Raw genomic sequence first — 1,153,433 nt, 5'->3', positions numbered from 1 at the left:
GTAGCTGTTATTTCAAGAGCTCTCAATATTACGTTGTATTTAAAGCTTTTTCTACTTGTACAAAAGTAGTTCTCCTGCTGATCTATCCTTTTAAATAAAGCAGATGCAGGTGCATTCGTATCATGAGTTGGATACACTAATGTACAAAGATGTGTTTGTCTACTTCACACACTCATTTTTCTAGGGCTTTTAATTTATATAGAGTGCTATATATCAATAAATCAATTTTAATATTCATCCAACAGTTTTTTTCCTTCAAATATAATTTTCTGTTTTCACCTTTAACTTCTTAAGGGCATGTACTATTGTGGATGTTTTGCAGTTTTAAATATGGTGCCTCATGAGCCAAGTGGGCACCATAGCCACAGAGTGGGTACTGTTTTATACAGTAAGGTCCTGCGGCAGCACCCATACTTAGGTCTAAAATGCTTCCCAAACCAACATTCCATGTAGGGATCTTTAAACAGATTGCCTGGGGACTTAAACTTACCTTGCTGTATCCAGCGGATTTTTCATCATGGACCTGGGGCTTCAAGCCTATTCCTGACACTTGCGTTATATGATAAGAACCACTGGGTTGGGGGCGAGACTGTAAGTCACCAGGGGACTGTTAGTCAGTGAGAATTGTACTATCAACTAAAGCAGATCTACTGTGTGTCATCTGCGGCCCCTGATGGATAAGAAGTTGTCTACAGCTCTAAAACAGCCATATACAGACCTGAGTCAGGGAACAATTGCTGTCAGCTCATAGAGCAAAAAGTGTCTATTGTTGGTTAAAGTCATGGCTCACAGAATCCACCAGCCAGGATTCATTCACATCCAGGTATCGGACCCCTAGGACTTCATAGAACTCAGCCCCCCTAACCATATTAGGAGAGGCAGATAATTGTATGTTATCTGGAGAAAGGCACCATGTACCACCATATTGTACTGGGCATCCTTCATCCCAAGTCTGGATATAGACAATACAGTGAAAACTACAGCCCCTATTGGGAAGCTGTGTTATAGCTTTGTGAAAGCTTAACTGTTTTACAAGTTTTCATACAGTAAAGTTTCAATTTGGTTCAACTGCACTACTGCCTCCTGAATTTTTCCTGCACTTACCATCAGGGCCCTTCCGAATACTATCACATGGCTCAAGATAAGAGAGGACCCCTCTCCAACTAGAAGTGCCTGAAGGGATTACCACCGCCATCAGGTACCACGCAAGCCCCCCTCATCAGTGTCTTGCCTAGGAGGTGGGCTGTAGGAGTTTGGTAGAATATCCTTGGCCTACCTGTGACATCTCCACCATTACTACTTCTTCCATCCTCCTGTTCCCTCTATTGGGTTGTGGCACTCTCACAGGTAAATCACAGTACATATTGTTAATACACATAGGTAATAGTTTCCTAATTACCTCCTCCCTAAAAGTAACTGTCCCCACATAGGTGATAGTGTCCTATTTGAAGATAACAGTTCGCCACACCCCACTTCAAATGACATCAAATACAGTCAAGGCCACACAATTATGTCGAATTTCATATTTTTTTTTTTTTCCTGCAAAGCAGTGATGTGGTGCACCTCTTCTATTGTCCTGCTGGCTACCCTGTCACTTGTGCTATCATATTGCAAGTGATCCCATAGAGCGAGAGACAGAATGGCCAGAAGGATATTAATAGGTGCACAGCGACACAGGGCACCACATCATCGCTTTGCAGTAAAAATAGCAAAAGTAATTGAATAATATGAAATTCCTTACACCTGGATAGAGCAGTGTGGCGAAGTGGCCTATGAGGCTCCCTGATTTAGGGGCCCAGTTGCAAGGATGTCTGCTGTGCCTCCTTTAGCTGTTTGTTCTGTCTTTGGCTGGAAGGTCCAGAACACTCCCCAGCTATAGAGTGCTGAGGAACTTCTAGTCGAAAACAGAACAAAGTGATGTCATGTAACATGGCATACTAGCCCCAAACACATAATATGGACCCATTTTTTTGCCCCATACAGTAAATGATCCCTCAAATAGTAACATGTTAGGCATCTACGTATTGGATTGTTGCAATAGGTAGTGACCACCACTCACCACGCTACTGTCCACGCCATCCACCATTTCCACCATCAGGATGCTCTGTACCAGACACTGAAGAATGTTATAATGTAACATCCTGGCATTCTATAACATTGTGATGTAATGTGAAATACCACATATAGGTAGAGGTCAGCCTGGGAAGGTGCGTGGAGTAAATTATTGGTCACAACCTATTGCAATAATCCAATATGTAGCGGGCAATTCAAAACAAAAAAAATCTGCCCCAGTTCATGGTATGAGGTGCCACCTTAAGTTGCGCCATTGAAGGTACAGCCATGGACCACAAAACACAAGGCCATGGCCTGAATTTGGCCCCCAGGCCTTGTATTTGACACCTGTGTTATAGATTATATGTATACACTAGCTTCTGCCTGCGACTTCGGATTGTTGGTGTTGATGATCCGCTTATGTTCAGCAAATTTCGATGGTTTGCCTGCTCCGACGTTTTGGCAGCTCTTAAACTGTCCTGCTGCTGAACTTGTTCTTCACACCATGCATGTGATTGTTCGGGCATCTCAGCAGCTCACTGAGACACCATATAATGAGCTTGTTGTTGGTGTTGATGATCCACCTGCTCTGGCGTTTTACCAGCTGTCAAGCTGGCCTGTCGCTGAATGCGTTCCTCACGCTGTGCCTGTGATTGTTGCGGTATCTCATCAGCTCGCTGGGATGCCATATAATGAGCGTGTTGTTGGCATTGATGATCTGCATGCTCTGGCGTTTTGGCAGCTCTCACGCTGGCCTGCCGCTGAACTTGCTCCTTGCACTGTACCTGTGCTTGTTCTGGCATCTCAGCACCTCGCTGGAATGTCATATAATGAGCGTGTTGTTGATGTTGATGATCCACCTGCTGCGGCGTTTCGTCAGCTGTCAAGCTGGCCTGCTGGTGAACTCATTCCTCGAGCTTTGTCCGTGATTGTTCCGGTATCTCAGCAGCTTGCTGGGACACCATATAATGAGTGTGTTGTTTGCGTTGATAATCCCCCTCAGCTCCACTTGAGGAGAACTCTGTGACTTCTGACTACCTTCATAGCTCTCATTGTTTGTGACAAATTAGATTTTTTTTTTTTCCAGGCATGTTGAAAACTGGCAAACTGCCAATTTGGATTAAAGGTGTTTGCCCGTGTCAGTCTGGCAGCAGTGCCTGAAGCAGATCAGATAATATGCAAATGCATGAACACACACCACTGAGATTTAGCGTGTGTTTACATCTAGAGATAACAGGCTTGGCTTTCTCAGAAGATGAGATCAGAGCAGTGTAATATAGTATATGAACATAAATTCATAAAAGTCGTGAAGCCATGCCATTTACATATGTGTTAATCGAGGTTACAATCTGTGTGCCGAATTTAATTCAAATCCATTCAGCCATTTTTGCGTGATTATGTGTTTGGATGTTTGTTACTCAAACTTTCACCTGGATAATATTAGTAGGATTTATCTTCCTTACTTGTGTGATGTATGCACAATTGTATCTAGATTTTTGTTTTGTCATCGTTGTGAGAGAAGGCCCCAAGTCGAACATTTTCACCATGGTGTATGAGATTTATGTTTTCTAACAATTATGAGAGGTAAAGCATATTGTTATGCAGTAAAATTTTATATTTAAGACATATACTGCTTAAATGAAATGTGCAGTGAACAAATTATTGTTTTGCTCTCATTACCTTTTTATTTTAAATACAAAGATCCAATAAAAAGGTTATTTTTTTTAAAACTCCATTAGATTTTATATATGAGACATGCAGCATAAACCAAGGTCACAATCTTAGAATTCCATTCTGTAATAAAAGTGGTTTTAAAGCACATTTACCTGTTGTATTTCTACAGAACTGTAATCTATATGAATGTGTTAGAAAATTATAAGACATTGGGTATCAGATGTGACAAATATTTATTGTTCACATTTGATGAAGAATCCATTTTAAATATCCAACACCATTATTAAAAAGGAAGTTTTTCCCCTGAACTACTGAACAAATAAGAAGAAAGGAAGTCATGGGGATATATATTTTTTTATCTTCATATGGATCTGTCATCATTGCTGCCGTACCACTTACTGGATTCCACTGCGTTACACCAACTGATGGCATGTGCTTGATAGAGCATACCTAGCCGCCATTATTTCTCTAGGAAAGCTATCCCTAATATAAATTGCCATGTGTCGGAGAACGTGGGCCTTTCCTTCAATAAGTTTGTCTGGGGACAGGTGCAAAATGTGTAATTACAATAATTTTCTGGGAGAAATTTCATTTTCAGGGAAAATGTCAGGGGTGCCAACACTTATGGCCATGATTGTATGTGACTAGAGGATCATTGTAATAAGAATATACTGTCCAAAACAGAGAACACCTTTAGCTACAACAATAACCTAAGCTATTGTAGCTGTATGGTGTAAAGTCTTTACTTTAATACATGAAAAAAGCAAGTACCTGAATAAAAAGAAGAATCAAAGTTTTCTCATTGTGATTAGTTGCTAGCTATAAATATCTTTGCAATACAATATTAAAATATACATTTCAGTTTACTATGCAGCATCTGTTACACCCCATATAATGAAACTCCTCTAAGTGATTACCATATTTTAATTGCAAGATGTGACTAAATAAAATTGTGCTTTTAAAGCTTTCACTTCTTAACAGACAAGTCTACAGATGTTTCATGTGACGTTCTGAGTAGAGTGAAGACAGTTGACATGGCCAGTAACGTTTCAACATCAACAGATCTCTTCATGCATTCTCAGCATGCAAGCACAATGAAGATTCTTCCTCTATGGAGTACAGAATTTATGGAAATGTCAAAGGTAGACAACACTTTACAATGACTTCTACACACAAAATCTGAATGAATAATGGATTGTCTTACTAAATGTCACAATGTCTGTTTACAATCCTTTAAGTTTACATTGTACAGTTTATATGTTACATGACTTTGTACTGTACATACATGCATTTATCATGTACTATTCCTGTATTATGGGCTAGGCTGCAGTCACAATTCTGCTGGCTGGTGCTGGAAAGTTGACAAGACTGACAACACAGTCATAAAAGCTTATCTAAAATAGTTTATGCAATGAAAGTTTTTTCTACCTCCTATGTATGTCAATTCAAAACTTTAAAGTGGCGCACAACGGTAGGTATATGTATGCTTTGGGACTGGAATGTTTTTAGGTGTAATATGTAATGGCCTATGACTACAACCCCTGGCAAAATGATGGAATCACCAGTCCCTGAGGATGTTCCTTCAGTTATTTAATTGTGTAGAAAAAAAGTAGATCACCGCCATGGAAAAAAACTAAAGTTATTTCATATGGCAACTTTCTGGCTTTAAGAAACACTAAAAGAAATCCAGAAAAATAATTGTGGTAGCCAGTAACAGATTTTTAGAACACGCACAGGGAATAAATTATGGAATCACTGAATTCTGAGGAAAAAATCATGGAATCACGAAAAACAAAATAACACTCCAACACTTCACTAGTACTTTGTTGCACCACCTCTGGCTTTAATAACTGCTTGCAGTCTCTGAGGCATTGACTTCATGAGTGATAAACAGAACTCTTCATCAATCTGGCTCCAGCCATTGCTGTTGCCAGATCAGCTTTGCAGGTTGGAACCTTGTCAGGGACCATTTTCTTTAACTTCCACCACAGATTTTCAATTGGATTGAGATCCGGACTGTGTGCAGGCCATGACATTGACGTTATGTGTCTTTCTTCAAGGAATGTTTTCAGTTTTTGCTCTGTGCAAGATGCATTATCATTTTGAAAAATGATTCCATCATCCCAGCGCCGCACCTCCCATGAGGCGACCTGAAGCGAGCGCTTCAGGCGGCGCTATGTCAGGACCCCAGGGAGGGAGGCATTTTTGACTACCTAAGCCAGTCCAGGACAAGCTGTCCTGGACTGGCTTAGCACCGAGCGGTGGTTTGGGGAGGCCACTGGAGCAGCGCTGCTCCAGCAGCCTCCCCTCACACTCAGGCAGAGAGCAGGTCCACTTCGTGCCTGCGAACGGCGCTAAGCCCTGCCCCCTTTGCTCAGCGATGCCCCTTCGCTCTGCCCCCTCCTCCGGGGGGGGGGGGGGGGCGGCTTTCTGTAGTTCGCCTCGGGCGGCGAAAGGGGTAGGTTCACCCCTGCATCATCCCCAAACATCCTTTCGATAGATGGAATAAGAAAAGTGTCCAAAATTTCCATGTAAACCTGTGCATTTATTGAAGATTTAATGACAGCCACCTCCCCAGTGCCTTTACCTGACATGCAGCCTCATATCATCAATGACTGTGGAAAGTTGCATGTTTTCTTCAGACAGTTGTCTGCATAAATCTCATTGAAAGGACACCAAACAAAAGTTCCAGCATCATCACCTTGCCCAATGCAGATTCCAGATTCATCACTGAATATGACTTTCATCCACAGTCCACGATTGCCTTTCTTTAGCCCATTGTAACCTTGTTTATTTCTGTTTAGGTGTTAGTGATGGTTTTCTTTTAGATTTTCTGTATGTAAATCCCATCTTTGAAGAGTCCTGTTTATCACTCATGAAGTCAATGCCTCAGAGACTGCAAGCAGTTATAAAAGTCAGAGATGGTGCAACAAAGTACTAGTGATGTGTTGGAGTGTTATTTTGTTTGTTTTTCATGATTCCATAATTTTTTCCTCAGATTCAGCAATTCCATAATTTATTCCCTGTGATCGTTCTAAAAATCTAACTGTTACTGGCTACCACAATTAGTTTTCTGGATTTTTTTTTCCATGGCTGTGATCTGCTTTTTTTCTACAAAATTAAACTGAAGGAAAATCCTCAGGGACTGGCGATTCCACAATTTTTGCCAGAGGTTTTATAGTCATTTCTATTCTTAATAATAACAGTGAATATAAAAGATTGTAGAGGAATGTATAAAGCAAAATTGGAAGTGTCCACGCATTTCGGAGTCTTTAAAATGGATGGTGCTAGAAGACAAATCTGATTCAAGTTGAGGGACTTGATCCTAAACCTCAAAGACAAGGAAACAAGCTCTAAATGACCATTTTTAGCGGCTGCATTCCTGGCTTTACTCTTAGGTTCTTAGAAAAGGCAGGGCCACTAAGTTCAGCTTTCATTGTTAACCTACACTGAAAAAATTCAACATACTTTTCACTATGAGTGGTTGCCATAGCGACAAGGTCATTTTTTTTTTCTATCTGAGGCAGTAAATTAAGTTGCATAAGGCCTGTTACATTTATGACTGGCTCATGTATTGTTACAAAAAATAGTTAAATTGACCCGCCGTGTTAGCAGTCTGGATTGCTTTGCAGTCACGATAATATGGATCTTCAGGTCATTTTGCATTATGACATATTTTTTGTTTCCCTACCCATATTAATAAAAGTGCATTTCTTTCTGCCTTGGAACATTCAATTTATTCTTTATAAACTTTTTTGCTAAGTTTTTCTGATGGGGAAATAATAAAAAAAAATCCTGCAATTTTATTTTTTCCTTTTTTTAAATTCACCACAAAGTGTTTACTATATTGTACCTTTAGATTATAGGCCAGTGCAATTATTGTGCATGTTTTTTTTTTTTTATCTAATAAAAAAAATTATATATTATTATACATAATATATATATATATATATATATACTTTTTTTTTCTGTGACATTCACTTTGCCTTGAAAACTAAATTGTAACTTTTTTCAGAAGTTAATTATTATTATTATTATTATTATTATTATTATTATTATTATTATTATTATTATTATTATTTTCATTATCTTCCTTTAACCAATTCAGTACTGGGCCAACTTCTGGTTCAGGGCCAGACATATTTTAGGGTTTTTCATATGTGCAGTTTTGAGGACTATAACATTTTTATCATTTTGGGCTATCCAACTAATTTTCAGTGACACATAAGACTTTATTTTTGTGCTTTTTTTTATTTTTGCATGTTTTTTCAATTTTTTTACATATACACAAAATATAATATAAAAGAAAATATAAACAAAAGAGGGAAAATTTGTCTGCTTTCCGATTCATTTTTTAAAAAATTTAATAGCCCAAAGGGCTACTAGAAAACTTTTTAAAATTGTTTTTCCTCTTCATTACAGTAATTTTTATTTTGTACTGTGTTATTGGGGTTGGGTCTAGAACCCATCATAAGGGCATGTTGTTAGCATATTATTTTATGTATTTTTTTTTTATTATTTTACTTTAATTTTTATCTTTAACTTTTGTAGTTCTTTCTTTATGTACTTTTTACATTGTGTCCCCATTGTGTCATAATAGACCTTTGGGGACATCTGATGACTATTTTTTGGTGGGGGACTGATTTCCCCTCTAACTGGGGCTGGTACATTTAGCCCCAGTTGCAGGACAAAAACAGTCTCTTGCACATTACTACAAAGCTGATCTGGGTCCTGTAGTTCCCAAAAGCTCTAACAGCCTCTGATCTCTGCAGATCATGTAATCGCTGGGGTCAGTGGGGAGCCGCATCATGGTTGCTCCTGTAACTGTGTATACAGTGTTCATTAAGTAATAAGCCTTCCCTGCATTCTCTACTAGATTACCACCTGTAGTTACAACCACCTCCCCATTTCTGCAGCGACACCAGAGAGCCACTCTCCAGACGTAAAAACCCAATGGGCAGTCCGGACGTGGTTAATAATTATTATTTTTTTTTTTTTTTTTTGGGGGGGGGGGGGTTGTTAAGTGCTAAGGGAAACCCCTTTCTGACCAGTGTTGGGTGAATTGGTTTATTTGTTTAAACTTGGCCTTTTTTCTGCACGTGTTTGGCTGTGGATTGGAATAGACAAATCTGTGATCTATTGCATGGGGAATTATTCTACTAATATTATAAGTGTGAAAGTTTGTGTGTTTGGATGTTTGGATGTTTGTGAGTTTGGATGTTTGTTCCTCAATCACGCTAAAACGCCTGGACGGATTTGCATGCAATTTTCCTCAAACATAGTTTTCCCTTAGGATTGAGTCACAGGCTACTTTTGGTGCCACTAAACAACATGGCTTCCTAGCAGGAGACTCACAAAAGCAGGACTCCTAGCCCCAGCTATAGACTCACACACACTGCCTGGCATTTCCTGCCTCAACCTGCCTGCACACTCCTTACTGTCACCTCAGGAGTAGCCCTCACTCTACTCACTCACATTTTACATATAGCTTTCCACTATATAACACATCACATTGTCTGTATCACGACATACACAATACAACACCTCACATTGTCTGACACAATACAAAACATCACATTGTCTGTATCACGACATACACAATACAACACATCACATTGTCTGTATCACTAGATACACAATATAAGACATCACATTTGCTAGCCCACCAAACTTTTTAAAGCACTTTTACAGTTTCACACGTCTGTGTCCGCCCAATTCTCAAATCACCGCAGACGAAGTCGCGGGTAAACGCTAGTCTAAGTGTCTAGTATTCGTTGATGGACACTTTTCTTCTTTATGTGATGCGTGTCTGTGACACCGTGACCTTGCCTTTACATTGTTTTTAGTCTTTGGATTTTTAATTGAGTAGTTTTGTGCATATTAATAAACTTGTTATACTTTTAATATTAAAAAAACTTTGTGTTGTATTTATTATTTTTTGATTTATGAGCTATTCCTTATAATAGGGGTAGTTTTATTTGCCTAGGTTATTGGATTTATAGATTTAATAAGGCCTGTGATTGGGCCTCAGTGGTGATCCCAGGCACATGACATCAGAGAATAGTGGTAGATGCCAGTTCTGGTCCTCTTCTATGACATGAAGCAATTGAAGGAGGAAGACATAGATCGCTAATCACAAAGGCCAGATGAGGGAAGGAGTATAATTTATTTTTTTTACACCTCCTTTGGGTCTGAAAAGAGCCTAGTGTATAATAATTTCATGTGTGGTTCTTTCCATCTCTTTGTCCAAACACCAGCCGAAACAAATCTACAGAGATTCGCCCATCCTTATTCATAACCTGGTGGGTTGTTAACTTTATGTCTAGTCTAGTGTAGGCCTTTTATATGTTTTACATTGATATCTATTAAACATTGAGTATCAACGGACTGTATCCACCGTTGCTATTCACTATAGTCAGCTTGAAATAACAAAGAAAGAGAGTCTACAGAGTGGAAACTGGTGTAAAATGTCATCTACAAATTTTATAACAAGCAGATATAGCGTTATCTCTGACATATGTATATAGCTTATTACTAAGGGTCAGTCACCTGAAATGACAGGTATGCTGCTTCTGTCACGTAGAACTGGCACTCTGTGACTCTTAAATTATTATTTCTGACTGTGCCGTTTCATTACTTACTTTTAATTAGACTTGCGGTTTCACTTTTCTCCTCTGTTTTATTGTATAGGATCCTGTACTATCAAGGTGTTGCCTTAGTTCAATGAAGGGGTGCAGTGAAGAAGAGTTTTCTGCTGTGCTTTTTATGCCGGTGTTTTTTTGTGTTGAAACCACACTGAAAAAGATCTGATAAAAAAACACACATTTTCAGCCAAACTTGATTCAAGCAGCTAAGGAAAAACAAGGTATACAGTGCTGTGAAAAAAGTATTTGCCCCCTTACAGATTTCTTTTATTTTTGCCATATTTAATTTTTTCAGATCATCAAATAAATTTCAATATCAGACAAAGATAACCTCAGTAAATAAAAAAAAAAAAAAAAGTTTTTCAAACCAACCTGTCCCTATGCGAAAAAAGTAATTTCCCCCTGAACCTAATAAGTGGCTGTGGCACCCTTGGTGGTTACAACTGCTTATCAAGCACTTGCGATAACTAGCAATGAGTCTTTCAAGTCTGTGGGGAGGAAATTTCGCCCTTTGTTCTTGGAACACTTATTTTAATTCAGCCACATTGGAGGGTTTTCGAGCCTGAATGGTCTGGTTAAGGTCAGGCCACAGCATCTCAATTGAATATAAGTCCGGACTTTGGCTAGGGCACTCTAAAAACTTTTTGCTTTTTTCAGCCAGAATCGGCAGGACATTCTCCTTTTCCGGTAGAGGGCGAAAGCCATGGTTTCCTCAGATACAGCAAGTCATCCAGATCCTGAAGCAGCAAAGCAGTCTCAGATCATCACACTACTACTGACACGTTTGACGGTATGATGTTGTTTTTCTGAAATGCTGTTAGTTTTATGCCAGATTTAGTGGTGCACACACCTTCCAAAAAGTTCCACTTAAGACTTGTCAGTCCATGGAATATCTTCCCAAAGTCATGGGAATTATCAAGATGTTTTATTAGCAAATGTGAGATTAGCCTTTGTGTTCTTTTTAGTCAGAGGTGATTTTCACCTTAGATCTCTCCCATTAATACCATTTTTGACCAGTCTCTTTAACTGATCAATCATCAACACTGACCTTAACTGAGTCAAGTGAGGCCTACAGGGCTTTAGATACTGTTCTGGGTTCTTTTGTGACTTCCTGGATGAATCACACATGCACTTATGATAGCCCGGCCACTTTTAGGAATGTTCACCACTGTTCTATGCTTTCTCCATTTGAGATAACAGCTCTCACTATGGTTTTGTAACCTTTTCTAGACTTAGGGTAAGAGCACACAGTTTTTTGGATCGGAACCTGAGGCGTAAACTGCCTCAGGTTCTGATCCAAAAGCCGGGTTGCTGTGACTGAAAGCCGGAGCACTGTACTGGTATCCAGCCATGCACTCTGCGCCGCATTAGGAACAATTGAATGGGCCTAGTCCGGAGGATGGAGTTTCTTCAGGAATCACAAGGCGACTCGGCCTGAAGAATGAACACCTTGCTGCTTTTTTCCGGGAGCCGGAAGAAACAGCTCCCAGAGACAGCTCCTGAGTGGCTCCCATTGATTTCAATGGGAGCCGTCTTTTTGGTCAAGATTTTGAGGCGATTACTGCCTCAAAACCCTGACCAAAAAACCCTGTGTGAACTTACCCTTAGATGTCAGTGACTTGTTTCATAACTGTTCTTGAATTTCTATAGATCCGGGCGATGTCTTGCTTTTAAGATCTTTTAGCTTACTTCAGACTCTGTTTGGGCTAAGGCCCCATGTTGCGGAAAAAGATACTTAAATTAATTACCCTTCTAACTGTTCTTCCTTCTCTCACTTTCTCTTTTGCTCTCCATTTTTTTCCCATTGTCTCCATCTTGTGTCTGTCTGTAGTCTGATTACCTTATTACAGTTCTATTATTGGTTGATTGCTTTGTATACTTAATTTTATCATGTAATGCTTCCTCTTTTCTCTGTTATTGTGAAAAATTTCTTCAATAAATATTACAGTTAAAAAAAAATGCCCTCCCCTAAATTTCACTAGCCATATCCTCCAGATTACTGGTAGACAAGAAAGGTCCCACATTGTGGAAAAGCTGCTTTTTTGGCTACAGATTTTGTTCCTTTTATTGAGCCAAATCCAGGAGTGACTTCAAAAGAAATGGGATATATATAGGAAGCTCTCATACTTCTCTCTTTGGTCCAATACACTCTTGGCTTTTTTTAAAAAATTTTTTTATTTTTTAACTACTGTAGTTATTAGGGGCTTCAGCGAATCTAATGACTATTGGAATTCATTACAATGTTAATGCATTGCAAAATACCAGCATAAAGCAGCCTGTTATACAAATAAATACCAGACCAACCTGGGAGCTTTCATTAGGCTCAAAATGAGATACAGGATTGGCAATCCTACCCTAAATTGGCAGTACCCATGAGCCACTTGGAAAATGTCACCTCTGACTGAGGAACTGGGGGCCTTAATGCCTGCAATATGAGTTGGCCCTGATCATGGAAATTAGCACTGGGTCTTTGCTGTATAATACAGCAAAGATTAGACTTCCACCATACTATTACGTCAACAGGAGTAAGGTTGGGGCCCCACATGGTGTAAACACTGGGGTTTGGCTGCCGCAATTTTTCCCACAACGCTTTTTGCTGAGGCTCATTATGTGGGGCCTTAGCCTTAAAATTGCTTCTTCTATTTGCTCTTTACTGTTATCTTTCTGACATTTAAATTAGTTTGAATCTGAAACATTTAAGTGTGACAAATATGCAAAATCATATATACAGTATGAAAGAAGGTGACCCTCCTAAATCTGGATGTGTATTTCCAGTATCCTATGCAAAGCTATCTTTGACAATTAAGGCTAAGGTCCCACTAGGCGGAAATGCAGAAAAAAAAAACGCAGTGTATAAAACTGCAGAGAAAACGCTGCGTTTTCTGTAGCGTTTTTCATCGCGTTTTTCAGTTTAGTGCTGCGGAAATTCATATGAGTTTTCTGTTGAGTTTTTATTGCGTTTTTGCTCGAGTTTCTCATGTGCAATAAAGGTAATTGAAAGGCTGTGTTGAAATTCCTAAGAAATTATGGTCCTTTGCTATTTAGGCCCATGCCCACTTTGCGGACGAATATCGCAGCGCGGACATGCTGCGATTTCCAAAACCATTGTGGTTCTAAAAATCACAATATGTCTATTATATATGTATGGGAACGTCGGCGGCTTTCCCATAGATACAATTGTAGAATTGTAACAGAGTCCGCGGAGGAAAACTCAGTGAACTTTCTGTTCAAAGCGCTGCGGGAAGAACCTCAATGCGTTCACGTCGCGGTTGTTCCTGCAGTGCTTAAGCTCGGTGATTCCAGCAGATGGGGCCTTAGCCTTAACCAAACAAAACTGAGTTTTTGTGTGCGGATTTTGATGCTTTTCCGCAGAGTTTCCACAACACATTTATCATGCTGCGTTTTTGCTGTGGTTTTCACACACTCCATAGAAATCTATGGAGGGAAATACTCAGCGTTTCTGCAACTATAATTGACATGCGGTGTTTTACAAAAATGTGAACATTTTTGAAAAATGCAGCTTTTCCGCAGCGTTTTTTTTCCACAATGTGGGGCTAGGATTAGACAAAATTGCATTCACTATTCTGGTAATGTAACTGCAGCGTTTTTTCCGCTGCGTTTCCGCAATGCCCCAAAACACTGCGCTTCTGCCCAGTGGGGCCTTTTCCTAAAGCATTAAAATATACTGGTACAACAAACCTTATACTTATAAGTAACAAAAACTACTGGGAAAATGTCACCTGCCTTTTCACTAGATTCTATATAAATACTTATGTAAAGCGAAACACATACACATTAGGTAACCTTGTGTCTGGTCTACACACTTATATACCCATCTGGTAAGTAAAAATAAAAAAAGGGCTTTTTGTCAAAATTAGCTGCAGGATGAGTGTATATACTAGTGGTGTATATACACTCATCAAGCAGTGTACTTCTGAGAATGTTCCCTGCCTGAGTAACATAAACTAATCCCTCTCTAGCCCTCAGCATGTCTTTCCCTAACTCCAAGCCGCAAATGACACAAACATGGCTGCCACTATTCTAATAAATCCGAGGTCACCTGATTTAGCCAGCCAATGACTTTCCCTATTTTTTTTTCGATGTCTACGTTTTCCTGCATCCTGTCCCACCTCCCCTGCACAGTTATTGGTACAAAAAAAGCGTCAGGGGGGGTGGGAAGGGATACGAATTTTTACTGTGTTTACCGCGTGGTATTCGATCGAAATCGAATGTCGAATACCTTAATATTCGATTGAATACCTACTCGATCAAACGGTATTCGCTCATCTCTAGTTATTAGTAATGCCACCACCCTATTAACCCCTTAAGTCAACGTCAGAACAAGGACACAAAGGATATACTTACTATCCAATAAATAAATAAATTAAAATAAACTAAGAGCAAAAGAAAATAACATAAAAAGGATATAAAACAATAACTATATGTGTTCTTATCCATAAAAATCTTATCCAAATACCTTGATATTATAAAAATACACGTAATGCAGTCACATACCTTCTTCTAGAGGTTATACCCCTTTGATAGTCCATACCAAACAGGGAGATATTTTCAATAAATAATAGGTTATGAGGATACTGTTATTACTCTATCTGTACCAAATGTAAACATGAATGACATGAAACCGTGCCGGAAATAAACTCAGTCATGTGATGTTACTCACGGGATTAAAGCAAAACTGACAAATTCAAAAAAGCTGACTGTTCATCTGTCTATTTGCATGGATACGATGCTTCTACCAAACCTGGTCATATGTTATTGCTCATGTGACTGGTCATGTGATATTACTCACATGACTAAAGTAAAGCCTGCAAGTTCAAATAAACCAGCAATTTATGTACCTGCTCTCATAGGCACTATCTTTGCACCGAATTTGGTCAAGTGACTAAAATATTGTTCACATAACTAGCATAATGCTGGCAAGTTTAAATAAACTAACAAGTTTATCCACACTCATCCCCCCACACTCCTTTTTTGGCTCCGCACATGGTGTATATAGCTCCCTTTTTCTGGCATTCTACATGGCATATGACCCCCTTTTTCTGACCTGCCACACAGTATACAACAACACCCCTATACAACAATATAGCAACAACACAGTATACAACAATATAGCAACGCCCCTTTTTTTTTTCCCTCCCACATGGTATATGATCCCCTTTTTTAGCCAACCACATGGTATATGACCCCCTTTTTGTGACCCCCAAACATGGTATATGACACCCTTTTCTTTCCTCCCACAGTATATGATCCCTCTATTTACAGTTAGGGCCAGAAATATTTGGACAGTGACACAAGTTTTGTTCTTTTAGCTGTTTACTAAAACATGTTCAGAAATACAATTGAAGAGCTCAACGGAAAAATGGCCTAAGTCCAAAAATCAATATTGTGAGAAACTAAATTTAAAGTTTTAGCCTAAAGCAAACGGGCATTATTGTGGAATATATCTATCCAATGTAATCAGCTAATGAACACCGTTAATCCTAATCATAAATTGTATTATTTATTAAAAAAATTGCAGCTTCATGTATAAATATTATTTATTTAATATTATTAATTACTACTTTTATTAAACGATGAAGAATAATAATTACCTGCCTCCCTTTTCGGCGCTAAATATGTGCAAAAGTCGATTTAGAGCCTTTTAAACAATAAGACAAAGTTTTTACACTAATATAAACAACAGACCGGAAGTCACGATTTCAATGAAAAAATGACCAACGAGAGTGAAGTAAGTTTGTATTGGACTTAGGCCATTATTCCATTGAATGTAAATTCTTCTGCATTGAAATATATGGACTTAGGTCATTAATCCTAGGTACCTTGTAAACCCAATGCATAGAACGAGGTACAAAGAAGCTTTCTAGGTAATAATTTGAAATATGACAAAATGTGGACTTAGGCCATTTTTCCGTTGAGCTCTTCAATTATATATATAATATGGGCTGAAAGTGCACACTCCCAGCTGCAATTTGAGAGTTTCCACATCCAAATCAGAGAAAGGGTTTAGGAATCATAGCTCTGTAATGCATAGCCTCCTCTTTTTCAAGGGACCAAAAGTAATTGGACAATGGACTCTAAGGGCTGCAATTAACTCTGAAGGCTTCTCCCTCGTAAACCTGTAATCAATGAAGTAGTTAAAAGGTCTGGGGTTGATTCCAGGTGTGTGGTTTTGCATTTGGAAGCTGTTACTGTGACCAGACAACATGCGGTCAAAGGAACTCTCAATTGAGGTGAAGCAGAACATCCTGAGGCTGAAAAAAAAAGGAAAAAACCATCAGAGATAGCAGACATGCTTGGAGTAGCAAAATCAACAGTCGGGTACATTCTAAGAAAAAAGGAATTGACTGGTGAGCTTGAACTCAAAAAGGCATGGGCGTCCATGGATGACAACAGTGGAGGATGATCGCCGCATACTTTCTTTGGTCAAGAAGAACCCGTTCACAACATCAACTGAAGTCCAGAACACTCTCAGTGAAGTAGGTGTATCTGTCTCTAAGTCAACAGTAAAGAGAAGACTCCATGAAAGTAAATACAAAGGGTTCACATCTAGATGCAAACCATTCATAGACAGGCCAGAGTTAAATTTGCTGAAAAACACCTCAAGAAGCCAGCTCAGTTCTGGAAAAGTATCCTATGGACAGATGAGACAAAGATCAACCTGTACCAGAATGATGGGAAGAAAAAAAGTTTGAAGAAGAAAGGGAACGGCATATGATCCAAGGCACACCACATCCTCTGTAAAACATGGTGGAGGCAACGTGATGGCATGGGCATGCATGGCTTTCAATGGCACTGGGTCACTTGTGTTTATTGATGATATAACAGCAGACAAGAGTAGCCGGATGAATTCTGAAGTGTACCGGGATATACTTTCAGCCAAATGCTGCCAAGTTGATCGGACGGCGCTTCATAGTACAGATGGACAATGACCCCAAGCATACAGCCAAAGCTACCCAGGAGTTCATGAGTGCAAAAAAGTGGAACATTCTGCAATGGGCAAGTCAATCACCAGATCTTAACCCAATTGAGCATGCATTTCACTTGCTCAAATCCAGACTTAAGGCGGAAAGACCCACAAACAAGCAAGACCTGAAGGCTGCGGCTGTAAAGGCCTGGCAAAGCATTAAGAAGGAGGAAACCCAGCGTTTGGTGATATCCATGGGTTCCAGACTTAAGACAGTGATTGCCTCCAAAGGATTCGCAACAAAATATTGAAAATAAAAATATTTTGTTTGGGTTATGTTTATTTGTCCAATTACTTTTGAGCTCCTAAAATGTGGAGTGTTTGTAAAGAAATGTGTACAATTCCTACATTTTCTATCAGATATTTTTGTTCAACCCTTCAAATTAAACGTTACAATCTGCACTTGAATTCTGTTGTAGAGGTTTCATTTCAAAACCAATGTGGTGGCATGCAGAGCCCAACTCGCGAAAATTGTGTCACTGTCCAAACATTTCTGGCCCTGACTGTATGGCCTCCTACAGTATATGACCCCTTTCCTATGCCACCCACACAGTGTATGACCCTAGTCTTCTGCCCTTTCAAAATATATGACCCCTTTTTTAACCCCCACAATATTTGACCCCTTTTTATGGCCCCCACACAATATATGATCCCCCTTTTTTATCACTCCCCACACAGCATATGATCCTCCCATTTATGGCCCTCACACAGTTTATGACCCCCTTTTATACACACCCCACCACCACTGTTTAGAACCCACTTTTTCACCCCACCTCTACCCAGAGTAACGGCCGATAATATTTACTCACCTGTTCATGCTCCTGACCCCTCCAGGATGAGCTATAGCTGATGCCGAAGAATACTGAGGCACTGTATGTAGCATCCTGACGTTCTTCAATGTTGTGACTTAACTGTTGTGCCATTTAACAATTGGCAGTGGAGGCAGTCAGAACAGGAGCATGGACAGGTGAGTAAAAATTATCAGCCACTTCTTATTATATTAACATAATAAGTAGCAGCTGATTAAAAAAAAATAATTCTGCACCCCCCAGTTTATTCCTTGAGGAGCCTGGTATCCCCATGGCAAAATGCACATAGAGCATAGAGCCATAAAGGATCATGTGCACATAGTACTGCCCTTGTAACAGGGGGTGACCCAGGGGCAGTGACATTAAGGTTGTACAGGATTGTTCCTGTTGCACTTTTGGCTTATGTCAATTGCTACTGGTTAGTGTGCTGTTTTTTTTTTATGTGAGTGAGCTGTATATTTTAGATCACTGGCCTCTTTGTAATTACAGCATCAATAGTATTTGTTACTCATACTCTGCCACCTCTGCAGTATGTTTTACAGTATATGGGCGGTGGGATTAATGTGGATTCCAGTGGCTGAACTATTGGCTGACCATACAGTGCTGTTCGTGATTGTCAACAGCCCCTTAACCCAGCGGTGTTAGGGGGCATTCACACGATGTAACGCGGCACTGATTCTTGCACGATAACTTGCAAAAGAAGCAGCGCTGCAAAACAAAATCCCATTGATTTCAATGGGTTCTGTTTAACACGCGTAACACATTGAAATCAATGGGTTAAAAAGCCTCCCATTGATTTCAATGTGTTACGCGCGTTAAATGGAACCCATTGAACTCAATTGGATTCTGTTTTGCAGTGCTGATTCTTATGCGAGTTATCATGCAAGAATCAGTGCCACGTTACATCGTGTGATTGCTCCCTAAGGGGTTGTTCACACGGAGAAAAATGGCTCGGCTTTTGGCGCGATTACACGCGGGATTGCTGCCAGAATCCGAGCGATTAAAAAGCCTCCTTTATAGAACTCTATTGAGAGGCTTTTTAACCGCACGGATTCTGGTGACAATCCTGCACGGAATTCATGCGGACATTGCGTGACATCCGCATGGAGTCACATCAGAATTCGAGCCATTTTGCCCGGTATGAATGCTCCCTTAGGCATTTTAGTTATGGAGGAAGGAGTGCATTGGTCACTTTAGGTATCACACCTGTGTTCTGAGGGCTTCCTGTACCTATCTGCCCTCAGCTTTAGTATTAGTAGTGAGCTGCTATAGAGCACTTTTTATCTTGAATATAATAAAGGTTATGTTTTATGTTGCTTTTTCCCAGGGACTTCTACTGTGACGTCAATGAGCTGTATATTTTTTAGCAGCTTGGGATTATGCTCCTTTTTTTGTGCTTTCGTTCTGTTTATACATTTGTAGAATTATCAAAGGTTATTCAAGGTTATTAAAAGTTACATTCTAGGTCTTTTTGCTTTTTTGTTGATACCCATTTGCGCAGTTCGCCACCATACACATGATGGTGTACATTGCTGTTTTGTTATCTGATTCCCTTTAGGTTTCACATTAAACTTTATTAAAACTGTATTTAGGCCAAATGTTCTATAATGTAGCTTTACAGAAAAAATGAAAATAGTATAAGCTAAATTTAGAAGAAATATCCAAATTTAGATGGAAAGAAATGAAGAAAAGATTAGTATAACGTGTATAGTTAACCTCACATCTGTGGTTTTATCCTTATTTTTATTATGCAGTGTAATAATATGTGTTTGCACGACGGAGACAAATCATGTGTGACGCCCAAATGCTTCCTTTACTATTCAAAGTGAGGAGGTAGTTGAAAGCCTTAAATTGAGGACATATATCATTGTGAATGTCTGGGCATGACTCAGGAAGGTATCCAGGCAACAATTTATATTCAATAGCTGACACTTTCACTCACTAAATATTGCTTTCAGTCTGTATCATGATGCTTACTATGTACCACACAATTTTTCCTCTTAAGCTTAGTAATGTCAACTACTGCTCAGGTTGCAAATTTTTCACAAAATTAATTATTTGCAATTCTGTAAAATATATCAGTAATTATCCTTTAATGTCACATTAATTATTCATTTTTGTCTTAAAAGTAGCATTTAAATCATTGTTATTAGAAGCTATCATTTCCATTTTACTCTTCTGTATGTTTTACCTATAGCCTTAGACTGTATATGTACTAAAGTGTCTACTCCAGACACAACTGCATGGTCTGAAGACATGTTTTGTTATTGTTATTGTTATTATTATTATTATTATTTATTTATATAGTACCATTAATTCCATGGTGCTTTACATTTGGGGGTCACATAAAGTACACAAAATATACAGGTAGATATAAAACTAACAATGACCGACTGGCACAATGGGGTAGAGGGTCCTGCCCGCAAAGGCTTACAATCTATATTATTATCATTATTATTATATTATTATTATTATTTGTATTATAGACAAGGTATGAAGTCCAGGAATTCTGTGTATAAAATTCTTAGAACGTTTTTGGTAAAGTATGAAAGAAGGTATTTTTTTTTTTTATTTTGACCTAGCATTATAGGTCAAAATAAGCATTATAAGTTTTAGTCTATAAAAAAAAATAATTTCATTGTATGAAATACCTGGATTTTCTAATTTGCCTGTATTATAGGATTGTAATATGTACTACACTCCTCAAAAAAATAAACGGAACACTTAAGCAATACAACATAACTCCAAGCAACACTGATTGACAATCAATTTCACATGCTGTTGTGCAAATGGAATAGACAACAGATGGAAATTATTGGCAATCATCGAGACACACTCAATAAAGGATGGGTTCTGCAGGTCGGGACCACAGACTACATCTCAGTACCAATGCTTTCTGGTTGTTGTTTTGCAAACTTTTGAACGTTGGTTCTGCTTTCACACTCATGGTAGCAGGAGACGGACTCTATAACCCACACAAGTGACTCAGGTAGTGCAGCTCATCCAGGATGGCATATCAATGCAAGCTGTGGCAAGAAGGTTTGCTGTGTCTGTCAACGTAGTGTCCAGAGGCTGGAGGCGCTACCAGGAGACAGGCCAGTATACCAGGAGATGTGTGGGGGCCATAGTAGGGCAACAACCCAGCAGCAGGACCGCTACCTCTGCCTTTGTGCAAGGAGGAACAGGAGAAGCACTGCCATAGCCCTGCAAAATGACCTCCAGCAGGCCACAAATGTGCATGTGTCTGCAAAAACGGTTAGAAACTGACTCAATGAGGATGATATGAGGGCCTGATGTTCACAGATGTGAGTTGTGCTCACAGCTCAACACCAAACAGGATGCTTGACATTTGCCACAAAAGACCAAGGTTGGCAACTTCACCACTGGCGCCCTGTGCTCGTCACAGATGAAAGCACGTTTCCACTGAGCACATGTGAAAGATGTGACAGAGTCTGGAGATGCTGTGGAGAGCGATCTGCTGCCTACAACACCCTTTGACATGACCGATTTGGCAGTGGGTCAGTAATGGTGTGGGATGGCATTTCTTTGGAGTTCTGCACAGCACTCCATGTGCACGCCAGAGGTAGCCTGACTGCCATTAGGTACCGAGATGAGATCCTCAGACCCCTTTTGAGACCATATGCTGGTGCAGTTGGCCCTGGGTTCCTCCTAATGCAGGACAATGCCAGACCTCATATGGCTGGAGTGTGTCAGCAGTTCCTGCAAGATGAAGGCACTGAAGCTTTGGACTGGCCTGCCCACATAAAGTTTCCACAAAACAGACCTTAACCCTAAGGTAAGGAAGAACAGTGGGCAGTGTCCATAATTGGCATAGATAGTATCCTTAATTGGCATAAATAGGGTTCTATCACTTACACTATCCATGTAAATTAGGAATACTATTCCTAGCAATAAAGGACAAAATCCATGTCAATTAAGGACACTAGTCATGATGCACCAGTGCCCTTAGTTGGGTTCTTGTGACACAGCGGCCAGGCACTTTTCAATTACGTTAGATTATAACTTTTTGTTATTGGAAAAATCCCTTTAAGGTCCCACATTGTAGAAATGCAGCAGGAAAAAAATTATGCATTTTACAGTACCAGCAAAGTGAAAGAGATTTTATTTAATCTCATCCACACATTGTAGAAAAAAATGATGTGGGAAAAGCTTCAAGTTAAAAAATGTGTGCATTTTGAAAACTACTTCGTATTAATTTTAGCTGCAAAATCATAATAATTTCCACATATATTTAATATATATCTAGGGGAAGAAAAAATGCAGCGAAAAATGGATGAAAAACTTTTGAAAAAAAAAATCTGTTTTCACTGCTTATTTTTCTTCAGTGTTTTTTAGCTGGTTTTCACTAAGTTGGGCCTAATACTTTACATCTAAATACTCTGTGCATCACACTATAAAACACAATTCTAATATGCATAATGGCTCACATGTACATAAGAGAATATAGATGGAAAATCAGCCTTTGTCTGGTGCAGTCCCCAAGACCCATAAGCTTCTGTATTTTCTATATTTTTATCTGGCAGTAGCAGGTGGTGTACTTTAATGAATAATCATAGATAGGGGGAGTGGTTGGCTATAACAACAAACCAGATTACTACTTTTCAGAGGGACCTTAGAAAGAATTAGATTGGTAGCTATAAGCAACAGCCTCATTTTTCTTTTATACCCCTTTAAATAAATCATCCGCATTGCAACTTATCCTATATTAAAGTTTTAAGTCATAAATCTTGAAAAGGGGCAGCAACTACGAGCTGATGTTCCTGATGTAAGAAGAATGTTGTGAAGAATTCTTCAAAACTAAAACCAAATGCAGTGGAAGCTTAAAGTCACTTTAACTGAGACATTTTCAAGTTATGTTTCAAAAGTATATAGGACTTGGCTTGAAGCATGGACTGGTCTCCTGGGCACCCTGGGAAAAAATCCAGTGAACACACATACAGGCTGAGACTTTATACCTGTGTAGTACTAAATAGAGTAAGTTTATTGGGGAAAACTGTACAATTGAAAGGAGGATAAAGTACCCTTTAGAGCCACCTCTAGCCTGGATATCAGATGAGATTAGTTGGATATGGCAGCACACATGTAACATAGTATTCTGCAGAGCATTTTCCACTGATTTTGCATCAGGGCCTATAGATCCTGAACACTTGTAAGTCACTGAAACTTGTGTACCAGCTGGTCCCATAAATTCTCAAGTGGCAATAAATGTGGTGACTGTAGATAAAAGTCACAAAAGTGCTATACAAAACAGTTTTTTTTTTTTAAAGCATATACAGTCATGGCCAAAAGTTTTGAGAATGACACAATCTTATATTTTCACATGATCTGCTGCCCTTTTAAAGTGTCCAGTGGTGTCATTCTTACTTAATCATGACAGATTGATCTCCAGCCCTGTCCTCATCAACACCCACACCTGTGTTAATGGAGCAATCACTGAAACAATGTTAGCTGGTACTTTTAAGGCAGGGCTGCAATGATGTTGAAATGTGTTTTGGGGGATAAAGTTCATTTTCTAGGCAAATATTGACTTTGCAAGTAATTGCTGTTAAGCTGATCACTCTTTATAACATTCTGGAGTATATGAAAATTGCCATTAGAAAAACTGAAGCAGTAGACTTTGTAAAAATTAATATTTGTATCATTCTCAAAACTTTGTAGGTAATATTCAGCATCTCACATCACAATGCCATATCATATGGTAAACATCTGTACAATATTTGAAATGCAGATCAATAAGTAGTACATGCAACGTATCAGCCAATCCATGACCTTCATCTAGCTTGATTTGTCTGAATACTTTCCGTACCCACTGTAGAGATGATGAGGTCCTCCTTGCTGTTGTTGTTCAGACCCAATCACAGGTTTCAGCATTGATCCCAAAGGAAGTAACAGGCCTCAGAAGAAACCCCCAAATACAATGATAGGTTGTATGATAAGTTGATAATGATAAGTTCTGCTTGAAACAAAACAGAAGACCAAACCTTATGAATCGTCATCAAAACAAATCTCATGAAGTTTGCCAATCTAATCATCAATCTGCTTAAACAATCCAAATAGATCTAATAATTATACACTATAAACAAAGCTCAATCAAACCTATTGATACATTAGACAGAATCAATTGATGTCAATGACTATAAAATACTAAAAGACATGGCAACAAGCAAATAATCATAAGTATTCTATGATTAGATAATGGAAAGTTACTGAAAACACCTATTGAAATCACAGATGCTCAACTTTGAGAAATAGATCGCAAGGTTGCTGAAGACTTCCATCCAATATGCTACTGGTCAAGTTTTTTTTTTAATAGACTATTACCTGTAGGAATAATGCCAATACTTAATGGGCCCTGTTTATTTAGCGATCCCTGTTTGTTGTCACAGTTGCTTTGCTTTCTGCCCTCCAGGAAGCCTTGTATGTATGACGTGAGATGCTTGGGGGCCCTTGGAGGACAGAGCGGGAAGCGGAGCTGGCCATCAACAGGAGCATGGATCAGTAAGTGGACCCACAGCAAGAGTATTTATTGGGGTCTCTTCATAGCCAATAGTATAATGATCGGTGGCCCAGGCAACATGAGCTCACATTAATAAAAAGTGTTACCTCTCCTGGGTTCTGGTACAACTCCATGCTGTCTTCTGGCCTGTGTAGTGACATCACAGACATCACATGGGTCAGGTCGGAGTTATATTTGAGTGTAGGAGGAGTGAGTACCACTGGTTTTATGTTTGTCACCTCCCCTGAGCCTCCGATTATTAAACTGTAGGGTCTGCAAAGACCCCAGAGTATAATAAAAGTTCATGGGTCATGTACCCCCAATATTGGGTTTTCAATATTTACCAAGAACACTGTAGGAGCCATGATGGTGTCAGGATTCTGTATCTGGCTGCTACACCTTTAACGTTACCATGGCCAATATGAGAAGCTTTTGCAGTTTCAGAGGTTTTTTGACTTGGTCCAGTTAGCAGCTGAGCAGACCTATATAAGACTTCACCCTCCAGAGACAAGGGCTAATTTAATTGCTATTTGGTTCTCCATTTTGTCTGGGAATTCCAGATTGCTTACCGACCTTTGGCTTGCTCCCTGGATTTCCTGTTTGCCTCCTGATTCTGCTTTGACATTGTCAGTTGGATTTGTGACCCTTGGCTTGTTTCCTGGATACTACTCTCATCTCCTGATTTTGTATATTATGTTCTCTCCTGGTTTTGACTTGTGCTTGTACAGCTTCTCTTGTCTCCATGTTACTGTGGAAGTTTTAGTGAATTTTGTGTTGGTTTCTGCAGTGCAATTCTTATTGATACATGTTTCCCTTTGGTGACAATTCAGATTTACAGATTCAGCACAAGTCCATCTAGCCTTGTGACAAGCTCTTATGAAGGAGTCTTGGGGTCTTTCTTGGATCTCAGAGTTTGCTAGTTTAAAATAGCTACTACTGCTCATAGTTATCAGCAAATCTCCTGCTATTGCTTTTATTGTGGCCTTGCATCTTATCTTAACAGATGGGACATAATACTGTGTGGAGGAGCTGCTATATGACATTATACTGTGTGCAGGGGCCATTATGGGACATTATACTGTGTGTAGGGGCTATTAAGGGCCATTATAATGTGTGGATGGATTGCTATGGGACATCATGCTGTGTGTTGGGGCTGCTAAGGGACATTATACTGTGTGGAAGAGCCATTATGTGACACTATACTGTCTGGAGGTCACTATGTGACATTACTATGTGTGTAAATAGGGTGCTATAATGTGCTGGGGACAGGAAAAGGTGGTGCTATGCCGTGTGGAGCCCTAGTGAAGTTTTCTATGGGGCCCAGTCTTTGCTAGTTACGCCCCTATCAACGGAGATTACTTCTGACACCAGATGCCCCACCAATCACACTGGCTGCACCAAATGGGGTGCAGTACCCCACCCTGGGCCTATTGAAGGATGCAAAGAGCCAGAGTAGATTAAGTTGGTAAAAGGTCCTCTTTAAGCAATTTATCAATATTGTTATGAATGTCAACACCCTTCTTATTCTGTACTATATGTCTGTTAAATACATCTGAGTTCTACCCAGGTGGAGTGGATCAAGAATCCACATAACAGGAACTTATGTCACTGTCAGGAAGGCTGAGTTCAGAAGGAGCAGCTTCTCTTGTACATCAATTGGAAATTTAAATTACTGTATATGTTCATGATCAGAAAATATGTAGGTTGGAGTGGAAGAATGTATTACCCTTTTAACAAGCACATTCACAATTCACAAGGATTCTTATTAAAGTCTGCATTCAACACTAGTAAATCCAGTTTCCTATTAAACAAATTCTCCTTCAGGAGATATAGCACAATTAAAGGTGCTCAATAATTTACAGGATGGGCCTGAACACAGTGATCATAAATAAAGTCCAGGAAATTTCTTGCTAGAGCAATGCTTTTGTCCAAGTAGAAATATTATGGGTGTTCTTGAAAATATTCACCCTTATTTTACTTCTAAAGATATTCGTGGCATGAGTAGTGATTCAGGGATGTAAATCCTTTTTATTCTCATTGCATTGGCATTGACTACTTTCGTACGCAGTCTTTAAGAGATTATCCAGGTATCTATTTGCACTGCAGGAAAGAATTTTTTTTTCAGTGGTCAACTGTATAGGAAAGTGCAAAAATCTCTTCTTTACAGTACAAGAACCATAATGCACATAGCCGTGACTGGCAGATATCAGAATTACATTTTTTTCAAAACATTGAATATTTATTGCATTTTGAAAAAAAAAAAAAAACAGGAACAATACTACAATTCCATGTTATTGTACATATTAGAGTACAGTGAGTCAATAGCTTGCATCAGGGATACACATAAATAATTCAATGCACGTGTATTAACCCATTAAAGGGGCTCTGTCATTGGGAAAAGTCATTTTTAGATAAGCACATCCTTGCATAGCCTTTAGAAAGGCTATTTCACACATACCTTTAGTATGTAAATTGCCTCAGCAGATTTTGAATAAGTCCATTTTTATTCATATGCTAATGAGCTTAGACCGTGCACCGGAAGTGTCTGTGTGCACTGTCTGCTCTATGTGTGTGTGTAGCAGAGGCTGCTGTGCTGATGACTCGTCTCTGCTTTGCATACACATAGAGCAGACAGTGCACACAGGCACTTCCAATGCATTTACATTTGGCAGGTTTCTGATCAACCATGGACCCATTTAGTATATGGCTGGATGTTCTGGTACATACAGTAAATGGACACTCCAAACCTGGCCTTATAACTGAAATACATGACCATCAGTGACAAGACAATTTATTTACAGGTCTCAGAATACAATGATTTGTTATGTAATAGGTAATTTACCTTTTCTCCCAAGTATCAAAGTAGTAGTCTGACTGAGAACATAAAGGGTGAAAATTACTCTTTGACTTATTCTTTACATTCAGAAAAAGACTCACATGCATTTGAGAAAAAGTTACTGTAAAAAAGCAATGTTGAAAACTGAATGTTCACAAACATACAGACATATATTATACAATGACGTAACACTACTAAGCAAGAGTACACATTTTCTAGAAATTATACATGCCAGTACCCACTTCAGGGTAACCTCAATTTAGTGGACCCCTACTCTACTGTACAGCAAGATCTCAAGAACATACATTTGCAAATGCGCCAACAACAGACTGAAGGCTAGGAGGTGAATACCCTTAGGCTTGATTCACACAACTGAGTTTCACTCATCTGCACCAGATTTACCAGCCTGAATATCATGCCAGGAGAGGGACTCCTAGCATTATAGTTATCTATGCTGCTAGGAGTCCCTGCCTCCCAATGATATACTATTCTGTAGTGATTATAAGGTCAAATCTAGCCTTATGCAGTCCCTTGCTATTCATCACCTGGTTGGAGTGCTGGTACCAAGGCAAAAAAAACCCCCAAAACATACAGATGGGGAAAAGATTGTACAAATTCATCAAAAATGTAGAAAAAAACATCTTCATGTTATACAATGACCTAATGCTGCTAAGCAAAAATCAAGCAAAAAAAAAAAAAAAAGACTATGACACTTACTATGGGTAGATGTGTGCTATGCTGTGGTGATTGTGGCCCAGAGCCAAAGGGAAACAGAGATACTGCTGGACTGCTGTGTTACTTTGTTTGCTATGCTGTGCCCAGTAGAGTACAGACCTACTAAACAGAGAAACACAAAGATATACTAAGAACCTCAAGCTCTTATTTTAAATTTTGTTTAGCAGTGTTAGATTATTGTATTACATGTGGATATGTAGTCCATGTCTTTTTTTTAATGTTGATATTATGAACTACAGCTAGTTTAGATATGTAGTCTAATAGTAAGTAGTTTTACAGAACAAAGAAAGGTAAGATAAAGATAAGGAAAGATACAGTGTAGTAATAACATTGTTACAAGAGCATAACATGTTTTATTAAGAGACCACATGTACTCATGTAATGTAATAAGTATCTCAACAGAAATTGTTTTTATGTGCCTGCTATTTTCCCTGGAGTTGCAGCGTGTTTTGCTCCAATTATTTAGGCATACTAGCAGTTTACAGAATTTATATTACATTAAACGTACAAACAAGAAATATATATATGTTGCTGGAGCTTAAAGAGTTAAATGTGAAAACAGAAATTATAACAATATTTCTACATACCGAATATCATTTCAAAGTCTGCTAAATGACAACTAACCTATATTGTCCCACAAAAGATTTTCTATATGGAATAATTTCACAGCAGGTCTTCAGAATGAAAAATACAATATGGTATAGGTTTATATTAACAGGGAAAGAAGCAATCTTATGGTTATTTCTACATTACAGTAAGACCCTCTTTAAATTGATTTGTGGAATTAATTATTTTACCCCATTGTTTCTTTTCTCATGAATCAAAGACGTAAATAGGTAACCTAGGAGACAAATATCTTTGTGTGCTAAATAGTCAGTGCAGGGCTTACATGCACATTGACACTACAAAGCACTATACCTAACACACAGTATCTCTCTGCATAGTGTGTACCTTACATAGTTATAAATAAACTATTGGCTTTTAAATGCTGATCATATGTTGGTTATACAACACAAAACTAAAGCACATATTTTATTTGTAAAGAAAACCTGCTTTGTGAAATATTATACAGATCCTTCATATAAAAGTGTTGCCTAGGATTTTTAAAGAATTTAACTTGAAAATGAAAAGGGTTATGTGGGGAATCGCTCAGGTAGATGCTTGTAGCAATGCAGGAAACAGGGACACAGTCACTGGATTGCACACAAGTTCAGGCTTTATTCACATGTAATGCATACACTGCTTTTGCAAAGCCACAGAACAAAACAAAATCCTTCTCGGCTGAGAAAACTAACTTAAACGTAAGGACACTTTTCTCTGACTATACAGGAGACTGGCTACCACCTTGGCAACAACAACGGGTGGCACAGTACCTGCTTTGGAGGTCCAGTCTGGACAGTTCAACTCTGTCAGTGTGGTGCCATACTGCTAGTCTTCACACTCAGACTGTTATTAGGACCTGATTAGTCAGCTGACCTCCCTGGTGTGAATCTTTACCAAACACCGTTTACCTGCCTGGCTGGGACTTACCTGGCTTCCCAGACCACACCTGCCTGGCTGGGACATGCCTGTCTTCCCAGACCACACCCTTCATTCTCTCACATACCCCCCACCCCAGTTCTGACCTCTTGGGACGAACTCCAGACACCAAACAATAAGCCCGGGACAAGGTATCTGCATTGCCTTGCAGTTTCCTGGCTCTGCGCTCCACTGTGAACTTAAAATTCTGAAGTGAAAAGAACCATCTAGTCACCCTGGCATTCTTGTCCTTGGTCTTGCTCATCCAAGTGAGGGGTGAGTGGTCGGTCACTAGGCAGAACTGCATCCCTAGCAAATAGTACCTCAGGGACTCTAATGCCCATTTTATGGTCAGGCACTCTTTCTCCACTATGCTGTAGTTCTGGCGTGAGTTACCTGCTCAGGTAGGTGACCGGATGTTCTTCTCCATTCACCTCTTGAGACAGGACAGCTCCCAGCCCTACATCTGATGCGTCCATCTGGACCACAAACTCCATCCCAAAGTTGGGCGTAATGAGGACAGTAGATCCACAAAGGGCCACCTTTAGCGCCTGATAAGCACTTTCAGCCTAGTCATTCCACTGCACCATAACGGACTTCTTACCATTTAGAAGGTCCGTCAGAGGAGCAGATACCGTGGCAAAGTTGGGTATAAACCACCTGATATACCCAACTATGCCCAGGAATGACCTAACTTGTTTGGTGCTCAGAGATCGAGGCTATTCCCGGATAGCATCGACCGTGTTGACCTGGGGTTTGATTATACCATGAACGATCACATACCCCAAATAGCATGTCTCCTCCATCCCCAAAGCACCCTTTTTGGGGTTGGAAGTCAGGCCGGCTGCTCTCAAAGAATCCACTACCACTTGTACCTTGGACAAATGACTCTCCCAGTCATTGCTGAAAATGCTGATGACATCCAGATAGGCTGAGGCGTATTTTCTATGAGGTTTCAACACTATGTCCATTAACCGTTGGAATGTAGCTGGGGCCCCATGGAGCCCGAACGGTAACACGACATAGTGAAAAAGTCCCTCAGGGGTGATAAAGGCAGTCTTTTCTTTGGCACTATCTGTCAGGGGTACCTGCCAATATCCCTTAGTGAGATCAAGCGTAGAGAAGTACCAGGCCCCTCCCAGCCTCTCAATAAGTTCGTCTACCCGAGGCATGGGGTAGGCGTCAAACTTAGACACCTCGTTTAGTTTCCTGTAGTCATTGCAGAAACGCAATGTCCCTTCTCGGCTGAGAAAACTAACTTAAACATAACAACACTTTTCCCTGACTATACAGGAGACTGGCTACCAGTCTCCCACCTTGGCAACAACAATGGGTGGCACAGTGCCTGCTTTGGAGGTCTGGTCTGGACAGTTCAACTCTGTCAGTGTGGTGCCACACTGCTAGTCTTCACACTCAGACTGTTATTAGGGCCTGATTATTCAGGTGACCTCCCTGGTGTGAATCTTTACCAAACACCCTTTAGCTGCCTGGCTGGGACTTACCTGTCTTCCCAGACCACACCCTTCACTCTCTCACAGCTAAAATGAGAAAGATAAAGGAAATAAAAACACAAACTAACCATTCATATCTTCTATATCATCTCTTCAATGCTACAGCAACACTGCTATCTGCTCAATGGTCTGCAAGAATGACATGCCATAAGTGGGCATGTGACAACTGCAGCCAATGTCACTGCAGGCCAGAAAGTACGGACCAGTGAAGAGCTTTCAAGCAGGGGATGGAGAAGTGAAGAGAGATTTGTTTTCTTATTTTATCCCACTTCCTTTGCATAGCCAATTTCTTATAAATCCTGGCAAACACCTATAATTCTACATCAGTGATTTTTCGTTTTTCGATTTTGCTTTTTTTCACTCCCCATGTTCCAAAAGCTCTATATTTTATATTTTTCCACTCACAGAGTTGTACGAGAGGTGAAAATTTTGTTGAGGATTTTGTTTTTACACCTTCACTGTGCAGCCAAAAATGTCATGTTAGCTTCATTCAGTGAGTTGTTATGATTAGAGCAATACCCAATTCATATTTAGTGTTTGTTTTAACATATTAACCACTTCAGCACCAGGCCAATTTGTGGTCCAGGACCATATACATTTTTGTGTTTTTTTTTGTATCTGTGGTTTTGAGGGCTGTAACATTTTTATCATTTGTATTATTCAACTAATTTCTGTTCCTCTTTTTGGTGACACATAGGATTTTATTTTTATGTTTATATTTTTGCAAGTTTTATTTTTTTTTATATTGGAAAATATAAAGAAAAGATGATGGAAAACATGTCTGTTTTTTACTTTTTTTTAAATTTAATAGCACAAGGTGCTACTAAAAAACTTTTAAAAATCATTTTTCTTCTCCGTTATGGTAATTTTTATTTTGTATGGTGTCATCGGGGGTGGTCTAAGACCTTTAATAAGAGCACTTTATTGCCATATTATTTTATTTATTTATTTAATTTTTATTTATTTTTATTTTTTTTACCTTTCTATTATTTTTTTTCCCCTTTGTGTGCCCACAAGGTCATAATAGACTTTGGGGACATCTGATCACAGTTTTTTTTTGTTTGTTTGTTTGTTTTTATTTGGGGGGGTTATTTTCCCTGTAACTTGGGCTGGTACATTTAGTCCCAGTTGCAGGAGGAATACAACCTACTGCTTGTTTTATAGAGCTGATCTGGGTCCTGTAGGAGCCAGCATCTCTAACACACACTGATCTCGGTGGAGTGAAACAGCCTTCTGATTCACATTGTGCTAACAGAAATTGCTCTCCTGCCAACCCCTCCCTTCACCTTCTTCCCCTAGGTCTCCAATGTCAGCAGGAAGGCTAGTTATAGATAACCAAAGTAGTTTACAGCCATCTACTAAACTAAACTACTGGATAATTTACACATGGACTAGGGGGTCCATAAAATAAACCATGTTGAATATAAAACCATATAAAACGTAATTTTGTGTTGAAAAACTATATAAATGTGTAGCCCCTGTAATCAGAATAAAATCAAATTGTATGTTTATGTGCAATAGTATGTATAAAAACAATTTTAGGAAAAAGAAGCAAAATTTACATCCATTTTTTTTTTAATACTTTATACTATTTTTCTATTTCTAGCAAAAAATGTTGAACTTATTTAACAAATAACGCTACTTATTTCAAACTTTGTGTCCTAAAAAAAAGGTAAAAATAGTTGAGACATGCAAAGCCATGTGTGGCTTTCTCATGTGTAAAGCTGTGTAAAGCAATTCATACAAAAGTGCTAAATTTGGATTAAGTATTGGGGCATCAATTACCCTTGGTCCTGAAAGGGTTAAAGGGGTTTTTAACATCTCAGGGTTTCACTTGTTTTCCTGTCTCCTCTCCTTTCCACTTCCTGGTTTCAGTGACATGTTGGCAGACAGGGTTTTGTACCACAACTCTTTACCATTCAGGATGCATCACAGCACTCACTACAGTACTAGTATCTATGGATGACTAACTGGATATGGAAATAATTACATATGCACCTCTATACACTGATCTGTCCTCTCTGCCCATACACATCACTCAGGAGTCCTGAGTTATATTATACTACAACAGCTGTCTATGGAACAATACAACTATATAATTTATGTGCATATGTGTTATCTATCGCCTGATTAACCAAAGATCTTGGAGAAACTCATCAGTAGTATTTATGTGGGATTAGGTATTAAATGTGAGTGATACACTCTTATTAGAGATGAGCGAACAGTGAAATATTTGAGATTCGATATTCGTTTGGAGTAGAGCGTCAATATTCAACTACTCGATCGAATATCGAATCCCATTATAGTCTATGGGAAAAATTGCTCATTTCAGGGGAAACCACTATTCGACTAAAGGAGAGTCACCAAGTCCACGAATAGCAGGAGGAGAGTGTTTAGGAGGAGCGCTGTGCAGTTAAAGCGCACGGACCCCATTATAGTCTATGGGGTCCATGCGCTTTAACTGCACAGCGCTTGCAGTTGCGCTGATAAAAAGTCAGCTGCCTCGTAACAGCAAGCTGCCAGCTCTCCTGACTAGCAAAGACAAGCCTGCGGCAAATCAACGCTGACTCTGTAGCAGGCTTGTCCTTGCTAGTCAGGAGAGCTGGCAGCTTGCTGTTACGAGTGAGCTTACTGTTTCTCATAGGAATGAATTGACCAGCGTTGATTGGCCAGTGAGGAGGCGGAGTCTAAGGTCGGACCACAGCAGTCTCCATTGTGGTCCGACCTTAGACTTCGCCTCCTCACAGACAAGCCTCTGGCAGAACCAGCGTTGATTGGCTGAATGCTGTACACTGGTCAATTGCTGGTAATGCTGGTCAATTCATTCCTATGAGAAACAGTAAGCTCACTCGTAACAGCAAGCTGCCAGCTCTCCCAACTAGCAAGGACGAGCCTGCTGCAGAACGAGCATTGATTTGCCAAATGCTATACACTGTATAGCATTCGGCCAATCAACGCTAGCTCTGAATCGAATATTTACTGGGAATAGCTAGTAGTATTCGATTGAGTATTCGCTCATCTCTAACTCTTATGTGTTGATAGTGTGCCTTATATTCTGGGGGCTTCAGACAGTATCCCATACTGCCCGAAAGGCTATTGCTCTCTCTATGTAGCACTGTGTATTTGGTTGCTCTGTCTGCACTAAGTGCAATGTATGTTTTATGGCATATCATTAAAGGTTATGTTTTATATTGTTTTTTTTACTCAATGTTTGCTCTTATCTGTAACAGGGTTTAACCTGTGTGATTTACAAATTGGGTCAGCATTTTGCTCCTGAGACTAAACTGCACATTGTTATCTGTGGATTTCCATATAGAGCTAACAGACATCCTGATCAATCACTGTTCTAGCCTTTATCACTTTAAAGAGCTGACAGTCCGCTCCATTTGCCATCAATCACAAGTAAGAGAGGACATGAGGAGAACAGGTATTACCTTAAGCAGTTCAGCCACTGCATCTAAATATCAGAAGTGGTGTGAAACCTAGGCAACTACAGTGACTTGCAAAAGTATTTATACCCCTTGAACTTTGTCACATTTTGTCACCTGACAATTACAAACTTAAATGTATTTTATTGAGGCGATAGACCAATACAAAGTTTCAGATAACTGTGAAGTGGAAGGAAAATGATACAAGGTTTTCAAAATTTTAATCAAATAAAAATCTGAAAAGTGTGATGTGCAAAAGTATTCAGCCCTCTATACTCTGGTACACATACATAAAATCCAGTGCAATCAATTGCCTTCAGAAGTCACTTCATTAGTTAATAGAGTCCAGCAGTTTGTAATATAGTAATTTGTAATAAATTGCCCATAAGTATATGTAGTATTACATGAGAATGTAAATATTGTTCTAGTTTGCAAAGTCTGATTATAGGTAATTACTGGGACATTTTGGACTCCTATAAGCCTGCTCAGACTGAGCAGAGCTAGCTGTACACGCAAGCACTTCCCATTCACTTCAATGGGAGCGCTCGTAGTGAAAAAAGCAGCTCATTCATTTCAATGAGGAGCGCTCGTATGCCAGCTCCCATTGAAATGAATGGGAACTGCTTTATACGCGCTGATTCTGAACGTGTTTTAACGTTCAGAATCAGGCAGCGTATCAGTAGTGTGAACTTACCCTTACTCTGACACCTTATCATTGGAGAAATTGGCTTGTCTGTTAAAGAAGACCTTTCGTTGTTTGGGGCACAGGCAGTTCTATATACTGATGGAAAGCCAACAGTGCACTGAGTTCAGCGCACTGTCGGCTTTCCCGATGTGTGCCCCAGGTAAAGAGCTATCGGTCCTGGTACTGTAGCTCTTTACAGTCAGGAACAGACTGTCAGGAATGCCCTTCTCTACAGCAGCGCCTATCGTGCTGTACAGTGTGAGCGGGGAGGAACGCCCCCTCCTCTCCTGATAACACTCGTCTATGGATGAGAACTGTGAGCAGAGGGAGGGGGGAGTTCCTCCCCACTCACACTGTGCAGCGCGATAGGTGCTGCTGTGGAGAAGGGCGTTCCTGACACACTGTCAGGAACGCCTTTCTGACTGTAAAGAGCTACTGTACCGGTACCCATAGCTCTTTACCCTGGGCACAATTCGGGAAAGCCGACAATGCGCTCAATTCAGCGCACTTTTGGCTTTCCAGCCATATATAGAACTGCCTGTTCCCAAATCCATGAAAGGTCCTCTTTAAGTGGAGAGCTGGAACAATGCTTATAACTGTACTTTAAGGGGAAAATGGCATCTGTCTTTGGATTCCAAATATTATTGCGCAATATTTAAGGTGCACCCCAACAAGGGACTTAAAGGACTTGTTTCACCTATTTAACCCCTTTCTTGCCGTAGGAATTTTTTGTTTTTCGTTTATTTGTGGGACAAATTGTTCTTCATCATGCTACCATTTATTAGTCTGTACAATGTACTGGGAAGTTGGAGAAAAAATTCAGAGTGGGGTCGATTTGAAGAAAAAGTTAGTTTGTGCGACCTTCTAATGGACTTTGTATTTATGGCGTTCACTCTGCAGCCAACATAACATGTCATCTGTGTTCTATGTTTGAGTATGATTCCGGGATACCAAATTTATATGGTTTTACTTACATTTTAACCCCTTAAAAAAATCTAAAACTGCAAAAATATTTTTTTTTTCTAACAGTTGCCATATTCTGACACCTGTAACTTTTTATATTTATGTGTATAGGGATGTATTAGATATCTGTTTTTGCAAGACCATGTGTACTTTTTAGTTATACCATTTTGGGTAACATCTATTGCCTTGGTCACTTTTTATTAAAATTGTCATCACAGGTGAAACAGTAAAAAAATGACAGTTTTGCATTTTTGATTTTTTTTTTTACCCGCTACAGTCGTAGTTTATCGTACTTGAAAAATATTTTTATAGATTTGTAGACCGGGCATTTTCAGACACAGGGATACCTAACGTGTATGCGTTTTACTGTGTTTGAGTACTTTTATGTGTTCTAGGGAAAGGAGGGGGGGTGATTTGAATGTTTTATTTATTTATTTATTTATTTATTTATTTAATTTTCTTTGTATTTATTAGATCCCCTAGAAGTCTTCAACTCTAGGGAATCTGATCACTTATGCAATGCATTAGAATGCTAATGCATTGCAATGGATTGCAAATTACTGAGGCTTCTATTGCGGGTTGCAGAGAGCAGCACACAATAGAAGAAATTACAGATATATCTGGGAGCCTTAACAAGTCCCCAGAGCTCGCCCTAGGTTCCTATGATCCCTGGTAAAATGGCGGCGCCTGGGCTGCACCGGCAAAATGGCGCCATGGTCAGCTTTGATCGAGATAAGAGGGGGTTCACACTCATAATCAGTACTGCAGATGTTAGGAAGGGGTTAAGTAACTGTGGGAACTATGGGTATAGCATTGGTTTGCTGTAATACTCTGTTCTATATTACTTTGTATGTCTTCTCTGTTTATAGCTTGTTGTATATTTTTCCAGGTCTCTCTTCATTGCTTTGCTTAGTAAATGTTGTCCTCAAAGATCTGTCTCTTAATGTATAAAGCTGGTAGAGACATACCCCGAAAGACTTGCAGCTGTAATTGCAGTAAAAGGTGGCTCTACAAAGTATTGTTATAGAGGAGCTGAATACATTTGCAAGTCACACTTTTCAGATTTTTATTTGATCAAAATTGTGAAAACCATGTATTTATTTTCATTCCACTTCACAATTATCTGCTACTATTAGAGATGAGCGAACACTAAAATGTTCGAGGTTCGAAATTCGATTCGAACAGCCGCTCAATGTTCGTGTGTTCGAACGGGTTTCGAACCCCATTATAGTCTATGGGGAACAGATACTCGTTAAGGGGGAAACCCAAATCCGTGTCTGGAGGGTCACCAAGTCCACTATGACACCCCAGGAAATGATGCCAACACCTCTGGAATGACACTGGGACAGCAGGGGAAGCATGCCTGGGGGCATCTAACACACCAAAGACCCTCTATTACCCCAACATCACTGCCTAACAACTACACACTTTCCACATTCAAAAAAACCTCTATCAAAGTGGGAAAATACCTGGAAACCTTCTTTACTCCCCAAATGGATGGACACAAACCCCAATTTAAGCTCAACAAACAGTAACAACCACCCCTTTAAATCACGTTCCCCATGACAACCACAAATGGAATAGGCAATGGGAATTCCAAAAGCCCTCACCCTTAACTGTCATTTTGAGTGTGTGTGTGTGTGTGTGTGTGTGTGTGTGTGTGTGTGTGTGATGTGGTAAGACCTTCCAAAATTCACTTTTCTAGCCCTTAACATGAGCCCTTCCAAACAAAGTTACATGACCTTAAGCTGAGCTACCAGCAGAGATTGAGGCCCTTGGCATGAGTAGAGCCTTGCACCAGCAGTGTTTTTGGCACTTAGGGTGAGTTGAGCCTTGTACCAGCGTGTGTCCCTTAACATCAGGCGGGCCCTAAGTTCTGCGCTTTGCACAAAAGTTCCACATTAACTAGGCTGAATGGTACAAAGATTAGTAGGCCCGAGAACCAGGAACAGGTCTTGCAATGGCTGTCGGATAACGCTTAAAGCACATTGTCCACCAGCCAGTCAGCCTCTACCTCCTCTTACCCAACAGTCTTGTCCTCCTTCCACCCAAAATTCCCAATCTTCTCAGAACAATAACCCCAACTGTCCCTGCTCCCCAGAGCTGTTCTCCCTTCCTTTGACTGTACCGCAACCTGCCCCTCCATTTCGCGATTCCACGGACCTAACAGACGAGTATCTGTGTCCAGATGCTCAAACACTAGAGTCTCCTCCATTCCATCTCCGGTCGATTTGGTGGCGGATGACCAGCAACCCACCCTCATCGACGACGATGAGACGCAGTTGCTGTCAGGGCAGCCAGTTGACATGCGCATTGTGCAGGAGGAGGAGGCGAGACAGGAGTTGGAAGAGGAGGTGGTGGACGACGAGGACACCGACCCCACCTGGACAAGGCAGATGTCAAGCTGGGAAAGTAGTGTGGATGTTGAGGCAGGTGCAGCACCAAAAAGGGTAGCTAGAGGCAGAGACATGTCCAGAGGCAGAGGTCAGCTGCTTTGCCGAAGCCAGGCCAGACCCGGAATGTCCGAAGATGTTCCCTTTTGTACCCAGCCCAGAAAAACTCCCCCATCGAGGGCACGTTTCTTGAAGGTGTAGAGTTTTTTCAAGGAATGCGCCGAGGACAGATATAGTGTCGTCTACACAATTTGCCTCTCGAAATCGAGTAGGGGCCCTGAGAAGAGCAACCTGTCCACCACTTCAATGCACCGTCATTTGGAATCCAAGCAATGGAATCAGTGGCAGGCAGCAACGGCAGGACAAACGTCGCCCGCCGTTCATGCCACTGCCTCTGCTCACAGTGCTGGCGATGCACTCCAGAGGACGAGCCAGGACATCACTTCATCTGCCTCCGCCACTTTGTTGACTTCTCCCTCATCCTCCCCTGTTTCTGTCTTATCTCCTTCTCCTGCACCATCAAAGGCACCATCAGGCGCTTCTTTACAACAACCCACCATCTCTCAGACATTGGAGCGCCGGCAGAAATACACCGCTAACCACCCACCCACGCAAGCCTAGAACGCCAACATCGCTAAACTGCTGGCCCAGGAGAGGTTGGCGTTCCGGCTTGTTGAAACTCCCGCCTTCCCGGACCTGATGGCAACTGTGGCACCTCACTATGCCGTCCCTAGCCGTCTCAACTTCTCCCGGTGTGGCGTCCCCGCCTTGCACCAGCACGTGTCACTCAACATCAGGTGGGCCCTTAGTTCCGCGCTTTGCTGCAAGGTCCACTTGACCACCGACACTTGGACAAGCGCCTGTGGTCAGGGATGCTGCAGTGCTTATCTTTAATGACAGGCAGGGTGAATGTGGTGGAGTCTGTTCCTCGGGTGCAAACTGGGGTGGCCTATCTCCTCTCCCAAGCCAAAATTCATGGCAGGAGTAGACTGAAACCCTACGACGCTGCAACCTCCACCACAGCTACTAGCGGCAAACGCTAAAACACTGGTGTGGGGAGACGTCAGCAGGCGGTGCTGAAGCTCATCAGCTTGGGGGACAGACAGCACAGTGCCTCCGAGGTCAGGGATGCCATCCTGGCTGAGATGGCATTTTTTTTTCCCTGCTACACCTGGGGCCTGGCATTTTTACGCCTGTGATAATGGCTGGAACCTGGTAGCGGCTCTGGAGCTTGCCAGCCTCCAACACGTTCCATGTTTGGCCCACGTCTAACCTAGTGGTGCAAAGTTTTTTAAAAACATACCCAAATGTACCGAAGCTACTGTTGAAAATGCGGCGCTTGTGCGCCCACTTTTGCAAGTGCACAGGAGTCGCTGCTAGCCTAAAAACACTCTAGCAAGGCCTACATCTGTCCAAACACAGGCTGTTGTCCGTCATTCACACACGCTGAAACCCTACAATACCATATCTTGAGCAGGGTGTGTGAGCTGCACAGACCTTTGATGGAGTTCCATCTACAAAACCCAAGGGTTCCTCAAAGTCAGCAACCAAAGTTTCTGCACCATGAGTTTCCAGGGGTGGCAGAGTTATGGCTAGGGGAAGAGGCATGGATAGGGATGATGTCTAGGGGCAAAAGCAGTGTGGATGTGGAGGCAAGCTAAGCAGGAAAAACTGGGGGTACAAGCTAAGGCATGGACTGGGGTGATGTCTAGGGGCAAAAGCAGTGTGGATGTGGAGGCAAGCTAAGCAGGAAAAACTGGGGATACAAGCTAAGGCATGGACTGGGGTGATGTCTAGGGGCAAAAGCAGTGTGGATGTGGAGGCAAGCTAAGCAGGAAAAACTGGGGGTACAAGCTAAGGCATGGACTGGGGTGATGTCTAGGGGCAAAAGCAGTGTGGATGTGGAGGCAAGCTAAGCAGGAAAAACTGGGGGTACAAGCTAAGGCATGGACTGGGGTGATGTCTAGGGGCAAAAGCAGTGTGGATGTGGAGGCAAGCTAAGCAGGAAAAACTGGGGGTACAAGCTAAGGCATGGACTGGGGTGATGTCTAGGGGCAAAAGCAGTGTGGATGTGGAGGCAAGCTAAGCAGGAAAAACTGGGGGTACAAGCTAAGGCATGGACTGGGGTGATGTCTAGGGGCAAAAGCAGTGTGGATGTGGAGGCAAGCTAAGCAGGAAAAACTGGGGGTACAAGCTAAGGCATGGACTGGGGTGATGTCTAGGGGCAAAAGCAGTGTGGATGTGGAGGCAAGCTAAGCAGGAAAAACTGGGGGTACAAGCTAAGGCATGGACTGGGGTGATGTCTAGGGGCAAAAGCAGTGTGGATGTGGAGGCAAGCTAAGCAGGAAAAACTGGGGGTACAAGCTAAGGCATGGACTGGGGTGATGTCTAGGGGCAAAAGCAGTGTGGATGTGGAGGCAAGCTAAGCAGGAAAAACTGGGGGTACAAGCTAAGGCATGGACTGGGGTGATGTCTAGGGGCAAAAGCAGTGTGGATGTGGAGGCAAGCTAAGCAGGAAAAACTGGGGGTACAAGCTAAGGCATGGACTGGGGTGATGTCTAGGGGCAAAAGCAGTGTGGATGTGGAGGCAAGCAAAGCAGGGAAAATGGTGGCTAGAGGCAAAGGGATGTCCATAGGCAGCAAGGGCAAAGATGCAAAACTCTCCCGTTTCAAGAATTTTCCTGACTTGTTTCCCCACAAAACATTCCTGGGAGGAGGGCTGAAACACCACCCTCCTCCTCCTCCGCTGTTAGATTTACCCCAGCTACGAGCTGAAAACGCTGCAACACTGGTGTGGGGAGACGTCAGCAGGCTGGGCTGAAGCTCATCAGCTTGGGAGACGGACAGCACACTGCCTCTGAGGTCAGGGATGCCATCCTGGATGAGATGGCAATTTGTTTATCCCCGCTGCCCCTGGGGCCAGGTTTTTTAGCTTGTTGGAGGGCTCTGGAGCTTGCCAGCCTCCAACACGTTCCATGCCTGGCCCACATGTTCAATGTAGTGGTGCAATGATTTTTAAAAACATACCCCAAATTAGCTGAGCTAAGGGTGAAAGTGCGGCACTTGGACACCCACTTTCCCAAGTCTACAGTACCTGGAGCTAGCCGCAATACACTCCAGCAAGGCCTACATCTGCCTGAAGCACCTACTGTTGTGCGAGGTCACCACACGCTCTAACCCTAGATACCGTATGTTCAGCAGGGTGTGTGAGCAGCAGAGACCTTTGATGGAGTACCAGCTACAAAACCCAAGGGTTCCTCAGAGTCAGCTCCCTCACTTTCTGCACCATGAGTTTCCATGGGTGGCAGACTTATGGCTAGAGGCACAGGCATGGATAGGGGTGATGTGTAGGGGCAAAAGCAGTGTGGATGTGGAGGCAAGCTAAGCAGCAAAAACTGGGGGTACAAGCAGCCGGTGACATCATCACTGACAAGCACAGCTGTCTGTCAGCTGACAGGCTGACTTTCACCAAAATGAACAGACAATGGATAGACTCATCATATACATGTCAGTTACATGACAAATTTAGTGCAATTTGCAAGTCCAAGATGGTTTGGAGATCTGCGGAGAGGAATCTCACCACCTCTTGCGGGTGCCATCATTTGGAAGGCAAGCCCTGGGCTGGGGTGAGAGCAAGCGCAGGATAATCGTCGTTTGGCCTGGCGGCCACTGCCTCTTCCACTGTTGACAGGGCTGGCGCTGCAGTCCAGACCAGGAGCCAGGACACCTCCACATCTGCCTCTGACACTTTGGGGAGTTCACCCTTATCCTCACCTTTTCCTGCCATTTCTCCTTTTGCCCGCGCCATCATGCGCCTCTTCCCAGCAACTCCCCATCTCCCAAGCCTTTCATTTCATGCTAAAGTACAGCGCAACCCACCCACATGCCCAAGGCTTCAACGGCCTCATCTCAAGAAATCTGGCCCAGGAGATGTTGGAATCCCGGCTGGGGGACACTCTGCCCTTTTTGGGCAGAGTGTCTACTGCGCCACCGCACTGTGCCGTCCACACCAGCACTTTCCCCCAAACATGAGGCGGTCCCTAAATTCAGCGCTTAGCCCTAAAGTTCCATGTGACCAGTTACGAATGGACAAGTGCATGCGGACAGGGACGCTACCTTTCAATTTGGGCACAGTGGTTGAATGTAGTTGAGGCGTGGACCGGGTCGCAAAATGTGGTGGCCTGACTTGTCTCCCCACACAACATTCCTGGGAGGAGGGCTGAAACACCACCCTCCTCCGCTGTTAAATTGACCCCAGCTACGAGCTGGAAACGCTGCAACACTGGTGTGGGGAGACGTCAGCGGGCCGTGCTGAAGCTCATCAGCTTGGGGGCCAGACAGCACACTGCCTACAAAGTGAGTCATGCCATCCTCGATGAGACGGCAATGTGGTTTTTGCCACTGCACCTGGGCCCAGGCATGTTGTCATGTGTGATAATGGCCGTAACCTGGGATTGGCTCTGTAGCTTGGCAGCCTGCAACATATTCCATGCCTGGGCCACGTTTTTAACTCATTGCTGCTAATCTTTTGAAAAAGGTACCCCAATGTTCCTGAGCTACTGGTGAAAGTGTGGCGCTTGTGCGGATAGTTTTTAAAGTGTATAGTTGCCGCTGCTAGCCTCTATGCACTCCTACAACGCCTGTACCTGCTGGAACAACGGCTGTTGTGCGACGTCTCCACACTGCTGGCACTAAACATATCATGTGTTGAGCAGAGTGTGTGAGCAGCACAGACCTTTGATGTAGTTCCAACTCCAAAACCCTCGGGTTCGTCAAAGTCAACTCCCTCAGTTGCTCAACCATGAGTGGCCATGGGTGGCAGACTTATGTGAAATCCCATCCCATCCATTGCACTGGACACGAAACATTAGCATGCGCTCAGCACAACTTCGGATATGGCAGATGCGTTAAGCAGGGTGCAGGGTACAACACAGACCAGGCCCGAGCACCAGGAACAGGTGTTAGAAATACTGCAGCATCTGCCATTTCCTTCCAATTTTGGGGTTTTGGACCCGCCACCGACTTGTCTGGACCTAAGTGGGGATCATGAGACACAGTTGCCATCAAGGCAAGCTGTGGTCATGTGCGGTTTGCAGTAAGGGGGCAGTGCGCAATTGGAAGAGGAGTTGGTGGATGACGAGGCCACCGACCCCACATGGACAGGGGTGATGTCTAGGGGCTAAAGCAGTGTAGATGTAGAGGGAAGCTAAATCAACAAAAAACCTGGGTAGAAGCAAAGGCATAAACTGGGGTGATGTTTAGGGGTGAAAGCAGAGTAGATGTGGAGGGAAGCTAAGCAGCAAAAACAGTGGGTAGAAGCAAAGGCATGCAAAACTCTACCCTGTTGGAAGACTTATTCCTAGGTCTGGAACACGTTAATGGCCCCCCTGGACAAATTACTGCCACTCAGGGGCCTAGTGTCACCAGGAGGGACAAGTATAGGCGCATGTTGTGGGAATACCTGGCCGACACCAGCTCTGTCCTCTCCGATCCCTCTGTGCTCTACAGCCTAAACTTATTTTCTCATCTTTTTTTCTGAACTGCACATCTCTTGCCTGCTTCCTTTGGGATCTTAGAAATGGTGGTCCACTTCCACAGATGGTAACTTCAATAGACAGTGTAACGGGAGTAGCTGAGGGATCGCTGTCTTAACCACTTTTTGGCACAAAATTAACTTCCAAAGCCAAATATGGTGCAAGTATATGATGCAAGGACACCTACACACCTATCTCTGACACATTGGGGAGTTCACCCTCATGCGCCCTTTTGGCCTGCACCATCATGCGCCTCTTCCCAGCCACTCCACATTTCCCAAGCTTTTCATTGCAGGCAGAAGTACAATACAACCCACCCCCATGCCCAAGCCTGTAACAGCCTCATCGATAAACTGCTGGCCCTGGAGATGTTGGTGTTTGTTTATGCTTCTGGAGACCCAGGCCTTCCGTCAGCAGATGGCAGCTGGGGCACCTCCCTATGCTGGGCCTAGCCGTTACTACTTCTCTTGGTGTGCTGTCTCTGCCTTGCGCCTGCATGTGTCCCATAACATCAGTCGGGCCCAGAGCTCTGCGCTTTGCTGCAAGGTCCACTTGACCACCGACACATGGACAAGCGCCTGTGGTCAGGGATGCTGCAGTGCTTATCTTTAATGACAGGCAGGGTGAATGTGGTGGAGTCTGTTCCCCGGGTGCAAACTGGGGTGGCCTATCTCCTCTCCCAGGCCATGGCAGGAGTAGACTGAAACCCTACGAAGCTGCAACCTCCACCCCAGCTACTAGCGGAAAACACTGTAACACTGGCATGGGGAGATGTCAGTAGGCCGTGCTGAAACTGATCAGCTTGGGGGACAGACAGCACAGTGCCTCCGAGGTCAGGGATGCCATCCTGGCTGAGATGGCATTTTTTTTTCCCTGCTACACCTGGGGCCTGGCATTTTTGCGCCTGTGATAATGGCTGGAACCTGGTAGCAGATCTGGAGCTTGCCAGACTCAAACACGGTCCACGCATGGCCCACGTTTTCCAACTTGTTGGTGCCATGTTTCTTTGAAACCTACACCATTGTGCCTGATATACAGGTCAAAGTGGGGCCATTTTCGTAAGTGAGAACTAGCCTCTGCTAGGCAGAAAACATTCAGAGCACACTCCTCTCATCTTCGCACCGTTGGCTGGCGGAGGAAGACGAGGGGGTTGGAGTGGCATCTGATGTCCCTATCCCACACGAGGCTAGAGGGTGCACTTCAGTGCATCCCATTGCTTCACCACAAATGGTGTGAAGGGGAGTGGAAAATGGAGGAAATGGAGAGTGACCCTTACAGTTGGGGCCAGCAAAGGCATGCCAAGTAACACACTGGCACACATGGCTGACTTCATCTTGGGTTGCTTTTCAACACATATTTCACATCATGAAGAACAAATAATACTGGATTTTTTCAAGCCTCGAACCCCGGTCTAGGTCTAATGTCTGTTCCTTTCTTATATTAGGGGAGAGGGAAAAAAAATTACTTCAGTGATACGTTTAGCGTACATAGACTGACTATTAATGTGTATCCCACTTAGTGTTGTTAGGGTTACACACCGTCACAACCTGGCTAAAGCTTCTATAGCTGTTAATAAAGTCAACATAACTTTACGGTATCCAAAAAGACAGCTGGTACCGACAGAGAGCAAGACAAATGTCACCCAAAGCTGTGAGCTCTGAACACCCACAGTGACTTTGGCGTCATCATCATTATAAGGGAGTGGGTGGTAATAAATAACTTGGCAGTGCCTAAAACCCAAAAAGCTTATACAACTATATTTACATTAAGATACACAAATGAAACTTTTCAGTAGCATGTCATGAGACAAGCTGATAAGCTCTTCCTTTGTACAGTGCTATTTGAAAGTTAAACGCTGCCTTTATTTTAATTCTGGAGAAGGTGCAGACATTAGATTTAGAACATGTTGTCTTCATTGTCCAAATCCTCTATATAGGTAACGCGTTTTTCGGGCCGAGCTGTCTGGGAACGAGCTGGTGCAGCACTGACAACCTGGGTGAATATGGCAAGAGCCTGAGATGTAGGGTGAATGAATCCCCAAATTATTTGTGGAATTCCCAGTGAGACAATGGCACTGTATACCAGTATTAAAAATTGTGGGTGCACATAACCCCCATATATTCTTTGAATTCCCAGTCAGACAATGGCACTGTATAGCAGTATTAAAAATTGTGGGTGCACGTAACCCCCATATATTCTTTGAATTCCCAGTCAGACAATGGCACTGTATACCAGTATTAAAAATTGTGGGTGCACGTAACCCCCATATATTCTTTGAATTCCCAGTCAGACAATGGCACTGTATACCAGTATTAAAAATTGTGGGTGCACATAACCCCCATATATTCTTTGAATTCCCAGTCAGACAATGGCACTGTATACCAGTATTAAAAATTGTGGGTGCACGTAACCCCCATATATTCTTTGAATTCCCAGTCAGACAATGGCACTGTATACCAGTATTAAAAATTGTGGGTGCACATAACCCCCATATATTCTTTGAATTCCCAGTCAGACAATGGCACTATATACCAGTATTAAAAATTGTGGGTGCACATAACCCCCATATATTCTTTGAATTCCCAGTCAGACAATGGCACTGTATACCAGTATTAAAAATTGTGGGTGCACGTAACCCCCATATATTCTTTGAATTCCCAGTCAGACAATGGCACTGTATACCAGTAGTAAAAATTGTGGGTGCACATAACCCCCATATATTCTTTGAATTCCCAGTCAGACAATGGCACTGTATACCAGTATTAAAAATTGTGGGTGCACATAACCCCCATATATTCTTTGAATTCCCAGTCAGACAATGGCACTGTATACCAGTATTAAAAATTGTGGGTGCACATAACCCCCATATATTCTTTGAATTCCCAGTGAGACAAAGGAACTGTATAGCAGTATTAAAAATTGTGGGTGCACGTAACCCCCATATATTCTTTGAATTCCCAGTCAGACAATGGCACTGTATACCAGTATTAAAAATTGTGGGTGCACATAACCCCCATATATTCTTTGAATTCCCAGTGAGACAAAGGAACTGTATAGCAGTATTAAAAATTGTGGGTGCACGTAACCCCCATATATTCTTTGAATTCCCAGTCAGACAATGGCACTGTATACCAGTATTAAAAATTGTGGGTGCACGTAACCCCCATATATTCTTTGAATTCCCAGTCAGACAATGGCACTATATACCAGTATTAAAAATTGTGGGTGCACATAACCCCCATATATTCTTTGAATTCCCAGTCAGACAATGGCACTGTATAGCAGTATTAAAAATTGTGGGTGCACATAACCCCCATATATTCTTTGAATTCCCAGTGAGACAATGGCACTGTATACCAGTAGCAAAAATTGTGGGTGTATATAGCCCCAATTCTATTGCTAGGGGACTTGCAGGGTATTTCTGGGGTGAAGGTGGGGGGGCACACCGTTGGAACGGGGATTTGGGGTGTATATATGGGGTATACGGGAATACACTGTCAGTGTGTTCCATTCAGGATCCTGGGAAAGCTGGGTTGCGGCGATTGAGCCCGTCAGTGCCACGTTACACTGACAAGCTTCTCCCTGGAATTGAAGTTATATGTAAGCCCAATATATTCTTTGAATTCCCAGTGAGACAATGGCACTATATGGCAGTAGCAAAAATAGTGGGTGTATATAGCCCCAATTCTATTGCTAGGGGACTTGCAGGGTATTTCTGGGGTGAAGGTGGGGGGGCACACCGTTGGAACGGGTATCGGGGGTATATATCGGGTACACGGGAATACACTGACAGTGTATTCCATTCAGGATCCTGGGAAAGCTGGGTTGCGGCGATTGAGCCCGTCAGTGCCACGTTACACTGACAAGCTTCTCCCTGGAATTTAGCTCTTATAAGAGCTGTTGGTTGTCTTCTCCTTCCTATCCTAGCCTGTCCCTGCCTACCCAGAATCTAAGCCCTAGCTAGCTGGACGGAAACCTCCGTCCTCGGTGAATTGCAAGCTCAGAATGACGCGAAGCTGGGCGGCGCTGTTCTTTTAAATTAGAGGTCACATGTTTTCGGCAGCCAATGGGTTTTGCCTACTTTTTTCAACGTCACCGGTGTCGTAGTTCCTGTCCCACCTACCCTGCGCTGTTATTGGAGCAAAAAAGGCGCCAGGGAAGGTGGGAGGGGAATCGAGTAATGGCGCACTTTACCACGCGGTGTTCGATTCGATTCGAACATGCCGAACAGCCTAATATCCGATCGAACATGAGTTCGATAGAACACTGTTCGCTCATCTCTAGCTACTATGTGTTGGTCTATCACTTAAAATTTCAAATAAAATACATTTAAGATTGTGGTTTTAAGGTGACAAAATGTGAAAAAGTGTGTCTATCTATCTATCTATCTATCATCTATCTATCTATTTCACTTTGTGCATCTTTAGACGTTTAATCGTCATTACTAACACTTTGCTTTATTGTTGCGGTTTTGTTTTGCATTTAATTTTTTTTCTGCACTTTTCTTTGTTAGATAATTATTGCACTCTGTTGCGCTGCGCACTGGCACTTTATATTCACTTTATCTCTTAACCTGGTCATTTGCATGTATGTCCTACGTGGAAAATTAGCTCAGTAGCAGCAGTAGAGCGGACCCAAACAGTCAGAGATAGGGGCACAGAGTCTGGTGAAAACAGACTGTGTTTTTATTATGTCATTTTTTTGTCTTTGTCTTATTCCATTACATATTGCACTTTTTTGGCACAGTAAAGAAAGTCCACTCCAGCAAGTGTAGTGCAACTGGCCGCAACCAGTTTTAGGGCCCATTCACACGGAGTAACGTGGCGCGTGACCTGGCACGTACACGCCGTGTGAGATTTTGCGGGCTGTATATGATCCCATTGATTTCAATGGGAGTGTGGATCGTAAACGCTGCGTTATTATGCGTCCGTGATTTTGGGAGTCTCCTCTTCACCTCTCCTGTACTCAGCGTCCTATCTGGCCTGCTTCCGCCATGTGACTGAGGCCACACTGAGGCCTGTGATTAGACTCCAGAAGTCACATGGGGTGCGGTGGTGTAATGACATCAGTTCGCCCCACGTGACCAATGAGGTCACGCCGGAGACAGTAGGACAAACTGAGGATGCCCAGGGGCTACTTTGAAGCATATAATACTGGGTAGGGGACACTGTGGGAAGCATATTTTAATGTGTGGGACCATTGTTGAACATATAATTCTATGTGGAGACACTGTGGAGCATGTTATTCTATGTGGGGCCCCGTAACAATCACTATCAAGAATTTGCTGTATGGAGGGAGTAGGGGACCCTGGACAAAGGTTTGCACTGGAGTGTACAAGACTTTAGTTATACCACTATATCCAAGTGAGTCCATATTGGTGCTTTCAATAATATATTGGGATGTATTGGACATTGTTTGTTACTTACACTACTGTTTACATTATGCTGCACTTTAGTTGCAGATTTGCACATTGTGCTTGTACCATTGATATTGTAGTTTGTATAAGGTATTGGTTTTACTTAGTCCTCATTTCCCTATATATTGAACATACATTTCTTCATATTGCCTCCTACTTTGAGTTATTATTGTGATATTTCACTGGTTCCCCTTTTTCCCAATTTTAAAAAATATAAAAAAATCAATTAAAAAAATAACCACTAAATTGAAACTTGCCATGAAGACCATTTACTCTCAGACCCTCTACTCCCTACTCCCTGTACTTAAAGAGGACCTTTCATCAGATTGGGCACAGGCAGTTCTATATACTGTTGGAAAGCTGACAGTGCGCTGAATTCAGCGCACTGTCGGCTTTCCCAATCTGTGCCCCGGGTAAAGCGCTATCGGTCCCGATACCGTAGCGGTTTACAGTCAGAAGGGCATTTCTGACAGTCAGTCAGGTACGTCCTTCACAGCAGCGCCTATCCCCCTCCCTCTGCTCACACAGCTCGTCCATAGACAAGTATTATCACGAGAGGGAGTGTTCCTCCCCGCTCCACAGTACAGCGCGATAGGCGCTGCTGGGAAGAAGGGCGTCCCTGGCTAACTGTCAGAAACGCCCTTCTGACTGTAAAGTGCACTGTCAGCTTTCCAGCAGTATATAGAACTGCCTGTGCCCAATCTTATGAAAGGTCCTCTTTATGATTGAACTTTATACTGAGGTCTTTTCAGGATACAGTAACAATAGATGGAAAAAGTCTTTATAAATGTAATGCAATCACCATGGAAGATAAAATGGTCTGGATTTGTAGACTAGAAGGTGAAATTCAGCATACTAAAATTAGTCTGCAAAGCTGAAATAAAGGAGAACATTTGCCTAATAAGTACAATTCAGTTTAACCTAATTACTGAGTCTAAAATGAACCGCACACATTATATAAAACATCAAATAAGACCAAATACACCTGTCATTACAGTCCAGCATCTCACTATTAGAGTCAGTTCACTGAAAATACACAATAGCAGCTTATTTATTGCTGCCAGTTTACATAAAATAGTTTAGTTATAAGAACTTTCCCATAGCATTTCTAAAGAAAGCCATTTTACTGTGCTAATATGATAGTCTTTCAGTTTGTTTTGCAGATATCAATGATTTTTGAGGTACACTGAATAATACAATGAATAGGATGCATATCAGAAAAAGAGTTTTATTCAAAAATGGCTTAGCAGAAAAGAAGAAGAAAGGTAGGACTACAATAGCCTTTCTAATGTCTATTCCCACATATGCTTAGTGTAAAATGCGCTCATCCAATGATAGATTCACTCTAAATGCTCCTCTGCTAGGATTCTCTCCCCCAGCATAGCAGATCCTTTCCATTCAGGTGAAAGCTATCTTTGGAAAACAGCTTGTACCTCAATGAAAAGTCAGCCCAGTGCTCTAGGAACACAAATCCTTCTTTCGTGCACCAAAAACTTGAGCCATGCATTTAAGTTCCTAAGCTACTGCTGCCTTTCCTGTGTTGCCAATGGCACATACAGTATTCCTTGGGGGTCCTTCCCTTTAGCTTGGAGACTAGTTCTCCAAAATTATTATAATGGAGCCATCACCTACCATTTGTTCTGTCAATGGTACCAATATGGACCACAACAGCTAGGTCCTGCCCAGCCCCTCCTAGCAATTTGTCCATCCATTCCACCACATGCTGAATCCTGGCACCAGTGAGATGTCAAACCATTTGGTTGAGGTGGTCTTGTTGACAAATTATTCTATACACTCACCGGCCACTTTATTAGGTACACCATGCTAGTAACGGGTTGGACCCCCTTTTGCCTTCAGAACTGCCTCAATTCTTCGTGGCATAGATTCAACAAGGTGCTGGAAGCATTCCTCAGAGATTTTGGTCCATATTGACATGATGGCATCACACAGTTGCCGCAGATTTGTCGGCTGCACATCCATGATGCGAATCTCCTGTTCCACCACATCCCAAAGATGCTCTATTGGATTGAGATCTGGTGACTGTGGAGGCCATTGGAGTACAGTGAACTCATTGTCATGTTCAAGAAACCAGTCTGAGATGATTCCAGCTTTATGACATGGCACATTATCCTGCTGAAAGTAGCCATCAGATGTTGGGTACATTGTGGTCATAAAGGGATGGACATGGTCAGCAACAATACTCAGGTAGGCTTTGGCGTTGCAATGATGCATCAGACCAGGCAACGTTTTTCCAATCTTCAATTGTCCAATTTCGATGAGCTTGTGCAAATTGTAGCCTCAGTTTCCTGTTCTTAGCTGAAAGGAGTGGCACCCGGTGTGGTCTTCTGCTGCTGTAGCCCATCTGCCTCAAAGTTCGACGTACTGTGCATTCAGAGATGCTCTTCTGGCTACCTTGGTTGTAACGGGTGGCTATTTGAGTCACTGTTGCCTTTCTATCAGCTCGAACCAGTCTGGCCATTCTCCTCTGACCTCTGGCATCAACAACGCATTTCCGCCCACAGAACTGCCGCTCACTGGATGTTTTTTCTTTTTCGGACCATTCTCTGTAAACCCTAGAGATGGTTGTGCGTGAAAATCCCAGTAGATCAGCAGTTTCTGAAATACTCAGACCAGCCCTTCTGGCACCAACAACCATGCCACGTTCAAAGGCACTCAAATCACCTTTCTTCCCCATACTGATGCTCGGTTTGAACTGCAGGAGATTGTCTTGACCATGTCTACATGCCTAAATGCACTGAGTTGCCGCAATGTGATTGGCTGATTAGAAATTAAGTGTTAACGAGCAGTTGGACAGGTGTACCTAATAAAGTGGCCGGTGAGTGTACATCTTCTGCATTATAGAGTTCCCTATAACCACTAACTGCCTTGGCCTACCATCCCTATTGTTCTATTGACTACTAGCTTTGCTGTCCTCCCAGCTGTTAGGAAGAGCTGCCATTACTGACATTGAGATCCTCACCTCATCACCCAACTTGGCAAGTTTGTTTGCTAGAACTGAAACACAGTTGACTGAACTGAATTCACAGAGAGAAAAGGCCCTAGTCTAGTCCTGGTTTTAAATTGTGCACACAAAAATGAAACTTGCTAGACTCAATGTGCAGGTTCAGAAATAGGGTTGAGCGATCGTGTTCAGAAAAGATCAGATTTCGATCAGCGATCGAGAAAATTTCACGATCGCGATCGAAATTCCGAACACGATTCTTTTAGGTGGAATCGAGATTGGCACTATTTCCCACAATACTTTGCTTAGCCTTCGCACTGAGTATACGCTCCGCTCATTCTGAGTGGAGTGTATACTCAGTGTGAAGGCTCCGCTGCAGTTCCATAGGAATGAATGGAAGCAGCCGGCACACAGCCTTAATCCCCTGCACGCCGGCTGCCTCCATCTCCTAATGGGAGACTAAACTAACATCTCTAGTAGCTACTTACCTCCAGAGATGGCTGCTGCGGTGCCCGGTGTTCTCCTTCTTCTTCGCCTCGCTGCCGCTCCACGATGCTGTTCTCGCCTCGCTGCCGCCGCCTCCCAGATTAGTGTTTAAAGAGCTAGGAAGGCAGGGCTTGTGGCCTAGGAAAGTGTGGGCGGGTACTGGGAGGGGAGACGTCACGTCTCCCCTCCCAGTACCCGCCCACACTCTCCTAACCCTCCCACACTCTCCTAATCTGGGAGGCAGGGGGCAGCAAGGTGAGAAGAGTAGCATGGAGTGGCAGCGAGGCGAAGAAGAAGGGGAACACCGGGCACCAGAGCAGCCATCTCTGCAGGTAAGTGGACACCAGGGGGGACTAAGTAGCCAGAGGATTCTACTACTTAGTGATTCATTACACAGCATGGATTCTAACAAAGCGTTCAATTGTTAGATTCCATGCTGTATAATGAATAGGATTGCTTTTAAAATCCGATCTCCGATTAATAAAAAAATCCCATTGACTTGCATTGGGATCGAGATCGGGTTCGAATGAAAAATGATCGGAAATCAGATTTTAAAATCGATCCTGAAAAGTCAAGATCGGCTCAACTCTACTCAGAAATAGTCCACCATATTAAACACAAAACCAACTCTGCGTTTATACTTCACTTAGTGAGCAGCCACTCAGTGAAGCTGTTCCTATACTTCAAGTCATGTGGAAGGTCCTACTCAGTGATTGACAGCTATCTATGAGTGCACAGTCATAAAGGGAAGACTGTCCAACACTAAATAGAGCTGTCTATGATAGAGTATATAATAAATATATCTTAAATAGAAAGGGCAGTTACAAAATAATATACTGCACTACAGAAAACATTATATATTACACCAGATGTCAATGCTTATAATATATAGGTTGCTATTTCATACAGCAATGATGGTATTTCAGTTTGTAATCCATTCGTAATTGAGTTTGTCCTTCTTCTATTGTACTTTACAGTATGTCATTGTTTTCACTCTATTGGACTTTTGAGGGTCACTTCAAAATCATTTAATTTTTCCACTACATTAATCCCATCATTTCAGGTGTAGTAATAAATCTTACAATGATATTCTAATAACACTATAGTTGTTTGATTGTCTCATTTTCACTATCCCTGTCATAAGATCAAACTGTAAAAGTTAGAAATGTTAAAAATTACAATTTACAATTACATTACATGCTACAATATAAAGTAATTCACAGTTATCTCATATATAGAGCCTTAATGACTTTATATATGTAATCAATCAATTTATTGAACTTGATGTTTCCATCTCTATTATGTGTTTAAGGAGAACTGCAATTTACCAAAAGGATAAAAAGTATGTGGTTTGGCTGATGGTTATATAGTATGGTAGGAATATACATATAGTATGTCCTTCAAGTTTAACAAGGGGATGGAAGAGAACATAGATGTGGGTAAACTTTAGAATCTTGTTTCCAAGTACTACTCTAAAGGAAGGTATGAACCAACCTGGCATAAAAAGCTCTATATATTTTATATATAAAGTACACACATTTATATCTATCTGTCTATCTATCTATCTATCTATCTATCTATCTATCTATCTATCTATCTATCTATCTATCTTACATATTATTAAAATAATAATATAATGTAATAATATAATGGTATAATAAAATCTCTCCTAATTCCAAATGTTGATCAGACCGGATCAACATTATAAAATTAGAATTCTATACATATCTATAAGCACTGATTTTTATTTTTTTTTGGTCTTGAATATTGTCTTCTTTTGAAGTCACCGCCTGATATGACTATTCTACAGATTCACATCTCTTAAAATAATGTAGCTTTGTGTTTGTCAAGGTGGACATTGTTATTGATAACCCAACAAAACACATGTAATCTTCAGGTTGTCTACTTTCAAGAAATATGTAGGGTTTGGGGGTTCACTTGCTTTCCATGATGTGTAATCTCTACATTTTATAAGCTCATACTTTTTTAACTTTTCCAACTTCAAAGTAGATTTTTGTTCCTTCCAGTTCTGGTGATTTTACAAAGATATGTGCATGTAGATGTAGGCCTTAGTGATATGAATTAACTTTGCACTTGTTGAACTCCTATTTTAAGGAGGTTTGGTGCATTTAACCTTTTGTTCGATTTCCATATTTTAACAGCTAATATAAATTTATTTGCTTTTTTTTTTTTTTTTTTTTTTTAATAAAACATCTACTTTAAACCAAAATTTCATGAAGGTGCCTGTCCATATACAATACCAAGTGACACTTTGACAATGTTGCATGTGTCTATTCTCAGAAAATATATAGCTTTGGGAATTGATATATTTTTTTTAATGTTGCAACTTATTTGATTTATTTGTTAAAACTGTGAAAATTGTCCTGGCTACCAGAGGTGAAAAATATCTCAAAGCTCCTGGCAGCAAAAAGGTTAAAGAAATGATCACTAATCAGTTAAAAGGAGACGTTTCTTTTCTTTTTCTGACAAGTCACAGTTAGGTCTATAGGGACAATAGTTCAGTCTCAATAGTTTTTTTGTACACAAACAGTTTAACTTGAGTCAGACCCATATTAACTTGACAGTGCCAATGAATCTGTGTTACTGTCACAACTAAACATAGTTTAGCTTCAGCTTGCAACACAACATAAAACGCTCAGCATATTTATTTTACTCAGTAGGACAATCAATCTATACAGTAGAAACCTACAGTAGCTCTATATCCTCTTAATAGACACCTTCAACCATTCCTGGTCCATGAACTCTATAACAGAACTGAACTCTTCAGACAACACAGTAGGCTTCAAGCCAGACAACTTTTTGTTAAGAAGTATATAAGTTGTAGCCTACCCTCCTATGAGTATAACATGATGGAAAAGTTCTCTCCAGTTTTCAGTTCAGCAACCCTCCTACAGCTATGAAACCCACTTTGTCCTCTAGCTCATTGATATACCTGTAATGGACAAGATTTAACCCCTTTCCGACATCCGCCATAATATTACGGAGGATTCCGGGTGTTTAACTATGGCAGCCGCCCGGGAGTCGGGCGGCCGCCATAGCTGCCGGGTGTTTACTGTTTTACACAGTAGACACCCAGCGCTGATGCCCCCAGTTGGTGCCCGCACCAATCGGAGGCATTAACCCCTCCGGCGCCTCGGTCAAAGCTGACCAAGATGCCATTTTCCCGGCGGCTCATGGGTGACACCATTTTGCCGGTGATCACTGGCACCTGGTGCATGCTCCAGGGCAGATGTCTTGTTTCCATGACAGCTGGCAGCCTTGTACAGGCTCCCCGGCCAGTCTGCAGTGCTTTTTTTTTTTTTTGCAGGCTGCTCTATGCAGCCTGAAAAAGAAATGATTTTTTGCAATGCATTGCAATGCATTAGCATTCTAATGCATTGCATTAGTGATCATATCCCCTGGGGTTCAAGACCCCTAGGGGGTCTAATAAATGCGAAAAAAAAAAAGTAAAAAAAAATTAAAAAATTAAAAAAGTATTAAAAATTCAAATCACCCCCTTTCCCTAGAACATATATAAAAGTAGTTAAATACTGTGAAACACATACATGTTAGGTATCCCTGTGTCCAAAAACGCTCGCTCTACAAATCTTTAAAAATATTTTTCCTATACAGTAAACACCGTAGCAGGAAAAAAGTCAAAAGTGCCAAACCGCCATTTTTTCACTGTTTTGCCTCTGATAAAAATTTGAATAAAAAAATGATCAAAGCGATACCAATTCCCCAAAATGGTATAACTAAAAAGTACACCCGGCCCTGCAAAAAAAGACACTAGTGTTGGCGGTACAAATTTGATTAGTTTTTGCCTTTCTTGCTATTAACATGTATAACTTACATATAGAACATCCATGTTTTTTTTTTTTTTTTTTTAAAGAGTGTTTTTAAAAAACAAAACAAAAAAACACTGAAATTTAGATGTGGCTTTTATATCTCTTTTTTGGGACTAACATAAATTATTATTGAACAAAATGATATTTATGAACCAATTTTCTATCAGCAGTTCAAGAACATAAAGCCAGTAAATTCTAAATCTATAAATTTAATGTGTAAGTATACTTTTATTTTGCATATTTTGGTCATGATTGCTTGGTGTGCCCAGGTCACTGCTAAGGTTCAATCACAGGCCTCGGTGCTGAACCTGGGCTGATGACGTCACCAGGAGAGAGCCGGACGCTATAAGGAGGCCCAATGGAGGTAACGAAAGGTGAGTATAATTTTTTTTTCACTTTTGTCACCTTCCCTGGGCCCTATACTATGAAGTATTAAAAGACCCCAAAGTATAATAATGTCACTTTCACATAACTTCAGCTGTGTTTTTCTTGAGTTTATAAATCCTGGATGAAATAAATAAATAAATATGTGGGGATACCTAATATGCTTGTTTTAATTATTTATTTTTACATGTGTTGTAGGGAAAAGAGAAGTGATTTGAATTTTTAGTTCTTTATTTTTAGAGCCCCTAGGGGCCTCATCATTAGTCCAGAGTACTTCAATGCTAATGCTGCCAATGCAGCCTGTAATAGAACTGTACTACCAGCTGTGTTGGCAATGTATCACCACCTCCTGATCTTATCACGTTGAATGGCAATCTTATACAAAATGGTAGTAAAATTGTGTCTCAATCAAGTTTGATCGAGGTATTTGTAGGGTTAAGATCATTGGAGGCACTGATTTCTGGTATTGCCTCTGGATCTCCACTCTACTACAGTAAAGATCAGGTGGATGCCATGTGTAAAGATCGACATCTGCCGTAATAGTAGAGGAGATGTAGGAAAAGTGTTAAAATAAAGGGAAGCATTACATAAAAGTTTAGCTTCTGTTTTAGCCTAAATTATAACTTATTTGTAGATAGGTAATTTAGCACATGGTATATTGCCACAGATTTACAACTAGAAATGTGCCAGAATTTTGGTACAATTTACACCAAAAGCTGTCAAACACGTCTTAGACCCCATTTATGAATGGTTTTTGACAGTATCTGTTTTCTGTGGAACAATTGCATGGATGGATGCATCTTAATGATAAAGAGCTCTAGCTTTATGTGAGAAACCTTACAGAAAAAAATGTGCTAAAATTTTGGTAGTTTTTTGTCAGAAACTAAGCCAACTCATACATTCTCCAGATATATCATCCGAATCAGTCCACATGTTATAAATCTTGCACATTTTGAAACTGCCTAGTCTATTTGCACTGTTTAATTATCTACCCATTATATTTATACATAATTAATGTATACAGAAGCATTCTGAGACACAAAAGCCTCCCACATATGAGACACATTATAGGGATAAGATAAGTTTTATTTAATTTCCCCTGAAAACAAAGAAGTACTTTGAATAGGAGCAGTTAGCCACCCTTATCTCATGACTTTCAAGTCCTGAATGGGCAACAGAGGTTACATTCTGATATATGGTTGGTTTCTACTGTGCTTAGAGATATCAAGAAAATTGATTTGTGGCCACTCAAGTTTTTCCTGTACAGTAGCCAGTGGCAGAAGGAATCTATAGATGTAGTTTAGCATTATCTATACCCTATCACTGTTTGATGCCTCCCAGGGAAAAGCACAGAAAATACCAGAGATTCTGTATTAATCAAACAGAAGAATAATGGAGAACATTATAGACAAACACTGAAAATTATGGTGTGAATAAAGCACTTAGGGTGACATAGAAGAAGTACTGTTAGCTGCAGCAGCAGGTCTTTGTATGTGTCTTTGTTTCTTACATTACTTATCCCCCCTCCTTTCCCCTCTCCATATACTTTTTGGGTAGTTGTGGTATGATTCCTTTGTTAGGTGACAGTCTACATTAGGCGGTTAAGACAGATTCAGAAGTGATTTCGGGAAAAGTTATGAATTTAACAGTGAGGAGCAGGAAAAGAGCTTGATGAGTGAAGAAAGAGGCATGTTTCCCTGATACAAGATATATTACAAAGTTTCTTTTAGTCTTTACGTATTTTGTCAAATAGTTAATGACCATTTAAATTATATAGCAAAATCACTGGAAAATCATTTAATACTTGCAGACATTGTATTATTGTCTGAAGATTGAGTCACTTTGATGTTTTTCTTCATTTTATGTCTTCCAGAATCAAGCCCTTCTTTGAAGCAACTTATGTAAGGCTTTTTCACTGATAGTATATGATGTTTTAAAGGATTTTGGGATCTATAATGATTTAGGGATTTGTGATGATCACACTGTCTTGTTCTTTTTATCAATGGGAAGATGCAATTATCAAATTAATAGCATTATCTCATCAAAATATGAAACACATTTGGTATTAAATAGTAAAAATGTCATTGTCTATTTTTCAGTTGACAATGCTATTATTGATATTTGTATTTTTACCTTCATGTGTTGTTGTTTTGCATAACTATGGCATAGCAATCAAAACGTAATGAGCCTTTTATCTAGGAGAACATCTGCTGGAATATTTCCTTCAATGCAACTTATTTGGTTCTTAAAACCAGTTTACAAAGGCTTTCAATATTACAAAGACTTGTGCAAGTACGGTAGAGAAAGAAACAAAACCATGCAGAAACAAATGAACTCAAGTTAGTTATCTAATAATTTTCTGAAGAGAAAGACGCTTGAACGGTGCTAATTTATCATAATTTAAGTAAAATGGCCTTTTTTTTTCCCAAAAATATTATATAAGACACAATATGTCAAATAATTATTTTCTCAGAATTGTTTAATGTGAATGGTATAATAGACATAATAAATCTAATTTGTGTACACAGAACATAAATAGTACATTTAACCATCCAAATAATTGAATAAGAATAAGAAACAGATGATAGCAAATGTGCAGTGTTGGAAATCACACTTTCTGTTACGTGTTTGGCTTAAAGCTAAGGCCCCATGTAGTGAGACTAACCTAAAAAATGCTTCAGAAAAAACACAGCATTTTTTCTTTCCCTATTGAATCTGTAGGGAAAATGCTAAAATTAAAATACTGCTTTTATCAGAAACTCACACGGTTTTGAAAACTCTGATTTTTCGCAGTTTTTTTCTTCTGCAATGTGAGGAGAGGTCAATGAAATTTCATTCACTTTTCTGATACTGCAAAAGACAATATTTTTTTCTGCGGCATTTCCATTGCAGCCAAAAATGCTGCGTTTCTGCAATACAGGGCCTTAACCAGTGCCGCACTAGGAATGGCGGGGCCCCATGGTGAACTTTTGACATGGGGCCCTCCCTGACCAATACCAAAGACCTCGACCGGCCGACCAACCCCCCCCCCCCCGCATTCCTGCGCGCTCCATTATTCCCCATAGTGGCCCCTGCACACAGTATTATGCCCCATAGTGGCCTTTGCACACGGTATTATGCCCCATAGTGGCCCCGGCACACAGTATTATGCCCCATAGTGGCCCCTGCACACAGTATTATGCCCCATAGTGGCCCCTGAACATACTATTATGTCCCATAGTGGCACCTACACACAGTATTATGCCCCAAAATGAACACCCATGAACAATTATTATACTCTGGGGTCTTTTCAGACCCCAGAGTATAATAATCGAAGACCAAGGGGGGATACAAACATAAAAAACACTGTCACTTACCTATTCCCTGCTCCGCTGCAGTCCTCGGTGGTGTCTGCCATCTTCAATGACGACAGGACGTCACATGACCTGGGACAAAGGTCCCAGTCAAGTGACGTCAGGGACGTCACACAACTAGGCCCAATGCCTGTATGGAATGCGGAGAGGCCCTGTGGCAGCTGCTGCTCCTGCTACCCTGGTAGATACGCCTTAACCTAAATATGCATCTAGCAAAAATAGAATCAGTCAAGAGTGACTACTAACAGTATTATGCACCCAAAGAATCAGATAATACTCAGAGGTTCCTCATTATATCCACATTAGGTTTTTCTCAGCAGTCAAAATTAAGTCCAACCAAAAAACAATATAAAGAGAAGAAACTGCGGAACTCGCCAGAATGTAAAATCTCTTGTTTACTCCACAACTTTTTATGATGCAGTATACTTTCCCTCCCTGAAAGTTTTAAAGTGATGGAATAAACTATTGATTTTACATTTTGGTGAATGCTGCAGTTTCTTCTCTTTACATCTAAGTAACCTACAAAATGCAGTTTAAAAATGCTGTACAAAAAAAAGCAATGAAAACACAGATTTTTCTGTTTTTTTTTTTCATTTTTCCCCCCTATTAAATCAAAAGTGAAAACACTCGCAATTCTGCAATTCTAAAATTAACATGCTGCATTTTTTAAAAACAGACACATTTTTGAAAATGTAGCACTTTTTTTGCTATGTGTACATGAGTTATATTAAATCTCATTCACTTTGATGAATTTGCCCTACTGTGTTTTACAGTAGTAACAATCTCTGTATGCCAGAAAACTAGGCACTTTATTGGGCCAAATCTCAAGCTCCATTCTGAGCTTCACCCACCCCATTGAGTTAATATGGGCATAGGGGAGGGCTATGGTGTCTGCACCTTGGTGCAACAGGTTTCCTATAACTCACGCCAATCTTCTAGTGTGAATCACAATTGAAATATATACCAGTTTCTATATGGCATAGAGTTCCTCTGGCACTGGAACCGCAGACAGGATTTATAAAGAGGCCAACTCATAAATTTCTCGGTCCCTGTGCCAGTTGGCCATTTATTAATTGGAAAAAGATTTGTGGAACACAGCCCAACTTATATCAATGGAGATATAAGGTCTTGCTCCAGTGCTTGGATCCCTACCCTTCAGTGAAGGGTGGTAAAAATACAACAAGAAGTAGTAAGGAAAGTTGTTTCTGAAATGCGTGAGCCTAGTTATGCTTTACCTTAACCCTTAGCGTTTTGTATTTTTGTTTCACCATGGATTTAATAAAAGTTGAGTTTTAATTAATTGAGATACTCCTAGGCCATTTATTATGTCTGGTATACAATTTGCCAGTCATAATTATGTTTCTTTTCTGCTGAAATTTCACAACAGCCAAAAACGCTGGGTTTCTTCAGTGGAGTGCCCTACCCTGAGGCTAAAGCCCCACAATGCAGAAAATAATCTTTTTGTTGCGTTTTTTTGAGCCAAGTCAGAAGCAGATTTAACAAAAGGAAGAAGTATAAATTTGTTCATTGTATTTCCTATTTCTTTACAAGCCACTTTTGACTTCAGCTCACAAAAAACAGCAAAATCTGCAAAAAAAAAAAAACTTTTCCACAATGTGGAGCCTTAGCCTGAGGCCCGTGCCCCTACAGAAAGGCCCGTGGGCAGAAAGGCTTCAGTCTAGCAAACCCCATCCACACTTTGTGCAAAAATATACGCGATGGACACGCTGAAAATTCCAAATCCATTGCAGTTTTGGAGATTGTAGCATCACAATTATACTGTGATTTTTCCTGCAGCGCTTTTTTGTTATGGATTGCTAGATGGGGCCTTAGCCTAAAATAGTTTTCTTATCTGCTTGATGATCAGCTGTCAGTGCTGGTAGCCAAAATAAAAATCCTGGCAATCCACTGTTATTCCAGGAAGAAGCTGCTGCTTGAGAAATGATTCAGATCTCCACTTTGGCAAAAAGAGAAGATTCCAGCAAGGGAACAATCCCCCCTTTCCCTTTATGATGTTGATATGTTCTAATAGGGGATTGAAGACGGGTTGTCTGTTCCCATTAGCCACATGACTTCAAACATAAAACACCAAGCTGAAATAATATTTTCTAAAGATTGTTTCTAAACATTGAAACCATTGCTCCTCATTACCTGTGCAATTATTTTTGGAAAATAGGCCACATACAGGATTACATATTGAAAGATTGACTTGATTCTGACTGACAGTTATCTGACTTTTTCAGTATACTATATGTTTTAATAGGATATAAAGAGATACCTATTTTTGCTATGTTCCTCGGTGTCCATATACTGTAAATACATAAATCCCAATGATCATGGCAGTGATTTTACATAGCATATGGGAAGTTAACCGAAATAGACATTAATTTAGCATAATTAGGGATAATTAGATTGGTTTATGTACTGTACATTTATGTCTGGGTTGCTCATTTTTCCAAGCCATTACTATTAATAATTTTACAGAACGTGAAATAGTTATTGCTTGTGTAAATCAATAATTTCCGAGGTAGTCATTTGCATATTATACACGCTGTCTGTTTATATAGTAATGAGTTTCATCTCCCACCAAAGATTCTTTGGCATCTTCTTCACTTATTAACAATAGGTTTTCTTCTCCAAATGGACATATGTGAGATACGAGAATATGGTATTAAGTTCTGCCGCAATACTCTTCCATAATTATATTTACTTCTTGATGTGGAAGTGTGTGCAACTAATTTCCTAAACCGCTTATCATCATGTGGGCAAATACCGGTGATGAAAAACGTTATTTTCCTTTTCATAGCATGTTGCATTATCTCTCTGTTTCAGGCTGTTATCCAATTCCCCTTACTGCTGGGTGCCAGTAGAACCTGTATGGTGAAAATAAAGATAGAAAGTGCTTGGAGAGAATACAGGTTTTACTTGAAGAATGAAACAACATTTAAGATGATAAGATTGCCAATTTTAAGAAGGAATGTGGTAAAAAATATCTTGTTTTCATCATCCAAAACACTAATAAAATATAAGGAATTTGGGAAATAGTTGTGAGATACCTGTAAATCCTCAGCGGCTGGATTAAGATATATACCAAGTAATACCAAGCTAAAATCCTTGCTTTAACTCACTCTTCATAGGATTCTTCCATAATATGATATATATCACAATATAGTTGAACTTTCTCTAGCACGTCAACACCTTTACAAAGGTTTGATATAACTGCCCCTACCTACAGTATGCCCCTTTTTTTCTTTCTTCCCTGCTTTATCTACTTTATACTTTTATTTCTTATTATATGTGATATAATAAGTAATGAGTATACATGTACAATGTATGTACTGTTATAAATAAAAAGCTCCTCTACCATGTGACTTTTGTGCTTTTTTTTTAACTGATTTAATTTACTGCAATTTAATCTGGTAGAATATGAAGGAGTAACTGTCCCAATGGAGTACCCCCCAAAGTAGTGGTCACTTATAAATATTATTAAAATAAGGCTTCATTTGGAGCTTTTCTCAACAATTTTGTAATGGCCTCCTCAGTTGTCTCCTCGTGTAGTATAATTGCCCCCTCAGAGCTCCCAAATGAAATATACTGACCTTCACATGTAAATTAAAGGCCCCCACATGTAATAAAATGGCTTCCACAGTGCTCCCACACATAATAGTCCCCATACTTAGTGATATTTAAGGAGTGGGTGGATTAAGGGAACCACAGGCCTAAGTCTGTTAAGAAAGTGAGTCCCACCAACCCCCCAGGTCATGTCAATGATCCCTGGGACTGAATAATGTCCCATAGCAACCTAAAATATAATATAATGTCCCATAGCGGCCCTCCATACAGTATAATATATCATAGTGGCGCCTCCCATAAAGTGTAACGCCCCATAGTGATTTAGGGGTTTTAGAGGTGATTAAGGGGACCCAAATGCTGATATGCAAAAAAAACCATCATTTTCCAGTGGCAACCCCTATAATAATGCCTTTGTTCTACTAACAAAAAAGTAATAAGCCCCATTTTCCCACACACAATTCAAATAAGCACCTTTGTACCGCCTAATAGATTTAAACAGTTATCAGTTATTATAGCACCTCCTTATAAATAGTCCCTGCTATTAATTAGTAATAATATTACACCTTTATAAGTAATAGTGCCTTTATAAATGATAAATAGTGCCCTATATCAGTAATATCCCCCCTTATCTGTAATAGTCCCCCCTGATCAGTAACAGTCACCCTGTAATAATAATACTGATACCTTATCAATAGTTCCCTCTTATTAATAATAGCCCTCTCAGAAATAATAGTTACCCTTATAAATAATAGTCCTCATAATCAATAATAGCCCCCTCCATAAATAAGCCCACTTAACAATTATACCCCCTTTATAAGTCCTATATCCCCTCTTATAAATAATAGCTTCCCCTTGTAATAGATGCCTTATATCAGTGGTTCTTAACCTTGTTTGAGGTTCCAAACCCACCAGTTTCATATGCACATTCACAAAAACCTTTTTTAGTGATAAATCAAATATGATTTTTTTCCAAATTCAAGACACAGGAATATGTTTTTTACTGGTACACAAAATGAACCGTGCATATCGCCTAGATTTCGATCGAACCCTGTTTAAGAACCACTGCCTTATATACTGTATAATAATTTCCCCTTTGTATAGTCCTCTTATAAATAGTTCCTCCTTTATAAATAATAGCCCATCTTATAAATAATAGCTCCCCCTTATAATAGATAACTTATATATAATAGTGTCTCATCTATAGGCCTCTTATAAATAGTTCCCCCCTTATAAATAATAGCCCATCTTATAAACAATAGTTCCCGCTTATAATACCCCCCATATTTAACAGATTCCCAATGATATATAGTAACCCACCGTTATATACAACAGTTCTTACTTTATAAATAAGAGCCCCTTATATATAAAAGTTCTCCCATTATAAACCGTCGGACTGAAGGGCCTTAGACCTACCAGTGGAACTTGTTCTTGGGCCCCAACAGCTTTCTGCTAATATTCTACACCATGGCTCCTTCACTGAAGTCTTACATATGTGCTGACTATCTGGTGTTACTGAGTAAGTTCCCAGTATAGTCAGCCCCTATAATAGTACTGTGGAGGCTCCAATAACTTTTTGGCGAGTTTATGCACAGTACTGTATAGAGAATGACATGGTCATGGAGCTCTACATGTATGCACAATTTCTTTCATAGGGAATCATTTTAGTCATGTGAGTCATGAAGAAATTTTACTTCTGATTTCAGTCAACGCTGTGTCACTGTGGAGTCCTAGCCTAAGGGCCCGAAGATACAGTAACTAAACCCTGTCAGGGTCCGAAGATACAGTAACTAAACCTTGTCAGGGCCCAAAGATACAGTAACTAAACCCTGTCAGGGTCCAAAGATACAGTAACTAATCCCTGTCAGGGCCTGAAGATACAGAAACTAAACCCTGTCAGGGCTGGAAGATACAGTAACTAAACCCTGTTAGGGCTGGAAGATACAGTAATTAAACCCTGTCAGGGCTGGAAGATACAGTAACTAAACCCTGTCAGGGCCCAAAGATACAGTAACTAAACCCTGTCAGGGCCCAAAGATACAGTAAGTAAACCCTGCCATGGCTGGAAGATACAATAAGTAAACCCTGTCAGGGCCCAAAGATACAGTAACTAAACCCTGTCAGGGCCCGAGAATGCAGTAATTAAACCCTGTCATGGCTGGAAGATTCAGTAACTAAACCCTGTCAGAGCCTGAAGATACAGTAACTAAACCCTGTCATGGCTGGAAGATACAGTAACTAAACCCTGTCATGGCTGGAAGATACAGAAACTAATCCTTGTCAGGGCCCAAAGATACAGTAACTAAACCCTGTCAGGGTCCAAAGATACAGTGACTAAACCCTGTCAGGGCCCGAAGATACAGTAACTAAACCCTGTCAGGGCCCAAAGATACAGAAACTAAACCCTGTCAGGGTCTGAAGATACAGTAACTAAACCCTGTCAGGGCCCAATGATACAGTAACTAAACCCTGTCAGGGCCCGAAGATACAGTAACCTAACCCTGTTTTTCTCTTTCACATTAATATTTCATATTCCAAAATGAAATGACGAGGTTTATTCTGTGACTTGATGTAACCTTTGCTTCATCCAAAACATACTCAAGCACATTTACAAAAAATAAGTTCTTACATCACGGAAAATAAAATGTTTAAGTGATATGGATCGGCTGCCATCCATAACCATAACTGCCACAACTACACTCATCTCACAAAGGAACTTATTATTTGCTTTCCTCCATCTCCTTTGCTTAGAAGCTGTGTAAGACAGACACAATGTCCTGACAGTGCAAAGCGTAATTAAAGTCTCTTGCTTTGACAGTAGGTTACCATAAATGTTTCTGAATCAAGGTGAGAAGAGACGCCTACTTCACAGATGAAAATGGAAAAGTCAGGAAATTCAGCTTCTCATTTTCCTCTCATAAAAGTGAATAATGCTTGGTGTCAAGAGCCAAAGGCAGCCAGATCATTTTCTTCCAGCTCTCTGACAGAGGCACTTCATATATTCAACTCAGATATTCATGTATAATTTGGGGTTATTTGTTTAAAGTGAGCATCGGTAATCCATCTCAATCACATTGTTAATCTAGTAATGAGAAACTTAGTTAATCAAGCTTACATAACGAGGCGAGAGAAATGGAAGCAGTCATGTACCTTTGTCATATTAATGAACATTATTATACATGGAGGCCTTGCCAGAAATGCACACATTAAAAAATAAATAAATGAAATAAAGTGAATCCGGCAATTCTAATTGTCAGGAGAAAAGCAGTCTGATATAAAATATCTAAGATGAAACTAACGGTGGCGTTTAAAGTACCTCTGCCATTCATAGTGCTTTGCAGAATATATTATGGAATTGCTTATACAGCAGTTCCTCAATATAAAGTTATTAGCTGTTGCTCCTGTCAGCCGCTGTAGGTATCTACAATAGAGCAGGACAGCCGTAAAAATGACAAACGCCTCGTGTTCCCCACTCTCCGTAAAAAGGCTGTAAACATTGTTTTAGTGATATTGCATAGGATTTGTAAAAATGAGTGGAACAAAATGAGCATTAAAACAGGAAAACTTCTCCCAAGGCTTGGAGCTGTGTCCATACTTGTCCTTTGCTCTAAACATACTGCTATTGTATAGAATGCAAAACTGGTCATACTCATAAGGTAAGGGTTGAATAAACAATTATTTGGCTAACAACTAGCTTTCCCATAAGTGTGACTTGCCATTGAGATGAGATTGTGCAGCTTTATGTGAAATGCCCTTATTCATTAGTAGATTAAAGAAGCACTCCTGCATTTTTGGCATATAATGCTAACTTAGTGTGACATCTACACTGTCCTATTCTGGTCTATCATAGGATAACTAGAATAGAAAAACAGACAGCAATGAATCTCAGAGATGCCGGACAGAAAAGGATCCCATTGACTATAATCCATCGGGTGTTCGTTGGGTGTTTATATATATATATATATATATATATATATATATATATATATATATATATTTTATTTTTTTTTACTGAAACCTGGACGAAAAATTTGGAATTGCAGGACTTTTTCGCCAGTTGTTTTTGACATACTGTCAGGACATGGAGTCGCCGCGGTCTCCTTGCTGAGACGTATTAAGAGTTCTGTTGGTTGCGCTTAGGTGATTAAGGGTTAATCTTTACTTACTCTCAGTGCCCTATGTCTTTAGCCATCACAGGTGTTTTTGGTGTGTTTTTCTCTGCTGCTATTTAAACCCCACCCAGGCATGGATCCTTGCCAGCCATTCACTTTGTGTTTCCTGGTCTTCAGCTCTGTCAGATATCCTGTCTGTTCTTTGCCTTAGTTATAGTATACCCGGCTTGTTATTGACTTTTCTTTGTCTCCTGATTTTGTACTTTATTCTGATCTCCTGGCTTGACCTCTTGCTCATCCGACCTCGCCTCCTCTAGTGTGTTTTCGCTGGGACTGGTTGTCCTCCCTGGTTCCATGCTATATAGTCTTTTGTTTTGCATTGCATTTTACACTGTGCTTTCTGCTTAGGTGTGACCCCCGTACTCCAGCCCCTAGCACTTTCAGGGCTTCCTCTTCCTTCACCCTAGCCACCTGGACAGAAGCGTAGGAGTCGTGGCAGGCGCACTTCAGTTAGGAAGTGCATTGGTCTGCCTCATCTCAGATATTACAGCATAGTTATAGCCGCAGGGCCTACAACCCCTATTGTCATTAGTTGCACAGTGTTGCATCCCAGCTGTGTCATCTCGCACCGCCTGACCCTAACTCCAATCCTTACACATACACTTTTATTTTAGACATGTGATCTCATTTATGACCACCAGTCCATACCTTGCTTTCCTATGTAAACCAGAAGGCAGTCTCCACTGTACCCCATATATTAAATCCCGCACATGGCAACACTCACACATCCCTTCTCTCCAACATGCATCAGTCTATCCTATGAGGAGCTGCTTTACACTGCCTCTTGTTTGTAAGAGCTATGGAAAGTCTATTACCGGGCAGAGGAAAGCGTTGTGATGCAGAATCTCATAGGATACACTGGAGACTCCCTAGGCTCACACTGTTCTCCAATGTTACTTGCTTATAGTTATTAGAGATGAGGGCAGTGGGAAGCAGCGTTTCTTAGAATTTACTGGAGATACTGTAGTATGAGTCAGAGGCAGCAATTCCTTGTCAATGCGCTTCATCATTTGTTGCCCATAGATAGGACTCCTAGCGAGAACAGAGTCATGAGATCTGACCCCCTCTGCCTCTGAAAAATGTAGTCTGAAAGTCAGCACATGACTATACTAAGAGAACTATATCAGAGGAGAAGAAGGAGCCAAGATGGTAGAATGCCCACATATGATACATCATCTCAAACAGGCATGCACAAAGTATTCAAGAAACCTTTACATTCAACTGTACTTAAAGAATATTTTATGCTGCATGTCAAGCCATGTTTAAAGAGACAGAAGACAGTGAATGGGGCAAAATCATCATTGCATCTATGCCAGAAAACTAATGTAAAGGGATGATATTGATTCTTGTGCCAAACGTGCGCTTCAAACATAGATCTGAAGCAGAATACTAGGGACTTATGAGCTCTTTCAGTCTGTAGTATCATGCAGAAATACTTTCATAAAGGATTATATCGCCATTCTGACACGGACTTCTAAAGTAAATACAACAGCCTCATCAGTTCTAAGATTTAGTATTGTGAAATCTGGTGACAGATCCTCTTTTAACTGTCGATTTATATTGGATAAGTGTCAGTCAAACAGGTTGATCATTGTTTTCCCTGAATCTTGCCATCAGGCCACTACTAGGTTAGTCTTGTCACATTACATAATTGGCTGATCCCACTGAAATTGGCAGGTTTACCTAACTTTAATCCTGCTGTATACAGACTTGAAACTTTTACGTGACAGCTTCAAGTGCAGCACATCTTTGTGTAACCTTTTCACTCTGTATATCTTTCAGTTGCATGTAAAAATATGGAAAGCAGCTATTCAACGAAACGTGTGTGTATGCCGGCCAAGAGGTTTTCATGAAAGTCTTTTTCTATTGATGAATCTGTAAATAAGTAGTGGCAAATCTGAGATTTTCTTCTGCACTGTATGTCATTATAGAAACACTTATGTGCCTAAAAGGAAGAATACGGATACATTAGGGAATCTCTATTTATAAACACCTTCATATAGCCTGTAAAATGGCTCCAAGGTAGAGGACTATTAAAAATACTTGATGTGATTACTGAGCCCTGTTGGTGTAACAGTAAAGGTTGTGTTCCCTAGGGGTATAATGAAAGACAATATTGTGAGTTATAATTATCATGACATTCCCACAATGATGATGATACTTTTTAAATTAGTATATATCCATGTCATATAAAAACACTATGAATTCTGTCATATTATAGCAAAAATGATATGACATAGATGACTTTATAACTTATTAGCTAACACATGTCTAACTAGTCACTTGGTTCAATCTCAGATCACTGTGATTCATACTAATCAACCATTCTGAGCTGCTACTTCTACACCACAAAGGAGTTAATAAGCTAATTAGAAAGTTGGACTCCAACTAAAATTAAATCTATTGCTCAATAGATATTTCTTACTGATAAAAAAAATTCTGTATTTTGGAGAACAGCATATGTTAGAAGTCATTTTTAATTGAAGTCCAGATCATTATATTTTTTTTTTACTCTTTTCAACATGTGTCACTCCAAACAAAGCTCACAACTTTAGCAAAGCTCCTGTAATACTTATCATACAGTCATTTAGGGAATCCACTAAACTTCCATTTCTTATATATTATTGAAAAGAATTCAATATGAAACGTGATACCAAAACTTTACATAGTGTAAAAGATGTACAATTGTGTAACTCTAACCTAAATAAAAAAACCTTTGGAGGTTCTAACATGCCCCCATTGCCCTTGATCCTCATTTTCATATGTATTCAAGTGCATCTATTGAGCTATCTAAAGGTATGATGGTGCTTAGTATAATGTGCCCTACAATACAATGTGGTTGGTTTAAAGGGATTCTATCATCAGATTTCCCTTTTTAAGCTAAGCACTTGTCAGAATAGACTTAAGAAAGGCTATTCTTCTCTTATCTTTATTATTCTGATACGCTATAAGGCAATTGCAATAGGAGCAGCAATTCCCCAGTAGTTGCTGGAAACCCTGGGAAGGGGCACAAGAGACAGTGAGTTCTAAGCTGAAGCCCCCCACTGTCCCTTCCTGCTTGCTTAGTTCTATCCTATGTAATAGGCGGCAACTTGGAGATGGCGTCAGGGTACGGACCCTCTTCCACTCAATCATCATGGTGGCAGAATATTTTTTATCGGCTGTATGATGATACAGAATAAAAGTTAAGTTTTATACAAACAACCATTGTGGAGTGCCTCGTGCTGGGAAAACTTGAACTTTGGCTTTTCCTTACCTCCAGAGATGGCTGCTCTGCTGCTGTTCACCTCGCTGCCGGTCCAGCTGCAGTCTTCTTCGCCTCGCGGCCCCCTGCCTGCCAGGTTAGGAGAGTGTGGGCGGGTTAGGAGAGTGTGGGCGGGTACAGGGTGGGGAGACGTCACGTCTCCCCTCCCAGTACCCGCCCACACTCTCCTAACCCGCCCACACTCTCCTAACCTGGCAGGGAGGGGGCCGCGAGGCGAAGAAGACTGGCAGCGAGGACAAGAAGAAGGAGGAGCAGCCATCTCTAGAGGTAAGTGGACACCAGGGGGGACTAAGTAGCCAGAGGATTAAAAAAAATCCTCTTGCTACTTAGTGATTCACTACACAGCATGGATTCTAACAATTCTTAGATTCCATGCTGTATAGTGAATAGGATTGCTTTTAAAATCCGATCTCTGATTAATAAAAAAAATCCCATTGACTTGCATTGGGATTGGAATTGGGATCGAGATCGGGTTCAAATGAAAAATGATCGGAAATCGGATTTTAAAATCGATCCTGAAAAGTCAGGATCGGCTGAACCCTAGAAGCAAGTTATCAAACTGCACACACCTCCTGCGCTGCAGCATGCGAGAAGAGGGTGGCGCAGAGAACAGAACAGGCAGAGATGTTACATACGCATTGCTGTTCCTAAGAAATATCTTCTTTCTTCCTTATGTATATGAGTCTTCTCGCAGCACTTGGGGCATCCCCAGCGCTCAAACAGCACTGGAGGCATCTACAATGCTGCTTGAAAACTCTCTAGTGACGCCTCTGTCTTCTTCACTGCCTCTGTCTTCTTCACTGCCTCCACCTCTTCTCTCACGCTCTTCTCTTCGTACAAAAGCGCCGACTGCGCATGTATTTTGGCCATTGTATGTGGCATTAGACATAATGTATCACATAAGGCCTTCTTCACACTACCATTTTTCATGTGTCAAAATTCCTTGAAAAACCTATGTGAAAACGGATTGTCCTCCAAGAGACACTTAAAACAATATTATAATGTTTATCATTGTGCAGTATATTTACTTTGATTGCTTCTTGATGAATGAGATCCTATTTTTGCCTTTTTGGAGCCTTGCACTAAAACAAGACAATAGCATTGAGAGTCTACTGAAATATTCTCTTCAAGCATTAAAAAACTTTCAGACATCAGAAAAGCTATTGAAAGGACAATTGCAACATCAAATGTGCTGCAAATGTCAATGACTGCAACACAATATAATAAACATGGCTTAGCAGTCTCAAAAGCATTCAGAAAAAAATGGTTCTCCTGGGATAGCCTTGTCTGCAAAGACACAAAGAAATCATTGCAGGACAAAGACGTGACAGTCATGTGGCAGTTAAGGGTAGAGTAAGAGCTTCTGACTTGAATGCTAAGTAGAGATGAGCGAACAGTGTTCTATCGAACACATGTTCGATCGGATATCAGGGTGTTCGCTATGTTCGAATCGAATCGAACACCGCGTGGTAAAGTGCGCCAAAATTCGATTCCCCTCCCACCTTCCCTGGCGCCTTTTTTGCACCAATAACAGCGCAGGGGAGGTGGGACAGGAACTACGACACCGGGGGCATTGAAAAAAATTGGAAAAAGTCATTGGCTGCCGAAATCAGGTGACCTCCATTTTAGACGAATAGTGGATTTCAAATCCGGGTCATATGAGAATGTGAACTTTGTGACTATGAGACAGGGATAGCTGTACAGGCAGGGATAGCTAGGGATAACCTTTATTTAGGGGGGAATGTTATTAAAAATAACTTTTTGGGGCTCTATCGGGTGTGTAATTGTGATTTTTGTGAGATAAACTTTTTCCCATAGGGATGCATTGGCCAGCGCTGATTGGCCGAATTCCGTACTCTGGCCAATCAGTGCTGGCCAATGCATTCTATTAGCTTGATGAAGCAGAGTGTGCACAAGGGTTCAAGCGCACCCTCGGCTCTGATGTAGCAGAGCCGAGGCTGCACAAGGGTTCAAGCGCACCCTCGGCTCTGATGTAGGAGAGCCGAGGGTGCACTTGAACCCTTGTGCACCCTCAGCTCTGCTACATCAGAGCCGAGGGTGCGCTTGAACCCTTGTGCACACTCTGCTTCATCAAGCTAATAGAATGCATTGGCCAGCGCTGATTGGCCAATGTATTCTATTAGCCTGATGAAGTAGAGCTGAATGTGTGTGCTAAGCACACACATTCAGCTCTACTTCATCGGGCTAATAGAATGCATTGGCCAGCGCTGATTGGCCAGAGTACGGAACTCGACCAATCAGCGCTGGATCTGCTGGAGGAGCTCCGTACTCTGGCCAATCAGCACTGGCTAATGCATTGTATTGGCGTGATGAAGCAGTGCTGAATGTGTGTGCTTAGCACACACATTCAGCTCTACTTCATCGGGCTAATAGAATGCATTGGCCAGCGCTGATTGGCCAGAGTACGGAATTCGGCCAATCAGCGCTGGCTCTGCTGGAGGAGGCGGAGTCTAAGATTGCTCCACACCAGTCTCCATTCAGGTCCGACCTTAGACTCCGCCTCCTCCAGCAGAGCCAGCGCTGATTGGCCGAATTCCGTACTCTGGCCAATCAGCACTGGCTAATGCATTGTATTGGCGTGATGAAGCAGTGCTGAATGTGTGTGCTTAGCACACACATTCAGCTCTACTTCATCGGGCTAATAGAATGCATTGGCCAGCGCTGATTGGCCAGAGTACGGAATTCGGCCAATCAGCGCTGGCTCTGCCGGAGGAGGCGGAGTCTAAGGTCGGACCTGAATGGAGACTGGTGTGGAGCGATCTTAGACTCCGCCTCCTCCAGCAGAGCCAGCGCTGATTGGTCGAGTTCCGTACTCTGGCCAATCAGCACTGGCCAATGCATTTCTATGGGGAAAAGTTAGCTTGCGAAAATCGCAAACTGACAGGGATTTCCATGAAATAAAGTGACTTTTATGCCCCCAGACATGCTTCCCCTGCTGTCCCAGTGTCATTCCAGGGTGTTGGTATCATTTCCTGGGGTGTCATAGTGGACTTGGTGACCCTCCAGACACGAATTTGGGTTTCCCCCTTAACGAGTTTATGTTCCCCATAGACTATAATGGGGTTCGAAACCCATTCGAACACTCGAACAGTGAGCGGCTGTTCGAATCGAATTTCGAACCTCGAACATTTTAGTGTTCGCTCATCTCTAATGCTAAGTAGTATGTATATTGTAAATCAATAAGTATAAGTTTGACTTATAAATCTACTTCTACTGTACATGGTTTTATTTTTAGTAATAAGGACTGTTGTCCTGGGCAGGAATAGGAGACAATAAGATGCTTGCAAACAAAGATTTTCTAAACAAAACCATTCAGACTATTCTGAGAACAACATTTACATGATATTACTCCATGGAATAACCGGTGCATATACTATAGGAATTCGGGACCTCCAATAATCACCAGTATGAGAAGTCATACAGTCCTATGAAAAAGTTTGGGCACCCCTATTAATCTTAATCATTTTTTGTTCTAAATATTTTGGTGTTTGCAACAGCCATTTCAGTTTGATATATCTAATAACTGATGGACACAGTAATATTTCAGGATTGAAATGAGGTTTATTGTACTAACAGAAAATGTGCAATATGCATTAAACCAAAATTTGACCGGTGCAAAAGTATGGGCACCTCAACAGAAAAGTGACATTAATATTTAGTAGATCCTCCTTTTGCAAAGATAACAGCCTCTAGTCGCTTCCTGTAGCTTTTAATCAGTTCCTGGATCCTGGATAAAGGTATTTTGGACAAACAATTCAAGTTCAGTTAAGTTAGATGCCAATTTTTTTTTATTCTTCCACTTAAAGGGCTGTATTTAAAGCTTTTGTTTGGTTGGTCCAATTGTATCTCATGGCATTACCATTTTAATCATGCATATAATGTACTGGAAGTTGTAAAAAAGAATAAGAATGGGGTGAAATTAGAAAAAAACTGCATTTACACAATTTACTTACGTTCTTCACTGTCTAGCCAATATAAAATGCCATATTCTGTGCATCAATACAATAACTGTGATACTAAATCCATTTGCAGTTTTTATTATGCATATTTTTGTGTGGAGGAAGTTATATTTACTATTTGTACCATTTTGAAGATTAATGCTTTCATCACTTTTTATTCAATTTTTTTGCGAGGGGGGATGACACAATTTAAAAAAAACGCCTGTTTGGCAATTTTAACCATTTCACTGTAAGGAATAAATAATTTTATTTGTTTATAATGCCAGCATTTTTGTTTTATGTTTGACTTTCTTATATTTTTTATTTATTTTTAGTTCTGATCTAGATAATGGGGGTGTTTTGAAATTGAATTTAAAATAAAAAAAAATGTAAACTTTTTTATTAACTTTAAAAAAGTTAACATATCTGAACCATAGGTTGTGCGATCACCAGCACAACATACTGAAATACAACTGTATTGCAATATATTGTAAGTTGTATTTACTTCTATTATTGGCTGTCTATAGCAGATCCACTATTTTTTGTCACTGCCACCAATGTAAACTGCTTGTTATTACTGTACTGGGACATAATTGTGTCCCAGTACAGGGATAATTGAATATATTGAATAGATTTAGATTTTTTTTTCTTTTCCCTTTCATTCACTTAATTATGTTCACTGACAAAAATAAACTAACACTTCTCTTTTAGAAAATATTCTTAGAGTGGGTTCACACTACTATTATTTAACCCATTCCCAGCATCCACTGTAACAGTATTATTAGTGGTAGAAGTCTCACTAATTCAAAAGATAGGTGATACTTTGTGATGACTATAAGGTGTTTATTTATACATTTTTATGCAGGGTACGGTACAGAAATACATTAAACAAACATTTTAAGGTTTGGCATGTGCTATTTGTTCACTACAAGGCATGTACAGATGGGAACACACTTTTTTAAAACCTAAAAAAGAAAAGCTTTTCTTCTAAATGAAAGTGCTTAACATCAACACTGCTGTATGGTGTAATGAGCTAGGGAATATAGGGTATAATGTATAATGTTATTCATAGATGCACACACATATATAGTATTCATATATATATATATATATATATATATATATATATATATATATATATATATATATATATATACACACACATACATCTTTTTCAGCAAAAAAGCTTAAATGGAGGCAGAGAAATAAATAAGAGAAAGAGATAAAATACACTGTGTCCCATTTAATGTAATAGAGTTAAGCATTATGAGAAAACATCATCCTGTAATGTATCATGGTGTAACAGCATATATTTTGAGGATGGCGGCACTTTAGTAAAACAATTTATTGTAGGACAGAGCCGCAAGAACAAGGAAAGGATGTAATGCCTTTCCTTTACTCCCTGTGTTTTTCAATTTTAAATCTTATTTTTTGGCTTGCTTAACCAACCGATAGATTACTGTTTCCTTGAAGCAGTGGGTGTGATAGGGATAATTAATCTCTTGCTCTGTGCCTTGACTTTCAGTCAGCCTGAAAAGATGCATATTGTCACTCATTCTCAGACCTGCAGATGAAGTCATCCAATCACAACTACATATTGGACAAGTATATAATACACTCTATAGTATACGTTCAGGGAAATGTCCTCTGTACTCTTAGTAACCAAGTTATAGAATAAAAATGTTATAATCATTATTGCAGATGGGCTATTTTTTTTTAAGGAAATATGCCACCAGAAAATGACTTATTTTTTTAAACCTATTTTTTTTTAAACTTAAAGAGATGTATATTACTACAAATATTACACATGACGTTTTGTTACCTAAAAAAGACAATCCATCAGTTGCCTTGTGCAGTAATCTGATCATGGAAATTCTCAATCATTGCTAAAATTCTTGCTAGAGTGGAGTATAAATTATTCGACTAACAATATATTTTACAACAAAGTACAAAAAATGTTGTGGACTACCCCTTCACAAGTGGCAAATAGGTCCTTACAATATGGTAAGATGTTAGGAAAATGTAGTTCAGACATGGCTGTTATTAAATTCAGGACAATCATTTACAGTTTACACAACCAGACTGTTATTTGTTTGAGATAAACAAGACTACACAACTGAGCTACTATCAGCTATTGAGCTGATCCTGTCACTCTAGTCACAATGGAGCTTCTCCAGAACAAACAATTTGATTACTGTTAGGCTAAGGCCCTATATAGTGAACCACAGCTGAAAAATGCTACGGGAAATGCGTCACGTTTTTCCACGCAGTGCTTTGTACAGAAAGTCTGCTGTGCTTTCCTCTGATGACTTTCTGCTTCAATTATAGCTATAAGATAAGATAATCCTTTAATAGTCCGACCATCGGGGAAATTCAGTGTGTTACAGCAGCATGATAATACAATAATAATACAAGAATACAACATACAAAAAAGCTCAAATAAAAAGATAAAGGGAAAGAAATTCAGGATCTTTCCGTTCTCGTTATGGAGTGATTTAGCATGGTGTTGACTGTACAACCTAACTGCATTAGGGAGGAAAGACTTCCGATTGTGCTTCTTCTCACACTTAGGGTGAAGCAGTACTGTCCAGTGCTGTCATGGTCTCATGCATTGGATGGGAGTTATTCTCCAGCATGGAGCTCACCATGGACAGTATCCTTCTGTCACCCCCTGGACAGAACTGGCCCTTCTAACCAGCTTGTCAAGTCTATTTCTATCCTTCCCTGGTTGGTATACTACTCCCCCAGCAGGCCACTCCGAAGAAGATTGCTGAAGCCACTACAGAGTTGAAGAAGGCCCTAAGAAGAGCCTCATGGACTCCAAAGTCCTCAGCCTCCTGAGCAAGTAGAGCCTGCCAGCGTTCCCATAGGTATAATTGACATGCTGAGTTTTCCGAAAATGTGATGCTTTGGAAATTGCAACATTTCAGTTGCAAGTATTTTTCTGCAATTTCGGCTTTGCATGAGAAGGTACAGAAATCTACTCCAGTTGGCTCTTATAGAAATAATCCAGACTACTTAAAATATTCTATAGACTTCACAACCACATTGCTGTTAATGAAAGCAATATGGGATGGTGGTAGCGGATTATAAAACAGAAAGTAGTACATAATAAAAGCATCTGCTTTACAGGGGACAGCCTGCACACAGCTATTCTGATGTGACAACTAGAGATGAGCGAGTAGTATTCGATCGAGTAGGTATTCGATCGAATACTACAGTATTCGAAATACTCGTACTCAATCGAGTACCACTCGCTATTCGAATGGAAAAATTTGATGCAGAATCAGCGTTGATTGAAAGAATGCTATACAGTTGGCCAATCAACGCTGGTTCCTCTCCTACCTTTAGAAGTCTTCTCCGCAAAGCATCCCCGCAGCGTCTTTCGGCTCTGAATTCCCTCTGCCAGGCATCGTACTGGGCAGAGCCGACTGCGCATGCCCGCGCTACAAGAAAATGGCCGCTTTGACTGTAAGTGGCCATTTTCTTGTAGTGCGGGCATGCACAGTCGGCTCTGCCCAGGCCCGATGCCTGGCAAAGTGAATTCAGATCCGGGAGATGCCGCCGGGAACCTGCACGGAGAAGACTTCTCTGAGAATCCAGCCCGACTCTCACTCGTGGACTTGGTAAGTTCAATTTGATCGAATGTTGCCTACCCCTGAAATGAGCATTTTTCCCTCATACAGTATAATAGGATTCGATATTCGATTCGAGTAGTCGAATATTGAGGGGCTACTCGAAACAAATATCGAATATCGAGTATTTAACTACTCACTCATCCCTAGTGACAACCTATTAATATTAATTAATGGAAAGCTGAAAGACTAATTAAATTAGATTACATTTTTGTATTATTACCTATTTGTTAAAAATACTGCACTTTAAAAGTAAACCTTCACTTTAGCTTGTTCTGATGGAGCCAGTGTGAAAAAAGAAATTATATGTGATACAAATATCAATGTAATATGAAGAGTCATTTTTCTGAATTCATTTTCATTAAATTAACTTTTTTTTTTATTTCTACCCTACTTCTGTTTTTATATGAATTTCATTACTATATATGTTGAGGGAAACACATTTTCTTTTAATGTTCCAGTATTTAATTTGAAAATCAGATGAATGTCTCTGTTTTGGAGAAATTTATTTCTATAAGGTCAGCTGTGATCCTTTGAACCTCTTGAAAATGTCTCTGATGTTTTATATTCTTTGAAGTCCCGTACATCAGCTGGATTATTTTAGTCCTAATCTAGTATCTGCTCATTATTCAGTAACCAAGTAGACTACAGTTTAAGTAAAGTAGCATTGTATACTAGATAATGGATAAAGTAATTTTTTCGCATATTTCTGCAACCATAATGAACAACATAGTATTGATCTCTCAAAACCCGCCACAGGCTAAAAGCTCACATTGCAGAAACACAGCATTTTTTGTTGCAGATTTTGCTGTAATTTTTTTTTTCGCTTGAAAGGAAGCACTTAAACCTTTCCATTCTGTTAAATACATTTTTGACCTTGTCTCAAGAAATCGCAGCAAAATCTGCAAAAAAAAATTAAAATGCTGCATTTCCGCAATATGGGACCTGAGCCATAGAATATATAATTCTTTTGTTAAAGGGGTATTCCCACCTCACATACTCATTAGTCTTCACTGCTGTAAAATCTTCTTTCTTCCTGGTTTCTTGCATCATTTGGTGGGCAGGGTTTCACATGCAACCTGCTGTTTAGCTCCGCCCCCAAATTTGTGTATAGCTCCGCCCACCCATATTGGACTATGAAGTACAGGCAGCAGCAACTCCATTCTGTGTTACATACAGAGACTGCCTGTCTCTGCCATAATTAACATAATTGAATTAGCTAGCCTGATAACTGGGAGAACAGAAGAAATGAAAGCAGCTCCTCTCCTCTATCTGATAGCAGGAAGCTAGGTCACGTGGTGTAGACACAGGAATAGCTAGAAACACAGGCTCGCTCCCGTGCACTTAGCCCCTCCTCCCTCCCCCCTGAGAGCAGCAGCTACATCACTTGACTCATGAGCAGCTAAGTCAGGGCTGTGGCCACAAAGAATTGAATAAAGTAAGATAGTGGACAAACAAAGCAGTTTTGCTGAAGCATTGTATTTAGGAAAAGTCTTACATTCACATTAACAAGCAGTATAGATAGGATCCTTGTGATGGGACAACCCCTTTAACCTCTTCCCAACCAACCCACGCAAATTAACGGGCTACAAAGCTGATCCTTGATCCTGCAGCCTATTAAGGGCTGTCATAAAACTTCACATTGCCATCCTCTTCTGCACTGCATCTCTCAGAACTGACTGCTGCTAGCAATCTAAGTACTGAGACAAGACATCTGTACTTGATGGTGTAACTTTGTGTGTCCTCCCTCTCTGTCAGATTGTTCTGCAGGTGCAGATAGATAGAAAGCTGCTGTAGCCTGTTTGTCATAAAGACATAAAAGCAAATAATACTCCTTATTACCATCCATGTAAGTGTAGGAAGGCATACTTAGTTTGTTCACTTTGTTAACCCGTTAGGATTTTTACAAAAATTAAATTAAACTTTCTAAATAGTGTTTTTAATCCTTGCACAGTGCGTAATTTTTTAAATAGGGTGATTTGTGTTTCTGATGTTTAGGCTCCCAAATCCACTTTAGGCCCCCATGTGTGATGTGCTGCGATACAATGCATTACATTACATTGCACTGGGGATCAGAGATCCCAGGTTCAAGTTTCCCTGTGGGACAGGTAAAAACTAAAAAAAATAAAATAAAATTCACATTTAATAAACACATAACATAAACAAAAAAAAATTAAAAAGCATGGTAAGAATACATATAAGTCCGCACTATCCTACAATAGCATCATTTATCCCATACGGTGAAGGCCGTAAAAAATTATACACCGCAATACGCAAATTACCAAATTTTGGTCAACTCGCTTCCCCCAAAAAACTGCAATTAAAAGTGATCAAAAAGTGATACACACCAAACATTTATAGCAACTACTTACTTATCTCCATCAGCAAAACAGTAAAAAAAAAGATAAAGGTGACCCCTGGACAATAATTTTCAAAAAAAGTAACATTTTATTTGTAAAAGCGGTAAAACATCATAAAGACAATATGGTATACCCATAATCCTAATGATTCGATGGACAAAGTTGCCATGTCATTTTTAATGCTGAGTGAATGCCATGGAAACAAAATGCAAAAAGTAATGATAGAATTGTGTTTTTTCATAAGGATCCCCCCAAAACATTAATAAGATCTCATCAAAACAGTATATGCACCTCAAAATGAAAATACAACTTGTCATGCAAAGAATAAGCTATAAGCTCACATACAGTGGCATGCAAAAATTTGGACACAATGTTCACAATGACTGTTAAGTGAACATTTCATATTTTACATTTTCTTGGGGCCAGTTCGTAGCGAACAATATGTGTCCATAGCTGAGCATTAGGGGGAATGAGGGGATAAGGGGGGGGGGGGGATGGATAGAGGGGTGAGGGAGTGCAATGGAAAAGAATGAATGAATAGTTGACCAGGTATGACTACATGTCCATGGCTGGTAGGTAAGGTATAGACTCACATGTCCAATGAAATGGGGAATTCTGAGGTCTCAAAACATTAACGAAACCAGGACTCAATCTTCGTCTTGTAAGCACTGTTTGCCTGTTGATCTCTTAGATTTCGGAGACTTGTCAACGGCTTTCTTCACGCTGGTTAGGTCCAGCAGCTCTGGAAGCGATGCGATATCCTCAGGAACAGACAGCCATGAAGATATAGGGATTGGAGGTATGTCCAGGACAGTCCAGACTGCGTCCAGATCATCGGTGTATGAACAGTTATTCTCCTTCCTTGCTTCAGAATTGCCAGACCGAACGGAAAGAGCCAGGCATAAGGAATGCCTTTCTCTTTGAGGGTTTCTAGAATAGGACGTAGAGCTCTCCATTTGGCAAGTGTGGAGGGAGTGACGTCCTGGAAAATTTGTAGTTCGTAGAGGAGAGGACGCTTGTCTCTTGCAGCGGTAAGTATGGCTGTGGTGTCTACTATGGTTAGCAGACCACAAATGATATCCTCCTTCCTTGCTTCAGAATTGCCAGACCGAACGGAAAGAGCCAGGCATAAGGAATGCCTTTTTCTTTGAGGGTTTCTAGAATAGGACGTAGAGCTCTCCATTTGGCAAGTGTGGAGGGAGTGACGTCCTGGAAAATTTGTAGTTCGTAGAGGAGAGGACGCTTGTCTCTTGCAGCGGTAAGTATGGCTGTGGTGTCTACTATGGTTAGCAGACCACAAATTATATCTCTGGGTGGATCAGTTTCTTTGGGCTTGGGGCATACTGCCCTGTGGATCCTCTTGATGTGAACTGCAGTGGCCCTGTCCTGGCCTGGTCCAGGAGGGAGGAGAAAATGGCCACATCTCTCAAGGCCTCTGGTGCATAGGACTCTGGTAGGGCCTTAATTCGCAGGTTGCATCTCCGGTTTCAATTTTCTAGGTCTTCGATGAGATCATAGGTTTTGTTGAGATGATTGTGGTGCAGTGTGAGGAATTGAGCCAATGAGGCGGCATGCTTCGTGATTGTAGAGGAGGATGTTTCCAACCATTCCACTCTCCTGTCCATTCTTCGCATATCGGCTCTCATTTTGCTAATCTCAGCCAGGACAAGTGCTATGGCTTGTGCCAGGACCTTTTTCAGGAAAGCCCTGGAGATGGGAATCACAGATGAATCCATTTTCTCCAGGCTTGCGGTGCTTTCAGCATCTTAATCATCCACCATTTCTTCCACTCTTGGATCAGCCAGCGCCATCTTGAGCGCCACTGTCGGCGACTGCTGTGATTTCTTGTGGAAGAATTTGTGGACCTCCGCAGGTGGTTGTTTGCTGGACGGGGTACTAGGAGGGTCCCCAGACCTATCTCTCCCATTTCTGCCCTTTTTAGCAGGGTAGCTAGCGTGATGACCAGAATTTTGGCTCTGGTGTGGACAGAGCTGCAGGCTCAGCAATCCATCCAAGATGACGGTTAGGCTCCATTTTACATTTTCTAAATAACAAAAAATGAAAATGGTCTGATGCAAAAGTTTGGACATCCTGCATGGATAGTGCCTAGTAGCACCCCGTCTGGCAAGTATAAAAACTTTTAAACTCTCTTTGTAGCCAGCCAAGAGTCTTTCAATTCTTGTTTGAGAGATTTTCATCCATTCTTCCTTGTGAAATTCTTGGATTGTCTTGCATTTACTGCCCTTTTGAGGTCTTTACATTTATCTTACATTTACTGCTTTTGAGGCCTCCCAAAAATGGCCGCCGGCCATTTTTGGGAGGCCACTCTTGCTCTTGTAGTTCAATACAGGAGCGTACTGTGCAGGCGTCAAAAGTTGGACCAATAGAAGAAGACAGAAGAGGGGGGGGTTGCAGCTAAAGATGGAGGCATCGCTGGAGAGAGCTCTTGGGCAGCAGTGGGGATGTCCCCATCGCCGTTTGAGTGCTGGGGCCCGCCCTCATTGCTGCTGAGAACTCATTTGCATAAAACCGGTATTTCTAAGGAACAGGACCGCGGAGTCCACGTCTAAAGGTAAGAGATGAATAGCCTTTCTTAAGGCTATTCCGATGTGGTAATTAGAAAAAAATTTGATTTATTGGTAGGATCCCTTTAAATTTCATTTGCCAAGTCTTTGCCCAAGCTTCCCCTTGATCCTACTATCCTCCTCGTCTGCAAATATGGACACCCTGCTTTGTAGACCCTCTACTAGGTCATTAATAAAGATATTAAACAGGAGAGAACCCAATACTGCCCCCTGTGGAACCCCACTGGTAACTGTGATATACAAGAAGATTAACTGTCTTTATTTTTGTAGATGACACCAAGCTATGTAGTACAGTGCAGTCTAAGGAAGATGTACACAGGTTACAAGCAGACTTGGACAGATTGAGAGTTTGGGCATTTGACAAATAAGATTCAATGTAGATAAATGTAAAGTTAACATATGTCCTAGGAGGAGAAAGCTGGTAGAGGTACTTTGTTGGTGCGGCTCCAATTGAAATATGTAGGTCAGTTTTGGGCACAGATGCATAGAAAGGATGTCCTAGATTTGGAAAAGGTTCAATGAAGGACCACAAAATTGATAAGGGGCATGAGGGACCTCAGCTGTAATTTGAAGATAAAGGCGTTAAATTTGTTTAGTCTGGAGAAGAGGACTTTAAGGGGAGATATGATAAACCTGTATAGATATATAAAAGGCCCATACAAGAAATTTGGCGAAAGTTGGTCCATGTAAAAGCCCCTAAAAAGAAAAGGGGACATTCTCTCCATTTGGAGAAAAAAAAAGTTTTTTTCTCTAGAAGTGACAAGGCTTCTTCATTGCAAGGACTGTGAATATGTAGAATAGCCTACCCCAGGAGCTGGTGACGGCAGTAACAGTTTCCTTCTTCCAAAAAGGCTTAGATACCTTTATAAAGCAAAACAAGATTGATGGTTATGGATATGTATATATCTTTTTCCTTTTTCCTATATGCCTTTTTCCATCTCCCGGATGAACTTGATGGACAAAGGTCTTTTTTTTCAGCTATACTAACATTTGTAACTATGGCTGACTCATTTTGTGCAAAAACTGCTGCTATGTATTACAGATGTAGTGACAGTTGAAATTTCCAACTTTCCGATATTTCACTTCTTTCACATTGATAGAAAAAAATAAAAAAAAAGGTTAGTTAAAATTAGTAGATAGAAGAAGAAATAGAAATCATTACTGTCATTCTGTGCCATTTTTCTTTGGCACCCTGGTGATTTATAATCACATACTGTATTATCCTCACCTTAAAGCCATAGCGAGTGAACAACAGGGTTGATGCTAATATTACATAAATGCCTGCTTCCCATTTTCAGCTAGCTGATTTGTAATCATAAGTGCTCTGACTCCTCTTGATTAAAAATGGTAACCTTTAATAAATCACATAGGAGATTCGAGACATGAGGACAACTTTTGACCGCTCCTTTGATACTTTATTGTAACATGGTAAAATAATGATAAGGTTCAAAACGGAACATATTCCAGGCTTTATTATTTAGCTAAATGAATAAACAGAGGAACATAATATGACTTGATTAAGCAGATACATCAGACATTCAAGAGCATTTCATTCAATATGGAGACATTTGTCTTTGCTGTTGTTTTATAAATGCCCATTTATCAAACCATCTTACCCAAATGAGCAGCTGGTATAACGTTTGTTGGCAAGCTGAAGTTTATTATGTAAACTAATTAAAGCCATTTCCTTATTTGAGATGCAAAAGTATTGGCAATAACAGGTTCAATGAGTTTTCGTGTTCAAGATTTTGGTAAAAAAAGATATAAAGTATTTCAATATGACAACACAGTACGTCTTCATGCACTCCCTATACACATGGAAATATCAGTACAGTAGGATTCTGTCATGCATTTGCTTTCTGTGAAATTAGCACTAGTCTGGTCATATTTCTATAAAACAGAGAATTTATTTCCTAGTGACTATATAGTAATAACATATTCTGCATTGCGTGGCATTGATTATCGCTGCTTCATAATAATGCTTACAGTCAAACATACACATCAATAATGACAATTGCATAATCAAATTAATCTAATTATCCGTAAGCTTTCAAAGTATGCCATAAAAGTATCTAGAGGAAATCATAGGTTGAGCATTCAAACATCATGCAGATGCTATTTGTCACATTTGAACCCATTGCTGCAAGGCACAACACAGATCGGGCCAGTGATGGGATTCTTCATATAATACTGTTGAATTTGTCAACACCATATAACTGTTAAATGAGAAAAAAACCTCTGGCATTTATTAAAAAATCATGTAGAAACTCTGTTCCTGAACTTTATCACCCTCATTCATTATTATTGACTAATGTGCTTCCTTGTATCTTTCCCCGTAAGAGATATTCTTATTTTATTACCTAATTATAATACCACACAAAGCAATGATTATAGCCAAAGTAGCACTTATAAAATAGTAACTACAATCCAATAAAACATTACAATGCAGGAAAATGTAACTATACTTTAAAGTAGTTTGAACTTTGATTGGAAGTAAGTAAACAAAAATGTATTTAATGGCTTATTCATCTGTTAGAAACTTGCTACAAATGTTTGTTCTTTTCAAAGAGGACCTTTCATCATCTCCACCTATTCATCTTCTTAGTATGTGTAAATAGGCACAGTTAGAATTTTTTCTCTAATCCCCACCATTCCAGAGGAACAAAAGCTGGTAGTTTTGGTGCCTGATGTGCTATTTAAGGGATCCTATCTTTCAACCCCTTTTTTTTTTTCTAATTAACACATCGGAATAGCCTTAAGAAAGACTATTCTTCTCCTACCTTTCATTGTCTTCTCCACGCCGCCATTTTCTTCAAAATTCATTTTTTGTCAGTATGTCCAGTGCTGTCTCCATCTTTGTCTGGAACAAGGTCTTCACCGCGTCTTCTTCCGGCGGTTTCTTCTAACTTCTAGGCCTCGGGCCTAGGGAAAAGCCGACTGCGCATGCTCGTGGCCACAAGAAAAATGGCCACTTACACAGTAAGTAAGTGGCCATTTTCTTGTGTGGTGGTGAAGACCTTGTTCCAGACGAAGATGGAGGTGGTGCTGGAGAGTTCTCTCGCAGCATTGGGGACTCCCCAAGTGCTTTTTGAGCACTGGGGCCCGCCACCAGTGCTGCGAGAGAACTCATTTAAATACCGACAAGAAACTGATTTTCAAGCAAACGGCGGTGCGGAGAAGACAACGAAAGGTAGGAGAAGAATAGCCTTTCTTAAGGCTATTCCGACATGTTAGTTAGAAAAAAAAAGGTTTGAAAGATAGAATCCCTTTAAGCTCTGTACTGTTAGAAGGGCGATGTCAGGCATGGGGAGTGATTCCGAGCTCCAATCAGATACAGTCAGTATCAGAGCTCAGAATCCTCCACCTTGTCTGTTACTGCCTCACACCGCCCTTATGACAGTACAAAGTCTCAATAGCAAATCAGGCACTAAAATTAACAGCATTGATTGATTTGGAATGGTGAGAGCTAGAGAAAAAGATCATACTCTGCTGGAAAAAGTGGAGCAGCAGCTATTAATTCACGTAAAGAGTTGGACTTGTTTGAGGGGGTAAAATGACCTGTTTAAAATCCACTAAAATTATTAATAAAATTAAGCAGTAACTCTCTTCTAATTAGTGCAGACACTATCTATACAAATGACTTTTTCTCTTCATATTAACCCTTATGTGACGCAGACATTTTTTAATTTTTGGGTTTTCATTTTTTACTCGCTGCATTCCAAAATCCATGACTTTCTCATTTTTTACACTTATTCATATGAGGGCTTGATTTTTATGTGACAAGTTGTACTTCAAAATGGTACCATTTATTATTCTGTGCAATGTACTGGGAAGCGGGAAAATTCTGAATGAGGTGGAATTAAAAAATGCAGTACTGCCATTTAAAAAAAAATAGAAGTAAAAATTCTATGTTCACTGTATTCTTTGGGTCAGTATGATTATGGTGATACCACATGTATACAGTTTTTTATGTTTTAATAACTTAACAAAAATTTTAACTTTTGAAGAAAAAAAATTCTTTGAATCACCATATTCTGACCCCTGTAACTTTTTAATATTTCAGTGTATGAGCTGTGTAAGGTGTCTTTTTTTGCAGGACAATATGTAGTTTTTCTTGAGGAATGCATGGTATTTTGATCACTTTTTATTCCCTTTTTTTAGGAAGGCAAATTGGCAAAATAATTTAAACTCAGCCATTTTATTTCTTTTTCCTGGTATGGCATTTACCAAATGGGACAAATATTTTATATTTTGAAAGTGAAACTAACCACTCAGATGTCTTGGTCGCATTTGAGTATGACATCTTTTTTTTGTTTGTTTGGTTTTTTTTTTAAGGTAGATTGTGAGCCCCATATAGGAATCACAATATACAATTTTTTTGCTATCAATATGCCTTTGTAGAATGGGAGGAAATCCATACACGCATGGGGAGAACATACAAACTCCTTGCAGATGTTGCAGCTGGCAGGATTCGAACCCTGGATTCCAGTGCTGTAAGGCTACAGTGCTAACCACTGAGCCACTGTGTTGCCCCACATTTGAGTATGACATCTGAGTTAAATGCCCAAGATGAGAATCATCTCTAATAACAAGCAATGTTGCCAGACCTCTGCTCTATGAAACGCCCCAGACCCAACAGATTTTATGTCCACTTTGTTTTGCCATATTTAGTCACGTGCAACAGGATGTACATGCACATCCTGGTGCACAAGGGGGTTGTCTACTTTTAGACCAATACTGTGAGATAAATATTATTTTTTGTATAATGAAGAGTTACACAATTTTTCAATGTATTTTTTGTAGCAATTCTTCATGGTTTTCTAGATTTCTACTTGCTATTATGTATTCTGTTTACTCCTAGTGGATTAACCACATGAGGACCGCCGTACGTAAATTTACGGCCTCATGTGCTGGTACCTAAAGACCGGACTATTGCTGAAATACGTCCGGCCTTTAGGTACCTTTCTGGCGGGGGGAGGGGTGCGGGGGGGGACAGGGGTTAGGTGTTACTAACACCTAACCCCTTCCTCCATAACGTCCAGTCGGAACTGAGTCCGACTGGAAGTTTTAACCCTTTCGATCGCGCCGTGAAACATCACGGCGCGATCGAAAGGCATCCGCCGACAATTAAATCAGATCGGCACCCCCCGCGGCGAGATCGGAGGGTGCCGATAGCAGTAAAAGGTAGTCTGGGGTCTGGCCAGTGACCCCAGACTGCCCGAAGCCCCCACATACCTGGTGATCCTGCCAGGACCTTCTGATGTCAGGCTGTGCGTCTACACAGCCTGACATCCTGCTACGGAATGCCATGTGGGACACCTGCAGGCTGTGTCTCACATGGCATTCTATATCAGCAAAGTATTGCTGATTGAAGTGTCCTAAATGGACACATGAAAAAGTAAAAAAAAATGTAAAAAAAATAAAATGAAGTGTATGAAAAAAATTTATAAAGTTATAAAGCCCAAAAATCCCTTTTTCTCAATAGAAAATGAATTATATAAAAAAAGAACTCAAAAGTAATAAAAACAATGCATATTTGGTATTGTCGCGTCCGTAACAATCTGTACAATAAAACTGAAATAATATTTAATGTACACGGCGAACGCCGGAAAAAAAAAACGGAAAAAACTCGCCGGAAGTAATGATTTTTCGCCATCTCACCATACAAAATATGCTATAAAAAGTGATCAAAAAGTCATATGCATCCGACAACAGTACCAATAAAAAGCGCAGGTTGTCCCGCAAAAAATAAGCCCTCAACCAACTCTGTCAACCGAAAAATAAAAATGTTACGCCTCTTAGAAGATGCGATGCAAAAAACATTGATTTATGTCCCCAAATGTGTTTTTCCTCTGCAGAACTAGTAACACATAAAAAAATACTATAAATGAGGTATCGCCGTAACCGTACCGACCCGCAGAATAAAGGGAACATGTTACTTATACTGTACGCTGCATGGCGCAAAATTAAAAAAGTAAAACTCAATGCCAGGATTGATTTTTTTTTTTTAAATCCAGCAAAAAAGGGTTAATAAAATGTATTCAATAAGATGTAGACACCCAAAAATGGTGTCATTACGAAATGCATCTCATCCCGCAAAGAATAAGCCCTTATATGGCCACGTCACCAGAAACATAAAGAAAATATAGCATCTCACAATGTGAAGACAAAAACCCTCAAAAATCGCCAAATTATTAGAACACAACTGGGTGCGTCATGTAGGGAATATATAAGCTGTGTGAGCGGATATCAGGGGACACCCCAGATTTACAGCTTATGAGGGAACAGACACCAGAAGTGACCCCTAAAGTGACCCCCAGAGTGACTCCCCCAATCATAGGAGCTACGGGGACATAGTAGGGAATTTGGTGTTTGCAATGTCCTCCGCACAGCTTATATATTCCCTCTTCGCCATCCGCTGTGCAGTCACGTCCGGGATACTAATACTCACTACACCCCCTGATAAATTCTTTGAGGGGTGCAGTTTTCAAAATGGGGTCACTCCTGGTACCCCATGGAATCCACTTTTCTGGTACCTTACAGGCTCTACAAACATGACATGGCGTCCAGATACCAAACATCTGAATCTGTGCTCCAAAAGCCGCATAGCGCTCCTTCCCTTCTGCACCCTGCTGTACGTCCAAACTGCAGTTTATGACACATGTATGACACATGTATGACACTGGTGTACCCCCGGATAACGGACATAATGTCATATGTGGTTATAAACTGATACTAGGGCACAGCCGGACACAGAAGGGAAGAAGGGTCATTTGGTTTTTGGAGCACAGACGGTTTGGTTTTTGGATGCCATGACACTTTTGTAGAGCTGAAACGCCAGTAATTTGGAATCCCCTGATAAATTACCTTATTTTGGAAACTACACCCCTGAAGGATTTATCCAGGGGTACAGACAGCATTTTTAACCCCCAAGTGTTGCTATAACTTTATATATATAACTATAACTGTAGTGGATTGTGAGAGGTGAAAATGACCATTTTTCCAGGAATACGTCCTTTCAGTGCGTAATATGTTGTGCCCACCTTGTATCAGAGATGAACGCTCTAAAAGCTGTTGTGCCTGGGATACCCGTTTAACAGTTTTTGGAGTGTCTCTGCTGACATAAGTCGGGCACAACATGTTGCACACTGAAATGGCAAATCTGTAAAATTTTCATTTTTAACTTCTCTATCAGTTGCGATTTCATTTCTGGAAACTAAATAAATGCAACACTCAAGGGTTAAAAATTCTCGCTACACCACTTGATAAATCCCATCAGTGGGGTAGTGTCCAAAATAGGGTGACATGTCTGCGGATTCCACTTTATTGGCAATTCAGGGGCTTTGCAAAAGTGGCATGGTGTGCTCCAAAAACCAATATAGCGCTCCTTTCCTTCTGTCCCCGGCTGTGCCCAAACAGCCATTTCTACCCACATATGGCATTAAGTACGTTATCCGGGGTACACCAGTGTCATACATGTGGGCATACACTGCTATTTGGGTACCCAGCAGGGTGCAGATGTGAAGGAGCAATATGTGCTTTTGGAGTGAAGATTTAGATTCTTCGTTTTTGGACACCACGTCACATTTGCAGAGACCCTAAAATTGCCCCTACAAAATGGGGTCACTTCTTGGTGAATTCCAGTTTACTGGAACCTCCAGGGCTCTGCAAAAACATCATGGCGCCCAGAGGGTCCCTCTAAATCTGTACCCCAAAAGCTAAAACGCACAGTGGTCCTTCCCTTCTGAGCCCTGCTGTGTGCCCAAGCAGCAGTTTACACCCACATATATAATTTTTTGACCCCCGGGATGGCCCACTTAATAGTTTTAGGAGTGCAGGTCTCTGACAACACAAAGTGGGTGCAACGTATTGGGCACCGAAATGGCATATTTTTAAAAATTTCAATTTTCATTTTGTACATTAATTTTTGGGAAGCATTTTAGGCTCAAAATGATAATACCCCTTGATACATTCCTTGACAGGTGTAGTTTCTAAAATGGGGTCACTTTTGAGGGGTTTCCATTGTATTGATACTTTAGGGGCTCTGCAAATGCGACATGGCACCTCAAAACTATTCCAGCAATATATGCCCTCCAAAATCCAAATAGCGCTCTTTCCATTCTGAGCCCCAGCATGTACCCATACAGCAGATTTTGGCCACATATGGGGTATTGCCGTGTTCAGAAGAAATTGTGTAACAAACTGTGGGGGGCTTTTAATTCTTAAACTATTTGCAAAATTAAAACTATGGCGCTAAATGGACGATTTATTGGGAAAAAAAGTAATTTTTCATTTTCACGTCCCAATGTTAATAAAATCTGTGAAACACCTGTGAGGCCAAAATACTCACTCTACCCCTAGACAAATTCTATGAGGGGTGTAGTTTCCAAAATGGGGTCACTTATAGGGGGTTTCCACTGTATTGGTACTTTAGGGGCTCTGCAAATGCGACATGGGACCTGAAAAATATTCCAGCAAAATCTGCCCTCCAAAAGCCAAATAGCCCTCTTTCCATTCTGAGCCCCGCCATGTTCCCATACAGCAGATTATGACCACATATGGGGCATTTCTGTGTTCAGCAGAATTTGTGTAACGAACTTTAGGGAGCTTTTTCTCCTTTATCCTCTTGTGAAAATTAAAAATTTGGGGCTAAATTGACAGTTTGTTGGAAAAAAAGTAATTTTTCATTTTCATGGCCCAATGTTAATAAAATCTGTGAAACAGCTGTAGGGTCAAAATGCTCACTCTACCCTTTAATATGTTCTGTGGGGGGTATAGTTTCCCAAATGGGGTCACTTTTAGGGGGTTTCCACTGTATTGGTACTCTAGGGGCTCTGCTAATGCGACATGGCACCTAAAATTATTCCAGCAAAATCTGCCATCCAAAAGCCAAATAGCGCTCCTTCCATTCTGAGCCCCGCCATGTTCCCATACAGCAGATTATAGCCACATATGGGGTATTGCCGTGTTCAGGAGAAATTGTTTAACAAACTGTGGGGGGCTTTTACTCCTTTATCCCCTTGTGAAAATGAAAACTTTGGAGATAAAGTGACATTTTAGTAATTTTTCATTTACACATCCCAATGTTAGTAAAATCTGTGAAACAACTGTAGGGTCTAAATGCTGACTATACCTCTTGATGAATTCTGTGAGGGGTGTGGATTCTAAAATGGGGTCACTTTTGGGGGGTTTCCATTGTTTTGGTACTCTAGGGTCTCTGCAAATAAGGCATGGCGCTGAAAATTATTCCAGCAAAATCTGCTGTTCAAACACCCAGTGTCGCTCCTTCCCTTCCATGCACTGCCGTGTGCCCAAAAATCAGTTTACACCCACATGTGGGGTATTTCTGTGCACGGGAGAAATTGCACAATAAACTGTCAGATGCATTTTCTCCTTCAACCCTTTGTGAATGTGTTAATTTTGGGTCTAAATGAATGTATTAGTGAAAAAAAATGAAATGTCTAAATTTCACTGCCATATTATTTTTATTCTTATGAAATGCTTAAAGGGTTAACAAACATCCCAAATGCTGTTTTGAATAATTTGAGGGGTGCAGTTTTGAAAATGGGGTAATTTATGGGGGTTTCTATTATACAGGCCTTTATAATTACTTTCAGAACTGAAGTGGTCCCTAAAAAATTGGTTTGGAGAATTTTCTTGTAAATCTGGAAAATTGCTGTTACACTTGTAAGCCTTGTGACGTCCAAAATAAATTAAAAGACAATCAAAATATGATGCCAATATAAAGCAGAGATATGGGAGATAATATTTATTCATGTATTTGGATGGTATGACTATCTGCCTGAAAAGCAGATAATTTCACATTTTGAAAATTGCAATTTTTTTCAAATTTCCATCAAATTTCCTAGTTTTTTTATAAATAAATGCAAAAATATTGATTAGTGTTTACCACTAACATGAAGTATAATGTGTTACAAGAAAACAATCTCAAATTCATTTGTGTAAGTTAAAGCGTCTCAAAGTTATTGCCATTTAAAGTGACACATGTCAGTTTTGAAAAAAGAGGCCTGGTCTTTAACATACTTTTGGGCCTGGTCCTTAACCGGTTAAATCTATCCATGGTCATGTGATAAACTTCTGATGCCAGTGATTGGCTTCAATGATCACATTGGGAGTCTGGGAGAAATCACCAGAGTAATGGCGCTGTGAAAAAGCTAAAAGTCCAATTAAATCTATCAATAATTAATTTTGCGTAGTTTATTTTCACAACTTCTTTTTATTCATTAAAGCAAGAGTGGCATGTTTCGTGTTATTTTGCTAGAGTAGACAGATTTGTCTGCCATATGGGAAAGACATGTTTGATTTCTTCATATCCCTTGGCCAAATTCAGAGGTTGTTGCTTTAAATGATTATTTTTTTCTAAAATAAGATGACCCAATTATATGGTGATGCTTAAAATTCAGCTAAAATATAGACACTGCCTGTGTTCATTAATTTATGATTCATTAAAATTTCCAGTGAAAGTTTTTATACAAGATTATATTTCTTTGGACCCACTGACAACCATCTACTTGATTCTGTTGACTCTTCTCATTAAAAAGAAACAACCTATCATATAACCTCAAATAATCATGATCTTGAGACTCTAGAGATTAATGAGCCCTGTATCTAAATATTATGTCCCTAAGACACGCTGTGCGTTGACAAAAGGCCAACACATTGAAGCGATTGCTAAGGCTTTTCATACAGAGATAAAAATTCCAAACAGCTCTGAATTCTTTATAAAATGACTTAAATATAATAAAATTGACAGATAAATGTATTTGCACACAAAAGATGAATAGTTCCTGGTGGGGTTAGCATGGAATAATGAGTGGCATATATAACTATGAATTATTTTCTAATGATCTTTAATAAACTGCAAAGAATGTGACACAGGTTTGTCTACTGAGAATTATAAAGTGACACATTATATTAATGACTAGAGATGAGCGAACAGTGTTCTATCGAACTCATGTTCGATCGGATATTAGGCTGTTCGGCATGTTCGAATCGAATCGAACACCGCGTGGTAAAGTGCGCCATTACTCGATTCCCCTCCCACCTTCCCTGGTGCCTTTTTTGCTCCAATAACAGCGCAGGGTAGGTGGGACAGGAACTACGACACCGGTGACGTTGAAAAAAGTAGGCAAAACCCATTGGCTGCCGAAAACATGTGACCTCTAATTTAAAAGAACAGCGCCGCCCAGGTTCGCGTCATTCTGAGCTTGCAATTCACCGAGGACGGAGGTTTCCGTCCAGCTAGCTAGGGCTTAGATTCTGGGTAGGCAGGGACAGGCTAGGATAGGAAGGAGAAGACAACCACAACAGCTCTTGTAAGAGCTAAATTCCAGGGAGAAGCTTGTCAGTGTAACGTGGCACTGACGGGCTCAATCGCCGCAACCCAGCTTTCCCAGGATCCTGAATGGAATACACTGTCAGTGTATTCCCGTATACCCGATATATACCCCCGATACCCGTTCCAACGGTGTGCCCCCCCACCTTCACCCCAGAAGTACCCTGCAAGTCCCCTAGCAATAGAATTGGGGCTATATACACCCACTATTTTTGCTACTGCCATATAGTGCCATTGTCTCACTGGGAATTCAAAGAATATATTGGGCTTACATATAACTTCAATTCCAGGGAGAAGCTTGTCAGTGTAACGTGGCACTGACGGGCTCAATCGCCGCAACCCAGCTTTCCCAGGATCCTGAATGGAACACACTGACAGTGTATTCCCGTATACCCCATATATACACCCCAAATCACCGTTCCAACGGTGTGCCCCCCCACCTTCACCTCAGAAATACCCTGCAAGTCCCCTAGCAATAGAATTGGGGCTATATACACCCACAATTCTTGCTACTGGTATATAGTGCCATTGTCTGACTGGGAATTCAAAGAATATATTGGGGTTACGTGCACCCACAATTTTTACTACTGGTATACAGTGCCAGTTTCTGACTGGGAATTCAAAGAATATATTGGGGTTACAAATACCCTCATTTCTTGCTACTGCCATATAGTGCCAGTTTCTGACTGGTAATTCAAAGAATATATTGGGGTTACGTGCACCCACAATTTTTACTACTGGTATACAGTGCCATTGTCTGACTGGGAATTCAAAGAATATATTGGGGTTATAAATACCCTCATTTCTTGCTACTGGTATATAGTGCCATTGTCTGACTGGGAATTCAAAGAATATATTGGGGTTACCTGCACCCACAATTTTTACTACTGGTATACAGTGCCATTGTCTGACTGGGAATTCAAAGAATATATTGGGGTTACGTGCACCCACAATTTTTACTACTGGTATATAGTGCCATTGTCTGACTGGGAATTCAAAGAATATATTGGGGTTACGTGCACCAACAATTTTTGCTACTGGTATATAGTGCCAATTTCTAACTGGGAATTCAAAATGCGCAAGGCTCCCGGAAAGGGACGTGGACGAGGCCGTGGGCGAGGTCGGGGGAATGGTTCTGGGGAGCAAGGTAGCAGTGAAGCCACAGGGCGTCCCGTGCCTACTCCTGTGGGGCAGCAAGCATTGCGCCACTCCACAGTGCCAGGGTTGCTTGCCACATTAACTAAACTGCAGGGTACAAACCTTAGTAGGCCCGAGAACCAGGAACAGGTCTTGCAATGGCTGTCAGAGAACGCTTACAGCACATTGTCCAGCAGCCAGTCAGACTCTGCCTCCTCTCCTCCTATTACCCAACAGTCTTGTCCTCCTTCCTCCCAAAATTCCCAAGCTTCACAGAACAATAACCCCAACTGTCCCTGCTCCCCAGAGCTGTTCTCCGCTCCTTTCATTGTCCCTCAACCTGCCTCTCCACGTCACAATTCCACGAACCTAACAGAGGAGCATCTGTGTCCAGATGCTCAAACACTAGAGTCTCCTCCATCTCCGTTCGATTTGGTGGTGGATGACCAGCAACCCACCCTCATCGACGATGATGTGACGCAGTTGCCGTCAGGGCATCCAGTTGACCGGCGCATTGTGCGGGAGGAGGAGATGAGACAGGAGTTGGAAGAGGAAGTGGTGGATGATGAGGACACTGACCCGACCTGGACAGGGGGGATGTCAAGCGGGGAAAGTAGTGTGGATGTTGAGGCAAGTGCAGCACCAAAAAGGGTAGCTAGAGGCAGAGGCAGAGGTCAGCAGCTTAGGCGAAGCCAGGCCACACCCAGAATCTCCCAAGATGTTCCAGTTCGTACCCAGCCCCGAAAAACTCCCACCTCGAGGGCACGTTTCTCGAAGGTGTGGAGTTTTTTCAAGGAATGCGCCGAGGACAGATATAGTGTTGTCTGCACAATTTGCCTCTCGAAATTGATTAGGGGCTCTGAGAAGAGCAACCTGTCCACCACTTCAATGCGCCGTCATTTGGAATCCAAGCACTGGAATCAGTGGCAGGCAGCAACGGCAGGACAAAGGCCGCCTGCCGTTCACGCCACTGCCACTGCCTCTGCCACTGCCTCTGCCTCTGCCACTGCCACTGCTGACTGTGCTGGCGATGCACTCCAGAGGACGAGCCAGGACACCACTTCATCTGCCTCCGCCACTTTGTTGACTTCTCCCTCATCCTCCCCTGTTCCTGTCTTATCTTCTTCTCCTGCGCCATCAAAGGCACCATCAGGCGCTTCTTTACAACAACCCACCATCTCTCAGACATTGGAGCGGCGGCAGAAATACACTGCTAACCACCCACATGCGCAAGCCTTGAACGCCAACATCGCTAAACTGCTGGCCCAGGAGATGTTGGCGTTCCGGCTTGTTGAAACTCCCGCCTTCCTGGACCTGATGGCAACTGCGGCACCTCGCTATGCCGTCCCTAGCCGTCACTACTTCTCCCGGTGTGCCGTCCCCGCCTTGCACCAGCACGTGTCACTCAACATCAGGCGGGCCCTTAGTTCTGCGCTTTGCACAAAGGTCCACTTGACCACCGACGCGTGGACAAGTGCATGCGGACAGGGACGCTACATTTCACTGACGGCACACTGGGTGAATGTAGTTGAGGCTGGGACTGCTTCCCAAACTGGCCCGGTGTACCTCGTCTCCCCGCCTAACATTCCTGGCAGGGACACGAGAAGAACACCCCCCTCCTCCTCCTCCTCTACCGCCTCCTCCTCCGCCACCGCCTCCTCCTCCGCCACCGCCTCCTCCTCCGCTGTTAGATTGACCCCAGCTACGAGTTGGAAACGTTGCAGCACTGGCGTTGGTAGACGTCAGCAGGCTGTGCTGAAGCTGATCAGCTTGGGGGACAGACAGCACACTGCCTCCGAGGTGAGGGATGCCCTCCTCGATGAGACGGCAATATGGTTTGAGCCGCTGCACCTGGGCCCAGGCATGGTCGTTTGTGATAACGGCCGGAACCTGGTAGCAGCTCTGGAGCTTGCCGGACTCCAACATGTTCCATGCCTGGCCCACGTCTTCAACCTAGTGGTGCAACGTTTCCTAAAGAGCTACCCCAATGTTCCAGAGCTACTGGTGAAAGTGCGGCGCATGTGCGCCCACTTTCGCAAGTCGACAGTAGCCGCTGCTAGCTTAAAATCTCTCCAGCAACGCCTGCATGTGCCACAACACCGGCTTTTGTGCGACGTCCCCACACGCTGGAACTCAACGTTTCAGATGTTGAATAGAGTGGTTGAGCAGCAGAGACCTTTGATGGAATACCAGCTACAAAACCCTAGGGTGCCACAAAGTCAGCTGCCTCAGTTTCTCATCCATGAGTGGCCATGGATGAGAGACCTTTGTGACATCCTACGGGTGTTTGAGGAGTCCACAAGGAGGGTGAGCTCTGAGGATGCGATGGTGAGCCTTACAATCCCGCTCTTGTGTGTTCTGAGAGAATCCCTGATTGACATCAGGGATAACTCAGATCACAAAGAGGAGTTAGGGATAGCATCCGATCCGTCACAGCTGGAGAGTAGGTCCACACATCTGTCCGCTTCACTGCGTTTAATGGAGGAGGAGGAGGAGGAGGAAGAAGAGTTGTCCGATGATGTGATGGTGATACAGGAGGCTTCCGGGCAACTTCGAATCGTCCCATTGTTGCAGCGCGGATGGGTAGACATGGAGGATGAGGAGGAAATGGAGATTGAACTTTCCGGTGGGGCCAGAGGAGTCATGCCAACTAACACTGTGGCAGACATGGCTGAGTTCATGTTGGGGTGCTTTACAACCGACAAGCGTATTGTCAAAATCATGGAGGACAACCAGTACTGGATCTTTGCTATCCTTGACCCCCGGTATAAAAACAACATCTCGTCTTTTATTCCGGTAGAGGGGAGGGCCAATCGCATCAATGCTTGCCACAGGCAATTGGTGCAGAATATGATGGAGATGTTTCCAGCATGTGACGTTGGCGGCAGGGAGGGCAGTTCCTCCAGTAGGCAACCAAGTTCTCACCGGTCCACACAAACGAGGGGCACACTGTCTAAGGTCTGGGACACCTTGATGGCACCCCCTCGCCAAAGTGCCGCCACGGAGGGTCCTAGTGTCACCAGGCGTGAGAAGTATAGGCGCATGTTGCGGGAATACCTTTCCGACCACAGCCCTGTCCTCTCCGACCCCTCTGCGCCCTACACGTATTGGGTGTCGAAGTTGGACCTGTGGCTTGAACTTGCCCTATATGCCTTGGAGGTGCTGTCCTGTCCTGCCGCCAGCGTCCTATCTGAGAGGGTGTTCAGTGCAGCTGGTGGCATCATCACTGACAAGCGCACCCGTCTGTCAGCTGAGAGTGCCGACCGGCTCACTTTGATAAAAATGAACCACCACTGGATAGAGCCTTCATTTTTGGGCCCACCTGTGTAAAGCACCCCAACATGAAACTCCATGTCTGTACTCAACCTCTCCAATTCCTCCGCATCCTCATACTCATCCACCATAAGCGTTGCACAATTCTGCTAATACTAGGCTCCCTCCACCCTGATTTCCCCCAACTCTGCTGGTTAGAGGCTCCCTCCACCCTGCTTTCCCACAACTCTGCTGGTTAGAGGCTCCCTCCACCCTGATTTCCACCAACTCTGCTGGTTAGAGGCTCCCTCCACCATGAATTGGTCCAAACTGGGCTGTTTAGCGGCTCCCTCCACCATGAATTGGTCCAAACTGGGGTTTTTAGAGGCTCCCTCCACCATGAATTGGTCCAAACTGGGCTGTTTAGAGGCTCCCTCCACCATGAATTGGTCCAAACTGGGGTTTTTAGAGGCTCCCTCCACCATGAATTGGTCCAAACTGGGCTGGTTAGAGGCTCCCTCCACCATGAATTTGCCCAAACTGGCCTGTTTAGAGGCTCCCTCCACCATGAATTTGCCCAAACTGGCCTGTTTAGAGGCTCCCTCCACCATGAATTGGTCCAAACTGGGGTTTTTAGAGGCTCCCTCCATCATGAATTGGTCCAAACTGGGGTTTTTAGAGGCTCCCTGCACCATGAATTGGTCCAAACTGGGGTTTTTAGAGGCTCCCTCCACCATGAATTGGTCCAAACTGGGGTTTTTAGAGGCTCCCTCCACCATGAATTTGCCCAAACTGGGCTGTTTAGAGGCTCCCTCCACCATGAATTTGCCCAAACTGAGCTGTTTAGAGGCTCCCTCCACCATGAATTGGTCCAAACTGGGGTTTTTAGAGGCTCCCTCCACCATGAATTGGTCCAAACTGGGGGTTTTTAGAGGCTCCCTCCACCATAAATTTGCCCAAACTGGGCTGTTTAGAGGATCCCTCCACCATGAATTGGTCCAAACTGGGGTTTTTAGAGGCTCCCTCCACCATGAATTGGTCCAAACTGGGCTGGTTAGAGGCTCCCTCCACCATGAATTTGCCCAAACTGGCCTGTTTAGAGGCTCCCTCCACCATGAATTGGTCCAAACTGGGGTTTTTAGAGGCTCTCTCCACCATGAATTGGTCCAAACTGGGCTGTTTAGAGGCTCCCTCCATCATGAATTGGTCCAAACTGGGGTTTTTAGAGGCTCCCTCCACCATGAATTGGTCCAAACTGGGGTTTTTAGAGGCTCCCTCCACCATGAATTGGTCCAAACTGGGCTGTTTAGAGGCTCCCTCCACCATGAATTGGTCCAAACTGGGGTTTTTAGAGGCTCCCTCCACCATGAATTGGTCCAAACTGGACTGTTTAGAGGCTCCCTCCACCATGAATTGGTCCAAACTGGGGTTTTTAGAGGCTCCCTCCACCATGAATTGGTCCAAACTGGGGTTTTTAGAGGCTCCCTCCACCATGAATTTGCCCAAACTGGGCTGTTTAGAGGCTCCCTCCACCATGAATTTGCCCAAACTGGGCTGTTTAGAGGCTCCCTCCACCATGAATTGGTCCAAACTGGGGTTTTTAGAGGCTCCCTCCACCATGAATTGGTCCAAACTGGGGGTTTTTAGAGGCTCCCTCCACCATGAATTTGCCCAAACTGGGCTGTTTAGAGGCTCCCTCCACCATGAATTGGTCCAAACTGGGGTTTTTAGAGGCTCCCTCCACCATGAATTGGTCCAAACTGGGGGTTTTTAGAGGCTCCCTCCACCATGAATTTGCCCAAACTGGGCTGTTTAGAGGCTCCCTCCACCATGAATTGGTCCAAACTGGGGTTTTTAGAGGCTCCCTCCACCATGAATTGGTCCAAACTGGGGTTTTTAGAGGCTCCCTCCACCATGAATTGGTCCAAACTGGGGGTTTTAGAGGCTCCCTCCACCATGAATTTGCCCAAACTGAGCTGTTTAGAGGCTCCCTCCACCATGAATTGGTCCAAACTGGGGTTTTTAGAGGCTCCCTCCACCATGAATTGGTCCAAACTGGGGGTTTTTAGAGGCTCCCTCCACCATGAATTTGCCCAAACTGGGCTGTTTAGAGGCTCCCTCCACCATGAATTGGTCCAAACTGGGGTTTTTAGAGGCTCCCTCCACCATGAATTGGTCCAAACTGGGGGGTTTTAGAGGCTCCCTCCACCATGAATTTGCCCAAACTGGGCTGTTTAGAGGCTCCCTCCATCATGAATTGGTCCAAACTGGGGTTTTTAGAGGCTCCCTCCACCATGAATTGGTCCAAACTGGGGTTTTTAGAGGCTCCCTCCACCATGAATTGGTCCAAACTGGGCTGTTTAGAGGCTCCCTCCACCATGAATTGGTCCAAACTGGGGTTTTTAGAGGCTCCCTCCACCATGAATTGGTCCAAACTGGGCTGTTTAGAGGCTCCCTCCACCATGAATTGGTCCAAACTGGGGGTTTTAGAGGCTCCCTCCACCATGAATTGGTCCAAACTGGGGTTTTTAGAGGCTCCCTCCACCATGAATTGGTCCAAACTGGGGTTTTTAGAGGCTCCCTCCACCATGAATTTGCCCAAACTCTGCTGGTTAGAGGCTCAATCCACCCTGATTTTCAAAACAAATGTTGGTGCCAACCTCAACTTACTACAAGGGCCAAATTCACTGCTGGTGACAAGCTCTCCTCACTGCAAGTGCCAAATACACATGTTTCAAGGTGTTTTCCTACTGTCAGAGAGGTGGTATTGAGTGTGTAAAGTGTGTAGTTGTTAGGCTGTGATGTTGGGGTAATAGAGGGTCTTTGGTGTGTTAGATGCCCCCAGACATGCTTCCCCTGCTGTCCCAGTGTCATTCCAGAGGTGTTGGCATCATTTCCTGGGGTGTCATAGTGGACTTGGTGACCCTCCAGACACGGATTTGGGTTTCCCCCTTAACGAGTATCTGTTCCCCATAGACTATAATGGGGTTTGAAACCCGTTCGAACACACGAACATTGAGCGGCTGTTCGAATCGAATTTCGAACCTCGAACATTTTAGTGTTCGCTCATCTCTATTAATGACATTTTGGATTTAAAGGCAACTCATAAATGTTGATACCTGGTTCTCGTGGCATCACACATTTCCACTGAATGACATTTCAGTTAGTCAAAAGCCTAGTTTTCTATGTTGTTAAACAAGAATGATCTTTTCCCCTCTAGCTGCAGTATTGTAAGCTATAGAAAATGACCAATAAAGTGCTTCTGTATAGCCTGAGGATTGTGTGGTTATGTACAACATCTCATCCTTGGTGGAAATAGTTGATATTTTTTGTACTGCACTGAAATTGCATTTTCATTCTTCTGTCTTCTCTTATCTATTAACTATCACCGTCCAGTGAAGTAGTGCATGCTAAAATGTTCTGAATTATGGAACATAATAAAGTATAAACTCACAGAAGAATAAAGTTAATAAGCACTATAGAGAGCCTGGAAGAACACTGGTACATCATGATTGGCTTAAAACAGAAATCCAAGAGAATTTATCATAGTAATGACCAACAGCATAGTGCCTTAGAAAGAAAATATCTGTCTTGTAATATTAAAAGGCAACTGGAATGATATGTACTAGATAAAATATACATTTAAGAAAAAAAGACATTGATGTTTAACTATTGCTTCTGATGCTTTCTTCAACCCTAACCTAAAAGGGATCACAAATAAAATATACAGCTTGATATCAATAGCAAGAATGTTCCTACAATAGGTAGAATTCTGCTCAGAAACACTTCATCATATATGAGGCTTTTTATGAGGAATTCAGAGGACATAAGGACATAATTGGATTAGTTTTGTTTTTTTGACAACTATAATCTTTGAAATGCAAACAGATTATGTATCACTAGCCCCATTCTAGCAATGAAAAATGAAATAAATTATTTTTACATATATATATATATATATATATATATATATATATATATATATATATATATATATATATTAGAGAGCTTTGCTTTCTCTTCTTAGGAACTGACATCATGTCAGTTGGCACATAGCGATTCTACAGTTCAGTCCTATTCAAATGACACAGTGCTGCCTTATGATGTGTCATGCCCCGCATGACTGATAAGACCCCATCACAGGCCTTATCGGTAACATCCACCCCTAGGGAGCATGAAATCATTCAGAAAGCTAGAAAAGGATGCTGAGGGAGTTTGCCCAGGAGAGTGGGAGTATAACAGTATATTATTAGAGATGAGCAAACAGTGTTCTATCGAACACATGTTCGTTCGGATATCAGGCTGTTCGAGATGTTCGATTCCATACGGACACCACGTGGCAAACTCCAAAAAAATTTGATTCCCCTCCCACCTTCCCTGGCACTTTTTTTGCACCAATAACAGTGCAGGGGAGGTGGGACAGGAACTACGACAACGGGGGCATTGAAAAAAATCGGAAAAAGTCATTGGCTGCCAAAATCAGGTGACCCCCATTTTAGACGAATAGTGGATTTCAAATCCGGGTCATAGGAGACTGTGAACTTTGTGACTATGAGACAGGGATAGATGTACAGGCAGGGATAGCTAGGGATAACCTTTATTTATGTGGGAATGTTATTAAAAATAACATTTTGGGGCTCTATCGGGTGTATAATTGTGTTTTTTGTGAGATAAACTTTTTTCCCATAGGAATGTATTGAGCAGCGTTGATTGGCTGAATGAGATACAGAAGACGTGCAGAGACTCAGCAGTGTTGAGCCAGTTCTGCTCAACTACACCGTGTGCCGGTCAGCTCTGCTATGCGAGCTCGGCACACACTCAGCTCTGCATCACCGCTGGCATTGGCCAGCGTTTATTGGCCAGTATACAGAATCAGTATACAGAATCAGCAGAGCTGAGTGTGTGCCGAGCTCGCACAGCAGAGCCGACCGGCACACGGTGTAGTTGAGCAGAACTGGCTCAACACTGCTGAGTCTCTGCACAGCAGAGGTGAGTGTGTGCACTTGCTCATTTCGGCTGCATCACCGCATACCCATAGGAATGCATTGGCCAGCGTTGATTGGCCAGTCTCCAGCTAATCAGCGCTGACTCTGCCGGAGGAGGCGGAGTCTAAGGTCGGACCTGAATGGAGACTGGTGTGGAGCGATCTTAGACTCCGCCTCCTCAGGCAGAGCCAGCGCTGATTGGCCAAATTCTGAAGACTGGCCAATCAATGCTGGCCAATGCATTCCTATGGGTATGCGGTGATGCAGCAGAGCTGAGCGAGTGCACACACGCACCTCTGCTGTGCATAGACTCAGCAGTGTTGAGCCAGTTCTGCTCAACTACACCGTGTGCCGGTCGCCTCTGCTGTGCGAGCTCGGCACACACTCAGCTCTTCATCACCGCTGGCATTGGCCAGCGTTGATTGGCCGGTATACAGAATCAGTATACAGAATCAGCAGAGCTGAGTGTGTGCCGAGCTCGCACAGCAGAGCCGACCGGCACACGGTGTAGTTGAGCAGAACTTGCTCGACACTGCTGAGTCTCTGCACAGCAGAGGTGAGTGTGTGCACTCGCTCATTTCAGCTACATCACCGCATACCCATAGGAATGCATTGGCCAGCGTTGATTAGCCAGTCTTCAGACTTCGGCCAATCAACGCTGACTCTGCCAGAGGAGGCGGAGTCTAAGGTCGGACCTGAATGGAGACTGGTGTGGAGTAATCTTAGACTCCGCCTCTTCCGGCAGAGCCAACGCTGATTGGCCGAATTCTGAAGACTGGCCAATCAACTCTGGCCAATGCATTCCTGAGGGAAAAAGTTAGCTTGCGAAAATCGCAAGCTGACAGGGATTTCCATGTAATAAAGTGACTTATATGCCCCCAGACATGCTTCCCCTGCTGTCCCAGTGTCATTCCAGGGTGTTGGTATCATTTCCTGGGGTGTCATAGTGGACTTGGTGACCCTCCTGAGACGGATTTGGGTTTCCCCCTTAACGAGTATATGTTCCCCATAGACTATAATGGGGTTTGAAACCCGTTCGAACAGTCGAATAGTGAGCGGCTGTTCGAATCGGATTTCGAACTTCGAACATTTGGGTGTTCGCTCATCTCTATATATTATGTTGCATCATCTCCTCTGGGCTTCCACTTACTATACTCTGGGATCTGAATAGAGTTTTTACTATTATTATGTAAGCACTGTACTTTTATAATAATGTTTAAACCTTTAATAGGTCTGGTCTTTGTATACTCAAATGATTCCTTGTGCTTTCTTTCAGAGTTTTAACCCCTTGACTGTAGAAGAAAAGTATATCCATGCATTGGATATTTATTTGCCTAGAAGGCAGCTAGCAGAGGGTTGTATATTTGGGAAGAGGGTCAGTGGGGTAAGTAACAAAGACTGGGCCCCCAGGAAACTTTTGACTTGATGTCCCCCGAAGGCATGGAGCCCCCTTTTCTGGCTCCCACACAGTATAACACCCCATTTAGAAACACTATAAAGTCCCACAGCAGCCCCTCCACACAGTATAATGACTCACCATGGTCACTGCATGCGCAATTTTATGCCCCACAGTCGTCCATGCACACACACACTTTATGCACCATAGTAGCCTCTGCACACACAGTATTATGTCCCATTGTGGCCCCTGCACACAGTATTATCCCCATAGTGGCCTCTGCACACAGTATAGTGGCCCCTGCGCACAGTATTATGCCCTATAGTGGCCCTTTATACACAGTATTATGCCCCATTGAGGGGAAAATTTCAAATCCTTATCAAATTAAGACTGATTATCACTGATTTTCTAAAACAAAATAAGATTAGTCTTATTTGTTAACAAATAGGAACACACAAATACGCACATGCACACACAGCATACAAGCTATAGTGTGTCTTTCCACAGACTTCCAATATACACCAATTTTTATACCTTACTGGTCAAATGATTTTGACTTTTCACAATATGCGGAAAAATTTGCTGACATCATATGGCATATATCAAACAGGAGACAGACCAAACTTAGAGAAAAATAGAGCAACTTATTCATTCGCTATCTTATCTTTTTATAACTATGTGTTCAATATATATAAGTCACACAACTAAGTCTACAGACATGAGGGGACTTTTCCAACCTCTGTAAGATTGATTAATTATTGTCTCATTCTAATCCATAATATCAATCACTACTAACACTTATATGATATAATGTAAAACTAAACATTCCCAACACCCATAGTGGCCCCAGCACACTATTATGCCCCATAGTGGCCCCAGCACACTATTATGCCCCATAGTGGCCCCAGCACACTATTATGCCCCATAGTGGCCCCAGCACACTATTATGCCCCATAGTGGCCCCAGCACACTATTATGCCCCATAGTAGCCTGAGCACATTATTATGCCCATAGTGGATCCTGTGCATAATATTATGCCCCATAATGGATCGACCATGAACAATTATTATACTTTGAGGTCTTTCAGACCCCAGAGTATAATGATCGGAGATCTAGGGGAGGATACAAAAAATGCTGTTACTTACCTCTTCCTGGCTCTGGCGCACTCCTCACTTTCAGCCCTTATCGATGTTGGACGAGATGTGACATGAGCTAGGCCGGTGTCACAAAGCATAATGACGCTGGCCTGGCAGGAGAGTGGATCAGTAAGTGAATAGGGCCCATTACTTGCTGGGGTTACTCCAGCAGGTAACGGTGTATTAATAAAAACAAAACTTGAGGACTGATGTTTCGGGGTTTGTGGCAGCCGCTACTGTTACTACCCTGGTGTTTATGCCACTGAAGAGGGTTTAATCTGCAGGGACTGATTTATGCTCAAACTGTATTCTGAGTGAACAGTGAGTGCAGAACTGAGTAAGTAAAAATACAGATGTGCCTATCCTTGAATTATTATAGCTCAGAATTGGGTAGTGGCTCCAATTTATCATGAAAACAGTTAAATGACAAAAGTGACATGCTAGCAAAATACTGGCAAGGGTGCAATTAACAAAAAAACTGACTAGCCACACAATTTTGATACAATATCATGAATCAGTGTTGTATCAAAACTCTATCTTGCAATGCCTATGTATGAACATCTTCTGCTAAAACGACAGGTAAAGGAGGACACATCTGTAGATTAATCTCTTACTTTCACACATACATCACACGCTGTGAAGGTGCGTACTTGACACAGCCTGTAATATTAAGATAATGAGTAGCCAGACAACAAGCCTTAACAACACAGATAGTCAAAGGTTTTAATGATTAAACTCAGCTATTGAAATATTGATTTTAACAGCGAAGTAACTATATGACCCAGAAATGAAAGCATGAACCATTTTTAAGGGAAGAAATGAATAGCTCAAATTCTTAATTTTTAGTCTATTTAAAAAATATGTATTATAGTTATTATCCTACATAATGTAGTATTAACAATTGCGGTTTGAGAATGTTAAATTCATAGTTTATTGCAAACATCTTTACCTTCTATCTCAGGGTTGACTAACATAACATCTAGTAGTCTAAAGAGACAGTATAAAAGACAAAGTATTAGTAAAACCACAAAAGCTTTCAAGGTACAATGTAAGAAGATATCTATCTTAATGCAGTAGAAATTTGAATAGCTAAAATGGTCACACATTATATAGTATCTGATAAATTCAGCACAACTGAAGATATGGTGGAATTACTTGTAATTTTAATATGAAAAGTACTTAAAATGGAATAAGCTGAGACCAAAAAGGTGGTTGTTTGAGATATTGCTCATATAACAAATAGTTTGCTGATGTCATGAATGTGTTAATGAATGATCGAAAAGCCACAAAACTGTGCTGCTATTAAAATGGTAGTAAGAAACAAGATATACAGGCCATCCACATAGACCAGGAGACACTTGGGGGGGACCACCGACTTAGAAACCTTTGTAGAGCAATGTAAGAAGCAAAGAGGTGAAAACATAATGTATAGCATTAAAACTTTGTTTCCCTGTCGTCCCTACCAGCGGCACAATGTGGGGTATTTCGTGCCCCTGTGTGCTGGTAGGACAGGCGGAATTTTAATTAGCCATGTATTAATTTCACATGGCTTGTTCCCTTTAAGAGGGCACAGATACCTCCCCCCTGTGCGTTTTTTTCTGTCCTGTGTAAAGGATCGGACAGGTGGGGAGGACTCTGTGTCCTCCTAAAGAGAAAGAGTAAGAAGAAGTTTCAGGTACTTACCTGCTCAGACCTGTTCAGGTGTCTTCAATGATGCACTCTGCCCCTTTGGACTTCTGTCGGTCCTGCAAAGAGAATAGGTAAGATTAAAGTTACCTATTTTGCCCACCTCCCTCACGCAATCCTACCTCCTGTTCCCCGGCATCCAGTCCTGCTGGGCTTCGGAGCCGCGCGCAGCCAGCCGGCGTGTTCGCGCGGCTCCATGAGGGGAACTTCCGGTTTTCGCGGAACCTTTCCTCTGTGTAGGAGGGTTCCGGCCGGTCGTTTAGAAGTGTAACACCGGCAACTTCCGGTTTTCGGCATTCGCCGCTCCGGGACCACGCGAACAGCAGCGTTGGACACTGGAGGTCCTCAGGAGATTAAGGTACGTGCCAATGTAGTTGGCTCAAAGGGGGAGCGTGACTTGAAGGGCTAGGAGTGTTATGAAGGGCAAAGGAACGGAGCTTTTGACTAAGGCCACGCCCCTTCCGGATATGGGGCTGTAAAAAAGGGGGCAGGTTGCATCCCTCATTGCCTGCTAGTCTAATCCCTAGCTGGTTTCTCCGCTGTGGCTTGTGGTTACCGCTTCAATCTGCATTTATTCTACTGCAAACTCTGCTGAAGGTTGGTAAGTGGCCTGCAGAAGCTGGGTGAGTCTCCTCATATGGTTCCTTGAATGTACTCCTCTGATGTTTCATATTCCATGCTTAGGTATCGCTGAAAGCTAGCTTCTATTTGTCATGTCTTCCTCTTCTACCCCTCCCGGGGATCAAGTAAGACGGAAGAAGTCTTCTAAAAGGAGACACCTGGCTTGCATTGATTGTGACGTTCCACTACCTGATGGTAGGTGCGGTTTTTTCGTCTGCTAATTCTCCCAATGGTGGGAGTATCCTGAATGTCATTGTTTTGCCTTTAGGCTATGACTGGTCACGCTGCCAGCAATGCAGGGGACCTCTGCGGGAGGAACCCGTTACCAGTGATATGGTAGCATGGGTCAAGGAGTACATGGTGAGTACGGTTGCCGCAAAGAGGGGAAGGGTCCCCTCCGGCTTCTAAGTATCCTTGTGTTTTTTGCAGGATGATTCTTTAAAGGATATCCGTACTTCACTGGCTCAGCTCACCAAGAAGCAGCGCGTGGAAAGGCGTTCTGCTTCACTGCCCTCCCTGGAGCGCCTCCAGGTGGAGGAGGTGTCCATATCATCGGACGATCAGTCCTCCTGTACCAGCAGACCAATTTTCCATCGGGAAAAGACTAATAAACTGCTGAAGGCCATCCGGTCGTGGGACCAGGTTGGCGAGGGGGAAGCCTCTGCGTCCACCTCTGGGAAGCGGAGGGTTTTCCAAGTGGACGCCTCCATGGCCAGCCTAATGGAACAAGAATGGAAGCAGCCGGAGAAGGCTTACGTCACCACCAGAGCTTTCAAAGCAGTGTATCCGATTGATCCCTCCCAGCTGGATCGCTGGGGTCCGCCACCCAAGGTGGATTTAGCCATCTCTAAGCTTTCCCGTCGCACTGTCGTGCCCATCGATGACGGGTCAAATCTTCAGGATTTGCTTGATAGAAGAGTGGATTCAACGCTCAAGAAGGCGTATTCGTCTGCTTCAGCCCAGGTGACGGTGGGCATCGCCTCAACGGAAGTAGCTGATAAGCTTCAAGCCCGGCTGGACCGCCTGGAACGGGATATCGACTCCGGGGTTAACAGGGACGACATCCTGGCATCCATGGGGGAGATCCGTCTCGCTACGGATTTCCTGAGAGAATCGGCAAGACAGCAGGTGAAGCTGGCTTCCAAGGCCATGGCCCTCAATACCGCCGCCAGGAGGCCCTTGTGGCTCAAACCTTGGCGGGCTGATGTCGCCTCCAAGTTTTCTTTGTGTTCCCTCCCCTTTCAACCTGGGAAGGTTTTCGGCCAAGGGCTGGACGATCTGATGGAGGGATTGGCTGATGGTAGAGGGAGATCACTACCACAAGCAACCAGAGAAAGAAGGCCTCCCCCTTCTAGGGGTCGAGGCTCCACGTCTCAATACAGGCCTCAACAAGGAAGCCAGAGACGCCCCAGATACCGTCCGAAAGGGGCGGGTCGCGGGATCCCCAAGGAGGACCCTAAGAAGAAGGGGTTTTGAGGAGACGCCGCTCTCTGTGACCAGCTCTCCCGTAGGAGGGCGCCTTTCGAATTTCCTTGTGGCATGGCATCTTCACATTCTGGACCCATGGGTCTTTCAAGTTGTTCAGCGAGGATACGCAATAGAGTTCTCCCATCCTCCGGTGGATCGTTTCATCACTACGCGGGTCTTACCAGCCCTACAACAAGACTGCCTGGAGGCTTCCGTCGCAGAATATCTCTTAAAGGGGGCCCTGGAAAGGGTCCCTCCTCCCGAAGTGGGTCAAGGAGTTTATTCACCCGTGTTCTTGGTTCCAAAGTCCACAGGAGGGTGGCGGATGATTATAGATCTTCGGTTCCTCAACCTCTTCATAAAGAAAAAACCTTTCAGGATGGAGTCCATAGACTCAGTAACCAATTTCCTATTGCGCAACGAGGTCATGGTCACCCTGGACCTGAAGGATGCCTACTTACATATCCCCATCTTCCCGCCACACAGGAAATATCTACGTATAGCCGTTCTTATGGCTGGTCACAGAGAGCACCTACAGTTCACTGCTCTGCCATTCGGCATATCGTCAGCTCCGTATGTATTCACCAAGATGGTCGCACCAGTTGCCGCCGCTCTCAGACTTCAAGGCCTCTTCGTGGTTCCCTACCTCGACGACTGGCTTATAAAAGCTCAGTCTACTTCAATTCTCCATCACCACCTCCAGATAGCCATCGCCTTCCTCCAGGAGTTAGGTTGGCTGATCAATTGGGAGACGTCAGAAATAGTGCCATCCACCCGGAAGAAATTCCTAGGGTTTGTTCTGGATTCCCAGATCATGCAGATTTTCCTATCTCGTCCAAGGCGAGCAAAAATAGAAGCTTCGGTTCGGGGCCTCCTCAGGTCCCGATGGATCACCATTCGCACCGCCATGCGGGTCCTAGGCCTGATGTCTTCTTCAGCCAAGGCGGTCCCTTGGGCTTTATGGCACTTGCGTCCCCTTCAGATGGAAGTGTTGAGAGCCTGGAACGGATCTCCACGGGGACTGCACAGGAAGATCTGCCTTTCTCCCGGTACCCGTCTTTCCCTCAGATGGTGGAGACACCTGAAAGACGGAAGGTCCTCGGTTCAACCTCGTTGGACCCTGTTGACAACAGATGCGTCCCATTCGGGATGGGGAGCCCACCTGGACGGCAGGACTGTCCAGGGTCTGTGGAGGAATCCAGAGGTAGGAACCTCCAACCTGAAGGAGCTAAAAGCAGTGTATCTGGCGCTGAAGTACTTCGCCCCCTTTCTCGAAGGGAAGGCAGTCAAGGTCCGGTCAGACAATATGACGACGGTAATATACTTGAGCAAACAGGGCGGCACCAGGGTTCCAGCCCTACTGAGAGAGGCGAACTTGATCTTCATGTGGGCAGAGAAGAATCTGACCCACCTATCCGCTGTTCACATCAAGGGCTCCCTGAACATAGTAGCGGATCAGTTGAGTCGGGGTATCCCTGTATCAGGAGAATGGTCTCTCAATCAAGACATATTCCATCAGATTGTCCAAACATGGGGCCTTCCGGATGTCGACCTCATGGCAACCCGACTCAACGCCAAGGTGGAAACCTTCTGCTCTCTGTACCAGGAGGACAATGCCTTGGCAGTGGATGCCCTGTCCATCCCATGGAGGTTCAGGCTGATATACATTTTCCCTCCAGTTTCCATCATACCCAAGGTATTGATGAAAATCAGACAGGACCAAGTCTCGGGAATTGCCATAATCCCGTTCTGGCCGAAAAGGACTTGGTTTGCCCAGCTCATGTGGATGAGTCAAGGCAGGTATTGGAGGCTTCCCCCCCTCCCAGATCTGGTGACACAAGGAGAGCTGAGACACCACGATCTGAGGAGATTCAATCTGACAGCCTGGAGGTTGACCAGTCCCTATTAAGGAATAGAGGACTGTCTCAAGGCGTCCTAAGGACTTTAGCCAGCGCCAGAGCCACCTCGACCAATAAGAATTACCGTAGGATCGGTAATATTTTCCAGGCCTGGTGCACGGAACACGAAGTGGACTCCTCCGATCCCCCTGTGAGGGCGATCCTGGATTTCCTGCAGGACGGCCTAGACAGAGGGCTTGCAGCTTCTACCCTGAAGGTACATGTAGCCGCTTTGTCCGCCTATCTGGGGAGGCGGTTGTCTCAGGATCCTTTAGTGAGCACCTTTATCAAAGGGGCAACTAGGCTGAGACCAGCAGTTTCTGCTCCTGTCCACCAATGGGACCTCAGCAAGGTCCTAACGGCACTTTGTGTTGCTCCATTCGAACCTCTGGAGGAGGTGGATCTAAAGTGGCTGACCTATAAGGTATCTTTTCTCCTCGCTATCACCTCGGCAAAAAGAGTAGGGGAGCTTCAAGCACTCTCATCGGAAGCTCCTTACATTGCCTTCTTTGAAGACCGTGTTCAGTTGAGATTTCTGCCAGGATTCAGGCCGAAAGTTTCTTCTAGGGCGAATGTGAGTCAGCTCATTTGCTTGCCAACCTTTTTTCCCGTGCCCACTTCCCCTGAGGAGGAGAAGTGGCATACCCTAGATTTAGTCCGGAACCTGCAGATTTACCTTCAGCGCACACGCGCTTTCAGGAGATCTGAGAACTTGTTAATAAATTATGTAGGGGGCCATAAAGGCCGCAAGGCTTCTAAGGTCACCATCTCTCGCTGGGTGAAGGAAGCAATCAAGTTGGCGTTTGTGAGTCAGAACTTACCTCCGCCGACCGTCCTAAGGGCCCATTCGACGCGGGCAGTATCGACCTCTTGGGCAGAGGTCAAGGCTCTCACCTTGGACCAGATTTGTGCAGCAGCATCCTGGTCTTCAGAATTGACCTTTGTGAAGCACTACCGACTTGATCGGTATGGCTCAGAAGCTACTGCCTTCGGGCGTACTGTATTACATTCTGCTTGTGTTTAATCTCCCACCCTTATGGGGATTACTTGCTATTTCCCCACATTGTGCCGCTGGTAGGGACGACAGGGAACAAAGGATTATGTAGATAATCTTGTTTCCCTTAGTCCTAACAGCGGCACAAGGATTCCCCCCCTATTGTTGTTTATTTTGGAATGTATGTATTATTACTTGTTATTTACGCACAGGGGGGAGGTATCTGTGCCCTCTTAAAGGGAACAAGCCATGTGAAATTAATACATGGCTAATTAAAATTCCGCCTGTCCTACCAGCACACAGGGGCACGAAATACCCCACATTGTGCCGCTGTTAGGACTAAGGGAAACAAGATTATCTACATAATCCTTTGTTCAAAACTCATGAATCAAAATGAATCATACATTCAATGGCTTTAATTAGTTTAATTACAAAATTATAATACTTTATGTGCGATGTAATGCAAAAACTTTCACAACTTATATTTGCGTGCTTATGCTTATGGTACATGTTTACTTAAGAAAATCTGAATGTTCTGGTTTTTTTTGTAATGTTCTCTACAGACTCCAGTCAAACAATGTACCTGAATTTGGATTTCTCTCAATACGATAGCAGGGTAATAGCGGGCTTTAAACACTTGAATTTAGGGTTACTTGGAAAAAAGTGATACCAAGTCAGGTTTAGGCTGGTTACAGACAACCAGGGCCGTGTTCATTGTCCTACCAATGTAATGTACTTCATGGATAGCACACTGACCCATTCATTTCAATGGGCCCATATACACGGCCGTGAAGTGCACGGTTCCATGTTTTTTTATGCATTTTTTTTACATGATGCAGACTGATACATTTTTTTGTCGCTTTTTTTGATGCCATTTTTTTACTTCAGCAAACTGCATAGACCTGGAAACTTCAGTTTAAAAAAAGGCTAGTGCTTATTTACAAAAACAGCATTAAAATTACATAAAAAACTATATATGTATAACGTTTTCAATTACTTCCATTTAAAATAATTGGAGGCATTTTTTTAGGCAGATTTTGAGGCAGAGTCTACCTCAAAATCCTTCTGCAAAGAACTTAGTGTGAACACACACTTAAGGTTATTAAAACACACTTAAAAAAAATCACAGGAAAGATTTCTAAGAGACCACTACTGAAAGATTTCTTGGAGACATTAAAAACCACGTTAAAAATCTGCATAGCATTGATTTCAGTGCTGTTGATAGCTCATTTCTTTTTTTTCTTTTTTTTCCCTTTAGCTGGAAATGAATGGGATGCGTTTTTTGAGGTAGATTCCTCCTCAAAATCCTCTTGCAAAAAACTCTGTGTGAACTCACACTTAAGAGTATTAGAAGACGTTTGAAAAAAAAACACAGGAAACATTTCTTGGAGACCATTATTGGGTTGGTGCAGGTTAACTTTAGGTGCAAATTCTAAGATATCCTCCCTTTTGTAAGTCTACATCCCCACAAGAAGAGGTAGACAAACTGGATACAAAATCAGCTTCATATTTGGGAGCAGAAGTCATAATCAAAAGAAATATCCAAGGGGAAGCAAATAAGCCAAGTCAAAAAACAGAAATGCACAAATAATGTGAAGAGACTTAATACAAGTAACAATTAACTATACAATATATTAATGAAACACTTCTTCTTTAAGGTTCAGAGAGTGTGACCTCACACTGTTTTTAAGCCTCCATATTAAGGCTGGAGCTGCAGCATCCCAGAGTGCCACTGCTTTTATTGTTTTTTATTTCCTGTGCCTCTGGTACTGTTATGTATATGTATTGTGTATTTCCTATATGTATTATATTATTTTGCAGCTTACCCTTTGTATATTCCGTTTCCCAGTTTGTCCTACTGTTTGTTCACACTTGGTACAACCCTGGCTAGCCCATCACCTTTCGGTAGCATGTAGGTCCCTCTTGTCGGTGTCTGGCTTAATAGGTGTGCTCTGGGAGATTGGTTGAGGGTACTTAGCCTATCCGATGACATAGTTATCGCCACTAGTACTCCCATCCTTTGGTTCCCTCCATCTGGAGCGTGGAAGGGCTACAACATTCCTTTAACAGAAAGATGTGTGATCATAAGTCACATATTCAATGTGATACCACAACTCTAAACAGACTGTGGCCCACTAGGTAAAAAAAGGACCTCTGCAGCTCTTGATGGCCATGGCTAACGTATTCCTCAGGGTGCTCAGGGTGACAGCGCCTATCAAATGAGCTAAATTATTGGGGTTTTGATTCTCGTTGATATGTTCTCTTTAAAGTGGCCAGCAAAATTTAAAGACAATTCGAAAAATGCTTTGAAGGTTAAATCTGCAAATGGTCTTGATTAAAATAGCCTGCCATTTTGTGTCTACAGGTCCTATGCAGGCATATGTGTTTCTATGGTTACAAACTACTAAAATACATGTGTGGTCTGCTCTTGCAGTCAAATTGCTTTCCATCTGTCCAATATGTCTTGCCAGCCTTTAAAATTGATGTGAACAAGAATCTGGGAATAAATAACAGGGAAAATGTTCACAGAATCTTTCTACACAGGTTTTTTTTTTTTTTTTTTAAATGTAGATTGTGAGCCCCACATAGAGCTCACAATGTAAATTTTTGCTATCAGTATGTCTTTTTTGGAATATGGGATGGAAATCCATGCAAGCATGGGGAGAACATACAAACTCCTTGCAGATGTTTTTTTGCCCTTGGCAGGATTTGAACACCAGGACTCCAGCACTGCAAGGCTTCAGTGCTAACCACTGAGCCACCGTATTATTATTATTATTATTATTATTATTATTATTATTATTATTATGTAGGTCCCTCTTGTCGGTGTCTGGCTTAATAGGTGTGCTCTGGGAGATTGGTTGAGGGTACTTAGCCTATCCGATGACATAGTTATCACCACCACTACTCCCATCCTTTGGGTCACAAAAGTGAAGTTTATGATGAATGTAAGCAATTTTTAATTTGTTTTAGACATAAGCAATTGGAATATAACATTTAAAAGCTGGGAACAAAATTTGTGTTGCATAGTGTAATTAATAGAGATGAGCGAACACTAAAATGTTCGAGGTTCGAAATTCGATTCGAACAGCCGCTCACTGTTCGAGTGTTCGAACGGGTTTCGAACCCCATTATAATCTATGGGGAACATATACTCGTTAAGGGGGAAACCCAAATCCGTGTCTGGAGGGTCACCAAGTCCACTATGACACCCCAGGAAATGATACCAACACCCTGGAATGACACTGGGACAGCAGGGGAAGCATGTCTGGGGGCATAAAAGTCACTTTATTTCATGGAAATCCCTGTCAGCTTGCGATTTTCGCAAGCTAACTTTTCCCCATAGAAATGCATTGGCCAGCGCTGATTGGCCAGAGTACGGAATTCGACCAATCAGCGCTGGCTCTGCTGGAGGAGGCGGAGTCTAAGATCGCTCCACACCAGTCTCCATTCAGGTCCGACCTTAGACTCCGCCTCCTCCGGCAGAGCCAGCGCTGATTGGCCGAAGGCTGGCCAATGCATTCCTATGCGAATGCAGAGACTTAGCAGTGCTGAGCCAGTTCTGCTCAACTACACATCTGATGCACACTCGGCTCTACTACATCTGATGTAGCATCTGATGTAGCAGAGCCGAGGGTGCACTAGAACCCCTGTGCAAACTCAGCTCACGCTAATAGAATGCATTGGCCAGCGCTGATTGGCCAATGCATTCTATTAGCCCGATGAAATAGAGCTGAATGTGTGTGCTAAGCACACACATTCAGCTCTACTTCATCAGGCTAATAGAATGCATTGGCCAGCGCTGATTGGCCAGAGTACGGAATTCGACCAATCAGCGCTGGCTCTGCTGGAGGAGGCGGAGTCTAAGATCGCTCCACACCAGTCTCCATTCAGGTCCGACCTTAGACTCCGCCTCCTCCGGCAGAGCCAGCGCTGATTGGCCGAAGGCTGGCCAATGCATTCCTATACGAATGCAGAGACTTAGCAGTGCTGAGCCAGTTCTGCTCAACTACACATCTGATGCACACTCGGCTCTACTACATCTGATGTAGCATCTGATGTAGCATCTGATGTAGCAGAGCCGAGGGTGCACTAGAACCCCTGTGCAAACTCAGCTCACGCTAATAGAATGCATTGGCCAGCGCTGATTGGCCAATGTATTCTATTAGCCCGATGAAGTAGAGCTGAATGTGTGTGCTTAGCTCTACTTTCAGCTCTACTTCATCGGGCTAATAGAATGCATTGGGCAATCAGCGCTGGCCAATGCATTCTATTAGTGTGAGCTGAGTTTGCACAGGGGTTCTAGTGCACCCTCGGCTCTGCTACATCAGATGCTACATCAGATGCTACATCAGATGTAGTAGAGCCGAGTGTGCATCAGATGTGTAGTTGAGCAGAACTGGCTCAGCACTGTAAAGTCTCTGCATTCGCATAGGAATGCATTGGCCAGCCTTCGGCCAATCAGCACTGGCACTGCCGGAGGAGGCAGAGTCTAAGGTCGGACCTGAATGGAGACTGGTGTGGAGCGATCTTAGACTCCGCCTCCTCCAGCAGAGCCAGCGCTGATTGGTCGAATTCCGTACTCTGGCCAATCAGCGCTGGCCAATGCATTCCTATTGGAAAAAGTTTATGTCACAAAAATCACAATTACACACCCGATAGAGCCCCAAAAAGTTATTTTTAATAACATTCCTACCTAAATAAAGGTTATCCCTAGCTATCCCTGCCTGTACAGCTATCCCTGTCTCTTAGTCACAAAGTTCACATTCTCATATGACCCGGATTTGAAATCCACTATTAGTCTAAAATGGAAGTCACCTGATTTCGGCAGCGAATGACTTTTTCCGATTTTTTTCGATGCCTCCGGTGTCGTAGTTCCTGTCCCACCTCCCCTGCGCTGTTATTGGTGCAAAAAAAGCGCCAGGGAAGGTGGGAGGGGAATCGAATTTTTTTGGAGTTTGCCACGTGATGTTCGATTCGAATCGAACACATCGAACAGCCTGATATCCGATCGAACATGTGTTCGATAGAACACTGTTCGCTCATCTCTAGTAATTAAACCTTTATTAGGTCTGGTCCTTGCATGCTCTAAAGATTCTTTCTTGGTGCGTTTTAACCGTTTGACCACTGTGCATGCATTGGACACTTACTGGCCTAGAAGTCAGTTAGCAAAGGGTCGTGTTTTTGGGGTGAGTGTATTCTGTGGGGTGTGATTTATGCTGAAACTGCAATCTGAGTGAACAGTGAGTGCAAGACTGAGTAAGTGAAATACTTAACTTACTGTATCTTGAGTTTAGGTAATGGCTCCAATTCATCATGAAACCAATTGAATAATGTATTGTGACATACTACCAAAACTCTGACAAAGATGCAATACATAAAGAACGTTCCATCAATAAAAACAACTAATCAAATGACAGAAGGTTCCGAAAGTTCCCAAGTTTGTTGAATTCTTCAAAACTGTTTAGTGGAATTAGTAGGAAAAATTACCGTATTTTCCGGACTATAAGGCGCACATAAAAACCTACGATTTCCTCAGAAATCGTAAGTGCGGCTTATAGTCCGGTGCGCCTTATATATGGATGGAAGCGGCGGCAAAGTCTGCGTGCCGCTTCCATACATACATAAAAGGCACCGTAAGGGTGCATTCACACTACGGAACGCCGGCGTGTATCACAGCCGTACACGCCGGCGTTACAGCAGGGCTGCCGGACACTTCCTATTCATTTCTATGGGAGCAGGCATGCGAGCGCTCCCCATAGAAATGAATGGACAGACACTTCCCATTCATTTCTATGGGAGCCGGCATGCGAGCGCTCCCCATAGAAATGAATGGAAAAAAGCAGTCCATTCATTTCTATGGGGAGTGCTCGCATGCCGGCTCCCATAGAAAGGAATGGGAAGTGTCCGGCAGCCCTGCTGTCACGCCGGCGTGAAACAGAACCCTGAAACAGAACGTGAAACTTACCGAGCGGTGCAGGGCGGGCGGGCATTCAGGCCTCCTCTTCCTCCGATGTCCTGACCACTTCCTCCGGCGCTCGCGAACTGATAATGGCCTGGGCGCATGCGCAATATCATAATGCTTCTACTACGGCTACTGCGCATGCGCCCAGGCCATTATCAGTTAGCGAGCGCCGGAGGAGGAGGACGGAACATCGGAGGAAGAGGAGGCCTGAATGCCCGCCCACCCTGCACCGCTCGGAAAGTTTCACATTCTGTTTCAGGGTTTTATTTTAAAACGGGGGGGGGGGGGGGTAGTTTAATATAACTTTTACGGTTGGGCTCTATCAGCATGATTTTGCTGATAGAGCCCCTCCTCGCCTGCCAAGCGCTTCCAATAGAAGCGGCTGGCACGCGGGGGGTTAAGCGGCCGCTGGCAAAGTCTGCCTGCCGCCGCTTTCAATAACATATAATGCGCACCGGACTGCGCCTTATAGTCCGGTGCGCCTTATATATGAACCGAGACGGACTATAAGGCGCTCATGGGCAATGCGCCTTATAGTCCAGTGCACCTTATAGTCCGTAAAATACGGTAACTGTGTAAACCCTTTAGCTGATATTTAGGACACCCATAGTCTTGTCTTTTATGGTGTAAACACCTTTTGTGAAATTTAAGAACAGTTGTTTCTTTTACATTTGTTAGAATTTTATTGTTTCCTCAAGTGTTTGATTTTCCAGCAAACACCACCTAAACTGTAAAGTCTGACAATTCTATTTTTATGTACGATGCTGAAACAAGATAATTGTCTCTGCAAACAGGATACATCTTCTTGCTTTCTTGCATTATCTTGTTACATTAAAAAATGTATAAAAAAGCATTTAGCTAATTCTAGCAGCTATTGAATTTTTTATGGTACTAAAAGATAGCATTTAAACTCATCCATGCCAATGTAACTAGTCCTAAGAATGTATCACTGCGTATTCTGGACATGTATAAACAAAAAAAAAACCATCAGTGCATTACTGGGAGACAAGACTAAAGGGATTGTTTTGTTCCAGCAATAAGTAAAATGCGTGGTTAGATTGTGTGGAATTACAACTGAGACAAGTATTACATAACATATTTAAAAAGTCCAAACTACTTCACAGTTCAGGGATTGAAGGTTGATATTAAGCAAGCTTTATTGCAAGAGTTTTACTTTATTGAAATACACAAGGTCATTGAAAAATGTCATACAGCGTTGCTTTTTTGTTAAGTCTCACTTAACAGAAGTTTTCACTTGTACCATAACAATATAAGGCTTACATAATATGCAATGATATAAATATATTTTTATTTGCTACTGTAGGATAAATGTTAAGGAAGCATCAAGGGTGTAGAAATAAGGGTTGTAGGTGCAGTGGTTACACACAACAATGTAACCAACATGTCCTTTACCACATAAGGAAACACGAGAAGTATAAATGGTACAAGATAGGGGAGGGGATAATATTATAGATTTTACGTTGGGCCTCTAGAAGCTTAAAGGGGTTTCATCATCTCCCTCTCAGTTTGCCTGCTATCTCTTCTTTTCACTTTCTATATTGTTCAACAAGCTGATGGGTGGACTTTGTTCGATTGACAGGATACAATGAAATATCTCAGTAGCTATAGACACTGCCTTTTACATTAGAGATTTTTTAATATGATTACTGTAAATATTTAATAATGCAAATTAATGTATACATGATTCCATAACTGACAATAGGCTTACAGTAAACGTAATATTAATTTTGTGTTTTCATAAGAGATAACAGACCATATCCAAACCTTTATCAGCAAACTGCAACGAGCTGACATGATTGCCTGGACAAAAGAGCAGGAGACAAGATCTCTGTAAGAAAATATAATCCAGAGATCTCAGCCAGCGCCGCACCTCCCATGAGGCGACCTGAAGCGAGCGCTTCAGGCGGCGCTATGCCAGGGCACCAGGGAGGGCGGCATTTTTTCTTACCTAAGCCAGTCCAGGACAAGCTGTCCTGGACTGGCTTAGCACCGAGCAGTGGTTTGGGGAGGCCACTGAAGCAGCACTGCTCCAGCAGCCTCCCCTCATGCTCAGGCAGAGAGCAGGTCATCTCCGTGCCTGCTCTCTGCCTGCGAATGGCGCTAAGCCCCGCCCCATTCATTCGGTCACGCCTCCTTTGCTCGGCCACGCCCCTTCACTCGGGGGGGGGGGGGGCTTTCTGTAGTTCGCCTCGGGCGGCGAAAGGGGTAGGTTCACCCCTGATCTCAGCCCCCTCCCCTCCAGAGAGCAGTGAGTCACCTCATCTGTCCTGAGATCAGATAACAAGCTGGGTTCCTTGACAACATTGTGTAAACAATGGGAGGAATAATCTCATATAGCAAGCAAAAAAATCAATATTTGTAAAACAACGTATTTAGGGAAACTCTTGAATTTACATAAGATAGGAGTTTAGGTAGGATCCTTGAGATGGGGATATTCCTTTAAAGAGGGCCTTTCATGGGTTGGTGCACAGGCAGTTTTATATACTGCTGGAAAGCCGACAGTGCACTGAATTCAGCACACTGTTGGCTTTCCTGATCTGTGCCCCAGGTAAAGAGCTATCGGTGCCGGTACCGTAACTCTTTACAGTCAGAAGGGCGTTTCTGACAGTCAGTCAGGAACATCCTTATCCACAGCAGCGCCTGTTGCGCTGTACAGTATGAGCGGGAAGGAACGTCCCCTCCTGATAATACTCGTCTGTGAGCAGAGGGAGGGGGCATTCCTCCCCGCTCACACTGTACAGCGCAATAGGCGTTGCTGTGGAGGACGACGTTCCTGACAAACTGTGAGGAACACCCCTCTGACTTTAAAGAGCTATGGTACTGGCACTGTTAGCTCTTTACCCGGGGCACATATCAGGAAAACCGACAGTGCGCTGAATTCAGTACACTGTCGGCTTTCCAGCAGTATATAGAACTGCCTGTGCACCAACTCATGAAAGGTCCTCTTTAAGTTGCATCTACAGAAGGTAACCAAGAAATTTCTTTTCAGAAGGATAAATACTAAAGAACAACAACATATTTTCATGAAAAGATTCAATACATATGTTTCTCTTTCTTCTTAGCATCTCTTTTGAAGAAAATGTTATTGTGGAATGTATGAGTCACAGGAGCTTACCTATGTCTGAGTATCAAGGCTGGTGCTTCAGAGAGGACTTTCAAATGTAAGGTCACATGACAGGCGAATTGACTGTCAACATGTGAATAGTGCCACTCCAGACACTCATTAATGCATGGAAGCTTGTGCTTAACCGTCAGCATAGGAAATTTACTTCAACTTTATCACATAACTTTACATTATTGATACCCTACTTGAAGTTACTAAATGGAAACTAGTGATTATAGAAAACTACTGTGACCTTTATAGTGATGCCAGTTCTTACAAACCTCCTCAAGTAACGCCCCTGACTGGAAGTGCAAGGATAGAATTGGTAGGCAGGGAGTGCACGCTAATGTGTAATAGAGATGAGCGAATATGCTCAATCGAATACCTCGGCCGCATAGCTGCTGGTGCAAAAACACTTCCGGGGCTTCAAATTTTTACTGCCACTCCCACCTTCCTTGCCACCAGAAGCTATGCGGCCGAGGTATTTGATCGAGCATATTCGCTCATCTCTAATGTTTAAGCAACAGCAATAGTCACAGCAAACTTCTTACTATAATACATATAAAGGTTGTAAGCTGAAGTGTTATGCAATCTCAGGAAGTAGCAGGTGTAGCAAAGATGTGCAAATACTCATATCTGCAAGCCCTAGATCTAATCTGCAGAAAAAAACAAACAAAAGCCCAGAAAAACCAAACTGAAAGAACTTTTTTTAGTGTTTTGAAATCTCAAAATTCAGATCAAGCGGTGAGGAATGATTATTCAATGACTCTTGTTTATCGATCTGCTAGTTATCTCCTCTTGTCACAAACTGAGTGGGACAGAATCCTTGACTTGAGAGACCTTGACTTATTTATGTGGTACATGACTGTGTGCCTAAGACAAGGTGTCAGCACTATAAGATATCCCATGTCCGGATGGTTGGGAGAACATTGATGGACTGTTAAAGAGGATTTGTCACCAAGTAGAAAATGCAAAATAAAATATACCATTAGATTCCAGCTTTTCTCCTGATCAGTTGGGTGTTTTTCTTTTTACAAACCATCCACCCATTCAAAAGATATGGCCTCTGGAAGATTATATGTAAACTAGTTCTGATTCTCCAAGTTCCTACCTATTTAGAGAATGAGCTAGTATTCATATAATCTTCCAGGGGCTGTATATTTTGAACAGAAGGACAGATTTTAAAAAGAACACATAAACACTAAACTGATCAGGGGCACATTTAGAATCAAGTGATGTATGATATTTATCATTTTCTGCTTGGTGACACATCCACTTTAAGATAGAAAAGGTGCACAGAAGGTGAACTTCTACATGGACAGATCGTCTGACTGTCTGATTGACCTTACACCTCCATTCTCAAAGGCTATCCTATTCTATTGCACAGCAAAATGGCATTGAAAGCTGAAATGGAGTTAAATTCTCTTCAGCTGAGTCCCACTTTTGTCTCAGATGCAATGATAGCCAGAGATTGGTCTGGAGGTTAGGTGCGCAACATCATGAAGAGGCTTTCACAAGAAAACTTTAAAGTAATCCTACATGGTGTTGGGTAGTATATTGTATGGTAGAGATCCTTCTAGTTTTCATTACACTAACAGCTCAGCTTTGCATTGAATTGGTTTTGGAATCAGTAGTACAGCCATTTCTCTAAAGTGCCCCAGGAGCCACTTTTCAAAAGGACAATACCAGGTTGCATATTGCTCTTGCTAATGTAGTAGCTTATTAAGTGTGCTACCATGGCATGCAGCATCCCAGACGTGTCTCCCATCAAGCACATCTGATGCCAGTAGTAAGTCTTAATTTGTGAGCCCAAGTGCATTCACCATAGCAGAGCATTCCTCAAGTGACCATTAATAACCTCATTAATAGCATGCCAAGATATGTAAATGTGTACATTTCTCATAGTGATCCTACTTGATACTGAACAAATCAAGATGTTCTAAATATTTTGTTTCCTTTTTTCATTATTTGTATATCATTAACATGTGAGTCGAATCTGTGATTTCAAGAATTTCAAGAATTCTTGATGTCACAATTTCAATGTCGAGAAGTTTCAAAACTGCAGACATAGACAGCACTGACTAATAACTGATGGAATAAATAGAAATATAAAAAAACAAAAAACTTGATAGTCTTCAGTAGTGACATTGAGGGTCCCTTCACACGGCGTAAGCTCTCGGCTCATTTCAAGCCGTACACGCGAGCGCTTCTAAACACTTCCCATTCACTTCAATGGGAGCGCTTGTAAAGCCCTCTTTACGAGCGCTCCCATTGAAGTGAATGGGAAGTGTTTAGAAGCGCTCACGTGTACGGCTCGGAATGAGCCGAGCGCTTACGCCGTGTGAAGGGGCGATTACTGAAGTTGCAGTACAAGGTTTTGGACAAATGAGTAGAGATGAGCAAGTAGTATTCGATCGAGTAGGTATTCGATAGAATACTACGGTATTCGAAATATTCATACTTGATCGAATACTACTAACTATTCGCAGTAAATATTCGATTCAGAACCAGCGTTGATTGGCCGAATGCTAAACAGTGTATAGCATTTGGCAAATCAACGCTGGTTCTGCAGCAGGCTCGTCCTTGCTAGTCGGGAGAGCTGGCAGCTTGCTGTTACGAGGGAGCTGACTTTTTCTCATAGGAATGCATTGACCAGCGTTGATTGGCCAGTGTACAGCATTCGGCCAATCAACGCTGGTTCTGCCAGAGGCTCGTCTGTGAGGAGTCAAAGTCTAAGATCGGACCACAGCCTGCTGCAGAACCAGCGTTGATTTGCCGCAGGCTCATCTTTGCTAGTCAGGAGAGCTGGCAGCTTGCGGTTACGAGGGAGCTTACTTTTTATCAGCGCAACTGCAAGCGCTGTGCAGTTAAAGAGCATGGACCCCATAGACTATAATGGTGTCCATACGCTTTAACTGCACAGCGCTCCTCCTAAACACTTTCCCTCTGCTATTCGTGGACTTGGTGACTCTCCTTTAGTCGAATAGTGGTTTCTTCTGAAACTAGCATATTTTCCCATAGACTATAATGGGATTCTATAGAATGCCTAAAACTAGCTGGCAATGTGTGAAATGATTCATCATTTCACAAATTGCCTAGGCATTCTATACAATGCCGAACGAGAAGCCAGCAAAGTATGAAATGCTAGGCGGCGAGCTACCTTTGTTCGTTCTCGCTTCACTTCTAGCATATGAAGCCACTACTGCCGCTTCTGCGCATGCATGTACGATACAGACGATGGTTTCTCCCTCTCTCTCTCTCTCTGCCTCAGGCGCTTACATGTCTCTCACTCTCGTGCGCGGACTTTGCTTTGTGAAACCTGATGGTCTTCTTTGCTCTGTCGTTGCCCGAGATGTTTTAGTTTGGTCGGTTTTGTTCGTAAAGGAGGGAGGAGCAAGCTGGAGGGTCGGAAAAGGACATGAAACAATGATTTGATGAGGAACTGTCCAAAATTCGAGGGAATGCTGTGAAAAAAAGTATTTGCTTAAGCAAATTATTTACCAGAAGTTAAAACAATGATGTCCCAAAAGCCAAAATGGCTACTAAGAAGGGACCCAGGGATTATTGGTTGCTGATTTTCTATGTTGTGATGATTGTAGGAAACAAAAGTCAACTCATTTATACTGTTAAAGAAGGCGTCAGTAACTACTATCCAGTATTACGTCACAGACTGTTTTTTCACTACATTTCACCCCACTTCACGGAGCAGCTCATTTGTGGGCTTTTTCATACTTTGCCTAAATAGGCAATAGGCAAAGTACGGAATGATTCTCTCATTTCATACATTGACTAAAAACGCCAGGGATTCTATAGAATGCCTGCATTTCATACAATGCCTGTAACATATACAATGTTGTTGGCAGAGAATCATTTGGTATATGCTGGGAAAAGTAAGTTTTGGGAATCATGATCTTTTCATCCTTTTTTCTTTTCTCTGGTGAAATAAGTTGCTGCCTGGGGGGGTCTGGCCACTGTTCAATCTACTCCATACATTGAAAGGATATACATGGTGTTATGTCCGTACCCATTCAAACTTCTGCTGCAGTTTGTTTATTTAGAGAAGGAGTGGTCACCAAGTTGTCCATGTCATTAAAACAGTTGTGGCAAGTAGGTAGGGACAGGGGCTGGGGTCGAGTGTAGGGCTCACAGTTTCTGTCTTCTCCTTCCTCGCTGGTTTCAGCAGCAGTACTGGGGAATCACTCAACTAGCAATTCCTTAACACATAGTTGGCCAAACAAGCTAGCATGTTTATGGTGCTTGTGCTTATCTCATTAGACTTTATTGAACACTTTTAAACTTGTAATGAGTAGTCAAAAGTACAATACTGTGGCATTGGGACCTTAGTTTTTGTTTTTTTTTTAATGTAGATTGTGAGCCCCATACAGGGATCACAATGTACATTTTTTTTCCTATCTGGATGTCTTTGTAGAATGGGAGGAAATCCACGTAAACACGGTGAGAACATACAAACTTCTTGCAGATGTGGTTCCTGGCGGGATTTGAACCCAGAACGCCAGCGCTACACTGCTAACCACTGAGCCACCATGTTGCCCTGAAACCTTAGCTATTTGAGAGAGGCAAGTAAACACTAAAAGAGGGTATGAATTATTTTCAAGTGGTAACTTGTCACTGAGAGTTTTCATGGACCTCAACTAGTATGGCATGACATTTGTGAACAGGAGATAGTAGTTGTACAGTACTTTTGCTGATTCAAGATTACTATCTACAGGATGTGTGGTTTTTTAAAATGCCACCTGTCTCTATGATATTCCATACTCAGAGTCATGATCTGCTGATAACATTACTCTTTAGACTTTGCCTGGGTACTGTAGAATGAGACAAGTACTGGCACTATTTATTGAGCTGAGGAGATCTTTGCAAGTTTTGAATATGCAAGATAAGATAAGATAAGATAAGATAAGATAAGATAAGATAATCCTTTAATAGTCCCATAATGGGGAAATTTCAGTGATACAGTTTCATAGATGGTACAGCAGTATATAACAAGAGAGAAAACACATACAAGCTAATGGCAGATAGAGAAATACTAGGAATCATAGCAACTAAAAAGAAAGAAACACAGACACACTGCAGGATCATTTAGTTCTCTGTGCAGAGTGATGTTGATAATACAGCTCAACCGTGGTTGGAGGACACGAGGAGGGGGCCACAGCATGTAGATATAACAGGCAGACACATTTTTCCAGAGGTGGGGGACATAGGCAGCTATCATGATACATGTGGTAGTTCTTTGGTAGGTAGTGAGATCTCATGCGCACAGTTGATAGTTCGATATCTTGCATCAGCGCTATTGTCCATTAACCACAAAAAATGCCCCAAATGTCCTTCATCACAAGCCCTCCTCCTTTCTTCTTACCACTGTGTTCTACTACCCAAAGAAGTCTGAAGCCATCCAAGTAGACAGGATGCTGCTCTTTTGCCAAGCTTCCATAAACTCATGGGGTAGGTGGGTGATGGTAGGTCCCCAGGTTGTAACAGAGTCCCACGTGTCCACAGTAATAGAAAGAAATACCAGTCAGCTGTAGATATCTTCACACATCAGCAATAGATGACAAAAATCATCTCCTTGAAGAAGAAGTCCACACTTCCATGCAGGTTTCTCCTCCATGCCGCATGGTGACTATGCTATTTTCAAAAAGTGACATTTTGTTTGTAAAAGCAGTAAAACATAATAAAAGCAATATAAATATACCCCTGCTGGACAAGTTTAGATGTCATTTCTATTGCAGAGTGAACACAGTAAAAACAAATGCAAAAAATTGTGAAAGATTTTTTTTCACACAGACACCCCCAAAACATAATAAAAGTTACAAAACATAATATATGTATCCCAAAGTGGAGCAATTCCACACATTGCTTAGTAATCTTCTCAGTTGCCCGCTTTTATTGATATGCTAATTAACCAGCACAGAGCATTGGAAGTTCACTGAGTACTGTGTGCTGTGTGTCCTGCTCTCACTTCCTCCCTGTTTACACATAACACAAAGTGCTCAGTGAACTTCCAGTGCTCCGTGCTGGTTAATTGGCATATCAATAAAAGTGAGCTAATTCAAAAACAGCTGAGAGGATTACTAAACAAAATGAATCTTTAACCAAAAATAGTAGGTCCGCACTCCTCGGGTTCCATAAAATATAACTTTTAATAAGCCATTAAAAACTCACACAACATAGAACACTTTGTGAAAAAAGTAGGAAAAAGACACATAGTGCTTAAAACCGCCGACGCGTTTCGAAGCTTTACAGCTCCTTAGTCATGGCATTATTAAACATTTTCGTATGCCCTTATATGCGTAACATAGCAGCTGTATAATCAGTGAAGTAGACACACCCATAATACCAGTCACTTTCGCTTCCAACCATTTTCTTAAATTATTAAAACAATCCATTTCTAGATAGATCTATATGTTACATTCACATTCTATTTTGCCTTTTTTCATTTACTTACATCATTCCTATGTTCCCATCCTTTATTTACTTTGATAAGCAGGCTCCTATACCTCAATCGTTCGTCTCTCCGTCCCACGTGACGCTTTACAACCTATCCTATTGCATCTCCATATCCAGCCCCTTGGAGCCTTGCTAACCTGCTATTCTCCGGTCACGTGGTTGGTTTTGACCAATCACCGTACATTTCAAACTGTTCGCTTTACTGTGGAACATATGAAGGCATGAAATTGTTGTATACATAATAACTTTGCTATGTTGTTAGACTATGTGTGATACTACATCACTAATAAGGGAATCAGATTGAATTAGTTTACTATCTAGACACAATTCATCATATATGATATATTGAACTAATAAATGTAACTAAGATCAGTTCTTATATTGAGTCCTGACGGTATTCTACAGTTAAACTTGAGAATATAAAAAGCTAATATCAGAGGGGGCAACCATAAAGAAAGGTTGTTGAAAAGGGAAGCTTTTTATATTCTCAAGTTTAACTGTAGAATACCGTCAGGACTCAATATAAGAACTGATCTTAGTTACATTTATTAGTTCAATATATCATATATGATGAATTGTGTCTAGATAGTAAACTAATTCAATCTGATTCCCTTATTAGTGATGTAGTATCACACATAGTCTAACAACATAGCAAAGTTATTATGTATACAACAATTTCATGCCTTCATATGTTCCACAGTAAAGCGAACAGTTTGAAATGTACGGTGATTGGTCAAAACTAACCACGTGACCGGAGAATAGCAGGTTAGCAAGGCTCCAAGGGGCTGGATATGGAGATGCAATAGGATAGGTTGTAAAGCGTCACGTGGGACGGAGAGACGAACGATTGAGGTATAGGAGCCTGCTTATCAAAGTAAATAAAGGATGGGAACATAGGAATGATGTAAGTAAATGAAAAAAGGCAAAATAGAATGTGAATGTAACATATAGATCTATCTAGAAATGGATTGTTTTAATAATTTAAGAAAATGGTTGGAAGCGAAAGTGACTGGTATTATGGGTGTGTCTACTTCACTGATTATACAGCTGCTATGTTACGCATATAAGGGCATACGAAAATGTTTAATAATGCCATGACTAAGGAGCTGTAAAGCTTCGAAACGCGTCGGCGGTTTTAAGCACTATGTGTCTTTTTCCTACTTTTTTCACAAAGTGTTCTATGTTGTGTGAGTTTTTAATGGCTTATTAAAAGTTATATTTTATGGAACCCGAGGAGTGCGGACCTACTATTTTTGGTTAAAGATTCAGCTGTGGAGTTGCCTTATTCAGTCCGGAGGTTAAAGGCCGTGCACCCGGAGGGTTATCTTGGAGCATACTTATATGGTGAGATCGAGACTTTCTTCTTTTCTTTCACATCTGTGAAATATATTGGACTGTGTTAGTCTGGATTCACCGATTGTATTAGCTCTGTATAATGGAGTTTAATGGTGATAAACGTAACAGAAAAATAGCAGCAGTATTTGGTCAGGAGGTAGAAGAGAATATGGAACCAGATTTAGCAATCAAAGATTGCATTCGCAAAAAAGAAAAGCTGTTGATTCAGGAACTTAAAATCTTCTGGGACCATACTACCTTAAATCAATACATCCAAAAAGAGATGGTGCCGCGGGGCTTGCGAATCAGGAAATTCCCGACGTTTGTGTATGATGACACATTCATGGAAAAGTGGAACCATATACTCACTAATTGTTCCCTAAAATTAATGGAGCTTATAGTGAGTTTTGAACAAAAGAAAATTATTAAAATACAGGAAGAACTTATTTCATTACAAGACAAGATTGAGAAGGCTAATCTGAATATGACACTGAAAAATATGGATGAAAAAAATCACAGTAAATATAGAGAATTTGGAGAAAAAAATAATGGAAAACAAAAAGAAGAAATTTCAAAGGGATATCGAGGACTATAAAAATGATAAAGTATATCCTAAAGTTTCAATGTCTACTATGTCTGCCTCATTTTTTACCTCCTCACCATATCCCAAGTCAATACTGAAGAAACAGGGGCGAATGGGTGCACGGCGAAATCGACAATATAATGTGTCATTCAATTCAACCAGAGATACAACTGAAACCTCATACGCTACGAACTCTAGACACACATTGGAATTTTCTTCAGATTCTACAGAAAATCATGGGAGTAATGTACATATATCCAAGGAGAAACCTTTTTTAAAGAAAAGGAAGAGGAGAGGAGGAAAACGCAATAGAACCGGAAAGAAGGAATACTTACAAAACAAGATCAAAACGCTGAGGGACACGGAAACAACATTTAATGAATCAAAGGATAGCTTTGAAATAAAAGAGAGAACAGAAAATGAATATAATGTATCCATAGAGTCATCAGTGGTTAATATGTCAGGATTACCTCTGTCTATTGGGGAAATGCAATTATTGGAAAAGGGATCAAATTTTTCACCTGATAGTAAATTTGATCTCATGCAAACCATCATGGATGTTAATAAATTTGTACGGGCAGTTACGGTTAGGAAACACTTTTTTGATGAGAACCAAGAGGGTGAAAATAGAATTAAAGAAAGTAAGACTATAGTAACTGAAAATATGACATCTATGCCATTAGACAGTACTGTTGTTGAACACATAGTTACAAACGAGCTAATAAACAGAATATATGAGGAAGATAATACATCAAAAGTAGAGGACCACATTCCTGTTGAAAGAAATAATCCAAAATTCTACCCCATAAAATCGAGGGCAAATAGCTTTGCTCTGTTTCAAAGTAAAATGGAAGATGATCTAAAAAAACTAGATATTAATACCAATAACTATAGGAGTTCCAACTTAACATATAAAGAGAGAACAGCTCTTAAAAATCTTAAACAGAACAAAGATTTAATAATCAAAAAATCGGACAAAGGTGGAAAGACAGTTGTTTTAAAGAAAAGTGATTATCTGGAAAGCTGTTATACTATTCTAGGAGATACTAAAACCTATAAAGAGTTGACCTACAATCCCACAAAGGAGTTTGGGAAGGTCCTACAGGAGTTGATTGATAAGGGAATATCCCTTGGAATATTTAGTGAAATAGAGGGAGAATTTTTGCAAAATAAGACACCTACTATGGCTGTCTTTTATGGGCTCCCAAAGCTTCACAAAAATATATTGCCTTTACCGCTTCGTCCGATTATTTCCAGCAATAATTCTCTCAATGAGAGAATGGGAGCATGGCTGGATAGTATACTCCAACCCTTGGTGGCAAGGATGGCTGGTTATATCAAAGACAGCCGAGAAGTATTAAAATGCTTTGAAGAATTTAAATGGAATGAGAACTATAGCTGGTTAACGTGCGATATAAGTTCTCTCTACCCAAGCATACCACATCCAGATGCATTGAACTCGCTAGCTTTCCACCTATATAAATATAGTAGGTTTGTAGCTCCAGTCTGTGAATACATCATTACTGTCACTTCTTACCTCCTTCGTCATAATTTTTTCCTCTTCAACAATAAATACTATCTACAAATATGCGGAGCGCCCATGGGCGCCCCGTTCTCGCCATCTTTGGCAAATTTATTTTTGTCTCATTGGGAGGAGAGATATGTGTTGGTTGAGAGTAACCCTTTCGTCTCCTCTCGTCTCTGGTATGGGCGCTACATTGATGACCTACTCATTGTGTGGGTCGGAAATGTAGCGCCCATACCAGAGTTCATTCAGTATTTGAACCAGAATGAACATGGTCTGAAATTCACGTTCTCATACAATACAATAGAAATAGATTTTTTGGATATCACCCTTAGAGGGTCCGTTTCTGAGGGGAAAGTCACTACAGCTCTATTCAGAAAACCCAGTGCTGGGAATGGAATTTTGAGAGCTGATAGTTGCCACCCACTGCACACAATTAAAGGTGTGCCAGTGGGTGAGTTAATCCGGACCAAAAGAGCCTATAGTGAAGTTGAGGAGTACGAAAATAAAAAAGAAGAAACTTTAAAAAGACTTAGGGAGCGTAAATATCCAGAATGGACGATTAAAAGAGCTGAGGAAAAGGTTAGGGATAGGGAGAGAAAAGAACTAATTAGGGGTACGAGAAAGGAAAATAAAGTTATAAAAGAAAAAAAGCTAGTATTTAGTACAGCCTATAGTCCCCAATTTAAGAAAATCAAGAATATAGTGGAGAGAAATTTGCCGATTTTGGAGTTAGATCCAATAACAAACAAAATATTAGAAGATGGAATACAGTTTACAACAAGGAAGTGTAAAACATTAGGACAATCTTTATCCCCAAGTTGTTATACTGAAATAGAGGAAAAATCAAAGTCAGCAGGTGGTAATGTTAAATGTGGGTCCCCAAAATGTAAGACGTGTGCGAAAATGTGGGTCACTAAAAAGTCTAAAAGCAATGCGTCTGACTTTGGTGGAATAATACATGATAGGATCGACTGTAACACCATGTCGGTCATATATTGTATTACTTGTGTGGAATGCAAGTTGGACTATGTTGGGTGCACGGGGAGGAGATTAGGCATTAGGATTCTAGAACACATGCGAGATTGTGAAAAGGGAGAAACAGAATTCATGTCGGGAGCTTCAAAACACTTCTCCAATATGCATCAAGGAAGAATTCACACCATGCGTTTTTATGGTTTGGAAATTGTAAGAGATAATATCAGAGGGGGCAACCATAAAGAAAGGTTGTTGAAAAGGGAAGCTTTTTATATTCTCAAGTTTAACTGTAGAATACCGTCAGGACTCAATATAAGAACTGATGTTAGTTACATTTATTAGTTCAATATATCATATATGATGAATTGTGTCTAGATAGTAAACTAATTCAATCTGATTCCCTTATTAGTGATGTAGTATCACACATAGTCTAACAACATAGCAAAGTTATTATTAGAGATGAGCGAACAGTGTTCTATCGAACACATGTTCGATCGGATATCAGGGTGTTCGCCATGTTCGAATCGAATCGAACACCACGTGGTAAAGTGCGCCAAAATTCGATTCCCCTCCCACCTTCCCTGGCGCCTTTTTTGCACCAATAACAGCGCAGGGTAGGTGGGACAGGAACTACGACACCGGGGGCATTGAAAAAAATTGGAAAAAGTCATTGGCTGCCGAAATCAGGTGACCTCCATTTTAGACGAATAGTGGATTTCAAATCCGGGTCATATGAGAATGTGAACTTTGTGACTATGAGACAGGGATAGCTGTACAGGCAGGGATAGCTAGGGATAACCTTTATTTAGGGGGGAATGTTATTAAAAATAACTTTTTGGGGCTCTATCGGGTGTGTAATTGTGATTTTTGTGAGATAAACTTTTTCCCATAGGGATGCATTGGCCAGCGCTGATTGGCCGAATTCCGTACTCTGGCCAATCAGCGCTGGCCAATGCATTCTATTAGCTTGATGAAGCAGAGTGTGCACAAGGGTTCAAGCGCACCCTCGGCTCTGATGTAGCAGAGCCGAGGCTGCACAAGGGTTCAAGCGCACCCTCGGCTCTGATGTAGGAGAGCCGAGGGTGCACTTGAACCCTTGTGCACCCTCAGCTCTGCTACATCAGAGCCGAGGGTGCGCTTGAACCCTTGTGCACACTCTGCTTCATCAAGCTAATAGAATGCATTGGCCAGCGCTGATTGGCCAGAGTACGGAACTCGACCAATCAGCGCTGGCTCTGCTGGAGGAGGCGGAGTCTAAGATCGCTCCACACCAGTCTCCATTCAGGTCCGACCTTAGACTCCGCCTCCTCCGGCAGAGCCAGCGCTGATTGGCCGAAGGCTGGCCAATGCATTCCTATGCGAATGCAGAGACTTAGCAGTGCTGAGTCAGTTTTGCTCAACTACACATCTGATGCACACTCGGCACTGCTACATCAGATGTAGCAATCTGATGTAGCAGAGCCGAGGGTGCACTAGAACCCCTGTGCAAACTCAGTTCACGCTAATAGAATGCATTGGCCAGCGCTGATTGGCCAATGCATTCTATTAGCCCGATGAAGTAGAGCTGAATGTGTGTGCTAAGCACACACATTCAGCACTGCTTCATCACGCCAATACAATGCATTAGCCAGTGCTGATTGGCCAGAGTACGGAATTCGGCCAATCAGCGCTGGCTCTGCTGGAGGAGGCGGAGTCTAAGGTCGGACCTGAATGGAGACTGGTGTGGAGCGATCTTAGACTCCGCCTCCTCCAGCAGAGCCAGCGCTGATTGGTCGAGTTCCGTACTCTGGCCAATCAGCGCTGGCCAATGCATTCTATTAGCCCGATGAAGTAGAGCTGAATGTGTGTGCTTAGCACACACATTCAGCTCTACTTCATCAGGCTAATAGAATACATTGGCCAATCAGCGCTGGCCAATGCATTCTATTAGCTTGATGAAGCAGAGTGTGCACAAGGGTTCAAGCGCACCCTCGGCTCTGATGTAGCAGAGCTGAGGGTGCACAAGGGTTCAAGTGCACCCTCGGCTCTCCTACATCAGAGCCGAGGGTGCGCTTGAACCCTTGTGCAGCCTCGGCTCTGCTACATCAGAGCCGAGGGTGCGCTTGAACCCTTGTGCACACTCTGCTTCATCAAGCTAATAGAATGCATTGGCCAGCACTGATTGGCCAGAGTACGGAATTCGGCCAATCAGCGCTGGCCAATGCATTCTATTAGCCCGATGAAGTAGAGCTGAATGTGTGTGCTAAGCACACACATTCAGCACTGCTTCATCACGCCAATACAATGCATTAGCCAGTGCTGATTGGCCAGAGTACGGAATTCGGCCAATCAGCGCTGGCTCTGCTGGAGGAGGCGGAGTCTAAGATCGCTCCACACCAGTCTCCATTCAGGTCCGACCTTAGACTCCGCCTCCTCCAGCAGAGCCAGCGCTGATTGGCCGAATTCCGTACTCTGGCCAATCAGCACTGGCTAATGCATTGTATTGGCTTGATGAAGCAGTGCTGAATGTGTGTGCTTAGCACACACATTCAGCTCTACTTCATCGGGCTAATAGAATGCATTGGCCAGCGCTGATTGGCCGAATTCCGTACTCTGGCCAATCAGCACTGGCTAATGCATTGTATTGGCTTGATGAAGCAGTGCTGAATGTGTGTGCTTAGCACACACATTCAGCTCTACTTCATCGGGCTAATAGAATGCATTGGCCAATCAGCGCTGGCCAATGCATTCTATTAGCGTGAACTGAGTTTGCACAGGGGTTCTAGTGCACCCTCGGCTCTGCTACATCAGATTGCTACATCTGATGTAGCAGTGCCGAGTGTGCATCAGATGTGTAGTTGAGCAAAACTGACTCAGCACTGCTAAGTCTGCATTCGCATAGGAATGCATTGGCCAGCCTTCGGCCAATCAGCGCTGGCTCTGCCGGAGGAGGCGGAGTCTAAGGTCGGACCTGAATGGAGACTGGTGTGGAGCGATCTTAGACTCCGCCTCCTCCAGCAGAGCCAGCGCTGATTGGCCGAATTCCGTACTCTGGCCAATCAGCACTGGCTAATGCATTGTATTGGCTTGATGAAGCAGTGCTGAATGTGTGTGCTTAGCACACACATTCAGCTCTACTTCATCGGGCTAATAGAATGCATTGGCCAATCAGCGCTGGCCAATGCATTCTATTAGCGTGAACTGAGTTTGCACAGGGGTTCTAGTGCACCCTCGGCTCTGCTACATCAGATTGCTACATCTGATGTAGCAGTGCCGAGTGTGCATCAGATGTGTAGTTGAGCAAAACTGACTCAGCACTGCTAAGTCTGCATTCGCATAGGAATGCATTGGCCAGCCTTCGGCCAATCAGCGCTGGCTCTGCCGGAGGAGGCGGAGTCTAAGGTCGGACCTGAATGGAGACTGGTGTGGAGCTATCTTAGACTCCGCCTCCTCCAGCAGAGCCAGCGCTGATTGGTCGAGTTCCGTACTCTGGCCAATCAGCACTGGCCAATGCATTTCTATGGGGAAAAGTTAGCTTGCGAAAATCGCAAACTGACAGGGATTTCCATGAAATAAAGTGACTTTTATGCCCCCAGACATGCTTCCCCTGCTGTCCCAGTGTCATTCCAGGGTGTTGGTATCATTTCCTGGGGTGTCATAGTGGACTTGGTGACCCTCCAGACACGAATTTGGGTTTCCCCCTTAACGAGTTTATGTTCCCCATAGACTATAATGGGGTTCGAAACCCATTCGAACACTCGAACAGTGAGCGGCTGTTCGAATCGAATTTCGAACCTCGAACATTTTAGTGTTCGCTCATCTCTAGTTATTATGTATACAACAATTTCATGCCTTCATATGTTCCACAGTAAAGCGAACAGTTTGAAATGTACGGTGATTGGTCAAAACCAACCACGTGACCGGAGAATAGCAGGTTAGCAAGGCTCCAAGGGGCTGGATATGGAGATGCAATAGGATAGGTTGTAAAGCGTCACGTGGGACGGAGAGACGAACGATTGAGGTATAGGAGCCTGCTTATCAAAGTAAATAAAGGATGGGAACATAGGAATGATGTAAGTAAATGAAAAAAGGCAAAATAGAATGTGAATGTAACATATAGATCTATCTAGAAATGGATTGTTTTAATAATTTAAGAAAATGGTTGGAAGCGAAAGTGACTGGTATTATGGGTGTGTCTACTTCACTGATTATACAGCTGCTATGTTACGCATATAAGGGCATACGAAAATGTTTAATAATGCCATGACTAAGGAGCTGTAAAGCTTCGAAACGCGTCGGCGGTTTTAAGCACTATGTGTCTTTTTCCTACTTTTTTCACAAAGTGTTCTATGTTGTGTGAGTTTTTAATGGCTTATTAAAAGTTATATTTTATGGAACCCGAGGAGTGCGGACCTACTATTTTTGGTTAAAGATTCAGCTGTGGAGTTGCCTTATTCAGTCCGGAGGTTAAAGGCCGTGCACCCGGAGGGTTATCTTGGAGCCTACTTATATGGTGAGATCGAGACTTTCTTCTTTTCTTTCGCATCTGTGAAACAAAATGAATGTCTGGAATAGCCTTTCTAAAGACTATGCAAATATATGCTTAGTTAAAAATTACTAGAGCCAATGATAGAATCCCTTTAAGGACTGTTACTACTGTTATTACTGTATTATTATATCATGCTCCATTAAAGCAGTTAACCCTGCAACAAGTTGGAAGAATGTTTCTCTAAACTATTCAGTATACGACTGCACACTTAACCCAGTAAAAGCCTATTTCTCAGCACACAAAGAGCAACCATATAAGAAATAAATAACAAATTACAATTTTCCTACAAACATATATATCAACCTGTTCAGCTCTCTCTGCTCTATATAAATAAGAATATTCAAATATAATGATATATAAAGAAATAAATCAGCCGCACTTAGTACAAGATGAAACTAGCCACGTTTCAATTTTTAGAAAACAGAAACAGAAATGCAACATTCAGTGTTATGGGGCTTGATAAATATGATATTTGCGCTGTACTCCATTGTTTCACAGGAATTATACAGGAAAACTGAAACAATTGCATTGATAAATCTCTTCATTTATTTTTTATGTAATATAATTTCATACTCAATATCTCAAAGCATGTTTATGCTTTGTTTATTAGTATCAAACCAGGTGGGTAGCAGTGAAACAAGGAGCACAGACATCTTTAGTATCGCTCCTAATGTATTTCTCTTCGGTAGAAACCATAAATAATCTGATAATAGTGATAATACTATAACTAATTTGAGCTCATCTAAAGTACTGCATTATCTTGTTTTGTCCATGTCTCTGTAACATATTTTCCTTGTTTTCTCTGCCCATGAAAGAGAAATAACGTAACTTTGCTTCAGAAATGAAGTGATTCATTTTACAGATTTTGCACACAATAATAGAAAGAACTAAAGCCCCTGCAGCATTGCATACAAGCAAGAAGGGTACAACAATCATTTTTGTCTTGTTGTAAGGCAATAAATCATAAACTTCAAACTGTTACAAAGATTGATCTGTTTCTGCCAACCAGCAACATAAAACGGCAGAAATTAAAATGAAAGGCTACATAAAAAAATCATCAACACATATTAACAGCAAAACTGTAACACTTGTATTGGATAACATTTGGAAAAATGATTTGAATCACTGAGGAATCCCTGAGACAAATGATAGAAATTGTAATGCGACTAAGTAAAATTTATTTCAATTGGCTAATTGATTATCTTATTAAATGTGGTTTTTTTCCTGTTACAAGTTCCATATGGAATTGAATGAGAAAAAGCACAATAGATTAATAAGTATTTAAAAGAATTAAGACAAATATACTGGAAAACTGGTAATACATAAAATCTAGATATAATTTACATTATGGAACAATATGGCCACAAGGATGTATTTTCGCAAATGAACAATACCATGGACAATACCATTATTTGAGTTTTATAGTTGTCTGAAATTTTTGGCCTCTATAAAATCTGGATGGCTACCAACTTACTGTTAATTATCTGGATGAAAATATCTACTACAAAAACATTTATAGAAAGTAGATACAGTTCACACATGTATATACTAATTTAATAAGTCCAGGTATAATAGGTACAATACCTGTATAATCGAGGCATTGGTGAGACAGTGAGTTCCCCTTTATACTGCAGCACATCTAAAATAGACAATCCCTCCATCTTGTCTATTCACATTATGAATAAAAGTCACTCTAGGAAAAGCTTAAACAGGAGAACTTATCAGATTTAGAACATGATCTTACACATTACACCTGGATCTTGACATTTCGCACACCTTGGTGAGTTACGCTGGGTTCACACCAGCATTCGGCGCTCCGTACTAGGTTTCCGTCTTCTGCCAGCAGAAGACGGAAACCTGTCATGCCAAGTCTGGCCATGAGCGATGGTGAGCGTTTTGAGCTCTCCACGGTGAAACCGTTTTTTTTTAAAACCGGACACAAAGTACTGCATGTCCGACTCTGTGTCCGGTTAAAAAAAAAAAACGGTTTCGCTGCAAAGAGCATAAAACGCTCACTGGCGCTCACAGCTGGACACTTTTCCAACCCATTCCAATAAATGGGTTTTAAAAATGACTGCAGGTTTCTGTCTCCTGCCCTGTTTTGTGTAGGAAACGGAAATGTGTAGAACGGAGTCCTGGGTGCATATATGAACGAGCCCTTATATTGAATTCCTATAGACTTTATAGACATGTCCAAGACCTTAACAAGTATAGACATGGTGACTGCTGGATAGTGTAGCTGTCATTTGGTCACAATCTCTTGGGGTGTATAGTATTTTGTAGTCATTTGGTCACAATCTTTTTATAGTATTCAAAACCCATAAGTAATAGAGATGAGCGAGTACAGTTCGGATCAGCCTATCCGAACAGCACGCTCCATAGAAATGAATGGATGCACCTGGTACTTCCGCTTTGACGGCGGCCGGCCGCTTAACCCCTCGCGTGCCGGCTACGTCCATTCATTTCTGCTATGTCAGTCCAGGTAGCTGCAACGGGGCTAAGGAATAGCAGTAGGGAATCTCGCCCTGCACTACTCCCACTAGCTATCCCGGTCCCTGCCTCACGGGTGTGGGTCAGCTGTACTCAGGCTAAGCCTGACCCCGACAGCTCCTCTCTCACTGATACCGTAGGCCTAGAGGGAAGTGGGAGAAGGAATGCCCTATAAGATCTCTAGGGACTGGAGACTAAAGGGGGTCACCCCTAACGAACAAGTGAAGCTGCTACTGACAGGGACTGACAAGGGTGTGCGCTGACTAACAACACAAGCAGCACACAGGAAAAATGTGGGAAAGGATTCCCCCAAACCAATATGGGAAGGAACCTTACACTAGGAAACAAACACAGGGAAACTGAGTAGAAATCAAAGGATAAGGCAATTCACTCACACAGTCAATTATACACAGAGGGAGGATTGGTGAACACAGAAGGGAAAACACAAACACCAACTCGTTCACCCAAACCTCCCAAAAACCAACCACGGAACTTCCTCTATCCAAGATAACCACCTACTCCTCCTGCTAAGGCCTAGCTCTGTAAAAGCGACACTCAGCACAGAACCATGGGAGGCATGGGTTTAAATACAGAGTAGAGACCACTCCTCCCAGGTGCAAATGGGAGGACAGACTAATCAACCAGGAAATAAAGCTGCCTACCAGCAGTGCGCGCGTGCAAGTCAGAAGGTGTGCACCAATACCCACGACAGGACAACCCCGCAGCGCCAGGATGCCACCCCAGACACTGTGCAGCCAAAAACTCCCCAGGTAAGAAAAATAGAAAGTAATGAACCTAAATACTCCTAACAGGATCCTCCCCTCAAGGAGAAGACTCCGGATTCTCTAGGAGCATCCTTCTTCGGGAACTCCTTGTGGAATTTCTCCACGAGTCTGGGGGCTGACATATCCGACTCCAGGACCCAAGAATTATCCTCAGGACCGTATCCCTTCCACGCCACCAGATACCGTAGCTTCCCCCGAACATATTTGCTATCCAGAACTCGGGATATCTCATACTCCCCGGACTCAGAAACTGGTGGAACCTTAACTGGAGACGTTCCCTTCTTGGCCTTCTTTAACAAGGAGACATGGAACACCCGGTTTATCTTCCACCTTTTAGGTAGTTGCAGCTGCGCTGCCACTTCATTTACCATCTTGATGATCTTAAAAGGACCCACAAACCTGGGACCCAGCTTCTTGCTAGGAACCTTCAACCTGATATTCTTGGTGGACAACCAAACCATCTCACCAGGGAAGAACTGCAACTCTCCTCTCTTCCGATCCACCTGGACCTTAGCCTGGTGCGACGCCTGCACCAGATTCTCTCGGATACGGGACCATACCCCTTGCAGCTTTTTTTAGAAAATAGCTCCTCCTCCGGAACTGGGGAAGAAATGGAAGAAAATACTCCGAAAACAGGATGTCTACCACCGGAGCAAAAAAAAGGTGTGGTACCTGTGGCATTGGAATCATGGTTGTTTAGGGAAAATTCTGACAGGGGGAGAAAGGCAGCCCAATTATTCTGGTTCTCTCAAACAAAACACCTCAAAAACTGTTCCACATCCTGATTCTTCCTCTCTGTTTGTCCGTTAGACTCTGGGTGAAACCCGGAGGAAAACGACAGTGTAACTCCAAACCTGCTGCAAAAAGCCCGCCAGAATTTAGCCACAAATTGCGGTCCCCTGTCCGAAACGATCTCCTCAGAAAGACCATGCAACCTTACAATTTCTTTAATAAACGCCTCTGATAGTGTCTTGGCACATGGCAGCCTTGAAAACGGGATCAAATGGCACATTTTCGTGAAGCGGTCAACGACTACCCAAATGACCGTGAAACCCTTAGACACCGGAAGGCCCGTGATGAAATCCATAGACAGATGAGTCCAAGGTGCCTTAGGAGGTTCCAATGGATGTAGAAGACCGTGGGGACGGGTATGCGACGCCTTGGCTCTTGCACAGACCGAACAATTTTGAACAAACTGCAAGACATCCTTACTCCACCCTGGCCACCAAAAATTCCTAGACACCAATCTCATGGTCTCTGAAACCCCCGGGTGACCAGCAAGAACCGACTCGTGACACTCCCTCAGGAGACTTTGTCGGAGAGTAGTTGGGACAAAAAGCTTGTTTCTAGGTATCTTGGAAGGTGCAGCGTGTTGCGCTTCGATCAAGGCCTTCTCCAATTTCACGCCCAATACTGCTACCACCACTCCATCCCCAAGAATAGTGGCAGGCGCCTCTCGTTCCTCCTCAGTCGACATATACCGGGATAAAGCATCAGCCTTAACATTCTTTGAACCCGGCACATAAGTCACGGTAAAATGGAACCGCGCAAAAAATAGAGCCCATCTGGCCTGCCGTGCATTTAATCTCTTCGCCGACCCAAGATAAACCAAATTCTTGTGGTCAGTAAATACCTGGACTGGCCTTCTGGCCCCCTCCAGGAAATGACGCCAATGTTCGAACGCTAGTTTTATTGCCAGTAGAGATGAGCGAACAGTGTTCTATCGAACTCATGTTCGATCGGATATTAGGCTGTTCGGCATGTTCGAATCGAATCGAACACCGCGTGGTAAAGTGCGCCATTACTCGATTCCCCTCCCACCTTCCCTGGTGCCTTTTTTGCTCCAATAACAGCGCAGGGTAGGTGGGACAGGAACTACGACACCGGTGACGTTGAAAAAAGTAGGCAAAACCCATTGGCTGCCGAAAACATGTGACCTCTAATTTAAAAGAACAGCGACGCCCAGCTTCGCGTCATTCTGAGCTTGCAATTCACCGAGGACGGAGGTTTCCGTCCAGCTAGCTAGGGCTTAGATTCTGGGTAGGCAGGGACAGGCTAGGATAGGAAGGAGAAGACAACCAACAGCTCTTATAAGAGCTAAATTCCAGGGAGAAGCTTGTCAGTGTAACGTGGCACTGACGGGCTCAAACGCCGCAACCCAGCTTTCCCAGGATCCTGAATGGAATACACTGTCAGTGTATTCCCGTATACCCGATATATACCCCGATACCCGTTCCAACGGTGTGCCCCCCCACCTTCACCCCAGAAATACCCTGCAAGTCCCCTAGCAATAGAATTGGGGCTATATACACCCACAATTTTTACTACTGGTATACAGTGCCATTGTCTGACTGGGAATTCAAAGAATATATTGGGAATACAAATACCCTCATTTCTTGCTACTGCCATATAGTGCCAGTGTCTGACTGGGAATTCAAAGAATATATTGGGGTTACGTGCACCCACAATTTTTACTACTGGTATACAGTGCCATTGTCTGACTGGGAATTCAAAGAATATATTGGGAATACAAATACCCTCATTTCTTGCTACTGCCATATAGTGCCAGTGTCTGACTGGGAATTCAAAGAATATATTGGGGTTACGTGCACCCACAATTTTTACTACTGGTATACAGTGCCATTGTCTGACTGGGAATTCAAAGAATATATTGGGGTTATAAATACCCTCATTTCTTGCTACTGCCATATAGTGCCAGTTTCTGACTGGTAATTCAAAGAATATATTGGGGTTACGTGCACCCACAATTTTTACTACTGGTATACAGTGCCATTGTCTGACTGGGAATTCAAAGAATATATTGGGGTTATAAATACCCTCATTTCTTGCTACTGCCATATAGTGCCAGTTTCTGACTGGTAATTCAAAGAATATATTGGGGTTACGTGCACCCACAATTTTTACTACTGGTATACAGTGCCATTGTCTGACTGGGAATTCAAAGAATATATTGGGGTTATAAATACCCTCATTTCTTGCTACTGCCATATAGTGCCATTGTCTGACTGGGAATTCAAAGAATATATTGGGGTTACGTGCACCCACAATTTTTACTACTGGTATACAGTGCCATTGTCTGACTGGGAATTCAAAGAGTATATTGGGAATACAAATACCCTCATTTCTTGCTACTGCCATATAGTGCCAGTGTCTGACTGGTAATTCAAAGAATATATTGGGGTTACGTGCACCCACAATTTTTACTACTGGTATACAGTGCCATTGTCTGACTGGGAATTCAAAGAGTATATTGGGAATACAAATACCCTCATTTCTTGCTACTGCCATATAGTGCCAGTTTCTGACTGGTAATTCAAAGAATATATTGGGGTTACGTGCACCCACAATTTTTACTACTGGTATACAGTGCCATTGTCTGACTGGGAATTCAAAGAATATATTGGGGTTATAAATACCCTCATTTCTTGCTACTGCCATATAGTGCCAGTTTCTGACTGGTAATTCAAAGAATATATTGGGGTTACGTGCACCCACAATTTTTACTACTGGTATACAGTGCCATTGTCTGACTGGGAATTCAAAGAATATATTGGGGTTACGTGCACCCACAATTTTTACTACTGGTATACAGTGCCATTGTCTGACTGGGAATTCAAAGAGTATATTGGGAATACAAATACCCTCATTTCTTGCTACTGCCATATAGTGCCAGTTTCTGACTGGTAATTCAAAGAATATATTGGGGTTACGTGCACCCACAATTTTTACTACTGGTATACAGTGCCATTGTCTGACTGGGAATTCAAAGAGTATATTGGGAATACAAATACCCTCATTTCTTGCTACTGCCATATAGTGCCAGTTTCTGACTGGGAATTCAAAGAATATATTGGGGTTACGTGCACCCACAATTTTTACTACTGGTATACAGTGCCATTGTCTGACTGGGAATTCAAAGAGTATATTGGGAATACAAATACCCTCATTTCTTGCTACTGCCATATAGTGCCAGTTTCTGACTGGGAATTCAAAGAATATATTGGGGTTACGTGCACCCACAATTTTTACTACTGGTATACAGTGCCATTGTCTGACTGGGAATTCAAAGAGTATATTGGGAATACAAATACCCTCATTTCTTGCTACTGCCATATAGTGCCAGTTTCTGACTGGGAATTCAAAGAATATATTGGGGTTACGTGCACCCACAATTTTTACTACTGGTATACAGTGCCATTGTCTGACTGGGAATTCAAAGAATATATTGGGGTTACGTGCACCCACAATTTTTACTACTGGTATACAGTGCCATTGTCTGACTGGGAATTCAAAGAGTATATTGGGAATACAAATACCCTCATTTCTTGCTACTGCCATATAGTGCCAGTGTCTGACTGGTAATTCAAAGAATATATTGGGGTTACGTGCACCCACAATTTTTACTACTGGTATACAGTGCCATTGTCTGACTGGGAATTCAAAGAATATATTGGGGTTATAAATACCCTCATTTCTTGCTACTGCCATATAGTGCCATTGTCTGACTGGGAATTCAAAGAATATATTGGGGTTACGTGCACCCACAATTTTTACTACTGGTATACAGTGCCATTGTCTGACTGGGAATTCAAAGAGTATATTGGGAATACAAATACCCTCATTTCTTGCTACTGCCATATAGTGCCAGTGTCTGACTGGGAATTCAAAGAATATATTGGGGTTACGTGCACCCACAATTTTTACTACTGGTATACAGTGCCATTGTCTGACTGGGAATTCAAAGAGTATATTGGGAATACAAATACCCTCATTTCTTGCTACTGCCATATAGTGCCAGTTTCTGACTGGTAATTCAAAGAATATATTGGGGTTACGTGCACCCACAATTTTTACTACTGGTATACAGTGCCATTGTCTGACTGGGAATTCAAAGAATATATTGGGGTTATAAATACCCTCATTTCTTGCTACTGCCATATAGTGCCAGTTTCTGACTGGTAATTCAAAGAATATATTGGGGTTACGTGCACCCACAATTTTTACTACTGGTATACAGTGCCATTGTCTGACTGGGAATTCAAAGAGTATATTGGGAATACAAATACCCTCATTTCTTGCTACTGCCATATAGTGCCAGTTTCTGACTGGGAATTCAAAGAATATATTGGGGTTACGTGCACCCACAATTTTTACTACTGGTATACAGTGCCATTGTCTGACTGGGAATTCAAAGAGTATATTGGGAATACAAATACCCTCATTTCTTGCTACTGCCATATAGTGCCAGTTTCTGACTGGGAATTCAAAGAATATATTGGGGTTACGTGCACCCACAATTTTTACTACTGGTATACAGTGCCATTGTCTGACTGGGAATTCAAAGAATATATTGGGGTTACGTGCACCCACAATTTTTACTACTGGTATACAGTGCCATTGTCTGACTGGGAATTCAAAGAGTATATTGGGAATACAAATACCCTCATTTCTTGCTACTGCCATATAGTGCCAGTGTCTGACTGGTAATTCAAAGAATATATTGGGGTTACGTGCACCCACAATTTTTACTACTGGTATACAGTGCCATTGTCTGACTGGGAATTCAAAGAATATATTGGGGTTATAAATACCCTCATTTCTTGCTACTGCCATATAGTGCCAGTTTCTGACTGGTAATTCAAAGAATATATTGGGGTTACGTGCACCCACAATTTTTACTACTGGTATACAGTGCCATTGTCTGACTGGGAATTCAAAGAATATATTGGGGTTATAAATACCCTCATTTCTTGCTACTGCCATATAGTGCCAGTTTCTGACTGGTAATTCAAAGAATATATTGGGGTTACGTGCACCCACAATTTTTACTACTGGTATACAGTGCCATTGTCTGACTGGGAATTCAAAGAGTATATTGGGAATACAAATACCCTCATTTCTTGCTACTGCCATATAGTGCCAGTTTCTGACTGGGAATTCAAAGAATATTTTGGGGTTACGTGCACCCACAATTTTTACTACTGGTATACAGTGCCATTGTCTGACTGGGAATTCAAAGAGTATATTGGGAATACAAATACCCTCATTTCTTGCTACTGCCATATAGTGCCAGTTTCTGACTGGTAATTCAAAGAATATATTGGGGTTACGTGCACCCACAATTTTTACTACTGGTATACAGTGCCATTGTCTGACTGGGAATTCAAAGAATATATTGGGGTTATAAATACCCTCATTTCTTGCTACTGCCATATAGTGCCAGTTTCTGACTGGTAATTCAAAGAATATATTGGGGTTACGTGCACCCACAATTTTTACTACTGGTATACAGTGCCATTGTCTGACTGGGAATTCAAAGAATATATTGGGGTTACGTGCACCCACAATTTTTACTACTGGTATACAGTGCCATTGTCTGACTGGGAATTCAAAGAGTATATTGGGAATACAAATACCCTCATTTCTTGCTACTGCCATATAGTGCCAGTTTCTGACTGGGAATTCAAAGAATATATTGGGGTTACGTGCACCCACAATTTTTACTACTGGTATACAGTGCCATTGTCTGACTGGGAATTCAAAGAATATATTGGGGTTACGTGCACCCACAATTTTTACTACTGGTATACAGTGCCATTGTCTGACTGGGAATTCAAAGAGTATATTGGGAATACAAATACCCTCATTTCTTGCTACTGCCATATAGTGCCAGTGTCTGACTGGTAATTCAAAGAATATATTGGGGTTACGTGCACCCACAATTTTTACTACTGGTATACAGTGCCATTGTCTGACTGGGAATTCAAAGAATATATTGGGGTTATAAATACCCTCATTTCTTGCTACTGCCATATAGTGCCAGTTTCTGACTGGTAATTCAAAGAATATATTGGGGTTACGTGCACCCACAATTTTTACTACTGGTATACAGTGCCATTGTCTGACTGGGAATTCAAAGAATATATTGGGGTTATAAATACCCTCATTTCTTGCTACTGCCATATAGTGCCAGTTTCTGACTGGTAATTCAAAGAATATATTGGGGTTACGTGCACCCACAATTTTTACTACTGGTATACAGTGCCATTGTCTGACTGGGAATTCAAAGAATATATTGGGGTTACGTGCACCCACAATTTTTACTACTGGTATACAGTGCCATTGTCTGACTGGGAATTCAAAGAATATATTGGGGTTATAAATACCCTCATTTCTTGCTACTGCCATATAGTGCCAGTTTCTGACTGGTAATTCAAAGAATATATTGGGGTTACGTGCACCCACAATTTTTACTACTGGTATACAGTGCCATTGTCTGACTGGGAATTCAAAGAGTATATTGGGAATACAAATACCCTCATTTCTTGCTACTGCCATATAGTGCCAGTTTCTGACTGGGAATTCAAAGAATATATTGGGGTTACGTGCACCCACAATTTTTACTACTGGTATACAGTACCATTGTCTGACTGGGAATTCAAAGAGTATATTGGGAATACAAATACCCTCATTTCTTGCTACTGCCATATAGTGCCAGTTTCTGACTGGGAATTCAAAGAATATATTGGGGTTACGTGCACCCACAATTTTTACTACTGGTATACAGTGCCATTGTCTGACTGGGAATTCAAAGAGTATATTGGGAATACAAATACCCTCATTTCTTGCTACTGCCATATAGTGCCAGTTTCTGACTGGGAATTCAAAGAATATATTGGGGTTACGTGCACCCACAATTTTTACTACTGGTATACAGTGCCATTGTCTGACTGGGAATTCAAAGAATATATTGGGGTTACGTGCACCCACAATTTTTACTACTGGTATACAGTGCCATTGTCTGACTGGGAATTCAAAGAGTATATTAGGAATACAAATACCCTCATTTCTTGCTACTGCCATATAGTGCCAGTGTCTGACTGGTAATTCAAAGAATATATTGGGGTTACGTGCACCCACAATTTTTACTACTGGTATACAGTGCCATTGTCTGACTGGGAATTCAAAGAATATATTGGGGTTATAAATACCCTCATTTCTTGCTACTGCCATATAGTGCCAGTTTCTGACTGGTAATTCAAAGAATATATTGGGGTTACGTGCACCCACAATTTTTACTACTGGTATACAGTGCCATTGTCTGACTGGGAATTCAAAGAGTATATTGGGAATACAAATACCCTCATTTCTTGCTACTGCCATATAGTGCCAGTTTCTGACTGGGAATTCAAAGAATATATTGGGGTTACGTGCACCCACAATTTTTACTACTGGTATACAGTGCCATTGTCTAACTGGGAATTCAAAGAATATATTGGGGTTACGTGCACCCACAATTTTTACTACTGGTATACAGTGCCATTGTCTGACTGGGAATTCAAAGAGTATATTAGGAATACAAATACCCTCATTTCTTGCTACTGCCATATAGTGCCAGTGTCTGACTGGTAATTCAAAGAATATATTGGGGTTACGTGCACCCACAATTTTTACTACTGGTATACAGTGCCATTGTCTGACTGGGAATTCAAAGAATATATTGGGGTTATAAATACCCTCATTTCTTGCTACTGCCATATAGTGCCAGTTTCTGACTGGTAATTCAAAGAATATATTGGGGTTACGTGCACCCACAATTTTTACTACTGGTATACAGTGCCATTGTCTGACTGGGAATTCAAAGAATATATTGGGGTTATAAATACCCTCATTTCTTGCTACTGCCATATAGTGCCAGTTTCTGACTGGTAATTCAAAGAATATATTGGGGTTACGTGCACCCACAATTTTTACTACTGGTATACAGTGCCATTGTCTGACTGGGAATTCAAAGAATATATTGGGGTTACGTGCACCCACAATTTTTACTACTGGTATACAGTGCCATTGTCTGACTGGGAATTCAAAGAATATATTGGGGTTATAAATACCCTCATTTCTTGCTACTGCCATATAGTGCCAGTTTCTGACTGGTAATTCAAAGAATATATTGGGGTTACGTGCACCCACAATTTTTACTACTGGTATACAGTGCCATTGTCTGACTGGGAATTCAAAGAGTATATTGGGAATACAAATACCCTCATTTCTTGCTACTGCCATATAGTGCCAGTTTCTGACTGGAAATTCAAAGAATATATTGGGGTTACGTGCACCCACAATTTTTACTACTGGTATACAGTGCCATTGTCTGACTGGGAATTCAAAGAGTATATTGGGAATACAAATACCCTCATTTCTTGCTACTGCCATATAGTGCCAGTTTCTGACTGGGAATTCAAAGAATATATTGGGGTTACGTGCACCCACAATTTTAACTACTGGTATACAGTGCCATTGTCTGACTGGGAATTCAAAGAGTATATTGGGAATACAAATACCCTCATTTCTTGCTACTGCCATATAGTGCCAGTGTCTGACTGGGAATTCAAAGAATATATTGGGGTTACGTGCACCCACAATTTTTACTACTGGTATACAGTGCCAATTTCTAACTAGGAATTCAAAATGCGCAAGGCTCCCGGAAAGGGACGTGGACGAGGCCGTGGGCGAGGTCGGGGGAATGGTTCTGGGGAGCAAGGTAGCAGTGAAGCCACAGGGCGTCCCGTGCCTACTCCTGTGGGGCAGCAAGCATTGCGCCACTCCACAGTGCCAGGGTTGCTTGCCACATTAACTAAACTGCAGGGTACAAACCTTAGTAGGCCCGAGAACCAGGAACAGGTCTTGCAATGGCTGTCAGAGAACGCTTACAGCACATTGTCCAGCAGCCAGTCAGACTCTGCCTCCTCTCCTCCTATTACCCAACAGTCTTGTCTTCCTTCCTCCCAAAATTCCGAAGCTTTACAGAACAATAACCCAAACTGTCCCTGCTCCCCAGAGCTGTTCTCCGCTCCTTTCATTGTCCCTCAACCTGCCTCTCCACGTCACGATTCCACGAACCTAACAGAGGAGCATCTGTGTCCAGATGCTCAAACACTAGAGTCTCCTCCATCTCCGTTCGATTTGGTGGTGGATGACCAGCAACCCACCCTCATCGACGATGATGTGACGCAGTTGCCGTCAGGGCATCCAGTTGACCGGCGCATTGTGCGGGAGGAGGAGATGAGACAGGAGTTGGAAGAGGAAGTGGTGGATGATGAGGACACTGACCCGACCTGGACAGGGGGGATGTCAAGCGGGGAAAGTAGTGTGGATGTTGAGGCAGGTGCAGCACCAAAAAGGGTAGCTAGAGGCAGAGGCAGAGGTCAGCAGCTTAGGCGAAGCCAGGCCACACCCGGAATCTCCCAAGATGTTCCAGTTCGTACCCAGCCCCGAAAAACTCCCACCTCGAGGGCACGTTTCTCGAAGGTGTGGAGTTTTTTCAAGGAATGCGCCGAGGACAGATATAGTGTTGTCTGCACAATTTGCCTCTCGAAATTGATTAGGGGCTCTGAGAAGAGCAACCTGTCCACCACTTCAATGCGCCGTCATTTGGAATCCAAGCACTGGAATCAGTGGCAGGCAGCAACGGCAGGACAAAGGCCGCCTGCCGTTCACGCCACTGCCACTGCCTCTGCCACTGCCTCTGCCACTGCCACTGCTGACTGTGCTGGCGATGCACTCCAGAGGACGAGCCAGGACACCACTTCATCTGCCTCCGCCACTTTGTTGACTTCTACCTCATCCTCCCCTGGTCCTGTCTTATCTCCTTCTCCTGCACCATCAAAGGCACCATCAGGCGTTTCTTTACAACAACCCACCATCTCTCAGACATTGGAGCGGCGGCAGAAATACACTGCTAACCACCCACACGCGCAAGCCTTGAACGCCAACATCGCTAAACTGCTGGCCCAGGAGATGTTGGCGTTCCGGCTTGTTGAAACTCCCGCCTTCCTGGACCTGATGGCAACTGCGGCACCTCGCTATGCCGTCCCTAGCCGTCACTACTTCTCCCGGTGTGCCGTCCCCGCCTTGCACCAGCACGTGTCACTCAACATCAGGCGGGCCCTTAGTTCCGCGCTTTGCACAAAGGTCCACTTGACCACCGACGCGTGGACAAGTGCATGCGGACAGGGACGCTACATTTCACTGACGGCACACTGGGTGAATGTAGTTGAGGCTGGGACTGCTTCCCAAACTGGCCCGGTGTACCTCGTCTCCCCGCCTAACATTCCTGGCAGGGACACGAGAAGAACACCCCCCTCCTCCTCCTCCTCTACCGCCTCCTCCTCCGCCACCGCCTCCTCCTCCGCCACCGCCTCCTCCTCCGCTGTTAGATTGACCCCAGCTACGAGTTGGAAACGTTGCAGCACTGGCATTGGTAGACGTCAGCAGGCTGTGCTGAAGCTGATCAGCTTGGGGGACAGACAGCACACTGCCTCCGAGGTGAGGGATGCCCTCCTCGATGAGACGGCAATATGGTTTGAGCCGCTGCACCTGGGCCCAGGCATGGTCGTTTGTGATAACGGCCGGAACCTGGTAGCAGCTCTGGAGCTTGCCGGACTCCAACATGTTCCATGCCTGGCCCACGTCTTCAACCTAGTGGTGCAACGTTTCCTAAAGAGCTACCCCAATGTTCCAGAGCTACTGGTGAAAGTGCGGCGCATGTGCGCCCACTTTCGCAAGTCGACAGTAGCCGCTGCTAGCTTAAAATCTCTCCAGCAACGCCTGCATGTGCCACAACACCGGCTTTTGTGCGACGTCCCCACACGCTGGAATTCAACGTTTCAGATGTTGAATAGAGTGGTTGAGCAGCAGAGACCTTTGATGGAATACCAGCTACAAAACCCTAGGGTGCCACAAAGTCAGCTGCCTCAGTTTCACATCCATGAGTGGCCATGGATGAGAGACCTTTGTGACATCCTACGGGTCTTTGAGGAGTCCACAAGGAGGGTGAGCTCTGAGGATGCGATGGTGAGCCTTACAATCCCGCTCTTGTGTGTTCTGAGAGAATCCCTGATTGACATCAGGGATAACTCAGATCACACAGAGGAGTTAGGGATAGCATCCGATCCGTCACAGCTGGAGAGTAGGTCCACACATCTGTCCGCTTCACTGCGTTTAATGGAGGAGGAGGAGGAGGAGGAGGAGGAAGAAGAGTTGTCCGATGATGTGATGGTGATACAGGAGGCTTCCGGGCAACTTCGAATCGTCCCATTGTTGCAGCGCGGATGGGTAGACATGGAGGATGAGGAGGAAATGGAGATTGAACTTTCCGGTGGGGCCAGAGGAGTCATGCCAACTAACACTGTGGCAGACATGGCTGAGTTCATGTTGGGGTGCTTTACAACCGACAAGCGTATTGTCAAAATCATGGAGGACAACCAGTACTGGATCTTTGCTATCCTTGACCCCCGGTATAAAAACAACATCTCGTCTTTTATTCCGGTAGAGGGGAGGGCCAATCGCATCAATGCTTGCCACAGGCAATTGGTGCAGAATATGATGGAGATGTTTCCAGCATGTGACGTTGGCGGCAGGGAGGGCAGTTCCTCCAGTAGGCAACCAAGTTCTCACCGGTCCACACAAACGAGGGGCACACTGTCTAAGGTCTGGGACACCTTGATGGCACCCCCTCGCCAAAGTGCCGCCACGGAGGGTCCTAGTGTCACCAGGTGTGAGAAGTATAGGCGCATGTTGCGGGAATACCTTTCCGACCACAGCCCTGTCCTCTCCGACCCCTCTGCGCCCTACACGTATTGGGTGTCGAAGTTGGACCTGTGGCTTGAACTTGCCCTATATGCCTTGGAGGTGCTGTCCTGTCCTGCCGCCAGCGTCCTATCTGAGAGGGTGTTCAGTGCAGCCGGTGGCATCATCACTGACAAGCGCACCCGTCTGTCAGCTGAGAGTGCCGACCGGCTCACTTTGATAAAAATGAACCACCACTGGGTAGAGCCGTCATTTTTGTGCCCACCTGTGTAAAGCACCCCAACATGAAACTCCATGTCTGTACTCAACCTCTCCAATTCCTCCGCATCCTCATACTCATCCACCATAAGCGTTGCACAATTCTGCTAATACTAGGCTCCCTCCACCCTGATTTCCCCCAACTCTGCTGGTTAGAGGCTCCCTCCACCCTGATTTCCACCAACTCTGCTGGTTAGAGGCTCCCTCCACCATGAATTTGCCCAAACTGGGCTGTTTAGAGGCTCCCTCCACCATGAATTTGCCCAAACTGGGCTGTTTAGAGGCTCCCTCCACCATGAATTGGTCCAAACTGGGTTTTTTAGAGGCTCCCTCCACCATGAATTGGTCCAAACTGGGCTGGTTAGAGGCTCCCTCCACCATGAATTTGCCCAAACTGGGCTGTTTAGAGTCTCCCTCCACCATGAATTGGTCCAAACTGGGCTGGTTAGAGGCTCCCTCCACCATTAATTGGTCCAAACTGGGCTGGTTAGAGGCTCCCTCCACCATGAATTGGTCCAAACTGGGCTGGTTAGAGGCTCCCTCCACCATGAATTTGCCCAAACTGGGCTGTTTAGAGGCTCCCTCCACCATTAATTGGTCCAAACTGGGCTGGTTAGAGGCTCCCTCCACCATGAATTTGCCCAAACTGGGCTGTTTAGAGGCTCCCTCCACCATGAATTGGTCCAAACTGGGTTTTTTAGAGGCTCCCTCCACCATGAATTGGTCCAAACTGGGCTGGTTAGAGGCTCCCCCCACCATGAATTTCCCAAAACTTGGCTGTTTAGAGGCTCCCTCCACCATGAATTGGTCCAAACTGGGCTGGTTAGAGGCTCCCTCCACCATGAATTTCCCAAAACTTGGCTGTTTAGAGGCTCCCTCCACCATGAATTGGTCCAAACTGGGCTGGTTAGAGGCTCCCTCCACCATTAATTGGTCCAAACTGGGCTGGTTAGAGGCTCCCTCCACCATGAATTGGTCCAAACTGGGCTGGTTAGAGGCTCCCTCCACCATGAATTTGCCCAAACTGGGCTGTTTAGAGGCTCCCTCCACCATTAATTGGTCCAAACTGGGCTGGTTAGAGGCTCCCTCCACCATGAATTTGCCCAAACTGGGCTGTTTAGAGGCTCCCTCCACCATGAATTGGTCCAAACTGGGTTTTTTAGAGGCTCCCTCCACCATTAATTGGTCCAAACTGGGCTGGTTAGAGGCTCCCTCCACCATGAATTGGTCCAAACTGGGCTGGTTAGAGGCTCCCTCCACCATGAATTTGCCCAAACTGGGCTGTTTAGAGGCTCCCTCCACCATTAATTGGTCCAAACTGGGCTGGTTAGAGGCTCCCTCCACCATGAATTTGCCCAAACTGGGCTGTTTAGAGGCTCCCTCCACCATGAATTGGTCCAAACTGGGTTTTTTAGAGGCTCCCTCCACCATGAATTGGTCCAAACTGGGCTGGTTAGAGGCTCCCTCCACCATGAATTTCCCAAAACTTGGCTGTTTAGAGGCTCCCTCCACCATGAATTGGTCCAAACTGGGCTGGTTAGAGGCTCCCTCCACCATGAATTTCCCAAAACTTGGCTGTTTAGAGGCTCCCTCCACCATGAATTGGTCCAAACTGGGCTGGTTAGAGGCTCCCTCCACCATTAATTGGTCCAAACTGGGCTGGTTAGAGGCTCCCTCCACCATGAATTGGTCCAAACTGGGTTTTTTAGAGGCTCCCTCCACCATGAATTTGCCCAAACTGGGCTGTTTAGAGGCTCCCTCCACCATGAATTGGTCCAAACTGGGCTGGTTAGAGGCTCCCTCCACCATTAATTGGTCCAAACTGGGCTGGTTAGAGGCTCCCTCCACCATTAATTGGTCCAAACTGGGCTGGTTAGAGGCTCCCTCCACCATGAATTTGCCCAAACTGGGCTGGTTAGAGGCTCCCTCCACCATGAATTGGTCCAAACTGGGTTTTTTAGAGGCTCCCTCCACCATGAATTTGCCCAAACTGGGCTGGTTAGAGGCTCCCTCCACCATGAATTGGTCCAAACTGGGGTTTTTAGAGGCTCCCTCCACCATGAATTTGCCCAAACTGGGGTGTTTAGAGGCTCCCTCCACCATGAATTTGCCCAAACTCTGCTGGTTAGAGGCTCAATCCACCCTGATTTTCAAAACAAATGTTGGTGCCAACCTCAACTTACTACAAGGGCCAAATTCACTGCTGGTGACAAGCTCTCCTCACTGCAAGTGCCAAATACACGTTTCAAGGTGTTTTCCTACTGTCAGAGAGGTGGTATTGAGTGTGTAAAGTGTGTAGTTGTTAGGCTGTGATGTTGGGGTAATAGAGGGTCTTTGGTGTGTTAGATGCCCCCAGACATGCTTCCCCTGCTGTCCCAGTGTCATTCCAGAGGTGTTGGCATCATTTCCTGGGGTGTCATAGTGGACTTGGTGACCCTCCAGACACGGATTTGGGTTTCCCCCTTAACGAGTATCTGTTCCCCATAGACTATAATGGGGTTCGAAACCCGTTCGAACACACGAACATTGAGCGGCTGTTCGAATCGAATTTCGAACCTCGAACATTTTAGTGTTCGCTCATCTCTAATTGCCAGTAGTTCCCTATCTCCGATGTCATAATTCCGTTCAGAGGCAGAGAATTTCTTAGAAAAGAAGGCACAGGGATGCGTACCCTCCTCGAACTCCTGAGAAAGTACTGCTCCCACCCCCACCGAGGAGGCATCCACCTCCACTCAGAAGGCCAACCTCTCATCCGGCTGTCTCAAAATGGGAGCGGACGAGAATCGCTTCTTCAGTTCTTCAAACGCAGCTAGCGCCTCTGGCGACCACTTAGCACAGTCAGCCCCCTTCTTAGTCAAGTCCGAGATAGGTTTCACAACCTCAGAAAATCCCTTGATAAACTGGCGATAATAGTTGGAGAACCCCAAGAACCGTTGGACCGCCTTTAGGTTCTCGGGTCGCGGCCACTCCAAGACTGCCCTGACCTTCTCAGGGTCCATCTCGAATCCCTTGTCCGATAGGATATAGCCAAGGAAACATAATTTATTGACCGCGAACACACATTTCTCCAGCTTAGCACTTAATTGGTTAACCCTCAGGAGATCTAAAACCTCTCTCACTCTCTCCCAATGAGTCTCCAAATCCGGGGTGTAAATGAGTATATTGTCCAGATAGACCACAACCCCCCTCCCTATGACGGCACTTAGTACATCATTAATAAAATTCTGAAAAAACGCAGGCGCATTGGTTAGACCGAAAGGCATCACAAGATTCTCAAAGTGTCCTAGGGGTGTGTTAAACGCTGTTTTCCACTCATCCCCCTTCTTGATTCTCAGCAAGTTATACGCCCCACGTAAATCTATTTTACTAAACCAGCAGGCTCCCGTAATCTGGCTGAATAGATCCAAGATCAACGGAATGGGATAGGGATTCCGCACCGTGATTTTGTTAATCTCCCTAAAATCCAAACAAGGGCGCAACCCTCCATCTTTCTTCTTTACAAAGAAAAACCCCACTGCTACTGGGGACTTAGATGGGTGAATATGCCCCACCTCTAGACTCCCCTCAATATACTCTTTGAGCGCCTCCCTCTCTGGAATAGTGAGATTGTACAACCGTGTCTTGGGTAGCACTGCATTTGGTATAAATTTAATCGAGCAATCATAGGTGCGATGTGGTGGTAATGTCTTGGCTGCCCTTTCCTCAAAGACCTCCCTGAACTCACATATTTCTTGAGGCAAATTGTCTATAGACAAAGACATAACGGATATGGGCAGACATCGACCATTACACCCCTGCCCCCAAGAAACTACTGACTCGGTCTCCCAGTTGATAATAGGGTTATGCTGCTTCAGCCAGGGCCACCCCAACACTACTTGTGCTGGTAACTTAGACAACAAGAACAAGTCAATCTCTTCCCTGTGGCCACCCACAATAAACTCCAGACCCTCCACCTGTTTGGAGATGACAGCTTGCTGTAGAGGGGTCTTATCAATAGCCCACACCGGTATCTGAGACTTCAAGACCAAAGGACTCACCCTTAATTGCTCACAAAACTCTGAGTCAATAAGGTTGACTGCCGAACCACAATCAACCAAAATCCGGCACTTCTGCCCATTTACCCATCCTTTAAGGGTCAACCCGGCAGTCTGAGTACAGGAAATATGCACACCTCCCTCCTTTGTAGGTTTTCTCCCTTTACCCTCAATAGACCTGGGGTTATTACTCTCCTTGGCGAACCATTCTCTGGAGGGGCATACCCTTGCTACATGTCCCATCCCTCCACACACAAAACAGCGTACTGTGCGGGACCCTTCACTCTTGGGTCTAGCACTTCGCACAGTGGCCCCAATCTGCATGGGTTGGTCCCCCGGGTCCTCTCTAAAAACAGAGAATTGAGGAGGGCTAAGCCCCCCAGGACTCTTGTCTCCCGGAGGTGCCGTCCAACTCTAATTGCCAGCTGCATGGCCTCATCTAGATCTCCCAGAACAGGGTGAGAAACTAGATGGTCTTTAACCTGGTCCGAGAGCCCTGTCTCAAACTGACTAAGTAGAGCGGGGTCATTCCAGTGTACTTCTGCTGCCCACCTACGAAACTCTGTGCAATATTTCTCTATAGCGTGATCCCCTTGCACCACACGTCGTAGGTTATACTCAGCCGTGCGTACCCTGTCTGGGTCGTCATACAGTAACCCCATTGTGGAGAAAAACGCCTCTACAGTTAGTAAGCAAGCTGAGTCGGCTGGTAACGAATGTGCCCAGATGAGGGGATCATCTCTCAATAAAGTAATAATAATCCCAACTCTCTGTACCTCAGAACCGGAGGAAAACGGCCGTAGCCGGAAATACAAAAGACAGTCCTTTTGAAATCGGAAAAAATCTGACCTCTTACCTCGGAAGGGTTCAGGTAAGCTGACTTTTGGCTCCAGAGGCCGACCCACAGGGGCGCTACTCACCTGCCTCTGTATGCCCTCCACCTGAGAGGCTGTGTGTTGAGCCAACTGCTGTAACTGAGATACGCCAGAAGCTTGGATGGCATCCATTCGTAGCTTGATCCCCTCCATCTCAGTGGAAATCTGCTGCACCGCCTGGTACAACTGTTTCAGGTCCGTCATAATGCAAACGAACCTTTTTTTTTTTTTTTTTTACCGGCTGAGTGTACTGTTATGTCAGTCCAGGTAGCTGCAACGGGGCTAAGGAATAGCAGTAGGGAATCTCGCCCTGCACTACTCCGACTAGCTATCCCGGTCCCTGCCTCATGGGTGTGGGTCGGCTGTACTCAGGCTAAGCCTGACCCCGACAGCTCCTCTCTCACTGATACCGTAGGCCTAGAGGGAAGTGGGAGAAGGAATGCCCTATAAGATCTCTAGGGACTGGAGACTAAAGGGGGTCACCCCTAACGAACAAATGAAGCTGCTACTGACAGGGACTGACAAGGGTGTGCGCTGACTAACAACACAAGCAGCACACAGGAAAAATGTGGGAAAGGATTCCCCCAAACCAATATGGGAAGGAACCTTACACTAGGAAACAAACACAGGGAAACTGAGTAGAAATCAAAGGATAAGGCAATTCACTCACACAGTCAATTATACACAGAGGGAGGATTGGTGAACACAGAAGGGAAAACACAAACACCAACTCGTTCACCCAAACCTCCCAAAAACCAACCACGGAACTTCCTCTATCCCAGAACACCACCTACTCCTCCTGCTAAGGCCTAGCTCTGTAAAAGCGACACTCAGCACAGAACCATGGGAGGCATGGGTTTAAATACAGAGTAGAGACCACTCCTCCCAGGTGCAAATGGGAGGACAGACTAATCAACCAGGAAATAAAGCTGCCTACCAGCAGTGCGCGCGTGCAAGTCAGAAGGTGTGCACCAATACCCACGACAGGACAACCCCGCAGCGCCAGGATGCCACCCCAGACACTGTGCAGCCAAAAACTCCCCAGGTAAGAAAAATAGAAAGTAATGAACCTAAATACTCCTAACAATTTCTATGCGAGCGTGCTGTTCGGATCGGCTGATCCGCTCATCTCTAATAAGTAATAGGGGTGTTCACATTACCGTTGGTGACCGTCAGCAGTGTCTGTAGCTATTGTTCGTTACATGATTTTAGCAATGGACACTATCTTAACTGTCAGAAATCCATTAAAATTTCCATTCAATTCAATGGGATTTTATCTTGTGTTCGTTTGTGTCTGTTTACACCCAAGTCCGTTTTTTTCCAGATAAAAAAATCCAACTTGCAGGACTTTTCTGTCCATTAGAAAAAAAACGGACAGCAAGTGTCCGTTATTTTTTTTAACATTGAAGTCTATGGGCAACGGACTTATAATGGGATAGCCATCAGTTACTGTCCATTTGTGTCTGTTATGATAGGTGTCCGTTTTTTTTTTAAACGGACACATTCATAATGGAATCCAACGGTAGTGTGAACCCTTCCATAGGATGGACAAACTCAGCAAACTGCTCCATATAACTATTTGAGTTGATGGAGGTATCAAGTATCCAATCTTTGACCTTTCTTATATATGTGGCCCAAAATAATGGCGAATATCCATATTACTATGTAATTGTAAGGGAATTGCTAGTTGTGCAATTCCCTAGTGCTGCTGATGAAACCAAGAAGAAAGGAAGACAGAGACAATGTTTTCTAAACTTGACTCAGACTCTGTCACTACTGCTTGCTTGTGTTTAGACGTTTTTAGCCTAAGTGGCAAATAATAAAAGTTATATATTTTAGTGAAATACATTAGTCTTTAGACCAGTCAGCCAGGCTGTGACAATACTGAAATACTGGTTGTACTATACCCCTGTGAAGAAACTGCTTGCCACACTGTCGTAATTACAGAGGCAACTTGGAAACAGTCCCTTCTCTGAAATAATTGTCACACAGAACAAGACAGGACAAAAAAACACAAAAGCGAGGTCAGCAAGCCAAGGGTCAAAACCAAAGCAGTACAAAATCATAATCCAAAAGAGTAGTCACAAGGGAAGGAAAAAGAAAGAGGTTAGTAATACAATAGGAGCAGAAAGAAGAGCTTAGCAGGGAAAAAGTCACAATAGCCAGCAAACCTATGTGGGCTGACGACCTGTATATAGGAAGTCCAGGACTTGCCCCAGACTAGATTGGTAGACAGGCCATCAATCATACAGGCAAGTCTAATATTAACTATTTGATAAACAGAGGGAAACAAAGTGCAGGAGATGGGTGTGGTGGAAATTCAGTTACAGAGGGGAAGAAATAGAGCAGTGTTCACACAGAGCAAAAGAAAACTACGCAAAGAATCAAACTGAACACGCCTCCTGCGTCGCAGTGTATGAGCAGAGAGTAGCACAGAGACCTGAACAGGCAAAGACTTTACAGTAATATCCCATTAAAAATTGGAACACTATTCTAGGACTTCTGCCCCCAAACAAAATTTTGATAGTGATAAATTGGGTTAAAAATCCCACTGTTAGAGAATATCTATGGTGTTTTTCTGTTTTACTGTTTTTTAAAAACATTTAATCACTGTATGAATTAAAACTCCACAACTTTCTAATACATTTTGAGAGAGATTTAGCAAGCTGAATGTGCTAAAATGTTAGCTTAATTTGTGCCAAAAAAATGTACAGTGTATGACAAATTACTAATTTGCTAATCTTAAAGTGAAAATGAGCATTTCTATTTCGGGTAGGTTCATATAAAAGATTTCACACAAATTTTTGTATGTACCCCTTTCCAAAATGCTGTGCTCTATATAAATTTTATATTTTATGTGCTTTTTCTTCATCTTATCAGACTAGGGGTTTAAGGTGAAAGGGGAGTGGTTTAAGGGAAAGTGACATAGGTTAAGATGAGACAACTTACACCAAACATTCACAATATCTGTAGCACAAAATTGTGTTGCAAATGTAAGCCAAGTGTATCTTCCAAATGTTTCAGTCAGCATCACACATCATTATAAACCTGGCATATCTTTAGACTGCCTGGCATGATTTTGTTTTGTCTGAATTTTAGACAGGATTAGTAAATCTGTCCCTTTCTATTTAAATCCCTTTCATTTTTTTTTAAGATATTTGTTTTTTGTCAGTGAACAAGAACATTTACATTCCTAGGCAGAAAAAACATGCATACCTAGCCCTGCTCTCATCGGAGAAGTGGATATAATTGTATCCAGACTAACAATGCCGAATACATCAGCAGCAGCTGCACAAATCTCTCTGGTAGTTTTCTACAATGTATCAGTCTGTTGTCCAGGCTGTTTAGCTCACAGAGCAATTCAATTACAGAAAACTAATATCTTGAAAATGGTGAGGAAATGAAACACATGGTGTATTAGAAAGTTGTAGAACTTCTCATTTACACAGTGATCACATTTTTTTTTAAATTCCAAGATGAAGAAAATGACGAAGTAGTTACTATCAGTCAGGTAAGTCTGTTTTTCACATTAGATAGTTTTCAGTTATGATTTACTGTAAAGACCCATCTAAGAAGGTCCTTATCAAAGAACTAAATCAAAATTCTACATACAATTCTATGTATTCCCAATACACTCGGTCTGTGCAATTGCTGGATTTCCTGGCCTGAACAATATATACAGATTTTAGTAATTTATGATGCTAGAAGTCCCTGCCTTCTAGTGACATACTGTAGTGAATACAGTATGGGGCAATATAGCGCTAGGAGGCAGGATAGCTATGATGCTAGGAGTTTCTCAGTCAGCATACTTTTCAGGCTGGGATATCCAGCACTTAGACTTAGTCTCATGGGTGAAACTCAGTTGTATGAACCTAGCCTTAGTGAAATAAAAACACACAAAAACAACAGAAAGAAAGTGATATATATATATATATATATATATATATATATATATATATATATATATATATATATATCCATATGATCTCCTTTTAACCCCTTTCCCGCCAATGGCACTTTTTGACTTCCTGACCAAGCTCGATTTTTCATAACTGACATGTCACTTTATGTGGCAATAACTTTGGAACGCTTTAACTTACCAAAGTGATTTTAAGATTGTTTTTTCGTAACACATTGTACTTCATGTTACTAGTAAATTTTGGTTGATATGTTTTGTGCTTAATTAGGAAAAAATAGGAAATTTGGTGGAAATTTTGAAAAATACGCATTTTATAAAGTTTGAAATGATGTACATTGCATACAGATAGTCAGACCGCCAAAATTATATCTTAAATCTCATGTCCCAGATCTCTGCTTTATGTCGGCATCAAACTTTAGGTGCCCTTTTAATTTTTACGGACATTATAAGGTTTACAAGTGAAACAACAATATTCAAAATTTTCAAGAAATTTCCAAAACCCATTTTTTAAGGGACTAATCCAGTTATGAAGGGGTTTTGAAAGACCCTTGTATTAGAAACCTCCATAAATCACCCCATTTTCAAAACGGCACCCCTTAAATAAGCCAAAACAACATATACCTAGTAATTTAACCCTATAAGTGCTGAACAGGAATTAATACAAAATGGAGGTGAAATTTTCAAATTTGATTTTATTTTACTAATATTTTCGTTTAGCCCTCGAATTTGCACATTCACAAGGGGTTAAAGGAGAAAACGCATCCCACAATTTGTTATACAAGTTCTCCCGACTACCATAGTACCCCACTTGTGGGTGTAAACTAATATATGGACACACAGCGAGACGCAGAAGGGAATGTGCGCCAAGGAGCTTTTAGAGGGCAGATCTGGCTGTGATCAGTTTCAGGAACCATGTCGCATTTACAAAGCCCTTGAGGTGTCAAAACAGTGGAAACCTCTAGAAAGTGACCCCATTTTGAAAACCGCACCCCCTCAAAGAATTTATCAAGTGATGTAATAAGCATTAGTAACCCCGAAGTGAATGTGCAAGCTGTGCGGAGTAAATTGGGTACACCAAATCCTATTTTATTTTTCCACTAGCTCCTATGACACGGACGGGGAAGAGGGGCATTCTGGGGGATCAGCGCTGGTATATTCTCTCTCATAAGCTCTAAATATGGGGTGTCCCCTGAAAACGCTCGCACAGCTTATACATTTCCTTCTAGTTGCAGCCACTTATGTCCTAATGATTTGGCGACTTTTAGGGTTTTTGTCTTCATATTGTACAAGCTAGATTTTTATTTTTATCTTCTGGCAATGTGGCCATATGAGGGCTTGGTGTTTGCGGTATTACATGTACTTCTCAATGCCACCATTTTGGGGCCTGTAACTTATTGACTACATTTTATTAACTCTTTCTGGGTGGGATGTAAAAGTAAACATCAATTCTGGCATTGCTTTTTAGCATTTATTTTTTTTCCCGCGTAGCGTACAGCATAAGTAACATGTTACCTTTATTCTGCGGGTCGGTACGGTTACGGCGATACCTCATTATTTTTTAATTCGTTGCTATTTATGCAGAATAAAATTCAATTTAGGGGAAAAAATCAATTATTTTTGCATTGCCATCTTCTGAAAGGCATAACGTTTTTATTTTTCACTAGACAGAGCTGGTTGAGGGCTTATTTTTTGCGGGAAGACCTCTTCTTTTTATTGGTATTTTGGTTTTCATCTGACCATTTGATTACTTTTTATTGAACATTTTGTAAGGGAAAGGTGGTGAATAATCATTATTTTGTGCGGTTTTCTACGTTTTTTTTTTACGCCGTTCGCCGTTCGGGTTAAATAATGTTTTAATTTTATTGTTCAGGTATTTACGGACGTGGCGATACCAAATATGTAATGTTTTTTTCTTTTTTTCTTTATTTTACATAATAAAACATTTTATAAGGGGAAAAAGGGATTTTTGGGGCTTTATTTATTTCTAATTTATTTTAAACCTATTTAAACTTTTTTATTTTTACTTTTTTCTAACTTTTTTTTTCTGTCCCCATGGGGGATTGAAGCAGTGATCTGCTGATCACCGCTTCACTACATATACGCTGCAATACACTTGTTACACGTGTATTGCAGTGTAGAGGAAGCTGTCAGCCTGTGTGGACGTACAGGCTGACAGCTTCCTTTACGGCAGGATCAACCAGGTGCGTGAAGGGGGTAAGTGATGGGGCAGACCCGGGGTCACTGATCAGACCCCGGGCTGCCCCCTACGAACACCGGCACCCCCCGAAACCGGCGCAGGGGGTGCCGATCGCCACCATTTTCAAATGAAACCCCGGATATCAGGGGTTAACACCCGCGATCGGACCCGGTTCCGACCGCGGGTGTTACGGGGCATTGTCAGCCGTAACAAACGGCTGTCACCCGCAGCGCATGGTGCGCACACAGGTTCTGTGTGCACACCATGCAGCCGCAGTAATAGTACAGCGGTTTGCGGGAAGCCCTTCCCAGCAGCACCGTACTATTACGGTGCATGTCGGGAAGGGGTTAATTCTAAAGTCTAAGTCTTTAGGGGCTCAGAGAAAGCTGTAAGTCATCTTGTAACAGACTAGAATGGACATATCATACTGTCTCTTCTTAGAAGAAGGACATGTATGAGTATGACTTATAAGGTGCTCGCCAGCATGTCTAATGCAGTAAAATTAAAAAGGACCTTTCACCATCTGGGGAACTTGTGGTTTAATACACCGCTAGAAAGCTGACAATGCACTGAATTCAGCGCACTATCATCTTACCTGTTCTGTGCTCCCAATGAAGAGCTATCGGTTCTGGTACTGTAGCTCTTCATTGCCAGAAGGACGTTTCTGACTGTCAGTCAGGAACACCCTTCATCACAGCAGCATCTATAGTGCTGTACTGTGAGAGTGGTCGTTGCTTACCACCCAGCAATGACGCTGAACAGTGAGGAGCACCGTTCCTCACCGCTCTCGCAATACAGCACTATAGGCGCTACTGTGAGGAAGGACATTCCTGACTGACTGTTAGAAATGCCCTTCTGACAGTGAAGAGCTATGGTACCAGCATCGATAGCTCTTCACTGGGGGCACAGAATGGGAAAGCTTTCGGCTGTCAGCTTTCTAGCAGTGTATTAAACTGCATGTGCCCCAGATGGTGAAAGGTCCTCTTTAAACTTTTGTATGACAACTAAGAGAAGTCATGTCTGCAGTTGCATTACTAAGCAGCTATACAACTCTTAGGCTACATTCACACAGCCCTGTTAATTCTTGACTGTGTTTTGTCATGGCACCACTGTGAGCACCACTTTTTTCACAGACCAATTGACTTTCAAAGGGAAAGTTGGGTCTATGAAGATAGAGTTGTATTTCTTATCCATCAAAAAGTAAAGCATGCCTTACTGCACTCTGTAAAGCACAAAAACTCAAAGCTAACAACATTAGTGTTTTGTAGCATATAACTTTACTCATTGTATATATATATATATATATATATATATATATATATATATCCTATTAATATTATAAATGTGAAAGTTTGTGGGTTTGTGAGTTTGTGTGTGTTTGGATGTTCGGATGTTTGTTCCTCAATCACGGAAAAACCGCTCCACCGATTTGGCTGAAATTTTCCACAAACATAGTTAATACACCCGATTGCGCAATAGGCTACTTTTTGTCACAATAGCGCACATACGTTTGTGCCAGGACCCCCACAAAACCCAAACTCACACCACCATCTCTGCAATCTCACACACTTTGGACCATAGCAAGCCACAAAATTCATATTGCCCTCTACAGCTTAGCCCCTAACCCCACACAATCGCATATACATATACTTTACCACTTTGCCCCTCACCTTAACGATACTCCAGGAGGCTCTCTTTAACGCTCCGGAGCAGCCATGTTTGCCGACCCCCACCGCTCTGACAATCCGCGACACCGCCCACCCATGTCAATACCCCTAGGCGGTCTAATAAATGCAAAAAAAAAAAAAGTTTAAAAAAAGTAAAAAAATATATAAAAAAATAAATTAAAAGGATTAAAAATTCAAATCACCCCCCTTTCCCTAGAACACATATAAAAGTAGTTAAAAACTGTGAAACACATACATGTTAGGTATCCCCACGTCGGAAATCGCCCGCTCTACAAAGCTATACAAATATTTTTCCTGTTCGGTAAACGCCGTAGCGGGAAAAATGGTCAAAAGTGCCAAACCGCCATTTTTTCACTGTTTTGATTCTGATAAAAATTTGAATAAAAAGTGATCAAAGCAATAACATTTCACGAAAATGGTAGAACTACAAAGTACACCCGGTCCCACAAAAAAAGACGCCCTATACATCCCCGTACACGCACGTATAAAAAAGTTGCGGTGGGGCCACACGGTGGCTCAGTGGTTAGCACTGCAGCCTTGCAGCGCTGGAGTCCTGGTGTTCAAATCCCGCCAAGGGCAAAAAACCATCTGCAAGGAGTTTGTATATTCTCCCCGTGTTTGCATGGATTTCCATCCCATATTCCAAAAAGACATACTGATAGGGAAAATGTACATTGTGAGCCCTATATGGGCTTACAATCTACATATAAAAAAAAAAAAAAGTTACAGCTGTCGGAATTTGGTGACTTTTCAAAAAATAATTTTTTTCAACAGTTTTGGATTTTTTTTAAGGGGTCAAAATGTAAATAAAACCATATAAATTTGGTATCCCCGGAATCGTAATGAAACACAGAATACAGGGGACATGTCATTTTGGTTGCACAGTGAACGCCGTAAAACCAAAGCCCGTAAGAAAGTCGCAGAAATGCATTTTTTCTTCAAATCCACCCCATTCTGAATTTTTTCCCTGCTTCCCAGTACATTATATAGAATAAATAATGGAGGCATCATGAAGAAAAATTTGTCCCAGGAAAAATTAAGACCTCATATGACTCTGGGAGTGGAGAAATAAAAAAGTTATGGGGTTTAGAAAGAGGAAAGTCAAAAACGAAAATCAAAAAATGCCATCGGCGGGAAAGGGTTAACTTCAAATACTTCTGTCCCAAAGTCACTATGTAAAGTTTCTCACAACACCGTATATATAGCAGCTCAAATACAAAGTAACTGCAACACAAAAGTCTCACGTATTCTCAGAATTATAGCAAAAACAAGATACAAACTTATATTTCATATCCCATACCTTATACAAACTACGAAAACCTTACCCACGTCTGTATATACCCACTTCTACAATCACCGCAGACGAAGTCGCGGGTACCAGCTAGTATATATATATATATATATATATATATATATATATATAATCTAGTAAAGTTATACTTTATCTGGCTCTGTAAGGCTGCATTCACACGGAGTAAACGCTGGCGTTTTTTGTGTGTTTTTTGCACATAGCGCCGCGTTTACGCCGCGTAGCGTCGCGTTAACGCCGCGTTAACGCCGCGCTATTTAGCGGTGGCGTTGCCCGGCGTTAACGCGGCGTATACGCGGCGTTAACGCGACGCTACGCGGCGTAAACGCGGCGCTATGTGCAAAAAACACACAAAAAACGCCAGCGTTTACTCCGTGTGAATGCAGCCTAACAGTTAACAAGGGTTTCATTCCTGACTGCACCGCTTGCTCTGCCAGGACCTTAGTATTATTCATGGGGGCTTACTAGGATAAGTGTGATACAGCTATGGAAGGTTCTGTGAGCAGAAACATCCACTTATTGTATCCATGGCTATAGAAATGTAACATTAACCTTCAGAATTGGCACCTACTTGATTTTCTACAATAAAATATTATATTCAAACATTATTATATTCATGAGTGCAGTGGAATTCTATTCTGTATAATCAGCTTGTCTATATAACATCATAAGATAACATAATGGGGTAATATTATTATCACATTCAAAAACATCCAAGAGAGAACATTCATCACTCTCGACAAAGACCAGGCAGAATCCCCTACTCATTATAAAAGCCTTCACATGTGTAACTTACATTAGAACAATGCTCCAGTAGGAAGAAATGTCATTTTTTTTTCCAAATGAAAGGATGTCAGATCCAATGGTATTTTATGAGAAGATAGGGTTGGATAGGATGGCTGTGTGAATGGAGCTCACTGTTTTATATGGGAAGAATATGCAAATCTGTCTCCCAAGATGTAAACAGGGAGACAGTGCCTCTGTTATGCTGCCCTCTATTGGGAAGCACCCTTAACATCATGCCCGACTTTCCCAGAAGTCTTTACTGCATAATGCGGGGTTATAACCAAATCAATTTCTCAGCTACGGACGGCACAGTTTCTGTCTCTTTGGACTTCATCAGTGCAGCCTAGAGAGAATTGATTTGGTAGAAGTGAGAGGCTGAGAGACCAAATTATGGGGATAACGTCCATCCTTAGGGAGAGACCACCTTTTCAGGTGTGTGGAGACTTATACAGCCATAGTTGCTCCACTGCAAGGGAACATGGGAAAAATATGCAAATCTGTCTCCCAAGACTGTTTTATAGTCTGTGTTGATGCAGTGATGTCATTTCTGTACATTAGCGATATAGTTAACTGTTGCACAATGGAAAAACATTAGACCTTAGTCCTTCGACCTCAAAGCATCCATGCAATAAGCATACAATCGTCTGAGTCTACAATGTACAAATAGCCATAAATCCCATCCACATCCTATACCAGCATCTGGGCAGTATACATACATAAAATGTTTCGAGAAGGCAAAGGAAGTATGGATTACCATAAACCTTGCTTTTCTCTATGCTGCCTGTATACTGGTGAAGGATTGATGAATATATGATAATGCTGTGACTCTAATTTCTATGTGATCTTGTGATCTAGCATTTGTACACTGAGGACACAGTAGAAGCGACTGAGTGCACAGCATACTGTATGGACACTTTGAAATCAAAGGATTAAGGTTTGTGACTCATTCCATGTCATGTATTATGCAACTATTAACCTTTATATGAATAAATGAAAGGAAAAAGGATGTGAAAATCTTTACTTTAAAGATACGAGGACTGTTTATGGTTTAATGTGAGAAGTGGTGGAAACTATGGCCATACTGTTTATGTATACCTATATGTCCGCAATATAATCTATGTCTCTTTTTATTTAATTAGATTTTAATGTGTCCTTGTGTGTGAGTGGGAGGTCTGCCATTTTTTTTCATATATAGTGCTGTAAAAATACGGAATTGTGCAACAAAAACTCCACGGCTTCTGCTTATACATTCTCTTTCTGCTCACGCACAGCGAAAAACATTATCTGTGTATGTTTCTAATGAACTTGGTTAAGTTCCCAAATGTGTTCATCCCTTCATTTATTCTGTGAAAATGAGCAGGCATCACTGCTTGTAAATAGGAGCCAGCTCAGGATATCAGGACTGAACACAACCCACTGCTGCCTGGTTATGTTACAGGAATCTTAAAGCCCAGTTGTTGAGGAAATTCATCAAACATTACTCTGAAATTTCAGTAAATGGTGCTTGACATCAGTAAAAGTACTCCTTTTCTGAAGCATCAATACAAAACGATCTTCTGAAGAATAATTCAACAGTTTCAATTTTATAGTTCTAGAATTTGAGTCTCTTGTGACTTTTTATGTTGTATTGCTCACAAGGAATTTTACACTTGAGTAACCAGCACAGTAACAGTGTTTTAGTGTGTACTAAAATTTATCTGAGAAAAAGAAGGGTGAAGAATATAGTACTTTTTCCAGGTTGGATAGAAAACTCAGAGGAAATAATTCATATTTGAAGTTCTCTAAAAATACCTTCTTTTCTGTCTGCAGCTTGTGTTTAATAGGGCACAGCTCTATTGGGTAAAATGAATTCCAAGACCTTTCCAAGACCTTGAAATGTAAAATACGAATAAAAGAAAAAGAATGGGTGGATATGTTCGTTTCCAAAAACATTCATAATTAAAAGCCATCACTTTAAAAGGTCATATTAAAATATATATTTAATGCAGATTACATTTAGACTAAATATTAATGCACATAGACGTTATGTAAAATGTTAAATGAGTTTTATGAAACATTTAGGCCCTATCCTGAGGAATAGCTGCCATTTTTGGACCTGGGACCCTCAGCAATAAACTACGAAAAGGATTATGCTGGCAGTGCTATGCCTGGTATTGCAACTTAGTCCTATTAGTTTAAATGTAGGCCAAACTTGTACTGCAACAATATATCTATCAGGCCATCCATGGCACCTTGCAGATGAAACATTCATTTTTTTTGCATTTTATGCCAATAAGAATCTAAAATTTAATGCACAAAAATAATTTCAAGACATTGCGTATGTTTTATGGTAAATCAGTCCTTTGTGTACAATTGTGTCCTCTGTTACCTGTTTTGGTTTTTTTTTTCCTTTTTTTTTTAAAAAAAAAATGTAGATTGTGAGCCCCACACAGAGCTCATAATGTACATTTTTCCCTATCAGTATGTCTTTGGAATATGGGATGGAAATCCATGCAAACACGTTGAGAACATACAAACTACTTGCAGATGGTTTTTTTGCCCTTGGCAGGATTTGAACACCAGGACTCCAGCGCTGCAAGGCTGCCGTGTGGCCCCCTGTTTGTTTGTTTTTGACACTGTATGTCCAGATTTGTGTATCTCAAGTTTTGCAGTCATGTAAAAATAATTTGATTCAGTTATAAATTATAGTAAAGTGATAAACTATTTATTTTATTTCTGTCTGTGCGGCCACCCAGTGGTTGTACCAGCTTGTCATGACTTTTTCTTGAAAATATGGTATCCTTAATACAAATGGAGATCAATTAAGGGTGGGCACATCTGCAGCTTTCCTAATAATAGAGCAAAAAAGCATCTTGTATAAATTAAGGTGTTCTCATAACCAATACATTTCAATAGTTAAGCTCTTTCAAATTATTTAAACTGGTTGTTAGATCAGAAACCTGCACATGAAATATTACTGTGAGCCGTATTGTACAAAGCTGTGTGACTACACTTCAGGAACATCTAAGCTAGCAATTTTTACATTTTTAATTAAACTAAGGCTTTCTTTTATGCCTGTAGGGAAACAACTTCTGAGGTGAGTTGATAAGATTTTTCACATTGTTTTTATGTGCAATGCATGAATTTGCAACATTTGCAATATCAGAGAGTTTGACCCCCATCAATCTGACATTGAGGGTTCGGACATGTGCATTCCAGAAAATCCCTTCAACAAGATGATTTTGGAAAATGACACATACATAACAGACTATGCTAACATGTGTATTGCCATTTACATCTTTTCAGGTACTAGAGCTTAGTTTTGTACAAATGTGTTCTGGATTATTGAACTTTTTTGTTAAGTTTCAACGTATAAGTGAAGCCGGTACAGAGCTACTGAGCATGCGCAGTACACTCATGTAGCGACCATAGAAAAATGGCCGACAAGACATGAGTATGTCTTGTCGGCCATTATACTATGGCCACTACACGAGTGAATGCAGTCTCACCAGAAGAAGATGCAGGAGGACGCGTGCGGCTGTAGAAAAAGGGCATCGCTGGAGAGTCTTCAGGCAGAACAGGGAACACCCCCAGTGCTGTTTGAGCACAAGAGGACCACCCCCTGTTCCTTTTGGAGACTCATTTGCATACAGAGAAAACCAGGAATATGACCAAAATGCTGGTGCAGAGAAGAATTCTAAAGGTAGGAGAAGAATAGCCTTTCTTAAAGCTATTCCAAAGTGTTAGTACTGAAAAAATGGATTATAATAATAGAATCCCTTTAAAACAGATCTCTGCAAAATTTTGGTTTGCAAAACGACAAGAACCATTCTTAAAACGATTTAAATTACATAATCATAAAATACTATAAAATATATTACATATATTAAATAAAATATTTTTCTTATTCAAGGAACAAGTAATATTGTAAAGTACTGGAAAAGAATAACAAATCAACAATTTATGCTAACTTTTACTATTACTTTTATATCCTCACTGCTATTTCGAGGCCAATAAGTGCTATGTTTCCAACTTATATTTGATTAAATTTCACTTGTTTTTTTCATATACATTTAAGTATATTTAATCATAGTAGATGAAAGGACCATTGATTATATGATACTTTTTCTCCAATCAGTTATAAAAATAGTAGAAATTGTGCTAAGCTACTATATGGTCACCAGAGTGCTTTTAACACATAATTTGTTATTAAGTGTAATCGCTCTATCTGTAGTGCCAAGACATAGGCAGAAAGATTAACTATTTGGTCAGATTTGACCTCTACAATAATTCACACAGAATCAATGGAAGCTTGAAAACAGCTCTGAGCAAAGGCGGTCCTAGGTCCTTTGCAAAAATGGGATTGTATGTTAAAGTATCATTTGACACAACACCAATTATAATATAAGTTAGCAAAATAAGGATGACTAAAATATGCATTTATTAATAGAAATGTGCATGAAATACTTATATGGTTATACAAGTTTTCAGTTTTCTGTAAGCATCATACTCTATTGTGCATGTCTTCCTGATATTAAACTGGGCTTCATGCCATAGCCACAAATCAAGGCCATATTCTCACAGAAAAGATTAAAAACTAGAAAATACCAAGAATTACATTTAGGAGAATGGCTAGTGATGTATTTTATGTGAATTTACTAAAATTGATAGAAAGCTTAAAGGGGTATTACTATCTCCCAATTTCAGCAGCTTTTGCCTGTCTTTGCTGTCTCTTCTTCTCACTTCCTGTGTTCTTCCACAAACTGGGGAGAGGTGACTTTAATTGTTTGAACAGGACACTGTGCATTATGGCAATATAGACTTTTCCTTTACCATGAGACATTATTTATTATGATTAATATAAATCTAATAATATGTACAGGAAATGTACATTACATTACACAGGTTTGTATATAACATTTACCATACTTCTAGAGAACAGACTCAAAGTTATCTTTCCATTTACATAGAGAGATAACAGACACCCCTGGAGTCTTTATCAGCAAACTGCAATTAGCTGAAATGATTGTCCTGCAGGCAGAGTTGTAGATAACAGAGAGTAGTGAACAGTGGCATAAGCAGAAATGGCGGGGCCCCATGACGAACTTTTGACATGGGACCCCCCAACCGACTGACATCCCCCCGCACGATTATGCTCCATAGTAGCCCCTGTACACAGTATTATGCCCCATAATGGCCCCTGTAAACACATTATGATGCCCCGTAGTAATCCCTGAACACACAGTATTATGACCTATTGTGGACACCCATAAACATTTATTGTACTCTTGGGTCTCTCTTTTCAGACCCCAGAGTATAATAATCGGAGACCCCTGTTACTTAACTATCCCTGGCTACGCTGCACTGATGTTGGCCATCTTCAATAACGTACGGGACATCACATGACCCGGGCCAGCATCAAGACGCATATGGATGCAGGACCCGGTCATGTGACATCAGGGACATCACACTAGTAGGCTCAAAGCCTGCACGGAGAGGTAAGTAAGTGGGGTCCATAATGGCCCATTAAAAAAAATGCAGCGATAGCGGCTGTCACCATTCCCCTTAATGTCCCAGGCCTTTGGCAGCCACTACCACTGCTGCCCTGGTAGTTACGCCACTGGCAGTGACTCATGTTATGCATTCTGCTTATCACATAGGCTGTGCTCCACGTAAACTATGTGTAAACAATGGGAGGAATAATGTCACATAACAGGAAAACAAAGCAATTGAAAAAGCTATGTATTTAGGAAAACGCTTGAATTTCCATAAGCTAGAAGTATAGATAGCGTTCTTGTGATGAAATAGCCCTTTATGACTGGAGCCTCACTCCTTGAAAACACTGTTTTACATTACATGCAATGTGTAATTTTGGTAATTCTGGCTAATCCCATCCACACATTGCAGAAAGAAATCTGCAGGGGAAAAGCTGAGTTTTCAAAACATGTTGTGTTTTGGCAAATCGCAGCATGTCAGTTACACTGTCACGACCTGAATACTTGTTTAATATTTGTGTGTGTTTCTGGTGGGGATTTGATCCGGTGTTTTGTGGTCTTCTGGTGGTTTCCTTGCTGTTGAGCCATCTGTGTATAGAGTTTCAGCCTACAGAATATACCTGAGGTTCTTTGGATTGAGACTCAGGTGTTGGTCATTACCATCATCCTATCGGACGGTTCTGGGGTTTATATAAGGAAGAGGGCTGGCTCCACTAGTTGCCGTTTTTTTTGTTACCAACAAGAATTCGTGGCTCAGGGAGGAGGATTCTTTGTGGAATCTATAGCTGACTTAGAAGTGGTGTGAGTGTTGCCTTGTGTGTGAGTCTGATTTTCCCCTCAACACTTCTACTCTGCCCTGTCCTTCAGTTCTGGTTGTCTGTCACTGTACAAAAGTCCACAGCTCAATGCATCTTATCTCATTGTACTCAGTTGGGTTCTGTGTGCCCGAAAAAAACTTCCTCCGGTTAAGGTCATGATACAGACAGAATCACAAAAAAACTTTTTCAGCACAACAAAACCGATGTCTTATCTCCTTATTTTCTTTAAAAAATAACTTTTATTTTCAAATGTTAAAACATCCAAAATGCCTTTGATATAGCACCAGACACAAAACAAAAATGAGTGGTAAACACAGACACAGAAAAAAACTTATGACATATGTGTGTACGGCATTAGGAGCTAGCCTACGCGTTTCGGGACGCCTGTCCCTTACTCATGGCGATATCGCAATAGAAAAGCTGCATTTTCAGAAACACATACATTTTAGAAAAGAGCAACATGTTAATTTTTGCTTGGGAATAGCAAACATGTTCTCTATATACTTAATAGGAAAAAGAAAAACACAGCAAATGCTGAATGAAAAATGATGCGGAAAAAAATAGAACTTGCCTTTACATTTCCATATAACACACTGTGTCAGGCTGACAATTCCCAGGTTGGGGTTCCTTCGGTTGCGAGTGTGACTATCACTCTGTCTATGTGTACAATAATATAGATTTTTGAAAGCCAGGAGCAGAAATATTCTGCCTAACATCTCTTATATGATTAAAAGTTAATGCAAATGATTACAGATGCCAGAAAATTATAATATTTTGTCTGCCAAATGAAAAATTAACATATAATTAATTATTAATTCCAAGAACTTTTTTCAGTGGGAAAAATATGTGCAAACTTAAATAAAATCCCCATGAAATGCTACGTTGAAAGCTGTTGTCAAGGGGCAGTGCACAACTGAAGTCTAGCCACTAGCATTAGTGATATAGTGTGAGCCAAGCTGTTACTCTTTCAGCTATGTCTAACTGATTTGCTAGCATGCACAAATCCAGGATTTTAGGTGAAGTTTCTTACTATGGCAATAAGCACTTTGAAACTAGGTCACCAATACAGTTCCGCTCTGTTGGTAACATGCTGCACATAATGCAACCTTAAAGAACATGTTCAAACCATACTAGAACAAATGACATACAGAAACACAGAATATAGGATTTTTTTTTTACACTCCATTACAGCTCATTGAATCTGTGTCATAGTATCTGAAATGGTTTTCTGTAGCTATCTTTTACTTACATTTGCCATTTTCTGTTATAAGATACATGACCCTCTTCTCTATAAATTATTGACACTGCTAGCATGTCCAGTTAATGTGCCTCATTTTACTCTAGCTTGGAGATGGTTTTCTTTTGTGCTTGCACTAGAACTAGAACTGTAGTCTTAAAGCTGTAGCTTTTAATTGTTTTAAAAGAACATGATATCACATTTCGTTTTCTTCAGCCTTTTTTCATTGTGTTATTGTTGCGTTTTTCTCTACAGCTTTTCTTCCCTTATTAGGCTTAAAGCCCCTTGTGGTAAAAGCTGCTCTTTTTTGCCAATTTTGCTGCAGTTTTGTGAGCCAAACCCAGGAGTGTCTACCAAAGAAATGGAGTCAGGTTGCAGCTCGTTCCTCTGTTGTAGCATCTTGCCGGCTGTCACCCTTTCCCTGCTTAGCAGGGGTTAATTCCTTTGCAGTTGGTGGGCGTGGTCGGTCTTTTGACTGACGGTGGTGTCAGCCAATGAGCGCCCGGCTAAGGCAGCTGGACTGGCTGATTGGGACTGCCCTTCCTCCATTTAAAGAGGCAGGTTTGGCAGCCTGCTGCCCTAGCCTCATTTCTAATACACAATGATGTGGATGCAGTACTGGTTTCACAACTAGTGGTGTGTTAGCTGCAAGTGTGTCTTGTTTGTTTAAATCTACAGCAACTCTGTTTGTGTGGTGCCTTCTATGTTTGTGGAAGTGGGTCTCCCTTCCCCAATTTATCCTTATCCCCATCACTGCATGTGCACCTGGCTAATAAAGCTTAGCAAGTAGCTGCTGTTAGGTTCTGCTCAGTGTAGGAACTGAGGGCACACTGACTTAGGTTGTTTCAGTCTGATATTAGCCTGTTAGCTAGACTCTTATTACTCTAGCGGCTGCTCTGTGCTTCAGAGGCCACCTCTGTGATGTTAACAGAGAAGCACCCAGATGGTTGTGTAGCCTGGCAGTGACGCCAACTGTCGGGTCAAGCTTACACCAGGGTATCTCTGCAGGTTATTGTTTATTTATTTATTTTTTTAGTTAACCTGCTGATCATAACAGCTGGTCCATCTAATGGGCACATGGGGACACAGGGATTTTTGGAAAGGCATTTAATTTTTTATTCTTTCCTGCGTTTTTGAAAATCTGCAGAGTTTTCTTCAGAAGACTTTCATGTCCTATTATACCCAGATTTTCCATAGATATAATATACATGCTAGTTTTCAGCTTTTTTGAACAATGTGTGGATTTGATTATTCACAATCCCATCCACTTAGCAGGTAATGTAATGCAGTGTTTTTTTTCCATGACCTTTCCGCCATGGCCAAAATGTTGCATTTTCACTGCGTGGGACCCAGTCTGAATATTACAATGTTTTATGGGTGGCCCATCTCTAAAGCTTTAAATTATTCTTATTAGAGATGAGCGAACAGTAAAATGTTCGAGGTTCAATATTCTTTTCGAGTAGCCCCTCAATATTCGACTACTCGAATCGAATATTGAACCCTATTATAGTCTATTGGGGGAAAATGCTCGTTTCAGGGGTAGGCAACGTTAGATCAAATTATACTTACCAAGTCTATGAGTGAGGGTCGGGCTGGATCCTCCGAGCAGTCTTCTCCTTGCAGCGTCCCCGCGGCGTTTTCTGGCTCTTCATTCACTCTGCCAGGCATCGGGCCTGGGCAGACCCGACTGCGCATGCCCGCACTACAAGCGGACATGCGCAGTCGGCTCTGCCCAGGCCCGATGCCTGGCAGAGTGAATTAAGAGCTGGAAGACGCCGCGGGGACGCTGCAAGGAGAAGACTTCTAAAGGTAGGAGAAGAACCAGCGTTGATTGGCCGACTGTATAGCATTCGGCCAATCAATGCTGGTTCTGCATTGAACTTTTACATTCGATCGAGTACGAGTATTTCGAATACCGTAGTATTCGATCAAATACCTACTCGATCGAGTACTACTCGCTCATTTCTAATTCTTATTAATTGCGAATCCTGTACCTGGACACCATCATCCATGGTTCATATACTGTATTATAATATTACAATGGGTATGTAAGCATGTATAGCAGGCAAGATGAACACAATATTGTATATCAGGCTCTATGTTTTCATTCAATCTGTTAACCTTTTATATTCAGAATAGTGCAAATTCTTATGTCCACAATGATCAAATCACAGAACTACATAAGCCAAAATACATGTACAGAAAAATATTCCTTTGGGTGCTGAGATCTCTGCAGCTTTTATTCAAAGTCACAACTAACTCCACTGTTGGAGGTATGATAAATTCTAGATAAATAAGTCATGAGATTCTTGTATGAAATGATATTTGCCATCTGAAATAAAGCAACTAAAATGCCAAAGTGCATATTAAGTATAATTTAAGCAATTTAGCCTTAACACCGAGGTCCAAATTATTATGCAAATTATATTGTCTTACATTTTGGTTGATTCAAACAACAGTCAGTATAATGTTCAGATCTTGAAATGTTAACGTGTAGAGATGAGCGAGTAGTACTCAATCGAGTAGGTATTCGATCGAATACTACGGTATTCGAAATACTCGTACTCGATCGAGTACCACTCGCTGTTCGAATGTAAAAGTTCGATGCAGAAGCAGCATTGATTGGCCGAATGCTATACAGTCGGCCAATCAACGCTGGTTCTTCTCCTACCTTTAGAAGTCTTCTCCGTGCAGCTTCCCTGCGGTGTCTTTCGGCTCTGAATTCACTCTGCCAGGCATCGAGCCTGGGCAGAGCCAACTGCGCATGTCCGCTTGTAGCGTGGGCATGCGCAGTCGGGTCTGCCCAGGCCCGATGCCTGGCAGAGTGAATGAAGAGCCGGAAGATGCCGCGGGGACGCTGCAAGGAAAAGACTGCTCGGAGGATCCAGCCCGACCCTCACTCGTGGACTTGGTAAGTATAATTTGATCGAACGTTGCCTACCCCTGAAACGAGCATTTTCCCCCCATAGACTATAATAGGGTTCGATATTCGATTCGAGTAGTTGAATATTGAGGGGCTACTTGAAACGAATATCGAACCTTGAACATTTTATTGTTCGCTCATCTCTATTAACGTGTAAGTCCAATTTTTGCTGGACAACAAACCTTCCAATTTTTTCACAAATTCAAAAATCAAAATCCACTGTTCCAAAATATTATGCACAACAGAGTTTCTAAACACTTTATAGGTTGTAAAGAACTGAAAATGGTCATTTGTTGAATCTGCGGAGTTAAGGGGTCAAACTTACTTAAATCAAATGCTATTTCAATCAAAAACATCTTAGTTACATGTTAACATAGGACCCTTTCTTTAATAGCACCTTTACAATTATTGTATCCATTGAACATTTGATTTTTTTGGATGCTTTCTGCTTGAATTTCTTTGCAGGATGTCAGAATAGCCTCCCAGAGCTACTGTTTTGATGTGAACAGCCCCCCACCTTCATAGATATTTTGCTTGAGAATACTCCAAGGGTTCTCAATTGGGTTGAAGTCAGGAGAAGGTAGTGGCTACATCATGAGTTTCTCTCCTTTTATGCCCATAGCAGCCAATGACTCAGAGGTATTGTTTGCTGTATGAGATGGTGCATTGCCATGCATTATGGAAGGCACTGTTCTTTTTGTACCATGGAAAAAAGTGGTTAGTCAGAAACTCTATATATTTTGCAGAGGTCATTTTCACACCTTCAGGGACAATAGTGGGACCTATCATCTCTCTTCCCATGATTCTGGAAAAGAACATGACTCTCCCATCTCATTGCTGATGTTGCAGCCTTGTTGGAACATCGTGTCCATCCACCAACCATCCACTACTCCATCCCTCTGGACCATTCAGGGTTGCATGCCACTCATCAGTAAACAAGACTTTTAAAATTTATGAATGCATGTGCCCACTGCAACCCTGTCTGTTTGTGAGCACTGTTTAGGGGTAGCTGATTAGTAGGTTTAATGCACAATTATAAGCCTCTAGAACAGGGGTGCCCAATACGTCGATCGCGATCTACTGGTAGATCGCAAAGGACGTATGGGTCGATTGCGGGATGCAGGGATCTCCGGTGTCTGTCTGTTCACAGTGCAGGCTGAAAGTCATCTCCGGACACTGGCAGGTGGGGCTGCTGCAGCCCCAGCCTGCCAGTGTCCAGAGATAACTCTCAGCCTGCGCTGCGAACAGACAGACACCGGGGATCCCTGGGCGGCCACAGAACGCCGCTGTCTCCTGCTCCCACGATCCGCCCAGCCCCGCCCACATGCCAGGCCCTGTCCACAGACACGCCCGCCCACAAGCTGCCCGGTACCGCCCACAGGCCCGCCCCGGACCCGCCCTAGTAGATCTTTTGCCTTGGTCAGCTAATAAACTAGCTCACACGCTGAAAAAGTGTGAGCACCCCTGCTCTAGAGGATCCTACACCTTAAGATTTGTGGGACTCCAGAAGCACCAGCAGCTATTTGGCAGTTGCTCTCCAAATCCAATGAATTTGTCTTAACCTTCCTCATTATGCCTTTATCTGCACAACCATCAGCCACAAATCCCTTCACAGTACAATGATTACACCTACGTTTTTGGTATAATTTGAATGTTTTCATATTTTGTCCAAAACGTCCCATTATTTTACACTTTTCAGCAGCAGAGATCCTTTTTCTTTCCCATATTGCTTGAAAACGATGGACTGCTTAATAATGTGGAACATGCTTCTTAAGTAGGTTTACTTTAATTGGACTAACTGGGCAAACTAATTCTCACAGGTGTTTAAGATTGATCTCAATAATCAAAAAAACCCTGAGACACAATACACCATTCATGGGTTTAATTGAAAAAGAAAAGAAAAAAAAATCTTTATAATGCTTAAATCTGATTTGCACAATGCATTGTGATGTATATGATTTCAGCATTAATAATGTCAATGAGATACTATTAACAATATACAGTATTTGGTCATATAATTAATATTTACATCTGTGTATAAAAAGCCAAGCTTTTGGGTCTAATAGTACATTTTACTATAGGACAAAAGCAGTTTATGAGTACATGTATATTTCTGTACATGTTTGTATAGGTAATAAATATTATAAGTTAAAATACTAATTATAATAATTATTTTTAAAATCTGTGCCTATGCTGAAACGGGGAGCGGAACTGAAAAAATGGCCTGTTCTGCGCCTAAATAAATAAAACTGCTGGAATTAATGGTGTTAAGGTCAAGATGCGGTGCAAAAGGCTGTTTCCTTCTCCTCACAGCTCTCTATGACCTGTTGGAGCAATGTGGTTCTAACACCTGAACTTGTGTCATTCAGTCATTGGCTGAAGGGGTGATTTGTCTCTGTGTTGGGCTGCAACAGGAAGTAGACACCGGTGAGGGACCAGAAAAATGCAGGAAAGAGAGTTGTTGGGAATTGGTGAGTTCAATAAGACCTGCTATTTTTTATTTTTTGCACACCATTTTGAGTAAGGTTAACAACAGTTTGTCTTGCCTGGACAACCCCCTTTAAACCATTTAAAGGTTATCTCTCACAGTAATGCCTCATAGCAAACAAACCTACAAATACTGAACTGAGTGACTGATTTATATTGTGGATGAAGAAAAAAATAAAAGGCTTTTGGCAATCTTTAGGCTGTATATAACTCTAACCCAAAGACATTTTATAAAATCTTTTAGGGCTTATTTAAGATTTGCTTGAACTTATGTTCAATCATCTTGAATAAGCCCCTTAGAGCAAACAGCTATAGCTTATTCAATAGCTCTTTCCTTGAACACTATTATGCCAGTAATACAAGAGATTACACGTTTTACAAAAATACCACTATCTTGAATATATTCATTCTTTTCATGTGTCTATTTTTCTATGAAAAAAATATGTCCTTTCTAACACTGAGCCTTTCTAACACCGAAGAAACCTGGAAATAATAGTGAATATTTGCTTTATGTTAAACCTTTCCAAGTTCAAAACACCCTAAGAACACAACTTGTAACAATTCTACTTAAGTCAAGATGAATGTCCCCTTCCAGATTCCAATCACATCTGTCCTTAGTTATAGTGATTTTCAACATAAAACCCTTTTTGTGATGTCTACACACATATCATTTTTAAGACCTAGAAATAAAGATTTGGAAAACTGCCAGTCACTTGAATTGTGGGTATATCAATTCTAAGAATATCTTTTATAGCTATCACCGTTCGCCTGTCTCTCAGATCTACTATCCTTCTCTAGTGTTTCCACACGCTCTCTTAGTAATAAAAAATAGATTACTGTGTTTTGTCTATTTTTCATGTATTTGATTTTCCAAAATACAACCTGAAGTATGCAGAAACAAATGTAATGCGCTCATGTCTCTGACAAAGCATAAACAAACAAACAAATAAGAACATATTGCCAGCTCCCATTCATTACCAAGTTCAACTCTCTAGACATGCAATAAAGTATGTGCCTAAGGACAAAACTTCTGCAATCTTCAAAACTTTATTATTATCATATTTTTTATATTTTTCTCATCCATTGTATTTTTTTCACACATAGTATAAGCCATATATAATGTTAATTATGAGATTATATTGTTACTCATTTTTATGTGATGAATTTGCCAAAAAGCCATTTCAGAGAGGAAATAACATTTATACCGATTCTACCAGTTTATTGTGAAGCTTCACTAGATATATGTGCTGCTTCATAAACACACATTGTACATTAGGAGTTTGTATGTTTGTGATGAATTGGGATATCATTTTTGACTGTTTTAGGTTAAGCCATTTAAAATTGAACTGTCCACTTCTACAAATATAAAAAGTTGTGAAAAGGGTCTTATTTTATACAGAAATACCAATGTTCTTGCTCTTGTACAATGATTGCAATTACATCCTATTCAAGTAAATAGGACACCGATATGGACAAATAAGTTTCATGGCAAAATTGTAGATCCGTCCTTCTAATTTCAAACAACCTCTACAACCTCTATAACCTCAATACACATTAGATAGAGCTGTATACTGAAATTAGATATAACTGAACAGTGGTCTACCTAATTTTCCATAAACCACAATATTCAAATATGAGGACATTGAAAGTGATGCTTAACCAAAACGATGTTTTTAGAGCTAAATGTAGCTGATGACAAGTATGACTCCTGATCCAGAAGGAGTGGACAGAACAAAATAGCATGATGAGTGTGGGGAAGTTAGCACGGTAGCAACGGTGGTGTGGACCCAACCAGTGAGAGACAGGGACACAAAACTGTAGAAAACAGGTTTATTTACAAAAAAGCACCAAAATAAATAAACCTTCATGTCAGGCACAAAAATGTCTAAAATAAAATACAGCCTTAACTTCAGGCAAAACAGTATGAAACAAAATCCTGCTCGTCTGAGCGCTAACTACAGTAAATACTAACTGTATGGGTGGCTTACTACCAGCCACACGAATCAACCAAAAAAAACCCCACAATACCATCTTAGCAGACTCACAGTGTCAGGACAGACCCAGGCACTTCTTCTTGCTCCCAGGATCTGCCCTGAATTGCAGGCTCTGCAGCTTTTTATGATCCAGTAACAAGCCCAGGACCCACACCTGGAGCTGAGGCCTACTCAAGATGTTCCCTGGACCACACATAAGTCAGAAATCTGGAGGATATATACTATGATTCCAGAACTCTGCCTGTCACTTTCTCGCACTTTCTATCCTAGGAATGTAGGCATTTCATGGAGAAACTTTCTGCATGTACCACATCATATAATTTTCTAAATGGTATAGTACATTATCTCAAACTGTATTACTAATGCTCAAGAATGATAAAGGGATTAATGCTGATATGACTTAATGTCTATTCAACAAAATCTGACTCTGAAGAAAGTATAGAGATCATGGTTATTCATAATACTGGTTCAATGCCACTTACTATAACTATTAATAAAAATAACAAATTCTGACAAAACATTTTTTGGCTGCAGTATTCCTTTTGCTTTTACGAGTGCAGTGCAGCTTTTTTTTACTAGGTCTGTTTTCTAAATTGTTGCTGAGTGACCATTGCTCTCTGCATAGGTCACTACAGGTGTATAATCTGAGGGCATATCTGAATAACTCCTAAAGATCTCCTAATGGTTTATTTGCTAAGACACAGGAAATAGAGAGCAGTGATCCCTTTTATCTTTGAGTTGGCTGCAAAACAAGCCTGATGTTTACTGTTAAACAGCATAAATTAAGAATTCCTTGCTCTGTCGGAAATCAATAAACATTGCTAAATGCAAGGACAAAAGTTATTTTCCTTCTTTTTTTATGGATACACCTGGTATAACAGATGTGCTCCTTATTGGCATGGATCACATTCAACAAAACAGTCACATAACTGTTACCATACTTTTTAACATTTTTTTTTTAATGTCCTAGTCTACGATTCAGGTTAGTATTTGTGAATATCTTGATCCTATTTTATATATAAAGGAACAGTCAGAGAAACTTATCTATGTATTACTTTTTTCAGATGCAGAAAGGCAGCTAAAGGGTTGACTATGGTATGTAACAATAACAATTTTAGCGTACCAGATTTCTAGCTCAAAAAGAAATCTAGCTAAAACAACATTAGCATGTCAATAAAATGTATGCTTCATGCTGTTACACTTATAAATGTATGTATATCTCATTGTTACCAAATACAAGGAGTGATTGAAGACTAGACAATGAAGAGGAAGCATAAAAGTTTCCTTATGATTTCTGTTAACAGTAAATCTTTGAGACCTTCTGTATGAAGATTCCACAAAGGACATGAACTGTGTCCACATAAATTCATTTATGCACATAGTGCTATGTAAATATATCGTTTTAATTAAAATGTGTTTGTTTATGTTCACATACAGATAATATTTTCCTGGTTTTAACAATGTGCTTACAGATAAGATAATTATATATGACAGGGTTTATGGTTACAATAATTATGTTTGACAAAGGAAGCTTTATCTCACCCTTCCAATATGCCTTGGAGGATGAAGGTCAAAAAAGTAAGACACCATCTGAGAAAAGTAAAGATGAGACAAACCTGTTTCTTGTTATTATTGTTTTTTACTACCTAGAAAAACACACTGATGGTAAGCACATTGGTCATACTTATTGACTAATGATTGTAACTAGAGATGAGCGAGTAGTACTCGATTGAGAAAGGTATTCGATCGGATACTACGGTATTCGAAATACTCGTACTCGATCGAGTACTACTAGCTGTTCAAAGTTAAGATTCGATGCAGAACCAGTGTTGATTGGCAGAATGCTATACATTCTGAAATTTCCCAAATGTGGGACTATTAAAGGATTATCTTATCTTATAGCCAATCAACGCTGGTTCTTCTCTTACCTTTCTCCCTGCGCAGCGTCCCGCATCCTCTTCCAGCTCTGAATTCACTCTGCCAGGCATCGGGCCTGGGCAGAGCTGACTGCGCATGTCCGCTTGTACTGCGGGCATGCGCAATCGTCTCTGCCCAGGCCCGATGCCTAGCAGAGTGAATTCAAGGCCGGAAGAGGACGCGGGGACGCTGCGCAGGGAGAAGAATCCAGCCCGACCCTCACTCATGGACTTGGTAAGTAGAATTTGATCAAATGTTGCATACCCCTGAAACGAGCATTTCCCCCCATAGACTATAATGGGGTTCGAAACCCGTTTGAACAGTCGAACAGTGTGCGGCTGTTCTAATCGGATTTCGAACCCCGAACATTTTAGTGTTCTCTTATCTCTAATTGTAACTAAACAATAAATGTTCATTATATCATTCAATCACAACAAAAACATAATGGCTTACTCTAAGTTCACACCTGCGCTCAGGTTTCCATACTATTGGGTCTGTTTGGGAACCCAAAATATAGAAATTCAATCCGCTTAAAGGGATTCTATCATTAGAATCCCTTTTTCAGGTAATATCACATTGGAAGTCATTTTCCTGCTGATGGAGCTGTGGATGGCTGGCTTTGCCAACTTCACTTCCAGGGGTGCAAACCGAGGCCTCGTGGAATAAACTGAGGGGGGGGGGGGGGGGCAGCTGCTCATTGTGTTATTGCACTTCCAGCATCCTGGCATTCTGCAGCACCAGCTACAGCATATCCTACAGGTGGCAGTGAAGGCTGGGAATGAACAGGAGCTTGAATAAGTAGTAAATTATGCAATATTATAATAGGTAGTGGCTAGCAATAAGTCATAAACTGTGTAAGGGCCATAAAAAAGCATTTATATAGTGTGTGGGGCAAAAAGTGGACTATATACTGTGGGCAACTATAAGAAAGGGGTAATATACTTTATAATATATGCTCTAAAAACACACTATTTGATACATTCTATAGTGTTAAATGTTTACAGATAACATAACATCATGTCCCTATTTTTATACCCCTTTTTTGGAAATATAACATGGATATTTTGAAATACATTATGAGAAGCCTTGTCTTGCCTCCCTTCAGGTTTTTACGTTTATTGATTGTTTTTATGGCTTATATTGATGTATAATAGAGTCCATACACAATATGGAACAAAATCTTTGTTTATATGTTCTGATGCGTGTATACATTCTTTTTTTATGTTTCTTTTAATATGTGCATGTTTTAGAACTATTACACCTGAGGAAGGGCGATTTTTTTTTAATGTCCAAAATGTGTTGTGTGTCCAAGTTCTGCCAATAAAGTTGCTTTTTAAACTTCTATGGTGGGAGCGCAGTTCCTAAGATTAGATTCATGAGCGTTTCAGGAACCCCCTTCTTCACAATAGCGTCTATTGCACTGTATTGTGAGAGGGGGTGTACTATCAGGAGGGGAAGGAGGCATTCCACACCAATCTCACAGTACAGTGCAATAGACATTGCTGTGAGGAAGGGCATACCTGACTGACTGTCAGAAACACCCTTCTGACAGTGAAGAGCTACAGTACAGGCACCAATAGTTCTTCATCGGGGGCACACAACGTGAAAGCCGATAGTACACTGAATTCAGCTCACTGTCGGATTTCTAGCGGTGTATACAACTACATGTGCCCTAGGAGGTGAAAGGTCTTCTTTAACCCCTTAAGGACACAGCCCAAATGTATGTTAAGGACCAGGCCTATTTTTTCAAAATTGACATGTGTCACTTTAAATGGCAATAATTTTGAGACGCTTTAATTTACACAAGTGATTTTGGGATTATTTTCTCGTAACACATTATACTTCATGTTAGTGGTAAACACTAATCAATATTTTTGTATTTACTTATTAAAAAATAGGAAATTTGATGGAAATTTGGAAAAAATTGCAATTTTCAAAATGTGAAATTCTCTGCTTTTCAGGCAGATAGTCATACCACCCAAATACAGTAATAAATATTATCTCCCATATCTCTGCTTTATATCGGCATCATCTTTTTATTGTATTTTAATTTATTTTGGACGTTATAAGGCTTACAAGTGTAACAGCGATTTTCCAGATTTACAAGAAATGTAACTATGTTTGTTTTTTTTGTTTGTTTTACGCACTTTATTATTATTATTTTTTTTAAACTTTTTTACATTTTTTTATTTGTGCTGCAAGCACACTAGAACCAGCGATCAGAGAGGATCGCTGGTTCTATACCAACTACAGACTTCAATACACGTGTATTGCAGGCTATAGAGGAAGCTAGCTATGCAGATGCATAGACTAGCTTCCCCTCGTCCTGGCATCCAAGGGGTTACCCCTCCCCCCATCGGAGCTCACAATGTACGTGCATGGTTCGAGGAGCACCAGGATGAGTTTACCATACTCACCTGGCCAGAAAATTCCGCGTACTTGAACCCAATCGAGAATCTGTGGGACCACCTTGATCGGGTTGTTCACGCCATGGATGCTCAACCTCGTAAACTAGCGCAGCTGGCCATGGCACTGGAATTGTCATGGCTCAACATCCCAGTGAACATCATCACAACATCCTCTCTCTTCCTGCATGCCTCGCAATGGTTCGCTCTGCAAAAGTACGTTATTCTGGATTTTCACGGCTGGTCAGATTATTGTGACTGGACTGTGTAGTAAAAGTAAAGTTTTATTTAGGTTAGGATTAGAAAAGCAGAACTACTGCTATCACTGTTCAGCAATGGGAGCCATAATGCCAGCACTATGGTCCATCATCACTGAGCAAGCGATTGGGTGAGAGTGGTCAAATACTAAAGACCAAGGGGTATGCTGGAGCCTCTGCTGCGAATTGTAGGGGGATTAGAGTGGTGGGTGTTTTGCATAAATCTGATAACAGGAAATACATTTTATAAGTATAGTTTGCTCTTAATTAGGAATGAACCAGGTTTCCAGTTAAGTGGCAACATGACCCAGTAGAGACACCACTACACCTAACACTTACATGAAATCTTTGTCAGAAGAGAGCTTTGTGCTATATTAATACCGATTGTAATTTTCTGTGGGCACTACAATAGTTTATTGGCCCACTTTTAATTACTTAAATTTGTAAGAGCTAAGCTATTATTTCAGAATCTTTCAATTAAGACAGCCGATGTTCTCTCCCTTGTTAAAATGACATTGCACTTCTTTCGCTTGCCACGAGACACATTCATTTTGCTTTGAATTGTTGAACACAATGTCTTTTCTGTATTAATAATCCATTTCTTGACAAAAGAAAATTACTTCATTCAATGTAGCGCAATACCTCCTTTTTAACATTTGAATTCTTGATGTACAGTGCTTCTTTTATATTGTAGACCACTGCTGTAATGACCATTTCAAAACTTCCAATTTAACCTTCTGCTATATTCCTGTACATTTTGTCCACAGGAAATGTCCTTTCTCACTATTAGAGCCATGAACGGTAAAGAGTCGGCATGATTAAAGCTTTTACAGTGGCTGGGAAACTTTTCTTTTACAGGTTATAATGAAGCAACTCAAGCTCAAGAATACTATTTTGTCACCTTTCCTATAGTTACTTGACATCTAATAGATAATTACAGGCCTGTATTTTATTATTATAATTCAACATTTTTGCAGGGTTATTTGATAAATCTTTGAGGTTGCTGAATTATCTTGATTTTTCCCCGCTAGACTCTTCTGTGGATACCTATGTTGTATACAGTATATTCTATAACTTGCTGTCAAATACTCCATGCCTCCTCAGGCTATGCTCACATCTGCACTGGAGGCTTTTTCAGGAGTCTATGTTGTAGATCCCATAGTTTTTGATAGCATTAATAGCACTGCATGCAGTAGGACAGTGGGATCCATCAATTGCTGCCAGTATCTATTATGCAATGGATCTGGAACTGAATTGTGGTTGTGTGAATTGTGACGAAAAACATAGCACAGACGTAAACTGATCCTTATTCATTAGGATTAAAGAAAAGTAGGTTTATTTTAAAATGTATCTGATGAGTCTGTGCTATCGAATAAGGAACAATATCAAAAGAATTTGCAAAGTTCAAAAATGATATCTACTTCCTTACTGTACGTTGGCCTAGAGACAGTTTCTCACTCTGGGATCAAGATCAAATGGCGTTGGCTTGGCATGATATATTTGCCTCGAAGCATTTTTCAGCACTTTTTGATCATAGTGGCTTAAAATATACATTTGTCTTTTTACAGTTTATTATAATAAGTGATATGGTTTTGAACATTATATGATCTCCATAATCATATTGCTAGAGAATTTCAATCATTTTTATATTATGTATAAAATGTATCATTACATTTGTATCAAACATATACCATGTAAAGTTATATAACTGCAAAACCTTATTGCAATTACGATCAATAAACCTTTTCTTGCAAATGGCGATGGAGACCTGACTGATGTTAGCACTTTACTGCATTTTAAATACCTTTGACAACAGACTAATTTGGCAATAAATTGGACTGATTTTTTTTTTTTTAACTCATTTCTCTCTGTTATATTATATGATCATAAGTCATCACCACACTGGGAAAATGTATCATACATTTTACATCAGTTTCTATTAAATACCTGGTAAAAGTTGCCCATTGCGTGGCATGGCTATTTTTGTCCTAAATCTTGCTATTTTGTGGCCTTAAGCCACTTTTCCGAAAAGCAGACATGTTGGGACTGGAGCTTAGCCGGAAAGGTGTGGTCTCCCAAAGCCTAGCATATTTTTCATACAGAAACTTGGGTAAATAATAACCTGCTATAACAACAGCTCCTGCCTGTCAGAGTTGGGATTCTAGCACATGAAAAGCATGAGACTCAATAAATTTACTCTGGTGCACCTGAGATCAAAATGGACATAGGATATGCCAGTCTTGATAAATCTTCACAGTGTACAGAAATTGCTGCGCATCTTATTCTAACAGCAGAGGTAAGTAACATGCAGTCTTCAAATGTTATCCCCCCCCCCCCCCAAAAAAAAAAAAAAAAAAAAAGCCTTTCCTAAAACACAGTAAACAGATCTTGATGTGTGCCAGATTTGATATGCGCTTTAGGCTAAGGCTCCAAATTGCAGAAAAGCTTTTTTTATGTTGCAGAATTTTGCTGTGTGGTTTTGTGTCAAAGCTAGGACTTAATTAAAAGGGAGACGTATAAGCGTTTCCTAGATGTTTCCAATTCCTTCTGTAGCCACAACTAGGTTTGGAAAAAAAAGTAGCAAAATCTGTAACAAAAAAGCTGCTTTTCTGCTTCAATGTGGGACCTCAGCCTTAGGCCGGTTGCACACGAATGTGTGCTTCTGGCCAGCCGTGAATTAAAGGTACGGGGAATGTCACCTGTGTGCCTCCCATGCTCCGGCCGTTCTTCTACAGGCCCTTTCATTAAATAAATAGGAGTCACAGAAACAGGGCTGCAAAATAGGACAGGAATAGGAAAGTTCTATATTTTGCGGCCCTGACTGTCGGCCTGCACAGGTGACCGGATAATTCACAGTCATGTATAGGGGCTCATAGAAAGGAATGGCCATGGCTATCTGCAAGAGGCCTTAGACAGTTTTTATTTTTGTCCTTTATTGATACCAAATATTTTCGTTTTATAAATTTTGCAGTTATTTTTGTGGAATAAGCTGTTTCTTTTGTTTTGTGATTCATATGACTTTTTGATCATTTGGACTCATGCTGTCTCTTTCTGTATATACAGCAATGCTGTAGATCAGTGGCGTAACTAGGAATGGTGGGGCCCCGTAGTGAACTTTTGACATGCCCCCCCCTCCTGACCGACACCAAAGACCTTGACCGACCGACCGCCCCCCCGCCGCATTCCTGCATGCTCTATTATGCCCCATAGTGGCCCCTGCACACAGAATTATGCCCCATAATGAACACCCATGAACAATTATTGGGGTCTGAAAATAATAATAATTGGAGACCCTGAAGGTAACTGCTTTTTAATGCATATAGGTTTCCGTTTGGGGACTCCACGAACGGAAACCTGAGCACAGATGTGAACCGGGCCTAAGCATCACATTATAAAATACAATTCTAGTATGTATAATGGTAGACATGTATAGAAGCAAATACAGATAGATAGTTAGACAAATAGATAGACGTTGATATGCTGTATATACTTACACATATACACATCTACTCACACACATACATTCATATACAACATATACACACCTATCTACACACATACAGGGCTCACACAGTATAACACACATAATGTAAACACATATACACATCTATACATATTTTACCCAAAAATATACTTACATGTGGCTGAATGGCTGGGTGCCCAGGACATGGAGGAAACTTCTGTGCAGCTCTGACTGGCAATAAAGAGAGCAGCTACATCGACTTCTCCTCTCACACTGCATTGCTGAGGAGGAGGAGGGGTGGCACAGGAAGCTGCTGTGTGCAGGAAACTTTACAAGAAGCGATCAGCAGCCCTGCATCTGCAGAGGATTTCTCTGCTGCTGATCTTCTCCTTATGGTAGGGAAAGTATGGGGACCCAGGGAAATTGCCCAGTTTGCCCCCCCCCCCCCAACGCCAGCCGTGGGGCCCATTACCAGCTGAAGTATCTCCAGTCAGTAACGGCCTATTATGGAAAAAAAACCTGCAGGGTTATCGGCTGTCGCTGGGCCCCTAGTGTCCCGGGCCCTGTGGCAGCCGCTACCCTGGCTACCCTGGTAGTTACGCCACTGCTCTGGATTGTTTGCATTCTTGTGTGTCTTAAATTCATGTATGTACTAATGTCCTTCTGTCTGACCTGAGCTTTGTTTAACTTTTGTTGTTCTATTGTCTGTATGCGTGAAGTATGGTATAGTCTTTGCCTGCCATGTGTGGACATATGTGTTGATGCATGTCCTTCTGCAATATATTGCTGAGTGAAAGAGAATGTCCTTCAGCTATATATCATGGGTATTTATCCCTCAGCTATGTATGATTAGCCTCTGGGCTTCTGCTATGTATGTACATCTGCTATGTGTTTGGATATATGTCTTTTGACATTGATTACTTTTAGTCCCGTTAAACTTTGTAATATCTGTAGATCACTATTGGTCTTTAAATCTGGATAAATAGAACCATTGATATTCAGGCATTAACTCTGTAATGCAGACCCTATACTCGATCATATTATGGATTCCTTAAGTGGTCCTAAGTGTCTGAATACATTTTGATCAAACCTAAACATGTATCCTAAAGATTGAAGATACATAGTGGAAATGTTAGATTTTTTTCCTCTTTTTAGGAGGTTAAATCCCAGGTAAGGTTGAAAGACATTTATGTAAAACCTACATCAAATCTATACTGTTTAAGCAAGTAGTAAATGTTATTTTGTTAAGGGGTCATTCTTTCAAGGAAGTATCCATTTTATTTCAAACGGATTAAATAGTTAAGCCTATAAAGGTCTTTGTACAATCAGTTGGGCTAAAAAGGTAACAAAGATATTTGAAGTACTGCTTGCTATCATGTAAACACAGCATGGTGTACAATGAATAATGTTAGCTCTGATACTCTATGGATTAGATCCTCCAGAACTGCTGAGTTAATTATAGCTAGCAGTTCTCATTACCGCTTCCCAATTAGCTTGTCTGCTCTTGTGTTTTGATCTCAGTGACCATATCACATAGGGTTGCTGCATCTATGAAAGCTTAAAATTATACAATATGAAAGGACTGTTCTAAAAAGTTATTTTTACTATTATCCAACTATCTATCTATCTATCTATCTATCTATCTATCTATCTATCAAAACATTTTAAATCTCAACCATCAGATTATCAGCCAGTTTCAGTATAGTTTATATTTGTTTTATCCTATACTTGCGACGTTCAATATTTTATTTAATTATTGATATAAACAGGCCTTTATTGTTAACCGAACATGGTGCCTCAGTGGTTTGTCCTATGTGCTTGCAGTGCTGCAGTCCCAGGCTTGAACCTGACAAAGGACAACATCTGCAAGCAGTTTGTATGTTCTCCCTGTGTATGCATAGGAATTTAGATTGTGAGCCCTATATGGGTCAATGTAAGTAAAAAGCTTTGGCTTGTGATGATATTATAAATAAGACAGAAATAAATAACAGAGAAACAAAATTAGGGCAAAAAAAAAAAAACCTAACAAAAAACGTAAATTTATGTTGTACACAGGCGTGTCCTTCTTTACCTTTTCAGCTGTCTGAATATATATATAGAAATTTGGTGTCCCTGAAATTGTACCACAACATAGAATACAGGTGAAATTTAATTTTGGCTGCACAGTGAAGGCTGTAAAAACTAAGCCCCGTAAGAAAGTCGAACAAGTGCACTTTTTATTCAAATCCACCACATTCTGATTTTTTTTTTTAATAATTAATGGTAGCATCATGAAAAAAGATTTCTCCCACAAACATTAAACCTCATATGGCTCTGAGAGCAGAAAAATAAAAAAAAAGTTGTGGAGTTTGGAAGGGGGGGAGGTAAAAAATCAAAGTCGAAAATCAAAAAAAGCTTGCACTGGGAAGGGATTATGATTGATACCCCAATCTTAATAAATTTGCCCCAAAAATGAATCTCCTGAGGTTCGCCCACCATTAGTGATAAATTATTGTATTGTATAATAGCAACACCAAGCTAAAAGTGTCATGTAGAATTTTGCATGTATAGTCATGGCCAAAAGTTTTGAGAGTGACGCAAATATTATATTTTCACATGATCTGCTGCCCTCTGGTTTTTATGTGTGTTTGTCAGATGTTTTTATCACATACAGAAATATAATTGCAATCATATTATGAGTAACAAAAGCTTATATTGACAGTTAGAATGAGTTAATGCAGCAAGTCAATATTTGCAGTGTTGACCCTTCTTCTTCAGGACTAGAGATGAGCGAACACTAAAATGTTCGAGGTTCGAAATTCGATTCGAACAGCCGCTCACTGTTCGAGTGTTCGAATGGGTTTCGAACCCCATTATAGTCTATGGGGAACATAAACTCGTTAAGGGGGAAACCCAAATTCGTGTCTGGAGGGTCACCAAGTCCACTATGACACCCCAGGAAATGATACCAACACCCTGGAATGACACTGGGACAGCAGGGGAAGCATGTCTGGGGGCATAAAAGTCACTTTATTTCATGGAAATCCCTGTCAGTTTGCGATTTTCGCAAGCTAACTTTTCCCCATAGAAATGCATTGGCCAGTGCTGATTGGCCAGAGTACGGAACTCGACCAATCAGCGCTGGCTCTGCTGGAGGAGGCGGAGTCTAAGATCGCTCCACACCAGTCTCCATTCAGGTCCGACCTTAGACTCCGCCTCCTCCGGCAGAGCCAGCGCTGATTGGCCGAAGGCTGGCCAATGCATTCCTATGTGAATGCAGAGACTTAGCAGTGCTGAGTCAGTTTTGCTCAACTACACATCTGATGCACACTCGGCACTGCTACATCAGATGTAGCAATCTGATGTAGCAGAGCCGAGGGTGCACTAGAACCCCTGTGCAAACTCAGTTCACGCTAATAGAATGCATTGGCCAGCGCTGATTGGCCAATGCATTCTATTAGCCCGATGAAGTAGAGCTGAATGTGTGTGCTAAGCACACACATTCAGCTCTACTTCATCGGGCTAATAGAATGCATTGGCCAGCGCTGATTGGCCAGAGTACGGAACTCGACCAATCAGCGCTGGCTCTGCTGGAGGAGGCGGAGTCTAAGGTCGAACCTGAATGGAGACTGGTGTGGAGCGATCTTAGACTCCGCCTCCTCCAGCAGAGCCAGCGCTGATTGGCCGAATTCCGTACTCTGGCCAATCAGCACTGGCTAATGCATTGTATTGGCGTGATGAAGCAGTGCTGAATGTGTGTGCTTAGCACACACATTCAGCTCTACTTCATCGGGCTAATAGAATGCATTGGCCAATCAGCGCTGGCCAATGCATTCTATTAGCTTGATGAAGCAGAGTGTGCACAAGGGTTCAAGCGCACCCTCGGCTCTGATGTAGCAGAGCCGAGGCTGCACAAGGGTTCAAGCGCACCCTCGGCTCTGATGTAGCAGAGCCGAGGGTGCACAAGGGTTCAAGTGCACCCTCGGCTCTGCTACATCAGAGCCGAGGGTGCGCTTGAACCCTTGTGCAGCCTCGGCTCTGCTACATCAGAGCTGAGGGTGCGCTTGAACCCTTGTGCACACTCTGCTTCATCAAGCTAATAGAATGCATTGGCCAGCACTGATTGGCCAGAGTACGGAATTCGGCCAATCAGCGCTGGCCAATGCATCCCTATGGGAAAAAGTTTATCTCACAAAAATCACAATTACACACCCGATAGAGCCCCAAAAAGTTATTTTTAATAACATTCCCCCCTAAATAAAGGTTATCCCTAGCTATCCCTGCCTGTACAGCTATCCCTGTCTCATAGTCACAAAGTTCACATTCTCATATGACCCGGATTTGAAATCCACTATTCGTCTAAAATGGAGGTCACCTGATTTCGGCAGCCAATGTCTTTTTCCAATTTTTTTCAATGCCCCCGGTGTCGTAGTTCCTGTCCCACCTCCCCTGCGCTGTTATTGGTGCAAAAAAGGCGCCAGGGAAGGTGGGAGGGGAATCGAATTTTGGCGCACTTTACCACGCGGTGTTCGATTCGATTCGAACATGGCGAACACCCTGATATCCGATCGAACATGTGTTCGATAGAACACTGTTCGCTCATCTCTATTCAGGACCTCTGCAATTCTCCCTGGCATGCTCTCAATCAACTTCTGGACCAAATCCTGACTGATAGCAGTCCATTCTTGCACAATCAATGCTTGCATTTTGTCAGAATTTGTAGGTTTTTGTTTGTCCACCCATCTCTTGATGATTGACCACAAGTTCTCAATGGGATTAAGATCTTGGGAGTTTCCAGGCCATGGACCCAAAATCTCTATGCCAAGCACCAGCCTCCTTTTAAAGTGTCCAGTGGTGTCATTGTTACTTAATCATGACAGATTGATCTTCAGCCCTGTACTCATCAACACCCACACTTGTGTTAATGGCGCAATCACTGAAACAATGTTAGCTGGTCCTTTTAAGGCAGGGCTGCAATGATGTTGAAATGTGTTTTGGGGGATAAAGTTCATTTTCTAGGCAAATATTGACTTTGCAAGTAATTGCTGTTAAGCTGATCACTCTTTATAACATTCTGGAGTACAGTTAGGGCCAGAAATATTTGGACAGTGACACAATTTTCGCGAGTTGGGCTCTGCATGCCACCACATTGGTTTTGAAATGAAACCTCTACAACAGAATTCAAGTGCAGATTGTAACGTTTAATTTGAAGGGTTGAACAAAAATATCTGATAGAAAATGTAGGAATTGTACACATTTCTTTACAAACACTCCACATTTTAGGAGCTCAAAAGTAATTGGACAAATAAACATAACCCAAACAAAATATTTTTATTTTCAATATTTAGTTGCGAATCCTTTGGAGGCAATCACTGCCTTAAGTCTGGAACCCATGGACATCACCAAACGCTGGGTTTCCTCCTTCTTAATGCTTTGCCAGGCCTTTACAGCCGCAGCCTTCAGGTCTTGCTTGTTTGTGGGTCTTTCCGCCTTAAGTCTGGATTTGAGCAAGTGAAATGCATGCTCAATTGGGTTAAGATCTGGTGACTGACTTGGCCATTGCAGAATGTTCCACTTTTTTGCACTCATGAACTCCTGGGTAGCTTTGGCTGTATGCTTGGGGTCATTGTCCATCTGTACTATGAAGCGCCGTCCGATCAACTTGGCAGCATTTGGCTGAATCTGGGCTGAAAGTATATCCCGGTACACTTCAGAATTCATCCGGCTACTCTTGTCTGCTGTTATGTCATCAATAAACACAAGTGATTCAGTGCCATTGAAAGCCATGCATGCCCATGCCATCACGTTGCCTCCACCATGTTTTACAGAGGATGTGGTGTGCCTTGGATCATGTGCCATTCCCTTTCTTCTCCAAACTTTTTTCTTCCCATCATTCTGGTACAGGTTGATCTTTGTCTCATCTGTCCATAGAATACTTTTCCAGAACTGAGCTGGCTTCTTGAGGTGTTTTTCAGCAAATTTAACTCTGGCCTGTCTATTTTTGGAATTGATGAATGGTTTGCATCTAGATGTGAACCCTTTGTATTTACTTTCATGTAGTCTTCTCTTTACTGTTGACTTAGAGACAGATACACCTACTTCACTGAGAGTGTTCTGGACTTCAGTTGATGTTGTGAACGGGTTCTTCTTGACCAAAGAAAGTATGCGGCGATCATCCACCACTGTTGTCATCCGTGGACGCCCAGGCCTTTTTGAGTTCCCAAGCTCACCAGTCAATTCCTTTATTCTTAGAATGTACCCGACTGTTAATTTTGCTACTCCAAGCATGTCTGCTATCTCTCTGATGGATTTTTTCTTTTTTTTCAGCCTCAGGATGTTCTGCTTTACCTCAATTGAGAGTTCCTTTGACCGCATGTTGTCTGGTCACAGCAACAGCTTCCAAATGCAAAACCACACACCTGGAATCAACCCCAGACCTTTTAACTACTTCATTGATTACAGGTTTATGAGGGAGACGCCTTCAGAGTTAATTGCAGCCCTTAGAGTCCATTGTCCAATTACTTTTGGTCCCTTGAAAAAGAGGAGGCTATGCATTACAGAGCTATGATTCCTAAACCCTTTCTCCGATTTGGATGTGGAAACTCTCATATTGCAGCTGGGAGTGTGCACTTTCAGCCCATATTATATATATAATTGTATTTCTGAACATGTTTTAGTAAACAGCTAAAATAACAAAACTTGTGTCACTGTCCAAATATTTCTGGCCCTAACTGTATATGCAAATTGCCATTAGAAAAACTGAAGCAGTAGACTTTGTAAAAATTAATATTTGTATCATTCTCAAAACTTTTGGCCATGACTGTAGCTCTCTAGATATGGTGGACTGCAGCGTAGTGAAATCTGTTAGGAAGGTTAGGATAAAATCTCTGGCAGCTGACATCGGGTTCCAAAATGACATAACTTACACAAGCATGATACTACATTTAGCACTAGAAATGGATGAACCTATTCTTTACAAGCTGGATTTGACCAGAATATTCTAAAGTGTTTAGTTTTTAATAGAGATGAGCGAACAGTGAAATATTTGAGATTCGATATTCATTTGGAGCAGAGCCTCAATATTTGACTACTCGATCGAATATCGAATCCCATTATAGTCTATGGGAAAAAATGCTCATTTCAGGGGAAACCACTATTCGACTAAAGGAGAATCACCAAGTTCAAGAATAGTAGGAGGAGAGGGTTTAGGAGGAGCGCTGTGCAGTTAAAGCGCACGGACCCCATTATAGTCTATGGAGTCCATGTGCTTTAGCTGCATAGCGCTTGCAGTTGCGCTAATAAAAAGTAAGCTCCCTCGTAACCATAAGCTACCAGCTCTCCCTACTAGCAAAGACGAACCTGCGGCACATCAAGGCTGGTTCTGCAGCAGGCTCGTCCTTGCTACTCGGAAGAGAGCTGGCAGCTGTTACGAGGCAGCTGACTTTTTGGTGTTATGGGAATGCATTGACCAGCGTTGATTGGCCAGTGTACAGCATTCGGCCAATCAACGCTGGTTCTGCCAGAGGCTCGTTTGTGAGGAGGCAGAGTCTAAAATCGGACCAAAATGGAGACTGCTGTGGTCCGATCTTAGACTCCGCCTCCTCATAGATGAGCCTCCGGCTAACCAGCATTGATTGGCCGAATGCTGTACACTGGCCAATCAACGCTGGTCAATACATTCCTATGAGAAAAAGTCAGCTCCCTCGTAACAACAAGCTGCCAACTCTCCTGACTATCAAAGATGAGCCTGCGGCAGAACCAGCGTTGATTGGCCGAATGCTATACACTGTATAGCATTCGGCCAATCAACGCTGGTTCTGAATCTAATATTTACTGTGAATAGTTAGTAGTATTCGATCGAGTACGAATATTTCGAATACTGTAGTATTCAATCGAATACTTACTCGATCGAATACTACTCGCTCATCTCTAGTTTTTAATAAAACTGAATAAATGGTGATTCGCCTTGGATGAGCTAAAATGTCACATGTATTGTGCAGAAAAAACATAGTGTGCACTCAGGTTGCCACAGGTAACACTACACATTTGTCTCCCAAATAAAATCGAGCCTATAGCACTTACAAGACATCAAAACAGGCTAATTGTTCCTCAAAACCATTGCCTTTTGCAATATAACCACCATGTGTGTCATTTTAGCAGTACCACCAATTTGTTACTCCAATGATCCCAGTGCTGTTGGATTTTTTTTTCTCTTAAAATACCACCTGACACATGCACAGTTTGACACTGAAATTGATGCAGAGTTTGGACAAGCGGAAAAATCAGCTTCAAATTCCAGAATCTGAATTTTCTGGTAGGAATTTGAGAGCTCTGAGTTATGCCTGTTCCTCCCTGAGATCGCCCACTTGACATTAGATAACCTAATTATGATATCAGACACCAAAGCTACTTGGACTTGGAAGGTGGGTGCTACACAAAAAAATTACAACTGTATTGAAATCAGCAGATTGGAATATTTTATAGGATGCAAAAAAATTGAGTTGGTGGGGGTAGTGAAAGGGCCTCTTTCAAGATATCTATCTCTGTCTGTAGTTAAGATTTAAAAGGAAGGTATCACCTACATTTTTTTTTTTTTACAAATTAAAACCAGATAATGAAACACAATGGGGGGATTTACTAAGCAAAACACTCAAAATATTGGCATAACTTGGGTGAAAATACACACCTTTGCACTGCATTTGTGAAGTGTTCTATACACTTTTAGGACTTGTAAAAAGGGGCCCTGGAGGGGTGTGTGGCTTCACTGCAAGTGAGCATAGACAAAGTTACAACACAACATGACAAAAACATATCGGTGCAATTTTCTGGCATAAACTAAGCTAATAGGAGGTGTAAAGACAGAGTAGGTGCAGTGTTCTCTCTTTCATTTGAAAAGAAAACAAGCCAGATGGAAGAAAGCTTCTGTCTTGTTTTTAACATTAAAGTCAATGATGATGGATGCAGACAGAATGCGCAACATCCTCATCTGTCATTTTATCAGATCAGATGAGAACAACAGACTAAATAAGGAAAGTGTGAACCTGGCCTTATCATGTGACAGATTTATCAAACAACGGTATACACTTTGATGGATCTGGCACAGGTTTAGACTGTGAAGTCTCAGTTTGCACTGTCTAACTTTTAAATGGTTTTAGTAATTCTGCCCCACTATTTTTTAATCTGTTCCTAATTTCTAATCTTTTCTTATGTTCTGAATATAAACATTTTAGTTCCATTTTCTATACATGATTATGGGGCAGGCATCATGCCTGAACTGCTGTTCACAACATTTAGAGATATGATTTACAGCAGCCACGTAAACCACAGACAGCATTAGTTTGGGGACTACTCATTAATTTCTATACTCTATAGCCTGTGCAGAGATCATTGTGAGGAGAGGGCAGTAGATAAGCTGTCACTATCATCATTGTGAATGCCAGATCCTGTAATAGAGGTCTTATCTTACATTGTAGTCTTGCTTGGTTGATAATGAGGCAACACCTTAGAAATGAACAGAATAGTGTACAGTGAACAGAATATTATTAGGCTTAGTGTAAACTTGTTTAAAAACTGCATGGTTTTAGGATCTTTCTTATATATACTGTACATAATGATATGGAAAAATAAAATAAATGTAAAAAAAATATTAAAAATGTTTCACTTAAAACTTCAAACAATAGGTCACTTTTTAGATAGTCTGTTATCTTAACAATCCCTACTAAAATAAACCCTGTCAAATAGCCCTGGTTCATGTGAATAAATTACTATTTTCTGCTTCCCTATCAGTGCGTTAGTTATCAAGTGTGAAAAAACATATACAGTACCTGAATTGTAAGCGACAAACCTTGTGTAAAAGGAAGCAAACTATCTAATTTATTTCTTTTAGTTTTGACCTTCAAAATTTTCAGTGAGCCCTGAGGGAAAACAGTAAATGTGCAGTAGACATAGTTTAGTTGAAAATCATGCTGTTCCTTTTTGTATAAGATAGTCCAGTCCTACCAATCATTAGTAAGGATTAGCCTGATTGCTACAGCATTGTTAGAATTAGCTTTAAAAAGGTTCTGAATGTATATGTTGCCAATAGACCTTATCAGATGCTGCGAGAAATTGTAGTTGCTCGAGTCCCATTTACAAGATTATGGTCAGCTTAATTGTTTAGAACAAGTCATTCTATTTGGTCCATCAAAAAGTCATATTAGAAAGCTAAAAACTGTACACTTAGACAATATCTGAAAACTAGGTCAAGCTGAAATTGGCAGGGTCATCCAATTCTGCATTCTTGATAAGCTTGAGATTCCAAGTCTGTAACAATAGATGCTAAAAGCAGATAACTTTCTTAATAGGCTTCATCCTGTATCAATAGAATTGCAGGTATGCAGTTTTCAGGTTAGCGTCTTAATAGGTGGACTGTATGGATAACATATTAATATTAATATCTCTGCAGCTAAAGTAAAATGTGCGCTAGTTCAAAGCATGTTTGGTATATAATATATAACTGCAGATTATAACAAGATGCCTTTGTTTACTTCACAGTATTTGATGATAAGATTTTCTAAAAGTTACATTTCACAGCAGCGGGATTATTAGGATAACAAGTTAGGATGACTGATTCCTTCTTTAGGCTGCATTCACACTGAGTAATGCTGGCGTTTTTTGTGCTTATTTTTGCACATAGCGCCGCATTAACGCCGCGTTTGCGCCGGTTAACGCCACCGCGTATACGCGGCGTTAACGTGCCGTTACACGGCGTTAACGTGGCGCTATGTGCAAAAATAAGCACAAAAAACGCCAGCATTACTCAGTGTGAATGCAGCCTTAGGCTAATGCTCCATGTTGTGGAAATGCAGCATTTTTTGTTGCAAAATTTGCTGTGATTTTTTTTGAGCCAAAGTCACGAGTGGATGTAGTTGAAAGTAGGAGTACAAGAGCCTCCTATATATTTCTCATTCCTTTTGTAGGCATTCTTGGCTTCAGCTCAGCAAAATGTACAACAAAGAAAGCTGCGTTTCCGAAATTTGGGGCTTAAAGCTTGGGCTGAAGCCCCACTTAGCAAAACGCTGCAAAAATATAATGCTACAAAAATGCATTGAGCTATTTCTGTAGCATGTTTCACTGTGTTTTTTTTGTGTCTCAAATTTATAGAGAAATTTCATTCACGTTGCTGGTACTATAAGAGTGGGCTTTTTTGGCTGTGTTTCCAGAGGAAAACACTGCATTTCTGAAACCTGGAACTTCAACCAGAGATGGTTTTATATGTTCCGGGAGAGGCAAATTGAAGGAGTTCAATATTTTTTTTACAGATGAAGCTAAATAAAAAATGTACAACTTTTATTGGGAATTGTATCTCTTTGTGAAAGTGACACAAAAGTGCACTTCCTTATGTCACCATGAGCAAGATTGGGACTCTTGAGAAAAACATTAAATAATATGCATGGGGTCCCTGAAGAAAGCAAAGTATCCAAGAAGGTCCTTCAGTTTCTGCCGGTGGAGGTATTTTTTAATTACAGTGAAATACAATGGTCCCTTGTGAATGAAAATTAATTGAAAACCATCACTTAGAAGGAACTTGTCACCAGCATTCTCACCACTAAACCCACATCACTGTCAGGGTAAGGGAAATTTCTTTTTCATGGTATTATGTTATGTTAAAACCCTTTTACCTGTACACAACTATCTTAGTAATTTGCATGTGCAGCACTATGAGAAGATTGCAAATTATGAGAAGAATCACAGACAGATTTCTAAGGACATGAGTCCGTCTAAGTGGCTAAGACCCTGCAGGGGTGAGTAGCTTCCTCACTGCTTATCAAGCACAGTGCCTTACATTGTACGATGGTTGTGCATGGTGCTGCAATATAGCTCCATTCACTTGAATGGGACTGAGTTACAAACAGAACATGTGATATCAATGGCCAGTGAAGCAGCTGCTTCTTGAGGATAGACCATCAATATTTTTTCCCAGAAAACCCCTTCTAATAAGATAAGAGTGGATTCACTGCTGCTCTGCACTGTGGCTCTTCTTATATTACACAGCAATAAGCATTGGTATCCTGAAGTACCCCTGTAACGCTAGAACAGCACAGAAGGGGGTCAAACAGCCCTAGCTCATTATATAAAGTGATGTAAAGTGCCACCTACCTAAACATTGTTGCAGATCAAGTACACCTTTCATATGCAGTGGTATTCCATTGTCCCGTAGCAATGGTCAGGTACAGTAGGTGACCTTTGTGAATGTCAGGTACCAAGGATTCCCAGTAAAGCATTGCCTGAAGCATGACATTGCTTCCCCCAGCTATTTCCCCCATGTTGCATCTTGGTGCCATCTCTTGCCTTTTCTTCCATGGTTAAGTTCTATTACTCACATGTCCAATCTTGCCATTTTTGTGGTGGACATGGTTTAGCATTGGTATTCTTACTTGTAGTCTGACAACGTGCTGGGCTGCTCTGTGTTCTGATATTTTTCTGTCTTCTCCAGTAGTTGACTTTCTCTTCAGTTTTCGCTATAGTACAATAGTTTTTCTTTAGGATTGGACCCGATAGGCATTAGCAATACAAATTTTTCACTACAAAATGCCTCTTATTCAGTCACTCGTTTACCATTTGTCTTTGGACCAAGTATTCTGGAGGAGCAGAGAACAAGTGCAGAGATGGTAACTTGGCCTGCTGGAAGAGGATTGGGTTGGGTGCGGGTGCACTCAGCTGGCATTACTGTTATATTGGTCTTTGTAACCTTGTAGTATACACTTGTCCCTGACTAATAAAGTCAGCTTGCATCTATCCCTGACCATTTGATTGAGTGTTTCACTTTTATTTAGCTTCTTGTGTCAATTTCTTGCTTTTGATATTAAAATTCAATCCAAGTTCCACACAGAACGAATAAATATCTCAGTACGGGGCACGCACATCTACAAAACATGCCAGCAATAAAGTAGAAGAAAAGCTATGCTGGAGACTTATTTATAGAGTTCATTCATGAAGGTGCTTGTCACATTTCTAGAAGTGTTATATGATGTGAAACTGACATATGAGGCTGTAGTCTAGTGTTCAGAAGGCAGCTTACTCTGCCCTAGGCAGTGACCATACAGTAAGGTCAGTAGACCCCCATTAAGGCTTCATTTACAATGGCTAATTATTGTCATAGTCATTTCTGAATTATCACATTGTAATTTGTACTAGAAAGGTGGAAAGTAATAGCACCAGATAGTCCTGCTGTTCATTACATAGTCATCAAATATGGTCAGAAATACAGAGCACCGTATGGATAGGAAGCAGAGAACACACATTAATGGGATTTTCCAGGCACAAAAAAATGAATTTATCTAGAAGATGTTAGATTGGTGAATGTCTGACCACTAGGACCTTCACCGTAGTTACAGATGAGCAAGCTGATTCATAATGAACTGGTTTCAACCTAAACTTTTGTGATTTGTGTCAGTCAAACTAAAATGGCCACCTTCACATGTAAGATGAGTAAAAATTAGAGATGAGTGAGTAGGTATTCGATCGAGTAGGTATTCGAAATATTCATACTTGATCGAATACTACTAGCTATTCGCAGTAAATATTCGATTCAGAGCCAGCATTGATTGGCCGAATGCTATACAGTGTATAGCATTCGGCCAATCAATGCTGGTTCTGCCGCAGGCTCGTCTTTGATAGTCGGGAGAGTTGGCAGCTTGTTGTTATGAGGGAGCTGACTTTTTCCTCATAGGAATAAATTAACCAGCATTGATTGGCCAGTGTACAGCATTCAGCCAATCAACGCTGGTTAGCCGGAGGCTCATCTGTGAGGAGGCGGATTCTAAGATCGGACCACAGCAGTCTCCATTGTGGTCCGATTTTAGACTCTGCCTCCTCACAGAGGAGCCTCTGGCAGAACCAGCGTTGATTGGCTGAATGCTGTACACTGGCCAATCAATGCATTCCTATAACACCAAAAAGTCAGCTGCCTCATAACAGCAAGCTGCCAACTCTCTTCCAACTAGCAAGGATGAGCCTGCTGCAGAACCAGCGTTATTTGCTGCAGGTTCGTCTTTGCTAGTTTGGAGAGCTGGCAGCTTGCGGTTACAAGGGAGCTTACTTTTTATCAGCGCAACTGCAAGCGCTGTGCAGTTAAAGCACACGGACCCCATAGACTATAATGGAGTCCGTGCGCTTTAACTGCACAGCGCTCTTCCTAAACACTCTCCTCCTGCTACTCGTGGACTTGGTGACTCTCCTTTAGTCAAATAGTGGTTTCCCCTGAAACAAGCATTTTTTCTCATAGACTATAATGGGATTCGATATTCGATCTAGTAGTCGAATATTAAGGCTCTACTCGAAACGAATATCGAATCTCGAATATTTCACTGTTCGCTCATCTCTAGTAAAAATGTAGAAGAGAAGGAGGATCACATGGCTTTTGTGGACTAAGCAGGCTTCTGGCATCACCTGACACCCTCTCAGCCAATCATAAGGTTACAGAGCTGTTGTCACGTAGAGAACATAAGATAACTTAGGCAGAAAGAAGACAAGACATTTTGTTATACTCACGCTAGGGAAAAGATGTGTTATCACTACGTGATCCAAATCAATTTCTGCTAATAGATTGCTAATGGAAAGCAACAACAACATTGCAATAAAACTACAGGATTACTAATAATTTAGTTAGATTTACAGTAATTGCTTAATGACACAGCTGAAAAATACCTTTAAGACCTGGCTTCATTTTTAAAAACTGATATGTATCCCTTTATATGGCAATAATATTGAGATTGAGATTGATTTTCATAACATTATATTTCATGTCAACTTCAGGCCTCTTGTATTCTCATGCACCCCGGGGGTCACGTGTGGCACATTAACGCCATGACGTACTGGCCCAGTGCTCCCCATGTGACGCCTGAGATGCAATCACAGGCCTCAGCACTGAACTATAGTCAGCATGACATCACAAAAGAGGCCTGAAAAGAATGCCGAAGCACTGGTAGATGCCCAGGAAAGGTGAGTATAAGTGTTTTTTTTTTTTTTTTTTTTTTAACTCAGCTCCCCTTGGGCCCACCACTGTACATGGTGCAGCACTGTGCTACCAATACGGTAGCTGATCTTTATCAGCCATCATATAAAGAACCTATGCAGCCTATTTACCACTTATGGCTGCAACTCCTGGCGTGGTGAAATCAGGGGGTGCCGACAAGGCAGTGGCATAGGGTACAGGGCCCATGACCAGCTAGATATGTCCGAGGTCCTGGACCACCAAGGCAGCAGTAGGGGAAAGACCGGTTCCCCGTCTGCTATACATGATGCTCAAGGATTGGATGCCAGGGGAGGTGATTAAAAATACAGAAATACTGATACTCACCTGTCCTGGACTCAGCATTCACTTCCTGCTCCCCAGGCCTCACTGCTGGGGCCTGTGTTGAGGCCCCTGTGGTCACGTAGAGCACGCTGGTGTAATGATACCATTGTGCCCCACGTGACCCCTGAGGCCCAATCATAGGCCCCAGCAGTGACGTCTGAGGAGCAGGAACTCCAGTTGCAAGGAAGAAGAGGAGCGAGGAGGATGCAGCAGACCGCTGGATACCCAGAAAAGCTGAGGTAAGGCGAGTATAAGTGTTTGTTATATTTAATCACTTCCCCTGGGCCTTATTATACTCTGGGGTCTGAGGAGACCCCAGAGTATAATAACAGCACCAGCAAGGGGAGCCTTGGGAGCATATAATACTATTTTTACTATTACAATAATACTATTTTTTTTTTATATAATACTTTTTTTTACATTTTTTTTGCCCCCATAGGGGATTGAAGCAGTGATATTCTGATTGCTACTTCAATAGGTATACACTACAACACACATGTCTTGCAGTGTATAGGAGGCTGTCAACCCGTGCAGACATTTAGACTGAAAGTCTCCAGTCAAGGCAGGATCAACTAGGTATGTGGAGGGACAGCGATAGGGCGGACCAGGGATCACTGGTTGGACCTGGGGCTGCCAAATACAAGCAGCGACCCCCTGAAAACGTTGCAGAGAGGCCGATTGGGATCCCAGTATATAATAAGACCCCTGAGCTACTGCCGTCATGTTTGACCCCAGCATCTTAGGGGTTAACACCCACGATCGGAGCTCAGGGGGTGTTAGAGGACAGTGTCAGCTGTTAAAAACGGCTGACACACGCAAAGCAGGGTGCTCACACAGTTTCTGGTTTACAGGAAGTCCTTCCCAGCAACGCTATACTATTAGGGTGGATGTTGAGAAGGGGTTAATATGATTTTTCGCAAATCGAATATTATAGTTATGGAAAATTCGGCGAATCAGCTGGATTGAAAAAAATTTGCTCATCTCCAAGCATAATCATTGATACATAGTATATTTTCACAAGCTTTACATTAATTCTTATTTAGTCCTTCGTATTGGCAGTTTTAATATACATCATAACTGTCCCCTGAAATACTTTTTGGACTTCAAGAATAAATTGCAGAATCCTGAAAGTTCTAAGCTATTTTCTGACATGTGATATGAGATGTTTGACAGGGCTTTTGATGTTTGTCTCCTCTCTGTACTGTGAGTAATTTACAAGCTTTAACAGGACTCTTACAGTATTGTTATTACTATGATGAACTGCGGTATTATTTTGATATCCAGCATCCGTATCAGTTGTTTATCATGATGTCTATCATTTTCTCTGCACTCCATCTGTCTCAGTAATACTTGCTTTCATTATAGATACAATTAAATTATGGTATTGAACAATGCAGCTTATATTACTGAAAAACCTTGAAGGGCTATATAAAATCTATAGCCCAATGGATGGATAGCTCTCGCTAATTAAATTGCTGTCTTATTTAGGATATCCATGTGAAGGGTAAGACAATAAAATTGTACTAGCTGACATCATCTAGAGAGTGACTATGATCTAAGCCCATCGCTATGAATGATGAATATAAAGGAAGTTGTTCTACTGCAGATAGATAGCATGTGATGGTGCTTAGAATGTAACAAGTCAAAGACGGAGAAATCCTAAATCAGTTTTCACTTAACATGAAGATTCTTTTTTTTAAATGGAACTTCATCTTTTGAATTACAACTATATTGCATTTTATTCATTGATTATGTCTTGTCCACATTTTTTTTTAATGCAGCACAATAATTTAAAAATCACTATATTTAATCAATTCCAGACGTGATTATTTTGCTACCAGATGATGTAGATAGCAGCAACATCTGATAACCATCTCATAAAATGCATGAAGCATTGCTTGAAAGTAGAGATGGGAGTTTCGGGTGTGTCAGAGCAGCAGGGCATAGTATTATGGACCGGTCACAGGACATGCCTTAGGGTAAGTTCAGATGGGGTTTATTGGACCGGAACCTGAGGTGGAGGCCAAAAGCCGGGTAGCCGCGACTGAAAGCTACTGCGCTGCATCGGCATCCAGCCGCGCACTCTGCTCCGGATTAGGCTCAATGAATGGGTCTAGTCTGGAGGAGGGAGTGTTTCAAGGCTGAATCGCAAGGCGACTCGGCCTGACGAATGAACATCTCGCTTCTTTTTTTCTGGGAGCCGGAAGAAACAGCTCCTGGAAAACTCCTTAGCGGCTCCCATTGATTTCAATGGGAGCTGTCTTTTTGGTCAGGATTTTTAGGCGGATACGGCCTCAAAATCCTGAACAAAAAACTATGTGTGAACTTACCATTACTGAGTAGTGGTAGTAGTGGTAGCTGTGGCAACACGTGGCAATGTGGCATGGCTTAAAGGAGTTTTCCGGGCAATTTTTTTTTTTTTTTTACGGGTTAATAGTGCACCCATATACTTTTAGCAGTGTTTTGAGTGATTTATAGGTGTCTGTGGTATTTTCTGCATTAATTTACATGTGTACATTCCTATTATGTAAATTCCTGTGTACCTGTCACGCTACCTCTGTGTCACTGCTCTCACTCCTCCTCTCACTGTGTTACATCCCCCTTGTCTCCCTAACTAAACAACACTATGCTATCCCGCCCTAACTATGCTAAGCTAGCTATTCTGCAGAATGATAGCCCCCCGGTCCCATAGCATCATCCCTACCTAGCTTCCAATGTGGGAGATGGCTCCTCTTCACTATGCGCAGCCGGGAGATGCTGAACAGGAAGAATTGATGGGGATGGGGGGGGGGGGGGGGGGTAGAGTATTGGTGACATTCTGCTCTGGAAGTGGTAAAACAGAACATTATCGGATTATCAGAAAGTGTCCCCGGGGAGGTCACATGACCACCCCAGAGATATAGGCAATTAAACATTTTTTAATAGATGTAAATTAGTAGTTAAGCAGGGGGGGGGGAGTTTAGTTTATAGGTAGAATTTGCTCTTATACTGGACAACCGCTTTAATTTAATGGACCAGGCCACAGGAAAGTGGGAGAGTGGTAGTACTGGTGGTTGGCACTAGGCTGCAGTGGCATCATATCTGATAGAGCAGCAGGGCATAATTTGATGAACCAGCCACAGGACATGTATAACTGAATGGTGACAGTGCAGCAGGGCATAATAAGATAGATCAGATGGAGGTGTTTGAAGCTTCTCACATATGCATGTCTGTTTCATTTTGTTAAAAAAAATTTTTTGCTATCTGTGGACAGTTTTGACTTTTAAGTTTTACACCAGAAGCACTGAATACCCTCTTAGCCATTACACTTGAGGCTGTGCAAGATAAAACTACCATGGAAAACTGGGCCAGTTCCTTCCATTGCTCTAACCTATGAGACCAGGATGGCAGAGAAGGTGGACCGCTGACTGAGTGAGGTAGACTGGGAATGGTGAGAGGCCACCTGGGTATGTGTGTGGCTGGCAGTTGAAGTGGTTTCCCTAAACACTATATCAAGCAGAGTATATAGCCTATTCTGGTTCTAATTTTTCTTCCTTTTGGGAAGCAGGGAAAAATTCTCCCCCATTTTGTCTTTATAATGAGGGAATAAGACTGCCATCCAGTACTCGTTCCGCTGCTTCTTGCTATTAATATACTTGTCATTGTGCAGACCTAAATCCCATTGAGCATCTGTGGCAAGAAATGAAAATTGCAGTTCACAGACGCTCTCCATACAATCTGGCTGTGCTGGAGCTACTTTGCAAAGTAGAATGGGCAAAAATCTCAGTCTCTGAGATTTCTCTCTCTATATATTATGGTGTATGGGGGATTCAGAAGTTCTGGCTTTCTTTTTAAATCAGGCTTTATTGTAGCACACAGGGTTAGATGTACAGTTTGTGCTGCTCAGAATATCAAAAACAAAGGAAAATAAAATCATATGCCTCTCCGGTGGCTAACTAAATACTTTATTCCCTTACTAACCAGGGGGTCGGCCTACCGCTGGCCTCCTAATAAGCAATGTTTTCAGAAATAAGGGGTACACATACCCAGCTCTCTAGCAGCGTCCTCTTTGGCAGACTTTCCTCACTCACTGGTCGACTGCCCCAGTGTTTCAGTCTCTCTCCACCTGTGCCACTAACATTCCCCTGCTGGTTTGTACTCAAGCCTGGAGTGGACTGCCCTGCAGGACTGGCCTGAATGCCTACTCCAGTCTGGGACCTAAAAGCTAAATGCCTGAGCATACTGCAACAATCTGGGGGAAATATAGTGGTTCTCCGAGACTATACCTTTCTCCACCTCACAATATATACAAAGAATTAAACAATGAATATTTTGTTCAGATTAACAGAGACGCTCCATCACACTGTGTATGGTAAATCACCAGAGTGGATTAAAAACCCCATGAAATTACAAAATAATGCAGTATATAGTTAATGAAAAAAATCTAAACTCTTGCCTAAAAAAGTCCTTCACTAAATATTTTTCACTAACAGGATTGTCTTATCAATAAAAAATAGGTTTAAGGACTATGTATATAGATGAAGCTGCTCTATTGCACAGACAAAATTAGATTATTGGAAGTGAAAGGGTTAACTATTTTTTCTATATTTGAACCAGGAATGTAGCAGCATTAGCAGCATGCTCTCAGTCCTATGTACTGTATTGACTATATGACATCAACACTGTAAGATGTCCACCTACCACTGTCTATTGGCTTACAGACTGTCAGTTGGTGCTACAACTTCACAGACTGTGTCTGAGTCGCCTTTTTATTTCCTAGTCAAACATGAACATCCCCTTTTGCTCAGTTTCATTAAAAACCAAACAATCTGAACTGGGCTTGTGATGAAGCGGTTGAGCCATCTTTACTGCAAGTACAATGCCATTTACAGAATAACCCCATAACATGTAACCTCTTACCCCTTAGTACTAACTGTGCTTTCTACTAGATATATAACATGGATTTACAGAACCTCAATGCAAAATTTGTAACTGAGTTCCTCCACCTATCGTGATATTTACAACATTTGAACATTGTGGTACAACATCGGAGCTTGGATGTGAATTGCTACTTTATAGGTAGGTAGTAAGATATATGTTTTGAAAAAACAATCTTTTTATTTTGCAATATACTTTGGAGGCAGCGAATTCCATTCCTTCCTCCTGTCTAATGATTTCCGTTACCGATAAATACAGCTTGTCCGTCTATTACTTTGTAGTCTGTAGTCTAAGGCCCAAAATGTAGGTTGAGAAAATTAAAAAGCATTGTAAAGTTGTAAAAACACGTCTAAACAAACCATACACAAATGCATGGAATTAGGTGTTTGTTCAGTAGAAGTTCAACTCCTTGCACATCAATCGGCTGAACGAAGGGGCACAACATCTCTATTTTTTACAGTCAGACCGTGGTACATACAATGTGGTTCTGACTGTGTCGTGCACTACAGTTACTTTAAATTTATTCCATTAAGCTTCAGTAATACACACAGCCACAACTGTGTATATATTGCTGTCTAAACACACACACAAAAAATTGTAGGTTCTAAACCAATGTGTAAATTCTACAGTAAGTGAGCAATGAACATGACACTTCATTAAATATGCAATTTAATTTTAAAAACACACATTACATCTGTATACAGCTTTGAACATTTTTCCATTCTGACTCCTGTGAATGTTGTACACAGGTTTCTGGATTAAGATAATTTAACTCTGTACATAATTATGAAAATATCTAATGATAACAAGCGTGACAATAAGGTTTAATTCAAATTATATTTAATTTCCAATAAACAATTTCAGAATGATTACACAATTGCTTATTAGTGCATATTTACATATGCAATCCAATGCAGATTGCCTATATCTGTGAAAATGAGTTTGAATACAGTGTTAATTGCATTATCTCTGCTTATGGCAAAGTCATAAATGATAATTAAGGGTGTTGGGTAAGGTTTCCCGGCCTTAGCCATAGTATTTATTTACTATAATTATTTTCTTTAAATTCTGAAAAGAGATAAACATACGGACTCAAAAGAAAACTTAAATGTATTTTATTTAATTTAGGTTTTTTGTTTTGTGTACATAAGACTTTAAATTAAAACTGCTTTAAAAATGATGTTGAAGGGAGTTTACTACCACATTTATCAGCATGAAACTAGTACAAGTACTGTGTAAGGCAAACTCTCATGCTTGCACATGTACGTTGATGTAACTGAATGATCTGTCATCTTAGGAAAAAGTACTTTTTCCCTGTATGCAAATTAGCTTTTTGGTGCATCAGGAACATGACCATCATCATGGCTCACATGTAAAATCTCATGGTGGGTACTGGATATACCAGAGAAAAAGTAGAACGCGCTCACTCGGACCAATTTAAAACAATTATTGTAGTTTATTCAGATAACGCGTTTCGGGGTTTGTTTGGAGTCACACAGGATTCCACCCCTTCATCAGATCTGCAGGTGAAAGTTTGGTTTCGTCTCACTTTGATTTCTAAAGAGTCACTGTCATGGGAAGAATATGCAAATCTGTCTTCCATGATGTAATTAGGAAGTCAGGTGCCTCAGTGTTGCAAACCAATAGAGGGCGCTCACTGGAATGTGCAAGCCTGTCTTCCCTGATGTAATTAGGAAGACAGAATCTCAGTGATATTCTGTCTTCCTAATTACATCAGGGAAGACAGGCTTGCACATTCCAGTGAGCGCCCTCTATTGGTTTGCAACACTGAGGCACCTGACTTCCTAATTACATCATGGAAGACAGATTTGCATATTCTTCCCATGGTCCCTTGCAAATTGGAGTGCTAAAGGCTTAATAAGTCTCCACACACCTATATGGTGCTCTCTCCCCAAGGAGTGACAATATCCCCCTAACCATGTAAAATCTCATGCATGCATGTATTGGGCAACAGTAGCTGTATGTGCAGTACTGTAGCTGCTTGTTGGACCCTCACAAATCTGCAACTTTTTCCCTATCCTGTGGATACAGAATAGCTTACCAAGATGGGAATCCCCCTTTAAGGACTTCAATTTCTCATGAAAGATTGTTCCCCTAAAGGGTTTGAAACCTGGAGTAAATGGAATGGCTCAGTCAAAGGAACAGTCAAAGGAACAGTGTGAGAGCACAATCTTTAATTTTTGTTTGGATAATGCATCAGGAAAGTTATGATAAGGAGAGGGAATTCCAAAAGAAACAGAAAGTGATGTTAAGGAGAGACAGCTGTCATTGAATAGTTGTGAAAGTTGGGCCCCACTGAGCTTTCTAGTTGGCTAACGAATTAATTATAGGATAAAGCTGACATTGCCAATCCAATCCAAGCAACACGGATGAGATTGATTTTGGAAGAACCAAATTTTTTTTTTTAAACGAAGAACTCCGATCTGCAGTGTCATCAACTCCGTACAGTGAAAAATCAGTCCATGTGATATTTGGTAGTTGTCTGCAAAAGTAAGTTTCAAAGGTTCAGGGAGCTGCAATAACAGAAGATGCAGGAGTCTTGCTGACAAAAAAAAATCAATAACTTTCTCTGCCACTCGAGAATTCACATAAGCTTGACAAGATTCTGTTAAAGCCCTGAAGAAAGGAGTGGAAGGAATCAGGAAATTTGTGTGCAACATCCCTGCCAGTTTGGGACTCTGTGCCATCGTCTGCTCGCGTTCTGCGGTGCAGGAGGCGTGTGCAGTTTGATAATTTGCTTAAAGTTTTTAGTTGCACTGTGTGAACACGGCTCTAGTTCTGTGTTTTTGCACCACACCTGTCTTCTGCCCTTGTTGCCTCTGTCCATTAAGTGGTTAAATTTTGTCTTGCCCTGTGATTGACAGCCTGCCTTCCTGTCAGGTTCAGGGCAGGTTCTTCCTCCCCTATTTAGTCTTTGCTCACATTCACACTGGTGCCTGTTATTGCCTCGTGCTTGCTGGCTTCCCTTGCTGTTTATTTACTTGTATTCTAATTCTTGACCTCTGTCCTAGCAATTCCCTAACATTGTTCTTGCCCTTGTTAGAGAATATTATTAAGTCCACAATGATTCCCCTGTTCTCACCTAGAACTGACTGTCTCTTTGCATAGCTTTGAACCACAAAATAGCCCCAAAATAGATGACACCACAATATAGATAAAATCCTGTATGGGAACCTCAGGGCTTTTGGCAGGTAGAGAGTTGAAAATAGCAGCTATGCGTGGAAGCCAACTCTCTTGATTTCTCTCCAGGATTCTGTCTGTGAAATGCATATCCACCCTGGTGGCAAAGGACACAAGGTTTTCTGGCCCAGTCAGTTCATCTTTCATCAATTTGATAGAATGTACTGTAGTTTGCAAGGCTTTATTATTCTAGGAGATCTCCTATACAGGGTCGGACTGGCCCGCCGGAGCACCGGGGAATCCCCCGGTGGGCCCCCCGAGCCTGACTATTAGTTTTAGCTAAATACACTTGTCAGGGGCCCGATCTGGATCTTCAGGGGCCCGATCGGGATCCTGACCGTGGCAAAATGGGCCCCTGTAGCAATCAGTGCGAGTGTGCGTCTCTGCTCCCTGCACTGTACACTGCCGTCACTAGCAGGAGCTGTGCTGCCCCTCCCCCACAAAGATCGGAGTGTGCAGGGGGACGTCTGCCGGCTGCTGTAAATGAAGAGCTTTCACCACAGCCAGACAGGACACAGCCAAATGTAAGTACATTTTTTGAGTAAAATATGTATATTTAATGTGTGTATATTTGTGTAAAGTGCTGATATACTGTGTGAATCCTGTATATTTGCAGATAGGTGTGTGTGTGTGTGTGTGTGTGTGTGTGTGTGTGTGTGTGTGTAAATGTATGTTATATGTATTAGGCCTGGTTCACATCTTCCCTTTTCGGGAAGTCCACTGTGGGGAATAATACAGTGTGCAGAAGCCACTATGGGACATAATACTGTATGCAGGGGCCACTATGGGACATAATACTGTGTGCAGGGGCCACTATGGGACATAATACTGTGTTCAGGGGCCACTATGGGACATAATACTGTGTGCAGGGGCCACTATGGGTATAATACTGTGTGCAGGGGCCACTATGGGACATAATACTGTGTGCAGGGGCCACTGTGGGGTATAATACTGTGTGCAGGGGCCACTATGGGGCATAATACTGTGTGCAGGGGCCACTATGGGGGATAATACTATGTGCAGGGGCCATTCTGTGGGATAAGTACATTTTTGGGGTAAAATATGTATATTTAATGTGTGTATATTTGTGTAAAGTGTCTGATATACTGTGTGAGTCCTGTATATTTGTAGAATGGTGTGTGTGTGTGTGTGTGTGTGTGTGTGTGTGTGTGTGTGTGTATATGAAGGTATGTGTGTAAATGTATGTTATATGTATTAGGCCCGATTCACATTTTCACTTTTCGGGAAGTCCACTGTGATGCATAATACTGTGTGCAGGGGCCACTGTGGGGTATAATACTGTGTGCAGGGGCCACTGAGGGACATAATACTGTGTGCAGGGGCTACTATGGCGCATAATACTGTGTGCAGGGGCCACTGTGGGGTATAATACTGTGTGCAGGGGCCACTGAGGGACATAATACTGTGTGCAGGGGCTACTATGGCGCATAATACTGTGTGCAGGGGCCACTGTGGGACATAATACTGTGTGCAGGGGCCACTGTGGGGTATAATACTGTGTACAAAGGCCACTGAGGGACATAATACTGTGTGCAGGGGCCACTATGGGGTATAATACTGTGTGCAGGGGCCGCTCTGGGGGATAATACTGTGTGCAGGGGCCACTATGGGGGATAATACTGTGTGCAGGGGCCACTATGGGGGATAATACTGTGTGCAGGGGCCACTAAGGATTAGGCCCTACTGAGCAAAACACAGTTAACACTAGGTTCACACCAGCGTCTGGTCTCCATTCTGAGGTTTCCATCTTCTGCATGTAGAAGACGGAAACCTATCGGTTTGAGTCTGGCCGTGAGCGCCGGTGAGTGTTTTATGTTCTCTGCGGCAAAACCGTTTTTTTTTTAAACCAGACACAAAGTCCTGCATGTCCGACTCTGTGTCTGGTTAAAAATAAAACGTTTTGCCGCGGTGAGCACAAAACGCTCACAGGAGCTTATGGACACACTTCATTTGAATGGGTTTGAAAAATGCCTGCAGGGCGGAGACCCCGGGCGCAGATGTGAACGAGCCCTTAAAAACACTTTCTATTTTTTTAAGCACACTTCCGATCGGAGTGTGCAGGGGGAAGTCTGCCTGTCTCAGTGTCTCCCAGTGCGGTCCAGTCCGGCATGTAACTAGCAGCAGAATTGCAGGACCGGAGCACTGGGAACAGATGATTGGGTTTTTTTTTATGTGTACTTTGTTTTTCACCTCCCAGAACTAATTATAAACCAAAAAAAAAAAATTATGCTGGACAACCTCTTTAAAGTGTGGGTCATTTGGGGGGAAAATTAAAGGGGTTGTCCAGGCATAATTTTCTATGGTTTATCGTCAGAATAGGCTATAAATGCCTGATCTGTAGGGGGCCCACACCCAGCCCTCAGACCGATCATCTGTATGGAGCCACTTCTGGTACCAGTCCTGGGAGTTCCCAGAACAGCAGAGCCAATATGCATGCTGGGAGTTGTAGTTTTGCAACAGCTGGAGAGCCATACGTTCCTTACCCCTGGGATAGACCATCAATATTACATCTGTGATGACACAACAGCCAGGACCTCTGCAGATCAGCTGTTCCAGGACAGCGCGGCTATAGGTAATGGTAGCATTTCTAGGAGCCACGCTGTTCACTTTCCATACAGTATGTAGCAATAGGTTTAGGTAGTGCAGTGTTGCACATTGTATGGCGGGTGAGCAGCATGGCTCCTGATATGTTATTACCTTCAACCGCCCTGTCTTGGTATCGCTGGTTTGCAGGGATCCTGATGGTGGGCCCCTAGAAATAATTCCACTGGTGGGCCCTAGACACCCCAGTCCGACACTGCTCCTATACTAGAGAATCGGGCTGGATAGTGCTTTCTTTCCAGTGAGGAGGTGTCTCAGGAGCTTCAGGGACTGCCTCAGCAGACTCGGTTTGTCAAGGTTTCTCAAATACTCTATGGAAGACAGCCAGGAAAAAGAATAAGCACATCCTCTAAATAGCACTTACCTGTGGATACTGTGTAGTAGTCTCAACTGGAACAAGGAATAGCAATGCTGAGATAAACCAATGTTGATATAGCAGAGTGGAATTTACAATGAAGTTTAGAGGAGACTAGCTGGAACTAGTACCCTTGAGGGTGTGGGCTACTAAGCAGAATGAAGTCAATCTTGAAATAACAGTTTATGCAGCTTGAGGAGAAATCAACAGTAATCCACGTGGTGGTAAGCACATAGAACTGGTGGGCAAACCTGCAATGTTGAATGGCAATCTGGGCTAAGAGACCCTAGAAAACAGATCAAAACTATACATGCTGGCATTTGATTATTTCTCCATAGTAAATAATACCATCAGACTAAAGTGTCTCTTCATTTGTTGTTTTGATGGTGGGACTTTCAAATCAAGTTCCTGGAGAGTGTGCATCCTTTTACACCAGAGAGTACAATGTACTAAGCCGCTGGGGGAAAAACAGAATGGGGTGGAATTAGAGAAAACCTGTGTTTACCTAACTTTCTTATGGGCTTTGTTTTAATAGTGTTCAGTGTTCAGCTGAAATGACATGTTATCTGGATTCTGTGGATTTGCATGATTATTGGATGCATCTGTACATATTAGTCTATATGTGAAATATCATTGTATTTATATATATATATATATATATATATATATATATATATATATATATACAGTTAGGGCCAGAAATATTTGGACAGTGACACAATTTTCGCGAGTTGGGCTCTGCATGCCACCACATTGGTTTTGAAATGAAACCTCTACAACAGAATTCAAGTGCAGATTGTAACGTTTAATTTGAAGGGTTGAACAAAAATATCTGATAGAAAATGTAGGAATTGTACACATTTCTTTACAAACACTCCACATTTTAGGAGCTCAAAAGTAATTGGACAAATAAACATAACCCAAACAAAATATTTTTTTTTTCAATATTTTGTTGCGAATCCTTTGGAGGCAATCACTGCCTTAAGTCTGGAACCCATGGACATCACCAAACGCTGTGTTTCCTCCTCCTTAATGCTTTGCCAGGCCTTTACAGCCGCAGCCTTCAGGTCTTGCTTGTTTGTGGGTCTTTCCGCCTTAAGTCTGGATTTGAGGAAGTGAAATGCATGCTCAATTGGGTTAAGATCTGGTGATTGACTTGGCCATTGCAGAATGTTCCACTTTTTTGCACTCATGAACTCCTGGGTAGCTTTGGCTGTATGCTTGGGGTCATTGTCCATCTGTACTATGAAGCGCCGTCCGATCAACTTGGCAGCATTTGGCTGAATCTGGGCTGAAAGTATATCCCGGTATACTTCAGAATTCATCCGGCTACTCTTGTCTGCTGTTATGTCATCAATAAACATAAGTGACCCAGTGCCATTGAAAGCCATGCATGCCCATGCCATCACGTTGCCTCCACCATGTTTTACAGAGGATGTGGTGTGCCTTGGATCATGTGCCGTTCCCTTTCTTCTCCAAACTTTTTTCTTCCCATCATTCTGGTACAGGTTGATCTTTGTCTCATCTGTCCATAGAATACTTTTCCAGAACTGAGCTGGCTTCTTGAGGTGTTTTTCAGCAAATTTAACTCTGGCCTGTCTATTTTTGGAATTGATGAATGGTTTGCATCTAGATGTGAACCCTTTGTATTTACTTTCATGGAGTCTTCTCTTTACTGTTGACTTAGAGACAGATACACCTACTTCACTGAGAGTATTCTGGACTTCAGTTGATGTTGTGAACGGGTTCTTCTTGACCAAAGAAAGTATGCGGCGATCATCCACCACTGTTGTCATCCGTGGACGCCCAGGCCTTTTTGAGTTCCCAAGCTCACCAGTCAATTCCTTTTTTCTTAGAATGTACCCGACTGTTGATTTTGCTACTCCAAGCATGTCTGCTATCTCTATGATGGATTTTTTCTTTTTTTTCAGCCTCAGGATGTTCGGCTTCAACTCAATTGAGAGTTCCTTTGACCGCATGTTGTCTGGTCACAGCAACAGCTTCCAAATGCAAAACCACACACCTGGAATGAATCCCAGACCTTTTAACTACTTCATTGATTACAGGTTTACGAGGGAGATGCCGGATGTATACAAATTGCAGCCCTTAGAGTCCATTGTCCAATTACTTTTGGTCCCTTGAAAAAGAGGAGGCTATGCATTACAGAGCTATGATTCCTAAACCCTTTCTCCGATTTGGATGTGGAAACTCTCATATTGCAGCTGGGAGTGTGCACTTTCAGCCCATATTATATATATAATTGTATTTCTGAACATGTTTTAGTAAACAGCTAAAATAACAAAACTTGTGTCACTGTCCAAATATTTATGGCCCTAAAACTATATATATATATATATATATATATATATATATATATATATATATATATATACCAGTATTTAAAATGTTCAAAAGCAATGTATGAGCAACGTCTCAGGGGTAATGCACAGTCTCCAGAAATTTGAATTAAAAAGCTGCACTCCATGGTATCATTTACTAAGAAGAAACAGTCAAATACTGGCACTACCAAATGAACTCTCACATTCATATAGGATGCTCAATGTCAGGGATTAATGTCAGTTTGTAGCCTCTTATGCCACCATTACCATAGGTTGTTGATTCCCTTTTATACAATACAGTATCACTTGTTTAATTCAGAAAACTTCTGCAAAAATAAAAGTGAATAAGTAAAAAAAAAAAAAAAAAAAGAAAACTAGAAACTACCCAAAAGAGCAATAAAGAGTTTTCACATTTTAATAATTGATCATCTGTTTATGATATCTTGACAGTGTTTCTTCTAAGCTGGTGGCATGATTAAATGAGTACTATAAATGTAAAGTTTGGATGTTGGGGACAATTTCAGCTCTTATGTGCTACATCTGCTTGAAGACTGCTAAAATAAAGACATTGATATAAGTTTTTCGCCGTGTTTTCTTCCCAGCACTTGTATGCATAATTTACACAGTGGAAATGATGTGCCACTTATCTTCGCCTTTTCACTGAGTGCTTGGTTAATCTTGTCTGGGTATTCCATCAAACCATTCTTAAATTAGTCCTAAAAAGGAATTGCGCTCAGTGCTGATGTTACCAATCAGTGTTTTTTTTTAAGGTGTAATGAACATCTTAAATATACTATTAAAAGTGTCTGAAAGTGAGTCACTCATTCCTGTTTTGTCACAGAAGGAAATTAGCAACCAGAGAGTCAAGTAAATTTTAACATTGCTTTTGTAAATTTTATCATTGCGGGGTTTTTTACCTTTTTTTTTTTTTTTGTAAATAATGAGAAGCACTTCTAATCACAGCAGGATTCAATTACAGCTCCATTCTCATTAGCACTACCGTTATATCATCTAATACATAATGGTTCATTCTGTTGTCATTAATTGAAAAACGTGATAGTCTGCAGTTTTATTGCAATTTGTAATTATATATTGGTTCTTTATAGATACGGTAAAAGAACTACAGGTGACTGCTTATGGTCACACTTAAGAGCTCCCTGTACAGTGAAGTCCTCCGTGTAGTCTTAGAAATATTTAATCTGTCTATTGCAGCTTTACAGAGAATCTTAGTTTTACATGAGTGCACCTTTCTCAAGAGCTGAGCAGGCAGTCTTCTATTCCTACAGCAGAACCGAAAGATAAGAGAATGGGGAAAAAATAAATCTGCTGTCAGGCTATTATCATTCACTTTACATGGTACGAAACAAATATAGCTGTCACTTTCAAGAAGTCACTATAGATAAATTGAAAATGTATATCATCCTCACTAAAGCATGGAAAAACCTACCTATTACTCAGTGAAGCACACAGTTCATGCAATATATATTACCAAAGGACAAATTAATTAGCTTGCTGGATGGCTAGGGGGGCTGGCGGAGCTTATCAAGTCCCTAAATCAAAAAAAGGGAACAAATGCAAAACGACACAAGAAAGCAAGTGAGCTAATCAGAATAAGAACAGCAAAGGCAATTGTTTCAATCTTGTGCATGGCACAGTACACACTACTAAATCTGTTTTATTGCCTAAATGATGAAAAAAGAAAAAAATATATTCACATGAATAACATAGCTGCAAAATATATGTCCTTGTGACAATTGCTGTAATTTGGATATCTTCTTTGTGGAATTATTATACAGTTTTATACCTTCTCAGTATATCATGGTATAGAAAATGTTTTATTTCCCAAATAAGTGCAGTCTCCTCCAACAGTACAATATGGAAATATGTTTGCAGCCTTACCTTAATGTCTATTTTTTGTCATTTGTAAAGGATGCAATGTCATTTCTATACAGTTTCTATATCTTTCTTACTTACAGGAAAATACAGTCAGGTGATGATATGCAGTATGTACTAAACAGTAAATTGACGTTTACCACCTATACACAGAATAGGTTAAAACGTCTGATCACAGGGTGATGGGATATGCACAATACATGAGAACACAGATTCTGTGTCCCTCAATCTTCCTTCTTACACAACAATGTAAGGAATTTGAATGGAGTGCTGGTCAAGTACAGTATACTAGTAGTGCTGTGAGGGATTATCATTGAAGAGGAATGAGGGACACTGCTCTGATGACCAGGAAGGGTACCAATGATACATATAACTATATATACATTACAATCTATTGCTATTATTCACATCTATAGTAACCATAAATAATAAAGATTAGAGATGAGCGAACAGTGTTCTATCGAACACATGTTCGATCGGATATCAGGGTGTTCGCCATGTTCGAATCGAATCGAACACCGCGTGGTAAAGTGCGCCAAAATTCGATTCCCCTCCCACCTTCCCTGGCGCCTTTTTTGCACCAATAACAGCGCAGGGGAGGTGGGACAGGAACTACGACACTGGGGGCATTGAAAAAAATTGGAAAAAGTCATTGGCTGCCGAAATCAGGTGACCTCCATTTTAGACGAATAGTGGATTTCAAATCCGGGTCATATGAGAATGTGAACTTTGTGACTATGAGACAGGGATAGCTGTACAGGCAGGGATAGCTAGGGATAACCTTTATTTAGGGGGGAATGTTATTAAAAATAACTTTTTGGGGCTCTATCGGGTGTGTAATTGTGATTTTTGTGAGATAAACTTTTTCCCATAGGGATGCATTGGCCAGCGCTGATTGGCCGAATTCTGTACTCTGGCCAATCAGTGCTGGCCAATGCATTCTATTAGCTTGATGAAGCAGAGTGTGCACAAGGGTTCAAGTGCACCCTCGGCTCTGATGTAGCAGAGCCGAGGCTGCACAAGGGTTCAAGCGCACCCTCGGCTCTGATGTAGGAGAGCCGAGGGTGCACTTGAACCCTTGTGCACACTCTGCTTCATCAAGCTAATAGAATGCATTGGCCAGCGCTGATTGGCCAATGCATTCTATTAGCCCGATGAAGTAGAGCTGAATGTGTGTGCTAAGCACACACATTCAGCTCTACTTCATCGGGCTAATAGAATGCATTGGCCAGCGCTGATTGGCCAGAGTACGGAATTCGGCCAATCAGCGCTGGCTCTGCTGGAGGAGGCGGAGTCTAAGATCGCTCCACACCAGTCTCCATTCAGGTCCGACCTTAGACTCCGCCTCCTCCAGCAGAGCCAGCGCTGATTGGCCGAATTCCGTACTCTGGCCAATCAGCACTGGCTAATGCATTGTATTGGCGTGATGAAGCAGTGCTGAATGTGTGTGCTTAGCACACACATTCAGCTCTACTTCATCGGGCTAATAGAATGCATTGGCCAGCGCTGATTGGCCAGAGTACGGAATTCGGCCAATCAGCGCTGGCTCTGCTGGAGGAGGCGGAGTCTAAGATCGCTCCACACCAGTCTCCATTCAGGTCCGACCTTAGACTCCGCCTCCTCCAGCAGAGCCAGCGCTGATTGGCCGAATTCCGTACTCTGGCCAATCAGCACTGGCTAATGCATTGTATTGGCGTGATGAAGCAGTGCTGAATGTGTGTGCTTAGCACACACATTCAGCTCTACTTCATCGGGCTAATAGAATGCATTGGCCAGCGCTGATTGGCCAGAGTACGGAATTCGGCCAATCAGCGCTGGCTCTGCTGGAGGAGGCGGAGTCTAAGATCGCTCCACACCAGTCTCCATTCAGGTCCGACCTTAGACTCCGCCTCCTCCAGCAGAGCCAGCGCTGATTGGCCGAATTCCGTACTCTGGCCAATCAGCACTGGCTAATGCATTGTATTGGCGTGATGAAGCAGTGCTGAATGTGTGTGCTTAACACACACATTCAGCTCTACTTCATCGGGCTAATAGAATGCATTGGCCAGCGCTGATTGGCCAGAGTACGGAATTCGGCCAATCAGCGCTGGCTCTGCTGGAGGAGGCGGAGTCTAAGATCGCTCCACACCAGTCTCCATTCAGGTCCGACCTTAGACTCCGCCTCCTCCAGCAGAGCCAGCGCTGATTGGCCGAATTCCGTACTCTGGCCAATCAGCACTGGCTAATGCATTGTATTGGCGTGATGAAGCAGTGCTGAATGTGTGTGCTTAGCACACACATTCAGCTCTACTTCATCGGGCTAATAGAATGCATTGGCCAGCGCTGATTGGCCAGAGTACGGAATTCAGCCAATCAGCGCTGGCTCTGCTGGAGGAGGCGGAGTCTAAGATCGCTCCACACCAGTCTCCATTCAGGTCCGACCTTAGACTCCGCCTCCTCCAGCAGAGCCAGCGCTGATTGGCCGAATTCCGTACTCTGGCCAATCAGCACTGGCTAATGCATTGTATTGGCGTGATGAAGCAGTGCTGAATGTGTGTGCTTAGCACACACATTCAGCTCTACTTCATCGGGCTAATAGAATGCATTGGCCAGCGCTGATTGGCCAGAGTACGGAATTCGGCAAATCAGCGCTGGCTCTGCTGGAGGAGGCGGAGTCTAAGATCGCTCCACACCAGTCTCCATTCAGGTCCGACCTTAGACTCCGCCTCCTCCAGCAGAGCCAGCGCTGATTGGCCGAATTCCGTACTCTGGCCAATCAGCACTGGCTAATGCATTGTATTGGCGTGATGAAGCAGTGCTGAATGTGTGTGCTTAACACACACATTCAGCTCTACTTCATCGGGCTAATAGAATGCATTGGCCAGCGCTGATTGGCCAGAGTACGGAATTCGGCCAATCAGCGCTGGCTCTGCTGGAGGAGGCGGAGTCTAAGATCGCTCCACACCAGTCTCCATTCAGGTCCGACCTTAGACTCCGCCTCCTCCAGCAGAGCCAGCGCTGATTGGCCGAATTCCGTACTCTGGCCAATCAGCACTGGCTAATGCATTGTATTGGCGTGTTGAAGCAGTGCTGAATGTGTGTGCTTAGCACACACATTCAGCTCTACTTCATCGGGCTAATAGAATGCATTGGCCAGCGCTGATTGGCCAGAGTACGGAATTCAGCCAATCAGCGCTGGCTCTGCTGGAGGAGGCGGAGTCTAAGATCGCTCCACACCAGTCTCCATTCAGGTCCGACCTTAGACTCCACCTCCTCCAGCAGAGCCAGCGCTGATTGGCCGAATTCCGTACTCTGGCCAATCAGCACTGGCTAATGCATTGTATTGGCGTGATGAAGCAGTGCTGAATGTGTGTGCTTAGCACACACATTCAGCTCTACTTCATCGGGCTAATAGAATGCATTGGCCAGCGCTGATTGGCCAGAGTACGGAATTCGGCAAATCAGCGCTGGCTCTGCTGGAGGAGGCGGAGTCTAAGATCGCTCCACACCAGTCTCCATTCAGGTCCGACCTTAGACTCCGCCTCCTCCAGCAGAGCCAGCGCTGATTGGCCGAATTCCGTACTCTGGCCAATCAGCACTGGCTAATGCATTGTATTGGCGTGATGAAGCAGTGCTGAATGTGTGTGCTTAACACACACATTCAGCTCTACTTCATCGGGCTAATAGAATGCATTGGCCAATCAGCGCTGGCCAATGCATTCTATTAGCGTGAACTGAGTTTGCACAGGGGTTCTAGTGCACCCTCGGCTCTGCTACATCAGATTGCTACATCTGATGTAGCAGTGCCGAGTGTGCATCAGATGTGTAGTTGAGCAAAACTGACTCAGCACTGCTAAGTCTCTGCATTCGCATAGGAATGCATTGGCCAGCCTTCGGCCAATCAGCGCTGGCTCTGCCGGAGGAGGCGGAGTCTAAGGTCGGACCTGAATGGAGACTGGTGTGGAGCGATCTTAGACTCCGCCTCCTCCAGCAGAGCCAGCGCTGATTGGTCGAGTTCCGTACACTGGCCAATCAGCACTGGCCAATGCATTTCTATGGGGAAAAGTTAGCTTGCGAAAATCGCAAACTGACAGGGATTTCCATGAAATAAAGTGACTTTTATGCCCCCAGACATGCTTCCCCTGCTGTCCCAGTGTCATTCCAGGGTGTTGGTATCATTTCCTGGGGTGTCATAGTGGACTTGGTGACCCTCCAGACACGAATTTGGGTTTCCCCCTTAACGAGTTTATGTTCCCCATAGACTATAATGGGGTTCGAAACCCATTCGAACACTTGAACAGTGAGCGGCTGTTCGAATCGAATTTCGAACCTCGAACATTTTAGTGTTCGCTCATCTCTAATAAAGATGTACTCCCATACATCTTACTTCTTGGCAGGGCTGCCCATAAGAGACCTGGAAAGGGAAACCCAGGGTCCAGAGTGTACATGATTTTTTTTTAACTTCTGGTGCCAGCTCAGATCAACTCCATGTATATAGTTCAATGGTCAACTTTAAAGAGGTTATTAAGTATCAAAAAGTATCTGCAATTATATCCTCAGGAGTGCTAAATCCTCACTGTTCCCTTGTGCACACTTTGTTTGGCTTTATTTTACTTGGTTCTCCCTGTATCATTATTATTTACATGCAGTGAATCTGTGGATAAACTACATTTCCCATGATTCATCTTCCCGCTCTCAATCTGTGTAAGCCTATGTTTTCAACTTTCCCCTGCCATGAAATCACAGGTAGTAAATCACTCTCATATCTGAGGTCACGCGCTCCTGTGATGTTTTGTTTGCTGGCTACATTGCTCACAGGGAGGGGTAGTGAGCTTACACATGAAACATCACAACTGAGGCCAATGGCTTGGAAATAAAGTAGGTAAAAGGCATTGGATTTAAGCAGGATATATATTAGGAAATGTTTTGCATTGATGTATCCTGTTATTTGGCCCATAATTTATATATATATATATATATATATATATATATATATATATATATATATATATATAAAAATTGATAACCCCTTGTTCACCCATTACCCACTGCCATGGCACCATCACTGCCAGCCTAGCCCAGGTCCCAGGAGGAGGAGGAGACAGGCTCCTGACAGGTAGTCATTGTGCTACACTATGTCTCTACATAGGCTGACACTCACTCACTAAGTCAATACTGGAATAGTGCCATAAGATGCTTCATTAGCATTTACTGCACTTATAATGCCTGTGAATACTAATGTAGCATCATCTCCCAGATTGCCAATCTACTGGCACATTGGACATATGCTGTGAGAACAATATGTATGCAGGTCTGTGCTGTGACACATCCCTAAATTATAACAAGCAAGAGACATACAAGGGACATCAGGGAAGAAAAGTCACCAGCATCACATTGAAGCAGAAAGCCCTTATTATAGCCACTACATGATTTCTGAACAATGGAGACTGCAATTTCCCACTGAGATGCTGAGCATGCATGAGAAGAGTTTAACAATTAAATAAATATCCAAAGAGAGAAAATGCAAGAAGAAGAAAATGAGATTGTCTTCTCCACAGGCTGGAGTAAATGATACTGTAGTAATACTGTATGTGTTCTGCTACTGAACATACTACTATTAACCTGTCTATTAGCAGAATGTCAGCGGTCATATGATGTGTGAGTGTCACATGACTGCTGTCAAGTTTAATCCATATCAATTCTCCTACAGATGATTTCACAGGGTTAAAAAAACTGAATATACAATTTTTTTTTCCTTTATAGAAAAGTTGGCATCCTTTGATTAGTTAAACTTTAAAATCTGGCATAAATATGAATTATTTATATACAAAAATGTTTAGCTTTTAATTGTCTATTTATTTATATACAAAGATGTTTAACTTTTAATTGTCTACAATTTTAGATATGGTTAGGTTCTTGGGTGTGAAGGATACCGCCTTAAGAAGCCACTTGGCACACCTGGCACTCACCTTTCTTCCTTACTTTCCACCTGCACCCTGCAAATGTGTCCAGGTCTTATAGTATAATACAAAACAAGCTTTCTAAATTTTATATATTTATTAACCAACTAAGAACAGTCATAATTCCTCATCAGATGATCATAGGGGGTATGATGGGGTTTGTGGTGAGGTCCTTATCATGTATACACAAAGGATGACATCCTAATCCCCTTTGGGTAGTGACTTCAGTGTCTGGACCTTTCCCCTGCTCTCAACACTAGCAAGTTTGGACTTTGAGAGTTCGGGTCCTTCTAGCACACCCAAGGAATTTAACGGTGTGACTGCGACATGTCCCTCCAAGCAAATATTATCAGGAAAATATCAACTTTGAAGAGGGACTAGAAGACAACCTGTCTGGGTGATGTGGATTCAGAGCTCGTTCAGCATCATCCCATCATGGGATAATGAGGTTAGCACAGGTATCCTAATGGTGCTGGGAAGGAAATGACAAAAGGCTGTGTTTACAGATTTGACAAATCCCCTTCCAGCAATTAAACAGGTTTTGTTAACTGGCATCCTGAGTATGAGAAGTCTGGCCAGGTAATAACTTGCCAAGGCTAAATACAAAATTGTCAAATACATAGCTGGGAGTCTCTTATTCTCACAATGGGGTCAACCTTTAAATGCTATTTAAAAACATATACATTTGGATAATGGTAAAAACAGGACACAGCTATTACTGATTGATGTGTTACATATTTACTTAGTTCTCTGCGTTAGTGATACAGTGAATCCAACTAGAGCAATTTATAGACATATCCCTAAATGTTCTTTCTTCCCAGAAGTTGACAGTATAGTGTCGGTTTTATAATTAAACAGTCACTCAGTCAATTATCATTATTATATTTTGAAGAACTTCTAGACTATTTCTTGGGTTTTTAATATGCCTAACACTGTGCACATTCAAAGGTTTATCATTAAATTAAATGAGACTCTCAACTACATAAATTTTCATTTACTTTATTATTGGTGCTATCTTCAATTTGTATAATGTGTGGAGTTAGTCATATTCATTTTCAAGTTGGCACCTCAGTAATTTGGGTCAGATAACCATCTTTTAGCTTGCTGAAAATGCTATTTCTTTTAGCTGTTGCGCCGGTCTCTTTATTTAATTAAATGAACAAGTTTTGCACATTTTCTATTATAAAGGAGAATATGTAATTTATTACTTCAATGCCACAAATATTTTATGGTTTACAGTATATTTCAGCCAGCAAAGTTTTACTGTTAAATCCATCAATTTAGATCAGCAGTAATTTATCATAAAAATGCAAGATTCATCAAACACAAAGTATATACTGTATTGCGTGTAAAAAGCATTTACTTGGATTTGTTCCTGAGTTAATAGAGTAATAGTGCTGAAACTTAGTAGATCCAGTTAGGCTACTACTAATCTCTACCACTGTAAGCCATCTACATTTATTCTGATTATTTAACACAAAATAATTTAAGCTAGAAATATTTGCCCCCTTGATGTCAGTATTTAGCAAGATCTTCTTTGGTAGTTACTATAACCTTTCACTGTAAAATCACTCCTATTAGGGCCACACGGTGGCTCAGTGGTTAGTACTGCAGCCTTGCAGCGCTGGAGTCCTGGTGTTCAAATCCCGCCAAGGGCACAAAAAAAAAAAAAAAAAAAAAAAAAAAAAAAAAAAAAAAAAAAAAAAAAAACAAACATCTGCAAGGAGTTTGTATGTTCTCCCCATGTTTACATGGATTTCCATCCCATATTCCACAGACATACTGATAGGAAAAAATGTACATTGTGAGCATTATGTGGGGCTCACAATCTACATAAAAAAAGCACTCCTATTATTAAAATCCTAAATAGGATTATCAGGTTGTTAAAGGGGTTTTATGGGACTTCAATTGAATATCTGTGGGGGCCTGACATCTGGGACTTCTGTGGATAAGCCGTGTGAAGCAGGTTTACGTTTATTGGTCACTTGGCCTGATCAAAGCTCAGCCCCATTCAAGTTAATCGAGCTGAGCTGTGATACAAAACACATCACTGTGTTTGGTCAGTACTGAAGAGGTTGCAGCCACTTTAAACAGCTGATCAGTTGGGGGCCTGGGTGTTGAACCCCTGCTGATCTTTGATGACCAATCCTAAAGATAGGTCATGGATTAATATGTCATGAAAGAGCCCTATAACAGTCATTTAGATTGAAGTATATGACAATGTCAAAGACAGAAGCACCATAAATAAAATAGAAAGTCTTTATTTAGTAAACACATAAAATTGATTACATAATACAAACATATAAGACTGAGGACCAATGCTTCAAAATAAAGCTGGTGGTAACAGTGATAATAATAGAATGTAAAAAGGGTCAAATGGCATCAATATGAGTAGGTGAAAAGCCCATGTTGTGGTACTTTATAAGAAACAGGTAAATACCCTATAGTTACAAACAACAACCATGGCAAATTAAATAACTAAATTACTAGCCAAACCCTACTGCAAATATTATAGTGACATAAACACCTACCACCAGCAGAAGCGCCCCGGTGCGCATTTTGCTAAGTAGCTTCGTCAGGGGGAAGCTACTTAGCGAAATGCGTGTCGAATACTGTTCGATCGAGTAGATATTTGAGATATTCTATTCCAATCAAACACCACGCGGTAAACGCAGTGAAAATTCGAATTCCCTCCCACTTTACCTGGCGCTTTTTTTGCACCAATAACTGTGCAGGGGAGGTGGGACAGGAAGCAGAAAAACGTAGATATAAAAAAAAAAAAAAAAAATAGGAAAAAGTCATTGGCTGGCTATATCAGGTGACCTCGGATTTATAAGAATAGTGTCAGCCATATTTGTGTCAGATGCGGTTTGGTGAGTTAGGGAGAGACATTGTATTGAGGGTGAGATAGAGTTTAGCCACTGCTAGGCAGGAAAAATTCAACAGCTCTTCTCAGAGCTACTCTGAAGGAACAGTGTATATACACTGAACCTTCCAAAGATGCGTCAGGGTAGCATCAAGGGATGGGGATGTGGAAATGCAGCTGGGAATCCAGTCCACAGTTCAGCTACTGGAGAGGAACAGCCAGCAGTGCCCCTCGTCATTAGCACAAGGGGACGAGGATGGGGACGTGGACTTGGAAATACAGCTGGGGATCCGGGCCACAGTCCAGCTACTGGAGAGGGGCAGCCAGCAGTGCCCCTCGTCATTAGCATACGGGGACTTGGACGTGGAAATCCAGCTGGGGATCAAGGCCACAGTAGTTCGACTGCGGATCCAATTAGCTACTGGAGAGGGGCAGCCAGCAGTGCCACAACATCAAGCAGGGTGCAGGGTACCCCGCTGACAAGGCCCGAGCACCAGGAACCTATACTAGGGTGAATAACAGATATTGAGGACCCGCAACAAGCATGTCTCGTCAACAGTACTGACGAGACACAGTGCCAGCACACAAGTTCCTCCTCCTCTTCCTCCTCTTCCAACACCACCACCTTTACTGTTAATAAATAGTTAAAAAACCCCATTAATGTTTTAGGGCTCACCCCAAGGGCCTGAAAATTAATGTTTTAGGGCTCACCCCAAGGGCTTGAAAACTAATTTTTTTAGGGATCATCTCATGGGTCAAAAACTAAAATTCTGCTGGTTAAAGGCTCAATTCACCCAAAGGGCTTAAAACACTGCTGGTTAATGGCTCAACTCACCCCAAGGGCCAAAAACACTGCTGATGCAAGGCTCTACTCACCCCAAGGGCCAAAAATGCTGCTGCAAGACTCTACTCACCCCAAGGGCCAAAAAATAAAGCACTCCTGGTGCAAGGCTCTACTCACCCCAAAGGCCAAAAACACTGCTGGTGCAAGGCTCTAATTACCCCAAGGGTCAAAAAGTAAAACACTGCTGGTGCAAGGCTGAACTCACCTAAAGGGCAAAAACTATGCTGGTTAGAGGCTCAATCCACCCAAAGGGCCAAAAACTAAACTGGTTAGAGGCTCAACTCACCCAAAGGGCCAAAAACTATGCTGGTTAGAGGCTCAATCCACCCAAAGGGCCGAAAACTAAACTGGTTAGAGGCTCAACTTACCCAAAGGGCCAAAAAATAAAACACTGCTGTGCAAGGCTCTACTCACCCCAAGGGCCAAAAAGTAAAACACTGCTGGTGCAAGGCTCAACTCACCTAAAGGGCCAAAAACTATGCTGGTTAGAGGCTCAACTCACCCAAAGGGCCTAACATTCTGCTGGTGCAATGCTCAACTCAATTAAAGGTGCAAAGATTAGATGGTTTCTTTCAAAACCGAGGGTGATTCCTTTCGATAATATCTGATGGCTGTTTCCAGCCCTGATTATCCTGGTTGATCTTGTTCAGTAATGAGGTCAGCTCAGCATGAGGATCTTCTACGTTAGGTTGTCCATGCCAACTAATGTGCATGAAGACTCAATCACATAAATGTTCTTATTTTTCTCCAATTCAATCTCTGAATGAACCGCTCTGAATGATGGCCTAGGCACTGCTGCAATGGCAATCACTGGCTTTTCCTGTTCTGGTTCCAAAGAATCTTGTATCTTACTTGAAGAAGAGACAATCTTAGGGTGTCTGCTTGTTGCTTGTGCTGCAGCATTTGGAGTTGGGTCTGTCAGCATTGTGATGAACTCCTCATTCTGGATCCCATTACTTTCAACAGTCTCTAAAGTCTTTTGACACTTTGAATTTTGTTCAGTTCCAAACAACTCTGTGTTTAGATTTGGCTCAGACGCATCTACAGAACATGCCTTGGAAGGCAAGGTTTCCTTTAGTGGATCCTTCTCAGCAGGATGATGATGATGAACCTTGGTTAAATCTGGTGTTGGAAGGGAAAGTGGTTTCTGATCTACATCTAAAGTACTGGAGCATGTTGTTTGGACTATTAACACCTGATCAGAACCCTGTAGAGGACCGATATTAGAGGACCATTACCGGTAGTAGTGGTTTCAGCCAATTCTCCACTTTGTGGTCCTCTGAATAAATGTTACCCCCACGACTTGATGCCAAAATGTTATCAATTTCACAATCAAAATCAAGGTCAATGTCTGGGTCCTCACACCAATCCACTGCATCAATCCCACCACAAGAGTGATGGTTTTGGAACCACTGTTTTAGGGGCTAAGAATTTTAAAGGGGGCAAACACTCTGCTGGTGCAAGGCTCAACTCACCCAAAGGGCCAACAAATCTCTGCTGATTAAAGGCTCTACTCACCCAAAGGGCAAAACAATCTGCTGGTGCAAGGCACAACTCACTTAAAGGGCCTAACACTCCACTGGTGCAAGGCTGAACTAACTTAAAGGGCCTAAAACTATGCTGGTAAAAGGCTCAAGTCACCTGAAGGGCCTCAATCTCTGCTGGTAGCTCAGCTTAAGGGCCTCTAACTTAATCTGGAAAGGCTCACGTGAAGGGCCAGTGAAGTAATTTTTGGAGGTCTCACCACATCACACACACACATAAGCAATGACAGTTAAGGGTGGGGGCTGTTGGCTTTCCCATTGCCCATGCCATCTGTGGATGTCATGTGTTTCTGTCCATACTATTCTGGAGGAAAGAAGGTTTCCAAGTATTTTTCCACTTTCCATATTGAGTGTGGAAAGTGTCTAGTTGATAGGCTGTGATAGTGGGGTAATCCTGGGACTTGGGTGTGTTAGATGCCCCCAGACATGCTTCCCCTTCTGTCCCTGTTGCATTCCAGAGGTGTTGGCATCATTTCCTGGGGTGTCATTGTGGACTTGGTGACTCTCATTAGTTGAATTGTGGTTTCCCCCGAAACGAGCATTTTTTCCCCATAGACTATAATGGGATTTGATATTCGGTCAAATAGTCGAATATTCAGGGGCTACTCAAAACGAATATCGAATATCGAATATTTCACTACTCGCTCATCTGTAATTTTCACTGTTACCACAAGCTTTATTTTGAAGAATTGATCCCCCAGTCTTATATGTTTGTATTATGTAATCAATTTTATGTGTTTACGAAATAAAGATTTTCCATTTTATTTATGGTGCTTCTGGCTTTGACATTGTCATATACTTTAATCTTTAAAGCTACTGCTTGTTGCCTTTGTTTGTAACAGTTATTAAATTGAATATACGTGATGAATGCTAAATTTCTGCTTTTCACTAAATTCATTTCTAGAAGTTGTTCCATGCGTGTTCTGTATAACTAAAGCTGAAGTATATGTAAAGACAAAAAGTAAAAGTACAGTTTCTAACACCTAAGTTAAGGTCACAGGTCATAGCCAATTTACTACTGACTGTGGTGTCAAATGGTTTAAATGCTCAGAATCAGAATTTTCTCATATCTTTGGCTCTGCAGCAGAGTGTTAGCTGTATATTACATATGACATAAGCTGCTTGTGATGCTGCCTCAACTTCTGAATAGAGATAGGTGAACCTCTCAAGATTCATTTCCTTTCGGTTTCAAATGGCTCAGGTCCCAGATTAGTTTTGGGTCAGACAAGTTTGGTACAAGCCAAAACTTAAATTAGTTTAAAGCATGGTGTATAACAAGGTCAGGGCTCCTAGGAACCTATCTATCCAATTTCTAGTTCTCTAAGGTAAACACAGCTGAAGTTATGTAAAAGTGAAAATGACTAGAGATGAGCGAACAGTAAAATGTTCGAGGTTCGATATTCGTTTTGAGTAGCCCCTCAATATTAGACTACTCAAATCGAATATTGAACCCTATTATAGTCTATGGGGGGAAAATGCTCGTTTCAGGGGTAGGCAACATTCGATCAAATTATACTTACCAAGTCCACGAGTGAGGGTCGGGCTGGATCCTCCGTGCAGTCTTCTCCTTGCAGCGTCCCCGCGGCATCTTCCGGCTCTTCATTCACTCTGCCAGGCATCGGGCCTTGGCAGAGCCGACTGCGCATGCCCGCACTACAAGCGGACATGCGAAGTCGGCTCTGCCCAGGCCCGATGCCTGGCAGAGTGAAAGAAGAGCCGGAAGACGCTGCGGGGAAGCTGCACGGAGAAGACTTCTAAAGGTAGGAGAAGAACCAGCATCAATTGGCCGACTGTATAGCATTCGGCCAATCAATGCTGGTTCTGCATCGAACTTTTACATTCGAACAGCAAGTGGTACTCGATCGAATATAAGTATTTCGAATACCATAGTATTTGATCGAATACCTACTCGATCGAGTACTACTCGCTCATCTCTAAAAATGACGTATATATCTATGGAAAACAGTGATGGTGAGCAGTGGATACAAACTCCTTGTTTAACTATATACTGCACTGACACTAACATTTATGCATTTTAACATGTAAAATTTTTTTTTTTTTTTTTTTAAGATTCACATGGTGGTTTTGGGGCTAGTTTAGTTTAGTTTCCAAAATGGGGGTCACTTTTGGGTGGGGGGGTTCATTGTATTGGTACTCTAGAGGATCTGCAAATGTGACATGGCACCTGGAAAGTATTTCCGCAAAATCTGCCATCCAACAATAGCACTCTTTCCGTTCCAAGCCCCACTATGTACCCGTACTGCACAACAAGAACCACATATGGGGTATTGTTGTGTTCATGAGCAACTTTTTTTTACAAACTATAGAGTGCTTTTTCTCCTTTAAAATTTTGGGGAAAAAATGACATTTTAATAATTTATCATTTATACATCCCAATGTTATTAAAATCTGTGAAACAGCTGTGTAGTCAAAATACTCACGGGGTGTAGTTTCCAAAATGGGGTCACTTTTTGGGGGTTACTATTGAATTGGTACTCTAGGGGCTCTGCAAATGAGACATGGCACCCAAAAACTGTTCCAGCAAAATCTGCTTTTCAAACATCCAGTGTTGCTTCTTCCTTTCCGTTACTCAAACATCAGTTAACACCAATATGTGGGGTATTTTTATGCTCAGGAGAAATTGCCTAAAAACTGTCAGATGCATTTTCTCCTTTAACCCTTTCTGAATTTGTTAATTTTAGGGCTAAATGAAAGTATTACTGAAATAATGAAATGTCTACATTTCACCTCCATATTGTTTAATTGCTGTGAAATGCTTACAGTGTTAACAAAAGTTATTGCTATATAAATTGACATATCTCAATTTTGAAAAATGAGACTTTGTCCTTAAGGCGCTTTTAGGCTGTGTCCTTAAGGGATTAACAACTTTCAGGTTGGTAAATTTAGGTTAGTCTCCTTGTAGCATATAATGGTCTTTTAATATTTAGACTTTAACATGCAGTATATATGAAGAGTTCCTTGTCCAATTTCACAATTATTTTCATTTGTTTGGTAATTTTGCAAATCAAAGTTCTTGTCAATAACTTGTGTATAGAAAATGAAAAAAAAAAAAAAAAATGAAAGTGGCATTTTTTTTAAAGGTAACAGACTTAATATGGAAATAAGTACCTTGAATCAATTAGTTTTGAAGTTGGAGGTCTCTTAAGAAGACATATTTCTGCAGTCCACCTTGATTACAGTTAAAAAAAACAAAAAACAAAACTATTTGATCCAATGATAACAATGAATTGGTGGAAAACGGGTCAGGTTCCTGGTTCGATTTAACATTTGTGACTAACTGGATGTTTAGAAGAAAACTATTCTAAAAATGTTCTTAGCAGAGAGTAATAAAAGATAGAAGAATGACATTTTCATAGAAAACTGACACTCTTCTTATGTTCCCAATCTCTTTGTGCTACGGAACCACTTACAATTCTCCTCCTTTGCTTCCATCTCTTGGTTCCTGCTGTTAGGAATCATTAGAAAACATTTAGGGGAAAAAATTGCATTAATTCCAAGAAACCGATGAACCAGTGAAAACTTATAGTCTACATTTCCTTTTTAACTGTCTAGCCTTTAATTAAAACATCAAGACAATTGTGACTTTCTGAAGAATCAATGGAAATTTCACTCGTTCCTTGAAAATATCTGGTGGCATTGATTGTAAAGTTGAAAGAGGTCATCCTCAAATTAAAGTATTAATAGCACTTTCACATAAAAATGCATTATGCTGCTAATTTATGACCAATCGCATTAATATAAGCCTGTTAGTGTTAACAAAAGTAGCAATTGGTCTCTGGATTGAAAACATGTTTACAAGGTACAGCCATATAAACATTAGTCTTCTCTATTCATGGGAATTGAATTAGAAACATCTGTTGATATATTTGTCTTCATGATTTTATACAATGATACATTAACCATTTTGCAATCAAATAGCTTTAATATGAATTGGCAGATGGCTATTTCACACATGGCGTGAATGCTTTACTCAATAATATACTTGTTTTCAGTATAAATTAAATCCGTCAGAAATTACATTATTTGATTAGCACAAATATTATTGTTAAACATTGTCATTAGTCATAATAGCGGCAGTAGTAAACTAATTATCTCAATATTGTATCTGATATATAGTAGATGAACAGTAGTGACAAGCTGCAGTACAATGTATTTATTTATGACTACTGTATCAATATTATTCATCAGATGACTTAATACTCAATATTTAAAATACACTATTAGCCTCTTTACCTTTCTATATATTAAAATGAAACTTCCTATGCAAAGAAATACAAAAATTCTTAAGGTTGACCATACAAGTCACCAATATTTTGTTCTGACGGTTATTCTTTTATTTCAAATGTGGGCAACAGAAGAGCCAACACAGGAGACGCTATTACAGGGGCCAGTGATCCAGGGCCGCCATCAGGAATTTTGGGGCCCCATACAGCCTAAGTGTCTGGGCCCCCCCCCCCCACCATTTTAAGACTACTTCATTTTGCGACAATAAACCAGTGATTTTCAACCTTTTTTGAGCCGCGGCACACTTTTTACACTTCAAAAATCCCGGAGCACACCACCAACCAAAATGGCACAAAATGACACTAAAACAGTACATATTATACATATAGTTAATAATATAGATTCTAAATGGTTGAATCTTTGGTTGAAATAAACTGCAGCAAAATCTGCAACAAAAACGCTGCGTTTATGCAACGTGGGGCCTCAGCCTTACGCCTCCTGCATACAAGTGGCACGCATGTGGTTTTCACTGATATAAACATTAAAAATTAATTGACAGGGCCACAAATGCAGACAGATATAGGGTATATATAGGACAGATACAGGGTACGTATAGGACAGATATAGGTGATGTATAGGACAGATATAGGGAATGTATAGGACAGATATAGGACCTGCTCTATAATTTTCAGCTCTTCAATTTGGCCCAGATACACAGCCACAAAAAGAATGGCTGTATATATGGGTCCTTAGAAATGTATAGGTCTGTACTTATATCCACAGTTGTGTATAAAAAGTTTGGTCATGTATATTACAGGTTACAGGTTTGTGTGCTTTACATAAGGGATACTGATATGTGAGACATATGGAGGTAATAATTAAGTAAATATCTTCATTATATAGTACCCCCATATGTCACACATGTTATTAACTCTTATGTGAGCCACAGGGGTTAATATGAGGGACATGATGGGGTTAATTGCTATTAATGTGAGGTACATGGAGTTACTAAAACTAAATTAATAACCCCAAATGCTTGACATTAATAAGAATAGTTACTAACCTGGTGTTTTCTTTTACTTTCACTTTGTCCAGCTTCCTCTCCTCCTCTCCTATTCAGGGCTGCAGACGGCAGGAGCTCCTCACGTGTAGCAGCAGGTCCCTTATCCTGTGCAGTGAGAGGCTCATCTCTGATTGGTGGGCAGGGAGAGAAGGGGGCGTGTCCTACACCTGAGCTCTAGCAGAGCAGTGTAAGGACGCTCCGTCTACATTTACAAGTACACAGGGACTGGCTGCTGTGCCTGCAATGTACAGTAGGTCTCCCGTGCCAATCTTGGCATGCGTTTGGGGAACTTTCCCCGCGGCACACCCGGCACACTGGCTTAAACAACCTCCTCTGACCTGGGGCCTGGGCAGTGGGCACTGCAGGGGGCCCGATCGAAATGTCAGGGCCCCGATCGGTCCCCGTCCCCCAATCCAGCCCTTGGACTGCTGGCGCCAGGGGCCGGGCCCCCCCAATTTTTCAATTTGGCCGGGCCCCTGACGCCAGTAGCGGTAGTACTGCCCTATCGGCGGCCCTGCAGTGATCAGCCAGTTGGCGTAAATCTGTGTTTGTTTGTTTGTAGGTTGACTGAAGCTTTTTATTTAGTGTAAAAGATGTTCCTTTATTGTCAGCTTCCATCTTCCAAAGTAAGTAGGGTTGTTCCTCCCACATAATTGAAATTGTACATGCACTGTACCAGAATGACTGCAAAAACATTTGGTGACATACAGTCCTCCATGCTGAGCGGCCATTCAGAACTCATTAAACACTGATCAACAACCTGTTTAAAAGGGACCTCACAAATTCTATTTACTAAATTCAGACATGATCAGCAGCAGGGGTGACCCTAAGGCAAAATCTGTAACAGAACCCTTAATCACCATGTTCTATGTATATTAGTGACTGCTACCTCTGCAACCCTATAGCTATGCCCCTGCTTAGTAGGTTCTATTAATGGGGAGTGTCTCATGAAAAAGTACTCTGTACTGTAGGTCTTGTGTTAAACTCCTTACATGTTACAATCCATATCTGGATGTCAATGCTCATTTAACAGGCAGCTGTTAAAATCACTACACAGAATCTCAAAGTAGCAAAGCCACTGTTAAAGACAAGTCTGAAAAGTTCCAGAAGACTTTTCTTGGGTACAGACTAATCTCAGGTACTGAATCTATGGTCTGTGCTCTATTTTGCACTTTTATTTATATAGAACTATATGAACTATATCAGTCCAATACTCAGATTACAGTTCCCATAATTTGCAATAGACAAAAAAAGAGTGGGCTAAGCCATAAAATGGATCCAGGGTCAGAAGGTTCAACTGTAGTTGGTATATGAAAAGGTTGGGACAAGCAAAATCAGGACAGCTGGGTTAAGCACAGGAAAAACTGATAACCAAGAACAAAGACACTGTAGAGGATCCCTCTTAAAGATCCTTTAAGGTATACTATAGTTCTTATAGTGTGAGGACATTTAGTTTTTTCTATAGCAGTAAAGTGTACAGTGTTTGGTATAAAGTCTATGCTCAGAATACAAATCACACGAATAAGAATTTTAGATGCAGCTCTGGACTCACACAGGTTGTAACTCAGGATCAGTAAACGATAAGTAATGCAATGCTTTTAAAAGCTACTCAACTTTTTATATGAAATATATGCATGTATAGAATTACTGTATATAAAATGCTGCAAAAAGTTAAATATACAGAGTGCTTTAAACTACACATTACAAGATGCCTTTCTGTTAAAGTGAGAAGGTCACGATGTCCAATAAATGTCTAATTAGGTTTATTTACCCTAATTTGTTGTAACCAAAAAATAGGGAAAAGGAGAGGGGAAAACACAGCCCACTTACTTGACCTTTAAATAACTTGAGAAGTCTATCCACGGTGATGCCGTTTCAGTATTAGAAATTGGAGGAAGCCCGGATACGCCCCATCGGCTTGGGACACAAATACAAAAAATCGGTGAAAAAGATCCAGCTCCACTCCAAGGTCTTTTCAAATAAAACTTAGCATTTATTGGTGCACTGAATAAAATCCAATCAAAATTGAAGAAACATAAGCACCATTATGGTGTTTCCATATTCATTGTTACAAAAGACGCAATCGGGAAACGCAGCAAAGTGACAGTAAATGTCACACTAGGGTTATATTACAAGGTCTCTCATATTCAGACTAGCTATCAGCTTAAAGGGATTTTCCCATGAAAGATATCCCCTATCTACAATCAAGCAATAGTAATGCAAGTGTACACAATGTAATAGTGCAACAGTATGTTGTGCATCTCTCTATAGTACATTGTGGTTCAGGACAGAAAATAATACAATACTAATTATTCAGTTCTCCTTTCAACTTCAGACTTTTCAGTGTCTAGAACATTGTGTCCCTACATTTGCCAATGTCAGAACATTGTGTGCCAGAACATACAGAAAGTCCTGATGCTTGATGGTAATCCATGTGTGCAGGGCCCTGAAGACAAGTAAATTCAGGAGTAAGGGGAGGTAAGTAACTGCCTCTCATTCAGTGTCTGAATAATTTTGAGGCTTGTTTGAAGGGTCTATTCTGAAGTCTAGGTCTGATTTATGGGACTGCCCATTAAAGAGTTTAGCATTAATCCCAGCACTTTCTATTTACTGTATGCCCTATCTCTATGCGTTGTGATGCAGACATGAGGCACAGAATAAGCAAAATAAAATACAACCTTAACTTCAGGAAAAAAAAAATGTCGAACAAAATCCTGCACGTCCGAGCACTAACTAAATAGCAAAGAACTAACTATATATGTGGCTTACTACCAACCACACAAACAAACAAAGTAGCACAGTACAGTCTCACCAGACTCTAAATATCTCAGAACAGACCCAGACATCTCTTTTCACTCCCAGGATTTGCTCTGAAGTGTAGGCTCTATGGCCTTGTGTGGCCCAGGAACAAGCCCATGACCCACACCTGGGGCTGAGGCCTATTCAAGACCCGCACTGGATCACACATATATCAGAAACCTGGGACTGATATATCAGAACTCCAGCACTCTGCCTGTTACTTTCTCACAGCGCATAGAATGAACAGGAAAGGAGAACATTATTTCTAAAACTTTCCTGAAACCTAATTTTCATATCTTACAAATAAATAATCAATCCAGGGAATTGATCAATGCACTTAGTACTTGTTTGCTGAGAGTTTTGCTGGAGTTTCTTCTATATATACCTTCCATTGTATGACTTTGTATTATATGGGAATAACCACTGAATTATAAAGCTAATTTAATAGTTTCCACCAAGTAAGAAACAATCTGATCTCATATAGTAGAATTTCTGAGTCCAAACTTCTATTGTTGATTGATTATCCTGTTTCTTTTCAGGGAGCAGCTACTTTCCACTTCAGATCTTCCAAGTGCAGCTGTTGCTTATCACAAACAAAACTCGGCAGCATTTAACTGTTATCTATTTGTGTCTCCAGAGCTCAATAAATCTAAACTGCTTTTCTACTACCACTTAGTGCTTTATTTATCATTTAAAGGAACAAACCCATTATTCTGTCTGAAAAAAAGAAATTAAGAAAAACCTCTGGAAAATAGAAAACGAATGAGAATTATTGCGGAATCTATCATTTTATATGTATTTATTCAAGACATGAAAGCTAAAATTTACTTTACACTAACTCTTGCTGGTGCTGTAACTCTAACATTGGCACGTGTTTCTTTTTCTGCCCTCTGGAGATTTTAAACCTGGGAAAGATAGATTGATTACACATCTAATTGCAGTCGCCAACTCTCTTATCCCCCTATATTGGTTGAACCCAGTTGCTCCTCCCCTCTCGCTTTGGATAGACAAGGTTAACCAGGTTGCACGTTTTGACAAACTCATGTGCTGGTCTACACGCTCTCATGAACGTTATGTTAAGACATGGACTCCTTGGTTTCTGCATAAACACTGATGTCGCCCCTTAGGGACTGAACGGATGTGATGTTTTCTTTCTAGTGGCTTTCCGATCTCCTTTTCCACCCTTTTCCTTCCTCCCTTTCCCTCTTCCTCCCCCAGATGCCCTTTCTCTTTCTCTCTCCAAGGCTTTTCTTACCTCTTGGCTTGCTACTTACCGATCTCTCTTCATTAGTTCTTGACTTTTCATCCTGTTTTCTTGGACACTTGTCTAGTTGGTTACTTAGACGTAATATCTCTGGGTGGTGTATGTTGGACGTTTGGAACTTAGGTTCATTTGCCTTTAGGACTGTTGTTTTGTTATCATACATACTCAGAAGATGACTGCATTGTATTGTATAGTTTGTCTATTTACGATGGCTCTGCTTCACTTCATTCCCTGTTGTGTTCTTTTACAAATGTTTTGAAAAAAACAAATAAACATTTGATTGAAAAAAAATAAAATAATTTACTTTACACTGATAACTGTTTACTTACTCTTATAAACTGCCCCGATTTCTGACAATTTTTTGACAATTACTTCTACAGCCCCAGGAATGTGGCTATACACGAGATGAACGTCAGGCGATCCCACCATGTGAGTGTCAAAACTCTTCCCATGTGCTAATTTCAAGGAAAAGCTGATATATATATATATATATATATATATATATATATATATATATATATATATATATAGGACATAACTGATCCTTTGTTGTCACCAGCAATAAACAACCCCAAGAGGTGCATGGCAGCAGCTTATTTTGCCCCATACTATCTAAAGTATATGGGAACTGACTGTATGTTTTATGGTAGTGGGTAATGACTAAATATTTAATCATGATGAGCTTCATAAGGGCCTATTCACACGGAGTGTGAATAGGCCCTCAAAGTACATTTTACAGCCCCGTCAATTTCTTGTACACCAATATCAACCCTGTCTCAAGCTCATTCTTCAATTCTTATCCTGATCGGCAGAGATTTTCCAACCAGTGTTAAACTGAGCTATTAACTATTCATTAAGGCCAAATGCAATTGGGAACCAACAAGCCAATATTATTATATCAGCTACAATGTCCTCACTAAATCTTGACATACTGGTTACCATATATAAGCTAGGCATAAACAATCTAACTCTTTAAAATGAAAAGTCCTTCATTTCTATTTCAAATCTGCATGCAAATTTATAAACATTGGGACACACAGAGGAGATGTACTAGCAATCCCCTAGTCATAGGACATAAGGATATGTTGGATATGTGAAGAATTGATACATTCACTCGTTTCGCCTAATACGTACATATTTTTGAGCTAAGGCTCCAGGTAGTGGGTCGTAGCAAAAATAAAAAGCACTGTGGGAATAAACGTAATAAGAATGCATTGCTGTTTTTCCTGCAGCGCTTTTCACAGAAACTCTGCAGAGATTTTCTCATCAGACTTTCTGCTTCCATTATATGTATAGGGGGTCTCGGTAGGTATAATTGATTTGCTGCATATATTTTTCAGCAATGTGTGGATGGGATTTGCTAGAAGGGGTCATAGGGACTGTAAAGCACTGTGGTTATGCCATGTAGAGTCCCAATGTTAATATGTTTTTTGAATAAAGTCTGATGTCTTTCTTTCTACAGTCCTATATTACATTCTTTTTTTTACTAGTTATCATGTGTAACACTATTTCATGTGCATGTTACAGTTTCAGGAACTGAGGTGTGAGTTGCCAAGCAGTGGCCAGTCACATGTATATTACCCTTCCTATGCTTTTAACCTGGAAAGGTCTCCTCAGCAAAAGCAATCTATGGATGATAACTTCTATTATAAGGTTAATGGGGAAATGGGTGCAATGTGCCTTGGAAAGTCACAATATTAACTCCATGAAATGTTATTGTCCAGACAAGGGTTGAGCAAATTAATTCGTTTAGAACTGGACTTGATCCAACAATGTCTAAAAGATTTGAGTTTCCTGAACATGAAGTTTTCAGGTTAATCACCCATGAAACTCATGAATTGTATGCCAAAGGACTGTCAGACACCGCAAGGATGCCCAGGAGAGGTGAGGCAAGGTGAGTGTAAGTGTTTGTTAGACTATGGTAGAGTGGGTTCACAATAATTAGGAGCAGGGTCGTCTGAAGTGGTACAGGACCCACTGCCAGGTGGAGATGGCCAAGGCTTCGCAGCACCATGATAGCGATCAGAGAAAGCCTGGTTCCCCAATTGCTATACACATAGTATGCCCGGAGATGGTTATTAAAAATAAACTCATATACTCACCTCTCCTGGGATTCTGACAATCCCCAACCTCCTCTTTGGAGCTCTTCCGTGTTGTGACTGAGTTAATGTGCCCCAGTGGTCACTCCACCCTTGAGCATGCCAGCATAATAATGTCAGTGCTCCTCACATGATCTCTAAGGCCTAATCACAGGCCCCAGCACCAGGCATATTAAACTGTGTGGGCCCACTGTGGAGTATATTACATTGTATTGGGGCCACTGTGGAGCATATTACACTGTATGCCAGACACTGTGGAGCATATTATACTTTGTGGGGGGCAGGTGGTGCATACACATTGGGAGAAGAAAGCCTGCAGCATCCGTATGTGCCTAAATCATGTACCCGGTGTGTTCCACATTGACATAGGCAAATTCCACTGCATGGTCATCTGTCAATGTGGCCTTGAACCTGTTGCAAAACTACAACTTCAACAGGTTGGGATTATGAGAGCTGTAATTTGGCAACAGCTGTAGAACTACACAGGTTGTGCAAAATAATGTCAAAATAAGAGTGTTGTACAGCCTGTGGCCCTCCAGCAGATCTTCGCTATAGCAGTTTTAGCAGTAGATCCCACCCTCCAAACATTTTTTTCCTTATAATCCTCCTCTAAAACATAGGTGCGTTTTATAATCTGGTGTATTTTATAGTGGAAAAGATAAAAAAACACAGCATTTGCATATTTCACTCACAACACTTTGCCATAAATAAAGGAAAAAAAATGTCTTCTTGCTCATTTGAATATTATTTTATTTAAAGGGAACATATGGTATATCTTACACACGTGCAGAGGTTATTGTGCAAAAGTTCATGAAGAACAGTGAGCTTTCATTGTAATCCTGCCTGTCAGTATTATGAAATATATGCTAATCTCTACAGAACAGGTAAAGGAGAAATCTCAACTAGTATAAGCCTCTTGTTGGGGCTCAGTGATCTGTGTTAAAACCATAAGATTTTTTTTTTTACTACAAATATTCGTATGCAAAATAAAAGAACAAAACCAAAAGACCAAGAACATGAAAATCCTATTTAAACAAAAGGTCCCTTTCTGTTATTAGAAACCTTTTTTATTTTAATAATTATTTGAAAAAATCTATTAACGTGAATTTTCTGGATAGATTGTAGGAAGCTTTTTAGTTTTTTTTTCATGAAAAATGGTATTTTAAGTAAAAAAAAAAAAAAAAGATGAGAATACTCTTACATGGATTCACTTCTCTTCTCTTATCTAAGGCAATGTCAAGGGAGCATGTCACAGCCTTGAAGGGCTCCACTTCAGTAATGCCAAGTACATGTGCAGAAATTCAAAACAAAGCCTCATACTTGTATGATAGGAAGAGACTGTAATTCAAGTGTAAGAGGTAGTGATTCAAACTTGGAGTTGGATCCCATTTGAGCTGTGACAAGTCCCAATTGCACTTGAGTCCCATTTGCATATTATAAAAATTGCAAATCATAAGAATAACTAGATAATATTGATACTAAGATAATACTACCTGAGGTTTTATGTATAGGTGACAATTTGGTTCAGGTCCCGTCTCTACTGTCACCCTGTTCTGCTTTTCACTTTTGTTCTGCCCCTTATTCCATTGTATCCTGCCCCTTTGTCCGCTGTATGCTGCCTGTCATTCTGCTTTTATCACTGTATCCTTTCCTGTGTATTGGATGTTGCATTTGCTCACGTAATGGAATAATGTTTCTTCCAGCAGCAGTGACAAGGCAAGATGATGGTTCCAGTGACTGGACATCAGGAAATGCTGAGTGCATGTACACAGTGACCTTGTCCCAGTTACATATGAATACTGCTTCACTGCTCTGTAGGACGTGAGTCAGTACTGCATGTATACAGACACAAGGGTTACTACTTACTGTTACTACATGACTTCTGCTGCCTATGGAACTCCCCACCACCACCATCTTTAGATTATGGACATCTTGCAGCTTGTTCACACTCCCTGTCTCACGTCTACTCTGAGGTCCACTCACAGCTCAAGACTGTAAGGTTTTCCTTTCGAGATGAGGCTGCTAATGTAGTGTTATGTGACTTGACCACTTTATCAGTGGTCATATCAATACCACAGTGCAAAACTATAACTTAGAAACTTGTACTTAATGTTTGATGATTAAACTTTGAAAATTGTTTGCAATGTAGCCATGTGCATGTTTGTAGTATGTACGGATGTGTCCTGTCTTACCTATCCTCCTGGCTGGACATATCTAGATATGTACATCACAAGTTAAAATGCTTTCTCAGCACAGCATGGTTTTATGACAAGTTACCATAATGTGATATGCTAAAACTATTTTTATCTACTAGTATGTGTGCTACCCAATGGAGAAAGGGGAATTGTAGCCTTTCATGGCTTTTGTTGGCATGCTGTGAGATTGTGTTGAATTGGTTTTAAAATAAATTGGAATCTTCAACCAAATTAGAGATAACTTTTGTATGGACACGTCCTTGTTTCCATGTAAAGAAAGAGACAACATGATTTTATTGTGCACCAGAGTTGGAGATGGCAGGATATATTTTAAATGTTGCTTATTACTGTTCAAAGCATGCATAGCTTTTGTTGCGTGTTACAAACACACACATACACATTTATATACATATTTGGTATTTTCCGTGCATGTTGATAAAATTGTATTACAATATGCATATTTTGTAACGAACAGATTTGATTTTACTATGCTATTTACTACATTTTAAGAAAATTTGATCCGTTGAAGATGCAGTCATCTATTTGTCAGAATCAGAGCTTACACTATTATGTAGTTACGATAACAATATTTTAACACAATAGCACAACAAGGATAGATAGATAGATAGATAGATAGATAGATAGATAGAGCAAAATAATGGGAAACACTCCAACAAGTAAAAAGCAATGTGGATCTTTAGTTCAACAGTAACATTTTGGTTCAACAAATAACCTTTTTCAAGACTTGAGAAAGGTTCCTTGGTGGACCAAAATGTTGCTTTAAAAAAAAAAAAAAAAAATCCACGTTGCTTTCTTTTTATTTATTAGTTGGAGTACTGTCCTTTAAAAAAAAAAAAAATTACATGAGAACAACTACAATGGGAATTATAGAAATATCTGGGGGCACACAGTGGCTCAGTGGTCAGCACTGCAGCCCTGCAGCGCTGGAGTCCTGGTGCTCAAATCCCACCAAGGGCAAAAAACCATATGCAAGGAGTTTGTATGTTCTCCCCATGTTTGCATGGATTTCCATCCCATATTCCAAAGATATACTGATAGGGAAAAATGTACATTGTGAGCTCTATGTGGGGCTCACAATCTACATTTTAAAAAAAGAAATATCCAAAAGTATCTGTTCTGTACTGTTCCTATAACTTCTATTGAAGGTGTTAGAGTTAAGTCCTCCATCTTTGTATTTTGGCAGCCATCTTGTGCTCTTTCACATATAAACTGATTTTTCTGCTTAAGTCAAGGAGGCCCTTTGTTAGACTTTAAGGAATGTGATAATGAACGTTAATGCAGAGGTTGCTAATCATTATCTCTCAAGGGCCTCATTTTGAGAAGATACAGCTGACTTTGTATATCTCTTACCTCCTTTACATGATGTATGGACACATAACCAACAAAAGTATTAATCTTATGGTATCTGGGCACTCTGTCATATTTTATGGTATATGAAGGTCACTTAGAGTGTATAGACACAGGGTCTATGGAACATGTCATCTTATCTCTTTTGCCATGATATATACATATAGATAGTCTGGGATGCTAGCTCACACATAAGTATTTGAATCCTTCTTTGTTTCATGGGAAAGTCCATCCCAGTTCTGAAAATTATAATAAGATGCAGATTATACCAGGCCTCAGCCAATAGTCATGTGCCAGGCTTGTCTTATATCTCTATAACCAATTGTGTTGTACCTGATTAGAATAGCCAAGCCAGCTCTTTGTCTGTAATGTATTTAAACTACCTTTTTCTTATAATAAATCAGAACTCTTTTGATACACTACCATCTTGTGTTTAATCAGTTCTCCAGGCTTAAAGAAAATGGCTGCAGGCCATCTAGGCCTGTTAATTAATTATCTAATTTGGAACTCTGCAACATACTCTTATGAGGACACTTTAATGTCCCTATCAAAGGCAATGGGAGTAACAGTAACTCCTTAAATTATGAAGACAGAATAGTTTACTCTGCTACACTGACTCAAGAGTATAATAAGTTGAGGTGAATAAAAAATAAACATGCTACCTTGCCTCACCTCTCCTGGGTATCCCCAGCATTCTCTTCAGATCTCTGACTTATGCCACACTGGGTCATAGCATCTTGATGTGATTGTGCCCCATCACAGCCTCAGCGGCGACCCCCGGACAAGTAACATCAACCAGAGGCCACAAGAATCCTGTAGAGGATACCAGAGTGGTGCTGGACCCCTCAAGAATGCCCAAGAAAGGTAAGGGGATGTTTGTATAATTATTTATTATTTTTACTTACCTACCTTGGGCCACCATATATTACACTTTGGGGTCTGAGAAAAACCCTGAGTAGAATAATAGCACTACCATTTGTCCATGAGGGACCTAATGAATATTTGTCAAAGGAAATCTCATGAGGTTTGCCCATCTCTGCTATATGATAGTATCAATCCATCTGCCAAATAATTCCAAAGTGTATTTGCCTGCCCAGTCTCAACAAGTACAAAAAAACAACTGCATGTTTTTACAGGTTTTAAAATCTGTCCGAAATTATCATTAAAGATTTGTGTGCTGAGGCTCCCAAAGATCCTTCGAGGAAAGGGATGCCAAATATTATCCTAAAGTCTCCGCCCCTTAATTTTTTATGCTTGGAAGTTTCTAGGTCAAGAACAGGGGTCAGCAACTTTCAGCACTCCAACTGAAACTACAACACCCAGCATGCAATGCATGGTTGCTCTGATATTCTTGGAACTCCCATAGATGTGAATGGAGCATGTTGGGAGTTGCTGTTTTACAGCAGCTAGAGTGCCTAAAATTGTTGATCCATGATCGATAACCTGTAGTGTTATTTTATTGCATCAACCTTTCTGCGAAATCAAAATGACACAAAATAGCTTGCGATACTATCATTTTCCATTGGCAATTTTATCGTGAACTGTTCATAAATTTTGTCCAAACGGATATATTTCAAAGTAAATATATTTCCAGATATGCTTTGCTGGACTCTTTTTTGTTGTTTTTCAGCAATTTTACTATGTCTATTTTTTATTCATTACATATTTCCACTCATTCACGATTTGCTCTTCAAAGGAATAAGCTCAATCCAATAAACATATTTATCTCAAATTAAACACAGTGCGCTCGAAGATATTTTGAGTAAAATTGATTCATTTACAAAACTAAATAATTAGTTATGGTGAAAATATGTAAATAGGAAAATATGTTCAATGAGAAAATATATATTAGAATTATTTCTACAGAGCTTGTGGAAATATATTATATTATTTTTGTAGAACATTTATTTTGCTTAAACTTGCTTTATGAAGGAAGAAATAAGACACCGCTACGCCCTACATCCACTGCACCTGCCATGGCATTCAGACCTCTCAGATGTCACAGTCAATAGAGACTACAACATATAAGAAGTTGAAATCATCCTCAAATATGAAAATATATTTCACCAGAGCATTTTTGTGTTATGACAAAAAAAAAACAAAAAAACTTGGTCATGTGTATGCTATGTAAATATAGGTACATAGAGTAAAAGGCAAAAAGAAACATAATAGCAGAGCACTCACACTAGCTAAGACAAACTGTATGGTGTGGGAAAGATAAACATTTGCTTACAGTTTGAAGGCAGCAAACTAATGGGTTAATATGTCCCAAGGTACAATTAAAAGTGCTAATAACAATAAGGAAGATTAATCAATTAATTGGCGACTGCTTATAAATGGCTGGAGAGACCACACCACACTTCTGTTGTATGTAACAATGAAAATATATTTAAGACTCCAGTAAATTAAAATTATTGTGAGCAAATTGTATCTTTCCTTTTCGTCTGTCTCACTTTAAAGGGATATTTAAAGCAATGATGATTTTTTTTTTTTTTTTTGGGGGGGGAGGGGGAATATGACAAGCTTTTATTACATGTATTTTGATCTCTGCAGCTATTTATAGGCAGTCTGCAGTTAATTGATAAATTGATCTTAATTACTGCTTATTAACCTGTCTCTTCTAATTGTACAAAGGGAAATATTAACCCATTGGTGTGATGCCTACAAATGATCTGAAAGGCTAAGACCCCTTAAAGGGGTATTCCCATGAACATAATCATATCTATACTTCTAGATAATTAAAAGTTAAACATTTTTCCAAATATAAGTAATTAAAAATTCTGCAGAGTTTTAAAGATTTTCTCTAACCATCTTAGTGGTGACAGTCTGTTGTCTTGATCGGTTGCAGGGGTGAACCTACCCCTTTCGCCGCCTAAGGCGAATGACTGAAAGCCGCCCCCCCCCCGGGAGGAGGAGGTGGCGCGGAGGGGGCGGGGCTGAGCGAAGGGGGCAGGGTGAAATGAGGGGGCGGGGCTTAGCGCCGTTCACAGGCAGAGAGCAGGCACGGAGAGGACTTGCTCTCTGCCTGAGCGTGAGGGGAGGCTCCAGTGGCCTCCCCAATCCAACGCTCGGTGCTAAGCCAGTCCAGAACAGCTTGTCCTGGACTGGCTTAGGAAAGGAAAAATGTCGCCCTCCCTGGGGCCCTGACATAGCGCCGCCTGAAGTGGTCGTTTCAGGTCGCCTCATGGGAGGTGCGGCGCTGATCGGTTGCCAATGCATACGACCACTAATGTTGAAACTTTCTATGTTCTGGGACTTGTCAGGGACCCAGCTATGATTTTCTTATTGTGGCTGGGATATCAGACAGGGACACTACATGTATCAGAAGATATCCCGGCCACAGTAAGGACATCATGGATGATTTTCTGATGTTAGAAAGATCCTGCATTCATGGTTGTATCCACTGGCAACCAATCAAGACAACAACGTGTGACCACAATATAATTAGAGAAAATCTTTAAAATTATGCAAAATGTTTAATTACTTATATTTGCAAAAATATTTAACTGTTAATTAGTAAATTAGTATGTACATGGGAATACCCCTTTAACATAAAATGAGTTTTAAAACCACCAACAAATGTTTGGATAATGTTGCATGCAGGGAAATATCACCTATTGGCCAAAGAAGAAACGTAAGTTGTATGATGCCGTGTGCTGTTTCCTCTTATTTTTTTCTTGAGATTAAAACTAAATCCCCTTTTCTATACTACACTTTGCTGTATGGAGTTACACACTATGTGGGTGTGCTTTACAGCTGCTGCAAAGTTTTTATCATAGAATAATATTGAATTGGATAGTGGACGGCAGCTGAAGACTGAAGCTTGACCCCTTGGTAATTGGAAAGAGAAAGAGAATTCCGTGGTTTTCAGCCTCTCTTTGGATGCCGTTGAATGGTGGATTGATTGTAAGACATTATATAGCTTGCAGTTATCTTTCAGCCAGGGTAAGTCAAGTTAAACATAAAATTTTGGAAACCACCATCCACACATTTATTTCTTGCAGAACCAATTCCTGACAGTTAGATCACACTTACAAGGAAATTAATCAAACCATCATCTATACAGTTATATTTCTTGCGGTTATGTCACATGCCAACCTGCCAACGCAGACCATGTGAAACATAACATTTTCAAAGCCATCATCCACACATTTATCTCTGGCAGTGCCAGTTACATGCTAGTTTGTGTGTAGGGCACATTTACAACACAATTTGTCATAATGTCTCACTTAACCACTTATTTGCCCAGATTCTGTGTGAATGTCCTTTTTACTGTAGACCTGCTTCAGCAATCCGAGAGACACAAGCTACAAGCTGACGCCCTTGCAAAACCCAGTAAATACTTTCCTCAGATAGTGCTGCAAGAAATTGACATCAATAAATGTGCACTTCGTGCTGTTTAGTGTCTTTAACACCTTTGTGAAAACATAAATCTGGGGCAACCGATCTACCAAATCAAGTTCCTGTTCGGTGACTTGAGGATGGCTGGAGTTTTGGTACTGGATATTGATCCCAAAGCATAATGCACCATACACTGGGTATTCCTGGCTGACTAGAGACAAGCACATTACTACGCATAACTGCCAGCCAGCTAAAATAATGGTGGCCTTGCACATATTAAAGATATTATAAGTCAGCTTTAATGCTGAAGACCATGTGTCATTTTTATGTTTGTTTGCATATGCCATTGTTTGAGAGTGGTGAGAGTTTAATAAAAGAAACTGGACACCAAAGGCCAGGAATTTAGACCATTGCCAGAAGCTGACTCATTTTGCTATGGGTGTATTGTATTGCTAAATCTCAAATGTTTCTTCATATTTTGTCGTTGTCATTCTTTTAATGTCATGCTGATGCTGCATCTGCTCCCACAAAGATATACTTTTTGGCATTTTTTTGTAAACACTTCTCTTTTTGAACCAGGCACACTACTGGTCTCCAAGTAAGTGGGAAGTAAGGTCTAGTAGCAGTACACCGGTGACTGAAGGCATGCCACAACTGCACCGACTGACTCATTTGCACATTGCATCAAACTTATTTTTCTTTAACTTTACAAGAGCGCCTAAGGTAAGTTATCTATCACTGCCATATGATCTGTAACATGGTGGGGTCAGTTTAGTATGCTTGAGGGAGGTGATAGACTCCTTTTAATATTAATTGGCTGTGTATGGTACTGTAGTGCTGTTCATATTCACTAAATTGTACGTAAGGTTGTGCTGTCCTGGTGACTGTTGCAGAGTACAGCAGACTAAACATTGGTGGGGGCACAGACGTTGGTCTCTCACTGATACATTGCAGACTTATACTATAAAACCTTTTTATCTCCTCCAGTGATGTAATATCTTTTCTCAATTGAACATCCATGTAATGGATGAGAATTTCAACACATTTTGCGCTACTCAGTGTCTACATCAGATGTTCAATGGTGTAGTTTGTTGTGTGTAGAAATAGTTATAGTTCCTAAATTCTGTCAGATATTGGAACTGTTGCAGCTTGCATTATTTCAGTTTTGTTCTGTCAATTCACACTCTATGGTTAGGTGAGTGGAGGTCAGGAGTCTCTTCAAGTTAAGAGAAATATACTGTTTGAATAGGTTACAATAAAGGACTTCATACAGCATAGAGGTGGACCAGATATCTGGAAAATACAGAGAATTGTATGTTTTTCTACACATAGCACACTACTGAACCATGGATGTGAAAAAGGAGAAGCTAAATAACAATAAATGGGGGGTGTTACTTAAAATGTATTAATAAGATAAGATAATCCTTTAATAGTCCAACAATGGGGAAATTTGGTGTGATACAGCATCATGGATAGTACAGTAGTATATAGCAAGAGAAAACACATACAAGCTCATGGCAGATAGAGAGATACTAGGAATCATAGCAACTTCTGTGAGACGTGATGTTGATAATACAGCCCAACTGCAGTTAGAGGACATGAGGAGGGGGGGGGGGGGTCACAGCATGTAGACATAACAGGCAGAAACAGTTTTTTTCAGAGGTGGGGGACATATGCAGCTATCATTATAACATGTGGTAGGTCCTTTGATAGGTAGTGAGATCTTATGCTCACAGCTGATATTTCAATATCTTGCATCAGCATTATTATTCCTTAACCACAAAAATGTCCCCAAAAAGTACCCTATCCTTCATCTCCTTTCTTCTTACCACTGTCAAGTGTTCTATCTGCTTGAAGAAGTCTGAAGCCATCCAGGTAGACAGGGTGCTGCACTCTTGCTATGCTTCCATAACTCGTGTGTATGAGTGTGTGTGTGGGGGGGGGGAGGGGTGATGGTAGGTTCCTAGGCTGTAACAGATTCCCACGTGTCCAAAGTAAAAGTAAGAAATACCAGTCAGCTGACCGTAGGCATCTTCAACACATCAGCAATAGATGCCAAAGAAAGAAGACCACCATTCCATGCAGGTCTCTCCTCCATGCTTTGTCTGTCTCATGTTAAACATGCTTTCCTTAGCTCGTGGAGGGATGGTAAGGCACAGGTACACAGGAAATTCCAGCTGAGCAGGTATCTTTTAAGCCTAAACAATAGACACAAAGAAAATAGTCTACAGGTTCTTCCATTCGATTATAGTTAGCTAATTCATAGTGCTAGTTTGCTTGAGTAGAGGTACAGACAAAAAGAATGAGAAAGGAAAGTTAAAGGTTGCTTTCAGCTTGGAGCTCTGTATTGAGGCTGCCACTCATGCGGCGCCATCTTGGAAAAAAAATATAATATAAGTGTGACGCTAGGTTCACACCTGCGTTCTGGTCTCCGTTCTATGGTTTCCCTCTTCTGCATGCCAGAAGACGGAAACCATAGACCGGGTCCGGCCGTGCGCGGCGGTGAGCGTTTTAGGCTCTCCGCCGCGAAACCGGATTTTTTTATCCGGACACAGAGTACTGCATGTCCAACTCTGTGTCCAGATTATAAAACCCGGTTTCGCGGCGGAGAGCGCAAAACGCTCACTGCCGCGCACGGCCGGACAGCTTTCTCACCCATTCAAATGAATGGGTGAGAAAGTCTCCTGCAGGTTTCCGTCTCCTGCCTCTGTTTTAGGCAGGAAACGGAAACCTAAAGTACGGAGACCGGGCGCAGATGTGAACGAGCCCTGATAAAGATGGAAGATGAATTATTATGGTAAGAACAATTTGGTTTTACCTAAATAAAGATTGATGCAATTTCATTGTACTGCTTGACTTTTCTATAAAGAAACAGCACAAACACATGCCCACATCTTTTTTTCAATGCTTTTTACTTTACTTTGTGGAGTAGAGTAGCTGCTGTGCAACTATTTGACAATGTAATTCTCTGTATTATTGTCAACCAACAACCCACTGACTGAATTGAACAAGACGTCACTAGACAGCTTCTAACTGTGGAGATATAATGATAGGGAGGCGGACAGTTGGCTCTTAGAAAAATAAAATAAAACCCCATATACAGAAATGTTAGATCAATAAAATGTTTAAAAATAATAAGAGCAATATTTTTTTTTTCAGTAACTGCAATTTGCTGTCCTTGTTATTGCCTTGTTGCTACGTTAAAAAGAAAGCAAAAAGACCTTTTTTTTCTCATAAAAAAAGTACTTTTAACATGCACAATTTCAGAGCAAAGCTGGCCTTCTTGTTTGATTCACATGGCTTGGAATGCTTCTTTTTGTACTGTTGGATTATACAGTATACACTGTCTACCAATAAGTATTTGGATACCTATGGTAGAATAGAAAAACAACATTTCTTCATATTCAGTAGTTGGTAGAACCCAGCAGATGCTTCCTTACGTATGGGATTGATCGACACAATACTCTCGGATGCCTGTTGAAACTCCTGGTGTATGTGAGCCATCGATTTGGTGTGGTTTTTCTGGCCAGCACTCTATCTCTCAGTTTTGGGGGTTTGCTGACTTGGGGGACATTCCGACAATCACCATTCGTAATCACACAGGCCACTGTCAATTTTGGGTAATTCAGTTTGCTTGCTGTGTCCCTTAAGGATTGACCATTTCTGTGGTACCCCACAATTACCCCTTTCTCAAAATTGGACAACTCTGTACTTTGTGGCATCTTGCATGTGACTAATGCCAATGCACTAATGCCAATGCTGTTTCCTATTTAATGGCGGAAGGCGTGACGTACATCACAGATATCTCCATTTGCATGGATGTCCAAATACTTATTGGTAGACAGTGTATATCTTCTAGAGGGCTGGCTAAGAATAGCAGTCAATATTAGAACCAACTCTGACACACTACTGTACCTCTATTGGAGATAAATTAAATTTTAGTCATATCACATATGAACCAAAAATACTGCTAATACACTATTAGCATATATAACTATAGCAGCACTAACTTTTCCTAGATTGGAAAAGCTAAAATGCTACAAGTAGTGAGTTGTTAAAATGTACCCCAAGTTATAAGAAAACTTTTCATAAATAGATATTACAGGTTAAAATAAGGAACTTTGCAATATATGTTATTAAAGAAATATATTTTATTCTCCACTTTTTAGGCAGTTACTTTCTTCATTGTCTATGAAGAGAGGAGAGGCAATAGAAAAGACACTCAAGTAATTGCTGATGTTACACGCTGCTTTTCCTTCTTTTGTCACACTACTGGGTTGTAGATAAGAGGCTGTAAGAACACAAAATGAGGCAATAAATCAAGTTAGGGCGGGTTCACACCAGCGCCCTATCTCCGCTTTGTGAGTTTCCGTCTTCTGCCGACAGCAGACGGCAATCCGGCACCCAGTGTCCGCCCGTGAGCGTCTTCTGGTCTCTGCAGCAAAACCATTTTTTTTAACCAGACACAAAGTCCTACATGTCTGACTTTATGTCCAGTTAAAGAAAAAATGGTTTCGCCGCAGAGACAGGAGGCACTCACGATCGCTCATGGGTGGAAACTTTGCAAACCCATTCAAATGAATGGGTTCGAAAACTGACTGCCGGTTTCCGTCTCCTGTTCAGTTTTTCAGGCAGGAAACGGAAACCTGCAAAGCGAGATTGGGCGCTGGTGTGAACCCGCCCTGAAAGATATAATGTAAACAAAGCTGTCAGATTGAAGATAAGGAGTAGTAGAAAATCATAATAAGTGGTGAAGGAAACAGATCTCCTTAAAGGAGTATTCCCATAACTCTTGTTCTGCAGCCTGAAGGCTCTGAGCTTTCTTCACTTCCTGGATTTCTCGGCACATTGGTGGGCGAGGTTTCACTTACTCTTCTATCTGCTATGTTTGCAGTCAGTAATGAGAGATTGGTTGTAAATGCATTACCACAGTATAACGCTGATGTGGAAAATGATGTAGCAGAGCTGGATTTGAGTCAGCTTGCATTACATACAGCCCTTATCAGCCCTTATCAGCCAAATTCAAATAAACTTGCTGATAAGTGGAAAAGCTGTAGATAGACAGCACAGTAATCCCGGAGTTCTCACCTCCCCTCTCCCCTATCTGAGGAGCTCCGTTGCTTATCAGCACCTCCCTCTCCCCCTGAGAGCAGGCAGCTACGTCACTTGGGAAATGAGCAGATAAGCCCAGTGGCCATAGAAATGCAATGTCAATAATGAAGTGAATAAATTAAGATAGCGACCAAACAAAGCAGTTTTGATAAAGCAATGTATTTAGGAAAAGTCTTAAATCCACACAAACTAGCAGTATAGATAAAATGCTTTTCATGGGACAACCCCTTTAATAAGCTATATTACAAAGTTTCTTATTTATAAGGTTGTTCTTACTTATAATGTTGTTAATAATTGGAGGTACGCTTTAGGTCAATTATATATATTATAAAAGAAATCTACAGTAACAATTACTTCTCAGTGCAATATACAGTTTTTACAGCAAATTCAAAACATGTTCTTAAAAAGGAAAAAAATAAAGCTTTTTAAGAGGTCCCTTTAATTCTTAACTGTATAAACATGCTTTACTCTGATTTGCAGTGAATTTGGGCTATCAGCAGTGCTGTAACTACCGCCGTAGCAGCAGAGGCAGCTGCCACAGGGCCCAGAACATTAGGGGCCCGGCGACAGCTGCTGCGTTTTGTTTTTTTTTAATACGCCGTTACTGGCTGGAGTTACTCCAACCGGTAATGGGAACTATATATGTACCGATCCTGGCAGGGGCCGGGATCGGTAAGTGACGGCGCGGGCCCCACAAGCACTATTATACTCATGGGTCTTTTCGGACCCCCGAGTATAACGATCGGAGGCCAGGGAGAGGTAAGATAACATAAAAAACTGTGTTACTTAGCTCTCCAGGCCCCAGGCAGACTTCGGCTTACTTGCGTGATATCATATGATTCGAGACGCAGGGCCCCGGTCACATGATGTCCTGGAAGATGACCGACAGCGACGGAGAATTCAGGGGAGTTGGGAGATAGGTAAGTAACAGTAGTTTGTTGTTTGTATCCCTCTGGGTCTCCAATTATTATACTTTCAGACCCCAGAGTATAATAATTGTTCATGGGTGTCCACAATGGAGCATAATACTATGTACTGGGGCCAGTATGAGGACATTATACTGTGTACTGGGGCCAGTATGGGGACATAATACTGTGTACTGGGGCCACTATGGGGACATAATACTGTGTACTGGGGCCACTATGGGGACATAATACTGTGTACTGGGACCACTATGGGGGCATAATATTGTGTGCAGGGGCCAATACAGGATATCAAATCAAATCAAACAAGCTCTATTGGCACATCTGAATAGATATTTGGCATTGCCAAAGCTATTAAGGGGGGGGGGGGGGGGAAGTTGGGGTCGGGGGTGTTAGGAGTATTTTGGTTCATTGCTTTCTATTTTTTTTACCTGGGGAGTTTTTGGCTGCGCGGTGTCTGGGGTGGCATCCTGGCGCTGCGGGGTTGTCCTGTCATGGGTATTGGTGCACACCTTCTGACTTGCACGCGCGCACTGTTGGTAGGCAGCTTTATTTCCTGGTTGATTAGTCTGTCCTCCCATTTGCACCTGGGAGGAGTGGTCTCTACTCTGTATTTAAACCCATGCCTCCCATGGTTCTGTGCTGAGTGTCTCTTTTACAGTGCTAGGCCTTAGCAGGAGGAGTAGGTGGTTATCTTGGATAGAGGAAGTTCCGTGGTTGGTTTTTTGGGTGAACTAGTTGGAGTGTGAGTTTTCCCTTCTGTGTTCACCAATCCTTCCTCTGTGTGTATTGACTGTGTGAGTGAATTGCCTTATCCATTGATTTCTATTCAGTTTCCCTGTGTTTGTTTCCTAGTGTAAGGTACCTTCCCATATTGGTTTGGGGGAATCCTTTCCCACATTTTACCCGTGTGCTGCTTGTGTTGTTAGTCAGCGCACACCCTTGTCAGTCCCTGTCAGTAGCAGCTTCACTTGTTCGTTAGGGGTGACCCCCTTTAGTCTCCAGTCCCTAGAGATCTTATAGGGCATTCCTTCTCCCACTTCCCTCTAGGCCTACGGTATCAGTGAGAGAGGAGCCGTCGGGGTCAGGCTTAGCCTGAGAACAGCCGACCCACACCCGTGAGGCAGGGACCGGGATAGCTAGTGGGAGTAGTGCAGGGCGAGATTTCCTACTGCTATTCCTTAGCCCCGTTGCAGCTACCTGGACTGACATAAAAGAGGGTGTGAGTGGTGGGTACAGGGGGTGGGGTGGTTGATTTGGGGTATAACAGTCCGTGGAGTCTCATCTTCCTCTTGGTGACCGCTATATGGGGAGGGGGGGTGGGTGCGGATATTATAGTGTGTGCAGAAATGCGGGTGCGGGGGGGGGGGGGTTGGCGTTAGAAGTCAGCTGGTCGAGGTCTTCAGCGTCGGGGGGGGGGGGGGGGCGTGTAAAAAGTTAGCCATGGGGCCCCGCCATTCCTAGTTACGCTGCTGGCTATCAGCAGTGCTTAAATTGGGCCGGAAAGCACCAAAACTCAGTTCTGGCATAGTTAAAAAATGTCTTTCAGCATTCCGGTATAACTTATACCGGAATGCTGAAAGAAATTTTGTCATTTTATGTTCCGAATTCCATGTCAAACACATTTCTTTACCATTTATACTATAAAGAAATCTGTCTGATGTGGAATGTGGAACATAAAAAACACTGTTACTTACCTCTCCTGGCGCTTTCCGTTTCAAACCTACTTGGTGACATCCCAGATGTCACATAAGCTGGGGCTTGCGCCATTTTGCGGAAGCACCTACTCTCGTGATGTCCTGTATATCATTGAAGATGTCTGGGAGTGCACTGGAGCGAGGGAGAGGTAAGTAACATTGTTTTTTATGTTTGTATCCTCTCTTGGGTCTCTGACTATTATACTCTGGGGTTTGAAAATTATTCCAGAGTTCCCCCTAAAATTTTTTCCCAATTTAAGCACTGGCTATCAGTTTAGAGAAAATTTGAGGGAAATCTGAAGAAATGTCAGCCAATAAATGAGTGATATATAAAGTAAAATCAAAACAACTTTAGATTGGCATTAACATTTTCTCATAAATTCTTTGTTATGATCAAAAAAAGGATAGGAAAATAAAACCTATAAAGATATTTGGAATCCTTCTTTCTTTACAAAGCCTGTATATAAAGCCTCCCCAACACTCAACTCAAATCCTCTTATTGTGTGTCTGTTCCTAAGAAAAGCAGTGGGAAAAAAATACAATAATCGATAATAAGAAATATAACAAGCATTCTCAATCCAATTTCACAATGTCAGTCTGAAACTAGTTTTAAACAGGGATGCCAAATAGCATAGTACATTTGTAAAACATTTCTTTCCTAGGTTTTTTTTTCATACAATATTCCTGTTAACCCTTCTTTTCCAGTTGAGGAATGATGCGGACTTTTCACTACACCAAAAATTTAACAATAGTTTGACAGCATATAAAGTTCTCTTTGCAGCGAATACATGGTCTCTGTGTCAGTCTCATTCACAGGAGTCGCATAAGGTACAAGCCATTGAATCCTAATGAAGTCCAAGCTTACAAATGTGATTCAGTCTATCATTTCACTCCAATCTCTTTTTTTACTTTGTGGCATCTCCATAGTAGGTGGAACAGTATCTTATCGTGACACTCACATTTAATGAAAAGTGGGTCATTGCACTGCTGTAAGTTGATAAAGGGTATAATAAAGTTGATGCAAAATAAAAAAAAATTGTATAAAAATGCGACTTGAAGTATGGTAGGATTCTCTTGCTAGATTACAAGTACTATCAGTGCTATCCTCACTACTGTTTGGTTATCCATACTCTTCCCCTTTACACTGTCAGTTTATTTCTTATGCAGGGAAACATGATCACATAATCTCAGCATGTCAAATATACCTATGGAAATACTGGCATTTTCCCTATAGGTATAATAGAGACAGAAAGTCCGGAGAGGAAAACTCTGCAGATTTGCTATGAGAAGCGCTGAAGAAAAAAACGCAACAGATTTCCGCCACAGTCTTTTCCTGCAATGCTTTTTGGCTGCGGCCCACTACATGGGACCTTAGCCTAATACAGTTCTTGAACTTGTTTGCCCACACTCATGGTAGAAACAGTGTACAGATTTCATCTAGCAATGAACAGGTAAAAGTGGATTTCAGCATAGGATTTCACTGAAAGTAGCCAAAATAAATGCAATATTTAAATTGTGATAATGATAAATACAATATTTAGCATTGACACAAATGGTGCCAGAAGTTGTATAGTTGTTTAGTAAGTTCAGTAAGTCATGAACCCCTCCAATAATGTTCTGTTGCAGGTATGTTTAAAGAGTTACTCCCATAGTAGAATGTGAAGACCTATAGCTAAGATAAGCTCTGATCACTGTAAATCTAACTGCTAAAACTCCTACTGAAGAGTTTTCCCTGTACAGCAGGTGGTCAAGAACACTGCTGCGAAGAGAAACTAAAGAGGTTAACTTTAATATTACTTTTATTGAGACAAGTGGGAACAAAGTCTAAAGGGTTCCTTAACCAGTAAAACTTTAGCAGGCAGAAGCCCTTTGTAGAAGACACGTAAAAGCCACATCTGGTTCACAAAGAAGACATATAACAAGTTTCTGGAATAGTTTCTATATCAATTACATACCAACTTTTATGGGAAGAATATGCAAATCCGCCTTCCATGATGTAATTAGGAAGACAGTTGCTGCCTCATTGTTGCAAACCAATAGAGGGCGCTCACTGGAATGTGCAAGCCTGTCTTAAGACAAGATTCCAGTGAAATAACCCAATAATGGCTGCTAAAGGGAGCAGCCATTATTGGGTTATTTCACTGGAATCCTGTCTTAAGACAGGCTTGCACATTCCAGTGAGCGCCCTCTATTGGTTTGCAACAATGAGGCAGCAACTGTCTTCCTAATTACATCATGGAAGGCGGATTTGCATATTCTTCCCATAGTTCCTTGCAAAGTGGAGTGCTAAAGGCTTAACAAGTCTCCACACACCTATATGGTGGTCTCTCCCTAAGGAGTGACAATATCCCCAGAACCCTGTCTAAGCCTCTCACCTCTACCAGGTTATAGTCCTCTCTACATCGGGCTGATGAGATCCAACCAGATCGAAACAGCTGTCCTCGATTGAGAGACTATAACCTGGTAATAATCCCAGCGTCATTGCTAAACAAAGGCCTCTTGGAAGGTCGGGCATGAGGCTAAAGGGAGCAGCCATTATTGGGTTATTTCACTGGAATCCTGTCTTAAGACAGGCTTGCACATTCCAGTGAGCGCCCTCTATTGGTTTGCAACAATGAGGCAGCAACTGTCTTCCTAATTACATCATGGAAGGCGGATTTGCATATTCTTCCCATAGTTCCTTGCAAAGTGGAGTGCTAAAGGCTTAACAAGTCTCCACACACCTATATGGTGGTCTCTCCCTAAGGAGTGACAATATCCCCCGATACCAACTTTTATATCAATAGAATCACCTCTACAAGGTACTGGGACTAGGTTTATGACCAATTTCTACTGATAGACTCCCTTTAAGAATCAGTTGTTCCCTAATATGTCCCAATATACTCCACCTTGAGAAATGCCAATGTCAAGTGATAATACTGTTCTATACTTCAACTGTACTTTGTATTTAATGTTATGGTGGCTGTTGTACTATATATACATAAAATGTGATTCTCTGTACATCAAATATTGTTCAAGAAGATGATTGATGTTCTAGCCATATGGGTAATAGGAAAAATGACCAGAGCTACTGTTGGACCATTGAATAAGGAGAATGGACAAAGCAAAATAACATTATAGTAAACACATTTACTGTCAACCATCTGCCAAACTAGAAGGGTAACGTAAGTATAGTTGTTTGGGAATGGCATTTCTGTGTTCAGTGTGTGAATAAGTATTATATCAGCTGTAAAGCACATGTTATACTAGATTTTATAAAAGGGACACACTGTATGGCTAACATAAGGTTACAGGTTATTTTATTCTGCATTTTAGTGAAGGCTTCAAAAAAAATTACAAAAAAGAGCAACAGTAATATTCATAAGTTTTATTAATACTGTACATCCACAATCACAATCACTGTGTATAAAAAATATTTATCAGTATGACAAAGTCTCCCAGAAGCAAATATGGTCAGAGGTTCACCTGTCTGGGAAAACTGCATCTAAAAACTGGAAATTAACTAATACTAATAATAAAAAAAATTCTCAACATAAAATTGCAAAGACTTTAAAGGGATCCAATCATTGGAATCCCATTTTTTCTCCTTAATATGTAGGAATAGCGTTAAGAAAGACTATTCTTCTCCTACCTTTAGATGTCTTCTCCACACTGCCGTTTGGTAGAAATCCTGTTTTTATCTGTATGCAAATGAGTCCTCTCGCAGCACTGGGGGCGGTCCCCAGCACTCAAACAACACTGGGGGCAATGTTGCAAAAGAAATCTCCAGCGACTCCTCTATCTTCATCTGAACGCCTCTCTCTGCATCTTCCTCCATCCTGGGTTTCAAACTTTTAGGCATGTGCAGTCAGCTCTGCCACCGGGACTCGGGCAGAGCTGACTGCCATTTTCTTGTGGCCGCTCACACAGTACTGTATTGCAGACTATGACAGATTTCCTATGTAACTATTGAAGCCTGCTGCATACAGACTTCAGTAGCAACAATACTGAGGCAGGGCTGGGAGCCTTCAGAAGGCTCCAGACTGTCATGGTAACGGGATGTCTCCCATGGTTGCACCGCGGAGGGGGGGGGGGGCGTCCCGTTCTAGAGAAACAAAGAGAAAGCAAAAATAACTATTCAGATGTAGTGGTCGGTTTTGATCATGGCACCTGAGTGGTTAAATGCCCATGATCAGAGTAATCCCTGATCACTGGCCAATGCTGCTGGGTCCCTGTTGTAGGAAACAGCACAGACCCGTCGCTCTGCTTCACAGCGGCTGCCATATTTTTTCATGAGCCCCAGGACGCAACTGTACACTCTGGTGTGCTCAAGGTTTAAAGTACAATGTAAACATACCCTGTTTCCCCGAAAATAAGGCATGTTCTTATAATTAATTATCTAACGAAATATATGACCTTTCTTATTTTCGGGGGATGTTTTATGCAGCAGCTGGAGCGGGGAACAATCGGCAAACAAAGCGGGGAACAATTAGTGGAGTGCCGGCATGACTGCCGGTTGTATGTGATCCAGAAGGTGAAGGGGGGGGGGGGTGTCTTATTTTCGGGGAAACAGGGTAGACAAAAAAATGTTATAATACATTAAAAAACCTTGAATAAATAGCTTTATAAACATCACATAACTATCACCATAATCTATAGACTTGTATAAAGAATGTATTTGTTGACAACATGTCATATTCACATTACAGCTCACTATTTGGATTTGGCATATGCATGCATATGTGAAAAATACTTCTAGCAAAATCGTGATGCAGCAGGAAAACAGTTAAAGAACTGATCCTCTATATTAATGGCGATCACACTTCTTGGGCTTGTCCCAAATATTATGTAGCTTGTCTCAAAATATTGTGTACAAACATCTATCTATCTATCCATCTATCTCCTATCTATCTATCTATCTATCTATCTATCTATCTATCTATCTATCTATCTATCTATCCTGTAAACAGAAGGGTACTAGGGAAAGGTATTCCAGACACAAGTAGGTGTGACCTGCAAATATGAAAAATTGACTTATTGATAAAAAGTAAACAATGCTTCCATTTAGGGTAAATCAATTAAATATATTGCTTCTGTTAAAGCCTTGTTAAATAAATCATTTAACTGCCTTTCTTTTCCACTTGAATCCATTTGTTCAGATTATGTGAACTAGAAAGACATAAACCGATGCACATTTTCTCGACATTCTATTCAAAACAGAAAAGAAACTCCAATAATTATTTCAAAGTTCTTTCATACTGTATTCAGGTGACATTAAATGCATTATTTCCTTAGTCTGCCTTTGAATCGCAGCAGCTATGTGAACATTACATTCTCTTGGCTTTACATTATAATTAAAACAAGAAAGAGCCTTCAAGAAGGGTAATTGAAAAACAGACTTCGACCATATTATTATCAAACATGAAACACATATTTCAGTTATTTAATATAATAGAAATGAACAAAGAAAGGAAAAAAAAAAGATAGAAATGTTATTCTGATGTTTCTTGATGACTGAGTCTTAATCATTATAATGCATCAAGCATGCCTATTTAGGAGCTGCACAATCACTTGATTGCACATTACATGTTGCTTTGGATTTTCAAAACTTCTCACATTCAATTTATTCAAAGCCATTGTCTGATTTCTTACATAAAATGCTGCATGGCCTGCAATATTTTCTACATATAATACAATCAAAACTTTCAGCTGGGAACCAAAAAATAGTATACCGTGTAAAGTCAGAATATTAGATCCACTTACCATGGGAAATTGGGTGGTCACAGTACATTTACTGTTTGATGTGCATGCCTGAATATGACATGCAGTTCTCTACAGTAGGTTCATTGTGATTATGGGATTTTCCAGCTTGTTAACAATCCGAGCATCAAAGCATCAATTAAAGATTATTTTCTTACTAAAGGTAAAACTAGATATATGCTAGGAGACTAGAAATTAGCATAATTTGACAATTTTTCTCAAACCGGGATGTTTTGTAAAAATGGTAACAGGATATGCAGCAATATTGGTTGTCACATTTAAGTGCATTAAATTAGTGACTTAGAAAAGTTTTGCTCAAATGTAGAAGTAGTTTTTCTATTTTTCTATTTTTCCGTTACTTTCATTTTTCTGTCATGTTTAATCAAAGAGGTTTTCTGAATTCCTTAGGATAGGTCAGCAGCTGAAGATCAAAGGGAGTCTGACACCCGGAAACTCTGCGAATCAGCTGTTTGAAGTGGTCACGTTCATAGGTCACATGGTCTATTCTCAGCTCTATTCCTCAAGTGTGGAGGGATGAGCTGTTATACCAAATGCAGTTGCTATATAATGTACAACGTTGTGCTTGGTTTTCTTCAAGCATCTGATTGGACCCCCGATAATCTTTAATTGATGATCTATCAATTGATAAATCAGGTAAGCCCCTCTAAAACTCAAAGAATCAGTTTTCGTGTTAGAATTATTATTGATTAAAAATGGCTGTATTTCCTATTGTCACTTTTTCAAAAACCACCACAATTGAAAAGAAATAATATAGTATCTCTGCAAGTAAAGCAAACACATAATTGCCAAAAGTTTTGTTTTTGATTTGCTAACACATGACCAGTTTTGGTGTTGGATTGAATTTCTCTTTAAGAGGAGTCTTCAATATTGTTAGACAAGGAATTTAACCAGCATTGTAATAACAAACTTTATTTGACTTGCAATGAAATATTGTAATGTTGTAATGTTGATGGGATCATGGCACTTAAAAACGTTGTCCAGGCAATTTTTTTTATTTAGGATGGGAGAGGTGAAAAAATAAAAAAACATACTCGCTTATCTATGATGCTCCTGTGTCCTTTCAATCCGATCCGGTCCTGCTGCTCGGCTGTCTTCTTTCGTGTAAGTCCTCGCCAGCTGTAAAGGCTCATGTCCCTTCTGCCGAGGATGCTGATTGGCCTCAGTGCTCAAATGTCTTGCAAGACTTCCTCTAGAAAAAAATAGTGCTGCAGGACCAGAATGCGTCGGGACACTTCTTTACCACTGACCCTGCTTCAAAAGACATACCAGTTTTTCTTCTTGAAACACAAACATGTACTCACCTTCCCATGGACTTTTTGGGATTATTTGTATAAATTTCTCAACTCCAATTCTTGAAAACTGCCTTACGCTGATGTGGAAATATTGCACTCCCTGATCCCTTTGCTGGCTCTATATTCCCTGTGGGGTTTCTTCCGAGTAAGTGATAGACCTAAAGTTAAAGACCTTGCGGGTCACATAAAATGACATGGAGGACTTGATTAGGCCCAAAAGTTGTGTTTCGTCCATGGGCATTAAGGTTAGCTAGCTAGTTCCAAGTCATGATTCTCCTTCTAGTAAACTTACTGATGAAATTAAGTATTGTAGTTCCTAGAAAGGAAATAGGTAGATTTTGAATATAATACTAATTTATTCAGCCTACATTTTGTTATTAATATAGAAAGTTCAGTGAAGGGAAACGTGTATTCTTTGAGGGGCCATTAAGTCTTATAAATCTCCACCTTTGACTCTCCGGCAGAGATTTCCTTTAATTAACCAATGTCTTGAGGAGTTTCTAGCTCTTTAAATAATAAATCCATAAATAAAATGCTGAATAATATGCTGAAATAAGACAATTCCTCCTAACAATATCAATCTAATACAAAAAAATATCTATTATTCTCTGCTTATTTACATTACATTTCCTTTGAGGTCTTAAGAAAAAAAAAATCTGATCAATACACCAGGAAATTACCAACCAACATCATCTTTTTTTCTGCACAACCAACTTAAAGCGCAAAGTGTTTTCTATTATTTGTATATACCCAATTAAGTAGAATGATCACTCTCCATTTTTTATTTGTCATGTCTATCTATTTTTTGTTCTGCCTCAAAGATCTGCTATACATTTCCTTGTAGACAAAAGTTGTGCATCCAAATCACTGTCGACACTGTGATGAAATGTGCCGTTCCACAGCCTGCCAGACAGAGCAATAGAATCCTTGGGAGAGTTCATTACCATTGCAGCTTCCCTGGAGCAGTTTTCGATTATTTCTTCCAGTTCTGACAAGACTATGATACTAGTTCTCATGCCTTAGTGTTTAAGCTAGCTATAATATCAAGCATTTCCTGCACCGTACCATCTTCTGTCAGTGTCACAGCTCGTATACTGGTCTTTAGACTCTATTCCTACAGATTTGTAATCAGGATTCCAGCACTGTGACACTAATGTGTTTAATGCCTGCTCCTTGGATTACTTGTCAGCAGTAAGCAGCACAATTTTTCATATTAGAATTTATCCATTTTTTTTTTTTTTGAAAATTCTAGATATTTCATCACCTAAGTAGTTCCATGCCTCTAGATTAAAAAAAATAATGGTCAGTACTGAGTGACAGGAACAGGTGGAATACCTACAACAACCTAGAGTAATCCTATACATTTATGTGTAATCAGATTTTATTAAGGATTTTTATAAAAACAAGGGATGGGAAAAAAAGAACAAACCAAGAAAAACACAATATGAAATAACAAAATACAGGCACGCAAACCTCGCCGAGGAACAAAAGGCCAAGGGGAGACACCTCCAGCTACCTAAGGCATAATACACTGATAATAGAGCGAGGGCCTAAGGGTAAGTTCACAAGGGTTTTTTGGTCCGGAACTTGAGGTGGAGGCTGCCTCAGGTTCCAGACCAAAAAACGGATATCCGCAACTGAATGCCCGTGCACTTCACCGGCATTCAGTCGCACACTCCACTCCGGATTAGGTCCAATGAATGGGCCTAGTCGGGAGTGTCTTCAGGCCGAATTGCGGGGCGAATCGGCTTGAAGAATGAGCATCTCACTTTTTTGTTTTTTTGTTTGTTTGTTCCGGCTCCCGGAAAAAAGAACTGTCCGGCTCCTAATGATTTCAATGGGAGCCATCTTTTTGGTCAGGATTTTGAGGCAAATATGGCTTCAAAATCCTGACCAAAAAACCCCGTGTGAGCTTAACCTAAAAGTGCAAGATTAAATAACAAGTAATTACAAGTAAACATAGGAACAAACAAACAAAAAGTCATACGGCGGAGACAAAAACCAAGAAAATGTGGAGGTGGGAAAGGGAGAACAACGGAGGAAGGATAGAATGACCAGAAGGTTCCTTTGATCAGGAGAAAAAGGAGGAAAATTCTGACAACTCCTGAAACACCACCCAGGGAATCCTCTGGGGAATCCTCCGCAACCAGGGCCTCCCTTCTCCTTATGAGGAGAAGCTCCTGTAAGAATTCAACCAGGGAGGGCGCAGTAGTGCTACGCCAACCCGATACATTTATACTGCAAAAAATGGGAAGAAATTGGAAACAGTAAGTTTATTGGTTGACATGTTGGTTCTCAATCACCATAATAATAAATAAAGTATCATAATTAGTAGACAGATACGTATTGACCTTAAATTGCATCTAAAAAGCTTGTGATACATTTAAACAAATGTTCTGTGTGTTCCAAAAATACTAAAAGTTACCTTGTTGTGCAGTCTAAAGTAATTCTTGCCTGTATAGTTTAACTAGGAAGGTAAATGCAATAATTATGTGCTGTTTTAAGCTTATGATTGATCCACACTAAACCCACCTTAGCGTCAGGAGGCTCAGAACAAAGTCTATTATTGTAGGCTAAACATACATTTTCTTGCTGTTTGCAAGAATGAAATCCTTTGGCACTGTTGCTAAAAACTAGGATAATATTATAGATTTGTCATATCTATATGTGATAAACAGCAGCAACATTAATGCTAGCTTTCTGAGTTTTCTTATCGGAGGTGGACTGTTTTCCCTAAGGCACTATATTCCATGTATCGATTCATTTTATCTTTCCGGGAGATTACATAGGGATTGTATAGACACCATGAAATAAAAAGGAATTAAGCAAGGTAGATGTGAGAGAGATATCATCAACTCTAGATTCATGTATTAATGGTAATGACAACATAAATCCTTCTGTAACACACATAAACTCAGGAGATTCAGTACAATACACTTACTCCAGAAATAACGCTATGTTTTTTTATGTTAGCAATGAGGTAAAATGTTCTCAGGCATATTTAAGAAGGTATAATCTTCTTTAATTGTATTTGCACTTGAAAATTCAAGTGGAATACAAAATGTATTTGAAAATCCTTCAACAGCACAAACCTGAAATACAGAGTAAGAGCAACGATATACTACTGTACATTACAACATCTCAGTGCAACCTCCAGGTCTACAATGCCATATGCAATGGTGCAATAAAAAAATAATCATTCTAGTCTTTACTAATAATCAATTCCTATTAAATTGCAGCTTATAGCTTCTACTTTATTATTGACAATATCACATGTGGCTATATTACTTTGTTGTGTTCACTCATAATCTGACTACTTGGAGTCTATTCCCTCTTCCAAGTCTGGAAACATTGTTTTTTTTAAACTATGAGGCTATGGCCCCACGGGCTGGAAATGCCACGCTAAAACGCTGTGGTAACAATCAAGGCATAAGGGCATTGCAGTTCTTCCCACAGTTCTTTGAACAGAAAGTTCACAGAGTTTTCCTCTGTGGAGTTTTTGTTACAATGATATCTATGGGAAAGCCGGTGGCGGCGATAGTTTTGGAAATCACAGCGTGTCCGCGCTGCGATTTTTTCCGCAAAGTTGGTATGGGATTCGTATGAATCCTATCCACTTTGCAAGTACTGTACAATGCCGCAATTTTTACCATGGGCGTTTCTACCGTGGCCAAATCGTGGTGTTTCCATCCCCTGGGGCCCCGGCCTTAGATTTAAAGGGGTTGTCCAGGAATTACAGATTTTTGCCAGGAGGTTGGGCAAGGTTAAGAAAAAAAAAACAAAAAACTAAAAACATTTTCACCTGTTCCCAGCCAGAGACATCTGGGGGCTTGTTCTTGTGGAAGTCCTGGCAGTTGGTGATAGCTATGGCCATTCCGTGACCTCAGCAGCCTGAGAAAAGGAACCGGAACATCCATCATAGGTGACATATGTGAGTGATGCCCTGGGTCCTTTCCTTAGGCTGCTGACTGGCCTTAGCTGACATATATAGTGAGGACTTGTGCCAGAGCAAGCCCCAACACACCGCTGGACCAGACAGCAGCCTGGGACCCAGGAATACTGGGGACGTGGATTTTTTTGTTTTCCCGACCTCCTGCCCAAAATCTGTCATTCCTATACAAACCCTTTAATATTATATAGCATTGTCTTGATAAGAGATTGATTACATATATTTTTCTAACTATGTATCACTTGTATAATTATGCTATTTCTCCCATCAAAGTGATTGTAAGGGGGCGTTCTGTTGTCTGGTCACCAGAAATTTTGATTAAAGGGGTTGTCCCATCACAAGGATCCTATCTATACTGCTTGTTAATGTGGATGTAAGACTTTTCCTAAATACACTGCTTCAGCAAAACTGCTTTGTTTGTCCACTATCTTACTTTATTCAATTCTTTGTGGCCACAGCCCTGACTTATCTGCTCATGAGTCAAGTGATGTATCTGCTGCTCTCAGGGGGAGGGAAGAGGGGCTAAGTGTATGGGAGCGAGCCTGTGTATCTAGCTATTCTTGTGTCTACACCATGTGACCTAGCTTCCTGCTATCAGATAGGGGAGAGGAGCTGCTTTCATTTCTTCTGTTCTCCCAGTTATCAGGCTAGCTAATTCAATTGTGTTCATTATGGCAGAGACAGGTAGTCTCTGTATGTAACACAGAATGGAGTTGCTGCTGCCTGTACTTCATAGTCCAATATGGGTGGGCGGAGCTACACACAAATTTGGAGGCGGAGCTAAATGGCAGGTTGCATGTAAAACTCCGCCCACCAAATGATGCAAGAAACCAGGAAGAAAGAAGATTTTACAGCAGTAAAGACTGATGAGTATGTGAGGTGGGAATACCCCTTTAAGAACCCCTGTTTTGGAATATGAACCAGGTTTCTCTACCCTTTTCAGAGAGCTTCCATGGTCATATCGACTTTTTTCAATACCTCTTTCTCTACATCTGTTTTTCTGAAACCTTACTTACAAATAAACGTTTATGTGCTGTATCCACCTAAGGAGCGGGGCCCCATGTAGCATAAATGCCATGGTTTTTGCTGAGGCATTTTACATTAACTGCAAAGTGCATGGGATTCTGACTAATCCTAGCCATACATTACAGAAAATAATCTGCAGCACAAGTGTTGCGATTTGAAAAATATTGCATTTTTGCAAATCACAGTATGTCAATTATACTTACAGAAATGCTGGTGGTTTCAATATAGGTATAATGGAAGTAGAAGGTCCACAGAGATAAACTCTATGAACTTTCTGTTACAGTTTTTCCTGCAGCGCTTTTTGGCTGCAGCCCACTACATGGGGCCTTAGCCTAAGAGACAGAGAGGGAGGGAATGCATTAATTATAATTGTGTAAGCCGATGGCTGGTGTAATACTGGAACGGATGTACATCTCACCCAGATTGCTCAGATGGGTGAGATGATAAAAGTCCAGAGAGTTGGTTTCTCAGCAAACAACTTGCCATTCCCATCCCCTCCAGTCCACTCCTTGTGGACACTCCTGCGGGAACCCAGCTGTCTCAAGTTTGTCCTAGTAGATTATGGCAGAGCTTGGCTGGAAAGCCACATGGGAGGTTGCTACTGCTGGAGAGAATCTTGACTATCTGAACTTGTCTTTAGGTGAGGTAACCAATTTCTGTTTAGTTAGAGCGCAGACGGGCAAGTGTTTATTTTGTATTTTCTTATGTGCTGCATCAACCCATATGTGTTTGGTGTGAATAAAACTCAACACTTGGACTGTAACCTTAGAGTCTGTGTCATTGGCGAACATCCAGCACCCCCAGATCCTGACAGTTGTTATGGTGCATTTGTTGGGCCTTCTGGTATTACCAGTATTAACCAGTAGGCAGGAATTGATACAGAAACTAAATTGCTAAATTGTATATCTTTTCATTAAACAAACAATAATGTGTCTCTCAGTATTCGTATGAAACTAGACAACCCCTTTAAGGCTAAAATGCTTTATATCACGAAAAAGGTTAAATGTACATAACACAGTTATGTGTCGGTAATATTTATTTTAGTCATAAATTCTAAATCTGCAAAAGAAAAGTGGCATTGTTGGGAGGGCTTTTGCAATGTGACTGTTAGGGGGTTAAGCATAACCTCTGATCATTTTGTATTTCCAAAATCCTGTTTTTATGAAAAGGCATATGATGCCAGTTGGGCCCAGCTGGAGACTCACGATATGTGGCTTAACAAAGAAGTCCTGAATTATCACCATATGTGCTCGCATTTGACATTATTATAGACATATTATAACCACAAAATAGTGCCAGATTATAGAATACAATTGACAAATTTTACATTGATATTACAAGTATGTATCAAACATGTTTTCAAATTCATGTTTTATTCTTTCTCCACATTTAATATGTCTTTCTTCCACCATAATAAGATAGTTTTATAGTATACAAAAGTGCCATACAAAAGCACCATACGGTGACACAGAGAGTAACCCCAGTATACAATAATACACAGGAGTCATAGGGACTCCGCATGCCTCCATACAGCCTTAAAGCACATGGCTTTATTAAAGGGGTTGTGTAAGGTTAGAAAAAGGGATATGCTTTTTCTAGAAACAGACTGTGTGTGGTTTTGTGGCTCAGCACCTGAAGCAACTCGATAAATAACTGTTGAAGAGAGGACAACAGAAGGGGTTTTCTTTGTTCTAACTCTATAACTCTTGGAAAAGCCATCACCAGGATGGCTATGAAATTGTAATAGCCCTGAGCTTAATGAAGGTTACAGGGCTGTCCATAAGCAGTGTACATTATGTTAACACAAACTCTAAAACAGTTATCCTGCTTGTCCTTGAAGTAGAGTAATGTCGGTCACATGACCCAGAGTCAGAGCTTCAGAGAAGTCAAACTAAAAGACTTCTTGGCTCTCATGGATTACAATTAAAAGATCTTATTTTGCAAAGTATCCATATCAGTAAGTTTCGCCTTTTGCTGCTGTGAGTACATTGCCAGAACGTTTGGCTGCCCGGATATCTCTTTTAACCCCTTGGGGACACAGAATAAAAAGCACCTTAAGGACAAGGTCTTATTTTTCAGAACTGACTTGTTCAACTTTATATGGCAATAACCTTACATACTTACATAGTAGTGGGGTTTTGTTTCAGATTCTGATCTGGAAAAATGAAAGCTGTTTTGTGATTGGTTGCTATGGGGGTTATAGGTACCATAATGGTGATGCTCAAAGCAGTACTTCTCTACCTTGGCCAATTTGCCATTTCTTTGTCCAGGTCTCATGGAGCCACTGCACATACATCGTCTTCTGCAAGTCACCTGGAATTCTACTGGTGAAGAAAGGTTACATACAATGCCCAGATTCACACTATGGGGTTCCTCTTTACTGCATATGTTGTACTACAGAAAGCCTTCGCAATGTGATGTTAGAACAAATTAAAAAAAATAAGTGCATAATAAATTGTGAGCCATCTCTCAGCCTGGGTAGCTGGAGTAATGTCTGCCACCAGTGAGTCACACCATGGAAGAGCTACAACAGTGCAACTCTTAAATGCAGCATCATTACTCCTTCATACAACATAGTGCAGTATGTTGTAATACATATATAATATAACCAATAAACATTACTATGCCAAGCTTTGGCGGATTAAACTACTAGAACTAGGAGGTGCGGTTAAGACAGACGTTCAACCATTGCTTGTGCATCAGGCTAACTGTAAGGTATGTATCCTCACCACCTTACATGGGCAAAAAAGTAATTGTTATAATGTTTCTATTAGAGATGAGTGAGTAGTTCTCGATCGAGTAGGTATTCGATCAAATACTACGGCATTCAAAATACTCGTACAAGATCGAGTACTACTAGCTGTTCGAAGTTAAGATTTGATGCAGAACCAGCATTGATTGGCAGAATGCTATACATTGCCAATCAACGCTGGTTCTTCTCTTACCTTTAGAAGTCTTCTCCCTGCGCAGCATTCCCGCGTCCTCTTCCGGCTCTGAATTCACTCTGCCAGGCATCGGGCCGGGGAAGAGCCGACTGCGCATGTCCGCTTGTAGTGCAGGCATGCGCAGTCGGCTCTGCCCAGGCCCGATGCCTAGCAGAGTGATAACCTGGGTGCAAGATCTGCTAGGACAATGCACGACTTTGCATCTGTTTATTTTCCAATCTCTGGTCCATGCACTAACTTCTCTCACCTTGCACTAGTCATGTCAAATTAAGATTAATTAAATAAAGCTGACCCCATATTTCTTTCCTTTTTAATATTAAATGAATTAATGATATGGAGTAGAATATATGGGCAAGCATTGACTAGTTTGTACTATGCATGGTGAAGCTTACACTGTGAAATTCCAAAAGCTTTTCAGTGACCTATTTTAAGGAAACCAGCTATAGCATAAATGGTTACCTGAACAAATGTCCTTGTAAATTATAGAGGTAGAGTACTTCTTCTCAAGTGGTCGAATCGCTTAATGGCACATTACTGTCTATTTAAGATTGCTGTTATTATAGATGAGTGGATAGTAAAAATTGACCACTAGAAGACTACCGACTTTTCAGATTAAACAGAACTCCATATATACATATGAGAGAGACAGAAACTCTGTCTTTATTCATAGGATTTCTGAACAATTTCATGAAGAAATACTCAAATAATACAATTGTAATAAAGCAAATCTAATAGCTCTTATATCACTAATGGTCACATCTTATCTTATCTTATCTTGCAATCAGCACTATTGCATGTATGAGGGGTAAGTTCAGACAAAGTTTTTTGGTCAGGATTTTGAGGCCGTATCCACCTCAAAATCCTGACCAAAAAGACGGCTCCTATTGATATCAATGGGAGCACCTCAGGAGTTGTTTCTGGGAGCTGGCTTGTTCCGGCTGCCAGAAAAAGAAGTGAGATGCTCATTCTTCAGGCCGTTTCACCTTGCGATTCGTCCTGAAGACACTCCCTCCTCCAGACTAGGCCCATTCCTTGGGCCTAATCCAGAGCGAAGTGCACGGCTGGATGCCGGTGCAGTGCACCGGCTTTCAGTCACAGCTACCCGGCTTTTGGACCGGAACCTTAGGCGGCCTCCGGTTCTGGTCCAAAAAAACCCATCTGAACTTACCCTTAGGCTACTACAAACACCAGCATGGAAGATTGAACTTTTGGTGTTTCTGTTGATCGCCTTTATTGTAAATGATTATTGATAAGAGATGTGCATTTTAGTTTCAGGTGGCTCGGGTCACTGATTCGTTTTGTGTTAAACAAGTTTGGTACATAACAGAACTGAAACTATTATACCCTAGGGTCTCTTTAGACTCCAGGAATGGTGTATACCCAGGGGAAGTGTAAAAAAAATAAAAAAACATTTATACTCTCCTTTCCTCACCTCTTTTGGGCCTCCTCACTGTATCCAGCACTCTCTACATGATGCTTGATGTGCCCATGTGATTGGACCACATCGGTGACTCTGGTCGCATCACCAGGAGAGCAATGGATGCATCAAAAAAGATGAGGGTAGGTGAGCATAAATGTTGTTATTTTTTCATGTTGGGCACCCATTTTACTGAATCCGAGTTGAATCCCCCAAAGTATTTGGTTTCGTTTAAAAAAAAAAAAACATTGTGAATATTTGGGTCAAACCCAGCTTGGAATGAATCGGTTCGCTCATCTGTATTACCGATCAGGAAGGACAAATAAGAGGAAGCAACAACTGAGGACATATAAATCATCAGTACAACATAAAATGGAAGGTCACATTCAATCCAAGCTTAAATGAGCACTGTTCTTTTAACAGCAGAAATCAAAAGTAGAAGCAAAGATAAGAAACTTTACATTATATCTTATTACAGAAAAAAACTTCTCAGTTTCCTTGTATCCTCCCTTTAAACTCTGTATTATATCTTACTACAGAAATATCTCTTTGTATCCACTTCTCAGATTACACATCTCCTCCCCCTTCCTCCTGCATTGATCACCCAGTCTCAGTTCACTCTTGAGAGTTAGGAGGATACAGTAACACTAGTTTTTTACTTCACTCAGGCATAAGTTACAACTATTGCCCACAGGAGTGGGGAAGGAGTGGAAGGAGCAGCTGCGGTGAGAGATTTAGACAAACAAGCCTTCTGTGTATGTAAGGGTATGTACAGTTAGGGCCAGAAATATTTGGACAGTGATACAATTTTCGCGAGTTGGGCTCTGCATGCCACCACATTGGTTTTGAAATGAAACCTCTACAACAGAATTCAAGTGCAGATTGTAATGTTTAATTTGAAGGGTTGAACAAAAATATCTGATAGAAAATGTAGAAATTGTACACATTTCTTTACAAACACTCCACATTTTAGGAGCTCAAAAGTAATTGGACAAATAAACATAACCCAAACAAAATATTTTTTTTTTTCAATATTTTGTTGCGAATCCTTTGGAGGCAATCACTGCCTTAAGTCTGGAACCCATGGACATCACCAAACGCTGGGTTTCCTCCTTCTTAATGCTTTGCCAGGCCTTTACAGCCGCAGCCTTCAGGTCTTGCTTGTTTGTGGGTCTTTCCGCCTTAAGTCTGGATTTGAGGAAGTGAAATGCATGCTCAATTGGGTTAAAATCTGGTGATTGACTTGGCCATTGCAGAATGTTCCACTTTTTTGCACTCATGAACTCCTGGGTAGCTTTGGCTGTATGCTTGGGGTCATTGTCCATCTGTACTATGAAGCACCGTCCGATCAACTTGGCAGCATTTGGCTGAATCTGGGCTGAAAGTATATCCCGGTACACTTCAGAATTCATCCGGCTACTCTTGTCTGCTGTTATGTCATCAATAAACACAAGTGACCCAGTGCCATTGAAAGCCATGCATGCCCATGCCATCACGTTGCCTCCACCATTTTTTACAGAGGATGTGGTGTGCCTTGGATCATGTGCCGTTCCCTTTCTTCTCCAAACTTTTTTCTTCCCATCATTCTGGTACAGGTTGATCTTTGTCTCATCTGTCCATAGAATACTTTTCCAGAACTGAGCTGGCTTCTTGAAGTGTTTTTCAGCAAATTTAACTCTGGCCTGTCTATTTTTGGAATTGATGAATGGTTTGCATCTAGATGTGAACCCTTTGTATTTACTTTCATGGAGTCTTCTCTTTACTGTTGACTTAGAGACAGATACACCTACTTCACTGAGAGTGTTCTGGACTTCAGTTGATGTTGTGAACGGGTTCTTCTTGACCAAAGAAAGTATGCGGCGATCATCCACCACTGTTGTCATCCGTGGACGCCCAGGCCTTTTTGAGTTCCCAAGCTCACCAGTCAATTCCTTTTTTCTTAGAATGTACCCGACTGTTGATTTTGCTACTCCAAGCATGTCTGCTATCTCTCTGATGGATTTTTTCTTTTTTTTTCAGCCTCAAGATGTTCTGCTTCACCTCAATTGAGAGTTCCTTTGACCGCATGTTGTCTGGTCACAGCAACAGCTTCCAAATGCAAAACCACACACCTGGAATCAACCCCAGACCTTTTAACTACTTCATTGATTACAGGTTTACGAGGGAGACGCCTTCAGAGTTAATTGCAGCACTTAGAGTCCATTGTCCAATTACTTTTGGTCCCTTGAAAAAGAGGAGGCTATGCATTACAGAGCTATGATTCCTAAACCCTTTCTCCGATTTGGATGTGGAAACTCTCATATTGCAGCTGGGAGTGTGCACTTTCAGCCCATATTATATATATAATTGTATTTCTGAACATGTTTTAGTAAACAACTAAAATAACAAAACTTGTGTCACTGTCCAAATATTTCTAGCCCTAACTGCATTTCTGCCCAACCATAATGCTGTATTCACAGCAGCTCTGCTCAGTAATGCTCCATCATGTCCTCCATGCTACTGCTGTTTCTGAATACATATAAGACATAGAGGCATAGGACATATAAGCTCCTGTATATGTGTTGTATATCGGAGACATCATAGCTGCTACTCTCTACCCATCCTGGAGCCAAATACAGGAAATCTGACAATTAGAGACAGAGTCTGCAGAGAGGAAAACTGGTGATAAATTCAATATACCAGTCAGAAATTGTGGCCAGAAATAGTGTCATTTCTAATGTATACAACTGGCAGCTTATTTTGAAACATCCCATAAAATGACAGGTTACTTTAAGAATAAAGGCATGAATTGAAATTCAACTGGAAGACAAGTTTGATCACAGTAAAGCTGGAACAGAACAAAATATGCAGACTAGAGCTCAAAGCTTTCATATGGCACATGCCAAGATGTTTTGCAGATATAAATATGCATCTGTGATGGAAAAGAAGTGACAGAATAAGTGCATACTGTATAAGTAGTAGTAGGAGTCTTGAAGAATATGTGTAGGTAGGTACGGTAAATTACATTTTATTTATCTTGATTAACAACTAGAACTTTGTAATTAAAGAAAAATATCTCCAAAAATGAAAGGAACAATAAAGTTAGAAAACATTTAGAAGAAAGATTTACCCACACGGTCTGCCATGAAAAAGGTTGCCCGTATTGTTTGTCAGTCTGAATTGGTTTATACTCTATATACCATTTTATACATTTATTCTAGACACTCATTTCTGATCATTTTCACCCTCAACCTACACCCAGACCTCCAGGCAATAATCCAGATGATATCTAGGAGTTAAGCAAATGGCTGAAACTAGATTAAGTCTGAACTGTCTAAAATATTTTTTTTTACTTTTTAATGGGTCAATATGATTTAAAAACATATGGCATATGTTATATTATTATAGTAATCATAGAAAACAATAGAATAGAAGACACGCTTGTTCATCTTCCTTTTACATTTTGTGAAGTCTTGATCACCGCTATAAAACTTCTATTACATTTCTTGATAATGTCTCTATTAAACTTTATGATACTGTATGGGTATGAAAGAACTTTATCTTTTAGAGATGGGGAAGGCAGGGCCAATGCAGGACGTTTTCTTTGGTTTTATTGAATCTTTTACACACACACACACACACACACACACACACACACACACACACACACACACACACACACACTTATATATAGAATGATGACAACTTAAAAAGTGACCAAAAATTATTCAAATGCAAGTGATATTGTAGGATTGCCCAATGAAGTATTCTTACAAAAGCTCCTAAATTTAACCCCTTAGCGACCCTTGACGTAACTGTACGTCATGGGTCGCATGGGGATGTATGGAGCGAGCTCACACGCTGAGCTCGCTCCATACACGGCAGATGCCGGCTGTATCATACAGCCAGGACCTGCCAATAACAGCAGCGGTCGGTGCCCGAGCCGATCGCTGCTGTTAACCCTTTACACACTGCGGTCAAACGCGACCGCAGCGTGTAAACAGCGCAGGCGGCATGGGCGCCGCCATGTTTCCCCGATTGCCGCCCTCCTGAACGTCACATGAGGGCGGTGATCGGTTGCTATGACAGCCGGAAGCCTATTGAAGGCTTCCAGGCTTGTCTCTGCACGAGATCTATTAGACGATGCCAGAGGCATCGTCTAATAGAAGTGCTGCGATTTTGCTATTCACTGCAATACTGTAGTATTGCAGTGAATAGTATGGGCAATCAGACCCCCTAGGTTTCAAGGTACCTAAGGGGTCTGATCACAAATGTAACAGAAGAAAAAAAAAGTTTTTAAAAGTATTAAAAAAATAAAAAAAAATATAAAAGTTCAAATCACCCCCCTTTCCCTAGATTAGCTATAAAAGTAATTAAAGAACATTAAACATAAACATATTAGGTATCCCCGTGCTCCAAAATGCCCGAACTATTAGAATATTAAAACATTTATCCCGTACTGCGAACAACGTAGCGGCAAAAAAAATAAAAACAGCCAAAAAGCGTTTTTTTCAACACTTTGCCTCTTATAAAAAATTGAATAAAAAGTGATCAAACCATCAGATCTTTCCCCAAATGGTATCAATAGAAACGTCATCTTGTCCCGCATAAAAAGACACCACAACCAGCTCCATACATGGAAATATGAAAAAGTTACAGGTGTTAGAACATGATGACACAAATTTTTTTTTTCTATTTTGCAAAGTTTATCATTTTTTTAAAAGTATCAAAACATTTCAAATACTATATAAATTTGGTATCACCGCGTTCGTACTGACACGTAGAACACAGGTAACATGTCATTTGTAGAGATGAGCGAACACTAAAATGTTCGAGGTTCGAAATTCGATTCGAACAGCCGCTCACTGTTCGAGTGTTCGAATGGGTTTCGAACCCCATTATAGTCTATGGGGAACATAAACTCGTTAAGGGGGAAACCCAAATTCGTGTCTGGAGGGTCACCAAGTCCACTATGACACCCCAGGAAATGATACCAACACCCTGGAATGACACTGGGACAGCAGGGGAAGCATGTCTGGGGGCATAAAAGTCACTTTATTTCATGGAAATCCCTGTCAGTTTGCGATTTTCGCAAGCTAACTTTTCCCCATAGAAATGCATTGGCCAGTGCTGATTGGCCAGAGTACGGAACTCGACCAATCAGCGCTGGCTCTGCTGGAGGAGGCGGAGTCTAAGATCGCTCCACACCAGTCTCCATTCAGGTCCGACCTTAGACTCCGCCTCCTCCGGCAGAGCCAGCGCTGATTGGCCGAAGGCTGGCCAATGCATTCCTATGCGAATGCAGACTTAGCAGTGCTGAGTCAGTTTTGCTCAACTACACATCTGATGCACACTCGGCACTGCTACATCAGATGTAGCAATCTGATGTAGCAGAGCCGAGGGTGCACTAGAACCCCTGTGCAAACTCAGTTCACGCTAATAGAATGCATTGGCCAGCGCTGATTGGCCAATGCATTCTATTAGCCCGATGAAGTAGAGCTGAATGTGTGTGCTAAGCACACACATTCAGCACTGCTTCATCAAGCCAATACAATGCATTAGCCAGTGCTGATTGGCCAGAGTACGGAATTCGGCCAATCAGCGCTGGCTCTGCTGGAGGAGGCGGAGTCTAAGGTCGGACCTGAATGGAGACTGGTGTGGAGCGATCTTAGACTCCGCCTCCTCCAGCAGAGCCAGCGCTGATTGGCCGAATTCCGTACTCTGGCCAATCAGCACTGGCTAATGCATTGTATTGGCGTGATGAAGCAGTGCTGAATGTGTGTGCTTAGCACACACATTCAGCTCTACTTCATCGGGCTAATAGAATGCATTGGCCAGCGCTGATTGGCCGAATTCCGTACTCTGGCCAATCAGTGCTGGCCAATGCATTCTATTAGCTTGATGAAGCAGAGTGTGCACAAGGGTTCAAGCGCACCCTCGGCTCTGATGTAGCAGAGCCGAGGCTGCACAAGGGTTCAAGCGCACCCTCGGCTCTGATGTAGGAGAGCCGAGGGTGCACTTGAACCCTTGTGCACCCTCAGCTCTGCTACATCAGAGCCGAGGGTGCGCTTGAACCCTTGTGCACACTCTGCTTCATCAAGCTAATAGAATGCATTGGCCAGCGCTGATTGGCCAATGTATTCTATTAGCCTGATGAAGTAGAGCTGAATGTGTGTGCTAAGCACACACATTCAGCTCTACTTCATCGGGCTAATAGAATGCATTGGCCAGCGCTGATTGGCCAGAGTACGGAACTCGACCAATCAGCGCTGGCTCTGCTGGAGGAGGCGGAGTCTAAGATCGCTCCACACCAGTCTCCATTCAGGTCCGACCTTAGACTCCGCCTCCTCCAGCAGAGCCAGCGCTGATTGGCCGAATTCCGTACTCTGGCCAATCAGCACTGGCTAATGCATTGTATTGGCGTGATGAAGCAGTGCTGAATGTGTGTGCTTAGCACACACATTCAGCTCTACTTCATCGGGCTAATAGAATGCATTGGCCAATCAGCGCTGGCCAATGCATTCTATTAGCGTGAACTGAGTTTGCACAGGGGTTCTAGTGCACCCTCGGCTCTGCTACATCAGATTGCTACATCTGATGTAGCAGTGCCGAGTGTGCATCAGATGTGTAGTTGAGCAAAACTGACTCAGCACTGCTAAGTCTCTGCATTCGCATAGGAATGCATTGGCCAGCCTTCGGCCAATCAGCGCTGGCTCTGCCGGAGGAGGCGGAGTCTAAGGTCGGACCTGAATGGAGACTGGTGTGGAGCGATCTTAGACTCCGCCTCCTCCAGCAGAGCCAGCGCTGATTGGTCGAGTTCCGTACTCTGGCCAATCAGCGCTGGCCAATGCATTCTATTAGCCCGATGAAGTAGAGCTGAATGTGTGTGCTTAGCACACACATTCAGCTCTACTTCATCAGGCTAATAGAATACATTGGCCAATCAGCGCTGGCCAATGCATTCTATTAGCTTGATGAAGCAGAGTGTGCACAAGGGTTCAAGCGCACCCTCGGCTCTGATGTAGCAGAGCTGAGGGTGCACAAGGGTTCAAGTGCACCCTCGGCTCTCCTACATCAGAGCCGAGGGTGCGCTTGAACCCTTGTGCAGCCTCGGCTCTGCTACATCAGAGCCGAGGGTGCGCTTGAACCCTTGTGCACACTCTGCTTCATCAAGCTAATAGAATGCATTGGCCAGCACTGATTGGCCAGAGTACGGAATTCGGCCAATCAGCGCTGGCCAATGCATCCCTATGGGAAAAAGTTTATCTCACAAAAATCACAATTACACACCCGATAGAGTCCCAAAAAGTTATTTTTAATAACATTCCCCCCTAAATAAAGGTTATCCCTAGCTATCCCTGCCTGTACAGCTATCCCTGTCTCATAGTCACAAAGTTCACATTCTCATATGACCCGGATTTGAAATCCACTATTCGTCTAAAATGGAGGTCACCTGATTTCGGCAGCCAATGACTTTTTCCAATTTTTTTCAATGCCCCCGGTGTCGTAGTTCCTGTCCCACCTCCCCTGCGCTGTTATTGGTGCAAAAAAGGCGCCAGGGAAGGTGGGAGGGGAATCGAATTTTGGCGCACTTTACCACGTGGTGTTCGATTCGATTCGAACATGGCGAACACCCTGATATCCGATCGAACATGTGTTCGATAGAACACTGTTCGCTCATCTCTAGTCATTTGTACCAAACAGTGAACGCTGTAAAAATTAAACCCATAAGAAAATGGCGCAAATGCATTTTTTCTCCAATTGCACCTCATTCTGAATTTTTTTCCAGCTTCCCAGTACATTGCACAGCATATTGAATGGTGCCATTACAAAGTACAATTTGTCCCGCAAACAATAAGCCATCATGTGACTCTGTGAACTGAAAAATGAAAAAGTTATGGCTCTTGAAATGTGAGGAGGGAAAAACGAAAATGCGAAACCAAAAAATGGCCTGGTCCTTAAGGGGTTAACCCAGCCTTTTCTAACCATATAACTATTAGATATAGAGATAAGATTGTGGGGATAACGTCTTTCCTTAGGGAGAGACCACCTTCTCAGGTGTGTGGAGACTTATATAGCCATAGTTGCTCCACTGCAAAGGACCATGGGAAGAATATGCAAATCTGTCTCCCAAGCTGTAAACAGGGAGACAGTGCCTCTGTTATGCTGCCCTCTATAGCAAGCACCCTGAACAACATGCCCGACTTCCCAGAAGCCTTTACTGCATGCAGTAAAGGCTTCTGGGAAGTCGGCATGTTGTTCAGGGTGCTTGCAATAGAGGGCAGCATAACAGAGGCACTGTCTCCCTGTTTACATCTTGGGAGACAGATTTGCATATTTTTCACATAGAGATAAGTGAATCTTTCAAGGTTTGATTTGTGTTGGGTCCAAAAGTTTAATATGTTGTAATGTCTCTGCCTGTTCGGATATCTGTGTCACCCTCCGCTTGCACGCCACTGTGGTACAGGAGGCGTGTTTAGTTTGATTTGTTTCTTAGAATAGTGTTCACACAGTGCAATCTCAGTAATCAAACTTTCACCACACCCGTCTCCTGCACCTTGATTCCCTCTGCCCCTCTAATAGTCATGGTCTTTCTATATAGAGGACATCTGCCCACACAGACTCGCTGGCTATTGAGACTCTGTCCTGTGACTTTGTCCCTGCTAATCTCCACTTCTGCTTCTATTAATGCTTACCTCTGACCTCTGGCTTACCCTTGCGACTATTCTTTTGGATTTTGACTCTGTACTGTGTTGCTCGACTGTTACCGGACCCTTGGCTAGCTGACCTCCCTTTGTTGTTTGTCTTGTCTTTGTTCTGTGTTGTCACTTTTATAGGAAGGGCCCGTTGACCAGTTGCCACCTATTGCCTAGGATAGGACCAGCAAGCAGGAAGGGACAGTGTGGGGGTTTCAGCTTAAGCTCACTGTTTCTTGTGCCCTTTTCCCCAGGGTTCAGCAACAACTGGGAAATTGCTGTACTAGCAATTCCCTTACATATGTTGTGTTTGATTTTTGACATTGTGCATTATCATATAACATCTATACTTTGGTCTCGTTTGTCCAAAGGACATTGTTTTAGAAGTCTTGTGGTTTGCTCAACTTACCAATATTTTGGAAAGAAGAGGCAGATGTTCCAAATAATCCAAACTTGTTCAGTCTTTTTCTGTTTGTACTGTCTTCATAACGTGAACATTTAACATAAGGTCTGTAAAATATTAGATGTAGTTTTTTAAGATTCTTTCCAGTTTTTCTGAGCATTTCATAGTTTGACATTAGGGTTAATTTTCTGGAATGTTCACTGCTTAGAAGATGCCAACTGTCTTAAATATTTTCCACTTGTGAATAACCTTTCTCACTCTATAATGATGTACTTAAAATTGTTTGGAAATGGTCTTATAACAATTCCCAGACTGATAGTCAGCATCAGTCTATTCTCTAAGATCATTGCTGATGCCTTTGCTCCTTGGCATTCTGTTATTGCATGCCTGAATGCTCCACAGCAGCAGACTATCAAAACTACAGCACCAAAAAAACTATACGATCAAAACATACATTAACTGTAATACAGTCAACATGATTTATTTCATAACATGTAAAATGTGTCAAGTACAATACATAAGGAGTACTAAAGAACCATTAAAAGTTAGGATTAGAGGGCATTTACACTCACCGGCCACTTTATTAGGTACACCATGCTAGTAACGGGTTGGACCCCCTTTTGCCTTCAGAACTGCCTCAATTCTTCGTGGCATAGATTCAACAAGGTGCTGGAAGCATTCCTCAGAGATTTTGGTCCATATTGACATAATGGCATCACACAGTTGCCGCAGATTTGTCGGCTGCACATCCATGATGCGAATCTCCCGTTCCACCACATCCCAAAGATGCTCTATTGGATTGAGATCTGGTGACTGTGGAGGCCATTGGAGTACAGTGAACTCATTGTCATGTTCAAGAAACCAGTCTGAGATGATTCCAGCTTTATGACATGGCGCATTATCCTGCTGAAAGTAGCCATCAGATGTTGGGTACATTGTGGTCATAAAGGGATGGACATGGTCAGCAACAATACTCAGGTAGGCTTTGGCGTTGCAACGATGCTCAATTGGTACCAAGGGGCCCAAAGAGTGCCAAGAAAATATTCCCCACACCATGACACCACCACCACCAGCCGGAACCGTTGATACAAGGCAGGATGGATCCATGCTTTCATGTTGTTGACGCCAAATTCTGACCCTACCATCCGAATGTCGCAGCAGAAATCGAGACTCATCAGACCAGGCAACATTTTTCCAATCTTCAATTGTCCAATTTCGATGAGCTTGTGCAAATTGTAGCCTCAGTTTCCTGTTCTTAGCTGAAAGGAGTGGCACCCGGTGTGGTCTTCTGCTGCTGTAGCCCATCTGCCTCAAAGTTCGACGTACTGTGCGTTCAGAGATGCTCTTCTGGCTACCTTGGTTGTAACGGGTGGCTATTTGAGTCACTGTTGCCTTTCTATCAGCTTGAACCAGTCTGGCCATTCTCCTCTGACCTCTGGCATCAACAACGCATTTCCGCCCACAGAACTGCCGCTCACTGGATGTTTTTTCTTTTTCGGACCATTCTCTGTAAACCCTAGAGATGGTTGTGCGTGAAAATCCCAGTAGATCAGCAGTTTCTGAAATACTCAGACCAGCCCTTCTGGCACCAACAACCATGCCACGTTCAAAGGCACTCAAATCACCTTTCTTCCCCATACTGATGCTCGGTTTGAACTGCAGGAGATTGTCTTGACCATGTCTACATGCCGAAATGCACTGAGTTGCCGCCATGTGATTGGCTGATTAGAAATTAAGTGTTAACGAGCAGTTGGACAGGTGTACCTAATAAAGTGGCCGGTGAGTGTATATGATGCAAGTAACCCTGATTTATTTAATATTTCTAGGGTCTTTAAACATTTATCTCAATTATGTAGTGGGGATTACAGCAGCATCACTTTTATGGGAAATTATTGAATAGAGAAACACTGAGGATTTTTGCCCTGAATGCCTAATGGGTAAAATATTACATAAGGCAATATCTATACAAATTACATTTTGAACTTTCACTCCGGCTCAACACTGGCTATTTGGTTCATTCTGTTAGTAAGCTTTCCTCTGCTGTGTCCCGTGTCTCTCCTGCCTTGATCTCCTGGTTCCGTTGAACCAGGAGACTCTGCTTTTGCCTCTGACTAGAGATGAGTGAGTAATACTCGATCGAGTAGGTATTCGATTGAATCCTACGGTATTCGAAATACTCGTACTTGATTGAGTACCACTCGCTATTCGAATGTAAAAGTTTGATGCAGAACCAGCATTGATTGGCCGAATGCTATACAGTCGGCCAATCAACGCTGGTTCTTCTCCTACCTTTAGAAGTCTTCTCCGTGCAGCTTCCCCGCGGCGTCTTCCAGATCTTCATTCACTCTGCCCTTGTAGTGCAGGCATGCGCAGTCGGCTCTGCCCAGGCCCGATGCCTGGCAGAGTGAATTCAGAGCCGAAAGACGCCGTGGGGACGCTGCATGGAGAAGACTTCTCGGAGAATCCAGCCCGACCCTCACTCGTGGACTTGGTAAGTTCAATTTGATCGAATGTTGCCTACCCCTGAAACGAGCATTTTCCCCCATAGACTATAATAGGGTTCGATATTCGATTCGAGTAGTTGAATATTGAGGGGCTACTTGAAACGAATATCGAACCTCGAACATTTTACTGTTTGCTCATCTCTACCTCTGACTCTGTACTCTGCTCTTTCCTGTTAACACCCCAGCTTTCCTTCAGACTTCTGCTCCTTGAATATGACTTGGTACCTCCCTGCTCCTCTGTTAATAAATGGGCCTGCTTGACTTCTCTCCTGAACTACCCCTCTGTACTGCACTGACCTCACGTTGATAACTTAGATTGGACGACTACTCTTTGGTGCACTGCTGCCATCTACTGGCTACCACCATCCACTTCCCTCTAGTTCTTCAGACCTTCGTCTCAACTCTGAAAACCTTCTGGTAAGTGATTCCAGTTTCTGGGTCTCCTGTGACTAGTGGTTCGCTGTGCGTCCAGTGCTCCCTGACCTGTAACTGCTTTCAAATCCATCCCCACCATCAGGGAAACTGGTGAACATCTCTGGAGGGTTGGGTATGGTGCAGTTTGGAGTGCACAGGACACTCAGTGCAGTTTTTGTGCCATTTTGATCAGTGTGTCTGGTGCTAGGGACTGACTATTTTGCTCAGTTCCGCGTCTGTTTCGTAACATTTTGTACTTGTGATATCAATCTCAAAGATAGACTGTATTTATTAAATCAGGGAATAACCCATTTTTATTTCTCATCGATGTTGAGAAATTTTATTGCTATACTGCAAATAAGACCAACTATGCAGCTTATGTTTCTAGAAATATTTGTTGTCATTAAATTGGTACATGTTCCTAGACTATCTAGACTCTATTTCAATATGTCTTCTAATATGTAATGGAAATAGCTGTTGATTGACTAGAAAATTAGATATTTTGCCATTCCAAATCACCTGAAAAATCTTTTGCTTACAGTGTCACTTGGTTTTACAAAATATACCATATATTTACTATTAAGAGTCTCTGTTCAAATATTTTTAAGAAGTTCTAACTCATTCACGGTTGCACTATGCATTTTTAGTGGAAATCTCCAAGCAAAATCTTCCTATAGAGAACGATTTGTGTAAAGATGAATTCAATTTTTGTTTTAGAGATCTGTGAATGAAATAAATAAATACATGCAACAATTAGTGTTTGTTACTCTGTGCTATAATTAGATATTAAGTAACTCTAGACAGTTTGTTTCTCTAGGGCTATGGGCACATTGGTGTCTGAGACTCTGATAGGTGCCTTCATCACAGAGTGTAATAAAATGCTGGACAAAACTTAATCTTGTATAATAAAGTGCTCTATAATGGAAGCCAATCAGATGCTATTATGGTTAATAAAATCTGTTGGGGTGCTGTTGGTGTCCAAGCCATCATACAACAAATTTAGCACTGACATTTTCTTCATTGTTCTTGATTTATGACTGAACCGAACAATAGAGATGGAAACATATTATTATTATTGTTTATTTATTATTGTTTATTTCTATAGCAACATTAATTCCATGGTGCTGTACGTTGGAGGTTTTACATATGGTACACTAAATATATAAAACAAATATAATACTAACAGTGACCAACTAGCAAAGTGAGATAGAGGGCCCTGCCCACAAGGGCTTACAGTTTATGAGGGAAGAGGGCTAGAGACAGACGGTGAGGATAGAGACTGTTCACATGGTGATGTGGTGACAGTAGCATTATAGGAGGGTGTAGGCCTTCCTGAATAGGTGAGTCTTTAGGGCCTTCTTCAAGCTTGTGATTGTGGGGGTCAGTCTTATGTGACATGGTAATGAGTTCCATAGAATAGGGGATGCACTGGAGAAATCTTGTAGACAGTTGTCTGAAGAATTGATAAAAGTAGAGTGGAGTAGGAGGTCTTTGTAGGATCAGAAGTTACACGTGGGCGGGTAGTGGAATATAGGGTCAGAGCTATATAGAGGGGTCAGGTTGTGGATGGCTTTGTATGTCAGCATTACTATTTTGAACTCTATTTGCTGGGCAACAGGTAGCAAAGGGAATGGCAGAGGGGAGCGGCCGATGAAGAACGAGGGAAGAGGTGTATTAAGCGAGCAGCACAGTTAAAAGTGGACTGGGGTGGGAGAGTATTCACTGGAAGGCCATGGAGAAGGGTGTTACAGTAATCTAAGCGGGAGATTATGACGGCATACACTAGCATCTCTGTAGTTCCAGAGTTGTGGAAGGAGTAGATTCAATGAATGTTCTTGAGTTGGACGCAGCAGGAGGTGTGAGGGTAAGCTTTTATCCAAAGAAAGACATTTCAGATTAGTGAGTTGTAACAATTGGTATCTGTTTGAAACAGACATATGAATATATATGGGATAAATTGGCAGCTGAGCATTCAGGCCTCCAACCAAACTAAAAATTATCCTTTATCCTGTGGATTCGAGATACGTGTCTTTCGTGGGACTGTCCCTTTAAATGTATTCCATCTGGTCAGTTGTCTCATATAGGATCTATAAATGCAGGTGGGCATCGTAAAGAAGAATGCCTAACTTGGTAGCTGCCGCCATGAGACAGAAACAAGAGTTGTTGTTGCTTACTAGAAACAACCATGTTAAATGCAGGATAGTTTTTAATACTCAAGAGTGGTGATAATGAGTTTCCATGAGAAATAACAGTTGATTGTTAAAGACAAAGCATGGATTCTTTAAACAAATTCATATGTTTTTTCTTTTTTAAAATCTAAAATAAAATATTATTAATCCTATTTTCTTGAATGTATGTGACTTGATTTTCATTATTAAAACATACAAAGTTTGATCCTAAGTTTGACATGAAAGATATGGTTACGTGGTTTAGCTTGCTGGCCATACAGAATGAGAAATCATAAACCATTCATGGTAGCTCTGACTTTCAAGAGGCACTTGTTTGTGCCTGACCTGACCTTCCGCATTATATCAAGAGAACTGATGACAACAGCAAAAATAGTTTAAGATTTATGTAATACAAATCTGTACAAAATCTAAGGTTCAAGAATTATTACTCCTGAATTCTATTTATCTGCTTAAAAGGAATAAGCAGTCTCCAGCTCAATAGAGCACTCAGCCAAAGTCACATCTCATTATTTCTTATTTCAGTTGTATAGGAAACCACATACGGTGTATTATACACTATAGTACCTGCTCGGATAAAGTCTGGCATAATTTACTTCTATAGTTCTATTTACTGAATATATTTTGTTGAGCCATTTTCAGTTGATCAAAAGGAAACTTTATGACTTGACAGTAACATTAATGGTATGCATACATGATCAGGTACACAATGGAAAAGGTTAATGGCTGCTATTATTTTTTAGGATGCTCATACTATTAAAGCATTTAAGCAATGATCTGTAATAAACATTTTCATGATGCCTGCGTAAACATATTTTGACACTTATTACCTGTGGGTGTACCATTTTGTTTATGCGTTTTTTTGCTTTTTTTGCAGCTGCTTGAAAGTCATTATAATGCTTTATATTCTATGCCCCAGCATTAAATACGCAGCTAGGTTATAGGTTAATGCTTGTAAATCACTTGTAACGTGTAGCAGCTTTGTTCACTGTATACACATATATTAATTAATACCGGATTTATAGCATTCTAGAAGACAAGCAGCTCTTGGAAGACATGCAGAGATAAATGTTTCTTAACCTGCTTCTACCACTTATGTTATTATTTTATCCTGATTTATTTATTAAATCATAACTAAGTGGTTACACAGTTGTATTTAATAATTGTCATTGATATATTCTGCAATAGTTTTGTTTGAAGAAAGAATACTGAATATTGATAAATTGCTGATGCTTGAACTATGATAAATCCTGAAAATCAAATAATGTAGATTTGAGACTAATGAAACATTGATATGTGATCTAACTCATAACTAGAGATCAGTGAATCGAAGCTGACAAACTGTAAATATTCGATTTGTATTGAACCCATATTTCCTCACACTTTGTGGTAACGAATCGTGCAGCTCTGATTGGGGTTTTTAGCCCCTTGGATGCTGCAGTCAAACATACTGCTGTATCCTGTGATTGAACCTCAATGGTCATGTGGAGCACACCGATGTAATGAAGTCATTACACTGGCGTAATGATGTCATTGCACCCCACGTGACCACTGAGGCCAAATCACAGGCCGCAGCATTGAAGTTTGGTGAGCAGGACCAGAAACACTGGCTGGAAGAGCTCTGGAGTGGATGCCAAGCCCAGGACAGGTGCGTATCAGTATTTTTTTAAATTTTTAATCACTTCCCCATGGCCTCTGAGGAGTATAATAATAGCACCAGTTCGAAGAAGGGGGTCTTGGAAGCCTATAATACTGTTTAGGGGCCACTAATTTTCTTTGTCCCTAAAGAGGATTGAAGTTTCAATAAGTATACGCTGCACGTTTATTGCAGTGTATAAGAGGTGGTCATCCCTTGTAGACGCATAGGCTGATAGTCTCCATTTAAAGCAAAATCAACCAGGTATGTGATGGGGCAGAACTGGGGTCACTGGTCAGACCCCAGGCTGCCAAATAGGAGCACCCCTTTAAAATGCCGTAGTGAAGGGGAAAGTGATTGGGACTCCTATATATAATAAAACCCCTGAAATGCTGTGGTCATGTTTGACCGCGGCATGTCAGAGGTTAACACCCACGATCAGAGCTCAGATTCGACTGGGGGTGTTAGAGGACAGTGTCAGCCGTTACATACATTTTCTGTATGCACACCATGCTTCTGCAGTCCTTCCTGGCAGCGCCATTTATTAGGACAGATGTCGGGAAGGGGTTAATACAATTTGCCACAAATTAATTTGTTGCAAATTTTGAAAAATTCACTCGTATCTACTTGTAACATGAGCAGCTTTACAGCACTTTCTATTAATAATTTCCAATTGTGAGACCTACAGTACCTATTACAGCTTCGCTATGCTTCTACAATATAGTGGGTAGTTTTTCATCATATTAGAGTACAGCCCCAGATGTAACTTACACGTCCAAGAAAGGAAATTACTAGAGAAAGTTCCATGCCGATGTAGTGACCCAGCAGGACGCTACTGAAAGTGTTAGGTAATGTTTTATTTATTGCAGCAATTACATTGTAAGTTAAAGATGCAGAGTCATTTGGACTTTAAGAATCTGAGACTTTTTAAAAAATATTTTCCTTCTCTGAGTCGAGAAGTTACAACATTTTTATGCCTCTGTTGACATTGCTGTACAAGGCTTATTCTTTGTGTGACTAGTTGTATTTTTAGCTGACATCATTTTGGGCACATACTACATTTTTATTAGTTTTAACTAATGTTTTATGTGGTTCAAATTATTTTTCTGTGTTTATTTTTATGGCGTTCAGTCTTCATTAAAGATGACCTAAACCAACATTAGTCAAAGAAAACCAAATAAGTAAAAAACATCACATCACCAAATGATCCAACATCACATCTATGGAGGAATTCACACGGAGTAACGCGGTGCTGATTATGGCACGATAATTCGCATAAGAATTAGCGCTGCAAAACAGGGTCCCATTGACTTCAATGGGTTCCGTTTAACACGTATAACACATTGAAATCAATGGATGAAAAAGTCTTCCATTGATTTCAATGTGTTATGCGCGTTAAAGTCAATGGGATTCTGTTTTACAATGCTGATTCTTGTGTGAGTTATCGTGCCAGAATCAGCGCCGCATTACTCTGTGTGGATGCTCCTTAAGAGTGGTATAAGTATGTGAACCTTTTAGTATCTGATGTTATCCCCTCCTTACGCCACAATAACTGTACCTAAACATTTTTGGTGATTTTTGATTAGGCCTGCACATCAGCTTGGAGGAATTTTAGGCCATCTCTCTACAAAACAGCTTCAACTCTGTTATTTCAGGGGGTTTCCTCACATGAACTGCTCATTGTATGCCCTTGCACTATAATTCTATGGGACTAAGCTCAGGGCTTTTGACTTGGCCATTCCAAAACTTTATGGATGATGACTGATGTTGGCATGGAGGAGGAGAAGCAGATGGATAATAACATAACTAATGATAATAATGATGACCATGTGCTAGGTGTTGGTGTGGTCCACCTACAAAGACAATCATGTGAAGATGAATAGAATAGCCTTTTTTAGTGGTGCCACTGTCAATTCTGTTTTGCCAAATTAACTGGTGATGCCATTTCATAAGTATAGCGAGACATAGTTCCTACACATGTGTCCTCATGTTCATAGCTAATTATCTGCATACAGATCTTTCACCTTGCCATCGATTATTAATTTGGTAATGTACAAAAAAATTCGCACATGGGAGATGAGCACACATAGTTGCTGCCCCCAATACCAGCAACAGTGGAAACATGTCTGCTAGTGCCACCATCACCCAAGCTTAACTTAGATTTTCCTCAGTCAGGTCTATTGGATGTTGGGTGAAATTTTTACTATTGCAGCTGCCTCCAGCCTCTTTTTGTGATGCCACCCTGACCCAATTGCCAGGTTTTATCTGTAATAGAATCAACATCAGATTCAGTAATGGCATGGCAATGGGGGAATTAAAGAACTAAAAGCTCTTTTACAAAAGGAATAGGATCTATGTATGTGAATAACAGACATAGTTGACAGTACTGAAAGACAGCATAGTAAATTAAGTGTTGAGGAGGAACGTACAGAACCCAAATTCAATATTTATGGTTCACTGGTTTAGTCTCAGGATTTACTACAACATATACTGGATATATAGTGGATACTGGTAGCGCTGTCAAGACCAGAAACAGTGTTGCTGCTGCCATTCGCATTCTTATTGTTAGTACTTGCACAAGTGTTTCCTCCCTCCCTCTTTTTTGCTTGTCCCTGCCCTGTTTTTTTCCAGTCAATTTACTTCACCCTACTTAATTAGAACAGTGATTGTCAACAATTCTAACACTTTGTATTTTTTTTATTTCACTTTTTTTTTATACAAAAGACTATTTCAAGAAAAATAGCAAAGCATTAAAAAGGTCACATTATCTGTGAGTATTATTAGACCAGAGCAGTTTATATGTAAACAAAACGCTTAACAAGATTTTTTTTTCATATTAGCAGGCAATGTTAAACTGTTTATTGACTGAGAATTTTAGATTAGCGCAGTCTGTTCAACTGTATATTTGATAAATAACAACAAAAAATGCTAAATACTATATATGTGAGCAGCAGGAAAAAAAAGTTCTTAAGAAGCAAATATTTTTTCAGATTAACACTCTTTCACACTGAGTATTTGGTGAGCTGAGCAGAAAATGTTTTTTTCTTTTTTCTTAGCACTGTAAATAATAATAATAATAATAATAATAATAATAAAAAATTGTATTTATATAGCACCAACATATTCCGCAGCGCTGTACAATTTGTAGGGTTATTTGTAGGGTGGCAACTGTATATCACATTACCATGGACTGACTGAGAAAGATTAAGCAGAATGAATGAAAGCAAGCCAAGATCTAGAAAACCATGAGGAATTGATATAGGCAGCCTTGTACAAAATTGTACAACTTTTTATTATACAAATAAAAATGTGTCTCTCACTATTGGTCTGAAAATGGCCAATCCCTTTAATTCACTTTCTATGATAGTTCCGCTGTTCTGTACCCACTAGACAGTATTAGAATAATACAAGGCTATTTTTAATGTTATTTGTATGCATCCAGTTTACCTCTTGTCATCTTGGCATTAAGATAAAAACAGCATGATAAAGATCACAGGTTCTGATCATGAAATCAGATTGAGAAATATAACACTGCTTAAGGGATCTCTGAGGTTGAATAATGAACATGTAAGGCAGGTACTGCTGGCTTAAATCCTTTACTACAGTAATCCAATGGGGATGCTCAATTGCACAAAACAGCAGTCGTGGAGCTGTGCACTTGTTTCCGTCTACTTCTATAGAAATGACAGGAATATTAGCAATTAATTTTAGAAAGAAATCATTTCCCAACCAAGCCATACTTCAGCTAGAGAAGGGTTTCTTTTTTCCTGAAATGACTTTATGAATATACTTATGTTTGCACCTATTCTTGCCAGTGACTAGTTTTGTAAATCTAAATATACATAGATTCCTACTTTCCTCTTCCTCAAGCTCTCTATCTTATAGCCCTCAATAGACAAACTGTTGTTGTTAATCCAATAATCATATTCTCTGCAATGCAGTAAGAGTGTGTCATGCAATGGAAAACACTAATACATTTTTATAGTCTTGTTCTTATTCAGCACAATATTCCATAATAATACAAAGTATAACATCTGCCAAAATATAACCGTAGTAATGCTTAGCCTGCTCCAGTTTATGCGTGTGTATTGTTAACTTTCATCATGACTGATGACTTTCTATAATGGAGACTGATGAAACAACGCTGTTATATCTAATCATAGTAGCTGTGTAGAGTAGGAACGTCTTTACATTTAATTATTTCAGTGGTTTGCCTGCTGCAAAAATTAATCTAATATACTTTCCTTTTACATTTGTCACCATTAGAGATGAGCGAACACTAAAATGTTCGAGGTTCGAAATTCGATTCGAACAGCCGCTCACTGTTCGAGTGTTCGAATGGGTTTCGAACCCCATTATAGTCTATGGGGAACATAAACTCGTTAAGGGGGAAACCCAAATTCGTGTCTGGAGGGTCACCAAGTCCACTATGACACCCCAGGAAATGATACCAACACCCTGGAATGACACTGGGACAGCAGGGGAAGCATGTCTGGGGGCATAAAAGTCACTTTATTTCATGGAAATCCCTGTCAGTTTGCGATTTTCGCAAGCTAACTTTTCCCCATAGAAATGCATTGGCCAGTGCTGATTGGCCAGAGTACGGAACTCGACCAATCAGCGCTGGCTCTGCTGGAGGAGGCGGAGTCTAAGATAGCTCCACACCAGTCTCCATTCAGGTCCGACCTTAGACTCCGCCTCCTCCGGCAGAGCCAGCGCTGATTGGCCGAAGGCTGGCCAATGCATTCCTATGCGAATGCAGACTTAGCAGTGCTGAGTCAGTTTTGCTCAACTACACATCTGATGCACACTCGGCACTGCTACATCAGATGTAGCAATCTGATGTAGCAGAGCCGAGGGTGCACTAGAACCCCTGTGCAAACTCAGTTCACGCTAATAGAATGCATTGGCCAGCGCTGATTGGCCAATGCATTCTATTAGCCCGATGAAGTAGAGCTGAATGTGTGTGCTAAGCACACACATTCAGCACTGCTTCATCAAGCCAATACAATGCATTAGCCAGTGCTGATTGGCCAGAGTACGGAATTCGGCCAATCAGCGCTGGCCAATGCATTCTATTAGCCCGATGAAGTAGAGCTGAATGTGTGTGCTAAGCACACACATTCAGCACTGCTTCATCAAGCCAATACAATGCATTAGCCAGTGCTGATTGGCCAGAGTACGGAATTCGGCCAATCAGCGCTGGCTCTGCTGGAGGAGGCGGAGTCTAAGGTCGGACCTGAATGGAGACTGGTGTGGAGCGATCTTAGACTCCGCCTCCTCCAGCAGAGCCAGCGCTGATTGGCCGAATTCCGTACTCTGGCCAATCAGCACTGGCTAATGCATTGTATTGGCTTGATGAAGCAGTGCTGAATGTGTGTGCTTAGCACACACATTCAGCTCTACTTCATCGGGCTAATAGAATGCATTGGCCAATCAGCGCTGGCCAATGCATTCTATTAGCGTGAACTGAGTTTGCACAGGGGTTCTAGTGCACCCTCGGCTCTGCTACATCAGATTGCTACATCTGATGTAGCAGTGCCGAGTGTGCATCAGATGTGTAGTTGAGCAAAACTGACTCAGCACTGCTAAGTCTCTGCATTCGCATAGGAATGCATTGGCCAGCCTTCGGCCAATCAGCGCTGGCTCTGCCGGAGGAGGCGGAGTCTAAGGTCGGACCTGAATGGAGACTGGTGTGGAGCGATCTTAGACTCCGCCTCCTCCAGCAGAGCCAGCGCTGATTGGTCGAGTTCCGTACTCTGGCCAATCAGCGCTGGCCAATGCATTCTATTAGCCCGATGAAGTAGAGCTGAATGTGTGTGCTTAGCACACACATTCAGCTCTACTTCATCAGGCTAATAGAATACATTGGCCAATCAGCGCTGGCCAATGCATTCTATTAGCTTGATGAAGCAGAGTGTGCACAAGGGTTCAAGCGCACCCTCGGCTCTGATGTAGCAGAGCTGAGGGTGCACAAGGGTTCAAGTGCACCCTCGGCTCTCCTACATCAGAGCCGAGGGTGCGCTTGAACCCTTGTGCAGCCTCGGCTCTGCTACATCAGAGCCGAGGGTGCGCTTGAACCCTTGTGCACACTCTGCTTCATCAAGCTAATAGAATGCATTGGCCAGCACTGATTGGCCAGAGTACGGAATTCGGCCAATCAGCGCTGACCAATGCATCCCTATGGGAAAAAGTTTATCTCACAAAAATCACAATTACACACCCGATAGAGCCCCAAAAAGTTATTTTTAATAACATTCCCCCCTAAATAAAGGTTATCCCTAGCTATCCCTGCCTGTACAGCTATCCCTGTCTCATAGTCACAAAGTTCACATTCTCATATGACCCGGATTTGAAATCCACTATTCGTCTAAAATGGAGGTCACCTGATTTCGGCAGCCAATGACTTTTTCCAATTTTTGTCAATGCCCCCAGTGTCGTAGTTCCTGTCCCACCTCCCCTGCGCTGTTATTGGTGCAAAAAAGGCGCCAGGGAAGGTGGGAGGGGAATCGAATTTTGGCGCACTTTACCACGTGGTGTTCGATTCGATTCGAACATGGCGAACACCCTGATATCCGATCGAACATGTGTTCGATAGAACACTGTTCGCTCATCTCTAGTCACCATAGTTCCTATGCCACTTACTGTTGTCATCACAGCACAACAACTTGTTATCGGCCACCATATGACGAAGCAATCAATGTTGTCTGCAATAGGAATGGATTATCTGCCATGGGCACATGGCAATAGAAGAATTCAATACTGAAAACTTAGAAACAATGAGGACAGTCAGTAACTAGTAATTTACATAGTCATTTTAACATTATGTTTAGGGGGTAGAAACCCCATCTAATTTTACATATAGTTAAATATCCAGGGATTAGTAACAGAACTCAGAGTAGCGTAGGATTTTTCTGTTTTATTTAAATATTCAGGTTTCTGCATTGGGAATTTACGATTGCCTCTGAAAGCAACACTATTATCTCAACTTTATAGTAGGTTGTGGCCTTTGTTTCATATGGGCTGAACTGAATTTTGACAACTTTACAGACTGCAAAAGTTGTCAGCTAGACTTAATAGAGACCTGAACAGTATATCTGCCTATTTATGTAGTGATTGCAACAACAATTAATAACTCACTACATATATGACATTGGGAATTACCATTTTGGAAAGCACATTGTAACCTTTAACCATGGAAAAAATAAACTTCTAGGAAGGAAGGGACCCAGGGCTAAATATTTGCCAAGGACCCCATCCCAGACCCACCTGACTCCTTATCACAACTATATTTAGGAAAGCATGGCCAACTATGCACAAGTCTATTCAGAATTAATTTTATAAGAGTTACAGAGTCAGTCTCATTAGCCAGTTTAGGCTTCGAAAAGAGAGTTACATGTATGCCTAGGCACCTCTTCTTAACCAGACCTCCAAACCAGCATCAGGGAGGGATTCATGGCATAGTTTTCTAGGTCTCAAAGGTAGTGGAGGCCCACATCCACTTGGTGCTCACAGTCTTATTTTACAATCTTAGGGTGAGTTCACACGATGTCTTTTGGCTTGTAATCTGGCACGTCTACGCCGCGGGAGCTTTTGTGGGCTGTATACGGCCCGCAAAAACTCCCGCGGCGTAGACGTGCCAGATTACGAGCCAAAAGACATCGTGTGAACTCACCCTTAGATATATATGAGCATAGTGATACCCCAAAGTTTATTCAATAGTAAACCAATCAGTGTATTTTTTGGTGGAAGAACAAAGTTAGGGTATGTTCACACAGGTGGATTTTGAAGCGGAATTCACCCCAAAATACACCTGTAAAAATGCCTTCCATTCATTTCAATGGGAGTTACTCAGTTTTTTTCCGCTAGCAATAAATGCAACATGCCTTATCTTCATGCAGAATCCGCAGCTGAGTCAGCCATGGTGTCCGCAGCTTAAGACTCCCTCCTTCTTAGGCCCATTCATCCAGGCCTAATCAAGAGCAGGATGCCGCGACGGATGCCGATGCATTGCATCAGCATCCTGTTGCGGCTAGCCGCGCGAAAAAGCCACATGGTGGAAAAGGTCTCTGCCATGTGAACATACCCTTAAGAGGAACCTAAGGAAGCATAATGAGAAGATAAATGCTGCATGCAGGTGTTTCCTTTCTCAAATTTGCAACTTCATGCTGCAGGTAAGGACGAGTCACTGTCATTTTAAATCAATAATTACGTAGTCAAGGAAATAGTATAGTCCTAGTTAAACACTCAAGGAAAAATGTACTCTTGTTTTAGAAAATGTATTAAAAAGGCTTCATTCACCTAAATTGAATTTTATGGTAATGATTTATGTTTAATAGCTTGGCATTTATGAGCAATTTATTTTCTTGACAACATTTTTGACTGCAGCCTTACAAACATGTTCAATCAAATTTTGTAAGTGCTTCCAGTCTCTGCTTTACTTTCACAACTTATTTTCTTCATCAACTTTTAAAGATCTTTAATAATTATTTCGCTGTTGTAGATGCTGCATTAGGGGCCCACATATGTTATAAGAAATAAGTGATTGCTCCATTGTAACAAGTTCCATAGAAACACTGTAAATTACTGTTGAATTGCTGTTCACATTCAGGAATAAAATGTAAGTAATTGCCTCTTATAAATATAATAAGTGGAGTTTCAAACAAGAGGAAAACAATTGGAATAAAATTGAAAGTTGTTAATATTTACACAATTGTCTTTTACTTTAAAGAGCCTCAGTTTCTATAATTTTATTGGGAGCTGGAACTGGGCAAAATATCAACATTTTCTAAGTTATCTGAACTTCAGTAAATTTGACCATCTGATGAGATTTACAATGTTTATTAGAGTAGGAAACCAAATGCATATGTATTTTGTTGCTCTTTTGCCTATACAGGAATCTAAAGTTATGGTCAACAAGTTAAGGTTGTTTCAAAGTTTCAGCCTTGATAGTGTTAGTACATATGCAGCTGATATGTTTATTGGATAATTGGATAAGAATTTAGCAAATAATTTATTAAACCCTTACGTGGCGCACACATTTTTCATTTTTGTGTTTCATTTTTTAATCCCTGAATTCCAAAAGCCATAACTTTCTCATATTTCCATTTACGTAGTCAAATGAGGGCTTAATTTTTGTGAGACAAGTTGTACGTCAAAATGGTACCATTTATTGGGGGCGTGGCTTACCTGCCGAGGCTAACAGACGTGCTCTTGCTGAGCTCCGCCATCGCTGGCTAATATCTTACAACATCGGCCTCGACACAGCCACCATTCTCAAGACCTTGCTCCAAGGGACTACCCCCGGTCTCAGTACGGCTAATTTGGAGCTACCTGGCGAGTTTCGGAGTCGCTGCTCTGCTCTGGGATCCGCGGCCTACCTTGCTGGCTGGAGCCGCCCGCCATCTTGAGGCCTGCACCGGACGCACAGAACGCTGGTCCTGGACTGGGAGCTGCGGCTGACTACGGCGGTCGGCAATCTCTTCTCCTCCCCTGCTGTGTCGGAGTATCCTGCCCGATCTGCTTCGCGTCCTCCCCGTTGTGGCGCAGTTCTGGAGCGGTCTCGTGGTTGGGACTGCCGAGACCAGCGGAGACCGGCGTGTGAGGCGGTAGCCGGAGCCGGCAGCGTTTGAACTGCAGACAGAGGGACCTGACAGCTCTTTCCTACAGACATCGAGGAGGCAACGACCGGACTGCGTGGACCGACGGCACTACCAGCTGCTGCCAGCTAAGTACATAGACTGCGGTCTTCTCTCCTCTCCTTTGTGCCCTGGCCCCGCCCTTCTTCTCCCTGCCCTCCATCTTGAAGAGACAGTTGTAGCCGTTAGCTCATTGCACCCGGGCAGCAGAGTGCAGAGCCTCTACACATAGACCAGGGAGGCTCCTCTTGCTGCCTGGGTCCCCATCCCTCCCACCTTCCCTCTGCACCTGGCCTACTCCTCACCTGATCCCCTCCAGTGCTCACATCTTGCCCTGGACTGTTGGCTACTAAGAGGAGACAATTCCACCACAAGCACGCTGCAACTATTCCCCACAACCTTGTGCTTGTCTGACCGGATTGCTCACTTGCAGGGGACATATACCTAGTCCAAGCAATTGTCCTTAGACAGGCAGTGGAGTGTTGAGCCTCTACGCAAAGATCAGGGAGGCTCCTCCAACTACAAAGTCCTAGTGCCTGCCCGTTTTCCACACTCTCAGGGATGTTTTTTTTTTTTTTTTTCCTTCTACTTTTTGGTACATCCAAGTTGAGGAGACCGTGTCTGCAACTAATATTTGTCCACATTCTTTTTATGACATTGGTCCTATATAACATGTCTATTTGAAATCCCCACCTGGACGCTGTCTTACGCCCATTAAGCTGACACGCACAGTTATGGTCAGGACAGGGAGGGACAGAACCCCGAACTTTAAGTCGCAACAAAAGCACTCTAACTCTCAAGCTGACATGCAAAAATTCCTGAAAAAGCAAAGCTCACACCGCTCCACCTCGGCCCATAAGGCCCAGGCTGAGGAGTGTGGTTCCCTCGAAGCTTACACTCCTGATTCTGATGAGGACATTCCCAATGTGGACTCTGATTCTACCCAAGGCTTCTTGAAGGAGACCCTGTCTCAAGCCCTTCTCCCGCTCATTACTGAAATAGCTGAACTTCGCTCCGATATGAAGGCCTTAGGCAAACGAGTTGACACGCTGGAGTCTAAACAAGTGAAATCCCAGAAAGTCACTTCCGCTTTAGCTAGTAAATTAGACTCTCACTCGGAACACTTTAATAAGACATATCTCTTGCTTGAAGACTTAGAAAATAGGAATAGGCGTCGGAACGTGCGCATCCGTGGCCTGCCGGAGAAGTACACATCTGAGTCATTACCGGAGGTCTCTTGTGCAATTTTTAAGTCGCTGCTTGGTGAGGAGGAAGCCGGGAGGGTGGAGATCGAGAGAGTGCATAGGGCGGTCAGACCGAGGCCCGGAGATACTGATCCCCCTAGAGATATAATTTGTGGACTCATTTCTTCTGCTCATACGTCAGCGATATTGAAAGCAGCAAGAGATAAGAAAGATTTAATGTTCGAGGGTGCATGCATACAAATCTTCCAAGACCTAGCCCCGGCTACCCTCCAAAAGAGGCGGACGATGCGTCCACTATTGGAAGTTTTGAAGTCCCATAACATTCAATATGCATGGTTGTTTCCTTTTGGCCTGTCGATCATAAAGAATGGGAGACGGTTTAATGTCTTCACTCCTAGAGACTTGGATCATCTTTGGGAACCACTAGGCATCCCCCCTGTTGCTGTCCCATCTTGGCTGCCAATGCCCGGAGAGTCTGCCACTGTAGAACCCACCTCCAGCATAACCGGACTGTTGCACACTCCCGGGCGATTTAGGTCACCTAAAGCTAAGAAACAGCTTCTCCGTGGGTTGGACACGAGACAGGGGGATCGTTAATCCTTTCCTTGCCCTGACACAGAGGTCGTACTTGATGAGTGATCTGGTGGGTTCGTTCTGGATGTCTGAAGGACTTCCTATCCTGTTTTTTGTTCCAATGGACGTTAGGACGTTATAGCTATTCTTCTGTTTACTAGGACAATCTAATACTAACTTGTCTCTCTCCCCATTGGTTGCTACTTCAAAGGCTCTAGTGTGCTACCCCACTATGTTCTGCTCTCAAGTTGTAATTCCTGTGCTTAGTATATAGGAGAAGTTTGGGCGTGACAGCGTCCTTTACTTGTCATCATTCCTGTTTTCGTTTTTTTTTTTTGTATTTTACTACTCTGATAGTTGCTGTATTGCTGCCTCGCTACTGTCTAATCGTTACTTGATTGCCTTTGAACCTCGTATAGCAATAGTTCTAGTCACCATTTGCTATTAATTAGACAGAGGTATATTCTTAGAGCAGTGCTATACTCTTTATTGCTCTACTGATTTGAGGACAACTATTGTCTATTGTTAATTTGTCTCTGATACTCATCTTTTCTACACGTCCTCCACCCGTTCCATTCTTTGTTGTTTCTCCCCTCCTTGGGAATCTTTCTCCCCTCATTTTAGGTGTGCAGAGCTCCAGTCTTCAACACTAGCTATGCCCTCTGACTCTGAAGCCATCTTGCATCTCGTGACGCTTAATGCAAATGGACTCAACTCTCCGAACAAAAGACATCATGTAGTCCATCTTCTCCACAAGTGGAAAGCAGATATTGCCTTTATACAAGAAACACATTTTAAAGGTTCGAAGATTCCGAAATTGCCAGGGACATTCTACCCGACCAGTTATCACAGCACTCACCCCAACTCAGCATCGAAAGGTGTGTCAATCTTTATCGGATCCAATGTACCGTTTACATGTGCAGCTGTACTTGCGGACCCAGATGGCCGTGCGATATTTGTTAAAGGTCACATTGCATCAGTCCCTTATACTCTGGCGTCTCTCTATGCGCCCAACAAGAATCTTGGATCATCAAGACCTTAAACTCGCTAAGCCTTTTCGCTGAAGGCCATCTGTTACTGGGAGGAGATCTCAATGTGGCCCTCAATCATCTGATTGATTCTTCTGCGTCCAAAGCACTACTAACCCAGAGATCGATCGGCGCGATCAACAGGGCTCTTCAGGACCTGAATCTTGTCGACTCTTGGAGGTTCCTAAACCCTAAGGGCAAAGACTTTACTTTCTATTCCTCCACGGCCGGGACATACCATCGACTTGATTATTTATTTGTTTCCCGTGAACTCTTGCCTCTAGTCTCGCGTGCGAAAATTGGTTCTATCACGGTCTCTGACCATTCCCCCGTCTTGCTCAATGTGCGACTCCAAAAAGTTCCGAAGGGACAATGGTCGTGGCGGTTAAATGAGTCTCTACTGGACTCTCAAGACGATCAAGACTTCATAGACCAACACCTAAAGGATTACTTTACGTATAATGCAACCCCGGACGTCACCCCTTCGATAATCTGGGAGGCGCACAAAGCCTACATTAGAGGAGTTCTGATCTCATTGGCAACAAAAATGAAGAAGAAGAAACAGGCTGAACTAGATACTATTCTCAGTGACATTGCGAGACTTGAGAGAGTACACAAACGGACTACAGCAGAAGCAACGCTGAGAGATCTGACAACACTGAGGGAAGAACTCTTAGATCGGCTTAATATGAGAGCAGCAAAGCACCATCTGAACTTTCGCCAATTACTTTACGCTCACGGCAATAAGGGGGGTCGACTCATGTCCTCGTTGATCCGTAAAGCCAAACAAAAGACGCTCATATCAAACATTAGAACTGGGACTAGATCTCTGACTAGTGACACATCGGAAATAGCACAAGAGTTTGTGAAGTACTATTCAGACCTATACAATCTAGATTCCCGGGACACAGACGTCGATGGATCGGACAGAAGAGAAATGATTGAGGACTTTCTAAAAGATCTTGCTATACCCACACTACCTCCCGACAAGACTGCGTCTCTGATGGACCCCGTATCCCACGAAGAACTGAAGGATGTACTTGATAGCTTTCCGACCGGGAAAAGCCCAGGTCCCGATGGTCTGCCCCTTCTCTATTACAAGAGGTTCAGTTCGACTTTGATACCTCCTCTTGTGAAAATGTGCAATGAATTACTTCAAGGTGGACGCTTACCAACCCAGACACTAGAGGCTCACATCGCGCTCATACCTAAAGAGGGCAGGGATCCCACCTCCTGCAGTAATTATAGGCCCATTTCTCTATTGAATTTAGACCTGAAGATCTGGGCTAAACTTCTGGCCTCTAGGATGAAGATGTTAATACCCGAAATTGTGGACCCGGAACAATCAGGCTTTGTGGTAGGCCGTGAGGGACGGGATAATTCGGCTCGTCTGTTGCCTTTAATTCACAGAGCACGAAAAGATAATCTCCCACTCATCCTGTTAGGAGTAGACGCCGAGAAGGCCTTCGACAGGGTCTCATGGGATTTCATGAAGGCAACTCTTTTACGATTTAACTTCCCTCCACCTTTTGTAGAAGCTATTTTTTTGTTGTATACGACCCCCTATGCCAGAGTTAAGGTCAATGGTACATTGTCAACGACATTCCAAATCCGGAATGGGACCAGGCAGGGATGCCCGCTCTCACCCACGCTATTCGTCCTTGTACTCGAGACATTATTACAGAGAGTCCGACAAGACCCAGAGATTCACGGCATGCGATCCGGACAGATCCACACTTCTGCTACCGCTTTTGCAGACGATGTTCTGTTTGTAATCACCAATCCTGAAGTAGCCCTCCCTCGGATCACTGTCGTCTTGACGGAATATGGAAGGGTTTCCGGGTACAAAGCAAATCTGGAGAAATCCGAGATCCTTAACATTTCCCTGAATAGGCAGAGAGTGGCTGCCCTTCAGACGAATTCCCCATTCCAATGGGCTGTTTCATCAATCAAATATCTGGGCATACACCTCACACAGAAGGTTGAAGATCTATACGACAGGAATTTTCATACTCTTCTTGGATCCTTGCAGAAAGATCTGGACTCATACCAACATCTCCCTTTGTCCTGGTTCGGTAGGAAGAGTCTTATTCAAATGTATCTTATCCCCAAAATACTCTACAAATTGGCCATGTTACCCATATATGTTCCAAAGGTCTTCTTTACCTCACTGAGGTCTATGTTTACAAAATTCATCTGGAGACATAAAGCACCCAGACTCCCGTGGTCTCTCTTGGTCAAGCACAGATCGCAGGGTGGTATTGGACTCCCAGACACGCATCTTTATTATCGGGCTATACAGCTTGGCTGGTGGTCTCACCTCTTATTTCCGATCAAGGTCAGCACCGTCCAGCTATCTCCCACCCTATTAAGGGACTTGTGGTTGGCACGCAAGATGACACTACATCCAGATGCCAAAAACCCCCTTTTTAGAGGCGCACTTGAGACCTGGCGAGCCTACGGATCGGAACTAGCGCCTCACCCATCACCGTTGCTCCTGGTTGCTTTAGTGCCAGATGTCTTGGGAGAGCGACAACGCAAGTATGGCTCAGTGTGGTCTTCCTTCCGATCCTTGAGATTACAAGACGTGTGGGACATAGACAAGAATAAAGTGAATTTGGACCTCTCACAACCGCCTCATCTCCTGAAATTATCCTTCTTGCATGCAGAGCACGTCCGATATTTCTTGAACAAGCTAAATGACTCACCTGATCTGAGAATCCAATTGACACCTTTTGAGAAGATGCTGCTTTCACAAACAAGAATGCTCCGGAAAACCTCCTCTATATTGCACCGCTTTGTCACCCCTCCGACCAGCTACAAACCTGCCTATATCACCTCCTGGGAGAAAGACTTGGGACTTCAACTTACACAGGATGAAGTGGATAACACCCTAAATCATTCTCATGGCTTTTCCACGTGCATCCGTTTGAAAGAGAACAGTTACAAAATCTTATCTAGGTGGTACAGGACGCCTGAGTGGCTGGCCCGGCACGGCTTAAGAAGTGATTCAGAGTGCTGGAGGTGCAAGGCCCGAGATGGGACTTATCTGCACATCTGGTGGACCTGTCCAGTCATTAAAACCTTCTGGGACACGATCGCCAAGCGGATAGAAGAAATCACCGGCTCCGCTCTAGACCTGACCCCTGAAGCACTGTTCCTGGCACGACCGAATCAAACTTATAAACCGGCTAAAGACAGACTTGTTACATGTCTACTGGCAGCTGCGAAACTGTTAGTCCCGCGATACTGGCTACAACCAGTTGCTCCCCCTCTGTGTCTCTGGGAGAACACGGTTCATGATATTGCAAGACTCGAAGAATTGCTTAGCCGGGCGAAGAGAACGCATGATCGATATGAAAGAGTTTGGAGCTTGTGGCACAACTATTGGAAGCGGACACACCCCTATTGAGGACACTTTCTGACTCACTTTGTCTCTAGTCACTCTGTTTCTGACCGCTGTTTACCCATCTCTTACCTTTCCCCTTTCTATGCTGTTTCGCCACATTTTTGAATTAACAGAAATGTTTTTGATATAACGTATGTTCTGTAATAATTACGCGTTAGTTATTCTTCTGCCTCTCTTTTGCAGTTTAACTGAACACTGTTTTTCTATTTGTGTTGTACATTTCAAAACGACATTTGGATACTCTACAATGATTGTATCTACTTGTATTGTACGCTCCCTTGCCTTACCCTCTTTCCCTCCCCCCCTCCCCCCATCCCTCTCCCTTCCCCTCTTCCCCCTCCCCCCTCCCCTTTCCCTGACTTCTTCCCCTCCCCCATATTGAAAAAATTAATAAAAATCTTTGAATTAAAAAAAAAAAAAAAAAAATGGTACCATTTATTACTCTGTAAAATGTACTGGGCAACAGGAAAAAAAATCATTTTCTTATGGGTTTTGTTTTTAAGGCTTCCACTCAGTGGTAAAAATGCTATGTTAGCTTTATTCATTGGGTTGGTACGATCCTGTTGATACCAAATTTATATATTTTTTTTCATGTTTTAATATTTTTTAAAAATTCTAAATTTTGAAGAAATATTTTTTTCTTCAATTACCATATTCTGATGCTTGTAACTTTTTTATATTTTAGCATACGGAGATGTGTATGGTGTCTTTTTTGTGGGACAATATGTAATTTTTATTAACACCATGTTGGTGAATGTATGTTTTGATCACCTATTATTCCATTTGATATGTGCCATACACTGCTATACTACTGTACTTAAGCTAAGGAAAATACTGCAGAAAAAAACCTTGATGCATTTCCACTGCAGTTGTCTCCACTAGAGATGAGCAAACACTAAAATGTCCGAGGTTCGAATTCCGATTCGAACAGCCGCACACTGTTCGACTGTTCGAACGGATTTCGAACCCCATTATAGTCTATGGGGGGAAATGCTCATTTCAGGGCAACATTCGATAAAATCATACTTACCAAGTCCACGAGTGACGGTCGGGCTGGATTCTGCTTGAAGTCTTCTCCCGGCGCAGGGTCCCCGCATCCTCTTCCGGGTGGAATTTACTCTGCCTATGCATCCAGCCTAGGCAGAGCCAACTGCGCATGCGCAATCGGCTCTGCCTAGGCCGGATGCCTAGGCAGAGTGAATTCCACCCGGAAGAAGACGCAGGGACGCAGCGCGGAGAAGACTTTGGAAAGGTAAGAGAAGAACCAGCGTTGATTCTGCCAATCAACGCTGGTTCTGCATCGAACCTTAAACTTCAAACAGCTAGTAGTGTTCGATCGAGTACGAGTATTTCGAATACCGTAGTATTCGTTCGAACACCTACTCGATCAAACACTACTCGCTCATCTCTAGTCTCCACTGCATTTCTTTGTCTTAGCCTTAGCGGGCTGCAGCAATAAAGCACTGTGAACTTTCTGTTTCCATTATATTTATAGGGAAACCGCCAGCATTTCCATAGGTATAATTGACTTGCTGGTATTTCCAAAACCACAACGGTTTATCCCAGTGCATATTTTTATGCAACGCATTGTAGAAAGTAGCGCATTTTTGCATTTTTTATTTGGTACAAACAGCGATGCACCAATAATTTTCCACTTTTGCCCCAGGAAACTGTTGAGAACAAGTATAATAGATTAAGATTTATGGCTACTGCTCTCATAATCTAGTTGAGCACAGATGTATTTTTGTGTGTTGCTTGTATGTGCAGGTAAAAGATAAGGAAAACATGGTTGGAGGTACAGTACACATTTTTTCCTGTCTAACTGTGTGAAATCCATGTTGAGAATCTGCTGTGTATTAAGCGAGCAGAATAAATCAATGCTGCATTCAGGGGTGAAATGTATAATGATCTTTATCTGAAAATTAATCAATCTCATAGTTTCAAGGTTTGTACCTCTTCATTAGGCAATGAAAACCAATATTAAGGAAATGCATTATATGCTGGGAACACTTTGTACCAGATTAACCCCTTCCTGTCACAGCAATTTTTTTATTTTCTGACTCCCTGCCTTCCAAAAAGCCAAAAGTATGGAGGGGGTTGATGGGTGCAATTCAACCCCTTCATGAGACTGACTTCCGATCTTAAGTACTCACCCAAGACCCCTTGCACAAGACTGTGTTCTAGTTCAACCTTCTATCCAGGTTTTTCCCACATAGCACACTGACCCATTATTTTCTATTCGGCCCATGTACACAACTGGTGATAGTCTGTGCCGCAAAACTCAGGGAGAGGTTCTGTCCTTTCTTATTCCTGTCTAGCCCCAAAGATGACATCCGTGTGCTGCCTGTGTCATTCAGTTACAGCCATTGGTTCATACACGCTTGGGTGCGAGGCCCCTTATAATTTCAGTTTTATTACATTATTTTTATATTACTAATGTATCATGTCATTCATTTGTAACTGCCTGAAGAAAGAGCCTTGGTGCTCAAAAGATTGCAAATGTATTTTTTCTGGTTAGCCAATAAAGGTATCATATCTAAAACACATGCCTTTTTGACACAAAAGTTCAAATATTGCACGAGTTTTAGACTACATTCACACAACACTGATAATAGTACATGAAAATCATTTAACAGTCATCGCACAGCTGCATTCATGGGAATGTGGTTGTCCATATGACCATTTTTTGACAGTCTATTTTAATGTTACATCCCATTTTTAGAGTTCTCACAGACCCCTCAATTCACTCAAATCTATATTAGAGACAGCATAGAGTCACACCAGAGGTCCACAAATTTCACATTGGGACTTAGGAGTTTCAAGTTACGCCTTTGCCCTGATGACTACTAAATTCACAATTAGCACAATAGTTTAAATAAAAATGAATACAAGTTATACTGAAACTTTTTCTGTTATGTATCAGTCTGCGCAGCTCCTCTATGACATGTGCCTGTAGATTGCATGGCATTTTCAATGTGACAAGTTTTCTTAAGGTGTCTGAATCACAGTATAAGATCCCTACGTTCTGCAGCATTCAGTCTGCTGTTAGTATTGTAATTCTGCAGCTTCCTTCTATTGCAGCAAAAAACTTCTCAGGGCATGCTTGTCTTGTGTCAGAATTGTACAGTTATATTCGCAATAAGTTGAAATGTGGCCTCCAACGGATTGTAAGGGAAAATATAGGAATATGAGCAAGACATAAACTACATTGACATAAGATACAATAAGTATTTTCTATTATGGTGGAAAGGAATATATAATGTTTAGTCGCATATTATAAATCTACAACAGATCCGCATGCTGCTCCCTGTAGAGAAAAAGTGAAACACAGAGAAAACATACCAGCATGTCTGATTACTAAAGGCTGTAATTCAATGCAAGAAAATGTATTATAGTCACCAGATATGACAAAATATGTTTGCCATGGGATTTACAGTCCTGAAGAAAAATGTGTTATTTTATAGCAAAACACCAAAAATCAATAGAACATTGGCTGATAGTTGTGCTAACAGGAGAATAAACAACCAAGTAATGCTGATTTCTACAAAACAGTCACTTGGAGATTGAGGGAGGGGGTGTATGAAAGGAAAGTAGAATTTTACTTCTGACTACTAGCTCTTTAGGCTATGTGTACATGTTTAGGATTTGATGAGGATTGAGGTGTGAATTTTGTGCCTAAATCCATATCACATCTGTTAACATGCTAACATCCAATACAAGCGATGGGGAATTGTATACTCCGTACGCATACAATGGGGAATAAGGACTATGTTGTGAATTCTATAATCTGTAGCATGCTTATTGTTTATGCACATTTCACTCAGATATATCACAGATATGTACAATACGGCTAATCCTTGGGGGAAACTATTGGCTCATCAAAGGCATAAACCTTGTATAGCCTATAGTTCTGTAAATCCGACACATGTGAAAATAGCCTTAGGACAGTTCTCCAAAAATAAAACCTGCAAAATGCTTTGTTACATTAAAGTTACCCTTCAATGTGGAAAAAAAGAATCTGAGCTCATACCCTGAAAAATAGCCACTTACCTTCGTCCACCATTTATAAAATATTACTCATAAATAGCAATCTGTTTTCCAGTGAGTAGAATAAAAATGTTTAGCTGTATTACTCCAGGACAACATCATCACTTACTATGCACATAGTCAAATCCTGTCCACCATCTTGCTGAAAAAATACAGGAAGTGTGAAGAGCCAGCAGGAAAACTGACTTAATGAAGGCTGCACTCTGATTCTGAAGTCCTGTTTATGTTGTTGCACACATTCCAAAAAAGTAGTTCAGGAACCTCATTTAGGCTGAGGTCCCATGTTGCGGAAACGCAGCTTCTTTTTTTTTTTTTTTGCAGATTTTGCAGCGGTTTTTTTAGCCAAACCTGGAAGTGGCTGCAAAAGAAATGGGAAATGTATTGTAAGTTCTTATACTTTTCCCTTCAGCTCAATCCACTTCTGACTTTGGCTCAAAAAACACAACAAAATTTGCAAGAAAAAAAAGCTGCGTTTCTGCCACGTGGGTCCTTAGCCTAAGACTGAGGTCCCATGTTACAGAAATGCAGCTTTTTTTCTTGCAGATTTTGCTACAGTTTTTTAAACCAAATCCAGAAGTAGACTCAGCAGGAGGGAGAATTGTAAGGACTTCCTACATATTTTCAATTCCTTTTGTAGTTATTCTTAGCTTTGACTAACAAAATGCAACACATTATGCCACAAAAAGGGTAAACTACTGTGTGAGACTGAGGCCAATCAAGGCAGAAAAGCGGCATTTTTTTACTACATTTTTTGCTACATTTTTCTTGAAGCCCAGAGTGACTTCAGAAGGAATGAAAAATATAAAGGAAACATATGCTTCTCCTTGCCAAACCAATTCTGACTTTGGCTCAAAGCAACATCTACAGCAAAACATGTTAGCCTTCGTGATACTTCTGCCAAGTTGAATATTTCAAGATTATGCAATTAGGTTTTATGAAAAACCAATGTATTAATATTTAGGGAGTTGCCTTCCAAAAGGTGGTGCTAGAGCACATTCCTCTTTTCCACTAAGGATGACCTATTTTCATATTCCTTAACCAGAATTCTTAGCAGGGTATGGTTTAACCCTTTCGCTGCCAGGCATGTATGCTATATGTGCTCCCAAGGTGGCACTTCAGTAGCGGAGGACGTAGTTACTACGTCCTCCCTACTAATGCCCATATCTCTGGACTGCATCAACATATCTTGATGCTTTAAAATGCATTTTAAAGAAGAAACTCTCATCTTTAAAATGATACCAGGGACTTGATGATTTTACTTACAGTCTTGGAACGATTCACTGTTGAAAACACTATTTGGCATTGAGATCCAACTGCAGATCTCAATTCCCGACAGCGTTTCAACAGTGAATTGCTCCAAAACTGTACATCCAATCATTGAGTTCTTGATATAATTTTAAAGATGAGATTCTCCTCTTTAAAATGCAATTGAAAGCATCAAGATATGTTGATGCAGTCCAAAGATATAGAGCTCCAAAGTGTCCCCCCCCCCTCCTGTCTAAGCAAGCAATTTGCGATCTATAACAGGAAAGGGAGAGGGACACGGAGCAGTTCAGCAGAGAGAGACAGAGAAACGATCAGACTCTCTGCATAACTTGTATGTGACAGCAGGAGGGGGATGGCAGGGACTCTATTGTCCCTATTAACCCTTCTCCTGCCAATCAGAGCGTATACTATACATTTGTCTCTGATTGTCACATACAGTTATAATGTAATTCCCCCCTGAGCTTTACTAGTGGGGTATTCTTATGTTATACCTCCTGAACATAACCAGGAAGTTTATTGGCGCTGTGACCCAGACGTTTACCATTGTCCAGGTCGCAGGCCCCCCAAAAAAAGTTGCACCAAACACTTACACAACATATACATAAAGTCGCAAATAAAGTTTACATTTCACCCAATCCCTGTCCTGTGTATACCTGAGCTTTCTGCAGTAAGATACGTCTCTAGTGATGTCCATTACACACTAAAATAATAGTAATAATGATTATCACTAGAGATGAACGTATAGGTTGCTAAAATTTTTATAGGGGGATGGAAAATAACATTTTTATGTAAAGTCCTATTTAATTTGCATGCACAAAATGGGATGGCGCATTTCTGCGATTTTGGCGATTCTTTAACACCCGCCCCTGTAAATATATACATGTGTGGTATGTATGAACTCCTCACATATTGCAGTTTTATGGACAGTACATTATGTTTGCAGAAAGGGATTTCTTGAGCCGCACTTTAGTGGCAAATTTGAATTTTTGCACAATTTTTGCTAGCAATCTCTGTTTGCGGCAAAGCTGAATGAAGGTGGTTGTATATATAAACTATTAAATTGTGTTTTTATATACGGCATGCTGTGTACTCTGAAAAAGTATCACAGTCACAGTTTGGTAGGTGCAGTATAGCTTTTTAACATATTAGTGAACAACAGCAAAATCCTGCTTGTCTTCTGTATTCGTGTTTTTGGGAGTCCGAGCTCTTATTGTAGTTGATGTTTGCGGTAGATATAGTATATTTACACATTGTATACACCATAAGCTATTATTTTAAAAGTATTTTGTATATGAATGTGAGATGGAACATGAGTTTTAGGTGCAAATATGTGTTTTAGCGTATTTTTTCAAAAAATTATTTGTGTTGGTCACAAAGTTGCATGAAGGTGGATGTGGCTATCGATGACCCATTAAAACATTTGTAATCTTCAGGTTGTCTACTTTCAAAAAATATATAGGGTTTAGGGGTTCACTTATTTTTCATGGTGTGTAATCCCTACATTTTATAGGATGATACTTTTTTAACATTTCCAGCTTCAAAGCAGATTTTTGTTCCTTCCAGTTCTAGCGATTTTCTGAAGACACGTGCATGAGGGTTCAGGCCATAGTAATATGTATGAACTCTGCACATGTTGAGCTCTTATTTTTAGGAGGTTTGGTGCATTTAATTTTTTGTTTGGTTTCCGCTTTTAACAACTAATATACATTTATTTACATTTTTTCATAAAACATTCACTTTAAATCAAAATTGCATGAAGGTGCCTGTTCGTATACAGTACCAAGTGGCATTCTGACAATGCCGCATGTGTCTACTTTAAGAAAATATATAGGTATGGCGGGGTTGGATGCTTTTTTAATGTTGCAATTTAGGTTTGATTTGTCCATCTCAAAACTGTGAAAACTGCTCTGGCTACTGGAGGTGCAAAATTTCCAGAGACCCTTGGCAGCGAAAAGGTTAATAAGTCCGTGTACTGCCTCATAGTGGTTTCTCCCTAATCAGACATAGTATCCCTTCTGAGCCTTATGGAATAAATGCTGTTGGGGGCTATGGCTTATAGAGGAATACCTCCTGAGCCCCAATGCAGTAACTGTGATGCGGCCCCTACTTAACATGTACCATTCAGAGTATAGAGTCTCTGAGCCCTCTATAGCTATGCCATAGGGCTTAGTATGAGTTAGTAATAGGGCGATTTAGCTGGCAAATAAACAAGAGGTTAGGGAGAATTTACAAGAAATAGATTCATTGTAAAACATAATACATTTTCTGTATTATGTTATCCTACGGTTCTAAAGAACTTTTTTCTTTGCATTTCAGACCCCCAAACGAAAAGCGGAAATTGCTAGACACATGTAGGTTTTGTACAAATAAACAAGTCAGCTTGTTACCAATATGTAGAAATTGTGTGTTCTCCGTTCTGGTTTCTAGACCACTGTGTGCGTTTAATCAGCTCCAGCTCCGCTCTGCACCTGCACTAGGCTCCAGCCGCTCCGCTCATTTATTAACTCCCTCATGGCGTTGTCTGCCATATAAACCTCTAGAGTTACTGAAAAGCAAATCGGATCAATACCTTTCAAAGCGGCGCTGAGTTTGTCAGTTTGATTCTGTTGCTGTATGAATTATACAAACAGCAATAATGAGAAGCAACATGTTTGTAATCGGGACTCGTTGGTCAGAGCTTCAATGTCTTGCAAATGCAAATTCTACTCTTGCGAGGTCAGTTCACTGGTACTTGTCGGAATGAATGTTTTAGCCATAAATAATTTATATATTAATATTCTTGCATTAATGAGGATTATGATTGTCAGTCAAAATAGACAATGTTGCTTTTCTTTTTAACAACTACACTACTTTATAACATGACATGATTTTAATAATTCATGGCAAAATAGTTCATATCAGACATCAATGTATTAATTTATTTATTTCAGGTAAAAATTGGGAACTACGGTTAAAGTCATAAGATATTGAATTTCTTGTTTCATTTAATGTGTATGTAATCCGCCGGATAAATGCATACCATTCCCTTATTCCCACATTACTTCTCTCTACCATGAAACATCCAATATTTTTACAGACTTCCATAGATGCCCATTACTGATACCACAGAGTATGCTGATGATTTAATATAGAAAAAAGCACAAAAGAAATCTTAGTATTGATATTCATTTTTATCTATAATTCTGCCAGGGAGAAACCCATGACATTGTTTATCCTGGGGTCTCCTGGTTCATGAATAAGATACTAGAACTGATGAAATACTGGCACACCAGTGTTTTATAGTTTTTAATTTTTAAGTATAAAATGTATTCCATACACTACGTAAGAATTATTTTATTTGTGATTTATGCTGAAATTTCACATGTGTATATGAGTCAAGACGGAAACTTCTGGGTATTTATTAGTGGTCTTGCTCATGGCCAGACTTTTTAGTATACATAATTTAGCAGCTTCTTCTGCACGTTGAGGGCTAAGTAGCATGTCATATGACTTTCAATTTACAGCTAAGAAGGTGATTTTGGTTGGTCAAAGTCCACACTGAAAGCCTAGTTTAGACTTAGTAAGGTTAAACCCCTTAGGGATCTGTATCTAGCTGCAGAATCCGTGATAAATATATTTGTGAGGGCTCTAATAATGTTAACTGCAGTAACTACAGACTATTAGACTGAGAGCAATGGAAGTGCATAATTTTCTCTGGCATAGTACAATAAATAAGTAGACTATATTTTTGTGATGATAACGGAGTATGAAGATAATCTTGTTTCCCTTAGTCCTATGGGGTATTTTTTGCCCCTGTGTGCTGGTAGGACAGGTGGATTTTTAATTAGCCAATCAATTATATGGCTTACCCTATAAGAGGGCACAAGAGCCTCCCCCCTGCATGTACATACAAGAGTAATACAAATATACAAAAAATAATATGACAATAAATATCAAACTTCCTTGGGCGGGAAGTCTTGTGCCGCTGTTAGGACTAAGGGGAACAAGAACAAGAATATCTTCATAATCCTTCGTTCCCTATGTCCTACCAGCAGCACAATATGGGGAATTAATGAGTAATCACCTAGGCCCCCACTACAAACTGAACTCAATACCATGCGACCGGAAGCGGTAGCTTCCAAGGTATGAGTGTTAAGGCGATAGTGGGATACAAAAGTTGATTCTGAGGACCAAGATGCAGCAGCACAAATCTGATCCAGAGATAAAGCTCTAGTCTCTGTCCCGGAGGTGGAAACAGACCTTGTTGAATGTGCCCTCAAGAGGGCCAGAGGAGATAAATCTTGGGTTGAATAAGAGACTTTGATTGTCTCCCTGACCCAGCATGAAATTGAGGCTTTAGAAGCCCCTTTTGTTTCCCCATATAGTTGATAAGGAGGTTCTCGGACTTCCTGAAGGGGCGTGTATGCTGAAGGTAAATCTTCAGGCATCTCACGAGGTCCAGCGTATGAAAATTCTCATCAGCCAAAGAAGGAGATGGAAAAAATACCTGGAACCTGACATGGACCCGGTCAAGAAAGAAGGAGGTAAAGGCTCCTCCGAAGAAAGAGATTGCAGCTCACCCACCCTTTTGGCCGATGTTATAGCCAAAAAGAAAGCTGTTTTGTAGGTCAAGAACTTTAGTTCGACCTCACCCAGAGGCTCAAAGGGACTTGAAAATAATGCAGAGAGGACCATACTGAGGTCCCACTGGTGGACAAGAGTAGTAACTACTGGTCTCAGCCTAATTGCCCCTTTAATAATGGTGCTCTCTAAAGGATCTTGAGACAAACACCTCTCCAGATAAGCGGACAGAGCGGCTACATGTACCTTTTGGGTGGCAGCAGCAAGCCCTCTGTCTAGCACGTCCTGAAGAAAATCCAGGATCGCCCTTACTGTGGGATCAGAGGAGTCCACTTCATGTTCAAGGCACCAGGCACTGAAGATTTTACCAATTCTCCGGTAGTTGTTAGTTGACACTGCTCTGGCCCTTGCAAGGGTCTTCAGGACGGCTAGAGACAGTCCTCTATTCCTTAATAGGGACTGGTCAACCTCCAAGCTGTCAGGTTGAATCTCCTCAGATCCTGGCTTCTCAGCTCTCCTTGGGTTACCAGATCTGGAAGAGGGGGAAGCCTCCAATATATGCCTTGACTCAAGTTCATGAGCTGGGCAAACCAAGCCCTTTTTGGCCAGAATGGGATTATGGAAATTCCCAAGCCATGGTCCTGTCTTATTTTAATCAAAACCTTTGGTATGATGGAAACCGGAAGGGAGATGTAAAACAGCCTGAACCTCCAAGGGATGGACAGGGCATCTACTTCCAAGGGATTGTCCTCCTGGTACAGTGAGCAGAAGGTTCCCACCTTGGCGTTGAGTCAGGTTGCCATAAGACCGACCTCTGGGAGACCCCATCTCTGGACGATCTGTTGAAACACCTGGTTTGAGAGACCATTTTCCTGATTCGGTGATACCCTGACTCAACCGATCCTCTACTATGTTCAGGGAGCCCTTGATGTGAACAGCGGATAGCTGTGTCAGATTCTTTTCTGCCCGGGAAAATTCTGATTCGCCTCTCTGAGCAGGGCTGGAGATCTGGTGTCACCTTGTTTGTTTAGATAGATCAATATGGTCATGTTGTCTGAACGAACCTTGACAGCTTTGCCCAAGAGGTCTGGAGAAAAGTGATGAAGTGTCACAAAGACTGCTCTGAGCTCTTTGGGATTGGAAGTTCCCAACTCCAGTCTCCTCCAACGACCTTTCACAGTCTTGTCTTCCAGATGGGCTCCCCATCCCAGATTGGATGCATCTGTAGTCAACAGGGTCCATACTGTCGGGACCAAGGACCTTCCATCTTTTAGGTGTATCCACTATCTGAGGGAAAAACGGGTACTGGGAGAAAGGCAGATCTTCTTGTGCAGTCCCCGTGGAGATCCGTTCCAGGATCTTAACACTTCCATCTGGAGGGGACGCAAATGCTATAAAGCCCCAGGGACCGCCCTGGCCGAGGATGATATCAGGCCGAGGACTCTCATGGAGGTGCGGATGGTAACTTCCCAGGTCTGAAAGAGGAAGTGGGTGGCAGCCTCTATTCTCAACCTTCTTGGGCTGGAGAGGAAGATCTGCATCGTTTCTGAATCCACTATGAATCCCAGGAATTTCTTCCGGGTGGATGGCACAATTTCCGATTTCTCCCAATTAGGTTTGAGCGATTGGGATTGGAAAATATTGGATTCTGATCGGTGATCAAGTAAATTGGAATTCCGATCCCAATCTTTTTAGGCGGGATCGAGGTCGGAGGTTATTTCCCACAATGCTTTGCTATTGGCCAAGCATTGTAGGAAAAGCTAACAATGTTAGCTACTAGAGATGAGAAAGTACTATTTGAAACTGCCATTTCGAATAGCACGCTCCCATAGGAATGAATGGATGCAGCCAGCACACAGCCTGTGCCAGCGTCTGGCCACTTAACCCCCTACGCGCCGGCTGCATCCACATGACCTTTAGTTTCAGTGAAGGGAAATCTTTTTCAGTTGTAGTTTTTTATTAAAGATTCTGTTTGGGGTGTCCCCAAATGGAATACTGAACACAGATGTGAATCAGGCCTTAGGCTCAATCGATTATTTGGTGTAGGGTTAATATTGCTTCTTGGTAGTTCTTCCACTTCAATTGTAGGTTTGTTTTAGGTTTATAGAAGGTCTTGGTACAGCCTGATTCAAAGATGTAAGGTTTTACCCAATCCAGAGATCATCAGACATGCAGACATCATAGCTTGGAAAGCTCTACAAATTAAGCAAGGGTTGACATCAGAGGATCAGTATATACTATGCCAGCCAACTCATTTGACTCTAGATATGTGATTGGTTTCCTATCCTCTCATAATTGCCAGCATAACTTGGGGTTTCAGCACACATGACATTAGGTTTCCCCAAGCTTGAGTAAGTGATTTTTTTGCATTCTTATTAAAATCATTTAGATCAATGGTGTTTGGCATTCTTGTTCTCACTATTCTTAGAATACAATAGAAACACTTGATTTCTGAGAACAGGGCTATGTCATTAGTCTGCTGTTCTAACACAGAATAGAAATGACCTCTTCTGTATAATTAGGCTTGCATGTAGTTGTCATACACACTCCTTCACATTACATAATGCTAGTGTCTCTGTAAAAGGTTAACATATGTACGCATATTACTGTGAAGCAGTCATAGATATAGAGATGTATGTATCCTGAACTTAACTCTTCAGTAGTTTGGTTTCCATATTCCAATTTTCATTAAAACCATTTTGATATAATATAACAACATAGTAGCAAAACCACTGACAGATTACAATTCCAAACACAGCCACTGCATAGACTGCACATAGGCACATATAAGATAGACAGCACAACACTTTGTTATATAGTTTCACAAGAAGCTTCTCATCTCTTGACATATATATCTGGACCTGTACATCCAAAAGGAAAGGTAATGAGGTCTATAATAGACTCAATATCAATCCTACGGTTAACACAGCAAAGTATCCACAAGCCTGTGAATTATTTTGAAGGGCAAGGTCAACCCTTTAACAAAAAGAAAAATGATCAGTTATTCAGATTTTATAAGAATACAGATGGAGAAACACCAAGCAACAATATGGTGTAATATTTAAGACAATGGGGCAAAGAAACTGTTGTCATGAATGGCCTCTTATGTCAAGGTGTTGTGATATGTCACAACACCATAACAGAATATAATACCCCAAGAGGTTGTGGCAGCAGCTTGCCCTTGACATTAACCATGGTTTGCGTTATAAATAATGCTAGAAACCTTCAGAGTACAGGACCAATCAGGTGAAGAGGATTACGGGTAAAGTGCTCACAAATCCGACTAGAGTCTTTTTAAAGAATTCTTCAATCTCTTTAGTGATCGCTTAGGCTACCAGCTAGTTTGAAATTGCACTTGAGAAAGGGATCAGCCCGAAATGCGTAGTGCTAATAAAGTGATTTTTGAACTTTAGCATAAACTCAGCAAGTTAACATAAAGCCTTTGCTACACTTTGAAATGTGAACTGCTGCAACGGCACAAGAGACAAACTGCAGATATGACTTGGGCTTCTTGAGTATGAACAGTAGATGAAGTATCAGAGCCCACCCCTTAGCTATAGCATGCCATTATATGCAATGACTGTATAGGATCTGCATACTTACAGAAGTGAAGAATAATACAGCTACATCTATCATTGTGCACTTATCATAAAACAATATAACTCCATCACGTCTTAGCATTGCAGTCATTTCATTATGCTAGTCTCTCGTTTGGCGAAATCTTCAGATCTCTTTAGTTCTCATCTGTGACTTCACCCATTGACCCCCTATAGCTAGGTCTCACTCACTGTTCACCGCAGTTTAGTATGCCTCTTTATTCTCACTAGGTTTATTGCATTCAACGTGATTTAATGGCAAGGTCTGTAGGTTTTGAAATTGTCCCCTAAATATGTTAATCCCTATAGTGTGTTTTAGTGTAGCTACTGAGTAAATGTATTTCATTAGCATGTAGATGAACACTGTAAATATATATATATATATATATATATATATATATATATATATATATATATATAGTCATATATATTTACTATAGAAAAATGTTAGAACATCCTAATATGACAAGAAAGAATGAAAGATGACTAGACTTTTCTCTGTAAAAAATGAAAAAAAAGAAAGTTTGGCTGAAATGTGATAAGTGTTGCCATTTACCCTCATTTGCCATTCCATTTCAACCATAGTGAGCAGCCACCAAATAGAGGAAGTGTGCGTTACTTATATACCACTTTGCTTCATTTGTCGTATCTTCTTTCTCATCATCCATCACTCCACTAACCAATTCTGGCTGCCAGGCTATGATGACCTTTGCGCTCATTTTGTGAATGCTATTACATGGGTGCTTGGTATCATTGTCACTTTTCCTTCTAGTACAGTTTACATGAGAGATGCTTCAATTTCCTTTTCCTTTTGTCTGAAGTTGACTGCTGTGTTGCATGGTCCTTGTCGCTCTAAAACAGATTTTATAAATGCCCATGAATAATTTTATCTTCCAGCAAATGGTGGTTACATCTCTGTGCACAAATTTAAGGAGATTTATTTTCTGACACTGTAGAATCAGGACAGAACCAAATGGCTGTAGTTAAGACGAATAGGGAGATTTTGTCATTTTATTTGCAAACAGATCAACACAGCACCGCTATCTACATGAACTGTACGTTCAAGTAAAATGCAGGAAGATATATTTATAGTCTGACTGATCAGAAAGAGTATAGCACTTTGAGAAAGTATATTTCAGACCGACATAGACTTAGAGGCAACTGGTGCCAGCAATCCAGTAAAACACAAGGAGATTTACTATGCTTGCAGACAGATCAGTATCAGCCTAACACTGCAAGCAATAGTTCAGCTCTGTAGCTATTATTCAGGGGACATGTATTCACAATCCAGCTGATGAAATAGGATTGCTTGGAGTCAAAAGTTTAGTAAAACAGAGTGATGTATTCATAGGTACTCAGGTCACTGCATTTTGTTAAGACAGATGGGGTAAATCCAAGAAAATGTATTTCCCAGCAGTTCAATAAGCATCTTTGTATGCTGGAAGTCATTCCTAAGAGGAAAATAGGTTCAGTAGGAATACTACTGACATTGAAAAAATGCAATTGAGCTCCACACATAAATATTTATCAGATGGAAGATTTCCGTGTAGGGGACAAATCACTCTTTACTCCCCTGTATAATATAGGTGATAGATAGATAGATAGATAGATAGATAGATAGATAGATAGATAGATAGATCTATTTGTCTTGGTCCCCACATTGCGAAAACACAGCAATTTGACAAACACACTGTCATTTTACAGTACCTGCAAAATGAATGGGATCCAAACATTGCAGAAAAATATTCACAGTGGAAGTGCTGTAAATTCAAAAAACTTAGTTTTTTTATGTATAGCACTGCATGTGAATTATACCTACGGAAACACTGGTGTTTTCCATATAGTTATAATAGGAACAGAAAGCCTGTTTTTCTGTGAAAAACAGTGTGGAACAAAATGTCATGCATTTCTGCTTTTTGGCTTTTCTGGTCCAGTAATGAGCCAAGGACTCACACCTGGAGTTCAGGCCTACTCCAGATCTGCCCTGGACCACACATATGTCAGAAACCTGGGACTAATATACACTGCCTGGCCAAAAAAAGTCGCTAGTGTTAATATTTAGTTGGGCCACCATGAGCACGAATAACAGCATGCATCCGTCTCGGCATGGAGTCTATAATGTTCTGTAGTGTAGACTCAGGGATTTTGATCAAATTCTCGAGTATCAGGGAGCCCAGGTTACGCAGATTCATTGGGGGTGGTGAGTGACAGCGCAGGTTCCTTTCCAGCACATTCCAGTGTTTCGTGTGCTTCTCGTCGCACCCGGACACGACCATCACTCTGGAACAATGTGAAACGTGATTCATCTGACCACATGACTATAAAAACATATATGTAAATCATACGTTTGCATGCACAGGGGGCGGTCGTGCACAATCCGACGTCATCTTCGATCCCACCTTCCTCTTCTTTCTTCTTCCAGCGACGTCCTCCCATCCTGGCTCTTCTCTGCCTTCATCTTCTGTTCTTCCGGTGGGTTGCATTTGAATCCCGCGCATGCGCCGGCGCCATTTTTGTTGTAGTTCTAAGTATCCCTTAGAACTACGCGAGCATGCACAGTGCGCTCGCGAACGCCTTCACTCTGGAAGAACAGAACAGACCAAGTTATACTAAAAAGATGAGAGATTAGGATTTGTTTTGTTTTAGTACAATATTTAATATGTAACTACATCAGCATTTATGATCATTTCCATTATTATATTCTAGCTGCTCATCTAAGATTGACTCTTAAAGCTGTTCTATTTACCACTGCAGGTATTTAATGATAATGTTTTTCTAATCATTATTACTATACTAATGGCACATGCAGCATTTAGACCTATTATAACATTCTAGAAATAAATACAGTCCCAGTAAAATGAGACTCATCTGCTTATATAATAAGTACACTGATGTGCAGCACATTTATAGAAATGGAACATAAGAGATGTGTCTAAAGGAAATGTATCAATAAAAATACATATTATTTAAATCATATTTTAGGTAGAACACATTTTTATAAAGTTGTTGCTGATGTTTTTGTTTTCTTTTTTCCATGTCCATGTCTGTACACAAAAATTAAATTGTGTAGTTTTCACTTTCCGCACTCATGCATTTACAACAAGGAAATTTCCTGTTTTAGGCTTGGTTTCGGGTTTCCATTCAGGGAGTCCACTTGGGAACCCCCGAATGGAAACCTATATGCATTAAAAAACGGTTACTTAAAGGAAACGCATATACCCCACGGACTATAATGGAGTCCGAGTAGATTCCATTTGGTTTCTGCACGGAACGTGTGGAGGGAAATGTGCTGCTTGCAGGACTTTTCTTTCCCCATGTTTCGTGTGGAAACCACATGGGCCCCATTATAGTTTATGGGTCCATAGGTTTCCCAAGTAACTGTTCTTTAATGCATATAGGTTTCTGTTCTGGGCTACCCAAGTGGATTCCTTGAACGCAGATGTGAATCGGGCCTTATGCTAAGGCCTAAAAAACGATGTGGAAAAGACTGCGGCGGAAAAGTATTGCATTTTTTTCCGCAGTGTTTTTCACAGAAAGCCCCCAGAGTTTTTCATCTGTGGACTTTCTGCCTTTATTATACCTATATGGAAAACACCAGTGTCTTAGGCAATTCAGGTAGTATAGTTTTCACCACTGCTGAGCAAGGGTCAATGTGTTATCAGAATCACCTTTTTATCAGACAGAGAGGGATTACACTGATGACACCTTCAGCCGGAATGTAATTTTTTTTCAATATACACAGCAAAAAAGTGATGTATTTTTGAGTTCTCCCTAATTTTGTCCCAATATTGGCAGTACACATAACTTTGTATTACTAGTAAGAGGTTATGCTGTGCAATGATTGACAGACTGCTCCCTCTGCCCTCTCTCCCTTCCTCGCAGTGCTCACAGCTGTTAGAAAATAGGGTCAGCTCCTATTTCTGTTCTATAATACGCAGCCCCGCTTTATGCAACCTATAGAGTTTATCATTCCCAGCTTTAAACAACACCTCTTTAGGACATATCTGTCTCACAGAACAGATAAAAATAGAGAGTATATCCAGAAAATGTAAGATAATAAAAGTAAAAAAAAAAAGTGTTATAAATAGTAAAAAAGAGAAAATCTGAAAATGATTAAAATAAATAAAAATAAATGGTGTCTTATGTCAAAGAAATGCTTCTTTTATTTAGTGCTATATACCCTGCAGAAACAAAGCAATTTTGCTAAGGACAATTTATAGGTGTTGCCCCAATGGCAGTAAATCAACCATTCTCAGAATGAAGCCTAGTCCAGTTTATCTAGCCTTTGGCATAAGCTAAAATCTTAGAGAGAAGATTCTTGTGGCCAGCGCATTAAAGTGATAGTAATCTGGTTTTATTTATAGTGTTGGGTTTGCCATCATGTAGGCTGCAGTCACACTGTGCTTGGTTTCTTAATAAGACTTGTATGCTGCAATAAGTAGAACATGCTACTATGCATTTCAACTGGTTTACTGCCATGGTAACAATGTTCTGCTCAGCTGGATATCATAGTAAAATACAGTATGCTATGTATTCTTCATACACTCTTTTGGACATTATAGAGGAATTTTCCATTCACAGTATTGAGTTCTATGTAAATAGAGTACTTGTATGCATACTCAGCCAGTGGTGGTTGAGAAGGTGCCCCAATACTCCATTCACATAGAGCACTCGGGAGCACCTGTAGGCACCTATATTCTTGACTGCTGGATGGACATCAGTTGAGGCTTCAGTGATCACTTTTACTCTTCATCAAAAAGGACCATTCAAAGGCATCTACTAGAGATGTGGGAACATTTTGAGTGTATTTCTCAATTACTCGTGATGCTCCTCCATCTGTTCCATTTTGAACTGAACGTGTTTGGTCCAAACCAGAAGTGTAATCATTATACTCAGGGGTCTCTTCATATTCCAGAGTATAATAAGTGAAAGGCCGGGAGAGGTGAACATAAACACTGATACTCCCCTTCTCTCACCTCGCCAATGCTCCCTCCTGGCATCTGGCACTCTATCAGGGTCCTCTTCAGTTGTCTTTTGTTCTTTAGACAACAGGCTTGGGGGGTAGTTTAGGACTATAATTGGATCTCATGTGGCACACCCCAACATATGACACTTTAATCCAAACTCCATGATTTCCATGATGGAAAGTGAGTGTCAGTGTTTATTATGCTTTGCACCTCCCAGTAGCTCTGCTTATCATACTTTGGGGTCTGATGATGACCCAGAGCATTATAATGATTTGTAAGTGGAGAATCTCAAAAGTTTTGGGCTCTGTTGAACACAGTGTTGGGCAAATCCGTAATAAATCCAGCTTGTTGCAAATCGGTTTAGTCATCTCTACTGCTTACCACTCTGTAGTGTATGTCATTGTAATCCATGTTCCATTGCTTCAGTGCAGAGAGTGTCGGCCAATTCAATATATATATATAATCCAAAAAAATTAATTTATCCAGAACATGGAAAGATTGGTAAACCATTGGTAAACATCATGAAGCAGGCCCTTCAAGGACCACGCAGATCCAAAATATGTAGGCATGGATTATTATGGCTGTATTGCCCACTTCATGATGATTTCATGGATTATCAGTAAAGAGGACATTTTTATTCCAAGTGCTGGATTGAACAAATTTTTGGGGATTGTATTCCCTATTATATGGATAGGATATGCATGTAATTAGTGGGAACGCCCATCTAAGTTTGATAGTAACAAAGTAAAACTTTTACAGGTATAAAGACATAAAAATTAAGAAAAACTTTTACTTGTCCTGCATTTTACTTTTGATTTCTGCAAATTCAAGGGTATTTGCAAAATCAGGACCTTGTCCCTTTAAGTTTTGGAACAACTTAGCATACTTGTTGACATTAAGTTTAATTTCTGGCTTATATACTCCTTACTTGTTATATGAACCCCAATGTCAGCATTTCCAGGCACGATGGAAGTAATAGACCTTTTACAGCTTGTGCCATAGTAACCTAATCAGCACTAAATTCATCATATCCTAATTCAATGTGTAATTAAACTAATATTATTAGCATGGTACATTTACTTTAATTGCATGTTTTTGTTATTTAATGTCCCACTATTCTTCTCTCTTGACAGCTACAAGACTTAGAATGCAGGACTGTGTCCAATTGTTTATATATTCTATCAAACTGCTAAATCTGTTATGCTACTGTAGTTTGTTGCTGAGTTAGCTGTTTGTAAATGAAACATTATTTGGAAGAGTGCCTCTAAGCCTTCTGAAAGATAGATGAATCTAAGATTTGAAGCTTAAATGTCAGAACACTATATTTTATTTGTATAATCATTGCCTTCCTCCAGGGTAGAATTTTAAAACTGAGTTAAAAGTTAAGGGGTTTGGTCACTATCCCTGTATACAAAGTGGGTGCACTGTATATACAGTAGCTAAACACTCCATATTCAATATGTGTTATATGAGAAACCTTACAATGAGCTAGTAACAATGTACCAAAGTATAAATATTTCTTGGAAATCCTTACTCCATTAATATTTCATGACTTACTTTCATCACAACTTTTCAAAAATGCATATTTATATTTGTATTCCGGTAATGCGCTAGATACCAGTAAATGAAAAAAAAAAAACCATTATGTTTTAACTCATTCTTAATGTCTGATTTTCATTGTGAAAGCATCAATATAATACATTGTTTTCATTATTTACAGATCTGTCAGTAATGCTTTATCTACAGTTGTGTTAAATTATAAGCAAAGAATGGACAACCAATTTTAATGCTAAACCTATAGCCCACCGGATGGAATTTAGACTGCTTTGCAAAAATCACTTATTGTCAAAAAGGACCTCCCAGTGATCACATAATCCCTCACCAAAGACCCTAAGTGATCAGTTGTTAAATAACTGATTTATTGCATTGATGTGCTACTACGTAAATAAGTTGTTATATTAATAAGTAATAGACTGTCCATGCTTTCACTGAATTGTGAAAACATTTCATTAACGTCTAAAACCAACTTTATTGTATTCTTTTAAAAACTGACTTCCCTGATAAATATATAATTAATAATCAAAAGTTAAAATAAGGGAACAGTGGACCCTTAATGGCAGTCTCCAACTATACTGATTTTATCAACACTGGGGTGCAATGATGGCCTTATTATCTTTACTCTAGCCACTGTGCACACTCCATAGTGGATGTTCAGAAAAAAAATATTAATATCAACTGCGGGGATAACTGTAATGTCTCTGCCTGTTCAGGTCTCTGTACCACCCTCTGCTTGCACACTGTGGCACAGGAGGCATGTTCAGTTTGATTCTTTGATTAGAGGTTTTTGTTGCTCTGTGTGAACACTGCTCTATTACCTCTCCTCTGTAATTTCCACCACACCCATCTCCTGCACCTTGTTTCCCTCTGTTCATCAAATACGCAATCTTAGCCTTACCTGTGTGATTGACAAACTGTCTACCAATCAAGTCTGGGGCAGGTCCTGGGCTTCCTATATACAGGTCATCAGCCCACAAAGGTCAGCTGGCTAATTTGACTCTGTCCTGTGACTTTATCCTCACTAGTTTTTTACTTGCTCTTACTATTGTATTAAAGACCACTGACATTTGGCTTTCCTAGTGACTAGTCTTTTGGATTACAATTTTGTACTGCTTTGTCTCTCTGACCTTCACTCTTCGTGCTGACTTTGCTTCTGTGTTGTTTTGTTCTGTGTGACACTTATTTCAGAGTAGGGATCACTGCCCAGTTTCTCCTGTCATTAGGACAGTTGCAACAATTAGCCAGGGGCAGGGTCTGGGGCTGGGTCGAGTTTAGGGCTCACTGTCTGGCTTTCCCTTCTTCCATTATTCCAGAAGCAGTGCTAGGAATTTGCACAACTAACAATTCCTTTACAATATCTCTATTTGTTATACTCACTCCTCCACATTTGAATTCAGATTAAAGACCAATTCAGGCCTCCACAATCTTCATAGGGGGATCCATTGGTTTTCAATCCTCCCTATATTAAATTGGCAGGAGGTTTACAGAATCTCTCAGATTAAAGATCAATTGTCTAATCTTCTGTTCTCTCTTTAATAAACCTACGCGTTTTCGCTATGTTCATATTCAGGGGTCTTATTGGGATAGTAACTTTTCATATATTTATAAGTTTCATTCTATTGCCCCGTTCAGGCATTAGGTTTGTATCTATATGTTCTCTTATCCAGTTTCCAAACTTTGTATACCTTCATAATACAAACATAAGAAGCTCCACTAATATACATGTTGCTGCTAATTCAATGTTTTGGAATATGTTCATGGATATTGTGTCAATCTTTCAGCTGTGATAAAGTGCTGGCATGTGTCCATGTGACCAAGAGTCTTCTTTCCCTCGATATGTGTTGCTGTGACTTCAAAACTTGTGACAACTTGGAGACTGGCACTGTGACACTGCAGCAGAAATAAGTCAGCCCACTTCTTCCACTGCACTGTATTGACATGTTTGCTCTCGAAGAAGAGGGGCTAGAAGGATATGACAACAATTAAACTCAGTGAAACCCTGAAGTGTAGATATATAGAGATGAGTGAGTAGTACTCGATTGAGTAGGTATTCGATCGAATACTACGGTATTCAAAATACTCGTACTCGATCGAGTACTACTAGCTGTTCGAAGTTAAGATTCGATGCAGAACCAGCATTGATTGGCAGAATGCTATACATTGCCAATCAACGCTGGTTCTTCTCTTACCTTTCTCCCTGCGCAGCATCCCGCATCCTCTTCCGGCTCTGAATTCACTCTGCCAGGCATCGGGCCTGGGCAGAGACGACTGCGCATGTCCGTTTGTAGTGTGGGCATGCGCAGTTGGCTCTTCCCAGGCCCGATGCCTAGCAGAGTGAATTCAAGGCCGGAAGAGGACGCGGGGATGCTTCGCAGGGAGAAGATTCCAGCCTGACCCTCACTCATGGACTTGGTAAGTAAAATTTGATCGAATGTTGCGTACCCCTGAAACGAGCATTTCCCCCATAGACTATAATGGGGTTCGAAACCCGTTCGAACAGTCGAACAGTGTGTGGCTGTTCGAATCGGATTTCGAACCCCAAACATTTTAGTGTTCGCTCATCTCTATAGATATAGTGTCACATAAACTAAATCATGTTCTTTTTTCCCCAGTGAGAATACATGTAGAGTATCTCTAAATGTAAATACAAATAGTTGTGTGATTTTTTTTGCTGTGGTCTCAAATAGCCCCTTTTATGTTTCTTTTTTTGTTGTTTAGTCCTACTTATTAAAATTATACAAAAGCCTTTTTAAATAACATGAAATTTTTTGTTCAAAGCCTGTGTAATTATCATTAAAAGCGTTTTCTTCTTTATGTAAATGAGGCTTAATCGCTGTATAGTAACATTTGTCTATTTTTTCTAATATACTTTGTGTTTCAATTCTTCCCCAACAAATCTCTGAGCTAAACAGCCTAGACTCAAGGCTGATACATTTTACATTGTAGCAAGCTCTCAGGACAGAAAAGATCTGTGCTGCAGATGTATACATCTCATGGGTTATTATTCTATAGACTATTATTCTTTCAAACTGAGAGGATAACTAGGACTGCACCTTTTAGTTTCTGAATGTGAACATGAATGTTTATTGACAGCAATTGTATTGCGAATAGTGACCAGCTAAGGCTAGGTTCACACCTCTGTGCAGGACTTTACCCCAGGTTCTGACAAAAAACAATAGAGAGAAGAGTTTCCTATGGAGACTCTGATGCAGATGTGAACTTATCCTAATAGGCAGAGAAGATTAAAAGATTTTCTATAAAAATAAGTCCCTTTAAAGAGATCTGACAGCTTAATATGCAGCACATTCATCTACAGGTTCAACTGTACAAAAATATTTTGCCGTTTCCCTACTAGCAGAGCTGAAAAAATACAACATCTCCCATAGTCTGGATGGGGATTGTCAGGCCGATGTGCAAATACAATACATACAGAGCAGCTTGGTAACCACTGTCCCGGGGGATGAGAAAAGTGAAGTTGGCACTTTGCTCAGGAATACAGCTGGACTTTAGGTATGAGACCAGTCTACTCTTTCAGAACTGCTAGTAGCAAAAAGACAAAAATCATTTTTGTTGTGTTGTTTTGACTAATAGATCCATGGACATCTTACATAGGGCAGCATATTAAGATGACAGATCCACTTTAACAAAAAGCACTATGTCTATGATTTAAGAAAATGTACAGCAATTCACATGAATGACAGCTCTAATTGTTGGAATCACTTTCCAAATGCAAAGTCTATTTCAGTGACTTCAAGTATCTTTTAATATCCTTTATGCAGCTTTAGCATTGATATTGAAAGATGAAGCAAACAGTACTTTTACCTTTACTAGCTTGAAAGTTAGAAAAAACAGCTTTTTGTTTTACAGAACCAGTGTCCCTGTAGGCTAAGGTTGGTACTGCATTTCATTCAATTCAAAGGAATATGCACATATAACTTCTTTAATGTTGTGCCAGGCAGAATCAAAAAACGGATAAGACAATATTTTTTTATTTGAGGATATGGTTATGGCTATTGTTTTCTTATAGATAGGCAATCTTAAAAAAAATGTTTTTAATGTCTGTTGCTCTTGTCCATTACAGATGGAGAGTAATGGACATTAAAAGACAGATGCAAAAGGAGTCCCCTCTTGGGTGTCTATTTGCAGAAACCAACATGTAAAGAACATGCAGGAAGTTTTCTTATTGTTAGCGTGCAATACTTTTTCTTCCATTACAAAAGTAAGCCAACATGACAGAATAAAGTGCCTGTCATGTTTTGTTACATTATAGCCAAGGGGAACAGATGTCAGGAAATTTGAAACTTGTTTATGCCAAAAGGTGCGGAAGTAACGGAAGGTGTGGAGAAAAATTCAACTGCAAGGGTTTCAGTGTTTTTATAGTCTCTGTAGAAGAGACTACTGAGATGAACAGGATATTTTACTCCATTACTACCACTACAATCAGAGAAGACATCAATGGATGTTGGTGCATTGAAATGACTTCTAATTGTATCTATCCATTATTTGTTGACTGAATTACAGAAATATATGATGACACATATAGTTGATTCTCTGTATCTAGCCAGGCCATTATAGAGGTATAGTTCCATACAAAGAGCTGAACTGCTGTACTGGAGTCCTCCATTCTAGAGGTATGCAAATACACTATACATAGAACTAAGCTGTTCTATCTAAGGTACTAAGGAGGTATACAGCCATACTTTATGTTTAGCCTCTGTTTTGAAGCCTGCCATTATAGAGGCATACGTAGAGCTTTGCTGCTGTAATAAGTTGCCACTAAAGAGGTATATTACCTTAAATAGAGCTGAAGTGCTAGATGTAAGCTGCCATATAGAGGTATATTACTACTAGAGGTGAGCAAATTTTTCAAAAATTCAATTTCTCCGCTTTGTCGAAATTTCCCAAACAATTCAATTGGAATTAATTCACAGCGAATAGCAATAAAAAAAGAAAACAGCTGCAGAGAGCCTATATAGTGGTGTAGAGCAGTGTGCCTTGCAGTAACACGCATAGTGATTCTACTGCGGTAGTGAAAGAATACTGAGAGTCAGTATGACACGCACATGACAGGTGTCACTCTTAGAACCACTGCACACTTCACTTATTTGGCTACTTACGCGGCCAAAACTGATCAACTAACTCAAGTGTGAACTCAGTCTTACAGGTCGATGTTAGTGCCAGGTATAAAGAACCGTGCAGAGGCCCAAAATCCTACTGTAGTGTGTAAGAGCGCACTCCTTTTACAATGTCGTCTGCTGAGTCCGCATACATGTCTACAGAACTTGTTCTATTAAACACTTATAGAAATATAGCCCCCCTGACAGACTGGAGAGGGTGTCAGCAGTAAGTTTGTGTTGACGTCACAGATTATTTTGCTCTTCCTCTGATCTGTCAGAACAATAACCCCCCAAAAAACAGGAGTGGAACCAAAACTCAGATGGCACGTGAATGGAATATTTGCATGTCTATTGTATTTTGTACCTTTTGCCTTTGGATACTAAATCAGAAGTCAATTCTGATGGGACTATACAGGCCTTATAGCTGCTACATATACAGGATCAGTTGTGCGTCTCATTTTCCCTTCCCTCATTTTCAGAAGAAGGGTCAAATAAATAATGATGTCAACAAGGCCAAAATGGCAAAATAGTGGCTCAGTCATGGAGTGAGGAGGGTGAGAAAAGCATCAGAAGTGACATAGTCTTGAGGTAGCAGAAGTATAAAGAGATCACAGAGTGGCAAGGTGACATAATGCTCAGCTCTGCTCAGAGTTAGAGTTCAGTCACCTGCATACTGCAGCTCTGGTCCTATTATTTGAGTAGGAACAGAGTTATTTCTGCCTCTATCTATCTCTGTATGGCCAGATCAGCTGATCGGTGTGGGGTCTGGTTGTCAGAACTGATCAAATACAGATTACCTATCCTTTGGATAGGCCTTCACAAACCAAAATCCCCTTTAACGTTGAAACCATCTGTATATACAATTAATGTTGTAATGCGGTATGGTATATTATCATTAAAAGTTCAACATGATTATATGTCTTACTTTTCAATGTGTAACTGAATAGTTTGCAGGGCTTATTTAGCTTAATGGAAAGGGGTTAACCCTTGACTGAGGGCTTTTACCTTGCTTTTTGCTGCTCATGAAAGAACATGAGATTACACATATATGACGATCAAGTCAATTGCCACTATATTGAGGAAGCTGCAAAATTATGTATTGTAATATCTGCTCATGGGGAGGGTATCTAAAAATGTTCATAAACAACTATTTTCATAAACAAAAAATAAAATTCAGGAACATACATGTGTAAATTGTATTACTGCCACAGAGTGCAGAATATATGTATTTTACAAAGAGTGTATACACCTACGAATCCCACTTTTTTTAAAAAAATAAAACATAACTTTTAATAACGTTTTCTCTAAAATCTTTCTGTATATTTTAAACAAACACACACTGCCAAGAGGCAATAACAGTGACTCTTTGTTTCACATAGTCACACTGTTTTACTATTCAGCTTAATCAATGAAGCTCACAGACCCACTAACTTAGTTTAGGTAAAGGCAGGGTTAATTCCCCTCTGAGCTGCTTTAACCTTTCAGAGTTCTCTTTCACTCATCTGCCTCTCACTTCCTAAGTCCATGTGTCAATAGATTAGTTTACAGGCTAATCTCTAATGCAGCTGATTAGTTAAACTACAATGTATTGTTTTCTTTTCTTTTCTGACTGGGGGGAGAACAAGAGAAGAGTTTCAAGATCACTAATCTGGTCAGTCTTATCTGATCTAGGCTGTCGTTCCCAGATACAGCGGGTGCGACTATGCAAATCTCCTCCCCTAGATAAGATTGTCTCCTGTGCTAAGTAAACTGCTGCAGTTAGAGATGTCCATTAACATCTATAAGGCTTCCTCAACGCGTTTCCCCATCACATAGGTTCATCAGGAGGATCTACAATAAGTTTTTGATGTGGCTCATGATACAGCGGTACAAGATATGCGGTGAAAACCGCAGTTCCCGGGGCCTTGAAGGTAGACCCCGGTACGGATATGTGTCTTTCCCAATACCCTGTGTTCCTAATTTTATTTTACAAAGAGCAAAGGATTTGCTTGATCTAAAAACAAAGAATTGGCGTTATGGATTGAAATAGTGAAAGGGAAATAAGAAAATAGTCTTATCTGTGTTTATTGTCTATAGTGTGTTTATCTAGACCCTAAGCAGACCAATAGATCTATTAATAAGGTTCTTACTCTCTGCTGGCTCTGTCATAGTCTACACAGCAAAGCTGACACCTGAGTTCAAGAAAATAGGAATAATCAACCTTATGTGTCTTGGTCTATGTGAAAACTGGAATATTTCAGGATTCACCTGTCGTAAATAATCTGTCATTTTCTAATCATACATTGATAGTAAGCAACATTTAACAAAGTATGGAGATAGCAAAAAAATATTAAAACATATTTTTTTCTCTTTGGCAACTAGTGCAATAATCTTAGGCTTGTACAGCTAGTTTAAACACATATAGTAACCTAAGTAAAGCATCAATACATTTAGGACTTGACTTTGTAATACTGTAGTATATGTTTGGTGCTAAACGAACATTATAACATCATTTCTGTTCATCTCAGACATCTAACAGTTTCAACAATTTGACTATAATAGTCTTTTTTACCTTTAAATTAAGACAATAGAAAAAAAAATGTCTTTAAATGAGAGAAATCCAGGACATTCCTGTAATAGCTCCGCAGATCATATTAAAATCTTCTTTAGTCATGACTTGATAAACACAGGTTCTTCTGAGGGCATATGGAAAAGCAGCTTTTAACAAGTAAGATGTAGTTAATGAAGTGCCCATTCTAAACCATAATTGCCCATAGGAAAGAATGGCTTTGTAAAGTAATTGCTGTGTTATTTAATAACCTGTTAAAGGAATATGCTGACAATTATTTTCCTCTTTTTACCAATGAGTACCGCATTGTAAATAATATATGTCAGTTATAACTCTTTGCACACAGACATTAGCATAGAATGATTGTCTTTTTATTGTTTTACTGACAACTGCAACAAGATATCAAAGTATCATTGTTAATATAACTGACACACAAGAATTATCAGGATATGGAAGAGATGTGGAAATTTGCTCAGTTGAGGTTCACGGCAAATGGAAATCACGAGCTTATGATTGTCATTCTGATCGCCACAAATCTCAACCCTGGATGGTTGATTCTGCTATCTTTTCTCCAGGATATTATAAAGCAACTAATACTTCTATCAGTGCCCCTTTTCTTTTTACAATAATGAAAATAACCTCTATGTCATTCTCACTGTTAGAATTCTACCACTTGGCCCAAAACTGATTTTCATTTCTGAATTAACAAATTGAAGCCAAGCCAAGTTTTTTAATAATTTTCTCATTTCTGATATACTGTTGTTCTATTTAAAGGGGCTGTAAAGATTTAAACAAGTAAAGTTTATTTGAACACTAAATGTATTATGCATGCCCAACTTTAGCCTGAGAATTATAGTTAAAGGTAGAGACTTTGTTTTGTTGCTTTGATTTTTCAAGATAAAAAGTTCTCCAGGCGTTATAAATTGATTACTTATCCTAGTGTCTTCAGTACTAACCAAACACAGCGCCACACGTAAGCCTGCTTTATCCAAAATTAGCGTTAATTATCATATACAGTAAACGCCATAAAAAAATATATGGAATTGCGCAAATTAATGTATTTTGGTCACCACGTTTCCCCCAAAAATAGTGATCAAAAAGTCCTACACACCAAAAATTGGTAGCAATAAAAACTATACCTTTCCATCAAAATGAAGAGGCCTTGCATATCTTCATCAATTAAACATAAGTGAGCGTGAAACCATTTTTTTTAAATCAGACACAGAGTCGGACATGCAGGACTTTGTGTCCAGTTAAAAAAAAAAAAAACGGTTTTGCCGTGGACAGGTACAAAATGCTCAAGGGCACTCACTTTTCAAACCCATTCACTTTAACGGATTTGAAAACTGACTTCTCTGGTTCCGTCTCCTGTCCAGTTTTTCAGGGCAGAAGATGGAGACCCAACAGGATTGCCTAAAGCGTGCATGGGCGCAGGTGTGAACCCACCCTCATAGGCATCTGAAAATTGTTCATTTTCTTAAATGTATTTAGTAAATGTGGTAAAAAAATAATAAAATCAATATAAATATGGTATCACCATAATCGTTATGATCCGCCAGCCAAAGTTATCATATCATTTTTAATGCTGAATGCTATAGGAACAAAATGCCAAAATAAAGATAAAATTAAGGGGTGGGGGGTTCACACGGAACCTGAAAAGCATTACTAAAAGCTAATCAAAACATTCTGGTCACCAGATGAGAAGGTAATTCTAAAAGAACATAGGTTAGAATAAAACATAAAACATAACCATTAATAGATTAAAATAAAAGATAAAATCTTGTCTCTGTGTAGGTTGCAACTTGCATTGTAAACCACACAATGGCTTAGAACACCAAAACTAAAATATACATATTTATTTATAGGGTAAAGGGACCAATATACAGTAGATGATACATAGGACCAATGTAACCTATACAGTGGGCTCAATAATCCTACAAATCCTTCAATATACTGACTCCCTTTCAGATGTATATACAATAGAGCAGGGGTAGGGAACGTACGGCTCTCCAGCTGTTGCAAAACTATAACTCCCAGCATGCATACTTGCTCTGCTGTTCTTGGAACTCCCATAGAAGTGAATGGAGCATGCTGGGAGTTGTAGTTTCACAGCAGCTGGAGAGCCGAAGGTTCCCTACCCCTGCAATAGAGGGTCGACATGATCACAACATCGCACAAACGTGTGGAAATGCCCAACTCAAACAAAATAGCCCTCCAGAGACAAGGCCTAATGCAATACCATCTCTATGAGGCTGAATAGAGAATCAGTCACTTTCCAAGGACAACAAGGACAACCCAAATAACTAAAGGAACCAGGCAAGTACTTTAATGCAATAAACATTTTGATAGGTTTATCTAAATAAGCCCAACAGAATCTACCATTGTTTTGTATAGTTGTATTACTTATAGCTATTACTACTTCAGAATCAATCCAGAGATGTTTTCTTAATGCAGGCAATGGAAAGTGCTTACAGAATACTGTAAACTTATCTGTATCGACTGCTTGCGACAGAAAAGATACGAGGATTCCTCTCAGAGTATTTGGAGAATGTGTTAATATTCCTTAGACTGGGTTCTTTACTTAGATATGTCTCTGCCCCCCCCCCCCCCCCCCCCGAGAGAAGCATGTTCTAGTGTATACTAGGGAATTAAACCAGCAATAAACCTGGTATTTAGCACAGCAGCTAACCTGAGACTACGTGGCAGGAATTTCTTGGCGTCACAAATCTTTTAGAAAACTACATATCTGGCTTGAGACTTTTCTTGGGAATGGATTTTTGTTCTTTTAATGTGCTTGAAAAATATTTCAAACTAACCTAAAATGTCTAATACTTTTGATAAGGAATTATGTGGTATCTGTCTTGAGGTTCATGGACAGTTCTAAGAATATTTGCTTTGTTATTAAAACTTCAGAAATTTCTTGTATCTTAGAAGGTTTTAAACAACATGGAAACACTGCAGCTACAGTAGGTCCAACACATATATTACCTCTTTTTTCTGTACAATGGCCATGTTTCTCAATGGGTGGGTTTGTGTAGTTTTTTTTATTTTTTTTATCAGTCATTAGAATAAGAAGGTAAAATATTTATCACAATCTATTTTCTTCCGTGACACCATGTACCATCTTTGGGCTTGTACCTTATCTTTTTATTTCCCCACATACTCTTGTGAGACCTCTGTATATTTAGTCTGTATCCAATGTTCAATTATTCTCCCCTTCCTCTGCTTTTCCTGGGATTTGCCAGATTGGAGTTGGGAAGGATTTTTTTTTCCCACTGAAATTGGGCAATTGGCATGAGCCTCATGGTTTTTTTTGCCTTCCTCTGGATTAACACTGTAGGTGACTGTAGGGTTATAGGTTGGACTTGATGGACTGATGTCTTCATCCAACCTCATCTACTATGTACTGTATATACTTGAGCATAATTCAAGTTTTTCTGCACAGTTTTTGTACTGAAAAATCCCCCTCGGCTTATACTTATACTTATACTACTTTTTTTTTTTTTTTTTTGGGGGGGGGGTCTATGACCAGCCACAATAGTAATGTATAGAATCTCCCATAAAATAGTGAAAAAGAGCAATCTTTAAAAAATATGTAGTAAAAAAATAAAATAAATAAAAGTTGTAAATCACTCCTTTCCCTGGAATGCATATAAAAGTGGAAAATGACCGTGAAACACATACACATTAGGTATCCCTGTGTCTGAGGTGCCCGGTCTACTGAATATAGGGTATCTGCAGTGCTCCTGTTCCGTTGGGAAAGGGTTAATAGGAGCACTGCAGATACGCTATATTCAGCCAGACTGAATTCCAAGTGGGGAAAAAAAAACAGTCCCCAAGCTCAGGGAAGGGGCAGAGAGACAACCAGAACACCCCCCTCCCCTTTCACAGCACTCAGCAACTACTGTACCCAAAAACCCCAACCATTTTAATTTTTGAAATTTTCCAGTAGCTGCTGCATTTCCCCCCTAGGCTTATACTCGAGTCAATAAGTTTTCCCAATTTTTTGTGGTAAAATTAGGGGCCTCGGCTTATATTTGGGTCAGCTTATACTCGAGTATATACGGTACCTATGTAACCTTTAGCATCAGTTCACTTCATCTTAATTCTGGGCCCCATAGCAGTAACTATAGTAGTTTTACACTTTTTAACATATAGTTGTTGCATGCAACTTGTAATCCTAGCATCCGGAATAATAGTATGTATAAAAAGCCATTATTTGTTTTCTTCCTACAGTATTAGAGAAATTAATTAATGCCCCATTATAAAATTCCTATGTAAATGTATATTTCCCAATTTCCTTTTTTGTAGTGTCCAATATTTTAGGTCCAAATATTTGGAGAAGTGTTAACATTAATGATTCATATGTTGCTTTAAGAGAAATACATCTCTATTACATTTTCAATTCTTATTCATCAAAGAATATAATTATCAACCCCATTAGCATTCTCAAATATATCTTTCCATTCATTATTAACTTGTCTAATTACCACTTCCTTATACAATTTATATCCTAAAGGATACTCGCACACCATCTAATTTCACACACTATGAAATGATGATCATGTAAAATAAACATTGAGTTTAGTCAGTGAAATAAAGTAAAACATTCAAACTCCTGAAAATTTGTATTTGTTAGAATGTTGCAGAAAACTATACTGTTCCACTTTCCTGCATGTTTTTTTTTTCTTGCTGCAGATATTAGCTGCAAATTAAATATAGACTCAAAGAAATGGGGTTTTGGGGGCATTCTTCTTCACATGTAGTGTGTTTCTTGGGTTAGTGTTTTCAATACGGTTCTCTTACACGTCAAAAATATTTGAATTAAAAAAATCTAACTGATAAGAATTCAGCTTAATGCTGAGGCCCCATGTGGCATAAATGCAGCGGTATTGCTGCTGTGGAAATGCTGAGAGAAAAGAATGCAAAGTGGATCCCATCCACACATTGTGGAGAAATAAGCACAGACTGGGTATATGTCAATTACACCCAAGGAAATGCAGATAGTTTTCTTATATGTGAGCATTCAGAACAGCAGACATAAGGACTAAAGACTGTCAGACTGCTTATTTGAGGGATTTGAACTGGGTGAGAAAAAAAGCAAACTGCAGAGTAAAATTGGTTAATATGAGTGTGATCCAGTTGCGACCACAGACACAGCTCCTGCTCTTGCGGCATAAAAGTGCTGTACCATTATCGTGCTAAACATTATCTATACGTTCAAAGTAATAGTACTGCACAAAGAGGGAAGGAGTTAATAAATCAACTACTGGACAAACCATCACCAGATTTGGCTTCCGGTACCATCTTTATGCTGATGGCACCCAATTATACACATCTTCCCGTGACGTGACCCCTGCACTAATACAGAACACCAGTGACTGTGTTTCTGCTGTCTCAAATATAATGTCTTCACTCTATCTGAAACTAAATCTCTTTAAGACTGAACTACTACTGTTTCCACCATCTAATAGATTTGACCCTGATATATCCATTGCAGTCTCAGGCCTTACTATAACTCCTAGGCAGCATGCCCACTGTTTCGAGGTTGAGTTTGACTCAGACCTTTCCTTCACCCCCCCCCCCATATCCAATCACTTGTATGCTCATGTCACTTCCACCTCGAAAACATCTCCAGAATACGCCCTTTCCTCACCAGAGATACATTAAAGACACTTATTGTTGCTTTGATTCAGTCTCACCTTGACTACTGTAACTCCTTACTAATCAGTCTTCCCCTTACTAAACTCTCCCTTTTACAATCTATTCTGAATGCAGTGGCCAGGCTCATCTATCAGTCTCTTATCACCCTCATGCACAAGGCTCTCAATAGTACTGCACCTCCCTACATTTCCGCCCTCATCTCTGTCTACTGCCCAACCCGTGCTCTCCGTTCATTCAATGATCTAAGACTTAAATCCTCTATTATCAGACCCTTCCATGCTTGTATACAAGACTTCTCCCGAGTTGCACCACTTTTCTGGAATGTTCTATCCCGGACAATCAGATTAACTCCCAATTTCTACAGCTTCAAGCACAAACTAAAGACACATATTTTCAGACAGGCCTATCATAATTCCTAATGTAAACCCTTCTGTACCATAATTAGAATTCCTAAAATGAACCCTCCTCTGATTCCACTCCCACATTACCCCACACAATATGATGTTTTTTTAAAAAAAATTTTTTTAACACAGTTTTGGATTTTTTTTAAGGGGTCAAAATGTAAATAAAACCATATAAATTTGGTATCCCCAGAACCGTACCGAAACACAGAATATAGGGGACATGTCATTTTGGCTGCACAGTGAACGCCGTAAAACCAAAGCCCGTAAGAAAGTCGCAGAAATGCATTTTTTTCTTCAAATCCACCCCATTCTGAATTTTTTTCCTGCTTCCCAGTATATTATATAGAATAATTAATGGTGGCATCATGAAGAAAAATTTGTCCTGCAAAAATTAAGACCTCATATGGCTCTGGGAGCAGAGAAATAAAAAAGTTATGGGGTTTAGAAGGAGGGGTGTCAAAAACAAAAAACGAAAATCAAAAAATGCCATCGGCGGGAAGGGGTTAAAGGGGCCACAGCACACGTAACACATTGTTTTGTATTCTGCTGGGTATAAAGGACATTATACTATGTGGGGGTCATAAGAGAGCTTTATACTTTGTGTGAGGGTGCTAAAGGGATATTATACTAGGGGGCATTATATTATGTGGCACTAAGAAGATCCTTACACTGGGTTCACACCAGTGTCCGGTCTCCGTTCTCAGGTTTCTATCTTTTGCAGACAGAAGATGGAAAACTGTCAGGCCATGTATGGCCATGAGCACCGTTGAACGTTTTATGCTCTCCGCGGCGAAACCATTTTTTTTAAACCGGACACAAAGTCCTGCATGTCCGACTTTGTGTCTGTTTAAAAAAAAAAAAAAAAAAACAGTTTTGCCGCAGAGAGCACAAAACACTCAGCGGCGCTTACAGCTGGACACTTTTCAAACCCATTCATTTGAATAGGTATGACAAAGGCCTATAGGTTTCCATTTCCTGGCCAGTTTCAGGCAGAAAACGGAAACCTGCATAACGGAGACCCGGGCGCAGATGTGAATGAGCCCTTACACTGTGACATTATACTCCCCTTCTTGAAACCCTCACCTGGAAAATCCTTGGGGTGGCCTGAGGGTAGCACAGATTTTTAACCTTCTATTCAGTGCCACCATGCCTCTATTCTAAAACACATTTTTTGTTAATTAAAGTGCATTCCCTATTAATTTTGAGATAAGTAGCTGTGGAGTTGTTTTCGGTGCACATTACATTCATCTTGTCTTAAGTCATAACATTTACAGTGCATTAATCAATTACAATAAGTAAATGAAATACATTCCGAGATTACAGAAGCTTTATGCAACACAGGTACAGTCTTGGAACAAATTATAGAAGAAAGCATTTAGTGTCAATGGTATTGTTTTCAAGTGCTTATTTAGATTCTTTCAGTTCCAGCCTGTTGGTTTGTTGTTTTTCATGCAGAACCTCTTATATTTAGAAAAGAATCACAAGCCAGTTGGCTTTTGAACACACAGCTACCATTAGTTTGCATGATCATTTAATCCTCTTAGTTTTTCCCCTAGAGCAGAAGTCTCAGTCTGTGTCCATATAGTTTGCATTTGTTTTATATTACCCTACTGAATATTGCACAATACATGGAACTGTAGAAATGCAGAACAACTTGCCATTTTGACAGTTTAAAACTAATACCCATAAAACAAGATGGCCATGATTGTCTGTAACATCTGCTATGGAGAGAGAAATGGTTGCTCCATTGGTAGCCTACTTATAGTTTTGGAATGGCTGACAAATGATACATGGAATTCTGAAGGGATACAATGCATTAAAACAATCATGCCTCAAAGCATGAAAATGAGCAGGAAATGAAGCAGACGAGTGATAGTATAATTGTGACAATTGATCTAATAGTATTGATTATAAAATCTAATAAAAACACTTCAATACTTTTTCAAGATTCCCGTAGACTTACAATTTATTTCTATTCAAGGATAATAGTATAATGGTATATATGTAACTCAATGAAATAAAAAACAATACAGACTATGTATTTCCAATACACAATGAAACATGAGCAAACTAGTAATGACATGCTTACATGTTTTAGAAATTCAGGGAAGGCATTGTTTATCACATGCTGAGGTTAGTTTCACAGAATCCTGGAGTATTACCTGTACCACACTTTATAGTCACAGTGGTGTAAAGGCCGGTAATCCTTAGGGCATTGACACACAGCACTGTTCATGCATGCTGCTATCCTCACTATTGATGTCGGCATCATTAGAAGGTAGAATTCCTGATCAGGACTCTAGGACTTTTCTTACAGTATGTACATAGAAGGTTGTTCTTAAAAAAAAGTTGTTTGACTTGACTTTGTAACATCTTTTTCAAATGCTTAAGCATTATAATTTAATAGAGTGGGTGCTGGAACTCCATTTATCCTAAGTATAGAACAGCCACAAGGATTATATAGGTATATCTCTCTCTCACACTGTCTCTCTGCATTCCATTAAAATGGACAAGAGGGAAACTTACACACACAGAAATTTGTCAGTTTGTCCTTCGTAAAATTATAATCCAAATATTACTACTTAAAGAGGACGTTTCATGGGTTTGGACACATGCAGTTTGATATACTGCTGGAAAGCCGACAGTGCGCTGAATTCAGTGCGGTGCCGGTACCGTACCTCTTTACAGTCAGAAGGTTGTTCCTGACAGTCTGAAAATAATGGTCGATTTTTAAAGAATACAATAATAAATAAGTATATGGGCCACAATTTTGACCACGATTGCCTAATGGGGTCGATTTTGTAAGAATATTTGCTAACATATAAGAAACTGTGTTTAGTGGACATTTCCTAACTGTAAAAAATATCTATTTAGCAAACTCCTCGATATAGCAACATTGGCAGCCAATTCTAATGTCCTACGTTATGCCAAGCAACAGATGGTATAAAAATGGACAGAAACTGCAATATCTTGTTGTTTTTAACATTCTAACATTATAAAACAGCTAAACAGTGTATAAAAATTTTTTATGTTTTTTTTTTAATATTACAACTATTTTTCCTTTATTTCTTTGATGTTATAAAATATGCATTCATACATGCCGTGTTGTGTTTATTTATTTATTTATTTTTAATTTTTTTTAAAATATAATTTAATCCCTTCTTCAGAATGTATCATTGGTGACACAAGCATAAACAAGATAGTTATATACAGGAGGAAAATTACATTTCCCCTCTTCTATGGAGGAGGTGCAATATGACTGGATGTATAACAGAGTGCATCATGTTATTTATAAGACATAGGGGGAGGGGAAAATAAAATCATGGCTACTTTCACGTTGGTATTTTGCATCAGTATTTGCATTAATGTTTTGACTCAGATATATTTATGAAAAATAACAATTATAGTGATCTGTCAAGTTACAATGGCTTCATAATACAATATTTTCACCACACAATGGTCTTTTCTGGACCGTTGCAACCCTTGAAACCATACTCAACATATAATACTTGTCAGGAGATTCCAACAAAGCAGCATGGTCATTTTACTGATAAAATTCCTGTATTAGTATTACAGTGATTAAGTGATTAATAAGTCCTGACTTATTGCGCCTCCCTACAGTATAGTGCAGTACTACATGTTTTCCACTTCTCCTTAACTTTTCAAGATGAGCTGCTCCGTTAAATACCAGGTGAGAGCAGCTCCATGTTATTTTTCGGTGCATTGAAAAACTGAAAGATGGATTTTTGGTGATATTTTGTGGTCTTTAGAATAAATTACTAGAATTATGAACTTAAGTTACAGTACAATGGTTTCAACTTACAGTAATCATCCTGTAACCAATGAATATTGAAACCTGAGGAACCACTTTACTGCTGTGTGAGAGTGTCCTTAATTTGAAAATAATATAGCTTGTCTGGAGTACGTACCTGCTCTTCAAAGTTTTTATTTTTTGAATCTGAAAAATGCATTAAGAAGTAGGAAAGACATGAGTAACGAAAAAAAAAATATAAAAAATCAGGTAGTAACAGGATTAGATTTACCAAGAAAAAAACTACATGAGAGCTGAAGGTGCTTACTACATGTACAAGAATTATCAAACTGGCCCAGTGAAAGCAATAGGCCACCTAAAACCCTTTGGATTTAAGAAAAATGCAATTTGTAAATGAAGCTGAAACAGTTGCTTGAATTGCTTCCTTTTTTTTGGCTTATTTTACCTTTCTGCTCTGTAGATTTTCCTACACTATCAAGTATTAGGGTGAATTCACACTACGTAAAAAACAGCTTATCCTGAACGTAAAACACGTTCAGAATCAGTGGCGTATAAAGCAGTTCCCATTCATTTCTATGGGAGCCGGCATACGAGCGCTCCCCATAGAAATGAATGGGCTGCTTTTTTCACTACGAGCGCTCCCATTGAAGTGAATGGGGAGTGCTTTCGTGTACGGCTCTGAAGGAGCAGAGCTAGCCGTACACGCGGGCACTTTCCATTCACTCCCATAGAAATGAATGGGAACTGCTTTATACGCTGCTGATTCTGAACGTGTTTTACGTTCAGAATAAGCTGGCGTTTACGTAGTGTGAATTCACCCTTAGTGAGCTTTAACTTGTGGCACATACTGTATAGAGTTACCTTTGGTATCTCCTTTTGCCCCCTTTATCTTCCGTAAGGGATCTCCTACCTAACTTTCTTCCCATGTCATTGTCTAGCATCTCACTTTAACCAATTTTAAGCTGATGTTATGTTTTTGAAAATACGGTCACTAATTTATATTGTAAAAATAAAATACAGTACACTTTTTAAGTATTACTGTACCTCCTTTTAGAATGCACTCAATATACCCCACTGACCTCAGAGCCACTGTCTTACTGTGCACTATAGACACCATGCTAAGGTAGACCCATGGCTCAGGCCTCCAAGCTTGGCGTACTCCTCACTGGTGCTACACTTCTGCTCTCTGCTGCATGACACACATGTTAACTCTTTGCTCTTAAACAGCCAATGAACATCAAATCAACTTTTCTTCAATGTTCTACAGTCACAGATATCATTAGAAACCTTCTGCCATCTTTTTATGCCTCAGCCATAAGGTCTATTAGATTCCCCATAATTTTCTATGGAATTGAGTAAATATGTCACTGAAAGGAGTTATGGCATAATTAAAACTTAACGTTTATAGATGAACGTTTATAAAATAAGTGTCTTCAACTGATCATAAGAAAACAAAAAAACAAAAAAGGATCAGGGTTAACAAGGCCCTGTGTTCACTCACTGTAATTTTGGCTTCACAGAAAAAGCTGTAAAAACAAAGCCCATAAGAAAGTTGCACATATGCATTTTTTCTCCAATTCCACCCCATTCTGAGTTTTCTTCCAGCTTCCCAGTGCATTGTATAGAATATTAAATGGTGCCAATATGAAGAACAATTTGTCCTGCAAACAGTAAGTCCTCATATGCCTCTATGAACAGAAAAATAAAATAGTTATGGGATTTGGAATGCGGGGAGTCAAAAAGGAAAATAAAAAAAATGCTTGCAGTGGGAAGGGGTTAATATATCTGCTTCTGATTTCATGGGAAGCAGTGACCATCAGAATGTTGAATAAAGAAGAATTCAATTTCTTTTAGATAACCTTGTCGCAGTTATACTTTTTTTCATGTACGTTGCCGTATACTGACTACAATTGCTCCAGACGCCGTCTTTACAAGCTGATGATCTCTATGTACCTTTTAACCTTAATTAGCTGTTCCTGTAATGAGAATTTAGATATGTCATAGTAACAGAGGTGTATAATTATGCATTCATTGGGATTTTTAGCAGTTGGTGTGAAAACGTATCACTCTGTCGGAATTTGCTTTCACTTTGATCAAAGGTAAAGAGTCCTAATTAAATCTAAAGTTAATTTTGTGTTGTTAACATATGAAAAATCCAAGGGAATTGGAGAAGTGAATACTTTTCTTACTTTCTATAAGTACTATACTAAACAAATATGTGCTATAGGACTTATATCATGGTGATCACTTCTTACATTTTTAAAAGGGTCTTAAAGAGGACCTTTCATCAGATTGGGCACAGGCAGTTCCATATACTGCTGGAAAGCCAACAGTGTGCTGAATTCAGCTTCAGAAATTGGCTTTCCTGATCTGTGCCCAGGGTAAAGCGCTATCAGTCAGAAGGGAGTTTCTGACAGTCAGTCAGGAATGTCCTTCTCCACAACAACGCCGTACAGTGTGAGCGGGGAGGAACGCCCCCTCCCCTCCTGATAATACTCGTCTATGGACGAGCACTGTGAGCAGAGGGAGGGGGGCGTTCCTCCCCGCTCAAACTGTACAGCGCTATTGGCACTGCTGTGGAGAAGGACGTTCCTGACTGACTGTCAGAAACGCCCTTCTGACTGTAAAGAGTAAAGAGCTATGGTACCGAGACTGATAACGCTTTACGCTTTACCCAGGGCACAGATTGGGAAAGCAGTATATGGAACTGTCTGTGCCCAATCTGATGAAAGGTCCTCTTTAAATATTCAGTTAGAATTGAAATCTGATTGGTTGCTCTTGGCTATGATCAGGGACATAACTACCGGGATAGCAGTGGTAGCGACTGCCACAAGGCTCAGGACAACAGGAGGGCCAGCGGCAGCTGCTACTGCTGTGGATTTTTTATTTTTGTAATAGGCCGTTACCTGCTGGATTAACTCCAGCAGGTAATGGGCCCTATTTACTTTCCTATCCTGGCTCCTGCTCATGGCCACCGGTGCTTCCTCTTCTGTGGAGACACCTGTGAGCAGGAGCTGGGATTGGTAAGTAAGTCCGCGGGCCTGCAAACCCCACAAACACTATCTTTATGCTCGAGGTCTTTTCAGATCCCCAAGTATAATTATTGTGGGCACAGGAGTGGTGAGGTAGCATAAAAAAACAATGTTACTTACCTCTCCTGGCTCCAGAAGGCTTCAGGCCAACTTGTGTGACATCAGAGACGTCACATGGGCTGGGTTTGCATCCTTATGCGTTGGGAAGCAAGCCCCTGCTCACGTGACATCTGTTCCATCATTGAAGATGGCTGACATCTGTGGGGAGCGTGCTGGAGCCAGGAAGAAGTAAGTAACAGTGTTTGTTAATGTTTGTATTTTCCCCTTGTCTCCGATTGTTATACTCTGTGGTCTGAAAAGAGGAGGGTCCCACGTCAAAAGTTCGCTATTCTTATTTATGCCTCTGGCTATGGCACTTTTGATTTGATCCAGATTTGGGGAAGCTGTACCAAATTTTAGAAATTAGTTTTATAATTACTATAACAGCAATTGTGAGGCCTGTTCACCTCTTTTTTTTAATAGATGATGATATGTTGATCACAATGACCCAGATTTACTAGTAGTTCAACAGCATAATTGTTGGTGCATCACGGCACATTAAAGGGATTCTAACATTAACGCAACTTTTTTTCTAATTATCAAGTCGGATTAGCCTTAAGAAAGGCTACTCGTCTCCTACCTTTAGATGTGGTCTCCGTCGCGCCGTTCCTTAGAAATACCGGTACTTACCGGTATGCTAATGAGGTCTCGGCAGCAATGGGGGCATCCTTCTTCCTCATCTGCCTCCTCCCCTTTTCTGTCGTCTTCTTTCTTCGTCATGTCTGACGCCTGCACAGTCGGCTCTCACAGCGAGACCCTGTTAGAGCCGACTGCACATGCTCAGTAAGGTCCGTACAGGCTTACAACGCCTGGATGAGTTCACTCGCATGTCGGAGGGCTGTACGGACCTACACCCATATGTCTAAGTAAAAAAAAATGTAAGCCCAAACAAGATGCACCAGAGGTGAACAACATTGAGCCAAAGATGGACCACATTGTGCCACAGATTTGCCATGTTTATGCCAGTGCCTAGTCATAACCACAACAATAAATCTGTGCAGCTGTTGGGATCCCCAGCAATAAATTGGTATTGGTAGGAGAACCAGACAACATCTGTTTAGTTCCCCTTTATCACATTCCCTGCTCTTTGCTTTTTTTTAACATTAAATCTCAGAAACCCCTTACATAAGATGAGATACAAGACAAGAATCATTAAGAAAAAGATGGTCTTGAATCTGTACCATTAATGAAGACGTATATTTGAGGCAATCACAAATGCCCTTGTTCTTTGCCATCTAAATATATTTTGTATTCATGTCATTAGAAATATACGACCTAATCAAAATCTCCTGTCAATGCAATGTGCGAACCGAATACAGCATGAATAGAACATATATAAAAATAATGAAAGGAAATCACCTTTGAATATAGAAATGTGAAATGATGGCAGGTTAATTCCATTTATATGTTAATGATTCATGAAGGACCCATGTAAAATAATCGGGCTATTACTTGCACAACAGGAGATAGGAATAGGGTTGATTTTTGATTGATTTTACTGTTGTTAAACTAGTTGAATACTACAGATAAATACTATACATTGAATAGAAAATACATAAATGACATATGAAATATGCATTGTAATAGAACAGAATATCTTTTGCAGGCAACATAGATTAATAAAATATTCCCCTGTATATTGAAACATATATATCTTAGTATGAAAAATTGGTTAAAAACCATAATGAATATAAATGTCATCACTTTATGCACATCCTATCAATGGCAATACACTCTTCCATCTTATTTTATGAAAGCTTGTTAGGTATGCATTGAAAGTACACGACCATTTTAAAAACACAGCATGGGAGACATAGCCATGAAATAGTCAATTCTTTCATTATCAATGTATTCTCAGAAACAGTGCACAACTCTTGGTATTTTATTGCAAAAACCATTATAGGCTAAAGAACACCTGTTCTACTTAACAAATCTGTGGTGATCCATGCCAATTTTGCAATTTCTTCACTTGACCTCTGAAAATTCATAATAAGTAACTGAAGCACAGTGGGAGATCTTAGTGCTCCAGCAGATCTGTGCAAATTACAACACTCTTGTTCGCTTTTAAAACAACAGATCAAAATTCCCCGGAGATACAGAACCAGAAAACATAGCAATCTTTTATGTTAGTCCTCTTGGCAACATTCTGATATGTTTTACGATTTTGGCCCTATACTAAATAAAACAGACTAATAGTTTGTCTAATAAATGTACGGATTAAGTTCAAATCCCAGTATGGGTAACTATGACATTGTGATAAAAATTGAAAGAGTAGGCTTAATTGTACTGCCATGCTAATCCAGCAAGATGCATGTACAGAACACTCAGCAAGAACAGAAGGAAAAAGCACTAAAAAATTATATGGAATTATGTCTCTTGCTAACACTGGCTACAACATAAAACATTACTCAAAACACATGTGGTCGAGAAATAATGTAGCTTTGATAAAATCTTAAGCAGATACATTAAAATAAACATGTATCATTTTAGTATATATAATCTATAAGATCTGAGGCAGTATAGAGTAAACCCATAGTCACACTAGTGCTTCCTAAATTTCTGCTTTATTTCGTACAAACATATTTCAACAAAAAAGTTCTTTCAATCCGATCTTTGAGATTTAAAAACATCCTAAAATGTATCTATTATCATACATTTACACATATCATGTTATTCTGGATATTCCTTTGAATTCTGTAAATATAAAACATAACATAACCATGGACCATAAAACACAGAATTTTATCCACTAGAAGTAAGCAGAATAAATGACAAAAAGCAGAGAGCTAGAAAACCTTGAGGAATTAATGCAGAAAGTATATAGTAAAATTGTATAACTGTTTATTAAGTAAACAATATCATTTGTTCCTCAATATTGATCTGAAAGTGGGGGCAATACAGTGGCTCAGTGGTTAGCACTGCAGCCTTGCAGCACTAGAGTCCTGGGTTTGAATCCTGCCAGAACAACATCTGCAAGGAGTTTGTGTGTTCTACCCATGTTTGTGTGGATTTCCTCCCATTCTATAAAGACATACTGATAGGGAAAAAAAAGTACATTGGGATCTCTATATGGGGCACACAATCTACATAAAAATATATATATATATTGATCTGAAAGTGGTCAACACTAGAGATGAGCGAACAGCGTTTGATCAAGTACACCAGGTGGCAAACTCACTAAAAATTTGATTCCCCTCCCTGTCACTTTTTTTGCACCAATAACTGCGCAGGGGAGGTGGGACAGGATCTGCGACAACGGAGACATTGAAAAAAAATCGGAAAAAGTAATTGGCTAGCTAATTCAGGTGGCCTCCAATTTATACGAACAGTGGATTTAATATCTGATTCATATGAGACTGTGAACTATGTGATTGTGAGAAAGGGATAGATGTACTGGTAGGGTTAGCTAGGGATTACCTTTATTTAAGTGGGAATGTCACTCACACAGCTCTTTGGGGCTCTATCTGGTTGGGATCCTTGTCAGCTTGCGATATGTGCGAGCTGACTTTTTCCCATAAGAATGCATTGACCAGCGTTGATTGGCCGAATGCCATACAGACTACAGCATTAGACCAATCAACGCTGGTTCTGCCGGAGGCTCGTCTGTGAGGAGGCAGAGTCTAAGATCGGACCAGAATGGAGACGGCTGTGGACCAATCTTAGACTCCGCCTCCTCCGGCAGAACCAACGTTGATTGGCCGAATGCTGTACTCTGTATGGTGTTTGGCCAATCAACACTGGTCAATGCATTCCTATGCTGAGATGTAGCAGTGCTGGCCATGAGCTCAGCTCAACTACTCTGGAGATACAGTCAAGCTGAGTGCACGGCCAGCACTGCTACACACTGAGATGCAGCAGTGCTGAGTGTGCAGCAGGGTTCAGCGCATCTCTGATGCAGCAGAGCTGAGTGTGCAGCAGGGTTCAGCGGTTTTCCGGTATAGCAAGCGGTTCTCCAGTGTAGCAGGGCTACACGAAAATGGATGTCGTCTTGTAATTCACCGAGTCTATTATGTGACAGTGATGGATATTCTTTACAATGAAGAAGCCTTTTCTAGATGGTGAGTGACATATATTATTTTATCAGTTAAAGACCGTCCTCCATTGATACAGAGAAAGAAGACCGCGCTCACCCAGGGACCAACACAATCTTTATTAGCACAACGCGTTTCGAGCTGAAAAGCTCTTTGTCAAGTGCACAGAATTAACCTTAAAACACAAACATAAACATATACAATCCAAATAGGTGAAACATTAAAACAATAACAAATGTCAATATCAAACAGCATGTAATCACAGCCACTAGATCTATGTCTAATGCTCCCCATGATAACAGTGGCTTATATATTTGAAGGTTCCAAAACCACAAAGAAACATCATACAAAAAACCAATTGCCAGATTTAGTTTAAATGGTTTAGTAAAACAAAGAGATGGCTGCATAACGATAGGACCCAAACTTAACCATCAAAGGTGGGAGGTACAGGCTAAAAGTATGCAGATCCACAAATAGGTAGGCATAGGAAAGAGTCTTATTTTCTGCTTACCAATCCTGGTTGAAAGTTCCTGCTTAATCGCAGACATAAACCATACCTCATTTAAATGTGATGGAACAGGAAGCAAACTCGCGCGGCAAGTCTGCGAGCATGCCGAGCTCGTGCGGCGTCCGGATCTAGAAACTGCGCTGCACGTACAGAGGACCAGACGCGAGTGCCATAGCCTGAGACCTTTAGGTCTATGTGTACTGATCGTCCGGCCAGACAACAGATAGCTGAGCGTACACTATGCCGGCAAAAAGGCTAACAGGAGTCAGGGAAAGACTCCCACAGCCCCAGGTTCGAGCCTATAGAGAGACAAAAGGCCATTATACACAAAAGCGACCGAAGAAATCAACAATAAAGAACCAAAAATTAAATTGATGGAATGAATAAATAAATAAATAAATAGAGCCCCCAAACAAATAAATAGACAAATAAATAGATAGATAAATAAATAGATACAAAATAAGTATATGTATATATCTAGCCGATATATTGAATTAAATTAAATGGCTGTTATAATAAAAAATATAATATATAAAAAAATAAACAATAAAAATAGCAAAATGTGTAAAAAAATAGAATTAGCCACAAATTTACTAGCTGATATAAAAAATAATAATAAATATATATGGAATAGAATAAAATATTTTATAAGATAATAAGTGGATTCATACTCAATTAAAATTGAGATAAAAACAAGCAAAAACCACCACTAGGGGACCAATAATAGTGACACACGCCAGGGTAACAGCCCGCGGATTCGAAATGGGCTCACCGAGTAATATCCTCTAGGACTTCATTTAACCCCTTCGGTACTAAACAGTCAAACTTATAGATCCAAAAGATCTCCCTTTTCTTAAGGACCTCAATTCTATCATTATAAAAAGAAGGGATAGAGTCAATGGGAGTAACTTTAAAATCACGGAACTGGCTACTATGAAACCTGGCTGCATGCCTGGAAACACTATGTTTTAAATAACCATTTATAACGTTAGACCGATGTTTATTTAGCCTGTTCCTTAAGGGCATAGTGGTGCGGCCGATGTATTGTAACCCGCATGGACATTCCAAGAGATAGACAATATATGATGAAGCACAAGTCAGATGGGACATTATAGTAAAGGTTTCACTAGTGACTCTACTCGTGACCTCCCTAATGCCATTAGAGATAGTTTGGCAACATTTGCACCGTTTCTTATTACAACGGTAGCTGCCACATTGACCGACCGATGGAGCGGAAGGTTGTCCCTTATGATCCCTAAGCCTACTAGGGGCAATAAGACTCTTTAAGGTCCTTGCTCTCCGAAAGATAAACTTCGGAGTGGGTGGAATAGAACTCTGCAAATGGGGATCATTAAGAAGAATAGGCCAATACTTCTTTATAATAGATCTAACATTTACATGTGCACTGTTATATGTAGTCAAGAAGTTACAACTGAAGTCACCCTGTGAACCTCTGGGACGCGGTGCAAGACAATCGTTTTGGGTCAAAACCGCTGCTCTCTTCTGTGCTGCTGTAATGACAGCCTCCGGGTACCCCTTTTCACGGAATCTTTCAGAGAGCGTTCGACTCTGCTCTTGATAAGTGAAGTCCTGCGTACAGTTACGCCTAATCCGTTTAAACTGTCCATAGGGGACATTTTGCTTCCACTTTCTAAGGTGGCAACTCTTATAATCAAGGAACCCGTTACAGTCAACATCCTTAAAATAGGTTTTAGTGTTAATCTCGCGGTCTCTACCCATCAGAACAAGATCTAAATATTCGATCTCAGAAGGACTACTTTTCCCCGAAAATCGAAGACCCCAGTCATTATGATTTAACTCAGTGGTAAACAGATCAAACTCTTCGTTAGTGCCATTCCAAATAAACAGGAGGTCATCAATGTAGCGTTTGAAATAAACTACCTTTGATGCCCCAAACTCAGAGCCATATATAAACTCCTTCTCAAACTCACCCATATATATATTGGCATAGCTGGGGGGCAAATTTAGCCCGTTTTTGTAAGAATACCTGACTTTCAAACACGAAGGTGTTATGTTCTAATATGAATCTTATAGCTTCCAAAATGAACTCCTGCTGGAGTGATGGTAATGAAGAATCGCCTGCCAGGGCACTACGGACTGCCATTAGGCCCTTTTCATGTGGGATGTTCGTATACAAAGCAGTCACATCAAGTGTTGCCCAGATGTACGTGGGCTCCCAGGTAAGACCTAAAACGTCAGAGAGTAGATGTGTTGTATCCTTTAAATGTGACCGAAGATTCTTAACTAGTGGTTGTAAATGAACATCAACATACTGTGACAAATTCCTAGTTAGGGATCTAATCCCCGAAATAATGGGCCTACCGGGCGGGTCAACCAGACACTTATGGATCTTCGGTAGATGGTAGAACAACGAAGTGCATGGATTTGAGATAGTAAGAAATTCCTTTTCCTTCCTATTTAGAATACCATTATCAAAACCCTTCTTGATTAATAGATTATAAGAAGTCATATGTTCAAAAATAGGGTTGGTTTGGAGAACCTTATAGAATTCTTTATCATCCAAAAGACGCCAGGCTTCTTTAAGGTAATCCGACCTAGATTGTATTACTATGCCCCCACCTTTATCGGCGTTCCTAATAACAATCTCTTCATTAGACTGAAGAGATTTTAAGGCCAGTTTCTCTACTTTACTTAAGTTGTTTCTATTTACATTCACAAGACCCAAATTATTGGGTCCAAGTTTTCTAAAGTCCGTGGCTACAAGGGCGTAGAAAGTTTCTACATGACTACCCTTATGGTGAACAGGATAAAAGTTGGATCTGGCTTTCAAGTCAGAATGTAAGACTTGTGGATTGGTTTGAGCTACTGGGGTTTCCGGATCATGGGCTTGTGGATTGGTTTTAGTTGTTAAAGTTTCTGGATTAGAAGAACTCGCGGTAGATGTTTTTAACATAACTGAGTTAGGATGTATTAATCTCCCACCGGTGTTCTTTATATTAAAATGCCGGGTGAGAGTAAGTTTCCTAATAAATTTGTTAAGGTCCACAAAAAGCTGAAGGTCATCCACCCTAGATTCTGGGCAAAAAGAGAGTCCCTTAGCTAAAAGGCTCTCTTCTGCCCTCGTGAGCTGGTGGTTAGACAAATTGAACACATTCTTTATTATTTGTTTCTCTTTGGACTCGGGCTTAGTGTCAACAACTTGGGTGCAGCCGTTCCTTCTATTTTGGACTCCTCCTCTACATCCTCTCCGATTTCGGAATTTTTTCTTTTGAGACTCATCGGGCTGTAAAAATCTGAGATTTTTGTGATCCGAGTCATCAAAGGGAGCTCCTTTACGTGTACCGCGCTGACTGGAGTCAGCGCGGCCGGTAACGGTAAAAAAGACTCCGAATGATTTAAACTCGTCTTACTTATAGGAGAGACAATCGCCTCTTCTATTTGGGTCATAGTCATCGGTGAGTGATAGAGTGAGTCATCCAACTCTGTAGGAGAGGATGGACTGTTGGACTCTCTTAGAAGAACAGAGGGTGTATTAGCCGGTGTGCCATGGATGTCGGTCACTTCAATAGGTGACCTTATGTTGTCTTTATAGCCTACTTCTAGAATTTGAGGATCAGAACTTTGTGTGGCAATCATTGGACAACCAAATTGGGTAGGTGGAAAACCTAAAGATTTAGATTTAGATTCAGGTAATTCCAATATAAGTTCAGGCGACTGATCCATTCCAACTTTAACATGCTCAACTGGCACATGTATACTGCCAGGGGCAGTGGATTTGGAATTACCCAAAGCCAAAGCATTCAGTCGAGTGCGTGGAGCTGGCACCGGCACATTGGAACCTAATCTATGGTCCCTGATGTTCTCACTTGGTCCTATCTTATTCTGTCTTGGACCTTGGTGTCGTCTTAGTCTAGTCTGATCAGGGTTGGAATGTGGGCCTCTGATATAAGACCCAGAAGTACCTGCCCCACCTGATTTTTTAAAACCATTCTGGAGTACCTTCTTCCTTAACGATTGTGGTCTTATGGACCGTGTATTCGGGCCTAAATTCAAAGGACTAGAGGGGGAGTCCCCCTCATTAGGAGACTGTGGGGGTGCTCCTACCATATAACGCCAAAATTGTTCACCTGCTGCAGCATAATCACGTCTATCTCGATTTAGCTTAGATGATTTGGATTCTAAGATTTTTCTTTCAAAATTTAAAAGGCGTGATTGCAGGGCTCTGCATAACTTAATAAAGTCGGGATGATTATTAAACTCATCTATCTCAGTAACCAGGCGGTTGATAATGGGATCTAAAGCCGTGGCTAGAGCATACCTTTTACGTGACAGCAGATCCAATAGACCTATACTAGTATTATGCAAATGCTTATCCCAGTTATCTGAGAACAAGGTGTCATCAGGAAAAGGAGAAACCTGTCTGAGACGCAAACCTCTAGGTACAATATTCTCCCTAAGGTAAATGAGCAAAAATTTATGATCCAGGTAATGTCTCGTTTCATTATTGAGAACCTTCTCAAGTTCCCAAAACAAACCGTCCATCTTTTTCCGGATCCCCAATATGGTGGCTTGATCAGGACAAGTTGGAACATCCAATGGAGCTGATTTCTCCGGAAATGGTGGCCTGGTGTATTGTTCCACCAGATCTTCCCTGGTTTCGTTCCTTAAACGAATGAAGTCCATATTGAGAGAGGTCTTCTCCAAGGTGCCGTATTGGGAATAAGATCAATCCCCAAACACTGGTTCCTAGGTCCTTAGGGACACAGTGGCTGAAAGGCAATAGAAAGAAAAAAGAGGCACCGAGCCGACCAATGTGTAGTAGTGGGTGTAATCACAAGGTAAGCAAACAATATTAAGCTGCTCACCTGACAGGGTTGTAAAGGATACAACAACCCTGATAGCATGAAAGGCAAAAAATATATAGGGAGCAGGTTTAGGCAGCAGCTGCTGGTCACACGCCAAACGACGTCAAGGAATATCAGTTAAAGACCGTCCTCCATTGATACAGAGAAAGAAGACCGCGCTCACCCAGGGACCAACACAATCTTTATTAGCACAACGCTAAGGTCTCGGGCTATGGCACTCGCGTCTGGTCCTCTGTACGTGCGGCGCAGTTTCTAGATCCGGACGCCGCACGAGCTCGGCATGCTCGCAGACTTGCCGCGCGAGTTTGCTTCCTGTTCCATCACATTTAAATGAGGTATGGTTTATGTCTGCGATTAAGCATGAACATTCAACCAGGATTGGTAAGCAGAAAATAAGACTCTTTCCTATGCCTACCTATTTGTGGATCTGCATACTTTTAGCCTGTACCTCCCACCTTTGATGGTTAAGTTTGGGTCCTATCGTTATGCAGCCATCTCTTTGTTTTACTAAACCATTTAAACTAAATCTGGCAATTGGTTTTTTGTATGATGTTTCTTTGTGGTTTTGGAACCTTCAAATATATAAGCCACTGTTATCATGGGGAGCATTAGACATAGATCTAGTGGCTGTGATTACATGCTGTTTGATATTGACATTTGTTATTGTTTTAATGTTTCACCTATTTGGATTGTTTATGTTTATGTTTGTGTTTTAAAGTTAATTCTGTGCACTTGACAAAGAGCTTTTCAGCTCGAAACGCGTTGTGCTAATAAAGATTGTGTTGGTCCCTGGGTGAGCGCGGTCTTCTTTCTATGTATCAATGGAGGACGGTCTTTAACTGATATTCCTTGACGTCGTTTGGCGTGTGACCAGCAGCTGCTGCCTAAACCTGCTCCCTATATATTTTTTGCCTTTCATGCTATCAGGGTTGTTGTATCCTTTACAACCCTGTCAGGTGAGCGGCTTAATATTGTTTGCTTACCTTGTGATTACACCCACTACTACACATTGGTCGGCTCGGTGCCTCTTTTTTCTTTATATATTATTTTATAGCTCTTACATAATCTACTTGTTTCTGCTAATCATAAAGGGGCAACCAAAGGTTGTGTTTTAAGAAGCGAAATTTTGGCTTTTTTTTTTTTTTTTGCATATACATTGCTGTCTAGTGTAACTCTGCGCTAACTACTAATACAGCATTATCTACCCCTTCATTGTATTTTTTTCTCATAAAAGTCCATTTTACTCATTTTAATATTAAATAAAGGGTTTGGTTGACTGATACCATTTAAGGTGCTCGATATTCATGTATACAATGTGTGTAAATCCATTGACTGATTTCCTTTTAATAATGTAAGGTTTCGTATTGCATTCACAGTGCTCGTAGACCATTATCATTAAGACTGGTGTCCCAGGAGGGCGGAGCTTGGCGGCGGAGCGGAATGGACGTGTGAGCTCTGAGCTCCGTGAACACAGCCCGTAACTTGCGACAATACAGCGACTTACCTGAATCCACTGGCTTGTAAACAGACGGGAACACCATCCTACTAAGGCAGGATGCCGAAAAGAAAAAATACCGGGACCAAACCCCGTAAACTGACGGACTTTTACTTCGCACCAGCCGTTGAGGTGAGTCAAGATGGCGCCGACTCCCGTTCCGGCTCAGGCTCTAAGGCTTCCTCACCTACGAGCCAATCCCTGGAACAGCTAGCGCTGCTACAGTCTGCCCAAAGGGCTTTTTCAGTATCAGCCACCTCACAGCCACCGAGCCCTACATCTGGAGGACAGATATCCGACACCCCGGCTGGGGATACCGATTGCAGGAGACAATCAGTCCCACAAAATTGCGACTCTCCTTCCTCTCACACTACAGGGCCGACAATGTCTCCCTCTACCAGCCCTCTTAAGAGACGTCCAAAAACCACTATTTCTCAGGTACCTGACTTAGAGGAGGACACTCCTATTGATGGCACACAAGAGGATGTTTTGGCTGATTTCCCAGCTTCTAATAAGTTACTTACTGAAGCCTCTATGAAATTAATGCTTACAGCGTTTTGTACATCTTTGAAGGCAGACATGTCTCGTATGGTCACACCACTAGATAAAGAAGTTGGTGAGATGAAACAACGTACTGCACATGTTGAATCCAAAATGGCTGAATTTGCTGCTTCACATAATGATCTGATTGATGCGCACTATGGTACGGAGAAAGAGGTACTCTTCCTTAAAGCTAAAGTGGCAGATTTAGAGGATAGGTCCCGCAGAAATAATTTGAAATTCAGGGGCATCCCTGAATCTATATCTCCTAAGGAATTGACTCCTTTCTTACAAAAATTGATGACAGCTTTAATCCCGGGCCCGGACCCAGTGGTTGTTACCATCGACAGGGCGCATAGAATACCCAAACCGTCACAACTACCGGATTCTGTTCCTAGGGATGTCTTGGCCCGAATACATTTCTACCGTACGAAGGAATTGGTTCTTATGGCCTCTCGCAACTTGGAGACTCTACCTGACCCCTTTGGAACTGTGTCAATTTTTTGGGACCTCTCTGCTTCTACCCTTCATTTGAGACGCCAATTTCTTCCGGTCCGCCTTGTGGTTGTTAAAGATAATATTACACATGTGATTAAGTCTCTGGAAGAGGGTAAATCCCTCCTGATCCAATGGAAGCTTGATATTCTTGATCCCCTGGAGAAACCACCGGTTAATCCAATCTCTGATGGATGGACCACTGTCCGCAGGTCACAGAAGAAGTCACGTGCGGGCTCTACTGAATAAGGGCTAAGTTCTACTGTTATGGCGAGTCCTTTTTGCTCTTTGCCTCTGTTGGACTACTACCCCCTCCTGAGTCCTACAGCTGCGGGTCCGCAGTGTTTTGTTTTTCTTTTTGCTATCATTGATATAGCTCTGTTTCACATCTTTTGGCATATCCTTATTGGTTATGTAAACATATCCTGGTTTTTCCTTTTTATTTCTGTTTATTTTTTCTGTTATGCATTTAGGTACTGGTCTCTTTATTGCACCGAAGGTATGGAGCAAGGAATGTCCCAGTCAGCATTCTCATGTTATTACTCCAATGCGATAACAGGTATAGCTTTTGTCTTGTTTTCCCATGGGGCTTAAGATCTTATCTATGAATGACAGAGGGTTTAACTCTCCTCAAAAAAGAGCCAATTTGTGGCGAGAGGCCTGAGCTCAACACTGTGACATTCTCGCAGTCCAGGAGACTCATTTACTTGCACATGATGCTACTCGATTTCACCATCCTTCTTACCCCTATGTTTTCCATGCCCATCATTCTACAAAAAGCAGAGGGGTTTTACTGGCTATTGGAGATACAGTGGCCTTTCAATCTTTAAATACTTACGCAGACCCTAATGGCAGGTTTGTGATAGTGGTATGCCAACCGAATAATGTCACTTATACTTTAGTATCGGTATATGCTCCAAACCAGCATCAACATGCTTTCTTTAATAAGCTTATGAGAATTATTGAGAATCGGAAACAAGGATGTGTTTTATTAATGTGGCTCCAGATCCACTCATTGATACTTCTTCCAAAAAACCATCTCGTCACCCTGATTTTGCACGATCTCTGTGGTGTTATGGCTTGTTCAATGTGTGGCGTATACTTCACACCACGGAAAGTGACTATACATATTTTTCCTCTGTACATAATAGCTAATCATGCATAGATTTATTCCTCACAGACCAGGCCACACTTCCTTTAGTAATGCGATCTGATATCTCACAGATTACTTGGTCTGATCATGCTGCCATTACACTTGTTTTAGCGGAACGCTATGAAGGACGGAGAGATTATATATGGAGATGTAGCGACTATCTTTTATCCAATCCACGTACTAGGAAAGTAGTGGAGAGTGACTTGGAGGAATTCTTTAGAATTAATACCCACTCTGTTTCCGATCCTGCTATTTTGTGGAATGCTCACAAAGCATTCATAAGAGGCACACTGATTCGCATAGGCCATATAGAAAAGAAAAATAGATTAGCTGAAATAGAACGCTTAATGTGACAAATTAAAATTCGCGATGATGTCAACAAACGTATCCCCTCTTCTGACAATACGTCTGAATTAATGTCCCTCCGGAAACAACTTAGAGATTGTCTCCTGCACCAATACGAGAAAAAATATACGTAAAATGAGGGCTACTTATTACTCACAATCTAATAAAGCTGGCAAGATACTGGCCTCTAAACTCAAAACTAAACATAATAAATCAAGGATCCCATTCCTATTTAATGATGCAAATTCTGGCAAAATCTACGATCCCAAGGGCATCGCTAACAGGTTTAAAGATTTTTATAAAGAATTGTATAATTTAGCTACGGATCCATCCCAATGTCCTCCCACGCAAGCCGCTTTTGATTCGTCTCTTAACCGCGTTAAACTACCTACCTTGTCTTCTAAACAATTAGACAGTCTTAATGCCCCTATTACTCTCACTGAATTGGCTGCGACTCTCAAAACTCTACCTTCGCGCAAATCACCCGGACCTGACGGGTTGACCAACGAATATTATAAATCATTTTTCCTGCTTTTGTCTAACCCTCTGCTATCCTTCTTGACGTATGCTATCGAATCGAAGAAATTCCCTAGGGAAAACCAAGAAGCTTTGATAGTCACTTTACCTAAACCAGGGAAAGATCCATCTACCCCCCAAAACTTCAGGCCCATATCTTTGTTAAATGTGGATATAAAAATTTACGCTAAATTGATAGCTACAAGACTTGCAGCTTGCCTTCCTGACTTGCTCGACTACGATCAGGTGGGTTTTGTAAAGGGAAGGCAATCATATAAAAATACCTGTAGAGTTATAAATCTAGTACACCGAGTTGAGATGAAAAAACTGGAGACGATTATGCTGGCACTGGACGCCGAGGAGGCGTTTGACCGCATTTGCTGGTCTTACGCCTTCTCGGTACTGCGTGGCATGGGTTTCTCTGGAGCCATACTGGGAGCTATTGGAGCCCTGTATACGGATCCTTCGGCGAAAGTATTCACTAAAGGCACCCTTTCAGTTCCCTTCAATATAACAAATGGAACTCGTCAGGGGTGTCCCTTATCCCCCTTAATATTTATCCTCTCAATGGAACCACTAGCTCAGGCAATTAGGGAAGACCCTGGTATCAGAGGGATTACTGTGAAGGGACGATCCCATCTGATATCCCTTTATGCAGATGATATTATTTTGACACTAACCGACCCCCATATTTCCCTCCCACGTCTTATGCAACTGATTGACCATTTCGGAAGCTTGTCCTTTTATAAACTTAACCTCTCTAAATCTCAAGCTCTCTCATTCAATCTTTCTTCCGCCTCCCTCCAAGACTTACGATCACGTTATGGCTTTGACTAGAGGCAAGATTCCCTTCAATACTTGGGCATTCGAATACCATCCTCTTCCAAGTCGCTCTTCCATTGTAATTACCTGCCTATGCTTAAAATATTGCAGGAGGACTGTGATAAAATGTCTAAGGTTGATGTCTCCTGGATCGGTCGAGTAGCTGCATTTAAAATGCTTCTTTTACCCAAACTGCTTTACTTGTTTTGCATGTTACCAATACTTGTACCGCAGTCCTATTTCGAGTCTGTCCAAAGATTGATTTCTAGGTATATATGGAATGGGAGGAGGCCTCGGATACGTAGGGGACCTTTATTTAAACATAAATTGGCTGGTGGGTTGGGAGTCCCTATTATTTGTAACTATTACTTAGCTACCTTAGCAGCTCAATGTTCTGGATGGTGGAATGCGAATGTTGATATTCCGTGGGTCCAAACTGAACAATCATGCATCTTTCCGGGTAAACTCAAAGATTTATTATTGCTCCCATTTTGGGGTGTTTCACCACCGGTGTCGCTATCTCCACCCATGCTAGCCTCGCTTCAGGCGTGGTCTCTTGTGCACACCGGGGCCTCCTCTAACACTTATTGGCTGACATCGAATACCCCTGTATCAACTCTGTCTTGGCTAATAAAGGACCTGGACATCTCCTCTTGGGAGAGGTCTGGGATTGTTTTTCTCTCCCACTTGTATGATGGAAATAAGAAATTGTTAAGCTTCTCGGAGGTTTGAATTGCCTCTACACCATTACTACAAATATTTGCAAATTTCCCATTTTCTGTCTAAGACCCCGTTACCCCCTGTACCCTACTGTAGTAGAATAATAGCATATCTTTCGACAAACATGAAAGGCCTACGCTTTTTATACAACTTGTTGGATGGGGTTTTAGATTTCCATAGAGCTGCCTGCTTTAGGTACTGGGAAAAAGACCTCCGGAGAACTTTTTCTGCAGACGAATGGTGTTGATCTTTTCGTTTATTACATAAATCCTTACTTTGTAGCTCGCATATCGAAACTGCGATTAAGGTACATTTACGCTGGTATTATACCCCATCGTCTTTGCAGAAGATGTACCCTTCCACCCCTATGTCATGTTGGAGAAACTGGTGATTCGGGGACCTTTTTTCACATGATTTGGCAATGCCCAGTTATCGCTCCTTATTGGAGTGCAGTATTTACATTACTATCTGACCTCTTTCGCTGTAAGTTGAACCCTTCACCAGCGTTGGGGATCTTATTATTGGAAGTACCAGCTGTTATTAATCCACACAAACGTCTTTTCTGTAAAATCTTGACGATGGCAAAAATCTTAATATTTCAAAAATGGAAATCGAATTCAATGCCAACGATTGCAGCTTTAATAGATATGGTAGATACCACATACAAGTACGAGAAAACAATTGCACTTGGGAATTTTTCTTATAACTCCTTTTTACGTATATGGGAACTGTGGTCTAAATCTAAATATGTTACCTGACATGGGACATTTCCTTGCATCTATCTAACTATTAATATTATTAATACCGTCAATGTCACGAAGACTTTATGTTTATAAACTCTTTTGCATTGTCTGACCAGTACCTACCCATTGTTTACCTCTATGTTTTATTTTGACTGTTTACAATGCTTTTCTATATACATCTGAACGATCTCTTTATATTGAGCGTATACTATTATTGTAACTCGGATGTACGTTTCTGCATTCATTTACATGCACTGTTATGTTTGAAAATTCTTAATAAAAATTACTGAAACAAAAAAAAAAGACTGGTGTCCCATTCACTAGATATTAAACTAAACTGGGAAGGAACATTGTGCTTGAAGAACTGTAAAATTATAAATGTTATTGCAAGTACTATAAAACTCCTATCATTCTACGTTCTCATCAATAAGCTCTTTATATATATATCTAATGATTTTCCCTGGTGCTTAGATCATATAACAAAGAATAGATAATACTCAGGACCATTTACTTTAATGGCACTAATGACCACTTGTGACATTTATAGTTTACTATCTGCCACCTACTGTGATTATTCCTCTTCCACTGTAGATTGTGCAGCTGTAACCAAAGAAGGCTTGAAATGCACATCACTCTAATGCTTAAGACTATTTATAGGGTTCTTTTCATTTATTATTTAGCTGACACCATTTTTGCATCCATTTGAAGAAACAGATTTTAAGCTTATTAACAAGGCAATATCAAGAGAAAATGATTATAAAAATATTCTGAAGCTACATAGCACCAACACATCCGCTGTACAAGAATTTTCAGCATTCTCATACCGTGTCGTCAATAAAGTTCAAAATTGAATTTTGGATAAAGTGGTTAGATTTATTTTTGTAGTATATGATGAAAATAGAGAACCTGGAAGAAACAGACAAACATATAAGAACATACAATCTTCCTGACATATATTGGCTGTGGATAATGTTAAATCCAGTACTGGACTGCTGCCAAGCTGCGGGCTGTTATTTTTAGGATGGGAAGGCCCAAAAACCATTGACTTTAGCACAATGATATTCTTGAATGGTTATAAAAAAAATTTAAAAAAACGGGGTGGGGGGCTCTTTTTACTAATCGGCTAAGGTAAAACACAATAGTCATTATCCGGTATTATCAGAGTGGTAGTCTATGGTTATTGGCCTTTTTCTAGCCTAGAAAATACCAGTCAATGGTCACCCAAGAACTGGATTATTAATGAGAGGGTTCAAGCCTTATGGCACTGGTTTCTTCCTGGCACCTTTGATGCATTGGGTACCAGGGTGTAAATGGGGAGAGCTAATATCGGCTATTTGGTTGGCTAACACTAAGCCCTAGCCTAGGACTCGTTTGCACATCCATTTTTAATGGACGAGCACTGACTGTTTTTTTTTTTTTTTTTTTTTTTTTACAATGTATAGCACACAACCTTACAAATTTTTATAGTTTTCAGTCAGATGTGGAAACAAAATTCGACATTAGTGGACCAATCACCCCCATGATAATATTTGGCTCAGTAAACAGCATGTCCGTTTTTCACAGCTCCAAAGTATTAGTCAATACCAACATTTTGTTAAAAAAAAGTTGATCCATCTTTCATTAATATGAAAACCAGATAAACCATGGACAAAACACATCCATACCATCAGTAACATCGAGTGTTCTTTGCTGTAAACTGTAGTAGCGATGGAAAATGTAGGAAAGAAAATCTGTCAATCAGACAATTCAATTACTAAGGTGGTTAAACAGTTAAATCTCAAGTTTATTGAACTAAATGCTTATAGAAAAAATCCCTCTATACAACCACATATGACTATTTATAGAAAACAAGAAAAGATGGTCCAACATAGTCAAACAAAGGTATGTATTCACCAAACCATTTGCATTATGTTGCTTTACTAAAGTAATCTTCCCAATAGCATCCATATAAAATACTGTTTGACAACACATTATTGGGGTATCTGTGGCTATCACTTTATTTGGGGTTTCTGTAATGCTTACTGTTATAAAGATTCTGTTATATGTTATCACTGATGGGATTTTTTAGCGTTAATACTATGTCTCGATGATATCACTCCTTCCACTTGGAGAAATCTGGTATACCTATACATGGGGGTAAATATGATTGTACTGTTAATGAGGTGCCCTAGTGGGTACTAATGAGGTCATTATGATGGCACTGTTACTATGTACACTCTGAAGATACCAATAGTTGGAGTCTTTGTATGGCACAAGCAGAAACTGTAGTAGCACTAATTAAAAAAAAATATATATATATTTCTATTGGAGTAGATTTTCAGTTCCTTCCAATAAATTTCTGCATCTCCAGGATTTCCTAGCACTTGAATAAATAATATATTATTAAATAGTCTCTCGGGTGATAATAGTAGGTATCCTCCTCTTTTTTGTGTTTCTAATAAGAATGACAGTGTACAGTCTAGTAAGTGCTGTGCAGACACTCAGCATTACTCAGTTGCCTGGAAAGAAGGAGTTTTAGTAATCTGCAGACACATGCTTTCATGTAGCTCCACTTCCTTCCCAGTACCATACATTTTAAAGCACTGTTTGACAGCACATTATAGGACTTGGTTACACTAAAATGCTCTAACAAATATGAAATATTAAAGTGAGTTAGAAAGACAGAAAAGCCGCTCAGCAACTGCAGTAATTGCCTGGAATTCTTTCCATGCAAACTGAAAGCTGGCATCATAGCGGGCAGGGGATAAGCAAGACATCTGAAATACATTTTCATCTACACTCACCGGCCACTTTATTAGGTACACCTGTCCAACTGCTCGTTAACACTTCATTTCTAATCAGCCAATCACATGGCGGCAACTCAGTGCATTTAGGCATGTAGACATGGTCAAGACAATCTCCTGCAGTTCAAACCGAGCATCAGTATGGGGAAGAAAGGTGATTTGAGTGCCTTTGAACGTGGCATGGTTGTTGGTGCCAGAAGGGCTGGTCTGAGTATTTCAGAAACTGCTGATCTACTGGGACTTTCACGCACAACCATCTCTAGGGTTTACAGAGAATGGTCCGAAAAAGAAAAAACATCCAGTGAGCGGCAGTTCTGTGGGCGGAAATGCGTTGTTGATGCCAGAGGTCAGAGGAGAATGGCCAGACTGGTTCGAGCTGATAGAAAGGCAACAGTGACTCAAATAGCCACCCGTTACAACCAAGGTAGCCAGAAGAGCATCTCTGAACGCACAGTACATCGAACTTTGAGGCAGATGGGCTACAGCAGCAGAAGACCACACCGGGTGCCACTCCTTTCAGCTAAGAACAGGAAACTGAGGCTACAATTTGCACAAGCTCATCGAAATTGGACAATTGAAGATTGGAAAAACATTGCCTGGTCTGATGAGTCTCGATTTCTGCTGCGACATTCGGATGGTAGGGTCAGAATTTGGCATCAACAACATGAAAGCATGGATCCATCCTGCCTTGTATCAACGGTTCAGGCTGGTGGTGGTGGTGTCATGGTGTGGGGAATATTTTCTTGGCACTCTTTGGGCCCCTTGGTACCAATTGAGCATCGTTGCAACGCCAAAGCCTACCTGAGTATTGTTGCTGACCATGTCCATCCCTTTATGACCACAATGTGCCCAACATCTGATGGCTACTTTCAGCAGGATAATGCGCCATGTCATAAAGCTGGAATCATCTCAGACTGGTTTCTTGAACATGACAATGAGTTCACTGTACTCCAATGGCCTCCACAGTCACCAGATCTCAATCCAATAGAGCATCTTTGGGATGTGGTGGAACGGGAGATTCGCATCATGGATGTGCAGCCGACAAATCTGCGGCAACTGTGTGATGCCATCATGTCAATATGGACCAAAATCTCTGAGGAATGCTTCCAGCACCTTGTTGAATCTATGCCACGAAGAATTGAGGCAGTTCTGAAGGCAAAAGGGGGTCCAACCCATTACTAGCATGGTGTACCTAATAAAGTGGCCGGTGAGTGTAAATAGCACAGTCCTTTTTCTCGCATTGGTAAAACTAGAATTGGTGCTCAGGCAACTTCAAAACTGCTCAATGACTGTCTGTAAGTTTCAGTCATATAATGGGAGATTTATTGTACTTGGTATGTCAGTATTCTGGCATATAAGGCATGAAAAAGGTGCACATTTTTGTTTAAATCAGGTTTTTAGGCTCAACTTGAGAACCTCTAGCACCTTTGAGATGCTTCTTTCCTGGTAGGGGTGATGGCATCAGCGCCACACCTCCCATGAGGTGACCTGAAGCGACTGCTTCAGGCGGTGCTATGTCAGGGCCCCAGGGAGAGCAGCATTTTTGATTACCTAAGCCAGTCCAGGACAAGCTGTCCTGGACTGGCATAGCACCGAGCGGTGGATTGGGGAGGCCGCTGAAGCAGCGCTGCTCCAACAGCCTCCCCTCACGCTCAGGCAGAGAGCAGGTCCTCTCCCTGCCTGCTCTCTGCCTGCGAACGCTGCTAAGCCCCGCCCCTTTGCTTTACCACTCCCCTTTTGTGCTCCACCACGCCCCCTCCTCCGGGGGGGGGGGGGTTTCTGTAGTTCGCCTCGGGCGGCGAAAGAGGCAGGTTCACCCTTGGATGGCATTGGTGGGATCCCTGATTTCTTACTTAGTTTAGCAGTGTTAGGCTAAGGCCCACAAAAACTGTGGCAGAAAAACATCACTTTTTTTTTCATAGTGTTTTTCAAAAAATGTCAAAGTTCCTTCATGGACTTTTTGCGCCTTTTATGCCTCTACGGAACATGCCAGTATTTCCACAGGTATAATTCACAAGCTGCAATTTTCAAAGCATTTCTGAAAACACAGCTTTTCCCCCTGCAGATTTTCTTTCTTTTTTTTTTTTTTTTTTTTTTACAATATGTGGATGGGATTAGACAGAATCCCATCTACTTTGCAGGTGCTGTAAAACCCAATTTATTTTTTTTTTAATTTTTTTTACAAGAAGGGCCCCAGCCTCAAAGTTTTACTCTCTCTAAACTGGTGACTCTAATATCTCTGGAATAGAATCCTTAGATATTGTAGCTGGACATAAATCCTTGGGACTAATTCTGCTCTGTGTGTCAAAGTAATTCATGAGCTTGTATTTCCAGATTATTCTGTCCCTTTGGGATTTGAAATTCCCTTTTAGTTAATACTTTCATGTATGTGACATTATGGCCAGGATGCCAGATGAAGAGACCTGGGTAAGATTGCCTTGTAACATCTTTTATTTCAGTTAGCCACTAAAAGGTATCATAATAATCACACGACTGCTATCTTGTTTCTCTTACTGCAAGCTGTAATACATTTTGCAACTGGCTAACAAGGTGCAAACCTTTTTTTTTTTCTTTTGGTTAAACGTAAAATGTCATCAATAGGAAATTGAGGAACTCCTGTTCACACAATGCATTATTAACCTTTTTGGTTTCATAGAAGTTTATCAAGCATGATGTAGCTAATCTAAAACTGATCTACAAGTGTAAATTTATATATGATATACCACAGCGATGATGCCCAAAAAAATCCTTAAAACATAAATTTAATTCCAATGTTAAACTTTGTGGAGCCCCACAGTGTCGGACTGGGTTGTCTAGGGCCCACCAGTGGAATTATTTCTAGGGGCCCACCATCAGGATCCCTGCAAACCAGCGATACCAAGACAGTTGACCAGTTGAAGGTAATAACATATCAGGAGCCATGCTGCTCACCCGCCATACAATGTGCAACACTGCACTATCTAAACCTATTGCTACATACTGTATGGAAAGTGAACAGCGTGGCTCCTAGAAATGTTACCATAACCTGTAGCCGCGCTGTCCTGGAACAGCTGATCTGCAGAGGTCCTGGCTGTTGTGTCATCACAGATGTAATATTGATGGTCTATCCCAAGGACAGACCATCAATATTACAAAGATGGATAAACCCTTTAAAGATTTGTCCAGGAATTGGAGCGACCCATGTGCTGGGAGGGAGGTGTAAAATAAAAAATAAAATAAAAAGCGCCTTCACCTGTTCCCGTTACTCTGTTGTCCGCTGCCAGTGTCCATTCAGTCTCGTGCCGGTGCCTCCATGCTGGGAGTCCTGCACCTCATGGGACGACTGAAACCAATTACGTCTCATTTCCGGAAATCCTGTATCTAACAGACACAGGCGGGGACAGCGGGGTGCTGGGGACAAAAGCTCAATGAAAAACACTGTGGAATAAATATATTGAGATTCACTGCAATTTTTTCCCACAATGTTTTTTTAGCTGCATCTCGCTGTTGCGCCTAATCCTTAAAGAGGACCTATCACCATCTGGGGCACATGAGGTTTAATACACCGCTAGAAAGCCAAGAGTGCCCTGAATTCAGCGCACTATTGGCTTTCACGTTCTGTGCCGCTACCGTAGATCTTCATCGTCAGAAGTGCGTTATGACAGTCAGTCAAGAACGCCCTTCCTCACGGTAGCGTCTATAGCGCTGTACTGTGAGAGGGGTCGTTGCTTACCAGCCAGCGATGACGCTGAGCGCCTATAGCGCTCTCACAGTACAATGCTATAGGCGCTGCTGTGAGGAAGGGCGTTCCAGACTGACTGTCAGAAACGCCTTTCTGACAGTGAAGAGCTACGGACTGATAGCTCTTCACCGGGGGCACAGAATGGGAAAGCTGAAAGTGCGCTGAAATCATCACACTGTCAGCTCTCTAGAAGTGTATTAAACCGCACCTGCCCCAGGAGGTGAGAGCTCCTCTTTACCATCTCAATATACTGTACATCACACTATAAGGATAAGGCCTAACACAGTGTCCCACAGCAAAAAAACACTGCAGGAAAACCCCTGGCGCCGACACATCAGTTTTTCCTGCAGCGCTTTTTGCAGAAACTTCACAGAGGTTTCCGTTTCCGCGCTCGTTTTGTACACGACACAGGACTGGGAGCAGAAAGCGTCATCCACTTTTAGTTGCCTTGCAGATTCACTGCAGCTCAGCTCCCACTGACTTCAATAAGTGCCGAGACGCAGAGAAGGTGCCGGCTGATATACAGTGGACAGAGCTTTCTGCTTCTGGCCCCGTATTGTGTTCAGGACTGGTGCCAGAAGTGGCTCCATACAGCTGATCGGTCTGAGTGCTGGGTGTCGCCCCCTACAGATCAGGCATTTATAGCCTATTCTGACGATAAACCATAGAAAATTATGCCTGGACAACCCCTTTAATTTTCCCCCCAAATGCCCCACACTTTAAAGAGGTTGTCCAGCATAATTTATTTTTTTTGGTTTATAATTAGTCCTGGGAGGTGAAAAACAAATTACACATAAAAAAAACCCCGCACTCATCTGTTCCCAGTGCTCTGGTCCTGCAATTCTGCTGGTAGTTACATACCGGACTGGACTGCACTGGGAGACACTGGGACAGGCAGACTTCCCCCTGCACACTCCGATCGGCAGTCTGCTTAAAAAAATAGAAAGTGTTTTTAAGGGCTCGTTCACATCTGCGCCCGGGGTCTCCGCCCTGCAGGCATTTTTCAAACCCATTCAAATGGGCCATAGTGGCCCCTGCACACAGTATTATCCCCCATAGTGGCCCCTGCACACAGTATTATGTCCCATAGTGGCCCCTGCACACAGTATTATACCCCATAGTGGCCCCTGCACACAGTAGTATTCCCCATAGTGGCCCCTGAACACAGTATTATCCCCCATAGTGGTCCCTGCACACAGTATTATCCCCCATAGTGGCCCCTGCACACAGTATTATGCCCCATAGTGGCCCCTGCACACAGTATTATGTCCCATAGTGGCCCCTGCACACAGTATTATACCCCACAGTGGCCCCTGCACACAGTAGTATTCCCCATAGTGGCCCCTGCACACAGTATTATGCCCCATAGTGGCCCCTGCACACAGTATTATGTCCCATAGTGGCCCCTGCACACAGTATTATACCCCACAGTGGCCCCTGCACACAGTATTATGTCCCATAGTGGCCCCTGCACACAGTATTATGTCCCATAGTGGCCCCTGTACACAGTATTATGTCCCATAGTGGCCCCTGCACACAGTATTATACCCCACAGTGGCCCCTGCACACAGTATTATACCCCATAGTGGCCCCTGCACACAGTATTATCCCCCATAGTGGCCCCTGCACACAGTATTATGTCCCATAGTGGCCCCTGCACACAGTATTATACCCCACAGTGGCCCCTGCACACAGTATTATACCCCATAGTGGCCCCTGCACACAGTATTATGCCCCATAGTGGCCCCTGCACACAGTATTATACCCCACAGTGGCCCCTGCACACAGTATTATACCCCATAGTGGCCCCTGCTCACAGTATTATGTCCCATAGTGGCCCCTGCACACAGTATTATTCCCCATAGTGGCCCCTGCACACAGTATTATACCCCATAGTGGCCCCTGCACACAGTATTATCCCCCATAGTGGCCCCTGCACACAGTATTATGTCCCATAGTGGCCCCTGCACACAGTATTATACCCCATAGTGGCCCCTGCACACAGTATTATCCCCCATAGTGGCCCCTGCACACAGTATTATGTCCCATAGTGGCCCCTGCACACTGTATTATTCCCACAGTGGACTTCCCGAAAAGGGAAGATGTGAACCAGGCCTAATACATATAACATACATTTACACACACACACACACACACCTATCTACAAATATACAGGACTCACACAGTATATCAGACACTTTACACAAATATACACACATTAAATATACATATTTTACCCAAAAAATGTACTTACATTTGGCTGTGTCCTGTCTGTCCTGTCTTGCTGTGGTGAAAGCTCTTCGTTTACAGCAGCCGGCAGACTTCCCCCTGCACACTCCGATCTGGGAGTGTGCAGGGAGCGTTGGTGCTCCATTTTCCTGTGTGTTGTATGTATGCAAATGAGAGAAAAATTCCTTTGCCTATGAGTTTTAAAGCTGAGCTCAAAGTAAAGACAAGCTAAGGCATACCCCCAAAGAGCTATTTCCCTCATTTGCATATCAATAAAGCAGGTATATACATCAAAGCTAAATAATACAGGTATATTAAAAAAAAAACTATAGAATCACAGTCACTGCAAAGGGCCTACACCATTGCCACCTACCTGGAGAAAATACGCCACCCCAAACACAGACAGACCCTGAGCCGGTACAGACTGAGCGCCCATAACCTGGAGATGGAGGCGGGGTGACACAGGCAGACGTACAAGCCACGGGAGAACAGACGGTGCCAGCACTGTGACCAGGGGGCCCTAGAAGACGAGGCCCGTTTCCTGCTACACTGCACCAAATACTCAGCTGTGAGGGCCGTCTACTACCAAAGACTCTCTGTCCACATCCCAGACTTCATATCTGCAGACGAGAAGAGGAAACTTTACATCTTACTGGGAGAAGAAGAGGCCACTGTGGAGATTGCTGCCCAATACGTGTCCAGCTGTCACCAAACAAGAGGAAGATGAGACTCCACGGACTGTTATACCCCAAATCAGCCACCCCAACCCACCCATGCTCTCCCCTTCGACTCCAACTCCCCCCTCCCCACTTTACTAGCTTTGACAATGCCAAATATCCATTCTGATGTGCCAATAAAGCCTATTCGATTTGCTTTGAATCACCTCCACAAAGTACTGTGACTGGATTTATAACCAACTACTGCTGACAGGTTCACTTTAAAGATCCTAAACATGGTTGTGCCTTTTGATGGCTGGTGGATCACTCATAACAATCCTATTATCAATATTAATAACTAAACTAGTAGATTGGTGGCCAATTTAGCTTTAAAGTGTAGAGTGATTTATGCAAATTGGCTGGTGATCAGCCAAAACCAGCCAATCATGTGAAACCAAATCATATTCAGTGTAGGAACGGAAAGAAGGATGCAGGTAACTATCCATACATTTTCATTTTCTAGTCTTCCAGACCTTGTGCAAACAAATAATGCATATCTGCTGACCTAAAGAAATACATTATACAGAATTAAAACGTAAAGAAAGAACGTACTGAATTGTTGCTTTAAATAATTTGCCCTAAAAAACAGCAACAAACATAAAGGCAATATAATAACGTCTATATATTATATACACATCCACATATACCAAGGACAACTGCCATACCAGAAGCAAAAGGGTTAAATATGAGACTTGTGTGGCCTGTTAGCATAGTCTAGGAACGTGATATTCACAATAGATACAGCATTTATTTGCATGGAGTCTAACTAAAGTAATTTGAACAACAAGGCAATAAACCATTAAAAATAGAACAGAATATAGACACATTTACAGCAGTGTAGGAACAAAAGTCAATTTGAAAATGAAAGCAATAAATTATTCTAATGAAAAAAAATCTCTATTTGAAGTAATGCCACCAGCCAACGCTCCGATACCAAGCACCTTATTGATGCTCGAAACCTGAAGGCTTCTCACATTAGAAGTGTAGCCCTTGGCCAACAAAGAAGCATAATATACTGATTAAACATGATAGAATGTGTCAGATCTTATCACTGCCATTCGAGAAAAAAAATTAAGAAAATATTTCAGCATTTCAGTCTTTCAATGAAATATTTCACTAGATACAATATTAGAAAAGTATAACATTATAGATTATCACGCATTCATTTCTTAAGATGACTTAAAGAAGTCATACATTTTACAAATATTCTATATTTTATTTATTTTACTAAAATTTCTTGATTAAAATTACATATTTTAAAATAAATGCAAGAAAGGCAATATACTATTCTACAGAGAAAACTGTAACGGGATAATCAGAATAACTTCTTCAAATAATCTACATCAGCTTTCCATGTTGCGCAGTCAAATAATGAAATGCACCAATCCATAAAAGTTGGGCCAGCTCAGCAATATCCTGTCACTGCTGAACTCCTACTCTTTAAACAGCCAGGGTGTTACAGCTCCTGATTCGAATGGATATTAGAAATGTCTTTGGCTGACCTCAACACGAGCACATGAAGCCACTTGCCATTTGTCTAACCTGTCATGTTAGTGGCACCAATTCCCACTGTCTGCTTCTGTGTTTTGTAAAGGAGGAATATACCGTATTCTATTTGGATTAAAGCAGTAGCAAAAATGATAATTGACAATTATCATTTTATATACAATTATTAATTGTATATCAATACATGGAATCATACATTAAAAGGGAACACCATAAATTAATGGGACAATATATTCATGAAGAAAGATATAAAATCAGCTACCGTAAATGAGATCTGTTATCCATGGTCCTGTATTTCCCCAATAGTGTCCCAAACAAAGGATGAAGTCCAGGGGACAGGGATATAGAAGAGGGCATGAAGAGCTGATGCCATTTTCTTCTGTGTGGGTCCTGCTTGTTAAGAAAACTGCTTCCATGTCAATTGTGACTTGAAGACCACACAATCTTCTGCTTAACTTCAGATGTTCATACTTTTTTTTAACCCTCACTGCAATGGCTGCCCTCTACCCCCAGTAGTTTGTGTCTTACTGAGGACAACTTCATTTTAGTCCTTATTGAAGTGCGTTATTATTGTCAGAGATTAGATAGTAAAACCAACATATCAGGCACATTATGATAGGGAAAGTAGTGTAAAATACCACACAACAAATCAGGTTGACAACTTGCTCATCAAAATAGGGTCTATATCCTAATCCGCCTGAATATAAAGACCCAAGAATTCATCTTATAGATTGATGTCTGAGTGCCTGGGTGAGCTAGCCACTACTGGACTGTGTAATATGCATTCCTATTTGTAAAAAAGAAAACTATTCCCAATACGCAATATACAGTGTAGACCACTGTGTCTAATAAGCACCTAACTCCCAAAACGGAAAGTAATACTGCCATATCGATGCAATAGGCTCCTCCAAGTATCAAAAACAGTAAGTTCCTTTGTCATTGAACCCTGATGAAGGAAGACACTTCTTCTCAAAACGCGCAGGATCCTTTTTCTGTTTTAAGTTTTTATTAATATAGTATTGTAAGCATAGTAGTACATCCAAATAATACATACAAAAGTGGACACTCCCAAAATATGTAAAATAAAGTCCAGGTATAGTACCAGCGATAACTGAGTTTGTAATATGACTCATGGTGGCTAACTCATTATGGACTAGATAAAGTTATTTTATACAACAGCATCCATTTATGAAGAGAAAAGGAAATATGTAAATCCCTTTCCCATTTCGGTATATAGGAGGACTCTGAAAAGGTTGCAGAGAGGAATACAGCTGTCTAGAAGGTATCTATTTTATCCTTTCCTTTGAAAAAAGAGATACTTGATGGGCAGCATGGGATTCAGTTTTTGTGATCTTAGTTGGGAGCAGAGTTACAGAATTTGTAAAACTTCAATTTATTAAAGTAAAGTTGAACTTGGTAGTTACATCTAGGAAGTAAAGTAGGTCATTCCCATCAAATAGGTTGTCTACAGAACATCGTCCCTGATCTGTCCAAGGTGAGAAATCTATGTTGGGAAACAAAAGTTCCAGAGATTGTAGGGGAGTTTAATATTTAATGACGACCTTTCACCTCCTCCACCAATTCTAGTTTTAGTATCTGTTAATGGGCGCCACTCCATTGATTCCAGCACAGTTGGAATTTTCTCACCACTATTCCTGAACAATAAAAGCAGTTAGTTCTGGTGCTCAGTGCGTTATTTCGGTTATGTCAGAAGGACAGTGCCAGGCAGAGAGGACTTATTCAGATCTCCTATCAGAGGAAGCAAGTGTCAGAGCTCAGAATCACACCCCTAGCTGCTCCTGATTGACTCCACCCCCTGACAGTACTGAGCCTAAATAGGATATCAGGCACCAAACCTAATAGCATTGATTGCCCAGGAAGGGTGGAAATAGAGAAAAAAATCCAACTGTACTAGAATAAGATAATCCTTTAATAGTCCCATCATGGGGAAATTCAGTGTGTTACAGTAGCATGGATAAAACGGTATTATGTTACAAGAACACATACAATATCAAAATAGCATAGATAAAAAAGATACTACAAGTCATAGCAACTAAAAAGAAAAGAACTTCAGTATCATTTAATTCTCTGTGTGGAGTGATCTACACTTATCCTGATGTTGACTGTACATTCTGACTGTGGTTGGGAGGAAGGATCTTCGATAAATCTCTTTCTCATGCTTGTGGTAAAGCAGTTGGTCACTGACAGTACTGCCCAATGCTGTCATGGTCTCATACATGGGATGTGAGTTATTATCTAGCATGGAGTTCACCACAGACAGTATCCTTCTGTCATCCACCATCCATAATGGGTCCAGGGGGCTCCCCAGGACAGTGCTGGCCCTTCTAGCCGGTCTGCCATGTCTATTTCTGTCCCTGACTGGTATACTACTCCCCCAGTAGGCCACACTGAAGAAGATGGCTGATGCTACCACAGAGTTGAAAAAGGCCCTAAGAAGTGGCTAGACTCCAAAGGCCCTCAGCCTCCTGAGCAGTTAGGGCCCCTTCACACGGCTGATACGCTGGCTGCTTTAGAACGTGTAAACGTTCCGTAGCAGCGGCGTCTAAAGCAGTTCCCATTGTTTTCTATGGGAGCCGGCATACGTGCGCTCCCCATAGAAATGAATGGAAAAAGCAGCCCATTCATTTCTATGGCGAGCGCGCGTCTGCCGGCTCCCATAGAAAACAATGTGATCTGCTTTTAGACGCCGCTGCTACGGAACGTTTACACGTTCTAAAGCAGCCAGTGTATCAGCCACATGAAGGGGCCCTTAGAGTCTGCTGTGACCCTTTCTGTGCAGTGCATCCATGTGATTATGTGAAATGTAGAAAACAGGGCACTCACCCGCCACGGGATACATAAAACATTCGTTTTTATTTCATCCTCTTTAAAAAAAAAGGGTCAAACTTTGACCATCGGGGTACAGAAGACGGAATGATGCAAAGAAACAAACAGCGACGATCGTTTCGTGCTTAGTGCACTTCGTCAGGCATCCATGTGATTAGCTCAGTCCAGCTTATTATTGAGGAGCACACCCAGGTACTTATAGGTCTTGACTATCTCAATGGCCGTCCCCTCAATGTACACTGGATACTGGGCATTCCTCTGCTTACTAAAGTCCACCACCATCTCCTTGGTCTTCTCAGCATTAATCCCGAGGTGGTTCCACTGACACCATTCCACAGTCCCAGTTTAAGTCTCTGTACTCCCTGTCATCTCCATCAGTGATGAGGACTTCCATTGCAGTCATCGGAGTACTTCTGTAAGTAGCAGCTTGATGAGTTGCACCTAAAGTCAGCAGTGTGATGCAGGTTGTCTTGGGCCAAATAATCCTAGCGGCTAGGTCCATTATTGCCCGACAATGGAAATCAGCATTATTTTTTGACTGTATACGAGTTGTTCCATCATGTCAACCTAGCTTTTATACTGGAGCGTATGCTGGCGAGTAAAGGGCACACTTTTTCTAAATTTCAGACCAAATGGACCCTTTGGTCTTCTTATTTAAGGAACAAATGGGACTCCCAACCCCGAATTTTGCCTCCTTCCTCTGGAGCTCCCTGATAGCAGCATTTCTTAATTGAGTTAGTGGTGACCGTATCGCTGGGCACCTCCTTATTCTCTTGACCAAGATTCAAATTTTATATGCTGTGAAGCTGAGTTGGACGTAGATAAGTGTTATTTCTATTATGTTGTTGCGGTTGTTATTATTTTACTGTTTTCTCACATCCTCCCTCCTCCTTCCTTACCTTCTCTCCCTTTCTTTTTGCCCAGCTCCCAGATCCAGTTGAAGCGACCTTGAGTTGTCAACGTAAAGAGTCATACTTACTCCTGTGGTGTGCAGTTGTTCTTATTCTTCTACTATACACTGGTATTGTATTTCTGTTTAATATGTATGATGTCACTCCTTCCATGCTATATTTATGGTCTGTTGTAGGAGCGTGTTATTATTTTCCCTGCATTCTTTTTCCTTTCCTGTATTTGAAAAATTTTTCTCAATAAAAACTAAATTTAAAATAAATAAAGTCAGCAGTGTAAAGAGGAAAGGGGCAAGATCTGTACCTTGTGGTGCCCCTGTACTACAGATCACAGTGTCAGACACACACACCCAGGCTCTCACATACTGAAGTCGGTTTGTGAGGTCTAGGATCCAGGTGGACAAGTGATGGTCCACTCCAACAAGGTCCAACTTGTCTCTCAGTAGTCCTGGTTGAATGGTGTTAAAAAGCAATGGAGAAATCAAATAATATTATTCTCACAGTGTCCCCTGAATCAGTAGTGCGGTACCTAGAAAGTTATATGAAAAGATGGATTTGTTAGAGGTGGTGAACGGTTATCTTTCAGAGGGAAGGCTCTTTATGTTTTTTTTATATGCAAATTCCTTCCATACAAGTAGGCTGGTTTGTGTTGTGGAAAACATGTTAAACATAGCCAGGTTGTTTAAGGATTTGGCAAACCGTAACAAAGTTGGGTTTTTTATTTGTGCATAGGATCCTTTCTATTCGGTGTGGTTTTCCATAGAAAGTGCTGTTATCACCCACTGAATGTATGACAGCATTACTTTCAGCTTCAGAGGCAAAATCTGTAAGATGTGATATTTCCACCTCAACAGGGACAACAGTAATCCATAGCAATTCAAGAATGCATCAGTTCAGTGCTATACAGTGGACATCAGGCTGATGTTCCTATTTTGAAAGAGGCAGACCTGTTTTTAGTCTTTTTGCATGCCGAATGCACAGTTACTGGCCTGCGAATGCTGGTTAGGTATATTTTCATGTTACCATTTTTGATATACATTTGGCATTAACACTATATACAACAGACTGAAAGATATAGTCATTATATAGTCATATGAACTGTGATTTCCTTATTCTATCATATAAGCAATGTCAAGTGATAGGGGCCGAGGGAAGGTCTCTGCATAGAGGAAGACCAGGAGGGATTGTACAGAGAAAGATGATGGTATAGCTTTTGTCCAGTGCTATATTCCCTTTTTCATGGTGTGAGAGAGTGAAGGGTGTGGTCTGGGAAGACAGGTATATTCCAGCCAGGCACCTAAAGGGTGTATGGTGAGACCCACACCAGGGAGGTCAGCTGACTAATCAGGTCCTAATAACAGTCTGAGTGTGAATATTAGCAGGGTGGCACCACACTGACAGAGTTGAACTGTCCAGACTGGACCTCCAAAGCAGGTACTGTTCCACCCGTTGTTGTTGCCAAGGTGGGAGTCTAGTAGCCAGTCTCCTGTATAGTCGGGGAAAAGTTTCCTTACGTTTAAATTAGTTTCTCAGCCGAGAAGGGCTTTGTTTTGTTTATCCTGTGACTTTGCAAAAGCAGTGTATGCGTTACATGTGAATAAAGCCTGAACTTGTGTGCAATCCAGTGTCTGTGTCCCTGTTTCCTGCACTGCTACAAGCATCTACCTGAGCGATTCCCCACAATGGTTAGTGAAGTTCCATTTAGACACATTGCAATATTTTAGCGTTGCCCAACACTTCTATTAGATTGATCTAAACCACCATAATGCTCCATAAAGTAAATGTAATGCTGCACCTGATTGCCTCTATCTATAATTCACTGGTATACACAGAAGATCAGGACACTGTAGCCAAAGAAGGAGAGATGGGACGCACTCAAGTGTGGATCGCTTATATGTACCGATGACAGCATTTCTCAATTTTTTTAGCCCTTTAAATTTTTTATTTGTTAACTTTTTTAAAAAAATAGTCAGCAGGTTTTGTGGCTCTTTAGACAATGTGCATTGTCTTTGTTTATACCAGAAATCCATTTAAAAATACCCTTTAAAGTTTTCAGATGTTTTTTTTTTACAAGTTGTTTCATAAAATTTGTGAAATATGTCCTGGTGGTGAAAGGTGGTATCTATCCATACAACAAATGGACAACACAACATTTCTCAGCAATGTTGTTGAACATATAGATGAATTACCGTATAGCCGCATGCACAATTTTGGACTCTCCATAGGAGTCTCCATCAATACAACACAATTGCTAGCATTGGGGCTATAAGTTGGAAGGTCACTCAACAATACTGAACAGCTGCCTGTGGATAGTTTCACGCCGATGCAATATTCTTAATCACATCAGGCACTTATATGATTGGTCTATATACATTGTCTGCACCCCTGTGTGAGAATGGATTGGCTTTTCAGGGCTTCTTTTGTGTAGAGTTATTCATGGTAAGGGCATTGGTCGTGACCATGCTGAGCTTACTTTGAAGTATTGTATGTACTTTAACAGACATAAATGTTTGTTTTTCAGTAGTAAACTCAACTTTTTAAAGGATCTAAATCATAGTTAAAAATTTAAGAAAAACAATTCATATGGGATGTAAATCACAATAGAACATCAACGATTTTTCATTCTGATTCAGACTGTATCTGCTGCCGTATTCATCAGCTAGATATTTCAAAGGAATCTGCGTTTTCTACATACAAGAATTATGTCATTGAGTCTGCAGGACAATTTTCCATGTAAAATGGTCTAAACTCTATTTATAAAGGAATATTGAATACTACATGTTGATATGTTATACTGTCATATTATATCATATGCATCAGTGATAGTAGTACTATGACAATTATTGTTAGATATAGACTGTATGTGAATTATACAGAGGTAGAATCATCAGTGTGAATAGTAGCTATCATACACAGAGAATACTTTATACTTCACCTGATGGAAGGTAATTTATTCCCAAAAACATTACATATGTTTCATTCTGGACAACTTCAATAAAAATGAAACGTAATAGCATCTGAAGCCCAGAACTTGAGTGCTGTGTTCATCCTTGCAGTTTGCTCTTTTTTTCTGATCATTGTATTTCAGATTATCTTGGGGTATTGTAGTTTTGGAGATGTACATTTGTCATTGAATATTTCTCATTATCCAGTAATCTTTGTATGACAGTTTACAGTATGCTAAATTCTGTTCAATTGTAATTCTAGTGTATTGATTTCTAACATTGAAACATCATATCATTGTTGTGTACAAAACACTCTAAATATTTCCAAACAATTCTCTAAATATCTTGACAGATGACGCTGGAATCATTGAACTAAATAGATTGCTTTGGTTTAGATAAAATACACACTTCTTTATGGCATTTGTTTAGCAGGCTTCTCCATGAAATCCTAATGGACCTCTTAAAATATCTATTTATTCTCCTGGCGTTTCTGACCAATGTTAGTTTTGGGAGACATAGTATTAGAAAGTAATGTGTACTACGTTCAGTCATTGATCGTAGATCAGTCATTGATCCATTTTCCACCTAAAACAACAACACACATACAGTGATGTCTTTTATAATCATGGACAGTGCTCCATCCTTATCTGTGGGTGGAATGTCGTCCTTGGTTCATCCATTTTTCACATACACGAAAACAGGTCAACTTTTTTTAATGTTAATTTACTTTTCAACATTTGTGGTTTCCTAAAAACAAATGACACAGAAATGTGATTCCATTTATTTATTTATTTTTTCTTATTATGGACTCATAGCTATACATTGACGTGATGCATCCGCATCATTGAAATACATTGACTTGCTTTGGTTTCTTTTCCACAGTTCAACATTCTATGAAAAAACGGATGTATGAATGAATATATTGAACTGGATATGCATGCTGTGTGTATATACAGATTGAAAATGTGCATAAAATGTGGATGTGTGAATAAGGCCTTAGGGCTCGTTCATATCTGCGCCCGGTACTCCGTTATGCAGCTTTCCGTTTCCTGCATAAAACAGAGCAGGATACGGAAACCTGCAGGAGTCTTTCTCACCCATTCATTTGAATGGGTTGAGAAAGTTGTCCGGCCGTGAGCGGCGGTGAGCGTTTTATGCTCTCTGCCGCAAAACCGGGTTTTTTAATCCAGACACAGAGTCGGACATGCAGTACTCTGTGTCCGGATTAAAAAAAAGGATTTCGGACCCGGTCTGTGCTTTCCGTCTTCTTGCATGCAGAAGATGGAAACCACATAACGGAGACCCGAACGCAGGTGTGAACCTAGCGTTAGACAGACATTAGTCAAGCACAGCATACCCGACAAAAAACTAACACATAACAAACTGCAGCATTAGAAACATTTTACATACAACATATTACATGCAGCATATTAGAAACATTTTACATGAATATATAAATTTGAGTTTTAGCAGATGTATGAAATCAAATTAGCACTTGCAGACTTCTTTTTGGTGGTTACTGAGCTATTTGAGATCATGGAGCTTAGGCCGGGGCCCCATGGGATGGCAACGCCACAATTTTCCTGCAGCAGAAGCGCAGTGGGAAAAAGTGCAGCGTTTTACAGTACAGGCAAAGTGGATGGGATTCTAGTGAATCCCATGCCCTCTTTGCAGTAAAAACCACCGTGCAGACACACTGCAATTTCCAAAACCGGCACAGTTTTGGAAATCGCAGCATGTCAAGTATACCTACAGAAATGCCAGCAGTTTCCCCATAGGTATAACAGGAAAACTTTCTGCAATGCGTCACCACAGCATTTCTTCCCACAGCGCTTTTTTGCTGAGGATCAGAGTAAGTATGGACATAATACAGTTACGAATACATTTGTGTGAAAATACCCTGAGGCTAAGGCTTGGTTCACACATCAGTATGCCATCCGTCCATTTGAATTCAGTTTGAGACTAAAAACGGACTGATGCACATACTGATTGTATACTGACACCTTTTTATATTGATAGCAAACGCTGTCTGTCCCCTAGAGGACAGATAAGGGGATTAAAAGTAGCAAACAGAGTAGAGATAAGGACATTTATTATATGAGATAAGGACATTTATTATATGTCCTTATCTCTACTCTGTTTACAATTTTCTACTTTTAATCACCTTATCTGTCCTCTAGGGGACAAACAGCATTTGCTATCAGCATAAAAAGGTGTCAGTATACAATCAGTATGTGCATCAGTCCGTTTTGAGTCTCAAACCGAATTCAAACGGACGGACGGCATACTGATGTGTAGAGATGAGCGAACACTAAAATGTCCGAGGTTCGAAATCCGATTCGAACAGCCGCACACTGTTCGACTGTTCGAACGGATTTCGAACCCCATTATAGTCTATGGGGGGAAATGCTCGTTTCAGGGGTACGCAACATTCGATAAAATTATACTTACCAAGTCCACGAGTGACGGTCGGGCTGGATTCTCCTTGAAGTCTTCTCCCGGCGCAGTGTCCTCGCGTCTACTTCTGGCTGGAATTCACTCTGCCTAGGCATCGAGGCCTAGGCAGAGCCGACTGCGCATGCGAGGGCATGCCTGCGCATGCGCAGTAGGCTCTGCCTAGGCCGGATGCCTAGGCAGAGTGAATTCCAGCCGGAAAATGCCGCGGGGACGCTGCACGGAGAAGACTTCTAAAGGTAAGAGAAGAACCAGCGTTGATTGGCAGAATGTAATGCCAATCAACACTGGTTCTGCATCGAACCTTAAACTTCGAACAGCTAGTAGTGTTCGATCGAGTACGAGTATTTCGAATACCGTTGAATTCGATCGAACACCTACTCGATCGAACACTACTCGCTCATCTCTACTGATGTGTGAACCAAGCATAAGGCCCTATGCTGAGGAATGTAGCTAAAAAATGCTGTAGAAATGCATCACATTTTTTTCCTTAGCATTTTTCATTCTGTTTTTGCTGCATTTTTCTTTGCGCATTCTCTTCCTTTATTACATATATAGGGAAAATGTGAGCATTTCAGCAGGAAAAAATGACATACTGGGACAACACGGTGGCTCAGTGGATAGCACAGCAGCATTGGAGTCCTGGGTTGGAATCTTACTAGGAACAACATCTGCAAGAAGTTTGTGTGTTCTCCCCGTGTTTGCGTGGATTTCCTCCCATTCTACAAAAGACATACTGATAGAGATAAATAAATTAAAATAAAATATGTACATTGTGATCACTATATGGGGCTCACGATCTACTTTTAAAAAAAAAAAAAAAAAAAAAGGAAATGTTGAGTTTTTTTAAAAAACATTTGTTTTTGCAAACACAGCTTTTCCGCAGAGTTTTTTTCCCCACAATGTGTTAATGGGATAAGCCAGAATTTAATTCACTTTTCTGATACCGTAAAATGCAGCGTTTTTTTCCACTGTGTTTTCGCAACGTGGGGCCTTAGCCTGAGGCTCACTTATGTACTTATACCAATATAGGTAGATAAGTGATGGCAGTTTATATTACTCTGCACCCCACAAAATGGTGCTCGAGAGGACTACATAAACAGGAAATAATAGTCATTAAAAAATACACACATATAATTAAAATTCTGCTTTTATTGTGAAAAACAAATACAATATAAACTAATTCCCAGTAAAAAGATTGCCTTTAACATTCACAAAGTTTACAAAGAGTAGAACAATTGGAGTTTAACCAGATATTCTATTATGTAGTTATTTCTCTTACACGATATATCATGGGGAAACACAGCACAATACTTTGCTTAAAAATTACAGCATGCAATGTTAAACATTAGTGGCTCCAATGATGAAATCATTTTGTTTCACTCGAGTCTGAATTATTCTTTTTACAGGAAAGAACAAAAATTAATGACCCCTTGTTTCCCAAGGTCCTGAATAAATTGCATGGTATTGATCTTTATACAAATGATCTGCTTCCTTAATTACAATGTATATCGGAAACCGTCTGTGCACAAGACCATTTTGCAATCCATTAATATCATAGAGGATGCATAAAGCTCTGTAATGTACATAAATAAAAAAAATGAAAACAAACTAATATATCTTAAGGGCATTTTAAAGAAGAAATTTTGTATCTGGAATGCAGCTGTATAATTCCTTGTGAGAGTTATTAGCATTTATTAGCATTTATTGACTGCTGCACATTGGATTAATGGTTAAGAGGAGATATATTTGAAGAACAAGACTTTCTGGCCTGTTTGGTAATTACTGTGCTATGAAAAATAACATGAAGTGCAACAGCAAAGTCGCATATAAATTAGGAGAAAGAACAAACAAGATATATCCGTAAGTCTTCCAATCCGTATTACTCACTGAAAATATTTACAGATCTTCACTAGTTGAGATATTTTTCTGCAAAGTATTTACAGAGATGGGATCCAGGAGTTGCGTCTTCCACTGGTGCCCTGGAAAAAGGTTTGGTAGAAGGTAAATCTCAAACTCGTGCTTGGCTTCTGGTGTATGCCTTTCGGCTAAGGCCCCATGTCGTGGAAACGCAGCTTTTTTTGTTGCAGATTTGGAGTAAAAGTCAGGAGTGGATTGAGCAAAAGGTAGAAGTATAAGAGCTCCCGATGTATTTCCCATTCCTTTTGAAGTCATTCTTGACTTTGGTTAAAAAAATGCAACAAAATCTGCAACAAAAGAAGCTGCGTTTCTGTGACGTGGGGCTTCAGCCTTCCATAGGCTTTTGATTTATGTCTTTCCATAGGCTTCAGTAACTACTTTGAAATCAATGGTTTTCCAATCATTCAGAGGTATAGGAATAATACATATATAATACAGGATTGTGCTATGTGATACTAGGACATACAGAACACTCTAAATCGTTGCTATTTTGCAAAAAGATTACACTATTAATAAGAAATTGAATTATAGCATTGAATGTAAGTCTCAAAGTCACCACATAAGGATAGATAGATAGATAGATAGATAGATAGATAGATAGATAGATGGATGACAGATAGATGGATGGATGATAGATGGAGGATAGATGGATGATTGATAGATGGATGATTGATAGATGGATGATTGATTGATTGATAGATAGATAGATAGATAGATAGATAGATAGATAGATAGATAGATAGATAGATAGATAGATAGGACATCCCAATGTGAACATGTGCAAGCTACTGTGTCAATATAACAACTGCAAAAATTGCAGCAGCAGTCTGCACACAGCACTATGAGATAAAAAACATAATAGAGATCAAAATGGCATTACTGCTATTGTTAAAATCAACTAATCGGGGCAACACGGTGGCTCAGTGGTTAGCACTGCAACCCTGCAGCGCTGGGGTTCTAGGTTTGAATGCCCCCAAGAACAACATCTACAAGGAGTTTCTATGTTCTCCCTGTGTTTGTATGGATTTCCTCCCATTCTATAAAGACATACTTAAATGGAAAAAGAAAACATACATTGTGATCCCTATATGGGGCTCACAATCTACAAATCAAACAAAAAATCAACTAATCATATTGGTGATACTGCAGTTTTTGTATTTGTTGTATTGCCAAGGTAGCTGGCAGAATTATTTGTGTATTTATATTGCAGGGTAGGGTGGGGTGGGGTGGGGGAGGGGAGTGGCTCCAACCACAGTTGGACCTGCACTGCCACACAGGTTTATTTAATAGGAATAGAGTATACTTTTCAGTTCTCCACCTGCCTTAGGCTATTTTAAATAGAGTACGGCTCTGGATTCTACCTGCCTTGTATTCACATTTTGTAGATCTGTTCTGGGTCCAAGAGAGGTATGTTTGCTTAGTGTAGGATCCCATCTCAAAGAGGTCACTTTGTCATGGCAGGTGGGCTTCTTACTTTTTGATCAAATATGTATAACAAAAACCTCTACTTTATATGTGTAGTTTATAGATCATATTAGTTGATTCTAACAATAGCGGTAATGCCATTTTGAACTCAATTGTTTCTATTTTTTTGTCCTAGTGTTGTGTGCAGAGGTGTGCTGCAATTTGTGGACAATATATATATATATATATATATATATATATATATATATATATATATATATATATATATACACACACAGCTTGTCAATATAATACTGCTATTACATGACAGTCTGAAGAATATTGATAGATATGCAGAGAAATTGTGATATATGTTTGCAGCTTTCTGTTTAAAGGTGTTGTTAGATTTAATTAAAAACAATCGGTTACAGGCAGGAGAGGGGTTAAAAAACAAAAAACACTGTTATTTACCTTCTAAGGCTGGGACCCCATGGGATGAAAACACCATGGGAAAAGTCAGTGTTTTACAGTAAGGGCAAAGTGGATGGGATTCTAGCGAATCCTATGCTCAATTTGTGGTAAAAACTGATGTGTGGATATACCACAATTTCCACAAATGTCACGGTTTTGGAAATCGCAGCATGTCAAGTATACCAACAGAAATGCTGGTGGTTTCCCAATAAGTATAATCGTAACAGAAAGTCTGTAGAGGAAAACTCTGCAAACTTTCTGTCTAAAGCACTTTGGGAAGAACCGTGGTTTTTCCTTCAGTGATTTTTTTTTTTTTTTTTTTTTTGACTCAGGACGTCCCGTAGGGCCCTTGGCCTGAATGTGTTTTTGTTTTCTCAGTCAAAAATGGGTTAAGATGCTGCCATATATCTCCGCTTGGGAATTATCTTTTTTGAGAACAAAAGATCAGACATGTCAAAATTCAACCTGACCAATACTCACCCAACATATGCAGAACAAATGTCAGCATTATGCACATTAGATGAATCACCATCCCAACAAAATTGAAGGGTTAGGCCGGCTATCACAGACAACTCCTTTTTCTACCTCAAGGAAGCAAAATATCCTTCCAGGTTCTATCTAATGTGAACACATTAAATTACCCATATAAAGTAATATAATAATGTGAACGTGTACTGGTATTGGACATGGCGATCAGAGGGTGCCTGTGTACTGTGGGACACTGGTGTTTTTTTTAGTAACAGGAGGAGAGTCCAGCACATATTTGATCCAATAAAAACAGGAACACTGGCACGCTTTGGGCACTGTTCTTAGTCACAGCATTTATGTTTGCTATGATGTTATGACTAAGGGCAGTGTCTGCCCAAAATGTGTCAGTGTTCCTGTGTGTACGTGGTTTTAATCTGTTTTTAGTGGATCACAGGCATGCTGGATTCTCCTCTTGTTTACAGCACTCGGATGTTCCCAGCTGAATCTGCTTGGTCGCTTGATCTTCACATGAGATGATCTGGATTAGTATGGAGACCCCCTATGTACTGTTTAATACTGGAAATTTTTTAGCATTCTTAATTCATCATTTCCCTCATAATTACATTTTCATTAACATGTTAAGCTCAATTTTTTTTCTTATTTTCTATTATATTAAATATCATTAAGTCAGTTATATTCTTGCGAACTTACAGTATCTTGCATTGAAGCAAATAAAGCTAAATAACTGGCCAAACCTGAATGTGTGAACTGACACACAATTCCTATAAAGATCTCCAGAACATATATAATAACAATTCCGGTGAAATCACATTTAATCTGAGATACAATAACATATGTAAACTGACATTATTGATTCATGGATAATATCTAAATAATCTCCTTTCTGACATAATCCACAAACTGTTATTAAGTATATGAGCATATAGACATAGACTCAAGCAGAATGTGGAGCTCACATTGGACAATAAGGCAGAGTGACAAGTTGCTGGTATTTGAATTGCTGTAATAATCCTCTTATGACCTATCAGACACTTGGTAAAATACACCTATTCATTCTTTGCAGACCCCTAACCTATACTGACAGGTTCACTTTCAACAAATTCATTGTTTGAGTTTACTTTGAACTAGGAATAATTTCCAATTGTGTCTAGTCTGACTTCCCCACTGAATGACTTGTTTCTATTGCAGTCTTCTAAGTATGTCAGCAATGAGCAGATGCAAGCTTGTAACCTTTAGATGGCAGATGTAATATCAGGCAGTCTCTCTTAATTTTCTCTAAAGCCTCTAAAGCTTTTACATGCATAATAGATGTATGTTTCATAACAGTGATGTATGTGATAAAAAAGCTATTACTGACCCTTGCCTCTACATCTCTTAATTCTTGAACTTGTTACATGTAGCTGTTATGCAACTGCCATAACAACAAAGATTGCTTGTTTAATGTGGATTTCATAGCCTTGGCCAAAAGCTGCTTAGTGCAAGTGTCTCACTACTCTTATGTGCTGTCTAGTCCAGGCTTCAAAATAGAGAGGACCCTACTGTAGTTACTACCTCCTACATTGATGTTACCTGGGAGCAGGGGCGTAACTACCGTGGTAGCAGTGGTAGCGGCTGCCATAGGGCCCGGGCCATTAGGGGGCCCGGCGACAGCCACTGCCACTGCGTTTTTTTCTTAATAGGCCGTTACCGGCTGGAGTTACTCCAGCTGGTAACGGGCCCTATTTACTTACCGATCCTGGCTGGGCCCGGGATCGGTAAGTGATACCGCGGGCCCCACTGCGTATTATGCAGACCCCCAAGTATAATGATCGGAGGCCAGAAAGAGGTAATAAATATAAAAAAAACACTGTTACCTTCAACACTTCATGATCCAGGCAGGCTTCAGGCCTAGTTGTCTGACGTCTCTGATGTCACATGAACCCGGCCTGCGTCCAGGTCATGTGACGTCATTGAAGAAGGACGACAGCGGAGGACCGGAGCGGAGGCAGGGGACAGGTAAATAACAGTGGTTTTTTAATGTTTTTATTCCCCCTGGGTCTCCGATACTCTGAAAAGACCCCAGAGTATAATAATTGTTTATGGGTGTCCACAGTGGAGCAGAATACTGAGTGCAGGGGCGACTATGGGACATAATACTGTGTACTGGGGCCAGTATGGGGACATAGTGTGTGCAGGAGCTAACATGGGGCACAATACTGTGTGCAGTGGCCACTAAGGGACATAGTACTGTGTTCAGGAGCCACTGAGGGACATAATACTGTGTTCAGGGGCCACTAAGGGACATAGCACTGTGTGCAGGGGCCACTAAGGGACATAACACAGTGTGCAGGGCGTCAGTGTCGGTCGGAGGGGGGGGGATGTCAAAAGTTCGCCACGGGGCCCCGCCATTCCTAGTTATGCCACTGCCTGGGAGGAACCCAGTCCAGAATTCTATGGTTTGGTCACTCTCATAATGCAGTTTTTCTTACTTTGCAGACTTGGATTAAGTCAAGCATTAATATATAGTGTGTATGTGTGTGTGGTGATGTGATGTGTGATATATATATATATATATATATATATATATATATATATATATATATATATATTTAAAAAAAAACAGGTGGCACAACAAGAACTTGTGAAAAAAAGTGTGGGAGATCTATTGCCCCTTCTACGCTTTTTTTTTTTTTTTTCACAAATTCCTGGTGTGCTACGTATTTTTTTGGTATGTGTATTATACCCTTGCAGTCTGATATATTTGAGATAGAGTGAACCTGGAGGGCGGTGGAGAGTGACCAAAAACAAGGTTGAAAAAGACCTTGACCATACCAATACCTAAGGAAGGGGGTCAACTCTAGAGGGAGTGCATACAGCTGGAGACTGCTGCTGGTGACATGCAGGGAGCAGGTGGTCCACGGGCCAGTGGGAGACAGACAGGTTGTCTGTCCCTAGAGAACTGAACTCCAAATTTAAGCTCAGTGGGAGCCAGGTTGCGAAGAAGGAATCCTCAGTAAAGCCTCTTGCCCTGATTAGGTAGTCGGGGTACAAAAAGTGAGGTATGCCCTGTGTGTGGGGGCTAGGTTCTTTTGTTATTTTTGTTCCTGTTACAAGCTGAATAAAGCCATTTCTTTTGGATTTCCATTACTTGCCTTGCTATTTATTTGGCATCCAGTGCCACCAACACCTCTGTTACATCTAGGAAACTGCTACCTGTGATGCTAAACTACCCCCAATTGTCACACTATTATATATATTATACTGAGAGGGAAAGATTCGGTCTCTGACTTAAGACCAATTTACACAGACTGATGACCTGGTAATTTATCAAGAACTACTATCCTTAAGAATAGTCATTCCTAATAACTGGCCGATGCAAAGGTTCCTGCAAACCGCTGACAAATGAGCAACCGCAATGTGCTGATGACAAATGCAAACTGTATTGGGATAAACAATTTGGTTCCATACAGCAGGGATGACTACTGAATGTAAATGTACCCAGTGAGCTGGCAATGATCGGGAATATACATTCTTAGGAACTTTTACTCACAACATGCATAATTAAAATTAATATTATAATAGTTGACACTAGCACCTGACCTTACTGACACTATATTTCCTGTCTGAAACTAAAACAAGGCAAAACTTGAGAACTATCTATTGAGATTTAAAGGGGAAGAGTACACATAATAAATCAACGTAATGTTTCTCAATACTACAAGTCCTCTAAATAATTTTTTGTTCATTATATATCAAAGGGTGGGACTTAAGGAAACCCGTTAAGCAGTGCTGCTCTATACTGTTCCTGTAACTTTCATAGGGGTAAATGACTGCTAGAGAAACAATAACACATTTATCTACTCTGTTTCACTCCAATCACAATGCACAGTATATCCACTTTGAATATCCCTAGATGTAGCAAGAGACGTAAATTTCAACTGAGCTCCCAGTTTTAGACAAATTTAAATGAATAGTACAGGTTGATATAAGAAAACTTTGAAAATCTTATGAAAGAAATGTTTTCTTCTCCACTTTTTGCGCAGAGTTACTTTCTACATATTTTTACCCAATATCCCTAGCGGAGCAGGAATGACTTGTAAGTCTCCGTACGCCTATGTAGGCACACACTCTCCCTAATGTGTATGATTATCCCCTGACCCTGGTCTATAGTCTCTTACTCTGCCAAATTAGTATGCTGAGGAAGTCCAAAACACCGAAACAGTGCTGTCCATAGCTGGGAATCTGTTCTTTTTGGAACAGAAATACTAATTTGGCAATAAACCCCGCATCATGTCAGTAAGCTTATGCATGATGTTAAGGGGGCTGTCCCTAGAGGGCAGCATACAGAGGCACTGTTCTCCTAATTAAATCCTGGATAATAGCTTTGCATATTTTTTACCCAAAATCCCTAGCGGAGCAGGAATGACTTGTAAGTCTCTGTATGCCTATGTAGGAACACACTCTCCCTAATGTGTATGATTATCCCCTTTCTATATGTCTATGAAGAAGGGAGGGGGATAGAAAATCATGGCTGCTTCTTAGCCTTTTATCTTCAACCTAGTAGTGATAAAAGAACTATCAGTGAACAGAATGAGGCAATAAATCAATTATCCAGCTGGCAGGAGCTGGCTCCATTCCTCCCTTCTCCATAGAGCTCTGGGTGTGAGGCTGAATATGGATATGAATCTAATGCAAACAAGCAGTCAGACAGAAGATAAGGAGCAGAGAGCAGCTTAGTAATTGGAGAAGGAAACAGATACTCTTAATAAGATATATTAAAATTTTCTTATGTTCAAATGGACTATTCATTTATGAAAAGTTGTTTATAACTGGGGGTATACTTTTAAGGTGTTGTTCAGGAAACGTAGTTTTCTGCAAGAAGTCTGGGGGGATGAGGTGGAGGGGGGAAACAAAAAACCCAAAACAGATTCACCTGTCCTCGGAGCTTCGCTTTCTCCCACCGCAGTTCGGGCTTGTTCTTGTCGAAGTCCATGCCACACGTGACCACCGAGGCGCCACAGAGACCCAAGGAAAGGACACAGGTGACGTGTGAATGATGTCCCAGTTCCCTTCCTTAAGCTCATGATTGGCCTTAGGAGTCGCGTGCAGTGAGAACTTCCACCGGAACAAGCCCAAGGCCCCAGACTGCAGTGGGGGACACTGGAGAATCAGGGACAGGTAAGTCTGAGTTTTGTTTTTTTATTTTCCCCTTCCCCAGCCTCCTTGTGGAAAATTGCATTTCCTGGAAAACACTTTTAAGTGTATGAACTTGTACTAAAATGTGTCATATTTATGAAAGGGAGCATAACACTTAATAAATGTGGTAATTTTGGATAGAGATTGGCAAATCTACCAAGATATGTTTTATTTTGTGATTGGGTGGCTCAGGTCCCTAAGTGACATTATTATATTCTGGGGTCTATTCAGAGGATGTGTAAAATAAAATAAAAAAAAAAAAAAACATTTATACTCACCTTCTTTCATCTTTTTTGGGCCTCCTTGCAGCATTGGTGCTCTCTCTTGCCCTCCTCGGTGACATCATACACCCAGGGTAACTGTTGAGGCATGTGATTTTGCCACAGTGTTTACGTGGGACCACTGAGCGTCAGTCGTGATGCTCAGCATGCTCATGTGACTGCTGTGGCTCAATCATAGGCCCTAATCAGTGACCACGGGTGTATGATGTCACCAGGATAGTCATACTCTGGGGTATGACTGTCATGGTGGCCATTTTAGTTCCTCTGAGATGAATCCTCATACTTTGATTTAGTTAAAAACTGGACAATTTGAGATGTTCGAGTTGAGCCTGGTTTGGAAAGAATCGATTTGCCCATCTCTAATCTTGGACTGTCTAAGAGACAAAAAAATAAAATATATACCTACTATGAGCATCCTTTCATTTACATAGTCATTTGCATTATGTTCTGCTAGAAACTTGCTGATTCTGCTCATTTTTTTTCAACATGAGAGAAAACTTGCAGATTTTAGCACCATTATGGAGTACACCAAAATCTGCTACTTTTTGTTTTATACCAAGGTGGTATAAGTTATTACCGTAATCTTCTAATAAAGGATAATTCTATCATTTAAAACAGAACTACAAATAGGACTATGTTGGGTTATAAATAATATCAAAATTTGAATGGATGATAATAACAAGAAATCATTAATGGCACCTACTGTACCAGGACTCATGTGCTAAGACATCTGAAATTGTTGTGACATTAAAATATTGTTGCTGCAATTTACACCACATTTATCAGGTGTTACTATAGTAATAATACGGCTATTGTTTGGAAGAGGTTAATCTGATCTGTTGAATGCTTACACAACACAGGATTAGAGAGCTAGGAGGCAGAGTACCTGTGGTATCAGAGATGACCCCTACTCAATTTCACATGCATGCTTTAACATATCAGTAATGCATCAAGCACTGTTATACATCTGCATGTCCTGTTATTGTCATACTTACAGATATCAGCTTGATGGAAAGTATGGGAAACGGAATGATTTAGGAAATCAGAATAAAGGAGAAGTACGGTGCGGCTTACCTGAGCACACACTATACACTGAATATGCATTCCTCTTGCAGCATCTGCTTTCCTCTGTGTCAAACTGACAGAGACCGTGTACCAGGACTGCTCAGTCACCATGATTTAGGGGACCAAGGACATCACAAGGCAAGTGCGTCCTGTATTCACTAGTATTGGCTAGTTAGTGATAGAAGGTTATAATGAGGAAAAACAACCATCTGACTGAAGTGAGTGTATAGACTGAGTGGAGCGTATGCCCCCACCATCTGCATGTCTCATTAATACCCCTCCCATACTACAATGGCTGCTACAGTAGGTTTCCCCTGTGTGTTTCTCCTTTACCCTCACTCTCTCGGTTATGTTCCAGATCAATGTTTGCTCATTATCTCCGTCTCCATATCCACAAGTAACACAATTTGCCATGTTGTGTGAATGTTGTGTAGCATTCTCTGTATTACTGTACTAATATAAAACAGCAACAGTTTTAACTGTCTTTGTGATGAATTTATAAGGAAATTCAGGACTGACAAAAGCTTGAGATATCTTCTGATCTTAAATTGTAAGACAATCCTTCCAGTTGTGCCTTAGCTGTGCTAGTAACTTCTATGCCACAGCTTACTGTGCTGCAGCTACTTTCACAGGTACTGTCACCCAGCTTTCTTAGGTTACAGAATCACACATTTGAAAAATGACACTGTGATCTCATGTCTGACAATTAGGAGTCTCAGAAAGCTGAGTAATTATATAGGCTGGAGGTGTATGGGTATTTGTTAACATCTGTATCTTAACATCTGTATTAAAGCACAAAACCTATCCATTTGTGTAAGCTTTTAACTAATATACCAAACTTTACTATTGTCTATGTTGAATACATAAGTATGTGTGGTTGGAAAAACTAGTACAGACATATGTTGTAGACTTTTGTCAGCCTGTTAAAGATTCTATTTAGCCTTTTTGTGAGTACAACTATTTCTTAGAAAGCTGGGTGGCAAGCAATGTAACCATTATTACGTCTCCTTTTAGGGTTGTAGATTTGCTACTGAGCAATGATACATCACCTTCTATATTACTGTTTAACTAAAGGGATTTGCATTGGTGGCTACAATGGTCATCACCCAGCTTTCCCAGAATAGGTTTAATTATAAAATGGCAAAAATATTATTGTATAAAACAATTGTTAAAATCTTATAAAAATCAGAGGACACTATATATATATATATATATATATATATATATATATATATTGTATATATATCTTTTATCCGAACTTATATATCTGCGGTAGTTTAAATGAATCTTATTAAAAATGTCATTAATTATTGTACAAGTTATGTGATAGACTACTTGACATACTGGAATAATCTTTAAAACTGTTGCTTTAGTAATCCTGGATTTCTATATTTGCCTCATGTCACACAGACAACATGGCAAATGATGTGAAACTGCATCCTGTGTGTAAAGTGGTTTAATACAGTTAATGGTGAAACTCCCCACTTCCTTGATGCATGCACACATATAAAGGGAAGATCAAGGAGTACAAGAGGAATAACACATCTTATGACTTGACACATCAAGAAGCCATCAAGCACTGTTGCTGCTGAGATAGATGTATCAGCAAAGAGCTTACATTTTTTCCCAGCTGCAGATCCTGTTATTGCCAGACATATGCTGATGAACTGGATATGGGGGAGGGAAAGAATAGGAAACAGATTGATTAAGAAAAATAAATAGAAGAGGGAGAATGAGAATGAAGGAGAGGTACGGAGGGAAACCTTGCAGCCACTGTGGTATAGGAGGGATATTAATGAGACATGCAGATGGTGGGGGCATCTGCTCTGCTCATTTTATACACTCAGTACAGCAAGCTGGGTGTTTGGAAGATCATTGTAAGCCACCACCACTAGCTAGCAAATACTTGTCAATACACTCTTCCACTTGCCTTGTCTTGTGCTGTCTGCTAGCATCCTGCTTGGCTCCCTGGATCCTGGTGACTGAGCAGTCCTGGTCCACTGTCCCTGGCATTGCTTGACACAGAAGAGAGCAGATGCTGCAAGAGGAATCCGCATCCACCGTGTAGAGTGTGTGCTCAGGAAAGCTGTGCTGGCCAGATGGGGATGCTCTAGGACATGAGCCTGCTGCTGGAAGCACAGCAACTTCCCCGGGATGTATTTGTGTCTTGGATCTGGGTTCTTTTCCTGAGAAGGGGACACCAGCCCAATCAGAAGTGTGTGTGATTTCCTTGCCTACGATTGGAGTTCTGTGAAATGTCATGCAGTCCTGTCACTTCTCCTCCCCCTCATAAGCACAGAGTTGCCTTGAATAGCCCACTATAAACAAAGTGGCTTGTCCAGAACCAAAGCCATTCCTTCCCAAGTTCCTGCAGCTCCTGCTCAGTCCCAGAATCTTACAAGTAGGATTCCAGTGATGACCTCCTGTACTTAGGGTTCCTTGTCAGCTGCTTTTCTTCTGGAATATGAAGTGACCTTTGAGTGTGAGTGTGGGACATCTTCTTGCAGAGTGCTAGTCTGCTATCCCTTCTTCTCTGGACTTCCAGGATGAGCTGCTATGGATGTGGGCAATAAGGGACAGAAAAGCAGCTTACTTAACAGCTCCATGGTGATCCAAGACTCCAGCATGAGGAACGGCAGAGGGCTGCAGGACCAGTGGGCTGACCCAGTGGCTGTGAGACCAAGGACCACTGAGAGACAAATCACTGTCCACAGGAAGCTAGTCCTGGGCTTTGCTCTGTCCATCTTGGCTCTGATCGTTGTGACTATTATTGCAGTGTTCCTCAGTGTTCGCTTTGAGGAATGTACAGATGGATCCACTAGGACAGCTAACAATAGCATCCTGGAGGCAGCCAGGTTTAACCAAAATCTGGAGGTAGGGAAGGATGCTGAGGATGGGACCAATCATCTGCAGGAGAAGGAGCAGGAAGAAGACTGGAAGCCATGGACTTACCTGAGATTACCCACACACTTGAGACCCCTGCACTATAATCTCATGATCACTGCATTCATGGATAGCTTTACTTTTTCTGGAGAACTTAATGTGGAGATTGAATGTCTGAACTCCAGCAGATACATTGTGGTCCATGCTCACAGGTTATATGTCATGAGAGTCCAAGTGGCAGAGGACAAAGTTGCAGGGGATGTCAAAGTTTTAAACTACTTTGCTTATCCACCTAACCAGGTATTAGTGGTTGTTCTGAACAGGACCCTGGAGGCTCAGAAACGTTATAACCTGAAGATAATTTATGACGCTATTATAGAGAATGAATTACTTGGCTTCTTCCGGAGTTCTTATGTGATTCATGGAGAAAGAAGGTAACTATATCCATACTACTAATGTACATTAATGTACAGTATAGCCACTAGAGAGTGTGCTGTCTCCTTTGTCTACTTTAGCTAAGCTTAAGGTTATATTGATATAAAACACCCACCTTGCTATATTGAGCAGATGCCCCCACCATCTCCATGTCTCATTAATGTCACTCGGTTACTACGATGACATGACTGCAAGGTTTCCTTCTGTAACTCTCCTTCGCACTCACTCTGATTTATTTTTCTTAATCTGATCCCACTCTTTCCATCCCCCATGCCAAATCCATGTGTCTATGTCTGCAAATAACAGGATATGCAGCTGGGGAAACTGCAGGCTCCTTGCTGATACATCTATTTCAGCAACAAAGCTTCATGCCTTTCTGATGGCAGATTATAAAAGCTGGTATTCCCCTTGTACTCCTTGATCTTTCTCTCTGACTGTATGTGTGCATGCATCAAGTATGTGTGGAGTTCTAGCATCCACCTGATCTAGTTGCTTTATTCTTGGAAGATGGTTCCTTATTGAGAATATGTCATGTGGTATTATAATCAAGTAAAGTGCAAAGATTGACTAAACAATACAACCCTCTTTGTATCTCCTATCTCGCCTCAAGACAGGAAATAAAAATAATATATATTTTGTGCAATGTTTTGCAAGCAGCAACATTGACATACCCCTGTGCTTTTTCAGTTCTATTGTGTTAATATGTAAAAAAAACACATTGACATAGCGCAGTCCTGTGGGAAGATATTGGCACTCTAGAAGTTGCATACTTTACTTTTCCTCCCTTGTTGTGGCAATTAAGATCTCCATATTGATCTGGAAGTGTCATACATCACGTGCAAAGCAGCGATGGGACACATCCACATGCACTTAATTAACTTGTTTATCCAGGTTTCAGTAATAATAAAATCCATGGTTATTGGCTTCTTTCACCAACGTTTGATTTGTCGTGTTTGGGGATAAAAGAGAAATGTCAGTTTTTTTCTTTTTACCGCCAGCTCCCAACTGACAGTCAAGAACAGGAAAACTTCATACTGCAAAATCTCATTAGCATGCATTTTATTTGCTATGCCTTCCTTTTAATTACTGCACTGGGGTAGACTCTCCAAATCTGCATAAACTACTCCTAATTTGTATAATTTGCATATAATTGAAAAGCCTCCAGCACAGTGTCACACAGTGCATGCCACAGTGTGTAAAAATGACAGCCACTGTAAATTGCATCTGACAAACGTAAGCACAATTTACACCACCTTGCCCTAGTTTTGCAAGTAAAGCCATTCCTTGTTAAATTATTAACAATATGTGCTTGTTTGTAAAAATCGCTCTCTGGGGAGTGTCAGGTGCTTTTTAGTGATACACCCTCTGTGACACATCCTTGTAAGGAGCTTGTGCATCTGTGTTAATACTTAGGTGATACATGCGGAGGCTGCGGATAAAAGCAACTTTTATTCTGAATTTTAAAGAAAGTTTCCCTCTAATATAAAAGTCTCTGATTTTATTTAAGATTCTGTCAGTTATCTTGGGTTGTAAAGTACTTTATTATTATGCTTAGCCATTTCTCATTTGTACCTATGTGACAATATGACCACTAGGTTGACAAAAGTATCCAAAGGGGGTATAAATCATATTTTTAGAGTAAGGCTAAAGAGTCACTTTGACCATGACTCCTGTCACATGACCTAAGATCACCATTTCACCTTGCGACTCCTTTACTAATGTAAGTGAATGGAGTCTATTTGTGACCTAAGGTTTCTGCAGCTGCAACTTCCATCCGAAAAAAAAAATAAAAAAAAAAATCCAGCATTGCTTGATCTTTTTGTGACTAATAGTTGAAGCAGCAGCACCTTCAGGGTCACAATGCAACTCCATTTGCTTACATTAGCAATGGAGACGCAGAGCAATACAGTGATCTTTGGTCACCCAACAGGAGCAGTGGACAAAGTTGCCGTATAATCCTAACCTTAAAGACCTGAAAGCTAAATCTGCTTAGTCAGAGAATAATCTAGATGCAGGGAATATACTATAGCACTGTATATTGTTAGGGGCTAAGTTCTTCATTACAGATTTTCCATAAGAAGTCCTGTGAATCCTGTAAAAATAGACAAACTAGATATCACCTAGCTTTCCCAGAATCAGAAATAACTAGGAAGCAGTTCAAAAGAATTTTTAACAACTTGTCAAAAGTATACTATTTAGTTTTCAGCTTCATTTTAAAGCATTTGTCTCATGAAAGCAATGACTTCTCACATTGATCCAGTGTGTCCAGCTGTTGTTACCAACTGTCCAGTCTAGCTACATTGTATCAGTGGGTAGGGGGACGTTAACTGGGGGCACCACCATACAACGTGCATATGGGCTATGGTTTTCTTACTGAAAACATAAAAAGCAGAGAACAATTTCAAAGCTGTCAAGTATTGTAGCTACCATTGAAGTTCTCTTGAAGTGGATCAATGTTGAATCAAAGTGCTAAAATAATCGCTACTAGAACGATGGAAACACTTATCGCTGATAAAGAAAGTATCAGGCGGAACAGCATAAGTAGCAGAATTACAAATAAAATATGTCCAAAACTAAAGTGTCTAATGTTTTGTTACAGCATTGCAGATTATATTATAGGATTGCTATACATGCTTACTAACAATTTCCTCTTCTCATATACCTTAGACCAGGTTCAGACTTAGCCTTTGTACAAAGCTGTTCCAAAATGTCAACAAAAAAAGAGAATTTCTTATAGCTAGTATTCATGTAATTGTTTCCATTTAGATAAACAGTCTCAGAAATTTTGGCAACAAATCTGCTGCGTCAATTCATCGTGAAAGGGCTTTCCCGCAAAATACATCCTCAATATATCCATAAGAAATTTCATAAATGTCTGATAGATGCAGGTCCAATGTCTGGAATTTCACCTATCTTTAAAAGCAATCCTTTCAAGTTCACTAATCTTGCTGAGGTGAAATCCAGACTGTCAGCAATGGTTAGGTTTTTCCGAAACCATGTAATTCCCTGAGCTATGCTGTTTCTGGAGCTCCCATAGAAGTGAGTAGGAGTTACAGAAACATAACTCACTGTTCTATGCTGTTTCTGGAGCTCCCATAGAAGTGAGTAGGAGTTACAGAAACATAACTCACTGTTCTATGCTGTTTCTGGAGCTCCCATAGAAGTGAGTAGGAGTTACAGAAACATAACTCACTGTTCTATGCTGTTTCTGCAGCTCCCATAGAAGTGAGCAGGCGTTACAGAAACATAACTCACTATTCTATGCTGTTTCTGTAGCTCCTATTCACTTCAATAGAAGTTCTGGAAACAGTGTAACATTCTGAGTCTGTAAACCTCTCTGTAAGTCTGGATGCCAGCAGCAATGGGGTAAAGGGAAATCCAGTTAATGGAACTTGGGTGTTTCGTTTTAGAGAGAGATCCAGGCCCCCCTCTCCAGGACACTCACCTATCACATATTTATGGTATTTCCTACAGATATGTCATAAATGTCTTTCATGGACAAATCCCTTTAAAGTAGCAGATACAGTAAAGACCTGAACTGCTTTTATTGAAAACTGTATAATGGTTCTGAAAATCCATGATTTCCGTTTTTTGACACTTCTCTTTACCTACATTAATCACATTGAGAGAAAAACATGACAAAGATGTGATGGATCAGTCCTGCTCATGTTTCAAGATGTTACAGCGAGTCATTGAAGCCTCTGTTTTTTACATTTTGAAAAAAAAAAAAAAAAATTGAGGAAACTGCCAAGTGTGAGCTTCCTTTTATGCTTAATGGAAAACGGAAATCTAGAATCTGAAATTATATTATTGGTATTACAAAATCATTCACATCGGAATGTTTATGATTGATAATCATTTATTTTATTTAGATTTTACTTGCATGTGTTCATCCAACCAGTGTTATACTTTCTCAAAAGAGAAAATGTGTGTCCTGAGAGCTCAGCCATGCCCCCCCCCCCTCTTCTCCTCATTATTCTGTAAAACAACTGGCTGAAGAAAAAAACTAACCTGCTATGCCCATCTGAAGCAGGGCAAAATCAATCTGAATTCTAACCCCTTTGGATTGGTCTCACCCCTCATTTGCTCTGCAGCCAAAGAAGGGACAATAGTCCAAGGGGATGTCTGGGACCTATGGATATTGTATGCTGATGACTTATCCACAGGATTGGTCATCCGTATCAGCTGATCTGGCTGCTAGAAGCTGTACACAAGGAATGTAAGCACATTTGCAATTCCCTAAAGTGTATAGAACTGGAAGCTTTATGCAGTGTACAGAGATATACACTGTAAAGGTATTACAGGGTAATATTGCTCTGGTCCTATGCACTTGTAAATCAGTAGAGCTGCTTTCATCTTGTAAACCCCTTGTAACAGTACAATTAGATCAGTGCGGGGGTCTAGGTGTTGGATTACCACTAGATATGAGTGAATTTTCAAAAAAATTCAATTCAGCAGCTTCGTCAAATTTTCTGATATGATTCAATTCGATCAAATTAATTTGACGGAAATCGTGTAAAAACAAACAAACAAACAAAAAAAAAACAGCTATTTCCTGGCTTCAGAGAGCCTGTATAGTGGCATTGAACACTGTGCCTTGCAGTGGCTTTAATGAAGTCTCAGTAGGGGACTTGAATCAGTGATGCACTGATACACGTATATTGCAGTCTATTGAGGAAATCAGCCTATCCAGCTGCATAGGCTAACTTCTTCACTTCTGGGCAGGATCAACCATGTACTGGGGGCTACTAGCAGCATGGGATCTTGCCGTGGGGTTGCCGATGGGGACATGTAGCATCTCGGAACCCCTTGGATACCACTGAAATGTTTTACAGCAGCATCCAAGGGGTTAAAACCCCACTTGGAGCTTTGGTCTGACTGGGGGTTATGGAGCAGGGTGTGGGTAGTCAGTTACAGCTAACATACGATCCCGATGCTGTGGGCGGTTGCTAAAGTGTTAAAGGGCTGTGACATCACAGGGCTGGCTGACTGCTGATTGGCTGCACACATGACATTGTGGGTGATCCCGCATTCCCAGAGTTCCTTGCCCCATGTCCTAATATGCAGCAGCCATTTTTAGAAAAAATGTGATTCATTACCACAAAGCATGAGGAAATCCAGATTCGATGCGAACCGAATAATTCCTGATCGAATTCCACTTTGATTCGCGCCTCTCTAATTACCACCCATTTGATATGGATGGACACTTCTGTGGATAATATCTCTTACATGGGTCTGTGACAACTCCTTTTAATAGTAGTTTAGTTTGTCCTCTGTAGGGTTTCAACAAGACTGTTAGTTTTGGGAAAATGCTACAGACTGACAAATAGTGAGGGCAAGATCGTCTCCTTCATACTTGTATGGTATAATTTAAGGTTAATTTTTCTTTAAAAACCGTATGCTTCAACAGCATTTAAATCTGTCTAAAATTTTCCTAGATCATTAAATTTTTAGTTTATAGAAACCGAAAACTTACTTCATAAAGCGAAATCGAGTTCAGTTTAGGACATATACCTTTTGTTCTTTCTATTTAGTCTATTGTTGGTTGAGTTTCTCTGTTTCATAATAACCTGATAAAGGACGAAGTGAGAAAATGAGAATGTTTAAAGTTCAGAGTACAACTCATTATCTGAAATGATGGCTAGATAAAATAGAGCATGTTCATCCACATGGAGACGTGAAAGCGAAGGAAAGCTGCATTTGCTGTGAATTAAGGCTGAAACAAATAATTGTAATAGTTGCTATAAAGACCTCAGCATCCAATTTCAGAAGCTAAGAAAGTTCTAAAAATCAGTCAGTCTTTAGCTAGCTCAATGAAACGACAACTTTGTGTTGCATATAATACTAACACGGGTCAATTACATGCCTACCCATTACTCAAGTGATCTGCAGGCTGAATGATATTCAGTAATCCCATGGAATAAAAGTTCAGCATGTCCAATCAATACAAATTCTGTGTAAGTGACAGAGAAGATAACTTTTCTTTTGACCTTTCCAGGCTATACTCCTCGCACAAAGAGATGTAATTACTGATCACACCATATAACATTAGTAGTATAAAGGTTTGTTTAAAGTCCTATAGCATACACACTAAATATAGATGCATCCTGAATACATATACACCCATGGTTTTTTGTCCAAGAACAACCTATAAAATCTGGGGTAAGTGCCCAGATTATCTGTTTTCAAACATCCTAAAAACTTTTCAACATTTTGTATTGGCAATATACATGACAAGCAAAAGTGTAACAAATGTTTGAACTTTTGACTTTCAGGCTCCATATCTGACCATCCACTACAGGTACGAACGTGAGACTACAATCACTTTATAGACAATTATCATGGCTACCTCATACATAGATTTGGCCAGCATAATTTAACCTATGATTATTTATGCAGATTCTTGTCAAGTGTTTAGTTGAGTTGAGGTCTGGGGACTATAGGGGGTTATCCAGCACTCTACTTCTTTATCATTAAAACCATTTCATTTTTAATCTTGACTTATTCTTTGCATTGCTGTCCTGCTGGAATACTATGCCATCCTTTTTATACCCATAATACGTGAGTGCAGTGGTATAACTAAAGTCTTGTGGGCACTGCTGCAATTTTTTGTCCGGAGCCCCCTACCTCACCCTTACAGTGAAGTCTTCATACTGATGGTTGCGGGTGCTAAGGAGTTCAATCAACCATAGTGTGGTTAGGGTAATCTGTGGGTCTCCTTGGCTAATGGGCCACATGGAAGCTGTAATATCAATACTGATGTCAGTGCTTATGGGCCCTGTAAGGCTCCTGGGCCCCGGTGCGACTTCACCCTCTGCAGCATGCCCCTGATCAAGTGTACTAAGTAACTCATCTTGTGGAATACTCACATATAGCTCAGCATTGAAACAACCATAGTTTCTGGCCAAGTACCCAATGCCTTTGGATTTGAAATGACCCAAATCCTCAAGCTCATTCGAACAAACTTGACAGTTCTTTCAATTTCTCCAGCCATTAGCCCCCTTCTCTCTTGTTTCTCCCAGACCCAGTTGCACCCATTAGAGCTCAGTCTATTCACTTTCATCTCATCACTTCAAATCACCCATTTGCAATCTTCTATTGTTCACTTTCTGTACTTTTTTGAAAACTCGAGCTCATGCTTCTTATGATGATATTGCAGTCAAGGCTTCTTCACCATTTTTCATGCCATGATTCCAGAATTGTGTAAAACATGTCATACAGAGATTGTATGGACATCTGTGATCTCACTATTATGAAGCATGCAAGCCACCTCCACTGTCATGTTTGCCACACCAGAACTGATAGACCTTGTAATGAGCCAACTTGTTGACTCTAAAATTTTTCTTGGATGTCCACATCTTGTCTTTTGAATGGATGCATGGAGTTCAATTTGTATTCTTCCATCTGTCTTGGCACTTACATGGTGCAGTTTGGCAATTTTCTTGACCAAGAGACCACTATCAATGAGCTGGATAATGCAGTTTCACTTTTCTCGGGAAATCTTCTTCATGGTGTCCTTGATTTGAACCTGTAACCTTTTGCCTAATCGCATACCGAGCTATAAGAGTTTTCAACTACCAGGAGCAAAACTGTAACAATGCAGTTACATGACAATAATCTGCATAACTAATCATATGCTAAATAGTTCCAAGTCAAATGTAAATAAATAAAAATGTAAATATCATCATTTTATAATCACATATTTGAAGCTGTAGTTCAAAACACTGTTACCCTTTTGCTCATCACTGTATATCATGAAAGAAGCTAACAAGTGTTTTAAATATTTTCCTTGTATTATTTTAGCCATTATTTTCAGAAAAATTATTGGGTTGGCAAAACGAAATACATATTTACACATTTTAGTAGATAATGCTGAGACAATAATGCTAGTCCCATTTTCAAGACCCTCACCCTTTAGCTGGAGAGGGGAAGCAGTTTCAAAAAGTCTCTCACTCTAGAGGATTCAAACATCCATACAATGCATAAGTCATGCCGTGATTTAATTTCCTTCGCTGTAGCTCTACAGGGAAAATTGAACACTTGCTGTTGGATGTATTATTTATTATTATTATTATTATTATTATTATTATTTATTATTATTTATTATTATTATTATTTTATATTTAAATAGTCCAGCATATTGCATGGTACTTTTATAAATTATATAAATCAGATAAAATAATAGGTGAATTATCAATTCAAGCAATAGGAATGACTGCCCAACCATATATTTATTTATTTAGTTATTTTTATTTATTTATTTTAATATAAGAAAAGTTAACACAAAGCTGCTTGAACCAATCGTCAGTGGCTAGCTGGTATATATATAAAATAGAGAAGAAGTATCTTAGGTGGAGTGAAAGAGCTGTGTTAGAGCATGGATAAGACTGTCTAATGAGAGGCTTGTAAATTGTGTCTGAAACTGTGATAATTCAGCACTAATCTGAATGTCCTGTGTAGCACATTCTAGAGAACGAATGCAGACGTCTTGCACAGGAATGAAAGGTTTGAATTATAAAGGATTAGATCACTGGAATAATGGTGAGCACAGAGCAGAGGCTAGATGAGGGAGGTAATAGTAATATGTTAAAATATGTTTTCAAAGGTGAATGGTAACTTGTAACTGGCACAGACTGGAGACATTAGTGTAGTGTTTAGACTGAGAGATGAGCCTAGGAGCTGTATTCAGATTAGTTCAGTAATCATTACTTACAGTAATCTACACAAGAATAAATACAGCAATAACAAGGGGTTTTTAATGTTTAGATACAGTAGTAAGAAAATGGTAAATTATGGAGATGTTTGAGGTGCAGGTGCCATGAGCAAGAAAGTTACTGAATATAAGAAGTCAAGAGAAAAGTCTCAATCAAATACTGGGCATGTTGTCTTATGGTAAGATTGCAGACTAAAATTGAAATGTCCGGTTCACATAAGTTAATAGATGGTTGAAACACTCCATTTTCAGAGCAGGTGAATACAATAACTATTAATACATTTTTTTGTTACTTTGCTAACATGTTGCTTGAACTGAAGCCTAGTAGGTGTGATGGAAGAAGAAGCAAAACAAAAGCAGCATACAGCTGAAAAGCAGAATAGAGGTAATATAATGTGGGATCCCAAATGGAAGTCCAACCTTCAGAAAGTTTGGCAGCACTGTAGGTGATACAGAGCTCCCCCTACATACAATATTTTTTTCTCTGAGGCCTGGTTCACATCAGCGTTCAAGGATCCACTTGGGGACCCCCTAAATGGAAACCTATACGCATTAAAAAGCAGTTAAAATAGTGCTGCATTTCTCTCTCCATTATACTCTAAGGGGTTCGCAGGTTTCCTGAAGGTAACCGCTTTTTAATGCGTATATGTTTCCATTCGGGGGTCCCAAGTAGACTCCCTGAATGGAAATCCAAATGCTGATGTGAACTGGGCCTGAGACAAGTATTGTAAAATCTACTTGCACTGTAACCCCCACCAAATCATCAAAAATAAAAATGCAGCATATTCATAAAACATTTTCTCAAAGTGTTACAGTTCATAAGCCTTTACTTTGTTTTCTACATGATCGTATACATTTTGCAGAACATTGATTTTTCTGTTTTCACATTCGTTTTTCAGTGGAATTCCTCGAATGGGTGGAATACATCCTCATTTTTATTTATTTTTTTGACCTGTGCTTTAGCACGTTATTGGACAGAAGACACTTGAAAGTAGTATGCTAAGTCACAGACACATGCAGCGTCATGCTGAGAACTTTAAGCTCAAGTAAATGTTGTTATAAACCTTAGCTTGCACACATCTGTTCCATTTTTACAAATAAAAGGAGACTTCAGAACTATAATTTTAACATTTTCATGTAACATATTGATTTGAACTTCCTTGCTATTCACTTTAGAGCCTTAAGCTATAGGATGTTGTGGATTCATTTGTTTTCTGATTTACTTGTGCACTAGTTGAATATGCTTATTGCTGCACTGCCACCTCTAAGACATTGATTGTCTTTTGTCACTGGGTGAGAATCTTGAATGTGAATTTGGTGCATTAGTTTATTTCATTTTCTGATAGGATATCAGTTTGAGCTGAAATTTTAAATTTATTACCCCACTGAATCAAGTATCAGTTATAGATCAATAAATATTCCTTATCTAAGATGGCATCCTCAAGGAAGTTCTATGAGATCATGTAAATAGTACGAAAGACTTGAGCATATGTACTGTTCCAAGTTAACAATAAATCTGGTAAAATTTGGTTCCCAAATTTTAGGAAAGATGGAGGAGAATGAGGTTTGTTGGAACAAAAGCCATACTCAACTCTTTATACTATTCAAGGATGTGTTCACATCTACCTGATCATGGAAAATGTGAAAAACAGACATGTTCTGTTTCCTTTTTTCCTTCAGAGATTTTTTCTCTTGGATATTAATAAAAAAAAAAAAAAAAAAGCATGCAAAAATAAAGACAGCTTAAAAATAAAGCCCTATTTATCACCCAAAAAACTGAAAAAATGTTTGAATAGTTCAAAGAGAAAAAAAAATTTGCCCTCAAAACCTCAAAAAAAAGTGTCCTAAACCGTGAAGAATGGCCCAGTCCTGAACTGTTAAAAAAAAAAAAAAAACTTTGAAAAGAAACATTCTTCTGAATTGAAATAAAATTAAAAAGTTGTGAAGTCGAACATAGGCCATATCCTGAAGGTTGAAAAATGATGACTACAAGTATACATAGTAATTGAATTTGGGAAGCATGACTATTTTTCATGCAAGAAGAGTAACTGATATTTTGAAATTTCCTAATTTTTTAAAACATTTTCCGTATTTTTTTTTTTTTAAACAGAAAAAATTTACCACCAATATAAAGTATCAATCTCTTACATATCAATCTCAGTTGATCAGGTATATTGATTAGAAAGTTATCCTTGTGTAAAGTGATACATGCCAAAAAATTTTTTAAAAAATGGGGATTAAGCCTAAACGCCTGCATCCATAAGAGGTTAAGAGGATGATAGTAGAATGAATTTATAGTAACATTAATGCTATCAACGTACTATTAAATAACAGTGACTCTCTAGATGTCATGTATAACCTGCTTGTACAGCACATTGAAATGTACAGTTGTTAATAGAAGCGATTCAGACTCTACAGAATGTGTTTAGCCTGCAGTCATGAAAGCTAATTTTCTCACTTTGTTGTTAATGAATATAATGCTTCATCTATAATTATTTATTAACATGATCACCTTTAGCTAAGCCAATTCACACTAGCAAGGGTACTACACAAATTAGAGGGCACAAACCTCAAGAATCACATTAAATTTGTACAGAGCTCAGACTCCGTATCCCAAACATCCTTTTATTGAATTTCTGTTTGATAGTTTGCTCATAGTGATGTTGCAATGTGAAATGTTAGATGACCTGTTAGAAGTGTCGCAGTCATAAGGATCATTGCAAAACAGAAAGATTTACTTGTCCGAGGCATCGAGACATGCCCAGGGGACATCTAAGCATGAATGTACAGACTTGGGCTAGGTTCACATCTGCGCCGTTCTCTGTTAGAGACTCTGCCGTAGAAACCACCGAAAATCAGTGGAGAGAAAAGTTCTGCACAGAACCTCTCTGGTTCCTGTACATTAGCTGTGCAACCTTTTTAAAGTTATATTGTTGTCCGTAAGTTATAAATTGTAAAATTAATAAAAAAAAAAAAAAAGAAACGGACTCCCTAGACTTTGTTGTTTGACAAGACAAAAACCAGTCTGCTTCAATTTTGCAAAAGTTGCGAAAATGTGGTGTGAAAAATGAAAACAGTCTGATTATCAGAGATGCAGTTATGGCGCTGACATCCATCAGTAAACTGTTTAACCGCTCAGATTATTCAATTTAACATGGCTTGTGCCTGGAAGACACACATTGTTATTTACAGCTTTAAGAGGGAAACCAAACACGAGTAGCATCACCACTGATATAATAAAATGTCCTAAGAATGTGTTAGGTGAAATGACGGATGACAACTAACACTAGTGTTGCTACATCTTGCTTTTTCACTGGTCCAGAGCTTCTGTTATCATTTTAACTGACGTTAGGAGAGATACCAGGAGTCCACAATACCCTCTAATCATCTTAATCCTTTAGCACTGAGTTCAGATTGCACACTGTGGTGCTTTTACTCCTATATGAACAGTAGCTGGGAATGTATTTTAGGGCCTAGTCACAATTATGACATTTTATTTTATTGAAAATAAATAAAATATAGGTATCTGCTTTTTATTAAAGGGATTCTACCACTAAAACACTTTTTTTTTCTAGTTACCACGTCGGAATAGCCTTTAAAAAGGCTATTCGTCTCTTACCTGTGGAAGTGCTCTCCGCCGCGCCGTTCGTTCAAAATACCGGTTTGTACCGGTATGCTAATGAATTCTCTCGCAGCGATGGGGGTGTCCCCATCGCAGGAGCAGCGATGGGGGCGTCCCCATTGCAGCTCGAAAACTGACCGCAGCGCCGCCTCTCTGGTCTTCGGTGTCCTCCCTTTGCTTCTTCAGCGTACTGTCGGACACCTGCGCAGTACGCTCTGTTCGACGAAGATTGCCGAACGTACTGCGCATGCGCGAAATTGCGATCCCAGCCATAGTGCGGGCACCGAACTTTCGCGCATGCGCAGTACGTTCGGCAATCTTCGCCGAACAGAGAGCATACTGCGCAGGCGTCCGACAGACGCTGAAGAGGCAAGGGGAGGACACCGAAGACCGGAGAGGCGGCGCTGCGGTGAGTTTTCGAGCTGCAATGGGGACGCCCCCATCGCTGCTCCTGCGATGGGGACGCCCCCATCGCTGCGAGAGAACTCATTAGCATACCGGTACAAACCGGTATTTTGAACGAACGGCGCGGCGGAGAGCACTTCCACAGGTAGGAGACGAATAGCCTTTTTAAAGGCTATTCCGACGTGGTAACTAGAAAAAAAAGTGTTTTAGTGGTAGAATCCCTTTAAAGACCAAGACAAGGAAAAATTCCAGGCCAATAAAAACTGCCTGAAAATGTTTTTGTTTTATTTTACATTCATAAGGGTTGAAAATTTACATTAAAAATTAAAGGACCAGAAGCAAGAATGTACACACGAGCACATAATTGTTGGTTCCCCTCATTTAATGAAAGAAAAACCCACAATGGTCACAGAAATAACTTGAATCTGACAAAAGTAATAATAAATAACAATTCTATGAAAATGAACAAATGAAAGTCAGACATTGCTTTTCGCTTCAACAGAATTATTTTAAAAATAAAACTCATGAAACAGGCCTGGACAGAAATGATGGTTCCCTTAACTTAATATTTTGTTGCACAACCTTTTAAGGCAATCGCTGCAATCCAATGATTCCTGTAACTGTCAATGAGACATCTGCACCTCTCAACAGGTATTTTGGCCCACTCCTCATGAGCAAACTGCTCCAGTTATCTCGAATTTGAAGAGTGCCTTTTCTAGATGGCATGTTTAACCTCCTTCCAATAGGATTTAGGTCAGGGCTCATCGAAAGCCACTTCAGAATAGCATAATGTTTTTGGGGGGGCCACACAGTGGCTCAGTGGTTAGCACTGCAGCCTTGCAGTGCTGGAGTCCTGGTGTTCAAATCCCGCCAAGGGCAAAAAACATCTGCAAGGAGTTTGTATGTTCTCAGCGTGTTTGCATGAATTTCCATCCCATATTCCAAAGACATACTGATAGAGCTCACAATGTACATTTTTCCCTATGTGGGGCTCACAATCTACATGGTAAAAAAAAAAAAAAAAGAATAGTATAATGTTTTCCTCTTAGCCATTCTTAGGTATTTTTAGCTGTGTGTTTTGGGTCATTATCCTGTTGCAAGACCCATGACCTGCGACTGGGACCAAACATTCTGACACTGGGCAGCACATTTCTCTCTAGAATCCCTTGATAGTCTTAAGATTTCGTTGTACCCTGCAAAGATTCAAGACACCCTGTGCCAGATGCAGCAAAGCAGCCCCAGAACATAACAGAGCCTCCTCCATGTTTCACAGTAAGGACAGTTTTCTTTTCAAGATATGCTTCATTTTTCCGTCTGTGAACATAGAGCTGATGTGCCTTGCCAAAAGGTTCGAATTTTGTCTCATCTCTCCATAGGACATTCTCCCAGAAGCTTTGTGGCTTATCAACAATTTTTATTTATTATTACCTTTGTCAGATTCAAGTTATTTCTGTGACCATTGTGGGTTTTTCTTTCATTAAATGAGGGGTACCAACAGTTTTGTCCACGTGTGTATAGTCTCTCATTGTGGTGTGTTTGCATCCTACAGTATCTCAGGTCAAAAAAGTTTCATATGGTATTGCCAAACAGGTTTAGATTAAAGGGATTCTACCATTAAAAAACTTTTTTTTTCTAGGTAACACGTCGGAATAGCCTTTAGAAAGGCTATTCGTCTCCTACCTTTGGAAGTGCTCTCCGCCGCGCCGTTCGTTCGAAATACCAGTTTGTACCGGTATGTTAATTAGTTCTTTTGCAGCGATGGGGGCGAGCCCCAGCGCAGGAAATGCAATGGGGGCGTCCCAATTGCTGCTCAAAAAACGACTCCAGCGCCGCCTCTGTCTTCTTCTGCATCCTCCCCTTCCTTCTTCGACTTGACGTCGGACACCTGCGCAGTACGCCCTGTTCGGCGAACTTCGCCGAATGTACTACGCATGCGCGAAATTGCAGTGTCGGCACTATGGCAGTTCGCCGAACAGAGCATACTGCGCAGGCGTCTGTCAGTTTGTTTGCTGTTTGTGTTTCTCTGGCTCTGACCTTCGAACTGCATACCTGGACTTCTCTTTAGATTTCAACTCTGATGAACTTCCTCTCTATGGCGTTTGACTCCAGCTACGTATCTCAACCTATCATTCCATGTCTTGCTCCAGTACTTCATTGCGATCTCCGCTGTTGACCCTGCTCTGTTACTTACGCTTTGGTGAGTTGCTTGCGATTCTGCTCTTTGGCTTCTGCTCGTGGTTAATCAGTTTGTGGCACATTCCTCTGTGTTGTCAATTTTAGACTGGGACTCTGCCAAGTCCATCTGGTGAAAACGTCCTGAGATTGGCTTTGGCTCATACTGATTGTGTAGCAGTTTGGTTATGTTTTTTCTGTTAGCAGTCATTAGGTTCAGTTCTGCTGCTTCTCTCTATTCTGACTACTCTGGACACTGTACCTGTATCTGAGCCTCTAACACATGATTTCCTTATTGTGGCTATTGAGTTCTCATGTCATTCATATAGTGTCCCTCCATTATTATCTGCCCACAAGTAGGACAACATGGCTGGGTTTCTGACTGATCTCAAACTATAGAAAGTTCCTGCATTCATGGTTGTATTCATTGGCAGCCTATCAAGACAAAAGACTGCAAGATTGGTAAAGAAAATATTTAAATGGTCCCTAACATTTCAGACATCTTAGTCTCACTTCATAGGACATGTGATTTTGGACCAAAATGTAATGTACTGTAATTAAAATATGTCTGCTTTCTTCCTAAACCTCTCTTAAGTTCCTGCTACTAGATGTTTCCTTTCTATCTACCATATATACTCGAGTATAAGCAGTTTTTGTGCTGAAAAAGTCTGCCTCGGCTTATACTCGGGTCATTATAGTAATTCAGCAATATCATAGTTACAGACCCGGCATCCAGACCTGGCATACACACACTGAGATGGGTGCCGGGCCGCAGCATCGCCACGCTCCTAGCAGGAGCGCAGCAATGCTGCTCATTTCAAACTGCAGAAGTACTTATACTTATGGTACTTCTGTTAGCAGGTCCTGAATACAGCCCCAGCCCCCCCCCCCCCACTCCATCACATGCCGGGTGACGTGGCCACGTAAACTCAGGCCTGCACCCGGCGTGTATTTGCGTTCCGGGCCTGCTAGCGAAAGTACCATAAGTACTTCTGCAGTTTGAAATTGACAGCATCACTACGCTCCTGCTATGAGTGTGGCGATGCTGCGGCCTGGCACCTGCCCCGGTGACTGTATGCTGGGTCCGAATGCCAGGTCTGTAACTATAATGATACGGCTCTGCTTCAGAGCGGTCACCATACTAACCGGCACCTCCGCTGTAACTTTTACAGCGGTAATGTCAGAGCTCACTGCAATCATGCCTGCAATCAGAGATTGCAGGCATGGGGAACTAGGACATCTCCACTGTAAGTGTTACAGCGGAGATGCTCTACGATGTCCCGGTACAAGGGGTCCAGGCAGGTGCCGCCATGCTGCTGGAGGGAGGAGGGAGTGGGCGCGACCACTCTCTAAAGTGCGATCCTTTAGATAGGAACTGCGGCCGGCCACCGGCAGAAGCACTTCTGCCAGGAATTCCCTTCAGCGCTCTTGCTGATGGCCGGCTGCAGTTCTCCTTCAAGTCCAACTGGCTGGGGATTCCCCTCAAAGCTCTTGCCGGGGATTCCCCTCCAGAGCTCCTGTAAAGGCTCCCTGGCCGGCAGTGCTTCTCTTTTGCAGGCTGCTCTATGCAGCCTGCAAAAGAAATTACAATTTTTGCAATGTATTGCAATGCATTAGTATTGCAATGCATTGCATTAGTGATCAGACCCCCTGGGCTTCAAGACCCCTAGAGGGTCTAATGAATGCAAAAAAAATTAAATAAAAATAGTATTAGTAAAGTATTAGTAAATAGTATTAAAAATTCAAATCCTCCCCCTTTCCCTAGAACACATATAAAACTAATACTGTCAATACTGTGAAACACATACACGTTAGTTATCCCTGTGTCCAAAAACGCCCGCTCTACAAATCTATAAATATATTTTTCCTGTACGATAAGTGCTGTAGCGAGGGAAAAAAAGGTTGTCTAACTGCCCCTTCCCCGAGACTGAGTTCCCCACACACACACACACACACTTGGAATTCAGCCTGACTACATCCGGGCTAAGTATAGGGTATCTGCACTGCTCATATTCCGTCGGGAAGGGGTTAATAGGAGCACTGCAGATACCCTATATTCAGCCAGGCTGAATTCCAAGTGTGTGTGTGTGTGTGGGGGGGGGGGGACAGGGCTCAAGCTCAGGGAAGGGGGAGAAAAAATAATTTTTTGGTTGTCTATCTGCTTGGTTGCAAGCATTTGCCCTATATTTCCAATCCAGTGTTGCTGGATCTCATATACTATGGTCACTTGAGCTTTTCTCAGGTATTTGTTTGCATTTTTAGCTATTCCTGGCAGAATTGCAGCACATTATCAGTAATAAATAGTCTAGAGGGGCAGAATTCTCCTTATTATACAGTATATACCCCTTTCTGACAGACAAATGTACTGTTTCTGCCATAATGTGATTATTTGTAGCAGAAATGCTGATAGGACAGCGTATATGAAGGCTTATACAGTCATAGAACAGGCTGCCCAGCAAGGCCCTGCACATATTTAAACTTTTCATAAAAACTGAGGTACCCTTCTAACTTTATTTGTATTTTCAATATTTTTTACTTTAATTGTGTATAAAATAAATATGTTTATGTTCATGGGAAACCTCTTTAAATGGATTGCCTTAAAATAGGTGAGGAGTGTGTGGTGCTGACCCAACCACTTGGACCAACACTGATTAAAAAAAATAGTCCTATGTCACCTGTTTGAATTGAGCAATAAGCAAGCTTTACTGATGCTCCATTCAAAGAGCATTTGGCCTCCACCAGTTCCATAGACTCATGCTTGATTATTGCTGCAATTAAAAGGGGAACATGAGACTCCTATTTTTGTGATCACTGGGGCACTCAAACCCCCACCAAACAGACACGTATTGCCTATCTTGTTAACAGGTTATAAAGGACATAGGGAGAAGAATCTGTGATAAGAGAGCATGCAGGAGCAGTATAAGCAATTGCAGAAGTTAGGGGGAAATTTGCTACATGAGAATATATATAGATAATCTTTAAGAAGTTTCGTTTTAACTTTTTAAAAGATGGGAAGATATTATATTATACAATTCTTTAAAAAACTAAAATAAGGTCTTAACCAATTCTAGTATATTTTCAAATATCCATATAATATTACTAAACATAGCTATGTTCCTCTGACAGACCCCGAACAACAGAGAGGTGACAGTGGTAACACAGAGTCTAATGGACCCCATTGATTACAATGGGGTCAGTCAGTTATCCATCTTTTTTAAACTAAAAGCGGCTCAGTGCAGGACTTTTTCCATTGGAGACTCTGGTGCAGATGTGAACATAGCCTTAAATAATATACAGTAATTAAATTAAGTAACAGAATGCACATTAATGTAATAGTCCTAGCTGTATAGCAACTAACAAGCCATAATATCCATTTAATAGTATTATCTACTCATTAACATTAGACATTACATACACATTAACATTAGTAGAGCAAAAATAGTAGAGCAAAAATGAACTGTCTACTTTTGCCTGTTTCAGTTCTCCAAATTGACTTAGACAGCTAAGAAGTCACCAGGCTGATTCAATACATTCTTAGTGCCTTTCCTGTTGGAGACACCCCTGTTGCATACAGTAGAGACATCATTACATTCAGGGGCGTAACTACCAGTGTAGCAGCAGTAGCGGCTGTCACAGGGCCTGGGACATTAGGTGGCCCAGCGGGCCTCTGATGTGTGTGTTTTTGTTTAGTTTAGTTTAGTTTTTTTCAAACAGACCATTACTTGCTAGTGTAACCCCATCGGGTAATGGGCCCTATTTACTTACTGATCCTCGCTGCTGCTCACGGCCACCTGTGCTTCTCTGTCTGCGTCTCCTTGCAGCGCTGGAATCCTAGGTTCAAATCCCGCCAGGAATAACATCTGTAAGGAGTTTCTATGTTCTCCCCACGTTTACGTGGGTTTCCACCCATTCCATAAAGACATACTAATAGGAATAAAAAAATAAAACACTGATATCATATCTGAAAAGATCCCTTAGTATAATGATCATTGGGGCAGGGGAGGTGAGACAATATAAAAAACACTGTTACTTACCTCTCCTGCGTTCTAAAACAGGCTTTGTACCTGTTTGGTAACATCACATGGCCCAGGCCTGCATCATTATGCGTTGTAACACCGGCCTGTGTCAGATGATGTCTGGTCGAACATTGAAGAGATCAGCAGGGAGTGCGCCAAAAACAGGGAGAGGGAAGTAACAGTGATTTTTATGTTTGTATCCTCTCCTGGGTCTCTGATCATTATACTTTATGGCCTGAAAAGATCCCAGAATATAATAATTGTTCATGGGTGGTCAACAATGATGCATAATAGTATGTAAAGGGTCCATTATGGGGCATAATACTGTGTGCAGGGGCCACTACTGTGCATAATTGTTTGCGTAGGGGACACTATGGGGCATAATAGTGTGCGCAGGAATGTGCCTTGTGCGGAGGGGAGGGGGGATGGGGGACCCCGACTTTCCTAGTTACGCCACTGATTACATTGCTGGGCCTTGTATACTTTCCACATCATCTGTATGGTGCCTAACACCAAGATGCCTCCATGCTTGTTTTAGAATCAGAGAAATAGCTCCATATTTTCACTGTACAACATCTCTTTTCCACTGACCAGCAATACTTGACTGCTTGCCTACCGACTCATCTCGTACTGCGATGTGATAGTGTTAGAGCTTGTTCATAGTATAAAGAACAGATGTTTGCCAGCAATTTCATATACAGAATGGCACCCTGGCATTAATGTAAAATACATTAATACTGTATATTAAGACACTTATTAAGGTGGGTCATCAAGTACTCAGTCCGTTAAGTTTAATACATGTGATTAAATTCCACACTGAGTACTATTAATTACAATTTACGTTTTAATTATAGCATAACTTTTTTGCAATAAATACATGACTGTATTTTACAATATACCGGTAATTATAATATGTTTCAGACATTGTTTCATTCTTGTACCCATATTACCTGTACGTTTAGTTGTGAGCATTTGGATAAAACATGCTGAAGTAAGATCATATTTCATGAAGCAAGATTTCATATTTGGATAGATTTATAATTTTTGTTCTTGTTTTATGGCTTGTCCAATGTTTTATTCAAAGGGTTGGAACACATTTTATGTCATAATTTTGTACAGAATGAAAATTGATAACAGCTATTTCAAAATAAAGAAAGAAGGTCCACATTTTCATGATTATAGCAATTTCTAACAATGCTTGCTTGTTATTTTGTGCTTGAGAAAATTCAGGTTCTGATATTTCTCTTATAATGGAAGCTACATTTTCAAGTATTCACAGTTCAAGAATGCAAATGGATGTTTAGTTTACTCATGTTATTGGATCACCCAAGTCTAAAAAGCCTTACAAAACATGGCAACAGTCAATTTATGGCCTCATAAAAGTACACATTTTATGTTATAAAAGTTGTAATGTGAATTTTTACAGCCATTCCATACAATATAAGTAAAATCCATGAACTGATGGAACCTGCTTTACAAGAAGTCAAGAAGACTTTTCTATTAAATACTACCTTTTTGTAGAGTACTATAGTAAGGATCATACAAATGGTGCATGCTGACTATAATACAGCTGAGAGCTGCAGTACCTTATAACAGTAAAAACCTTTACAGCAGTGGTGTAACTACCACAGTAACAGTGGTAGAAGATGCCACAGAGCTCAACACCTTAGGGGGTCCGGGCCCCCTGACTAGTTAATATGACAAAAAAAAATTAAAAATAAATTTGACTTTTTGAGACCTGAGTTCCCCTAAGGTGTCGGGTTCCAAGCGGGTGAGAGCCTCAGCATGTGTCCTGACAATGGGGGAGGGGCAGAGACATTGTGTAGGAAGAAGATAGTGTGGGGGATTCAATTTATGGATTGAGCAGGGCAGCAGCACTGAGTACTTTTGGAGAGTGAAGACTGGTGAGGTTAATCCATGCATGCATGGCAGGCTGTGCAGCACACAGTACTATGTTGGCAGCTGCCTGCTGCAATTTCTCCTTTCCAACAATAAGTGTGCTGTCTGGGGAAGAAGGGGCCCCTTAGTGGCCCCTGTACACAGTATTATACAATATAGTGGCCCCTGCACACAGTATTATGCCTCATAGTGGCCCTGCACACAGTATTGTGCCCTATAGTGGCCCCTGCACACAGTATTATGTAGTGTAATACATAATACTGTAATACGTGTGCTGCCTGTGGAAGAAGGGGTTACAAGTGTCACATTCAATGTCTGTGAAGAGTGTTTTAAGTGAGAACACTCTTCACTGACACTGAATGTGGCACTTGTAACCCCTTATTCCCCAGACAGCACACGTATTACAGTATTATGTATTACACTACATAATACTGTGTGCAGGGGCCACTATGAGGCATAATACTGTGTGCAGGGGCCACTGTATGGTATAATACTGTGTACAAGGGCCACTATGGGGCATAATAGTGCATGCAAGGATGTGGGGTGAAGGGGCAGTTGGTCGGGGTCTTTGGGGGGGCCATATCAAAAGTTCACCACGGGGCCCCACCATTCCTAGTTACGCCACTGCTTTATAGAGAGGTAGTTATTGCATAGTTATGCCTTGTTATGCCGCTAGAAAACATTGACGCTTTGACTAAGGCTACATTTTGCGGAAATGCGGTGTTTTTGGCTACTGCACAAACACACCAGAAAAAAATGCTATGTCATGTAATACTGGAAAAGTGAATGAGATTCTCGTTAATCTCATTCACACTTTGTGGAAAAATAGAGCTGCATAAATGCAGCTTTTCCAATAATGCATGGATCTTTAAATACTGTATACAGCATGATAATCTTAGCTGTGGAAGCACAAAAGTTTTCCCTGGAAATTTAAGTTAAGGCCCCACGTTGTGGAAATGCAGATTTGTTGTTGCAGACTTTGCTGCGGTTTTTTGAGCCAAAGCCAGGAGTGGATTGAGCAGAAGGTAGAAGTATAAGAACGCCCTTGATATCTGTCATTCCTTTTGTAGCCATTCTTGGCTTTGGCGCAAAAAAACCGCAGCAAATTCTGCAACAAAAAAAGCTGCGTTTCCACAATGTGAGGCCTTAGCCTTAATGGGAAAAGAAAAAAGCAAAAAAAAAAAAAAAAAAAAATCTGCAGCAAATATTCAATGAAAAATACGCATTTTCTGCAGATTTTTATTTTTTTTTAGCTGCATGTCACAAAGTGGGGCCTAAGACTTGGTCACAAGTGCATTGAAACAATATTTCTCAACAGTTAAATTACAGTTTGTATAACATGTAATGTTTGGCCTATACACCACCAAGGCTATCCACAAATCCTTTTTTCTATTCAGCAACTTACTCAGGTTGGTCATCTTTCCCCTTATAACAAAGTGCAGACTGTCTTGATCAAATGTTCTCAATCAAATTTTCTCTATATACCATATAAAACCACTGTTTACTTCTAAAGGGATTAAGTCTCAATACATTTATTTTGTTGACATACATGTAATATGACAAGACATTTCCAATGCTTGTTCCTTAAAAGTTAACAGTGTTGTGGAGATTCCTTTAGGAAAGGAAAACCTGTTCAATCTCTCTCTCTCTGCTAATATAATTGTGTAAAATAAAAAAGTGTATTTCTGGATTACTCTATGTAGTCTATGCTGCACAGGGTGTCAATGATCAGAGATGGCACTCACTTAAGACCATGCAATTTACAAAATGTGGTCATGAAAGTAGTGAGAACCAGGGAATATGTTTACTATTATATTGTTGCATAAAAACTTAGAAAATAAATATTATTTTTAAAGAAAGAAAAGTGATTATCCATAAAATTCAACAAGTTGCATAAACGTGTTGGATGTGTCAACCATTAATGTAGCTATAAAATTTTTAAGAGCTCCAATATGTTATTAAAGCAGTTCAACATAATATTTCAACATGTTAGCAAAACTCTGGAAAGGCTGCAGAAATAACGTGTGAATATACACAAACAAATACAGTGGCATAACTTGAAACTCCTGGGTCCCAAAGGAAAACCTGTAATGGGGCTTCACTTACCCTGTGCCGGAATCCATAATACTGTTGTCTAATTATGTTATAGAAAGGAACTTTCCCCCCTCAAACTCCAGGACCCAGTAGTGATTTACATCAAAATCACAAAACCATATTATCTTGATAAGCTATCCATCTCATGACACACAAATCTGGACATGTCCAGCTGACAGAAAAGGTGGATAGCACACACCTGTAACAATACGTATGAAGTATAGTAAAGATATTTAACAGAAATGTACCTGTAAAGATAAGGTTACATTTCTTTTAGTTTTACTAAAAGACATCAGCATCTTAATTTGTAAAAAAAAATGTGCTATACAAGTGAGACATTTTGATTTCTGATAGTTCTGAAAGTACAAAGTACAATCATGAAAAATCATTTGACTTTTGATACAATATTAAAAAAATTCTAAAAAGATTCACGCACTACAATATTTATGGCCTAGGCTTGGGCTTTATCCAAATCACACAATGTTTAGGCAAACAAGGGCCAATCGACATTTTAACACCTCAATATTCGACTATTCGTTCGAATATCAAATCCCATTATAGTCTACAAATGCTTGTTTCAGGGAAACCAAAATTCGACCAATTGGAGTCACCAAGTCCACAATGACACCCCAGGAAATTATGCCAACACCTCTGGAATGTAACTGGGACAGCAGGGGAAGCATGCACCCCAAAAGTGCAGGGTGGAAAACTTAAAAAAAAAAAAAAACAACAACAACACAATTTTGTATAAAGCTTTGACTTTTAGAAAAAAAATGACTTTTTTTCATGGCTTGTAATGCAAATGCCATAATACATAAGACCCAAAGCCTCTTAGATTATTTAGAAGAATGGACCGAGGAGGATACTTAATCTTGCACGTGTGTTGCTGTGCAGAGGCATTATTGGAATTATAGCACAGCACAGAGAAAGAAACATCTAAAAATCAAGATTTGACTGATCATAGGAGAGGAGAAACTAGACTACTGGCAGATGAGTGAAATATACATAAAAAGAGTGCATAGCATGAAAGAGGGGTAAGGGGTGAAAGGAAACGCGAAAGTATTTCCCTGCGCTGCTACTTTAAATTGTAATATGCATATCAAAACATGGCCAGCCAAGAGAGGAAGTAAGGGAGGACACCTATGGATACAAAATGGCTTATTTTTATATAGGGATGTGATACAAACCAATGCAAAATTAACACTCAAGCTGCGACTAAATAGCTTTCAAAATACAGTCAGGAAAGGAAGACTTAGAATAGTTTTTTCTGTATGAATATGACACTATGAACCGTGTTTATATAAATATAGTATGATTCTTGTTTATAGGGCGCAAAACTTTGTTGTGTCAAAAATATATATGTGTGTGTGTGTGTGTGTGTGTGTGTGTGTGTGTATATATATATATATATATATATATATACACACACACACTGTATATACTGTATATGTTCTTTGTGTTTTGCATGTTGTCTAAAGTAATTATCAAATATGATCATATGTAGTTGTAGACTTTCTCTTTGTTTGCCCAGAACAATTCTATGAATTACCCTGTACATTTAGATTGCTTTTTATTATTTATTGAATTAAAAAAAATAATAATAAAAACATGTTAAGCAACTCCTCTGGGCATAACATCCAAGAAAAACCACCATGTTGCAATTATATAAAGCAACAGGGAATAAAATGTACAAAACTATAGAGTTAATAAATAATGGTTGTCTACACAAACACCCTGGTTCTAGGCTAATATATGTTATGTGGGTGAATTAAAATGGTTGTCCTTATATAAAGCAATTATATATAGTAATGAATGAAGACTTAGCTAAAGCATACGTAGAAAATACATTTTTAAATACATAGTAGAGATTAATTTAAAATAATTTGCTGCATCTCTTTGATTTTGTATGAATTCATTAACATCAGAGAATAAAATAATGATAATTTGCAAATACACTGCTATATCAGTATTTGACCGTTGGGGAGTAGTCATCCCCGAATAGTGTTTGCTGTGTGTAACCAATAGATCCACCCTGTAGTAGTTTTGGCAGCAGTGGTTTGAGCATGTGCAATCTGATTCTCTTTTTTGCAGTGAGATGGCTTGTAGAGATGAGTGAATAGTGTTCGATTGAGTAGTTCGATTGAATACTACGGTATTCGAAATACTCGTACTCGATCAAACACTACTAGCTGTTCGAAGTTTAAGGTTCGATGCAGAACCAGCGTTGATTGGCAGAATGCTATACATTTTGCCAATCAACGCTGGTTCTTCTCTTACCTTTAGAAGTCTTCTCCATGCAGCGTCCACGCAGCGTCTTCCGGCTGGAATTCACTCTGCCTAGGCATCCGGCCTAGGCAGAGCAGACTGCGCATGCGCGGGCATGCCCTCACATGCGCAGTCAGCTCTGCCTAGGTCCCGATGCCTAGGCAGAGTGAATTCCAGCCGGAAGACACCGCGGGGGCGCTGCGCCGGGAGAAGACTTCAAGGAGAATCTAGCCCGACCATCACTCGTGGACTTGGTAAGTATAATTTTATCGAATTTTGCATACCCCTGAAACGAGCATTTCCCCCATAGACTATAATGGGGTTCGAAATCCATTCGAACAGTCGAACAGTGTGCGGCTGTTCGAATCGGATTTCGAACCTCGGACATTTTAATGTTCGCTCATCTCTAATGGCTTGTGCGCATTCCAACTAGTCATGCTTCACAGGGCTAAGCATTCACAGAATGGCAGATATTGGCCTATTCACCTTGGTTCTTCAGGTTGCAAGATGCACTTCTTGGAAGTGTTACAGGGATACCAAATCTGGTGGAGGGAATAAAGCTCACAATGGGTCTGTGTGTGTTCATGGGAAATGTAGTTTGCAGCAAATCTCTACAAACCACATGATCCAGGCTGTAGAACCATCCAGAGAAGGTTTTAAAATGGCTATTGTCACCAGAGAATTGGGGTGCCGAAATGGGACAAGGGGGTTAAGGAGATCATATACATCGTATACAAATATATAAAATATTCTGAGAATTGATGCTGTTTTTATGATGTATCCAAACTTTGTAATAACCCTTTATGTATTCACTGTGGCACACTATACTGTTTGTACAATGTGCTGCACTCACTATGTATTAGAATTGCCTTGTTCTGCAGAGAATGGAGATTGCTGTCTGTACTGTCACATTGTCCAATTAGTATTTACAGTGTCAGAATCTCTAGGGACATCCATTATAGACAAGATGATTGTGTTTAAATAGGTTCTCATACTGTAGGAAATTGTAAACTGTGGGGGCTGAGAAATGCTACGCCACATTTTTTTAACCACAGAATCGCACTCATGTTCCCATGCTGTACATAGAAGTTCAGCATAGCCACAATTCCTGCCAAACCTAGATTTCTCCCCACATTTCAGGACCATGGCCTTCCAGAGATCAAGCTCAGTAGATCAGTATTTAATAGCACATTGTAGCTATATGCCAGAACATTTATCTTCGTATACTTCTCTAACATCTTATTGACATCTTATTTCTACATTTTAGAGTAATAACATTTGGTTGAGTCAATTAAAACTTCTAGATGCTCCAGAATTGTGGAATCCTATGGGAAATAAGTATCCCTAGAAAAAAGCAAGGTCAGAAAAGCTGTCAAGAATTCCCAAGTCACAAGTGCCTTCTAATACATATAACAGTTGTCTTTGACTACCTCTAACTCAGTGAACCTGTACATTGCTATAACATGAGTAGGAAAATTAGCATTGCAACTAGTTATTCGTAGACACTATTCATATATTTTAGGAAATTCATCATCATCATCATCATTGGCAATTCTGTGATGTATGCTCATTAAAAAAGACTTTCTAAGCAGAAATATGCAAACATTATGGCAATGTAATGGTAGGGAAATAGAACTTGACAAGCAGAGCAACATTTCTGACAGTCTGCTTTCTACGGAGCAGTATCTGTATTTGCTAATATCTAACACTTCAAAAGGGCTCTTGAGTCGAACCTTTGAACCAGATATTATATTATCTTATTTTTCATGTATTTAGTTAATTAAATTAACGGTAGCAAAACATTTTTCTCTTATGCAGTTCTTATGGAACATCTTCTGGAACATTTGTAATACGTATCAAAAACAAAAATGTAATTGAAAATAATTGATTAAAACTGTATGTAGAAGAGTCTACTGTACATAAACATTAGCAAGAACATTAGAAGTAATCTGATAATACTACATAATATGTTATAGTGATTGTCACAACTAGGCAAACCTTATGTACAGATGTTGCAGAGGTAATCTAGAAGACAACAAAAACTAATGAAGATGGTGGCAAGATGGTGGCTCAGTGGTTGGCACTGCAGCCTTGCAGCGCTGGAGTCCTGGGCTTGAATCCCGCCAGGAACAACATCTGCAAGAAGTTTGTATGTTCTCCCCGTGTTTGCGTGTTTATCCTCCCATTCTTCAAAAGATATTTAAATGACAGAAAAAAAAGTACATTGTGATCCCTATATGTGGCTCACAATCTATATTTAAAAAAAAAAAAAAAAAAAACTAATGAAGTCTTTGAAAAATGTTTTTTCCAATGACTTTTCTTTGTTTTTTTGTTGTATTCTGTGATAAGGTATTATTCTGCATCAGTTAACCCAATTGCAGGAAGGATCTTCTACTATGGAGGAATTGGTTAATGAACAGAGATTGCAGAAGCCTGACCCGTAATAATAAACTGCTTTACAAAAAAAAAAAGTTTAGTTTTCGATCTTCAATTACTCAACTTACCAATCTCCTACTGCTTTTGTTCTACTGCTTTACAGTCCACCTCTGGTCTCTGTATCTGCCTCCATGCATTGATTGGTGGGGCAGTGTAAAGTAGTTTTGGTGGCACGACACTAAGGTGATTGTTGCTTATTTTATCACATCACTCTCAGTTGTTCAAAAAAAAATTGGCTTGACAAAACTTTAATGCCGGGTTCCCACATGGCGTAAACAATGCTATTTTCCAAGAAAAATCATTGCATTTTACAGTCAGGGCAAAATGGATGGTATTCTAGAAAATGCCATCCCCACATGGTGGTAAAAACCTCTCTGAGGACATGCCATGGTTTCTAAAACCGGCGCATTTTTGGAAATCGCAGCATGTCAATTATACCCACGGAAATGCCTACAGTTTCCCCAATTGAAACAAAGTACATAGAGGAAACCTTTGCAAACTTTCTAAAGCACTACAAGGAGATATGCAGTGCGTTGCCACCATGGATATTCCCCACAGCACTTTTTTTCTGTGGGACGCCATGTGGGGCCTTAGCCAAAGACACACTTTTATAACAGAAATAAATAATAATAAATGTGATTTTCTTATGTTTATGCAGTGTTGGGTAATAAAAATGGTATCTTGGTTCTAATACAGATGTCAATGCTAGTAAAGTAGTGAGTCTTAAAGAAATCTGCTCTTAATTAGTGAACTTTAAGGAAACGTCAATATCAAAATCAACACAGTTCACTTTATAATTTGCGAGGTTGTCATGACTACAAAAGATTTTAAGCCAAATGATGTTTGAAATTCAGCCAGAGGTTGGATTTAATTTATGTAGCGTTTTCTGCTCCCCATATACTTCTTATTGAATTAATATTGAGTGACACAAGTAACAAGCACTCTAGGTCCTTTCAGATTTATTGCAGTGATTTGTAGCATATGTACATTGAAAGAATTTTCATTTCAGATCTGGAACGTCAATGACAGTTCATGTTAACATTCTGGCTTCAACAATCCTTGAGCACACAAAATAATATCTCTTGTTTAACAAATTGGAAGTCTTAAGTAGCTTGTAATACAGACAGAGAGTTGAACAATTTTGTATTCTAATTTCAACATGGGATTTTGAGCTTATTTTAAGTCGGTGATACGTTAATATCATATAATTCAGATAATTATTACTTACTTTACATATGTTGCATATTAATTAGGAATAATTTATAGGATACATGGACAAGTAATACACAGAGCCACAGAGCTCAAAATAATAATAGCAATATCATTGATGATGGTGATACTAGCTGTAATATAGCATATTTTATGTGGAGTCTGATGCTTTAAGAAAAAACACCTATTAGATGTTTTTTTTCTAGTGACATTCGAGTGTGCAATTCTCCTGCTGAATGGCACCACCAGTTTACATTTTGAATATGACTTAAAGTATGGTGTATGCTCATCAATGTATTTCTCAAATTTATTGACTGGGAGGTACCACCTGGTCACATCATGGCACTTCAGTGTCAAAAGGAGCACAGTCATGATCACATACTCATGATGAAGCAAGCATCCAAGTTCTCCAAATTATTATCGAAATCAGTTGTGCATAAACCTACTATTTGACACCCCCTCCCCCGCAATCAGTTCTCACAAGCATAAATGGTTGCAGTGAGACTAGTTATGAAACTGTCTTGTTTACTGATGAGTGGCATGCAACTCTGAATGGTCCAGATGGATGGATAGAGTAGTGGATGGTTAATGGATAGCCACCATGTCCCAACAAGGCTGTGACATCGGCAAGGAGGAGGCAGAATCATGTTTTGGTCCAGAATCATGGGGTGAGAGCTGAAAGGCCTCTTTATTGTCCCTGAATGTGTGAAAATGACCTCTGCAAAGTATATACAGTTTTTGACTGACCACTTTCTTTCATGGTTCAAAAAGAAGGACCATACCTTCCATAGAAAAATCATATTCGTGCATAACAATGCACCATCCAATGCAGCAAAGAATACCACTGAGTCATTAGCTGCTATCGACATAAAAGGAGAGAAATTCATGGCGTGGCCACCCTACTCCCCTGACTTCGACCCTATTGAAAACCTTTGGAGTATCTTCAAACAAATTATCTATGAGGGTGACTGTTCACATCAAAACAACAGGTCTGGGAGGTTATTACAGAAATGAATTGGAGAAATGCTTTAATCTTTGTCATCTATTTCCAACTGTTACGTTCTTTATTTGGCTGTTACAGTAAAGCAACCCACTACATTTTTTTAATAGTGTGATTTAGATTTTCTTAAATTAATAGATGAATAGTGAATACATTTTGTATCCCCTGATATAATAAAGTTCAGTAATGGGTAACAGTTAAAAAAAAATTTGACATTGAATTGTTCATGGATGTGTCTATGAAGTTGAAAGGCTATGTAAAAGTATCATAGTTACCTTGAGTGAAAAATGCTGCACTAAGTTTCAGGCTACAATCTTCATTCCTTGTTTTAAGACCCTGTAATCCTGTTGCTAGTTTGAAACTTGGCTCCTGATGTGCGCCCTCCCAGGAATACTCCAGGAATACTGGATGGGAGGTCTGTTCATCCAGGGTACTGATGGTTTTACTCCTCTACAATCAGTTCAGGATCCCCTCTCTTCTATGCTGACACAATAACTGATGCTGTCTGTCTCTAACATTTATTTGGGAATGGATGGAGAAAGCATATGACCCCAGTTATGAGCAGACAGCAGCCTGAAGCAGCACCCTATTATATCTATATCAAAAGCAGCAGCACAGCCAGTTATGTAAAAGAGATACTCAGACTCTACAAATGCAAAAAAAAAAGGAAATGTTTAATTAAGACAAATTAAAAACTTACTTGAATTTGTTCTTAAGACATTAAAAAGACTAAGAAAGCTAAAAAGAATCTGTGGAAAAAAAAGGTTCCAGTAAATGAAATAATCCAATGACCGAAAACAATTTAAAATAGATAGATGGATCACTATGGATTTTACTATTTGATTAAATAATAGAGTATAAATCTAACTGCAAACAAAGAGGAGATATATATTAATCAGTGTACTTATACTCATATGAATGAGAATCTTTACTGATCAAGAGTTGAAGATATACCAGTTTGTAAATTCCTCAAATAGAAGTTTGATCAGATGAAACCTTTTGTCTGGCATAATTGTTAAAGAGCAACACAATTATGATTTAACCGCACACAGTGGCATATTTATTTTTAAAGTATTGTGATATAAGTGATGTGCTGCAGGCTATTTACACATTTGTGGAGTGTGATGCCCTAGTGTCTTTTTTTAGTGACAGTGACACTTTATACAGACAGTGCAAACTGCAGGTTCCTTTCTAATACTTTGTACACAATATTGTAAGAACTGCACGCAAAATAATAAAATTAATCTATTTCCTATTTTCTTTCTCTTGTCCAACTGAGAAGAGGGAAGTTATCTAGAGTTATCTAGAGTATCACTTCAATATGTTTACTACTTACTAGAGATGAGCGAACACTAAAATGTCCGAGGTTTGAAATCCGATTTGAAGAGTCGCACACTGTTCGACTGTTCGAACGGATTTCGAACCCCATTATAGTCTATGGGGGGAAATGCTCATTTCAGGGGTACACAAAATTCAATAACATTATACTTACCAAGTCCACGAGTGACGGTCGGGCTGGATTCTCCTTGAAGTCTTCTCCCGGCACAGTGCCCCCGCGGCGTCTTCTGGCTGGAATTCACTCTGCCTAGGCATTGGGGCCTAGGCAGAGCCGACTGCACATGTGCAGTCGGCTCTGCCTAGGCCAGATGCCTAGGCAGAGTGAATTCCAGCCGGAAGACGCCGCGGGGATGCTGCACGGAGAAGACTTCTAAAGGTAAGAGAAGAACCAGCGTTGATTGGCAGAATGTATAGCATTCTGCCAATCAACGCTGGTTCTGCATCGAACCTTAAACTTCGAACAGCTAGTAGTGTTCGATCGAGTACGAGTATTTCGAATACTGTAGTATTCAATTGAACACCTACTCGATTGAACACTTCTCGCTCATCTCTACTACTTACCTAACTTTGTCTGCAAAGTAGGCAGTAGAGATTTTTTTATCCATTTGACATTTTGCAAGAGTATTGAATTTGACTCTTTTATTCTTTCTCACTCAGGCCTGGCTCACATCTGCATTCGGTATTCTGTTTGAGACGTCCACTTGGGGGCCCCCCGAATGGAATACCAAAAACATTAAAAAGTGATGAGCAATGAAAACACACAGACCCCATAAAGTATAATGGGGTCCATGTGTTTTCTGTGAGGTGTCCGCATGAGTTATGCGGAAAGAGAAGTACTTCAAGGACTACTTTTGTCTCTGTATGATTTGTGCGAACACTGAGCGGAAAACACATGGTTCCCATTATAGTCTATGGGGTCGTGTGGTTTCCTTGCTCACCACTTTTTAATGTGTTTGGTATTCCGTTTGGGGGTGTGGGGCCTAAGACAATGAAGGTGGCATAGTTTCCCCCTCATCTAGTGATTAGCTGTTATCGCCAGATACAGCCTCATCTCCATCAGTGCAGGAAAATGCAGAATTATATGGTGAGAATGACAATCCACATAAACTAAGAACATACTAGGTCCTTCATAGTGGGTCACAAGATGCAATGTCCTGATTAATGGACCCTCTCATTGAGATCTGTATGCCATAATGGGGCATGTGCCCACTCTGAAACAACATCTTTAATGACAAACAAGGTTGGTAGTTTCATTAACCAATTATACAATTACTATGGGTTTATACTGTATAAAAGAATGCTAAGAATGAGCCTGCAGCTACTCTGACAGTTCCCTTTTCACCCACTCATTTTCCACATTGTGTTACCGGCAGGATTGTAGAAAAATATATGACAAAGTGTTAACACTTGACATACTGACATATAAAATACAATTAGATTAGTGTCATAAAATATTATCTAGTGACATAAGAAGCATTGAACAAACCGGGGCAACTATTTCAATGCAATACAATCCTTCACTTGTTATGTGTTGTTCTCACTTCTTAGTAACATATAGTAAATTTATTAAATAGTAGAAAGAGGTTATTCTCCTAGATTTACTAATTGAATAATCAGAATATGTGAATATGTTTTACACTACTGTTCATATTGTAATATGAACCGAGAATATTGCTGCATTGTACATAACCATAGAGATAGCCATATACCATTTGCAATATAAAGCGTTAAGATAAATACATGAGACCTATAGAGAGTATTTTATGCTTTAATTCTTATTTACATACAGTATATTGACAGCATAAGGCATTTTGTCTTTCCTGAATTAGAAATTCAATGTACTTTGTTTCCTGATCTAACACTTCCCTTTCCCCTAATACTAGACATGTTGCAGTATGATATTATTTAAATCCTTTTAAAATTCCACTTATCTATAACACTTATACAGGAGATGAGAGCGGAGCCTATTATGTATTTTTCAGAATCTGTCCTCTGTATTTATGAGCTGTCATACAAAAAAAAAGTAGATTTTCTTTAAACAAACAAGCAAGGCAGAACATTTTTTCAATTATTTTCCTATGCCTCAAGTGTGAAACACAGTATGATTTGGTTTTTATTTGTTACCAAGACGCGTTTTTAATAATTTTAAGTAAACATAAAAAAGCAAAAATGTAGTAATCTTTTACTAATGGTCTTGAATTATACAGAGTAATTTGCTGTTGGTACCCAGCAAGAATGCAAGGACTTCAAGGGAAATGATTAGTTCAGCTTGATACAGAATTTCTGTTTGCAGTACCTACATGCTACAGAGATGAGAACAAAGTGATTGTTGGTAAAAATATCAGATTTTTAGACACTTTGCTTTATATACTTCATAATCCTTGTTAATATGCATTTAAAGTGAAAAGAACTCAAACAGTGTAAATATAAACACTAATCTACAGAATGTTTTGTCAGAATATCTCTTTCCTGCACTATGCCATACATTTGTCATAAATGTAACTAATGTACTGCACGGTTGTGGTGCTGGATTAGGAGTCATTTCCAGCTGTAATGTACAACTGACATCCTGCTGCAGGGACTGAGATAAGAGATCATTTGTCCTTGGTATTTAACTTCTTCAATGAAGCACAGTGGTTCATATCCTGGGTTCCTGGATAAATCTGATCAAGACTTTGTAAGTGCACCCTGGGTTTGAGTTGGCTTTCTTCCACATGCCAAATATATAATTATAGGTAAATTGGCTTGTGTTGTTGTGACAGTCAGAAGCCCCCTGCAGAACCTAATGAACAGGGATTAATAGTAAGGGTGTCAAAATCAAGTACAATATCAGTGATAAGATGATTGCATTATCTAGTCTCATACTAAGACTTAAAGGACTTGCGTTTTCATAAAAGTTTAAATATATGCAGGGTCATACTGAGCAGTCCATTCTATGTCTGTATAAGCCTTCATAGATGATCTCCTTTCAGTTTTTATGCTACTAATAATATTATGGCTACAGGACATTTTTCATTTGTCTCTGAAGCAGGGGTCATGTACAATAATGAGCAATCTGACTCCATCCTCTATCCAGTACAATTAGTTTGATTTGTTTACTTGTAATACTGCAAAGAGAAAAGCCCAAGTGAACATATAGGAGATCCAGGAACAATGATATGAAAATATAAGGCATGGGGGCGTGGCCTAGACATTGATGGAGTAGGAAGTGTGCCGGCTGAGCTCCTACTCCACCTGCCTGTTTATCAGACCTCCTGCTTTGACTCACCCGCTCCATGGGGAAAAGAACCATCCAATCAGCATCCACTGCTCCCTCTGCCTTTGTTGGCAGCTCTGGGCAGTCCACGCTGTCGGAATTCTTCCGCTCTGGCTCCTCCATGCTAAGGCCTAACACGCAGCAACGGCCATCTTCCCTGGCGGTGCCGCCCACCCTGTGGGCTCCTGCTTCAGTGGATCCTCCGACCTCCTTCCTGGACGCAGTGCCTCCCTGCTTTTCCCCGCCAGAGGCAGCATCTTCTGGGGTCTCTGCAGGGTTATTGGGCCTCCCAGATATGGCAACCATCCCTCTACAGGTACCGGGCATGGGGAGCGTGGGCTCTGCTGCTCCTCCCCCGCTCCCCTAGTGAGTCCCTTCCAATGCAGGCTGCATGCCTGCTGTGCAGACAATCTCTATGGGCGCCCTCTCCCTCTAAGCCCCTGCTGACAGTCCCTGCCTCTGGGAGACCCCTGCCTCCAGCCTCTACAAGCTCCCATTCCAGGGCCCTCTCAGGCTGCCTCCATGTCCTCCACTGTCATTGAACCTGATTTAGGGGGGACCCCGTCTCTGTCTCCCTTTGCAGCCCACACTCAGGCATCCTCTTCCCCGCTGCTGCAATCTCAGTTTACGCCTTCTCTGTCACATTCCTGGATTGATTTTCTAGCCCACCTGCCCTCTAAAGAGGATCCAGACACCATGGTTGCTAAAGTCACTGACGCTTGCTGCATAGAAATACGCACTGAGATTGCTGCTTTAAGACAGGACTTTCAGCCATTGTGCAGATGGTTGATACCCTAGAGGATGACCACAATCAGACTCACTCATATATTTCTCAGCTGCAGGACACTGTTCTATCTCAATCTCAGGTGGTCAGTGACATGCAACGCCACCTGGAGGACCTGGACAATTGTGGTAGGCGCAACGATATGAGAGTTAAGGGTCTCCCTGAGGTTATGCAGGCGGAGGACCTCCACACCACTTTGGAAGCTATATTTAACATGGTTTTGCAGGAGCCTCCGTCACACAAGATTAAACTGGACAGGGCCCATAGGGCCCTTCGCCCGAAAGGTTCTGGCCCCATGCCACGTGATGTGGTATGCTGTGTGCATGATTTCACATTGAAGGAAGCTATTCTAGCTAAGGCCTGGAGACTTAAGGACATAGACTTTGATGGGGCCAAGATCCAACTCTACCAAGACCTTTCGCTGATCACTCTTCAGAAACAGAGACACCTCAGACCTCTGCTGCAACTCCTTCGAGACCATCAGATCCCATACTGCTGGGGCTTCCCCTTTGCTCCTGCTGTCAGACATGAAGGTCGCTCTGCCACACTTAGTCTATGCTGATCTCGAGGTCTTCTGCTCCACTTTGGACACTCTTCTACCGGATTTGCCCTCTTGGGAGCTCCTGTCTCCGCCTCCACCTCCTCCTCCAGTCTGGACTGTTCAGAAACCCAAACGGTGCCAGCTACCTTCCCCTACTGCCCCTCCTAGGAGACCGAGAATGAACCCCTCTTCCTCTTGAAGTCTACTATGCGGATTCCTTTCACTTCCCTCATTGAAGTTGGACTGCTGTCTCTGATTTCGCTCATGTTCCTGGTGGTTTTTGTTTACCATGTTTTCTTTCTTTTATAGGTCCCCAGATTTTTCTGACTATTGGTTTTATCTTTGCAGGTGGGGTAGGCTCACACCTCCCCGTATGTTTTCTACTTCTCTTTTTTTCATGTGTTATTGGACCGCCTACTGGTGGCTCCCTCATATCTTCCCTCGCTCCCACACCTGAGGGGGCTGAGTCAAGCTGTGGTCCCCCATCGTGGGCCAACTTGATGTTGTCATCAGCGCCCACATGGACGTTGATTCTCTGCACCTGGCCAGGGGACTTAGCCCTGGCTGGTCACTATGGTTTACTTTTGAACTTTGTTTACCTGTTTATTATCTGCCTTTTTCCATGTCTTTCTTGGTTTGCTCCTTGTGTGTGTGTCCCCTTCCTCTTCCCTTTCCTCTATTTGTTTTCTGTAGGTCCCCGATCTACTGATTGCCATCCAGGATACCCTTTTGGAGTCCTACTTTTGCCAGTGTGTCCCTTCAGTGGGTGAGTGCACTTTCAATCTGCTGCTGTCCTTTGACCTTGGATCCCCATGGTTAGATGTGTGACGATTAATGTTAAGGGCTGGGCTCTGATGTCAAGCGGCGTCTAGTGCATAGAGAGCTCCATTCTCTTCATGCTGATGTTGTGTTCCTCCAGGAGACCCACTTTGACCACACGGGGTCTTTCAATTTTGCCAAGCACTACTTTCCCACTGCCTTCTCTGCCTTCCACGATCATCGTAGGACAGGGGTCGCCATCCTCCTCTCGCGTACATGCTCGATTTCAATTACGGCATCTCACCTCAACCCTGCGGGTTGCTACGTTATTTTTGAAGGTCTCCTCCATGGTGCCCCTATAATCCTATGTAACCTTTACACTCCCAGTTTGGCCCAACTTCCTTTTTTTGCGTAGGGTGTTCTCTTGCATGCCGTCTCTTTCATCAGCGGCTTGGCTGATTGGTGGCAATTTCAACCTGATCTTCTCTGAGCGGATTGACCGCCTTACAGTCCCTCAGTCCCCTGCACCTCGCCATCAAGTTCAGCTTGCTAGGGAATTCCGTCGTCTGATTGCTCTCACTCGTTGATTGACCTCTGGCGTGTAGCCAACCCCACGGCTCGCTCCTACTCTTTTTTTTCTCTCACACCCACAAAACCCACATGCGGATTGACTATTTCTTTGGCTATGCCCAGACACTCTGCACTCTGATATCAGCCCCCTGTCTTGGTCGGACAACGCTCTGGTGGTTGTGTCCCTTTCCTTGACTCCTCGTGCGGTCCGTCTGTGTCACTGGTGCCTTAACAAAACGCTCCATAAGTCTCAGAACTCACTCCCTGTACTGCGTTCCCATCTGACTGGTTATTTTCAGGACAACCTTGGCTCGGTAGACTCCCCTGCGACCCTCTGGGAAGCTCATAAGGCCGTTATGAGGGGCCACTGCATAGCCCTGGCGACTAAGCTTAAACAAGACAGACAGGCAGGCCCAGGAATGTCTTCTCCATGCTCACATTGCCTCTTTGTCCACTTCCCTAGCAGCTCACCCGTCTCTGGGGGTCCCCTGTAGTTTAGTCCTTGCCCTGGCGGACCTCTGCTCTCTGGAGACACGTCATGTGCAATGGCTCCTGCTCTATTCTTGTCAGCAGTATTTTGAGAGGGGTAATAAGCCTCATACGCTATTGGCCAGCCTATTTGCTGCCTCCACTTCCCACTATATTTTGGAAACCTCCGGCGTTCTCCAGCATCATTCAGATGCGATGGCACGCGTGTTTCACACCTACTATTCTAAACTGTACATCCTCTCCCCCCCCCTCCCCCGATTAACTGCTCAGAAGAATGACAAGTCTCTCTTGTCCAACTACCTTGCTGTCTGCCGTCTCCTGTGTGTCTCTCCTGCCGCCTTGGAATCCCTTAACTCTCCCATCACAGCTGAGGAGCTAGCAGATACTTTTAAGGACCTTCCTAATGGCAAGTGCTTCTGGCACAGCTGAACAGCTATTTACACTTGAGAAAGGGCTGGTATAAGCCTGAAACACGTGATTTGCTAATAAAGCTGATTTAATATCCATATGTGGTGGAAGCGCAATTTCTGAGATCTGGAACTTCTAAGAAGTTTGCTTCTGGTCCTTTTCTACTATTATTCCACACCTTGAGGTGTTAGGAAATCTGCAGCTACAAGAGAAGGAACCCTTTGAGAAATCGGGCCATCAAAAGAGTTGTGCTATATTCACAACTCTGTCAGGTGAGAACCTGTCTATCTTTATATCTGATAATTCATACCAAAAGTACTACACTATGGTCTGTTCAGTGTTATTTTATATTCTCTTTTGAGTGATTTCCTAAATGGAAGGGATTCTCTGATCATGAAAATAGACCTTGGGATCTAGAAGAGAACTTGGATTGCCAGATCAGTTATACCTTATTGGGAGTAAATGCAACATGGCATTGGCGGAGTGACAATTTGCAGAATTTTAAGAAAACATTGTGGTACACTGTTTGCCTGACTTGCCAGCTGAAAAAAATATAATATGTTCTTTTTTGAGAACAACACATTGGAATCAGAAAAGAACATGGACTGTTCTGACTGTTATCCCTTTATGGAAGAAAATGCTTCAGCAATGCAAGAATGGACAATTTATAGAATTTAAAGAAAAATTTCTGGCTTGTGATCAGAAGAAGTTGAAATGTTGCCTCTGATGAGAACAACACTTGTAAGCCAGAAGAAAATCTGGATATCCCTGCCCATCATCCCTTTATGGGAGCAAATGCCATCATAGTGTTGGTGGATGACCATGTACAGAATTTTAAAGGGGCTCAATCAGCAAAATTATGCTGTATGAACCCCCCATATGCGTGAATAAAGGTTATTCAGGCTCCAGGAATGTTATTTTAAAATAAAACTATAAAAACATATATGTAAATCATACCTTAGCGTGCACGCTGTGTGGTGATCCACGGTCCAACGTCATCTTCTGGCATGCCTTCCTCTTCTTTCTTCTTCTTTCAGTGATGCCCTCTGGTCCTGGCTCTTCCCCGGCTTCATCATCGTCTTCTTCCGGCGGTTCAAATCCGATTGGTTCATATCCGGCGCGTGCGCAGTAGCGCTCCCTCCGGAGCTACTGCAGACGCTCTGGCGCAATTTCCTCAATGGCAGTGTGCACGCGCCACATTTGATCCAATCGGATTTGAACCGCCAGAAGAAGACGACAATGAAGCCGGGGAAGAGCCAGGACCGGAGGGCATCACCGAAAAGAAGAGGAAGGCATGCCAGAAGATGACGTAGGATCATGCACGACCGCCCAGCGTGCACGCTAAGGTATGATTTATGTATATGTTTTTATAGTTTTATTTTAAAATGGGAGGGGGGTTTAAAATAAGATTAGCGGTGCCTGAATAGCCTTTTTAAAGGCTATTCACACATATGTGGGGCTCATACAGCATAATTTTGCTGTTAGAGCCCCTTTAAGAAAAATTCTGGCATACTGCTAGCTTGACTTGCTAGCTAAAAAACTGGAATATCTTCTCTGATGAGAACAACAGCCAGAAGACAAACAATACTGCTCTGCTTGCCATCCATTTATCTGAGCAAATGTCAGAAGAACATATCTTTTGTAGAGGTTTTCTGTGTTTAACAAAAATACTATTGCAAAAAATACATATTTACAAAAAGAGGAGATTTAGCGCTGAAAGGATAACCTGGCAACTAAGAGCATTAATGTAGAACACATTGTGTAAGTCAACTTGGATTATTGCAGTGATAGTGACAGTTTTTCCATATTGTTTAACAAAAAACACTATTGTAAAAAAAAAACTTAATAAAATTTGATATTGTGCGACGTAATGCTGACGTTGACAGTCAAAATAATGTAAGACATCTGTTTTAGCTCTATTTAAAGTGAACACTGCAGTTATAGTGTGATTCAGAGCTTCTTCTCCCCTCTATGATATTTCTGTCTGTCTAAAATTGATTAAACCTAAATAAACTATGCTCCAGAGTCCTCTTTTCCTGCAATTCTGTAGTACTATTGCAATATTAGTGTTTATTCCCACTTGTAGTGTATTAGCCGCAATTGCTTTGAATCATGCAGTGATGAGACAGCTTTTAGCATCACAAAATGGCTCTTCTTCCTCCTGCCCAATAACTTAAATGCTGATATGACTTTAGGACAGTAACCTCCCCTTTTACCACTCATGATTGGCTCAGAGGCTATTAGGTGATGCAAGAAGCCTTCCTAGGTCATGTAGACCATATGACCTAGCCATTATAGTTCATCTAAGTGAATTTAGATTCCAAATCAGTTTTCTCATCTCTAGTGTGGGCCCACTGATTTTGACTTAGGGCTACTCCTAAGGGCATTGTCATAGAGTTCCCTGGTATTCACTCTTTCACCCCCATACAGGCATCGGGACTTTGCTTCAGGGACCTACCAAGTTAATACAACAGAATAGTCTCTGTTCAATACCAGCTGACCATGGCACAAAAGGGACAGATAGAGATGCAGTTAAGTTGAGATCAGGGCTGGCAGAGTCAGTGTGTAATGAGAATAAAACCAGATGTCATGGCTGGAGGCAGAGTCAATATGGTAATCAGAAAGAGATCAGGGCCGGTGGAATAGGTTTAGAGTTGTGCAACTCAAACAAAGGTCATACAGACAAACTATAAGAAGCACCTTAGCAGGATATTAGAAACTAAGGACCTTTATCCTCCGGCATATGTGGTGTAGATGAATACGAACACACCCTGGACTTGCACACAGGTGCTTTACAAGGCAAGCAAAGCAAGTGTATCTGCCCTGGCACTAGAACCCAGTGGCAGTTGGGTCTATGCATTGTGATTAGGAAGCCATTGAACGGTAGGGAGAGGTGAGTTAGATCAATGATTCCCATGAGCTACCAACACTGATCCAATCTTGACAGATCCCAATCACTCCTTCAAAGTTTTTGGTATTCTTGAATGCAATAATAGCATGGCAGAACATCTTATTCTTGCTTATGGAACTGACAGAACTGACATTGAGCTGCATGAGTGAAATGGCTCATAAAAAATTGGGTCCTTCTAAACAGTAGATTTTGGGAGCTCACCACCCACGAATCATTATTATATTCTTGGATATCTTCCGATCTCAAATTATAATAACTGGAGGCCCAGAAGATTCGGGGAAAAATAGTAAACAGCTCATATTCACTTTTCATCATCTCTTCCATGCTCAACAGCTGCATCTATTCTTCTTTTCTGTCATCTTTGTGCCTCTTTTGGCTTCTTGGGTGACATCAATGGCCCAGGTCATATGGGTCAATAAAATGACACTTGTGTCTGGCAATGGAGCCAGTCACAGACCTCCATGGTTCCCCACAACCATTGACATCACTCAGGAGTCTGGAAGAGAACCGAAGACCGCAGAGAATTATATATATTTAATTCCATTTTTATTGGATTGTGTAAATCCAGAGAATAATAATAGCAGTAACTGTTCTAAATGAAACTGGTAAGCAAACTTTGAAAATGTTACCACAAGTTTTGCAAATCTCTAATAGCTTAATGACCAATTAACAGCTACTTCCCTTGAGTTGTTATCCACTAAATCACCTGTCCAGTCATTGAGCTCTGTTCTAATTTAGTGTCTGATAGTTGTTGTGTACTGCTAACATGTATTGCTCCTCAGATATCACCATAGACTATTACTACATAAAGAGTTATCAAAATTTAAAATCACACTTGCATATGGCATATAGTGTTAAAGCAGCTTTTTAAAAGATTTTTTCCATTGGCTTTTGTTGTTTCAGTGACAAGATACCCCACTGCAGAAAGTCAAGTTAAATGGGTTGTCCCATCTCAAGGATCCTATCTATACTCTTAGTCATAGCTTATGTAAATTGAAGCCTTTTTCTAAATATATTGCTTTAGAAATTCTGCTTTGTTTGCCTGGTATGTGACCTTATACCTCCCATTGTTTACACTGAGTTGCTATAACCAGGGACCTGGGAGATAAAACAAGTGACATCACTTTCTCAGTGTTCAGCTGATAAGCCCCGAGTCTGTTATCTCTTATGTAAACACACAGATAACACTGAGTTCCTTCTGTACAAGAATCTGCATATTATCTGACTTAGCAGGAAGGAGGGGGCGGGAGAGAAATACAGGAAGTGAGAAGCAGACACTGCATGCAGCCTGGCTGAAAGGCTGAGATGGGAGAACCCCTTTAATTCTGCTACATGTCAATGTTTCATCTGCTCTCCTGTCTCCTCTCTCCTCCTATTCCTGGTTTCAGAGACAAGTTTGTGAGCAGGCTTAGCCTGTTTAAAGTACAATTCAGAACAACAGCAATGATGTCCTCATTGCATCAAACAACTTGCTAGCATATAATAAAGCGATAATATTTCAGCAACAGTGTTTTTTCAGGTGACCCCTATCTGGCTTTGCTTATAGTTCAATAGGGGCTGATCTGGTGACAGACTCCTTTTAACGCATTCTGGTTTTTTTAGATTCTGTTTTTTTAGTTCAAAATGTGCTTTTTATTTGTTACTGCAAGCAGGACTTTTCTCTCTGCCGATTTCAGGATAACATCAGAAAAAAACAGACTGAAACCTGGCAGACCTCATTATAGTCTATGGAGTACATGGGTTTCCGCGGGTAACTGCTTTTTTAAGCGTACAAGGTTCAGTCTTTCGGGTCTCCATGCGGACTCAAGAACGGAAACCGAGCACTAGTGTGAACATAACCGTATCTTGATGGAAATGGTGAAAGGTCCTCTTTAAATTATCTTTAGACTATTAAAGGGCTCCATGGAAAGCAACTGTATTTTGTCATATGTAAAACGTGATCTATGTACCTCTTGAGCTGTTGGGCTTTTGGGCAAATCCAACATGTCCCTATAAAGCTTTATTATTGCCTGTTCTACACCTGTGTTCTAGGCTTTCAAACTTTTATGCAAATTTCATTGCAAATAATAACATACTTGTATTAATTAACTATGTGTATTTATCGTTTATTAACTATTTCTATAGGATTTAACATGAAGAAAGGATTATATATTCTATCACAACAAATTGCAAGTAGCAACTTTATGTATTGACTGCTTTCTTTGCTGAATTGACCTGTACATTTCCTGACTCTGCAAGCCATTTATTGACATTTTGTGACCGTGAGGCCTTTTGCAATAAGCATGTTTCATTATTTTTTCTTAGAAGTGCATTACTTATTCAACCAAAAGTAAAACACTATTTACATTGCCACATGGCGTCCAGTCCCCCTGTTCTTGTTTCAATTAATCTTAGCAAGACTAGAGCGATTTCAAGCTTAATAGCTTGAACCTGGGTGTCAAATTTAAGAAACTCAATTAGCAAGTTTGTTATATATGGCTCCAACTGACATTAACTACTCAGTTTTGATCACTGAATTACTGTTTTGGTAGCAACATGTCTGTGGTTGGTTCTAGCTTCTGTTCCACACAGTTATAACTATGAATGCTTTATTTATTTAATAAACAGGTTATGCTTAACCACTAGAGATGAGCGAACACTAAAATGTTCGAGGTTCGAAATTCGATTCGAACAGCCGCTCACTGTTCGAGTGTTCGAATGGGTTTCGAACCCCATTATAGTCTATGGGGAACATAAACTCGTTAAGGGGGAAACCCAAATTCGTGTCTGGAGGGTCACCAAGTCCACTATGACACCCCAGGAAATGATACCAACACCCTGGAATGACACTGGGACAGCAGGGGAAGCATGTCTGGGGGCATAAAAGTCACTTTATTTCATGGAAATCCCTGTCAGTTTGCGATTTTCGCAAGCTAACTTTTCCCCATAGAAATGCATTGGCCAGTGCTGATTGGCCAGAGTACGGAACTCGACCAATCAGCGCTGGCTCTGCTGGAGGAGGCGGAGTCTAAGATCGCTCCACACCAGTCTCCATTCAGGTCCGACCTTAGACTTCGCCTCCTCCGGCAGAGCCAGCGCTGATTGGCCGAAGGCTGGCCAATGCATTCCTATGCGAATGCAGAGACTTAGCAGTGCTGAGTCAGTTTTGCTCAACTACACATCTGATGCACACTCGGCACTGCTACATCAGATGTAGCAATCTGATGTAGCAGAGCCGAGGGTGCACTAGAACCCCTGTGCAAGCTCAGTTCACGCTAATAGAATGCATTGGCCAGCGCTGATTGGCCAATGCATTCTATTAGCCCGATGAAGTAGAGCTGAATGTGTGTGCTAAGCACACACATTCAGCACTGCTTCATCACGCCAATACAATGCATTAGCCAGTGCTGATTGGCCAGAGTACGGAATTCGGCCAATCAGCGCTGGCCAATGCATTCTATTAGCCCGATGAAGTAGAGCTGAATGTGTGTGCTAAGCACACACATTCAGCACTGCTTCATCAAGCCAATACAATGCATTAGCCAGTGCTGATTGGCCAGAGTACGGAATTCGGCCAATCAGCGCTGGCTCTGCTGGAGGAGGCGGAGTCTAAGATCGCTCCACACCAGTCTCCATTCAGGTCCGACCTTAGACTCCGCCTCCTCCAGCAGAGCCAGCACTGATTGGTCGAGTTCCGTACTCTGGCCAATCAGCGCTGGCCAATGCATTCTATTAGCTTGATGAAGCAGAGTGTGCACAAGGGTTCAAGCGCACCCTCGGCTCTGATGTAGCAGAGCCGAGGGTGCACAAGGGTTCAAGTGCACCCTCGGCTCTCCTACATCAGAGCCGAGGGTGCGCTTGAACCCTTGTGCAGCCTCGGCTCTGCTACATCAGAGCCGAGGGTGCGCTTGAACCCTTGTGCACACTCTGCTTCATCAAGCTAATAGAATGCATTGGCCAGCACTGATTGGCCAGAGTACGGAATTCGGCCAATCAGCGCTGGCCAATGCATCCCTATGGGAAAAAGTTTATCTCACAAAAATCACAATTACACACCCGATAGAGCCCCAAAAAGTTATTTTTAATAACATTCCCCCCTAAATAAAGGTTATCCCTAGCTACCCCTGCTTGTACAGCTATCCCTGTCTCATAGTCACAAAGTTCACATTCTCATATGACCCGGATTTGAAATCCACTATTCGTCTAAAATGGAGGTCACCTGATTTCGGCAGCCAATGACTTTTTCCAATTTTTTTCAATGCCCCCGGTGTCGTAGTTCCTGTCCCACCTCCCCTGCGCTGTTATTGGTGCAAAAAAGGCGCCAGGGAAGGTGGGAGGGGAATCGAATTTTGGCGCACTTTACCACGCGGTGTTCGATTCGATTCGAACATGGCGAACGCCCTGATATCCGATCGAACATGTGTTCGATAGAACATTGTTCGCTCATCTCTATTAACCACCTGTAACGTTTTTGTCCTTTAGTTTAACTTGCTGGATAACTATTTATTTATCTTGTGTTTGACATTTTAGTGTTCAACGGTATTGTGAAAAAGTGTTGTACATGTTCTACATTTGAATAAAGCCTATATGGTGACTTATTGCAGCCAGTGCAATCTCACATGAAATTGCATAGAAGTGGCTTTTTTTCATCACATTATTGTATATGATCCAAAGGTCATTACTAGAGATGAGCGAACACTAAAATGTTCGAGGTTCGAAATTCGATTCGAACAGCCGCTCAATGTTCGTGTGTTCGAACGGGTTTCGAACCCCATTATAGTCTATGGGGAACAGATACTCGTTAAGGGGGAAACCCAAATCCGTGTCTGGAGGGTCACCAAGTCCACTATGACACCCCAGGAAATGATGCCAACACCTCTGGAATGACACTGGGACAGCAGGGGAAGCATGTCTGGGGGCATCTAACACACCAAAGACCCTCTATTACCCCAACATCACAGCCTAACAACTACACACTTTACACACTCAATACCACCTCTCTGACAGTAGGAAAACACCTTGAAACATGTGTATTTGGCACTTGCAGTGAGGAGAGCTTGTCACCAGCAGTGAATTTGGCCCTTGTAGTAAGTTGAGGTTGGCACCAACATTTGTTTTGAAAATCAGGGTGGATTGAGCCTCTAACCAGCAGAGTTTGGGCAAATTCATGGTGGAGGGAGCCTCTAAACACCCCAGTTTGGGCAAATTCATGGTGGAGGGAGCCTCTAAAAACCCCAGTTTGGACCAATTCATGGTGGAGGGAGCCTCTAACCAGCCCAGTTTGGGCAAATTCATGGTGGAGGGAGCCTCTAACCAGCCCAGTTTGGACCAATTAATGGTGGAGGGAGCCTCTAACCAGCCCAGTTTGGACCAATTAATGGTGGAGGGAGCCTCTAACCAGCCCAGTTTGGACCAATTAATGGTGGAGGGAGCCTCTAACCAGCCCAGTTTGGACCAATTAATGGTGGAGGGAGCCTCTAACCACCCCAGTTTGGACCAATTCATGGTGGAGGGAGCCTCTAAACAGCCAAGTTTGGACCAATTCATGGTGGAGGGAGCCTCTAAAAACCCCAGTTTGGACCAATTCATGGTGGAGGGAGCCTCTAACCAGCCCAGTTTGGGCAAATTCATGGTGGAGGGAGCCTCTAAACAGCCCAGTTTGGGCAAATTCATGGTGGAGGGAGCCTCTAACCAGCCCAGTTTGGACCAATTAATGGTGGAGGGAGCCGCTAAACAGCCCAGTTTGGACCAATTCATGGTGGAGGGAGCCTCTAAAAACCCCAGTTTGGACCAATTCATGGTGGAGGGAGCCTCTAAAAAACCCAGTTTGGACCAATTCATGGTGGAGGGAGCCTCTAAACAGCCCAGTTTGGGCAAATTCATGGTGGAGGGAGCCTCTAAACAGCCCAGTTTGGGCAAATTCATGGTGGAGGGAGCCTCTAACCAGCCCAGTTTGGACCAATTAATGGTGGAGGGAGCCTCTAAACAGCCAAGTTTTGGGAAATTCATGGTGGAGGGAGCCTCTAACCAGCCCAGTTTGGACCAATTCATGGTGGAGGGAGCCTCTAAACAGCCCAGTTTGGGCAAATTCATGGTGGAGGGAGCCTCTAAAAAACCCAGTTTGGACCAATTCATGGTGGAGGGAGCCTCTAACCAGCCCAGTTTGGACCAATTAATGGTGGAGGGAGCCTCTAAACAGCCAAGTTTGGACCAATTCATGGTGGAGGGAGCCTCTAAAAACCCCAGTTTGGACCAATTCATGGTGGAGGGAGCCTCTAACCAGCCCAGTTTGGGCAAATTCATGGTGGAGGGAGCCTCTAAACAGCCCAGTTTGGGCAAATTCATGGTGGAGGGAGCCTCTAACCAGCCCAGTTTGGACCAATTAATGGTGGAGGGAGCCGCTAAACAGCCCAGTTTGGACCAATTCATGGTGGAGGGAGCCTCTAAAAACCCCAGTTTGGACCAATTCATGGTGGAGGGAGCCTCTAAAAAACCCAGTTTGGACCAATTCATGGTGGAGGGAGCCTCTAACCAGCCCAGTTTGGACCAATTAATGGTGGAGGGAGCCTCTAAACAGCCAAGTTTGGACCAATTCATGGTGGAGGGAGCCTCTAAAAACCCCAGTTTGGACCAATTCATGGTGGAGGGAGCCTCTAACCAGCCCAGTTTGGACCAATTAATGGTGGAGGGAGCCTCTAACCACCCTAGTTTGGACCAATTCATGGTGGAGGGAGCCTCTAAACAGCCAAGTTTGGACCAATTCATGGTGGAGGGAGCCTCTAAAAACCCCAGTTTGGACCAATTCATGGTGGAGGGAGCCTCTAACCAGCCCAGTTTGGACCAATTCATGGTGGAGGGAGCCTCTAAACAGCCAAGTTTGGACCAATTCATGGTGGAGGGAGCCTCTAAAAACCCCAGTTTGGACCAATTCATGGTGGAGGGAGCCTCTAACCAGCCCAGTTTGGACCAATTAATGGTGGAGGGAGCCTCTAACCACCCTAGTTTGGACCAATTCATGGTGGAGGGAGCCTCTAAACAGCCAAGTTTGGACCAATTCATGGTGGAGGGAGCCTCTAAAAACCCCAGTTTGGACCAATTCATGGTGGAGGGAGCCTCTAACCAGCCCAGTTTGGGCAAATTCATGGTGGAGGGAGCCTCTAAACAGCCCAATTTGGGCAAATTCATGGTGGAGGGAGCCTCTAACCAGCCCAGTTTGGACCAATTAATGGTGGAGGGAGCCGCTAAACAGCCCAGTTTGGGCAAATTCATGGTGGAGGGAGCCTCTAAACAGCCCAGTTTGGACCAATTCATGGTGGAGGGAGCCTCTAAAAAACCCAGTTTGGACCAATTCATGGTGGAGGGAGCCTCTAAACAGCCCAGTTTGGGCAAATTCATGGTGGAGGGAGCCTCTAACCAGCCCAGTTTGGACCAATTAATGGTGGAGGGAGCCTCTAAACAGCCCAGTTTGGACCAATTCATGGTGGAGGGAGCCTCTAAACAGCCCAGTTTGGGCAAATTCATGGTGGAGGGAGCCTCTAAAATACCCAGTTTGGACCAATTCATGGTGGAGGGAGCCTCTAACCAGCCCAGTTTGGGCAAATTCATGGTGGAGGGAGCCTCTAAACAGCCCAGTTTGGGCAAATTCATGGTGGAGGGAGCCTCTAACCAGCCCAGTTTGGACCAATTAATGGTGGAGGGAGCCGCTAAACAGCCCAGATTGGACCAATTCATGGTGGAGGGAGCCTCTAAAAACCCCAGTTTGGACCAATTCATGGTGGAGGGAGCCTCTAAAAAACCCAGTTTGGACCAATTCATGGTGGAGGGAGCCTCTAACCAGCCCAGTTTGGACCAATTAATGGTGGAGGGAGCCTCTAAACAGCCAAGTTTGGACCAATTCATGGTGGAGGGAGCCTCTAAAAACCCCAGTTTGGACCAATTCATGGTGGAGGGAGCCTCTAACCAGCCCAGTTTGGACCAATTAATGGTGGAGGGAGCCTCTAACCAGCCCAGTTTGGACCAATTAATGGTGGAGGGAGCCTCTAACCACCCCAGTTTGGACCAATTCATGGTGGAGGGAGCCTCTAAACAGCCAAGTTTGGACCAACTCATGGTGGAGGGAGCCTCTAAAAACCCCAGTTTGGACCAATTCATGGTGGAGGGAGCCTCTAACCAGCCCAGTTTGGGCAAATTCATGGTGGAGGGAGCCTCTAAACAGCCCAGTTTGGGCAAATTCATGGTGGAGGGAGCCTCTAACCAGCCCAGTTTGGACCAATTAATGGTGGAGGGAGCCGCTAAACAGCCCAGTTTGGACCAATTCATGGTGGAGGGAGCCTCTAAAAAACCCAGTTTGGACCAATTCATGGTGGAGGGAGCCTCTAAACAGCCCAGTTTGGGCAAATTCATGGTGGAGGGAGCCTCTAACCAGCCCAGTTTGGACCAATTAATGGTGGAGGGAGCCTCTAAACAGCCAAGTTTTGGGAAATTCATGGTGGAGGGAGCCTCTAAACAGCCCAGTTTGGGCAAATTCATGGTGGAGGGAGCCTCTAAAAAACCCAGTTTGGACCAATTCATGGTGGAGGGAGCCTCTAACCAGCCCAGTTTGGGCAAATTCATGGTGGAGGGAGCCTCTAAACAGCCCAGTTTGGGCAAATTCATGGTGGAGGGAGCCTCTAACCAGCCCAGTTTGGACCAATTAATGGTGGAGGGAGCCGCTAAACAGCCCAGTTTGGGCAAATTCATGGTGGAGGGAGCCTCTAAACAGCCCAGTTTGGGCAAATTCATGGTGGAGGGAGCCTCTAACCAGCCCAGTTTGGACCAATTAATGGTGGAGGGAGCCGCTAAACAGCCCAGTTTGGACCAATTCATGGTGGAGGGAGCCTCTAAAAAACCCAGTTTGGACCAATTCATGGTGGAGGGAGCCTCTAAACAGCCCAGTTTGGGCAAATTCATGGTGGAGGGAGCCTCTAACCAGCCCAGTTTGGACCAATTAATGGTGGAGGGAGCCTCTAAAAAACCCAGTTTGGACCAATTCATGGTGGAGGGAGCCTCTAAACAGCCCAGTTTGGGCAAAATCCTGGTGGAGGGAGCCTCTAACCAGCCCAGTTTGGACCAATTAATGGTGGAGGGAGCCTCTAAACAGCCAAGTTTTGGGAAATTCATGGTGGAGGGAGCCTCTAACCAGCCCAGTTTGGACCAATTAATGGTGGAGGGAGCCTCTAACCACCCCAGTTTGGACCAATTCATGGTGGAGGGAGCCTCTAAACAGCCAAGTTTGGACCAATTCATGGTGGAGGGAGCCTCTAAAAACCCCAGTTTGGACCAATTCATGGTGGAGGGAGCCTCTAACCAGCCCAGTTTGGGCAAATTCATGGTGGAGTGAGCCTCTAAACAGCCCAATTTGGGCAAATTCATGGTGGAGGGAGCCTCTAACCAGCCCAGTTTGGACCAATTAATGGTGGAGGGAGCCGCTAAACAGCCCAGTTTGGGCAAATTCATGGTGGAGGGAGCCTCTAAACAGCCCAGTTTGGACCAATTCATGGTGGAGGGAGCCTCTAAAAAACCCAGTTTGGACCAATTCATGGTGGAGGGAGCCTCTAAACAGCCCAGTTTGGGCAAATTCATGGTGGAGGGAGCCTCTAACCAGCCCAGTTTGGACCAATTAATGGTGGAGGGAGCCTCTAAACAGCCCAGTTTGGACCAATTCATGGTGGAGGGAGCCTCTAACCAGCCCAGTTTGGGCAAATTCATGGTGGAGGGAGCCTCTAAACAGCCCAGTTTGGGCAAATTCATGGTGGAGGGAGCCTCTAACCAGCCCAGTTTGGACCAATTAATGGTGGAGGGAGCCGCTAAACAGCCCAGTTTGGACCAATTCATGGTGGAGGGAGCCTCTAAAAACCCCAGTTTGGACCAATTCATGGTGGAGGGAGCCTCTAAAAAACCCAGTTTGGACCAATTCATGGTGGAGGGAGCCTCTAACCAGCCCAGTTTGGACCAATTAATGGTGGAGGGAGCCTCTAAACAGCCAAGTTTGGACCAATTCATGGTGGAGGGAGCCTCTAAAAACCCCAGTTTGGACCAATTCATGGTGGAGGGAGCCTCTAACCAGCCCAGTTTGGACCAATTCATGGTGGAGGGAGCCGCTAAACAGCCCAGTTTGGGCAAATTCATGGTGGAGGGAGCCTCTAAACAGCCCAGTTTGGGCAAATTCATGGTGGAGGGAGCCTCTAACCAGCCCAGTTTGGACCAATTAATGGTGGAGGGAGCCGCTAAACAGCCCAGTTTGGACCAATTCATGGTGGAGGGAGCCTCTAAAAAACCCAGTTTGGACCAATTCATGGTGGAGGGAGCCTCTAAACAGCCCAGTTTGGGCAAATTCATGGTGGAGGGAGCCTCTAAAAAACCCAGTTTGGACCAATTCATGGTGGAGGGAGCCTCTAAACAGCCCAGTTTGGGCAAATTCATGGTGGAGGGAGCCTCTAACCAGCCCAGTTTGGACCAATTAATGGTGGAGGGAGCCTCTAAAAAACCCAGTTTGGACCAATTCATGGTGGAGGGAGCCTCTAAACAGCCCAGTTTGGGCAAATTCCTGGTGGAGGGAGCCTCTAACCAGCCCAGTTTGGACCAATTAATGGTGGAGGGAGCCTCTAAACAGCCAAGTTTTGGGAAATTCATGGTGGAGGGAGCCTCTAACCAGCCCAGTTTGGACCAATTCATGGTGGAGGGAGCCTCTAAACAGCCCAGTTTGGGCAAATTCATGGTGGAGAGAGTCTCTAAAAAACCCAGTTTGGACCAATTCATGGTGGAGGGAGCCTCTAACCAGCCCAGTTTGGACCAATTAATGGTGGAGGGAGCCTCTAAACAGCCAAGTTTGGACCAATTCATGGTGGAGGGAGCCTCTAAAAACCCCAGTTTGGACCAATTCATGGTGGAGGGAGCCTCTAACCAGCCCAGTTTGGGCAAATTCATGGTGGAGGGAGCCTCTAAACAGCCCAGTTTGGGCAAATTCATGGTGGAGGGAGCCTCTAACCAGCCCAGTTTGGACCAATTCATGGTGGAGGGAGCCTCTAAAAAACCCAGTTTGGACCAATTCATGGTGGAGGGAGCCTCTAAACAGCCCAGTTTGGGCAAATTCATGGTGGAGGGAGCCTCTAACCAGCCCAGTTTGGACCAATTAATGGTGGAGGGAGCCTCTAAACAGCCAAGTTTTGGGAAATTCATGGTGGAGGGAGCCTCTAACCAGCCCAGTTTGGACCAATTAATGGTGGAGGGAGCCTCTAAACAGCCCAGTTTGGACCAATTCATGGTGGAGGGAGCCTCTAAACAGCCCAGTTTGGGCAAATTCATGGTGGAGGGAGCCTCTAACCAGCCCAGTTTGGACCAATTAATGGTGGAGGGAGCCTCTAAACAGCCAAGTTTTGGGAAATTCATGGTGGAGGGAGTCTCTAACCAGCCCAGTTTGGACCAATTAATGGTGGAGGGAGCCTCTAAACAGCCCAGTTTGGACCAATTCATGGTGGGGGGAGCCTCTAAACAGCCCAGTTTGGGCAAATTCATGGTGGAGGGAGCCTCTAAAAAACCCAGTTTGGACCCATTCATGGTGGAGGGAGCCTCTAAACAGCCCAGTTTGGGCAAATTCATGGTGGAGGGAGCCTCTAACCAGCAGAGTTGTGGGAAAGCAGGGTGGAGGGAGCCTCTAACCAGCAGAGTTGGTGGAAATCAGGGTGGAGGGAGCCTCTAACCAGCAGAGTTGGGGGAAATCATGTTGGAGGGAGCCTAGTATTAGCAGAATTGTGCAACGCTTATGGTGGATGAGTATGAGGATGCGGAGGAATTGGAGAAGTTGAGTACAGACATGGAGTTTCATGTTGGGGTGCTTTACACAGGTGGGCACAAAAATGAAGGCTCTATCCAGTGGTGGTTCATTTTTATCAAAGTGAGCCGGTCGGCACTCTCAGCTGACAGACGGGTGCGCTTGTCAGTGATGATGCCACCGGCTGCACTGAACACCCTCTCGGATAGGACGCTGGCGGCAGGACAGGACAGCACCTCCAAGGCATATAGGGCAAGTTCAAGCCACAGGTCCAACTTCGACACCCAATACGTGTAGGGCGCAGAGGGGTCGGAGAGGACAGGGCTGTGGTCGGAAAGGTATTCCCGCAACATGCGCCTATACTTCTCACGCCTGGTGACACTAGGACCCTCCGTGGCGGCACTTTGGCGAGGGGGTGCCATCAAGGTGTCCCAGACCTTAGACAGTGTGCCCCTCGTTTGTGTGGACCGGTGAGAACTTGGTTGCCTACTGGAGGAACTGCCCTCCCTGCCGCCAACGTCACATGCTGGAAACATCTCCATCATATTCTGCACCAATTGCCTGTGGCAAGCATTGATGCGATTGGCCCTCCCCTCTACCGGAATAAAAGACGAGATGTTGTTTTTATACCGGGGGTCAAGGATAGCAAAGATCCAGTACTGGTTGTCCTCCATGATTTTGACAATACGCTTGTCGGTTGTAAAGCACCCCAACATGAACTCAGCCATGTCTGCCACAGTGTTAGTTGGCATGACTCCTCTGGCCCCACCGGAAAGTTCAATCTCCATTTCCTCCTCATCCTCCATGTCTACCCATCCGCGCTGCAACAATGGGACGATTCGAAGTTGCCCGGAAGCCTCCTGTATCACCATCACATCATCGGACAACTCTTCTTCCTCCTCCTCCTCCTCCTCCTCCTCCATTAAACGCAGTGAAGCGGACAGATGTGTGGACCTACTCTCCAGCTGTGACGGATCGGATGCTATCCCTAACTCCTCTGTGTGATCTGAGTTATCCCTGATGTCAATCAGGGATTCTCTCAGAACACACAAGAGCGGGATTGTAAGGCTCACCATCGCATCCTCAGAGCTCACCCTCCTTGTGGACTCCTCAAAGACCCGTAGGATGTCACAAAGGTCTCTCATCCATGGCCACTCATGGATGTGAAACTGAGGCAGCTGACTTTGTGGCACCCTAGGGTTTTGTAGCTGGTATTCCATCAAAGGTCTCTGCTGCTCAACCACTCTATTCAACATCTGAAACGTTGAGTTCCAGCGTGTGGGGACGTCGCACAAAAGCCGGTGTTGTGGCACATGCAGGCGTTGCTGGAGAGATTTTAAGCTAGCAGCGGCTACTGTCGACTTGCGAAAGTGGGCGCACATGCGCCGCACTTTCACCAGTAGCTCTGGAACATTGGGGTAGCTCTTTAGGAAACGTTGCACCACTAGGTTGAAGACGTGGGCCAGGCATGGAACATGTTAGAGTCCGGCAAGCTCCAGAGCTGCTACCAGGTTCCGGCCGTTATCACAAACGACCATGCCTGGGCCCAGGTGCAGCGGCTCAAACCATATTGCCGTCTCATCGAGGAGGGCATTCCTCACCTCGGAGGCAGTGTGCTGTCTGTCCCCCAAGCTGATCAGCTTCAGCACAGCCTGCTGACGTCTACCAACGCCAGTGCTGCAACGTTTCCAACTCGTAGCTGGGGTCAATCTAACAGCGGAGGAGGAGGCGGTGGCGGAGGAGGAGGCGGTGGCGGAGGAGGAGGCGGTAGAGGAGGAGGAGGAGGGGGGTGTTCTTCTCGTGTCCCTGCCAGGAATGTTAGGCGGGGAGACGAGGTACACCGGGCCAGTTTGGGAAGCAGTCCCAGCCTCAACTACATTCACCCAGTGTGCCGTCAGTGAAATGTAGCGTCCCTGTCCGCATGCACTTGTCCACGCGTCGGTGGTCAAGTGGACCTTTGTGCAAAGCGCGGAACTAAGGGCCCGCCTGATGTTGAGTGACACGTGCTGGTGCAAGGCGGGGACGGCACACCGGGAGAAGTAGTGACGGCTAGGGACGGCATAGCGAGGTGCCGCAGTTGCCATCAGGTCCAGGAAGGCGGGAGTTTCAACAAGCCGGAACGCCAACATCTCCTGGGCCAGCAGTTTAGCGATGTTGGCGTTCAAGGCTTGCGCGTGTGGGTGGTTAGCAGTGTATTTCTGCCGCCGCTCCAATGTCTGAGAGATGGTGGGTTGTTGTAAAGAAACGCCTGATGGTGCCTTTGATGGTGCAGGAGAAGGAGATAAGACAGGACCAGGGGAGGATGAGGTAGAAGTCAACAAAGTGGCGGAGGCAGATGAAGTGGTGTCCTGGCTCGTCCTCTGGAGTGCATCGCCAGCACAGTCAGCAGTGGCAGTGGCAGAGGCAGAGGCAGTGGCAGAGGCAGTGGCAGTGGCGTGAACGGCAGGCGGCCTTTGTCCTGCCGTTGCTGCCTGCCACTGATTCCAGTGCTTGGATTCCAAATGACGGCGCATTGAAGTGGTGGACAGGTTGCTCTTCTCAGAGCCCCTAATCAATTTCGAGAGGCAAATTGTGCAGACAACACTATATCTGTCCTCGGCGCATTCCTTGAAAAAACTCCACACCTTCGAGAAACGTGCCCTCGAGGTGGGAGTTTTTCGGGGCTGGGTACGAACTGGAACATCTTGGGAGATTCCGGGTGTGGCCTGGCTTCGCCTAAGCTGCTGACCTCTGCCTTTGCCTCTAGCTACCCTTTTTGGTGCTGCACCTGCCTCAACATCCACACTACTTTCCCCGCTTGACATCCCCCCTGTCCAGGTCGGGTCAGTGTCCTCATCATCCACCACTTCCTCTTCCAACTCCTGTCTCATCTCCTCCTCCCGCACAATGCGCCGGTCAACTGGATGCCCTGACGGCAACTGCGTCACATCATCGTCGATGAGGGTGGGTTGCTGGTCATCCACCACCAAATCGAACGGAGATGGAGGAGACTCTAGTGTTTGAGCATCTGGACACAGATGCTCCTCTGTTAGGTTCGTGGAATCGTGACGTGGAGAGGCAGGTTGAGGGACAATGAAAGGAGCGGAGAACAGCTCTGGGGAGCAGGGACAGTTTGGGTTATTGTTCTGTAAAGCTTCGGAATTTTGGGAGGAAGGAAGACAAGACTGTTGGGTAATAGGAGGAGAGGAGGCAGAGTCTGACTGGCTGCTGGACAATGTGCTGTAAGCGTTCTCTGACAGCCATTGCAAGACCTGTTCCTGGTTCTCGGGCCTACTAAGGTTTGTACCCTGCAGTTTAGTTAATGTGGCAAGCAACCCTGGCACTGTGGAGTGGCGCAATGCTTGCTGCCCCACAGGAGTAGGCACGGGACGCCCTGTGGCTTCACTGCTACCTTACTCCCCAGAACCATTCCCCCGACCTCGCCCACGGCCTCGTCCACGTCCCTTTCCGGGAGCCTTGCGCATTTTGAATTCCTAGTTAGAAATTGGCACTGTATACCAGTAGTAAAAATTGTGGGTGCACGTAACCCCAATATATTCTTTGAATTCCCAGTCAGACACTGGCACTATATGGCAGTAGCAAGAAATGAGGGTATTTGTATTCCCAATATATTCTTTGAATTCCCAGTCAGACAATGGCACTGTATACCAGTAGTAAAAATTGTGGGTGCACGTAACCCCAATATATTCTTTGAATTACCAGTCAGAAACTGGCACTATATGGCAGTAGCAAGAAATGAGGGTATTTATAACCCCAATATATTCTTTGAATTCCCAGTCAGACAATGGCACTGTATACCAGTAGTAAAAATTGTGGGTGCACGTAACCCCAATATATTCTTTGAATTCCCAGTCAGACACTGGCACTATATGGCAGTAGCAAGAAATGAGGGTATTTATAACCCCAATATATTCTTTGAATTCCCAGTCAGACAATGGCACTGTATACCAGTAGTAAAAATTGTGGGTGCACGTAACCCCAATATATTCTTTGAATTCCCAGTCAGACACTGGCACTATATGGCAGTAGCAAGAAATGAGGGTATTTGTATTCCCAATATATTCTTTGAATTCCCAGTCAGACAATGGCACTGTATACCAGTAGTAAAAATTGTGGGTGCACGTAACCCCAATATATTCTTTGAATTCCCAGTCAGACACTGGCACTATATGGCAGTAGCAAGAAATGAGGGTATTTGTATTCCCAATATATTCTTTGAATTCCCAGTCAGACAATGGCACTGTATACCAGTAGTAAAAATTGTGGGTGCACGTAACCCCAATATATTCTTTGAATTCCCAGTCAGACACTGGCACTATATGGCAGTAGCAAGAAATGAGGGTATTTGTATTCCCAATATATTCTTTGAATTCCCAGTCAGACAATGGCACTGTATACCAGTAGTAAAAATTGTGGGTGCACGTAACCCCAATATATTCTTTGAATTACCAGTCAGACACTGGCACTATATGGCAGTAGCAAGAAATGAGGGTATTTGTATTCCCAATATATTCTTTGAATTCCCAGTCAGACAATGGCACTGTATACCAGTAGTAAAAATTGTGGGTGTATATAGCCCCAATTCTATTGCTAGGGGACTTGCAGGGTATTTCTGGGGTGAAGGTGGGGGGGCACACCGTTGGAACGGGTATCGGGGTATATATCGGGTATACGGGAATACACTGACAGTGTATTCCATTCAGGATCCTGGGAAAGCTGGGTTGCGGCGATTGAGCCCGTCAGTGCCACGTTACACTGACAAGCTTCTCCCTGGAATTTAGCTCTTATAAGAGCTGTTGGTTGTCTTCTCCTTCCTATCCTAGCCTGTCCCTGCCTACCCAGAATCTAAGCCCTAGCTAGCTGGACGGAAACCTCCGTCCTCGGTGAATTGCAAGCTCAGAATGACGCGAACCTGGGCGGCGCTGTTCTTTTAAATTAGAGGTCACATGTTTTCGGCAGCCAATGGGTTTTGCCTACTTTTCTCAACGTCACCGGTGTCGTAGTTCCTGTCCCACCTACCCTGCGCTGTTATTGGAGCAAAAAAGGCGCCAGGGAAGGTGGGAGGGGAATCGAGTAATGGCGCACTTTACCACGCGGTGTTCGATTCGATTCGAACATGCCGAACAGCCTAATATCCGATCGAACATGAGTTCGATAGAACACTGTTCGCTCATCTCTAGTCATTACATCTCTGATTTAGTAATGGAATATATAAGAATAAGATAAATGATGTTGTTTTCAGATTTTGCTACTGTCAATACTACAATATTTGCAGCAATCATCCATAGCATTAAAATTTTATTATACCTTTAAATGGATTGTATATAGTTAGTACCAAGTGGACAGTCAGTTCTTGAAGTTTATTTGTCCCCAGGGAAAAATGGAGAAGAATAAGCATCTAAACGACTTTGAAATGGACCAAATTGTGACCGCTAGGCGACAGGGGCAGATCATCTCCAAAATGCTCTCACAGTTGTTAGTTCCTATGAATAAGGGTCCATGGAAGGGCAACTGGTAAACTGGCTCATGGATGCCCACGGCTCACTGAAGTGGTTAGAGAGTGAAGCCTACAGTACCATAGAAGAGCTACTGTACTAGAATTCCTGAAAATGTCATTGTTGCTCTGATGAACAGGTCTCCAAAATCTGCTGCTTTGCAGCTTGGTGAATAGGAATATAGAAGTGCAGAATGGTCAGAGGGCTCATGTACTGTCCTTCTGCAGACATATAAGTATGAACTAGACCATGGAACAGAGGAAGAAGGTGGCCTGGACTTTTGAATCTCATTTTGTTTCACATTATGTGGATGGGAACACTGTAGACCTAGAATGCACCATGGGGAGAGGATAAACTGGCACTGGCAATGATATGACCAGGTTAATGCTCTGCTTTAGATGTTTCTTTGTATGTGTCATCTACCTTAGGTATATTTGGGCTGCAACCTTATCATTGCAGTTTTGCTTATTGGTAGTGGAATTTCTCAGCAGAATGATGCTCTTTGCCACATTGCGAAAAAGCAACTCGACAAACTGTTCACAATGTTGAAAAAAAGTCTGATTCAAGAAGGCCTCACCTCACAGCATAAAAGAACTTACTACTAACATTTTGGTGTCAGATACTACAGGACACTTTCAGAGGTCTTTTGGAGTCCATATCTCAGTTGAGAAGAGCTGCTTAAGGGGGATCTGTGTATTTAGTCAGTTGTTTTAAGGCTATAGTCGATCAATGTATCTTTGTGGAGTCCTAGCCTTACTAAGTATGTACTATACTTTTATACTCCAAAATTATACCTTTTGGTATACTTTGAAGGTTATAGATATTGGATAACGTGTCTCTTGTATTTATTTTAAAGTGTTTGTATTTTGTTTCATGATATTTCAGATGCATTATGGGGAGGTAAGAACAAGGCAATAGTTGTATAGAATACAGAGATAGCATTCACATCCTGGGCCTTAGTGCCCATGTAAAAATTTGATATTACGATCCAAACATTGCCTCTGGGTACAAGCAGTGATTCTATTGGACTCAGTACTTTGGCTTGCAAGGTTTGTGTACCTTGGTATCGTACCAATTGATCTGACCTACCATAAATCTATTATACTGCCCGGATTTGATAGTTTAGTTTGTTACTGCTTTTAAACTATTCTCTTATTTCATAATACATATTTGGCAGTTATATGGAAATATATAGCCAGTATGCCCAATTCTTGAATACCTGGTGCATCAAGTTTTTTTCAGAATGTGTCTATTGCCTTAAAGTATTTATGAAAATTTGCTTATGGACAAAATGACTTTAGACGGCGCCCACCACTGTTCTTGTTTCATGCATTGCCGTTTAATATAGTTAAGGACATTTTCCTGGTACATAGATTTTAAATGTTTCATTCAACTCATAAATATTTTAGTTGCTCTTATAGCATGTATTTATTGTACTGTTTCAGAAATTATCTAAAAAGCATATAAAACATTTTTATTCTACTTAATACCAATGCTGTGCTTTTGAGAAGGATACATAAAACCAGGAAGTTGAACTGTGGCATATCCTGACTTTTTATGTACTGAAGTGATTTTTTATTTCTGTGCTAACATGCTGATTCAGGAATAAGCAATGAATCTTCAACTAGTTGGAGGCTAAATATGGATTTTTGCACTAATAGAGTAGCTTAAGGTCAAAATGTATTTTCTTTTGGATTTGATGCTAATCAAATTAAAGTGAAGCTTATCATGACACTGAGTGATAGGCAGAGAATTCTCATTTTCATTGCACAACCTAACTAACATTTACAGAAGTCATTCTAGTCATTTGGGATAGTGATAAACTACTTGTGTGTGCTTACCTGGCTGTACTGCCTTTGTGACAAATTGTACTTTCAATTATTAATGCTAGCCTTGTTTTATTCCTTTTATATTGAGGCTTAGTAACAGAGTGTATTGTCAGACAGTAAAGTTCTAGTGCTAGATACTCTGCATTACAAAGTTGCGTAGTTGGTAAATTTAACAATTCAATAATTCTACCTCATAAACTAAATAGTGTGTGTCTATTCTGGGATAATCTGGGGTGACTCACAATGGAATGAATGTTATAAAGTTAGCCATATGGCAAATAAATTGGATAGACACATTTAAAAAAAATAAAGTATGAGCTACTTAAAAGTAGAGTTGTGGGCCGGAGCCCCACGGGCCGGAAAACGCGGCAATTTGCCCGTGCTGGAAATTCTGTGGGAAAAATCGCGGCATTTTACAGTACTTGCAAAGTGGATGCGAATCCCATCCCCACTTTGCAGAAAAAATTGCAGCGTGGACACACTGCAATTTCCAAAACCTTTGCGGAGTGAAATCCGTTCAGCCTGATGTTGATTATACATCCTGACCGTGGTTGGGAGGAAGGATCTTCTCACACTTGGGGTAAAGCAGTCGGTCACTGACAGTACTGCTAAGTGCTGTTACGGCATCATACATGGGATGGGAGTTGTTCTCCAGCATGGAGCTCACCACAGACAGTATCCTTCTGTCATCCACCACCTGTACTGGGTCCACGGGGCTCCCCAGGACAGATCTGGCCCTTCTAATCAGCCTGTGAAGTCTATTTCTGTCCCTGGCATATCTTACCTTATCATATCTTATATTAATATTCTCAATTGTCATATGCTACTGTGCTCAAATTCATAAACTTCTTCTTTGACTCTGCTCCCCCTTCCCCCACAACAACTGTTATCTTTTTTATTCTCTACTTTTTCTTTACTACCTCTTTAACCCCTTCCCACCGATGGCACTTTTTGACTACCTGACCAAGCTCGATTTTTCAAAACTGACATGTGTCACTTTGTGGCAATAACTCTGGAACGCTTTAACTTACCAAAGTGATTTTGAGATTGTTTTTTCATAACACATTGTACTTCATGTTAGTGGTAAATTTTGGTTGATATGTTTTGTGTTTAATTATGAAAAAATAGGAAATTTGTTGGAAATTTCGAAAAATATGCATTTTATAATGTTTGAAATGATGTGCATTGCATACAGATAGTCAGACCACCAAAATTATATAATAAATCTCATGTCCCAGATCTCTGCTTTATGTCGGCATCAAACTTTAGTCATCCTTTTATTTTTTATGGACATTATAAGATTTACAAGTGAAACAACAATATTCAAAATTTTCAAGAAATTTCCAAAACCCATTTTTTAAGGGCCTAATCCAGTTATGAAGGGGTTTTGAAAGACCCTTGTATTAAAACCCCCATAAATCACCCCATGTTCAAAACTGCACCCCTTACATAAGCCAAAACAACATATACTTGGTATTTCAACCCTATAAGTGCTTAACAGGAATTAAGACAAAATGGAGGTGAAATTTTCAAATTTGATTTTATTTTACTAATGATTTTATTTTACTAATATTTTCGTTTAGCCCTATAATTTACACATTCCCAAGCGGTTAAAGGAGAAAACGCATCCCACAATTTGTTATGCAAGTTCTCCGGACTACCATAGTACCCCACTTGTGGGTGTAAATTAATATATGGACGCAGAGCCAGACGCAGAAGGAAAGGCACGCCAAGGAGCTTTTAGAGGGCAGATCTGGCTGTGATCAGTTTCAGGAACCATGTCGCATTTACAAAGCCCTTGAGGTGTCAAAACAGTGGAAACCTCTAGAAAGTGACCCAGTTTTGAAAACCTCACCCCTCAAAGAATTTATCAAGTGATGTAGTGAGCATTGGTAACCCCGAAGTGAATATGTAAGCTGTAAGCACTGCTGATAACTGCTTAACCACATGTACGCTGCAATACACCTGTATTGCAGTGTACAGGAAGCTCTCAGCCCCGTGCACACGCATGGGGCTGACAGCTTCCAATTTGGTAGGATTAACCAGGTACGTGTAGGGGGAAGTGATGGGGCAGACCTGGGCTCACTGTTCAGATCCCAGGCTGCCCACTACCTTTGTTTTAAATTCTGAGTTTATTAGATTTTACAATTTTTACATAAGTTCACATTGTAATGATGATAACAAATTACAATAAAACATGTAATCAAACAATACAGTGCAATGAGAGTATATAAGTCAAAACACAGAAAAAAGCGTGCTAGTGAAAGTTGTATCAGACAGTAAATAACAGTTCTATATTAGATGATTTGGGGACAAGTCGTCTCCAAGACATTTGTTGATATGCATTTTCTTGTAGGTTTGTTCTAATACGTCTGGGGGAGTAACAGAAAAGCAAATAGATAAGAGGGAGGGGGGGAGGGAGTAGGTAAGGGTAGGGTTTACGGCCTAGTGAGCGTAAGTATAGGAAGAGATTGTAGGTGATATCAGGTCAGTAGTTCAAAGGTTCCAAGAATATGTGAATCAAACCAAACATCTCTCAGGAGACATTTAAAGGGATTATTTTGGGCTGAGGGCTTCATAAGAAGACCACCATGGGGACCATGTTTTCAAGTAAGCATCTCGAGACCTCATTTGCCAGTGTAACATCTTTGCCCATCCGGGCGTTGGCGTCATCATCCGGCCGCACGCTGCGACGCAGGAGATGTGTTTGGTTGTAATTTATTCAGTTGGTTTCTCTTTGCACTGTCTGAACACTGCCCTATGCTTTTTCTTTGGTAATTGATTTTCCACCACACCCATCTCCTTCACCTTCAGTTTGCTCTGATCCTCTAATAGTTAATCTGATCTTGCCCTGTGATTGACGGCCGGCCTTCCTGTCCACTCCATGGGCGGGTTCTTCCTCCCTATTTAGCCTTGGCTCCCAGTCACACCAGCGCTTGCTATTGCCGTGCGCATACCTGCTCTTACTGTCTCTGTTTTGTTTACTCTATTATACTTGACCTTTGGCTTTCCTCACTGACGTCTCTTTTTGGACTCCGATTTGGTACTGTATTGCCCGACTGTTACTGACCCTTGGCTAAGTTGACTTCCCATTGTTGTTGTTCGTCTTGTCTGCGTTTCGTGTGTCACATACTCAGGGAGGGACTGCCTTCGTGGTTGCCGCCTATTACGTAGGATAGGGCCTGGCAATAGGAAGGGACAGTAAGGGGCATAGCTTAGGGCTCACTGTCTCTTGTGTCCCTGTTCCAGGGTTCCCTAACACTGCCTAACAGCCAGCTAATTAACTCCTCATATCTCACTATCTGATGCACTTTTTGGCTGCCCACTACCAACACCAACACCCCCTGAAACTGTTGTGGGGGATGCTGATCGGTACTATTATATACCGAAACCCCTGAGATGCCATCGGTCATGTTTGACCGCTGGCATCTCAGGGGTTAACACCCGTGATCGGACCTGGTTCCGACCGCGGGTGTTACAGGGCATTGTCAGCCGTAACATACGGCTGACACTCACAGGGCATGGTGCACACACAGGTTCTGTGTGCGCACCATGCAGCCGCCGTAGTACTACGGTGGTTTGCGGGAAGTCCTTTCGGGCAGCGCTGTACTATTACGGAGGATGTTGGGAAGGGGTTAAATGATCTAAGCAACTAAACATATATTTAAATTTAGCATTACATAATATACACTAGTTTGGTTTCTCCCTTTACCATTCAGATAACAGTTTTTTAGTCTTCTTACTGCTTGACAAATTTTGAGAGTGGTGTCATTTATATCCCTGACTGCTCTAAAAAATTTCTAATTGAAAATGAAATTGACCATGTTCAGCAGCAGATTCAGATACTGAAAGGTTTATCATTGTTTTGGACTCTATTCTGTATCATTTTTCAATCCCTAATACACAAAGTGATGTCAAAGTAGTTGCTTGTATACTCCTAAGGATATCAGACAGCTCGAGTGCAATGAGTAAAGTGCTAGATTTATTTTTTAATTCGTTTATATGCATTCTATAACATGAGGACAAAACATAGGTGAACATCTGGTAAGCAAAAGATTATTAGTAGCTTGGGAACAATATGCTTAAATACCCTCTAAAAATAGCGCTTTCGCTGCTGATGGCTATAGTTACTATAGTGTACATATGACTCCAGGTACATTTCATTTTTGCTCAAATTTAGCATATCATTGGCACTTGGCACCAATGTAAAAGCCATAGGACTTGTTACTTGGCTCCCGGAAATGTAAAATTGGAATTTACTGCCAGTTGGCAGTTTGGAATTTACATTTCTGCAACTTCTAATAAAAAAAATGTTACTATATGTGACATTAATTGTTTCTACAGAAATGTATATTGAGTAGCTCAATACCACCAGTTATTTCTGGATGACCATTGAGTCAAAAGAATGTTATGTAGTAGAGATGAGCGAGTACTGTTCAGATCAGCCTATCCGAACAGCACGCTCGCATAAAAATGAATGGACGTAGCCGGCACGCGGGGGGTTAAGCGGCCGGCCGCCGCCAAAGCAGAAGTACCAGGTGCATCCATTCATTTCTATGGAGCGTGCTGTTCGGATCGGCTGATCCAAACAGTACTCGCTCATCTCTATTATGTAGATCTGATGTAAAGATTTCTTGTTTTTTTCTGTGATTTGCTATATTTTGCACTTTGCTGGAACCATATTTATTGTTTTTCCCATCTCACGGTTTCATCAGTTTGCCTGTTGTTTCTTCTTCTCACTTCCTGTATCCCCCCACCTTGCTGAATGGGATACTGAAGGATCACAATAATTATACAGATCTGATAATATACACATGCTTGTAGAGAAGGGACTCAATATTATCTGTGAGTTTACATAGAGAGATAACAGACCCTATGTGTGTGTGTGTGTGGGAGGGGATCAGCAAACTGTAATTAACTAAACTGATTGCTCTGCCAGTAGAACAGTGAGTGACATCACTTGCCCTTTCTCACAGGTCCATGGTTATGGAAACGCTGTGTAAACAATGGGAGAAATAAGTTCACATATAAGGCAAACAAAGCAGAATTTCCAAAGCAATGTATTCAGGAAAAGTCTTCAATTTACATAATCTACCATTATAGATAGGATCCTTGAGATGGGGCAACACCTTTAAATTTCTAGATGTAACATTACCAATTTTCTCCTGATTAATACATATGTCAAGCCAATTGTTGGCAGCACTTCATTGCATGCAAAAGTACTTTTTACTAATACTTAGTGGTAATAGAAGTTTACTACTTGTCACTGACATTAGATTCCATATATAAATCTGGAGATGGTCATTCTCCTACAATGCAGCAATCTGTCTGAATATTATACAGAATCATTATATGCTCTATAAATATATGGCAGATGACATAAACGGGTTGATACAAGAGGTGCATAAGTTTAATTGCTGGTAACATTCGCACTGTCACTTTGTTACTGATAGATGCTGATAGCATCCAGTTATATTTTTGTCACTATATCTAGAGTACAGATAACTATGTTACAACCATTAGGATATCATCTATTATATGGCTATGACAAAGGTATAACCTTTGACCTCACTCTCATGCATTTAAAAGAAAAACAAAAACAACTGTTTACAGACCTCTTCTTGGTACTGTCTTACCACGCAAGCCTGTGCTATGGTCAATAAGCATGCTGGAAGAGAGAACAAGTGGTGGAATTTAGCCGCTTATCTAAATGGGTAATATAGAGGGATTTACATTGCCAAGGGAACACAGTAATGGCACCCAGATATGGAAGGGCATGAAGTGGAGGGAAATGGCCCAGGTCGGTGCTGTGATTGAATTATGTATTCAATAGTTCTCAACTGCTTGTGTAAGGATGCTGATCCAATTAAAAACTCATTTGCCCAGGGACCCTATAGTGATATGCATTGGAAAGCTTATTATTTATTTTCTATATTTCAAAGTTTGTTCCCTTCACCAGCACCATTGATTTCTAAAAGAATAAATTAAGTATACTTACACTTTAAATTCATGGTCCTGATCCTTAGGATTGGTATATTAGTGACTAGAGATAAGCATTTTAAGACTATGAAGGCTAAGGGTATCTATACACATTGGATAAATGATGACAAACCCACTGGGTGTGGTGGGAGAGACTGAGTATCTAATGTGTAACAATTAGAGATGAGCAAATAGTATTCGATCGAGTAGGTATTCGATCAAATACTACGGTATTCGTAATACTCGTACTCGATCGAATACTACTAGCTGTTCGAAGTTAAGATTCGATGCAGAACCAGCGTTGATTGGCAGAATGCTATACATTGCCAATCAACGCTGGTTCTTCTCTTACCTTTAGAAGTCTTCTCCCTGCGCAGTGTTCCCGTGGCATCTTCCGGCTCTGCATTCACTCTGCTTAGGCATCGGGCCTGGGCAGACCCGACTGTGCATGTCCGCGCTACAAGAAAATGGCCGCTTACACTGTAAGCGGCCATTTTCTTGTAGGGCGGGCATGCGCAATTGGCTCTGCTTAGGCCCGATGCCTAGCAGAGTGAATTCAAGGCCAGAAGAGGACACGGGAACACTGCGCAGGGAGAAGAATCCAGCCGGACCCTCACTCATGGACTTGGTAAGTAGAATTTGATTGAATGTTGCGTACCCCTGAAACGAGCATTTCCCCCCATATAATGGGGTTCGAAACCCGTTCGAACAGTCGAACAGTGTGCGGCTGTTTGAATCGGATTTCAAACCTCGAACATTTTAGTGTTCGCTCATCTCTAGTAACAATGTTCTCTGGTCCTTCTTTAAGGTAGAATGGGAGAAAAACTGATGTGGTATATTGATATTCTTTAATTCCAGTGGAAGAGTAACTATTGTAAATGCATGGCCAGTGCAAAACAGAAAATGTTTTATTTTAATGCAGCAATATAACATAAAAATGTGCTGATCTAACCATCCCTATTAATGAATAATATGTTTTATTTATTATACAAACAACTATATTACTATTACTGTTGGTTATTATGAAATGTTGATAATGTAATCTGCTGCTGAGGGGTCTACTAACTGCTGCAATAGAAAACTACTGTAGTTGCCTAGATTTCACAGATATTCTGTAGGAAAGTTAGAGTAAAATGCCCCTCTGAACCTCACTATTGCATTCTGCCTGGTTTATTGATACAGTGAAAGAACCGAAAAAGACCATGTCACATAACTAAGTGGACACCTCTAAATTCACTCTCTATGGCTACAGCATGTCATGTTATAAACCAGTTGTCAATGGACTTCTATTCCACAGGGAAAACCATTTTATGGCCGCTTTTTCTATTATACAATATTAGAGCCTTATTAACTTAAACGAAAAAGCAACCAAAATAAATATAGCCACATTATGGTGTGTAAACATAAAATCGAGAGCGAAAAGTTGACCGGATTTTCTGGCATGGACGTTGCTGCATTAATACTTCCTCTTAGGGTTATGTAAGTAGGTATTGCTATTAAACCATTTCTTTCAGTATACTGGAATTGTTCTAATTAAAGTAAGCTATGAAATATTAATATTAAAATGTGCAATTAGCTAAACATTTAAGCAAAGTCTGTGTGTTTTCTATATTTATCCAATGTTTTGTAGTGTTCCTGTCTGTAGACTGTTAATTGTGTTATGTCAAGGATGAAAGTAATTTAGGGCTCTTTCTGTGAACATATGGCATGACTTTTCTGGGATAGCGGAACATGGCTTCAGATTAATTAGAATGACATACCACGAGAAACTCTGAATACAGATAAATGACCTTGATATTTATGTATGCTGTGCTATAGTTTTCTTTATTGTTGATGTAGAATGTAATAGTCAGCTTCAAATGACATTGTTTCAGTATTTATGTAAAATATACTGGATGCTGATTGGCTCATTATCTGTAAAGCAAATAACCGGGATTTCATGTTTGATTAATTCTGCAAATTCCCTTGAATATAAGAGATGTGATAAGTGAGTGACCGTCACTACATTTGGTGACAGTCAGTACATTTGGTCACTTGTTAATGTCATAGTGCCTCCATACTGTATCTTAACATGATATAACTATTCAAAAAACAGATTAAAGGAATTCTACCATTAAAATCATATTTTTTCTCGATAACACGTAGGAATAGCCTTAAGAAAGGCTGTTCTTCTCCTACCTTTAGATGACTTCTCTGTGCTGCCGTTCAGTAGAAATGCAGGTTTTCTTCAGTATACAAATGAGTTCTCTCGCAGCACTGGGGGCGGGCCCCAGTGCTCAAACAGCACTGGAGGTGCCCCCGATACTGCAAGAGAATGCGCCAGCACCGCCTCCATATTCTTCAGGAACGGCCTCTCTGCGTGTCTTCTTCCGGAGCTGGGTTCAAACTTCTAGGCCTTGGGCAGAGCCGACTGCGCATGCCCACGGCCACAAGAAAAATGGTCGCTTACACAGTCAGTAAGCAGCCATTTTCTCATGGCCTGTGAGCATGCTCAGTCGGCCCAGCCCAAGGCCTAGAAGTTTGAACCCAGCTCCGGAAGAAGACACACAGAGGGGCTGTTCCAGAAGACTATATTTAAGTGTTAATATAGTTATTGACATAGGATATCTAATATTAACGTTTCTTTTTTTCTCTGATAGGTCACTTGGAGTCACCCAGTTCTCTCCTATTCATGCCAGAAAAGCCTTTCCATGCTTTGATGAACCTATTTACAAGGCAACATTTAAAATTAGTATCCGACATCAAACATCTTACATGTCACTCTCCAACATGCCGGTGGAGACCTCAGTTTTTGAAGAAGGTGAATGGGTTACAGACCATTTTTCACAGACTCCTTTAATGTCAACATATTATCTTGCATGGGCAGTATGCAACTTTACTTACCGTGAAGCTATCACTCGCAGTGGTGTTGTAGTAAGTATCTTTGCTTTGTATTTAATATGAATGTATATACATTACTTGCTATGTGCTATATATGTACAGGGGGCATCCTTTTCCTTAGAACAGAACATTAATATCAGATTAGTGGGGGTCTGACACCTGATAACCCTAATGGTATGGGATTTTTTTACATGACTGGAACAGTAGCTTATTGGATCCAATAGGTTGTGTTTTTACAAGATGAAACATGACAAAAGACTGAAACACCTTTACCGTATTTTATTTGATATATATCACTTTGCATTATGGCAGTATCCCTTTCCTGGTTACTGGATCTAAATAACTTAGAGAATAATGTGCATTACAATATTTTAGTTCAATGAGGAATTCTGCTGACACAGTATTTTTATTTTACTGTGCCTGATACATTTTGAGTCTAGTGTAACTCTAGAGCTAGCTGAATAAACAGAACAGTTTAACCAAAAGAAGCAAAACAATCTGGGTGGACTGATTATCTTAAATGAACACTAAACTTAGAAACACAAAATAAAAGTACACAAGATATATATTTCACCTCCATCTTTTTCTATTGTACATCTGGAGGGGTTGAGGATTAGCAAAGTGGTAGGACTTAACAATAATACACTTGGAGTCAAATCCTGAAGAAGTAAAATTCTTGTCTTCATATTTACCCACTCCTTCTGAATCAACTTTTGGTTTCAGCCAAAAAACAATATGAAACCTGACATGCTCATGTTAGAGATAAGATAAGAGAAGTGTGTATGCTGTAAGCTGATGGCTGGTGAGGTAATGGAGGGGGTGTACATCTCACCCAGGCTACTCAGGTGGGTGAGATGAGAAAACTCCAGAAGGAATGTTTGTTCTCAGCAGACACCTTTCGTCTGCTGAGCATTTTGGTAAATGCTCAGTACTGGGCTGGATTTTTAGGAATGACAGGTGTGGATGTTCCGGCATCGACTCAGCTGCAGAGAGTCTCCTCGTCAAGGAGGCTTAAGAAGTCAGCTCCAGCAGCAACACTTTGGCAGAGCTTGGCTGGAGAGCCAAAGAAAGAGGTTATATTTTTGGAGCTGTGTCCTGAGTGAATCTACTGGCTTTTTGGATTTCTGTTATTCTAGGTGAGGTAACCTATTCTATCTTTAGTTAGAGCCTAGCCGGGCAGGTATTTATCTTTGTATTGTTTCCTTTTGTTGCTGCACTACTTTTTTGAGTGAAAATAAACTCTACCTTTGTTTTGGACTAATAGAAACTGGACTTGTGTGTCTATGCCACCCCACCTAGCAACCCCAGACCCTGACAATGCATATTTATTTTAATCCTCTGCAGTTGACATAAAATGTATTGGAACACTTCTTTAAGTTCCATCAATGGAATTCATGAAGATAAAATATTGTGGACAAAGAGCGTGCTAAGTTTTTATTGGATTCTGAATTGATGCTGATGGTAATAGCTGTAGACTGATAACATTTAAGCTTATATTTCATTGAAATTAATGTCAAATGACAGGCTGTATGTCAACAATTTGCAAAGACAAATAATAGTGTAACACTTGAGAGTCCTGTGAATAGAACCGGAGCCAAAAATAATTGGAAAATAGGAATAAAGTGATATAATTTCATGTATCTGTTTCCTATCAGTTTGGATCTATTTGACAAAAAATTGAAGAAGAAATTACTGAACTGAAGATTACCAATTATTCTCTGTCTCCCAATTCTAAACTGAAACGCACTACATCATGTTGAAACTGATTGTTTCACAGCTTCATGTTGTTTTGTTGTTGAGCTGCCTGTTCTGAACACATCTTCTAAAATGAGATCTAAACTTAAAGTCAGCAGGTATATTTTAAACCTGGCTCTAAGACATACAGCACCATAAAAGTTTTAACTTCATATTTTGAGCTGCACATACTGAAGGGTATGTGAGTGTTCATGAAAAGCTGAAATATTAGCAAGGTCTTGCTAGACAGTCTGTTCTATGGCTTCATAAGCCTTCATACAAAGTGTCCCATCATTTTTTTCTTCTGCTAATAATCAAATTATTGCTATGACTAAGGGGAGTATCTCCCCAAAACACGCAAACAAGTCTTGTCTCATTCGTATTGGAGATGTTTCTCAATTTATTTATTTTTTTTATTCTGTCATGTTTATGAATAAAAAGTTACATTTTATTTACTGCCTGGCTGAACTGGTTGCTGGACTACAACAAAAATGATCGTGGAATAATCAAATTATGATTGGAACACATATTATGTTCCTGGCCCCCTCGTCTATCCATTACTGGTACAGTTCTACCATACTGCCAAGAGTAACTATGCAATTGCAAACAAATAGCTGAGATAAGCCCAAGTGACTATAATATAGGAAATACAAAGACAATGAACTATAAATACAGGGCAAATACACACAGCCAAGCAGATAAAGCAGAAGAAAAACAATCTATGACCATTGTCAGGGAAGCTTCTTGCCTACTGTGAATAATATCCCATCTGTAATCACACAAAGTAGAAAAAAGTTTACTTGTATTTCTTTCTAACATTGTAAGGTTTGGGAGGTATGTGTGCAGGCTGTGAGGATAGTCAACCTCTACCCTCTCTATTCACTGTGTGAAGCGGGAAAAGGAATGCTGGCTCCGCTCACTCTCTTCCGTCTTGCCTTTATCGGGCATCTATAGATGAACTTCCTTGGTAACAAAAGAACAGCAAATTAGCTGGAGGGAAAACCTAGTGCAAGAAAACCTAGGTCCAGCTCTGTAAAATGTGTTAATTTATAGCAGCGGCTCTCTAAGTTTTGGTGTATTTTTAGAATTTCTAGTCTAAGTTCATAGTATTTATTAGTTGCCTTACATTGTGGTCCAATTATTATAGTAGTGTTAACGCAATTCTTGCTCAATTTAAGACATATTCTCTTTTCAAGGTGGAAAATCTGAACAGGCTAACTTGATGCAACAAATTATTTGTTTTGGTGCATTTTCTACATATTTGATGCACCAATGTAGTATATTTCTATACTGCTTCAAAAATGCACAAAATTTTGCCAAATTTTATGGCAAGGTCTAGGTCAAAAATCTGCCCTAAAGCTCATTCACAGACAATGACTTTGGAGATATATCACATTTCTTTAAATTATATCTGTACTGACCTGTATGTGAACCTAATGTTATCTGAATATACAAGATTTGTCAGCAAATATATTCTAGAACTAAATCTAATCAGGTAAAAAGACGGACTAAGGGGCCCCGCACATATTATCCATGTGGTGTCTGGTATTGCAGCTTGGCCTTATGTAGTTTTAAACATTCACTGTTAAAATGAAAATATTTCCTACTCATTCTGAACAAAAAAAAAAATTGTAGAATCTGAAGTGAGTATTGTTTTTTTCACTATATTTTATTTTACTATTTTATATGGTATATCGTAAACATGCCGTGATCATAAGTCAACATAAAGGCATAAATCATGTTTACAAATGGAATATCGTTCATATTCCGCAGTAGCAGTAAGATTAATTTACGCTAAAGGGCTATATACAAAAAACATTAAAAAAAAACAATTGGTAGTGTACATATATACTTTTAATGTTTCCTATTTTTCAATGCCGGAAAGCTTAATAATGAGCTGTGTGCTATTCCGAGCCTATAACAAATTTATTATGGTTTTAAAATTGTATTTAAAAGGCCCTGCAGCAAAAGCACTCCATAATATGATACAGTATTTTAACTTTTTTCCTTCCAACGACATACTTACAGAAATATCAATATTGTTTTCCGTTCATGAATTACAAACTTACATTGCCTGCACTTATATAAAGAAAGGACCAAGTACAAAATGTAAATATTTTTTTTTAAGTGGTTAAAGAACAGCTCCCACATGTGAACGTCCACTTGTAAGGTCTGCACTTGAACATGATATATTTTGGATCATGTTAGCTGAATGTTGAACCCAGATAAGCTTTCATATTTATTTTAGTGAAGAGAAAGGAGTAAACCAGATGTGCCCAATCACTGGGCCAAGAACTAGTACTGTATATAATGTGGTACCATTGCTAGAGAAGTTATGAACAGCTCCCAATAAGCGCTGCTTGTGTGTAGGGAACGAAGGCCATTGAGGAGCTCCCTGACCTGAAACTAACTAGACTCTATAACACTAGCCTGCAGCCACCCCAGGGATTGTAGGGTTATAGATTGGACTTGATGGACTGATGTCTTTATCCAACCTCATCAACTATGTAACTATGTATGTACCTGAACATCACTAGATGGCTGTATACTGAACTGTATCCAGCTCCCAACCCCCCTGATGGCATTGGTACTGAAATAATAAGAGAAGGTTAGAGTTAGCTTATTTAAATCTTCAATCATTTTTAATCAATATAATGTGATGGATTATGCTATGTGACTCTGCTGTAATGTTACATTGGAGTTATTTTTCTTTATTATAAGCTCCTCTATTGTGTGATAGGATTAGAAAATAGTCCTTGTCCATTTTCTGATACCTTTGACAAATTAAAGCTTAAACTTTTGATTAAACTTTAATAAAAATAAAATCCAATAAAAAGAACTGCTTCATAACGCCCAGGATCTTTTTTTTTATTATTATTTTTCCATCCCAAATCAATAAATAATTATATGTGATTTTATTGCAACCCATTGCAATGCTTCATTCTTGACATACGTTTAATTTTTGATTCCGTGTGATCATTATGACATGATATTGTTCATAAAATCCATAGGGCATCTGCATGCTATTCCTATAACTGCAGTATGTAGTCTCCGTTAAATTATCCAACATTTATCTTGTCACATTACAGGTAGACAAGCAGAGTGATGGCCCAGTGACTTACACTTAGCCATGGAAAATTATAGGATTTATAACCTTTTGTGAAAACTTGAACTGCTAGATGAAATGGCCTCGTGATTTCACACACAACATTAACCCTCTGAGATGAAGCTAAGAAATGACAATATAGCACCAGGCCTCACTACTTAGATTAGCCAAGAAAAAAATGCAATATAGAATAATATATATATTTTTTTTTGCCCAGCTGTCATTTAAACAGCATGACTATGGTTAATTACTATATTGCAAGAAGTAAAAACAATAGATATCCAAACTAATGCTTTTTCATCTCAAGAGAACATGCGGTCCATTCACAAAATATTTCAATTAACCCCCCTTTAGTAATAGGTGGGTGACACACACAAAAAAGCAGGGGTGTAGATAGAGAGGATAACCAGGGCATGCACAGACTGGTGAATATTGCACATCCATACATTATACACACAACCTAAATTGCCCTTCTGTTCCACTGCAGGGAAACTGACTGCATCTGATCTTTGGGTGACATTGTTGGAAGAGCTGCATTGAAATAAGATTATCATAAGGTGTCTGACTGTTGCGCCTCAGTGATTAGCCTTAAAGAATTTGTGCTATTGCAGACACATATCTTCTATGCACAGGTAGGTTGCAGGAAGACTTTCAGTCCCCTGTTCCCCTGATTGCTGAGGACCCAGTGGAAGGATTGACAGTGAAGAGACACTTATCCCATGTGGATAGGGGACAACTATCTGCAATCACAACCTGTTAAACCTGTAGACAAACTTGCCAATAAATTTTAATTTCCCCTAAAGTGGTGCCATAGTGTTAAGTAAGCATTACAATGTGTGCATTGAAATCTACATGTTTTGGTCCTGTGCACTCCAGAGAAAAAGTAGTTTTTATAGACTCCCTCTCTTACCTCCTAATCCCTTAATAGGCTGTTCTTAAATAGGTTTTCTAAACTAGACAATATTGAATCTTCAAAATATTAATCTCAAGCTTAAAAAACCTACTATAGCATTTCTAATGAAACATCTTCTCAAGAACAAATAGAAAAGCTAGTCTAAGAAAGATCCATTATTGTCTGATTGATATTACTTTTACCAACTCCATCGAACAAAGGAACATTAGTACATATAGGAGCACTGCAGACCTCTCACTAGTAGAGATGAGCGAGTAGTACTCGATCGAGTAGGTATTCGATTGAATACTACGGTATTCAAAATACTTGTACTCGATCGAGTACCACTCGCTGTTCGAAAAGTTCGATGCAGAACCAGCATTGATTGGCCGAATGCTATACAGTCGGCCAATCAATGCTGGTTCTTCTCCTACCTTTAGAAGTCTTCTCCATGCAGCTTCCCCACGGCGTCTTCCAGCTCTTCATTCACTCTGCCAGGCATCGGGCCTGGGCAGAGCCGACTGCGCATGTCCGCTTGTAGTGCAGGCATGCGCAGTCGGCTCTGCTCAGGCCCGATGCCTGACAGAGTGAATGAAGAGCCGGAAGATGCCGCGGGGATGCTGCAAGAAGACTGCACGGAGGATCCAGCCCGACCCTTACTCATGGACTTGGTAAGTATAATTTGATCGAACGTTGCCTACCCCTGAAACGAGCATTTTCCCCTATAGACTATAATAGGGTTCGATATTCGATTCGAGTATTCGAATATTGAGGGGCTACACAAAACAAATATCAAACCTCGAACATTTTACTGTTCGCTCATCTCTACTCACTAGTATTACTTTTGTCAGACTGCATTATATATTTTCAGCATTTAACCTGCTAATTGTTTTAGATATGTAAATGTATTGTATATCTGTAATAGGTGCACAACCTATGATGACTTAACACAGTCTTTTTCTAACTAAAAATCAGCTTATACCTATTTATCAAAGGTACGTAAGAGTTACCATTTTTACATACACACAACTTTTAGAAGTATACAAATCCTTCTGGCAGCTAACATAAAAAAATCTTTCTAATATAAAAACACCAAAATGTTTACAGCATATTGCACATGATTTATCACCAACCCTCCATAATGAAAGATGCAGTGATCTTGAATTACAAGCCCTTTCCTGCTTTCACAGGTACATAGAAATTTATCCTGGCATCCCTGACAAGTATACTAAACTACAGGCAGAGCAGATAGCTAGCGGGGAAGATCTCTATTGGATCTAGTATATAGCAGATGCACTGTATGGAGTTATATGAATTGGGCAAAATTTAATTTGTATATAGCCAAATCACTATGTACTATAGTAGGAGTGAGCATCCTTATACTCTCCAACTGTTTTGAAACTACAACACTCAGCATGTCATAACAGTTCAGGCTGTCAGAGCATGCTGCAGGTTGTAGTTTCACAACAGATGGAGTGTTTAGGTTGTTGAACCCCTGGACTACAGCATGGTCCATTTGGTTATTTGCTAATATTGTAGATAGATACACAGTGTAGTTTACGAATGAAATAACTAACATTGGATGTACTAACTTTTCAGTCTCTAGTTGTATTTGATATTCAATGATACTGGAGAACCATGTGCAGACTACAAGATGCAAAGAAAAATATGTGGTCAATGTCAAGGATAGAAGTTAGCTAGTTTGTCTACTTACCATTGTATAATAAGTTATGACTAAAGATGAGCGAGTAGTATTCGATCGAGTAGGTATTTGATCGAATACTACGGTATTCGAAATACTCGTACTCGATCGAACACTACTAGCTGTTCGAAGTTAGGATTCGATGCAGAACCAGCGTTGATTGGCAGAATGCTATACATTGCCCATCAACGCTGGTTCTTCTCTTACCTTTAGAAGTCTTCTCCCTGCGCAGTGTTCCCGCGTCCTCTTCCGGCTCTGAATTCACTCTGCTTAGGCATCGGGCCTGGGCAGAGCCGACTGCGCATGCCCCCCCATAGACTATAATGGGGTTTGAAACCCGTTCGAACAGTCGAACAGTGTGCGGCTGTTACAATTGGATTTCGAACCTCGAATATTTTAGTGTTCGCTCATCTCTAGTTATGACTGTAATTTTCAGAACCCTATCTATATTTCATTAAATTAAATTCAATAGCAACCAGACATGAGAGTTTGTAAGTGTTTTCTCTAACTTAAATATTTTAGTAAGTGGCAGAAGAGAAGACGATGAAGCTTTTAATAATGTAAAATACTTTGGGTCATTTTAGAGTTCTGAATGCCCCATCTGCCTATAATGGCTGAGTATAAGTGTTTATTGCCATGGGGAGAGGGATATGAACAGCTACCAATTTCAGTAATAATAATAACAACAATATTTTTATACAGCACCACCATATTCACATATAAGTTCTTCTTGATGAAAAAGGAAAACTTCTCTAGCACTACCTTTTGTAAGATTGATCTCTATAGATCAATGCCTGCTTTTCTAAAAATCTAGTGACATTATCTGGGATTAAAAGCAAAATATTTCTTCATCAGTTTCAAAGCAGGGTACTGATTGGCTAGGTGAAAGATCATAGATGTGGGTCAGAAAGGGTACTCTGTTCCCTTAAAAAGAAAGCCTTTGCCAGCCACCTTTTGCAGGTAACTCCCTATAGATCAATGACCAAAAAACTTTATCTGATGTGGGATGGATCGTTTTTTTCTTTTAGAGGAGTTAGGCTCCGTTCAGACAAAGTAACGCGCCACTCATTCTGACATGTAAACACATGTCGGAGTGAGTGCTGTAAAACAGAATCCCATTGACTTCAATGGGTGCCATCTTACGCATGCTACACATTGAAATCAATGGGTTAAAAAGAATCCCATTGATTTCAATGTGTAGCGCGCAGAAGACGGCACCCATTGAAGTCAGTGGGATTCTGTTTTACAGTGCTCACTCTGACACATGTTTACGTGTCAGAATGAGCGGCGCATTACTCCATGGGAATGGAGCCTTATTATGGTTTGTCTTTAATCCTAGATCATGTTACTAGGTTTTTTCAGGAATTGATGTGTAGGAAGCTATGTTCCAGAAGGTTGTGAAGTAAGTAACAAGAAACTTTTTTTCTTTTTTCCCATCAAGGATAACTTATTTGCATATTATCTTTCCAGTTAGTCTGTAGGATTCTGTACAACTAGCTTGCAAAGGTAACTGAACACCTAAAGATGGCCCGCACAGAACCCTTTCTGACCAATATATTCTGTAGCTTTTTACAAATCATGGGGAACATATACAGACAAAATTATACATTACAGAGTTATTAATTATCCATTCAAGCTATCTGAATAAGGGCCCAGCTTTCAAGAGCTTACATTTTATGTAGAAAAGAGGGTGACACAAAGGTAAAAGTGCTTATATAATGGTACAGCCATCTTTTATATGACAATGTAACACAAAACCGGATGATCAGATAGCCAGCTGGCATTTGTGCATGTACATATACAAAGTGAGTTGGATTACTTTTAGATGGTGGCATTAGAATCTGAGAAATATGTAGAAGATACATAGAAGGGAGGGTTGAGCAGGAGAGTTAGGGTGGTATTATATTGAAGATATTTCTGAATGAGCAATGATTGACTACAGATTGTGCTTATTCTTTATTAGCCTGATAACACATACTGATGCAGAGGATATGCCGGGGGAGTGATCGCTAAGTTAATTTTTCCCCCATGTATAACTTTCATTGTCCATCAGCTGCAGAGTCCTTATTATACAGCACAATATACTGCCATCGCACAATGATTTTCCGGCATGCTGAAATCAGCCAATCACACCATGAACAAGCAAACACTCATTCATCGGGTCATTACCGGCATTATTAGACAAACCAAATGTAGGGACGAATACTTGGATGAGTGTTCATTCCCGACAATTTACTGTTAAAATAACTGGTCTAATGGTTTCTTTAGTTTAAATAGAATAAATATAAATGAATTAGATTCATGAATGGGATAAGCCTGCCTAAAATGATGGTCCTGGTTTGAACATTCAAGAGAATTTGTGCAACTTCTGATGTATCTTGGAGAGGAGAGTGGGAGGTTCAGATTATGGAGGATATTAGTTCTAGATCATTGGCAGAACAGATGGTTTATTTTTATGAACAAAGGATTAGGCATGTGATAGATCGACCCTTGCTTCTCCCAACAGTAATTGAGCAAAGGGGATATCCTTGTGTATATATTAGACTGTCACTGAATTTGATAAGTTGGTGACATGTGACGATTATCTAATGTAAATTGTCATCTTACATGAGATGCACATTATACGTTGTATGTTGCTGTAGAGAAGGCATCAGCAATCTTTTCCCATGGGTTTGACTAAGCCCTATATAATAGCACACTATACAGAAGTCTCATATTATTTACTTTGCATGGTGTAAAAATATTTCAAATGAGACACTTTGGCCCTGCGTTTAGTTATCTAGGCATGCCTTTGGTATAAATAAATATAAAATCAGATTTTCCACACACAATTTCATTGAGTTATGTTCCGTTAAACATAAATTGAAAGTCTATTGATTTCTTACTTATTCACCTGCACAAGTAGTGAAGATATAATAAAATGTCTGTTTTTTAGAAAATCTCAATAGTCTTAGAGTTTCCCAAACATTTCCCAATAGACTTTATTTTGTTGCCATAAATAAAATGACAGACTTTTTTTTTATTTGACAACAGTACCAATATATTTATTTTAATAAGACTGGATTCAGGAGTCAGTACAGTCTGTCCTTTCATTTAACCTGCCACTGTATGAGAATAAAGACAGATTACAAAAGTAACAACTAAATGATTAAAATCCCACTGAACTTTAGGCTTGCTTTCATTCAGGATATTTAGTGTGCAATGCCATTGATGCCTTGCACACTAAACTATGAGCATATTTGTTAAGGAATGGCCAAGTATAGTGCACACAACCTTACATTTTCTTTGTAAAATTCTGTAATAGGATATATTTCTCCAATTTTACCTGTATAACCTATACATGAGATGTTTTCTAAAGCATGTCAAACAATATTGAGACAGCAATAAATTGCTATAAAATAGTATGTATATTAAAATATCATATAGGGCCTGCATAGAGCAGTGATATGATATTCATATAATAAAACCAAAGAATACAAAAAATAGACTCATAGAACAGGACTAGATGAAAACAAGACCATTCTATGTGTGGTATTATATTCATAAACAATATGAATACTATGAATTTTTTTAGCAATTACTGGACTATGTAAGGGAATTGCTAGAGGAGCAATTCCCCAGTAGCTGCTGGTGAACCCTGGTGGAAGGGGCACAACAAAACAGTGAGCCCTAAGCTGAACCCCCCTCTGTTCCTTCCTGCTTGCCTATCCTGTCCTAAGCGACAGGTGACAACTGGTCGACAAGTCTTTCCTAGGTATAAGGTGATGACACAGAATGCAGACAAGACAAACAACAACAAAGGGAGGTCAGCTAGCCAAGGGTTCAGTAACAGTCAAGCAATGCAGTGCAGAAATGAGATCCAAGAGAATAGTCAAAGGTAAAGTCAGAGGTCAAAAATATGAGTACAGGTAACAAATCAGTAAAAGCTAGCAAGCTCAGGGCAATAGCAAGCACCAATGTGAATGAGAGAAAATAATAAATAGGAAGGGAGAACTCGCCCAGAACTGATAGGAAGATAGGATGTCAATCAAATAGGCTAACATTAACTATTAGAGGGGCAGAAGGAAATCAAGGTGAAGGAGATGGGTGTGGTGGTAAATCAAGGTGAGGGAATAGAACAGGGTACACACAGGGCAACACAAAACTCTAAGCAAAGAATCTAATGGAACATGCCTCCTGTGACGCAGTGTGCGAGCGAAGGGTGGCGCAGAGACCTGAACAGGCAGAGGCATTACAGATTAATTTTTTATTTTGCAATATACATTTGAGTAAATTGCTGCCTCCATTTTGGATGTGCACCCCTACACACCTGTCCAAATCTTTTATATAGGCCTGAACCCAAGAGAGAGAAATCTGAAATTGTAAGTTTCTATCTGAAGAGGTCATCTTGACGTTGACAGATGGGTCCACAAAATTAGTTTAAAATGTGCTCATCAAACCTCAAATTTATATGTACAGTAAATATAGCTGTGATGCAAATGAAAATAATCCTTATATTCAATGTTTGCATGTGGCTTAATTGTTAGTGTGCTGCTGTGTCTTGTGTTTGCTTGCTTATGCATAATAATAGAGCCATGCTGTGTGCAAACAATGCCATACAGTGCATACATTATATAGGAAATAAGTAAATAGATAGCAGATAGATGGAAGGATAATTCCCATATTACACTCTTTGTCACATCATTTGAGTTTCTACAAAAATATTATATTTTTAAGATATATTATATTGGATTTGTAAGAAGTAGGATGTGTTCTATGTACGCCTGCATATGATTTGCAACATAACATATGTATATAGTTTTTTCTATAACTTTCAATCATTTACTCTTTCTCTGGAAATTATGTTTCTAAAATAGTTATTTCTTTTCCATTTAATATTTGTATGTAACTTTTTTTTAGTAGCTAGCTTGCACTTATTTCCTAGGAATCGTCCTTCCCTTTTAAAACTTCCCATCATTGCCTAAGAGGTTTTTGTTTTGTCTTTATGTGCATGTTGCTGGGTACAGTAGTTACGTTCTAGCTGCTATTTTTCATTCCGGTTCCCTTTCATTGCGTGTTACAATACAGTGAGCAGTAATTGCAGTTCTGTCAATTTGTATAGTAATTTACCTACAATTCTTGATAAATAAAGTATATAACCAATAGCAAATCACCTAGACAACTAATAGCAAATTAAAAAGCAGACTGCATAGAAATGCTATCATTATCCAATGTAAAGTTCATATTCAGTTTACAATTCCATGTATGTCTAAACAAAATGTCAGACTACAATAGAGTAAGTGACCATGGCTGTTTAAAAAGACCACCATGATTACTAATACCTAATATAAGTGTATAATACCTATCAAGTATAAACGTGAAATTAAAGTTTCAGAAAGTTTCAAAATTGTAGTAAATTACAGTTAATTTAGGTAAATGCTATATTTTGTCACCACAGTTTCATAGACGTATATATTCACGGCTCTTTTGTTCCTCTTTCTTGTTCCGTTCCCTCTGGCTCCACTTGTTACATTTTGCACTGAATCCAGTGCCTGATCTATGGCATACTGTTAAGAAACGTTAGAAAATCAAGTAAGACGTAAGCTCCTTAAAAAAAATTCATAAAGTCATGTCATGAGGGACATCGCTGTGTGAATTTTCGGAGCAGTTAATTGAAGATCTGCATTAATTATTATACAGTGCTATAAATGATTTTGTGCACAGCATATTTCATTTTATATGCACATTTCTATATATGCTCTGCTAATGTTAAGAAGCTGTATACCTAATCATGCATAAATTATCCATAGAAGCAATATGTGGCTTAAGTGTGAACATGAACAACTGTGAAATAAAACACTGTTCTTGTTGAATTTAATTTTCTCTTTGGAAAATGTATGCAATTACACAGCACTGCTAAGGAACGTAAAGGTTTGATCTTTTGAGTTGGAATAAGGTATAGCTTTATCATTACCACAAATAAAGTAACTGTTAGATAGTCATATAAAGGAAGCAAAAAGAGAAAAAAAGCAAAGTGAAAAGGATGCAGTCTTGTAGAATAAAGCTATTTAATACATTGTAACTAGATTAGCTCTCTTCAATATAGATTAAAGAGGTTGTTTGGAATAAATTAAAATATCACTAGAAGGGAGGAAGCATAAAAAAAGAAATGATACTCACCTAACCCCAGTCCATGGGTTGCTGGGGTCAGATGACCATGGGCTGGAGGGAACAGGGGATGCACCACCCAAACCATGGACCAAAAGTAGGAGAGTATAATTTTTTTATTTATTTTATTTTAATTTTACACCATCTCTGACTCACAGTGGGATTTTAACTTAGCCTGGACATCCTCTTTAAGCCTTGGACCAATAGAACTATTTAAGAGAAACGCATGATGAATAATGCTCTTTTATTCTTCTAACACCAAGCAGAGGAGAGATAGCACTAATATGTCCAATTAATTTAAATATCTTGATATATATAACTATGACTATGAAAAATAGATTTCTCAGTAGATGCCACATCATTACCAGACATCTGTTTCTGTGAAAAATATAAAGGAGACACAGTTGAAAGTCCAAAAATGCCTACAGTAAATTACTGTTAGGATTGGGTCCCGCAGGCTTCCCGTCCAGCGCATAGCACCACTCCAATCCGAACCTCGGCGTTGTGTAGTAAGATGTCTGGAGTCTAAGTCGGTGCTCACACTTTGCTTAATATACGTTGAGACAGGGGGTTAGGGCCAGGTTCCAGTCAATTCTAGGAGCTGAGTAGGGATCCAGCTAGTATTCCTTGGCTCTGCCTTTTGGAACCAGTCAACCCATTCCTAGTCCAACTGCTCTGTATCTCCTTGTAGGTTTAGGAGTTTGTTGTGTGACTGACCAGGAGTGAAGTTAACCCCTGGCAGTCTTGTGTTTGCAGTAGAGTGAAGCACATGCTAAGGCCTGGTTCTCCTGCTGTAAATAGCAGGGGCATCTGACAAAGCTTCATTTGCTCAACTGCTATACATTGGCACGCTCCCCCAGCGACGTTAACTGGAGAGAGTCTGTTGCTGCCTGTTCACATTTGTGTTGCACAACATCACTGCCAGTGCAGTTCAACTGGTGGTGCATAATTCAGTTATCCCATCTTGGCCTGTGGACCTCGCCGCAGTGCTCTGTGGCTTAGCGGTTCTGGTTGTGTTTATTATTTCTATATATACACACAGAACCATAACAATTACATGTTATGGAGTATGAGATGGAAGAGGAACATACAGGAACCTGACTCAATATTACATCACTGTTATGGTTCTGTCTCTCTCTCTCTCTCTCTCTCTCTCTCTCTCTCTCTCTCTCTCTCTCTCTCTCTCTCTCTATATATATATATATATATATATATAATATTTTTTAAACGTGGACAGAACCGCTAGACTGCAGACACTGCAGTGAGGTCCACAAGCCCCCAGTAGGGCAGCCATCTGTCTACAAAGCGTACTACCCGTTAACTGCACTGGCAGTGGTGTTTGTGCGGTTCCGGTGTGTACTGACTGCAACAAACTCTCACCAGTTAACTTCACTGGGAAAGTACACCTGTGTATAACTGCTAGGTGAAGCCAATTGAGGCCTTGCAAAGGTGATCTGCGAACTATCAGCAGAGAGGTAGACTCTAGCACATGCTTCACCATGCTACACAGGAAAGGCTGCCAGGGGTTAAACGTCACCCTTGGTCAGTAACACAAAGGGCTCCTAAACAGCTTTGGAGCAACAATATAAATGGACAGTTCAATAGGCTTTAAAGATTCCAACTGGCAGAGCCAAGGAATCCTAACTAGATTCTTAGACTGCTCCTGCCTTTCACTGGAACCTAGCCCTGACCTCCTGTCTCAAAGTTTCTTAGTCAAAGTGTGAGCAGCTGGCGGGCATCGGCTCACACTATATAAAGGCAAGTCCCCGCCCACAGGGGCGGTGGCCCTAACTTCGGACATGCTCAGTATGGGCAGAATGGGACTTAGCCTCTGAGCGCTTCCAAAAGGTCTGAGCATGCTCAGTAGGCAGAAAGATGGACTTAGAGTCCATACAGCTCACTGAGGGCATGGGTTGGATTGGCCCGCAGGTGGGGCTGTGCGCCGGTCAGGGAACCTGTAGGACCCCATCCTAACAATCACTCTCAAATGCAGTAACATTCTGTGACTGAGAAGAGTGAGCTTAAGTAATCAAAAACTTCATCTTCATTCTCAGGAAGTACAACAATCCTGCGACTATGCAGTACCACTAAAACCAGAAGTAGTGTCACTGTTGCCACCCACAATTCTTATTGTTAGTACTTGTTCAAGTGTTTCCTCTTCCTCCTCTTTGCTTGTAATCTGTCCTTTTTTATTTTTTTTCCGTTCTCTTGTAATTATAATAGTGATTGACAAAATTCTGATACTGTATTTATGTTTTTTTGTGTTTGTTTTTTTTTTTTTGCTTATATTATATTTTATAAGAATGTTTCTAGAAAAATAGAAAAGTACTAGAAGCACTAAAAGGGTGACCTGGTCAGTGATTAGAATTGTCAGTCAGCATGCTTATTTTGGGGAGGGCATTACAATGGCAACAGTTTGTATGTATAATGAGTAACAAAGACCTTAACAAGCTGAAATTTTTCAGATTAGCAGGCTGTCACAGATTGACTGCATTTTTTTAAACAATTTAATGTAATTTGTTTTCACAAACCTAGTGGTGACAAAAAATAGCCAATGAGGCTTGTTTGTGAGCTAAAATAGAGGCGAGCAATAGAGAGATTGCCCTGCAATATATGTGTATACAATCCGGCAAACACCTATTTTTTTATGCATTCAGTACTGTGTACACATATTTTGCAAACTGTTCCACTCTCAGCACTTCATGGTCTACTTTCTTGATACATTCCTTGATAACTTAATGAGGGTACTTTAACATGACCTTTCACTTCCTTAAACCATGGTACAGTAATTATCATTACTAATTATATTCTCTAAAAGTGAAACATCCCTTGATATACATTTAAATTGCCTCGATGTCATTAATGGTAAGCTTTCTCATCCTAAATTCTCTGGTTGTGATCTATAGTAATTACTTTCTAAAAGAAGACACCACATCACTTTTAGAAACGTCTTGTGGTAATGAGCACACATTTAGAAAAAAAATACTTTTTTGCATTCAAATATTTAAGAAAGTATGATACTGGAAAAATTATAATGAACAAGTTATAGATTAGTACAAATGGCTGTTAGATGTCAGAGATTTTTTTTTCTGCTAATATATACTGTAGTATAACTTATTGTCTAGTACATGGCAACTGTTAGTGCTATGAGTTATATGTTTTATTGGTCTCCATAATATCTGGTCTACAGCACTTACTGAGCATATCGTAGTTCTTATTGGGGTTATATAGAATTATAACTTTTTTCAGAAACATTTACCCATCCGATTTCTATCTGGTATTGTAGTTCAGATATTTTTTCTTGACTGGGAACTCTGGCAAATAAACTCTAGGTCTGAGTTTACATACAGAGGTAACGGACTCCCTATCTCAGCCCTTATCAGCCAAATTCAGTTAAATCGACTGATAACTGTAAGAGCAGGAGATAAAGAGCTCAGAAATATAAGCACGGAGCACTCACCTCCTCCCTCCCTTATCTAAGCGAAGGGAGCTAGATCACTTGTATGGTACAGAGACAGAAACAGCTGAGAAATACAAGCTCACTCCCCTGCACTCACCACCCCCCTGCAGGAGCTATGTCACTTGTAGACCATGGAGATAAGTTCATCACCAGGCCTGTGGTTATGGAAACGAAGTGTAAACAATTAAGTGAATAAATTAAGATAGGGGCCAAACAAAGCAGTTTTGATAAAGCAATGTACTTAGGAAAAGCCTTAAATAGACATAATCTAGCAGTATAGATAGGATCCTTGCTATGGGACAACCCCTTTAATATCAGACAAATCAGAGTATTGCTCTATAAAGCAACTGTTCAGTAGGGGTTTCAAAGTCATTGAAGATCCTGGGTTGTCCTCCATGTCAACTGTACACACCCCAACCCCAGACCTGACACGCCATTGGTTGACTGTCTCTGGTGACTTTGCACATGTTCTCTTCAAGCAGCAGTGATACAGTCAGCACCTTCTAGCAAACTGATGAACAACTACGATAGGATATTAATATATGTACATCATGATAACTTTTACATCAGGGCACCGATTAAAGAATTTTGCTGAAAGCTCTCAGCCCATGCTGAACATTGCGCAACTTTTTTTTTTTACATGTTGCTATGGTGACAGCTTGTTATGGTTTGCTGGGTTTATTAAAAAAAAACTAACAAAAGAAACCCAAAGGAGCCCGCTGGGCTCTGGACCACAGAAGCGCACTGGTGTGAACAAGGTCTGACAGTTTGACGCCACTGCCAGCCCTCTACACACCCTAGTTCGCTCTGTTCAATCACAGCGGCCTGTGCAGGTCAGAGCAGCCGCACAAGGACTCAGTCTAGGCAGCACTTCGGTGCTAGACTGTCCACCATTAGCTAGTGTGCACACAGTGGCTTCCTGAGGCACACCTAGCAGCTACCAACTTAAAGTTTTTTTTAGAAATAGCGTTCTACCTGAACTACAATTTCTGCCTAACAATTTTCTAGCTAGCTAGCTATCCTTAGCACACGCAGTGCATTTGTGAAATAACATTAGGGCAGCGGGCTGAGGAACCTCCCTCTTTATAAAGGGAAAGGGCGGTCCACTTTCGGCCAAGCCAGCTGCCCAAGGCGGAGGTGATTGGTCGACACGACTGTCAGTCACAGCCTGACCACACCCTCCGGCTGCAAGAGGGTTTAACCCTTGCTAAACCTGACTGCCGGCACAAGGGGGAAGTGACAGGCGGCAATACGCTACCGCAGAGAGACGGGCTGCGACCCGACCCCTCGGCCGCAGTTGCCGCACAGTCCTAACACTACCCCCCCTCCACGGCGCATCGACGCCATGCGTCTCCGGTTCCGTTCAAATTGCGCCACAAGTCGTGGAGCGTGAACCTGATCAGCAGGTTCCCAAGTGCGGTCCTCTGGACCATAACCTGCCCAATCAATCAGGTAAAACAGTCTACCACGAATAGTCTTGGCATCCATTATCTCTTTGACCTCAAAGTCATCCTGAGGCGATTCCGACTCCTCCGGAAGGCGCCTAGAATACTGTGTTAGGACCAGAGGTTTCAGGAGAGAGATATGGAAGGAGTTGTTGATTCGCCAAGACCTGGGTAGCTGCAGTTTATATGTCACCTGATTTACTTGGGACAGGACTTTAAACGGACCCACAAACCACGGAGCAAACCGCAATGAAGGAACCCGGAGACGGAGATGGCGGGAAGAGAGCCAGACACGATCCCCCGAGGACAATTCCGTCCCAGGCCTGCGTCTAACGTTAGCTGTCGCCCTCATTCTGTCCTTGGCCCGACTCATGGAGACCTGCGCCTGATCCCACACCTCTCTGGCGCGCGCGGCCCAATCGTCCACAGCCGGCACGTCAGAGATCACCGGGATGGGCAGAGGGATGCGCGGATGACGACCATACAACATAAAGAATGGCGTTTTCTCCGTGGAGTCAGCCACCGCATTGTTAAGTGCAAACTCTGCCCATGGCAACAGCTCCACCCAATCGTCATGGCGGGAGGAGACAAAGTGACGCAAGTAGGTCTCCATAGTCTGGTTCATCCTCTCCACCAGACCATTAGACTGGGGATGGTAGGACGACGACAGGCATAACTCCACGCGCATCAACTGGCACAGTGCCCTCCAAAAATGTGCCGTGAACTGCGACCCTCGATCAGAAACTATCTTTTCTGGCATACCGTGAATCCGAAAGACATGCCTAATAAAAAGACGTGCCAACTCCTTGGCAGAAGGCAGCCCTGGTAACGCCACTAAGATAGTTATTTTGGTAAAATGATCTGTCACCACCCAAATTACCTTCCTGCCCGATGACGTTGGCAGGTCTGTGACAAAATCCATACCCACGATTTGCCAGGGTGATTCTGGTATAGGGAGAGGGTGCAGTAAGCCAGCTGGATGCTGGCGTGAGGGCTTGTTGCGAGTGCAGATGTCACAAGCTCGCACAAAGGCCTGCACATCTTTAGAAAGAGAGGGCCAATAGTAGTGCCGGGAGATCAACTCCCTGGTGCGCCGGAGACCAAAATGTCCTCCGACACGGGAAGCATGTCCCCACGACAACACTTCTTGTCGCTGTGAGAGAGGAACCAGAGTCTTCCCAGGTGGCACCCGAGTTAGATTCACTGGGTTGACCACCAGTTGTTTTTCAGAGGGAATGATTAGTCTGGCCTCAGATTCCTCCTCATCAGGTTTGACAAAGGAGCGGGACAGAGCATCTGCCCGCAAATTTTTCTCCCCAGGTACATAATGTAACACAAAATTAAAGCGAGAAAAGAAAAGTGCCCATCGCGCTTGGCGAGCATTCAGTCTCTGTGCAGACTGAATATAGGTAAGGTTTTTGTGATCCGTGAAAATGTGCACAGGATGTGCAGCCCCCTCCAGGAGATGGCGCCACTCCTCTAACGCCAATTTTATTGCTAGGAGTTCACGGTCACCAATTGAGTAATTCCTCTCTGCTGAGGAGAAGAGTCTGGAAAAGAAGGCACATGTAACCTTTTTCCCAACGCTGTTCCTCTGGAACAGCATAGCCCCCGCTCCCACGGAAGACGCATCCACCTCCAGACAGAAAGGTCTAGACACGTCTGGTCGGTGTAAAACGGGCGCTTCTACAAATCGCTGCTTTAGCATGGAGAAGGCCTGTTCTACTGCGGGAGTCCAATTATTAGGGTTAGCTCCCTTTTTGGTGAGAGCCGAAAGGGGGGCTACTAGTGTGGAGAAGTGTGGAATGAACTGTCTGTAATAGTTTGCAAAACCCAAGAACCTCTGAACTGCCTTTAGAGTTTGAGGCTTCGGCCATTTAAGGATTGCCTCATGCTTCTGAGGATCCATTTGGAGGCCTTCGCCTGACACAATATACCCCAGAAATGGCAGTCTCTCCTGCTCAAACAGACATTTTTCTAGTTTTGCGTAAAGCCGATTGTCACGCAGGCGCGAAAGGACCATGCGCACTGTTCGCCGGTGGTCAGTCATATTAGATGAAAAAATAAGAATATCATCCAAGTATACCACCACTGAGGTCTGCAGGAGGTCACGGAAGATGTCGTTTACAAATGACTGGAAAACTGCGGGGGCATTGGCCAGGCCGAAAGGCATGACTAGGTATTCGTAATGACCGTCCCTGGTGTCGAAAGCAGTCTTCCATTCATCTCCCTTGCGTATACGTATCAGATTATACGCCCCCCGTAGGTCTAATTTGGTGAAAATGGTGGCCCCCTTGAACCGATCAAATAGTTCAGCGATGAGGGGCAGGGGGTACCTATTCTTCACTGTGATGGCATTTAGACCACGGTAATCTATGCACGGGCGAAGGGAGCCATCTTTCTTCTCTACAAAGAAGAAGCCCGCGCCTGCGGGAGACGAGGATTTCCGTATGAATCCCCTTTCAAGATTCTCCTTAATATAGTCAGACATCGCCTGAGTCTCGGGAAGGGAGAGAGGGTAAACCCTGCCCCGAGGTGGCGTAGCCCCTGGCAACAGATCTATGGCACAGTCATAAGACCTGTGTTCCGGCAGAGTTTCAGCTGCTTTTTTAAAAAAAACGTCTGCAAACCCTGCATATTGAGGGGGCAAGCCTTCCAGTTCCGGAGGCACACTGGAGAGACGGCTGGCTGTACTGGCATCATACATCTCTCCTGGCACTCCGGACTCCAACTAATGATCTCTCCCTGCCTCCAGTCTATAACTGGAGAGTGCCAGCGAAGCCAGGGGAGACCTAACAATACCGCATCAGCTAAACCCTCCATAATGTGAAAGGAGAGCTGCTCGGTATGTAGTGCTCCGCTTTGTAGAAATATAGGCGGAGTCTCAAAACGGATACGTGAGTGAATTTGTGACCCATCGACCACCGTTATGTCAATGGGGGTCTCAAGCGCCCTCATAGGAATGGCATGTTCCTGGGCGAATTTTTCTGAAATAAAGTTCCCCATGGCCCCAGAATCAACAAATGTCCTAGTATTGACCCACCCGTTCTCAAGCCTAAGGGCTACTGGGAACCGGATACGAGTAAGGGGTTTTAGTGTGCCCAGTAACCCCCCCTTGATGGGTACTGGACAGACTCGTTTCCCGGTGGTTTAGAGCATTGAGGGGCAATGTGCCCAGGTTGGTTACAGCAGAAACAGACCACCCCCTTAGCTTTCCTTCTTCTGCTGCCACCAGAAGGGGAAACTTGAGAGGTGTCCATGGATTCCGTGGACCCCTCAACTGGCAGGGCACCAACGGGCTTAGAGACCCCCCCCTGGGGCCCTAGGTTATATTCAACCTCCCGCTCCACTCTTCTATCAGATAATTGTATATCAACACGTGTTGCCGTGTTGATAAGGGAGGCGAGAGAGGTAGACGGTTCCCTGCCTGCTAATTCGTCCTTTATGTGTGAGGATAAACCTTCCCGAAAAATAGCCAGTAAAACTTTGTCTGGCCAATCTAGTTCAGAAGCTAAGGTTCGAAACTCGATGGCAAAATTAGCGACCGAGTTTTTTCCTTGTCGCAACCGCAAGAGCTGAGATGCATAGGTGGACTGGGGCACAGGGCCATGAAACACCAAACGAAGCGCTTCAAGCAGAGAGGTTAGTGTGGCCAACTCTGCCGCGCCCCGTTCCTTCAAGGGGGTGACCCAGGCCAAAGCTCTTCCGGTAAGCAGCGACACTACAAAGGCCACCTTAGCTTTCTCTTCAGGGAAGAGGCTGGGACATGCTTCAATATATGTGGTGCACTGGTGACTAAACCCCCGACAACCGCTCGGATCACCTGCATACCGTTCCGGTGGTAAGAGAGGACACGGTAACGCCGCAGGAGTCGGCAGATTACACACTAGTTGAGCCATAGCCTGAACTAAAGTTTGTGACAGTGTGGAAATGTCAGTGGAGGCTGCAGATGGAGGCTGCTGCAGCAAACGCTCTACTGTGGCTAGGCGAGTATTCAGGCTGCTCACCAGATTCGCCAAATGAGCATGGGAATCCATTATGCGGCGGGGCTCTGGCCCTAATGTACTGTTATGGTTTGCTGGGTTTATTAAAAAAAAACTAACAAAAGAAACCCAAAGGAGCCTGCTGGGCTCTGGACCACAGAAGCGCACTGGTGTGAACAAGGTCTGACAGTTTGACGCCACTGCCAGCCCTCTACACACCCTAGTTCGCTCTGTTCAATCACAGCGGCCTGTGCAGGTCAGAGCAGCCGCACAAGGACTCAGTCTAGGCAGCACTTCGGTGCTAGACTGTCCACCATTAGCTAGTGTGCACACAGTGGCTTCCTGAGGCACACCTAGCAACTACCAACTTAAAGTTTTTTTTAGAAATAGCGTTCTACCTGAACTACAATTTCTGCCTAACAATTTTCTAGCTAGCTAGCTAGCTATCCTTAGCACACGCAGTGCATTTGTGAAATGACATTAGGGCAGCGGGCTGAGGAACCTCCCTCTTTATAAAGGGAAAGGGCGGTCCACTTTCGGCCAAGCCAGCTGCCCAAGGCGGAGGTGATTGGTCGACACGACTGTCAGTCACAGCCTGACCACACCCTCCGGCTGCAAGAGGGTTTAACCCTTGCTAAACCTGACTGCCAGCACAAGGGGGAAGTGACAGGTGGCAATACGCTACCGCAGAGAGACGGGCTGCGACCCGACCCCTCGGCCGCAGTTGCCGCACAGTCCTAACACAGCTCTACTACTGTACCCATTTAATTAAACCGATATCGGATAAGTGAATTCAGCAGCCCCTTCTCCTTCAGCTCCCCATGCTGCACAGGCACTATATCTGTCCCTAAAAAGGATAATATGTGTTTGCACCCTATTTGTTGGACAGCATATAGAGCCTTCTCAGTTCTCTCTCTCCATTACAGTACTAATGCACTTGCAGTCTGCCATAAACACCCATGCTGCCTTATGTGGCGAATAATTTCATTTAGCCTTAGCTAGCTTTAGCCCTAAGTCAGTATTCACACTGAAGGTTGGTTTGGCAGTAAGCTGCCTTGTGGGTTGGGTGGAACTGTGGAACACAGTGTTTAGTTGGTCTCTGTCTAGTCCAGGAGTTCTGGCTAGACTGTTTTGTTTATTGTAGCGGCTGCTCTGAAGCTGTACAGGTCTCAGTGATTTTAACAGAGCACACCTGGTTAGTTTAGTTAGCTGGCAGTGACACTAACTGCCATACCGAATTCACACTAGGGTGTTCAGCAATTCAGAGTCCAGTAGGGCTCCACAGGGTTTTGTTTATTTAGTTTTTTTTAAATAAACCCTGCTGACCGTAACACCATGCCACATACCTCCTGTACCAGCGGAGAGAATGTCTTGGGGTACATGCACCACAGCTTGAGAAAGACTGATCTACAGTATACTGTTTTTATCTGGATGAAACTAATTATATATGAACATTGCAAATATGTAATGTAAATATTAGTGTCATAAATACTAATGTCATATTAATGTCTTTCAGGATGTTACTGTCAAAATATTATGTTCATTTTATTGTCTTTAACTGTTCATGATAGTTTTGCTCTTAGAATAATGTTGTAAATGAATCATTGGCTCATGTTGTCTTATGCCTTTGGCCTGTAGAAATCAATGCCTTATAATAGTAAACCTTTTGTTCATGAGAGTATGTCATGTAAAATAATAAAAAGACTATTAATAGTGTATTAAATTGTACAATAACAGATACGTAATATACGTAATGTAATAACTGAAGAAATTCCTTGGTCTTCCTCTTGATTGACTTCTAGCTTGGAGGAAACTTGTAAAACTGGTCTAAGAAGTGTTCTAGTGATCTGTGTTGTATCATGGATTGGGTTAGTGATTTAACAAGGATGGTGGGGACTGCTCTGTAGTTACAACACATTGTCTTACAACAAGCAAGTTTACTGACTTATTCTCCTTTAACCTAAACTGTGTTCTGCAGAATTTATTCATCAAAGGATGTGGTGAAATTTAGAGAGTGATAGATCATGAATTAATGCAGTAAGATATACAGGTAAAAGAGAATATTTCACAAAATGGCTGAAACATAGCATGTTAACATGGATGAAAATGAGGGGAGATTGCTGAATGATTAGAAAGTGCAGTTGGCTATTACTGAATGAGTCCTTGTTATTGGTGGTAGCTGTGGTTGTCACAGTCTGTAAAATCTGGGTACTAAAATATATTACTTATTCGCAATGTATGGATGGGAACAGCAGAGGCAAACACTGACTACTCTAGAAACTAGAGTAGATGGAGTGTCGACATTACTTGTGCATAGTGAATGGTTAACAATGCTGATAACATGAAGAACCGTTCTTAACAAATTTTTTAAATATATTTCAGTGTACAGTTGTTTCATATTTGTGTCACTATACATATGTTTGTTCATAGATTTTTAGTTAAATAAATATCAGATCAGTGGGATTCCAACACCTTATACTGCCATTGATCATCTGTAGAGATGAGCGAGTAGTTAAATACTCGATATTCGATATTCGTTTCGAGTAGCTCCTCAATATTCGGCTACTCTAATCAAATATCGAATCCTATTATACTCTATGGGGAAAAATGCTTTCATCAAATTGAACTTACCAAGTCCACGAGTGAGGGTTGGGCTGGATTTTCCGAGAAGTCTTCTCCGTACAGCGTCCCCACGGCATCTTCCGGCTCTGAATTCACTCTGCCAGGCATCGGGCCTGGGCAGAGCCGACTGCGCATGCCCACACTACAAGAAAATGGCCTCTTACAGTCAAAGCGGCCATTTTCTTGTAGCGCGGGCATGCGCAGTCAGCTCTGCCTAGGCCCAATGCCTGGCAGAGTGAATTCAGAGCCGTAAGACGCCACGGGGATGCTACATGGAGAAGATTTATAAAGGTAGGAGAAGAACCAGCGTTGATTGGCCGACTGTATGGCATTCAGCCAATCAATGCTGGTTCTGCATTGAATTTTTCCATTCGAATAGCGAGTGGTACTCGATCGAGTATGAGTATTTCGGATACCGTAGTACCGTAATACCTACTCGATCGAATACTACTCGCTCATCTCTAATCCTCTGTTTTCAGTAACTGATACACAGAGAATGGAGCAGGAAGAGGACAACTCCATTTTATGTGCAGTGGCTAAAATTATCCTTAGGATGAGTCATGAATATTTTTAACTTGGTAAAGTCCTGTAATGGCGTGGTGACATGTTCTCTTTAAAGAGGATATTTTTATGTTACTGGTGGCTTTATGTACCGCTAGAAATTCTGCACACTGTCAGCTTGCCAGTATGCTCCCCAGTGCCAGAGATATCGGTGCCGTTCGTTTCGGCACTAATATCCCTGCACTGTCAGAAGGCAGGCCTTACAGCCTACCATCATCGCTGGGCTCTTTGAGTTCAAGTGTAACGGACTCTGTGTTTTCACTCCTTCATCTGTGGCAAAGATCTATTTTAATGTCTACTTGTGAACTATCAGTGTGTGTACTTTAAGTAGGTTGAATAGTTATTTTCCCAGTAATTTTTCTATGATAACAGCAACAGTTAATAAAATATCACAAATGTTGAATAAAAAGAACTATAAATATTATGATTGTTTCCTGAGAAAAATAGGTAAAATATGTATAAAGTTACAGAAATAAAACGGCTAAAATTGATTTCCTTTTAATGATGTCTTAAATGCAAGGACATTCCTTAATCTTTTCTCTTTGTTTTGGTTTGCATTAAGTTACTTTATTATCTTTACTGATTATGCCTAAGGGCTAAGTAAATTAAGAAAAGCAAGACTTTACAGTATATTATCATGGAGAAAAAACACTATTAAAAATACAGTCAAGTCAGGATTTCTTCCTTCTTATGAAGTTATCCGCTTCTTGTTAGCATTGATTATTTGTCTCGGTTCATACTGTGCATCATTATGATTTTCTAAATGCCAAGCATTACGTTTAAAAGGTTCTGATCAATTATATATTGGTAACTCCAAATAGTGATCCATTCACGTCCACTTATTTTGTACAATAGCCAAGGTTTAATTCAATTCAGGTAACATTCTAAGAGAAGTGTATCAGATTTGGAATACAGTATGAAATGATATAGGGATATGTTCATAATATCCTGTAGCCAATTTTCTAAGTCATCCACAAAAATGTGTGAATTTGTGAAATTCTAGACCCTACAATATAATTCATACTAATGACAATGACTTGGTTATTCTCATAACAACATGGACCATAGAATTTAAAGATTTTAGCAAAACGTATATTTTAATAAAAGAGAGTATCCCAGCATGTTAGAAGCCTACTGTTTTTCAGCTCAAATAAATTACACATAAAGGGGTTGTTCAGGAAGTTAAATTTACTTGACTTCCTCCAGTAGTTTCTACAAGCTAGACCTAGTGGTTTCGACTTGGTTGTGACTCCAGGTCATGAGACTGGAACAGGTCCCCAACCCCGGGTCATTCCGCCCAGTTCCTTTAATGATTTTGTATGTAATTACCTCTCCTATTGGGTTCTGGCTGACTATAGTAAAGCTATAATGCTGCAAGGCAATATTAAGTCTAAGTATCTATGTTTAGGTAATACTGCATGTTGCTATGAAGTAGAGATGGGTAAACCTATGAAAATTTGTTTTGTCTCAAGTTTGGACAAAATGATGCTTTGTTTTGGTCCAAACTTGTTCAGATAGAACCGGAAGTGAAATTATTATACTCTTTGGTCTCTTCAGACCCCAGAGTATAATACGTAGAGGCCCAGGGGAGGTGGAAAAAAAATTATACTAACCAGCTCTCACTTCTTTTGGTCCTCTTCACAATGTCAGATGATCTCTCTTGATCTCCTCAGTGAAGTCATGGTGATGTGATTGGTCCTCAGAGGTGACACAGAAACACCGACATTAGACGCATGATGTCACCAGGAGACCAAGAGAGATCATCAGGCACTGGGAAGTGAAGGGGAGTATATATATTTTTTTTTCATCTCCTCTATGCCTCCTCCAATTATACTCTGGGGTCATTCTATAATTTGTTTTTGGGGGAGGAGGAGACCTCCTAGAGAAATTCATTTACTTTAATGGCTATTGGACCTTTCTCAAAAGTTCTCTTCAGAACTATGGCATTGGGCCTTTCTTCAGCATGTGCTAACCTCAGTGAAGTGCATTACAAAGTGTTGGGGATTGATGATTTCCCACATGCAGTGAAACAACTGTTGTGCCATAGTCTTATGTCTACTAAATTTGTCAGTTAATTGATATGGTTTCCCAACGTTGCATGTATGAAAAATGTTTTGCTTTAAAACATAATACATAAATAAGTAGTAGAGTGCCTTTTTTCCTGATCTATCTACAAGTTATACTAGACTTACAAACCGTATGGTATGATCTGTCAGCTCCCACACACTTTGCTTAGTGTCATACCTCTGGTTTATGTATGTAACTGCACTTTTTAGGCCTAATATTCATTTTCCTTCCCTCTCCCCTATCCATTCCTTGTATAACAACTCAAAATTTCCCTTTGAGCTGATTTAATCAAATGTAACATTTACTGTATTGTACTATACTCTTTGTAGCTAAATAAAATTTACTGTTTAAAAAAATAAAAATAAATAATTTTCATCCTTATTTATTGTGGGTAGATACATCTGTATGTAAACTGCAGTTGGTTAGGAAGTATCAATTATATTGTTCTTACTGGTGATGTTATTGCCGACTTCATACTCCCCATAGTAATAGTAATTATTTTACATATGTTTGTTCTTCAGTTAATTTTTTTTATTTTTATGTTTTATGTTCTTAATGATTTCAACATCAAATGTAAAAAAAAACATGTATCTATCATTTTATGTATTTTTTATATTATACTTTTTGCATTGTATCTGGGCCTTGCTTAGAATGGAGAATTCCAATAGCCACACTCATTACAAAACACCATTAGGGTCCATTCACACAGAGTAAATGCGAGCTCATTTTGGTGTGTATTCTTACACGTGTAAAAATAGGCAAGGCATTTTTGATGCGTTTTTTGGCGCGAACTGTTTTTTTTTTAAGCATTTTGTCGCATTTTCTGTTATTTTACACGTATAAAAAAAACGCACCACAAAACGCGCCAAAAAACGCTTCGCTTTTTTTTACATGTGTAAAAATACACCAAAATGGGCACGTGTTTACTCTGTGTGAATGTACCCTTACTTATGATTGAGCTCAAGCTAGCTGATGTCAGGAAATTTTGGCAATCGAAAGGATGTCCAGAGTTAGTACGGGCAGTGGTTCTTCAAGAAGTTTTAAAACAAACACACTAGAAGGTACAAAAGAGAAAAGATTTATCAGTCTTTCCTCAAAACCGTTCCAGTTTTAGCATTGGTTAAAAATGCCTATAAAAACTACCGCAAAGGCTGCATATATGATCTCAGTGTAGAGCTCACCAGCGCCAGCTAGCTTCAGCTTTAAATAAAGAATAGTACAGTAGGTTGAATAGGTACACTTGTGCCACCTAGTATCCTGGCTACAGAAAACAGATAGGATAGGAGGTGCAGACTCGCTTTCCTAAAACGGCTCGGTATGTTTTTACATACATAAAATCAGGCTTTTTTTCATTATATGGTCATTAAATTTTTAATAATTTTTTAGACAAATCATGCCATCTTACCAATCCAATGTAAACCATAATGATTAATGACATAAAAAAATGGAAGGAGGGTTTTTCCATTCACTGTAAGTAACTTATTGGAAAGAAACTCTAAACTTTCATCCATTGAATAGAGAGGAGGTTTCAATCTTAGAAAGCACCAAAATTTTATACAGTGAAACCATTTGATTTCTAACTGAAATAATTTACTTTAATGTGTCACGAACATTTCTCAAGAAACCATAGCTTCAGTGAAACTGCTCAGCTTCACGGAGATCAATAGTGCTGCTGCTTTTTTGGCTGGTTTGATTCTATTCCATGCTGCAAACCAGAGATTCGGGGACAGTGTACCAGTACTCTTATTGTACATTTTGATCGGCTTGATGTATTTTGAGTTTTCATCCTTGAAGTTATTAATTCAATAGATTCACCTTTAGTCAGTCTACACTAAGATTATAAAGTTATTCAGAGATTTCCCAATACTTTACAATAGAATCTACCCACTGTTTATTGAAAAGTAGCCCTTTTAGCAGTAAGTTAAGGTGACTTCATAGACTGTTTTTTTTTTTTTTTTTAACACAACGGAGGCTTTTTTTGATACTTACCAGGCCTAGACTGGGACTACAAAGGAATCCCCATCCATTTGTCAATTTTCTCTCAATAACATTTAGTTGAACAGTTGTACAGAACTAGAAAACAACATTTGATACAATTTACCCCGTTTGGGTCATTAAAGGGATTCTATTAGAGATGAGCGAGTAGTATTTGATCAAGTAGGTATTCGATCAAATACTATGGTATTCAAAATATTTGTATTCGATCGGATACTACTGTTGCTATTCGCAGTAAATATTCGATCCAAAGCCAGCGTTGATTGGCCGAATGCTATACAGTGTACAGCATTCGGCAAATCAACACTAGTTCTGCAGCAAGCTCGTCCTTGCTAGTCAGGAGAACTGGCAGCTTGCTGTTACGAAGGAGCTTACTTTTTCTCATAAGATTGAATTGACCAGCGTTGATTGGCCAGTGAACAGCATTCGGCCAATCAACACTGGTCCTGCCGGAGGTTCGTCTGTGAGGAGGCGGAGTCTAAGATCGGACCACAGCAGTCTCCATTGTGATCCGATTGTAGACTCCGCCTCCTCACAGACAAGCCTTCGGCAGGACCAGCTTTGATTGGCCGAATGCTGTACACTGGCCAATCAATGCTGGTCAATTAATTCCTATGAGAAAAAGTCAGCTCCCTCGTAGCATCAAGCTGCCAGCTCTCCTGACTAGCAAGGATGAGCCTGTGGCAAATCAACACTGGTTCTGCAGCAGGCTCGTCCTTGCTAGTCAGGAGAGCTGGCAGCTTGATGTTACAAGGGAGATGACTTTTTATCAGCGCAACTGCAAGCGCTGTGCGGTTAAAGCGCACGGAACCCCTTCGACTATAATGGGGTCTGTGCGCGCCTCCTAAACACTCTCCTCCTTCTACTCGTGGACTTGGTGACTCTCCTTTAGTCCAATAGTGGTTTCCCCTGAAATGAGCATTTTTTTCCCCCATAGACTATAATGGGATTCAATATTCGATCGAGTAGTTGAATATTGAGGCTCTACTCGAATTGAATATTGAATCTTGAATATTTCACTGTTCGCTCATCTATAGATTCTATCATTAAAGACCATGTCCAAGTACCCTTTGTGAAGGCTATTCTTCTCCTAACTTTATTATTCTGATCCGTGCCAACATTATGGTATTTCATTTTTTTTTTGCCATATGCAAATGAGTCTTCAGAAAGCACAGTGGGCATTCCCCTTTGCTCTAAAAGCATAGGGGAGGTTGCCCGAAGACTCTTCAGTGATGCCTCTGTCTTCTTCTCCTGACTGCCATTTCACTGTGTAATCAGTCACTTCATCAGCTGAAAGAGCCGACTGCCCATGTCCGGTCAGCCATTTATCTGTGGCCTCTTACACCAACACCTGTTTGGCCACAGGAAAATGGCTAAAATGACATGCATGCTCAGTCGGCTCTGCTAACTGAAGACACAGTTGATAATGTGGTGAAGAGGCAGTCGAATATGTCACTGTAGAGTCTTCGGACAGCATGGATGCCCCCTGTGCTTTCTGATGACTCATTTGCATATGACGAACACAATGATGGCAGCATGGATCAGAGTAATAAAGGTAAAAGAAGAATAGCCTTTCTTAAAGATATTCTGACGTGATCTTAGTTCAAAAAAGGATTCTAATGATTGAATCCCTTTAAAGATATCCAAATATTTTATTCAAGTACTGGTCCTCTAGTTTTCCAGGGATGTTAGGGCGTTTGTTCTCCATTAAAATACAGTCGCTATTAAGGGATGCTGTTCAAGGCGTATTGCTTCTATTGTACTGAAATTTATTGAGTAAAAGCCACTCAGTTCCCTTTGATATTGGCTGTAGTTGAAGGACTTTCTTGTCACCCCAGCTTGTCTTCCCTGTCTCAATGTTTTTATTGGCTTTAATTTATTCTTAATACTTAAATCTATACTTAAATAAAAGTACAGTAGTAAGTATAGATTAGCTTACAACTTGGGGGAATGCAGTGGCAGGTGCTTTATGAATTGTCGATCATTATTGATCAACTGTAGTTATATCTCATAAGATTGATAAAAATGCATGCTCCGGCATTGTTACCACCATTTCTTTCTTTGAACCTTACTTTATAAAGTAAATAAAATCCTTGAGGTGTTGTAGATCACTACAAAGAAAATATAGCTCAAACTGAATTTAATGATCTTCATTGGTAGTATCATTGCAATATCTGTATGTGCAATCTATGCAATTGTCTTAATCTTCTTGGTAGAAAACTCTGTTTTACCCAGTATACATTCTCCTGTAGAATCTAAATTTGTGTGTAGAAGATCACACAATAATAATATCTTATAAATTTGTAATAAGTGACAGAAGATGTAATTGCACCTGTATTAAAATTAAGTTGCAGCAATGGCCTTTACAAGCTCTATCAGAGCTCCCAAAGGCTCATAGTAACATACAGAATACCCATGTTTCGCAGCATATTACACATATCTTAGAGTAACATTTGTATAAATGTCGCATACACTTGTCAGAACCTGTTAATTATACAGAGATGAGCTAGGGTAAATTCCCACTGAGTTTTTTGAAGCAGTTTTTGAAGCGTTAAGATTTTATAGTACATGTAACGTGGATGGGATTCTAGCTAATCCCATTCAGACATACAGAAAAATATCCACAGCAGACATGGGGCGATTTCAAAAACCGTTGCGTGTCGATAATATCTAGGGAAATGATGGTGTTTTCCATATAGATATAATTTGGGCAGAAAATCAGCAGAGGAAAACTATGGACTTACTGTGAAAAGCGAAGTAGGTAAAACCTTGATGCATTTCCGCTGCGGTTTTTTGCTTTTTGGCTGAAGATCGCTACATGAGACCATAGCCTTATATGGTTTTTCAAGATATTTCTGGGGTAGTTTTTGGAAGCTGTATTTTGTATAACACATGGAGCATTTTTTTAAAACTATTTTTGAAAAAATTGCCTCAAAAACCTCTTCAGATTTTTTTTGTTTCTGCTTTCCAATCATTTTTATAGGGTGACAATTGGATGATGTTTTTATTTAATTGTAGAATAAAAAAGACAAAAGCCCTGCATGATACCTAGTGCATTACCACTACTGATAATTAGGGTTATACACAGAGAAGGAAGATGGCTGCTCACCTTTAGGGGTTGTTATAGGATCAAAACACCCAGAAGAATATGTCCCAGAGCCACTAATAAAGTTTTTTTTTTTTTCTTTTTTTTTCATTGACTCCCATTGAAATGAATGGAAGGGAGACGCGGACATCTTAATAGGATTTTGAGATGGAATCTGCCTTAAAATCCTCCTGCAAAAACTTCTGCTGGAATCCATTTTTTCCTGCTAGTGCCCATAGTGCTCCATGTGAATGGAGTGGTTGTTTGCGTGCTCACCTCCATTTACTTCTGTGAGAATGCCAGAGCTGACTGTCCTGGCCATCTCATAAAATTACATAGGAGTGGACCATGTATGTTCACCGCTGGTCAATTAAAAAGTTAACAAGAAGCATTTCATCATAGCTTTCTCTTCTAGTGGTCAAATCCCGAGACATCATTTATTTCCTACCTTATGGATTGGATAATTGTTATTAATGGAAAAAAAAACCCTTTAATTAATTTAATTTAATGCAAATATCCTTTAGATTTTTACAGTGTTTGATAGAATTCTACAATGATAACTCTGTAAGTATTCAAATTGAACATATTAACATAGAAGATAACAACTTTTATAATATTCATTCTGAAATATTGCTACAATAACAAATATAGAAAGCTAGTTTCTCTCCATAAACTCTAACTTTAAATTAAACCTGGCAAGTGTTTCTATTTTAAAGAATTAACAAATTACAATGTGCCGTTGCCAGTTTAATTACAAGGCATATCTGTATTTATTAAATGCAATTGTGTAGTGACTTTAGGGCAATCTTATACATTTCATATGCATGTTTCAATAGCCTACAGCAACTTGTTGACAGAATGACAGATTTAATTTATATAGGGAGAAGAAATGCAGTTGTGTTTGTTTCCTACTCTAAAGCATATGGAACAATCAGCATGATAATTTATGAAACATTTACATATGTAGCTTTACAGTTTGTTTGATGCACTTCATATCTTTGAAATGCCAAAAATTAAAAACGTATTGCATTTCATGGTATAAAAAGCTATTTTCCCACATTAAGTCATCTAAATGTAATATCTAAGTCATTGATTTGAGCTTTGAAGCCAAAAACCATATAGATTCAGTAAATATTTAAGCTCTCTAACACGCTCTTCCTGCCGTTTAAAATGTAGGGGTTTTTATGTTCCTTTACATGGATTACAGTATTCCTCTCTCAAATAAATCTATATCTGAGTTCTACCCCTGGTATCTAAGCCACAAAATAGTCATTAAAGAAGTATTTTCATATTATAATTTTTAGCATATCAGTAGGATGTTGTTAGGAGTCTCAAAATCTGTGATTCTGCACCTCCTATTTATTTCCATCATCCTCATCAGCACTACCCACAGCTTTAAGGTTGCATTGCTTACCAGCCACACTCTGGATGGGTTTTCAGAGTCAGAGCTTTGAGAAACAGAGACAGAGTGCTGCCTCATTGTCTATTCCCGAGGTGACCCTGGATCCCAAAGTTATTCTTCTGCTGTCACTTTTGATACTCCTGTGCTCTCATATTTTTGACCCAGCTTGCTTTTTATACTCTTGTCGATTGTAGGTTTGCTAGTCTGATCCACCAATTTTTCTGATACTGGTTCTGAATTGCAACCTGGGTTCCCTATAAGCAAAGTACAACATATTTTGTGATGGACTTTGTTGATTATGTTGGGGGTTCCTTAGACACTACTAGCAAGAATGGTGTTGGGATATTGGTAGTTTTTTTCTTGCTCTCATTGATCTGCCAGCTGGTTGTAGCATATTTGTTTAAACAGCAGTTTCATCACTTGGTAGTTGCTTAAGTGTCGATTACATTTCACGTGTGCAGTGTTGTCGAGAGTCCAGTCTCTGGAATGCCTTCTCTCTCTACACAGTCCCTGTTTAACAACTCATAATCAGATTTTGCTTCTGGTACTATCTTTATGTGAAAGACACCCAACTATATGCCTCATCCCATGACCTCACCTCTGCACTAATATAGAACACCAATGACTGTCTCTCTGCTGTCTAATATCATGTCTTAGCTTTATCTGAAACTGAATGTCTCAAAGCCTGAACTTCTGCTGTTTCAACTATCTAAGGAAGGATTCACACTACTGTTGGATTCCGTTATGAAGGAGTCTGTTTAAAAAAATAAACTAAACAAAACAGACACCTATCATAACGGACATAAATGGACAGTAACTGATGGCTATATTGTCACAGAGGACAATAAAAGCCATTGAAACCTGATAAAAAAGTTGAGCTAAGACTCTGTGCCACAGTGTTGTTATGTATGGAATGCCAAACTTTGTGATATCTGTGGACTTTATGTAAAAATGCTGTAGAAAAAAGCATGAGGCGTTTCCAACATGGTCTTTTCCTAGCGTAGCCTGCAATATCAGCAATAGAATGACAGGTCGGGGAGCTTTCACAAGGCGGATGTCGGGAAGGGGTTAGGGCACTGAGGGTTAACTCACATGTTAAACAATTATAACTTAGGTGAATGTATTCATAATTATCTGGATTGGAAACAGGCAATATAATGATGTAAGCTATTGTAATAGTCTTTACCAAAGCGAATAAAACATGGCCTTTAAATTCTCTGCTTCAATTATATAATGCAGTTGTAAAGAATATTACTATTCTATTTGTAAGATTGGTTCCTTTGAAAAAAAAAATGTTTAAGTAATATCCTTCTGTTATACAGTTTGTTTTTCTATAGAGTGTATTTTGGTTTGTCAAGTGTCATATAAGGCAATGTCAAGTGATACACTGTGTAAAGCTTTATGGCACTTTTGTACATGGAAATCTGCAAGAAAAAGATAACTAAAAATACACTTGAATATTGGAGAATTTAAAGTGTAGACATTAGACATGGATAGGCGCATATTTAAAGTTGTATTCTCATCTCAAGGATTCTATCTAAACTGCTAGCTTATATTAATTCAATAGTTTTTCTAAATACATTGCTTTAAAAATGCTGTTTCTTTTACCTGCTATGTGAAATTATTCCTCCCCATTGTATACACAATGTTGTCATTGTGTTATTTTAGAAGAAAGAGGAACAATTCCAAGAATCTTCACATACTGTTAGGGAATAGCCAGATGATAATTCCCCAGAAGCTGCTGGTGAACCCTGGAGGGAGGGGCACAAGGGACAGTGAGCCCTAAACTGAAGCCCCCCGCTTGCCCTTCCTATTGCCAGACCCTATCCTAGGTAATAGGCGACAACCACGAAGACAATCCCTCCCTGACTACGTGAAACACAAAACGCAGACAAGACGTACAACAACAAAGGGAGGTCAGGTAGCCAGGGTTCGGTAACAAGAGAGCGATGCAGTGCCAAATCGGAGTCAAGAGAATAGTCAGTAGGAAAGCCAGAGGTCAAGGATTAGCATACAAGTAAATAACAGCAAGAGATACCAGAAAGCAAGGGCAATAACCGGCACCAGTGTGACTGTGAGCCAAGACTAAATAGGGAAGGAAGAACCCGCCCAGAACCTGACAGGAAGAAAATCTGTCAATCACAGGCAAGACAGATTAACCACTTAATGAACAGAGGCAACCTTGGCAGAAGACGGGTGTGGTGCAAATCCAATTAAGGACTAGAGCCGTGTTCACACAGTGCAACTAAAAACCTTAAGCAGATTATCAAACTGCACACGCCTCCGGCGCCGCAGCATGTGAGCAGAGGGTGGCGCAGAGGACCGAACAGGCAGAGATGTTACACATACTGTATGTATTGATTTAAGGTAGGTCAATGAATCCCTACGCTTACTAATGAAAACAGTGGGTTTCATTGTATCATTTATGAGTAGTAACGCTATTACACATAACTATTACAGTGAACATGTGTAATATTTTAGCCTATTATCTAATTCTGAGCACAAATAGAGTAAGTAAAAAATAAGATAAAGAACAAAAATATGACAGGAGGAAGAATAGAAATAACAGAGGAAAGTAGAATAGTGAAATAATAGCAACTTTGATTTGCTCTGTTTCTGAGAGATTCAATCAAAATTGAATAAAATATATTATGAAATACAATAACATAGTGACAGCAAAAAAAAAAAAAAAAACACAAGAAATTTGCACAGTTGCAGTTTTGTTCTAATTCCACCTGTTTCAGATTTTTTTTCTAGCTTCCCATTATATGGAATGTTCATTGGTACCATATGCATAAAATGCACAATGTCATGGTACCAGTATTGTAGACAATATAACTTTAAGAAATCAATATAAGAATATGCTTATACTCAGAACATTGCAAGTTCACTTAACAGCACTGTATTATTTGGAGATGTCTAAGATGTACATGGGCTATAATAAACCAGGCAAATGACAATCTGTCCCCTGTCCAGTTTCTCCGGGAATGAGAATGGAAACGCTGCGGACCACACAGGGCTGATATGGCCAAAAGTGTGAACACCCCCCTAACCTGAACCACAAACACATAACAATTAACAAAATACATGAAATAAACAGGTGGTTATAGATCTCCATATATCATTGATGGAATTAACTATAGCATCATATCCTGAGTATTAAAGCCTTAGAGGAGAGTGCTTCTAAGGGAAAGTAACGTCATCTTGAATCTCTCCCAGCAGTCCTAGAAGTTTTGAGCTTCTTTAGCCACATTTCTTATTAATGAATGTAGATCTCAATCACTTGGAATCCGTTTCTCCTCAAACTGAGGATGTGATATATATCAATATCAGAGACGTTATGTGACTCCAGCTGATATGTTAGATATTGTTTATTGCATATATGATTTTTCTATAGTTTTAATATGATAATTTATGTGGGGGAGTAGTTATGCATATGTGTGACTACAGGAAGTGGCCCTATAAAGAGAACTGCACATGTTAGTATGGTGAACTCAGACTAAGGCTATCTGACACAAAGAATAAACAGCAGCTTCATTTCCTTGCTGATGTCATTTTAATGGTGTCAATAAAGGAAACCTTTTATATGGAAACTGCTCTGTATTGGAAATTATTATTTTTAAAGAGGGAAAACTTTTCAAATGTTTTTTAACAGTACTTAAAGAGGACCTTTGATCAGATTGGGCACAGGCAGTTCTTTATTCTGCTGGAAAGCTGACAGTGCGCTGAATTCCCGATCTTTGCCCCGGGTAAAGCGCTATCGGTCCCGGTACCATAGCGCTTTAATGTCAGAAGGGCTCAGAAGGGCATTTCTGACAGTTAGCCGGGGACACCCTTCTGCCCAGCAGCGCCTATCGCGCTGTACAGTGTGAGCAGGGAGGAACGACCCCTCCCTCTGCTCACACAGCTCGTCCATAGACGAGTATTATCAGGAGGGGAGGGGGGAGTTCCTCCCCGCTCCACAGCACAGCACGATAGGCGCTGCTGGGCAGAAGGGCGTCCCTGGCTAAGTGTCAGAAACGCCCTTCTGACTGTAAAGCGCTACGGTACCGGGACCGATAGCGCTTTACCCGGGGCACAGATCGGGAAAGCTGACAGTGCGCTGAATTCAGCGCACTGTCAGCTTTCCAGCAGTATATAGAACTGCCTGTGCCCAAATCGGTGAAAGGTCCTCTTTAAAAAAACATATGGTACATGGGGAAAAAACAAATATGTTTCCTCGTCTCTTTTTTTGTTTATATTTTCCCTGTTACAAAAAAAGAGAGAAAAAATATTTAAAAAAGCAACATTTTTTTTAATAGCCCAAAGGAAAAAAAAAATATAGCCCTCCAAACTACATGTATAAAACAACTAAACAATTAGTCTGGTCCTGAATCAGGGAAATTGGTCCGTTCCTCAAGTAGTTAAGGATTCTTGCTACCCTAAGTGCACAAGTGTTCAGTCCATTTATGCTTTCTTATTATACTGTATGCTGAAGTCTAGGTTAGTACAGCATTGCATTTACTGGAAGAAATTCATGTTTTAAACTTGGCTTAGTAACATTTATATAAGACAGGTGATTTACAATCTATTTGCCTATTATGTATTGAAAGCTTCGAAAATCACATTTGCTAGCTTAGTTTGCTTGCACTGTGACTTACACTTTGAAAGTGCCATCATGCTTTTTTCTTCACCTAAAAGTGTTTTCAGCAATAGCTCTGTTTAGTATCTGCTGTGAATTTGTGCCCTTAATAGTGTTTCAGTACAGAAATAAAAGTCATCAATAATTTATATCATAAAAGAATATCCAATTTATATAGGGGCTTAAATCTTGTAATTAGGATGCAAACTTACAATTAATGTCTATGCCTATTATTTTGATACAAAATCACGTAAAAACATTTTAGTATAGATTTTTCTATTACTATACTTAATTCATATAGGCTTTCTTTAATGGGTAACTTCCAACAGAATGTCTTTTAAACAGCAATATAAATTTTCGGACCTGAAACCATTGAGTTGCTAATAATCTTTTCCTTACTGAACACTGGAAATTTCGGCTTGAATCTTGATGTGCATTTTGCAGACTTGTTCACATTCAAACATGAAAGAAGGAGAATTTGATTATTTTCAAAATAAGCCCTCTGACCTTTTGACCTTTCATGTACTTATGGATCTATGATAGCAACCAAACACAATAAACCTTTTTTTAGATTTAAACAAGCTTTACTAAAATAGAAACTGTCGGCTTTCTAGCAGTATATAAAACCACATGTGCCCCAACTCATGAAAGGTCCTCTTTAAGTGACATCCACTTGAAAGCAATGGTCAAAGGTTTTCCAGTAGAAAATTGCCTAAAATATTGCACTGATTCCATCAACATTAATCATATTCAACATTAATGTTTTTAGTAATTTGAGCTAGAGCAGATCTTCCATTAAGTTGGTTTAGACAGACTAGCCTTATTTCTTCACATCTATCAACGAATCATGGGCCCACATAATTTTGTTCCATGCTCACTGGCTGTCCTTTCTTAGGCTGAGGCCCCACATTGCAGAAACACAGCTTTTTTGTTGCAGATTGTGCTGTGTTTTTTTTAAAATCAAAGGCAGGAGTAAATGGAGCAGAAGGTAGAAGTGTAAGAGCTTCCTAGATGTTTCCCATTCCTTTTGAAGTCACTTAGCAAGGTGCAAGATCTGGAAATAGATATTCAGTCGTGGGCGTGCAGGCACATGTGTAGCACCTACTGTAGGTCTCTTCATAGTCAGATGAAACGGTGTCACTAGCTTATTTGGTAAAGTCGAATTAGCAATGGCATCAATTTAGCAAGCCAATCACATTCTTTGTCCTTATAATCATCTTTGTAGGAAGGCCACATCAATTTCACACATACAGCATTACATTACATTATCATCCATTATTATCATCACCACCTGCTTCTCCTCCTCTTCCATCCAATCTGCACCAAGTCATCTGGCTGATCTGCAACTTTAACTTCCACCTGACCAATTTACTTGCGGAGAATTTACTGCTGTGCCACTTATTGGAATCCACTGCAACAGATGGATGATTAAGCCCTGCCGCACTGCCACACGTTGCCACTGTCACCACTCAGGCAAACATGTCCAGCGGACTGGTCCATCATGTTATGCTTTGTCGCACTTCCAAACATGTTACTACAGTTGCCTAGTGCTTATTACCACTGCCACTACTCAGGTAGACATGTCCTGTGATCTGGCCCATCATATTATACCCTGCTGCAATGCCACACATATTGCCACAGCTGACTCACTCCTACCAGCACTGCTACCACTCAGGCAGACATGTTCTTTGGCCTGGTCCATAATATTATGCCCTGTCATACTGCCACACATATTGCCCTAGCTGACACTATTGCCACAACTCAGGCAGACATGTCCTGCAACCTAGTCTATTATATTATGCCCTACTGCACTGGTTAAAGGTATCTGAGTTTTCATAAAAAGTTAAGATATCTGCTGGGCCTTGCTGGGTATTCTGTTCTCTGGTGGTATAAGTCTTCTTCTATGATGTCCTATCAGTTTTTATGCTGCTAACATCCCCATTGTGGCTGCAGCACATTTTACTTTTCTGTCTAAGGCAGGTGGCTTGTATAATAGAAAGTAGTCTGTGCCTCATTCCACACTCATTTCAACTATTACTGGAAGTAACTGGTTTCTTTACACATAAATCTGCCTGGAAAAAAAAAAACTAAGAAAAGCCCAAGTGAACATATTTCTGGAGATCCAGGGACATTTGAATGCAAATACAGGTCATGATTCAGCCAAAAAGATCCCTGACACAGGAAAAGAGAAATCTGAGGACAATAATAATAAAGCTGCTTACTGTCTATGACTAATAAACCATTGACAAAACACAAGTATCTAAAAATAAATGTACTTACTTGTACCTCAGGCCTGTGACTTGGCTTCAGCAATCACATGCCAACGTAATGATTCTTGGGTCAAAATGTTATGGCCAAACAGTCGCATGCACACCTCACTTCACTAACCACAAAATTTGATTGGAATGGAGATAAAATAGTATAAAGCATGGTGGACTTCATTGTGACTAGAAAAGAGACTGTGAGCCAGACCCACTTGTCCAACATCAATGTGTAACCTCACAAATGCGCTTCTCAACGAAGGAGCAAAAATTCACGGATAAATTTTAAAATCTTGTAGAAAGCCTTCCCAGAAGGGGGATTAAACTGATAATGTTTATGGATTATAACTAAAATGTAGGAAAAATTCTGAGAAAATGGCTATATTCAAAATGGCTGACAACATGAATTAAAGTACAAGACAGCTCTGAACTGCGTGCGCTAATAGGGCTATTTAAGTAATATATAAAAATCTCTTCACCTGTAGCTGCCACCAATGTAAGCTCACTGCATATAGATTTATACAACTCTCATGTCCAATGGGGGTTGTATAAGTAGATTCCTGTTTCTGCACCTGATTTCAAGAAATACACAACATTTTCTAGCATGAATCTGTGTATGGTAACATTGGATTCTCCTTTGAAGCCACATTACTACAAGTACAGTAGTTTTATGATAACTTTAGCTCACCCAACTTCCATTATACTGTACCCTAAAAAAGTCATTATAAATCTATATATAGTATATACTAAGATTAAGACTGTTATTACAATGACAGTCATTAAAGGTAGGCTACATGAAAACATCACACCTTCTTGTAAGCAGCGGAAAAAAGTTTTATATCAATTTTGGAAAAATGTCAAAATGGCAATAGATCAACTAAACAACTGCAATAAAACCTCTTTTAGCTCCGTTATTATTCCTGCCACCGAAAGAATGCATTTCTGTATGGCCTTAACACATACCCAAAAGTGTTTTATATCCTTTGTTTTGCTAAGCTACAGATGGCTTAATTCAAAGCCGAGAAGACGCTCTATAATGAGCTTTAGGATGTCATTGCTCGTAAAGTGCTGTTTTCAAATTTTGTGGGCAGATAGCAATTTAGGTAAAGAATAAAATAAATGTTCTTGATACTGAGGAATTGGGAAAAATAAAACCTGTTCAAATGAATAACTAGTAAAAGGGAAGGTAATAATCTTCAAGAGTCTGTTGTTTTAAAGTTTTAATAATTAAAATTTATTTAACTGGATTTTAATGTAAGATGATAGTGTCACCGGGTGACTTCTTGTTCTAATAAAAAGACCATGCAAAGATGCTTTTAACAATGAGATTGAATATCTTACTGCTATAGTGGTGCTGTATGTAGTGCGATATACTACATGGTCATGCAAATCTGTGTAAGACTATGTAAGACCAAAGACCAAATTTTAGATCTATAATATTGGAACATATTAGAAGCATAATATATAAATAAACCATATGTTACTAGTGTACTACTGTACTTCACCACTACTACTACTACTACTACTACTACTAATAATAATAATAATAATAATAATAATAATAATAATAATAATAATTAGAAATGAGCAAGTAGTGAAATATTCGAGATTCGATATTCGTTTCGAGTAGCCCCTCAATATTCGACTACTCGATCGAATATCGAATCCCTTTATAGTCTATGGGAATAAATGCTCGTTTCAGGGGAAACCACTATTTGACTAAGGAGAGTCACCAAGTCCACGTGTAGCAGAAGGAGAGTGTTGAGGAGGAGCGAAAGAGAGTGCGGTAATTGGGCAGTCAGCACCGGGAACTATCTAGGGCGAGTAAAAGCAAAGGGGAAGGAGTATGGGCCCACATACAAAGAAAGAACCATACAGAGCAGGACACGGCGCGCAGAGAATGATAGACCTGCAGGATAGTATTGCAGCATCTCTCCTGCAGAACCAGCGTTGATTGGTTGAATGCTATACAGTGTATAGCATTTGGCCAATCAACCCTAGTTCTGCAGGAGGCTCGTCTTTGATGAGGTGGAGTCTAAGATCGGACCGGAATGAAGACTGCTCTAATGTTAAATATGCAGTCTCCATTGTGGTCCGATCTTAGACTCCGCCTCGTCAAAGACGAGCCTCCTGCAGAACCAGTCTTGATTGGCCGAATGCAGTACACTGTATAGCATTCAGCCAATCAACGCTGGTTCTGCAGGAGGGATGCTGGGGATTGCTGCTTAAAGGTAAAATACTATAGGATCGGCCAGCTGATACCTGCGGAGAACTGAGGTGCAAGTGTCCTGAACCTTCCGCAGCCGGATCTTCTCCTTAGACATGACACATAGAGCCTCACTGGCTCCAAACTGTTGTTCCAACCAAAGGCGCTGGTACTTGTGCTCAATGAGGTCGTATATGGGGGTGGATGGCCTGGTGCTGATACTGTAAGTAATGTCCTGTGGCAACTGCAGACTGCGCAGTTTCAGCCCTCCTTCATTAACAGGGCGCCAGATCTTGAGGGTGTTGTGGAAGGCTTGATGTTCAGCCGCTGTGACCAGCCCGGATTTCACCGCTTCCCAATTTAAGGCTACAAAGTTACTCTCCAGCTTCCTCTGATGAGCCCGCGCCTCCACCGACTGCCAGTGACTGATGGCTTCTGCCACACCACCCTCTCGCAGGAAACTTCTCTGACCATACGAGAAGTCTGGACCCAGGAGAGAGTAACACCGACGCCTGATCTGTCCAAGTTCTGCCTTCTGCAGCAGCTGGTTGTTGTTCATGGACTCATGGACTGCATATTTAACATTAGAGCAGTCTCCATTGTGGTCCAATCTTAGACTCCACCTCATAAAAGATGAGCCTCCTGAAGAACCAGCATTTATTGGCTGAATTCTATACACTGTATAGCATTCAGCCAATCAACACTGGTTCTGCAGGAGGGATGCTGGGGATTGCTACTCAAAGGTACTATCCTGCGGGTCTACCATTCTCCCCGCGCCATGTCCTACTCCTTCAACCTTGCTTTTACTCATCCTGCAGAAACAGCAATGATTGGCCGAATGCTATACACTGTATAGCATTTGGCCAATCAAAGCTGATTCTGAATCGAATCTTTACTGCGAATAGTGAGTGGTATTCGATCGAGTGCAAGTATTTTGAATACTCTAGTATTTGATCGAATACCTACTTGATCAAATACTCCTCGCTCATTAATAATAATAATAATAATAATAATAATAATAATAATAATAATAATAATAATAATAGACATTCCATAGCATACAGTATATTATAATGGACTCGAATAGATCAAGAGTAACTAGAATTTTTTAGAATAACCTTATTTTTGGTGGAATCTCAGTTAGGTGATCTATTTGTCTATCTAGTGGGTATAGACAAGTTGATAGATTTCTGCTATCTTGCTGTGTGAAATAGGAAGGATGCAAATGATGTGCTACATAAAATTAATATATATTACTTTATTGCTGCTCAGAAATAATGGAGTGGACAGTATTCTCTTTGTGCCACTCCAATATTCATGTGTGAAGAAAAACCTCTCTCCTTCAATGCTTACTTTGCTTTAGTGCTTATTGTAGGTGATCCAGATAAGTGTAAAGCTTTGATCCATACTCAAAGGACCGCTATCAAACACAAGGAATAAACTGAGGATATAAATAGAGGATGTAATTGGAAGTGACGCTAAAGAGAAACAATCTCAGAATCTCAGGTATGCAGGGTAAATTTAGCATTTTCTTTTATAAATGCTCTAAAACCATTTAAACTGCTATTTGAATTACTGCAGTTTAGTTTAGTATTAACTAAGTTGTAGCTATCCCTAAAGACATGGGGGTATGTCCCACATTTATCTATCTATCTATCTATCTATCTATCTATCTATCTATCTATCTATCTATCTAACTATCTTTTGTTTCTACTTACTTTTTTCTTTCTCTCTATCTCTATTCATACAGCTATATGTTTGCATGACTTTAGGCATTCTTTCTTTAATTGAACATGACCTCAATGTACAGTAAATATGCTGTATGGAAGACCCCTAGTGCCTAGAACAGAGTTAGTTCATGTTATTGCTCATAGTGCAGGGCAGCGTCTAATGAAATCATTTCCCCTGTAGCACTGCTGCAGGGAAAATGAGTATAATTTAGAGCGAGCCAGCTGTTAGATTTTCATGATTTTATACTGTCAATTTCACCAGCAAGCAAATTATCTGCTGTTTTTTTAGGATTCCTTTCTTATGACTTTCTTTTTAAGCTGATATAAAACACATTTTTGAAATTAAGTAGGAAAATACATTTGAATAAGTGAAAACATTCTGAACTAAACAAAGTTAGAACTTTTAGACCAACATGTTTCAATTACTATTATTACTATATATATATATATATATATATATATATATATATATATATATATATATATATATATACTAGCCTCTGACCACGACTTTATCTGCGTGTTGTTGGCATCGATGATCCACCTATATTCAGCAAATTGCTGCCTTCGATAGTTTGCCTGCTTAGGTGTTTTGGAAGCTCTCAAGCTGTCCTGCTGTTGAACTTATTCCTCACACCGTGCCTGTGATTTTTCTGACATTTCAGCAGCTAGCTTGGATGTCATCTAATGAGTGTGTTGTTGGCATTGATGATCCACCTGCTCAGGCATTTTGGCAGCTGTCAAGCTGGCCTACCGCTGAAATTGTTCCTCGCACCGTGCCTGTAAGTATCTGACATAGCTGGACGCCATATAATGATTGTGTTGTTGGCATCAATGATCCCCCTCACTTCCACTTAAGTAGAACTCTGTTGATTTCTGGCTACCTTCATAGCTCTTGTTGTTTTAGAATTTTGTGACAAATTAGATTTTCTTTTTCCAGGCAAACTGTCAATTTGGATTAACGGTATTTTCCCATCCAGTGTGTCAGCACTGCCTGGAGCAAATCATATAATATGCAAATGATTGTACACAATGGACTCAGGGTTATTTGTGTGTTTACATAGAGAGATAACAGACCTTGCTTTATCAGCAATCTCCAATTAACTGAGATAGTGCAGGTGCCAAGAGCAGTTTAATATAGTATGTGAACATAAATTCATAATAGCCTTGTCATTTACTGGGATAAAAAGTAGCCTATATATTAATCAAGGTTACAAACTATCTATGTGCCAAATTTCATCCAAATCTGTTAAGCCATTTTTTGTGTGAAAGAGTAACAAACACACAAACCCACAAACTTTCACATTTAGAATATTAGAAGGATATTTGTTTGTATATTAAAAGGTTGACTGGCTTTCCTTAAATTAAAATAGTTGCCACATGTACAGTAAAAAAAAAATCTATCCAAAGTGTTCTTGTCACATTATAACCTTTCAATCACACTATGTATCTGCACATTCATTGAATTATAATTCATGACATAAATATTTTCAGATGTAAAATACTGATGGACAGAAGCAGAAGTAGGCAAAAAGAAAAATGATGATGCTCTTCAATGCATATAATGTTAGGACTTGATGGTATTAGACAAATATTACAGACAATAAAACAATGCTAAATTTTATGAGTTGCACATGGGTACTAATACAAATAAATATTTAGCTTTACTTTTAGGCTAAGGCCCCACGTGGTGAGCCACAGCCAAAAACACTGCAGGAAAAGACCGCGGCGGAAGTGCATCACGTCTTTTCCACATACAGATTTCTTTCTGTTATTTGTGGTCAGGATTAGCCAAAAAGGATGTATATCCAAATGATGGGTAACAAAACCAACAGAAAATAAAAACTATTTCTTGGAGTGCTGCCATAGCTTCCGAGATGGAGTCAGACTACAAAAGATTCAAGAATAATTGGATTCCATTTTGATAAGATTCCACAAACATCCAACTTTTGTGAAGGATTTTATCACGCTCTGGTTCATAGCCTTTCTAGCCCAAATCCAAGGGAGAATTTTTCTCTATTGAATTTATTACCCACACACAAACACAAGGCAATAGACATAGCATTCATGTTTGCCTATTAGTCAGAACTGCACTAAATGGACATTTCACACCATAATGAATTGGAGAATCAATATTGACTATTTAGGCCGACTGTCCCTTTAAGGCTTTGGATCATTTTGTCTAGGGGATAATAATGTGCTTAACAGTTAACCCAAAAGTCAGCGAGCCTTTTTCTCCAAAACTTGTCAGTATATGGCACTGTAAAAATATGTAAAATATACTTTGCCACAGAACTCCTTTTTATCAAAGGAAGCTTTCAATATTCCTACAAAAAAATTAGAGGTTTCTCTCAAAGTCTGTGTAATTCAGAAATAATGGAAAATGTAATTTTATTTGTAATATTTGATGGAACTCAGAGATTCCTCTGAATAGGACTTATACATTCTTACTTTTTATACAAAATCTCCCAGTTGGACTGTTAATCAAATTGAACTTTCGAATAATAATGGTGTCATTTTAAAAGAATGTGAACCACAGCGTGACAAATAATAACAATAAAAACATATATGGAGGAGAGCTTTTTACATAAAAGCTGCTCGAGGAACATTATCAACAGCATCCCCATTGATCAATTATCAGAGAACAAGAAAGGAATTTCCAGTTGGCAATTATTCCAAACACTGTGCCTGTCACTGTGGATTATTAGGACTTTTCTTACATTATATCAATTCAAAGAATGACTATTGCCATCAGCTTGAATTTTAAAGAACAAGAAAATTATGATAGTCATATATAAGAAAAGATTAAAGTGGTTTCCTTGACACCCTTGTGATCTACAAGATGCTTATTCAGTCAAACAAATCTTACCGCATTAATTAATGTGAATGCATGCCTGCCACACTTTAGATTTTATTTCGACTTTTAATTTACAGACTCAGTCATGTATTCTTTAGCGACATATTGCCTCAGGTTAGTTTGATTCCCTTGGTCCATTAGTAGCTGGCTCTGCATATCACTAAACTTAGTTTATTATGATCACTTTTCAATCTGTTTATATAGGCACATAAAATATTGTATGAACCTATATTGTGCATTGTTGTAAGCAAAGTAAATAGAAATAAAATAAAAATGTGTTATTTTAATACATATTTGTGATGAAATGGTATATGTATAGATATGATATATAGATATATTTAGTTTTTGAAAAGCATTTGCTGACTTTCTATAAATTACAGAAAAGATGTTTCTACCATATTTAATATCTTGTACATCTCCGTGCAGCACAGTTTCCATGCTCCCAGACCTTGTTATGAGTGAGATTACCAATGCATGGAATTGCCATAGTTCCCATGAGTCCTGTCTATGAAATACATATTGCCTCTATTTATAGTTGCGCGCATGACACTCTATTACAAAGGAGTACTCCATGTTTTCATCTAAAACATACACTCTACAACTAACACACTACTACTACTCTGCTGCTTAATCACTGCACAGTTTGCTGCCCAGCATGTGAAACATGCCCCTCTACAAACATAAGGAAAATGTTTGTTCTTGTACCGTTTTAGCCAGTGGTTTGCCAGTGGTTATGAAATAACTTGCAAGTCTTTTTTAATGGCTAACTCATAATGATGACAGAATATGAAGTTTCGAAGCTCACTCTGAGCTTCTTCAAAAATATCTAAAAACACTTTCTGCAGGCTGTAGTGAGGGATGGGGAAAGGTTTTGATGTTCTACTATGTGCACTTTATCACAAAGAACAAGGGAGATAACATAACATGTCACAAACGCAGATGATAGACATTAGGGACATGATTATGTGACTCCAATGTGGAAGAAAGATGAGGGTGAAGAGAGCGCTGGTCCAAAGAAAATTCCTTTATTCTAATTGGTTAACACACCAATTGTGTGTTAACTAATCTGAATAAAGATATTTACTTTGGACCAGTGCTCTCTCTGCCTTATCTTTCTTCTGCATTGGATTTTCCTGATGTGTCCATGTCATTTGTGAATTATCCCTATACACAATATGTGGTTGTGAATGTTTGTCACAACCAACAAAGGTGAGCAACCATCTGTTTGTTTAGCCAATTGCCACCATATCTTTACAGTATTATGCTATTAGAACTCGGAACAGTTTCTTTTCTATTTTTCCAGTGTGCATGATCATGTGACTGAATGTGGAACAGAAAGAGTTCTCTAGCAAATAATAAATCTTGTTTCATTTGAACAACTTGCACAAAATTGTTAACGATCACTTTATAGTAACTAATAGGAGAAGCAGCAAGAGCGAAAGAGTGTGATGTAATATAAGGGTTGACGCATCAGAACCCCTTTCTTTTAGTCAGAACAGAAAGCTACTTAAAAGTATGTCTTTTACTCTAACGCAGGCCCAGCACATCTCATAATTATATGGATTGCCTATTGATTTTATTGGACACTGTTTAATGCTACATTGCCTTTCTTCCAGTGCTACAGGGTAATTTTACACACCATTGTCCAACAAATTCCATCTTGCCATGCATTGAAATGATCAATTACTCTTAAGTCCCCAGCAAATGACACTTTACTGCAGGCTAGGTATTTCCAGCACATGTGCATAGGAATGATACCATCAGAAGATATTTTATTTATTCACAAGAAAAAAACATAATAAAACAATGTGTTATAAAGAAATCGAAAACTTTCACTTGATTCTTACCTACTTTAATAAGCAACTGCAAGAAATCTTTAATTGAACGTAAAGTTTGCTGCATTTATAAAGTATCTTTGGAAATACTGTACATAAGATAAGATAAGATAAGATAAGATAATCCTTTAATAGTGACCAATTGTAGCCAATCACTGGTCTCAAATGATAGGCGACATGCATGCTAACATTGTCTGAAGTGGTCTAAAATATGGCTTTTAACTCACTAATACTGTTTATCATCTTCCTAATTGGACGTCAGCATTCATTAGATAATTTAACCTGTTCTAACAATTGCTGATAACTTTCAGTTAGGTCCTTTCCACCTTGCAAATAAATAATGTAATCTAATTAAATGAATAATCTAATTGAACATATTTACCGCTTGGCATTGTACTTTACTAAACGAGGGTTTCAGAAGTTATATGTCAGTGGCTCAGTAGCCAGCACACCACTTGCCTTTGTTACCACTAAATGTTGACCACAGATTTTAAAAATAAAAATGCCCAATTGATCAAAAGATGTTTGACATTTAGTATTTTAAGCCACTAGTTATACATTATTTTGTCTTATAACTAGCATCTTGACAATATATAAACTTTGAATTATTTTGTTGTAGAATCTATGTAACTCCTTCACATACTGTTGCTAGTGGTAGTTTTGTTATACATTGCGCCTAGCTGTGTCAGCTGCCTCTGCTTTTTCCCTCTCTTCCTTCAGTGTTAAAGATATGAGTAGGGTTGAGCGATCGGGATCGGAAAAGATCGGATCCCGATCGGCGATCAAGTAAATTTCACGATCGTGATCGGGTTCCGATCTTTATATGTCATTGTGCGTATATGCATAAACAGTATATGCTAATCTAAAAAAGAAAAAATCTGCAAATTTTTTGGTGTTTTGTTCACCCAATATACATTCTAGCATGTGTGAATTTGAAAATAAAAATGTTGTTAATATAAGCTGACTGACACAGTTTTAGTCTAATACTCATTGACAAGGTGACCCTTTTTGTAAAAAAAATAAAATACACAGTATCTGAATTGTTGCCAAATCACTAAGAAGTAAAATCCCTAGAAAAAAATTGGGCAGGAGACAGGCAAAAGGAGAGAGAAGAGGAAATACTTATGCAAATACTACTACTAACAATAAAAATGTGGATAGCAACAGCAGCACTACTTCTGGTCATGACAGACCAACCAATAGCTGCAATATGTAATTTACCATGCTGTCTTTACATATTGTCAACAATTTATTTGCCTTTATCTTTACTGACACAGATACCATTCTCTAATAGTCATGTGGCATTTACTGAGAGATAATTCTCATAGCCCAATACATCGTCTTTCTCCCCTTTTTGATGATTTGTTTTTTGATATAGAGGAGGTAAAAGTGAAAGACATGAGTCTTGATGGAGATAGCCATGGCATGGAGTGTGGTGCTGGTAATAGGGGCACTATGGGGAAATCTGCAAGGGCATACAGAAATCCCATTGCCATGATGAGTCACAAAAAATGAAGACGATAATACCAAATCCGATGATGGTTCTGTTACACATAAGACTTGGAAACCAGGTTAGAGTAACAGGGTGACATCACAGGAAGAGTGTAGTGGCAGCTACAGTAGTTCCATCCAACATGCAGCCCCAAAATGAAAAACACCTGCCTGGGCTAGATCTAAGGCAAGCTCAGATGGTCTTGGCACTGGCAGACAAGTTGCTGATTCTGGCAGGCAGTAGCTATGTGCAGTTATCTCCCATATGAAAGGTTCAAGATCTACATACAGATAATTAGTCATAGGCATGCAGGTATACATGTAGGAACTAGGTCTCTCTGTACTCTCCAACATATTTGGCAAAATCAAATTAGCAGTAGCACCAAATGAGCAAGACCATTCCATTCTTTCTTCCCATGATCATCTTTGTAAGTAGTCCACATCCATTCCACAACTACCACATGGTGGTTATTGCCACATTATTATTTACTATTATCAAATCCATCTGCTTTGCCTCCTAGTCCTCCATGCAATCTGTACCCAGTCATCATGCTGGTCTGCAAATTTCTCTGCTAGTTTAACTCTCACCTGGCCAAGTTTATTTGCAGTACAGTTGTTGTCGTGTCACTCATTGGAAATCAACTGCATTTTGCGTATTTAAATAGTTATAAAAAATTATAATATTTGTTGAAAAGGACAGTATGCTCAATGGGTGCATCAAATAATACTGGAGAGTTGGTCTTTCTGAATATTTATAGTTTTGATCACGTTTTCCATCTCCAATGCTATTATATACACGTGAACTACATATCTTTTAATGGGGACATAAGAGAATTATGAAAAATTCAGATTATTGGCTTACTGCTCGCTAACACAACAATGTAATAAGTCATATAATATTCAGTGGTATTTTTCATAGCCGAATTTTTAATACACATAGTTCTGTTACCAATAGAACCATTTGAGCTTTGCTTTCTTAACACTTCTTCAAAGCTAGAAGGGGATTACCTTTTTTATAAAGTCTTTCTTAACTGCAAAACCTTCAGTCTGACTTTTCTGATAAGGATTGTGCTACTGATTGAAATAAAAAAAAAATCTCTAAAGATTTAGAAACTTCAAGTAAGTTACAACCTCAGTTCCCTCTAAGCAGCTTGCTCTGGAAAAAATAGTTAAAATACCACACCCTGCACATAGGAATACCTGTCATCCGACTTTTATCCTCATTAATACAGTATGTTGTTTTAACTCCATCTTTTCCAGAGTGCATAGCTTAGGGTAACTCTGGTTATGCATCTGTTTTTACAGGAAACATGTCAGGCTTCCAAATTTATCTGATTCTATTTCAAACAAGTGCTGAAAGTCAATGCAAAGACTCAAAAGTCTTGTCAAATGGATTACATTTATATTATTACTAGTGTAGCATGTAGACCATTGCCCCCTATTGAAGGAATAGTATTAGGTCAGGGCCCCACGTGGCGTTTTGGCCATGGTGGGAAAACAAATACATTTTAGAGTACATGTGAAATGCAGAAATGCTGCAATTTCAAAAAACGTTGCGTTTTTGTAAATCACAGCATGTCAATTATACCTTTGGAAATGCTGGCATATTCTGTGTATGTATAATAGGGGCAGAAAGTGTTAATTCTGTTTTTTTTTTTTTTTTTTCTGAAGTGCTTTTTGGCTGCAGCTTGCTGTACGGAGCCTTCGCCTAATATGTTTTCCACACAGAGCAAATTTCTAAACAGGGTGGAACAACTGTCATGTATTTTAGAAGTCGGCTTTGAATGGACTAAAAACTTTTCACAATGGTGTTTAGATCTGTGTATTTTTGTTTTCTGATTATTTTTTTTGTTGTATTTTCTTACATGATTATAGCCGTCGTCATCTTAACTGAGCTGCTGTTAACTCCACTCAGAGATTTGCTTTGCAGCAGCTGCACGGCCTATGTGAGCTTGGAGAATGGAAATACCTCTTTGACTTCTATGGAAGTGTTTCCTAAGTATGCTCTGTGACTGAGGTAGAGGTTATAACGCACGGAGAAGGAAAGGGAAGGGGTGTAATCCTGGCTATGATTGTAATAAGAGGACTAGAGAGCATAAACATCGGACTAAAATGTGGCCAGAATTAAAGTAGTGGGAAATGCTTAAAAGTGAGGGTGGGTTCTCATCTGCGCCCAGTCTCCGGTTTAGCCAATCCGGAAGGTTTCCATCTTCTGCTCCGCAGAAGAATGTATTTGAAAACAGACTGCTGGGTTTCCATCTCCTGTCTAGTTTCGCAGAAACCAGCTGGATTGGCTAAACCGGAGACCTGACGCAGATGTGTACCCACCCTAAGTTTGCAATAAAAAACCCCCTTGATTTAAATAATGTTATTTTCTTATTCTCTTTGCGGGTTAATTTGTATCTCATTGCTGTAGTAAGTGAGGCAGGCTGACTGTTATTCCTGCCTTTCTTAGCTAAAAATATTGGGATCCATCTAACACCATAAAATTCAAATGCAGAGGTATGTGTAGAATAGTGAATTACTTTGGTAGAATACTATAATTTAGGTCTGGTGTAATATTATTGTCTTGAATCTATTTATTGTCTTGGGAACCCATGTTACTTAGAAAAGTGTTTACTACCAGACAAATTTTATTGATGACAAAAATTTCTTGGAAACATTACGTATTAAGTACACCTATGGATTTTACATTGTTTAACTCGCCTTCTGCATATGTATGGTTTGTACAATAATTTTATACTCATTTTAATGAGATTTATCAACTATGAGTCAAAATATTTCCATTTGTATAAGAGTTCTAGTGCTGCAAATACTATACAAAGTAGACAAATGTAATAAAGTGCCTGTGCTGAACTTGGAGACAGACAGCAAATCTGTAATGAGACCAAATGCGTCTTACAAACCTCACTAAATAGTAGCTCTTTCAGAATTCATTTTTGTAATTCAGTTACACAGTAAAATCAAAACACCTGGGCTGCTTAACATCTAAGATGTGAAAGTACATGCTAAAATATTCTACAATTAGTCTCCAAAATATTGATGTTCTTCTTTCTGGGATAAACTAATGCTTTGAGGCAGTATTTCACTTGGGAAGGGGGTTACTAAGCTACTGTACATGCACCACAATTCTGATTTATTTATTTTTTGTGCCAAAATAACCTAAATGTTGTGCATAGCATTTACTATGTTCTATAGTCTGGTTTCACAATAACTATCCATTTTGAAGACTAGAAAATAGTGCACATTATATCCTAATGTATTTCCCAGTCCTTTACAGTATGCTCCTCTTCTCCTTTACAGTATGCTCCTCTTCTCCTTTACAGTATGCTCCTCTTCCCCTTTACAGTATGCTCCTTTTCTCCTGTACAGAGTATTCCTCTTCTCCATTAGTTTGCTCCTTGTCTCCATTACAGTATGCTTCTGTTCTTCTTTACAGTATGTTCCTCTTCTCCTTTACATAGTGTTCCTCTTCCATTACAATGTACTCGTTTTCTTCTTTACAGTATGCTCCTCTTCTCCTTTAAAGTATGCTCCTCTTCTCCTTTACAGTATGTTCCCCTTCTCCATTACAGTATTCTCCACTTCTCCATTACAGTGTGTTTCTCTTATTCTTTACAACATTCTCCTCTTCTCCTTTACAGTATGTTCCTGTTCTTCTTTACAGTATGCTCTTCTTCTCCTTTACAGAGTACTCCTCTTCTCCATTACAGTTTGCTCCTTTTCTTCTTTACAGTATGCTCCTCTTCTTCTTTACAGTATGCTCTTCTTCTCCTTTATTGTATGCTTCTCTACTCCTATACAGTATGCTCCTCCTATTCTTCTTTACAGTATGCTCCTCTTATTCTTTACAGTATGCTCTTCTACTCCTATACAGTATGCTCCTCTTCTCCATTACAGTTTGCTCCTCTTATTCTTCTTTACAGTATGCTCCTCTTATTCTTTACAGTATGCTCTTCTACTCCTTTATTGTATGCTCCTCTACTCCTATACAGCATGCTCTTGTTCTTCTTCTTTACAGTATGCTCCTCTTCTTCGTTAATATATGCTCCTCTTTTATCCTTATTAATAAATAGGTGTTTTTTTTCTATAACTAAAGTAGCACCTACATTTATATTTACATTTGTGCACCTGCAGCATATCACTCCTATGCAAAAACCTATTTGATTCCCCTGTTAGAGAGAATTGCACATTTTTTAGAGATGAATAAAGGTGACAATTATGTACTGTTATACATCCATGTATAATGTATGTGGTGAAGATATCAGTTGCATATATGACAGATTTATTGTCACCAAACCTCGAAGAGTCAAATGATACAGCCCACCTCCAAGACATACCAAACAGGTAGAATTGAAGTAATATGGAGAAATATCAGAGAAATCCTGACAAATCCTACACAAAAATGTGTCAATCACTGTTTGTTGGCAGGGTAAGGAGGTGAACGTCTCTATAGGAGCCCTGTCTGGATTTTTCTTTTTTTCTCAGAAATCCTGCTCTAAATCATATGAAGTCATAAATCAAGTAGCTCAGCTTTTCCTCCTCTATTAGGTTTGCTTTACGTTTTCTAAGGTTTGTAAGATTGTTGTATAGAAGTGTATTTTGCTGTATTCAGTGTAGACAATAATAGCTAAATTTGTCAGGCTAGACAATAAGCTTATTTGGATAATTCTACATTTCTACAATTCTTCTTCTGTCATAGTCATTTGCCATAGATCATACTGTAGTATTACCTATCACCATGTACTAAGCAACATGCTTGCATACATAAGGCATACTATACATCTGGCTCCTGTCTGCGGTTTACTATTGTGTTACAGTACCACTGCATTTAATTCAATAGATGAAAAAGTCACACCAAACTTATTTGATTACATATTAGTCTTTTGGAAGAAGGGAATTATAAAATGATAACCCATGTTGTACTTTCTATTGGTAAATACATCTGTTAATGTGTGGTACACAAGAGTGTATAGATCTACAATTCATATCTGTCATCTTGTTTTATATAAGTAATGCATAATAATGCCCTTCTTAGAATTTCTTCTCATCTCTCCATATATAGCACAAGATTGCAGTAGAATTATACACAGTAAGCCATAATAATGACGGTCTATATTCTAATCAAGGCTTATAAGAAAATTTGTGATAGATACTGTACAATAGCAAATTTACTTCAAGTATATATATTGTACAAGTTAAGGAGTATGTTTACAGTCAATACTGACAGAAAAAAGATGCGCTTGGACTAAAAACTGTGCTTTAATTCACCTGTCATCCAAACAAATGGATTGTATTTATCATAGCAAATGGCATGTATTATCAATCTACCCACACAAGGGCATAAAGATAATGACAATAAAGTAGACACATTCTATTGTTGTTTTTGCTGCTCTTCTGTAATTATATATTACCTTTTCCCTGTAAGCCAAACATTAGCAGGATGAATAATAATCTGCTGCAAAAATGTTAAGATGTAGAATTTGTAGCTTTGTAGCAATTTTAATGTTTGCATTTTTAAAAGTTTGTAATTTTGATGCACCAAACTAGTTTCTAGACACTTACATTCTGTGTTCAGTTTTGTACGCATTAGAAAAGACTTCTAAACAGAGGTCCCTTTTCTGGGGTTCACTGGATTTCAACTGACCTTTGGTAGCATTTTAGAGGACTTTGTGGGATAAACCTGGATAAGAATGAAAAATAATTTTCTGGTTTCGCTTATCTCAAGAACAAACATAAGGACATGTAAGCTCTCCTGACTTTTATGTTTAGTCAATATTTCCATTCTCTGTTAAACATCATGACAATATACTGGGCCACCCAGCCTGATGACAATTGGACTTTCCCTGTTGATGTTTTTCCCTTGTTTTCTCTGCCATTGTGTTTTCCTGTCTTGTCTTGCCCCTCCTTGTCGTTGTCTGTTTTCTTTGCCTGGATTGTCTTCATTGTGACTTTCATTACTTGATATTGTTTTATTGGTGTATTGTACTGATACCTTATTTGGATTTTTGGAACAATACAGGTTCTTCGTCCTTGTTTCTCTTTATTGACAAACTCCTTTAAATAAACAGGGCCTGACCAAAGTTCCAGGGTCTGACACCTTTATTTGTGTATGAGGTCCTGTTCAAGGCTGCTATCAAAATATGGTGATACTTTTTTTCAATAATTGTTCATATTGAACAAAATGAATAAAATACCAAAGCTAAACAATATAAATTTGGTATCACCATAATCATACTGTCCCATAGAAAAAGAATTTTTTTAAAAATTAACAAATGGCCAAGTTTTAAAGGGATATTCTCCTACTCCGGATTTAATTTTAATTTTTAGCTTAAACAAAACCGAAATGTTTTACCAATACTTGGCTTATCAATCTTGATCCACTTGTCAGATACAGTTGAATTTGTGTCTTCAGTGTTTACAGCTAATTTCAGACCAACTCCCTTATCGTGGTAGGGCCAATGACTCTTCTCTCTTTCTCTCTCTCTCTCTCTCTCTCTCTCTGCAAAGTACGCTCAGTTGTTGAGTCCTGATAAGGGCTAGAGCATTGCTTGATTACTGCCTCTGTTATCTCTGTTTGTAAAACCAGAGCTAACTGTACAATTCAGAAAAATAACTATGTTGTTAGCCTGAGCTGAAAACCAGGAAGTGGAAAGGAGAGGAAACAGGAGAGCAAGAGAAATCCTTACAAAACTCCTTTGAAACCAAAACTATTTGATTTTTCTAAAGGTATTACCTAGGTGAATGCAAAGACTTTGAAAAAGAAGATCTGTGTCACTCTATTGAGATATCTGTCACTTTTGTATACTTCATGAATAGAGCTTTGAATGGGTTCATTTTTGTGCAACAAGATTTTATTCATATCATTTTAGGGAATTTGTATTGATGTGTAATTATTTTTTTGGAAGACAAAATAAGAATATCGACAGTTTTTATAATTTCTCTTCTTGGTTAATTTAATATTTTGGAACTTTATATCATTTTTTTTGTTTTTTTGTTGTTTATTACAGCCAATAGCTATCACACTCTCTCATGGACGTAGCCGGCACACAGGGGGTTAAGTGGCCAGCCACGAACAAAGTCTGCCGGCCGCTTCCATTCATTTCTATGGGAGAGTGCTATTCGTAACGGCTGTTTTGAATAGTGTTTGCTCATCTATAATGTTTATATTCACCACTCCACTGATTCCAGCTCTGTTGGACTTTTCTCTCTACCTCCACTGTGCCCAAGCAACAAGCACTTTTAGTTTTGGTATCTGAAGTGCTATTCAAGCTTGGTAATATCAGAAGGGCAGTGTCAGGCAGAAGGGCATGATTCAGAGCTCCATTCAGAGACAGCCAGTGATTCAGATCTTAGAATCACACCCCTTGTCTGCTCTTGCAAGACACCAATCTCCTGACAATACAGAGGTTAAATATAATACCACACACCACAACTAACAGCATTGATTGCTCTGGAACAGTGGGCGCTAGAGAAAAAAAAATCTAGCTGTGCCAGTATCATTGGAGCAATAGCTATTACATAATGTAAGGAACAGATCTAGGAAATGGTGAAATGTCCTCTTTAACTGATGATGCTTTTTTAATGATTTTAACAACTTTGTGGCCTAGACTGTTTCCTTCATGAAAGAATTCAATAAACAAATAAACAGAATATAAAACATTCTTAGAACTATTATGTTCTTTCTATGGGTTTTTTATGGAATCAAGGTCTGAGCTTAATAGATCATTCAAGTCTGAACAGGCCATTTAAGACTTTGATGGTCTCTTGCTGATGGCATTCCTTGGTTGCCTTGGATATGTGCTTGAGTTTGTTACAATGTTACAAGGAAAAATTCATGTTAATCTTTGGCTTTCAAAGTTCACATGATTTTTTTACTAAAATATTTTCATACATCTTTAGGGTGATAACTATATTTTAACTCTGACAGGTCAGGTTATATTAATTTCATTGACTTTTAATGACTTGATTTTGTAAATGTATTAATCCTTGCATCCACTTTAACCTTTTTTGAAATGTATTAATTTGTGACACTTGGCAGATTTACCCTGGAATCATGCAACAACTAACATGAAGTTTTACATGACAGACATTTCGTAAAAAGGAGTTTCCAGCTCTACTAGCATTTTTAATCAAATACGTTTCTCACAATCTGCAAGTACTAAAGGGAAAAAACATTTACAATAAACAGTACTTACTTTACAATATTACTTTAGCACCCCGCTCTTATGTTGTAACTGATTTGACGTCGATCAGATGTCCTCCATTGATAAGATGTTACCCATCTAATTTTAAGATGCACAAATAAGAAAATCTTAATTTCCCAATTGCCACTACTATATTTCCCTATTAATCATCCATCTCATTCACCATAAACAGCTTGATTTTTCACACTAAAATATCAGTACCAGTTATGATTCTGTCAAAAAACATGAGAGCTCAGGGGGTGGTTGTTATTTATTGTACTGTACCTGAGATCATTTCCAGCTTGTAAATAAAGCACAAAATTGTGGAGCAGAAACTTGCTTATTAACGCTAAATGTATTTTTGTGTGAGTAAACATTTTAATAGTCTGATAATAGTCATATTGCTTCCATTTTCTAATATTTTGTATTTTAACCCTTTGTAGAAATAGTGTTTTTACATTTCTATTTTTTCATTTCCATTATCATAGCTGGGAGGACTTTACTTTTGTGGGGCAACTTGTACTTAGGAATTGGACCATTTAAAGGGGCTTTCCCATCTCAGTGGTTCAGCAGTCTGGCTGCAGTCTTTTCATCTCACTTCCTGTATTTCTGCCTTCCTCTTTCTAAATGGCTGGAAAAGTCTGACAACACTTATACAGATCAGATAATATGCAGATGCTTTTACAGAAGGAATCAGTGTTATCGGTGTGTTATCTGTAACCAGGCTTTATCAACAAACTGAAACAAAATTAGTTGAACCTGCAAGCCAGAGCAGTGAGTGACATCACTTGTCCTATAGGTCTGTGGTTATAGCAAAGCAGTATAAAGATGGTTCAGTAACTGCTTTTAAAGGGATCCTATCATTTAAACACATTTCTTTCTCCCTACCGCATCGGAATATCCTTAATAAAGGCTATTCATCTCCTACCTTTAGAAGTCTTTTCCGGGCCGCCGTTTGCTTGAAATACTGATTTTTGCCGGTATACTAATTAGTTCTCGGCCAGCACTGGGGGTGGGCCCCAGCACTCAAACAGCACTGGGGGCATCCCCAATGCTGCCAGAGAGCTCTCCAGTGCCTCCTCTATCTTCGTCAGGAACGTCTTCTTCCTGTGTCTTTTTCTGGTGCAGGCTTTGAAACTTGTAGGCCTCGGGCAGAGCCTACTGCGCATGCCCGCAGTCAAAAGAAAAAAAAAGGCCGCTTACAAAGTAAGTAAGCGGCCATTTTCTTGTGGCCTGTGGGCATGCGTAGACAGCTCAGCCCGAGGCCTATAAGTTTCAAAGCCTGCGCCAAGAATTTAAGAGAATTTATAGCACTAGCCTGTTGAGAGTCTATGCCACTGAACATGATTGGAAAGCAACATAGTGCCACATCATGATGGGAGTTTTGCAATAGGTACAGAGCTTGGAAAATTCAAGCACAAATGCAAAGACAGGACTGTACAGTAAGGAACAAAGCTTTATATTTGTTACCATTTCTTGCTGTTTCTCTACTGCGTGCACACCATGTTAAACAGGCACACGGGTGGTCTTTGCATCCTGGAATATGTTGCTTGGATTATGGCTCTGTCGATCATATAACTTACAGTAAATCCTGACCAGGGTTTTAAAATTCCAGATATAAACAGAAGAGGCCTGTATAAATACAAGTTCTGTAGTAATTACTTGTTAGTAAATTACATTTTACAAACCATAAGATGAGTATCATCAAAATTGAATAATGTAAATGGGAAGCATCAGGCAAGAAGAGAAGGGCTGATTTATTCATACAGCATTATAAATCAGTATGGCAGCCAAATGAACATAATTTATCATTCAGTATCTACACTGAAAACAGTATCTACACTTTGAGGAAGAATTGCTGAAACCAGTTTGTAAAGTAAATAACGTTATACATTGAGATCAATATGTGCCAGTGGCATGTGGGTAAAACATGTTGTTTCATCCTTGAACACCTAATTCTTAAGAGAAAACACTTAAACTAACTGAGGACATAGGTTAGTGCAGTAAAAACCAGAGCTATAACATAAAGTCAATAGTACTTTAGAGTCTTAAATCTTGGCATCTTATTTTAAAGTAAACTCAAAGACAAACTCAACACCCACAAGTCCAGCAAACAACTAATACAGTGTTCAAAGACACTAAAAAACTGCTGAAAACACTTAGAGGACCTTTCACCACGTCTAACAAGTCCATCTCTTTACATCAATTAATAGACACCCTGCTAATGATTGTGAAACAGTGGATGGTCCCCTACCACTTCCCCCCACCACCACCACTTCCCCCTCATTACCTCCACCCCGCCATTCCCAAGCTGTTAGTTGTGTTATATAAGCTTTTTTTCCCAGTGGCTTTCTTGCAGAAAAGATGAATATCTTTATGGACCATGTCACTATATCTGCAGAAATTAGCAACTATGTGTAGTAGATGCCATACCTTTATAAGGGTTACTATTAGAGATGAGCGAGTAGTACTCGATCGAGTAGGTACTCGATCGAATACTACGTTATTCGAAATACTCGTACTCAATCGAGTACCACTCGCTGTTCGAATGTAAAAGTTTGATGCAGAACCAGCATTGATTGGCCGAATGCTATACAGTCGGCCAATCAATGCTGGTTCTTCTCCTACCTTTAGAAGTCTTCTCCCTGCAGCTTCCCCACAGCGTCTTCCGGCTCTTCATTCACTCTGCCAGGTATCTTGTACGGTGAACGCCATAAAAAATAAATACCGCAATGCGCAAATTAACGTATTTTGTCACCTTGCTTTCTCAAATTTTTTTGCAATAAATAGTCATACATACCAAACATTGGCACCAATAAAAAGTATAATTGCCCTGCAATTAAAGAGCCCTGACATATCTCTGTCAACAACACAGTAAAAAAAGTTATAGGCATTAGAATACGGTGACCCCAGGAAAATCGTTCATTTTCTAAAAGACAGGTTTTATGCTTTAAAGCAGTAAAATATAATAAAACCAATATAAATATAGCAAATGCAAAACTTGGGTAGTAAATGCTACTATTCAATAGGACCAAAATAAATTAGCATTAATAAATAACTTTTAATACAACATTTAAAATTGGCAAAAGACCAAAACAAAAAAACACATAGGGGATAGATGATAATGAGAGAAAGATATAGAATTGGTCTATGATGTTAATAGCAGTCTTATCGTGTTAGGTGCTGTGAGACCAAACTTTAATACCCTAGACACAGATGACCACTATGAAAGGGGAAATCAACCCTAATGTAACATGTATCAGATGTGAAATCCACGTACTACTATTGAAACATCATTCCCAACCAAAGTAGACCATAAAAATGACTTATTCCCCATTAATATGTGGATTAAACAATGGTCAAAGTTAGGGAATGAGAGATCAATGCAAATCAAGGGACGGGCATGCTACATCCCCCTCAAAGAGTAATAAAATAAAATGCGAGTGTATTAAAGAGAAAAACTCTTACATATATATGTGATCAGAGGGTTGAAAAATGTCTATATAAACAAAAGAGACAGGGTTGAATCCTACTACCAACTAATGAAATGGCTAGGAATCCCCCTGAGAGAGAATTTCTCAATACCACTATTCCTTCAATATAGGGCTAGAAACAACGATATCCCTGACTGGCTAGCATAAGTATCGGAGACTCCATTGGCTAGCAAAAACAGATAAACAGGGGACCCCCTAATATGCTATGACTCACTATTAGAGATGAGCGAGTAGTGCTCGATCGAGTAGGTATTCGATCGAATACTATGGTATTCGAAATACTCATACTCAATCGAGTACCACTCGCTGTTCGAATGTAAAAGTTCGATTCAGAACCAGCATTGATTGGCCGAATGCTATACAGTCGGCCAATCAATGCTGGTTCTTCTCCTACCTTTAGAAGTCTTCTCCCTGCAGCTTCCCCACGGCGTCTTCCGGCTCTTCATTCACTCTGCCAGGCATTGGGCCTGGGCAGAGCCGACTGCGCATGTCCGCTTGTAGTGCGGGCATGTGCAGTCGGCTCTGCCTAGGCCCGATGCCTGGCAGAGTGAATTCAGAGCCGGAAGACGTGGCGGGGACGCTGCAAGGAGAAGACTGCTCGGAGGATCCAGCCCGACCCTCACTCATGGACTTGGTAAGTATAATTTGATCGAACGTTGCCTACCCCTGAAACGAGCATTTCCCCCCCCCCCATAGACTATAATAGGGTTCGATATTCGATTTGAGTAGTCGAATATTGAGGGGCTACTCGAAACGAATATCGAACCTCGGACATTTTACTGTTCCCTCATCTCTAGTTACTATCTGACAGTAAACCTGGAGTAAACCTGCTGTTCTGGACATTGAAATAGTAAGAAAATGATGGAGATAATGTGTATGCATCATGTATACTTCTTTTTAATTAGATTTTTTTTAAATGAAGACTCATTGGTTAAAATCTAAGAAAAAAATGGTCTCCTGAAGCTTTAACATATATATTTTACTGAAACATCTGGACTTCTTCAAGACTATTAAAGGCTTTCTTACAAATCATGTTGCTAACACTCATTACCACAGATGTTTGCTTGAAGATAGATTTCAAATAAAAGACTGACAGCTTGACGTGGTCTATTATGTGTTATAAACTTAAAAAAATGAATATGCAGCAAAAAGTGCATATATAGTGCTGGAGGTGGATATCTCATCAAAGTTTATATCAGGCATAAAATAATTGTATAAAATATGGTCCACAACCAAATATATTACTTGTCATTTTTTTTATGTTATTGAATATTTTTTTCAAACTACCATAAACATCATTAAATGATTATATGTTAGTATTGTTAATTGTATAAAATATTATAATAGTTATTTAATAATTATATAATTATTATAATTAGTATCATTAATTACAAGGAGGGCACTGTACCTTAAAATCAGAAATCCTCCACACTAGTCATACTATTAGTTTGAGTCAATTTTTAAATTCTTCCAATCATCTATTAAAGGGGCTCTCCAGTGCAGACAATCTATAATTGTAACAATGGTCCTTAATAAACTGATAATAAACTGATGACAATAAATTGATCATACAATACTATCCTCCTGTTAGGTCAATATAAATTATTTAGAAAAGGCCTAGAAATGTGTAAAACAAAAAAACAAACAAAAAAAAAAAAAAAAAAGCAAAAAATCATATCCACTTCACAGATTTGCTGCCACTTTTTTTTATACTCTCCGTGTCCCTCACAGTCATTACTTCCCGATCCCTCTGCACACACAAGAGTCATTTTCTGTGTGTTAAGAAGGAGCAGCAAGTAGAGACTGAGGAACCATCTTTTTTATTGAGGCTTTCAATAAACAGAGTTAGAATAATCCAACAGTGTGGCAGAGACTTGTCTATGCTACAAACAGAATAATGGAACATACACAGGAAATGCATGACAACAATATGGCAAACCAAAACTTGTAAAGTATAAAATGGAAAGCGTCTATATTGGATTTTGATGGCTATAAAATGTTTTTAGGAACTGTTGTGTCAACAAGCTCTGCACAGATAAATAGTAAAGGTGATTATAATGAATTGTGCATTGGGTTCTTGGTAGAGAGAAATGCCTCTTTTTGCTGTTATCAGGGTTTGCTATCCCTCCTTTCTGCAAACCCACTTTTCATTGTTCTATCAGTTTTGAGACCGATTGCAGGTCACATGACTCTTTTGTCTCACCTCTATAGAAATGTATGGGTAAAATATGCAAATCTATTCTCCAGGATGTAATTAGGAGAACAGTGCCTCTGTTTGCTGCCCTCTAGGGGCAGCCCCCTTATCATTCATGACTCGTTTAATGAGTCTAGTAACATAATGCAGAGATTATAGCCAAACTAGTATAGTATTTCTATTCCAAAAAGAACAGATTCCCAGCTATGGACAGCACTGTGTCGATCTGTTGGATCTCCTCAGCATAGCATAGGGATACTAGTTTGGCAGCGTGAGAGACTATAGACCAGGGTCAGGGGATAATCATACTCATTAGGGAGTGCACCTACACAGGCGTACAGAGACTTACGTTAAGGGGACTGCCACTAGAGGACAGCAAACAGAGGCACTGTTCTCCTAATTACATCCTGGAGAATAGATTTGCATATTTTACCCACAAACCGCAGGCAGAGCAGAAATGACTTGTAAGTCTCTGTATGCCTGTGTACACTGTGTACACTCTCCCTAATGAGTATGATTATCCCCTGATCCTAGAAGTTTATGAAGAGAGGAGAAAGAAAGTGCGAGCAGGAAGTGCAAGAGAAAAAGAAGTCATCCCAATCAAAGCTCAATAGTTACATCAGTACATATCATGTAGGATATATATCATATAGATCATGGAATATACATACATACATACATACATGCATTCAGTGTATGGCAATTATTCTCCACCCACCAGAAACAGTGTTACTCCTCATGTACTCCTCCTGATCCATTGACTTCACCTTGCTCCTCCGAGCTGGAAAAAAAAAAGAAAAAACTTATATAAATAAATTAGATTATAATAAAATTCAAAGAATATGACTTAGTTGTCAGGTATTACAGATGAGTAATGACCTCTGTTATCTTCTATTCAATTGACTGACTCTAATTTTAAGTATTTTACACCCATACAAAAAGTCTTTTTTGCTTTGCGGCATCATTATAAAATCAGCATGAGTAGCTGGCAGAATGTTTAATTATCATGTCTTGTTATACCTCTAACCTCCAAACAGTTTGCTTTTAATAGACTCTTCTAAATTAAGTTCACTGTAATACTTGGTCTGCATTTTTGGTTTTAAAGAAGTTGTCCCTTCTTTCTTTCTTTCTTTCTTTCTTTCTTTCTTTCTTTCTTTCTTTCTTTCTTTCTTTCTTTCTTTCTTTCTTTCTTTCTCTCTCTCTCTCTCTCTCTCTCTCTCTCTTTCTTTCTTTCTTTCTTTCTTTCTTAGCAACCAATCTAGACCATCTAGTACCAATTTACACCATATATTTGTTGACTTAGTTTTTGACAAGAATATGCCATCATTATGATGGTCTCACCAACACTCCTATTCTATTAAATTAGACCCCGTCAGTGGACAAGGCATACAAGGTGTCTCAAACAAATAATTCATTTGGTGGACGGTATGTATACTAGTCTTACAGAGATTGTCCAATTTTAGATATCTATTCAGATACAAATGTTATTGTTTGTATAATGAAAATTCAACATTTTTCCAATACAATTTCAGTATCAATTCCTCATGGTTTACTAGATCTCTCTTTGCTGTCATTCATTCTGCTTACTCCTAGAGGATAAAATTATTCCATGGTCATGTGATGGACAATCCATGGTCATGTGATGGACACACAGGTGCACAGCTCATTTGAGTCACAGCACAGTAATTAAATCGCTGCCGGGTAACAAAATGTGTACTTGTGTGTGCATCACATGACCATGGATTGATCTTTATCCACTGGAAGTAAGCAGAATGAATGATAAGCAGAGATCTAGAGAACAGTGAGGAATTGATACAGAAAGTATATTAGAAAACAATGAAATTTGTCTTTGAAAATATTTGTCTGAAACTGGACAACCCCTTAATAAATCTGCCACAATGTCTAATTGCTGTTTTAAGTTCACATAACAGGACAAATCCCACCAGGAACAACATCTGCACGACGTTTCTACGTTCTCCCCGTGTTTGCGTGGATTTCCTCCCAATCTACAAAGACATACTTAAATGAAAAAAAAAAGTACATTGCGATCCCTATATGAGGCTCACAATCTACATTAAAAAAATGTCCTTTTCCGATTCTGTAAGATGCACAGTCATAATTTATATCTTAGCAGTTTTAATTTATTCTAAATATTTTTTTTTTTGTAAAGTTTTACCAAGTGCTTCAAATCTTAGTCCATGCATAATATGCTATTTCATGAGAACCATAAGAAACAATACACTGCTATAAATAGTTACATTTTTCTTCAAAATAAGTTTACATCTGTCAAAATTAAAGCAATGTCAGACTGTAAGAATAAGCAAAAATATAATGTTGAAAAGACTAACAATTACAATGTGTTAAACCATAAGGTATGTACTATAAATCATGATTGTGTTAGGTTTATGCCAATATGCCAATATTCAACCACACATCTACAGCCAGGAATATAACCTCTTTTTCATCTAAACATCTAAACACTAATATTTTCCATTTTTTCATATGACCCTTTATATTTGCATTAAATAATGTAAGGTGTTGTTAAGAACTAAATAAGGTCATTTGCTGAAGTCAGTAAAACTAAGTATATGTGCATAAATTGAAGGGGATCAAGAGAAAAGAAAATGTCATACATGTAGTCAACAGGGTGGATAACAATAAGATTAATGAGATTGCTGAAATGCCTTTAGAGCTATCATAAGTTACAGTGTTACACATAAAATAACAAGATAAACCTACCAGACTGGGAATGTCTCAAAGGGTCAGTAAATAAATATAATGTCCTTGGCGTTTCTTACACACCGGACAATAAATTAAAAATAGTCTGAGGTAGAGGAGAGAGAGAAAATAAATAATGACAAACTAGAGCGACGGTGCAAAGAATCATGGGTAAAGATGAAGTAGGACTGGCAGATTTACCATATTCTATAAACTTTGAAAACAGGTGTCTTACTAAAATCTTAGTGATATCTGAGATGCAGATTATATTTATGAGGGGAAGTGTATGAATAATATTTTTTTGGCAAGACTGCAACAATTGGAGTTGATGGCTTAAAAAATGGCTTAAATGATTTCCTAAAACAAAATAACTAGAGATGAGCGAACACTAAAATGTTCGAGGTTCGAAATTCGATTCGAACAGCCGCTCAATGTTCGTGTGTTCGAACGGGTTTCGAACCCCATTATAGTCTATGGGGAACAGATACTCGTTAAGGGGGAAACCCAAATCCGTGTCTGGAGGGTCACCAAGTCCACTATGACACCCCAGGAAATGATGCCAACACCTCTGGAATGACACTGGGACAGCAGGGGAAGCATGTCTGGGGGCATCTAACACACCAAAGACCCTCTATTACCCCAACATCACAGCCTAACAACTACACACTTTACACACTCAATACCACCTCTCTGACAGTAGGAAAACACCTTGAAACATGTGTATTTGGCACTTGCAGTGAGGAGAGCTTGTCACCAGCAGTGAATTTGGCCCTTGTAGTAAGTTGAGGTTGGCACCAACATTTGTTTTGAAAATCAGGGTGGATTGAGCCTCTAACCAGCAGAGTTTGGGCAAATTCATGGTGGAGGGAGCCTCTAAAAACCCCAGTTTGGACCAATTCATGGTGGAGGGAGACTCTAAAAACCCCAGTTTAGACCAATTCATGGTGGAGGGAGCCTCTAAAAACCCCAGTTTGGACCAATTCATGGTGGAGGGAGCCTCTAACCAGCCCAGTTTGGGCAAATTCATGGTGGAGGGAGCCTCTAACCAGCCCAGTTTGGACCAATTAATGGTGGAGGGAGCCTCTAACCAGCCCAGTTTGGACCAATTAATGGTGGAGGGAGCCTCTAACCACCCCAGTTTGGACCAATTCATGGTGGAGGGAGCCTCTAACCAGCCCAGTTTGGACAAATTCATGGTGGAGGGAGCCTCTAAAAAACCCAGTTTGGACCAATTCATGGTGGAGGGAGCCTCTAAACAGCCCAGTTTGGGCAAATTCATGGTGGAGGGAGCCTCTAACCACCCCAGTTTGGACCAATTCATGGTGGAGGGAGCCTCTAAACAGCCAAGTTTGGACCAATTCATGGTGAAGGGAGCCTCTAAAAACCCGTTTGGACCAATTCATGGTGGAGGGAGCCTCTAACCAGCCCAGTTTGGGCAAATTCATGGTGGAGGGAGCCTCTAAACAGCCCAGTTTGGGCAAATTCATGGTGGAGGGAGCCTCTAACCAGCCCAGTTTGGACCAATTCATGGTGGAGGGAGCCTCTAACCAGCCCAGTTTGGGCAAATTCATGGTGGAGGGAGCCTCTAAACAGCCCAGTTTGGGCAAATTCATGGTGGAGGGAGCCTCTAACCAGCCCAGTTTGGGCAAATTCATGGTGGAGGGAGCCTCTAAACAGCCAAGTTTTGGGAAATTCATGGTGGAGGGAGCCTCTAACCAGCCCAGTTTGGACCAATTAATGGTGGAGGGAGCCTCTAACCACCCCAGTTTGGACCAATTCATGGTGGAGGGAGCCTCTAAACAGCCAAGTTTGGACCAATTCATGGTGGAGGGAGCCTCTAAAAACCCCAGTTTGGACCAATTCATGGTGGAGGGAGCCTCTAACCAGCCCAGTTTGGGCAAATTCATGGTGGAGGGAGCCTCTAAACAGCCCAGTTTGGGCAAATTCATGGTGGAGGGAGCCTCTAACCAGCCCAGTTTGGACCAATTAATGGTGGAGGGAGCCTCTAAACAGCCAAGTTTTGGGAAATTCATGGTGGAGGGAGCCTCTAACCAGCCCAGTTTGGACCAATTCATGGTGGAGGGAGCCTCTAACCAGCCCAGTTTGGACCAATTCATGGTGGAGGGAGCCTCTAAACAGCCCAGTTTGGGCAAATTCATGGTGGAGGGAGCCTCTAACCAGCCCAGTTTGGACCAATTAATGGTGGAGGGAGCCTCTAAACAGCCAAGTTTTGGGAAATTCATGGTGGAGGGAGCCTCTAACCAGCCCAGTTTGGACCAATTCATGGTGGAGGGAGCCTCTAACCAGCCCAGTTTGGACCAATTCATGGTGGAGGGAGCCTCTAAACAGCCCAGTTTGGGCAAATTCATGGTGGAGGGAGCCTCTAAAAAACCCAGTTTGGACCAATTCATGGTGGAGGGAGCCTCTAATTAGCCCAGTTTGGACCAATTAATTGTGGAGGGAGCCTCTAACCAGCCCAGTTTGGACCAATTAATGGTGGAGGGAGCCTCTAACCACCCCAGTTTGGGCAAATTCATGGTGGAGGGAGCCTCTAACCAGCCCAGTTTGGACCAATTAATGGTGGAGGGAGCCTCTAAACAGCCAAGTTTTGGGAAATTCATGGTGGAGGGAGCCTCTAACCAGCCCAGTTTGGGCAAATTCATGGTGGAGGGAGCCTCTAAAAAACCCAGTTTGGACCAATTCATGGTGGAGGGAGCCTCTAATTAGCCCAGTTTGGACCAATTAATTGTGGAGGGAGCCTCTAACCAGCCCAGTTTGGACCAATTAATGGTGGAGGGAGCCTCTAACCACCCCAGTTTGGACCAATTCATGGTGGAGGGAGCCTCTAAACAGCCAAGTTTGGACCAATTCATGGTGGAGGGAGCCTCTAAAAACCCCAGTTTGGACCAATTCATGGTGGAGGGAGCCTCTAACCAGCCCAGTTTGGGCAAATTCATGGTGGAGGGAGCCTCTAAACAGCCCAGTTTGGGCAAATTCATGGTGGAGGGAGCCTCTAACCAGCCCAGTTTGGACCAATTAATGGTGGAGGGAGCCTCTAAACAGCCAAGTTTTGGGAAATTCATGGTGGAGGGAGCCTCTAACCAGCCCAGTTTGGACCAATTCATGGTGGAGGGAGCCTCTAACCAGCCCAGTTTGGACCAATTCATGGTGGAGGGAGCCTCTAACCAGCCCAGTTTGGACCAATTCATGGTGGAGGGAGCCTCTAACCAGCCCAGTTTGGACCAATTCATGGTGGAGGGAGCCTCTAAAAAACCCAGTTTGGACCAATTCATGGTGGAGGGAGCCTCTAAACAGCCCAGTTTGGGCAAATTCATGGTGGAGGGAGCCTCTAACCACCCCAGTTTGGACCAATTCATGGTGGAGGGAGCCTCTAAACAGCCAAGTTTGGACCAATTCATGGTGAAGGGAGCCTCTAAAAACCCGTTTGGACCAATTCATGGTGGAGGGAGCCTCTAACCAGCCCAGTTTGGGCAAATTCATGGTGGAGGGAGCCTCTAAACAGCCCAGTTTGGGCAAATTCATGGTGGAGGGAGCCTCTAACCAGCCCAGTTTGGACCAATTCATGGTGGAGGGAGCCTCTAACCAGCCCAGTTTGGGCAAATTCATGGTGGAGGGAGCCTCTAAACAGCCCAGTTTGGGCAAATTCATGGTGGAGGGAGCCTCTAACCACCCCAGTTTGGACCAATTCATGGTGGAGGGAGCCTCTAAACAGCCAAGTTTGGACCAATTCATGGTGAAGGGAGCCTCTAAAAACCCGTTTGGACCAATTCATGGTGGAGGGAGCCTCTAACCAGCCCAGTTTGGGCAAATTCATGGTGGAGGGAGCCTCTAAACAGCCCAGTTTGGGCAAATTCATGGTGGAGGGAGCCTCTAACCAGCCCAGTTTGGACCAATTCATGGTGGAGGGAGCCTCTAACCAGCCCAGTTTGGGCAAATTCATGGTGGAGGGAGCCTCTAAACAGCCCAGTTTGGGCAAATTCATGGTGGAGGGAGCCTCTAACCAGCCCAGTTTGGACCAATTAATGGTGGAGGGAGCCTCTAAACAGCCAAGTTTTGGGAAATTCATGGTGGAGGGAGCCTCTAACCAGCCCAGTTTGGGCAAATTCATGGTGGAGGGAGCCTCTAAACAGCCCAGTTTGGGCAAATTCATGGTGGAGGGAGCCTCTAACCAGCCCAGTTTGGACCAATTAATGGTGGAGGGAGCCTCTAAACAGCCAAGTTTTGGGAAATTCATGGTGGAGGGAGCCTCTAACCAGCCCAGTTTGGACCAATTCATGGTGGAGGGAGCCTCTAACCAGCCCAGTTTGGACCAATTCATGGTGGAGGGAGCCTCTAAACAGCCCAGTTTGGGCAAATTCATGGTGGAGGGAGCCTCTAAAAAACCCAGTTTGGACCAATTCATGGTGGAGGGAGCCTCTAATTAGCCCAGTTTGGACCAATTAATTGTGGAGGGAGCCTCTAACCAGCCCAGTTTGGACCAATTAATGGTGGAGGGAGCCTCTAACCACCCCAGTTTGGGCAAATTCATGGTGGAGGGAGCCTCTAACCAGCCCAGTTTGGACCAATTAATGGTGGAGGGAGCCTCTAAACAGCCAAGTTTTGGGAAATTCATGGTGGAGGGAGCCTCTAACCAGCCCAGTTTGGACCAATTCATGGTGGAGGGAGCCTCTAAACAGCCCAGTTTGGGCAAATTCATGGTGGAGGGAGCCTCTAAAAAACCCAGTTTGGACCAATTCATGGTGGAGGGAGCCTCTAATTAGCCCAGTTTGGACCAATTAATTGTGGAGGGAGCCTCTAACCAGCCCAGTTTGGACCAATTAATGGTGGAGGGAGCCTCTAACCACCCCAGTTTGGACCAATTCATGGTGGAGGGAGCCTCTAAACAGCCAAGTTTGGACCAATTCATGGTGGAGGGAGCCTCTAAAAACCCCAGTTTGGACCAATTCATGGTGGAGGGAGCCTCTAACCAGCCCAGTTTGGGCAAATTCATGGTGGAGGGAGCCTCTAAACAGCCCAGTTTGGGCAAATTCATGGTGGAGGGAGCCTCTAACCAGCCCAGTTTGGACCAATTAATGGTGGAGGGAGCCTCTAACCAGCCCAGTTTGGACCAATTAATGGTGGAGGGAGCCTCTAACCTGCCCAGTTTGGACCAATTAATGGTGGAGGGAGCCTCTAACCACCCCAGTTTGGACCAATTCATGGTGGAGGGAGCCTCTAACCAGCCCAGTTTGGACCAATTCATGGTGGAGGGAGCCTCTAACCAGCCCAGTTTGGACCAATTCATGGTGGAGGGAGCCTCTAAAAAACCCAGTTTGGACCAATTCATGGTGGAGGGAGCCTCTAAACAGCCCAGTTTGGGCAAATTCATGGTGGAAGGAGCCTCTAACCAGCAGAGTTGTGGGAAAGCAGGGTGGAGGGAGCCTCTAACCAGCAGAGTTGGTGGAAATCAGGGTGGAGGGAGCCTCTAACCAGCAGAGTTGGGGGAAATCATGTTGGAGGGAGCCTAGTATTAGCAGAATTGTGCAACGCTTATGGTGGATGAGTATGAGGATGCGGAGGAATTGGAGAGGTTGAGTACAGACATGGAGTTTCATGTTGGGGTGCTTTACACAGGTGGGCACAAAAATGAAGGCTCTATCCAGTGGTGGTTCATTTTTATCAAAGTGAGCCGGTCGGCACTCTCAGCTGACAGACGGGTGCGCTTGTCAGTGATGATGCCACCGGCTGCACTGAACACCCTCTCAGATAGGACGCTGGCGGCAGGACAGGACAGCACCTCCAAGGCATATAGGGCAAGTTCAAGCCACAGGTCCAACTTCGACACCCAATACGTGTAGGGCGCAGAGGGGTCAGAGAGGACAGGGCTGTGGTCGGAAAGGTATTCCCGCAACATGCGCCTATACTTCTCACGCCTGGTGACACTAGGACCCTCCGTGGCGGCACTTTGGCGAGGGGGTGCCATCAAGGTGTCCCAGACCTTAGACAGTGTGCCCCTCGTTTGTGTGGACCGGTGAGAACTTGGTTGCTTACTGGAGGAACTGCCCTCCCTGCCGCCAACGTCACATGCTGGAAACATCTCCATCATATTCTGCACCAATTGCCTGTGGCAAGCATTGATGCGATTGGCCCTCCCCTCTACCGGAATAAAAGACGAGATGTTGTTTTTATACCGGGGGTCAAGGATAGCAAAGATCCAGTACTGGTTGTCCTCCATGATTTTGACAATACGCTTGTCGGTTGTAAAGCACCCCAACATGAACTCAGCCATGTCTGCCACAGTGTTAGTTGGCATGACTCCTCTGGCCCCACCGGAAAGTTCAATCTCCATTTCCTCCTCATCCTCCATGTCTACCCATCCGCGCTGCAACAATGGGACGATTCGAAGTTGCCCGGAAGCCTCCTGTATCACCATCACATCATCGGACAACTCTTCTTCCTCCTCCTCCTCCTCCTCCTCCTCCATTAAACGCAGTGAAGCGGACAGATGTGTGGACCTACTCTCCAGCTGTGACGGATCGGATGCTATCCCTAACTCCTCTGTGTGATCTGAGTTATCCCTGATGTCAATCAGGGATTCTCTCAGAACACACAAGAGCGGGATTGTAAGGCTCACCATCGCATCCTCAGAGCTCACCCTCCTTGTGGACTCCTCAAAGACCCGTAGGATGTCACAAAGGTCTCTCATCCATGGCCACTCATGGATGTGAAACTGAGGCAGCTGACTTTGTGGCACCCTAGGGTTTTGTAGCTGGTATTCCATCAAAGGTCTCTGCTGCTCAACCACTCTATTCAACATCTGAAACGTTGAGTTCCAGCGTGTGGGGACGTCGCACAAAAGCCGGTGTTGTGGCACATGCAGGCGTTGCTGGAGAGATTTTAAGCTAGCAGCGGCTACTGTCGACTTGCGAAAGTGGGCGCACATGCGCCGCACTTTCACCAGTAGCTCTGGAACATTGGGGTAGCTCTTTAGGAAACGTTGCACCACTAGGTTGAAGACGTGGGCCAGGCATGGAACATGTTGGAGTCCGGCAAGCTCCAGAGCTGCTACCAGGTTCCGGCCGTTATCACAAACGACCATGCCTGGGCCCAGGTGCAGCGGCTCAAACCATATTGCCGTCTCATCGAGGAGGGCATCCCTCACCTCGGAGGCAGTGTGCTGTCTGTCCCCCAAGCTGATCAGCTTCAGCACAGCCTGCTGACGTCTACCAACGCCAGTGCTGCAACGTTTCCAACTCGTAGCTGGGGTCAATCTAACAGCGGAGGAGGAGGCGGTGGCGGAGGAGGAGGCGGTGGCGGAGGAGGAGGCGGTAGAGGAGGAGGAGGAGGGGGGTGTTCTTCTCGTGTCCCTGCCAGGAATGTTAGGCGGGGAGACGAGGTACACCGGGCCAGTTTGGGAAGCAGTCCCAGCCTCAACTACATTCACCCAGTGTGCCGTCAGTGAAATGTAGCGTCCCTGTCCGCATGCACTTGTCCACGCGTCGGTGGTCAAGTGGACCTTTGTGCAAAGCGCGGAACTAAGGGCCCGCCTGATGTTGAGTGACACGTGCTGGTGCAAGGCGGGGACGGCACACCGGGAGAAGTAGTGACGGCTAGGGACGGCATAGCGAGGTGCCGCAGTTGCCATCAGGTCCAGGAAGGCGGGAGTTTCAACAAGCCGGAACGCCAACATCTCCTGGGCCAGCAGTTTAGCGATGTTGGCGTTCAAGGCTTGCGCGTGTGGGTGGTTAGCAGTGTATTTCTGCCGCCGCTCCAATGTCTGAGAGATGGTGGGTTGTTGTAAAGAAACGCCTGATGGTGCCTTTGATGGTGCAGGAGAAGGAGATAAGACAGGACCAGGGGAGGATGAGGTAGAAGTCAACAAAGTGGCGGAGGCAGATGAAGTGGTGTCCTGGCTCGTCCTCTGGAGTGCATCGCCAGCACAGTCAGCAGTGGCAGTGGCAGAGGCAGAGGCAGAGGCAGTGGCAGTGGCGTGAACGGCAGGCGGCCTTTGTCCTGCCGTTGCTGCCTGCCACTGATTCCAGTGCTTGGATTCCAAATGACGGCGCATTGAAGTGGTGGACAGGTTGCTCTTCTCAGAGCCCCTAATCAATTTCGAGAGGCAAATTGTGCAGACAACACTATATCTGTCCTCGGCGCATTCCTTGAAAAAACTCCACACCTTCGAGAAACGTGCCCTCGAGGTGGGAGTTTTTCGGGGCTGGGTACGAACTGGAACATCTTGGGAGATTCCGGGTGTGGCCTGGCTTCGCCTAAGCTGCTGACCTCTGCCTCTGCCTCTAGCTACCCTTTTTGGTGCTGCACCTGCCTCAACATCCACACTACTTTCCCCGCTTGACATCCCCCCTGTCCAGGTCGGGTCAGTGTCCTCATCATCCACCACTTCCTCTTCCAACTCCTGTCTCATCTCCTCCTCCCGCACAATGCGCCGGTCAACTGGATGCCCTGACGGCAACTGCGTCACATCATCGTCGATGAGGGTGGGTTGCTGGTCATCCACCACCAAATCGAACGGAGATGGAGGAGACTCTAGTGTTTGAGCATCTGGACACAGATGCTCCTCTGTTAGGTTCGTGGAATCGTGACGTGGAGAGGCAGGTTGAGGGACAATGAAAGGAGCGGAGAACAGCTCTGGGGAGCAGGGACAGTTTGGGTTATTGTTCTGTAAAGCTTCGGAATTTTGGGAGGAAGGAAGACAAGACTGTTGGGTAATAGGAGGAGAGGAGGCAGAGTCTGACTGGCTGCTGGACAATGTGCTGTAAGCGTTCTCTGACAGCCATTGCAAGACCTGTTCCTGGTTCTCGGGCCTACTAAGGTTTGTACCCTGCAGTTTAGTTAATGTGGCAAGCAACCCTGGCACTGTGGAGTGGCGCAATGCTTGCTGCCCCACAGGAGTAGGCACAGGACGCCCTGTGGCTTCACTGCTACCTTGCTCCCCAGAACCATTCCCCCGACCTCGCCCACGGCCTCGTCCACGTCCCTTTCCGGGAGCCTTGCGCATTTTGAATTCCTAGTTAGAAATTGGCACTGTATACCAGTAGTAAAAATTGTGGGTGCACGTAACCCCAATATATTCTTTGAATTCCCAGTCAGACAATGGCACTGTATACCAGTAGTAAAAATTGTGGGTGCACGTAACCCCAATATATTCTTTGAATTCCCAGTCAGACACTGGCACTATATGGCAGTAGCAAGAAATGAGGGTATTTGTATTCCCAATATATTCTTTGAATTCCCAGTCAGACAATGGCACTGTATACCAGTAGTAAAAATTGTGGGTGCACGTAACCCCAATATATTCTTTGAATTACCAGTCAGAAACTGGCACTATATGGCAGTAGCAAGAAATGAGGGTATTTGTATTCCCAATATATTCTTTGAATTCCCAGTCAGACAATGGCACTGTATACCAGTAGTAAAAATTGTGGGTGTATATAGCCCCAATTCTATTGCTAGGGGACTTGCAGGGTATTTCTGGGGTGAAGGTGGGGGGGCACACCGTTGGAACGGGTATCGGGGTATATATCGGGTATACGGGAATACACTGACAGTGTATTCCATTCAGGATCCTGGGAAAGCTGGGTTGCGGCGATTGAGCCCGTCAGTGCCACGTTACACTGACAAGCTTCTCCCTGGAATTTAGCTCTTACAAGAGCTGTTGGTTGTCTTCTCCTTCCTATCCTAGCCTGTCCCTGCCTACCCAGAATCTAAGCCCTAGCTAGCTGGACGGAAACCTCCGTCCTCGGTGAATTGCAAGCTCAGAATGACGCGAAGCTGGGCGGCGCTGTTCTTTTAAATTAGAGGTCACATGTTTTCGGCAGCCAATGGGTTTTGCCTACTTTTTTCAACGTCACCGGTGTCGTAGTTCCTGTCCCACCTACCCTGCGCTGTTATTGGAGCAAAAAAGGCGCCAGGGAAGGTGGGAGGGGAATCGAGTAATGGCGCACTTTACCACGCGGTGTTCGATTCGATTCGAACATGCCGAACAGCCTAATATCCGATCGAACATGAGTTCGATAGAACACTGTTCGCTCATCTCTAAAAATAACATCTGCCGTTATGTAAATGTATAGAAATTCTTGTTTTGAATGTTGATATTGTAAGATTTTTTCTTTTTTAAAGGGCAGATTGTGTTATGCTTTGTGGTTTTTGTTCACATTTATTAGTATGGGGGGGACATATTTGTAATGTTTACTGTTACCACTTTCCGTCTTCCACATAGTCTCCCATGACTTAAATGTGTTTGTTCAGTGGGGGGTTGACAGCTTGCCATTGAGCCAATCAGCTGTACTCAGCCACTTCCACCACCCATCCTATACATTACAAAGGGCTAGAACCAGAAAAGTTAATTCCCCTGTATAGCGGCTGAGTGCTGTCACTGCACCACAGCTCCCACTGACTTCAATGAAAGAAAACTAATGAAAAATAAATGATATACTGATAGAAAACAGGTGTTAAGCTGACAGCTTTATCTATTTTTATATCTGCTTTTTTCAGTGTGATGTTTATGTAGGCTTATGGTTCATGGGGGTGACTGACTCTCTACTGCAGCTACATATGGAATAAAAAATTACAAACCAAAAAAATATATGTTATCAAAGTTTTAGATTGATGATCTATCCCTAGAATAGGGACGGTTCAAGTGATACCTTTTGAGTGCCACTAAGGTCTTTTCTCCGGCCACGTGATGTCACATGCATTGGTCACATAGTCAGATCTCCGCTCAGTTCCATTCAAATGAATGAGCAGAGCTGCAATACCAAGCACAGCGGCAGTATAAACCTGATCACTGCAGCCTCTTCAAACAGCTGATCAGGCGGGAGCCTGGATGTTGGATTAACTGATTATTTGATGACCTATCCTAAGAATAGGTCTTGTATTGTGAAGCCTGGAAAACCCCTGAACTGTAATACATCTTGCATCATGAAATCAAGTGTAATGATGTTTTTGACAGAACACAGGCACTTGCTTGCAATCCCATATAAACCCTTTAAAAGAAACCTGTCACTAGAATTTTGGTGTTTAAATAACACCATGATAGTATAATATATGGCTGTAATATTCAAAGTATGTTCTAGTATATATTAGAGAAGTGAAAACCCCTCAGGATTAGTTTAGTTTCGGGTTCATTCGGCTTAGGTCCCTGACTAGTTTCAGGTCAAACATGCTTGGTACAAACCACACCTTGAATTGGCATAAAACATATGTAGAACACTCATTCTCAACTTCTCTTACCTATTTAGCCTGAGGTTAAGGTCTCACATTGTAAAAACATAACATTTTTGGCTACTGCGAAAATGTAGTGGAAAAAAAGAGTACCAGCAAATCGAATGAGATTTTGATTTGTCTCATGAAAACATTATAGGGATAATAAATCTGCAGAAAAGCTACATAATCAAAAATACATGGATTTTTGAAAAACGCAGCATGTTTATTTTAGCTGCAGAAGTGCAAACATTTTCCCCATAAGACACATACTAGAGACATAATTACTAGAGATGAGCGAACAGTGTTCTATCGAACACATGTTCGATCGGATATCAGGGTGTTCGCCATGTTTGAATCGAATCGAACACCGCGTGGTAAAGGGCGCCAAAATTCGATTCCCCTCCCACCTTCCCTGGCGCCTTTTTTGCACCAATAACAGCGCAGGGGAGGTGGGACAGGAACTACGACACTGGGGGCATTGAAAAAAATTGGAAAAAGTCATTGGCTGCCGAAATCAGGTGACCTCCATTTTAGACGAATAGTGGATTTCAAATCCGGGTCATATGAGAATGTGAACTTTGTGACTATGAGACAGGGATAGCTGTACAGGCAGGGATAGCTAGGGATAACCTTTATTTAGGGGGGAATGTTATTAAAAATAACTTTTTGGGGCTCTATCGGGTGTGTAATTGTGATTTTTGTGAGATAAACTTTTTCCCATAGGGATGCATTGGCCAGCGCTGATTGGCCGAATTCCGTACTCTGGCCAATCAGTGCTGGCCAATGCATTCTATTAGCTTGATGAAGCAGAGTGTGCACAAGGGTTCAAGCGCACCCTCGGCTCTGATGTAGCAGAGCTGAGGCTGCACAAGGGTTCAAGCGCACCCTCGGCTCTGATGTAGGAGAGCCGAGGGTGCACTTGAACCCTTGTGCACCCTCGGCTCTGCTGCATCAGAGCCGAGGGTGCGCTTGAACCCTTGTGCACACTCTGCTTCATCAAGCTAATAGAATGCATTGGCCAGCGCTGATTGGCCAATGCATTCTATTAGCCCGATGAAGTAGAGCTGAATGTGTGTGCTAAGCACACACATTCAGCTCTACTTCATCGGGCTAATAGAATGCATTGGCCAGCGCTGATTGGCCAGAGTACGGAATTCGGCCAATCAGCGCTGGCTCTGCTGGAGGAGGCGGAGTCTAAGATCGCTCCACACCAGTCTCCATTCAGGTCCGACCTTAGACTCCGCCTCCTCCAGCAGAGCCAGCGCTGATTGGCCGAATTCCGTACACTGGCCAATCAGCACTGGCTAATGCATTGTATTGGCGTGATGAAGCAGTGCTGAATGTGTGTGCTTAGCACACACATTCAGCTCTACTTCATCGGGCTAATAGAATGCATTGGCCAGCGCTGATTGGCCAGAGTACGGAATTCGGCCAATCAGTGCTGGCTCTGCTGGAGGAGGCGGAGTCTAAGATCGCTCCACACCAGTCTCCATTCAGGTCCGACCTTAGACTCCGCCTCCTCCAGCAGAGCCAGCGCTGATTGGCCGAATTCCGTACTCTGGCCAATCAGCACTGGCTAATGCATTGTATTGGCGTGATGAAGCAGTGCTGAATGTGTGTGCTTAGCACACACATTCAGCTCTACTTCATCGGGCTAATAGAATGCATTGGCCAGCGCTGATTGGCCAGAGTACGGAATTCGGCCAATCAGCGCTGGCTCTGCTGGAGGAGGCGGAGTCTAAGATCGCTCCACACCAGTCTCCATTCAGGTCCGACCTTAGACTCCGCCTCCTCCAGCAGAGCCAGCGCTGATTGGCCGAATTCCGTACTCTGGCCAATCAGCACTGGCTAATGCATTGTATTGGCGTGATGAAGCAGTGCTGAATGTGTGTGCTTAACACACACATTCAGCTCTACTTCATCGGGCTAATAGAATGCATTGGCCAATCAGCGCTGGCCAATGCATTCTATTAGCGTGAACTGAGTTTGCACAGGGGTTCTAGTGCACCCTCGGCTCTGCTACATCAGATTGCTACATCTGATGTAGCAGTGCCGAGTGTGCATCAGATGTGTAGTTGAGCAAAACTGACTCAGCACTGCTAAGTCTCTGCATTCGCATAGGAATGCATTGGCCAGCCTTCGGCCAATCAGCGCTGGCTCTGCCGGAGGAGGCGGAGTCTAAGGTCGGACCTGAATGGAGACTGGTGTGGAGCGATCTTAGACTCCGCCTCCTCCAGCAGAGCCAGCGCTGATTGGTCGAGTTCCGTACTCTGGCCAATCAGCACTGGCCAATGCATTTCTATGGGGAAAAGTTAGCTTGCGAAAATCGCAAACTGACAGGGATTTCCATGAAATAAAGTGACTTTTATGCCCCCAGACATGCTTCCCCTGCTGTCCCAGTGTCATTCCAGGGTGTTGGTATCATTTCCTGGGGTGTCATAGTGGACTTGGTGACCCTCCAGACACGAATTTGGGTTTCCCCCTTAACGAGTTTATGTTCCCCATAGACTATAATGGGGTTCGAAACCCATTCGAACACTCGAACAGTGAGCGGCTGTTCGAATCGAATTTCGAACCTCGAACATTTTAGTGTTCGCTCATCTCTAATAATTACTATAGCTCTTACATTGTTTCCTTTGTTATACCCTTCAATCTGTTGTAATTGGTTACAAGTAGAGATGAGCGAGTAGTGTTCGATCGAGTAGGTGTTCGATCGAATACTACGGTATTCGAAATACTTGTACTCGATCGAACACTACTAGCTGTTCGAAGTTTAAGGTTCGATGCAGAACCAGCGTTGATTGGCAGAATGCTATACATTCTGCCAATCAACGCTGGTTCTTCTCTTACCTTTCCGAAGTCTTCTCCGCGCTGCGTCCCCGCGTCTTCTTCCAGGTGGAATTCTGCCTAGGCAGAGCCGACTGCACATGCGCGGGCATGCACGCGCATGCACGCGGATGCGCAGTTGGCTCTGCTCAGGCGTCAAGCCGGGAGAAGACTTCAAGCAGAATCCAGCCCGACTGTCACTCGTGGACTTGGTAAGTATGATTTTATCGAATTTTGCATACCCCTGAAACGAGCATTTTCCCCATAGACTAAAATGGGGTTCGAACTCCGTTCGAACAGTCGGTCGAACAGTGTTCGGCTGTTCGAATCGGATTTCGAACCTCAGACATTTTAGTGTTCTCTCATCTCTAGTTACAAGTAAAATTTTAGACATCAAGGGTCATTTCTGCGTTTCTATCCTTCCCCAGCTTTGTTAAACAAAATCCTCTATCTCCAACTAGCCACCTTATACGTATTACTCCATTTCTATGTATTTCCCCTGTGGTGTCATCATCCCTGCTAGAATCTTCCGTTTCCTTCAGGCATAGTGTTGACATCAGTTACTTAATTCAATCACTGATAATTCATTGTAGAAAGTCATGAGACAGGCAAAACTGAGACTTCACTTTCTATAAATACAGTATATGCTAGAATATTTCCTAAAAGTGATTCTCTTGAAAGTTAAAAAGAAAAAAAATATGGTTCTGTTCCTAAACCCCCTTTTTATGTAGCTGTACTTGCCCCCATTGTTTTGTGCATTTAAGGCAATACTTACATCATAAGAAAATTAAGAGAGACATTTGTAATGCAGTTTTTTCACATTAGACTAAATGGTATTTTGTAGTATTCTACATATAGTCAGGGTGTTGTTTGCTCTCAAATCCCAGACTGAAGAGTTTGTTTTAAGTCTCTATTGAAAATTGTGCAGGGAAGAGATGTCTCTGATCGTCATTACAGCAGTCTAGATATGAGGTTAAGAAGGCATGGACCAGCGTAGAGAGAGGACTTCTGTTGGAATAAGGTGTTGAGTTTTGCAAAGTTCCTCAGGTGAAAGCACGGAAATTTGATAATGTAGGATACCTGGTTCCTGAAAGACCGCTTCCTTTCAATAACTATGCCTAAGTTTCACACAGTCTGAGCTTTGAAAGGTTGTGTTTCCTAAGGATAGAGGTGGTGGATATATACATTGTCATTGTGCCATTAAGCATTCATCTCCAAGCATGAAAACCTCAGTTTTATTGGGGGTTTAACTTTAGCAAACTGGCATTCAACCATTCTTGTAGTTCAGCTAGGCATGAATTTGTGGCTGGAGATGGGTCACTCATTCTGGACGTGAAGGATATATATAGTTGAGCATCATCTGTATAGTAGTCATAGGCTAGGCTAATTCTATGTATTAATTTGCCTAATTTAGGGACTGGTAATGATGATGATGAGCCAAGAGATATTCTTTGTGGTCTATCAACCAGGAGGGAGCTAAACCACTGGAGAACTGTGCCATCAATTCCAAAAAAACTTCTTCAGTCCATGTATTAGGATATCAATGTCAACAGTATCAAATGCTGCTGAAAGGTCTAAGGGTAAGTTCACACGGGGATTTTTGGTCAGGATTTTGAGGCCGTATCCGCCTCAAACTCCTGACCAAAAAGACAACTCCCATTGAAATCAATGGGAGCCGCTCAGGTCTTTTTTCTGGGAGCCGTTTATTTCTGGATCACGGAAAAAGAAGCAAGATGCTCATTCTTCAGGCTGTTTCACCTCGCGATTCGGCCTGAAGACACTCCCTCCTCCTGACTAGGCCCATTCATTGGGCCTAATCCGGAGCCAAGTGCCCAACTGGATGCCAGAGCACTGCACCAGCTTTCAGTCGCGGCTACCCGGTTTGAACTTACCCTAAGAGAATTAGGATGGTGCATTCACCTCTATCCCTGGCTATGAGTAGTTAATTTAGTATTCATGTAAGTGCTCTGCTTTTTCCACCAGAGTATCTATAGGTACATTTTGACATATGTTAAATAAATTGGCAAGCATTGGCTTACAGATGTGTCTTTCATTACCATTCTTCTTAACATGAATGCCTGGGGTGCATGGTATAAGATGACCAGCGTTTTCACTAAATTAATAATTTCCTAATACTCCATCACAAGATTTCTAGTCTTCATGGGGCCACATGGTGGCTCAGTGGTTAGCACTGCAGCCTTGCAGCGCTGGAGTCCTGGTGTTCAAATCCCGCCAAGGGCAAAAAATCATCTGCAAGGAGTTTGTATGTTCTCCCCATGTTTGCATGGATTTCCATCCCATATTCCAAAAAAGACATACTGATAGGGAAAAATGTACATTGTGAGTTCTATGTGGGGCTCACAATCTACATAAAAAAAAAATTCTATTCTACATGTGAACATACAGTGATTGTCAAGGGTTTTGCTGGTATGTTACAATACTGTGTTGAATTTGTCCATAGCCAAATTCAAGCTAAGGTAGGATGGACACATTTGTATCTATTTCTTCCTGTCAATCTGGCAAAAAATATGGCATACATGTTATACTTCTATACATTGAGACACAATGGGTGACATACTATATGCCCTGTATACCATTTGTCCTCTTAGTACAGAGCTTTGCAGACTTGGCGTGCTACCATACAAGCTCCAATGTGTCACATGGACTAGAAGCAATAAAGTTATAGCTTTATGGACATATGTGGCGATTATATAATAACTCTATACCAACTTTATACACTAATAAGACCAACTGCATGAGCCCAAAGAACAAACTTAGATGATATGGAGACTTTATATAAAACTTGTCAATGCTTCTTCATTATGCACAGTATATATATATATATATATATATATATATATATATATATATATATATATATATATAGGAAAAAAATGACACCTAGACTATGTTCAAATTCATTCACAAAACTCAATTTATTGCTGCAAGTTATCTGCTTGTGAATAAAATCATCTAGTGTATTCCTTGTTTCTGTGGTAACATAGGTGTTCCTGATCCTCAGCTCCTTGCGGAGGAAACTTTAAGCATGTGTTCCTGTCATTAGCTCCTACAGAGAGTTAAATTAAGATGCTCTCTATGATTTGGCTTTTCCTCAGCTGCTTTAGCACTTACTTTTCTATCTAGCGGCCTGTTTTCATTAAATCTTTTCAAGTTCTCCATAAAATGTTTAATTTCTTTTATCGCTTTAAGTTTTCTAAGATGATTAGTCGGTGTGAAAGATAAACCTTTCATTAGTCACCTCTAAATTAATTAACACGTTTCAGTCTTATTACTTAAATGTGTAAGATGAAGTTACTTTGCTCGGTTCCATATGATTGAATGCTTTACATCTTTCAAAGTGATAGCGATGTCATAAAAAATGTTGATTTCATTGAAGCAATGTCAATGGGAAAAGAATATTTATTACCTCCACAAGTGCTGATGCTAGAATGTGTTTTAGAAGGAAACCTCACGTAGGGGCGACCGGAAAGGTAGTGTGCCACACCGTCAGCTATCTGATAGCAAATCTGCAGATATATCACAAATTGCCACAGTTTTGTGACATGAATTATGGCCGAAGATTGTACAGATAAAACACCTTTTTAAGATATTTCACCTATTGATGCCAATATCCCAAAATGCAGTTTTGATACATGCTAAGCTCAGCCTTATTGTTCAATGGAAACAAGTGGACTTGTCATGTGTAATGTGGTCCAATTTTGCCGTCCACAATTCAGATGTAGCAGACTTGAATTGTCATCTCATGCTTAATAATAATAAATTAGTAATAAAATTTTGGCTAATGATTCATTTTGTTGTATTTTTCCCTATTTTAATGTCCCCTGATAATGTTTTTCTTTCTTCAATCGTGTATAATTTAATTTACATTTTCTGTGCATAGTTAAAATGCATTTATATTAGTTTATAGTAATCATAATAAATATTCTCTCAATGTAAAGGCAATGTCTATATCTATTAAGGTACTTCATAGTATCCTGTCCATCACACAGTCAAAGCCTGGCCAGCTTGTGCAAAAGTGCACAGTGAGACGAAAGGCAAACTGCTGAGAGGAGGCGATGGGAATACTCATTTAACTAATATTATTACAATTTTTTCACTGCATCGTCTAAACTGACATGAGTAATAGATGAAAAATATTGTTTTGCAAACTAGCCAATAAGTGAAAACAAAATGTAGAAAATGTTAGAAAAACTGTGCGTTCTTTAATGTCTAGCCTGCATTGTAAGCATTAAAGAGATTCCAAAATTCATAATATTTTAATTTTTCTCTTGAGGCTTTGCATGACAAGCTGTACTTTCATTCATAGTGAGTAGAGATGAGCGAACAGTAAAATGTTTGAGGTTTGATATTCGTTTCGAGTAGCCCCTCAATATTCGACTACTTGAATCGAATATCGAACCCTATTATAATCTATGGGGGGAAAATGCTCATTTCAGGGGTAGGCAACGTTCGATCAAATTATAATTACCAAGTCCACGAGTGAGGGTCGGGCTGGATCCTCCAAGAAGTCTTCTCCTTGCAGCGTCCCCGCGGCATCTTCTGGCTCTGAATTCACTCTGCCAGGCATCGGGCCTGGGCAGAGCCGACTGCGCATGTCCTCTTGTAGTGCGGGCAGAGTGAATGAAGAGCCGGAAGACGCCGTGGGGAAGCTGCAGGGAGAAGACTTCTAAAGGTAGGAGAAGAACCAGCGTTGATTGGCCAACTGTATAGCATTCGGCCAATCAATGCTGGTTCTGAATCGAACTTTTACATTCAAACAGCGAGTGGTACTCGATCGAGTACGAGTATTTCGAATACCATAGTATTCGATCGAATACCTACTCGATCGAGCACTACTCGCTCATCTCTAATAGTGAGTCATAGCATATTGGGGGTCCCCTGTTTATCTGTTTTTGCTAGCCAATGAAGTCTCCGATACTTATGCTAGCCATTCAGGGATATCGTTGTTTCTAGCCCTATATTGAAGGAATAGTGGTATTGAGAAATTCTCTCTGAGGGGGATTCCTAGCCATTTCATTAGTTGATAGTAGGATTCAACCCTGCCTCTTTTGTTTATATAGACATTTTTCAACCCTCTGATCACATATATATGTAAGAGTTTTTCTCTTTAATACACTCGCATTTTATTTTATTACTCTTTGAGGGGGATGTAGCATGCCCGTCCCTTGATTTGCTTTGATCTCTCATTCCCTAACTTTGACCATTGTTTAATCCACATATTAATGGGGAATAAGTCATTTTTATGGTCTACTTTGGTTGGGAATGATGTTTCAATAGTAGTACGTGGATTTCACACCTGATACATGTTACATTAGGGTTGATTTCCCCTTTCATAGTGGTCATCTGTGTCTAGGGTATTAAAGTTTGGTCTCACAGCACCTAACACGATAAGACTGCTATTAACATCATAGACCAATTCTATATCTTTCTCTCATTATCATCTATCCCCTATGTGTTTTTTTGTTTTGGTCTTTTGCCGATTTTAAATGTTGTATTAAAAGTTATTTATTAATGCTAATTTATTTTGGTCCTATTGAATAGTAGCATTTACTACCCAAGTTTTGCATTTGCTATATTTATATTGGTTTTATTATATTTTACTGCTTTAAAGCATAAATCCTGTCTTTTAGAAAATGAACGATTTTCCTGGGGTCACCGTATTCTAATGCCTATAACTTTTTTTACTGTGTTGTTGACAGAGATATGTCAGGGCTCTTTAATTGCAGGGCAATTATACTTTTTATTGATGCCAATGTTTGGTATGTATGACTATTTATTGCAAAAAAATTTGAGAAAGCAAGGTGACAAAATACGTTAATTTGCGCATTGCAGTATAAATTTTTTTATGGCGTTCACCGTACAAGATAAATAACCATTTTTTGATAGTTTGGTTTATATACACATGGAGATACCTAAAATGTTTGTTTACTTTTTTTTTTTTTTTTAAATATTTTATTTTACTTTTTACCTGTTCCACAAGAGGATTTGAACCTGGGATCTCTAATCCCCAGTGCAACAAACTGCAATACTTTAAAACATTGCATTGCAGCACATTGGGTCTCTATGTGGTATAGGGCATAGCATAAAGGGGATAAATGAAAAATGAGTTGATTAAAAATGGACTAGCGATTTTAAGATGGTAGCTACACTTTCCACAATACAGTATTCAATGTTCTATCATGTACTTAAAGTTTTATCATAATCGTTGTCCAGTATTGAATATAAAATTAATTTGGATTAGTTCAAACAACAGTTATTCAGAGAAAAGTTCATATTCTCTCCCGTCCATATGGCTGTGTGAAACATGTAAGAAAGCTTTCATGCTGTACTTCATACAACATTTTATGTGTAGATCAAAAAATACAAAGTTACATTTATAAAAGCACTAAGATGACACAGTAGTAAATCTTGTCCCCCAAGATCCAGTATTATTTCAGCTTTCTTCATGACAGATATTGTACATAATTTATTAGCTTAGATAAAAATATGTCATAATAGGTTTATATATAATGTATAAATTTTCAATGTTAAATGGCAACCACAATAAAACAATGACTTTTTAAAATTACTTCAATTGGAACCCTATTTCAAAGACAAATATTAATATTTCTTTTAATTCTATTTTAGAGATGAGCGAGTAGTGAAATATTCGATTCGAGTAGACCCTCAATATTCGACTATTTGATCGAATCCCATTATATTCTATGGGGGAAAAAACTGCTACTTTTGTGGCACTTGAGGTGAGCCCTTCCAAATTAAGTTAGTTGCCCTTAAGCTGAGCAATATAAAAATTACTTTTCAGGCCCTTGGGGTGAGCCCTCCCAAACTTAGCTTCAGGCCCTTGGGCAAAGTATATAGCGCCCAAATACCTCTGTATGTTACAAGTATATACTGAGCGTAAAACAAGTACTGGAGATGGGAAAGGTGTATTGATGGAAAAGGTGGTACGTAATTGAAGCCCTAACAAGGGCTTTTGGGAAAATTATTTGCAAGATGGTGTATATACAATTTTCAAGCAGTAGTAGATCTAAGTTTACCTCTTATAAGAGCTGTTGGAGTAAGATTCCTGCCTAAATAATTCTAATTACTAGCTAACCCTGAGCAGAAGTCTATCCCTGTCTGATTCACAGTCACATCTGAACCAAATCTGTCACCCACTATTCTTATAAAATGGAAGTCAATGTTATGTCAGTCCAGGTAGCTGCAACGGGGCTAAGGAATAGCAGTAGGGAATCTCGCCCTGCACTACTCCCACTAGCTATCCCGGTCCCTGCCTCACGGGTGTGGGTCGGCTGTACTCAGGCTAAGCCTGACCCCGACAGCTCCTCTCTCACTGATACCGTAGGCCTAGAGGGAAGTGGGAGAAGGAATGCCCTATAAGACCTCTAGGGACTGGAGACTAAAGGGGGTCACCCCTAACGAACAAGTGAAGCTGCTACTGACAGGGACTGACAAGGGTGTGCGCTGACTAACAACACAAGCAGCACACAGGAAAAATGTGGGAAAGGATTCCCCCAAACCAATATGGGAAGGAACCATACACTAGGAAACAAACACAGGGAAACTGAGTAGAAATCAAAGGATAAGGCAATTCACTCACACAGTCAATTATACACAGAGGGAGGATTGGTGAACACAGAAGGGAAAACACACAAACCAACTCGTTCACCCAAACCTCCCAAAAATCAACCACGGAACTTCCTCTATCCCAGAACACCACCTACTCCTCCTGCTAAGGCCTAGCTCTGTAAAAGCGACACTCAGCACAGAACCATGGGAGGCATGGGTTTAAATACAGAGTAGAGACCACTCCTCCCAGGTGCAAATGGGAGGACAGACTAATCAACCAGGAGATAAAGCTGCCTACCAGCAGTGCGCGCATGCAAGTCAGAAGGTGTGCACCAATACTCACGACAGGACAACCCCGCAGCGCCAGGATGCCATCCCAGACACTGCGCAGCCAAAAACTCCCCAGGTAAGAAAAATAGGAATTAAATAACCTAAATACTCCTAACAGTCAACTGATTTAGCCAGTCAATGAGTTTTCCTTTTTTTTTTTTTTTTTTTTTTTTTTTTATGCCTTCATTGTCCTACTTCCTGCCCTACCTCCACCTGCACAGTTATTGGTGTAAAAAAAAGTGCCAGGGAATATGGGGGGGAGGGGGGAAATCAAATTTTACTGTGTTAACCGCGTGGTATACGATCGAGTGCAAATATTTTGAATACCGTATTATTCGATTGAATACCTACTCAATCGAATACTACTCGCTCATCGTGGCTTGAGCTGACACTTTGTATTTTTGTATGGGGAATTAACGCCACATGTTTCACTATTCTTTACAGAAGACTCCCGTTTTTGCCTATTTTGTATATTGGAACTTGCCTACACCTTTAAGCTGGCACACCTCTCTTTGTTTGGAGATTTTTATATAGCTATTCTCATATATATATATCTTACAAAATATATATTAAAGATGCACTAGATAAGAGCTTGCTTGTGCATTTTAAGCTGAATGTATTGTGATGTTAAGGGTATGCATGGTTCCTTTTAACCTGAGGATCTATATTGCTGACAGTAATTCCATATATACATTCACTCTTAGCTCAGTTGGGCATGTATGTGTTATGAAGTGGGGAGTTGAAAAAAAAAAAGAATATGCATGTAAAGTTCAACATGCCTGTGCTTCCTTATCCTGACAACATCTGACAGAGAACAGTAAGGAGACCAATAAAAACATAAGATACTTTCACTACCCTCACCAACTCTAACTCTTTGTATCCTTCGATAGGCACTGCTCCACTGATTCCTGTACAGTTAGAATTTTCTCTCTGGTTTCCCTTCATTCACGAGCAATCATTCCAGGTAGTTTCATCACCAAATATAGTCATTTGGGCTCTCTACTCTCAAGTGGGTGGTCCTTAGCTGTAGCAGGCTGTTTGGGACCACCAACTTGACAGTGGGGAGCCTAAATAGCATACTGGATGCTGAAACTAACCCAAATGTTTGGTTGGAAACAGTGGGTGCTAGAGAGGGAATTTCATGAGTGCAGGAAATAGTGGAGCAAAGGTTATTAAAGAATGTAAGTAGTTGGAGTTAAAGGAGAAGAAATATATAGTGTTCTACCTTTACATATATACATCATCCACTGAAAGCACTGTAACATTAGATTTATACCTATTTACTTGGTCTGATGTATTCTCCTTTTTATAATTACAAGAAGCTAGTTTTCTCAACTTATGATAGTGGAGTTAGAGTCAATTTGTTGTGTATACGATGAACTACATAGGATGAATTAAACATTATCTCCTCTGTAAAGTATAATTAGCAATTATAATAATTAATTGTCTTTTGGTTATTTCACTAGCTGTATTTTGGATTCAATTCGAAGGAGATAGTCTTATCACATTTTAAGTAATGACACCAATGAGACAACAAAATAATCACTTAACCATTGTGCCACCCTCTTAAAGCCACGATAATGCCTAATGGCTACTAGTAATACTCAAATGCATGCAAGTTGTTTATTTTAGAAACTCCACCAAGTTTTCAGATTCCTTCATAAACAACTGATCATTGGTGGTCTTAGTGCTAGGATAACATGTGATCCATCAGTGGAATAAACATATGTAAAAAAAAAAAAATCACAATTGCAACTATAAAAATAATGACCAAGTATGTCTTGGTATAGCAATACCATACCACAGATATGTCCACCCTAAACTGATCTTCAATTTTGTTAATTTCAATTTCTCTTGAAACCAATGAATGTTGGCTGACATTCACCCTCTCCCTGTTACCAGTATACACAGCTGGAATATGGTGGCCAGATAGGTACTGAAGAGTAGTTGTCCAAGGTGCGGCTTGAAGTTTAGAACACAAGGGCTATGGAGTAGAAACAGTCTGGGGAAGACAGTTCTGAGAGCAAGAGACTGAACATAAGTGACAATATTCAATCAGAGTGTTGTAGGCCCAAACAGAAATCAAGAAGGCTTCATACTGGTACAAATAGGTCTTAAGATGAACACAGCAGCCTCCAGTGTTGAGGAGTGGAAGTGCAACAATATTTCAAAGTAAGAGGAATAGCGACCACTAGTGGTAGACTAGCAAAATACAGGATTCTGGCACTCCATCTGGTTAATCACACCTAGACACAAATAGTATAACTGCATATCACTTTGTTAAAACTTTTGTTGAGAAAAAGCAGCTTAATACACTTATCTGAACATGTCCAGTTTCAAGAGGGCAGGTAAGAAGGTCATATATTTAGTTTGGGACTCTGCTTATAAACTAAGGTGTAAATGTTTAAAAGCCCATTGTTTTTAAGAGCTATTAATAAGGGCCCATTCACACTACAGATACGCTGACTGATTCTGAACGATAAAACACGGTCAGAATCAGCGGCGTATAAAGCAGATCCTATTAATTACAATGGGAGCCAGCATATGAACGCTCCCCATTGAAATGAATGGGCTGCTTTTTTCTCTATGAGCGCTCCCATTGAAGTGAATGGGAAACGCTTGCGTGTATGGCTCGGAATGAGCCGAGTGAGCCGTACACGTGAGCGCTTCCCATTCACTTCAATTGGAGTGCTCGTAGAGAAAAAAAGCAGCCCATTCATTTCAATGGGGAGCGCTTGTATGCCGGCTCCCATTGAAATTAATGGGATCTGCTTTATATGTGTTGATTCTGAACGTGTTTTAACGTTCAGAATCAGTCAGCATATCCATAGTGTGAATTATAGTAATCATAACTGAAGAGATGATCGTGGAGGGGAGAAACCTAACACACTGCATATTTAAGATACAGAACTAGACTGGTTCAACCCATGAGAAATCAGCTTAGTCTACAAGTTTGCTTTGTTTTGTTTTTTTATCTCAAGTATTCTTTTAAGAACTACTTTTATGTAAATGTGTATTTTTTGCAGAATAAAGCTAGCACATTGGCTCGTGAATAGAAGTGCTCACTGTAATTATTCTCCACATTGACAGCATTATTTATGAGTTCTGGATGAATAATTGATGATAATTTTAAATAACAACACTATTTCAGCATTTTATGATAGTATTTAAGTTAAAACTACAGTGTTTAAAAGTATGCAGAAAAGTCCAAGGATATTTAGCAGTGCACAGCAGCCATAGATCTGCCATATTAATTGTCTATAGAGAAAATAACTTAAGCAAGGTTTATTTCATGCAGCAGTTTAGCTCTATATAAATAACATGTACAGAGGAGAAATCAGAAGAGCTGTGCTGCAGTTTTATATTCTGACAAGTATTATTTTTATGCATTAGGAGAAGAAAAAAAATCCTCAATAATAAATTTTTCCTTTTTGAGTGTTCCAGCACACCTTACCTGCATATAAAATTGACATCCATTTTGCTAATACAGTGTAGCATCATATCTTTTGCAAACACATGTGAGTAATTCCTTTGAAATATTTTCTTGAATTTAAAATGACATAAATCTTTTCTGGAGCTAAGGAAAAACATTTTATTACAATACAGTATAGGGATGAATCCTTCTTGGTTCAAAAAGCAGCAATGTTATCTTCTATTCATGTAAGTGTTTGAACGTACTAGTTTGCCATCTGCAGCTCATATTACAATAAGTGACAAGTCTTCTAAACTGCTAGTGTGTTTTCCTTTCATTTTAGGTGAGATTATACGCACGACCTGACGCAATAAGAAGAGGATCTGGGGACTATGCCCTTAATATTACAAAAAGGCTCTTAGAATTCTATGAAGATTATTTCAAGGTTCCATATTCTTTGCCAAAGTTAGGTAAGGGAAACAAAGTTGCATTTTGCATATTACAAGCTTTAAATTTATTTCCAATTATGTAATATATAATGTCAATGAAGTGATGAATCTAAAGACTAGAAAGCCTAACATTATGTAATGCTATGTTTTAGCTTCAAAACTAGTGATGTGAATGTATAATATATATGTTTACATATTGCAAATTCTAATGTTATTATAGAAAAAAGATTTAACATTGGGTTTTCCAATTTCACAATAATAAACTGTCCTTAACATAAGCCATAGATATCAAAGGAGTGGGCTTTCTGACTCTTGAGAGATCTACCTGTGTACCGTGTGAAGGACCATGGCACAGTCACTGTATTTATTGAATAGCTTTGTCTACATGCACATGGTTAATATTACTTGGACAAGATGAAACTTCAGTACCTAGCATTGTGGCAGCTACTGTAAGTAGACAACATGCAGACCCATATGTACAAAGAAAAGGCTGCAATACTTGTCCATAGTCTCATGAAACAGCTGATCTGTGGAGGTGCTGAGAGATGGACCTCCAATAATTATTTTTTTGCATATTAACACAGATGTCACAGCAGCATTCAGGACATACAGGAAAACTGAATAGTATAGCAGCAAACCAAGCACTCTGGAGAGACGAGCACTGAGGCAACATCACTGTGTTGTGCCACCTAATCAGTTTGAGTTTGGGACATTCCTAAGGGCATTGTCTATGTATCCCTGGTATTTACTATTTAACCCCTAAATAACCCTAAAATAATACAATTGTCATGTTTAAGTACCACATGGAAAGAACATAGGGGTAATGTAAAAAATAAATTCAATCATTTGAAATTTTCTTTTTTCCTAAGTTTCAGAAAAATTGCTCTTCCCTTTGGTCAGAATTATGGTATGATCAGGTATAAGGTCTTTCAGGAACAAGAAAAACTTCTCCATGAATATATTTGACTTATAAAATGGTTTTTGACTCCCAAACTTTCTGACATTTAGATAAAAAGCTAAAGCTGAAATCACTACACCTACTACTACAGGGCTACATCCTATTTGTAGAAGATTCATATATGATTGGAATTGATCTTTAATGGAATGACAAATGCAGAAATCATAAATAATCTGGCTCAGCAGGCGACCTTTTCTCAGTTGAGGTTCTGTAGATTGACAGGAAGACATGGTTTTTCATGTCACTGTCATTACTGTACATAGGGTAATATAAATGCAATGTGGTTTCCACTGTGCGGTCCCTTTGGAAATCATTTTTACAATTTACAACCCTTTATACTTTGATATTACAGGCATGCATATTATAAAATAATTGGCATAAAATGTGTTTAGGCAGCCATGTTTTTCTTTTTGAAGTCAGTTCAATTTTTGGAAACTATAATATGCTCATTGTAATAAAATTGATGAATCAGTTTAGTTGTGAAAATGACATTGTATGCAATTTGTATAAAATATTCTGTGCAATGCATGCACAGAATCAGTTTAGGTTTCCTATCAGGGTGATATTCTGATGGAGCACGTGAATGTCCTGTTTCTATTCCTCAATGACAGATGGCATTCGTAGGTGGGTTAAAGTACCAGATCCCCAATTGGGGATCATGTAACAGGAATCTTAGTTTCCAGACATTGACAATAAAATTATGGTCAATGATGCTTAGTCTTCATTCCACTTTTTGAAACTATTTAGAGTAAAATTCACCTCTCTAGTAATTTTTTGGTCTGGAGTTTCTGTTTTATGATGATCTACTTACTGTGTGCAGTATGAAGGACCATGCCACAGTCAATGCACTTATTGAATAGCAACTTAATAACTACTTACTAAATCTTACTGTCATTGTCTGGAAACTAAGATTCCTGTTCCAAGAGACAGAGCGAGGATCCACTGAGTCTCAGATAAACTAATGATTTGCAGCTTTATATACATGATAAAGGGTGTTTTAAGCCCAAAACACATTGTGTGAAATGCATTTAATGAAGCTGTTTTGTTCACTTACCTGTGGTGGAAGCGCAGTTCCTATAGTCTAGAACTCCCAGGGAAGTTCAGTCCTGGTCACTGATCCCTATCCGTATACACCTTCAGGGTATTAGGAATTCTGTTGCTGCAACCCACACAGAGAGGGACCCTCTGACCAATTAGTCCCATTGCTTCTTACGGAGTTGTGGCCAGTCCATAACCCTATAAGTTGAAAACTTCTCCATTTGAGCACATTTCATATCTTTACATATATGAAGTTACACTATTGGCTGCTCGGCACTGTTTTTTTTTTTTTTTTGGGGTTTTTCTTGGGGGGGGGGTTTGAGCCATTCAATTGGGGTCATGGCAGTTAATGGGCTAATAGAGATTTTTTTTTTTCTTTTTTAAAACAAGGTATTAATGGTCTAAAGTCTATCAAGTTCTCAAAGGCAAAGTGGTCCATCCCTCACTGTGTTAGGCATTAGGCTTTGTAAATAATAATAAATCAAAACTATGCTTTACAGTCTCTTAATACAAGTGTTTAGTATTATTAAATCCTATGATACTCGAACCATAATGATTCTGTTTGGTTGTTTCTAAAGACCTTTTCAATAGAGCTTTGGTTTCCCTTCTGATAAGTCTTATCCATACTTTTATTACCTATCACAAGATGACTGAGTACCATGCTCCACCAGTCCCATAGAAGTGAATGGATTAGAGGACACACATGAGCACTGCTGCTTCCTAAACACAGGAGACTTGAGGATCATCATTCTTCTAATAGGTGGTGCTGCCAGCAGTTGGACTCACAACAATAATTCAGTTACTATGTATCCAATGGATAGGTGATAAATGTTGTTTATGAGAAAACTCATTTGACATATCGATGACATATTTCATGAATCTGTTTTAGGATGGACCATAAATTCCATTGATGTATGACGGGGATTTTCGTGTTTTCAATAGGTTTATCAATTTTTAATTTTTAGGGTTAAACTATCATTGCAGATTATGCTATTCTTATCATTAATATGAAATATAACCTAATGTGTATATAAGCTCTACTTTTCTTTGAATCAGTGTCTATTGCAAGTACAAGTTTGAATGGGTCATATAAAATATATTATTCCTGATATTCTTTATATATTTTATGCCTTTTTTACAATTCAAAAACACAATTTTAAGACGATTGTATGATTCTGAACATTTAGACTGCCAATAATATAATGAAAAGAACCTTCATGATCTACAAAAGGTTATACATTTTGTAAGGTAAAAAAATAGAAATCAGTGTGTAAGGAAAGAAACCCTTTACATTATTCACTACATTGTATATATTGGAGACATTTACATAGAATAAGGTTCGCCATTGATAGAGTATGTCGCGTAAGCCTTTTCATTGCAGATTTCCTTAGCCTTCTTGTACATTCTGATTGAAAAGCTAAAAATAATTGTGGTAGGCTGATACACTTATGTACATAAAAATCTGAAAGAAATACACAAAAGAGGAAGAAAAATAGCAGGATTAACGCAACGGCTTTGTTATTCTGAAAATCTGAAAGTCACTTAATATTGTACATAATTAGTCACCTTTGCTTAAATTGTCTTCACAGTTTCCAATAATTGAAAAAGAGCAAAACTAATACATGTAACACGCCATTGTTAAATGTTCATTTCACCGGCACAAACAGCTTACAGTTAAAATAAATCTTCTAATCCATGTTATTATTTTTATTATGTAAATTTTGCATATTATATAAACTATTATACAATATAAAGTAAACTACTAAGGCTGGGTTCACACTACCGCCACTGTCTGCTCTGGGGTTTCCGTCCTAAACCCCGGGGAAACTGGACAAGGGACGGTTTGGTGACAGTCAGCTTTAAAACCCATTCATTTGAATGGGTTTTTAAAGGTGACTGCCAGTGTCCATATGCCGCCTCTCCACCTGGAAACCGTTTTTTTTTTTCACACAGACACAAAGTCCTGCATGTACAACTTTGTGTCTGTGCAAAAAAATAAAAAAAAAACGGTTTCCAGACGGAGAGGCCTCATACAGACACCGGTGGTCACCATTAAAAATGCATTCAAATGAATGAGTTTTAAAGCTGACCATCGGCAATCCGTCCACTGTCCAGTTTCACTAGGGTTTAGGACGGAATCCCCCGGGTGGACAGCAGCCATAGTGTGAACCCAAATTTACTATAATTTTTGCAGCATTATTTTAAAGTGGTATTACCATATTTTACTAATACTAATGACCTAATCTTAGTAGAGTTTATCAATCCCAGAGAGGTGGGGGTCTAACGTCAGACACCCTTGCTAATCAGCTGACCAAAGGGGCTGCAGAACTCATGTGAATGCTGTGGCCTCTTCTTTGTGACAATGGCATTACTTTACATGGTTGCCAATGCAGATCAGTCTCATGCCATTGAAGGTTTCTGCAGTGAGGACTGACATAATCCAGCCATAACATCCATATATGTTGTATCCATAAATATACCCATCCATAAATAGTTGGGGGGAAAAATATGACTGGTGCAAAAAGGAAATAAAAGAAAGGAATTAATGTACAATATAATTTCAAGTAAGGTAATTTCAAATCAAGTAAGGTAAAATTCTACTTAATTGGGGACCCTTAAATTGTATAATGTGGATAATGAAGTACAAGGTTACTAATGTTAACACTGGAAATGTACATTTGTGTGTACAATACATTAATGGTGTTAGGACTAGACCCAAAAGACACATGGAAGTGACTTTGCCCAAAATAACATTGATATACCGTTCTCCATAGAGTTCTCTTGGAACTACAGTAAAAACAATCTATGACCTAAGACATAAAGGACAAATATAACTAAATATAAACAATTGTATTAGTGAATTATGTTTTATATTTGGAACTACAAATACTTAAAGCAAACATTTGTGAGAAAAAAAAAACTATTTTAAGGGAATATTCACACTGAAGTCCCTTGTTGTGAGCCATCATAGGATCAGTGCTATACACTGAAACACCATCAGAAAGATTGATACAGATGAAGGGTGTAGAGTGCCATCTCCTTTTACTGCATTCTGAAGCTGTCTTCCTTCATGTCTACCTTTCTAATGGAAAAAGAAGGATGTGCTAGCAAAGATGGATGTAGACAGAGAATGTTTCATCTGCATTACTCTTTATGTTGATGTCTAAAGTCTGTTGCCTTGACTTTATGATAGATCAGTGTGAACTTAGCCTTACCGTCATATCCTCCTAATATCTCCACTGCACAAAATAAGCAAACAATAGATAAATAAAACACTCACATACTCTTTTCTTTACTTCATCTACTTCTGCAAGGTAGTATAGGTGTTTTTACACTACAAACTGATAGTGTACAAAGTAACACTGAAAGTAATCTGAAGTAATCTACCGTTAGAAAGACATTATAGTGTGTGTAGGGGCCACTATAGGGCATTATAATGTGCGGAGGGGCCACTATGAGACATTTTATTGTGCGGAGGAGCCAATATAGGACATTATAGTGTGTGGAGGGACCACTATGGGACATTTTCCTGTGTGAAGGGGCCACTATAGGGCTTTTATACTGTGTGGAGGGGCCATTATAGGGCATTATAGTGTGTTGAGGGGCTACTATGAGAAATTTTACTGCATGGAGGGGCCACTATGGGACATTTAACTGTGTAAAGGGGCCACTATGGGAAATTACACTTTGTGGAGGGGACACTATAGGCATTTTACTGTTGAGGGGCCACTATGGGACATTATACTGTGTGCAGGGGCTATTGTGAGACATTCTATTTTGTGCAGGGGCCAGTATGTGTGAAGGCCAGTGTAGGACATTATACTGAAAAAAAAAAAAAAAACATACTCACCTGTCTCCAGTGTACCTGTTTGGTCATGCACCATGCCTCATTCCCCCTCTACCCCACATAACAACTGAGGCCAACTAGGCAGCTGTTGGAGAGGGATCGGTGTTGTCTCTCACATATGTCACCGGTTCATCTCCAGCAACTGATGAGGCTGCTGATTGGCCTAGGCAGTCACATTGGGTGCATGGATTCCTAGGACCAAAGCACAGAGTTCAACCAAACAAAATGCAGCAGCAGACACTAGAGTGCCAGGGAATGTGCTTTTCTTTTTTATATTACACCTTTCCCAGCCCCTCCAGAGTTTGAGCCTCTAGAATGAGGAGTCAGTAGACGGTAAGCTTTATGGCAGTTTATACTGCACCTACAGTTAAATTACCACCCTGACTCCACTGCCTAGAACTTTACTTACATAGAACTGTCTACTTTACATGAAGTGAGAGGCAGTATTAACTTCAGTCTGACCTGGTAACTTACATAAGACTGCTGCCTCTGCTTCCTTCTAAAGCAGTCCTGTACAGAGTTACTTTACTCAGGACTGTTTTACAAGCACGTGCATGTGCTGGCCCTGCCTACTTCTATTAATTCTATCTACTTGCACTGAGCCTACCTAAAAAAAAAAATAGGCCACTCTAAAAAAAAAAAATAAATAAATCCAGGGCCACTTTCAGGTCCCAATCCACCCCTGATGTGGGTGTGACCATGGTAAGCCCAGGCTCAGGAGGCTTATGGACTCTGGTAGAATGTAGAACAAGAAATGTGCCATAAGGAAAGCCCCAACCTGAACATCCATGGGTTCTGTGGAATACTGGATGGGACTCTCTATTGACAGAAGTTCTTCAGACTCACTGCAGAAACGGAAGAAGGAAGGAAGAAGATATGTGAGAATGTGGTAATGGGTAACCAAGGTTGATGTATAAAGCTGCCAGCATCAATGTTCAAGAAAGCTTGTTAAAGGAAATGGACTTTACAACAGAAGAAAAATACAGGAAGAATTACTTTTTGAGAATGATCTGATCTGCTTACAGTTGTTCTCTTACTAACCTCACATTTTGGAGTTTCCTGGAACATAATGTGACTTGCCTCAAATTGCCACTATGCTTGTGTGAGCTCAAATTTGATCCACCCTGCCAAATCTTCCCAGAAGGTTTCACTGAATGGATTTGATTTATGAATGGACTTGATTTAGGGCTATCTCGGACAGCATTGTACAAACAATCCCCTAATATTCAGCCTTTAACCACAATATCTTGATCTGGACTTCTCTGCAAGAAACCTCCAGGCTGCTGAGTAGTCTCCTTTCAGTGATAGCTAATCCAGTGGGTTACAAGATGCCCCCATAATGTACCAAAGGAAAAGGAAGATGCAGTCAGTAGAGCAGCTGAGATCAAGGTAGGCAGATTTTGTACATACCCCAGGACATAATCATGTGCAACAGCTGTGTGGAAGCAGAAAGTGGTCAGCTGATGGGGAATATGTGACATGTTGGCACCTCTTGAAGGCCACTTCTGTTACAGTACATAATCTAATGTCCAAAAATTCTCCAGCACACCTATTAATACGTTTCTAGTACAGGGTAACATACAGTAGACTGCATTACATTAAGCACTATCTGGTATCTCTCCCTTAAATTCAATAAATTTAACTCTGTACTTTGCAAACTTTTACCCTCGTTTTTCTCTGGACTAATCTAAACTTTAAAATGCATTTAAAAATGACTTTAAATAATTTCCCAAAAGACCTGGAAAGCCGTTCTACCTTGTTAAATGACCCTTTCCAGACTAGATGAAAATTAAACATATTGCTGATTACATTGTTGTGTTTCTTCTCTGGCAGAAAATGAGTTAATGAATGTAGTAATAATGAATGGCAAATCTAAGATAAAAGATTAATGTAGAGAACTGGCTTGATTAAACCATTGTATTGTCACGTTTGATGTATTCTTCTTTATATCAACATTTCTCATTAGTGTGGTGAACAGACATCAACAAAACCTACTAATGAAGAATCCCTAATGGTTCTCAGAGCAATTGACTAAAATGTTTTCCTTGTTCTCATTTACAATTTGAAGGTAGCAGTCTCACTTAGTATGCACAAGAACGCAGGAGAAAAAAATGCAAGTCACTGATTTCCCCAACAAATATGTTATTCAGGTGTGCACTTTAGATACTATTTTCTTTCTCGATGAAAACCATATTAAAATGCAGACGTAGCAAAGTTTAACTGCACACTTAATGTATTAACTAAATTGTGATATAGAACTTACTGAAAGGAAATGTCTAGAATTAGAAAAACAAGGGTGATTTCTTGTAGGGCAGTACTAGTGGTATTGTGGTACTGCCGTCAGAGACCCAGCTACAGTTCTAAGGGATAGGGGCCCAGCTGCCAGCTCCAGAAATATAACTCGTGATGTTTCTCTATGTAAATGCCACCTGGGCCCTTCTACCTTAGAACAGTTATGGCGCCAGGCAAACCTGCTTCATTTGCCCACCATCACTACTCAGCCAATCTATGGCTATTGCCTGCAGCTGTTTTGCTAAGTGAACTGGAACTGGTGCCCATAGTCCTTGCTTCACTGGTATTCATTAATTTAAGTCAGTGTTAGGCGACACTGACACTTGCTGCCTGTCTACTTCTGCCTGTGTATTTTCATGTACCCTGAGGACCTTTGTGCTGTCTATCTATATCATCTTCATTTATCAACTGATGGGTTAGATATTATTAGAGCTGCAGCCTACCTAGATGGCCAAGATAATCGCTCATTGATAGCGGTCTCCTGGCCAAGAAATTTGCCAAACTGCATCATGTGAGTGCCATGACAGTTGAAAGAATACGAAATGAAGTCCTTCCATGCATTTAAAAGCCAAGAGGTGGATGTCCAGGCAACATATGAGACAACCAGTCAGCTCATCATGAAGACTATCAGTTCTGGTGCAGTGGAGGTGGCTTATATGCTTTGTAATAGTGAGATCATAGACGTCCATGCAAGCGAGTGGTGGCCCCAAAAACGGTGAAGTAGCCTCAACTTTGATATCATCATTAGAAGCAATGGCTCAAGTTTGTAAAAAAGTAAGAAAAGGGGACAGCAGGAGATTGGAAATGGGTGATTTGGCAAGATGAAAAAAGTGTCAATAGATTGGGTTCTGATGAGTACAAATAACTGGAAGAAACAAAGGAAAAGGGGACTAATGGATCGAGAATTTGGCAATAGATACTTGATCAGGATTGATGGTGGTCTTAATGTATCATACAAGACAAATTACTTTGTACACTCGAGTACTATGGGATCAGATCAAGATGTCAGCCAAGATATGCATGAATCTGATTGAGAACATGCCCAGAAGGATCCAGGCCATGTTAAAAGTCAAATGTGGATTTACAAAATAATAAAAATGTAAATTTAGATTTTAAGAAGTAAAACAGTAACAATGTGTTAGGATCGGGTCTCGCAGGGTTCCATCCTGGAGCACAGCGCCACCTGCGGGTCAGTCCGACTCTCACCCTCGATCTCATGCAGTGAGGCGACTGGAGTATATGTCCAGTTTTCTCCCTACTGAGCATGCTCAGACATTTTGGAGCTGCTCGGAAGTTAAGTCCCATTTTGGCCATGCTGAGCATGACCGGTGAGGTCATGGCCACTGCCCTGCTGGACGGGGACGTCCCTTCATATAGTTTGAGTGTGCCGCCGCCCAGAGCTCACATTTTGACTGAAATTGTTAATGACAGTAGTTCAGGGCAAGTTGCCACTGTTAGTAGGACCTGTAAATACTCCTGAACTGTCAGCTCTACACTAGGGCTTGGAGCCGTGGTCTCTGTTCCAGCCCGTTGTGCCGTCAGCAGGTTTGGTCTTTAGATAGCCTGTGCTCCGGCCCTCTTTCCCTGTCAGTTCTGTATACTAGGGGTCTGTGAGCCACTGACCTCTGTTTTGTGTTGCTGACCAGGAATGACTTTAAGCCCTGTCAGCCTGCACCTGTAGCATCTACTCACAGGTGGGTTTATCCAGTGCAATTAACTGGTGTATGTTTGCTTGCAGTCTGTCCACACTGAATCACAGACTCAGCTTTCCAGTGCAATTAACTGGTGTATGTTTGTTTGCTGTTCTGTTTACACCGTATCGTATAAACCCTGACTGTCCAGTGCAGCTAACTGGTAGTCATGACTAGGGCCTTGTTCAGACAAACGGCTGCCCTCTGGGCCTGTGGACCTCGACTGCAGCTACTAGCTCAGTTTAAAGGGTTCTGTCATCATTTGCATTATAATTTTTAAATATACTGTATATAGGCAGAACCATAACACAATGCAGTTACATGATAAGAATCTGCATAACTACATAACTAATCATAGGCTAAATAGTTGTGAGTCAAGTGTATGTATGAGATAGCCAAGATGATTGTCTATAAAATGATGGTAGTCTCATTCAGTTTATTATTGGTTTTGGGGCATTTTGCACCTGAAAGATTCCTTTTGATTGCAGCCAAGGCTTCTGTAAGCCTATAACAGGACATTGCATTTTTCATACAATATTTAGAAAGATAATTACTAGAGATAAGCGAACACTAAAATGTCCGAGGTTCGAAATCCGATTCGAACAGCCGCACACTGTTCGACTGTTCGAACGGATTTCAAACCCCATTATAGTCTATGGGGGGAAATGCTCATTTCAGGGGTACGCAAAATTCGATAAAATTATACTTACCAAGTCCACGAGTGACGGTCGGGCTGGATTCTCCTTGAAGTCTTCTCGTGGCGCAGCGTCCCCGCGTCTTCTTCTGGCTGGAATTCACTCTGCCTAGGCATCGGGGCCTAGGCAGAGCCAGCTGCGCATGCGCCGACATGCGCGGTCGGCTCTTCCCGGCCCGATGCCTGAGCAGAGCCGACTGCGCATGCGAGGGCTTGCCCGCGCATGCACAGTCAGCTCTGCCTAGGCCGGATGCCTAGGCAGAGTGAATTCCAGCCGGAAGACGCTGCGGGGACGCTGCACGGAGAAGACTTCTAAAGGTAAGAGAAAAACCAGCGTTGATTGGCAGAATATATAGCATTCCGCCAATCAACGCTGGTTCTGCATCGAACCTTAGACTTTGAACAGCTAGTAGTGTTCGATCGAGTACGAGTATTTCGAATACCATAGTATTCGATCAAACACCTACTCGCTCATCTCTAATAATTACATTTATACAATATGTGGCAAAATTTAACCTTTTGTAACTGGTAGTGTTTTAATGTTTATGCATTGACTATCTTCATTTTCATTAAAGTAAGCATAAATTCCTAACTTTTTAAATATTTTTTTAAGTCTAAAAATATCTGATCTATTCTGAAAAATATCAAAAATTTCTTATAATAGTGTTACCTGTAGTTATGTCTTTCATGTACAGTCTTACCGTCAGATTGTAATTCTTTTGATCTTTTTATATTTAGTGGAAGGAAAACATTGGGAAGTCTAAAAACTTGTTTTTTACTACATTAGTGCATTTCAGTTTGTGTTCTGTTCTGGAACAACAGGCAAATATGAAGTAAAAGTAACCCATGGCTTTGGAAAAATAAAAAGAATGCTGCAGAGCTGAAAAGTTGTTCACCTTACTATGAGCTTGATGAAAATGGCATGCAGTTTCTTTAATTGCAAATGTTATGTCATTGCCTTTAAATTACTAATCATTTTGCTACTAGAATTTTATATTGAATTTCTTCACAATAATATACAAAATTATTACATATTTGTGAAGAATTCATACAGTAAGGCATCTTGATAAATACCATCAAACATTGCATAGTCTAAAGCTATGTATCCCATTAATAATTTTAGACATATTTTTAAATCTGTTGTACAGAACTCAATAAATGTGTCTCCCTTTCTGATGCTCAAAAATATGCCTCTATCGGGCCAAAATGTCTGTCTCCATTGCCCGAAAATCTGTGTCAATTGAATCCTAAGCTAAGTATACACCTTTTTAAACTTGATGTACTTTTCACAATAAAATCTGCACCATATATGTACTTTTCCATGTCCAAAAGTTAGTTACATTTAAACCACACTAATTCTAGTGCACATTTTCCAAAACTGTTGAGGCAGTCTTTTCCTGTGACATGTCTACATGTTAGATGCTAGAATGTAATGGGTACCTGCATGGATCTTTTCTTGGATCTCCTATATGGTGATTACCTGGGCCTTTGTCAGCTTGGCATGTTCAGTTATGATTCTTTGCTTAGGGTTCTTCTTCTGTTGTCTGAACACTGTCCTTTTCCCTCACCTTGGTAATTTATTTACCACCATACCCATCTCCTTCACCTTGGTTTCCCTCTGCTCCTCTAATGGTTAATGTTGGTCTTACCTGTGTGATTGACAGCCTTTCTCCCTATCAGGTCTGGGGCAGGGTCTTCCTTCATATTTGTTTGCTCACATCCACATTGGTGCTTGCTATTGCCTTGTATGTGCTGGCAATACTCTTGCTTAACTGTTACCTGAACTCACTCATATATTATTGATCTTTGGCTTACTTTTGACTATTGACTTCGATTATGATTTTGTACTGCATTGGTCAACTGTTACCAGATCCTTGGCTACCCGACCTCCCTTTTGTTGTTTGTCTTGTCTACGTTCTGGGTTGTTACACACATCTATCTATCTATCTATCTATCTATCTATCTATCTATCTATCTATCTATCTATATTTATTTATATGAAGGGCTTGTCGATCAGTTGTCGCCTCTTGCTTAGGATTGGACCAGCAAGCAGGAAAGGACCCCAGAGGGTTTCAGCTTATCACTCACTGTCTTGTTGTGCTCCTCCCCCAGGTTTCACCAGCAGCTACTGGGGAATTGCTTTTCTAACAATTTCCTTACAAGTCTATTACCAGAACCCAGCATTTCAACTCAGCTCTAAAGACAGATAAACAGAACAGAAATAAACACTAAACATAAATTCAAATGAATATACCCCAACACAATGAAACAATGTCATGCACTATTATTGTTATTAATAAATTATTAAGTTTTATTATTTCAGTTTCTTTTTTTTGTAATTTCATTGCATTGGGGCATTCGCTCGAATTGCATGTATTTCCCTTCACACTGGATTGGATTTTGGGTTTTGAAATGAAGGATTGAAATGAAGGATCTTCAATGTATGAGCACTGATCCTTTTTGATGGTCTTGATGACCTGACCATATTAATTTCCAAAGATAGATAGGTAAGAGTTAAATATTGTTTTCATAAAATCACAATGTAGTGTTATAGGTAGGATTTGATGGATCTGTGTCTTCATCCAACCACAATGTAGGTTTATAGGTAGAATAGGTAGGAATTGATGGATCTGTGTCTTCATCCAACCACAATGTAGGGTTATAGGTAGGACTTGATAGATCTGTGTCTTTATCCAACCACAATGTAGGGTCATAGGTAGGATTTGATGGATCTGTGTCTTCATCCAACTACAATGTAGGGTTATAGGTAGGATTTGATGGATCTGTGTCTTCATCCATCCTCGTCTACTATTTTACTGTTAGTTTCCCTGCTCCAATAGTATGGTGTTACTAATGAATACAAGACAGGAGGGAGGAAATGAATAAATTCAGGTGCCAGATGCTGATTCCTATCACAAAACTCTATCAAAATCAACCCATAAATCTGACTCAAGCCCCATTAAAATTTCAGTTTATTATTTGGGTTAGTTGGCCACTGATAATTAACTCACTAATTTATGCAATATTTGCAAATTGTGTGAGACAAAAAAAATAATTTGACTTTTTAATATTTCTTGTCAAATCTACCAGTGTAATGTGGGCAGTCAAGAGCCAGTTACAGTGCAAAATACAAGACTAGATATGGGCACAATAGCTAATTAAAGGTAATTATTTCTGCAAAGATACTTATGTGTCCAAGCTGTTTGGTAGTAAATTGAGACCATAAACTTCCATCTAATTGTTTTAATAGAAATAATTTAGAAACTGTTAATGAACCAGTGATATTTCTGGTATTGAGCAGTTTGTCCTCAAGTGTGCAGTTTAAGGTGCAAATACCAATTTTGTATAAATAGAAAGGAAATATTATGTTTTCATTTTGCAATTACAGGGATTTTTGTTTAGATAATTTTCCACTGCATTGCTTTTTGCATCTTGAAGATCTTTTATTCCACTTTGATAGCTGTTTTAATTTAAGTGTAATTAACTTAAATTCATTTATTCTTACACTAGTCTCTATTCAGTAAGAGTTGAATGCATCCTATTGTATTGGTTTAATGGTGACTATTAGCTTCATGATTGAATTACATAATGCTATGGGCACATTGAATAAAATAAATTCTCAGATCTAAGCAATATTTTAATAAGAATCATACATTTAACATTTAAAGTGGGCAAAACCTATTAGAATTAGTCAGAGATTTTGTATAATTAAACAATCAATCTATATGCGACACTTTCTACTGGTAAGTAGCGACTAAGAATTACATTGAAAGGGTTTGTCCAGTCATATGTAAATAAGGCTTAATTATTTGACATACTTTGAAATGCAAAGGTTTGCTGCATTTTCATATACTCGGGCAAAATTATGAAGCTAGGCAAAAGGAAACGTATCTGTGTTATCCATAGCAACTAGAGATGAGCAAACAGTAAAATGTCCGTGGTTCGATATTTGTTTCTAGTAGCCCCTCAATGTTCGACTACTCAAATCGAATATCGAACCCTATTATAGTCTATGGGGGGAAAATGCTCGTTTCAGGGGTAGGCAACATTCGATCAAATTATACTTACCAAGTCCACGAGTGAGGGTCGGGCTGGATCCTCCGAGAAGTCTTCTCCTTGCAGCATCCCCGCAGCATCTTCCGGCTCTGAATTCACTCTGCCAGGCATCGGGCATGGGCAGAGCCGACTGTGCATGCCCACACTACAAGCGGACATACGCAGTCGGCTCTGCCCAGGCCCGATGCCTGGCAGAGTGAATTCAGAGCCGGAAGACGCCGTGGGGAAGCTGCACGGAGAAGACTTCTAAAGGTAGGAGAAGAACCAGCGTTGATTGGCCGACTGTATAGCATTCGGCCAATCAATGCTGGTTCTGCATCGAACTTTTACATTTGACTAGCGAGTGGTACTCGATCGAGTACGAGTATTTTGAATACCATAGTATTCGATCGAATACCTACTCGTTCGAGTACTACTCGCTCATCTCTAATAGCAACCGATCACACCTACCATTCACATTTAATAAATGCAATGCTAAATTTTCATTTGCTGTGCTGTGATTGGTCGCTATAGACAATGCAGTTTTTCTTTTAGACAGTTTTCATAAATCACCCATGTTGTGTTCTTTACCATACCAAGGTCTCTGCATGCTGTTAGGGAATAGAAAAATGCTTATTTTTAAAATCCTCCTTGGCATTCACTACTATGATCCAATTCACACAAGATCTGTAAGGGTCATTTGACATACCTGCCAAAATGATCTCCTGCCAGATAGGTTGACTTGCTCATACTGATCTTACTCCAGTTGACCTTTGACAAATAACGGCTAAAACTAAGAATATGTAATCCAGGGAACATTTTTAAATGCAGGAAACCTGAAGATGCCCAAAATGGATCAGTGAGGCACACTCTGATAGATCTGGTACATCTTAATACATGTTAACCTCATTTACCTCATTAGTTTTATAGAGAATCCTACCGCTGTACCTTTTATAGGTACACCCCTGACTCCTCCTCTAGCATGACAATGGAACAGTATATTAAAACTAATATTTCACACCTAAATTTTGTGCATGACATTAATAAATTTAGGACTTGCCTAGCAAGGTTCCAAAAGTATAGTTTATAAATACAGTATTTACACCAATTTTTTGGGCACAAAACAAGCAAGAATTGTATTACTATAGCCTTGATTATGTGCCTCAATGCCTTTTTTTTTTATAATATCATAGCTAATTACATGAAATTAAAAAAAATTATGTGATATTCCAAGGACATTGAAATTTACGAACACTGCCCTAGCCAATTTGCTTTTCATGTAGTGATTTTTACTATCTGTTTCTTCACTATAAAGTATAAGGCTGTTTATGTAAACTTCACACTCTGCAGTTTTTATTGTTATAATAGTTCCTGTGTTACTAGTCCTACCGAAAGCTCATAGATTGGGAATAAATATGTCCATGCCTCTTTATATTATCTTCCTGGAGTGCCTTAAGAGTAAAGTTGAATTTCAGGCATTCATAAATATTTAGCCTTCTTTTCTGTGATTCTCGGATTCCCTGAATGCTTCCTTCCTGCTCAGCTTCATTATTCAAATACTACAGCAATGGGAATGACTGACACATATATGCACTCTCATACATCCGTAAGATGAAGGCGTAATAAATAATACAAATAGACCTTCTGTCAGAAATATAATCAGCTCAATCTACCATATAAACACACAGAAAAGAATTTTGTGTATTGTACTGTAGATCCGACACTACATTGATTAGAAACAACTGTAACATGGAGTGAAAGGTAGAGGTGTATATTGTAGATATCATTAAAATCAGATAGCAGAAGAAAACAAATGCATTTCAGTCTGCACACCTGGTGTAAAAATAAAAAATATATTGCAATGTAGACTTTTAAACACTAAGGTTTTATGCTTATAAAAAAAATTGTAATACCATATTTTAGATGCAGTTGCACTCAGCAAAAATGACTATAATTTTCATAGTGAGGGAAATTACATATTATTCTCAGTAGGTGCTCAAAATTTTAAATTATGTTTGGTACATAGGTATTCTATGGATTTTCAGAATTTTTATTGAAAATGTAATTTGTGTTCACAGTTGAAAACATTAACATATACAAGCAAGTTTAATCCTAAACATGCAATGCTTCTGTTTCCATTACTATAAATCTAAAATACAGATTTTATTGACAATAGTAAAATATAGACCTTTTTATTGTCCTTACCAACATGTAGGCCTTTAATACAAACCTTCAACTAAGGACACCAATTACTTTTTAATTGGGTTGGCCAAATTTTTGGAAAAAAAAGGAGCACATTGGTATCACTGAATGTTATGTGACCACTGAGGCCACAAATTGACTTCCATGGTCATGTGGGGTCTGATCATTAATACAATACACTGCAATGCTAATTCACTGTAATGTATTGCAAAATTTCTAGACTTCTATTTCAGACTGCTTAGAGCAGCATGTGATAGAACCACTGTGATGACAAGTCCTGAACCTTCAGTAGTTTCCTGGTTGTCTATTCAATAGATCATCACCCTAAGATCTCAGGCAAAATGGGTACCACTTATAAAATAGTGCCTCGGCCTACGAGGCACTGAGTTTTCTCAAGGATTGCTCTTTACCTGTCTCAAGGATCTTTTTAGCTGCATCATGCCTGCATGTGTTTGCCCTATATTTGCAGTTCAGTGTTCCTGGCTCTCCTGTATTGTGCTCACTTGGGATTTTCTTAACTATTGGTTTGCAACTTCATAGTTACATGTAGGACCGTAGCAGCAGTAATGGATAGGAGAGGGGGGTAGACTGCTTCTTACTGTGCATACCCCCTGTCTCACGGAAAAAAATAAAATGTGCTGCAGCCATAATATGATTATTAGAAACCTAAACACTGCTAGGAAATCTAGTATGAAGGTTTATACAGTCATAGTACAGACTGCCCAGCAAGATTCTTCACGTATTTCAACATTTCATATAAATTTGGCGTCACATTAATCATGCCCACTTGCAGGATACAGGTAACCTGTGAATTCTGTACAAACTAAGCCCATAAGAAAATTATGCAAATAGCAGTGTTTCCCTAATAGCACTTCATTCAGATAATTTATTTTAGCTTCCCAGGACATTGTCTGGAATGTTAAAATATTAAAATTGCAAAGTACAATTTGTACCACAAAAATTAAGCCCTCATACAACTCTAGGAATGGAAGCAAAAAAGGTTATTTTTATTAAAGCAGGGAGTAAAAAAAACTAACATTGAAAAATGGCTGCGGCGGGAAGGGGCTAAGATGTAAGTTAGGTTACTGATGAAGCTTAATTGGTTGCTTTAGGAGAAATCTTATTGCGCCTTATGAAACTATTAATTAAACTTTTATGATTCCTGTCTGCTTCCATTATATTATTTAATCATACCTACTGAGCATAATCCTAAAGTAGCTTTTGTCTTTCAGCTGTTTACTCTTTTTTTTGTGTACCGTATTATAGGAATAAATCATAACCTGAATTAAAAAAAGTCACTTTTAACACCGTCTGTATAGGATAATTTACAAAGCTACAGTAGTATATTTTCTGTTGAATTATTCTATTTTCAATAGATTACTTGTGCACTTTTTAAAGCTTTTTAGCTGTAAAAGCATTAAACACAAAAATGTGTATTTAATATTATTAGTAAAATACTTCTCTGCTTTAGTGTGCATGTCCACGTCATTTTCTTGTAAATCAGATCCGACCTCTTTATTAACTCCAAGGAAAAAGCTATCTGTTCTATTATGTTGTTAAGGTGTTTATTACCTTTTTATCTCACCAAACCTATTTATGTACATGGTTATTGATTGCATTTGTTCAGGAGAAGATTATAGTCAGAATATGCAATGAAAAAGAACAGTATTTCTCTATCCACATAAAAGAGGAGATTTCTATTTAAAGTTGTATATAATAGCAGCAATCAATACAATGCCATACTTATCATAATAAAAGATCCACTTCATAAATAATGTTTGTCTTTATTTGGATAGCCAAGAGTCGTAACTTCAGAACGGTCTTAAAAAGACATCTACTTAACTTTTCGACAAGGAAGTCTAGTAAAACATTTTCCCCAAAGATTAACCAAAATAAATAGTTCATTTTCAAGGCCAGATTAGAGAGAGGACAATCAGGTCAAATACCGTGAGACCTTCATTACCTGATGGCTTCTCTCTTAGCCTATTAAAAAAAAATCAAGTATATAAAGATTATAAATCAAAACTCTTTACTGACTTTCAATATAATGTATCTGAAATAATGTACAACACTATGCTGACAATGCTATAGCTGGCCTAATCATTTATTCATCCTGATCCCACATATACATGGATGTTGGCCTTGGCTAAGCCCTAACATGCTCAGAATAGGAGAGAGTCCTCTTCTATTAGTAGATTATGTCCCTTGAAAATTTAAGGATCTGGACTGGTAAAATCTATAATGAACATCTCCTCTGTGCCTAAAGATTTGTCATTGAAAAAGACACAGTTGGTTCCCATATAGCAGGTATAGTTGACATTAACTTAATTGTTTACAATGGGAGGCAGAAATCACAGCAGGACACTGGAAAAATAAGCATTTTGCTTGATCTTGGATGCAGACACAGAGTCCGTGGCTTCAGAGTCCCTGATGATTAGGCCCATTTATCCGGTCCCAATCAGCCTCCATGTGAACTTAACCTTAGTTTTCTTCTACACTGTGATAGATCAGCAACATCATACACCGTGAAATATAACTTGTAAGGATACAACATCATCATCTTTAGAAGTAATTATTGGATTTAAAGAGACTCTCACCATATATTTCACTAATATTGACCCAGCCTGTTTATTAATATAGACTGCCAAAGTGGTGAATTAAAGATTCTTGATCTGTAGTGATCAAACATTCAGTGTGTTCACATTAATTGGATAAGTTTGACATAGATTCTTCTATTTTTTTTTATTTATACATTTATTTTTTATTATAACAGTATTTTTGGACGTTCAAGTTGTATTTATGAAATCTACCTTTTTTTTTTCTATGCTGATGTAGATTCCTACTAAAATTGTGCCAAAAGTCTCACAAGAGCTAGAAAGATGTCAGAAGCAATAGCTCATCCATTTCTCTTTTTATTTACAGACGAGACCAGCTTCTGAAACATTTGTCACCATATCATTTAATATTGTTCAAATCAATTTTTTACTGTAAGATCGTGAAATTATTATAGCCTTGCAAAAAATATAAACACAATTGTTTATTGACTATCTCCTTTCTAAAATAACCTATTATCATGGCACTGGGACAATGAAGTAAAAGCACATCCACACTAAAGAGGACACAGACACAATAGATAGGAGGTAGAGGGCTGATACAAGATGACATTAAAGTGTAAAAACTATAAACTGAAGAACTATCATTGAACAAACTGGCTGTAATTTAAAATGCTTAAGGAAAATAAAATATATATTATTACTACTACTACTACTTCTAATAATATTATGAATAATAGCCAGAATAGTGCCTGTGTGTGCTCTGGGCACCATCAAAAAATATGAAAGTCTTAAATCCAGGCCATTCCAATTTCTGAGAGGTGCAGAAGATCACACTTAAGCACACAGCACAAATCCTTGGGACAGCATTTTGTTAAAGCTAAAGATGGGCGAACCGACTTGTACCGAGGTGGGTTTGACCCAAATATTCGAAATGTTTTTTTTTGTTTTTATTTTAAGAAACCAAACAAACGGAGATTTATCTCAGGTTTACCACATTAAACCGTTACCACATTAAACCGTGGGATCTGATCAGATATAACAGGTATAATTGGCGAAGGCCCCAGGGGGGTTGAAAAAAATCATTCATAATCTTCTCTTTTCTCTTTTGGTCCTCCTTGCCTGCTTACCTAGTTATGTCAGGAACCTGAGGTCACCCCTGAGGCTTGTGATTGTGCCACCAGTGGTCAGATGACTTTATTGAGCGTCATGATGTCGTCAATTACAGGCTTCAGAGTTGACCATCAGGCTTATGACGTACCCAAAAGGTGAAGAGAGATGTCATGATCAGGCCCAAAAGTGTTTTTTTTTTTTTTTTTTACACCTGGGCATCCACCTATTATACTCTGGGTTATAAAGAGTCCCTAGAGTATAATAATGTCATCTTCACTTTGACATAACTTTAGCTCTATTTGCCTTAGGCCGGCCTCACACGGAGTATTGTGGCTCATCATTTGGTACGTACATGCCATGGGATCTTTTGCGGGCCGTATACGCTCCCATTGTTTTTAATGGGAGCCGGTACCGTACACGCGGCGCTATTTCGTGGCCGTGATTTTGCGGCGGACGCAAAATAGTGCCGCGTGTACGGTACTGGCTCCCATTGAAAACAATGGGAGCGTATATGGCCCGCAAAAGATCCCACGACGTGTAAGTACCAAATGACAAGCTACAATTCTCCGTGTGAACCCGGCCTTAGAGAGCTAGAAATTTATACCAAACTTGTTTGACCTGAAACATATCTTGAAACCAAGTCACCCGAGATGATACAAATCGTAAGAGGTCTATTTAATGCTCTTGGTCCTTGGTCAGAACAGAGTCTGCCTATAAGACATTTTCAGAAGTCTGAGATATTCTCAACTAATATTAATAATATTAAAACATTTCATGTAATTCTAAGTTTTAGTAAATCACTTAGTAAAGTCAAATCAGAATATAAATAGATCTGCTTTTAGGAAGATAAAACATCTAAAACAGTATACACGTTTGTAGTTCTATACCTTTCCTCTTTGCAAGGTGTGTGTCACAAGTTATACACCTTTATTAAAAGCAACAATACCTCCTAATAAGTTAACACAAAGAGATATGCTAACTATCCTATTTATGTCTAAGTGTGGCAGGGTGAATTGCAGGATTTCTAGACTTTTGTTAGAATGTTTTGACATTACGTTAAATTGGTTTCATGAGATCTGCATTAAACTAAACTGGAGATCTAGTACATCAGATTACATCTGAAGGGATATGCATCATACATCTGGTTCTTTGTATGTTTTTGTCTATCCAGCTTTCAGATGGTATTTTTTACCTGTCCAATTCAGAGGTGAGTTGACTTACATTCTGTATTTACTTTCAATATTAAGACACCTGGAAAGATTTTTATTGAATGGGCACTTCTCCTGTTTTCTGCATCAATATATACAAGTAATAAATATATGGATTATTATACGAACAGTATAGGAAATTTTGAGCCTTTATGAAATATGGGCTTATAGTATTAACATTTCTTTTGTCTGTATAGCGTGATAATTCCTTATCTGTGTAATCACAGCAATTTCTATAGAGAAGCTACAAAACCTGCATAACTAACAGAGGTGTTGAGGTGTTCACTGGAGTGCCATTGTCCTTTCATTGTGCTGAATGGCAGGCTTCGAAGCTAAGCTATTAATTATACAGTATTATCCAGAAGAACCCCTTTTAAGAGATCTATCAAATTCCTCATGAAGATCATTCTGTCTGGCATACACTAATATAGATGTGATATATCAAGCTAAGCAATGTATCTTTTTCTAAGATTAATTGGAGGGGATTTATTAAGCAAAATGTGCTAGAATTCTGGCATAATGTGCACCAAAAAACTGACTGACGTACTGTACGCCACATTTACTAAATGTTTTAGACACTTTTTAGACATGTTTCTAACTTTAGTTTTAAAAAAAAAGTGTGATATGTTGGAAAATGAGTGTAACCATATGGGAAAGGCATCAACTCTATGTGCAAAACTGTGCCAAGAATGCTGCAAGAACTTTTAAGCCAACTACTAGAAAGTGTAAAGTTTCTAAACAGTCTAAGATTATGACAGATTTATCAGACACTTTGATAAGTATGCTGCAGTTTCACATTGTCTAGTCTTAAGTTTTCATTGTGTATATTTTATATTCAAATGTTCTTATTAACATTTTTGAATACAACACTAAAACATTAACAACAGCCATAATGAACAAGGTGACGCACCATCCCATGTGAGACAAGGGAGACTTAGACCAGGACATTGAATAGTAACAGTTTACATGTCTGAGTCAATCATCATATCTAACAAAGTATGGCCACTTGAGCCAGTGAACAAGACCATGGGGGACAAAAGCAAAGGGGAGGCAGTTAATGCACCCCAGCAATACTATAAGTGTAACCAATCAATGGGGTGAGAAAAATAAATGAATGCTGCACCCACAGTCACACCCTGCCTGGACACCTCATAAAAAGTAAATATAAGGCTTAGTTCATACGGAGTTTTTTGGATCAGAACCTGAGGCAGAGGCTGCCTCAGGTTCCAATCCATAAAACATATTGCGGAACTGAAAGCCGGTGCACAGCACCGGCTTCCGGCCGTGCACCCTCCTCCGGATCAGGCTCAATGAATGGGCCTAATCCGGAGGAGGGGTTTATAAGAATGGACATGTCCGTTCTTTTTTCCGGGAGCCAGCAAAACCGGCTCCCGGAAAAGCCTCCTAAGCAGCTCCCATTTATTTCAATGGGAGCCGTCTTTTTGGTCCGGGTTTTGAGGCGTTTACGGCCTCAAAACCCTGACCAAAAAACTCAGTGTGAACTAAGCCTAAGGGGTCAACTTTAAAGTTCTGAAAAAGTGTGAAAAAGGAAAGTGAGTGAACAATTTGAGGGAGGGACACACAGCCACCCTGAGCATATAACAAATACAAATACGTCGCCAACTAGCAAAAAACTGGGGGAGGGGTTATCCACTAATTAACTCTTTAAGTACCTAGAGGTCAACAGAAAGCATTCTTGTCTAGGCTTCCTAATTTGCAGGGGCTTAATATTGAAGAAGTTATCCCATCACTCAAAGAATCTCTTTTTGTTCAAGGCCTCCACTCAATCCATTTTTATAATGTAGGACATCTTTTCCAGAAATACTTTAAAGGGAAGAGGGTCTGGTGTATTCAGGTTTCTAGAATAGTACATTATATCTAAATATTACCCAGGTGGGGTTGCATGTTTATCTTTTAGACACTGTTAATAAATCTGCTTATTTTTGCCTATATGTATAAGCAAATTTTCAGAGTCTGCTTCTCCCTGTTTACTCAGTCATGGACTGCAATCTATATATAAATAAAAAGCTTCAAGCCACTGTGTGCGAATGTAGCATTCCATTCTCAGACTTTTAGATCATTTAAAATATATCTATATAACTATCATTATGTTTATATATACTGTGCTTTTTTATGGTGTTGATGGTCATTTGGGAATTATGGTGTTTTTTTTCTTATTATTACACATGATAACTAATTCCTTATTGGGCAATTAAGCTTGTGAAACTCAAAAAGTTAAAGTTTTGAAGTTATAACGTGCCTTAGCTACTTAAACTGTTATATGTCTATCAGTACTGATGTCTAGAACATTTTGTGAGGTCCCTAGGTAATCTTCAAATACAGGATCAGGGAAAATACACAATTTAACAAATGCTTGTGACTTATATTAGACTTTACTATGTGGCTTGTCTCAGTCATGCAGAGTTGCATCTGTCTCCTGAGATTGCTTATTCTGTTCTTATTTCAATACTAGATCAGTTGATAGTAGAATAATCGTTGTCCTGCTGTTTGCAAATAAGAATTCTGTTTACTCGAAGTGATCAAAAAATTCAGGTAAATTATAGCTGAAGAATGAGGTTTTCTATGAAAAAATCATTTATTTTTGGCTGTTTAAATGTCATTTTCATATGACCTATATAGCAGTAAATATTTCTGATTCACCTTTCATTATTTGAACTTAATTGAGTTTTCTTTACATTCATAGTTACACAGCTGCCTTTAATGAATAAGCAACAATCTCATGCCGTTTCTTGACGTCGAGTCTGATTTTCTGCATCTAGATACAAAAACCCCACAGTGGCTTTGCAACTGGCTCGATTTTGTGCATGGTTACACAGATGTTGTAAGATATATAACCAATGCGCCTCTTGGATAAATCACAGTGTGACAGGGGGTTAACTTGATCCTATTTTTGTTTTTATTTCACTTTCTTCTAAAGTTGTGAATAAAAGTTCTAAGTCTGACACACATTTCGGTTTTCACAAAATTTCCTGCTTCGTTGTATTTAGAGCTTTTAGACACATGTTTTTATGGTAAAACTCTACAAGTACCATTATAAGCATTTCATAAGACATTAAACTTTTATTGTCAAATATATCATGTTTATGCCCAGACTTAAGATTTACAAAATTTAAACTTATTTTTCAAAATTTCTTCGCTTTGCCTTGTTATGCTGGATATCAACTTCTGGGACAAATCCTGTGAGGTAGCAATGCATTCTTGTCTACACAGTGCTTGGAATTTATCATAACGTCTGTGCTTTTGTTTGTCCACACACTTTTTTAGAATTTACTAAAGGTTCTCAATGGGATTGAGATCTGGAGGTTTCCTGGCCAGGGGCCTAAATTTTCAATGAATTGATCATCAATCCAGTCAGTTAGCACTTTTGTATTGTGTTTTGCTTTATCACACTGGAAAGAGATTATTCAGATTCATTACCAAATTTCTTCTGAATGTTTGGGAGAAGTTGCTCTTGGAGGATGTTTAGATATCATTCTTCATTCATGGCAGTGATCTTAAATCAAAAAGCACAAAAACCAAAGACGCATTGACTTCCTCCCAGATCTCAGCATCATTAACTAATAAGCACAGATCCACCAATATAATATACAATAGATAGAACATAACATTTATTTTGTCTCAATAATAAACAACCCCATAATCAACAAAAAAGGTGTATTAAAAATAATGGAACATTCTTAACAGTTCCAGTAGGTAATGTAGTATCACACACTAGGGTCACACAACTTATCAACAGCAAGAGAAGCACATTGGGTGCAGGAGAAGAAAACTGAGACACTCTGTCACCCTAAGGTATGTTCATATGACGGAATTTGCATTCCATGTGTGAACATTCCGCACGGCTAGCCACGATGAGATGCCGATGCAGTGCATTAGGCCTGAATGATAGGCTTAATCAGGAGGGAGCCTCATGCCGCAGATGCAGTGGCTGAGTCAGCCACGGATCCGTGGCAAGATAGGGCAGCTTGCTTCTTTTTTCCGCTACTAGCTAGCAGAAAAAAGAAGCGAGCGGCTCCCATTGAAATCAATGGGAGCTGTTTTTGCCAGCAGATTTTTAGGTGGATTCCACGTCAAAATCCACTGCCAAAAGACTTTGTGTGATCATACCCTAAAAATAGCTCCCACTTTGAGGTTACTATGAGCTCCTCCAACGGGTCCTTCTTCTAAATATCCCCTGATGAGCACTTATGTGAGGGCAGTTTTGTGACTGCCTTTAAGGTGGGAGCTATTTTTGGGTTAACAGGGCGTTTCAGTATTGTTCTCCTGCACCCAATGTGTTTCCCTTGCTGCTGATAAGCTGTGTGATGCTAAATTACCTACTGGAACTGGTAAGAATATTCCATTATTTTTAATACACCTTTTTTGTTGATTATGGGGTTGTTTTTTATATGGAGACTCAATAAATGTTATATTGTATGTTATATTGGAGGATCTGGGCTTACTAGTTAATGGCAGTGATCTTAGGAAAAATTGTGAATGAACCCATTCCCCTAGATGAGAAGCAACCCCAAACATGAATAACCTCTTTCTGTTGGCATGGCATATGTCTCATGGTAATTCTCACCTTATCTTCTCCACAAGATCATTCTTTCTGGTGTCTCAAACAATCTGATGAGTCTTGTACAGAGAAAGTAACTTTCCCCTAGTTCTGTGCAGACCAATCTTTGTTCCTCTTACTGGATGTCAGTCTGTTATTGATGTTTTTCTCTGAGAGAAGCGTTTCCTTGATGATTGTCCAGAGAAAAAAAAAGGTGAACTCTGCCATGTGTCCTTTGTCATGCCAAAAATAATGCAACCTGAGACCATTCATACGTGTGATCAGGATCTTCAGCTTCCATTTTCAAAACAGCATCCTTAAGATGTTTATGACACAGCCTGTAAACGGATTTTGTAATACACATGAAAAGTAAGTGTTACAAAGAAGTATAAAGCTTACTGTAGATACATTTGGTGTTTCCTTAACACTAACAAAGCATACAATACAGTGAACACAATATTTATAGTTATCAGTAAATCCATTAATAAATGTTAGATTAATTGCCTACTTATTTTTACTGTATAGCGAAATTGAGCCTTAAAACCTTGAGCCTTGTCTGGTAAAAATAAGACCTTGTAAATCTATGGTTGTTATGTCTACATTAGAGATGAATGAACACAGTTCGATCAAATACATATTTGATCAAATATCAGGCTGTTCAAGGTATTCGATTCCAATCGAATACCATGAGGCAAACGCAGTAAAAACTTGTATCCCCTCCCACCTTCCCTGGCGCATTTTTTGCACCAGTAACTGCGCAGGGGAGGTGGGACAGGAACTACGACAACGGAGGCATAGAAAAAAATCAGAAAAACGAATTGGCTGCCGAAATCAGGTGACTTCCAATTTAGACGAATGGTGAGTTTAACATTCGATTAATTTGAGAATGTGAACTATGTGACTGTGAGACAGGGACAGATCTACAGGCAAGGTTAGCTAGGGATTACCTTTATTTAGGGGGGAATGTTACTCACCCAGCTCTTTGGGGCTCTATCTGGTCGGGATCCCTGTCAGCTTGCGATATGCACGAGCTGACTTTTTCCCATAGGAATGCATTGACCAGCATTGATTGGCCAGTGTACAGCGTTCAACCAATCAACACTGGTTCTGCTGGAGGAGGCGGAGTCTAAGATCCATCCTCAGCAGTTTCCATTGTGGTCCAATCTCAGATGTAGCAGTTCTGACATAGCACTGCTACTCTGAGAAGCGGCAGAGCTCAGCACACACAGAGCTGCAGAGCCGAGCTGAGTGTGCAGAAATAACATTTAACCCATGTTTTGAAGTGTTGCGCTTAATGCTTTTAATTTCTAATATTCTACATTTTGCTCTCTATGATTTTATATTAAATATAAAATTGAAAGAACATTTTTTGTCCTTTAATCTAATACTCTATTTGAAGAAAGAGGTTTATATAATATTAGAATAGAATCATTGGTTTCTTATACTGGAGTTCAATAAATTATTGAACACTAAACCCGCAGTCTTTGAAACGACATTGAATCAAAACATAATTAACCCATTTGGCTAAATTTGTAGTGAAAAGTCTATTAACCGGACCATAATGAAAGATGCATTTTCATTACCGCCAGTTAAAATATTTATGACCTTAATCTTGTGTTTCTTCTTGGTCTACTTTAATGGTACACTTCAATGCTGGTGTTTCATCTTTGCACGTTTAGTAGTAATTTACTACAGTAGTTTATTGGTCAAATAGGTGCGGCGGTAACTAGATTACTGTATGTCTTTTGCTGTCCTAATATCACTCATAAACAGTCATATTATGCTTATTTTTCATTGTTCCTATCAAAACAATTTTCACTACAGATTAGCATAATACCCATCTTGAATATCCTTTTTTAGAGCAAACACTATATAATATAAAACGTTTAAAGGGTACGTGGATAGTGACAGAGCTAATGGCAACAATATGTGAAAGGGCATTTTTCATAAGCTGGTTTAATACTTGCATATCATGGCTTTGTGTCCATTTTATAAGGTTTCATATACTTGTGTATAACTGGCCTTAAAATACCTGTGATAATAAGGAGTGGTGTGGTTTGGAACCTCATCAAGGAGAATGAAAGCCTAATTTGCTGCAGTCACCAAAAGTTACTTTACAAGTATCCCATCACTATATTTAAGTGAGTTATCCAGGGAAGGCTTAAATACTTCTCCTGGGGTCTATTGCAGGTGAACCACAGATTTCATGGCTGGATCCAACCACAGATCATGTGATTGGAACTGGCACCTAGTTGCCGAGTGACTCCTCCTTCTCTCCCGTGCTCCCCTGATAATTACCTGTACTGTAGGAGCTGACTTTACTATTATAAAGCCACACTTCAGATGATGTCACAGTGTAGTGATACTAATGAGTAGAGATGAGCGAGTAGTATTCGATCGAGTAGGTATTCGATTGAATACTACTCGCTATTCGAATGGCAAAAATTGATGCAGAGCCAGCATTGATTGGCCGAATGCTATACAGTCGGCCAATCAACGCTGGTTCTTCTCCTACCTTTAGAAGTCTTCTCCGCGCGGCGTCTTCCGGCTCTGAATTCACTCTGCCAGGCATCGGGCCTGGGCAGAGCCGACTGCGCATGCCCGTTCTACAAGAAAATGGCCGCTTTGACTGTAAGTTAATATCCATTGATCTAATTCTATGATGAATGACAGCAATGGATATTAATAATAGTAATTTTTATTTACATTTCAGTTTTCTTCCCTGTTTGGGTCCAGGCTTCCATGAAGCCTTGCTCATAATATGTATGTGGGTATGAGCTCCCATCATTGCTATCCCATCATTGCCCTCCACACAGTAATTGTATCCCCTTATGTGTTATAGCCTCCTTACGCACAATCCCTCCTTAACTATATGCTTTTTTCTCCTGTTGGCATTTAAATCTCATGTTTCTCCTTTCTGAAAGTAAACAACTTTTCAGTTACAATGGCACCTTGTGCTCTATTCATGTGTAAACCAAACACAGAAAAATGAAGTTATTTCATCAGAAGGGGCATTGCATCCTCTTCCTCATGATGGTTTCCTACTGGTCAAAACCAATAAATGTTAAATTTGCATGTCTTAGCAATATTTCCATGAAGCATGACTCATAAGAAAATCAGTTGTGGACAACTTGGGGAGTTTACAAAAATCTTGATTTCGCTATATCAAACATGTCCATTACTCAAGGTACAAATACTTTTTTAGCTATATTGAAGGTGATTCAGAGATGTTAAATGTTTTAGATTTATATCTCTGAGCGATATCTAGTCTGTGTTTGCACAACTAGTTTTTTAACTCTCCTCAACGCCATCCTAAGTAGTATTCTTGTTTTATCCATGTTTTATAATGAACACTAAACATATGATTTGATATATGGCATATGAACATCTTTTCATTAACTTGCAGTATGACAGTAGTGGCCAGTATTTTACAAAATGAAGACATAAATAAAAAATGGAGTGACATTTAGCAATAGAGAGAAATTACATATTCAGGTTTTAAATATTAATACACATTGAGACATCTGCCTTAAAGTACTTCTGTTGCACAGTTCTTAAGGGCGCTATTACACGATAGCTTTTTACTTGTGGTAATGCATGTGCTGTTTTTTCTACCCAAGTGAAAATGACTAACACTGATCAAAAAAAAGTTGTTAGAAAAAAAAATATGCATAGTCTTATATAAGTAAAAATGCAGATGTGTAATAAATAGAGATGAGCGAGCAGTATTCGATCGAGTAGGTGTTCGATTGAATACTACGGTATTCAAAATACTTGTACTCGATCGAGTACTACTAGCTTTTCGAAGTTAAGATTCGATGCAGAACCAGCATTGATTGGCAGAATGCTATACATTGCCAATCAACGCTGGTTCTTCTCCTACCTTTAGAAGTCTTCTCCCTGCGCAGCGTCCCCGTGGCATCTTCCGGCTCTGAATTCACTCTGCCAGGCATCGGGCCTGGGTAGAGCCGACTGCGCATGTCTGCTTGTAGTGTGGGCATGTGCAGTCGGCTCTGACCAGGCCCGATGCCTAGCTGATTGAATTCAAGGCCGGAAGAGGACGAGGGGACGCTGCGCAGGGAGAAGAATCCAGCCCGACCCTCACTCATGGACTTGGTAAGTAGAATTTGATCGAATGTTGCATACTCCTGAAACGAGCATTTCCCCCCATAGACTATAATGGGGTTTGAAACCCGTTCGAACAGTCGAACAGTGTGCGGCTGTTCCAATCAGATTTCGAACCCGAAACATTTTAGTGTTCGCTCATCTCTAGTAATAATATTTTGAGAGCTCAGTTATTGGTAATCATACCTAAACTTTTTTATTACTAATTCAATGACTCTATCTAGTTCATTATTTCTATATTATGCAATCTATGTAACATGCATGTCCTGCTTTTATAACTGAGATAAACATGTAATTTAACATCATTTTGGGGATTTTCTGTTGTATTTGACATGTATTGTAGAGAGGTTTATGATCAAGTGTGTTATGATATATAAAATTAACTCTCATTTTATTGTCATAAAAAGTAAAGAATATAAATATATTTTAACACCTTCTCTTCCCATGACATACTATTATGTCAGGAGCAAAAGGATGTTAATATAAGCTGCCATAATAGCATTAATTCTACACTGTCATTACCACTGGCTACCAATGGTTTCGATTAGATTCTGTCAGATAAAAGACTAAAAGTATAACTGTCAGCCTTAGGTTGACAAGTATAATACATTGTAATACAGAAGTATTGAAATGTATTATACTAGTGGAATAAAAATGTTAAAATCTTAAAAAATAAGAAAAAAGACATTTTCTTTTTCCAATAAAAATTGATTTATTACATTAAAAAAATTAAAAACAATAAACATATTTGAAGCAAGGCTCATGAAAAAACATGTATTGTTCCCGGTAGTGCATACTGCTTCACATGTTGATGGCTTTCTTTGATAAATAATGTTGACTAAGCATTGTCCACCAAGACTGAGAGCATGCCACCAGTTGCCTAAAGGCAGTGGAATTTACCAATTTGTATGGCAACTTGATCTGGTGGGAATTCAGATGATAATGGCACATAAGTCACGGGGGCTATTAAAGCTGGTCCTTCTATAGGGAAGGCAGGGACAATTCATTACCATATCTCCCTTCCTGATCACTCAATGAGTGCTGTGTACAAAGCTATGGGAACTGTCATGGTTCAGCTCCACTTCTGGCCCTCAGTCACATGACCGTCAGGGGTCAAGAACTGCAAGTGCTTCTGGTGTCTATAGGACTCAGGTAAGCTCTTCAGTAAGTGGTAGGAGACTGCACTAATGTATCAGCCCCAGTACAGAAGAAATCAGCAACAACAAAAAAGTAAAAATGCCCCCCAAGGAAAATAAAAAAGATAAAAACTAGGTTTTAAGCCCACCCCCAGTGACACAACAATAATCGTCACCTATATAAAAATTATTTTAACAGAGAGGGAAAACTCTTTAAGGCTGGGGCCTCACATTGCAAAAACACTGTATTTTATATTACTTGCAAAGTGGATGGAAATCTTGCTAATCCTATCCACACTTTGCAAAAAAAAAAAAAAAAAAATCTGCAGCAGAAATGGAACAATTTCAAAAACGTTTGCGTTTTTGTGAATCACAGCATGTCAATTATACCTGTACGTTTTCTGCATAGATATAATAAAGGCATAAAGTTCGCAAAGGAAAATTGCAGACTTCCTGTGAAAAATACTGCAGGAAAAAACAGGTATGCTTTTCTACTGCATTTCAACCAATTTCTTCCCCGCGTCCTTAGTCTAAAATATCTTTTCAGTAGCACTTTCTGCTATTAAAAACAAACATGACAAATGTGAAAAACAGACATTTCCCCTACTATTTTTTTCTTAGATCTTAAAATAAAGAAAAAACATGGAAAAAAAACATATATTATAATAATAAAAATAATATTATAATAGGTTCCCACGCTCTGACAATGGAATATACATTGGCCTAAAGAAGATGCTTGACCAGCATCGAAACGCGTAGCCTATCATTTTATCTTCTGTCATTGGAACCAATAAAGTGATGTTACCAATTAACCCTTGGACTCACTCTTCACTCAGTAGCACTCCCTCTATTCCCAGTTTTTACACAATTTGTATTCTATATTTGTCCTCCACCCTCTGGATGGTGCCTGGGAGGAGCTGCAACTGATAGATCATCATCTTTTTTCAACTTACGGGCGCCAGTCCTTTTTATATTTTTAACCCAGCATTACAGTTTACCCTAAGTAGACTGGAGTGTGGAATCTAAGGGAATTTCCAAGTTTTTTTCCCCTAAAATCCCAGTAAGAGGCATGAACTTTGCTGTAGGCTTAGCCCCAGGTTAGCTCCCTAGAATAGTCATTAACTAACAGCTTGATCCATCAGCATTGACAGTAATTGGAGCCAAGGAATGTACTGGAAGGGCCATAAGTGGGTTAGTGACATGGAAGAGTGACAGGAAAACCAGACCGGAACTTGGCCAGATGGAGCCACGAGTCATAGCCAGTACTTGGAACCAGATAGAACATGATTAAGGTGCTTCCAATATAATAGTAAAAAGAACTCTTTACAATGATACTATGAAGAACTCAATATTATGACCAATATGGTAGTTCACAGAAAATATTGGTATTCATTGGTATTAATAGTATCATAACTTATACATAAATAAATAATTCTGCAATAGACAAACAGGAAATTAATATAACTGTCACGTAGGGTTGAGCAACAGGATTGGAAAAGACCGGATCCCAATCGGCGATCGAGTAAATTTCACGATCGCGATCGGGTTCCGATCCCGCCTAAAAAAGATCGGGAACGGAATTCCGATCCCGATGGCTCAACCGACTTACCTGCACAGAACTGCTGCCATTACCCGGAGGTCCGGGACATTGTTATCTCCTCTCTCTCTTCGCACGCCAGTAGAGTGCTATACCTGTCGTGCCTCCCTAGTCTAGTGTTACTGCTGGAAGTAGGCAGGGCTTTTTGTGGCTTAGGAAAGTGTGGGTGGGTACAGGGAGGGGAGATGTGAGTGATGCGTGAGTATGGCGTGAACAGCGCTCTGCTGGCGTGCAAAGAGAGAGAGGAGAGAACAATGGCCCAGAGCTCCGGGGAGCGGCGTACACATCAAGAGAGGAGGCAGCAACAGTTCTGTGCAAGTAAGTGGGGGGGGGGACTAAGTAGCTGGCAGATTTTTTTAATCACTACACAGTGTGCAGGCTTCAATTTTTGGACTCCATGCTGTGTAGTGAACAGGATCGTTTTTAAAATCCGATCTTTGATCATTAAAAAAAAAATCCTATTGATGTACAACAGGATTAGAATTAGGATCGGGTTCAAATGGAAAATGATCAGAAATCGGATTTTAAAATCGATCCTGAAATCTCAAGATCGGCTCAAAGCTACTGCCACGATACTATTCATATACTAATAGTATGCAAACAAATGTATTACCCCCTAAGATAGACCAAACGCCTAATAAAGTACTGTTCCAAATAGAGCTAGAACTTAGAATACAATTTAAGTATATAAACTAGATATTGTAGAGGACCTTCTACACGGACATTGATAAATCTAAAAGGCTGATACAGCTAAAAAGACCTTGTGATTGGGACAATCAGCTTCCAGTGAACTTGAATAGTTTCAGCCGCTTATTCCTCAGGTTGTTTTTCCATTTTCTTCTAAGATGATGAAAACTTCAGCTTATCAGCATTCAGTTACCAAGATTAATTAGTAAACAACAAAATGCTTCTAAAAATGTAGACTTGATGTTCCGGAATAGTATTTTCATTTTCATGCTAGTTGCTATTACATTATTTTTCTATCTTGATTGTTTTTTGCCCACTTTAAGTATTCCTCTTGGGACCCTTAAAATTCACAAAGCATACAGCAGCTGCTGCTTATATCAAAAGCACCATGAAATCAATCCATTGTTTATGCCTTTTAATGTTAGGTAATACATTTGTGCTGTAATAAGGAACAATAAAAATGCACCAATAGCCTCCTTTGTGTCACTAATATGTCTTTTTGATGTGAAGCTCAAAATTCCACTTGAGATGATGAAGTGTTGGGCTTTGGTTGCTTTTGAGCATTTATATAACTTCTTTGACATTTATTACATGCGGTAACATATCAGTGTGAATGTACTGAATTAAGGATGTTATATGCCATGTATAAGGAATGGATTCCATGAATGATACTGATATATTCACACTGTGTTTCATTGTCTAGGTTGCATATTTACATCACCTAAGTGAAGTGCTTTATACTATTCTATTATTTATCCTTATGACTGCATAATTCTTTATCTTGTGCAAAGTGGAAATGGAGGCAGCGAAATAGGATGTAAAATAGGATACTAGTCTCCTAATGTTTGCCTTTAATGATGGAATGTATGCATGTAGGTTTCTTTCTACTTTATCATAAAATTTCAAAGTTATAGTATGTTATACTTATGGTGTTATTTTATTTATTTTTTATTCAGTTTAGATTATGGCAGAGACAGTAAACAGTAAGTCAGAATATGAAGTAGTTGGGAAGTTCACATTACCTTGATGGAACTCTTTTGGAAAAAAGAATAAGTTAGTTACCAAATGTCTTACTTTTTAAAAGATGGAGTTTAGCACCTTAATATGTCTTTGAAGATGGTAAATCTATGGTAGAAATAAGAGATATAAATGAAAATAGCCTACTTAAAGGGATCCCAAAATAAACTTCTCAGTGACCGTGTTATACAACTTTTCAATATTTTATGTACGCCAATTCTTCTACATAATGTAGCTATATGGTTTTTACAGTTAATGGAGTACAAAAGGAAAGCTTTTAAAACTAAAATACAAGAAGCATTTTAGTCTTTGGAGTCATCTGATTTTACCCATAAATCTCAGTTTCATGGAAGCCATCTTGTTCCCTGCCCCATACCACCTACTTATTACAAAAGAGGAGAATACCAAAATTGTCACAATTGTTTGCTCAGTATGATATGCACCAAAAATTGTAACTTTTGTCAAACCTTGTATGCTAGAAAACTGGTATACAAGGCATAATAAATTAATCCATAAAGTTTGCACTGTCTTGCTTCTAACAGCCTTGTCCCAATATCTTTGAGAGTGGCTGTGAGGACTGTCCAGAGATTCTTAGCAAGGTGGTTATTTGACTATAATAAAACTTTTTAACTCCTTAAGGACAGCCTCATTTTTCAAATCTGATACGTGTCACTTTATGTTGTAATAATTTTGGAACGTTTTCTCTGACAGAGCATTTTGAAATGCTTTCACACTCATAACAGCCACTTTTTTGTATTTTTTGTAGCTATAGTTTACAAGATATTCTACGGTGGACCTGATGCTTTTGTCCTCTACCATAAGATTGACCCCAATATAGTCTGTATATGGTTTATTCCCTACATATTATTCCCGTTATATATATAAATATCCCACTGTTTTTTAATATACTTGTAATTAGGCTTTAAGGTAGGTTATTTCAAAGGAGAGGCCTGTGTGCAGTTGCTAGGTTATCTGGTGTCATGGCATTTGCTTAACAGGCTTCCAATATATGCTTGAGATATCATGGACAATTTTTTCATCTGCACATGTGCGAAAACAAGAGCACGATCTTGCCATACCCTACTCTGGTCTGGAACAACCTGGGAGAACAGGGCGTATCATTGATGTGCATGTACCACTTAAATGTTCGGGGCCTCAGCATGTTCTGACACTTTGGATAGATGCCCTGACCATATAGGAGATTCAACCAACGGATGAGTAGTCTTTGTTCACTACTGTTTATATTTATTGAGGCGGTTCTTTATATTTTGCTATCTAGTAGCAACTCAGCTTTTGTTCCTGATACTTATATAATCTTATAAATGGGTAACTTTATTTGGTCTATTAGCTAAACCATCTCCCTATTGCTTAATGTTATGTATAATCCAGCTCAGGACTGTTTGCATATTTGATTCTCAGTACGTACGATAGTTTACCACTGCCTAGTGAATGTCATCTACTTGATATAATAATAATACATTTTATTTATATAGCGCCAACATATTCCGCAGCGCTGTACAATTTATAGGGTTCAGATACAGACCTACATAACAAAGAACGTCATTTCACACAATGGGACTGAGGGCCCTGCTCAAAAGAGCTTACAATCTATGAGGTAGAGGGGGTGACACAAGAGGTAGCAGGGGCGGCATTGCTTATACAGTGTTCAGACAATTTTGTGCATTAGGAATTGTGATAGGCTTGTCTGAAAAGATGCGTCTTTAGTTTGCGTTTGAAACTGTAGAAGTTGGGAGTTAATCTTATTGTCCGGGGTAGAGCATTCCAGAGAAGTGGTGCAGCTCGGGAGAAGTCTTGTATACGAGCGTGGGAGGTTCTGATAATAGAGGATGTAAGTGTTAGGTCATTGAGTGAGCGGAGAGCACGGGTTGGGCGGTAGACAGAGATGAAGGAAGAAATGTAGGGAGGTGCGGCATTATGGAGAGCCTTGTGGATGAGAGTAATAACTTTATATTTTATTCTATAATGAATAGGCATCCAATGTAGTGACTGGCACAGACTGGAGGCATCGCTGTAGCGTCTAGCCTGATAGATGAGCCTGGCCGCTGCATTCAGAATGGATTGTAGAGGAGAGAGTTTAGTGAGGGGAAGACCGATTAGTAAGGAATTACAGTAGTCAAGGCGAGAATGAATCAGAGAGACAATAAGTGTCTTTAGTGTATCTCTGGTAAGGAAAGGGCGTATTCTGGAGATGTTTTTGAGGTGGAGGTGACATGAACGTGCGAGTGATTCAATATGAGGGGTGAAGGAAAGGTCTGCGTCAAATATGACCCCAAGGCAGCGGGCATGCTGCCTAGGAGTTATAGTAAGGCCTGAGACTGCAATGGATATATCAGGGACAGATCTGTTAGATGGTGGAAACAGTAGTAGTTCAGTCTTAGAGAGATTTAGTTTCAGATAGAGCGAGGACATGATATTAGAGACAGCAGAGAGACAGTCACTGGTGTTCTGTATGAGTGCAGGGGTGATGTCATGGGAAGATGTGTATAATTGGGTTTATATATAATTGATTTACTTGTCTACTCATTTGGTGATCAGATATACGTCTCTCCCTCATTTTGGACCAACTTTTACCCTATAACAGTAGAAATGATCATTTCCTCTACATGCCAACTGAGATTTTATATGTGTAATGCTAACTATTTATTATATTACTGCCATATTTTATACTTGGTTGCTGGAATGTGTTGTCTCTCATGTCGCTTTTCAGTCATCTTTACAGTACTACTTTAAGTGATTTGTTACACTGGGTAATGGTTTATTTTAATTGTTTTATTCCCTCATGGAAGTTATCAGAGTTATTTAACTTTGTCCATGAAAATGTAGAACTACATTTTTGTAATAAAATTATACCTTAGCCCCAAAATGTTTATTTTTACAATGGCTAGTAGGGAAAAAAAGTGCACCATGCAATTTATGTAATTTCTAGAGATGAGCGAACACTAAAATGTTCGAGGTTCGAAATTCGAATCGAACAGCCGCTCACTGTTCGTGTGTTCGAACGGGTTTCGAACCCCATTATAGTCTATGGGGAACATATACTCGTTAAGGGGGAAACCCAAATCCGTGTCTGGAGGGTCACCAAGTCCACTATGACACCACAGGAAATGATGCCAACACCTCTGGAATGACACTGGGACAGCAGGGGAAGCATGTCTGGGGGCATCTAACACACCAAAGACCCTCTATTACCCCAACATCACAGTCTAACAACTACACACTTTACACACTCAATACCACCTCTCTGACAGTAGGAAAACACCTTGAAACATGTGTATTTGGCACTTGCAGTGAGGAGAGCTTGTCACCAGCAGTGAATTTGGCCCTTGTAGTAAGTTGAGGTTGGCACCAACATTTGTTTTGAAAATCAGGGTGGATTGAGCCTCTAACCAGCAGAGTTTGGGCAAATTCATGGTGGAGGGAGCCTCTAAAAACCCCAGTTTGGACTACTTCATGGTGGAGGGAGCCTCTAAAAACCCCAGTTTGGACCAATTCATGGTGGAGGGAGCCTCTAAACAGCCCAGTTTGGACCAATTCATGGTGGAGGGAGCCTCTAAACAGCCCAGTTTGGGCAAATTCATGGTGGAGGGAGCCTCTAACCAGCCCAGTTTGGGCAAATTCATGGTGGAGGGAGCCTCTAAAAACCCCCGTTTGGACCAATTCATGGTGGAGGGAGCCTCTAAACAGCCCAGTTTGGGCAAATTCATGGTGGAGGGAGCCTCTAACCAGCCCAGTTTGGACCAATTCATGGTGGAGGGAGCCTCTAAAAACCCCAGTTTGGACCAATTCATGGTGGAGGGAGCCTCTAAAAACCCCAGTTTGGACCAATTCATGGTGGAGGGAGCCTCTAAAAACCCCAGTTTGGACCAATTCATGGTGGAGGGAGCCTCTAAAAAACCCAGTTTGGACCAATTCATGGTGGAGGGAGCCTCTAACCAGCCCAGTTTGGACCAATTCATGGTGGAGGGAGCCTCTAAAACCCCCAGTTTGGACCAATTCATGGTGGAGGGAGCCTCTAAAAAACCCAGTTTGGACCAATTCATGGTGGAGGGAGCCTCTAACCAGCCCAGTTTGGACCAATTCATGGTGGAGGGAGCCTCTAAAAACCCCAGTTTGGACCAATTCATGGTGGAGGGAGCCTCTAAACAGCCCAGTTTGGACCAATTCATGGTGGAGGGAGCCTCTAAAAACCCCAATTTGGACCAATTCATGGTGGAGGGAGCCTCTAACCAGCCCAGTTTGGACCAATTCATGGTGGAGGGAGCCTCTAACCAGCCCAGTTTGGGCAAATTCATGGTGGAGGGAGCCTCTAAAAACCCCAATTTGGACCAATTCATGGTGGAGGGAGCCTCTAACCAGCCCAGTTTGGACCAATTCATGGTGGAGGGAGCCTCTAAAAACCCCAGTTTGGACCAATTCATGGTGGAGGGAGCCTCTAAACAGCCCAGTTTGGACCAATTCATGGTGGAGGGAGCCTCTAAAACCCCCAATTTGGACCAATTCATGGTGGAGGGAGCCTCTAACCAGCCCAGTTTGGACCAATTCATGGTGGAGGGAGCCTCTAAACAGCCCAGTTTGGGCAAATTCATGGTGGAGGGAGCCTCTAAAAACCCCAATTTGGACCAATTCATGGTGGAGGGAGCCTCTAAACAGCCCAGTTTGGGCAAATTCATGGTGGAGGGAGCCTCTAAAAACCCCAGTTTGGACCAATTCATGGTGGAGGGAGCCTCTAAAAACCCCAGTTTGGACCAATTCATGGTGGAGGGAGCCTCTAAAAAACCCAGTTTGGACCAATTCATGGTGGAGGGAGCCTCTAAACAGCCCAGTTTGGGCAAATTCATGGTGGAGGGAGCCTCTAAAAACCCCAGTTTGGACCAATTCATGGTGGAGGGAGCCTCTAAAAACCCCAGTTTGGACCAATTCATGGTGGAGGGAGCCTCTAAAAACCCCAGTTTGGACCAATTCATGGTGGAGGGAGCCTCTAAAAAACCCAGTTTGGACCAATTCATGGTGGAGGGAGCCTCTAACCAGCCCAGTTTGGACCAATTCATGGTGGAGGGAGCCTCTAAAAACCCCAGTTTGGACCAATTCATGGTGGAGGGAGCCTCTAAACAGCCCAGTTTGGACCAATTCATGGTGGAGGGAGCCTCTAAAAACCCCAGTTTGCACCAATTCATGGTGGAGGAAGCCTCTAAAAACCCCAGTTTGGACCAATTTATGGTGGAGGGAGCCTCTAAAAACCCCAGTTTGGACCAATTCATGCTGGAGGAAGCCTCTAAACAGCCCAGTTTGGGCAAATTCATGGTGGAGGGAGCCTCTAAAAACCCCAGTTTGGACCAATTCATGGTGGAGGGAGCCTCTAAAAACCCCAGTTTGGACCAATTCATGGTGGAGGGAGCCTCTAAACAGCCCAGTTTGGGCAAATTCATGGTGGAGGGAGCCTCTAAAAACCCCAGTTTGGACCAATTCATGGTGGAGGGAGCCTCTAAAAACCCCAGTTTGGACCAATTCATGGTGGAGGGAGCCTCTAAAAAACCCAGTTTGGACCAATTCATGGTGGAGGGAGCCTCTAACCAGCCCAGCTTGGACCAATTCATGGTGGAGGGAGCCTCTAAAACCCCCAGTTTGGACCAATTCATGGTGGAGGGAGCCTCTAAAAACCCCAATTTGGACCAATTCATGGTGGAGGGAGCCTCTAACCAGCCCAGTTTGGACCAATTCATGGTGGAGGGAGCCTCTAACCAGCCCAGTTTGGGCAAATTCATGGTGGAGGGAGCCTCTAAAAACCCCAATTTGGACCAATTCATGGTGGAGGGAGCCTCTAAAAAACCCAGTTTGGACCAATTCATGGTGGAGGGAGCCTCTAACCAGCCCAGTTTGGGCAAATTCATGGTGGAGGGAGCCTCTAAAAACCCCAATTTGGACCAATTCATGGTGGAGGGAGCCTCTAAACAGCCCAGTTTTGGCAAATTCATGGTGGAGGGAGCCTCTAAAAACCCCAGTTTGGACAAATTCATGGTGGAGGGAGCCTCTAACCAGCAGAGTTGTGGGAAAGCAGGGTGGAGGGAGCCTCTAACCAGCAGAGTTGGTGGAAATCAGGGTGGAGGGAGCCTCTAACCAGCAGAGTTGGGGGAAATCATGTTGGAGGGAGCCTAGTATTAGCAGAATTGTGCAACGCTTATGGTGGATGAGTATGAGGATGCGGAGGAATTGGAGAGGTTGAGTACAGACATGGAGTTTCATGTTGGGGTGCTTTACACAGGTGGGCACAAAAATGAAGGCTCTATCCAGTGGTGGTTCATTTTTATCAAAGTGAGCCGGTCGGCACTCTCAGCTGACAGACGGGTGCGCTTGTCAGTGATGATGCCACCGGCTGCACTGAACACCCTCTCAGATAGGACGCTGGCGGCAGGACAGGACAGCACCTCCAAGGCATATAGGGCAAGTTCAAGCCACAGGTCCAACTTCGACACCCAATACGTGTAGGGCGCAGAGGGGTCGGAGAGGACAGGGCTGTGGTCGGAAAGGTATTCCCGCAACATGCGCCTATACTTCTCACGCCTGGTGACACTAGGACCCTCTGTGGCGGCACTTTGGCGAGGGGGTGCCATCAAGGTGTCCCAGACCTTAGACAGTGTGCCCCTCGTTTGTGTGGACCGGTGAGAACTTGGTCGCCTACTGGAGGAACTGTCCTCCCTGCCGCCAACGTCACATGCTGGAAACATCTCCATCATATTCTGCACCAATTGCCTGTGGCAAGCATTGATGCGATTGGCCCTCCCCTCTACCGGAATAAAAGACGAGATGTTGTTTTTATACCGGGGGTCAAGGATAGCAAAGATCCAGTACTGGTTGTCCTCCATGATTTTGACAATACGCTTGTCGGTTGTAAAGCACCCCAACATGAACTCAGCCATGTCTGCCACAGTGTTAGTTGGCATGACTCCTCTGGCCCCACCGGAAAGTTCAATCTCCATTTCCTCCTCATCCTCCATGTCTACCCATCTGCGCTGCAACAATGGGACGATTCGAAGTTGCCCGGAAGCCTCCTGTATCACCATCACATCATCGGACAACTCTTCTTCCTCCTCCTCCTCCTCCATTAAACGCGATGAAGCGGACAGATGTGTGGACCTACTCTCCAGCTGTGACGGATCGGATGCTATCCCTGACTCCTCTGTGTGATCTGAGTTATCCCTGATGTCAATCAGGGATTCTCTCAGAACACACAAGAGCGGGATTGTAAGGCTCACCATCGCATCCTCAGAGCTCACCCTCCTTGTGGACTCCTCAAACACCCGTAGGATGTCACAAAGGTCTCTCATCCATGGCCACTCATGGATGAAAAACTGAGGCAGCTGACTTTGTGGCACCCTAGGGTTTTGTAGCTGGTATTCCATCAAAGGTCTCTGCTGCTCAACCACTCTATTCAACATCTGAAACGTTGAGTTCCAGCGTGTGGGGACGTCGCACAAAAGCTGGTGTTGTGGCACATGCAGGCGTTGCTGGAGAGATTTTAAGCTAGCAGCGGCTACTGTCGACTTGCGAAAGTGGGCGCACATGCGCCGCACTTTCACCAGTAGCTCTGGAACATTGGGGTAGCTCTTTAGGAAACGTTGCACCACTAGGTTGAAGACGTGGGCCAGGCATGGAACATGTTGGAGTCCGGCAAGCTCCAGAGCTGCTACCAGGTTCCGGCCGTTATCACAAACGACCATGCCTGGGCCCAGGTGCAGCGGCTCAAACCATATTGCCGTCTCATCGAGGAGGGCATCCCTCACCTCGGAGGCAGTGTGCTGTCTGTCCCCCAAGCTGATCAGCTTCAGCACAGCCTGCTGACGTCTACCAACGCCAGTGCTGCAACGTTTCCAACTCGTAGCTGGGGTCAATCTAACAGCGGAGGAGGAGGCGGTGGCGGAGGAGGAGACGGTGGCGGAGGAGGAGGCGGTAGAGGAGGAGGAGGAGGGGGGTGTTCTTCTCGTGTCCCTGCCAGGAATGTTAGGCAGGGAGACGAGGTACACCGGGCCAGTTTGGGAAGCAGTTCCAGCCTCAACTACATTCACCCAGTGTGCCGTCAGTGAAATGTAGCGTCCCTGTCCGCATGCACTTGTCCACGTGTCGGTGGTCAAGTGGACCTTTGTGCAAAGCGCGGAACTAAGGGCCCGCCTGATGTTGAGTGACACGTGCTGGTGCAAGGCGGGGACGGCACACCGGGAGAAGTAGTGACGGCTAGGGACGGCATAGCGAGGTGCCGCAGTTGCCATCAGGTCCAGGAAGGCGGGAGTTTCAACAAGCCGGAACGCCAACATCTCCTGGGCCAGCAGTTTAGCGATGTTGGCATTCAAGGCTTGCGCGTGTGGGTGGTTAGCAGTGTATTTCTGCCGCCGCTCCAATGTCTGAGAGATGGTGGGTTGTTGTAAAGAAGTGCCTGATGGTGCCTTTGATGGTGCAGGAGAAGGAGATAAGACAGGAACAGGGGAGGATGAGGGAGAAGTCAACAAAGTGGCGGAGGCAGATGAAGTGGTGTCCTGGCTCGTCCTCTAGAGTGCATCGCCAGCACAGTCAGCAGTGGCAGTGGCAGAGGCAGAGGCAGTGGCAGAGGCAGTGGCAGTGGCGTGAACGGCAGGCGGCCTTTGTCCTGCCGTTGCTGCCTGCCACTGATTCCAGTGCTTGGATTCCAAATGACGGCGCATTGAAGTGGTGGACAGGTTGCTCTTCTCAGAGCCCCTAATCAATTTCGAGAGGCAAATTGTGCAGACAACACTATATCTGTCCTCGACGCATTCCTTGAAAAAACTCCACACCTTCGAGAAACGTGCCCTCGAGGTGGGAGTTTTTCGGGGCTGGGTACGAACTGGAACATCTTGGGAGATTCCGGGTGTGGCCTGGCTTCGCCTAAGCTGCTGACCTCTGCCTCTGCCTCTAGCTACCCTTTTTGGTGCTGCACTTGCCTCAACATCCACACTACTTTCCCCGCTTGACATCCCCCCTGTCCAGGTCGGGTCAGTGTCCTCATCATCCACCACTTCCTCTTCCAACTCCTGTCTCATCTCCTCCTCCCGCACAATGCGCCGGTCAACTGGATGCCCTGACGGCAACTGCGTCACATCATCGTCGATGAGGGTGGGTTGCTGGTCATCCACCACCAAATCGAACGGAGATGGAGGAGACTCTAGTGTTTGAGCATCTGGACACAGATGCTCCTCTGTTAGGTTCGTGGAATCGTGACGTGGAGAGGCAGGTTGAGGGACAATGAAAGGAGCGGAGAACAGCTCTGGGGAGCAGGGACAGTTGGGGTTATTGTTCTGTGAAGCTTGGGAATTTTGGGAGGAAGGAGGACAAGACTGTTGGGTAATAGGAGGAGAGGAGGCAGAGTCTGACTGGCTGCTGGACAATGTGCTGTAAGCGTTCTCTGACAGCCATTGCAAGACCTGTTCCTGGTTCTCGGGCCTACTAAGGTTTGTACCCTGCAGTTTAGTTAATGTGGCAAGCAACCCTGGCACTGTGGAGTGGCGCAATGCTTGCTGCCCCACAGGAGTAGGCACGGGACGCCCTGTGGCTTCACTGCTACCTTGCTCCCCAGAACCATTCCCCCGACCTCGCCCACGGCCTCGTCCACGTCCCTTTCCGGGAGCCTTGCGCATTTTGAATTCCCAGTTAGAAATTGGCACTATATACCAGTAGCAAAAATTGTGGGTGCACGTAACCCCAATATATTCTTTGAATTCCCAGTCAGACAATGGCACTATATACCAGTAGCAAGAAATGAGGGTATTTATAACCCCAATATATTCTTTGAATTACCAGTCAGAAACTGGCACTATATGGCAGTAGCAAGAAATGAGGGTATTTATAACCCCAATATATTCTTTGAATTCCCAGTCAGACAATGGCACTGTATACCAGTAGTAAAAATTGTGGGTGCACGTAACCCCAATATATTCTTTGAATTACCAGTCAGAAACTGGCACTATATGGCAGTAGCAAGAAATGAGGGTATTTGAAACCCCAATATATTCTTTGAATTACCAGTCAGAAACTGGCACTATATGGCAGTAGCAAGAAATGAGGGTATTTGTAACCCCAATATATTCTTTGAATTCCCAGTCAGAAACTGGCACTGTATACCAGTAGTAAAAATTGTGGGTGCACGTAACCCCAATATATTCTTTGAATTCCCAGTCAGACAATGGCACTATATACCAGTAGCAAGAAATGAGGGTATTTATAACCCCAATATATTCTTTGAATTACCAGTCAGAAACTGGCACTATATGGCAGTAGCAAGAAATGAGGGTATTTGTAACCCCAATATATTCTTTGAATTCCCAGTCAGAAACTGGCACTGTATACCAGTAGTAAAAATTGTGAGTGCACGTAACCCCAATATATTCTTTGAATTCCCAGTCAGACAATGGCACTATATACCAGTAGCAAGAAATGAGGGTATTTATAACCCCAATATATTCTTTGAATTCCCAGTCAGACAATGGCACTGTATACCAGTAGTAAAAATTGTGGGTGCACGTAACCCCAATATATTCTTTGAATTCCCAGTCAGAAACTGGCACTATATGGCAGTAGCAAGAAATGAGGGTATTTATAACCCCAATATATTCTTTGAATTCCCAGTCAGACAATGGCACTGTATACCAGTAGTAAAAATTGTGGGTGCACGTAACCCCAATATATTCTTTGAATTACCAGTCAGAAACTGGCACTATTTGGCAGTAGCAAGAAATGAGGGTATTTGTAACCCCAATATATTCTTTGAATTCCCAGTCAGAAACTGGCACTGTATACCAGTAGTAAAAATTGTGGGTGCACGTAACCCCAATATATTCTTTGAATTCCCAGTCAGACAATGGCACTATATACCAGTAGCAAGAAATGAGGGTATTTATAACCCCAATATATTCTTTGAATTACCAGTCAGAAACTGGCACTATATGGCAGTAGCAAGAAATGAGGGTATTTATAACCCCAATATATTCTTTGAATTCCCAGTCAGAAACTGGCACTGTATACCAGTAGTAAAAATTGTGGGTGCACGTAACCCCAATATATTCTTTGAATTCCCAGTCAGACAATGGCACTATATGGCAGTAGCAAAAATAGTGGGTGTATATAGCCCCAATTCTATTGCTAGGGGACTTGCAGGGTATTTCTGGGGTGAAGGTGGGGGGGCACACCGTTGGAACGGGTATCGGGGGTATATATCGGGTATACGGGAATACACTGACAGTGTATTCCATTCAGGATCCTGGGAAAGCTGGGTTGCGGCGATTGAGCCCGTCAGTGCCACGTTACACTGACAAGCTTCTCCCTGGAATTTAGCTCTTACAAGAGCTGTTGAGGTTGTCTTCTCCTTCCTATCCTAGCCTGTCCCTGCCTACCCAGAATCTAAGCCCTAGCTAGCTGGACGGAAACCTCCGTCCTCGGTGAATTGCAAGCTCAGAATGACGCGAACCTGGGCGGCGCTGTTCTTTTAAATTAGAGGTCACATGTTTTCGGCAGCCAATGGGTTTTGCCTACTTTTCTCAACGTCACCGGTGTCGTAGTTCCTGTCCCACCTACCCTGCGCTGTTATTGGAGCAAAAAAGGCGCCAGGGAAGGTGGGAGGGGAATCGAGTAATGGCGCACTTTACCACGCGGTGTTCGATTCGATTCGAACATGCCGAACAGCCTAATATCCGATCGAACATGAGTTCGATAGAACACTGTTCGCTCATCTCTAGTAATTTCTTTTACAAAAACCTTATACAAGGATGAGATTTTCTGTTTGGAGTTTTAAAGGGCAGGTTTTGTTGCAATCATTTTCAGCCTCCATGATGCATTTTTCAAAGCCCTGAGGTTCTAGTGCAGTAGAACGTTCTAGAGGTGAGCGAGCCTCACAACATTTGTTTTGCAGGATTTATAAAGTTTGGTCCTCTGGGTAAATGGAGTTCTAGAGGAGGTGAATAAAAATAACAAACACTTATACTGACCTTACCTTGCGGAGTTCGGCGGTCTCCCTGCATCTTCTTCAGATCTCTTTCACCTCCAGCTGACGTCATGAACCCCAGGGTCACTGCTGAGGCCTGTGATTGGGCCTCAGCAGAAATGTGGGGTGCATCAAAATCCTTATTCCAAGACTTCATGTTCTGACAATGATATGTCTCATATGATCGCCTTTTGGAAACTATGCTGTTTAGGGAATTTGTCAAGTGATATAGTGAGCATTTCTACTACAGTGTGCCTTAATTTATTTTCCAGAAATTAATGCACAGATAGCATCCTGGAAGGTAAAAAAAACTCACTGTACTCACTTCCAAAATGGGGTCACTTCTTAGGGGATTCCACTATACTAGCAATTTAAGGGCTCTGCACAAGCAGCAAGGCATTTCCTGTTTAACTCAGTGCCCCCGAAAGCCAAATCCTGATTCTTCCCTTCTGATCTCTGAATGCCGAATCAGCAGTTTATTCTTCCATTTGTGGGTTTTGCCATGTACAATGTCATGTATATGGGCATAATCCACTAGTCAAATCCCACTATGGAAATTCTCCCCGATAATTTGTTCAGTGGTAATGTAAAAACTTTTTTTTTTCTCTAAATGTGGTTAGCCACATGAAGAATAAAATTAAAAAAAAAAAAAAACATCAAAACTAACAGATATGATAAAAGGTTTATAAAATTTGATTATAATAATGTTTTCTACTGCCATTAATTTGTTATGGTGATATATACGGTATATAAGATACATAGATGTAGGCAACATCCACATTTTATACTAACATAATATGAAATAATATATATCTTCATAACTAATTTCCTAATTTGAAGGATCCATCAAATTATAATATGTATCAAAATTTATATTAATCCCATAAAATTCATTCAAAACTAAATTCCAAAATGTGTCATATTAACATGCAACAGTGTAGAATTGTAAAATGCTCCTTAACAGTCAGGCAGTAATCTTTTTAAATGAGATCACTAAGTCTCTTCATATAGATGGGATAAATTTTTTGCATAAATTACAATAAGTATGTATAATCAGTATTCCTCTACAACAGAGCATTTTAATTTTCTGATGGCGAGAGAATTTTCAAAATGCACTAAACTTTTAAGTATTCACCTTTGCAATAAAAGCTTAATAAATGCATCCCAGCATCTCTAAATGTGAAAGGATTTATTACACTATATGCTTTTATTGTCCTTAACACTAAAATCAGATTGTAGGCACTGAGCAGTGAGACATGTTTTACTAGGTATTGTGTAAAGACGAAAACCTCAAATATACTGTTCTTAGTAGTAAAATGTTACATTAATTAATTAATTAAATATTTTATACAACGGGGCTAATGCTGTTTAGTTAAATGTGTAATGCTTTAAAAGGATGTATGTAAGAATATTACCTTATGTAGCTATAGGGACAGAAAAACATTGATACAGAACATAGTTTTTATATCTATATTTCATTTAGGTGAAATGTGTATGTGTTGCACATTAAAGGGATTCTATCATTAGAATCCTTTTTTTAACTAAGTACATGTAGGAATAGCCTTAAGAAAGGCTATTCTTCTCTTACCTTTATTCGTCCACACCTCCGTTCCTCAGAAATTTCTTCTTTCTTCCATATGTAAATGAGTTTTCAGACAGAACTGCTGTTTGAAAACTCCCCAGTGACACCTCCATTTTCTTCTCCGCCACCGCCTCTTCTTCCTCATCACTGTCTTGATACAAAAGTGCCGACTGCGTGTATCCATCAGCCATTTTCCTGCATTTTACGGAAATTTGCAGTCAGTGATTTTTTGATGAAGATGCGATGGTCATGCGGGAGAAGAGGGAGAGGTGGAGAAGAAGATGGAAAGGGGTCGCTGGAGAGTTTTCGGACAGCACAGGGACACCCTCAGTGCTGTTTGAGCACAGGGGAACGCCCCCAGTGCTGTCTGAAAACTCATTTACGTATGGAAGAAAGAAGATATTTCTCAGGAACGTTGGTGCGGATCAGAATAATAAAGGTAAGAGAAGAATAGCCTTTGTTAAAGTGAATCCAATCAATCCTATTGATACTATGCAATCCTGCTCCATACTTTTCACATATTTTTCTTAATAATTTGTACTGTAATTTGCAACAAGTGTAACAAAATCAATATGATCCTGGTTTGGCACATCTGCTTTCTCTTTTAGTGCAATTTAGTTTCATTATATTGACATTTATACCATAAGGAAATTATGTTTAATTTTAACCATTTCGAATTTAGCCAATTTATTGTCTTTGGCTTGTGTCTAAAATGTAAAGTGTATGGAAAAAATTACCTACTTGGTGTTCAGTAAAATTAATATTGCAGATCTATCTTTCTCATATCTAACATAAAGGATACTTTAAAGCTGTAGCCACACGCTGTACTTTTTGTTGCAGATTATGCTGTGTTTGAATTTAGTAAAAGAGAAAAGCACAAGTAACTCCTTTATATTCCCTCCATCGCTTTTGAAGTAACTCTTGGCTTTGGCTCAAAAAGAAGCAGCAAAATCTACAACAAAAACAGCTTTTTCACAACACTGGTTGCTGATCGGCAACATAGGCTCTGCAGATGTCCGTGTCCTGCCGCACTCGCCCATAGAGTTCTATGGGCGAGTCTGTGCATTGCCGCAATTCATGGCCATTACGGACATGTCCTATAAATTGCGGACCATGGTTGCGGCCCGGCCACACCACGGATAAAATATCTGGTGGTGTAAGAGGCCACATTGAATATAATGTGCCCGCAATTGAAAACCCTCAATTGCGGACCATTTGCGGACTTACATTACGGTCGTGTAAGACCAGCTTCAGTCTTAGAAGACATTCACACTAATGCTGTAGACATCTGTTGCTCTCATCCATGATAGGACTTTTATAGTGATAGAATGATGGATACAGATAGAGCACCCTCTGTTTCCATTGACTCTAATGTAAAAAACACGATGTAAGCTTTCTTCCATCATGTTTGTTTACTTTTGTAATGGAAAAAAAGTCCTCCATGCAAGATTTTTTATTTAGAAAAGTAAAAGACCTGATAGAAGAGAGTATCCATCTAGTTTTTTAACGTGAGTGAATGCAGATAGACACCACACAGAGTAGAAGAACATACATTAATAATGGTAGTGTGCCCGCAACCAGGCTGTATAAGCTACATCAAACCAAGTGAAGATCACTCCACACAGAGAACTAATGATTATGACGATGACCATGAAGTCTTCCTTCTTTCTCTTCTGTTTTTTCCTTAGCTGCTATCCTGTAACTGTATTACTATGCTGCTGTAACATGCTGAAATTTCCCCAATGTGGGACTATTAAAGGATTATGTTAATACAGATTATCATATTCATCATTATCTTATCATATAACACATTCCTTGTCTTAAACAGGGAATGTGTTGCTGTAAGGAATTATTGAATAACTAAATTTTCTCTAACATCAATAAAGTATTCTATTCCATTCTATACAAGCGTGCGTACACACACACACTAGTCTTCCTTTCTTTACTCTATTCCCTAGGTATAAGATTTTAAATTCAGATATTCTGCAAAAAATGCAAAGCTGTCATTGTCATAGTGGTGCAACACCTATAGCTGGCAGTTCTTTTGCTGCATAGCAGGTACATATCAAGCATATTATCTTTACTCTTAATACTGACGCTACATAGAGTTGAAGTAAATTCTGCAGGTAGTCAATACTGCATTAAAAAAACTAAATCCAGTCATTATGATAGACAGGGCCCCGCTGAAACATGTATTTTTGTCTTTCGCAGATTTATTAGCTGTACCAAAACATCCTTATGCAGCGATGGAAAACTGGGGATTAAGTGTATTTGTGGAGCCAAGAATTCTTCTTGACCAAAGCATTTCTTCAATTTCATACTTATTAGATGTCACTATGGTCATTGTGCATGAAATTTGTCATCAGGTAAGCAACATTAAATAATTACAATGTTATATAATAACTTAATAGAGGTTTTTATATAATTAAATTACAATCAAATCTATAAACCCCTTTTTAAAGTTAGTCCAATCCACTACACATCTACAATTTATGTAATTCTGACATTACTTGTTGTTTATATTAAATGTGTTATTCTTCTGTTTTGTGGGATGAAAAGTTATATCTACAATCTCACATTTTTTTAATCTCCACAACATCAGTTCAACTGCAAAGAGACAAAGACAGTGTAAGAGTCATGAATTCTATGCACTATTGCAAATACTATACTAATAGATGAGGACCTGCCCTATCTGTTAGGTAAATAATTGTATTCGCTAATAAACGGCAATTTTTTTTTAGTAGATTTTCATAGAATTCTATACATCACACTTCCTTCTAGAAATTTGACTCTTCCTCATCATCATTCTTGATAGCTGTGCCACAGCACATTCTTGTCTGTACATTTTTCTATTATCAGCACAGGCAGGATTACAATGAAGGATGACATTTATACTGTCTAAACAAACATATCCATAGAGTTAAGATGGCAATGCCACACAAGGCACAGGACAACATTTGGGGTCCCATACTGTAATCATGGTGGTTCTCAGCAATACACAAAACAAATACCTTGAAAGCCAACTGAGGTGGGAAGAGCATCAAAAATACTAAATACCATTATATATTTAACATAAAAACTTGGTTTAAAAAATTGATAATATTCTGATGACCTATTCCTCTAAAGCAGTCGTAAAAAAAAAAAAGATTTGTAAGGCACTCACCAAACTTTTTATAAAATCACCATTTTTTTTATTTCATAGTCCATTTAAAAGAGCAACGCCCTTAATGGAGAGAGAGGTTGCCAAGTGCAGCATTCAAGTGACGGCAATTTTGCATCTATGAGCTGCACTCCACTGCACTTTTATTAGTTTGCCATGACAATATATTTAATTGGTTTTTTGAGAAATAGGAGTCCTTAGCCAAATTGGAGATCAGTTAAGTGTGAACAAATCTTTATACTTTTTACTATTTTGATTTAATTATCAAAAAGAAAAGTGATAAATCCTCTTTAAGAAAAGATGCTACAGAATTGTTAATAGGGAACACAAATATTTGTTAATATATACAAGTGGTGATAGGTCTACTATAATATATATGCACTGGTTGCTTTAAAGCTTGATACATGAGTTTCGTGGCTTAGAGGTCATCCACCTACAGTAGTGCCTCATCCATTTATTAGGAAAAAACTGAAAAGAAATCATGGCTATTCATTAAATGGGAATAGTTTGTGGAAATGGTAGAGTAAGTTTGCAGCAAATAATAATGCTGTTCCAATCATTCCTTAATTATCAAATACAATGCTGCAAGCCCTAAGCTACATGTTGCAGATGGCTGTTTGTGCTTGCTGGAATACTAATTCCATTCCCAACAAGATCAGAAGTGTCCGGCCTAAACTTCTAATGTATATTTTTGCAGAACCCTTCAAGGGCTTCCCTGTCAACACTTTAAAGTATGCTTAACAGCCTGAAAGTGAGTAAGTAGGCTTTTAAAGTCCAGATATTTGCCTAAAGCTAATATCAAAATGATGAGAATGAAGGCTGAAGTCAATTTATGATAAGAATAAGATGATAATACAGTCCCTAGAAGTGAAGGGGAAGTTAAACTGCTGGCATGGGGCCCACTGCTTCCAAAGTTCAAGGTTCAGCTTAGCTTAAATTATACGTAGCTGGAAAACATAGAAAATATATTTTCAAAGTCTTTACCTTAACAATGGCATTTACTTCTGATAAAAAAGCTTTTCATTGAAAGCTTTATGGATGTCAAAAGAAACCAAAGGCTATAACTTCAAATAGTAGGTTACTAATGCTGTTCACTTGGTTGCCTTGATTAAAAAATGAACTTTAAAGTGAATATGTATTATTGCAACCATTTAACTTATATAGAGTTCTATTCATATTGGATTGACTTTTTATCCCATACTTTAGCATTGATTGAAAGAATAATCAGGAAAGAAGAATTAGAAGTACTGTTTATTACAAAAGAGAAAGATATACTGTAGTCTGTCATAACTCATCTATATAATATAATCTAATATAATCAATGTGGGGTTACAATCACACCAAACCAACAAGAGTGTCAAAGTCCGAAATCAATGGGTAATGGAGGACTAAGCCTACAATCACCCTACCACCCCAAAAGATTTGACTCCCGCTCTAACAAGGGCAGTCTCATTACTTACCCTGGACATCCCTATATACACCTCCTCCTTATATAGGTTATATATAGAGTATATAGGGCTGTTGCCAGTGAATAAAACGATGAATGCAGAAACCTTCCATGGTCTGAGACTTAGGGTCTTTTCCAAACCATTTGTTTAACCAAGATCATCATCTTCTTCACCATCAAGTCAAAAGGTTTCCCATGAGATCAAAGTTAAACATTTTTTTTGCAGCGTTCTTTCTCTAAACATCTTAGTGGTGAATAAAGATAGGTAAACCTCTGAAGATTCATTCCTGCTTTGTATGATTTGGCTCAAAGATTTATTTCGAGTCAAACAAGTTTGTCACAAACTAGAAATAAAATTATTATATCCTGGGGTCTATTCATACAATTACAAACATTTGTAAAGTGCTTTTCTTACAGAGACTCAAAGCACGGGGATCATTGTGGAGTAGGGGAGTCAGTGGATGCCATACAGGCACTCATCTCCATCACCCATAATGGTCAGTTCCTTTCAGGAAGCCATTTTTCCTATCAGTATAGTTTTGTCTTATGGGAGGGAAAAAAACAAGCAGCTATAGACACATTCCTCTTATTTTAAAGAACCACATATACTGACACCATAGTATTCAACTTGTAACAGCACTAATGTCTTAAAATGAAAACATAGATTTTACTTCAGTTACTAAAAATTCTACAGTTCCAAACCATATTTACAAGCCCCATATCACCTGCTCCATATAATATATCAGCAATAAGGATACAAACAGCAATATAACCAGCAATTATGTTCAGGGTTATTTGACAAACCAAGTAATGGCTGGATCTTACCCAAAAGTAGATTTTTGCATTGAGTCATAGTGAAGGCAGAGGTTCATCCAGAGCATGCTACAGTCCCTGTAATGCCTTGCAAAGCTTCCCTGACTCCCATTAATCCCACCCTTACAAGGGCAGAACAAACAACTGCCCCTCATAAACTGTCCCTATATATCCCTACATGTTTCGTGGCTCATAGGGACTATCTGTATCCCTACACAGAAACAGGCAGGGACAGTGACATGATAATCATACTACAATACGGAAATTATAGCTGGGTTTCTGATAAGTGCAATTGGGGGCTTGTTCCATCCAACTGCCATGTAACAATATTCTGAAAATCACATTAATACATGTCATGACTATAACAAGGGCCAGTTTCACTAAACCCTATGAAAATATTATACCATCTCTGCCATCATACCCAAACTAACTATCATACAAGTAAATGCTTTGGCATAGGTCATTGAAGCTCTAAGTGGTTATTTGTGTGAATGTTACCATGCTGCACTTCCCTACACAGTCGGTAACCAGATATACCACTGAGAAGAATAAAACTAGAAGAGAATGAAGTGCAGAGGCATTAGGATGATGATAACTTCATCCTAATGATCCTACTAATATTATAAATGTGAAAGTTTGTGTGTTTGGATGTTTGGATGTTTGTGAGTTTGGATGTTTGTTCCTCAATCACGCTAAAACGCCTCGACGGATTTGCGTGCAATTTTCCACAAACATAGTTTTCCCTTAGGATTGAGTCACAGGCTACTTTTGGTGCCCCTAAACAACATGGCTTCCTAGCAGGAGACTCACAAAAGCAGGACTCCTAGCCCCAGCTATAGACTCACACACACTGCCTGGCATTTCCTGCCTCAACCTGCCTGCACACTCCTTACTGTCACCTCAGGAGTAGCCCTCACTCTACTTACTCACATTTACATATAGCTTTCCACTATATAACACATCACATTGTCTGTATCACGACATACACAATACAACACATCACATTGTAATTACATGTATCTCCTATCACTGCTATATACAGTACCTGATACATATATACTCCTGTACACAGGCTGTATATACTATATAATTACATGTATCTCCTATCACTGCTATATACAGAGCCTGATACATATATACTCCTGTACACGGGCTGTATATACTATATAATTACATGTATCTCCTATCACTGCTATATACAGAGCCTGATACATATATACCCCTGTACACAGGCTGTATATACTATATAATTACATGTATCTCCTATCACTGCTATATACAGTACCTGATACATATATACTCCTGTACACAGGCTGTATATACTATATAATTACATGTATTACCTATCACTGCTATATACAGTACCTGATACATATATACTCCTGTACACAGGCTGTATAACACATCACATTGTCTGTATCACAACATACACAATATAACACATCAAATCACATTTGCTAGCCCACCAAACTTTTTAAAGCACTTTTACAGTTTCACACGTCTGTGTCTGCCCAATTCTCAAATCACCGCAGACGAAGTCGCAGGTAAAAGCTAGTATGTCTATAAGGAAACACTTGTAAGTGCCAGGTGTAATACACTGTATACTTTCAACATAATTGAGATACTTTATTTTTTACTGGATCATGGATGGATATTAATACAGTTATTAATATAGTATTAGTATCAATCTATTCAGTGAGAGAATGCAAGATAGATTTAAAAATCTTTTACCAAGATAAAACAAAGTCACTATACATTCTAATCATATATGAAGTTGAAAATTTTAATTTTATATATTATTTTTAGGAATTCCATTAACAAATAAATAGCTCGATGGAGAGATACATTCTTTACGTGAAGTGAAGTGCCCCCTGCCAATCCCTTTAGATCTCTTGCTTTTTCCCAGTTATTCTGCTTGTGATTGAGATACAGTACAGTAGAGTAAAAGATGAAGAATATAATTTATTACAAGACCAGAGTGTTCTGGCCAAGTTTCATATACATGTCAAACTTTGTTTTGGCTGAAAACAGTTTGACATTAACCCACCCTCCAACACTCAACGAATAGATTTATGTTACTCTATTACGCTTTCTCTATAACCTCTATTAAAAATTGATAGACATCAGTCTTGTGTATGCACAAGATGTTCCACCTCTGACAGCAAGTAAGAGTTTTCTAAAGTTCGTAAAATAAGTTTGTGCCATACTTTTGTCTTGTACAATTTAAATACTCCTCTTAGCTCTATCTAGTTAACACAGATAGTATTAAGGAGGGTTGCAATTGGGACAGAAAGCTCTTTTCTTGGTAGGCAAGAACTATAATCATAAGCTTCAAAAACCTGAAAAGAAATAAACCCCGCTGTTCTATCAGCATGTCTTCCTTCTATTTTTGCAGTATATAGAGCTCTTTGAAAGGAACCATTGCGGGTGATTATCACATTAAAAAAATGAACCTTTAAGATAGTTTAAAGTATACCTAAAAAGCTCCGACATAAAGTTCCTTAAATAGTTTCTATCTAGTTTCCGTGAACTGACCCAAGTTCATACTTGTCTGATGCAATAAAATCTTCTACTTTATTAAATACATATGTAGTAATCTGACAAACAGTACAAGCCATGCAATACAGTCCTCAAGAATACAATGTAACTGCAAAGTATCATACAGAGTTGTAATTTTGTTTTCAAACCAATTTAATGGAAAGATAGTTAAAGGAAAAATAGACCAGTTTATAACCAGGGTTTATTTTCCATTAAATGACCAATAAAATATCCCAGCTTATTGTAAGTAGATATGTCTTGACTGAAAATGTGGACATTAACAAAGTATGGCAATGTTTATGTGTTCTCCACGATTCACGTTATATAATGGTTTCCATTTAAAGTTATTTAATGTGTATTTATAATATGTTAAAGAAATGTGCATGTGACCGCCTGATAACAGTTAAAAGAATTGTTGAAATTGCCTTTTGTTTTATAATAGTCTCTAAAGCTTTTTAGTACAGACAATCTTTCTTGTTAAACTACTAGAAGACGGCTGAATAACTTACCTCTCCCATTGGAAAGCTTATTTAAGTCATAATTAATGCAGAATGGAAGTAAAAAGCCTAGAAAATACATCTGGAACAAGTGCCCAATTACTAGAATTATTACAAGGTTTGTCCTATAAGGATGTATAGACACAACAGAGTTAGTTCTCCTAGTGACTCCAACTCTATAGACCACGGCTATTGAGGCTTTCTTATGAGCCTCATGGGGTTTTTTGCCTTCCCCTGGATCAACACTGTAGGTGATTGTAGGGTTATAGTTTGGACTTGATGGACTGATGTCTTCATCCAACCTCATCTACTATGTAACTGTGAAGCATTTAGCATAACTAGTGTTGGACAAATCAGATTGCAAGGGACTGGATTAGAATAAAACCGACCAATTTGGGATTTATCTCAGACTAAACTAAAATGGAAGCCGCAACATGATTTGAGAATAAATGAAGGCCATAGGAGGTGCAAAAAAATGTAAAAAACATTTATACTCACCTTCCCTTACCTCTTTCTTTTTAGTATGAACATAGAACAAAACAGATCTTCAGAGGTTCACCCATCCTTAAGCATGCCCATACACAACAATGTGTGAAGGGGTTATTATTAGAGATGAGCGAGTAGAATTCAATCGAGTAGGTATTCGATCGAATACTACGGTATTCAAAATACTCGTACTCGATCTAATACTACTCGCTATTCGAATGGAAAAATTTTATGCAGAACCAACGTTGACTGGCCGAATGCTATACAGTCGGCCAATCAACGCTGGTTCATCTCCTACCTTTAGAAGTCTTCTCCATGCAGCTTCCCCACGGCGTCTTCCGGCTCTGAATTCACTCTGCCAGGCATCGGGCCTGGGCAGAGCCGACTGCGCATGCCCGCGCTACATGAAAATGGCCACTTTGACTGTAAGCGGCCATTTTCTTGTAGTGCGGGCATGCACAGTCAGCTCTGCCCAGGCCCGATGCCTGGAAGAGTGAATTCAGAGCCGGAAGACGCCGCGGGGACGCTGCACGGAGATTTCTTGGAGAATCCGGCCCGACCCTCACCTGTGGACTTAATAAGTTCAATTTGATCGAATGTTGTCTACCTCTGAAACGAGCATTTTTCCCCCATAGAGTATAATAGGATTCGATATTCAATTCGAGTAGTCGAATGTTGAGGGGCTACTCGAAACGAATATCGAACATTTTACTGTTTGCTCATCTCTAGTCATTATGGAACGTTATACTGTGTGCAGGGGCCACTATAAGACATAATACTGCGTGATGGGGCCATTGTGGAACATTATACTGTGTGGAGGGGCCGCTATGAGACATTATACTCCATTGAGGAGCCACTATGGGACATTATTCTGTGTGGAGTGGCCATTATAGGACATTATGGCCTCCATCACATTTGAAACCTGAAATGATGTGTGTGTGTATGTATGGGTTCCAGCCTGTAAAACTGAATTGACCCTAGCTAGTAAATGACCCCTGAGATAGCAACTATGGGACATTATACTGCGTTGAGGGGCCAAGTGATCAACATGTTCTTCACAGATCTCTTACTACAGTGTATGTTCCTCATAGATACACTGGTAAAACAGCTCTGGACATTGCCCTGGAAGTTTGAAATCTGTGAGGGGCTGTTAGTCTTATCTTAAAAAAAAAAGTTAGAGCAAAGTTAATGACAGTGCCTTCTTATAGTTAAAATCTAAACTAAATGTTTCAATAGAACAAACTTCTTTGGTAATGATATTAATTAAATCATTCAGGAACCTGCAGAACAGAACTGCCTACTAACTTATTATTCTGCTGCATTGTTTCACTGGTGGACATTATGCTAAAAATATTTTATTGAATTTTTAAATACCCACAAAGAGTATCAGAGGGTGAAATGCTCTTATTTCCTTAATTATCATTGCAAACCCCTTTCACTGGTGTCATTGATTAATTAATTAAGTTTCTATTATTGATGGTCTATCCTTATTAAAGGCAATCAATATTAGATCTGCAAGTGATACTCAGAACGCAGATCAGCTGTTTGGGAGCAGCACGGCTACTGGTAATGTTTACCCAGACTGGTCACTTTTCACAGGCCATCAATATTAGAAACTGAATAACCCCTTTAAAAGAGCAGCAAGTGTCATGCAGTTATTGATTTGTATGCTGTATCTTTGACTAAATAATTAAGAAAGTTCTGGCAGAGAAGTCATAAGTCTTTGCAATTTTTAGAATCTTTTTTGTTTGTCTTGCAGTGGTTTGGAGACCTGGTAACCCCTGTATGGTGGGAAGATGTGTGGCTAAAGGAAGGCCTGGCACATTATTTTGAATTTGTAGGAACAGATTACCTCTATCCTGGTTGGAACATGGTAAGATATGAAACATATTTACTATGAGATTGTGTACTGAGATGGCATAAGTCACTTTTATGTGTTTCCTTGATTGCCTACTTTTTGTTACTATGTAACATTTTATCTGGATCTGAAATAAAAGCTATGTTTTATTGAAAAAATATTTTCCACCTGGTTGATGCTGGATTTTTACTTCATTCTTCTAATCATCTGTTAACTGGTCAAGTCTCTCCAGTATCCAAGCCTCCCAGGAAGGGCTTCATATTATGGTGAGCTGTATTTTTTGGTTTTGCCTTTCGTACTATAGAAATGATGGTTCCCTTAACTTAATATTTTGTTGCACAACCTTTGAGGCAATCGCTGCAATCAAACAATTTCTGTAACTGTCAATGAGACATCTGCACCTCTCAACAGGTATTCTGGCTGTTAGGATTGTGCAGAGACTGCGGCCATGATATGGGCGTCGCTGTCTGTTCCTCTGCACAATCCAGGGTTGCAAGGGTTAACCTGCCTTGCAACAGCCGAGCGTGGTCGACTGGTTGATTGACATAGGAGTCGACCAATAGACGCTCGGATTGGGCAGCTGGGCTATTTGCTGGTGACCGCTCCTTGCCTATATAAGGGGGCTGGTCTGGACGCCCGGCGCTCTATGATCACATTTGAAACCTGAAATGATGTGTGTGTGTATGTATGGGTTCCAGCCTGTAAAACTGAATTGACCCTAGCTAGTAAATGACCCCTGAGATAGCAATGCCACTGTTAGTCAGGCAGCATGCTGCCTTGTATGTGTGTGGTGTAACTCAGTAGGGTCAGCTAGCATTCCTTCTCAGACAGGGTGACTGGGAGTGGGCTTGGCAGTTGATGGCTGGGTGGAACTACACACAAGGTTTACTTGGTCTCTGGCTTTTCCTGGAGTTCAGGCTAGCCAGTTTGTTTATTTGTGCGGCTGCTCTGACTGCACAGGGCTCTGTGAATTGCAACAGAGCACACCTGGTCATTTAATTTAGCTGCAGTGACAGGACCTGTTAGCCTTTGTTCACACCAGGTTGGTTAGTAGTCAGTGGCCCAGAGGGCTCCGTGGGGTTTTCATTTAAGTTTTTTTTAATAAACCCTGCTGACCATAACACTGGCCTACTCGTCATGAGCAATGTAATGATACTCCTTAATCTAGGGATACCTTGAGCCACCGGCCCGCAAGCAGACTAGCACAACAATATACAGTCAATAATGCTCTTTATCTTGTGCAGGTACAGAGTTTAGACACAGGCTCATACGATATGCAAGAACAGAGTTCAGACAATGCTCAAATGGTACATAGGAACAGAGTGCAGACAACTTATCCAAGTCCATGCAGGTGTTGTAGCGATGTCATGATTTCCAGGGGCCAAGAGAGGGAGAGTTCAACTGCCAGAGTCCAAAAGCCAGGAGAGAGAGTTCCACTGCCAGAGTCCAGGAGCCAGGAGGGAGAGGGGTTCCGCAGTCAAGGTCCCAAAGCCAGAAGAGGTAGATTCAGCAGCCAAAGTCCAGAAACCAGTGCTGATACTGAGGCACTAAGCAGCAGCAGGTGAGGCTTTTTAAGCAAAGTCCAAGCAGGAACTGGGTGTGCCGAAAGAAGCTGTCTTCTCCATCTTGGAACAGGGCAGATAAAAACAAAATGGGCAAAGCAATACACCTGGATCCTGACACTACTCCCTCCCTAGGAGTGGCCTCTGGACGATCCCTGGAGCCGGTTTGCTGGGGTGCTTTAGGTGGAAACGTTGGACCAGCTGTGGAGCGCAAAGGTTACTCACCGGCTCCCAAGAGTTGTCTTCAGCAGGGTACCCCTTCCACTTGACCAGGTACTGTAGGTGCTTTCGATAGAATCGGGAATCCAAGATGTCCTCCACCTCATAATGTTCCTGTCCATCAACCATGATGGAATCGGGGGGGTGGGGAAGACCGACCTAAAAAGGAATTAGGAACAGTGGGTTTCAGCAAAGAGACATGGAATACCGGGTGTATCCTAAGGGTCTTGGGAAGTTGAAGTTTGCAGGCCACGGAGCTTACAATACCGCAAACCTTGAAAGGACCGATGTATTTCTGGCCCAACTTGGGCGAAGGCAGCTTCAATCTTAAGTTCTTAGTAGAGAGCCATACCGAATCTCTGAGCTTGTAAATGGGAGCCGGCTTCTGGAACCGATCAGCCGCCTTCTTATAGCGGGTCTGGGCCGTGGCCAGGGTCTCCTTTAAAGTTACCAGGATACCTTGCAAGGCTATTATTCTCTCCGCAACGGCAGGAACCGAAGTGTCCACAGGGAGCTGTGGTTGGATCTGCGGATGGTAGCCTAGGTTGGCATAAAATGGAGAAAGTTTAGTGGTCGCGCTCTGAGAGTTGTTAAAGCAGAACTCAGCCAGGGGAAGCAGCTCAACCCAATCGTCCTGCTGATGACTGATGTAGCACCGTAAATATTGTTCCAAGGTCTGATTTGTCCGTTCCGTCTGGCCATTTGTCTGGGGATGATAAGCGGAGGACAACCGAACTGAGATGCCTACTGCAGCACAGAATGCTCTCCAGAATCGGGAGGTAAACTGCACCCCCCGATCTGAGATGATCTCGTCAGGAACACCGTGTAGCCGGAAGACTTCCCGTATGATCAAAGTGGCGGTGGTGGTAGCCGATGGGAGACCTGCGCACGGGATGAAATGGGTTGCTTTAGTTAAACGGTCTACCACAACCAGAACTGTGTTTTGCCCCTGGGAGGGCGGCAAGTCTACAATAAAGTCCATGGAGATTGAGCTCCAAGGCCGAGATGGAACAGGCAGGGGCTGCAGGAGACCGGTGGGCAAGGCCCTAGGTACCTTACACCTGGCACAGACTTCACAGGAGCGAACATAGTTCTTGATGTCCTTTTGAAAACCGGGCCACCAGTAGAAACGAGACAGGAACTCTTGAGACTTCTGGATCCCCCTGTGACCTGCGAGTTTAGAATCATGGATTAGCTTGAGTACCTTAAGCCTTGCAGCTTCCGGGACGTAGAGGCGACCGTCGCGAACCCACACACCATGGAAAGTCAAGGAGACGTCCTCCGGGGGTGAAGACAGAAAAGCATCTGATTCATACGCATCCTTAATATCGGCAATCAGGTCCTTGTTGTGTATGACACCTAAAAAACAAGAATTAGGAAGAATAGGCTCTGGCGAAGGGGCAGAACTTGGTTTGGAGGAATACATTCGGGAAAGAGCGTCTGCCTTGCCATTGCGGGAACCTGGTCGGTAAGAAATGATGAAATTGAATTGATTGAGAAATAAAGTCCATCGGGCTTGTCGGGTAGTCATATTTTTCGCGGACCGGAAGAATTCCAGGTTCCGATGATCTGTAAGAACAACAATTTGCTGCACTGCCCCCTGAAGATGATGTCTCCATTCCTTAAAAGCAGAAACAATAGCTAATAACTCCTTATTGCCTATATCATAGTTCCTCTCTGTGGTAGACATCTTTCGGGAGAAGAAGGCACAGGGGTGGAGCAACCCCCTTATCCCGCTTCACTGCGAAAGAACAGCCCCTGTAGCACAGTCTGAGGCATCTGCTTCCACAATAAAAGCAGATTCGGGGTCAGAGTGTACCAGGAGTGGAGCGGTAGTAAATTCCTGCTTCAGTTGATCGAATGCGCTCTGGGCTTGTGGGGACCAGTGAAAAACTGCAGTCTTTTTTGTCAGTGAGGTAATAGGCAACACAATTGCAGAAAAATTCTTTATGAAGCGCCGGTAGAAGTTTGCAAAACCTATGAATCGTTGTACCTCCTTGCTGTTTTTTGGGGTCGGCCATTCCTGAACAGCTTTCACTTTGCTGGTGTCCATGCTCAGTCCCTGGGGAGAAATGACATATCCCAAGAATTGTATTTTGGATTTATGGAACTCACACTTCTCCAGTTTGATGTATAGGTGATTTTCTCTTAGACGCTGTAATACTGCTTTCACCTGATCCTGGTGTTCTTGCATATTGTTCGAGTAGATCAGGATGTTGTCCAAGTAGATTACCACAAACCTGTCCAGGTAGTCTCAAAATATGTCATTGATTAGATGCTGGAAAGTGGCAGGGGCATTGGTGAGTCCGAAAGGCATGACAAGGTATTCAAAATGACCATACCTGGAGCGAAAAGCCGTCTTCCACTCATCCCTTCGCCGTATCCGAACCAGGTTGTAAGCCCCTCGTAGATCCAGCTTAGTAAAAATGAACGCCTGTCGAACTCTTTCCAATAGCTCGGGGATCAACGGTAATGGGTAACGATTTCTCACCGTCACTTTGTTGAGCTCTCGATAGTCAATGCAGGGCCTCCGAGAACCGTCCTTCTTCTTTACAAAAAATATCGGGGCTCCGGCTGGGGAGGAAGAGGGACGAATGAATCCTTTGGCTCGGTTTTCGTCTATGTATTCTTTTAGTGCTTTGAGTTCCGGACCGGCCAGGGGGTAAATATGTCCAAATGGTATCGGGGCCCCAGATAATAATTCTATCGGACAATCATATGGACGATGAGGGGGAAGTACATCCGCATTCTTCTTGTCGCACACATCTGCAAATTCTTTATATACCACAGGAAGCCCAGTTTCCGACAACCCGACACCCGAAGCAGAGGAGGGTCCAGGCTCCTGCTTATGTGCAGGAGGGAAATCTTTCAGGGAATGACAAGAAGCAGCGGCCCTTTTTGGGAAAACAACGTCTTTAGTCTCCCAATTGATGGTTGGGTTCTGTGCTTGAAGCCAAGGTAGGCCAAGGATGAGTGGGAAGTGCGGGGATGAAATGATCATGAATGTGATGACTTCTTCATGCTGAGGCTCGATGCGGATCTTCAGGGTCTCAGTTTCGTGATCCACGGGACCCGATGTCAACGGAGATCCATCAATGGTTTCCATAATTATGGGGGAATCTTTCTTCCTGACAGTGATGTCGTGACGCTCTGCAAACGCACCGTCCATGAAGTTACCCCCCGCTCCCGAATCCACCATGGCCAGACACTGGAGCCACTGAGTCCCCTTCCAGATCTTAATGGGCAGGAAGAAGTGTGAATTCTTATCCTTGAGTTCTATGTGTGGAGCGACTGATGTTAGGGATTGGACAACCATATTTAGCGAAGGAGCAAGTTCTGATGTATAAGACTCCATGTCTGAATTGGGCTCCTCATCCTCATTCTCAGCTAATGCTGCGATAGTCCTGGGGGGTCTCCTGGGGCAATTCATCAAAAAATGGTTTTTAGCTCCGCAATACAGGCAAGTTCCTTCCCGAAGTCTCTGCTCGCGTCGTTCTGCATTTTCTCTCTTGCGGAGCGAATCCACTTGCATGGGTTCTGCTATCGGTTCCTGCATCGCCTGATTTTGGGACCCCCGGCTGGAAGAAAAAGGTAAGGGGTTATTACCTCAGTTTAATGAAGTCCATCTCTCTAGCTTGCGTTCCGAGAGACGGACATCCATACGAATGCAGAGGTTAATGAAAGCGGAGAGATCCGTAGGAGGTTCAATTCGGGCCAGTTCATCTTTAATAGGGCTGGACAAACCTCGGCGAAACAAGGGGAGCAGACCCTCTTCAGACCAGGCAGTATCAACCGCCCATCGCCGGAACTCCGTAACATACTCTGCGACTGAGCGTTTACCCTGTCTTAGTGCCAACAGGGCGTTTTCTGCGGTAAAGGACCGGTTTGGGTCATCGAACAGTTGGGCCATAGCTGCGATGAAACTGTCAAAGTTATGTAAGCAGGGATCATCAGTCTCTATTAAAGAATTTGCCCAGGCCAGTGCCTTATGGGTAAGGAGCATAAGCACACAATTTATTTTCGTTGTATCTGTGCAGTAATGGGCGGCGTGGGCCCGAAAAAACAGACGACACTGATTGACGAATCCCCGGAACTTATCCCGTTCACCTCCAAAACGAAAAGGCGGCAGCCTTGGTGTACTCTGGGAGAGCGGAGTCGATCCTGCAGTCTCGAGTTGGGTGCAGCGTTCTGCCAAAGCAAGCACAGCCTCATTTATCTCAAGCCGAAAGGTGTGCAATTCCTGCTGGGAGATTTGCAGAGCTGCTTGTAGTCCTTGCTGGGATGTGCTCACCTCCTGCAGCATCTGACTGACTGCTTGCAGATCATTAGTGGACCGATTATCCACAGATTCAATCTTTAATCCCAGTGCGTGCACACTATCGCCTGTTGTCTGCACCTGTCCATTGAGCTTTTTAATGCAGATGTCAAACGCCTGCACGGCAGCGGTATCCATAATGGCCTCAGTATCTTGTAATGATACTCCTTAATCTAGGGATACCTTGAGCCACCGGCCCGCAAGCAGACTAGCACAACAATATACAGTCAATAATGCTCTTTATCTTGTGCAGGTACAGAGTTTAGACACAGGCTCACACGATATGCAAGAACAGAGTTCAGACAATGCTCAAATGGTACATAGGAACAGAGTGCAGACAACTTATCCAAGTCCATGCAGGTGTTGTAGCGATGTCATGGATTCCAGGGGCCAAGAGAGGGAGAATTCAACTGCCAGAGTCCAAAAGCCAGGAGAGAGAGTTCCACTGCCAGAGTCCAGGAGCCAGGAGGGAGAGGGGTTCCGCAGTCAAGGTCCCAAAGCCAGAAGAGGTAGATTCAGCAGCCAAAGTCCAGAAACCAGTGCTGATACTGAGGCACTAAGCAGCAGCAGGTGAGGCTTTTTAAGCAAAGTCCAAGCAGGAACTGGGTGTGCCAAAAGAAGCTGTCTTCTCCATCTTGGAACAGGGCAGATAAAAACAAAATGGGCAAAGCAATACACCTGGATCCTGACAAGCAAACTGTTCCAGTTGTCTCGGGTTTGAAGGGTGCCATTTCCAGAAAGCATGTTTCAGCTCCTTCCAAAGATGCTCAATAGGATTTAGGTCAGGGCTCATAGAAGGCCACTTCAAAATAGTTCAATGTTTTCCTCTTTATCCATTCTTGGGTGTTTTTAGCTGTGTGTTTTGGGTCCTGTTGCAAGAACCATGACCTGTGGCTGAGGCCAAGCTTTCTGACACTGGGCAGCACATTTCTCTCTAGAATCCCTTGATAATCTTGAGATTTCATTGTACCCTTCACAGATTAAAGACACCCTGTGCCAGATACAGCAAAGCAGCCCTAGAACATAACAGAGCCTCCTCCATGTTTCACATTAGGGACACTGTTCTTTTCAAGATATGCTTCATTTTTCCATCTGTGAACATCAAGCTGATGTGCCTTGCCAAAAGTTTGATTTTTGTCTCATATGTCCATAGGACATTCTCCCTGAAGTAGTTAGGCAAATTGCAGTCTGGCTTTTTTATGATTTGTTTTCAAGTCCACTTTGGCTCAAACAATGATGGATAATGCGATCTGACACTGATGTTCCTTGAGCTTGAAGTTCACCTTTAATCTCTTTAGAAGTTTTTTCTGGACTCTTTTGTTACCATTCATCTTAGCCATCTCTGATTTGTCATCAATTTTCTTCCTGAGGAAGATCAAGCTGAACTCTTGCAACAGTGCCTATGAGCCTATGGCTAATGCCTTGGTTGTACAAACTGCAAATAATACTTAACGATAGGAAAAAACATAACAACACGTTATTGGTGCACTGCCTTTCCTAAATACAACATTATATGTTATGATGCATGTTGTATATTTTTTATATCTCTTTATCTGTCTCTATGTCTTTCTAATGCAACAAATAATTCTACTTTTATGCGTTGTTGAACTGTTCACTTAAAAAGTGAAGTGCTTCATTATATACTGCATCAACACACATCAAAAAGCCAAATGTTCCTTTTTCATGTTCATTAAAAAATGAATTGGTTTACCTGTTTGAGAAATGTCAGCCATTGCTGGCAAAGACCCCAATACTGACAGGAGAAAATTAAAACAAGATGAGTTTTGTACGGGAGATCTCTTTGCCTTAATGGCACAAGAACGTTTCCAGGTCTTCAGCATCATTAGTCTAAAATGACAAACACCAGCTGTTTGCACGTTTCTCTTCCTCTCTAGAGGAAACATCATGAATAACATAATCTGGAAGAGATAATACACATTTATTTTGATCAAAGTTAACATTGCCATAATACTCACAGACAAAGTGTCCTTAACTTCTCCTATTATGGAGCTTATTGAGCAATATGATTTTATTACTTACCCACATGTAGATTGCTGGTCGTGCAGGTTACAGCAGTATTTCTATCTTATGTTTCACTCAAACACTGTATATTGTTTGTAACCTTATATCCTCTAAATTAACCTTTGTGTCTGGTTTGTCATAGAGTTTCTTTTCTAAATATACAGATCTTTGAAGAAAGCTGTATATTATACTATACTAGAAAGTAGCAGCATATTTAGTGTTTGTGTACAAAAGAAAGCACCACCTACCTTACCTGTTCTCTTGGCTGGACATGTCTTGAAATATGTTTTATAAGTTGAGTGGCTTTTCTAAAAGTGAGATGTTTTCATGATAAGTCATTACTGAGTGATAAACTAACTAACTGGTCTATATTTTTCCATGTGAGATTTGGGAGGAGGGGGTGCGTGAAGCAGCCTGACGACTTTTATTAGCATGTTATAATATTGCATAGAATTGGTTTAATGAGAAATTGATGTCCTTGGTATCTGGTAACTGTCATTTCAAATTCATTTTGCTTTTGTGTACAGGGTGTATAGGGCCATTTTTGCCATTTATTTTATTACTAGCCTTTGCCCGCGACTTCGTCTGCGTGTTGTTGGCATCGATGATCCGCCTATAATCAGCAAATTGCTGCCGTTGATGATCTGCCTACTCGCGCCGTGCCTGTGATTGTTGTGGCATCTCAGCAGCTCACTGGGACATCATGTAATGAGTGTGTTGCTGGCGTCGATGATCCACCTACTCCGGCATTTTGGCAGCTCTCAAGCTGGCCTGCCACTGAACTTGTTCTTTGCACTATGCCTGTGATTATTGCGGCATCACAGCAGCTCGTTGGGCCACCATATAACAAGTGTGTTGCTGGCATCAAAGATCCACCTGCTTCAGTGTTTCAGCTGCTCTAAGAGCCACTTGATGCTTAGCTTGCTGAATCCTCCTCAACTCCGCTTGAGCAGAAGTCTGTTGACTTCTGGCTACCTTCATAGCTGTAGTTTTTTTTTACATTTGTGACAAATTTGATTTTTGTTTCCTCGGCATATTTAAAATGGGAAAACTGCCAATTTGTATTAAAGGTGTTTTCTCAAGTCAGTATCTGAACGTGCTGCCTCCAGAGTCTCCTTCTGACTTTCTGTATTTGTGTCTTCCCTCCTCCCTCTGGCTCAACTGGACGCAGAAGACTTACTTATGCAGAGTCTTCTGTTGTTATCTGTGAGTTTACATAGAGAGATAACAGACCTGACTTTATCAGAACCTAGGGATAAGCTGCTGCAAGAGCAGTGTAATATAGTATGTGAACATAAATTCATAACAGTTGTGAAGCCATGTCGTTTACCTGGATAAAAAGTAGCCTTTGCTTTAATCGAGGTTACAAACTATGTGCCAAATTGCATCCAAATACATTCAGCCATTTTTGTGTGATTAAGTAACAAACACACAAACATCCAAACACACAAACTTTCACATTTATAATATTAGTAGGATTTATATTATTGGTTTTCATGTATTAAAAAACTTACCTTTGGGATGATTCTTAACAACACAAAAAGCAAAATAAAAAATATGTATTACCCTTGGTTTTTGTATGTCAGTGTTTGTTAGGGGGCGTTCACATTTGTGCCCCCGTCCATCTACTGTGTTTCCTTCCTTATCCCTGGAGAAACTGGATAGGGGATGGTTTGCTAGCAGTCAATTTTAAAACCCATTCAAAACCACTAGTGTACATATACAGCCTCTCTACCTGAAAACCATTTTTCTTTTTTGGACAGACACAAAGTCCTGCGTGTTTGACTTTCTGTCCATGCAACAACAAAAAAAAAACCTGGTTTGACCATGGACAGGCTGCGTATGGACACAGAGGTTTGCTTTAAAAAACCCATTCAAATAAATGGGTTTTAAAACTGACCGCCAGCAAATCGTCCCCTATCCACTTTCTCCGGGGATTAGTATGGAAACCCCTGGGCAGACAGTGGTGGTAGTCTGAACGCCCCTAACAAATACTGACATGCAAAAGCCTAGGTTAATACATATCATAGGAAAGGCACCAAAATGGCAGAAACATGTGAAGCTATATGAACATCCCCTCACACTTGGTGGAGCTGGGGGGCTCATACCAGCACAAGGAAAGATGGGGGAGAGGTGTCTGATAAGTAGGAAACCCCCTATACACTGGGAAAAGCTAACAGGAAGAGGGGTTAAGGGCTGGACTACTCCTGGGGTTCCAAACGGTGGAGGAGGTTTCTACAAAGTGATCGGGTGACATTGGTTTTGATTCTTTGGGTTTAGAATAGAATATATGCTCCTGTAGGTTAGTGAATTTTATTAACCCATATTCAATGTGTGCTATGCTTTATGTGACTCTATTAAAAAGAAATAAAAAAGAATTTAGTGTGCTAAAATAGATTTAAATTTCACTATATGATAGACTACACTATGAGTATTTTGCACAAAAATTATGCAAAGAATAATCCCAGTTTAAAAGTCTGAGTATAAATTATACTGAACAACCTTGAGTAAATGAACATCTGAACTTATGTCATAGCACTTGGTTTTCGGGAGATTTAATTTGTGACATTTTCTATGACTTTCTCCTTTTTAAATATATTAATGATTTATAATAGGATTTTAGTAAAAAAAACATAACAATTCATTATTAGCTGACACTTCATCTGCGCATATTTCGGATTAACCTGCTTCATTTACTGAAGTTTAAATATTACTCTTGCTCATCTTTCAAGAGAACAAATCTTGAATTATAATGTAATTGTTCCTCTTATAAATGAGATCTAAATGGATAACTCTTGACGGTCTCTAGAATGTCACCTAGAAAAGACTATGCATTTCATTTTCTTTAACTTTAAGATATAACTTTCTTATTGAATTGATTTTACATTCTGCAGATAAGCATATCATCATATCAGATCCAATAAACAGATGCTGGAAAATCTCATTTACATTACCAACACCTGTTATATTAATGACAATGTTACGCAACAATAAAATGGGCTTTAATTGAAATGTCGATTTAGTAATGATGAAAATAGTTTTTAATCATAATATGGTAAAATAATGTATATCAATGTAGCCATTAAACAATTTCTGGTACTCTGTGATTTATTTTAACCCCTTCCATTTTTCTATTTTCGATTTTTACATTTGACTTTGCACCTTCCAAACCCCATAACTTTACTTTTTCGTTCATGGAGCCATATGAGGGTTTAGTATTTGCAGGACAATTGTACTTTGTAATGGTACCATTTAATACTCTGTACAACATACTGCAAAGTTGGAAAATTTCAAAATGGGGCAATTGGAGAAAAACTGCACATTTGTGTGACTTTTTTCGTACTTTGTCTTTACAGTGTTTTCTGTGCAATAGAGATGAGCGAGTAGTGGAATATTTGAAAATTCAAAATTCAATTCGAATAGACCCTCAATATTTGACTATTCGATCGAATACCAAATCCCATTATAGTGTATCGGAAAAAAATGCTCGTTTCAGGGAAATCAATATTTGACCATTTGGAGTCTTCAAGTCCACAATGGCACCTGAGAAAATGATGCCAACACCTCTGGAATGCAACTTGGAGAGCAGGGAAAGCATGCCTGGGGGCATCAAACAAGCCCAAGTCCCAGTATTATGCCACTATCACAGCCTATCAACTAGACACTCCAAACTCAATATAACCTCTATGGAAAGTGAAAAAATACTTGGAAACCTTCTTTATTCTACATATGTACAGAAAGACAAATTTTAAGCTAAAGAAACATTAGCATGCACCCCTTTAAATCATGTTGCCCATGACAACCACAGATGGCGTAGCCAAGGGGGAAAGCAAACAGTACTCACCCTTAACTGTCATTGTGTGTGTATGATGTGGTGAGACCTCCAAAAATTAATTTTGTGGCCCTTGAGGTGAGCCATACAAAAATTACTTTTCAGGCCCTTGGGGTAAGCCCTCCCAAACCTAGCTTCAAGCCCTTGGGGTGAGTTGAGCCTTGTAGCAGCAGAGCTTTAGGCCCTTGAGGTGAGTTGAGCCTTGTAGCAGCAGAGTTTTAGTCCTTTGAGGTGAGTTGAGCCTTGTAGCAGCAGAGCTTTAGGCCCTTGAGGTGAGTTGAGCCTTGTAGCAGCAGAGTTTTAGTCCTTTGAGGTGAGTTGAGCCTTGTAGCAGCAGAGATTGAGGCCCTTGAGGTGAGTTGAGCCTTGTAGCAGCAGAGATTGAGGCCCTTGAGGTGAGCTAAGCCTTGGATAGCTTGAGGAGGAGGCATCAACTGGTTCTTAGAACTGGGGAATCACCAGTATCTTGATCAGCAGTGACATGGGTTTGTGAGAGACAAGTGGTGTATGCCACTGTGCCATCAGAAGCAAGATGCCTGTCACCAGGGTCCAGAGAATTGCCTACTCTTTATTTGTACAACATTCTACTGTATAGCTGCTTGAATCATCATGTCTGTTGTTGTGAATACCTCAACTTAGTAATGAACCCCACAGCAACATCCTTACTGTGTGTGTGTTCTGTGTTTCATTGGTGCGATGCTCCTGTAGGTAACCTGCAAGGGCTAGTTCAGCTGTGCGGATGCTGTATAAGCATCGATCAGAGATTTTAAATATCAGCCAATGAAAACCACAGTGTCAGCCGTAGTAAGGTGAGCACCATATTGTGCATTGTTCCCCTGTATCAGCACCAGACTGCTGAGTATAACAGCAACAAGATGTCTACTCCTGAGGAGATTGTAAATTGACTTGAGTGTTTTCAAATTGTGAGTAATTTTTCTCACTGTAGAAAGATTGGCTTCAAATTGTTTGGAAATAGGCTTGTGACCCTTCCAGATTGATAGGAAGATCGTTGCTGATTTCTTTCTTGCTTTGCATCGTATTAACACATGCCTGAATGCTGAAAACCAGCAAGCTTCATGATGTTAATGCATCCTATGTGATCACTAAAGCCCAATTACAGACAACATCCAGGAGGCTTCAGGATGCAAGAATAGAAGAATAAATGCTGCAGAATAGTCCTGGAGAAGTGAGAAAACATAAGTATGAGCAGTTCATTATTTTTCTGCACCTCCGCTGGCATCTGAAGAAAGTATAATAACAATTTGTAGGTAGTTAACTCCAAAAATTGTAGGTTCAGTTGAATCCAAAATTTTTGTAAACTTTGGACCTGGTTTGCTATGAGACGGTTAAATTATCCCTAGTTTTTACCTAATTTTCAGACCTTTCAAGTCCAGATGCTTTTTTAAATGATATCCTGACATGTAACCTATATACAGGTATTGGATATTTATTCCCTTACAATGAAGAATATGAATTTCCCTGTTTGTGTTCTTTGCTAGATTTGTGTGGTTTTACCTTTAACCTCTGCACACACAATGGCGAAAACAACAATTTTCTGATCGGAGTGATCTAATTTTAGTTAAAATCTTTGGTCATATAAAACATACAGTATTCTTTAATCAGTGGAATCAGTTATATTCTCCAGTATATATTGCAAAATGTATAAAATAATGTTACCATTTGCTTCGCAGCTCCATCTATTGCATGCTTAACTATCCATTAAAGATATACTGAGCATTCAAATTTCCATATACAAGAAAAGAAAGCTATACTGTAGGTATCATTTCAGCACAGAAAGAAAAGAATGCTAGATTCATCTTTCATGTCTGGTACAAAAAGATCTATAAAGTGAATGGTATAAAAATATTGTCACACTGAATACTATGGCTTCTGTCTAATGAGGATGTTACTCCGAAGGATATTTTATGCACCTATTAATTCAGCAGTGTTTGCTGATCCCGTCTCCCTACTGCTTATGATAAAGAAATAGTTTCTGTAAAGTTGAATATCTGAGTGCTTTTAAAGATGAACAACATAGAAATACCAACATGATTTTAGCTTAAACACTGATAAAAAGCTGAGCTTCTATAAAGTAACACACAAAACAGTTCAAAGGAAATCCACTGACATTGAATATTATGAATCATAAATGGGGGTATCCTTCCCTTATCTGAGCTTAAGCATATTTTTCAATGTATTGTATAATTTAGAAACTCAAATTTTGTATTACTTAGTAGCATTATCATGAACAACACAGCTTTTATAGATGCGACCGGACTGATCTTCTCTATTTAGGGCAAGTTCACATTGGCGCCCGAGAAACTGGACAGGACACAGAAACCCGGCAGTCAGTGTCCGCCCATGAGCATCTTCTGGTCTCCGCGGCAAAACTGTTTATTTTTTTAACCGGAACTAAGTTCTGCATGTCCGACTTTGTGTCCAGTTAAAAAAAAAAAAAAACTGTTTCACTGCGGAGTGGCAGAAGACACTCACGGGCACCCACGGACGGATACTTTTCAAACCCATTCAAGTGAATGGGTTTGAAAACTGACTGCCGATTTCTGTCTCCTGTCTAGTTTCTCAGGAAGAAGACGGAAACCTGCAAAGCGGAGACCGGGCGCAGGTGTGAACCCGCCCTTAATTAATTAATACAGATAAACAATGCAACATAATATCTCAATATTCTAAAAAATTCATTAAAAGACTCTAATTCAGACCTCCCTCATCCCCACAGACTGATCACTCACACTCAAATAGTATACAGTAGCTAGCACAGATAGTTAGCTTAGCCCAGTGTGTTAAGTTAGAGATGTAGAAAAGTATAACTTTACATTCAACATTATAAATAGACCACAGCAGCTTTCGTAAAGGGGTATTTCCACTAACATAATCATAATTAAATTTGTAGATAATTGAAAGATAAATATTTTTGCAAATATAAATTATTAAAAGTTTTGCAGAGTTTATAATATTGTCTCTTACCATCTTAGTGGTGATTTGAGACCAGCAAACCTTTGACGATTTGTTTAGGTTTGTACAGACTGAATTTGCAAAAATAATGTACAGCTTCGTAATGGTTTTTAAACAGTGGGGGGGGGGGGGAAATGATATAAAGTTAAAAAAAAAAAAAACACAGTAAAATAATATTAACACATTAATCCATCCCACAATGAATATGATAAAACATAAAAAATAAAAATAAAACACTTAGGATACAATCAATACAAATATAATGTTATTGTATTTTGCTAAATCATGTACAAAAGAATGTAAAAAAATTTTAAGTTTTTTTGTTAGTCACTGAAAAAGCATCATGTTCTTCAAAATGACTAATTAAAAATGTAAGGCCTTCTACCAAAAAAAACTCATTCTATTAACAAAATATTAAAAGCAAAAAAGTTATTGGTCTTGGAAAGTGGCGATGGAAAGAAAAATATTATTGCTAAAGATTTTTTTTTTTTTGCAAAAGTTGTAAACATTTAATTTAATGGTATTAAATTAATTCCATAGATTCAGTGAATACAATTATTGGGTTTTTTAAGTCATATGGTGAATAGTCAAAAATTTATAGCATACAAAAAGGCAAAGTCGAAATTTGTTTTTATTTTTCTACTGCTTCCAAGAAAAAGTTAATAACATTATTGAGATATATCTACTCAAAAATAGTTCCATTAAACACAAGCTTTTGCTCAGCAAAGAAAAAAATGCCCTCATACATTGCCATTGCCAAAAAAAAAAATGCTATAAAGTATGGTATGCGACAGCGCAAAAAATGGTTTGGTCATCAAGGCCTAGAAGAGGCCAATCACTAAATGTCCATTCACATGGAGGAAAATGGCAATGAGTTTGGTGTGGAATTTCAGCTTTGAAAAAAAAAGGTCCCATTGACTTCAATGGGTTCCGTTTTCTGCTAGCAGAAAAAGGAACTCATTGAAGTCTATGGGAGGCTTTTTTGTGAATGGACCCTAAAGTTGGATCCTGGCCAAAACCAATTCTCAAGGCCCTCTACAACAGCTGTCATCAGCCGATATATACATACTCCAACTTATTCCTTGTGCAAAGCCCATGTTGGGACATGTCCTACAATCTGAACAGATAACAAAACACCAGGAAATCCCACCTATCCACCTATAAAACAGTTCATGGAGTACAGACAGATAACTTTTAAGTGTCTCTTAAAATATATATAGGGAAACTTTCGTTAACACATATGTCATATTAAGAAGCAACCTAGTATTTTACATCACAACTGATTAATGACAATAATATGGCTGCCCACATCTGCAAGGAGTTTGTATGTTCTCCCCGTGCTTGTGTGAATTTCCTCCCATTCTACAAAAACGTACTGATAGGAAAAAAAATGTACATTGTGATCCCTATATGGGGTTCACAATCTACATAAAATATATATATATATATATATATATATATATATATATATATATATATATATATATATATATATATATATATGTCTGCCCAGTTATGACAGTCGGTACATGTGCACCACACGTAGAGGGCTCAAGTGTAAAGTAAGTGTCAGAGATGCTGGTCAGCGGCTTACAAGCAGTTAAACAAGATTAAAGTTGCCTAGTTTTCGATAACATTTACAGAGCGATTATGAAATGTTATTAATTCATGTGGTTCCTATAATTTAATGTAGTCTATTCCTTCTAAGTAGCTCTGCTTTATCTTTGTCGTTTCTTGATAGAACCTCAATAGAAGGAGCCTTTAACTCTAATCAGTCATTTTAGAATCAGACACCTCCGATGAACATGAAATAAACAAGGAGGAGGTTGATTATTTAGCTAGACAAGTAATGGTTCTGTTCTGTGGATGTAAGGTCATGAATCCTCTGTTTACCACTAAATCTGCAGCTATTCTATCATGTTTTGATAGATGCACAGTAATTCTTGTTAAAAACATCCTTCTATTGTATATACATTATACTAACTACTGTATATTCCATGACAAAAATTGTATTGTTCACTTTTATGTTCCATGTGAAAGACAAGATACATCAAGAAGAACGTTAATAAAATTCTAATATTAACTAATCAAATTTATTTTTTTAGGAAAAGCAAAGGTTTTTGACGGATGTGTTACATGAAGTGATGCTGCTCGATGGATTGGCCACTTCACACCCAGTTTCACAAGAAGTTCTTAAGGCTACTGATATTGATCGAGTTTTTGATTGGATTGCATATAAAAAGGTAATCTGGCAACAAGAATAAAAATATGTTCAAAAGATGTGAAGACAATTATCGGGATCACTGTTTTTTGTAGTCTCATACTGTATATACAGATGTAGCCATCACTTTATACATTGCTGATAACCTTAGCTTGAGCCTTTCTTATTGCTTTTCACTTAGTTTGTTGAGAGCGAGGATGGTGCAGCAAGTTATAAGAAGTCGAAGATGGTTACATCTGTACAATGTTATATGAAATTGTCTCAAGCATTAAAAGTACCCCCACCACCATGTATAGTCCACAGCTATTCAATCATCTGCAATATCATCTGTAGAACAGCAACATAAATTCCTCAAACACACATTGTCTCACTTAAAGAGAACCATTCACCACCTCCACTAACTCCAATTCTTAACACCTGCTTATAGGTGCCCCTTCACTGATTCCTGCACAGTTGGAATTTTCTCTCTAGCCTCCATTGTTCCCAATGCAGTTAGTTTAGTTGCCTGATGTGCTATTTAAGCTCTGTAATGTCAGTGTGGCAGTGTCAGGCAGGGGGTGGGATTCAGAGCTCCAATCAGAGGCATTCAATGTCAGAGCTCAGAATCACACCCCTTGTCTACTCCTGCCTGACACTGCCACCTGACAGTACAGAGCCTAAATAGCATATCAAGCTAATAGTGTTGATTGCTTGGGAACAGTGAGCAGCAAGTATTAGATGCAATGATGGTGCCACTAGAATAGTCCCTATTGAAAGATAAGCACAGTCAGATAGCAATGGATTATATGAATAAAGTACCTTTTTCAGGTTCCAAGTGATTTTCTCTGTTGTTGAGAGAAATCACTTGGGAACCTGAAAAAGGATGACACCATTGCTCTCCTTGCACCTAGGAGCTATGCCAGATCCCTCCACCCCTCCCTTCTCCTCTGCAATGATTGGTATGTACACTACCTGGCCCTATCAGAGAGGTAGCTCTTTATTGCAGTGAACAATGGTGATGCTCTTATTTCTATTAGCATGAAAAAAGTATCAATCAGCAAGTAGAAAAGAACATTTTATCCATGTGAACCCCACCTGTCTATAGTTCAATAGAAACTTTTCTGGAGAGACAGAATCCATTTCAGGCCCTTCTGTTACGTGAGTGCTTATACCTAATGGTACCAGTCTGTTCTATGGGCACAAATTTCTTACTGTCCATTTCCTGTGCCAAATATAGGACTTTGCTTTTAGACTATGTTCTTCATGTATGCCAATCACTTCTTCTGAACATCTAACAGCAAAGTATTTGAGATTATTGAGGACAGCAAGAACTTTACAGATCCGGCTTATTGTTTATCCATGTGCTGTAAGATATATTATGTAGCATCTTTTTCTTTAGAAGCTTTTTCAGATCAAATTGCAGTATCGCATACAATTAAAAACTTTTAGTACACCTACTGTATTAAGTGTGAATAATTGGCGGATATACAACATTGTAACACAAGACAGTGACTGCAAAGCTAGAAAAAGTTTATGTGGACGTCAGCATGTTTAGACGCTGCATGACCAGCCTATTTTAGTGAACTTAGTTGCCTACTAAAACGAAGAAAAATGGAGCTGTGACAAATGGGATTTTCATAGCCACTTCTAGTTCTCTTCTGTTCAGGGATCACAGCGGCAGGACCTTCACTGAATGGACATTAATTGCATTTCCTAGTGATATGAATCAATGCTTTTGTGAAGACAAGGCCTCTACATGTCACATATTTAGAATTATCAGACCCTTTGCAACATGGGGGACAAAAACAATAGTTATCTTTTTATTAAGCACAAGCGTGCATATAAGTAAATAGCTAAATGGGCAAATCCTATATCATACTCATTGATGTTAGACTGAATCTGAATTAAGTATAATCATCTGCTTATCAATGATACATGAAATGATATAACAGTATGATAAATAATGTCTATTGTTAAGTAATCAAAATGGCAAATTCCTTTACGTTAGCAATCACTGTTAGCTGATTGTAGATGGAATTCTTATGGGTTTAGACAGTGGATGTCTCAAAAAGGGAACTGATTTTCTCTGTGTACCATTGTGATAAATTAAACAGATAGTTATGATTGGGGTTGAGCCGATCTTGAGATTTCAAGATCGATTTTAAAATCCGATTTCCGATCATTTTCCAGCCGATCTCGATCCTGATCGCGATCGTGAAATTTGCTCGATCGCCGATCGGAATCTGATCCTTTCTGAACCCAATCCTCAACCCTAGTCAATACTTCTCTATGGGAAAAGTCACTTTTAGGGTTGAGCCGATCTTGAGATAACCTCCGATCTTGATCCCGCTGGAAAAGATCGGGTCGGAATTCCGATCGCGATCGTGAAATTTACTTGATCGCCGATCGAAATCCATTCTTTTCCGATCCCGATCGCTCAACCCTAGTTATGATATGCGGTTCAGTTAACAAGATTTAAGCAGTAAAATAGGGAATCTCCAAGCTAATCTGCAATATACTGCCTTTTCTATTAAAAAGGGTTAATGAAGCTGTATGAGCATGTTACCAGCCACTATGTGGTATACAAGTATGTGATCAGGTAGTGTGATAAACACGGCATGTTTGAAGCTTCTGAAGTTGAGTATTTGACTGTCCAGGATAGAGCATTCAAGAGTATTGATGCAACTCCAGAAAAATCTTTGAGATGGGAGTTGGATGTTCAGGTAACAGAGGATACTAGTCTAAGGTCATTGGAAGAATGACGATTATGGGTATGATGGTAAACAGAGACAAAGAAGGAGATGTTGGGAGGAGCATCACTGTGGCAGGATTTGTGGGTGAGTGTAATAATAATAATAATAATAATAAATTTTACTTTATAGTGCCAACATATTCCGCGGCACTGTACAATTTGAAGGGTTCAAGTACAGTCAAAAAATGAATATATGAGTATAAAGTGAATTTTATGGTAGGTGGGCAACCAGTGCTTTGACTGGCACATGGCAGATCCATCTGTGTAGCAGTTTTGACAATGATGAGCCTGGCTGCTGCATTCAGGTTATATTGTAGAGGGGGAATTTAGTAAGTGGAAGACCAATTGCAGTAGTCAAGCTAAAAATTAATCAGAGCAATAATGAGGGTTTTTGACGTTATCACAGTGAGAAAAGGGGCAATTCTAGAAGCGTTTTTAAGGTGCAAGTGACATGAACGTGGAAGGGATCAACTATGTGGAAGAAGGAGCTGACAAAGTAGAATCAAGTATTACCAAGGAATTTAAAATAATTTCCGTTTTCAAAAGCTGGAACTACAAAATCTGGTAGTCTAAAATACTAACATATGTAAGAACAGCTTTACAACCGCTGAAAGTTCAAAACATTGACACATGCATTACTTTGTAAGATATATTTTTACTATTCATTTAAACTTTTAGCTTCTATAACATGCTAAAAGTTTTTTGCACAGTACATGTTTTTGAAAACATGAAAACATTTCATTTATCTACCACTTCAATCAGTCTTTTATAGGCACCTCACAGATTATCTAGGGTTATCTATTGTTCTTTCCAAGCTGACAAAATGAGAAGATAGGTTGAGAATCTAGAGGTGTATTCATGTGCTAATCTATTAGGGGACATTGTGACGAAGAAGACAGTTCAAAAAAGTTTTAGGTGCACACTGAATCATTTTAGTTTTGGATTGGTTACATCTATGGGCTCATTCAGGCTAGTACCTTTAAAAGATACATTTGAATGCATGGAGAGGTCCATGAAAATAGACAAAAATTGAACATGACCTATATTTTGACGGTTCAGTTAAATTGGACGGTTTTAACGTCTCTCTGGATTATTGGATGTAGGTTTTAATGTGTTCAATAAAAGGACAGAATGGTGTATTATTATTATTATTATTATTACATTTGTTTGCTGTTTGTGACTTGGATAGCTATCAAACTTCATTTTATTTGTAATATATGTAGCTATACTGGTAAAATCAAAAGATTCACTTGCTTTGTATTTCATCTTTGCTATGCAGATTATTGTCTACTAAGCTGAGACAGACGCTACTTTTCAACCGTACTCACTTTTCTAGGTTGTGATGACCTAGTACAGTACTACTTGCTGTTGTTGTAATGGTTCTTCTCATTTACTGCAAACATCTGTGTGACCTCTGCTGCAGGATCAATGGCTAGCAAGGACAATTTGTGAGGCCTCTTCAGCATGAATTAAAATAGTCATCCAATTTTTAAAAAAATGATGGTCTCTTCTTCAGATGTTTTACATATAGGAATTACATTACCTTGAATAGCTAATGGTGCAATATCCAGAACCACTGTTATGAAAACGATGGGGTTCCAACTATTGAGTGCACCTATACCCAACATAACCATGAAAGAAGCAGCAGCACTATGAGTGCCAGTGGTCCCTTCTAACAGCAGATCAATAGGATGCCAAGAGTCGGACTCCACAAATTTAACATTTATAACCTATGTAAGGTTAGATTCACACCTGCGTCTGTAAACAGGACTTTTCCCTGCATTTTTCTGGTGGAAACCTGGTGGTAGCCCTGTGGATCCCAATATAATCTATGGGGTCCACGGATAGCCGCTTTTTAAGTGGAATAGGTTTCCCCATTTTTTGAGGTCCCCAAACAGACCCAAAGGACGGAAACCCAGACACAGGTATGAACATAGTGTTAACTGTAGGCCATCAATTTTAATAAGTTAGATAACCCATTTACACATGCTTAATATGTTCTGAAAAATAAAATAAAATATAGTCATGAATTCAATTATTTGACGTCATGTAATTGTCGTGAATGCAGTTCTTGCTGGGCCATTTGTTTTCCTTGCTGCTCTGTGTTTTACAACAGGCAAAAATCAAAGAGGGTTAAATAGTTTTTATAGAATTTGTTATTTATTCACAATAACATTTTTTTTTAACTCCATCTTTTAACTTATTATTTAATCTTGCCAGCCATTGTAGCAAAATAAACCAAAAATGCATTAAACATATTTTCCTTTATCAGACTAAAAGCAAAAAGATTTTTTTTATCATTTATATAACACTAGCTGTTACCCGCGACTTCGTCAGCGGTGATTCGAGAATTGGGTGGATACAGATTTGTTAAATGTTTGCGTACTTGAAAAAGTGGAGTGGATAGCAAATTCTCCAGGTTATATTGAGTATAGCTGGTACCCGCGACTTCGTCTGCGGTGATTGTAGAAGTGGGTATATACAGGCGTGGGTAAGGTTTTCGTAGTGTGTATAAGGGATGGGATATGAAATGGAACTTTGTATCTTGTTTTTGCTTTAATTCTGAGAATACGTGAGACTTTTGTGTTGAAGTTAATTTGTATTTGAGCTGCTATACGGTGTTGGTATAAACTTTACATAGTGTCTTTGGGACAGAGGGATTTGAAGTTAACCTTTTCCCGCCGATGGCATGTTTTGATTTTCATTTTTGACTCCCCTCACTCTAAACCCCATAACTTTTTTATTTCTCCGCTCCCAGAGCCATATGAGGTCTTAATTTTTCCGGGACAAATTTTTCTTCATGATGCCACCATTATTTATTCTATATAATGTACTGGGAAGCAGGGAAAAAATTCCGAATGGGGTGGATTTGAAGAAAAAATGCATTTCTGCGACTTTCTTCCGGGCTTTGGTTTTATGGCGTTCACTGTGCAACCAAAATGACATGTCCCCTGTATTCTGTGTTTCATTATGATTCTGGGGAGACCAAATTTCTATGGTTTTATTTACATTTTGACCCCGTAAAAAAATCCAAAACTGTGTTAAATTTTTTTTTTTTTTTTGAAAAGTCGCCATATTCCGACAGCCGTAACTTTTTTATACGTGCGTGTACGGGGATGTAGAGGGCATCTTTTTTTGTGGGACCGGGTGTACTTTTTAGTTCTACCATTTTAAGGAAATTTTATTGCTTTGATCACTTTTTATTCAAATTTTTATCAGAATCAAAACGGCGGTTTGGCACTTTTGACCATTTTTCCCGCTACGGCGTTTACCGAACAGGAAAAGTATTTGCATTGCTTTGTAGAGCGGGCGATTTTGGACGCGGGGATACCTAACATGTATGTGTTTCACAGTTTGTAACTACTTTTATATGTGTTCTAGGGAAAGGGGGGTGATTTGAATTATTAATCCTTTTTTTTTATATATACAGTGGGGCAAAAAAGTATTTAGTCAGTCACCAATAGTGCAAGTTCCACCACTTAAAAAGATGAGAGGCGTCTGTAATTTACATCATAGGTAGACCTCAACTATGAGAGACAAAATGAGAAAACAAATCCAGAAAATCACATTGTCTGATTTTGTAAGAATTTTTTTGCAAATTATGGTGGAAAATAAGTATTTGGTCACCTACAAGCAATCAAGATTTCTGGCTCTCACAGACCTGTAACGTCTTCTTTAAGAGTCTCCTCTTTCCTGTAGTAATGGCACCTGTTTAAACTTGTTATCAGTATAAAAAGACACCTGTGCACACCCTCAAACAGTCAGACTCCAAACTCCACTATGGTGAAGACCAAAGAGCTGTCAAAGGACACCAGAAACAAAATTGTAGCCCTGCACCAGGCTGGGAAGACTGAATCTGCAATAGGCAACCAGCTTGGATTGAAGAAATCAACTGTGGGAGCAATAATTAGAAAATGGAAGACATACAAGACCACTGATAATCTCCCTCGATCTGGGGCTCCACGCAAAATCTCACCCCATGGGGTCAAAATGATCACAAGAACGGTGAGCAAAAATCCCAGAACAACGCGGGGGGACGTAGTAAATGAACTGCAGAGAGCTGGGACCAATGTAACAAAGCCTACCATCAGTAACACACTACGCCGCCAGGGACTCAGATCCTGCAGTGCCAGACGTGTCCCACTGCTTAAGCCAGTACATGTCCGGGCCCGTCTGAAGTTTGCTAGAGAGCATTTGGATGATCCAGAAGAATATTGGGAGAATGTCCTATGGTCTGATGAAGCCAAACTGGAACTGTTTGGTAAAAACACAACTTTTCGTGTTTGGAGGAAAAAGAATACTGAGTTGCATCCATCAAACACCATACCTACTGTAAAGCATGGGGGTGGAAACATCATGCTGTGGCGCTGTTTCTCTGCAAAGGGGCCAGGACGACTGATCCAGGTACATGAAAGAATGAATGGGGCCCTGTATTGTGAGATTTTGAGTGCAAACCTCCTTCCATCAGCAAGGGCATTGGAGATGAAACGTGGCTGGGTCTTTCAACATGACAATGATCCAAAGGACACCGCCAGGGCAACGAAGGAGTGGCTTTGTAAGAAGCATTTCAAGGTCCTGGAGTGGCCTAGCCAGTCTCCAGATCTCAACCCTATAGAAAACCTTTGGAGGGAGTTGAAAGTCCGTGTTGCCAAGCGACAGCCCCAAAACATCACTGCTCTAGAGGAGATCTGCATGGAGGAATGGGCCAACATACCAACAACAGTGTGTGCCAACCTTGTGAAGACTTACAGAAAACGTTTGACCTCTGTCATTGCCAACAAAGGATATATAACAAAGTATTGAGATGAAATTTTGTTACTGACCAAATACTTATTTTCCACCATAATTTGCAAATAAATTCTTACAAAATCAGACAATGTGATTTTCTGGATTTGTTTTCTCATTTTGTCTCTCATAGTTGAGGTCTACCTATGATGTAAATTACAGACGCCTCTCATCTTTTTAAGTGGTGGAACTTGCACTATTGGTGACTGACTAAATACTTTTTTACCCCACTGTATATATTTTTTTTTTAACTTTTTTTTAAACTTTTTTTTTGCATTTATTAGACCTCCTAGGGGTATTGACATGGGTGGGCGGTGTCGCGGATTGTCAGAGTGGTGGGGGTCGGCAAACATGACTGCTCCGGAGCGTTAAAGAGAGCCTCCTGGAGTATCGGTAAGGTGAGGGGCAAAGTGGTAAAGTATATGTATATGTGATTGTGTGTGATTAGGGGCGAGGCTGTAGAGGGTAATATGAATTTTGGGGCTTGCTATGGTCCAAAGTGTGTGAGATTGCAGAGATGGTGGTGTGAGTTCGGATTTTGTGAGGGTCCTGGCACAAACGTATGTGCGCTATTGTGACGAAAAGTAGCCTATTGCGCAATCGGGTGTATTAACTATGTTTGTGGAAAATTTCAGCCAAATCGGTTGAGCGGGTTTTGCGTGATTGAGGAACAAACATCCGAACATCCAAACTCACAAACCCACAAACTTTCACATTTATAATATTAATAGGAAGCAGCATTTGGTGCATCTATATTATTCTTAGCAATTCATGTGGAAAAATTGTTATTCACTAAATGTCATTATCATTCATATATATATATATATATATATATATATATATATATATATATATATATATATATAATATACTAGCTGGTACCCGCGACTTCGTCTGCGGTGATTGTAGAAGTGGGTATATACAGGCGTGGGTAAGGTCTTCGTACTGTGTATAAGGTATGGGATATGAAATGTAACTTTGTATCATTTTTGCTTTAATTCAGAGAATATGTGAGACTTTTGTGTTGAAGTTAATGTGTGTTTGAGCTGCTATATATACAGTGTTGTGAGAAACTTTACATAGTGACTTTGGGGCAGAAGTATTTGACGTTAACCCTTTGCCGCCGATGGCATTTTTGGTTTTTGGTTTTTGACTCCCCTCCTCCTAAACCCCATAACTTTTTTATTTCTCCGCTCCCAGAGCCATATGAGGTCTTAATTTTTCCTGGGACACATTTTTCTTCATGATGCCACCATTATTTATTCTATATAATGTACTGGGAAGCAGGGAAAAAATTCAGAATGGGGTGGATTTGAAGAAAAAATGCATTTCTGCGACTTTCTTACGGGCTTTGGTTTTACGGCATTCACTGTGCAACCAAAATGACATGTTCCCTGTATTCTGTGTTTCGTTACGATTCCGGGGATACCAAATTTATATGGTTTTATTTACATTTTGACCCCTTAAAAAAAATCCAAAACTGTTAAAAAATTATTTTTTGAAAAGTCGCCATATTCCGACAGCCGTAACTTTTTTATATGTGCGTGTACGGGGATGTATAGGGCGTCTTTTTTTGCGGGACCGGATGTACTTTGTAGTTCTACCATTTTCGGGAAATGTTATTGCTTTGATCACTTTTTATTCAAATTTTTATCAGAATCAAAACGGCGGTTTGGCACTTTTGACCATTTTCCCACTACGGCGTTTACCGAACAGGAAAAATATTTGTATAGCTTTGTAGAGCGGGCGATTTAGGACGTGGGGATACCTAACATGTATGTGTTTCACAGTTTTTAACTACTTTTATATGTGTTCTAGGGAAAGGGGGGTGATTTGAATTTTGAATCCTTTTTTTTTTTTTTTTTTTTTTTTTTTTTTTTTTACTTTTTCTTTAATTTTTTTTTTTGCATTTATTAGACCGCCTAGGGGTATTGACATGGGTGGGCGGTGTCGCGGATTGTCAGAGTGGTGGGGGTCGGCAAACATGGCTGCTGCGGAGCGTTAAAGAGAGCCTCCTGGAGTATCGGTAAGGTGAGGGGCAAAGTGGTAAAGTACTGTATATGTGATTGTGTGGGGTTAGGGGCGAGGCTGTAGAGGGCAATATGAATTTTGGGGCTTGCTATGGTCCAAAGTGTGTGAGATTGCAGAGATGGTGGTGTGAGTTTGGGTTTTGTGGGGGTCCTGGCACAAACATATGTGCGCTATTGTGACGAAAAGTAGCCTATTGTTTAATCGGGTGTATTAACTATGTTTGTGGAAAATTTCAGCCAAATCGGTGGAGCGGTTTTTCCGTGATTGAGGAACAAACATCCGAACATGCAAACATCCAAACACACAAACCCACAAACTCACAAACTTTCACATTTATAATATTAATAGGATATATACAGTCCTATGAAAAAGTTTGGGCACCCCTATTAATCTTAATCATTTTTAGTTCTAAATATTTTGGTGTTTGCAACAGCCATTTCAGTGTGATATATCTAATAACTGATGGACACAGTAATATTTCAGGATTGAAATGAGGTTTATTGTACTAACAGAAAATGCGCAATATGCATTAAACCAAAATTTGACCGGTGCAAAAGTATGGGCACCTCAACAGAAAAGTGACATTAATATTTAGTACATCCTCCTTTTGCAAAGATAACAGCCTCTAGTTGCTTCCTGTAGCTTTTAATCAGTTCCTGGATCCTGGATGAAGGTATTTTGGACCATTTCTTTCTACAAAACAATTCAAGTTCAGTTAAGTTAGATGGTCGCCGAACATGGACAGCCCGCTCTCAAATGATCTGAAAACAAAGATTGTTCAACATAGTTGTTCAGGGGAAGGATACAAAACGTTGTCTCAGAGATTTAACCTGTCAGTTTCCACTGTGAGGAACATAGTAAGGAAATGGAAGACCACAGGGACAGTTCTTGTTAAGCCCAGAAGTGGCAGGCCAAGAAAAATATCAGAAAGGCAGAGAAGAAGAACGGTGAGAACAGTCAAGGACAATCCACAGACCACCTCCAAAGAGCTGCAGCATCATCTTGCTGCAGATGGTGTCACTGTGCATCAGTCAGCAATACAGCGCACTTTGCACAAGGATAAGCTGTATGGGAGAGTGATGAGAAAGAAGCCGTTTCTGCACGTACGCCACAAATAGAGTTGCCTGAGGTATGCAAAAGCACATTTGGAGAAGCCAACTTCATTTTGGAAACAAAGATTAAGTTGTTTGGTTATAAAAAAAGGCGTTATGCATGGCGTCCAAAAAGAAACAGCATTCCAAGAAAAACACTTGCTACCCACTGTAAAATTTGGTGGAGGTTCCATCATGCTTTGGGGCTGTGTGGCCAATGCCGGCACCGGGAATCTTGTTAAAGTTGAGGGTCGCATGGATTCCACTCAGTATCAGCAGATTCTTGAGAATAATGTTCAAGAATCAGTGACGAAGTTGAAGTTACGCCGGGGATGGATATTTCAGCAAGACAATGATCCAAAACACCGCTCCAAATCAACTCAGGCATTCATGCAGAGGAACAATTACAATGTTCTGGAATGGCCATCCCAGTCCCCAGACCTGAATATCATTGAACATCTGTGGGATGATTTGAAGCGGGCTGTCCATGCTCGGCGACCATCTAACTTAACTGAACTTGAATTGTTTGTCCAAAATACCTTTATCCAGGATCCAGAAACTGATTAAAAGCTACAGGAAGCGACTAGAGGCTGTTATCTTTGCAAAAGGAGGATCTACTAAATATTAATGTCACTTTTCTGTTGAGGTGCCCATACTTTTGCACCGGTCAAATTTTGGTTTAATGCATATTGCGCATTTTCTGTTAGTACAATAAACCTCATTTCAATCCTGAAATATTACTGTGTCCATCAGTTATTAGATATATCAAACTGAAATGGCTGCTGCAAACACCAAAATATTTAGAACAAAAAATGATTAAGATTAATAGGGGGTGCCCAAACTTTTTCATAGGACTGTATATATATATATATATATATATATATATATATATATATATATATATATATATATATATATATATATATATATCAAAAAATAAAGGGAACACTCAAATAACACATCCTAGATCTGAATGAATGAAATATTCTCATTGAATACTTTGTTCTGTACAAAGTTGAATGTGATGACAACAAAATTACACAAAAATCATCAATGCAAATCAAATTTATTAACCAATGGAGGCCTGGATTATGGAGTCACCCCAAAAATTAAAGTGGAAAAACACATTACAGGCTGATCCAACTTTGATTTAATGTCCTTAAAACATGTCAAAATGAGGCTCAGTAGTGTGTGTGGCCTCCACGTGCCGGTATGACCTCCCTACAATGCCTGGGCATGCTCCTGATGAGGTTGCAGATGATCTCCTGAGGGATCTTCTCCCAGACCTGGACTAAAGCATCTGACAACTCCTGGACAGTCTGTGGAGCAACATGATGTTGGTGGATGGAGCGAGACATGATGTCCCAGATGTGCTCATTTGGATTCAGTTCTGGGGAACGGGTGGGCGAGTCCATAGCTTCAATGCCTTCAGCTTGCAGGAACTGCTGACACACTCCAGCCACATAAGGTCTGGCATTGTCCTGCATTAGGAGAAACCCAGGGCCAACTGCACAAGCATATGGTCTCACAAGGGGTCTGATGATCTCATCTCGGTACCTAATGGCAGTCAAGCTACCTCTGATGAGCACGTGGAAGACTGTGCGGCCCTCCAAAGAAATGCCAGCCGATACCATTACTGACCCACTGCCAAACCGGTCATGCTGAAGGATGTTGCAGGCAGCAGATCTCTCTCCATGGCATCTCCAGACTCTGTCACATCTGTCACATGTGCTCAGTGTGAACCTGCTTTCATCTGTGAAGAGCACAGGGCACCAGTAGCGAAGTTGCCAATCCTGGTATTCTGTGGTAAATGCCAAGCACAACCCCCATCTGTGGACGTCGGACCCGCATACCATCCTCACGGAGTTGGTTTCTAACCATTTGTGCAGATGCATGCACATTTATGGCCTGCTGGAGGTCATTTTGCAGGGCTCTGGCAGTGCTCCTCCTGTTCCTCCTTGCACAAAGGAGGAGGTAGTGAACCTACTGCTGGGTTGTTGCCCTCCTACATCTCCATGTCCATGTTTCCCTCCACATCCTCCACATCTCCTGGTGTACTGGCCTGTCTCCTGGTAGCGCCTCCAGCCTCTGGACACTACGTTGACAGACACAGCAAACCTTCTTGCCACAGCGTACATTGATATGCTGTCCTGGATGAGCTGCACTAGCTGAGCCACTTGTGTGGGTTGTAGAGTCCGTCTCCTGCTACCATGAGTGTGAAAGCACAACCAACATTCAAAAGTGACCAAAACATCAGCCAGAAAGCATTGGCACTGAGATGTGGTCTGTGGTCCCCACCTGCAGAACCCATCCTTTATTGAGTGTGTCTCAATAATTGCCAATTAGAGATGAGCGAACAGTGTTCTATCGAACTCATGTTCGATCGGATATTAGGCTGTTCGGCATGTTCGAATCGAATCGAACACCGCGTGGTAAAGTGCGCCATTACTCGATTCCCCTCCCACCTTCCCTGGCGCCTTTTTTGCTCCAATAACAGCGCAGGGTAGGTGGGACAGGAACTACGACACCGGTGACATTGAAAAAAGTAGGCAAAACCCATTGGCTGCCGAAAACATGTGACCTCTAATTTAAAAGAACAGCGACGCCCAGCTTCGCGTCATTCTGAGCTTGCAATTCACCGGGGACGGAGGTTTCCGTCCAGTTAGCTAGGGCTTAGATTCTGGGTAGGCAGGGACAGGCTAGGATAGGAAGGAGAAGACAACCACAAAAGCTCTTGTAAGAGCTAAATTCCAGGGAGAAGCTTGTCAGTGTAACGTGGCACTGACGGGCTCAATCGCCGCAACCCAGCTTTCCCAGGATCCTGAATGGAATACACTGTCAGTGTATTCCCGTATACCCGATATATACCCCCGATACCCGTTCCAACGGTGTGCCCCCCCACCTTCACCCCAGAAATACCCTGCAAGTCCCCTAGCAATAGAATTGGGGCTATATACACCCACTATTTTTGCTACTGCCATATAGTGCCATTGTCTCACTGGGAATTCAAAGAATATATTGGGCTTACATATAACTTCAATTCCAGGGAGAAGCTTGTCAGTGTAACGTGGCACTGACGGGCTCAATCGCCGCAACCCAGCTTTCCCAGGATCCTGAATGGAACACACTGACAGTGTATTCCCGTATACCCCATATATACACCCCAAATCCCCGTTCCAATGGTGTGCCCCCCCACCTTCACCTCAGAAATACCCTGCAAGTCCCCTAGCAATAGAATTGGGGCTATATACACCCACAATTTTTGCTACTGGTATATAGTGCCATTGTCTGACTGGGAATTCAAAGAATATATTGGGGTTATGTGCACCCACAATTTTTACTACTGGTATACAGTGCCATTGTCTGACTGGGAATTCAAAGAATATATGGGGGTTACGTGCACCCACAATTTTTGCTACTGCTATACAGTGCCATTGTCTCACTGGGAATTCAAAGAATATATTGGGGTTATGTGCACCCACAATTTTTACTACTGGTATACAGTGCCATTGTCTGACTGGGAATTCAAAGAATATATGGGGGTTACGTGCACCCACAATGTTTGCTACTGCTATACAGTGCCATTGTCTCACTGGGAATTCAAAGATTATATTGGGGTTATGTGCACCCACAATTTTTGCTACTGCTATATAGTGCCAGTTTCTGACTGGTAATTCAAAGAATATATTGGGGTTATGTGCACCCACAATTTTTACTACTGGTATACAGTGCCATTGTCTGACTGGGAATTCAAAGAATATATGGGGGTTATGTGCACCCACAATTTTTGCTACTGGTATATAGTGCCATTGTCTGACTGGGAATTCAAAGAATATATGGGGGTTACGTGCACCCACAATTTTTGCTACTGCTATACAGTGCCATTGTCTCACTGGGAATTCAAAGAATATATTGGGGTTATGTGCACCCACAATTTTTACTACTGGTATACAGTGCCATTGTCTGACTGGGAATTCAAAGAATATATGGGGGTTACGTGCACCCACAATTTTTGCTACTGCTATACAGTGCCATTGTCTGACTGGGAATTCAAAGAATATATTGGGGTTATGTGCACCCACAATTTTTACTACTGGTATACAGTGCCATTGTCTGACTGGGAATTCAAAGAATATATGGGGGTTACGTGCACCCACAATTTTTGCTACTGCTATACAGTGCCATTGTCTCACTGGGAATTCAAAGAATATATTGGGGTTATGTGCACCCACAATTTTTACTACTGGTATACAGTGCCATTGTCTGACTGGGAATTCAAAGAATATATGGGGGTTACGTGCACCCACAATTTTTGCTACTGCTATACAGTGCCATTGTCTCACTGGGAATTCAAAGAATATATGGGGGTTATGTGCACCACAATTTTTACTACTGGTATACAGTGCCATTGTCTGACTGGGAATTCAAAGAATATATGGGGATTACGTGCACCCACAATTTTTGCTACTGCTATACAGTGCCATTGTCTCACTGGGAATTCAAAGAATATATTGGGGTTGTGTGCACCCACAATTTTTACTACTGGTATATAGTGCCATTGTCTGACTGGGAATTCAAAGAATATATGGGGGTTACGTACACCCACAATTTTTGCTACTGCTATACAGTGCCATTGTCTCACTGGGAATTCAAAGATTATATTGGGGTTATGTGCACCCACAATTTTTGCTACTGCTATATAGTGCCAGTTTCTGACTGGTAATTCAAAGAATATATTGGGGTTACGTGCACCCACAATTTTTGCTACTGGTATATAGTGCCATTGTCTGACTGGGAATTCAAAGAATATATGGGGGTTACGTGCACCCACAATTTTTGCTACTGCTATACAGTGCCATTGTCTCACTGGGAATTCAAAGAATATATTGGGGTTATGTGCACCCACAATTTTTACTACTGGTATATAGTGCCATTGTCTGACTGGGAATTCAAAGAATATATGGGGGTTACATGCACCCACAATTTTTGCTACTGCTATACAGTGCCATTGTCTCACTGGGAATTCAAAGAATATATTGGGGTTATGTGCACCCACAATTTTTACTACTGGTATACAGTGCCATTGTCTGACTGGGAATTCAAAGAATATATGGGGGTTACGTGCACCCACAATTTTTGCTACTGCTATACAGTGCCATTGTCTCACTGGGAATTCAAAGATTATATTGGGGTTATGTGCACCCACAATTTTTGCTACTGCTATATAGTGCCAGTTTCTGACTGGTAATTCAAAGAATATATTGGGGTTACGTGCACCCACAATTTTTGCTACTGGTATATAGTGCCATTGTCTGACTGGGAATTCAAAGAATATATGGGGGTTACGTGCACCCACAATTTTTGCTACTGCTATACAGTGCCATTGTCTGACTGGGAATTTAAAGATTATATTGGGGTTATGTGCACCCACAATTTTTGCTACTGCTATATAGTGCCAGTTTCTGACTGGTAATTCAAAGAATATATTGGGGTTATGTGCACCCACAATTTTTACTACTGGTATACAGTGCCATTGTCTGACTGGGAATTCAAAGAATATATGGGGGTTACGTGCACCCACAATTTTTGCTACTGCTATACAGTGTCATTGTCTCACTGGGAATTCAAAGAATATATTGGGGTTATGTGCACCCACAATTTTTACTACTGGTATACAGTGCCATTGTCTGACTGGGAATTCAAAGAATATATGGGGGTTACGTGCACCCACAATTTTTGCTACTGCTATACAGTGCCATTGTCTCACTGGGAATTCAAAGAATATATTGAGGTTACAAATACCCTCATTTCTTGCTACTGCCATATAGTGCCAGTTTCTGACTGGTAATTCAAAGAATATATTGGGGTTATGTGCACCCACAATTTTTGCTACTGGTAGATAGTGCCATTGTCTCACTGGGAATTCCACAAATAATTTGGGGATTCATTCACCCTACATCTCAGGCTCTTGCCATATTCACCCAGGTTGTCAGTGCTGCACCAGCTCGTTCCCAGACAGCTCGGCCCGAAAAACACGTTACCTATATAGAGGATTTGGACAATGAAGACAACATGTTCTAAATCTAATGTCTGCACCTTCTCCAGAATTAAAATAAAGGCAGCGTTTAACTTTCAAATAGCATTGCACAAAGGAAGAGCTTATCAGCTTGTCTCATGACATGCTACTGAAAAGTGTCATTTGTGTATCTTAATGTAAATATAGTTGTATAAGCTTTTTGGGTTTTAGGCACTGCCAAGTTATTTATTACCACCCGCTCCCTTATAATGATGATGACGCCAAAGTCACTGTGGGTGTTCAGAGCTCACAGCTTTGGTTGACATTTGTCTTGCTCTCTGTCGGTACCAGCTGTCTTTTTGGATACCGTAAAGTTATGTTGACTTTATTAACAGCTATAGAAGCTTTAGCCAGGTTGTGACGGTGTGTAACCCTAACAACACTAAGTGGGATACACATTAATAGTCAGTCTATGTACGCTAAACGTATCACTGAAGTAATTTTTTTTCCCTCTCCCCTAATATAAGAAAGGAACAGACATTAGACCTAGACCGGGGTTCGAGGCTTGTAAAAATCCAGTATTATTTGTTCTTCATGATGTGAAATATGTGTTGAAAAGCAACCCAAGATGAAGTCAGCCATGTGTGCCAGTGTGTTACTTGGCATGCCTTTGCTGGCCCCAACTGTAAGGGTCACTCTCCATTTCCTCCATTTTCCACTCCCCTTCACACCATTTGTGGTGAAGCAATGGGATGCACTGAAGTGCACCCTCTAGCCTCGTGTGGGATAGGGACATCAGATGCCACTCCAACCCCCTCGTCTTCCTCCGCCAGCCAATGGTGCGAAGATGAGAGGAGTGTGCTCTGAATGTTTTCTGCCTAGCAGAGGCTAGTTCTCACTTACGAAAATGGCCCCACTTTGACCTGTATATCAGGCACAATGGTGTAGGTTTCAAAGAAACATGGCACCAACAAGTTGGAAAACGTGGGCCATGCGTGGACCGTGTTTGAGTCTGGCAAGCTCCAGATCTGCTACCAGGTTCCAGCCATTATCACAGGCGCAAAAATGCCAGGCCCCAGGTGTAGCAGGGAAAAAAAAATGCCATCTCAGCCAGGATGGCATCCCTGACCTCGGAGGCACTGTGCTGTCTGTCCCCCAAGCTGATCAGTTTCAGCACGGCCTGCTGACATCTCCCCATGCCAGTGTTACAGTGTTTTCCGCTAGTAGCTGGGGTGGAGGTTGCAGCTTCGTAGGGTTTCAGTCTACTCCTGCCATGAATTTTGGCCTGGGAGAGGAGATAGGCCACCCCAGTTTGCACCCGGGGAACAGACTCCACCACATTCACCCTGCCTGTCATTAAAGATAAGCACTACAGCATCCCTGACCACAGGCGCTTGTCCAAGTGTCGGTGGTCAAGTGGACCTTGCAGCAAAGCGCAGAGCTCTGGGCCCGACTGATGTTATGGGACACATGCAGGTGCAAGGCAGAGACAGCACACCAAGAGAAGTAGTAACGGCTAGGCCCAGCATAGGGAGGTGCCCCAGCTGCCATCTGCTGACGGAAGGCCTGGGTCTCCAGAAGCATAAACAAACACCAACATCTCCAGGGCCAGCAGTTTATCGATGAGGCTGTTAAAGGCTTGGGCATGGGGGTGGGTTGTGTTGTACTTCTGCCTGCAATGAAAAGCTTGGGAAATGTGGAGTGGCTGGGAAGAGGCGCATGATGGTGCAGGCCAAAAGGGCGCATGAGGGTGAACTCCCCAATGTGTCAGAGATAGGTGTGTAGGTGTCCTTGCATCATATACTTGCACCATATTTGGCTTTGGAAGTTAATTTTGTGCCAAAAAGTGGTTAAGACAGCGATCCCTCAGCTACTCCCGTTACACTGTCTATTGAAGTTACCATCTGTGGAAGTGGACCACCATTTCTAAGATCCCAAAGGAAGCAGGCAAGAGATGTGCAGTTCAGAAAAAAAGATGAGAAAATAAGTGTAGGCTGTAGAGCACAGAGGGATCGGAGAGGACAGAGCTGGTGTCGGCCAGGTATTCCCACAACATGCGCCTATACTTGTCCCTCCTGGTGACACTAGGTCCCTGAGTGGCAGTAATTTGTCCAGGGGGGCCATTAACGTGTTCCAGACCTAGGAATAAGTCTTCCAACAGGGTAGAGTTTTGCATGCCTTTGCTTCTACCCACTGTTTTTGCTGCTTAGCTTCCCTCCACATCTACACTGCTTTCACCCCTAAACATCACCCCAGTTTATGCCTTTGTTTCTACCCTGTTTTTTTTTGTTGAATTAGCTTCCCTCCACATCTACACTGCTTTAGCCCCTAAACATCACCCCAGTTTATGCCTTTGCTTCTACCCTTTTTTTCTTGTTGAATTAGCTTCCCTCCACATCTACACTGCTTTAGCCCCTAAACATCACCCCCGTTTATGCCTTTGCTTCTACCCAGGTTTTTTGTTGATTTAGCTTCCCTCTACATCTACACTGCTTTAGCCCCTAGACATCACCCCTGTCCATGTGGGGTCGGTGGCCTCGTCATCCACCAACTCCTCTTCCAATTGCGCACTGCCCCCTTACTGCAAACCGCACATGACCACAGCTTGCCTTGATGGCAACTGTGTCTCATGATCCCCACTTAGGTCCAGACAAGTCGGTGGCGGGTCCAAAACCCCAAAATTGGAAGGAAATGGCAGATGCTGCAGTATTTCTAACACCTGTTCCTGGTGCTCGGGCCTGGTCTGTGTTGTACCCTGCACCCTGCTTAACGCAGCTGCCATATCCGAAGTTGTGCTGAGCGCATGCTAATGTTTCGTGTCCAGTGCAATGGATGGGATGGGATTTCACATAAGTCTGCCACCCATGGACACTCATGGTTGAGCAACTGAGGGAGTTGACTTTGACGAACCCGAGGGTTTTGGAGTTGGAACTACATCAAAGGTCTGTGCTGCTCACACACTCTGCTCAACACATGATATGTTTAGTGCCAGCAGTGTGGAGACGTCGCACAACAGCCGTTGTTCCAGCAGGTACAGGCGTTGTAGGAGTGCATAGAGGCTAGCAGCGGCAACTATAGACTTTAAAAACTATCCGCACAAGCGCCACACTTTCATCAGTAGCTCAGGAACATTGGGGTACCTTTTTCAAAAGATTAGCAGCAATGAGTTAAAAACGTGGCCCAGGCATGGAATATGTTGCAGGCTGCCAAGCTACAGAGCCAATCCCAGGTTACGGCCATTATCACACATGACAACATGCCTGGGCCCAGGTGCAGTGGCAAAAACCACATTGCCGTCTCATCGAGGATGGCATGACTCACTTTGTAAGCAGTGTGCTGTCTGGCCCCCAAGCTGATGAGCTTCAGCACGGCCCGCTGACGTCTCCCCACACCAGTGTTGCAGCGTTTCCAGCTCGTAGCTGGGGTCAATTTAACAGCGGAGGAGGGTGGTGTTTCAGCCCTCCTCCCAGGAATGTTGTGTGGGGAGACAAGTCAGGCCACCACATTTTGCGACCCGGTCCACGCCTCAACTACATTCAACCACTGTGCCCAAATTGAAAGGTAGCGTCCCTGTCCGCATGCACTTGTCCATTTGTAACTGGTCACATGGAACTTTAGGGCTAAGTGCTGAATTTAGGGACCGCCTCATGTTTGGGGGAAAGTGCTGGTGTGGACGGCACAGTGCGGTGGCGCAGTAGACACTCTGCCCAAAAAGGGCAGAGTGTCCCCCAGCCGGGATTCCAACATCTCCTGGGCCAGATTTCTTGAGATGAGGCCGTTGAAGCCTTGGGCATGTGGGTGGGTTGCGCTGTACTTTAGCATGAAATGAAAGGCTTGGGAGATGGGGAGTTGCTGGGAAGAGGCGCATGATGGCGCGGGCAAAAGGAGAAATGGCAGGAAAAGGTGAGGATAAGGGTGAACTCCCAAAAGTGTCAGAGGCAGATGTGGAGGTGTCCTGGCTGCTGGTCTGGACTGCAGCGCCAGCCCTGTCAACAGTGGGAGAGGCAGTGGCCGCCAGGCCAAACGACGATTATCCTGCGCTTGCTCTCACCCACTGAGCCCAGGGCTTGCCTTCCAAATGATGGCACCCGCAAGAGGTGGTGAGATTCCTCTCCGCAGATCTCCAAACCATCTTGGACTTGCAAATTGCACTAAATTTGTCATGTAACTGACATGTATATGATGAGTCTATCCATTGTCTGTTCATTTTGGTGAAAGTCAGCCTGTCAGCTGACAGACAGCTGTGCTTGTCAGTGATGATGCCACCGGCTGCTTGTACCCCCAGTTTTTGCTGCTTAGCTTGCCTCCACATCCACACTGCTTTTGCCCCTACACATCACCCCTATCCATGCCTTTGCCTCTAGCCATAAGTCTGCCACCCATGGAAACTCATGGTGCAGAAAGTGAGGGAGCTGACTCTGAGGAACCCTTGGGTTTTGTAGCTGGTACTCCATCAAAGGTCTCTGCTGCTCACACACCCTGCTGAACATACGGTATCTAGGGTTAGAGCGTGTGGTGACCTCGCACAACAGTAGGTGCTTCAGGCAGATGTAGGCCTTGCTGGAGTGTATTGCGGCTAGCTCCAGGTACTGTAGACTTGGGAAAGTGGGTGTCCAAGTGCCGCACTTTCACCCTTAGCTCAGCTAATTTGGGGTATGTTTTTAAAAATCATTGCACCACTACATTGAACACGTGGGCCAGGCATGGAACGTGTTGGAGGCTGGCAAGCTCCAGAGCCCTCCAACAAGACAAAAAAGCCTGGCCCCAGGGGCAGCGGGGATAAACAAATTGCCATCTCATCCAGGATGGCATCCCTGACCTCAGAGGCAGTGTGCTGTCCGTCTCCCAAGCTGATGAGCTTCAGCCCAGCCTGCTGACGTCTCCCCACACCAGTGTTGCAGCGTTTTCAGCTCGTAGCTGGGGTCAATCTAACAGCGGAGGAGGAGGAGGGTGGTGTTTCAGCCCTCCTCCCAGGAATGTTTTGTGGGGAGACAAGTCAGGAAAATTCTTGAAACGGGAGAGTTTTGCATCTTTGCCCTTGCTGCCTATGGACATCCCTTTGCCTCTAGCCACCATTTTCCCAGCTTTGCTTGCCTCCACATCCACACTGCTTTTGCCCCTAGACATCACCCCAGTCCATGCCTTAGCTTGTACCCCCAGTTTTTCCTGCTTAGCTTGCCTCCACATCCACACTGTTTTTGTCCCTAGACATCACCCCAGTCCATGCCTTAGCTTGTACCCCCAGTTTTTCCTGCTTAGCTTGCCTCCACATCCACACTGCTTTTGCCCCTAGACATCATCCCTATCCATGCCTCTGCCCCTAGCCATAACTCTGCCACCCCTGGAAACTCATGGTGCAGAAACTTTGGTTGCTGACTTTGAGGAACCCTTGGGTTTTGTAGATGGAACTCCATCAAAGGTCTGTGCAGCTCACACACCCTGCTCAAGATATGGTATTGTAGTGTTTCAGCGTGTGTGAATGACGGACAACAGCCTGTGTTTGGACAGATGTAGGCCTTGCTAGAGTGTTTTTAGGCTAGCAGCGACTCCTGTGCACTTGCAAAAGTGGGCGCACAAGCGCCGCATTTTCAACAGTAGCTTCGGTACATTTGGGTATGTTTTTAAAAAACTTTGCACCACTAGGTTAGACGTGGGCCAAACATGGAACGTGTTGGAGGCTGGCAAGCTCCAGAGCCGCTACCAGGTTCCAGCCATTATCACAGGCGTAAAAATGCCAGGCCCCAGGTGTAGCAGGGAAAAAAAAATGCCATCTCAGCCAGGATGGCATCCCTGACCTCGGAGGCACTGTGCTGTCTGTCCCCCAAGCTGATGAGCTTCAGCACCGCCTGCTGACGTCTCCCCACACCAGTGTTTTAGCGTTTGCCGCTAGTAGCTGTGGTGGAGGTTGCAGCGTCGTAGGGTTTCAGTCTACTCCTGCCATGAATTTTGGCCTGGGAGAGGAGATAGGCCACCCCAGTTTGCACCCGGGGAACAGACTCCACCACATTCACCCTGCCTGTCATTAAAGATAAGCACTGCAGCATCCCTGACCACAGGCGCTTGTCCAAGTGTCGGTGGTCAAGTGGACCTTGCAGCAAAGCGCGGAACTAAGGGCCCACCTGATGTTGAGTGACACGTGCTGGTGCAAGGCGGGGACGCCACACCGGGCGAAGTTGAGACGGCTAGGGACGGCATAGTGAGGTGCCACAGTTGCCATCAGGTCCGGGAAGGCGGGAGTTTCAACAAGCCGGAACGCCAACCTCTCCTGGGCCAGCAGTTTAGCGATGTTGGCGTTCTAGGCTTGCGTGGGTGGGTGGTTAGCGGTGTATTTCTGCCGGCGCTCCAATGTCTGAGAGATGGTGGGTTGTTGTAAAGAAGCGCCTGATGGTGCCTTTGATGGTGCAGGAGAAGGAGATAAGACAGAAACAGGGGAGGATGAGGGAGAAGTCAACAAAGTGGCGGAGGCAGATGAAGTGATGTCCTGGCTCGTCCTCTGGAGTGCATCGCCAGCACTGTGAGCAGAGGCAGTGGCATGAACGGCGGGCGACGTTTGTCCTGCCGTTGCTGCCTGCCACTGATTCCATTGCTTGGATTCCAAATGACGGTGCATTGAAGTGGTGGACAGGTTGCTCTTCTCAGGGCCCCTACTCGATTTCGAGAGGCAAATTGTGTAGACGACACTATATCTGTCCTCGGCGCATTCCTTGAAAAAACTCTACACCTTCAAGAAACGTGCCCTCGATGGGGGAGTTTTTCTGGGCTGGGTACAAAAGGGAACATCTTCGGACATTCCGGGTCTGGCCTGGCTTCGGCAAAGCAGCTGACCTCTGCCTCTGGACATGTCTCTGCCTCTAGCTACCCTTTTTGGTGCTGCACCTGCCTCAACATCCACACTACTTTCCCAGCTTGACATCTGCCTTGTCCAGGTGGGGTCGGTGTCCTCGTCGTCCACCACCTCCTCTTCCAACTCCTGTCTCGCCTCCTCCTCCTGCACAATGCGCATGTCAACTGGCTGCCCTGACAGCAACTGCGTCTCATCGTCGTCGATGAGGGTGGGTTGCTGGTCATCCGCCACCAAATCGACCGGAGATGGAATGGAGGAGACTCTAGTGTTTGAGCATCTGGACACAGATACTCGTCTGTTAGGTCCGTGGAATCGCGAAATGGAGGGGCAGGTTGCGGTACAGTCAAAGGAAGGGAGAACAGCTCTGGGGAGCAGGGACAGTTGGGGTTATTGTTCTGGGAAGATTGGGAATTTTGGGTGGAAGGAGGACAAGACTGTTGGGTAAGAGGAGGTAGAGGCTGCCTGGCTGGTGGACAATGTGCTTTAAGTGTTATCCGACAGCCATTGCAAGACCTGTTCCTGGTTCTCGGGCCTATTAATCTTTGTACCATTCAGCCTAGTTAATGTGGAACTTTTGTGCAAAGCGCAGAACTTAGGGCCCGCCTGATGTTAAGGGACACACGCTGGTACAAGGCTCAACTCACCCTAAGTGCCAAAAACACTGCTGGTGCAAGGCTCTACTCATGCCAAGGGCCTCAATCTCTGCTGGTAGCTCAGCTTAAGGTCCTGTAACTTTGTTTGGAAGGGCTCATGTTAAGGGCTAGAAAAGTGAATTTTGGAAGGTCTTACCACATCACACACACACACACACACACACACTCAAAATGACAGTTAAGGGTGAGGGCTTTTGGAGTTCCCATTGCCTATTCCATTTGTGGTTGTCATGGGGAACGTGATTTAAAGGGGTGGTTGTTACTGTTTGTTGAGCTTAAATTGGGGTTTGTGTCCATCCATTTGGGGAGTAAAGAAGGTTTCCAGGTATTTTCCCACTTTGATAGAGGTTTTTTGAATGTGGAAAGTGTGTAGTTGTTAGGCAGTGATGTTGGGGTAATAGAGGGTCTTTGGTGTGTTAGATGCCCCCAGACATGCTTCCCCTGCTGTCCCAGTGTCATTCCAGAGGTGTTGGCATCATATCCTGGGGTGTCATAGTGGACTTGGTGACCCTCCAGACACGGATTTGGGTTTCCCCCTTAACGAGTATCTGTTCCCCATAGACTATAATGGGGTTCGAAACCCATTCGAACACACGAACATTGAGCGGCTGTTCGAATCGAATTTCGAACCTCGAACATTTTAGTGTTCGCTCATCTCTATTGCCAATAATTTCCATGTTGTCTATCCCATTTGCACAACAGCATGTGAAATTGATTGTCAATCAGTGTTGCTTGGAGTTACATTGGGTTGCTTATGTGTTCCCTTTATTTTTTTGAGCAGTGTATAATGTGAAAACATGCTTTATAAATAAAACTATAATTTTTCAGAGTATTGCACAGAATTGTCCTCACTTGTCATCTTGGCTCGATTTGTCCAGATATGTATAACACAATTCAAGCACATCATAGTAAAACACAGCATGGTGTTATGACAAGTTACCACAAAGTGATATGCTAAGTATTCTATTTATGTCTGCGGAAAGTAGCGACATTCTGTTGAATTATTTTCTAGAACACACATTTGAATGTTATATAAAGTTAAAGATAAAATTAGTGTCACAAATTGATCCGTGGTCAGTTCACAGTCTTCTCAGAGGAAGGCAAATAGCCCCAGGAGATGGAAGTCAATTGCCCCATGTCAGGGGAAAAAATTCTTTCCCAACTTCAATCAGTATAAAACCCTGGATTGACTTGTTTTTACTAAAAGTCTAAATCCTGTGACCTGTAATATTTTTCAGTTCAAGAGAGGCGTCCAGGTCCTTTTTGAACTTGCACAATGAATCTACCAATACAACATCCAGGGTTAGTGAGTTTCCTTGCCTCCATTCTCTGGCTATGTTGCTACTGAAATATTTCTCCTCTAGGCCTAGAGGATGTTCCCGTGTTAGTGTCACCAACCTAAGAGTAAAAAGATCATTAGAAACGTTTTTTTGTTTTTTTTTTATACCGTCCTTTCATGTATTTGCACATTGTTGTTAGATCTCCCCATAGCCACCTTTTTCTGAATGACCCCAAATTTGTTGATCTGTCTCTGTACTCCAATCCTCCCATTACTCTCCCCTCTCATAAGAATTGCCCTTATTTACGCCTGTCTACCTGCCCTTTACTACAAGGTGAAAGGTATAGAAGTACTTGCTGTTTTCATATACAGTATAGTTATGCTACTGCTATCTGGAATGTGATAAATAATCCCTTAACTCCTTCCCAACATCTACCATACCAGTATGGAAGATGTCGGGTGCTTAAACATGTCAGCTGCCGGGGAGTCATAGCTGCCGGTTGTCTGCTGTTTTATACAGCAGACACCCAGCTCTAATTAACACCATTTACGGCACCTTGGTCAAAGCTTACTAAGGCGCCATTTTGCCGGTGGCGTGTTGACACCCAGCTCTAATTAACACCATTTACGGCACCTTGGTCAAAGCTTACTAAGGCGCCATTTTGCCGGTGGCGTGTTGACACCCAGCTCTAATTAACACCATTTACGGCACCTTGGTCAAAGCTTACTAAGGCGCCATTTTGCCGGTGGCGTGTTGGCACCGCTATTTTTCCAGGGATCGCCTGCACTCGGGGCAAGCTCCAGGGCCGACGCCCATTACTATGACAGTCGTAAGCCTTGTGCAGGCTGACACCCCAAAATGAGACACTTTCCTCCAGTTATATACATACTACTTCCATTATTGTAAAAGTTATTGTCATTTAATAAGTTCAAGCAGGAACAATTCCCAGTTATAAATTTTAATAACCTTAGGTCTTGGTTATACTGAATAACTTTGCATCTTGTTAAATTGCTACTGGGGGGGGGGCATTCAATTTTAGGGCTAGTTCACATGGGGTTCCGCGTGAACACATTCCATCGCGGCTTTCTGCTCCAGTCCGGAGGGTGGTGTTGCGAGGCGGACACCGCGGCTGAATCAGCTGCGGAATCTGCCTGAAGAAAGTGAAGAGCTATCGGTAAACGCATTGATAGCTCTTCCACCTGGGACACATAACGGGAAAGCCGACAGTCTACTGAATTCCGCCCACTGTTGCCTTTCTAGCAGTATATAAAACCGCATGTGCCTGAGGACATAAAAGGTCCTCTTTAAACTCTCCAATCAAGCTGAGATCAATGAACAGCAGATTTTGTAGGAGACAAACATTAGGTAGTTGGATTATAACAATATATATTATTTTTTTATTAATTTAGCAAACAATCGAGCTAAGAGATGACAATTGTATGCAACATAACAGATATTCAAGATTTTTACCTACAAGATTGCTGGAGAGAAAATTATAAGAAGGTCATACATAAATTAAAGACCATGCAAATAAGTCTAATAAATTGCAAAATGCCTTATAAAGCTAGTCAGTAGAGCTCTGCAAATTATCATGGTGACCTACATCTTGCAGATGGTCAGGCTATTTGCGTAATATAGCATAATGAATTAGGGAGAGATATAACAGATGGATTGATTTGGGACTGATGTACACATTTATCAGAAGGACCTTAGTATGCATGAGGCAAAATTCGCAAGATAAAAAGATTAGTTGCTGAACAAAGAAAAAATGAATATAAAATATACATCAAGTGTAGTTGAAGCAAGGATGTCTTTGGAGGCCATTATTTCTTGCAGTGGTAAACATACAGGGTCACAAAAACGCCTTGCAGCAGTGCAGTGGATTTAGGAGCCAGAGTAACTTGGATTAATTGCATTTATTCTAGTACATGTCAGTGCGTTGAAAGAGATAATATTTATAACACAATTTGTGACAAGTGGTTATATTACAACTGGCATTTATACAAATGAGTCCCCTACCCTTTTATACACAACATAACAAATAGATTAGGTTCAAGAGGTGTCAAGGTGACTGTTACAGTGAGGTTGGTGTTCTCGCCAACTGGCCAGAAACCACATCAGCCTCGCTCTGCATCATCATTAATTTTAAATATCTCCTTCTGTTGCTGTCTAAAAACAGCTTGCAATATCCCTCTATACAGATTAAAATGGTCAGTAACAGCGGTACATGGCAGTGACAAACCTGCTCAGAGTTCAGCTCATGAAATACATCTTTTCTAATGTTTCTGCCATGCATTTTGAAATGTCTACAGAGTCTCAGAGAGAGAAAACAGCAAGTGCTCTAGGAAAGGTGGTTTTTGACAAGCCATGATAAGGAAGAAGGCAGCCTCTGTCTTAACCCTTTTCTGTTCAAAGATCCATCTAAGACCTTTGTTACCAAAGCAGAAAGTTGGTTGTCGGAATATTGCAATTTTATTTATTGATATTTTTCGTGTACTCAACTACTCCATATTTATTATACCTTAGTAGAATTGGGTACAAGATATAAAGTTTATACAATTTGTCAGGTGTAAGATATTTTTTTATTTATTTATATATAAGATAATCCACATACAGTCCCCTTAGAACATGTGTCATAAGCGTTGACTGGCCTACAGATGCATAGGTGCTCACTGTACAACATACATATATACCTTGTGCAGCATCTCATCCAGGCTATATGTTAAGTATAATATAATGTGTAGCATTATTTAAGAAAATATCCAGTTATTTGTATTTACTAGAGATGAGCGAGTAGTTAAATATTCGATATTCGTTTCGAGTAGCCCCTCAAAATTCGACTACTCGAATCGAATATCGAATCCTATTATACTCTATGGAGGAAAAATGCTCGTTTCAGGGGTAGGAAACATTCGATCAAATTGAACTTACCAAGTCCACGAGTGAGGGTCGGGCTGGATTCCCGAGAAGTCTTCTCCGTGCAGCGTCCCAGTGGCGTCTTCCGGCTCTGAATTCACTCTGCCAGGCATCGGGCCTGGGCAGAGCCAACTGCGCATGCCCGCACTACAAGAAAATGGCCGCTTACAGTCAAAGCGGCCATTTTCTTGTAGCGCGGGCATGCGCAGTTGGCTCTGCCCAGGCCTGATGCCTGGCAGAGTGAATTCAGAGCCGGAAGACGCCACGGGGATGCTGCACGGAGAAGACTTCTAAAGGTAGGAGAAGAACCAGCATTGATTGGCTGACTGTATAGCATTCAGCCAATCAACGCTGGTTCTGCATCGAATTTTTCCATTCGAATAACGAGTGGTACTCGATCGAGTACGAGTTTTTAGAATACCGTAGTATTCGATCGAATACCTACTCGATCGAATACTACTCGCTCATCTCTAGTATTTACTGTAGACCAGTTGGATAGCTGAGTAGACATCTAGGTGCAGAGTCAGGGCACAAATATCCTTCCTCCCAAGGTCCCATCTTTTCAATCACATTCCCAGGACCCCAATATCCGATCATCTTCCAGCCTCTTGCTGCTGCCTGAAGTCTGCTGCTGTATGAGCACATATACCTGACTCAAAGAGCTAAGAGAGCCCTAGTTCAATGCAGGAGTCAGGCTGACTACTGACAGGACCTCAGGACAGAAACCATTAGAGCCAACAGCTAGACAGCAAACTAGAAACAAAATTGTATTTTTGGCATTTTAGAAATTTGCGAAAAATTGAGTACTATTTTAATGTAGCTGTACAATGGATCCCAACAATGAATTTTACTGGTCGGTCCGAGGCATCATAGTCTGACACTGTGTTGTGCCCACTTTGTTAGTATCATTAATATAAAGACTGGATGTATCAGCTATTTTGGTTTAACAAAAGACTTGCGTTTCTGCAGCACTTTATTTATTCCCTAATGAGGTAAGAATCACATCAGTATTTGAGCTTCTGTGACTGTGGGAGCCTTCATGGCAAAGTCACCAAAAATATTAAATCAAATAGTGCATGATGATGGAAACGATTGATCATGGAGGAAAGCAGACAACATTTTCACTTATAAATATATTTTTCTTTATTATTTGTCAAAATGAGTACAAAGTAAAGTAAAACAACGCATCATAAAAGATAAGAAGGGAAAAAAACAAGTACAGTCAGACTTCCCCTATCCCAGTCTCAAGAGACGGAGTGAAAAAACAACAACTAAAAACTAGCATTATTCAGTAGTGTACTAAAGGGATTTTTGGACATTTCCAATTCAATAAAATGACTTTACAAGTTAGTCAGTGGAGTCTGTCAAGTACAGTTTGTGTCCATCATGTGATGGATTTTTCATTCTTGTTTTTCAGATCCTTTGATAGAGCAGAACAAAAGAAATGAACATTGCAAGAATAAACCCAGCCATAAAGAGAATATTAAGATAGAAAAAAAGTTGACATATGACTTGAATATGTGAGATATGTAAGAGAAGGAAAATCACACATGATATAAAGTAGCAGACCTGTAGAATCAGTGACCGTGATAGGGATCACTGGGTATGAAACATAATACACATAAGAAACTTTTCCTATTAGATTCCTACGTTATCCAAAATAAAGAGATTGTAGCATATTTCAACAAGTCCGATATTACAGATATTCCCCACTAGAAATATGGCTTCTAGGGGACTATATCTCCACAATACATTGCCTTACAGAGGGATCATACAGTATGGCTGCATTCTACAAAACTGAAGAGACACTGAATGTCTCTGCACAGTTTTCATGCTGACTCTTCTATCCCTAATCCTAAATGTTAGTGATGATCAGATGCAAAAATACGTATGAAAACCCTCTACCAATTAATGTCATTTTACATATTAAACAGACTAATCTTCTAGCTTAGATTTATTAGCGCAAAAACAGATTTTTGAGTTAATGTGACAATATATTGGCAGACTTTAGCTCCTGTGGTCTCCCTTGCGGGCAAAGAAAACAATCTTGGCAAAGCTCTAATTGCTTAGACAGACACTTAAGTATACTCTCTCTAGAAAGTGATATTGATCCTTAGAATAATTGATTCATTGGGTTCATAATTGCTGCTCTTAAGGCAGTTAAAATGCTAAAAATATTTAGATTGCCTCTGTATGTCTTTAAAGGTATGTTACCTCCTCTCCACATCATTAGTTTTTAATACTTACAATAAGATAAGATGAGACTTGATGAAAATGAACTGTAGTTCTAAAAGGGACCTTTACTTATACAAATACATAGCAATACTTAGGAATAAGAGTACAAGACATAGCTTAGGCAATATATGAACAAAATAATAAGACTAGTGAAAATTATTTCCTGCCTGAAACAATGTTCTTTTTGAAGAGTACACTAGAAATAAACAGAATTGTGCTATATAATACACAACTAGGGAAGTATAGTTGTCGCTTGATTACTTGTTATGATATAGTGTGGCTCCGAGCTCGGTCTGCGAATGTGCTTGCAATGGGAGAATCATGGTAACACTAAAGCTAGCAATAGCAAACAGATTTCTCTGTAGGGATTAATGCTAGTTAAAGAGGCTGCGCTGCCGTAACTTTGCAGTCAATTGAGAAAAATGAGAATATGAACACTGTCTACCACACACGATAATTTGACAGAATGAAGACTCATTAAATGATAGAAGCTGATACAGCATGTACAGCACGGTTCAAGAAACTTATGATTTTGTTGTTGTTATTATTATTATTATTATTATTATTATTATTATTATTATTATTATTATTATTATTATTGGTAAGGTGTGGCACTGTGGGTATTGAAGAATATACTGAAGATTTTCCAAATAACCAGAAAGCAGTAAATAAGAAACAATAAGCAAGGGAAATAAAAAAAACAAAAACAAACAAGTAGTACTAAATAAATAATAAAACGGTGCATATTCTCAAATCACAGCTGCAAAAGATCATTAGTGCTAACAGACAACATTGTCAAACAAGGCTTCACTGTCTTTTTTTATCTTTAATGTTCACTGCTTGCTCCGGTTTCTTTTTCCTTGGCCACTCCTCCACATTGCAGACAATTATTGATGCTAATGTGTGTTTTGGCTGTCCAGGAGCACAAAAAAATAATACATTTTTTAAAAAAATATTTAAGAGCAAATATAGTTTTTTTTACAAGTACCAAAATGTAAAGAATAGTACATGTACAGTATGCAGTTTGAGTACATGCACATGTATATAATGACAGTATTATATACTGTTTTTAAACTAGAGCCTTTATCATTGTGCAGTATAGCATAAAATAGACTTTGGCTGTATGTGAGAAATGTATGTTTATTAGAGATGAGCGAACAGCGTTCGATCGAGTACATGTTCGATTGGATATCAGGCGGGAATGTCACTCACACAGCTCTTTGGGGCTCTATCTGGTTGGAATCCCTGTCAGCTTGCAATATGCGCGAGCTCACTTTTTCCCATAGGAATGCATTGACCAGTGTTGATTGGCCGAATGCCATACAGACTACAGCATTCGGCCAATCAATGCTGGTTCTGCCGGAGGCTCCTCTGTGAGGAGGCGGAGTGTAAGATTGGACGAGAATGGAGACTGCTTTTGACCGATCTTAGACTCCGCCTCCTCCGGCAGAACCAGCGTTGATTGGCCGAATGCTGTACTCTGTATGGCATTCGGCCAATCAACGCTGGTCAATGCATTCTTATGCCAAGATGTAGCAGCGCTGGCCGTGCTCTCAGCACTGCTAAACCGGAGATGAAGCAGAGCTGAGTGTGCAGCAGGGTTCAGGGCATCTCTGATGCAGCAGAGCTGAGTGTGCAGCAGGGTTCAGCGCATCTCTGATGCAGCAGAGCTGAGTGTGCAGCAGGGTTCACATCTCCGGTGTAGTCGAGCTGAGCGCATGGCCAGCACTGCTAGATCTCGGCATAGGAATGCATTGACCAGAGTTGATTGGCCGAATGCCATACAGAGTACAGCATTCAGCCAATCAACTCTGGTTCTGCTGGAGGAGGCAGAGTCTAAGATCAGTCCACAGCAGTCTCCATTCTGGTCTGATTTTAGACTCTGCCTCCTCACAGATAAGCCTCTGGCAGTACCAGCGTTGATTGGCCGAATGCTGTACTCTGTATGGCATTCGGCCAATCAACGCTGGTCAATGCATTCCTATAGGAAAAAGTCAGCTTATGCATATTGCAAGCTGACAGGGATCCTGACGTAATACAGTAACTTGGACATGTTATATGTCCCCAGACATGCTTCCCCTGCTGTCCCAGTTGCATTCCAGGGTGTTGGCATCATTTCCTGGGGTGTCGTAGTGGACTTTGTAACCCTCCTGAGTCGAATAGTTTCCCCCTAAACGAGTATTTATTCCCCATAGACTATAATGGGGTTCGATGTTTGATCGAACAGTCGAGTATTGAGCGGCTACTTGAATCTAACTTCGAACTTCGAACATTTCACTGTTTGCTCATCTCTAATATTTATACATAGTGTGAGAAGGAGATAAGGCAGATTGCTGGAGTCACGGTATATCCCCCACAGATTTTTGACATATGTGTGGTCCAGTGTGGGTTTTGACATATGTCGGTCCTAGGCTCGTTTATGGGCCATAAAAGGCTGCAGAGCCTGTACTTCAGGGCAGATCCTGGGAATGAGAGGAGGTGCTGTGTTTCTCCATTCGTGTATGTTTTGCCATCTAATCGGAATGCTGTAAACTTTTAAATGGAAAAATAAAAGTTATATTTTACTTACCTGGTGACGCTGGATCCTTCTACTACTATACAATGAGAGGAGGTGCCTGGGTCTGTCCTGCAATACTAAGATACTGGTGACACCAAACAGCATTATCTGTTTTTTGGTGTGAGTGGTAGTAAGTCACATGCATAGTTAGCTTTCTTCTGTTTAGTTAGTGCTCAGACGAGAAGGTTTTTGTTTGACGTTTTTGTTCCTGAAGTGAAGGGTTTTTTTTGTTTTACTATTTTTTTCAAATAAACCTGTTTTCACCAGATATTGTGTCCTTGTCTCTGGCCAGTGGAGTCCGAACCATTGCTGCTACCAAACTACCATCCCTACAGTAGGCACAATATGACTTTTCTTGGTGTGATTCAATACAGTGTATGTCTATTATGGCACTCTGTAGGAATTTTAGGACAGTGAAGACCAAGTACTTTATGTCATTCTGTTTAGCTCTGTTTTCAGAAATAAGCCATTATGTTAGTATTGTTTAGTTGCATGAAGACATTGACACTATCTGGATATAGGGTGGACTATCTGAGCATTTAATTGACACTATATACAGTCTCTGTACACTAATTTAGTACTATATGACATTTTCTGGGCAATACATGGTTGTTTCTAACTAATTTGTTAAACATTTATCCAGGGTGCATGATGGTACATTTTTATTCATATTATTACTGTATAGACATTACTCAAGCAAAGCCTGACTGGAAAAAATCCTGTCCTTCTTTGATTTATAAAAAAAGGTATTTGTGTGTTCCATCATGCCACAGCAGTCTCCATTGTGGTTCGATCTTAGACTCTGCCTCTTCACAAATGAGCCCCCGGCAGAACCAGCGTTGATTGGTCGAATGCTGTACACTGTATAGCATTCGGCTAATCAACGCTGGTCAATGCATTCCTATGAGAAAAAGTCATCTCCCGCATAACTGAAAGCTGCCAGCTCTCCCGACTAGCACTATTTATTAACCTATCTAACTTTCTATTAATATAAAACAAGCGATAAAATTCTCTATAGCAATGCTCTAGCTGAGCTGTTGCTAGGGAAAATCCATAAACTTTTGTATTGCCAGTATGTACAGCTGTAGGAGTTGCCAGAAGGGGTGGGGCACTTACTCTTGTAAGTGCTATATCTGTATCTTATGATATGACCTGTCTTTGTAGCCACAAACCGATGAAGCACTGCAGAGATATATAGTGGTATAACCAGCAAAAACTGGGACCCCAGCAAACTTTTGACTTAGGCTCCCTCCATGGCATAATGCCCTCTTTCCTAGCCCCCACACAGTATAACACCCTATTTACACACACTATAATGTCCTAAAGTGGCCTCCAGACAGTATAATGTTCCATAGTGGCCCCTCCAAACAGTATAATGTCCTATAGTGGCCCCTGCACACACTGTATTATGCCCCACTGTTGCTTTTGCACATACACTATTATGCCCCATTGTGGTCCCTGTACACATTACTATGCCCCATAGTGGCTCCTGAGCATAGTATTATAACCCATAGTGGTCCATGAACACAGTATTATGCTCCCTAGTGGCCCCTGCACAGTATTATACCCTGCTGTATAAGACAGCATATTAGGCTGGCAGATTCATATACATTTTTAGAAACAGTCGTCACAACTAGAGATGAGTGAACACTGTTCGGATCAGCCAATCCGAACAGCACGCTCCCATAGAAATGAATGGAGACACCTGTGACGCCGGCCGCCGACAAAGTCAGCGTCACAGGTGCTTCCATTCATTTCTATGGGAGTGTGCTGTTCGGATCGGCTGATCCGAACAGTGTTCTCTCATCTCTAGTCACAACTAGAGATGAGCGAACACTAAAATGTTCGAGGTTCGAAATTCGATTCGAACAGCCGCTCACTGTTCGAGTGTTCGAATGGGTTTCGAACCCCATTATAGTCTATGGGGAACATAAACTCGTTAAGGGGGAAACCCAAATTCGTGTCTGGAGGGTCACCAAGTCCACTATGACACCCCAGGAAATGATACCAACACCCTGGAATGACACTGGGACAGCAGGGGAAGCATGTCTGGGGGCATAAAAGTCACTTTATTTCATGGAAATCCCTGTCAGTTTGCGATTTTCGCAAGCTAACTTTTCCCCATAGAAATGCATTGGCCAGTGCTGATTGGCCAGAGTACGGAACTCGACCAATCAGCGCTGGCTCTGCTGGAGGAGGCGGAGTCTAAGATCGCTCCACACCAGTCTCCATTCAGGTCCGACCTTAGACTCCGCCTCCTCCGGCAGAGCCAGCGCTGATTGGCCGAAGGCTGGCCAATGCATTCCTATGCGAATGCAGAGACTTAGCAGTGCTGAGTCAGTTTTGCTCAACTACACATCTGATGCACACTCGGCACTGCTACATCAGATGTAGCAATCTGATGTAGCAGAGCCGAGGGTGCACTAGAACCCCTGTGCAAACTCAGTTCACGCTAATAGAATGCATTGGCCAGCGCTGATTGGCCAATGCATTCTATTAGCCCGATGAAGTAGAGCTGAATGTGTGTGTTAAGCACACACATTCAGCACTGCTTCATCACGCCAATACAATGCATTAGCCAGTGCTGATTGGCCAGAGTACGGAATTCGGCCAATCAGCGCTGGCTCTGCTGGAGGAGGCGGAGTCTAAGGTCGGACCTGAATGGAGACTGGTGTGGAGCGATCTTAGACTCCGCCTCCTCCAGCAGAGCCAGCGCTGATTGGCCGAATTCCGTACTCTGGCCAATCAGCGCTGGCCAATGCATTCTATTAGCCCGATGAAGTAGAGCTGAATGTGTGTGCTAAGCACACACATTCAGCACTGCTTCATCACACCAATACAATGCATTAGCCAGTGCTGATTGGCCAGAGTACGGAATTCGGCCAATCAGCGCTGGCTCTGCTGGAGGAGGCGGAGTCTAAGGTCGGACCTGAATGGAGACTGGTGTGGAGCGATCTTAGACTCCGCCTCCTCCAGCAGAGCCAGCGCTGATTGGCCGAATTCCGTACTCTGGCCAATCAGCGCTGGCCAATGCATTCTATTAGCCCGATGAAGTAGAGCTGAATGTGTGTGCTAAGCACACACATTCAGCACTGCTTCATCATGCCAATACAATGCATTAGCCAGTGCTGATTGGCCAGAGTACGGAATTCGGCCAATCAGCGCTGGCTCTGCTGGAGGAGGCGGAGTCTAAGGTCGGACCTGAATGGAGACTGGTGTGGAGCGATCTTAGACTCCGCCTCCTCCAGCAGAGCCAGCGCTGATTGGCCGAATTCCGTACTCTGGCCAATCAGCGCTGGCCAATGCATTCTATTAGCCCGATGAAGTAGAGCTGAATGTGTGTGCTAAGCACACACATTCAGCACTGCTTCATCACACCAATACAATGCATTAGCCAGTGCTGATTGGCCAGAGTACGGAATTCGGCCAATCAGCGCTGGCTCTGCTGGAGGAGGCGGAGTCTAAGGTCGGACCTGAATGGAGACTGGTGTGGAGCGATCTTAGACTCCGCCTCCTCCAGCAGAGCCAGCGCTGATTGGCCGAATTCCGTACTCTGGCCAATCAGCGCTGGCCAATGCATTCTATTAGCCCGATGAAGTAGAGCTGAATGTGTGTGCTTAGCACACACATTCAGCTCTACTTCATCGGGCTAATAGAATGCATTGGCCAATCAGCGCTGGCCAATGCATTCTATTAGCTTGATGAAGCAGAGTGTGCACAAGGGTTCAAGCGCACCCTCGGCTCTGATGTAGCAGAGCCGAGGGTGCACAAGGGTTCAAGTGCACCCTCGGCTCTCCTACATCAGAGCCGAGGGTGCGCTTGAACCCTTGTGCAGCCTCAGCTCTGCTACATCAGAGCCGAGGGTGCGCTTGAACCCTTGTGCACACTCTGCTTCATCAAGCTAATAGAATGCATTGGCCAGCACTGATTGGCCAGAGTACGGAATTCGGCCAATCAGCGCTGGCCAATGCATCCCTATGGGAAAAAGTTTATCTCACAAAAATCACAATTACACACCCGATAGAGCCCCAAAAAGTTATTTTTAATAACATTCCCCCCTAAATAAAGGTTATCCCTAGCTATCCCTGCCTGTACAGCTATCCCTGTCTCATAGTCACAAAGTTCACATTCTCATATGACCCGGATTTGAAATCCACTATTCGTCTAAAATGGAGGTCACCTGATTTCGGCAGCCAATGACTTTTTCCAATTTTTTTCAATGCCCCCAGTGTCGTAGTTCCTGTCCCACCTCCCCTGCGCTGTTATTGGTGCAAAAAAGGCGCCAGGGAAGGTGGGAGGGGAATCGAATTTTGGCGCACTTTACCACGCGGTGTTCGATTCGATTCGAACATGGCGAACACCCTGATATCCGATCGAACATGTGTTCGATAGAACACTGTTCGCTCATCTCTAGTCACAACCCTTTAGTATTCTTGTCAGCTAAAATATTCTAGTGGTATGTTAAAGTTCACTGTTTATAAAAAAAAAAAAAAAAAGTTATCCAACAAGAATATCTGACAGAATCCATCTTGACACTTCTTGGACACTTTGTGATGACTTTATATGAGTATTTTTGGTAGAGCTAAAACCGTTTGCAGCAAAACACACATATAATAAAATACCTGCTGATATAACTCAATATCTATTCTGTTTTTAAACCGAAATGTATAGTATTACCAAGCGTGATTGTGATAATTAAGAATTAGGTATATATGAGAAATCCACATATAAGTCCTTGTGGACTCCAGAAATCAGTCAACTTGTCTTACGCCTTTTTGGTATGTAATCAAGCTATGTATACCGAAAAATGTGGGGCAGCATCTTTGGCTTACGACTCAAAGGTCGAAGGATATCACAGGACAGTGATTGAGGGATATACCCCCCAAAACCACCAATTGCGTGATCCCTTCGGTAAAAATAAGTTCTAGTATGCTGATGTATCAAATAAAAAAGATTTATTTAAGATGACACGTTTCGGGGTTCTCCGGTACCTCACAAGTACCACCCCTTCATCAGATCTAGTTGAAAATACAAACTTAACACACATAAAAAGTAAAATTAAAATTAATTGTACAAACAATGAAGAGCATATTTTACATAAAAATTCATTTTGCATAAAGGATTAATAAAAATCACGTGGTACAAATAGGGATGAACTATAGCTTGTTGTCATAATTTACAGTATTCCCCCATTTTCATTCACTGTAACTAGGAGGTGTATTTACAATGATAGAAACAAGTTTCCACACTATACAAATATATACACACAACATGGTAAGCTAGTTCAAACCTCTGTTCTTGATTCAATGTATAGCTTGTGCTGTTTGTTTTTCCTAATTGGTCTTACTTACATGTGTTTTACCTTATCTCTTATGTAAATAATAGATAACAAATCCTGGCTTAATGGTAGCAAGTCTTAATCTCCTAGATGTCAGTGGAGTCAAGGAGTAGTTCTCTTACCTTTAGGAGTTCTAGAATGTGTGCACAGTGTGTTTGTTACACACGCTGATATATAGACTTGCCAAAAGACCATGCTTGTGCTTGTGCACGTGACTCGCGGCTTTGGAGTGATGTGGGCATGCTCAGAGTTACTTATACACTCATTTTCTGTATTGGATACCCTGCATCTGTCCGCGGGTAAACCGCCAGACAGTGTGCATTGTTCCTAAACTAGCACCCTAAGTGTAGGGTGTTAACACAATCAGCATCCATTCATTAGTCATACATATTCATAGCCAGATGTTATGTATTACTTCTATGACTGCTATATCTTTGGCTTTTAAACTCTACTGTAGAAAAATAGCCTCAGTGAGAGTAAATAAACATAATTAATGCAAATAAAGGTAAATAAAATGCACACCCTTATCACAGACATTAGGGACATTAGGAAATGTGCTGTGCGCTCAACGCTGTAGCAGCACTGTGTCAACTCTTCTATACCTGAGATGTAGCAGTGCTGTGTCAACTCTGTTATATCTGAGATGTAGCAGCACTGTGTCAACTCTGCTATACCTGAGATGTAGCAGTGCTGTGTCAACTCTGTTATATCTGAGATGTAGCAGAGCTGTGTCAACTCTGCTACATCTGGGATCTGACCACAATGGAGACTGCTGTGGACCGATCTTAGACTCCGCCTTCTCCAGCAGAACCAGCGTTGATTGGCCGAATGCTGTACACTGTATGGCATTCGGCCAATCAATGCTGGTCAATACATTCCTATGAGAAAAAGTCAGCTCCCGCATAATGCAAGCTGACAGGGATCCCGACTAGCCTATAATGGGCTGCCATGAGATAGAGCCCCAAAGAGCTGTTTGAGTAACATTCCTACCTAAATAAAGGTAATCCCTAGCTAACCCTGCCAGTATATCTATCCCTGTATCACAGTCACATAGTTCAGTCTCATATGAACCGAATCTGAAATTCACCATTCGTATAAAGTGGAGGTCACCTGATTTAGCCAGCCAATTACTTTTTCCAATTTTTTTTCGATGCCTATGTTGTCATCGTTCCTGCACAGTTATTGGTGCAAAAAAAGCGCTAGGGAAGGTGGAAGGGGATACAAATTTTAAGTGCGTTTGGAATCGAATATCTCGAACAGCCTGATATCTGATCGAATACCAATTCGATCGAACGCCTTATCTCTAATCAGAATACCATAACTTATTTTTACCGAAGGGAGAGCGCAATTGGTGTTTTTTGGGGGTCTATTCTATTTGTATAATGTTTGATAAACCATCTTGTTAACTGATTGTGAAAAAATATCTTTCTAACATTCATCAATCTTTTATGTACTATGCACTATATCGCATTATTGTCATATAAACAATGTAAAGGGAGTCTGTAAGAATTACTTATTTTTGTCAATATGCAAATTAAGTCTTTGGAGCAACAACTCTACCTTGTCACAATACAAACAGGGCAAGGAACTGGCAGAAAACTCTAAAGTGGTCTTTACAATTTCTTATATTTAATAAAGAATGTTGTACTGGAGCTAATTTTGATACTGAAGACATCTCCTCGGGATAGTTCATTAGTATCAGATCAGTGGAAGTTTGACACCTAGATCCTACACCATTCTATTGTTCTAGGCAGCCTCTGACACTAGAACCTGTATAGATGATAGAGCTAGAAGGAGAAGGCGCCATCCACAGTATAGCGGCAATGCTGGCATACTGCATTTGTACTCCCACTCAATTATATACATGCAAAGTTTCAGTGCTCTGGCACTTCTGATATACAATGGACAGAGCCTTCTTATTCTAGCTCCATTCATTGTATAGAATACAGTGCCAGATAACAAAGAACTCGCTTATCTAAAACTGATGACCCCGTCTGTTATTCATGTAACCATACTAATTTTAATCTGAATTAATTTGCTCAGCTGGTTCCTTATAAAATCATCATAAACCCGGCAGACCCCGGGTCCATTGGATCCGAAGGTTTCTGCATGTATCAGCTTTTTAGGCTGGACCCCACTGCAGCATTTTACAGTCCCTGAAAAGTGTGTGGGATTATAGTGAATTGCATAAAAATATACACAGCGAACATGCTGTGATTTCCAAAACCGTTGTGGTTTTGGAAATCGCAGCATGTCAATTGTATCGATAGAAATGCTGACGGTTTCCCTATAGGTATAATGGAAGCAGAAAGTCCAAAGAGGAAACTTCTACAGACTCTCTTTAAAATGTGTTGCAGGGAAAACTGCAATGTGTTGCAGCCATGTATGCCTTAGCTTTATAGGATAACATTTTCGTTTTTCGAGTCCCCAAATTGACCCAAAGGAAAGGTGTGAGCCTAACGTTAGCTTGAATTATATATTATTTAGTATAATAGTAATAGTAATATATAGTAATATATTAATATATGGCTCATCTTAACATCATGTGTACCACAACAGCAGTACAGTGTACAAAATTGTCTTCAGAGTACAACATTGAGAGAGATCTATTGGAAATATAATTTAGAATTCAGCCAGTTTTGCTTGCATTTTTGTAAAACAATGTACTTTGAATTATCAACGCGTCTAAAATTCTAATTTACCTGTTTTATCGACAGGGAGCAGCTTTAATTCGAATGCTGGCTAATTTTATGGGCCATAAGGTATTTCAGAGAGGACTGCAAGTAAGTAAAATAATTCTTATTAATGTAGCTTATTTTATGTGATTTTTATGATGTTAATGCTATATTAAACATACTGTTTTTGTATAAGCCGTGACTTGGATGAATGGTAAGGCTATTAGGCAGTAGACACTACAGATGAATACATTTCCCAAAATTGACTTTGGATCTCCTTTGGCGGAATCGGTCAATCATTTTGATTTGATTGAAATAAATTTGTTCTGAACTTCTGAAAGTACTACCAGTGGCTCTGAAAAGTCACATATGACACTTTGAAATCTAGATTAAAGCTCTTTAGTGCCAAAACAGAATTAATAATGCTAAAAATAGAGCTACATATATGTCTATGGAGAAATAGATGGTACCTGATGGTAACAAACTTTTTGTTTTTCTGCTTACTAGAATTGAAAAAAAAATCCAAAAATATTTCTTTTTGGGACAGATACCTGCAGTGGTTTTTTAACAAGTGATGCAAAAATCATCTCTTTTTGGAGGTAGACGCCTGCCAGGGTTTTGAACACACGGTGGAATGGAGAAAAAAAAAAAAAAAAAAAAAGCAATGGCTTTTTAACAAACTACAAGAATATTTTTGGTAGCAGTCTTAGATTTTTTACATATCCCTTTGGAGAGTAGAGTGGATTCACTGCAGCAACAGTATAATATGGAACATGCAGCACAATATCAGTGACATGCTTAATAATTCTACAAACCTCATGTCAGAAAGGGTGAAGAGTTCTTTTATGAGGAAATAAACTGCAGAAAGAGGTCATCAAAACTCAGAGAGCGATAGTAAGAAGAAGTAATTAATTAGATTTAGTTACAGTTTGTTACATAATTATAACTTTTTATATATAGAGCAATTTTAGAGATAGGCGTTTCAATGCAATAGTGTCACTGAGTTAGGCAGGAACAATCGGACAGCATCCACTGATTTTAGTGCTGTTGCATATGACAAGGCAGCATTTTATTACATTTTGGTTCAGCCTTTTATTGCATGCAGCACTATCTAAAATTATAGTATTTTCTGTGGTAAGCTAACACTTTTATCATAGAAATATCATACAATTTTTCAATATACATACACTTAAAATTTTCCTGTTATACATTTATTATATACATTCAGTTTGCCCATTTCTGCACTGTAAGCAAAAGGATTGTATATATCTGTTTGCCTGAGACGAATCACATAGGATTTGATTTAGTAAAAAATCATAACTTTAGGAAATTTTTGGTTAAAAAAGGTATGTTGTGAATCGATTTGCTTATCTCTAGAGCCATATATCAGTTTACATCCATATGCGGGTTTTTTCTTGGTTATCAAGAAACTTTGCGTAACAAATCATGGAATACATTTTCTCCTTTAAACCCATATGAATTTGTAAATTGTAGGGCTAAATTTGTATATAAGTGGAAGAAATTGAAATATGTAAATTTAGCCTCCATTTTGTTTTAATTTTTGTGCAATTCTCAAACTACTAACAAACTTCCAAACATGCTAATTTGACTTTCTTTGAATGTAATAGTATTTTAAATGGGGTGATTTATGAAAGCTTCCAATCCTTTCAAAGCCCCTTCAAAACTGAGTTAGTACTTTGCAAAATGGGTTCTGTAAATTTTCTTGAAAATTTTAAAAACTGTTGTTTGATTTGTAAGGCTTTATCATATCCGAAAAAATTGAAGGATGCTTAAAGTTTTGTGCCAACATATGGCAAATTATATTCATCAACTAATTTGGCTGTTATGACTATCTGTATGTAAGTGAAGATCATTTCAAATTTTTTAAAATGCGTATTTGTTCCCAAATTTGCACCAAATTTAAAATTTTTCAGAATGAATCAGAAAACATATCTGCCAACATTTACCACTAACACAATGTACAATGAGTCACAAAAAACAATCTCAAAGTCACTTTGGTAAGTTGAAGCATTCCAAAGTTCATACCACATAAATTGAAATGCGAGATTTGAAAAATGGAGTTCTATCAGCTTAAAACAAGGGTTAAAAGCCCTTGTGTGTATAAACAATGGCAGATATGTGCCCTCCAAAATGGATAATTTTTTAAAATATTAAAAAGTGTAAAAAAAATCTGATAGCACAGCACCTCCATTTACCTAGAGCTATATATGTTGATGGTACTCTGACATTACTAGAGCTTTCCTGCCATTAAATAGGGTCCTTTGAGACCTTAGAGTGTCATACGTGACTTTTCAGGGCAATTGGAAGATTTTCAATTTCAACAAAATTACTCAGATCTAAAGTTAAACGGATTCGTTGTCCGAAACAACCAAAACAGACAGGGAATATATCTCAGAAGTTTTAATCTCTAACTACAACTAAATAAAAATGGAAAGTTATGATATCATTAACTGATCTCCACCGAGTCATATATTACTATTTTACACTTCTCATTCCCCACCCTAAAAAATGCAAATAAAAGTGATTTCCTTGAATACTTAATCAATTTCAGAGATTATAATTTTCATGGACGTACGAAGGCAAAAGAATATCTCTAATTCTTCAAGATTACCTTAACAACAAAAATTAAATTCAGTTTTGTGATTGTTATGTGACAGATTTTGTAACCACCAAATCTACATTAAGCAATTTAAAGCAAACAGAAAGAACATTAAAAATAAACAAAAACAATGAAAGTCATTTATTCTCGTGAAATCTGTTTTGGGGAAATCATTTTACAGGCGGCAGTGGATGATGAATTATTTATAATGTGGTATGCTACTTAGAAATGTCCCTTAAAGTAAATTGATGTTCACCTGAAATACAATTATGCTAAGATAGAGAGAGCAATCAATCTTATCTGTTCTTGGGAAGCTTTTCATTTGAAATCTTAAATAAACAACATTTGGGATCAGGTTGCGTATTGTACCCTTGTAGTAACCCTTAAACTTAAAGAAACTCAAAAGTTAACAAAAGAAAATAATAATTGTACGAGATGGCATGCTTTGAATGAAAGATGTCAGGTGTAGAAATATAATTTTAATATGATTTGCTATGGCTGTTTTTTCAACAGCTCCTTGTAATCTCCAGGAATACATTGCAGAGATTGCTATATAAATCTGCTTATTAGATGGTTCCCAAAGGGGGCAGTAGCAATAAGAATCTCTGATAAGCTAAGCCTAATTAAAGCTTTTATAGACACATAGCATGAAGCTAAATTCTATTGTAATGTTACACTAAATCCCACAGAGTACACTTGTCTCCCATGCCAAAAAAGGTTGAAACTACAATTGAAAAGCGGTGTTAGCTTTCTGCTTTGTGAAAAGACTTTAATTCTCTTCTAGTATACAGTTCCTATTGTATCTGCTAACTGGAATAAAAAAAATTGTGAAAACTTGACCATATTTCATAGTTATTTAATTACGTGGGTTATAGCTATATTAAACAATGTAATGTGATGATCTATGCACTGTTACATGAATCTAGGAGGGTGTATACCTGGAATACTGGTATTATTTATGTGGCAGAGGAAACTTTGGGGCCCCGTTAGGAGCCATGTCACGATTGCTGTACTAACTAGAATTAATTTACAGTATACTGTATAGCTCTTTTATTGGAGAAACTAGGCTCTATATACATTCTAAGTATAAGTTACAATAAAAACACATTACACACATCAAAGAACTATATACATTTTGTATTGCTTATAGTGGGATGCAACAGATGATCATATAGATGCTATATTTACTTATAATATAATATACATATGTTTATTTAAAATACTGATAAGAAATAAGCAAATTCTATATAAGGCTAAGGCCAAGGGAAAAACCGCGGCGGCAACACAATTGCAGCTTTTCCTGCAACACTTTGAACAGAAAGTTAACAGAGTTTTCCTCCGTGGACTTTCTGTTACAATTATATCTATGGGGAAACCACTGGCTTTTCCGTAGATATAATTGACATGCTGTGATTTTGGAAATTGTGGAGTGTCTTTACTGCAATGTGGGCATGCACTGTAAAATGGATTAAGGTTTCAATGGCTGACTCCCATTGGATTTAAATAGAGAGGGCTGTCGCAAATTTTAGGTGCTTATTGCTTATCAGTATTCTTAAAAATACTGCCATTTTTTTCACCAATTTTATGTTTTTTGTTTTAGAGTACTACAGTACAACATTCTTTTCATTAGATAAGTAATAGGCAAGTGTACAGTAGTGAATCCTTTATTCAATGCAGCAATACAAACTTAGGATGTCGTCACTGTGAGACAAAGGGCCATTGCACTCTATATAGACACACATTCTAAAGCTGCTACTGTATAGCTTCCAGTGCCCAGACCTAGCCCAAACAGCTCATCAGTATGGTATCTAAGTGTCGGAACTCCACCAATGAGAAACTGATGGCCTATTTTGAAGATAGGTTAGTGTGGGTTCACATCTGCGCCCCGGTCTCCGCTTTTAGGTTTCCATCTTCTGCCCGAGAAACTGGACAGGAGACGGAAACTGGCAGTTACTTTTCAAACCCATTCATTTGAATGGGTTTGCAAAGTGTCTGCCTGTGAGCGCCTGTAAGTGTCTTCTGGTCTCCACAGCTAAACCTTTTTGTTTTTTAACTGGACACAGAGTCGGACATGCAGGACTTTGTGTTTGATTAAAAAAAAAAAGGTTTCACTGCGGAGACCACAAAATGCTCACGGGTGGACAATGTCTGCCGGTTTTCCGTATCCTGTCAGCAGAAGATGGAAACAAAACAGCTCTTTCAAGAAAATTCACTGAGGGTAGACGAAACCTTCCGCATCAATGCCGCTTGGCACACTGACTGAAAAGGCGTGGTTGAACAAATAACTAGCTGCAGAATCGCGTACTATGAAAACTGCACGTGTAGCAGCCTCATTCTGGAAACTTTTGGGTTCCCCCTCGTATGTGGCCACCCAGTGGTTGTGTTGTGTTTTGGTGTGCTATCTTTGAAAGAGATGAAATTGGCTTAATGAAAAATTACCCTTATTTGGGCTATATTAAGGGTAGACATGTTTGTTGATTTCATTTCAAATGTAACAAGTGGAACATTAGTTGAGTCAAGGTTATGAACTAAACCATATTTTTACAGTCAATACCATCACAAGACACATGAAGCACACAATATTTCTATTCTACCACTGTTTCCTACAGCTTAGAAGCAGATTATTGCTGCAGGTAGTAGACTTAAAAATCTTATAACTATTGTGGTTACTTTAGTCTCTCCTATCCAGAACTATGAGATGCCCTGCACTCCAACCACAGGCTGCAGTAATAGGTACACATACTGTATTGGTCAAACTGTAAAGGGTTTGGCCACTTTCAGACAAATGTTATTGTTTGTATAATAAGAAGTTATACAATTTTCCAATATACTTTCTGCATCTATTCCTCACGGTTTTCTAGATCTCTGCTTTCTGTCATTCATTCTGCTTACTCCTAGTGGATAAAAGTCTGACCATCGTCATGTGACATACAGTCATGTGTGGGGCACACAGGTGCACAGCTTGTTACCAGGCAGTACTGTGACTATAACGAGTTGTGCACTTGTGTGTTCATCACATGATCATGGACCGTATATCACATGACCATGGACTATATATCACGTGACCATGGACTGTATATTACATGTCCATGAACTGATTTTTATCCACTAGGAGTAAGCAAAATGAATGAAAGCAAGCAGAGATCTAGAAAACAGTCAGAAATAGATAAATAAAGTAAAATAATAAATTATATAATCTTTTCTTCTAAAAAAATTATCTTTGCCTCCCAATATTTGTTTATTGACAAACCCCTTTAAGCATAAGATATTCAGGGGTGCTTGGCAAACAGTACTGTAGAGGATAAAGACATTTATCAATTTGAAACTGAAGGACTCCTTTTACAGTAAAGGCATACATGATTTAGTACATTGCTATTCTTATAAATCCTGCTTCAATATTGCATGCACATTTTTATATGGACATATTATGGCTTTCATCTTTAATACGCTGAATGACAGAAATGTAGAATCATCAGATTAAAATCCTAGAAACAGGATACAGTGATAGATTGATCTCACCATTTATCAAAAACACGATTTTGGAGATTTTTTTTTTTTTTCATAAATTTTGCACAAAAATGTGACTTTGTCAATTTTCCACTTCCACTTTATTGAAAAGCAGACAGGGCTTAATGGGTGGGGTATGGCTTCCTGTGGTCTAACAGATAAATTATTCCAGAAACTGGCATAAAATATAATCTATGCCAGTTAATAACATAAGCACAATATATGCCAAATTTATTGGGAGATATGTACCCCTTAATAAATGTTGAGAATAGTAATTGGGTGCACTTTTTTCTTATGAAGATTGATGTATTCTAGTGAGTTATCAAACTTCTCTAAATCTCTATATCTAGATATTTGCAATCCAGGAGTCAGGAAAAAAAGTTCTTCTCGACATTACGGAGAGAACTGAAAGGGTGAAATACTCTTTTAGGTTATGAAGGTCTCCCAGAAGAGATGCACTGTAGAGCTTCTCTGTAGTTTCTTGTATCATTTGTCACACTAAAATAGGAAAACAATTGGGCAATAGCAAAATAGTTGCTGCATAAAGCAGATTGCTAAAGATTTGTTGTTCTTCAGGACTCTTTTCTTTACTGTCACAGTGCAAAGGAGCTTGTAATAAATATTATTGCCTCTGATTGCAGAGGAGGCTAAAACGTTACAGTCATTGTAGCCATCAGTCACTTACTTGGACTCTGTTCACTGCCCTTTATGTTCTTGAAATATAACAGACAAATATATAGTCACAATGGGGATAACTAGTATTCATTATATCAATCATGGGCACTTTGCCTTAAGCAGTCCTCTTTCACTCCAAATTCAAAGAATTCATACAACAGTTCTGCTGCCACTGCCTATATATATATATATATATATATATATATATATATATATATATATATATATGCAATAGAGACCAGTGGTGTAGAGCATGTTTGCTAAGGAAAAAATGAATCATTTAAAATAATTATAGTAAATTAAGAAAAATAAAATATTTGGCAACCAAAATAGGAAATTGTACTGTAGCTGTAGAAATCATGGACAGTGTAGTTTTCTGTAATGGTGCAATATATGAAAGCATTGCTTGTTGTATATTCCTTTATTTACCCTTATACGGTTTTTGTACTATCACCAGATATCAAACGCAGTTAATCCAAGCCTTGCAAACAAAAAAGGATAAAAAAGCAATCCTTTCATAGTTTAATATGTTTTCACCTATTTCCAAATGCAGGTCACCAATGAATGCAAATCTGTAGGTAAAAATGCCTGCAATGAATAATATTATTTATATAATGTCAGCCTCATAAATAGCCTTAGTATCATACAAAATTGTTGCTGTTTTGTTCGGTGTTAGGGCTAGTTCACACGTGAACTGCCCGCGCGGGTTTTGACACAGAGAGAGACGCGGCGAGCCGCGTCTCTCTCTTGTCAAAACCCGCCCGCCGCGACCATCGCTGTCGCGGCTTAACCCTCTGCTGTCGGCTCAAATGAATGAGCCGACATAGGAGGGAGCTGCGGGGGGCGGAAGCCGCGCGACTGAGACAGCGCGGCTTCCGCCTGAAGAAAGGACATGTCCTTTCTTTTCTCCGCTAGCAGCAGCTCGCCGCTAGCGGAGAACAGAAGCCCGGCGGTCTCCATAGACCACCATTATAAGGGGAGGTTTTGGACGCGAAATCCGCTGTCAAAAACCTCCCCTATTACTCACGTGTGAACTAGCCCTTAGGGTCCATTGAAATAGCTGCAGGATCAGTAAGTGATCCTGAAGAAAGTGATTTACTGCTTTTTTGAAGTGCCTACATTATAGAGTGCTATGGCTGATATACCATATAATTTGCCTTTCTGTAGCGTGCTAACTTTCTGCATTGTGGTATCCTATCCCAGAAGACAACAGAAGCCATTGAAAACCCATTGAAAGAGTTGAGTTAACACTCTATGCCATGGTGTTGGTAACGCTTTTAACCCTTGCTATATCTGTATATTGACATTATGACTGACACTGTTTGTCATGGCCATGTCTGACACACTAATATACTGGGCACTATGACTATATTTTATGGCAGTATCACTGGTGCTATCACTTATATAAAAATGTTGAGATTGTTAGGTATGGAATTCTAAAATGAAAATTGTGGTACATTACAGTTACAATTACAATTTTACAAATCCTGATACAGAGATCTATCTAATGGTCTCTTTACACCTAGGCCAGTAAACTTCCTTACACCTAGGCCTGTAACCTTCTTTACACCTAGCCAGTAACCTTCTTTACTCCTAGGCCAATAACCTTCTTTACTCCTAGTCCAATAACCTTCTTTACTCCTAGGCCAGTAACCTTCTTTACACCTAGGCCTGTAACCTTCCTTACTCCTAGGTCGGTAACCTTCTTTACACCTAGGCCAATAACCTTCTTTACACCTAGGCCAGTAACCTTCCTTTATTCCTAGGTGTGTAGCCTTCCTTACACCTAGGCCAGTAACCTTCCTTATTCCTAGGCGTGTAGCCTTCCTTACACCTAGGCCGGTAACCTTCTTGACACCTAAGCCAGTAACCTTCTTTACTCCTAGGCCTGTAGCCTTACTTACACCTAGCTCTGTAGCCATTAGAAGAATACATGCTCCACATTTTAACTACCTTGGTCTACCTTCTTTGCAACCTCTAGTTTATTTCTGTCTTTTATTTATATATATAGATGCCCTTAATAGTGTACAGTAATCTACATATGGTCTGACCAATGATTTGTATAGAGGCTAAACTATGTCTTCCATTGATTCATGCTATGATTTTATTAGTCTTGGCAGCAGTTGCCTGACACTAGTGGCTAAAATTAAATGTAATGTCTACCAATATTCAGAAGCATTTTAAAGCAATGTTTTATTATTTTATATATAAATCTCATGCTTATTTCCATGGTTCAGGTGCACAGCTTTACATTTATCTGTGTTAAAACGTATCTGCCATTTGCCTGCCCAAGCTTCCAGCTGCCCTAAATCCCTCTGTAATGCACTATCATCCTCTGTGTTGACTACTAAACAGAGTTTAGTATTGTCTGCAACTATTGAGTTTATACTCTTTAAACTCTCTACTAGGAAATTGATTAAAAATATTGAAAAAAAAAGCACAGAATACAGACCCCTGAGGTACCCCGCTGGTGACGGCAACCCAATCTTAGTATGTAGCATTAACAACCATCCTCTGTTTCCCATCATTGAGCCACTTATTAACCAAGTTACACATATTTTACCTTACTGCCAGTATTCTCATTTTATGTACCGAATATTTTATTTAATATAGCATCAAACACCTTTGAAAAGTTACACTACATCTATAGCCCCCCCCCCCCCATGTCAGTCTGGCTAATAAGATATTAGTCTTTAAACCTGCTCAGCCGATCTTTCCTGTACTTTAGTGCTCAGACTGCATGTCATATATATGTGTTAGGACCAGTGATTTGTAAAGTGGTAGCATTCTGTTCTGTCACACATTGGGCCAGATTTACTAATCTGTAAACGTTAGACTAGACAGCTTGAAGATGCACCAGATTTATTATAGTTTTTGGTGCTGGGTGATAAATGTGTTGCATTATTTGTGTAGTCTAACTTTACACCTTCTGTTAGACCTCATGCACATGCAATATGCAATATGTGGATTAGATTCTCTAGTGGCTGTAAAACGTAAAAACGTGGGGCTTAAACTTGTTTTGAAATAAATTAATATATTAATGCTGTAGTATTTTACGTCTTGTTTTGTTTGTTTTTGTTTTCTTTAAAACATTGTCTCAAGGCTTCCCAGATGAATTCCCAGATCACACTTCGTAACGATATGTTTTTGCTGTACAGTAAGGTACAGATTCTGTAGAGCAGTCTTGAGAAGTGTCACATTTGCATTACTTTAATTACAAACATTTAACTATACTGTTATTGTCAGTTAGTGGTCCATGGAGGCTTCACAACTGCAGATAAAGTGATGAAGCATTCCCGGATTAGCAGAGCTCAATAATAATTGATTATTTTTCTTGTGTCTAACGACTGATAAAAGCTATTTATGGATCAGCCATAATCTGTAATTCTCTCCTTCTCAGGTCAATAGTATATTCAGCAACGGATGAATTGCTTTAGCAAAGTTTGCTAACAAAGAGTCTTGATCAATGTAAAGATGCAGTAAAATGGTGCGTGTAATATAATACTCATAGGAGAAACTGGCCTTTTAATACATTTCTAAACTTTAGCTAAGCGTACATTCGTATGTAAAGATATTTGACAAATGGAAACTCTTCAATGTATAACTCATTCAGCCTGGGCTACATTTACCTATAGAAACAGTATGTATGTATGTATGTATGTATCCTGTAGTGACAATGCATGGTAAATGAGAAATAATTATATTAAAGCCATATGACTATATATGTGACCTACTTCATAGATGGAGTCTAAATCTTCAGAAAATTTGGATATTTACTAATTAACACACGCCATAAAACTGGCACATCTACTGTCCTCCAAATTTATTGTGTTTCAGAACTTTTTTAGGCTTATCCAACCAGAGGGGTAGCTTAAAATAAAAGGGGCATAACTAGTCTTAAAGGGGGCATAGAGTAAGATTCTCCAATGTGAGCTAAACTTGCGTTAAAATCTCTGCACATAATTCTGAAACAATGTAAGCTAATAGGCGGCATAAACACAGACTAGACAATTGAAAGATTAGTAAGGCTAGCACTTACAGACAACCTGTCAGATCAATATGGGAGACAAAATCACCCACTGGTTCTTATCCTCATCTCTGATGCTCTCAGCACCAGCACATATTCAGCGAGATTCAGTGAATCTTGGGACATACACCCCAGTTGTTTTGCACATGTGGCCAAGGTCTGGTCCATGTGCAGTGAAGCTAAGATGTTCTCCTCCAGCTTCACTAAAGAACTAAAGAACTGTGCCAGCGCAGGGGGTTTGGAAGCTGGGTAAGTATAAAGTTTTTTTTTTTTTTTTTTTTCAAAATTTCATCTCCAAATCCTAGTACCCCATTACACGCCTCATATTATATTATATTATTTTATGTTCTTGTACCATATGGATATATAAGAGAAGCTTCTGTTTTCACAATGTCCTGACAGTACTTGCAAAGAGGATGGGATTCTGGCTATTCTCATCCACACATTGCAGAAAAATATCCACAGCAAACATACTGAGATTTCATAAACCATTATGTTTTCGTAAATCGCAGCATGTCAATTATACCAACAGAAACGCTGACGGCTTCTCTATAAGTATAATGGAAGCAGAAAGTCCACAGAGGAATACTCTGCCGACTTTCTGTGAAAAGCTATGCGGGAAAAACCACTATGCGTTTCCTCCACAATTTTTCCCACAGGCGCTTTTTGGCTGCGGCTCGCCTGAAGGTTGCTGCAACTGTTTATTTTTTAACCCATTATTTGCCGAGTTAAGGTTTGCTACATCTGCAGCTTCTCCTTTTTTTTTATTAACTCATCAGGAGATCATGTTTCTTTTAGAAATGTTGCTTAACGTCTGTCACATATCTGAGCATGTCTGCCAATAAAACAGGTGAGGGAAGACACCGCTGTATAGTTTGCAAATGCCACTATAATTTAAATGGCATATAAATCATATAAATGACCTTTTTCATTTTCCGCCTCTGAATTTCAAAATCCATAACTTTTTAGTTCTCCATCGGCATTATGATATAATGGCTTATGTTTTTTGTGTGACATACACAGGCCTATTTTTTTTGTATGAAGTATTGTATTGTTAGGTGGCATAGTTTCAATACCATTCAGTTGGCTAGGATTCAGCAGTGAAGTAGCAGGACGTGTTTTGGTAACTGGTACATCACAACCCTGAACTATTTCAGTGATGAATTATATCTATACAATCCTTATAATCATGTGGAATCGAGCGGGAAGGGGTTAAAGGACACTAAGAGAAAAGCAATCTGAATGCTAGTTCTTAGATAATGGAATGCACTTCATAATATACTAGTATGTGACATTTGAACTAATTTTGATCTTTATTTTTTTCCTCTAATTCGTTTTTCATGACCTTCCACGTCTAACCTATGCCAAGAGGACCATCATGAGCATTCATCATTTTCACCAGTTATAATGCAGGCTTTAATTGTAGTGAAATTGCTTTGTAATCTCACACGATTTCTGCTCTTTACAACTGTCGCAAATCCCCTATTATGTTTTCATTGTCTCTGACTATAATTGTCCTATATAACATTATGATTATTACCTATGGAATGGTAATGTATTATATAGGAATTAAACAGTGAGGTGGAAAAAATGCTGAACAATAAGCGCATTATACAAGTCCTTTGCACTCCATTGTATATTAGAGAGATTCCTAGGTTAAACCTTTAATGCTTATCATGCTATGATACAGCGTATCTTTTATATATGTGACAAAATTTGCAGAATGTCACCAGTGAATCATATTGTTTGGATATGATAGACTTATCTTTCTATTCAAGCACCGTAATAACAGTATTCTGTAGGCACTGACTTATACAGTCCTATGAAAAAGTTTGGGCACCCCTATTAATCTTAATCATTTTTAATTCTAAATATTTTGGTGTTTGCAGCAGCCATTTCAGTTTGATATATCTAATAACTGATGGACACAGTAATATTTCAGGATTGAAATGAGGTTTATTGTACTAACAGAAAATGTGCACTATGCAATAAACCAAAATTTGACCAGTGCAAAAGTATAGGCACCCCAACAGAAAAGTGACATTAATATTTCGTAGATCTTCCTTTTGCAAAGATAACAGCCTCTAGTCGCTTCCTGTAGCTTTTAATCAGTTCCTGGATCCTGGATGAAGGTACTTTGGACCATTCCTCTTTACAAAACAATTCAAGTTCAGTTAAGTTTGATGGTTGCCGAGCATGGACAGCCCGCTTCAAATCATCCCACAGATGTTCAATGATATTCAGGTCTGGGGACTGGGATGGCCATTCCAGAACATTGTAATTGTTCCTCTGCATGAATGCCTGAGTCGATTTGGAGCGGTGTTTTGGATCATTGTCTCGCTGAAATATCCATCCCCGGCGTAACTTCAACTTTGTCACTGATTCTTGAACATTATTCTCAAGAATCTGCTGATACTGAGTGGAATCCATGTGACCCTCAACTTTAACAAGATTCCTGGTGCTGGCATTGGCCACACAGCCCCAAAGCATGATGGAACCTCCACCAAATATTACAGTGGGTAGCAAGTGTTTTTCTTGGAATGCTGTTTTTTTTGGACTCCATGCATAACGCCTTTTTGTATGACCAAACAACTCAATCTTTCATCAGTCCACAGGACCTTCTTCCAAAATGAAGCTGACTTATCCAAATGTGCTTTTGCATACCTCAGGCGACTCTGTTTGTGGCATGCTTGCAGAAACGGCTTCTTTCTCATCACTCAACCATACAGCTTCTCCTTGTGCAAAGTGCGCTGTATTGTTGACCGATGCACAGTGACACCATCTGCAGCAAGATGATGCTGCAGCTCTTTGGAGGTGGTCTGTGGATTGTCCTTCACTGTTCTCACCATTCTCCTTCTCTGCCTTTCTGATATTTTTCTTGGCCTGCCACTTCTGGGCTTAACAAGAACTGTCCCTGTGGTCTTCCATTTCCTTACTATGTTCGTCACAGTGGAAACTGACAGGTTAAATCTCTGAGACAACTTTTTGTATCCTTCCCCTGAACAACTATGTTGAACAATCTTTGTTTTCAGATCATTTGAGAGTTGTTTTAAGTAGCCCATGATGCCACTCTTCAGAGGAGATTCAAATAGGAGAACAACTTGCAATTGGCCACCTTAAATACCTTTTCTCATGATTGGATACATCTGGCTATGAAGTTCAAAGCTCACTGAGGTTACAAAACCAATTTTGTGCTTCAGTAAGTCAGTAAAAAGTAGTTAGGAGTATTCAAATCAATAAAATGATAAGGGTGCCCATACTTTTGCACCGGTCAAATTTTGGTTTAATGCATGTTGCACATTTTCTGTTAGTACAATAAACCTCATTTCACTCCTGAAATATTACTGTGTCCATCAGTTATTAGATATATCAAACTGAAATGGCTGCTGCAAACACCAAAATATTTAGAACTAAAAATGATTAAGATTAATAGGGGTGCCCAAACTTTTTCATAGGACTGTAAATAGTTAAAAAATCCAAACTATTTATTTTTATGTTATTTTACTACAATGCATTTCCATCAATCCAATATTGATGCGACCTGAGAAGTTTTGATTATAAAATTCTCTGGATTAGTTGAGAGCTATAGAAAAAATATCTCAAACTCAGTCTTGGGGGTAGAGATCCTTCAGGGTGAAAACCCAAAATAAGGGGGCGTTCACATTTGCACCCTGTAAATTACCGCAGGGTTTACGTCCTTAGCTCCGACAAAGTTGGACAGGGGATAGAAACCCGGTGGTAAGCTTTAAAACCCAGTTGCTTCATTTTTTTTATAGATTGTGAGCCCCATATAGGGATCACAATGTGCATTTTTTTCCTATCAGTATGTCTTTATAGAATGGGAGGAAATCCACGCAAACACAGGGAGAACATACAAACTTCTTGCAGATGTTGCTCCTGGCAGGATTCAAACCCAGGACTCCAGCACTGCAAGACTGCAGTGCCAACCACTGAGCCACTGTGTTGCACATTTTATTTGTTTTTTTTTTAGCCGGACACAAAGTCCTGCATGTATGATGTGACCAGCTAAAAAAAATGGTTTCCCCATGGGCAGGTGGACACTGGCGATCACCTTTACAAACCCATTCAAGTGAATAGATTTTAAAGCTGATCGCCGGGTTTACATCCCCTGCCCAGTTTCAGCAGGGCTGAGAACGGAAACCTGGCGGAATGACAAACACTGGACAGGGGCACATGTGTGAATGAAGCATTATTGATCTTATAAATTCCAATGTTACATTGTATTTTTATGGTGAAAACTACTGTTATAGCTAGATTTTACTTCAAACGGGCAAAGATTCAGTTTGTTGCATTAGCCTTGTATGTATGCATACTGGCCAATGAGGCACCCCTCTTAACTCCCAGCACCTGCAATATGTGCCTTGCCAGCCCCTATAACTACTTTGCTGGAGTAACAAGTGCATATTGTCAGATTGGGATGTCTGAAGTGTTTATGAGGTAGATGCAATACATACAAATATATAAATGCGTGTTTATCCAGTAAGTGGATTGTTAGTTACTGAGCGTGAATGTTTCCTGTTTTAATTCATAACTTATATAGTATGGTGTGGCACAGCTCTTTCTACTATTTATAGACAGGAGTCATTTTAATTGTATCTCCTTCTTTGGTTGAAGTACCACATCTAAGTGCTGACTGCAGTTGTTTGTTTCTTGTTTGATCATAAAGCCAGTTTTAAGCAATATGGAAATCCAATTTTATGCACAAGCTTATTTCAATAAGGAAAATAACAAGAGAGAAGGTCTATTGTTTGCCAAGCCATTTCTTGTAAGCGGATTAGAAATACAAGTGCATAATATAAAAATGAAAAATACAGTTTTTAAGCATTGACACATAGGATATATAACTGTTTGTTACCAAATATACTCATGCTCAAAAATATTATACTCTAGTTTATGTTTCTAAAATGCATGCACCTATCTATCTATCTATCTATCTATCTATCTATCTATCTATCTATCCATCTATCTATCTACAATCAAAAAGACATTTAAGAGCAGCACCATGGACACCAGAACTGAAGCGCAATGAAGCCCATTATAGAGAATGGATATTTTGGGCTCTGCTGATGTCTGCCATTTTAAACATCCATTCTCTCCTTTGATCGGCTCCCTATATCCTTTGTGGTGCCCATATAACACAGTTGAACTGTGCAATCTGGCACTGGCAAGAGCATAGCGATATTTATAAAAAAAAAAAAAAAAAAAGGCTATTATACAACAGAGACCTTTTGGCAATGCCCGCAATGATTGAAGGCATTTACCCTCCTAAGGCCTCTGTCAAGCATTATCAAGATTTGCCTCGTGCTGCCATTTTGGAGTGGATTGATGGCTCCTGGATCATGATCTAGCAGAAATCTATTGCCATTACATCTATGGCTGCATTCACACAGAGTAACGCCAGGCGTCATTTGTGTGTAATTTGTGTGTCTTTTACGGCCGTCATAAAACGTTTACATAGAGTTCTATAGGAAAAGACGTCCGTAATTTACTGCCGTCATTTACGGCCGTCATTACAATGACGGCCGTAAATGACGGCCGTAAATGACGGGCGTCTTTTCCTATAGAACTCTATGTAAACGTTTTATGACGGCCGTAAAAGACACACAAATTACACACAAATGACGCCTGGCGTTACTCTGTGTGAATGCAGCCTAAGAGCCCATGCTTGTCTCATTATGCATCTATTGCAGTCTGCACTGGATTTTACTATACATTGCAATGCATTAGCATTGCAATGTATTGCATTATTGATTAGGCCTTCAGACTCCTAGGTGGTTTAAAATTTAAAGTAAAACAAAATAAAAAATAAAATAAAATAAAACTAAAAATCTAAATCACTCCCCTTTCTCTATAACACATATAAAAATGCCTAAAGTAGAATACAAACACATTAGGATATAACACTAGGTGGTATAAAACTAAAAATACAGCCATTTGAACTAACTATCCACTCCTTTCGTAAATTCTTCAGCTGCACATATTCACAATACAAATATGAACAGACTTTCACTTAAAGGGTTGTTAAGGAGAATGTTACAGCCTGTTTTCTATTTTTTAAAAATAGCAAAAAAAAAAAAAAAAAATGGGAGTTACAGTTTAGAACAGAAACTATAGAAATTTGGAATAACCGTAATCGTACCGACACACAGAATACAGTTGACTTCACAGTGAAGAGTGTAAAATGAAGCCCTTAAGAAAGTCATGCAAACACACTTTTACTCTAATTCCTCCCAATTCTGAATTATTTTCCAGTTTCTCAATACATCATATGGTATAGTAAATGGTACTATTACGAAGTACAATTTGTTGTGAAAAAGTAAGCCAATTGGTACTGTTTATGCAAAAAGGTATGGATTTTGGAAGGCGGGGAGCTAGAGTAATTTTGCATGGCCAGTAAACCATATAATATGTGTAACCGGGTCCATCAGCAGTCCTGAGAAATGCAGGGACAGAGTGTCCACTTTCACCAATTCTATATAGTGGCATGTAAAAAGTCCCCTTGAGTATATTACAAAGATAGAATAAGTAGTCAGAAAGCTTCCAAAATCAAAGAAAAAACAGCATGTTTGAAATATTAAAAAAAAAAATATATATATATATATATATATATATATATATATATATATATAAATATATATAAACTTGTATAGCAGTAGAGTTTTGTATACAGTTATACCTATATACAAATACAACTGTACAGTTTTGTAATACACAGCAGGGCCACCATCAGGAATTTTGGGGCCCCAAACAGCCTAAGTGTCTGCCCCCCCCCCCCCCCCGCCATTTTAAAACTACCTTATTTTGCGACATACCAATTATGTATTACATCTCCCTTTATTTAGCAGCATTACAAGGCTTAATCAGATTCTATTTGCAGGTAAAATCTGCTACGTGTGACAGCGCCTATAGAGAGCCAACACCATCTATAAGAGCCCTCTTAATAAATCCTCAGGGCTTTTTCACATTGCGTTTTTGGCCTCCCTTGCCGGGATATGTTGGTAACCAGTCAGAATCAGCTGTCAACTTATCTCTGCACGAGGAACTGGCCATTAAAAAAAAGGGGGGCCTGCAGTTCTCCGTGCAGGCATAAGTGGGGAGCTGATTGTGACTGGTTACCAACGTATCCCGGCAAGGAAGGCCAAAAACGCAATGTGAACACTCCTTTAAAATGAAAGTCCCACCCCCAAACAGGCTGCTATGCTAGTAATATAGCAGCCTACATCATTATTATTCTCCAGCTAAAAACTTATATATTATATATTATTGCCCCAGTTCCCTCTCCGCAGTGCCGCACACCCGATGTCCCAACAATCCCCCCCATCCACCCTCTAACGTCTTTCCATTGCCCCCTGTACCCATACCTCCCAACTTTTGAAGAACCAAAAGAGGGATAAAATGTGCGGCGCGCTTTGTGGAAATTTAGCCCCACCCACTGTTATGTTGACTCCGCCCACTCATTAATTTTTCATGTGCCCACACACTGTATAATCCTCCTACAGTCACCCGTAAATTATATGTCCCCCCTCCATCTGTCCCCCAGCTTCATATACACCCTTCATCTGCCCCCAGATTCATGTCCCCTCCATCTCTGCCCCCAGATTCATGTCCCCTCCATTTCTGCCCACAGATTCATGTCCCTCCATCTCTGCCCCCAGATTCATGTCCCCCCATCTCTTCCCCCAGATTCATGTCCCCTCCATCTCTGCCCCCAGATCCATGTCCCCTCTATTTCTGCCCACAGATTCATGTCCCCATATCTCTGCCCCCAGATTCATGTCCCCTCCATCTCTGCCCCCAGATTCATGTCCCCTCCATCTCTGCCCCAAGATTCATGTCCCCTCCATCTCTGCCCCCAGATCCATGTCCCCTCCATTTCTGCCCCCAGATTCATGTCTCCACATCTCTGCCCCCAGATTCATGTCCCCTCCATCTCTGCCCCCAGATTCATGTCCCCTCCATCTCTGCCCCAGATTCATGTCCCCTCCATCTCTGCCCCCAGATTCATGTCCCCTCCATCTGTGCCCTCAGATTCATGTCCCCCCCATCTCTGCCCCCAGATTCATGTCCCCTACATCTGTGCCCTCAGATTCATGTCCTCTCCATCTCTGCCCCCAGATTCATGTCTCCACATCTCTACCCCCAGATTCATGTCCCTCCATCTCTGCCCCCAGTGTCATGCCGTCCTCTCCTTCATCTGCCCCCAGTTTCACGTTCCACATAATCCACATTACACTTACCTATTCCTCGTTCCCCCGCTGCTCTCTGCGTGCCTCTCTCTCTTACTGGCGCACAGTTGTAGACGCGATGTGACGTCATCACATCGCGTCTACACTGCCGGGTAGCCGGCGGCAGCGGCGAAGTGAGGAGCTGACACAGGTCAGCTCCCCGCTTCAGCGGCTGAAGCGAGCTGACCTGTGTCAGCTCCTCGCTTCGCCGCTGCCGCCTCTCTCACTGACGCTGACACATATGCGGCTGAAGCGAGGAGCTGACCTGTGTCAGCTCCTCGCTTCGCCGCTGCCGCCTCTCTCGCTGACACATATGCGGCTGAGCCAGCCGCATATGTGTCAGCGAGAGAGGCCGCAGCGGCGAAGCGCGGAGCTGACACAGGTCAGCTCCTCGCTTCAGCCGCATATGTGTCAGCGAGAGAGTCGGGCAGCGGCGAAGCGAGGAGCTGACCTGTGTCAGCTCCTTGCTTCAGCCACGTATGTGTTCAACTCAGATCTGCGTCCTCTGGAGTTGAAATCTGAGTTGAAACAAACAGGACATACAATGACTGCTGCCGGCGCCAGGGGGCCCGGGCCCCCCCATTTTTAAATTTGGCCGGGCCCCTGATGCCAGTAGCAGTAGTACTGGCCTATCGGCGGCCCTGATACACAGTATAGATGCTAAGCAACCGACTGTACCCCAATGCATATTTTGTGGGAGATGTAGAAAATAAAAATCCACTTTTACTTACCTGCAACGTCCCCTCCATGCCTGTACTGAGTATCACTTCATCTCTATTTCAATACAAAACAGCTGAAGTTCCAATGTCACACCAACAGCAACACTTCAGCCATTTGCCACCATAGCCACTGTTTACACAAAAAGAGTAGCAGAGGAGATAGGTGGCTTAGTGCAGGAACGGAGGGGACAACGCAGTTAAATATAAGGGATTTTTAAAAAATTTTCTACAGCTCCCCTGTTGCCTGCATTCAGATTTCTAATCCTGGATAAACATTTTAATGTCATACAGTAGGTTAGATGTTTATGATAGTTTAGTGAAGTATAAGAATCTTAAAGATGGTTAAGGGGGCATTCACACGGAGTAACGCCGTGCGTTTATCACAGCCGTACACGCCGGCGTTACGGCAGACTGCAGAACACTTCCCTTCACTTCAATGGGAGCGCTCGTAACAGCGGCGTTTACAAGTGCTCCCATTGAAGTGAATGGGAAGTATTCGGCAGTCTGCCGTAATGCCGGCGTATACGGCTGTGATACACGCCCCGCGTTACTCCGTGTGAATGCCCCCTTACAGGAAATGCAAGCACAGGTGAATAAATAGTAGACACAATTCCATTGCTATTGATTCAGTATTTGCTCAGTGAGCCATATACTATAATTGTAGAGCATGTAAAGCACAAACTATACTGTAGACATTGTACATATTATTAATTGGCATATTCTAAATTATTATAATCAAGGCTAAAAATTTCAGAGTCTGTTACTGACAATGGATAACAAGGAAAATACACTGATGAAGATAACAAGGAAAATATTGCAGCTGTACTGTACAGCCTGTGTTGTACTCCAGCTTCATTATTGGCCATGTTTAATTGGTTTTCTTTGACTCTTATACCCTTGAAATATCAATAACTTTTACTGAAGTCTAATGAGGAAATGCAATAACAATTAGTAATGTAAGGTGATTTTGCTCTGTCAAATATTTATTCCTATAAATTGCCCTTACACTTTGATCTTTGAGACAGGTACAATCTGTGGACTTCAGTGTCTAATATTAATTTGTATCATATACTGGAAATCTATTTCATAGTTCTTACAAACTTATCCAGATTTTTTGATACATATATATGTGAGTTTATTAGGCTAAGATGCCTATTGTGAGAAAAAGAATATGCCTACATCTATAGGATCGTACTTACTTTTAAGAATGACAAAAAATGTAACAATCTTGTTTTTAAAATGGTTTGCTGGCAATTTAACATCAGTAAGTTAAAAAGGTCATAAAAGCTAATGGATTAACAATGTCTTTTTACTATGAAAAAAACCCCAAACAATACATGTAATAGGACTGTTTCAGTTTATGGTGAAGTAGAATACCATAGATAGGTTTCTGTCATAAATTTTAGTTTAGATGCTGTCAATTTATTGTTACCATGCCAAGCCTTGAAGCTTCTGCATCCACCAGGTCTCTTTTAGGCATATATAATTAGCAGTTGAGGAGACTTATATAAACCTTCTTCCTCTTCAGCCAGGTGCCTGCTATTTAGTTACATACACTCACCGACCACTTTATTAGTAATGCTAGTTATGCTAGTAACGGGTTGGACCCCCTGTTGCCTTCAGAACTGCCTCAATTCTTCGTGGCATAGATTCAACAAGGTGCTGGAAGCATTCCTCAGAGATTTTGGTCCATATTGACATGATGGCATCACACAGTTGCCACAGATTTGTCGGCTGCACATCCATGATGCAAATCTCCCGTTCCACCACATCCCAAAGATGCTCTATTGGATTGAGATCTGGTGACTGTGGAGGCCATTGGAGTACAGTGAACTCATTGTCATGTTCAAGAAACCAGTCTGAGATGATTCCAGCTTTATGACACGGCGCATTATCCTGCTGAAAGTAGCCATCAGATGTTGGGTACATTGTGGTCATAAAGGGATGGACATGGTCAGCAACAATACTCAGGTAGGCTTTGGCGTTGCAACGATGCTCAATTGGTACCAAGGGGCCCAAAGAGTGCCAAGAAAATATTCCCCACACCATGACACCACCACCACCAGCCTGAACCGTTGATACAAGGCAGGATGGATCCATGCTTTCATGTTGTTGATGCCAAATTCTGACCCTACCATCCGAATGTCGCAGCAGAAATCGAGACTCATCAGACCAGGCAACGTTTTTCCAATCTTCAATTGTCCGATTTCGATGAGCTTGTGCAAATTGTAGCCTCAGTTTCCTGTTCTTAGCTGAAAGGAGTGGCACCTGGTGTGGTCTTCTGCTGCTGTAGCCCATCTGCCTCAAAGTTCAACATACTGTGCATTCAGAGATGCTCTTCTGGCTACCTTGGTTGTAACGGGTGGCTATTTGAGTCACTGTTGCCTTTCTATCAGCTCAAACCAGTCTGGCCATTCTCCTCTGACCTCTGGCATCAACAACGCATTTCCGCCCACAGAACTGCCGCTCACTGGATGTTTTTTCTTTTTCGGACCATTCTCTGTAAACCCTAGAGATGGTTGTGCGTGAAAATCCCAGTAGATCAGCAGTTTCTGAAATACTCAGACCAGCCCTTCTGGCACCAACAACCATGCCACGTTCAAAGGCACTCAAATCACCTTTCTTCCCCATACTGATGCTCGGTTTGAACTGCAGGAGATTGTCTTGACCATGTCTACATGCCTAAATGCACTGAGTTGCCGCCATGTGATTGGCTGATTAGAAATTAAGTGTTAACGAGCAGTTGGACAGGTGTACCTAATAAAGTGGCCGGTGAGTGTAGTTTGGCTTTAATAACATGATTGATTGCTGCTCTGCTTTATACTGACTTCTGGTTTGATACTGGGAATTCTATTGTTTCCTGATTTTGCCTCTGATGTGATCTCTAGGATCTAACCTTTGGGTTAATACTGGAAAATCATTTGTCTCCAGATTTTGGCTCTGACGTTACCTCCTGATCTGACTATTGACCTGGTGTTCACGCTCCAGATAAATCCTAGTTCTAATGCTCTGTATTGTCAACCAGATCTTGCAATTTCTGATATTTGTTTCATAGACTCTACCATAATAGTTTAACAGGCATATACAGAAACTTTTGGACAGATACAAGGAATTACTTGGTTCAGGATATGGCTGATAGGGTTCAATAGCAGAATAAATCTCAATCTCAAGTTCCATTTGTATCCATTGTCCCCACTGAACCCAAAATATCTTCCTGATAGAAAATCTTTGCCATCTTCCAAAAAAGATGCAAGTTGTATTTTTGTCTGCGTCTTTTTTTCAGGTGATGAGCAGCAACAGGTTGACATTATTATCCCTCTTCTTAAGCAATACCCTCAAATTCCTACAACCTCCTGTTTTATGTGGACTGTTTTTCACAGTACTGGTCCTACTCTATGACGAACCAGATCTCACAACCGTGGCTGAATATAATTTGCTTTCCCTTCATCAAGGTCTCTGTCCTGTTGAAGATTACTGTTCTGAGTTCAGAATGTATGCTCCACAGTGAACCCTACAGAGTATAATATGCTCCACAGTAGCCCATACACATTTTAATATGCTCCCTAAAGCCCCTATACAGTATTATATCTTCCCAAGAGTCCCACCACAGTACAAGGATTCTCAGTGGCCCCACATTGTATAATATGCTCCCAGACGTCCTCTCCAACATTATAATATGCTCTAGAAACCTCCAACAGCTTTAGGCGAACACAACAAAATTTGGTGTTAAGAGGGATGGCCCTCCTATTTATTTCAGTGTTACTATTACCTCAGAGTATAATAAGCAAAGGCACAGGGGAGGTGAGTGAAAATAGCAAACGCTTATACCTCATCTATCCTGGGCATTCTTGCTCTGTCTTGCTGTCTTCAGCATCCTCTTCATTCTTCTCCTGCCTGCTACTGAGGACATGCACCCCAGGGGTCACTGCTGGAGCCTGTGATTGGTCCCCAGCAGTCATGTAGGGTGCACTGGCATAGTGACATCAGCATGCACTACACCGTCCAAGGTCTAAAAATGTTAAGGCAAATGCCTTTGTCTCAAAACCATGATTCAGACCCTGAACTAATTTTCTCAGAAATAAACAATATTTCTGCCATTTATTTTGATCTTGCTTCTGAGATCAGAGAGAATCAGAAATTAGCCCCTCAGAACACCCTGGTTGGTAAATTATTCGTACCTCCCCAATTTAGACTAAGATTGTTGAATACATTAGATGATTCAGTTTTGTGTGCTCATGCAGGAATCTCTAGTAGCTTCAACATATTCTGCAGCACTTAACAAGTCAAAGGGTACATGAACAGACAGTATTTGGCATTACCATATGACACCAGAGGACACTCATGAGTAGGAGGACAGGTTCTTTAGTGACATCCAGAGCATTTCCAGTGGTTAAGTTCAGCACATTTCATCTTTTACTTGCATTCCACTAAAGTGTTGCATCTATTTCTATGAGCCATTTACATTGACGAAGTGTGACTTGAAGGAGTGGTGTATGGACAACAATTTAGGAGAAAACAGGCTGGACACAGTGGCACTCTGGCCATGAAAGAAGATGGTGTTGAGTTGTCATATTACTTCCATTCTAGCAGCTTTGGTAATTGCTCTCTCAGGGGCCTGCTTACAGTGCTAATGGGCAGAAGAATAAAGAGAAACAACTGGAGTGTAGCGTTATGCAGATCTTATGGCTTCATGCTGAGACCCCCAACAATTAGTTATCTGTTCACATTACCTGCCTGCCCAGTTTGAGGAATTTAACATTGCATTGTCCTTTCAAATCAATATTTTGTCTGTATAATGCAGTGCAGGCCAGGTCCTCTAGAGAGACAGACGCACTGTTTAAATGATCCCCTCTCTGTTTTCCTTTACCTTACTTACTCCATACTATGGTTCCCGTATTGTATATGAAAATATGTTTTCCAAACAAAACAAATCCTTTAAATGCCACTTTTTTAGTTGAATTCTTTTTTTCATTTCTGGAGTTTAATTTTCCTGTTTTTTCTTTGACAGATATACGTACCTCTAGTGTTTGCTGATATTCTCTGTGCTAATATGGTGCTGTAAATAGCCCTTGTGAATATAATGTTAAGCAGGAAATGAGGCAGTGAGTCTTTAGCATGGAAATGAAAAGCTAACTAAGATACAGCGGAATACATCTTGATGATATTTACGAGAATAGCTCACACATAATGAATTGCTCTGTACCTGATCTCTCCTTCTGTTCTCTCATTTTGAATTGACATCTTGTATTGATTTAAATACATGGGACCTGAAATGCTTCCTTGAGACCAGTAAAGAGCATTGACTAGAAGGACTCTCTGAATTTCCAATAAATCAGTTGTCTTCAAGTGACACCACTCAAAATCCCTTGTGCACACTGAGAACCAAAGCATTTTATTATTTGTAATTAGTTGGCCAAGTTGGCAAATATATACCGTTAAAGGGAATCTGTCATCAGACATTTTCATTGATGCATGTCAATTACATATCTCCCAGAGGTGTAACATTTTCACCCTGTCTGTGTAAGTGGGAATTTGCATGTTCTATTACAATTTTTCTGTAAAAAGATGTGCTTTGTTCAGTGAGGAAAACATACAGTTAGGTTCAAGACGATTAACTAGATTTGTCTTCTCATATGTCTTAAAGTACAGTCATGGTCAAAAGTTTTGAGAATGACACAAATATATTATATTTTCACATGATCTGCTGCCCTCTGGTTTTTATGTGTGTTTGTCAGATGTTTTTATCACATACAGAAATATAATTGCAATCATATTATGAGTAACAAAAGCTTATATTGACAGTTAGAATGAGTTAATGCAGCAAGTCAATATTTGCAGTGTTGACCCTTCTTCCTCAGGACCTCTGCAATTCTCCCTGGCATGCTCTCAATCAACTTCTGGACCAAATACTGACTGATAGCAATCCATTCTTGCACAATCAATGCTTGCAATTTGTCAGAATTTGTAGGTTTTTGTTTGTCCACCCGTCTCTTGATGATTGACCACAAGTTCTCAATGGGATTAAGATCTGGGGAGTTTCCCGGCCATGGACCTAAAATCTCTATGTTTTGTTCCCTGAGCCATTTAGTTATCACCTTTGCTTTATGGCAAGGTGCTCCATCATGCTGGAAAAGGCATTGTTGATCGCCAAACTGCTCTTGGACGGTTGGGAGAAGTTGATCTTGGAGGACATTCTGGTACCATTCTTTATTCATGGCTGTGATTTTAGGCAAGACTGTGAGAGAGCCAATTCCCTTGGCTGAGAAGCAACCCCACACATGAATGGTTTCAGGATGCTTTACAGTTGGCATGAGACAAGACTGGTGGTAGCGCTCACCTCGTCTTCTCCGAATAAGCTGTTTTCCAGATGTCTCAAACAATCGAAAAGGGGATTCATCAGAGAAAATGACTTTACCCCAGTCCTCAGCAGTCCACTCCCTGTACCTTTTGCAGAATATCAGTCTGTCCCTGATGTTTTTTCTGGAGAGAAGTAGCTTCTTTGCTGCCCTCCTTGAGACCAGGCCTTGCTCCAAGAGTTTCCGCCTCACAGTGCGTGCAGATGCACTCACACCTGCCTGCTGCCATTCCTTAGCAAGCTCTGCACTGCTGGTAGCCCGATCCCGCAGCTGAAACACTTTTAAGAGACGGTCATGGCGCTTGCTGGTCTTTCTTGGGCATCCTGGAGCCTTTTTGCTAACAATGGAACCTCTCTCCTTGAAGTTCTTGATGATGTGATAGATTGTTGACTGAGGTGCAATCTTTCTAGCTGCGATACTCTTCCCTGTTAGGCCATTTTTGTTCAGTGCAATGATGACTGCACGTGTTTCTTTAGAGATATCCATGGTTAGCAGAAGAGAAACAATGATGCCAAGCACCACCCTCCTTTTAAAGTGTCCAGTGGTGTCATTCTTACTTAATCATGACAGATTGATCTCCAGCCCTGTCCTCATCAACACCCACACCTGTGTAAATGGAGCAATCACTGAAATGATTTTAGCTGGTCCTTTTAAGGCAGGGCTGCAATGATGTTGAAATGTGTTTTGGGGGATAAAGTTCATTTTCTAGGCAAATATTGACTTTGCAAGTAATTGCTGTTAAGCTGATCACTCTTTATAACATTCTGGAGTATATGCAAATGGCCATTAGAAAAACTGAAGCAGTAGACTTTGTAAAAATTAATATTTGTATAATTCTCAAAACTTTTGGCCATGACTGTACATGGATATTGTGCAGGGGACTGAGAATGAGAGAGGAACTATGGAAGAAACCACAATCTAAAGTGATATCATACTGGAAACCAGGCATGAGGGGGATTATGCTGGAGACTAAGTTTTAGAAAGATGCCATGTTTGGGACCAAGTATAATGGAATTAATTAGGAAATTTGCTGGTTACCAGGAGACTAAAAAAATAAAGGTGTGTGGGTTTGAGTGGCTTGTGTACAGTACAAAGGCTGCTTTATTATCCCGGTCTAGGCCTGATTTTGTGTAATATACTGATGTTATACCTGGTTCTGTGTAATATATTGAAGTATTAAAGAGATGATGTTCAACAAGACACTAATCCTTCATTCTGTATGCATTTTTCTTTGAGAGAACCACCCATATAAAAAACCAAAAATGTGACTGTGTAAGATTTTCCTATAAGGCATAACAGGATAAATGAAATAACAAAGATTGTCAGTATTATTTCATTAATATATTGGATACATTATACACTGCTATATGTCTTAGTTTGTTGAAACTTGTATACATTTGCGTTCTTTTACTGATGTGAGCTTCTTGAGCGGCAATGACCGCCAGCAAACTTTACCATAACTCCTTAGTGCAATGTGTCAGCCAGTTACTGCTTATAAAACTTATTTGGTTCATGAATAGTACATTGAGCTTATCTGTTTCACAGACAAAGAAAACCCTCCTTTTACATTGTGAATAATACATATATGTTTTGGTGCTTTTTTATTCCTATTATTTTACCTAAAACAATAAGTATATTTTCTTGGTAACATTAGTTATATCCAGTGAATGTTGGTAGTACTGATGGTTCCAGACAGGGGCAGATTAAGGGTACCAGGGCCCCGGGGGTTTAGAAATTTGGGCCCTCCCATCACACCAAAGATCCCTGTGACAAAATTATTTCCAATAGATGCCCTCCATGCAGTATAATGTCCCACAGAGGCCTCCATGCAGTCTAATGTCCCATGGTGGCCCCTCCATGCAATATAATGTCCAATAGCTGCCATCCACAAAGTATAATTTCCCATAGTGGCCCTCCATGCAGAATAGTGTCTCATAGTGGCTCCCAAACATTATTATGTCTCTTAGTGGCCCCTATCCACAAAGTATATAGTCCCACAGTGGCTCCTACACACAGTATAATGTGCCATTTTCTATGTAAAAGTAAGACATATTGTGTGAGGAGTTGAGACAGCAACATAAAGAGATCAGAGAGTCAAGTAAATCTGAAACTTTTGGTATTCAGTTGTCTAATAACTATTAACTGCTGACCTACTTTCAATGACAAAGAGTATCCTAATCTAAACCTGAGAAAAAATAATCTTATTTTATAGATGCCATTAGTTGGTTTAGATCATGAGTTCCAGGATACTCTCAGTAAGTTAAAGTAGGTCAATGACAGAGTTACTATTGAGCTATTTTAGACACTTAGTATTATACAGAAGAGATTTTGCAGGGCAACTGGGACACTTTTTATTCCAAATTAAATCTGACAGTTAAGCAAATGGGACCCAAAACAAATTTCAGGAAATTTCATGTGCTTATCCAAAAAGAGCTTGCCCACTCATCAAAGTTACAGCAAAGAAGGAGAAAAAATATCTTTGTACCGTGTTAGCCAGTGGATATGAAATGAAAGAAATTTTTTGAGAGAAGTCCTCAGTAGTTGATACCTTTTTTAATGGCTAACTTAAAAAGTTTTTGATGACATATCGAGCTTTCAAGACTCTATAGAGGTCTCTTCATCAGGATAGTAGAACTTTCCTGTGAACTGATATATATGTTTTTTTTACACTTTTTATTTTCATGTTCTGTTTTCCATCTATTTTGCATCTAACACCCTACTCCTCTGTATATATATATATATATATATATATATATATATATATATATATTTATATATATATGCCTAACTTCAGAAATTGTGTTATACTATCCTGATGATAGAGTCTCGAAAGCTTGATATGTCATCAAAAAACTTTTTAATTTAGCCATTAAAAAAGGTATCAACTACTGAGGACTTCTCTCAAAAAATTTCTTTCATAGCAATGAAGGAGGTAATCAAAGATACACCAGATTTCTGGATGTACTATGGTTGTCTTATATATAACTGCATTTATAAGAGCTACACTTTAAATACAGATGTAGTCATCATCTTGAATTTTAAAACTCAGTTTTAGTTCTATATATAAGGCTGTGTTCACATCTGCATTGGGAAATCCATCGCAATGACCACCAAAAATCAGTGAACAGGGGGCAACACGGTGGCTCAGTGGTTAGCACTGCAGCCTTGCAGCACTGGAGTCCTGGGTTCAAATCCCGCCAGGAACAACATATGGGGTTCCTTAGGCATTCATGTTTACAATAACTACTGGAGTTATTTCAAGATTAATTACAGTGAAAATGCTAAGACTTGTACCAAAAATTGCTTTGAAGATCAAGCAAACCTTTCAAAGAACAGGGTCACTTTATAAAATATATGCTGAGGTTTCACTGTATTTATTTGTACTCTATCACCTGTCTCATTGGTTGGAAATATAAGTGTGTCCAGATATGTGTACCACAGGTTAACAACTTTTTGAAGGCAACACAATTGCCTGATAAGTTAACACAAAGGCATATGCTATCACATTTGTGTCTACAGTTTATAGCAATGTGGGAATGTGTGACTTTCAGACTTTCAGGGCTATTTTTAACATGTCATGATATTGTGTTAAACTTGTTTTATAAGAATATTGCATTACTTAAATAAATTGGAGATCAGTTAAGTCTGGTTACCTGTGTTCTGTTCCATTGATCTGTTATACTGCTGACATGAGCTGTTATTGCCCGGAATGCTGAAATTGGACCTTATTTTGCTTAAACCCAGGGGCTTAGAATTTTGTTAACATTGTATTATAGAACCACATTTAGCCTATTGGAGACTAAATGGAGCGCAATAGAGAATAACCCACTCCCACTCAGTGCCATATAATTATATCATGCTTAGCATATAGTCAGTACTTCTTGGTTGTTGGGTTCCCGTATTATGCAATGGCAACCATAAATCCAGGTCAGAAAGAACTCTGATTTAGGTAGATTACCTTCTTACATGCCATGATCAATAGTGGTTACAGATTAGGAAACCCCTTCTCTAACCCCATCAATCCCCTAAAATGAGATTGTAGGATTTTCATTACATCCAGGATGCTGTTGATAGATCATATACAAAAGAGTATTAGGCCCTGATAAAAATAGAACCTAATACATGTGTACAGTAATACACAATATACTACAATACCAAAGTATTGAAGTATATTGTACAGAAAAATCAAATGATCCCATGTTTAACATTTTCTGAACAACTCTATTTCAGATATAAATAGAATAAACAAAAAAGTGAATCAGTTCATAGGCTAGGTACATAACACATCTCCCATGTACTTTACATATTCCCAGTTACATTACAAAGCTGAACCTGAGACTCTTGGGCTTTGCCTCCCACATATTATTATGAACTAAGGTCTCTTTCTGAGGCACACCAATGTCATGATGCTAGTGTCAAAGTGTCATGAATTTGGCTCGCACCAGGTGACTGTAGTATTATAGATAAATACAGACAAAATGAATTGATAGAAGGATCCGCTCTACCAGGAATATTTCTTTAAAAAATAACTTTTAATCCATAATGATTAAAAAACACTCCATAGACAGGAACAAAAGTGCAAAAGTAGGAAAAAAGTGATTAAAACCGCATAGGTTTCATTGTGGCTATTAAAACCGCATAGGTTTCATTGTGGCTGACATGTTTCGACACGTCTGTGTCTTACTCATAGCCCAATCTAGAGTCTACTGACCGACCAAAACCTTTTTAAAGGCTGAAAACACGATTATCCACCTTACAATAACACCTGATCAAAATTAGTCCAAAGCACAAGTTAACCCTCAAAACTGCTATTATGTTTATCATGAACGACACTTTCAACTAACAATTTCACTAAATTGAATTAAAACTACAATATTCACCCATATATATACAAAAACAATATTACCGCATTTACAGTGTTACAACGATAAAGCTATATATAAATCCATTAACCCACATAGTTCCAAAGGGTAGACAGCCCATGATCAAAGTGGTGTGTTGGTATAAGACCTTATTCACACACTGACGATAGTTCAAGCAATGAAACTATTTGTAAAGATACAAAAGCTGCAACCTCCCAAGGTCAGCACCTTAATTCCAAGGGGTTAAACAAAAACACCCAATTGTTGTATATTCAATTTAGCTCAAGATTCTGGGACCAAGTGGGTTATGTTAGAATCATATATCACCATACAATTCATGCACTTACGAAATTACAAAGAATCATGTGGCCTTAAAATATATATCTCATAATCAATATATTTATGAATAGCAGATAATACAAAATCCAAATACTATGCTCAGAGCGGCAATCCGCATAAGGAGAACTAATTTAGAGCCATGTTCACATATTCACGACTATATATATAGCTTTTTTGGCTTTTACACTTTATCTCATAGCCAATATATTCATGAAAAATAAATAGCACAAGGTCCAAATACTATATCTAAAACAATACATCAGAAGACTAGTCTAGAGCCATGTTCACATATTTGCGATTATATATATATATATATATATATATATATAATTTTGACTTTTAAGTTTTAATGAATTAAATAGCTCCCAATAATTCTCTATGTCTAAATAAAACCCTCTAAAGGTGTTAACATTATTTTAGGATATTTATTTTAGCAATGGTATGCACCATTGCTTTTTTTACTTTTAGCAAAGCAAAAAAAAAAAAAAAAAAAAAATTCTATTTTCCCTTTATACTTTACTTTCCCTATTATAGATAAATGCACAGATTATTTATTGGCCATGTTGTCTCTTGCAAAAATAATAATAATAATAATAATAATAATAATAATAATAATAATTCAGATTGTAGGTGTCCACTAGCAAATTCTTTATTTCACAAAAAGGTGTTTTATTTAGTAAGACCGGGTTCACACCTGCACCCGGTCTCCGCTTTGTGGGTTTCCGTCTTCTTCCCAAGAAAATGGACAGGAGACGGAAACCCGGCAGTCAGTGTCTGCCCGTGAGCTTCTTCTGGTCTCTGTTTTTTTTTGTTTTTTTTTAACCGGACACAAAGTCCTACAGGTCCAACTTTGTGTCCGGTTAAAAAAAAAAAAAAAAACAGTTTCGCCACGGAGATGCAGAAGACGCTCACGGGCAGACACTTTTCAAACCCATTCAAGTGAATGGGTTTGAAAACTGACTGCTGGATCCGTCTCCTGTCCAGTTTCTTGGGCAGAAGATGGAAACCTGCAAAGCAGAGACCTGGCGCAGGTGTGAACCTGCCATAAAAATGGTAAAACAGCAGAGCTATATGACTATTGTATTGCGGTAATTATAACTAGCTGCTGCTAATAGTTGCCATTTTTATTGCATAAATGCAAAATGTCAAAAATACAAAACACAAAAAACTGACAAAATAGCAGTTTGTTTTTCACGTAGTCCTCCAAAAAGTTAATAAAAGCATGACCCCATGTGAAAGATTATGTGACACTTTGCATGTGAGGGATGTTCTACTAATTGTGTGACTTCTGGGGTTAATTGGTTATACCAGACCTTATGTAGGGTTTTCATAGTAGAAGAGTCAATCTGTATACATAGAAATTGAATCAGTTTTTATTTTTTAAACAAACTATAAATTATTGTCCAGTTTAGACAATAAAGTCATTTCCATCACAAAAATCTAAATTAAAACGTGTTTTAATTCCAGATTGTACTGTAATAGAATAGGAAAAATACCAAGGGGGTGAATCCTTTTAAAGGACACTGAACAACTTCCATATTTAATGATAAACACATAGAGATAATTTTTTATTTATTTATCATGTATTTCTTTCTATTTATTAAATGTGTTACACCACTTTTTTGAAGAAAAAAAAATTGTCACAAATTGTTGATTTGTGACTATTCATCTCCCATTTTTGCGGTGGTCTTGCAGCTTTTCCAAAAGAGGGCAGGGCTGAGGCAGGTTATGTGTAGGTCACGGCCTGCACCAAATTCATCAACATTTAGTCCACAGATGCAAGGCATGTGAAGGCAGCACCTAATGCAATCTCCACTGGCGCAAAGGACATTAAGGCTAGCATAAAATAGTGTGTTGAATCATCTTTTATAAATAGTCAATTTTGCAACCAGTGGACCTACATTGGCAACTTTACAATGTTACTGTTTCAAAGCTATTCCATTTACAGCTTGGAAATTACTGACCTACATAAATATTCTGTAAACATAAGTGTTTTGATTAATAATTATGCAGAAAATGTATGGGATAAAAATTGCATGAACTATTAGCTGAGGATGTGAAATAAAATTAGGGGACCATTAACATTCCCATAAGATCAATCAGTCCTTTCCCAGTACAGCGCAGTTGGGTCATAAAGCTGTGTGTGTGAGCTAGGATAATCTGTCAAAGTTATTGGTTTATTACCAGCAATACTGTGACATTTTGTGTTGATGCACAATGGAAACATTATTAAAAACTAAAATTATATACTGTATATTCTTATTCATTACTAGTAAGAAGTAAATAAATACATAATAAATTGTATAAATGTGTATTAATTATAATAATTTTTTTAGATTCACATTACTAGACTGATTTTATAAAGCAGATAAAATCCCTGGATAGTGTTTTTCTAGATTTTATGCCTTAAAGAGAACCTATTATTTTATCTTCATTCACAAATGCAGAAAAGTTATCCTTGACACTCTGCAGTGTGATAACTTGCAAGATATAAAATATCAATAAAAGCTCCTAACAAATAATGGAAGGGTCAAGCAATGTGTTACAGCATTGAAAAATAGAAAAATCTGCAGAGTCTTGCTGGGCAGCCTGTTTTCTGGCTATATTAGCCTTCATACATGGTATCCAATAGGTTTCTCTGTTTGCCTTATTTTATTTTGTGTCACCACCATGTGTCAAAGCACATTAGAGTGATATACAACATACCTTTATTACACGTATATCTTTTTTGGATTTGGAGAAAAACAATGTTGAAAGGCAACTGGTGCACTAGGGGTGGGCTTTTAGCTCCTTAGAGCAGTCCTGAAAACAGACCTGCAAACCTGGCAGACTCCATTGCAATCTAAGGGGTCTGAGAGTTTCCGAAGGTAACCACTTTTTTTTAAGAAGATTAGGTTTTCGTTTGGGGGGTCCCCAAGTGGAAAGGAAACCTAAACACAGGTGTGGACATAGCGTCAGATGGAGTTAAGGAGGAATTCATTTAGAATAATATTTATTTTTATTATGCATTGTTTTAGACTTTATGTACTGTGAGAAGGTGACAGGCAGAGTGCTGGACTCCCCAGATTTCTGACATATGTGTGGTCCAGGGTGGATCTGGAGTAGACCTCAGCCCAGGTGTAGATCCTTACCTCATTACTAACCCATAAAAGGCTGCAGATCCTGCATTGTGGTGAAAGAAGGTGTGTGGTTCTGTCCTGTAACCCTGAGTCCAGTGAGACAATATAGCTCCTTTTTTGTTTGTGCGACTGTAAGTAAGCCACACGTATAGTTAGATTGTTCATTACGTTTAGCTAGTGGCTCAGACGAGCAGGTATTTATTTTGTTTTTGCCTGAAGTTAAGGCTGTATTTTGTTTTGCTCATTTTATGGCTGAAAACAAGGTATATTTACTTTCCTGGTTTATTTTTATTTTTTTTTTGTAAATAATCCAGTTTGCTGCATATTTTGTGTCCCTGCCTTGACTGTTTGGGTCTGCATCGCTGCTTTTACCGAGCTATCTTCCTCACAGTACATTACATATTTTTGTATTATGAGGTGTGTTATTAATTTTAGCTATTATCACAAATCACTTGCCTTCTAGGGATTAATAGTCTTCTATTTCAACTCAAGTACCACCAAACAAAGCATACAGAACACTGTTCAACATCCAATAATGAATTAGTGTGTTGGACAGTTGCCTTGTGCAGTGTATACAATTCAACGACAGAATTGGAAATATACATTTATATTAGTGAATAATACTAAAATTATCATGGAAATCTTGTGTTTAGTGAAACTGTTGCTTTTATAATGGAGATACTTTTCGTCTGTATATCGTCCTATTTATGTATATTTCTGGTTAGACCATATGGTTTCTAGGAGGATGATAAATGTATTTTTATTCAGGGTAAAGGAAAAGTTCAGCACAACGCCAGAGAAGTTCACTATGTTTAGACTGTTAAAAAGAAGAGGGTCAGAAACCTTGATTTAGACCCTGCTATTCATGATGATACAGTGCACACAAACCATTCTTTTATACGTTTGTTAAGGTCCACACATGAATGAGTTCTTTTAGTTCCTTGGAATATAAGGTCAACCAAATGTTTTTTCTTCTCACATCCGTTTACAGTTGTTTATTTCATATTTGCAATGTACTGAGATCCTCAGGGAAAAAAACCTCACTGTTTTTGAAAACGCAGGTTGAACACCAATTTTCAGCAGGTGTCAGATAAATGTGTGACTGACCTTGTTGGTGCGTTAAGAAACATAGGTAATTAACAGCGCACCATGAAAGTAAAATTGTTAGTGTCAGAATTGCAAGCACTGGTCTTATAATCTGCTCTAAACGTGACAAGTAGAAGAGTGTAAAGATCACTGAAAGCAAACTTGAATCAACAGTAGAATATTCAATGTGTTGAGTACTTGTCAGTCCAAAACCTTGATCAGCTTCAAAGTGAAGAAGAGCTTCTCTGAAGTTAGAGATTTCAACCTAAATTTCAAACTCCTTTTCAATCACCAGTAGATGTCTTGTAGTGTAACATTGACTTTTCCAGGTTATGTTTGTTTAAGTTTTGGTTTTCTCAAGGTACCCTGGTTTAATCAAGTATTCTGTATCTTATTTCTATTTGGTCTAAGATTATAGGCTTTCTGCATTTGTTCCCTGATAGCATCTTCTTGGCTTGGTTCTTGCTTCAGTTTTTCTGTGCAGTGTTCCAGAATCTTGTGCTACTCATATTCAGGGTCTGTTGTATTTGCCGGCTCATTTCTTCATTATCACCATTCATCCGCTCCATTACCTACTGCTACTGCTACCATTCATGTCAAACATCATTCTTTATCATCATCCATGCAGTTTTCCTGTAATGGTGAATTCCCATGTCCTTACATTACCTTTTGTCTTCTTTCATGATATGTGATTCATATATTTCCTTTTGTAACCATCCAGCTGTAATACCATTAGGCTATACTTAAGACCTAGGACTAGAGATGAGCGAACAGCATTCGATCAAATTGATATTTGATCGAATATCAGGTCATTCGAGGTATTCGATTATAATCGAATATCACGAGACAAACGCATTCAGCCAATCAACGTTGGTTCTGCCGGAGGAGGCGGAGTCTAAGATCGGTCTACAGCAGTCTCCATTGTGGTCCAATCTCAGATGTAGCAGTGTTGAGTGCACAGCTCTACTACACCAGAGATGTAGCAGAGTTGGCTGTGTGCTGAGCTCTGCTACACCCGAGATGTAGCAGAACTGGCTGTGCGCTGAGCTCTGCTACACTAGAGATGTAGGGAGTGTAAATTCAATACTGTAAATCACACATGGTATTTGAAAGGCCCTGTTACAGATTTTGAATTGCGGACCAGGAGAAAGTGTTATATTTTCCATATAAAGCATCAACATGTTGCTTCTTCCAGTGAGAGTTACAGTCCTATGAAAAAAGTTTGGGCACCCCTATTAATCTTAATCATTTTTAGTTCTAAATATTTTGGTGTTTGCAACAGCCATTTCAGTTTGATATATCTAATAACTGATGGACACAGTAATATTTCAGGACTGAAATGAGGTTTATTGTACTAACAGAAAATGTGCAATATGCATTAAACCAAAATTTGAGCGGTGCAAAAGTATGGGCACCTCAACAGAAAAGTGACATTAATATTTAGTAGATCCTTCTTTTGCAAAGATAACAGCCTCTAGTCGCTTCCTGTAGCTTTTAATCAGTTCCTGGATCCTGGATGAAGGTATTTTGGACCATTCCTCTTTACAAAACAATTCAAGTTCAGTTAAGTGTGATGGTCGCTGAACATGGACAGCCCGCTTCAAATCATCCCACAGATGTTCAATGATATTCAGGTCTGGGGACTGGGATGGCCATTCCAGAACATTGTAATTGTTCCTCTGCATGAATGCCTGAGGATTTGGAGCGGTGTTTTGGATCCTTGTCTTGCTGATATATCCATCCCCGGCGTAACTTCAACTTCGTCACTGATTCTTGAACATTATTCTCAAGAATCTGCTGATACTGAGTGGAATCCATGCGACCCTCAACTTTAACAAGATTCCAAAATATTTAGAACTAAAAATGATTAAGATTAATAGGGGTGCCCAAACTTTTTCATAGGACTGTATATGTTCTAAGTGGCTACTCTGCAAAAATGTGAGTTGGACTCTTCTTAAAGGTTATTTGAGGTTCTCTTTTAAATCAATGAATAACTGACTGGTGGCACAATTAGCAGCAATATGCATTTAATTTTATATTCCCGCTGGGCCAACTAACCAGTTTGGCATTGGGCCACTCCTAAGGGATTTATCTAAGTAGTCTCCCAGGTCTTTACCTTTTAACTTCCATAATGGTCTTCATCATGGGGTGAATACCAAGTTGCTACCTCTCTGAGTGGTTTCAGTGTATGTGGTACTGACCAAAGAACAGACAACTTTTGGTGCACAACACTGGAGAGAGAGAGAGAGAGAGACAGCACTAGGTTATGTGACCACTTGCACAAGACATCACAGTAGAACATCAATCTCTGCGAGGAGGCTCAAAAGAGATTACAAAGGTTAGTATGATTTTTTTAAAAATTTTGTTACCTACCTTGCGCACTCTACCTATTATACTCTGGAGTTTGAAGAGACCCCAGAGTATAATGCAATGACTATTTTAGTTTGCCGAAGATAAATTTCCATTTCTTTGATTTTATAAAACCAAACATACAATATGGAATATTTGGGTCGAACCTGTCTTGGTACGAGCCAGTTCACCCATCTCTAGTTACTATAACCACTGCCACCATCCTCTTCATCTGATGTCACCTTATCACCCTGTCCAGGTTGCAAAGTTCTATCAGCAAAAGAATCATCATAGTCTTCCCCACTTTTTTCTGACTCATCATAGTCAGGGCATTGCCACACACCCTCATAATTTCTACCTCCAGATTTCACTCTAGTTACTGATTCAGAACAACTACCAGTAGTAGTACCACACTCCCTGCTACTTCTTCCTCCACCACCAAAAATGATGTTTTCCTTCTCTACTTGCAAACAATGCTGACTGTATGCCTAAGTTGTAATGTCTCTGCCTGTTCGGATCTATGCATCTCCTTCTGCTTGCACGCTGCGGTGCAGGAGGTGTGATCAGTTATGATTCCTTGCTTTTGGTTCTTGTTGCTCTGTCTAAACACTACCCTATTTCCTCATCTCTGTAATTGATTTTCTATCATACCCATCTCCTTCTTCTTAGTTTCCCTCTGCTCCTCTAATAGTTAATCTTAACCTTACCTGTGCAATAACAACATGTCTGCCAATCAAATCTGGGACAGGTTCTGGACTTCCTATAACCAGGTCATCAGCACACACAGATTTGCTGGTTATTGAGACTCTGTCCTTGCTAAGCGAGTCTCTTACTACTGTATAGAATTTACTTCTGACGTCTGACCTTTGGCTTTCCTTGTTACTACTCTTTTGGATTTCGATTTGGTACGGTTTGGGTTTCTGGTTTGACATTGACTTGCTTCTGTGTTGTTTTGTCTTGTCCTGTTCTGTGTATGCACTTTTCCAGAGAAGGGACTGTCGCCCAGTTGCCCGCTATCGCCTAGGGTAATTGAAGCAAGTATACAAGGACAGGGGCTTAGTCAAGTTTAGAACTCACTGTCTCTGTCATTCTCTTTCTTCCTGGTTTCAGCAGCAGCCACTGGGGAATTCCCCAACAGGCTAGATGATTTCAAACCTGAAAGCAGTATACACCAAATCTAAGACAGCATAACCATCTGATGGGTGACATTCACTGTATTATATCTAAACTAGCTGTTTTCCTACATTTTTTAAGTTAGCACTAAAACAATCTTAACTGCTTAAATACGTGAAATAGTTAACAGTAATGGTCTGTTTATATCATCTCAGCCCTGTAATAAACTGCTCCAACCCATGCACCACATGTTTTGATTCACCAAATATCTATTTGTCCATAATGAATTAGTTTGAAACAATCTGTTCACCATCTGAGTCTCTGGGACAAAGTCAGATTAAAAAATTACAAGCAATCTGAAATGTTGTATTTAGAGATGAGCGAGTAGTGAAATATTCGAGATTCGATATTTGTTTCAAGTAGAGCCTCAAAAGTCAGATGAAAAAATTACAAGCAAATTGAAATGTTGTATTTAGAGATGAGCGAGTAGTGAAATATTCGAGATTCGATATTCATTTCAAGTAGAGCCTCAATATTTGACTACTCGATCGAATATCGAATCCCATTATAGTCTATGGAAAAAATGCTTGTTTCAGGGGAAACCACTGTTCGACTAAAGGAGAGTCACCAAGTCCACGAGTAGCAGGAGGAGAGTGTTTAGGAAGGGCACTGTGCATTATAGTCTATGGGGTCCGTGCTCTTTAACTGTACAGCGCTTGAAGTTGTGCTGATAAAAAGTAAGCTCCCTCATAACCGCAAGCTGCCAGCTCTCCCGACTAGCAAAGACGAGCCTGTGGCAAATCAACGCTGGTTCTGCAGCAGGCTCATCCTTGCTAGTCAGGAGAGCTGGCAGCTTGCTGTTACGAGGGAGCTTACTTTTTCTCATAGGAATGCATTGACCAGCATTGATTGGCCAATGTACAGCATTCGGCCAATCAATGCTGGTTCTGCCGGAGGCTCGTCTGTGAGGAGGCGGAGTCTAATATCGGACCACAATGGAGACTGCTGTGGTCCAATTTTAGACTTCGCCTCCTCACAGACGAGCCTCCGGCAGAACCAGCATTGATCAGCCAAATGCTGTACACTGGCCAATCAACACTGGTCAATGCATTCCTATGACAAAAAGTCAGCTCCCTCGTAACAGCAAGCTGCCAGCTCTCCCGACTAGCAAGGACAAGCCTGCTGCAGAACCAGCGTTGATTTGCCGAATACTATACACTGTATAGCATTTGGCCAATCAATGCTGGTTCTGAATCGAATATTTACTGTGAATATCGAGTAGTATTCGATCGAGTATGAATATTTCGAATACTGTAGTATTCTATTGAATACCTACTCGATCGAATACTACTCGCTCATCTCTAGTTGTATTGTTTGTTTGTTTTTTTAATGTTATATGCTGGCCGTGCAAATGACATGATTGTCGGTTGCAAAAAAGTCAATGGTACCGCACACTCTAAGATTATATGTGGTGCTAGCGAAAAAAGGTCCTTCGACCCAAATATACTAGTGAAAATAGATTTTGCTGCACACACTGTTTTGTGATCAAAGGAATATAGAGATTTATTTTACAATATAGTTAACGCCTTTTGACACAATGCAAAATATTGGCATAGAAAGACAGGCTAGATCAATTGGATATGACGTTTCGGTCCTTAGACCTTCATCAGACGCGATCTAGTGTGGTAGCAGGATCAGTATAAGTGTCATGCCTTGACACTTATACTGATCCTGCTACCACACTTAGATCGCGTCTGATGAAGGTCTAAGGACCGAAACTAGAGATGAGCGAACACTAAAATGTTCGAGGTTCGAAATTCGATTCGAACAGCCGCTCAATGTTCGTGTGTTCGAACGGGTTTCGAACCCCATTATAGTCTATGGGGAACAGATACTCGTTAAGGGGGAAACCCAAATCCGTGTCTGGAGGGTCACCAAGTCCACTATGACACCCCAGGAAATGATGCCAACACCTCTGGAATGACACTGGGACAGCAGGGGAAGCATGTCTGGGGGCATCTAACACACCAAAGACCCTCTATTACCCCAACATCACAGCCTAACAACTACACACTTTACACACTCAATACCACCTCTCTGACAGTAGGAAAACACCTTGAAACATGTGTATTTGGCACTTGCAGTGAGGAGAGCTTGTCACCAGCAGTGAATTTGGCCCTTGTAGTAAGTTGAGGTTGGCACCAACATTTGTTTTGAAAATCAGGGTGGATTGAGCCTCTAACCAGCAGAGTTTGGGCAAATTCATGGTGGAGGGAGCCTCTAAACACCCCAGTTTGGGCAAATTCATGGTGGAGGGAGCCTCTAAAAACCCCAGTTTGGACCAATTCATGGTGGAGGGAGCCTCTAACCAGCCCAGTTTGGGCAAATTCATGGTGGAGGGAACCTCTAAAAAACCCAGTTTGGACCAATTCATGGTGGAGGGAGCCTCTAACCAGCCCAGTTTGGGCAAATTCATGGTGGAGGGAGCCTCTAAAAAACCCAGTTTGGACCAATTCATGGTGGAGGGAGCCTCTAACCAGCCCAGTTTGGGCAAATTCATGGTGGAGGGAGCCTCTAAACAGCCCAGTTTGGGCAAATTCATGGTGGAGGGAGCCTCTAAACAGCCCAGTTTGGGCAAATTCATGGTGGAGGGAGCCTCTAACCAGCCCAGTTTGGGCAAATTCATGGTGGAGGGAGCCTCTAAACAGCCCAGTTTGGACCAATTCATGGTGGAGGGAGCCTCTAAAAAACCCAGTTTGGACCAATTCATGGTGGAGGGAGCCTCTAAACAGCCCAGTTTGGGCAAATTCATGGTGGAGGGAGCCTCTAACCAGCCCAGTTTGGACCAATTCATGGTGGAGGGAGCCTCTAAACAGCCAAGTTTTGGGAAATTCATGGTGGAGGGAGCCTCTAACCAGCCGAGTTTGGACCAATTCATGGTGGAGGGAGCCTCTAAAAAGCCCAGTTTGGGCAAATTCATGGTGGAGGGAGCCTCTAAAAAACCCAGTTTGGACCAATTCATGGTGGAGGGAGCCTCTAAACAGCCCAGTTTGGGCAAATTCATGGTGGAGGGAGCCTCTAACCAGCCCAGTTTGGACCAATTCATGGTGGAGGGAGCCTCTAAACAGCCCAGTTTGGGCAAATTCATGGTGGAGGGAGCCTCTAAAAAACCCAGTTTGGACCAATTCATGGTGGAGGGAGCCTCTAACCAGCCCAGTTTGGACCAATTAATGGTGGAGGGAGCCTCTAAACAGCCAAGTTTGGACCAATTCATGGTGGAGGGAGCCTCTAAAAACCCCAGTTTGGACCAATTCATGGTGGAGGGAGCCTCTAACCAGCCCAGTTTGGGCAAATTCATGGTGCAGGGAGCCTCTAACCAGCCCAGTTTGGACCAATTAATGGTGGAGGGAGCCTCTAAACAGCCAAGTTTGGACCAATTCATGGTGGAGGGAGCCTCTAAAAACCCGAGTTTGGACCAATTCATGGTGGAGGGAGCCTCTAACCAGCCCAGTTTGGGCAAATTCATGGTGGAGGGAGCCTCTAAACAGCCCAGTTTGGGCACATTCATGGTGGAGGGAGCCTCTAACCAGCCCAGTTTGGACCAATTAATGGTGGAGTGAGCCGCTAAACAGCCCAGTTTGGACCAATTCATGGTGGAGGGAGCCTCTAAAAACCCCAGTTTGGACCAATTCATGGTGGAGGGAGCCTCTAAAAAACCCAGTTTGGACCGATTCATGGTGGAGGGAGCCTCTAACCAGCCCAGTTTGGACCAATTAATGGTGGAGGGAGCCTCTAAACAGCCAAGTTTGGACCAATTCATGGTGGAGGGAGCCTCTAAAAACCCCAGTTTGGACCAATTCATGGTGGAGGGAGCCTCTAACCAGCCCAGTTTGGGCAAATTCATGGTGGAGGGAGCCTCTAAACAGCCCAGTTTGGGCACATTCATGGTGGAGGGAGCCTCTAACCAGCCCAGTTTGGACCAATTAATGGTGGAGGGAGCCTCTAAACAGCCAAGTTTGGACCAATTCATGGTGGAGGGAGCCTCTAAACACCCCAGTTTGGACCAATTCATGGTGGAGGGAGCCTCTAACCAGCCCAGCTTGGACCAATTCATGGTGGAGGGAGCCTCTAACCAGCCCAGTTTGGGCAAATTCATGGTGGAGGGAGCCTCTAACCAGCCCAGTTTGGACCAATTAATGGTCGAGGGAGCCTCTAAACAGCCAAGTTTGGACCAATTCATGGTGGAGGGAGCCTCTAAAAACCCCAGTTTGGACCAATTCATGGTGGAGGGAGCCTCTAACCAGCCCAGTTTGGGCAAATTCATGGTGGAGGGAGCCTCTAAACAGCCCAGTTTGGGCACATTCATGGTGGAGGGAGCCTCTAAACAGCCCAGTTTGGGCACATTCATGGTGGAGGGAGCCTCTAACCAGCCCAGTTTGGACCAATTAATGGTGGAGGGAGCCGCTAAACAGCCCAGTTTGGACCAATTCATGGTGGAGGGAGCCTCTAAAAATCCCAGTTTGGACCAATTCATGGTGGAGGGAGCCTCTAAAAAACCCAGTTTGGACCGATTCATGGTGGAGGGAGCCTCTAACCAGCCCAGTTTGGACCAATTAATGGTGGAGGGAGCCTCTAAACAGCCAAGTTTGGACCAATTCATGGTGGAGGGAGCCTCTAAAAACCCCAGTTTGGACCAATTCATGGTGGAGGGAGCCTCTAACCAGCCCAGTTTGGGCAAATTCATGGTGGAGGGAGCCTCTAAACAGCCCAGTTTGGACCAATTCATGGTGGAGGGAGCCTCTAACCAGCCCAGTTTGGGCAAATTCATGGTGGAGGGAGCCTCTAAAAAACCCAGTTTGGACCAATTCATGGTGGAGGGAGCCTCTAACCAGCCCAGTTTGGGCAAATTCATGGTGGAGGGAGCCTCTAAACAGCCAAGTTTGGACCAATTCATGGTGGAGGGAGCCGCTAAACAGCCCAGTTTGGACCAATTCATGGTGGAGGGAGCCTCTAAAAACCCCAGTTTGGACCAATTCATGGTGGAGGGAGCCTCTAAACAGCCCAGTTTGGGCAAATTCATGGTGGAGGGAGCCTCTAACCAGCAGAGTTGGTGGAAATCAGGGTGGAGGGAGCCTCTAACCAGCAGAGTTGGGGGAAATCAGGGTGGAGGGAGCCTAGTATTAGCAGAATTGTGCAACGCTTATGGTGGATGAGTATGAGGATGCGGAGGAATTGGAGAGGTTGAGTACAGACATGGAGTTTCATGTTGGGGTGCTTTACACAGGTGGGCACAAAAATGACGGCTCTACCCAGTGGTGGTTCATTTTTATCAAAGTGAGCCGGTCGGCACTCTCAGCTGACAGGCGGGTGCGCTTCTCAGTGATGATGCCACTGGCTGCACTGAACACCCTCTCAGATAGGACGCTGGCGGCAGGACAGGACAGCACCTCCAAGGCATATAGGGCAAGTTCAAGCCACAGGTCCAACTTCGACACCCAATACGTGTAGGGCGCAGAGGGGTCGGAGAGGACAGGGCTGTGGTCGGAAAGGTATTCCCGCAACATGCGCCTATACTTCTCGCGCCTGGTGACACTAGGACCCTCCGTGGCGGCACTTTGGCGAGGGGGTGCCATCAAGGTGTCCCAGACCTTAGACAGTGTGCCCCTCGTTTGTGTGGACCGGTGAGAACTTGGTTGCCTACTGGAGGAACTGCCCTCCCTGCCGCCAACGTCACATGCTGGAAACATCTCCATCATATTCTGCACCAATTGCCTGTGGCAAGCATTGATGCGATTGGCCCTCCCCTCTACCGGAATAAAAGACGAGATGTTGTTTTTATACCGGGGGTCAAGGATAGCAAAGATCCAGTACTGGTTGTCCTCCATGATTTTGACAATACGCTTGTCGGTTGTAAAGCACCCCAACATGAACTCAGCCATGTCTGCCACAGTGTTAGTTGGCATGACTCCTCTGGCCCCACCGGAAAGTTCAATCTCCATTTCCTCCTCATCCTCCATGTCTACCCATCCGCGCTGCAACAATGGGACGATTCGAAGTTGCCCGGAAGCCTCCTGTATCACCATCACATCATCGGACAACTCTTCTTCCTCCTCCTCCTCCTCCTCCTCCATTAAACGCAGTGAAGCGGACAGATGTGTGGACCTACTCTCCAGCTGTGACGGATCGGATGCTATCCCTAACTCCTCTGTGTGATCTGAGTTATCCCTGATGTCAATCAGGGATTCTCTCAGAACACACAAGAGCGGGATTGTAAGGCTCACCATCGCATCCTCAGAGCTCACCCTCCTTGTGGACTCCTCAAAGACCCGTAGGATGTCACAAAGGTCTCTCATCCATGGCCACTCATGGATGTGAAACTGAGGCAGCTGACTTTGTGGCACCCTAGGGTTTTGTAGCTGGTATTCCATCAAAGGTCTCTGCTGCTCAACCACTCTATTCAACATCTGAAACGTTGAGTTCCAGCGTGTGGGGACGTCGCACAAAAGCCGGTGTTGTGGCACATGCAGGCGTTGCTGGAGAGATTTTAAGCTAGCAGCGGCTACTGTCGACTTGCGAAAGTGGGCGCACATGCGCCGCACTTTCACCAGTAGCTCTGGAACATTGGGGTAGCTCTTTAGGAAACGTTGCACCACTAGGTTGAAGACGTGGGCCAGGCATGGAACATGTTGGAGTCCGGCAAGCTCCAGAGCTGCTACCAGGTTCCGGCCGTTATCACAAACGACCATGCCTGGGCCCAGGTGCAGCGGCTCAAACCATATTGCCGTCTCATCGAGGAGGGCATCCCTCACCTCGGAGGCAGTGTGCTGTCTGTCCCCCAAGCTGATCAGCTTCAGCACAGCCTGCTGACGTCTACCAACGCCAGTGCTGCAACGTTTCCAACTCGTAGCTGGGGTCAATCTAACAGCGGAGGAGGAGGCGGTGGCGGAGGAGGAGGCGGTGGCGGAGGAGGAGGCGGTAGAGGAGGAGGAGGAGGGGGGTGTTCTTCTCGTGTCCCTGCCAGGAATGTTAGGCGGGGAGACGAGGTACACCGGGCCAGTTTGGGAAGCAGTCCCAGCCTCAACTACATTCACCCAGTGTGCCGTCAGTGAAATGTAGCGTCCCTGTCCGCATGCACTTGTCCACGCGTCGGTGGTCAAGTGGACCTTTGTGCAAAGCGCGGAACTAAGGGCCCGCCTGATGTTGAGTGACACGTGCTGGTGCAAGGCGGGGACGGCACACCGGGAGAAGTAGTGACGGCTAGGGACGGCATAGCGAGGTGCCGCAGTTGCCATCAGGTCCAGGAAGGCGGGAGTTTCAACAAGCCGGAACGCCAACATCTCCTGGGCCAGCAGTTTAGCGATGTTGGCGTTCAAGGCTTGCGCGTGTGGGTGGTTAGCAGTGTATTTCTGCCGCCGCTCCAATGTCTGAGAGATGGTGGGTTGTTGTAAAGAAACGCCTGATGGTGCCTTTGATGGTGCAGGAGAAGGAGATAAGACAGGACCAGGGGAGGATGAGGTAGAAGTCAACAAAGTGGCGGAGGCAGATGAAGTGGTGTCCTGGCTCGTCCTCTGGAGTGCATCGCCAGCACAGTCAGCAGTGGCAGTGGCAGAGGCAGAGGCAGTGGCAGAGGCAGTGGCAGTGGCGTGAACGGCAGGCGGCCTTTGTCCTGCCGTTGCTGCCTGCCACTGATTCCAGTGCTTGGATTCCAAATGACGGCGCATTGAAGTGGTGGACAGGTTGCTCTTCTCAGAGCCCCTAATCAATTTCGAGAGGCAAATTGTGCAGACAACACTATATCTGTCCTCGGCGCATTCCTTGAAAAAACTCCACACCTTCGAGAAACGTGCCCTCGAGGTGGGAGTTTTTCGGGGCTGGGTACGAACTGGAACATCTTGGGAGATTCCGGGTGTGGCCTGGCTTTGCCTAAGCTGCTGACCTCTGCCTCTGCCTCTAGCTACCCTTTTTGGTGCTGCACCTGCCTCAACATCCACACTACTTTCCCCGCTTGACATCCCCCCTGTCCAGGTCGGGTCAGTGTCCTCATCATCCACCACTTCCTCTTCCAACTCCTGTCTCATCTCCTCCTCCCGCACAATGCGCCGGTCAACTGGATGCCCTGACGGCAACTGCGTCACATCATCGTCGATGAGGGTGGGTTGCTGGTCATCCACCACCAAATCGAACGGAGATGGAGGAGACTCTAGTGTTTGAGCATCTGGACACAGATGCTCCTCTGTTAGGTTCGTGGAATCGTGACGTGGAGAGGCAGGTTGAGGGACAATGAAAGGAGCGGAGAACAGCTCTGGGGAGCAGGGACAGTTTGGGTTATTGTTCTGTAAAGCTTCGGAATTTTGGGAGGAAGGAAGACAAGACTGTTGGGTAATAGGAGGAGAGGAGGCAGAGTCTGACTGGCTGCTGGACAATGTGCTGTAAGCGTTCTCTGACAGCCATTGCAAGACCTGTTCCTGGTTCTCGGGCCTACTAAGGTTTGTACCCTGCAGTTTAGTTAATGTGGCAAGCAACCCTGGCACTGTGGAGTGGCGCAATGCTTGCTGCCCCACAGGAGTAGGCACGGGACGCCCTGTGGCTTCACTGCTACCTTGCTCCCCAGAACCATTCCCCCGACCTCGCCCACGGCCTCGTCCACGTCCCTTTCCGGGAGCCTTGCGCATTTTGAATTCCTAGTTAGAAATTGGCACTGTATACCAGTAGTAAAAATTGTGGGTGCACGTAACCCCAATATATTCTTTGAATTCCCAGTCAGACACTGGCACTATATGGCAGTAGCAAGAAATGAGGGTATTTGTATTCCCAATATATTCTTTGAATTCCCAGTCAGACAATGGCACTGTATACCAGTAGTAAAAATTGTGGGTGCACGTAACCCCAATATATTCTTTGAATTACCAGTCAGAAACTGGCACTATATGGCAGTAGCAAGAAATGAGGGTATTTGTATTCCCAATATATTCTTTGAATTCCCAGTCAGACAATGGCACTGTATACCAGTAGTAAAAATTGTGGGTGCACGTAACCCCAATATATTCTTTGAATTCCCAGTCAGACACTGGCACTATATGGCAGTAGCAAGAAATGAGGGTATTTGTATTCCCAATATATTCTTTGAATTCTCAGTCAGACAATGGCACTGTATACCAGTAGTAAAAATTGTGGGTGCACGTAACCCCAATATATTCTTTGAATTACCAGTCAGAAACTGGCACTATATGGCAGTAGCAAGAAATGAGGGTATTTGTATTCCCAATATATTCTTTGAATTCCCAGTCAGACAATGGCACTGTATACCAGTAGTAAAAATTGTGGGTGCACGTAACCCCAATATATTCTTTGAATTACCAGTCAGAAACTGGCACTATATGGCAGTAGCAAGAAATGAGGGTATTTATAACCCCAATATATTCTTTGAATTCCCAGTCAGACAATGGCACTGTATACCAGTAGTAAAAATTGTGGGTGCACGTAACCCCAATATATTCTTTGAATTCCCAGTCAGACACTGGCACTATATGGCAGTAGCAAGAAATGAGGGTATTTGTATTCCCAATATATTCTTTGAATTCCCAGTCAGACAATGGCACTGTATACCAGTAGTAAAAATTGTGGGTGCACGTAACCCCAATATATTCTTTGAATTCCCAGTCAGACACTGGCACTATATGGCAGTAGCAAGAAATGAGGGTATTTGTATTCCCAATATATTCTTTGAATTCCCAGTCAGACAATGGCACTGTATACCAGTAGTAAAAATTGTGGGTGCACGTAACCACAATATATTCTTTGAATTACCAGTCAGAAACTGGCACTATATGGCAGTAGCAAGAAATGAGGGTATTTGTATTCCCAATATATTCTTTGAATTCCCAGTCAGACAATGGCACTGTATACCAGTAGTAAAAATTGTGGGTGCACGTAACCACAATATATTCTTTGAATTACCAGTCAGAAACTGGCACTATATGGCAGTAGCAAGAAATGAGGGTATTTATAACCCCAATATATTCTTTGAATTCCCAGTCAGACAATGGCACTGTATACCAGTAGTAAAAATTGTGGGTGCACGTAACCCCAATATATTCTTTGAATTACCAGTCAGAAACTGGCACTATATGGCAGTAGCAAGAAATGAGGGTATTTGTATTCCCAATATATTCTTTGAATTCCCAGTCAGACAATGGCACTGTATACCAGTAGTAAAAATTGTGGGTGCACGTAACCCCAATATATTCTTTGAATTCCCAGTCAGACACTGGCACTATATGGCAGTAGCAAGAAATGAGGGTATTTGTATTCCCAATATATTCTTTGAATTCTCAGTCAGACAATGGCACTGTATACCAGTAATAAAAATTGTGGGTGCACGTAACCCCAATATATTCTTTGAATTACCAGTCAGAAACTGGCACTATATGGCAGTAGCAAGAAATGAGGGTATTTGTATTCCCAATATATTCTTTGAATTCCCAGTCAGACAATGGCACTGTATACCAGTAGTAAAAATTGTGGGTGCACGTAACCCCAATATATTCTTTGAATTACCAGTCAGACACTGGCACTATATGGCAGTAGCAAGAAATGAGGGTATTTATAACCCCAATATATTCTTTGAATTCCCAGTCAGACAATGGCACTGTATACCAGTAGTAAAAATTGTGGGTGCACGTAACCCCAATATATTCTTTGAATTCCCAGTCAGACACTGGCACTATATGGCAGTAGCAAGAAATGAGGGTATTTGTATTCCCAATATATTCTTTGAATTCCCAGTCAGACAATGGCACTGTATACCAGTAGTAAAAATTGTGGGTGCACGTAACCACAATATATTCTTTGAATTACCAGTCAGAAACTGGCACTATATGGCAGTAGCAAGAAATGAGGGTATTTGTATTCCCAATATATTCTTTGAATTCCCAGTCAGACAATGGCACTGTATACCAGTAGTAAAAATTGTGGGTGCACGTAACCACAATATATTCTTTGAATTACCAGTCAGAAACTGGCACTATATGGCAGTAGCAAGAAATGAGGGTATTTATAACCCCAATATATTCTTTGAATTCCCAGTCAGACAATGGCACTGTATACCAGTAGTAAAAATTGTGGGTGCACGTAACCCCAATATATTCTTTGAATTACCAGTCAGAAACTGGCACTATATGGCAGTAGCAAGAAATGAGGGTATTTGTATTCCCAATATATTCTTTGAATTCCCAGTCAGACAATGGCACTGTATACCAGTAGTAAAAATTGTGGGTGCACGTAACCCCAATATATTCTTTGAATTCCCAGTCAGACACTGGCACTATATGGCAGTAGCAAGAAATGAGGGTATTTGTATTCCCAATATATTCTTTGAATTCCCAGTCAGACAATGGCACTGTATACCAGTAGTAAAAATTGTGGGTGCACGTAACCCCAATATATTCTTTGAATTACCAGTCAGAAACTGGCACTATATGGCAGTAGCAAGAAATGAGGGTATTTGTATTCCCAATATATTCTTTGAATTCCCAGTCAGACAATGGCACTGTATACCAGTAGTAAAAATTGTGGGTGCACGTAACCCCAATATATTCTTTAAATTACCAGTCAGAAACTGGCACTATATGGCAGTAGCAAGAAATGAGGGTATTTATAACCCCAATATATTCTTTGAATTCCCAGTCAGACAATGGCACTGTATACCAGTAGTAAAAATTGTGGGTGCACGTAACCCCAATATATTCTTTGAATTCCCAGTCAGACACTGGCACTATATGGCAGTAGCAAGAAATGAGGGTATTTGTATTCCCAATATATTCTTTGAATTCCCAGTCAGACAATGGCACTGTATACCAGTAGTAAAAATTGTGGGTGCACGTAACCCCAATATATTCTTTGAATTCCCAGTCAGACACTGGCACTATATGGCAGTAGCAAGAAATGAGGGTATTTGTATTCCCAATATATTCTTTGAATTCCCAGTCAGACAATGGCACTGTATACCAGTAGTAAAAATTGTGGGTGCACGTAACCACAATATATTCTTTGAATTACCAGTCAGAAACTGGCACTATATGGCAGTAGCAAGAAATGAGGGTATTTGTATTCCCAATATATTCTTTGAATTCCCAGTCAGACAATGGCACTGTATACCAGTAGTAAAAATTGTGGGTGCACGTAACCACAATATATTCTTTGAATTACCAGTCAGAAACTGGCACTATATGGCAGTAGCAAGAAATGAGGGTATTTGTATTCCCAATATATTCTTTGAATTCCCAGTCAGACAATGGCACTGTATACCAGTAGTAAAAATTGTGGGTGCACGTAACCCCAATATATTCTTTGAATTCCCAGTCAGACACTGGCACTATATGGCAGTAGCAAGAAATGAGGGTATTTGTATTCCCAATATATTCTTTGAATTACCAGTCAGAAACTGGCACTATATGGCAGTAGCAAGAAATGAGGGTATTTATAACCCCAATATATTCTTTGAATTCCCAGTCAGACAATGGCACTGTATACCAGTAGTAAAAATTGTGGGTGCACGTAACCCCAATATATTCTTTGAATTACCAGTCAGAAACTGGCACTATATGGCAGTAGCAAGAAATGAGGGTATTTGTATTCCCAATATATTCTTTGAATTCCCAGTCAGACAATGGCACTGTATACCAGTAGTAAAAATTGTGGGTGCACGTAACCACAATATATTCTTTGAATTCCCAGTCGGACACTGGCACTATATGGCAGTAGCAAGAAATGAGGGTATTTGTATTCCCAATATATTCTTTGAATTCCCAGTCAGACAATGGCACTGTATACCAGTAGTAAAAATTGTGGGTGCACGTAACCCCAATATATTCTTTGAATTACCAGTCAGAAACTGGCACTATATGGCAGTAGCAAGAAATGAGGGTATTTGTATTCCCAATATATTCTTTGAATTCCCAGTCAGACAATGGCACTGTATACCAGTAGTAAAAATTGTGGGTGCACGTAACCACAATATATTCTTTGAATTCCCAGTCGGACACTGGCACTATATGGCAGTAGCAAGAAATGAGGGTATTTGTATTCCCAATATATTCTTTGAATTCCCAGTCAGACAATGGCACTGTATACCAGTAGTAAAAATTGTGGGTGCACGTAACCCCAATATATTCTTTGAATTCCCAGTCAGACACTGGCACTATATGGCAGTAGCAAGAAATGAGGGTATTTGTATTCCCAATATATTCTTTGAATTCCCAGTCAGACAATGGCACTGTATACCAGTAGTAAAAATTGTGGGTGCACGTAACCCCAATATATTCTTTGAATTACCAGTCAGAAACTGGCACTATATGGCAGTAGCAAGAAATGAGGGTATTTGTATTCCCAATATATTCTTTGAATTCCCAGTCAGACAATGGCACTGTATACCAGTAGTAAAAATTGTGGGTGCACGTAACCACAATATATTCTTTGAATTACCAGTCAGAAACTGGCACTATATGGCAGTAGCAAGAAATGAGGGTATTTGTATTCCCAATATATTCTTTGAATTCCCAGTCAGACAATGGCACTGTATACCAGTAGTAAAAATTGTGGGTGCACGTAACCCCAATATATTCTTTGAATTCCCAGTCAGACACTGGCACTATATGGCAGTAGCAAGAAATGAGGGTATTTGTATTCCCAATATATTCTTTGAATTCCCAGTCAGACAATGGCACTGTATACCAGTAGTAAAAATTGTGGGTGCACGTAACCCCAATATATTCTTTGAATTACCAGTCAGAAACTGGCACTATATGGCAGTAGCAAGAAATGAGGGTATTTGTATTCCCAATATATTCTTTGAATTCCCAGTCAGACAATGGCACTGTATACCAGTAGTAAAAATTGTGGGTGCACGTAACCACAATATATTCTTTGAATTCCCAGTCGGACACTGGCACTATATGGCAGTAGCAAGAAATGAGGGTATTTGTATTCCCAATATATTCTTTGAATTCCCAGTCAGACAATGGCACTGTATACCAGTAGTAAAAATTGTGGGTGCACGTAACCCCAATATATTCTTTGAATTCCCAGTCAGACACTGGCACTATATGGCAGTAGCAAGAAATGAGGGTATTTGTATTCCCAATATATTCTTTGAATTCCCAGTCAGACAATGGCACTGTATACCAGTAGTAAAAATTGTGGGTGCACGTAACCACAATATATTCTTTGAATTACCAGTCAGAAACTGGCACTATATGGCAGTAGCAAGAAATGAGGGTATTTGTATTCCCAATATATTCTTTGAATTCCCAGTCAGACAATGGCACTGTATACCAGTAGTAAAAATTGTGGGTGCACGTAACCACAATATATTCTTTGAATTACCAGTCAGAAACTGGCACTATATGGCAGTAGCAAGAAATGAGGGTATTTATAACCCCAATATATTCTTTGAATTCCCAGTCAGACAATGGCACTGTATACCAGTAGTAAAAATTGTGGGTGCACGTAACCCCAATATATTCTTTGAATTACCAGTCAGAAACTGGCACTATATGGCAGTAGCAAGAAATGAGGGTATTTGTATTCCCAATATATTCTTTGAATTCCCAGTCAGACAATGGCACTGTATACCAGTAGTAAAAATTGTGGGTGCACGTAACCCCAATATATTCTTTGAATTCCCAGTCAGACACTGGCACTATATGGCAGTAGCAAGAAATGAGGGTATTTGTATTCCCAATATATTCTTTGAATTCCCAGTCAGACAATGGCACTGTATACCAGTAGTAAAAATTGTGGGTGCACGTAACCCCAATATATTCTTTGAATTACCAGTCAGAAACTGGCACTATATGGCAGTAGCAAGAAATGAGGGTATTTGTATTCCCAATATATTCTTTGAATTCCCAGTCAGACAATGGCACTGTATACCAGTAGTAAAAATTGTGGGTGCACGTAACCCCAATATATTCTTTAAATTACCAGTCAGAAACTGGCACTATATGGCAGTAGCAAGAAATGAGGGTATTTATAACCCCAATATATTCTTTGAATTCCCAGTCAGACAATGGCACTGTATACCAGTAGTAAAAATTGTGGGTGCACGTAACCCCAATATATTCTTTGAATTCCCAGTCAGACACTGGCACTATATGGCAGTAGCAAGAAATGAGGGTATTTGTATTCCCAATATATTCTTTGAATTCCCAGTCAGACAATGGCACTGTATACCAGTAGTAAAAATTGTGGGTGCACGTAACCCCAATATATTCTTTGAATTCCCAGTCAGACACTGGCACTATATGGCAGTAGCAAGAAATGAGGGTATTTGTATTCCCAATATATTCTTTGAATTCCCAGTCAGACAATGGCACTGTATACCAGTAGTAAAAATTGTGGGTGCACGTAACCACAATATATTCTTTGAATTACCAGTCAGAAACTGGCACTATATGGCAGTAGCAAGAAATGAGGGTATTTGTATTCCCAATATATTCTTTGAATTCCCAGTCAGACAATGGCACTGTATACCAGTAGTAAAAATTGTGGGTGCACGTAACCACAATATATTCTTTGAATTACCAGTCAGAAACTGGCACTATATGGCAGTAGCAAGAAATGAGGGTATTTGTATTCCCAATATATTCTTTGAATTCCCAGTCAGACAATGGCACTGTATACCAGTAGTAAAAATTGTGGGTGCACGTAACCCCAATATATTCTTTGAATTCCCAGTCAGACACTGGCACTATATGGCAGTAGCAAGAAATGAGGGTATTTGTATTCCCAATATATTCTTTGAATTACCAGTCAGAAACTGGCACTATATGGCAGTAGCAAGAAATGAGGGTATTTATAACCCCAATATATTCTTTGAATTCCCAGTCAGACAATGGCACTGTATACCAGTAGTAAAAATTGTGGGTGCACGTAACCCCAATATATTCTTTGAATTACCAGTCAGAAACTGGCACTATATGGCAGTAGCAAGAAATGAGGGTATTTGTATTCCCAATATATTCTTTGAATTCCCAGTCAGACAATGGCACTGTATACCAGTAGTAAAAATTGTGGGTGCACGTAACCACAATATATTCTTTGAATTCCCAGTCGGACACTGGCACTATATGGCAGTAGCAAGAAATGAGGGTATTTGTATTCCCAATATATTCTTTGAATTCCCAGTCAGACAATGGCACTGTATACCAGTAGTAAAAATTGTGGGTGCACGTAACCCCAATATATTCTTTGAATTACCAGTCAGAAACTGGCACTATATGGCAGTAGCAAGAAATGAGGGTATTTGTATTCCCAATATATTCTTTGAATTCCCAGTCAGACAATGGCACTGTATACCAGTAGTAAAAATTGTGGGTGCACGTAACCACAATATATTCTTTGAATTCCCAGTCGGACACTGGCACTATATGGCAGTAGCAAGAAATGAGGGTATTTGTATTCCCAATATATTCTTTGAATTCCCAGTCAGACAATGGCACTGTATACCAGTAGTAAAAATTGTGGGTGCACGTAACCCCAATATATTCTTTGAATTCCCAGTCAGACACTGGCACTATATGGCAGTAGCAAGAAATGAGGGTATTTGTATTCCCAATATATTCTTTGAATTCCCAGTCAGACAATGGCACTGTATACCAGTAGTAAAAATTGTGGGTGCACGTAACCCCAATATATTCTTTGAATTACCAGTCAGAAACTGGCACTATATGGCAGTAGCAAGAAATGAGGGTATTTGTATTCCCAATATATTCTTTGAATTCCCAGTCAGACAATGGCACTGTATACCAGTAGTAAAAATTGTGGGTGCACGTAACCACAATATATTCTTTGAATTACCAGTCAGAAACTGGCACTATATGGCAGTAGCAAGAAATGAGGGTATTTGTATTCCCAATATATTCTTTGAATTCCCAGTCAGACAATGGCACTGTATACCAGTAGTAAAAATTGTGGGTGCACGTAACCCCAATATATTCTTTGAATTCCCAGTCAGACACTGGCACTATATGGCAGTAGCAAGAAATGAGGGTATTTGTATTCCCAATATACTCTTTGAATTCCCAGTCAGACAATGGCACTGTATACCAGTAGTAAAAATTGTGGGTGCACGTAACCCCAATATATTCTTTGAATTACCAGTCAGAAACTGGCACTATATGGCAGTAGCAAGAAATGAGGGTATTTATAACCCCAATATATTCTTTGAATTCCCAGTCAGACAATGGCACTGTATACCAGTAGTAAAAATTGTGGGTGTATATAGCCCCAATTCTATTGCTAGGGGACTTGCAGGGTATTTCTGGGGTGAAGGTGGGGGGGCACACCGTTGGAACGGGTATCGGGGTATATATCGGGTATACGGGAATACACTGACAGTGTATTCCATTCAGGATCCTGGGAAAGCTGGGTTGCGGCGATTGAGCCCGTCAGTGCCACGTTACACTGACAAGCTTCTCCCTGGAATTTAGCTCTTATAAGAGCTGTTGGTTGTCTTCTCCTTCCTATCCTAGCCTGTCCCTGCCTACCCAGAATCTAAGCCCTAGCTAGCTGGACGGAAACCTCCGTCCTCGGTGAATTGCAAGCTCAGAATGACGCGAACCTGGGCGGCGCTGTTCTTTTAAATTAGAGGTCACATGTTTTCGGCAGCCAATGGGTTTTGCCTACTTTTCTCAACGTCACCGGTGTCGTAGTTCCTGTCCCACCTACCCTGCGCTGTTATTGGAGCAAAAAAGGCGCCAGGGAAGGTGGGAGGGGAATCGAGTAATGGCGCACTTTACCACGCGGTGTTCGATTCGATTCGAACATGCCGAACAGCCTAATATCCGATCGAACATGAGTTCGATAGAACACTGTTCGCTCATCTCTAACCGAAACGTCATATCCAATTGATCTAGTCTGTCTTTCTATGCCAATATTTTGCATTGTGTCAAAAGGCGTTAACTATATTGTAAAATAAATCTCTATATTCCTTTGATCACAAAACAGTGTGTGCAGCAAAATCTATTTTCACTAGTATGATTGTCGGTTGAACACACCGTATTTAACAGGACCAGATGACCACTTAGTGTGTGTGGTGCATGGGTGATTGGGTAAGATGACTAGCTACTGTTACAATTGTATCCGCCCAGTGTTACATCTTTCTATAATTCCAAAAGAAAGGCCATGTAGTAAATTTAGATATGTCTTGTGCTTATCTTTTAGTTGACCTTATCATAATGTTAGATTTTATAGTGAAATAAAGTCACCATTTTAGTGAACAATGGTTATAATAATAGAATAACAAAATAATATTCATGATATATATTTAGATAGAAAGAATGAAAGAAAGAAAATTCTTTTATCTAACATATACAAGGTATTCTCTTCACAGCATGTGGGTCAACTTGCAGATAACCTTCTCATTCTTAATGGCAACAAGGTAGCGTTTGGCTGAAAATGTAATACAGTACTAGAGTAGTGGGAATTAATTATATATGTTTTAAGGCTTTGCACCTGGAACAACAGCTTCTGTATTCTGTGAGAACAGTAGGTTATTTTTATTAATGGCAGTGAGTGTCTTCCCATGGAACTCCAAAACTGAGTTTTCACAAATTTATTCTTCGTATTTAACAGTAGGAGCTGTTCCAGGTTTTTGTCTAAGTTCAGATGATATCAGTCAGCATGATGAATACTGCTGTGCACTGGGTAGTTTGATTGATTCTCCACAGTACAGACCAACTATTGTACCCAACATGTGTTTCAGCATGACAGCTTCTTCCAGGAGCACCACAAGTAATTCTTTATTGCTTGTCTTATTTATAGTCTGACTGTATACAGGAATAATCTTATGTGTCCCTTGTAAAAATTGTCAAATTAAACAGGAAGACATTAGTTGAAACAATGTATCTTAGAAATAAAGTATGTTGTGCAGTATACATGGAAATTTTTGTCATGTTTTTCTTTGGAGAAAAATTGGGAGTAAAATATATTGCTAAAATGTGTTCTCGGGAGGGTATATTAAACTTAAAAGGAGCCCTGTTGATAGATGGGTTAGGGTCTCCTGAATCAGTGTTTTTGCCTTGTCAATCACTGACTTTGTTGACATCACCTTTTTTGTTAATGTATAATTAATCTCTTGGAGAAATGAGATCGTTGCCTTTACTTGAAGAGGTAAGAGTCAAAGTCCTTGTCACTCCAATGAGTACATCTTCGTATTTACAAAAAGTGATGTCTTGGGAAAGAAGGCAACAGTTCACAAGGCGCAACTACCTATCTGTGGGGCTGTATTAATATCCTGAGTTCAGGTGACAGACCCCCTTTAAGGCATGCTGCATGTTTATTTGGACACAGTTACTACCAGAGACTGCAACTGCACTACATACATGTAATAGTCTAAACTCCATCACTTTTGCAATTATACAAGTTGTGTATGTTGTGGTTTTACTCTACATTAGCACAAAATGATGACAGAAAGCTAGGACATGAAAAATAGGGATAGCATTATTGCTCCCCCTTTCCCCATGGCCCATGGACTAAAAGGCGAGAGAGTTCATTTTCTCTGTTCAACAATAGTCCAAGGCACTAGATCACAACCATATGTACTTGAATGGCGTGTTGTTGTCAATCTCAGCACAGCAAGTGCCAGGATGCGACTAGGAAGCATTGTGAAGAGCATACTCCCACTGATCATAAGCTGGTGGTATGGTAGATGCTGATGATTTATCATTGATTTGTATCATGGAAATAATAAGAGTGATATAGTATAGAATTTCAGAACTACAGAATTTCAGCATTGAGAGATTACTCTGTGTAACATACATCTTCTTGAACTTAAAGTCTTTTCTGTCTGTGTGACTCATGTATACTTTTTAAAAATGTTTGAAATGTATAGTAATGTATTCTCAGTAGGCATATCCCAGGGAAAAACAGATGTATATATGTATTGTCTTATAATAACTTAAGATATAGTTATATATAGTTCCATCTTATCATACCTTATGATATATTTCCATTTATGATATAGTAATATAGTTCTATCCTATAATACCTTATGATATATTTCCATCTTATAATACCCTATGATATAGCTATATAGTTCCATCTTATAATACCTCATGATATATTTCATTCTTATAATACCCTATGATATAGTTATATAATTCCATCTTATAATATCTTATGATATATTTGCATCTTATAATAGCCTATGATGTAGTTATATAGTTCCATTTTATACTTTATGATATAATTCCATCTCTTAATACCTTATGATATAGTTCTATATTATAACTACATTATTTGTACTGTATATATCTCTTTTACAGAAAACAGCAATCCTATAAATATATTTACAAATGACAATTGTTTTATTAATTTAAATTACTTTGAAGAAAACAATTGCATGGAAAATGTGTGCATGAAATGTCTTGTGGTTAAATAATTAAGGATGTGCTTTCATATAATTTGGGACCTAACTCCAGCTCAATAAGACAAGGAGAATTAGTAATGTTTACCCTGCTTGATTTTATTATTGTGTATTAACTCTACTGTTTATTTGTTTGATGACTTAATGGTATTTGCACAAAACATATTAGAAGTCGGAAAGTATATTATTAGCATGCCTTTATGAAATGTGGTTTGTTTATTGGAGGCGATAAATTTGTCATTGGACATATAATTATTCTGCGCTTCTTCCCATCACCCTAGTTTGTGAGCTGAAAATGGCTTAGTAAGTGTGATTTTATTGTGTAAAACAATTTATGTTCACCACCAGCTTGCACACTTGATGAGCAAAATATTACTTATACACATAGGAAACAGACTACTTTCTCACTAGTGTTGTAATGCCCATGATTCTGATCTATCAGAGGATCAAATTGTCAAATTGATGCATACAGATGGTATAATTCTATTTGTATCTGTCATCATAGCAATGTTAAAATAAAAATAGAAGACCCTTTCACTTGGCTTCCCAGGGAAGTTTTAATCAGGGAAAGAGTATAGTATTTTGCACAGTTTTTACTCATAAAAGGTCAATGTCAATGTGGCAGTAATCATTGTTGTTTTTATCCTGTAAACATTTTTGGTGTACTCCACCTGTTGACTTGAGAAAGGCGCCCTATGGCCCAGAAACACATTATCATTGTGAATGCGTCTTTCAGGAAATTGTTTTCTACTATGCACAATCTGAACTAAATGTGGTTTATCATCTGGGTCAGGATCAGGTTAATGTTGCCACGTTTCCTTCTGTGTACCATTTTCTGCACCATTTCTGACACCTGTAGTGCAGCCTGGTACCGCACAGAGGGATGATGTTAGCTGTGCCAGATGTTTACATTACGGCTATATTCACATTAGTCTTGTGCCTTACTTAAACGACCTTCTAAGGTGAGCTTTTGATCCACTATTAGGTAGACACTTGTGTCTTTAACATACTGCCCTATAATCACCATTTTCTGCTTTTCCTTTATGTACCTTTCTACCTAAAATGGATATGATGAATTTGCTTTGAGCCATTTCAAAACAGCATTCTACCCTTATGCTGAAAATCAATAGAAACCTGAAAGAAAAGAACCATTGATCTTTTAAAAGTTTAATGAGAATTTTGTTTTAAGCATTATAGTTTCATGCAAATGTTATTCAATGGAGGCGCTTGAAGAATGGGGTCTAGGCATGTCATTGTGCATTTCTATCAGTGGCCATGTTGCTATCAGCATAATGAAGACAATGGAGTAGATTTTAATAAACAAGAGGGCAGTGCTGCTCATCATAGCACATCAGCTCTGAAGCTAAATATAAATTAATAAATGGCTTTCTATGCTTTTTCAGGAAAATGAGAATGGCATGGGTAAACCTTAGAGCTTTGTTTCAACTAAAGATATATTGTAAAAAAACAGTAACATCAGAATCCAATCTTCTCTACAAAGAAAACTTTCCTTTTCATATGAAGAATTGAGATTAGGCTGAATCAACATTCAAATGATAATTTTGTGTATTCCTGGAACCATATTTCCGATTGGGGACCCAAAAAACGGTAACCCAATCTGCTTAAAAAACATTTGCCAATGAAAACCCACAGACCCTATAGACTATAATGGGGTCCTCTGGGTTTCCATCATAAACATTTTTCAAGAAGATTGGGGGGACAGAATCCCCGAATGGAATGTAAGCACTGGAGTGAATGGAGTGTGAGTGCAAGAGCGCTGGTGTGAATCCAGCTTTAGTTCTCAGAAATTGTTTACGCCTGGTTTTGAAGCCATCAGCTGATGTTTTGTTGTAACCTGTGTTCTGGGGTGACAATTCTATAGATTCATGGTAGTTATGGCAAATAAGCCCCTGGAGAATGATACTTTTTTCCTCTAGACGGAGGGAGTGCTCTTTTATTTTTTAAGGGTTTTACACAGAACAGGTTTTTGCCAAATCATCTGCAGAACATTCTGTTTCCCAATGTAAATCTTCACTACTTAGTATTAATACAAGTGTATTAGGAATGTGCAAACCAATTTAGCAGAATATGCAAGGTGCCCTATAGCCTGACTTAGTAGCTCTGAAACGAACTGAAACAAAATTGCTACTTATTTATTTACAACTCACTGCCATAAATAAATGAAGTTTTAGTCTAAACAGAATCCATGAATAGTAAAGCTAAAACATAACTTTTATTAATTCTATAATACCATATATGCTACTAATATTATAAATGTGAAAGTTTGTATTTGGATGTTTGTGTGTTTTGGATGTTTGTTACTCAATCACGCAAAAACATCTGAATGGATTTTAATGAAATTTGGCACACAGATATTTTGTAACCTGGGATAACACATAGGCTACTTTTTATCCCGGTAAATGACATAGCTTCATGACTGTTATGAATTTATGTTCACATACTATATTAAACTGCTCTTAACTGAAGGCTGATAAAGCCTGGTCTGTTATCTCTCTATGTAAACACACAGCTAACTATTAGTCCATTGTGTACATGTATTTGCATATTATCTAATCTGCTCCAGGCAGTGCTGGTATGCTGGATGGGAAACACCTTTAATCCAAATTGTCAGTTTGCTGCCAGGAAAAAGGAAATCTAATTTGCTGCAAAATTCAAAAACAATGAGAGCTATGAAGGTAGCCAGAGGTCACAGAGTTCTACTCAAACGGAGCTGAGGGGGATCATCAACACCAACAATGCACTCGTTATATGGCTCCCCAGTGAGCGGCTGAGATGCCGGAACAATCACGAGCACAGTGGGAGCAATGAGTTCAGCGGCAGAACAGCTTGAGAGTTGCCAAAACGCCAGAGCAGACAAACATCAACCAATTTGCTGTATGTAGGCGGATCATTGACGCCAACAACATGCAGACGAAGTCGCAGGCAGAGGCCATATTTTGGCTGTATTTTGGTCCGGGACCTGAGGCCTCTGCCTCCGGTTCCGTATCAAGAAACCCTGTGTGAACTTACCCTAACACTATGGTTGGCAAAAAGAGATCTTCCTAAATTCAAAATTACATACTGCCCTGTTTATAGATTAATGGACCTCACATGTATGACAATATCATTGATCCAATGCTATTTTTGTCACTAACATAATTTTCTATTTGATTGTACAGTTTTGCAGGTAATAATGCAGTTTTAACCAAATGTAACCATGAATCATTCAATCAAAATTTTCCAAAGGCGCTTTCCAAAATCTTGTAGAAAGCCTTCTCAAAAGAGTGAACGCTGTTGTAATTGCAATAAATCGCAACTCCATACTGAAGCTCACACTTTGTATATCCTTACTAAGCTGTATTATATAGGAGATTGGAAGTTTAGGAAATACTGGAAAAAAAAAAACTACATGCGACCAATAGTCATTCCACATTCAACAATCATTCCACATGCTTGAATTGGTGAATTCTAGTGTATCTGTATCTGTTACAATTGCCATTGTGCATGATAGATAGATAGATAGATAGATAGATAGATAGATAGATAGATAGATAGATAGATAGAATTAGAGATTATAATTAGATTAGATTTAAAGAAAATAGATGAATCCAATGATCCCTCTGAGATGATTAGAAATGTACAATGTGTTTTTAATAATATAAGGCTGTTGCCAGCTATGAAAGTCAGCCTAATTAAAAGTAATCTCCGTCCCCTCTGCCAAATGGATCTAAATTGGCTTTGGGAATTCTGCGATAATAGAATTGGTTTCTATTCAGTGTCTTGGTAGTCCACATATAACACCTCAAAGATAGCTACAATGCGTAGCTTTCATAATGGTATTAGTTTGCCCTTTGCTGAGGTACAAAATGACTGCTGTGGAGACTGAATTGTTTTTTAGTCTCTGGAGACACTAGCTCCTGTAAATCAGCCTCAGGTTGATAACTAACAATGTCAATGTTATTACAATTGCTACAGGACAAATCGATGCCCTGTGTTATTCCACTTGTCCTTAATTTTTAAGATACATCATGCAATAATTGCCTTTACTGTCGGTTATGCAATGCCGTATACTATATATGTGTATTTTTGAACCTTATGCTTATTTCATGCTATTATTTTATACTATGTACTTTTATGATTTTATAATTCTATTACCATTATTTTACCAGTTGCAGTTATGGTCAATGACAATTATGGGTAGTGCGATTATCAAACAGCTTATCAAAGTGCAAATGAATAATAACATTTATGAACAAATTATATATTTGGGATTGTAAGTTCTAAACTTGAATTTACAATCTTAAAACTTACTAGGATATTTACTTACATATGTAATTCTACATTTCTGTAAAATTGAAGCATTTTGATATCAGATTGTTAGAAAAAAGTTAATATAGGCAAATGAGTTACATGTGAATATTCAGATAAAATAAGACACTGAATGTATTTATGCAAAATAAAAACAGAGCATTTAACAGATTTAATTGTTGGTTTCTCTTGCATGACTTGAAAGCAAAATAACATGAGCAAATCAGATATAAAGCTATACTAATAATAATAATAATAATAATAATAATAATAATAATAATAATAATAACAGTGATTATTATTATTATTATTATTATTATTATTATTATTATTATTATTATTAGCTGTGTGACAAACTCAGTGACTGATTTGGCTCTTGACTCTAGATTATGGGGAAATAAATCTAGCTTTATTGAATAAATATACCTCAAAAAGGGTATCCCTGCTCTGTTTTTCCAATAGTTGTTTGACCTGTATAGTATTTATGAATCTACCATAAAATTTAATTAAAGAAGTTTAAGGACTTTTTCCATGTAAGAAAAATCAAGTTGAACTATTAGAATTGCTCAATTTCCATACCTTCTATTAAATGTTTTTATTTTTCTTGCTTCATTCAACACAGTATGCATCATCAATTCCAATATATTCCCCTCAATAATGTTTTTTTTCTATTTATAGGATTATTTAACAACCCACAAATATGGAAATGCTGCAAGGAAAGATCTGTGGAATACACTCTCAAAGGTTTGTAACACACACACGCACACATACACACACGCACACATACACACACGCACGCATACATACACACACACACACACACACACACACACACACATAAACACACACACACATTCTTCCATACCCGCCTCATTGGCTTGACCAAATATGTTTATCACAGTTTAAATGCCTTTTCTAAACACAACATAATGGTTTTGTAACCAGAAGTGATATGCTAGCTATTTTATTTGTGTCTGTGTAACTACCCAGTCGGAGAGAGTGAATTGCGACCTCTCAAGGTTCTTTTTAGCATGAGATATTATACTAAATTGATTTCAAGACAAATTAATATCCTTAAAGAGAACCTTTCATGTCCTCAGATGTGCAGTATTACATACCACTAGAAATCCGACAATATATCTCTCTAGCCTCTACTGTCAAAAATTTGGGCTTTAAGTGTCCTTCTCTTTGGCCCTTTTGGCTCCCTCAGTAACACCAAACTAGCTTTATGGTCACACTTGATTGGGGCAGCAAAGTCTTTTATCCCTCTACTATTGCTTGACACCAACCCCCCAACGATACATGTCTGGAAAGAAAAAATGCATCAAATTGCACGTTTCAAGGAACTTGTCAGTTGGAGGGAAAGGAAACATGACGGATACGTCAAAGTGTGGTCAAGATGGTGAAACTCACTTAAACAGACCCCTGATAAGGTGTAGTGGTTGCCCCCCCCCTTCTTTTCTCTCCCCTCTCCCTCTTTCCCTCCCTTCTTCACTTACTTCTCAAACTTTATTTTACATAACTATTTTATGATGTCTAGTTTACTAAGTGGATATAGGTTTCATATGTAGAATGGAGTCAACAGCTATTTTCCAAGTGTCTACATAGTTTGGACAGTCCTAGATGTAGCTTTAAGTTATCCGTTACTGAACCCCTCTCTATATGCGATACTAAATTTATCATGCTATTCTGTATCTCTGTTGTATCTTGCATATACTTCTCTTATATTGTTGTTCCAGTGAACTCATCTGGTTGCTCATTTTTTGTATATTTGAAATTGTAAAAATGTTAAAACGCAATAAAATATGATTAAACAGACAAAAAAATAAATAAAGGGGGGCTTTACAGCCTACAGTCATCGCTGGACTGTGAGGAATGGGCCCTCTATGACAGTATTCTTACATAGTCTTATACTGTCAGGGTGAGAGGTTTCTTACTGCCCAGTAATATATATGTGTTGGCGTGTAGTAATAATACTACAAATTTAGTCTACATAACTAGAGATATAGATGTAGGGCATATTACCTTAACAGCTGGTACATACTTTAGTGACATACACATGTAGCAAACTTAACATGTTAACACTGAATACCAGTTGACTTTTTTATTAGTTTTTCAAAAGTTATTGTGACAATATATCATATTCAAAATGTAATGTTAAAGTTTGGTACAAGTATAGTGTGTTACTACTTTATTGACGTAACTCAGCCACTCTTAAGAATATGAATGGTGTGCTATAGAAATAAAATAATTACACATTTTCACAGTGTAATATGCCGTGGTCCTTTCTTTGGCACTTGCTGCATCTGTAGGTCATTGCTCCAGGGATTTGTTCTGATTACCATATTTGGAATTTGGAATAATTTTCCTTTAAAATGAGGAAACTTGGCTTCTACTTCATGAAGTTGTTTTGTCATGCTCTGAGTCAACAATGTAGTGTAATAAGCTGAACTGAATGGATGGATGGATGTCTTACAAACTATACTGCTATGTTACTACAGTAAAATATGTAATTGGCATCAGATACAATACATTAGTAGAATGAGCTCCTACAAATATAGAAATGCCTTATATTTTACTTAACAAAAACTAATCTCGCTTATCTTTAAGGTATTGAAAAATGAAGGTAAATCTGTCAACATTCAAGAAGTAATGGATCAGTGGACACTACAAATGGGATATCCTGTCATAACTATAATAAGAAATGAAACTGTCGATGATGGCATAACAGTTACTCAGGAGCATTTTTTATATAATGTAGATGTAAATATTCAAGACTTTGAGCAAAGGAATACTAGGTACGGATCCTTATACATTCCTAGGATATTTTTTTTTTAAATTGTTTATGTGCAAAATACTTTATATTTCTGTTCCATGAATGTTATGAATGGATGGATGAATTTATGATTTATTGATCCTTCATTTCTACCTATTAATTTGCTTTAATTTATTTTATGGTTGAGCACTGTACCTTGCAAATAGGTGGACATTTTTTCTTAGACATCCAATTTCAAAAACAGCAGGGATATAGAATATAAATATAGCAATAAAAATTACAAAATTCTGTATTTTGTTTAAAACTTTCAACTGGAAGCTATTTGAGAGTTGTACAGAAAGTGTTTTGTGTATCTATATACTATATATTACTATTTATCTGAAGCAGAAGTCAGGACTTTCAATGTATTCCTATGAAAGTCAGATTGAGGTTGCCATAGGAATAAATTGAGAGTCCTGACCTCTGGTTCACTGAATAATACTGTAAATTTACAGGTCAGAACACAATTCACATGGGACAGTGCTGGACCCAATATTTGATGAAGTAATTGAACTGTAAGATTTTTGTACAGAGCGCACCAGTAAACCACTAATATATAAATAATGTGGCCAAATAGAATAGATTAATTTCTTTAAGACATTAATCACATTTGTTGCTTTGTCTTGTTTTTATTTTGTTTTTGTTTCCATATCATAAAAAACATCAGAAGGGAATGAGGAATATAGGCTAGAGGTGGATACTTTATTGATAACAATGATATTCTCCTTTCACGTGTCTCCAGTTATTGCACATGTAATTCTGAATTGTTCTTGACCTTTGCACAATGCTTATTTAACACCACATATTAATAAAATGATTTAACTATCAATCAACTAAACACATAAAATTGAAAACATTGCAAAGTCATTGAATCTATAAGTCACTCCATACAGATCTCCAGTTGAGTTTCTTGAACAAATTCAACAATATCAGGATATGCTAACAATATCTTGAGAGGGTGCAATTCACATCCCTTTTACAGAATGAGCACACATGGAGAAAAATAGGTTAGCAAATCTTTTTCTGTTTATCAGGTAATCATTCCTCACAGTTTTCTAGATCTCTACTTGCTGTCATTGATTGGTCATATGATATACAGTCCATGGTCATGCGATGTATACACAGGTACGCAGCTCATTACCAGACAAATGTCTGATTACTGTGCTGTGACCATAATGGTCATGACCGTGGACTGTAAATCACATGACTTTGGTCAGAACGTTATCCTCTAGAAGTAACAGAATGAATGACAGCAGGCAGAGATCTAGAAAACTGTGAGGAATTGATACAGAAAGTCTATTGGGAAATTTTACAACTTTTTATTATACAAACAATAATATTTGTCTCTCAATATTGGTCTTAAAGTGGCCAACCTCTTTAACTTGAGATACACATATCTAGACATGTCCAGCCAAGATGAAAGTTAAGGGTTTAAATATTTGTAACTCTAGGTATATAAATATAGTAATAGAGAAAGAAACAATAATCCTGGATTTGGGTTGAGCGATCGGGATAGGAAATGTTCGGATTCCGATCGGCGATCGATTAAATTTCATGATCGCGTTTGGAATCCTGATCCCGATCTTTTCGGACAGGATTGAGATTGGAGGTTATTTCCAACAATGCTTGGCTATTGGCCAATCATTGTGGGAAAAGCTTAGCATCCATAGGAATGAATGGGAGCGGCCGGCCGCTTAACCCCCTGTGTGTCGGCTGCGTCCATTTATCCCTATGGATTTACCGCAGCCTGCCACTCTTCTGTTTCGTCCCTGTTTTAATGTATACTCAGCTGAATATACGGTAAAACAGGGACCAAGCAGAAGGGTTGCAGACTGCGATAAATCACTGTGTGCTGCACTGCTGTGAGGATGACGAGGCAAGCTTGCGAGTAGATAGATACTACTGTACATTGACTTGTCTATCTACTAGAGAAGTCAATGTACAGTAGTATCTATCTACTCGTGAACTTCGCTTAACTTACCTGCACAGAAGTGCTGCCACTGCCCTCTTCTGGTCCAGTCCTCTCTCCTTCACATGCCTTCAGAGCACCCTTCGCCCCCCCCCCGCCTCCCTAGACTAGTATTATAGAGATGCTGGGAGAAGGCGGGGCTTGTGACTTAGGAGAGTGTGGGCGGGTACTGGGAGGGAGACGTGAGTGATGCACTCACGTCTCCCCGCCCACACTCTCCTAAGCCACAACAAACCCGCCTACTCCCATCATCTCCAACACTAGCCTAGGGAGGTGGCGGCTCTCTGAAGGCCTGTGAAGGAGAGACCAAGACCGAACCGGACCAAGAAGAACTGGCAGTAGCAGCGGATCTGTGCAGGTAAGCGGACACCAGGCGGGATTTTTTTTTAATCACTACACAGTGTGGAGTCCAAAAATTGGAACAATTTTTGGACTACATGCTGTGTAGTGAATAGGATTGTTTTTAAAATCCGATCTTCGATTATTGAAAAAAAAATCCCACTGACTTGGATTGGGATCGGGATCGGGTGAAATGAAAAATGATCGGAAATCGGATTTTAAAAAGTTCCTGAAATTTCAAGATTGGCTCTACCCTATCCAGGATCTGTCCAAAATTTAACATGATTTTTTTTTTTTTTTTTAATTCAGCAAAGTTGATATACTGTTAAAATCAGTACAAAAAAAATCCATAGCTATTTGTAATATGCGTTTTGCCTATGCCACACTATGGAGTTCTTCCCAAATGTTGATATCCACTTCATATAGAGTTCAACAAAGATCTCTGAAATGCTTTTGTTACCAGTATGCAAACAGCACTGGGGGCGTCCCCAGTTCTGTGAGACAACTCTCTGCAGCGACACCTCCATCTTCTTCAGGAACATCCTCTTCTTCTGTCTTCTTCCGGTGTAAGCAGTGAAACTTGTAGGCCTGGGCAGAGCCGACTGCGCATGCCCACAGGCCACAAGAAAAATGGCCACTTACACAGTAAGTAAGATCCTTTACTGTCAGAATGACACAGGACTCATGGTAGTGCAGCACTCACTATTCTTGAAATTTTGGGTCCATGGCAAGGAAAATCCCTGACTTCAATTCCATTGAGAACTGGTGGTCAATCTTCAAAAACTGATGGATAAACAAAAATACAAAAATTGTGATAAACTTCAAACACTGGTTAAGAAAGTTGTTGTTAGTCAAGATTTGACCCAGAACCTGATACCCAGCTTGCCAGGGAGAAAAGAAGTCTTGGAAAATAGGTTTCAACATGATAAATAATGTCTTGACATAAACTTGATAATTTTTATCTTATATCTTGTATAGTGTTTGTATGTCACTGTAAGGATTCCATACCCTACCACATTAGACCTATATATAAATATACTTATTCTTATTTATAAAAAATCCATGATTTGCACAACTTTTTATCTGAAGAACCAGAGATTGAAAATATCATTCTGTCACACACTTTGCCAGTAAGTTACGCTTCGCTAAAATGTTGCATATTTATCATAGTCATCATTAATTGACACTTATGCTGCTTATGAAAGGTGACAAATTATATCACCTGGAAAACTTTAATTTCTTAGTAATAACCCCCAGAGGTGATAGCTTTAGATCAACTTAAAGGTCAAGAACTTCAGGCAAAAGTTGCTATCACTCATTTCACCTCTTTAGAAAGTCTAAAACAATTAATTTTAATTGATAAAAAGGTTTAAATGACTGAAGACACCATCATTGTGCTATGTTGATTTATATACTATCATGCTATTAAAATGTAACTCAAATATGAAGGTTCCACAAGGCTCTGATTTACAACTATTCTGAAACTTACACCTATTTCAAAAAACATAGTGGAAATACATGTAGTACATGAATGCATTACTTGTAATAGTGCTAATAACTTGGAATGATAAAATGTTAGTATGCATGTCCTATTGCAGAAAATGTAACCTATAAATAGGCCATTTTAGTTCCTACAGACTGTATCTTTTGCCATTTCCACACATATTTAGCACCTTGGAAAACTCATCCTGTTCATATTGAACCAACCTGACACAAGTTACAGTACATAAAACTTTTTGACAACATTGAATTGTCTTATAAACTCTTAATACAATTGCCTTGCTACTAAGCTATTGAATAACTGGAGAAACTGGATATTAACCACAGGAAAGTGGTTCCTGACATATGGCTGGTCCTGACACTGTTTTCTTAATATATTTGAAGTATTTGTACTTGATGTATGTAAGTGCATTGCAGTGTGTAATATTAGGTGTGGTGTTTAATAGTACATATCACACAATGACTAGCCAAGTTTTGTAAAAGTATCATTGAACTGATTGGACAAACAAATATATTTTTTTCACAAGACACAATTATTAAAAATTATTCTCTTGCTTTCACAATCTAGCACGCCAACAGATGGTTGACTCAGCTTTAAGAATGGTTCCATAAATCTCATATACTGTATTACTCTGGGCTAGGATAACGTTATGGCTGGATAGCATCAGGTTATCGAAGGTTTTCTAGGTCTTCATTAAGTAAACCAAACACAGGCTATGAACTTAGTCCATTGAAATTGTATAAAATGTATTCAACATCAAACCAAAATAGCAGTTCAAACTTAACCTGGTGGACCTTTCCTGTGCCTATATTTGTGAAAAAAGGAGTATCAAATTTTACAACTTGTCAGTTCTACCAACTACTAATTGTAAGGATAGGAAATAAATTGATGGATTCTTTCATACTCTATGTTTCTTTGTTTTGCAGTTACCTTTGGCAGATACCATTAACCTTTGCCGTAGGAAATAGCAGCCATATCTCCCCCCAGATAATTTTATGGGTGTCTAACAAATCAGGTAAGGATATGTCTGTAACTGCAAATACAAAAAATATAAACTGCTAATCTTCATTTTATTGTAATTTGGGAAATATTCTAGATGAACATTACTCTTCAAAAACCTGTCCAATATCTGTTTAAAAAGTTTATAGTGGAAATTATTAAAATATTGTTTTCAAATAGTACTTGAATGTGTTTGGAATATTTCATTTATCAAATAATAAATGTATATTTGATTGCATTGAACAGTTTGATAGTTTTAAAGGGATTAAAGGTTGTGAAGCCATAAGTCTACCAAGTCAATTTATGTACTATGTGATCATACAGTGAAATAAACAACAAGAATTCCACTATGTGATATTATATGCAGTGATAACTTGCTGACAGCAAATGTCCAAATTGAACATAGAAGTTTAATCCAGCATTTTATAAGGTTAAGGGCATATATTTAGCTTTTTATGCAGTTTTTGAAGTTGAAAGTAAGTCTCCATCATAAAGCGCAGAAAGGGATGAAAAGCCATGGTACATTTTTTTCAAATCCTCTTCTGGTTTTGGCTTTAAAAACAGCATATAATAACTAGTTGTGTCTTCTTAACCTTTTAAGGAAACCAGGCCATAAGTAAGAACAATCAATTATTTATTTTAATTATCATGATTAAACTCCTCTCCACTTCTATTCTATGTAATTATACTATAGCTATACTACAGTATATTTGTATACAAGTGGCATAATATTCTTGTCACAATCATCTATACTATTTGTAATGCATTCTATCAATTTATTGATATTGGCAGAAGCTTCCTGGCAGTGGCTGCTAAAATTAGATTTACTATATGATATCCACTAATATCCTCAAGTCCCTTTCTGTAGCACTTCAATTTTTCAGTCCAAGTTCATAACCTTCCATTTATCCACAGTAAGTTTCACTAGATATTCCACTTCACAACCTTCCCCAAATCCCTCTGTAATATTATAGTTTTCTTAGCAATCATTACTAGAGATGAGTGAACACTATTCGAAACAGCCGTTTCGAATAGCTCGCTCCCATAGAAATGAATGGAAGCGGCCGGCATGCCGGCTGCTTAACCCTCCCACGTGCCGGCTATGTCCATTCATTTCTATTGGAGTGTGCTATTCGAAACGGCTGTTTCGAATAGTGTTCGCTCATCTCTAATCATTACCTATTTTACTGATCTATTAATAATAAGCCCAATGTTGTTCCTCTTGACAAGTCGTTATTATCATTATCAAAATAAATGGCTCATCTATACAATTTTTAAATCCAGTGCTTTAAAGTTTGAGGTATGAGAGGTACTTTGTGTAGAGCTTTTCCACTATTCTTCTGAACTAGTAGAATTAAGGTGGATTCTCCATGAGAGGTATCATGTATAGAAGTCTCTTTCTATACTTATGACTAGGGATGAGCGAATTTTTCAAAAATTCGATTTGGCAGCTTTGCCAAATTTCCTGATGTTATTTGATCTAAATTCATTTGTGGCGAGTCAGAATAAAAAAACAACTATTTCCTGGCTGCAGCCTGTATAGTGGTGTGGAACACTGTTCCTTGTAGAAACATGCATAGGGAGTCTTCTGTGTTTTTCGGTGATGTCCCACTAGGGGACCTAAGCCAATGATGCACTGATTATGTTATGGAGCAGGGTGTTAGCTTACAGTTGCAGCTAACACCCACTTACGATGCTGTGGGTAGTCACAAAGGGGTTAAAGGGCTATGACATCACAGGGCTGGCTGGCTGCTTATTGGCAACACACATGGCATTGTGGGTGATCCCGCATTCCCAGAGCTCCTTGCCCCATATCCTAACATGTGCAGCAGCTATTTTAAGAAAAAAATGTGATTCGTTACCATGAAGTGTGAGGCAATCCAGATTCAATGCAAATCGAATATTTCCTGAAATTCAGATCAAATTCCACTTCATCAACTTTGATTCACTCATCTTTACTTATAACATTAGAAGAAAATGTAATACTAAACAAAGGAAAAAATTAGATAAAGGGTATTTGTATAACTAGGTTTTGAGAAAAGAATTTGCAAATAAGTACTCATTGGTAGGACATGAGAAATTACTCTTGCACCATTTTGTGGACGGTAGCTCTGTATAAATACATTATATTAAGTATATTCATATAGGTTGGCTATGTATATTTCTGTATATTCATATAGGTTGGCTCTATAAAGAAATGCCTGATTTTCTTGAAACCTAGTGGCAATATTCAGAAATGAAGCCAATACAGAATACCTTCTCCAAAAGAAAGAGGGAACCATCTGCAGACAGTTTTTTGAGGTTATTGCCTATCAGGGTATTGCTAGCTGACTGGGTCTGCTCTATAACGAATCTCTGCATTTACGGAAGGAGCAAAATACAAAACTCGTTAATAGCTGTCACACTCATTTGAAACCAATTTAACACAACATTAAATCATGATAACAAAAGTCTTGAAAGGCTGCAATTCACTTCCACTCACTTCTCATTTGGCGACTGCACACATACACATTAAGGATATTTATCACTTTATATTAGTATACAAAATCATGTTGCTTTAAGAAAAGCTAAATTGTGATATACATACTAGGGGGAATTCATCAGTTCCTCTAGGTGCAGTATGCTCCTGTAGTTCTAAAAGTATGCTCGTTTACGAAAAAAAAGGCAAGATGGCTGGCGGAGCATGCCCTGTATGCTCGGCCCAAACCTGGAGTGGCCAAATGTGCAGTGGGATTTGGACTTTGCCGAATATATTTGCTGTTAGTGGGGCTGTGACGAGGAGGATTCGTTTTGAAAGAAGGGGGTGTTTCTGAAAGCAGGAGAAGGTGGAATGGTGCCGACAGTGCTTTACTTGGAGCACAGATTTAATGCCCCCTGTGTTAAGTGCACAGAAGTTGGATATCATAAAAAAAGTTTAATTCCAAAAAGGGCTTAGAAGAAAACAAGAATAAAAGTAGGACTAAAGGCTATTTCAACACATGCATGTGAAAAATGCATAGATCCAATGATAAGCTCTCTTTAAATGGATCAAATATAAGCTTTAGTGAAGATCTTCCTACGCAAGTAATGTATATATTAATCTGTTTTCTTCTGCTCTGCTATAACATAATTTACATAAATTATAATTTTCAAGATTTCTATTATATTACTAATTTGGGAGTAGTATTTTGCGATACCGTACACTGCATGACTTTAAGGAGTTAGTTAAAGGGGCTCTATCACTGGATTTTTGCTATTTTAGATAAACATATGCCTGAATAGCCTTTAAAAAAGCTATTCAAATCCTGCTAATCGTTTGTTAAAAGACCCCCCATTTTAATGAATTACCTTTTTAATGTATATGTAAATTAGCCCTTCCGTGCACCATGGGCGTTCCCATGCACCGCTTTGTTCACGCCCACCTCTGTGGTTCTTCTATGTAAATCCCTCCTCCTGCTTTTGATTCACCAGCTCCAACTGTCTCGTCCCTGCTTCTGTGAAAGGACCTGTGATGATATCACTACTGCTCTATGATTGGCTTGTTCCTGTGATGACATCACTACAAGGTCCTTCGTCGTCTAAGTAGTGATCTATACAAAGCAGGGGCTGCAGCTCCGTGTGTCTATCATAGATCTCCATGTGCACAATAGATCTATGCTATAATAGACACAGGGAGCTGCAGACCCTGCTGTGCATAGCTCACTACTTAGAAGGACCTGGTAGTGACGCCATCACAGGGACAAGCCAATCACAGAGCAGTAGTGACATTATCACAGTTCCTTTTGCAGAAGCAGGGAAGAGACAGTTGGAGTTGATGAAGGAGGAGGGACTTACATAGAAGAACCAAGAGAAGAGGGTGTGAACAGATGGCTGCACGGGAACACCCATGGTGCATTTACATATATGTTTAAAAGGTAATTCATTAAAATGGGGGGGGGGGGGCTTGACTTGAATAGCTTTTTTTAAAGGCTATTCAGGCATATGTTTATTTAAAATAGCGAAAATCCAGTGATAGAGCCCCTTTAACTAGAATGATAACAATCATACATTTTATTTTAGTATGAACTACATTTTAGAGAAGAATTGTCAGCTTTCTTGATATGTCCGTGTTTAGTAAAATATTTTCTTTAAATTATTAGCATTTACTGTATACATTATTTCCTTAAAAGTAAGATTTGTGCCATTTCTAAATAAATTGACCAATTGTGTGTTACCATTTCATATGATAATAGTCCAATTTCTAACACACTGTGAGGCTACATAGACATGACCGTAGTCTATTCTACTGTCCACATAAACAGATACTCATTGTGTAAAGAAACACAAAAAACCATCTGCATTGCATCATGTCATCCACAATCACTGATCTGCAAATAATAATCGCATGAGTCCCTACACTGGTATGAGTGAATTTGTGCCACAAATGCAGAAATAATAGTACCTGCTCGTTGTTTGGTACAGCCATGACACTGATCACTAAAACTATGGACTTTTGCGGGGGGTGGGGGGGCATAGCAATCAATGAATATATTATCAACTTTTGCAGATCCGTAGTTGTGGGCAATATACTTAAAACAGCTACAGTCATGTCTGACATTGCCAGTCAATTGTGACAGCCTTTAGATTCCTATTGGAAGGGAAATGCTAATGCCTAGTCTTCAATTCTAAACAAATAAAATTCATGAGATAAAATCGAGAAACAATATCCTAGAATCTGCAGAGATTGCAGCAGGACGCAGAAAAATAAGCGTCCTGCTTGATCTTGCCATAGATTCCGTGGCTCTAGACTCCATTCCTCTGGGCCTAATAGGTATTGTGGTTGATCTAACTGTGGATTCCGTGACTGATTCAGCCACAGATTCCGATGTCATGACTCCATGCTGATTAGTCCCATTCATCTGAGAATAACCAGTATTGGCATCCCATCCCAGCTAGACCGTGGCTGAATACGGCAGCAGCATATTAAGAAGAATTCCTCTTCAGTTTCCTCAGTATGAACGTCCCCTTAATATAAATCCTGAATAGATAAAAAGTTTCCTGTTTCCAAAAATCATATATAATTATCCCCAATGATTTATAATAGTTTATTTTGTTTGATGTATTCTATTTTTGTTACATACTGTGCAAAAAATCCAACTGCAGTAGTTTTAATAATTTTTAATACCGATTCGTGTTTTAACAGCATATTACTGGAGATGGCCATATGTTATGGTATATACAGTGCATAACTTTAACATAAAAATGCTTGTTTCTATGTTTAAGTAGACTGTCTGCTGAATGAAAATAACAGCATATGGCAGATAAAGCTATGTTCACACAGCAGTTTTTCAGTCTGTTGTTCTGATCTGTCACGAAATACTGACAGAATGACAGATGCAGATAGAAAACCTTCTGTTTGCATCTATCATTATTCATTCTAATGCTAAAAGAGAACAAAAGCTTTCTTCTGCCTTGTTATTGTTTTAAATGGAAGATCCTGTTTCTCTTTGAAATCTAATAGACTGAAAACAACAGTGTGAACTCATCCTAAGTCATTAGGCATATATGTTAATAAAACAATTGCAAATGTCAAATTTACGAAGAAGTAAATCATTTAAAAATATAGTTGTTATAGTTTTTATTTTTAAATATAGTTTTATATTTTTATTATAGTTTAATTATGGCTTGGGTAAAATATTAGATAAGACTTGCGTCTGTAAAGGATTTCTAAGACTATATCATACAGTTTCTTGAAAAAATACTTTGGCTTCACAAATATTTGAAAAATGGTCTACAGACTTTCAGCTCTAAGGAAGAAACATCCTACTTTTGACTATCTTGATTATGGGATTACCCTTTCACCTCCTGATCCTAGCAATCATTTTGTTGAGGTCTGTTATCGCATAAAATACTCGGCTGCAAGGTTTAGAAATAGTGAAAATGTTATCAATACAAAATACATCAGATTATTTCTAGTTTAAAGACAGCATCCTGCATCCTACGACTTACTTACACTAGGTCCTGGCTTCTTCGAAAAAATGCACATATTTTGGTTTGAAACTATGAAAAACATGCACATATGAAGATGGATGCCTATTATTTTCTTAAAATAAGATCTAACTTAAAAATACATAGTATTACATATATTATTGAGGAAGAATTTGAAAGGTATTCTGTATTTTATTTTATTATAGTGAAGTGGCTTGTCATAAATCCCAATGTCAGTAATAGAATTCTTATGTCAGAAACATCAAAGTTGGAAAAAAAAACAAAACATTTTTCAGGAAGATTTTTGGTTTTTTTGGTCTTTTTTTAAGAGAATATGAATGATAATACAAAAACATTTTCTCCACTCATAGTTAGTGGTTGGTTGATGAGTACAGAGGTGCCGCTTGTTATAGTCACAGCTCAGTATCAGACAGCTGCCTGGTAATCAGCTGTGCACCTGTGTGCTCATCACATGACCATGGACCGTAAATCACATGACCATGGTCAGGGTTTTATCCTCTAGAACAGGCATGTCAAACTCAGGGTACCCCGAGGGCCACATGAGTAACAAGAGGTTGTTGCGACGACCGCACACAGCAGCTAATGGCTAGGGCCTAGGGGACTGATCATTAATACCATGCATCGCAAAAATCCAGCATTTTTATTGCAGGCTACATAGAGTAGCCTACAATAGAAAGTATAGAGTCACAGGCTGGAGCCTCACAAGGCTCCTAGCTGCCATAAAAATGCACGCAGGCCCCGAATCTTGCTCCGGGTGCCTGCGATTGCCAGTAAAATGGCACCTCAGTTAAAGCTGGCAGACACCATTATTGTGTTGGAGTGCTGGGGAAGGGTTGGGGTGCTGGGGGGGGGGGTGCTGGGGGGGCTGAGGACTGTTTTTTCCCACCCACTTGCAATTCTTGCACTTGGGGGTTAATAGGAGTACTACAGACTGTAATGCTCCATTTAACCCCCAAGTGAAAGAATTACAAGGTGGGTGGGGAAAAAAAAGTACTCAAGCCCAAGGAAGGGCCAGACAGACATCAAAAAGCCACCCTCCCCCAGCACCCCAACCCTTCCCCAGCACTCCAACACCGCCCATCATCATAAATCCAGTATTTATCCCCTATCCCAGATAGGGGTTAAATACTTGAAAAATCACAATTTCTTCTGCAGAAGCTTACCTGCTTCTGCTTTTCAGCCTGCACAGCGGTCTTGTGAGACCGCATAGGAGGCAGGCACATGTCGGGTGCGGGCCTGAATACGTGGCCACGTCACCCGGCGTGTGGGGAGGAGGAGGCGGAGCGTAGGGAGGAGGGGGCGGAGCGGAGCAGGCAGAACGCAGGTAGGGAGACCTGCTCTCTGCGAAGGGTGAGGGGCGGCCACTGGAGCAGCGCTGCGTCCAGCAGGGCTGCCCCAATCCACCGTTCACTTTCCTTGTACATCTGAGGCCCGCACAAAAGTCTCAAACTTTGTCTCTAAAGTTTAGAGACAAAGTTTGAGACTTTTGTGCGGGCCGCAGATATGCCTGTAAAGGGCAACATGCGGCCCCCGGGCCACATGTTTGACATGCCTGCTCTAGAAGTAACAGAATGAATGACAGCAAGCCGAAATCTAGAAAACTGTGAGGAATTGATACAGAAAGTATATTTGAAAATTGTATATCTTTTTATTGTACATTTGTTTGTCAATATTGGTCTGACAGTGGCCAACCCCTTTAATACATCTTTTTCATAGGATTAGCCCTGGAACAACCATTCATTGTACTCTGTCTCAGTATGTACCAGTTGTAGTTGGTTAAGGCTCAGTTTGCTTCTGCAAGTTAAATGAAGATTACATAACAAATGTAGAAATATTCCAAAAATTTCAGTCATGATTACAATATAACATTTCTAAATTTATCCTTAAATACTGTATGAACTTTTCATGGGTGATAAAAAGTTCTTTTTTACTTTCGCTCACCTTGATTCATTATTTTTAGACAAAGTTTCTCTCTCATTGACAGCTACTTTACAAGGAAAAATAGTTTCCATAGCAAGATTATGTGGGAGGCTGTTTATGTCAGGCTCAGAAACACACAGACTATGACAAAAGGCTGCAACTATATATTAGAAAAGTAATAAGTTAGAGTAGCATAAAACCATTGTTTATAATCCTGTGGAAACTGTTATATTACTTGTATTTAAGACTTTTGATGGATTGATAATAATGCACATGACATATGTACATTAGTATTGTATTACATGAGGTAGATTCTTCAATCAGCAAGTCAGTGCCTTATTTGTTACTTGTTTTATAGCTGCTACAATAGTTGTTGTTAATAGTTGTTATGTAGCTGCTATAGTATGTGTTTGTAGTTGCTATATATCTGCTACAGTACTTATTGATAGTTGTTATATAGCTGCTACAGTACTTATTGGTAGTTGTTATATAGCTGCTACAGTACTTATTGGTAGTTGTTATATAGCTGCTACAGTACTTATTGGTAGTTGCTATATATCCTGCTACAGTACTTATTGATAGTTGTTATATAGCTGCTGCAGTACTTATTGGTAGTTTGTTATATAGCTGCTACAGTACTTACTGGTAGTTGTTATATAGCTGCTGCAGTACTTATTGATAGTTGTTATATAGCTGCTACAGTACTTATTGGTAGTTGTTATATAGCTGCTACAGTACTTACTGGTAGTTGTTATATAGCTGCTGCAGTACTTATTGATAGTTGTTATATAGCTGCTATAGTATGTGTTTGTAGTTGCTATATATCTGCTACAGTACTTATTGATAGTTGTTATATAGCTGCTACAGTACTTATTGATAGTTGTTATATAGCTGCTACAGTACTTATTGGTAGTTGTTATATAGCTGCTACAGTACTTATTGGTAGTTGTTATATAGCTGCTACAGTACTTATTGGTAGTTGTTATATAGCTGCTACAGTACTTATTGGTAGTTGTTATATAGCTGCTACAGTACTTATTGATAGTTGTTATATAGCTACTACAGTACTTATTGGTAGTTGTTATATAGCTGCTACAGTACTTATTGGTAGTTGTTATATAGCTGCTACAGTACTTATTGATAGTTGTTATATAGCTGCTACAGTACTTATTGGTAGTTGTTATATAGCTGCTGCAGTACTTATTGATAGTTGTTATATAGCTGCTACAGTACTTATTGGTAGTTGTTATATAGCTGCTACAGTACTTATTGGTAGTTGTTATATAGCTGCTACAGTACTTATTGGTAGTTGTTATATAGCTGCTACAGTACTTATTGGTAGTTGTTATATAGCTGCTACAGTACTTATTGGTAGTTGTTATATAGCTGCTACAGTACTTATTGATAGTTGTTATATAGCTGCTACAGTACTTATTGATAGTTGTTATATAGCTGCTGCAGTACTTATTGGTAGTTGTTATATAGCTGCTACAGTACTTATTGGTAGTTGTTATATAGCTGCTGCAGTACTTATTGATAGTTGTTATATAGCTGCTACAGTACTTATTGGTAGTTGTTATATAGCTGCTACAGTACTTATTGATAGTTGTTATATAGCTGCTGCAGTACTTATTGATAGTTGTTATATAGCTGCTACAGTACTTATTGGTAGTTGTTATATAGCTGCTACAGTACTTATTGACAGTTGTTATATAGGTGCTACAATAGTTGTTGTTAATAGTTGTTATATAGCTGCTACAGTACTTATTGACAGTTGTTATGTAGCTGCTACAATACTTTTTTTTGGTAGTTGTTATATAGCTGCTGCAGTACGTGTTGGTTGCTATATAGCTGCTACAGTACTTATTGATAGTTGTTATATAGCTGCTACAGTACTTATTGGTAGTTGTTATATAGCTGCTACAGTACTTATTGATAGTTGTTATATAGCTGCTACAGTACTTATTGATAGTTGTTATATAGCTGCTGCAGTACTTATTGATAGTTGTTATATAGCTGCTACAGTACTTATTGGTAGTTGTTATATAGCTGCTACAGTACTTATTGATAGTTGTTATATAGCTGCTACAGTACTTATTGGTAGTTGTTATATAGCTGCTACAGTACTTATTGGTAGTTGTTATATAGCTGCTACAGTACTTATTGGTAGTTGTTATATAGCTGCTACAGTACTTATTGGTAGTTGTTATATAGCTGCTACAGTACTTATTGATAGTTGTTATATAGCTGCTACAGTACTTATTGGTAGTTGTTATATAGCTGCTACAGTACTTATTGGTAGTTGTTATATAGCTGCTACAGTACTTATTGGTAGTTGTTATATAGCTGCTACAGTACTTATTGGTAGTTGTTATATAGCTGCTACAGTACTTATTGGTAGTTGTTATATAGCTGCTACAGTACTTATTGATAGTTGTTATATAGCTACTACAGTACTTATTGGTAGTTGTTATATAGCTGCTACAGTACTTATTGATAGTTGTTATATAGCTGCTACAGTACTTATTGGTAGTTGTTATATAGCTGCTACAGTACTTATTGACAGTTGTTATATAGGTGCTACAATAGTTGTTGTTAATAGTTGTTATGTAGCTGCTACAGTACTTATTGACAGTTGTTATGTAGCTGCTACAATACTTTTTTTTGGTAGTTGTTATATAGCTGCTGCAGTACGTGTTGGTTGCTATATAGCTGCTACAGTACTTATTGATAGTTGTTATATAGCTGCTACAGTACTTATTGGTAGTTGTTATATAGCTGCTACAGTACTTATTGATAGTTGTTATATAGCTACTACAGTACTTATTGATAGTTGTTATATAGCTGCTACAGTACTTATTGGTAGTTGTTATATAGCTACTACAGTACTTATTGATAGTTGTTATATAGCTGCTACAGTACTTATTGGTAGTTGTTATATAGCTGCTACAGTACTTATTGATAGTTGTTATATAGCTGCTACAGTACTTATTGATAGTTGTTATATAGCTGCTACAGTACTTATTGGTAGTTGTTATATAGCTGCTACAGTACTTATTGATAGTTGTTATATAGCTGCTACAGTACTTATTGGTAGTTGTTATATAGCTGCTACAGTACTTATTGATAGTTGTTATATAGCTGCTACAGTACTTATTGGTAGTTGTTATATAGCTGCTACAGTACTTATTGATAGTTGTTATATAGCTGCTACAGTACTTATTGATAGTTGTTATATAGCTGCTACAGTACTTATTGGTAGTTGTTATATAGCTGCTACAGTACTTATTGATAGTTGTTATATAGCTGCTACAGTACTTATTGATAGTTGTTATATAGCTGCTACAGTACTTATTGGTAGTTGTTATATAGCTGCTACAGTACTTATTGGTAGTTGTTATATAGCTGCTACAGTACTTATTGGTAGTTGTTATATAGCTGCTACAGTACTTATTGGTAGTTGTTATATAGCTGCTACAGTACTTATTGATAGTTGTTATATAGCTGCTACAGTACTTATTGGTAGTTGTTATATAGCTGCTACAGTACTTATTGGTAGTTGTTATATAGCTGCTACAGTACTTATTGATAGTTGTTATATAGCTGCTACAGTACTTATTGGTAGTTGTTATATAGCTGCTACAGTACTTATTGGTAGTTGTTATATAGCTGCTACAGTACTTATTGGTAGTTGTTATATAGCTGCTACAGTACTTATTGATAGTTGTTATATAGCTGCTACAGTACTTATTGATAGTTGTTATATAGCTGCTGCAGTACTTATTGGTAGTTGTTATATAGCTGCTACAGTACTTATTGACAGTTGTTATATAGGTGCTACAATAGTTGTTGTTAATAGTTGTTATGTAGCTGCTACAGTACTTATTGACAGTTGTTATGTAGCTGCTACAATACTTTTTTTTGGTAGTTGTTATATAGCTGCTGCAGTACGTGTTGGTTGCTATATAGCTGCTACAGTACTTGTTGGTAGTTGTTATATAGCTGCTACTGTACTTGTTGGTAGTTGTTATATAGCTGCTACACTATTTGTTGGTAGTTTTTATATAGCTGCTACAGTACTTGTTATATAGCTGCTACAGTACTTGTTGTTATATAGCTGCTATACTATTTGTTGATCGTTGTTATGTAGCTAACACAGTACTTGTTGTTAGTAGTTGTTATGTAGCTGCCACAGTACTTGTTGTTGTTAGTTATATGGCTGCTACAGTACTTGTTGTTGGTACTTGTTATATAGCAGCTACAATAGTTGTCATTGGTAGTTGTTATATAGCTATACAGCACATCATTCAGTATGCCTTACATTTCCCAAAATTCCAGACTTTGCAAATCAGCCAACTTTGACTCCTAACTTTCCCATAATTTATGTAGCTTTTGCTGCTCTATTAACATCTTTTATTGTACCTGCCATTTGCCTTATGCTTAATATGGACTTGACAGTTTGTCAGTGGCGAACCTCAAAAAGTTTTGGAAAATTCATAACAAACCTGTATGCTCATCTCTAGTAATTAGTAAGAAAAAGGGAATTCATAGGGAGCGTACCTATTTATATTGTGTGTTGTATCTCCATATATAATATAGTGGTCTATAGTGATATGTTTGATATCAATTTGCTGAATTTCTGAAGTGTAGTGTCTCATTTTGGATCCTGATTGGACAGTCATTGTAAATAGAACTTTTTTTTTTCTCTTTTTCTAATATACTACAGTTAATTGACCCTTTAGCTTACAGCAGACAGGTAAAATGTGTGAAATTACTAGTACTATACATATTATAAAATATTCTTTAATTTTAAGAGCAAAAATGCACTTATCATTTTTTAACAAGAAATGTCCTTGTAAGAAAATGAAAAACTAATTATACTTTTCTCACTTTCATTACAGTTCGTCAAATGCTGACGACAAAGAGAGTACTTTTATGTGTATGATTATAGCCCTCACGGCTGTGAATAAATGATTCAGGTTAAGTTCAAACCAGCATTAGAGAGATCTGTTCCCTACTATATTTTTGCTGCAGCAAAAACTGGATTTTATTCTTGTCTAAGTTTTAAAAAAATATGTTTAGAACTGTTTTCTCCTTATTTTTGTCATACTAGACATAATAGCGTTCCAATTTTGGGGAAAAATTGAATAATGTATATCTAAAACTCTAGTCTGAAATACACCTTAAGAAACCTACAGTAAGTGAAGTGGAGAAGTAACTTTGATTTGACTTACTGCACTGTGTAAAATGACATGAAAAGCTTTCATTGTAGTTATGCGTGCAATGTAGGAACATAGTAACAGCACTGTTTAAAAAAAAAAATGGAATGACTCCATCTAGTTTAACCTATTTTCCTATAAAAAAAAAAAATTCAATAATACAGAAGCAGATTTCCTTATTTTAGGCTGAGGCCCCACGTTGCCGATACACAGCTTTTTTTGTTGCTGATTTTGCTGCAATTTTTTGAGCCAAAGCAAAGAATGGCTACAAAAGGAATGGAGAAATAAATATAGTACTTATACTTCTACCTTCTTCTCAATCCACTTCTGGCTTTGGTTTAAAAAACTGTGGTAAAATCTGCAAAAGAAACAGCTTAATTTCTGCAACGTGGGGCTTCAGCCTTAAAGGGTATTTAAGTTTTCATGGAAAGTTAAAATATCTGGAGGGTCTTGCTGGGCAGTCTTTTCTATGACTAAATAAACCTTTATGCATGTTGTTCTGTTTTTCTGCTGAATACAAAACAAACATGGCATCAAGGGAAAATAAAGCGTGATACAAACATGGTGATTTCCCTCTGTAAAGGTCAAGTCAGAAGTTGTATCCCTAAGTCCATATAGGAATCACGAAAACCAAAAAAAACGGAAAAGGGATACTCAAAATACAAAAATAGAACAAACTTTATTAATAAATACTAGAGATGAGCGAGTATTGAAATATTTGAGATTCGAATATTCGATTTGCGTAGTCCTCAATATTTGACTATATTTCTCTCAGACCGCACTTTCAGTGTATCATTCGCGGGCTCTGTTTCCTCCCCTCTTTCCCTTGCTGTTGGGGTTCCTCAGGGCTCGGTCCTCAGCCCCTTGCTCTTTTCTCTCTACACAGCCCCCATTGGACAAACCATAGCCAGATTTGGCTTCAGGTACCATCTTTATGCTGATGACACCCAATTATACACATCTTCCCGTGACATCACCCCTGCACTCATACAGAACACCAGTGACTGTCTCTCTGCTGTCTCTAATATCATGTCCTCGCTCTATCTGAAACTAAATCTCTCTAAGACTGAACTACTACTGTTTCCGCCATCTAACAGATCTGTCCCTGATATATCCATTGCAGTCTCAGGCCTTACTATAACTCCTAGGCAGCATGCCCGCTGCCTCGGGGTCATATTTGACGCAGGCCTTTCCTTCACCCCTCACATTGAATCACTCGCACGTTCTTGTCACCTCCACCTCAAAAACATCTCCAGAATACGCCCTTTCCTTACCAGAGATACACTAAAGACACTTACTGTCTCTCTGATTCATTCTCGCCTTGACTACTGTAACTCCTTACTAATCGGTCTTCCCCTCACTAAACTCTCCCTTCTACAATCTATTCTGAATGCAGCGGCCAGGCTCATCTATCAGGCTAGACGCTACAGCGATGCCTCTGGTCTGTGCCAGTCACTACACTGGCTGCCTATTCATTATAGAATAAAATATAAAGTTATCACCCTCATCCACAAGGCTCTCCATAATGCCTCACCTCCCTACATTTCTTCCCTCATCTCTGTCTACCGCCCAACCCGTGTTCTCCGCTCACTCAATGATCTAACACTTACATCCTCTATTATCAGAACCTCCCACGCTCGTATACAAGACTTCTCCCGAGCTGCACCACTTCTCTGGAATGCTCTACCCCGGACAATAAGATTAACTCCCAACTTCTACAGTTTCAAACGCAAACTAAGGCTGTATTCACACAGAGTAACGCCAGGCGTTTTTTGTGTGTTTTTTGCACATAGCACCGCGTTTACGCCGCGTAGCGCTGCGTTAACGCCGCGTATACGCCGCATTAACGCCGGGCAACGCCACCGCTAAATAGCGCGGCGTTAACGCGGCGCTACGCGGCGTAAACGCGGCGCTATGTGCAAAAAACACACAAAAAATGCCTGGCGTTACTCTGTGTGAATACAGCCTAAAGACGCATCTTTTCAGACTAGCCTATCACAATTCCTAATGCACAAAATTGTCTGAACACTGTATAAGCAATGCCGCCCCTGCTACCTCTTGTGTCACCCCCTCTACCTCATAGATTGTAAGCTCTTTTGAGCAGGGCCCTCAGTCCCATTGTGTGAAATGACGTTCTTTGTTATGTATGTCTGTATCTGAACCCTATAAATTGTAAATTGTACAGTGCTGCGGAATATGTTGGCTCTATATAAATAAAATGTATTATTATTATTTGACTACTCAATCAAATATCGAATCCCATTATAGGCTATGGGAATACAATGCTCGTTTCAGGGAAACCAAAATTTGACAAATGGGAGTCACCAAGTCCACGAGTATCAGGAGGAGAGTGTTGAGGAGGAGCGAAGGACAGTGCGGTACTTGGGCAGTCAGCACTGGGAACTATCTAGGGTGAGTAAAAGCAAAACGGAAGGAGTCCGGGCCCACATACAAAGAAAGAGCTGTACAGAGCAGAACTCGGCACAGGGAGAATGATAGACCTGCAGGATAGTACTTTACCTTTGAGTAGCAATCCCCAGAATCCCTCCTGCAGAACCAGCGTTGTCGGAGTCTAAGATCATTTATTCAGCCAATCAACGCTGGTTCTGCAGGAGGGATGTTGGGGATTGCTACTCAAAGGTAAAATAGTATCCTGTGGGTCTATCATTCTCCCCGCACCGAGTCCTGCTCTGTACAGCTCTTTCTCTGTATGTGGGCCCGGACTCCTTTTGCTTTGCTTTTACTCATCCTGCAGAACCAGCGATGATTGGCTGAATGCTATACACTGTATAGCATTCAGCTAATCAACGCTGGTTCTGAATCTAATTTTTACTGCAAATAGCAAGTGGTATTTGATTGAGTACGAGTATTTCAAATACCTATACACTCATCTCTAATAAATACACATAATGTTACATCGGTAAAAGTCAAAATACCATCAGACAAGGGGAGAGTCCAAAGGACCGGAGGTAACTATAATGACGGATAAGTATGTGTAGTATGAGAAATAGATGTCATGTAAAATGCTAAGCTCATACAACATAAATAATCATACATCAGGTCACAGTTATGTACTGTTAGTTTTTATATCAGAGAAGAGGAGAAGAATCGGCATCACTCTGAGGACGTAGATAAAATTAGTCCTCTGATACATACCTGTTTGTTGGTCCACAAACTGATCGTGCACCCTGTTAAGGACTTGGAACTATTCACGGTGAGCTCAAAATTAGAGATGAGCGAACACTAAAATGTTCGAGGTTCGAAATTCGATTCGAACAGCCGCTCAATGTTCGTGTGTTCGAACGGGTTTCGAACCCCATTATAGTCTATGGGGAACAGATACTCGTTAAGGGGGAAACCCAAATCCGTGTCTGGAGGGTCACCAAGTCCACTATGACACCCCAGGAAATGATGCCAACACCTCTGGAATGACACTGGGACAGCAGGGGAAGCATGCCTGGGGGCATCTAACACACCAAAGACCCTCTATTACCCCAACATCACTGCCTAACAACTACACACTTTCCACATTCAAAAAAACCTCTATCAAAGTGGGAAAATACCTGGAAACCTTCTTTACTCCCCAAATGGATGGACACAAACCCCAATTTAAGCTCAAAAAACAGTAACAACCACCCCTTTAAATCACGTTCCCCATGACAACCACAAATGGAATAGGCAATGGGAATTCCAAAAGCCCTCACCCTTAACTGTCATTTTGAGTGTGTGTGTGTGTGTGTGTGTGTGATGTGGTAAGACCTTCCAAAATTCACTTTTCTAGCCCTTAACATGAGCCCTTCCAAACAAAGTTACATGACCTTAAGCTGAGCTACCAGCAGAGATTGAGGCCCTTGGCATGAGTAGAGCCTTGCACCAGCAGTGTTTTTGGCACTTAGGGTGAGTTGAGCCTTGTACCAGCGTGTGTCCCTTAACATCAGGCGGGCCCTAAGTTCTGCGCTTTGCACAAAAGTTCCACATTAACTAGGCTGAATGGTACAAAGATTAGTAGGCCCGAGAACCAGGAACAGGTCTTGCAATGGCTGTCGGATAACGCTTAAAGCACATTGTCCACCAGCCAGTCAGCCTCTACCTCCTCTTACCCAACAGTCTTGTCCTCCTTCCACCCAAAATTCCCAATCTTCTCAGAACAATAACCCCAACTGTCCCTGCTCCCCAGAGCTGTTCTCCCTTCCTTTGACTGTACCGCAACCTGCCCCTCCATTTCGCGATTCCACGGACCTAACAGACGAGTATCTGTGTCCAGATGCTCAAACACTAGAGTCTCCTCCATTCCATCTCCGGTCGATTTGGTGGCGGATGACCAGCAACCCACCCTCATCGACGACGATGAGACGCAGTTGCTGTCAGGGCAGCCAGTTGACATGCGCATTGTGCAGGAGGAGGAGGCGAGACAGGAGTTGGAAGAGGAGGTGGTGGACGACGAGGACACCGACCCCACCTGGACAAGGCAGATGTCAAGCTGGGAAAGTAGTGTGGATGTTGAGGCAGGTGCAGCACCAAAAAGGGTAGCTAGAGGCAGAGACATGTCCAGAGGCAGAGGTCAGCTGCTTTGCCGAAGCCAGGCCAGACCCGGAATGTCCGAAGATGTTCCCTTTTGTACCCAGCCCAGAAAAACTCCCCCATCGAGGGCACGTTTCTTGAAGGTGTAGAGTTTTTTCAAGGAATGCGCCGAGGACAGATATAGTGTCGCCTACACAATTTGCCTCTCGAAATCGAGTAGGGGCCCTGAGAAGAGCAACCTGTCCACCACTTCAATGCACCGTCATTTGGAATCCAAGCAATGGAATCAGTGGCAGGCAGCAACGGCAGGACAAACGTCGCCCGCCGTTCATGCCACTGCCTCTGCTCACAGTGCTGGCGATGCACTCCAGAGGACGAGCCAGGACATCACTTCATCTGCCTCCGCCACTTTGTTGACTTCTCCCTCATCCTCCCCTGTTTCTGTCTTATCTCCTTCTCCTGCACCATCAAAGGCACCATCAGGCGCTTCTTTACAACAACCCACCATCTCTCAGACATTGGAGCGCTGGCAGAAATACACCGCTAACCACCCACCCACGCAAGCCTAGAACGCCAACATCGCTAAACTGCTGGCCCAGGAGAGGTTGGCGTTCCGGCTTGTTGAAACTCCCGCCTTCCCGGACCTGATGGCAACTGTGGCACCTCACTATGCCGTCCCTAGCCATCTCAACTTCTCCCGGTGTGGCGTCCCCGCCTTGCACCAGCACGTGTCACTCAACATCAGGTGGGCCCTTAGTTCCGCGCTTTGCTGCAAGGTCCACTTGACCACCGACACTTGGGATGCTGCAGTGCTTATCTTTAATGACAGGCAGGGTGAATGTGGTGGAGTCTGTTCCTCGGGTGCAAACTGGGGTGGCCTATCTCCTCTCCCAGGCCAAAATTCATGGCAGGAGTAGACTGAAACCCTACGACGCTGCAACCTCCACCACAGCTACTAGCGGCAAACGCTAAAACACTGGTGTGGGGAGACGTCAGCAGGCGGTGCTGAAGCTCATCAGCTTGGGGGACAGACAGCACAGTGCCTCCGAGGTCAGGGATGCCATCCTGGCTGAGATGGCATTTTTTTTTCCCTGCTACACCTGGGGCCTGGCATTTTTACGCCTGTGATAATGGCTGGAACCTGGTAGCGGCTCTGGAGCTTGCCAGCCTCCAACACGTTCCATGTTTGGCCCACGTCTAACCTAGTGGTGCAAAGTTTTTTAAAAACATACCCAAATGTACCGAAGCTACTGTTGAAAATGCGGCGCTTGTGCGCCCACTTTTGCAAGTGCACAGGAGTCGCTGCTAGCCTAAAAACACTCTAGCAAGGCCTACATCTGTCCAAACACAGGCTGTTGTCCGTCATTCACACACGCTGAAACCCTACAATACCATATCTTGAGCAGGGTGTGTGAGCTGCACAGACCTTTGATGGAGTTCCATCTACAAAACCCAAGGGTTCCTCAAAGTCAGCAACCAAAGTTTCTGCACCATGAGTTTCCAGGGGTGGCAGAGTTATGGCTAGGGGAAGAGGCATGGATAGGGATGATGTCTAGGGGCAAAAGCAGTGTGGATGTGGAGGCAAGCTAAGCAGGAAAAACTGGGGGTACAAGCTAAGGCATGGACTGGGGTGATGTCTAGGGGCAAAAGCAGTGTGGATGTGGAGGCAAGCTAAGCAGGAAAAACTGGGGATACAAGCTAAGGCATGGACTGGGGTGATGTCTAGGGGCAAAAGCAGTGTGGATGTGGAGGCAAGCTAAGCAGGAAAAACTGGGGGTACAAGCTAAGGCATGGACTGGGGTGATGTCTAGGGGCAAAAGCAGTGTGGATGTGGAGGCAAGCTAAGCAGGAAAAACTGGGGGTACAAGCTAAGGCATGGACTGGGGTGATGTCTAGGGGCAAAAGCAGTGTGGATGTGGAGGCAAGCTAAGCAGGAAAAACTGGGGGTACAAGCTAAGGCATGGACTGGGGTGATGTCTAGGGGCAAAAGCAGTGTGGATGTGGAGGCAAGCTAAGCAGGAAAAACTGGGGGTACAAGCTAAGGCATGGACTGGGGTGATGTCTAGGGGCAAAAGCAGTGTGGATGTGGAGGCAAGCTAAGCAGGAAAAACTGGGGGTACAAGCTAAGGCATGGACTGGGGTGATGTCTAGGGGCAAAAGCAGTGTGGATGTGGAGGCAAGCTAAGCAGGAAAAACTGGGGGTACAAGCTAAGGCATGGACTGGGGTGATGTCTAGGGGCAAAAGCAGTGTGGATGTGGAGGCAAGCTAAGCAGGAAAAACTGGGGGTACAAGCTAAGGCATGGACTGGGGTGATGTCTAGGGGCAAAAGCAGTGTGGATGTGGAGGCAAGCTAAGCAGGAAAAACTGGGGGTACAAGCTAAGGCATGGACTGGGGTGATGTCTAGGGGCAAAAGCAGTGTGGATGTGGAGGCAAGCTAAGCAGGAAAAACTGGGGGTACAAGCTAAGGCATGGACTGGGGTGATGTCTAGGGGCAAAAGCAGTGTGGATGTGGAGGCAAGCAAAGCAGGGAAAATGGTGGCTAGAGGCAAAGGGATGTCCATAGGCAGCAAGGGCAAAGATGCAAAACTCTCCCGTTTCAAGAATTTTCCTGACTTGTTTCCCCACAAAACATTCCTGGGAGGAGGGCTGAAACACCACCCTCCTCCTCCTCCGCTGTTAGATTTACCCCAGCTACGAGCTGAAAACGCTGCAACACTGGTGTGGGGAGACGTCAGCAGGCTGGGCTGAAGCTCATCAGCTTGGGAGACGGACAGCACACTGCCTCTGAGGTCAGGGATGCCATCCTGGATGAGATGGCAATTTGTTTATCCCCGCTGCCCCTGGGGCCAGGTTTTTTAGCTTGTTGGAGGGCTCTGGAGCTTGCCAGCCTCCAACACGTTCCATGCCTGGCCCACATGTTCAATGTAGTGGTGCAATGATTTTTAAAAACATACCCCAAATTAGCTGAGCTAAGGGTGAAAGTGCGGCACTTGGACACCCACTTTCCCAAGTCTACAGTACCTGGAGCTAGCCGCAATACACTCCAGCAAGGCCTACATCTGCCTGAAGCACCTACTGTTGTGCGAGGTCACCACACGCTCTAACCCTAGATACCGTATGTTCAGCAGGGTGTGTGAGCAGCAGAGACCTTTGATGGAGTACCAGCTACAAAACCCAAGGGTTCCTCAGAGTCAGCTCCCTCACTTTCTGCACCATGAGTTTCCATGGGTGGCAGACTTATGGCTAGAGGCACAGGCATGGATAGGGGTGATGTGTAGGGGCAAAAGCAGTGTGGATGTGGAGGCAAGCTAAGCAGCAAAAACTGGGGGTACAAGCAGCCGGTGACATCATCACTGACAAGCACAGCTGTCTGTCAGCTGACAGGCTGACTTTCACCAAAATGAACAGACAATGGATAGACTCATCATATACATGTCAGTTACATGACAAATTTAGTGCAATTTGCAAGTCCAAGATGGTTTGGAGATCTGCGGAGAGGAATCTCACCACCTCTTGCGGGTGCCATCATTTGGAAGGCAAGCCCTGGGCTCAGTGGGTGAGAGCAAGCGCAGGATAATCGTCGTTTGGCCTGGCGGCCACTGCCTCTTCCACTGTTGACAGGGCTGGCGCTGCAGTCCAGACCAGGAGCCAGGACACCTCCACATCTGCCTCTGACACTTTGGGGAGTTCACCCTTATCCTCACCTTTTCCTGCCATTTCTCCTTTTGCCCGCGCCATCATGCGCCTCTTCCCAGCAACTCCCCATCTCCCAAGCCTTTCATTTCATGCTAAAGTACAGCGCAACCCACCCACATGCCCAAGGCTTCAACGGCCTCATCTCAAGAAATCTGGCCCAGGAGATGTTGGAATCCCGGCTGGGGGACACTCTGCCCTTTTTGGGCAGAGTGTCTACTGCGCCACCGCACTGTGCCGTCCACACCAGCACTTTCCCCCAAACATGAGGCGGTCCCTAAATTCAGCGCTTAGCCCTAAAGTTCCATGTGACCAGTTACGAATGGACAAGTGCATGCGGACAGGGACGCTACCTTTCAATTTGGGCACAGTGGTTGAATGTAGTTGAGGCGTGGACCGGGTCGCAAAATGTGGTGGCCTGACTTGTCTCCCCACACAACATTCCTGGGAGGAGGGCTGAAACACCACCCTCCTCCGCTGTTAAATTGACCCCAGCTACGAGCTGGAAACGCTGCAACACTGGTGTGGGGAGACGTCAGCGGGCCGTGCTGAAGCTCATCAGCTTGGGGGCCAGACAGCACACTGCCTACAAAGTGAGTCATGCCATCCTCGATGAGACGGCAATGTGGTTTTTGCCACTGCACCTGGGCCCAGGCATGTTGTCATGTGTGATAATGGCCGTAACCTGGGATTGGCTCTGTAGCTTGGCAGCCTGCAACATATTCCATGCCTGGGCCACGTTTTTAACTCATTGCTGCTAATCTTTTGAAAAAGGTACCCCAATGTTCCTGAGCTACTGGTGAAAGTGTGGCGCTTGTGCGGATAGTTTTTAAAGTGTATAGTTGCCGCTGCTAGCCTCTATGCACTCCTACAACGCCTGTACCTGCTGGAACAACGGCTGTTGTGCGACGTCTCCACACTGCTGGCACTAAACATATCATGTGTTGAGCAGAGTGTGTGAGCAGCACAGACCTTTGATGTAGTTCCAACTCCAAAACCCTCGGGTTCGTCAAAGTCAACTCCCTCAGTTGCTCAACCATGAGTGGCCATGGGTGGCAGACTTATGTGAAATCCCATCCCATCCATTGCACTGGACACGAAACATTAGCATGCGCTCAGCACAACTTCGGATATGGCAGATGCGTTAAGCAGGGTGCAGGGTACAACACAGACCAGGCCCGAGCACCAGGAACAGGTGTTAGAAATACTGCAGCATCTGCCATTTCCTTCCAATTTTGGGGTTTTGGACCCGCCACCGACTTGTCTGGACCTAAGTGGGGATCATGAGACACAGTTGCCATCAAGGCAAGCTGTGGTCATGTGCGGTTTGCAGTAAGGGGGCAGTGCGCAATTGGAAGAGGAGTTGGTGGATGACGAGGCCACCGACCCCACATGGACAGGGGTGATGTCTAGGGGCTAAAGCAGTGTAGATGTAGAGGGAAGCTAAATCAACAAAAAACCTGGGTAGAAGCAAAGGCATAAACTGGGGTGATGTTTAGGGGTGAAAGCAGAGTAGATGTGGAGGGAAGCTAAGCAGCAAAAACAGTGGGTAGAAGCAAAGGCATGCAAAACTCTACCCTGTTGGAAGACTTATTCCTAGGTCTGGAACACGTTAATGGCCCCCCTGGACAAATTACTGCCACTCAGGGGCCTAGTGTCACCAGGAGGGACAAGTATAGGCGCATGTTGTGGGAATACCTGGCCGACACCAGCTCTGTCCTCTCCGATCCCTCTGTGCTCTACAGCCTAAACTTATTTTCTCATCTTTTTTTCTGAACTGCACATCTCTTGCCTGCTTCCTTTGGGATCTTAGAAATGGTGGTCCACTTCCACAGATGGTAACTTCAATAGACAGTGTAACGGGAGTAGCTGAGGGATCGCTGTCTTAACCACTTTTTGGCACAAAATTAACTTCCAAAGCCAAATATGGTGCAAGTATATGATGCAAGGACACCTACACACCTATCTCTGACACATTGGGGAGTTCACCCTCATGCGCCCTTTTGGCCTGCACCATCATGCGCCTCTTCCCAGCCACTCCACATTTCCCAAGCTTTTCATTGCAGGCAGAAGTACAATACAACCCACCCCCATGCCCAAGCCTGTAACAGCCTCATCGATAAACTGCTGGCCCTGGAGATGTTGGTGTTTGTTTATGCTTCTGGAGACCCAGGCCTTCCGTCAGCAGATGGCAGCTGGGGCACCTCCCTATGCTGGGCCTAGCCGTTACTACTTCTCTTGGTGTGCTGTCTCTGCCTTGCGCCTGCATGTGTCCCATAACATCAGTCGGGCCCAGAGCTCTGCGCTTTGCTGCAAGGTCCACTTGACCACCGACACATGGACAAGCGCCTGTGGTCAGGGATGCTGCAGTGCTTATCTTTAATGACAGGCAGGGTGAATGTGGTGGAGTCTGTTCCCCGGGTGCAAACTGGGGTGGCCTATCTCCTCTCCCAGGCCATGGCAGGAGTAGACTGAAACCCTACGAAGCTGCAACCTCCACCCCAGCTACTAGCGGAAAACACTGTAACACTGGCATGGGGAGATGTCAGTAGGCCGTGCTGAAACTGATCAGCTTGGGGGACAGACAGCACAGTGCCTCCGAGGTCAGGGATGCCATCCTGGCTGAGATGGCATTTTTTTTTCCCTGCTACACCTGGGGCCTGGCATTTTTGCGCCTGTGATAATGGCTGGAACCTGGTAGCAGATCTGGAGCTTGCCAGACTCAAACACGGTCCACGCATGGCCCACGTTTTCCAACTTGTTGGTGCCATGTTTCTTTGAAACCTACACCATTGTGCCTGATATACAGGTCAAAGTGGGGCCATTTTCGTAAGTGAGAACTAGCCTCTGCTAGGCAGAAAACATTCAGAGCACACTCCTCTCATCTTCGCACCGTTGGCTGGCGGAGGAAGACGAGGGGGTTGGAGTGGCATCTGATGTCCCTATCCCACACGAGGCTAGAGGGTGCACTTCAGTGCATCCCATTGCTTCACCACAAATGGTGTGAAGGGGAGTGGAAAATGGAGGAAATGGAGAGTGACCCTTACAGTTGGGGCCAGCAAAGGCATGCCAAGTAACACACTGGCACACATGGCTGACTTCATCTTGGGTTGCTTTTCAACACATATTTCACATCATGAAGAACAAATAATACTGGATTTTTTCAAGCCTCGAACCCCGGTCTAGGTCTAATGTCTGTTCCTTTCTTATATTAGGGGAGAGGGAAAAAAAATTACTTCAGTGATACGTTTAGCGTACATAGACTGACTATTAATGTGTATCCCACTTAGTGTTGTTAGGGTTACACACCGTCACAACCTGGCTAAAGCTTCTATAGCTGTTAATAAAGTCAACATAACTTTACGGTATCCAAAAAGACAGCTGGTACCGACAGAGAGCAAGACAAATGTCACCCAAAGCTGTGAGCTCTGAACACCCACAGTGACTTTGGCGTCATCATCATTATAAGGGAGTGGGTGGTAATAAATAACTTGGCAGTGCCTAAAACCCAAAAAGCTTATACAACTATATTTACATTAAGATACACAAATGAAACTTTTCAGTAGCATGTCATGAGACAAGCTGATAAGCTCTTCCTTTGTGCAGTGCTATTTGAAAGTTAAACGCTGCCTTTATTTTAATTCTGGAGAAGGTGCAGACATTAGATTTAGAACATGTTGTCTTCATTGTCCAAATCCTCTATATAGGTAACGCGTTTTTCGGGCCGAGCTGTCTGGGAACGAGCTGGTGCAGCACTGACAACCTGGGTGAATATGGCAAGAGCCTGAGATGTAGGGTGAATGAATCCCCAAATTATTTGTGGAATTCCCAGTGAGACAATGGCACTGTATACCAGTATTAAAAATTGTGGGTGCACATAACCCCCATATATTCTTTGAATTCCCAGTCAGACAATGGCACTGTATACCAGTATTAAAAATTGTGGGTGCACATAACCCCCATATATTCTTTGAATTCCCAGTCAGACAATGGCACTGTATACCAGTAGTAAAAATTGTGGGTGCACATAACCCCCATATATTCTTTGAATTCCCAGTCAGACAATGGCACTGTATACCAGTATTAAAAATTGTGGGTGCACATAACCCCCATATATTCTTTGAATTCCCAGTCAGACAATGGCACTGTATACCAGTATTAAAAATTGTGGGTGCACGTAACCCCCATATATTCTTTGAATTCCCAGTCAGACAATGGCACTGTATACCAGTAGTAAAAATTGTGGGTGCACATAACCCCCATATATTCTTTGAATTCCCAGTCAGACAATGGCACTGTATACCAGTATTAAAAATTGTGGGTGCACATAACCCCCATATATTCTTTGAATTCCCAGTGAGACAATGGCACTGTATAGCAGTATTAAAAATTGTGGGTGCACGTAACCCCCATATATTCTTTGAATTCCCAGTCAGACAATGGCACTATATACCAGTATTAAAAATTGTGGGTGCACATAACCCCCATATATTCTTTGAATTCCCAGTGAGACAATGGCACTGTATACCAGTATTAAAAATTGTGGGTGCACGTAACCCCCATATATTCTTTGAATTCCCAGTCAGACAATGGCACTGTATACCAGTAGTAAAAATTGTGGGTGCACATAACCCCCATATATTCTTTGAATTCCCAGTCAGACAATGGCACTGTATACCAGTATTAAAAATTGTGGGTGCACATAACCCCCATATATTCTTTGAATTCCCAGTCAGACAATGGCACTGTATACCAGTATTAAAAATTGTGGGTGCACATAACCCCCATATATTCTTTGAATTCCCAGTGAGACAAAGGAACTGTATAGCAGTATTAAAAATTGTGGGTGCACGTAACCCCCATATATTCTTTGAATTCCCAGTCAGACAATGGCACTATATACCAGTATTAAAAATTGTGGGTGCACATAACCCCCATATATTCTTTGAATTCCCAGTCAGACAATGGCACTGTATACCAGTATTAAAAATTGTGGGTGCACGTAACCCCCATATATTCTTTGAATTCCCAGTCAGACAATGGCACTGTATACCAGTAGTAAAAATTGTGGGTGCACATAACCCCCATATATTCTTTGAATTCCCAGTCAGACAATGGCACTGTATACCAGTATTAAAAATTGTGGGTGCACATAACCCCCATATATTCTTTGAATTCCCAGTGAGACAAAGGAACTGTATAGCAGTATTAAAAATTGTGGGTGCACATAACCCCCATATATTCTTTGAATTCCCAGTGAGACAAAGGAACTGTATAGCAGTATTAAAAATTGTGGGTGCACGTAACCCCCATATATTCTTTGAATTCCCAGTCAGACAATGGCACTATATACCAGTATTAAAAATTGTGGGTGCACATAACCCCCATATATTCTTTGAATTCCCAGTCAGACAATGGCACTGTATACCAGTATTAAAAATTGTGGGTGCACATAACCCCCATATATTCTTTGAATTCCCAGTCAGACAATGGCACTGTATACCAGTATTAAAAATTGTGGGTGCACGTAACCCCCATATATTCTTTGAATTCCCAGTCAGACAATGGCACTGTATACCAGTAGTAAAAATTGTGGGTGCACATAACCCCCATATATTCTTTGAATTCCCAGTCAGACAATGGCACTGTATACCAGTATTAAAAATTGTGGGTGCACATAACCCCCATATATTCTTTGAATTCCCAGTCAGACAATGGCACTGTATAGCAGTATTAAAAATTGTGGGTGCACGTAACCCCCATATATTCTTTGAATTCCCAGTCAGACAATGGCACTATATACCAGTATTAAAAATTGTGGGTGCACATAACCCCCATATATTCTTTGAATTCCCAGTCAGACAATGGCACTGTATACCAGTATTAAAAATTGTGGGTGCACGTAACCCCCATATATTCTTTGAATTCCCAGTCAGACAATGGCACTGTATAGCAGTATTAAAAATTGTGGGTGCACGTAACCCCCATATATTCTTTGAATTCCCAGTCAGACAATGGCACTATATACCAGTATTAAAAATTGTGGGTGCACATAACCCCCATATATTCTTTGAATTCCCAGTCAGACAATGGCACTGTATACCAGTATTAAAAATTGTGGGTGCACGTAACCCCCATATATTCTTTGAATTCCCAGTCAGACAATGGCACTGTATAGCAGTATTAAAAATTGTGGGTGCACGTAACCCCCATATATTCTTTGAATTCCCAGTCAGACAATGGCACTATATACCAGTATTAAAAATTGTGGGTGCACATAACCCCCATATATTCTTTGAATTCCCAGTCAGACAATGGCACTGTATAGCAGTATTAAAAATTGTGGGTGCACGTAACCCCCATATATTCTTTGAATTCCCAGTCAGACAATGGCACTGTATACCAGTAGTAAAAATTGTGGGTGCACATAACCCCCATATATTCTTTGAATTCCCAGTCAGACAATGGCACTGTATACCAGTATTAAAAATTGTGGGTGCACATAACCCCCATATATTCTTTGAATTCCCAGTCAGACAATGGCACTGTATACCAGTATTAAAAATTGTGGGTGCACGTAACCCCCATATATTCTTTGAATTCCCAGTCAGACAATGGCACTGTATACCAGTAGTAAAAATTGTGGGTGCACATAACCCCCATATATTCTTTGAATTCCCAGTCAGACAATGGCACTGTATACCAGTATTAAAAATTGTGGGTGCACATAACCCCCATATATTCTTTGAATTCCCAGTCAGACAATGGCACTGTATAGCAGTATTAAAAATTGTGGGTGCACGTAACCCCCATATATTCTTTGAATTCCCAGTCAGACAATGGCACTATATACCAGTATTAAAAATTGTGGGTGCACATAACCCCCATATATTCTTTGAATTCCCAGTCAGACAATGGCACTGTATACCAGTATTAAAAATTGTGGGTGCACGTAACCCCCATATATTCTTTGAATTCCCAGTCAGACAATGGCACTGTATACCAGTAGTAAAAATTGTGGGTGCACATAACCCCCATATATTCTTTGAATTCCCAGTCAGACAATGGCACTGTATACCAGTATTAAAAATTGTGGGTGCACATAACCCCCATATATTCTTTGAATTCCCAGTCAGACAATGGCACTGTATACCAGTATTAAAAATTGTGGGTGCACATAACCCCCATATATTCTTTGAATTCCCAGTCAGACAATGGCACTGTATACCAGTATTAAAAATTGTGGGTGCACATAACCCCCATATATTCTTTGAATTCCCAGTCAGACAATGGCACTGTATAGCAGTATTAAAAATTGTGGGTGCACATAACCCCCATATATTCTTTGAATTCCCAGTGAGACAATGGCACTGTATACCAGTAGCAAAAATTGTGGGTGTATATAGCCCCAATTCTATTGCTAGGGGACTTGCAGGGTATTTCTGAGGTGAAGGTGGGGGGGCACACCGTTGGAACGGGGATTTGGGGTGTATATATGGGGTATACGGGAATACACTGTCAGTGTGTTCCATTCAGGATCCTGGGAAAGCTGGGTTGCGGCGATTGAGCCCGTCAGTGCCACGTTACACTGACAAGCTTCTCCCTGGAATTGAAGTTATATGTAAGCCCAATATATTCTTTGAATTCCCAGTGAGACAATGGCACTATATGGCAGTAGCAAAAATAGTGGGTGTATATAGCCCCAATTCTATTGCTAGGGGACTTGCAGGGTATTTCTGGGGTGAAGGTGGGGGGGCACACCGTTGGAACGGGTATCGGGGGTATATATCGGGTATACGGGAATACACTGACAGTGTATTCCATTCAGGATCCTGGGAAAGCTGGGTTGCGGCGATTGAGCCCGTCAGTGCCACGTTACACTGACAAGCTTCTCCCTGGAATTTAGCTCTTATAAGAGCTGTTGGTTGTCTTCTCCTTCCTATCCTAGCCTGTCCCTGCCTACCCAGAATCTAAGCCCTAGCTAGCTGGACGGAAACCTCCGTCCTCGGTGAATTGCAAGCTCAGAATGACGCGAAGCTGGGCGGCGCTGTTCTTTTAAATTAGAGGTCACATGTTTTCGGCAGCCAATGGGTTTTGCCTACTTTTTTCAACGTCACCGGTGTCGTAGTTCCTGTCCCACCTACCCTGCGCTGTTATTGGAGCAAAAAAGGCGCCAGGGAAGGTGGGAGGGGAATCGAGTAATGGCGCACTTTACCACGCGGTGTTCGATTCGATTCGAACATGCCGAACAGCCTAATATCCGATCGAACATGAGTTCGATAGAACACTGTTCGCTCATCTCTACTCAAAATCATTCCAATTTTTGACTACTGTTAGTTTTTATGCCTGATACGGTATTTAGTCTCTGTGCAGAAGGGTGGTGTCAGGCAGGACCAGACTAGAGTGATTCTATGAATCCAAATTCTGACACTTGCTGCCTCTGATTGGAGCTCTGAATCATGTCCTCCTGTCTGACAATGACCTTCTGACATGACAGAGCTTAAATAACACATCAGGCAAAAAAATTCACTTAAATTGTTGCTTGGGAGCTGTCTAGCCTAGAGGAAAAATTCCAAAAGTGCTGAAATCATGAGAGAGCCACCCATTCACTGATGCTAAGAACTTGAATTGGTGGAGGTGGTCAAAGGTCCTCTTTAAGGCAAAAATAAATTTCAAAAGTCAAAAGCATTATTGTGGAAATGTACTTTATTGACACTAAAAATAACATTTTGGTCTTGTTCACATTGTAACATATTAAGAGGAAGAAGCTGGAGAGGTACATATAGTACCGACTGATAGTAAAGGCATGTATAAAGTATCTCATAGTTTATTCTACTGATGTGATTGACTGCTGGAATTGTAAAACTATAAAAAATTAATGTACACTATAATAGTAAACTGCTATACAATTGTGAGTACAAAAGCTAAATCACTAAATATATATATATGAAACAATATGAATGAATGAAGACTATATTCAATAACAAATGAAGTTAAAAAGTGTATGTTTATGATGGAGGAATATTTGTTCAGCTTGTTTAAAAAAAAGGAGAAAGAGAAAATGCAATACTCAGAAGTAGTGGTAGATAATCAGTGTTCTCTCTGGACTCCTATTCTGTCCCTGGGGTCTCAGTGTGTCAAGTTTAAATATCTTATAGGCTTCATAGCTGTAGAACATTTTTAATCTTTCATAGTCACTTCGTCTTCTGTACCAGACATAGTTTATTTATTTTTTATATGATTTTTGTGTAGGTTTTGTGACCAATGTAGTTTCTATTTCAATACATTTTAATTGTTTATGCACCCAAACATATATATAACTTTTTATACATTATACAATCAAGGCCGTATGTGTTGGCACCCCGGACATTTTTCCAGATAATGAACTATGCTACCCAGAAAATTATTGAAATTACACATGTTTTGTCATACATATCTTTATTTACTTTTTGTGTATTGAAACAGTACAAAAAACTGGAAAAAAAACATGCAAAATGGCATAATTTTACACAACTCCAAAAATGGGCCGGACAAAATTGTTGGCACATTTGCAAAATTGTGGGTAAATTATTTTGTTTCAAGCAGGTGATGCTCTTTCAAATTTACTCATTGCAAGTAACAGGTGTGGGCAATATAAAAATCATTCCTGAAACCAGATAAAAAGGAGAGAAGTTGAATCAATCTTTGCATTGTGTTGATATGTGCCACATTAAACATGGAAAACAGAAACAGGAGAAGAAAACAGTTTGAGAGCTTTAGAAATAAAATTGTGGGAAAATATCAACAATCTCAATGTTACAAGTTCAACTTAAGAGATCTTGATGTTCCTTTGTGCGCAACCTAATCAAGAAGTTTACGACCCAGGGCACTGTAGCAAATCTTCCTAGATGAGGGCGGAAGAGAAAAACTGATAAAAGGTTACAACAAATGGAATGAGGTGTAAAAAAAAAGGACACTGTACCAACAATCAAATATGGCGCTGGCTCAATGATGGTTTGGGGGTGCCATTGAACACCTGTGGAGAGACCTTAAAATTGCTGTTGGGAGATGGCACCCTTCAAATATGAAAGTCCTGGAGCTGTTGGCAAAAGAAGAATGGCCTAAAAGTCAATTTGAGAGGTGTAAGAAGCTTGTTGATGGTTATAGAAACAAATATTAAGTTGAGGGTGCCAGTGATTTTGTCTGGCCCATTTTCAGACTCTTGCATGAAATTATATCATTTTTTACTTTTTTTGTATTGTTCAAATAAACACAAAAGAAATAAACATATATAACAAAACATGTGTAACTGCAATAGTGGTCTTTTTGAAGAACTTCAAGAAGTAATGTATGGTGTTTTGTAGAAGTTTAAGGCAGGTATGAATGAACAAAAGAGGATACCCTAAATTAAATCAATATATGGTATGACCATCCTTTAGAGGAGGAGTCCTGGAAGTGTTGATAAGGTCAAAGTGATAGTTTGATCTGAACATTGTTGAGTCTGTCTGGGATTATATGAAGAGGCATAAGGGTTTTAATAGACTTACATCCACAAAAAATATTAATGTGTACGCGTATCACATTGAAATCAATAGGGGAAAATGCAGCCCATTCATTTCAATGGGAAGTGCACGAATGCCATCTCCTATTGAAATGAATGGTATCTGCTTTGTACGTGCTGATTCTGAATGTGTTTTAACATTCAGAATCAGTCAGCGTATACTCAGTGTGAATGCACCCTTATATGTTTAATAGAAAATGTCACCCCACCAAACTTATGATCCTGCAAATGTCTGTTTACTAAGCACTACCAGGTAGATGCCTGTATACTAACTTTAACAAGCTATGCACCGGTGTTAGGATTGGGTCCCGCAGGTTGCTCTCTCCAGCACGCAGCAACACCTGCGGGTCAGTCTAAGTCCAGCTTTCACCCTACTGAGCATGCTCAGACTTTTGGAGCCGCTCACAAGCTAAGTGTCATTTCTCCCCTACTGAGCATGAGCGGTGAGGTCATAACCAACGCCCCTATTGGGCGGATCTTCCCCTTAAATAGTGTGAGCCGATGCCCACCGGGGGCTCACACTTTGATTGAATTTTGACTAAAGATTTACTAAAGTCCCCGGAAGTTGTTAATGACAGTAGTTTCAGGGATAGGCTCCAGTATTCAGGCAGGTTGTCAGAATAGGCCTCTGTGTGGGGTTCCTCTGCTTCTTTCTGGGTGTTGTTAGTTAGGAACTGTAAACCCTGAACTGTCAGCTATACACCAGGGCTAGGAGCAGTAGACACTGTTCCAGCCTGTGGAGCTGCAGCAGGTTTGGTCTCTGAGATAGCCTTATTTAAACTGTCAAACTTCATTGGGAACTCCTAGCTGTTGCAGGAGCATGCAAACTTCCGTGGTAACTGTGACTCCTAGCTGTTGCAGGAGTATGTTTGTTGCTGATCTCCTAGCTGTTGCAGGAGCATGTGTGTTTGCTGACCTGGGGTGAGTTAACCCTTGGCAGCCTTGTTTGTTTCAGCAGTACTGGTGCACCTGGCCAGTGAGCTTAACTGGCAGGGTTTAGTTGCACCCTGCTCACATTGAGTACCGCACCGCACCACTGCCAGTGTTTGTTGCACTCTGTTCACATTGAGTTCAGACATACAGCCTCCCACTGGGCCTGTGGACCTCGCTTCAGTGTTCTGCAGACTAGAGATTCTGTTGTTTAAAAAATAATATATATATATATATATATATATATATATATATATATATATATATATATATATACAGAACCGTAACAACCGGTGCCTCCATCCTATGACCATGGTCTGTATCTCACATTACCAAGGACTGAATTTTATCCACTGAGAGTAAATCCTGGGGAATGGATACAGAAAGTATACTAGAAAATTGTGGAACTTTTCATTATACAGAGACATTTGTCTCTGGATATTTGTCTAAAAATGGACAAGCCATAAGTTGGCAAACAGATTAAAGATGAACAAATGCTTTAAAGGGGCCTTCCTGTCTTAATAATTGATGGCCTATCGGTAGCAGATCATAATTTGAAGATAGTTAGGATCCAACACATGAGCGGCCACAAACCAGCTGCTTTAAGAGCGCATAGGGCTGTAGTGATTATTGCAATCTCTTCACTACTTACCAATCACAGAGCAGTACAATTGGAATGTACTGACAACAGACAATGTACTTGATGAATATTATGTCACATGGCCTGTGAATCAGCAGGGAGCTCTGCTACTACTTCAAACAGCTTATCAAATCAAATCAAAAAAGCTTTATTGGCAAGTCCGAATAGATATTTGGCATTGCCAAAGCTAGTAAAGTGTGTGTGTGTGTGTGTGGGGGGGGGGGAGTTGGATTCGGGTGGGTGAGTGGTGGGTATGGGGGGTGGGGTGGGTGGTTTGGGGTATAACAGTCCATGGAGTCTCATCTTCCTCTTAGTTGGTGACCACTATATGGGGAGGTGGGGTGGGTGTTTGGGGTATAACAGTCCATGGAGTCTCATCTTCCTCTTAGTTGGTGACCACTATATGGGGGGGTAGGGTGGGGTGGGTGGTTTGGGGTATAACAGTCCATGGAGTCTCATCTTCCTCTTGTTTGGTGACAACTGAACACATATTGGGCAGTGATCTCCACAATGTCCTCTTCTTCTCCCAGTAGGATGTAGAGTTTCCTCTTCTCATCTATATATCTAGATATGAAGTCTGGGATGTGGGTAGAGTCTTTGGTAGTAGACGGCCCTCATTGCTGAATATTTGGTGCAGTGTAGCAGGAAGTGGGTCTATGGGGATCCTGGTTTTTGGACCCCTGTTGATCTTCAATTAGGATAGGTCGTAAAATTGCAAGTTCCAGAAAACCTGTTTAATGCTTCAATGCATTACAGCAGTGAGGTTCAAATTTATGATTATGATTTACCTATGAAGTTTATCTATATAGGCTGTCCGCATACACATTGTAGCAAAGATTAAAATCACACTTAATGAGTGAACAACACCGGGGCACAAAGTGTTAACACAAGCTTTTTTTAATATCCATTGGCTTTTGTTGTTTTCTGTGACAACAAAATAACATTGCAACAATTTATCACAGAAAGTCAAGTTAACTCTACTAAATCTTTAGATTTTATATTCTATACTATGAGTAGATTAAGTATTTGTTTCAGGCACTCTATTAATTATACTGCATGTTAAATGTGTACATGTTTGGCCAATGTGATAACTATTTATATCCACTTTGAATTATGTCTGTTCATATATCTGTATTGTATCTAAAGAGCGAACTTATATAATATCTGAAGTATTTCTCAGTTGAAAAGTGCCCTGATTGATTGATAGAAATGTAAGACAGTTGCATTTAGGACCAAACCCAAACCGTATCCAAGTGGAGTCAAAGAAGTGAAAGTTCTGCGCTTACCAGAGTAGTAGAAGATTCCTTTATTCATATCAAAACACTGGTGAGCACAGATCTTTCACTGCCTTGCCTCCACTTGGTTTCCTTCTGAATATGGTTTAGGTTTGGTCCTGTATGCAATCGATCTCAATGACACCTGTGTGACATTGATCCAACGACTGCCAACACAACAGCTCTGTGTATTATATATATACTGTATGTGCTTCAGGGTGTTGTGACTAACTCACAACCCCATAAGGTGAGCAATACCTTTGCTATCCACCCATATGCACACCCATTTAAAGGGGCTCTATCAGCAAAATCATGCTGATAGAGCCCCACATATGCGTGAATAGCCTTTAAAAAGGCTATTCAGGCACCGTAAATGTTATATTAAACTACCCCCCAGTTTTAAAATAAAACCCTAAAACAGAATGTGATCTACCTACCCATCGTGCACAGTGGGCGGGCATTCATGGTGCGCCGTCTTCTTCATCCACGCCTCCTCTTCCTCCGATTTCCTCGGGTCCCATCCTCCTCCGGCGCTCACGAACTGACATTGATAAAAATAAAATGGCCTGGGCGCCTGCGCAGTAGCTGTAGTAGAAGCCGCATGCTACTGCACATGCGCCCAGGCCATTTTTTTTTATCAATGTCAGTTCGCAAGCGCCGGAGGAAGACGGGACTCGAGGACATCGGAGGAAGAGGAGGCGTATATGAAGAAGACGTGCACTCTGAATGCCCACCCATCGTGCACGATGCGTAAGTAGATCACATTCTTTTTTAGGGTATTATTTAAAACTGGGGGGTAGTTTAATATAACTTTAGCGGTGCCTGAATAGCCTTTTTAAAGGCTATTCAAGCATATGTGGGGCTCTATCAGCATGATTTTGCTGATAGAGCCCCTTTAATGATAATACATTGGGTGCTACTTGGTGTTGTATTTGCGTTTGTCTCCTATTAGAAATATAAGACAATAGATGTATCTAGTTGCATTGACTGTAATAAAGCCAAACCTGATACTGTGATAGGAAAGTTTGCATGCATGTGTTGAGCAGAAAATGTGTTCCTCTTCAGTACTTAGATTATGATTTTTTTCCTGATTGGAGAACAGCTGCTGTATAAATAATTCTGAATACACTGTTATTTAGACTGAGAAAATTTCATTCTTAATGACAAAGTAATTGCCTTAGACAATTAGTAAGCTTAATGAGCATAAAGTACTGTTTATCATCCATTTTTGTTTCTATTGTAACATGTTTCCACTAATTGTTGTGAAAATAGCATACTTTAAAATATATCAAATCATTTACATAGTTGTTCTTTTTACATTTTTAGAATACCACCGAATTCCCACCTTGGATGAAAGTAACTGGATCCTTGGGAACATTGATCAGATAGGATATTTTAGAGTTAACTATGATATCAAGAACTGGAGATTACTGATTGACCAGCTAATGAGGAACTGTGAGGTACTGTAAGTTCTTGTTAAGTTTCTTTTGCAGGGTTTTTGTTTTGCTCCAAGGCTCCCTACTGACATTATAATCCTAAATGGATCCATTTTTCTCATAGGTCATTTCTGTCAGTAATCGTGCTGCACTGATCGATGATGCTTTCAATCTGGCAAGGTATGTTTTCTTGCAGATGTCCAGCTTAATGAGCAATCTTGTCAGCTATTGTTTGAAAGCTTCAGTGGAGAATGCACCACTTTTCCTTTCAATTTATGTGGATGGCTTTCACACTTGAAGAAGCATGATTTTTCTCTTGGCTTTCCATGCATAACACTTCTTTTGTTTCTTTCCTATCCTTCCACAGTCTAAAGCACTCACTCCATTACTGATCAATAGCGCTTCAGGGTATTTCCGTAGTTGCAAAGGCTTGATCAATTTCTTAGCAGGTTTATACTGAAGATTAATGATTTGCCCCTTTTTCTTTAGCTAATGAACTGATTTGAGAATGACCAGGATGCCATATTACATTTTTCAAAGGAAACACCTTCATGCTTCAATTACTATGTTTTGTTTTTGCAATGCATGAAGCTACTGAAGAATGATTATTTTCATCACCAAAAAAATTATCTCCCATCTTTTATATTTAGTTTAGGCATTTGTATTTATAGACAATAGTTCTTGTAAACCGTAGTTTTTCTTACCAAGGAGCTTCAAACATTAATCTAAAAGTTTGCATATTCTAAAATGTAGCTAAACTTTCAGACAATTTCTGATTTTCTGTTAGGATTTGTGTAATTGGTAAATTTTGTAATGTACTTTATTGACAATTTTTGGCTCATTTCCCTTCCTTCTGTGCTAAGACCCATTCCCTGCTTCTCAAGTATATGCACTTGTGTATTATGAAGCGAAAATCAGAGTGGGGGAAGTTTTTAGGACACATTTCAGAATGCCATATTTTATTAGATATTCATAGATGCTGTACAACAAGAGCAAATAATAGTACACCCATTATTCCTTTCACGAGCAGTCATTTTCTGTTTTGGAATTTAAATTTTTTACCCTCCCCCCCCTCCAAAATTATACTTCTAAAAGGAATCTTCCAAATATGCCAGAATCTGAAAAAAATTATTAGGTTGAGGCCTCACATTGCGGAAACACAGCTTTTTATTTTGCAGATTTGTTAAACCAAAGCCAGGAGTGGATTAAGCAGGAAATATAAGTAATTCCTATATATTTTCTATTCCTTTAGTAGCCATTCTTGGCTTTGGCCCTAAAAACTGCATAAAAATCTGTAACAGAAAAGACTGTGTTTCTGTAATGTGGGGCCTCAGCCTTAAAAGGATAGATTTTGAAAAAATTACAGATTTTAGTTATTTGGTGTTTACTGATTGGTAGTGATGATATTTTTACCTTTATTTGGAGGTTTTATGATTACAACAATACAAAATGTATTTGCATTGCCATATTCTGATATGTATAAGTTTTTTAAAAATATTTTTGTTTATAGAGCTTTGAAAGGTGCAAGTTATGTTTTTGTTTTTACTATTTTTGGTTAATGTCTGTTTTGATATGTTGTTTTGGATGGTTTCCCATTGTATGAAATATCACATGGTACCATTATGAATTACAACTTGTCCCACAAAAATTAAACCCTCATACAGCTCTGTAAACTGAAAAAGCAATGACTTTTAGAAAGTGGGGAGTAAAAGAACTAAACTAAAAAAATCTAAAACTTTTCTCTGATGGAAAGCGTTAAAAGTAAAAAAAAAAAAAAAAAAAAAAAGCAAACAAATTCACAAAAATATATTAGCAATGTTTCATTTATCCTGGATCATATAAAAAGTCACATTGTATTAAATATTTTTATATCAAAGCTACGACTATTACTAGTTTAGGAGTAACCCATATTCATTGGTTAATATAGAAAGACATGATGACATAGAAAAGGAATTGGTTTTCTATTGGGAACCAAATATATCCTTGACCTATATACCCTGTGTTTGCTATTGTTGTTTTCTGATGGCATTATTAAGAAGGAAATATCCTTTCTACGTTCCTCATTTTGGGAAAAAGAGAAGCAAATATTGATAGATAAAGTTTCACAATGTGAGAGGGAGTTTGGTGATGACTAGAGATGAGCGAACACTAAAATGTTCGAGGTTCGAAATTCGATTCGAACAGCCGCTCAATGTTCGTGTGTTCGAACGGGTTTCGAACCCCATTATAGTCTATGGGGAACAGATACTCGTTAAGGGGGAAACCCAAATCCGTGTCTGGAGGGTCACCAAGTCCACTATGACACCCCAGGAAATGATGCCAACACCTCTGGAATGACACTGGGACAGCAGGGGAAGCATGTCTGGGGGCATCTAACACACCAAAGACCCTCTATTACCCCAACATCACAGCCTAACAACTACACACTTTACACACTCAATACCACCTCTCTGACAGTAGGAAAACACCTTGAAACATGTGTATTTGGCACTTGCAGTGAGGAGAGCTTGTCACCAGCAGTGAATTTGGCCCTTGTAGTAAGTTGAGGTTGGCACCAACATTTGTTTTGAAAATCAGGGTGGATTGAGCCTCTAACCAGCAGAGTTTGGGCAAATTCATGGTGGAGGGAGCCTCTAAACACCCCAGTTTGGGCAAATTCATGGTGGAGGGAGCCTCTAAAAACCCCAGTTTGGACCAATTCATGGTGGAGGGAGCCTCTAACCAGCCCAGTTTGGGCAAATTCATGGTGGAGGGAGCCTCTAAAAAACCCAGTTTGGACCAATTCATGGTGGAGGGAGCCTCTAACCAGCCCAGTTTGGGCAAATTCATGGTGGAGGGAGCCTCTAACCAGCCCAGTTTGGACCAATTAATGGTGGAGGGAGCCTCTAACCAGCCCAGTTTGGACCAATTAATGGTGGAGGGAGCCTCTAACCACCCCAGTTTGGACCAATTCATGGTGGAGGGAGCCTCTAAACAGCCAAGTTTGGACCAATTCATGGTGGAGGGAGCCTCTAAAAACCCCAGTTTGGACAAATTCATGGTGGAGGGAGCCTCTAACCAGCCCAGTTTGGGCAAATTCATGGTGGAGGGAGCCTCTAGACAGCCCAGTTTGGGCAAATTCATGGTGGAGGGAGCCTCTAACCAGCCCAGTTTGGACCAATTAATGGTGGAGGGAGCCGCTAAACAGCCCAGTTTGGGCAAATTCATGGTGGAGGGAGCCTCTAAACAGCCCAGTTTGGACCAATTCATGGTGGAGGGAGCCTCTAAAAAACCGAGTTTGGACCAATTCATGGTGGAGGGAGCCTCTAAACAGCCCAGTTTGGGCAAATTCATGGTGAAGGGAGCCTCTAAACAGCCCAGTTTGGGCAAATTCATGGTGGAGGGAGCCTCTAACCAGCCCAGTTTGGACCAATTAATGGTGGAGGGAGCCTCTAAACAGCCAAGTTTGGACCAATTCATGGTGGAGGGAGCCTCTAAAAACCCCAGTTTGGACCAATTCATGGTGGAGGGAGCCTCTAACCAGCCCAGTTTGGACCAATTAATGGTGGAGGGAGCCTCTAACCAGCCCAGTTTGGACCAATTAATGGTGGAGGGAGCCTCTAACCACCCCAGTTTGGACCAATTCATGGTGGAGGGAGCCTCTAAACAGCCAAGTTTGGACCAATTCATGGTGGAGGGAGCCTCTAAAAACCCCAGTTTGGACCAATTCATGGTGGAGGGAGCCTCTAACCAGCCCAGTTTGGGCAAATTCATGGTGGAGGGAGCCTCTAAACAGCCCAGTTTGGGCAAATTCATGGTGGAGGGAGCCTCTAACCAGCCCAGTTTGGACCAATTAATGGTGGAGGGAGCCGCTAAACAGCCCAGTTTGGACCAATTCATGGTGGAGGGAGCCTCTAAAAACCCCAGTTTGGACCAATTCATGGTGGAGGGAGCCTCTAAAAAACCCAGTTTGGACCAATTCATGGTGGAGGGAGCCTCTAACCAGCCCAGTTTGGACCAATTAATGGTGGAGGGAGCCTCTAAACAGCCAAGTTTGGACCAATTCATGGTGGAGGGAGCCTCTAAAAACCCCAGTTTGGACCAATTCATGGTGGAGGGAGCCTCTAACCAGCCCAGTTTGGACCAATTAATGGTGGAGGGAGCCTCTAACCAGCCCAGTTTGGACCAATTAATGGTGGAGGGAGCCTCTAACCACCCCAGTTTGGACCAATTCATGGTGGAGGGAGCCTCTAACCAGCCCAGTTTGGACCAATTCATGGTGGAGGGAGCCTCTAAAAACCCCAGTTTGGACCAATTCATGGTGGAGGGAGCCTCTAACCAGCCCAGTTTGGGCAAATTCATGGTGGAGGGAGCCTCTAAACAGCCCAGTTTGGGCAAATTCATGGTGGAGGGAGCCTCTAACCAGCCCAGTTTGGACCAATTAATGGTGGAGGGAGCCGCTAAACAGCCCAGTTTGGGCAAATTCATGGTGGAGGGAGCCTCTAAACAGCCCAGTTTGGACCAATTCATGGTGGAGGGAGCCTCTAAAAAACCCAGTTTGGACCAATTCATGGTGGAGGGAGCCTCTAAACAGCCCAGTTTGGGCAAATTCATGGTGGAGGGAGCCTCTAACCAGCCCAGTTTGGACCAATTAATGGTGGAGGGAGCCTCTAAACAGCCAAGTTTTGGGAAATTCATGGTGGAGGGAGCCTCTAACCAGCCCAGTTTGGACCAATTAATGGTGGAGGGAGCCTCTAAACAGCCCAGTTTGGACCAATTCATGGTGGAGGGAGCCTCTAAACAGCCCAGTTTGGGCAAATTCATGGTGGAGGGAGCCTCTAAAAAACCCAGTTTGGACCAATTCATGGTGGAGGGAGCCTCTAACCAGCCCAGTTTGGGCAAATTCATGGTGGAGGGAGCCTCTAAACAGCCCAGTTTAGGCAAATTCATGGTGGAGGGAGCCTCTAACCAGCCCAGTTTGGACCAATTAATGGTGGAGGGAGCCGCTAAACAGCCCAGTTTGGGCAAATTCATGGTGGAGGGAGCCTCTAAACAGCCCAGTTTGGACCAATTCATGGTGGAGGGAGCCTCTAAAAAACCCAGTTTGGACCAATTCATGGTGGAGGGATCCTCTAAACAGCCCAGTTTGGGCAAATTCATGGTGGAGGGAGCCTCTAACCAGCAGAGTTGTGGGAAAGCAGGGTGGAGGGAGCCTCTAACCAGCAGAGTTGGTGGAAATCAGGGTGGAGGGAGCCTCTAACCAGCAGAGTTGGGGGAAATCATGTTGGAGGGAGCCTAGTATTAGCAGAATTGTGCAACGCTTATGGTGGATGAGTATGAGGATGCGGAGGAATTGGAGAGGTTGAGTACAGACATGGAGTTTCATGTTGGGGTGCTTTACACAGGTGGGCACAAAAATGAAGGCTCTATCCAGTGGTGGTTCATTTTTATCAAAGTGAGCCGGTCGGCACTCTCAGCTGACAGACGGGTGCGCTTGTCAGTGATGATGCCACCGGCTGCACTGAACACCCTCTCAGATAGGACGCTGGCGGCAGGACAGGACAGCACCTCCAAGGCATATAGGGCAAGTTCAAGCCACAGGTCCAACTTCGACACCCAATACGTGTAGGGCGCAGAGGGGTCGGAGAGGACAGGGCTGTGGTCGGAAAGGTATTCCCGCAACATGCGCCTATACTTCTCACGCCTGGTGACACTAGGACCCTCCGTGGCGGCACTTTGGCGAGGGGGTGCCATCAAGGTGTCCCAGACCTTAGACAGTGTGCCCCTCGTTTGTGTGGACCGGTGAGAACTTGGTTGCCTACTGGAGGAACTGCCCTCCCTGCCGCCAATGTCACATGCTGGAAACATCTCCATCATATTCTGCACCAATTGCCTGTGGCAAGCATTGATGCGATTGGCCCTCCCCTCTACCGGAATAAAAGACGAGATGTTGTTTTTATACCGGGGGTCAAGGATAGCAAAGATCCAGTACTGGTTGTCCTCCATGATTTTGACAATACGCTTGTCGGTTGTAAAGCACCCCAACATGAACTCAGCCATGTCTGCCACAGTGTTAGTTGGCATGACTCCTCTGGCCCCACCGGAAAGTTCAATCTCCATTTCCTCCTCATCCTCCATGTCTACCCATCCGCGCTGCAACAATGGGACGATTCGAAGTTGCCCGGAAGCCTCCTGTATCACCATCACATCATCGGACAACTCTTCTTCCTCCTCCTCCTCCTCCTCCTCCTCCATTAAACGCAGTGAAGCGGACAGATGTGTGGACCTACTCTCCAGCTGTGACGGATCGGATGCTATCCCTAACTCCTCTGTGTGATCTGAGTTATCCCTGATGTCAATCAGGGATTCTCTCAGAACACACAAGAGCGGGATTGTAAGGCTCACCATCGCATCCTCAGAGCTCACCCTCCTTGTGGACTCCTCAAAGACCCATAGGATGTCACAGAGGTCTCTCATCCATGGCCACTCATGGATGTGAAACTGAGGCAGCTGACTTTGTGGCACCCTAGGGTTTTGTAGCTGGTATTCCATCAAAGGTCTCTGCTGCTCAACCACTCTATTCAACATCTGAAACGTTGAGTTCCAGCGTGTGGGGACGTCGCACAAAAGCCGGTGTTGTGGCACATGCAGGCGTTGCTGGAGAGATTTTAAGCTAGCAGCGGCTACTGTCGACTTGCGAAAGTGGGCGCACATGCGCCGCACTTTCACCAGTAGCTCTGGAACATTGGGGTAGCTCTTTAGGAAACGTTGCACCACTAGGTTGAAGACGTGGGCCAGGCATGGAACATGTTGGAGTCCGGCAAGCTCCAGAGCTGCTACCAGGTTCCGGCCGTTATCACAAACGACCATGCCTGGGCCCAGGTGCAGCGGCTCAAACCATATTGCCGTCTCATCGAGGAGGGCATCCCTCACCTCGGAGGCAGTGTGCTGTCTGTCCCCCAAGCTGATCAGCTTCAGCACAGCCTGCTGACGTCTACCAACGCCAGTGCTGCAACGTTTCCAACTCGTAGCTGGGGTCAATCTAACAGCGGAGGAGGAGGCGGTGGCGGAGGAGGAGGCGGTGGCGGAGGAGGAGGCGGTAGAGGAGGAGGAGGAGGGGGGTGTTCTTCTCGTGTCCCTGCCAAGAATGTTAGGCGGGGAGACGAGGTACACCGGGCCAGTTTGGGAAGCAGTCCCAGCCTCAACTACATTCACCCAGTGTGCCGTCAGTGAAATGTAGCGTCCCTGTCCGCATGCACTTGTCCACGCGTCGGTGGTCAAGTGGACCTTTGTGCAAAGCGCGGAACTAAGGGCCCGCCTGATGTTGAGTGACACGTGCTGGTGCAAGGCGGGGACGGCACACCGGGAGAAGTAGTGACGGCTAGGGACGGCATAGCGAGGTGCCGCAGTTGCCATCAGGTCCAGGAAGGCGGGAGTTTCAACAAGCCGGAACGCCAACATCTCCTGGGCCAGCAGTTTAGCGATGTTGGCGTTCAAGGCTTGCGCGTGTGGGTGGTTAGCAGTGTATTTCTGCCGCCGCTCCAATGTCTGAGAGATGGTGGGTTGTTGTAAAGAAACGCCTGATGGTGCCTTTGATGGTGCAGGAGAAGGAGATAAGACAGGACCAGGGGAGGATGAGGTAGAAGTCAACAAAGTGGCGGAGGCAGATGAAGTGGTGTCCTGGCTCGTCCTCTGGAGTGCATCGCCAGCACAGTCAGCAGTGGCAGTGGCAGTGGCAGAGGCAGAGGCAGTGGCAGAGGCAGTGGCAGTGACGTGAATGGCAGGCGGCCTTTGTCCTGCCGTTGCTGCCTGCCACTGATTCCAGTGCTTGGATTCCAAATGACGGCGCATTGAAGTGGTGGACAGGTTGCTCTTCTCAGAGCCCCTAATCAATTTCGAGAGGCAAATTGTGCAGACAACACTATATCTGTCCTCGGCGCATTCCTTGAAAAAACTCCACACCTTCGAGAAACGTGCCCTCGAGGTGGGAGTTTTTCGGGGCTGGGTACGAACTGGAACATCTTGGGAGATTCCGGGTGTGGCCTGGCTTCGCCTAAGCTGCTGACCTCTGCCTCTGCCTCTAGCTACCCTTTTTGGTGCTGCACCTGCCTCAACATCCACACTACTTTCCCCGCTTGACATCCCCCCTGTCCAGGTCGGGTCAGTGTCCTCATCATCCACCACTTCCTCTTCCAACTCCTGTCTCATCTCCTCCTCCCGCACAATGCGCCGGTCAACTGGATGCCCTGACGGCAACTGCGTCACATCATCGTCGATGAGGGTGGGTTGCTGGTCATCCACCACCAAATCGAACGGAGATGGAGGAGACTCTAGTGTTTGAGCATCTGGACACAGATGCTCCTCTGTTAGGTTCGTGGAATCGTGACGTGGAGAGGCAGGTTGAGGGACAATGAAAGGAGCGGAGAACAGCTCTGGGGAGCAGGGACAGTTTGGGTTATTGTTCTGTAAAGCTTCGGAATTTTGGGAGGAAGGAAGACAAGACTGTTGGGTAATAGGAGGAGAGGAGGCAGAGTCTGACTGGCTGCTGGACAATGTGCTGTAAGCGTTCTCTGACAGCCATTGCAAGACCTGTTCCTGGTTCTCGGGCCTACTAAGGTTTGTACCCTGCAGTTTAGTTAATGTGGCAAGCAACCCTGGCACTGTGGAGTGGCGCAATGCTTGCTGCCCCACAGGAGTAGGCACGGGACGCCCTGTGGCTTCACTGCTACCTTGCTCCCCAGAACCATTCCCCCGACCTCGCCCACGGCCTCGTCCACGTCCCTTTCCGGGAGCCTTGCGCATATTGAATTCCTAGTTAGAAATTGGCACTGTATACCAGTAGTAAAAATTGTGGGTGCACGTAACCCCAATATATTCTTTGAATTCCCAGCCAGACACTGGCACTATATGGCAGTAGCAAGAAATGAGGGTATTTGTATTCCCAATATATTCTTTGAATTCCCAGTCAGACAATGGCACTGTATACCAGTAGTAAAAATTGTGGGTGCACGTAACCCCAATATATTCTTTGAATTACCAGTCAGAAACTGGCACTATATGGCAGTAGCAAGAAATGAGGGTATTTATAACCCCAATATATTCTTTGAATTCCCACTCAGACAATGGCACTGTATACCAGTAGTAAAAATTGTGGGTGCACGTAACCCCAATATATTCTTTGAATTACCAGTCAGAAACTGGCACTATATGGCAGTAGCAAGAAATGAGGGTATTTATAACCCCAATATATTCTTTGAATTCCCAGTCAGACAATGGCACTGTATACCAGTAGTAAAAATTGTGGGTGCACGTAACCCCAATATATTCTTTGAATTCCCAGTCAGACACTGGCACTATATGGCAGTAGCAAGAAATGAGGGTATTTGTATTCCCAATATATTCCTTGAATTCCCAGTCAGACAATGGCACTGTATACCAGTAGTAAAAATTGTGGGTGCACGTAACCCCAATATATTCTTTGAATTCCCAGTCAGACACTGGCACTATATGGCAGTAGCAAGAAATGAGGGTATTTGTATTCCCAATATATTCTTTGAATTCCCAGTCAGACAATGGCACTGTATACCAGTAGTAAAAATTGTGGGTGCACGTAACCCCAATATATTCTTTGAATTACCAGTCAGACACTGGCACTATATGGCAGTAGCAAGAAATGAGGGTATTTGTATTCCCAATATATTCTTTGAATTCCCAGTCAGACAATGGCACTGTATACCAGTAGTAAAAATTGTGGGTGCACGTAACCCCAATATATTCTTTGAATTCCCAGTCAGACACTGGCACTATATGGCAGTAGCAAGAAATGAGGGTATTTGTATTCCCAATATATTCTTTGAATTCCCAGTCAGACAATGGCACTGTATACCAGTAGTAAAAATTGTGGGTGCACGTAACCCCAATATATTCTTTGAATTACCAGTCAGAAACTGGCACTATATGGCAGTAGCAAGAAATGAGGGTATTTGTATTCCCAATATATTCTTTGAATTCCCAGTCAGACAATGGCACTGTATACCAGTAGTAAAAATTGTGGGTGCACGTAACCACAATATATTCTTTGAATTACCAGTCAGAAACTGGCACTATATGGCAGTAGCAAGAAATGAGGGTATTTATAACCCCAATATATTCTTTGAATTCCCAGTCAGACAATGGCACTGTATACCAGTAGTAAAAATTGTGGGTGCACGTAACAGCAATATATTCTTTGAATTACCAGTCAGAAACTGGCACTATATGGCAGTAGCAAGAAATGAGGGTATTTGTATTCCCAATATATTCTTTGAATTCCCAGTCAGACACTGGCACTATATGGCAGTAGCAAGAAATGAGGGTATTTGTATTCCCAATATATTCTTTGAATTCCCAGTCAGACAATGGCACTGTATACCAGTAGTAAAAATTGTGGGTGCACGTAACCCCAATATATTCTTTGAATTACCAGTCAGACACTGGCACTATATGGCAGTAGCAAGAAATGAGGGTATTTGTATTCCCAATATATTCTTTGAATTCCCAGTCAGACAATGGCACTGTATACCAGTAGTAAAAATTGTGGGTGCACGTAACCCCAATATATTCTTTGAATTCCCAGTCAGACACTGGCACTATATGGCAGTAGCAAGAAATGAGGGTATTTGTATTCCCAATATATTCTTTGAATTCCCAGTCAGACAATGGCACTGTATACCAGTAGTAAAAATTGTGGGTGCACGTAACCCCAATATATTCTTTGAATTACCAGTCAGAAACTGGCACTATATGGCAGTAGCAAGAAATGAGGGTATTTATAACCCCAATATATTCTTTGAATTCCCAGTCAGACAATGGCACTGTATACCAGTAGTAAAAATTGTGGGTGCACGTAACCCCAATATATTCTTTGAATTCCCAGTCAGACACTGGCACTATATGGCAGTAGCAAGAAATGAGGGTATTTGTATTCCCAATATACTCTTTGAATTCCCAGTCAGACAATGGCACTGTATACCAGTAGTAAAAATTGTGGGTGCACGTAACCCCAATATATTCTTTGAATTACCAGTCAGAAACTGGCACTATATGGCAGTAGCAAGAAATGAGGGTATTTATAACCCCAATATATTCTTTGAATTCCCAGTCAGACAATGGCACTGTATACCAGTAGTAAAAATTGTGGGTGCACGTAACCCCAATATATTCTTTGAATTACCAGTCAGAAACTGGCACTATATGGCAGTAGCAAGAAATGAGGGTATTTGTATTCCCAATATATTCTTTGAATTCCCAGTCAGACAATGGCACTGTATACCAGTAGTAAAAATTGTGAGTGCACGTAACCCCAATATATTCTTTGAATTACCAGTCAGAAACTGGCACTATATGGCAGTAGCAAGAAATGAGGGTATTTGTATTCCCAATATATTCTTTGAATTCCCAGTCAGACAATGGCACTGTATACCAGTAGTAAAAATTGTGGGTGCACGTAACCCCAATATATTCTTTGAATTACCAGTCAGAAACTGGCACTATATGGCAGTAGCAAGAAATGAGGGTATTTATAACCCCAATATATTCTTTGAATTCCCAGTCAGACAATGGCACTGTATACCAGTAGTAAAAATTGTGGGTGCACGTAACCACAATATATTCTTTGAATTACCAGTCAGAAACTGGCACTATATGGCAGTAGCAAGAAATGAGGGTATTTATAACCCCAATATATTCTTTGAATTCCCAGTCAGACAATGGCACTGTATACCAGTAGTAAAAATTGTGGGTGCACGTAACAGCAATATATTCTTTGAATTACCAGTCAGAAACTGGCACTATATGGCAGTAGCAAGAAATGAGGGTATTTGTATTCCCAATATATTCTTTGAATTCCCAGTCAGACACTGGCACTATATGGCAGTAGCAAGAAATGAGGGTATTTGTATTCCCAATATATTCTTTGAATTCCCAGTCAGACAATGGCACTGTATACCAGTAGTAAAAATTGTGGGTGCACGTAACCCCAATATATTCTTTGAATTACCAGTCAGAAACTGGCACTATATGGCAGTAGCAAGAAATGAGGTTATTTATAACCCCAATATATTCTTTGAATTCCCAGTCAGACAATGGCACTGTATACCAGTAGTAAAAATTGTGGGTGCACGTAACCCCAATATATTCTTTGAATTCCCAGTCAGACACTGGCACTATATGGCAGTAGCAAGAAATGAGGGTATTTGTATTCCCAATATATTCTTTGAATTCCCAGTCAGACAATGGCACTGTATACCAGTAGTAAAAATTGTGGGTGCACGTAACCCCAATATATTCTTTGAATTACCAGTCAGACACTGGCACTATATGGCAGTAGCAAGAAATGAGGGTATTTGTATTCCCAATATATTCTTTGAATTCCCAGTCAGACAATGGCACTGTATACCAGTAGTAAAAATTGTGGGTGCACGTAACCCCAATATATTCTTTGAATTCCCAGTCAGACACTGGCACTATATGGCAGTAGCAAGAAATGAGGGTATTTGTATTCCCAATATATTCTTTGAATTCCCAGTCAGACAATGGCACTGTATACCAGTAGTAAAAATTGTGGGTGCACGTAACCCCAATATATTCTTTGAATTACCAGTCAGAAACTGGCACTATATGGCAGTAGCAAGAAATGAGGGTATTTATAACCCCAATATATTCTTTGAATTCCCAGTCAGACAATGGCACTGTATACCAGTAGTAAAAATTGTGGGTGCACGTAACCCCAATATATTCTTTGAATTCCCAGTCAGACACTGGCACTATATGGCAGTAGCAAGAAATGAGGGTATTTGTATTCCCAATATATTCCTTGAATTCCCAGTCAGACAATGGCACTGTATACCAGTAGTAAAAATTGTGGGTGCACGTAACCCTAATATATTCTTTGAATTCCCAGTCAGACACTGGCACTATATGGCAGTAGCAAGAAATGAGGGTATTTGTATTCCCAATATATTCTTTGAATTCCCAGTCAGACAATGGCACTGTATACCAGTAGTAAAAATTGTGGGTGCACGTAACCCCAATATATTCTTTGAATTACCAGTCAGACACTGGCACTATATGGCAGTAGCAAGAAATGAGGGTATTTGTATTCCCAATATATTCTTTGAATTCCCAGTCAGACAATGGCACTGTATACCAGTAGTAAAAATTGTGGGTGCACGTAACCCCAATATATTCTTTGAATTCCCAGTCAGACACTGGCACTATATGGCAGTAGCAAGAAATGAGGGTATTTGTATTCCCAATATATTCTTTGAATTCCCAGTCAGACAATGGCACTGTATACCAGTAGTAAAAATTGTGGGTGCACGTAACCCCAATATATTCTTTGAATTACCAGTCAGAAACTGGCACTATATGGCAGTAGCAAGAAATGAGGGTATTTGTATTCCCAATATATTCTTTGAATTCCCAGTCAGACAATGGCACTGTATACCAGTAGTAAAAATTGTGGGTGCACGTAACCACAATATATTCTTTGAATTACCAGTCAGAAACTGGCACTATATGGCAGTAGCAAGAAATGAGGGTATTTATAACCCCAATATATTCTTTGAATTCCCAGTCAGACAATGGCACTGTATACCAGTAGTAAAAATTGTGGGTGCACGTAACAGCAATATATTCTTTGAATTACCAGTCAGAAACTGGCACTATATGGCAGTAGCAAGAAATGAGGGTATTTGTATTCCCAATATATTCTTTGAATTCCCAGTCAGACACTGGCACTATATGGCAGTAGCAAGAAATGAGGGTATTTGTATTCCCAATATATTCTTTGAATTCCCAGTCAGACAATGGCACTGTATACCAGTAGTAAAAATTGTGGGTGCACGTAACCCCAATATATTCTTTGAATTACCAGTCAGAAACTGGCACTATATGGCAGTAGCAAGAAATGAGGTTATTTATAACCCCAATATATTCTTTGAATTCCCAGTCAGACAATGGCACTGTATACCAGTAGTAAAAATTGTGGGTGCACGTAACCCCAATATATTCTTTGAATTCCCAGTCAGACACTGGCACTATATGGCAGTAGCAAGAAATGAGGGTATTTGTATTCCCAATATATTCTTTGAATTCCCAGTCAGACAATGGCACTGTATACCAGTAGTAAAAATTGTGGGTGCACGTAACCCCAATATATTCTTTGAATTCCCAGTCAGACACTGGCACTATATGGCAGTAGCAAGAAATGAGGGTATTTGTATTCCCAATATATTCTTTGAATTCCCAGTCAGACAATGGCACTGTATACCAGTAGTAAAAATTGTGGGTGCACGTAACCCCAATATATTCTTTGAATTACCAGTCAGACACTGGCACTATATGGCAGTAGCAAGAAATGAGGGTATTTGTATTCCCAATATATTCTTTGAATTCCCAGTCAGACAATGGCACTGTATACCAGTAGTAAAAATTGTGGGTGCACGTAACCCCAATATATTCTTTGAATTCCCAGTCAGACACTGGCACTATATGGCAGTAGCAAGAAATGAGGGTATTTGTATTCCCAATATACTCTTTGAATTCCCAGTCAGACAATGGCACTGTATACCAGTAGTAAAAATTGTGGGTGCACGTAACCCCAATATATTCTTTGAATTACCAGTCAGAAACTGGCACTATATGGCAGTAGCAAGAAATGAGGGTATTTATAACCCCAATATATTCTTTGAATTCCCAGTCAGACAATGGCACTGTATACCAGTAGTAAAAATTGTGGGTGCACGTAACCCCAATATATTCTTTGAATTACCAGTCAGAAACTGGCACTATATGGCAGTAGCAAGAAATGAGGGTATTTGTATTCCCAATATATTCTTTGAATTCCCAGTCAGACAATGGCACTGTATACCAGTAGTAAAAATTGTGAGTGCACGTAACCCCAATATATTCTTTGAATTACCAGTCAGAAACTGGCACTATATGGCAGTAGCAAGAAATGAGGGTATTTGTATTCCCAATATATTCTTTGAATTCCCAGTCAGACAATGGCACTGTATACCAGTAGTAAAAATTGTGGGTGCACGTAACCCCAATATATTCTTTGAATTACCAGTCAGAAACTGGCACTATATGGCAGTAGCAAGAAATGAGGGTATTTATAACCCCAATATATTCTTTGAATTCCCAGTCAGACAATGGCACTGTATACCAGTAGTAAAAATTGTGGGTGCACGTAACCACAATATATTCTTTGAATTACCAGTCAGAAACTGGCACTATATGGCAGTAGCAAGAAATGAGGGTATTTATAACCCCAATATATTCTTTGAATTCCCAGTCAGACAATGGCACTGTATACCAGTAGTAAAAATTGTGGGTGCACGTAACAGCAATATATTCTTTGAATTACCAGTCAGAAACTGGCACTATATGGCAGTAGCAAGAAATGAGGGTATTTGTATTCCCAATATATTCTTTGAATTCCCAGTCAGACACTGGCACTATATGGCAGTAGCAAGAAATGAGGGTATTTGTATTCCCAATATATTCTTTGAATTCCCAGTCAGACAATGGCACTGTATACCAGTAGTAAAAATTGTGGGTGCACGTAACCCCAATATATTCTTTGAATTACCAGTCAGAAACTGGCACTATATGGCAGTAGCAAGAAATGAGGTTATTTATAACCCCAATATATTCTTTGAATTCCCAGTCAGACAATGGCACTGTATACCAGTAGTAAAAATTGTGGGTGCACGTAACCCCAATATATTCTTTGAATTCCCAGTCAGACACTGGCACTATATGGCAGTAGCAAGAAATGAGGGTATTTGTATTCCCAATATATTCTTTGAATTCCCAGTCAGACAATGGCACTGTATACCAGTAGTAAAAATTGTGGGTGCACGTAACCCCAATATATTCTTTGAATTACCAGTCAGACACTGGCACTATATGGCAGTAGCAAGAAATGAGGGTATTTGTATTCCCAATATATTCTTTGAATTCCCAGTCAGACAATGGCACTGTATACCAGTAGTAAAAATTGTGGGTGCACGTAACCCCAATATATTCTTTGAATTCCCAGTCAGACACTGGCACTATATGGCAGTAGCAAGAAATGAGGGTATTTGTATTCCCAATATATTCTTTGAATTCCCAGTCAGACAATGGCACTGTATACCAGTAGTAAAAATTGTGGGTGCACGTAACCCCAATATATTCTTTGAATTACCAGTCAGAAACTGGCACTATATGGCAGTAGCAAGAAATGAGGGTATTTATAACCCCAATATATTCTTTGAATTCCCAGTCAGACAATGGCACTGTATACCAGTAGTAAAAATTGTGGGTGCACGTAACCCCAATATATTCTTTGAATTCCCAGTCAGACACTGGCACTATATGGCAGTAGCAAGAAATGAGGGTATTTGTATTCCCAATATACTCTTTGAATTCCCAGTCAGACAATGGCACTGTATACCAGTAGTAAAAATTGTGGGTGCACGTAACCCCAATATATTCTTTAAATTACCAGTCAGAAACTGGCACTATATGGCAGTAGCAAGAAATGAGGGTATTTATAACCCCAATATATTCTTTGAATTCCCAGTCAGACAATGGCACTGTATACCAGTAGTAAAAATTGTGGGTGCACGTAACCCCAATATATTCTTTGAATTACCAGTCAGAAACTGGCACTATATGGCAGTAGCAAGAAATGAGGGTATTTGTATTCCCAATATATTCTTTGAATTCCCAGTCAGACAATGGCACTGTATACCAGTAGTAAAAATTGTGAGTGCACGTAACCCCAATATATTCTTTGAATTACCAGTCAGAAACTGGCACTATATGGCAGTAGCAAGAAATGAGGGTATTTGTATTCCCAATATATTCTTTGAATTCCCAGTCAGACAATGGCACTGTATACCAGTAGTAAAAATTGTGGGTGCACGTAACCCCAATATATTCTTTGAATTACCAGTCAGAAACTGGCACTATATGGCAGTAGCAAGAAATGAGGGTATTTATAACCCCAATATATTCTTTGAATTCCCAGTCAGACAATGGCACTGTATACCAGTAGTAAAAATTGTGGGTGCACGTAACCACAATATATTCTTTGAATTACCAGTCAGAAACTGGCACTATATGGCAGTAGCAAGAAATGAGGGTATTTATAACCCCAATATATTCTTTGAATTCCCAGTCAGACAATGGCACTGTATACCAGTAGTAAAAATTGTGGGTGCACGTAACAGCAATATATTCTTTGAATTACCAGTCAGAAACTGGCACTATATGGCAGTAGCAAGAAATGAGGGTATTTGTATTCCCAATATATTCTTTGAATTCCCAGTCAGACACTGGCACTATATGGCAGTAGCAAGAAATGAGGGTATTTGTATTCCCAATATATTCTTTGAATTCCCAGTCAGACAATGGCACTGTATACCAGTAGTAAAAATTGTGGGTGCACGTAACCCCAATATATTCTTTGAATTACCAGTCAGAAACTGGCACTATATGGCAGTAGCAAGAAATGAGGTTATTTATAACCCCAATATATTCTTTGAATTCCCAGTCAGACAATGGCACTGTATACCAGTAGTAAAAATTGTGGGTGCACGTAACCCCAATATATTCTTTGAATTCCCAGTCAGACACTGGCACTATATGGCAGTAGCAAGAAATGAGGGTATTTGTATTCCCAATATATTCTTTGAATTCCCAGTCAGACAATGGCACTGTATACCAGTAGTAAAAATTGTGGGTGCACGTAACCCCAATATATTCTTTGAATTCCCAGTCAGACACTGGCACTATATGGCAGTAGCAAGAAATGAGGGTATTTGTATTCCCAATATATTCTTTGAATTCCCAGTCAGACAATGGCACTGTATACCAGTAGTAAAAATTGTGGGTGCACGTAACCCCAATATATTCTTTGAATTACCAGTCAGACACTGGCACTATATGGCAGTAGCAAGAAATGAGGGTATTTGTATTCCCAATATATTCTTTGAATTCCCAGTCAGACAATGGCACTGTATACCAGTAGTAAAAATTGTGGGTGCACGTAACCCCAATATATTCTTTGAATTCCCAGTCAGACACTGGCACTATATGGCAGTAGCAAGAAATGAGGGTATTTGTATTCCCAATATATTCTTTGAATTCCCAGTCAGACAATGGCACTGTATACCAGTAGTAAAAATTGTGGGTGCACGTAACCCCAATATATTCTTTGAATTACCAGTCAGAAACTGGCACTATATGGCAGTAGCAAGAAATGAGGGTATTTATAACCCCAATATATTCTTTGAATTGCCAGTCAGACAATGGCACTGTATACCAGTAGTAAAAATTGTGGGTGCACGTAACCCCAATATATTCTTTGAATTCCCAGTCAAACACTGGCACTATATGGCAGTAGCAAGAAATGAGGGTATTTGTATTCCCAATATACTCTTTGAATTCCCAGTCAGACAATGGCACTGTATACCAGTAGTAAAAATTGTGGGTGCACGTAACCCCAATATATTCTTTGAATTACCAGTCAGAAACTGGCACTATATGGCAGTAGCAAGAAATGAGGGTATTTATAACCCCAATATATTCTTTGAATTCCCAGTCAGACAATGGCACTGTATACCAGTAGTAAAAATTGTGGGTGCACGTAACCCCAATATATTCTTTGAATTACCAGTCAGAAACTGGCACTATATGGCAGTAGCAAGAAATGAGGGTATTTGTATTCCCAATATATTCTTTGAATTCCCAGTCAGACAATGGCACTGTATACCAGTAGTAAAAATTGTGAGTGCACGTAACCCCAATATATTCTTTGAATTACCAGTCAGAAACTGGCACTATATGGCAGTAGCAAGAAATGAGGGTATTTGTATTCCCAATATATTCTTTGAATTCCCAGTCAGACAATGGCACTGTATACCAGTAGTAAAAATTGTGGGTGCACGTAACCCCAATATATTCTTTGAATTACCAGTCAGAAACTGGCACTATATGGCAGTAGCAAGAAATGAGGGTATTTATAACCCCAATATATTCTTTGAATTCCCAGTCAGACAATGGCACTGTATACCAGTAGTAAAAATTGTGGGTGCACGTAACCACAATATATTCTTTGAATTACCAGTCAGAAAATGGCACTATATGGCAGTAGCAAGAAATGAGGGTATTTATAACCCCAATATATTCTTTGAATTCCCAGTCAGACAATGGCACTGTATACCAGTAGTAAAAATTGTGGGTGCACGTAACAGCAATATATTCTTTGAATTACCAGTCAGAAACTGGCACTATATGGCAGTAGCAAGAAATGAGGGTATTTGTATTCCCAATATATTCTTTGAATTCCCAGTCAGACACTGGCACTATATGGCAGTAGCAAGAAATGAGGGTATTTGTATTCCCAATATATTCTTTGAATTCCCAGTCAGACAATGGCACTGTATACCAGTAGTAAAAATTGTGGGTGCACGTAACCCCAATATATTCTTTGAATTACCAGTCAGAAACTGGCACTATATGGCAGTAGCAAGAAATGAGGTTATTTATAACCCCAATATATTCTTTGAATTCCCAGTCAGACAATGGCACTGTATACCAGTAGTAAAAATTGTGGGTGCACGTAACCCCAATATATTCTTTGAATTCCCAGTCAGACACTGGCACTATATGGCAGTAGCAAGAAATGAGGGTATTTGTATTCCCAATATATTCTTTGAATTCCCAGTCAGACAATGGCACTGTATACCAGTAGTAAAAATTGTGGGTGCACGTAACCCCAATATATTCTTTGAATTCCCAGTCAGACACTGGCACTATATGGCAGTAGCAAGAAATGAGGGTATTTGTATTCCCAATATATTCTTTGAATTCCCAGTCAGACAATGGCACTGTATACCAGTAGTAAAAATTGTGGGTGCACGTAACCCCAATATATTCTTTGAATTACCAGTCAGACACTGGCACTATATGGCAGTAGCAAGAAATGAGGGTATTTGTATTCCCAATATATTCTTTGAATTCCCAGTCAGACAATGGCACTGTATACCAGTAGTAAAAATTGTGGGTGCACGTAACCCCAATATATTCTTTGAATTCCCAGTCAGACACTGGCACTATATGGCAGTAGCAAGAAATGAGGGTATTTGTATTCCCAATATATTCTTTGAATTCCCAGTCAGACAATGGCACTGTATACCAGTAGTAAAAATTGTGGGTGCACGTAACCCCAATATATTCTTTGAATTCCCAGTCAGACACTGGCACTATATGGCAGTAGCAAGAAATGAGGGTATTTGTATTCCCAATATATTCTTTGAATTCCCAGTCAGACAATGGCACTGTATACCAGTAGTAAAAATTGTGGGTGCACGTAACCCCAATATATTCTTTGAATTACCAGTCAGACACTGGCACTATATGGCAGTAGCAAGAAATGAGGGTATTTGTATTCCCAATATATTCTTTGAATTCCCAGTCAGACAATGGCACTGTATACCAGTAGTAAAAATTGTGGGTGTATATAGCCCCAATTCTATTGCTAGGGGACTTGCAGGGTATTTCTGGGGTGAAGGTGGGGGGGCACACCGTTGGAACGGGTATCGGGGTATATATCGGGTATACGGGAATACACTGACAGTGTATTCCATTCAGGATCCTGGGAAAGCTGGGTTGCGGCGATTGAGCCCGTCAGTGCCACGTTACACTGACAAGCTTCTCCCTGGAATTTAGCTCTTACAAGAGCTGTTGGTTGTCTTCTCCTTCCTATCCTAGCCTGTCCCTGCCTACCCAGAATCTAAGCCCTAGCTAGCTGGACGGAAACCTCCGTCCTCGGTGAATTGCAAGCTCAGAATGACGCGAACCTGGGCGGCGCTGTTCTTTTAAATTAGAGGTCACATGTTTTCGGCAGCCAATGGGTTTTGCCTACTTTTCTCAACGTCACCGGTGTCGTAGTTCCTGTCCCACCTACCCTGCGCTGTTATTGGAGCAAAAAAGGCGCCAGGGAAGGTGGGAGGGGAATCGAGTAATGGCGCACTTTACCACGCGGTGTTCGATTCGATTCGAACATGCCGAACAGCCTAATATCCGATCGAACATGAGTTCGATAGAACACTGTTCGCTCATCTCTAGTGATGACCTATCAGAAACAACCAAAGGGTAACTAAGTAATTTGCAGGTTGAACAAAAGGACTTTCCTTTAAATAAGGCACAACAGAAAGTTTTTTGGGGGGCAAAAATATTTCTTTGAGACTAATGGACCAGGAAAATTATTGACATGTAGTTAGAAGTCAACAAGACTTACCTACGATTAGAGCAATTCCAACCATTTTCAACCAACCATTAAAGATAACTACTTAGCTCAGACTACCTTCCCGTCTAAAAATCAAAGAGAAATTTAAAATGTCCAATAACATTAAAAAACTTACCATTGGTTTTATCTTAGGAAATTAAAAAACTAAAAGAAAGACAGATACACAGTGTCAATATTCTTGTCAATCGTAATAATTAAGCAGTGTGAAGTAAAATGACTGGATAAAAACAGGACAGGAACAAGAAGGAAACTCTTGTTCAAGTATTAACAATAATAATGAAGGTGGAAACAGCAACACTATCTCTGGTCTTGACAGCCCCATCAGTAGCCGTAGTGTTGTTGTGCTACCTGAGAAAAAAGATGTTTCTGAAAGCAGTGAAACACAAATGTTGACTTAGGGTTTTGTGTGTTCCTCTTCCTCTGTTGCAATACTTATTTTACCATGCTTTCTTTCTGTACTGCCATATCTTCTTGTTTATCTTCACTGACCCCTGATCCTAAAATTGGAATTACAATAGTGAGGCCCATCCTCAGTGTTTTTCTTCTTTATCTTCAATGACACGGATCCCATTCTCTAGTAGTGAATGCCCCCTGACACAAATTCAGCTGTATTTGCCTATATAACAGAAATTGGATAGATGGATTCCTAGGAGTCCTGGCAGTGTTCTACAGTATGTTTTAAGCCAATTTAAACTGTAGTTAATAACAAACTTGTTTGATCCAAAAGAAACAGGAAAATTTGGGTTAGAAGATTGTTTTCTCAGTTGGATAAAATACTCTATCTAAAATATTCATATGTACTCAGTATGAGTGTCCCCCTACCGAATGCTCTTTGCTTTGTTTATTGAAACTTTGGCATTTAAGGTCAGGGAAGAAAAGGAAATGGGTTAGGACTGTGACATGGAGAAGGATAAAATACTTTTGTGTTTGAACAATATTCTTTTATTTTCCAGCCATAAGACATAGAGATCTACTGGGAAAAAGTAAATCTTACTTCCAGTGGATAAGCCACAGATAGACTCAGTTTGGGGTGTTAATATTCTGTGCCAATCACAAAACTTGTTTTTGAGATTTGGAGCTAATATGAAGATTAACAGTTACAGTTCTATAAAGTTATGGCAGTATTTGCTAAAGTGAACATTAGTAAGTGGGGCAAATATCCACTATCACAAGTGGATAGAATCACCTTGATTGAAATGGTTGTCCTGCCACAATTATTATATGTTTTCGGTTGGGGGACACTCGTCCACATCAGGGAGAGTGTGTGCCTACATAGGCAGTACGGAGACTTACAAGTCATTCCTGCTCCGCTAGGGATTATGTGTAAAAAATATGTAAATCTATTCTCCTGTATGTAATTAGGAGAACAGAGTGCACTCTGCACACCACCCTATAGAGGGCAGCATCCTTAACATCATGAACGACTCAGTTATAAAGTCTTTTAATCATGATGTGGATTTAATTGCCAAATCAGTATTTCTGTCCCAAAAGGAACAGATTCCCAGCTATGGACAGCGCTGTTTCAGCCTATTGGGCCATCCTCAGCATAGCGTAGGGACAATGATTTGGCAGAGTGAGAGACTATAGACCAGGGTCGGGGGACACTCGTCCACATCCATCCATCCTTCCGAATTCCATCCAGGAGAATAGATTTGCATATTTTTTACCCATAATCCCTAGCGGAGCAGGAATGACTTGTAAGTCTCCGTACTGCCTATGTAGGCACACACTCTCCCTGATGTGGACGAGTGTCCCCCGACCCTGGTCTATAGTCTCTCACTCTGCCAATCAGTATCCCTACGCTATGCTGAGGATGGCCCAATAGGCCGAAACAGCGCTGTCCATAGCTGGGAATCTGTTCCTTTTGGGACAGAAATACTGATTTGGCAATTAAATCCACATCATGATTAAAAGACTTTATAACTGAGTCGTTCATGATGTTAAGGATGCTGCCCTCTATAGGGTGGTGTGCAGAGTGCACTCTGTTCTCCTAATTCCATACAGGAGAATAGATTTGCATATTTTTTACCTATATGTTTTCGATAAGAGTATTCAAAGTGGACAGATCAAAAGTTCATTAGGTTAATTCAAGCTGTAATTAATGGACATATCTGAGGAAGAAAGCTAGTTCACACTAAGAAACAATATCTTGGAGAACAGGTAAAAGAAGGGAGAGTGGCGCTCCCTTTTTCTGTGGATATTTTTTGGCACCTAAGTGCAGCTTTTGGTTGAACCTAAAGAATCACCTATATCTAATAGATGCTTGGAGAGCTCCAGAGGGGTTATTTTTAAAATTGTTTGAATTACCAAAGTCAGGTATTTGAAAAAGGATCTATATTGATTATGACCAAATAGTAAGTTATTAATAGAAAGCTGGCTAGCATACAAGAAAATATTGGATTTTAGCAGAGCTCTTCTATTCGCTCCTTTGTAGGGTAATGTTTATTTTAAGTAATTTGAAAAAAATATTGGATTGCTTTTTTTTGGAAAAGAAAGTGTATCATTTATGTTTATCAATGATTTACAAGAAGGAGACTAATCCCATTACGTAGAGAGGTGTTTGAGTAATATAGTATTTTTTTTCCATACTCATACAGAAGCAGTGTCAATTTTCAGTGGACTCTATGGAAGGGGGAGGGGAAGAGGAGAACGAAAAAGACAGAGATAGGAGGATTTCTACAGCCTACTAACCCCTTCCTGACATCTTCCATAACAGTACGGAGGATGTAATATGGGGATCACTCTGTAGATCAGTGGCTTCCATAGCCATAGCCAAAGCTGACCAAAGTGACATTTTCCCAGTGGTGCATGGGGCCCATCATCTTGGTGAGGTTAGCCAGTGCCCAGAACAAGATTCAGCAATACGATGCCATGACAGCTGGAACCTTATGCATTACCATATACAGAAATATAAAAAGTTAAAAAGTCTCAAAATATAGCAACTTTAAGAAAAAAAAATGTTTTTTTTTTAAGTTTTGAATTTTTGTTAAGGAGTTAAACTAAAAAACAAAACAAAAAAAAAACAACTGTATAAATTTGGTATCCCTGGAATCGTTCCAAAACATTGAATACAAGTAAAATGTCATGTTTGACAGCACATTGAAAACATAAAAAATTAAGTTTATTTTCACCTATGGATTTAATAAAAAATAAAAAATATCATTAGAAGTTTAGTTACACTTTAAAAATGCTGAACCGTGTAAGTTGTATTCCTGTTTCTCCAGCTTTAGACTGTTGCTTTAAGGTTACTATAGCCACCAGTCAGATTCTGCCTGGGTCTGCTCAGCCTGTTAGTACTTAAAGACACAGACTCAATCAGAACTCTGCTTCTTCCAATCCTAGCTTAAGGCAGGGTATTTAAACTTGGCTTTAGCACAGTAATTTTCCTGAGATTTTTCTGTTCCTGCAGTTGGCCTCCTTGATTCTTTGCGTTTACTCCGTGAATCTCTCACTGACATTTCTGGTATTGACATTTGACTTGATCTTCTGCATTCTTCCTGTTGGATTTGGCTATGATTTGGACAAATATTTTGTTACATTTTGGCTAATCCTCACTATCCTTGTTTGAACTTGCCTTGTTTAGAACTCCTTTGGCCCAGAGAAAGCCAGTGAATGGTTACAGGATGCAGCTAAAAATTTCAGATTGAAGCTTTTATCTGAATCCTGTGACCATTTACTTATTGTAAAGAATATTTAAAGTGTATTTCTCACTTTTTTTGTTTTTCTATTGTGTTGGGGGTGTTTGGTGACCATTTTTGTAATATACTGTATATTCCTATCAAACCTTTTATTATAAAACAGGCTGTACCATTCTCATCAGCAACCTTCTAGCTGACATGTTACTAGGGAAAGTCTGTACATATGCAGATGATATACAAGATAGTATTTGCATAGTCTGATATATAGTGGTAAGACTTAAAATAGATTAAATCTGATGTCAGTTTACATTTTTGTAGATGAGAAAATCTTTAAAAAGGTCTAGTTTTCTTTATTCCATAAAGTATGAATCATTTGGTGAATCAATTCTATAATTAATATTACAGTTTTAAACACATTTAATATTGAGTCATGTTAAAAGTTGATAAAAGAGAACTGGTGAAAAATGATGTGCAAATGAATAAATAAATGGTTCTTCGTACTATCATGAATTCAACATATTCAGATTTAATCAGTTACAGGAGGAGAAAGACAAAGGTCAATAAAGAATCAATTATTTTTTATTAAATTTTTTTTGACAAATAAAGAGCATTAAAATTCTAACCATGGGGACGGAGCCTAAACTCATACCAAGATGGCCGCTTGACTCAGAGCTCTCGTCGTGACAGTTAAGGATCAAACAGAGCCTAAGGCTCTCAAAACCCAGGAATAATGCACTCCACCTCAATAACACAATAGGACGCCTTGGAATTTGCTTAAACCAGGCTTTTATTACAAACAGATGACGTGTTTCGGGGTTTACATGCGTACAGAAAAGACGCACCCCTTCATCAGATCTGATGGAGTTAATTATTATTTTTTTTTAATTCAACAAGTTTTATTGATTTTCCAAATGTTTATGGGGGTACAGAAAAAAGAAAAGGGTAGGGGTACATCAGGTTGATAAACAATGTGGGCTAGAGATAGCTATAAAGATAACAACATAGCAACATAATATAACAACATCACATCCAAACAGACTAATGTGTAATATGTGAGCGGGTTCTGAGTCTGCAGCTGCCATGGCAATATAGTGTTCACATGGTCGGGCAAATATGTGATGTTAGGGCGGTTAAGGTACGTGAGAGGTAGGGGGGGGAGGGGGGAGGGAAGCGGCGGTTGGTAGAGGGGAAGGGTGTAGCTATTCTCCAACAGATCAGTAAGGCTTAAGCGGTATAGACAGTGGGTGTGGTGTCACCAGGGTAATCCTAAGCAAGGTAAGGTTGCACTAGAGGTAAAAGGTCAGGAGGGAGAGCAAATCATGTCTTCAGCCATGGTGCCCAGATTTCATTAAATTTCTCAATTCGCCTGTCTGACCAGGCAACCAATTCTTCGAAGCGTGCAAGTTCCTGTACCTTCGATTCCCAAAGTGAAAGCGGGGGGGCAGTCTGTTGACGCCAAAAGAACGGGATGAGGAGTTTGGCTGCTGCTAGTAGTTGAGTGGTTAACTCATCTTTGCGTGGGGAGTATGTGTCGTTTGGTAGAGCTAGGAACACAACCTCAGGGGTGAGGGTCAAAGGTTTCGAAGTGATTGTCTGGATTCGATCTCTTACTGCTTCCCAGAATGGAACTATGAGTGGGAATGTCCACCATATGTGGAGATAGGTTCCTGATTGTGCTGAACACCTCCAGCAGACATCATTGTCTGAGAGACCTCTATAGTGAAGCTAGTCCGGGGTCCTGTACCATCTAGATAGGAGTTTATAATGACACTATGATGGAGTTAAATCTTGAGTCAGCTTGTGCTCAGGCATGAACAGGTTCTAGAAGTTTCATCAAGTTTCATGCCAACTTCTGTTTTCACATCTTCGGCCACTGCTTAAGGACAGGTAAGGCTGAGAAGTCCAAATGTTGATCAGTGACTGCTATCCAAGAAGGGATATCCACAGGTGCTATATCCCACAATGAATAAGCACTCTTTTGGTCATTGAATAGTTAGATAGTTTATCTTCATACTGGAATGAAAGTTCAAATGGAAAGAGGCAGCAGAACATGATTTTACCTTGGCAGAGGTATGTCACCAGTGAATGCAAGAGTCTTCCTTTGTATAGTGTAGAGGCTGCATGTGAGGCAAACAAATTTTCTTACTCTTCACCCTTAGTTTTCACAAGGAGGTATGGACTCTTCTGGCTGGATTCTTCTGTCTTGATTGCAAAAACTGTCACTGACATGGGGAAGTAATGCTGATAAAGCAGTAATATTGTCAGGTATGGAGTCAATGGTCATTAGCAGGAGAATGGTTATGATTAGAGATGAGCGAACACTGTTCGGATCAGCCGACCCAAACAGCACGCACCCATAGAAATGAATGGAAGCACCTGTGATGTCGGCCGGCCGCCGGCAAAGTCAGCTTCACAGGTGCTTCCATTCATTTCTATGGGTGCGTGCTGTTCGGATCGGCTGATCCGAACAGTGTTCGCTCACCTCTAGTTATGATTAGAGATGAGCGAACACGGTTTGGATCAGCCGTTCCGAACAGCATGCTCCCATAGAAATTAATGAAAGCAGTTGTGACGCTGCGTAGACTTTGCCGGCAGCCGGTCGCTTAACCCCCCCATGCCGGCTACGTCCATTCATTTCTATGGGAGCGTGCTGTTCCGAACAGTGTTCGCTCATCTCTAGTTATGATGTGATAGGGAAGAAGAGACAAGAACAGGGCCACAGGTCAAAATTATTTAGGAGTCAGGGTTAGAGAAGCAAAACACAGAGAATTGAGTAGGGAAAGGTAATAGACTATCATTAACAAGAAGTTCCAGGTGTATTCTTGTATAAAAGAATATGTAAATCCAAATCCAGCAGAACCACTGCAAAAAGAACATGTTACTGGAGCAGAGAGAAAAGGGACTGGCGTATATCCTCAGGGCCTCTTACAGCCAATCACAAATTATTCTTTGAGAACAGCCGTACATTATTCTTTGGTTTAACTTTATGACCTGGGCATTGGGGCTTATCAACACTTCAATTGGCCTTAGAAGCAGTGGCATCAAAATTGTTGTGAATCCCCAGATGTGTTGAATAATTGAGCAAACCTTCCTAAAGGCAAGTATCTGAGATTGTGTTAAAGTTGGAAAGTCAATATTTGGGCTTCAGAATTAAGACTTACCACATGTTTGGAGATGTGGCTGATGAAGGCAAATCATGCCAAAGGTAACAGCTTGCACTATTTATGTTGATAGATATTCACATGTTGAACAATTTTGATGTATTCTCAGAATAGTATACAGTGGAAATCTTTAAATCATAGTCATAATTCTAGACTATGTAATAGTGGGGTCCATGAAGAAAAACTGAGCCACATGAAAAGCAAAGGGCAACCCAGGCAATGGTACAAAGTTCAAATTTTACAGATGCAAGCCACTACTGGCCAGATCATAAAGATGAAGTCCATTCAAATCTTGGTCCAGGGTTCAACTGGAGTGGAGAAAGGCTGAAAGGCATCTGATGGTACTTGCCTAGAAAGTTTGCATTGCACTCAAATGCTAACTCTTTAACTCCATTCAGTTCAGCAATGGCCTGTTAACCTCTCTTTCTAATCAAAGTGGTGGGCACAGTCATTTATTTTTTATCATCTGCATACTGATCTTGAGGATTTGTTTTCTGTTTGCACATGCTCATGAATTTGTTTTCTGGTTTGTTTAGCTACAGGGTACATTGATAATACTGATCTTTTTGCCTTGTTGTGGAAGGTAGCCAAAGTTACTTGATCAAAAGTTAAACTAAGAATCTAGGCTATCCCACTCAACAGGCCACTTGGCTTTATGATAACGGATCCATGTATATCAAGCCTGGACAAACTGGCCACGTGTATTCATTATACTGTGTGTTTTCATTGGCTATGATTCAAGTCAGTTTTTGTTTGGTTTAACCACTTCCGGACCGCCCATAGACTATATACGTCCGGGAAGTGGTTGCCTTGTTCTGACAGGACGTACCTGTACGTCCAGTCAGAACACAGCAGCTGCACGGAGATCGTGTACTGCTTTCACTAGGAGCCGGCTGTAACTTCAGCCGGAGCTCCCAGAGAGATAGCAGGGAAAATTTATTACCTCCTCTGCTATCTCGATCGCTGTATACACAGCTATGGACGCTGCCATAATTCAGCTGCCCTCTGACCCGGCGGACACGTGATCCACCGGGAGCAGAGTCTTACAAGAGCTGCTGGGTCCTACAGGACCCCAGATCAGCTCAGTAAGCTGTGTATACAGCGAGCAGGAGGCTGGATTTCTCCTGCAACTGAGGTTAAATGTACCAGCCCCAGTTATAGGAGAAATCAGCCTCAAGTACAAAAAAAAAAAAGTGATCAGATGTCCCCAAAGGTCTCTTATCACCTTATGGGAACACAATCTGAATTTTTTTTTTTATAAAAATATAATAAAAAAGTTTTTTAAAAATTTAAATAAAATAATAATAAAAAATAAATAAATAATACACTAATAAAATGCCGTTATTAAAGTTATAGCCCCACCCCCGACGACACCATACAAAATAAAAATTACCATAACGGAGAGGAAAAACTATATTATAAAGTTTTTCAGTGACACTTTGTGTTATGAAATTAAAAAAAAAAAAAAAATTGAAAACCAGACACAATTTCCCTCCTATTTTGTTTATATTTTCCTGAATATAAAAAAATTAAAACACATTTGAAAATAAAAATAACATAAAAATAAAGCCCTATGTGTCCCCGAAAAAAGACGCAAAAATTAGTTGACTGAGACAAATGGAAAAAATGTTACAGACCTCAAAACCGCACATACATAATAAACCTAAAATGTGTCTGGTCCTGGACCACAAATTGGCCTGGTACTGAAGTGGTTAACTAACACCTATGCTTCTGGGTTTCCATGCTCTAACTCTAGTTATTATACTTGAAACATTAGGCTAATTAGTTAATTTCTTGTATGTTTTGGAAGTGATTTATATAGCTAACAGGTTACAGCAATACTAAGCTATGAACATTTGTTTGTAACTGTAACTTGGTGTAAACACGCCAGTGACCAGACGGAAAGCGAGCAAATGCTTGTTTGCCAGCTGATTATATTGTAAAAAGCATTGTCTGTAGCTCATATCTCCGAGAATATAGCTAATGTGCTGCTGACAATAATGAAACTGAATATTAATGAATGATTTTACTAACAAGCATTTGTTCTCATTTAGTCATTGTGATGGCTCCATGTAAGTGAAACTATAGAGTGCCCATCAGTTTGCTTATTTGTAAATTGATGCTTATTTGAGTAGAAAATCATGTGTACAAGAACCTTAAATCATAAGTATTTCCTAATGGACTTGTATATTTTATCAACCCAAATAAGAAACTATGGACTAAAATGGACTAAACAGATCTCCAATTTGGTTAAGGATCCCAATTTCTCTTGAAATCTTTATACCTTCCCCACTTGGTGGCCAAACATCTATACAAATAGTATAGTTAGCTTATAATTTTCTAATGACTTGCCACAAAACTGTATTATACTGTATTTAAAACATTTACTTAATTTGTGATGCAAATATATCACAAGAGGACATGAGAACATGTAAGGAAGGACACAAAAGTAGACTCATTTTTCTTTAATGTCATCCTCTATGATCTTAGACATCAGTTCTAAAAGGGTTGTGAATAAGGTATCAATGCATGTAGATACATTATGGGAAGAATATACAAATACATTTCCCAGGATATAAATAGGGAAACACTGCCTCTGTATGCTGCCCTGTATAGGAAGCTCCCATAATCTCCCACAGTGGAGCGAAAAGGGCATTGTAAGACTCCACACTCCTACATGGTGGTCTCTCCCTGAGGAGTGACAATATCACCATAATGTAGATACATTATTCAGAGAGACAAGTTATCGAGCTTTATGAGTTGATTTAATTTAAGAGATCGTATCAGTCTACAAGGTATTAACCTCTTATTCTAATCATAGTGGTGGGCAAATTAATTTATTTTCTATCATCTGCATGCTGACCTTGAGGCAAGTCATTGAGGATTTGTTTGCTGTTTGCAAAAGCTCATGAATTAGTTCTTTACTTGGACTTGTCAGAGTTTGGGCTTTTGAGTCTTGTGAAACCTGAAAGATTTCCAGTGTTCTGTGTACCCTATGACCTGAGCCTGAAGTTCAGGAACCCTGAGACCTGTGACTGTATCCTAAGAATCCCAAAACCTGACTGTATTATGTTAACCAACTAACATGTTCCTGTACTAAGGGACCAAGGTGTGTATCATGTACCCTGTAACCTGTGAATGCACCTAGAGGTCCAAAAATGAGCCTGCTGAAAACCTGCTGCAGAGTACTGATTTATCCTTCGTCTTGGACTTGTTTACTAGTGTGTACATGTAGTTGCTGGGACGTTATATATGATCAAGTAAAACTGGAGTATTGCGGTCATCCAGAAAGTGTAGAGTACAGAAGGACATGACTGTGATGTTTTCATTGTCTGAAACCTAAAAAAGGCATGATCTGCCAAGAATTGAGATAAAGGCTTTTAACTAATCCTTCCACTTATACAACTACAGGTTCTGTCTGGTTAATTAAGAAGCAATTAGCAGCCAGCTGGTTGATTAACATATGTATAATGTCAGGATTTGGGGACGCCACGGCCTTCCTGCCATGCAGCGCATGCCCCGGAGGTGTGTCAGAGACTCCTCTGGCAGTATTTAGGACATCAAGGGGTTAAGTTGTCTCCTTGGTGTCAGTTTGACTGGCAGGTTGTCTGGCCAGTCATTCCTATCTGTGATGGGTGGGGTTGTATCTCAGTTCCTATTTTAGTCCCTTCCCCCCATGTTCATGGCCTGTTATAGCATTCAGTATCTATTTGCAAACTTCCAGGTTCTCTATAACTTTATTTGTACACTTGCTACAGCCCTTTAGCTTTGCTTTCCCTTACCTTTCCTGTTCCCTGCCTGTTTAGTTTCCTTGTTTATGTTTGTATAATATTTCCTACCTATATTCACCACTGGTCTAGCCTGACTACTCTTAACAGCTATTGTTCTCTGTTATCTGCCACCACTAGTATACTCGGTTTGTTTCTTTTTACTTCTCAGCCCATTATTAGGGTAACTATAGGGAATCTATTTTAGGTTCCTGTGAGGGGCATCCTTGTAAGGACGTTTCTCTGAGGTTAAGCAGGTTCAGTCAGGGAATCTGTTAGGGATAGTTCCCAATCTGGTTCTGCCCACGTTCCTGGATTAGCACCTAGCTGTAACCAATCTAGGTCAGAGGTTGCAGGGACGTCGGGGACTCTCCTTGGCCATGGATTTCTGGGAGCTCAAGGTCAGTGTCTTACATATAATGTTTGAGACTCTGATACAAAGCGACCACCCTTGGAAAAGACAGGTGGTGCCAAGCCTGTGGAGCCTCAGCCACAATGGAGAACCTGTGAAACCTATATATTTGTTTTAGGATGCTGAATATGAAGTCCAGAATCTGTTGATAGTCAGGGAATTACTATGTTAGTGGCTAGACATGCCTAGGATTCGATTTGCTTATGAACTAACATGCTCTATATACCAATGGTTGCTCATTGCATACAGTATGAAAACATATTAAAACTGAATAAACTCATGTGCCCTGAACTGCTGTGCATCTGTATTTATCCCATGGGTCAACCGTCTGACCTCAGACATGGTGATCCTGTGAACTTATAGAGACTTAACTTTCTGTTTTATACTTAAGTCCTGGTATTATCATCTTTTACCCCATGACATGCCGGTCTCACTGAGCAGACCTATGATAGAGATGTACTACAATTGAATTGTACTGATTACATTTACAAACTATTTTTCCATAAAATTAAGTTGACCCTACTTATTTGTTATTTTCTCTTTTTACCAATTTAAGTGACTATGACACTGAATTATAATAAAAAATAAAATATTATAGTAAATGTCCTGTTAAAAATAATCATTTAATGGAGACAATTAAGCCTTAATTATTTGTATTTGCATTGCTGACATTTAGGAATAGCAATTAAGCTTCTTGCAAATGATTGTTTTTTTTTTCTGTATCTACTGTATGTTTTTTTTTTCTTCTTTCAAGTCAGTTTATCCATTCATTAGGCAACTGTAATGTTTAGAAAAGAGCATGGCTATGTCCAGTTCCCTGCAGTTCTTCATATGTAAGAGAATATATAGTTCTCATTCTCTCTGAAGTTTGCTCTTCTGAACTCTTGTACCCAACAACACCTCTGTGTATTACTAGCTGCGGCAACTTCATTAAATATTTTCAAAGTAATGTGTCTTTATTAATCACTGGCATTTTATTTCATTGTAATTATCTCTGCAGCACCAGCCATACAAAAGGGCATATTCACTTTGTCAGTGTGGGCAGTGGAGCTGTCCTGCTGTTTGCTGCTAACAATTTTGAACAATTTATATAAAACTGATAATATGGACACTGCTGTTGAACAGGAGAAATTTTGTTTGTTCAAAAGTATATCATGCTAGGAAGCCATGGGCTGTTTGTACACAGTAATAAGATTGACTGAACACATATTACGAGAAAATGTGCCTTAATTTTGAAACCCGATGTCAATAAATACATACTTTACATGCCAATCTTAATCTTACTCTAAATGGTACTACAATTGTTAAAGTAGTGTCAGTCTCCTAATAATTGTGGTGCATCTTGAGCCAAAATCTACAATCACGGTAACCACAAAAGTCCTACCCTCTCTCCCACACTTATTCTTTATTTATAAAAGTGGTTTGAGTTATATAAACTCTTAAAGGGGTTGGCCACTTTCAGACCAATATTAACAAACAAATGTACAATAATAAGATATACAATTTTCCAATATACTTTCTTTATCAATTCCTCACGGTTTTCTAGATCTCTGCTTGCTGTCACTCATTCTGTTACTTCTGGAGGATAAAACTCTGACCACGGTCATGTGATTTACGGTCCATGGTCATGTGACTTGCCCACAGGTGTACAGCTGATTACCAGGCAGATGTCTGATTACTGGGCTGTGACTGTAATGAGCGGCACCTGTGTGCGCATCACATGACCATGGCCCGTAAATCACATGACCATGGTCAGCGTTTTATCCTCTAGAAGTAACAGAATGAGTGACAGCAAGCAGAGATCTAGAAAACCGTGAGGAATTGATAAAGAAAGTATATTGGAAAATTGTATATCTTTTTATTGTACATTTGTTTGTCAATATTGGTCTGAAGGTGGCCAACCCCTTTAAGTTCTCACTTAACCCAGGGCACTAGCATATACACCAAATTGGATACATCACTGTGCTGAGATATGCTAAAATTTAACTTTTATTAGTTAAAATTAAAATAAGTATAAATATCAAGTGAGACTGTGACAAAGTGTTTCCAAACAATAAAATTATTGTTGGAGTAGTCGTGGGTGGATGAGTGGGTGGAATGGATATGTCACTTTGAGAATTCATCCCAGATCTCTATAACTCTCTCAATGTGAGGGGTGTTGAGAGGTATAAGCAGAGGCGTTCTTCTATTGTAACTAATAAAAGTTGTATTTTAGCATATTACTGTTCAGTTTATTAACATGCTACACTCATTAGCAATGGGCAAACCTCACAAGATTTTTTTTTCTGCCAGTTTCAGACCAGGAACCTTAAATGCTATTATTATACTCTGAAGTTTCTTCATAGTATAATAATTTGAAGCCACAGGAGAAAAAAAAATAATAAACAGCTCCTACTCATCTTCCCTCAATTCTCCTGCCCTCTCTTGTGGTGTCCACTGTTCATTTCCGGGTGTCTTCTGACATCTTTCTGTCTTTTCTGGCCTCCTGGGTGACATCAGTGGCCCTCAGGGAGTGTTGTGGTCTATTATTGGGCCCTGCAGTCACATGAAATTGACCTGCTCGATGTCTTTATTGGGCAATTGACCTCATTCAGAAGGTCAGAAGACAGCCAAGAATGAAAACTAAAACCAATGGGGAAGCTCAGGAGAACTTATGGAAGGTGAGTATTACTATTTATGATTTTTCCATATCTCCCATGGGCCTCTGATTATCATATTCTGAACAAGTTATCACAAAGCAATATGCTAGATATCTTATTTGTGTCTAAGAGTAACACCCCATTGGGAGAGGGTGAATTGCAGCCTTGCAAGGCTTTTTAATATGTGTCATGATATTGTGTTGCATTGGTTTCAAGACAAATTGGAATCCTTAATAAAACTAGTGATTGTTGAGGGGGCTGAAGTTTTTCCACAAACTGTGATGGATGCATGGAACTTGTGCTCCTCACAGACAACCTGTTCTGAACCCTTTTACATGTGCTCCTACTGCCCAAATGGTGAAGTGAACTGAAGAGAAACCTAGATAACCAGTCAGTACCCCCAGTCCCAGTAAAACACAATTTAGATCTGGATCTGGATAAATTCTTTAATAACAAACTTGCAGCATCTCTGGCATAAAAACCTAAGATTGTGCTTGATGTAATATGGGACCACACTGCCAAGGAAGACTCTGATGCAGACAGTGCTACATGCCCATCATAAACTGTTGCTGAATCTGGCTTTGTGCCAGTCTTCAGAGGTTTCATTATGAGAAATCTCTTTTTTAAAACCTCATGGCGATTGCTAAAAATCTAACTAAAAATTAGGTTGATATTCGCCATATTGGCCCTAGGGTTGATTCTCTTGAGTCAAACTAGGATGAAGTTCTGCTATTCTGTGAAAAAGTCAATGATGTGCTTGGAGAACAACAATAATTACTTGTTCTTCTAAAAACTTAAGAAACTTTATTCTGCTCTCCACTATGGCCCCACCCTCCAGAGATTGCTTTCTTTCTCAACTTCCTTTCCATTTCCTCCTCCAAGGCACATGTCCTGAATGGCCCCATAACTAAGGAAGAATTGGATGCTGCTATTGACACTCTTAAAAATGGAAAGGTCCCAGGGCCCGATGGTTTCTGCTCTCTGTTCTATAAGAAATTCAAAAGTATCCTCTCACCACACCTCCATTGTTCACCTAATGTGACAAGTGCATGGGGAACTTATCTCCTTTACGTTTGCCCACTTGATCTATTCCTGTTTAACATGCTTATATACTTATATTATATTACACTCTCCATTACTCCATTACTGTCATTATATTTATGGATTTGCTTTTACTTAGTTATTTTTGGTATTTTTTAAATTTATGATGTTATTGTATCTTTGGTGGTCTTTACTCCTTATTCTCCTCCCTATCCCACTCCTCTTTCTCACAGCAAAGTTTTTTTGTAAATTGAAGTTGAAAATTGTTGTTAAAATAAAGATTTATATAAAAAAAAAAAAAGCTGATTATTAAAGTGTGGACATATTCATAAATGTTTCAGTGCTTAAGCAAAAAGCAGTTAGTGAATCCCCCAGAACCACCTTAGTTATTTCTTCATTCTTACCATGTCAGATGTTTATGATTTCCTCGTATTCACAATATGCTAGGTAGATGCATTGGGGGATTAATCTTATAAGTGTATAAGTAGTTTAATTTTAAATAAAGGTACTTTTGTTACCTAGAACAGTGTTTCTCGAGTTTCTAAGCCAACAACTACCCCTAGGGTATGCTCAGTAATGATTTTGAGTAAAATGCTCAACGCTCATCATTTTCTGTGGTGTAGCAATAAGTGCCATGCTGCTTCATTATTAACTCATTCTGCTCATACTATTGATGACTGAAATCTATTATGGTGAGAAGTAGGTGCATGGTCGCATTACTAAAAGCTGTGATGCATAGAGGATGTAGAAGTGCATCTTTAGTTTTACAAGAAAAAAAAATTAAGAACATAACTACCCTCCTAAAATAGAGTTGCTCAATCTGCCTTTTACTATAGTCAGCCACTCTGACTTACTCTGCAACAATCCCCCAACAAATGAGGATTTAAAGTATTATAGAAGCATCCTGCACTAGACATCCCCAAAAGCAATGTCAAATTTTGCCTGCAACAATAGGGCCTGTAATTTTAAAAGAAGGAAGAAGAAATCTGTGACAGCTGTATGGCCTTGGCCCAACACATGTATCCCATTGATGTACAGGGTGTTATGCATCTCCTAGAATATACATTCTACACGTTCAAGAACTATAACCTTGAGAATCAAGACATATTGCAGATGCCATTTGAGTGGTTGGAAAATAACTGCAGTGCCCTGATTATTTGCTATGTAAATGTTCTTATAGTGTGCTCTCATACTGCAAAAAGACCAGATAAATACTACTATATTTGTATCACAGAGACTGTGTCTGTACATGACTACCCGGTAAGATGTGTGAATCACATCCTTTTTAGACTATTATTAGCGTGTTAAGAGGGGGTACCCAAAAGTTTCCAGAATGAGGCTGCTGCACGCGCAGTTTTCATAGTACGCAATTCTGCAGCTAGTTATTTGTTCAACCTCGCCTTCTCAGTCAGTGTGCCAAGTGGCATTGATGTGGAAGGTTTCGTCTACCCGCAGTTAATTTTCTTGCAAGAGCTGTTTTGTCCAGCCGTCGCTCGCCAAGTAAAGTCCAATGTGAAGACAATGGTCATTTGTTTTTTCGATGCAAAAGGGATTGTACACTCTGAATTCGTTCCAACAGGTCAGACTGTCAACCAGGTTTTCTACTTGGGGGTTCTCAATAGGTTGTGCAACAGTGTGCAGCGAAAAAGGCCCGAAATGTGGCAGTCTGTTGATTGGTTTTTCCACCCTGACAATGCCCCAGCCCACACCGCCATCTCGGTGACCACTTTCATGGCAAGAAAGGGCATGGATGTCTTGCCCCACCCACCCTATTCACCCGATATGGCTCCCAGTGACTTTTTTTTTATTCCCACAAATGAAGAGGAACCTCAAGGGGAAGCGTTTCGCTGACGTGGAGGAGGTGAAGAGGAAAATGACGGAGGCACTTGCACACATCTCTGGATGTAGCAGAGCTCAGCACAAGGCCAGATCTGCTACATCTCCGGTGTAGCAGAGCTCAGCGCACGGCCAGCTTTGCTACATCTCCGATGTAGCAGAGCTGTGAACTCAACACTGCTACATCTGAGATCAGACCAGAATGAAGACTGCTGTGGACCGATCTTAGACTTCTCCTCCTCCAGCAGAACCAGCGTTGATTGGCCGAATGCTGTACTCTGTATGGCATTCGGCCAATCAACGCTGGTCAATGCATTCCTATGGGAAAAAGTCAGCTCCTACATATCGCAAGCTGACAGGAATCCCGACGAGATAGTGGCGTAATACAGGTACTTGGGCTTCCCCTGCTGACCCAGTTGCATTCCAGGGTGTTGGCATCATTTCCTGGGGTGAATAGTGGACTTGGTGACTCTCCTGAGTCGAAGTGTGGCTTCCCCTGAAACAAAGCATTTTTGCCCATAGACTATAATGGTTTTCAATATTCGTTCGAATAGTCGAATATTGAGGGGCTTTTTGAAATGAATATTGAATCTCGAAAACTTCACTGTTCGCTCATTTCTACTGATAAAGCCAAGTGTGTTATTTCTCTTTGTGTTTATCTGTGTGTTTAACACAGATAACAATGAATCCATTCACTATAAGCATGTGACTATTAACTGATCTGCATAGGTATTGTGATACATCATAGTGTCTTGTTCAGCAGGGGGAGAGGATTAAGGAAATGAGAAGAATAGACAACAAGCAAACTGCTGAAACAGTGAGATAAGAAAACCCCTTTAAGATAATAATTATAACACACATATTCACACACGTGTATTATGTTGCATACATCAATTATATCGATGCAATCTTTTTTATTTTTTTTTTTCTCTTGGCTGGACATGTCCAGCTATGTGTATCACAAGTTAGGCACCTTTTGGAAAAGCAACATGATTTTTGACAAAGACGTGATCTCCGCTAGTTACTTCCTGCATCTCAGGGACTTGCTCAAATAGAAATTCTATAAAGTTAAAGAAATCTATTAATGTGGTTGTCCGGGAAATGAACAAACACATGTGGAGATCGAGGAAGTTGTAATATAGAAAAAAAGTGCATGCTCCATTGTCCTTCACTGGTGTCCATTTGGTTTCGAGCTGTGGCCTTGCTGCCAGAAGTCTTGTGCCACACATGACCACTGACACTAATTAGTGATCTCAGTGGTTGCGGAAGAAGGAATGTTGGTGTCACTCATATACATTCATGATACCTTACCAGTTACCATCAAGGCCACTCATTGGTCTCCATAGTGATATGATGACTTCCAGCAGTAAGTCCATGACACAACATCAAAGTAACAAATGTGATGGACAACAGAGCTCCAGGAACAATTGAGAATGCTTTTTTTAATATTACACCTCCCCTCGCCTCACACGTATTTATCCAAATCTTGAACAACTCATTTAAGGGCAATTTCATACAGCTTTCTTCTCCATCTTGCATGATTCTTCATGTATGAAGTACTACTACTTAGTGCTTTCTTTTCACAATAAAAGACTAAATAGTCTAAATGTTGGAAAGTCAAAGAAGTACAGGATGAGGAGAGCAATCTGGAGAACCAGGGAAGCACATAGAAGGTGTGAAATGTTCCTGTCATTCCTCACCTTCCTCTCTTAAATGTGATATATATATATATATATATATATATATATATATATATATATATATATCGCCAGGGAAATCTAGGATTAGATCATTTTGGGGGTTATTATATGTATTTCATATGGTGCTGTCCATTAGTTTCCTTTGAGTTTCACTTAACATACAGATTCATTTGCAAGAAAGCGTTGATAGACATCCATTGTGTATTGTTAACATCCATTGTTTATTCTTGTAAATATGGATACCCTGCTTGTAAATGTTCCCCCTTCATGCTAATGCTTTGGTCTCTTACACATTTACTGATTTTATGGTGGACATAATTTGCATCTCAGTGATAATTTTCCCTTGGCAATTACACCACCATTTGGTACTTTGTCCAGAGGGAAAATGAATGAACTAGGATATATCCCTGAGTTCAGCAGCTTGTTTTAAAGAACAAAGCAAGGTCAAAATGCTGCAGAATATATTGAGGCTTAATTCTGTCTCTGTCTGTCTCATTAGTAACTCATGCGGTTAGAAAATAGAATGGTAAGAGGTCAAGTATTTCAAGAGAAAGCACCTCGGAAGAGGTTGTATTTATAACATTCTTTCATTCATAAGGAGCGCTCTGTCTTTTATACTTATGTAGTCTCTTTGGGAATATATTACAAGAATATATTGTTTCTGTGTGCTCATATTAATAATTAAGTGAACATGCAGGCATGCAAGAAAGATATGTAACCATGGAATGCCACTATTTCCTGGAACAATTTTTTCTCTTGCCAGGTATCATTGTGCGTGGTGAATGATGACTGTATTACACTGCATAATTAAAAGCCAGTTTTATGCATCTCCTTTAATACGTTGTTTTGTGTATATTGCAGTGTACACTGTGCTGTCCATTATTCAGCTAAAATCTCATCAAGTCTATGATAAAATACTTGCAGAATGAAGTATCTCAGTATATGAGTCTATTAATTATGCTTTATTTGCTATCAATAAATCTTAGTCATTAAAGCCTTTAAGTTGTCAAATTTGAAGTTATGATCTTTGGCCATTTCTATAATATTTTTGCGGATTCCTGTGATATTTGCTGTTATGATTAAGAGCAAATATTAAGGTTATATTCCTCTGTAACACTCAACGTGTTAGCTTATAAAATTTATAAGCAGGTCATGTGCATGGATTAAATTTACACTGAACAACAGAAGGCAAACTCCGGGAACTGTATATACTGTGGAATTCAAATGTTTATCCCTTGCAGCAAATCTAGATATTATTTCTACTGTTGTCTATAATAAACAGTATGTATGCTTAAATAAAGATAAAAGTCTTGTTACATCTATGCAGATGACCAGCGTTACCTTTTTACTACCCTTCAAAGCCACACGGATTAGGCAAAGACAGTTGTGTCCATAATTAGTTAGTCTTCAACTCTCAATTCCTATTGAAACCAATTCTACATAATAATATTATGGCATCCGCTGAGTTTGTTTTTTGCCTATTGCAATGTACACAAATAAGATGTATAGGGATTATACATCAGAATCAAAGTGATATTGAAATTTGCAATTAAGTCTATAAAAAGATGTTTGATTTTTAACTTTAGATGCAATGGGATAATAAAAAATATCTGCACAGAAGGATATGGCCTTTAAAACAAAAAGATGATCATTAATAGAGATGAGCGAACACTGTTCGGAACAGCCGTTCCGAACAGCACGCTCACAGCACGTTCCCATAGAAATGAATGGAAGTGGTGCTTCCATTCATTGTTCGCTCGGAATTAGAGGTTGTCTGAGTCACTTTTTATGTTCTATATCTGCTGTAAATAGGGGGGTGGAGGAGGTGAAAAAAATTACTCTCTTCTTCCAGGTAGTTTACTTCCAGTGGTGGATTTTATTTACTGGTCCTTCAATAGGCTCAACATTATCAGGTGACTGTGACAACCAATCAAAGGCTTCATCGGTGACCTCTTCATTAATGATATGTGAATGACTGGCCTTAGCAGCAACATGGTGCTTGTCAAGAATTCACCAATGAGGCTTATGATTGGCTGCAATGATCACCTAACACAAACTAGAGGGTCTGGAAATTGATGACTTGGTAGAGATAAGTACATTTTATTGCCCTGTTTACAGCACTAAGGCTGCATGCACACGGAGTTACTCCGGGCTTGTAAAAATACTCATTCACAGCTGTACACGCGAGCGCTGCGGACGGCTCCTGAACACTTCACATTCACTTCAATGGGAGTGCTCGTAACGCCGGAGCGCGTGTAACTCCGTGTGCATGCAGCCTTAGACAATGATTCAATAATACAACCTTTATCCCCTTAAGGCCCCAGCCTAATTTTCAAATGAACATGAACTTTGAGATGCTTTAACTTACACAAGTGATTTTGAGATTGTTTTTTCATGACACATTGTACTTCATGTTAGTGGCAAACATTGATCAATATTTTTGTATTTACTTATTTAAAAAAAGAAAGGAAATTTGATCAAAATTTGGAAAAAAATAGCAATTTTAAAAAGGGAAATGTTCTGCTTTTTAGACAAATAGTCATACCACCCAAATGCATTAATAAATATTACCTACCATATCTCTGCTTTATATTAGCATTATCTTTTAATCCTCATTTTATTTATTTTAACCATTACTAGTGTAACAGGGCTTAAAAGTTTAACAATGATTTTCCAGATTGGGAAGAAAATTTCCATAGTAATTTTTAGGGACTACTTTAGTTTTGAAAGGGATTATAAAAGCTTATATATTAGAAACTCAAAACTGCACCCCTCAACTAATTCAAAACAGCATTTGGGAAGCTTATTAACTCTTTAAGCATCTAATTTAAATATGCAGGTGAAATTTAGCCATTTAATTTTTTTCACTGTAGCATTCATTTAGTCCTAATATCAACACATTCACTATTAGTAAGACAAGACAGTGAAAAAACATTCTTTCTGTCATTTTTTCCATGCAGTTTAGTCATAAGGCTTTCCGACTATTTTTATATTTTCCATCTCCATCTTCTAAAATTCACAACTGTATTATTTTTCTGTTGACATGGCCATATGAGGGCTTATTTTGTTGAACTATGAGTTGAACTTTTAGTTTGTACTGTTTGAGGGTACATATACTGTTTTTATTAGCTTTTATTAACATTCCATGAAAAAAAAATTACAATTTTGTTGTTTTTTTTTGTGTTTGTGTTTGGCTTTTATGGCATTCACTCTGCAAACTGGAAAGGCAACTTTGTCTGACTGGTTATTACTATTATGATGACACCTTGACCTCTCCTCTGCCTTTGACACAGTCGACCACTCTCTCTTGTTAGAAATGCTCTCATCCCTTAGTATATCAGACTTGGCCCTTTCCTGGATCTCCTTATGCCTCACCAACTCCACATTCAGTGTCTCCCACTCGTGCACCATCTTTTTACCACACCCTCTCTCTGTAGGTGTCCCCAAAGACTCTGTCCTAGATCCCCTCCTGTTCTCCATATACACCCTCAGATTTTGACAACTCATAGAATCACATGGTTTTCAATATTATTACTATGCTGACAACACTCAAAACCATCTCTCTATACTAGACATTGCCTTTCTGTTGTCCAGAGTTCCAAAGTGTTTAGTGGCCATAGCCTCCTTTCTCTCCTCCTGCTTTCACAAACTCAACATGGAGAAAACAGAGTTCATCATCTTTGCCACACATCATACAGCCTCTCTACCTGACCCGTCTATAAAAGTTAATGGAACCATGCTTATCTCTGTCCCACGGGTTCGTTGCCTTGGGATAACCTTGGATTTTGACCTATCAAGTCCTATATCCAAACCCTCAACACCTCCTGCCGCCTCATACTCAAGAACATCCATAGATTCCACTCATCCCTGAAACTACAAAGATGCTAGTCCATTCCCTCATAATCTTCTGCTTAGACTACCGCAACACCCTTCTCAAATGACTTCCCAGTGAATACTCTTGCCACTTCCAGTCCACCTTAAACTTTACTGCTTGCTTAATACACCTCTACCCCCGTTCGTCATCAGATGCTCCCTTCTGCCAATCCCATCACTGGTTACCCATTGCCCAACAAATAGCGTTCAAGTTACTAACACTGACATACAAAGCCGTCAACAAGCTTTCCCCTCCATATATCTCTGACCTAATCTCCTGCTACCTGCCCATATGTAACCTCAGATCCTCCAAAGACCTCCTACTCCACTCTGCTTTTATCTGATCTTCACACAACAGTTTCCAAGATTTCTCTCATGCATCTCCCATACTCTGGAACTCCTTACCAGGACACATAAGATTGACCCCCACAACCACAGGCTTCAAGAAGACCCTAAAAGACACACCTATTCAAGAAGGCCTACAACCTCCAATAACATATCACCACACCACCATTTGAACTGTCTCCCTCTCACCTTCTGTCTCTACCCCCTCTTCCCTCATAGACTGTAAGCCCTTGCGGGCAGGGCCCTCTATCCCACTGTGCCAGTTGGTCACTATTAGTATTATATTTGTATATTTTAAGTACTATATGTAATCTCTCAAATGTAAAGCACCATGGAGTTAATGGTGCTATATAAATAAACAACAATAATAATAATGATGATGATGATGATGATGATGATGATGATGATGATGATGATGATGATAATAATAATAATAATACCAGAATTATATCAGTTATATTATGTTGCACTTTTACTTTACTAAATAATTTTTTTTTTTCAAAACTATAAGTATAACTATAGTTAACTATAGGCTCAGCATGATGTAACAGTATGGCACTGTTACATATGGTTAATCTTTTACTCATACAGTATAGTTGTTATATTTGTAGCATTATGCAGGGTTTGCAGTGTATTTCTTTCCTAAATTTTGCAATTGATAGTATCCCAACATTTTACATAATTTATGGAATCTTATGGTGAAATTCATTTTCAAGTTGTTTTAGCTATTTAGATATTACTTTTTGACCATTTATATAAGCAACTGTTAAATACTGTATTCATGTCATAAATCTGTTCTGTTGCATCAATCACATTATTATGTATGATGAATGTTCCTGCGGGTGTTGAATATGTTTTATTTAGTATGTGTGTCACAGATTATTCTATTGAAAACCTTATTTGACTTATACAGTAAAATCTGATATAAACAGAATAAAGAATGGTCATATTAATGTTATAAAGAAGAGAGATTAAAAGTAGATAAGGAAGATGTGATGCAAAGGGTTAGCTCACCGGGTTCTACAATTAAATGTCCTCCTCCATACATGAGCAAATCTGAGAGAGGAACAGATATACAAGAAAATGTCCAGCATGCACCCTAGACCTAAACTAGATATTAATCAGTATTAAGCCCTTCCACTTCACAATAAACTATGAAATGATGAAAAGTCCTATCTGACTGCCATATGCTCTTTCTTCTTATCCATTAAATCCTAATCCTACTCATATTATAAATGGGAATGTTTGTGTGTGTGTTGCTCTTTCACGCAAAAATGGCTGAATGGATTTGGATGAAATTTGGCACATAGATAGTTTGTAACCTCAGATCATCAACGCCAACAACACGCGCATTATACGGCATCCCAGCCAGCTGCTGAGATACCGTAACAATCACAGGCATGGAGTGAGGAACAAGTTCAGCAGCAGGACAGCTTGAGAGCTGCAGAAAGGCTGGAGCAGGTGAACTATCGACAGCAGCAATTTGCTGAATATAGGTGGATCATCGACGCCAACAACACGCAGATAAAGTCACGGGCAGAGGCTAGTATATATATATATATATATATATATATATATATATATATATATATATATACATATATATATATAAAACTAACAGAGTTCTGCCTAATATAAAGATTTCAGGAGAAATTTACATAAAAAATGAAAAATATATTGCGTTACATTTATTGTTTGAAATATTTTCTGTTAAAAAAAAAATCTTTTATTTACCCCTGACAATCAGGTAATAAACAGATAATTAAGAGACAATAGATTTTGACATCCTTTCCTTCTAACTCTAGTTGAATGAACCTTTTATTATTTATTAGAGATGAGCGAGTAGTATTCGATCGAATACCTCACCGCCATAGGAATGCGTGTAAGCAGCCGAACACCAAGGGGTTAAATGCATCGAAGATTTGATGCACTTAACCCCTTGGTGTTCGGCCGCTTACACGCATTCTTATGGCGTCGAGGTATTCGATCGAATACTACTCGCTCATCTCTATTATTTATTAAAGTGACAGACAATATGGTACAGTATCAAAATTTCAACAAGTGCCATGGATAGATTATAAAAGATATATATATAGTGAGAAGGTGACAGGCAGAGTGCTGGAATCACACTATAGTTCCCCAAGATTTGTAACTTATGCGTGGTCCAGTATCTGCAGTAGGCCTCAGCCCCAGGTGTGGGTCCTAGGCTCATTACTGGGCCAGAAAAAGGCTGCAGATCCAGAACGTGAGAGGAGGTGTCTGGGTCTGCCCTGTTACTCTGAGTCTGCTGAGACTGTGTCTTGCTTCTTGGTTTGTTTGTGTGGCTGTTAGTCATCCACGTGTATAGTTATTTAGTTATTTCTGTTTAGTTAGTTGCTCAGACGAGCAGGATTTTGTTTCTTATTGTGTCGCCTGAAATTAAGGCTGTATTTTATTTTGCTTATTTGTACCTGTAGTGAAGGTTTATTTATTTTTCCTGTTTTTTTCTAAATAAACCTGTTTCCTGCATATTTTTGTATCCCTGTCTCTAACTGGTTTTGTCCACAACACTGCTTCTACCGAGCTACCTTTATGTATATATATATATATATATATATATATATATATATATATATATATATATATATATTAATAATAATATAATTCTGAAATATTCATCTCCTCCATGTGACTAACTTATTTGATACTCTTAATGATGTAGCTCAGTCACTGCAAATGTAAAATATGAGGAGAACGAGTGTAAATGAGAACTGTAGATATATGGTTGCATGAAAGAAATATTGAGGGGACAGAGTGTAACACATGCCTTTTAATGAATATATGAAAGAACTGTAATATCTGGTTGATCTCTACATGAGTTTTTAAATGTGGATTTTAGGTTGCTCCAATATTTTATTTTTATGTTCTATTTGTAAAAGAAATGTCAAACAAACTTTACAGTATATCATATTTAATATATTTTCTTTAATTTTCAGGGCTGGATATCTGACACAAAATATCCCTCTAGAGATTATAAGATATCTTTGTGAAGAAAAGGATTTTCTTCCCTGGCATGCAGCAAGCAGAGCTCTTTATCCTCTAGATAAATTGCTGGACCGAACCGAGGACTACAGTATATTCAGTGTAAAAGATAAACTATTTTCTGCTTTTAACCTACTGTAAAACCTTGGTTTACAGAGATGTACATTATTTAATTTTTCAGTTTTTTCTTAAACTAGTCTCTACAGTGAATGTTATATACAGTAAACATGTTGCAATTGTAAGCGAAGTACAAATAAGTGAAATAGTAAGAATGTGGTCAACAAAAGGATTTGTTAAAACTTCTTCTGTATCTTAAAAAGCAATAATGAAAACTAAAAGCAAGCTTGAATTGTAGCGTTAGACATAACATGTTTATGGTAATAAACGTCGGCCCTTTCCATTGTAGCCTTTTTTCGCAGTTTTTTGTTTTCTTCCTCCCAAAAGAGAGAACTTTTTTATTCTTCTGTTTGCAGATCTGGATGAGGGCTTAATGTTTTTGTGGGACAGATTATACTTTATAGCGGTATCATTATGATGTTCTAGAAAGCTGAAATAAAATTCAGGATGGAGATTTATTTTAGCAGCATTTACTGTTATATGAATAATAAATAATGTAATGTGTATGTTCCTTTCAGGAATATGTATTGAAGCAAGTGGCAACAATGTACTTCCGACTTGGATGGCCTGTTAATGGACACAATGGATCAATAATCCAGACGTCTTACCAGACAGAGTATGACATCATCTCTTTATTCATATTCTGATCGTTAAGAAGTAATGTTTACTGTGTATGGTACCTTATGTCCTGTCTTCAATACCCGACATTTCCTGTGTCATGTATTATTCTTTGTGATAAAATAAGCTATCTTAAATTGTAAATACGGTGGAATCTTTCTCTGATTCTGTATCATTCAAATGTGGAAGTTCAGAAAATATTTTGACAAGGATTAGTCCACAGCATTTGTTATTTGTCTCTTCCTGTGTTTTCCTTCTTCTCACACATTTCTTGCTGTAGTTACTCTTCTGAATCCTAAGGGAGTTTATCTTTTATGCTAAGCCATACAATGCAGCTTCAAAAGAAGAAAGCTCCATTAGTGTTACACAGTGTGACTGTAGCAGCATGATGCACCTTTTCTCCTGTCTTTGCTGTTTGATATTTCATTTCTCTAAGGCCCAGCATCTTTGAGATTTATATTCCCCTGCATGACATTTTTAAAGCAAACAATGTTCTGCTTATCTCTTGAGTTACGACCTCAAAGTGATGTTGAGATTTGAACTTATGCTTATCGCTGGTTACCAGAATGCTTGCACATACACGGAACGCCGCTTCCCGTAACATTGGTGCTTCACATACACTTATTTTTATATACACTCTTTTGGTTAAATGAACTGTTGATTTTTCCTGTTGCATGTCAAATACATTCAGAGGGCATTGGAACTACATTGTCCTCATTTTATCACATTTCTTTGATAAAAATTTGATTTGAGTCAGCATTTTGTTATTTCTTTTATTAAAAATGCCAATAACATTTAGAGAAATTTTCTATACGAATGCTAATAAATAACTGATTTTATTTCGCTGGGTTGTTTTCTAGTTAAGCTACAAAAATGTTGTTTTTACAATTTCTTACTGAACATCTCCAGTTATGTGTATCACAAATTAATCTGCTTTTCTGAACATAATATGGTTGTGTCTATATGTGATCACTCAGTGGGGGAGACTGAATTGCAGTCTTTCAAGGCTTTTGTTAGCTTGTTGTGATATCGACATTAAATTGATTTCAAGACAAATACAAATCCTAAACCAAATTGGAGATTAGTTAAGTGTGCAAACATTTGTGAGTATTTCTTAAAAAATGGAAGAATACTAGAATGGACCATTTGCTTCTGTTCCTTTCAATGAGCAGGTCATTTAGTACTTGTGCTAGTAATGATTCAGTGCTCTATTTTTTCCTGAAGTTTGACTGAAAAGGGTCATAGATGCTGTTACCTGATGGTATGTATCTAGTTGAGTTGCAACAGAGTTCTCAACAACTTTACTAGGACAGGCAGTTCAGTGACAGGTCTGTAGCTTGTTTTAGGGATCTGGGTCCATGGAGGGCTTCTTTAGAAAAAGAGTATTGACTGCTGCCTTCATTAGAACAGTTAACAATATTTTTAATTGTTGAAATGAACAGGTCCAGTTTTCAATTTGTTCATCATAGGTACTTAGCGATATATTATATCTTTGTTTCCTCTACTGCTGCTTTCATTCACTGCTATGGCGCTCTCATGACTGCAATCTCCATCAGAAGTGAGTAGAATAGAAGTCACATAAGAACACTAGCGCTACATTCACAAGGTGGTTTTGGGGGACTTTCAGTACCCTGTCCTCCTGATCACTAGGGGATATGGGAGCGGACACTTATTCCCTGTCCTGTGGATAGGGGATAAGTTTCCATAATGGGCCTATCCCTTTAAAGGTTTTAATTTTGGCAGATTTTTGTATCATTAAAGTCACTTTTTGTTGTTGTTCAGTAATGGAAAACAGTTGTAAAAATAGTTCCTTGTATTTTCTATTTCTTGAAAGGTTTTGTTTTTTTTCTTTTATTTATGATTTTGTTGGTAGTTCCTGAAGTGTATGGTTAGAGACATTTTGGCCTTTGGAGACTGATATTTTTCACCACTGATATTTGAGTTTCCCCTCTCTCTTTTTTCTAACAGTTTTTTTTTTTTTTTCAATGGAGTGGTTAAACAAGTACATAAGGTTTTGTATCGAAATTTATGGTGTGCCAGGGAGAAATAATATCGAAAGCAAGATACATAGACTTCTTGTATGGCTTAACACAATAAGCAAGAGGTGTGTCAGCTCACTCACATGTCTTCTGGTATAAATGTCCGTAGATGTTGAAGTATATAACTTCAGTGGAAAGCCTTAGAAAAATGGAAGATGCACGGAAAATCCAGCCTCTCAGCACAAGGTGCAAACATAATCATCCAAAATGGAAAAGTCCAGCATCAAATTCCTTTAGTAAAACTTAACTTTTATTGTGAAAAGTTTTTCTGAACATAAAATGTTCCATAAAATATCAATAAATATTCATGACGGTAAAGTTGAATACAAAAAACGTCTGACTGATGCGTTTCGGAGCGTTATCGCTGCCCCTTCCTCATAGTCTTGTACAGCTGCCCTATGTGGTTGGGTGTGAAAATATGTTAGTCTGCAGGTTAAAACTGAGGTTGTCAATTACCTTAAGGGTGATAATCTTTAAGAAAAGAGGTCGCAAAAAAGTGTGATCTTCTGAACTGGATTTGCTGTTACATTTGAGATGTACGTCCAGTTCTATGTGGAATATCAGTTCAAGAGTATGACCATTTTTGTTCACTGTATATAACTGTTAAGCAGACTGCTTGAGAGAAGCATAATTCGTCCATAGTAATAAGTAGTTCTTTACCAAACTATGAAAGGAGGTCATCTATCCAAGCACTAAAATCTTCAAGCATGATTCATCTTTGGTGTTGTAGAGTTAAGATGAACAACTACCTTGAGCTTGACTGATGAGTAATATGTTTTTGCCTGCTAAAATTTAGCACCATATACATATTTGGTATTGCATCCTTCAGTGTGTTGCCTGTCTACCTATGTAGATATGTTTCAGTGATAAAAGTTAAATCACAGGATTCAGGTAGGTCATGTAATGATTTTTTTTTATCAGTTGATCTTGCATTGCAGAGTTGAGGTATGATGTGGCTTCCTAAATAGGTAATGTATTTTTGGGCCTTAGATTATATTCCTCCTGTGTGTGCATTCTTTATTTTGTTCCAATCTTTTTTGTTGAAATTTTGTATTTCTGGAATATTTACTTTCATTCCTTGGTTCAATGGTTTGAGAGAAGACAAAATGTTTACTTTTAATATTTCCTCTGTAGTCTTTTCTATTTGATCTTGGTGTAGATGTAGCCATAGTAGAATGCACTGGAAGTATACATTTTTTTCTGATTTTCTTAAATCGCTGATGTGAATGACAGTCAGCGTAATGTTTATATCTTCAACAGTTAGAGTATAAATCTAATTTGATAAGAAACTTTCCAACGATATCATTTTTCACAAATTAAAAAATTTAAATTAACTGTTCAAAATTATTATGCACAACCAAGTTTCTAAACATTGTATAGGTTGTAAAGAACTGAAAATGGTCATTTGTTGAATTTTCAACATTTAACCACTTCAGTACCGGGCCAATTTGTGGTCCAGGACCAGACACATTTTAGGTTTATTTTGTATGTGTGGTTTTGAGGGCTGTAACATTTTTCCCGTATGTCTCAGTCAACTAATTTTTGCGTCTTTTTTCGGGGACACATAGGGCTTTATTTTTATGTTATCTTTATTTTTGAATGTGTTTTAATTTTTTTTATATCTGGGAAAATATAAACAAAATAGGAGGGAAATTGTGTCTGGTTTTCAAATTATTTTTTTTTTAAATTTAATAACACAAAGTGTCACTGAAAAACTTTATAATATAGTTTTTCCTCTCCGTTACGATAATTTTTATTTTGTATGGTGTCGTCGGGGGTGGGGCTATAACCTTTAATAACGGCTTTTTATTAGCGTATTATTTATTTATTTTTTATTATTATTTTATTTACAATTTTTAAAAACTTTTTTATTATATTTTTATATTTATTTTTTTTTCAGATTGTGTCCCCATAAGGTAATAAGAGACCTTTGGGGACATCTGATCACTTATTTTTTTTGTACTGGAGGCTTATTTCTCCTATAACTGGGGCTGGTACATTTAGCCTCAGATACAGGAGGAATCCAGCCTTCTGCATGCTGTATATACAGCTTACTGAGCTGATCTGGGGTCCTGTAGGACCCAGCAGCTCTTGTAAGATTCTGCTCCCGGCGGATCACGTGTCCGCCGGGTCAGAGGGCAGCTGAATTATGGCTGCGTCCATAGCTGTGCATACAGCGCTCATTGAGCGCTGTATACACAGCGATCGAGAAAGCAGGGGAGGTAATAAATCTGCCCTGTCTTCTCTCTAGGAGCTCCGGCTGAAGTTACAGCCGGCTCCTAGTGAAAGCAGCTACACGATCTCCGTGCAGCTGCTCTGTTCTGGTGGACGTACAGGTACGTCCTGGCAGAACTAGACAACCACTTCCCGGGCGTATATAGTCTATGGGCGGTCCGGAAGTGGTTAAAGGTCACAGTTACATGATAACATAGGACCCCTTATTTGATATAAACTTTACAATTCTTGTGTCCATTGAACTTGTGAGTTTTTGGATAGTTGTTTCTTGAAGTTCTTTTGCAGGATTTTAGAATAGACACCCAGAAATCTTTTGCTTGAAGATAGGTCTTCAATAGGTTCTCAATATGGTTGAGGTTAATGGAGGATAGTGGCCACGCTATTAATTTCTCTCCTTTTCTTCCTATAGCAGTCAATAACTGCTGAGCCATTCTTGCAGTGGTGCATTGTCATGCATGAAGATGATTTTACTATGGAAAACATGATTCTTCTTTTTCTACCATATAAGAAAGTAGTCAGTCAGAAACTCTATATGCTTTGCATAGTTCCGTTTCACATCTTTAGGGACTCTAAAGGGGTATGCTAACACTCTACCCATGATTTCAGCTCAAAACATGATTCCTCTACCTCCATGGTGACATTGCATCCTTGTTTGGACATGGTGGTCATACAGGGTTGCTCAGCACTCATCCATAAACAAGACTATTTCGAAATTAGTTTTCATGTATGTTTGGGCTCACTACAACTGTTTATGCTTATGAGCGCGGTTTTGGAGTGGCTGAATAGTAGGTTTATGCAAAAGTACATCTGTTTTCTGAATCAGTCACAAATTTCTTCACAATACGATGATCACACTTAAGTGTTCATGAAATATTTAATGTTTTTATACCTTGTATACCAAGGTATTGCACTATTTGATGTTTTTCAGCATGCTTTCCCATACTGCTTGAATCCCGTAGCCTGCTTAATAATTTGGAACATCCTTAGTAGGTTTCCTTTAATTGGGCCCACCTAGCAAACTAATAATCACAGATGTTTAAGATTTCTGTGATCCAAATAACCCTGATACACAATGCCATCCATGAGTTTAATTGAAAAAAAAAAAATCTTTTATCATAGGTAAATACGATTTGTATAATCATATAGAATGTGGTGTGAAATCAGTTGAGTATACAGATGTTACAGCTATTAAGCTCACAGGAGACAAAACGTTAGCACAATATTTCATACCTGAATTGCACCTCATGTGAGTGCAGGAGCTGCCTGTCAATTAAAATAAATTTACGGATGGCGCCACACTTTTAATGCAGGAGCCACCAAGCAATTTATCTGCATAAGTAGTGATCACTGCCTCTCCTGTCTCCACAGATATACATATTGTACATATTGTACACAGCCAGTCAATAATGGCTGTAATCAGCTTACAGTTATCATTTACTGGGTTATGCTACTGTATGTGATAGGGGCTATTAGTAATTGAAAATAGGTGATCAAATACAGTAGTGTAAACTAGGCAATGGCAAATTACACCTGCTATTGCGTGATTTATATCACATGGTCTGGGTTATTCCAATTCATTGGCTTACTTTCAATATGGAAAAGCTTCTTAATATGAAAACCTTGGTCTGGTCTTCTCAAAAAAGCGGTCTTTTCACTATATGTAATTAAAACAATATTATACTTACCTTGCCTCCAGTTCTGCTCCTACATTACATGGTCTCTGTTAACTGAGTTCACTGGCCTACTAATAATTACTAATAATTGCATTGCATCTCCGTCCATCATAAAGCAATGACATTGAGTAATACACCCCATGGCATATAAGTTGTCATTGCCTGGTTTATACTACGTATGTGACTGGGGTTACTATTGGTCATTGAAAGTAGCTCAGCAACCTAAGTTGATTACACTGTCACTGCCTGACTGTGTATAGTAATGTATATTTAATAGTGTGTATAGTAGTACTGTATATATATAGTGTATATCTGTAGGAGTGGGAGGGAATGGGAAAGACAGTGTGTGCTAATTATTAATTTAAAATGTCGGGTGCCTGACAATTCAAATGAATATCTGGGCCTTCTGCCTTGTAATTGTAGGAAGATTGCTCTAGTGAATAAGTCCAGCTGTCCAGTGAGTATGTGATAGTCTATCTAGTTATATATGAATATGTAAAGATCATGGATGTGATGTTGGATTCTTTTATAAATTTGCACTTAATTATGAAGATATTTAGAAATTTCTGCTGTTATGTAGAGAATTGTGGAAGACTGAAGTCAGTGGCTACCGCCTTGGCTCCCATTTCCCCCAAATAGACACCACTGTTTTCAGTCACTTTGCTTTCGCACTTATGACTCTGTTAATAGGAAATATCTTCTTAATTTGGCCCCACATAGATTTTGCCATATGACATCACCCATACTGCCTATAGCTATAAGCTACAAATCTCAACTTGCCTCTGTTTAAGAGGGTCATGAGGTCTTAAATTAAGTGAAAAACTCTTGGAACTATAATGATTTCCCTATTGACTTTTTCATAGACTTCCCAAAAAACAGATAAGAGAAAAATGGCTGAACTGAAATTTTAACAACTTGCCGTATACCACAGAAATGATATTTTCTGGTGAATTGTCTCTATTGACGAGATTTAGTCTGCTATACACAGTTATTTTGTTACACTTTTTTATCCTTTATCTGATTTTCAATTCTGGTAGTGAAAATTCACTTACAAATGTGTTGCTCTAAAATAAATTGAACTCGCACATTCTGCTTGTTTTCTGATTGCTCCCCTATTGCTTGATAAATTAATATCAGGTTTGTACAATGACAGAAGTCCTAAACATGTCTTCAAGGAAAAGTCTATAGAATACGTGAAAACGTTAGCCTTAAAATGTCAGACTAAAAGCAGTGATCTCTAAATTTACGGTTGACGGCTCTTTTGTGATAGCTGATCCATTAAAGACATTTGCTTTAAACTTTCTGCTAAATTAAAATGGTAATGCTTAAGTCTGATTTTCTTCCCTGAATATTTACAGTTTGCTAATGTTTTTTTCCAAAGCTGTTGTCTGGCAAACGGCACATTCCAACAATAAAAGAGCGTAATTAAAATCAGAATTATGGCCTTATCAAGCTGTAAACTGTAATTTGAATATTTTACCTGTAGGGTTCATAAAATGCAAAGTAATATCAGGAGATAAATATATTAATGAAAACTGGAGCTGTTCAATGCTGCCCGTTAATTGAGAAAGGATTCTAGAATGTAAAAAACAAACAAAACCACATGGTTTTAGCAATGACAGAAGTCATCAAAATTGATTGTTAGAAAATGCAACTATATGGGAGTGAAATGTCTGCCATATCATTTTTAGCACAAGAGTGTACATCAAAAGAGTCATTTTATTTGCAACAATATTCTATTACCATTTACTAGAGAAATGATATAATACCCTTTTCAACCCTTTTCTCTACCAGGGAACTCAGAAGAGAAGTTATAATGTTGGCTTGCAGTTTTGGCAACAAACAGTGTCATCAAGAAGCAGCAACTATGATCTCTGATTGGATTTCCAGTAACAGGAACCGGTAAGTGAGCATTTAACCATTGCAAATTGAAAAAGCTAAGGGTTTTCTGGGACTAATATAACTGCTTGTTATATGAATGCAAAAAACATAATTGAGTGCATGTATTAATGTTTGGACCATTTTACTATTACTCATATTTGCAGGCTCATGCAATACTTCCTGGTTTCTACTTCCTGGTTGTGGGAATGTCAGTGTATTCCCATCCTCCAATCTGCCCACTGCACCTTCTAGTAGTTTTTCATTCATTCCCAGAACACTTACTTGTATGTTTGTGCATGTGTTTGTGCATATATATATATATATATATATATATATATATATATATATATATATATATATATATATTATACAGCATGTATATTTCTACAGCATAGAGATATACATATATACACACGTGTATGTGTATGTGTATATATATATATATATATATATATATATATACACACACACATACATACACACACACACACACACACACATGCGCACGTGTGTGTGTATATATATTATAATTGCGTAACCTGGTTCCCATGATATAACACTTTACAGTAAGGCTGTATTCACATGGTGCGGATTTGCTCAAAAAAACCATGATCAAATACATATGCTTTTCTAAAAAGACAGCATATATTGTTTAAAAACATATGCAGTTTTCCTGCATGATGCAAATATGCAAATGATAAAACATACATATCTGTAGCACGTTGTTCACGTTTCCTATCCATCTACCACCCGGCCAGCCAATTAGTGTCCTTAAAACCCTCTGACCACTCATTCAAGAATGCAGCAAGGTCTACAACAATTACGAGGTAGATAAAGTTGTGGTCATACTTAAAGGGGTTTTTCCATTAGCATAACCATATTTAGATTTATAGACAATTAAATGGTAAACATTTTTGCAAATATAAATTATTGAAAATTTTGCTGTGTTTTAAAGATTTTCTCCAACCATCCTAGTGGTGACAGTCTTTTTTGATTGGTTGCCATTCGATACGATCATGATTGCAAGAATAATTCAAGATAAAAGACTTGACAGAAACCCAGCCATAAGTTCCTTTTTGTGGACAAGTTATCAGACAGGGACACTACATGTATGAGAAAATAAACTAAACACAATAAAGGAATCATGGCTGGGTTTCTGAGTATAAAAAGTTCCTGCGTCCCGCGTCCTCTTCCGGCCTTGAATTCACTCTTCTAGGCATCGGGCCTGGGTAGAGCCGACTGCGCATGTCTGCAATACAAGCGGACATGCGCAGTCGACTCTGCCCAGGCCCGATGCCTGGCAGAGTGAATGCAGAGCCGGAAGAGGACGCTGGAGCGCTACGCAGGGAGAAGACTTCTAAAGGTAAGAGAAGAACTAGCGTTGATTGGAAATGTATAGCATTCTGCCAATCAACGCTGGTTCTGCATTGAATCTTAACTTTGAACAGCTAGTAGTACTCGATCGAGTACAAGTATTTCGAATACCGTAGTATTCGATCGAACACCTACTCGATCGAGTACTACTTGCTCATCTCTAGTAAGCACCACTGTTTTTTTCTTCCTCATGGCCTACAATAATTATATAGAGATGTCTGTAGAGACCCCCGAATATATTAATAGTTTGTGGGTGGTATACCCCCAAAATTTTGGGGGGTTTTTTAACCCAAAATTTCTGCAATATTTGCAACAAACACAATGGAACATAGTATTGTGTGGAAGGGCCACTGTGGAACATAATACTGTGTGGAGGGGCCACCATGGCACATTATATTATATGGAGGATTCTATTGAACATTACACTGTATGGAAGAACCACTATGAAACATTATACTGTGAGGAGGCCACTTTGAGACATTATGGTATGTGTAAATGGAGCATTATACTGTGTGGGTCCAGGAAAAGGGGGGTTATGCCATAGGGCACCCCAGTTTTTGCTAGTTATGCCCCTGAATAATATGGTGTATAGCTGCAAGTTTGCATAACATACTGTATGGAATGTACAAGATGGTAACCATGAAGACTCAAATATCTGCTTATGAACTAGAGATGTGCAAACCAGTTCGTGGCTGGGTTTGATTCACACAAATCAAGCAAAATGGCAGCTAGCTGGCTGTTATTTTACTGGCCATTTTCTGTGTGGGAAAGGTGTTTAAAAATATAAAATAACCTTATTAATGTTCCCTGGACTCAACCATGGCATCCTTTGGTGTTCTTATCCTGTTCTCCCACCTCTTCATGAAGTCACTGAGACATTAGCTGTAATATAGAGAGCTAAATGATGTTATTAAGATGGTGGACAGCCCCAGAGGACTAGAACATTGAAGGATGCTAAGGCAGATGCCAGAAAAGGCAATGTTCATTTTTATTTTTTATTTTTATACACCTTCTAGGTCTCCTGGGGCCTGAAAAGACTCCATAGTAAACAACTTTTCCTTTCAACATGTTCAGTTCAAAATAAGGATTTTGTCCAAACTTCACAAACATTCATGAGTTGGAACGTTGTAAGATTGGCTGAAATTTTAAACTCTTTAATAACTAAAAATAGGAAATATCAGACTAGTTTTTAAGCAATTGTTAATAATTCTTTAGCACTGATTATGAGAAGGTAATATATTCACTGTGATAAATGAATAACTTGATGCAGAAGTTACACACAGTAGTGTGAAATGAAAGAAAGCTATGATACTATAGAAAACAACTTTTAGGCTTAGTAGTACTTTTCAAACCACTATAAAAAGACTTGTGATCCACAATTGTTCATTCCGCAGCTGCTCTTTTCCGCTATTTTGTATTTATCTACTATATGGTTTAAATGATTGCCTGTCCTAGGTCTTACTAGAAATAAACTGAAACAAGTCACACTATGTTATTAGCCGGGACTCTGTAGATAAAAAGAAGACAAATAAGCAACACATTGACACATTTACAGTTGTTTGTTGTACAATAGATGAATTTATGATCTAATACACGATTTTTTATAAAAATATTAAAAGTTGTGTTGTTAATATACTAGTATTTTTTACATACAGTAAAAACATCCTACATAGAGAGTTTACTATACACCAGCTACATCCACAAAGGTATGTTTCTGCTTCTATTGAAGACCCCTACTCAGCATTATTATTGCATTCTCCCGTGCATCCCTCCATACTCTGGAACTCCTAACCAAAACACATAAGACTGACCCCCACAATCGCAAGCTTCAAGAAGACCCTGAAGACTCACCTATTCAGGAAGGCCTACAACCTCCAATAACACTATCACCACACCACCATCAGAACAGTCTCTCCCCTCACCTTCTGTCTCTATCCCTCTTCCCTCATAGACTGTAAGCCCTTGCGGACAGGGCCCTCTATCCCATTGTGCCAGTTGGTCATTGTTAGTATTATATTTGTTTTGTACATTCTGTGTACCATATGTAAACCCTCAAATGTACAGCACCATGAAATTAATATTAGTTTGGACAATGTTATGGACCTGATAGACTGCTTCAAGAGCTTTGCTTCCCCTTGTTGATCCAGAGGGTAGGATAAACCTACAAGTCCTAAACCAATCTGCCTTAAAAAGAAAAACTTTCCTTGCTGGCTCAATGAGTTATATGATAACGCTGTATGTGTGTAAATATTTTTTGTGTGTGGGGAGAGTATGGTTGGGTAGTTAATTGAAAAAATAACTGAAACTAAACAGCAACCGAGATAACAAATGTGAGTTTGTTCATGATGGTGTTTTCGATTTAGTTATTAGAATATTTGTGAGGTTCTACCTGCAATTTTGTTCAGACCGAACATATCAAAGACCAAAACTGCTATTACTATACAGCCTTGCTGTCTTCAGCTCTTCTCACTGACGTCAGTTAATGCTGAGGCCTTTCATATGGGACTTAACCCTGTGTGATCCATGTGACCGTTGAGGCTTCATCAATATCTGACGTCAGTAAGAAGAGCCAAATGCAGAAGGGAGTCCTGTTGGAGTCCAATAGCGGTGAATAAGGGAGCCTTCACACGGAGTATATGCTCCACTCATTCTGAACGTAAACTCATTCAGAATGAGTGGCATTAAAACAGATCCCATTGATTTCTATGGGTGCTGGCATATGCGCGCTCCCCATTGAAATCAATGGGAGGCTTTTTTAACTATTGCTTTCAATGTGATACTAGACTAGATCGAATAGCGCACTGTTTTTTTATGTTTGTTCTGGGTCTCCACTCACTGAAATCTGGAATCTGAAGAAACCCCACAGTATCATAGATGTTCCAGTTTGGCTGTGTTCAGTCTGCATGAAACTGCAGTGCAAACCTTGTGAGATGAATCTTGCAATAGTCACCCAACAGATACTCATACTGTAAAAGGGATGTGTGAATGACCTAAATAATTGCCATTAATTAGAATTGAGGTAAATGCGCAATTAATTCCAATTTTGATTTAGGTCATAATTGTCCAGCCCTAAGGGAAAATCATATGTCTTGTTTATGTACCCAATCTTTAAAGATTGGATTCACAAGCAACTATTTTGAGTACACAAAAAATTATGGTATATGAAACAACCTATTTAAAGACCTTAGAAAAACCCCTGTAAGTACCAGGGAGCAGCACATATAATTAACAGAATCTGACTATGTTGTAGGTACAAAATTTCAGTATTTGGCGCACAGCTTTTAATTTTGCCCGGCACCCCACATTGTCTAAAATTTTTCTAGACTTGTATCCCCCCACACACACACACACACTTTATTTCTGCAAAGCCAATAATAGGGATTTGTGTTTCTCATCTATTGGTATGTTTATCCACTGCAGTAAATGCACTGGGGAAAAGATTTCTATAAAATAAATATGGCATTGTGATTGGTTATTATAGTCAATAGGGAGGTTGGTCTTTCAGATTTGTGACCCAAGACTTCTAAGTTAGAAAAATATTAGCTGAAGCTGGTTACAATAAATAGCAGAATACATCTGGTTTCCAACTCTCCATACTAATATGCTTAACATTTCCTGAGAATGCAATGCTCTTCTGCTGCATTAAAGGGATTACAACATTCTACATATAAACTGCATATTGATTTGTCATGTTAGTCCCACTGCATGCATTCTGTTATTTATCCATATTCTTTAAGAAATCAATAATGGATTGATTCCTGTAGTTCTTATGCGCCCTGATAACAGTAATAGGTTTTAATACAAATTATATTAAACATGATTGCAGATTTAATGCAAACACTGGCATATGTGAGATGGAGCATACAGTATTGCTTTCTTATTGTACAAAGTCATTTATTTCATTTTACACTAATCGATATTTGCACAGCTTTTATTTTTCCAATTGGTTATAGCTGATTTAGGCGCCACAGTGGGGACATGTCAAAAAACTGTCAACACTGCAAAATGGTGGTATATAAACTGTGAAATTGATACATATGAGACTGTATTTATAATGGAAAATTTGAGGACTAGATCTCATAGCACATACATGTAAAAAGAAATATGTTACACTTGTCTGAAATCATGATATAAAGCAGTTGGGGCTTGACAGATTGATATATATGGTCCTGTAGTAAAATCTTTAGTGTAACTTATATATATTTTTTTAGGTCAAAGTTCTGAGCTTTAGAATCCCAGTAGATGGTCTTACTAGTAATCGAGCACATTCTCTTTAGGAGTGTGAATCCCAATAACTAGTTAGGGCTAGCCACTGGAAGATTTTTTCGTTGCAGATTTTGCTGCGATTTCTTGAGCAAAAGGTAGTGGCTGGAAAAGGAATGGAAAATATAAAGGAAGCTCTTAGACATTTCCCTTCTGTGAAATCCACTCCTGACTTAGGCTAAAAAACAACCCCCTCTAAAATGCATTCAAAAACATTTTACCAAATTGACAGAGTTTGGAAGGGAGCACATTATTAGACTGAAAGAAGCAGGATGGTCATTTAGGAAAATTGCCAGCCATTTAGAAAAAGTTGGGAGCAGTAATTATGTGAGGACCAGTTGTGGATCCAGTGTTTGCGGGGCCCTGGGCAATTGACTTTGGCGGGGCCCTACTTACTGGGGGTCTCGCACTTCTAACCTGTACTTCCCAACTGTTGAAGACTAGAAAGAGGGAACAAAACGGGCGGCGCGCGCAGCGCGCCGCAGCAAATTAGGCCCCACCCACTTTTATGCTGACTCCACCCATTCTCATTCAATTTTCATGTGATTCCACACAGTATAATCCTCCTACAGTCACCCGTAAATTATATCTCCCCCCCATTTTCATATACACCCTTCATCTACCCCTAGTTTCATGTCCCCCCCTCTATCTCTGTCTCCAGTTTCATCCCATTCTCCCCCTTTATCTGCCCACAGTTTCATTTCCCCCCACCTCTGCCCCGTGTCATGCCGTTCTCCCCCCTTCATCTGCCCCAGTGTCATGCCGTTCTCCCCCCTTCATCTGCCCCAATGTCATGCCATTCCCCCCCCTTCATCTGCCCTAGTGTCATGCCGTTCTCCCCCTCCATCTGCCCCAGTGTCATGCTGTTCTCCCCCCTTCATCTGCCCCAGTGTCATGCTGTTCTCCCCCCCTCCATCTGCCCCATTGTCATGCTGTTCTCCCCCCCTCCATCTGCCCCAGTGTCATGCCGTTCTCCCCCCTCCATCTGCCCCAGTGTCATGCCGTTCTCCCCCCTCCATCTGCCCCAGTGTCATGCCATTCTCCCCCCTCCATCTGCCCCAGTGTCATGCCATTCTCCCCCCTCCATCTGCCCCAGTGTCATGCTGTTCTTCCCCCCTTAATCTGCCCCAGTGTCATGCCATTCTCCCCCCTCCATCTGCCCCGGTGTCATTCTGTTCTCTCCCCCTCTATCTGCCCCAGTGTCATGCCATTCTCCCCCCCTCAATCTGCCCCAGTGTCATGCCATTCTCCCCCCTCCATCTGCCCCAGTGTCATGCTGTTCTTCCCCCCTTCATCTACCCCAGTGCCATGCCATTCTCCCACCTCCATTTGCCCCAGTGTCATGCCATTCTCCCCCCTCCATCTTCCCCAGTGTCATGCCGTTCTCCCTCTTCATCTGCCCCTGTGCCATGCCATTCTCCCCCCTCCATCTGCCCTAGTGTCATGCCGTTCTCCCCCTCTTCATCTGCCCCAGTGTCATGCCGTTCTCCCCCTTCATCTGCCCCAGTGCCATGCCGTTCTCCCTCCTCCATCTGCCCCAGTGCCATGCCATTCTCCCTCCTCCATCTGCCCCAGTGCCATGCCGTTCTCACTCACTCACACACACACACACACACACACTCACCATTCCTCGTTCCCTCGCAGCTCTCTACCTCATACACATATTGTAGCCGCGATGTGATGACGTCATCACATCGCGGCTACAAATGCCGGAGGCCCGGAGCTCAGCGTTAAAGCAGGAGCTGAGCTGTAACAGCTCCGGCTTTAAACGCCTATGCATTCAGCTCATCGGCGTCCTACCGCCGATGAGCTGAAATACATAGGCGTTTAAAGCAGGAGCTGTGAGCTCAGCTCCTGCTTTAACGCTGAGCTCAGTTGGAGTCGGGACATGCCGACCGGGACCATTTTGTTAGGTCCCGGCCGCGCCGCAGGGCCCCGCTATGCGCGGGGCCCTGGGCAGTTGCCCGGCTCGCCCGGCCCTGGATCTGCCCCTGGTGAGGACATGTGTACATAGCAGATAGTTTCCAGATAGTCCAGATAGACCACCAGTAGAGATGATCATTTGATCTGCCAATAAACATGATAAGCTTTCACAGTTTATTTGTCTACTATTCACACACAGGTGACACCTTCTTTACACTCCCCTTTCTCTGACTGGACCATTTCCAAGTACATAGCTGAAGAAAATCTGGTGTCATATCTACCATTACATGTCTTGCCATTGACAGACAGTGTCATGACTAAGAAACCTGGACTGCTACAGACTGGAAATGTATAATTTTTAGCAACAAGTCCAGCAGGTTCTTTTTTTGTATCCGATAACAGTTGGGTTTGAGTATGAAGGCATTGTGGAGACCACGTCAATCCTTCCTTTGCTTCAAAGACACACACTGCCCTAACCACTGGAGTGATGATCTGGGAATCCGTCTTATATAATATAGACAACCACCTGTAGTAGTATTACCAGGGATAATAACAACACATGGATTTGTGTAGGACATCCTGTGGTCAAATGTGTTCCTCATTTGGCTTCCACCTGTCATTTTTTACCTGGATAGTATTCACCTACATACAGCATGAGTTTTCTTGGAATGTCTGCGAGATTGCAACATTTGCTTGGCCTACCCGGTCACAAGCTGTATCACCAATTATGCAACCAACTGGGCATCAGCTTATGCATTCTAAGATTGTGTAGGATCTACAGGTCAAGCTGCAATATATGTGGGTAAATATCCAACAGGATACTATACAGGCTGTATCCAATCTAGAGGTAGCCTAACAGTGTACCTGCCTCTTTTAATTTGACTGTTTTCCCAATAAACCTATCAGTTTGCTCTTCACTATATTCACACACAACTTTTTATTCAATTCCAACTCCATTTTGTTGTTGCAATATTTTTTGCCAATGAGTTTCATTATGAGCTTACATTCATTGCCTTGTTTTTTTGATAATTTCTTGTAGGATATTTGAACTTTCAGATACATATGTTATTCAGTGTGTATAGATCTTCTCTTTCTGCAATTTTAAGTGTTTATATTGCATATATGTCAGATTTTCTTGTAAAATACAAAATCTAAATTCCATCTGTCTATGTTGTTCTACATTAAGTGTTTCAGTAATCTATCATGGCCATTTGGGAATTTTAGATGTGGTGTAATTTATTAGATAACCCTTGAGGCATGTTGTGTAAAATAGGTGTTGTGACCTTTACTAGTGACAAATTACATGTGTGGCCACAAAGCAGTCAAATCAATGTGTCCCAATCAATTTACTACACTAAATCTATAGTCTTGTTAGAACTTTGCTTTTCTATAATTAAAATTGTTTAGCATCCATTTATCCATCTTCTTTCTTTCTCTTTGCTTCTTACTTTTTATTTATTTATTTATCTATCAATTCTAGGAAAAACTTTTATACCTTTTCTTTAGAATAGATAATTCCTTTTACAATGTTAAAAAAACAAAACAAACAAACAGTGAACACTATAGTTTCTTTTGTGGATTACTTTCATGGAGCTCTCTTGGATGTAAATAGCCTTATCATTCTCAACATTCAATGCTACTGTTTGGGTTTTGCTTTCATTTTACATTTTGTTACAATATTACAGCTTAAGGCTGAGACCCCATGTTGCGGAAACACAACTTTTTTTGTTGCAGATTTTGTTGTATTATTTTGTGCCAAAGCCAGGTATGGATTGAGCAAAAGTAATAAATATAAGAGCTTCCTATATACAGTATTTCCCTTTCCATTCTTAGATGCTGATCTCAGAGGAACAAAAAAAAGAAGGGTAATTGTGCCTCCTTGAGGTTAAAATTTCTTGTGCTGGGATGTATTTTAGTGACTTATCCCCAGAAGTCCTAGTGGCTTCCCTGGACTTTTATTCCTATAGAGTGGATGTAGGATATGGAGTGACTTTAGCCCCGGACGATGGTTCAACACTTTCAGAGTGTACAGCTATCCCTGATGGAGATTGCTGTTCAAAGACACTGTAGGTATGGTAGGACCCAAGAAAGAGGTATACCCCCAAAACACTTGATGGCTCTCACATCGTCGTCAGATGACACTCAAGTAGGTAAAAAGTTGTATTGTTATTGATTACGCATTTCGAAGCTTTAATGTTCAGAAACCAAAACGCAACCTCTTCATCAGATCTTCAATGTATCAAAGGATATGTGCTGTATATCTACATTGATACAACATTGAAGATCTGTTGAAGAGGTTGTGTTTTAGTTTCTGAACACTAAAACCTCGAATCAATAAAAATACTACTTTTTAACTACTTGAGTGTCGTCTGAAGATGGTGTGAGCACCATTGAGTGTTTTGGGGGTATACCCCCTTTCTTGGGTCCTACCATACTTACAGTGCTTTTCCATTCTTAGCCATTCTTGGCTTTGCTTCAAAAAAACACAACAAAATCTGTAACAAAAAAAAGCTGTGTTTCATCAACATGGCGCCATAGCCTTAAAGGGCGCCAGCATGTGTAATATACAGATACAGGCAAGAGTATGCATGTTGGGGAGGAGGTGGGATGTCTCATAGAAACCTAAAGTTTTGTCACACCGTTTTCAGTGTTTAGGTTTTCATCCGCTCCTTTGGGACATGCCAATTGAATCCATAGGGTTAAAGGGGTCAGACTTACATGTGGTATAAGTGAGCATAGTGTTTTTACAATACATTTTATTACCTTTTCCATTGTGCTTGTTAGTGCGGAGACATCCTTTGACAAAATACTGTACATTACACTGCATAATGTAATTTATTTTTGTGGTATGTAAACCCATGAGCAATTTATGCAACTTTAAAGCCCAGTTCAAAGATTTAAAGCATATATTTTAGAATGATTTTCATATATATATATATATATATATATATATTCAGATTCTGTAATGGATGGAAACTGTTGGCATGACATCAAGAACAAGAACATGTTTGCAAAGGTCTTTGCATTTGCACATAGAGTTCTGAACTAAAGTAATAACTTACACATTATCAGTCTTCACTACCCACATTCTAGTTTCCATTTACTTTTATTATACTATTTTCACTTAAAAGCATTGTACATATTAATTAGCTTTTATTCATAATTTTCAGAACTGACACAGCTTTAAACTAGAAAGGGAATGATTAAATTTTTGTTTTAAAAAGTTGCAGTTCTAAGTAGAATTTCAATTTTCCACTTAATTAAAGAATGGTATATAAAATGCATTCAATTACATTTTATGAAATTAGAACACAATTTGCCCAGGAGATAAGTAATTATATCTCCTATTTTACAAATGTATATCATTTTATTGTAATTTTGCTGAAATTAAAATATGTTAATTAATCAAAATATGTAACATTTGTATGAGCCTTCCATAGGCACCTTGGACAGATTTTCAATTCCAAATGTTCACCATTTTTTCCACTCAAGGAGTATATAACATAAGATAACATTTTATTTATATAGTGCCAACATATTCCGCAGCACTGTACAATTTGTAGGGCTTGAGTACAGACAAAAAAAGATACATTACAATGGGGTCACATGGTGGCTCAGTGGTTAGCACTGCAGCCTTGCAGCGCTGGAGTCTTGGTGTTCAAATCCCGCCAAGGGCAAGGAGTGTTTGCATGGATTTCCATCCCATATTCCAAAGATATACTGATAGGGAAAAATGTACATTGTGAGCTCTATGTGGGGCTCACAATCTTCATTTAAAAAAAAAAAGATAGATTACAAAGAAATAGTCACTTCACGCAATAGGACTGAGGACTGTGCTCACAGAAGCTTACAATCTATGTGGTAGAGGGGGTGACACAAGAGGTGGCAGGGGCGGCATCAGAGGTAGCATTACATATACAATGGCAACTTTGTAATTGAGGTAATAGAGATTACTGTCATTACACAAACTTAAAACTGTATGAGCCATCACCAATCATCATCAGAACTCGGATCAACCTCCACAGAAGGACAGGCAAGGAAGTGCTCACCAAATTGATACAATGATAAACCTATTTAAGCATGACGCGTTTTCGGGCTACTCAGGCCCTTTTTCAAGTGCAAAATGTACTTTAAAATGAATACAACATGTAAAAACATAGAATCAAAAATAAACTTAAAAGTATCATATAAAATGCATACCAATCATTCAATAAAATAAAAAGCTTCAAATATCATCAATGTGTGTGGGTTTTCAAGGTATATGTCTCAAAAAAGGCCAATATAAACAAATGCATACATATCAGGAACTTACTTGTATAATGTTAACACTGTGTATAGTAAATTACTTCCAATATAACGATAAAATATGCCAGCTACTTCCGAGGACAAATAATATAGTAAATTACACTGGACCATTAAAGCAAACATTCTCTCAAGTGCATGTGATTAGTGTAGATCAAGTAAAATGAAACAAAACAACATAAAATCTGAGCATCAATCAGAGCACACAACTCATGTATAGACAAAAATGCATAAACCAATCACTAATAGATGGGGTGGAGCTAGTAAAATAAGGTTCAGATGAATACTATGATATGATACTTTTAATTTTATATGATACTTTTAAGTTTGTATTTATATTTGATTCTATGTTTTTACATGTTGTATTCATTTTAAGGTACATTTTGCCCTTGAAAAAGGGCCTGAGTAGCCCGAAACGCGTCGTGATTAAATAAATTTATCGTATCAATTTGGTGAGCACTTCTTTGCCTGTCCTTCTGTGGAGGTTGGTCCGAGTTCTGATGATGTTCTGATGTCTTTGTGATATTTCCCTCAGCTGCTCCCTGATTGGTCCTCATACCCTATATGTGACTTTTGGTTGTTGTGTCCCACGCAACCACATAAGGTGATCGGCTATAATTTGCTTGCCTTAAATATTAAATTTTGTTCTAATATACTGTTATGGTCAGCAGGATTTATTAAAAAAAAATAAATAAACAACTGAAAAACCCTGCGGAGCCCTCTGGGCTACTGACTGCTAAAAACCTGGTGTGAACAGTGTCTGACAGTTGATGTCACTGCCAGCTAAATTAAACAACCATGTTTGCTCTGTTACCAATCACAGAGTCCTTTGCTGTCAGAGCAGCCGCACAAATAAACAAACTGGCTAGCCTGAACTCCAGGATAAGCCAGAGACCAAGTAAACCCCGTGTGTAGTTGTTCCACCCAACCACCCAAGCAACTACTGCCAAGCCCACTCCCAGTCACCCTGTCTGAGAAGTACTGCTAGCTGAACCTACTGAGTTCTACCACACACATACAAGGCAGCATGCTGCCTGACTAACAGTGGCAATGCTACCTCAGGGGTAATTTACTAGCTAGGGCCAATAATGTTTACAGGCTGGAACCCCTACATACACACACACACACACACACACATTATTTCAGGTTTCAGAATGTGATCATAGAGCGCCAGTCGACCAGACCAGCCCCCTTATATAGGCAAGGGGGTCCCCAGCAAATAACCCAGCTGCCCAATCCGAGCATCCATTGGTCGACATACATGTCGATCAACCAGTTGACCACGCCCGGCTGTTGCAAGGCAGATTAACCCTTGCAACTCTGGACTGTGCAGAGGAACAGACAGCGACGCCCAGATCATCGCCTCAGTTACTGCACAATCCTAACATATACTAACTAGAGTTGGCTCGGTGTCTTGTCCTTTATCTTTTCGTTCCATCACCAGTCATGTCCTTTAACGTGCAGATGGTGCCTGGACATATGAAGTTAGTCTGAAACAGCATCATATCATGAGAGGTAATGGGGAAGCATGAACAAAGGAGGGTTTAATTAGGGATTCTAAGGGTTTATGTTAGGAATTGTGATAGCCCTGTCTGAAAAGACGTGTCTTTAGTTTGCACTCGAAGCTGTAGAAATTGGGAGTTAATCTGATTGTCCAGGATAGAGCATTCCAGAGAAGTGGTGCAACTCGGGAAAAGTCTTGTATATGAGTGTAAGAGGTTCTGATAATGGAGGATGTAAGTCTTAGGACAATGAGTGAACGGAGAGCATGGGTTGGATGGTAGACAGAGATGAAGGAAGAAATGGGAGGTGCAGTATTATGGAGAGCCTTGTGGATGAGAGTGATACGTTTATATTGTATTCTGTAATAAATAGGCAGCCAGTGTAGCGACTGACACAGACAGACTCTAAATATATTAGCAGTTCTCTAATTTATGCTTCACTTTTAGGGTACTGTCATACATTTAATTGATCTCCAATTTGCAATGAAACCCAATCTATACAATATCACAACTTGATAACAAGTCTTGGAAGAGTGCAATTAAACTTCACCACCACTAGGTGGTCATGTAGAGAAACAAATAGGATAGTTAGCATATCACTTTGCGAAAACTTGTCACAAAATCATGTTGTATTTAGAAACTATATTTAATATGTGCTAAACATATTTGGACATGTCCAGCCAAGAGGATGGGTTAGGGAGGATACATCTGAATGTTAACATTGCAGATTTTTGCAGAAATCCATGTGTCTGTGCTATTAATTTGGCTTTGAGGAAACTGTATTTGGGGAAATTATATGGAACTGATTTACAGTAACAGAAATTTCTACAACAAATGTGTCATGTGAAGAATATATAAGTATAAATATTTTCAATAACAATAATATGTTCCTGTCTGGTATATTTATTCAAAAGATTCTATGAAATTTCCATCCATACTGTTTATCTGAATGGGATCATTTATGCAAAATGTGCCATATGTTCTATAAAGAAAATCTCCCATGTGAATCTTCCATTGAATTGGAAAAGAATGGGTCTAAAATGAAAGCTGTCAGCTTAATATGACAACTTTTACACTTTATTCCTTGACACAAGACATATTTCATAAAATTGAATGAAAAAAAAGATGCATCTGCAGGTAATTTATATTCTAGGGACTGTTTTTCACCCATAACTCAAACAATGCCCATTTGGATTATAAAGGGGTTATGCCACAAAAAAAATATTTATCCTTGTACAATTTGTAGGGTGTGAGTACAGACAAAAAAGATACATTACAAAAGAAATAGTCAATTCACTTAATGGGACTGAGGTCCCTGCTTGCAAGAGCATACAATCTATGAGGTAGAGGGGGTGACACAAGAGGTAGCAGGGGCAGCATCGGAGGTACCATTGCTCATACAATGGTCAGACAATTTTGTAATAGAGGTGTAGTGTAGTATAGAGGATAAATTGCTGATCGGTGCGGGTCTGGCCACTGAGTCCCCCAATGATCCTAAGAACGAGAGATGTTTTGCCCCATTGTGACTGTAATGCACCTCTGCTTCATTACTTCAGTGGAAGTATGGGAGATAGCCGAGCGCTATACTTAGGCTGCCTATATCACTGTCAATGAAATGATATATGTTGCTATACTTATAATTCTAAACACTATTCTTACAACATAGCTGGTGACAGCAAGAACATCTGTACAATTTTCTTCGTTTGATTCTATTACTAATATGACCCTTGGTATACAGCTCACGGCAATATGTTGTTACTGACATAATAGTAACGGCTGGAAATTAGAAGACATTTTTTATTTAGCAAGGACCACTCCATCCTGAGAGATTTCCATTAAAAATAATCCTCTTTAACACTATCATAGCTATTCATCAAAGCTGTGATTTTTATGACAAAATCATAGAGTGGGAAGAATGAAGTACACTGTTTCTGTTTCCCTGAAGGACATTGAGTCTAGAGGCTATGAACAAGGCTATGAACAACTCTTGAACCATGTAATTGGAATCCAATGAGGTATTCTCTGAGTTTGTCCCATTTCTTGACCCATTTCGTCTTAACTTCTTAAAGACTATGAGGATTTTGTAGTTTCAATCCCGGACTCATTTTCATTTTTCTGCAATATTACTGCTTTATTGAAAACATAATATGTGTTCATTCCTGTAATATATCTTGTATATTGTTTATTTTTCCTAAAATGAAGTTGAATTAAAATGTTTTCTGTATTATCCAACATTTTACATTCACTAATTTCAGTAGGGGATCTCTACATTGATAAAATGTTCATACTGTTTCTTTTTCAAAGGCATAAAATGCAAACGATTTATTTCATTATGTTAGACTATAACATAATAATATAGTGTTCAGGTTTATTTAGATATAAAACACATTTTATATGCAAAATATAAGGGAGTACTGAGCATGTGTGCACTATATGAACAAAATACAGGTATATTCAGTCGCTTTGTCACAGATGTATACACTCTAGCCCCTAGCCATGCAGACTGCCTTTACATGTGTGAAGAAATGGCTTGTTCTAAATAGCTCATCTAATTCCAGTGTGGTACTGTCAAAGGATATCGCCATAGCAAACCTCTTAACAAAATTTCTGCCCTTCTAGATATTCAGCTATTAACTGTGTGAGTTGTATTATTGAAAAGTGTGAAAATATTTAGGAGCCATAGCAATGAAGTGGCAGACCACATAAAGGTTCAGAGTGGGGTTGCCAAGTTCTAAGGTACATAGTACATAAAAGTAGCCAATGCTCTGCTGTTTTGGAACTACTGAGGTCCAAATCTCATAACAACTATGCACCCTACAGAATGGGTTTCCATGACATGACAGCTGCATGCAAGCCTTATGCCACAAAGGACAATGCCAAGCACTAGATGAAGTAGAATACAGCCAGGGGTGAACCTGTCCCTTTCGCTGCCCGAGGCGAAGTGCAGAAAGCCGCCCCCCCCTGCCGGGGGAGGGGTGGAGCGGGGCATGGCTTAGTGGAGGGGCGGGGCTTAGCGCCGTTCGCCGGCAGAGAGCAGGCCCGGAGACTGCCTGTGCTCTGTCTGCCTGAGCGTGAGGGGAGGCTGCTGGAGCAGCGCTGCATCAGTGGTCTCCCCAAACCACCGCTCCGTGCTAAGCCAGTCCAGGACAGCTTGGAGTTCACACAGAGTAACGTGCTGCGTGATGTGGCACGTATACGGCGTGTGAGACTTTGAGCGCCGTATATGCTCCCATTGATTTCAATGGGAGCCAGGATCGTATACGCCGCGTTATTTTGCGGCCGTGATTTTGAAATCAATGGGAGCGTATACAGCCCGCAAAATCTCACACGGCGTATACGTGCCAGGTCACACAGCACGTTACTCTGTGTGAATGGGCCCGAACAGTGGAGACACATCTTTACTGGGCTGTCTGATGGATTCTAGAGTCTTAGTCTGGTAAATGTCAGAACTTTATCTGCTGACTGAGTTTGGTGGGGAATGCCTAATGTCATGGGGTTGTTTCTCAGGCATTGAAATGAGTCTTAGTTTCAGTAAAAAAAAAAAAAAAAAAAATCATTGAGAAGGCCATTTTTTGTTCCATAAGGACTCAATACATAATGCAAGATTTGATGGCTCATATGATGGCAAAATTGAAATACAAGTTATAATAGTATTAGAGATATCACTAGTTAAAAACACAGTCGGGAATGTGATTCTATATGAGACATGAACTGCTGCATATTAAGTTCAAAACTCCCTACTGTGTTTCTAACTAGTGATATCTCAGGTTCTGTTATAGCTGGTTCTTCAATTTTGGCATCATATGAAATCTGAGAATCATATTTTTCTAGTGGTATAAAACCAAAGATACAGCCATTTGAAGTGACCATTCCCCCTTTGGTAAATGCTTCAGCTAGGCATATTTACAGTACTATTTTTTAAGGATTTTCAACAAATCGGTTACACACTTGTTAAGGAGATGTTAAAGTCATTTTTATAATAAAAATTAAGTTATACAGCTTAATTAAGTATATTATACAAAAAAAGTCACCAAACACTCACAATAGATGATTACAATACAGCATATGATGTATAGAGTATAGAAGAACAGGTAAATTTAGTGGCAAAAATATAGGATAAAACTTCAATTCTTTATTGAGAATATTTAAAACCATATATATAGTGATGACACACGTGAAAATTATACTCCTCCAAACTCCTCAGTATGAGGTATAAGCAATCCCAAACCGAGAGGTAAGGAGTTAATAAACCCTATATTTGACCAGTATGGTACCATAGGGCAACGATAAGAAACACTCTGGTTAAAAGCATTAATCCATATCCTGAGCATCAAGAGAGTAAACCACTCCCAAATTTTAGCATAAATAAGCTTAATATTGGTGAAGCAAAGTGTCAGTTTTGTGGGGAATAAGATACCACTAGTTCAACACTATGAAGTTAACCTCACCCACATACCCACTTCCAGAGCCCCACCTAGTCCCAACAAGGAAGACGCTGCAGTAGTAAGTGCTAAAACTTTAATTTGGGTAGATGCTTGCACCTTAAATTTGTTACTACACTGCTAATGCTCAGCGGATAGCACTGTAACCACTACGATATATCCGTGATTACTGTCTATATCCTCCTACATATTTACAAATAATCAGGGGTCGGACAGAGATATATTGTTTCTATTCTGTCCCTAGCCATAGATAAACTATCTGGATATGCATAGCACTATTGTCTGCACTAAATCTCTAAACTGCTGTTCAATGGTATTTCTGCTAATGCAATTTCCAATGATTCTTCCTTATAAATTATTCCCTCTACGTGTTTCCCCCAGCATCATTCCTCATGCTAGGTTCATCAGGAGAGTTTCAATATAAAGGATGTCTAATTTAAAAAGAGCCAAGATTAGAGGATGCGTTAAGAACCGCAGTTCTCGGCGCCCTAGTGGTGGACGCCGATACTTCTGATGTTAAGCTTAAGTTTCCATTGTGGTCCGATCTCAGATGTAGCAGTGCTGACACAGCACTGCTGCATGGACAAGCAGCAGAGCTCAGCACACACAGAGACGCAGCAGAGCTGAGTGTGCAGCATGGTTCAACGAACACTCAGCACTGCTACATCAGATGCAGCAGAGCTGAGTGTGCAGCATGGTTCAACACACACTCAGCACTGCTACATGAGCTGCAGCAGAGCTGAGTGTGCCGCATGGTTCAAAGCACACTCAGCACTGCTACATCAGATGCAGCAGAGCTGAGTGTGCAGCATGGTTCAACGCACACTCAGCACTGCTACATCAGATGCAGCAGAGCTGAGTGTACAGCATGAAGTCTGTTTTTTATGACAATGACCTGAATTAAACTTTCCCTGCAATCTTATTACCTAAAATTACATAACACATCAGTAAAGTGTCATTTTTTTTTAAGTATGTTTCAATTGATTAGACATTTTTCCAAGCCTAGTTACAGAAGAAAAATCTTAAACCTTCATCCTTTTGACTTTATTAAGATCACAGACAGATATATCCTTCCTTATTCAAAACCTGTATTATACTGGGAACCCATGTGGATAATATGTGGCATTCTGGCCATGGTGGAAACCTTCGGCAAAATACGTTGCATATTACAGTACCTACAAAGTGAATGGGATTCTGGATAATCCCTTCTACACATTGCAGAAAAAAAATCAGCAGCAGAAATTCTACAATTTCAAAAAAGTTTTGGTATAGGTATAATATAGAGAAAGTACACAGAGGAAAACTCTGCAGACTTTCTGTGAAAAATGCTGGGGGAAAAACCATGATGCGCTTACACTGCGGTCTTTTTTTCAGCATTATATGACTGCGGCTCATTACATGGGGCCTGAGCCTTAACCTACTCCTTATTATTTCTTGCCTAAATCACGTCTATTAAAATTTGTTGCAATATTATTGACGTTACAAAAAATTCCAGCACTGCGGTTTTAAAAACACAGCATATCAATTTATGTAAAATGTGTAAATTTGTGCAGATGTGCTGTGACAAAACACTCTATTTTGGCCTGTGTTTGTGGCCTTCAAGAAAACACATTGCTGAATTTCCAGTTCAGCACCATATTCATTCCTTAGGACCCTACTCTTACCCAACATTTAAAAAATCATAACTTTGTAAGTGAAAAAAAAATCCAGTAGATACTGCTTTAATTTTTGATTTGCCAACACATTTATATCCTTACATTTTGTACGTTTTGAAATGGAAACAAAATCAATTAATTTAATTTTATATTATATTTTCCTTTTGGACATTATTACTTTGTATCTGAAGTCAGACATAATATAATGATAATGGTGAGCATTTAGTATTTGTATTTCTCATTTAGAGGAGAAAGAAAAACAGAGAGAACTCACCAATACGATCATCTTCCCTGTAAACCTGCTCAATAAAATTCTTTAAAATATATTGCAGCACAAACTTCCTGTAGGCGGTATAAGAGATTTGCTATACAATCAATAAGACCATTACAACAAGCTTCCTGAATATGGGAGCCTTAGAGAAAGAATGAATACTGTGTAGATTTTTGTAGTTTATGTACTATGCAGTGAACCACGGGAGGTTTGTGCAGCAAAGGAGGAAGAAGGCTTTTGCTGCTAATGTTTCAGCATGAATTTACTTTTTATGATGATAGAAAAAAGTTTTCTTTCTAAAAAAATAAATAAATACAATTGCATAGTTCTTTCTTCTTTATAAATATTTATAATAGCATTTGTCAGATCATGGATCATAGTCAGTAACTTGGTTAATACTAGTACAACAAGATAAGGTAATAAATAACTTCCAATGAAAAATTCTTTACATAATGCTTGATCTGTAACCAAAAAGCTAGAATTTTGAGTCAGTGTTGCTTTTATTTCTTTGTAATTGGCTAGGGACTTGGGCCCTTCCTGCTAAGCTGGGTTACCTGCATTACCATCAGATAAATCTTGCACATTTAGGAAGCTCGATGCATCATGAAACAAGTTCAAAGAGGGACTGGATGCCTTTCTTGAAGAGAACAATATTACGGGTTATGGACTCTAGATTTTAAGGACACGTGGATCCAGGATTTTTATACTGACTTCCAAATTGGGTTGGGAAGGAATTTTTTCCCCTGAAATGGGACAATTGGAATGAGCCTCAGGAGGGTTTTTTTTTTTTTTTTTTTTGCCTTCGTTTGAATCAACACTGTAGGGATTGTAGGGTTATAGGTTGAACTTGATGGACTGATGTCTTCATCCAACCTCATCTATTATGTAACTATGAAAGTGGCCAAAAAAGGACCTCAACTTGGTGCATTTTGCGTGCACATTTTAACCTCTGTGCCTGGCTTTCCACTTTTTTAGTGGAAAGAGGTCGGGTGGGGAAGTAATCCCCTGATCCGCCATATTTACTATAACTCATACCAGAAGACTGAATCCTTGACTGATGTAAATCTTTCAATCAGATTCAACTATTTGCATTAGAATTACTATGAGGCCAAAACATCATAGAAAATCCATTAGGACGGGCATAAGAATTGCCAGTATTATTAAATTTCACCCATTGAATTCAAATAGATAGCTATAGAGTAACCAGAACCACAGATCAATATTGCACACATCGTCCAGACACCTTACACATTTCTCACTATGATCTACTGTATGTAAGTGGAGGTATGACTATGTGCCTGTGTTAGTTTTATGGTTAACAGTAACAGCCAAATTGGTCTACAGTGATCATAGGTATTTTACTGTATCAAAAAATGTTTTGATCTAAGCTATTGAAGGAATAAATGGTACATATAAAGATATTTAAAGGGTTAATACCAATATGTGATCTATAGACCAAAGGAATTAATAGAGTTAACTAGGATTATAAAAATATTATTTTTGCAGCTCAGTCAATTCTATTAAACTTAAAGAAGACCTTTCACCACCTTCACCAACTCCAACTCATTGCATCCTTCAATTGTCACTGCTCCACTGATTCTGGCACATCAGTCCATACCTTTCCTGAGCAACCATTGCTGTTAGTTTCAGCACAACTATGCTCTCTGTTGTCAGATGGGCAGTCCCTGTCTTTCTGCCACAGACTAGAATCATCCATAATTGTGCTGAAACTAACAGCAATGGTTGCTCAGGAATGGTGGGAAGGGGAGAAAAATTCCAACTGTGCCAGAATCAGTGATGGAAGCAAAATCAAATCAAATCAAATCAAAAAAGCTTTATTGGCACGTCCGAATAGATATTTGGCATTGCCAAAGCTAGTAGAGTGTGTGTGTGTGTATGTGGGGGGGGGGGGGTGGATTCGGGTGGGTGAGTGGTGGGTATGGGGGGGTGGTTTGGGGTATAACAGTCCATGGAGTCTCATCTTCTTCTTAGTTGGTGACCGCTATATGGGGAGGTGGGGTGGGGCGGTTGGTTTGGGGTATAACAGTCCGTGGAGTCTCATCTTCCTCTTCGTTGGTGACCGCTATATGGGGGGGATGGGGTGGGTGTATTGGGATAAATATAACAGTCTGTGGAGTCTCATCTTCCTCTTATTTGGTGACAGCTGGACACGTATTGGGCAGCGATCTCACAGTGGCCTCTTCTTCTCCCAGTAGAATGTAGAGTTTCCTCTTCTCGTCTGCAGATATGAAGTCTGGGATGTGGGTAGAGAGTCTTTGGTAGTAGAGAGTCTTTGGTAGTAGACGGCCCTCATAGAAGCAATGAGCTGGAGTTGGTAGTGATAGTAAAAAGTCCTCTTTAAGACATAGCACATGCACAGGTGTGTTATTCTTTCTGTATAAAGGAAGATACTTTTCTCCTAGTCAATCCAATTTTATTGTTTGCACCTCTAAAGTCCTAGATATCATGAAAGGGTTAAAATGTTATACATGGTGTCCGGTGATGACCTAGACAATACTCACCTCTTCAATCTTTCTCTTTCTTTCTTTCTTTCTTTCTTTCTTTCTTTCTTTCTTTCTTTCTTTCTTTCTTTCTTTCTTTCTTTCTCTTTCTTTCTTTCTTTCTTTCTTTCTTTCTTTCTTTCTCTTTCTTTCTTTCTTTCTTTCTTTCTTTCTTTCTTTCTTTCTTTCTTTCTTTCTTTCTTTCTTTCTCTTTCTTTCTTTCTTTCTTCTCTTTCTTTCTTTCTTTCTTTCTTTCTTTCTTTCTTTCTTTCTTTCTTTCTTTCTCTCATCTTTGCAATCAATGATGTAATTATATATTATATATGATGTAATTATAGGATTTAATTGTCTTCTATATATACAGTATAGAGAGAGAGAAAAAAAAAGTTCTCCACCCCTGCCAGTATGCTTAATACAAATGTTCTTTCCACATATCTGACACATAGTACAGAAGCTTACATAAGCCATGGTAGATGAAAAGAGATGGACAAGAAAGACGAGTGATGACAGGTTTGCTGCAGGGTTACTCAGACAGCTGTTGAGCTGGCCTATTACTGGAAATGTAGATGGAGCAACCATTAAAATAAAGAAAAAATGTACAGAAATTGAGATGTGAGATTTGTAAATGCTTTTTATGAGTGTTGATAAATGACAAAAAACATGGTATCATTCTGAAAGATTTAAAGAATCAAATATTGAAATATTTTCTAATTAATGAGAACTGCATATAAAAATATATTTTCTGTAGCTCTAAACAAAATATTCACATTCTCCGTGTGATCATTTTACCGTGTATGTACTTGACAATGACTGTACAGTATGCTATTGTAGTCAGAATAGCGGTGCACAAATACATCTGAGCATAGAAAGGTTTATATCAGGTACTGACAGAGTTCTGTGAAAGTAACTAGGTTCATAGCCAACATATGTTATCTGTAAAGATTATTTTGTAGTTAATTTTTAGAGCCTTTGTGTCCTATTGTGCAAAATGGACCTTTCAAACATACTAATGAAGAAAAAACAAGTCCAATAACTGCTCTAATGTTTTTTCTTTTGTTGCATTTCGCAACATGGGGCCTTAGTTCTAGATAAAGATAGTTGTAGCACATTTTGGTGTATGGGCCTGTTGCAGCAGAATTTTCATAAGTCCCAAAATCTTGTGTATTTCATCATTTTTTGGCTTTGGCACTCAAATTATGGTGAGTATATTTCTCTCCCTATGGCCTAGGGAGAGTCACTGGCCAACCAGGAAGAAAGCAACACATCAACACACAAGTCAATGGAGATTCTGTCTCAGGGCATGGCCCCTGACACATGTTTATTAGAGATGAGCGAGTAGTGTTCGATCGAGTAGGTGTTCGATCGAATTCTACGGTATTCGATCGAATTCTACGGTATTCGAAATACTCGTACTCGATTGAACACTACTAGCTGTTCGAAGTTTAAGGTTCGATGCAGAACCAGCATTGATTGGCAGAATGCTATACATTCTGCCAATCAACACTGGTTATTCTCTTACCTTTCCGAAGTCTTCTCCGCGCTGTGTCCCCGCGTCTTCTTCCGGGTGGAATTCACTCTGCCTAGGCATCAGGCCTAGGCAGAGCTGACTGCGCATGTGCGGGCATGTACGCGCATGGGCAGTCGGCTCTGCTCAGGTGTCGGGCCTGGGCAGAGCCGCACGCGCATGCGCAGTCGGCTCTGCCTAGGCCGGATGCCTAGACAGAGTGAATTCCACCCGGAAGTGGACGCGGGGACCCTGCGCCAGGAGAAGACTTCAAGCAGAAACCAGCCCGACCGTCACTTGTGGACTTGGTAAGTATGATTTTATCAAATGTTGCCTACCCCTGAAACGAGCATTTCCCCCATAGACTATAATGGGGTTCGAAATCCGTTCGAACAGTCGAACAGTGTGCGGCTGTTTGAATTGGATTTCGAACCTCGGACACTTTAGTGTTCGCTCATCTCTAATGTTTATTCATAGTACAGTCCTGATGCCTCGCCTTTTACAGAGTATAGCTTAACCAATGTGGAGCTTCAACTTTGGGAAAAAACATCCACAATTTACAGTCCCTGCAAAGTGGATGGGTTTCTAGGTTTCAACCTCAAATGGGAAAATATGTTATTATTGTGAGTTGAACCTCACGGTTTGTAGACAATGCAGATAGAAATGGGATGATCTTGTACATCCTTATAACTACCTATATGTGCCTCAAAGATTTATGAAGAATACAATTAAAGAGGACCATTCAGGTCCTCAGGACACATGCAGTGTAATACACCGCTAGAAGGCCAACAGTGTGCTGAATTCAGTGTAATATCAGGTTTCTCGTTCTGTGCCCCCGCTGAATAGCTAATGTTGTCATTACCTTTGCTCTTCAGTGTCAGAAGGGCATTTCTGACAGTCAGTCAGGAACGCCCCTCTTCACAGTAGCATCTATTGCATTGTACTGTGAGAGTGGGAGTTCCTTACCGCCCATTGATGATGCTGAGTGGTGAGGAATGCCTTCCCTTCCCCATGATAGTACTCATCTATAGAACAGTACTGGGGGGGCGTTCCTCACCACTCAGCTTCATGGCTGGGCAGTAAAGAACACCCCCTCTCATAGTACAGTGCAATAGATGCTACTGTGAGGAAGGGTGTTCCTAAATGACTGTCAGAAATGCCCTTCTGACACGGCCGAGCTACAGTAATTACACCGATAGCTCTTCAAGGGGGCACCAAACAGGAGAGCCGATATTACGCTGAATTCAGTGCACTGTCGGCTTTCTAGCGTTGTATCACACTGCATGTGCCCTGCGGACGTGAAAGGTCCTCTTTGTGTCAGAGGAAATTTGACTCCAAAAAATTTAAGTAAATTATTATATTAGGAATAAACTTCTATTTCATGCCTGGTATCTGCAATGGCTAAGCCCTTTGATATAAATCCCAACTGTATATTGTACCACAGATTACAGTGTCATTTTCTTTATAAATTGACTTTACTGTCTTTTTTTGCACTGTTATGTAGAAATCCATAGCCTCATTGCATGTTGTTATACACAAAATCATTACCAACTCCTTCCCGCAATTACATAAAATAATTCTCTCAACAAACAATTTAAAATAAATACAGATAATTGCCTTAAAATGCAAAGCCAAGATGAAATGCCAGCAAGCTAGAAGTGAGGCTAATGCATAATAAAGGCATATCATTAATGCTGATGATGACAGGGTAGGGACCATCATCACAGGAGCTTGGATATGCAGTTCACTACATTTGCATATCACTGCTTGTTTAGGTTTTCACTTTCATCATTTGTGCAAAATAAATCATGCAAATGTGTTTGGTTTAAAAGAAACTGACGACGGGACATTTAAAGGGAAATACACGCCTCTCTGTATTGTTTATTAGTTAGGGGGTCCTTCTCAATAAGTTGTGGTCCAAATACGTTTAAGTTGACCAACATACCATAAGTGCAGTCTGTGCAGCTACTTAGGGGCTCTATAGGTAAGGAGGTCGATCAGTCCAATTAGAATAGAAGTAAAGTACTATGCTAATATTTTCCTTGACTTACAGTTGTTAATATATTGCAATATTATGTAAAATTGCCGTAATGAGTCAACAGAGGGAAAATTTATAAGGATTAGAGATGAGCGAACACTAAAGTGTCCGAGGTTCGAAATCTGATTCGAACAGCCGCACACTGTTCGACTGTTCGAACGGATTTCGAACCCCATTATAGTCTATGGGGGGAAATGCTCGTTTCAGGGGTAGACCGGATGCCTAGGCAGAGTGAATTCCACCCGGAAGAAGACGCGGGGACGCAGCGCGGAGTAGACTTCGGAAAGGTAAGAGAAGAACCAGCGTTGATTGGCAATGTATAGCATTCTTGCCAATCAACGCTGGTTCTGCATCGAACATTAAACTTCGAACAGCTAGTAGTGTTCAATTGAGTACGAGTATTTCGAATACCATAGTATTCGATCGAACACCTACTCGATCGAACACTACTCGCTCATCTCTAATAAGGATCATTTACTCATCCAAGAAGAGGCAAAGGCCCATATACAGGTCTTGCACAGGGCCCCCTTATATCTGCAGTATGTCCACTGCTAGTTCACATCATGTTTAATTATCAATATATCTATGCTCCTTGTGTTAGATATTTATGTATAATCAGATTTCATTAAAATTTTTCATGTATATAAAAAGGTTAGAACAATGCACGCAAACAGATGGTGCAATGGCATGCAGGCCGTGCCTGTAAACAAGAGGATGAGGCTAAGACCAATGCAATGGAACATAATATGATAATAAAGGGACTGAAGACCCAGAGGTATGGGACCAAAAAATATAAATTAAAAATGGAGTAGGGGGTGAACCAATGGACAAGGGAAACACATAATGGAAACTACGGTCAGGGAAACGCGTATGGGAATAGAAGGGGGGGGGGCAACGGAGGGAGGGTAGAACAACCAGCAACCTCCTCCAAAGAAAGGGGGAAAAGGGATAGCAAGATAGCCCTATATTCCTGTGTTGACTAAGGAGAAGAAAGATAAGAAGGCCGCAAGAGAGCATCAAATTTTGAGGGATCAGCGGAATCCTCCGACACCAGGGCCTCCATTCTCTTTATTAAGAGAAGCTCCTGTAGAAATTCAACCATTTTCTTTTTTCTATATTTATTTAACAACTTTTTTATTATTAAATACTGTAATTTTCTTTGAGTTTACACAAAACTATAAATGTGCCATATGCGATAAACAGATACAAGAAAAAAACAGGTTAGCATAAGTACCAGCATAACATGAAAGAGGTATACAAACAATAAAATTACCAAATAGAAGTCAAACAAACACTACCTTCAAGATGCAATGTAACCAGAGTTCTCATCTAATATATTAGCCATGCTCTGAAAATACTGCTGGATCACAGGCAGGAAAACTTCTTTTTTTTTAGAAAACTGGAACATTTGATCACTCCTCAAAGCTAAAAGTAGAATAACTTTATTTCCAAATTTAAAACATGTACATAATTAAAAATAAGGTTCACTCTGCTTTTTCATGCTATGAATAAGTACCTGTCTAGTCCTCCAAAACACATAGAAAGAATTTTTAACAATGTACATCATGTTAATATAGTTGGAAATAAAGTAATACTGTTTTTAGCACTTCTCGAGTGCTGGAATGTTATGTCTTTATAAATCTCAAGTCACACGTATATAGTCAAAGACTCACTATTTAGGTCTGGGAAAATGGGAGAGGGAATATCATCTGGGTCCAGTAGAGACTGGAGCGGTGACATGGTTCTTAATTTAACAAACTTTATTTACAATGACTATGTTCAATAATTCCTACAATCTAGCCAGTTGGGCTACTTGCCTGTCAGTGGTCAAGTGTGGGGCTTGCAGTCGAGTCCCAGCGTAGAGGTATTAATGATTTTACATTTTTCAACAGGTGAATCCACAGTCTTGGGGTTGTTTGGGGGAAAGAGGGCATACAGTCAAGAAATTAATCTAGCGACAGAGTAGTCTCAGCATATGGGAAACAGTATGAGATTTATTTTTTTTCATATTGCCTCCACATGTGAAAGTTTTTTCAGGATCACACCTGCCATGAGGCAACATTAAGCGACAGCCACAGACTGCACCTCCTGGCACAAACTGAGGAGTGGCTTTTTTCAATCATTTGCTACTTATTTGTTTATTCCAACAGTTAGTGGCAAATATTTTACTCACTGATCCCCACTCCTGTGCAGCCAGGCTTCTGCTTATTCCTCCAGAAGGTGCTGCAGTATTCTTCAGCATGATTGGGCCCCAACAATAAAGTGGGGGTGCACAGAGCATCATGACATTAGTACGCTCGGCCACGTCACCACTCAGGCTCAATCACGGGCCTCTCTGGTGACCCCATGACATCAGACAACGTCCTATAGAAGACATCATATGCCATGAAGATGCTCAGGAGGGGCGAGTTAAGGGGAGCATAAGTGTTAGTTATTTATTCTAACTCCCTGTACCTTCCCTTATTAAACTTGGATGCCTGAGGAGACCTTAGAGTATAATAATTTTTCTTAGGTGATGAACGACAAACGTTTCAGGTCTGGGCCAAGCCCAAAATTCTTGGAAAATTGAACTTGAATCTAAGATTGACATATGACTGTGTGGGGTCAAAACACAGATAGTATACTATGTGGGGGCTAAAAGAAGAGGGGAATATACTTTTTGAGGGCCTAAAATATGGACTATATACTGTGTGGGAGAAAGTAAAGGGGACAATATACTGTGTAGGGACCAGTAAAGGAGACAGTATACTGTGTGGAGACCAGTAAAGAGGACAATATACTGCGCGTGGACCAGTCAAGGGGACAATATACTGTGTGGGAACCAGTAAAGGAGACAGTATACTGTGTGAAGACCAGTAAAGGGGACAATTTTCTGTTTGGGGACCAGTAAAAGGGAACAATATATTGTGTGGGGACCAATAAAGTGGGTAATATACTGTGGGGGTCAGTAAAAGGGGGCAATATACTGTGTGGGGCTCATTGAAAGGGACTATATGTTGTGGGGGAACTAGTAAAGGAGACAATATACTGTGTGGGAATCAGTAAAGGAGGCAATATACTGTGCTGGGAATAGTAAAAATTACTGTGTGGGGACCAGTAAATGGATTTTTTTTATCTGAAAAGGGAGGGGTGTGGCCTACAATTTTAATTAGCTGAGCCCCATCATGGAGCCAAAGATCGTTAGGTTGGGTATTTCTTTTGAGCAGAGAGGCTAGGTTTACCCTTGGGTATTTCACAGGGAGTCTGTGATAGCACTTAGCAAAGTTTCGTAGACAAGATTTTGTTCAGAATAGAAGTCATTTAGTGCGATCTACTAGATAATTTCTTGTGGTATGGTTATTTACTAACTTTTGACTATTATTAATGACTAATATTAACAGGATAAATAAATGCAACATGTTAGTATAGGTCATACAAATCCTACTCTGTAGTAGTTCAATAAGCTGACTTCTCTTAATGCTATAATATGAAGCTCCACTTCTGATTAACAATGGCTATACTATATTATATTGTACATCTACATTACCCTTTTCACATTTTTGTGTTTATGTTATCAATTTAAAAATGTTCATTTCTGTAAATTAGCTCGGAGTCTTATTTACCATTTAATGACTAAATTGTTACTCCGGCTCATTAATTGACACAAATGCAAGTGTTGATAACTCAGGTATTATGTGCTATTAAAAATCAGGTTTTCATGTGCAAAAGATTTGAGACTTACCTGATATATAAATGTAGCAGAGTTAGCGCCCGTGCACACGATATATCGCGGCATCGATTCTGACACGTAAACTCATTTCAGAATCAGCGCTTCAAAACAGAATCCCATTGACTTCAATGGGTTCCATTTAATGTGCGTAATACATTGAAATCAATGGGTTAAAAAGCCTCCCATTGATTTCAATGTGTAGCGCGTGTAAGACGGAACCCATTGAACTCAATGGGATTCTATTTTGAAGTGCTGATTCTGACACGAGTTTACGTGTCAGAACTAACACCGCGTTACATCGTGTGCACAGGCCCTAAACCTAAACTTTTGTAAACTGTTGAGGCTTGATATGGCATGGGATAACAAAATAAATTAAAAGCGATTGGAAAACCATTTTTAATGACTTTTCATTGTTTTTTGTTGTATTCTGTGATGAGATATCACGCTGCAGCACTTTAGCCAATTGCAGAAGTTTAGGTTAATCTTGCTACATTTGTACATGTGCAAACCATAAGTCAAAAAACAAATTTGTCAACAACGCCAAGAATGGGGCAATATGTGCCAGAATTTAGGTCTACCTTGCATGAAAAAGTGAATAAATATATGACATAACTATATGTGATATATATATGATATAATATATATTTGATAAAACTTGCATTTAACCAGAGATGTCCAGGACTGCATTGGTCACATGTGGTTATGTGAATGTGTTTATAAAGCCAGGGAGAGTATGCTTCACTATTGCGTGTGCAATGCGCAATCAGTACCTGATGCTGCCAGAGATGAGTTCCAGTCTCAGCTCCTGTAAATTAAATGTTCATATACTTAACATTGCAGATTTATAATGCTAATCTTCAGCTGTATAACAATATGCTGGTATAGTCACAGACAGTGACAGATTTTTTTTTTTTTTTTTTGTGTGGCATAACTAAAGTCTTGTACGCCCTGGTGCAAACTTTTACAAGAACCCCCTACTGTCTACTTACAGCATATTCCTGATAGCGGGAGTTATGGGTGCTGTGCTGTTATCTCAGAGGCTTCAAAAAGATACAACTATAATACCCATAAATGTGGTTATCAAGAATATAGTGAGTGCTGGGAGCTCCATAATCTGGGAAACAGGTGATCCGCAGGGATCCTAACAGTATAAGAGATCAATGGGGGTCCAACATCCAGCATCACTGATGATCAGCTGTTTGAAGAGACCATGGTGCTTTTGTGAATGCCAAGAGCTCTTCACTATTTACATTGCACAGTATCAATCTTACCAAGCAATGTAATTACAGTCTGTAATAAAATTGCACGGCTGCTATAAAACAGATGGTGTGCAATGTTAATAGTGAATTGGACACCGGAGCACCCACAGTGTAATGTGCACAATGGCCCCACACAGTATAATGTGCACCTCAATGCCCCTCCATAGTATAATGTTCCACAGTGGCACCACACAGTATAATGTGCTCGCCAGTGCACCCCCCCCCCACCCCCATGGTGCTCCACAGTGCCCCCACATATTATAATACTCCACAGTGGCAATCAGGCTTACCTCTTGTGATCACAATCATTACACCACTGCTTTTAACTTTGTCAATACAAAACCTAAATACATAATAAATACATATAGCAAATATAATTATGCATCTACTAGATTCATCCCATAATACAGAATTTTCCAGAATATCCTGGGACAAACTCGGTTAAAAATGTAAGAATTCAATATCCTGCACAACATAATATTCATGTGAACTATTTAATATACAAGCCCTAGGCATGAAATATGTTAATTCTAAAACATTACTCCTAATATCTATAAGAACTATTACAACTGTTTCAATATTTTTTTTTAAATGTACTTCATTCCTTAGAATTCCACCAAATGTCCGGGACATTGTGTATTGTACAGGAGTTTCCTTAATGGATGAAGATGTTTGGGAGTTTATTTGGATGAAATTTCATTCTACTACAGCAGTTTCTGAAAAGAAGATCTTATTAGAAGCTCTCACCTGCAGTGATAATAGAAACCTGCTGAACAGGTCAGAGGATTTAAGATCATCTACCCAAATGCAAAGGTTGCCATATTGCAAAAAAAGAAACTGTCAAAAAAGTAATAAAAAACACAATTACTTAACATTTTCCCTTATTAATGAAGAAAAACGTGTTGCTAAGTGACAACGCCAATGGTTCCTAACACAGCATATTCACTTAAGACTTATTTACATGATGTTATCAGCTGTGTGACAACCATATGATTTTTTTAAGGGCTGCCACACGTCACACTAAATTTAATGCATGTGAATGGAGCTATTCACATAACCATTATTCGACAGGGCCATCAAAAAATAGGTCATATCCTATTTCTGTCTGTTTTCAAATTGAATATAGCAACATTTGAATTTCTTTAGTCTCCTAGCTCTCACAACAGCCAAGTGTGAGTTAAGAGGGAAGAAAATGTAAAGACGTAAGGGCTTAGATTTCTGTTTTTAATCCTCTTCTGGGGTTGGTTAATAAACTGTTCTTAAAACAGTACTGAATACTGCAGGTATATTTCTGACGTTTTTGTCATACGTCTTCTGTTCTTTAAAATTACCTTTTCACTTTCAAGATAATTTTCAATATTTTTCATATAGGCTTCTAAACCTGTCCCTGAATTCTGAAGTAGTCCTGGATCAAGACGCCATAGATGTCATAATTCATGTCGCAAGAAATCCACATGGAAGAGACTTAGCCTGGAAATTCTTCAGGGATAAATGGAAAACTCTAAATGCCAGGTATAAACTGTCATGTTAGGTTATGAACAGATGTTTTTATATTAGTTTAGGGCTAAACCTAGTTATTTTATAACACTGCAAAAAAATCTCAGCGATTTTGTGTCCATAAGAAATGTATTAAATACTACAGAGTACTGCAGCTAGATAACCTCCTGAAAAGAGCTACAGTCAAGTGAGTAGCTTAGATTTAGCTGGACCAATGTAATTTGCAAGATATTTTTATATTAATATTTGGAGAATAAACATCTAAATTTTTAATACATCTGGAATACCAGTCTAAAGCCTTTAGACTGGATTTGTTTTCTTTTTTTATGTAGATTGTGAGCCCTATATAGGGCTCACAATGTCATTTTTTTTCCCTATCAGTACACCTTTGCAGAATGGGAGGAGATCCACACAAGCAGAGGGAGAACATACAAACTCCTTGCAGATGTTGTTCCTGTCGGGATTCAAACCCAGGACTCCAGCGCTGCAAGCTTCAGTGCTAACCACTGAGCCACCGTGTTGCCCCAAGACTGCATTTACACTGTACTTTTTCTTTACCAATGAGCTGGGTGCAACTCTTAATTGAAGTAATGAGTAGCACAAGTTACTATACATCACCTGTATGATAATGAATAGAGATGAGCGAACAGTAAAATGTTCGAGGTTTGATATTCGTTTCGAGTAGCCCCTCAATATTCGACTACTCGAATCAAATATCGAACCCTATTATAGTCTATGGGGGGAAATGCTCGTTTCAGGGGTAGGCAACATTCAATCAAATTATACTTACCAAGTCCACGTGTGAGGGTCGAGCTGGATCCTCCGAGAAGTCTTCTCCTTGCAGCATCCCCGCGGCATCTTCCAGCTCTGAATTCACTCTGCCAGGCATCGGGCCTGTGCAGAGCCGACTGCGCATGCCCGCACTACAAGCGGACATGCGCAGTCGGCTCTGCCCAGGGCCGATGCCTGGCAGAGTGAATGAAGAGCCAGAAGACGCCGCGGGGAAGCTGCACGGAGAAGACTTCTAAAGGTAGGAGAAGAACCAGCGTTGATTGGCAGACTGTATAGCATTCGGCCAATCAATGCTGGTTCTGCATCAAACTTTTCCAATCAAATAGCGAGTGTTACTCGATCGAGTAAGAGTATTTCTAATACCGTAGTATTCGATCGAATACTTACTCGATCGAATACTACTCGCTCACCTCTAATAATGAACATTACATTGGAAACCTTGGGTGTACTGACATAGTAGAAATGCTACCCATTACTGCTATTAAGATCTGCGCAAGTTCTTTAGTTTCAAAAGTTTTCTTGAGAGGAAGCAACAACAAATAGCTAGACAAAATATCAGCAAAGAAATCTCAAAGCAGGGGGCTAATGGTGTTACAAATCTTCATTTTAACAAAAGCATAACAATACAAATGGGAATAGTGTGGTGAGGGAGGACCAACATATAGGTCGAATACTACAAGAAACAATATAGGAAACAAGGCAAAATAATAGGGGTTAGTGAATCCCAGATGATACTAAATATCAGAGCATATATACAGTCCCTGACAGAAGTTCTGTCGCTTATCCATGTTGTGAAATCAAAAGCTTATAACTTGACTTTAAATTCATCTATTGGTTTAAGAAATAACTCATATGAAAGCTGAAACCTTCCCAAATGTGTTTATTAAAAAAATAAATTGGCTTCACTGCTGAAATATTGATCATTTAATGAACACAGGTCAGATTTTGGCAAGACAAACGTTTTGTCGCACACATAAAGTAATGTGTAAATCAAACCAATAATTCAGTTCAAATACAAAGATATTTTTCATAACATTAGTGAATGAAGTTGTGGTGATATTAGAGCCATATTTAATATTTTGTGTGACTTCCATGAATTTGAAGGACTGCATCCATGTGTTTCGACAATGATTCATACAATAGCATAGAATGCAGTCTTACAGCCTCCCAGAATTCATCAAGACTCTTTGGTTTTGTCTGCCAAGCTTCCTTTTTCATCCTACCCCAAACCTGCTCAATGATGTTCATGCCTGGTGACTGGGCTGGAGCACCTTCATCTTCTTTGCCTTGAGGAACTTTAATGTAGAGATGGATGTATGAGATGGAGCACCATCCTGCTGCAAAATTTGACCCCTTTTATGATTGGGAATGTAAGAAGAAGCTAATAATTCTTGATATTTTAGGCTATTGATATTGCCTTCCACCTTGCAAATGTTTTCCACACCCCCATACTGAATGTAGCCCCAGACCATGATCTTTCCACCACCAAACTTAACTGTTTTCTGGGTGTATCCTGGATCCATACGAGCTTCAGTTGGTCTCCTGCAGTATTTGCGGATGCTGTGCTGTAATTCATCTGAAGATTCATCTGAGAAATTCATCTTCTGCCACTTTTCCAGTATCCCTCTGTTTAGTAGGCTATGGGCATTTAATTGCCTTTTGTTTACTGCTGGCTTCTGGCCACTGATTCTACCATGGAGGACATTTTGAGACAGAATCCTGCAAACGGTTCTAGTTGACACAGGGGCTTGAGGTGACCAGGCTTGTTGGAGCTCTGCTGCAGTGGAAGAGGGGCTGGCTTTTGATTTTCTAACCAACAAATGTTCCTCCTGAGTTGTTGTCTTGCAGTGTCTGCTGGACCTGGGCTTGCCAAAAACATCTCCAGCATGTTCAAATCTTTTTGTAATTCTTTGTACTTGACGCTGAGACACATTAAAGGTGCCAGGCACCTCTGCAGTGGATCTGGTCATCAGCCACATGATAATCAAGGCTTTGGTCACAGGGTTGATTTTTGGCATGTTGTCAGAGGTGAAGTTTTAGTTCAAGTGAAGGTCTGGGGTGCTGGGGTTCTTTTTATACACACCCACTAATTAACCGATCAATTAGTGAGCACAGGGGAGGCTGTACACTAGGATTGGGTGCATTATATGACAAGGCGACAAAACATTTGTCTTGCCAAAATCTGACCTTTCTGTTTTCATTAAATGATCAATATTTCGCCAGTGGAGTCAATTTATTTTCTTAATAAAAAACACATTTGGAAAGATTTCAGCTTTCATAGGAGTCATTTCTTAAACCAATAGATGAATTTAAAGTCAAGTTATACGCTTTTGATTCCACAACATGGATAAGTGACAGAACTTCTGTCAGGGATTGTATGTTTTGCTAAAGTGACTTAATCATATAAACATCAAGAGCAACAGCGAGAAATTACAGTGGAGCTATGGGTCCCAGATTCCATGAAAATGGTTAAAAAAGACTGTTGTAACCACTGCTATATTTGATTAAAAAAATATTAGGTTAATGCCATCTTTAACCATCTGAAAGAGAGAGCCATTGCACTGAAATATGTATCTTGGTGGCTTGGGTAATGTATTGAAATAGAAAGTAAGATGTGTTAGTAAAGTCCAAGGTCTGTCATCTAGGAGCATAACAGACTAGGTGAGAGGAAACTATTTAGGGAGAATAGAGAACAGTATTCTATGCAACTTGCCATAGGGAGTGAACCAATGGACATGTCCATCAAATCTGTTTCATATCACCTAATATGTTGCATCCTCTAAAACATCTGTCAAAAACAGTTGTGAATATTTGATGCAAACAAGCTGTGGTATGCTCTATGAAACACCTTTAAGGCTAACTGCACCTGGAGAGAATGTCATGATAGTGGGACCATCATAGGTGGCATGGATGTGTGCCAGTATTCAATAGTGGGGCAACAAAATGCAAGATCTGTGTAGCTCTAGTGTTCTCCTCCAGGGCAGTTATATGTCTTATACAACTTAGTCCAAAATATCACTCTCCCGCCTTGATGGAAACAACTGAGGCTGAAGCATCATCTTGAAAATACTCAGTATTTTATAGTACCTGCAAAATGGATAGAATTCTGGCTAATCCCATACATACATTGCAGAAAAAATTTACAGCGGAAAAGTTGCATTTTCAAAAATTGCAACAAGTCAAGTATATCTGCGGAAACGCTGGCAATTTCTGTACAGCTATAATAAGGGCAGAAAGTCTGCAGAGGAAAACTCTGTCAAAATGTGATGAACAATGCTGCAGATAAAGACAATTTTTTTTGCTGCATTTCATTAAGTGGGGCCTTAGCCTAAGATTGAAAATAACTCTCTGGAACTAGCAGCAGAACAAGTCTGCCTCCGACCCCAGCAGAAACATTGGTGAGATATTGAGGGGTTAGACTGCAATTTAAATTGGAAATGGATTGAAAAGAGAATGTCATGGGAAACACAAATCGGGAGTGGCCTGAAGCAATCCTGGCAGAGTATAAGGGAAGGGTAGGTGAGACTGACTGGAGACATACAGTGGTGCATCAGCTGAAGCTGAAATGGTAGACATTTGTGCCATTTGAGCATTTTATAATGATGGACATCCCTCCAAATCTTCTATGGAGAAATATAGTATTTCTCAAAATTCTTGGAGGTTTATTATTCCAAATGAATTGTGAGATCCTGGAACGAATACATCTAAAGCTGGAGGATGGAATCTAGGGAAGCTAACCATTTTAATGGAGTGTACCCTTGCAAGTCATAAGAGAGATGGGGATGACCACTGATTAAGATCCTCCATCATCCTTTGGATTATAAGGCCATAGGACATTATCAAATACCTTTTCAATATCAAAGTCTAAGGCTAGTTGGGGTTTCTTATGAGTATTAGCTGATTAATATCTAGGGCTTTTCTAATATTATAGACCTACCTGGTCCCTGTGTATTAGGTTGGGTAGGAGTCTACTGATATGCCATGCAAGTAGGGGAACATAGAGCTTTAATTCTAGGTCTAACAAGGATATGGAGAGCAAATTCTTAGCTTCCAGGAGGTCTCACTTCGGCTTCAGTATAACAGTCACCTGGGCAAAATAGAATTCTGGACACATTTGTTTATCCTGCAATAAAGAATTACAATAGGCAGTAATATATGGGGTCAATATGGGTAGAAAAGCTTTATAGTAGATAACTGTCAGTCCATGTAAGCCAGGGGCCTTTTTATTTGTGAGACGTAATGGTAAATTTAATCTCTTCACTAGTAATAGGTTGCTTAAACGGGTAATCAAATGTTATTAGAGATAGAAACATATAATTTTCAGCTCACCATATAAGTTCAATAAAATCCTCAATCCTGGGAGATGAGAAAGGACTGTGTGGACTCAAGCCAGTGGTGAATACAAAAACCTTTGGTAAAAATTCCACTCCAACCAGGAAGGATCCAAATTGACTCCAATATATAAAAATAAAATTGCATAATGCATTATGCAACAAATTTTCTAAGTTACAATGTAACTTTTTATTTGTTATGGACAACAATAAAAGTTACATTTTATATTTATATATTGGAGTCGATTTGTATCCTTTGTGGTTGGAGTGGAATTTTTACCAAAGGTTTTTGTAATCAAATGTTATCTAAAAACTGAGATATGGCATCCTCCAGGACCCCTTGAGTATTAGAATATCACTAGTAGGTATAAAAGATAGAATAGATCTTATTTAGGTTGGAGGTAACCGACCCTGAGGCATCTCCAGCAGAAGAAATTGTATTAATGGATTGCTACACCTGCACAATTTTGGCGAGTATCTTGCCCAGTTTATTGGCAAACCTATAAAATGAGGTCTGGGTCTACTATAGGGCACTCTGAATCCTTTTGCTAAGAATGGTTTTGAGTTGTAATTTAACATCTCTTATACTTTGAATCAGGAAGAAGGAAAATTGTAACTGGTTATTTGTTTTCAAACCAATGTGGTGCTGGTACAGAGACGACCGCCATATGCACTCCTCTCTGCATACAAATGTTTAGTAGAAAAGTGCAGTGTACACTCAGCCTGTACCTCAGCTTGCTTCTTATGTGTTTGCAGTGATTTAACAGTAATTTTTCGCTAGAAATTAAATTACTCCAATACAATGCTTTTCCTATGGACAGCAATTTCAGAGCAAATTTGTGCATTGTGATAAAAAGTCTAGATTTAGTCTCCGCTATTGATTAAAGGTAACTAAATTTCACCCATTGAAACATCTACAACATGTTCAGTCAGATTTCATATTAGCCATATAAAAAAAAAAAAAAAAACATCTGTGGCCTTGATTTTCTATTGTGGTTACAATACTAGTGTAAAAGTGGTGAATTTTTGCCACAGTGTGGCATATTTTGGAAAAACTAGCTTGAGATAAAAATTTCCGACTTGCCAAACACATATGCGAAAAAGGTACATAGGTTAAATGTGCCATAATGACACAAATATGTGCCAAGATTATATTTCTAAAATTCTGGCTCAAAGTAAGCCAGCTACAAGGTGGTACAAAGTTACTAGGCAGACTAAAGATATGTGAAAATTAACATCCAGAATTTAACATCCAGATTGGAAAAAAAAATTATGTAAATTTAGATTTTGTACATGTTATCCAATCTGTTGTGTAGGGAAAACAAAGGTTGCGAATAAAGATAAATTCAATCTGGGCTAATACAGAGCCATATTTGCCTCTCACATGAAACCAAAAGTATAATATTGACCCAATTTTATGCATTTCATCACTGTTTTTTTTTTTATGTAGCATATAGTACATGTCTTTGGCTGTCTGAAAAATTGGTGAAATAAATTCTTAAATTTCAAAATTGGCAAATGAACCTTTTTCTGTGTCCGTGACAAGGCTCGCCTTTTAAAATGATTGTAGTGTATTACTGTTTACATTGTAAGAATTATAATCTATCGTTTTAGGTACGGGGAAGCATTATTTATGAATTCAAAACTTATTAGTGGAGTAACAGAATTTCTTAATACAGAGGAAGAACTAAATGAGGTATGGGAAACTTCAGATTTTTTTTAATATAAAAAAGATGTATAAAACCTTTAAGTAAATCCAGTGAAAATAAAACATGGGCTTTCTTTCAATGCAATTGTAAGAACTGCTCAATATGCAATAATTTTGCACCTGTTTCAGCTGAACACTTATTTACCATGCTGAATAATCGTGCTGTGCGCTTCATGCCTGTAAAAGAAAAAAACATACACTTTTCAACATTCCGTCTGTGAAATTCTGAATCATAACAGTTTGTTTATTAGCAATTGTATAATATGTTTTTTTTTATCCATTGTTCCAATGACTTTTGTGTGTAAATGACTGAAAAACTGATAGAGTCATTGTTTCTATTATAAGCTCTTGTAGGCAATGAATAGATGCTCTGGAATCCCAATTACCTTATAAATTACTCACAAATAGCTTGTAAATGCATGTTATGATAGGTAAATCAACATGTAACTTATTCTCACCATATCACCACATGCTCGCAATTACATTGTGAAGTTCATTTCTTCCATTTATTAGCAATTAGGACATATTTAGATGTGTACTTGTATTTATTTAGACTGAACTCGTACTGTGTTTTATATTATTCTTCAACTCATTAAACACAGTAAAGGTTTATTCATCTAAAGCAAACGTCAAGTGACTTGTATGTTATTTATAGTATGTAGTGAAGTATTATTACTAATCCTATTGTACTGTTACATTTATAGTATTTGGGTCTGTTCACATAGAGGAATTTCACCCCCAAATCTGTAGCAGATTCCTCCAGGAATCCGCCTCCCATTGTTTTCAATGGGAGGCAGAGATCGCAGCAGGACGTGGAAAAAAGGAGTGTCCTGCTCGATCTCGCCGTGGATTCTGCAGCTGATTGAGTCGCAGGGTCCACAGCTCGAGATTCCCTTCTTGATTGGGCCCAATATTATTTATCTGCATAAATATGTATATATATATATATATATATATATATATATATATATAAACAGTTCAGCTTGTTACTGTAGTTGTATGTAGCTTTTATTCGCAGTTCAATCCTAAATAATGAAAAATATAAATGTCTTTACATATAGGGTGTTTTTATGTGTTTGAGCCTAATATTTGTCCACACATAATGCATTTCAGTGTATTTGGTAAAGCATAGAAATTTTCAAAACACTTTTTATGAAAGACAAATGTCTGAAACATCAGTTTTTGCCTATGGCATAAAACATTCCTCCAGTTATAAACACGATTTCATGAATTAATAGTTCAGGAGACTATAAGAAAGTTTGTGATATATCTTATGTTCTCTTCTCCACTTTTCAGACTGTGTTACTTTCCACATATTAGTAAATAAAGGGGAAGGGGAGAAGATGAAGATGCTAGCAAAGACACTCAAACAAGTGCTGCTGCACTCTGAGCTCTTTTAACACTGCTAGGTTTGCAGATAACAGGCTATGGGATCACAGAATGTAACAATAAATCAATTAACTAGCAACAATCTACTGCTGCCTCCTTTCTCTATACTTCCTCCATAGAAGTCTGTCTTGGATGCTAAATCTTATGTAAACAAGCAGTCAGATTGGGGATAAGGAGGAGGAGAACAGCTTAATAGGGAGAGAAGGAAACATCTATTTAATAAGATGTATTATAACTAGAGATGAGCGAACAGTGTTCTATCGAACTCATGTTCGATCGGATATTAGGCTGTTCGGCATGTTCGAATCGAATCGAACACCGCGAGGTAAAGTGCGCCATTACTCGATTCCCCTCCCACCTTCCCTGGCGCCTTTTTTGCTCCAATAACAGCGCAGGGTAGGTGGGACAGGAACTACGACACCGGTGACGTTGAGAAAAGTAGGCAAAACCCATTGGCTGCCGAAAACATGTGACCTCTAATTTAAAAGAACAGCGCCGCCCAGGTTCGCGTCATTCTGAGCTTGCAATTCACCGAGGACGGAGGTTTCCGTCCAGCTAGCTAGGGCTTAGATTCTGGGTAGGCAGGGACAGGCTAGGATAGGAAGGAGAAGACAACCAACAGCTCTTATAAGAGCTAAATTCCAGGGAGAAGCTTGTCAGTGTAACGTGGCACTGACGGGCTCAATCGCCACAACCCAGCTTTCCCAGGATCCTGAATGGAATACACTGTCAGTGTATTCCCGTATACCCGATATATACCCCGATACCCGTTCCAACGGTGTGCCCCCCCACCTTCACCCCAGAAATACCCTGCAAGTCCCCTAGCAATAGAATTGGGGCTATATACACCCACAATTTTTACTACTGGTATACAGTGCCATTGTCTGACTGGGAATTCAAAGAATATATTGGGGTTATAAATACCCTCATTTCTTGCTACTGCCATATAGTGCCAGTTTCTGACTGGTAATTCAAAGAATATATTGGGGTTACGTGCACCCACAATTTTTACTACTGGTATACAGTGCCATTGTCTGACTGGGAATTCAAAGAATATATTGGGGTTATAAATACCCTCATTTCTTGCTACTGCCATATAGTGCCAGTTTCTGACTGGTAATTCAAAGAATATATTGTGGTTACGTGCACCCACAATTTTTACTACTGGTATACAGTGCCATTGTCTGACTGGGAATTCAAAGAATATATTGGGAATACAAATACCCTCATTTCTTGCTACTGCCATATAGTGCCAGTGTCTGACTGGGAATTCAAAGAATATATTGGGGTTACGTGCACCCACAATTTTTACTACTGGTATACAGTGCCATTGTCTGACTGGGAATTCAAAGAATATATTGGGAATACAAATACCCTCATTTCTTGCTACTGCCATATAGTGCCAGTTTCTGACTGGTAATTCAAAGAATATATTGTGGTTACGTGCACCCACAATTTTTACTACTGGTATACAGTGCCATTGTCTGACTGGGAATTCAAAGAATATATTGGGAATACAAATACCCTCATTTCTTGCTACTGCCATATAGTGCCAGTTTCTGACTGGTAATTCAAAGAATATATTGGGGTTACGTGCACCCACAATTTTTACTACTGGTATACAGTGCCATTGTCTGACTGGGAATTCAAAGAATATATTGGGAATACAAATACCCTCATTTCTTGCTACTGCCATATAGTGCCAGTGTCTGACTGGGAATTCAAAGAATATATTGTGGTTACGTGCACCCACAATTTTTACTACTGGTATACAGTGCCATTGTCTGACTGGGAATTCAAAGAATATATTGGGAATACAAATACCCTCATTTCTTGCTACTGCCATATAGTGCCAGTGTCTGACTGGGAATTCAAAGAATATATTGGGGTTACGTGCACCCACAATTTTTACTACTGGTATACAGTGCCATTGTCTGACTGGGAATTCAAAGAATATATTGGGAATACAAATACCCTCATTTCTTGCTACTGCCATATAGTGCCAGTGTCTGACTGGGAATTCAAAGAATATATTGGGGTTACGTGCACCCACAATTTTTACTACTGGTATACAGTGCCATTGTCTGACTGGGAATTCAAAGAATATATTGGGAATACAAATACCCTCATTTCTTGCTACTGCCATATAGTGCCAGTTTCTGACTGGTAATTCAAAGAATATATTGTGGTTACGTGCACCCACAATTTTTACTACTGGTATACAGTGCCATTGTCTGACTGGGAATTCAAAGAATATATTGGGAATACAAATACCCTCATTTCTTGCTACTGCCATATAGTGCCAGTGTCTGACTGGGAATTCAAAGAATATATTGGGGTTATGTGCACCCACAATTTTTACTACTGGTATACAGTGCCATTGTCTGACTGGGAATTCAAAGAATATATTGGGGTTATAAATACCCTCATTTCTTGCTACTGCCATATAGTGCCAGTTTCTGACTGGTAATTCAAAGAATATATTGTGGTTACGTGCACCCACAATTTTTACTACTGGTATACAGTGCCATTGTCTGACTGGGAATTCAAAGAATATATTGGGAATACAAATACCCTCATTTCTTGCTACTGCCATATAGTGCCAGTGTCTGACTGGGAATTCAAAGAATATATTGGGGTTACATGCACCCACAATTTTTACTACTGGTATACAGTGCCATTGTCTGACTGGGAATTCAAAGAATATATTGGGGTTATAAATACCCTCATTTCTTGCTACTGCCATATAGTGCCAGTTTCTGACTGGTAATTCAAAGAATATATTGTGGTTACGTGCACCCACAATTTTTACTACTGGTATACAGTGCCATTGTCTGACTGGGAATTCAAAGAATATATTGGGAATACAAATACCCTCATTTCTTGCTACTGCCATATAGTGCCAGTGTCTGACTGGGAATTCAAAGAATATATTGGGGTTACGTGCACCCACAATTTTTACTACTGGTATACAGTGCCATTGTCTGACTGGGAATTCAAAGAATATATTGGGGTTATAAATACCCTCATTTCTTGCTACTGCCATATAGTGCCAGTTTCTGACTGGTAATTCAAAGAATATATTGGGGTTACGTGCACCCACAATTTTTACTACTGGTATACAGTACCATTGTCTGACTGGGAATTCAAAGAATATATTGGGAATACAAATACCCTCATTTCTTGCTACTGCCATATAGTGCCAGTTTCTGACTGGAAATTCAAAGAATATATTGTGGTTACGTGCACCCACAATTTTTACTACTGGTATACAGTGCCATTGTCTGACTGGGAATTCAAAGAATATATTGGGAATACAAATACCCTCATTTCTTGCTACTGCCATATAGTGCCAGTTTCTGACTGGTAATTCAAAGAATATATTGGGGTTACGTGCACCCACAATTTTTACTACTGGTATACAGTGCCATTGTCTGACTGGGAATTCAAAGAATATATTGGGAATACAAATACCCTCATTTCTTGCTACTGCCATATAGTGCCAGTGTCTGACTGGGAATTCAAAGAATATATTGTGGTTACGTGCACCCACAATTTTTACTACTGGTATACAGTGCCATTGTCTGACTGGGAATTCAAAGAATATATTGGGAATACAAATACCCTCATTTCTTGCTACTGCCATATAGTGCCAGTTTCTGACTGGTAATTCAAAGAATATATTGGGGTTACGTGCACCCACAATTTTTACTACTGGTATACAGTGCCATTGTCTGACTGGGAATTCAAAGAATATATTGGGGTTATAAATACCCTCATTTCTTGCTACTGCCATATAGTGCCAGTTTCTGACTGGTAATTCAAAGAATATATTGGGGTTACGTGCACCCACAATTTTTACTACTGGTATACAGTGCCATTGTCTGACTGGGAATTCAAAGAATATATTGGGGTTATAAATACCCTCATTTCTTGCTACTGCCATATAGTGCCAGTTTCTGACTGGTAATTCAAAGAATATATTGGGGTTACGTGCACCCACAATTTTTACTACTGGTATACAGTGCCATTGTCTGACTGGGAATTCAAAGAATATATTGGGAATACAAATACCCTCATTTCTTGCTACTGCCATATAGTGCCAGTGTCTGACTGGGAATTCAAAGAATATATTGGGGTTACGTGCACCCACAATTTTTACTACTGGTATACAGTGCCAATTTCTAACTAGGAATTCAAAATGCGCAAGGCTCCCGGAAAGGGACGTGGACGAGGCCGTGGGCGAGGTCGGGGGAATGGTTCTGGGGAGCAAGGTAGCAGTGAAGCCACAGGGCGTCCCGTGCCTACTCCTGTGGGGCAGCAAGCATTGCGCCACTCCACAGTGCCAGGGTTGCTTGCCACATTAACTAAACTGCAGGGTACAAACCTTAGTAGGCCCGAGAACCAGGAACAGGTCTTGCAATGGCTGTCAGAGAACGCTTACAGCACATTGTCCAGCAGCCAGTCAGACTCTGCCTCCTCTCCTCCTATTACCCAACAGTCTTGTCTTCCTTCCTCCCAAAATTCCGAAGCTTTACAGAACAATAACCCAAACTGTCCCTGCTCCCCAGAGCTGTTCTCCGCTCCTTTCATTGTCCCTCAACCTGCCTCTCCACGTCACGATTCCACGAACCTAACAGAGGAGCATCTGTGTCCAGATGCTCAAACACTAGAGTCTCCTCCATCTCCGTTCGATTTGGTGGTGGATGACCAGCAACCCACCCTCATCGACGATGATGTGACGCAGTTGCCGTCAGGGCATCCAGTTGACCGGCGCATTGTGCGGGAGGAGGAGATGAGACAGGAGTTGGAAGAGGAAGTGGTGGATGATGAGGACACTGACCCGACCTGGACAGGGGGGATGTCAAGCGGGGAAAGTAGTGTGGATGTTGAGGCAGGTGCAGCACCAAAAAGGGTAGCTAGAGGCAGAGGCAGAGGTCAGCAGCTTAGGCGAAGCCAGGCCACACCCGGAATCTCCCAAGATGTTCCAGTTCGTACCCAGCCCCGAAAAACTCCCACCTCGAGGGCACGTTTCTCGAAGGTGTGGAGTTTTTTCAAGGAATGCGCCGAGGACAGATATAGTGTTGTCTGCACAATTTGCCTCTCGAAATTGATTAGGGGCTCTGAGAAGAGCAACCTGTCCACCACTTCAATGCGCCGTCATTTGGAATCCAAGCACTGGAATCAGTGGAAGGCAGCAACGGCAGGACAAAGGCCGCCTGCCGTTCACGCCACTGCCACTGCCTCTGCCACTGCCTCTGCCTCTGCCACTGCCACTGCTGACTGTGCTGGCGATGCACTCCAGAGGACGAGCCAGGACACCACTTCATCTGCCTCCGCCACTTTGTTGACTTCTACCTCATCCTCCCCTGGTCCTGTCTTATCTCCTTCTCCTGCACCATCAAAGGCACCATCAGGCGTTTCTTTACAACAACCCACCATCTCTCAGACATTGGAGCGGCGGCAGAAATACACTGCTAACCACCCACACGCGCAAGCCTTGAACGCCAACATCGCTAAACTGCTGGCCCAGGAGATGTTGGCGTTCCGGCTTGTTGAAACTCCCGCCTTCCTGGACCTGATGGCAACTGCGGCACCTCGCTATGCCGTCCCTAGCCGTCACTACTTCTCCCGGTGTGCCGTCCCCGCCTTGCACCAGCACGTGTCACTCAACATCAGGCGGGCCCTTAGTTCCGCGCTTTGCACAAAGGTCCACTTGACCACCGACGCGTGGACAAGTGCATGCGGACAGGGACGCTACATTTCACTGACGGCACACTGGGTGAATGTAGTTGAGGCTGGGACTGCTTCCCAAACTGGCCCGGTGTACCTCGTCTCCCCGCCTAACATTCCTGGCAGGGACACGAGAAGAACACCCCCCTCCTCCTCCTCCTCTACCGCCTCCTCCTCCGCCACCGCCTCCTCCTCCGCCACCGCCTCCTCCTCCGCTGTTAGATTGACCCCAGCTACGAGTTGGAAACATTGCAGCACTGGCGTTGGTAGACGTCAGCAGGCTGTGCTGAAGCTGATCAGCTTGGGGGACAGACAGCACACTGCCTCCGAGGTGAGGGATGCCCTCCTCGATGAGACGGCAATATGGTTTGAGCCGCTGCACCTGGGCCCAGGCATGGTCGTTTGTGATAACGGCCGGAACCTGGTAGCAGCTCTGGAGCTTGCCGGACTCCAACATGTTCCATGCCTGGCCCACGTCTTCAACCTAGTGGTGCAACGTTTCCTAAAGAGCTACCCCAATGTTCCAGAGCTACTGGTGAAAGTGCGGCGCATGTGCGCCCACTTTCGCAAGTCGACAGTAGCCGCTGCTAGCTTAAAATCTCTCCAGCAATGCCTGCATGTGCCACAACACCGGCTTTTGTGCGACGTCCCCACACGCTGGAACTCAACGTTTCAGATGTTGAATAGAGTGGTTGAGCAGCAGAGACCTTTGATGGAATACCAGCTACAAAACCCTAGGGTGCCACAAAGTCAGCTGCCTCAGTTTCACATCCATGAGTGGCCATGGATGAGAGACCTTTGTGACATCCTACGGGTCTTTGAGGAGTCCACAAGGAGGGTGAGCTCTGAGGATGCGATGGTGAGCCTTACAATCCCGCTCTTGTGTGTTCTGAGAGAATCCCTGATTGACATCAGGGATAACTCAGATCACACAGAGGAGTTAGGGATAGCATCCGATCCGTCACAGCTGGAGAGTAGGTCCACACATCTGTCCGCTTCACTGCGTTTAATGGAGGAGGAGGAGGAGGAGGAGGAGGAAGAAGAGTTGTCCGATGATGTGATGGTGATACAGGAGGCTTCCGGGCAACTTCGAATCGTCCCATTGTTGCAGCGCGGATGGGTAGACATGGAGGATGAGGAGGAAATGGAGATTGAACTTTCCGGTGGGGCCAGAGGAGTCATGCCAACTAACACTGTGGCAGACATGGCTGAGTTCATGTTGGGGTGCTTTACAACCGACAAGCGTATTGTCAAAATCATGGAGGACAACCAGTACTGGATCTTTGCTATCCTTGACCCCCGGTATAAAAACAACATCTCGTCTTTTATTCCGGTAGAGGGGAGGGCCAATCGCATCAATGCTTGCCACAGGCAATTGGTGCAGAATATGATGGAGATGTTTCCAGCATGTGACGTTGGCGGCAGGGAGGGCAGTTCCTCCAGTAGGCAACCAAGTTCTCACCGGTCCACACAAACGAGGGGCACACTGTCTAAGGTCTGGGACACCTTGATGGCACCCCCTCGCCAAAGTGCCGCCACGGAGGGTCCTAGTGTCACCAGGCGTGAGAAGTATAGGCGCATGTTGCGGGAATACCTTTCCGACCACAGCCCTGTCCTCTCCAACCCCTCTGCGCCCTACACGTATTGGGTGTCGAAGTTGGACCTGTGGCTTGAACTTGCCCTATATGCCTTGGAGGTGCTGTCCTGTCCTGCCGCCAGCATCCTATCTGAGAGGGTGTTCAGTGCAGCCGGTGGCATCATCACTGACAAGCGCACCCGTCTGTCAGCTGAGAGTGCCGACCGGCTCACTTTGATAAAAATGAACCACCACTGGGTAGAGCCGTCATTTTTGTGCCCACCTGTGTAAAGCACCCCAACATGAAACTCCATGTCTGTACTCAACCTCTCCAATTCCTCCGCATCCTCATACTCATCCACCATAAGCGTTGCACAATTCTGCTAATACTAGGCTCCCTCCACCCTGATTTCCCCCAACTCTGCTGGTTAGAGGCTCCCTCCACCCTGATTTCCACCAACTCTGCTGGTTAGAGGCTCCCTCCACCATGAATTTGCCCAAACTGGGCTGTTTAGAGGCTCCCTCCACCATGAATTGGTCCAAACTGGGGTTTTTAGAGGCTCCCTCCACCATGAATTGGTCCAAACTGGGCTGTTTAGCGGCTCCCTCCACCATTAATTGGTCCAAACTTGGCTGTTTAGAGGCTCCCTCCACCATTAATTGGTCCAAACTGGGCTGGTTAGAGGCTCCCTCCACCATGAATTGGTCCAAACTGGGCTGTTTAGCGGCTCCCTCCACCATTAATTGGTCCAAACTTGGCTGTTTAGAGGCTCCCTCCACCATTAATTGGTCCAAACTGGGCTGGTTAGAGGCTCCCTCCACCATGAATTGGTCCAAACTGGGTTTTTTAGAGGCTCCCTCCACCATGAATTGGTCCAAACTGGAGTTTTTAGAGGCTCCCTCCACCATGAATTGGTCCAAACTGGGCTGTTTAGCGGCTCCCTCCACCATTAATTGGTCCAAACTTGGCTGTTTAGAGGCTCCCTCCACCATTAATTGGTCCAAACTGGGCTGGTTAGCGGCTCCCTCCACCATTAATTGGTCCAAACTGGGCTGGTTAGAGGCTCCCTCCACCATGAATTTGCCCAAACTGGGCTGTTTAGAGGCTCCCTCCACCATGAATTTGCCCAAACTGGGCTGGTTAGAGGCTCCCTCCACCATGAATTGGTCCAAACTGGGTTTTTTAGAGGCTCCCTCCACCATGAATTGGTCCAAACTTGGCTGTTTAGAGGCTCCCTCCACCATTAATTGGTCCAAACTGGGCTGGTTAGAGGCTCCCTCCACCATGAATTGGTCCAAACTGGGTTTTTTAGAGGCTCCCTCCACCATGAATTGGTCCAAACTGGGGTTTTTAGAGGCTCCCTCCACCATGAATTGGTCCAAACTGGGCTGTTTAGCGGCTCCCTCCACCATTAATTGGTCCAAACTGGGCTGGTTAGAGGCTCCCTCCACCATGAATGTGCCCAAACTGGGCTGTTTAGAGGCTCCCTCCACCATGAATTTGCCCAAACTGGGCTGGTTAGAGGCTCCCTCCACCATGAATTGGTCCAAACTGGGGTTTTTAGAGGCTCCCTCCACCATGAATTGGTCCAAACTTGGCTGTTTAGAGGCTCCCTCCACCATTAATTGGTCCAAACTGGGCTGGTTAGAGGCTCCCTCCACCATGAATCGGTCCAAACTGGGTTTTTTAGAGGCTCCCTCCACCATGAATTGGTCCAAACTGGGGTTTTTAGAGGCTCCCTCCACCATGAATTGGTCCAAACTGGGCTGTTTAGCGGCTCCCTCCACCATTAATTGGTCCAAACTGGGCTGGTTAGAGGCTCCCTCCACCATGAATGTGCCCAAACTGGGCTGTTTAGAGGCTCCCTCCACCATGAATTTGCCCAAACTGGGCTGGTTAGAGGCTCCCTCCACCATGAATTGGTCCAAACTGGGGTTTTTAGAGGCTCCCTCCACCATGAATTGGTCCAAACTGGGCTGGTTAGAGGCTCCCTCCACCATGAATTGGTCCAAACTGGGCTGTTTAGAGGCTCCCTCCACCATGAATTTGCCCAAACTGGGCTGGTTAGAGGCTCCCTCCACCATGAATTTGCCCAAACTGGGCTGGTTAGAGGCTCCCTCCACCATGAATTGGTCCAAACTGGGCTGGTTAGAGGCTCCCTCCACCATGAATTTCCCAAAACTTGGCTGTTTAGAGGCTCCCTCCACCATGAATTGGTCCAAACTGGGCTGGTTAGAGGCTCCCTCCACCATGAATTTGCCCAAACTGGGCTGTTTAGAGGCTCCCTCCACCATGAATTGGTCCAAACTGGGTTTTTTAGAGGCTCCCTCCACCATGAATTGGTCCAAACTGGGCTGTTTAGAGGCTCCCTCCACCATGAATTTGCCCAAACTGGGCTGGTTAGAGGCTCCCTCCACCATGAATTGGTCCAAACTGGGCTGGTTAGAGGCTCCCTCCACCATGAATTTGCCCAAACTGGGCTGTTTAGAGGCTCCCTCCACCATGAATTGGTCCAAACTGGGTTTTTTAGAGGCTCCCTCCACCATGAATTGGTCCAAACTGGGGTTTTTAGAGGCTCCCTCCACCATGAATTGGTCCAAACTGGGCTGTTTAGCGGCTCCCTCCACCATTAATTGGTCCAAACTTGGCTGTTTAGAGGCTCCCTCCACCATTAATTGGTCCAAACTGGGCTGGTTAGAGGCTCCCTCCACCATGAATTGGTCCAAACTGGGCTGTTTAGCGGCTCCCTCCACCATTAATTGGTCCAAACTTGGCTGTTTAGAGGCTCCCTCCACCATTAATTGGTCCAAACTGGTCTGGTTAGAGGCTCCCTCCACCATGAATTGGTCCAAACTGGGTTTTTTAGAGGCTCCCTCCACCATGAATTGGTCCAAACTGGGGTTTTTAGAGGCTCCCTCCACCATGAATTTGCCCAAACTGGGCTGGTTAGAGGCTCCCTCCACCATGAATTGGTCCAAACTGGGTTTTTTAGAGGCTCCCTCCACCATGAATTTGCCCACACTGGGCTGGTTAGAGGCTCCCTCCACCATGAATTGGTCCAAACTGGGGTTTTTAGAGGCTCCCTCCACCATGAATTTGCCCAAACTGGGGTGTTTAGAGGCTCCCTCCACCATGAATTTGCCCAAACTCTGCTGGTTAGAGGCTCAATCCACCCTGATTTTCAAAACAAATGTTGGTGCCAACCTCAACTTACTACAAGGGCCAAATTCACTGCTGGTGACAAGCTCTCCTCACTGCAAGTGCCAAATACACATGTTTCAAGGTGTTTTCCTACTGTCAGAGAGGTGGTATTGAGTGTGTAAAGTGTGTAGTTGTTAGGCTGTGATGTTGGGGTAATAGAGGGTCTTTGGTGTGTTAGATGCCCCCAGACATGCTTCCCCTGCTGTCCCAGTGTCATTCCAGAGGTGTTGGCATCATTTCCTGGGGTGTCATAGTGGACTTGGTGACCCTCCAGACACGGATTTGGGTTTCCCCCTTAACGAGTATCTGTTCCCCATAGACTATAATGGGGTTCGAAACCCGTTCGAACACACGAACATTGAGCGGCTGTTCGAATCGAATTTCGAACCTCGAACATTTTAGTGTTCGCTCATCTCTAATTATAACGTTTCTAAACTATTCACTACTTATTCTTCTGGATCTTTCAGCAGTGTTTCACACTGCATACCACTAACTTCTCTTTACTGTACTCTGCTCTATTGGCCTTCATCCATAGCACTTCACCTCCCTACATTTCTTTCCTTGTCACTGTCTACCACCCTCACCGTCCTCTCCATTCTGCCAATGGTCTTAGACTTACATCTTCTGTTATCTGAACATCCCATTCCTGTCTCCAAGACTTTTCTCGAGCTGCACCCGTGTTCTAGAATGCTTTACTCCAAACAATCCATTTAATGCCCAACTACATCAGCTTCAAAACTGTCCTAAAATTGCATTTGTTTAGGCAGTCTTATCACATGACCTGATCACATTGTTCTACACCTCCGAACACTACAGTAACACTTCTTATCCTAAGTTTACCTTTCTTCTCTATTCCTCCAATCCTGACCTCTCCATCTAGAAGTTACACTTCAATCCATGCACTTAGTATCCTGTTTGTTCACAGATACCAGCTGGTGATGGACTCATACAGTATCGGTTATATGACCTTATTTGGTAAAAGATGGCTGGACCATTGTATCAAACAGGCCCTTGTACCTCTTCTGTGTCTCTATTTCGTCATAGAATGTACGCTCTTGTGAGCAGGGCCCTCATTCCTATTGTTTGATATGTTAATCTCTTTGTCACATTGTAATGTCTTATATTGTCCATTCATATGTCCACTGATTTGTAAAGTGCAGCGGAATATTTTGGCATTATATAAAGTTATTATTATTATTATTATTATTATTATTATTTCTTATATTCAAATTATTCATTTATAGAAAGCTGTTTATAACAAGTACCTTGGCATATCCATTTGGCATACATTTTTAAGGCAATTTCACAACTATTTGTTTAATGATAACAGGCTTGTTGTTTGTTGATAGAATCAATAGACTGTTGATGAAGTCATTTTCTCTTCTATTGTCTTCAGTGACATAAAAAAAAAGCTGATCATGATGGAAATGATCAGTTGTAATGTGCTTTAACATCACATTCATTCCAATAGAAAATAAAAGGATTCATTGCCTGATCTATAAAAAAAAAAAAGTATAAAATAGTAAATTTTCCACGTAGCCGCAGTTGTTAAATTGAATCTGATAACATTCTGCAGCATAATGTCACACAACAAATGCCATTGGAAAAAAAAATAAAGTTAAACCGTGCTGCAACTGTTCACTTAACTTTGTACCTATAATGCTAAAGATTGTTAGAGTTTCTAATGAATATAAGGATATAGCATTTCTATACATAAAATATGTTATGATATATGATAATGAATATGTTGTCAGAATTCTTATTGTGTAAAGCAATACTTACCAATTTACCAGTTCATTCTATGTGTTTTATTTTCCAGCTAAAGAATTTTATACAACTTCATAAAGTTGGAACAGCAGTGGCCCCTATGTCCCGAGCACTGGAAACTGTAGAAGCCAATGTACGATGGCAACTCCTTTACAGGGAAGAGCTGTTTCAGTGGTTAAGGAAAACACTGAAACAATAAACTCTAAAACCTCCAAGTACTGATCCAGTATTTCAAACACAGAACCGTTTCTTGGAAGAGACCAGAATGCATGCTGTAAAAATTATTAAAAACAGCAAAATGGGGCACAATGTGACCTACTATATTTTTGCACTTGGCTCTTTTTCAAACCAGAAGAAACTTTTTCAAGAAAAAATGACTATAAAAGACTTTACGACAACATCTTTGCTTCCTGGGAAACATTACATACATACGCATGTTGATGTTACTGTTTTCTATATTTTGTGCATGGTCGTGTTGTCTGCCTGTGTACTCCAGCATGCTTACCTTTATCGTCCAGGTTTTGTATTTGAACTGCCGTTACATCAAGAGGGGCATTATGCAAAAGCACAATGACAATATACATATATATACATATACTTATATATATGTATGAGACAATCAGCGTATTAAAGAACTCAAGATGAAGGATAAAACATCCTAGCACTGCAAATATGCAGAACCTCATTGTATTAGTATACAGATTGTCTAGCAGTGATTAATATTTCTATTAAAACTACAAAATATTTTGAGAGTTAAACAATGTAATATATACATGCATATTAAATAATTTATATTGATTTTCTAATATGACTTTGTCAGTAAAATTAATGAACAGCGTATGTTTTAATTGCATATTAATATAATAATAGAACTTCAATGAATTACTTCAACAGGTAACCTGTTATATTGGTAATGTGTCCACTGATGAAAAAACTGGCCTCCACTGGCGAAGCTCAAGCTTGTTTTATGAACAGGAATGTTTTGTTCAGAAGCAAAATATTTTTGACACAGTCAACATGTTCCATATAGTATTTCTAGAAATTTGTTAAACCGTACCTAATCTCTAGTTTCCGATTTTTTTAAGAGCCATCTCTACTTTTAAGTTGTTCTTGACCCAGTTGGATGGAGACTACTTAATATGATGTGGTCCACATAATGCACACAGAAAGTAGAGGAGAATCTGTTCCTTAATTCTTACTCTTTCAGTCAGTTAGCACCAGCATCTCTATGGAGCTTTACTTAAAGACATAATATGATGCATTGTGTAAGCTGCAGTCCATTTTGCTATAGTAAGGCAAGATCAAGAGAGATTTTAGACTGACGGTAAGCCTGGGAGGCAAGAGTGGGAGGTGCAAGCAAGTGAAAATTAGCAGAGAAAACCCTGATGTTACAATTTTTTTAAGATTTGCTGGTACTGTACTATTGTTTTATGAAAGTTTGTTCAAAAGTTAATGACCATTTACTAAGAAATATGAAGGATTCCTGATAGTAGGCCAATACCATCTAATAACTAGAAAGTGGAGGGACTGTATTAAAGGAGTTGTCCATATATTTTTTTTTTTTATGGCCATAGCATGGATCATAAATGTGTGATTATTGAGGAGCTTAACAACCAGGGCCAGCTGTTTGGGTCCGCTTCTGATTTTTGCATTACACAGTGTACGGAGGCAAAAGAAAATGGCTCCATAGACTGCATAGTGTCCAGGTGATGTTATTGTATTTTATCTCCCATTGTCACCAATGAGAACAGAAATGCAGTAATATTACACAACCACTATACAGAATACAGAGCCATCTGCTTTTGGGCTCTGTTCACCGAATAATATGGAAATTTGATGCAGTTTCTGAACTGCAGATTTGTTGGAGAAGCTGATGACCCCCACTGATCAAACATTTATGGAATATCCTAAAGGTAGGCCATAAAACTATCTCCTGGAAAATTCCTTTAAGCCATGCACATAAGTATACGGTTCTAAGGCTTTTCGGACTTATGTATACAAAAATGAATTCTGTAACACTTTTAACACAACAAACTACCGTATTTTTCGGACTATAAGATGCACTTTTTTCCCCCCAAATTTGGGGGGAAAAGAAGGGTGCATCTTATAGTCCGAATGTGGCCGCAATACAGACTCAGCATACGCTGTAATAGGAAGGCGGATGCCGGGGAGGGTTAGACGCCGGCACATGTGCCGGGGCCTGAGACATCGCTACACTCTGGCCCTGCATGAAGCCATCAGCAGGGGTGATGCTGCTATTCCACTCCTCCATCCCTCCCCGCAATAGCAGCATCGCTCCTTCTGCTGATGGCTTCATGCAGGGCCAGAGTGTAGCGATGTCTCAGGCCCCGGCACATGTGCCGGCGTCTAACCCTCCCCAAAATCCGCCTATTACAGTGGATGCCAGCTCTGTATTGGTGGCCCCTTCCCCCCCACCCAAAGTGTAAAATACCCCCCCCGGGGGGAGGTACCCACCGGCCCCATACCTGTAAAGTTGCAGGCTGGCTCCTGCGTGGCGATATCGCAGGAGCCGACCTGTTCGGGTGACAGCCGGGAGCCTAATGAAGGCTCCCAGGCCTGTCACTGCTATATTACCATTGCGGCTAGTCTATGACCAGCCGTAATAGTAATATACAGAATGTCCCATAGACAGCAATACAGTTGTATTGCCGTCTATGGGACTTGCAATCCAATGACCGCAGGTTCAAGCCCCCTAGGAACTAATAAAATTGTTAAAAAACCCCACAAAGCTTTAAAAATATATAATAAAAAAGATGAAATAAATAAGAGTTCTAAATCACTTCCTTTCCCTAGAATACAATGTGACCTTGCAGCTGTTGCAAAATTACAACTCCCGTATATTAAATATTTTTACCATTTTTTGCTTCAAAATTTTTTTCCCCTATTTTCCTCCTCTAAAACCTAGGTGCGTCTTATAGTCCGAAAAATACGGTAATCTACTGAAAACTTAGTAGAAGAAGAGATGTGGTTAGACTTGATAAGCTGATGTATGCCAGATTTATCAAATGCCAATGTAACAAAAGTCTCAAATATAATAAAAGATGGGATAAAATCTCAGGACAGACATCAAGAGACATTTCATAAATGGCTTCTAAATTATGGCAATGCAGACTTCACGAAAAAAACAGACCCTTATCTGAAGTCTAAAGTATAAATACTGGTCAACTGGTAACAGGTAGATAGTATATCCAAATTAGAAGACACTTTCAGCTAAATCATTTCTTAATATATATAGTGGTTAGAGTTTTGTTTTTGTGATATAGTGATCAAAAACCTTGGCATAGACATAAATGTAAAACATACCTATCAGGTGATTTCTGCAGCCCTGAGAGCAGCATATGGCAGAGGGAGAGAAGCTGAGCTCTGTGATATTGGTTTATATGATATAGTAAAAAGCCAAGTAAATCCCGTTAGGGCCCCTAGGAGAAACAGTGTGAGTACTGCTTAACCCAGAACAAGTTCCCTTGAAAGCAGAGTGTGGGATCTGTATCATATACTTTGAACTCATGCAATATATATATATATATATATATATATATATATATATATATATATATATATATATATATATCAGTATGTACTGACACAATGATAAAAACTGAGATTCGCTTTAAGCAACAAATTAGTAATATTGCATTTACTAGAACTGTACATATTTTTAAGGATAGACAGTGGGCCCCCAAATTACCAATGATGGTTTTGCCTAACTAGTTACAATACTTGTGCTAAACAAAGCTTTAAAAATAAAAGATGCAATCTGCAAACCTGACTGTAATAAATACTACATTTCAGGCGCTCTGTGTACATTGACAAAATACAATACAAAACACAACAATTGAAATTTAATTATTTTAGTAGTATAGTGTCTCTTAATGGAAAAATTAAAGTAAATGACTATAAACATAAATTTTGGAAACAGTGAACACAGTGAACAATGCATAAACCTACATATGTGTCCTCCCTTACTGTTCTTTTCTTTTTCTCAGTATGTCCAGATATGTGTTCCACAAGTTAAGCACATTCTCTCAAAGCAATATGATCTCCTGATTTGTTAACACAAAGTGTGCTACTTCTTATACATGTCTCTATGTGTGGTCACTCTCTGGTGGAAAGAATGTATTGCAATTTTTCAAGCTTTTGTTAGTGTGTCATCATTTAGTGTTCAATTAGTTTCATGACAAATTGTACTCCTTAACTAAACCTTCTGTACAGTGGTGTAACTAAAGTCTTGTATGCTCCGATGCAATCTTTTGGCTTGGCTCCCTACAGAGAATTCTTGATAGCGATGTTTATGGGTGCTAAGGAGTTTAATAAACCTTAGTGTGGTTAGGGTATTCTGTGGGTCTCCTTGGCTTATGAGTCAGAAGCTGCAATCTCAATACTGATGCCAGTGCTTATGGCCCCCCTAAGGCTCCTGGGCCCCGATGCGACTGCACCCACTGTACCTCCTCAAGTTGCATCCCTGCGTCTGTAGTATATTATCTCAAGTACATTCTGCTGTGATTTTTAGCTGCGTTCTGCAACGTATGGCCGTAGCAATTGCTTTAGACTAAATACCTGTTCACTATTCACTAATAGTATTGGATAACTGGAAGCACAGAATACTTATATTGGGGCCACTAGTGAAATTGATAACGGTTGTTTTTCCCTCATAATTGTCTTTGTGTTCACCTGCATATCTTGTGGCTAGTAATAAGGGAAGGTTTGTAATCACTTACTGCTTTCACTACCTTACCACAGTACAGATTGTGTTGGTACAGTAGACAAAACCCCATGTGATGCCACCCTTAAATATCCTTGAAAATGGAGCTACCACAACATTTTTTGGGTTCTTGCTATAAGAATTTGTATCTTTTGGACAGTAAGTACATAAAGAGCTGGAAGAGTATATATTTTACTTGTATTTGACAACATAGCCTTAGTTCTGGGTCCTGTTTGACACGATGGTCTACTAATAGCCTGTAAACTGAAGATTACCATCTAAAATTTGAGAACAGTTGAACAGCAAAACTCAGTATGAAAAATTAACGACACGTCCGCTATTTCTCCAGAGGATTAGGGGGAAATGTAGCTATCATAATAGAAATATTATATAATCTCTATTTGATATCTGTTGAAACAGCTGTGGGATCAAAATGCACAGTATTCCCTTGATAAATTCCTTGAGGGGTATAGTTTCTAGAGATGAGCGAACACTAAAATGTTCGAGGTTCGAAATTCGATTCGAACAGCCGCTCAATGTTCGTGTGTTCGAACGGGTTTCGAACCCCATTATAGTCTATGGGGAACAGATACTCGTTAAGGGGGAAACCCAAATCCGTGTCTGGAGGGTCACCAAGTCCACTATGACACCCCAGGAAATGATGCCAACACCTCTGGAATGACACTGGGACAGCAGGGGAAGCATGTCTGGGGGCATCTAACACACCAAAGACCCTCTATTACCCCAACATCACAGCCTAACAACTACACACTTTACACACTCAATACCACCTCTCTGACAGTAGGAAAACACCTTGAAACATGTGTATTTGGCACTTGCAGTGAGGAGAGCTTGTCACCAGCAGTGAATTTGGCCCTTGTAGTAAGTTGAGGTTGGCACCAACATTTGTTTTGAAAATCAGGGTGGATTGAGCCTCTAACCAGCAGAGTTTGGGCAAATTCATGGTGGAGGGAGCCTCTAAAAACCCCAGTTTGGACCAATTCATGGTGGAGGGAGCCTCTAACCAGCCCAGTTTGGGCAAATTCATGGTGGAGGGAGCCTCTAAAAAACCCAGTTTGGACCAATTCATGGTGGAGGGAGCCTCTAACCAGCCCAGTTTGGGCAAATTCATGGTGGAGGGAGCCTCTAACCAGCCCAGTTTGGACCAATTAATGGTGGAGGGAGCCTCTAACCAGCCCAGTTTGGACCAATTAATGGTGGAGGGAGCCTCTAACCACCCCAGTTTGGACCAATTCATGGTGGAGGGAGCCTCTAACCAGCCCAGTTTGGACCAATTCATGGTGGAGGGAGCCTCTAAAAAACCCAGTTTGGACCAATTCATGGTGGAGGGAGCCTCTAAACAGCCCAGTTTGGGCAAATTCATGGTGGAGGGAGCCTCTAACCACCCCAGTTTGGACCAATTCATGGTGGAGGGAGCCTCTAAACAGCCAAGTTTGGACCAATTCATGGTGAAGGGAGCCTCTAAAAACCCGTTTGGACCAATTCATGGTGGAGGGAGCCTCTAAAAACCCCAGTTTGGACCAATTCATGGTGGAGGGAGCCTCTAACCAGCCCAGTTTGGACCAATTCATGGTGGAGGGAGCCTCTAAACAGCCCAGTTTGGGCAAATTCATGGTGGAGGGAGCCTCTAAAAAACCCAGTTTGGACCAATTCATGGTGGAGGGAGCCTCTAATTAGCCCAGTTTGGACCAATTAATTGTGGAGGGAGCCTCTAACCAGCCCAGTTTGGACCAATTAATGGTGGAGGGAGCCTCTAACCACCCCAGTTTGGACCAATTCATGGTGGAGGGAGCCTCTAAACAGCCAAGTTTGGACCAATTCATGGTGAAGGGAGCCTCTAAAAACCCGTTTGGACCAATTCATGGTGGAGGGAGCCTCTAAAAACCCCAGTTTGGACCAATTCATGGTAGAGGGAGCCTCTAACCAGCCCAGTTTGGGCAAATTCATGGTGGAGGGAGCCTCTAACCAGCCCAGTTTGGACCAATTAATGGTGGAGGGAGCCTCTAACCAGCCCAGTTTGGACCAATTAATGGTGGAGGGAGCCTCTAACCACCCCAGTTTGGACCAATTCATGGTGGAGGGAGCCTCTAACCAGCCCAGTTTGGACCAATTCATGGTGGAGGGAGCCTCTAAAAAACCCAGTTTGGACCAATTCATGGTGGAGGGAGCCTCTAAACAGCCCAGTTTGGGCAAATTCATGGTGGAGGGAGCCTCTAACCACCCCAGTTTGGACCAATTCATGGTGGAGGGAGCCTCTAAACAGCCAAGTTTGGACCAATTCATGGTGAAGGGAGCCTCTAAAAACCCGTTTGGACCAATTCATGGTGGAGGGAGCCTCTAACCAGCCCAGTTTGGGCAAATTCATGGTGGAGGGAGCCTCTAAACAGCCCAGTTTGGGCAAATTCATGGTGGAGGGAGCCTCTAACCAGCCCAGTTTGGACCAATTCATGGTGGAGGGAGCCTCTAACCAGCCCATTTTGGGCAAATTCATGGTGGAGGGAGCCTCTAAACAGCCCAGTTTGGGCAAATTCATGGTGGAGGGAGCCTCTAACCAGCCCAGTTTGGACCAATTAATGGTGGAGGGAGCCTCTAAACAGCCAAGTTTTGGGAAATTCATGGTGGAGGGAGCCTCTAACCAGCCCAGTTTGGACCAATTAATGGTGGAGGGAGCCTCTAACCACCCCAGTTTGGACCAATTCATGGTGGAGGGAGCCTCTAAACAGCCAAGTTTGGACCAATTCATGGTGGAGGGAGCCTCTAAAAACCCCAGTTTGGACCAATTCATGGTGGAGGGAGCCTCTAACCAGCCCAGTTTGGGCAAATTCATGGTGGAGGGAGCCTCTAAACAGCCCAGTTTGGGCAAATTCATGGTGGAGGGAGCCTCTAACCAGCCCAGTTTGGACCAATTAATGGTGGAGGGAGCCTCTAAACAGCCAAGTTTTGGGAAATTCATGGTGGAGGGAGCCTCTAACCAGCCCAGTTTGGACCAATTCATGGTGGAGGGAGCCTCTAACCAGCCCAGTTTGGACCAATTCATGGTGGAGGGAGCCTCTAAACAGCCCAGTTTGGGCAAATTCATGGTGGAGGGAGCCTCTAACCAGCCCAGTTTGGACCAATTAATGGTGGAGGGAGCCTCTAAACAGCCAAGTTTTGGGAAATTCAAGGTGGAGGGAGCCTCTAACCAGCCCAGTTTGGACCAATTAATGGTGGAGGGAGCCTCTAACCAGCCCAGTTTGGACCAATTAATGGTGGAGGGAGCCTCTAAACAGCCAAGTTTTGGGAAATTCATGGTGGAGGGAGCCTCTAACCAGCCCAGTTTGGACCAATTCATGGTGGAGGGAGCCTCTAAACAGCCCAGTTTGGGCAAATTCATGGTGGAGGGAGCCTCTAAAAAACCCAGTTTGGACCAATTCATGGTGGAGGGAGCCTCTAATTAGCCCAGTTTGGACCAATTAATTGTGGAGGGAGCCTCTAACCAGCCCAGTTTGGACCAATTAATGGTGGAGGGAGCCTCTAACCACCCCAGTTTGGACCAATTCATGGTGGAGGGAGCCTCTAAACAGCCAAGTTTGGACCAATTCATGGTGGAGGGAGCCTCTAAAAACCCCAGTTTGGACCAATTCATGGTGGAGGGAGCCTCTAACCAGCCCAGTTTGGGCAAATTCATGGTGGAGGGAGCCTCTAAACAGCCCAGTTTGGGCAAATTCATGGTGGAGGGAGCCTCTAACCAGCCCAGTTTGGACCAATTAATGGTGGAGGGAGCCTCTAAACAGCCAAGTTTTGGGAAATTCATGGTGGAGGGAGCCTCTAACCAGCCCAGTTTGGACCAATTCATGGTGGAGGGAGCCTCTAACCAGCCCAGTTTGGACCAATTCATGGTGGAGGGAGCCTCTAACCAGCCCAGTTTGGACCAATTCATGGTGGAGGGAGCCTCTAACCAGCCCAGTTTGGGCCAATTCATGGTGGAGGGAGCCTCTAAAAAACCCAGTTTGGACCAATTCATGGTGGAGGGAGCCTCTAAACAGCCCAGTTTGGGCAAATTCATGGTGGAGGGAGCCTCTAACCACCCCAGTTTGGACCAATTCATGGTGGAGGGAGCCTCTAAACAGCCAAGTTTGGACCAATTCATGGTGAAGGGAGCCTCTAAAAACCCGTTTGGACCAATTCATGGTGGAGGGAGCCTCTAACCAGCCCAGTTTGGGCAAATTCATGGTGGAGGGAGCCTCTAAACAGCCCAGTTTGGGCAAATTCATGGTGGAGGGAGCCTCTAACCAGCCCAGTTTGGACCAATTCATGGTGGAGGGAGCCTCTAACCAGCCCAGTTTGGGCAAATTCATGGTGGAGGGAGCCTCTAAACAGCCCAGTTTGGGCAAATTCATGGTGGAGGGAGCCTCTAACCACCCCAGTTTGGACCAATTCATGGTGGAGGGAGCCTCTAAACAGCCAAGTTTGGACCAATTCATGGTGGAGGGAGCCTCTAAAAACCCGTTTGGACCAATTCATGGTGGAGGGAGCCTCTAACCAGCCCAGTTTGGGCAAATTCATGGTGGAGGGAGCCTCTAAACAGCCCAGTTTGGGCAAATTCATGGTGGAGGGAGCCTCTAACCAGCCCAGTTTGGACCAATTCATGGTGGAGGGAGCCTCTAACCAGCCCAGTTTGGGCAAATTCATGGTGGAGGGAGCCTCTAAACAGCCCAGTTTGGGCAAATTCATGGTGGAGGGAGCCTCTAACCAGCCCAGTTTGGACCAATTCATGGTGGAGGGAGCCTCTAACCAGCCCAGTTTGGACCAATTCATGGTGGAGGGAGCCTCTAAAAAACCCAGTTTGGACCAATTCATGGTGGAGGGAGCCTCTAAACAGCCCAGTTTGGGCAAATTCATGGTGGAAGGAGCCTCTAACCAGCAGAGTTGTGGGAAAGCAGGGTGGAGGGAGCCTCTAACCAGCAGAGTTGGTGGAAATCAGGGTGGAGGGAGCCTCTAACCAGCAGAGTTGGGGGAAATCATGTTGGAGGGAGCCTAGTATTAGCAGAATTGTGCAACGCTTATGGTGGATGAGTATGAGGATGCGGAGGAATTGGAGAGGTTGAGTACAGACATGGAGTTTCATGTTGGGGTGCTTTACACAGGTGGGCACAAAAATGAAGGCTCTATCCAGTGGTGGTTCATTTTTATCAAAGTGAGCCGGTCGGCACTCTCAGCTGACAGACGGGTGCGCTTGTCAGTGATGATGCCACCGGCTGCACTGAACACCCTCTCAGATAGGACGCTGGCGGCAGGACAGGACAGCACCTCCAAGGCATATAGGGCAAGTTCAAGCCACAGGTCCAACTTCGACACCCAATACGTGTAGGGCGCAGAGGGGTCGGAGAGGACAGGGCTGTGGTCGGAAAGGTATTCCCGCAACATGCGCCTATACTTCTCACGCCTGGTGACACTAGGACCCTCCGTGGCGGCACTTTGGCGAGGGGGTGCCATCAAGGTGTCCCAGACCTTAGACAGTGTGCCCCTCGTTTGTGTGGACCGGTGAGAACTTGGTTGCCTACTGGAGGAACTGCCCTCCCTGCCGCCAACGTCACATGCTGGAAACATCTCCATCATATTCTGCACCAATTGCCTGTGGCAAGCATTGATGCGATTGGCCCTCCCCTCTACCGGAATAAAAGACGAGATGTTGTTTTTATACCGGGGGTCAAGGATAGCAAAGATCCAGTACTGGTTGTCCTCCATGATTTTGACAATACGCTTGTCGGTTGTAAAGCACCCCAACATGAACTCAGCCATGTCTGCCACAGTGTTAGTTGGCATGACTCCTCTGGCCCCACCGGAAAGTTCAATCTCCATTTCCTCCTCATCCTCCATGTCTACCCATCCGCGCTGCAACAATGGGACGATTCGAAGTTGCCCGGAAGCCTCCTGTATCACCATCACATCATCGGACAACTCTTCTTCCTCCTCCTCCTCCTCCTCCTCCTCCATTAAACGCAGTGAAGCGGACAGATGTGTGGACCTACTCTCCAGCTGTGACGGATCGGATGCTATCCCTAACTCCTCTGTGTGATCTGAGTTATCCCTGATGTCAATCAGGGATTCTCTCAGAACACACAAGAGCGGGATTGTAAGGCTCACCATCGCATCCTCAGAGCTCACCCTCCTTGTGGACTCCTCAAAGACCCGTAGGATGTCACAAAGGTCTCTCATCCATGGCCACTCATGGATGTGAAACTGAGGCAGCTGACTTTGTGGCACCCTAGGGTTTTGTAGCTGGTATTCCATCAAAGGTCTCTGCTGCTCAACCACTCTATTCAACATCTGAAACGTTGAGTTCCAGCGTGTGGGGACGTTGCACATAAGCCGGTGTTGTGGCACATGCAGGCGTTGCTGGAGAGATTTTAAGCTAGCAGCGGCTACTGTCGACTTGCGAAAGTGGGCGCACATGCGCCGCACTTTCACCAGTAGCTCTGGAACATTGGGGTAGCTCTTTAGGAAACGTTGCACCACTAGGTTGAAGACGTGGGCCAGGCATGGAACATGTTGGAGTCCGGCAAGCTCCAGAGCTGCTACCAGGTTCCGGCCGTTATCACAAACGACCATGCCTGGGCCCAGGTGCAGCGGCTCAAACCATATTGCCGTCTCATCGAGGAGGGCATCCCTCACCTCGGAGGCAGTGTGCTGTCTGTCCCCCAAGCTGATCAGCTTCAGCACAGCCTGCTGACGTCTACCAACGCCAGTGCTGCAACGTTTCCAACTCGTAGCTGGGGTCAATCTAACAGCGGAGGAGGAGGCGGTGGCGGAGGAGGAGGCGGTGGCGGAGGAGGAGGCGGTAGAGGAGGAGGAGGAGGGGGGTGTTCTTCTCGTGTCCCTGCCAGGAATGTTAGGCGGGGAGACGAGGTACACCGGGCCAGTTTGGGAAGCAGTCCCAGCCTCAACTACATTCACCCAGTGTGCCGTCAGTGAAATGTAGCGTCCCTGTCCGCATGCACTTGTCCACGCGTCGGTGGTCAAGTGGACCTTTGTGCAAAGCGCGGAACTAAGGGCCCGCCTGATGTTGAGTGACACGTGCTGGTGCAAGGCGGGGACGGCACACCGGGAGAAGTAGTGACGGCTAGGGACGGCATAGCGAGGTGCCGCAGTTGCCATCAGGTCCAGGAAGGCGGGAGTTTCAACAAGCCGGAACGCCAACATCTCCTGGGCCAGCAGTTTAGCGATGTTGGCGTTCAAGGCTTGCGCGTGTGGGTGGTTAGCAGTGTATTTCTGCCGCCGCTCCAATGTCTGAGAGATGGTGGGTTGTTGTAAAGAAACGCCTGATGGTGCCTTTGATGGTGCAGGAGAAGGAGATAAGACAGGACCAGGGGAGGATGAGGTAGAAGTCAACAAAGTGGCGGAGGCAGATGAAGTGGTGTCCTGGCTCGTCCTCTGGAGTGCATCGCCAGCACAGTCAGCAGTGGCAGTGGCAGAGGCAGAGGCAGAGGCAGTGGCAGTGGCGTGAACGGCAGGCGGCCTTTGTCCTGCCGTTGCTGCCTGCCACTGATTCCAGTGCTTGGATTCCAAATGACGGCGCATTGAAGTGGTGGACAGGTTGCTCTTCTCAGAGCCCCTAATCAATTTCGAGAGGCAAATTGTGCAGACAACACTATATCTGTCCTCGGCGCATTCCTTGAAAAAACTCCACACCTTCGAGAAACGTGCCCTCGAGGTGGGAGTTTTTCGGGGCTGGGTACGAACTGGAACATCTTGGGAGATTCCGGGTGTGGCCTGGCTTCGCCTAAGCTGCTGACCTCTGCCTCTGCCTCTAGCTACCCTTTTTGGTGCTGCACCTGCCTCAACATCCACACTACTTTCCCCGCTTGACATCCCCCCTGTCCAGGTCGGGTCAGTGTCCTCATCATCCACCACTTCCTCTTCCAACTCCTGTCTCATCTCCTCCTCCCGCACAATGCGCCGGTCAACTGGATGCCCTGACGGCAACTGCGTCACATCATCGTCGATGAGGGTGGGTTGCTGGTCATCCACCACCAAATCGAACGGAGATGGAGGAGACTCTAGTGTTTGAGCATCTGGACACAGATGCTCCTCTGTTAGGTTCGTGGAATCGTGACGTGGAGAGGCAGGTTGAGGGACAATGAAAGGAGCGGAGAACAGCTCTGGGGAGCAGGGACAGTTTGGGTTATTGTTCTGTAAAGCTTCGGAATTTTGGGAGGAAGGAAGACAAGACTGTTGGGTAATAGGAGGAGAGGAGGCAGAGTCTGACTGGCTGCTGGACAATGTGCTGTAAGCGTTCTCTGACAGCCATTGCAAGACCTGTTCCTGGTTCTCGGGCCTACTAAGGTTTGTACCCTGCAGTTTAGTTAATGTGGCAAGCAACCCTGGCACTGTGGAGTGGCGCAATGCTTGCTGCCCCACAGGAGTAGGCACGGGACGCCCTGTGGCTTCACTGCTACCTTGCTCCCCAGAACCATTCCCCCGACCTCGCCCACGGCCTCGTCCACGTCCCTTTCCGGGAGCCTTGCGCATTTTGAATTCCTAGTTAGAAATTGGCACTGTATACCAGTAGTAAAAATTGTGGGTGCACGTAACCCCAATATATTCTTTGAATTCCCGGTCAGAAACTGGCACTATATGGCAGTAGCAAGAAATGAGGGTATTTGTATTCCCAATATACTCTTTGAATTCCCAGTCAGACAATGGCACTGTATACCAGTAGTAAAAATTGTGGGTGCACGTAACCCCAATATATTCTTTGAATTACCAGTCAGACACTGGCACTATATGGCAGTAGCAAGAAATGAGGGTATTTGTATTCCCAATATATTCTTTGAATTCCCAGTCAGACAATGGCACTGTATACCAGTAGTAAAAATTGTGGGTGCACGTAACCCCAATATATTCTTTGAATTCCCAGTCAGAAACTGGCACTATATGGCAGTAGCAAGAAATGAGGGTATTTGTATTCCCAATATACTCTTTGAATTCCCAGTCAGACAATGGCACTGTATACCAGTAGTAAAAATTGTGGGTGCACGTAACCCCAATATATTCTTTGAATTACCAGTCAGAAACTGGCACTATATGGCAGTAGCAAGAAATGAGGGTATTTGTATTCCCAATATACTCTTTGAATTCCCAGTCAGACAATGGCACTGTATACCAGTAGTAAAAATTGTGGGTGCACGTAACCCCAATATATTCTTTGAATTACCAGTCAGACACTGGCACTATATGGCAGTAGCAAGAAATGAGGGTATTTGTATTCCCAATATATTCTTTGAATTCCCAGTCAGACAATGGCACTGTATACCAGTAGTAAAAATTGTGGGTGCACGTAACCCCAATATATTCTTTGAATTACCAGTCAGAAACTGGCACTATATGGCAGTAGCAAGAAATGAGGGTATTTATAATCCCAATATATTCTTTGAATTCCCAGTCAGACAATGGCACTGTATACCAGTAGTAAAAATTGGGGGTGCACGTAACCCCAATATATTCTTTGAATTCCCAGTCAGAAACTGGCACTATATGGCAGTAGCAAGAAATGAGGGTATTTGTATTCCCAATATACTCTTTGAATTCCCAGTCAGACAATGGCACTGTATACCAGTAGTAAAAATTGTGGGTGCACGTAACCCCAATATATTCTTTGAATTCCCAGTCAGAAACTGGCACTATATGGCAGTAGCAAGAAATGAGGGTATTTGTATTCCCAATATACTCTTTGAATTCCCAGTCAGACAATGGCACTGTATACCAGTAGTAAAAATTGTGGGTGCACGTAACCCCAATATATTCTTTGAATTCCCAGTCAGAAACTGGCACTATATGGCAGTAGCAAGAAATGAGGGTATTTGTATTCCCAATATACTCTTTGAATTCCCAGTCAGACAATGGCACTGTATACCAGTAGTAAAAATTGTGGGTGCACGTAACCCCAATATATTCTTTGAATTACCAGTCAGAAACTGGCACTATATGGCAGTAGCAAGAAATGAGGGTATTTATAACCCCAATATATTCTTTGAATTCCCAGTCAGACAATGGCACTGTATACCAGTAGTAAAAATTGTGGGTGCACGTAACCCCAATATATTCTTTGAATTCCCAGTCAGAAACTGGCACTATATGGCAGTAGCAAGAAATGAGGGTATTTGTATTCCCAATATACTCTTTGAATTCCCAGTCAGACAATGGCACTGTATACCAGTAGTAAAAATTGTGGGTGCACGTAACCCCAATATATTCTTTGAACTACCAGTCAGAAACTGGCACTATATGGCAGTAGCAAGAAATGAGGGTATTTGTATTCCCAATATACTCTTTGAATTCCCAGTCAGACAATGGCACTGTATACCAGTAGTAAAAATTGTGGGTGCACGTAACCCCAATATATTCTTTGAATTACCAGTCAGACACTGGCACTATATGGCAGTAGCAAGAAATGAGGGTATTTGTATTCCCAATATATTCTTTGAATTCCCAGTCAGACAATGGCACTGTATACCAGTAGTAAAAATTGTGGGTGCACGTAACCCCAATATATTCTTTGAATTCCCAGTCAGAAACTGGCACTATATGGCAGTAGCAAGAAATGAGGGTATTTGTATTCCCAATATACTCTTTGAATTCCCAGTCAGACAATGGCACTGTATACCAGTAGTAAAAATTGTGGGTGCACGTAACCCCAATATATTCTTTGAATTACCAGTCAGAAACTGGCACTATATGGCAGTAGCAAGAAATGAGGGTATTTGTATTCCCAATATACTCTTTGAATTCCCAGTCAGACAATGGCACTGTATACCAGTAGTAAAAATTGTGGGTGCACGTAACCCCAATATATTCTTTGAATTACCAGTCAGAAACTGGCACTATATGGCAGTAGCAAGAAATGAGGGTATTTGTATTCCCAATATACTCTTTGAATTCCCAGTCAGACAATGGCACTGTATACCAGTAGTAAAAATTGTGGGTGCACGTAACCCCAATATATTCTTTGAATTACCAGTCAGACACTGGCACTATATGGCAGTAGCAAGAAATGAGGGTATTTGTATTCCCAATATATTCTTTGAATTCCCAGTCAGACAATGGCACTGTATACCAGTAGTAAAAATTGTGGGTGCACGTAACCCCAATATATTCTTTGAATTACCAGTCAGAAACTGGCACTATATGGCAGTAGCAAGAAATGAGGGTATTTGTATTCCCAATATACTCTTTGAATTCCCAGTCAGACAATGGCACTGTATACCAGTAGTAAAAATTGTGGGTGCACGTAACCCCAATATATTCTTTGAATTACCAGTCAGAAACTGGCACTATATGGCAGTAGCAAGAAATGAGGGTATTTATAACCCCAATATATTCTTTGAATTCCCAGTCAGACAATGGCACTGTATACCAGTAGTAAAAATTGGGGGTGCACGTAACCCCAATATATTCTTTGAATTCCCAGTCAGAAACTGGCACTATATGGCAGTAGCAAGAAATGAGGGTATTTGTATTCCCAATATACTCTTTGAATTCCCAGTCAGACAATGGCACTGTATACCAGTAGTAAAAATTGTGGGTGCACGTAACCCCAATATATTCTTTGAATTCCCAGTCAGAAACTGGCACTATATGGCAGTAGCAAGAAATGAGGGTATTTGTATTCCCAATATACTCTTTGAATTCCCAGTCAGACAATGGCACTGTATACCAGTAGTAAAAATTGTGGGTGCACGTAACCCCAATATATTCTTTGAATTCCCAGTCAGAAACTGGCACTATATGGCAGTAGCAAGAAATGAGGGTATTTGTATTCCCAATATACTCTTTGAATTCCCAGTCAGACAATGGCACTGTATACCAGTAGTAAAAATTGTGGGTGCACGTAACCCCAATATATTCTTTGAATTACCAGTCAGAAACTGGCACTATATGGCAGTAGCAAGAAATGAGGGTATTTATAACCCCAATATATTCTTTGAATTCCCAGTCAGACAATGGCACTGTATACCAGTAGTAAAAATTGTGGGTGCACGTAACCCCAATATATTCTTTGAATTCCCAGTCAGAAACTGGCACTATATGGCAGTAGCAAGAAATGAGGGTATTTGTATTCCCAATATACTCTTTGAATTCCCAGTCAGACAATGGCACTGTATACCAGTAGTAAAAATTGTGGGTGCACGTAACCCCAATATATTCTTTGAACTACCAGTCAGAAACTGGCACTATATGGCAGTAGCAAGAAATGAGGGTATTTGTATTCCCAATATACTCTTTGAATTCCCAGTCAGACAATGGCACTGTATACCAGTAGTAAAAATTGTGGGTGCACGTAACCCCAATATATTCTTTGAATTACCAGTCAGACACTGGCACTATATGGCAGTAGCAAGAAATGAGGGTATTTGTATTCCCAATATATTCTTTGAATTCCCAGTCAGACAATGGCACTGTATACCAGTAGTAAAAATTGTGGGTGCACGTAACCCCAATATATTCTTTGAATTCCCAGTCAGAAACTGGCACTATATGGCAGTAGCAAGAAATGAGGGTATTTGTATTCCCAATATACTCTTTGAATTCCCAGTCAGACAATGGCACTGTATACCAGTAGTAAAAATTGTGGGTGCACGTAACCCCAATATATTCTTTGAATTACCAGTCAGAAACTGGCACTATATGGCAGTAGCAAGAAATGAGGGTATTTGTATTCCCAATATACTCTTTGAATTCCCAGTCAGACAATGGCACTGTATACCAGTAGTAAAAATTGTGGGTGCACGTAACCCCAATATATTCTTTGAATTACCAGTCAGAAACTGGCACTATATGGCAGTAGCAAGAAATGAGGGTATTTGTATTCCCAATATACTCTTTGAATTCCCAGTCAGACAATGGCACTGTATACCAGTAGTAAAAATTGTGGGTGCACGTAACCCCAATATATTCTTTGAATTACCAGTCAGACACTGGCACTATATGGCAGTAGCAAGAAATGAGGGTATTTGTATTCCCAATATATTCTTTGAATTCCCAGTCAGACAATGGCACTGTATACCAGTAGTAAAAATTGTGGGTGCACGTAACCCCAATATATTCTTTGAATTACCAGTCAGAAACTGGCACTATATGGCAGTAGCAAGAAATGAGGGTATTTGTATTCCCAATATACTCTTTGAATTCCCAGTCAGACAATGGCACTGTATACCAGTAGTAAAAATTGTGGGTGCACGTAACCCCAATATATTCTTTGAATTACCAGTCAGAAACTGGCACTATATGGCAGTAGCAAGAAATGAGGGTATTTATAATCCCAATATATTCTTTGAATTCCCAGTCAGACAATGGCACTGTATACCAGTAGTAAAAATTGGGGGTGCACGTAACCCCAATATATTCTTTGAATTCCCAGTCAGAAACTGGCACTATATGGCAGTAGCAAGAAATGAGGGTATTTGTATTCCCAATATACTCTTTGAATTCCCAGTCAGACAATGGCACTGTATACCAGTAGTAAAAATTGTGGGTGCACGTAACCCCAATATATTCTTTGAATTCCCAGTCAGAAACTGGCACTATATGGCAGTAGCAAGAAATGAGGGTATTTGTATTCCCAATATACTCTTTGAATTCCCAGTCAGACAATGGCACTGTATACCAGTAGTAAAAATTGTGGGTGCACGTAACCCCAATATATTCTTTGAATTCCCAGTCAGAAACTGGCACTATATGGCAGTAGCAAGAAATGAGGGTATTTGTATTCCCAATATACTCTTTGAATTCCCAGTCAGACAATGGCACTGTATACCAGTAGTAAAAATTGTGGGTGCACGTAACCCCAATATATTCTTTGAATTACCAGTCAGAAACTGGCACTATATGGCAGTAGCAAGAAATGAGGGTATTTATAACCCCAATATATTCTTTGAATTCCCAGTCAGACAATGGCACTGTATACCAGTAGTAAAAATTGTGGGTGCACGTAACCCCAATATATTCTTTGAATTCCCAGTCAGAAACTGGCACTATATGGCAGTAGCAAGAAATGAGGGTATTTGTATTCCCAATATACTCTTTGAATTCCCAGTCAGACAATGGCACTGTATACCAGTAGTAAAAATTGTGGGTGCACGTAACCCCAATATATTCTTTGAACTACCAGTCAGAAACTGGCACTATATGGCAGTAGCAAGAAATGAGGGTATTTGTATTCCCAATATACTCTTTGAATTCCCAGTCAGACAATGGCACTGTATACCAGTAGTAAAAATTGTGGGTGCACGTAACCCCAATATATTCTTTGAATTACCAGTCAGACACTGGCACTATATGGCAGTAGCAAGAAATGAGGGTATTTGTATTCCCAATATATTCTTTGAATTCCCAGTCAGACAATGGCACTGTATACCAGTAGTAAAAATTGTGGGTGCACGTAACCCCAATATATTCTTTGAATTCCCAGTCAGAAACTGGCACTATATGGCAGTAGCAAGAAATGAGGGTATTTGTATTCCCAATATACTCTTTGAATTCCCAGTCAGACAATGGCACTGTATACCAGTAGTAAAAATTGTGGGTGCACGTAACCCCAATATATTCTTTGAATTACCAGTCAGAAACTGGCACTATATGGCAGTAGCAAGAAATGAGGGTATTTATAACCCCAATATATTCTTTGAATTCCCAGTCAGACAATGGCACTGTATACCAGTAGTAAAAATTGGGGGTGCACGTAACCCCAATATATTCTTTGAATTCCCAGTCAGAAACTGGCACTATATGGCAGTAGCAAGAAATGAGGGTATTTGTATTCCCAATATACTCTTTGAATTCCCAGTCAGACAATGGCACTGTATACCAGTAGTAAAAATTGTGGGTGCACGTAACCCCAATATATTCTTTGAATTCCCAGTCAGACACTGGCACTATATGGCAGTAGCAAGAAATGAGGGTATTTGTATTCCCAATATATTCTTTGAATTCCCAGTCAGACAATGGCACTGTATACCAGTAGTAAAAATTGTGGGTGCACGTAACCCCAATATATTCTTTGAATTACCAGTCAGACACTGGCACTATATGGCAGTAGCAAGAAATGAGGGTATTTGTATTCCCAATATATTCTTTGAATTCCCAGTCAGACAATGGCACTGTATACCAGTAGTAAAAATTGTGGGTGCACGTAACCCCAATATATTCTTTGAATTCCCAGTCAGAAACTGGCACTATATGGCAGTAGCAAGAAATGAGGGTATTTGTATTCCCAATATACTCTTTGAATTCCCAGTCAGACAATGGCACTGTATACCAGTAGTAAAAATTGTGGGTGCACGTAACCCCAATATATTCTTTGAATTACCAGTCAGAAACTGGCACTATATGGCAGTAGCAAGAAATGAGGGTATTTGTATTCCCAATATACTCTTTGAATTCCCAGTCAGACAATGGCACTGTATACCAGTAGTAAAAATTGTGGGTGCACGTAACCCCAATATATTCTTTGAATTACCAGTCAGAAACTGGCACTATATGGCAGTAGCAAGAAATGAGGGTATTTATAACCCCAATATATTCTTTGAATTCCCAGTCAGACAATGGCACTGTATACCAGTAGTAAAAATTGGGGGTGCACGTAACCCCAATATATTCTTTGAATTCCCAGTCAGAAACTGGCACTATATGGCAGTAGCAAGAAATGAGGGTATTTGTATTCCCAATATACTCTTTGAATTCCCAGTCAGACAATGGCACTGTATACCAGTAGTAAAAATTGTGGGTGCACGTAACCCCAATATATTCTTTGAATTCCCAGTCAGACACTGGCACTATATGGCAGTAGCAAGAAATGAGGGTATTTGTATTCCCAATATATTCTTTGAATTCCCAGTCAGACAATGGCACTGTATACCAGTAGTAAAAATTGTGGGTGCACGTAACCCCAATATATTCTTTGAATTACCAGTCAGAAACTGGCACTATATGGCAGTAGCAAGAAATGAGGGTATTTGTATTCCCAATATATTCTTTGAATTCCCAGTCAGACAATGGCACTGTATACCAGTAGTAAAAATTGTGGGTGTATATATCCCCAATTCTATTGCTAGGGGACTTGCAGGGTATTTTTGGGGTGAAGGTGGGGGGGCACACCGTTGGAACGGGTATCGGGGTATATATCGGGTATACGGGAATACACTGACAGTGTATTCCATTCAGGATCCTGGGAAAGCTGGGTTGCGGCGATTGAGCCCGTCAGTGCCACGTTACACTGACAAGCTTCTCCCTGGAATTTAGCTCTTACAAGAGCTGTTGGTTGTCTTCTCCTTCCTATCCTAGCCTGTCCCTGCCTACCCAGAATCTAAGCCCTAGCTAGCTGGACGGAAACCTCCGTCCCCGGTGAATTGCAAGCTCAGAATGACGCGAAGCTGGGCGGCGCTGTTCTTTTAAATTAGAGGTCACATGTTTTCGGCAGCCAATGGGTTTTGCCTACTTTTTTCAACGTCACCGGTGTCGTAGTTCCTGTCCCACCTACCCTGCGCTGTTATTGGAGCAAAAAAGGCGCCAGGGAAGGTGGGAGGGGAATCGAGTAATGGCGCACTTTACCACGCGGTGTTCGATTCGATTCGAACATGCCGAACAGCCTAATATCCGATCGAACATGAGTTCGATAGAACACTGTTCGCTCATCTCTAATAGTTTCCAAAATGGGGTCATACTTTGGGTTTTTCTGTTGTACTGGTATTTTAAGGGTCTGCAAATGGGACATTCCAGCAAAATTTGCCCCCTAAAAGCCAAATAGTATTCTTTCAGCTCCTAGCACTGCCATGGGGTATTGCTATGTTCAGGAGAAATTGTTTGGGATGATTTTACTCCTTTAACCCCTTATGAAAATGATAAGTTTGGGCTTGAAGTGAAATTTTATAGGAAAAAAAGGATTTTTTTTATTTTCACATCCCATTGGTAGTAAATTGGGTGAAAACGGTTGTGGGTGTAAAATGCTGACTATACCACCCAATAAATTTCTTGAAGGGCCTAGTTTCGAAAATGAGGTCATTTCTTGGAGCTTTCCACTGTGCTGGTACCTCAGGGGCCCAGTAAATGCAACATGGCTCCTGAAATCAATTCCAGCAAAATCTGACCTCCAAAAACCTCAGTGGTGCTCCTTCCTTGTTGTGTGCTCCAATACAGAAATTTATATCCACATGTGGTGCATTTCTATAGGTATAAATTGCTTAACAATTTGAGGGGTGAATTTTTTACAATAAAGCTTTTTAATGAAAACAGTATACATCAAAAACAAAGTTAATTTCTACAACAATAACAGGGTAAGTATCTAGGTGAGTGGGACATGTGTGAGGGAGCAGTGGTGAACCTAGCCTCTCTGCTGCCTGAGGCAGATGATCAAAAGACCCCCCCCCCCCCCGGTATTGAGTCGGGGGGGGGGGGGTTGTTCATCTATTGATCGTCCGCCACAGACAGCGGGGAAGAGGATGCTAGCGGTAACATTACAATAAATACAATGCAGTAATACTTTGTGCAATAATACTCATAGGAGACATCTCCCCACATTTCCCGTCTCTTCCCTTTGGACCACTTCTTCCAGCTGTGACTTGATTCTGTCAAGTTTAAAACACAGACATCTTTGACTCCTCACTTCTCCATGCACCCAACCCATCTATATATATATATATATATATATATATATCCCACAGTGGCCCCTGCAGCCTATATTATGCCCCGCAGTGGCACAATAGACTTTTCAGACCCCCGGGTATAATAATCAGAGCCCTAAGGGAGGTGAGGGAACATAATAAACAGTGTTACTTACCTCTCCGGGATCTGATGTTAATCCTAGCAGGCTTCAAACCTATATGGTAATGTCCAGATGTCACGTGGTCTGGGATATTACCATATAGGCCCAAAGTCTGTGCTAGAAGTATCATATAGGCCTGAAGCCTGTGCTAGTAGTAACAGGCTATTATTACTAGCACAGGCTTCGGGCATATATGGTACTGCTAGCACAGGCTTTGGCCTATATGGTAATATCTCAGACCATGTGACATCTGGACATTACCATATAATAGCGGCAGTGGCCTATAGTACAAGGGGAAGCAGGGGCGGCAGTGAGCAGGTCCAGGGAGGTTGGTAAATAGGCTGCTACCTTCTGAGGATACTCCAGCAGGTAACGGCCTATTATAAAACAAAAAAAAAAAGTTATTTTACTTACCGCTGCTTCTGCTGCCACCACTTTCTCTTCTTCTCCCTGTACAGTAAGACATTCTCCGTCTCAGCATAGGTAGCGTAATGACACCACCTGCGCTGAGACGCAGAGGTCAGCGCAGCAGAGGGGCCGCTTGGGTCGCTTTAAAAGCGGCCGCTCTCCGGCGTTAGTATAGGTAAAAAAAAAGAAGTTGAAAAAAAAAATCCCTTGGGCTGCCGCCCCCCTCCGGAGGGTCACCCGAGGTGGTCACCTCACTTTGCCTCATTAGAGGTGCGGCGCTGTGATGGAGGGAAGAAGACTGTGGGAGGAAGGAAGTAGGCTAATGAGATAGGAAAGGAGGGTTTTACGAAGAAGAGACCTGAAAGAATGTCTGGAAGCAATGGATTAATAAAATGTTTTGCAGAGGAGCCATGCTTTTTGGTGGGCCCTATTATCAGGCCTGAGTTCTGTGACCAGATCCTCTATATGCCATATGTATAGGATCTCTTGAGGCCAATCTGACATGGTTGGATGGAAAGTAGACTTCTACAACCTTGGTAAGATGGATCTGGCCACCACAAGGAAGAAACCAATCAGTTTTCAGATGTATTTGTGAAGTTTAAATGGAAAAATAGAAAGTAGGAGAGAAGCTGGGTCATACTCCAATGCAACGTCAATGACCATCTAGATGACTCTATACACTTCCTGCCTAAAAGGGTGCAACTCAAGGGCAGCTCTATGTGATGTATAGCATTGTGTTCCCTTCGGTGTGGAGGGAAGATCTTGTGGAGGACAGAAGGAACTCTGTACCGGCTGTAGAGAATTTTATAGGTAGTTTCCTGAGCTTGAACATGAGATAGAAAATTTGTGGTATGACTGGAACCATACATCCGGAGGAAAGTACACCCCAAGCTCCTTCTCCCAGCCTACAGTAAATGTTGGCAGTGGGTTGTCAACAGAAAACAGGCTATGTATAACCAAGATAGGACAAAGTGGTATGGGAGAGGATATGCAGTGGCATTCAAATGGATTCAATGACCTGTGAAAGTTTTGAGTCTTTTTTTAAAGTGGTATAGAAATAGTGTTGAAGATATTGCCAATGAGATGTTAGGTTCCTGGGTTGCTCAAGATAGGAGTCAGTGGACCATCATTTGTGAAATGTTGAGTGCAGTGGAGAAGACACAAACCTAAGACTTGTCAGGCTACATATGTGAGATTAGAGATAGCTTTGCCTCAGAGGCAATCAATAGTGGGTTCAGTCCAGGACAGCTAAGCCTCCTTTCTTTTTAGTCTATTCTAGGGAGATTTGAGGCCCAGATAAATTTAGAGAATGTTCTCTGGTAGAGAGGAACTTCCTAGGGAGAATGACATGGACCATCTGAAAAAGATAGAGGAGTCTAGGAAGGAAGTTCGTTTTTAAAAGGTTAACGTGGCATAGCGACGAAAGCTCCTTATAGTGTCCCAGTAAGTGAGGTCAGACTGGAGGGATCACAAAAGTGGAAGGAAGTTTAGGGCATAGGTGTCAGAGAAGAAAATGCACCCTATTGAAGGCCCAGAGAAAGTAACATCATAAGTGCCTACGAGCATTGAGCCTGTGGGATAAAAACCACTTGATCAGGATAGATTAAAACATGCATATGGCGACCCAGTCTACTGGCAAGCGATTTTGCAGATAATTTAGCATCTGTGTTAATCAGGGAAATGAGTCTGTAACTAGGACAGAGTTGAGGGTCTTTAATCTCTTTGGGTAAGATTGTGACATGAGCAAAGAGGAAGGAAGATGGAAAAGAGGACAATTCCATCTCTAGGGTGGAGAAACATGCTTTGTACATATCTGAGTCCAGAATCTTATGCCCCAGGAGGCCAGATAGGCCTAGCTCTAATTCTGTTAGGGAGAACGGAGTGTCTAATTGGGCTGCATCATCTGCTGTAAGGGAGGCAAGGCTGGGTCAGTGATGTATTGGGAGAGTCTGAAAGGAGGGTCGAGTTTCTGCTTGGAGCTTTTTTTTTTTTTTTTTTGGTAGAGTTGGAAGGGACCTCAAGGGCCATTGGGTCCAACCCCCTGCGAGTGCAGGTTTTCCTAAATCATCCCAGCTATATGTTTATCCAGATTCCGCTTGAAGATTTCCATTGATGGAGCGCCCACCACCTCCCGTGGCAGCCTATTCCACTCTCTCACTACCCTCACTGTCAGAAAGTTTTTCCTAATGTCTAATCTGTATCTCTTTCCCTTTAGTTTCATCCCATTGCTTCTTGTACTTCCTTGTGCTAATGAGAATAGGGTAGATCCCTCTGCACTGTGACTACCTTTCAGATATTTGTAGACTGCTATTAAATCTCCCCTCAGCCTTCTCTTCTGCAAACTAAACAATCCCAGTTCTTTTAGCCGCTCCTCATAGGACATGGTTTGCAGACCTTCCACCATTTTGGTTGCTCTTCTCTGGACTTGCTCCAATATATCGATGTCTTTCTTGAATTGAGGCGCCCAGAACTGTACACAGTATTCCAGGTGTGGTCTGACCAGGGAAGAGTACAGCGGAATAATGACCTCTCTTGATCTTGATCTTTGGGGTGGGGAAGATTATAAAGGGACTCACAGTAATCTCAGAAGCTCCAGGCTATGTCTGTGGTAAGATAGGAAGATAGGACACTCGTCAGGCGTTTTGATGGACGAAGCCAATTGATATTCTCAAACTGTACAGACTAAGAGTTGTTACACATTATTGCCCCATTCATAAAAAGATCGCTGACCCAGTTGGCAGAAGTTACTTGTGCTCAAGGAGAGATATTATTTCATGATGTTTCAGCATCAAGGTAGTGAGGGTGGAGCGTTAAAAGGTTTGTTTGTGTTCAAAAAAGAATGTGCTTTTTTTGGCATTGCTCCACAGTGTCACCCTCACAGTATAATGCTCCAAAGTAGCCCCTGCACAGTACAATATGCTCAAAAGTGGCCCCCACGCAGTATAATATGCTCAAAATTTGCTCCTAGAATAGTATAATGCTCCAAAGTGACCCCTTCACAGTATACTATGCTCCACAGTGGTCCCTGAACAGTATAATATATTCTACAGTGGGCCCTGCACAGTATAATGCTCCACAGTGGCCCCTGTACAGTATAATATAATTTGCGCATGCACAGTCCACATTATACAATGCTATATGATGGCAGGAATTCCCTCCATAAAATCTACAGAGATGCCAACCAACATCTCCTCTTTTGATCTGCCACCAACCCCATTACACTTACCTTTTCTTCCTCGCAGCCCCAGACCCAGGATGTCATTCTGGCCTGTTACCTCCTCTTTGTGATTTGTGTCGGCTACCCACTGCATTGCACATACGTGTACGGTACATGGCACATGAAATGAAGAGGCGGCCTTCCAGCAATGATGTCCACAGGAGAAATAGAGAGTATAATGGAGTTGGGGGGTACTTTCTACTGATGTTTCAGGTTCAGATATCCTTTAGACCGAGACCCTACAAAGTCAACTGAAAGGCAAAAAATGTAATATATGTAGGTCACATGACTTACATGTTAAAGTAAATATACTGGGGGAATGGGGATATTTATTTATATCTTAACCATAAGTTTGTTTGAGTTATAAAAGATTTCTGAATGCTTTTCAGGAGTATTAAGGCCTTTTACATTGAAGGATGACACAGAGATGTCCATCATGAGGGGAGGTGAAAAGGGAAGACAAATAGGAACACAGGAAGTTCAGGGAAGAGAGTGATGTGCAGTGTGGGTAGAATAAGTCTGTAGATGGAGGAGGAAGGAGGTAGGAATGAAAGACAAAATTAAGAAACGGTGCAGTGTAGATCCCTGCAATGGGAGTAATTGTGTTTAAGCACATGTCTCAACATAGGCCGTAGACAGTAGCCACCAAGGTATGTGAGGTTGTGGTAGGCACAAGACGTCTCAATTGAGTTAGAAATACAAGAGATAGTATAGGTCAGCTTTTAACCAGGATTCGCAAACAGGGAGAGTTGAGAACTGTAAAAGTCAATAATCTTTTACTCCCTGGCTTTCATCAATATTTCTTCCTTAAAAGCATAGTAGTGTACCCTGCAGAAGGCATCTTCTGGTCTTGTAGGGTCTAAGCTGCATCTTTTGGTCTTGTAGGGTCTAAGCTTCGAGGTCTAAAAGCCCAGTGGCCCAAACAATCTTGATGCAGATGTGAGCCGGGCGGCCCAGTAGTGTGTTAAATATTTCAGTGAGAGTGGGGATAAGATATGAATGTGGAGTGACTTCAAGAAGGCCTCAAAGTCTAATATTGTTGTGGAGAAGTAGGCTAAGTGGGCAACAGGAGTAGGCACTACTATATTGAAACCAAGATAAACAGGGAACAGAGATAAAAGGTTACTATAACAGACCAAAATAAACCACCTAGATGTGTGTTCATGAGATACCAGTAACTCAAACCATGATGGAACAGGTAGTTTAGAGCCAATTTAATTGTAAGTTGGGATCTGGTCATTGAAAATCAGCATAAAGGATGGACGTTATAAGGGATTCTTCACATTAAGCTCTGAAATCACTCAAGCCACAGCGGCTGAAATGTCAACTATGTTTATGTGGCATTAAGCTCCACAGTCCAGTTTGATGACAAGGGCTTGGAATGGCCAGCTCTATCAAAATGTCTAATGTTTGCAAGGATGGATTATTTAACCAGAGCCATTGTTTCATCAGAAAAGCTTTATAGTAAGTAGCAAGGGCCAGCATTCCAAAGCCTCCAAATTATTTTTTGGAAACATATCTTAGATACAAGCTTCTTAAGTAAGGTAAACATCAGAGACCGCTTCTGTAGTTAAATAAGCCTATGAGGAGGCACCCGTTATAGGGGTAGGATTGGGGGGAGAGATAGTAATAATCTATGACATAGTAGTGGACTCAATCCTGATCGTTAATCTCATACTGATACCTCAAATAACGGTAAATAAGAGAGATAAAATAGCCATACAATACATGGCAAAAAATTAAAATGGACATGAAAGACACTAAATATGAACTTTAAAATTATCCACTTAATAAGAAAGTGAAGGCTATTTGGTTATTAGCAGGGGAGAGATTCTAAAATAGAAAACACACAACAGGTAAGTCATGCTCACAACCCCATAAACGTTTGAAAAAAGTAGGAAAGTCCTCAAGGGATGGAATTAACCGAGGGATTCTGAAGTGAAGCTTTCTTCTGTTTACTGTTCTATCACTGATAAGGCAGGAAAATCCAGATGTTGATCAGTGATCTCCATCCAAGATGGAATATCCAGAAGTACATTGCCCATCAGCACCCACGCCAAGGACAAGTCATCTGGCCCTCTGATGTGTGCAACTTTTTACCCTTATATTAAAATGAAAGGCCAAATGGAAAAAGACAGGGCAATATAACCTTCCATAAATATTTGGGTAGTTCTATGCAGACTAAGCTTCCAATATGGCTCACATTTGATGGCCCATTGAAAATTTAAAGTGACAGTACCAAAATATTTGGTTGGGAACTACTATGGGTCACTGGGTGAGCTAAACAACTTACCACCTAAGCCACTATAATAAGCAAAATATCTACTCCCCAAAGAGAACATAAAAAATAAAGGAAAAGCAACTGGTCAAAATAAAATGGGGAAATTTCATAAGTCCTCAGATACTGAAACACGGTAAACAACTGTTAATTGGGGAAGGAAAAATCAAGAAGAGTTGTAGAGTTAATAATCAATTTTAGGGTGATATTCATTATATGATTTAAAAAAGGACAGAGAAAGTTCCTATTTATCTCTATCTTCACTCTAATTCTATTTTTCTTCTTCTATTCCTTTCACCCACTGCTCACGCCTTCCCATCCCACTCCATAGACTTCTATGTGTAATCTGAGTCATACGACCTACTTGCTTAGAATTGCCTGTACTATTGATTTAGAAAAAAAATTGTACAAAGTTAGTGACCATTTACAAAAACTGGTGAGAGAGTTGGAAAATTCTTTGCTAATGTTTATCATTAGACCCAGGATCACAGGTAGAAAAGCAGACGCATTAATGATTTGTTCAAATTGTTGTACGCGTATGATTTTGCTAACCTTCAGAATATTCTTGCTTTATTAGAAAACTATTTTATACTTGTGTCTTAAAAAAGTCTAGCACTTCAAGCAGATTCTTTTTAACATCCCAGTTGTTATAGTTAAAAAATCAATAGCAAATAGTGAAACAGCAAATAGTGCAGAAATGTGATGAGCTTGCCAACTTAGAGACTGACTTGAGGGTCTTTCTTCCATATATTAAATTGTGCATGCTATTTATTAGTTAAACATAGTGTTTATCAATTAAGGCATAATGAGCAGTTAGGGCATGCACTAGCAATTTTAAGGATGCTAGTGTGTTCTTTGTGTTTTCACAGGCAATATAACAACAGTGTAGCCTAAGGGTGAAAGCTGTTAAATCTATTGAATCTAGTCAAAATTGTTTGGTATGCAAAACAAAGTGCTAAAGAATTCAAGAAAATCCACCTAATTATTTTTTTATGATGATTAAGTGCATTGAACTTCAAATTAAAAAGGGGGAAACAGAGTGGCATTTCTCAGAGAAAAACAAATGATTTCTTTTCTTTAACCCACTGCACTAGTGAGACGCAACTAATGATGAATTCTTTGTACCTTTTGTTTCTTATCAATATTATCAATTTTATCATGTTATAAATAGTAGAACAATTACAGTGATTAATTCACTTATGTTTTTCTCAGATGCAATCAAAATACTAATAAAGATTCATACTATGACTAAGTATGTGAAAAATATATAATTTATCTACAGTACTATTAGTAGAGGTGCTGTATATGTAAAAGAAAAAATATCCTTGTACCGTGTTAGCCAGTGGATATGAAATACCTTTTTTAATGGCTAACTTAAAAAGTTTTTTGATGACATATCGAGCTTTCGAGACTATAGAGGTCTCTTCATCAGGATGGTATAACACAATTTCTGAAGTTAGGCATATATATACACAGAGAAATGGAGTGTTAGATGCAAAATAGATGGAAAACAGAACATGTAAATAAACAGTTTAAAAAAATGTATATATCAGTTCACAGGAAAGTTCTCTGGGTTTATAGCTTCTTTGATCAGTGACGTGTTGTCTAGTGGTTGTAAAAGGCCATAAAACCCTGGGCCTGATTTAACCCCCTTTGGAGAGTGTTAAGGGTCATCATAAGTTTAAACTCCCATATGAGGTGATATTTTCTGTTCTTAAAATTCCCTCTTAGTACCAGGATCTTCATATCCTGGATCATATCATGATTTTCAATGCAGAAGTGTTTCGGCACATGGAGGTCCATTCTCTGTTCTCTAATCGTATGTCTGTGTGAGTTCATCCTCATCCTAAGTGACTGTCCTGTCTCCCCTACATACAGGCCCTACATACAGGCACAGGGTTTTAAGGTTACTACATACACTGTCTTCTTGCTTTTCTATGCCTTCCTATGAGGGATATGTCCACACTGATACTATCAGAAGTGAATGATCGTGAGAGTGAGCAGAATAATATACAGAATTTAAATGAAATTATCCGACTGTCTGATATTCAGTTGAAATCATTTTATTCCTACACAAGAACTTCAATTCTATATATCAGTCATTTATATTCAGTTGAATGGATTGTTTGAGTTGTAAAAAGGTTTTTATAAAACCTAAAAAAAAAAAAAAATAGAATTGGAGGATCTGTCTGTTTTCCAGTAAACTAGTGCTGGCCCTACCATAGCTTTTTCAGTCTCTGTTTACATGCAGACAGCATGTGACCTTGGAAAGCAGTCAATGTCACCTTCCCTATTACTGGCATTTCAGCTCAGCAATGGGACTCACAATGCCAGTAATAGGACACATGAACACTGCAACCTTTGTTTGGCTGCTGCAACCACATGCTGTTTGCTTGTAAACAGACACCTGGATGACCAATGAAGGGACAGTGATATTTCACTAGGGAACAGCCATTTTTCCACCATTCTTTTTTATTTTATACTTTTTCCAGTTTGTTTTAAATTTTGTTAAAAAATGGACAACCCCTTTAACCAACTCTATTAATAGCTGATATAATGTATGTACAGACTGTCAGGACTGATGGAGAGCCAGCACTCAATTAATGGGGGGATGGACAGATAAGTACTGGACAGATTAGTACTTTACTTGCAGCTTGTTTTGAAGAACCTGGGAAGGTCCTTTAAGAAGTAATACAGGGGCTGGTGACAAAGATATTGCCTTTATTACAAATGATACAATTGTGTGATGTATTTAGTGCTTTTCAATTACTTAAAAATACTGTATTTCAGGTCAGTGATTATATTACTATTATAGTTAATTAGCTTATGTTATTTATTTTGCTGATGAGCAGAGATCCGCTGGAGTCAGGTGTATATGTATTTTAGTCCATCAACTGGAATTACGTGTATATGTATTTCAACACAAATATGTTATTCAAGTAAATGTTAAAGTTTATAGATTCCTCTTATTTTTAAGAGGAACATAGACAGGGATTCTTCATTGCAAGAGCTTGGATGCTTGGATTGGATACCTTTTTTGATTCTTTGAACCAATGAACCCAACTCTACCACAAAACACCATTGACTTTAATTGACTGTCCACTGTGTTTAACATCATATCCTCTCTTTATGGGAAACTGAATCTTTGCAAAACTGAACTTCTACTGATTTACTTAAACCTGATATTCCTATATCAGTATGTGGACCAAAGCTACAAGCCCACTATTTTGGGGTTATATTTGACATAAACCTTTGCTTCACCTATGTGTACAATCAGTAGCATGTTTATGTCTAGAGATGAGCGAGTAGTATTCAATCGAGTAGGTATTTGATCGAATACTACGGTATTTTAAATATTCGTACTCGATCGAATACCACTAGCTATTTGCAGTAAATATTCGATTCAGAACCAGCGTTGATTGGCCAACTGCTATACAGTGTATAGCATTCGGCAAATCAATACTGGTTCTGCAGCAGGCTCGTCCTTGCTAGTCGGGAGAGCTGGCAGCTTGCTGTTACGAGGGAGCATACTTTTTCTCACAGGAATGCATTGACCAGCGTTGATTAGCCAGTGTACAGCATTCCTATGACCAAAAAGTGAGCTCCCTCGTAACAGCAAGCTGCCAGCTCTCCTGACTAGCAAGGACGAGCCTGCTGCAGAAACAGCGTTGATTTGCCGCAGGTTCGTCTTTGCTAGACGGGAGAGCTGGCAGCTTGCGGTTACGAGGGAGCTTACTTTTTATCAGCGCAACTGCAAACGCTGTGCAGTTAAAGTGCATGGACCCCATAGACTATAATGGGGTCCGTGTGCTTTAACTCCACAGCGATCCTCCTAAACACTCTCCTCCTGCTATTTGTGAACTTGGTGACTCTCCTTTAGTCGAATAGTGGTTTCCCCTGAAACGAGCATTTTTTTCCACTAGACTATAATGGGATTTGATATTCGATCGAGTAGTCAAATATTGAGAATCTACTCGAAACGAATATCGAATCTCGAATATTTCACTGTTCGCTCATCTCTATTTATGTCCAGAATCTGTCCTTTTCTTACCATGGAAAAAATCAAAAATTCTTACTTTCATCCTTACTTATTCTTCCTTGTCTTTATTTACAGTAACTCCCAACTAAATAATCTTCAAATTATAAAAGTTTTCCTTCTACAATCTATCTTTAAGGTTGTCGTCAGGCTTATATTGTAGTGCCATATACTGATGTTTCTAGTCTGTGCCAGTTACTAGAATGGTTTCCACAGAATACAATCTCATCTACAAAGTAGCATACCTCACTACATCTCTCCCTCATCTCTGTGTATCCCGCTACCTGTGCTCTTTATTCTGCCAATAATATAATATTAACTTTCTCTGTAATATGAACCTCCCACTCACATCACCAAGACTTTTCTCAAGTTACACCAGTTTTATAGAATTATTTAGATTAATACCAAATATCCACAGTTTCAAATAAGACCTAAAAATACAGCTTTCTAGTTGGCCTACCAGATTACATAATTAAACTATTCTACATGAGTTGTATTACCCTTCACCCCCCAGAAAAGTGTCTGGGTGTATATTACACAATCCTTATAGACTCCTCTTGTGTCCTTTTGGCATACGGCATATGTTTGACAGGTTTATGTGAAAATGCTTTTTAATAATTTCTTGTCAAGTCTGTTTTTATTGGAAATTGGAAATAAAAGGATGACAATATGAGTCTTAAAATAGTTATTTAGTCCATAAAGAATAAAGGCAGTCATATTTGTTAATAATAGACATACTAAAAACCTTTTTGCTGTAAAACCGCAACTCAAGACTTAAATACACAATGTTAAAGCACTTGTTTTCTTACAACATAAGTCAATAGCATGCCTTTAACTGAATATACAAATGTTTTTAATTCTTCTTAAAAAAAAAGAAAGTAATTAGAGATGAGCGAACACTGTTCGGATCAGCCGTTCCGAACAGCACGCTCCCATAGAAATGAATGGAAGCACCTGACACGGCGACCAGCCGCCGGCAAAGTGTACGTGCCAGGTGCTTCCATTCATTTCTATGGGAGCATGCTGTTCGGTACGGCTGATCCGAACAGTGTTCGCTCATCTCTAAAAGTAATATGTAAGCGGATCCCAACTAAATATAACTGTATAACTTTTTTTGACTGATTGGTTTACGGAATATTTTAACAGATGTATTTTAAGTATATGTTCACATAAATAGGAGAAAAGATGCTGTAATGCTTTATAGGTATCAGAGCCAGGGATGTAGCTATAGAATGTGCAGAGGTAGCAATAACTTCTGGGCCCTGGAGTCTGAAGAGGCCCAAAGGCTTAGATCCTTTGGCATAAATCAAGAATTATTATACAGATGATATAATAGTATGGTGTATATAAAGTATGGTGTATAATAGTATAATAGTATAATAGTATACACCGTACATTACTACATACTTTCATAGTGTATTAGAAAGCTGCAAGAATTGTTTTATTATATCAGCTTATTATTACGATATTTTGCTTCTAAATCAATTTTACAAATAATTGTAACCAAAAATATGCTACTTAGCCTATTGAAATATACTATTAATAAGAAGGTGACAAATAAGATTATAGCTATAGAACCAAGGCATGCTTATAGTCTGTAATACTAACTAATACTTTTTCTTAATAACGCGGTCTCTCAATTTTTAATGTTTTCCATATATAGTATCAGTTTCTGTGTAAGAATAAAACATACCTTAAATAGTAATTTATAACGTATTTCTGACTAATTCAGCTCATTAATTTAACCTATATCTTGCGTCAGGAAAAATGAAATATTACTAGGGATCAATACCGTACTAACATCACTAATGATAGCTTTGTACTAAATACTGAAATATGTGAATACACAGCACACTAAGGTATCTGTGAGTGACAAACTTGCAGAAGTTTTGCTGCAGTCACATCCGCAGGCAGACAGCTGCTTTTGCTAGCAAGGCAGTGATTCCTTTCATAAAACTGGGTCAGTCTCAGTCTTAAAATATGAATCCAAAGATAATCCATATAAAATATAAAATGATTTCTGCGGTTGTAAAAGAAAACAAAGTTCTAATAGTACAGACCTTCTTTTTTTGGTTTAAAATGCAATCAGAATACCTATGAAGAAATAGATATGTCTCAGTTTGTCTCATGAATTATTCATCAATTCTCACAGACAAGGGCGCAGACTATATCATGCATTTTCTATGCCAATGTACTGTGTAGAATAGCACCATATGTTCTGATATCTATTTCTACACAAGGTAAAAAATAATACAATATATGTTTACTTGTTTATTGCAGCGTAAGTAGACCTTGAAATATCTGTGTGATGCAATGACGAGATTGACTTGAACCCTAAGTAAAATGTTTTTATCATCACACGTATAGGGCAAGTAAATTGTTTCAAAGTAAGATCCAAATAGTGTTTTCTTCTCCTGTTTTTTTCGGGCATATCATTGTCTTACAGCATAGGGGCACCGCAAAACATTTTGGTATTCTGACGACCAGAGGTTGAACATTTACTAGAAATATAGACAAATACAACTTACAGATGAACCTTATTTCAACTTCGCTTTTAATAACTACGTAATAAAAAGAATTACATTTTTTTCACTATTCACTTATAATAATAATAATAATAATAATAATAATAATAATACATTTTATTTATATAGAGCCAAGATACTCCGCAGCACTGTCCAATTTGTAGGATTCAAATACAGACAGAAAGATACATTGCAAAGAAATAGTCACCTCACACAATGAGACTGAGGGCCCTGCTTGCAAGAGCTTACAATCTGTGACGTAGAGGGGGTGGCACAAGAGGTATCAGGGGCAGCATTGGAGGTAGCATTCCTTATAACAGTAAGGTTGAGTGATCGGGATCAGAAATGTTCGGATTCTGATCAGCGATCGAGTAAATTTCACGATCGCGATCGGAATTCCGACCCTGATCTTTTCCGGCGGGATTGAGGTCGGAGGTTATTTCTCACAATTCTTGGCTACTGCCTTGAGTATACGAAATGCTCATATACACTAATACACTAAAAATCCATTAATCCTATGAGATCCATTATCTGATTGGGAATAATAGACTTCCATAAATGACAGACACGGAGACCTTTGTTAGGCACCCAACATTTATCACAACTCATTGGTATCCCACAATTGCATCACAGGGGCTGATAGGAGCAACAGTAAAAATGGCAAATCACTTATTGAGTAGTGTTGAGTAGTGATGGCCAAACATTGCAAGATTTATTTTGTGAACATTTGTTGGGGTAGCCAGGAATTAATCCTGGACTCTGCCACAGTCGCTGATATATATATTTTTTTAACTGGGAGTCCTTAATATGTTCCACTTCTTTTATATTTTGCATTATATATCAGTTTCCCCCTCTGCATGCTACATGTCTAGTTTGCATTGCCCTTTGGAGTGGTGGGTGAAGACTAGATATTAGAGAAGAGCGAACAGTAAAATGTCCGAGGTTCAATATTCGTTTCGAGTAGCCCCTCAATATTCGACTACTCGAATTGAATATCGAACCCTATTATAGTCTATGGGGGGAAAATGCTCGTTTCAGGGGTAGACAACGTTCGATCAAATTATACTTACCAAGTCCACGAGTGAGGGTCAGGTTGGATCCTCCGTGCAGTCTTCTCCTTGCAGCGTCCCCGCAGCGTCTTCCGGCTCTTCATTCACTCTGCCAGGCATCGGGCCTGGGCAGAGCCGACTGCGCATTCCCGGACTACAAGCGGACATACGCAGTCGGCTCTGGACAGGCCCGATGCCTGGCAGAGTGAATGAAGAGCCGGAAGACGCTGCGAGGAAGCTGCACGGAGAAGACTTCTAAAGGTAGGAGAAGAACCAGCATTGATTGGCCGACTGTATAGCATTCGGCCAATCAATGCTGGTTCTGCATCGAACTTTTACATTCGAACCGCGAGTGGTACTCGATCGAGTACGAGTATTTTGAATACCGTAGTATTCGATCGAATACCTACTCGATTGAGTACTACTTGCTCATCTCTACTAGATATAATACACTTTTCACAGTCAACAGAGGAAAATTCTGATCTGTAACCAATTGTCTTACTCAGAAAAAGTCCCAGGTGTGACAGGACATATAGAGAAAAGTACTGACATGTACTAATTTTTAATAATTTGCTTTTGTTCTTAAAAAAACCCCATTTCTATTCATCTCCAGTATTAGCCTAAGCGTGTGTTTTCTTCTCTTATATCCTGCATTTCTTGCTCATTCTTCCCCCTTTCTGAATATATCTATAGAGATGAGTCATCTGGGTCTTCTGCAGTTGTATCAAAACCGATTGAGCAGCGATTTTCAGAGTGAAAGTTATTTTAGTAGAATGAGGGGAGAAGGGATATGAGTAGAAAGAAGTATTTCTCTCTGGGAAGAAATGTTACAAAGTCTCTTATAATCACCTGTACTATTCATTTATGCAAAATATGTTGAAACGACAGCGCCTATTTAAGGAGGGAAAGAAACACTTTGGCTGCTAGTGTAAAGATCTCAGAGCACCTACCCTTTGTCTGCTCTAACCAACTATTTCCTCATCATCTTTATTCAATGCTTTCATTGTAAATTACAGTTGAAGATACATTGCAATGTTTACATTGTTGCATTTTCCCTAAAGAATTAAAATATGCAGAAATATGCTATAGAAAAGATTAAAAATATAATATCTGGAAAACGGCACTCAAATTTATCTGTGCCCTAGGGAAGTCAACATTTCTCATTTTGCATCTCTTTGGCAATGTTAGCTAGACAATGAATACTGTATGTGAGCTAAATTGAAATGATGATAAATGTTAGGATTTCTCATCTGAATATTTTATTGAAAATATTTTGAAGACTCATTTAATACCTTTATTTTTTTTACAATGAAACAAATTTAAAAGCATGTTTCTGTGATTTTGTATTCAGAAATCTAATTTATAATAGTGCAATCACACACAGAGTTTTCATGGTAAGTGCTATGGTTTTAAGGCTTTTTCATGCTATATTTAAAATACATTTTTGGAGTATTTTACCCCGCAGTGCAGTTGCAATGTTTTTGTCATTGCTGCTCACTAAATTGGCTATTTGGAGTTGGTGGTGAGACATACAGTGGAAAAAATGCTGCTATACAAAGAAGAGCAATTCTTCCATTGTATGAATTCTCTTGTCCAAACTCATCAGTTATATAACAGTATGGTGGGACTTCACTTACACACATACATGGAGGTGATGGGAGTGGATACATTGCCCTACTCTGCTGCCGTTAGGTACAGGTTTTGAAATATTTCCATGGAAGAGGAACTGGAGGAGGGTAATAGATGTCAGACCTACCCTCTCTTCAGACCCTTGAGTGTACTGATACTGAGGCCCAGGGGAGGTGAGAAAACACAAAAAAAGTTACTTACCTCTCCTTTACTCCGGTGGGACTCCCTGCTATCTTTGGGCTTCCTTAGTGTCACAGATGTCACGTGGATCAGGCCGATATCACAACACATAATGACGCCAACGTAACCCACATCCGTGATGTCATTAAGGAGGAGTTGCACCAGAGTCACACAGATCCCAAGAGAGATGAGTGATGCCAGTTTTTATGTTTTCCACCTCCTCTGGGCATCCAGTCATCATACTCTGGGCTTTGAAAAGATTCCAGAATATAATAATAGTTCTTGGTTTGGGCCAAACCCAAAAGTTGTGCAATATCTGTAACAAACACCATAAGGGTCACTATGGGATATAATACTGAGTGAACAGGCAACTGTGGGACAATACACTGTGAGAGGCTGCTGGGACATTATAGTGTATGTAAATGCAGCATTATACTGTGTGGGGGCCAGGAATAGGGGCGCTACGTCATGTGGGGACCAAGTAAAAAAATTTCCTTAGGTTCCCAGTCTTTGCTAGTTATGCCCGGGGTGCAATGGCATCCATAGCGGCTACTACGGGTCACACAACCTTAGGGGTCCAGCTGGGTCCCCTGCTGTTTTTTTTTATTTTAACCCCTTAGCGACCCTTGACGTAACTGTACGTCATGGGTCGCATGGGGATGTATGGAGCGAGCTCACACGCTGAGCTCGCTCCATACACGGCAGATGCCGGCTGTATAATACAGCCAGGACCTGCCACTAACAGCAGCGGTCGGTGCCCGAGCCGATCGCTGCTGTTAACCCTTTACACACTGCGGTCAAACGCGACCGCAGCGTGTAAACAGCGCAGGCGGCATGGGCGCCGCCATGTTTCCCCGATCGCCGCCCTCCTGAACGTCACATGAGGACGGTGATCGGTTGCTATGACAGCCGGAAGCCTATTGAAGGCTTCCAGGCTTGTCTCTGCACTAGATCTATTAGACGATGCCAGAGGCATCGTCTAATAGAAGTGCTGCGATTCTGCTATTCACTGCAGTACTGTAGTATTGCAGTGAATAGTATGAGCGATCAGACTCCCTAGGTTTCAAGGTACCTAAGGGGTCTGATCATAAATGTAACAGAAGAAAAAAAAAAGTTTTTAAAAGTATTAAAAAAATAAAAAAAATATAAAAGTTCAAATCACCCCCCTTTCCCTAGATCAGCTATAAAAGTAATTAAAGAACATTAAACATAAACATATTAGGTATCCCTGCGCTCCAAAATGCCTGAACTATTAGAATATTAAAACATTTATCCCTTACTGCGAACGGCGTAGCGGCAAAAAAAATAAAAACAGCCAAAAAGCGTTTTTTTCAACACTTTGCCTCCTATAAAAAATTGAATAAAAAGTGATCAAACCATCGGATCTTTCCCCAAATGGTATCAATAGAAACGTCATCTTGTCCCGCATAAAAAGACACCACAACCAGCTCCATACATGGAAATATGAAAAAGTTACAGGTGTTAGAACATGATGACACAAATTTTTTTTTCTATTTTGCAAAGTTTATCATTTTTTTAAAAGTATCCAAAAATTTCAAATACTATATAAATTTGGTATCACCGCGTTTGTACTGACACGTAGAACACAGGTAACATGTCATTTGTACCAAACAGTGAATGCTGTAAAAATTAAACCCATAAGAAAATGGCGCAAATGCATTTTTTCTCCAATTGCGCCTCATTCTGAATTTTTTTCCAGCTTCCCAGTACATTGCACAGCATATTGAATGGTGCCATTACAAAGTACAATTTGTCCCGCAAACAATAAGCTATCATGTGACTCTGTGAACTGAAAAATGAAAAAGTTATGGCTCTTGAAATGTGAGGAGGGAAAAACGAAAATGCGAAACCAAAAAATGGCCTGGTCCTTAAGGGGTTAAATAGGCCATTACCTGCTAGATTACACTGATGGCTCCTAATTACTTACCGATGCCACTTCTGCCCATGGTTGCCTACTCTCTCCCTTCAGGAACCCAGTGCATCCAAAAGCATGTCACTGAACAGCATCAGTATGTTGCTGAGAGTATTCAGGGTGCACAGGACCTATTTTTAAGGGTGAACTTCATGAGATTCATCTCGCAAGGTACACCTAGTGGTTTCATGCAGACTGAACACATCTGAAACGAAACTGACCCCAGAGTATAATGATTGTAGGCCCAGAGGAGGTGAGGAAACATAAAAAACTGTGTTACTCATCTCTCCTCAGCTCCTGTGCAGGTCTTCAGGCCTCTTCAATGATGTCACAGACTTCTTCCAGTCTCTAGATGATGTCATGCACCCCGAAGACCCCGCTGAGGCTTGTGATTAGGCCTTAGCAACTGTATAGGGTAAGCCAAAGGGTCAAAGTATCATGACGTTGGTGCGCCCAACATGACTGCTGAGGCCCAATCACAGAAGGCCCAGAGTATAATAATAGCACTTCCAATTCTTGTCTCCAGTTCAGGCTGAAGATCTTTATTTGTTGAAATTTTTTGAGGCTCACTGATCTCTATTATTTACTGAACATCACTGTTTCAGCTTTATATTTGAGGTTTTGTTTAATGACACATGGTTTTAGCTAGCAAAACCATTAATTCCTTATTTGTATGTAATGTCATTATAAATATATTAATGACCTGACCATACAACAAAGAGGGTCCAAAAGTAAGGACTCCCACCAGTCAGCTTACTGTAACTGGAATGGAACTGAGGCGCAGTATGAGACATCCTTACAGATGAACAGCTATGTCTTGATAAATAGTAAAGTATTTTTTTAATTGTGTATTTTTTTTATTTTCATTTTTTTTTAATAGAAAAATGCAGAGGACACATCATCACAGTAACCAGCAAGAGCAAGGAAAACCATAACAAAGTGAAGCTAATCTATAATTGATATCATTTACCATGACTGTTGGCACCACTCATCTTTTGTAGAATCAATTGATTTCACAATTCCTATTCCTAAAACAACACAGGATAGGGATTTTGTGTCCATGTTAGGAATTGGCATAGATTTTTTATATAAATCAAAGCCATAAAACAGCAGAAAGTGGTGAGCGAAGAATATGAGATATGTTGCATGTTTGGTACAAGTGGAGACCTTGCGCCAAAGATGCAGCACATTTTCACCCCTTTATGTGAGAAAAATGGTGTAGAGGGGTTGAAACATATTTTTCTTTATGTGTTTTTTTGTGTACTATTAAACCTTTATTATATTTTTATTCTTGTCCATAAGAAGCAGCATGAACTTCAAACATTCTCTATTTTTTCATGCATTTAATTTCTGGTGCTTTTCAAGTCACAAGTATAACTCAATGGAAAAACATACCAGATATCTAAAGCAAGCAGAATAGAGATGAGAGAAGCAATTTGTAACAAACCGGATGTGTCCCAAATATTTGAAAAGATTCAGATTCTATAGAATGGCTTGTGGCCAATGTATGACACAAAACCCTCTACATGCTGAAACTTCAATCTCATCTGTGCAAGTTTTATTTCATGTTATAAAGCATTTCCATCTTTCTAAATGATTTGATGTTATCTCTATTATCTTTGTTTCTGATTGTAAGACTTGATATTTTTATGATTTCCGGCAACTTCTATCCATATCAGACCCACTTTACTTCCCTCATCTGTGTGCAACTCCCATTCTCTATTCACCCTTCTAAATCATCTTAACCCATCTTGTTCTTCTATACAACAAATAAAACGTTCCCACAAATCACTTAACCATCTGCTTTCTCCATTCAGCTGCTACTAGCTGCAGGGGACATCTCTCCAACCCTGGTTCACATTCTTCTGAATCTCAACTTCATTCCTCTTTCACCAAGAAACCCTGATAACCCTATTAATGTTCACTGTCTGCCTTCTCTTCCAATCTCTGTCTCTTGTGTGATCTGGAACACTTGTTCAGTGTGAAACAAACAATTGATAATTATTTAGGATCTCTTCATGGAAACATGGATAAAGGAGTCTGATACAGCTTCCACTGCTGTTCTCTGTTATGATGGACATGGAGGAATATTCATCCTTCTATCAACACAGTGCACTCTCCGGCCACTCCCCAATTACCATCACTCTCCTTTCCCTCTCTTTTAGTACATACTATCTGACTATCTGACTTTACCATCCATTCTCCCTGCGAGTAACTGTAATCTACTCTCCCCATACCAGTTCCTAGATCACTTCACTTTCCAATTTCTTATGCTGTACAATTCTTACCCTCATCATGGTTGATTTTAACATTTCCATTAACACCCTTCTCTTTCCATCTGCCGCTCAGCTTCTATTATTAACAACCTCTCTTGACTTTTCACAACTTACTGTGTGTCTCACATACAAAGACAGAAATATCCTTGATCTCTTCTTCTTATGGCTTTGTTCAGTCTCAGACTATACTTCTCTTTCTAGCCATCAAAGGCTTTTGTTCTTCTCAAAACACAAACTCAAAATCACATGTACATAAATCTACACACTATTAATACTTAGCACCTCGCAAATCCCACATTCAACATTGTTGCCCACCTCTTCTCTCTCCTGTCCTGATTTGGCCACGAAATACAACAATGAGACACTCAAAACTGCCCAAAGGAGTACCCCCGACCATCCAAATCTCCCAACAGCAACCTTGACACACATCAAAAATGTTTTCTGATTTCTCCAGTGGCACTCAAGAGGTGCTGAAAGTCTGTGGAGAAAATCAAATAATGCCTCTGCAGACTTCCTCCACTTGAACGTTATGCTCTAAGCCTATAACTGTGCCCATCTCACCAAACAATCCTATTTAACCATCCACATCTCTTTAATAACCCTAAAAGACTCTGTTACCCTTCACTCCTTTCTTACGCCAAAGATGCAGACACCTGTCACAGACCTCAGTGTCCAAGACAAGGCCACACACTTTAAAGACAAAATTAACAAGATTCTTTTTTTGTTACGTTCTCCAGGGGCGAATCCAGGGCCGGGCAACCGCCCAGGGCCCCACACTTAGCGGGGCCCCGCGGCGCGGCCGGGACCTAACAAAATGGTCCCGGTCGGCATGTCCCGACTCCAACTGAGCTCAGCGTTAAAGCAGGAGCTGAGCTCACAGCTCCTGCTTTAAACGCCTATGTATTTCAGCTCATCGGTGGTAGCACTGGGGCAGATGAAGGGGGGAAGAACATCATGACACTGGGGTAGATGGAGGGGGGAGAATGGCATGACACTGGGGCAGATGGAGGGAGGAGAAAGGCATGACACTGGGGCAGATGGAGGGGGGAGAATGGCATGACACTGGGGCAGATAGAGGGGGAGAGAACAGCATGACACTGGGGCAGATGGAGGGGGGAGAACGGCATGACACTGGGGCAGATGGAGGGGGGAGAACGGCATGACACTGGGGCAGATGGAGGGGGGAGAACGGCATGACACTGGGGCAGATGGAGGGGGGAGAACGGCATGACACTGGGGCAGATGAAGGGGGGGAGAACGGCATGACACTGGGGCAGATGGAGGGGGAGAACGGCATGACACTGGGGCAGATGAAGGGGGGGAATGGCATGACATTGGGGCAGATGAAGGGGGGAGAACGGCATGACACTGGGGCAGATGAAGGGGGGAGAACGGCATGACACTGGGGCAGATGAAGGGGGGAGAACGGCATGACACTGGGGCAGAGACGGGGGGAAATGAAACTGTGGGCAGATAAAGGGGGAGAATGGCATGAAACTGGGGACAGAGATAGAGGGGGAGACATGAAACTAGGGGTAGATGAAGGGTGTATATGAAAATGGGGGGGATATAATTTACGGGTGACTGTAGGAGGATTATACTGTGTGGAATCACATGAAAATTGAATGAGAATGGGTGGAGTCAACATAAAAGTGGGCGGGGCCTAATTTACTGCGGCGCGCTGCGCGCGCTGCCCGTTTTGTTCCCTCTTTCTAGTCTTCAACAGTTGGGAAGTACAGGTTAGAAGTGCGAGACCCCCAGTAAGTAGGGCCCCGCCAAAGTCAATTGCCCAGGGCCACGCAAACCCTGGATCCGCCACTGACGTTCTCCCACCATGCCACCACAATTGGTGAAATAATACAATGATAAATCAGCAGTCACCACTGCCCTCTGTATATGGGGTATTATCCTGGGGTTATTCTGGCACTCTCCAATTATCTGTTTGTATTAAATATTGTATGGTGCCATTATTAGGGATTGTCCATGCAAGATAGAACTGTTGTGGATTGGGCAGGCAAAAACGTCAACATATCATTATACCGAGCAGTTGGATGAGATTTTATGGCTCTCATCCACATACTGCATATACATTTACTGAAAATGGATTTGTGAAGAGTTTAAAAAAATAAATAAATAAATAAATAAATAAATAAATAAATAAATCTGCACGATAAGCATATGATTTTGCAGCATATAGTGATATACAGTATATGAGAATTGTATATGGCAAGATTATTTATATTCTATAGGAAAGAGTAAAAGGTGGCAAAATCAATATGCACAGTGAATGGCAGCTTTATAATACAAACTAAACAATGACATTGTATGTACACATCTACAGTGGGTGAAACAAGTAGTGAACACATCATCAATTTTCTAAGTAAATATATTAAGGTACTACTGACATGAAATTCTCACCAGATGTCAGTAACAACCCGTTCAATCCACACAGGCAAAGAAATCAAACCATAGATGTCCATAAGTTATGTCTAATAATGAGTAGAAATGTCCGAGGTTCGAAATCCGATTCGAACAGCCGCACACTGTTCGACTGTTTGAATGGATTTCGAACCCCATTATAGTCTATGTGGGGAAATGCTCTTTTGTTGTTGATCAGGTCCCGCAGGCCTCCCGTCCAGCGCATAGCACCACCTGCGGGCCAATCCGAACCTCGCCCTTGGCGTCGTGCAATAGGATGTCTGGAGTCTAAGTCCAGTTTTTGGCCTACTGAGCATGCTCAGGCATTTTGGGTCCGCTCAGAGGCTAAGTCCCAGTTTGGCCTTACTGAGCATGATCGGTGATGTTATGCCACCGCCCCTGTTGGGCGGGGATTAGCCTTTAAAAGGTGTGAGCCGACGCCCGCCCGGTGCTCACACTTTGCTTAACATATGTTGAGATAGGAGGTTAGGGCCAGGTTCCAGTCAATTCTAGGAGCTGAGTAGGGATCCAGCTAGAATTCCTTGGAGCTGCCCTTTGGAATCAGTCTACCCATTCCTAGCTCAATTGCTCTGTATCTCCTTGTAGGTTTAGGAGTTTGTTTTGTGACTGACCAGGAGTGAAGCTAACTCCTGGCAGCCTTGTGTGTTTGCAGTAGAGTGAAGCACATGCTAAGGCCTGGTTCTCCTGCTGTAAATAGCAGGGGCTCCTGTCAAAGCTTCACTTGCTCAACTACTATACTTTGGCACGCTCCCCCAGTGACGTTTAACTGGGGAGACTCGGTTGCCGCCTGTTCACATTTGTGTTGCACAACATCACTGCCAGTGCAGTTCAACTGGTGGTGCATAATTCAGACATACGGCTGCCCATCTGGACCTGTGGACCTCTCCGCAGTGCTCTGCGGCTTAGCGGTTCTGGTTGTGTTTATTATTATTTTTACATATACACACAGAACCATAACATTGTTTCAGGGGTAGGCAACATTCAATAAAATCATACTTACCAAGTCCACGAGTGACGGTTGGGCTGGATTCTGCTTGAAGTCTTCTCCCGGCGCAGGGTCCCCGCGTCCTCTTCCAGGTGGAATTCACTCTGCCTAGGCATCCGGCCTAGGCAGAGCCGACTGCGCATGCGCGTGCGACTCTGCCCAGGCCCGAAGCCTGAGCAGAGCCGACTGCGCATGCACGTGTATGCGCGTGAATGCCCGCGCATGCGCAGTCGGCTCTGCCTAGGCCGGATGCCTAGGCAGAGTGAATTCCACCCGGAAGAAGACGCGAGGACGCAGCGCAGAGAAGACTTCGGAAAGGTAAGAGAAGAACCAGCATTGATTGGCAGAATGTATAGCATTCTGCCAATCAACACTGGTTCTGCATTGAAAATTAAACTTCGAACAGCTAGTAGTGTTCGATCGAGTACGAGTATTTCGAATACCGTAGTATTCGATCGAACACCTACTCGATCGAACGCTACTCGCTCATCTCTAATAATGAGGAATGACACATGGAAAAAGTATTGAACATATGAAGAAAGAAAGGTGCAAAAAGCCATGGAAAGTCCTTACTAACTGAAATCTATGAGGAATTGGAAAGCAATCCTGACACTTAGTGATAAATAACGTCAGCTGGTTCAACTGATGGCCTGTAAAAAGGTGTCTCATTACTAAGGTGCTGCACAAGTAGCATCTGTTGATGGGTAAAGCCAGTGAACTGTCTTAAGACCTTCACAATATTATTGTTGCAAAACATACTGATGCCATTGGTTAAAGAAGAATTTATAACTACTAAAGATCCCAGTGAGTACTGTTCGGGCCATAATCTGGAATTGTAAAGATCATCATTTCACCACAAACCGGCCACGACCAAATGCTCCCTGCAATATTCCAGACAGAGGAGTTAAAAGAATTATCAGAAGAGTTGTCCAAGAGTAAAGGCCCACCTGAGGAAGGCTACAGAAAGACCTAGAACAGAATCAACTGGTACAATTGTTGGCATTCCATATCACACCCAAAAGACCATACCAACAGTGAAATTTGGTAGTTGGGATATCATGGTGTTTTCCAACATACAGCCCTCACTAACTTCATATAATTGAAGGAAGGATGAATGGACAAATGTACTGAAACATTCTTGATAAAAGTCTGCTGCCAACTACCAGGGTTACAAAGATAAAATGAGGGTGGTCATTTCGGCAAGACAGTGATCCCCAACACATAGCCAAGGAAACTCTCAACTGGTTTTAGAGAAGGAAAATAAAGCTGCTATAATGGCCAGGCCAACAATCAGACCTGAATTCAATAGCAAAGCTATGGAAGGACCTAAAGCTCAGAGTAAGGAGCCCACAGAACCTTCAAGATTTGAAGTGTGGAAGAATGGGCCAAAATTACACCTAGACACATCCATACAGGATGTGTCTTGAAGCTGTCATCATCACCAACAAAGGCTTCTGTACAATGTATTAAATGCATCTCAGTAAGTGTGTTCAATAGTTTGCCTATGTCATTTCTCATTATTGCACATAATTTAATTTATGCACATTTATGGTTTGATTACTTTGCCTGTGTGGATTGGATGGGTTGTTACCAACATCTGGGGAGAATTTTATGTGAAAAGCACCTTTAGAAATATATTTACTTAGAAAAATGGTTACATGTTCAATACTTATTTCTCTAACTTTATGTGTCTAGTCACACTTGTACATAATCAAATGCTGAATTATTTCTCATATACAACTGCTCTGTTTACTTCTTTAGAACAATAGAACTTTGCTCTTACTGCAAAATACCGTGATTTTTCCTGCAGCGTTTCCTCTGTGGGCAAATTACTTTGTTTCCATCCCGTAGGGCCCTGGCCTAAAGATGAAACGCGCCTGATGTGCATCTAATGCATTTAGGTGTGTAATAGGAAGGAGGAAAGACATCAGCAAAGATCTTAGAGAAGCAACTGTTACAGTCAATCAATCTGGAAAGGGTTGTAAGGCCGTTTTAAAATAATTTGAAGTCCATCATTCTAGTTTCGGTGGCAAGCATTCAAGACAGAGATTGATAATTTCCTCAAAATTGAATGTCCAAGACAATTTGCCCCAAAGTCAGACAGACTGCGCAATGCTTAGAAAAATTGCAAAAAACCCATGCGCTACATCTAAGACTCTACAGACGTCAGTTAGCATGTTAAATAAACAAGTTCATGACAGTATAATTAGAAAAAAAGATTAGACAAGCATCGTTGTTTGGAAGGATTGACAGGAGAAAGCCTCTTGATTCTTAAAAGAATATGACAGCACAGTTTAGGTTTGCAAAGTCACATCTTAACAAATTACAAGAGTTCTGGATCAATGTCCTTTTGACAGACAAGACAAAAGCTATTTGGCCAAAATTCACAGATACAAGTTTGCCAAAAACCAAGCACAGCATATGTAGAGAACATGGAGTGGTGGTGTGATGATGAATTGGGTCCATTTTACAGCCAATGGACTTGGATAACTTGCATTCATTGGGGCACATTTATTAAGATACTTTTCTTCTCATTTTTGTGGTATTTTTTTTTTGCCCTGCGTTTCATGATTGAAGCATTTGTGCCTTTTTTTTTCTCAGGCTCTATTCACACAGAGTAACGCCAGGCGTCATTTGTGTGTAATTTGTGTGTCTTTTACGGCCGTCATAAAACGTTTACATAGAGTTCTATAGGAAAAGACGTCTGTAATTTACGGCCGTCATTACAATGATGGCCGTAAATGACGGCCGTAAATGACAGCCGTCTTTTCCTATAGAACTCTATGTAAACGTTTTATGACGGCCGTAAAAGACACACAAATTACACACAAATGAGGCCTGGTGTTACTCTGTGTGAATGGAGCCTAAATGTGGTGCTGCCATCTCCACCTTTGCTTTATGTAGAGAAAATGAAGGAGAGGCCTAGAGATCCTTTTCACCCTGTATTTATGACTTACACCTTTTTAAAAAGAGGCAGAAAAGGCAGACATAGACTCCAGTACACGGGCACCAAGAAAGAGTCCGTCAGCAAAAAGGGGAAATTGCACCATTTTGAAGAAAAAAGAGGCAAAGTGCCCATAGCTTATAAAGGTGTATCTAAACTAACATGTGTACAATATTTAACAAGGAGGTGCACCTACATCATAAATAGGCACCACAGTAAAACTAGTCTAACAAAAAGTCAAAAATAGAGATTGGAAGTCATCATGGGATATGTGGGGCTGTAGCCTAGATTGGTGTGAACTGTTATCTTTGATTCTATTTCTTATTCCGATATTATATCATCACCTTTAATAACAATTCATTTTTAATGTTGCTTTCAGGAGAATAATAGAAGATATTATATATCTATGATACAGTTATGTCCACCTTCATAACCAATATTTTTCATTGCTCCAATTAAACTTAAAGAAGTTTTCCAGGCAAAATCTTTTTTTTTTTTTTTTTTTTAAAGGTCTGTTAGTGCTAGTGATGGGTAAGTATGTACACCCATATACCTCTACCAGTATCTGGATGTCTCTGGCAGCTGCTAGCATCCTCTGCCTTTGTTTATGGGGGTAGCTTCCTGCTGTGCAGCTTCCTGTGTAGCTGCTACACTAGTTTCCTCTCACTCAGCCCCCCTCCTCTCTCACTCTGTTATAAAACCCTCGCTGTCTCACTATCCTAGCCCCTCTCACCCTGCCTGTATCACTAAGACTAGCCCCTCCCACCTGTGTCTGTTTCACTAAGACTAGCCATCCTGTCCATTAATAGCCCCTCCCACCTTCCCCGTCTCCCTAGCTAAACTATTCCACCCACTGCTAAAAGACAGGAAGAGGGGGAAGAGCCGTTCCCTGGACACAGGAAGGCTTGGTAAGAATTGATGGGGATAGGGGAAGGGGAAGAGTAATGAAATGGTGAAATGGAACATCACCGGATTATCAGAAAGTATCCCTGGAGTGGTCAAGTGACCGCTGCAGGGAAATGTTTATCTATAGATTTTTTTTTTATTTAAGTAAATTAGAAGTTAAGTGGGAGGAGGGAGTTTAGTTTAGGGGTTAATTTTCAGTTTTTTTCTGGACAACCCTTTTAATCCTGTTTGGATTGATGGCGTTTTTTTGGTCAGATCCGGATGCACACAGCAATAGAAAGTGGAAACATAACCTACATGAAAGTTTGCAAAGATTGAAGCAGTTATTATGATTGTTATTAATATCTTCACAGTTGTGCTTTATCTTTGCTCCTTGGGTTTAGTGTTAGAAATGGTTCCTTGATTTTCTATGAAATTAAACTGCTTGTTTATCAATGTTTCAAACTTTATATAGAAGAGATTCAATATAGATGGAAAACAGCATATTTTTTAGGTACTTCACAATTTATATTGATGACTGGTTGACAAAGTTACTGCCTTTGGAAAGAAAATATGACATAATGCTAATATTTTTACAATGCTTCACATTGAATTTCATATTAGCCTAGCTACAATGGCGAACAGCTAAATGCAGATGAGATATTTTAAGCTAAAATATTCTTCAGTCATCATTTCTTATGCATTGAGATTCTTTTGTAATAAACAGCTGTTGTTCTTTTGCATTTAATTTGCCCTGTCTTATTCCATAATTTCTAAATCTTGTGACTATTATGGGTACAATCCTTCCAAATGTGATATAATAAATACTGAGGTTGAAAACACTAGCAAATTTCATTTTTTGTTTATGGATACAAATGTTGGTTTCTATATATTTATAATAAGACTCTCTCAGCAAGCAATTATAACAACTTGAGTCTGAAAAAAATGAATGTGTATGTAATGGCTGAATTGCAATTCTTTTTACGGTACAGATGTAGCAAAGTTAACCTTGACTTTCTGCAGCTTGATAACTTTCTGTAGTGCGATATCTAAACAACAAAGTCACTAAAAGTCATTGTTGCACCCAAGATAACACTCTCTTCAATAGTGTTTCTTAGACATTAAGTGTGACAGTTAACACTGCTATGTCTGTATCTGATAGTCAATTTGTGTTAACATAATAACTGTTAATTTTATGCAATATTAATTTGACAAGTGATATTTAAAACACCTTAGCAATATACTAACATAAATATAAAAATAATGACATCTTTCCAGATGCCAACAATTCTGAAGTGCTGAAGACTGTGGCCACACATTGCAGAAAAGCAGATTTTTTTCAGAAGTAGGGAGAAATATAAGTGTTTTCTAGATATTTTCCATTCTTTCTATAGCCACTACTAGGTTTGGCTCAAAAATCTGCAACAAAAAAGCAGGCAGGGGCACCATGTGGTGTAAATGTGGTGCTTTACAGTCCCTGCAAAGTGGGTGGGATTCCAGAGAATCCCATCCATTCATTGGCGGAAAATATGTGTAGCGCAGTTTTGGAAATTGCAGCAGTTTCTCTATAGGAATAATAGAAGCAGAAAGTCTACATAGGAAACCTCTTTGGATTTTCTGTGAAAAGCGTTAAGCTTAAGGTTGGGCCCCATGGGCCGGAAATACCACAACATTTTACAGTAACTGCAAAGTGGATGGGATTCATGTGAATCCCATGCCCACTTTGCATTTAAAATCACAGCATGTCAATTATATTTACAGAAACACCGCCGACTTTCCCATAGATATACTTGCAACAGAAAATACACAGAGGAAAACTCTGCAAACTTTCTGTTCTAAGTGCTGCGGGAAGAACCGCGTTGTGACATGTCGGGTTTTTCTGTCCGCTTGAAAAGTCGTACATCTTTACTTGCGGACAGTGAAGGAAGGGCGCGGAGTGCAAAAGAACGCACCCGATGCCCATTTAAATAAATGACAGGTGTCACGGACACAGCTAGTGTCTGCTCCTAATGTCCGTGCCAGATTTTGAGTGGACACTAGGAGCGGACAATACCTGTCGGACACAGACGGTAGTGTGAACTCCCCCTAACTAATAATCATGACAGATTATAATGTCACAATGGAGACTGCTGTCGTCCGATCTTAGCCTCCTCACAGACGAGCCTTCGGCAGAACCAGCGTTGATTGGCCGAATGCTGTACACTGTATAGCATTCGGCCAATCAACGCTGGTCAATGCATTCCTATGAGAAAAAGTCAGCTCCCGCATAACCGCAAGCTGCCAGCTCTCCTGACTAGCAAGGACGAGCCTGCTGCAGAACCAGCGTTGATTTGCCAAATGCTATACCGTGTATAGCGTTCGGCAAATCAACGCTGGTTCTGAATCGAATCTTTACTGTGAATAGCGATAGTATTCGAATGAGTATGAGTATTTCAAATACCCTAGTATTCTATCAAATACCTACTTGATCGAATACTACTTGCTCATCTCTAATGTTAAACACTGTTGTCTCAGTCATAGTGCCTATGACCTATTTTTGTAAGCACATCTCCGAAGTGAATATATCAGAAAGTTAGAGGATTTCAGCTGCTCACTGACATGAATGCCATATGAATATTCCCAGAGAACTCTATTAGTGTGCGGTCTAAGGTCACAGCTACACTGTTTGGAGCAGTAAATTAATTTTGGATTGCAAACAAAAACTTTAAATTGTCTTTGACAATATTTTTTAATAATAGACAAGGACTAAAGTAATTAGTTACATGAATATTGAGCGATAGTGGTACGAGGTTTAATTGTGTTACCCAGGGACCCCTTTAACATTCTGTCTGATTTTGATACTTGGCTTGTAAAGATAACATCATTGTCATCGTGGTAAGGATTCCCTTGCCATCAGAACTTATTAAAGAAACTTACACACTGTCCTAGCCAGAATACTCATGAGAAATGTATCTTTACATGCTTATATGGATGTGAACAGCCGATGTTAACTCATACAAGCTACAGTATATCATTATTTATAAGGTCAAGTGAAATATTATACTTATGGGATAAATCTGGCCTGCCCAGACCTTCTTATAATATTAATACCTATGAATTAACTATGTGCATGTATGAATATATTACTACTATTTACAATGCAAATGTTATTGATTGCTGCATTTTTAAAAACCTGATATATTTTTCAGTGCATGTGTATGGAACTTCATTGCTGTTCTGCATAGAAAAAGCATAGCAAAAGACAATCACATAAATAATATAATAATAATATATGTACAATATATGTATTCCATCAGTAAAGTTAAAAAACTATATCTTTAGGCAGTGGCGTAATTAGGAATGGCAGGGCCCCGTGGCGAACTTTTGACATGCCCCCCCAACCGAACTTTTGACATGCCCCCCCAACCCTCCTCCGCACTCTATTATGTCCCTTAGTGGCCCCTGCACACAGTATTATCCCCCATAGTGGACACCCAGAAACAATTATTATACTCTGGGGTCTTTTCAGACCCCAGAGTATAATAATCAGAGACCCGGGGGAATAAAAACATACAAAATTACTGTTTCTTACCTGTCCCCCGGCTCCTATGCTGTCTTCTCCGCTGCCGTCCTTCTGAAATGACGTCAGACGTCACATGACCTAGGTTGCAGGCCGGCTTCATGTGACGTCAGAGACGTCAGAAAGGATGTCAGGAAGGAGGCCTGGCAGGATCGTGGAGAGGTAAGTAACAGTGTTTGTTATATTCCCTTACCTCTCCCGGACCTCTGATAATTATACTCAGGGGTCTGCAAAGACCCCCGAGTATAATGATAGTATTTGTGGGGCCCGCGGTGTCACTTGCCGATCCCGGCCCAACTAGGATCGGCAACTGAATAGGGCCCGTTATGGCCTATTAAAAAATAAATAAAAAAATGCAGCGGTAGCGGCTGTCACCGGGACCCCTAATGGCCCGGGCCCTGTGGCAGCCGCCTCCACTGCCTCTATGGTAGTTATGCCCCTGTCTTTAGGTCAAACGCATAGCTAGGGGTTGAACACAGGGGGGAAACATGTCTAAGTGGGGCTCCAACTTATATATACCGATATTATTACTATACGGTGACCGTATAGTGGTAGATTGTGGCTCTATACAGAGTTCTGCAGATGATTTAGGTGAATAAAGGGCAGTAACATTTAGTGACTTACAAGTGACGTCTCCGACTAATCGTTCACATTTTCATTCCATTTCTCTTCCATCTGGGTGGCCATGTCCACTTCTTTCAATCTCTGTAAGGTTTGCAGCACAGGCATTTTAGGCTTCTTACTTTTCCAGGGACCTAACCCACATTGTCCTTACCTGCACACTCATTCTAATGCTACCCCCAATTATAAAATATATAATATAACCCCCCCATAATGAGTAATACCCTCAAGTGCATCTTTAAATTCATAACTTCCCTGTGCACCCCCTTTACATAGTGACCCTTATTAATAAAGCCCAGGTGTTTACTAATTAAAAAGTAAAAAAAAAAAAAAACAACATAGTGGGGTTCCAATTAGAGATGAACGAGTAGTATTCGATCGAGTTGGTATTCAATCGAATACTACGGTATTCGAAATACTCGTACTCGATCGAGGACCACCAGTCGGCCAATCAACTCTGGTTCTTTTCCTACCTTTAGAAGTCTTCTCCGTGCAGCTTCCCCGCGGTGTCTTACGGCTCTTCATTCACTCTGCCAGGCATCGGGCAGGGGTAGACCCGACTGCGCATGGCCGCTTGTAGTGCGGGTATGCGCAGTCGGCTCTGCCCAGGCCCGATGCTTGGCAGAGTGAATTCAGAGCTGGAAGATGCCGTGGGGACGCTGCACAGAGAAGACTTCTCGGAGGATCCAGCCCAAGCCTCACTCGTGGACTTGGTAAGTATAATTTGATCGAACGTTGCCTACCCCTGAAATGAGCATTTTCCCCCCATAGACTATAATAGGGTTCGATATTTGATTCGAGTAGTCGAATATTGAGGGGCTACTCGAAACGAATATCGAACCTCGAACATTTTACTGTTCGCTCATCTCTAGTTCCAATACCTAGGACTCCAGGATCAGCTGCTTGAATGGATTGTGGTAAGTGTGTAAGCACCGTGACTCCTTCTTTGTATACATAGTGTCATTCATCTCCTAGTGGCCATGTAATGTAACTACAGCTCCGTCCTATACACATCTATGTGACAAGATTGTAATTACATCACATAGTCACTATAAACAGACAATGTTTATATAAGGGTTATTAAGGGGCATTATGAATCTAAGGGGGAAGTTATATATATATAAGGGGTCATTAGGGGTGCAATATTTATGTTAGGGGGAATAATATCAGTGGTAATTAATTTAATTAAAGTGACACTTGGGCTTTTTTAAGATTAAGTCCCAACATAGCGGCCTGCAGCAACAAAGCAGAAAAACTATGGCGGTAATACATAGCGGTTGTTCCCGCAGCACTTTTCACAGAAGCTTCAAAGAGGATGAACCATGATGCATCGTTGCTGCGGTTTTTCCCACAGAGCTTTTTTGCTGCAGGACACCCCATGGGTCTTTAGCATTAAGGAGTTTTCCAGCACATTTTCATTGATGATCTATCCTCAGAATAGATCATCAATAAAATATAAGTGAATCCCTGCTGATCAGCTGTATGAAGGGCCCATTGTGCCTTTTTATAACACACGATGTCTGTTTATAGTGACCGTGTGATGTAATTGCAGCCTTGTTACATAGATGTGTATAGGACAAGGCTGTAGTGACATTACATGGCTGTTTTAAATGAATGATACTGTGTAAACAGGGTATGTGCTGTGTGTGTACATGGTGTGTGTGTGTACCCATGCTCTGTTTTTCGTCTGTATGTTTGTACATGTTCTGTCATGTGTCTGCTTCTATGTACACATATTCTTTCTTTTGTCTGTGTGTACATGTTCTGTCTGTGTGTGTGCACAGGTGTTGTGTCTGTGTGTACAAGTTCTGTGTGTGTGTGTATGTGTACATGTTGTATTTGTGTCTGCGTACACATGTTCTGCCTTTTGTCTGTGTATAATATTCACTATACACTTTAAAATGAATTGAAAACTCATAGGCTAGGTTTACATCTGCGCTAGGCCGGGGACCTGAACGTCAGAGAGCCGGATCACTGTCTTAGCTGTAACACATGTACTTGAGTGAACCCAGCGGGTGCTGCTGGTTCAAAACTGAAATGGACGGAGAGAAAAGTCCAACATGCAGGACTTTTGCCTCTGCTGATTTTCAGTGGTTCCTGGAGACTCCAGTTCAGATGTGAACTTAGCCTTAGTTATACATGGCTGCAACATATGGCGGACTATATGACCTGATTCTGTTTTAGTTGGGCAGCCTGGCCATTTTCTAACCGATTATACCCTTTCCTCAAATGTCTCATCTATAATACCCACTGACATAGTTCATAAACCCAGTGTCAGGCACCATTCACATAGTGGAATCTGCGGCTGATTTTGCAATGGATTTCACCCTAAAATCAGCAGTAGATTCTGCCCTCATTGTTTTTAATGTGAGGCTGGAATAGGACATTGAAAACAATTAAACGTCCTGCTCAATCTTGCCTTGGATTCTGCAGCTGATTTAGACACGGAAGCTGTGGCTTGAGACTCCCCACTGATTAGATGCAGTCATTTGAGTCTAGTCAGTGGTGGAAAGCCGCAAGGGCCTGCTAATGCATTGTATGCTCTGTGGCCACCACCTCTTTATTATACGATGTCTGAACAGGTTGTATCTACTTGTATAGAATGGACTGTATTACACTCAACTCCAATAGGTCTGCCTCAGTAAAAAAAAACACCCAATTTAGCTTTTTTTTCTTTTTGTTGCTGCTGTTGTAGGAGTTGCTCCAAAAGTGGCCCACTGAGGCTCTATTGCCCAAGGGCCCACACAAACATGGAGCCGGCCCTGATGGGAACCCCACTTTTATTTTTTATGTTTTAATTAGAAAAAACCTGGGGAATTAATAAAAAGGGGCACTATTTACAGGGGGTACACATGTAAGTTATTCATTTGAAGATGCACGTATTCATTATGAGGGGTTATATTATATATAGGTGTGAAGGTAAGGACAATGTGGGTCAGGTGACCTGGAAAAGTTAGGAACCAAAGATGTCTGGGCTATAAACTTTAGAGACTGGTAGAAGTGTTCATGGCAGTCCAGATGGAAGATATAGGGAATGTGAATGATTAGTCAGAGACATCACCTATAAGTCACTAAATGTTAGTGCACTGTATTGTATTCACTTAAGTTGTCTGCAGAGCCCTGTGTAAAGCCAATATATACTTTACTATTTAGTCACTGTATAGTGATAATATCGATATACCTAAGTTGGGAGCACACTTGGACATGTTCACCCCCCTGTGCTGAACCACTGGCTACACTTCTAAGGGCTCGTTCACATCTGCGCCTGGTGTCCGTACTGCAGGTTTCCGTTTCCTGCACAAAACAGGGGCAGGATACGGAAACCTGCAGGACTCTTTCTCACCCATTCATTTGAATGGGTGAGAAAGCTGTCTGGCCGTGAGTGGCGGTGAGCGTTTTACGCTCTCCGCCGCAAAATCCGTTTTTTTTAATCCGGACACAGAGTTGGACATGCAGTACTCTGTGTCTGGATTTTAAAAAACGGTTTAGCGGCGGAGAACATAAAACGCTCACCGACGCTCACGGCCGGACCCGGTCTGTGGTATCCGTCTTCTTGCATGCAGAAGACAGAAACCACAGAATAGAGACCTGAACGCAGGTGTGAACCCAGCGTATGCTAACCCAGTGATCTACAGTAGCAATGCTGTGGACAAGATTTCAGAAACTGTCGTTCACATCCCACAGCTGAAACCCACAGTGAAAAGTGACTTGCATTGTGGGTTTTGAACCAGTCTTATGTCAATTATTACTGTGGGTTTTATGTACGGATTTAAACCTTTGCGATGCAAATGTAAAATCCATGGGGGGCCAGCAATGAAACCTGCAGGAGAGGCACAGCAAAATGGAAGATATTTGAAATTCTAAATGTTGCTTTTAGGAGGATGAATACAAGTTATATGCACTCAAGAGCAATTTTATATAATGCTAGTAAACTCAGATTAAGGACCACATCAATTTAATACAGATCCACAGTCAAAACATCCTAAAATACAGAAACTGTATATCAGAGGTAAAAGTCATCAGTTACGTAATACTACTACAGCATACTCCTAATCTGTAAAATAAATAATTAGCCTCTATAGATCATAATTGGAAGTTTTTCTTTCTTTAAACTCACACCATTCAAGAGTCTGATTCTAAAAAAAATCTGATAATTAAAGCTTTATTTATTATAAAGTCCACTAGATACATTTTGGCTTTTTATCTTTCCTGTCAAGCATGCATAGCAAAAGATGTAGACATTATCCTCTGAATATTTCATGGAGTCATTTTTAACACAGTTGCCTGTTCACACAGTAAAACAGCATTCATTTCAAAGTTGTGAAGGGAAGCTTTTAATCATTACAGCGGCAGAGCAAAGATGTTAAGGATTATTAGGTGTGAGTGCAATTCATATGCATAATGTAGAAATTCAGATATAACCAAAGATATATATGCATTTACAATTATGGCAGAAATCTCATTTTCATGCAGCGGATTGTTGTTTTTTTATTATGTATGTTTAGACAAAGTGTGACGTTGCTCATCATTATTTGTCTTTATCCACATGACATAGAGACAGCAAAGAGAAGCTATAATTTACATATTCTGAATAATTTGTATGCCTATGACCTAAAGTACTGTAACTACTCTACCTCAATAAAAGTGTGCACCTAATATAAGTTACTTTAGGATTCTGTGAATAATCATTTCCATCTAGTACTGTATATTACTTCTATTAATTGTTTACTAGTCTTTGCTACAGAAATCTGTAGATATCTGACAGAGACTGCTCTCTTTATCCATCAGGAGCAGTATGTGAGTTAGTGGGATGGAAGATGGCTGAAACTCCTAGCATATTGTTAGGATGGGGTCCCGCAGGATTCCCGTCCAGCGCACATCACCACCTGCGGGCCAATCCAACCCTCGCCGTTGTGCAGTGAACTGTATGGACTCTAAGTCCAGCTTTCTGCCTACTGAGCATGCTCGGACCTTTTGGAGGCGCTCAGAGGCTGTTCCATTCGGCTGCTACTGAGCGTGCTCAGACCTTTTAGAGGCACTCAGAGGCTAACTGTCTACTTACATTGTAGCTCCTAGCATTTAGGGAGCCCTTTATGTTACTGACCAGGAGTGGCGTTTAACCCCTGGCAGCCTTTCCTGTGTAGCAGGCTGAAGCTTTTACTAGTGCCTATTCCTCTGCTGTGATTTAGCAGAGGTCTGTTGCAGGGCTTCATTCAACTTCAGCCAGCAGCCTTACACAGGTGCAATCTCCCAGTGAGGTTAACTGGTGAGAGTTTGTGTGCAGTCTGTTCACATTGTAACTGCATTAACACAACTGCCAGTGCAGTTAACTGGTGGTTAGCCTTTCAGGCACACGGCTGCCCCTCAGGGGGCCTGTGGTCCTCACTGCAGTGTCTTGCAGTCTAGGGGTTCTGTCACGTTAAAAATTATTATTTTCAAATATATACACATAACAATAACACATGTGCCTCCCACACATAGTGGAAATCTATCTTCCAAAGGATTATTGTACCAATTTATTAAACATAATCCAATATTCTCTCATTTTCATTTATAATGTTTAAATTGCTAGTAATCTTGAGTACTAACTATTTGAGATGCGTAAACTCAGTGGCGTAACTAGGAATGGCAGGTCCCCGTGGCAAACTTTTGATATGCCCCCTCCCCCCCACCAACGCCAAAGACCCTAACCGACTGACCGACCGACTGACTCCAACCAGCATTCCTGCATGCACTATTATGCCCCATAGTGTCCACTGCACAAAGTATGATGCCCCAAAGTGGCCCCTGCACACAGTATGATGCCGCATAGTGGACACCCATGAACAATAATCGGAGACCCAGGGGGGTCAGGGATGTCACGCAAGTGGGTCCGAAGCCTGCCTGGAGCCAGGGGAGGTCAGATTCACATTTAATCAGCTTTGACCCAAAATTTTCCAAAAGTTTCAAGCTTAATTCAAACCTGAAACTTTGAGGACAGTCACTATGTATCACTATTATACTCTGGGTTCTCTTTACCGTTGTTTTCAAACCCTATACTTATCAACTTATGCTATTGCACTTTAACCCTGTTTCTATATGATCTCTTCTTGCCATATAAAGATAATGAAGTGTTCCTTTTCTTTCTACACACGATCCAGAGGTTATTCTGTGCATGTGTGTCACATAATCACAAATGTGCAGCACCCCAGTGTCATCTTGGTACCCCTACCACCTAAATTAGCTAGTAGGCAGTGATGGCCACACCTTCATTCCGCAGTATCTGGTGCACACACGTTGATGATGCATCTGAGGTGAGACGTAAGAAGGTCACAGATGGCTGTAGATGGCTGTAGAGATGGCTGGTCTGGTGCCCGGTGTTCTAGTTCTTCTTTGCCTCACTGCCCCCGCCTCCCAGGTTAGGAGAGTGTGGCCGGGTACAGGGCGGGGAGACGTGACGTTTCCCCTCCCAGTACCTGCCCACACTCTCGTAAGCCACAAGCCCCTCCTTCTTCCTAGCTCTTTAACACCAACCTGGGAGGCAGGGGCAGCGAGGTGAAGAAGAATGAGAACACCGGGCACTGGACCAGCCATCTCTGCAGGTAAGTAGCTAATAGAGATGAGAATGAGTGGAGCATATACTCAGTGTGAAGGCTAACATTGTTAGCTTTTCCCACAATGCTTGGCCAGTAGCAAAGCATTGTGGGAAATAATCACCGATCTCGATTCCACCTAAAAAGATTGTGTTCGGAATTCCGATCACGATTGTTAAATTTTCTCGATCGCAGATTGGAATCCGATCTTTTCCGAACACGATCGCTCAACCCTAGTCGAGATATATTATTTTTCCAGTAATTTTATTAAATATTTCCCTTGGTTGTGGTCTTATCATAGGTAACATAGGTATTACATGATTTTTAGAGATGAGCGAACACCCAAATGTTCGAAGTTCGAAATCCGATTCGAACAGCCGCTCACTGTTCGACTGTTCGAACGGGTTTCGAACCCCATTATAGTCTATGGGGAACATATACTCGTTAAGGGGGAAACCCAAATCCATCTCAGGAGGGTCACCAAGTCCACTATGACACCCGGGGAAATGATACCAACACCCTGGAATGACACTGGGACAGCAGGGAAAGCATGTCTGGGGGCATAAAAGTCACTTTATTACATGGAAATCCCTGTCAGCTTGCCATTTTCGCAAGCTAACTTTTTCCCATAGGAATGCATTGGCCAGCGTTGATTGGCCAGTCTTCAGAATTCGACCAATCAGCGCTGGCTCTGCCGGAGGAGGCGGAGTCTAAGATCGCTCCACACCAGTCTCCATTCAGATCCAACCTTAGACTCCGCCTCCGCTCAACTACACCGTGCGCTGGTCGGCTCTGCTATGCGAGCTCGGCACACACTCAGCTCTGCTGATTCTGTATACTGATTCTGTATACTGGCCAATGCCAGCGGTGATGCAGAGCTCAGTGTGTGCTGAGCTCGCACAGCAGTGCTGACCGGCACACGGTGTAGTTGAGCAGAACTGGCTCAACACTGCTGAGTCTCTGCACAGCAGTGGTGAGTGTGTGCACTCGCTCCGCTCGACTGCATCACCGCATACCCATAGGAATGCATTGGCCAGTCCCCAGCCAATCAGCACTGGCTCTGCCGGAGGAGACGGAGTCTAAGGTCGGACCTGAATGGAGACTGGTGTGGAGCGATCTTAGACTCTGCCTCCTACGGCAGAGCCAGCGCTGATTGGCCGAAGGCTTGCCAATGCATTCCTATGGATATGCGGTGATGCAGCAGAGCTGAGCGAGTGCACACACTCACCACTGCTGTGCAGAGACTCAGCAGTGTTGAGCCAGTTCTGCTCAACTACACCGTGTGCCAGTCAGCACTGCTGTGCGAGCTCGGCACACACTCAGTTCTGCATCACCGCTGGCATTGGCCAGTATACAGAATCAGCAGAGCTGAGTGTGTGCTGAGCTCGCACAGCAGAGCCGACCGGCACACGGTGTAGTTGGGCAGAACTGGCTCAACACTGCTGAGTCTCTGCACGTCTTCTGTATCTCATTCGGCCAATCAACGCTGCTCAATGCATTCCTATGGGAAAAAGTTTATCTCACAAAAAACACAATTACACACCCGATAGAGCCCCAAAAAGTTATTTTTAATAACATTCCCACATAAATAAAGGTTATCCCTAGCTATCCCTGCCTGTACAGCTATCCCTGTCTCATAGTCACAAAGTTCACATTCTCATATGACCTGGATTTGAAATCCACTATTCGTCTAAAATGGGGGTCACCTGATTTCGGCAGCCAATGACTTTTTCCGATTTTTTTCAATGCCCCCGTTGTCGTAGTTCCTGTCCCACCTCCCCTGCGCTGTTATTGGTGCAAAAAAAAGTGCCAGGGAAGGTGGGAGGGGAATCAAATTTTTTTGGAGTTTGCCACATGGTGTCCGTATGGAATTGAACATCTCGAACAGCCTAATATCCGATCGAACATGTGTTCAATAGAACACTGTTCGCTCATCTCTAATGTTTTTAAATGTTTTGTTTCATAAGGTTATGTTTTATTGTGTGGTAAAGTGTACGGTAAGGTGGTGGATATCTCTCCTGGTTTCCTCAGCCAGGCGAGATAAAGGAAAGCCAGGGTAATCATGTTCTAGCAGAGCATAGTCTGCTAGAGCTCTTGTTCCATATTATGGGCTGACTTTTCTGGACTGGAGGGCAGGTTGGTAGTGGGAGCCTTCCAGTCCACACCCTTACTCCACCATGGGTTTTGCCCTGAGTCTGGGGCATTCACAGGTGAGGCTTCCTTAGGGCTATTTACTGGGGAAGGAAGCTCAGTCATGGGCCCTGATACACACACAGAGGGTGTGAGGAAAATACTCCTGAGAACAACAGGTATAGTGTGGACTTTGACCTGCTAATGTGGTGACTCAACCTGCTCTAGGTCAGAGAGGTAATCTGCTGTTTAGGTAGAGCCGGACAAGGCTTAGGTTTTTGTTATTTTGTTACTTTGCTGGCACAGTGTTTTATGCTGAAATCCCAAATAAAACACTCTGGACTTGTTTATCATACTACCTGTCTGCATGGTGTCATTGCCGTTCCCAACCGTGTGAGCTGAACCCCTTAGAATTGGTTTAATCCAGTGTTACTGAACATGTAACAGACAGACCCACTAATATTAATGGAAATCAATTTTGTGAGGTTCAAAACAGGACTGCTAAAATGTAAAAGAGTGTGACACAAAATTATAATGCCGAGAACATTTAGGTAGGTGGAGGCAGGGATAATCTATAACCACATCAGTGCATATGGCTTTAAGAAAGTAAGTAACTCTATCTTTATGGATTTTGGAACAGACACATGAAGTGTTCTCAGTGATTTATTTTTACACAGCATAAATTGCAAGTGTTGAGGGCTATTCATATTTCCAAAGAAATAACAACATTGGATCATCTTTTCTTACTATACTGCCTTATATCATTCATCTATTATTCCTCCTGGAAATGTTAGAATAAATTACCAACTAGATGTTACCATTCTTCTTTTAAACAACTGTATCTATAAGTACGACAGTGCTGAAAGTGGTGGACTGGGGGGAAAAAAATCTTATGCAATGCTCTTAATGGTCAGCAAGAGTAAGACAAAAGAGTTTTTTTTTTTAAAGCAACAAATCTAATGCCATTCATTTTGGTATTTTTTGGTACCAAGAAGTAAAGAGGTTCCATCCGGCATTGTTTTTTCATGCAAGATTACTTCTGTATAAGAAAGGATGAGCCTGCATAGAGATGGACGAACCTCTCAAGATTCATTTTGTTTCGGTTTGGGTGGTTTCATTTTGGGTCCAACCAGCTCGGTGGGAGTCACACCTTAAATTGGCTTAAAACATAGTGTACAACACTGATGAAGTGTACATGCCATGATGAAGGAACCAGGCTAGCGTTCCGAAACGCGTAGCAAAAGCATTCTGTACGTGTATATTTGCAATCCACGATATGCTGTGAAGCTTTTTAAATGGAGGAATAAAAGTTAATTTTTATAGATAATCTGGAGACGCTGGAATCGTGATTTTTTTTTTTGTCTACTCAAGAATTGGTGGAATTGAGTCCGTCCACATCCGAGCAGCCCAGGAGTAGGATTCGTATAACAAGGGGTGAGCTGGATTTTGTTTGTTTATAGTGTACAACACTGTCAGGACTCCTGGGAATATATCTATCCATATATTTACAAAGCAAATACAGACAAAGTCATGTCAAAGTGAGAGTGACGTGCAAAGTCATGGCAGTAGTGTTGGCACCAATGAAATTTTTCCAGAAAATTAAGTATTTCTCCCAAGAAATTATTGCAATTACACGTTATACACAATTTTATTTTCTTTGTGTATTGGAACAACACAAACAACAGCAAAACAAACAAAACATGATAAAATTTTACACAAAACTCCAAAAATGGTTCGGAACAAATTACTGGCAACTTTATCTTACTATTTGCTTACATATCCTTTAGAAAAAAATATCTGAAATCAATTGCTTCCTATAACCATCAACAAGCTTTTTACACCTCTCAAATGGATTTTTGAACCACTCTTCTTTTGCAATCTGCTCCATGTCTCACATATTTGAAGGCTGTTTTATCCCAACAGCAATTTTAAGATCTCTCACAGGTTTTCAATGGGATTTAGATATGGACTCATTGCTGGCTACTTCAGAACTCTCCAGTGCTTTGTTTCCATCCATTTCTGGGGGCTTTGTGAGGCATGTTTGAGGTCATTGTCCTGCTGGAAGACACATGATCTAAGATACAAACCCAGAATATTGACATTGGGCCCTACATTGCAAACCAAAATCCTTTGGTAATCTTCAGATATTTATGATGCCCTGTACACAGTCAAGGGACCCAGTGCCAGAGGCAACAAAACAACTCCAACTCTAACATCTTTGTAACGTCCACTTTATATTTGATTGTTGGTACTGTGTTGTTTTACTTGTAGGCCTCATTTCCAATAAACAGTAGAATGATGTGCTTTAGTAAAAAGCTTTATCTTGATTTCATCTGTCCACAGGACGTTTTCCCAGAAGAATTTTGGATTACTGACATACATTTTTTATGTCTCTATGTCAGCAGTAGTATCCTCCTGGGTCTCCTGTAATAGCGGTTCATTTCATTCAATTGTAATTGAATAATCTGACAATGATGGACCCTGCCGGACAGCTTAAAGGGGCTCTATCAGCAAAATCATGCTGCTAGAGCCCCACATATGCGTGCATAGCCTTTAAAAAGGCTATTCAGGCACTGTAAAAGTTAAATTAAACTACCCCCCCGTTTTAAAATAATAACTTAAAAAAGAATGTGATCTACTTACTGAAGGTGCACCCTGGGCGGGCATTCAGGGTGCGCCGTCTTCTTCTTCCCCGCCTCTTCTTCCTCTGACGTCTTCGGGTGCCGTCCTCCTCCGGCGCTTGCTCGCGGACACTGACAAAAAAAAATAGCCCGGGCGCATGCGCAGTAGCACGCGGCTTCTACTACGGCTACTGCGCATGCGCCCGGGCTATTTTTTTTTATCAGTGTCCGCGAGCAAGCGCCGGAGGAGGACGGGACCCGAAGACGTCTCAGGAAGAAGAGGCGGGGAAGAAGATGAAGACACACCCTGAATGCCCGCCCAGCATGCACCTTCAGTAAGTAGATCACATTCTTTTTTAAGTTATTTTAAAACGGCGGGGTAGTTTAATTTAACTTTTACAGTGCCTGAATAGCCTTTTTAAAGGCTATGCACGCATATGTGGGGCTCTATCAGCATGATTTTGCTGATAGAGCCCCTTTAAATCTGTTTAGAACTTGATTGGGGTTGGTTATGCACCAAATGGAATATCTTTCGTTGCAACCTTTCATCAATTTTCTTTTCAATCCACATCCAGGGAGATTAGCTACAGTGCCATGGGTTGTAAAAATCTTGATTATGTTGCGCACTGTGGACAAAGGAACATCAAGTTCTCTAGAGATGGACTTGTAACCTTGAGATTGCTGATTTTTTTCCCCACAATTTTATGTCTAAAGTGCTCAGACAGTTCACTTCTCCTCATTTTGTTCTCCATGCTTAGTATGGCACAAACAGTTACACAATGCAATGGTTGAGTCAACTTCTTTCGTTTTTATCAAGTTTTAGATGTGATTTTTATATTACCCTACACACCAGTTACTTGCCACGGGTAAGTTTGAATGAGCATCACATGCTTGAAATAAAGTTATTTATCCACAATTTTGAAAAGTGCCAACCCTTTTGTCAGGCTCATTTTTGAAATTTTGTGTGAAACTATGTCCAATTTGCCTTTTTTTTTTCTCAGTTTTTTTTTATCTGTGTTGTTCCAATACAAAGGATAGAAAAATATGTATAACAAAACGTGACACTTTCTGGAAAAATTTCAGGGGTACCAACACTTATGGCCATAACTGTATGTGTATAGAAAACTGGATTGTAAACAGTGAATAGAAACTCAGAGTTTAATCTTACATTTTGCTGTCACTCCATTTTACGTATTTTAGAAATTTTTTTAGACACACGGCAACTATATGGCAAAAAGCAATGTTTTGATTTTTTTTAGAGAAATTAGCCCATGTAATTGCTGGAGGCTTGTTGTTATTTTGGATACTAATTTGTGTCCATGAGCCTAATTGAAAAATTATGTAGCATTGGCTTTTCAAAAAAACAAAAGCCATCAAGAGTGATCTCTTTATGGGAGAAGAATTTCACTCAAAAAGCCAGAAAAAAATCTGTCACACTGTGTCTTGGGTGAGCAAGACAGGAAAAAAAAATCACAAAAATCATGACACGAGAACATCTATGACTGTGCACTGGGGGAACGAGAAAAAAAAATCAGTTTAAATAATGGATTTTTTGTTAGATTTGCACAGGATTCAATACTGTATATATGATCAGCAGCAAAAAAGCTTATGAAGTAAATATTTTTTCAGATTATTATTCTGTCACACTGTGCACTGGGTGAGCAGAGCAGAAAAAAATAAATAAAAAGGTTTTATTTTTCATATTATTCAAGAATGTTTTTCTTAACCCCTTAGCGACCTTTGACGTACTATTACGTCATGGACGCGAGGTACTTTGCGCACCATGAAGTAATAATACGTCATGGTTATAAACAGCCTCCGTGTCTCAAGACACGGAAACTGTAAGAAGGTTGCTGCTGTCCATGACAGCAGACCACTTTCTTTACATGAATCGGGAGATTTAACCCCCTCCCTGCCACGTGGATCGCAGCAATTGGACGATTGCTTCGCAATGTCCAATTGCAGCTTGCCGGCACAGATCCAATGATCTGTGCCGACAGATCGGTACAAAAGTGACAGTGATTGGTGCTACACCTAGCACCAATCCCTGTCGAGTGTTTGGGGGGCGTACAGTGGTGCGACCCCCTCCAGATGTTTTAATTGGTCAATCTGCCAGCATCATGGCAGATTGACCAATCAATGGCGTGCAGGGCAGTGTAAACTTCGGGCACTGCTCTGCTTACATCACTCCCTCTGGGAATTGCGAGCAGAGCAGAACCCGTGCTGCCCTGTGAGCGCTGTGCGTGAGATTGCTGCGTTACCGCTGCGTCATACCTCGATCAGACATCAATTCTGCCAGACGTCCTAGGTCCCTTATTCCACCTCTCCCAGCCAGCCCTCTACTGCCCATCTCTCCCCTCTGCCGTCTCCCGTCCCCCCTCCCATCTCCTCTCCACCCTTTCCTGACCGAGGCCTCTGAGACTGTCTGGCTCCTCCAGCTTCTGGGTCCTAAACTCTGCATTCTGTGCAGAAAAGAGACTCACCTCCCTCCCCTTTTTGAGAAAGCCCTTTTTGGCATTTCTCCAAATTTTATTTATTTTTTGTTAGGTTTTTTTTGCATTTTTTTTTTCCTTTTTTTTTTTGTTTGTGCACAAGCTTTTTTTTTTGTAAAACTCACCACCGCAAATTGACCAGTAATAAAATATACGTTACTGGTCACATTTGTGATTTTTGGCTCAGTTTTTTTTTCTAGTAGGTAGAAAAGAGAATTTTGTTTGTGCACAAGCTTTTTTTTTTGTAAAACTCGCCACCGCAAATTGACCAGTAATAAAATATACGTTACTGGTCACATTTGTGATTTTGGGGGCAGTTTTTTTTTCTAGTAGGTAGAAAAGAGAATTTTGTTTGTGCACAAGCTTTTTTTTTTTTGTAAAACTCGCCACCGCAAATTGACCAGTAATAAAATATACGTTATTGGTCACATTTGTGATTTTTGGCTCAGTTTTTTTTTCTAGTAGGTAGAAAAGAGAATTTTGTTTGTGCACAAGCTTTTTTTTTTTGTAAAACTCGCCACCACAAACTGACCAGTAATAAAATATACGTTATTGGTCACATTTGTGATTTTTGGCTCAGTTTTTTTTCAATCTATATATAGCTCCATTTTTGATAGAAGGGAAGGTTTTTTTTTTTTTTTACATAAAATACACGTGTTAAAGCACAACACACACCCCACACTGAAAAAGTTTCAAAGAAATAAAGTTTCAAAGAAATGAAATAAAGTTTCAAGAAATAAAGTTTTATATACTCAAGTAAAACACCACACACACACAAAAATGTCCCAATCATCCCAAAGAAGGTTTTCAGTAGAAGAGGCGTACGCCATACTGGCCTCTGACACTGATACCGCCAGCGAGGGAGAAGAGGAAAATGCCCCATTCCTTTATTTTTTCCTCTTCTTCCTCCTCCTCCTCCTCCTCCAGTGATGAGCAACCCCAAAGGAGGCGCCCCAGAACAATTGCTGAGTTAGTTGCCCCACCTGTAGAGCCCATGTGGACCCCACCCCCAGAAAATTATGAGCCTCAGCTTCCTGACTTTGTTGCCCGGTCAGGAATACAAATTGAGACTGAGGGCTTCAGAGAAAATGACTTTTTCAAAATCTTTTTCTCTGATGAGTTTGTAGATCTTATGGTGGCCCAAACGAATTTGTACGCTGAACAATTTTTGGAACAAAATGCCACCTCTTCCTATGCCAGGTCACAGAACTGGACCCCAGTAAATGCAGCAGAAATGAAGATTTTCTGGGGTCTTATTCTGCATATGGGCATAGTGAAAAAACCTAAAATTCGTCAGTATTGGAGTACAGACGTCTTGCACAACACTCCAATCTATCGAATGGCTATGTCCAGGAAGCGGTTTGAAAGTATCCTAAAGTTCATTCATTATAATGATAATTCCCAGTGCCCGCCCCAAGATGCCCCAAATTTTGACCGCTTATACAAAGTTAGGCCAGTCATTGACCACTTTAGTTCCAAATTTGCAGAGTCCTACATCCCTGATCAGAACATTGCAATTGATGAGTCTCTGATCAGTTTCAAAGGGAGGCTAAAATTCCGCCAATACTTGCCCAGTAAGCGGGCACGGTATGGCATTAAAATGTATAAGCTATGTGAGAGAAGCTCAGGATACACTTATAAATTTAGGGTGTATGAAGGAAGGGACACAAGGATTGAGCCCCCAGACTGCCCCCCAATCCTAGGAGTTAGTGGGAAAATTGTGTGGGATTTGATGCACCCACTGCTGGACAAGGGTTATCACCTTTATGTGGATAACTTTTACACCAGCATCCCACTCTTTAGGTCCCTGAGTTCCAGAGGAACTGCAGCTTGTGGGACTGTGCGCAGAAATCAAAGAGGCCTCCCTAGGGCACATATTGAGCAGCGCCTCAGAAAGGGTGAGAGTAGTGCCATCTGCAATGAGAATATGCTGCTGGTCAAGTATAGGGACAAGAGGGATGTCCTTGTACTGACCACAGCTAATGGCAGCGGCAGCACCTCTGTCCCTCTGCGTGGCACCAGTACCACTGTCTCCAAGCCAGACTGCATCCTGGCATACAATAAGTACATGGGAGGGGTTGATCTATCTGATCAAGTCCTAAAGCCCTACAGTGCCATGCGAAAAACAAGAGTGTGGTACAAAAAGCTGGTCGTGCACATGGTTCAGATGGCATTGTATAACTCTTACGTGCTATCACGATGTGCAGGCCACACAGGAACTTTCCTTAAGTTTCAGGAGGCAATTATAAAGTCCCTGATATTTGGGGACCTAGAAGTGCCAGGCCCCAGTACTTCTGAAACTCATGGTTCCCGTATTGTACCAGGGCAACATTTTCCCGGTGAAGTCCCCCAAACTGCTAAAAAAGGGAAAACTCAGAAAAGATGCAGAGTGTGTTACAAAAGAGGAATAAGGAGAGACACCATTTATCAGTGTGACACCTGCCCTGATAAACCTGGCCTGTGCATGAAGGAGTGCTTTAGATTGTACCACACTTCCATGGAATATTAATTTTAGAATTTATTTTCCATGGAATATCGCCTCCTTATACCATCACGTACTCTGCACACATTTACTTTCATCCGGTTATGCAGTAATTTCTGCAAAATAAATTCTTGTCATACACGTTGCATCCAAATGTTTGCTATACTTCTTGGTAAATTTTTTAAGAGGTGTAATTTAACACTAACGTCACTGAAGTCAAGGGGTCTAGTTTCCAAAATGGGGTCACATTTTGGGGGTTTCCACTGTTTTGGCACTTCAAGGCCTCTACAAATGTGACATGGTAACTAAAACCAATTTCAGCCAAATCTACCCTCCAACTATTGTTCTATCCCACTGTGTGACCATACATCACTTTACGTCCACATGTGGGGCATTTCTGTAGTTGGGAGAAAATGCTTGACAATTTGTGGGGTGCATTTTCTCTTTTAACCCCTTGTGGAAATGCATAATTTGGGGTTAAAGCTACATTTTATAGCAAAAAAATGTCACTTTTCCTTTTGTTGGGCCAATTCTGTTACACTTCTGTAGGGTCCAAGTGCTCACTATACCCCTTGATAAATTCCTTGAGGGGTCTAGTTTCCAAAATGGGGTCACATTTTGGGGGTTTCCACTGTTTTGGCACCTTGGGGACTCTGCAAAAGGAACATGGTGCCTGCAATCTATTTTAGCAAAATCTGGCCTACAAAATCCAATTAGCGCTCCATCCGTTCTGAGAGCGACCGTGTGCCTGTACATTAGGGTACCAGCACATATGGGGTATTTCCGTGTTCGGGAGAAATTGCGTAACAAAATGTGGGGTGCAATTTCTCCTTTAACCCCTCGTGAAGATGAAAAATTTGGGGCTACAGTGACATTTTATTATAAAAAAAGTAATTTTTCATTTTCACTTCTCAATGGTAAAAAAATCTGTGAAGCACCTGTAGGGTTCAAGTGCTCACTATACCCCTTGATGAATTCCTTGAGGGGTCTAGTTTCCAAAATGGGGTCATTTGGGGGGGTGTTTTCTACTGTTCTGGCACTTCAGGGGCTCTCCAAATGCAACATGGTGCCTTGTACAAACTCAAGCTAAATTTGCCCTCCAAAATCCCGATAGCGCTCCTTCCGCTCTGGACCTTACAGCGTGCCCATAGATCACTTTACATCCACATGTGGGGCATTCCTGTTTTTGGGAGAAAATGCTTGACAACTTGTGGGGTGCATTTTCTCTTTTAACCCCTTGTGGAAATGCATAATTTGGGGTTAAAGCTACATTTTATAGCAAAAAATGTCACTTTTCCTTTTGTTGGGCCAATTCTGTTACACTCCTGTATGGTCAAAGTGCTCACTATACCCCTTGATAAATTCCTTGAGGGGTCTAGTTTCCAAAATGGGGTCACATTTTGGGGGTTTCCACTGTTTTGGCACCTAGGGGGCTCTGCAAAAGGAACATGGTGCCTGCAATCTATTTTAGCAAAATCTGGCCTACAAAATCCAATTAGCGCTCCATCCGTTCTGAGAGCAACCGTGTGCCCGTACATTAGGGTACCAGCACATATGGGGTATTGCCGTGTTCGGGAGAAATTGCGTAACAAAATGTGGGGTGCAATTTCTCCTTTAACCCCTCGTGAAGATGAAAAATTTGGGGCTACAGTGACATTTTATTATAAAAAAAGTAATTTTTCATTTTCACTTCTCAATGGTAAAAAAATCTGTGAAGCACCTGTAGGGTTCAAGTGCTCACTATACCCCTTGATGAATTCCTTGAGGGGTCTAGTTTCCAAAATGGGGTCATTTGGGGGGGGGGGGGGGTTCTACTGTTCTGGCACTTCAGGGGCTCTCCAAATGCAACATGGTGCCTTGTACAAACTCAAGCTAAATTTGCCCTCCAAAATCCCGATAGCGCTCCTTCCGCTCTGGACCTTACAGCGTGCCCATAGATCACTTTACATCCACATGTGGGGCATTCCTGTTTTTGGGAGAAAATGCTTGACAACTTGTGGGGTGCATTTTCTCTTTTAACCCCTTGTGGAAATGCATAATTTGGGGTTAAAGCTACATTTTATAGCAAAAAATGTCACTTTTCCTTTTGTTGGGCCAATTCTGTTACACTCCTGTATGGTCAAAGTGCTCACTATACCCCTTGATAAATTCCTTGAGGGGTCTAGTTTCCAAAATGGGGTCACATTTTGGGGGTTTCCACTGTTTTGGCACCTTGGGGACTCTGCAAAAGGAACATGGTGCCTGCAATCTATTTTAGCAAAATCTGGCCTACAAAATCCAATTAGCGCTCCATCCGTTCTGAGAGCGACCGTGTGCCCGTACATTAGGGTACCAGCACATATGGGGTATTTCCGTGTTCGGGAGAAATTGCGTAACAAAATGTGGGGTGCAATTTCTCCTTTAACCCCTCGTGAAGATGAAAAATTTGGGGCTACAGTGACATTTTATTATAAAAAAAGTAATTTTTCATTTTCACTTCTCAATGGTAAAAAAATCTGTGAAGCACCTGTAGGGTTCAAGTGCTCACTATACCCCTTGATAAATTCCTTGAGGGGTCTAGTTTCCAAAATGGGGTCATTTGGGAGGGGGTTTCTACTGTTCTGGCACTTCAGGGGCTCTCCAAATGCAACATGGTGCCTTGTACAAACTCAAGCTAAATTTGCCCTCCAAAATCCCAATAGCGCTCCTTCCGCTCTGGACCTTACAGCGTGCCCATAGATCACTTTACATCCACATGTGGGGCATTCCTGTTTTTGGGAGAAAATGCTTGACAACTTGTGGGGTGCATTTTCTCTTTTAACCCCTTGTGGAAATGCATAATTTGGGGTTAAAGCTACATTTTATAGCAAAAAATGTCACTTTTCCTTTTGTTGGGCCAATTCTGTTACACTCCTGTATGGTCAAAGTGCTCACTATACCCCTTGATAAATTCCTTGAGGGGTCTAGTTTCCAAAATGGGGTCACATTTTGGGGGTTTCCACTGTTTTGGCACCTAGGGGGCTCTGCAAAAGGAACATGGTGCCTGCAATCTATTTTAGCAAAATCTGGCCTACAAAATCCAATTAGCGCTCCATCCGTTCTGAGAGCAACCGTGTGCCCGTACATTAGGGTACCAGCACATATGGGGTATTGCCGTGTTCGGGAGAAATTGCGTAACAAAATGTGGGGTGCAATTTCTCCTTTAACCCCTCGTGAAGATGAAAAATTTGGGGCTACAGTGACATTTTATTATAAAAAAAGTAATTTTTCATTTTCACTTCTCAATGGTAAAAAAATCTGTGAAGCACCTGTAGGGTTCAAGTGCTCACTATACCCCTTGATGAATTCCTTGAGGGGTCTAGTTTCCAAAATGGGGTCATTTTTTTTTTGGGGGGGGGGGGGGGGTTCTACTGTTCTGGCACTTCAGGGGCTCTCCAAATGCAACATGGTGCCTTGTACAAACTCAAGCTAAATTTGCCCTCCAAAATCCCAATAGCGCTCCTTCCGCTCTGGACCTTACAGCGTGCCCATAGATCACTTTACATCCACATGTGGGGCATTCCTGTTTTTGGGAGAAAATGCTTGATAACTTGTGGGGTGCATTTTCTCTTTTAACCCCTTGTGGAAATGCATAATTTGGGGTTAAAGCTACATTTTATAGCAAAAAATGTCACTTTTCCTTTTGTTGGGCCAATTCTGTTACACTCCTGTAGGGTCAAAGGGCTCACTATACCCCTTGATAAATTCCTTGAGGGGTCTAGTTTCCAAAATGGGGTCACATTTTGGGGGTTTCCACTGTTTTGGCACCTTGGGGGCTCTGCAAAAGGAACATGGTGCCTGCAATCTATTTTAGCAAAATCTGGCCTACAAAATTCAATTAGCGCTCCATCCGTTCTGAGAGCGACCGTGTGCCCGTACATTAGGGTACCAGCACATATGGGGTATTGCCGTGTTCGGGAGAAATTGTGTAACACAATGTGGGGTGCAATTTCTCCTTTAACCCTTAGTAAATGTGTAAATTCTAGGACTAAATGAATATATTAGTGATAGAAATTGAAAAATGTAAATTTGACCTCCATTTTGTTTTAATTGCTGTGAAATGCTGAAAGGGTTAAGAAACTTTCTAACTGCTGTTTTGGATTTTTTCAGGAGTGCAGTTTTGAGAATGGGGTGACTTATGGGGGTTTTTTACAAGAGAGGCCTCTCAAGTTCCCTTCAAAACTGAACTGGTCCCTTGAAAAATGTGTTTTGGAAATTTTCTTGAAAATTTGGAAAATCACTGCTTGACTTGTAAGCCTTATAATATCTGAAAAAAATGAAAGGGTGATTAAAATTTGACTTCTACATAAATCAGAGACATGGTTAATTATATTTATCAAAAAATTTGGGTAGTATGGCTTTCCATTTGAAAGGCTTGCAATTTCAAAGTTTGAAAACTGCACTTTTTTCCAAATTTTCATCAAATTTCCTATTTTTTCATAATCAAAGGCAAAAAATATCAACAAAAATTTTCTACTGACATGAAGTACAATATGTCACAAAAAAACAATCTCAGAATCACTTGTGTAAGTTAAAGCGTCTCAAAGCTATTGCCATTTAAAGTGACACATGTCAGTTTTGAAAAAAGAGGCCTGGTCCTCAAGTCACTTTTGGGCTGTGTCTCTAAGGGGTTAATATTGAGTGAGCACCAAAAAATTACTTAAATAATTGTGGTTTTTTTTAGGTTTATGCAGACAGAATCAGCACTTTGCATTTTTTCTAAAAAGAGAAAATAGTGCTATTCATAGGTTATTAAATAAAATATGTCAAACAAATATCTTTAGCAGTGTTTTGAGTGATTTCTGGATTTCTCTGGGAGCTCCTGGCATCTTCTGCATTAGTTTACATGGGTCGCTTTGTGTTCCATTTTCCTACAACTATCGTGATGTCTTGCACTTTACTAAGAGCTGACTCCCTCCCCCTTCCTCTCTCACACTCTCTCAGTTTCCCTGGTTAGCCCGCTCACTAGTAGCCCTTCTTAACGAACTCAGTCTCCTACACCCCCATCCCATCATACTTACCTGGTTTAAATTGAACTAAATTCTCCTATTCCTAATTATTGTTTGCAATTGTAAGCTTTTCAGAACTGAGTGCACTATATGATGCAGTGCAATGAATCACAGACCCTCCACTGTCTCCACCATTACTCAAATGCCTTGTGTTCAGTCACACGGCACCTTATGTAGTGTATACAACTTGAGCACTGTAAGCTGTGCACCTATCACAGTTTATTAGCTGAGAGGCTGTCAGCCGATACCAGGTGGTGCTAGAACATCACACATAGACAGACACTTTTATCTTTTGTTTTTTCTACTCAATGCATGTGGTGGGAACATTTTAGTTTGTGTAAGACAAATCTGCATTTGTTCGGTTTCATGAAAAATTGGAATACTGGAATTCCAATGAATGGAATTTTGAATATTCAGGACAAACTGAGATTGAAATATATTGGTTCATCCGTCTCAAGTCCCACATGTTATAATATCTGGCAATACAAGTATTTACTAAAACAGTGATGTCAGGAGAGCTGACAGATCCTCTGAATATTTTTAATGATAGAAGTTCATACGTTCACAAAATCTGTTCATACGTGTACAAAACAAATTAGGTTACGTGAACGTCCAGATTAGCAGCATAATACAGTAAAAATTTCTGTTTCTTTACAACTGTAACTGAGCAATTTACTTTTAATTTCCTATGTTGGAATAATTTACTGAGCTATTATGTTCACTGTTCTCATTATTCATTGTTATTTACCCATAACTGTATCTTACAAATACCATGCCTTTATATCATCGAATAGTCTTCATTTTACTGAGACATTTTCAAAGAAATTCAGATCATTAATCATTAATGGCATTATTATGTGTAATTATCTGTTCTTACTATTTTACTGATACTAAACATGCTCATTTATGCATTTTAATCATTGCAAGCACTATGTTGCTTGCTTTAATATACTTATTCCCTTCAGGTGGTTCATTATTTCTTTTTGTCATCCTTTTCATACTAGGATGGTATTTAGTTAATTATATTATGTACATGAAAAGAAACATAACAACAACATACTTAAGATTTGACTATAAATGATATTATAAACATCAAGATAAGATAAGATAACCCTTTAATAATCCCACAATGGGGAAATTCATTGTGTTACAGCAGCATAGACAATACAATAATAATACAAAATACAAATACAAAAGCTCCATGGTAGAGGCATTACAGTGACAGTAGGTACAGATAAAAAGATAGGTAAAGAAGAGAGTAGGAAGGATATTACAACTTCAGGATCTTTTAGTTCTAGGTATGGAATGATCTCCACTTAGCTCGGTGTTGGTTCTACAGCCTAACCACAGTGGTGAGGAAGGACTTCCAATAACGCTCCTTCTCACACTTAGGGTAAAGCAGTTGGTCACTGACAGTACTGACAAGTGCTATCACGGTCTCATGCATGGGATGGGAGTTATTCTCAGGCATGGAACTCACCACAGACAGTATCTGTAAGGACAGGCCGGGGCCTCCGTTGTGCTGCGTGTAGGCGCCCAACCCGATCTCTGTCCAGCGCTGGGATTGCTGCTGCTTCCAACGCTGAGGTAGGCCAGAGGCCTCCGCTTGAGTATGCAGAGGTTCCGGTTTCCCCCTAGAGCCGGGACCAGCACTTCCGGTGTCAGGGGGGTCAGCAGCGAGCCTGAGTCTATTTAGGCCTCATTTTTGTTCTGGCCCACCGCTGGTTATTCATTTACCCACAGCATTAGCTCACCTAGTTACAAGCCTCTCTTGTTTCTTTCCTTGCTTCCTGTCTCCTGACTCCTGTCCCTGTACTTGGATTTCCTGGATGTGTTTGGCCTGGCTTGCTTTACAGACCTCTCCTCCGTGATCCTGATTTGGCATCTTCCTAACCTCCTGTGTATGACCTTTTGGCTTTTCCTGACCTCCCTTTTTGAATCCTGATTTGGCTACTCCGCTGACCTCCTGTGTATGACCCGGCTCTCCTGACTTTGCTTCTGCCTCTTCCCTCTGCTACCACATGACCTCCAGTTAACGACTCGGCTTCCTTCAGTCCGAATTTGCTCCTTTGGTTTCCACATGCCTTCCCTGGATTACTTTCCTGAACTCCTGCCTTCGTGAACTATCCTGCTCTTCTGGAATTCACTCCAAAGTTAGTGTCTGGGTATTTCTGGGTCCTCCTACTTGGGGTTCGCTGGATGTGTGTCGCTGTCTGGGCAGTTGTGGAACTGGACTCTGGATTTTTACCAAGTCCAACTCCACCATCAGAAGCTCTGGTGAAGAACTTCGGGACCTGGTTCCGCTCCAGTTAGAAGAGCTTAGCATACCTAGGACTGTTTTTGCCTCAACGCTTGGGGATTCTAGTTGCCCAGGACCTTACAGAGTTGTTTGTTGCATCAGGTCCCTAACAGAATCCTTCTGTAACCCACCATTTGTACTGGGTCCAGGGGGCTCCCTAGAACAGAGCTGGCCCTTCTAATCAGCCTGTCAAGTCTATTTCTGTGCCTGGCTGGTATGCTACTCCCCCAGGAGGCCACTCCGAAGAAGATGGCTGATGCCACTACCGAGTTGAAAAAGTCCCTAAGAAGTGCCCCTGGACTCCAAAGGCCCTCAGCCTCCTGAGCAGGTAGAGTCTGCTGTGGCCCTTTCTGTGCAGTGCATCCATGTGATCAACCCAGTCTAGCTTATTATTGAGGAGCAAACCCAGGTACTTATAGCTGTTGACTATCTCAATTCATATCTTGGAATTTAGACCTCTCGTTTATAACAAATTTGTGTTGTATAGTTCCATAAATAAAAATATATTGCGGAAGAATTATCATGAGGCAAATTTTTTAAGTTGATTATGCTGGAGTCTGTATTAGCATAACTTGGGCCAAATTTATCAAGCGTTACATGTTGTGTGCTGAAATGTTACTCCTCTTTCTATGCTATTCTATCAATGAAAGGCAACAATTTTTGCAACGTTTTAAAAATCACATTTGATAAATCTGTAGTACAGCCAGCTAGACAGACTACCTATACCCTCTTTCACACCCACTCTTCACGAGTAGAGTGAGTGGTATAATAGTAAAGTAAACAGGCAAAACATTGCATTTTTTTTTTCTCAAGTTGCAAGATTCTATTTTGAAATTTTTTAGGGCAGGATTCTGGAGTGCAGGCCTTAATAAATTCTTCCCATTGTACCTCTGTGAGACTAAAAATTCATATTTTTTTCCTTAAGAAATCATGCAGGATTCACGAAAAATAAAATAATGTCATAAAACAGAGGTGTTTTCTTCTAGTATTACAAAACTTTTAAAGAATAATAACATTTCTGCTATAGAGAGGCATTAAAAGGCAGTACATGAGGTTTCTTTGGCTCCGTAATACAGAACCATATGAATTCTACGCCAGCTTTATGCACATGGCTTTTCTTTGTGCATGGGGCTTTGGTTTGTATTAGATTTAATGTAAATCATATTTGTGGTAATGAATTTATACATTGATCATGGACCTGGGCCCCACCTGTGCTGTTCAACACAAACACTATTTATTAAACAAGTCAAAAAGAAATTACATTATTTGTAATTGCTTTTACTTCACAAATATAGTGTGGGGGGGGGGAGGGGGTTGCTATTTTTCCACTTTTTTCTTAGATGCACCTACTTTATTATTTGTTAGTCCCATTTATTTCATGTTTTGCAACTAATCTGCCTTTTTACAAAACTTTCTTGAAATGTAGGCCTGATTTACATGGTACATAGGCATACATCTATTTTATTATGTAGATTTAAAATGTTTGCTCAAGCTTTTTCTACTGCTAACTTGGCTTAAAAAAAATTGAACTTTGTTTTCCTCCCTATTAAGAATTTATGAGCCATCATGTAACATATTGATAAATTTGTCACAAAACACACTACAAAACACACTACACTTGTAGTGCGGGCATGCGCAGTTGGCTCTGCCCAGGCCCAATGCCTGGCAGAGTGAATTCAGAGCCGGAAGACACCGTGGGGATGCTGCAAGGAGAAGACTTCTCGGAGGATCCAGCCCGACCCTCACTCGTGGACTTGGTAAGTATAATTTGATCGAACGTTGCCTACCCCTGAAACGAGCATTTTCCCCCCATAAAGTATAATAGGATTCGATATTCGATTTGAGTAGTCGAATATTGAGGGGCTACTCGAAACAAATATCGAACCTCGAACATTTTACTGTTCGCTCATCTCTATTAATTAACCCTGCAAGCATTTTACGATTTTTATTTTTGACTCCCCATCTTTCAATCTCCATAATGTGATTTTTCTATTCACAGAACCATATGAGGGCTTAATGTTTAAGGGACAAATTGTACTTTGTAATGGTATCATTTAATATTCCAGAGTGGTCACCCTCTTTAAAACCAGATAGTGAAACATATCACTTTTTTCTAATCTGTCTTATTGTCTGATTGTAGTTTCTTTTATTTTGGTTTCTGTACATGATAATGGAAGTTGCCATCTTTCCTAAGCTTCTTGTTTGCTCCTTTAACAGCATTTGGTGACATGCTTTACAGCACTCTCATGACCAGGCCTGTACTGGGCCCCCTGCTCCTGAGAGGGCCCACTCAACTGCCAGATGCTTCACTCTTCACTTAGAAAGCAGTGAAGAAAACACACGGACCCCATTATAATCAAGCCAAGTGGACTCCTCAAACGTAATACCGAACACAGATGTGAACTAGGCCTAAGTGTGGCAAAGTTCATACACTAAAATACTGTTACTTTCCATTGATTAGTGCCATACTCATGCTGCTCTGATACTATGTAATTATTCATTAGCATTTAGCCACATTTATGATGCCAATTGCTCAAAACTTAAGATACTTGGTGATTCTGTATCATGCTTTGTCAGTGACACTGATAATACATACTGTATATCAATGTCTTCATTTATACGGCACAGAGTGCCACTGAAATGCCATTTCACCTATGTTAAGTTAATACAGAAGTTTAAGTGCATATGCATAATACACTTGTTGGATATACACTACATATAATATATGTAATAAGTAAATACAGTCGTCACCGTGTAATTAAACTACCGTATGTCCACTTTGGATACTACATTACTCCTGTTTACCTTCGCCGGTCAAAAGAATATGGTAATCTCAAAATGTAAAAGAAAAAAGAAATGTAAAAAGAAACAAGGAACAAAACAGTAAGATACAAGAACCGTAGGCGGGATTAAGAGCTTACATCCTCAGAGTTCTCTGCACGCCGGTGATTGCTACATTACACATCCAGCACACCATTAATGCTGGATATTAAGTTTCTTTTTTTTTCTTCAATGAAAGGGCTCCTGATGAAATGCATTGAGCTAGGTAAAATGTTATTACTTGGAATTTATTTATGCATGGCATGAATTTCTAATGCATTTAAGTACAACAATTGTAAAATTTAGGAAGGTTTACTAGACAGTGTGGGTAGCAATCTTCCTACACTCACCATTCCCTAAGCGTACCCCTATCAAATATCTTCTTTTCATCTTTTTCTCTCTATTAGGATAGATTTAGTAACCATGTGTAAATTTTGCTTTCAACCTAGTGAAGCAAAAAAGATAAATGTAAGAAAATCTGTTTCATGATTTGAATTATCACGGTTGCTAAATAGCTAAATATTGCATCCATTTTTTTTTTCATTTGTAACAAAAAAAAACAAAAGCAAATTGAACACTTAACCTCACCACAGCACTTTCGCTAGACGTGGCATTCTGCAGAAGAAGGGAAATGCGTAAGTATATTTATTTTAAGAGAAGTGGACATTTTGTACAGTCTCATAATGTTGTAATTTAGAATAAATGCAATAAGTTGCTCTTTGGTAAAAATAATTTTAGTAGAAGCACAATTCAAATTACTTTTTAATGGGTTTCATGCCTTCAATAGTCTATATTCCCCAGTTTCTGAAACAATATTCAATAACAGCATGAAATGTGTATAATCATTGTTCACACAAAGCACTCAAATGCATTTTTAATGTTTATGTTTTTTATTGTGCGAGATGACATTTTCAGAACACTTAAGTTAACCATTGTGGACTAAGACAAATTTGCTAGCAATTTAATCAAAGTAAATCCTATTTAATGATTTTTTTTTTCCTCTAAATGAAATTTTGGCACTAGGCTGTCTAGTTTGTGCTACAGTATGTACTGTAGGAAAAATACTGAAAAATGTCAGAATCTCTATCTCTCTAGATCTTTGCATTCTTGCCAGCAGGGTCTCTGTTCATTTAGTAGCAAAGTGTAAATACAATGGATACAAATGTGTTCTTCCTTACCTTTTCTGTTGGTTAGATATGGCCAGGAATATCCAAAAATGTGCGTCAGCTTTTTAGGCAATACTGTTTTGTGTCATTATATCACAAAGTTTTGTGCTATATTTTAGCCGTTCAAGGGTCTTGCTAGTATGTTACAATATTGTATTGAATTGAAAAATTTGAGTTCTTCACCAAATTCAAACTAAGGCCTCGTTCACATCTGCGTTGGTATTCCATTAGGGGGAGTCTGCATGAGGAATGGAATACCAAATGCAACTGCAAGCGGTGTGCCAGTGAAAGCACACAGACCCTATAGGCTATAATGGGGTCCGTGTGCTTGCCGCCAGATCTCCACAGGAAACATGCGGACAGGAAAGTATGGGGTCCGTGTGCTTTACTGCACAGCGCTTGTAATTGCATTTGGTATTCCGTTCCCCTGAACAGAATACCAACGCAGATGTGAATAAGGCCTAAGTTAAACATGGACACTTCAGTACATAAGTCTCTGTCATCACTTTATTATTAGATGAATATACATTTGACAGTTATTAAAACAAATATTTATGGAAAAGACGTTGCTGATCAATCTAACAGCAATGACAGGTACTCTTGGCTTTGCTTAGCTCCTATTGCTGCGTTATGAGCTGGTTGTACTGCTTCAAAATGAATAAAATGAGCAGATCCAACATAACTTAAGCTGCTTCTGTCCAGGATTTGCTTTCATACATTTTTTTAACCTACCAATCTATGAGATCAGTGTACCTGGAAGTGCTTAAATCAAGTCCTTTTCCTTCAATGGAAAGCTCCTAAAAATCTTATCTCCCTGCTGTACAATAACTTTATATGAAACCTGAAGAAATCACATCTATCTTCCAGAACTCCATGGGCCCATCCAGATGCATATGAATGCAAGATTCCTCATATAAACTAACTGCTAGATGGTACAAGACACCTGCCCAATTGCACAAATACTCACCTGATTTCTCCCCCTTTACTGGTGCTACCACAAAATGATCTGGTGGGATTGCAAGTAGATTAAGCCTTACTGGTATGAGACCTGATATGTGGCACATCCATCCCCCTTTCCACATTAATTATTTACTTCCACCTCTGGCCAGCCTTCCCTCCTAAATTCCTTAAACTTTTATGGCTGCAACTACTTTCTGCAGCCATGGCTCTTGTCCCTCTCTATTGGGCTTCCGAATTTCCCCCTAAAACCCTGCATCTCCACAGGAAAATATGGCAAATTGCTCGGATGGAGGAACTCTCGCATCTGGAACTGCGTACATACCATAAATATCATACCATCTGGCCACTGGCACTCTTTCACTAGAGACTCCACTTGTGCCCATTTGTGGGTTGATCTCACATAATGTCAATTGATTACCCTCCTCTCCTGACCCGTACTACTATTATTGAGCTGTCACCTGGTGCCTTCCCCACGGACAGTTCATTGTTATGTATGCAGTTATTTATTATTCATGATATCATGATTATTCATGGTTTATTTGCTTTATTTGCTTATGATTAGAGATGAGCGAACAGTGTTCTATCGAACACATGTTCGATCGGATATCAGGGTGTTCGCCATGTTCGAATCGAATCGAACACCACGTGGTAAAGTGCGCCAAAATTCGATTCCCCTCCCACCTTCCCTGGCGCCTTTTTTGCACCAATAACAGCGCAGGGGAGGTGGGACAGGAACTACGACACTGGGGGCATTGAAAAAAATTGGAAAAAGTCATTGGCTGCCGAAATCAGGTGACCTCCATTTTAGACGAATAGTGGATTTCAAATCCGGGTCATATGAGAATGTGAACTTTGTGACTATGAGACAGGGATAGCTGTACAGGCAGGGATAGCTAGGGATAACCTTTATTTAGGGGGGAATGTTATTAAAAATAACTTTTTGGGGCTCTATCGGGTGTGTAATTGTGATTTTTGTGAGATAAACTTTTTCCCATAGGGATGCATTGGCCAGCGCTGATTGGCCGAATTCCGTACTCTGGCCAATCAGTGCTGGCCAATGCATTCTATTAGCTTGATGAAGCAGAGTGTGCACAAGGGTTCAAGCGCACCCTCGGCTCTGATGTAGCAGAGCCGAGGCTGCACAAGGGTTCAAGCGCACCCTCGGCTCTGATGTAGGAGAGCCGAGGGTGCACTTGAACCCTTGTGCACCCTCAGCTCTGCTACATCAGAGCCGAGGGTGCGCTTGAACCCTTGTGCACACTCTGCTTCATCAAGCTAATAGAATGCATTGGCCAGCGCTGATTGGCCAATGTATTCTATTAGCCTGATGAAGTAGAGCTGAATGTGTGTGCTAAGCACACACATTCAGCTCTACTTCATCGGGCTAATAGAATGCATTGGCCAGCGCTGATTGGCCAGAGTACGGAACTCGACCAATCAGCGCTGGCTCTGCTGGAGGAGGCGGAGTCTAAGATCGCTCCACACCAGTCTCCATTCAGGTCCGACCTTAGACTCCGCCTCCTCCGGCAGAGCCAGCGCTGATTGGCCGAAGGCTGGCCAATGCATTCCTATGCGAATGCAGAGACTTAGCAGTGCTGAGTCAGTTTTGCTCAACTACACATCTGATGCACACTCGGCACTGCTACATCAGATGTAGCAATCTGATGTAGCAGAGCCGAGGGTGCACTAGAACCCCTGTGCAAACTCAGTTCACGCTAATAGAATGCATTGGCCAGCGCTGATTGGCCAATGCATTCTATTAGCCCGATGAAGTAGAGCTGAATGTGTGTGCTAAGCACACACATTCAGCACTGCTTCATCACGCCAATACAATGCATTAGCCAGTGCTGATTGGCCAGAGTACGGAATTCGGCCAATCAGCGCTGGCTCTGCTGGAGGAGGCGGAGTCTAAGGTCGGACCTGAATGGAGACTGGTGTGGAGCGATCTTAGACTCCGCCTCCTCCAGCAGAGCCAGCGCTGATTGGTCGAGTTCCGTACTCTGGCCAATCAGCGCTGGCCAATGCATTCCATTAGCCCGATGAAGTAGAGCTGAATGTGTGTGCTTAGCACACACATTCAGCTCTACTTCATCAGGCTAATAGAATACATTGGCCAATCAGCGCTGGCCAATGCATTCTATTAGCTTGATGAAGCAGAGTGTGCACAAGGGTTCAAGCGCACCCTCGGCTCTGATGTAGCAGAGCCGAGGCTGCACAAGGGTTCAAGTGCACCCTCGGCTCTCCTACATCAGAGCCGAGGGTGCGCTTGAACCCTTGTGCAGCCTCGGCTCTGCTACATCAGAGCCGAGGGTGCGCTTGAACCCTTGTGCACACTCTGCTTCATCAAGCTAATAGAATGCATTGGCCAGCACTGATTGGCCAGAGTACGGAATTCGGCCAATCAGCGCTGGCCAATGCATTCTATTAGCCCGATGAAGTAGAGCTGAATGTGTGTGCTAAGCACACACATTCAGCACTGCTTCATCACGCCAATACAATGCATTAGCCAGTGCTGATTGGCCAGAGTACGGAATTCGGCCAATCAGCGCTGGCTCTGCTGGAGGAGGCGGAGTCTAAGATCGCTCCACACCAGTCTCCATTCAGGTCCGACCTTAGACTCCGCCTCCTCCAGCAGAGCCAGCGCTGATTGGCCGAATTCCGTACTCTGGCCAATCAGCACTGGCTAATGCATTGTATTGGCTTGATGAAGCAGTGCTGAATGTGTGTGCTTAGCACACACATTCAGCTCTACTTCATCGGGCTAATAGAATGCATTGGCCAGCGCTGATTGGCCGAATTCCGTACTCTGGCCAATCAGCACTGGCTAATGCATTGTATTGGCTTGATGAAGCAGTGCTGAATGTGTGTGCTTAGCACACACATTCAGCTCTACTTCATCGGGCTAATAGAATGCATTGGCCAATCAGCGCTGGCCAATGCATTCTATTAGCGTGAACTGAGTTTGCACAGGGGTTCTAGTGCACCCTCGGCTCTGCTACATCAGATTGCTACATCTGATGTAGCAGTGCCGAGTGTGCATCAGATGTGTAGTTGAGCAAAACTGACTCAGCACTGCTAAGTCTGCATTCGCATAGGAATGCATTGGCCAGCCTTCGGCCAATCAGCGCTGGCTCTGCCGGAGGAGGCGGAGTCTAAGGTCGGACCTGAATGGAGACTGGTGTGGAGCGATCTTAGACTCCGCCTCCTCCAGCAGAGCCAGCGCTGATTGGCCGAATTCCGTACTCTGGCCAATCAGCACTGGCTAATGCATTGTATTGGCTTGATGAAGCAGTGCTGAATGTGTGTGCTTAGCACACACATTCAGCTCTACTTCATCGGGCTAATAGAATGCATTGGCCAGCGCTGATTGGCCGAATTCCGTACTCTGGCCAATCAGCACTGGCTAATGCATTGTATTGGCTTGATGAAGCAGTGCTGAATGTGTGTGCTTAGCACACACATTCAGCTCTACTTCATCGGGCTAATAGAATGCATTGGCCAATCAGCGCTGGCCAATGCATTCTATTAGCGTGAACTGAGTTTGCACAGGGGTTCTAGTGCACCCTCGGCTCTGCTACATCAGATTGCTACATCTGATGTAGCAGTGCCGAGTGTGCATCAGATGTGTAGTTGAGCAAAACTGACTCAGCACTGCTAAGTCTGCATTCGCATAGGAATGCATTGGCCAGCCTTCGGCCAATCAGCGCTGGCTCTGCCGGAGGAGGCGGAGTCTAAGGTCGGACCTGAATGGAGACTGGTGTGGAGCGATCTTAGACTCCGCCTCCTCCAGCAGAGCCAGCGCTGATTGGCCGAATTCCGTACTCTGGCCAATCAGCACTGGCTAATGCATTGTATTGGCTTGATGAAGCAGTGCTGAATGTGTGTGCTTAGCACACACATTCAGCTCTACTTCATCGGGCTAATAGAATGCATTGGCCAGCGCTGATTGGCCGAATTCCGTACTCTGGCCAATCAGCACTGGCTAATGCATTGTATTGGCTTGATGAAGCAGTGCTGAATGTGTGTGCTTAGCACACACATTCAGCTCTACTTCATCGGGCTAATAGAATGCATTGGCCAATCAGCGCTCGCCAATGCATTCTATTAGCGTGAACTGAGTTTGCACAGGGGTTCTAGTGCACCCTCGGCTCTGCTACATCAGATTGCTACATCTGATGTAGCAGTGCCGAGTGTGCATCAGATGTGTAGTTGAGCAAAACTGACTCAGCACTGCTAAGTCTGCATTCGCATAGGAATGCATTGGCCAGCCTTCGGCCAATCAGCGCTGGCTCTGCCGGAGGAGGCGGAGTCTAAGGTCGGACCTGAATGGAGACTGGTGTGGAGCTATCTTAGACTCCGCCTCCTCCAGCAGAGCCAGCGCTGATTGGTCGAGTTCCGTACTCTGGCCAATCAGCACTGGCCAATGCATTTCTATGGGGAAAAGTTAGCTTGCGAAAATCGCAAACTGACAGGGATTTCCATGAAATAAAGTGACTTTTATGCCCCCAGACATGCTTCCCCTGCTGTCCCAGTGTCATTCCAGGGTGTTGGTATCATTTCCTGGGGTGTCATAGTGGACTTGGTGACCCTCCAGACACGAATTTGGGTTTCCCCCTTAACGAGTTTATGTTCCCCATAGACTATAATGGGGTTCGAAACCCATTCGAACACTCGAACAGTGAGCGGCTGTTCGAATCGAATTTCGAACCTCGAACATTTTAGTGTTCGCTCATCTCTAGTCTTAGGCTGCATTCACACGGAGTAAACGCTGGCGTTTTTTGTCCGTTTTTTGTGTGTTTTTTTACGGCCGTAAAAAGACGTTTCCATTGATTTCTGCAGTAAAATGCTGCCGTCTTCCGTTTACGCGTGGTTTTTTACGGCCGTGTTCACGCCACGTAATGTAGCGTAACGTCGCGTACACGTACCGCGTATACGCCGCGTGTACGTGGCGTTTACGCGGCATTACGGTCGTAAAAAACGCGACCTATGAAACTAACCCATATTCATGGCCAACGCCCAAAAGGGCTGGGCTGTGGGCGTCACCAAAGCCAGCGGCCATTTTAGGACACCTAGAATCTTCCACATCCATCTTTCCACACATCAATTGATGGGAGAAGGAGCTCCAACTGTCTGCTCATGTAAGTATTGGCTTAAAAGTTGTTGAAATGGATTTTTTTGGGGTGGTTTTGTTGTTTTTCAACTTGCACTTATATGTACGTTTGTCTTTTCTTAGTGAAAGCTAAATTTCATCACTTTTTGAAAGCAAATTCACCTCACACTGCCTGCCTACTCATGTAAGTATAGGTTTCTATACATTTGTCTTGGGTCTAGAAATGTTTTTTTTTTTTGCTCTTAAACTTTATTTTTGGACTATATATTTTTTTTCTTTTCAATAGTCAAACACCGCTAATTCCAATTTGCCCGCCATCCTGACATTGCCACACCTTGTTGCTGTCTCTTCATGTAAGTTTTTTTTTAATTTACGCGGTATTTTAAAAAAAAAATTTTTTGGGTTTTTAATTAAAATACTTGCAGTTATCGTATGTGTATTTTTGAATATGATTTTTCACACAAAATAGCAACACATTTCATGTTAAGGGCCAAAGCACACACCTTTTTTAATGTAAGTACCATGACACCATCACACGGTAGAATGCTTTCTAGTGTCCCCTGCACATAGTGTAATGTACAATAGCAGTCGATATAATGTCCCATAGTAGCCTGTTCCTTTTTTTTTTTTTTTTTTTGGGGTAGACAAACAGTGATGTCACAGTACACAGATTATACACACAGTGATGTCACAGGACAGAGATAATACACACAGTGTGATGTCACAGTACCTGTACCTGTCTCCTCATGTAAAAGTCTAGCTGTTTTTTGTGTTTTTTTTTTTTGGGGGGGGTTGTGTTTTTTAAGGTTTTTTTTTTTAATTTTGTATATTTTTATTTCTTTCATAGTCCAAGGGCCCTATTGACCTATTCTAAACTAAACGGACAGCATCCAAATTGCCCAAGTGCCAATACGCACCGAGCTGTGTGTTCATGTAAGTAAACCTTTTTTTTTAGGGGTTTTTTGTTGGCTAAATTTGGTTTAAATAATGTTAGCAGAATTCATTGCAGTTATCAGATGTGGTTTTTTTCTTTAATAAGATTTGGTACACAAAATAGCAACACATTTCTTGTGTACTGTACTGTGTCCTCTGCACATAGTATATGGTCCAATAGCAGTGTATATAATGTCCCATAGTAGGCCTTTTTTATTTTTTTGGGAAACATTTGTTTTCGAAAAATTTCATAGCACACATTTTTGTAATGGAGCTGATGCTGTGTCCCTTTGTGCCTATATGCATGAGTGCTTCAAAACACATGCCATTCACTTCTATGCTAGCACATGTTAACAAAGGATGCTTTTTTCAACGTGTGCTGCCTTTTTCAAAATTGAATGGCATGTTTTTTTTCGCAACTTTGTCATGCGCACACTATATTATATATATATATATATATTATTTTTTTTGGTTTGTTTTTTGGTTTGTTTTTTTTTGGGGGGGGTTATCATTTCAAGTTCTTAATTTTGTTTGTGATCCTTTCACCTTTTTTGTAAAAATTATGGGGGTCCATTCAGCTGCTGTTTGATGCGGCGCTCATGTATTCATTTTATTTCCCACCAGTCGCGTGTTACAGGAGCATGTACGCAACCTTTAAATCCCACGCTGCTTACGGTTGTCTGTAGCCGCCATTAAACGTGGCATAAACGTCACTGTAAATGCAGACTGTTAAGACCCCCAGCGCAAAGGCACTGTACATGCTCCTGTAACATGCCGCTCCCCATACAAATCAGGCACAAATAAGTGCAACATTTAATATAGTTTTAATAATGGCTTTGCAAAGGACCCTTTCATACACTTTAATTACAGGTAGCATACCATTTTGTTGCAACATGTATTTCAAGGTTTGTTATTTGGATTACATGTTTTTTAAAGTGAATAAAAGTTTTTAAGCTTTGCAAACATTTTGTCATACAGATCAAACATGTCAACCCGCCCAAAACAACCTGCTCCAAAGAGAAGTGGGCCCACCGCATCCCCAACTTACCACCGCATGGACATCAATGTGAAGCGTCTCATCACATTAGTAAGTGCGATGCCTTCCTTTTTTTCGTTTTTTTTTTTTTTTTTTTTTTGGGGTGGGGGGGGGTTTGCATTTGGCCAAATACGTAAAACATTGGTTGCATGTTGTAATTCGGGAGAGTATGGAGATTGGTGTTTGAACTATGGTCCAGCATGCTTGGTAATGTATTTGTTTGCTGAAACCCATTGCCATTGCTATATGTTGGCACAATGTTTTTAGTTAAGGAAGGGCCATAGTTTATTAATTTGTAGAGATGAGCGAACAGTGTTCTATCGAACTCATGTTCGATCGGATATTAGGCTGTTCGGCATGTTCGAATCGAATCGAACACCGCGTGGTAAAGTGCGCCATTACTCGATTCCCCTCCCACCTTCCCTGGCGCCTTTTTTGCTCCAATAACAGCGCAGGGTAGGTGGGACAGGAACTACGACACCGGTGACGTTGAGAAAAGTAGGCAAAACCCATTGGCTGCCGAAAACATGTGACCTCTAATTTAAAAGAACAGCGCCGCCCAGGTTCGCGTCATTCTGAGCTTGCAATTCAACGAGGACGGAGGTTTCCGTCCAGCTAGCTAGGGCTTAGATTCTGGGTAGGCAGGGACAGGCTAGGATAGGAAGGAGAAGACAACCACAACAGCTCTTGTAAGAGCTAAATTCCAGGGAGAAGCTTGTCAGTGTAACGTGGCACTGACGGGCTCAATCGCCGCAACCCAGCTTTCCCAGGATCCTGAATGGAATACACTGTCAGTGTATTCCCGTATACCCGATATATACCCCGATACCCGTTCCAACGGTGTGCCCCCCCACCTTCACCCCAGAAATACCCTGCAAGTCCCCTAGCAATAGAATTGGGGCTATATACACCCACAATTTTTACTACTGGTATACAGTGCCATTGTCTGACTGGGAATTCAAAGAGTATATTGGGAATACAAATACCCTCATTTCTTGCTACTGCCATATAGTGCCAGTGTCTGACTGGGAATTCAAAGAATATATTGGGGTTACGTGCACCCACAATTTTTACTACTGGTATACAGTGCCATTGTCTGACTGGGAATTCAAAGAATATATTGGGGTTATAAATACCCTCATTTCTTGCTACTGCCATATAGTGCCAGTTTCTGACTGGTAATTCAAAGAATATATTGGGGTTACGTGCACCCACAATTTTTACTACTGGTATACAGTGCCATTGTCTGACTGGGAATTCAAAGAATATATTGGGAATACAAATACCCTCATTTCTTGCTACTGCCATATAGTGCCAGTGTCTGACTGGGAATTCAAAGAATATATTGGGGTTACGTGCACCCACAATTTTTACTACTGGTATACAGTGCCATTGTCTGACTGGGAATTCAAAGAATATATTGGGGTTATAAATACCCTCATTTCTTGCTACTGCCATATAGTGCCAGTTTCTGACTGGTAATTCAAAGAATATATTGGGGTTACGTGCACCCACAATTTTTACTACTGGTATACAGTGCCATTGTCTGACTGGGAATTCAAAGAATATATTGGGAATACAAATACCCTCATTTCTTGCTACTGCCATATAGTGCCAGTGTCTGACTGGTAATTCAAAGAATATATTGGGGTTACGTGCACCCACAATTTTTACTACTGGTATACAGTGCCATTGTCTGACTGGGAATTCAAAGAATATATTGGGAATACAAATACCCTCATTTCTTGCTACTGCCATATAGTGCCAGTGTCTGACTGGGAATTCAAAGAATATATTGGGGTTACGTGCACCCACAATTTTTACTACTGGTATACAGTGCCATTGTCTGACTGGGAATTCAAAGAATATATTGGGAATACAAATACCCTCATTTCTTGCTACTGCCATATAGTGCCAGTGTCTGACTGGGAATTCAAAAAATATATTGGGGTTACGTGCACCCACAATTTTTACTACTGGTATACAGTGCCATTGTCTGACTGGGAATTCAAAGAATATATTGGGGTTATAAATACCCTCATTTCTTGCTACTGCCATATAGTGCCAGTTTCTGACTGGTAATTCAAAGAATATATTGGGGTTACGTGCACCCACAATTTTTACTACTGGTATACAGTGCCATTGTCTGACTGGGAATTCAAAGAATATATTGGGGTTATAAATACCCTCATTTCTTGCTACTGCCATATAGTGCCAGTTTCTGACTGGTAATTCAAAGAATATATTGGGGTTACGTGCACCCACAATTTTTACTACTGGTATACAGTGCCATTGTCTGACTGGGAATTCAAAGAATATATTGGGAATACAAATACCCTCATTTCTTGCTACTGCCATATAGTGCCAGTGTCTGACTGGGAATTCAAAGAATATATTGGGGTTACGTGCACCCACAATTTTTACTACTGGTATACAGTGCCATTGTCTGACTGGGAATTCAAAGAATATATTGGGAATACAAATACCCTCATTTCTTGCTACTGCCATATAGTGCCAGTGTCTGACTGGGAAATCAAAGAATATATTGGGGTTACGTGCACCCACAATTTTTACTACTGGTATACAGTGCCAATTTCTAACTAGGAATTCAAAATGCGCAAGGCTCCCGGAAAGGGACGTGGACGAGGCCGTGGGCGAGGTCGGGGGAATGGTTCTGGGGAGCAAGGTAGCAGTGAAGCCACAGGGCGTCCCGTGCCTACTCCTGTGGGGCAGCAAGCATTGCGCCACTCCACAGTGCCAGGGTTGCTTGCCACATTAACTAAACTGCAGGGTACAAACCTTAGTAGGCCCGAGAACCAGGAACAGGTCTTGCAATGGCTGTCAGAGAACGCTTACAGCACATTGTCCAGCAGCCAGTCAGACTCTGCCTCCTCTCCTCCTATTACCCAACAGTCTTGTCTTCCTTCCTCCCAAAATTCCGAAGCTTTACAGAACAATAACCCAAACTGTCCCTGCTCCCCAGAGCTGTTCTCCGCTCCTTTCATTGTCCCTCAACCTGCCTCTCCACGTCACGATTCCACAAACCTAACAGAGGAGCATCTGTGTCCAGATGCTCAAACACTAGAGTCTCCTCCATCTCCGTTCGATTTGGTGGTGGATGACCAGCAACCCACCCTCATCGACGATGATGTGACGCAGTTGCCGTCAGGGCATCCAGTTGACCGGCGCATTGTGCGGGAGGAGGAGATGAGACAGGAGTTGGAAGAGGAAGTGGTGGATGATGAGGACACTGACCCGACCTGGACAGGGGGGATGTCAAGCGGGGAAAGTAGTGTGGATGTTGAGGCAGGTGCAGCACCAAAAAGGGTAGCTAGAGGCAGAGGCAGAGGTCAGCAGCTTAGGCGAAGCCAGGCCACACCCGGAATCTCCCAAGATGTTCCAGTTCGTACCCAGCCCCGAAAAACTCCCACCTCGAGGGCACGTTTCTCGAAGGTGTGGAGTTTTTTCAAGGAATGCGCCGAGGACAGATATAGTGTTGTCTGCACAATTTGCCTCTCGAAATTGATTAGGGGCTCTGAGAAGAGCAACCTGTCCACCACTTCAATGCGCCGTCATTTGGAATCCAAGCACTGGAATCAGTGGCAGGCAGCAACGGCAGGACAAAGGCCGCCTGCCGTTCACGCCACTGCCACTGCCTCTGCCTCTGCCACTGCCACTGCTGACTGTGCTGGCGATGCACTCCAGAGGACGAGCCAGGACACCACTTCATCTGCCTCCGCCACTTTGTTGACTTCTACCTCATCCTCCCCTGGTCCTGTCTTATCTCCTTCTCCTGCACCATCAAAGGCACCATCAGGCGTTTCTTTACAACAACCCACCATCTCTCAGACATTGGAGCGGCGGCAGAAATACACTGCTAACCACCCACACGCGCAAGCCTTGAACGCCAACATCGCTAAACTGCTGGCCCAGGAGATGTTGGCGTTCCGGCTTGTTGAAACTCCCGCCTTCCTGGACCTGATGGCAACTGCGGCACCTCGCTATGCCGTCCCTAGCCGTCACTACTTCTCCCGGTGTGCCGTCCCCGCCTTGCACCAGCACGTGTCACTCAACATCAGGCAGGCCCTTAGTTCCGCGCTTTGCACAAAGGTCCACTTGACCACCGACGCGTGGACAAGTGCATGCGGACAGGGACGCTACATTTCACTGACGGCACACTGGGTGAATGTAGTTGAGGCTGGGACTGCTTCCCAAACTGGCCCGGTGTACCTCGTCTCCCCGCCTAACATTCCTGGCAGGGACACGAGAAGAACACCCCCCTCCTCCTCCTCCTCTACCGCCTCCTCCTCCGCCACCGCCTCCTCCTCTGCCACCGCCTCCTCCTCCGCTGTTAGATTGACCCCAGCTACGAGTTGGAAACGTTGCAGCACTGGCGTTGGTAGACGTCAGCAGGCTGTGCTGAAGCTGATCAGCTTGGGGGACAGACAGCACACTGCCTCCGAGGTGAGGGATGCCCTCCTCGATGAGACGGCAATATGGTTTGAGCCGCTGCACCTGGGCCCAGGCATGGTCGTTTGTGATAACGGCCGGAACCTGGTAGCAGCTCTGGAGCTTGCCGGACTCCAACATGTTCCATGCCTGGCCCACGTCTTCAACCTAGTGGTGCAACGTTTCCTAAAGAGCTACCCCAATGTTCCAGAGCTACTGGTGAAAGTGCGGCGCATGTGCGCCCACTTTCGCAAGTCGACAGTAGCCGCTGCTAGCTTAAAATCTCTCCAGCAACGCCTGCATGTGCCACAACACCGGCTTTTGTGCGACGTCCCCACACGCTGGAACTCAACGTTTCAGATGTTGAATAGAGTGGTTGAGCAGCAGAGACCTTTGATGGAATACCAGCTACAAAACCCTAGGGTGCCACAAAGTCAGCTGCCTCAGTTTCACATCCATGAGTGGCCATGGATGAGAGACCTTTGTGACATCCTACGGGTCTTTGAGGAGTCCACAAGGAGGGTGAGCTCTGAGGATGCGATGGTGAGCCTTACAATCCCGCTCTTGTGTGTTCTGAGAGAATCCCTGATTGACATCAGGGATAACTCAGATCACACAGAGGAGTTAGGGATAGCATCCGATCCGTCACAGCTGGAGAGTAGGTCCACACATCTGTCCGCTTCACTGCGTTTAATGGAGGAGGAGGAGGAGGAGGAGGAGGAGGAGGAAGAAGAGTTGTCCGATGATGTGATGGTGATACAGGAGGCTTCCGGGCAACTTCGAATCGTCCCATTGTTGCAGCGCGGATGGGTAGACATGGAGGATGAGGAGGAAATGGAGATTGAACTTTCCGGTGGGGCCAGAGGAGTCATGCCAACTAACACTGTGGCAGACATGGCTGAGTTCATGTTGGGGTGCTTTACAACCGACAAGCGTATTGTCAAAATCATGGAGGACAACCAGTACTGGATCTTTGCTATCCTTGACCCCCGGTATAAAAACAACATCTCGTCTTTTATTCCGGTAGAGGGGAGGGCCAATCGCATCAATGCTTGCCACAGGCAATTGGTGCAGAATATGATGGAGATGTTTCCAGCATGTGACGTTGGCGGCAGGGAGGGCAGTTCCTCCAGTAGGCAACCAAGTTCTCACCGGTCCACACAAACGAGGGGCACACTGTCTAAGGTCTGGGACACCTTGATGGCACCCCCTCGCCAAAGTGCCGCCACGGAGGGTCCTAGTGTCACCAGGCGTGAGAAGTATAGGCGCATGTTGCGGGAATACCTTTCCGACCACAGCCCTGTCCTCTCCGACCCCTCTGCGCCCTACACGTATTGGGTGTTGAAGTTGGACCTGTGGCTTGAACTTGCCCTATATGCCTTGGAGGTGCTGTCCTGTCCTGCCGCCAGCGTCCTATCTGAGAGGGTGTTCAGTGCAGCCGGTGGCATCATCACTGACAAGCGCACCCGTCTGTCAGCTGAGAGTGCCGACCGGCTCACTTTGATAAAAATGAACCACCACTGGATAGAGCCTTCATTTTTGTGCCCACCTGTGTAAAGCACCCCAACATGAAACTCCATGTCTGTACTCAACCTCTCCAATTCCTCCGCATCCTCATACTCATCCACCATAAGCGTTGCACAATTCTGCTAATACTAGGCTCCCTCCAACATGATTTCCCCCAACTCTGCTGGTTAGAGGCTCCCTCCACCCTGATTTCCACCAACTCTGCTGGTTAGAGGCTCCCTCCACCCTGCTTTCCCACAACTCTGCTGGTTAGAGGCTCCCTCCACCATGAATTTGCCCAAACTGGGCTGGTTAGAGGCTCCCTCCACCATGAATTGGTCCAAACTGGGTTTTTTAGAGGCTCCCTCCACCATGAATTGGTCCAAACTGGGGTTTTTAGAGGCTCCCTCCACCATGAATTGGTCCAAACTGGGCTGTTTAGCGGCTCCCTCCACCATTAATTGGTCCAAACTGGGCTGGTTAGAGGCTCCCTCCACCATGAATTTGCCCAAACTGGGCTGTTTAGAGGCTCCCTCCACCATGAATTTGCCCAAACTGGGCTGGTTAGAGGCTCCCTCCACCATGAATTGGTCCAAACTGGGGTTTTTAGAGGCTCCCTCCACCATGAATTGGTCCAAACTTGGCTGTTTAGAGGCTCCCTCCACCATGAATTGGTCCAAACTGGGGTGGTTAGAGGCTCCCTCCACCATTAATTGGTCCAAACTGGGCTGGTTAGAGGCTCCCTCCACCATTAATTGGTCCAAACTGGGCTGGTTAGAGGCTCCCTCCACCATTAATTGGTCCAAACTGGGCTGGTTAGAGGCTCCCTCCACCATGAATTTGCCCAAACTGGGCTGTTTAGAGGCTCCCTCCACCATGAATTGGTCCAAACTGGGTTTTTTAGAGGCTCCCTCCACCATGAATTGGTCCAAACTGGGCTGTTTAGAGGCTCCCTCCACCATGAATTTGCCCAAACTGGGCTGTTTAGCGGCTCCCTCCACCATTAATTGGTCCAAACTGGGCTGGTTAGAGGCTCCCTCCACCATTAATTGGTCCAAACTGGGCTGGTTAGAGGCTCCCTCCACCATTAATTGGTCCAAACTGGGCTGGTTAGAGGCTCCCTCCACTATGAATTTGCCCAAACTGGGCTGTTTAGAGGCTCCCTCCACCATGAATTGGTCCAAACTGGGTTTTTTAGAGGCTCCCTCCACCATGAATTGGTCCAAACTGGGCTGTTTAGAGGCTCCCTCCACCATGAATTTGCCCAAACTGGGCTGTTTAGCGGCTCCCTCCACCATTAATTGGTCCAAACTGGGCTGGTTAGAGGCTCCCTCCACCATGAATTTGCCCAAACTGGGCTGTTTAGAGGCTCCCTCCACCATGAATTTGCCCAAACTGGGCTGGTTAGAGGCTCCCTCCACCATGAATTGGTCCAAACTGGGGTTTTTAGAGGCTCCCTCCACCATGAATTGGTCCAAACTTGGCTGTTTAGAGGCTCCCTCCACCATGAATTGGTCCAAACTGGGCTGTTTAGAGGCTCCCTCCACCATGAATTTGCCCAAACTGGGCTGTTTAGCGGCTCCCTCCACCATTAATTGGTCCAAACTGGGCTGGTTAGAGGCTCCCTCCACAATGAATTTGCCCAAACTGGGCTGTTTAGAGGCTCCCTCCACCATGAATTTGCCCAAACTGGGCTGTTTAGAGGCTCCCTCCACCATGAATTGGTCCAAACTGGGTTTTTAGAGGCTCCCTCCACCATGAATTGGTCCAAACTGGGCTGTTTAGAGGCTCCCTCCACCATGAATTTGCCCAAACTGGGCTGTTTAGCGGCTCCCTCCACCATTAATTGGTCCAAACTGGGCTGGTTAGAGGCTCCCTCCACCATGAATTTGCCCAAACTGGGCTGTTTAGAGGCTCCCTCCACCATGAATTTGCCCAAACTGGGCTGGTTAGAGGCTCCCTCCACCATGAATTGGTCCAAACTGGGGTTTTTAGAGGCTCCCTCCACCATGAATTGGTCCAAACTTGGCTGTTTAGAGGCTCCCTCCACCATGAATTGGTCCAAACTGGGGTGGTTAGAGGCTCCCTCCACCATTAATTGGTCCAAACTGGGCTGGTTAGAGGCTCCCTCCACCATTAATTGGTCCAAACTGGGCTGGTTAGAGGCTCCCTCCACCATTAATTGGTCCAAACTGGGCTGGTTAGAGGCTCCCTCCACCATGAATTTGCCCAAACTGGGCTGTTTAGAGGCTCCCTCCACCATGAATTGGTCCAAACTGGGTTTTTTAGAGGCTCCCTCCACCATGAATTGGTCCAAACTGGGCTGTTTAGAGGCTCCCTCCACCATGAATTTGCCCAAACTGGGCTGTTTAGCGGCTCCCTCCACCATTAATTGGTCCAAACTGGGCTGGTTAGAGGCTCCCTCCACAATGAATTTGCCCAAACTGGGCTGTTTAGAGGCTCCCTCCACCATGAATTTGCCCAAACTGGGCTGTTTAGAGGCTCCCTCCACCATGAATTGGTCCAAACTGGGTTTTTTAGAGGCTCCCTCCACCATGAATTGGTCCAAACTGGGCTGTTTAGAGGCTCCCTCCACCATGAATTTGCCCAAACTGGGCTGTTTAGAGGCTCCCTCCACCATTAATTGGTCCAAACTGGGCTGGTTAGAGGCTCCCTCCACCATGAATTTGCCCAAACTGGGCTGTTTAGAGGCTCCCTCCACCATGAATTTGCCCAAACTGGGCTGGTTAGAGGCTCCCTCCACCATGAATTGGTCCAAACTGGGGTTTTTAGAGGCTCCCTCCACCATGAATTGGTCCAAACTTGGCTGTTTAGAGGCTCCCTCCACCATGAATTGGTCCAAACTGGGGTGGTTAGAGGCTCCCTCCACCATTAATTGGTCCAAACTGGGCTGGTTAGAGGCTCCCTCCACCATTAATTGGTCCAAACTGGGCTGGTTAGAGGCTCCCTCCACCATTAATTGGTCCAAACTGGGCTGGTTAGAGGCTCCCTCCACCATTAATTGGTCCAAACTGGGCTGGTTAGAGGCTCCCTCCACCATGAATTTGCCCAAACTGGGCTGGTTAGAGGCTCCCTCCACCATGAATTGGTCCAAACTGGGTTTTTTAGAGGCTCCCTCCACCATGAATTTGCCCAAACTGGGCTGGTTAGAGGCTCCCTCCACCATGAATTTGCCCAAACTGGGCTGGTTAGAGGCTCCCTCCACCATGAATTGGTCCAAACTGGGTTTTTTAGAGGCTCCCTCCACCATGAATTTGCCCACACTGGGCTGGTTAGAGGCTCCCTCCACCATGAATTGGTCCAAACTGGGGTTTTTAGAGGCTCCCTCCACCATGAATTTGCCCAAACTGGGGTGTTTAGAGGCTCCCTCCACCATGAATTTGCCCAAACTCTGCTGGTTAGAGGCTCAATCCACCCTGATTTTCAAAACAAATGTTGGTGCCAACCTCAACTTACTACAAGGGCCAAATTCACTGCTGGTGACAAGCTCTCCTCACTGCAAGTGCCAAATACACATGTTTCAAGGTGTTTTCCTACTGTCAGAGATGTGGTATTGAGTGTGTAAAGTGTGTAGTTGTTAGGCTGTGATGTTGGGGTAATAGAGGGTCTTTGGTGTGTTAGATGCCCCCAGACATGCTTCCCCTGCTGTCCCAGTGTCATTCCAGGGTGTTGGCATCATTTCCTGGGGTGTCATAGTGGACTTGGTGACCCTCCAGACACGGATTTGGGTTTCCCCCTTAACGAGTATCTGTTCCCCATAGACTATAATGGGGTTCGAAACCCATTCGAACACACGAACATTGAGTGGCTGTTCGAATCGAATTTCGAACCTCGAACATTTTAGTGTTCGCTCATCTCTATTAATTTGTGGTTTTTTTTTTTTTTTCTTTTTTTTTTTTTGGTGACTAATTTTTGTTTTGGTTTGCTTGTAAACATGCAGGTTCACCAGAAGCCACGATTGTGGGATAAAGCCCACCCGCTTTATAGGGATCGCCATGACCGTGACGCCGGGTGGTTGAAATTGTGCGCCGAACTGTACCACGAGCAATGGGCCAGCTTCCCAGCTCGGCAAAAGACACAGATTGGTGAGTATATATCTCTTCAGGTTTCTTCTGAAAGCTTAAAAGGGCTTGTTCACATGGTGTCACGTGCCGCCTGATGTTGCACATGTATGCTGTGTGACCCTTTTTCTTTGTGTGCTGTACATGTTCCCATTCATTGGCATGGGAGGGTTGATTGTATGCGGCGCGCTAGTTTGCAGCAGGGAATAAATGCACGGCCGCAAACTAGCACCATGTGTTATCGGAACCCCAAACTGGGTTCATCATCTTGATTGTCAAGCGGTGCCAAATTATGTATAGTTGTATGTATATATATATACATATAATGAGCTCATGTGGAAATCAACCAACCTGACACACACAATTGGTGATATCAGCAAGTTCCTCTTTTATTGTACATCGCATAAGATTTTATACAGTAGAATAAATGGTCGTGTCCATTATAATGAAACATGCCCAGCAATTTATGATTACGATTTATCATTGGCGGGATGAGTTCCTTGACCCTCCCATTTTAATCATCTCTATATCTCTATAAGCAATCATTGTGATATTCCTTATAGGGTCTTAATCTTAACAGTTTCCGTTAGTCCTAAAAATAATCATGGCAAAGATCATTTGTCAGCTTATGTTAGGTTTCACCCTTGGCCTAGATATCTAGATTCAGACAACTCTCCTTTGCCCCCCTTCTGCCCTGGGTCAGTTATGCTGACACAAGGTGTCTGATACTTCAATGGCTAGAATCGAAAGAGGAAGGAGAGGGAGAGTTGTGAAATCATATGGTGTAATGCAAGCAGCTCTTTCTGCAAATCTTTATATTTTTAGAATAACCCAAGCTGAATATAAAATGTTCTCCATATCTCTTAAAGGGACATTGGATATCGATCACATTTCCCCCCTTTTGTGATTTAACACAATAACATGTTCAATGCCTGTATTTCAGTTTGAGAACAAACTGCTGGACTTTTAATTCTCTTTAATTCTCCTTCTCTTCACCAGATTCCAGGTCATATAAACAAGCCATTGTGTTAAACATCACAACATCCTAGTTTCTCGCATATGCTGAGTGAGGTTCAATTGATCGTATACCTCCTCAGTGGGGGCCATGTCCACATACGTTCCATATGTTCCTCCTCTCTCACGAGCACCCTTTCTTACACAATAAACAATCAGTTTGTACAATGCATAGAGGCTTAAGCAAATCAGGACTGCCTGAAACATGAAATGCAGAATTCCCACAATCCATCCCTTAACACCTTTGAACCAGTTTGCAGGATTCAGGAATGACAAAGTGTCGGACCACCAACTATCTTGTTTCTTTGCATGCTCTTTTTCCCACTTTTCTCTCATTTCTTGGATTTTCCTGACTCCTGCATGTACCTGGAGATTCCCCTCTGGATCAATGTAATGACAGCAAGTAGGCCCTATCACCTGGCACATACCACCCTGAACCGCAGTCAAGTAGTCCAATACTATTGTATGCTGGTTCGTGACTACTATCAGTTGTCCTTGTATAGTGTTTGTCTCATTCAGCAAATCTAAGATGTCATATATTTGCTCATCCAGATAGTCAGTAGACTCGACCAGTTTATCCCATGTCTGCATCACCATTGGCCATAGAAATATTGTGCTACCAATCTTATCTCCTGCGCTCATGGACACTAAATGGGGTCTTCTCCGAAGTTGGTTATCTTTGGCCCTTTTATTTATTACATGTCGAGGTGGTCCCTGTTTGGTTTTGGCGAACATTTCCAACTCAACAGTGCTGTGTGATATTATAAAAGTTGCGGGGGTAAGTCGTGCCAGCGTGCATGTTCCACTGCTGCCTGTGGGGATCCATTTGTAAGCATTCCCTCCACACACCCAAAACAAATTCCTTGGCAACTGCCACAAGTTAGAATGTCCCAATACACCTCTGTGAGCATAGTCTACCAACTTAGTGACATTTGCCAACATACACCACTTATCTGCCGACCCTAGTGGGGAACAATAACCAGCATGCGGATTACCACAAACTGTGGTCTTGGGTGTGTAGGGGACAGACTCATCGCACTCCATGTTGTGGGCCTGTATTTTACAGCTCTCCTCATTCCCACTTGGGAACAGACTGGCATATGGCCATGAAACATTATGTATGTATCTTTCGACATACAGGGGGTTAAAAGCATTCGCTATGTATCTGGATTCTAGACTTCTGTCAAAGCTGATCTGAATTGTGTCCTCTGGTATCTTTCCCAGGTCTAGAGTTCCCACAACATCTCTGGGCACCCACCCAATTCCGTCATGCACAAGGATCTGAGTACGTCCCGAAACTGCAGTCATGTTCATCTGCCACCATGGTGAGGTCACCCACCCTGCTATGGGTAATGGGACACTTACATTTGCTATCTCCCCCCATCTGGGGTCATTAAAATGAAACACATCATCCTCACATTTAACGTTGAACAGTTCAGTTTCTGTCAGGGGAGCGGCTAAATAAGGCATAGTGGCGGCAGATACTGGACTATGAGTGCAAATCCAACAGTCCTTTGGCTTCTTCTCTGGTTCCATGTCCTTTATCAGAACCTGATGGTGCTTTATCAACTTGTTGTCCCATTTGTCCTTAAGAACGTCATTTAATGAAGACACCACCGAGGCAACAATTAGGATCATCAGGTATTTCTTCAACATCCTTCCTCTTGGGCCGTCACCTTCTTGCAGTGGCTGGCGTGCACCCAGTTAGGCCTCCCTTGCAGTTTCACAGCTGTGCTGGTTGTCAACAGGACCTGGAATGGACCGTCGTACCGTGGCTCCAGAGCCCTTCTCATGTGTCTCTTTATCACCACCCAATCTCCTGGCTGGAGGGGATGAGAACCTGGAACTGCTTCAGGATCTGGAAGGGAAGAGAAAACTCGGGAATGTATATTAGTTAATTGTTTCTGTAAAGTTATCACATAGTCTGTCATCACACCATATTGCATCTGGAGCAATTGTGGAAAATACAATCCCAACCTAGGGGCTGTCCCAAAAAGAATCTCAAATGGACTCAGACCTGTCCTCTTATCTGGCGTGTACCTTACCGAGAAGAGTGCTAGGGGAAGGCACTCAGTCCAAGGCTTACCTGTATCAGCCATGGCCTTTTGAATTTTTGACTTCAAGGTACCGTTCAACCTCTCTACTCTACCACTACTCTGTGGATGGTACGGAGTATGAAAGGCTTGTTCTATCCCTACTGCCTTGAGAATAGATGTCATGATTTTCCCTGTGAAATGAGTTCCATTGTCACTTTCAATAGTCTCTGGCACACCATACCTGCACACAATTTCTGACAGAAGTTTCTTTGCCGTGACTTGCGCCGTGGCGTTGGTTACAGCATAGGCCTCAGGCCAACCTGAAAAGAGGTCCACACACACCAAAACATATTCATAGCATCCCACCTTTGGCATCTGAATATAATCGATCTGTAGTCTTTGAAAAGGATACATTGGACGCGGCGTGTGTTTCCTAGGTGATTTCACCGTTCTGCCTTGATTGTTTAAGGCACATATCATACATGCCTGACTGAAAGCTGCTGCAGCAGTGCTGAATCCAGGGGCAAACCAGTGAGCACTTACCAAGTCATTCATTGCAGTCTTAGATTGGTGTGTCGCTCCGTGTGATACCTGAGCCATCATAGGATAGAGTGTCCGAGGCAAGCAAAGTTTATTGTCCTTTTGCCAAAGTCCATCCACTCTCTCTGTAGCCGCTTTCCGCTGCCATTGCTGGAATTCTTCTTGAGAAGCTTGTTTCTGTAAAGTCTTAAGTAAAGCAGGGGAGACTGTTATGTCCGTAGCAGCAGCTACCATTACCTGTGGCGTTGTATAGGTGGCTGCAGCCCTCTTAGCAGCTTGGTCTGCTCTGTCATTCCCCCTCCTGGTAGACGTATCAGCTTTGCTATGACTTTTAACTTTCACCACAGCTACTTGTTCTGGTAACAATAAACAGTCCATCAGATATTTTACACTTTCAGAGTTTTTAATCGGCTTACCACCAGATGTCAAGAAGGATCGGGCCTTCCAAATAGGTCCATAGTCATGAGCAATGCCAAAAGCATATCTGGAATCCGTGTAAATGTTTGCTGATTTACCTTCCGCTATCTTGCAGGCCTCTGCCAGGGCTCTGAGTTCTGCTTCCTGAGCTGACATATGAGGTGGTAAGGGTTCAGCTCTCACAACATCATGCTCTGTTACCACAGCATACACTGTATAAAACTTTCCCTCAATACCATACCTCGATCCATCCACAAAGAGTTCAAACTCAGGGTTAGCTAAAGGGTGGTCTGTAACGTGTGAAAAACCCACTGTCTCTTGCGCCATAAGGGCCAAACAATCATGAGGCTCTGACATTTCAGGGTCTATCTCCTCCTCCCCCCCTTGCTCCATAGGCAATAGGGTTGATGGGTTAATTGTATTGCATCGTGTAAATGTGACATTTGATGGCATAAGTAATGCATGTTGTATGCGGACGTGTCTAGCATGTGATAAATGTCGTGGTTGCACTTGTGATAATACGGCAGTAATGTCATGTTGTGCCAAAACAAGAAGAGGATAATCCAACACAATATCTGCTGACTTGTCTAAGAGTAACTGCACAGCCATAATTGCACGAACACAAGATGGGGCTCCTTGTGCTACTGAATCTAGTTTAGCAGAGTAATATGCTGCAGGTCTCTGCTGTGCACCATGGGCTTGTGTGAGAACTGCAGCAGCATGTCCATTCATTTCTGTGCAATACAACCTAAAAGGTTTGTCATAGTTTGGAAGTCCCAAAGCCGGAGCACTAGCAATACTCTCCTTCAGTAAGTGAAAATTCTCTACTGCTTGATCTGTAAAAACAAAAGAGTCTGGTTTTAGACAGTCATAAAGAGGCTGCATTAACATGGAAGCATTTGGTATCCATGCCCTACAGTAGGAAACCAATCCTAGGAAAGTCCGTAAGTGTCCAACATTTCTTGGAATGGGTATATTCTGTATTGCCTTGATCCTGTCTGGCAAAAGATGTTTAACTCCTGCGGATATGCAGTGTCCCAAAAATGTAACAGTGGTACAACAAAACTGTAACTTGTCTTTGCTCGCTCTGCATCCCTTTTCAAACAAAAAACAAAGAAGTGAGAGGCTGGACTTCACACACTGAATTTTGCTGGGACAGCACAGTAACAGATCATCAACATATTGTAGAAGTACCACCCCCGGTCCTGGTTCCCAGTCACTGAGAATCTGAGTCATTGCAGCTGTATACATGCTGGGAGAATTTTGTGCTCCCTGCGGGAGGACTGTCCAGGTGTATTGAGATCCCTCATGTGTAAAAGCAAACAGGTATTGGCTACCTGTACTCAAAGGTACGGAAAAGAAAGCATTCGAGAGATCGACCGCAGTAAAGTGGGTCGCGGTACTGGGAATTTGTGACAACAAAACATGTGGATTTGGAACAACTGGAGTCTCTAAAACAGTAGCTTCATTAACAGCCCTCAGATCCTGCACCATCCGGTACTTTGGGGGTTCACCTTTCTTGACTTTTTTTTTATGGGATAGAGAGGTGTATTACATGGAGATCTAGTTTTTATTAGAACTCCCACCTTTAAGAAGTCAGCAATTGCTGCTGTGATTGCTTCAGCTTGGGCGGGGCTGAGAGGGTACTGTTTCTTTCGAGGTAAGGGTGCTCCAGGTTTCAACCTAACTTCAACAGGTTCCACAGATAATCTCCCCACATCTGTTGGTCCAGTGGACCACAGACCCTCAGGCACTTGTTCTAAGGCTTTTATCATTTCCTCCTCTGTCTTTTATCATTTCCTCTGACTTGTCTCCCAAGCCCCTCCATAAAGGCAGAGGCTAACAATCTCAAGTGCATTTTGTTGTCAGTTTCATACCCCATATCTTTCCAAGCAGTATACACTCTGTTGTAGAACTTCTCTACATTCTCTCCTTTATCCTGTATCATGTCTGTCAAATTAACTGATAAGTCACTTTGTCTGTTTTTCGCCCATCTATGCAATTGAGCAACATAGTCCTGTCCTGAGACTTTGCTTGTCAAATAGTCTTTTTCTATTAACATGGCATCACAGTCTGGAGCGAATTTACCCAACATGGTACTAGTCATGTCACCCATTTTAGCCTCAACCAATTGTTTCATGTCATCCCAGGTAGCACCGTACGTACTCTGTATTTGAGACAATACTTTTACAAAGGGCATAGGTCTGGTTTCGGGGTCTGGTAATGTCTTAAGTAGCTGCATCATGTCAGTCGGGGACCATGGTTTATACATCTGATATTGTCTCACTGGCTCGCCTGGAGGCTGTGCCATTCTCCGCAGAGAGTCTGCAATGCTTGCAACCACATGTTTCATGTACTCTGTCTCACCGTCATCTTTATTTAAAGCTTCAGGTGTTCTTATTACAGTTTCCTGGACCTCCTGTTTATTACCCATATTAGTCAATTCACTTCCACCTCCCAGTAAAGTATACTGGGGAAAATCGTCAGAAAAGTTAGGGGATGTATAAGTCTTCCCACCTTCTCTTTTAGGCGTTTTCATTGCAGTCTCTACTGGAACACCAGAAGGTATTCCGGGGGAGTCAGTGAAGTCACGTACAATCCAGCCCCCTGTCGGTCTTGGAGACCCTTCTGGTTTCCCTGTCTCACGTCCGTCACTATCCTCAGAATCAGGAATAGCCTCTCCTCCCTCAGCTCCAGACTTTGATTTAGCTCTAGTTGTCACAGGGGCCACTATAACTGGAGCTGCTTGCTGAGGACTCACAAAAGGATTGTTGGATGAATATCCCAGTCCTGTCCATGTAATGACCGGATACAGCCCTGGTCTAGGTTTTGGTCTACCACAACTCAAACAATTCTCTCTCCACTCAGGATTCTGCTGTCCACACCCCAGACACACCCATCCTCCTGGACTATCCATCACTGAGGGTACATCAGGATAACTTGGGGGCTCTATCTCTGATTCTCTGAACTCAACTTTCTTGCCTTTTTCTCCACAGTGTCTGAGCACATCTCTGCCTTGTTTCTGAAAACATATATAGTAATATTTCTCCCCTTCTCTTATCTCCTTGCACCCTTCAGCTTGAACCTCTCGGGACACTTGGGACCACACCCTGGCTTGGCTACTCAAGCCACTATCCTTCAACCATCCCCCATATTGCTTCTCAATCTGTTCCCATTCTTCCGGATGAAGCCTACCACCTTTTGGCATCCCCACTCCTTTCATTAACTTCTGCATATTCTTAATGGCCGCTTTCCCTTCCCTCTGCACTATCACTTCTGCAGGGGTCAGGCCTGGCTTGGGCTGAAAACTGGAGGAACCCCCCATCTTTGCTGAACTTCACACACTCTGGCCAGAGAGTTTTCCCGGCAAAGACAAATCCATTGGATCCGACCAGAACCTCAGATTTTTAAACCTAAAATTCCTAAACACCTTTTCAGATCCAACATGGGGCTCTCTCCTTCTCCTACTCTCTCTCCCCAGCCCAATACCTCAAAATATGCCAACCACTTTTTTTTCAATCCTCGTCACTGTCTCCTAACCCTTCATCCTTTATGTTTAAGGGTGTGGTTGTACAGATAAATCCCCCTTCTGGTTTCTGTGGTATGTGGTCCCTTCTCTTTACCAATTCCTCTAATGGTTTCTCCTTCCAGTGCTCTGGGTGTGGCACAGCATGTAAACTACAGGTATAATGCATCCAATCATTCAATTCAGTGATATGACCAGTTTGGGCATGCCTCACAGAGTAATGTATCTGAGTAATCCACCACTTTCCATCAAAAATCCCATGTCCTCTGCGTTTAGTCCACCGTTTCACCGTGACGCCGGGTGGTTGAAATTGTGCGCCGAACTGTACCACGAGCAATGGGCCAGCTTCCCAGCTCGGCAAAAGACACAGATTGGTGAGTATATATCTCTGCAGGTTTCTTCTGAAAGCTTAAAAGGGCTTGTTCACATGGTGTCACGTGCCGCCTGATGTTGCACATGTATGTTGTGTGACCCTTTTTCTTTGTGTGCCGTACATGCTCCCATTCATTGGCATGGGAGGGTTGATTGTATGCGGCGCGCTAGTTTGCAGCAGGGAATAAATGCACGGCCGCAAACTAGCACCATGCATACCATCCCCGCTCCCATTCAACTGAATGCGAGCATGTAGGGCACGCAAAAGGGTCAGGCGGCGTACACGTGCCACATCACGCGGCACGTTACACCATGTCAGCGAGCCCTAATAAAGGGTCCATTCACATGTAGTCAAGGTGTGGTTTTTTATTTTTGTTGGCCTTTTTTGGGTTAATGTGGTTTTTTTAAAGAAATTTTAGGTGTTTGGAACATTTGTAATTTAGGTTGCGGTCATCTTAATAACCCGTCCCTTAACGAAACCACAAACAGGAACCCTATTCATATCAAACTTGATGATAAAAAGGAACTGAAAGCGCCAAAAAGCCACCACAAAAATGAGTGCCCCATTACTCCATGTGAATGGACCCTTTAAATATAATAATGTTGGTTGTGTGTTATTTTAAATTGTTAATTTTGATTTATGATTGCAGAACATGATGGTGGAAGAGTGTGCGGGACCGGTTCATGAGAGAGCTGAGGAAGGTGGAAGCCAGTGGGGCCTCTCCTTCAAAACGCGCCAAAGTGGCGTTCCACGACGAGCTGCAGTTCCTTGTAACTGGCAGTGCCTCCCGGGAGTAAGTGTCTATATATGTCTCTCTCTCTCTCTCTCTCTCTCTCTCTCTCTCTATATATATATATATATATATATATATATATATATATATATATATACAGTCCTATTTCAGGATTGAAATGAGGTTTATTGTACTAACAGAAAATGTGCAATATGCATTAAACCAAAATTTGACCGGTGCAAAAGTATGGGCACCCTTATCATTTTATTGATTTGAATTCCCCTAACTACTTTTTACTGACTTACTGAAGCACAAAATTGGTTTTGTAACCTCAGTGAGCTTTGAACTTCATAGCCAGATGTATCCAATCATAAGAAAAGGTATTTAAGGTGGCCAATTGCAAGTTGATCTCCTATTTGAATCTCCTCTGAAGAGTGGCATCATGGGCTACTCAAAACAACTCTCAAATGATCTGAAAACAAAGATTGTTCAACATAGTTGTTCAGGGGAAGGATACAAAAAGTTGTCTCAGAGATTTAACCTGTCAGTTTCCACTGTGAGGAACATAGTAAGGAAATGGAAGACCACAGGGACAGTTCTTGTTAAGCCCAGAAGTGGCAGGCCAAGAAAAATATCAGAAAGGCAGAGAAGAAGAATGGTGAGAACAGTCAAGGACAATCCACAGACCACCTCCAAAGAGCTGCAGCATCATCTTGCTGCAGATGGTGTCACTGTGCATCGGTCAACTATACAGCGCACTTTGCACAAATAGAAGCTGTATGGGAGAGTGATGAGAAAGAAGCCGTTTCTGCACGTACGCCACAAATAGAGTTGCCTGAGGTATGAAAAAGCACATTTGGACAAGGCAGCTTCATTTTGGAAACAAAAATTGAGTTGTTTGGTTATAAAAAAAAGGCGTTATGCATGGCGTCCAAAAAGAAACAGCATTCCAAGAAAAACACATGCTACCCACTGTAAAATTTGGTGGAGGTTCCATCATGCTTTGGGGCTGTGTGGCCAATGCCGGCATCGGGAATCTTGTTAAAGTTGAGAGTCGCATGGATTCCACTCAGTATCAGCAGATTCTTGAGAATAATGTTCAAGAATCAGTGACGAAGTTGAAGTTACGCTGGGGATGGATATTTCAGCAAGACAATGATCCAAAACACCGCTCCAAATCAACTCAGGCATTCATGCAGAGGAACAATTACAATGTTCTGGAATGGCCATCCCAGTCCCCAGACCTGAATATCATTGAACATCTGTGGGATGATTTGAAGCGGGCTGTCCATGCTCGGCGACCATCTAACTTAACTGAACTTGAATTGTTTGTCCAAAATACCTTTATCCAGGATCCAGGAACTGATTAAAAGCTACAGGAAGCGACTAGAGGCTGTTATCTTTGCAAAAGGAGGATGTACTAAATATTAATGTCACTTTTCTGTTGAGGTGCCCATACTTTTGCACCGGTCAAATTTTGGTTTAATGCATATTGCACATTTTCTGTTAGTACAATAAACCTCATTTCAATCCTGAAATATTACTGTGTCCATCAGTTATTAGATATATCAAACTGAAATGGCTGTTATAAACACCAAAATATTTAGAACAAAAAATGATTAAGATTAATAGGGGTGCCCAAACTTTTTCATAGGACTGTATATATATATATTTTTTTTTTTTGTTTTTTTTTTGGTATTGCTAACATTTAATCCTTTTTTGTCTACAAAACATTTAATAGAGACATACTTAATCCTATTATTTTCCTCTTTTTCATTTACAGATCTTCCGGCAACACCCCTGCCACGGGTTCCCGGGAGCCACCAGCCAGCCAAGAGGAGCTGCAGCCGGAGGAGAGAGCCCCATCGAGTCCACTGGAGGGACCCTCTCATGAACCGGAGAGGAGGGCCCGAAGTGCATCCCCTCTCCCTGCCTCCGCAAGGGTGGCTTCCCCAGCAGCCTCCCAGGTGTCTACACCAAGTCAGGCACCTGAAGAGGAGCTGGTGGGAGCCACCAGGCGTATGAGGCGGGAGCGTCGGGACCCTCCTCCCCCCACACCTTCCACCCAGGAGAGGCCAGGGAGTACCCTCTGGGGAAGGGCCAGCCAGGTTGACCTGGAAAGCCAGGCCCTGGCCCTTCTCCGAAGGGTCAACAGCATGGATAATGCTAGTTATTTTGCCAATGACGTGGCAGGTGTCCTCCGGCAGCTGCCACGTCATCGGCAACAACTTTTTAAGGCATATATCCATGCTGTTGGTGTAGACTTTCTGGCCTCTCCTGAGCTTCCGGATCTGGCTTGCATGACAAGCCAGTTCCGGAAGCTGTGTGTTAGGGCATCTGAAGGCCACATCTCCACTGCAGAGGAGTATGTCTCCTCCTCTGCTGATCCCGCCCATGATGGGGACACTACCCCACTTTGCCCCAGTCCCGCTTCCCTTACCCAAACTCCTCCCCATGAATAGTCTTCCTTAAATCCTTTACCCCTCCTTTTCCTTTCCCCCCACCCCAACACTTGACATTATTTATGTTGTCCCATAGTTTTTTTATGTGATTATATTTGGGCCTGGTGGGTGGGGGTGGGTTGGGGATGTGTGGGTTTTGTAATTTGGGTTTGTTTATATTTTTTGGTTTTCTTAAAAAAAAAAAAAAAAATAAAAAAATTTTTTTGAAATAAAAAATGTTGTTTTTGTTTTTAATCACTCTCAACACACACTCACTTAAGGGGCCATTCACACGTAGGTAAACCCCTCACCTGTATCAGATGTGTACACGGCGCCGTTTACACCAGGGCTTAAAAACAAGTACTTTGCATTCACTTCAATGGGAGCGCTAGTAGCACCAACATGATGGGGGTGATAACTAGCGCTCCCATTGAAGTGACTGAGAAGTGCTTGCCAGCCCGTTGGTAATGTCGCCGTGTCCACCTGTGATACACGCTTATTATAGGTGTCAAATCAGTGTTCATTGGGCCATCAACTAAAACGGGTGTTTCAACATAGTGGGGGAGTGTGACACTTCAGTTGTTGGTGGGGCCACATAATGTGATTAAAAAACAGGGTGTTGACTTGATGCCATTGGTGTTATGTTTTCACATGATTATGTGCCCCCACCAAAAAGCTACTGATGATGTTCACATATGGATTGACTTACGCTAGGTTCACACCTGCGTTGTGGTCTCCGTTCTGTGTTTTCCATCTTCTGCATGACCAAAGACGGAAAACACAGTCCGGGTCCAGCACTGAGCGTTGCATGCAGTACCCTGAAAAACAGGTTTATGAAATGGCGACACAGAGTACTGCATGTGCGACTCTCTGTGGAGATTCCAATACTACATTTCTGCACGGCGAGCCTTCAAAAAACGCTGCCCGCGGCTAAAACACCCGCACACCTTTCTCACCCATTCAAAGGAATGGGTGATAAAGGCTCATGCAGATTTTCCGTCTCCTGCTCAGTTTCTATGCAGGGAACCAAAACCTGCATTATTATTAAAGGGACTGCTGGGCGCAGATGTGACCGAGGTGTTAACTGATATGACATTTATTTAAAGGGGTTGTCCCGTCACAAGGATCCTATCTATACTGCTTGTAAATGTGAATGTTAAAGACTTTTCCTAAATACATTGCTTCAGCAAAACTGCTTTGTTTGGCCACTATCTAACTTTATTCACTTTTTTGTGGCCACAGCCCTGACCTGAGTCAAGTGATCTGTCAGCCTGCTCTCAGGGGGGAGTGGCTAAGTACACGGGAGCGAGCCTGGAGGAGGGGGGGTGTAGTTTACCCTTTGGGGGACAGGTGAAGCCAGCAACATCGCTATGCTTCTGCCCTGCATGAAGACAGCAGCGGCAGAAGCGATGCTGTTCCACTCCGGGGTCACATATGCAAAGCCAAGCGGCGAGATGCCGCCGGCCCTGCGGGCAAGCTCATACACCAGTCTAGCCTTCACAATGCCAATACAGACCCGCAGGGTGTCGGGTCTGTATTCGCATTGTGAAGGGTAGACTGGTGTATGAGCGCATTCACACAGGGCTGGCGGCATTGGCTTTGCATATGTGACCCCGGCCACCAATGACGAGACAAAGCCGGAAGACAGAAGATTTTAGAGGAACGCACGCAAGAATACCGAAACCACAGAGCGGGTCCACCTATTCAGCGCTGGTGGTCGTTTGCTGCTCTCCCCTGCAAACTGTGATTTCAAAATCCGGAAACAGTACTACAGGTGCTACTGTGTGTCCATATTGCCCAAAAAGAGCTTTCTAGGGGGAGAGCATCAAACGCTCACCGCCACTTTGCTGTTTCCACCAAAACCAAAAAAAAAAAACACACAAGAAAGATGACAGTTTTTGTAACAAATTTTTTTAATGCCAAAAATGTAAATTTTTAGAAAGGATATGTGACCAGATGAAACAGTACTGCTGCATCACACACTTTAATAATAAACATTCATAAGCAGCACCAAAAATAACATAATTTGAGCCCTCAGAAGCTTGCACACAAAAATACATCACATACTATACTACAGTACACAAAGAAAAAATGACACCACGATGAGAAAGGTCTTCAGTCCGGGTCAGGCTGCTCATCACTGAGGCGAGAAAAAGGCCTGGGCACGGCACCTTCGGGACTCACGAAGTAGTCAGCAAAGGCATCTCGCACCTGTACAGCTGCGTTGGCTGTCCGACCTGAGGACCGAGATGGTAATAGTGGGTGACCCAAAGCTGCCTGTGGCTCCACTACAATGTTCAGCCTGTCATAGTCCAAAACAAAGTTGTGAAGCACACAGGCAGCTTTGATCACCAGGTCCACAGTATCGGGAGCCAACTGCAGTGCACCGGTGAAGACCCTCCACTTACTACTCATGATCCCGAAGGCACACTCCACGAAGTGTCGTGCCCGGCTCAGCCTCATGTTGAAGACCCTCTTCCGGGCATCTAGTCTCGACCGTGGGAAAGGGCGCAGCAGGTTTTCCAAGAGGGGAAATGCCTCATCCCCCACCATGACGAACGGGACTGGATGCGTGGTACCCGGAAGCGGTCTTGGTGGAGGTAGAGTCACCTGATCTCGCAGTACTGTGCGGCCCAAAACCGATGTCAGTAGCGCACGGGAGTCCCCAGTACTACCATAGGCACTGACTTCAATAGCACGAAAACGGTATGTGGCATCAGCGACCGCCATCAGGACCACGGAAAAATACTTCTTGTAGTTGAAGAAATGTGATCCTGAGTGCGGTGGCTTATGCACACGTATATGCTTACCGTCGACGGCGCCTATGCAGTTGGGGAAATTGGCCACAGACTGAAAGCCTGCTGCTGCCTGCAACCAAATCTCCTGTGTCGGACTGGGCATCGCTATGGGTTGCAAGTGCTGCCAGATCAGATGGCATGTGCTCCTCACAATTCCGGATATGGTGGATATACCAACCCGGAATTGGAGGTGCAGGGATGCAAAACTCTCCCCTGTTGCCAAAAATCTGAAAGAAAAGAAACAAAAAAAAAACCATCAGGACACAATCGCAGATGCAATGACAACATTTAAATAAATGGTCTGCTCAACTGTATGTAACCATTTGTTCAAACTATTGCTAAGTATATATATATATGGCGACATTTGAGGGACTATGCAAAGTAGGCAGACCCATATTCCACGCAGTATTCTTGTATTGAAAGTATATCGAGAGTCAATTAGCCCAGTATTGTAAACTATCTATCCAACATTGCGAACACATTACAACCGGAAAAAAAATCTCTTTATGGACACATTGTCCAGACTATGCTAAACACACAGTTTGGATCTGATATGTTTGTGTTGGTTTATTTTTTTGGTTTGGTTCTTGCACGTTGCATTTTTTGATTGAGGCAAAACTCGCAATTTCAACATGAATAATTTAATAATGAAACAATTCATACAAATTAAAACACATACCGCAACGTGATGACCAGCCTTTCCGTAGGACTGAGGGCCTTCCTCATGATGGTGTCTTGGTGCTCCAGATGTGTGCCCAGGTGCTCCATGAGCACATCAAAGGCCTCTGGAGGCATCCGCAGAAATTTGAAAAATTTCTGAGAGTCCCTTTTTGTGTAAAACAAAAATACAATACAATTAAATTCATATAGAAACCAGCGTTACGTTTTCGATTGTTGACCACTTTCACCTCCACACAGTGAAATACCAAAAAGTTGTAATTAAAAACCATGTTCCCTAAAAAATCCCAAAAAAAAACCATCCACCAAAAAAAGTGACACTTGACACTTTATACAGTGAAATCTTAAAAGTTGACTACATACAGAAATGTACATCAATTAACTACATTGAGAAAACTTGAAGGAAACTTACAGCAGCAACTCATGATACAGCTGGCCAAAAACACCCCTGGATGGTCTCAATTCATTAATGGGGTGGACCCAATAGCGCCGTTTTTTGACCAGCGGCTCAGCATCTGGGTCCTCAAAATGCGCCTCTTGGTCCTCCAAATGATGTTGAAGAACCTCCTCCTCCTCCTCCTCCTGTTCATGTTGTTGCTAGTGAAAAACAAAAAATATATGAAAAGAGCCGGTAGAATCTGAAAAAGCTTACCAAACATATGTATTTATGAACGTACCTCGTGTTGAAGTGTGCGTTGGTTCACCAGATTCGCAACCACAGACACAAGTAGGGCAGTGTCCTGGCTGACTGGCGCAAGAGTCCCCCCCTCTGGGTCGTCATCATGCTGCAGCAATAAAAAGAAATGGCCATAAATGTCAGTGCAAAAAGACTCCTAGCCACATCATAGAAACCAGAACCTAATCTGTATTTGTTAACGTACCTCCTCTTGTAGTGTTGCAGGATTAGAAATATGGGCTAGTAGGCCCAGCTGCAGCGGGGTGACCTGGCTTTGGGCAGCAATTTCTGAATTTTGGCTGTGTTCAGGATTCTGTGAGGGAAACGCAAAAATAGCTCAGCAACAGTACCAGCAAACTCCTGACAAAACATTAAGAAAAGATATATTTATGAACGTACCTCGTGTTGGAGTGTGCGTTGGTTCACCAGATTTGCAACCACAGACACAAGTAGGGCAGTGTCCTGGCTGACTGGCGCAAGAGTCCCCCCCTCTGGGTCGTCATCATGCTGCAGCAATATAAGGAAATGGGCATAAATGTCAGTGCAAAAAGACTCCTAGCCACGTCAGACAAACCATTAACAAATCATTATTTGTTAACATACCTCCTCTTGTAGTGTGGCAGGATTAATAATATTATGGGCTAGTAGGCCCAGCTGCAGCGGGGTGACACCAAGTTCCGCATTTTGCCTAGTGTCAGGATGCTGGGAGAGAAATGCAAAAATAGATCAGCAACAGTACCAGCAACCTCCTGAAAAAAACATTTTTAAAACAAATTAATTTATGAACGTACCTCGTGTTGGAGTGTGCGTTGGTTCAGAAGATTGGGCGCTATGCCCAGCAGGATTGCCGTGTCCAGGGTTGATGCTGCAATGGGGGGTTGGTTTTCCATTGAGAATTTCAAACCAAATGTGACCAGAGCATACACAGCTGTGTGTTGATTAAATAATGGCCTGTTCTTTTTGGGCCGGCCCAGTGGGCTTGACTGGAGTTTTTAATGAGTTGCCTTGATTTACGGCCGTTAATTTACGGAAGCGTAACGGCAACGTATTCGCGCCCGAAAGACGCGCGCGTATACGCTGGAAGTGAAATACGGCGCGTATACGCGCCCTTCGTCTTTTTACGGCCGTAAAAAAACACACAAAAAACGGACAAAAAACGCCAGCGTTACTCCGTGTGAATGCAGCCTTAGAGTAATTGAAATGTATTAGAAAAATTCTATATCAATTACCTAATCTAAGACTATATTTTAATCTTTCATTTTATAAGCATACTAGCTGGTACCCGCGACTTCGTCTGCGGTGATTGTAGAAGTGGGTATATACAGGCGCGGGTAAGGTTTTCGTACTGTGTATAAGGTATGGGATATAAAATGTAACTGTGTATCTTGTTGTTTCTGTAATTCTGAGAGCACATGAGACTTTTGTGTTGAATGTAATTTGTATTTCAGCTGCTATACGGTGTTGGTATAAACTGTACATAGTGTCTTTGGGACAGAGGTATTTCAGGTTAATATACTTCGATATACGACATTGTATGATTTGTTATTTTGCGCCAGTACATGTAAGTTTTGGGCACAGGATACTCTTGAGCAAGCAACATAAAGTCTGGCCCTGTGCATGACAGTTTAGTAACTCCATGTGCCTCTTATTAATAGCAATTAACCCCATCATGTCCCTCACATTAACCCCTGTGTAAGAGTTACTGATAGAGATGAGCGAGTACTGTTGGGATCAGCCGATCTGAACAGCATGCTCGCATAGAAATGAATGTACGTAGCCGGCACGCGGGGGGGTTAAGCGCGCCGGCTACGTCCAAGCGGAAGTACCAGGTGCATCCATTCATTTCTATGGAGCGTGCTGTTCGGATCGGCTGATCCCAACAGTACTCGCTCATCTCTAGTTACTGATATGTGAGAGACTTGGAGGTAATAATTAAGTATCTTCATTACTGAGGTCTTTTATTAGTCCTTCCATATGTCTGACATATTAGTAACCTTTATATGGGGCCCACAGGGGTTAATATGAGGGACATGATGGGGTTTATTCCTATTAATGTGAGGCACATGAAGTTACTAACGCTAAACTAATAACCCCAAATGCCTGACATTAATGAGAATAGGAAGTAAAGGAAGGGAGCTGTGTGTTTCTTACTTTCAGTTTGCTAGCAGCTTCGGCAGGAGCTATCACTATAGCAGCCAGAGACTTGAGCGATTAAGCTCCACCCCCTGGGTTTCCTGCACCTCTCTCAAAGGGGAGTGTCCTTATGCCTCAGCTCTAGCAGGAGACTTCATTTAACTCTTGCAGGTCCTGTGCTGCTGGTGTGCCAGTGAAATATGGCAGGAGTGCCACTCTTGGCATGTGTGCCAGGGGTTGCTGACCTCTGCTGTAGAGGGTAATATGAATTTTGTGGCTTGTTATGGGCCAAAGTGTGTGAGATTGCAGAGATAGTGATGTGAGTTTGGGTTTTGTGGGGGTCCTGGGAAAAACGTATGTGCGCTATTGTGACAAAAAGTAGCCTATTGTGCAATCGAGTGTAGTGACTATGTTTGTGGAAAATTTCAGCCAAATCGGTGGAGCGGTTTTTGCGTGATTGACCGCCAAACATCCGAACATCCAAAGTCACAAACCCACAAACTCACAAACATTTCACATTTATAATATTAATAGGATTATCGTTTTACATGTTTCAGGTAAACAGTGTAGCAATTGATGGATAATGAAAACCCCTTTAATGAATTAATCAACTAAACTCAAAAGCTGTATGAAAAATTGTATCACAATAAAGATCTTTTATTAAACATGATGCATTTAGCTACTTGCTTCACTTTAAAATAAATGAAATGTTTCAAAATCTTTTTCTTGAAAATTGCTTAGTTCATGGATTTCAAAAGAACATATCTGATAGACTGAGTCTTTTTTTCTTCGTAAATCTTCTTATGAGATTAAAGATGTTACTTGATGTTACTTTTTAAAACCAAAAGTTCAGGTTCACAAAAAACAAAACCCATTAAATTTTGAGCCTTGAAATTCAACTTGAGATGTATTAAGCAAAAATAATTATTTGTCAGTGCCAAGAAACAGTCTTATGCAAAGTTCTGAATGGGTTTACACTAAATAGGTTTTCTCAAAGATACAGTAAAGAAGAATGCAGCATACGTAACCAGATAGAGTATCTTTCAAAGACAGTGATAAATAGTAAATGTATCCAACTATTTTGTTATTCCCTTCCTTAGTCTTCTTAATAACTAAAAATGGTGAACTGATTTGTCAAGAGCAGGTTTTGACCTGAAATTTCCAAATTGTTCGGATTTTAACTGAATCGTGATTCATTTCAGTTGAACAAAAATGATCACCTGTACATGTATTATGTAGGGAAAATGCAGAAGAGACACATGTCTTGTGAATCCCTGTGACTCTGTCGTCACAGTGACTCAAAGCCTCTCAGCCAATAGTCAGTGGCAGGTGGATACGTTGTAGTGCTGATGTCATAAACTGCTGTGGGCGTGAACAAGTTTCATTTCAGTGATGGTGGATGTAGGGAGGGATGTGTTAACAGATGTCAATCAAATACGCAAAGCATTCAATATGTGGATTTATGGTGGGCAGTACCCAATACCCAAGTATTTAGGAAGAGAATAGTAGTATTCTACTATGCCCATGTATGCAAGATACCAGTAGCAGTACTGTGAGCTTGTATTGGTACTGTGCAGTTCCCATGATACCCAAGATCACAGTATTGATACTACTGTACAATGGCATACACATTGTAAGAACAGATTTATACAGATACATGCATCAAATCATAAATAGTAACAAGAACTGAGGTGTTTTGCATCCCAATTTGAATGGGCAAGTCAGAAAGAGCATTGACACTTCATTCCCTTCATTAGGAACCACTAGTGATTGCCACGAACTGTACATCAGCTATTCCAGAAATTACTATTGAAATAGAATGGAGCAGTAATATGCATTTCTGAGCTGCTGCTCCATTTCTCCTAGTTGGTGAGCATCCTAGTGGTCATTCTCTTATGATGATCATAGAACTCCCTATCCTTTGTGTAAGGGGTAACTTCTTGTTATCTGAATACCCTTTAACTGAGGAGAAATTGCACGGGGGGGGGGGGGGGGGAGTGCCACTTTACTTATGTCCCTGAATCCAAATGCTCCCCCTGTACACTGGATTAGTTAGGCATAAGATATTCATAGAATTGAAAATTAGAAATCCATCACTATTCTCTTGCCAGCCCTAACTTTTATGGAATTCCATTGGATATGTTAACCAGAGGCCATTCCTAGAGAAAAAAAAGAAGTAATTACTGAAACAGTATTTAAGTATAAAGCTATAAGTGCCAATTTAATAAAGTCAGTAAAGCTGCATTTTAATAGGGATAATGGTTACTAGTGCACCTGTTTTATAGTTGTGCGGTAATAGCTATCTTTAAGTGCTTAAACACCTGGTGATGTTTGTGAGCAGCTAAAGATTAATGCCGTTGCCTCACAGTTTATATACTTTATATATAACATTTCTATATATGCTCCTTTCCTCTATATATGCTCCTTTCCTCATCTATAGTTTTCAGCAAGTCTAAAGTGACCAAACAGAAAAATGAAGAATGTAATAAAGATTATACCTTCAGGTATCAAATATAATAGAGAGTACTTAAACTTATGTAAAGGACATTTGTTAGGACTCCATTAGGCAAAATGAATGTCCTGGGAGGAGTAATGTTCAGAGAGCCACTGGTAGAGAAGGACCTGGGAGTACTTGTAGATAGGGTTGAGCAGATCTTGAGATTTCAGGATTGATTTTAAAATCCAATTTCCAATCATTTTCCAGTCGATCTCGATCGCGATTGTGAAAATTGCTCGATCGCCAATCAGGATCCGATCTTTCCCAATCTCTCTACCCTGGTCAATGCTTCTCTATGGGAAAACGTCGCTTTTAGGGTTGAGCTGATCTTGAGATTTCAAAATCCAATTTCCAATCATTTTCCAGCCGATCCCGATGGTGAAATTTGCTCGATCGCCAATCGGGATCCGATCTTTTCCAATCCCGGTTGCTCAACCCTACTTGTAGATCATAGATTAACTAACCCCATGCAATATCATGCAATATCAATCAGCTGCATACTGTCTTGGGGTAGTCAGAATGGACTTGCAAGATAGGGATATCATATTACCACTTTATAAATCATTGGTTCAAACCCATCTGGAATATGCAGTTCAGTTCTGGGCACCAGTTCATAGAAAGGAGGAGTTAGAAAAGGTTCAAGGGGCCACATGGAAGACCTCAGTTATGAGGAGAGACTAGAGGAGTTAAACCTGATTCTGTGTCAAATACCCTCAGAAGACAAGGGGGAACTTACTTCTCCTAGTGAAAAAAAGGTTTAATCTCAAGAGTAGACAAGGCTTCTTCACTGTATGGACTGTAAATCTGTGGAATAGCCTACCCCAGAAGTTGGTCACAGCAGCAAGAGCTGACAGTTTCAATAAAGGATTGGATGTCTTTTTAGAGCAAAATAGCATTGATGCTTATGGAAACGTATAGAATGTCATGCCTTTCCCCATTCCCTGTCTGAACTTAATGGTCTTATGTATTATTTTGCAATAGTGCCATATAACACTGCGTCCGTGTGTGTGTGTGTGTGTGTGTGTGTGTGTGTGTGTGCGTGCGTGTATGTATGTAGGGGGGGAGTTCTAGGTGGGTCAATCTATCATAAATTGTATTTTGGCCTGCCTATAAATTAATATTTTATTTTCCAAACCTATAGTTATAGAGCAATGTAAAACAACTCAATCAAACTGTAAGTGACCTCATTTAATGTTCATTTAAGTATATATACATATATATATAGTAATGAATAAAATAAATGTCAATTATAAATTTATAATTTATATTGTTACAAATTATATTAATATTAGTCACTATATTATTATATTTAATATTGTTTAAAAAGTTACATAATGTCAGTCTGTCTGACTTTTCTCTCTGCTGAAAAACGCAGAGAGAAAAGTCCTGCATAGTCCCCACATTTTTCAAGCGGATTCAGGGACGAAAGCTCCCAAAGGGAGTTAGAACGCTGGTGTGAACCCAGCCATACAAATATTCTTGAGGATATTCCGGATATTTTAGTAGTATTCAAAAATGTAATTGATGTAGGCATTTGTTCTTACAAAGAATTAACATTTACATTTTATATGGTCATTATTTTAATGGTGTCATCCTGGAAAATTTCTAGGGTTAACTTGGAGATCAAAGTAAATAGTTGCTGGAAAAATGTTGTGAAAGGCAGAGTGCAGTCAACGCTGAATGGTAATTGAATTTATAGCAGTGTTATGAATAAGAGCTTGGAAATGTTATCTGCAATGGCCTTTTTTAGATAAACTTGCATTGTGCTAATTTATTCATTAAATGTCTGTTATGTTGTCAGCATCTCTTAAATTGGTCCTTGTTTTCTATGATATCACTGATCCAGCAGAATATTTTGCATAGATTAGTTTCTTCTCAAAGTCTGAGCCTTAATTGTTTTATAGTATCATGGTAACAGCTCATAGCCTTCAGAGAAAGAATGATGTACTGTACTTTGTTGCATTTGTGTGCAGTCAAAGATCAACCTAATCGGAAAGATGTTGACAGCATACATCTTGTGCACTGTAGATAAATTGCTTTAATTTATTTTTTGATAGATGATATTCTAATGAATGTTAATGTACACTGGATTTAAAGTGGATAAAAGCAAGTAATAGAAAATGCAATCTGCATTACTTATGACAGTAGGGTGGTGTATGAAGAAAACCAAAGCATACAGTATTGTAAGAAAATTATTTTTTTGTATCATTTAACCCATTAAAGCAGAATAATGTACAGTACATTATTAGTTACTAGAGATGAGCGAATAGTGAAATATTCGAGATTCGATATTTGTTTCGAGTAGGCCTCAATATTCGACTACTCGATCCGCTGGTTCTGCCGGAGGCTCGTCTGTGACGAGGTGGAGTCTAAGATCGAACCACAATGAAGACTGCTGTGGTCCGATCTTAGACTCCGCCTCGTCACAGACGAGCCTCCGGCAGAACCAGCATTGATTGGCCGAATGCTGTACACTGTATAGCATAAGGCCAATCAACGCTGGTCAATGAATTCCTATGAGAAAGAGTCAGCTCCCACATAACCGCAAGCTGCCAGCTCTCCCGTCTAGCAAAGACGAGCCTGCTGCAGAACCAGCTTTGATTTGCCGAATGCTATACACTGTATGGCATTCGGCCAATTAACGCTGGTTCTGAATAGAATCTTTACTGCGAATAGCGAGTAGTATTTGAATGAGTACGAGTATTTCGAATACCATAGTATTCTATTGAATACCTACTCGATCAAATACTACTCGCTCATCTCTATTAGTTACTTGTTCTACCTTCAGGATGCTGTACATGCCCATAATACCCGGTTGCTCTTGTCATTACCAGACACATTCCTGCCCTGTAAACTAGAACTGATGTGGAAATCATGACAGCCCTGTGCCAAGCATGCAGTTGTTCTGAATGAGACAAATGGAGAAAGCTGCTGCCAGACACCTTGGGTTGTGGTTTATCTTCTAAAGAACAAAAAAGTTGAGTATGTTAGAATCCAATAGCCTGATCCTTATATTGGAGAGAAGAGAGAGTCAATTAACCCAGATATACGTAAGATGGTCATCCATCAAAATTATTGGATTTGCACAGCATTAATGAGGATCTGTCTGCAGATCTAAACGCCCAATCACAAACATCATAGGACATGTCACCATTGTCATTCTGGTGTTTTGTTTATATTTATCTGTTTAGCCATTCCAAAGATATAAGTCCTTTTAGTATTGATGCAAATTAGGGCATACTGGCCAAGTGGTGGTAATGCTGTGGTTTCACTGGGAGTGGGTTTCTATGTTCTATATGTCATGAAGTGTTAATTGAAAGGTAAGGGTGGACATATGATATTTTACTGAATATTTTATTTTCTAAATTATGCTTTTTAACAGCTGCTGTGGACCCACTGTTTTGACTTGGGGCTACTCCTAAGAGTGTTACTTAAGTAGCCCCTTGGTATTCAGCCTTCATCACATGTAACCACTGTATTTGTTGCAGGGAAACCACCAGGTTACTACCTCTTGGAGTGGTCTCTCTTCATTCATAGTTGAGACAGGAATGATTTATCAATTATGGGTACCTATGGGACAGGCAGAAAAGTGGTGAGAGGCAGGTAAAGGTCAGGTCTGGCATAGCTTATGCATAACAGTAATCCAGGCAGAGGTAAGGAACAATCAGAGTAGGTTCAATGTCAGGTATAAGCAAAGGTCATGCACAGGTAACATAGTCAGTACTATAGCACACACCTCTTTTCCTTATTGATGCACTCAATGACTCACGATGAGCCACCAGCCCTTAAGTAGTGCCCTGCACTATTAGGAATATGACTCAACAAGCACAAGGGCTATGCTAATGGAAGTTGATAACTGGTGACAAGAGGTAAAAAGAGGCAGCTATGGCTTCTGTTAGCTGACAGTGGTGAATTAACTCCTTTGATGCCTGTTCCTGGGCTCAGAATGGAGTTTCCTGAGGAGGGCAGGCTCATTGATGTCATGTGCAGGTATTCAAAATGCCCATTCTGGACCAAAGCCCTTCCAATAAATTAGACATAATGTTCTTCTGCCAATTTTTCTGAAATCTATTATGTCCTTTATTTCAATCTCAGTCCCATAACCAACAAGATCAGGGACAAAAATGGGATTTCTAGGGAAAGAAATAAGGACCAGTGGCTTTAGAAGAGGCAACATAAATGGAAATGGAAATTGAGGGAAGCAGGTGAAACTTAATCTGCTTGGATTATTCTGCTTCAGAACCTAAAATGGACCAAGTATAAGAAGAGAAAATAAGAGAGAAAAGACGATACCTTCATATGCATGTTACTTGAGGAAATTGAGGACATTCATCTTTGAGCCAGATTTTTCTGAATATGTGAAATTAGCTGAACCTGGGAGTTCTGTTGCCAGATTTGCAGAAAATCATTGTAGGTGAAATTTAAAATAGATAACTAAGATGAAAACAGGAAGTGAAACCTGCTGTGGCTTTATATAAACATGTAAAATGGGGAGGAATTGGTAAAATCCCTTGAGTAGTTATTATAACAAAGTCCAGTCTGTGAAAGAAGGAGAACACAATTATCATTGATGGGAGGAGATACAATTTTGAGGGAAATACTCTGAGTTCTGGTTTCTATATTCTATTTGAAAATTGAGAGAAGTCCTATTTGACATCCACAGGCCGCAGAGACCTCTCTATAACTTGGATGTGAACTGCTCTCCATGATCTGACATAGATTGCAAAAGGCAGATGAATGAATATAATATACATTTACTGTGCATATTTGATCTGCATTTATATTAGATTTATAGTAATTGTAATAAATAATCTGTTATAGTAAAGGCAATACCTATATTTACTAAGGTACTTAATGGAACATAAGTAAATATATACTTACATAGTACCTACAAAGTCCAGAAAACGGTGAAAACCAGCCCACCAGCTTGTGGAAGAATATAGGAAGTGAGATAAAGAGACAGCCAGTAAACTGCTGAGAGGGGGAAGGGAGAAGCCCTATAATTTGCATTACTTTAGGAGTAACTAATTTTGTAGCAGAGTCTGCATAAAATAGTTAAAATACAGTGTTAATGAATTTCCTCACCCACAGGATCCCATTCACACTATTAATACTGCTAACTCTCAATACTACAGTAAATAAAAGTGCAATATAAATGGTTTAATACTTTTCACAACTACTCATCACTAGCCAGTAAGGATTTTAGGACTAATACTCATCCCTCTGCTTGATGATAATAATAAGTCACTTATCCCTGTGTAAGCAGTGGAGCATATAGAAGGCCATGATTTCCAGTATGGGTGAAGACTCAGACCCTGCCATGGTTAGTATTCTTGGCAACCATGGTTGTCATCAACATTATCATCTTGAAACAAATAATGGCCAGACTCCGTCCCTGGCTGTGCCAGAATCAAAAGAAGAATCTTCCTCCTCTTCCAGTGTAGGAGTCCCAGTTCCTTTACCATAGTGACCCTGATCTGAATCTTCTTCCTCCTCCATCAATACAAGGGGACATTGACTAAGAGGTGTAAATTGTTCCTCCTCTTCCATCCCTCGTTGCATAAGTGTAAGGGGGAGGTATACAATAGAGCAGGGTTAAGCAACCTTTTTTGTTTGGTATACCGATTTAAAGTAAAAAAAAAAACACAAATGAGGTCCTCAGAGTGCCGCACAATAATTGTAAGACTGATGACACCTATACTAAAGTCATATAGCACAAACCATAACATAAGGGTACTGTCATACCATACTCCCAGACACGTATTTACCACTATTTACCTAGATACAACTGAACTTTTCCATTAGAAGCAATGTAAGTACATGTGTAACCCACAATTAGTGAAAAATGTATATGACTGGGAGCAGAGTGAGGTAACACCGGTATGACAATGACACCCTATGTACCTGAATGCTGCATCCAGTCCCTGGCTACCAGTTCCTTCACTTTCTATAAATGAAACCCTACACAGTAACAGCAAAACCAAAACCACAAATTAATAGATGTCACACTTACTCCAAAGTAACAGCACTGGTGTTCGGGGACTGGATTTGGCTATAGCCACATCTGGGTACACATTGTCACCCCCCCCCCGAATAGTAACACATTGCGGAAAGAGATTTTTTTGTTGCAGGTTTTGCTGTGCTTTTTTTGAGCCAAAGTCAGTAGTGGATGGAGAAGAAGGGAGAAGTATAAGAGCTTACTAGACATTTCCTATTGTAGACATTCTTGTCTTTGGAAGGAAAAAAAAACACAATAATATCTGCAACAAAAAAAGCTTTGTTTCCGCAATGTGGGGCCTCAACAGAAACAGATCCTGCTATCCATTTGGGCATATTTCCTTATGGGTATAATCCTGAACCTGAAAAAATCTGTTGGGTCCCTTAGGCTATATGTCTGCATCTGAAACCTGATGAGAACTTTAACTTAACTTAGTCAACAGAAGAAACGCAAACAGCGGCACCACTTTTTTTTAGGAAAAATTGACCAAAAGTATGCGGCAAACTCAATAGTAAATAAACTCTATCTAATGGCTTCTCATTGTGTTCCTTGCAGGTCTATGGCTTCTGATTCTGTTACCTGGTGACCTTTTACTTCTGTGCTTGATACCCATGGTCTTTGTCTTCTGTCCCTGCTATCAGTGACCTTTAGGGTTGAGCGATCGGGAAAGATCGGATCCCGATTGGCGATCGAGCAAATTTCACGATTGGGATCGGCTGGAAGATGATCGAAAATTGGATTTTAAAAGCAATCCTGAAATCTCAGGATTGGCTCAACCCCACTCCATAAACGTAAAGTTTAGGGTTGAGCGATCGGGATCGGGAAAATCGAGCAAATTTAACGATCGGGATCGACTGGAAAATGATCGAAAATCAGATTTTAAAAACGATCCTGAAATCTTAAGATCGGCTCAACCCTAGTGACCTTGTGTCTTCTGTAATATTCCTCTGTGTTTATTTTTTCTGTCTTAGATTTCTATTTAAATGTTCCCTTTTCCTTCTGTAAAAACAATACAGCTATCTTGATCAATTGTTTTTATGTCTTTGTTTTTATTTTTCTCTGTAAAGACTAGATGCGGCTTCGGAGCATTACTACATTAGACTACATGTGAAACAGACTCCTTGGAAATTGACTCTTCTAACAAAAAATATCTCAGAGTAATTGTAGATAAATAATTATAGAATGTTCTATCAGTCACAAGCAAGTGAACATTCTTACAGTCAGAAGACACAAACAAAGATCAGTATCACAGACACTGTAATCGACATTCAGATTAATGAACACAACTAGGTACACAAGGGAACGGTACAACAAAGACCAGATGAGTATGATAATTGCTGAGTTACAGCTAAATCCCAAATCCCTATCAATCTCCATCTATTCTGACTATTGATGCATTGCAGACATTAAGAAGAAAGCTATAAAGCAATGATTCATAACTATAGAGATACAAATGAATTGTAATCTTCACAAGAAGCAGCGTATTGTGTGGAGCGCTGTATTTACAGTTATAATTGCCATGTTTTTCTGCATTTCTATTAAAGTGTTTTTAAAGCCACTTTCTTGTGTTTCAATTTTCACACTTTTAGTTAATGATATAGGAGTGCAATGAAAAGTTGACTTCACCTAATGTAGTGTTATCATTATCAATCTCTTCTTCAATAATAGCATTAACACTTCTCCTAATAGAGTTAAGTATTTAGTAATGAAGTAGCAGCAACTTGATAAATTGGAACAGATGCAACTTTTCTCTTGGCAGACATACCACCCTTTGGTCTAATTATATCTGACATTGCGGCCATTCACATCACAGCGCATCAAATTAATGAAATGAACAGACTGCACAGTTTTTTATCTTGCGTTTCAGTGGGACTTCTTTTTTAAAGATTTTATTCCCACATTGAACAACTATTATTCACAGAATAAACATTTCATTCAGATGTTTCGCAATGTAAAAAGGAATGAAATATATTTTAGCTCATGCAAATGACTCCCTATTAAACATGATCATTTCTTCATATATGAAATGTATATACACAAAAGATATTTTTGTAATTTAGTTTTAGTTATATTATAATAGAGGAAGATGTATTATAGATGACATTGAAAAGTTAGTGTTCTGGGTTCACATGACTCTCCTATTAACTATCATAGAACTTGGCAGTCCACCAACACTATTAGTTGGAAACTTTATTGGAACAAACATTAGCCATGGTAACAATTTATCAGCTTTCTTTCCCAGTACCTTTCTATCAAGCCCAAAAATTATCCAGCAAAACCATGCAGCACAAATTATATTTACAAATAGTTGACAACAAACATATCGCCCCAAACCCACCCTGTGAGGGGATATAAGACAGAAGAAAATAAAGAAAAAAACAGAATGTACAAAAATATCCATTTTATTCATAGATACTCTAAATTACTTACCAACAACCAAGAACAAGCACATTGCCGATATCTATGTCAAGGTTTTGATGTCAGAATTTATAAGTGAAATAGAATAGTACAACCCATCACCCCTTATTAGGTTCTTACTGGAGATGGGTGAACCTCAAGTTTTGTTTTGCGTTCAGGTGGCTCCAGACAGAGATTTGTTTTGGGTTGAACAAGTTTGATATAGACTACACCTTAAATTGGCTTAATACATAGTGTAGGATGCTCTTAGGGCCCCTAGGTACCTATTTATTTAATTTCTAGTTCTCTAAAGCAAAGTGAAAGTAACGTGTATGTCTATTGGAGAACAAATGGTAAGCATTGGATGCAAACTTTTATCCAAAGCTCCAAAGATTAATCTTTGGAGAGGAAGTGTTTTAGGGGGCATTCACACGGAGTAACGCCGGGCGTGTATTACAGCCGTACTTCAATGGGAGCACTCGTAAACGCCGCTGTTACGAGTGCTCCCATTGAAGTGAATGGGAAGTGTTCGGCAGTCTGCCGTAGCGCCGGCGTGTACGGCTGTGATACACGCCCGGCGTTACTCCGTGTGAATGCCCCCTTAAGACTTGGGCATGTTACAAAGTAGCTCACATGCTGAAAAAGTGTGAGCACCCCTGGTCTAGACTGTGTATTGGGTGAACACATCGAAAAAAATGCTGAGATAATGGAGGTTCTCCTTTTACATCATTGGAGGATACACTACTATTACTGCGTTTATATATAAAAATCCTAGAAAATGCAGCCGACCCTTTAACTCATCCTGGCGTTCTGGTACTTTTTGCAAAAATGTTCAAATTACCGTATTGACTCGAGTATAAGCCGAGGCAGGCTATTTCAGCACAAAAACTGTGCTGAAAAAGTCGGCGTATACTTGAGTATATACAGTACTAGAGGGAGGACCCGGCTTCGTACGGGTATATTACATGTTATGTTTGTGTAGTGGCCCCATAAGAAATGTCCAATTTTGCACTGGTGTATTTTGTATGTGGTGTGTGTGTATGTCCATAAGCGTCATGTGATTATGTGTATCTCATTTTGGATAGCAGTGAAAAACCTGTCATCAGTTGTTATGGATACCTGGAGTAAAGCTGTATCTAATCCTTCCCCGTGTAGTACTGTGTTTAGACGCAAGTATCTAATCCTTGTTGGTGTGGTACTGTGTGCAGATGCACATATCTAATCCTCCGGCGTGTGGTACTGTGTGCAGATGTGTGTATCTAATCCTCCCCCGTGTGGCATTGTGTGAAGAGGCACGTATCTAATCCTCCGGTAAGTGAAACTGTGTGCAGACGTGCATATCTAATCTTACGGCATGTGGTACTATGGGCAGACGCGCGTATCTAATCCTCTGGCGTGTGGTACTGTGTGCAGATGCACATATCTAATCCTCCCCCATGTGGTACTGTGTGCTGAGACGCGTATCTAATTATCTGGCATGTGGTACTGTGTGCAGAGGCATGTATCTAATCCTCCAAAGTGTGGTACTGTGTTCAGACGCACGTATCTAATCCTCCCCTGTGTGGTATTGTGTGAAGAGGCGCGTATCTAATCCTATGGCATGTGGAACTGTGTGTAGACGCACGTATCTAATCCTACAGCATGTGGTACTGTATGCAGACGCGTGTATCTAATCCTATGGCGTGTACAACTGTGTGAAGATGTGCGTATATAATCGTCTGACATGTGGAACTGTAAGCAGATGCGCATATCTAATCCTACGGCATGTGGTACTGTGTGCAGACGTGCTTATCTAATCCTCTGGTGTGTGGAACTGTGTGCAGATGCGCGTATCTAATCCTCCCCTGTGTGGTATTGTGTGATGAGGTGTGTATCTAATCCTACGGCGAGTGGAACTGTGTGTAGATGCGCGTATCTAATCCTACGGCATGTGGTAGTTTGTGCAGATGCGTGTATCTAATCCTACAGCATGTGTTACTGTATGCAGACACACATATTTAATCCTTCCCTGTGTGGTACTGTGTGAAGATGCGCGTATCTAATCCTCTGGCATGTGGTACTGTGTGCAGATGCGCGTATCTAATCCTCCCCTGTGTGGTACTGTGTGCTGAGACGTGTATGTAATTCTCTGGTTTGTGGTACTGTGTGCAGAGGCTTGTATCTAATCCTCCAAAGTGTGGTACTGTGTGCAGACACATGTATCTAATCCTCCCGTGTGGTATTGTGTGAAGAGGCGCATATCTAATCCTACGTCATGTGGAACTGTGTGAAGACGCGTGTATCTAATCCTACGGCATGTGGTACTGTGTGCAGACGCGTGTATCTAATCCTCCCTGTGTGGTACTGTGTGCTGACGTGTATGTAATTCTCTGGCTTGTGGTACTGTGTGCAGAGTCATGTATCTAATCCTCCAAAGTGTGGTACTGTGTGCAGACACATGTATCTAATCCTCTACTGTGTGGTATTGCGTGAAGAGGCGCGTATCTAATTCTACGGCATGTGGAACTGTGTGTAGATGCACGTATCTAATCCTACGGCATGTGGTACTGTGTGCAGATGTGCATATCTTATGCTCTGGTGTGTGGAACTGTGTGCAGATGCATGTATCCAATTCTTTGGCATGTGGTACTGTGTGCAGATGCATGTATCCAATCCCCCGGCGTGTGGTACTTTGTGCAGACGCGTGTATCTAATCCTTCGGCATGTGGAACTGTGTGCAGAAGCGCATATTTAATCCTCTGGTTTGTGGGACTGTGTGCAGACGCGTGTATCTAATCCTCTGGCGTGTGATACTGTGTGCTGATCTGTGTATCTAATCCTCTGATGTATCTCAGTTTGGATATCAGTATTGTATTGTGTATGTTGAGTGATCATGTGTATTGCAGTTGGAATATGAGTGAAAGACTTGCAGGTTTGTATTGGCTAAGGGGGGGGGGGCATTGTGTTTGGAATGCTGTATCTCAGCAACGGTACGTCCGAGCGAGTTGGAGTCTTGTCTTAAACCTTCCCGGATACCTGAAGTATCTCTGTACCAAATTTGGTGAAGATCGGTCCAGTCGTTTGGTTCGCATTAGAGCACAGACAGACAGACAGACAGACAGACAGACAGACAGAAATTCATTTTTATAATATAGGGAGATATATTATATACTATACTAGAGGGAGGACCCGGCTTCGCACGGGTATTTTACATTTTATGTTTGTGTACTGGCCCCATAAGAATTGTCCAATTTTGCACTGATGTATTTTGTATGTGGTTTGTGTGTATGTCCATAAGCGTCATGTGATTATGTGTATCTCATTTTGGATGTCAGTGAAAAACCTGTGATTAGTTGTTATGGATACCTGGAGTAAAGCTGTATCTAATCCTTCCCAGTGTAGTACTGTGTTTAGATGCAAGTGTCTAATTCTTGTTGGTGTGGTACTTTGTGCAGATGCACATATCTAATCCTCCCCATGTGATATTGTGTGAAGAGGCGCGTATCTAATCCTCCAGTAAGTGAAACTGTGTGCAGACGCGCGTATCTAATGACTCTGGCGTGTGGTACTGTGTGCAGATGCGCGTATCTAATCCTCCCCCATGTGGAACTGTGTGCTGAGACACGTATCTAATTCTCTGGCATGTGGTACTGTATGCAGAGGCCTGTATCTAATCCTCCCCTGTGTGGTATTGTGTGAAGAGGCGCGTATCTAATCCTCCCCCGTGTGATACTGTGTGCTGAGACGCGTATCTAATTCTCTGGCTTGTGGTACTGTGTGCAGAGACATGTATCTAATCCTCCAAAGTGTGATACTGTGTGCACACACGTATCTAATCCTCCCCTGTGTGGTACTGTGTGAAGAGTCGCGTATCTAATCCTACTGCATGTGGTACTGTGTGCAGACGCGTGTATCTAATTTTATGGCGTGTACAACTGTGTGCAGACGCGCGTATCTAATCCTCTGGAGTGTGGTACTGTGTGTAGACGCGCGTATCTAATCCTACGGCATGTGGTACTGTGTGCAGACGCGTGTATCTAATCCTATGGCGTGTACAACTGTGTGAAGACACGTGTATCTAATCCTCCCCTGTGTGGTATTATGTGAAGAGGTGCGTATCTAATCCTACAGTGTGTGGAACTGTGTGTAGAAGCATGTAAGCATGTATCCAATCCCCTGGCATGTGGTACTGTGTGCAGACGTGCGTATATAATCCTATGGCATGTGGTACTGTGTGTAGATGAGCGTATCTAATCCTCCCCCGTGTGATACTGTGTGCTGAGACGCGTATCTAATTCTCTGGCTTGTGGTACTGTGTGCAGAGGCATGTATCTAATCCTCCAAAGTGTGGTACTGTGTGCACACACACACATATCTAATCCTCCCCTGTGTGGTATTGTGTGAAGAGGTGCGTATCTAATCCTTTGGCACGTGGAACTGTGTGTAGACGCGCGTATCTAATCCTACTGCATGTGGTACTGTGTGAAGACGCGTGTATCTAATCCTATGGCGTGTACAACTGTGTGAAGACACGTGTATCTAATCCTCCCCTGTGTGGTATTGTGTGAAGAGGTGCGTATCTAATCCTACAGTGTGTGGAACTGTGTGTAGACGCATGTATCCAATCCCCCAGCATGTGGTACTGTGTGCAGACGCGCGTATATAATCCTATGGCATGTGGTACTGTGTGCAGACGCGTGTATCTAATCCTCCCCCATGTGGTACTGTGTGCTGAGATGCGTATCTAATTCTCTGGCTTGTGGTACTGTGTGCAGAGGCATGTATCTCATCCTCCAAAGTGTGGTGCTGTGTGCACACACACGTATCTAATCTTCCCCTGTGTGGTATTGTGTGAAGAGGCGCGTATCTAATCCTTCGGCGTGTGGAACTGTGTGTAGACGCACGTATCTAATCCTACTGCATGTGGTACTGTGTGAAGACGTGTGTATCTAATCCTATGGCGTGTACAACTGTGCGCAGACGCGCGTATCTAATCCTCTGGAGTGTGGAACTGTGTGAAGACGCGTGTATCTAATCCTATGGCGTGTACAAATGTGTGCAGACGCGCGTATCTAATCCTCTGGAGTGTGGAACTGTGTGTAGACGCCTGTATCTAATCCTTCGGTATGTGGAACCGTGTGCAGACGCGTGTATCAAATCCTTCAGTGTGTGGAACTGTGTACAGAAGTGCGTATTTAATTCTCTGGTTTGTGGGACTGTGTGCAGACCCGTGTATCTAATCCTCTGGTGTGTGATACTGTGTGCTGATCTGTGTATCTAATCCTCTGATGCGTGTATCTCAGTTTGGATATCAGTGTTGTATTGTGCATGTGGAGTGACCGTGTGTATTGCAGTTGGAATATGAGTGAAAGTCTTGCAGGTTTGTATTGGCTAAGGGGGGGGCACTGTGTTTGAAATGCTGTATCTCAGCAACGGTACGTCCGAGCGAGTTGGAGTCTAGTCTTAAACCTTCCCGGATATCTGAAGTATCTCTGTACCAAATTTGGTGAAGATCGGTCCAGACGTTTGGTTCGCATTAGAGCACAGACAGACAGACAGACAGACAGATAGACAGACAGACAGACAGACAGAAATTCATTTTTATAATATAGGGAGATATACTCAAATATACTGTATATATATATATATATATATATATATATATATATATATATACAGTTTGTGTGTGTGTGTTTTAGTTCAGAAGACAAACAGATATTTTCACAGACTGCTGTTCTAGTTAGTTTCTACCAGAGTCAAGTTTAATGATTCTTTCTAGAGTTTAACATTGACATGCAAATGGCACTTTAGTGGCAGTTTTATTTCTCACGGACAAGAGCTATTTGCACATTTTATGTTACAGATGTGCATAACATTATGGTTTGAAGTAATGTTTTTCTTTACAGAGGGACTACTAATAATTTACAACTATTTTTTTCAAAAATGTTTTGTAATTTGAATTATAAACTTCAAGGGGCAGATTGAATGTATTTCTTCCTTTAATGTACTGGCGTTAACAAGTGTTGTGTCCTAAAACACCAATACATCTTTATCAGGTTTTGATAAACACTATTAACAATTTTTCTGGGTTTAAATAATACATAAGAAGTCATACATTTTTAATACTGAATGGTGCGTTAAGAGCTCCATTTTGATAGGTAATAATAACCTGCTTACAGAAACTCTTGAATAATTTATGCTCATTGGAAACAACAAAATCAACTGTCTTTTCATAAGGTCAGGAAGCACGTAATTTCTATTAATAATATGAGTAAATATCTTGGGAATTAAGCAAGTGAATATTTACATTCAATTCAAGGTGAAGAGACATTTATTAGTGATATAAATTATCTAAAAGTGAGGTTTCAGTCATCACTCCCTTGCAGAAACATTTTTAGATGAGGCATACATTTTTTACTCTTAAACATATAGCTATTGTCTTGCCATCTTTAAATATGTATTTCATAGGCATTTTGCAGGAAATAGTATCCAATCAGAGAACACTTTTACAATAAAGTATGTAATAATGGAACAATTACTTAACCAGATGATGAATGATCCTTTAAGGAATGACCGTGCCTTTATCCTATATGAAATAGAAGGCATATTAAATTAAAATATGTTTCCATATATTTCCATATCAAAGCTTTGATCCAAAATGCTACCAAGTATATGAGCTTTTAGTCTTGTTGGGTTCCATAACGTACTGTAAGCTGTACACTAAATAGAATCATTCATATTGTAATGGAAGTTATCCAAACAACTATAAAACTGTGTCAAAGGTGAATAAAAGCAGATGACAATTTATTTAGAATTGAGGTTAATACAAAAAAGAGATTTAGCGATACAAGTAATTTAGTAGAATGAAATAAATTAGACAGAAAATCCTTGGAAAATGGAAACCTGGCTCATATTTCAAAAGCAGGGGTTCTTATTCCTAAATTATGGCAACCAGCTAGAGATGTGCGAGTAGTGTTCGATCGAGTAGGTGTTCGATCAGATACTACGGTATTCAAAATACTCGTACTCGATCGAATACTACTAGCTGTTCGAAGTTAAGATTCGATGCAGAACCAGCGTTGATTGGCAGAATGCTATACATTCTGCCAATCAACGCTGGTTCTTCTCTTACCTTTAGAAGTCTTCTCCATGCAGCGTCCCCACGGCGTCTTCCGGCTGGAATTCACTCTGCCTAGGCATCCGGCCTAGGCAGAGCTGACTGCGCATGCGCGGTAATGCCCTCGCATGCGCAGTCGGCTCTGCTCAGGCGTCGGGCCGGGCAGAGCCAACCGCGCATGCGCAGTCGGCTCTGCCTAGGCCCCCATGCTTAGGCAGAGTGAATTCCAGCCGGAAGACGCCGCGGGGACGCTGCGCCGAGAGTAGACTACACAAAGGATCCCGCCCGACCATCACTCGTGGACTTGGTAAGTATAATTTTATCGAATTTTGCCTACCCCTGAAACGAGCATTTCCCCCCATAGACTATAATGGGGTTCAAAATCCGTTTGAATAGTCGAACAGTGTGCGGCTGTTCGAATCAGATTTCGAACCTCGGACATTTTAGTGTTTGCTCATCTCTACAACCAGCCATCAGAACATTTCATTGCAATCAATGTTACTCTTTTAGGAAAACTAACATAATTATACTTGGGACATTTAGGTTATCCTAAGAAGTAATATGTGATTTAAATCAAAGGCCTGTTAAGGCATTGCTATCTAATCTTTAGGCTAACTAAGGTTTCTGGAGATGATAAGAAAAGGAGATTCTCAGTAATTAAATAATAGATATACATTATTGAAAGGAATATTGTAACAAGGCCACCTGTGAAAATCTCAGTAGTAACGTAGACTATAATGATTATTTTTCTTTATCAATACATCAGGAGGACTAGGGAGTAGAGATGAGAGAACACTGTTCGGATCAGTCGATCCGAACAGCACACTTCCATAGAAATGAATGCCAGCGGCCTAACCCCCTGCATGCTGGCCACTTCCATTCAATTCTATGGGAGCCTGCTGTGAGCGTGCAGTTCAGAACGGCTGTTCCGAACAGTGTTTGCTCATCTCTACTAGGGAGCTATTCACCTATTAACACCCATACAAGGATCTAGTCTTCACAGGGAAACTACCATGTCGCTACTATGCAACTATTGAGAGTGGTCCTAGTGTAGGTTTCAGCTGAACAAAGGCCTAGCATTGTCGAGTCAGGCAAAAGAGTGGTTGTCTTTGAGCCAATGTTCTGAGGTCAGGGGCAAATGTGCAAAGTTGAAAAACAAACAAGATGGTCTACAAAGGCATCTCAGATTAATAAGTATGGATTAGGCAGAGGTTATACACAAAAAGTCAGTGTATTAGGAACAGAGTCAGAAGCAAAGTCACTAAACAGGCCAAGGTCAATACACAGTGAATGAAACAGGAATGCAGAATCAGAATACCCTTGCATGAATTGGCTCACCAGGATCCTCTACTGCTCAGGCACAGTGCAGAGGACTAAGTTTTACATAAGCAAGTATTGCTCTCTCTGGGAAGGGCTCACAGATGTATTTGTTAATTCTCATGTGAGCTATAGGAAGCTGGATCCTGAATATGCTGGGAGGGATGGTATGCTGGTGAGCACAGAGAGCTGGCATTACAATGATGAGTCAATACCAGAGATGAGCTAACCAGTGATTTAACAAAATTTTCAAAAATGTTTGGGGTTCAAACTCTAGGGTCTCTTCAGACTCTTCAGACTCCAGAGTATAATAAGTGGATGGGCAGGGGAGATGAGTAAACATAGCAAACTTCTGGTCTTTGGTTGATGTCACACACCTTGGATTTATTGCTGAGTCATGTGATTGCACCTCAGAAGTCACGCAGGGAGCTTACATTACAAGCCTCCATAGTGACCATAGGGTGCATGACAGAGGCAGGAAGAGGACATCTGGGGACTTCCGGATGCAACAAGGATTCCAAGGAAGGTAAGCATTATGTTTGATTTCCTCCTCTTACTGTACTCTAGGGTCAGAACAGACAATAGAGCAGAATTATACCATTTCCAAAACTAACTAGAGGTCCTAACCTCATGAATATTTGTCAAAACGAATCTTCTGAGGTTCACCCATATCTAGTTAACACAAACATTTTATCCTTTCATCTCTTAACAGAAGCTATTGTATTTTTCATTTAAAATAAGTACAAGTTATGTTTGAAAATAAATTATTTTGTAATTAGTGGAATATTATATAATTACAGGCTTTTCAAGAGAAAAAAAATCTATATATTTACTTTAATGATTAACTCTGTGGGAGTGATCTTTCACTATCCACTTGTCACAGCTTGCATAAATGAAAAACTGATCTTGTTAGAAGCATCCTGTTTATATGTTCCAAATAATTGTCACTTCTGAAGGCAGCGCATTGCTATAGGTACATAAAGTCTTGTCAGCTGATAAACTTAACAGGTCATAAAAGAATATTGGTATCATAAAATGTTAAGCTAGTAAATGAAATAGTGATATGAATAGGGGGATTAGTCCTGCAAAAAAGAACACAAATTGTACTTGTCAACATTATTTCTTGGGCTGCTGTTTCAGATTTGTGGTAGATCATTTTAATGGAGACATCAGCAATCACGTGGAATGATTCATTCTCACCTGCACTAAACTTTATTAGAGGAAAGTGAAAGATACTGCACTAGTCATGAAGTGGTAACATAAATTTGCTTTAATATTAAGAAGTAATTAAAATGGAAAGGAATGGGGATTTTATAATAGTGTATTCTGTCCTTACAGGGGCAATGTTAATTTAACACTTTTAAGGTAATGGCAATAAATGAACCTTGATGCCGTAATAGGGTTCAGCAAAGTCTTAACTTATGAACTGGAAAAAAATTGTTCATTGCATTCTTCCACATTTTTTTCTTTTAAGAATTTTGAAACTGACAACTTTAGCATGGGTGTTGTCAGAGAATGCTATAGTTGGAGACGTAATTCATAGTGCCTTGGCCCGTAAACAAGGTGTGTCAGGACATCCCAGTTATTATATGCTATTAGTAGCCTTGGTTTCTTCATATGGCTTAAAGAGAACTTTTAAGTAGAGATGAGCGAACAGTAAAATGTTTGAGATTCGATATTCCTTTCAAGTAGCCCCTCAATATTCAACTACTCGAATCGAATATCGAACCCTATTATAGTCTATGGGGGGAAAATGCTCGTTTCAGGGGTAGGCAACATTCGATCAAATTATACCTACCAAGTCCACGAGTGAGGGTCGGGCTGGAGAGTTCCTCTGAGAAGTCTTCTCCTTGCAACATCCCTGCGACATCTTCTGGCTCTGAATTCACTCTGCCAGGCATCGGGCCTGGGCAGAGTGACTGCGCATGTCCGCTTGTAGTGCGGGCATGCGCAGTCGACTCTGCCCAGGCCCGAGATGCCTGGCAGAGTGAATGAAGAGCCGGAAGATGCCGCGGGGAAGCTGCACAGAGAAGACTTCTAAAGGTAGGAGAAGAACCAGCGTTGATTGGCCGACTGTATAGCATTCGGCCAATCAATGCTGGTTCTGCATCGAACTTTTACATTCGAATAGCGAGTGGTACTTTGAGTACTACTCGCTCATCTCTACTTTTAAGCCCTATTAAACTCCGGATCCCATGTATAAGCACAACCTATACTGCACCTCCTATACTTACCCTTTATCCCATGACAGTAAATATCGTCCATGTGATGGCCATAGTTTTAACCTAGAATTGGGTGTTTGTTGTCAATGGGCCATTCCAGCTTTCACCTTCAAAGTCACTTGGTTAGCCTTTCAGTTAGCCAAGATCAAGAGCATTTTTAGATCTATGCAAGTATTTCATTTCAGAACCACAAAGATGTTTCCATAACCATTACTCAACATTAACTCATTCCAGATTTTTGTTTACCTTAGCTGAAAAAATAAATACCATTAATTAATTTTATTTTCTTCAGTTTGGTTAACCCCTTCGTTCCAAAGTCATTTTCGATTTTTGACTGTCCTCCCAAAGCCATACATTTTTTATTTCTGTTCACAGTAATGTATGGGGTCTTAATTTTGGGGGGACAAATTGTACTTTGTAGTCGTACCATTTAATATTCCATATTATGTAATGGTAAGCTGGAAAAAAAAAACAATTGGAGAAAAATTGCATTTGCGTGACTTTCTTACAGACTTTGTTTTCACAGCATTCACTGTGCAACCAAAATGACAAGTCACCTTTATTATATGGGTCAGTACAATTACAGCAACACCAAATTGATATTTATTAATTTATTCAACAAGTAAATATGCTTGACACATAACATAGGCACCTTAAGTACATTTTAACATTTTAACTCCTTATTGACATACCTTACCAAGATTAGCTTTTAGAACCAATAAAAATATTTTCTCCTTGCATTGCACTACTTTTTTATTGGTTAACCAGTGTACCTGTTTGAGACATTGTGTTGTTCAGTTGTATTTTTATAGGAATCAACTATACTGCAATTACATGTACGTTTTTAAAACATTTTTGAAATAATAAAATATTTTACGAAGGGAAAAAATTATGGGATAAGACAACACATCGAAACAAAATTACACAGTCTCCATGGACATGGGGAGAGGAAGGGTTAATTTGTTTATAAAAGATGAGACGGCATGGACAGGTCCACAACTGGAAGTTTCCGTGAGAAACATCTGCTACAAAATAACAGCTTTCCCTCCAATATTCTGATCGACATAACTAAGGGTAAGTTCACACTGAGTTTTTTGGTCAAGATTTTGAGGCCGTATTCGCCTCAAAATCCTGACCAAAAAGACGGCTACCATTGAAATCAATGGGAGACGCTCAGGAGCTTTTTCTGAGAGCCAGCACAAGCGAGGTAGTCATTCTTCAGGCTGTTTCACCTTGTGATTTGGCCTGAAGACACACCCTCCTCCGGACTACGCCCATTCATTGGGTCTAATCTGCAGCGGAGTGCGTGGCTGGATGCCAGTGCAGTGCACCGGCTTACAGTCACGGTAACCTGTCTTTTGGACTGGAATTTGAGGCGGCCTCCACTTCAGGTTCCGGTCCAAAAATCTCCATCTGAACTTACCCTAACTGTAATGGCCTTTACAAATTGAACAAATCCAGCTCGGAGAAGTTAAAGAAGACAAACTCATAACAGATGTGGCATAACTTTGGCAATTTATGGACCCCTATTTATACTCCTAAATTCCAAAACTGACCCTCAAAGAATAATCTAAAAAACCACAAACCTAAATTGCTGCAAAAGGGAATTTGATGAATATCTCTGATTCCTAACCGGTACAAGAAACATCTAACTTTTAAGCCTGAAAAGTATGGCCATGCAAATTATTTAAATGTAATTCAGACCATCAGGGGTTTTACCAAGTTATGTCATTAGCTCAGTCATACACACCAAGAAACATAAGCTTGTTTTATGAAGACACTTAAATACCGGGCAATTACTACATATTCAGGCTTCTGTAGAAGAATATGAATATGTACAATAAGATGGAAGCCAAGGGTGGTTGTCACATTTCTTTTGATTCCCATTAGTACATATCAAGTGGAATCTAGCAAACATGAATATTCAGAAATCTATACAGAGTGACAAATCAATGTTTCATTTCTACAACTTCTGCTAAAGCATCTACTGAGTGCTTTTTGTACTAATCTCCTGTTGTGTATGCTATTTACATTTTAATTCTGCAAGAACAACGAAAGTAATTGATGTTAAAAACTTTTCTTTTAAAATGTATGAGGCATATATTTGCATTTAAAGGAAAAGGTTAACTTAAAAAAAAAAAAAATCTAATATTTTGCCAGATAGCTAGATAGAAAAAAATATATGTTACAAGAAATTCAGTTTCAATAGTTTGGGAAATATTACAGTTAGTAAAGAATTTAATCCTTTGGATATAGACTTAATCTAATATATATTTCTCCAAGTAAATCTGCTTTTTTCCTTAACCTCCTACTGATTAAGATGAGCTGTCATCCTTCAGATGGAAAACGCCAATACATTTGTGAATTCCTCCAGATTGTCCTAAGATGATTACCAGCAGTTGTGTCTTCCTGCAGCTTTTTGTGGAATCTCTGCCTGATGAGAGAGAAAATAAACTAAAGTATCGGCAAACTATTCCTGAACTGGAGCATCCCCTCACCTCTGCTTCATGTCCACCTAAATAATAAAATGTACTACTGCCTCCTGTGTCCCTTCCCCCTCCTGTCCCCTCTTCATCTACTTCTGCTTTTCCTCTCCCCATGAACACCTATCATCAATGCCTGTAATTGGGCCTCAGCAATCACATGGGATACGTTGAATAAAACTCACAATATGGCGCTTTCACTTCGTACATGACCCAGATTGTTCATTGATGATCCCAAGTGTCTGTTTAACTGATCTAAATATGTCCTTAATAGAGATGAGTGAACAGTAAAATGTTCGAGGTTCGATATTCGTTTTGAGTAGCCCCTCAATTTCGACTACTTGAATCGAATATCGAACCCTATTATAGTCTATGGGGGGGAAATGCTCGTTTCAGGGGTAGGCAACATTCGATCAAATTATACTTACCAAGTCCACGAGTGAGGGTCAGGCTGGATCCTCCGAGAAGTCTTCTCCTTGCAGCGTCCCCGCGGCATCTTCCGGCTCTGAATTCACTCTGCCAGGCATTGGGCCTGGGCAGAGCCAACTGCGCATGCCCGCACTACAAGCGGACATGCGCAGTCGGCTCTGCCCAGCCCTGATGCCTGGCAGAGTGAATTCAGAGCCGAAAGACACCGCAGGGAAGCTGCACAGAGAAAACTTCTAAAGGTAGGAGAAGAACCAGTGTTGATTGGCCGACTGTATAGCATTCGACTAATCAATGCTGGTTCTGCATTGAACTTTTACATTCGAATAGCGAGTGGTACTCGATCGAGTACGAGTATTTCAAATACCGTAGTATTCCTACTCGATCGAATACTACTCGCTCATCTCTAGTCCTTAAAGTATTAAGTATAAGATTTTTTTTATTTGTTTTAAATAGCTGGGTTACTACTTTAGATTTTTTTTAAAATATTCTGTGAATGTTTAATTACAATAAACAAACATATTAATAGACATATAATCAAGTTCTGCATCGGAAATCTTAAAGCCTATAATATATTGAAAGAACGTTACCATTCATTCTATTAGTCCTATAATTCTTTTTTTTTTTTTTAAATGTTATGTTCATTAAAAGAGTCAGAGCTGAACATATCATACACACGGCTGCCTTTCAGTTAGTAAATTTGTTGCATTTGAGGTACCAAAGGATTTTTTGGGCTCCCAAGATATGAATAGAATATGTAATTTACATATTTCTTATGCAAGGCCTGCAATGTCGATATGTAAATCCTTCATTTCTGTACGGTTGTGTTAGATCTTTTTCCTGTCATTAGCATTTAAGCAGAAAAAAACTTCATATTTTTGTTATATATCAAATGCAACAAAAAATACATTTTAGTTAGAACCCTATTGTAGAGCTGAAACAAATAATCACAATGGACGTAACACTTTCATAAATCTTTAAGGAAAAAAAATAAATATTACTTTCTGAAATGCAATTTGGGAATGTATTCATAATTCATAATTCACCATCTGTAATGTATATTTTAAATGCTCACTTTATTCATTTTATATGTGTAAGTGGCCACAAACTGCAGTTCACAACATCTTTATAACTTCCATTTATTGGATGCATGTGCTGCAGAATGAGTACAAACAATGTAACGGAATAGGACTTAAGTGTACAAACAACAATACAGAGAAAATGTCTATAGAGGCCAGGCATGAGGCCATGGGGACCCTGAGATTTTAAAATACCAACCAGACGAAACATAGAAATGGACATACCTGTAGGTATTGTCAAACAGTGAAAAAGGGCCCGTGTAGCATATGCAAAGACAAAGGCAACAGCCAGCGTATAGGTTTAGCTCACACCCGTTACTATGCATCTAAATACATAAAAGTGACTGTTTACACTCCCTTCCTCCAAGAGATATCACCCAGTGAGCATGCCCCGATTGCTCTCCTCTCACCCAGCTACACCCTTGCCTGAAGGTATCAGAATAATTTGGTATCGGTATATTATATGTACTTAGCATTAATTTGACTAAATAAGAGCATTACATATATCCAGGTCAAGGGTTAATAACCTTCAGCACTCCAGCTGCTGTGAAACTACAACTCCCAGCATGCTCCATTCACTTCCATGGGAGTTCCAAAAACATTAGAAGAAGTATACATGCTGGGAGTTGTAGTTTTACAACAGCTGGAGAGCCGAAGGTTGTCTACCCCTGATCTAGGTCATAAATGTTACCTACACAAAGGACATTATGGAAGAAGGGCCAATATCTTCTACATACTACAATGTGTATGGGATAGACTTTGCAATAAAGTAATAGTTGGAAAATAAAAAGACATTTTCCATTAGTAAATTATATTAGCTCCACACCACATTGTATCTCATGAAAGTTTTTGATACATTAATTTCTGTTGTCTGTTTTTATTGCATGGTCAAACAACTGATCCAAACTTCGTCTAATTTGGCCCAAAAATGAATCACTGCCTTCCACATTAACCCCTTCTCGCATCATGATATACCAATTATGCCATGGGGTTGGCACCCATTCACAATCTGGGCTGATGTCATTGGGAACGGGTTCAGATATACAATACAGACTTTAACACTTTAGATGTCATTGTCAATCATGACTCAGGCATCTAAGTTGCAATCCCCCCAGTGATCATATCAGAATCAAGGGATGCTGATGCATTGCTATAACATCCCAAGGCCAGATTGGTTGCACCCAATCTGCCTGAGACCTGTAGCCTGCTGATTCTGCCTCTGGCAGGATTATCAATCTGCATAGGCTGACAGGCTATATACACGGCAATATATGCATATTACAGTGTATATTATTAGAGATGAGCGAGTAGTGTTCGATCGAGTAGGTGTTCGATCGAATACTACGGTATTCAAAATACTCGTACTCGATGGAACACTACTAGCTGTTCAAAGTTTAAGGTTCGATGCAGAACCAGCGTTGATTGGCAGAATGCTATACATTCTGCCAATCAACGCTGGTTCTTCTCTTACCTTTAGAAGTCTTCTCCGTACAGCGTCCCCGTGGCGTCTTCCAGCTGGAATTCACTCTGCCTAGGCATCCGGCCTAGGCAGAGCCGAATGCACATGCGCAGGCATGCCCTCGCATGCGCAGTTGGCTCTGCTTAGGCGTTGGGCCGGGCAGAACTGACCACACATGCGCAGTCGGCTCTGCCTAGGCCCCGATGCCCAGGCAGAGTGAATTTCAGCCACAAGACGCCACGGGGGCGCTGCGCCGAGAGAAGACTTCAAGGAGAATCCAGCCCGACCGTCACTTGTGGACTTGATGAGTATAATTTTATCGAATTTTGCATACCCCTGAAATGAGCATTTTCCCCCATAGACTATAATGGGGTTCGAAATCCGTTTGAACAGTCGAATCGGATTTCGAACCTCAGACATTTTAGTGTTCGCTCATCTCTATATATTATTGAGTCAGTGATCAGAAGATTGTCTGTTCAAGTCCACTAATAGGACAAAAAAGTGAAAAAATTCTTTTTGGGAAAGAATAAATAAAAAACCTCAAAATGCAATTTTTCCATACAATGTCAATGATTATGTAACAAAACCAAAATGAATGGTGAACTATGCAAATAATTAAAAAAAAAACACTGGAAGTAATGTTTTCTCATCACCTTACACCAGTGGCGTAACTAGGAATGGCGGGTCCCCGTGGTGAACTTTTAACATGGGCCCCCCCATGCTGAAGACCTTGACCAACTGACCCCTTACTGGCCTCCCCTTTTCAGACCCAAGAGTATAATAATCGGAGAACCCAGGGGGATATAAACATAATAAACTACTGTTACTTACCTATCTCTTGACTCCCCTGCATTCTCTGTGACTGTTGGTCATCTTCCGGGGCGTCAGGTGACCGGGGCCCTGCGTCTAGGGTCATTTGACATCACGCAAGTAGGCCAAAGCCTGCCCGGAGCCTGGAGAGGTAAGTAACACAGTTTTTATGTTATCTTACCTCTCCCGGGCCTCCGATCATTATATTCGGGGGTCCAAAAAGTATATAGGGCCCGTTACCGGCTGGAGTAACGGCCTATTAAAAAAAAAAAATGCAGCGGTAGCGGCTATCGGCCCTAATGTCCTGGGCCCTGTAGAAGCTACTACCACTGCTCCCACAGTAGTTACGCCACTGCCTTACACCTAACAAAATGCAGAATATAAAGTGATCCAATAGTCAAATGTGCCTTAAAAAAGTACCAATAAAAGCACAATTCATCCCACAAATATCATGAGAAAAATAATATATATATATATATATATATATATATATATATATATATATACTTGTTGAATGTGACAAAGAAAAAAACTCACCACATGTTGAGGGCAAAACTGGCTGCAGCAGGAATGGAAATGTGTAAGCTTTGTAAGTGTACACACCAAGTTTAGGGATTATGAGGGAAAAGACACAAGTGACCCATCCAGAGTGACTCCCCAATCGTAGGGGCTGCAAAAAAGCGCTGGGAGAAAAACCGCTGCGGCACCACATTGTGGTTTTCCCGCAGTGCTTTCTCAGAGCATCCACAGAGGAAACCTGCTTCCATTATACCTATAGGAAACTGCCAGCCTTTCCGTAGGTATAATTGACATGCTGTGATCTCCAAAACTGCAATGGTTTTGGAAATTGCAGCATGTCTGCTGCGCATATTTTGCTGCAAGGCGTGGATGGGATTCGTTAGAATCCCATCCACCTTGCAGTGTCTGTAAAATGCAGCATTTTTCTGTCCGGCGTTTACGCCATGTGGGTCCCCAGTCTAAAATAGTGTTTACATACAATTTTTTATATTACATTTTTGACCTCTGAAACATCTCGTATCTGTCTCACTAGAGTGTTCTGTTATTCTCTGTAATAGTAAAATGAGGATTCGATTTTAGCAAGCAAAGAGTAGAAATGTCTATTCCACCTTCAGTCTTGCTCTAATATCACTAAGGCTCATGTAATTTGATGGCTCACAAGGCATGATTTGAATTATAGTAGTAGTATTCAACACCTGACCTTCACAGTATTTGCTTTTGGCCTAGAAACAAAGAAATATATAGTCTAACATCACCTCACTATTAGGATAATCCATCACCTTGGCAGTAGTTTGAAATGATAAAAGAACACCAGATATTGCTACAATACAACTCTAAAAATGTACATGCTCATTTCTGCTAATAGCTAAATGATACATGTGAAGGTCCTATATGATTTCTTTAAGATTTTATTTCAAAATATGCATAGTCAATATTTTAGTGGCTCTTTATTTTATTTTTATTTGGTATCCTTATTGAAATGAAAAAGAACATATGCAAGTTGTATGAAAAAAAATGTCCAATATAATTCCTCATGGTTTTTTAGATCTCTGCCTGGTGTCATTCATTCTGCTTACTCCTTGTGGATAAAAATCGAGTGACCGCCATAGCCGCCAAGCACTTGCTCTTAAACAGTTTAGTCTAAAGTTGCCGTCTACTGTATGTTAATTATACTTTGCCTGTAGAGTTTATTGCTAGGTAAGATCAGATACATAGCAAACCTTTAAATATATTGGCTTACCATGTGCCATTAAAATCTGTCTGTTTAATGATAAAATTTGCCATAAAAATGAAAACCTAAAATTAAATACTATGCAAATTACAATATGTTGTTTACCACTCACTACAATAACATTTAAATGTTATTATTTATACCTGTTTTAAAGTGAAAATAATGTGCTGCTGCCCTCTGTCATACATATTAGGTAGAGAAATAATAAGAATAAAAAAGTTGGAATGCCAGCGTTACACAGTGCAGTGTTTGACACATTGTTCAGTTGATGTTATTTTCAGCCAAAACAAAGAGTGGATACAAAAATGGAGAGGTGGTAGAAGTTTTTTTTATATGTTTCCTTTCTTTAGGATTCTTTAGGATCCTGCATTCCTCTATGTGGATTAGACATTCATTGTTGAATTAAAAATACTTTGTAGAAACATTAACAGTATCAGTAAAAGTGTTTGTCTACCAATATAAGAGTACCATATTTTCGCCAAATATATGGTAAATCTGGAGTCCTGGACATTTATCTATTTTTTTCTTTTTAATGTAGATTGTGAGCCCCATAGGATCATAATATGCATTTTTTTTTCCTTTGTAGAATGGGAGGAAATCCACACAAACACAGGGAGAACATACAAAGTCCTTGCAGATGTTGTTCCTGGCAGAATTCGAACTCAGGACTCCAGCGCTGCAAGGTTGCAGTGGTAACCACTGAGCCACCGTGTTGCCCCTGTATTTATTTAGTTGTAAGGGGGTGTTTACACTACCATCATTGTCCGACAGGTAGTGTCCGCTCCTAGTGTCGCGCACAGACATTAGCAGCAGACACTAGCTGTGTCCGTGACATTTTTCATTCATTTAAATGGCGATCGGGTGCGTTCTTTTGCACTCCATGCCTGTCCTTAACTGTCCGTTTGTAAAGATGTCCGACTTTTCAAGCGGACAGCAAAACCCGACATGTAGGTTGGTATCACTAGCAGCGGACAATACCTGTCGGACAATGACGGTAGTCTGAACGCCCCCTAACATGGAACGCTCCACAAATTTGCATGTCATCATTGCCCAGAGGCCTTGCTAATCTTCTCTGTATTGTTCCAATTTTAGTATATGTGCTGCTGAAGTGTGCACTTCTGGACATTTTTCTATAACTTTATTGATAAAAACAGACAGTCTGGGTTACAGCACAGCCAGAGAGAGATACAGTTCAGGTAAGTTGATCATATGTTGGGCATATGCTTTACTTTGACCTAATGTGCATGAAACATCACTTTTTGGATCATAAAAGTCAGTATTTCCTATTAGCATTTGTCTACCCATTGTAGAGTTTTTGAGATATAAAATCTACTGGTGTAGCAGTCCATATTACAGGCAGATTGTGCTAGTGAAATCTGCCTTCAATGTCGCACTGGCCAACAAGTCATTTGAAAAATGCAGCTCCCTATTGTGGAAACTACACAAATCCAAGAGATGAATTAGTTTATTAAGAAGTGAGGTTACAGCAAAAAGACTATTATAGATAGAGATTATAGACAAGTTAATAAACAGAGCAAAGAGATGTAGCTATGGAGACCTCTGATAGAGAGAAGTCTGGCATGTCCCAAAACAGGAGTTCTTAAGCAAAATGCCCAGCAACCAGCCATCATAACATCCTCTTACAGCCAACGTCACTCTCATAGTCACAATTGTACATGTGACTTCTGGTTAACTCCAGAGAACATTATGCAGCCTAACATCAGAGCCATCCTCTCAAGGCAGCTATTATAAGCCGTTCTGACTCATCTACCTAAAACTAATTTTTCTGGACTTGCTACGATCCAACTGACTTTATCATAGGTGAACCTACAAGGCTACATATGAGAATGTCAGCAATAAAGGAACTAGCACTATACATTTATACCATAGGATTATAATACAGTATAAAAGTAATATTAGTAATATTAAGACTATAACGTTTTTTTTCTTTAGCACTAGGCTATGCTATTTATGTAACTCACATACAAGGAATAAGGAGTTACAAAACAGCATAGGATGGAGTTTTGCTGTTTTTGCAGTCCAAGTTGGTATCAAGATTATGTGAGAGCAGAATTAGCTTTGCTAAGCAGCGCAATTTATAAAATGATATGCAAAAGATTTGCTGTTAAGCCAGCGTATTTTATATTGGGTGTGAATGGGAAAAATTCACAGTAAAGTATGGAAATTCATGTTTCGTTTATAGTAAACGTCTGCAAACCAAGAAGTCTTTTAATGAAGGCTTTGTGACTGTCCCTTGATTAAATATTAATTTTTATAAATGAAATTACACACAAAATCTAATGTTATTTCAATAGGAATTAATAAAACCAATATTCCTATATCTATACAACATATTTTTATCATATACTTGAAGTTATTGTGCTGCCTGATTTTCTCTTAGAACATTTACCTTATTTTATTTAATGTTTCTGAGAAGAAGCCACTTCAGTCTGTTATATGCTGGTCAGTACAGTAGCAAGAATTATTGCAAGTGTACAGGTTCATGTGAAGAGATGGTGGGGCTGAGCTACTGGATCCCTGGGTCTTCAAGCACCAGATGCATAAACTATATGTGGGCTTTTCAATAATATGCCATTTAATAAAATGTCCTTCCTGCCATGCTGGTCAGAATAAATTACTGTTCAACATATAAGTATAAGGAAAATGTTTGTTGTTGTACCGTGTTAGCCAGTGGGTTGGAAATATAAAAAACAAGAAAGCTTGATAATCTTCAGTAGTTGATACCTTTTTAATGGCTAACTCATAATGATGACAAATGGCTGACGTTTCGGAACGCTAGGCTCCTTTATCAAAGTAAATTTAAAACATTTCTGAAGGATGCATGTTTATATACAGAGCAGGCACAAACGGTGTTAGAATTCAGGAGGAGGGGGGTTTGTTAGTAATTGGTAGAGACAATGTAAACACTTACAGGTCCTTATCAGTTCACACGTTACTGTAAAAAGAGTTTCATGTCTTTTTACAGTAACGTGTGAACTGATAAGGACTAGAGATGAGCGAACAGTGTTCTATCGAACACATGTTCGATCGGATATCAGGGTGTTCGCCATGTTCGAATCGAATCGAACACCGCATGGTAAAGTGCGCCAAAATTCGATTCCCCTCCCACCTTCCCTGGCGCCTTTTTTGCACCAATAACAGCGCAGGGGAGGTGGGACAGGAACTACGACACCGGGGGCATTGAAAAAAATTGGAAAAAGTCATTGGCTGCCGAAATCAGGTGACCTCCATTTTAGACGAATAGTGGATTTCAAATCCGGGTCATATGAGAATGTGAACTTTGTGACTATGAGACAGGGATAGCTGTACAGGCAGGGATAGCTAGGGATAACCTTTATTTAGGGGGGAATGTTATTAAAAATAACTTTTTGGGGCTCTATCGGGTGTGTAATTGTGATTTTTGTGAGATAAACTTTTTCCCATAGGGAAGCATTGGCCAGCGCTGATTGGCCGAATTCCGTACTCTGGCCAATCAGTGCTGGCCAATGCATTCTATTAGCTTGATGAAGCAGAGTGTGCACAAGGGTTCAAGCGCACCCTCGGCTCTGATGTAGCAGAGCCGAGGCTGCACAAGGGTTCAAGCGCACCCTCGGCTCTGATGTAGGAGAGCCGAGGGTGCACTTGAACCCTTGTGCACCCTCGGCTCTGCTACATCAGAGCCGAGGGTGCGCTTGAACCCTTGTGCACACTCTGCTTCATCAAGCTAATAGAATGCATTGGCCAGCGCTGATTGGCCAATGCATTCTATTAGCCCGATGAAGTAGAGCTGAATGTGTGTGCTAAGCACACACATTCAGCTCTACTTCATCGGGCTAATAGAATGCATTGGCCAGCGCTGATTGGCCAGAGTACGGAATTCGGCCAATCAGCGCTGGCTCTGCTGGAGGAGGCGGAGTCTAAGATCGCTCCACACCAGTCTCCATTCAGGTCCGACCTTAGACTCCGCCTCCTCCAGCAGAGCCAGCGCTGATTGGCCGAATTCCGTACTCTGGCCAATCAGCACTGGCTAATGCATTGTATTGGCGTGATGAAGCAGTGCTGAATGTGTGTGCTTAGCACACACATTCAGCTCTACTTCATCGGGCTAATAGAATGCATTGGCCAATCAGCACTGGCCAATGCATTCTATTAGCATGAACTGAGTTTGCACAGGGGTTCTAGTGCACCCTCGGCTCTGCTACATCAGATTGCTACATCTGATGTAGCAGTGCCGAGTGTGCATCAGATGTGTAGTTGAGCAAAACTGACTCAGCACTGCTAAGTCTCTGCATTCGCATAGGAATGCATTGACCAGCCTTCGGCCAATCAGCGCTGGCTCTGCCGGAGGAGGCGGAGTCTAAGGTCGGACCTGAATGGAGACTGGTGTGGAGCGATCTTAGACTCCGCCTCCTCCAGCAGAGCCAGCGCTGATTGGTCGAGTTCCGTACTCTGGCCAATCAGCACTGGCCAATGCATTTCTATGGGGAAAAGTTAGCTTGCGAAAATCGCAAACTGACAGGGATTTCCATGAAATAAAGTGACTTTTATGCCCCCAGACATGCTTCCCCTGCTGTCCCAGTGTCATTCCAGGGTGTTGGTATCATTTCCTGGGGTGTCATAGTGGACTTGGTGACCCTCCAGACACGAATTTGGGTTTCCCCCTTAACGAGTTTATGTTCCCCATAGACTATAATGGGGTTCGAAACCCATTCGAACACTCGAACAGTGAGCGGCTGTTCGAATCGAATTTCGAACCTCGAACATTTTAGTGTTCGCTCATCTCTAATAAGGACCTGTAAGTGTTTACATTGTCTCTACCAATTACTAACAAACCCCCCTCCTCCTGAATTCTAACACCGTTTGTGCCTGCTCTGTATATAAACATGCATCCTTCAGAAATGCTTTAAATTCACTTTGATAAAGGAGCCTAGCGTTCCGAAACGTCAGCCATTTGTCATCATTATGAGTTAGCCATTAAAAAGGTATCAACTACTGAAGATTATCAAGTTTTCTTGTTTTTTATATGTTCAACATATAGTAGTTGTTAGGATTGGGTCCCGCAGAGTTCTCGCTCAGTGCACAGCACCACCTGTGGGTCAATCTAACTCTCGCCCTCGACCTCGGATAGTGAGGTGTTTGGAGTGTATGTCCAGCTTTCGGCCTACTGAGCATGCTCAGACCTATTGGAGCCACTCATAGGCTAAGTGCCATTTCGTTCCTACTGAGCATGAGCGGTGAGGTCATGACCACCTCCCCTATTGGGCGAGGACTTGCCTTTAAATAGTGTGAGCCGAAGCCCGCCTGGCGCTCACACTTTGAATCAGATTGAATGAAGTTTGTTCATTACAGTAGGTTAGGGCTAGCTCCAGTATTCAGGCAGGTGTCAGACTAAGCCTCTGTGTGGGGTTTTCCTTATCCTCTATCTGCTCTATAGTTTAGTACCAGTAAATCCTGAACTGCCAGCTTTACAACAGGGCTAGGAGCAGTAGACACTGTTCCAGCCTGTAGAGTTGCAGCAGGTTTGGTCTCTCAGATAGCCCCTCTATACTGTCAAACTTCCTTTACTCTCCTGGCTGTTGCAGGAGCATGTTTAGTTGCTGACCGGGGGTAACTGTTAACCCTTGGCAGCCTTGCTGTTTCAGCTGTACTGTGCACCTGTCCAGTGAAGTTAACTGGCAGGGCTTTCTAGCAGCGTGTTCACATTAAGTATTTCGTCACTTATTTGCCAGTGCAGCTTAACTGGTAGAGGACTATTCAGACATACAGCCGCCCACCATTGGGCCTGTGGACCTCGCTGCAGGGTCTATATATATATATATATATATATATATATATATATATATACAGAACCGTAACAGTAGTTAACATACATCAGAAAACTAACCTAGTTATGCCTCTAAACTCCTCAGTCACAAGGCACAGGAGGCTCTGTAGTTTCTGCGGTGCTATAGGTAATGATACAGTATTGGGTAACTGAGGGCTCACTCCCTCTTTCATTTATTTCATTCTAATCTCCCACTACCTGCCCATATGTATCCTCCGATCCTCCAAAGACCTCCTTCTTCGCTCTGCTGTCATCTGCTCCTCACATAACTGTCTCCAATATTTCTCCTGTGCATCCCCCATACTCTGGAAATCCTTACCAAGACACATAAGACTGACCCCAATAATCACAGGATTTAAGAAGGCCCTGAAGACTCATCTATTCAGGAAGGCCTACAACCTCCAATAACACTATTGTCACCACACCACCATCTGAACAGCCTCTCCCCTCACCTTCTGTCTCTATCCCTCTTCCCTCATAGACTGTAAGCCCTTGCAGGCAGGGCCCTCTATCCCACTGTGCCAGTCGGACATTGTTAGTATCTAATAATGCAGGAGCTGACTTTTTCCCATAGGAATGCATTGACCAGCGTTGATTGGCCGAATGCCATACAGAGTAAAGCATTCGGCCAATCAACGCTGGTTCTGCTGGAGGCTCGTCTGTGAGGAGGCGGAGTCTAAGATCGGCCAACAGCAGTCTCCATTGTGGTCCGATCTCAGGTATAGCAGAGTTGACACAGCTCTGCTACACCTGAGGTGCAGCAAAGCAGGCCGTGCACTGAGCTCTGCTACACCTGAGATGCAGCAGAGCTGGCCATGCGCTGAGCTCTGCTACACCTGGGATGCAGCAGAGCTGGCCGTGCGCTGAGCTCTGCTACACCTTTGATGCAGCAGAGCTGGCCATGCACTGAGCTTTACTACACCTGAAATGCAGCATAGGTGGCCGTGCGCTGAGCTCTGCTACACCTGAGATGTAGCAGTGCTGTGCTGTGCTCAATGCTGCTATATCTGAGACGTACGCACGGCCAGCTCTGCTGCATCTCAGGTGTAGCAGAGCTCAGTGCACGGCCAGCTCTGCTGCATCTCTGATGTAGCAGAGCTCAGCGCACAGCTAGCTCTGCTGCATCTCAGGTGTAGCAGAGCTGAGTGCACGGCCAGCCCTGCTGCATGAAAGGTGTAGCAGAGCTGTGTCAAATCTGCTATACCTGAGATCGGATCGCAATGGAGACTGCTGTCGACCGATCTTAGATTCCACCTCCTCCAGCAAAACCAGTGTTGATTGTATGGCATTTGGCCAATCAATGCTGGTCAATGCATTCCTATGAGAACGTCATCTCCCGCATAACACAAGCTGTGAGGGATCCCGACGAGATAGAGCCCCAAAGAGCTGTTTGAGTAACATTCCTATCCTAATAAAGCTAATTCCTAGCTTAATGAATGAAATAGAAGCAAAAGCAGGAAGGGCACTCACCCATAGACGAACATCTTCTAAAAATCATCCTTTATTAGGGAAAATATTTAGTAAAAAACAACCATAGGGAGGGAAAAGACAGCAAAAGTGGCATGAAAAAAGCCTTTTTCACACCACTTTTGCTGTCTTTTCCCTCCCTATGGTTGTTTTTTACGAAATATTTTCCCTAATAAAGGATGGTTTTTAGAAGATGTTCGTCTATGGGTGAGTGCCCTTCCTGCTTTTGCTTCTATTTCGTTCATTTTGTAAAGATACTATTTGGATGTTGAGCACCCCCGGACTTAGCTAGGGATTACCTTTATTTAGGTGGGAATGTTACTCACACAGCTCTTTGGGGCTCTATCTGGTCGGAATCCCTGTCAGCTTGCGGTATGCGCGAGCCGACTTTTTCCCATAGGAATGCATTGACCAGCATTGATTGACCGAATGCCATACAGAGTACAGCATTTGGCCAATCAACGCTGGTTCTGCCAGAAGCTCGTCTGTAAGGAGGCAGAGTCTAAGATTGGACCAGAATGAAGACTGCTGTGGAACGATCTTAGACTCCGCCTCCTCTAGCAGAACCAGTGTTGATTGGCCGAATGCTGTACTCTGTATGGCATTCAGCCAATCAACGCTGAGATGCAGCAGAGCTGAGTGTTCAGCAGGGTTCAGTGCACACTCAGCTCTGCTACATCTCTGATGCAGCAAAGCTGAGTGTGCAGCAGGGTTCAGCGCATCTCTGATGCAGCAGAGCTGAGTGTGCAGCAGGGTTCAGTGCATCTCTGATGCAGCAGAGCTGAATGTGCAGCAGGGTTCAGTGCATCTCTGATGCAACAGAGCTGAGTCTGCAGCAGGGTTCACATCTCTGGTGTAGCAGAGCTGGCCGTGCGCTGAGTGAATGGCCAGCACTGCTAAATCTTGGCATAGGAATGCATTGACCAGCGTTGATTGGCCGAATGACATACAGAGTACAGCATTCGGCCAATCAATGCTGGTTCTGCTGGAGGAGGCGGAATCTAAGATCAGTCCACAGCAGTCTCCATTCTGGTCCGATCTTAGACTCCACCTCCTCACAGACGAGCCTCCAGAAGAACCAGCGTTGATAGGCCGAATGCTGTACTCTGTATGGTATTCGGCCAATCAATGCTGGTCAATGCATTCCTGTGGGAAAAAGTCGGCTCCCGCATATCGCAAGCTGACTGGGATCCCGGCATAATACAGTGACTTGGACATGTTAGATGCCCCCAGGCATGCTTCCCCTGCTGTCCCAGTTGCATTCCAGAGGTGTTGGCATCATTTCTTGGAGTGTCATAGTGGACTTGGTAACCCTCCTGAGTTGAACAGTGGTTTCCCCCTAAATGAGTATTTATTCCCCATAGACTATAATGGGGTTCGATGTTCAATCGAACAGTCGGGTATTGAGCGGCTACTCAAATCGAACTTCGAACTTCAAACATTTCACTGTTTGCTCATCTCTAGTTATAATCAATAAAGTGACTACAAGAAGCTGAATAGACTAATATTATAAGGCCTGGTTCACATCTGTGAGGTGTGCTGCCCCCTCCACCTGGTCATTCAACCCTAATACCTAGTTGTGAACTATTCACAACTGGTACAGGTGAGAGGGGCATGGCTTGTATGAAAGGGACATGGCTTAGGTGAAAAGGACATGGCTTAGGTGAAAAGGACATGGCTTAGGTGAAAAGGGGCACGGCTTATATGAAAGGGACATGGATTAGGTGAAAAGAACATGGCTTAAGTGAAAGGGGCATGGCTTAGGTGAAAGGGGCATGGCTTAGGTGAAAAGGGGCATGGCTTATATGAAAATATGAAAGGGACATGGATTAGGTGAAAAGGACATGGCTTAAGTGAAAGGGGCATGGCTTAGGTGAAAGGGGCATGGTTTAAGATGCAGCAATATGAGCCCAAATTATGCCAAGATTCAGGCATAAATTACTTCTGGCTCAAAGCCAGCCAACTAAGTCATGGTATAAACTGACTAGACAGTCTACAGATGGACCAGATTTATCAAACAGCATCGCTCGCTGTGATAAATCTGGCACATTTTCAGACTGTCTATTCTAACTTCACACTGTTTAGCTATTAATAAATATGGATCATTGTGTTTTGGATAGTTTTTCTAGCAGATAGTAGTGCCCCCTTTTCCTCTGTGTCTGTGCAATATGCTGGAACCTTTTGTCTGTGGGTGAGACTTTGTTCACTGCAACTGAACTTCATGTACATCTTGAAAAAACAGTTAAAGCTCTTCATAATATAATATAATATAATATAATATAATATAATGTTTCACTTCACTATGTAACATTCTGTTTGAACTGAACTCCATGCAATATTCTGAGCTATTCCTTCTTTCTAATGTGCTCCCAAACAATGCAAATTTTACATACATTGGAAACATATCATTATATTTGTGAGGTTTGTGAATTATTATATTCACCTTCTAGAAAGATTAAGTGTTTTCTTTTCCACAGATCCAATTATAGAACTATGTAATTTTTAGAGAAATAGATTGTGATAATAAAGAACTTACTGTACCAACTGCAATGTATAAACACAGTAATTTAGCAGTAAAGATGCTGTGCCAAAATGTTTCAATAAATTTCACTTGTAAAATAATGCCTTGTTCATCCTTATTGGGATTCCTTAAAAATACACTGAAGGGACGGCAAAGTAAAAGCAGCTAATTTCACAAGGAACAGTTGATTTATTCCTAAAGTAGAGCAATTGTGCAAACTAATCGCCAGCTTATACATTTGTGCCACTTGGGCTATTTGTCACCACTGCCTCCTTAGCTATCTGTCAATAGATGCTAGCTTGAATATGTTCATGGACTATAAATATTTATGAAACGGAATACTCTTTTTCATTTTGCAGAATAATATGGTATGTGCATATATTTGTATACGTGGTAACTGCTGCTGTTATATTGGGATTGTATTTGATCTATCTGCACTAAAGCAATATGCTTTTTCTGTTCGAAGAAAATTCTTCTTTTGTAGCTATAACAATAATGTCATATACTTCAGCTAAACACACGTTTTCGGGTTTTGTTTTGTTTTACACTTTTTACCTTTATTTAGATTCAGAACATTCATTTAGCAGCCATTTGTCCACTGTTGGTATCTGACTGCCGGTAAGTGTTTTATTTCAATAACCTCTACCATGTGAAACTCTCCCATCCAGTTAGTGGCTGATAAGCACCAGCAGGACAGGGATCCATATAAACAAAGAGATAATATCTAACCACTACAATGTAATAAATACATTCATATCCATCTAAATGTTAATTGATATTGTCATAGATTTTTTTTCTTTGTAGCCTGCTAGCCTGCATTGGGGACCTCCCGAATGGAATACCGAATGTATTAAAAAGCAGTGAGCAATGAAAGCACCCGGACCCCATAGACTATAATGAAGACCTGTGTGTTTTCTTCAAGAGTCATGCGGAGAGAAAAGTATTTCAAGAACTATTTTTCTCTCTGCATGATTTGTGCAGACACCGCACAGAAAACACACGGACCCCATTATAGTTTTTGGGATCCATATGCTTTCATTGCTCACCACTTTTTAATGCATTCAGTATTTCGTTCGAGGGATCTCCAAGCGGACTCCCCGAACGGAATACTGGATGCAGATGTGAACCAAGCCTCAGTAACTCAACTCCATACCATATCTACCTCTCACCTTTTCCTCTAAATCCAACCCCATCATGTCAGCCCATCATGCAGCAAATCAAGTTATTCACTTTATCCTACAAAATTACATCTTAAGGGTGCATTCACATGGAGTAACGTGCTGCGTGACCTGGCACGTATATGCTGTGTGAGATTTTGAGCACCGTATACGCTCCCATTGATTTCAATGGGAGCCTGGATCGTATATGCCGCCGCAAAATCACGGCCGCAAAATAACGCAGCATATACGAGACTAACTCCCATTAAAATCAATAGGAGCGTATACGGCGCTCAAAATCTCACACGACGTATGAGACGTCAGGTCACGCGGCTCGTTACTCCATGTGAATGCACCCTTATGCTCTAATTCTTCACTTGCCTGATTTGTTTCCCATTTGTATAGTTTATTCTGTAATAAACTGACTATGTTTGAGGGTACTATACGATACTCTTGGATGTTTTTTGTGCCCTTGATTCCATGTTTGTTTTATATATACAGTGGGGCAAAAAAGTATTTAGTCAGTCACCAATAGTGCAAGTTCCACCACTTAAAAAGATGAGAGGCGTCTGTAATTTACATCATAGGTAGACCTCAACTATGAGAGACAAAATGAGAAAACAAATCCAGAAAATCACATTGTCTGATTTTGTAAGAATTTATTTGCAAATTATGGTGGAAAATAAGTATTTGGTCAGTAACAAAATTTCATCTCAATACTTTGTTATATATCCTTTGTTGGCAATGACAGAGGTCAAACGTTTTCTGTAAGTCTTCACAAGGTTGGCACACACTGTTGTTGGTGTGTTGGCCCATTCCTCCATGCAGATCTCCTCTAGAGCAGTGATGTTTTGGGGCTGTCGCTTGGCAACACGGACTTTCAACTCCCTCCAAAGGTTTTCTATAGGGTTGAGATCTGGAGACTTGCTAGGCCACTCCAGGACCTTGAAATGCTTCTTACAAAGCCACTCCTTCGTTGCCCTGGCGGTGTGCTTTGGATCATTGTCATGTTGAAAGACCCAGCCACGTTTCATCTTCAATGCCCTTGCTGATGGAAGGAGGTTTGCACTCAAAATCTCACGATACATGGCCCCATTCATTCTTTCATGTACCTGGATCAGTCGTCCTGTCCCCTTTGCAGAGAAACAGCCGCAAAGCATGATGTTTCAACCCCCATGCTTTACAGTAGGTATGGTGTTTGATGGATGCAACTCAGTATTCTTTTTCCTCCAAACACGAAAAGTTGTGTTTCTACCAAACAGTTCCAGTTTGGTTTTATCAGACCATAGGACATTCTCCCAATACTCTTCTGGATCATCCAAATGCTCTCTAGCAAACTTCAGATGGGCCCGGACATGTACTGGCTTAAGCAGTGGGACACGTCTGGCACTGCAGGATCTGAGTCCCTGGCGGTGTAGTGTGTTACTGATGGTAGGCTTTGTTACATTGGTCCCAGCTCTCTGCAGTTCATTCACTAGGTTCCCCCGCGTGGTTCTGGGATTTTTGCTCACCGTTCTTGTGATCATTTTGATCCCACAGGGTGAGATTTTGCGTGGAGCCCCAGATCGAGGGAGATTATCAGTGGTATTGTATGTCTTCCATTTTCTAATTATTGCTCCCACAGTTGATTTCTTCAATCCAAGCTGGTTGCCTATTGCAGATTCAGTCTTCCCAGCCTGGTGCAGGGCTACAATTTTGTTTCTGGTGTCCTTTGACAGCTCTTTGGTCTTCACCATAGTGGAGTTTGGAGTCTGACAGTTTGAGGGTGTGCACAGGTGTCTTTTTTTTACTGATAACAAGTTTAAACAGGTGCCATTACTACAGGTAATGAGTGGAGGAAAGAGGAGACTCTTAAAGAAGAAGTTACAGGTCTGTGAGAGCCGGAAATCTTGATTGTTTGTAGGTGACCAAATACTTATTTTCCACCATAATTTGCAAATAAATTCTTACAAAATCAGACAATGTGATTTTCTGGATTTGTTTTCTCATTTTGTCTCTCATAGTTGAGGTCTACCTATGATGTAAATTACAGCCGCCTCTCATCTTTTTAAGTGGTGGAACTTGCACTATTGGTGACTGACTAAATACTTTTTTGCCCCACTGTATTTATTCTGTAATAGATCCCACATGAAACTCCATTCTGCCAAAGACACTTTTTGACATATATGTAACCTAACCCAAAACTAGAACAATACTTTTGTTCCGTGTGTAGAGATGAGCAAATCATTCAAGATTCAGTTTGGATTCGCTTTTGTCATTTCAGACCAAACTTTGGGTTTAGGACGAACCAGTTCATTCTGAACAAAAAACACAAATAAATTGTTTTTAAAAATTGGGTATGACTCCCTGAGGAATCCAGAGACTCTAAACCCTTTTTAGCTCTGTAATGCAAATTCAGCAAAGTGACAGCAATATGAAAGATATGGATATGGTTAATAACAAACTGTATTAGAGGATTTTTTATGCCTTTTAAAATTTCAATGTTTTTTTTGGAAAGAAAAAAACAGCAAATTTTACAGCACCACTTAAAGAAGTAGTGAATATAACTTCACTGTGTTTGGGTGTTTGACAAGAAATAAAAAAAGCAAATCGACATTTTCTGCTCTCCTTCTTTTACACAGCACAGATTGCATTGAATGTTTTAGGATTGATGCATCTCGTGTAGCACAGTAACACTAGCACATTACTTCACTGATACAGTTTGGCAGAGAGACTTCTATCTCTCTATCAATTTAATAAAAGTTTTCCTGTCAGTTCTAACACTTTACAAATCTTCAGAATCCCCTCACCCTATTATCTGTGTATTATTGCTGTCTCTCTGTTTGACAGTCTAAGACACTATCTCTCTGGTCTCTCTACCTAAAATAGACACCTTTTTGGTTATTGTTTCTACTGCTCATAGGTCATCAGTGTCCTCTGATGTATAGTCTGCCATGATTGGCTATCCCCTGTCATGAAGTCTGTCAACAGCAGACATGAGAATTCATACAGAAAACTGGTAACTGTTACCTAAGGGCTCGTTCAATATTGCGCCCGGTCTCCGTTCTGCAGGTTTCCATTTCCTGCACAAAACAGACGCAGGAGACGGAAACCTCCAGGACTCTTTGAGAAAGTTGTCCGGCCGTGAGTGGCGGTGAGCATTTTATGCTCTCCGCCGCGAAAGCGTTTTTTTTTTTATCTGGACACGGAGTCGGACATGCAGTACTCTGTGTCTGGTTTAACAAAAACGGTTTCACGGCAGAGAGCATAAAACGCTCACCGCCGCTCACGGCTGGACCCGGTCTGTGGTTTCCGTCTTCTTGCATGCAGAAGATGGAAACCACAGAACGGAGACCCGAACGCAAGTGTGAACCTAGCGTAACAATGTATCAATTTAGTCCTTTTTATTCAATAATGTTAGAGTAAGGCCCGGTTCACATCTGCGTTCGGATTTCTGCTTGAATTTATGAATATGTATTATAGTTTCTTATATTCAGTTTAAAGCTTTACATAACTACAGATATAGATATGATAGATATTTTTCCTAAACATTTAACAAAGTTATTTTATGGTGTGTGTTTTATCATCCTCATTTTTACAAAATTGTTACATCACCTGTACGGATTAGACCTTGATGCTTACAAACCAGTTTCTATGTCTTGTATATAAAATATTGCATCATGCTACAATACTGATGCACGCTAAATATAATATTGCTTTTACATTACAAGGCGTATGCTGTTTTGAAGCACAATGCCAGATTTATAGATGCCTGCTTCCTTAATTTTGTGATTAGATTGTGACAAGCTGGCATCTGAAGTGACATAATATGCTGCTGTTGCTAATGAACTGTGAACACCTGATGCCAATCATTACATCTTAAGTACTATTTAAGTACCTGCCTGAAGAGCTCAACTCTCATTACAACATAACTTTTTTCCTGGCAGTTTTTACCATATCCTATGAATCTGAGACATCACCAGATGAGCTACATAAACTGTGTACCAAGAGACGTGTTTTTCACTTTGTTTCTCATTATTCCTTTTACGGTGAAAAATATGATTTGATTCAAAATAAAAAAAAATATTTTTAGGATTCAGGACACTTTATTTGACTTGAGGTACTTAAAACATCTTATTATGGACACTAACAAAGTGTTAATAGCTAGATCATCATGACTTCAATAACATGTATTTCATTTCTTTTTCTGTATATGCACATTAACATACATTAATTTATGTCTGTGATGATGAGAACCCCAGTTATGTATTTCTAGTCATGTGTATTTATTTGGTGTAATCGCACTTTATACAGTATATACCCTTTTGGCTTCAGGAATGTGGTATTTCTGCTCTGTAAGCAAGCGCTGCCTGTTGTATCAAGACCCTGATCCATTAGCATACCGGTACTAATCTTGTTATCACAGCAGGAGACCCCCAGGACTATGTGTATTGTAACCCCGCTAAGGACACAAAACCCAGACTCCATGTCGTTAGCCAATTATACAAAGGAAATATGGTTTTATGACAAATTTTCCCCATAGTTGCACCGTTAAATTCCTCTGGTCCTCAAGACGAAGACAATCAATTCAAATCTAGAAATGTTACTGTTGGGTGCAGGGAAAAGGTCAAAACACTGAACTCATTACCCAAAGGGTATTGGGGTGTCATTCATGGTGACTACACGGGAATCTCTCCACAAACCCTTTGCCTGACACTACGGTCATCTGGCAGGTGATTATGACTATTCTTAGTTCTTTGGGTTTCAGCATGGAGGCCTGGACTTCCCCCTTAATGACATCACTGAGAGAGGGCACAGAAAGTTATATGGTCTCACCTGAGGGGACAAAGGAGAGTTATGATCCTGGAAAGATGTGAGGTCTGATGCCTAGCAGTGAGGCCTAAGAGTTCTTCTTCCTGGACAGTATGTAGAGAGGACACATGGTATTTGACTAACTTAAGCAAGTGCCTTGAGACCTAGGAGTGAGGCCTCAGTGAACAAGATCATAACTTTTTTTGGCATTATTCTTTTCTATTCTTTATTCTCCTTTTTATTTTCTGTATTGTATTGTGCTTTTACCTGTATTTTCTTGACATCCACTGATATGTATTTCTGTATATGTTAGTGGCTACTACCGACCCACTCGGGTTAATAAATATATAAAATTTATAAAGCTTGTTTCATATTATCCTATGAACCCAGGCACTCACTTGGCAAAGGTGATATACTTCACAATATCAATACACTATATGTTAAATATTGTAAATTATTAGTTATGACAAAAAAATGTAAAGCTACAGTGGAAGTTTGCTATGCTGACTGCACCTGGATAATTCTGGCATAAAATAAAAGCATCTTAGGTACATTTAGGTCCTCCTAGTTTTATTAGTTCCTATTTCTCTTTGTGTGATGGTTGGAGATGCTCTTATTTGTGTAATCTCTCACTATAAAGTAGATAATATCTCTTTTGTGCTGGGGCTCTTTTAATAAAGCCAATGAGTCATCAGCCCTGTGCCCCTCATGATTGACTGTTCCCTATCATGAGGTCTGTTTGCAAGACATTATGGGAATTTCCACTTGATCAGTTAGCTCATGTGATCCTTTTTGCTGCTATGTCCATGCTTTCCCACTGCAGATGCCATTAGCAAATAGAACTGCAAAAAAGTTTGCTCAAATCAGATCTTTGTGAAAAATTCACGCTGTTCCAAATTAACTGGTAAGTTTATCTCTACAAAGAATTTTTTTTTTAATTACTATTTAAGCACAGCTAAATTTTTAATATTCTATATCTATATATAAATTCAACAAGATATAAGCAAGTGTGTTTAGAAATATTCCTTCTCTTTGGGTGGTTTGCTTCTACTCTATAGATTCTATAGAATTCTATGGGTCCATTCTGTTCCACTATATTTATGAGGCCACAGTGATGTCAATTACATATTCTTTATGACTTGCATGATTTGCTCAGTTGCAGGCCACATGACTGATTTATTCTGCTTTAGTTCAGAATATAACACAATATTTCAGAATAACCTCTTCTACCTTTAAGAACTGGTAATGCAATTGTCATCTCTTAGGTTTTTTTTTATTCATTTCAGTGGGAAAAGCAGCCAGACAGATAATGGCTATACATTATTGTAAGACATGTAATAATTTAATAGCAAATCATTAGGGATATTTCTTACACAAATTTGTAACAGATAATGTGAAATGAGGATTTTAGTTAGACATATGCTAGTTTGGATCATTCTCAAATGCAGTTCATATTTAGAAATTAGTAGACCATGCAGCATATTTCAGTACTACAACGAAAACAAAGAGCTATAGCAAAAAAAATCTTGGTAATATAGGTCAGTGATCACTACCGCATATATCATATAGTGAAACATTCATTGCATTGAAAAAGGTTGAAAAAAGCTTTGTATAAAATGTGACCCATCACAAGCCAGTGCTTGCAAGCACCCATGCAGTTGATATGGTGCATAGACTCTGTATGACACTGCATGGAGGCTCACTATTATTGTACTTCAATCTTCAGATTTTACTATATGGGCATTTTTTGGGAACAGTAGATAAAAATATATTTTATTTTAGAAATCTGTGGCTGCAGCATCTATCATTTAGGAAAATATTTGACTATTTTTAGGCTCCATTCACATATACAATTTTTGGAAAAAAAAATAGTCCTTTCAGTTCATTTATTTTTCAATAATTATTATTTTTTTCTCTAAAAATGCTACCTTTATGTTAGACTTTTAAAAATGTTATTGAATATTGAAAGAAATTAAAGATCAGTTGAGCAATATTTACTGTATAATTTGGGCATGAACTATCGCTGAAGGTTTAGTATCACCATGTTCTTGATGGAATTAGCTACATATACATTAGTAATTAACTCACAAAACAATACTCTGGCTTATAGCAAATTCTGAATCTAGAAAAACCATTTTGTAATAATTCATATAAATGAAGAGAAAAAGGTTTAACGCAATTTTTTTAAGATGATTAAAACCAAAATTAAAAAGTTTTCACTCTGTACTGTAGTTGAATGATTTAATTCCCAGAAATAATGTGACATCAGCTCAAGAATTAGTAACTGTATATACTTATTCTAAAATTAAACACATAACTAAAATACTAAACCATATAATTTTAAATTATAATTTCAATTTCATAGTAAAGCCAGAAAAAAGTTTGATTTACGGTATGGTAGTCACTTAAAGCATACCTCAAGTTTCATTAAAAAATTATAATTTCTGATGTCTGTCTGCTTCATTCTGATATTAAAAAAACACGACAGAAGCTTCTTTCATCCTGCTGTTTATATTAGTCCATGTGATTGGACACAGACGGAGGGGGCCCATCTGTGTCCATCATTCTATCACTGCTAAAGTCCGTTGCTCTAATCCTATGATGAATGAGAGCGACAAACATTCACAATGGTAGTGTGAACATCCCCTAGGTTTGCTGGCTGCATAAATCCAGAAAGTGTCCAGATCTAACATAGTCCTATTGTAAGTAGAGCATTATACAGATTCTACAGTGCTGGCTGCCAAGCTAAAGAGACCATAAAAAACTCATCAGAATTCTGTATAATTCAGTACAACCAGTGTCACAGACTTCTGCCGACCAGTCCCTGCTGCTGATTAATAGTAGAATTTCATCTTTGGGGATACCTAAAGTTGTATCTGCATGTGTTGTTTATTAATTATTGTTAAAATGCTAAATAAAGAATTGTCTAATACTGTAAATATGAAAAATTATTACAGTGACTGCATTGTAATAATTGTTATAAAGCTGAGGTACAATTCAACTCCACTGTCTACTAATACGTATTTGTACACCTGTAATAGAATACAATTTATTCATATTCAATAGTTGGTAGAACCCAGCAGATGCTTCCTTACGGATGGTATTGATCACACAATACTCCCGGTTGCCTGTTGAAACTCCTAGTGTATGTGACCCATCGGTTGGCTGCAGTTTCTCTGGCCAGCACTCATCGGTCTATATCTCCCAGTTTCAGGGGTCTGCCGACTTTGGGCACATTCCGACAATCACCAATCACCTTCCACTTCGTAATCACATAGGCCACTGTCAATTTTTCTGTAATTTAGTTTGCTTGCAATGTCCTTTATGGATCGACCATTTCTGTGGTACCCCACAATTACCCCTTTCTCAAAATCGGACAGCTCTGCACTTTGTGGTATCTTGCATGCGACTAATGCCAATGCACTAATGCCAATGCTGTTTCCTATTTAACATTGGAAAGCGTGATGTACATCACAACACAGATATCTTCATTTGCATGAGTGTCCAAATACTTATTGGTAAACAGTGTATATAGTTAAGAACATTGTTAGGAACTTGACAATCTCTGCCCAAACATGAAATCTTTAAACTGTGACAGCAAATACAAAGTGTATAAAAATGCTTGGACTACAAGTAAATACACAGTATATATTGACAGACTTTAATGCAAAGAACTACCTAAGTATAATACAATTGGTGAAAACCCTAGCAATCTCAACAATAAATTTGCTATGAATAAGAGCTGTTACTATGACAATATTTCTTTTACTGCTTGCATATGGGATGTCCTTAAAAGTTCATTTGAATACATGTATTCAAAAATGCATGTTGACACATATTCTTAAGGGTTTGGTGCTTTCTACTTGCACTGCCTAGTGAAATAAAAGAGATCTATACAGAATATAGGAAAACTATGACTACTGGCTGTGTTTGCTATTGCAGATGAGATCCTTTCAAATAAATGGGATTGGTCCACAATACAACACTGTAGACTGGTATGGCGCTGTTATTGGAAGCAAAGAGACTCGTTTTTAACTTACTGATAATGTTTTAAATTGAAAAAGTTTGTATTGCCAGCTGTCACACTGTGCTTTGACAAAAATAAAAAATAAAAATATGGAATTAAAAGCAAATTTCAACATTCACTTACAAATTTCCACTTTCATCTTATTTCATCTTATAATTAAGTGTCTAATTGTCAGGTTTTTTCTTCAGTCATTTAATCCCAAATGCCATAAAATGTGATTACTGTAAATCAAGTGACAAAAAATGACAAGGTTCGAATCAGATTAGTGGTTGTTTCCCATTAAGTGCAATGTGCTTACCATAAAAAACACATTAAAAAAGAATGAGATACAAATGAACAGATTATTCTGTTTCATAGCTTCTGAAATTATTCACACTTGGTCATGATGAGTTCTCATTAAATATTTCCAGTGATCTACACATAATTTGAACAAATGTTAATAGTGTAAAGTATTGTGGTTAATAACATGCTCCAATGTAATAACATTGGTATAAAATGTATTATAAACTCAAAATTTGTAAGCTTCAGTGCGTTGCCATAACTTAAAATTGATAATAAATAATAAATTCTTGATATTTGAGATAATTCTAAATTGATAACATGCTTATGCAAGAATAAATGAGTAATTGAAGATATAAGAAAGTTGAAAATTAAAAAAAATCTTTATTCTACATCTACACCTTAAAGTTCATCTTAGTTTTCTGTGTAAGTTTAGAGTCCACTAACCAGATTTTACTTACTTTTTAGTATATACATGTGCGGTAGCTAATCCTTTAGACATACTAGCCTACCTTCTTTTAACAGTGGACAAAGACAACAGTGACATCAGGAATATACCCAGTAGTGATCATTATCTTCTATGCAACCCTGCTGGGGGATATTCTATATGACATATTCATCATATGCATTTGTCAAATAGTTGTTGCTTTAAGGTTGTTATTCATACCAGCCAAACTTTGTCTGGGTGTGTTTACCCATTCAGAGGTTTGAGATGCAGAGTTTGGCATGGGGTATTCTTTTATATGATCACACAAATCAACAGGGCAGCCTAATGATTCTATTACACAACCAATAACACAAAAGGTAACATACCACAATAGAAAGGAACACAGTCCATAGATGACCACAGTCTAGATCCAAGGACAGTCCACTAGGAAACTACAATCCACCCACTCGCCAGGCTGTATACACAATTTCTTCCTGAGGGCTAGCCATAGTCTTTTCACAATTCTTCTCTCTCTTAGGGATTCTCTTATTGGTTCCAGTATCCCTTGATTGCTGATCTCAGCTTTCCTTAGGGATCCTCAGGTCTGTCTATCAGGTTTTCAGGCTAAAACAACTACTGCCCCCTCCAACAGATATCCACAGCAACAAATTGTCTTGGTATCCTGGTCTCTTCAGATAGAGGATCTTATCTTTGTCTAAATTCAGATGCTGACCTCAACACAGCTATTCTTCTGGAATCTACATCCAGAACTATCACTGTTCTGCTCACCAGGTCCCCTACTGTTGTTGTATACCCTATTTTTATGGGGATATTTTTTGATAGTTTCAAGTCTCCGCTGAGCATAGAGGGTTGTAAGCCCTGCAGGGGGCTCCTCCAGTATATTGAGATCCAGATACGGCACAGAGATGGATTTCAAAAATGCATCCTCCAGTATTCACATGTGAAGATGAATTGAAATGCAACATTCAGCTAAGTTCTAAATGGTCAAACAAAGCTCATTAAATTATCTCCCCCAATTTTGTTCAATTTCTGTTGTGGCAGACACAAAAAGACAAAATATACAAAAGACTAAATTCAGGTGAAATCCTGTAAAGCATATTAAGAATACCATCCACGAGGTTAATTCAGCATAAATCATATAAAATTCACCATCACGAAGCAAATCAAGGCTTTACTTCATCATCCAATCAAGGGCTGAGTCTGAGTATTTTAAGCTGGCTTTTTCTTTGCTCAGATGTCTGTGATTACATTTGCATCTAAGCTCCTGGATTCTCTGAACTTACTCCCAGCACCATGAAGGGAACCTGTCAACATTATTTGGAACAATAAACTACAGGTCTTTATGGATATTTATTATAAAACCATCCATACCTGCAATACAAATAAAATAAAGCTTTATATTCACCCTGTTGCCGAACTCCCCGCATCAGCGCAATTCTTCACAGAAGCCAGAGAAGAGAACCTGTACCTCCTGCACTTGCACAGTGAAACTGGGGTGTATGTCCTCGACTTCACAGAAGAACTGAGCAGGCAACTGAAGCACCAGAGATGAGTCTATAAGGTCCATAGCAAAAAAAGTTTGGACCTCACCGTGAAGGAACAGATGTCTTCTTCAGTGCACAATCTGCTTCCCGGATCAAGGAGCATGGAGACAATTAACAAAAGTATATATAGAAAGATCGGCATCACTCCGGGGACAGAATTTTAAGATTTAACTTTTAATCCATAATGATATTAAAAAATGCGACAAAAAGAGTGAAAAAAAAAAAAAAAACTGAAAAAAAAACATTAACGCCAACGAGTTTCGGAACACACAGTTCCTTAGTCATGGCATCTCAAACTGGTGGGTGATGGCTGATTTTTAAAGCAACTTGGAAGATCAAATACACCAAATGTTTCCAATATAATTAATTAATTACAAGTTCATTGTGAGTCTTACATTATAAATAAAGTTGTATAGTGGTTTACGGAACATAAAACACTACACATGAATGAAAAAAGTACTTATAATTGTGTAAAATAGTCATTTTTGCTTAGTTTCTCATTTTTGTTTTATACATTTTTTCTCTGTCTTTGAGTCAAGAGTACTACAATGCAAGCACTTCTGTTCAAATAACAGGATATGTTTTTTCTTGAACATCTTATCCCATGTGAACACTGTATTCACTTCATTTACCTTTTGTATATACATAAGAACAGCTTAAATACTAGTCAGAGAAAAATTGATACCCTAACTTTTTCAGTTTATTTCTCTTTCTAGGCTTTTTATAATTTTTAAGTGCTTTTCCACTGTATATCAATGAAAACTTCTGCTTTTGGTTTGTATTGGTTTATTGCCAATCATGTGCTGTTACCCTTATAATAAAACCCACCTCATTCATGGAATACAAATGGTAGTAAAGTGATATTGGTTGACACGGGTCACGGGATTCTTTGTGACTTATGAATAAAGTCTTAATGCTGCAATTCTATTTGTCAGCTCATTTGTTTCATGGACATGATAGTAAAATTTCATTGGCCGCGAGGCATCAGTGTAGAGATGAGTGAACAGTGAAATATTCGATTCGAATAGCCCCTCAATATTCGACTATTCGAATGAATATTGAATCCCATTATAGTCTATGGGGGAAAAAAGTTTGTTTCAGGGGAAACCACTATTCGACTCAGGAGGGTCACCAAGTCCACTATGATACCTCAGCAAATTATGATAACACCTCTGGAATGCAACTGGGACAGCAGGGGAAGCATGCCTGGTGGCATCTAACATGCCCAAGTCACAGTTTTATCCCACTATCACAACCTATCAACTACACACTTTTCACACTAAAAAGAAACTCTATGAAAGCAGAAAAATACCAGGAAACCTTCTGTCCTCACCAATCGTATAGACTAAAACCCAAATTTTACACCAATGAAACATTAACAAGCACCCCTTTAAATCACGTTGCCCATGACAACCACAGATGGAATAGGCAATGGGAAATCCAACAGTACCCACCCTTAACTCTTATTGTGTATGTATGTTTGTGTGTGAGGAGTTCATCACAAGGCTGGCAGACCCAACTCCAAATTCTGCAGCACAAGCAACCAGCAGTCAACCTAAGATTGTCTCTTCTTCAAGTAAGACACAAGATTCTTTGGAACCAGAACAGGAAAAGCCAGTGATTGCCATTGCAGCAGTGACTAGGCCATCTTTCAGAGCGGTTCATTCAGAGATTGAATTGGAGAAAAATAAGAACATTTACTATGACTGAGTCTTCATGCACATTAGTGGGCATGGACAACCTAACTTACAAGATCCTCATGATGAGCTGGCCTCATTACTGAACAAGATCAACCAGGGGCTGGAAACAGACATCAGATCTTACCGAAAGGAATCACCCTCGGTTTGAAAAGAAGCCATCTAAAAGTTGCACCTTTAACTGAGTTGAGCATTGCAACAGCAGAATTTCAGGTCCTTTGGGTGAGTCGAGACTTTAACCAGCAGAATATTGGGCCCTTTGGGTAAGTTGAGCCTTTAACCAACAGAATGTCAGGCCCTTTGAGTGAGTTGATCCTTTAACCAGCAGAATGTTAGGCCCGTTGGGTGAGTTGAGCCTTTAACCAGCAGAATGTTTGGCCCTTTGGGTGAGTTGAGCCTTTAACCAGCAGAATGTTAGGCCTTTTGGTTTAGTTGAGCCTTTAACCAGCAGAATGTTAGGCCCTTTGGGTGAGTTGAGCCTTTAACCAGCAGAATGTTAGGCCCTTTGGATGAGTTGAGCCTTTAACCAGCAGAATGTTAGGTCCTTTGGGTGACTTGAGCCTTTAACCAGAAGAATGTTAGGCCCTTTGGGTGAGTTGAGCCTCTAACCAGCTTAGTTTTTGGCCCTTGAGGTGAGCAGAGCCTTGCACCAGCAGTGTTTTACTTTTTGGCCCTTGGGGTGAGTATAGCCTTGCACAAGCAATGTTTTACTTTTTGGCCCTTGGAGCGAGTTGAGCCTTGTAGCATCAGAGTTTTAGGCCATTAAATTGAGTTGAGCTTTATAGCAGCAGTTTGAGGCCCTTAAATTGAGTTGGGCCTTGTAGCAGCAGAGTTTTAGGCCCTTTGGGTGAATTGAACCTTGTAGCAGCAGAGTTTTAGGCCCTTTGTGTGAATTGAGCTTTGTAGCAGCAGAGTTTTATGCCGTTTGGGTGACCCCTAAAAATTTAGATTTCAGGCCCTTGAGGGGAGCCCTAAAACATTACTTTTCAGGCCCTTGGGGGTGCGAGCTCTAAAACATTACTTTTCAGACCCTTGGGGAGGAGCCCTAAAACATTAATGGGGTTTTTTAAGTATTACATTACAGTGAAGGTGGTGGAAGAGGAGGATGAGTAAATTGTGTGCTGGCAGCACTACACCCTGCACCCTGCTTGATGTTGTGGCACTGCTGGCTGGTTAAGTGTATTAGTCCAAGCCGCAAATGAGATGAACATGGTGTTCACCATCCTTATGAATCCGAGGTCACCTGATTTCGGCAGCCAATGGCTTTTTCCTATTTTTTTCAATACCTATGTTGTCATAGTTCCTGTCCCACCTCCCCTGCACAGTTGTTGGTGCAAAAAAAGCACCAAGGAAGGTGGGAGGAGAAATGAATTTTTACTGCGTTTGCCTTGTAGTATTCGATTGAAATTGAATATCTCGAACAGCCTGATATTCAATCGAATAGCTATTTGATCGAACGCTGTTCGCTCATCTCTAATCATGTGATCTCCTGTTATTTGAACAGAGGTGCTTGCATTGTAGTACTCGACTCAAAGACAAAGAAAAAATGTATAAAACAAAAATTAGAAACTAAGCAAAAATGACTATTTTACACAATAAGTATGTTTTTATTCATGTGTAGTGTTTTATGTTCCGTAAACCACTATACAACTTTATTTATAATGTAAGACTCACAATGAACTTACAATTAATTATATTGGAAACATATGGTGTATTTGACCTTCCAAGTTGCTTTAAAAATCAGCCATCACCCACCAGTTTGAGATGCCAAGACTAAGCAACTGTGTGTTCCGAAATGCGTTGGCGTTTTTTAATGGTATTTTTTCTGTGTTTTTCACTCCTTTTTATTTTTTTCGCATTTTTAAATATCATTATGGTTAAAAGTTAAATCTTAAAATTCTGCCCCCGGAGTGATGCCTATCTTCATATATACTTTTGTTGATGAGTCTATAAGTACCTGTGGTGATTTATTTTCCCAAATCGACCCAACAGGTTCCCTTTAAGTAGTCTAGCTTAAACTAAGAAATTAGCTAATATGTACCCATATTTGATGAATGGGGATCCGGAAAAATTAGGTTAAAGTAACACTAATAATAGTAGGTACATTATATTTAATAAAATTTGGATATGTATAAATAGCACCCAGACAAAAATCTACTGATGCAAAGTAATACAATACAATAAAAACATACCCTTGTAAGCAGCACTACACTCAAGAAACCCTAGCCCATCTGTAACTAACTTATCTGACACTTAATATTAGATCCCCAGCCTTGCACTAGGGAAAAGTTGTGTTTTTTATGGATTTTGATACTTTTAAGACCTCTCATTTTAAGTCATTTTAAGTCTTGGTATATAAGTACTGTGGTTCTGATATGACAAGTATTTCAAGTATACCGAAAAATTCCAACATTGGTTTTATTCAGCTTTAGAGATGAGCGAACACTAAAATGTTCGAGGTTCGAAATTCGATTCGAACAGCCGCTCAATGTTCGTGTGTTCGAACGGGTTTCGAACCCCATTATAGTCTATGGGGAACAGATACTCGTTAAGGGGGAAACCCAAATCCGTGTCTGGAGGGTCACCAAGTCCACTATGACACCCCAGGAAATGATGCCAACACCTCTGGAATGACACTGGGACAGCAGAGGAAGCATGTCTGGGGGCATCTAACACACCAAAGACCCTCTATTACCCCAACATCACAGCCTAACAACTACACACTTTACACACTCAATACCACCTCTCTGACAGTAGGAAAACACCTTGAAACATGTGTATTTGGCACTTGCAGTGAGGAGAGCTTGTCACCAGCAGTGAATTTGGCCCTTGTAGTAAGTTGAGGTTGGCACCAACATTTGTTTTGAAAATCAGGGTGGATTGAGCCTCTAACCAGCCCAGTTTGGGCAAATTCATGGTGGAGGGAGCCTCTAAAAAACCCAGTTTGGACCAATTCATGGTGGAGGGAGCCTCTAACCAGCCCAGTTTGGGCAAATTCATGGTGGAGGGAGCCTCTAACCAGCCCAGTTTGGACCAATTACTGGTGGAGGGAGCCTCTAACCAGCCCAGTTTGGACCAATTAATGGTGGAGGGAGCCTCTAACCACCCCAGTTTGGACCAATTCATGGTGGAGGGAGCCTCTAAACAGCCCAGTTTGGGCAAATTCATGGTGGAGGGAGCCTCTAAAAAACCCAGTTTGGACCAATTCATGGTGGAGGGAGCCTCTAACCAGCCCAGTTTGGACCAATTAATGGTGGAGGGAGCCTCTAAACAGCCAAGTTTGGACCAATTTATGGTGGAGGGAGCCTCTAAAAACCCCAGTTTGGACCAATTCATGGTGGAGGGAGCCTCTAACCAGCCCAGTTTGGGCAAATTCATGGTGGAGGGAGCCTCTAAACAGCCCAGTTTGGGCAAATTCATGGTGGAGGGAGCCTCTAACCAGCCCAGTTTGGACCAATTAATGGTGGAGGGAGCCTCTAACCAGCCCAGTTTGGACCAATTAATGGTGGAGGGAGCCTCTAACCAGCCCAGTTTGGACCAATTAATGGTGGAGGGAGCCTCTAACCACCCCAGTTTGGACCAATTCATGGTGGAGGGAGCCTCTAACCAGCCCAGTTTGGACCAATTCATGGTGGAGGGAGCCTCTAAAAAACCCAGTTTGGACCAATTCATGGTGGAGGGAGCCTCTAAACAGCCCAGTTTGGGCAAATTCATGGTGGAGGGAGCCTCTAAAAAACCCAGTTTGGACCAATTCATGGTGGAGGGAGCCTCTAACCAGCCCAGTTTGGACCAATTAATGGTGGAGGGAGCCTCTAAACAGCCAAGTTTGGACCAATTCATGGTGGAGGGAGCCTCTAAAAACCCCAGTTTGGACCAATTCATGGTGGAGGGAGCCTCTAACCAGCCCAGTTTGGACCAATTAATGGTGGAGGGAGCCTCTAACCAGCCCAGTTTGGACCAATTAATGGTGGAGGGAGCCTCTAACCACCCCAGTTTGGACCAATTCATGGTGGAGGGAGCCTCTAAACAGCCAAGTTTGGACCAATTCATGGTGAAGGGAGCCTCTAAAAACCCGTTTGGACCAATTCATGGTGGAGGGAGCCTCTAACCAGCCCAGTTTGGGCAAATTCATGGTGGAGGGAGCCTCTAAACAGCCCAGTTTGGGCAAATTCATGGTGGAGGGAGCCTCTAACCAGCCCAGTTTGGACCAATTAATGGTGGAGGGAGCCTCTAACCAGCCCAGTTTGGACCAATTAATGGTGGAGGGAGCCTCTAACCACCCCAGTTTGGACCAATTCATGGTGGAGGGAGCCTCTAAACAGCCAAGTTTGGACCAATTCATGGTGGAGGGAGCCTCTAAAAACCCCAGTTTGGACCAATTCATGGTGGAGGGAGCCTCTAACCAGCCCAGTTTGGACCAATTCATGGTGGAGGGAGCCTCTAAAAAACCCAGTTTGGACCAATTCATGGTGGAGGGAGCCTCTAAACAGCCCAGTTTGGGCAAATTCATGGTGGAGGGAGCCTCTAAAAAACCCAGTTTGGACCAATTCATGGTGGAGGGAGCCTCTAACCAGCCCAGTTTGGACCAATTAATGGTGGAGGGAGCCTCTAAACAGCCAAGTTTGGACCAATTCATGGTGGAGGGAGCCTCTAAAAACCCCAGTTTGGACCAATTCATGGTGGAGGGAGCCTCTAACCAGCCCAGTTTGGACCAATTAATGGTGGAGGGAGCCTCTAACCAGCCCAGTTTGGACCAATTAATGGTGGAGGGAGCCTCTAACCACCCCAGTTTGGACCAATTCATGGTGGAGGGAGCCTCTAAACAGCCAAGTTTGGACCAATTCATGGTGAAGGGAGCCTCTAAAAACCCGTTTGGACCAATTCATGGTGGAGGGAGCCTCTAACCAGCCCAGTTTGGGCAAATTCATGGTGGAGGGAGCCTCTAAACAGCCCAGTTTGGGCAAATTCATGGTGGAGGGAGCCTCTAACCAGCCCAGTTTGGACCAATTAATGGTGGAGGGAGCCTCTAACCAGCCCAGTTTGGACCAATTAATCGTGGAGGGAGCCTCTAACCACCCCAGTTTGGACCAATTCATGGTGGAGGGAGCCTCTAAACAGCCAAGTTTGGACCAATTCATGGTGGAGGGAGCCTCTAAAAACCCCAGTTTGGACCAATTCATGGTGGAGGGAGCCTCTAACCAGCCCAGTTTGGACCAATTAATGGTGGAGGGAGCCTCTAAACAGCCAAGTTTTGGGAAATTCATGGTGGAGGGAGCCTCTAACCAGCCCAGTTTGGACCAATTCATGGTGGAGGGAGCCTCTAAACAGCCCAGTTTGGGCAAATTCATGGTGGAGGGAGCCTCTAAAAAACCCAGTTTGGACCAATTCATGGTGGAGGGAGCCTCTAACCAGCCCAGTTTGGACCAATTAATGGTGGAGGGAGCCTCTAACCAGCCCAGTTTGGACCAATTAATGGTGGAGGGAGCCTCTAACCACCCCAGTTTGGACCAATTCATGGTGGAGGGAGCCTCTAAACAGCCAAGTTTGGACCAATTCATGGTGGAGGGAGCCTCTATAAACCCCAGTTTGGACCAATTCATGGTGGAGGGAGCCTCTAAAAACCCCAGTTTGGACCAATTCATGGTGGAGGGAGCCTCTAACCAGCCCAGTTTGGACCAATTAATGGTGGAGGGAGCCTCTAAACAGCCAAGTTTTGGGAAATTCATGGTGGAGGGAGCCTCTAACCAGCCCAGTTTGGACCAATTCATGGTGGAGGGAGCCTCTAAACAGCCCAGTTTGGGCAAATTCATGGTGGAGGGAGCCTCTAAAAAACCCAGTTTGGACCAATTCATGGTGGAGGGAGCCTCTAACCAGCCCAGTTTGGACCAATTAATGGTGGAGGGAGCCTCTAACCAGCCCAGTTTGGACCAATTAATGGTGGAGGGAGCCTCTAACCACCCCAGTTTGGACCAATTCATGGTGGAGGGAGCCTCTAAACAGCCAAGTTTGGACCAATTCATGGTGGAGGGAGCCTCTAAAAACCCCAGTTTGGACCAATTCATGGTGGAGGGAGCCTCTAACCAGCCCAGTTTGGGCAAATTCATGGTGGAGGGAGCCTCTAAACAGCCCAGTTTGGGCAAATTCATGGTGGAGGGAGCCTCTAAAAAACCCAGTTTGGACCAATTCATGGTGGAGGGAGCCTCTAAACAGCCAAGTTTGGACCAATTCATGGTGAAGGGAGCCTCTAAAAACCCGTTTGGACCAATTCATGGTGGAGGGAGCCTCTAACCAGCCCAGTTTGGGCAAATTCATGGTGGAGGGAGCCTCTAAACAGCCCAGTTTGGGCAAATTCATGGTGGAGGGAGCCTCTAACCAGCCCAGTTTGGACCAATTAATGGTGGAGGGAGCCTCTAACCAGCCCAGTTTGGACCAATTAATGGTGGAGGGAGCCTCTAACCACCCCAGTTTGGACCAATTCATGGTGGAGGGAGCCTCTAAACAGCCCAGTTTGGACCAATTCATGGAGGAGGGAGCCTCTAAAAACCCCAGTTTGGACCAATTCATGGTGGAGGGAGCCTCTAACCAGCCCAGTTTGGACCAATTAATGGTGGAGGGAGCCTCTAAACAGCCAAGTTTTGGGAAATTCATGGTGGAGGGAGCCTCTAACCAGCCCAGTTTGGACCAATTCATGGTGGAGGGAGCCTCTAAACAGCCCAGTTTGGGCAAATTCATGGTGGAGGGAGCCTCTAAAAAACCCAGTTTGGACCAATTCATGGTGGAGGGAGCCTCTAACCAGCCCAGTTTGGACCAATTAATGGTGGAGGGAGCCTCTAACCAGCCCAGTTTGGACCAATTAATGGTGGAGGGAGCCTCTAACCACCCCAGTTTGGACCAATTCATGGTGGAGGGAGCCTCTAAACAGCCAAGTTTGGACCAATTCATGGTGGAGGGAGCCTCTAAAAACCCCAGTTTGGACCAATTCATGGTGGAGGGAGCCTCTAACCAGCCCAGTTTGGGCAAATTCATGGTGGAGGGAGCCTCTAAACAGCCCAGTTTGGGCAAATTCATGGTGGAGGGAGCCTCTAAAAAACCCAGTTTGGACCAATTCATGGTGGAGGGAGCCTCTAACCAGCCCAGTTTGGACCAATTAATGGTGGAGGGAGCCTCTAAACAGCCAAGTTTGGACCAATTCATGGTGGAGGGAGCCTCTAAAAACCCCAGTTTGGACCAATTCATGGTGGAGGGAGCCTCTAACCAGCCCAGTTTGGGCAAATTCATGGTGGAGGGAGCCTCTAAACAGCCCAGTTTGGGCAAATTCATGGTGGAGGGAGCCTCTAACCACCCCAGTTTGGACCAATTCATGGTGGAGGGAGACTCTAACCAGCCCAGTTTGGACCAATTCATGGTGGAGGGAGCCTCTAAAAAACCCAGTTTGGACCAATTCATGGTGGAGGGAGCCTCTAAACAGCCCAGTTTGGGCAAATTCATGGTGGAGGGAGCCTCTAAAAAACCCAGTTTGGACCAATTCATGGTGGAGGGAGCCTCTAACCAGCCCAGTTTGGACCAATTAATGGTGGAGGGAGCCTCTAAACAGCCAAGTTTGGACCAATTCATGGTGGAGGGAGCCTCTAAAAACCCCAGTTTGGACCAATTCATGGTGGAGGGAGCCTCTAACCAGCCCAGTTTGGACCAATTAATGGTGGAGGGAGCCTCTAACCAGCCCAGTTTGGACCAATTAATGGTGGAGGGAGCCTCTAACCACCCCAGTTTGGACCAATTCATGGTGGAGGGAGCCTCTAAACAGCCAAGTTTGGACCAATTCATGGTGAAGGGAGCCTCTAAAAACCCGTTTGGACCAATTCATGGTGGAGGGAGCCTCTAACCAGCCCAGTTTGGGCAAATTCATGGTGGAGGGAGCCTCTAAACAGCCCAGTTTGGGCAAATTCATGGTGGAGGGAGCCTCTAACCAGCCCAGTTTGGACCAATTAATGGTGGAGGGAGCCTCTAACCAGCCCAGTTTGGACCAATTAATGGTGGAGGGAGCCTCTAACCACCCCAGTTTGGACCAATTCATGGTGGAGGGAGCCTCTAAACAGCCAAGTTTGGACCAATTCATGGTGAAGGGAGCCTCTAAAAACCCGTTTGGACCAATTCATGGTGGAGGGAGCCTCTAACCAGCCCAGTTTGGGCAAATTCATGGTGGAGGGAGCCTCTAAACAGCCCAGTTTGGGCAAATTCATGGTGGAGGGAGCCTCTAACCAGCCCAGTTTGGACCAATTAATGGTGGAGGGAGCCTCTAACCAGCCCAGTTTGGACCAATTAATGGTGGAGGGAGCCTCTAACCACCCCAGTTTGGACCAATTCATGGTGGAGGGAGCCTCTAAACAGCCAAGTTTGGACCAATTCATGGTGGAGGGAGCCTCTAAAAACCCCAGTTTGGACCAATTCATGGTGGAGGGAGCCTCTAACCAGCCCAGTTTGGGCAAATTCATGGTGGAGGGAGCCTCTAAACAGCCCAGTTTGGGCAAATTCATGGTGGAGGGAGCCTCTAACCAGCCCAGTTTGGACCAATTAATGGTGGAGGGAGCCTCTAACCAGCCCAGTTTGGACCAATTAATGGTGGAGGGAGCCTCTAACCAGCCCAGTTTGGACCAATTAATGGTGGAGGGAGCCTCTAACCACCCCAGTTTGGACCAATTCATGGTGGAGGGAGCCTCTAACCAGCCCAGTTTGGACCAATTCATGGTGGAGGGAGCCTCTAAAAAACCCAGTTTGGACCAATTCATGGTGGAGGGAGCCTCTAAACAGCCCAGTTTGGGCAAATTCATGGTGGAGGGAGCCTCTAAACAGCCCAGTTTGGGCAAATTCATGGTGGAAGGAGCCTCTAACCAGCAGAGTTGTGGGAAAGCAGGGTGGAGGGAGCCTCTAACCAGCAGAGTTGGGGGAAATCATGTTGGAGGGAGCCTAGTATTAGCAGAATTGTGCAACGCTTATGGTGGATGAGTATGAGGATGCGGAGGAATTGGAGAGGTTGAGTACAGACATGGAGTTTCATGTTGGGGTGCTTTACACAGGTGGGCACAAAAATGAAGGCTCTATCCAGTGGTGGTTCATTTTTATCAAAGTGAGCCGGTCGGCACTCTCAGCTGACAGACGGGTGCGCTTGTCAGTGATGATGCCACCGGCTGCACTGAACACCCTCTCAGATAGGACGCTGGCGGCAGGACAGGACAGCACCTCCAAGGCATATAGGGCAAGTTCAAGCCACAGGTCCAACTTCGACACCCAATACGTGTAGGGCGCAGAGGGGTCGGAGAGGACAGGGCTGTGGTCGGAAAGGTATTCCCGCAACATGCGCCTATACTTCTCACGCCTGGTGACACTAGGACCCTCCGTGGCGGCACTTTGGCGAGGGGGTGCCATCAAGGTGTCCCAGACCTTAGACAGTGTGCCCCTCGTTTGTGTGGACCGGTGAGAACTTGGTTGCCTACTGGAGGAACTGCCCTCCCTGCCGCCAACGTCACATGCTGGAAACATCTCCATCATATTCTGCACCAATTGCCTGTGGCAAGCATTGATGCGATTGGCCCTCCCCTCTACCGGAATAAAAGACGAGATGTTGTTTTTATACCGGGGGTCAAGGATAGCAAAGATCCAGTACTGGTGGTCCTCCATGATTTTGACAATACGCTTGTCGGTTGTAAAGCACCCCAACATGAACTCAGCCATGTCTGCCACAGTGTTAGTTGGCATGACTCCTCTGGCCCCACCGGAAAGTTCAATCTCCATTTCCTCCTCATCCTCCATGTCTACCCATCCGCGCTGCAACAATGGGACGATTCGAAGTTGCCCGGAAGCCTCCTGTATCACCATCACATCATCGGACAACTCTTCTTCCTCCTCCTCCTCCTCCTCCTCCTCCATTAAACGCAGTGAAGCGGACAGATGTGTGGACCTACTCTCCAGCTGTGACGGATCGGATGCTATCCCTAACTCCTCTGTGTGATCTGAGTTATCCCTGATGTCAATCAGGGATTCTCTCAGAACACACAAGAGCGGGATTGTAAGGCTCACCATCGCATCCTCAGAGCTCACCCTCCTTGTGGACTCCTCAAAGACCCGTAGGATGTCACAAAGGTCTCTCATCCATGGCCACTCATGGATGTGAAACTGAGGCAGCTGACTTTGTGGCACCCTAGGGTTTTGTAGCTGGTATTCCATCAAAGGTCTCTGCTGCTCAACCACTCTATTCAACATCTGAAACGTTGAGTTCCAGCGTGTGGGGACGTCGCACAAAAGCCGGTGTTGTGGCACATGCAGGCGTTGCTGGAGAGATTTTAAGCTAGCAGCGGCTACTGTCGACTTGCGAAAGTGGGCGCACATGCGCCGCACTTTCACCAGTAGCTCTGGAACATTGGGGTAGCTCTTTAGGAAACGTTGCACCACTAGGTTGAAGACGTGGGCCAGGCATGGAACATGTTGGAGTCCGGCAAGCTCCAGAGCTGCTACCAGGTTCCGGCCGTTATCACAAACGACCATGCCTGGGCCCAGGTGCAGCGGCTCAAACCATATTGCCGTCTCATCGAGGAGGGCATCCCTCACCTCGGAGGCAGTGTGCTGTCTGTCCCCCAAGCTGATCAGCTTCAGCACAGCCTGCTGACGTCTACCAACGCCAGTGCTGCAACGTTTCCAACTCGTAGCTGGGGTCAATCTAACAGCGGAGGAGGAGGCGGTGGCGGAGGAGGAGGCGGTGGCGGAGGAGGAGGCGGTAGAGGAGGAGGAGGAGGGGGGTGTTCTTCTCGTGTCCCTGCCAGGAATGTTAGGCGGGGAGACGAGGTACACCGGGCCAGTTTGGGAAGCAGTCCCAGCCTCAACTACATTCACCCAGTGTGCCGTCAGTGAAATGTAGCGTCCCTGTCCGCATGCACTTGTCCACGCGTCGGTGGTCAAGTGGACCTTTGTGCAAAGCGCGGAACTAAGGGCCCGCCTGATGTTGAGTGACACGTGCTGGTGCAAGGCGGGGACGGCACACCGGGAGAAGTAGTGACGGCTAGGGACGGCATAGCGAGGTGCCGCAGTTGCCATCAGGTCCAGGAAGGCGGGAGTTTCAACAAGCCGGAACGCCAACATCTCCTGGGCCAGCAGTTTAGCGATGTTGGCGTTCAAGGCTTGCGCGTGTGGGTGGTTAGCAGTGTATTTCTGCCGCCGCTCCAATGTCTGAGAGATGGTGGGTTGTTGTAAAGAAACGCCTGATGGTGCCTTTGATGGTGCAGGAGAAGGAGATAAGACAGGACCAGGGGAGGATGAGGTAGAAGTCAACAAAGTGGCGGAGGCAGATGAAGTGGTGTCCTGGCTCGTCCTCTGGAGTGCATCGCCAGCACAGTCAGCAGTGGCAGTGGCAGAGGCAGAGGCAGTGGCAGAGGCAGTGGCAGTGGCGTGAACGGCAGGCGGCCTTTGTCCTGCCGTTGCTGCCTGCCACTGATTCCAGTGCTTGGATTCCAAATGACGGCGCATTGAAGTGGTGGACAGGTTGCTCTTCTCAGAGCCCCTAATCAATTTCGAGAGGCAAATTGTGCAGACAACACTATATCTGTCCTCGGCGCATTCCTTGAAAAAACTCCACACCTTCGAGAAACGTGCCCTCGAGGTGGGAGTTTTTCGGGGCTGGGTACGAACTGGAACATCTTGGGAGATTCCGGGTGTGGCCTGGCTTCGCCTAAGCTGCTGACCTCTGCCTCTGCCTCTAGCTACCCTTTTTGGTGCTGCACCTGCCTCAACATCCACACTACTTTCCCCGCTTGACATCCCCCCTGTCCAGGTCGGGTCAGTGTCCTCATCATCCACCACTTCCTCTTCCAACTCCTGTCTCATCTCCTCCTCCCGCACAATGCGCCGGTCAACTGGATGCCCTGACGGCAACTGCGTCACATCATCGTCGATGAGGGTGGGTTGCTGGTCATCCACCACCAAATCGAACGGAGATGGAGGAGACTCTAGTGTTTGAGCATCTGGACACAGATGCTCCTCTGTTAGGTTCGTGGAATCGTGACGTGGAGAGGCAGGTTGAGGGACAATGAAAGGAGCGGAGAACAGCTCTGGGGAGCAGGGACAGTTTGGGTTATTGTTCTGTAAAGCTTCGGAATTTTGGGAGGAAGGAAGACAAGACTGTTGGGTAATAGGAGGAGAGGAGGCAGAGTCTGACTGGCTGCTGGACAATGTGCTGTAAGCGTTCTCTGACAGCCATTGCAAGACCTGTTCCTGGTTCTCGGGCCTACTAAGGTTTGTACCCTGCAGTTTAGTTAATGTGGCAAGCAACCCTGGCACTGTGGAGTGGCGCAATGCTTGCTGCCCCACAGGAGTAGGCACGGGACGCCCTGTGGCTTCACTGCTACCTTGCTCCCCAGAACCATTCCCCCGACCTCGCCCACGGCCTCGTCCACGTCCCTTTCCGGGAGCCTTGCGCATTTTGAATTCCTAGTTAGAAATTGGCACTGTATACCAGTAGTAAAAATTGTGGGTGCACGTAACCCCAATATATTCTTTGAATTCCCAGTCAGACACTGGCACTATATGGCAGTAGCAAGAAATGAGGGTATTTATAACCCCAATATATTCTTTGAATTCCCAGTCAGACAATGGCACTGTATACCAGTAGTAAAAATTGTGGGTGCACGTAACCCCAATATATTCTTTGAATTACCAGTCAGAAACTGGCACTATATGGCAGTAGCAAGAAATGAGGGTATTTGTATTCCCAATATACTCTTTGAATTCCCAGTCAGACAATGGCACTGTATACCAGTAGTAAAAATTGTGGGTGCACGTAACCACAATATATTCTTTGAATTACCAGTCAGAAACTGGCACTATATGGCAGTAGCAAGAAATGAGGGTATTTGTATTCCCAATATATTCTTTGAATTCCCAGTCAGACAATGGCACTGTATACCAGTAGTAAAAATTGTGGGTGCACGTAACCCCAATATATTCTTTGAATTCCCAGTCAGACACTGGCACTATATGGCAGTAGCAAGAAATGAGGGTATTTGTATTCCCAATATATTCTTTGAATTCCCAGTCAGACAATGGCACTGTATACCAGTAGTAAAAATTGTGGGTGTATATAGCCCCAATTCTATTGCTAGGGGACTTGCAGGGTATTTCTGGGGTGAAGGTGGGGGGGCACACCGTTGGAACGGGTATCGGGGTATATATCGGGTATACGGGAATACACTGACAGTGTATTCCATTCAGGATCCTGGGAAAGCTGGGTTGCGGCGATTGAGCCCGTCAGTGCCACGTTACACTGACAAGCTTCTCCCTGGAATTTAGCTCTTACAAGAGCTGTTGGTTGTCTTCTCCTTCCTATCCTAGCCTGTCCCTGCCTACCCAGAATCTAAGCCCTAGCTAGCTGGACGGAAATCTCCGTCCTCGGTGAATTGCAAGCTCAGAATGACGCGAACCTGGGCGGCGCTGTTCTTTTAAATTAGAGGTCACATGTTTTCGGCAGCCAATGGGTTTTGCCTACTTTTTTCAACGTCACCGGTGTCGTAGTTCCTGTCCCACCTACCCTGCGCTGTTATTGGAGCAAAAAAGGCGCCAGGGAAGGTGGGAGGGGAATCGAGTAATGGCGCACTTTACCACGCGGTGTTCGATTCGATTCGAACATGCCGAACAGCCTAATATCCGATCGAACATGAGTTCGATAGAACACTGTTCGCTCATCTCTATTCAGCTTTTCTTTGAAGTCCTCTTTTATCGTGTTATTGTAGCCCGCTTGAATTCAGTTTATAAAGTGACTTTTTCATTCCATTACTTAACATTAATTTTTAGATTTCCAACATCATGACTATTCAGGTTTGTGTTCTATGTTGATGTAGATGATATTCATCAATGATTGCACATAAGGAAATCAATAATTGTAGAAAAAAATATGAGATTATTCAGTGAGATTTTTTTTGCCTCACTTTAGAGTTTACATTAAAATCTCTCATTTATATGTTTCATTCAATTGAAGTTCTCAGATTGTCACAGCTAAATGTTGTTAGCTGCAGGGATTCTTCTATTTTTGGATCAGCTCTAAGACTACTATTAATTAATACATGTTCTTGATTTCACCTTTTAAAGAAAAGGGTTTCATCTATGCTAATATCATATAAAAGCAAAGTACCTTCTTAATCTCCTCTGACAGTGAACAGTTCAGGGCACGATGTACTTTCTCATTTATGTAAAAATATCATTGCTGTAGATTCATTAGACAGGTGCAGTATTACAACATGTTATGATGATGAGACGTATTTAGTTATATTCCAACATGTCTTTCTGTAAATGATGTTTAGAAACGCTCTATTCAATATCACAATGTAAAAGCTTGCGGTATTGAAAATACAACTGTCTCCTACAATAGCTAATGTTCATAGTAAAACAATATCAACAAAAGTACAAAGAATTCAAAGTGGCCATAAATATGGAAGCTAAATACTATAAATATTCATTATATGCCTTTAAAAGTAGAACATATTTATATCCATAGGGGGAATTACAAAGCACACAAATATTTCTATTCTGATCGAAACGATAAAGGGGACATTCATTGCTGTTCCCAAACGTCTGTATGTTACTTTTCTTATTAGTTTTCTTATTACTAATATTTTATTGTCATTATTAATTGGAATTTTGAAGTTATTAGTAACTGGAAGTTTTTTCACAACAATGCTGTTTTTGTGACATCACACAACAAGCTAGTATTGTACAGTATTGTTTTTAGTTTGTTTGTTTTTTTTATGTAGATTGTGAGCATCGCACAGAGCTCACAATGTAAATTTTCCCCCTATCAGCATGTCTTTTTTGGAATATGAGACGGAAATCCATGCAAACATGGGGAGAACATTCAAACTCCTTGCAGACGTTTTTTTGCCCTTGGTGGGATTTGAACACCAGGACTCCAGCGCTGCAAGGCTGCAGTGCTAGCCACTGAGCCACCATGTGGCCCCACATTATACAGTATTGTTGCAGTTGTATTATATATTGTGATATTTTAAGGGATGTGTTAGCATGTTGCAATATTACATTGAACTGGTTTCATGGCAAATTGATGTCCTTGACCAAATTCAAGCTAAGATATGGGTAGGCACTAATGTATTTTAGTTTTCATTCTCCTGAAACATCTTTAGCATAATGCAACTTTAGTTGCACTTGATGTCAATGAGAGCTGAGCTAACCTAAGTAACGCTGCCCGGACACTCTACAGTACACAGAGCCATCTGCTTCTCACTCTGTGCATGGTATAGTGTCAGATCCATTGCAGCTCAGAACAGCTGAACTATGTGGGAAAAGGCTGCCAACCTCCCACCAATCAGATATTTATGGTCTTAAAGGTATTCTACCATTAAAATCAATTTTTTTCTCGTTGACACTTAGGAATAGCCTTAAGATAGGCTATTATTCTCCTACCTTTAGATGTCTTCTCCGCGCCACCATTCCGTAGAAATCTCGTTTTTCGCCGGTATGTAAATGAGTACTCTCGCAGCATTGGGGCAGGCCCCAGAGCTCAAACAGCACTAGGGGTGTTCCCAATGCTGCGAGAGAACTCTACAGAGCCGCCTACATCTTCTTCAGGAACGGCCTCTTCAAACGTCTTCTACCGGAGCTGGGTTTCAATCTTCAAGGCCCCGGGCCTTTGGAATAGCTAACTGTGCAGCATTTATTTTTGTGCAAATTAGCTAAAAAGGGGCATTACGGGTGTTTCTTATCCTGCCAGAACTTCACTTTTTGCTCAAGATGACCTCCCTTAATTGCAGACAAAGCGTCAGATGTCACTCAAGCAATGGGGGTCAGGGCTGGGTGGTAGTTAGGATTGGTTATGTAGAGCAGAGAGTGAATCTCTAGCAGGAGAAGAAATGCCCATAAAAAGCCATTTTCTGCTAATTTTTTATAAATATTTGATTTGTATCCTGATGTGTATGAAAATGAAGCTGCAATGCAGGCTAAAAGAAACATCTACCCTACAAGGTACTCTCATTAGTTTGATATCATTTTTTCTGCTGAAAGACACCCTTTAAAGAGGACCTTTCATGTCTTCATGCATTTGTGGTTCTATATACCGCTAGAAAGCCAACAGTGCACTGAATTCAGCACACTGTAGGCTTTCCCATTATGTGCCCCGGGCTGGAGATATCAGTGCCATTAATTTTGGCACTGATCTCCCTCCACTGTCAGAAGGATGTTCCTGCCAGTCAAGCGTCATCGCTGGCCAGTACAGAACTTTCCCTCTGACAGTACAAGGTTAGGTTACATTACTATAGGGAAGGGGGGGGGGTGCATTACTCACAGCTCAGTGATGATGCTAGACTATCAGGAATTCCCTTCTGACAGTGGGGAGAGATCGGCACTGGTATTTCCAGCCCTGGGGCACATAACAGGAAATCTGACAGTGCGCTGAATTTAGAGATTTCCTCATTCTTTCATATCCATTAAATAAGACTGCTTCTCAATAATTACAAAGAATCTGTGGTTTTAGTGCCGAGAGAAATTCATACTTAGTTGTATATTATCTTTTTTATTATTTTATGTATTTCTTCATCTAAAATGAATATCAGTGATGCATTGCTCAATATCCACATCATTCTAGAATTCATAAATGTGTACTACATGCCAGAGGTCATGGCTGCTAATGATATTTGCTGTATTGGGGAATGGAAGCTGAGGAAATGAGAATGTGACAAAAATACAATATTTTCTTGTTAAGCCTATTGTTTTACCAAATAAAGGTTCATAATAAAATCCAAGTAATGAAAAGTCCTTTGCATAGATATATTTATATTAAATTCAGAATTCTTTTTAACCCCTTAATTACCATTGTACTGAGCCATTTTGTTGTAGAGAACTGTGCAGTATGAACGTGCAGTCTGCTTCAATATGAGCATGATGGCAAGGTCCAAATACTTTTAAGTTTATGATGAAGTGGAGCTCTCACCTCATGCAGCCATGAGCTTCAGTGGCCAAACCACGCCCCACCCCCCATGCTTGTGTTTAATGTACTTCTATTACAGGTTTTGCTAGGCAGGCATATACAGCGCTCCTTGGCATGGGACTTTATTCTAACAGATGTCACATTGGTCTATTGCTATGTTTGATATGCTTATTTGTTGCTAATTGTAACAGTATTATGCTGTACACTATTATTACTTGTTGGAGCCACATTGCAATTACCTTGTATTGTGACCTGTTATATATTTATATACTTTATATACTAACTATTCTGTGGTCATACCTATACTAAATAGCATGTCATAAATTGTGGGCATTGCTTATATTTAGACTAGATTTGTCCTTTTATGTTCCTCTTATTATATATATATTTATGTAATTTACTGGTTTATGTATTTTTATGCATTAATAAATATGTTCTGTTTTTATAAATTTATGGAATTTGTTTGTATATTTAAATTCCTAAGCCCACTCTATTTTTGGATATTGGCCTTGTGTGGTTTGTTTGTAATAGCCTGTAATAGAAATCAAGGGTTTTTAAAACACATTGCAATGCATTAGCATTGCAGTGTACTGCATTAGTGATGTGATTTGACCCCCTGGGGTTCACAGTTACATAGTTACATAGTAGATGAGGTTGGATAAAGACATTAGTCCATCAAGTCCAACCTATAACCCTACAATCCCCTACAGTGTTGATCCAGGGGAAGGCAAAAAACCCCATGAGGCTCGTGCCAATTGCCCTATTTCAGGAGAAAAAATTCCTTCCCGACTCCAAATCTGGCAGTCAGTATAAAACCTTGGATCAACGTGATTCAAGACATCTAGGGTATCTAAAAAATAAAAGTTAAATTATATATTTTAGAGTTTCAATTTGTTCTTTGTTTTTTTTCAAATTCAGTTATCAAATATCAGTGTTTCAAATGTAAGGTCCTTAGTCCTGAAGTAAACTCATTAAATAGGAAGACATATTTGTAATCATTAAAATATTTTGGAATACCTCTGTATTTCTAGCTATTTTTCTTTCCCAAAGTTCTTTTCTGGTGAACTATGAAAGCATATACGGTACACTCTAGGTAGGACCACCTGGAAACAAAGATCAAAGTGGCAACTCATCAAAGTTAATAAAATAAGTTAAAGACCCTTGCAGAGAGCAAACGTTGTATAATGGAATCACATACTGCATCATCAAGCTGTCAGTATGCTTAAAATTTTGTTTTGTACTTTACTTTTTTTAAAAAAATTCTGATTTTATTTAGTTTTTGTACAAGTTTTGCAGAAATATCGTTCCCAGTAGTACAAATATGACAAGCGAACAAGTTTAAGAAGCAGTGAAAAGTTTCAACAAATTGGATAGTCTCATCGCACTAGTTCTGCAAAGTAGAAAAATCTGAAATACATGTATGAGCCATTTTTAGAACATATGTGAAAGAATAACATATTGTAAAAGTGATCAAAGGAAGCATCCTCTCATAGCAAGCCCTCTGTAAATTGTGGTGTAGTAGTATGAAATCCAGGCACATATAGATATTATAGTTTCGGTGGTGGGAGGGCGATGTGGGGAATAAGTCCTGAGTGTCAAGTACAGTAGTGAAGCCTGGGGTACCAATCTCTCTCAGGTACTGTTCATGTTGTGTCTGCCCAGCTAAATCATTCCTCAAACCTCACTATCTCATGGACTTTGTAATGATGGCAATGTCATCTGCAGACAAAAGAGCAGGACAAGTGTTTTTGCAGCTTCTATTAAATGCAATTTACTGGGTAACACGATGGCCCAGTGGTTAGCAGTGCAGCCTTGCAGTGCTGGAACCTGGAGTTCGAATCCCGCCAGGACCAACATCTGCAAGGGGTTTGTATGTTCTCCCCGTGTTTGCATGGATTTCCTCCCATTCTATTAAAAAAAAAACATACTGATAGGAAAGAAAAAAAAAAAGTAAATTGTAATCCCTTAATGGAGATCACAATCTACATTTTTTTTAAAAAAAATCCGATTTCCGATCATTTTCTAGCCAATCCAGATCGCGATTGTGAAATATGCTCGATCGCCGATTGGGAGCCGATCTTTTCCGATCCCGATCACTCAACCCTACCAATAACTTGAGTGATTTGATCAGAATCTGAGTCCAGAAATGTTGAATTATCTTGCAGGACCTCGTTTTTCTGACAGCGCCAACACAAGTTTGAGTCTACAAGTTTGTGGTTACATAGCAGGTCAGGGGACTTTTACCACCTTGACAATAACTTATAATATGACTCTTGCAACCTAATACAGGTGGAAAATCTATGAGAGTGCCATAGAATAAAGACTGCATCCTTGTCTGTCAGGCTCAGTTTGAGTTCTTTCTCCTAAGAGACTAAGAATGACAGTTTTGTCAGTTTCTTTGGCATTGTCAGAAGAGATTTACAAGCAATGAGTTCCAGAGCCAAGACTCTTAAACAGAAGGTTTTTCTCATAGATCATGAGAGGTCTGGAGGGAGATCCAATCTTGAGCATCTCAGAGTGAAGTTTATGTAAATGAGCTTAATGAATAAACCTAAATGTATTGGTGACTTATCGGTGTAACTTCGGTGACAAGGTCGTTCAGTGTGAGATGTCTCAATTTGGGCAACAAATCTACTTCACTGATCTTCTGGAGAGAAAGTAAATGTGGTTAGAGGTTTCTCGGTATAATAGGAGAGATGGGAGAGAGTGTCCTGAAGTCAATGCCATATTCACATTATCCTCACAGTAGCATGTTAAAATCTTGTTTCTTAACAGTTTTCATATCTGGCAACCACAGGAGTTGTAAGAAGGACGTACCAAACTGAGTTTCAGCGTGAGTTTTTATCATCGGTCAATGCATAGGCATGGCATAAAACATTGAGACAACTGTACTGATCTGTAATAAGTCTGGATATCTGGTAAAGCTATCCCAGCTTCTGACTTTCCCTTAATCATAAGCTGGTAAGCTAGTCAACGAGTCTTGTACTTCCAAGCATAGGAAGTAAAAAGTCTGCAGCAAGGACTGGAAAAATGCTTTCTGGAGGGAGATAAGCAGCATCTGTACAACATAAGTGATCTTGGGACCTATGTATGTTTGAAGGAAATTTTTCCTGCCTAAACAGGATATATATGGAAGATCATAGGTCTTAAGAATCTTCTTGATGTCCTGTCACAAAGGTAAATTATTTCTAGAGTAATACTGTATTTATTCAGTTGGCTGACAAAATGGATCCCAAGATATTTAATGGAGTGCTGTTTCTAGATGTAAGGAGATGAACTATGAATTTTCTCAGCCACACTTGAAGAAAGTTATACACTCATCACTTCTGACTTTGATATGTTTGTTTTGTAATTGGATAGATCTCCACATTTGAACGTAAGGGTCCTGATTGAAGAGAGTCCTTCAACTGGGTTAGAAATTAGAAATGGAACATCATTTGCAAATGCTACAGATTTTAGAGTCTGTTTTTTTTTACACTGAAGCATTGTATGGTTGGATGTTGATGCATGGCCTGCAATAGTGTCTCTAATGTGGGAATAAACAGTGTTGGGAATAATGGACAACTCTACCAGGTCCCATTTGTTATAGGAAAGTAGTCTGAAAGCATAGCATTCACTTTTAGACGTACATGGAGCTGTGAATAGAGAGAAAAAATGGCTGTGATGAAGGCTGGAGGAAGACTAAAAGCAAGTAATGTTGCTTCCATAAAGGCCTCAGTTGCCTCAGTTGAATGCCTTTTCGGCATCAACACCTAAAAACCTTAAACGGAATTTTGTCTTGTTGTCAATTGCAATAACATGTAAGAAATGGGTAGTATTGATCTTAACTTCTCTCCCTTTGACAAAGTGTACTTAAGGTCTGGTATGTAGTTTCTCAATCTAAAAGCCAAGAGCTTTGTCCAAACATTTAGGTCCATGTTCATGGATCTATAACTACTACATAGTTAAAGATATTTACCCTGTATAGCTATAATCATGATATGCATGTAAGGGAATTGCTAAGACAGCAATTCCCAGAACTGTTAAACTCTGGGAGGGGCACAAGAGACAGTGACCCCTAAGCTGAAGCCCCCCGCTCTCCCTTCCTATTGCCAGACCCTATCCTAGGTAATAGGCGACAACCACGAGGACAGTCCCTCCCTGAGTATGTGACACACAAAACGCAGACAAGACGAAACAACAACAATGGGAAGTCAACTTAGCCAAGGGTTCGGTAACAGGAGAGCGATGCAGTGCCAAATCAGAGTCAAGAGAGAAGTCAGTGAGGAAAGCCAAAGGTCAAGTAATATAGAGTAATCAGAACAGACAGTAAGAGCAAGTATACGCACGGCAATAACAAGCACTGGTGTGAATGGGAACCAAGGCTAAATAGGGAGGAAGAACCCGCCCATGGAGTTCACAGGAAGGCAGGCTGTCAATCAAAGGGCAAGGTCAGATTAACCACTTAATGGACAGAGGCAACCTTGGCAGAAGACGGGTGTGGTGCAAATCCAATTAAGGACTAGAGCCGTGTTCACACAGTGCAGCTAAAAACTTTAAGCAGATTATCAAACTGCACGCGCTACCTGCGCCGCAGCACACGAGCAGAGGATGGCGCAGGGGCCCGAACAGGCAGAGATGTTACAATGCACTTCTTGAATCTGATGTTGCATAGGATGGCCCTGTAGAAGAGCATTACAGAAGTGATTGAGGTGAGGGAGGAGATGTTCTCAGAAGGTCTTATAATATAATAGTGGTAGCCCATCTGGGCCCAGACTTTTGTCTATTGGGGAATCTATAAATAATCGTGGTGAGTTCTTTTGAAGCAACCAGTTGCAACAAAGCTTCCTGTGCAGAGGCTGATATAGTGGGGAGTGAGTAATTTATCTTGTTTTGCCTTAGGAGTGAGGGAAGGGGTAATGCAATTTAAATAGTATAGGTCCGAATAGAAGTAGTAAAAATAATCTGCTATTTTCCTAGCATATTGGTCCAGATTTCCAAGTTTATTCTTGACAATTATAATGTGGGATTTCAAATACAATTAACTTGCCACCCTTGTTACCATGGGCGTTTAGCTTGAGTTTAGAGTAAAGGAGTTGATTTACTGCAGAATGATTCAGTAACTCTTTTAACTTCTCATGGAGGGCTACTAGATCGCCATGGGTAGTAGCCAAAGTTTGATACTTGTGTACTGTCTAGGGCTGAACTATGTGTCAACAAAGAGTCTACTTATTTTTGTTGGTCTTTCTTAAGGCTTGAGGCTTTGGAAATCAGCCAGCCTCAGATGTATGGCTTGTGAGAATCCCAGACCAGGGTTGGGAAGATGTCAGGAGTGATATTCAATGTGAAAAATTGTCTAATTCATTAGCAGTTGACATTTTAATGTCCTGTTTGTTTAATATAGACTCGTTGAATCTCCAAGAACATTGCCTAGGGGTAAGATGTAGTAGAGAGAGGGTAGAAAAGACTGGGGTGTGTCCAATATACTAATACGGTCTATCTTTTACTGTGTGGAGTATTGGGCTATAGTTTTAGAGCAGAAAACATAGTCCAGTCTTCGGTGTGTTTGATGTGGGGAGATAAAAAAATGAGAACTCCTTAGCAGTAGGGTTATGGAGCTGCCAGGTGTCTGTTTGCAGATGAAAATGAATGTACTTTCAGTGCTATGTTGGCTCCTTTAAAGGCTGGGGCTGGATAACAAGAGTAAAACAAGTGTTCAAAGCAACTTTGGAATTTTGTCTTGTTTGTAGTGCATCTTTCTAACCTAAAACTTTTATATTTCTGGGCATATTTTGATAAATATAACAATTTTTTTAAGACTTGTACAATATCACACTGGGTTAAATTTATCAAGACTGGCATTTTCCGCACTGGTACAGATACTGATACTACCTCTGGAGGATGCACTAAATTTATGATGGGGTTCATGCAAATAACATTTGAAAAGTCACAAACCCAAAGCGTGCCACTTTTTTTTTTTCCATTGCACGTGCTTGATAAATCTCTCCCTTATGTGTTTGTTTCACATTTTACTAATAGTTAAACAATCTCACAATAAGCACTACCTCCCATGTATGATAAAGATATTACTACAAACATCTCCTCTGTGTTTGCGTTAGATGAGAATATGTTCTAAATGATAATATGGCACTATATAGTTATTGTAGAATTAAAGTTTTGATAACTGGTGCAGCGTAACAGCTCCTTGAATTGCACTTACCGGTATCTTGAGTATATAATTAATTAAATAACTGGAGATTAAGAAATATAAATGTATGCAGCATAAGGTTAATAGACACTGTTTAAAACCAGGATGAGGATTCAGGGAAACGAGGATGCATTGTAAGCTCCAGTAATGAAAACATTGCTGTATATATAAAGAAAACAGTTTAGCTATAATGTAAGCACTTTCACAGGCACAGTAGTTTTAGAAAATTTGAATATATTCGATCAGTTCCATGTATGGTTACTATGGCTTAAAACGTATACATATGTATATTTAATAACTTAATGGATATCAATAGTGAAAATAAGTAACAAGGAGCTACAGAGGTCTCCTGAACATTGTATGTATTTCTATTTATTTTCGTTGTTACGTATTTGCATTATTAATGGTCCATACTCCTTATGACTTTATAAAGTAAGGGTTAATAGCTTCTAAGTACACTTCCATGATTTTGATATTGATGACCTATCTTTTGGGTAGTTCATCAATATCAGATTGGTGGGGGTCCAACACCAAGCACTTTTGTCAGTCAGTTTATAGCAGGAGAGCTAGAAATAATAGTATATTGGAGAAAGAAGATCACAGTTCTGTTTATTGCCTAATGGTCAAACAGCATTACTGCAGCTTAGCATCCAATAACGAAGGATAGTCAAAATTGACATCCTGAAAAAACCCTTTAAGATTAAGGCCCCACGATGCGGAAAAACAGCTTTTTTTGTTGCAGTTTTTGTGCGATTTTTTGAGCCAAAGCTACAAAAGTAATGGAAAATATATAGTTCACTCCTAGCTTTGGATCAAAAAACCCACAATAAAATCTGCAGCCAAAAAAGCTGAGTGTCCACAATGTGGGGCCTTAGGCTTGCCTTGCATGGGTCTCACTTATGTAGTCTTGGTGTTCCAAGTGTATGTGATCTGCTGGCATCAATATGGACACTGGAAACTGTGACATACCAAATGGCAAAAATGATTATTATTTTAGTGAACCGGTGAACAAAAGTTAAGTTGTAGCTGTTACGTAGTAAGGTCAGTGAATAGGATTACATAACTGAGCAAGCACTGCAATTGGTTTATGTTTGTAAACAGAAACCATGATTAAGGTGTGAACAAAGCCTTAAAAATTAAAGTCAAGGAAATGTTTTCTACTCAAAATGTAAGTAGAGCAACAATGGGAAGAATAGGAGTGAATTGCTGTTCATTTTTACCTTACCATGCATGTTTTATACTGCTATACATCATTTTATGATACTCTCAACCCAACTGTCAACAGCTTTTACCCAACAACTCAATTGATGATTTTTAGTGATTTTAACAAATATAATACTTATTTTCCATCACTTTTTTCTGCAGATATATGCAGTGGGATTGCCCAGGAAAGATAATGGCTATGGGGCAAAATCCATATGCATTGCGAAAAAGCCCTGTAAACCTTTATTGAATACTTAAATCTGAATAATGGAGACAGCTCTAGTATGTGTGAAATAGTGTAAAACCTCATCCTTTTTCAGTTGAACCCATGTGTATTTAGTGTTTTGCTTTAGTCAATCTCATCTTTAACCCTTTTGTGCAAAATGCCATACATATAGAACATTTACACAAAACTATGTACATGTAAGTCATTCTGATCACACAGAGTGACAGTTCTCACTGTCATCCCTGCAGCCTGTGATAACACTAATTGCAAACATTTAACCTATTTGATACCACGATCAATTGTGTCTGTGACCCCTAGGTGATTTGTCAAAGATATTAACACTATGATTAACCCCCCCCCCCCCCCCCCCCATGGAGCACTCAAGAGGGTCCAATGTTTTTCTATGGCAGTCTGGAGACTAACAATGGACTCCTTTGCTGCCACCTTTCTATAGCTACTAGTCCTTGCCAGAGGTTGGACCTAATAGGTTGCCTAGAAACATTTCCATCACCAGAATAATACACTGCAGTACATTTGCAATATGTGGCTTAAATACATTTTAAATTAAAAAAACAAAAGTCAATAAAAAGTTTAAAAATAATTAAAATGTAAAACCCCCTCTCACAAAAAAAAATCAATTTTAAGAATATTTAATGTAAGAAAAAAATACCTAAACTGTTAATCTACATGCTAAACACTAACAATGGAATTTTAAAAATAAAATGAAAAACATCCTAAAGAGTGACTTTTGAAGATATCCTGTAGCTTAAAAAGTTGATGTGATAGACAAAAACTGCGGTTATTTTTGGATCCAGAGGCCAAAAGTTAGTTGAAAACAAGTCACAGATTTAAGACAGGGAAATTTCTGTTCCCCAGTGTAGTATATACACTACCAATTTAAATATAATCTATACCCCAATATACCTCCAAGGATAATGGAAGCATGTTGTTTATATTACATAGTGAACATTGTACAAATGTATAATGCAGAAAACAAAAAGAGCCCTTAAAGGAATTTTCCAGACTAAAAATATTTATAAGTACATTCGGTATCCAGCACCAAACGCGTTGTTTTTTAAAACTTAGCCTTTATTTTCAATGGTTAAAAAACATACATCATGGAAGACTTTCAATTCTTGCGATCACATCAGGAGATGATAACTGACGCGTTTCGAGGACATATGATCCTCTTAGTCGTAGCCTGATATGGTATAACACATGCCCCTAATATAAAGGCCTCAGATTTGGAACACCTGAGGTCAAACATTTGCAGATGACCTGAGCAATCCTCCACATTTAAAACGAAGATGGTATCTGATACAAAATTGTATGGGAATAAAAACAAATACAAATTAAAAACAAACTTTCACCTGTATAAATAACTCCAAGAATTTGACAATATTATATATAAAGTACATTTGGTACTCAAAAAATAAATAAACATACGGATTGCAAAAGATCTTCCATGCAAGAAAACCTGAAGTGATTAACCATCTCACTAACGTACCGGACGCAAGTCCATAAATATAAGTATAAATGTAATATTAGCACCAAACTTAACCACAATAGTCCCACTCCGAGGCCAAAAGCACCTATAGGAAGAAACACTTGGAATCCGAAAATGTATCATATGCTAACATACCTGGGAATCCGATGGTACAAGATAAGCGGAACAAGTGAATCGAGAGCCTTCCTGCCCTCAACAAAAATGGCTCCCTCCCAAACATGAAGCATATGCGCATGCGTGAAAAATCCCATTCAAAATACCATCTGCCCTCAACACGGATGACTCCTGCACATTCGGAAACCATCCCACGCATGCGCCCATGTGTTTGTACGAACCAAGGTATGTAATGATTAGAGATGAGCGAACAGTGTTCTATCGAACTCATGTTCGATCGGATATTAGGCTGTTCGGCATGTTCGAATCGAATCGAACACCGCGTGGTAAAGTGCGCCATTACTCGATTCCCCTCCCACCTTCCCTGGCGCCTTTTTTGCTCCAATAACAGCGCAGGGTAGGTGGGACAGGAACTACGACACCGGTGACGTTGAAAAAAGTAGGCAAAACCCATTGGCTGCCGAAAACATGTGACCTCTAATTTAAAAGAACAGCGCCGCCCAGCTTCGCGTCATTCTGAGCTTGCAATTCATCGAGGACGGAGGTTTCCGTCCAGCTAGCTAGGGCTTAGATTCTGGGTAGGCAGGGACAGGCTAGGATAGGAAGGAGAAGACAACCACAACAGCTCTTATAAGAGCTAAATTCCAGGGAGAAGCTTGTCAGTGTAACGTGGCACTGACAGGCTCAATCGCCGCAACCCAGCTTTCCCAGGATCCTGAATGGAACACACTGACAGTGTATTCCCGTATACCCCATATATACACCCCAAATCCCCGTTCCAACGGTGTGCCCCCCCACCTTCACCTCAGAAATACCCTGCAAGTCCCCTAGCAATAGAATTGGGGCTATATACACCCACAATTTTTGCTACTGGTATATAGTGCCATTGTCTGACTGGGAATTCAAAGAATATATTGGGGTGACGTGCACCCACAATTTTTGCTACTGCTATACAGTGCCATTGTCTCACTGGGAATTCAAAGAATATATTGGGGTTATGTGCACCCACAATTTTTACTACTGGTATACAGTGCCATTGTCTGACTGGGAATTCAAAGAATATATGGGGGTTACGTGCACCCACAATTTTTGCTACTGCTATACAGTGCCATTGTCTCACTGGGAATTCAAAGAATATATGGAGGTTATGTGCACCCACAATTTTTAATACTGGTATACAGTGCCATTGTCTGACTGGGAATTCAAAGAATATATGGGGGTTATGTGCACCCACAATTTTTACTACTGGTATATAGTGCCATTGTCTGACTGGGAATTCAAAGAATATATGGGGGTTACGTGCACCCACAATTTTTGCTACTGCTATACAGTTCCATTGTCTCACTGGGAATTCAAAGAATATATTGGGGTTATGTGCACCCACAATTTTTAATACTGGTATACAGTGCCATTGTCTGACTGGGAATTCAAAGAATATATGGGGGTTATGTGCACCCACAATTTTTAATACTGGTATACAGTGCCATTGTCTCACTGGGAATTCAAAGAATATATTGGGGTTATGTGCACCCACAATTTTTAATACTGGTATACAGTGCCATTGTCTGACTGGGAATTCAAAGAATATATTGGGGTTATGTGCACCCACAATTTTTACTACTGGTATACAGTGCCATTGTCTGACTGGGAATTCAAAGAATATATGGGGGTTATGTGCACCCACAATTTTTACTACTGGTATATAGTGCCATTGTCTGACTGGGAATTCAAAGAATATATGGGGGTTATGTGCACCCACAATTTTTAATACTGGTATACAGTGCCATTGTCTGACTGGGAATTCAAAGAATATATTGGGGTTATGTGCACCCACAATTTTTAATACTGGTATACAGTGCCATTGTCTGACTGGGAATTCAAAGAATATATTGGGGTTATGTGCACCCACAATTTTTACTACTGGTATACAGTGCCATTGTCTGACTGGGAATTCAAAGAATATATGGGGGTTATGTGCACCCACAATTTTTACTACTGGTATATAGTGCCATTGTCTGACTGGGAATTCAAAGAATATATGGGGGTTATGTGCACCCACAATTTTTAATACTGGTATACAGTGCCATTGTCTCACTGGGAATTCAAAGAATATATTGGGGTTATGTGCACCCACAATTTTTACTACTGGTATACAGTGCCATTGTCTGACTGGGAATTCAAAGAATATATGGGGGTTATGTGCACCCACAATTTTTAATACTGGTATACAGTGCCATTGTCTCACTGGGAATTCAAAGAATATATTGGGGTTATGTGCACCCACAATTTTTACTACTGGTATACAGTGCCATTGTCTGACTGGGAATTCAAAGAATATATGGGGGTTATGTGCACCCACAATTTTTAATACTGGTATACAGTGCCATTGTCTCACTGGGAATTCAAAGAATATATTGGGGTTATGTGCACCCACAATTTTTACTACTGGTATACACTGCCATTGTCTGACTGGGAATTCAAAGAATATATGGGGGTTACGTGCACCCACAATTTTTGCTACTGCTATACATTTCCATTGTCTCACTGGGAATTCAAAGAATATATTGGGGTTATGTGCACCCACAATTTTTAATACTGGTATACAGTGCCATTGTCTGACTGGGAATGCAAAGAATATATGGGGGTTATGTGCACCCACAATTTTTAATACTGGTATACAGTGCCACTGTCTCACTGGGAATTCAAAGAATATATTGGGGTTATGTGCACCCACAATTTTTACTACTGGTATACAGTGCCATTGTCTGACTGGGAATTCAAAGAATATATGGGGGTTATGTGCACCCACAATTTTTACTACTGGTATACAGTGCCATTGTCTGACTGGGAATTCAAAGAATATATTGGGGTTATGTGCACCCACAATTTTTACTACTGGTATACAGTGCCATTGTCTGACTGGGAATTCAAAGAATATATGGGGGTTATGTGCACCCACAATTTTTAATACTGGTATACAGTGCCATTGTCTCACTGGGAATTCAAAGAATATATTGGGGTTATGTGCACCCACAATTTTTAATACTGGTATACAGTGCCATTGTCTGACTGGGAATTCAAAGAATATATTGGGGTTATGTGCACCCACAATTTTTACTACTGGTATATAGTGCCATTGTCTGACTGGGAATTCAAAGAATATATGGGGGTTATGTGCACCCACAATTTTTAATACTGGTATACAGTGCCATTGTCTGACTGGGAATTCAAAGAATATATTGGGGTTATGTGCACCCACAATTTTTACTACTGGTATACAGTGCCATTGTCTGACTGGGAATTCAAAGAATATATGGGGGTTATGTGCACCCACAATTTTTAATACTGGTATACAGTGCCATTGTCTCACTGGGAATTCAAAGAATATATTGGGGTTATGTGCACCCACAATTTTTACTACTGGTATACACTGCCATTGTCTGACTGGGAATTCAAAGAATATATGGGGGTTACGTGCACCCACAATTTTTGCTACTGATATACAGTTCCATTGTCTCACTGGGAATTCAAAGAATATATTGGGGTTATGTGCACCCACAATTTTTAATACTGGTATACAGTGCCATTGTCTGACTGGGAATTCAAAGAATATATGGGGGTTATGTGCACCCACAATTTTTAATACTGGTATACAGTGCCATTGTCTCACTGGGAATTCAAAGAATATATTGGGGTTATGTACACCCACAATTTTTACTACTGGTATACAGTGCCATTGTCTGACTGGGAATTCAAAGAATATATGGGGGTTATGTGCACCCACAATTTTTAATACTGGTATACAGTGCCATTGTCTCACTGGGAATTCCACAAATAATTTGGGGATTCATTCACCCTACATCTCAGGCTCTTGCCATATTCACCCAGGTTGTCAGTGCTGCACCAGCTCGTTCCCAGACAGCTCGGCCCGAAAAACACGTTACCTATATAGAGGATTTAGACAATGAAGACAACATGTTCTAAATCTAATGTCTGCACCTTCTCCAGAATTAAAATAAAGGCAGCGTTTAACTTTCAAATAGCACTGCACAAAGGAAGAGCTTATCAGCTTGTCTCATGACATGCTACTGAAAAGTTTCATTTGTGTATCTTAATGTAAATATAGTTGTATAAGCTTTTTGGGTTTTAGGCACTGCCAAGTTATTTATTACCACCCGCTCCCTTATAATGATGATGACGCCAAAGTCACTGTGGGTGTTCAGAGCTCACAGCTTTGGGTGACATTTGTCTTGCTCTCTGTCGGTACCAGCTGTCTTTTTGGATACCGTAAAGTTATGTTGACTTTATTAACAGCTATAGAAGCTTTAGCCAGGTTGTGACGGTGTGTAACCCTAACAACACTAAGTGGGATACACATTAATAGTCAGTCTATGTACGCTAAACGTATCACTGAAGTAATTTTTTTTCCCTCTCCCCTAATATAAGAAAGGAACAGACATTAGACCTAGACCGGGGTTCGAGGCTTGAAAAAATCCAGTATTATTTGTTCTTCATGATGTGAAATATGTGTTGAAAAGCAACCCAAGATGAAGTCAGCAATGTGTGCCAGTGTGTTACTTGGCATGCCTTTACTGGCCCCAACTGTGAGGGTCACTCTCCATTTCCTCCATTTTCCACTCCCCTTCACACCATTTGTGGTGAAGCAATGGGATGCACTGAAGTGCACCCTCTAGCCTCGTGTGGGATAGGGACATCAGATGCCACTCCAACCCCCTCGTCTTCCTCCGCCAGCCAACGGTGCGAAGATGAGAGGAGTGTGCTCTGAATGTTTTCTGCCTAGCAGAGGCTAGTTCTCACTTACGAAAATGGCCCCACTTTGACCTGTATATCAGGCACAATGGTGTAGGTTTCAAAGAAACATGGCACCAACAAGTTGGAAAACGTGGGCCATGCGTGGACCGTGTTTGAGTCTGGCAAGCTCCAGATCTGCTACCAGGTTCCAGCCATTATCACAGGCGCAAAAATGCCAGGCCCCAGGTGTAGCAGGGAAAAAAAAATGCCATCTCAGCCAGGATGGCATCCCTGACCTCGGAGGCACTGTGCTGTCTGTCCCCCAAGCTGATCAGTTTCAGCACGGCCTGCTGACATCTCCCCACGCCAGTGTTACAGTGTTTTCCGCTAGTAGCTGGGGTGGAGGTTGCAGCTTCGTAGGGTTTCAGTCTACTCCTGCCATGAATTTTGGCCTGGGAGAGGAGATAGGCCACCCCAGTTTGCACCCGGGGAACAGACTCCACCACATTCACCCTGCCTGTCATTAAAGATAAGCACTGCAGCATCCCTGACCACAGGCGCTTGTCCATGTGTCGGTGGTCAAGTGGACCTTGCAGCAAAGCGCAGAGCTCTGGGCCCGACTGATGTTATGGGACACATGCAGGCGCAAGGCAGAGACAGCACACCAAGAGAAGTAGTAACGGCTAGGCCCAGCATAGGGAGGTGCCCCAGCTGCCATCTGCTGACGGAAGGCCTGGGTCTCCAGAAGCATAAACAAACACCAACATCTCCAGGGCCAGCAGTTTATCGATGAGGCTGTTACAGGCTTGGGCATGGGGGTGGGTTGTATTGTACTTCTGCCTGCAATGAAAAGCTTGGGAAATGTGGAGTGGCTGGGAAGAGGCGCATGATGGTGCAGGCCAAAAGGGTGCATGAGGGTGAACTCCCCAATGTGTCAGAGATAGGTGTGTAGGTGTCCTTGCATCATATACTTGCACCATATTTGGCTTTGGAAGTTAATTTTGTGCCAAAAAGTGGTTAAGACAGCGATCCCTCAGCTACTCCCGTTACACTGTCTATTGAAGTTACCATCTGTGGAAGTGGACCACCATTTCTAAGATCCCAAAGGAAGCAGGCAAGAGATGTGCAGTTCAGAAAAAAAGATGAGAAAATAAGTTTAGGCTGTAGAGCACAGAGGGATCGGAGAGGACAGAGCTGGTGTCGGCCAGGTATTCCCACAACATGCGCCTATACTTGTCCCTCCTGGTGACACTAGGCCCCTGAGTGGCAGTAATTTGTCCAGGGGGGCCATTAACGTGTTCCAGACCTAGGAATAAGTCTTCCAACAGGGTAGAGTTTTGCATGCCTTTGCTTCTACCCACTGTTTTTGCTGCTTAGCTTCCCTCCACATCTACTCTGCTTTCACCCCTAAACATCACCCCAGTTTATGCCTTTGCTTCTACCCAGGTTTTTTGTTGATTTAGCTTCCCTCTACATCTACACTGCTTTAGCCCCTAGACATCACCCCTGTCCATGTGGGGTCGGTGGCCTCGTCATCCACCAACTCCTCTTCCAATTGCGCACTGCCCCCTTACTGCAAACCGCACATGACCACAGCTTGCCTTGATGGCAACTGTGTCTCATGATCCCCACTTAGGTCCAGACAAGTCGGTGGCGGGTCCAAAACCCCAAAATTGGAAGGAAATGGCAGATGCTGCAGTATTTCTAACACCTGTTCCTGGTGCTCGGGCCTGGTCTGTGTTGTACCCTGCACCCTGCTTAACGCATCTGCCATATCCGAAGTTGTGCTGAGCGCATGCTAATGTTTCGTGTCCAGTGCAATGGATGGGATGGGATTTCACATAAGTCTGCCACCCATGGCCACTCATGGTTGAGCAACTGAGGGAGTTGACTTTGACGAACCCGAGGGTTTTGGAGTTGGAACTACATCAAAGGTCTGTGCTGCTCACACACTCTGCTCAACACATGATATGTTTAGTGCCAGCAGTGTGGAGACGTCGCACAACAGCCGTTGTTCCAGCAGGTACAGGCGTTGTAGGAGTGCATAGAGGCTAGCAGCGGCAACTATACACTTTAAAAACTATCCGCACAAGCGCCACACTTTCACCAGTAGCTCAGGAACATTGGGGTACCTTTTTCAAAAGATTAGCAGCAATGAGTTAAAAACGTGGCCCAGGCATGGAATATGTTGCAGGCTGCCAAGCTACAGAGCCAATCCCAGGTTACGGCCATTATCACACATGACAACATGCCTGGGCCCAGGTGCAGTGGCAAAAACCACATTGCCGTCTCATCGAGGATGGCATGACTCACTTTGTAGGCAGTGTGCTGTCTGGCCCCCAAGCTGATGAGCTTCAGCACGGCCCGCTGACGTCTCCCCACACCAGTGTTGCAGCGTTTCCAGCTCGTAGCTGGGGTCAATTTAACAGCGGAGGAGGGTGGTGTTTCAGCCCTCCTCCCAGGAATGTTGTGTGGGGAGACAAGTCAGGCCACCACATTTTGCGACCCGGTCCACGCCTCAACTACATTCAACCACTGTGCCCAAATTGAAAGGTAGCGTCCCTGTCCGCATGCACTTGTCCATTCGTAACTGGTCACATGGAACTTTAGGGCTAAGCGCTGAATTTAGGGACCGCCTCATGTTTGGGGGAAAGTGCTGGTGTGGACGGCACAGTGCGGTGGCGCAGTAGACACTCTGCCCAAAAAGGGCAGAGTGTCCCCCAGCCGGGATTCCAACATCTCCTGGGCCAGATTTCTTGAGATGAGGCCGTTGAAGCCTTGGGCATGTGGGTGGGTTGCGCTGTACTTTAGCATGAAATGAAAGGCTTGGGAGATGGGGAGTTGCTGGGAAGAGGCGCATGATGGCGCGGGCAAAAGGAGAAATGGCAGGAAAAGGTGAGGATAAGGGTGAACTCCCCAAAGTGTCAGAGGCAGATGTGGAGGTGTCCTGGCTCCTGGTCTGGACTGCAGCGCCAGCCCTGTCAACAGTGGAAGAGGCAGTGGCCGCCAGGCCAAACGACGATTATCCTGCGCTTGCTCTCACCCACTGAGCCCAGGGCTTGCCTTCCAAATGATGGCACCCGCAAGAGGTGGTGAGATTCCTCTCCGCAGATCTCCAAACCATCTTGGACTTGCAAATTGCACTAAATTTGTCATGTAACTGACATGTATATGATGAGTCTATCCATTGTCTGTTCATTTTGGTGAAAGTCAGCCTGTCAGCTGACAGACAGCTGTGCTTGTCAGTGATGATGTCACCGGCTGCTTGTACCCCCAGTTTTTGCTGCTTAGCTTGCCTCCACATCCACACTGCTTTTGCCCCTACACATCACCCCTATCCATGCCTGTGCCTCTAGCCATAAGTCTGCCACCCATGGAAACTCATGGTGCAGAAAGTGAGGGAGCTGACTCTGAGGAACCCTTGGGTTTTGTAGCTGGTACTCCATCAAAGGTCTCTGCTGCTCACACACCCTGCTGAACATACGGTATCTAGGGTTAGAGCGTGTGGTGACCTCGCACAACAGTAGGTGCTTCAGGCAGATGTAGGCCTTGCTGGAGTGTATTGCGGCTAGCTCCAGGTACTGTAGACTTGGGAAAGTGGGTGTCCAAGTGCCGCACTTTCACCCTTAGCTCAGCTAATTTGGGGTATGTTTTTAAAAATCATTGCACCACTACATTGAACATGTGGGCCAGGCATGGAACGTGTTGGAGGCTGGCAAGCTCCAGAGCCCTCCAACAAGCTAAAAAACCTGGCCCCAGGGGCAGCGGGGATAAACAAATTGCCATCTCATCCAGGATGGCATCCCTGACCTCAGAGGCAGTGTGCTGTCCGTCTCCCAAGCTGATGAGCTTCAGCCCAGCCTGCTGACGTCTCCCCACACCAGTGTTGCAGCGTTTTCAGCTCGTAGCTGGGGTCAATCTAACAGCGGAGGAGGAGGAGGGTGGTGTTTCAGCCCTCCTCCCAGGAATGTTTTGTGGGGAAACAAGTCAGGAAAATTCTTGAAACGGGAGAGTTTTGCATCTTTGCCCTTGCTGCCTATGGACATCCCTTTGCCTCTAGCCACCATTTTCCCTGCTTTGCTTGCCTCCACATCCACACTGCTTTTGCCCCTAGACATCACCCCAGTCCATGCCTTAGCTTGTACCCCCAGTTTTTCCTGCTTAGCTTGCCTCCACATCCACACTGCTTTTGCCCCTAGACATCACCCCAGTCCATGCCTTAGCTTGTACCCCCAGTTTTTCCTGCTTAGCTTGCCTCCACATCCACACTGCTTTTGCCCCTAGACATCACCCCAGTCCATGCCTTAGCTTGTACCCCCAGTTTTTCCTGCTTAGCTTGCCTCCACATCCACACTGCTTTTGCCCCTAGACATCATCCCTATCCATGCCTCTTCCCCTAGCCATAACTCTGCCACCCCTGGAAACTCATGGTGCAGAAACTTTGGTTGCTGACTTTGAGGAACCCTTGGGTTTTGTAGATGGAACTCCATCAAAGGTCTGTGCAGCTCACACACCCTGCTCAAGATATGGTATTGTAGGGTTTCAGCGTGTGTGAATGACGGACAACAGCCTGTGTTGGCCTTGCTAGAGTGTTTTTAGGCTAGCAGCGACTCCTGTGCACTTGCAAAAGTGGGCGCACAAGCGCCGCATTTTCAACAGTAGCTTCGGTACATTTGGGTATGTTTTTAAAAAACTTTGCACCACTAGGTTAGACGTGGGCCAAACATGGAACGTGTTGGAGGCTGGCAAGCTCCAGAGCCGCTACCAGGTTCCAGCCATTATCACAGGCGTAAAAATGCCAGGCCCCAGGTGTAGCAGGGAAAAAAAAATGCCATCTCAGCCAGGATGGCATCCCTGACCTCGGAGGCTCTGTGCTGTCTGTCCCCCAAGCTGATGAGCTTCAGCACCGCCTGCTGACGTCTCCCCACACCAGTGTTTTAGCGTTTGCCGCTAGTAGCTGTGTTGGAGGTTGCAGCGTCGTAGGGTTTCAGTCTACTCCTGCCATGAATTTCTCTGGTTCAAACCCCCTGGTGTTCTGGTTCCCAATTTAAAAATCCAGAAGGCCTCCCTGACTCTTAATTTATGGTCCCAATCCCCCCCTCTAATGGGTTTAGGTACCTTTTCAATAATTTTAAATACCAATGGGGTACAATCACGTTGGTGTTCCCGTATAAAATGTTTTGACACTCCTGTTGACTTTCCTGACTTAGGGTTGTTAATACTCTGGATGTGTTCCAATATCCGCAGTTTTACTGGTCTACGTGTACTCCCCACATAGTGCAATTGGCATTGGATGACCAGGGGGGTTTGAACCAGAGAAATGATCTGGCATACATTTATTAAATTTCTTAGTGTAAAGTGGGTTTTTCCCTAGGTGGTTTCAAGTACAAATAATCGGTTTTGTACCATATGGCCCCACAGATTGATATTTTTGTGATAATCAGTTTTGCTTGACTATCACTTTCCTATGAGGGTATTTACCTATCTATCTATAACATGCACATTTCTAGTATGCCGCTTAATATCTGGTGTTTGTACACAGGTGTATACTAGTTTGACAACGGACACATGGGTTATATCAGTCACGAGTGTAATTTTATACAATACATCATTACATACCTTGGTTCGTACAAACACATGGGCGCATGCGTGGGATGGTTTCCGAATATGCAGGAATCATCCGTGTTGAGGGCAGATGGTATTTTGAATGGGATTTTTCACGCATGCGCATATGCTTCATGTTTGGGAGGGAGCCATTTTTGTTGAGGGCAGGAAGGCTCTCGATTCACTTGTTCCGCTTATCTTGTACCATCGGATTCCCAGGTATGTTAGCATATGATACATTTTCGGGTTCCAAGTGTTTCTCCCTATAGGTGCTTTTGGCCTCGGAGTGGGACTATTGTGGTTAAGTTTGGTGCTAATATTACATTTATACTTATATTTATGGACTTGCGTCCGGTACGTTAGTGAGATGGTTAATCACTTCAGGTTTTCTTGCATGGAAGATCTTTTGCAATCCGTATGTTTATTTATTTTTTGAGTACCAAATGTACTTTATATATAATATTGTCAAATTCTTGGAGTTATTTATACAGGTGAAAGTTTGTTTTTAATTTGTATTTGTTTTTATTACCATACAATTTTGTATCAGATACCATCTTCGTTTTAAATGTGGAGGATTGCTCAGGTCATCTGCAAATGTTTGACCTCAGGTGTTCCGAATCTGTCGGAAGAGCTGAGGCCTTTATATTAGGGGCATGTGTTATACCATATCAGGCTACGACTAAGAGGATCATATGTCCTCGAAACGCGTCAGTTATCATCTCCTGATGTGATCGCAAGAATTGAAAGTCTTCCATGATGTATGGTTTTTAACCATTGAAAATAAAGGCTAAGTTTTAAAAAACAACGCGTTTGGTGCTGGATACCGCATGTACTTGTTCAATCACTCGCACCGTTGGAGTTTCTGGACCCGGGAATCCGCGATTGTTTGTGGACACTGCACCTCATCAAGTCTATGGACATTTTCATCTGAACAGAGTGAGTGGGCTGTGATTTTTCCTTTTCCCCGTACCCCCTTAGTTGCGTAAAAATATTTATGACATTCTAAGGATAAGTCATTAGATCAGTTTTATTCTGACATCCAGTATCCCCATAAATTTGTCCACTGTTCTATGGTGCTAATACACAGAGAATGAATTGAAGCAGAAAGTCTGCAGAGGGAAACTACGTGAGGTTTTTGCCTTAAATTGGTTTCATGAGAAATTGGAGTTCTTAGGGCCCCTTCACACGGCGTCAGTGCTCGGCTCATTCCAAGCCGTAAACGCGAGCGCTTCTAAACACTTCCCATTCACTTCAATGGGACTCTTTAACAAATTCAAGGTAACTTAAGAATGGACACTTATTTATTGTTTCATGTGGTTACAGGTGCCACTACAATTCAACAAAGGTGGCCACACTTGCACTATCCCTGGTAGTGTTTGCATTTTACTATTATTGTGGCCAGGATCTCAGACATTCAAAATTGCTCCTTGCCCTCCACCTCTATCTAAATATAAATCAACAGGACAACTTCCAGGCATGCACTGTAACTCTAAAGCCATATTTCATACATGCAGGCATACTTGTTGCAGTCAACAGCTCTGAGAACTATGAGTGGCCAACCCCCCCCCCCACACACACACACACCACCATAAAACTATGAACCAAGATATGAAACTTTATTTGAATCATTTTCATTATCAATTTTACCTTGAAAAAAGGTCCAAGATAGGAAATACCATCTCATTTCTAAAGTATCAGCTTCCTAGAAGTAAAATATATGTTAATAATTACATACTCACTAAAGTTTAACAAAACTCTTATTATTAACTTAATAACCTTGACATTCTCAGAGGGAATTACAAAATCCCATAGAAGTTTTCTACCACTGCATAGATTTTGTGTAATGGGGAAATATAATGTGAAATACAAAAAGTGAAAGGCTCTAACATTAACAAAAATTATTTCTTACTTTATAGTTTGTTGAATTACGGTACACATTATCGAGTTGTATAATCATAGGGAAAATGTCAAAGTACAACCCAAACAGTATATCTAGGACTTTGTGTTCTATGTGTAGTTTCTTTTCACTGAATCTATTATTAGCATCTTAGCTTCCATAATAATTTCTGAGCCATATAGTCATTTTGCGCTGCTGTATTTCTGCTTCCAATTTCAAAGTAAATAAGGGTTTTATTCGAGAATCTAAACATTACCCATTGTGTTATTACAACAAGCCTTCATTTACTAGGACTATTTACTTAAAGGAATGCTTATTTTTGGACGCACAGAGGTTTTAAGCTCAACCACTACTAATATAATGGTTAACAAAACAACTTACTAACTCTTTCATTTTCCATGTTTCAGTCATTTAGTATATTTGCATAATGTAGATTAGATATACCATATAATTTGTTATCTCCTAATGCTTGATAGAAACTGGGTTACAGGGTCTCCACCACTAGGCTAAGGCCAGGGGCGTAACTTGAGGAGGTGCAGAAGGTACAGTCGCACCGGGGCCCAGGAGTCTTATGGGGCCAATAAGCACTGGCATCAGTCTTGAGATTGCAGCTTCCATCTGGCCCATAAGCCAAGGAGACCCACAAATCACCCCAACCATGCTAAAGTTGATTAAACTCCCTATTACCCATAACCATAACTATCAAGAATTTTCTGTAGGGATGAGGTAGGGGGCCACCTAGGACAAAAGATTGCATCGGACCCACAAGACTTTAGTTACGCCACTAGCTAAGGCCCTACATATCAAACCACAGCCAAAAAGTGATGTGGGAAAAAAATGCGGCAAAAATGCATTGCAGTTTTTCACATAGCACTTATCACAGAAAGTTCACAGAGATTTCCTCTGCAGACTTTCTGCTTCAATTATACTTATATGGAAACTGCCAGTATTTTCATAGGTATAATTGACATGCTGCGATGTACAAAAATGCAATAGATTTTGAAATCACAGCATGTCTGCTGCGGATATTTTTCTGCAATGTGTGGATGGGATTAGCCAGTTTGTAGGATTGCTTAGTGAATCAAGACTATACAATTTCATAATATGTAGCATAATAATAATAATAATAATAATAATAATAATAATAATAATAATAATAATAATAATAATAATAATAATAATAACAGATTACTGTGGGGGATCATTATCACAAAACCAATAAAAATTAAAGGAAGAGGAATCAAACAAAAGGTGCACTATAAAATGTGCCGGTGGGTGTGTATAACTTATTCTTTACAGGCAACATATTTATTCTAAGTCTTCAGACTCCAGTGCATGATAATTGGAGGTGAAGAAAAATAATAAGCAGTCATACCTTACCTTACATTGTGCAGCCCAGGAGAGGTGAGGGAAGGTGAGTATGACTGTTCATTATTTTTTCATACCTTCTTCAGGTCTCCGATTATTATCCTCTGTGGACTGAAAAGACCCCAGAGAATAACAATGGCAGGTCCAACTGAGACTGAAATGTGTAAGCCAAGTAATTAAAAACCGCTTCTTCATTCTCAGTAGCTACAACAACAGTTATTGTATGGACGGTGTCAAATATCTTCTGCTAAAGAGAAGGGAAACATTCTGGAGATATTCTTTTTTTTTTTTTTTTATGTAGATTGTGAGCCCCACATAGAGCTCACAATGTACATTTTTCCCTATCAGTATGTCTTTTTTGGAATATGGGATGGAAATCCATGCAAACACGGGGAGAACATACAAACTCCTTGCAGATGGTTTTTTTGTCCTTGGTGGGATTTGAACACCAGGACTCCAGCGCTGCAAGGCTGCACTGCTAACCACTGAGCTACTGTGTGGCCCCTACATTCTGGAGCTATTCTGTGCTGCTGAGGAGTATCCAGATCATAGAATCCAATATCTGTCTTTTATTAGACAATGCCATCAACACAAATTTGGTTCCTTTTCATTCCATACAAACAGTAGATACTGAGGAGCATATATAGACACACAAAGGTCGCTAAACATCTGATCATAGCATCAGACCAAATCAAAGGATACAAGAATTAGCATAATTGAAATGAATGGATGCATCTGTGTTATATTAGTTATTCTAGTAGAATACCCGTGGCTTCGCTTGCGGAAAATATGTTAAATTGTTGGTAAAGTAAAATTTTCAGTGTCACACATAAATTGACATTTTCAGAGCTACAGTAAATCTTTTTTTTCCACTTAAAATTTTCGCATTTTACCAACATTGATGTGAACAACTTTTTTTCATTTCAACATTTTTATTGATTTTATATATTCAATACATACAATATCACTTCCAATTTGTAGGATTTTAATTAAATTATTAAAAGTTATGTTTTATATATACCGTATTTTTCGGACTATAAGACGCACCTAGGTTTTAGAGGAGGAAAATAGGGAAAAAAAAATTTTGAAGCAAAAACTGGTAAAATATTTAATATATGGGAGTTGTAGTTTTGCAACAGCTGCAAGGCCACATTGACAGGTGACCCTGCAGCTGTACGGGGATGTATAGGGCGTTTTTTTTGCGGGGCCAGCCGTACTTTTTAGTTATACCATTTTGGGGGATATCTATTGCTTAGATCACCTTGTATTGAAAAAAAAACAGGAGGCGATTTAGAACTTTTATTTATTTCATATTTTTAAAGCTTTTTTTTTTTTTTTTTTACTATTTTATTCCCCCCTGGGGGCTTGAGCCTGCGGTCGCTTGATTGCAAGTCCCATAGACGGCAATACAACTGTGTTGCCGACTATGGGACATTCTGTCTATTAGTATTATGGCTGGTCATAGAGACCAGCCGCAATACTAATACAGCAGTGACAGGCCTGGGAGCCTCATTAGGCTCCCGGCTGTCACCCGAACAGGTCGGCTCCTGCGATATCGTCGCGCAGGAGCCGGCCTGCAACGTCACAGGTACGGGGCCGGTGGGGACCGGCCCCGGGGGAGAAGGGGCCACGGATACTGACCCGGCATCCGCTGTACTAGAGAGGCGGATGCCGGGGAGGGATAGACGCCGGGGCCTGAGACATCGCTGCCCTGCCCTGTATGAAGCCAGCGGCGGGGGGACGGAGGAGCGGAATAGCATCGCCCCTGCCGCTGCTGGCTTCATGCAGGGCAGGGCAGGGCAGCGATGTCTCAGGCCCCGGCACCTGTAATGGTGTCTATCACTTGCCGGCTTCCGCCTCTCTATTACAGCGGATGCCAGGCGCCACCTTCAGACTATAAGACGCACCCTTCTTTTCCCCCAAAATTTTGGGGAAAAAAAGTGCGTCTTATAGTCCGAAAAATACGGTATGTAGTATAAACTATTGCAATTATTTTTTGAACAATTTTTTATCAAAAATTTAAATGTATGCACCTTACACAAACATATAAAACATTTACACTAGGGGTGTAACTACCGGGGTAGCAGGGCTAGCAGCTGCCACAGGGACCGGGACATTAGGGGGTACCACTGCATTTTTTTTTAATAGGCCATTACCGCCTGGAGTTACTCCAGATGGTAACAGGCCTTATTTACTTACCGATTCTGGCAGCGTCAGGGATCAGTAAGTGATGCTGCGAGGGCCACACAAACAGTATTATATTATTATTATTATTATTATTATTATTATTATTATTATTATTATTATTATAATGACCGGAGGCCCAGGTGAGGTAAGGGAACATAAAAAACTGTATTTCTTACCTCTCCGGGCAGGCTTCTGGCCTATTTGTGTAACGTCCCTGACTTTACATGACCAGGGCCTGTGTCCCCGGGTCACGTGATGTCCCGGACGTCATTGAAGATGGCTGCCATCAGCAGGAAGTACAATGGAGCCAGGGATAGATAAGTAATAGAGATGAGCGAACAGTGTTCTATCGAACTCATGTTCGATCGGATATTAGGCTGTTCGGCATGTTCGAATCGAATCGAACACCGCGTGGTAAAGTGCGCCATTACTCGATTCCCCTTCCACCTTCCCTGGCGCCTTTTTTGCTCCAATAACAGCGCAGGGTAGGTGGGACAGGAACTACGACACCGGTGACGTTGAGAAAAGTAGGCAAAACCCATTGGCTGCCGAAAACATGTGACCTCTAATTTAAAAGAACAGCGCCGCCCAGGTTCGCGTCATTCTGATCTTGCAATTCACCGAGGACGGAGGTTTCCGTCCAGCTAGCTAGGGCTTAGATTCTGGGTAGGCAGGGACAGGCTAGGATAAGAAGGAGAAGACAACCAACAGCTCTTATAAGAGCTAAATTCCAGGGAGAAGCTTGTCAGTGTAACGTGGCACTGACGGGCTCAATCGCCGCAACCCAGCTTTCCCAGGATCCTGAATGGAATACACTGTCAGTGTATTCCCGTATACCCGATATATACCCCAATACCCGTTCCAACGGTGTGCCCCCCCACCTTCACCCCAGAAATACCCTGCAAGTCCCCTAGCAATAGAATTGGGGCTATATACACCCACAATTTTTACTACTGGTATACAGTGCCATTGTCTGACTGGGAATTCAAAGAATATATTGGGGTTATAAATACCCTCATTTCTTGCTACTGCCATATAGTGCCAGTTTCTGACTGGTAATTCAAAGAATATATTGTGGTTACGTGCACCCACAATTTTTACTACTGGTATACAGTGCCATTGTCTGACTGGGAATTCAAAGAATATATTGGGAATACAAATACCCTCATTTCTTGCTACTGCCATATAGTGCCAGTGTCTGACTGGGAATTCAAAGAATATATTGGGGTTACGTGCACCCACAATTTTTACTACTGGTATACAGTGCCATTGTCTGACTGGGAATTCAAAGAATATATTGGGAATACAAATACCCTCATTTCTTGCTACTGCCATATAGTGCCAGTTTCTGACTGGTAATTCAAAGAATATATTGTGGTTACGTGCACCCACAATTTTTACTACTGGTATACAGTGCCATTGTCTGACTGGGAATTCAAAGAATATATTGGGAATACAAATACCCTCATTTCTTGCTACTGCCATATAGTGCCAGTTTCTGACTGGTAATTCAAAGAATATATTGGGGTTACGTGCACCCACAATTTTTACTACTGGTATACAGTGCCATTGTCTGACTGGGAATTCAAAGAATATATTGGGAATACAAATACCCTCATTTCTTGCTACTGCCATATAGTGCCAGTTTCTGACTGGTAATTCAAAGAATATATTGGGGTTACGTGCACCCACAATTTTTACTACTGGTATACAGTGCCATTGTCTGACTGGGAATTCAAAGAATATATTGGGAATACAAATACCCTCATTTCTTGCTACTGCCATATAGTGCCAGTTTCTGACTGGTAATTCAAAGAATATATTGGGGTTACGTGCACCCACAATTTTTACTACTGGTATACAGTGCCATTGTCTGACTGGGAATTCAAAGAATATATTGGGGTTATAAATACCCTCATTTCTTGCTACTGCCATATAGTGCCAGTTTCTGACTGGTAATTCAAAGAATATATTGGGGTTACGTGCACCCACAATTTTTACTACTGGTATACAGTGCCATTGTCTGACTGGGAATTCAAAGAATATATTGGGAATACAAATACCCTCATTTCTTGCTACTGCCATATAGTGCCAGTGTCTGACTGGGAATTCAAAGAATATATTGGGGTTACGTGCACCCACAATTTTTACTACTGGTATACAGTGCCATTGTCTGACTGGGAATTCAAAGAATATATTGGGAATACAAATACCCTCATTTCTTGCTACTGCCATATAGTGCCAGTTTCTGACTGGTAATTCAAAGAATATATTGGGGTTACGTGCACCCACAATTTTTACTACTGGTATACAGTGCCATTGTCTGACTGGGAATTCAAAGAATATATTGGGGTTATAAATACCCTCATTTCTTGCTACTGCCATATAGTGCCAGTTTCTGACTGGTAATTCAAAGAATATATTGTGGTTACGTGCACCCACAATTTTTACTACTGGTATACAGTGCCATTGTCTGACTGGGAATTCAAAGAATATATTGGGAATACAAATACCCTCATTTCTTGCTACTGCCATATAGTGCCAGTTTCTGACTGGTAATTCAAAGAATATATTGTGGTTACGTGCACCCACAATTTTTACTACTGGTATACAGTGCCATTGTCTGACTGGGAATTCAAAGAATATATTGGGAATACAAATACCCTCATTTCTTGCTACTGCCATATAGTGCCAGTTTCTGACTGGTAATTCAAAGAATATATTGTGGTTACGTGCACCCACAATTTTTACTACTGGTATACAGTGCCATTGTCTGACTGGGAATTCAAAGAATATATTGGGAATACAAATACCCTCATTTCTTGCTACTGCCATATAGTGCCAGTTTCTGACTGGTAATTCAAAGAATATATTGTGGTTACGTGCACCCACAATTTTTACTACTGGTATACAGTGCCAATTTCTAACTAGGAATTCAAAATGCGCAAGGCTCCCGGAAAGGGACGTGGACGAGGCCGTGGGCGAGGTCGGGGGAATGGTTCTGGGGAGCAAGGTAGCAGTGAAGCCACAGGGCGTCCCGTGCCTACTCCTGTGGGGCAGCAAGCATTGCGCCACTCCACAGTGCCAGGGTTGCTTGCCACATTAACTAAACTGCAGGGTACAAACCTTAGTAGGCCCGAGAACCAGGAACAGGTCTTGCAATGGCTGTCAGAGAACGCTTACAGCACATTGTCCAGCAGCCAGTCAGACTCTGCCTCCTCTCCTCCTATTACCCAACAGTCTTGTCTTCCTTCCTCCCAAAATTCCGAAGCTTTACAGAACAATAACCCAAACTGTCCCTGCTCCCCAGAGCTGTTCTCCGCTCCTTTCATTGTCCCTCAACCTGCCTCTCCACGTCACGATTCCACGAACCTAACAGAGGAGCATCTGTGTCCAGATGCTCAAACACTAGAGTCTCCTCCATCTCCGTTCGATTTGGTGGTGGATGACCAGCAACCCACCCTCATCGACGATGATGTGACGCAGTTGCCGTCAGGGCATCCAGTTGACCGGCGCATTGTGCGGGAGGAGGAGATGAGACAGGAGTTGGAAGAGGAAGTGGTGGATGATGAGGACACTGACCCGACCTGGACAGGGGGGATGTCAAGCGGGGAAAGTAGTGTGGATGTTGAGGCAGGTGCAGCACCAAAAAGGGTAGCTAGAGGCAGAGGCAGAGGTCAGCAGCTTAGGCGAAGCCAGGCCACACCCGGAATCTCCCAAGATGTTCCAGTTCGTACCCAGCCCCGAAAAACTCCCACCTCGAGGGCACGTTTCTCGAAGGTGTGGAGTTTTTTCAAGGAATGCGCCGAGGACAGATATAGTGTTGTCTGCACAATTTGCCTCTCGAAATTGATTAGGGGCTCTGAGAAGAGCAACCTGTCCACCACTTCAATGCGCCGTCATTTGGAATCCAAGCACTGGAATCAGTGGCAGGCAGCAACGGCAGGACAAAGGCCGCCTGCCGTTCACGCCACTGCCACTGCCTCTGCCTCTGCCACTGCCACTGCTGACTGTGCTGGCGATGCACTCCAGAGGACGAGCCAGGACACCACTTCATCTGCCTCCGCCACTTTGTTGACTTCTACCTCATCCTCCCCTGGTCCTGTCTTATCTCCTTCTCCTGCACCATCAAAGGCACCATCAGGCGTTTCTTTACAACAACCCACCATCTCTCAGACATTGGAGCGGCGGCAGAAATACACTGCTAACCACCCACACGCGCAAGCCTTGAACGCCAACATCGCTAAACTGCTGGCCCAGGAGATGTTGGCGTTCCGGCTTGTTGAAACTCCCGCCTTCCTGGACCTGATGGCAACTGCGGCACCTCGCTATGCCGTCCCTAGCCGTCACTACTTCTCCCGGTGTGCCGTCCCCGCCTTGCACCAGCACGTGTCACTCAACATCAGGCGGGCCCTTAGTTCCGCGCTTTGCACAAAGGTCCACTTGACCACCGACGCGTGGACAAGTGCATGCGGACAGGGACGCTACATTTCACTGACGGCACACTGGGTGAATGTAGTTGAGGCTGGGACTGCTTCCCAAACTGGCCCGGTGTACCTCGTCTCCCCGCCTAACATTCCTGGCAGGGACACGAGAAGAACACCCCCCTCCTCCTCCTCCTCTACCGCCTCCTCCTCCGCCACCGCCTCCTCCTCCGCCACCGCCTCCTCCTCCGCTGTTAGATTGACCCCAGCTACGAGTTGGAAACGTTGCAGCACTGGCGTTGGTAGACGTCAGCAGGCTGTGCTGAAGCTGATCAGCTTGGGGGACAGACAGCACACTGCCTCCGAGGTGAGGGATGCCCTCCTCGATGAGACGGCAATATGGTTTGAGCCGCTGCACCTGGGCCCAGGCATGGTCGTTTGTGATAACGGCCGGAACCTGGTAGCAGCTCTGGAGCTTGCCGGACTCCAACATGTTCCATGCCTGGCCCACGTCTTCAACCTAGTGGTGCAACGTTTCCTAAAGAGCTACCCCAATGTTCCAGAGCTACTGGTGAAAGTGCGGCGCATGTGCGCCCACTTTCGCAAGTCGACAGTAGCCGCTGCTAGCTTAAAATCTCTCCAGCAACGCCTGCATGTGCCACAACACCGGCTTTTGTGCGACGTCCCCACACGCTGGAACTCAACGTTTCAGATGTTGAATAGAGTGGTTGAGCAGCAGAGACCTTTGATGGAATACCAGCTACAAAACCCTAGGGTGCCACAAAGTCAGCTGCCTCAGTTTCACATCCATGAGTGGCCATGGATGAGAGACCTTTGTGACATCCTACGGGTCTTTGAGGAGTCCACAAGGAGGGTGAGCTCTGAGGATGCGATGGTGAGCCTTACAATCCCGCTCTTGTGTGTTCTGAGAGAATCCCTGATTGACATCAGGGATAACTCAGATCACACAGAGGAGTTAGGGATAGCATCCGATCCGTCACAGCTGGAGAGTAGGTCCACACATCTGTCCGCTTCACTGCGTTTAATGGAGGAGGAGGAGGAGGAGGAGGAGGAGGAGGAGGAGGAAGAAGAGTTGTCCGATGATGTGATGGTGATACAGGAGGCTTCCGGGCAACTTCGAATCGTCCCATTGTTGCAGCGCGGATGGGTAGACATGGAGGATGAGGAGGAAATGGAGATTGAACTTTCCGGTGGGGCCAGAGGAGTCATGCCAACTAACACTGTGGCAGACATGGCTGAGTTCATGTTGGGGTGCTTTACAACCGACAAGCGTATTGTCAAAATCATGGAGGACCACCAGTACTGGATCTTTGCTATCCTTGACCCCCGGTATAAAAACAACATCTCGTCTTTTATTCCGGTAGAGGGGAGGGCCAATCGCATCAATGCTTGCCACAGGCAATTGGTGCAGAATATGATGGAGATGTTTCCAGCATGTGACGTTGGCGGCAGGGAGGGCAGTTCCTCCAGTAGGCAACCAAGTTCTCACCGGTCCACACAAACGAGGGGCACACTGTCTAAGGTCTGGGACACCTTGATGGCACCCCCTCGCCAAAGTGCCGCCACGGAGGGTCCTAGTGTCACCAGGCGTGAGAAGTATAGGCGCATGTTGCGGGAATACCTTTCCGACCACAGCCCTGTCCTCTCCGACCCCTCTGCGCCCTACATGTATTGGGTGTCGAAGTTGGACCTGTGGCTTGAACTTGCCCTATATGCCTTGGAGGTGCTGTCCTGTCCTGCCGCCAGCGTCCTATCTGAGAGGGTGTTCAGTGCAGCCGGTGGCATCATCACTGACAAGCGCACCCGTCTGTCAGCTGAGAGTGCCGACCGGCTCACTTTGATAAAAATGAACCACCACTGGGTAGAGCCGTCATTTTTGTGCCCACCTGTGTAAAGCACCCCAACATGAAACTCCATGTCTGTACTCAACCTCTCCAATTCCTCCGCATCCTCATACTCATCCACCATAAGCGTTGCACAATTCTGCTAATACTAGGCTCCCTCCACCCTGATTTCCCCCAACTCTGCTGGTTAGAGGCTCCCTCCACCCTGATTTCCACCAACTCTGCTGGTTAGAGGCTCCCTCCACCATGAATTTGCCCAAACTGGGCTGTTTAGAGGCTCCCTCCACCATGAATTGGTCCAAACTGGGGTTTTTAGAGGCTCCCTCCACCATGAATTGGTCCAAACTGGGCTGTTTAGCGGCTCCCTCCACCATTAATTGGTCCAAACTTGGCTGTTTAGAGGCTCCCTCCACCATTAATTGGTCCAAACTGGGCTGGTTAGAGGCTCCCTCCACCATGAATTGGTCCAAACTGGGCTGTTTAGCGGCTCCCTCCACCATGAATTGGTCCAAACTTGGCTGTTTAGAGGCTCCCTCCACCATTAATTGGTCCAAACTGGGCTGGTTAGAGGCTCCCTCCACCATGAATTGGTCCAAACTGGGTTTTTTAGAGGCTCCCTCCACCATGAATTGGTCCAAACTGGGGTTTTTAGAGGCTCCCTCCACCATGAATTGGTCCAAACTGGGCTGTTTAGCGGCTCCCTCCACCATTAATTGGTCCAAACTGGGCTGGTTAGAGGCTCCCTCCACCATGAATGTGCCCAAACTGGGCTGTTTAGAGGCTCCCTCCACCATGAATTTGCCCAAACTGGGCTGGTTAGAGGCTCCCTCCACCATGAATTGGTCCAAACTGGGGTTTTTAGAGGCTCCCTCCACCATGAATTGGTCCAAACTTGGCTGTTTAGAGGCTCCCTCCACCATTAATTGGTCCAAACTGGGCTGGTTAGAGGCTCCCTCCACCATGAATTTGCCCAAACTGGGCTGGTTAGAGGCTCCCTCCACCATGAATTGGTCCAAACTGGGGTTTTTAGAGGCTCCCTCCACCATGAATTGGTCCAAACTTGGCTGTTTAGAGGCTCCCTCCACCATTAATTGGTCCAAACTGGGCTGGTTAGAGGCTCCCTCCACCATGAATTGGTCCAAACTGGGTTTTTTAGAGGCTCCCTCCACCATGAATTTGCCCAAACTGGGCTGTTTAGAGGCTCCCTCCACCATGAATTGGTCCAAACTGGGCTGGTTAGAGGCTCCCTCCACCATGAATTTCCCAAAACTTGGCTGTTTAGAGGCTCCCTCCACCATGAATTGGTCCAAACTGGGCTGGTTAGAGGCTCCCTCCACCATGAATTTGCCCAAACTGGGCTGTTTAGAGGCTCCCTCCACCATGAATTGGTCCAAACTGGGTTTTTTAGAGGCTCCCTCCACCATGAATTGGTCCAAACTGGGCTGTTTAGAGGCTCCCTCCACCATGAATTTGCCCAAACTGGGCTGGTTAGAGGCTCCCTCCACCATGAATTGGTCCAAACTGGGCTGGTTAGAGGCTGCCTCCACCATGAATTTGCCCAAACTGGGCTGTTTAGAGGCTCCCTCCACCATGAATTGGTCCAAACTGGGTTTTTTAGAGGCTCCCTCCACCATGAATTTGCCCAAACTGGGCTGGTTAGAGGCTCCCTCCACCATTAATTGGTCCAAACTGGGCTGGTTAGAGGCTCCCTCCACCATGAATTTGCCCAAACTGGGCTGTTTAGAGGCTCCCTCCACCATGAATTTGCCCAAACTGGGCTGTTTAGAGGCTCCCTCCACCATGAATTTGCCCAAACTGGGCTGGCTAGAGGCTCCCTCCACCATGAATTGGTCCAAACTGGGTTTTTTAGAGGCTCCCTCCACCATGAATTTGCCCAAACTGGGCTGGTTAGAGGCTCCCTCCACCATGAATTGGTCCAAACTGGGTTTTTTAGAGGCTCCCTCCACCATGAATTTGCCCACACTGGGCTGGTTAGAGGCTCCCTCCAGCATGAATTGGTCCAAACTGGGGTTTTTAGAGGCTCCCTCCACCATGAATTTGCCCAAACTGGGGTGTTTAGAGGCTCCCTCCACCATGAATTTGCCCAAACTCTGCTGGTTAGAGGCTCAATCCACCCTGATTTTCAAAACAAATGTTGGTGCCAACCTCAACTTACTACAAGGGCCAAATTCACTGCTGGTGACAAGCTCTCCTCACTGCAAGTGCCAAATACACATGTTTCAAGGTGTTTTCCTACTGTCAGAGAGGTGGTATTGAGTGTGTAAAGTGTGTAGTTGTTAGGCTGTGATGTTGGGGTAATAGAGGGTCTTTGGTGTGTTAGATGCCCCCAGACATGCTTCCCCTGCTGTCCCAGTGTCATTCCAGAGGTGTTGGCATCATTTCCTGGGGTGTCATAGTGGACTTGGTGACCCTCCAGACACGGATTTGGGTTTCCCCCTTAACGAGTATCTGTTCCCCATAGACTATAATGGGGTTCGAAACCCGTTCGAACACACGAACATTGAGCGGCTGTTCGAATCGAATTTCGAACCTCGAACATTTTAGTGTTCGCTCATCTCTAGTAAGTAACAGTGTTTTTTTATGTTTGTATCCCTCCTGAGTCTCAGATTATGTATAATTGTTCATGGGTGTCCACAATGGGACATAATGCTGGGTGAAGGTGCCGCAATGGGGCATAATACTGTGTGCAGGGCCACTATGGGGTATAATACTGTGTGCAGGGGTCACTATGGGGCATAATACTGTGTGCAGGGCCACTATGGGGTATAATACTGTGTGCAGGGGTCACTATGGGGGATAATACTGTGTGCAGGGCCACTATGGAGTATAATAGTGTGTGCAGGGGCCACTATGGGGTATAATACTGTGTGCAGGGGCCACTATGGGGTATAATGCTGTGTTCAGGGGCGACTATGGGATATAAAACTGTGTGCAGGGCCACTATGGGGTATAATACTGTGTGCAGGGCCACTATGGAGTATAATAGTGTGTGCAGGGGCCATTATGGGGTATAATACTGTGTGCAGGGGCCACTATGGGGTATAATGCTGTGTTCAGGGGCAACTATGGGATTAATACTATGTGCAGGGCCACTATGCGATATAATACTTATGCAGGGCCACTATGGGGTATAATACTGTGTGGAGGGGCCACTATGGGGTATAATAGTGCACGCAGGAATGCGCGGGGTGGGTCAGTTGGGATCTTCAGCATCGGGGGGGGCATGTCAAAAGCTCGCCACGGGGAGCAACATGGTGGCCCAGTGGTTAGCGCTGCAGCCTTGTAGCACTGAAGTCCTGGGTTCGAATCTCGCCAGGAACAACATCTGCAAGGAGTTTGTATGTTCTCCCTGTGTTTGCGTGGATTTCCTCCCATTCAACAAAAGACATACTGATAGGGAAAAAAAAAATGTACATTGTGATCCTCATATGGGGCTCACAATCTACATTAAAAAATTTTTTTTTTAAAAAAGCTCGCCACGGGGCCCCAACATTCCTAGTTATGCCACTGATTTGCACCCAATTAATAACATAGTGCAATCCTTCCCCCCACCCTCTAGTGTAATTTATAAGTAGTTCATGGACAAAAGAGTAAAATTGGTTTACAGTTTAACAACTATCTATTGTCGTGCTTCAGTGATAAAAGCTCCCTGTATAGTAAGTAATAATGACAATCTTACTATGGGGCAGTTTTCGCCTGACCAATATTGCTGCTCAGTAAGGCTGCTTGCACACTACAGTAACACTACAGTCTCGGGGCCGTGGGTTCTACATCTCTATAGACTTCTATGGAGCCTGCCAAATTCACAGCTATGTGCACAAAGAAGTCTCTGGAACCGCCAAATCCATGGCCCAGAGGCCTGTGAAAAATACTGCAGTGTGCAAGAAGCCACTAAGGATACCAGACATGTTTTGTCAGTGCATGCATGCGTGTACATGTGTGTGATCCATGTGTATGTATGTGTGTGCATGTGCATGTGTATGGTCCATGTAAATGTATGCGTGTGTGTGTGTGCGCGTGTGATCCATGTATATGTATGTGTGTGTGCATGCATGTGTGTGGTCCGTATATATGTGTGTGTGTGTGTGTGTGTGTGTGTATGTGTATGTGTATGTGTATGTGTATGTGCACGTGTGTGTGTGCATGCATGTATTTCCGGTTTTAGCTTCAGGTGCATATATGTGCTGTATATGAAAAGATTTTTGGGGTTACCCACTCAAGAGCAAGCAACGTACAACTGTCCATGTGAATAACAGGGGCACTCTAAATTAACGCCGGCTACTTTAAGTGATTGACCTTGTGCTTTGTTTAGGATAAGTTCACACAGGGTTTTTTGGACCGGAACCTGAGTGGTCCAAAATACGGGTAGCTGCGACTGGTCCTCTGATTGGGCCACATGTGCCCGTGAATAGTTGGTGTGAATAAGCCTATTTGGGAGGGAGTGTTTTCAGGCGGATGCGAAGCGGCCTGAAGAATGAACATCTCGCTTCTTGGCTCCCATTGATTTCAGATACGGCTTCAAAATCCTGACCAAAAAAAACAGTGTGAACTTACCCTTTGGTCAGGGCCCCACGGACCGTGGCGGAAAAATCGTGGCATTTTACAGTACTTGCAAAGTGGATGGGATTCATGTGAATCCCATCCCCACTTTGCGGAAAAAATTGCAACGCGGACACGCTGCGATTTCCAAAACGATTGCAGTTTTGAAAATAGCAGGATGTCAATTATATCTACGGAATTGCTGGCGGCTTCCCCTTAGATATAATTGTAACAGAAAGTCTGCGGAGGAAAACTCTGTGAACTTTCAGTGCTAGATAATGTAGCAAAATCGTGTAGCAGGATAGTGCAACAATAGTATGTTCAACCTGTCATTGAATCCTTAGTGGAGCCCATGGGCCAGTACGTTAACCCCGGCTTCTCTCCTGTCTACCATGACAAGTTGCTGAACTGTTACAGCCATAAACTAGCTGACTACTTACTCTCTTTGATATCTCAACGCGTTTCCCCTGAATTGACAGGTTCATCAGGAGTTAAGCACTGACTATCTCTTATATTAGATAGTATCTTTGTGCCAAAAATCTCAGAGAGACAAAATAATAAATGCAGTGATAACTGCAGTTGGCGGCATAGCTCTGATGGTGAGCTGCCGGTATCCGTCAATGTAAGACGTCTTACATATACTAGTGAGATTTATTTAACATATGACAGTATCCCAATTATACACATACTTGATAGTTTGATATTGGGATATATGGATCAACCTCAAATCATTCCTGATGTATAGTCAATAGTATTGGGGGTTGGGTGGTCGGATACCCTATAATTGAGGACTTACCTGGAGGAGAGGCCGTCATCCTTTTACTCTCTCTGGGAAATACATACCTTAGTGATGGCACTTTACCTGTTTTTAGTTGATAGTTGGACACTCTACAATATCACTTCCAATTTGTAGGATTTTAATTAAATTATTAAAAGTTATGTTTTATATATACCGTATTTTTCGGACTATAAGACGCACTGGACTATAAGACGCACCTAGGTTTTAGAGGAGGAAAATAGGGAAAAAAAAATTTGAAGCAAAAAATGGTAAAATATTTAATATAATGGGAGTTGTAGTTTTGCAACAGCTGCAAGGCCACATTGACAGGTGACCCTGCAGCTGTACGGGGATGCATAGAGTGGGTTTTTTTGCGGGTCCAGAAGTACTTTTTAGTTATACCATTTTGGGGAATATCTATTGCTTAGATCACCTTGTATTGAAAAAAAAACCCGGTGGTTTATGACATATGATTTTCTACTTTTATATATATATTCTAGGGACAGGAGGTGATTTAGAACTTTTATTTTTCATATTTTTAAAGTTTTTTTTTTTTTTTTTTACTATTTTATTCCCCCCCCGGGGGCTTGAACCTGCGGTCACTTGATTGAAAGTCCCATAGACGGCAATACAAGTGTATTGCCGTCTATGGGACATTCTGTCTATTAGTATTACGGCTGGTCATAGAGACCAGCCGCAATACTAATATAGCAGTGACAGGCCTGGGAGCCTCATTAGGCTCCCGGCTGTCACCCGGACAGGTCGGCTCCTGCGATATCGCCGCGCAGGAGCCGGCCTGCAACTTTACAGGTATGGGGCCGGTGGGGACCGGCCCCGGGGGAGAAGAGGCCGCTGACAGACTGCAGACCCGGCATCCGCTGTACTAGAGAGGCGGATGCCGGGGAGGGATAGACGCCGGGGCCTGAGACATCGCTACGATCCTCTGCCCTGCCTGAAGCCAGCAGCGGGGGCACGGAGGAGCGGAATAGCATCACTCCTCCCACTGCTGGCTTCAGGCAGGGCAGAGGATCGTAGCGATGTCTCAGGCCCCGGCGTCTATCCCTCCCCGGCATCCGCCTCTCTATTACGGCGGGTGCCAGGCCAGGCACATTCAGACTATAAGACGCACCCTTCTTTTCCCCCAAAATTTTTTGGGAAAAAAGTGTGTCTTATAGTCCGAAAAATACGGTACTTTATTATCCAACTGGAAGGATACCGTATTTTATTGGATACTGGTATTATTTACTGCACCAATTATGTCCCTTATTGTGATCTGTTTTGTGGCTTCTGTGATCTCGATACTCCTCACCAGTGCTGACTATGTCTTGATTTTCCCCCCGCTTTTCTATGGATTCGCTAGAATCCCTTCCACATTGCAGAGACTGTAGAATACTGTGGTTTTTGCTGCAGTGTTTCCGCCATGATCAAACCACGGCATTATCGCCACATAGTCTGTTTAATGACACTAAGTTGTCTGAAAAGGTAGGAGCCATTAAAATATAGGAGCTGCACTGTTCTTATGTAAACCTCCAATATTTAATGTCTTTTGAGTCACAAAAAAAGACAAAAATGACTTACTTCAACAGATGCTGTCTTATGTAGATATTCCCCCGAGAAGTAATCATACAGCTTAAAACATATGCTTATGTTTGAACATATTTGCATATAATATAATCTCCCACATACTGTATACACATACAGGTGGCAAGAAATGCTATAACAGTATAGGAGTATAGTACTGTATACATGGATACATTTAATAAAGCAAACACTGTAATTTACTGTGGTTAAATGAGGAAAATGATAACTTTAATTTTTATTTCTTTATTATATTTCATATCAAACGAAACATAAAAGTATATAACAACATTGATGCAATTTATTCATGATTGACTTGTTACATTGACTATTGATATTCAACCTGCATTACTTTGTGTGACAATATGAAGACTCTTGCAATAAAATGGATCTTTAAATAGCTATTGTATAAGCTCTCTGATTAAGAATACGCAGTAATTTCTAAGATATGCCAAGACTTTGTTTGGCCTGTCAGCTTTTCCTTTATTTTTTTTTAATCTTATACTTTCTCTTGACATTCCAATTATCACAGACAGCTGGAGTTTTGTCTTTCCTTATTGTTACTAAGAACGAAGGTGCACCTTTTTGGCCTAATAAATGTTCACTTTCCAAAGGTGCTTTTTTACTAAATGCTTCTTAGGTTTCCAAAAGCATAACCTTTAAGCAAAAGATTATAATGAATCTTTTGTACCATTTCAATAGTATAATTTATGGGATTCATAGGGTTCAAATCAGCACGTAATATCCTGCCTAGTATTAACCTTATCAGAAACTTAAGCTAACATAGATATTATTGTTCTATTTTTTTATATATAAATTCTACATGTATTCAGTTCTGGTTGGAATGAAAACTTCAGTTTCTCTCTTTGTGTTGCTCCCATTTCCTTTCCTAACAATCAATTTCAACTACTTTTTCAGTATCATAAAACTTAATTACTATGGTTTGCAAATCTAACATTCAAGAGGTGACCTTTTCTATCTATTACTGTACAATAACCATATAAATTGGATAGCACAAAGCAAAGTCAGAGTTAAAGAAAGATATTATAAAATCTCGGTGTTAAGCTTTTTTATATAATAGAATAAAAAATAATACATGAATGTAAAAAGGATAATCATATGTCATAAATAATTCAGTTTGTAAGATATATATATATATATATATATATATATATATATATATATATATATGTTACTGGCAGGGTTTGAAATCTATAGAATACCTAAGCACTTTATATAATGGCGTAAAACTTCAATGCATGAGACGTTTCATATTTCACACATTTCCTAGGTATTCTATACAATGCCAAATGAAAAAGTGGCAAAGTATGAAATACATCTCCGATTCGTTTTGAATATCACATGGCAAGGTACTTGACTTTTAATCCACAGGCCTAGAATTTGTCAGTTGCACTTTGTGGTTTGTTCTGGAGTGTCCATGAAAATGGAGGAGCAAGCTGTAGTGTTGGAGAAAGACATGAAACAACAATTCATCGATGAATTGTCCAAAATTTGAGTTAATGCTGCAAAAAACAGTATTTCTTAACCAAAACTACTCTCATTATTTCCTTTTCATACTTTGCCTAAATAGCATATGTCATTCTAAAGAATGCCTAGGTATTATATGCAATGCCTAGGGAAAGCATGTAATTCTCATTTTTCACACATTACGTAGAAACTATAGAATGTCGGCTTTTCATACATTGCCGGTAATATGTATATATGACAAACAATAACAATGATAAAAATTTTGTAATGCAGTTTTCAAAAAGCGTAGGAGTAGGGGTGTTTGTAGCTGCCATACAGGGTCTAACACCCACAAAGGTCAATTAATTTATTGGAAGCCAATTTACCTGCATGGGAGGAAACTAAAGTACCTGGAGGAAAGCCATGCACAATCTGGGAGAACATACAAGCTCTATGATAAACATGCAAACTCCAAGCTGGTGATGAAATGCAACTTTCAGCATGATTCCAATAGGTATCTATGCATACAGATCTTTCTGCAGCTACACTTCAGCTTCAATAACAATTAGCTCCAATTTTAGCGCACTCCAAGATGACAAAAACTTATACAAGTGCTTCCTGGTCACTAAAGAAAATATACACCACACCTCCACCAGAATGAGTAAGGTGGAACAGATTATTCTAAAATATCCTCACTCCTGTATCAGCAGATTTATCTCCAATGAACCAAATAGAGTTCTGGAGCATTGGCCATTTAAGATTAAGATTAAGATAAGATATTCCTTTAATAGTCCCACAATGGGGAAATTTCAGTGATACAGTTTCATAGATGGTACAGTAGTATATAACAAGAGAGAAACACATGCAAGCTCATGGCAGATAGAGAAATCCTAGGAATCATAGCAACTAAAATGAAAGAAACACAGACACACTGCAGGATCATTTAGTTCTCTGTGCGGAGTGATGTTAATAATACAGCCGAATGTGGTTGGGGGACACGAGGAGGGGGGTCACAGCATGTAGATATAACAAGCAGAAAAACATTTTTGCAGAGGTGGGGGACATATGCAGCTATCATGATAACATGTGGCAGTTCCTTTGGTAGGTAGTGAGATCTCCTGCTCACAGCTGATAGTTCGGTATCTTGCATCAGCACTATTGTCCATTAACCACAAAAAAATGCCCCAAATGTCCTTCATCACAAGTCCTCCTCCTCCTTACCACTGTGTTCTACTTCCCCAAAGAAGTCTGAAGCCATCCAGGTATACATGGTGCTGTTCTCTTGCCAAGCTTCCATAACTCCTGGGGTAGGTGGGTGATGGTTCCCAGGCTGTAACAGAGTCCCACGTGTCCACAGTAATAGGGAGAAATACCAGTCAGCTGTAGCATCTTCACACATCAGCAATAGATGCCAAAAATCATCTCCTTGAACGAAGAAGTCCGCATTTCCATGTAGGTTTCTCTTCCATGCCGCATGGAGTCCATGCTGTCCTAGCTCTGGGGGGATGGTAATAGGCACATGTGTAGACACAGGAAACCAGCTGAACCAGGTCTTGAGTCCATGCTTTACAATAGAAACAAAAGGAACAAAAAACTCCACAGGGTCTTCCATCCGATTTATAGTTGCTAATTCATAGTGCTAGTTTCTTGGTTACAGGATTTTTGAAGATACAGAGAAAAAGAGTAAGAAAGGAAAAGAAAGGAAAGATAAAGGTTGCTCCCAGCTTGGAGCCCTGTATCGAAGCAGCCACTAAGGGCGCCAGGAAGTTATCAAAGTGTAGCTGATGGAACATGGCTATCTACAGACCAGGAACAAGGAACAAAATATCCAGACACCAGTATTGATTACACTTCCTAGCTAATCCATCTGTGAGGGTCGAGGATAAACTCATGGAATAAATCCTGTAAAAAACATGCACTAGCAGGTATGGGCTAAAAAGGCCAATGTAAATGTAACACCAGTGAACTGTTCATCAATTGACTTAAATTTAATTATTACATGCCCAGAATCCCTTCTACATCCCCACCACAATGGGATACTGTATAGCCCACAAGAAATCAAGATGTAATGTTTACTATTCTAATTTACAAAGTTTAGGCTCCAACCCTTTCTCCCTACAACCGTCCCCTACGGACATTCAAGCCTTTTTGAAAAAAAATGCACTCTACCTAAATTTATTGACACCCTTATACATTTCCTTCGCACTAACAGAAGTCCAACAGATTCTTAGTGTCCTTATTTCAGATTTTCCAAAAAGCAATGGAACCAGGCTTCTTCCTTAAGGAAAACCAGGTAGCTTTTATAACAAAACTCAGTAAGCCTGGGAAGCCCCCCCAGACACCACTCAAAATTTTTAACAGATATGATTAAGTGCAAAATTAAAAATATATGCAACACTATTGGCTTTCCAGTTGACTCCATTATTGTCATCTTTAATTGCAGAAGATCAAGATGATATTTAATAAAGCTATTAAATATCATACATAGGTTAAAGTCCAACAGAATACCCTCATTGCCACTGTCCCTAGACTTTATACCTAACCAGCAACACAGTTATATAGATCATGCTCAACCCATGAAAATTTGTGCCTTGCTATTAATATATTTCATGATATGCACATGAGCAATCTGGAGCACCAAGGGCAGCTCTCTTTCTTGTACCTGGACTTAGTGACAGGGCCAGGTGAGCTTCCAGGATAGCTTTATGGCCCTGTTATTCAAAAGAGAGGACGGAAAAAGGGCATATCATAACAATATTAGGCGTAGCTTCTTCACAGCCCTCGGTGCTCCAGACTCTTCAATTTGCATATTGTGAAAAAAATTAATATCTCGGAAACAGTAGCATGAATTTTCATGGGGACAAAGGCGTCATATGCTTTACCTTGGTGAAAGATTCCCTTTAACTGGTCTGCACCTTCTCAGTAATGGCAAAGTTGGAGTTAGCAGGCACTAAGCGTGGAGTGCTCTGTATTCAGCACCCTTGGCCAGACTGTTTACAAATGGGGTTCTCTCAGCTAAATCCTTCCTCATCTATGTTAAGGGTAGTAAGAAAGGAGGTAGGTTGCCCACTTTTCAGTTTCTGCAGACTTTATTTGGACATTAGCTGACTCAGAGACCGTGCTAGAGTATGTTATAGAAATGATAACCTAGTTTGAGGCTTACTTACCTTACAAATCAAACACTCAGCAGTTCCAGGCCTTACCAATAAACTTATCCCAGAACACTCTTGAATTCCAACAACTCAAACTCAACTTGACAAGTTCAGTAGAAAAAAATAAAATACACGGGAAAGAATGTAACAAAGTTCTTTCAGAATCTATATAGGAATAACTATGATGCCCTTCTAAATTATATTGATTGCTGTGACTTCTTCACTACTAATCAAACACATTGATGTATATTGTATAGTGGCTGTGCTTGATATTGTAGCTCAGCCACCTTAATTTGAATGGGACTGTGACCAATGGACTTAACGCCACTACCTGAGTAGAGGAGCTCAATATTATAATGTCAGATAATCCTAAAATGTTTAATATATTAGAAATTTCTTGGTTAGGTAGTTTGCCTATTCAATCCATTCATGCTTCAAATGAGCTGGAAACAAACCCAGAATTGTGAAGTCATTGCTATCCAAATGCAAAAATACCACAACCTGGACATCACAGGCATGCAAACAAACATCACAAATAGCCAACTGGTAGTCAACTCAAATGGATCAACAATAGTTTCACAAAGAATAATCTCTAGTCGCCCTGCTGAAGTCATGCTTTTTATTGACCCTTTCTGGAACATTTCCGTCGTTCCTTATTAATATTATTATTATTATTATTATTATTATTATTATTATTAATGTTGTTGTTTATTTATATAGCACCATTAATTCCATGGTGCTTTACATTTTGGGGTTACATACAATACACAAATTATACAGGTAGATATAATACTAACAGTGACCGACTGGCACAGTGGGGTAGAGGGCCCTGCCCGCGAGGGCTTACAATCTATGAGGGAAGGGGGGTAGAGACAGAAGGAGAGGGGGAGACTGTACAGATGGCAGTGCGGTGATAGTTTTATTGGAGATTGTAGGCCTTTCTGAATAGGTGAGTCTTCAGGACCTTCTTGAAGCCTGTGATTGTGGGGGTCAGTCTTATGTGTTTTGGTAGGGAGTTCCAGAGTATGGGGGATACACGGGAGAAATCTTGGAGACAGTTGTGTGAAGAGCAGATGAGAGCGGAGTAGGAGATCATTGGAGGATCTGAGGTTACGTGTGGGCAGGTAGCGGGAGATTAGTTCAGAGATATATGGAGGGGACAGGTTGTGGATGGCTTTGTATGTTAGCGTTAGTAGCTTAAATTCAATTCGCTGGGCTATGGGTAGCCAGTGGAGGGACTGGCAGAGGGGAGCAGCCGATCAGGGGGAGAGGTGAATTAAACGAGCAGCACAGTTTAAGGTGGACTGGAGGAGGGCGAGGGTGTTTTCTGGGAGTCCATGGAGAAGGGTGTTGCAATAGTCTAAGCGGGAGATTATGAGGGCCTGGATGAGCATCTTAGTAGTTTCAGGGGTGAGGAAGGAGTGGATTCGGTGGATGTTTTTGATTTGGAGGCGGCAGGAGGTATTGAGGGTTTGAATGTGTGACTTGAAGGATAGGTCGGAGTCCAGGGTTACCCCAAGGCATCGGGCCTGTGGGACAGGGGTAATTGTGGTTCCGTTAACTTTGATAGATTTGTCAGGTGGAGGGGCCATACAGGGTGGGGTGAAGATGATGAACTCTGTTTTCTCCATGTTGAGTTTGAGAAAGCGGGAGGATAGGACGGAGGCTACAACTGCTATACAGTCTGGAACTCTGGTCAGCAGGGAGGTAATATCTGGTCCAGAGATGTATATTTGGGCGTCATCGGCATAGCAATGGTATTGAAAACCATGAGATTCTATGAGTTGGCCCAGGCCAAGGGTGTAGATGGAGGGGTCCTAGGACAAATGATTCCCTAAATTTATGGTAATTGTTTCACACACATGCAAAATCTGAGTGTGTCAGATTCTGTGTGCGCACCATGCAGCTGCAATAGTACTACAGCGGTTTGCAGGAAGTCCTTCCTGACAGCGCCGTACTATTACGGCGGATGTCAGGAGGGGTTAAGTACTTTTATATGTGTTTTAGGGAAAAGGGGTGATCTGAACTTCCAATAATTGTTAATTTTTTAAAATATTTTTTAATACTTTTTTTGTATTTGTTAGACCCCCTTGGGGACTTGAACCCCAGGGGCTCTGATCACTAATGCCAAAATACCTGGGCTTTTATTGCATGCTGAATAGAGTAGCCTGCAATAGAAGAAATAGAATGACAGGCCAAGGAGCCTTCACAAGGTTTGCTCTGGGTGCCAGCGATCACAAGGAAAATGGCTGTGCCCATGCGCCACTGGGAAAATGGTGCCTCGATCTTTGACCGAGGCGCCAGAGGGGTTAATGCCCGCAATTGGTGCGTGCACCCACTGGGGGCATTAGCACTGGGTGTCTACTGTATAAAACAGTAGACACCCAGCAGCTATGGTGGCGGCCGGCTCCCGTAAACAGTTAAACACCCAGCATCCGCCGTGATAGTATGTCGGATGTCAGGAAGGGGTTAAAAGCATTGAAAGTATTTTTTTTTTACTACATGTATTTTCAAAAAAAAAATTGTAATGTTATAGAAATTATAAGTAATCAGATCATCAGAACTGAATAACAATGCTATTTAGTATATTTTTTGACATTTACTATGATTCCAATACATTTGCATATCAACTCCTGTAAGTATAGCCATATTACTTTGACTCTATGACATCTGAATATCATTTTTACCCATCTAAGTGAGCGGATATTCTTCTATATTCTGCGCAACAAATTTATGCTCAGTTGCCTAAATCATTGTAATCCATCTAAATCAACCTTTCCTTTTGTAAGCTATTCTGCAGAATAACAATCAGGTTACATTCAGAGACAATTCCTAATCAACACATTGCACATGGTTTTCTATGTCTCAATGATTTGACAAATGAATACATTATTTGGTATTGATTAATTAGTTAGTCAATCTGGTCATGCTTTGTCATGTTTCTAAATTAGAATCAGAACAAGTAATATGACAGCCAATTGTGAAATGTTTGATTTATGAATGCAAATTACATTGCTGAGCTTTGACAATACTAGAATAAGGAATTATAGTTTTATTATATTTGCATTTACAATATATGTTTTTTTGCTGAATTATAGATTTATTGACAAAAGTTTGGAAAGAACCTTTATCAAGAATGTTTAATGTACAGATTTACTTAGTGACAACAAAGTTTAGAAAAATTAGCAATCACAGTTTCCAACTTCAATGAACCTATTAAAGTTGTTAATGCAAGGGGTTTTCCAAAATGTTGGTGGGTAATTTAATGGACTGTATGTCAATAAATAAATAAATATTAATAAATATTCATTCTAAATTGTAATTCTGAAAAAAGAGTCTCTGCCTGTCTCCGATTAGTGATGCCTCAACCATTGTGTTATTGTTTCATCACATGATCTTGATAGCTTCTCATTTGTGGCAACATATCCACAAGATCTACCCTGCCGCAGTTGACCCCCATATCATTAGGGAGGACATATCCAGTTTAACCCCTTCCCATTCTGCACTATACTATTAATTGGCCGCTAGTACGGTACTGTAATGCCGTGGGAAATGAATGGGGGAGTTTCATTACCACCGTGGGTAGTGAGTAGATGGACCAACCTGCTATGAGTCAGGTTCCTGAGAACCCGAAGGCCTCCATTGTGACCATCATAAACGATCAGTTAAGGCGATTAAAAGCCTTTTCGGCATCCAAACAAAGGAGAAGGATAGGTGGTCAGTAATTTCATGGGAAGCTGCTGGCAGCCAACCTTGATGATATGCGTGTCCAGCCATTAATAACTTCATTGATGGCATGGTGTGGAAGTGCTTGTATTTCAAAATCTGGCTTTTCTAATCAATAATAAATAAATCAAATTGTTTTTAATATTTTGTTTCCATTTTTTTATCATTTCCATATCATTAACATGTCTGTTGAAATTGTGATATCCAAAATTCCAAGATTTTTGCATCTTGGTGTTGCAATTTCAATGTTGAGAAGTATATGAGTAAAACAGTAATTTGCATTAAAATGGAGCTACAAAGCTGAATGACAGAGACATATCTGGAAACTGTAGAACCATCGATATAAGGTACTGGGATTAAGTTTATAGCCAATTTACTGCTGACAAACTCCCTTTAAAGACTAATATATTCTAGATCAATCTATAACTCAAGTTACTTACTGCCAAGCATCTTTTGGCATAAATTTATGTAGCTTTGGCTACTATTATATGTCAGAATATGGACCCAATAGTGCAAATGCTGCACTTCTTTAAGCGTTATGCCCTCTCTGTGCTCTGGTAGATACAGATGTATCAGCAGGCAAACAACTATTTGTTACTTTAACCATGTCCATGTTATGCACTTTGCATAATATGGCTACTTCCCATTCTAAGAGAATGGCAGCCCCACACTATGCAATTTGTAAGAGCACGAAATGTTCATTTTATGGCTGCTACATCTGTAGATATAAAGGTAGATAGATATTGAAAATACTGTTCCTGACTCCAGCAAATGCTATCCATCTGTTAATCATTTCTGTTTTCTTGTGTTGATAGTTTAGCCCTTTAAGTCACTTCCACGTCTTTCTCCTTTATCCTGTGAATAGATATCAATCACTTTTTTGTTCATTTCACTTGCTGTAGCAACATGAATTATTTGTGATCTACAACTGAGTTCTTCAACTACTGGAATTTCAAAAGGATATAATTACGAGTTTTATGATGTACAGAAACCACTTTACTGTCAAAGACAACATGGAAGAATAGTAAAGATGTCGTATATCTGATAACTTGTTTAAAACAAACAATATGAGAGAAAATTTAGGTTCCAGTTTCTAAAATTGTGTTATGTGCAGGTACTCTTTATACATAAGAATTTTTAATAATGGTAAGGGATAATCCCCTACCCCACCATACTTTCTCCATATGATTTCAGTTTTCTGGTATTCCTATACTACAAATTCCTCTGTCTTCAGTGTCTAGCACATAAAGCAGGTATTTTAAAACTACCAAAGTCAGCCATATTTTAAATCTACCTTGCCTGCTGGTCACAAACAGATCTTATCAACCTGTATTACCATGTATATATGTTCTCCTGGCTTCTGTTACCTACTCATTCCTCTCATCCATCACTGTCAATCCTTCAACAGCCTATTACAGTATATTGTGTATGTCCATAGCTAGAAAATGTACACTCTTGATCATTCAGAGTGCTATTTAAAACCCAAAGGATAGGTATGAGCTACCAACATAGAGTAACATTGTGTTTTCTGTGTCTGTAGACCATAGACTATAAGCATGTTATACTATTAGAAGTATATCAAGCTCAGTTGTCACTGATAGAATTAATCTCATGTCTTCCTTTAATGCTGATCCTGCATCCACTTGGGTTACCAGTTGCCTCCAGAAGTGCACAAGAAACCCAACATTTTTAGCTTATAAATCCAGATGGTTGAAGAATCAGCAGTAGAGGTGGACACGTGACTGATGGATCTACTTCATGTTTACTTAATTTACTCTGCATTTTGTCAGGATACGGAGTCGCCGTGGTCTCCTTGCTGCGTGGCGCCTCCCCGGGAGACGTATTAAGAGTTCTATTGGTTGTGATTAGGTGATTAAGGGTTAATCTTTTCCTTGCTCTCAGTTCTCCATGCCATTAGTCATCACAGGTGTTGTGGGTGGTTTTCTCTGCTGCTATTTAAACCCCACCCAGGCATGGATCCTTGCCAGCCATTCACTTTGTGTTTTCCTGGTCTCCTGCTCTGTCAGTTTTCCTGTCTGAGAGTCTTTCAGTCTGTGTTTTGGTTATTGTATACTTGGCTTGTATTTTGACTATTCCTTGTCTTCTTATTCGGTACTTTACTCTTATCTCCTGGCTTGACCTCTGGCTCGTCTGACCTCGCTTTCTCTACTATGTTTTTGCTGGGACTTGTGGTCCTCCCTTGTTCCATGCTGTTTTGTCTTTTGTTTTGCATTGCATGTTACACTGTGCTTTCTGCTTAGGTGTCACCCTCGTGACTCCAGTCCCTAGCACTTTCAGGGCCTGCTCTTCCCTGACCTTAGCTGCCTGGACAGTAGCGTAGGAGTCGTGGCAGGCGCACTTCAATTAGGAAGTGCATTGGTCTGCCTCATCTCAGATCTACAGCATAGTTATAGCCGCAGGGCCTACGACCCCTTTTGTCATTAGATGCACAGTGTTGCTTTCCCAGCTGTGTCACTTTGCACTGCCTGACCCTGACTCCGGTCCTTACACATTTCACATACTGTCATTTTATTTCCTCCTGCTTGCTTATATCAGTAATGCCTGTGTGTATTTCCTTGTTCTTTGACTGATTAGTTCTTTTACTCCATTTTGATGCAGTTGCTTTTATTATAGTCCCTGATGTCTAGGGGCTCCAGGGGAGAGCCACTCCATCATTGGAAAGTTTGTCTCCGACCAGGGTCTACGTTCTATTGTGTAGTGCGTATTTTGGCATATTATCAAACTTTCCCACTCTTTCTTGGTGAGAAATTTCCTCCCCAACTTTATGGTTTTTGTTGTGTTCCTCCTTTCTCCTTACCATATACTTACCACAGTGGTCCCACAGAATTTAATACATTCCCAAAAGGGCCCCCCAAGTAAAATGTTTCACAGTACCCTCCAGCATAATGCTCCACAGTGGCCCCATACAATATAATATGCTCCTGAGAGGCTCCCCAGTATAATATACAGTGCCCCACACATTATAGTATGCTCCACAGTGGCCCCACACAGTATTATATACTCCCCAGAGGGCTGCCTAGTATAATGCTCCACAGTAGCCCCACACAATATATGCTTCCCACAGTGGCCTCACGATGTAAAATATGCTCTGTAGTGACCCTATGCTGTATAGTATGCTTCCTACAGTATAATATACTCCCTAGAAGGACCCCTTATATAATGCACCACAGTGTCCCCACACAATAAAATATGCTCTCCAGAGGGCACCACCAGCATAATGCTTCACAGTAGCCTCACACAGTATAATATACTCCCTAAATCCTCGAGCCTCTTCAGGTGAACCTCTCAAAGTTCTTTTTATTGAATATTTGTGAGGTTTGGTTTGGTTCAGTGCTATTATCATACTCTGAGGTCTCTTCAGACCCCAGAGATTAATAATCAGAGGTCCCAGAGAGTTGAGGGAAAAAAATAAAATTATACTCACGTTGCCTTACCTTTCCTGAACATCCTAGCATTGCTCCGCTGTCTTCTTCTTCAGGTCTTTGACTGATGTCACACATTCCAGATATCACGGCTGAGGCCCCTTCACGGACTTCAGTGGTGATGTCCAGAAAGCGTGATGCTCAGGAGAGGTGAGTAGAAAGGTTTGGTATTTTTACAGACCTCCCCTGGGCAAACTTCTTTTGGAAAGGAGCCCAGCGGCACATGATGCAGGGTCTTTCTCCTTTATCAATGTGGCAAGGCCTAACTCTGGGCCCGGTGTGCCCCTTTGGGATTGGTCCCTGAGTGATTGCCCAGTCTGCTCACCCCTAACGCCAACCCTGTCTAATGGCACAAGGCCCTACAGGAGATTTATATATATATATATATATATATATATATATATATATTGGAAACATGCATTAACCCTTTCCACCACCACCACCTGTACTTCATAATGTCATTAATTAATATTGTATATGATGTACTGGGAAGCAGGAAAAAAATATTCAGAATGGAGTGGAATTAGAGAAAAATGTTTGTGTGATGCTGTTATGGTCTTCTTTTTCATGGTGCTCATATTACCTGAATAATGTCAATTATAAATTTATACAATTCTTGGCACAGTTTAAACCTTTTAATAAATCCAAAATAAAAATAAAATTCTTAGAGTCGCAATATTCTGACACAATGATAACTTTTTTATATTCCTTTATATAGTGCTGCATCTTTTTTGTGGAAACATATACTTTTTATTTCTATCATTTTAGGAATGTCTTATGTTTTGATCACTTTTCATTCCAATGTTTATGGGACATGAAATTATGAAAAATGGAGGTTTAACTCTGAATGTGTTGTGTTGCCATTGCTGGATAAGACTTCCTAAATCTTTGGTAATGTACATGATGAAGGAACCCCCAGTTTCTCCCTTCAAGGCACTACAAGACCCTGGATCAAAGATCAAATGTTTCTAATTTCTGTGATGCATAAAATGGCGCCTTGTTGTTCATTGAACAAGCTGACTCCTGAAGCTACACTGGCTAGTAGCCTTATGTTCAGATAAGATAAGCCATTTATGTACTAACAATTGCTAAGTAGCCATAGTTACTAGATAAGCTGTGAAGAACATAAAATTGTATAACTCATCTAAAACCATTTGAAATGTATGTTATACAATTGTATTTCTTTGTGGTTACACCCAGTCAAAAAGGGTATAAATAAACAAGGCAGCCCATCCCCTTTTTTGGGAATGCTTATTAAAGCTGCATCTGCTTGTTGGCTTCTGTTATTCCTCCATTCACCTACAACATGTAATCTAATCCCCTGTGTGACAGACCACCTGTGCTGGTCTGCCACTACATTACCTGGTGTAGAATGCGGGCACCACAACAGCACTCCAGCTGTGGACATCGATACGGAGACCAGGACTCAGGAAGACCGCGGTAAGTAACCCATTGTGTTACTGCCTGTCTCCTGACCTCTGATTGCTGTTCTATGGTGGGGTGTGAAGTGGTGATTATATAGTGTTCTAGGTGAATGATCTTCTTTCTCTTTCCTCTTTTGCTGCTTTATATGTGCTTACAGTGTCTTTAGGCATATAAATGCACGAACGTGTGAGTGGCTGAGATAAGCTGAGCACGGGAAGGATCTGTTCTTCTACCACTGAGTTATGCAGAAAGTTCTGAGACGGCAGCCTGGCTTGTCCGGGGGCTTGTCTTGGAGGCCTAGGACTCAATAGTGGGGAGATGTTGAAGGACCTATCCTGGAGGAGGCTGTGAGAAGTGGCAGTGTATAAAACTGTCCAGCAAGATTGTATAGGGTCCTGCAGTTCCTTGTTGGTACCTGGAAAGGTGCCAGAGGTTAGGGAACATTATATGTTGTCTCATGAGTCTATACATGTATGACTGACGTATAAGTGGACAATGTGAGTGAACATATGACACAGGATTAAGGCTAACCTGGACACCTTGGAGTTACGCAGAAAGTCTGGGTATTCTGCTGACCGGCTTGTCTGTCCTGATGCCCAGAGGCCTATGACTCCCTGGTAAAAAGGCAAAACAGCCTCACCCTGCGGAGGTTGAGAAGTTTGTAAATTGTCACTCTGTTTGTCCTGTCTTGCCTGTCCCATATGTATGGAATTTACGACATAGGTTTAGAGTGGCTTCTTGTCATAGTTTTAGCTCTCACTGCTGCATTTAGTTTCTTTCTGTGCCATAGAAAGAACATAGAGGGGTTCAAGGGGTTCCCAGCAAGTAACCCAGTGGGGACATGTGATTTACTCTGTGTGTAGGCAAGGCTATACTATAGCATTGCCTCCAGTGGATAGTGCTGCCTTTGGAAGTGTGTCCACAGCACTGTGGTAATTCAACAGGTTTGCCGGCACTTGAGTAGTGAATTACCAAGAGCTGCCCACGGGATGGGGGCTGCACAGAGTAAACGTCCTCCCAAGAAGGAACCAGAGAAATGGGCCTCTGCGATAGACATTGTGCAATGTGCAAAGAGAACAGAATCAACTAAAGACTGCAGGCAGATGTTAAAGAGATTGGGGGCATGAGTAAATGGGACATAGGCTGAACAGACATGGCAGAAATTCCTCACTAACTGTAAGGGTTGGTTAGAAGACCATGACAAACTTGACTAGGACACAATGTGGTATGACGTAGCCCGGGCAATGACGATGACTGAACATAGAGCTAAAGACACTGATAAAGGGGTTGTGTATGAGGTGTGGGATGAAATTAAGTTGCCAGCAAATAAGATAACCCTTCTTAATGTTAAGCCTGTAAGTCCCCACAACCCATTCCCCCCCCCACTCCACCGCCTCCATATAACATTCCAGAGGGGTGGACATGTCCTAAATGTGGTCAACAAAATCCAGATTTGAGGGAGAAATGCACAGCCTGTGGGGGTCCCAAGCCACACTTACATGTGGACTTATATCCACTAGTCAATAAGGCCCATGCTGCAGTGAGAGCAGGGCAGGTAGAGACATATGACTATAATGTATGGATTAAAATTGCCCATACTGGATGCTGTAAAAAAGGCCTGCCTGGATTGGCGGACCTGCCAGTTCCCTGATCGAGTGGCCATAGCTAAGGGAGCTGAGCTAAGAATTACAGACTAAGAAAATATTGTAATGGTTAATAAACCCTTCAGACCAAGGGGTTGATTTCAGAACAACAGAAAAAGACAGGGCCCACATGATAAAAGTAAGGTAGAATGTTGGAATTGTGGGTAGAAGGGACAATATTCAGCCAAGTGTCGCTGAAAAGGTCAGGGTACTGCCCAGGCCTCCCAATGAAGTGAAGGCAATCCTGTAAGTTCAATCAATGTTCACCAGCCCTTTGACATCCCCCTTGTGCACCGTAATGTCCTTAGCAGCACTCTAAAGCGTTGTACTGTTCTTAATCCAGCTGCCCTATTGCCAGTGGATTTAGAAGAGGAGGGGGGAATCAGATGAAGCCAGTTACACTGATCAAAGTGGTGAAGATCATGATTGCTGTGAACTGATGACACCTGTGCTGGTCTGCCACTACAGTACAGTTATTTAGAGGCTTTGTTTACACAGTATTTCCTTAACACCGAACCTGTGTGATAGGACAAGTGGTGTCACTTACCGCTTTAACTCTTAGCTACAGCTCTGACACAATCAGTTGAGCTAATTGCAGTTGGCTGATAAAGCCAAGTCTGTTATCTCTCTATGTAAACACACAGATAACACCGAGTCTTCTTCTCTCCAAGCATGTGCATATTATCTGATCTTTATACAGTAAGTATAGTGATACTTCAGTGTCCTGTTCAGCATGGAGGAAAGGGGGAAAGAGAAATACAGTAAGTGAAAAGAAGAGACAGTAGGCAAACTGCCGAAATGGTGAAATAAGAAAACCCCTTTCATTAGAAAAAAAACTATTCTATCTTAGTAAAGGTTAATTCTAAGTAATAAACTTTGGATTTGGAAAGTTCAAAAACTTGTTGCTACGGAATCACTTAAATTATATTTCCAGTATTTGTGAAGAACACTTGTTTTTATGTTATACTAGAGGGAGGACCCGGCTTCGCACGGGTATATTACATTTTATGTTTGTGTAGTGGCCCCATAAGAATTGTCCAGTTTTGCACTGATGTATTTTGTATGTTGTTTCTGTGTATGTCCATAAGCGTCATGTGATTATGTGTATCTCATTTTGGATGTCAGTGAAAAACCTGTGATCAGTTGTTATGGATACCTGGAGTAAAGCTGTATCTAATCCTTCCCCGTGTAGTACTGTGTTTAGATGCAAGTGTCTAATCCTTGTTGGTGTGGTACTTTGTGCAGATGCACATATCTAATCCTCCCCATGTGATATTGTGTGAAGAGTCACGTATCTAATCCTCCAGTAAGTGAAACTGTGTGCAGACGCGCGTATCTAATGACTCTGGCGTGTGGTACTGTGTGCAGATGCGCATATCTAATCCTCCCCCATGTGGAACTGTGTGCTGAGACGCGTATCTAATTCTCTGGCATGTGGTACTGTATGCAGAGGCCTGTATCTAATCCTCCCCTGTGTGGTACTGTGTTCAGATGCACGTATCTAATCCTCCCCTGTGTGGTATTGTGTGAAGAGGCGCGTATCTAATCCTACGGCGTGTGGAACTGTGTGTAGACGCGCGTGTCCAATCCCCCGGCATGTGGTACTGTGTGTAGACGCGCGTATCTAATCCTCCCCCGTGTGGTACTGTGTGCAGATGTGCGTATCTAATCCTCCCCCGTGTGATACTGTGTGCTGAGACGCGTATCTAATTCTCTGGCTTGTGGTACTGTGTGCAGAGGCATGTATCTAATCCTCCAAAGTGTGATACTGTGTGCACACACGTATTTAATCCTCCCCTGTGTGGTACTGTGTGAAGAGGCGCATATCTAATCCTACTGCATGTGGTACTGTGTGCAGACGCGTGTATCTAATTCTATGGCGTGTACAACTGTGTGCAGACGCGCGTATCTAATCCTCTGGAGTGTGGAACTGTGTGTAGACATGTGTATCTAATCCTACGGCATGTGGTACTCTGTGCAGACGTGTGTATCTAATCCTATGGCGTGTACAACTGTGTGCAGACGCGCGTATCTAATCCTCTGTAGTGTGGAACTGTTTGTAGACGTGTGTATCTAATCCTACGGCATGTGGTACTCTGTGCAGATGTGTGTATCTAATCCTATGGCGTGTACAACTGTGTGCAGACGCGCGTATCTAATCCTCTGGAGTGTGGAACTGTGTGTAGACGCGCGTATCTAATTCTACGGCATGTGGTACTGTGTGCAGACGCGCGTATCTAATCCTCCCCCATGTGGTACTGTGTGTAGACGTGTGTATCTAATCCTACGGCATGTGGTACTGTGTGCAGACGCGTGTATCTAATCCTATGGCGTGTACAACTGTGTGAAGACGTGTATCTAATCCTCCCCTGTGTGGTATTGTGTGAAGAGGTGCGTATCTAATCCTACAGTGTGTGGAACTATGTGTAGAAGCATGTATCCAATCCCCCGGCATGCGGTACTGTGTGCAGACGTGCGTATATAATCCTATGGCATGTGGTACTGTGTGTAGACGCACGTATCTAATCCTCCCCATGTGGTACTGTGTACTGAGACACGTATCTAATTCTCTGGCTTGTGGTACTGTGTGCAGAGGCATGTATCTAATCCTCCAAAGTGTGGTACTGTGTGCACACACATATCTAATCCTCCCCTGTGTGGTATTGTGTGAAGAGGCGCATATCTAATCCTTCGGCGTGTGGAACTGTGTGTAGACGCGCGTATCTAATCCTACTGCACGTGATACTGTGTGAAGACGCGTGTATCTAATCCTATGGCGTGTACAACTGTGTGAAGACACGTGTATCTAATCCTCCCCTGTGTGGTATTGTGTGAAGAGGTGCGTATCTAATCCTACAGTATGTGGAACTGTGTGTAGACGCATGTATCCAATCCCCCAGCATGTGGTACTGTGTGCAGACGCGCGTATATAATCCTATGGCATGTGGTACTGTGTGTAGACGCGCATATCTAACGTATCTAATCCTCCCCCATGTGGTACTGTGTGCTGAGACGCGTATCTAATTCTCTGGCTTGTGGTACTGTGTGCAGAGGCATGTATCTAATCCTCCAAAGTGTGGTACTGTGTGCACACACACGTATCTAATCTTCCCCTGTGTGGTATTGTGTGAAGAGGCGCGTATCTAATCCTTCGGCGTGTGGAACTGTGTGTAGACGCACGTATCTAATCCTACTGCATGTGGTACTGTGTGAAGACGCGTGTATCTAATCCTATGGCGTGTACAACTGTGTGCAGACGCGCATATCTAATCCTCTGGAGTGTGGAACTGTGTGTAGACGCGTGTATCTAATCCTATGGCATGTGGTACTCTGTGCAGATGCGTGTATCTAATCCTATGGCGTGTACAAATGTGTGCAGACGCACGTATCTAATCCTCTGGAGTGTGGAACTGTGTGTAGACGCCTGTATCTAATCCTTCGGTATGTGGAACCGTGTGCAGACGTATGTGTCAAATCCTTCAGTGTGTGGAACTGTGTGCAGAAGCGCGTATTTAATTCTCTGGTTTGTGGGACTGTGTGCAGACCCGTGTATCTAATCCTCTGGTGTGTGATACTGTGTGCTGATCTGTGTATCTAATCCTCTGATGCGTGTATCTCAGTTTGGATCTCAGTGTTGTATTGTGCATGTGGAGTGACCGTGTGTATTGCAGTTGGAATATGAGTGAAAGTCTTGCAGGTTTGTATTGGCTAAGGGGGGGGGGGGGGCACTGTGTTTGAAATGTTGTATCTCAGCAACGGTACGTCCGAGCGAGTTGGAGTCTCGTCTTAAACCTTCCCGGATATCTGAAATATCTCTGTACCAAATTTGGTGAAGATCGGTCCAGTCGTTTGGTTCGCATTAGAGCACAGACAGACAGACAGACAGACAGACAGAAATTCATTTTTATAATATAGACTAGAGGGAGGACCTGACTTCGCACGGGTATATTACATTTTATGTTTGTGTAGTGGCCCCATAAGAATTGTCCAGTTTTGCACTGATGTATTTTGTATGTTGTTTCTGTGTATGTCCATAAGCGTCATGTGATTATGTGTATCTCATTTTGGATGTCAGTGAAAAACCTGTGATAAGTTGTTATGAATACCTGGAGTAAAGCTGTATCTAATCCTTCCCCGTGTAGTACTGTGTTTAGATGCAAGTATCCAATCCTTGTTGGTGTGGTACTTTGTGCAGATGCACATATCTAATCCTCCCCGTGTGGTATTGTGTGAAGAGGCGCGTATCTAATCCTCCAGTAAGTGAAACTGTGTGCAGACGCGCATATCTAATGACTCTGGCTTGCGGTACTGTGTGCAGATGCGCGTATCTAATCCTCCCCTGTGCGGTATTGTGTGAAGAGGTGCGTATCTAATCCTACGGCATGTGGAACTGTGTGTAGACGTGGGTATCTAATCCTACGGCATGTGGTACTGTGTGCAGACGTGCGTATCTAATCCTACGGAATTTGGTACTGTGTGCAGACACGCTTATCTAATCCTCTGGCATGTGGTACTGTGTGCAGATGCACGTATTTAATCCTCCCCTGTGTGGTATTGTGTGAAGAGGCACGTATCTAATCCTACGGCATGTGGTATGGTGTGCAGACACGTGTATCTAATCCTACGGCATGTGGTACTGTGTGTAGACGCACGTATCTAATCCTACGGCATGTGGTAATGTGTGCAGATGCGTGTATCTAATCCTACGGCATGTGGTACTGTGTGCAGACGCGTGTATCTAATCCTATGGCGTGTACAACTGTGTGAAGACACGTGTATCTAATCCTCCCCTGTGTGGTATTGTGTGAAGAGGCGCGTATCTAAACCTATGGCGTGTGGAACTGTGTGTAGACGCGTGTATCCAATCCCCCGGCATGTGGTACTGTGTGCAGATGCGCGTATCTAATCCTATGGCATGTGGTACTGTGTGTAGACGCGCATATCTAATCCTCCCCCGTGTGGTACTGTGTGCAGACGTGCATATCTAATCCTCCCCCGTGTGATACTGTGTGCTGAGACGCGTATCTAATTCTCTGGCTTGTGGTACTGTGTGCAGAGGCATGTATCTAATCCTCCAAAGTGTGATACTGTGTGCACACACACGTATCTAATCCTCCCTTGTGTGGTATTGTGTGAAGAGGCGCGTATCTAATCCTTTGGCGTGTGGAACTATGAGTAGACGCGCATATCTAATCCTCTGGAATGTGGAACTGTGTGCAGACGCGTGTATCTAATCCTATGGCGTGTACAAATGTGTGCAGACGCACGTATCTAATTCTCTGGAGTGTGGAACTGTGTGTAGACGCCTGTATCTAATCCTTCGGCATGTGAAACCGTGTGCAGATGCACGTATCAAATCCTTCAGTGTGTGGAACTGTGTGCAGAAATGCGTATTTAATCCTCTGGTTTGTGGGACTGTGTGCAGATGTGTGTATCTAATCCTCTGGCGTGTGATACTGTGTGCTGATCTGTGTATCTAATCCTCTGATGCGTGTATCTCAGTTTGGATATCAGTGTTGTATTGTGCATCTGGAGTGACCGTGTGTATTGCAGTTGGAATATGAGTGAAAGACTTGCAGGTTTGTATTGGCTAAGGGGGGGGGGGCACTGTGTTTGGAATGCTGTATCTCAGCAACGGTATGTCCGAGCGAGTTGGAGTCTCGTCTTAAACCTTCCTGGATACCTGAAGTATCTCTGTACCAAATTTGGTGAAGATCGGTCCAGTCGTTTGGTTCGCATTAGAGTACAGACAGACAGACAGACGGACAGACAGACAGACAGACAGACAGACAGACAGACAGACAGACAGACAGACAAGAATTCATTTTTATAAGATAGGGAGATAACAATTAGGGTTGAGCGATCAGGATCAGAAAGGATCGGATTCCGATCGGCGATTGAGTAAATTTCACGATTGCGATCGGAATTCCGATCCTGATCTTTTCCAGTGGGATCAAGGTCGGAGGTTATTTCCCACAATTTTTGGCTACTGGCCAATCATTGTGGGAAAAGCTATAGTATCAGATGAGCGAGTATTATTCAAAACTCCCGTTTTGGAATAGCACGCACCCATAGCAATGAATGGAAGCAGCCGGCACGTAGACTTTGCCGGCGTCCGGCCGTTTAACCCCCTGCCTGCCGGCTGCGTCCATTCATTCCTATGGATTTACTGCAGCCTGCCACTTTTCTGCTTCATCCCTGTTTTACTGTATACTCAACTCTGCTACATCTGAGATGTAGCAGACTGAGTATACAGTAAAGCAGGGACAAAGCAGAAGAGTAGATAGTATCTATCTATTCGCAAACTTCACTCAACTTACCTGCACAGAAGTGCTGCCGCTGTCCGTTCGTCTCACTCCTCTTCTGTTAGAGATGCTAGAAGAAGCCAGGGCTTGCGGCTTAGGAGAGTGTGGGCGTGTACTGGGACGGGAGAGGTGAGTGATGCACTCACGTCTCTCCGCCCACACTTTCCAAAGCCATAACAAGCCCCGCCTATTCCCATCATCTCTAACAGTAGCCTAGGGAGGTGGGGACGTGTACGGCGCTCTGAAGGCATGTCAATGAGAGAGGACCGGACCAAGAAGAATGGGGAGCGGCAGCGGATCTGTGCAGGTAAGTGGACACCAGGGGGGATAAGTAGCAGGGGGATTTTTTTTTAATCACTACACAGCGTGAAATCCAAAAATTGAAACAATTTTTGGACTACATGCTGTGTAGTGAATAGGATCATTTTTTAAATCCGATCTTCGATTATTAAAAAAAATCCCTTTGACTTGCATTGGGATCGGAATTGGAATTGATCAGGTTCGAATGGAAAATGATTGGAAATCGGATTTTAAAAACGATCCTGAAATTTCAATATCGGCTCAGTCCTAGTAACAATATTAATGTTTTCCTCAGAATAAATGTTTTAACATTGATATGAAATATTTAAGCTCTTTGGAGTAATAAAATATTATTCATGTGTACAATACCAATGTGTTTTTTACATTTTGCACAGAGCATATCAGTTCCCATTCATAGCCAATATAACACATCTCAGCAAGAATACAATAATTTCTGTAATAGCTATTAATATTAGATGTTTAAAGTTTTGATATAAAATGTTTTCATCTTAGAACTTCTAAAGCAATACTTTAGGTTTCCATTAAAGTGATTATTAATATACAGCTTACAAAAAGGAACACTTTTCTATGTACAATAATGAATGCCCATGGAAGACATGCTTATAGCGGTCAACTGGCACTGACTGCTTTTATTTTCTCAAGTCTTCCTAACATTTACTTTACTTCAAAGACAAGCATCAAAGAATTTATTTTTGGAATAGTGACAGATGCATTGTGACTACTGCAAACTCATCAATATGGTTAGACATTCTAGCATGTTTAATGTGCTTAATTGCCTTTTTATATATTCTGTATGAAATTATTATAATATAATTTAGTACAACCAGATGGAGCTTTAAAAATACATTTTAGAAGGCAGCGCGATAGATGACATAAAGGAACTTTCTTGTGTCAATGTAAATATTGACATTGCTATAAGTCCACACCAATTTTACCACAATGATATCTTTCTGAGTATTATACAGTGACAATACGGCCATAACAGAATCCGGCCTGTATTACTGAAAGCATTAATCCTAAAACACTTTAGCCACAAACCATTAAAAATCCCACTTGATATTCCAAAATAAAGTTGGTTTAATTATTACATCATACCTTGCCCCTTCCCTGGCTCCCAACATACAACCCGTATATATGTCTACCCAGAGTACATACCTCTAAAATGTGTAGCATAAACATTACATTTAGAGTACATGACACAAATGTGTAACGTCTCTGCCTGTCCAGATCTCTGCGCCACCCTCCGCTCGCACGCTGAGGTTCAGTTTGTTTCCTCACTTAGTGTTTTTCATTGCACTGTGTGAACACTGTTCTATCTATCTCTGTAATTGAATTTTCACCACACCCATCTCCTGCACCTTGTTCCCTATGTCCATCAAATAGTTAATTCTAGCCTTCCCTGTGTGATTAACAGCCTGTCTTCCAATCAAGCTAAGGGCAGATCTTGGGCTTCCTATATACTGGAGATAAACCCTCATAGACGGGCTAGCTATTGTGACTTTGTCAAGACGTAGCAACAAGAAGAGATGAGCTTGCAGCACTCCGAAGTCTTAAAAAATCTTCAAATTTTATTTAGACATTTCTTTAAAAACAGATAGTCCACAAAACATCCAGTGTAAGACGGAAAAAACACAAAACGTGATTTAAATGAATCGCTAAATGAATTAGCGATTCATTTAAATCACGTTTTGTGTTTTTTCCGTCTTACACTGGATGTTTTGTGGACTATCTGTTTTTAAAGAAATGTCTAAATAAAATTTGAAGATTTTTTAAGACTTCGGAGTGCTGCAAGCTCATCTCTTCTTGTTGCTACGTCTTGATTTGGATCAGGTCCCATAGGTCCAGGGACGGGGTTTGGCACCTCCCGTAAGTCGGCTACAAGGGGTAAGAAACAGTCCAATACTTTTTTATTTTTTATTGTGACTTTGTCCCTGCTAAGCTCCTCTTCTGTTACTACTGTATTGATGATCTCTGACCTCTGGCTTACTCTTTGACTACTCTCTTGGATTTTGATTCTATATTGCGTTGCTTGACTGTTACCACACCCTTGGCTAGCTGACCTCCCTTTGTTGTTGTTTGTCTTGTCTTTGTTCTGTGTTGTCACTTATATAAGAAAAGCCCATCAACTAGTTGCCGCCTATTGCTTAGAATAGGACCGGCAAGCAAGAAGGGACAGTGGGGGAAATGCAGCTTAGGGCTCACTGTCTTGTTGTGCCCCTCCCCCCAGGGTTCACCAGCAGCTACTGGGGAATTGCTCCTATTGCAATTTCCTTACAAAATGCCTATTAGTTTCTACTGCAGATGCCCCATAAAAATTAATTTCATGCTTACCTAAACATTAAGCTGAGAAATGGTTCTCTCTATCTCTCGTATGCATTAATGGTGCTAACTTCGCAATAAATAGCCTGTATAGAATAACATGCCATGAACAATCATTGCTTCCCTAGATTTTTTACACTTTATCTGAATTGTTCTTGAAACAAAAATAAAAGTCTTCTTAGGTGGTAAAATGGTAATCTTGAAGGATACACAACCACATTTAGGAGTGATTTGAGCAGAGCTGTATATTAAGAATTATTTTGCCTCCTTCCCCGCCGCACGCGCTGTACATGCCTCTTCTGATTTGTGGTGTAACTATCTAAAGAGGTAAAGCATTCCTATCACTTTAAATGGATTTTCATGATTTGTAAAATTGATGCCAGCCTTCATACAGTCTGTGTACTTTTCTTCTGTAATGTATTAGCAAAACTGTAGCCTGACAGAAGTTGAGCATATTTTCAATTCTAAGTGATTGGAAGGAATGAACAAACATCACATTTTAATATGTTGACATTCATCATTTATAATCAAAACAATTCCAGAGAAATTCATATTTCTCTAGAGACATATTTTAAACAAAAAGGACAATCCTCTCTGGCATGTAGTGGAGTACATCCTTAAAATCTAGTTATATGAAGAAAAAAACATACTTTTATTGTGCTGTCAGTGTGAAATATATTGTCAAATTCCATTCTATAAGTGTCTTTTGCTTCATTCATCACAACTTGCATTACAACTTTCATTTCCCATTTCCCAAAAGGGCGATATCCAGAGAACTAATATCAGGTAAATTTGCAAAGTTAGCTCATGCTGTCAGTAAGGGGAAACATAACAAAACATAAAAAACGGAAAATACAGTCTGATCCCAATCTTTTCTTAAAGGCTTTAAAATAAGTTTGGCTGAGGTTTAAATTCTCATCTTGACTTTTCCAAGTAGTTCATTGCAGATCTCAACCTTTTATAAGTTTTCATAGTAAAAATATTTAAGAAATACTTTGAAGAACAATATTTGTTGTTCAGAAACACATGGGCATATGGTAGTTAATTGATGAAACGGAATATGAAACATTGGCAATATTGACAATGCTTTAGCTAAGATTACTTATATCAATAACGACAAAAGTATTTGGATGACTGGAAAATGCCATGGGGGAATAGAAGTGAGAAAATTGCCTGATTCAACATTTTACTGACTTCACAAAATTGCTTTACCTGTCAATTAATTAGCCTGTAATAATAGCATTAGTACTAAGTAGCCTCTTCCTGCAAATTGACATACTATTACATCAATAATAGAGATGAGCGAACACTAAAATGTTCGAGGTTCGAAATTCGATTCGAACAGCCGCTCACTGTTCGAGTGTTCGAACGGGTTTCGAACCCCATTATAGTCTATGGGGAACATATACTCGTTAAGGGGGAAACCCAAATCCGTGTCTGGAGGGTCACCAAGTCCACTATGACACCCCAGGAAATGATACCAACACCTCTGGAATGACACTGGGACAGCAGGGGAAGCATGTCTGGGGGCATAAAAGTCACTTTATTTCATGGAAATCCCTGTCAGCTTGCGATTTTCGCAAGCTAACTTTTCCCCATAGAAATGCATTGGCCAGCGCTGATTGGCCAGAGTACGGAATTCGACCAATCAGCGCTGGCTCTGCTGGACGAGGCGGAGTCTAAGATCGCTCCACACCAGTCTCCATTCAGGTCCGACCTTAGACTCCGCCTCCTCCGGCAGAGCCAGCGCTGATTGGTCGAATTCCGTACTCTGGCCAATCAGCGCTGGCCAATGCATTCCTATGGATTCCTATATTCACACTCGGCTCTGCTACATCACACACTTGGCTCTGCTATATCAGATGGGCTGACCAGAACATCAGATGTAGCAGAGCCGAGTGCGCACACTCGGCTCTGCTACATTACACACTCGGCTCTGCTATATCAGATGGGCTAACCGGCACATCAGATGTAGCAGAGCCGAGGGTGCACTAGAACCCCTGTGCAAACTCAGCTCACGCTAATAGAATGCATTGGCCAGCGCTGATTGGCCAATGCATTCTATTAGCCCGATGAAATAGAGCTGAATGTGTGTGCTAAGCACACACATTCAGCTCTACTTCATCGGGCTAATAGAATGCATTGGCCAGTGCTGATTGGTCGAATTCCGTACTCTGGCCAATCAGCGCTGGCTCTGCTGGAGGAGGCGGAGTCTAAGATCGCTCCACACCAGTCTCCATTCAGGTCCGACCTTAGACTCCGCCTCCTCCGGCAGAGCCAGCGCTGATTGGCCGAAGGCTGGCCAATGCATTCCTATGCGAATGCAGAGACTTAGCAGTGCTGAGCCAGTTCTGCTCAACTACACATCTGATGCACACTCGGCTCTGCTACATCAGATGATGTACATCTGATGTAGCAGAGCCGAGGGTGCACTAGAATCCCTGTGCAAACTCAGCTCACGCTAATAGAATGCGCCAGAAGACTTCAAGCAGAATCCATCCCGACCGTCACTCGTGGACTTGGTAAGCATGATTTTATCGAATTTTGCGTACCCCTGAAACGAGCATTTCCCCCCATAGACAATAATGGGGTTCGAAATCCGTTCGAACAGTCAAACAGTGTGCAGCTGTTCGAATCGGATTTCGAACCTCGGACATTTTAGTGTTCGCTCATCTCTACTAAACTTTTGTGATTCATCTCAGGAAAACTAAAATGGCCATTGTCACATGTAACACAAGGTAGGAGGATCACATGGACTCTGTGGTCTAGACAGGCTTCTGACAGAGTATGACAGCCTTTCAGCCAATCACAATTGGTAGGTGGAAAGATTACAGTGCTAATAGTAAATAGTTTGCATATAATATCACAGGGATACAGTCGTTGTTCCAGTGTAGAAGCTAGGGTCCCACCCCGTAATGGCAGTAAAGAAGGAGCTTCACACGAAGTAATGCCAACAAAATTAACGTGTTTTATTGGTAGAGCGTGGTGGAGCAAACGTTTTCGGTCACATTAGACCTTTTTCAAGCTCTACAAAGAAAAATAATAACCATAAACACCAGTATGTACAACACCAACACACTTTGTTATACCAATTTCACAAATAAATACATATGAACATATATACAGAAGATTTATGTACAGAACAGAACCATGTCATAGTTGTTTGTTAGTACATTCCGGGTGATTTCAACTAAGATAACTTAAGAGAGATGATATATGGCATAGAGTTAAGGTAATTGAACGTGTCATAATAAAGTAGAAATATCCAGGTATATAGAAAAATCAGTTGATGCGATTTGTAGAGATAGAGCATACTGTCATGCATATAATATGGCACTATAAACAAAAGGACATGAGATGGACAATAAGAGGAAAAGAAAAGCAAGCAAAACAGTAGCCAATACCTGTAAGTTGATGTAATAAGTCAAAATTGACTGCAGTCAGGAGGTGGAGAGAAATCCAACTACCTAGGGATATCATAAGGTTCTAATTAGAACCAAGAATGCTATATAGTCAAAATGTAGCATGAATGCTCGTCTCCAGGGGTCCTTACCTCTGCCGCCGCTACCAGGAAACCCGCTTTCTCAGTGTAGAAGAAAATCAGAAAAGTTGATGGTGTGCGCACAGAAAATTGGTTGTTAGCCGCAGGGAAGCGCAAAATAATGGCGTCTCCCCTGCCTTTAAATAGGATGCCGGGCCTAATGAGATAGGCCAGCCGTGCGTCTGCGTGTACCCGGAAGCGCCCGTCTAAATGGACTGCGCATGCGTGGGTTATTGCAAGAGCGCGCATGCGCAATAGATGGAAAAAGGGAACTTAGAAAATGAAAAGCCGCGCGTCTGCGTGTACCAGGAAGCGCCCGTCTAGATGGAATGCACATGCGCGGGTTATCGCAAGAGCGCACATGCGCAATAGATGAAAAAAGGAACTTAGAAAAAATGAATGAAAAGTGGACTCGCGGACGGCGCATGCGTGCGCTCAGCGTCCGGAGACAAGAACAGTAATTATATTAAGGACGTGAATGAACTAATGGTCCTCACATACCAGTATAGAAAAGACTAAAAGGGAAAGAAAGGAAAGGAGAAGGAAGGGGATGCACCAAAGCAATGATAGAAGGGGTATGAAAAACGAAAATTAAGAAGGAAAAGAAAGGAAAGACATGGAGAGAAATGGGAGGAATGAAAATAAAAATAAAAATACAAAGTAAAAAATGCAAAATGAAAAAAATAAAAAATAAAAAAATTAAAATAAAAATATAAAAAAGTAAAAAGGATAAGAAAAGAACGAGGAAAACAAAAAATAAAAAATAAATGATAAAAATTGAAAAGTTACAAATAAAAATAAAAAATAAAAATAAAAATGAGATGATACCAAAAAGGATACTGTAGTGGGCGGGCCCAGTAGGGTCAGTCAGAGGTCGGCCTAGCGAGCCTGTGGAATAAAACATATACAGGTAAGATGGGATTATGACATGTCAATCAGAATTATGAGTGTATTAAAAAGTTGATAAAACATTGGCTCACAAATATGCATGAATCTCGTATTCACGATTGAGGCTACGTGGCTCCATAGTCTGTAATCTATGGATCCAGTGAGCCTCACGTTTTTTAAGAAGAGTAATTCTGTTGCCACCTCTACGTGGATTTTCCACGTGTTCCAAAACTTGGAATCTGAGTTGGGAGATACTGTGCCCTGCCTGGATGAAGTGTGATGGAATAGGTAAAAGTAAATTACGGCAACGGATATTGGATTTGTGTTGTTTTATGCGGTCCCGCACACGCTGGGTGGTTTCCCCAACGTATGCGAGACCGCACGGACATTTAATAAGATATACTACAAAGTTGGAGTTACACGTAAAAAAATCATGAATAGGGAAAGTCTGACCTGAGTGGGGATGATATATTTTGTCGCCTCTCAGTATATTGGAGCACTGATGGCAGCCAAGACATGGAAAAGTACCATGACGTTGGCTGCTAAGAAAGGTTTGGCGGGGTTCTCTGATTTCTGATCCTAGGTCAGCTCTCACTAATCTGTCTCTCAGGTTCTTAGGGCGTTTGAAGCAAGCACGAAAATTGTTCTGAAATTCTGGGATTTCAGGATATGCTCTAGAAAGTAGCGGCCAGTGTCTCCTTATGATGTTATGTATTTTGTAACTAAATGGGTGGTATGAATGTACAAAGGTGATCCTTCTATCCTCTAGTTGTGAGTTAGATGTAGTTGGACGAAGTGGGGCAACTTGTTTAGCCTCTGTTAGAGCAGTTTGTAAAACTTTTCTAGGATAACCACGAGTTGAGAATTTCTCCTCCATTTCTTTGTATCTAAGCTCTCTAGTTTTAGTGTCCTGAACAATTCTCTTAACCCGTAGGAACTGGGATTTTGGGAGAGAATTTTTTGTAGGTTTAGGGTGGCAACTAGAAAAGTGTAAAATACTATTGCGATCAGTTTCCTTAGTAAAGATATCAGACTTTAATTCGCCCGTTTCGGATTTTGAAATTAGTGTGTCAAGGAAACTGATTTTTTCGGTGTCATAGTGGAGAGTAAATTTCAACTCGGGCCAAATGTTGTTAAGGTAATTAACAAATTCCATAAGAGTCGTGACAGGTCCCACCCAAATGCAGAAGACGTCATCTATATACCTCTTCCAGGTAATAGCATGTTCACAGAAGAGGGTGTTGTTATATATAAATGACTCTTCAAAAAATGCCATATAGGCGTTGGCATATGGGGGCGCAACATTTGAACCCATTGCGGTCCCACGTTTCTGTGCAAAGAAAGTATCTTGAAACATAAAATAATTTTCATTGAGAATGATTTCTAGTAAGTCAGTGCACAGTTCAATGATTTTTGGATCCACATTATTGGATTCCAAAAGAATGCGACTGGCCATGATGCCTTTGTCATGTTGTATCGACGTGTAAAGACTAACCACATCGAGTGTGACTAGAAGTGCATCTGGTGGGGGCGTGTCCATGTTATGGATCAGGTGCAAAAATGCAGATGTGTCAAGTAAAAAAGAGCGTGTATTTTTAACATATGGTGTTAATATCTTTTCAATAAAAATGGAGAGAGGAGAGAGGACTGAGTCACTGGATGCCACAATGGGGCGACCAGGAGGGTTAATCAGTAGAGATGAGCGAACAGTGTTCTATCGAACTCATGTTCGATCGGATATTAGGCTGTTCGGCATGTTCGAATCGAATCGAACACCGCGTGGTAAAGTGCGCCATTACTCGATTCCCCTCCCACCTTCCCTGGCGCCTTTTTTGCTCCAATAACAGCACAGGGTAGGTGGGACAGGAACTACGACACCGGTGACGTTGAAAAAAGTAGGCAAAACCCATTGGCTGCCGAAAACATGTGACCTCTAATTTAAAAGAACAGCGCCGCCCAGCTTCGCGTCATTCTGAGCTTGCAATTCACCGAGGACGGAGGTTTCCGTCCAGTTAGCTAGGGGTTAGATTCTGGGTAGGCAGGGACAGGCTAGGATAGGAAGGAGAAGACAACCAACAGCTCTTATAAGAGCTAAATTCCAGGGAGAAGCTTGTCAGTGTAACGTGGCACTGACGGGCTCAATCGCCGCAACCCAGCTTTCCCAGGATCCTGAATGGAATACACTGTCAGTGTATTCCCGTATACCCGATATATACCCCCGATACCCGTTCCAACGGTGTGCCCCCCCACCTTCACCCCAGAAATACCCTGCAAGTCCCCTAGCAATAGGATTGGGGCTATATACACCCACTATTTTTGCTACTGCCATATAGTGCCATTGTCTCACTGGGAATTCAAAGAATATATTGGGCTTACATATAACTTCAATTCCAGGGAGAAGCTTGTCAGTGTAACGTGGCACTGACGGGCTCAATCGCCGCAACCCAGCTTTCCCAGGATCCTGAATGGAACACACTGACAGTGTATTCCCGTATACCCCATATATACACCCCAAATCCCCGTTCCAACGGTGTGCCCCCCCACCTTCACCTCAGAAATACCCTGCAAGTCCCCTAGCAATAGAATTGGGGCTATATACACCCACAATTTTTGCTACTGGTATATAGTGCCATTGTCTGACTGGGAATTCAAAGAATATATTGGGGTGACGTGCACCCACAATTTTTGCTACTGCTATACAGTGCCATTGTCTCACTGGGAATTCAAAGAATATATGGGGGTTATGTGCACCCACAATTTTTAATACTGGTATACAGTGCCATTGTCTGACTGGGAATTCAAAGAATATATGGGGGTTACGTGCACCCACAATTTTTAATACTGCTATACAGTGCCATTGTCTGACTGGGAATTCAAAGAATATATGGGGGTTACGTGCACCCACAATTTTTAATACTGCTATACAGTTCCTTTGTCTCACTGGGAATTCAAAGAATATATGGGGGTTATGTGCACCCACAATTTTTAATACTGGTATACAGTGCCATTGTCTGACTGGGAATTCAAAGAATATATGGGGGTTATGTGCACCCACAATTTTTACTACTGGTATACAGTGCCATTGTCTGACTGGGAATTCAAAGAATATATGGGGGTTATGTGCACCCACAATTTTTAATACTGGTATATAGTGCCATTGTCTGACTGGGAATTCAAAGAATATATGGGGGTTACGTGCACCCACAATTTTTACTACTGGTATACAGTGCCATTGTCTGACTGGGAATTCAAAGAATATATGGGGGTTACGTGCACCCACAATTTTTAATACTGCTATACAGTTCCATTGTCTCACTGGGAATTCAAAGAATATATGGGGGTTATGTGCACCCACAATTTTTAATACTGGTATACAGTGCCATTGTCTGACTGGGAATTCAAAGAATATATGGGGGTTACGTGCACCCACAATTTTTAATACTGCTATACAGTTCCATTGTCTCACTGGGAATTCAAAGAATATATGGGGGTTATGTGCACCCACAATTTTTAATACTGGTATATAGTGCCATTGTCTGACTGGGAATTCAAAGAATATATGGGGGTTACGTGCACCCACAATTTTTGCTACTGCTATACAGTTCCATTGTCTCACTGGGAATTCAAAGAATATATGGGGGTTATGTGCACCCACAATTTTTAATACTGGTATACAGTGCCATTGTCTGACTGGGAATTCAAAGAATATATGGGGGATACGTGCACCCACAATTTTTAATACTGCTATACAGTTCCTTTGTCTCACTGGGAATTCAAAGAATATATGGGGGTTATGTGCACCCACAATTTTTAATACTGGTATACAGTGCCATTGTCTGACTGGGAATTCAAAGAATATATGGGGGTTATGTGCACCCACAATTTTTAATACTGGTATACAGTGCCATTGTCTGACTGGGAATTCAAAGAATA

The 1,153,433-nt window shown here is 41.2% G+C and overlaps 2 protein-coding genes, 1 non-coding gene and 2 pseudogenes across 3 annotated transcripts; 2 read left to right on the top strand and 3 right to left on the bottom strand.

Annotated features, from left to right (window-relative positions):
• The first annotated feature begins 398,767 nt into the window (after positions 1-398,767).
• TRHDE (thyrotropin releasing hormone degrading enzyme) lies at positions 398,768-896,951 on the top strand. The gene is made up of 19 exons (XM_075274325.1): positions 398,768-400,715; positions 469,334-469,607; positions 563,096-563,222; positions 613,746-613,900; positions 622,235-622,348; positions 639,359-639,496; positions 680,669-680,734; positions 745,056-745,121; positions 746,988-747,175; positions 751,928-752,016; positions 788,033-788,166; positions 788,267-788,322; positions 834,858-835,005; positions 835,539-835,636; positions 843,380-843,487; positions 874,819-874,986; positions 875,581-875,721; positions 882,444-882,525; positions 896,257-896,951. Exons 1-19 carry the CDS (start codon positions 399,955-399,957, stop codon positions 896,401-896,403), a joined length of 3,060 nt encoding a protein of 1,019 aa, XP_075130426.1. The 5' UTR covers positions 398,768-399,954; the 3' UTR covers positions 896,404-896,951.
• LOC142203044 (cilia- and flagella-associated protein 77-like) lies at positions 512,883-513,491 on the bottom strand. The gene has a single exon (XM_075273476.1). It carries the CDS (start codon positions 513,489-513,491, stop codon positions 512,883-512,885), a length of 609 nt encoding a protein of 202 aa, XP_075129577.1.
• On the bottom strand, positions 699,940-700,054 carry LOC142205419 (small nucleolar RNA SNORA17; annotated as a pseudogene).
• LOC142205425 (small nucleolar RNA SNORA17) lies at positions 699,999-700,110 on the top strand (annotated as a pseudogene).
• Positions 896,952-1,043,302: 146,351 nt separating the features above from the next.
• LOC142205371 (U6 spliceosomal RNA) lies at positions 1,043,303-1,043,409 on the bottom strand. Its single transcript, XR_012716383.1, has one exon. It is a non-coding gene; the product is annotated as a U6 spliceosomal RNA (small nuclear RNA).
• Positions 1,043,410-1,153,433: the final 110,024 nt, after the last annotated feature.

This window comes from Leptodactylus fuscus, chromosome 5, assembly GCF_031893055.1.
Source record: "Leptodactylus fuscus isolate aLepFus1 chromosome 5, aLepFus1.hap2, whole genome shotgun sequence".
In the NCBI taxonomy this organism is placed as follows: domain Eukaryota; kingdom Metazoa; phylum Chordata; class Amphibia; order Anura; family Leptodactylidae; genus Leptodactylus; species Leptodactylus fuscus.
Note: the sequence above shows the minus strand (reverse complement) of the source record. Positions and strands in the feature narration are given on the sequence as shown.

Bases quoted from the DNA above. Each gene is read 5' to 3' on its own strand.
- TRHDE (XM_075274325.1), top strand. From the start codon at position 399,955: ATGGATGTGGGCAATAAGGGACAGAAAAGCAGCTTACTTAACAGCTCC. The intron at 622,349-639,358 runs GTAAGATATGAA...TTATTTTTTTAG, and splicing joins TCTATCCTGGTTGGAACATG to GAAAAGCAAAGGTTTTTGAC. The intron at 747,176-751,927 runs GTACGGATCCTT...TTTGTTTTGCAG, and splicing joins TTTGAGCAAAGGAATACTAG to TTACCTTTGGCAGATACCAT.
- LOC142203044 (XM_075273476.1), bottom strand. From the start codon at position 513,491: ATGAGGTGGAGTCTAAGATTGGACCACAATGGAGACTGCTCTAATGTT.